This window comes from Ixodes scapularis, unplaced genomic scaffold (genome assembly GCF_016920785.2).
Source record: "Ixodes scapularis isolate PalLabHiFi unplaced genomic scaffold, ASM1692078v2 ptg000597l_1___fragment_1__unscaffolded, whole genome shotgun sequence".
NCBI lineage: Eukaryota > Metazoa > Arthropoda > Arachnida > Ixodida > Ixodidae > Ixodes > Ixodes scapularis.
In genome coordinates, this window is record NW_024610006.1 from 2,368,798 (window position 1) to 3,522,230 (window position 1,153,433).

General features: G+C 47.5%; 13 protein-coding genes and 9 long non-coding RNA genes across 53 annotated transcripts in view; 7 read left to right on the forward strand and 15 right to left on the reverse strand.

Moving 5' to 3' along the window:
• Positions 1-19,411, forward strand: part of LOC120847009 — a 19,848-nt gene extending 437 nt beyond the window's left edge. The window contains exons 1-4 of the mRNA XM_042287931.1: positions 1-147; positions 11,938-12,816; positions 13,408-14,842; positions 19,241-19,411. The exon at positions 1-147 is cut by the window's left edge and continues 437 nt beyond it. Of these exons, the coding sequence (XP_042143865.1) occupies positions 1-147; positions 11,938-12,816; positions 13,408-14,842; positions 19,241-19,411 (2,632 nt within the window). The remainder of the gene's footprint in view (positions 148-11,937; positions 12,817-13,407; positions 14,843-19,240) is intronic.
• Positions 19,412-67,388: 47,977 nt separating this feature from the next.
• LOC121834148 lies at positions 67,389-68,286 on the reverse strand. The gene is made up of 3 exons (XR_006077083.1): positions 67,969-68,286; positions 67,558-67,646; positions 67,389-67,476 (listed from the first exon to the last, which is right to left on the reverse strand). It is a non-coding gene; the product is annotated as an uncharacterized LOC121834148 (long non-coding RNA).
• A 15,864-nt stretch (positions 68,287-84,150) lies between these two features.
• LOC115319612 lies at positions 84,151-91,058 on the reverse strand. Its single transcript, XM_040504302.2, has 5 exons — positions 90,439-91,058; positions 90,186-90,323; positions 90,007-90,126; positions 86,655-86,915; positions 84,151-85,488 (listed from the first exon to the last, which is right to left on the reverse strand). Exons 1-5 carry the CDS (start codon positions 90,968-90,970, stop codon positions 84,701-84,703), a joined length of 1,839 nt encoding a protein of 612 aa, XP_040360236.1. The 5' UTR covers positions 90,971-91,058; the 3' UTR covers positions 84,151-84,700.
• A 2,027-nt stretch (positions 91,059-93,085) lies between these two features.
• LOC121834190 (BEN domain-containing protein 5-like) lies at positions 93,086-97,030 on the forward strand. Its single transcript, XM_042287932.1, has 6 exons — positions 93,086-93,521; positions 93,920-94,017; positions 95,987-96,088; positions 96,540-96,696; positions 96,794-96,877; positions 96,951-97,030. The coding sequence occupies exons 1-6, from the start codon at positions 93,341-93,343 to the stop codon at positions 97,028-97,030; spliced, it is 702 nt and encodes a 233-aa protein (XP_042143866.1). The 5' UTR covers positions 93,086-93,340.
• A 1,239-nt stretch (positions 97,031-98,269) lies between these two features.
• LOC121834129 lies at positions 98,270-573,185 on the forward strand. Its single transcript, XM_042287865.1, has 7 exons — positions 98,270-98,445; positions 98,641-98,745; positions 567,550-567,630; positions 567,826-567,930; positions 569,869-569,942; positions 570,948-571,167; positions 572,943-573,185. Exons 1-7 carry the CDS (start codon positions 98,355-98,357, stop codon positions 573,095-573,097), a joined length of 831 nt encoding a protein of 276 aa, XP_042143799.1. The 5' UTR covers positions 98,270-98,354; the 3' UTR covers positions 573,098-573,185.
• LOC121834130 lies at positions 99,820-104,000 on the forward strand. 2 transcript variants are annotated; one of them, XM_042287866.1, is made up of 4 exons: positions 99,820-100,336; positions 100,684-100,757; positions 101,763-101,982; positions 103,758-104,000. In XM_042287866.1, exons 1-4 carry the CDS (start codon positions 100,276-100,278, stop codon positions 103,910-103,912), a joined length of 510 nt encoding a protein of 169 aa, XP_042143800.1. In that variant the 5' UTR covers positions 99,820-100,275; the 3' UTR covers positions 103,913-104,000. The 2 variants fall into 2 exon arrangements, with proteins under 2 accessions (XP_042143800.1, XP_042143801.1); XM_042287867.1 differs by lacking the exon at positions 99,820-100,336 and adding an exon at positions 100,369-100,542.
• On the reverse strand, positions 124,753-144,927 carry LOC121832897. Of its 8 annotated transcripts, none has more exons than XM_040220080.3 (5): positions 144,871-144,927; positions 136,938-137,209; positions 136,074-136,125; positions 133,672-133,777; positions 124,753-124,892 (listed from the first exon to the last, which is right to left on the reverse strand). In XM_040220080.3, the coding sequence occupies exons 2-5, from the start codon at positions 137,145-137,147 to the stop codon at positions 124,814-124,816; spliced, it is 447 nt and encodes a 148-aa protein (XP_040076014.1). In that variant the 5' UTR covers positions 137,148-137,209; positions 144,871-144,927; the 3' UTR covers positions 124,753-124,813. The 8 variants fall into 8 exon arrangements, 6 of the variants coding, with proteins under 6 accessions (XP_040076014.1, XP_042143805.1, XP_042143807.1 ...); XM_042287871.1 differs by lacking the exon at positions 144,871-144,927 and adding an exon at positions 144,400-144,450; XM_042287873.1 differs by lacking the exon at positions 144,871-144,927 and adding an exon at positions 137,876-138,023 and having other exon boundaries at positions 137,128-137,209.
• LOC121834135 lies at positions 279,377-280,382 on the reverse strand. The gene is made up of 3 exons (XR_006077071.1): positions 279,957-280,382; positions 279,546-279,634; positions 279,377-279,464 (listed from the first exon to the last, which is right to left on the reverse strand). It is a non-coding gene; the product is annotated as an uncharacterized LOC121834135 (long non-coding RNA).
• On the reverse strand, positions 324,903-329,217 carry LOC121834133. 2 transcript variants are annotated; one of them, XR_006077068.1, is made up of 3 exons: positions 329,070-329,217; positions 328,123-328,394; positions 324,903-324,962 (listed from the first exon to the last, which is right to left on the reverse strand). It is a non-coding gene; the product is annotated as an uncharacterized LOC121834133 (long non-coding RNA). The 2 variants fall into 2 exon arrangements; XR_006077069.1 differs by lacking the exon at positions 324,903-324,962 and adding an exon at positions 327,265-327,310.
• On the forward strand, positions 475,225-527,162 carry LOC121834138. The gene is made up of 4 exons (XR_006077074.1): positions 475,225-475,437; positions 513,451-513,622; positions 526,099-526,209; positions 527,112-527,162. It is a non-coding gene; the product is annotated as an uncharacterized LOC121834138 (long non-coding RNA).
• On the reverse strand, positions 536,574-537,471 carry LOC121834136. The gene is made up of 3 exons (XR_006077072.1): positions 537,154-537,471; positions 536,743-536,831; positions 536,574-536,661 (listed from the first exon to the last, which is right to left on the reverse strand). It is a non-coding gene; the product is annotated as an uncharacterized LOC121834136 (long non-coding RNA).
• On the reverse strand, positions 553,336-560,243 carry LOC121834128. The gene is made up of 5 exons (XM_042287862.1): positions 559,624-560,243; positions 559,371-559,508; positions 559,192-559,311; positions 555,840-556,100; positions 553,336-554,673 (listed from the first exon to the last, which is right to left on the reverse strand). The coding sequence occupies exons 1-5, from the start codon at positions 560,153-560,155 to the stop codon at positions 553,886-553,888; spliced, it is 1,839 nt and encodes a 612-aa protein (XP_042143796.1). The 5' UTR covers positions 560,156-560,243; the 3' UTR covers positions 553,336-553,885.
• A 20,752-nt stretch (positions 573,186-593,937) lies between the features above and the next one.
• Positions 593,938-614,112, reverse strand: LOC121834132. Of its 8 annotated transcripts, none has more exons than XM_042287879.1 (5): positions 614,056-614,112; positions 606,123-606,394; positions 605,259-605,310; positions 602,857-602,962; positions 593,938-594,077 (listed from the first exon to the last, which is right to left on the reverse strand). In XM_042287879.1, the coding sequence occupies exons 2-5, from the start codon at positions 606,330-606,332 to the stop codon at positions 593,999-594,001; spliced, it is 447 nt and encodes a 148-aa protein (XP_042143813.1). In that variant the 5' UTR covers positions 606,333-606,394; positions 614,056-614,112; the 3' UTR covers positions 593,938-593,998. The 8 variants fall into 8 exon arrangements, 6 of the variants coding, with proteins under 6 accessions (XP_042143813.1, XP_042143811.1, XP_042143814.1 ...); XM_042287877.1 differs by lacking the exon at positions 614,056-614,112 and adding an exon at positions 613,585-613,635; XM_042287880.1 differs by lacking the exon at positions 614,056-614,112 and adding an exon at positions 607,061-607,208 and having other exon boundaries at positions 606,313-606,394.
• A 171,516-nt stretch (positions 614,113-785,628) lies between these two features.
• Positions 785,629-788,516, reverse strand: LOC121834134. The gene is made up of 4 exons (XR_006077070.1): positions 788,091-788,516; positions 787,680-787,768; positions 787,332-787,598; positions 785,629-786,037 (listed from the first exon to the last, which is right to left on the reverse strand). It is a non-coding gene; the product is annotated as an uncharacterized LOC121834134 (long non-coding RNA).
• Positions 788,517-823,721: 35,205 nt separating this feature from the next.
• On the reverse strand, positions 823,722-845,107 carry LOC120847889. Of its 8 annotated transcripts, none has more exons than XM_040219834.3 (5): positions 845,051-845,107; positions 836,197-836,468; positions 835,333-835,384; positions 832,931-833,036; positions 823,722-824,139 (listed from the first exon to the last, which is right to left on the reverse strand). In XM_040219834.3, exons 2-5 carry the CDS (start codon positions 836,404-836,406, stop codon positions 824,061-824,063), a joined length of 447 nt encoding a protein of 148 aa, XP_040075768.1. In that variant the 5' UTR covers positions 836,407-836,468; positions 845,051-845,107; the 3' UTR covers positions 823,722-824,060. The 8 variants fall into 8 exon arrangements, 6 of the variants coding, with proteins under 6 accessions (XP_040075768.1, XP_040075763.1, XP_040075769.1 ...); XM_040219829.3 differs by lacking the exon at positions 845,051-845,107 and adding an exon at positions 844,580-844,630; XM_040219835.3 differs by lacking the exon at positions 845,051-845,107 and adding an exon at positions 837,140-837,287 and having other exon boundaries at positions 836,387-836,468.
• A 122,850-nt stretch (positions 845,108-967,957) lies between these two features.
• On the reverse strand, positions 967,958-976,905 carry LOC121834191. Its single transcript, XM_042287933.1, has 4 exons — positions 976,586-976,905; positions 969,752-969,884; positions 969,374-969,565; positions 967,958-969,238 (listed from the first exon to the last, which is right to left on the reverse strand). The coding sequence occupies exons 1-4, from the start codon at positions 976,903-976,905 to the stop codon at positions 967,958-967,960; spliced, it is 1,926 nt and encodes a 641-aa protein (XP_042143867.1).
• Positions 976,906-983,011: 6,106 nt separating this feature from the next.
• LOC121834192 lies at positions 983,012-991,065 on the forward strand. The gene is made up of 4 exons (XM_042287934.1): positions 983,012-983,145; positions 983,595-984,473; positions 985,065-986,499; positions 990,895-991,065. The coding sequence occupies exons 1-4, from the start codon at positions 983,012-983,014 to the stop codon at positions 991,063-991,065; spliced, it is 2,619 nt and encodes an 872-aa protein (XP_042143868.1).
• Positions 991,066-1,039,358: 48,293 nt separating this feature from the next.
• On the reverse strand, positions 1,039,359-1,040,256 carry LOC121834137. Its single transcript, XR_006077073.1, has 3 exons — positions 1,039,939-1,040,256; positions 1,039,528-1,039,616; positions 1,039,359-1,039,446 (listed from the first exon to the last, which is right to left on the reverse strand). It is a non-coding gene; the product is annotated as an uncharacterized LOC121834137 (long non-coding RNA).
• A 15,881-nt stretch (positions 1,040,257-1,056,137) lies between these two features.
• LOC121045537 lies at positions 1,056,138-1,064,217 on the reverse strand. The gene is made up of 5 exons (XM_042287861.1): positions 1,062,429-1,064,217; positions 1,062,176-1,062,313; positions 1,061,997-1,062,116; positions 1,058,642-1,058,902; positions 1,056,138-1,057,475 (listed from the first exon to the last, which is right to left on the reverse strand). The coding sequence occupies exons 1-5, from the start codon at positions 1,063,837-1,063,839 to the stop codon at positions 1,056,688-1,056,690; spliced, it is 2,718 nt and encodes a 905-aa protein (XP_042143795.1). The 5' UTR covers positions 1,063,840-1,064,217; the 3' UTR covers positions 1,056,138-1,056,687.
• Positions 1,064,218-1,065,120: 903 nt separating this feature from the next.
• Positions 1,065,121-1,076,000, forward strand: LOC115317577. Of its 2 annotated transcripts, none has more exons than XM_042287864.1 (11): positions 1,065,121-1,065,510; positions 1,065,911-1,066,008; positions 1,067,982-1,068,083; positions 1,068,535-1,068,691; positions 1,068,792-1,068,872; positions 1,068,946-1,069,014; positions 1,070,360-1,070,440; positions 1,070,636-1,070,740; positions 1,072,680-1,072,753; positions 1,073,763-1,073,982; positions 1,075,758-1,076,000. In XM_042287864.1, exons 1-11 carry the CDS (start codon positions 1,065,330-1,065,332, stop codon positions 1,075,910-1,075,912), a joined length of 1,323 nt encoding a protein of 440 aa, XP_042143798.1. In that variant the 5' UTR covers positions 1,065,121-1,065,329; the 3' UTR covers positions 1,075,913-1,076,000. The 2 variants fall into 2 exon arrangements, with proteins under 2 accessions (XP_042143798.1, XP_042143797.1); XM_042287863.1 differs by having other exon boundaries at positions 1,065,127-1,065,510; positions 1,068,789-1,068,872.
• A 20,541-nt stretch (positions 1,076,001-1,096,541) lies between these two features.
• Positions 1,096,542-1,117,013, reverse strand: LOC115328251. Of its 7 annotated transcripts, none has more exons than XR_006077097.1 (5): positions 1,116,957-1,117,013; positions 1,109,019-1,109,290; positions 1,108,155-1,108,206; positions 1,105,753-1,105,858; positions 1,096,542-1,096,959 (listed from the first exon to the last, which is right to left on the reverse strand). It is a non-coding gene; the product is annotated as an uncharacterized LOC115328251 (long non-coding RNA). The 7 variants fall into 7 exon arrangements; XR_006077094.1 differs by lacking the exon at positions 1,116,957-1,117,013 and adding an exon at positions 1,116,487-1,116,537; XR_006077098.1 differs by lacking the exon at positions 1,116,957-1,117,013 and adding an exon at positions 1,109,963-1,110,110 and having other exon boundaries at positions 1,109,209-1,109,290.
• Positions 1,117,014-1,134,742: 17,729 nt separating this feature from the next.
• Positions 1,134,743-1,139,059, reverse strand: LOC120848075. Of its 2 annotated transcripts, none has more exons than XR_006077101.1 (3): positions 1,138,912-1,139,059; positions 1,137,963-1,138,234; positions 1,134,743-1,134,802 (listed from the first exon to the last, which is right to left on the reverse strand). It is a non-coding gene; the product is annotated as an uncharacterized LOC120848075 (long non-coding RNA). The 2 variants fall into 2 exon arrangements; XR_006077103.1 differs by lacking the exon at positions 1,134,743-1,134,802 and adding an exon at positions 1,137,105-1,137,150.
• Positions 1,139,060-1,153,433: the final 14,374 nt, after the last annotated feature.

The following is a 1,153,433-nucleotide window of genomic DNA, read 5'->3' on the forward strand; positions in this document are numbered from 1 at the left end:
CGTGGAATGCTTTTGTTGCGGACTTCGGTTGCTTTCGTGGGAAGCCGACTACGACGACCCAGTCGAGGAACACGCCAAGTACAACCCTCGCTGCCCCTATCTTCGATTGTGCGCGAGCGTAACCTACATCAAGGAGGTGTCCGACGTGTATAGAAATAGCGATTTATTTTGGTTGCTAGAATATACCAAGGACATTGAGTTTGTCTCAAACAAATACAGCCTAGACTTTATAACAGCATTGGCCACTTCCAAGTTTGATCTTTCCTGTCCGAACAAGCTAAAGTCCTTTCTCGAAAACAGCGATTCTTTTTCGGCGCTGAGCGTAGGACGTCCGTATCCCACGCGCATCGACAAGACGAGCATCTCCATGAAGCGGTCCGATCCGTCCACGACGATTTGCGTCGTCTGCATGAATTGTCCGGTGTGTATAGTTACTTTGCCCTGTGCCCACGCCGCCTTATGTTTAAATTGTCTATTTCCAATGATTTACAATTCGAGAGAGCAATCTGTGTGTTGCCTTTGTAAATCTGCAGTGAGTGGAATGTATCGAATTCATTAAATAAACTATTTGTACTGGCACTAGTGTAGTGTGCATGCAAAAGAACGATTCGTGACTCAAAAATATAAGCACGCGAAATATTTATTTTCAAGCATAACTCAGTCGTCTTCTTCGCCCATTGAGTCTTCTCCTTCGTCGTAGTTGAAGGTGTTTAGGACGATCGGACCCAGCATTCTGTCGTCGTCCGATTCGAGATATTCGTCGGCGTCACTGTCGTAGTCGTCACTGTAGCCGTCGTCACCGTCACCGTCGTCACTGTCGAGGTCTTGGTACTCGATGTCACCCACAACACCGTCCACACCTTCGATAACGTCTAGGTCGGTTGGCGCAATGTTTCTTAGTGACGGAGACACTGTGCTAGAAATACACAAAGTGTATTCACCAAGGTAGACGTCCTTGTTGGGGACGTCTCTAGCGGTGAGTAGTCAGTCTTCGATGCACGTTGAGAAATTGGTGAAGCGTTTCTCGGCGTATAAATCCGAGTCCGGTCATGCAGAGGCTCCGTATGCCAACGTCGATGATCCTCTTTTCTGCGAGATACATCAAGGCTTCGTCGTCTAGGTCTAGGCACGATCAATCTGCAAGTGAGTCAAATTAGGTAGACCGTCCGCTAAGCACTTTACAGAGTCGTTGGTCAAGCCGGGTGCGTGACGTAGGAGCAAAGTCTTGATGTTCGGGTAGAAACGAACCAAATCACTGACGTGGCGGTCTCGCAGCATTGGATAGTGCACCAACTCCAAGAATGTGATGTGCGTAGGAAAGCTTCTTAATATTGAAATTTCGGTATACGCACAGTGAATTTGCCCTTCCACGTTGTCCCAAGCGTAGCCCTCTTCTTCGTGGTATATACTAAGCACCACTGTTTTCCAATCCACCGCGCTTGACACTCTGGACTGAGCGAACACTTGTACGCAGGTGTCGGCCAGCGGGAGAGATGGGGACCTGTCTAGTCGAGCCATTGTCGCTTTGGGTTATAGGGTAGTAGTCGTGTCGTGTCGTGATGTCGGGGGAGAGGGTAGGGTTAGCTTTGCTGTAAGCGTAGTACGTGCGAGTACATATATATATATATATACCCTCACTCGCTATCTGAAAACGGAGCTAACGTTTCGCTACAAAAAACAAAATCGTACATTTCCTGACTCAACTGATTCGAAGCGCAAAAGACAAAGTGCGTCACGTTATCTTTAGAGGCGAAGAGTTCCGTCGTTATCACCAAGATAGCGTATATAGATTCGTTGTTCTGCAATATCACTCGAAGGACAGCTCGACTGGCGTTTCTTATTCCAGTCAGACACAAACTCTTGAGTCGACGCAAAGGAGCCAGATGAATCCATCCCTCGTTCCTGATACGGCCACCGTTGTTGCTGATTTGAAGATGTTCGAGAGATTGAGCGTAGGTCGCCAAGTATTGTAGAGCAGAGTTTGACAATAGGGGGGCGTTCCTCAGGAGTATGGTCTTGAGGTGCGTATACGTACAAACAATGTACAACAATTGTGCGTCCTCCAAGGTCGGATAGTCGACAAGGTCCAAAACGGTCAGAGCGTTCGCGGACACATGAGAAAGTTTACAAATTTCGGAGAACAGGACGACCCTCTCTCGTTCAAACTCTTCCTCATTTGAGTCTTCCGAATAAACGTTGGCCACTACTCTGCTCCAGTCGAAGGTTCGCGATTGATCAAACTTGGTGGCCTCGCGAAACACTTTGGACACGCTGGATGCTACTCCGGTCATGTTCTACGTTTGTCGACGCGCTTCGGCAGGCGCGCGTATATATACGTACGTTTTGTGTATGTAGAAAAATAAAGCCTCTCGAATGATTGTTTGTTTATTTCAAAAAAGACACGTACTAGACGTTGCGCAAAGCTCGCATAATGTGATCGCTTTCGGTGTAGTATCTCTTGTACTTGTAACGCCTGATCTTGTCACTGACGTCGTCGTCACCGTCGTCACCGTCTTCAGCGTCGTCGTCGCTATCCACGTTGCGCTCAGCGTAGTCGTCGTCCGAATTTCCGTGAAACTTGGGCTCATTATTAATATTATTATTATTTGTCTCGTACACCGTCCGTCTGGTACGCAGAGTCGATTTGTAGCGGCCTCCGCCGGTCGAATGGAAGAAGCTATCCGTGGACGGACCCAGCGGTCTCTTTTCCGAGTCGTCCACGATCCTGTAGTTGGGGCGATTGGAAACGCGATACTTGAATTCCTTTCGCACGTTGTCGCGCGCGTTTGGACGAAACTTTGCACCAGACTCTCGGTGCACGATGTTGTCGGAATAATACGTGTCGTGCGTGGGCAAGTTTGTAAAGTCGCCGTTTATTGTCCTATACAACTCGCCTAGCTCGACCATCTCGTAGGCCACGACTATGGTTTCCAGAAAGGACGGCGGTGGGTCGCGAATCACGTCGATCCACTGCCCCACCTTGATCGAGCGGCTGGTGACCACGTCGTGAAACTTGCTAGATATCTTGTCAATGTTTACGTCCACCAAGACTCCCGAAACGTAGGGCGAATGATTATCTCCGGTGGTCCTACCGACTTTGGTTTCCAACAGGGCTGCGCCGTCGCTTCTCGCTTTAAACACGGGATAGAACGAGTTAGATCGAATAGCCTTGGCCGTTTCGGCGTACTCCCTTCCGCACATGACGTCGCCCTTCTTGTTACGCACGGGCACTATCGAGTACATGTCATTCAACACGTGAACTGGAAATTGATTGACGAAAATTGGGGCGCTGCGCTTGTGCATCTTAAAGACCTGAAAGTCTCTGATCACGTCGTTGGCACGCTTTATGAGACGGTTCTTGTCCGACCGCAACCCCTCGTGAGCGCTCGTGAGAAACCTGAGCAGGCTCGGCGGGAGTTGGTCGAAAGAATAATCCACGCGCACTTGATACATTTTTTTATTACACGGGATACATGTACTTGGAGTCGCTGCTGGCGTTTCTGGACATTGTTCGCCTACCGACACTGACGCTGCGACCGAGTCGGCCTCGGTTGATGGAAATGCTACGGCTCCTCCTGTTGCCGACGCTGCGACTCCTCTTCCTTCCTCTTCTTCGACCCGAGGAGAGAACGCTCCTACTCCTACTCCTCCGCCGCGCGACGCTTCCGCTCCTGCTCCTCCGCCGCGCGACGCTTCCGCTCCTGCTCCTAGTCCTCCGCCGCGCGACGCTCTTGCTACGACTCCTCCTCGTTCTTTGACTCGATGGTCGAATCTTGTCGAGGATCGCGTGAGTTATCAGCGCGTGCCTGGCTCGATTGATCGGACATGACGCCGGCAGTCGGTGTTTGCGAGCAAAGGCCTGAATTAGTTTCCCCAATAAAAGTTTCAGGTAGGTTGGACTCTGTCCTCGTTTAACCCGCATGGAGCCGAGAATGCGCCTTTGATCTTCCTTGGTGAAATGTTCGAGGCGATACGGCTTTCTCGTATCGAGTCTACGACCGTTCCTGTTGCATCTCGAACACTTTGTTCTGGCGGTTCGTTTCGAGAAACCGCACTTGGAACATTTGACCATTTTTATTTACTCGTTAAAAGCCATGCCTCTCAACAGAGCCTCGACATTTTCTGGAACGCGCGTCGGAAGACGCTCTTTGTTCTTGAGTTTGTTCACGTAAGAAGAGACCTTGACGGCGATGGCGTTTTCGCGAAACGTTGTCGAAAGCGGGTGCTTGGTGACAGAGTTGTGGGTGACGACTCCCTTTTCAAAGTGTTCGCGGACGTCGCGGGGTATCTCTCTAAACTTGTAGCGTTTGGCCAGAACGTTTGTCGGGTACTGCGATATGTCGTACTGACGCTGCTTACAGTATTGTACGATCGCCTTTCTCAGAAGAAGGTTATTTAGCTGAGTCTTCAATTTCGGATTAGGAGTAAAGGACTTTTCAATTTCCAATCGCATGTCTGTCGGTAGACTACTAATGTCCGGGACTTTTGTCAGGGAATAAAATCCCTCACCCGTCTTCTTTGTCCGGCGGGCGCCGGTCCGTCGACGCTTATTCTTCATTCTCTCGAAACGAACGAACGTGGATATGTTTTCAAACAGAGCGTCTCATAGGGCTCTCGTAGGTTTTTTTTGCTCGTCGTCCATGATCATTCGGATGGCCGTTTGAATCCGCAAGTATCGCAACACGTCGCCCGTGTACAGGTGTTGATATGGTTTATAAACGACGGCAGTGTGTTCCCAAATGTCTTCACCAATCACAAAGTCCTCGATGAATTTCCTCAATATTTTTTTCTGCGAGTCCGATTCCATCATTTTTATAATTGTAGTATCGAGGGCCCTCCCTCGTAATCCATCACCGCATCACACAACGCTCGAGCGTTCAAGTCGCGATCTCTGGACAGTTCCTCGGCCAGGCTCGGTTCTCGTCCATACTTTTCTTTAAATTCGACTCGCCACTGCCGCTTGCAGATTTGCTTCTCCACGATGTCGACCCGTTCGTAGCACTCGACGTCGATTTTGTTGTCTTTCAACACGACGTTCATGACCCTGTAGTCGTCTCGGCGCAGCACAAAATTTATAAACTCGATCACGTTGCGTAAGGCAACGTCCACCCTGGTCATGCGCTTAACTGCCACGAGCGCCTTGTAGAGGAATTCGCGTTGGCGCACCGCGCCGAGTTCCTCAAAGGCGCGTTCGAGTTTGTAGGCAAAACCCTGATCTACCGTGTAATGGTTTAAGGTCTCGATCGTCATAGGGCCCAAGATTTCTCTAAACTGTCGCCTGATGGCTTCCACCTTGTCCGCGTTACTTTCGGCCAGTTCAAAATTGTATTGCGGAACGTGAAACGGCGTCACGCCGGAATACCTGGGGGTTTCTATAGCGCTCGATGCCGGTGACTCCATCATTCCGTATTCTTCGTTTGTAAACAACATTGCGCGGTCAGAGGCGTCGTCCAATTCCGAGTCCCTTTTCTTTCTAGCTGCGGGATGGGTATGCGACGAAACGGGTGGTGGAGACGCAGACGACGACGAGGCGCTATAACTATCGAGTACCAGATACTCCGCGTCTTCGTCATCAGAGAATATGGGTGGTGGTGGTGGTGTTTGAGCTGCTCTCGCGGGTGGCGCTTGGGGTGGTGGTGGTGGTTTTTGAGCTGCCCTCGCGGGTGGCGCTTTTGCCGGTGGTGGCGGTGGCGGTGGCGGTGGCGGTGGTGGTGGTGTTTGAGCTGCCCTCACGGGTGGTGCTCGGTGGGGTGGCGGTGGTGTTTAAAAATAATTTGACATAAATAAGTGCTTTTTAGAGGCCTAGAGCTCTCTAAGAAGCCTCTATGAGGCCTAGAGGCCTTCTCTGCAAACCACTTCTCAAATCGCTCTAATGACACACCAAAGATGACAATGTCGCACTTAAAGTGTACCTTGTAAACGGAACCTTTTCGCCCAACTGGGAGTCCATGGCATTCATTTCGTCCTTCTATGGCATTGAACATGTGACATGACACCTGCGATTCTCAGTATTCTGATAGGAAGTGTATAGCGCAAAATTAGCAGATATGTATTTGATTGTGCATACTTGTTTGCAGGTGGTGGGAGCGATCAACATGTTCAGCTGCCTCAACTGCAGGATCTTCAGGATTACCATCTACAGGTGGAACCAGCCCAGTGTTTTCTAAGCATGATTCAGATTGCAGTGGAAGCCCACAACGGGAATTGGAGCTGCTGCGTAAAGCTGTAGAACTTCAGAAGAAGTGTTCAGTGGTGAGTTGGTTGTTATTTTGACTTGTTCCCAGCCATCTTTTGATTGCAGCAAAATGCAACAGAAGCTGAAAAGTAGGAACTCAAACCGAAAAACTGGCAGCTTTGTTACGGTTACAGCCGTACTATGAAATCGATTTTGTTTCGGTACGCTATTTACTTGAGTCTGAGCCGGCATTGATTTTATGCAGACCCCGAAAGGTAGAAAAATAATAAAAAATATACTCGAGTATGAGCCAATCGGAAGGTAAAGAACACCGTGCATTTTAAAAAAAAAAAACCTGGCTCGTGCTTTCGACACTTCTTTCGCTTTTGCTTTAATGATTTTTATGATCATGGGAAGTGCTACTGCACTCTCCGTCGAATGGATCACTCGAAGTGAGATTCGCCAATAATAACAAAGTAAGTGAGTTTATTGCGGTTCAAGTAAGGTATCTGACACAAACCAGAATACATCGAAGTCAGGACAATGCTAAACTGGAGACGCGAGCTAAGATAACCAGCTCTTCAAAAAGTCGTAGAGGAATCAATCTCTTAGTTTTGCATAACCAGACCAAAAATCGAACCCAATTTTTCTTTTTAATTTTTGTTGGGAGGTGGTATTTTGAAACAGAAACTCGGGAAAGCATCAGAAAACCAGGTGATATGTCATTCACTAAATCTGCATATCAAAAGCCGAGCTAGTCGGATAATAAAAAAATATGTGCCGACTGACCTGCGCCGTCGCAGTTGGGGTCAGGGAATCCGGGATGCTAGTTACAGCCACTCACTGCCAATAGCGGAAAGACTAATTCTGTGGCAATCAAAATTAGTACGGTGATTGTAACACACGCCGCAGTGCACACATAGAGCCTTAGTTCCCTTAGAGCACCTGTCTTTCAGCACCAAAACAATGCACGTTTCATGGCTGGCCTCTCTAAATTCGCAAAATAGGAAATGCTCTTTAAGGACATCCAGACCGATGATCTCGGTACTTACAGTCGAGGCTTTGCAGCCTACACGTCCTTCCTCGAAGGTGGAGATGGTTGCACACAAATCACACATCGCGAAGTTTGCGACTTTAGGACACAGCACCGGCCATGGGTATCTTCAAATATTCAGGTCCAGCTGAGAGGACAAGTTTCTTCGGAGGTCATGAAGGCATCCAACATTCAGAGGATTCGTTACAAGGCATTTGAAATTTAAGCATGAGTGCATTTGCTTTGTTTTTGAGCATGCTGCCCCTTGTCCCCGAGCGGAGCTGTGTTTGACGCTGGGGAACCGGCTGCTCTTCTTTCTAATGAAGCTGAAACTCGGGTTGAGCTACACTGCACTTGGTGTACTTTTAGTGTTGACAGAACAACGGCATCACGCCACTTTCGAGCTGTGCTAACAACGCTGACTGCTGCGACAGCGAGGTGGAGTTTTCGGCCTCTATTTAGCATTATGTGGGCTATGTTGCCAGAGTGTATTGAAGCCCACTACCTTAAATTCAAAATGAATATTGATTCCAACGAAGTGAGAACAGAGACGCCGAATAGTGTAGGCCAGCAGCGCGTGCTGTACTCGAGCTACGTGAGTGGCTACACTCTTAAGTTTCTGGTTGCTATACCCCTAATGGGGCTATTTGTTTCCGTTCAATGGCGTACGGAGGCCGATGCTCCGACATCCATTTTACGGTGGACTCTAGGTTCTGAAACATTGTGCAGCCCGGGGACGTAATACTGGCTGACAAATGTTTTCCGGGTATCAGGGAAAGTCTGGCAGACACTGATGCGGTGCTCGTGATGCCGCCTTTTTTATCGGTGCATGGGCAGTTCAGTGAGCCAGAAGTGTGCGACACACTACTTTGCCCAGGTCCGAATTCACGTTGAGCGAATGATACAGCGAATTAATATACTCGGGACAACGGTGCCCATTACTCTGATCCCCCCGATGGATGACGCTTCAACATGTGCTGTACGCTGGCAAATTTGCAACCTGCCATTATCAAGCCAAAGGAATAAATGGCAGCAAATGTAGGTACATTCAGACGCATGGCGAGGCTAGGTACAGAGCTCCAATTTCTCTCGTGGGGTTGGCTCTTCCTGGGTACCAGCGTAGGCTTCTTATCCGCAACCGAATTCTGCGCCAGAGATTGATTTAAGTGTTTCTGTATGATATGTGATGTCGTGCCGTAAAAGATGGCTAACACCTTTTTTATGAGATGCAAAGATGATTGATAGCAACGAGTGTATTTTCCATGCCCTTGTGGTTCTATTCTATAATGAAAGTGTCAAATCGGAGCACGTTTTATAAGTAGCATTGTTTATGCCAATGAGAATAAAACAACAGCAAATAAAAATAACACACTTTAGCAGAAAACTAAACATTCTGATTGCAAGATTATATTTTGTGTACTGGACTTTACATTTCAGCGTAGTTCTAAACCACCACTTCCTAAAAAGACCGGCAAGTATGCAAAAAAACACATGGAACGTTGTCGCGAGTCATATTGTCTGCAGTGAATTGAATGCAGTACTTTATTGTTCTGTCTTTTACATCACTTGTACTGACATGCTTAGAGCTGGTACTTTTGTGCAAGGACTAGCAGTACCAGCTGAAATAAAACCGTTCTAGAGAGGGAATCGCATTGCTCAAAAACTTGTCGTTCCTGGGAACGAACACAGTGGAATCGTGCTCACCGCATGTGTAGACATAAAAATAACATGATTGCAAGTCCAGCACAAACATCAACACATGCACTTGTGCATAGTACTTGTACGGTGGCTTCAGGCACAACTCGCCATTAACGTAACTCCGGAGAGTTGTCCCAGCGCGCTAGCGCCACCCGCGGTGCGCAGGTGCGTCACGGCTGGATGTGTGCTTTATTGCCAAAAGCGTTGTAGGCGTTGGAACATATTTCATGTTTATTTATCAGTTCAAATATATCAGAATAAAAAATTATACCTGAAATACATATTTATGTTTACTGTAGTAACCAGGAAGGGCGAGTTACCGAGTTACTCCACTACTAGATTATAATGCGCGCCTCTTTCCCGAGATCCGAGTCACCCGGATTCCCATTTCCTCACTTTGTGTACATTCATGATTTTGTTCGTCATATTCGCTGTCCTGTTTCTATTGCCGCACCCGAGCTGATCATGTATATCGTCTGAGTCAAGTATGTCCTGGATGGCTTTAAGAAAACTGCTGAATTCTTCCATAAAGGACTTCCAACCCGAAAGTGTAAACGATTTCGATGCCGACCGAACTTACTACTGTTGGTGGCGTGGAGACAGCCGAACTCGTGCAGAATTTTACGACGAGAAAATTATCACCACGACCGGTACTTTCAACTTCACTAATAAGCTATTTCACGAATGTATGGACTCTTGCAGTTTGCTTAAAATTTTTGTTCATTTCGGTGCCTCGGTCCACAAATACAAGCGAGCGATGTGGTACAGAAACGACCAAGCGTGAAGAGAAGCATCGCGCGGCCTTAGTATCCACACACACAAATCAATTTCTTTCTGGTGGGTAACACGCATAAAGCTGTTACTGCAACACTGCTGGCCACAATCAACAAAAACTATGAATTCCAACCACACAAGTTTGCCCGGCACTTGGTGCGCATTGTTTTCACCGTGGAGGAGAGGCGAACAAAGTCTCTACATGAAAAGGCTTGCACACTGCTCGAAAAGACATCCCCGCGAAGCAATGCATCGACAAGGAAAAGAATGCCATCATCAGTAAGTCCAGAAACTTGTGTAGTTTATTTTGTTTCGTTCTTATACTTTGCTGATACCTAAAGCTCTTATACTTACGCTTTGAGTGACCCACTCTTTGTTGGCCGGTCAAAATAAATAAATAAATACTGTTAACTTTTTCTGCCCCAAATGGTCTAAAATTTGTCATTTATTTCTAAAAACAGTTATCTCCTTACTATTTTCCTAGTTCTCTAATTATATATTTTTTAGTATAATGTACTGAATCATTTATTGATAATACCAGCTTTGCTGCATAAATATATTTTTAGTTACTTAGCCGCTGCTTTAATAAGTGTAATATATAGGTGTCATGTCACACTTAGAAAAAAGTTGTTGCAACCGGGCGATGAGGAAGAAGAGGAGCGGCGGGAGCTCATGCATTTTGTAATTTTTATCAGTCTGAAAAACGAACAGTAAAGGAAAAGGTCGCACCGACCGATTTGTCTAGCGTAATTGCCTTCGTATTCCTTGGTTCCTCAACATATGGTGCCGAAACCCGGGAGTGTCCCGCTTCACAAGGGCCCAAGCTACACGCCGCAGGGAATTTCAATCCTGCAGCTGCAACGGAATTCAGCAGTTCCTTGGCGGGAGCAGACCACTGGGAAAAGAACAGCGACGGAACCTTGGCAGGCGACCGTACGGCCTCGTAAATACGAATAGTCAATGGAGAGGCTGAAGGCTAGGCGGTCGGCTCGGCGGGCACAGAACACTAGGATAATGAACGACGCCAATCGGATTCTCCAGGATCCCAGCCCCGACCTAGCAAGAGTGCGTTCGATCAAGGACAGACTAGAGCCGCTAATTCCAATCCAAGAGCTGGTAAGTGAGTGCACCGCCACTGCAGAATACCAAGACGAAGCCGTCATGGTGATCAGCGAGTTCGAGACCAAGATTGAGTCCCTACAATCGCAGAGAATAATAGCTTCGGCGGCGAGCACCGGAAACCAAACCGGCATTCAAGACAACGCAGCGAGACGTCGACCAAAGCTTCCGAAGCTGGAGCTATCTACCTTCGATGGAGAGCAAAGCAACTGGCTCACATTCTGGGAGCAGTTTGGTGGAGCCATCCATACCAATGCAACTTTAACAACCACAGATAAGTTCCACTACCTTCGTCGGCGTCTAACGGGAGATGCTGCTGCGGCGATTGCCGGGCTACCAACAACAGAAATATGCTATGCCGAAGCGATCACCATCTTGCAACAGAGGTTTGGAGAGAAGAGGAGAATAGAGCGGCAGCATCTGAATGCCCTCAGAAATCTACCGCACGATGCTTCAGCTAATGACGTGAGAGGGTTGAGAAACCTGTATGACACCACACAACTCAACGTTCGGTGTCTAAACTCTTTGAATGTTCCCACGTCAAGTTTTTCAGCCATGCTCTGTGACATTCTTGTCAGGGCGTTGCCTTACGAGGTTACAGTGGAGTATCACCGGCAAGTCAACAACACCGCTTTCACCAACGCAGCGGCTCAAGACCAAGGAGACGGATCGGCGGCTGGAACTTCAAGGTCAGCGGATACTACGTCGGAGTCAGTGACCGAATTGAATGGAATGCTTCGCTTCCTGCGTGTGGAAGTAGAAAGCCGAGAAAGAAGTAGCCTTGAGGATGCTCGAGGTAAACACGAGACAAAGGTAAAGTCGTTTGGATCAGCATCAGCTTTTCATAACGCAACAAATGCTACACATTCTCAGTGTTTTTTCTGCCATTCAAAGAAGCACACCATGCCATCTTTTGATTGCAGCAAACAGAGAGAGGAAAAATTAAGTATGTTATCAAAAGACTGCAGATGTTTCCGATGCACATTGAAAGGTCACCGAGCACGAGATTGCAGAAAAAACCTCAGTTGCGCAGTTTGCAGAGCCAGACATGCAACCACAATGTGCGATCCGAGTTTGTTAGGCGGATGAAGGAACGTTCGCCCCAAGGTAACGATACGATTTGCGTGTCTCCATCCAGCTCGGGCGCGCGCTCAGAAAAGAAGTTTAGTGACGGCATATATCTCCAGACGTTCAAGGCATTTTTAGTGACCAACGCTGGCAGCTGCTATGTCAAGGGAATAATCGACGGTGGCAGTCAGCGCACATTTATAAAAGAAGAGGTAGCGCAACGCCTAGGGCTGAAAGTCCTGCGGAGAACAAAGATAGCACTCAACACTTTCGCCAGTAATGCTTCGAAGGTTATAGAGCGCAGTCCCGTTGTGGAGGTAAAGCTCAAAAGTCAATTTGACAATACAGAAATAACCTTTGAAGCAATTTCCATCCCGGTCATTTGCCAGGACGTATCTACGCCAACAACGGACATCCCGTTTGTGCGATTTCTGCGAGAAAGCAGTAAGAATTTGGCAGACGACGTGATTTTCCCAGGTGTAAAAACAGTTCCTGAAAAAAGTCTGTTGATTGGATCCGACCAGTTGTGGAAGTTCTGCACAGGAGACGTGATCAGGTGCGCAGATGTGGACGGATTGGTAGCGATCAACACAAAGATGGGCTGGACGCTGCAAGGTCCTTCAAGACAGGTGGGAAGGCTCCAATGGGATTCAAGTCTGATGATATGTGTCCTACAAGCGAAGACAAAGGAAACCCAAGTGGAAGAGGCGCTACAGCCCTTCTGGGAGTTAGACAGAATGGGAGTTGCCGACAGTGAGCTCGGAGACACTGATGCAGACACCATTACACACTTTGAGCAAAACATCATTAAGAAAAACGGACTATACGAAGTGGCTCTGCCGTGGAAAGAAGACACTTTTGATATGCTGGCAAGCAACTGGGAAGTTGCCATTTTACGTCTAGGGAGCTTGTTGAGAAGAATCTCACGAAAGAAGGGATTACTCAAGCGGTATGATCATGCAATGAGACAGTATTTGCGTGATGGGCATGCAGAAGTGATAAAGAGCAGAAAGGAAAGCGACAGCGCGCAGGTCATGTATTACATGCCGCATAAAGAAGTAATACGTGAAGATGCAACAACAACAAAGTTAAGGATCGTCTTCGACGCATCTTCTCATGCCAAAGGGTGCAGGTCGTTGAATGAGTGCCTAGTAACAGGACCCAACTTGAACCCCGAGCTTCTGCAGGTCCTGCTTCGGTTTAGATGGTACTCAGTTGCAATGACCACCGACATTAAGAAAGCGTTTTTACAAATTGCCATCCGTGAAGATGATCGTGATGCTTGTAGATTTCTTTGGTTTGCTGAGGAGCCAAGTTTCCCTTTCAACAAGGAAGAAATTCAAGAGTGGAGGATGACTCGGGTTCCTTTCGGATCCACGTCTAGTCCATTCATGCTCACAGCTACAATACAACATCACTTGAAGTTGGTCTGCGAAGACCCACAATTAGCAGAGAAACTCAGGACATCTTTCTACGTTGATGATCTACTGCTCGGAGCCGACGATATTGAGGATGCCGTGAGGCTCTACCACACTTCCAGGAACGTCATGAGACAGGCAGGAATGACACTCCGGAAATGGACTGCGAACAATGAGCAACTGCAGGAGCAGTTCAACAAGGAGGAGCCAACATTTATGACCGAAGAAAAAAGCCTCCCACCTTCACCAACCTCCAAGGTACTTGGAATGATGTGGGATCACGAAGGGGACTGCTTTATTTACAAAGTTGAAGCTTTGCTTGAATTCCTCTCAGCAAATGTGGACACTAAACGGTTCATCCTCAAGGCAGCCTCAAGAGTATTCGATCCTCTTGGATTGATCGCGCCCTTCGTCCTAACAGCTAAGCTGCTATTTCAGAAGCTGTGGACATTGGGAATCAGCTGGGATGAAGAACTCCCCGCTGATTTGATCACTGAATGGCACGCTCGGACGGCGGACCTTGTTCAACTGCACTCGTTAAGTATACCAAGACATGTCAAGCGAGGCATCCAGGCAGGAGCCAACAAAGTACAGCTACACGTCTTCGTAGATGCAAGCACAAAAGCCTACGGATCTTGTGCGTACTTTAGAACAGCCGATGACCAAGGAGAAACAGCTACCATGTTAGTTGTTGCGAAGACAAGAGTGGCACCGATAAAACCTTTATCACTGCCTAGGTTGAAGCTGATGGGGCCGAATATTGGAGCCAGACTCCTACGATACATAAAACAGTCATATTATGACGTGGAACTTGATTACATTATGTGGACTGACTCAACGGTTGCCCTCAGTTGGGTGAGAGGAGTCCCTGAAAAATGGAAGCCATTTGTAAAAAACAGGGTGGCAGAGATACGCGTCATGACATCCCCGGACCACTGGAGGCACTGCCCCGGTCAAGAGAATCCGGCGGATCTCTTGACCAGAGGACTAGGCGTTCAGGAGCTTCGTGCTAACTCTCTTTGGTGGAAAGGGCCGAGTTGGCTGAGTCAAGAACCTTCAGAATGTCCTGAATCTTCAGTGTTCTTGGAAGACACGCCTCAACTCGAAGTAAAAGAAGAGACACATGTGCTGTTGGAGAAAGGCCAAGAAGTTCCATCATTGTTCGACACCGGAAGTTACGAGAATTACCAGAAGGTTCTGAGGATCACTGCCTGGGTCATCAGGTTCGCTAACAACGCACAGAAGAGAAATGACAAAATACGAGGTGGATTAATTGCGGCAGAGTTGGACAAAGCAGAGCAGTATTGGATCAGGCAGATACAAAACGAAAGGTTTCAGACGGATATTATGCTCCGCGAGAAAAATACGACAGAGGTTAATGTAAGACTCGCAGAGTATCATCCTCTCTTTGGCGAAAACAAAATCCTGCGGGTCGGAGGACGACTGCAGAGGTTGACGGAAAGTCTCGATGTGAAACATCCAGTCCTGTTACCGAACGACCATGACTTTGTCAAGCTAATTGTGATGCACGCTCATTGTAAGGTTATGCACGGGGAAGTAACAAGCACAATGTGTTACCTACGAGAGAGGTACTGGATAATACGTGCTAGGCAGCTGACCAAGAAGGTAATAAAAAGTTGCCTCGTATGTTCACGGTTGAATGCGAGGCCAACTGCTGTTGAGCAAGCTCCGCTACCGACAGATCGAATCAAGAAGGCAAAGCCATTCGAGGTAACCGGAGTCGACTTCGCAGGGCCGCTGTACGCAAAAAGAAACGACGGTAGCTGCAGCAAAGCGTACATCGTACTTTTCACATGCGCCTCCACGCGAGCAGTTCACCTCGAGCTCTCAACGGGCCTCACTGCTGAAGCTTTCTTGCTTGCATTCCGGCGTTTTATAGCAAGAAGAGGCATACCACTGGACATATATTCTGATAATGCACTAGCCTTCAAGAAAGCATCAAAAGACATCCAGAAGGCATTGGGTGCACTGGAGCAAGAAGTTTTCAAATCATACATTGCAGAACACAGAATCAACTGGAAGTTCATTGTGGAGGACGCTCCATGGTGGGGCGGGTGGTGGGAGAGGCTCGTTCGATCTGTCAAGGCAGCACTTAAGAAAGTGTTGGGCAGAAGCAGCCTATGCTTCGAAGCACTGACGACTGTCCTTGCTGAGGTGGAAGCAATGGTAAACTTAAGACCACTGACATATCTCTACTCGGGAGTAGGAGACCCCTCAGTCATCACGCCAGCACATTTCTTAATAGGGCAAAGTTTGACAGTTCTACCAGAAACAAGCTTGTCTAACGACCGCCCAGGATGCGTGACACAGAAGGAAACAGCTCGCCAGTTCCAGTATCGAAAAATAATCATGGAACATTTTTGGAAACGCTGGCGGTCTGAGTACCTGTTGGAGTTGCGGTCAGCTCATTAATATCTCGTCACCAATACTTGCTCCCTGAAAGTGGACGACGTAGTCATAGTGGAAAATAACCGAGCATCCAAGCTGTTCTGGGAACTGGGGAGAATCGTAGAGACGTACCCCGGAACTGACGGAATTGTTCGTGCCTGTCTCGTGAAACAGCAAAACGGTACGCTCATAAAGAGACCCGCGCAGAAACTTTATTTGCTGGAAATTCGTCCAAGTCAACTTCAGGCTCGGGGAGGATGTTGCAACCGGGCGATGAGGAAGAAGAGAAGCGCCGGGAGCTCATGCATTTTGTAATTTTTATCAGTCTGAAAAACGAACAGTAAAAGAAAAGGTCGCACCGACCGATTTGTCTAGCGTAATTGCCTTCGTATTCCTTGGTTCCTCAACAAAAGTATTGATTCTGGCTGATTGTAGCAAAAACGTTTTCCTTCCCCAGCCTACGTCTGCAGCCATTGCAAGGTGGATGACGCGAAGTAAAAAAAAAAACAACAACATGCTGTCAAAGGACTCGAAAGAATAGACTTGTAGTATTGGAACTAATAAACTTGAGTGAAATCCAATGGCACGATTTCAATCATCAGGAATAGTTATAAGTACACAAATGACGTATCACAACCATCTCAAAATTTTTTTTAATTATACAATGTGATCAAAAGTGCCTGGTAGTCAGTTTTTTGTAGGGACTACAAATGCAATGGAAAGGCAGCAGAAGAGGGTTAATGAATGGCATAATGTCAAAGGCAAACGTGCAATATGAATAGCCTCGAGTAACCAAGAAACGTGGTACAATATTCACTAAAGTAAATTGAAAAGCTAATGAAAAATAGTTGCCATCTCATATCTTCCGTGTCACTTTTCCATTGAGCCAAGAAAACATCTGATGGTACAGTGCTCAACGAAACGAAATGGGCCAGCGGAACGCGTGGCCTCCAGAACTTGCTGCGCCATCTACCGATAAAAGACGGGCTGCCTGGTGACGCGAGTCGGAGGTGTGCAAAGCTGATACGAGCGCTCATCGGCTGTTCCCACGCTGTGCACAACTCTCGATGGGTAATCTCTGCAGAGTGATAGCCTTTTTTTATTATTTAATCGCCGCGTGGTTTTATCGCGATCTGTTTGACGCCCTGTGCATACTTTTATCTTGTCTCAAATATGAAAGAAAAGGAACAAAAGGGCAATATTTTTTTCTTTTAATAAAAAGCACAGTGCCATTTCACTTCACATTTATTTTTCTATAAATTGTCGGTTCACTGCCATCAGTATCCATTCGTGAAGATGCCGTCGCGAGTGTCAATTCACGAACGCTGGCGAATTGTGGCCCTATGCCGCGCGGGAATGCCCCAACGAGAAGTCGCCCGGATGACAGGAAGGACCCGAACCGCAGTGGCCCGAATTTTCACGGCGTTTCGAGACGACAACGGCCGCATCCATGACGCTCCTCACGAAGTCCGCCCAAGGTCCACTACCGATGAGGAAGATCGATGGATCGTCGCGGCTGCAGTCGACCAGCCTTTTATTACGGCCCGTGACATTCGAGGCGAACTTGGTCTGAATGTCAGTGACCAACTTGTGCGACGCCGTCTTGCAGAAGCGGGTATTAGGAGCTATGCTGCGTGCAAGAAGCCAATTTTAACTCCTCGACAAAAAGATATCCGCCTGCGGTTTGCCATGGAAAAGACATCATGGACGATTCAAGACGGGAAAACCGTTGTTTTCAGCGACGAGTCCTCTTTCTCAACTGACTGGCACCAAGGAAAACAAGTTTGGAGACCGCGAGGTGCACGGTATGTTACTTTTGAGCAACACGACAATTTTTAACAAGCCGGATCTTATAATTTGTGATTTTGATGTTTCAGGTATGATGCCCCTTACTTGCAGCGTGTGGGCAGGAGTGGGCGACAAACCGTTAACGTCTGGGGGGCATTGTCAGCGGAAGGACTTGGTCCACTTGTAAGAATCCAGAGGCTTAACTCCGAAACGTATTGCGACGTCATTGAGCACGAGCTCATTCCTTACGTTCTTGAGGGACCTTTCCCTGACGGATGCTTTTTTTTTCAACATGACCTTTGTCCTGTTCATCAGTCAAATCGTGTGCGTGACCTTCTAGAGGAACGCGGAGTGGCGGTTATGCCATGGCCCCCAAAAGGGGCTGACATGAACCCCATCGAGAACATCTGGGGAAACATGAAGATCCAGCTATCGCGGCGAGGACTTCACTCCGTCACGACTGACCAGCTATGGGATGCTGTGAAGGAAGAATGGGACAGGCTGCGGCAATGTCCAGAGTTGGTGGTGAATCTTTATGAATCCCTTCCGCGTCGCATGAATGCTATTTGTGAAGCCAATGGAGAGTTCTGCAAATATTAGAGTAAGGTGCTGATAATAAAACAAGCACGTTACTTATATTATTTTTTTTCTGGTAGGCGCAGCATTGTGTAACATGTCAAATAAACTATGTTGACACAGCACACGCTTTTTAATGACTGTCAGACGCTCGCTAAAATTGAATAAAACCACGAAAAAATAAAACTCTGCATTAATATATTATAGCTGCAAAAGGCCGGACGCGCTGGCTCATCAATCTTTTATGGAATAAAAAATGAAGCTTTATCTTTTCTTTTTTATATATTTGAAGCAAGATAAACTCATGCACATCATCACGACAGTGTCTCTGAGGAAAAATAAACGTGGTCACTCCGCAAAATCATGGCCTGCGCAGATTATCGGGGGTTGCGCGCCTGTGTTGGAACAGCCGCTGAGCGCTCGTATCAGTTTTGCGCATGCGCGACTCGCGTCACCAGGCAGCCCTCTTTTATCGGTAGATGGCGCAGCAAGTTCTGGAGGCCACGCGTTCCGCTGGCCCATTTCGTTTCGTTGAGCACTGTACTTTTCTTTTGAAATGCTGTAAAAAAAGTCAACAGGGAATATTGAATGTCAACAGCTTTTCAACAAAAAGCATCACAGAATGTCTGTTGAGTTTCAATTAATAAGTGGGCCAATATTCAATAAAAAGCCAACCGACTTTTTACGCTTTTCTTTTGAAAAGCTGTTGACATTTAATATTCAACCGTGACTTTTCAAGAGATTTTCAATAGAAAAGCATCACAGAATGTCTGCTGACTTTCAATAAAAAAGTGGGTCAATTTTCAATAGGATGTCAACAGACTTTCTCTGATGCTTTTCTGTAGAGAAGCTGTTGACATTTAATAGCAAGAGACAAGCTGTTGACATTCTATATCCTCTATTGACTTTTTCGGAAACTTTTCTATAGAAAGGTATAACAATTTTTGTAAAGGGGAGAGAGTAAACATTGCGTGCCCAGTATGAGAGTCACGTCAACATAATTCTTGTTGACACCAGAGTTGTTTTTAGTGTTTCAGCTCTTCAAGGCTGAACTTCACAGCTCGAAGAAAGACATTGGAAGCCAAGCTGATACCCTACAGCTTGAGAAAGAACAAGTGCTCGGGATTGTACGGGTTAAAAACAAACCGGCCCTTGTATCACTAACCTGTGTGCCATTTTAAGTTATTCTACAACATTTGCGACCTGTATGTGGAGTCTCGCATGTCGAACAAGAGGAAGGACTTCAGCATCAGTAACGCGGACGCAGTATTGCTAACGATGATGAAGCTCTATCACAATCTGAAATTTTCCCTTTTTGGTGTACTGTCTGGTGTCCAGGATGACAGCTTTTAAGATATTCAGAGCGTCAGTACCAGTCCTGGTAGCAGTGCTCAGGCACGCCGTTTTCTTGCCCGAAAAATAGGCTTTGCTCCAGTCCCTGACCAACTACTTTAAAAGGGCAACTCCCCCAAAACATAGATTCTATAAAAGGGGCCGATATCGCTTTAGGAGATCAAAATAAGGTCATACCCAAAATATCACGTGGAACTAACGTCGCATTCCCGATTAAAACCAATATTAAAAATGTTGTACCAGCCGAGTTAGCAGCCCGACAGCGGGTGAGCAACGCTGGCAGCAGGTCAGCTAGTGAAGCATCGCAGGGCAATGATGTAGGTTTCGTCCTACGCTCTCGTACGAACGCCGCAGACGCTTAGTTTCCTGTGGCACTCTGCGGTTCTGCTTACGGCGAGAGGTGCTTACAGCGAGTCGAGAACTGAGCTAGTTGGTCGTTGTGAAAAAGAAAAAACACAGCGCCGGAGACACCTTGCCTCTCAACCAAAAATAGAAAAATGAAAGCATGGACTAAAACAGCCTGAACTTAAGAAAAAACATAGAAAGAAAACAGGAGATGAGATGAGACGGCTGACTATCAACGAGCTCTAGTGAAAACTTCTTTCTCAAGTTGTTTTTATCCAAGTATGTACCAACCGCGTGATGATGATTGGGGTTCAATGGCGCAAGAGCGACTGTGGCCATATTGCGCCAAGAAAGTTAACTTAAAAAGCCTAGCATGCAGTTACATCTAAACTTACTTGTCTACCTATATCAGGTGCAAAAAGCAAATTGCATGTAGGAAACTTAAAACGCGAGCAAATGGTACCAAAGGTCTATCACCAAGCAAAAAATAAGGATGAAATGGAAGGTGGTTTCTGAAAAGTTAAGGAAACTATCTTCGGCGTTGATGATCAAGAAATCTACAATTCCAAAGGATGTGAAGGGCAGTTAACACTTTCTCACACTTTTCACAGAGCTTGACATCTTCACCGTAGAGCAAGTGCAGGTGTGTCAATCGAGAATGACCAATTCTCAAGCGGCACAAAAGGACTTCCGAACGGCGGTCCTTATGGGAGGAACTCTCCCTTACTTCTAAGTTGGGCTTAATAATGTGGAGTTAGTTATCGATCTGTGTGTCCCAATCCAGCTGCCATAACTTAATAATTGACTTGTTTAAAGGGTAACTCCGGTTCATACTTTCCATTTTGGGATTATGACTGTTTTTAGTCCAGTCAGCGTCCCTTAATTACAAGGTGTAATTTTTTTCATGTTACTGTAAGTAGTTTTAAAGATATTGAAACCTCAAAGGTTTGTTTGAGGCGAGGCCAACAAAACCGAAACTAGCCGCTCGAGGCTCCGGCAACACTGGAAGTCAGCCACTATGTGAATGTGACGTCAGGATCGTTCTCGTTCAACGAGTACGCAGGCCGAGCGGCACCTACCCCTGTTGCGCTAGCCGTCTAAAGATAGGAGGTAAGCTGATTTTGTTTTAATCCTGTATAGTGTAGTTATCCAGCATATGTAGCAAGAGTTAGTGCGTACACCCAAAGGCTATCGACTGGAAAACGAGTGAACTCGTTCGGTGCCGTACTCGCCGGCTGTCGCCGTGTGTGCGGTCTTCCGTACTCGTCGCTAGGCCTAAATTGTCATCAGGGTTGATTGATTGATTGATTGAGTTTTATTGGCGCAAAAGCATCTAAGGCTATAGAGCGCCAAAGTCCGTGACTATTTCATAAATGGTTTCTAGAGAGGAAAGAGGGCCCTAGTGGCCAGTGATAGAATAAAAGGATGTGCATGAATCTGTATATAAATAATGTGGATGAAAAATTTAAAATTGCAAAGCAAGTTTAAAGTCGATGTAAAAGTCCAGTGCTTTCTAGGAATTTAAAAACATTTGTATGATTTATAAAAGGTTCATCTCCAAGCAAAAGAGCAAGGTGTAAAGGCATCTGTGCTGAATAAAACTGGGCAAAGTAGAATTGGCGGTATCTGTGATATGCGGGGCACTCAAGAAGGATATGAACTACTGTTAATGGTTTTGAGCAGTGTTCGCATGCAGGTGGATCCTCTCGACGAAGCAGATACCCATGTGTTAGATGTGTGTGGCCAATTCTTAGCCGACAAAGGATTACCTCGAAAAAACGGTCCCTATGACGGGCACTCGCCCACTCCTGTAGCATCGGCTTCACAACATGAAGTTTGTTGTTGGTTTCGCGGGACCATTCCTCTTGCCATTTACACTTGATACTTTTCTTTACAGTCGCTTTGTAGTCTTGGTAGGGTATGTCGTGAAGATCAACCTTCCTTGTAGCACATGTGGAAGCGGCACGATCAGCAGCTTCATTGCCGGGAATACCCGCGTGACTAGGCACCCAGCAAAAGACTATCTGCAATTTGTTGTCCCTAGCCGCAGCAACCACTTTATGTTGTAGCTGAGTTATTATAGGGTTTTTCGCTATCTCAAGGGATCTGAGTGCTCTCAGAGCACTTAGTGAATCAGTGTAAACTACAGAGTATGTATGCCTATTTTTGATAATATAGTCTGTGGCCAATAGTAAACCGTATAACTCGGCAGTCAAGATAGTTGCACTGGAATTAATCCTCCGCACACATTTAAGTGATGGTCCAATCACGGAACATCCGACACAGGAATGGGTTTTTGTGCCGTCAGTATAAAAGCTGGTGTAGTCTATATATGTATTTTGTAGCTCAAAGAATTCCTGTTTTAAAACTTCTGGTGGGGTATTTTTCTTAGTGTACTCAGTAAGTGACAAGTCTGTGATGAGCAGACCATGTTCCCATGGTGCCACTGTTCCCAAAAGCTGAGCAACAGGTGGGTTTGTCTGAAGGTTAGCTGATGCGGCCGCAGTCTTGTTCCGCAAAGAAAAGGGAGGCTTAACAGCGGGCTTGCTTTGGAAGGTTCGTTCAAAACGTGTTCCCTCGACTAGTTCCCGACACGGATGTTGTACTACCGACCGTATCCTAAGCGAATACATTAGACCTAGGACATCTCGCCTTTTCTCTAGAGACATTTCATTAGCTTCGGCATAGAGGCTCAGCACAGGGGATGTACGAAATGCACCAGTGGCAAGTCTGATCCCTGCATGATGGATTGGATCCAACATTTTCAGTGTTGATGCACTCGCTGATCCATACACCAAACATCCATAATCTAGGCGTGACCGCACAATCGACCTATAGATTCTTAGAAGGCACAGTCGATCGGAGCCCCAAGTCATGTGGGAGAGAACTCTTAAAATATTAAGGGATTTATGGCATTTTTGTTTTAGAGTTTTGATATGCTGGCTGAAAGAGAGCTTGGAGTCGAATATAAGCCCTAGAAACTTATACTCAGTTTTTATCTGAACTGGTGCACTGTATATGGTCAACGAAGGCGTCGGCATCACACCAAGTTTTCGTGAAAAACAAACACAAGCAGTCTTCTCCGTGGAGAACTTAAATCCGTTATTGTCAGCCCACCTTGTCACATTATTAATAGTCAGTTGAACACGCCGTTCACAGATTGCAAGGTTACATGAGGAAACAGCGATCTGGAGGTCATCTGCATATAGCGAATAGTGGACCGATGGTGGTATGACACGCGCGATAGAATTGATTTTTATAGCAAACAGAGTAGCACTTAGGACACCGCCCTGTGGAATACCGTTTTCCTGTACGAACCATCGTGAGTGTACAGACCCCAGCCTTACTCGGAAGGTGCGTCTACCTAAATAGCTTTCAATGGCAAAGAACATGCGGCCCTGGATACCAATGTCAATCAAGTCCCTCAAAATTCCATGCCGCCCGGCAGTATCGCATGCTTTCTCGAGATCGAAGAACACAGAGAGGCAGTACTGTCTATTGACAAAGGCCTCTCGAACAGTTGTCTCCAATCGAACCAACTGATCCTGTGTTGAGCGGAATGAGCGGAAACCGCACTGGTATTTATCCAGGATGCAATGTTTTTCCAAGTGCTGCATCAGTCGTCTATTAATCATTTTTTCGAGGGTTTTACACAAGCAGCTCGTCAATGCGATTGGCCTGTAACTAGTAGCAGCATCCGAGTTTTTTCCAGGTTTAAGTAGAGGGATAATTGTAGCCGTTCTCCAAGCTGATGGAAAACGTCCCTCCTCCCATATTCTGTTGAAAAGGTATAAAACCAAATCAAGTGTAGACGGGTGGAGATGATTCAACATGAAGTAGTGGATACCGTCAGGACCAGTTGCCGAGGGTTTGACGTTATGAAGGACCATCTTTAGTTCAATAAGGGTGAAGAATCTATTGTACGGCTCCCGTGCACTGCCAGGTGCCTTTATGGTCCTGGCTTCTTCCCGTTGTTTTAGCCGAAGAAATGATGGTGAATAGTGCCTGGAACTTGAAACAAACTCGAAATGTTCCCCGAGAATATCGGCTTGTTCCTCTAGACTTTCTGGACAGGTTCCGTTGCAGGATAACAGGGGGATGGTGAAAGCAGTATAACATCCATTGATTTTGTTAATTCGGTCCCAGACCTCTTTCGGGGATGTGTGGCTATTTATTGATGTCGCATACCCTTGGAAACTTGTTCTTTTTGATTGCCGGCGAATGTACCGTGCACGGGCCTTCATTTGCTTAAAGTGAAGATGATTGCTCGATGTCGGATACCGTCGAAATATGCTCCATGCCTTGTTTTGTTTTTTTCGTGATTCTGAGCATTCTTCGTTCCACCAAGGCTTGGGACGGCGTGGGAGGCGTCCCGAGGTCATGGGGATTGCCATTATGGCTGCCTGAAGGATACAATTCGTTAAGTATTCGTTCACTTCATCCATTGAAAGCTTGTCAAGAGATGTGCATGCCAGCAGTGAGAATTCACTGAATTGTGACCAGTTTGCCTTCTCAAATTTCCAGCGGGGAGTTCGGCTGGGGAGGGTCACACCTGGGTTATTTCGTCTTAAAACAATCGGCATGTGGTCACTACCTAAAGGATTATCTGTAACCTGCCACGAAAAGAGTGAAAATAAAATAGGTTCACTTACAGAGAGGTCAATTGATGTAAATGAGTTTGTGGGTTTCTTTTCGTTAAACAGACACAAATTTGTAGATAAAATAAACCGTTCGACAATTGCTCCACGAGTATCGCGTCTAGTACTGCCCCATAAAGGATTGTGTGCATTAAAATCGCCAAGAATAATGAATGGATGGGGGAGTTGCGCGATGAGTGACTCAAAATCTTCACACCTTAAATGAAAGTTTGGAGGAATGTAAAGTGAACAAAGGGTTATCAGGCGGTCTGACAGAATGCGAACAGCTACTGCTTCCAAGGCGGTCTGCACGGAAACCTCAACACATGCAGCTGATTTTTGCACTACTATGGCCACGCCGCCAGAAGAGTAAGACGAGTGATCTCTATCCTTGCGGAAAAAATGAAAGTGCCTAAAGACTTCTAGACTGACTTCCCTTCAAGTGAGTTTCCTGGAGACACACTGCCAGTGGACGATATTCCTCCAAAAGGGAGCAAACATCGTCATAATTATGTAGGAGACCTCGGCAGTTCCATTGAATAAGACTCATTGTCGGTTACAAGTTTGAAACTCGGGACCTCGAGTTCGTAGCCTTAGCGCATAAGCAGCTAAAGCTGTAATGCACCACTCACAAACTAAGGTTCTAAGGAAAAATCGAAAAACTAATTTAATAAAAAACGAAAGAGGACATGAATGGGTGTGGATGTCAACAGGAGGGCAGTTCCGACCAAGCCTTCGGGGAAAGACAAATAGAGGTAGTGCCCCAGGCGAGGGAGTCGCCAATAGTCCTCTGGCTGATCCTTGTGGAGCTGCCCCCTCTGACCTCCAAGGGGGTCGAGACTTTGGGCCAACGCCACTGGCGAGGGAGTCGCCATCATTCCTCTGTCCCAACTGATCCCTAAGAGTGAGTGAGGTAATGCAGGTGAGCGACAAAGAACAGTGATGCTGTGAGGTGTATGAAGTGTTAATGAAAATTTTTGGGTGTTGAAACAGCGTCCACGACTAAGCACTTGCTATGTGCCAGCTTCTGGACCTGTCGCTTTGGTCTTTTTCTTTGGGTCCTCAACTTTTGACGAGATTTTACCAACCTTCGGGGCAGGTGGAGGCTCCGGCGGACTGCTGGAGACATCCATTGCCTCAACCTCGCGATGCGAGGAACATGAAGGGCGCCCCTCAAGGCACTGTGACTCTGTCGTCACAGTTTTCTCACGAGGACGTGCGGGCATACGGCGCGGGGCCGTCGCCTTTGAGGATGCGGTTTGAGTTGAATCCCTCTGTTCTTGAGGGATTCCAGGTGAGATTTTGGGGGCTTGAGGTTTGCGCGGGGCAGAAAGGTCTAAAAGGCAGACCTGTGTCCCCACGGAAGCCGTTGTCGGTGCAGCCCCCTTGCTGACCGCAGCGGCGTAGGTGCCTCTCTGTAGGAATGAGAGGCGTTTTCGTGCTTCAAAGTAGGTCAGATTTTCTTTGGTTTTCAGTGTTAGTATTTCTTTTTCTTCTTTAAACTTTGGGCATGAACGGGAGTATGCAGGGTGAGCACCTGAACAGTTCACGCATTTGGAAAAATCACTTGCACAGCTGTCAGTAGGGTGATCATTGCTTGAACATTTTCCGCAGGTTGTCCGTCCCCTGCAAGTGGCTGCCCCATGTCCGAAACGCTGGCAGCTAAAGCAACGTCTCGGATTGGGGATAAACGGTCGAACCTTGCAGTTGAGATAGCCAGCCTTGACCGTCTGGGGGAGGGTCGTGGAGTTAAATGTAAGCACAAGGTGCTTCGAAGGCTTCTCTTGGTCTTCTCGACGAAAGGTAATACGCCTCACTGCAATCACACCCTGATTGCTTAGTCCTTCAAGGATTTCATCTTCAGTACTTTCCAACAGATCATCTTCGGAGATCACGCCCCGAATGGTGTTGAGAGATCGGTGTGGCGTTACTGTGACTTTGCGATCAGCTATACTAGTAAGTCCAAGGAGCGCTTTACTTTGTTGCTCAGTTTCAACCTCGACAAGGAGGTCTCCAGAGCGAAGCTTCTTTGCTTTGTAAGATTTTCCAACACATGATTCCAAGGTTTTTGCCACAAGGAATGGGGACAGCTTTCCAAGTGGTAGTTCGTATTCGCAGTGTATTACTAGAAACTTTGAGAAGGCTTGAGTGTTATCTGTAGTCTTTAGAGGAACGGTGGCTTCGGTGCGAACTCTTTTCAGAGATCGATCAGAAGGAAGTTTTGCTTTGGAACCCATATAAAAATGGGAGATCTTCGACATCTCCGGTGTGCCGCCCACCATGGAGCCCAACATGGGACAGGGTAACGGCACATAACAAAAATGGCTTTGCTGTGCACGTTACTCAAGTAGCACCTACCCAGATGTTATACCCAAGAATGGGTCTAGACTAGCGTCCTTCTCCACTCAAGGTTGGCCCTTGCCGCCAAGAAGGTGAAAGGGGAATGGAGAGAAAAGAGAGAGAAGTATAAGTAAAGGTGGGAGTGAAAGATCGGAGGGGATAGTAGAAGAAAAGGCGACTAGGCTGAATCATCCTGGCCGGGCCTTACCAGGACTCCCGCCTACGAGAAGCAGGGGCCGAAGTGGTGTATTGCCTCACCCGGGGGGCCCCGAAGGGTCCAACCCTACCCCGGGCTCGGCTCAACCACCAGGATGCCCTTTTCCCCGGACACGGGAAAGCCACGCACAGCCAGACGTGGGCGGGCGAACCCGCATGGCTCGGGGTCCGTGGAGACGCCACTCTCCAAACACCTGCTTTCACAGGTGCCCCCTGCGGGGAACTGTCATCGGGGCTCCGTGGATGGAGCGGCGTTGCTCTGCGCCGTGCTGCCAGTGACGTAAAGTACTGGGAACCCTCTCGCTATCGCGCTGCGGGTCAGTCCGAGACACAAAGCTCCGAGGCTCTCCGGCGCGGGCCGCGGCGCCCGAACAGACGTGCGCTGGGCTGCACACGTCTGTTTTTTTTTTGTGTGTGTGTTTTTGTTCTTTTTCCTCGGGCGCGTAAAAGCCGAAATCCAAAGTCCACTCGCCGAACAGCGTTCACCCACACCTTCTCCAATTTCCGGTCCGTTGGAAACTTGTGAAAAAGCACCTCCGGGTTGTGCAGCGGGTTGTTTGAGCAGCCGACAGAGCTTCAAGTTGTACTCGGCATCTTTCGAGGAACAGCTGGGCAGTCTGGGACGCACCGAGTTGCTCACTAAAACGAGTCTTGCAGTCCTCACAAGCAAATAAACAAAAGGCTATAGCGGAGCTACACGGGCTCCAGATAAAAGCAACGGCTAAACACGCCAATCACAAGCCGAAGTAGCGCTGGTAGCGGCTCAAAGAAGCGCACTCCGCGCAACGCCCGGATCAGAGGAAAAAAAGAGAACGATACTGATGTTACGGCCCAATGTTGCTTTACAATCAGCAACCCGCTGGCCGCCCGCTAAGGAGCAGCGGCTCGCGGTGAGTCTCATTTTTATTATCGGCATTAGTTGAGAATGCGGCGTCCCACGGACGTGATATTTTGGCTGGTGTTGTATTTTGTGTCACTACAGCGATACCAGTAATTTATTTCATTTTGAGTTTCGGGCAGAGTTGCCCTCTAAGGCTGGCTTGAGGTCTTGGTGTGGCAGGCCAAGAGACGTTTCCGTGTAGTTTTTTGCAGAAAGTGCAAGGTGGTCTGCATTCTCGTTACCAGGAATGCCCACATGACTGGGCACCCAGCAGAAATTTATAACTTGTCCTAGATGGAAAGCTTTGTTTATCTGAAAACAAACCTACTGCACAAGAGCATTCTTACTGTCTGCTAAAGATGAAATAGCTAAGAGAACACTTTGGAAGTAAACAGAACTGCTTTGTTAATGTTATTTTCTGGAATATATTCAACAGTAATCAGGATACCATACAATTCGGCGGTAAAAATAGTTGCTAGAGGGTTGAGTTGCCTAACTTAACTGTAAGCGAGAGAACAAACTGCACACCCTACGCAAGTCGACGTTTTTGAGCCATCAGTGTAAAAGTGGAGATAGTCACTATATTTCTGCCCTAGCTCTGCGAACTCCCGCAAGAGAACAAAAGGAGGAACAACCTTTTTGCTGTACCTTGAAAGGGACCAATCGTAAGAGATTGGCACCAAGTCCCAAGGAACAACCCTATAGGCCTGTCTCATCAAGGGAGGCTCATCAAAAGAAAGGTGCAGCGACCTTGCTATGCTCTCAGTCCGAAGGCTCAAGGGCCAAACAATACTAGGCTTATTCTCAGAAAGCCGCAGTGATGCAGAGGTCCGCAGAGCGGAGAATGAAGGTTGGTACGGATCCCTATAAACTTTGTAGGCATAACACAGACTAAGATATTGTTTGCGTCGCTCAAGCGACATCTGATGCGTTTAAGCATACAGAGTCAGCACGGGCGACGTGCGAAAAGCACCTGTGGCTAGACGCAGCCCCAAGTGTTGGATTGGGTCTAACATCCTCAAAGCAGATGGTCGTGCCGACGCATATACCGGTGCACCGTAATCCAACCGGGACCGCACTAGAGTTATAAATTCGCAGCAGACATTGTCTGTCAGGCCCCCGAGTAGTGTGTGACAGCACCTTAAGAATATTGGAAGATAGTAGGCATTTTTGTTTTAGTTCTTTCAAGTGAGGTACGAATGTTAGCTTTTTGTCGAATATCACGCCTAGAAACTTATGCGCCTCCTTTACAGCGATGGTAAGGTTATTCAGATGCAAGGTAGTACCCGGTGACAACCAGACTTGTACGTAATCCGTTACAAGTAACGAAATTACTTGTAATCCCTTACATTTATCAGTAATTTAGTAACGAAATAATTACATATTTTCTGATGTAATTTTAAAGTAATTCCCTTACATTTTTTACGTAACGGATTTCTTTTAATCCGTTACTTTTTTATTGAAGACCCCCCCCCCCCCCACTTTTTTTTTTCTAAAGGAAGGGTTGTTTTTATTTTGGTAAAGTCGAGCTCAGTGACACTCTCACGCGCAAAGCGAGGCTTGGCACCCTTCAGTTTCGCAAAACCATTTTTGTTTTCAACACCAAGCCCCTAAATTTATATTTGTTTAGACCCTAACAACAATGTAAAAAAAAAAGAAATAAAAAACATTTTTACACAAAAAAGGGGGGGGGGGAGTGGGGTCAAGTTATATCCGCTTTTTTTAGACCCTTTGTTTTTTTCTTTGCTATCGAAGGCGGGAAGAGGACACCAAGTGGGTGTATGCCTCTTTGAAAAGCTCGAGGCGGTAAGTGCACAGACAAGAATTAACAATGTCCTTCTCGGTTTTGAGTGACTACGACCATTTTCATTATGTTACAACACCAGACAATGCTCCGTATACCCTAAAATTCACTAAAAAGAGATGTGATATTTATTATTATTTATTTACATTGTACCTACATCGCCCTGTGGGCATTATTGTAGGGGGGTTTTAGAAAACATTATAACAAGTGGAAAAAGAAAACGTCATTATCATCAATGGACACAACATCTTCCGGGAGATCGTTCCACTCTCTCGCGGTTTTGACAAAAAATGAATTCGCAAAACTGTCAGTCCTGTAAGTGGGAACAGCAACCTTTTTAGAATTATCACAACGGGTAGAAACGTAGGATGGCTCCATAAGATAAGTGGCTTTATCAATTCCTGTTTTGTTGTGAAAGACACGGTGGAAAAATTTTAGTCTTATTTTTTTTTCGTCTACATTTGAGTGTTTCCCATCCCAGCATGGCCTTCATATCTGTAACACTAGCATAAGGGTCATAGTTGTTCAGTACAAAACGCGCGGCCTGGTTTTGAATTTTTTCTAGATTATTGATAAGGAAGTCGTGATAAGGGTCCCACACAACGCACGCGTAATCAAGGATCGTTCTTACCAAAGAAAAATAAAGTGTTTCTTTGACGTTTCGCGACGCGGATCTAAAATTTCGACGGATAAAATAAAACATTTTACTAGCCTTTCCGATTGTACGTTCTATATGGCTGTTCCATTTTAGGGAATCCGCAAATAGCACTCCTAGGTAAACATACTCAAACACAGTACATAAAACAGTCCCGTTGATTAGGTAGCTATAAGAATCGTGCAGCTTACTTCTCGAGAAACGAATATGTTTGCATTTACTTAAATTTAGGCTCATTTTCCATTGATTGCACCAAGAAGATAAAATATTTATGTCGGTTTATAACATGGCCAGGTCGTCTGACGTGTTTATTTCCCTGTACAATACGCAGTCGTCGGCGAACAGTTTAATATGAGACTGTATGTTTTCGGTGATATCATTTATGTATATGAGAAAAAGTAAAGGCCCTAAGACACTCCCTTGTGGCACTCCCGACGTAACCCGAGTTGATGTGGATATAGTACCGTTTAAAACAACCCGCTGCTCACGACCTTCTAAATAATTTTGTATCCAATTCAGGACGTTGGGATCTATGTTTAGCAAAGCCAATTTATACAATAATAACTGATGGGGGACCGTGTCAAATGCCTTTCGAAAGTCTAAGAACACGCAGTCGACATATTTCCTGCTGTCTAGTGATCTGGATATATGATGATAAAATTCTACCAGCTGTGTGTTGCAAGAGTAGCCGCTTCGAAAACCATGCTGTGAGGGGGAAAAAAAGTGTAATGAATCCAGGAACGAGTAAAGGTTACTGTAAATAATGTGTTCAAACAACTTACATGAGATCGATGTCAATGAAATAGGGCGATAATTTTCAACACTGGCTTTAGAACCCGATTTAAAAACTGGTGTAACGTTTGCCATCTTCCAATCCATTGGAACCATCCCCGTCTTTAACGTTTCACTAAATATAACAAAAAGATAACGCGCTATGGATTCACTGCACTTAAGAAAAATAACAGGGGAAATGCCATCAGGTCCGACAGCCTTGGTTGCATCAATTCCGCGCAGCAACTTCACTATACCATTCATGTCAATTGTAATGCTGGGCATTACGCTTTGCTGCGTTCGGCAAGCCACTGGAGACAGCAGATGCGGAGAGTCTTCCGAAAATACCGACTTAAAATACGAGTTAAAGCATTCAACCTTCGCGTTATCAGACACCACAGTATTACCATCAACTTTCAACGCAGGAATAGAAGTGTCTTCCTTTCTGTTCGCGTTGACGAACTTCCAGAATTCTTTAGGGTTTCTTTTTAGATTTTCGTTAAACTTGTCAAAGAACACTTTTTTGCTTAATTTTATTTGCAATTTGAGAAGCCTGTTAATCTCTTTGTACTTCTGCTCAGTTTGGACTGACCAACTTTTGGTCAGCGTTTTGTAAGCACGTCTCGCTTTACCTATAAGTCTGCGAATTTCTACATTAAACCAAGGCTTATTTTTTTTACGCTTCCTCATTTGTTTCGATGGAATATACACCTCCGCAAGCTCTAATATTTTATTTCTAAAAGCATGCCATATAGTTTCGACGTCACTATTTTCGGACAGACGACTAAATGTATAAAAATAGGATTCAAGCTCTGCATCGATCGCTTCGTAATTACCTTTGTCGTACAAAAATACTTTCCGTGGACACTCCGCTTGCTTTCGCGTTCCGGGCTCCGAGAGCTTAGCAACAACCGCGCAGTGATCACTTATGCCGGGAAGTACAGTGACCTCGGATACAACGCCAGGAAAATTGCATAAAATTAAATCCAAGACAGAATTTTCTCGCGTCGGTTTTTTAACATATTGTTCAAATCCAAATACACTGATTATGTCAGCAAACATCGAGTAAGCGCGGGGTCCATCTGTATCAAGAACTTCATCAGACCAGTTGAACCCTGGTAGATTAAAGTCTCCTCCCAAGAATACACTATCTGGAATTGTCGTCAACAAGTCACCCAATTTGTCTATCGAGTACGCATCACTATCTGGGGGGCGATAAAATGTACCAAAAACTAAAGTGGTCCCCTTAGGTAAAACTACTCGACACCATACAGACTCAGTGTCGTTTTCGGAAAAAACTAGTTCACTACTACTCCAGTCTGATTAAATTAGCAAACAGACACCACCTCCGTGTCCATTTCTATCTTTGCGGTATACGGAAAAACCAGGGGGAAAAACTTCGCAATTAGAAACCGAGTCATGCAGCCATGTCTCCGTTCCCATAATAACTTTGGGTCTGATTGTCTCGACTAGAGATAAGAAATCGTCCACTTTATTTTTTATGCTACGGAAGTTCCAAGTAATACCGAGACATCTACATCTGATAAAGCGGCATTTTGACAGATATCTCTCGCACGGCGTCAATCCTGCTGAATCGGTGGAGCCTTTTTACGAACGAGTATAGGCATGCTTTGTTCGAAATCCCAGGCGTACGTGTCTCCGTTGATAACGAGCTTGTCGTAGGTAAGATATACTTTGTTGTTCTTATCTTGTCGTTTTTCTTTGGAATAGTCCCATAGCTTGCGCCTTTTCTCTCTGACAAGTGCACTGAAATCCTCGGAAACGCTGTAAGCAGAGTTTTTGAATTTAAAGGCGTTGCGCATGATGTTGTCACGTTCTTTCCAATTTTGAAAGCTTGCTATAATCGGCCGACAGCTACGTTCCTTGAAAGTACCTAGACGGTGGGCCCTTTGTATTGAGGTGACATCGATATCTAGATTACCTTTACAGATGCGTCTAACAAGAGTTTCTGACTCCTCCCATGACTCTCGCACTGTGTCATCAGGTATGCCAAAAAACACCAAGTTTGTCCTGCGGCTCCGATTTTCAAGGTCGTCTAGTCTTGCTTCCAGCTTTCTTCTATTTACTTCAACATCTGAGATCCGTTGTTCAAATTGCTCGTTTTTTGCAATTAAATTCTCTATTTTATTGTGAATCTCCGTTTGTTTGCTTTCAATAACATTTAACTTCGAGAGGACACTTCTTTGACCGTTTTGCAGTTCAGTGAACATAGATTGTATGAGTTCCATTTGTTCCTTAGTTGCAGGACCAGGATTAGTTTCTACGTCGCCACTTAACAACAGCAACAAGAGCACAAATAACACTTTTTTCCTGTAATATAGTTTGCGTCTATTACCCACTATGGCATGAAAGTGCTTATTCCTAGTGCTCGCAATCAAGAATAGTTGGTTGGGTGGAGCTGGCAGGAAACCACCAACAGATCGGAAAGGGCCAGATGGCAAATCACTAACCTGCATCAAGAAAGGTTTTCGTGAGCACATGGCCTCGTTCCTGCCAGCTCCGAAACCCAGGGATTCCGTGACACGCGTCGGCTTATATGCTGACTCGAACAGTCCACTCTGTTGACTGGAGGGTGGGACGGGTGGAACCCTGAAGAACTCCGAAGAACTTGGAATCGTCTGACGGGAAGGCTGATAGGTCGTTGACGTCGCATGCAGCTGACGCTGCGCTGACGTTGGACTCAGGAAACTGATGCCAGCGGTGACGAGGCAGAACAGAACAATCGCCTGCATCAAGAAAGGTTTTCGTGAGCACATGGCCTCGTTCCTGCCAGCTCCGAAACCCAGGGATTCCGTGACACGCGTCGGCTTATATGCTGACTCGAACAGTCCACTCGGTTGACTGGAGGGTGGGACGGGTGGAACCCTGAAGAACTCCGAAGAACTTGGAATCGTCTGACGGGAAGGCTGATAGGTCGTTGACGTCGCATGCAGCTGACGCTGCGCTGACGTTGGACTCAGGAAACTGATGCCAGCGGTGACGAGGCAGAACGGAACAATCGCCTGCATCAAGAAAGGTTTTCGTGAGCACATGGCCTCGTTCCTGCCAGCTCCGAAACCCAGGGATTCCGTGACACGCGTCGGCTTATATGCTGACTCGAACAGTCCACTCGGTTGACTGGAGGGTGGGACGGGTGGAACCCTGAAGAACTCCGAAGAACTTGGAATCGTCTGACGGGAAGGCTGATAGGTCGTTGACGTCGCATGCAGCTGACGCTGCGCTGACGTTGGACTCAGGAAACTGATGCCAGCGGTGACGAGGCAGAACGGAACAATCGCCTGCATCAAGAAAGGTTTTCGTGAGCACATGGCCTCGTTCCTGCCAGCTCTGAAACCGAAAGTGCTATTGCCACAAGCATCCTCGTTCGTTGCTGCACACTTATCTTCTCGAAAACAGGATGTATTTTTTCTTCTGTTTCTTTCACCTTACCCTGTTTTAAAAGCTACTTAATTTTTTGTAGTCCAACTTCTAGAGTTGGCCCACTTCATTTGTGAATTCCAGCCAGGTTATCTGCATCTCAGTCACCCCTTTTGTGAGTCAGCTTTTTGTGAGCACTTTCCAAAATGGTAATAGTCTTCCTTTCTTCTTCTTCCCGTTTTTCCCCCAGCAGGACGCATCTTATCTCAAGCAGATATTCTTACAAATAAAACATAATGGTGGCTGACGTAGACTTGATATTCTGGGCTTGGGGAGAGAGTGAAACTCAAGAGTGGGGCCATAGCGCGGCTTACTTCGTTCTATGCCCTTCGCTGCCCGTGGCATCAGCGGACGTCTATCTGGAGAACACCGGAGTAAAATGCAGTCGATTCGTGCTCCGTGCGTTTTTAAACGGCACCAAAAAAGGTACACACGACAAACGTGCGTTTACATTTCCTTGTTTTAACCGACGTTCTAATTAATTGTTGTTATGAGTTTCCTTTTTTTCGATTACTATATTCATTTACTGGAAACTTTTATTTATTCACCAACGTCTCAACCGAGGCTCGACCTGTTCAGAACCAAAGGAAGGAGAATATCGAGCCAAACCTTATTTACTATTTAATTATCACCTTACTGTTACAACGATGTTTTGCTATTGCCTGGCAATATATGCCGGTATAGTAAGATGGGCACAAATCAACTCTTATTCTAGTTTTGGCTAGATGTATGATGACTTCTACAGCTTTGCGATTTTGAGAATCGAGAATTTTAGTCGATCGGTCCGATCACTCCATTAACGATACCCGATACTCCGCCGCCGCCTGTCCGCAAATGGGACAGGTTGCAACAATAAAAACTTGAATAACCCTCTTCCTTTTGTTTCTTAATTGAAGGCAATATTCTTGAAAGTAACGCCACGAAAGTAACGGATTACTTTTTGGGGTAACGGTCACTTACTTTTATGGAAGGGTAATTGTAATTGTAATAAATTACAATTTAGCCTTGAGTAATTGTAAATGTAATTCCTTACTATTTTTCAGTAACGTGCACAAGTCTGGTGACAACCCTCGACGCAGCGCAAACGGAACTCATACGGTTTTGTCGGGGGGAAACGAAACCCATTTTCGGCTGCCCACTTGCTCATTCTGTTGATTGTCAGTTGCAGTTGACGTTCGCAACTATACAGGTTGCAAGAAGAAACTGAAATTTGCACATCATCCACATACAGAGAATAAGACACCGTCGGTGGAATATTTAGAATATTGGTGCTGAAACCCGGGACAAATATTCATTAAAATAACTGGACGATATTACTGCTTAAAGCATGGAAATGGGCTTAATGGGACGATGCCCGTTTCAAGCTCGCACCGTGGCGAGAGAGGTTGGGACAGTCAGGTCAGGGAGGTTGGGACAAAAGGCGAAAACGAATCACCTGACTAGGTCCCCAACCCCCGTTACAGCACTCAGCAGCAGGGCACAGGAAATGAATCAAAAACAGCATAAATAAAAAATAAAACAATATCTGAGAAGATAAAAATATGACACTCAAAAATGTACAATCTATTTTGATGTGAACTATAATAGGAATACACACTAGGCACATTGAAGTATACCGTAAGGTATTTTTTGAAAAGAAACACGGACGCTATTGTCTGGGCTAATTCGAATACACAATAATTTCTGTTAAGAAGATCGGGTATCTGGTAGGATGTTTTTTGTGTACCGTAATTAGTTCTTATTTGAGGTTTTGAAAACTGCTGGTGTCTCAAATTGTAATTTGTTTGCTGAAATAAATATGTTTCGTAAAATATTGCGGGATTCCTGTTTATTTGAGTATGAACTAAAATTGCAACCTTTAGGCAAAAAAGATTGTCTAACGTTAATATTCCATGTTTAATAAAGCTAGGGGAAGTCGATTCAGTCCAAGGTAAATTATCAATTGACCTAACTGCGCGTTTTTGCAATGTAAATAATTGCTTAATATTACTTGCTGTAGTCGTCCCCCAGACCAATAAACAGTAATGCAGCCTCGAGTTCACCTGCCATTTCGCAGTATCGCCGCAGTTCTGGTGGTAGAGCTCTCATGCTCGGCCAGCCCGTAGAGCAGAACTCCAGACGTGACAGGATCCTTCCCGATCTCATCTTTGATCCGTGAGAGCGTGTTGTTGACGCAGGTAACAGATCCACTGTGAGAACTTCATACTCCAGAACGGCTTCCTCCAGGTCGGCAGCTTCCTTTTCTCCTGCTCCAGTAAGTGGCTTGCGTTACAGCACATCTGCCGGGTGGATCTTCTTTACCGGGATGTGGGAGATCGTTAAGCCTACTCCAGTAGTCGCATGCGGAAACGTTGCAGAAGAGGTCTGAGTTCATCTAGACGCTTCGTGGTGAGAAGTGGCACAAGGGGCTTGTGGTCAGTGTCAATATGAAATTGGAGCCCTAGGAAGTATGTGCGGAAATGGCCACTAGCCCACATGATGGCTAGTGCCTCCTTCTCAATCTGGGCATAGCGTTGCTCAGTTTCCGTTAGTGCCTTGGATGCATAACTGGTCATCGCTCGCCTTGGGACTCCTGAAGGAGCGCAGCACCCAATCCATAGGATGAGGCACCGACCAAGAGTGTCAAGTGGTCTCTTTGGTTGTACATTGCCAATGCCGAGTTTGTGATGAGAGCTGCCTTGGTCTGCTGGAAGGCTTGCTGCTGAGCCTCTCCCCAGTACCAGACTGCATCATGACGAAGTAGGTCTCTCAGTGGTTTAGTTTGTCAGCGATAAGAGCAACAGTAGCGGGCACGGCACGCACAACCGAAGCAGCAGTGGGAGCAGCAAACACGCGTAACTGCGCAACAACGCCGGTCCAACATGACGGATCAAAAAGCAGCGGTTCAAGCGGGAGGCAGCTACTTCAACCCGATTTCAACACAACTGCTGGAAAAGTTCGACTTTCACCAGCCGCACACGTGGAAGACGTGGTTCACGAGATGGCAACGCTACAGGATAATCACCGAGTTGCGTCTCCGCTCTCAAGAAACGCAAGTAAACACGTTTACGCCATGGGCCGCGAAGGGGAGGACGTTCTTTGTTCTTTGAAGCTGACTGAGGACGAAGGCAAGAACTACGAACATGCCACCATGTACCGGTTGGGCAGGGAGTCAGTACTGTCCGGCGAGTTTGCGTTTATTGTTTTTTCCGGGCACCCCCCGTCTCCCAAGCGGTGGCGCCTTCTCTTGGCCACTCGCCTAACCCTCCGACACTTTGAATAATAAGCATCCATTCATTGACGTGCTGTAACACACTGGATAATTTCAAAAATATATTAACTTATTGGTGGTTCCCAGAACTGATGAAAAAAGTGGTTCTTTTGCTAAAGAGATTATATGGAAGTGATAGATTCCAATGTCTAATGCACTACAAGTAGCAATGCCAACGTGTCTAATTGTTTTTCTTCCGTATTCTATGTGCCTGCTTAAGTACCATTCACTTTACTTTGTATGAAGCAAGTTATGAAGGACAGTAGTTGCGCAGGCATGTAGAACACATAAAAAAAGCATTTCAATTTCGTGTCACTGGCGAAAGGCATTTAAATTTTGTGTCACTAGCGAAGAGCAATCGTGATGTTGCAGTCAAGAGGCAATTGCGTCATTTTCTGTTTGTTTTTAATAAGGCGTCACTTCCCGTACGTCGCAGGCCAGCATGACTAGCGGCAATGCCGCACACCTCACAAATGGCGCTGCACCCAATGAGCCGCCATATTCGCGCCTTATGAGCTTCCATGGAAGCTTTGTTACCATTTATACATAGAGCTTGGATTAGTGATGTGCGAATTATTTGCGTTGGTGGGATATAAGATAGACCGTGACGACAGCGGTTGTCCCTAGAAGAAATATAAGACTTCCGCCCCGTTACGTGCGGGGATTTCAACCCAGACTTTTTGTACAATGTCTTCTGGAGCGGCAACATAACAACCAAGGGGGGCTACTACCACGCGCAGACTGTCAACGTGCCAGGTATGCCGAAAATTCTCCCCCCTAGCATTCCTCTTTTTATAAGTAACTGGTTGATCGAAGTGCATATAACCAAATGCACCTTAATTCAACAATTCCAGAATCTGAAGAACTGTGCGATGTAGTGAGGTGAACGAAGAAAAGGCCGCTCTCAAGCGCAAAGTCAACAGAGTTCATCGAGATGCGCAAGAAGCCTGGAGTGGTGAATATTAAAGGCAGCTTCCTCGGGTATCGGGTTCCAGTGCGCACCCTGCGGAGCTGCAGACGAACGGGCCCCTGTCCCGAAGCGATGAGCCGCGAGGCTCAGGCTTGTGAGGTGGAGTCTCAGGAGAGGTGGCCTTCTAAGAGCCCGAAAAAGAAGGCTTGCATAATCCCGTCAGTCCTACGCCGCTTTAAAGAGAGCATTGAGACTATGGACAGGCAAGCTCAAACAACTTCCTAAATACATCTTTACCCGCTGCCCTTCGACAGACATCCACAAGCTTGCGAGTGGCAACGCCCCCTTGCTACTCTCGCCACGTGACGCTGAAGCCTTAGGCCACAGTTCACACTGTGAGAATAAAAACACTGAAAATAGACGAGGGACAGACACAGTTCTTCCTGCGTGAGCTGCAGTCTATCCAACACACTCTGCTAGAAGTACCTAGCCTTAAGCCACTCGTCGACGCTTGCCGTCTGTGTTTTCTCCAAGACTTCAACACGTACAGCTGTTATTGGCCTCTTCGCCCAGCTGCCCGCCACGGCCCAGTACGTGCTGAGCGCCCCAGGCTCCGCCTGGGTGTGAAACGGGTGCGACGACAATGATCTCGAGGCCAATCCAGGTCCGGTTCGCACCCCGTTGAGCATGTCTGGGGTCACTGCCGACTGTGGCTACTCAGACTGCTTTCCTCAGAATTTCCAGCAGCGGTCGTATGCACAATTTAATGCGGAGGAAGCGTGGTGTGCCAACATAAAAATAGCTTTTTTGTTGTTGTTAGTGTACTGCAGTGATTTTACCAGTTTACATGTGGTTCTCAACAAATTCCGCTTTTTGTGTGAGTCCTTGCAACGAGACATTAGTTTTTATTTTTGCTAACATATCCATGTATGAATGTGTGCGTTCTACGCACTGATTATACTCATCAACTTAAAAAAGCTAGTTTTGCACATAATTCATGCGCTGTACGATGTAGTTCTGCCATATACAGCTGCTACAAAACAGAAAAACACAGTTCTTTTGCATCTGCACCTTCATTACACTGCTCAACAATAGCTTGCCATATTTTCCAAGGTCGATCTGGTAAGTCCTAGCACCAATACCAGACAAGCCATTGGTAATTCAAAAGGAGCCTAACAATGCCTTTCGGTTTGCGAGTTCGTGTGCATGCCATTCAGAGTGAAAAGCACTCCGACGAACTTTCCGTGATCTGTGGACCAGGTGTAACAAGGACTTCCATTCCGTTATGCCTACATTCACCATATTCTCGTTCTACTGATGGCATCTTCATATTCTAGTAGCTCTTTTTAAGCTGAGTGTCGTCATGCACTCCACAAAAAGAAGAGGTGCAGCAGATTAGTAACCATCCGAATGTTTAGCTACTTACCTACAGACTTATTTTTAATGTTGAAGCAGATTACAGTCATGCTGAGATGCTGGGACAAGAAGTTAACTGGACAAGCTCTCCGAGCACTTACTCTCAACGCTCTTCATACAACTCAACTTCTGATGCCATGCTTCAACATGCATAAACCCTGTCCTAGAAAAAGAAATCTCTAAGGTGCCAATTTCCCGCACAGCTGGATCTGAACCGCAGCAGAACACCCTTTAGTCCAGGGTACCGTCCTAGGTCATACCGTTACTGCTGTGGCCGAGGATCAGTTGTAACCATGGTGCCACCTGCTCAGCGACCATGGTGAGGGATACAAGGATTCAGCGTCTGGCTGCTCCTCTTCAAGTGTCATCGTTTTGCACGCCATCTTACACTGATGACAAGTTTCCATATCAAAGTCATATAAAGACCTGATTGTCTCCTTAGTTAGGAATGCCAAGAGTGCAGAAACTTGTTCCAGTTGGGGAGAAAGAGAGGAAGCAGCCAGCACTTGGTTGTATGGGCTTCTGCCTTTTGGCTGCCTCAGGCACTCGGCTGTGTGGAAGTTGTGCCATTAAACACCTTGAACCTTGAACCTTACTGCATATGAACAATTTATTGATTACAGTGTGACTGCTGGAGATAATTTTTGCTCACTAAACAAGGGAAACTGCTGTTCTTGCAGCTCCTGCCATGGAGCTAATCAAAACCCTCATGATCTTGAAGGACTTCGCAACTTGTCTTGTCGAGGAATTATGGTATGGAACTTCTGCCGATCTCTTAAGACCCCAGCTCTCAACAGAACTTTCTTTGCTTTCCGATGGGGGAGTAGACAGGGGCGGGGAGCCACTGCCGCCCTTGTTGCCTTCATAAAACTAACACGCCTGTTTAGCAGGAGGCTCCAGCGGTTCTGACATAAATATATAATCTTCAATTTGATGAACACACACAAAGCATCACAAAATGCTGGCAGAGCAGTTTTCAACAGATGAAGCCATGTAGAAACTCAACTTATTGGGCAAACTTCACCTCAGCATTACTGGACATACTGAAGGATGCGCTCTGGCACATAATGCGCGTGCCCACACCTGCCTTCAGAGTGGTGCAACCAGTCCATGCCACATGCAAATCAGAAATTCAGAGCCCACATCTATTGTGCACATGCATGATGGAGTGGTGCATGTGAGCAGCTCACTAGCTATCTAGTAGTTTCAGTTATGGCACAGCTTGGGCTCGCCACGATGCGTGCTTTGTTTTGGAATGTGGCACTTTTTTCAATTTTTTTAACACTGACCAATCGAAGCTGTATGTTCTTGGTTGGGCTACTGTTATATTTATTTTGCTTCTTTTTTTTTTGAGTTTGTGAATTTTAGTAGGTACAGTTTTTTTTTTATATTATTAAGGTTTAATGGTACTTTATAGTAAATTAGCTTCATGTAGAGCTGTAATTACAATATTTAATCAATGGTGTCCCCAAACTTAGAGGTTACCTGCATTTGCTAACTTCTAAAGTTGTGAAATAAACTATGATATACGGTAGTCAGCATTGAAATACAATAGGTTGCTCAAACTAATTAAATATTAAGAACGTTCCTAACATATTGTATACCAATTGGACGAATGCCCCCCGATATCCCCCGAATGTCTCCGATGTCGGAGGCCCCAATCTAAAAATTGGGGGCCTCCGATATCGAAGACATCTGATCTGTGGGAGAAGGGTCGGAGAAGGACGTTCCAGAGAAATCCTGGACGCACTTGAGGTAGCGTCGTACATCTACGCGAATTACGGTTTAGAACAGTTGTTGCTCGTGAAGCTGCTTTGTTCTTATCCGTTCGTGGTTGAGTCTCAGAGAGAGGACATTGAATAAGTTTTTAAGAACTCCCATGTTCTCTTTCAAATCTCTTCTCAAAAGGCAGTATGGCCTCATTCTCCGTGGGAAGGGGAATGCCGTCGAACTTAGAACAGTGGAGGGCCGAGATGCGGCCAGGCTTGACGATGACCCGTTTGCTACTGTCATGTGGGCTGTCCGGCACCGTCTGGTAGAGTCCACGCGTATTAGCACTCGGCGCTTTCCACTGACTCCCCTTTGCACCAACAATCTGACTGGCATCATAGACCTGCAAGGATCATGGGAAGTTGATCTGTTTGTTAAGCGTGTCGAGGCACTTGAGGCAGAGCAGGACCCGCTCATCAGGGACCTGCTGGAGGCCAGAGCGGCTTGGGTTGCCGACCCGAGCCTCATTAACCCTATGGCCTTGTCCACCACTATAACTCGTGCCTTTGGCACTCACAGAGTGCGTCGTGTCTTTCCGGATCTACCAGACCCAGTCCTGGCCGATATCTCGGTTGACGACTTCTTTGCTGGCAAACGCGGGTCCGTGACGCTGCCAGACATTGGGGAGGCCAAGGAAGGTCTTCGCGCGACCTTGTCGGCAGTGGCCACGCAGCGGGGTCTGGCAGTGACGTGGAAGGGAGATCAACTTGAGGTGGTCGGGACCTTCGGCTTGTTTAAATGTATCAACGGTCCCACCGTTGACATACCAGACTTCCCGGCCGAGTGGGTACAGCAGACTCGACGTCATAGCGAGACTGTCGGAGTCTCGCGGTCGAGAGGAGCCCTAAGCCGCCGCCGCGGGCCCCATTCGTTTGGGACCCGTTGCTCCGGCTGGTGCAGACGGCGGGGAAACATCAGGAGGGGGGCTGCCCGATCCTGCCCTTGTCGTTCAATGTCAGGGATCTTGTCGCCAAAGATCATAACTCGCTCTCTCCGGCGGAGAGCCTCAAATTCCGAGGAGGCGAAGACGGTGAGGCCGCCTGGCTGGCTCTCCCGAAGAGCAGAAGGAGAAGTTTTCAAAGGCGTTTCCGATGGGCTATTCCCGGACGGCTGAGGAGGTGGCCCTAGCTGCCATGGCCTGCCTTAAGCGGATCGGGGGCAATATCATACCCCCCGATCTCCTCGTGCCTGTCACTCCTGGCCCAGCGGGGTGCTTGGTCCCTTCGTATGTCGGTGTGGACCAAGAGGTTCGGCGGATAGTCGGCCGGACACCGGGATGGGGTTGGGGGCGATGGCGCGGCCGCGCCGGTGTCTAGGTGAACGAAGGAAGTCGGGCCCAAGGTAGCCATTCGTGGTGCGCGTCGGGCTGTCCGGGGGGCCTTGCTGAGAGGGGGTTCGCGGAGAGCAGGTTTAGCCTGGTGGCCTTCGTTGACCTAGCCAGAGGGGAGACTAACCGTCACGTGCCCGGGGCGTCCCCGGCCGTAGCACCCGCCGTTCATATAAAGCTAACGCTGCCTGGTCGGAGTTCGGGTGTGAAAGCCGGTGGCGCTTCGGCCGCATTCGGAGCCCCCCTATGTCCTTATCCATGGATGCGACCTCACGCCTTCAAAACTGAAAACCGGACATGATCTCAAGTTTCAAGTTAAGAACTTCCATTCATCCTACCCCTAAGGCTAGTCTATATAGAGCTATGACTTTCATCGCTATGGGCAGGAGCCAGCTGAGTTTGTATTGCTTGGAAGTTGGAGGGGTGATGTGCTAGGGAGCTAAACCCCGTCCCTGTCTCCCATATTGTCTGCTATAATAGTTTAAACTGTCAGTCAAAGAGAAGCGGGAGGGCGAGGCAATTGCCCCCCTTGCCTTGCCCTCTTCTTCCGATGCCACTAATAGGGTATGCAAACTTGGGGATTCCCTGCCATAAATAAATGCAACCCCTTATGGCTGCCACTGCATACAAAGGAAAAAAAGAGAGATGTGGTTCATTTTTCTCTTAGATGTTCATATCAGAGGGGATACAAACAGTCGTGGGTAGTTGCGGCTGAGTGAGCCAGCAGTGAGTGCTGCCTAAGTGTTCGATTCGGACTCTCGTTTAATCGGCAAGAAAACAAGTACCAGACAACTATTGGAACGTATCCTGTGAATGGCTCCTGGGATTTTCGCAAATGGTCTCTTGTCTTACAAATGAATGCACTCCTATTAACTAAGGGCACTTAGCGAGCTATATATCCGAGGGTAAAAGACTAAAAACAATGGAAAAGTAACAGAAACCAACAACACTTCTACTTGTTCATTGTTTTTAGCGCTTTTTCCCTCGGAAATATGGATCACCAACTAGCCCAAGTGCATACCCTTCTACACTTAGTGAGTTGCTTCCTCCCTTCTCATACTGCTGAGTCTACATTTAAGCATTCATTCTTCGCAGGAGGACCGACACGACAGATTGACCTATCCGCTGATGCGAATTGACAAAGAGGACTCAAAGGCCATAACTGCGGTGTTGGAGAACCACTTATTTGAGGTGACGGACGGATTGGGCACTTCATTGATTTGAAGTACGATATAAAGTCTGCCTTGGCTTTGGATCTCATCACAAAGTAAGAAACTTGTTCACCAGAGGGAATATGTGTGCCATTTTTGCCTTTTTTTCCCATGTCCTAACATTAAAGTGTTGGCTTATTGAGCTCTATTCTACTTTTTTTATCCTTTCTATGCTGACTTTTCATGAAAACCTATGGCCTCCGAACAGGCTCATGCTCCCTCTTTTATGTCCTTTTTCAGCTGCACTTCCACATTTCCAATGCAACCCTCCCCTTGTGAACATATACATAGCTGCTTTTAGATTTTAGGGCTACTGTTCATTGCAAAGTGCTTGAGTTGTCTCAAGTTGTATGTAGCAGCTCCCATAATAAGGACAGAAGTACTATTCCACATTACAGAGAAATCAAGGGAGGTATTGAAATTTGATACAACAGCTGCAAAAATAAAAGTACAGTGGTCGCACTTCAACAGGCTAAAAATGCCACTTGCCAGTAGAGTTTTTTTTGTTTCAGCAAACGTTTGACTAACAAGGAGCCAATTGTACACTTCCCTTCCCCTAATTCTGTTAGCAGGCATTTACGTTACTTTTTACTGGGTGATTTTACACTCAGCACATAACACTATACTTGAGCAGAGTTCGTGTGAACCCTTCCTGGAAAGTGTGCTTAACTGTTTATTACTGAGTTTAGGCAACACTTCCAAATGGGGTTGTACTTACTCTACAAAATTCTTTAGTGCGAGTAATTAAATCCCCAATTCAAGTGTTGCCTAACTCTGTATGAAAGAGTAAAGCAGTCTCCAGGAAGGGATCATATAAACTGCTAAGTTTGCTGTTATGTAATATTAATTCTTGCTATAGAGCACACTAAACTTTTTAATACGGAGTGCAGGCACCACTTCTAAGGTTACAATAACTCTTCCTGGAGAGCGTGCTTAACTCTTTAGTACAGAGTTCAGGCAACACTTTTTCTTACATACGACAGACTGGTTGTCGCTTAAACAATTGTATTTAGGAGCAAAAAAGGGCAGTTAAAATAATGCACCAAACTCTGAAATTCAAAACCTGTAGACAGTCCTGACTCTTGCAAAACCATTTGTGTGACTATAGAAAAGTTAAGTGAGCACTCGTATGGGAGAGTAAAACATACACTAGTCGTGGAAAGGTAACGATTACCTATCCCTAGCAGGGATAGGCGGTATTTCAAATACAAGTAATTGAAATATGTATTTCAAATACTTTGTGTATTTTGAATTTCTATTTAATTACAAATTGGGTAATGCATTTGACGTGTGTATTTAAATACTAAAAGGTGGGTATTTCAAATACAATTGTAATTAAATACAATTTTGTGGGCGAAAATACATCCCTCAAATTTATTGGCACTGTCCAGAGCAGAAAGAAAACTACGTTCTGCACCGAATGCAGTGTCTCTTAATCAAGCACAAGCGTTTAGTGACTTTGTGATTACGGTGCTAGTCCAGGGCAAGAATAGTGATGAAATCGACGTTCACAGGCAGACTGGCTAAATAAGCGCCTGTGACAACTTGTGATGCTTTCCAGCCTGATTTCCATCCATAATTTTGCCTGGAACATTCTAAATGCGCGTGTCGTCCAGATTTTCGTTAACTGGTGCGAGTTGCAACAATAAAAAATTCTTTAGCTAGTGCTCCGTGTCTTGGTCGTCTCGGTTCTTTGTTGGTATATACCAACATGTAATCGACAAAAAAAGCTGCTTGAGGCTCTGTACTTTTTCACCTATTACGTCCAAGCTGATTACATTTGTTGTGATTATATTTCTATTACGTTACTAGAGCCTCGCAAACTTACTCCAGAGTGTGCGTAGAGATACGTAGAAACCCGTTGCAGGTGCCCTGAAGTCGCTCTCGCAAATTTTGAGGAATGTATTTAGAAAAGTATTTGGAAGAGAACAAATACATTTGGTTCTATTTGTATCTTGTATTTAAATGCTTTTTGTAGCGTGAGCTACACTGGCCGAAATTGAGCAGTTTCGCGTGGCTGGCATAATGAGCCATGCTCCGTGCTGCGCAAGTGCGAGGAGCAGTGACGTCGCACGGCGCACAGCTGGCGGGGCGGAGGCCAAGTCGCCGCGGGATCCGCCGCCACCGCGCTCGCCTCGCCAGTCTTCGCATTCCAGAGGAGTGACGTCACAGCCACGGCAGACGCACTGGCGGCGCCGCGTGCCCAGCTATGTGCCTCCGTTGCGCAGTAGCCAAGTCTGACGCTGCACCGGAGCTGCTTGATAGCACCTCTCATTTTATGCGCCTAAGCTCACGCTGCGTATATCCTGGCATAGCCGAGCTAAGCCACCGCAATTTTTTTAAATGTAATTAGACTCGTAATTAAATACATTTTTGACGAAGTATTTTTGTATTTGTATTTTGATACATATTTGCATGTATTTTTCATATTCCTGGTCCCTAGAGAGAGTATAGCTTGCGATAACCCGGATTCTCTCCAAAAAGAGTACATTCAACACCCGTCCATTCCTTTTTTTAATTATTTTTTTAAGAGTGTAGAGTTAACATAATAATCCGAAACGAAAGGTCCCCTGCGTTTGGCCGCTTCGAAATGGCGGAACATAGAAGCGGAGATCGGCGGTCCCAGTTCGCGATTTCGATGAGCCCTATCGCTGCCGAAGCCTTTATATGCACCAAGATGCAGCCAAACATCACCAGTAAAGTCTTTACCTTGTTATTTTCTGTCTTTGCAGAAGAACACAGGAGTCGCGCAGTGATAAATTTAAATAAACCTGACAAGTGCTCGAGCAACTTCAACTTGTCGCGGCAAAACGAACACGCCTAACTTTTTGTTTGCTTTATTTCTCTGCCTTTTTTCGCTCTTTCTCTCGGGACTGGAGATGTTAGCGCCCAGGACTTGCCGTGTTCTACTCCTGTCTTTACCCGCCTGGTTGAGGTTGTGCCGGCGTGTCCGTTGGGAGCCATTCATAATGTCGGCAAACCGATTGCTCGAGCGTCGCCTTGTCCTGGTTCCTAATGATTTCCGGAATTCTAGAAAAACCAATATTGCTGGCCGTGGCTCCGTTGACACCAAGTTTTACGGCTAAAACAATCACAGAGCAACTGACTGTCTTCAACCTCGAGTGGGTGCACAAAGTACCATGCAGACAAGGCCCCAAAGGACACAAAACATAGGATAACAGCAATGAATGCCTCCAACATGGATTCCAGTGGGTTTTGATCAGATCCACGAAGAGGTAGCAGCATTGAACCATGGTATTGTGCAACAACCCTATACTGGTAACAAGTTACTGCTCCGTTCTAATTTACAACCAACTGTCTTTGACACTTTCAATCCAATCCGAGATCCAATCCGCTGTCACTCCGTGCGTGTCGCCAGCATTGCTCGCCTTGGCTGCTCTGGTTTCTCACTTTCGCTTGTTCTTTCGATAGCTTCTTGCCAACCAGTCGTTCCACTACCACCTAGAGGTTAAAAACTAATTCGTAGTGTTCACAATGATCTACGGGTACATAAAGTACATGAAAGGCGGGAAACGGGCCATTTTGCCATTTTCTCTCATCCTAAGGTTCGCGCCGAAGTCGACCGAGGACCTCACTCCTACTTTTGTGAAAGCATACTAGTAAAAGCCAAGTGAAGAAAAGGAAGGCTAATAAGATGCCAATGTGATCCAACCTGGCAGTAAGTATAGGGTGACTGAAATAACCAGGCTCGATCTAAAATGGGCCATAAAAATTGGCGCCTGCACATAGCAATCTGAACTTTGTGTCAAAGGTATATTTCACAGGTTGGTTTTTGTAAAATTACAAAGCGTAGCTCCCTTTCTGCAAAACATAGGGCTAAAAAACTTGCAAGGGTAAACAACGGATGGCGACGTAAACGACCAAGTCGAGCGGCGAGGCGCGTTTGGCGTCCGGTTTTCCGCAGCTCGCCAAGGCCTGGCTTCAAGACGCGCCCGCCGCAGCTCGCAAGACTCCCTGACTACTACAAGATCATCATCCGTGCACGTGGTGGCCTCAACCTAAGCTCGATGAGCACAGGCAAGCTGCAAGACTTCGTCTTTAACACTGCCCAGACCAATTACAACGTGGCACGCGATGATAAAATTCGAATCAATGCCATTCAAAACTATACTACTCAGCACCCCCTCTGAAGGGCGAAGAGAACTATTTTCTGGCCACATATATGGCAAATCCTGCGAAGATCTCACGCGGAATCATCTTTAATGTGCCAGATTACGGTCCACCGGAGAACATCAGCCAATACCTAATCGACTGCAATCACGACCCGGCTATTCTCCTTGCCCGTCGGATGTCTCTCATCACCGCCCCTCTCTACGGCAAAAGGTCCAAACCCTACGGCAAAAGGTCCAAACTCTACGGCAAAAGGTCCAAACCCTCACACAATAAATCACTGCCGTTTAGAAGGAAAATGCAGACTTACGACCCCTCCTTAAACAGAAAGGTTACCCCTCCAGCGCCAACTCCTACCCCTCCAGCGCCCACTCCTACTCCTCCCCCACAACCCGTTGCAGTTGCCATATCCTCACCTGACAGCACCGCCCAGTCTGTCAAGCGTAGAGTAATCAATACTATGGCCTCAAAATCGTAGACAAATTACACCGACTCAGCGTCAATGACCGAAATGTCTCGCATTTTCAGTGCCAGACTGCAAACCTTAGAGCAAAACGTTACAGCCGTTGTACGGCGATAGAAAACGCTGTCTCAAAGTACTCCTCCAGATTGGCCCAACTCACCAGTCAAATAAACCAACTCACCAACATCTCATCCCAGTTGGGGTCCTAAACTCCTCCACCACCCCCACCATCCATACCCTACCTCTAACAGTGCATCCCTCAATATGGCTTTACCTCTCCCACGCCCGCCACGCCTCAGTAGGCACCAAACCACTATCTGGCAATGGAATTACCACAGCTTCCGACTGAAGCGTGGCTATCTTTAACACTGCCTCCAGTCCCTCCAAACTCCCCCCGATATCATATTGATTCAGAAAACCCGCCGCGCGGTCAAACTAGCCATCTATAGAGCCTTCCAAACTCCTGACAACGAGGAACCCAATACCGCCATCCTCACTCGTAGACATCTAACCGCTTCGTACAAAAATCTTGGCGGAGTCGACGTGGAGCACGACATCGTAGAGATCCTTCCCCAAAGGAAAGGCGGCCCATGTCTCTATATACTGAACATATTTAGCCTCCCGTCGGCTTGCAAACACCGCTTTGGCGTCCTCTTCTCCCGTGCCTTGAGGGAGGAGGGTCCTCGGTAGCAGAACCATCAAACGGCACTTGAATGCAACATAGAAGTACATTCGGACAGCATTGTAGACTTTGTCCAAACGGTGAGCTAAAAATACATATTTTTCGTGTATGGCTCGTCTAATTACTATTATTAGTATTACTATTATTATTATTACATTTATTATTATTTGACCGGGGCATTCAAGACCAACAAGCTGTGCGTTGTTTCGCCGTCAACGAGTCTGAGAGCGCTGTTTGTTACGAAGCTGGCGCCGGATATTATCTGCAAGGACGACTCTTCGCGCCTGTCCTCCGTTGGAATCGACAAAGTGGAGTGCCGTCACCTAAAGACCCGTTTCGACACTTACGGCTCCTTTCATGTGGCCGCGGCTGCGGAGGATTTTGAGAAACTTGCTGATCCAGCTGTGTGGCCTAAATCCAGCCTTTTTAAACCTTTCAGAGGAACCCTTCAGAGAGACATGCTCCACGCTTCAGAGGGACATCTCACAACCGCTGACAAGTGATGCCTGGCATAGATTTATTATATCAAAACGTCCGCGGCTTACGCACAAAAGCCGATTGCTTTTTTTTGTAACGTTACAGTGTCTAATTATGCAATCTTCTGTCTAACGGAAATTTGGTTGCGTCCTAACATCGGGTCCTCCGATTACTTTCCGCCTGGTTTTGTTGTGTACCGGCACGACCGTGACTTGTTTCAAGGAGCTGGAGCGGGAGGCGGTGTGTTGGTCGCGGTCGACAGCTCAAGGAGGCGTCAAGATTTAGAAAACTTTCCTGAGAGCTTGTTCGTCGAAATTGAGTATGCAAAGAGAGAACGTGTTCTTATTGGTCTGTTCTATCTCCCCCCAGAAAAGCCACCTGGTGATTTTCAGCGTTGTCTGGTTGGGTTAGAAAAACTCAACGAGCTACAGGCGTGCAACGTTTTGACTGATAACTTTTATTGAAAGGAGAAATGCAACCGTCTTTTAGACTTCTCTTCTTTTTTGGATCTGAAGCGGCTCAACAATGTTCTTAATAAGCAAGGCAATGCTTTAGATTTATGTTTTTCAAATACGAACGGTGTACGTGTGACTTGGAGTGAAATGCCAATGGTGCCTGAGGATATGTACCACCCCGCGCTTGATGTAGTGATCTCTATTTTTAATTACCCAACTCGCAGTAACTCTGATGCCTCTCCGCCGCAAGCATTGTATAACTTTTCGGCAGGAGACTACGTCGGAATGTTGCCCCTCAGGTTGAGAGGTGGTGGTACATTCCGACTTGAGGAACACAGAAGGGATGTGGTGAATGCCACGCATGCCACGAGAAGCAAGTCTGAGCTTGTTGACCACAGCTGGACGACTGCGCATACGTTTGACTTGGACAATGCTGCTCGTGAGCAGAGGTGAGACCCGAGGAAGTTCGTGGAATCGTGGTTTATCCGCCGAGACCCCGAGGCGTGCAAGACGAACCGGGGCCCCCCACCGGACGTTTACGGGGACTTGTAGATTAGAGTCGACTGGTTTTGACTCTCCCAACCACCGGGCCAGTTCACACTGATGATGCCACCCGGATAGGTGGCGAAACGTCTGTGTTGTTGTTAATTTTTTGTTGTTGTGTTAAGCCACTGTAAACTTATTCCGTTATGACTACCCTGGCTTTTGGAGCATATTTGCATTCAGGAGTCGCTTCAGCAAAGTTGCGTCTGTCGCCCCACAGTGCTTTTTTAGCTTTGATGCACACGTTGTTTATATGGGTATTCCATCTTAAGTCAAGATTAAATACTACATCTAGGTACTTAAATTCTTTAACTCTTAAAGCTCAGAACCATTCATGTCATAATTATAGGCCAGCAGACTTTTTGTTTTAGTTATAGACATAAATAATGATTTTTGATATGGTGTGGAAACCCCACGATTCGTCATTTGTCGCACCAATGCCTATTTTCTTTTTTTTTCTTTTTTTGTAAATTACGGTTTAATTTGATCTGATCATCTTTTGTTTTCATTTTATTATGAACCACACAATTGTCTTCAAAAAGTTTGATTTGAACTGAAACGTCATAGGGTAGATCGTTTATAAATATCGAAAATAAAAAGAGACCCAGAACACTTCCCTGAAGTTTCCAGACCAGATCAAAAACCGCACAAGGTTTACTCCCCCTGACCTCGATATAGACCTTTCCAGCGGCAGTCTCGAACGAAGCGATTTCCAGCACGCATCCCTGGTTTTGAGACTGTACGTCAGTGTTGCCCGACTGCGCTGAGCTGTGGGTTTTCTCGTCAGTAGGCTCTGGCAGCCTGCGTAGGAGCAATTTTGAATGCTGGTGGCGGCAAAATCGCCTCACTTTATTTTTTCTTTTGTGTTCTGTGGCGATTATAACGGCACTATACACTCAGCCGTGTCAACCTTAACTGCCTAATATATTTGACCACACCAGAGGATAGCCGAACTGCATGGGTATTGCCCCCTCACTATATGAAATTCAACGAGTCTCATAAATCGAACAACATATATTGTACGCGTACCCCACGGTGCCGCGTTATCCGGACATGATTTGAGAAAGGTCTCAAATAACACAGCATATCCAAAATACAGTGTCGACGACAGTCACTTCACGACGATCGCACGGAATCCGGCTTGTCTTGGGGTACGTTTTGAAGAGTGATGTTTTTTATACACAGCACTAGTGCGAATGAACGAACGTGTCTATTTAGTTCCCATTCCCCGGACCCTATCAGCTACTTCTCGCCAAGACCGGGAACATATCCGGGAAGGCTTTTCGGAGATTATCTCAACGGAAATAATCCTCGAAGAACGTCGAACGGCCTGCGTCGCGGGCTGCTTGACGTTCGCTTTCTTCGCCCGTTCTCTTCGCTCGTTTCTTGCGAAGGTCCAGAAGGCTATAAGTCCTGGTATTCCCAAGTTCTCACAGTGGAAGATTACAAAAACACGCAAGCATCCTGAACAGGCAAATAGAGTAAACACTTAGAAGGAAAGCCGGCGAACTCCGAACACACGATGCAGGTGGGGAGTCGCGCTGATCGGGTTTCCACAGCTCAGGCGGGTGGCAGAAATTTTTGGCTAATAGGGGTCACTCGAGTCGCAAAATGGCGGCGGCCAGCGAGCTGTTTCTGCAAAGGTCTATACTGTCTCCGTGATAAAAGATAAGAAGAAAACCATATAATAACTTTAAAAAAGAAAGATATGTACTTGTCTGTGTTTCTGACCTCTTTGGGTTTATTCTTTCTGTGTTTGTAAGTCTCTATAAACAAGCTCCCTAAATTTTAATTCAAGTTGTGTGAGCTTCATGTCCTGACTCAGTACGTCCGCCCGTCACCCTGTGTTCAATCCCCGCAACTTCTTTCAAGCCGTCAGCTACATCTCAATAATTAACTTTCTGCGGCTCCGTCTACGCTCCCTGGGGCTTTGCTTGCGAAAAAACGTGGCCCACGCCTCCGTGGACTTTGTGCTGGGATTCCACTCCCATACTTGGTTGTCAAGCTACAGGATCATGCAGATTTCAAGAATAGAGATATCCCAGGAACTTCGACTCATGAGAATGACTCTCCCCGGCCACGACAGCACTCCTCGATACGTTTTACGCCACAGACCCTCGTTCCTCTTCCTCAGGAGTTCTGCAGTCGGGCTCTTGGAGGCCGCAGGGGTAAAAATCCTGGGGAGGTACGCAAGTCTTGCCAGAAGGCTTCGGACTTCAACTGAAACCCCCTGTTGTACTTTTGGACAAACAGCTTTCCCCGGACACGGTGGGACTTCTGTCTCACGGGCCCAAGTTCGCCCTAGACCTTCCAGCATCGAGGGTAGACCAACTGACATCCGCTTACAAGGTAGCAGCAAGTAACCCTGAAAAGGATCGTCAGAACTTCGTAGGCACAGCTGTGCATTCCGTTTGTGCCCACCTGCCTCCTCCAGGCAAGTCATATGTATACTCAACAGTAGAGGAGCTCCGCAACGCCCAGCTAAAGCTGCTAGAGTAAGAAAAGATGGTAGTTTTCGTTGTTATGAACGAGGACATCTAAGAGGAAAAGGTGGAAGCTGCACTCGAAAAAAGAACTGCTTTACTCAAGGAAAGACCTTCAGGGTCTTTAAGGTTTGAGGCTAGGGAGATATGCTCTCAACTGAACCTCCCCGCTCTGAGAAAGAAATGCGTTAGCTTTGCCCGCACATCAGTTCATAAGAGTGCCATTTTTTTCTGCAAAGACCCATGCAGAAAACGCCCCGCTCCGCGGCATTGTTTCGGAGAACGTGTGCTGGCAGAAGAATGGTCTCATCGGCCAACTCTGCCAGCAACACCAGCGGTCGAACCAGCGAGAGCCCCTGGGAGACAGACGGTCTCCAACACAACCATGGCAAATCGTCACCAATGACTTCTTCCATCTCCACAGTGTCACCTACCTACTTGTAGTGGACTACTTTAGCAAGTACATTGTGATAGAGCAAAAGGGGGACACCTCTGCTATCAAAGGATCGCAACCCTAAAAAAGGAGTTTGCTTGATTCGGCATTCTAGAAGGGGTCTGTGACAACGGCCTGCCATTCAACTCTGAAGCATTCAAAGGGTATCTCAAGTGCTTGGACATGACAAATAATCCAAGTTCTCCTGATTACCCACAGTCGAATGAACTTGCAGAGAAGTCAGTTCAAAGAATGAAAACAGCTTGACCAAGGCACCGAAGGAAGGCAACAACCTGTCTCTTGTTCTTATGGAGCTTAGGGACACACCGATGGATCAGCTCCTGTCCCCATTGGAACTGCTAATGGGCCGCAGGATCACAACCCTCAAGCCAGCTGCTCCGCGTTAACTTGAGCAGCACTACAACATCAGGGAGGTTCAAGCACGCCTTCAGTTCCGTCAAAAGTGTCAGCACCGACATGGTGACGCACACAGCAAACCACTACGTCCTCTGAGTCAAGGCGAGAGAGTCTATTTCCGTCGAAACCACAAATGGGAACCCGGAATTGTGGTCCAAGTCGGACAACAGCCACGATCATACCTAATCAGAGCGGAAGACGGGGGAGGGGAGGGGGGGGGGGGCATTACAGAAGAAATCGATTCCACATCTGACCATTCACTTGAAACAACAACGCGATCCCTGAGGACTACTACCAACTCACGTTCAACGACCAACCTCACCAATGTCCTGCCCAGTAGTCCCGCATACCCGAAACCACTCGATCAAGCCATCAAGTTGTTCAGCCAGCAAGGTATCGCCGAATCTGTGGACTCTGAACTCTTAAAATTCGCATAAACTTTCTTTTTGCAAAATAAAAGGGAAAAAAGGATCTGTTATGTATTTAGAAAACTATGGTTGGTGGTGCCCACTTCGCAGTTTCTCACAAATCGGCGTTGATACCCACACGTGCGACTCAGCTAGCCTTACACCACAAAACAGCTATGTGCCTGGCGTCGTTCCCGTTCTCGTAATAAAGTTTGTCAACCAAAAACATTTCAGTATGAACAACGCTATCCACAAACACGGCACGTGTCAGTTCCTGGATCTCCTGGATGTTTACCTCCACTCAACCTCAGTGGAGTACGAGGGCAATGTTTATATAAAGAGAGCGGAGGTGTGCATCAGGTCATGCTTTGCAACAGTTCTGAGTAAGGTATGTATTTACTCGCACAATGAACGCACTCGCGTAATGAACGCACCCCCCAAGTCGGCTTCCAAAATTTCGACTTTTTTTTTCACTTGCATATTAAACCCACCCCCAACTGGGAAGTCAAAACTTTGACCCCCTCCCCTTTCCCCACACGCGCGAAATGAACGCACTTTTCTATCCTGGTGCAGCGAGGTCGCAAATGCATGGGTAGCGTGGCCGAACAAAACGCCTTGCAAAAGGCCTTAAAAATAAAAAAGACCCATTGGAATCATTTATCGAAACTACAGTACGAAAACCAGTGTCTCCCACTTAGACTTGGTTCTTTCTAATTTAACTTCTCTTGAATCACGTCGGACAGCCGCTCGCCTTACTCTTTTTCATAACTTTTATTACAACATGCAATCATTTATGCTCACTCACTGTAAGTCTGTCTCATACATTTCTTTGCGTCATGATCATTCCTTGAAAATTGCACCTATATTTGGTCGCACTAATAGATACAAATACTCTCCTCTTGCTCTGTCCATTAAAAATGGGAATGCTCTCCCAAACGACATAGTCACTGAATAGAATGATAAAAAATATTCCGCAAAAAATTTTTGGCTTTGGTACTATGTTTTCAGCGCCATGTCTGCTTGTGTTTCCTATGAATTGTGCACTGAGTCCCCAGTTCTGTTGTGCCCGGTTTCTGTAAACTTTGTTCTGAATTCTGTATAGTTTGTTTTTAGTTTTTGTTTGTTGTTAATTTTTAACCTTAGTTAGTTCTTTTATTTCCATTATATCATTGCATTTGTTTGTATTTTTCTACCCCCCCCCTCATGTAATACGTTTGAACGAACGTATTTGAGGCGAATAAAACTTGAAATTGAACTTGATTCGAGTCCATTGAGCTGCGAAGGCGAATACATCGGCCATCGGAAGATGCCTAAATGCTCGCTTTAGGGAACACCATTCAGATGTTACCAAGGCATCATCGGACTCGTTCCACCCAATAGTTCTGCATGCCCGTACCTGCCACGATTGCACCCCAAACTTTGAAAACACCACTTAGCTAAGTTCACACATAGATAAATGTGGGCCCGAAACAATAGAAGCGTTTAAGGTCAGATATGCCGTGAGCAATGTCTCTGGGACATCTTTGGCTTTGTCGTCAAAAAAGCTGGAATTTCTAGCGTAAAAATTATCGTAAAAAGCTTGTTGTGATCAATTAATTTTGTCTTTTCCTTTCTTTTCTTATTTATTTTCCCCCCTTTTCAGGGGTTAATTTCCTGATTATAATGCAGTTAATGTAAAGGTACAAGCGAGCTGGACAAGAACCTAGCTGTGTTTGGAGATTTGTGTTTGTCCTTTGTCCCTCTTGTTCCCATTTTCCAGGATTATTTTCGTCATTAATTTCCTTTCTTTTTTTTCTTCCTTTCCCCCTTTTTCACGAAATTTCCTTAAGTTTTTCCCTATAATTTTTTTGCTATCATTTTAATTTGGTATTTTTAAAGTTTGTGAGTAAATTGGTTTTATATTAAATTTTGAATATTTTCGTTTTCTTTCAATTCTTTGTCGTTCAAGGTCGTAGCGTAATGGGCATCTCATAAATGTTCGCTGCTCATTGAAAGAACTGTGTGTGTCTGTGTTTGTCCTTTACGTGTTTTATTCTTTCAGTGCATTCTGTCAGTTCCTCAAGGCTCTTCTCACATCATGTGGTGACATTTGCGTCCAGTGTTATATAGCCCTGTCACATGGAAGAGGTGGAGGAGACCAGCTTACTAAAAAGTATATCAGCATCACTGGTATTTCCTTTCTCGTTGGAAATGACTTCTGCCCCTTTTGTTTAATGGGAGTCCTTTGCATGTTCTTTGCTTACTTTTCAAACGGTTCAAAAGTGTGATATGGGGTAGGCAGTTATGCGACAATGGTGCATGCCCAGTATATCACGGTAGCTTAAACAAGAGACTTTGGAAGTGAACATCAGGAGAATCTCCTGTTTCATTCTTTCTAATCCAGGGTGCCAATTTCGAAACATGTTGTACAATCTTTAAATAACTTTTAGCACAAGGAAGGAAAAAGGAGAGGAGGCATTATGTCAGTTCGCTATGCAATTCTAGAGATTTTACAACAGTACAGTACAGGACACCAAGCCGGTTGGAACCAGATCATTACATCTGTCAGTGTGGCTTCTAGGTACTTTAACTAGCTTATTAGTTCGCAAAAGAGCTCAATGAATTGTGGAGGCTAAGCCTCGTAAGACTTCTGCAGACTGACTGCACTGAGCAATAAAACGAAGAATTCAGCTGGATTGTGTAACGTAGAAAGATAAACCGGGAAAAGAGCATGGGCAAAACTGGGGAGCTAAACCACGCAAGGCATTTCGTGCTATGTCTCGTCTAAACTATTTTCTTTGTTGCTGCACTTTCTGTCATCTTTAGCAGGCAGTATGCACTGATTTCACTTACATATTGGGTGGATTCGACCATAAAGCTAGACGTTTGTATTAGAAAACCAAGCGTATGTTTTATCGGAGTAATGGCACATAGAATTTGCACTCTTTTTAAGAGGGATAATTTATCTAAGCCAAATGTTTCATACTAAATTGCCAAAGATTCTGCCCCAGTTTTCAAAAACAGACTGGCAAATGCTTTCATTTATTTAGTAACATTTGATCTGTTTATTTACAGGAAACACTGCCTCTATTGCTGTCATCAACAGCCAGCTGGCTGAAATCAAGCAACCACACAGCTCCACGAGACTCCCAAGGGCACTGAGCACACGCCTATTCTGGAAGGCTTCCGAATGGCGCCACTGGCTGCTGTACCACTCGCTTCCCTGCATGTACAGGGTCCTTCTGGACCAATACTGGCCGTACATAAAGAAGCTGGTGGAGGCCGTCCATGCACTTTTGAGGGACACCGTAACTCCAGCATCCATTGATGTTGCACGCGAGTTCTCCCCCTTCGGTTTCTTTGTGTCCTGCTTCGGGCCAGCTTTAATAATGTCATATTGTGCTTTCAGTATGCAAACGAAGTGTGCCTGCTCGGTTCCTCTTCGAAGGCATCCTTGAGCAAAGAGGAACAGAGTTGTCTTTCCGCTGGATCTGGGGCCGCCTTTGATCAGGCTACAGAGTACAAGCACTTCGCATGGAAAGGGCAGATTTGTCACAGCCGAAACTATGCCAGGAGTAAAAAGACAGACTCCTAGGTCATTCAAATAAAGGATATGTGCGATTTCACCATTTTGAGAGTGTTGCCTTTGAAAGGTGAGGTAACACTTCTGAGCAGGGAAGTTGTCATCACTTGGCAGGTGCTTTCCCGCAGCACATCAGGCTTTGTTTTCTTTCTCACGTGAACTTGCAGGCTGTTAGACCACAGCAGCTGAAGGCACCATGCCTTTTTCTCACTTTCAGGAAGCCCTCAGCATGCTATGTCTGTGATCTGTCAAACCTTCTTGAGCGCGATTGATGTAATGTAACCAGGTGTGCCGAAGTAAAGTGACTGTTCCCTAGGAGTTGAAATATTCAAAACAAACATCGTGTGATAATTTGTCCCTGTTTTGCCTTTGTGTCAACAAGGGAAATCTATCGAGATTGTGCCTTTCACATCTTCAGACTTCTTGTTTTGCTCCTAAGGTGTTCCTTCAGGTAACTCTACATTCATAAGTGATTTTCTTTGTTTACAATTTGTTATACTTCGTGTGCTTGATTTGCTCTTCTGAGACTAGTCGGGCTAATTTGATTATCGACCTGTGGAAGATGGCTATTGTTTGAGTAAGTCAATTCCATGTCTCAGCCTCCTAATGTGTCTTTCCCTAACCTTTCTGACAAAAATGTGTGAAGCTTCTAGGGGTAGCAGTAGGGTAGGCTTGTTTTTAACTGCAAGCAGGCAAATGAGAAAATCACTCTTTTGTTATTATAATGCAAGTTGAAAAGACTGAAATAGACTTAGACCTTTCGTTATTCTGTCTACATTGCATCATAATTGAATAGCTTCAAAAACCTTCTGTATTCGTGGACCACAAAATAGGCTTTTGTTAATAGCATTTCACATATGATTTGATTGATTTTGTTTTCATACTTCTGTGTTAATTTTGACTAGTTAATTGTTTTAGTAACTATAGGTTATGTATGAGGGTTATAAGTTCTTGGCTCTCTTAATTACTGTACTGTCATTCGATGATTTGTCTCTTAACACCTACAAGTACTTGTGAAAATCTTAAACTGGCACACGTAAAACTGAACAGCAAGATAGTTACTGATGCTTGTCTAGTGAGCTTTCAAACACAAATATTAAATAGAGCGTGCACATTAGAATGTATAGCAATGTATTTCTGGGGTGGAGTTGCCCTTTGAGGTTATTACTTGAAGTAAGCATTTGTGCAAGTTGGTTTAAATTTATGTAGTGTCTAATGGCCTTTCGGTGTCTTGGGGGTTCTAGTAATATTTTTTTTCTGAGATCAATCATAGTATAGAAATAAATGTAGAGCGGATGCAGAGGATGCTAACTGCTGTTAACGAATTCCAATAAGGTAGAAATGTTTGGCGACTTCATTATAAAAAACAATTACTTTTTTCATTTCAATGCTTCTAAAAATGCCTTCTGCACTTGATGGGCCAGCTGCATTCTTCAAGTTGTCATGAATCTGCCTAGAACGTGCCTTTTTTAGCTCGTCTTAGCAAGACATAATAGCAGTAGGTGATGCCACTAAAAAACCTGTGTCGACATTTAGCTAAGACAGCTCTATATCAATTTCACTATCCACTAGCTGGGCTGAGCATTTTCAATTCTAGGCATACTGCAAGTTTTGGTTGGCAGGAATTCCATTTGTTCTATATTATTTCCAGTTTCCACAAACTCGTATATATGCTTTACAGAATAGGCAACTCTGCCACCAAATGTAATACCTATAACTTAAATTTCCATAGCTGCTTGCACTTTGTTGGGCCAGCCTAACAACTAAAAAAATATAAACGACATACATATCCGAGATTTTTTGTTTCGCGAAATGTTTTACCTGGATGCCTGAGGGTTTTTCAGCGAATTTCTGCTAAGTGGGTCTTTTACAATACATTCAGGTTTCTAGGAACCACATTTTGTTTTCAATATTCATTTCAGTTTGCACAAACTGGCTTTGGGGATAAGTTAACAGAACAGATCCCTGAATGGAGGTTCCAAGTATAGAGCCAGATACCTAGGTGGTTTTAAAAAAACCCAGTATGTGACCACTATAGTTTCTCCTCCTGGATTTGTTTTCCCACAATATGTATCACATGGCGTAACTGGATATCAATTTTCAGGTGATGGTTCCACTACCTTAATTCTGGAACTGAAAACTTCCAGAGCAGAATTCAGATTCTTCATTCTGGAACTGAAAACTTCCAGAGCGGAATTCAGATTCTTCATTCTGGAACTGACTTTTCCAGAACCAAATCCAAATTCTCCAATTAGGAACTGACGTTTCCAGAACCGAATCCAGATTCTCCAATCTGGAACCGACATTTCCAGAATTGAATCAAGATTCTCCATTCTGGATTTCGGCTTTCCAATTAGCTTCCAAAAAAAAATCAAACTGGGTTCTCAGGTAGGGAAGTATTGTTACGTGTACACTCCAGTATGTGCCTGCGAAACTTTGTAACATATATTTATATTTCAGCTTGCTTTTGAATGGGAACTTAGGTTTGAAACCGACATTGAAGAAGACGAAAGATGCCTCAAGAAGGTTCTCCTAGAAACAGCAGAGTTGGCCACCTTCCTTTGCTGTCCCCCAGCCCTTAACACTGTCTGCAACACCAACGAACCACGGAGTCGTCACAATCTTCTGCTTTCGCACCCACACCATCTGACAATGATGCACCATGCGTGAAGGGGATCATTTTTTCAAAGGAAGAACTGTGAACAGCCGTGTCTAAGATCAAGCCATCACAATGCCCTTGTCCAGATGGTGTGGCACCTGCCTTTTATAGGATGATAACGCAGTACAGTTTGATCCCTCCCTCAGCTGTCTACATCAAAGTATTTTCGATGAGGGAGCTGTTCCTACCACCTGGCAACACGCCTTACTCACCCCTATTCACGAAAGGAAAGAGAAGCCTACAAGTGACGTCAAGCATTAGCGTCCAACCTCAATAACATTAATCATCTACCGCACATTAGGATGCATACTGAACAGTCAGTTCCTCGATTTTTAGAGAGCACTGGATACTTATTGCAGACACAGCACAGTTTTAGGCACGCCCGCAGCTGTGGGACGGTCCTGGCGACCCCGTGTCATTTTGTAAGCAACAATCTTGGCAGTCGCAAAAAGAAAGATTTTCTACGGCTTCATCTCAGTTACGCGTTCGATGACCTCAACATCGATCTCCTGCTACATAAAATGTCAGGCGCCAGCGTTCATGGCTTCCTTCTCAAGTGGCTGCCAAACTAACTGAAGGGAAAAATCCCACAATTTGTTTACCAAGGTGTGCACTGAGCTACGATGAACGTCCCCTCCAGTGTGCCACAGCACCGGTTTCTTGTCAATGACATGCCTCAGGATGATAGATTTTCTTTCGTTCAGTACGCAGACCACACCTCGATGCTGGCTCCACTTACTGACACCTGCCTCCTTCTCCAGGACTACATCAAAGACATAAAGTGCCGGGTGACTAACAACTGCTAGCGGCTGCACACCACGAAAAGTGCCGTGATGCGCTTTAGCAGGCCCCACAGGGTGGGCAAATCGAGCTATCATTTGCTCAGTGAGCCCCTACCATGTATGACTCTTTGTCAAGCTTAGAAATTACATTCACACAAACATTAGATTTCACAGTGCACATAGGAAGTGTTGTACCAAAGGCTCGGCGAACCATGGGGGTTGTTTCTTGTATCTCCAGGTCATGGGGACCTTCGCCATAATCTCCGGTCATAAGGTGCATAAGACAGATTTCCAGAAAGATAAGGGAGGAGCCCCAAAAGACCAGTTCGACCACTTCGAAGTTTCGAAAACTTGCTTTTACGCAAAATGGTGCAACCAGCACCACAAAACCCTCTGCCATGGCCACTGATGCTTGTGTCATCGCCAAGTTTCAAATTGAGGGAAAACAAAGCATTTGTACATGACTTATTTTTCGTGGGCTCCATTTTTCGCGAATTCGACTGAAGCTGAAGAGCTGGAATAATTACTGGTACCCATTTTTGCAATCCGCAAGGACCTCACTACAGCTTTCTGTATGTTCACATTTTAGCCAAATAGTTTGTGAGACCTATTTTTTGCAAAATGTAGACGATTTGTGAAAATTAGGTCTTCGTGAAAATTAATTTGTTTCCAGTATACAGTGGTACTAGTTTACTTAATTTCTCGTGACGGGCATGAAGGGGGCCAGATGGAAGGCGGATCATTATAATAAGGGTGACGAAGTTTATGCCACAATAGGCTGGGACACATCACAACAGATATAGTAGTCGGTAAGTCAGAGTCATATAGGATCACAAGGACACTCATTGTTATCTCTGTCTCTTGTGCTCCGAAGGAAAGAGCTAGATTTTCGTCACCCAATACTGCAAGCTTAGTGGCAGTGCAGCAGCCGCCCGTCGCCCCGCCCGCCGCCTGCCTCCCCCCCCCCCCCCCTCCGCCGGGGGGGGTCACGTTTCAGCTGCAAGACCGGAACTTTATGATAATGCTAAAAGCTCTGCTAGTTAATATTCGTTGTATATGATGAGTGCAAAAACAGCATAAGAGGTATATAAGGTAAAATTGTACAAAATCAGAATAGGAAGACCAGGATAAGACGGAGCGCTCTGTCCTATTCTTGCCCTGCCTTGTGGGTGAAAACGATTCAATGCAGTGGGAAAAATGAAATATTACTGCTAAAGTCAGACGTCATGTAACATCTGCTTTGTTCACACTTCATTTTGATTTCTTTTGTCTAATTTCCACGACTTACAGATCCCAATCTTTAGGTTTGAGGCTTATGCTAATTGGATTCGAATAGGTTTGGTGATCAGTTCGAAGTGCAGTTTTTTAGCTGTCTCTCATCAATGATGCTTATATTAACAGTGCCTGAACGAGGGCAGGCTGCTACAGTCGCTGCTGCTGCAGTCACTGCTGTTCCAGTCAGTGAGCCGCATCTGTTTGAAGTCACTGATGGCAAGGTAAATTAGGAACTTTTTTTCACAAGATTAGCAATTCTAATGTTGCGATGGCAATAGTGTAGATCAACAGAAAAAAATATGAAAGACGTTCACAATTCTCTGTAATGTAAAATTAGAGCGCAGCTCTTGAGGAGGGGAGGGGAGGGTATGTCCCTGCTCCCCCTCCATACCCTTTCCTCCTCCTCTCCTGCTTCCCTCCCATTAATCAGGAAATTTCCGCTCAATTTCCCCCTAAATTAAGCGAAAATTTACCCGCTAAATAAAGCCGGGAAATATTCTTCTTAAATTCAGCGGGAAATTTACCGAAACTCTACCGCTAAATTCAGCGGGGAAACTTAATTGGTGTTGAGGCCACGTGATGTCGATTTCCCCGTTAAATTTAGCAGAAAAATTTCCGTTACATTTTTTCTGCTAAATTGAGCTAGACTTCAAGTGTGACGTCATTACGGGAAAGGTTTCATAATGCAACACGCGTTTACGCCAATGCCGACGCCGCTCAACCCGGAAACGGGCGTCTAAAAGCTGCACTTTAAAAAAGTTACCCAAGCTTGACTATCCTGTCAAAGCCTTAGAAGCACAAAATGTGTCAAGCTCTACCATACACATGATGTGCGTGCTGTGCATATGGGGATTGCTGGGCACAATGTTCATGGCTGCTCAGCCTCATCTTCTGCCTGCCTCTTGCTTCGTGCATTCTTCACTCCCATCCGCTAAGGAAGAGTAAGAACGCATACCTACTTAAGCCTTGCACGCTCCATTTATTTCTAATCTTACGTGACATGCGATACGTAACCTTACACTACAGTAAAACCTCGTTATAACAAAATGGGATATAACAAACTAATGGATATAACAAAGCAATCATAATTCCCCTTGCTTGCTAATAGTATGGAGAAATGGACATTGGCTATAACAAACTAATGGTTATAACGAAATAACTTCGACTGCTCCTTCAACTTTGTTATAACGAGGTTTTACTGTATTGGTTATCATTTTGTAATCATGCTGGCCTACTTAGCACTTGCATGATTTAATTAGGCCTGAACTTAGGTGACACATGATCCCGTAATCTCCGTGATTAGGTAACTTATGTGGTCATATAATGTTACGTGATCATGTGCCATATTCAGAAATTTGGCAGTGCTGCTAGTGCTCCCCTGAAAAAGAAAACCGTGGATATAAAACCCCGCTCTTGGAAGCGGCTATGAACTCTTGCCGATGGCAGAGTGGTTAAAGCACCGCGCTCCAAACTGTGGGCACATGGGTTTGAATTCAGTCGAGAGCTACCAATAAATTTAGTTCCAATTTATATTCAATTTAAAGGGGCATTATGTGTAAATGGGAGGAGAAGGCTGAAAGGGGGAGATGGCTGCTGGTCCCTGTGGACGGAACCTAAAGCGATATGACCGACACACTCTGCAATGGCCTCCGGTCGGTGTTGATGCAATGTGATCTCTGCCCAGTGCTCTGAATGTCAACGTGAGGAGATTCATCAAAGCGCGAATAAACGGCGGGAGTAACTATGACTCTCTTGGTGCCCCTTGTTTACGTACCGCCATACCAGGTATGGCACTGCATAGATTGTTGGCACTGGGCACGTCATCGCATCCTGCGTGCGCCGTGGCCTTGCAGCTGCCGCACATGGTCGACTTGAAAGATTGACTAGAACGGTCGGTCATCTTTAAGGGCAAGGTGCTTCGATCTAGGGGTGCTGTATCCAGGTTTTGGGCGAGAGAGTGGCACAAGAGTGCAGACGGTGCTGCCCTGAAGGAGTGCTCACGTGTACCGTCTTCGCAGGTGTGGGTTGGAAAAGGTACACGTCCGATGAATGGAAAGAGGTTCATTGATTTGGTAAAGACGAGGGCAAATGCGCTTCCTCACATGACTAGGACTAAAAGGGGTCGGGACGTCTTGACTCGTCGGGCCGGTTGTGACTCCGCGGAGTCACTGGGACACATTACGCAAAATTGCTTCTGCATGCACAGTGCCAGAATCAAACGACATGATAGTTTAGTGCAGTATGCTCCTTGTCATCTGAAAGAAAAGGGATGGGAGGTGCTGGTAGAACCCGAGTGCCACACCGCAACACAGAAATATGTGCCAGACCTCGTTACTGCAGGAGGTAGTCAGATGACTGTGGTTGATACACAGGTGGTGGGTACGTATTCCACCCCAGATGCCGCACATGAGCGGAAAGTGCAAACTATAGTGTTCCAGAGCTTCTGGATATTATTAAAGGGGCCAATAGTGTTGCACCGGTTGTGACTAGTTTGACTATCACATATATATCAAGTGTTTGGTCGCCAAAAAGTGCTGCAGCTCTTACCAATCTTGGGTTTGGTAGACGGGATTTTAAGGTATTGACTATACTTTGCCTTCGGGGGGGGTCAGGTGCTTTCGTCGGCATCAGCAGATGACCTCCGTGGTGCACGGGCGATGAAGCGCCCCGGCGGTTGTGTGTTGCCATGGGGCTATTGGTGGGTCCCTCTCCCTTGGAGAGGATAAGGACTTCCAGACTTCATGCCAAAGATCAGCCTGATGCCTCTGCGAAGGGGTGGGCGAGGAAACGATTTTTGTGCACAAGTCCTACTCGTTAAAAAAAAAAAAAAAAAGCCAAATGCCTTGGGTATTTTGTGGGTAAACAGAAAGTCAGCTTCGTTTCGGCTGCGTTTGGTTAGCGAGCCGAGTTCCCGGCGATCGCGCCTTTGGCCAGGTCCGCACGCCTCCACGACTATTGCGTGCTCCCGGACACCGCCGGGTACCCCCCGCTGCTCTTGGAAGATTCTCAAGTCCGCCAGCGCAGTTTCAGCACCTCTCCAAACGTGTGAGCAGCCGGCCGCTGAGGCTTTCTTCACCCCTTAACGGTCACTCGTTTTTTGGCTGCTGGAGTTAGTGCTAGGCGCTAGTGGACCGCTGGTTCCTACACTAAACATTTTTTTTTTCAGTCTCCGTGCGTCGAACCACGCACAAAAGTCCCTGGTCCCACTGCCATCCTTTTTTTTTTCTCGTGGCAGCTCTGCCGGTTTCCAGTTCGAACTTTGCACGCGAACTGGGAGCGCATGCAACTTTGTTTAGTTGCGCCGGCCATCAACAGAGGGCAATACGTTCCACCCGTGGATTTCACCACCTCTGTTAGACTAGCAGCAGAGAAAAACGTCTTTTCACTTTTCTTTTCTTTCTTTTAGCAACATTTGTAGGTTTTTTGTTCGTAATCAAGCGCAGTTCGGCACTTTGGCGCAGTAAACATGGTTTTTTGGTTTTTTTTTTTTTTTGTGCTTCGGCATGCAGCCCTGTGGATCGGATCTACGCTTTGGGGCTACGCAGGGCACCACTAGCTGGTTTTCACTACATGTAGTGGCGTAGTCTGCAGGACTAGTATAATCTAGTGCTCTAGGGAACTTTGTACCTTTTGAACAAGTTACTGTGGCCTGTACAGCACAGGCCACATTACCAGGCTCTCCCTCTCGGCCTCACAGCCTACACTTAAATACAAATACCCTGTGTCGCAAGCGGCTGGGGGAATAGTGCTTCATATTTTTTTTTCCTATTTATTTCAGCATGTCAGGGACTCATCCATCACCTAGCGTGTTAGCAAACCTTTGAGAGGCTGTATCCCTCAGAGGAGATTGTCTGCCACCTGTGCGACAAACGACTAACTTCTCGCATCTCTCTGGGGGGCACTACGAACATGTTCATAGTTGTCACTTCGTACGGAGGTGCTTCTATTGCCTCGCCAAAACGTACACCAAGAGCACCTCCATGTCGTCTCATTACACAAGGTGTCGGAAGAAACCATTAGTATCGCCCACTTCAACCGTAGTGACGAACGCCGACTCAAACAGTGTGGCCAGCAACGAGCTTCCGCAGGCTTCCACTCCTTCCCCTGCAAGTCACACCGAGGAGAAGGAGCACCCAGAGTTCTCCCGGGACTCCAAGAGGGCAGACATGTCGATGCCCTTCACAACCAGCACCCCTGCTTTGCGTCTCCCACCAGCAGGTGACTGGACCACGGAGGACGTCAGGACTTTGGCGGTCCAAGAATTGTCGATGCCCGCCAAGATGAAGTTTACCAACAAAGAACTCGCCAAGGGGTACGCAGGGGTACCTTGGCAAACCATCAAGGGCATCAGGGGGCGGAAGTTGTACAGGGACTTGCTACAGCAAGAACAGCTGCGGAGCAGGTTACCTCGGCCGGACTCCAGGGTTCCTGCACATGGTGAGCCCCCCACTGCCACTCCAGGGGGACCACTGCCATCAGTGCAAGATTCCTCCGGCCTGCAGACGGACATACCCTCATCACCCCTCACCACGCCAAGACCACAGCGGTGAAGCGAGAAGTCCATACATCATTCTCCAACCCCGGTCACCCCCCGAGATATCCCCCCTACACCGGAGGCAAGGCCCTGGACAGAGAGGGACACTCATGCACTCGTGCTGTGCAAGCTCCAGGCTTCTCTGTGCATGCGTAGTGACGAAGAGCTCGCTGCATTGATGCTAAGAAGAACATGGCAGAGCGTCCGGGACTACCGTCTGATGCCCCAGTGCGCAGAGGCGATGCGCAGGGAGCTCGGCACGCGACGGGGAAAGGATGTCTCACCCTTACTCCGAACTTCATCCCTTTGTGGCCCCTCGCCAGACACCCCGCCAACTGTCATCGTTCCTGGTCCCTTTGCTAAATCCATCATCGCAGAGGTCACACGTACATTGGCACCGCAAACTCTCTTCCACCAGCAGAGTTCAACGCGCGGTGGACCGTCTCGGAACTGACGGCACTGGCCAGGGCAGAGATCACCTGCAAGGACCACCCTCATATGAACCTTGCTTTTGCCAGGGTATTCACCACCCAGTCCTCACAGGGAATCACAGGGCAGCGAAATACACGCCATTACAAGGAGATCCTGGAGACCTTCAAGGCGGCGGCACAGAAGCAGCCGGTTCCTATTCAACCGGTCCGCGTTCACGACGCCGGATCTGCCTGGGTGCGTCTGCAGCCCGCACCAGGAACCCCTGTCACCATCGCTCAAGGGTTGCTGGACCCCATCAAGATAGGAGAGGACCTGGGGAGAGGGGAGGCACCGAGGGCAGCAAGAAAAAGAAGCGTCGTCTAGCCAAGAACCGTAACCAGCGCCGTCACGAACGCTATGCAGAACATCAACGGCTGTACAGTCTGGGGCCTAAGGTGCTCGTCGACGAGTTGGGGCTGGACTGGGCTGACCCAGCAGTCCTCTTCTCGGAGCTCCACCGGGTCTACGACCTTCTCATGTCTACACCATCAAGACCGGTTGACGGGTTCATAACATCCGAACAAGTACTCAACGTAGAGGTGGAGCCGTTCACCGAAGGAGAGCTCCAAAGAGTGCTCAAGAACACCGACGCAAAGACTGCCCCTGGCCCGGACGGCCTTACCCTGAACGAGGTTTCGAGATTCCACCAGCCATTCCTGCCATCATTTTCACCAACTGGTTGGCCTTCGCTATGCTTCCCGAGGACCTCAAGGTGGCCAAGAGTTTTCATACCCAAGTCCCGCTCGGCCACTACTGGCGGAGACTTCAGGCCCATCACCATCTCATCCATCCTACTGCGCATCTACACAGGGGCGCTGCTCCGACGGTTCGCGCAAGATCACGTCTTCCACGACCTCCAGGGTGGATTCGGCGACGACAGGAGAGCTTCATCCAACATCAGTCTTCAGGCCCTCATGAAGGCGAGGAAGCAGGCTCGACAGAGCTTCTACAGCCTGAGCCTCGATGCCTGCTGTGCCCCGTCTGCGGAGTGCCGGAACTGCACCACCCCATCCACCTGGCGGGCGCCTTGCACCAAGCTCGCGTCGCCGCGGACTGGGCTCGCCGAGCCGCACCACCTCCTGCTGCACCTCCGGCAGCTCCCCGCCCGTTGAAAGTCGCGGAGGCCATCCGGGTGCTCCGCCGATTCCGCCCGGATCTGCTCCGCGACCCGGCCCACGAGGAGGCCATCTTAGACCTCGACCTCTAAGGGGGAGAGGTGTGGGGCGCTCGGCCCGCCACACGGCGGCCAAACCGGCGACTAGCGGGGGGGCGGCTCCCGGTGCCCATTGCATACGCACGGGCTTAAAAGGGGTGGCCAGTGCGGCCGACAGGAGTTGCTGTCCCGAGTCTTGGCCAGGTCGGGATCCAGGAGTCATGGTAATAAACCCCGCTTGACCCCAAGGAAAGAGTCGTCTGATTGATCACCTGCGGCGGACGGCGGAAGTCGAACGCTACAACACTCCAGAAATAGTGCCACAAAGAGTGCCGCAATGATTACGAGTATTTTACCTACTTTTCCTTCGTTCAGCACGTTCCAAATGGAAGTGTCGCTTTTCAACAATTATTTTTCACAATGGCATGTTCTTTAACAAAGGAAAGTGGTACACGCATTTATTATGGGCATATAACTGAAAATCAAAGCAGAATACTAATTATGGTCTTTATTTCCAAAAAGACAAGATACTCTGGGTGCCTTGCAAGACTAGGCAGGTAGACGGGTCCGTATGGAGGAGCGTTTGCCAGCCAGCCAGCCAGGGCAAACACTACAGCGTACCGAAAACACAAAATCGCTACATTGCGCGAATAAACTTTAAACATTAATTCATAGACGTTGCAACATCCATGAAACACATACAGGCCGTGGTAATGAACCACTAAGGTTGAAACCAGCTACGCTTCGAACGGGCTCGCCGCCGGCAGAAGTGGTCCGGGATGGAACGCCAGTGCCACCTGATAGATTCTACACAAAGTGCCTCACATGGAGGCCGCCGCTTTTTCCACTACCCGCCTTATTCTGGTTCGCTATAGCTCGTCTGCTCACTGTGCGATGACGTAAAGGCGGGCCCTGCAGAAATCACAGGCTTGAGGAGAGCGGAGGCCGGCGCAGCTTTGAAACCGGCTGCCGTGGCCCGTGTCTGCCCTCGGGCAGAGTGTCGGGGGCCTCCAGCCTTCTAGTTCACCATGGCTGACAGCCAGGAATGCGCAGATTCAGATTCCTCACCCCCTCGGGCTGCCAAGAGGACAGACTATTGGAGCTGGGAGATCCGCGGCATCTCTAGCATCGGAATCGTTGGGTGGGTGTCCGACTCCTCTCGGTTCTAGGCGCAAATGTTACGGGCATGGTGGAAATCGATATAACCCAGGCAGCACACCAATGTCGGTCCGACGTTGGCCTAACATTGGACAATATTGGAAGCGCTACCCTTTCCAACGTTGGCCCAGTGATTGGTGCCAATGTTGGGCCGCTGTTCAGCCATCGTTCCAGCCAATGTCGGCCCAATCATTGGTGCCAATGTTGGGCCATTGCTAAACCATGGTTCCAGCCAAGGTGCTCCCACATTGGCGAAAACCGGCGTAATAATGGACAACACTGGAAGGGCGACCCGATCCAATGTTGGCCGTTATGCTGATTTTTGGCCATCGTTGCACTCGCCCAGCTCTTTGCAAGTGCATTCACCAAGTTGTTTGCAAAAAGGAAGGTAGACAGACACAAGGGATTGTTTTAAAATCTTCAAAAAGTTTATTACACACAGCTTATTCTGTAGACAGGCACAAAATCAGCAATTTGTAATATGTGAAGAGGTACTATTCAACTGTGATACAACTAAGAAGATTGCAAAGTAAACACAAACCGGGGTAATTATTGTGGAGTGTCCAGTCTCCCGGCAGCTGGAAGAATTTTTTCCCCCAAATTCTACCGCTATTCGCCCTTCATTGGCGGTGCAATCAGTTCATCGAACCACATTTCATAGACAGATCGTTTCATCAACACGCGATGTTTCATAAAAAAAACTCAAAATACATCTTTTTCCCTCTTTTCTTTTTTGTTTTTTTGCAATGAACAGCTTCAGACTTGGCATGAAGCGGCGTGAAAGGGTGGGCTGGTTCGGTGAGCACGCGCCTCAGGAATACACTTGCGTTGAAATGCCCCTACAGCGTGCAATTCGCGTAATGCATGTCAAGGAAACGTTGCGCCTCAGGAATACACGCACGACGAAATGCCCCCACAGCGCGCAATTCGCGTAACGCGTGTCGATGAAACAAAAATGTCGACGAAAAGGTGGCCACGAAACGTGTTTTCGCGAAACGCACGGAGAATAAAAAAGTCAGCATTCTACCTGCAGTTGTGACATTATTTCAGACAGATAATGGCAGGCGACTGTCGGTAAGATTGCGGGAAACTTATTCTAACGGCTGCCAGGAGATAGGCCCTGCCCAAGTCTAGAGGTTATCCGGAAGATTACCCATACAAGAGCGGACAATGATCACCAAGTAGGTTGCAGCGCACTTACTTTGAAAATACCGGACTTGAAAGATGTAATCCGACATATATGTAAACACGGGCACTGCACAAAAACCCCTCAAACACAAAAACCAGAAGGAAGTGATCCGTGAAGATTCAACACGATGTAGCACACGCTGCCATTTGCCGAACCGAACACTAAACGATTCACAAGAATGTCTTGGGCTTCTATGAAGAAATCGACACGGGTGGGACTTTTCGAACGAGATACCATTTACCACAGAAGCGAAATCCACAGCGGGCCCGCACCCCGCAGGCCGCGTCACACGCGAAACTAGGTCCGGTCTTCGCGACGCAGGCATTCCGAGTTTTTCAACGGCTAATGCGTCATCCGTCAAACCACGTGATCACGCTTCTGCCGTTACCCGCGCACAGAGAGCGAACTCAAGCGATAAAACGTGTACGGTTCATTGGTCCGGCGAGTACGGACCGTCTACCGCGCCTTCAGCTTAGGGAGAGAGAAAAAAAGAGAAGGAGGACAAAGCAAGCAGGCCAGAACGGGGGTGGGGTGCGCTTACAAAAGGCTAATCTCCAGGGGCATCTCAACAATGAACGCAGCGAGAGAATTTGTCACTTCTACCCAAGGTTGATAGTGCAGTAGATGTTATGCGTGACCTTGGGCTTTAGGCAGGTTCCGTGCTCTGCCTTATCACCAGCTTCGAGACCGTAGTCAAGTGACCATAACCGGAGACACGATTGGCCTTAAACACGCATAGCGTCTACCCTGCTGTCAATACCGATTTAACAGGACAGCTCTTTGAAGGTCAGCTTTTGAACTTCTAAAGACGCTCTCCAGCCCAAAAGTGGTTCTAAACGGGGCAAGTTTGAAGACAGTATGTTTTACGTCGTATAACGTAAATATAATAATATATAAATATATAATATAATGTAATGAAGAACTAAGCGCGACTATTTTTTGCGCTCGATGTACACAAATATATCTATAAGTATATAAATATATTTTTTATCAATAAATTTAAAACTGTTTGTACGCTGTTAGGTTCGCGTTTTTAAACTTCAAATTGTTTTACGAAAGAGTTACACATAAAAGACAGCCCGAGCAGCACATCGTCCGAATTGCAGCACACGATGAATCGCCCACGCTCGCCGACAGAGGGTTGCGATGCTGCGCGAACGGTTTCTGAAAGATGCTGGGTAGGGTACTCCGAGCGCAACGGCTTCGCGACCGTTCGAAGGGCAAATGATTCGCGACAACAAAGTAGGGTCTAGCAGCTTCAGTAAGCTAACGGGGCTCGAGAGTCCCACGCTCACATTTCCGCAGAGCGAGCGGCCGGCCACATCGAGGCGCGGTGTGCTCTCGCGTCGCGATAGCTACGTCGTTGCTCTGCCTACCCTGATGACATGTGCACTGGCAGTCGAAGCAACCCTCTCGAGACTTCACTCGAGTTTAATATATGACTTTATATCGCGATATACTCTCGTAAAACTGAGAGTCACTTCGGTTGCAGCGTAAGCGGCGGCTTTATGTTTGTTGACACCTGCGTCGACAATGACTAAATATGCACAGAATCATTAAATATAAAAAAATAGAGCACGCAGAAAGAAATACAAACATGACAGGGGCACGGACAAAGAGAAAACGTTAACGCTACGTATATATAAAAAATATATTGGAAAAGACAAAAATACTTAAATCTAAAAAAACGGAGTTAAGTTGTCAACGCCGAGGTAAGGCAATGCGAATGGAGAGCAGCCAGCAAAAAAACTGCAATAGTCATATAGGCAGCTAAGGACGTATTTGTGATTGCGGTTATAAAGCGCCGGCGACGTACGCCCCATGAAGTTGGCTAAATAAAATTCTCGCCCGAGCGAGCTCATGAATGACTCTTTTCCAATTTTCTATTTCTGCAATGCAAAAAAGAGGTTCGCGGGTCTATAGCCTAGGCGACGTAAATATCGATAAGCCATTGGTTATGGCAGTACCAATATTGACCAGCCTATACCAAGACATCACCAATATTAGAAAACTCTTGGCTTTGACAGTTTAATATTAACCAGCTTAAGCCAACGTATATTCAATATCGGAAAACACATTGGCTCTTAAAGTTCAATATTGTACAGGTTATGCCGGCGTATATCCAATATAGGAAAGCTGTTGGCTTTGACAGTCCAATATTGGACAGCTAATGCTGGCATGTATCCAATATTGGGAAGCCATTGGCTCTGACAGTCCAATATTGTACAGTTTATGCCAGCATATATCCAATATCGGAAACCTATCGGCTTTGACAGTCCAATATTGGATAACTTATGCCGGCATATATCCAATATTGGAAAACAATTGACTTTGACAGTCCAATATTGAACAGGTTATGCCAGTATATATCCAATATTGGAAAGCCATTGGCTTTGGCAGTCCAATATTGGATAACTTATGCCAGCATATATCCAATATTGGAAAACCATTGGCTTTGGCAGTCCAATATTGGACAGGTTATGCCAGCATTTATCCAATATTGGCAAGCCATTGGCTTTCACAGTCCAATATTGGACAGCTTATTCCAGTGCATCACCAATATTGGAAAAACATTGGCTATGATAGTCCATTATTGGCCCAGGTAATTCCAATATTGGTAAACACATGGCTCAGTTGGGCCATTATTGGGCCGTTCTTTGTCCCATCAATTCCAATGTTGGCCCAATATCGTGTGCTGCCTGGGAAGTAAAACTCCCCGCCCCCCCCCCCCCAACCTGCGTTCACGCCCCTTCACAGCGACAGTGTGTGGCTGCTAAGTGCAAAAGCATTAACCCACTTGGCACCCCCCCCCTCCGTACACGCCGCGTTGCGGCGTCCAGATGACAACCCAAGCCCTGCTTTCCTTCATTGCACATCCGGAAAGGAAGTCTTATACCCTTTAGTTCAGCAAAATTTTGTTGGCAACATTTTTTTTTTAAGTGTTAATCATAAAAAAGAAATGTAGTAAATATCGACAAAATAAAATGTTCAAGAAAAAAGAGAAAAAAAAAAGTAAGTCCACACTGCAGACCGAACCGGGGTCCGCTGCGTATGAGGCAGACACCTTGCCACTTAGCTACGCTACCGCTTCGGAAATTCGTTCTAACCATTCGTTTTATACGAGTTTCAAAACGTCGTGTGCATAGCAATTTCCAGTCAACGTGCACGCGCCCGTGCATATAATTTTACTCAATCAATGTATGCTCGAAGATCCGCCTGCCTCCAAGGGTGACGGACATGACGAGCGAACGGCACATTCAATGCCCATGTCCACATGCCCGAGGGCTCGAACCGTTGCGCTGACTGGGGTTTATTCAAGCCCTTCAGAGCTGTTCTTCAAGATGATTTGCTCAAAGTATCTCGGTAAGTGGCCAAAAACCACTGCAGAAAACACTGATGAGTAAGACTAGGCTGTCTTATCAAAACATTTTGTGGTCTTCGGACGAAGGCCGAGTGTTTCTTTTCTCGTGTTACTGTATCTAACTATTCTTTTATGTGCTTGCTTGAAAACCTGGTTGCGTCCCACCATTAGCTCTGAAGATAACTTTCCGCCCTATTTTGAAATTTTTTTCATCGCGATCGTGACTTTTTTTTGCGAGGTAGCATAGGAGGTGGTGTGATGATTGCAGTTGACAGGCGGTACAATTCAAAAAGACGCGAGGATTTAGAGGGGTCCCCTGAGTGTCTATCGGTTGAAATCGAGTGCACAAAGCGGGTGTTTTATTCGGATTGTTTTATCTCCCTCCTCAAACTACACCTCATCAGGTGTCTTGTAACATTGAGAATATAGTGAAAGAGTTGTATAGGTGCAACCTTTTGATAATGGGGGACTTTAACGCTCCAGGTATTAACTGGACAAATTTAAATGTTCACACTGACAACTTTTATTGCAAGCAGAAATGCAGCCGTCTACTGAACTTCGTATCGTTTTTAGATCTCAGACAGCACAATTATGCTCTTAAAGGGGTGCTCTGGCGATTTCTTTATGGTCCCCGATTGGCTTGAAATTTTGCTAAACTCGCCAAACAACATCGCCAAAATAGTATCCCAAATATTAGGTCAAAATAATTTTTTTTTCACGAAGTTATAGAATTTACAATTTTGGTCCTCACCGTGTTTCTCAAACTGAAAGTCTCTACTGGCAACAACGAAAAAGTGACGTCAGTTAAAGTGCAGGGGTTCACTCTTTGGACTGTAGAATTTGTTCCCAACTGATTCGAAGCAGTTTCATGGTGTCAAATGAATGCTTTGGATGCTCGCTCCAATCCCCGTGCTCCAGCACGGAACAAATGATTGGCATATTCTATTTTTTAGACTGCTCGCTCGACTGGCAAGCCTGCCCGCCACTGACGTCACGGCACTGAAAAGTGCGCGTATGTTTGAATGTTGGTTTTTGCACCATTTTCATTTGCCGCATTGGCAATAACTATTATGAATTTCGTGATACTAAATAGAATACCGGAAAGGGTAAAGGCCGGGGAGTCAGGAAATATAGTTAGTTGAGGCAGCTAAAAAAATCGCCAGAGTACCCCTTTAACAACCAGGAGAATTCTTTAGATTCATGTTTCTCTAGTATGGAACGCGTTTCCATCGTTCGGAGTCAATCCCCATTGGTCCCTGAAGATATATATCACCCTGCACTTGATGTAGTGTTCTCCCGTATTTCACCAGTTTGCACTCCTCCTTCCTAAAGATGCCTTCCTCACACCTCGTATAGTAATTTCTCGGCAGGCGACTACATTTAAATGCACTATTATTTTACGGATGTCAACTGGGCATCTGTTCTTAAGCCTATCAATGTGAATGAGCAAGTCACTTGCCCCACGAGAATTGTTCTGGGGGCTATGGAGATATGCATTGCATTAAAGGGACACTGACACCCCCCCCAAAAAAAATTTTATTTTTTGCCAGGCGCTTCATTATGGTGTCGGAGGACTACCCAATTAATATTTTGCAACAGAGTAGTGTATTTTTTTAATAAAGCCAAAAGACGCAACTCCTCGAAACCGAAACCGAAACCCGACGGAGGTCGGAGAAGTGGAGAGAAGAGAGTGAGTGGCGGAAGTCACGTGGCTACACCCGACCGTGCGTTTTTTTTTTTTTTTTTTCTCCTCTCCGGTAGCAGACGACAGGACATGCAGCGTGCGATGGGGCGTGCGGGAACTGCTCGCCGTGCGATTGTTTTGCAGTTATGTTTGTTCCGCTCGTTGTTCTGTACTCCAAGATGAGTTGTTTTGTACATTGAGGAGTTGGAGATGAGTAGTGAGTGCCCGTGGTGAATTTCCATGATCGGCTCCGAAAAGAATACACCCAAGATGTTGCGTGACGAGCTGGCTCACATTTCCTGAATCCGAAAAAAAGTGGCATTGTGCGACAGAGTTTCCGAAAGATCAATGGGATCGGGACCAACGGCTGGCTGCAATTCCTGCAGAACATATACGGGCACCTCGGAAAGCGGACGTTACCTGATTTATATGCTCCTTGCATTTTGTGGAAAGTGATTACATTGAGCTCGCAGGTGTCAAAACGGAAATCCCATACCATTTAAATCAGCGAAGTATCGTCCACAACATTAGTTTGTTTCTTCAGTGATGATTGTAAAAAAATATATATATATATGTAAACATCAGAAATTGTTTGAAGAAAAAAAAATAAAGTTTCACGGGGGATCGAACCCGGTCCTACCGCGTGTGAACCGGACGTCTTTCCCACTGAGCTACTGGGGCATCACTTTTCTGGTGGATCTCTTTCCTTAGTAATAATTCAGCCGGTAAACTGTAAGTTGGAAAGTTTGCTGTCGTTTTTTCTCTAGCAAAAGCACTCCTGGGTCGAAGTCGGGATGCACCGCGCATTGGGGACATTCTCACGTAGTAAAGAAATCGTACGCGTGCATACTCAACTCGAAGTAGACACGTCGTGCTTGACGTTTGCGCGAGCGATGTCTTCAGCCACGAGAAGGGAGCGACGGCTCGGCGACGTTTTCGTGCAAATCGGCTTGGTGGCCGGGCGTGTCGTACGGGATGAATACCAATTCTTTTGATCAGTCCCAAATTTCTCTTTTAACGGTAGACAGAATTCGCCGGTACCGCGAACGACAGTTCTGAAATAGAGGTCCCACGCCCGTCGTCCGCTGCCATCGTCGTCCCCGCGAGTCCCACGATACGCGAAACGACGAACACACAGAATGCTTCCGGTTGTCTGTGGAACTTTTTTTTTCAATCAACGTATTTACAGCTTTTTAGAAGCCACAAAAATGGGTTTCATATTTTTTTCTATTTTTAATAATGAGTGTGTGCCTTCAGCGACGCACGACTTTGATTAAATTTGGTGGTCGCATCGATACCTTAGAAAACGGCCCGTGACCGCGAAAAAGAGAGTGAGCGAGACTCGAACCGGCCAGTTCTTGATCGGCGGTTTTCGGGCGGAAAGAAACCGAATTTCGAGCCGCAAATTCTGTTCTGGGTAGTTGAGCTCTCATATGTCACGTACAACTAAAAACCTCGGCGAGCATAAATACCCTGTCAGTGTCCCTTTAAGAACGTCAAAAAATTCTCACTTTCCTAACTGGTTATCCTTAGAACTAAAATCTCTCTTGGTCAAAAAAGACTTCTTGCATAGAAAAAAAACAAAAAAAACTTCCTCTCAAAGTGGGAAGCAGAATTAAGAGCGGTAGAAAACAATTCAACCGTTTAATTAACTGTGATCAAAAACTTCACCGCGAGTCTGTAGAATAGGATCTTGTGAAATATCCAAAGAGATTCTGGAGGTACGCTAGTAAGATCGGAGATAGCTTCCGAATTTCATGGAGGCGATGCGGTGAGTGTACGTAGTTGTTTACAGCTCATCTTGGTTTAGTCTATAAAAACAGCTCCGACTCGACGTCTCCTACGTTGTTTCATTTGACTGGGTTCGGCAACCTACTCAGTAGCATTCATGTCGATAAAGAATGTGTTGCGTTATGTATTAAGAAAATGAGAGCCACATTATCTGCTGGAGCGCCAGAATACCCTCAGAAATACTAAATCTTATCCATTTTGTGCACTGTACTTAATAACTTCCTGAGGTCGGGGATATTTCCAGAAAAATGAAGAATAGCTGTTGTGGTTCCAATATTAAAGACAGAAAATAGGGCTGATGTCCTTAACTATATACCTATCTCTCTCTTGTTCCTTCATTTTCCAAGCACTTTGAAATGGTCATACATCAATTCTCGTCTCTTAAGTTTCGCAACATAGCCATCCCTAACACACACGGTTTAATGTCCGGCCGGTCAACTGCTACAAACCTCGCAACATTAATGTCCACCCCTTCTCAGGTCGTTTGTAATAAAGGTCAGCTGGACGTTATCCGCTTTGACTTGAGCAAGGCCTTCGACATTGTTAACCACACTATTCTCTTAGCGAAGCGTTCCGCCTATGGAGTGTGTGGCTCACTTCTGGACTGGATTAAAGACCACCTGACAAAAAGAATCGCGTACATCCGGGTTAACAACATAGCCTCTTCATTCTACAGGGCTTCCTCTGAAATTTCTCAGGGATCTGTTTTAGGTCCCCTCGGGTTCTCTGCTTTCGTAAACAGCGCTTCCCCCCTGTTTTCTAAGCCTTTATTTCTGCAGTATTCAGATGACATAAAACTCTACAAACAAATAATTCGCAGTGATGATTGCATTGAGCTTCAAGAGGATGCATGTTCCTTTTAGAACTGGTGCTCGGTTAATGATATTTGTCTTAACCAATCGAAAACCATGGTTAAGACATTTTCACGGAAAACATTGAATACCATTTTCGCGTACAGCATCCGCAGTGAGTTCTTAACGCTTGTATTTGAGATGAGGGACCAGTGAGTTACGTTTGATTCAAGCTTACGATTCGGTGATCCCATAAAAACAGTTATGAACTCGTCTCTCAGCACATTAGCACCACATATATCATAACAAAAGAATTTAAAATTTCGTTTACGTTTCCGACACTGCACCATTCGTTCGCGAGATCACAACTTGGGTATGCCTCAGTTGCATTGAACAGCATTTCTAAAACTCCTTGGCACTCGACAAAGTTCAAAAGTTCATTTCCATCTTAGAACATCACTACGTTAAGAGTGGTCCACATAACTTCAATTATGAAACTGATTTTGAACTTGTGAACTTGCTGAGCCTGCATCAGTGCCGGGCTAAGGTAAACATGTTGCTCTTATTCAGAGCTCTTCACGATTTTATTAACTCTCCCCGCCTTTTGTTAGAAGTGAGCCTTAGAGTGTCACGTGCGCTTACACGACATCAATCATTCTTTTATACCTCTCGTCATTGTAATCGATTAAGCCCTATTCTTAGATTGACCGAGTTCTACAACATGTACTCTGATGCACTCTATTTTTTGTTTGTGCTGCAGAACTTTTGGTCATTCTGTTTGCAGGCAGTTAATGCTTGAAAAGGGTTGATAAGTACTTGTGTGTCACTACAATATCATGTACTTGCATTTGTTTAGAATATGCAAGCTTTGTTGTAGCTTCTACGTTGTTCATCTGCTTGTTCTGACTTCTCCAACTGTCTTCTAATTTGCGACTTTCCTGATGTCACACTGGTATTAATATAGCAATACTAATATATTTAATATTAGAACACAGCTCTAAGGTGCCCGTTTCCATGTTTTGCGATATCAGCATAACCGCGCTAAATTTAACGGGAAAACTGATGTCACGTGACCTTAACACCGATTCAATTCCCCGCTACATCTAGCGGAGCAATTGAATTTCTTCATAGGTGCAAGTTATTTTTCCTTGCTAAAGTTAGCAAGGAAACTGACTTGGAGGAGGACGGGAGAGGAGGGGATAGAGGAAGAGGGGCATACCCTCCCCTCCGTACCCTTCCCTATTGGAAAAACCAGCATGAAAATCAAACTGGTCAAGCTGGTAATTAAGGTGGTCAAGCTGGTAATCAAGGTGGTCAAACTGGTCAATGTGGTAATTAAACTGGTTTAGCTGGCAATCAAGCTGGTTTAAGCTGGGCAAGCTGGAATTTAAGCTGGTCAGTCTGGTCTAAGTAAAAACCAGCATCGTCCAACTGGAATCTGGTTTTAGATTCAATCTGGTGTAGCTGGGAGCCAGTCTGGTCCTAACTGGTTAAGCTGGTGTTCCTGCGAGCCAAGGTGGTCATGCTGGTTTTCCTGGGAGCCAATGTGGTCAAGCTGGTTTTCAGCAGGGAGCCAATGTGGTCAAGCTGGTTTTCCTGGAAGCCAATGTGGTCAAGCCGGTTTTCAGCTGGGAGCCAGTGTGGTCAAGCTGGTTGAATTGGGAACCAATGTGGTCAAGCTGGTTTTCAGCTGGGAGCCAATGTGGTCAAGGTGGTTAAACTGGTCTTCCTGGGAGGCAATGTGGTCAAGCCGGTTTTCAGCTGGGAGCCAGTGTGGTCAAGCTGGTTGAATTGGGAACCAATGTGGTCAAGCTGGTTTTCAGCTGGGAGCCAATGTGGTAAAGGTGGTTAAACTGGTCTTCCTGGGAGGCAATGTGGTCAAGCTGATTTTCAGCTGGGAGCCAATGTGGTCAAGGTTGTTAAACTGGTCTTACTGGGAGGCAATGTGGTCAAGGTGGTTAAACTAGTCCTCCTAGGAGCCAATGGGTCGGCTGGTTAAATTGGTCTTCCTGCGAGCCAGTGGGGTACGTCAAGCCAGTTAAACTGCTCTTCACGCCAGCTTACTTATCACTAAAACAGAGCTGCCTAGCTGGCAGTCCCACTGTCGGCCAACAAAACAAAATATATCCATTTGTAACCTTGCGCGTGTCTTCTTAAGTGACGCAAGCTGTTTTGCCATTTGGTGACTATATTGAAACGGAATAATGACTGCTAACAAGCTGCACTTTCCGTGTCTCTGAGAAGTGTTTTGGTTCGTGCTCTAGTGGGACGAGGCCATAATAGTTATGACCTATACCGACATCAAGCCGTTTAAGAGTCTGAATGAAAAGCAAGGTAGTTTTAATAGAGGAACAAAATATGTGAAGCAGAAACCTAGTGTTTGAAATATGGTGAAATTTTAGTTATAGATCTCACACTGCATTTTTAGGGTGCCGGGGGGCGGGGGGTATATGCCTTTGTTGTAAAGCAATATGGTTCACCTGACATTAAAAAAAAACAAGCACCGACTGCAAAATGAAGAAAAGGTGTATTGTTTAAATGACAAAACCTTTTATTATGCCACTTATACACATTAAACGATCAAATATGAATTTAGGTCGACAACCAAATGTATATACGGCTGATTCCTCCTATAAGTATTGATTGACTAAGTACACGATCAGAAATTCACTATTTAAATCAATAAATGCGTGCACAGCTCTCCCTCAGTGGCGAGTGAAACCCGGTTGCAACTCCAAAACTTCACACGTGACCTTCCCATCGCCGGCAGTAGAAAAACCAAGCTGCTTTCCAGATTGATTGTTATTATCGCTTTCCACCCATCTCACGGTTGAGTACCACAAGGATCTGTATGAGACTAAGTGATTTATTTATTTGCATTAATGGAACCAATGACATGGTGATCTTTACACAAAGCACATTTATTGACCCCAAAAACCACAACAGACCAAAAACCACATAAACGTCTGCACACGCTCAATCATTTTAACTTGTATTAACAACTAATTGAACCCAATTCAAGTACTGAGCGTACAAGGCTACAGAACAGACACACTACAGATATTGGTGAAGTGAAAGAACTTGATAACCAAAGTGATCATTTCCAACTTCTTATGTCTAATCCAAGGATCTTAGAAACGTGTGCAGTGAATTTGTCAATATAGACGCCAAGGTCTCTTACTAGAGATACAGCATCTACCACATTTCCCTCAAGCACATAAGGGTAAAAGAAAACTTCCCACTTTCTCTATAAAGAAATCAATTTAGCTTTTAAGATTGAACGACAAGGCTTTTTTTCTACACCACTCTGAAATTGCACCAATATCAGTTTGCAATAAAGTACAATCAATATGGTCTTTAACATTTAAAAAGAGTTTCATGTCATCAGCAAAAAGAAGTACATTTGAGTGCTTGACGCATGATACTGTATTGTTTACAAACAAAATAAACAACAGTGGTCCCAGGTTTGAACCTTGGTGTACGCCAGAAGTTGATCTACAACACTTCCAAAAAGTTGCCAACATAAACAGTATTACTATGTAAACTCAGGTAGCTCCTGAACCATTCACAAAGCTTTGGGCACATGACATAAAAAGAAAGTTTGCAAAGGAGTAAAGTATGATCTACACAGTCAAAAGCCTTTGACATGTCAAAATATACAGCATCAATTTCGCCTCTGTGACTATCGGCACAAAGAAATCTAGAAAAGAGCACAAATCTCTTTCAACGGACTTTCCCTTTTAAAAACCATGCTGAAAAAGACTAAATTTTTTTACTGAGGTAATTTGAGATCCAGTTATGCATAACCATTTCGAAAACCTTCGGGAAACCACACAATAACAAAACGGGACGATAGTCACTAATAATGACAGATCACCAGCCTCGAATATGGGCACAACTATAGAAGACTTCCACAAATTAGAGAAAGTACCCCTCATGAGAGGTGCTTTGTATGTTTGAACAATGTTTGCTTCAATGATATAAAATGCCCTTCAAATTTGGAACAGAAATGCACTAGAAGGATATGTATGTTCTACCTAAGCTTCAAGAAAAGTACAAAAATGTTCTAACAAACCAAATACAGGGTTTAAAGGAAAGAAAAAATGAAAGCCAGTTTTTCGGCCCACATGATGAACAAACTGTGCATCGCAAAAAGCGGAAAGTCCACCAAAATGATGCTATCAGTAAGATAGGATGTGATGAGCACTTTCAACGTTAAAGGGATGCAGAAGCGAAATTTTGATTTCAGAAAACAATGCAGAAGCACTAGGCGGGAAGCTACAAACCCGAAAGCGTCACCCATAAATCATTATCTGCAATGGATGGTCGTATTTTTGCGAAAGAAGAGCTCGCTTGAACAAGGCCAAAAATGCCCACGACGTTGCGATTCTTGTTACCTCCTCTCTTCGGTTTGACTCCACGAGGACACAAAGAGGGAAGGAAGCGAGGCCGTTTCCCCTCCTCCTTAACTGTTCTGCAGGAAACAAGATGTCGCAATTCTCACTCAATCGCATCCTTATTTTACAAAAATATGGCCATCCGTTTCGGATATCTCTTTATGAGTGCTGTTTTGGGGTTTGCGGCGCCCCGTCGAACACTCCTGCTACATTATTTTGTGATATCCAAATTTCGCTTCAGCATCCCTTTAAAGGGATACGTCAACGAAATTTGAAATGTATCCGTCGTGTTCAAAAATAGGTTGAATATGATCCACAATATCCGTAAATGACAATCGCACGTTTGTATTTTGAGCCTGGTGGCTGTACTGCCCACTCTGGCAAGCGCTCGGAGAAGGCCCAGCGGAGACTAGTGACATCTAATGCAATCGTGACGTAGGTCGTCTCGGGACGAGCAAGGCTGATGTCGAGAGGATGGCCTAGTCGTTCCAGCAACCAAAGCAGCTGCTTTTGTATGAATTTTGAGTGACGGGTTAATCTTCTACAATCTTGTAGGGAGACAATAGCTACTTCTTGAACGTACAAAAGGGATTCTCGGGAAGAGGGGAGTTCCTCCGTACCCCCTTCTCTCATCGTGGCCGGAGGCGAGACACTGACCGTCACTAGCTGTCAAGGTTCCTAGACGTGCATTACAAACGAGGTGTTAGCGACTCCACCAGGTGCCTTTTGCTAATCATTTAATTTGTTTTAAAATTCCATTTCGTAACTTTTTTAACAAGATATTGGTGTGTTCGATGTGATACTGCTCCTTTGAACACATATAGACCTTAAAATAAGCACCGAAATTTCCTTGTAGTATCCCTTTAAAATCGTAGCACAGCTCCTTTAAATTTGAGCAGTCTTCACGACCACCAACAAAGAATTCGCACAGATTCCCAGCTTTCCGCATTGCCCAGCCCGTCTATGCAAAACACAAAAAAACTGGCATTCATTTTCTCTCACAGACCCTCTAGAGTCAAGGCTAATCACGCTCTATTGTGTTCGGCAAGTCGCAAATGAATGACTTGCTGTCTGTAGGAAAATCAACATAAACGCAACTGCTCTTGAGGTTAGCAGGTTCAATACAGCTCACAGTGTCAACTTCAGAAAGGAAACACTCCTTAATATGTTCTGGTAGATACTGTGATTGCCTCAGCACAACACTCCTGCAAAGAAGGATGCAGTGAGTGCCACTTGAGGACTTTAGTTCCAAGATTTTTAAAATCCTAAAGTAACTATGGTCGTACGTGCACACAAAAGTTGTGTCACTTTTAGTTGCCCTCGTGTAAGCAGTGCTGTGGTAGACTTGGTGGTTCACAACACACCTCTCATACTCCGTCATACAGTTAATCGAAGCTCTACAGTGCTGCTCCAGAGCAACCTTTTCGTCAGTGGTGACACTTGCTGCACGCCCACAGCCAAGCATGGTTGCTTCCTCCACGTGGGAGGCGTTCTGAATGGGCATATAGCCCAGAAAGCCGTGGCAGATTTTTTCTACCCTGTTGGGTAGATGATGGCTGGCAAGCAAGAGCTCCAGCTCCTGCGCCATCACGACCCGCTCCACGACCTGCTGGGGCAGTCCTTTAGCAGCAGATACCAGGTTCACCAGTGTGCCATTGCCACCCTCAAAAACGAAGGCCGAATGGGCCCAGAGTGGTCCAAGGTGGCGCACACAGCCGGCCAGATGGAGCAGCAGGTGCATATTGAAGGTCATGGCCCCTATCCCATAGAGGGCCTCGACGCGACACACGAACGCGTTTAGTAGTTCTTCTGTAAGAGCGGTTTAGACGAAAGGTCAGTGCCAAGCATACCTGGTTCAGATTGCCAATGTCATTTTAATAAGCTATAATGTGAATTCGCAGGTGGATTATCATACCTCTTCTACACATTCCATTAGAAGGCTGCACTAAACAAACACCTGCAGTTTACTGTTCGCAATTTTAAGTGCGCAACAAGGCAGTGGCGCTGCTGCGTGGCTCATAATGATATCTTCTTGCGTGATGCAGCAGCCGCCATCGTCGAGCCGAGCACACGTTGTAGGCAAAGTCCCAAATTATCAGGTCATCACCAGAGTGCCCACCATGAGTACTTCGCTGTGGTACTGCAGCCACAAAACCATGATGAAGCAGATTTGTTCAGTGAAAATTCAGAGAGTGCATGTTTAGAACAGCTGCACAATGCCGAGGGTACTCACTAAAGGCTCGTTCACATTCTTGCAACCGAGTACGACCGAGAGAGACCAGACCGGTTTTTAAGCCTCTTGAGACTTCTTAAGACCGGATGCACTGCAGCGGAGCTCGTCCTAAGAGATCGCAAGAGGCTTAAAAACCGGTCTGGTCTTTCTCGGTCGCAAGTGTGAATAGGCCTTAAGGCTCTCGTGCAGCTAGGAAAGAGGTCATTGTCGCTATGTACTCAGCAAAATACAGGCAAAAAATGGCAAGAAAATCTCAAGCTGAAGCAGTTCAAACCTTGCATGTGAATTTTTGATCCAGCTGTGCCGACCATTCAATTATACCACTTTTTCATCATGCATGTCTGACATTCAATTCACAACAATCAAAATTGGAATGTTATTTAAGCATACTAACAATCTGTATCAAGAGTCCTATAAAATTTGTGTTGCTCATGGCATGCTTGGAGATGGTGTGAGGAGGTTGTCTTACATAGTTTCAAATACTGTGAACGTAATAATTTTTGAGGAAACCTAATGTTCTGAAATCTCAAGATTTGAAAAGTATGACAAAAAAATTTATTGCATGTATACATACATCACCCCCCTCCCTTTCCCCATCAATACAAAATTTTCTGCCTGCACAATTTTTCCAGAAACCTACACTTTGCAAAATTTGTGAAACAAAGCCCTCGAAAATAAAGCTGTTTAGAAGTGTTGGCTAGATGGCAAGGCTTCAACTAAATGCTTGTTTTTGGGAGCTCACCTGCACGCTTGATGTCACGGAGCGTAAGGCTGTCATGCAGCAAAATGTGTACAGCCTCACAGAGCTTGGAGAGGTGCTTCCAGTAGAGTTGGGGAAGGACATCCAGCAAGCATGGCAGTGCATAAAAAAGGAGCCACTGCTTCCACTCTGACGCCTTCCAGAAGCCACGCTCCTCAATGGAACGAGGCAGCCTTGTTATACAGTGGGGAGGCTTGATGCTTCGTAGTCGCTTGTCTACCTTGACAACAGACGCACGTGTACCTGCAAACCACATTTAAACTCTTCAGTGATTAGAACACCTAGCTTCATAAAGGAGTTCTTAGAAAAATTGATTTCTTAGATCTAGACAGTAAATTTGAATAAAATATATTACGAAAGCACGTTTATGACAAATTTTGCAGCGTTCTATTGAAAATGAAATTCAGCATATCATTGTAGTGCAACAGGTACTGTAGTTCCTCCAGTATTTTATGCTGGGCAATCTAAGGAATTCTATGGTTTTTTACGGGCCTGAAAAAACCTCACAGGCAGCCACCGAACAAGGTAGGTTCTATGAGGAGCAAGTACGTCTGCTCCACAAACGGGGTACAGTGATGCCCTGGCGCCGAGCTCCGATTAAATGACAGGGGTACACATAAACGCTGCGTCGTCTCCTAATCGTACGAATGACTGTCATGTCCTTTTAGCAGCCGTCGAAACTCCATTGGTTCTTTGTGAACAAGGGCTCGTCCTTTGAAGGAGGGGGAGGAGATAGTTCGAAGGGTATACTCATTTTGTCGACTAAGAATGACCAGGTGCACCACAAGGACCACAAAACCCACGGATCAGATGTTTCTTTACCAACCAGATATAATGCTGTCTAGTGGGCAGAGTTTCGTTGCAATTGTGATCACTCCCTCTTACTTTTTCGTGGCTTTGTAATGTTGAGAGAAGACTCCTTTAGGCTCGTTCACACACTTGTAACCAAGTATGACCGAGAGAGACGAGACCGGTTTTTAAGTCTCTTGCGACATCTTAGGACCGGATGCGCTGCTGCGGAGCTGGTCCAAAGACGTCAGAAAAGGCTTAGAAACCGGTCTGTCTTTCTCAGTCATACTCGGTTGCAAGTGTATGAACGATGTTTTACTATTCCATGCCTTCCCTCTCGCACGCAACGTGACACATTTTCGTTGAATTGCTTACTACACAGCAGATAAACACACTGGTGCTGCAGCAAAAATATTGGGTGAGATTGATGTTGCAACGATTCTCAAAGCCCTGTGTCGTTTAAAGGGATGCTGAACCGATATTTGAAATCTTATAATTAGTGCCCGAGCGGGCTTCACGGAATGGTACTGTACCTAAAAACGATATTGAATCCGACGGATGGGGCCCGAATTATTGTATTTCTTTGAATTAAGAGCGAATCCTCGGCCGGAAGCCGCCGGCGCGAGCGAGTCCTTCTGAGAGCAGGCGTAGCGGAACTGACGTGCGCATTCTCGGCGCCCCCAGCGCCCCTGGCGCCTCCGCGCATTCTCCTCGTTCGTTGGTGCTCGCCTTGATTCTTCGCTCGGCGGCTGTTCTCAAAGCGGCTGGGACTAGTACCACGCGGGCAGAGCAGACAGAGAGAGAGAGGAGGAGTTTGGAAAGGAAGAGATAGTCCTGTAGACTCACTCGAATGGGAGTCGTGCTAACTATCTTTGGGGGGAGGGGGAATGGGAGTGAAAGATGAGCAGAAAGAAATGAGATTAGATAGAGGTCGGGAAGCGGTCTTCCGGATGCGAGAGGGGGGGGAGGGGGGGCCGAGGACACAGAATTCACGGGCACACGCGGGCGGGCACGCGGATGGGGCTCCGGCGCGGGGTGCGCGGCGGAGGCACGCGGTCACTGCAGAGTCGGGGCAGAGACATCCGAGTCATTCTCAGGCTCGGCGGACGTCAGGGAGGGCGGCGGAGGTACGCGATCATTCCGGGAGTGGGAAGAGTCAGCCGAGTCGCTCACAGGCACAGCGCATGTCAAGGGGGTGCGGCGGAGGCACATGATCACTCCAGGAGCCCGCGTGGTACTAACAATAACAAACGCCACCCGACTTAGCGCCTGGCTTGGCTTGGCTCAGTCTGTCTTTTGAGGCGAATGAGAATGCGCACGTCACGAAGCGAGTTTTCCACGACGCTCACCAGGGGTCGCGTAAAATTGTATTTTTCGTGTTTATTCAATTTTATACGCCTCCTCGCTCAAAACAACACCATTTAGAAGTAAAGGACATGCTATGTATGCCATTGCGACCAAGAATTTCCACCCAAAATTTCGGTTCAGCATCCCTTTAACAAAATTAAACATAAAAAAAAAGCCGCCTGGTAGCATTGTTTTCTCGGTTACCAAGCGGCGTCGGCAATGAGCAGTAGATCGACGGAAACCTTTCTTAAAGACCGCATTCATGTCTAGGGACACAAATGGACTGCTGATACTGCTAGATGACAGGTTAAATGGGAGTAAGCACGAATGACATTTGAGAAATCTTGAAATCAGCTCGCGATCCCAGTTTGGGGTGTCATGCTTGGCAGCGGCAGGCACTGGTTTGTCTATTATAAACTGTCATTCGGCACAATATTGCCGCGCTGAGGGCCGAGCAAACAACACTCTGTCACATAGTTCTAAAAGATTCCCGTGTACTCTACTCGAGGCGTAACTTTTACCGTTTCATCTTTGTTTCTCGTTCTAGAAAGTGCCTGTTCATTCTCGCCCTCAGCCCGCGACGCTCGAAGCGGCCCACAACCTTGTTGAATCAGTCTTACTTGGCATGTGAGTGGTACGAGGATAAGTACCCTGCACCTCCACCAGAAATGCCACGAATGAAGGTGACGAGAGGACTAACAGAAACGTTCTCAGGGCAAAGAATGCTCTGCCGGGGTGCATCTACTGCTCAACTTTCTCTACAAGTGCGCTCGTTGCCGCGGACGTCATTGCTCAGAATTGAGCGATTGCTTCCAACTTTTCAAACACTCGGCGACCGTGCAAACTACACATCTCTACAAGTGCGCATTGCGCAGTTGCCGAGCGTTTGGAAAATTTCAAGCAATCACTCGATTCTCGGCAATGACGTCCGTGGCAACAAGCGCGCTTGGAGAGGAAGTTCGGCCATTCATTCATTGTGACAATATCATTTGGAATTCCCATGTGAATGAGCTAATAGATGAGGCAAGAATTAAATACCCGGGCATTAACAACCTTGCAAAAGGCTTGCACATCATCTATCAATTTTCCTAGCTGCCAGATGGTGACACATGATTGAATGCTGTTTGACAATGACAAACTCTAAGGTTTTTGTTTCGTGCATGCTATGGCATTGTAACAGACACGTTGAAACGGTTACCGATGTAGTATGCCTGTCGTGAGCTTGTCGATGAAAAGAGGAGCTCCGTGACTTGTCGCACCACCCCTTGCAGAACACAATGCATGTATTCCACGCTCATGCCAGCAACCAAGTCGAAACCTGAGCAAAAACGATGTCAGGTAGGTTTTGACATGACACATTCCACACACACAAATTACCTTCAAGGTTCATGAGAGGTGATGGACCCTTGATACCATTTACAGGGCTCCCCAGCCTCTGGGCGAGCTCCATGTCTCGAACAACAAGCTCCGATGTCCTCGGAATTGGGGCTTCATCGGCGACATAGCGCACGCATCCTGCAAAAAGAAAGCAAAGTATTTAACTGATCAACCATTGCGACCTGATCAATGATATCTTCCTTGATTAGCAGGCAAAAGTGTATATCTGCAAAAGAATGAAAATTATATGTACCTTCCTCGTGCTCGCCTTTCATCAAGCAATATGGGCAGCCGAAGAACCCATTGAAAGAGACCATGTTTTGCACGGCAGCACGGGCAGGGGTATCAACGCTGCAGCACAGTACAAAGGCTTTTGAAGTGAGCTGCTGATCTCCATGGATCCATGTCACAGGGGCCATAGTGTTGACTTCCTCCACAAACTTGGTCAGAAAAACCGACATGTCTGGATGGCGCTTCCCAAACCAGAGTCCAGCCAATGTAGGGTGGTGCAAGCGCACTGCAGGGGGTAGTTCATTTACTGTAAATTGAATCGGCCACACTGACGTCTTCGAGGATTTGAAGATGGGGCTCCCATCAGTGTTGAACGTGATTGTTAGGTCACTCGGACCTAAGGCAAGCTCTTGGCGCAAGTGCTTGCAAGCTTCGGCTGTTGTAATGTCCGTAATCAAATCAGAGTCATTGAGTGCTAGCATTGACAGCGAATGATGAAGCTCGACACTTGTTTTTCCAATTAGGTGCTTGAGCTGCTTGTGGAGGTCGAGCATCAAGAAATATGACCCACCATGTCTTAGCTTCTCAGTGGACTCCTCAAAATTGCACACATCGCATCGTGCAATCGAATCGCTTGAGTTGAGGACCGTGTCACAGCAAGGGCACAGATAATGGTACTTCACCAAGTTTTCCTTTTTTTTCGTCCACAGCTTCCTCAGCTTGTAGATACTTGTCGGCAGAACTGCGCTGCCAAACAAGGCATTCACAAGTGTCAATAGCTTGCCGAGCCCGGCCCACGTCGATCTCTCCGAAACGGCATACGATATAACCATCGCGATGGCGCCAGCTTTCGACGTTGGTGAATGCGGCAGCATACTAGCACCAAACTCTTCCACGCACAGGGTCAAGAGATCTTCGATGGACCCAGGTCCCATCTCCTCGTCGTCGTCGTCTTCAGAGATCACGGCTTCTTCGAGAGACTTCTCTCTCGACACCTCGCCGTCAGGGTGTTCATCATCAGTGCTGTCCCCTCCGTCATCAGCTTGGTCTTGCGATGCATGCTCAGTGTCGGTGGAGACATCTCCGACGTCGACTCCATGGCAGTCTTGGGCGTCATCTTCGTCAGTATCTACAGGGTCATCACGGTAGGCTCCGTGGCAGTCTTCGGCGTCATCTTCGTCAGTACCTACAGGGTCATCACGGTAGGCTCCGTGGCAGTCTTGGATGTCGTCTTCGTCAGTACCTAGAGGGTCACTACGGTAACCTCCGTTCTCTCTACCTTCGTCGCCGTCAAGCGGTTCCGTAACTACAGAGGTGCCAGCGTTAGCCCCCTGACCCACAAGCGTCTTCTGGAAACGTAAGGTTGATACCGGGATGAGGTAAGGCTGGTCTGCGTCTAGGTACCGCTTTCGTCGTTTGCCAGGAGTAGCCATGTCATAAATATTTCGGTCGCCAAACGTAGAATACGAAGGATATCAGTCAAGAAGTCTGCCGGACTTACACACAAGCCCACAAGCACAAGGATTGGCTAGATGTTTGATGACCGCTAAATAAAAAAAAATCCCTCCGCCGCAAAGAACGTCGCGACTCGCGAACACCCAATGATTTGAAGTAGTCTTCCGGAGTTCCGGATTTCAGAGAAAAGAGTCAACTACAGTCACCTCCTTCGTTCAAAAAACGCCACCAAAAGATTTCTGTGAGTGCTGACACGTTTAGGAGAAGGGTGACTGGAGGTTACGGTCACGTGCCTTCCCGAAGAGCGCATTGCATTTGTTTTCTTCCTTCGCGACTCGAATGCGTCCCGTTTATTGTTGTCTTGTTCCGCCTTTCTGAAGCACTACGGCCGTCATTAGTAGAAATAAATATTATTTATTGCTATTACTGTCACACTGCTAACAACTTTTTTTCCTCATTGCTTTTTTTTTTATTTTTTTTTTTTATGTGGGTTGTTTGGCTTTTACACCTGACGTCAGATTCGATTCGTAGCCTCGTCGGCATGGCCGTGTGCCGTGTTCCAAAATTTACTCGACCTTACTCCAGGCCCCAGGATAAGTGCTTGGTACCTTGGCGTTCCCAAACTTACCCGCATTCAGCGCTGTACAATCTGTGTTGTCACGTGACACGACCCGCCTAAGTAATGCGGATCCAAGACATTGAACGCAGCCCATGTTGGCGCGTCGTCTGCTACGCCGTGTATGCGCGGAGGCAGCGTTTCTCGAGCTCATTCGATTTAGGGTGCCTACATGTGCCCGCCGCACCGGAAACATGTAGGCACCCTTGTGACCCTGAGTTGCAGCCTCATAGAGGATAAGAGCGCAAAAGAAGAACAGGACAGGACAGAGCCTGTCCTGTCCTGTTCTTCTACTTGTCCGTATCTTTTTGCGTTCTTGCAGCCCAGCAGTTAATTCTGTTGCAGCCTTCCTGGCTTCGATCTGCCAGCTTTCGGCCAAGGCAGCGGCTACACCCGAATAACACTTAGGCGTTGGGCTCCGTGTAGCAGCGTCCGAGCAACGCCCGAGTCCACGACCGCTCAAACTCCGGCGCTTTACCAAGACAACGCCGCCACACCAAAACGAAAGCCGCAGGCGCAAGGCGCGTTCGAAAAGTACGTAGCGATGGCGGAACGGCGCTGTGTTGTGACGTCGGTGCAGGGACCCCACCCACTCCGTTCGGATAATGCCAATATCTTTTGTGAGTGTGAGTGGCGGTGCGGGCGGGCGTGACTCAGGAGGGGGTGACTGAGAGTTGCTTTCACGTGCCCTTACTGAGAACGATTACATATGTCTTTCGGCACAAACCGAACGCATCACGTTCGCTGGTTCTGCTTCTGTGTCGTGTATCGATCTCTGCTGCTCTGCTTGCTCTTTCTTCAACGTGTTTCGGTGGTTTGTGTTCTTTTTCTAAGATAGGAGGCTGTAGAGTAGATGCACGCATATGTAAAATTTACGGACGGTTGGCAGCTGATATTGCCAACGTCTTTGATCAGAAGCTTCTCGCCCCGAAATGACGAAGACTTCGACGCCACCCGGATATACGAGGCCTACTGGGTGTCGGACTGCGGCGATGAAGAGGATTATTACGATGCTCACGTGCTCCTTCTGGGCGGTAAGTTTTTTTGTTGTTTTTTTTTCCTAGGGAATGGAGGCATCTTTTGGGGTGCGAGCTTGGTCAGATATGCTTGATCCGCACAACTAAGAGACCCGTTTCGTCACTCGGCTAAGCTACGCCTGTCGGGCCGCGACTGCCAAAAAGAGAAAAAAAAAAAAAAGGCTTACCAGAGTTAGAATTTTTATTGTTTTTTTTTTGTCCACTCGTATGACAAGTAAAGTTCTCGCGCTCGGTTCTGCCGCGCTCACGCACAGATCATAGCTTTCCTGGTATTTTGCGACATGTCAACTAAACTGATATTTACAAAATTCGGTTCATATTTATTTTATCTTTTTGGAAAAAAGCGTGTTTAAAAAATCAGATTTATGTTTAATATATGTATATATATTCCGCAGAGTCTGTGGATGACCTCCTGAAGAAAATGCAGACAAAACGGTACCCCATTCCAAGGATTGTCGGTGGAACAGCAAAGCTCGTAGGACCAGTAGGAAAGGCAAGTTTTGCCTTGCTGTGCCACTTTTCCTTGAACCAATTGTAAAGATTCATTATCCGATAGAGATAATCCAACACATCCACTCGAAAAACAGTTCAAGCCTTAAAAAAAAGCAATCGCATTTTTAGAGTGCTGTTTTACGGCGCTCCAACCAAGTGTTCAAGTGCTGCCCGACAAGTACTGCTATGGAGCGTTCAAGTGCCTTCGTTTAGCGATTAACATCATATTTTAGTGTAGTTCAGCCGAAATTAGCACGCTTACATGATCTCTTCCTTTCCTGATAAACTAACCATAGTTATTTCGGATTTTATTTTCGTGCATTGAAAATGATATCAGAAACCCCCAAAAATGACATATTTAGCTCGCTGTGGCGGTGCAGTGGTTAGCAGGCTGAGCAAGCAATGTGTTTTACTTTATGGAAGTCCAGGTTCAATATTGCATATCACAAGTAGATTTTTATTTTCAAAAGGATTTTTTTATTTTTGTCTCCAACTTCTGCGGCCCTGCATCGCAATACAAAGAATAATATACCTCACTACCGCAACATTGCTTGATCTGCACCTAATGGTAAGATAAAGCAGTGGTAAGCCTCTGATAGGTCATATATTGCAATAGAAGTGTGGTTTGTGTTGGAAAGCGTTCTGACCTTGCCCCTAAATTTCCGCTCATCAGAGCTCTCCGACTGCTAGTGCTTGGAATGTTGACAAAATTTGAATCAGCGAAGTTCAGTCTACAGAGGCAGTGGCCTCTGCAATTCGCAGAATGTGACGGCGCACTGCCCCTGTAAAGACTTTGGGTGCCACTTGAACTATCCTGTGGAGAGCCGTTAGACGGCACTCTAGGCACTGCAAAGAAAGGGGTCAAACTTAACAATTTTATTTATGAATAATTACTATTACACTTTTTTTTAATATTTGCTCATAGTAGCTTGTTGTAGTCAGCATTTTTTTTAACAGTAAAAAACAAATGGCACCTTTTTAATGAAATCAGCTCGGTTTATTATTTTTTGAAGTGGATTATCCTGCGGTCTGCCGGCATAATAACTAGGGGGAAAAAAATACCGGCAGCTGCCCCCTATTGGGTCTCGTATAAAACAAATTATGAAGACTATTTGAAGCTGTAGAGTAGCTCACTGATAAGGTGTCTGTCTCGTACGCAGCAGGACCCTGAGTCAATTGTCAATGAGGGATTATATGATGCTTTTTTTTAGGCATTTGACGATATCTGCAGCATTTCTTTTTTACAATTAACACTGAAAAATCTAATGTTGTCGACGAAACTTCGCTGAGTTAAATGGAATGGGACTGCCTTTCCTGGGGTGAATGGAGGACAGCGATACTTGTACTGCCGGTGGACAGGTGGGCCAATAGTGTTAATATTTTTCTAATGAGCAGCTGCAGACTGTGATACATGCGCCGTTCGAGTGATAAACACGCCGTCCGCTCCCCAGTGATACACGCGCCGTCCGAAACTGGCGGCATTTTTTTTTCCCCGGGCTGTTTTTCATTTACCCCCGGGAAGGGTGCAGTGCTATACCATTTAATTCAGCGAAGTTTCATTTGCAACATTACATTTTTCCTGTGTTAATAAAAAGAAAAGAAAAAAAATGCGGTAAATATTGCAAAAGCCCCCCCCCCCACCAAAAAAAAAAAGTTTGAGAAAAAGAAAAAATAAGCCCACACTGCAATTGAACCAGGGTCCCAATATGTGTGAGATAGACACCTTACCAGTAAGCTACTCCACAGCTTCAAATAGCCGTTTTCTCAATTAGTTTTATATGAGACCCAATAGGGGACAACTGCCGGCATTCTTTTCCCAGGTTATTGTGTCCCCTGCCGGCAGAATATCCACTTCCTTTTTTTTTAGCGATTACAAACCTTACTTCCTTACTGAGCGAGCCTTGATATTTTGTCTGGGGCTGTTAGCGGTTGAGTTGTATAAATTTTAGATTCCTTCTCTTTGCATTCAGAAAGTCCAAGACCTCGGTCACAAGGAGAAGAGAAAACAAAAGGAAATCGGAAAGAAAACAAGGCTGCATGACATTGCCGCTGATTTCAGGAAAAAGCAGAAGGTATGAAATTGCGCCAATATAAGTTGGAAGTGTCTAGAGTTCCTTCCAGATGGAACAATAGTCGCCACTGAAGTTCTGTCTGCACTGAAGGAATGATAGCAAACAGTGTAGAGTTCCGTCGAAGCGGAACTATAAACTGAGCAACGGGGGTACTGCTGCCGCAAAGCGGCGTGTAAGGTGGGTCAGGGGAGTTACATTTTTGTAATGAGCCGCCACATACTGTTGCTGCGAAGCAGCGTAAAGAGGTGGACCGGTTAGGTTGACACGCACGTTTCATCGACACTGAATAAAAAGCCCTACGAAGATCACTTCGGAGACTGGACATTGGCAGTTTAGACGGAACTCTAGCGGTGACTATCGTTTTGTCTGGACGGAATTCTAGCCACAGCCATACAGGTTTCATTATTTAGGCAGTTGATTAAAGTCAGCAAACACACACGTTTTTGCCCAGATCAAGCAGACGGAGACACCCAGCCGCTACCAGAGTGACATGGTACCCATCACTGTCCTCAGGGAAAAAGAGGAAGTTATAAAAGAACTAAAAAAAGAACTGGCCAAAGAAAGGAGCCACAGTCGGCAGCTGGCTCAGGCCCTGGCCACAAAAATTGGTGTGTATGTTTCCCCCTCTCATAGTTAACGAAAACTTTGAAAGGAATATAGTTTTTACTGCTTGCCTTCTGGTTCAATTCAAACTTCATTTTTCAGTAGTTGCCGCAGGAGAGAGTAGAGACACAGCCACTACCTCCGATGAGGGGCTTCCCTTTTATGAGTCACCATTCCTTGAGTGGGGTGAGTTGCTTGGTAATGTTGATAGGCCACTCCATTTTTTCTTACATCCATCTGTGCATCTCCTTCTATTTAGAGAATGCACCCTATCCAATGAAGGATGTTCACTGCGGCCCAGTTTCAGTGCCTCCAACTTCTGGCACAGGCAAGTTTTAACTGCTTTTCTTTATTTTGTTTTTGTTTACCTTGTTCATTGCTAGCCATGGATGGCTCTGAGGAGTGAGAGAAAGAAATGCTCTGCAAAATGTCAGTCTACTGTAGGATAAGTGAAACACATAGATTGCATTCACGGCAGTTTGCAGCCGTGACAAGCTTTTAGCAAGATCAGAAGACTGATGTTGCTACTCAAATTACACCATATAAGCATCTCTGGGAAACGGAGGCTCCCAGAAAGGCTCCTGCAATCGGCACAATTCTCCCCAAATAAAAAAATGGCAGTTGCGTTCGCCAAGCAGGGTGCCTTTCCAGCAGGTCTCTACTTGAGCATAACCCTCCAGTATGCTCAAAGAAAATATACCATGGTTATTCACATAATTATCATCTTTATTTTGCCCGAAAATGAAGCTGCTTCCTGGGGTGCGTGACAGCTATGTGTGGCAACTTTGAAAGATAAACACAGAAATTAGGTATGGTTTGTGAAAGTTCCTGTTACTACCCTTTATGGTAAGGAAAATGAAGCTAAGATTTTTCTTACTGTGCTGGGTTCCTAAGTAGCGTCAAATCATTAACAAAGAAGATGTGGACTGAAAATGCAACCGAAACTGCATAAATTTGAAGAACCCCTTGCCTGATGTCATGGCTGTTTGCCGAGATCTTGGGTGTATCCAGAATATTATTTCTTTCCCTTTCTGACTCTGCTGATCACGTATCTGTAACATGACAGCCTGCTTCAGCTACCCTAATCACTTGGGCCGGCTCTGTGAAGCACGTGATTAAAAAGTATGCAGAATGTCTAAATACGGAACACGCCCAGTCACTTTCACGGCTTGGTTGTTCCGCGAGGCATGCCATTGAAGCACATGCTCTCATAGTTGTGCATCTCGGCAACGAGCGAACCTTTGCTCTGTGCATGCTTTCCCCTTCACCCGTGCGTCCTCTGCCTTGCATTGTCTGCTTGTTGTCGGCGACTCTGGGCTTTTGCGTGCCGTGTTCTTGGTAATTTTGAGTCAACGTCTTCTTGCCCAAGCCGACTGGGCACTTTGTCTCGTACTGCTTTCTCTCTAACTTCTTGTTGCTTCCTTTGCATATTCCGGATGCAATAAATACACAGGGAAACAAAAATCAATTCTTTTATATACTCAATTTGAGAGTGCATTCAATACTTCGGTGCATTATAAAAAGGAAGTATTTTACAATATTTGCCTGGCCAGATTATTCCTTTTCAATCTTCTAAATTGAAAAGTGGGTCTCACGTCTCTCAAATACTACCCTACAAGGCAGCGATTGATCATTGTGCTCGCCTGTAACACATCTTTCTTTTATGTCTCCAGGATGCCCATCTACACAGCGTGCGTTGCCTGCTAAAGTACTAGTGGATCAAGCTCTGGTACCGCCAGTTGACCAAGTACTGGGTGAGTGCCACAAATACAGAAAATAAACTGACTTGCAGGGTAGGAGAGGGGCAGTGAAGGATTCTACAGTAAGCATCATTGGATATTGATGAATGGCAGGGAGGTTAAGCCTTTTTATTTGGTGCTGGCATTCTAAAATATGGTGCCTTGTCCCACATACTGTCATTGCAAGTTCCTTGTTTTGTCCATTGCCAGCAAACCAAGTGCCAACATGTCCTGCTGAGAGAGTGCAGACTGTGCCGACTCCTCCCGCAGCTCTCTTGCCAGTGGCTGACGTCCCGCCAGTCGGTCAACAACAAGGTGAGTGCACAAATGAAGAAAGGATGACCTGACTTCTAGGGGGGGGGGAGGAGGAGGGTAAAGGGTATATCAAAATGCATTTGTGAATACTATAGGAAGACAGTTAACCATTGCACCAAACTACTCCAAGGGGCTAACCTTGCTCCATCCCGCTACATTTTGCCAAAATATGGGTAATCTATACTATGCTTGTACCAAGAAACCAATTTCGGTTGCCTCTCAATACCGAAACTAAACCGAGTACTGTAATTGAGCATGCATGTGTTATATGGCGCAAGCAGATGCCCGACACAAAGCCCCCTGCATCAATTGTCCATCCGGTCTTGCATGGTTTTCCTGCCGTCTCGCGCTCTCGTGGTCTTGTTGGTCTCGTCTCGCCTCTTTTTTTTATAAATATTTTCACGATAGACGCAGGTGTATGCGGACGCTCTGACACTAGCGTGCGTGCTGGGTAGCAGCCATGCCACATGCTGTAAAACAAAACATTTTATTTTTTTGCGGCGGGAGTTATTTTGTGAGCTGGAGCACTCGTTTATCAAAGCAAGGGTCGTGGGAAAACTATATTTTTCTAACTGCCTTTCAGTCACCGCGGCCGTGCGACGTCGGGTGTTGCCGTCCCCACCTCGCTGCAGATATGACAGCTTCTAAAATGAAATTAAGTGCCGACACATGTTCATCAACATTCCTGTCCTTGTTTAAATATCCGTTACTACTGCTGTGTCAAAGTATTGATTACCTAGGTTTCTGTCGGTGGGCTTTCTTTCGTATAAAATGTACCGCAAAAGAAAGTGGGTGAAGAGAAGTGAGCTAAAGCAAAGAAGGCAAAGTGTGCACGCTGAACCCTCATAGCGCGCTTGTTTGTCGCGAGTTCAGTCGTTGCACAAAACGCTCCGTCTTGACCCTGGCTTGCGAAGTATTGCATCTATGCGCTCAGGTTCTTTTTTTGTGTGTGTGTGTGTGCTTAGCTTGTATTTTGTTTGCCGGCCTGGCAAGCACGTGGCACCTCATTTGCCGGCTTGGCAAGCACGGGCTGCTGGACTGTTCTTTGTCGTATGCTCGACAATTAGATTTTGCATGCAATTTTTGGAATCAGTTGGCGACGGAGTGGAGTGGCATGGTTTCGGTTTCGGATCTTGAGCTCCAGGTGTTGGCAGCTGCGCGGTTCCGTAAACTTTTTGTGGGTCACGGCACTCTTGAAGATCAGATTCCACCCTCTCCTCCACCAAATCACACCTGCTCTGTCCAGTTTGAAGTGTTCAGCAGTGTCATGATTTCCACTATCCTCCGCATAAGAAATAACCGTTTGCTTCAACTTCATCGTGTATAAAATTCTCTTCACACTGATGGTGGAGGATTTCCGCAAACCACAAATGCGCAGTGAACAGAGTATGATTGCGAGACGAACGCCGACAAACACTGCCATCCATTAAGTGATGTTGAAACCAAGCGCTAGCGACCGTTCGCGACTCCGGCGCTCGAGCTTAATGGATAACAAGATGATACCGGCATCGCCGCTCTCAAATTTCTTGCATGGGATGGGGGTGCTTACATTCGCATACAAACTTTTTTTCAGGCGTCTCGTTTGGAAAAGGTGGGGGGGGGGGGTGGGGGGGGGGGTGCTTAGAATCGCGAAAATATGGTATTTGGTAAATATGGTAAACCTTCAGTTGAGAGTGCTTCATCTATGTCAAATTCGTCCTTATTTATTTTGTGCTTTCCTACTAACAGTATAGTTCAACCCATTTTTTGTCAAAAAAGGAATGGGCATTTCCTTGGTATATTACGATACATATAAAAGTAAGCGCTTGTTAATTATATATCTTATTACTTGAATGGGTGCTCTAATGCAATTGGGGACAATACATAGTGTACTCGGTTATCAAGTGTATCCCACGGTAATGCTGTTCCGTCTTACTTAAGATAACATCTGTGTTACAGGACTTCAGCTGCCAGTGCCTGTTTTGGACAGGGAAGATCCCACACCACCGGCTTTTTCTGAGGAAGATGGCATGGTAGGCAACCACATTGTTCTATTGTTAGCATTTTGTGTTGCATCATTGTAAACTTTTTTATGCCTTTAGAAGCTTCTTGCTGTTACAAAGTACTAAGTTAATGCTATAAAATATTCTCATTCACAGTCACGTTTGAAAGTAAACTGAATGCTCATCAATTGGAGTCGCTGCAAGTGGGTTCACTAGTCACACTGGTCGAGAGTGTTAAGAGCCGTTCACACATTTGCAACCGAGTACGACCGAGAGAGACCAGACCGGTCTTTAATCCTCTTGCGACATCTTAGGACCAGCTCCGCTGTAGCGTATCCTGTTCTAAGACGTCTTACTGGGTCTTACTCGGTCGCGAGAGTGTGAACGGGCCTTTAGGAGTCTCGGGAGGACTAGTGGCATCCGAGAAGAGTGTGTTTACTACGAAATCTGGATTTCGGCTATTCGAACCTGCTGTTGTGTGTACAGTGAAGTCTAGCGGTCTGGTTTGGTGCATATGTGACGTCGGTACGCTCGACTGAATGAGCCTGTTGTGGACCGACAACTCTCCGAAGACAAGCTTCATGGGGATTCACTCCTGCCATTGGCGTACCACTGTCAACATTGAGAAGGAATTTTTTTTTTTTTTTAATTTTAGTTTGCCAATATTTTTTTAAATATTGTGATTTTCGGGAAAATTTTGGTTTATCTTGGTTCCTATGTTTTGTGAGGTCAGTTTTAGTGAAACTTCAATCTTGATCAAGATTTATTGCAAGGCTCCATTAATGCATTCACAATATATATGGAGGAAACAATGAGAAGCTGCAGTGGATAGGTTAAGCATGCCGAAAAAGCTTAAATATAAAAAAATATGCTGTACGCGGCAAAGTGCTCAGGTGGCTAAGTTGTCATTATCCAGAATCCCAGAATGACCGAACCGAGCGTGAGCAGATGATGTGCGGGCAAGGAGGGAAGCACGCACAAAACCTTTGAAAGTCGTTAGACTTTCATGACTAAGCGAATGATTTTTCATTGCAGGTACACCTCGGTGGCAAGATAAAGCTTTCGAAGCTAAAGATTGATGATTTAGTAGACAGACTCCCTCCCAAACGATATGTGAAAGATTTGTGCAGGTGTATTTATACTCACGAAGAGATGTGCGCGAGAAGTGTGACCGGTGCCCCCTGCCGGAGTCAATTGAAGGATGGGGCAAAGGGGAAGCTGCCGGTAACCCCAATGAAACTGCTGGCCCTTGCAAGTAAGTGAGAAAGCTTGTCCTTGAACAGCTCATGCAAAGGCGACTGAAGATGCTCCGCAAGATTTGAAATTTGTTTAAAATATTTTTTTGAAATAATTAAGTACAAGCATGACACTGCTAATGCAAGCAACAGATTACCATATTTTAATTTTTTTTCCTAGGAATTGGGGCTTTGCCCATCATTCTGCTAACGCAAAAAAAGAAAAAAGGATTGCCATAATTTTTTTTAATGAATTTGTGATTTGTGATTGTCATACTGGCATGGTAAAAGGAGCTAATTTGGAGAACTAACCTAAGTGGTAAAGTTTTCTGCCCATCATTCTGCTTTTAACGTAATGGAAAAAGCTGCTGATTCGGTGTTCTCGCTAACAGGGTCATGCAATGTAGTGCATGCACGGTAGTAGATGATTTACAGAAATGGAAGGATTATTTCCATGTCTTGATTATTACGGTATCTCTACTTCCTGGAGATTTCTTATAATTTTAATTTTATACCATTTTTGGTATCCTTTTGAGTTACTTTGCAATTTAAGCGAGTTCAATGAAATACAGTAGAATTGGTTGACGAGATTTTTTAGGGAAAAGTGACAGCCAATTAAGCGTTGGGAGGCTTATAAATGAGAGGAAGCAATTATGACTGCAGCTGGTTTCAGATAGAATTTCACAGCCTTGGTGAAGTTTATGGTTATTGCAATATTTGCCGAGTGTTTGTTTTTCAGAAATGTTATTTAAAGTTAGCAATTAATTTTCAGTTGCAACTTACACATGGCAGCTTTTAATAGTGAGCAAAACTTTAGAGACCATTGAGCTGACCCAGATGTTGACCCCCGTCAAGTACTGCTCCTGGCACATGAGTGCAGAGTAGTGAAGCTCCACATGCATGCTAGTATGAGGGGAACTGTACACTGTGCTTCTGCTTGGTTAAAAAGTTGGGATCACAAGAAAAGTTAAACCAGTAATAGGATGGGAAAGCAAGCAAAACTGAGCGCAGCAGTAAAAAGCTTGCATCGAGCGTCATGGCATAGTCAGTGCAAAGAGGTGAGAAAAGGGGCAGCAGAGCAGAATAAGGGGCAGCAATGATCCAACACATCAAATCGACCGCATAATATTGTACATTTTACTTTAGGGAAAGCAAACAGATTAAATAGAAATTGATACACCTATCACTACGGGAGTTTGGGATCAGTGTTAATTAACATAAAACTGAAACAATGTGTCAATCACTTCCACTATTGCACTTGTGCGATAGGGGAGGGAAGCAGGTAGTGTTTTGACATTGGCCTTTTCACCGACCTCTCTGAAATTTTATTATGTTATGACCTCACCCACAGCTCACTGTCCTTGCCCTTTTGTTTGTATAAGTTATATTTCTGTCGCTCTTGGATCATACTTCCTGAAAAGTAAAACACAAAGTTCTTAATAATTTTGGTAGTTTGAAACACTTGTATGCAGAAAAACTGTACGGTGAACGTGACATACGCACTGTCTTCAGAAACGTTTGATGAGCCAACAAGAGGAAATCTTGGAGCTTACTTTATTTGACTAAAGCACCTCAAAAAGCAGGTGAAAGGGATGGACAGGACCAAGCGCTAACTTATAACAACACAAACATGTTCAATTGTAAGGTAGCACTCCGTGCTGTCCATCCTTCTCTTGTGTCCACGCTTTTTAGGCGCTTTTCCATTCAAATCATGCACTAATTAACTAGCCCACCTAGCCATTTTATTGCTTGTTTTATTGCCCATCTAACACACATCTATTTAAAATTTCCCCAGATGGTCTCATGTACTACGAGGGAGCCAAACCCACCGAAGCTCGGCACACGGGCCCCGAACTTCAGAAGATTGTGCGGGAGGTTTTAAAGGAGTTCCTGCCCGACAACGCAAGACAAGGCACAAGAAGGAGGGAACCACCGGCACCCAAAGAATAAATGTGCATGCTTGGGTGAAACAGCACACAAGATTTACACCCAAGCCTCCATCCTCTCAATAAATGTTCCTCGAGGCATTTAGGCATAACTTGTTTACCTGTGTATTTATTTCAGCTGGTTGAATGGCTAAACTGGTTTGTTCAGCCAATTCCCTCAGCATGACAAATCATTGAACCATCTGGTCATGCTAGGTGATCTACCCAGTGTGACCAGATCACCCACCATGACCAGATCAACCAGCATGACCAGCATGCCAAGCTGGGACCAGCTTGCCAAGCTGGTCCCAGCATGACCAGATTAACCACCATGCCAAGCTGGGCATGCTGGGGCAATAACCCAGCTTGAAGCTGGGACCAGCTTAACCAGCTTAAGCTGGTTTTTTCAATAGGGTTCCCCCTCCTCCTCAAGAGCTGCACTCCAATTTTGCGTTAGAGATTCGTAAACATCTTATTTTTTTCAGTTGAATGTAAGACTGTACATGTCAGGACTCAGTACATTTAAGACTGGTGAACTCCATTCCACCATTGCCCTGGTGTTTCCATTTTAATTTCCTTTTTTTTTTGTCTCACAAGTGTGCCAGAGCTAAGACTCAAGGGGTTGTTCCTGGACACTCAAACACTAATTGATTGATTGATTGTCATTGATTGCTTGTCAGCGATTGATTGATTTATTGACATACTGACTGTGCGTGGATGCTATCTCCGCAACGGTCTTTCTGCTCGGCACGGTGTCCAGCTAGCGGTGAGGTGGCTCATTCACCGAAAGTGGAACCAGCGGGGGGAGCAGGCGGCACTGCCCAGTCGAGGCCGGGGCCGTTCGCATCCGATTGCCTCCGACCTCGGCCGCGCAATGAGTATGCAAGAGCGCAGGAGCCAGTGGACTATTTTGTTGCACCGGCGCCCACAACCATTGACTGTTCCTGTCAGGGGTAAAGCTAGCTGACCAACTACAGTTGTTTTTTTTTTTGTTTTTTTGTTGGCTTTGTTTTTATTTGTGTTTCTCACAGGGGCACAACCAGCTGGCCCACCTCATTGTCTTTGGCTATTGGTTTTTTTATACATTCATGTTTGTATCGTGATGCAGCGTGACAAACTTCGGAATGTTCTGTGTGCTCCAAGGCCCTTTTGAGGAACGGCAGGATGATAAGGTGCGCCTTCTGCTTAGCCTCCTGCCACATCGGGAAGATGTGCTCGAGGATCACAGAAGGCTGAGGATGGGTGAGGCAAAGAGCCATTAATATCATTCTGCAGGGAAAACGACACCAGGAACACCGAATGTGACGCATGGCCGTCACAGCTCTCTTCCATTTTGAAAGAGCTCCTGATGATGAGGGCTAGCATATAGACTCGCTCCAGCAGCTTCCTTGAAAGTGGACATCCTTTTGGCATTAAGGCGCGTCGTCAAGCAGATGAAAGACAATCAGTGGAGTCCAGGCCTCAATTGAATTGTTTTCTGCCCAGTACAACACACTTTTGGCAGCGGTCACGGCTAATGACCAGGTCATTAACGAGGTCAGGGCTGAGGTGATGGAGCTGAGAGGCCATATGCATGAGCAGGCCAAAGAGATCTAGGCTCTCAAAGAAGAGCTTAACACCAACGAGCAGTATGGCCGCCTCCCTAATCTGGAGATTCAATGCCTGCCTCAGTGACCTCAAGAACACTTTGGGGAAATCATTGCAGACATTGCGCGAAGAGCGGGCGTCTCAAATTTCCGGCCGTTCAGGTGCTTGCCATACACCGCCTCCCGAGTGGAAAAAGCGGACCCCACCAGTTTTGGTGAGGTTCCAACCGGTTGGCGGCAAGAAAAAGTGGATGACGGCTTGCGGTAGGTTGCACGCACTAAGCAAGGGGTCATCGCTGCAGCGTCTGTATTTCAATGGCAACCTCACTAGGCTCTTCCGAGAGCTCTTCTGGATGGCCCATTCCCACGCCAGAGAAATGCACTTGAAGTTTGTGTAGGTAAGGGACGTCAATGTCTTTGCAAAGATGGACAAGAAAGGCCGTCCCATCTGAATTTACTGACACGCTGACCTGGAAGAAATAGTGTAACTTGATGACTTCGTCTCAGGTTTTTTTTTTTAGGCTGACTATCGGATTTTTTGAGCCTTATGAATAACTTGGCACTGGACGGCGGCATCATATATACTGTGAGCCGCCTCGGTGGCTCCGAGGCGAGAGCGCCGGCCTACGGATCCCCAGGCGGCGGGTTCGAATCCCGACCGAGGTGCCCGCAATATGACGGAGGCTTATTGCGGAGAAGGCGCCGTGTAACCGAGCTTTCGGTTGCACGTCAAAAGATCCCCAGGTGGTCGAAATTAATCCTCAGTCCTCCGCTGGGGCGTGCCAGATGCCCGTCGTAGGTTTGGCACGTAAAACCCCCAAATTTGATATATACTGTGGTACACGTAAATATTCGGATCATTAGAAAATATTGGGACCAGTTCTGTTTTTTTGATAAGAGGTGTCATCGCCAACGTTATTGTGTTTGTACTATCGGAGACCAACGCTCATGAGTGAGCAACTAAATGTTATCATCTGGATGGTTTTAGTAAGTTTTGTTTCACACGACAAAGCAGAAGAGGGGAAGGTACAGCCGTATTCATAAAAAATGGGCGGCATGCAGAATGTCAGGATCACACACACACCCGAGACAATATACCCAAGGAGCAAGAGGCAATATCTATGAATCGAGACGAGAGCCACAGGCACATAAAAACATCGAGGAAGTTTTCCCTTTCCTCCGGCATCAGTCAGCGAAATGGTTCACCGTCTCCGATTTCCAGTGACGACTTTCCAATCACGTTTCAAGAGAGTCAGAACGATCCTGCAACGCCGGAGGCAGGCCCTCCAAACTCGCCTGCCACGCCGCTTAGTTGCACACGGGACCAAGACACGGGGGGCATTCCACCTCTTCTCAGAAGATCAACACAGATGCGCCAGCCACCTACGCGGCTGGGCATTTGAAAACTTGTTTTTTTTTTAAAGGGATATTTTGCCGTTAGAGGCACTCGACTTCCACCAGATGGTGGAAGTCGAGTGCCTCTAACTTCCACCATCTGGAAATCGATTCGAAAGTTGCAGATCTATGTGGAGGGACAGTGGTTAAATGTAAAAGAAATGTGGGCTTCCTGCTTTAAGAGTGAGCTAACTGTTAGAACTAATACAGAAGCCCAAAACAAGATGCTCAAAGAGCACTACTTAAAATGCCACAGTGGACGAAAGAGCCTGATAAGTCTGCTGCAGATGATGAAGACATTTCTGAGTGACAGGGAGAAACATTTCTCAAAAGACAACTTGCACTTCTCCTCAGGCCACAGAGTTTATCACTAGTCTGTACCAACATTCCTGCACAACAGGCCACGTGCCGTGGTCAAGCACATAATGGCAAGTCTACATGCTGCCGGGGACATTGATGCGGACCACATAATCACAGATGAGCCTAGTGGCATATTTCATGTTCAAAGTGCTGCATCGGCAAATGCTTCTTACCTTGCACAGTTCACCACAACAAGCTGCAGTTGCCCTGATTTTCAGAAGACGAGACTGCCCTGCAAACACTATGGTGCCATAATTTTGAATATCCAAGGTTGGTGCTTCGACAGGCTGCCTGCCTCTTATAGGAATGGCCCATTAATGAGCCTTGACAGCTTAACTGTCTCGGATCTTGCAGTAGCCACCCCATCGGAAAGGTGTGGACATCTTGCGGCTAATGTGAGTAAAGATTGCAGAGCCACAGACACCACACTCCCAGACTTGAAACATCGGGAAAAGTTGGGAATAAGAGTGCTGAAAGCAAAAGTCCCAGCTGAATTTGAAAGGGGAAAAAGCTTTTCCTACTACTGCACCAGCCAAGATAACCTGAGTGCTAGAACTGCTTAGAGAGTGCAGCTCCATGCTTCAGGAAGGGACACCATCTGTTGGCGGTCTGGGTCTGTGCGGCTCACCCACAAAGGGGCACTCCGGTCAGTGCAAAAGACAATCGGGCAACTGCAGCCTATCCAATGTTTCTGGGCTGAAACGACACTGCCCTCTTCATCAAGAGCATTGGCGTGCACGGGGACGTGTTTTGGAAAAGGCAGCCATACTACGGAAAACATACAATGTTGCACCAACATGAATAAAAATTCAAGATGGGGGAAAGGATTCCAAGATCTAAATTTTTTAAATAGAATTCGATTTTAACATGTTCCAAATTGTAATATAGTACATTCTGTGGGACGTGGTTGTCCGTGAATGTTCCCTTAGAACCACCTTCAACCCTCGCTTTGTTTGTGTCCGTTTGGTTTGAATGAATGATTGACATGTTTCCAATTTTTATGACACTATTATGTACTCCTTGTATTGTACACTTTCTAGTACTCTCATCACACTGCAGAAGTGTACAGTATCCTGTACGATTTTTTGGTCCAAACACAACATTCATGCTTTGTTTCACTTTACTCATACGGATTAGCACTAGAAAACAGATTTTACCATTTAAGTGGAGGCCCAACTGGCCCACACTAGCTCATTCCATTACGTAGTATCTTGGGTGAGAACTATTCAGGTGTGAAAAAAAACACAAAAATTTGGCAACTGCAGATTTGTGTAAGCTGTGTCAAATTCTCTACCTATGAAGACACCACCTGAAGTGCACCAGACGTGTTGATTATTCAGTTTCCTCACCTACCTATTTTTTTCCATAAATCATCAGAACTTTCTGTGGTGCCTCAGTGAAAGATATGGGGTACAAAAAATTGTCATAGCGATGCAATGACAATTTTTTTTTAATTTCGAGGTTTATTTTATACTAGGAAGTTTAACCAAATGAGAAACATAATGAACAACCATGCACTTGCATACAAGTACCAAACACAGTACTGTACAAACTTGATACACCTCCATATTTTGTGTAAATAAAAAATTGTTTCACGTGGAACACTGTTCACTGCAAAAAAACCTGTCAATAAGTGCAGTTCAAGCGTGCCTAACGACACCTTCCCTAGTTAAACTGGACTTTCCCTTTAGCGCAGCTCGTCCTCTCTTAAAACAACATAGTCATGCCCTACAATGACCGATAGCCCATAAGTGCAATAACGACAGATATCTTTGCAATTTCAAGATATGTTTATGTAACGTAGAAACTTGAGATATTGAAATAAAGAATAACTAACCAATACTTCGTCTCATCCTAACATCAACTAGCCTGTGAGGTTACAAGCGCGAGCTCCTTGCATTGAATCATACTACCTCGGCTGCACGAGCGCACGTTCACCGGGAGTACCACAGCTACTCGTTCACGATTGTAGGCTTTGCAGTTAGTCCATCTCAGGATGAAAAGAAGTGTAGAAGAAAGTACATTCAAGTCGACACACTTGCGAGAGCAGCTGCTTAACCACACAACAAAGATATAATAAATAATGTACAATGACACAAATCTCAATTGACTCCTGAGTGCAATGTGTTGCCTCTGCTACACTGTACTTGTACCACTTGTACGCCAAGAGGGGCGGTTACTGTGCAGCGCCAAAGAAAATGTGTTTCTGGAGCAATTTCTTGATTTTGTATGCGTCAACAAATATATACATTGTTAATGAGTGGAGACTTCAATATAGACCTGTCCACTGTATCTGCTTCGCAAACTCTATTTACCTCTATTCTCGAATCAAATGGTTTTAACAATTTAATCGAATGTCTAACATTTGACCTCTTCATAACAAATAATGATAATGAACATGGGTATTCTGGCGTAATACTCAGTGATGTCAGCGACCCTTTCACCATTTTTATTTTTTCATTTATTAGAAAATTTCGCAGTAAAACATCAATACCACTACAGGAACCAATATTTGCTCAACAAATGAATGCCCAAAGATTGGACATGTTTTTTAATGCCATAGGTAATACTGACTGGAGCTTAGTATACATAAAGAAACAGCAGATGAAGCTCATAACATTTTCTTGTCTTCTTTAACTAGGATTCATGAAAATTGTTTTTCATATAACAAATAGGGAAAAGCAAAAAGTCGAGAACGCCATGGGTCACACCTGAACCAGTTCGTAAAATAAACATACCGTAAAAAAAATCTTTTTAAAAAATTTATTAAAAACAGGGATCCAAGTCAATTATGTGATTATAAATCTTTCCGTAACAAACTGAATTCCGTACTGAAACATGCTAAATTGAATTACTACAGTTGAACCTCGATGTAACGAAGTCGGTAAAATTCGCAATTTACTTCGTTACATTGAAATTTCGCTAAATCGAAATTTGGCTTTAGCATGCGAAAAAAAATTCCGAAACATTTTACGGGTATGAAAACTCACCGAAAATGACATTTATTTAGGGGCGAAGTAGTCCGCGAGTTTTGCTTGCGCCTTGTCCGACAGTAGCAGCGGCGTCATACGGCGTTCGAGCGCCCAGAGCGCTTGCACGGCATCCTGCTGCCCATGCGACGCCGTGTACCTCCTCAGTACGTCCATTGCGTCGAGCACTTCCCGAGTGCTCGTGATCTCGGCAGTTTCTTCAGGATGGCGTCCAAAACGTTTGCTTTCTCATCCAAAGAAAGAACTTTACGTTTCCTTATGGCAGCAAGCACGTAAGTGAACCGCCCGGTTAAAAAATAAAGCTGTTTAGTTTAGGCAGTTTAGGCGGTGCCAATGTTTTTAACCTACACAGCACTCTTCACCGCACAGTTTACTTGCCCCCTTGCCACCCTTGCGCCCACAGTGATGCTTGCGCCGCTTGCGCCCACGCTCGCAAGACGATAATCGGTCTTTTCGGTCTTCTCCTAGATGGCACTGCCCGTGCGGTCGCGCCATCACGTCGCTCCCCCGCTGAAGTTGGCTCCCGCGCTACCCGCGGTGCAGTGGAGTGGACTATGGTTATCAGTGAATGTCAGTGGTGATGCTGGTATGCCGTGTTAACTTTTTGCTCGGCATTTTCTGGCCAACCTCGCGGAATCCGCTTTGCCGCATGCCTCGCCGGTGCTACCGGCGCCGCATCCTCGGGCAGCCTGGGAACGTTGGAAGGCCTGTCCCCGTTAAGTAACCTATCAAGCGCTCGCGTTTGCGCATAATTTTTTTTTTAACCACAATTTTTTTGCGAAGTTGTTTTTTAGAGTTGATTTATTTATTGCCTTCTATGGCAATGGCACTTCGTTATAGACTTAGACTTCGTTATATAGAGACTAAAAATACATGGGGTCTATGGGCAAGAAATTATGAAAAATAAAATACTTCGTTAAATCGAAGATTTCGTTACATTGAAGTTCGTTATATCGAGGTTCGACTGTATAACAATCTGTTCAATAATACCGTAAGACAAAAGGGAGATATTTTATGGAAACTCAAATTTTATAAAACCAGTTGAAAAATGTTCTCGTTATAATGTTGAACTAGATGGAAGCAAACTGCCCGACTTACAGGTTGCTACCACTTTTAATGATTACTTCGTAAATTTGGTACAACCAGCAAATTATAGCATAGATCCGTCGGTAACATTGCGATATGTTCCTAATGAATCTACGTTTTTTCCTACTACAATAAGTGAAGTGATTAGCATGTTCCTAAATCTTAAAAACTGCTGATCCCAGAACATAAGTGGATTGCAAATTAAACCCATCAAATATGCCATTGATATATTTGCTCCTCCACTCACGTACATTTTTAACCTCGTTTTAACAACCAGTGTTTTTCCAAAAGTGCAAAAGGCAGAAGTAACGGAGCTGCACAAAGGTGGTGACAAAAACAACCTCACTAACTAATAGGTCGATATCAATTTTACCGATACTGTCTAAGGGTCTTGAGAAAATAATTCATTCAAGACTAACCAACTTGCTTAGCCCTTAAAAGCCCAAAGGGAATATGCTTCCCACTTCGAAAAAGGCGCCATAAACAACTGATGCAAATTTTTTATTTTTTCTGTATTGTGGCGCCATCTAGCCACATGCCTAACAAACTACACAAAATTATTTTGAAGGTTTTCGGTGCATCCACTAGGCGGCGAGAATGGTTTTTTCCCGGCAAGGTGGCATGGCTTCGGCTCTTTGTGCTCGTACAATTTGCCGAAGAAACTTTAGCCTGAGGACGGCAAAAAACAACTTCTAAAGGTGCATATATTTAATTAATGTCTCTACGGCATCTCGTGCATCGTTTTTAACCACTTATAAGCATGTTCATTGCGTTCATTAGATGCTGTAATGGTTTTTCCCGACCATAGGTGGTGGGAATATATTTCCCTATGGGCCTTTAGCAGAACATTATACCTGCGCTTGTTTCTCCACATATGTCGAAGTTCTTGTCAGTGGACGAGGCACTGGATGTCTTTTTCTCCCTGCCTGATGACCCAAATCAGTCAAGTGACAGCGAGGAAGAAGAAGACGGCGACGATGTTCCGTCGGGTGCGGTAACCCGTTCGGAAGTCCAGCCGAGTAGCACAGCGTCACAAGGAGCAGCACAGGTGAGTGCGTATGATGTGCACTCAAGTGATGACGCCAGTGATGATGAAGAGACTGCAAGTGAGTGGACAATACGTTCGCTTCCCCACCGAAGCAACATTCCCGATTATTGCTGCCAAACACCTGCAACTCCTAAGCTTCCTCCAACGCACACGCCAATAATGATCTTTGATGCCCTGTTCGGAGGTGCTTTGACCATACTCGTTGAGCAAACGAACATATACGCCAAAGAAACCAAAACGAAAGCTTGGCAGGATACCGCAGCTGAAGAAATGAAAGGATTCCTAGATATTCTCATCAGAATGGGCATTCTTCAACTTCAAAACAGACGGGACTACTGGTCCACGGACAGCGACCTCGGAGTGGCATCAGTTAGCCCAGTGATGCCAAGAGCACGACTTTTTCAGCTTCTTCGATCACTGCATGCCAACGACAACAAGACAGCGACTAGAAAAGGAGACGTCGGCCATGTCCCTTTGCACAAACTTCGACCTCTTATCACAGAGCTCTCCGAAACATTCAGAGCTAGCTACCAGCCATCTGCATACCACTCAATTGATGAGAGTATGATTCTGTTCAAAGGAAGGAAGTCATTCAAACAGTACATGCCCATGAAGCCTATCAAATGTGGGTTCAAAGTATGGGTGCTTGCTGATGCTACAACTGGCTCTATTAACCAGTTCGAAGTCTACACGGGCAAAGAGGGCGATGGCGGTGGGCTCGGCTACAGGGTAATCCAGAAATTCACTGAGGAACTTGTCGGGACGGAGTGTCTGGTAGTGTTCGACAACTTTTTTAGTTCACCCGAACTCATGCAAAACCTGTTTGACCACGGGATATATGCCGTGGGAACTGTCCGTGCACAAAGAAAAGGTCTTCCTGATGTTGTGAAGAACAAAAAGAAAATCAATGAAGGCGACCACAACTACAAGGTGAAGGGAAATGTTGCTGCGATCCAGTGGCAAGACAAGCGGCTAGCCAACGTAGTAACAACAGACCACGATCCTTCAGAGACGGTAACAGTGGAAAAGAAAAATAAGGACGCGTCAAAGAGAAGCATCAAGTGTCCACTAGCAATTGTGCAGTACACGGGGGTAGAACTCATGAAATGTACTTGGGAGCAGCCACGGGAGCAGCTGAAACAGCCGTTTTAGAGCATGTTGGGAGCAGCTAAAACTACATTCTGGAGAACGCTAGGAGCAGCTCAGATCAGTTTGCATTGCACTTCAGCTTGTGTCTTAGATAAGCACGGGAACAATTTCAATTTTGCTGAGGAGCAGAGATGAACATCAGTGGTTAGGGACCCAGGCAGATGGGATAACAGTGTAATAGATGCGAAAACTTGAAACTTTGTGAGCCTTAATGAGAATCAAAAAGCTAGTACCTGATGTTTCTGAAGATAGCGTCCTTAATATTTTCTTAGTGGCTTTCGGCTGCTCAAAATGCAAACCAGCACTACTTATCGCACAACCCGCACGTGATTGACATAGTAATTATATGTGCGAACCACGTGACGAGCGTAAACAACGGACATGCAGTTGCACGGAGGAGCAGAGCAACAAATTTCGAGTTTATCCCATTGTGCAACTCGATATCGAAGCAGCAGGCTACGATTAACGAAGTTATCGTATTTGAAGCGATAAGCAGGAGCAAGGTTAAAGTACGCCGAGCAGATAAGTAGAGCTGCTGGCCGGCAAGGTAAGAGCTGCTGGCCGGAGAGGTTTCGGATCGGACCGCGTTTCAGTTCTATCGAATCACGATTTATCTTACGAGAATGCGGTTCCAACTCCTAAGGATGAAGTACTAAAAGGAATCTTTTGCTCATTTGCTTTCGACTGGATGGCGTCCGGATCCCGAGCCGCAGAGCCTCATGCAATCTGGTGCTTAACGACTCGACCTCACCTCGGCCGACTTGCCCTACCGCTTATGGTTGAAGAATAACAATCCAGTCGCAGGTCGTGTAGCGCTTAGAATCCGAGTTTTTTTCGCGCGCTTCCGACTCGGGATAGACAGGGGGAATAAACACAACAAAGGATTACAAGGCCGACCAGGCTAATCGCCCTCATTGTTGCCAATCGAGTCGATAGAAACCGAAACTAAGACGAAATAAAGAGTTTTTTGGCGCACGTTTTGCGATTTGGCGCATAATGGCGCGAGGTATTGGCTGTGGCGCAGTTTCTGCAACATGGCGCAGGATGGCGCAGACACATGCGTCTGGCGCAAAATGGCGCAAATGGCGCAGCCGTTCCACGCCTGAGTACACGAAGCACATGCGGGGAGTAGACCGCTTTGATCAGCTGCGAGAGTATCACACCGTTACTCGTAAGTCAAGAAAATGGTGGATGCGAATCTTCTACTTTCTTCTGGACTGTGCTCTTGTGAATAACTTCATCCTTTACCAGCTGTCAGAGGGGGAGGCGAACCACCAGAGTTTTCTCCTAATACTTGCACGCCAGTTGGCCAACGGCTATGATGGAAGGAAAAGGTCAGCCACGACCGCTTTTCGACGCGTCTTGCAGCAAGCAAGTACCAACAAAAACCTTGGCGTGCCAGATGAGGTGCACCTGTCCAACGGGCCACATTACCCACAGGGCAAAGCAGCCTACAAGAGGTGTAGGTACAGCTCCACGGCCAAAAATGACAAAAGATCAAAGATCACATGCACAACTTGCAAAGTACACCTTTGTGTGGTGCCCTGTTTTGCCAAGTGTCACCAAGAGTATGTGTGGCACTGAAGGCCCAGAGGGAAGAATATTCCCATGCCCTAATTAATGGCTTTCAATTAGTATTTTCATACCTTTTATTATTTGTGCTTGTGCAGCAATAAACATTATTTCTAGCGAGTTTCATGTTCCTATCACTGATAGAAACATTATGGGCTTTTAAGAGTTAACAAACATAATATTCTATCTAACTCACAATTTGGTTTTCGTAAACACAGGTCGACAGAAACCACACTATTAACACAAAAAGAATGAATTGTTGGAGCATTTAAGAAGAAAGAACTCATACCTGGAATATTTATTGACCTTAATAAGGTGTTTGACGACATAAATCATGATATACTACACCTTAAGCTTCACGCTTATAGTATTAGAGGAAGCGCAGCATTATTAATTCAATCTTATTTACAGCCTCGGTCTCAATCTGTTTGTATAAACTTTTCTTTATCTCCACTTGACACTATTACAACAGGTGTGACCCAGGGCAGCACATTAGGCCCTCTTCTCTTCATGCTTTACATTGACATTATCAACATAATGACATCAGCAAAAATAATAACCTATGCCGATGATATGACTTCTTTTTACTGGTACTGACCCGACTGATATAGCTTCAGAAGCAAATAGCTCTTTTAGAAATTTGCAAAGATACATCATTGCAAACTGTCTGCAAATAAACCCTTATAAAACTAGAGCGATTTTCTATAGACCCAGAAACAAATTAACTTGTAGGCCAACATATCTTCATTTAGACAACCAGAAAATAGAAGTTGTAAGTGAAATGAAATCCTTGGGTGTTCATTTTACAGAACACCTCGCATGGGACTATCATACCATTAATCACATCCGTACAAAGCCGAATGGCTGGTAAATAAATGGGCTGGTAATAATGCCGAATGCCGAACAAAGCCGAATGGCTGGTAAAAAATGGGCTGGTAAATAAACATAGATACAGCCTACCATGCAATATTAAGAAAATGTTATACAATGGCTCATTTTGTTCCTCACCTAACATATTCTAATCTCCATATGAGGTACAACTAATAAACATAACACACATATCCTCCTTCGTGCACAGAAAAAGTCAATTAGAATAATAGCAAATCTCGCATAGAATGAGAGCACTGCTAATTATTTGCAGCAGTTAAACATCCTAAATATATCTTTCCTATACAAACTAAGACTCACGTGCCTTTACAGATCTGCCCTACTCGCAAATAACACCTTCATAATTGAATTTTTTAATCTAAACAAGCATCTCACAAGCCATAATACACGACATGCAGAACCATGGTTTGTGCCGACATCTCAAACAACATATGGACATGAATCAAAAAGGCACAATCTAGCTTACTTACTAAACAAATTGATTCAATATCACGTCATACTTGAGGTTGTCACCAAGCCCCACGTGATATCCCTGTTTATGACGCTCACTGACACTCCCTAACAAAATCTCACGTCTTTTGTTGACTACTGCTCCAATTTTATTGTATGTGTGTAGTTTTGTATTTGTTATTTCATTTGGTTTGTAAATGAGTGATTAGGAAACATTGTCATCACTGCTCTCTCTGCCGTTTCAATCGGGGCAGGGACCTCGTCAAGTAGCTGAATGCAGCTTTTTGTCCTTGCCCCTCCACTCCCTGGAGAGGAAATAAAAAGTATCATATATTTTTTCAATACTCTTATGTGCATGTGTTTATTTTTAGGTTTAGAGTGGCTATGCTATGCTATGCTTGACTTTTTAACTGCAGGGTGGCATCACACAAGCACCTTATTTGCTTTGATGTGCCCGTTTTCTTAAAGAGAGCCGATGTCTGTGGTAATGAATTTATTAGTAGTTGTTGCGGCCGGAAGCGGGAACCTTGGCCAGAGCCGCCAGCCTTCTTCCGGCAAAGCAACAACAATCGTCGAGCGCAACGCCATCACGCCGACTAGGGTCGGACGTCAGTAACCTGTACTCTAACAATGTATTCACGTTTCTCGTCACCTATAAAGAACCCGAGTTACAAAACGTTGTGTTTCCTGACGCGCTAACAATGACGACGAGGATGGGATAAGGAGAGGACAACCGAACGCCAGTACATGAACGTTAAGTGGTGTTAGTCGGTGTGACGGTGGGGCCCGGGAACAAAGGAGAAGCGGTGGCCGCCATGGCGCAAGCTCAAGCCCTCTACGCCGCGCCGATCCAGTATGACCCGGCGGTGGAGAATCGGACAAACTACGTGGAGCGACTGGAGGCATACTTCGACGCCAGCAGGGTGAGGGACAACGGTAGGAAACGTTCGATCCTAATATCCGCTTTTAGCCCGGAAGTTATGCATGACTGCGAAGCTTGGTGGCGCCAAACAAACCGCGAGACGAAACCTTCGACACGATCATGAAAGCGCTTACGCAGCACCTCAGTCCGGAACCGTCCGAGATCTATGAGACGTTCAGGTTCCAGTCACTAAAGCAAAATGAGGGGGAAAGCGTCGCGGACTACCTGGCCGAATTACGGAGAATCGCAGACCACTGCGGTTTTGGGGACGCTCTAGACAACAACCTAAGGGACCGATTTGTCATCGGACGGTGCGAGAAGACGGTGCAGAGGATCCTCCTGGCAAAACCAAAGAAACTTACGCTCAAAGAGGCGCTGGACACAGCGTTGGCTGCGGAGTTAGCAATGCGGAATGCCGACCGGCTTCCTGGCTCAAGTTCGCTACGCACTACTGCAGGGGACGTGAATGCCTTGCGGTTTAAGAAGCACAAGGGACGTCAGCAGGAAACGTCTCAGACGAAGACTGCGCAGCCCTGCATTCGTTGCGGAGACAGCTCTCATGACCAGCCAAACTGTCCACACAAGAAAACGACGTGCTTCACGTGTAACAAGCAGGGAGATTTGGCGAGCCGGTGCTTTCGCACTCAGTCGACACCGGCGGTCAACCGAAAGAAGCAGCAGGCCAACCTGCTCACGGAAGAAGCACAGCTAGGACAGGCAGAGGAGGCTTTCCACTTGTTCACAGTGCACACTCCAAAAGCTACGGTTGATTCAGTCAACGAAGTGCTCCAGTGGGGAACAGTAGAAGTGACCATGCAGGTTGACACTGGCTCCCCCGTGTGCATGATTTCTAGGGACACATACTCCAAGAATGATAAGGTCTGGCCACCCCTACAGGAAACTACCAAGGAGCTCCACTGCTACCTGGGGAAACTACCAGTGCTGGGAGTCCTGGCGATGCCAGTAAGGTATGGAAACAAACAAGTGCAAGGACAACTGTACATTGTGGATTGTACGGGTCTATCCTTGTGTGGTCGAGACGTCATCTAAGCATTGAACCTCCTGGAAGAGCATCTAATTGGGAGCATGCAAACAAGTGACAACCAAGTGCAGGACACGGTCAAGAAGCTGAAAGAAGACTTCAAGGATCTCTTCTAGCCGGGGACGGGGTTGATGAAGGGACCTGTGGCCTACATCAACTTAAAGAAAGAGGTAAACCCCAAGTTCTGCAAGGCCTGGTCTCTTCCCTATGCCCTACGTGACAGGGTAGGAGAAGAACTGGCCTGAATGTGCAAAGAGGAGATATTGTCTCTGGTATTCCACAGTGAGTGGGCAACGCCAGTAGTGCCAGTGACCAAGGCCAATGGAGGTCTCAGGATCTGTGGGGACTTTAAAGTAACCCTGAACATGGCATGCGACATCGAACAATACCCACTTCCCAAAGTGGAGGACATCTTTGCACCTCTGAAGGATGGCCATTGGTTCTCGAAATTGGATCTTCGGGAAGCCTACTGCCACGTGGCCTTAGATGAAAAATCCAGACAGGCAGCAGTGCTCAACACCCACAAGAGTCTCTTCTGCTACAACCGGCTGCCATACGGCATCGCTTTAGCAACAGCGATCTTCCAAAGGAAAATGGAGGCGTTGTTGAAGGACATTCTGGGAACGCAGGTTTTTTTGGATGATGTCTTGGTGGCAGAAGGCAAAGACGAATTTGGGCAGACGCTGCGGAAGGTTCTGCAGAGATTCAGGAAAAATGGCATCCGACTGCGGGAAGAGAAATGTGTGTTTGGTGAAGGTTACCTACCTCGGACATTGGATCGACCGACGTGGGCTGCATCCATCAGAAAAGAAAGTGGACGCCATCGTGAAGGCTCCTGCACCTCGCAACCTCCAAGAATTTCGGTCCTTTTTAGGACTCATCACATACTAAAGGAGTTTCCTGCCTAGGATGTCTACACTTCTGGCTCCGCTCCACAACCTGCTGAGGAGTGAGGTGAAATGGAAATGGGGAACAGAAGAACAGGCTGCATTCGACGGGGCGAAAACAACCTTGCAGAAGTCCAACCTTCTTGTGCACTATGACCCAAGTAGGGAACTCATTTTGGAGTGTGATGAGTCACCAGAAGGCCTAGGAGCAGTGCTGTCTCACTGCGTGAATGGCATCGACAGGCCTATCGCCTTCCAGTCAGGATCCCTTACCAAGGCTGAGAAGAACTATTAGCAGCTGGAGAAGGAAGCGCTTGCGCTCATTTTTGGGGTAACGAAGTTTAGGGATTACCTTCTCTGCAGGAGCTTCACCCTAAAGACAGACGACAGACCACCAACCTTTGGTGAGATTGTTCAAAGAAAGCAAATCGATTCCAAGCATGGCTGCGGCACGCATCTAGAGGTGGGCACTAACGCTTGGAGCGTGTAAGTATGTGATCAAGTACAAGCCTGGGTCACAAAACCTGAACGCAGACACTCGGTCGTCTGCCGATGGCAACTGCCCCAGATGGAGCAGAAACCGAAGAAGCCCAAGATATGGGGGTCTTCACAGCGGACATGTTGGACGCCAGCCCAGTGTCCAGACGACAGCTAGAAGACCTGACGGGGAAGGACCCAATTATGCAAAGCCTACAAGACGATCAGCAGAGGTTGACCAAAAAGACTTTTGGACAGTTGCCTTCAGCCATACTGGCATCATCGTAATGCACTCACGCTGGAAGGGGCCCTCATCTGCATGGGTGGAAGAGTGGTGATTCCAGAATGTGCACGGAGGGCATTTCTATTGGAGCTTCATGATACTCACAAGGGAGTCAATGCAACTAAGGCACTGGCACGCACGCTGGTGTGGTGGCCAGGCATTGACCGTGAGGTGGAAGAGTTGCTTCACCGGTGCACAGTGTGCCAACGGGCGGCTCCCATGCCACCGAGTAGGAAGCCACTGGCATGGCCAGCAACTAAACAGCCGAGGTCAGGCTGTTTGTGCAAGGGACTTTGGTAATGAACCCCGCTGGCTGAGTGGAACCATCACGTAAGAACTTGGAAACCGCATGGCGCTGGTGCAAACACCTGGTGGGATGATCCGCAGACATCATGACCAGCTACGCCTGAGGCTTGAGGTCAACACACCTGACCCTCTGCACCAACCCAGTGAGCGCAATGAGGATTTAACGTTAGAATGGGGCCAATCCTCAGTGGCTCCAGAGACTTCAAGGGCCACCGTGGAGCCAAGCAAGGAGCAGCGTCCAGTGCAACAACACCGACCGCCCGAGCGGCTGGACTTGTAGTTCCACCATTCCACCAAGTGTGGGGGAAGTGTTGCGGCCGGAAGCGGCAACACTGGCCAGAGCCGCCAGCCTTCTTCCGGCAAAGCAACAACTGTTGTCGAGCGCGACGCCATCACGCCGACTAGGGTCGGACGTCTGTAACCTGTACCCTAACAATGTATTCACGTTTCTCGTCTCTTATAAAAAACCCGAGTTACAAAGCGCTGTATTTCCTGACGCGCTAACAGTAGTAGTAATCTTATTATCAGTAATAGTAGTAGTATTATTGCTCCCAGCAAGGACAGATGCTGTTATTATTATTATTATTATTATTATTATTATTATTATTATTATTTTTATTATTATTATTATTAATAATTGTCGGCTTAGACGGACCCGTCATTTGACATACCGAAAGCGTTGTGTGAATAAAAAGATTATTATTATTATTATTATTATTGCGCACAGCAAAGGACGCATGCTGAATCTGCTCCCGCTGCTTCTATGGAATACTGCTGTTTCTACACTGTTCAGGGTGCCAGCTATGTGCCCACACCAAGTATACCTGCTGGACGGAAAATAAGACCACCTTTCTGCAATCTGGGGTAAGCTCCTTAATCTGCAAGAGTTGCAAAACATCAGCGGGGCTGCTAGTCCTAACAGCAGAAGCCAGGCCGGATTTGACGGAAGCGTCGTTCAGCCACCACTCCGCACCGCCCTCCCCCACTGCTTCCACTCGTTCGGAGAAACCTTCCTCTTCCCCAGGCGGTCCTCATGCAGACATGAAATCCTTACAAGCCCTCCTCCTCAACTCCCTCGAGGGGATCTCGTTCCTCACACACGAGGTCGCTGCTCTTTCATGACGAGAACGCGCAGCTCTGCCAAGGGTATAGGTATACCTCCCAGCTGCACGCAAGTGCCATACTGTCTTAGCGGACTGAGCTCGGAGCTGTGCGTAACACTCGGAACCAATGGAACCGGCCGGCAGGAAACAGCTGCCTTTTTCCTAAACTGCGGCGATGAGCCGCCACCATCCCCTTCCTTTGGTGACCCTGTCCAACCTTCAGGGCATCCATGCCATCAAGCTCCATCAAACTTCAATGGGGCTGGTTCCGCAAGGAGGGGCCAAAGGTCCCCAGGGCAAGACGGCCGTTGTTGAGGGCAAGTGTGTCAGCCAGCTGTACACCTGTGGCACTGCCACCCTCTCCACCACGTCGCCAACACGCTGTGCACATGACGCATTTCGGCCCATCTTGCGATCCTCCGAGCCTTTAAACCCACATTAGGAAGCAGGGCCCTCTTCGCGAGCTTGCGTGCACCCGACTGAAGACACGGCATGAAAGCTACTCGTCCTTACGAGTGATGGCTGCAAATGAAGAAATAGAGAAACTTTTTGATCCCCTTCTCTGGCCAGAGGGAAGCCTTTTCAACGAGTTGACAGGTCAGCTGAATGAGCGCCACACATAGCAAGCGGTATTCGAAGCGCTTCTCTTCCATAATGCCGGAACAGATACGTAACCTAGACATTTACTATCAGAATGTCCAAGGTCTTCCCACAAAAGCTAACTTTTTTTCTAATGTAACTCTAACTGATGTGTCTATTATTGCGCTAAACGAGACCTGGCCTTGTTCTAACATTTATTTTTCCAATGTCTTCCCACCTAATTTTGCAGTACTTAGACGTGATCGTGTATTCTCTACTAGGAAAAAGACGTTGGGTGGAGTGCTGAGAGAAATTGATGCGTCCTTACAACGTGTTAGGCGTCCGGATCTTGAGACATTGTTTGAGTCAGTGTGGATAGAGCTGCCATGTGCGAATGGCGAGCATATCCTCCTGGGCGCTTATTACTTGCCCTCTGACACGTCTCCAGATGGTTTTCGCCAATGTCTACTGGGCATTGAGTGTACAACCAAGGCCCTGAATAAATTCAAATTTATAGTTCTTGGAGATTTTAATGTCTGTAACATATGCTGGAAAGCAGCCTCAGTGTCCTCTAGAAGTTACTATATTATTCAGAAATCTAATTTCGTGCTGAATTTTTCATCATTTACAAATTTAAAACAATACAACTGTATCTCAAACACCCAGGGCAACATGCTTGATCTATGTTTCGCAAATCTAGACTGTACAGATATAACAGAGGGTATGTCAAGCTTGGTTTCCTTGCTCCTCTCCTCTCTCTCTCCCCCCCCCTCCCTCCCTCCCTCCCTTTCCTCCCCTCCCCCCTCCTCCTCCTCCTGCTCCTCCTCCTCCTCCTCCTCCTCCTCCTCCTCCTCCCTCCCTCCCTCCCTCCCTCCCTCCCTCCCTCCCCCCCCCCCCCGGACGGACATCATGCCCCACTGGAGATCAGTATACCTATCTGACATGGCATGAGACGTTATTCACGGAGACATCCTGAAGTGAATAGACACAATCTTTCCGCTGGAGATTACGTTAGTTTGTACAATCATTTCTCCAATTACGACTGGTCCTCAATCACTCCGTGCTCCCGACGTTGCCCAAAAGGTTCACGATTTCGCTCGCATCGTTCAAGAACGAATGAATCAATTCATCCCGTTACAGGGGGGGGAACACCGACGGCCGCCGTAGAGGCAAAGTGTGTTTCTGATGAGCTCTGTGTTGCACACCCAAAAGTTCAGAAAAATCATATTCTGCACAAATTAGTGATTACCACCATATTCTATTAAGCACAAGGCACATGAAGACACCAGTTTTTCGCCGGTGAGTGCAATTGTGGTGAAATTAGGAAGACTTTCCCGAGCGGGAAGGCTAAGCCTTCTGTTAGCGTTGTAGGCCTAGCTAATAATACGGCGATGAATCAGGCCCCGCCCGGTGGAACCGATGCGGGCTGCACGGCTGTCACGTATGCCTCGGAAATCAGCTTGGATATAAATAAAAATAATTTCATCTACCGAAAAGATGCAAGTGCAGCAGATAACCAGGATTACCCATCGTCGGGAACGAAAAAAACAAGGCAACTCTGGATCAACGTAGTCTTGAAGGCACAGCGTCGACGAGCTCGGCAACAGCTTAACCTAACTCAAAAGCAAGTCACGCTGCCACCTTCGCTTTCGTCGCCGAGGCAGCTGAGAAGAGCTACGACCCGCAGACCTGCTCCCACGCCCACACCCTTTACCCTGGAAGAGTTTAAGCGAATTTTGCGACCATGCAACGGACTCAACGTAGGCCGGCTCCAAGCGTCCTCACTGCTCTAGCCCAGCTTCAGGGCACCAGCACAATGGGGCAACAAGCCAACAGGTGCCTGCAGATCAACCAGAGCCAAAACACTGCAATAGTGAGCATCCCATCTAAAGTTGCGAAACTATTACTTCACATAACCCAAACCAAGATTGGCAAAGCAGAGCACACAGTGGAGGTCTGCGGACTTGCGCCAAACGATGCAGTAAGGAGTTTTACAAGAAGTCCAAGCCCAGTTTTCGATTCAAGAAATCATGAAAAATATAGACCAAGATGAACTTTACCTGAAAGACGCAAGGAGTGCAGCAAAGCACACCCGGAAGAGAAGCACTCAGGAGAGACATACTGCGCAAACTGCCATATCAGGCAAAATGACACAGGGTGACACCTTTCTAGCCAAGAAGAATGCAAATGCGTGTCTCCAGAAGAGACCAAAGGATCCGACGATGCAAGGAAGGTTGCAACACAACCGCACAACAACGAAGCGTGAGGAGGCCGAAACAAATAAAACAGATTCTCACCGCGTTAAAGATTTCCCTCCGCTAAGCAATTATCACACGGGGCACACCAGGTAAGCAGACGTACAAACAAGCCCTTAGAGCAAAAGGCGAAACAGCACGACCCCGAAATGGGAAAGCAGCATCCATGTCAAGCATCCAAGACGCTGCCAGTCAAGCCCAATGTGGCTTAGGCAGGTCTGACTTCAACCTCGCTTTGTTCATATGCAATAAATTATTATTATGTCCTCGTTTATGGCTTCATGGACAAAGACATTCAGCTGGCTCCAGGCCAAGCCCACCATAGCATTCTATCCAAAGCAACAAGCCCAAACGTCAGCTCGCAAAAAGTATAAGAGTCGATGAGACACGATTCATGGGGCAGCAATGTTGACCAGGCGGAAGCAGAAACCAGGACCTTTAGGCAATGCCGCAGCTTCATCTTCTCTTGAAACGCAATATCAAACAAAGAAATGGCTGCATGCATCACTCACCTTGCAGACATCTACGTAGCCGCTTCCGTTGCAGTCTTACCTCATTCCTGATCTAGACTGCAGAGACAGCAGATGCCGTTCAGCGAACACGCTGCCGCTCGAATCAAGCCAAGTTCTGCGGGATGCACCAGACAAAATATGCTCGTGAGCTTGTATCATTAACACAATCACATTTCATATGCCAGAATATCCTACCTTAAGATGACAAGTGCTGCTAAAATGTAAATGAAGACACAGCCTACTGTACGTAAATTTTCTGGATGTTGCACCATTTTGGCATACCTTACAATAATAATAATAATGCTTTATTTGAATCATGCCCCAGAACGACCACTAGGTCATGTGTGGTGGCACATAACATGGTAGTACATGACTTAACACAATGTACCCCATTTGTAAAAAAGAAAAGACTAACATGCAATCAGGAATTGAAAAGATAAAAAATTAGCTCCCTTCTAAACACTGATATATCTGAAAAGATATTAACATGAGAGGACAGTTCATTACCACAAATCTGCATCCTTACCATCGGTGACAATTTCGATTGAATGGAGGGGTAAAATATACTAAATTCTCTAACAACACTGTTACAAAAGCAAGAAAGAAAAACATCACTTATTTAAGCCACCAGCAGACATCCAGAAAAAACCACCTTGGGACCTCGCGATACTGCTCACACGCCAGTCTTTCTCGGCAAATTACCATGTGCAGTCTCCACATTAACAGTGCGCACGTTCCGACAGTGTACAAACAAAAAATAGGCAACGACAATAGCGAGAGGAAAATGGGAGCTCGTTCGTGGTGCCGTGCCTCGCATCTCCCCTGTAGACCAAACTGACCATTTTAAACCGAAGCAGCGCCAACGGGCATGGCCTAAGAAGTATCTCTAACCCTGCCATGTCCACGATGTGTGAGCATCGACAGCTGCTGGAGGAAGCACGACAGGTTGAACCTTGCTTTCCCTCGGAGGGGTGGAAGGGAGATTTGTTTTTGAAGGCCTCGAAACTAAGCGCTCATCTAGCATGCTGCAAGGGCTTGATCGTGGACGGCGAGTATAGTTTAGATGACCGTCAAAGTTCTCTAAGGGGCCTGAGTACCCTTTAACAATTCCTGAGGGGTGTAAGAGACCCATCATAGCTTTTTGAGAGACCTGTGAGGTCTGTCCCAATCCTTTTCGTGAAACTACAGCCCCTATCAAAAATTATTTTAACGGGTCTCTAGGTCAGATCATGCGACCATTCAGGATACATTCCGTCGGGGAAGCCACTCGGTCATTTTGCAACGGGTTGCGCGACAAGTTTTAGAAATATAGGAGACATTCCCCAGTCCCTTCCCGTAGTGGCGCGGCCCCAGCGAAGAGAAAACGGGCACGCACGAAACAACCCGTTGTGGAAAGGACGTTGCTCCTCTCCACTTCAGCTCTTAGTTTTCACCATTTCCCCCTTCACACGTTTTGCTGTTTGATTGTAGATAACCTGTTTTAGTCAGTCGAAATACAGTCTTTGTCAGAATCTGGTCACCCTGTTTTTTCTCAGTTTTTGGAGACCAAGTGTCGCGTTTTCCGGGTTCAGGGTCTAGTTGGAGGAGTCCCGGCACACTTATGACACAGAGCTCTGCTTTTGCTGATTGTTTAAGGGCTTGCTTCGGTATCAAGGAGGCAGCCGGGCTTGCTGCCTATATTTCGTGTGCAGGCTTTTTTGCCCCTACGTGCCGAACCTTGGTTTTCCCACGACAGGCTGTTTGTTACATCCAGGATTGCATACGTCTGCTCCTTAAAAACCGACGACCAGTTTGCGCTTTCCACTATTCCCTCGCTTCCTCCTCTCCCATGGTGAGGAGGAAATTCTGCCTTGCAGAATCTCGAGTCTGGTCGTCGGCCTTTAACCCCGAAACGCAGGGCCAAACGTAAAGATTCACAGAGGAAACCAGGCCCGGGAGACAGATGAGTCGATGGCCGTTAGGTCTCTCGCTAAGCCGGAGACAAGGTGCCTCTGGTTCTTGTAATCGTACCTCTCCCATGATGCTCACAGACCAGGCATGATACTCTGGAATGACTGGCATACTTTTCTTCTTGCTCGATCATCTCCGCTTACGTTTCTCAGCCCCAAAAACGTGCTTCGGTTGACATGCGCCGACAGTTTGGTTTTGCAGCGAAGAGCAGTTGGTTGGTGTCCTGCATTAGGCTATTTCCTACTTACACCAAAATTCATAGCATGCTAACCCAGGAGCCAAATAATTGTGGCCCGAGAGAGTCTGGCCCGAGCCAATGAGATTATTCTGTCTCCGTTAAAGCCCCAAGATCTGTACCATTCTTCCCACTAATGAATGTACTCTTATTCGACGTATCTTTTATTTTAAATGTAGAACCTGGGTATAACTGTAATATTTGTAACGCTGTCACTGGACCCATCAAATGTTCATCTCGTAGTACGTAATCTGCCCACCCAAGTCTCCGATTACAAGCTACCAGCACTGGTTCAGGGATGAAAATGTTTGATAGCTCAAATTTCTTTGTGTAGCAGGAAAAAATGGTGCTTCTAGATAACTTTAAACGACCAATCTCAGTGGCCAATGGTCAGAGCAGCACAACTGACATTGCTAGGTCAGATATACTTACGAAACAAAAGATCTGGTGGCTGTTCCTTGTAGCCTCTACCCAAGATTGAGGTAAACAACAATGGGCGATGCAGGTTTGCAAGACATTATTTACATGGTTGAGCAAGCCAATTAAATTACCGACATAACATTTTTTCCTGCCAGTTTGACTTTCAATCAGCAGGTTCTCTCGAAAGTCATAAAACCATACCAGTAGCCCCATTTTAGTACAAGTGCACTTTCAGACAACTCCTGGAAATGTTATGCGAGAACATTCATGGCAAATACGGTTCCATTTTTGTCTGCAGGTGACAGATGCTACCTCTAGAGCCCTGGCTACTCACCCCTATTTCTGGCAACCCCAGCAAGAGGCAGCGCTCAACAACAGCGTGTTGAGCGGTGCGTCTTGTCGAGTCTGGCCTCGGCCAACACCGCTCAACACGCTGTTGTTGAGCAATGCATTGGTAAACTGAAAAACCAGTTCCGGTGCCTGCAGAAGTACCACGCTCTGCACTACGACCCAGAAAGAGCACGTAATTTAGCAACAGGATGTGCTATTCTGCACAATGTTTGCTTACACAGCTCCGTTCCCGAGTCTGCCCCAGACCCCTTTGTGTAGGAAGAGTCTGACTGCGGGTACAATGATGACAGTAGCGACACCAACAGCGACACTGGCACTAGGAGCCTCAAAGAAAGAACACTAGCAATGCAGCGTCGGAAAGTCAGGAAGGTGGACGCCCTCTCTCATCGAGCTTGTCATGCTCTGCGGTGTTGGCATGCTTGCCGTAATCATTCAGCTCACTGGAGTCGCGCTGTGCAAGCTTAATCATATCTCATCAAAGACTGGGAAGCACAGAAGGTGTACAGTTCTACATCCATGTAATGTGGGTGGCTGCACAAATTTTAGCTCTGATGTGGGAAAGTCAAATTTGGGGGTTTTACGTGCCAAACCTATGACGGGCATCTGGCACCTATGACGGGCATCTGGCACGCCCCAGCGGAGGACTGAGGATTAATTTGGACCACCTGCGGAGCTCGGTTACACAGTGCCTTCTCTGCAATAAGCCTCCGTCATATTGCGGGCACCTCGGTCGGGATTCGAACCCGCCACCTGAGGACCTGTAGGCCGGTGCTCTCGCCTCAGAGCCACCGAGGCGGCTTCTGATGTGGGAAATCACTTATTGGGTTGGGGTGAAGGCATGTTTTTGCATCCACATACATCATGTGCACGCAGAACTTCACACATTCTATGCTCACCAGTTCGTTGCAATGACATGCTCTTAAATCGTAATGCAGATATTTTTTTCTTCCTTTTTTACTTTTTTTGTTTCTCTTTATAAGCCTAAGCAGTCAATGTAGTCCACTTGTTTGCTCTCGTAAATGTCTCTGTCAGGGTTTCTTTTGGTACACATTTTCATAAAATTTGGCTGATAAACACTGTGTTCAATGAGGTTTTGGCAGAGCTTTGGTGGGCCGATACAAATTTTTTTTTTTTTGAGTGGGTGCATTTTTTTAGTTGCACTACCTGCACCGGTGTGAAAAAGTGCAATGTGGTGTACTTCTGGCATGTGTAAGAAAGTGCAAGGTGGTGTACTTCTGGCATGTGTATCGAGATAGAACCGTAAATACATTGCCCTACAATTTTCTTCACCAGTGCAGGTGTGGCTAAAAAGATGCACCTAGAGTCGGTGACAGGTCAAGAACGAAGTGGAAGCTCCTCCCACCCTTTTCCACTTCAGCCGAGCAAACGTTAAAGGGCAACTCCGGTCCATACTTTCGGTTTTGGGATTATGACTGTTTTTAGTCCAGTCAGCGTCCCTGAACTGCAAGGTGCAATTTTTTTCTCGTTATTGTGCGTAGTTCTACAGATATGAACCCCTGAAAGTTTTGTTTGGGGCGCGGCCAACAAACCCGAAACTAGCCGCTCGAGGCTCCGGCAACGCTCGAAATCAACCGCTATGTGAACGTGACGTCAGGATCGTTCTCGTTCAACGAGCACGCACGCCGAGCGGCACCTACCTCTGTTGCGCTAGCCGTCTAAAGATAGGAGGTAAGCTGATTTTGTTTTAATTCTGTATACGTGGTAGTTATCCAGCATATGTAGCAAGGGCTAGTGCATATACCCAAAAGCTAGCGACTGGAAAACCCGTGAACTCGTACGATTTCGTACTCGGCGGCCGCCGCCATGCGTGCGCTATGCCGTACTCGTCGCTTGTATACCCAAAAGCTAGCGACTGGAAAACAAGTGAACTCGTTCGGTGCCGTACTCTGCGGCTGTCGCCGTGTGTGTGGTCTTCCGTACTCGTCGCTAGACCTAAATTGTCATCGGGGCTCTGTGGATGGAGCGGCGTTGCTCTACGCTGTGCTGCCAATGACGTACAGTACTGGGGGCCCTCTCACTTTCGCGCTGCGGGTCAGTCCCAGACACGAAGCTTTGAGGCTCTACGGCGCGAGCTGCGGCGTCCGAACACACGAGTGCTGGGCTGTACACCTCTGTTTTTTCGTTCTTTTTTCCTCGGGCGCATAAAAGGCGAAGTCCAAAGTCCACTCATCGAACAGCGTTCACCCACACTTTCTTCAATTTCCGGTCCGTTCGAAACTTGTGAAGAAGCACCTCCGGGTTGCACAGCGGGTTGTTTGAGCAGCCCACAGCGCTACAAGTTGCGCTCGGCATCTTTCGAGGAACAGCTGGGCAGTCTTGGGCGCACCGAGTTGCTCGCTAAAACGAGTCTTGAAGTCCTCACAAGCAAATAAACAAAAATCTATACCGAAGCTACACGGGCTACAGATAAAAGCAACGGCTAAACACGCCAATCGCAAGCCGAAGTAGCTGTGGTAGTGGCTCAAAGAAGCGCACTACGCGCAACTCCTGGACCAGAGGAAAAAAAGAGAAGGATACTGACGTCACGGCCCAATGTTGCTTTGGCGATCGACAAACCGCTTGCCGCCCGCTAAGGAGCAGCGGCTTGCGGCGGGTCGCATTTTTATTATCGGCATTAGTTGAGAATGCGGCGTCCCACGGACGTAATATTTTGGCTGGGGTCGTAATTTGCAGAGCAGTCGCTTTCTTGTATGGGATCGCCATTGTCGCGGCTTGGTTTGATGGCAGAGTTATTGCTTTTTGGTGACACCATGTTCCAAAACTTCCTTGGGTTACCATTCAAAATAAACAGCGAGTCATAAAAACAAAACTTAGCCAATTTCAACTTTTTATTGTAGTTTTTAAGGGCAAAGTTATAAGCACCCAAAGCATGAGGTGTTAACACGTTTAGCCTTTGCAAATAGCCTTTTCTTGTTATGCAAAAAGAGCAGCATTTTGGTGAACCATGGGTTATTTGAATCAGTGCATACTCAGGCTGTCAGAACAAACATATTTATAAGACTGTTCATTTTAGCTTTAAATAATGCCGGTTTCCTCTACTGATGGAAGAGGACAATTTAAATGTAATGGTCAAAAAAGATTGTCAACCCATGATCTATTCATCTATAATCAGCCTCATTATAATCGCGAATGATCTTGGAAATAGAATGTTTGACGAGAACGGAGTGGCAAGTCGACATGTTGTAACCTATAATCACGGAGCCCGTCGCAGTATTGAATGGACTTGACAAGGTCCGGTGACGTAGTTAGTGCAGGGGTGGAACTCACGAAATGTCCTTGGGAACAGCCACGGGAGCAACTGAAACAGCTGTTTAGGAGCAGGTTGGGAGCAGCTAAAACTATGTTCTGGAGCAGGCTAGGAGCAGCTCAGATCAGTTTTCATTGCACTTCAGCTTGTGTCTTAGACACGCACGGGAGCAATTTCAATAGCGCTTAGCAGCACAGATGAACATGAGTGGTTAGGGACCTAGGTAGATGGGATAACAGTGTAAAAGGTGTGAAAACTTGAAGCTTTGTGAGCCTCTATACTTTCCAGACTCGTACGTAACGTGTTACAAGATTACTTGTAATTGATTATTTTTACTGCAATTTTGTGACGCTTCGATTACTTCCTTTAAGGGGTAATGATCTTTTTAGTTGAACTAATTTTTTGCTGTAATCGATTACAAAATTACCCCCCATTACAATCTTCCTCATTTCTTTTTTTTTTTTTGGGGGGGGGGGGGGGGGGAGGGAGTTGGAGTTATTCAGCTCCGGGCAACGGGCTTTTTTTTTTCGAAATTATTAAGCACGAGGCTGTGAGGATTAGTAGGCCACTTTACTATGCTTCTTTTTCGTGGGTACATTTTTATTTCTACACCGGAGACTACTTATGGGTATGAAAAATGACTTTATCTAGCCTCTTGTGAGGGATTAGGTGTGTGCCATCACTCACTCAGCTTTAAGCGCGAAACACACGTACAACCAAACCGTCCGATCCGACGTGCGGACTGCCGGAATGACCTTGGGGGGCGAGGGGGTTCCGCAGCATCGGAGAGCGTTGAAAACCCTTGCCTCCGACCGTCGTATTGCGCGGTCAGACGTCGGATCGGACGGTTTGGTTGTACGTGTGTTTCGCGCTTTAAGCAAAAACAGTCGAGGCTTTCTTTTTTTTTTTTTCTTTAACAACTGAGCGCGAGATTCCACGGATTATGCTATCATAAAAAAAGTTTGAATGAAAAGTAACGTGGGAAGTAATTGCTTACTTTAGAGTAATTTTTCGATTACTTCTTTGAGGCTGTAATTGTAATTGTAGTCGGGTACTTTATACAGCAAAGTGATTGTAACTGTCATCGGTTACTTTTTCAGTGACGGGTACAAGTCTGATTATTTTCTTAGTGGCTTTCAGCTGCTCAAAATGCAAACCAGCTCTGCTTATCACACAACCCACACGTGCTCGACATAGTACTTATATGTGCGAACCACGTGACGTGCGTAAGCAACGGACGCGGAGTTGCGCGGAGGAACAGGGCACCAAATTTCGAGTTTATCCTATTGTGCAACTGAATATCGAAGCAGCAGACTACGATTAACGAAGTTATCGTATTCGAAGTGACAAGCAGGTGCAAGGTTAAAGTACACCAAACAGATCTACCGATCGCGTGAAAGCTGCTGGCCGGCAAGGTTTCGGATCGGATCACGTTTCAGTTCTATCAAATCACGATTTATCTTGCGGGAACGCGGTTCCAACTTCTAACGATAAAGTACTAAAAGTTTGAGGACACATGCGAAGTAAAAAAACATTTTTTTTGTAAACAGACCAGATGGAAAAAGAATGTTATAAAATAAAATTAGAACGAAGAAAAAAAATTTTAGAGCTATATTGACGGCACAAAATGATTTTGTAGTTGCGCCCGTGGGAGCCGCCGCAAGTCATGTGATAGACCTGTGCGCCGTCTCAAAGTCGACTCACAGTCACGCCGCCGCTGCACGCTGAGCGTGGTGCGCCGCCGTCAACTCATTTCTCCACACCGCCACCGCCGCGCAAGTTTGTCTACCCCGCAGCGCTGCCGCCGTCATCTGACCGGCACACAGGTCTATCACGTCTGCTTCCGCTTTTTCAGGAGCTTTCTTTGGGTTCGAAAAGTTACCGATTAATCTTTGTGTTTTGTTGCACTTGAAATAAAGATGAATAACTAACTTTTAGAGACCATAGGAAGCTTCCGATAGAGCGGAAGCACCACGTGACAAATAGCGACCAGTCACGTGACAACTAGCAGCCACTTTTCCGCAGCGCCCGCCGGCGCCAACTACAAATTCGTATAGCGCCGTGAATATAGCTCTTAAAATTTTTATTTTCCTTGTGAATTCGTTTTATGACTTCCTTTTCCCAACCAGGCTGTTTAAAAAAACTTTATTAGTCCTTTGCATGTGTCCTTTAAGAAGTGCTCGAGCTTCCTTAGGCTTCCTTGCTGGAAATCCTTTGTATTCCTGTTACTAACAAGTGCACCAAGTGAGACACTTCGGCCATTATTGAACACTTTGAATAAACAAATATGAATAGTTGGAAGATGTTACAAAGCAGTCTACATTGATAAAAATTCCTTCTTTCTGCATGTCAAGTTCGCTTGTGGCGTAATCTAAGATTACTACGACATACCAGTTAAGGAAAGTTGGTCTTCAAATGCGGACACCACACGCGAGCCACAGCGAGCTACAATGGGGAGCAGTGCCACGCTTGAGAAGCCCATCGAGGCACAGATGTTGTTTGGTCTAGCCACAGTTTACAAAATGGCCGCTGCAGCAAGAACAGCGGGACTGCGACTGCTCGCTTTTAACAATTCTGCAAAGCGGACACCTATGGCAGTTTTTCAACTGAGATGTTCAAGTAACGGTGGTGTAACCCGTGCCAAAAATGAAATGGAGCATAGAGACCCACTTTATTCGGCTGGCGGATGGAGATTCTGCACACCGACGAGCTGAAGCACTAGCGAAGTCAGTGCGGACGACTGGTGCGCACTTGCTGCTGCTTGTCCCTCTACAGCCTGCAGGAAAAGGGGAGCGCATTACGCACAAAATGCAAACTGTTACGCAACACATTAGTAAAGTTAAAAGCACGCCAGAGGTTTTCAGACGCGTTGCAAGCAATACAATAGGAAACTTTTGCCAAACAACTTTTCACCTTGGTAAGCTCTGTGCAGTCATGTTGCAGAGCAGTTTTCACCATTCACCTTATTAGATTACTCGTAGACAACGAGTTACTGGCATTTTAGGTGCTCCTAAAGCACAGAAGAAAAGAGAATGGCTGTGTTAACGAAAGAAGTCGAGAAGTCTGATCAAAGGCGTATGTGGGGCGAGTAAATCCACCCTTACTCTGTTCTCTTTCCCCTTTGGAGCTGCCTTGGTGGCGTCCTTGCCTGCGCTTGCGAATGATGCATTTTAGTTACACTGACGGCAGAGTTGCCGCGTGACAAGTCCTTCAGTAACGAGGCCAGTTTCCTATAATTACACGAACACACGCTGGTGGCGGAATATTATTTATTTGTTTCTTTAGTTACTTAGAATTACCCTCAAGGCCCCGAAGGGCATTACAGAGGGGAGTGCATGGTTAGTACAGTTCTGATTTTAGCGTTATCGGTGATGGTGACAATATCATCTGGAAGGCCATTCCAGTCTACAATAGCTTCTGGTAGAAGGGAATGTTGAAATGGTCTTGGGAAGGGTAATCTTGCACGAATGATCGAGTCTTGCAGAGATATAGCTGGGCTGGCTGAGGAGAGACTGTCGTAATGGTTCCGAATAGTACATTTTATGGAAAGGCAAAGACGGGAAATTCTGCGACGAACGGAAAGATCAGGAAGAGCTAATTGACATTTCATTGCAGTGACACAAGAAAAGCGAGACTAATTAGAAAAAATAAATCGAGCAGCACGATTCTGGACAGATTCGATTTGCGTTAGTTAAAAAAAGACTGATGTGGGTGCCAGATAGCTGAAGCATACTCTAGTTTAGGGCGAACAAGCATGGCGTAAAGGAGACGTTTAAGGATAGAAAAGGCAGAGTTGAAATTGCGACAAACAAAACCGAGTGAGCGGTTTGAGGATGATATTGTCTCGTCGACATGAACATTCCTGGATATATTAGTGGTTAAACGAACGCCTAGATATTTTTACTGTGTAGCAGTCAGAATGGTAGTGCCATTGAATGTTAACGAGTTTAAGGGCTGGAAGCAAGAATGTGTAAAGCAAAGGTGTGTGCATTTGCTAATGTTGAGACACATCTGCCATGTGTGACACACTGCTTCAAGAGCTTTTTTATATAACTTGCGATTCAAATAAAATGAAATTTACATGGCTTATTTGGCATTACAATCGGACTACAAATATGTACTTTGTTTTGAGGTAACCTAATTAGATTTATTAATATTAAAAATTTAATTTGCAATGATTATGGAAAGGATTAACGCAAATTAAAATACTGAGCTCAGAAAATAAACATAGATCAGTGAACTGAGAGGTATGTGCAATCCAATAAGGTATAAATGAAAGCTCTAGGATGATTTATAAATTACTTATGACACTTTTGAACCTTCCAGTTTCAAAATCATTTTTTGCCGGATGCCTAAAAGGCACCCACAAAAAGCCTGACAGCCTATTTAATATATTTGTAGCCCTCATTCAATATGTCGAAAATCCTTCAGGACAAGATGATAAGTGCTTGCCAAACTTCAAAAAACACATTTTTAAAAATGTGTTTTCTTAGTAAAAGTTTGCTTCAAAGAGCAGTGTCTCCCCTTAAATGCCGTTCTGGAGTGCAACATGGTCATATGGGTTTTTTATTAGTCTATAAACAGCACAGGTCATCAGTGAAAAGATGAACAGAGGATGAGATGTGAAGAGGGAGATCATTAATGTAGATTAAAAAGAGCAAAGGCCCAAGCACAATTTCCTGTGGAACACCGGAAGAAACGGGAGAGAAAGAGGAGGATGTGCTGTTAGTGAAAACGAATTGAGAGCGATGAATAAGGAATGATTCAATCCACTTAGGAACATGAGGATCTAGTTTTAGGAAAGAAAGTTTAAGAATAATGCGATTGTCCGGGACTTTAGCAAAAACTTTGGCGAAATTAAGCAAAACAGCGTCAGTAGGAAAGCCGGTGTCAAGATTTTTAAACAAATCGTTAGTTATAATAAGTAGTTGGGTCCCAATAGAAAGGCGTTTCCAGAGGCCATGCTGCACATTGGTGAAGAAATTGCAGGAATCCAGGAAGTTAATCAGGTGCCTGTAAATGACATGCTCGAGGATCTTGTAGAGGCAGGTGAGTGATATTGGCCTACTTACTAATTTTCCGGTCAGAGGGCAACACCCCTGTGTCCACGGACTGCTCAAATATCTTTGAGGTAAAGACCGGATGAAAATTTAGTGTTAGTGAGAGCCTTCGTAATGATTTCCTCTATGCCACATGATGGAGATATTTTGAGGGTTTCTATACCGCTGAAAACACCCTGAATGTTTATAACAATTGAATCCATTGGAAAATCATTCTCTATAACAGGAGAAATTCCAGTAATGGGTGTAGAAATAGGGAAAGCATCAGAAAACGCACTATTTAAATATTCACACATTCACTATTCAATATGTTATTACAAGAGCTATTCACTAGATTAATTTCAGAGTACAAATCTCCAAAATTTGCGAGGGTTGTTTATTAACATATTAGGTAGAGTTTGGAGAAAGAATGTCTGCTTAGAGTTATCAGAAAGAATGTGTGCTAACACCCCTTTAACATAGTTTTTTATTGGGAAGAGGAAGTGGCAAGCTTAGGCCAAGTATTTGTTTTTTTAGCGCTCCTGAAACATCTTTTCTTTTTATGAGATAAACGATGAAGTGGATTATTGAACCACGGTTTAGACGTAGTAGTTCGGATTGTCGAGCACAGTATGGTAATTTTCAATAAGTTGAAAAAATTTTGTCTCAAGGCTTGCCAATTTTCATTAGCATTATGGCACTGGAAGGTTTCATTGAAATAAACAAAATAAAGCCTTCGCTGTTGGACACTTCAAATACACATACAAATCATATCTGGTTTCAGTTTGAGTCTAAGAACACTGCCTTCTAACTTAACTGGCTAAAGTAGGGTTGACCAAAATCAGCCTAACAACAATAATTGGGAGTGCACTACACTACAGTTCTCTTAACACCTACGCTTGCAAGTCGACGGAGTGCATCGACTGCCTCTCTCTGCACGAGCAGCATTTCCTGCTGAACTGCCAGCTGCTGCTGCTGGGTGGCCAGCAGACCCTGCTGTGTGGCCAGCAGTTCTCGCTGGACAGCCAGCTGGTCCTGCCGAATGGACAGCAGATCCCGTGCCGTATCAACTCCAGACCGTTCGTACCATTCGGTGGTAGGGGGCATGCCACTTGCGCAGGACGTTCCTCCTCTCCTCCCTTTGCCATGTCGCCTTCAGCCACAGACCCCTGCATAATATAATTCAACTATGTAACACGCCACAACGCTATACAGCCCTTCTAGTTATACCTGTGTCTAATAGTGTGCACCCTAAACTCAATATTATTTTTTTTTCGAATGTCACGGATATATTGTCTCCGAGTGGGTCTAGAAATGTGCTGCAGCCCCGATATCCAAGCTTTCGTGGAAAACACCACGAGGCAATACATTCGCACCACATTGTTTTGTACATTAGTGTTCAATAAGGTAAAAAGCAACATGGTGTCTGCTCATGATCCAAGAGATTCACGGTACTTATCGAAGCTGCTGCTGCAGCCGTGAAGTCCCACAGCGGCGCGTCCACTGTCGGGGGCGCACGCCCGCCCCCTCGAGAGAAATCCGTCCCCACAAAAAATAATAATTTTTCTTGCTCCGCGTTTAGGAACGGCCCATCACTCGCGCCTCCACCGGCATACCTGCCAACCTGTGGACATTAAAATTCGTAAAACTCACGCAATTGCGGGGGGGGGGGGGGGCTGTTTCGCAAGGTGGCAAGGCTTAATGTCAGCCTTGTCACCGTGCAAAACGCTTACGTTACACGTGCACGTGCTACAGAATCCAAACTTCTCTCCTTTTTGGACGGCACAAAGCACTGGAATTCCGACGTGTAGGACTTCAAGAACACCTGAAAGTACCTCTTTTTAGGTTTGGAATTTGCCATTGCACCGCGAAGCCACCGCAACCAGGGGAATGCTATGATTACACGTGTAACAAACACAGACGCTGCACTTCTCGCCTCGAAACTGGCCGAAACAGAGGCCCAACCACGTCTGAACACGCCAAACCAACATGCGCCGCCAAACACACAAACAAAGGCTTTGGGCTTTGGATTGATTTTGGATATGTGGCCCCCGGATAGACGGATAGTAAAAACCACAACGCTGCCGTGGACGGCACCTGTCGCCCTCTTGTGGCAGTGTGAGGTACCGCCAGCAACGGTTTTACGAAAAAAATGTTAAAAAAAATAGAAATGAAAAAAGTATCTTTTTTTCGTAAAATTTGAAGCAAGATTCGTAAAATCGTAGAATTATTCCCAATTCATACATTTTACAAAAAATTCGGAAGAGTTGGCAGGTTTGCACCGGTCTTCTGTTAGGGACACGAGACTCTCAGGTCGCAAGCCCACCTCTGGCATGCACGTGAGTTCCAGAAAGTTATTCTTTATGGCCGAAGGGCATTTAACTCTCAAACTATTACGCCCCATAGTGTATCTCGCTCCTCCTTGGTAACAAAGCTCTCTGTAGCAGTCCCCGAGAAAACTCAACTTTCACCGAGAAAGTCCAGGAGAAGCGCAAACTGTCGTGCCGAGACGTAGCGACCTAGCTTGCGCTTCTTAGCGTTGTCGGCCACAACTGTCTTCGCAACGTAAAGGGTTGTAGTTAACGTTGATTGTATTGCCGCGCGCAGGGTCACGGACTTCTAGTACTTTCTCGTTTATTCTTGCTCCGGACCTAACTTCTGTCGTTTATCCCTGCTTATGTTGTTCTAGAAAGTACGTGTACATTCTCGCCGCGAGCGCGCTACGCTCGAACCTTCTCCGCCGAATCTTCGAGATAGTGACTCACTCTAGATAAGACGCCGCTCGCGACCTTGTCGAGTCAGTCTCGCCTCTGCGCTCGATCCTGCGGTTTCGCCGATATCGACGCCCGCGACGCTCTGCTGTTTTCTTTTGTACCCTTTTAATGTGGTGAACTTGTGCCAAAAATAAAAGGGTACAAAAGAAAACAGCAGAGCGTCGCGGGCGTCGATATCGGCGAAACCGCAGGATCGAGCGCAGAGGCGAGACTGACTCGACAAGGTCGCGAGCGGCGTCTTATCTAGAGTGAGTCACTATCTCGAAGATTCGGCGGAGAAGGTTCGAGCGTAGCGCGCTCGCGGCGAGAATGTACACGCACTTTCTAGAACAACATAAGCAGGGATAAACGACAGAAGTTAGGTCCGGAGCAAGAATAAACGAGAAAGTACTAGAAGTCCGTGACCCTGCGCGCGGCATTATCCCCCCCTTTAAAAGCGCATCGTCCCGATGCAGCACAAAACAAAAAAACAAAAAAAACAAAAAAACACAAATCCTTAACAAAACGGTAGCAAAATCGCGAGCCACAGTTCACAGTTCTCAGTTCACTCGTCGACAAGAGTAGAAAGTTCTATCGTTCGTAATACGGCTTCAGCCGGACGACGTGCACCACCTCGGAACGCGCCCATCTGCAAGACGTCAGCCGCGACCCGAGGTGGTGCACGTCGTCCGGCTGAAGCCGTATTACGAACGATAGAACTTTCTACTCTTGTCGACGAGTGAACTGAGAACTGTGAACTGTGGCTCGCGATTTTGCTACCGTTTTGTTAAGGATTTGTGTTTTTTTTGTTTTTTTTTTGTTTTTTTGTTTTGTGCTGCATCGGGACGATGCGCTTTTAAAGGGGGGGATAATGCCGCGCGCAGGGTCACGGACTTCTAGTACTTTCTCGTTTATTCTTGCTCCGGACCTAACTTCTGTCGTTTATCCCTGCTTATGTTGTTCTAGAAAGTGCGTGTACATTCTCGCCGCGAGCGCGCTACGCTCGAACCTTCTCCGCCGAATCTTCGAGATAGTGACTCACTCTAGATAAGACGCCGCTCGCGACCTTGTCGAGTCAGTCTCGCCTCTGCGCTCGATCCTGCGGTTTCGCCGATATCGACGCCCGCGACGCTCTGCTGTTTTCTTTTGAACCCTTTTATTTTTGGCACAAGTTCGCCACATTAAACGTTTATTTCTTCTTGTTCATTTTCTGTTTTCTTTTGGTCACCACCCGTGACAGTATTCATTATTTCAGTACATTAGGTACTAATTCATGCAACCAGATTTCAGGAATATATTTTTTTAATTTTGTCTCATGCTATTCATTTTGTCAACTTAAAAATAATATTTTTACTGTTATACTCACCGCGGTGTTTTGAGATTCTTAGTGGGGACACTTTAAGGGAAAAATCCCGATAGAGTTTCAACTCAGTCGTGCGTGTTGACCGACGTCACAATGGAGTTGGTTCGCCGGTGGAGTTTGCCAAAGATGGAGATGAAGCTGCTCCCATTGGCAATCCCACGAAGGAGATTCACCACTGCTTCTTTCAGCATAGACAGACGGGCGATGAGGTCAGAGGGGATGCACCTACCGAAGAAGCTGCATCACAGAGGCTAGCCTCACCACGTCATGTCATGGCCCTGCTCTTTTCAGCATGTTATTTATTATATTGCGCCAGAAAGCCAGCGACATCAGTACCTGGGCTAGTTGGTGCCACTGATCTCTGTTGTAGTAAGCTGGATCACGGATCGAGGCTCGTCTTAATAGGGAGGAGTGGTGCCACCAGCGCCCATCACTTGACATTGGCTAATGCATAAAACTCTATGGGAAAGACAAAGAAAAGTGACGTTCCCCCGCTCGTAAACTGTTGTCGTCACTGAATCTTTTGGCTGCTGTCGGGAAGCCTGTCAAATAGCTAGTGCACAAACATTAAATCTGACAACCCTCGCGGTTGTTATATAGAAATGTTTTGTTGTCGAGAGTGACTCTACTGGGCAAAAAATGTAGAGCAGCTCACTGAGAAGAGAGTTACCTAGAGGTACCTCGGAGTCGGTGGCGGTTTCAATGAGTCGGGTTTAGCAGGTGACAAGCTTGAAGGCTCTGCTATGATTTCGCTCACTCCCGGAAAGACGCTGCCAATATGGAACTTTGTTGACGTTCAGCAACTTCTGGGCTCCCCCACGACGGCATTATTGACAGCAAGTTTATTTGTTCACTCCACCACGAGAGCAAGCTTGCCAGATCAGCCATGGGTGCTATAGCACAATATTTTAATGGGCATTCGAATGCTTGAGAAATCGCAATTCAACCTCCAAACACACAATAAAATTATTGCAGCACATCGTAAAATACATGCCTTCGAACACTGTGTCGAAGCTTTAATTTCCTTCTTTTGTGTGTTTCTCCCATAGACTTGCGTGTATACACGACTTGCATTGACGTCACATCAGCCACCATTGCTGCGGACCATGCTCCAGTGCCCGTACCTTCCGGAGCACACATTTAGGACCAATGAATTTCTTCCTCTCGGAGAACTTTGCGGAGAAGAACAGATTCGATGCTGCCAAAATGTATGTTCCAGAGGGTACGGGCACAGGAATGGTATGGAGCCATATGACGTCCCGTGCAAGGCACGTATTGCTTGGTGCCAAGCAATGGCTGCCGGTGGCGCCACCGACAGACTTCCGATTTGAATCCAGCCTACTACAATAGAGACCAGTGGTTGGTCCACGCTTCAAGAAAATTGGTCTATGCGTAGGTTTACTCAGCTGCACAAATTTCCGTAGAACTATGGCAGCAGTTGAAGAAACGTTTAGGGTTCCTGCCACATGACAATGTTGGATGCGCAAGAAGCAAATGCCCGTGGCTCAGAGTCCGGTAGAGGCAAATGTGCAGCCCTCCCCGTCGCAACCTCCGAGGCGGAGTTGCGGAATTGCACACAACTGCTTTTAACACTTCGACAAGTCGCGCGAGCGAGTTGCGTGAACTGCTCGTGCCGCAGAGCACGTGAGCTCGGCAGCTGTCCAGAGTGATGAGCGAAGATTGTGGAATCAGGGCTGCCGAAGCGGCATGTACAGCCGTTACGATCAGACAGGAGCACGTCGCTTTGAAGAAAGCAGGCCAGCAGATAAGAAAGGACGTGGTTGCACACTGCACAGTTCTGACGTCACCCGTGATAAAGTTTTCGTGTCATCGACCTCCAGACCAAGCGGGCAGAGCTATACGTAGAAACCATGGTGTAATACGCCACGTCCTGTCCAGTTCTCCCTTCTTTTTCGTCTCTGTTGTTTTGGTGTTTTACATCATGATGCAAAACCAACTAGCCCAACTAGCCATCCTTATACACCTTTCCAAAAAACACTCAACCCCAGGGGCAACAAACTGTTTTCGAGCCCAGTCACTGAGTTTGAGGCTAGACTCTCACCAGCGTCCCTCCTAACCCTAACCGAGTGGACTGTGATGTCAATAGGCGCAGCCTGTGTAGGCGCAGTTTCAAACACTGCTGGCGTATAAATTATCGTCGTTTCCCGCTATATTTTGTGTTTCATGCTACATGTATTTTCCCGAGGACATTGAGAAAGAATTGTCCCACATTTAAAAAAAAAATAAAAAAAACTAAACTATTTTTGTTGGGAACGCGCGCGACAGAACGAGTTCGATTGGAATGTATAGTTCTAGTTGTTTGTGTTTATTTCTTACGATAAGCTTTGACGGCGCCGCAGGATTCACCGCATGTGAAACGACAAAGCGCTTTGCTGTCAAAAATAAATTGCAACAGAAGAGGGCCGCAAGGCATGCATTTTTCATGCTCACAAATAACGTGTTTACCGATGGACAGGACACGGACATACAATTGAGGAAGTGGTAACATTCAAACAATATATCGTACGTACCACACGATGCAGCGTTATCCGAAAAGAATTTATTTGAGAAAGATCTCAAATATCACAGTCACAGTCGACGACAGTCACATCTTGATGATCGGACGGAATCAGAGATGACTTCGTCTCGGGGCCCGTTTTGGGAAGAGCTACCTTTTCTCATAACCGCACCAAAGCAAAGAAACAAACGCGACTGACCCGTTTCTCACCCCAACCCGGACAGCTATATTTGGAGACGACTGAGGATTCTACGCGGATTATCTCTGGGAGGGGGAAGAACAATGTTTGCAAAATCGCGTCGAGGGTCGTTCGACGTCCTTCACCTCCTTCCTTTCCCGTGAATGTCGAGCAGAAAAGCTTGAATGGCAGGTACTTACCAGCCTTATTTATCACAGTGGAAGATAACACAAAAAGGGTACGCAGCACGCATAAAAAAAATTAAGTGGAAACTTTCAAGAGGGGCGAGAAAACATTGAATGCAAAACCGCAAAAACATAGGTAGAGAACCACGCCGAGCGGGTCTTCACAGTCCCAGAGGGTGGCAGAAAATTTCTAGCTGATAGAGGGCGCGAGAGTCGCACCAGCCGCATCAGCATCAGCAACATGGCAGTGGCCTAGGAGCGTTTTTTGGAAAGCTGTATACATAGAAAGAGTTTGGCCATTCATTGGAAAGTATAGGAAGCAAATGAAGAGGCGCCATTGGCCGAAAGCGGGCTGGGCGTGTCCCAGGGCGTCTTCACAGATTTGAATGTGGCCAGCCAGAAGCCGCAAATAATACCCTGGCAGTGGTCGCGAGAAACAAAATTAATAAGTGCGTCGGACTAACCCTTGGCGAGTGAAAACATGATGCATGTGATTGTACTATCACGGTCATACAAAATCAATATCTAGGAGAACGGTCGACATGATCTGTATGCCAGGCGTCTGAGCCACGTCCGAGCGGTCAGACTCTGTCCGAGCAAAACGGAGTTCGAGCGGGACATTCGATTCTTACACCTTTTTGCACGATCATAATCGAAGCATCACGTAGACTATATTTTCAGCCATAAACAGTTACTCTATTAAACTCTTTGGCACAGGTTAAAATTTTTCGCGCTAACACTGCTAGGCGATTATTTGCGGCTTCTGGTTGGCGTGTCAAGCCTTCTATCTGCGTCTCGTACACGCCCTGGCTCTGCCCGCTTCTCCTATTGACCAAAGTCTCGACGACAGCGCTACCAAGGTCGCACGAACGGAAGAGGCCGGCTCTCCGAAGCGCGGCTGCTCGTGGCTTCGTTTGGCTTCGCACGAAACCGAGTGCGAATGAAACGCAAGACATTCTTCTCGCGGCAAGTGCGTGGTTTGAGTGCTGCGGAAGCCACGCTAACGTCGATTGTCCGGTAGATCAGCGCCTTATCACGGCGTGAAACAGCAGGTCAGCGAGGCTAGCATGTGCCTTCTGCCACACGTGAGTAGACCCACTGACCTGCTGTTTCACGCCGCGATAAAGCGCTGATCCACGGGACAATCGACGTTCGCGCGATATCGTTGGAAAATCTGGAGGCTGTGCCACAAAACAGCTGACGCCGTGTTTAAAACCTATGGGAGCACAATAGTGGAAGTCGCCCTTGTGCAAGATGAAACGAAATACAGCGGCTATTTACGGCATACAGCACACGCTGTCAGGATGTCACGACAAAGAATTTCGGCCCAATGGCTGGGGGAGCCAGTTTTTCGGTGCCTACCTTGTGATGTGAAAGTGTCGCCCTTCGGCCAGTCTTGTCTCGGAGTCGGGGTGTGTCGTAAAGCTGGTGTCTACGACGTGGAACTAGAAGGCCTATGAACTGTGCGAGTAGAACGTCGCACGACTACGCAGGAACAATATAAAATAACTGCGACCGCGAAATGCGAAGCATGGTGCGAAGCGTCGATTGCCGCGGGCACGGCGAAAGACAGCCAGACAGCTACGACACTGGATTGGATTGAAAGCCGCAAGTCTGGTGTTTCACAACAAACCGTTGCTAGGGGTGTTGCTAAGGGCGAATACACCATCGTTCAAAAATTCGACGTAGAACATAAACGTCTAAAAAAAAATACACTACTTTTATAAAATTCCAGCATGCAGCAGTCCGCATTTCGCACCCATGGAACTAGTTAGCCAGGGAAGATTGTGGCATGGTTTCGGTTTCGATTGACAGGTTGACAAGAGTTCATACGCAGAGCAGGCCGTCTACATCACCATGACTCTTGTGACTTGGCAGCGGGTCAGGTGCCCCAACCAAGGGGCTGGCTGGCATCCTGACAGGAGCTGCGAGAGTTTCACAAAACAGCGTTCCTGCAATTATTAAAATAAACAAATGTTACGTGCGTGCTTGACCCAACATATGAGAAACCTAGGAGAGCTGTGAGTATTCAAATATCTATCTCCTAATGCCATGCACAAATGTCTTGCATGAACCATGTGCAAAACTTTCATTTTGTTTCTTGAGTTCTTAATGGTTGGAATGAAAATGCAAATTGTGATGTTGAGCTATTCGCCTCGAGATCGAACCGTGCCGCCACTGTGCGGCCGAAATTGGAAACGCGCGAAAGCGGGGATACCGCCGTGCGTCGTCTGCTACGGGCGCACGCTCAGAAGCATGGACCTCGACGACGCAAGCCCGTTTCCGGCTGAGCTTGATATTCCTTATTAAATTCTTTATGTTTTTGTTGCCGTTTCTTCTTACTAAAGGTTGTGTTGTATCGTTTGCCATGCGTAGAAATTCAGCAAAGCGATTATTATTATTATTATTAAGCTTCCATAATCTTAGTGTGTTGTTTTTTATACAATCGCTGGTCCCACGTATTTTTGTTATCTCGCACAAACCGTGGCTTTCATAAAGCATTGAATGTTGAGTGGGTTTGTGGTTTGATTAGAAAATTAACCCGACTAATCGCTATCCTTAAAATAGACTAATCAATTAATCCGTACGTTGATTTTTTCCCGGTCATATTGCGTGAAAGATGTTAAAACTACATATTTTGTACTGGTTTTACTATGTCACAAATGGCATATTGCATTCCCATTCTAGACTTCACGCTGTGAGTCCTACATAAATATGATCACGGGAAGCCTTTTAAAATAAAGTATTTCTTAAGTTATTATTTAAACAGTATAATCACCCTCGGCGAAATGACAAGCACGCTGAAGTGGTTTACCGTGCAAGCTAGTGTCACAAAAGAAATAAAGACGTCAAAAATATTGAAGCCGGCATATTTTACTGCTTGCTGACTTTCTCCAGTACTAGACTCCAATTGAATGGAAAAAAAAAATTAAAGCATTACTTGAATAATCTAAAAGTTAATCGATGAACTGCCCAGTCCCGATATAGGTTAGGTGAGGGCGGAGGGAGATCGGAAAATCTCGTGAAGGTCGCTAGCCCTCATCAGTAAAAGAGTATCACTGCGGCCGATGCTGTCTGTGTCGTGGTGCGCGTCGTTTGTTGGGGTTGCAGAGTCTACTGTGTTTGAATACAAGATTATTTAGCCAGAAATGTATAGTATTAGCCTCTTGACATCCGCGGCCCTCACCAAGAAAATTGAAGGGGGTGAACCCACACTACCGAGAAAAGCATTTAATAGCAGGAACATTGTTGCGTTGCTCGGTTACACTCGTTTATTACAGTCACGGCAGATATATTAGAACAGTTTGTTTCACTTGTTTCAGTTGTCCTGCCAACCGTGCAGTTTGCAGATTTTAACTAGAAGAGACACTCACTCCTCATCGCAACGCAGTAGATTTGTTCAGACTCCAACCGTGCAGTTTGCAGATTTTAACTAGAAGAGACACTCACTCCTCATCGCAACGCAGTAGATTTGTTCAGACTCCAAAAAATTTACCCACACTATGGCACAGTAAAAGGGCAGAGGAACTCAATAGCATGGTAATTTCTAATACAACGCTAGCTTATCTTCATTCTGAATATTTATATTACTGCAAAAGCTTGACGTTAAAAAAAGCATAGAAGCTGCGATTTCACAGCCCACAGTACCAGTATTATGTTAACTGGGTCGGACTTTATTTTTATTTTTTTTTATTTCCACGTTGATGAACCGATACATCCATTTTAAAAGAAACAAATATTTAACATAAATATTCCAGTTCAGCCGGAGACAGGCATCAGTCGTGGTGATCCATGCTCTCCAAAGTCTGCCTAGAGCAGACGACGCACCCACAGAAGCGATTATATAAATTTGGGCCGCACGCTGGTAACACGATTCGATCTTCACTGAAGCACCGAGCAGTACTGCATCTTTTTCCGCTAGAATTGTTTTCCCACCGATAGTATGCGACAAAATAAACGGAAGAATCTACGCCGTCTCGTGCGCCGACGTGGAGAGCCTATGGGGCGGCCGTTCTCCTATCCCCGCTTTGATGATGATGATAGCGCGACCGTAGCGCCACCTCTAGGTCGATCTCGAGGCGAATAGCGTACAGCAAACTGAGCAGGCGCAGATCAACATATTGGCATGACACTGCAACGTACAACAGCATGTTCTTGCCCGGTATGTTCAATAGAACCTGGGACGGAGCTTGATGGTACTTATATCTCAACTAGAAAAGGAAAATATTAAGAAGAAATTAGAAATTAAGAGGGAGCGCTCCTCCAAGCCCCATAGAGAATACACGCGATTTTCTGCCATTTTACGAAAATTCTCATTTAATAACCGTTACACCGATTTTTTCACACTTTTTTGCTATAAAAAGATTGATTCTTCGTCCAACTATCCCACAGAGCATATTTTTCATAAACAAATTTATTATATTTTATATTAAATCGTGAAATCGGTCGGAATTGGCTGTTTTGACATGTTTACGTTAGAACGCGTTTTTAAAAACCTGTGAATTTTTAACTACAAATGTGTCTTGTGGGATATCTGCGGAATTTAACACGGAATTCAATTATAATAAAATTATAGCTGTAAGTACATCCGTTCTTTAACTACATCGAAAAAACTGAACCAAGGTGTTGTGGCTTGTTTTCCTCGTTTGGACGGTCAAGACTAGTTCGACGAGCGCCGCGTGAGGGCGCCACCATTTCGCCACGCACGCTGCTCTGATTTTGTATTACTCCGCGCGCATGCGCTCTTCAGTAACGCGCTTGTGGTGGTCCAGAGGCGGCAAGACCCGTCCAGACAGAGTGGTTTTGTTTCTCGGGGCGGGGTGTCGGGTGGATAGCTGTGCGTGTTTTCATAACTAGAAAGGCCGTCCTCGCAGCTATGGGTCCAAAGAGGTATAAATATGGCAAGCGAAAGGTCTCGAAGTCGCAAATAGAGTTTGCACGTAAGCGACCCTCTGCTGAAACTACGGATGGTGAGGTTGAGTCATCGTGTCGTAGTGCTGCGAGAACGAATTGACTCGGGGTGTTGAAGATGCCGCTTGGGAAGCCATGCAACAGGCCGGAGTGGAAGAAGCGAGGCGCACGAAGGAATCTGGCGAGATCGATGCCGAAGGCTATCCGCTTGTTACCGTCGTTGCAGACTGTGCGTGATCAAAGCGATCGTAGAACGACGCTCCTTCTGGTACGGTAAGTACTACATTTCTTCCTCTAAAAGGGGCGCCAATTTTGATCGTAGATATAATATACATTTCTTTAGAGTGCGTTCGAAAGAAATCCGAAGCATGTTTTTCTCGCCACGAAAATACATTAGTCTCTGTCGCTAGGCTACATTTGGGCGGACGCTGAGCATTTGGCAATGCGTAGTTTATTTTTATGGTGAGATGACCGTGGTTAGAATCCCTCTCTGTTGTATGTGTATCTCTGTGAATGCAAAATTTGTTTCGGCAACTGGGGTGACGATTTCTCACGAAGCACTGGAAACAGTTATGCTTTTTGTGTGCCTGTTTTAGTGACCGCTGTTTTATGTACTATACATTCCGAATATACGCGGTGCCATGCAGTCAGTTCGTCAGACGACGTTTTAGACAGCTCGTTTCTTCGAAGCTGCACCTTTTCAAGGATAAATCGTTCCATCGGAAATAGCCGGCGTTCGTTTCATCGATACACCTTGTGACGTTTCGTCTAGTTTTTCTATTATGTGCGTGCTCGCGCTTGCGAACGTAATTGCGCGTCCGTGTCTGCTTGCGTGTGCGCCTGCATGAGCGAGGATGCTTATGTGCGTGCCCCCCGTGCACATGCGTGTTTTCATGCCTACGCGTGAGTATATATACCCGCGTATCTGTGTGCGTGTTAAGGCTAGCCCACATGGTGCGCTTTTCTCCGCGTCTGCGTCGCGTCTGCGCCTGCGCTTTGACGTCACTTCCGGCGCCGGGACGAAACGCAGCGTTTTTTGGCGCATCCCGGCGTATCTGGAAGAGCCAGATATTTTGCGTCCACGCGTCGCGTCTCGCGCTGCGTCCAGAAGGCAACAACCAATGAACCGCCGTGTTCACTAGTTGCAAGGAGCGTTTGAATTTTCTCCACTGTAGGATTGTAGTTTTCGCCACAGACCTCGCGACGAAGGCGATAATAATTATAATAATAATACTTTTTATTTGCACATATTGCGATACCCACTCGGCAGCGTGCGAGGCTAGGCAAAAAGGTCGAGACCCTTACGCAGGTGGGCCTGCTAGCCCGCCGCCAAGTAGGGAAAGGGATACGGGAAAGGAAAATAAATAAAAACACTCAAAACAGAAAGATACACACAAATACGGGTAGCAGCCCTGTGCCATCAAAGCGCACGCGCGCACGCACACACACATACCCGCGCGCGCGGAGTTTACAAAATTTGCACGCTCGCGGCCTTCAATAAAAACGGCTTTTAGGCCCTGCCAACGCTAGCAGCAGGGCGAACATGGGTAGTTACGTCCTTCCCCCCGCGGATATCAGTTTATCATACCTTTTACACAAGTCCAGGGAATCCTCTCTGCTCCGCGGGAGAGGCTGACGCTGCTTCAGCGGAACAGAGAGGACCTAGCGAAGTACAAAAGCGTCCTGCACTCTGGCAGGCCAAATGTAAAGAATACAAGGACACCGAGAGACAAAGGTACAAAACTAATACTACCGGCAACAACCGCTACAACGTAACCACTGTAGCGGCCAGCGGCCAGCTGTAAATGTTTTGGCGCCGGCGATGGGGATGCCAATGGCGTATCGAAACGTGGATGAGGCGTACGCACTAAAAAGAATGAAAATTAGTGAAATTGAGCTTCATTGCGATTGTTGTAATTAAAAATGAGTGATTTCTATTACTAAAATTAAATATTACGGCATGTAGCCATCATTTACCGCGCGATTTCTATTTAATGTTTGCTTTTGTTTCTTAAGCGCGTCTGGCTACGTTGGGCAGATGCTTCGGAAACGCAGATATGGTGTACTAGAAGACTGGGCAGTGTAGCGAGCGCCGGCGGAGGGGGGGCTCTTTCAGCGATGACCGGATCGGTGGCCGCGAGAGGGCGCAACGTGTAGTAGGCGTGCTGCCGGAGTGCGGAGCGCAGGCAGCGGTAGCGCTTGGCTGGCTTGGCGTTCCGCACGGGTTCGATTGTTTCGTATTGTTTGGCTAACTCTTTACGGTATTCTTTATTTCTGCTGTTTCACATAATATTTATCGCACTAATTCGTTGCCAAATGCTTTACCCGAGACGTGCATCTTCGGACAGGACGCCACAGTACACATCGCGGCACTGCTAGCGCGAACAAGACATTGGCGCTTTCTCGCATTTATTTCGAAAGAGTATTAGTGAGGGCGAACTTTTATCACCTGTGTTATAGACCCGAATGAGCTTTTTCCCCAGCAAGTAGAACTTTGCTGAGTTTCTTTGGTTTCTCACAAAAAAAAAAACAAAAAAAACGGCGATCGCTCTTTCGCGCTAACAATGTTGCGTTCTGAATAGGCGGGAAATCCATCCCCCAGAAAAACGTTCGGGAAGTATCTTGAAACAGACGTCGCAAACGTGTGTCATCCCCTGAATAACGTAGGATAAGCATGCTGATGGCATGATACCTAAACAAATGTCTGCTTTTAATTGTGACTCTATAATTTGGTCCATATCACATGAGCGAATGACATTTTAGCGAACAGCGACATTTGAGCGAATGGACGTTTTAGCGAATAACGGGGGCGCGCGTTAACCCATCCGCCGCGCTGCGCTTTACGCGGCTTCGCGGCGACAGTCTGCGGCGGCTCATTACAAAAATATGAACCCATTTGGCCCACCCGAAAACGCCGCTTCGCGGCGTCCGACTATTCGCTAAAGTGTCATTCGGTGAAACGTGGGCGTTCGCTAAAACGTCATTCGATCAAGTGAGTGCCTCCCCTATAATTTCGCTGTCACTGTAGTTGTGATAAATGAATTCCGTGGTTGAAGCGCACTACCCTAATGAATTGTTTCAATGTTTGGGAAAACAAAATGGGGCTTACAAAACGGATTATATCGTCTACTTCCGTAGGCTGCATGGAGGTGCCACTGTCGACTCTCGCAATTACTTCCACGGGCTTTCGAAGGAATTTCCATCACTAGCCTTTATCGTAGTTGCTGTTACTTCGTAGGCTCAACAAACAGGACTGTGCGAATAGTTAGAAAAATGTATCCACTCACCAGCTCTGGTAGTAACCACAGTAGATAAATTCTTATTTATCCACTGAGCACCAGCTATATTGATATGTGGGTACCAGGGCAGACAGATAAATTTTTAATGATACACTGGGCGCCAGCGCACAGATGAGATTAATGAGGTGCACCCAAGGATTCCGGAGGCGATGGTACTTGCTTTTCCCAAGAGCTCGGGAGAGGGAGGCTCCCGAGCTCCCCCGTAGTCGGCGCCTATGGCGTTTTGTACCTCTGCATTCTCCGACGTGAGGTCATGATCTTGATGAGCTTCGACATCTTCAGGATAAATGACTCAGTATCATCCGCTGGGCCATTAGACCCTTCAATTTTCTTGCGGTAAAAAGAGGCCTCTTAGCACCTTTTCATTGAAGAGACGGAGTGCTGGGCCAACCCTCATCTTTTTAAAGCCGTTAAGAAAAAAAAAATAATAATAATTTGCTCATGTGAGGCCATAACCGTTAACGTCACATTTTCACAGTCACTTCTCCAAGCCTTTCTAAAGCAGTCAGCGTGCACAGGACCCTTCGGTGTGTCGAAACCAGTGTCTATTAGACCGATTTAGCAGATACTTTAAAGTGCAAAAAGTCCGCAAAAAAAATGTAGAGGAAGACTGTCATGACTGCGTGCATCACATGAAGCAGAGTCTCCCTGTCACTCCTTTTATTGTTGCGGGATCACGACTTACGCCGTTCGAACTCGAGAGGGGCACGAAAAAGGGAACGGGCTTTTTTGGAGGACCGGTAGCCACTGTTGCAACCCGGCACGGGCCCCAGGAATTGAGGTTAGAAAGGGGGGGTTTCGGGGGGCATTGAGAATATAAGAGTCGTTGCGAATTATACGGGTGCTTTTCGAAAGACAAGGGGGGAGTGCACCCCCGTAGAGGGGTGTAGGGAAATCACTGCCTCGACACAAAACACGGCCCGTCTCTCTTGTCCCGCCGTTTTTCCGTCATTGTACGCGTTGTCTACATCCCACTGAACGGCACCGATCACAATCCATTTCACTCAACCATAAAAAAAAAAAAAAAAAAAAAAAGGAACTGCAGCAAAACAAGGCGACGACGCGAACCAGGCGATCACATGCAGTACGACCACACGGCAATCCGAGCGGGGAGGAGCACGCCTGTTACCCGCAGCGCCCCCTGGCGTCCTTGCTCGCTGTCATCGCTGCGCCGACCTCCTCCCTCCGTTGCTTCTCGGCGCGGACGACACACTGCCCAGTTCTAGTACACCAGACGCGAAGCGCTGCACGGTAGCGCTGCGTGTGGTTTGACTGGGCGCACGCGTCCTGCTTAGCGCGCGCGCCAAGCCGAGACGCGCGTCTAGACGCACTGAAAAACGCGCCATGTGGGCTAGCCTTTATACGTGCATCTGCGTGCGTGTTTGCACGCGTGGGCGTTTGCCTGCTCATAAGTGCGCGTGCCTGTGCAAGTGCGCGCGTGCACGTGCGTGTGTAATTCGTGCGTACGTGTGCGCGGGTGTGCTTGTGCGTGTGTACGTGAATTTGCATCCGTGCCTCCGCGTGCATCCGCGTATCTGTGTTCGCGCATGCGTATGAGTGCCTAATTCGTGCGTGTTTGAGTGGGCGCATGCATACTTGGGCGTACGTGTGCCCAAGTACGCACGTTGTCGGACTTTGCGGGAAAGGTTCGAGAAGCTCGAACCTGGTCGAACTCGAACGTCGGCTGGTTCGCGACACCTTTAGTACTCACGTTGCGGACGGTTGGTGATTGGCCGCTGATAACTTCACCGTAACTTTTTGCTTTATGTTTAGCGCCATTTTTTATATTTCTATTCGTGCTATTGTAATCTTTTGCGATTAAACTCTCTGTACCCTTTCCTTGTGACCTATGAAACGATCTCGAACGCCTCGAACAACAGCGACGCTTGCGTTCGTTCTCGGGGCTAGTAGGCAAGGAGGTTACAAGTATTTATATGACGTCAGACTGCCTTTTGATGCCGAGTCACAACACAGAAGTATGGCCACCGAAGGCAAAAGCAGTTATCCCATTGGCGAGTTTGCTTTGTCTTTCAATTTTCACAACTCTCCCGAATCAGTTTTGCTTTATCGTTTGGTGGTCATGTTTGTGGGCGATGACTCAGCACGTGACTAGACCCTATAACCGTTCATGGTGTTTTTCTCTGTTTTTATTTTTTAGATTGAACGATTCTGCTGCAGTGTGGAACGAACTACACGAAAGTGCTCAACCTTCTACGAAGTCTTCCGAGGAGCAGAACGTGTGGGGATCAGGACTATTGGAAGATATGTTCTCAAGTCATGAAAAACTGCCCGGTCGCCAATCATTACAAATTGTCTATGAAATACTATAAGAAACAATCAGTGTCGTGAAAAATTGTATAAAAATACTTTGTTGTGCAGTGCTGGTGGCTAGTTGTGATGAAGTAACGAAGGTATATGCCGGTAGTTTGTCATATATGTATTCGATTATGTGTTTATTTTTAAATTACCTAATATACAGTGTTGTTTTTCCTTAACTGGAACGTGTTTTTCTTTTAAAAGAGGGGGAGACCCGTCCGCGCGCGTGGAAGACCTGCAGGTGTCTGCGCCCGCGTTTACCCGGCAGGCTTTTGCGGGTTGATTTTGCGGGGAGCAGGCGTTTTTTCTTTTTCTTTTTTGTCTCGCCACCGTGAATAGGGTGCCTTCGTACACATTCGCTTGTGCGGAGTGGCGACATCTCGGCGATTTCACTGCCCGACCTTTTTTTTTTATTTATTTATTTTATTTTTTTGTTTATGCAGAGTATACGTGCTTTGGCATCTCTCGGTGCGAGCCCGCAATTTTGGCTATAGACTTTTTCTGTGTACTCTCGTCTCCAGCCACCTAATAGGCGTATCCGGTATGGGCGACGAAAAAATAATCCAACGTTTCAACCTGCAAATAGTAAAAAAATAAAGGGGAGGCAAAACGAGAATGGGTGACGGTTACGCTTATATCCTAAATGCCTTCTATTGGCGTGGCGACGGCGAAACAATGTTTTCGCCCATATTGGAAGTGATGTCAATTCAAGATGGCGGCGCACTTGCAGAAAAGGTCTATAGACGAGCGCGCGAAGACCGCCCTGTTTACAAACACGGTTTTTGCTTTGCCCACACCGGGTGTGGGCACTGCGGAATCGCAGCGTCTCGTTTTTGAAGAGAAGCCGCCTCTGCGTGGTGCGCCGTACTCAAGGCAGCGCCACCGCAGAGGGACGGCGTCGGAGCCGCGTGTCGGTGTATATACTTCGTTTCACGTCATGTGCGAGCGAAGTCAAAGCTAGAAGCGCGAGCCCAAGGCTCCGAGCGTGCCGGCTTCGCACGTGCGTACGTGCACCACAGGCGCTGTTACAAGCAGCATGCTCGCGCTTGTAGCGTTGGCTTCGCTCGCCCATAAGGTGAAACGAACTAGCCTTTTGATACCAAATTCCCTCCAGAAGTTAATTTATAAACCGGGTGTTCTTTTTTGTTCTTTTTCTTTTCTTTCTTTCATTAAACTTTCAAGTTGTATGATAAAGCCTCAAAGGCAATACAGTGTCTCTGTCAGTTACTTCAAAATATCTGTATTCCTTGGCAGAGTCCTGCCTTTTCCGTGCGGATACTTCGAAAGTCTGACTGATTATTGAATTCCTGTTGCCCACGAGGATAACAAAGGAATATGTGCAGAGAAAGACGCTTCTTTTGACGCTTACAAAAACAAAAAAGAAAAAAAAAAAAAAGAAAAACGGTTGCAAAACTTGTCCTCGGATCCCTGGAAAAGGTCAAGACCGCTCAAGATTTTACAACTGACAGCCGTCGAATTCGGAGTTGTTCGGATAAATCCGAATTCGCGATAGTTTCACCGGCGAGTGTTTCACGGAGTTTATAGCATTTGTCCGAAAGTTAAAGTCCCTATCTACAACCTAGGTTAGGGCCCACCAGGTCCAATCACAGACCAGTTATAGGCACGTGTGCATTAGCGTGCTTTTCTTATACGCGCGTCGAAGTAATGCATTACGTTACTGGCTCCCGATTGAACCTAACGGGCCGTGGCGTCGGCTGACGACCATCGCAGGACGAGACGCAATCATAGTGCTAAATTCTTCTCGTTGATAAGACTGAAGGATGTGAATGAAATGTACTGTACGTTTTGCTTGGTGGATGTTTTAATGATTTCGCGTACATAGAGCTGACTATCATGTCATGATTCGTGTGGCACCGAACTCCGGCTGGTGGATTGCTGAAATCATCACCTCATCAACCCTCCCGGAACCCGCTAGGAACCCACTTGCCAGTATTCGTTAGACCCACTGTGTCCGACCAAATCCGATCAACTGCCTCGCGCTTCGACACCAAGGCGGTTTTCGTTTGCAGCGTCTAGGCGATCTGAACCGATTATTTTATCTATACTTCAAATGGTGCAGGTGTCAACGATTTGCAGTGTTGTTCAAGATACTCGACAAAAGTATTTAAGACAAGATACTAAATACCCAAGTGAGACAGTATTTAGAGTAGTATTCAAGTTACTTTTGCGCCAAACTATTTTGAGTAAAGTGCAAATACTTTGAAAAATAATTGAATTACTTTTGAAGATACTTTATAAGCGCGCGACGAGCTGAAGTTATTACAACTAAATAAAAAAATGGGGGCATCTTGATTATATTAACTTAGCTGAAACGCATATCGTTCGATGACCTCCTAGTGTACACCTCATTTGTCCCCCTAGACACGTGCAAAGGAGAAAGAAAGAACATTTAGTCTTAGTACTTCCCCTTTGGGGACAAACTTCTTCGTACGCCGGAAAAGGTATTTGAGATACTGAGTAGAAGATACTAAGCAATGTAGTTAAGATAGAGTGCTATTTACTCTCAATCGAATGTATCTTCAAGATACCAAAATACCGACAAAAGTATCTTAATTACAGTATCTTGAGTAGAGTATTTGAGATACGTAGAAGCCTTGCTATTTGCTTGTTTCAAGCGAGCCTCCTGCCGTCATATTGCTGGCGACACAGGAGAAAAGTGGTTTACCCGCCCTTTTGTTCAACATACCATAAAATACGCAGTATAATTACGAAATATTTACATAAATCTTTACTGACATGCGTATGTACATATACAGAAAGCTGGTGCACAACTGTTGAGGAAACGCAATGGTCGACACTTTTCAATATTTTAAAGATAAAGGTAAAACAAATAAACAGTGGGCGACACCAGTCCAAAATGTATACCTCGGTAAAAAAAGTTCCCGTGTGTCTGTGTTTCCCCAAAGCAATTCGAGAGCCAGTTCTGTAAGCTACGGAGGATGCTCGGCGAATGGCGAAGCCATTGATGTGTCTAGACTGAAAAATAGTCGCCGAGAGGACACTCAGAGGCATGACACGACTGTTGTCTGTCCGTCATAAAGACATCGTTTTTAGAGCGAAACAATAATTCGGATTCGCCATTCGCCGAGCTTCCCCCGCAGATTACAGAGATTGATCCTCTACTCTAGGAAAAGTAGACGCGCAGGAAGTTGTGCGAGGAAAGAAAAAAGGTAGCGAGTGGCGAATATTTGTGATTGCGTGTGCCGGAAAAATATAAAAAGAACCTGAACAATACTTAAAAATTAAAAATCTCGACCAGCCAGCAGACTTCACTGAGGCCTGCATTTTCATTTTCGGAAATTTCGGCAAACTCCAGTCGTGTGGCTTTAGCCCCATAACTTTTGCAACTGTGAATCCGTGGGCGTCAATCAACGCCAGGCCGCTTCGTCATCCATAGCCCAAAAGCGACGTTCACGGCGCCCACCAGGGGATACCAGCCAAGGTCGCTGTACCGGGGCCGCCCGATACGTGATACTTGTCCGCCGCCAGCAGGCCTTTTTTCGTCTTTTTTCTCTCGGTCGAGGCAGGGCCGGCATTTGGAGTGGGCGACCTATGCAGTTGCACCGGGCGCCATTCATAGAGGGGCGCCGAAAGGGCCGCCAGGTCATGCAGGGCTCAAACCTCGAGGGGATAAAATCAAAAACAAAAAACGACCGCATCGCCGTTTGGAATTTCGGCCGCAAAACCAACGACTAAGTTCTTGTTATAATTGGCGTCCATCAACCCGCAGCCACCTGTGAATGTTGTTTTACTATAGAGAACCTCTCCCCCCGGTGAGAATCAAAGCGTCATTGAATGAGTCATGAACGACTGGGCAAGCGGTCACCTCCGCACAGCTCTCAAATTACGAGCGGAGCAAAACCTGACTGGCAAAAAGCGATGGAGCCAGCATGCCGCACTCTTAGCGCAACTTACTAAACGGTGGCGCCAAACCCATCGGCGAGCAAATCAGTGTGTCGGAGCGAGTCACGGAGTTTTGCTCTTAGTAATCACGTGCTTCGCTCAGAGTCTCTGATTGGCTCGCAGAAAACGTAGGCTTCACCCTTTGCCAAGTTATTCTGAGCCGAAGAATGACTTCGCTCAGTAGGTCTGACCGGGGGTAAAATGAACCCGATTCCTCCCGACATTCGAGCTGCGCTTTGGGCAATGCTTGCTGTGGAGTCTCTTGCAGTAAGCTGAACGAACCAATGCCCCCTCAGCATCCGGTGAGTCTCTGTGCCCAGAGGCTTCAACCTAACTGAAAATAATATGTGTAAAGAACTTTGGATCCGCAGCTCTTTCTTTTTTTGTGTGTAAGCGACCAGCGACGACTACGGACTTCCAATACCGATCAGTGTTGCCATTTCAAAATTCAGAAACTCGCCACAAAAATCCCGAAAACCGCGAAAAACATATAAATTTATAATGTTGCGCAAGAATGGCCGCATCACTGCAGGCAAACCTGGTGTCCGACATGAAGCTCAAACTCTTGCAGTTCAGTTTCTCGTTTACATTGTTGTGTGGTACGACATTCTTTTTACAAGTTAATGTTGTAAGCGAGAACATGCAATGCAAAACGAAGGACATCGTAGCAACCACCCAGCTGATGAAAGCATGCAGCGATTGCATCAACAATTATCGCGATGTCGGGTACTGCAACTGGCAACTGCGAACGGTCTTCCCGAGAGCATGGGTATTGACAGTGCGACGAAACCGGCCCCTCGACTGCGGCGGAAAAAGCGCCAGTTCTGTTATGAGTGCCAGGACGAGGTTGATGATGTCGAGACAAAATTCAAGCGAGAGTTCTTCTACGAGATGATTCACACCGTGAGATGTCGATTGAAGAACGCTTCATGCGGATGGAGCAGCACGTGAGCTTCTGGGGGTTCCTTTACGGCCTCACCCGACTTCCCGACAAAGCGGAATGTCTTAAACTTTGCCAATGCCTTGACCATGCATGCACTCAGAGTCTGAGACACCTAGAAAGTGCAGACATCGACGGTACAGATCTCTGCGAGGAGCTGATCTAACTATGCAGCCTGCTGCCCACTGGATGCAGTGATCGCCAGGACGTCCTCCAGTTCATTCTGGACAACCATCTATGTGACAAATTCCCTCATACGTGGGTGTCATTGAGAATCCTCCTCCCTTTGCCAATGTCAATGGCCACCGCTGAGAGGAGTTTCTAAAATTAAAGCTTATTAAGACATACCTAAGATCAACCATGGCGGATGACAGGATATCGTCATTGGCAATTTCGTCCATTGAAAACAAGATAGCGTCTAGCCTGGATATGTCGCAAGACGTAGCCCAATTTGCGTTGTTGAAGGTTCGGAAGGTTGCCTTCTACGGCATTTGACATGGTTAACTTGTGCTTTTGTTTTCTCTGTCCCTTAGACGTTAGCTTGCTATGGGAGACCCACAGCTGAAGTTTGGTTAATCAAAGAAATAAATGATTCTTGAACTTTGAACACGGTGCCGACAAAGCTCACAATGCTCGAGGACGTCGTTCGTTTTTAGGACGCGGTTTTCGACTGACAACGACAAAATCGCGACCATTCGCGCTGGGTCACTGTGGCATGTTTGCTTACAACATGATGTTTGGTGCGAGAATAGTATACGTGTGTGTAAGGGGGGGGGGGGGCGCCACGCCTGCAGTTTGCCCAGGGCGCTTGCTGCTCTAAGGCCGGCCCTGGGTCGAGAAATTTGTGCTGAAAACGAAGAGACACGTAGTGGATGTATTTGGACAGAGCAGGCCTATTCAACTCAGAGTACCGCAAGATTGAACGGCTTATTATGATCATGGTTAATGCTGTTTCATTAGAGGGGCCATGCAACGATTTTGCTACTTTCACCGAATACTTTCTGAATGAATACTTGAAGTTCATTATGGGCGGAAAGCGTGTGGCAACCCTCCACAGACCTTGCGTATTCGTGCTCGTCGTGCTCTAATAAGTGATCGGTGGGCCATTGTCCGTGGGATCCTGTGCACCACGTGACCACGCTGGAAAAAACGCACCTCTGGTGGTCACATGAACACGTGACCATGTCCCGTGGGGGTCATGTGAACATGGTCAGTTGGATCCCGCCCACCACGTGACCAAACTGCGAATAGCGCGCCTATGGTGGTCGCATGATCACGTGACCTTGTTGCGTGGGGTCACGTAATTACGCAGCGACAATTAAACTTGTAGCTCATGGCGTTGCGCATGAGATACTTGCGTGACACTTGTGTCAGTATGGTTGTGCAAAGTGCCCGAAATTCGAACTTAAAATTGCTGCAACGGAACTTTAAACCGCGTGGAAGCAAATTAGTCACGGCTTCCGGTTTTAGCGCACGCGCCAGCCTTTGTCCCTACAATAGGCGAAATAAAAGGCAGTACATTGGGGGATAAGCGAGTGAGGAGAGGACACTTTCATGGTAGCCGGCAGGTAGACCGGCATAACATACTTGTTTGTTGCTGTTGTTAAAAAACATCTGTATTAGGTCTAATAAAGGAAAAATAGAAAGGGAGAACGATGTGTGACTACCCCTATTCCGGGTCCCATTAAATTTCTATCGAGGTGCGCGCTGTCCGAGGCAGAACGAAAGTTCTTGTGTTCGTGGCTTTTATTTTCAGCGCTGTAATAATACGAATGTTGAGGACCCAAATAAGTCACTAAGATTATCAAAATATTTTTCCTGCTTCTCCTGGCTCGTGCAAATGTACTTTCCCATTTCCGAAAATCAATGCCGCTATGCTCTAGAATGTAATGCGTCAAAAAGTAGGAGTAATTTCGTTAGACTGAACAAAATTACGCGTAAACTCCTCTCAATAGTGTTATGGTAGGTCATATGATAGAGTTAGTATGCCATATGATAGTTGTCCTCTTCTAATTAGCTTCTTAGAACATCTAAGGACCTTGCGTTTGCAAGAGACGAGCGATTTTATGGGAAAGGGCAACTCAGAAAGATACAAACTTACGTCCACATTCAATACGAAAAGATCCGCTCCTTTGTGCACTCTATTGCACGTGGCAGTGCCTTGTTGAATAACCGTACTTCGGGCTCAACTGCCTTCTTTCGGAGTTGCGGTATGAGCTTGTAACAGAACACAAAATGTACTCTTTGCCTGAGCCATAGGAGCAGGTCCCGAAAAGCAAAGTCCAGATGCTAGCTGTGCTTTGCAAAAACGCGCACACTTATTGAATCATCGGAAAATATGTGATAGCATTTCTCGGTAGAAAGAACACGAAAATATAAAATTTAGCCAAAAGATGTAGATACGTCATGTTTTTCTTTGGGATCTAGTATAAAACTAAAATAACAAGACCTTGAGATACTTGCATGATTTTCGTGTTGCACAACAAACTTTGATGTTTGCTTCAAACGACTATTGAAGGTGTCAAAAAGAAAAAAAAGACGGGTTTATTACGGTTATCGAACGCGGTTTTATCCAGGTTCGTTTCAACGAAAGGGGTGCGGTATATCGAAGCACGGTTTAGCGAAAATGAATACATTTTATCGAGGCCTCCGTTTGAGAAATGCTGTTTGTAGGCGGCGGCAAGCTAGGCTTCCAAACAGACCGCGCTTTGTGCGGGCACCCCTCGCTGTCGCTCGGGAAAAGTTTAATATAAGTTCGAGCGTGGATCGCCAAAGGTTGGTTAGCATGCGGGCGGTCGCCATTTTCTCTAAACGGCGATCCGATCTGCTGTTGTCGCGAAAACGGTGTTCGCTAAAACGAGCTTCCCTAAATTCCACTTCTCCGAAAATCAGCACATTTTTCTCCATAGCTTACAACCATGCTGGGGTGTTGTAAGCTCTTCTTCTTTGACCGAGGCTGGCCCCCTGTCGCCATTTTGCAGGTTGTTTCCGCCTGCGTAGACTACCGCAAAATTGAACTTCTTGAGAGGCAACCCTCAATGTTCTCCTTGAGAGCCTGCACCGTCGCTCCCGAGAAGCTAAAGCTGCACACTTGTATGCACTCATCTAAAAAGCGCGGCAAAGCCATTTCACTGGGCTGCTCCCGAAGATTGCGCCTTTCATCTTCGTCCGGACCTCAGTGAAATCTTCTAAATCTCACTTCTTTGTATACCAAGGTCGAACGCTAGAGCACGTTTTTTGAAAGCAATACACCACAAGCGCACACAAGGAACTGAATAAAGACCCAGGATCGGCTGAGTGAGAAACAGCTAGCTAGACTTATTTTTGCCTCAAACATGCAGTCCGTGTTTGAAGTGCAGGCTACCGAAACTAGACTACCGAAAAGTAGCTCCTAAAGTCATTTTTACGGAACGTGCAGATGGTCTTCACCGGAGAAGAAAATTGTGGCGGAGCGCTTATTTGTACGTGTTTTACTTGTTTTGATATCTAGCATTCAACAATGCTGCAGAGTGCCACCGTGAAAACTAACACCAAACGAAAACTAACCCAAAACAAACGAAAGAGCCAGAACCCGTGCAAACTGCGAGCGAGGTCTTTCCTTTCGTTTTTACTTTGTGCACGCGGCCCAACGCTGCCCGGTGCCGCCAGCTTCGTCCAGACGGACTTTGCGGGCACTGAAAGTGAAGGGAAAGAAAAGGAGACAGACGCGCGCGTCTCCAACCGAGAAAAAGGAGGCAGCAGGCTTTGAAGTTGAACTGGTTGAACTTGAGCGCAGACGTCTCTGTCGAAGAGCGGGCCCCGGACGGACGAGTTCACCCCAAGTTGGAGGGGAGGCAGGCGAAACCAAATTCGCGTAACCTGCCGATCGCGGCGGCGGCATTTGCACCCGCAAATGAATGGGCTTGGCAACTTACAGACTCGCAAGACTTCACACTCAATGAACCGATCAAGTAAACCAGTTGACAGAAAAAAAAAGTGAAATAAAATATTCTGCTACGCGAAAGCGGTAGGTTTTGTACTAACAGCGACAAAGCGTCTTTGCTACGGCGGATCGAACGCCGTTATATCGAGGCTCATCTTAGCGAAAGGGGTACGGTTTATCGAAGCACGGTTTAGCGAGAGGTGCACGTTTTATCGAGGCCTCCGTATGAGAACTGCTGTTTCTAGGCGGCGGCAAGCTAGTAGTAATGCAAAACTATCGATAAATTGACTATCGATACTATCGATAGTTTTTCCAAAACTATCGATAGTGTCGCAGAACTATCGATAGTAGACTATCGGTAGTACTATCGACAGTTTTTCGATAGTCGACTGTCGATAGTACTCTCGATAGTTTTTCGACAGTCAACTATCGAGAGTTTTTGGATAGTACTATCGATTCCTTTTTTACTATCGATACTCAGTTTTCTGGTGACTATCGATAGTACTATCGATTGTTTTGCACTACTAGAGCGAACACAGTTGCCGCACCGCCGCTCGCTTCCCCTTCCTCCTCTCTTCGGCCAAACTCCCGTCTTCGTCATCACTGAAAGCTGAACCGAAGTTGAGACGGTAATTGCTTGGGCTAGTTGGTGTCCCATTTGAAAAAAAAAAAAAATAAAATAAAAAATAAAGCGAGAAAAAGAGACGAGGGAGCGACGCACACTACTAATGTCGCATAGCTATCGATAGTAAACTGTCGACAGTACTATCGATAGGTTTACGATAGTCGACTATCGATAGTTTTCTGATAGTCGCTTAACAACAATTTTCCGATCGTCGAGTATCGATAGTACTATCCATAGATTTTCGATAGTCGACTATCGATAGTTTTTCGATAGACGACTATCGATAGTACTATCGATATTTTTGGACCACTACAAGCTAGGCTTCCAATCAGACCGCGCTTGGCGCGGTCGCCCCTCACTGTCGCTGGGGGAAAATTTATTATAACCTCAAGCTTGAGCGTGCACTACCAATAGTTCACCGCCAAGGGTTCGGCAATCTAGGCTAATGAACCAGGGGGGTATCGGAAACGGCACCCCGGCTGCCGTCATTTTCTCTAAACTGCGATTGGATAAACTGATATCGATAAAACGGCGTTCCCTAAAAGGAGCTTTTCTAAACCGCATGCCTCCGGGACAAAACGGGAATCCGCGGAGGTAAGAGCGGCATCGAAATACGCACATCTGAGTCCATTTGGACTGTTGGCGTTTTGTCTTCGCCAACGGGCGACACAGTGCAGATAACCCGTGCCGCGTTTTTTTCTTTTTTTTTTTTTTTTTTTTTTTTTTTACATTTGCTTTTGCTCTTTTGAGGTGTGCGTGTCCTGCGTGTGTTGCTAGAAAAGTATGCCAATTATTGAGATTCTAAAAGTAAACGTCTCGCAAGATGAGGTAATCGGATAACACTAACACTGACATTATGTCAAACTGATAACCTGTATCTCCCTAGGTTTACCCCCAAAATTTACAAAACGTCCTTGTACTTACACAAGATAATGACTTCGGAAGGCATTTTAGGTGTGTTTTGCTATTTTTTTTTTACTTTACGAGCTACCTTGCGGATGTTAGTTTGGAACAATACAGAGGCGTGAACTTCAAAACACCAAGTAATCAAATGACTAATGCCGAACGTATAAATGCCGGAAAATTAGATAGAAGTATGTCGTGCTAAATAAAAAAAAAAAAAAAAAAAAAAAACTCGTTTGTCCACAGTAACTTAAATCGATACATGGGGATTTAATTCCCCATGTGTAATTTGTTCGGGAAATTCATAATCTCGCGAAGGGAGTTTTTGTGCAATAAGAAGAATTATTTTTTCATTTCCGCAGTTCAATATCGTAGCTTATCATCATGTATGTCAGCACAAATGACATTCACCAACAAAAACAAAATCACACTTTCTTCGAACGCATTGCTACACATTAAAAAAAAAAAAAGTGCAATAATAGGCCTCGTGAACAATTATAGCAAACAACAAAGACATTATTTATTTTGTTTAATCTACGCGCTTTGATATACTTTGCACAATTCGGAAGGTGCATCTGGTGTTTCAGATAAGAACGGTCGACAATATCCGGTGACCATTTTTAATTCTGACTAGAAAAATGCATCTTGCTGCCACAATGCCCAGGAAAACGGAACCGGTCGTTGTTGTTGTTGTTTTCTTTTTTTTTTTCTTTAGGGGGGGGGGGGGGGGGGGGGCGGGGTTGCCTCCAAGAAAAATAAGTCAGAAACACCTGGTCAATCTGAAGCGTTGTTTGCGGATTTCGCAACATTGGCATTTCAAGCAACTTTCCCCCAAAATGTGTTGTGACTACTGGTCCAGAAATATTTACCGACAAAGTAAGTATGGGAATGATTGACCCAAATTATTTATCACGAAGTATCGACGTCGTTATTTTGAAATAAAAAATCGCACAGACGACTGCACAATAAGCCGTACAGCTCAAGTTTTATCTTTTTTTCTCCGCATTTATTCCAGCCAGGATTTTCAAACTTTGTCAGCGTGTTATCCTCTATTTGGCTAATCTTCGTGACAAGTATTGTTGTCCTTGTTAGCGGGAAAAGTTCACGAAAAACGCTCAAATAAAGGCATTTCCGTAAATGTGCATAATTTTGAAAATCAATTTAAAAAGAAAGGCCATCTTCGATTTTTTCAAACTCTTTCAAGTTAGCGCCAGTGATATGTACTAACAGGATGTGCAAAAATATGTTGCATTATTTGTGTCTTTAAAGTTACAAAGCAAGAAAATCTGGCCAAATGGAGGCTACCGCGGTTGCCATGAATGAGGCCTGTGCGTACGCCTATTTGACAATTTCATTATTTTTACACAGCGTAAAACTTCTCCCGGGTGGTCAGATTGACAGCACAGAGGTGGAGGGTACTTTTGAAGTGATGATTCTTGATACGTCTTTTTTTGTCCTTACTATTAGTACAAGAGTCAAAAAAATGCGCAGAAGCTGGAGCAATCGCGAGACGCTAGCCTGTCGCACGCTTCGCAGGGCCCGCTTTCTATGGCGGGCGTGTAGCGTCTCTGCGCACGCCACGTAGGGGAAACGATCGGTGCGGCTCCGATAACAGGCGTTTAGGTAACAGGATATAGGGCTCTAACACGATATTGAGGATAGGGCGCCGTACAACGGGGGCACCTTCGCGCGGCAATAGCGCCTCGGCCGTGGTGAACCGCACACCGCAAAAAAAAAAAAAAAAAAGAGGAAGAAAGATTTTCGTTTGTTTATAATGCAATTAAATGCAAAGGTGCAAGCGAGCTGGACAGTTCGTTTGTTTGAGACTTTTTATGCTCCCTTTTCATCACATTTTTGTCTTAGACGCATTGTAGCCGCTTCGCACTAGCCTGCCAGCAGGCCTGGGTGGAATCGAGCCTTTATTGTCCGAGTGGCTTGCTTGTAGACGCTATCGTTCGTGCTACGAGCAATTCGTGTCGCAGTGAGTTGACGCATCTATACACTGTCAGCAGTGCCAGGATTGAATTCCAGGCACGGGATGGAGGGAATCCCAGGCTGTTGTTTTCATTTCAACTGAACTCCTAAAAGTCAGCCCTTGCTAATCAATGCCACGTTGGGTAATTTGGTGCTGAGGACGTCCACCATATCTGACGCACATTTCATATCTGATGTAGCCGGCCCTCGAAGGTTGTAAACAGTTGCATCATGGTGCTTGACGAGGCCTCCAATCCCATCGCAGGCGTTCTTGGTATGCCCAGTAGCGGAAACTAGCCACTTGGCCGACAGGTACTCGGTCTTAGCGAGCTCATGAAGTTGGTGCCTATTCCTGAAGTAGCTTGCTCCGCCGTCACTGACCCACATAAAATGTGCGTAGAAAGGAGCAACCTCCCCAAGCCACTCGTGAATGTTCCCAAGGCCATAGTATGCGCGGGCGGAATCGTGGCTGGTGTCATCACTGATTGGAGCGCAGCAACAAGTCCCTTTTTTTGGTTGTCACTATGCATGACGTCGCATGTGAATATCTTCTCTAATAATATATGGCAACCGAAGAGGTTGTGCCCTCTAATGGTTTCGCCTCCCCTCCTTTTCCTTCAATCAACGCACCCTTTCTTGTGACGTAATCCTCCGGGTGACCAATTAATCAAAAACACGAAAGATGCAGCTACACTGCCTAAAACGTGAACGGGAAGGAAAATACGACGTTTCGGGCGAACGTCCTTCTTCAAGTGATAGATACGAAACACGGCGAGAAACAAAGAAAGGGTCGTATACGTCACAAGAAAAGGGGGCTATACTCACCGATTTTTTGTTTCTTACACGAAGATGGGCGTCCGCCCGAAACTTCGTGTATTCCTTCCCGTTCACGTCCTATTTATTGTAGCACAATAATATTTCTTTTGTGATTACGTGCCGAAGATCATTGTTCTCGGCAGCCCCCATTCTCTTACACGCTGAAATAAACATCTGCTATCGGAACCACTTCTGTTGATTCCTTTGCTTGGCGTACACAGAGACGCTACACGCCGACTACCGAAAACGTACCCTGCGAAGCGTGCGACAGGCTAGCGTCTCTCGATTGCTCCGGCTCATGCGTACTTTTTTTTTTAAATCTCGTACGAAGAAAAAATAACTTGCTAAACATTATCACTTAGAAACTATCGCCCACCCCTGCGCTGCCAATCTGACCACCCCGGAGCACTCTTACGGGCTGTAAAAATTATGAACTTGTCAACTACGGGTATGTATAAGACACAGAAACAATGCAATAATATTTTTGCACATCATGCTCATAGATACTATTGGCGTTATTTTGGAAGAGTTAAAATATCGAAGATAGCATTTTTTTTAATTGATTTGCGAAAGTATGCATATTTAGTAAAATGCCTCGATTTGAGCGTTTCTCGTCAACTTTTCCTGCTAATCAGGACGACAATATTTATAGCAAAATAGAGGACAACACGCTGGCAAAGTTTGAAAACGGGCTTGAATAAATGCGGACTAAAAAAGAAGTTAAAACTTTGGCAGTTTTGCTCAATGTGCCGTCGTCTGTGCGATTTTTTTATTTCAAAATAACGACGTCGATACGTAGTGATAAATAATTTGGGTCAACCATTCCGATACGGGCCAGCAGCCACAACACATTTTCGGGGAGAGCTGCCTGAAATGCCAATTTTGCTAAATCCACAGATAACGCTTCAGATTGAGCAGGTGTTTCTGACTTGTTTTCTTGAAGGTAACTTTGTTTTTTTTTTGTTTTTTCCTAAAACAAAGACCGGTTCCGTTTTTCTGGGCATTGAGGCAGCAAGATGCATTTTTCTGGTCAAAATTAAAAACTGTCACCGGACACGGTCGGCCGTTCTTATCTGAAGACAGAGTCGTCCTAGAGAAAACTGCCGCGGCATAACATAACAGAACTGCATGTATATTTGACGCACAAATATCAGTAAGCTAGGTGGCCTCTTTACGTTTTATTTATGTAGAATACGCTTGCAGCATCACATTTTAATGCTTTCTTTTAGTGGGTAGAGGAAAATCGGACCCTTCACGTAACATATTTTTGTAGATTTACTTTTTCGAGTACAAAAGAGGTAGTAGTGGAGGAGAAGTAACCAAACTTAGGAACGACTATAGAGACACGACAAGAAATGTAGAAACGAAAACTGGTGGTCAGTCAAGTGCAAAACAAGCACCCAGGAGATTTTATTCACATTGCGTGGTCGCATTTTAATATTGCACTTATGAAATTTGTCTAAATTTGGAAAATAGACGCAAGTGGAAACGTTCTCAATTGAAAGAACGCATGTTGTTCCTTTCCTCACTCAGAATACTGTAGCGGGACTTCGCTCTTCCTCCACAACCCCAATACAGTGAAGACGATGACGAGTTAATGTTTCAAAGGCCTGCTCATAGAATGATAACATCATGTCCCTTGATTGCAGATTAGCGCAGTCTTCAGGCACGGGTCCGCCCAAGTTGAAGGACTGGAGGCGGTCACAAACTGGAGTCGATAAGACTGTTTGCCGAGCCGACCAAGTCTTGCGCTAGAACGTATAAATAGCAGATTGGTTAAAAGCAGAGTCAATAATTATGTTCAATGCAGGACACCAAGTAACAATTGCGAGCTTTCATGAAAATTTCAAACTAGGTAATGATAGCGACGTACTTCGTCCCTCGAACACATCCGAATCTGGAAGCAATCTGTTTACAATAGAAGCTATACGTTTATTCAGTGTGTAGTTCGCACCAGCCTGAAGTACACAAAGTGATTCTCAATCGATCGTGGCAATCGCACCATTCTGATAAAGGGAAAATGTACATCACTTGCGACAGAAATCATAACTGGATGGGGACGTCATAAAAAAAGTTCTGACCTCTTGATTTCGGTTTTCTTAGGGAAGGCCAGCCGACTGACATATCGCGACTGAAAAGTCTAGGCCTTCTAAACCAATAACGACCACAACAGAGCGGTCGTGCGCGAACAGCCGTCACCGCCGGACGGACAACATATCGGCGTTCAGAGTTCTCCGAATCCTCCGGAGAAGTCACTCCCCGCGAACATTTACCTACCGCACGCGCCACTCCGCACCCCTCTAGCCCCTCGGGGCAACTGCCGGCCGCGGCCCGCCGCCGCCGCTGCCGTGGGCGACTCGGCACGAGCCTCACAAACCCGCGAATCCGCTGCGAGCATCGAATGCGACGTCATCACGTGTCATTTACGTCACCCTACCGAAGGAGACGTGAAGCGCCGTCCGCAAGTTTCTCGGGGCACGGAAGCACTGTGAAGGCTGTCACTAGCGGCGTTTTGGTTGCGTTTCGACTAGACTGAAGGAAATGCAACTGTAACGAACAAAAATGTGGTTTACGTTCTTTCCCGAGGAGTCTTAAGGGACATGAGCTCTCATTTCGCTGCTAGACCCAGATACGTTACGCACTCATTCGCCTCGGAGGGAGAGCGCCTTTTCACGCCTTCGACGCGCGCGCCATCTGGATTCTTGAAAAGTTCCTATCGGAGATGAAAATCGAGGAGCGCTCCTTCTTAAGGAAGACGCGAACATTGCATAAAAGTGAAATCACGCGCAGGTGACAGTTTCACTTCATATCATTTACGAAGTTTGGAACGTCCGTTTGTTTTCGAAAACATAGAAGTGCCAGTAGTAAAGGCCAGGCACGTAGCCAGGATTTTGTTTCGGAGGGGGGGGGGGGGGGGGGCATGACAAAATGCTGTATGAGGGGGAGGGGGAGAGTGGTTTACTCTCTAGGCAACGAAAGCCTAAAGGCGCGTTCACACTCTTGCAACCGAGTACGACCGAGAAAGACTTCTTGGGACCGGATGCACTGAGCGGAGCTGGTCCTAAGAGATCGCAAAAGGCTTAAAAACCGGTTTGGTCTCTCTCGGTCGCACTCGGTTGCAAGAGTGTGAACGGGCCTTAACTGAAAACTGTATGAACTTGCGCGAAGAGGAAAAAGTTAGCAAAACTTGATAATGTCTGCCTAAAAGTGCATGGGCAACAACGCGGTGCCTGAAATCGCCTTTGAAGCATTTGCTAACCTTTGAAAACAGGATAAAAAGTCAGTAGGATAAGGATAGATAACTGGGCGAGTTGGTGAGAGTTCATGTTGAAAAACAGCGCGACTAAGACGAGGACACAAAGAGACAAAAAGAGCACAAGACAAAGCGCTGTAGGATATCGAGGTGTCTTTCTTTCACAGACACGCACGTTTTCTAGCGATTCGTGCTGACATTTGCACACGTTGCCCTTGTGTGACAGTGCGCTAGTCGACGGCGAGCCACCCATGACCTCCAGAGCTGCACACTGTCACCGTTATTACTCGAACCCCGCAGCACTGCAGGAAGTTGAAGTTCAACTTCCTGCAGTGCTCAACACTGCAGGAAGTCCACTCAACATCGCGTATGCGCATATTCGCACATACAAGCCGTTTTAAAGGGCAACTCCGCTCAATTCCGAAAATTTTAGGCTTCCATGTGATTCACATTCACAAGGCACTACTAAATAACTCTACGTCTTCGGATTTGCGAAATGTGGAATATTATTTGTATAATCCTAATTAAAACATCAGCAGATACCGAAACCGAAACTTCAGTTGCGTCAGGCAACATTGGTCTCGGGTCGTCAGAGTCATGGCCAGTGTTGCCAGGTTGGGCTATAAATAGCCAAATTGGGCTAGTTTCATTTGCAGTTGGCGGGAAAAAATGGTAGTTGGCGATTTGGCTAGTATTGGGCTATTTCTTACCTGTGCATTGGGCTATTTCTGAGCTGTGCATTGGGCAATTTCTGACCTGTGCTGGAACCAAAATGTCTGAAAGCACTTGGGTTTATAGGTTCGAATGTGTTTTTACAGTAATTTACGTGAACATTTGGCGCTTCAGACCCTTAACCCTGATAAGTTTGCGACAGCAAACAAATTCGTCTTCTTTTTGCGCGCCTTGTGCAATTGTTTACCTCCGAATGGAAGCATGTGCTGTTATTCCTCCATCTCAACAAGTGACAGCACCTGTTCTGCGCATTCTTTAGGTTGTCTTTCTGACGTCGTCCGTGACGTCGTCCCAATACAGTGGAAGGTATGTTGTCATGCTCTTGTACAAGCGTTTCAGGAAGTTCGCCGAACGTGCAAGGGACGCCATTTCTGGGGCATTTGATGGATAAAAATGTATTATGTGTCTTTTCTGCTCAAAATAAACGTTTTAAATGATAAGAATTTTTTTGGCTATTTTTGGGCTATTTTTCTGGATCGACATTTGGCTATTTTTGGGCTATATCTCGTAGACGTTTGGCGGGTTGGAGTTCAAACACCTGGCAACCCTGGTCATGGCCACGTCACGTCGAACCACGTGGTCTTGTGACGTTCGGGAGGGAGCGTGAAACAGAACACGCGACGCGGGCAGGTCTTCTTTTTTCTTTTGACGCGGGCAGGTCGCTTTGCATGGCGTGGACGGTGATGGCCCGGGGGAGAGGAGGAAGGGCAGAAGCAACGCAGAAGACGAAAAAGGAGAAGGGGAGCGGAGAAACAGACCGATAAGCGCGCAGGGCAGCGCAAACTAGCGCATCCGTGTTACGGTGATCACGTGAACGCCCGGTAAGCCAACACCGGGAAGAGAAACTCATGACGTCATCATTCATTTTCGCTCTGAGAACTAAAAACAAACAAAACGTGAGAATGACGTAGACATGCCTCTGTCGTAGTGGTTCAACGTTGGCCGCTCCAACTCCGTGGCATTAGGGAGTTTTCGTAGACCGCGTTGCCCCCTCCGCTAAGCGTTACGCAGCGAAGAAGTTGCTACTGCGCCTGCGCGCCGATAGCCTTGACTGTGGAGTTCCCGCTATCGTAGCGGGTTGCGGAGGGCCTTGCGGGACGGCGAAAACGATCTACGAAAACTCCCTATTGACTGCGCTGATGATTGCGCCTCGCGCCGCACGCTAGAGTCGGCAGATTTCGGCGATTAAAATCATCTGGTGGGCTAGTTGGCTAAACATAATGAGGAAATTAGCGCAAATATAATAGCGTCAAAGCTCTCCCCCGCATTCAGCGGGGGAGAGCTTTGACGCTCAACTTCACCGACTGAGGTGTTCAGGTTTTCCTGACTCAATCTTATTTGATGTTGCAGAACGTCTGCTCACGTCACAGAAAAGACAACGAAAATCAGAAAAGACACGGCGTCCTGCTATTGTTCCCTATATCCATTGCTTGGCACACAATCTCAAGAGAGTAGCCTCCAAGTATGATGTACAGGTAGCACTTTCAGCACCGGACAAGCTCAAAAAACTTTGCCCAAGAATAAACAACAAAAAAGAAGAAAATGTTCAATGCCAAACAAGACACCAACATAAGTACGTGGACTGTAAGAGTCATGTCGTTTATGAAGTACCTTTTTCCTGTGGAAAGGCCTATGTGGGGCAGTCGGGTCGCCGCATCAATGTTAGATTGAGAGAGCATGACCTCTCACTGAAAGCCTCTCCATCTGGACATCTTACGGTGCATGTTCGTGACTGTCATTGTACCCCTTTGTTTAATCAGACGAAGGTGTTAAAACATCTCAATGACAAAAGAGCTAGAGAAATCTATGAAGCGTACAAGATCAAGAAAGAAGAAAGCAAATGTGTTAGTGCCCCATCAGTCTTCCTTTCAGAGAAAGAGCTGAGATACCTCGACACGTGCCCCTGATAATTGCGTCCTGCTGCTTGGGTACCGGCAACAGTGTCGCCACTTCATGCTGGAAGAATTTGCCGGTGTACCGCGTGTGTGTGTGTGTGCGGCTACTGCAAGTGACTCATGTGTGACCAATAGATCTGCGGGATGATCACCGGCAACAGTTCGCCTCTTCATGCTCGCAAAGGGTTTGCCGGTGTCTCGTGTGTGTGCTGCTAGTGCTGCTGCCTGCGCATTTGCCGATGCGATTCTGCAGATCTGCCTTTATTCTATTTTATTCTATTTTATTATTTTATTATTTTAATTTGTATTTTCACCTTAATTATTTTCGCTCTCTGTATCACTTCTTTTTTGTCAGTACTTTGTTCCCCTCTCCGGGTTTGTTTTCTTTTTCTTTTTCTTTTTTCACAATTAAAGCCAGTTGTAAGTAGCGCTCTTTCCTGTCCCAACGTTCTTCCTTCCTTGTATTTGCGCTAATTTCCTCATTAGATTTCGGCGACTTGGCTCGCTTGAGGGTTTGCTGGCCAGTTTATTAAATATATAAACGGAATTAGATCGTAATGTTTGACATGGGGTCTTCCTATATGATACTGAAGAGGGCTACATAGTTTCCTAAATATCAAAAGTGAAGCGGAGTTGCCCTTTAAGAAAGCAAAAGTCGAGCACTTGTGAAAAGGATGTCGCTCGCACCGTTCGCCGGAAGTGCGCCGGACGGGCATGAACCCCTATGTGGTGCGCCAAACGAACGAAATTATTCAAAGCGCATTTGACGGTTGCTAATGGCTATAATATTTGTTATGTGTTTGCTTTCTTTCTGACTGAGTATGCCGAGATAATTTCAGACACACCGTTCAGGCACAGATCTTGGGCGTCAGGAAAAGCTCGTCGAAAAAGGCTTACCGAGGAGTGGGGGACGCTTGTTAGGGCCTCCGTCGTAGCAAGCCGATCTCAGTGTTTGCGAAAAGTCAATCTTCTATCAGCATAAAATTTGAGTGTGAGATATGTGATGACACGAGGAAGACATCATAGTAACTTTTGTGCAGTAGTGAGGTCGAATTTATTAAAAGTTCATGCGCCAACGCTGGGCTCAACTTTGGTAATACTGTGAAGATGCGGCTTGCTTTTCGCCCAATGAAGTAACAAGAAGCGGAAGTTTGGCAAACAAAATACGTGTAGGGCTCAAGTGACCAAATTTCAGTTGTAGTTCACTGGTAGTAGACGAGATTACTGACATTGAGCTCAGAGATGCACTCGTGGGGTGAAGTGACTAAGCACGTTATACTACGTTTGCATACGCACGCACATTATCGGGTGTTTCGGGAACCAAGGAAAGTGCCCCTGGTCTTCATTTTATATCGCTCGAGAATGAGTGTATTGTACATTCGTAAAAAGTCAGATAATCGAAAACGCAATCAGCGCGTTCGGTCGCGGCGTGATAGCATGAGATGAAACTGCTGCTCACTCGAAACCGAAACTGAGTGGCCAACTAGTTCCCAGAGTGCACTGCGTGCTATTTCGCCGCGATGGGGCGCGTCGGTTTTGGAACAAGTCATTTATAAAACTTTCACTGTAAACTATCATGACTAGCTATTAGCTGTCCTATTACCAAGACATACAAAGTCACCACATCATTGATCTATTGTATACAATTCTTTTCGAAGCCAAACGCTAGGGTTCGTTCACCGCACAGATCGATCATAGAAACGCTAGAGGCTCAGCTGGCGCTAGTGTCTACGGGACTTGAAGCAAACAGCATGCAGTCGACATTTCCAGCCTCCCTGTGTATTCCTATGGGAAAACGGGCGTGAATTTTCTCTCTTCGGCGGAAAATAACATGAATGACTTTTGTCATTTCGGTTGTACCGGATAGTATGTACCTTTATTGGTATTGTGAAAGTGTAATTGTTTTAGTTAACGCATTTTTCTTTACCACTGAACGATGTTAAACTTCGCTCTATTTCAGGCCCAAACCTCTGTTTCAAGGAAGGTATGTGAAAACGAGCGACGATTCTAAGCAAACTAACGATCGAAAGGAATGTAGTGTGTGTACAAGGTTTGCTAGCATTTCGGTGCTGCTTATAGATTGCTAATATGCCCGTCCTGTCATTGCATGAAAGTGACTCCGTCGTGCACTATTACGATAAGATAAAAAAACATTCCAACGGAAAAAAAAGAATAAATAAATAAAACATGTGAGTTACGAAAGGTGTGTCTTTTTATTATTTCCTATGTCGGGCAGTTTTTATCGGGCACCTGCTCTCTGGCTCCCCCTATTTGCAAAGATTTGGAGCGTGCGGGTGATGATTTGAACCCAGAGCAAGCATCTTCGCAGAAAGAATAAAGCAGGACTTATTTATTGCAAATCTGACTATATTATGTGGCTTTAAATTTATTTTCATCGTCTGCGTGCACAAGGAGTTACTTATCCAGTGTTACTGCGTAGTTCTTGCCGTCTCCCTTTGTTTTCCAAATGTTCGCGCTAAGAGTGTCCGACAGTGCACATAAATACACGTACGAAGCGGTTTTAACACCGTTTTTCATGCCACGAATTTCAAATACAAATGCTGTAACTGACCGATTATTTCGTCTGCGTGACTGAGAAATGTTACAATGTGCACGTGCCTAGCTCGTACAAATTATTCGTGATATTTGCTCTCATAATCGAGCGCAGAGAGAAAATGCACTCGCTTTTTCCCATAGAAATGCATTACCGGAAGCCAATTTCTGACTGCTTGCTGTCTGCTTTAAAATGCAACAGCACACTAGCGCCAGCTGAGCCTTTAGCATTTATTGTAATAACTCTATGAGATCGATCACCAGACCTTTCACCTGCGTAATACACAAAAGTGAAGACACAGAAACGGTCCGGAACACACGGAGAGATTGTAACGGAGAGTGGTAGGAAATAAGAATAAATAAATAAGAATAAAATTGCCCAACTCCGATTTTAACGAAAATTGCGTTAAAAAAATATAAAAGATTTAGGTTCCAGCGGTGGCAAGGCGGTAGGTCCACGCCTATGGTCAACGCCTGGTGGAGAGTCAGACAAAGAAGTCAACGACACGTAAAGGTAAAAAAAAAAAAAATCAAGACGCAAAAACTCAGCCGCACATGGCAAGAACAAAGAACAACTCCTCTGGGCATTCCCTAAACGGGACACAACCAAAGGCGTGCGAACACGCTCCCTACAGCACCGTCCGGGCGCTACGCCATGACGAAGTAAACCCAACAAGTAAACAATGCTAACAAACAGTTAGTAAGAAACATTAAAAAAAAAGAAGACTTTCAGCGAAACCGCACCCGAGAAACAAAGTTCAGCGGGGCGAAGAAACACACACGAAATAAAAGAAATTAGCGCATCTCCACGTGGTGAATGATGTTGATTGGGGTTTGGGGCGAAGCTCGGGTGGTGCTGATGATACTGATTTTGGTCATAGGTAGTGCTGGTGGTGCAGTTTTCATTCATGCCAGTAGGTTTTTCATTGATGGGGTAAAAGGAAGCCAGAGAAATTAGCCGGGAGGTATCTCCTGACTGGCTCTGGTAAGGGTGGGGATGAGAGGTTAAAAGATGTGAAGAAAGCTAAAAGCACACATACACACAAAAAGCAAAAAAAAAAAGCAGCATAAACTTATTTTACATTAAAGTTTCTTGATGAGGCCAGTCGTGTTCAGGAATCGCAAAAGGGACTTTCTCGCAAGTGTGGCGGTGGCTTCGTTTCTCCACGGTCCCAGTATCTTGTCGAGGGTAAGGTCTTCTTGAGGAGATAACTTAATATATGTTCTTAGTTGTGTCCGTTCAGTTTCATAGTCGGGACAATCCAGCATAATGTGTATCAAATCTTCCGGAGTTTTGCAGTTCGCGCAGTTTGGCGAATTAAGTCGTCCTGTGATAAACAAGTACTTATTTGTGTATGCAACGTTTAGGCGTATTCGATGTATCACAGCTAGACGCCGTCGGGTGAGACCTCGAGGTACATCAAACATTAGGCGCGGGTCGATAGTGCGTAGCCGTGTTCCTTGATCGGTGGGATCGTCCCACAGACGTTTGTTTATGCTCTTCCCCAGTATGTTCACTGTTGCTTTTATATCTGATCTTGTATATCGGGCTTGTACTTCATTGACGGAGTTACGGGCATCTGCTGCTACAGCGTCGGCTGATTCTTTACTGGGACGCCGCAATGACTTGGAGGCATACTGAATGCCTCCAAGGCATATGCGACATCTGGCACTGGAGGCATACTGAATGACCGTTGCGTATTGCGTCCCAGTGCAATTTGAGGATGTCCAATAAGAGTTGCCTATTTGGGCTCTTCACGCCTTGGAACTGGAGGGATTGAAGGGATGATCTAGAGTCAGTGACTATTGTCGAGGAACGAGGGGGAATTTCCTGAATGTATCTTAACGCCTCGCGAATAGCTACTAGCTCAGCAGCTGTCGAGGGCATCCTATGAGAAAGTTTACGACCAATTTTAAGTGAAAATGCGGGGATTACAATACCAATGGAGGACTGGTTAAATGTTGTGGACGCGTCGGTGTATATGTGACACGTAGAGCGGTGCTCATAATGTATGTATGATAAGGACAGTTGCCGCAGGACGACAGCGGGGAGCACAGATTTCTTGTCGATTCCCGGAATAGTACCGTAGATTTTGATTTGAGGTAGTGTCCATGGGGGAATGTCGAGTAACTTATGACATTGAAAAGATGTTGGGAGAACGTGCTTGTGATCAACGATCACTTGGGCAATACGGTTGTAGAAGCATCTTTCGGAGATGTTCGCTAGATGGTGGGTCTTATGCCGTGCCAGATGTCGCATATGATTCCGGAGCGTCTCCTGGGTGCGAAGAGATATTATGGAAAAACTGTGGGATTCTGCTATTTTTTTTTTGATGGATGTGCATTTTGGAACGCCGATACATACTCTAAGTGCCTGTGCTTGAAGTGACTGGAGCTTTTTTATGTTAATCGGACTGAGTCCATGTAGTACGGGAAGGCAGTAACGAAGAATGCCAACAAACAAGCTGCTATAGAGGCAGAGAAGTGCACTTGTTGTAGCTTCCCAGGTCGTGCCTCTTAAAACCGTCCAAGGTTAACAAATGATGACAATTTGACGTGAATATGAGCCAACTGGGCGTTCCAAGTCAGCCCACGATCGATAAAAATCCCAAGAAATTTGTGGGAGGATACATAGGGAATTGCAGTACCGTTAATTTTTAACGGGTATCGGTCTGTCTTCATCCGCGTAAAGGCAAGAGCGCCAGATTTTTCAGGTGACAGCTCAAGCCCACTCTTTGTTAGAAACTCAGACACGCTTGTGAGCGCACAAAGCAGACGAGTCGGTATACACTTAAGGGAAATTGCGGATGTCCATAGGCATATATCATCGGCGTATAAAGTAATGTGGATAGATATTGATACAACCTCAGTAATACCAATGAGGGAAATGTTAAATAAAACGGGACTCAAGACCCCACCTTGCGGTACTCCCTTCTTTATAAAACGTTGGCTTGTATCTCCTTCGTTCGTGTGCATGAAAATCGTTCTGTTATGTAGGTAATTAGCAATCCAGTTATAGAGACGTCCTTTTACGCCAATTGATCGAAGACCTTGCAAAACTGCTGAATGACTCACGTTATCGAAGGCTCCCCTTACATCAAGAAAAACGGTTGTGGTCAGTTTGCCACGTAGTTTGTGATCCTCAACGTGGCTAGTTAGATTCATAACATTGTCAATGGAACCTCGGCCCTGTCTAAAGCCGGTCATTGTATCTGGGTATATTGAATTTGATTCTAGAAACCATTCCAACCGTGCTAAGATTATTCGCTCCATGCACTTTCCTATGCAGCTTGTCAGTGCAATAGGTCTATACACTCTAAGAAAAAATGGAGGAAAAAAGTAGCAGCGGAGCGTCTTCCTCCCTTCTACTGACGCGCCCCCAAGCGGACACGAGAAAGAGAGGAACGAAGCGTTTTTCTCCTTCTCCAGGCAGACGGGAGAAAGCTTTCGCCCTCCCGACTCATCTTCTTTCGGTTTCGTTTTTCGAGCAGGCCGCGCACGTTGTTTAATAAAGAGCCGTTGAGTTGATTGAGCTTCAGCGGCAGCGAGGGCCACCTGTAATTCCGTCTTCTAGTCTTAACGTGCAGAACATTTCGGTTGCATTGACATTTTTATCACTAATTTTATCAAACGAGCAAACGAAGCCGCTAGAAACAGCGAAGTTCCGGAGCAGTGCCAGCAGCGCCACGTACACTGGGGGATGGCTGTCCATGGCTGTCTCCGGATTGCGGGACTCGCCCGGTGTAGGACGCCGATCTCACTACCCCTCCGCTTCGACTACGGTAGTGGTTATGGCGCACGCCAAAATCAATACCGTAGTCATTTCGGCGTACGCCATAGTCAATACCGTAGTCTTTTTCGCATACCCCAAACACACTGCCCTTACGCCAAATTCAATACCTTGAATAACGTCGGTTCAGCAGGGGTTGAGCTCCGCATTCCGCTAAAACTGGCGGAAGTAACTTTCTCCGGCAAAGTACTCTGATTGTTTGTTGTTTGTATGAGCCACGACCAACTCGCGCGCGGCAGGCGTTGTTAATTTTGATTAGCGTTGATACGGCTGACGGCGCACAAAGCTGAAGGGCACAAGCAAGGAAGCTTGGAGTGATTCTGTGTCGATGTGATTTGACGTCGCTTCTTTTTGTTTCTTCAATCATGGTGCAAATGCAGGTGCCCGACTCCCGAACGATTCGAAGGCAAGAGTGGTAGCCCGCCTATCCGCTGGTCTTTCAATCGCATCCACTGTCGTCATTTTGGGCACAGCGGAAGAAAATAAGACGTTCACTATTTTAAATAGCGTGCGATCGGCCTGTCTAGGTTCTGGCGATACCGTTTCAGGCTGTAGATGAGAAAATTTAGCCACTACAGTACGACTGCTAGCCTGGGGTCTGTGCCTCACAACAGATCGAAACGGGTAGGGGTGGGGATCCCTGGCAGCGGGACCTTTCGCCGTACGAGCTGCGGTGCGCTAACACACTCGACCTCCGATACCCCCTTGGGTCACAGCGCTTGCTGAAAGAAGTTTGGATCGTTTTACGCAGATTTTGCAGTGCGTACGAGACTCACAACTACGTACTACGTCCTAGATGCCCAAACTGAGGCTCGCTACGTGTTTGCGGCTCTCGTGATCTGGGGAACAGTATGCTCGCCATGAAAATGTTGCAGTGAGAAGTACGGAAAAGTAATAATATAAAAGTAGAGTATTTGAAACTGGCTTGCGTTGTCGCTGAACATATGAAAATAAAACTGATTAGGAATGCTGATCAGATCGGGTGGGAATGTGATAAAGATCTTTAAATAGGCTCGGGTTATATGCGAAGTTGCGTCGGAACAGGTGGGCAGGGGTGCTATACTCTCCATCCCCCACATAATTCAAATTCCTTGCCCCCATCCCTGTTCCTATATTCTTCTAATGTTACTGGCAGGTTCTTTTTTCTTTTTTTAATTGTGCCTAAAGCTGCAGTTTTCTACACTTCATCTCCCCTTAGCATGGACTGTTGTTAGCCAGATTCTACAAGTTTGAGCTAATTGCTTTGGATCACACCATGGCGGTTGCACGAGTACTCATTCACTGCAAGCGCTGTGAAGGCAGTCGAGGCTATACCATCTTGTGCTTGCGCAGCCTTTGCAGTTCGAGGTTTCGAGGTCCTTTGTTTTGGCCTGTTCTTTTGTGTCTGGGTTTCATGTTCTTTTTTGTTTCTTTTTTTTGTGTGCTGGATATGGTTGGAAGTTATGTTACCCCTAGTAGTAGGATCTTTTGTAGAAACATTGGTTTGAGAGTAAATGGTTCTAGTACCTTCTTTCTTTTTCTTCTGGCCGAGCAATGAACCTTTTGTAGAAACATCGGTTTGAGAGTAAATGGTTCTAGTACCTTCTTTCTTTTCCTGCTGGCCGAGCAGAGAGGGAAGATGGTTTCTTCGTGTCGACTTCGGGGCAGAAGATAACCCACAATGGGAACAAAGGCAAGTTTGGGGGAACCGTGTCTAGGTCACAGCAGCTCAATGGGCAAACAGGATGTGGCTCACGTTTTACGTGTCGAACAGGTTAGAGAGGCCTTGCGTGCGCGTTGTTTTCGAGCCATTTATTCTCAAACCCATTCGCGTGTCTAGGTGGCAGCACGTATTCGCCAAAAGGTGAATTGTGAAGGAGGTATGGACGTGTATATAAGGCGGTTTTTGTTGAATAAACTTCAACCTGTGTCCGATACTTCAATGTTCATTTCATTTTTTTTTATTTTCCTAAGTCTCGGGTTTACTATGTTTGTCATTCACCAGCTTGCCTGTGTTTTCTCCCTTTCTTCACTGAATAATGTACTGGTCAAGAATTATCTGGTCTTACTCAAAGTCGAAGGGAGACCAATGGAGTTTGAGGTAGACACAGTAGCTTTCCACCTTGACCAGGGCAAGACCCTAGATGACGTGTTGCTCACACATGAGGTAGTTCTTGACCCAGGGATGAGCAGGCACAAAGAACCCTCGGTGAACCTGGATCTGAAAGAAGATGCAGCACTGCGCTTTTTGAAGGCTAGCCCTGTTCCGTTTGCAATGTGTACCGCAGTGGAGGCAGAACTCCGGATGCTCCAAAGCCAAGGCACACGCAACACTGAACGCGGTTGAACAACTGGCGGTAAATTGGATGCGGGCTGTAACAGATTTTGTGGCGAGCGTGCTTGGAGGCACTTGGAGGCACCTTACTAGTAATAATAATAATAATAATTTTATTTGCACCAGAAAGTTTGCCCACTCAGCGGCTTGCAAGGCTAGACAGAAAGGTTAGTACCCTTACGCATGTTCACCTGCTAGCCCGCTGCTGAGTAGGTGTAAACATAAACAAACAGTAGTCGTAAGTACAAGATAATGCATATACACGTATGGAAACAACGAATAATCATAACCCAGAGGGGAAGGTAAGAAAAATCGCTGTGCCCCAACCCACCCCCATGCAGACCACAGCAGAGGCCCCAGCCACAAGGCATTCCACTAGCTGTGTGTGACGGTGGATACAGCAGATGTGCTCACCATAAACACCATCAAAGGACTACACAAAGTGAAAAGGATGTTCTTGAAAATTTCGGCTGCCGCGGCAACTTTCCAGCTCTACAAGGAGACAGTCCTAGCAGGAAAACCAATCGTGGAAATTTACCTGGGTAATGTTATTGTGATGATCTGGATCGGTCATCAAGATAAATGGGCACCGTGCTCAGAAAAGACATGTCAACGTCATCAGCTGCCATGCCAAAACTACTTTTGTTTCGATCATGAGCGCTCGCACGAGCCGCTTCAGAGCAATGTCTCTTTTGCAGCTCGTCACATGCCAAGGTTTTTAAGTGTCAACCTGATATATCACTCTCCCACGCGACAAACACTAAACAAATACCGCATTGAGCAATAAACACATGATTCAATAATGATATACATACGACTTGATAAATGAGAAGAAACCGTATAAACAAGTTTGCATGCTACACATTACAAAAGTTCAGTCCCCAGGTAGAGGCTGCACAAATTTGACGACCGGCTTCAGTTTCTCCACGTGCACTACATCGCGGCCAGTGCTGTCCACGAGTTCAAACTCGCAGTTCACGGGAGAGAGCCGGCTCACAATTTGGCGAGGGCCAGTAAATCGTAGTGTTGCCTTGACTCTGATGAGTGGGGTCTCTCACAACACGAGGTAGTCCTTCTTAAAAAGAACATACATGTGCCACTGTCAAAGTCGCTTTCTTGCTTTTCTCGAGCAAGCTTGATTTCTCTGGAGGTCAACTTCCGAGCTGCATACCGCTGTTGAATGTGACACCAATGTTGGTGCTGAGGGTTGACAACTTTCCAAGGTTCTGAGACAGAAGTCCCCTGGCAAAAGAAGGCTTGATCAATGCAAAATTGGCTCAGTGTCCGCATTGCTAAGCTTAATTGTCTTCATGCCCACTGCAGCAGCAGAGGTGATGTGACAAACTACTGATGAATCCTTCCAGGCGGTAGGGGCATCAGGTTTCCACTTTCCTTCGTCAACAATTAATTCAACAGACTCAAGGTGCCGTTGCCATTCCAAAAATTTTGGGGTCAGCTCTTGCCGGCATCGTGTGACTCCCCCCCCCCCCCCCCCCCCCAAAGTGGCCGCTCGTCTTACAAATGAGACAGAGCGGACGAACTTCAGGGTATTGGGACGAAGAACACCGAAAGTCCCGCGAAGTTTTTGACGCATGCTGAAGTGACACATGCTGCTTCTCTTGATTCTCTGTTGCAAAAGGGTGCTGGTGACGATTGCTGTCGTCAGCGTTCCAATGAGGCGGTGACCGGCCTGCTTCGAGAGCAGCAAGGAGCGCACTTTCTTTGCCCCTAGCTACACAGCTTGCACTGGCTCTGCAGCGAAAGCCAAAACCAGTGTCTGTGGTTGGCTGAAGACAACCTGGTCAAAGCCAAGGAAAGAGTCCAGCAGCTCATTTAACGAAGCAAAGCGCCTGTCGAAGCATGCTTTCGTGCTTTGTGAAAGAGTGTGGCCAGGATAACCTTGCATTTCTCCGCCTTCGTCTCTGGGTAGCTGCACTCGTAGATGAGCTCCAGTTTACGGAAGGCGAAGTCGGTGCAGGACTCTCCCGAGTGCTGACTTGTGCTGAACATCTTTTGTTTCATCCCAGCTTCGTTGTCCAGGTTGTAACGACGACGGAAAGCTTTCTTCATTTGCTCCTACGTTGTTAGCTCGGCTGTCTTGAGGTGGTACCTAATCCACATGAAGTAATTAGATGGTAGCTTGGATACAATCAATGGGATGGCCTCACCTGGTGCAACTTCAAACGTCTGGAACCAGAAATCTTTCTGGTGAAACCAGGCGATGATGTCCGTGCCCAGCTGAGAAACCGAGCTGACAGTCACGTTGGTCAGCGACTGCAGTGTCTTCGGCTGACTCAGCTTGAGCAGGAACCTTCTTCCTAGGCGCCTTGGACCTTTTTAGAGCGCAGCTCTTAGGGGCCCGTTCCCGGCTTGAGCGGCGTCGCCGTCGCCGTCGCCGTTGGCGTCGCTGTCGGCGTCGACGTCGGCGTAATTAGGGTCACCCCAAGGTCACCCCAAGGTCATGCGACCCCCAAGGTCATCCTAAGGTCACGTGACCCCCAAGGTCACCCCAAGGTCACGTGACCCTCCCCAAGGTCACGTGACCCCTCCCCAGGGTCACGTGACATCAGGGGCGTCACGTGACCTCAGGGGGGTCACGTGACCCCCTGAGGTCACGTGACCCCCTGAAATCGCGTGACCCCCTGAGGTCACGTGACCCCGAGGTCACGTGACCACCCCAGGGTCACGTGACCCCCCCCCGCCGATGTCACGTGACCTCCCAGATGTCGTCACCGGCATCCGCATCGTCGTCATCATCACTGATGACGTCATCAGTGACGTCACTGATGACCTCACCGGCATCCGCATCGCCATCGTCATCATCACCGATGACGTCACCAGTGACGTCACTGATGACGTCAACGGCATCCGCATCGTCATTGTCATAATCACGGATGACGTCATCAGTGACGTCACTGATGACGTCACCGACATCCGCATCGTCATCGTCATCATCGCTGATGACGTCATCAGAGTCCGCCTCATCATCGTCACTGATGACGTCATCAGTGACGTCACTAATGACATAATCGGCATCGTTACGTGACCCCTCAAGGTCACGACCCCCCAAGGTCACGTGACCCCCCCAGGTCGCTTCACCCCTCCCAGTACCCTTCCCTCCTCCTCCTCAGGAGCTGCGCTCTAATTCAGCGTTTCAGGGAGTTGTAAACGGCTTTCACTTTTTTTTTCAAAAATACTCCAAGAGCCGGGAGACGTCATAATTAAAATAAGAACGCCGACTTGACATAACAGAAAAAAAACGTCTAATGAAGTTGTTTTTTCTGTTATGTCAAGTCGGCGTTCTTATTTTAATTACTTTTTTTTCTTTGCGGGCTCTTGCAGCAGTGTACGTCAGAGTCCACGCTGCACGAAAACTCCGAGGACGAGGTTTTCGGCTTCCTTGCCTCAAGCTGATCAAGACGATCCATGATGATGACTGGTGCCAGCAGGTTACTGATCAAATTCAGTGTTGCCTGTAGCTGTGCGTCGAAGAATCTGAACGCAGACATTTTGAGCAGACTGCCTTTCATGCGGGCAATGAAGAGCCCAACCCTCCCACAGTTCTGCTCATGTTGCAAGTGTTGACAAGGGCGCTATAGTCTGTTGGAGGTCAAGAATAGCATGAGAGTGGAGAAGAGGAAACCACCTCTACTTGTCATGATAAAGGTGGTTTGCTCCTCTCCAGTGCTCGCTCCGCGAATGTCGGGAGAGAGGGACAGAGACTTCTCCTGAGCTATTCTTAACCTGCAGCAGACTCTAATTATGTTCCAGAAGCTGGCAGAAAAGACCACATAAAATTTCACTCTTTCGCACGTTTCCGACGCAGTTTGGAGTAGAAATGTCGGAGGCCCCAGAGAGGATATTTTTTACCTATTCAAGAGTTTTGTTACGTTGCTGCTGCCGCTATTTATTCTGGGAACTGCAGTCCCGTGCACGCGCGATAACCCCGCTGAGGGCCTGTGCGTGCAGCATACAAAACGACACCACATGTCTTGTGCACGGCCGTCTGTCCCCTGTGAGCAGTTATGGCGTCACCAAGCATGTGCACAATAGCTGGTGAGATCAGTGTGTTGGTGACATGATGTTGTTTAAGGCAGGGATCATGTGTTGTGATACCAATGGATCCACGCTCTGGGTCGCTGACTCTGGTGCGCTCCGTATACTGCAGAATCATTGCCATGAAAGCCTGTGCCAGAAGCTATATATGTGATGGCCAGGAATTGGTGAAAATAGCATATATGGCAGAGTGTAGGACAATATGATCCCGGACAATATGGTCCCAGACAAAATGGTTCCGGGCAAAATATTCCCGAACAGTATCATCCCGGACAATGTGATCCCGAACAATATGGTTCCGAGCGCAAACCTGGACAAAATGGTCCCAAGTAAAATTTCCGACACTTCTGACGCACTGTCTGAAATGTCGCTGATATCTGCAGCGATTACTTTTAAGGTGAGTGATAGATATGAAGTACGGTCCATTCGTGACATGTCGATTCGTCATAGGGGGAATAAAGGCAATTTATTGTGCAGATACCGCATGTTTCGATGCAATGTTAGAAAATAAGAATGGAAAATAATAAACATGCGAAAATAATAAAATGCGTCATGTGTTCAAAAACACATGACGCATTTTATTACGTTCCCACAAAAAGTCTACCCCTGTTTGATGCTGTTTGGCCTCAGCAGCCCTTACGCCATAAAAACACAATTTCCAATTCAAAAGGTCTACGATCTTGAAACGGCACTTAATTGGCCCACGCCCTTCAGAGGGTCATTCATGATACGGCTCCCTTGTACGTACTGTGTGCAGATTGTTTGAAGTTGCTGTTGCAATTCTCAGTAGACTGGTTGAAACTCAAGTTGAACACACGAAAAGTAGTACAAATGGCGAAAATTATGCGTGAAAAATATAAACTCTAGATTGACAAACGGCTCGATATACAAGTATTTTGCGAATCACACTTAATAACATAAACCTGTGAAGACCAAGCAATAAAAAAAGTAACTTCAAAATGACCAACGGCTCATGTCAGAAATGTTTAGCAAAAATAAAGCAAAAAAGCAAGAAAAAAAAAAAAGAAAATTGCCGCGAAAATGACATGGGACCATTTTGTCCAGCCTAGCACTTGGGACCATTTTGTCCGGGACCATATTGTCCGGGATCATTTTGTCCGCGGGACCATATTGTCTGGGACCATAATGTCTGGATCCCGTACTCAATGCCAAACAACCAGAAAACCAAGCTAAAAGCACTGACACATTGAGAATGGCCAACAGCCTGGAATGAAATTCACTTAGGCTTTGCTGGTTCAGTGGAAGGAAAAGCATTTCAGGTTGTTTTACACCAAGTGGCTGGAGGTGTGAGTGGTTAGCAGCATGTCGTCGAGCGTAGTAATCAAGTATCTATGGTCTTTGTCAGACACAATTGAAGTGCTAATGAAGGTTCGTTTGGGCAACGGTATGATTTATTGCATGAATATCATCTGAGCCACCAGCGCACCTCATCACCGGCAACTCACAGGCTGAGCAGATGGTACAGGAGCTCAAGCAATTGTAAGGGCAACTACAGTAGATAAAAAAATTTCAGGTTTATGATTGGTTAAACGTCATGTAGGTACAACAGCGCAAAACGAAGAGGACTAAGGAAAGGGACAAACACCACAGGACGAGCGCTGCACTAGTCCTGTGGAACTAGTCCTCGTTGTTTTGCGCTGTTTTATGTTTAGCCTTCAATAAAGTGACCTGGGCCCGTTTGCTCGAAGCTGGTTAACTAACCGCGGTTAACCGGATTTCCAGGAATTTTCGGTCACGTGACCGGCAGAGTAAGGACGGCGGGGAAACATGGCGGTGCCCCGGCGGTGGCAATCAGTTCGTCGAACGACGTTTCATGGACAAATCAGTTCGTCGACACTGCGATGTTTCATCGACAGATCGTTTCGTGGAAAGGAGCACCCGCTCGTTTCATCGACAGATGTTGCGACGTTTCGTCGACAGCTCGCTTTGCCAGCTCCTCTCTGCCAGCTACGCCTCCTCGCGACCTCTGCGCCTGCGCGGCGCGCTGCCTTGTGTTGGATGGATGGATGGATGAAGGATGGCCGACTGGGCCAAGTATGGCGAACCTGTGTGCAGCCATCTTGCCTCACCAACTTAAATTATCGCAATTTTTTTTTACCTATATATATATTTTTTTTTTTTTTTGGGGGGGGGGGGGGGGGGCTTGCCGATTGCACTGATTTCGGAGCTTACGATTTGAATGGTTTCGCTCGTGTCTTTGCCCGAACCTTTGGGGAAGCGTTGTCAAAGCCGGGAAGTTTTGTTATCGGCCAGTGTCCTTTATCGAATTAGATTTTCAAAACTTTCAACAATATGCGCTGCTCTTGAGGGCTACGCTTTCGGCAGCATACGTGATCGAGGTGTCTGTACGTCATCGAATGCAACCCTTCGCGAGCTGGCCGCCGGCACTCCTTTTGAAAAAATGGCTGGGTCATTTCCAGAGCAGGCGTATCTTTCCGCGCGTCACGTCTTTTGGCAGAATCCTCAAGAGCCACCTGAACATAGCATAGATAGTTAACACATCAAAACACTGAAGCTCTTAAAGAAAATTTGAAAGAATAAACGAGGCCTGTTTGCGGTGCACACAGCCTTCCTACCGTTGAAAATGGCATAAAATCGGTTTTCAAGCTAATTGGCATCTGGTCTTAGCCGCTAGCAATAAACTTGGAAGGAGACTGAGCATTTTCCTACGCGTGGTTTACTTTTACGGTAATAAAACACGGTTGTTGTCTCCTCCAGACACTGGGTATTCAACGTACTGTACTTACCAGACCGCATGCGATTTTTAGTCTTTAGCATATTTAGCTTCTGGATAATGAATAACACAATAGTTCTGCATATGTTATGCCTGTACTGAAATTTTGCATGCAGAAAAACCGATATGTGACCAAAGAACATTAGATTTGGAAGCCGCTCTTTTATGAAACGAGCTATGAACTTGCCCCAGGTATCTGTCAGCTGGCATCGATAAAAGAACAATTTAATGTCGCGTGTGAGGACCAGTCGGCTGCTGCCGACAGATTTCGTCTATACTCGGCGACAACTTTTCTTGGCAATGCAGTGGAAGGTACAGGCCCGCGTCCCCTCTCCCATTTTGAGTGTACGCAGGCTCTTCTCCTCTCCCCGGAAATGGGGGAGGAGGAGAGCCTGCGTACACTCAAAATGGGAGAGGGAACGCGGGCCTGTACTTTCCAGTTCATTGCCAAGAAAAGTTGTCGCGGAGTATAGTGGTACTACCGCCTCCAAGGCCTTACATGTGGCGGCTGTTCGAGAGAAGCTTTATAATGCATTAAGATGCACATTCGATATGAACTATGGTTTACTTTGTGTAATACGACTAAACTTAGTGTACTGTTTTATTTATCTGTTACCAATTCTCGTGTTTATTTGTTTATTTTTTTGCATTGCAAAGTTTTCTTCGCGTATTAGTCGCAGTAGCCAGTCAAACACTGCATCACTTTTCCTTTTGAAAAATTGAGGGTAACGAACATGCTTAATTTCAATTGATATATTGATAAAAAACTGCAAGCTCTATTTTTGTTTAAAAATAACCAATATAAAAAAAATACAGTGTTTACGCCCTTTTCCGCAACCCACCATTGGATCGAAGTTTTGCTTTGTGCCTACGCATATTTTTCTCCACCGCTTTTCTTCTTCCAGTAACTTTCGGTTCTATAAACGGGCATCGGAATGTGCAAATATCCGAATAGGCCGCGCTCGAAGTCCTGCGCGCTCTTGCTTTTCCATCTGACACGGATGAGAGCGAGAGGGTAGCGCAGTCGCTCACCTTGGAGAGCAACTGCGCTAGGCATCGTCTTTTTCATCCGTTACAAGCGCATGTACCTTAAGTTTCCGGCATTCCTTTCAAAACCGCAAAAAAAAAAAAAAAAAAAAACTTGTCGACGAAGCGTTTTACGGTGGTGCTGTCGACGAAACGATTGTCGACGAAACGTGTGTCCATGAAACGTGTGTCCACGAAAAGTTGTCCACGAAACGTAATTCCACGAAACGAGCTTCGACGAAATGATAAGGACCCCCCGGCTGAGTGGGCGCCGCTCGCTATGGAACTAATACGTCGTAGTAGCTGCAGTAGCAGGCGCGTTAGTCAGCAATGAATCGTGCAGGAGGTTTTCGCGTTGCCTTACCTCACTTAAAACGCAAAGCATGAACAAAGACTTCGCCACATTTTTTAGATAGACTTTCGACTCTGGCCATTCCTAAGCCTAAATGAACGCGATAGTTGTCGGCATGGCAACGTCTTTGGAAAGTGGATTGACTGCCTTGACTCAATCGGCCGGGTATTGATAGCACAGAAAAGCAGACAGCGTTCCCATAGACCTTTTGCTAAATTTTAAAGGCACCGAGGTGCATGCTACGGGTGTAGTTACACGCGCTGCACCTGCTGGCGTCTGCAGTAATAACTGTTCTGAAGCAAAAAGCCTAAAACAAATTTTGCCGTGCACGCGCGTTCGTCAAAGATTTATTATGATTATTTACTCCAAATGTGGAACGCCAGCGCACGCGGATCGTAGAATTACACTGTCAGCGTTCTTCTCGATGTTCGGGTAATTTACTAATAGGTCGATTTTCAGTGGAGCCGAGTTCCAGGTTTTTCAATTTATGACGGTGTTATATACAGTTCTTCGCTGGCCAACCATGCTGCCAGTATACCGCCCGCCTTTCACTGCTCACTTCTTTGTCATCCTTTCTAGGACTCAACTTCGTCGTCCTCTTTCGAACTCGGAAGGAAATTTCACGAGGCTTTTCTTCACTTCATACAGCCAAATATTTAGAAAATTTCCAAACAAGGGTTAATTTAGTTTTACCTTGGCGATTGTTTGTACCACGAGCAATAAAAATTGTTTCTTAAGCTCAAATGTATGCCGCGCTGCATCGCGAAAGCCAGGCAGCGCGCATTTGTTGGGTCCCCCCATTTCGGTAACCTTTCCACGGAAGCCACGTATATTCGCTACAGCCAATAGGTAACACCAGCTACCACCCCATAATAAAACACAAAGCTACCGCTCATCCTGCCCTCGTCAAACTTGGCTAGGTACTTGTGGGTACCTAGTAGGGAAGGGCGGTTAACTTTTAACCCCGGTTAAAGTTAACCGGCTTCGAGCAAACGGGCCCTGATGTCTCATTTAGACGGGGACAGATAACGCTTTTCCGACCAAGGTCGCTGTCCCGCCAGCGGGCTTGTGGGACAGCGCGCTTTTTCTTTTTTTTAGGGGCGAAGCTCCTTAGGGGCTAGCCATGGATGTCCGTATGTCCATCCGATGTCTGGCGTCGGGTGCTCGTGCTCACGAGCACGTGAGCACATGCTCCCGTGCTCGTGTAGGGCAAAAAACAACCGCATCTCCACGTGGTGAATGATGTTGATGGGGCGAAGCTCTGGTGGTGCTTGTCTGCGTAGACGCTGAGCCGCAGCAGGCCGAGCCTTTCGTTCGTTTTCATCCATGCATGTCAGAAAGAGAATGTGTGGTATGGGACGTGGTTATAAGCATTTGAGCATTTGACCGCAGCGTGACATGGATGATAACGAACGAAAGGCTCGGCATGCTGCGGCTCAGCGTCTACGCAGACAAGCACCACCAGAGCTTCGCCTCAATCAACATCATTCACCACGTGGAGATGCGGTTGTTTTCGCTTCGGCTGCCCCGAACCCAGAATAGATGAAAGACACGGTTAAACGAAACTATCGCGCCAGTTGCTTTCCCTGATGAAGGGACAAAATATACTTGGCAAAGAAGATGCTGGTGCTGAAGGTTAATTTGCATATGACATTCCAGTTGAGAATTCCCATTAGATTCCAATTCGAATTTAAAATTGGTACCAGTTGGGTTTCCAGAAAACCAATTTATCCCTGCCAAATGGCAGCCGAACTCGATAAAGGGAAGCTCATCGCCATCTTCTCTAAACTGGGTTCTCCCGATTCGATAAACCAGGGTCGATAAAACGGCGTTCGCTAAAACGAGCTTCTCTAAACCGGATGCCTCCGAGTTATTAAATTCCAATTGATGAGACCCATTGGCCAATGTGCTGATTGGAACCCACTAAAACCAATCGATTCCGGTTAAAACCAGTTAAAATTCCAATTGGATCTAATGGGAATTTTAGCTGGGGATCTACCATACTAAGAAATATTCTAACCAAATGTATTAGATGTGTATACCAAACAGTATGCAAATGGCAAGGAAATGTTTTCACAGTGTATACAGAATAATAAAAAGGAGTGATTAGTTACCAAATTTAAACTTTTCAAGTCTCGTAACACAATAATACCCCCTCCCCCCCACCCCTCCCCCTGCAACACTACGATTTACTCATGTATACACCGTGGCGCGTAGCCAGGAGAGAGACCCATGGTGCCCAGGCTCCCCCCGAAATCTTTCATTTTGCTGGGACCACCTCTCCCCCCTCCCCCTCATACAGAATTTAGTCATGGGCGGGCGCCCCTCGAAACAAAATCCTGGCTATGTGCCTGCACCGTGCAATGGCTTAAATGCCGGCTAAATATTGCTTTGAGGCGCTTTTGCAATATGTGCCGAATAACTAGTGCATGCCTACCCTAACCGATCTGTACCCGTGCACAATCATCTCCATAATACCTCACCCCCTTCCTCCTCATGCCTTCCACATCTGTCAGTTAGAAGAGCTGGACCACCCCACCTCGGGAAGCACAACTGACACCATGGCCCCAATTAGTGTCACACATTCTCAACGTTGCAGGGACCATGCTGCCGCCCTCACTACCAGCATCTTTTTGACCGCTAATGAGATGCAGATAATGCGGACGAAGCATCATTGTAAATAAAATTTCTCTCTCTCCCTCCTAGCTGTTAGCCAAACGTCTCCAATTAGATGAAAGTAATTGGTTTTTTGGCTAAATCGTTACAAGCTCAGCTTGTTAGATTTCCTCACACCTTAGCATGGACTAACCACTAGGGCTGCATGTAACCCCCCCCCCCCCCCCCCCGAGGTCACATGACCCCTCACCTCCCCGAGGTCACATGACCCCCCTGAGGTCACATAACCCCCCCCCCCTTCCCCGGACGAGATTCAAGAATGAGGGGAGGAGGAGGATAAGGAGGTGAGGAGGGGTATACCTTCCCCTCAGTACTTCCCTCCTCCTCCTCAAGAGCTGCGTTCTAATTCGGCGTTACAGGGAGTTGTAAACGGCTTTCATTTTTTAATTCGAGATTAAAGAAAGAATATTTTATATGGCAAGATTTGTAAATTCACTCAATTAGGTATGATTGGCTGTCTCGATAGGATTCATTTTATATCAGATCCGTCGTTTACTTGTCATCCCATGACATCAGACCTTCTGAGGTCACAGTTCATAAATATTTGATAGTTAAACTTACCTTATAAATGAACAAGTAGAACAACCTTCACAATTTTAGCTGGGTTTTCGTCTAAGCATATAATAAAGTGAAAGGCGTGGGAAAACTTTTCAATATTCAAATTAAAAATATTTGGCCAAAACTTTTCGCTTCAAACTCAAAATCCACTAGTTACATGACTATAACTTAGAATAAACCGTTTTTCAAAATTGTCATCGGCCCGCTTCAGTTAATATTCTTGTTTATTTCTGACCCCGAAACAACTCAGGACACGGATGATCGCATAATTACCTCACAGGATATACTCGGAAGCAGGCCTGAACGTAGCGTGTCAAACAGTTTCGAAAGAATATACAGGAAAGGAGACAAAGTGAGGCCTTCTGGTGCTCAACGAGAATGTACGACGACCACTGCGGGGTCTCTGTCCAAAAAGCCATCTGTGGTTCCACAACAAAGCGTCCAACCATTGAGGTGTTTCTTGAGGTTATCAACGAAAAAGGCAATTTCATTTGAACCTGCCTTCGTGTTTACTCGAGCGGCTCTGAAGAGAACAAATAAGTGAAACAAGCGCCGGCTTTCTGCACAATGTGGGGACGGCTTCCTTGAAAACTAATAGGGAAGAGGAGACGGTGACCCGCTGGGTGTAAAAATGACAGCGCATATCCTACAAAGGCGAAGGGAGAGGGGGGTGCAGACACAGCCCAGACGGAACACTCAGAGACATATTGCACGAGCACCGACACCTACAGATGGTCCCCACATGAGAAAAGTGAGACAAAGTCGGTGAAACGGACATTGTTCGCCGCCCCTACCACCGTGGGTGCTGCTTCCTTTATCTCCCGGTTTCGTGCTGACTCGATTCTCAGTCGTGTGCTAAACCAGACAATTTTTTGTTTGTTTAATGTGTGGAGTTACAGTTACAGTTACCCAATACAAAAGAAACAGTCTTGCAGTTACAAGTTACCAGCAGTAAAGAGTAACTCGTTACCAAAAAGTAACTCTAGTTATCAGTAACGCATTACTATAGTAGCTAGTTACTGCCCAAGACTGCTTGTCATGCACGGTCTGGATACGAGTGCTTCGCTCTTACCAGCGCTTTGGTCGTATAAAAAGCGGCCTTTGGAGGCTCATCTTCGATGTCGCTCATCAAAAGCATTGGCTTATCAATTATTGCAAATAAATTATGCACATCAAAATGCTGAAATGGCGAATCACGCAAAAAAAAAAGAAACACCCTTTGGGTTTAAATTTTTCTAATTTCTCAGTTTACCTTTCTTGTTACTCTATAGTGTAACAAACAAAATAATATTGTTTTGGTTTCTGATTTCTTAAGTCCAATTTTTGTACTGTGACGAGAAAGTAACGGCGTTACTCTTTTTGCAGTAACTGTAACATTTTACTTTTTGAAGCCGGTGACTGTCACTGTAACAGTGTTACTTTTCCCCCCTAGGTAACTGTAACTGTAACACTGTTACTTTTTGCTGTTAACGTGCCCACGACTGATGACTAGGTTCAATTTCTTTGTTATGCTGTGGTAGTAAACACCGAACCGTGGGGACAAGTTCAAATAAAGTACCCCTTATAATTTGATCTCCTGCCCATCGTATTGTCGGGCACCGAACAATGGTTTTGAGCACTGCGACACTTTGCACACCATACTGCTCGACATTTAGAGTCTTTACCCAAAAGGAGACTTTGCTATCTCTGACGACTTAAATTTTCCAAACATTGACTAGGTTCATCTTACCACGAGCAGCTCGAATGCTGCGTGAGACTTTTTCATGTTTCAATTTTGACCTCACCCCAGTTGTTGAACAACCCACCCGTGGCGACAATATTCTTGAGCATACCCTTACAAGCACACCAGAAATAATAAAAACTGTCAACTGTGTTGCTGGCTTAAATGACCACGGCATCTTGATCATCGAGTTATCTATCCCTGTGCCGACGCTGAGCCCAACTGTTCAAACAATTCGTGAGCTATAACAAAGGTGATTACTACGACACCATAAATCGGAACGTGTCATCGTTCTATCAGTCGTATGTCGAAAACCTTCGTTCAAGATCGCTGGAAGAAAACTGGTTACTATTTAAAAACAAACTTAATATTTTAACTGAGCAATTTGTTCCGAATGCTATTGTACAGAGCGACGGGCATAACCCCTGGTACAATATAAAACTTTACAATCATTATAAATAACAAAAAGAAGCGCATGTATAAGAAGAGCTAAAAAAGTAAATAATAACAAAGTCTGGGACAAATATTTTTCATGTCTCAAATTTTGTACAGAGCGTAAGGTTGACGAAAAAAAAGTTATTTTTTTTAGGCCTGCCAAAGAATTCTGCAAAGTAACCCCCAGAAGTTCTGGAAGGTATTTTCACCCAGAGATAATACTGACTCTATCCGACTAAAGAATGAAAATGTAGATGCCGTGTGTGAGCCACATTGCGCTACAGCTTTGAACAAATATTTCTCTTTCATACTATCAAACGAAAGCGTTGATCATATACCTATATAGTTTGCCTTGCTCTGGTTTTGAGCCCATGGCCCCCATTGACACTAACATTTCTGCTTCCAGAATACTTTGACTTATAGGTTTAAAACTCTCATCATCTTGTGGTCCAGACAATATTAGCCCCAAAATTCTTAGCAACACCAAAGTAATATGTAGTGAATTCCTCACATTCATATTTTCTTAGTCATTACAGCAGTATTGCCTATACTCCGTTTCACCTTCAGTCCGAGCACAGCGGATGCTAGGAGCTATCCCAGCCAATCCAGCGTTGAGAGAGTGTCATGTGACCTTGAGCTCCCTGCGTCGCTCTGGCCAACTGAAAGGTCACACGATTTTCTCCCGACGCTGTATCGGCTGGGATAGCTCGTGGCGTCCAGTGTGCTCGGACTGAAGGTGGAACGGCGTATACCATTGGACTGGAAGCTGGGGAAGGTCATTCCGGTCTTTAAAAAGCGGTGATCGTGTGCTGGCCTCAAACTATCATCCCATATCATATTTAGAAGCCAATCATATTTTTTACAATCATCAACATGCATTCTGTAGGGGTTTTGCATGCGAGACGCAACTCTTTGAACTCAAACACAAGTTAATCACTAACCTTGACTCGTAGGGCCAAACCAATTCTGTATTCCTCGACTTCACGAAGTCATTCGACAGAGTTCCCCATCGTCATCTAATTTCAAAACTTTCTATCCTGAGTATCGACCCTTTGGTCCTTTCTTGGATTCGTGACTTTCTCTTTTCTCGCACTCTGGCTAACCATATGTCAGATTTTACTAACGTTATATGTGGGGTACCACAGGGGGCATCACTAGGTCCACTACTGTTTCTTATTTTTATTAACGACTTATCAATTGTAGGCTTTGTCTCTTTGCTTACGATTGTGTCCTATATCGCAATATTACTTTGTCTGATGACCATTTGAATCTTCCGAGTGACCTTGACCTGATTCATGCCTGGTGTTTCAAATGACTTATGTCATTAAACATACCAAAATGTAAAGTACTTCGCTTTACTTGAAAACATGTAACACCATATTTTTCGTATTCCATTGGCTCTGGACTAATCATCTCTGCCTGCCTCCATCTATAAATATCTTGGTGCAACACTGCCTAGTGACTTAACCTGGAATAACCACATTGAAACAGACTCAGCAGAGGCTTCGCACACTCTCGGGTACATCAAAAGAAATCTGAAGGTGCCACCATCTCATCTCCAGAAAATGGCATATGAGACTTACGTTGGACCTAAGTTGGAGTATGCAGCAGCAATTCGGAATGCTCATCAAATTGATCTCATTAACCATCTTGAGTCAGTTCAAAATCGCACGGCCAGGTTGATTCTTAATGATCATTACCGAAGAACTAGAGTCTCTGCACTGAAATTCCAGCTGTATAAGTCGCGCCATAAGATATCATGCTTAACCCCATTTCATAAAATTTTCTATTATAATCCAATGCTTCATAACCCACTCCTACTTCCTCCTAGAAGAGCATCGTCACGACTAAACCATCCATGTCACCATATCTCGGATCACAAACTATTTCAACCAATCGGAGAGGGAGAGAGAATAAACTTTTATTCTGACCATTTCAGCACGATGGTCTCTGCCAAATGGAAGGGCTTCCCCCTTCACGAGATCCTATATGCTGCCTTGTGTGCCTGGCCCCTGTTGACCAATTGAAGCTGATTTTTCAGGGCGGGGCTGGACAGCAAGTTCTCCCATCGCTCTACAGGGGGAATGGTGGGGGTAGTGGGTGGTCTTGATTGAATCTACACTCACCTATGTAGTGACGGAGGGTTCCTATCTCTTGGCACACTGGGCAGTTCCCACTGTATTGAGTGGGGAACATATGCAACTGAGTAAAAGGAGGTGAGGGAAGGACCCTGACTGAATTTGCCTATACGCTACCTGTTCCTCCAGCGTTAACTTAGGATGCGGGGCTGGCAGTCTTCACCTTTCCTTGCAGTAGAGTGTGACTAGCATTTCCTTTTAGGTCACCATGGGTTGGTCCTGTACCTCTTTGATGGCTGTGGCCCGGTAAGTCAGCGCGCAGGCCTGCTGGTGAGCAAGTTTGTTGCCCTCTACCACGAAGTGGGCAGGTACCCATTTAAATTCTATGGGCTCCTTTGGGGGTCTTTTGTTTTTGAGCACCTGCAGCGCTTTTCAGGACACCGAGCCCGACTGGAAGCTCCGGTATGCTTGGTGTGAGTCGGTGATTACCCTGGTTCTGCCCGGCAATAGGTGACCCCGTCTTGTTCCGCAATGCTTCGATTACTCTTTTAGCTAGTGTATTTATGTACCAGTTTTATTTCACACACACTTGTTCTCACTGTTTATATTACTCACCAGCCCTGTAGGTGTCAGCCACCTGTCTGTTCATATGTTGATCTTTTGTATTTTTCATGTACTCCCCCCCCCCCCGCTCCTTATGTAATGCCCCTGCTGGGACTTTTGAAGTTACAATAATAATAATAATAATAATAATAATAAAAAAACTGCCAGTAACATTTGAAGAATTTAGGAGCGGGGGTGGGGCCAACAAGTTTGAATTCCTGTGCCGACGCAACTTCACAGGTAACTTGAGCAGATCATATCACATTCCCACTCGATCTGATAGTCATTCCTAATCAGTTTTATTTTCATATGTTCAGTGACAATGCAAGCCAGTTTTAAATACTGTACTTTTATAATATTACTTTTCCGTACTTCTCACTGCAACATTTTCATGGCGAGCATACTGTTCCCCAGATCACGAGAGCCGCGCACAAGTAGCGAGCCTCAGTTTGGGCATCTAGGACGTAGTACGTAGCTGTTGTGCGTCTCACCTACGCACTGCAAAATCTGCTTAAAACGATCCAAACTTCTTTCAGCAAGCGCTGTGACCCAAGGGGGTATCGGAGGTCGGGTGTGTTAGCGCACCGCAGCTCGTACGGCGAAAGGTCCCGCTGCCAGGGATCCCCACCCCTACCCGTTTCGATCTGTTGTGAGGCACAGACCCCAGGCTAGCAGTCGTACTGTAGTGGCTAAATTTTCTCATCTACAGCCTGAAACGGTATCGCCAGAACCTAGACAGGCCGATCGCACGCCATTTAAAATAGTGAACGTCTTATTTTCTTCCGCTGTGCCCAAAATGACGACAGTGGATGCGATTGAAAGACCAGCGGATAGGCGGGCTACCACTCTTGCCTTCGAATCGTTCGGGAGTCGGGCACCTGCATTTGCACCATGATTGAAGAAACAAAAAGAAGCGACGTCAAATCACATCGACACAGAATCACTCCAAGCTTCCTTGCTTGTGCCCTTCAGCTTTGTGCGCCGTCAGCCGTATCAACGCTAATCAAAATTAACAACGCCTGCCGCGCGCGTTCCGCTGCTCTTACAAACAACAAACAATCAGAGTACTTTGCCGCAGAAAGTTACTTCCGCCAGTTTTAGCGGAATGCAGAGCTCAACCCCTGCTGAACCGACGTTATTCAAGGTATTGAATTTGGCGTAAGGGTAGTGTGTTTGGGGTATGCGAAAAAGACCGGTATTGACTATGGCGTACGCCGAAATGACTACGGTATTGATTTTGGCGTACGCCATAACCCCCATAACTAGGGGTGTCGCGAACCGGCCGAGGTTCGAGTTCGACCAGGTTCGACTTTTTCGAACTTTTAGTCGAAAATTTGACGAACCCTGTATTGAGGTTCGACTCGTGCGCGCATGCGCGACAGGCTGGCCAGTTGGCTTCGGATTGGATGGTGATGGCTCAGGGATTAATAAAGGACAGCGCTGATTGGTTATTTCAGTTAATACAGTACAAAAAAATTAAGTTATTAACTTCTTTAGTGATTAGAATTAGTTTATTTTAATTGCAATTGTTTATAAAATAAAAAAAAACCTTTTTATAAAAATAAATTTTCTAAACCTAGGCTTCCCGTCGCCCGTTCCGTTTTCTTGTTCGTCCCGACAGACCCAGTACGTCATCATGACGTTCGCGCTAGCTGTGCTGTCATTGGCTGGACGCATCCGACAATCCGTCCACTGTGCAAAACTATCTGGCGCGTTGGACGCATGTCGGATCGCCGATCCGACGTCTGAAGCGACCAACTTTTTCGGATCAGGCAGTCGGACTGCCGGATCGGACGTCGTATCGGATGGATTTTCGCGCATGTGTCTCGCGCTTAATGGGCTGCAGAGACCGGCAGTCTTGATTCTAGGGAATGCAAGTTGCAGAAGAGTTGTGGGAGCTCGCCGTCAGCACGAGCTCAGTCGCGCACACAGCTATTGCCGCCAGTGAGTACATCGTTTGTTTTTTCGCAATCCCTGACTTCCGCAGTGAGCAAAAAATGCACACTCAGAAACAAACCACAGCTGTGCTTTTTTTTTTCGTTTTCTTTCCAGTATTGAAAAACTGTCGTCATACCAGGTACTGCTGTGGTGTAAAGTGCTCAGTTGGGATACTAAGCCAAGTAGTAACTTATGTTAGTCTTTTGGAACATGGGCCCAAAATATTCTAACTGCCGAATCAGTCCAAAATATATCCCACCCTGGAAGGGGCTTCGGAAGGCGTTGACCTCCTGGGGCTTTGGAGGGCGTTGACCCCCAAAAAGGTCAGCCGGGACCCGCGTCACGTTCCCTCGTCCAATGGTCAACCAGGCTGTTACAACCACATTCAAGTCCTTAACGGACTCGAGCTCGCAGCTCCGTAGCCCTGCCAGTGTTCTTCATTCATTTCACGAGATCCATCTGGCTCGAAACTCGAGAACCCGTCGAAAGCACATAAAAACGAAGCTATGCGCAGCAATTTCAAACAAAAGCTACACACCATAATCAATAGCTTGCTGCGCCCATGGTCTCTATCATGAATCATGACCGTTACAAAAAAGCCTTGGAATGCATTTTTTTTCTAATCGACACTAATAGTTTTTTGTTGGGTGTGTGTGTTTTAAATAATTCATGCAACCACTTACTCTTCTGTAATGGTCACGCCCTTAGAGCAAAATAAATAAATAAAAATTTGTACTTTTCAACCAGTGCTGGAATCTGCTGGTACGTCATTGGGTGTGTTCTTAAATTCCATGGACTTTATTTTTACATTAGTATTTTGTGTCAACGGTTTCCATGAGTTTCAATGTACCTTTGTTCTGTTGCAGTTTGTTTTGTTGTTTAACTGCGCTAGTTCATTAGGAGCAAAATGGTGAGTTGGGCTAGTTATGAAAGGCGAAAAAAATATAGACATAGTAGGGATTGATGACAACAAAATGTTCTTTATTACGAAATATTTTCTTTTTAATATTCGGTGCTTTGTATAATTTTGTATAACCATCACTCATGTTACAGCCCGAATTCGGGTTAATGGTAGAGGTGCATCGGCGAAGCGTACACGCGGTCCCTCGCCAAATCAACAGTCATCATGTTTCTTTACAAACAATATTAAAAAGAAACGCAAAAAAAGCGTTACCACAACTTATAATGTGCACAGCTGTGCGCGTTGACCATGGACTCTTACATGGCCGTGCTTCAATTTAAATTTCCCGCACCCTCAAATAGAAAACGACGTGTTATCACGTCCCTTATGACAAACTCAGCACGTGCCATAAACAAGCGCGGTGGTCGCGGTGGCGTATTTTCACGTCCTAGAATAGTTTTAAAGGCAATGAAGAAAACAAAGATGAAAGGGGGAAATGAAAGGTTAAAATTCTCCGATTGGGACATATTTTCTGCCTTTTGAGATATTTTGTATTCCATTTCATCTCAAACAGCAAGGGTCTATTGAAGCCTTACGACTTGCTCTGCCGTCAAGGAAGAGCGCCGGGAGAACAGGCGCAAAATGGTACTGTTCACGAAGCCGAAAAAATTCTTCCAAATTCATGTGATGACCACCTTTACTCGTCCCAACTGAACCCGGAGCTCCTGGTAACTTCAACACCACAGGAGCCGTCATCACTCATCACCTTCACACAGCCTGACCCAGAACAAAGCCAACCTGCTTCTTTAAGCCAGGACATGGAGCTCCAGACCGACGAAAGGAGCAGAGAATATCGTCGTGAAAGACGAAAGCTGCGCCACTCCAGTGACCGTGTCGTCTTGAAAACGGACGTCCAGCCACCAGATCACCCCCGGGGCCTCACTGTGATATTCATCCCAATCAACCCATAGGAATCTCTGAGGCATTTTGAACATGAAGAAGGCGTCCGACGTCCCCGAACTGCACTGTCCAGAATGAATTCTGATGGTACGTCCTAACAAGCGTATCAACCTTATTGCTGTGGATACTCGAAACCCCCTTGCCACTAACACACTGCTAAAGCTCACTGCCTATTGCGGGGTGGGCGTCAAGGCGTACGAGCCGGTTCCTCGATTTGCAGCGGTTGGGGTGATATGAGGCGTAAAGAAGGACATCATTGACTCAGACATTCAAATACATTTTTTTTTCTTTATTTGTTTTGCGGATATTTTCCGCATGGGGGGCAGAGATAAAGGCACAAGTGCCTGACGGAGCCTCTACCCCCCAACAGTTCAGCCGTGGCAAAAAAGATAAGGGTGTCACATGCTACAACATTGCAACTGAGCAGAAAATACACATGCACTCTGGAAGCCGCAATCACAGAATCGCACAAGCCAGGCAAAGCGCATCGTCAACGACAACATAATAAGGCAACAAAGCAGAGTGAAGATTAGAATATACGCAGGCAATCAGTTGAAATAGTAAAACCACTTGCGTGACACATCACATTATGAACATATTAAAGTTGGACATCAGCAAACTAATGCATGCTGTACGCAGAAAAAAACGACAAAATAAAATAAAATAAAACAACAACAAAGAAATGTACACTCAAGTAGGTCACTAATATAAAAAATTTGACCAAAAGAAAATAGTGGTCTAAATTCATACACAGAGAGATCGCGAATAAGATAAGTTCAGAAACTAGAAATGGAAAAAGAAAACTTCACAATGAAAATGTAATAGCACCACCAACCAGAAGCGTTCTGCGTTTACTTTTGAATTTATAGAAAGTTGTGTTATAGTTTATGTTCAATTCTGTATTGTTAAGAATTTTAATGATTTGAAAAGTTAAAGTTTGTCGGCCGTAATTTGTTCTTATGGTGGGTATTTTTATATTTGGATCTCGAAGCATATATGCGCTCACGCTGTTTGTTGGGGTGGTGCGCAGTTTGTTCTTATGTATCCATTGTAACAGTTTAAAGTAGTAAACCTGGTCAGCCTTCAGCATATTATATTTTACAAAAAGTGGCTGTGTGCTAAAGTTTCTTTTATCACCTCTATAGTTTTCACATATACGTAGTATTCTCTTTTGTAATATAATTATTTTATTGTAGTTCGTAGCTGTTGTTGTTCCCCAGACCAATATACTGTAACTAATTTTAGAGTAAAATAAGAAATAGAATAACATTTGTTTTAACCAGGTAGGTACTAAGTTTTGAATTTTATATAAGCTGCCGGTAACTCGAGATAATTCAGTTTTAAGTTTATTGACATGAGTATTCCACGATAGGTCCTCGGAAAACCCTACACCTAAAAATTTTTGATCTCTTACTTGCTCTAATAAAGTGTCTTCAAACGTAATATTGATAGAGCTGCAATCTCGTTTATTTACTGGTTTAAAAATTACATACTTAGTTTTACTTGTATTTAAACTTAAACAATTGCTTTGTAGCCAGTTTTTTGCATAATGTTTTTGCATAAATAAAATGGAAAAGACTCTTTTTCTATGAAATCTGTTGGAGTTTAGTACAGAACGATGGGCACGTGATGTTTTTATAATCTTTAGTTTGCAAGGTTTTGCGGAACAATTAATATTGTTTTTATACAACCATGCCTCAGCGGTCCTTTCGGGTAGCGCGTCCCGACCTAGGTGCATTTTAACTTCGGCAGAAATTTGCGGCGCGTTCGCTGGGGAGACGGGGGTGGCACCCCTGTAACCTCTTCCGCTGTATCTGTTTCGGCGCCAAAATGGCCGATTAAAGCCAAAATAGAAGTAAAGTACAGTTCCTCGAGTGGCCGCTGCGGGAAAAATGGCGGCATTGTTTTCGCCATTAGCTCGGTTCTTGTGGACACATTGGGGCCACTTTTTCAGAGCAGTCTGTATGGCAGTTTCCCAACTGAGTGGTTCTAGTAACATTGCCTCAAACTAAGTGACTCGGCTCGAAAACGGTTTGTTGCCCCTGGGGTCGAGTGTTTTTCGGAAAGGTGTATAGGCTCCTTCGATTTACTTGCACCTCCTGCACCGGTGCAGAAAAGTGTAGGGCGGTGCACTTCCAGTCGTATCTCAATACAAATACCGAAAGTACAGTGCCCTACACGTTTTTGCACTGGTGCAGGAGGTGCAGGTAAATCAAATGAGCACCGTACCAGAAGTGTTCAATGTACTCTGGAAGTTCGAGCTAGTGGCCGTGACTGCACGTGTTTAGAGTGACTGGATGGTTACACTGATCACTTGACCCTAGCCAAACTGAACTGGTTGGTTAGTCATGTAGACTTTAAAAGTGTTACTAGCGGAAATCGGGGAACACCAGTTCACGTTAAGACGAAATTAACTCCACTTGACTGATTGCCGCCTGCTTCGAAGGTTTATCGGGTTTGAGCACATGACTGAAGCTTGCTAAAGATTTCAAAACATCTCTAACACCCATCAGTTCGGAGGAGAAATACAGGAAAGACGGGGGCGTCTTTCAGCTGCCCTGACATTAGCGCGAGTCATCGCGTGAACTTGGAGCGTGCGCGAGCTCCTGCTTCGGAATGCGCCCAGGCAGCATTGCTCAGCATAATTAAGGCAGCTGGATGGATGGATTGATGGTAATGCAGCGGGCGGAAGCCCGCTCGTACTAGAAGCACAGGTTGCCTTAGCTCGTATTTAAGTGCAAAACAGATTAACACGCAAACTTACCAACACGACGATTCTCGTGTGGTTCACGATATTCTAATCGCATAAGGTACTTAAGATAAGCGTCAAGATCGTCTCAGTCGCTCCTCGCAGAGTAGACCAGCCGCGACGGTGAGCCGATGTAAACACAGGCAAGCAGCTGTGCGTGATGAAATGACGGGAAAACCCAAAACCAAACAAATATTTATCGAAATAACATATTAAATCTCAAAAAGGTTTCCTCTGCCTCACATAAAAAAACAAGCTGTAAAATTGTTTGATGCTTGAACAATAGAATGCACTTACGTTTCCTCCATTACTCTATGTTTCCTCCAGATTAAGAAAAAATAAGTTTTTTCTCTAAAATTGACGAGATCTGCCTGGTGCGAACCACGAACGCTGTCACAACTTCCGGTGTACATAAAGCGAGCAGAGGAAATGCCAGTAATCCAATAGAATCCACTGCAATCCACACGCACAAAAAAAGTTTGTCGACGAAACGTATCAGGGTGGTGCTGTCCGCGAAACGATTTTCGACGAAACGTCACAGTGTCGACGAAACGTGTGTCCATGAAACGTGTGTCCACGAAAAGTTGTCCACGAAACGTAATTCCACGAAACGAGTTTCGACGAAATGATAGGGACCCAACGGCTGGACACCTTGGCTACAGCAGGACGCTCGCCAGGATTCGAGAAAAGTACTACTGGCCGAGGCTACCGAAGACCGTTCACCTATACATTCGATCATGCCACGAGTGTCAGCGACGCAAGAAACTGCCGACGAAGCCGTCAGGACTTCTGCACTCGATTTCTCCACCGTCTATGCCGTTCCAGCAGATCGGAAAGGATTTACTTGGGCCTTTCCCACCGTCAACGTCGGGAAACCGCTGGACTATCGTCGCCACCGATTATCTCACGGTACGCCGAGACGAAAGCCCTTCCAGCAGGCACGGCTGTTGAAGTCGCCAAGTTTTACATCGAGTCCGTCGTCCTCCGGCACGGCGCTCCAGAAGTTTTGATTACAGATCGCGGATCATCGTTCATGGCACAGCTGACCCAAGAAATCCTCCGACTCAATCACACCAGCCATCGCCGCACCACGGCGTACCACCCGCAGACCAACGGGCTAACGGAGAGACTCAACAAGACCATCGCCGACATGATCTCCATGTACGTCGACGTGGAGCACAAGACATAGGACGAGGTGTTGCCGTACGTCACATTTGCCTACAACACGGCCATACAAGAGACCACCGGAGTAACAGCCTTTCAACTGGTGCATGGGCGCAAGGTAACGACAATGCTGGACGCTATGTTACCTCACGAACCGGCTGTTGACGCAAGCGACGACGCCCAGGTGGTTGCCCAAAGGGCAGAAGAAGTCCGTCAGCTCGCCAGACTCCGGATTAAGGCTCAACAACGTGTCGACACTGGCCGCTACAACCTTCGTCGTCGGGACGTCCACTTCCAGCCCGGAGACAGGGTGTGGGTGTGGACACCGATTCGCCGACGCGGTCTCGGCGAGAAACTCCTGAAACGTTACTTTGGACCTTACAAAGTGCTTCGTCGACTCGGGGATCTGAACTACGAGGTGATGCCCGACGGAACACGGACTTCGTCACGCCGCCCTCCACGACCGGAAGTCGTCCACGTCGTGCGACTGAAGCCGTACTACGCTCGATAGGACTGTGGACCTTATGTGTTCCAAATGACTCATTAGTTTACCGTTTTTTTTGTTTTGTTTGTTTTGCCGCGCGCGCAGCTGGCCAAGTAGGCAGCGTGCGCGTGGCATAACGGTTATTGCGCTTGCCTTCCATGCAGAAGGCCAGGGTTCGATTCCTGGCCGCGGCTACACATTTTTGTTGACACTGTAATGTGATGTTCTAGTGAATTCGAGAACCGTCTTGCTGATTCGAGGTTAGAATGTTCTACGCGCCGAACCTTCTACACCGAACTATCCAGAAACCCACGACGGTACATAAGGGATTCCGCAAGGCGAGCGGAGTCAGTTTCGCCCCAGCACTCGACTCTGCTGTCTCGCCGACTTCGACGCTCGCGACGCTTTATTATTATTTTCTATTCCCTTTTTGTTTTGGGCACAAGTTCGCCACATTAAACGTTTATTTCTTCATGTTGATTTATTGTTATTCTGGTCACCACCCGTGACAATATTTATGGACTGTATTTTTATATATTTATGGTTTTTTTTTTTTTCTAGTGCATCTGAAGAACACCGTTTCTGCTTTAGTTAAACGGTCATGATGCAAAATCTTGAAAATTTTTCAGTTATTCGTAATATGAAATCATTGCAAGCGGCTTAGTGCTCAACCTTTTTTTTTTGCTTTCAGTTGAATTAGATAATGATCAGGAAGTTTGATGTCTGATAGCAGTGAACTGAATGCCCAAGTATACTAGGATTCTGTGTTTTCGAATAAACCCAGAAAAACGCCTACCGGTAAAATTTTTGTCAATTCGGATTTATTCGTTAAACGCCATTTCAATCTCCCAATGCAAAAAATATAAAAAAGATGGTAATATAAAACCAAGTTTGGTAAGTGTTGAAGGTCAATAGTCCTAAGAAACTGCCATCCCAGTTTCCCTTCGAATCTCGGGTCATTCACAATCGATGTCTTGCCGTTTAACTCATCAGCATTCATTCAGGACAAGTCATTGTACTTCCGAGTCGGAATAACAACCACTTTTCAGGTTTCTAGTCTGGACCGTATTACTTGTACTTGGAGTTGGATTTGTACTATTATTTGTAACTGAAAGCTATGGGCCTCGCTTTCATTGTCCACGAGGGCAATGAAAGCGAGACAGAGGAATTCCCCCTGGATGGATGGATGGATGTGAATGGCTATATCCTTTGTAACGGGTGGGAGCTTGCGCCACCTAGCCTAATAGCCACGTCCCACTAGAGCGACAAACAGGAACAAACGACAACGAGAGAGCCTGTTTGTCAGAGTCCGCCGTCCCACCTGGCGGACACGACGCAGAACACGGGGACTAGGAAGCTTGTTTACTAGTGGGACTGGAGTTGTCAACCAAACACTTCAAAATACACGGACAGAGTCTGGCGTCGCGGTTTTCGTGCTTTGCTCTTTGGGCGTAAAACTCGCAGAAAAACACGGTGAAAGTGGAGACGATTGCTTTATTTCTTGATTAAAGCTTCATCTAGTCTTCATTTGCCATTGGCAACTTTCCGCAAACAGTCATGACAATCGACATTAAACATTTTCCGAACTTAGAATTCCCAAATCGTTCCTTTTTTTGAGGTCGTTCAAGGAATTCTAGAGGAGCACCACGAAATTTTATGCCGATTTTGAGGATGTTTATAACTTAGTATCCAAGGTGTCTTTTGGGGAACAATACGGCATCCCGATTATCGCAAAACGTGATGACAAGTTTCCCGTCTGCCGGAATGGTTTGCCGAAACGTCATGTCCTACTTCGTGGCGAGCGGTCTTACATTGGTCAGTCCTCGAACCTCGGTGTATCCATCCTGATGCAGTAGTGTAGACCTCGGTGTTTCGAACCACCACCTCGTGCACCGGGTTTTCGCGAGCAAAACCAGTCGCAGCAAATTCTCTTTTGCAAGAAGGCTGCCAGCAAGCAAGCCACGACCCCCACGAGCAATCAAGGAATGGGAAGTGCGGGAACGATCAGTGGCCACCAAGGCCTTCTCTGAAGGTCAAACGGTGAGGCGAGCTTCGGGAGAAAGGGTGGAAGGGAGGGAAGAGGCAGCCGAGGTTAACAGTGGGTGAAGAGGATAAGTTTGTCTTCGAGAGATGTTCCTCGGTGGGGCTGCTTCCGGCGCTACAAGTTCAAGGACAAACAGGAACCTGTCCGTCGTCGATTGTTTGTCGCGAGTGTTGGCTGTTACAGTGGGACAGCATCTGCGACACGTAACTTTGTGGTGTTTCCAGACAAAAATCTGTGTTTGTCGCTCTAGGGGACGAGGCTATAAGTCTAAGAAGACAAACATGATTCCTCCCTCCCTTCTAAGCCAATTTTCTCTCCCGAACTATCACCAAGATTTCTTTTGGGGGATTGGGCAGGAAAAATTGAAAAAAACATCACCCCTCTGCATTCCCCCCCCCCCTCCTCCCTTTCCCGTGAGGGAGTCACCAGTTTCCCTCAGGTCAAACATTGTCGCCGTTAAAGGGGTAGTGCAACCATTTTAATGTTCGAAGAGTTGGCAGTTTGTATCTTTTATATTGTTTATCCAGGCACAAGTGACGAAAAACGCGTCGCCTTGCTTCAATAAACTGCTATTGCGCTGCGTAATCGCAAAGAAAAAAAAACTAACTATTTGCTGATCTGAAGCCGCGTGTGGCTGTTCCGGGAACTACAGTGACAGCGTCGCTGGGGGATACGCGGAAGTCAACAAAAACCTGTCCCCCTCTGCTGCTGCATTCGCCGTCAACCACGTGGCGAACCGTCCTTTGTGTTAATCACTCGCCGCGGCCTTTGACGATGCTAATCCTTTAAAAGTCGACAATCGCGGAGGAAGCGGCCGGGGTATCTGAAAAGAGAGCCCAATGGGACCAGGTGGTCCCCCAAAGTATGTCACACAAAAGGCAATGTGGAGAGTTGAGAGGCACTTTGACCTTCGATTTGTTTCATTTTTTTTTTTTAAATAAAAACTAGCGCTCTCGAAAAATTATGCTTTTCTGTTCCTCGTTTCATAGGTGACACAGATTGATTTCCGCAGTTTATTGGCCAAAGTCCGAAAATCGTTGCACCGCCCCTTTAAGGCCCGTTCACACACTTTTCATTTGACTACAACCAACAGCGACAAGATCAGTTTTTAAGCCTCTTGAGACGGCTTGCAACCAGCCCCGCAGCAGCGCATCTGGTCGTAAGATGCTTCAAAACGATCCTTGTCTCATACGGTCGTACTCGGTCATTAGTGATTTTCTGAAAATTTCAATGGGAAAATGGCGGCCGACGGAGTTTTCGAACGCATGGGGCTCTATGGCACTAGAAACCGAAAACGGGCGAAAATGGGCTCCATTTTCCCATTGAAAATTTCAGTAAATCACTTATAACTTTTGATTAAGTTATCCGATCGGGCTGAAACTTTGGCATCTGGTTGTGACCTCTACCTCTACCTCTGGGCGGAGAATGAGCGTTCGGCGATGCCTAGTTCATTTTTGCGGTTAAAAAGTCCGTGTAAATTTTCTTTTGTGACACCCTGTACTTTGGTCGCTGACCTGGCTGACCTCAATTTTAGATTGAGAGGTCAATCTCTGCCTCTTGTCATCTTGTTTTCCAAGGCAACGGTGACTCTCGCCGGTAAAAAAGCGGTGAATCTCCGACAGACGCAGGAAAGGTAAAGCAGCCATCGCTTTGACTAGCAGACGCAAAGTAGACGACGTTAACTGCGCCAACCCGCCGACGCCGTTAAAGTGAGGAGTCTCACCAGACACGAAAGGAGGGAAAAAGTATTTGGGAGGGAACTTGCGGACACTAACACGCTCAGTCTTGGTTCTTTGCAAACAAATCTCGGCGCCTCGGGACACCTCGCCAGTGAGTCCTCTGACTTCCCTCCTTGATGCGCGTCTGCTAGTTGTTGGACAAAAACAAAGTACCGCTCGAGTTATTTCGTCTGCCCTCTCTGAAAGGCAAAGTCGACTTCCGAAAGTCGCAGGAAAGGTAAGACAGACGCAGGCAACGGTGCGAGCAGACGACGTTGCAAAGGAGGAGACGACGCTCAGATAGGGGGTCGCGATCAGCCAATCGGGGCTTGGGGTTCTGATGTCACCGCTATTTACTTTCTCATGCGCAGAAGACGAAAATGAGCCCATTTCCGGTGCGTATAAACATTGCGCGCTGCAAGAGGTAGTTTCTATTTGCGATGACTTCAAACAACTCTGCTGTCGTAGAGATATTTACAGTAGACGTAAATTTCCGCAACTTTTTGCATCTACGATGCAGCTGGTGTTTACACTGAGAAAACTGATGATGCTGTCCGCTCAGAAGCTTGATCCGTTTGAGCATGGTACTATGCATGGACTAGAGCACTATATAGCTCAAGAAGGTTATAATTAGGGGTGTCGCGAACTTTTGTCGAACTAGATTTTTTGGTCGAACTTTCGGGGTTCGACTGGGTCGAACCGCTTACGAACCTTCGACCTTTTCACCAGATTCGACCGGTTCGACTTTGTGGACAGTGTGGCCAGACCTTGGTACAAGCATGTCTAGGTTTGGAAAAACATTTTTTATGAAAAGGGCTATTTTATATTGTGAACTGCAGCTGCAATTAAAAGGATCATTCTAATAAATGAAGAAGTTAATAACTTAGTTTTTAGTACTGTATTAACTGAAATAGCCAATCAGCGCTGCACTTATAATCATTTCTTAGTCATTATCATCCAATCCGAAGCCAACTGGCCAGCCTGTCGCGCATGCGCACACGAGTCGAACCTCAATAGAAGGTTCGTCGAACTTTCCACTAAAAGTTCGAAAAAAGTCGAACCTGGTCGAACTCGAACCACGGCCGGTTCGCGACACCCCTAGTTATAATGGGCAGGAGGTGGCGTTCCTATCCCCAATGCATGGAGCGAATTGTAACGGAAGTAGGCGTGGCCACGAGCCGCAACCAGCATTTCTTGACCAATGGGAAGCCTAGTGAGTGGGCGCCGCCATTAATTTCGGTGCAAACAACCGCGTTGCGATGACATTTCCGTGGCAATGCGACTGTGTGCACCGAAAGTAATAGCGGCACCCAGTTATTTGAAACGGCGCTTAACGGGAGACTTTTAAACCGCCTGGTTGCCCAGCAGAAACGAAGTGACTAGAATTGAGACGCTCTAGACGACGCACCGTGAAGGACTTGGCGTTGGGCAACGCATTTTTTAATAAACAGCAGCAGCAGATCGCACGAGCACGCATGCAAGCCAGGAGCGCACAGAACAACGGGCTCGCGCTTCCAGTTCTGACTTCGCTCGCACATAATGTGGAACTAGGCATTAACACTCACGCTGCAAAGCATTCGCATCGTGGACGCCCACGGCGGACGCCGACCGCATCGAAAGCTAGCCTCGTGGAGCAGGAGCAGATTAGAAAGCAGACGAACCGCCGGTGCGCGGTGGCTACCCCACGGCCTCGGAACGGGTGCGCAAGGCAGTCTGGGATTAAACGCCTCTTCCGGCTTCACTCAGGCTGACGTCATGCCGGGTCCTGTCTGTTTAAAGGGACAATGAAGGCAATTTCGGAGATCTTTTTGGCGATTGAACTGGGTTCCAGGCACGTCTCAGGCCACGTTGCCCAAATTTCAGCCGAAACCGGCGCTTGTGTGCCGCGCAAATCAATTAAACAGTAGCGGGAATAATCGTACCGGGATCGACTGGGGCGACGCCCCGAGAGTTGCGGGAGAAGCCAGGAGAAGCAGAGCTCACGTGACCGATGCGGAGCCAAGGAGCGCGACGTCACAAGAGACGCCTCGGCGATTGGTCGAAACGAGAGACGTGCCCTCGGTCACGTTTTAGTTTGCGATGTTTAGAAATACTGTTCTAATTTCCGCTTGAATAACCATCAAAAGTATAAATCGGATCGGAAATGGTTACCAAACCGTAAATAAAGCAGCTTCATTGTTTTTTTCTTTGCTACGCTGGACGCGAAACCGTCAACGAGCAACTATGGGTCAACAAAATAAAATTAAAAAAGAACACGGTGACACGGTCTGTGGGGTGAAGCTCTCGGATACTTCCGTCCCGCCGCGTATACTTATGACGTTTGTCCGGTCCGGCGAACTGCTTCCGATTGCCGCGCTCCCAGCGGCTGTTGGCACTTGTTAATTCATTTTAAATAAAATTGATTCATATATTTAATGATGCGAAATAAAGGTGAAGTTGTTTTGAAGGTGTGAATGGCTTTGAAGCTTGTTATTGTAACTTTCTCTTTCACTCTTTCAACGCGTCTGGGCGCGCTTTCTCTCTCTCTGAACCCGCGCCTCTCGCCTCGCGATGCGCTGGCCGCTGGCGCCGGGAAGTCGGTGGACCGTTGGAACGCGCGAGCGACGCGAGCCGGCGAGTTGTTTCGCTTCTGGGAGTGCGTCGCGGCGCGAGATTCGTCCCGCGTTCGTGCGCGCGCGGCTATCTTTTCTTTTTCGTGGGAACTTGTTGTTGTTGGTGTAATGTGGTCAAGCATGGATTTTCGTCATCAACACACCACCTGATGTGCCAAGTGCGGAAACAATGACTGCCGAAAGCCGGGATATCAATGGTTTCGAGTTCGAATGGACGTGCGGTACGCTCTTTTGGTCTTCTCTTGCTCAAGTTTCTGATTAGATGTTTGCAACAAAACCTAACTCTCGCAGTGGTAGTGAGTATTAATTGTTTGATTTTGGCAATAGCTGCAATGGTTTCCAATCACAAAACCAAATCCTATCATTGTTCAGGATTGCTCTTCACTCGCCGCGAGAAATATGTCATTGTCAAATTACTGGAGACTTCTGTGTAGATACTAATAGCGCTTCACGACAGGGACGAAGGGTAGGAACGAGACAACACAATGCGCTAACTTCAACTGGTTTAATCGTCAGAAAATCAAAGGTATAAATACTCTGCATCATCACGCCATTCAACCAATCCCAAGCCACGCCACTGATCGCAAGAACTGTATCTCTTTGTCTGCCAAATCGATCGACGCCACGCTGACACATCGATCCCCGTAGTTTCTTATCAGGTCCGCCTGAATTTATACTATTCCCTACCGCACGACAAACTACTGACCTGCGTAGAGGAAAGCATCGATAAACACGGGGTGGTGGCCTTTCAGAACGCAGCAGGAATGACTGTAGATGACTTTCTCGAATTGCTTACATTTTATCTAAACTCGACCTTTGTTGAGTGGAACAGCGGAGTGTAGATTCAGAAGCGAGGGGTGTGTATTGGCTCGTGTTTAGCTCCAGTTTTAAGCGATATATTTTTAGCCCATCATGACAGAGTTCTCTCGGAACGCCTGAATGACTTTAATGGTAGTAAGGTTTTTAGATTCGTCGACGATTATTTAGTTTTTCTTCCCCATGACGTTTCTCACTTTCCCTCGGTGGTGAACAGCCTTTTAACAGTTTTTAGTACCGTCCTAGATCCTCTCAAGCTTACGCACGAGGTACCTGTGGACAACGTCATACAGTTTTTAGATATCAGGCTCACACTTTCGGAGCAACATGTGTGTTGGAAATACCAACCAAGAGCAAACAAGCCCCTGTTGCCTTTCAATTCATCCCATTCAAAACTTGTCAAGAGAGGAATTGTAAATTTGTGCTTTGTGAACGCCATCAGAAGGTCGTGTCATCATGCGATGCCTTCAGGTCTGAAGGAGCAGTCAGAACGCTTGGTGGCTGCCGGTTTCCCTGGAACGCTCCTGGTGTCGGTTGCAGAAAAGGTTTTAAAGAAGCTACGAGTAGTAGCGAGTCCAGACCAGGATGTGGCCCAAAAGAAACAAAGAGTGGCGGTTGTGCCTTACATGCACAAAACGGCACACGATTTTAAAAGGATAGCAAACCGCCTAAACGCTCGGGTGGTTTTTTCTGCACCCGAAAAACTTGCCAAGTTGTGCCAAAATGACGGACCCTTACGGCAAACCACCGGTTGGCTGCGTGAAGAAGCATCGCAGCCCATTTGTAGATTGCGCAGAAGGCGTCGTTTATGAGATCCCGCTGACGTGCGGTAAAAAGTACGTTGGACAGACGGGAAGATGTCTAAATGACAGATTGCGCGAGCACAACCTAAAAGTGAGCGGACAGCGTGACGGTCATTTGTCGATGCACTGCCATGACTGTGGGTGCAAACCTGAATTTAATTTGTGCACTGTCATTAGAAAACATAGAGATAAGACGGTAAGGGAAATTATAGAGGCGGACCAGATAAGAAACTACGGGGATCGATGTGTCAGCGTGGCGTCGATCGATTTGGCAGACAAAGAGATACAGTTCTTGCGATCAGGGGCGTGGCTTGGGATTGGTTGAATGGCGCGATGATGCAGAGTATTTATACCTTTGATTTTCTGACGATTAAACCAGTTGAAGTTAGCGCATTGTGTTGTCTCGTTCCTACCCTTCGTCCCTGTCGTGAAGCGCTATTATGTTCTCCAAGTTTCAGTACCAACTCGCCCAAGAATCCGCATTATTCTGTGTAGACTTTTTCATATCAAGATCGAGCACATATGCTAACCTTAAAAGATGGCAAACATTTTGCTGTGAGCTGTTTATTTGGCACTGTTGTCAGCGATTCACGCGTCTGTTCGCGAGGAGTGAAAATATGAGCCTAAATATTTTTCGATTAACTCAGGATGAGCGATAGAGCGATCCGCTCTGGTTTCCCGTTTCGTTTAGCAGTGACTCACTCCTAAATTTAAGTGATAATATTAAAAACGAATGGGCAGGTTCTCGATGAAGACTCAATACCAAAGAGCTGAGCTGTTTTTCTTGGTACTCATTGCTTAGTTTCCTTTAGTTGCAATTAAGACACCGTCGTCGGTCTTTACTTATATGCTTACTTATATAATCAAATTTCAAGGACGCATATCATCACCTTCGTCGCACGTAACCTTAACGTTTTATCCTGTTTTTTTTGTTCATTTCTTCGTTTCTCGTGTGCAAAACAGTGAGAAATTTCGTCTGTATTTTCTACTGTCTGTTGAATAAAAATGAACGCAAAAGGACAAGCATTGCATATTTTTTGTGTATGTGTCACTTTCGTTGCTTTGCTAGGTTTCTGCTGCTTTGCTGCTGGTCTCGCTTTTCAGCGCTGGCTTGTGTGCGTTTCAACGCACATTAACCAGCATTGAAATGCGAAAACCAGCCGCAAAGCAGCAGAAGCCTAGCAAAGCAACGCGCAAACCGGGCAAAAACAAAATGCTACAATATATATATTTTTAACTCTAGGTGGCGCAAGCTACCGCCCATCCATCCAAACACAATGGCGCTGCCGTGCAGTTTCGGTTTTGGTTTCGCTGTGCCGCCATGTTGATTTTAGTACAGCCACCAGATACCAGGGGATTCAAATGGCGCTGCGGCCTCCCAGGGTTTTCCAATTTGCGTTCCATGGGCGGTATAGGAAGTTGCACTCCTCTGACACGGTACTCAAAAGATTTTGCAAAACGGTAGCTGTAGATGGCTGTTCTAGCGGTCGACTGAAGACCAGTATACGTTCGGGCGACGCTAGTTTTCACGTGTGGGTAGCTGTTCGTGTTCGTTGACGACGAAAAGAGGACGTCCGCGGAGGAACCGGATCCCGGAACGGCGGGATCGCTGCCGCTTTCCCTTCGGCATCTCCCCCGCGTCCGTCCTTCGGCATGCGGGCCGCTCGTTGCCGACTGGGCGGTCTCCGTCGGGTGATGGCAGTGGCCGCCACAAACGTACTCCCGTTCCGTTGGTGTTCGGTCACTGAACGGAAGCTCGAACTCGCTCGCGAGAGCTGCATTCGTCCATGTTGACAGAGTCGGCGCAACGACCGCGCCATAGAGTAATATACACAAGGTAAAGAGCGGACACTGCCATAGGCCCCAGCGGCCCAGATAGACCAGTGACAGGGAGCGCTCCTAGCGGGCGGTATTAAGTATAATCTGATTCCGTTTCCGGTCAAGTTAGTTTCGGTTTCGGTTTGGGCATTTTTGCTCCGCTTCTCCGGTACCCTTCTCTCTCTCTCTTTCCTCCCCGTCCCGCTCGGCTCTCGGGAGTTCCTTGACTCCCCAAGCCCCTGTTTTTTTTAGCATTCTTTTTTTTTTAATATTGACGCACTTTTACTTTATTTTTTACGATGGAGTTCTTGCAAAATGTGTCAAATAATATTTCAACTTACTTCACAAAGCAGAAGTGTATATATTTTTTTTCTTTTTTTTTTCTATTGTAAAGCATTCAAGTTACACAATCGCCGCATTGACTCCTGGCTGGTGGAGCATTTTGGAGCCAACAACAGTAAGTGGTTCCAACACATTTTATTGGACCACATTCATGCATACATGATTTACTTCAGAAGCTCCGTATGTTTTATACAAAAGAGATCGACACTCACAAAAATAAATGAATATGCAGGACTTCGGCATATCGTACACTTCGTAATAGATTCTGAGCGGAACCAAGTTAACAAAACCTTTCCACGGAGAACATGCTGTATGATACATTCACTTTCACGCCGACTCGGGTACGGGAAGTAAGTGCAAAAATAAATAGGTCATCGCTAGCATTACCAGTCATAAGAGTATAATAACAGTGCGATGGACACGCCGGATAGTACAAATTCCCGATTTCCAGCAAATATAAAAAACACCAATTTGCATAGCCTCAAACTCACTGCGGGCGAGCCATTACCAAACAATGAGAGCTCTATTCGAAATCTGACAAGATTCAACGCCCCTAAACATTCCCCGAAATTGTTAAGAAAATAAATATGGCTTCAGAAAAAAACGGCTAAAAAACTATGGACAGTGGATACAAAAGTGGATACATTTTCTTTCAAATACTTTTAGCCTCTATACACTATTTTCTATCGAAATTTTGTAGAAAGTGGACAAATATTTCTGTTGGGGAGCCGTGATACACATTCGCTGGCAAAAGGGGAAACAAATATTTGGAGAGCAAGCTGCACCGCCCACTTAATAAGCACTTTTTGTTTTTGGTTTGGCAACCGCCCCTTTTTAATACAATATTAACAGTTAAACCTGTCTCGTTCTTACTAGCCACTGAAGAGTGCAACCGAACTTTGTAAGCAGTGAGAGAGTGCAGGCGAGCTGGTAATCAATCGACATCTTGTAAACCCTGAGATGGGGAACGATAAAAAAACGGACGAACACAACAAAATCTTGTTGTTGTGTTCGTCCGTTTTTGTTGTTGTGTGATTTTGTTGTGTTCGTCCGTTTTTTTATCGTTCCCCATCTCAGGGTTTACAAGATGTCGAACTTTGTCCAAATTTCGGTTAAGAAATGAAACATGTCAACACAAGCGTATTCTGCAAAACAAGTTTAAAAACCCTTTGTGGTACTACTCTGGGCACAGGCTAAAACCACCCAGACCTCAAAGTGTGCTATACAAGGTGGCACATACTCCTCGAACATGTGTCACACTCTCTATTATGGGAAGAAAGTGATTTCCTAGTTGCTGAATGAAATGAAAGGCAGCCTGTGGTGGTACTTCTAAGTTCCCGAAGAATTTTCCAGGCACGTGGTATGCTTTAGGAACAAGACAGTACTGGTGAGGCCTGGTCAAGTTATTAGACTCATCCGATAGCAGCTGAGAACAGCCACAGCTGTAAGTTGTCTGTTCAAGCAAAAGCTTGATCAAATAGCCCCAAACGTAATAAAAAAGTGGACGAGTCATCAATTATGTTAGACCTGATGTCTGATGCCAGCTCAGAAATATCCTCTAGTGGCGGGAAGTTATCAATTGGAAGACATTCCACAATGTCTGAAATCAAACTTCCATGGTGCGAAGATATTTGTAACTCCTTTACAGTGATGGAAGTGCTGCGCCAATTGCGCCAAATTGCGCCAAGGACGCAATCCTGCTACATGTAGCGCCAAATTGTCATTTTACCGAAGAATTGCGCCATGCCTGCGCCGAGATGAGATGTTGCAATAAAAAATAAAAATTGAAGTCTTATCAGAGCGCGTGGCGGTGCCGCGGTATTTTCCGCGCCGCAACTGCTACGCAAACCGAAACTGCGAGGGTGCATTATCATCATCATCATTGAAAGGAACAACGTTAACAACATCTGAAACCAAAGCCGCAGAGGCTAAGCGAAGAATCATCCCACTAAGCAGCCTATTTTTTAAAAAAAAAAAAAAAAGGCCGAGCTTGGGGATGTTTTTAATGTAGGCCCGCCCTGTTCCCATGCGCTAGCTACCAGCGAAGTCAAAGCTAGCGCGAGCCCAATGCTCTGTGCATTCCTGACTCGCGCGTGGGCTCGTGCAGCGTCGGCACCGTTACGGGCTCCATGCGCGCGGCGCGCTTGTAACTTTGGCTGCGCTCACACCGAAGCTGAAACGAAGTATAGTTGAGTTGCACCAAACTCTGGATGTAGTTCTGGTAAAGCCTCACCGTTCTTTTCGGTGCACAAAGCACTGCGCGACTCGCGCGACTGCGGTATCTGCTCCGCGGGTGTCGCTTCTCTGCAGCGCGTCGGTGCATGCCAAGGAGCGCACTCAACGGGTTAACTCGCCGTAATCCGATCGTGACTTCGCCAGCACATCGAAAATGAATCGGAATTTTTGAAGCGAATATCAGATATCGCAATATTTGAAGCTGCTGCCCGAAAGACAACTCTAATCTGAACTAAAACATTCCACAACAGTGAGGGTCGTTAGATGCTGCTGCAGATACCTTAAAAGAAGTGCAGCCTGATAAAACTAAATATCCTGTACCATCAGAACTCAGTGTGACATATTTAATTGTATTTTTTATCTGACGAGCAGATACACTTTATTTAAAAAAATGTTTTTTTTTGTGTGTGTTTACTTTGTTGAATTTGATATACCCTGTCTTAAAAAGGCGACAGGCGCTGTGTTCCAATAATAGAGATGGGCTTTATATGGCAATCCAGCATTATTTCATTTTCAAGTAATATGCCAACATATGCCGGACCCTGCTCCAAAAGGGCCACTACCTGCTCCAAAATAACATTTTGCCTGCTACAAGGCCTGCTCCAAAAGGTCAAATGGCACTTCCATCACTGCCTTTAGGAGGTCAGCCTTGTTATCCTCTACGTTTTCATTGTCCGACAGCTTGAACAGTTTCTTTATTCAGAGATGTTTTAGTCCCGAGTTGAACTGATGCACCTTTGGGTTTGTGTTGCAGCCGAGCATCTGTCGTATATAGCTCCAAAAACGTTCTCAAGTGTGTCTAGCTGCAGGCGTCGTGTAAGTAAGAAATCAAAGTCATGGCTGCTTGAAAGCTGATCCCAAAGCATGAGGACACTTTTTATAGTAACTTGCCACCCAATGATGACTTATGGCTGGCTCCTACTTTGGAACTGCCATGCTGAAATCCATCCGAGTTATTGGTGGAGAAAATCAAGTATTTGAGATTCTCCCTTCAGAAAGGCATGAGGCAACTTCTGCCATGTCTTCTTGAATTTTTTAGCTATTTAGACAATCAAAAAGTATGCACATCTTATCACAAAAATAGGCTGTAGCCATGGCTGCCTCAGAAAGTTCCTTGGCATAAACAAGGGATATGATTGCAAGAAAGAGTGAGGCACTCAGTACCTGTGGGGCACAATTTCCTTCCATGTTACATAAAGGTCCTTGAAAAAGTGTGTCTCTCGAGTTTCGGAGCCAATTGCAAGCTCATCTCATGGATAGAACAATAAATTTCAACAATAGAAGACCACTCAACGACCTAATTTCCAATGCAAAGTTTGTGGGCTTGGAGATTGCTCTTGGTTGTTTTGGGAAGGTGCGGAACATCAAAGACAAAGTAAACCTGTTCGTTGTCAACTTCAAAAAATGGCTTATGACCACACACACCAAGCTTACGTTTGAAGCTCCCTAACCACAGACTTTACTGTGAAGCCAACAGTCTTAAAGGGGCGAAGCACTAATATTTGTATTTTGCGCAAATACCGCTTAAAACAAATCCCTGGCGTTATTGATCTGTGAAATACCCGTTCGTTTTCACCATACGCAATCAAAGTCGCAGAAAAAAATATAAAAAAAACGAGCAGAGTTCATCCCCTCAACTCGCAGCTAGAACAAGCGGCGCCGTGATCTGGCGCCGATTATATGCCGGCCAATGTTGATCATAGCCATGCGCTGGGGTTGGCATGGCACAGGACACGCGCTGAGTTCCAGACATTGTTATGGTTCGGCTGTTGTCGTCATTGCAGCGATTGGACACAGGACACTACCCGAATGTTTATCGAGCTATCGATTATCACGAGCCCAAATCGAGTGTCCACGCCATGCTCGGGTCCAATCTATGAGCCGTATTCAAATATCGTCACTGGGCGGTAATGCTACCGCCCAGCTACGTCATCAGGTTTTTCGAAGGAGAGATTGAATGAAAACACTCGGTTTTGTCCTCGAAATTACAGCGCAACAAAGGAGTTTCTTGGTCAGTGGCGTTGCGTGCGAGTATCCTTGAGCCCCACTAGTCCCAGTAAGCTTGTGTAAAGTGAAAAACATTCTAATTGAATATCGTTGCACCGCCCCTTAAAGCTTCCGAATGAGAGAAATGAGGAGACTGCGTTAAACAGAAGACGTTATTGAAGTGTGCACACTTCAATAACGCAAGGGGCTAAACGCACCTCCTGGAAATTTCAGACAGCATAACAACCAAGGCTCTATCTGCAATGTCGAGGTTCGTTCAACACCGTCATCTGTAAACCCATGGACAACGTCGTGTGCAGGGTCGTAAGTTAAATTCTTTTTTAAAACAATCTCATCGAAAATCAACATGCACATACGTTCAAGTGCAGCCAGACAGCCCGGCAGAAACAACAGCGCGAGAAGCTCGAACCGATCGGCTCCACGAATTCACGCCGAGCATGCGAGCACGCGGGCGGTCATGCATCACCTTGATTGATGCAAAGTCGACCGAACATGATGCAGCAGAAAGCACAGATGGAAGGCACGCACGGCACAGACGAACGACGCAGGGACGAGCAGAGGCCATGCAGAATGAGGCAGAGGTGACGGCGTGCAGGCAGGCAGGCCATGGCAGGCGCCATTCATCACTTGGTTTTTGTGACGCATTTGATTTAAACTATTTAGTCGTTTTAAGTACTTTAAACAATTTTAAAGCATTGTCATTTAAAATATAAATACTTTTCACACAAAGAGTTTTAATTAATTTTAACCAAATTGTAGAAAAGCGCCACGTAGCGGAGGGTATGAAACGCACTATCTGGGCCGCGAATCGGCTCCTGTGTCCTCTCTTTACGTTTACTATATTACTCTATGACCGCGCCACCGCGGTGCTATAACCCACCATGATAACCAGAGTCTCGATCTCCTAAATACTACCGATACCGACTATTCACACTTGACGTCACTCCCTACGTCACCTCCGTTTTCGGAGGCCCAGAAACGAGACTGGAGATGGTTTAGTTTCGGTTTCTTTACTTCTTTCATCGGCACATAAATACGCGTCATAAATGTCTACAAAAAATTGGGCGGCATGCTATGTTCCCAAGAAGCATTAAAACACCACTTAAAAAAATTAAATAAAATCGTCTTCATTGTCCCTCGGAGATGCACCACGGAACAAAACCAACGTAACTGAAACTGAGTTGGCGACAAGACGACAGCGGCCATACACGCCATTCGTACAGATCAGGAAAAACAGCAACGTCGCTACAATAAGAAGCGGTGCAGCGCTTCGACCTTTGAGCCCGGAGACATCGTCGTGGTGGAGAGAGAATCACTTCCTATATAGGACATTCAAGAAAGCTTTTAAAAAGGTTTTAAGGTCCCTACGTAGTAACGGAGAAGCTTCCAAATGACACATATCGTATAGAGGACATTCCGGGCCGATCACTTAGCGTTTCTACACGTCTACGGCCCCGATTGACAAGATGAAGCGTTACTATGCCTTCGACTTAGACAACGAACCCGATCATGACGACTGCGAAGACGAAGAAGACAATTGAGGCAATTTTTCATAGGATAGCCGAGTGTTAGCATCCTGCTGAGCACGAGAGCTCAGAGAGAGACGAGGACGACGGTGAGCACCTGCGAAACATGCAACGATACGAACGTTAAAAGCTCTGTACATATAAAATGCTTTCTACCTTTTGACAACTGCGTATTTGACGGCTAACACAAGGGCATATTTTTTCACGCGCTCACGCTTAGCTACTCATAAGGTAAGGCAAAGAATAGTGGTCAGTGACTCTGTTTATTCAAAATAGCACTGGGTGGCAAAATATTTGCAAATGTTACGTAGTCGAACACATTTCCCCACTTTCCGAGCCGTCGATATGTGCCCGCACGTCGTAATATTTCACTAATTCCTTTTCTTCAAAATTAGAAAATGATAGTTCCGACGTTCAGTTTTAGTTAACTACGAAAAAACATTCCATTTCTATTATATGGTGAGACATACGGAGGCGTAATCAAATAAAAACGCAGCCTTACCAATGCTGCCTCAGCGCGCCGCTAACGTGTATAAGTGCCGCAGCGCCATCTACTTTTTCCCTGGCGAAGTGCCACGCCTGAGCCGGCGCGCTCGCCACACTTCTCCTTGTAGCCACTGTACCCGGGGTCCCGAGTGAAAGATCGCAAAAGAGAGCGACAGAACACGAGAGAAAGAAAGCAACATTGCCAGCTGAAGGACGGCAGTCGCAATGGTGAACGCGAAGAGTGAAAACTCTCAGCAATATAAACAGTGATAATTTAACGTTGTAAACTAAATTATGAGCTATTTTAACGCATCATCACGAACCAGCGCAAGTAGACAGTCAGTCAAAATCCAAACACACAAAAAAATACACTCACACAGCGCTGAACTATCAACTGAATTGTATTTCAAACTTCCTCTTCTTCGACCCCAAGGAATAGGTTGTCAAGGAAGAAAAGGGGAGACAAGGCAAATGGGGGAAGGCAAAAGAAAAAGAAAAGGAAAACAGATGAATAGAAGACAAAGAAAAGGAAAATAAAGGAGAATAATACTAATGCACCAGAGTCCAAGAGTTACAAAAAATACAAAAATAATTACAAAATTAATCACGCACAGGTATAAACCAGGTGATATGCCGGCCTACTGTCGACTACACTCTCGGCGTAAATAGTTTGAGTGATGCAAAATGTCCAAGAGTTACAGAAATTAGTTGTTAAATAATATAAGATGTAAACAAAAATCAGTGGTTATACTGGCTTACCGTGTACATTTTCGGGACGCATCATGCGAAACACTTCCATCGAGGGACTAGTCCCGGTCGGCGGATCATTGTCCTTGAGAAACTCGTACACGTCGATGGGCACGTCCCCGCTCGAAAACTCCTTTCCCGTGGTGGAATAGACGAGTTTCCCGTAAAGTCTAAACACGACGTCCGCGTCGTAGTCGTGCTTCCTCAGGAGCTCGGCTGCCACCAGTTCTCGCCACAATTGCTTGCCCACCCAGGTGTTTGCGGCGCGCGCAATCGCACGCAGCACAACCTCGGAGGCCTCGTTCCCGGCCGATACTCTGCCTTCGCGCCTCTCCAGAAAACCAAACACGTCCGCGTGCTTGTCCAAGAGCCGCTCGGCTATCGCGGTAGTCTTTTCGATCACGGTGGTCCACAGATCCATGTCGTGAAACACCGACCCGTAATCCAAATTGTCTTTTGAAGAAGTTTCTCTAAATACGGAGCTCATTGCGTCTTCTTCCGTTTCGGCGTCGCACACGAGCTCAAACAGTTTCACCGCCGCGTCTCCGTGTGCGAGTTTGGCCGCGAGGCTCGGATGGACGCGCTCGCTCCAGTCTGTTCCCGGGATCCGTTCGCGAGGCATCCGCCCGACTCTCTTGATCAAGCCGGCCCAATCCAGCCTGTAGTTTTCAAACGTGGACACCGCCTCACGGTATCGCTCGAACAGCCCTAACAACCTACGCTCGTCCTTCCGCAACTCGTTTATAAATTCGATCACGGTAGGGTTCAGTTCGCAAACCATGCCCTCGGCCAGCACGGTGGCCATGAGTTTAACGTCGATCCAATCGTTTCGGTAATTGAAGGCCCGAGAATGAGAGGTCATCATGGTGTCGTACTCTTCTTTCGAATAATACTCGCGCATCCGCCGAAAAAACCACTCGCAGACGGTGGACCGCTTCGCGAATGTCTTGGCCGCTTCCACGACCCTGACGAGAAAGTACTCGTCCAGGTCGGGGTGATCGTCCACGTAATTCAAGAGCGGAACGTTGGACCGAGCGTCCTTCAGTGTCTTCTCCATTATTTCGCACACCAGGGCGGCCAGCTCGTGGTTGCCCGCCGCCAACAGAGCGTACTTGCGAAGAATCTCAACGTCTCTCTGAAGTGGCGGCGGGGGGAAGCGCCCAAAGAACACGTTTAGAGCCGTCTGTGTCTTTTCAATCGTGCGAACGCAAGCGACGTGCGCGAGAAGAAACCTCATACTGTCGACCGCGTCTCTGACATTTGCGAACGTTTTGGCAAAGGCACTCGGGTCGCACGACTCGCCCAGTTTGGCTCGAATCTTTGCCAGGGCCTCGGCCGCGTGTAGAACCCTGCCTCTGTAATCGGCGTCCGAGAGCACCACTTGCTTGACGACGCGATAATACAGACTACACAATTCCGGAGGAAACACGCCGAGTATCTCGTTGTACAAGTTCTTTACCGACGACACCGTTTTGAGGAGTTGCACTATCTCGGCCGTGTTGTAACCTCTTTCCGTGGCCAGAGTGGACAGCCACTCTTTGGGCGACCGCGTTCCGCGCGTCGTCTCCAACGCCGCGTCGTATCCAAATACCCCGTGGCGGTCTTCCGTGTAGTCGCTACCAACTCCCGTCAGAAAACCCCAGTGCTCTCCGAACGTAGTCAGGCGGCCCACTTCTTCGATCACGGTCCGCGTCCTATTCAAGCTTTCTCTGATCTTGTCTTCCAGTTCTGACAACTGCGATTTATTTAACGCACCGGTACGCACGATTGCGGCCCTGAGGTTCTCGTTGTCGATGGTCGCGTCCAGAGGCACGGGCGATATTCGCTCCTTGGCTCTGCGCATGTGATCGATGGCATCGTCCGTAAATACCTTACGAACGTGTGCCTCGTAAGCCGCCAACGAACACACCAGGGTCTCGGCGTGAGGCACGTACACTTCGGCTAGAGACTCCTTCGACACCGTTCTGCCGTCGCGCATTGCCTCGAATTCGTCGTAGAGGCCGGCCTGCGCGCTAACCGCGTTCAACGTCTTGGCGAATGGCATACAGTCGCGCTGGTAGTAGTAGTTGGTCAGGTGGTTGGGAAAATCTCTCCCGACCGCAAACGCCGCAGACAACACGGCCCGATGCTTTTCAAAGAGAGCGGCCCCTTCGCGTATCCTGTCGGCGATTCTAGCGAGTGTCGCTCCAAACTCGGCCAACTCGTCGGACGCCACTCTGCCTAGGACGTCCTTGGAGGCTCGCAAAAACTCTTGGTCCGCTTCGAGGGATCTGACTCGCGCGCTAGTTTGGGGCACCACGGCTAGGATCTCTCGCCTAGACTCCACGTGCGTCTCGTACTCTGCGTCGTAGATACGGTAGTGCTTTGAGACTCGTTCGTAAGACGCCACGGCCTCGTTCAACTCCCCAGTGGTGTTCAAGTCTAGGCTTTGGACAAGAGACGCGAGGGAATTTTTGACACAAGCATCGTAAAAGGCCAGAAACACTTTATATTCGCGAGCATTGGCGACTCCCGACTGGATTCCGCCCGATTCAAAGTCCGGGTGTCGCGAAATGTAGTCGATAACGCGAGATGGAAGTCGAACGCATATCCTCTGTCGTTCGCACTTTAGAAAACGCAAGACTCGTCCGACCTCCCTCAACCGATCCAACAACTGTTGCGCGTCTTTGAAGGAAACGAGCGTGTTGTTTTGCGCCCGGTTGCGCAGGCGTTTGTACTCTTTTAAGTCCTCGTCAAATTTTGTCAAGCCGTTCTTCTTTAACTCGTCCACCGCGTCGGCAATTTCTCGGTCGGACTTGGCCACCCCTATCACGCGCTCGTTCGCCTTCACTATCCCTTCGAGTCTAGATAGGTCGATCCATAACGTCTCGAATAAAGAATCTAGAAACTCGATCCTATCACCACTCTGCAAAGACGCGTGTTTCTTTAGGTAGACGTCGATCCATTCGAGCAGGTCCTTCTCTCGTAGAGCCAAAAAATCTAGAGTTTGTTTCTGGGCACCGTATTGCAGGGCGACTGGTTTCCAATCGCGCACGTACAAGGCGTCCCGCACGTTTTCAAAGACTCGCATCCTGGCTTCCTTCTCAAAGAGAACCTTTACATAGTCGCCCGTGTGCCGGAGTGCGTCTGCGTCCATAGTCGCGAGCGCGTCGGGAGAAGCTATCGCTTCCAACACCCCCGTCGTCCCGTCATCCGAGTCGGCGTACGCCCTGGCCAGCGGATCGGTTCTCCTCACGCTCTCCGCGTAAGGCGTCAGGTGCGACTCTATCGCATGAGTCACCTCCTTGGTTTCTCGCACCATTGTCGCTACGAATCGGGCCATCTCGGTAAAGTCGCGCGTACTCTGTTGCACGTCGAGGTCGTCCGTAGAGGTGCGTCGGCCCAATACGTCCGTGAGGAAAATATACTTTTTGGTCCGCGCAATCCGAGCTCGCAACACATTTTCCTCGAACGGCGTCCCGATTCCACGTATGGGCGCGACAATCTCCCTCTCGATGATCGCCCTGCGATCCTTCAAAAATTGCATCTCGGTCGCGTACGCCTCGCCATCGCTCTCGTCGCACACGTATCTGGGCAGGACCCAGTTTGAGTACCAATCGTCGAATCCCGACCTCGAAGATGCAGCCAACGGAGCGTCCGAGTTCGGCCACCGGGCCGCGGCGGATCGTGCCGACAAAGAAGAAGATAGGAAGACGAACAAGTCTCGAGTAAACGGCTTGCTTCTCTTTTCAATCAATAAAGATTTTATTCGCAGAGACTCGTTCCATGCGTCCACCTTACTCTTGACGGCGCGGGCCGAACGCAGCGTCGACAAGACGCTAAACACTGTGCCAACGACGGGCTCCGCGTTTAGGTTAGGACAGGTGTCGATGTCAGTGTCTGCTTTCGCGGATCGCAACGCTTCCCTCGTCGCGTCCAATTCCGCCAATAATTTCGAATACAACTTCAAATCCCTTTCCAGGTGCAAGTGCCGATACTCTACCGCATCTGCGTCGTCTTCCTTTAGGTCCGACATTGAATTGCCCAGCGATTCGTCCGAGTAGATTCTGGTCAATAACTTTGCGGGCAATTCGTCTTCGGCGCGACGGTGCGCGAGGATGGACTCGTAGATTGCTACGTATTCCCGAGCCAGAGACGCGCGCTTGTGTTGTACCTTGTCCTTCAGACGAACAATTTCTTTCCGACAAGATTCTCACGTCGCGGCAGGCAAGGGGCGGTGCAAGCCCTCCCTGTACGCTCGCCTGACGGCGACAAAGTCGGAATTGGCAGCCGCCTCGTACGCCTCGGCGCGAGGTTCCGTGATCAAACGTTCGGCGTCCAGAGCCGACGAAATGTCTAGCGTCTTTTTGCGATCTTCGTACGCCGCGACGAGAGACCGACTCGCCTTTTCCCAGTCTACCCGAGAGTCGAAGACTCCCTCCAGCCACTTTGGATATGAGAGGGTCTCCGTGTCAATGACAGTCTTCGGCACGTCAGGTGCATCTGTAATGTCCCACAGTTTGAGCTGCTTCACTATTCCGAATATCTTGTACTTTTCAAAGACTTTGTACATTGCCAGGTAGTTTTTGGCGTCCCTACACATGTTCAATAGCTCGGAAACGAAGCTTCGAGTCAGGTCGGCGTGATGACGCTTAATCAGGTCTTTTTGCGACATTGTCGTCAATTCGATTCGCTTTAGAAAATCGAGCACTCTCGCGTTATCGCCTCGCTGCGGCCAGGGAGAAAGCTTCAGGTCCCGCGTTAGCCTTTCGACGTGTCGAAAGCAGTCCATCAAGTCCGTTTCTTGGCCCAGAGCCTCGTATATTTCGGCCTTCCGCCGAACGTAGGCCGCTCTCTTTGCGTGGGCGTTTGCGATCCTGTCCCAGGGAAAGGTGGCCACAACGTCGATGGCGCCTTCGCGTATTATCCTGGCGAGGCAATCGTCTTCTCCGGTAACGCCGTCCTCGTACTGACGAACGTACTCTCCGTCCGGAGAGTCCATGCCCCAGTCACGCAAAAACTCTCTGTAGCGCTTTTCGTTTTCCACCAACTCTCTAATCTTGGCGACTTTCTCGGTCACTGTGGCCAGCGTGTCCTTTGGCGAGATCATTTCCGTGTTTAGCCACTTGGCGTAATTCCGACCGGCACGTTCGATCGCCTTACGTACCTCTTCCGATCCGTGCACTTTGAGATTTTCGACTCGGGTCAGGTCGGGAAACTCTTTGCGGACCGCGTCGACCATCTGCGCGTAGGCGGCGTGGCACGCCAGCCACGCCTCTAGCTCTGGTCTCAGGTCCGTCTCGTCGGCGAAATCGAGAAAGAGACGCTCCCTAAAAGTTTCCAGAACTGTGTCCTCTAGCCGTAGAAATCGGCGGTCCACGCACTTTTCCGCGTATTTGGCCTCGCGCAAAAACTCGAAAAACTCGACCGTCACTCTTTCGCGCAAGAGCCTCCACATGGCGTCGTAAGATTTTGCGACGAGTTTGCGAGCGACGTCGGCGTCCTCGTTCGCCACGGTCCAGCGGATAAATTCGATTTTCCAGTCGTCGTCGTCTTCCGCATCGACCATCTTCAGCAGACTCGACACCTTGAATCTAGACAGTTTGGAAGAGACGGCGCTTTGCGAAACGCGCAAGGTGCCGACGAGATTGCGCAGGTAGACCCTCACTCGAGCTTCCAGACTAAACTGCTTGGTCTTCCAGTACGCCGTTCGCGCCGCGTGCAACAGCTCGGTGATTTGCGCGACCCCGAGGTCTCGATGCAGCTCCCAATAGTTTTCGCCATTTGCCGATCTCGTCGAAAAGAGATTGTTTACGCTTTCGCGCGACGCCTCGGTGGACGGAAAAAAGGAAGCGTGGTGCTTGCCCCACGTCCCGACGTGTTTCACGTACTCCTTGTTCGCCTCTATCAGTGTAGCGACCGCCGACCGAGCTCGCCTCACAATCTCCGAGTGCCGCTCGAAATTCTCGTGCGCCTTTCGAATGCGATCAAACTCCACCGTCGCTACAATGTCGTACGGGGCTTTGATTTTGTCCAACAAATCCTTGTCGAAACCCTCGTACTCGCCAAAGGCGACTGGGTCCTTTTCGTGCGTCTGCGGGTATCTATCGATGGGTCCGCTCATTCCCCACTCGCGGATCTTATCTCTACGTTCGCGCTCCGTAGTCATTAGGGATTTGAGTTCGGAAACATTTTTGCGCAGCGTCTGCAAGTTACACTTCGACTGGCTAATTATCTTTTCGATCCATAGTTCGGGCGCAGCGTTCATGGTGGCCAGGATCGCGTCGTTCCAAGTCTTTAGGTTTGGTACGCTCGAAGGCAGTTTCACGAGCGGAGGGGCACTAAGCAGGCCGCTGTCACCGAGAAACTTTCTCATGTTTTCGTAGTCTCTGTGGCGTTCCTGTACGAGCCGATAGAGTCTATCGAAATCGTCTTTGGGAAACTTTGACTTGAGACGCACTTTCCACTCGTACAAACCTTTGGAGGTGGCGCGAGCAAACAGAGACGCGGCGTCGGCCTCGTCAAACATACATTTGCCGTGCCTCGCGATTAAAGGATAGTAAGGTCCCAATTTTTCCATTTTTTCATCGACGTCGCCGCTATCGCCCACGCCAGCGAGGAGTAGTCGTCGTAACTCGTTCAGGTGCGGTTTCAATCGCTCAAATTTTTCGTAGAGCACCTTCCAGTCGACGTCGATCAAGGCCTTCCTAACGTCCTCCTCGTCGTTCTCCAGCCAGCGCTTTCTCAAGACGGCGTCCTTGCGAACGGCACCGAGGTCCCTAGCAAATTCTCTCAGGAGATCCTCTAGGCTCCGAAACTTGGCGTAATGTGCCAATAGTGACGTTATGAAGGCGCTACCGTCCTGCAAATACTCGTCAGATTTAATCTTGTTAAACAAGTCCCTCGTCTCTTCCTCTTCGCAGACTTTGTGCGCGGCCGGATGGGTCACCGCCCAGACGAGCGCGTCCCTATGTTTGTGCTCCGTGTAGTTCTTCAAAATCTTTTCGAACGCGTCTAGTATGGCCTGCAACTCGGTCGGCGACAGCGTAGGTGCGGAGAGAAAGACGAACCGCTTGACGTTGTCAATCTTTGCGATTTCGCCAACGGCTTTCAAGAGTTCCGGAGAAAACTTTTCGTCGATAAAGGTCTGGGCATATTCAACCTTGGCTTTCAACTCGGCGTAAATGCGAAGAGTCTGACCTTCCTCGGCGGCGACCCAGCGAACGAGCGCCGCGTCCCACTGCGGCGTGCCCGCGGCATCGAAAACGGCCCAGAGCAGTGGATCGAACGCTGGATGCTGGCTAGACCACGAAGAGTGCCGCGTGACTTTCTTGCACCACTCTTCGAAGAGTCGCTTAAACTTTAGAACGGAATCCTGCCAGATCTGGGACTGGTATCGCTCGAGCACAGAGTTGTACTTTTTAAACGTATTGGTTTTAACGTCGTAGTACATTCCGCCGCTAATGCCGTACAAGTACTTGTCCACGGCATCTAGGTCGTACACGTCCAAGTCGTACAAATTACTAAGCATGTCGTCGCCAGCAAATTCCACGCCCAACGCCTCGGGGTACTGCTTTATCACGTCCCTGGTCCTGACTGTGTACATGAATTCGCCCAGGACGTTGTTTGGGTCCTTATACATTCTGTAGATCAAGTGTTTGAGGGCCGGGATGACTACGTTGCGCAGAAACCCGGGCTTGTATTTCTCGCTGGCCAGCGAATTGACCTTGGACTGAATGCTCTTGAGATAGAGTGTGTAGGAAAAGACCAAGTCTATGGCTCGCTTCGGATCGTACAACGCCGTTCGAGTGTCGTTAGCGTGGTTCGCCACAATGTAATCAAACACGCAATTGGCCGTGTCGCCGTAGTCTTTGTAACGGGTAGTTTCGACACCAGCGTTAGAGTACAGCGCGTAGTAAAAATCTTTAAAGTAGTCGTCGACTCTACTTTCCAACCTTGCCTCAAACCCTATGGGAATGGCTTTCAAAGGTTTGAACAAGAGATTGTCGGTGGTCATTTTTTTATTTCAGCTACAGAAACACGTTTTCGCCTTTAGCGCGTTTATTTCTATAATAGGTCATTGCCGCGTAAGTCACGACTCCCGCTGTGGTCAGGACGGCAACTCCACCGACGACGTACAGCCAACCGCTTCCTTCGTCTTCCGCTGCAACAGTATGATACGGCGTCTTGGCGACGTCCGACACTTTTTCGTTGCGCGTCGTTTCTTTAGGAAGAGCCGAATCTCGAAGAGACGGTATCGCGTCGTCCGACCGTCGTCTCTTGGCCGCCTCCGCCGCAGTCTGAGGGGACGTTTGGGCGACGCCCGACTCCTTCTTTTTGGGCGTCGTTTCCCTAGGAGGAGCCGAATCCCGATGAGACGGTATCGCGTCGTCCGACCGCCGTCTATTGGCCGCCTCCGCCGCAGTCTGAGCTGATGTTTGGGCGACGCTCGACTCCTTCTCCATGGGCGTCCTTTCCTTAGGAGGAGGGGGAGGAGGAGGAGGAGTCGACGGCGACTCGTTCGTGCTATCCCGAAGAGACGGTCTAGCGTCGTCCGAAAGTCGTCTCTTGGTACCGACACCCCTCAGCTTCGAGTTGTAGCTGGAAATTAAAGACTCGACGCCGACATAGTCCAGACCGTTGTCGTAAAAGGTCTCGATCAGGCTGTCTACGTCGTGAAGGTCGGCGTCGTACAGCTTTTTTTCCTCGGTCTTCATGACCACCTCGACGCCGGCATCTTTCAGTCTGTCTCGCGTGTACACCGTGGCCAGGAACTTGCCGAGTAGATTGTTCTGATCTCTGTACATTCTGACGATGACGTGTTTTAAGGCTGGCACGGCCACCTTCTCGTGTTCGGCCTTGAGCTCGGCGGACCTCTTAAAGTGAAGAAGAAACGCGGTGTATTCGTTAATCACGTCGTTCATTCGGGTCACGTCGTTAAATAGACCAAGTATAACGTTGCGATACTTGGCCACGATGTAATCGTACGCGGCTTTCATTATCTCTCTGTCGGTCCTGTACCCCGTGTGCGGCCCGGCTCTATCGTACAAGTCTTTAATGTGCACTCGCAAATAGTCGTCCATCGACTTTTCGAGTCGTTCTTCAAACTGAGAAGGAGGCTTCTTGAGTATAACGTTATTCTTATTAGACATTGTTAGGTGTTTTGTATTAGTCCTGGACGTCAGCCGTAATCTTTGATGTTGTATTCGGAAAGAGCTCGGGTCACGTCATCTACAAAAAGCGTCTTGCGGTGTTGCATCTGGGCGTAGACGACGGCCTTTCCGACGACCTCGGTGACGAATCTATCGACCTCGAATTGCATGTTACCGTACACGTTCTCTGATATGCGATCGATCTCCATCTCCTTGGCCAATCGACGCAATTCGTTCTTACAGAGAACGTCGTCCACGGCAGTCGTTGGCTATCGACTGTCCAATTGCTGCTTCTTCTTATTCTTGGCTACCGTCCTCTTTTGCCGGGTCACGTTGTTTGAGGCGTTTTTTATGCGCGCCATATTCTCACCATCCATCTCCTCTAACGATATAAGTGGGAAACTTCAGTTTTTTATTTGAAATCGACGTTACAATCATGTTACGCGTATACTACGACAACCTGGCAAACACCATCGCGACCGGACTTCGAAATCCCGGCGACTCCAGCGTCTTTGTCGACTTTCTCTACGCCTTGGAGACTATGCACGCGGCGACGATCCTTCTCGTCGGCCGCCCCTTCATGACGGTAGGCGCAGCGCTGCATCGATTCCATAGCCGCACGAAAAACAGATACAGACTCAACGTGTACGTCTACATGAGACTGGTTCGGACGGAAGTCTGGTACCTCAAGACGGCCTGTCGATACATCGACTTTCGCCTCTACCGCGACGACGCAAGCGCCCTCGGTTCGGTGATCTGCGACTACACGTTCGAAAGCGGTCGAGTGTACGCGAACGCGACCGCCTTTCGCTACGAAGAGGCCAGCAAGATTCTGTGTCTGACTCTGACCGACTCTCTCACCTTCTTTGTGGCCTGCGTTCGCAAGTTGAGTTACCTGCTTGACATGCCTCCCGATCGAGTCGTTTGCAGCGTCGTCGAGCCACGCACCGTGAAAAACGCCAGAGTGCATCGAGATTTCATGAGCCTGTACGAGAGCGTAGATCCGAGGTACTTTAGAGTTTGCGATTACCTTGACTGGTTGTGTAGGTATCCTTTGTTTGGGCAATAAAAATTAAAAAAAACCGTGCACGTTGAGTTTTCGTCTCAATCTCCTCGCGTAAGCATGAGTAACGACGTAGATATGACCAAGGTCGAAGAAGAAGAAGAAGAAGAAGAATGGATAGTGTTAGACGAATGGAACGATGGCGATGATGAAAAAGAGGAGGGAGAGATTACGGACGACGAGGTCAACCACTCCGCTCAGACTATTTATAGTTCCGAAGACGAGACGAACGATCGGTATAATCGTTTCAAAAACGAACGTTGGCGGGTATGGAAGAGGCGCCCCGCTACCGGCTCGTACTACCGGGCGACCGGATACCTTACCCCGTACAAGTGGACGTCTTTGAAACAATGTTGCGCGGATTCGGAGAAAAAGCCAACGTCATGATAGAAGCTCCTACCGGATCGGGCAAGACAATGGCCATGCTCGGAGCCGTTCGCGAATGGATAACGACACGACCCAGCGGCAAAATCTACCTCTGCTCTAGAACGCACCAACAGCTCGACCAAATGGTAGCGGTGGCCAAGGCGTTCATCGGAGACGCCGCGCACATTTCTCGTCTCGTCGGCAAGGACCGAGTCTGCCTCTTGGAACGGGAAGTCCACAGCGGTAACGTGCCCCAACTCTGCAGTCAACACAGGGCCTCGTCGACGTGCCGATTCTACCGCAATTGGAAAGAGCAGCATGGACCAGAGACGCGTTTGCCCGACGTTAGGGACATCGAGGACTTGGTGGAGAGTTGTGCTGCAAACGATATCTGCCCCTACTACGTCAACGAACAGTACTACGTAGCCAAGTCGAAAATAGTGCTGGCTCCCTACAACTACTTGATCGATCCCTTCGTCCGTAGCACGCTCAACATCAATCTCAGCGGCGCGATTCTGATCCTCGACGAGGCGCACAACATTGAAACGTTTTGTAGAGACGCCATGTCCCTACAAGTGTCCAGATCGCAGCTTCAGACGTACGCACGACGATTTTCTCGCTACGTCGAGCTTCGCGAATTCTTCGAGGGGCTCCTGGCCATGATGAACGACGTTGGATATGCGATTGTTCGCGGCGATGATCTCCTGGCCAAGACGAGACGCTACCTCAAGACGGACAACGTGAGCCTGGGTCAAGTCGTGAGTCCCTTAACGTCTCGACATCCTTTGTCCGACCGGTTAAACACCACGTTGATTGACCGCATCGTCACTCAGTTTTACTACCCCGAGATATTTGGTGCCCAAGGCTTTGCAATGTTTGTCGTCCAGGGTCGCGAGTCGCCAGAACTCAGGATGACCTGCATGGACTCGAGTTACGCCATGAAGTCTGTGTCGTCGTGCACGCACTCTATCGTCCTGGCCTCGGGGACTCTGAGTCCGATGTCGTCGTACGAAAAGGAATTGGGCGTCTTCTTTACTCACAAGGTGTCCGCCAAGGAACACGTCGTGTCCAAGCGTCACGTCTTTGTCCGTAGGATCTCGCATTCGCTCAAGGGTGACAAAGAGTTTTACATGAATTACAGCGCATGCCAGAACGAAGAGCTACTCAAGGCCGTAGGTTCCGTCGTCTACGAGTCGACCAAGATCCTGAAGAAAAATGTCGGCGAAACAAAGGCTGGCGTCCTGTGCTTCTTCCCTTCTTACAAGCTACTTCAGACCTGTCCAGACGTGTGGCGCAAAGTGCCTCTATGGCCCAAGTTGGTCAAGGTGGTCGGCGGGCATCTGTTTCTGGAAGATTCTGAAAACTCGGACCTCTTGTTCGATAGGTACAAGACTGCGTTGATTGACGGAGAGCCCGGCACGGTGGCCCTGTTTCTAGTCGTGCACAGAGGCAAAATGAGCGAAGGCGTCGACTTCTCCGATTCGCTGGCTCGACTCGTCGTATCCGTGGGGTTACCCTATCCGTCGTATCACAGTCCGGACGTAAAGGTCAAGGTCGAGTTTAACCGCAGCAGGGGCGGAGACGGGGACGAATGGTATAAAACGCAGGCGATGCGAGCGGTTAACCAGTCCGTGGGACGCTGCGTACGTCACGTGAACGACTGGGGGGCCGTCCTATTGCTCGACAGTAGGTATTTTAGACCCGACGTTTGGAGCGATTTATCGCATTGGGTCCAGGTCTGCGAAGACGAGTCGTCCACCTTCAAAGACACGAAGAAATCTTTGCTCGAGATAAACTCGTTTTTGAACGGTCGTCTATGAAAATGCACATCCTCAGTTTGCACACGTATCTGCGCGAACACAGATACACGGCTAGCCGACAGGGCTACGCTTACTGGTATTGCACGATTCGCGACGCTACTATTGCTCCTACACCAGCTGCTTCGGTCAACAGCGATCCCGTTTCGACCGACCAGGCTCCAACACGAGTCGCTACTGTTCCATCGGACAAGCGGGGACCGTCCGACAAGCCTATACTCGAATCGTGCACGTGCGAGACTGCTCCTACACCAGCTGCTTCGGTCAACAGCGATCCCGTTTCGGCCGACCAGGCTCCAGTACGAGTCGCTACTCTTCCACTGGACAAGCGGGGACTGTCTGACAAGACTATACTCGAATGGTGCGTGATTGAATACGCCAATACTCTACCGTCGGTAGAAGAATTTCAAACGAGATACAACCTGTGGACTGGTGGAAGGGACAAGTTCGACGCAGGAGTGTTGAAAAACTTTATGACTGCGCCGATACCTCCCTCTTCGGACGAATATGACACCTACGTTAGAGAAGTGGAGATTGCCATGGAGAAGCTGGGCATATATTTTACTCCGACAATCGTCTCAAACCTCATGGAATTGTACGAAAGATTGCACGGACTGTCGGACGCAGACACGCGCGAGCTGGTGTTGCACTTTTGGAGAAAGCCCAAGGCCACCGAGTGGATTCTCGTCGAGATTCTTCTCTATTGCATAAAGGTGGGCGTCGGTGTCTACGACATCGTTGACGGGCATCTCGACTGGATTCGAGGCGAGATCCGGAACGACATGCTGCGCAACATTCGAGACCAGTTGAGTGCGTCTTTCGACCCGGACAACGTGCAGCGAGACAAGTTGGAGAAGGACATTCTCGCGTACCGAAGAGACCTGCGAAGACTCTCTCGACAAGTGTGCGTCAACACGGACCACGAGTTTACGCACGAGTTTATTGCACCACTCTCTGCACATTGCGAAAACTACGTGCCGCGCAAGAAAGGCCGATGGTATCTATGGTCTTAATAAAATACGTACGAATGATTGTCGAAGGTGTTTCTTTGGAAGCTCTGTACTCGCGTTTGAGCGAAATTGATTGATTGATTGATTGATTGGTGTTTTTTGGCGCATCAGCAACTAAGGCTATATTGCGCCAAGCTTATACTATTGCAATTCGGGTTTAAGAAGAGGAAAGAGCTATTGTAGCGAAATGTATGATAAAACCATGAACATGAATGTGTATAAGTGTAAACAATATGACAATGAGTTTAGGATAGAAAGTAAAATCACAGTCGGTGTAGAAGGCCGATATCTGTGAGGAAATTAAAAACACAACTATATGGAATGAGCGGTTCGTCACCTAGTAGTAAGGCAAGGTGTAGTGGAATGTGTTCTTTATAAAGCAGTGAGTAGTGTTTATACCGGCATTGGTCATACATAGGGCATTCAATGAGTATGTGCATAATACTTAGAGGTAGGTTGCAGTGCACACATTCAGGGGCCTCCTCCCCGCTCAAGAGGTGTCCATGTGTAAGACGAGTATGACCGATTCGTAGCCTACACAGTACGACTTCGTAAAAGCGCTCCCGATGTCGGGCGCTCTCCCACTCGCCTAGAAGAGGTTTGATTGCATGTAGTTTGTTGCCGGTTTCGCCGTTCCACTGCAGCTGCCACTTTGCTTTGATGCAACGTTTCAGATAATTGTGGTAATCTTTGTAGGGTATTTGGTGTGTGTCAATTTCTCTATCATTAGCAGAACTGGCTGCACTATCAGCTGCTTCATTTCCAGGAATGCCAACATGGCTAGGAACCCAGCATAAGACTATGTCAAAATTTTTCGTTGCAGCCAGGATTATCTTGTACTTTAACTCAGAAACCAGTGGGTTTTTTACACGGTTCATTGATGCGACAGCCTTCAGAGAGCTTAAAGAGTCGGTGTAGATTACAGCGTGAGAAAGGCGTTTTTTGATTATGTAATCAACAGCTAACAACAAACCATAAAGCTCTGCTGTTAGTATAGAGGCTTTTGAATTTATTCTCTTCACCTGATTTACCGATGGTCCCACCATAGCACAGCCTACTACGGAGTTTTTTTTTGTCCCGTCTGTATAAAAACTGGCATACTTGTGATATTTGGTCTGAAGCTCAAAGAAGTTCTGCCTTATGACTTCCTGTGGAACATTCTTTTTGTTATACTTGGTCAGTGTAAGGTCGCAATGTATCTGGCAGTTGTTCCATGGAGCTATTTCCGGAGGGTATTGGACCAACTGAGGCTTTGCATCCATCCCAACGGATTGTGCTGCAGTATTATTCCTCATAGAAAAAGGGGGGACTGTGGAAGGTTTGTTTTCAAATGTGCGTTGGAACTTGATCGTCTCAATATTATCTCGAACGGGGTGCTCCGCGACCGAGCGAACCCTGACAGAGTACATAAAACCCAGGGAAAACCTCCTATACTCAAGGGACAATTCGTTTGCTTCCGCGTAAAGGCTAAGCACTGGGGAGGTATGAAATGCACCAATAGCCAGTCGCACTCCTTGATGATGAATAGGATCTAACATCTTTAGAACTGATGCCCGAGCAGAGTTATAGACAATACAACCATAATCAAGCTGGGAGCGAATGACTGAGTGATAGATACGCAGCAGACACAGTCGGTCCGAGCCCCATGATGCATGTGACAAGAGCTTAAGGATGTTTAGAGATTTAAGGCACTTGAGTTTTAATCTCTTAATCTGTGGAACGAAAGTCAACTTGGAATCGAACACAAGGCCCAAAAACTTGTGCTCATTTTTTACAACAATAGGAGAACCATACATGTTCAAAGACGGTTCCTGAAGAGCACCACGTCGACGAGAAAAGTTGACACAAGCTGTTTTTTCGGGAGAAAATTTAAACCCATTCGTATCGGCCCATCTGACCAAATTATTGACCGCAAGTTGAACGCGACGTTCACAAATTGAGAGATTACAGGATGAAACGGAGATCTGGAGATCATCAACATATAAGGAATATTGCACCGAAGGAGGAATTACACGGCCAATGGAATTAAGTTTGACGATAAAAAGAGTGACACTCAGTACACCCCCCTGAGGGACTCCATTCTCCTGTAAAAACTCCCTCGAGAGAGTTTTTCCCAGCCTCACGCGGAACGTACGGTGCTGCAGGTAACTCTGTATGGCACTCAACATTCGGCCACGGAAACCAAGATCGAATAAATATTGCAGAATGCCGTAACGCCAGGCTGTGTCGTATGCTTTTTCCAAATCAAAGAAGATGGAGAGACACTGTTGTCTGTTGACAAACGCCTCACGTACGAAGGTCTCAAAGCGGACGAGATGATCGACAGTGGACCGTGCTGACCGAAAGCCATACTGGAACTTATCAAGGCAGCTGTTTCGTTCTAGAAAAAACATGAGTCTCTTATTAATCATCCTTTCTAATGTCTTGGAAAGACAGCTAGTTAGAGCTATTGGTCTGTAGCTAGATGCACAAGAGGGATCTTTGCCGGGCTTAAGCACTGGTACAACCACAGCGGTCTTCCAGGAGGACGGAAAGTGGCCCTCGAGCCAAACTCTATTAAAAAGGTACAAAATTATCTCCATAGTGGATGGATGAAGATGTTCGAGCATTTGATAATGAATACCATCTGGTCCAGGGGCAGTTTGTTTGGAACCAAGAAGTGCCATTTGAAGTTCGTCTAATGTAAATAGTGTTGTAGGGTTCGTGCGTGCCACCTGATGTGATAACAGCTTTTTTTTCTGCATTGATCTTGTATCGCTGGAACGTTAAGGTGTAATGTTCCGAACTGGAGACATACTCGAAGCGTTCACCGAGGATGTTGGCCTGTTCCTCAAGGCTTGCAGAACAAACTCCATTCCGACTCAAGAGTGGGACAGTGAATGCCCGGTAAGAGCCGTCAATTTTATGTACGCGATCCCAGACTTCCTTTGCAGATACAGTGCTGTTAATTGAAGAAGCGTACCCTCTAAAACTTTTTTTCTTAGCATGCCTTCTAATCCACCTCGCCTGGGACCTTTTTCTCTTAAATTCAATAAGATTGTGTGTTGTAGGGTAGCGCCTAAATATACCCCACGCTCGATTTTGTTCTTTTTTGGCCAAACGGCAATCTTTGTTCCACCAGGGCTTTGGTCTCCTGGGCAGATGCGAGGACGTCATGGGGATGGAGAGAATGGCAGCTTGTAAAATGTGCTGAGTGATATGTTGAGTGGCTTTATTGATATCAAGATCGTCAAGTGATGTGCATGCAAAAAGAGATGATTCTTTAAAGGTAGGCCAGTTGGCATTTTCGAATTTCCAACGAGGACAGCGTGTTGGGACTGTCATGGGAAGATGGTTAAATTCTAAGATGATGAGAAAGTGGTCACTTCCATAAGGATTCGGCATGACCTTCCATGAAAGCAATGGGAATAATGATGGGTGACAAATAGATAGGTCAATGGAAGTGAAAGTGTGAGTTGCTGAGCTAAAATATGTAGATTCATTTGTGTTCAGCAGGCACAATCCCGCAGAAAGCAAAAAACGTTCAACAAGGGCCCCTCTAGAATCCCGTCTGTCACTACCCCACAGGGGATTGTGTGCATTAAAATCTCCTAAAAGTAAAAAAGGTGAAGGAAGTTGATTAACAAGGTCTTCTAGCTCCTCCATATAAAACTGATAATTGGGAGGTACATACAATGAACAGACTGTAAATATTCGATCTAACAAAATACGTGTAGCCACCGCCTCAAGTGAAGTCTGCAGGGCTACCTCGTTAGAAGGAATTGAACGTTGGACAACCACCGCAACACCTCCAGCTGCGTGAGCTGCATGTGTACGGTCCCTACGAAACACCTGGAAGTGTTTTAAAACATTGGTGTGGGTGGTTTTTAGGTGCGTTTCCTGTAAGCAACATGCAATGGGCCGGTGATCCTCTAAAAGATCGCTCACATCATCGTAGTTAGACAGGAGGCCTCTACAGTTCCAGTGAAGGAAGAAAGACATTTATCTTCAATAAAGGAAACGCCTCAATAAGTGTTTTACGCAAAAATTGTGAAATGTAGTTTATGCGTCTTTTGGTGCCACAATCCGTGGGATGGTTTTCTTTTTTGCAGTGTCTTTAGGCCGTCCTCCAGCCTCGCAGGAGGCCGAGGAAACAGAGCCTGTTTGAGAAAGAGGAAGGTCCTCATCGGAGAGTGGGACGCTCACATCCATCTTCTCATCCAATGAGACCTTGGGTCCTTTGGGCGGTAGAGGTGAATCTGACCGCCCAGGCTTTGATGAGCTGCCAGAGGCACGGGGAGGCAGCCCCCGACCCCGGCCAGAAGGGCCAGCTAGTGCCGGTGACGACACGTCTGGCTCCTTGGAGGGTGCAGCACCCTCCTTAGAGGGCACAATAAACTCATTGGAGCATGAAGGCAGTGGGTTGCCCACTGTCTTCGGACGTACGTAAAAGGACCCTTGTGGAGATGACAGGTCTTCCGGGGAAGTCTGCGTCTCCACGGATGCCATAGACAGTGGGGGTCCCCTTCGCACTGCCTCGGCATATGAACCCCTTGCCTTGAAGGCAAGCTGTTCTCTAGCGTCTTGGTAGCTGAGATTGTGTTTGACCTTAAATGTAATTATCTCCTTTTCTTTCTTCCATTTCGGACATGTGCGTGAAAATGCGGGGTGTGGTCCGCCACAGTTTATGCATTTATGGTTGTTTTCACATATGTCAGCGACGTGGTCAGTGGCACTACATTTCGCACAAGTTTCTCGGCCACGGCAGTTTCGGGAGCCATGCCCAAAACGCTGGCAACGAAAGCACCGTTGTGGGTTTGGAACGAAAGGACGAACTCTGCAGTTTAGATACCCTGCCTTCACGGTGGAAGGCAGAGAGTGGAGTTCAAAAGTCAGGACTAGGTGTCGGGTTGGTATCTCCTGTCCGTCTCGTCGTAGCGTGATTCGCCGCACGGCAACAACAGCACTCCGACGCAGCCCTTCAAGGATTTCTTCTTCAGTACACTGAAGGAGGTCATCCTCAGAGATGACGCCGCGGAGAGTATTTAAAGTCCGGTGCGGGGTTACACAAACTTGGTGTTCACCTAAGCTGGTCAACTTCAGTAATGCTGTGCTTTGAGTTTTGTTTTCTACCTCAACGAGGAGGTCTCCAGCAAGTTTTTTTGCCTTGTAATTCTTTCCAATCGTCTGCTCTAGGACCTTAGAGACAAGGAAAAGTGACATCTTTGATAACGGTAGAGAGTCGTTCGCAGCATGAAGTACAAGAAATCGTGAAAAGGTGTCGGGTTCTTTGGCTTTTTCAAAAGTAGGGGGAGCGGGGCGAACCCTTTTGGGGGGTCGCTCTGCTCGGGGTTTAGAAGAGGGGGGAGCCATAAAAAGGCAAAGGGTGTTCAGAATCTGTGGCGCGCCGCCCACCACGGAGCCCAACGAGGGAATAGGTAACACCCCATAACAAATATGGCTTTGCTGGAAGCATTACTCTATTAGCGCTACCCAGAAACTATAACCAAGTGTGGATCTGGACGAGAGTATCTGTCACCACCCAAGGTTAGCCCTTGCCGCCAAAGAAGTTGAAAAGGAAAAAAGAGAAATGAGAAGAGTGAAAAGGAGGAGGAGATAAGGGTGAAAGAAGGGAGGGGATAGTAGAAGGAGTGGCGACTAGACTGAATCATCCTGGCCGGGCCTTACCAGGACTCCCGTCTATGGGAAGCAGGGGCCGAAGTGGTGTATTGCCTCGCCCGGGGGGCCCCGAAGGGTCCAAACCTACCCCGGGCTTGGCTCAACCACCAGGATGCCCTTTTCTTCAGACACGGGAAAGCCACGCACAGTCAGACGTGGGCGGGCGAACCCGCATGGCTCGGGGTCCGTGGAGACGCCACTCTCCAAACACCTGCTTTCACAGGTGCCCCCTGCGGGGCGTTTGAGCGAAATATCCGCCACCGAGATGGAACCAGCGACGCGATGACGCTACCTGACGTGGCTGCTAGTAGAGTACATTTTGACCTTTCCACCTTTCAAAGACTTTAAAGCGTCGCTCGCACACTGGTTCAGTCTCAACACTAGGTTTACGCTCAGGTTATCTACACGCGAAGGCGAGTTGACCGATTTCCTCCGCGTGCCCGCAGCTCCAGTGCAGGACAAGATCACCAGGGACCGATACGAATACGTCCGCGAAGCCGGACTCAGAAAAATGGGGGTCCATTTTACGCCAAAGGCAAAACTTTATTTAAAGAATGCGTACGAAAAGTTGTTGCGCTTGATTCCCTACGACGTTCAGGGCGTGGTCATGTCCTTTTGGAAACGCAAGATGAACGTCCAGTGGGCACTGGTAGAGGTCTTGTTGACTTGCGTTTCTAATGACGTCAGGGCAGACGATTTGTTGGTCGGTGGCCACCTCGACGGTATCTGGCACCAGATCAACGAGTACACTGTGCGCGAGGTCGCCGAGCAGATAGACGTGGCACCGGCCGTCGCCGATAGAGACACGCTTCGCCTGTTGAATCAGCGAGACGTGGAGCGTTACAAGATTGATTTGTTAAATTTAAACGCCACATTGAGGGTGGATCTGAATCGATCGGCTTCGTTCGTCGTGCTCTCGGACGCCGAGTACGAAAGACGAATGCGCTACGCGCACGAAAATTACAATCGAAACATATACTCCGAAGCGCCGAGGAATCAGGAGGAAGACGAGACATCACCTCCTCTTTCTCACTACGAAGACGAGGAGATAAAGAAGAAGGCCGGCGACACCAAGGTCGTCCTAATGTTGTGTTCGCCGTACTGCGTGTCGTTGACGGCACTCGCCTACGCTGGGTACGTCATGCTCAATAAATAATAAAATGGACGCCTACGTCTATTTGTACAATGCGATCAAAGAAAATTGGCCCGATGCGGATTGGATGTGCTACGCGTATTGGCTCGCCAAAGTCAAAAACGCGGACGCAGACGCCGCGTGGTCGCGGATACTGGCCAAGAATCGCGTCGTCGGTTCGGATGCTCAGGCTCTACTCGCCTGGCTCTTTGCAGAGTACGCCCTCACTATGCCCGGTCGTCGAGCTTTCCTCGAAAAGGTCGGCGACGTAGCCGTTGACTTTACCCCGGGCCTAGTCGACTTTAGAGAATTTGCATCTCAAAACGTTCGCGAATCCACTGCCGGTCGCCACGCGCACGAGACGTACGCCGACCACATAAAGCGAAACTTTGCAAAGTTGAAAATGACGCCCACCTCGTCCTCGTTCCGCAAGCTCGTCAACCTGTACGAGACGCTGTCCACAATCCAAGATCCGCTCGAGCTTAAAGGATTTTGTTTGCGAGCGTGGGCCCTGGACAAGGACGGCGTGTGGGTTGCGGCCGAGACGTTGAGCTTATTTGCGAAACAAAAGATTCCGGTCGGGACGCTCTTATCGTTGCACGGAGAGAAACTGCATTCTCATGCCGGCCCCGAGCAAGTCCGGCTCTTGCAAAAGGCCTTTGATTCGCAACAGCAACCGTCTACCAACGACGAGGCGAGCTACCGCCAAGATTTGATAGAGATGAACAATCGAATCCGATCGGCCACGCCGCTACCTTCAGTCGGTAGTCTAGTAGCGATCCTCGTTCCTTCGACAGCGATCGGATTGGTACTTGGAGTCGGGACGTATTTGATCACGCGTTGATCAATACAAAAATGTCTAGAGACGCGTTGAAAGAAGACTACGAACGGTTTTACGATTACGTAAAGGAAAATTGGACCAAAGTTGCCCTTCGCACTTTTCGATTTTGGCACCAACACGTCAAGAATATACAGATGTACGAATTCATAGGTCTGAGTAGACAACAACTTTTCTATATGCTAAATTCCAAAGTTCGCATGTGGATCGTCGCCGAGTATGCCCTGACTTTGCCGGGACGAACCAAGTTTGTGGAGACGGTATGGCCGTCCTACAGTCGAAGGGATCCCGAAATCTTTGACTCGTTTTACGACGACGACACCGCACTGACCAAAGAAAACGATGGCAAGAACAAATGGCGCTACGAACGGCAAGTCGACCAGTCCCAGCACGGTCCGAAAATTTGTCGACGTGTACGAGAACCGTCTAAAGACGATCGAGTTGGCCAAACTGGAAGACCTGTGCGTGCGCGTCTGGTACAGCGAACACAAGGACGCGCTCTGGTTCCTCACCGAAGTGTTGGCGGCGTGCGCCGGTCGCGACCTGTCCACCGACCAACTCATGCTAATGTACGGCGAAGAGCTGCATTCGCATCTGAGTACGTCAAACTATAAAATTTTAACCGAAAAGTTGGACGTGGAAGCCACGGAAGAGGAACGCGGGTCCATATACAATTCGGACACGCTGTCAAATTACAGGGTGGACCTCGCCGAGATGGCCATGGAGCGGCAGATCACGTTTCTACCCAAACACTTTCGAAGTAGTAAATTCGCGACGACGACCGATGAGGAGCTGCCACCGCCCACTGACAGACCCGTTACGACCGACGACTCCACCCGTAAAATCGACCCCTGATTAAAACTCGTGATTCCGTCGGCCGCAACGGGTCTCTTTGCGGGCGTGAGCGTGCACCTCGTTACGAGTACAAAACAATAGAGGATGGATTTAGTTTCGTTTTATTCTTACGTCAAGAACAATTGGAGCAAAGTCAACGCCGCCGTCTTTCCGTACTGGCGAGTCCACGTTAAAGATTTGGACTACGACATGTGTTGGGAAGAGATAGTATTTCGCAAAAAGGGGCTCAACGGGGCCCTACTTTCCGTGTGGTTGGCGGCCGAATACGCCCTGACTCTACCGGGAATCACAAGGTTCGAGACGCACTTGCGCTCGAACGCCAAGATTGTGAGGAAAGACATCTTGGAGGAATTTTACGATTTCCGACCGCCCGCCACCGCAACGGAGCCGTCTGACGACATAAACCGTTACAAGTACGACGTAAATAGAAACTTTAATAGACTCGAAATTCAACTGACCTCGATCGTCTTCAGATTCTTTATCGAAGTGTACGAAACCTTCAAGACGGCCGCCCGCGAGATACTCGAAAAGGTCTGCATAATCACCTGGTTTCGCCACGGGAACCTCTGGCCCATGGCCGAAATCATGACGACCTTCGCCAACGAACGCCTACCGACCGACGAGTTTCTGCGCGAACACGGCGAAAAAATTTCCACGCAGGCGACGACCCTTCGAAACTATTTAATCTTGTGCGACGTCTTCGAACAGGAACAGGTTGGCGACTACGACGACACGCTAAGTCTCGCGTTACGATCGTTGACCACCTACGAGACGTCTCTCGCCAAACTTTCCGAGGCTCACGGCATCGACTTTATGGAGAAAAGCTTCACTCGTAGCGACACTCTGTCTACTTCTCGGCCCGAGGAGTCCGGCGCAATGACCGCGATTACGTTGAGCTCGACGGCCGTCGGCGTGGCTGCCGGACTAGGCGTGTATTACTTTACGGCTCACAGGTGAAATATAGTCTTGAGATACTTGTCGTCTCGACCTCTTTCGTCTCCCATCGCTGCCAGTCGAGCCTCCAAAAGGTTCTTACACTCCGTCAATTGCTCCTCTTCTTCTCTCCTCTGTTCGAATCTACAGTGATCCAACACGTTCGCGGCGGCATTATAAGCGTAGCGCAAAACGTCCGCGTCATCCACGTGCTTGGCCAAGACGTGCAGCAAGTGGTCCACGTTGCCCCGTATGGCCGACGCGGCCCTCCGTTCGGCACTGGGAGGCGGCGTGTAGTACATGTGTCCGTGGAACAACTTTCTATCGTCTTCGACATAAAAAGTGTCGTTTCTGAGCAGTGGTCTCACGTATTCTTCTAGGTAGCGTCTACATTCCTTGACTAGTTTGTCGTCTTCCCTTCCGTTTTCGCACAGCAGAGTGAACGTGGCGTAAACGGACATGTTTTTTTATCTAAAACAAAAAATGCCACGTTCCAGGACGTATTGACGTCATACGTAAATCTCACGCGGGAACAGAAACACATACTAGACTCGCAAGTATCCAAAGACGCAGATAACGATCCGGACCGTTATTCGAAAGAGTACGTGTTCTTTGCGTCGCTGCGAGAGGCCCATAGGTTGAATCGAGACATATTGGAAACTCTGCGACAAAGCAAGGACGGCGTCCCGATCTGCGCCGACGAGTCCTTTTTTCAAAGCTTGCTCGATAGAATAAAGACGGCAAAAGACATTCACGACCACGTATCCAATTGGGGTATGGGACACCTGATGGCCCTGACAGTGAGCGTTCTAGGCCTGCAGCTCGTGGTCACATCGTTAATAGGCTACGGTTACAACGAGTACGTATTGAACAGATACGTACAGCGACAAATACAGGCGTTCGACGATAGAAGAAGAGACATTTCAGAGCCGAGAATCGCCAACCGACCGCTTCCACCGAGACCACAGATAGAGAACGAATACGAAACGCTACCGCCCCCTTCGCCATCGGTGTACGACGTTCCGCGTAGTGCGGAATCTCTATACAGCGTTCCACCTCCGCCTCGGCCCGTGCAATAATTTTTCACTAACCTAGACGTATCTATAATAAAAATATAATGGCAGCAGTCGTACCAGGAGGAGGTGGTGGTGGTGGTGGTGCTGGTGCAGGGTCGCCGCCGCTCGCCGCAAATAACAATCAACATTCGTGGGCAAACGGAACTCTGCGTCACGCATATCACCAACCCGGCGCGTACACGGCCGAGGCCCCGAGTCCCGTCGAACACGTTGTTGAGGTCGTCCTCAGGGGTTCCTTCACGACAAACTACTGGGGTAGTTACGATCGAGACTCGTACGCCGACAACCCGATCGCCTTTAGACCCCACGTACCCAACAAGAGTCTACTCTACCCCTTTTTCAACACGAACGGCGATCCTCACGACGTGCACACGATTCCCTTCTTTCGCGTCTTGTACGCGGTACCCACCTTCTTTCACATTCCCGGAGAAACCCGTCGAATCATCCACGCCGAGAGCGACTGCGTGGAGAACCTGACCGCCAAGTGGCGTCTCACGATGGAACTGGACCCGAACCAAGGAATGCTCCTATTTCGAGTTGGCACGCGCTGCGTCATCGATAACGGATGGGTCCCCTCGCATGCCGTGCCCTTCGATCAAGTATTGGCCCGCATGCTCTTTACCGACGAAATAGAGCCGCACCTCGGCGACCTGCCCTACGATTGGGCTCGCGAGTTTAGGGTAGGCTACGACAAGGCCCTGACTCTGATCCCCAATCACGACGAAATCTTTAGCGCGTGCAAGACGATCCTCAGGTCCCCGTACTTTGCAAATACAAAGATATTTGCGAAGACCCTCAACCCATTCACTTCGAGCAGGTCCTCGGTGTGGGACGCGTCGGCGGCCATCATGCTCCTGGCCGAGCGAGAAGGAGTCTTTTACGTTCCGGCTCTCAAGACCAGACTGGCCGAGCGGTACCCGTCGCACACACTGTACGGAACGGTGATCGACGTAGTGTACTCGTCGGCGACTCACGCGGTGGACAAGAACGTTTTGGGCCGATCGCACTATCACCTGCACGAGACAAAGTCTCTTTCGGACGACGTAGCCGAATGTCTCTTGGACATTGTCGCTCTTCGCTACGTGTGCAAGGCGTACGCCCTCATGCGCGCCGGAATGGTAGTGTCCAACACCAATCTGCCCCGCCTGCTAAACTCGCAGACGGGCCGGCCCGAAGAATCGTCCACGTCGGTACCGCCGGTGGTGGCCCAACTGTTTCCGCACGCCCTGCCTTTTTTCATCACGGGCGGCAGCGCCGAGAGCGACCTGATGCACATGGAGTACAGCTCGTCGGGCCTCTTTCGCTACTTCTACCATTTTGTGGTCACGGACCCGCTCCCCGACACGGACAGGCGCTTTGCCGTGACGAGGCGCGTCGCGGAGCTCTGGCTGCAAAACCTGGCACCGTACGTGATGCGCAGGATGATTCTCACACACTTTTTACAAGGCACCGCCGACAACATCGAGACGCAGACCAGAGACGATTTCCACTACATGCGCATCATGAACAATTCGCGAAAACTAAACGAAATCATGGTACTAGTCGACGGACTCCGCAAGGCACTCGGCGTGGCATCTTCGATCGATAACGGAATAAACTTGGCCGTGTACGACGGAGACGCGCGGGTGGTCAAAAAATACCTTAGTCATCTGGGTGCCGGCGGGTCGGGCATCACCGACATGGTGGAAACGTACCACTTTCAACTTCCCATACACACGCACAACGGGCAGAGCCAACACTTGGACGCTCGTCTACCCTACGAGAGGGTGGCATTACCCGACTCTATGGAATCCCTCTGGGACAGGCGACCATCGGCACCGACGCAAGGGCGTGCGGCTCCGGCGCCCCCCCAACAACAACAACAACAACAACAAATCAGCTTCCCGGGACAACTCGTATTGCCAAACAAACTCATTATTTACGCCGCCAAGGTATCTACCGATTTCGTGGCGTCCCAAGTGGACGAAACGGTCGACTACGGCAGGAGACCTGAGAGAGACTCACCCGGCACCGTTGTCGGGACCGAAAACCCACCGCCGCCTCCTTCTCATTCATCACCAGCTCCGGCAGAGCATAGTGACAAGCCCAACAACGAAGTGTTTTACATGCTTACAATCGGGACGCTAGGAGGATTGCTGCTTGGCAGCGGTGTCGTGAATTACCACCAAACAAAAGAAAAACCAGCGACACCACAAACCAGAATCAATTAAATTTTATTTGTACCGCTTTCGATATATTCGCATTATTTCGTCGCCACTCATTTCCGTAACGGCCTTGCGCTTCCCGTACATCCTACCGGTCGTCTCCGACTGCATCGCGGAAGGGGACTTTGCATCTCGTCGTAGAGTAAACAGGTTTCCGGCCACGTTGCGGGCAAGCAGTCTTGCAAAGGGGGAATCGCTGACGACCAGTCCGTTGACGTGCAGTATCGCGTCGGCGACTTCGGAGCTGTTCTTGCCGAGGCTTTGTGCAATCTTGTACGCCAAGTCTTGGGCGTTGCGATTCTCGAAAGCGTAAGGAGCCATTCTCGCCATCAACTCGGTCATGAAGGTGGAAGAAGAGTCCATAGTGGCCTTGGCAGACGTCCTCGGCAGGACGAAACGACTCCTCTTGGATTGGTGGACGTACAACGAACAAATGGGAATTTCAAAGTTTATTCTCAAGAGAGCCAGCACCCGGACAGAGTTTAGTTTTCGTCGAGGCTGCCGAACTCGTCTTCAACGCACAGGACATGAACCTCAAACACTTGTTGCTCGTCGTCGTACCTGCGGTATATCACGTCTTTTCGCCGACACAGACCATGATGGCGACAAACACGCGCCTCGCCACAAACACCTTTTACAACATGAGAAACGCCCTGATCAAAGTACTCGAATACGTGGCCGTTCAAGCGCCGTCCAGGTGCGTCACGCCGTGCGTGTCCGATCTCGCACACTGCAGTCCCTTTGCCAAGCAACTGCTAGCCGACTGGAACCGCGTGTACCGTCAGCGTAAGTACGACGACGAAGGCGACGACGAGTGTCTGGATCTTCAGATCAGGTGCAGATTCATTGAGGCGCTGGGCTACGCGATCAAGGGCGACGTCGTCGACGTGACCGTTGGCATCAAAGACAAGAATACCAATCTAATGCTCCAATTCCTGTACGACGGCACCCTCGACATTTGGGACCAATATAGGCACGTGTGCGACATCAATCGACAGAGGAGAGAATTAAATCACATGTTTGATTACGCGAATCGGTGTTTCGAAATCCTATGCGAGGTAAAGTCGTGGATCAAGGGACATCGTCTGGTCGAGGCCTTCAAGGACCTGTGCGGAGCCAACCCCCGCAAGAGCTTCCGAGACTTGGAAAGCGTGGTGTCTCTCCTCCAAGACCTGGACGCCTTTGAAATTCGAGACGTAGCCGAGCAAGCGGACGGAGTTCTCGCCGACACGAGCCGTCACTTAAACTGCGCCGAGATGGACTTTAGCCAGTCCGTCAAAGAGCACGCTGCGCAAGTATCGCTCGACGATTTTGTCAGAAACGAGGCCGAATACGCCAAGCTATACTTTCGAGTCGTTCACGATTTCTACTGGCGGCACAAGCAAAAGATGGCCAACGTCAATTACACTTACTGTCTCGACAATCTCAAGGTAGACGGAGCCGATGACCCCTATTATCCCCTGCAGAAACCGATCGAAGAGCTCGTCGAGGTCATGAAGTCTCTCGCGGCTCGACACGTAGAGTACAAACGGGTCTACTTTTCTCGAAATTGTCCCTGTAAACGGCACCGCCCAGAGCAGCAAGACGATGAACAAGACCGATGTTATCTATTTGACCTCAACGAGTACGCCGAGTGCCAGGAAACGGCATCCGTCCTCGAACTACACTCGATCCTCGGCTACTGCGATTCGGACGACTGCCGCTGCAAAACGGACGAACTCCTGTACAGCAAACACCTGTTGTACAAACAAAAGCGCTGTCACTTTTGGTTCATAGAACTCGTGTTGGAATTTCCCGTACGCGAGCACGTTCTGAATCTGGAATACACCAGATTGTAGATGGGCAAGGAGGGGTGGGACAAATATCGTCACGGAGATTTTGGGTCGTAAAATTCAAAGTCGTCCTCTTTTTCCTCCACGACGACGACCTTGCTGGTGTTTTGCAAGACGCCCACGTGCGAAATGTCGAGACCAAATGCAAAGTTGGTTGAAGTCCAGCCCCTCTTGCGTTCTTCGCACAGCGCCGACTTGACGAGCACCTTTTTGGGGTTCTCGAAACAGGCCGCCGAGAGGCGATCTCTCGACTTGCCAATGTACGATCGATTCAGAGAAGCAATTTTGTTTGGGTCTCGCGTCAGCATGTTGATGTACAAACGAATGTAGGCCAATAAAACGTTATCCTTGTTCGAATCGGCATCCAACACGTTCTTGAGACTCTTGTACAGGTGAGAATAGATGCGCCTGTTTGTTCGACACAATACAAACAGCGAAGACATGTGATCCAGTGGATCGATATAGTCTAGGTTCTTCAAGACCCACCGGGTAAACTGAGGGCACAGGTTGTTGGTAAAGTACTCTTGCGGAATGACAAAGACCAACTGCTCGTCTTCCGTCAAAAGGGCGCAGTCCAACAACTTTTCAACCACCACATCGCATCCGCTAAAGTCGACGGCGACCTCGTTCGCGAGACGAAAGTAGACCGGATTAAAGTCGCCGTTCTTGACCCTCTTGCCGTTAAACAGGGTGTACACAATCTGCTTGCCCTGATCGAGGGCGTCCACTTGCAGGCGCGACCGACCGGCCGCCCTCTGCCTAAACACCTGGATCGCGTTTTCACAGTCTCCTTCGCGCTCGTCGGGCTTGAGGTCCCCGTCCTTCACGTTGCGCATCAGATCTTTACAGGCCTTTTCTCGATTGTGCGAAGAGTCTAGATAGTCTTGGGTGAGTGGAGAGGTGATGTTTTGCGCCACCACGTCGCCCAGTACGATTCCCACTTGGGCAAAGGAAAACATCACGGTGCAAAACATGGCGGTGAAAAATCCACGCCGCAAGCGTCGTCCACGTACTCGTCGTATTTGGGGGGCACGCGCATGTCCTCGTCGCAGTACGATATCAACACGAGCGTGTGGTGCAGCACGATCCTAAACATTTTGCGAGTGTAGTAGCGCAGGTTCGCAATCTGTTCCATCGCGTCGGGTGGGTCGCGATCGGTTGACACCAGAGTAGAGTGCACGACGGGGTCTAGGGGTGCCGCCACCGAAACGTCGTAAAATAGACAGCCGTCGTCAGTGGCATACTCGTACGTTTTCAATAACGCCTCTAGGGAGGGCAGACTACTGTTGGCATCCGGCTCCAGAGTCTGTAAATAGGCCTTTCGAATGTTACCCACTACTCTCCTGATTCTCTCCATAGATAAAATATGCGATGGACGGTATAAAGAGGGTGGGTTCGAAGCACCAATATATTCCAACCAAAAAGAATGCCGAGAGCGGTGGTGGCATAAGCTGGAGCGTTGTCTATCTGGCGTCCAGCGTCGGATTCCTTTGCAGCTTATATTACGTTCATTACAAAAATAGGCGGAGGTTGTTGGAAACCTGTCGATCCTACAGACACCTTTGCGAGCGCAAAAACGCCAAAAAAAACGCCCAGATACTGACGGACGAGCAACTGCTCGAGATTCTAGACGGGCTCGCGTACGTCAGACTCAGAATACTCGCCAGCGACCCAAACAAGCTCAGAAAACTCGTTTATAAAGAAAATAATGTGGACGCAATATTCAAACATGCACCATTCTCTGTGTAACATAACGGCCGACGGTTACGTCTACAAGCACGGGCGGCTCATTGGCTACCCGAGCTGGTTCGTAACCGAAGAGTACGACAAGCGTCACATCGAGTGTAGGGTGGTCGATACCTCGGGCCTCCTTAAATCCGACCTCGAAGACTCGATGCGCCGAATGTTGGCACCCGACGTCATCCTGTCGCCCTACATCGACCGATGGGAGCAGAAACCGCCCGTCGTAGCCGTCGACGGAGAGTTTGTCTCACGAATTTACAGTGACCTCCGCGAGCTCAGAAACTCGGCCGCCTTTGTCGGTTTCGAAGACGCCTTCGAGCAGAGCCTCGTAAAAAATCTCCCCGACGGCGACGTAGTCTTCGATTTTAGATGCGTCGACCTGGCCTTTTCACTGTCCACCACTTACAAGACGGACCTCTTTCAATTTTTCTTCTACGTGCTCGTTCCCGTCTTGAAAAACTGCATCGTCCACGCCCAACTCACGCTCGACAACAACGAGTACGAAAACAGAACATTCTGCCACGCGTCCAACGTCCTCTACTACTTTCTGGAAAACCTAGTCTACCATCTCCTCACCAAAAATTCCTCGCGCAACAACGGACTCGCATCCCTCGAAATTGTAGACAAGTGCAAGCCCAGGGTCGACGACGCCAAAATCACCAAAAGCGTGCTCCAGCCCGTCTACGTCCGCAGAGCCATGACCGAGGCCTTTCGCCTCTCCTCGTGGGTGGGCGACGGATCCGTCGACTCCAACACACTCTGCATCCGCGTGGGCCATCTCAAGGCCCCGAGCACAGTCGAGATACGAAACGTAAACGCGCCCGTCTCGTACGTAAAGTACAACTCGGAATGTCGTTCGGAAGCCTATTTTGGCTCGGCAGCCACCTTTGTACTCGACGTACCCAACGACCGAGTCTTCAATGGGCGGTCGTCAAGTGCAACGAGGCGCACGTCGAGGGGCTCCACTTCCCCATACCCGCCATCTCGGGTAGCCACACCGATCCCGTGTACATAAACTACCTAGACACGTGCGCCTCTAGCATCCGCGTGCTAGACATGGGCTACTTTACAGTGCCCGCCTTCTTTGGAAAACACGAATACAGCCAAAAGTTTACCTCGCTCGAGTATCTCCGCTGCGGCAGCCTGCAAAGCGAAAGCTGGTACGCGATGCTACACGAAAACACCTCGCCCGTGGCCTTCGAGTGGAACAACATCGTGAGGATTCTAGACTCGCGTACTCAAAAGCCCTGCGCCCTAATCAAACTCATTTCGGACCACACGACCCACATTGGCCTCACTCACCCCGATGACCTATACTGGCTAACTCCAGAACTCGACGCAAATTCCTGGACCTCGGCGTCCTTCGTAGACATACCGCCGTACGAGTTGCACCGCGAATATAGCGCTGGCGGCGACGTAGAAGAAGACTCGAACATAGTTATCATCACGCGAGACCGCTGGCCCTTCGTCAATCTTTTCAAGGTCAAGATATCCGTCGTAGAAGGGGGGCCACTCTGCAAGTATCTCGACTTGTGCATCTTCAAGCGCGACACGCCGCTCCTACCTCACTTGCAAACCTTTCACGTGCGGTGTCCCATAGACATGTTTACGCGCATATGCACCAAACACCTCAAGGGCGGCGAGCGACTACAAGAACTCACCGTCTACTGTGAAACCAGATTCTGCGACAACAGATACATTCAAATCATAAATCAAATATGCAAAACCGCCACGCGCCTGCGATCCCTGTCCATCTACAGCAACCCCTCGACCACCGCAGAGTATATTCTCAACAACATCCAGAGTCAAAGTCTCCAGTCCCTCTATCTTCTCTCCAACAACATTAGCGTACCTGGCATGAGCGTTCCAGTCATGTACGGCGAGTCCGAACTCTCTCGCAAATTTTGCGTCGACCTACTCAAAAAGTCCTTTCCGAATTTGCGCTACTGTCTATGCGCCTTTAATCACATGTACAACATGGACCTGTCACCCACGCCCGCTCTGTTGAGGCAAAACTTTATTAATCCGCCCACGCCCATATCGTCTGTACGAGAAGAAAACGAAGATACGTACCTGCCGGCAAAGAAGCCTCGTCCTCCGCCCAGACAACAGCAAAGGCCCGTAGAGCCACCCAAACAATCCAACATGTCAGAGACTCTCTTGGAACAAGACTTTATTCCACCACCCAGCATTTCGACAACTTCGATTGAAGAATTTAAAACTCCGGACCCACCCTTATCGTCCACCACGGAAACTCCTCTGATCAGCGAAGTAGACAGCGTTAAGAACTTTCCATCGTCCGAAGACGGCAACAGTATTAACCTATCCAATCTCGGCAACAAACCCTCCATTTCTACAGTCTATGCAGATGGCGCCGTCTACTCCGACACGTCGGTAGAGGCTAAAAGAGTCTTTGAAAACGACCAAGTCGGTCGAGACGTGGTGCAATCGATGCAACCCAAGCCCACCTTCCCAGTCAACCCCTATTTACTTAAAGGAACGGCACAAGAAGAATACGACGAAGACATTAAAAATAATAAAGTTTAATTATTTGCCTCCGACACCAGAGAAGCGGTCTACGTCCCGTCGGACAAGAGGGCGGCCGTGCAGTCTTTCCGCAAGTCTCTCTTTATTGACGAAGACCGGGTGTTTGATCCACCGCTGACCGACCGGGAAGTTAGCATTCGCCTCAACGACGACCGAAGAGGAGGGGGAGACAGGTTCGTCTATGCCTTCGAGATCGACAATCGACTCGTCGAGGAAACGAACCTACTATTCGCCAGGCACGTGCCTCAACTACTGGACGCTTCGCTATTTGTGCCGCACGAAGCGGAAAAACTCGTCTACCCAATCACAGACTCTTATCCGGCCGTCTGTTGGGTGACGCCCATCTTTTGCCTGTGCGCCTTTGCCGTTCTGTTTTCGAGCGAGTATGCGAATAATAAAAATGACTAATGAAACCAACAACGTCCACAGGGTCATGCTTCAGAGCATTTACTTATATAACCGAGACTTGCACGATCGACTATCCGACGTTGAGAATGGTTTGATAGTCGTTGGGATCTTATCAATACTTCTGTTTTTTGCTGTCGTTTTTCTCACCTTTCTCGTATACAGAGAGGGCCCGTCTTTGATACATAATAGTAAATAAGAAATGGAACTACCGGTTCTCGAGCGATTAGACTTTTGGCAGGCGGACACAGAGCCGTCGCCTTCTGCATTCGGAGACTACATCGACGTCGGTTTGGACGTGTGCCGCTCCATAGACCCCACGATCCTGGTCTACGTGTCCCGGTACTTTGCGGAAAATCGCCACGTCCAAGATCCGCCCTGCGAACAGGTAGACGCCAAAGACATCGTCCTGGTGTTTACCTTCAAGGCCACGACCACCGTGGACGACGACACGCGCTACAAGATGACGATGGTCGTAAACTTTGTGAACGCCTGTAGAGACGTCGTAATATCCGACATGATGTACAGCCGACGGCAGATTTTTCTACAACTGGAATATAAAAAGAGACTGTACGGCGGTCGTTACAAGTTTACAAAGACTCTGGGCCTGATCGACTACGTACTCAACGGCTACCTCAATTCCAAATCGGGATTTTACCAAAATTTGCTACGATTATTACGACGTGTCCAAAGAAGACCGCGTAACAAAGACGATAAAGTACGTGGAGGGTCTAAAGTACAAGGGCGTCTACAAGCAACAGGATTTTGAAAAATTATCATCTTCGTGTGGCGAGCGCAAGTGGATGAATTTGAGAAACGCCGTCATTTGCAACGGCGTCGACACGAACAAGTACTATTGTTACGTCACATACCTCGGTTGGGACCGATATGACTTTTACGTAGTGCCGAGATAACCTTGACAGAAGACTACCGCCGTCTACGAAAAAAAATAGAATCGCGAAATACTCTACTCATCTACCCTCGCCTCCCCCCCTACACCGTCCACGCATGGTGTGATATTACGTGAGCGGCTCTCATTCGTCGGCTGATAACACGTGGGATTCTCCGACGCGACTGCTTGTACTTACAGCAAAGTTAACCCTACCCTCTCCCCCCACATCGCTTCGAGCCAGCCCGAGAGTAGCACCATGTCCATCCTGAAGAAAATTTCCACCGCCGACCAGTGGGCCTCCAACTACGAGAATCTTCAGAAGATGTTCTCGTATGACGATTTTTTTAAACCCTACGTGGATGTGCCAAAACATCTCGGCGCCGCCACGAAGAACGTCCTCCAATATTTTATAGAGTGCGGGCACATTGTCTCCGGCAATGACAACTGTTTTATCAAGAATTTTGTGGTCGCCTTCGCGAACCCAACCGTCGACCCGGTGGATCAACGCATAGTCGACGTGATTAATATCATAAATGCGTGCCATTATCTGAATGTCTTTGAGTTGGCGGTGACAAAGTACTATCTCTTGATATTTGTGCGGATCGTGCCGTCGAAACGGACGGATGCTGTCGAGCTGGGGAGAATACTCTGTTTTTTACACAGCGTCATCACCAGCTACGTGGGAAACCACCACGTCGAGTGGAGCGAAGACTGCGACGTGTTGGCCCCGCCGCCCCCGTCCACGATCCCCATGTACGAACTGGACTACAGGGGGTTTTTGGAAGTGGTGGACACTGACGTTTTCGTGGCCGAGTTGAGAAGCCAGCTCAACCGGGAGCGTCCATGGACGACCCTGAGGAAACTAGTCGTGAGACACGCCGACACTCCAAAATATTATCTCGAGAGGGTACGCAACTACGACCGTGCGGTGATTTACTAGGAAAATAAAAAGAAAACACTCGCAAACCAGAAACTGTGTCATTATTCCCACAAAAAACCAATCGCCCGGGTGGAAACGGGCGCATTCGTTCGTCTTTTCGGAAGGCAGTAAAGTTGTTCCCAACGCGTAACAATAGGCGCGGTAAAACGCTTTTCGAAATGGGCAAACACCTGCGCAGCGCAATTTTTGCTTTATACTAAGTCTTATATCGACCTTAGCACATCTCAATGTCAACGCTCTGGGACCAGGTGCATTCGTCTCTCCTTTCCGAACAACAGACTTCTGGAGGCGTTACCTAAGGCGGGGGTAAAACATTCGCTTTAAAAATAAAAATGCATAAAGTCGTTTCCAACGCGTAAAAATAGGCGCGGTAGAACGCTCTTCGAAAGGGGCAAACACCTGCGCAGCGCAATTTTTGCTTCATACTAAGTCTTATATCGACCTTAGCACATCTCAATGTCAACGCTCTGGGACCAGGTGCATTCGTCTCTAGCTCTCCGAACAACTAGACTTCTGGAGGCGTTACCTAAGGCGGGAGGTAAAACATTCGCTTTAAAATTAAAAATGCATAAAGTCGTTTCCAACGCGTAACAATAGGCGCGGTAGAACGCTCTTCGAAAGGGGCAAACACCTGCGCAGCGCAATTTTTGCTTCATACTAAGTCTTATATCGACCTTAGCACATCTAAATGTCAACGCTCTGGGACCAGGTGCATTCGTCTCTAGCTCTCCGAACAACAGACTTCTGGAGGCGTTACCTAAGGCGGGAGGTACAACATTCGCTTTAAAATTAAAAATGCATAAAGTCGTTTCCAACGCGTAACAATAGGCGCGGTAGAACGCTCTTCGAAAGGGGCAAACACCTACGCAGCGCAATTTTTGCTTCATACTAAGTCTTATATTGACCTTAGCACATCTTAATGTCAACGCTCTGGGAAAAGGTGCATTCGTCTCTAGCTTTCCGAACAGCAGACTTATGGAAGCGTTACCTAAGGCGGGGGGTAACCTAGGAACCCACCACGTCGAATGAAGCCAATACTGCGACGTGTTGGCCCCGCCGTTCCCGTCCACGATTCCAAAGTACGAACAGGACTACAGGGGGATTTTTGGAAGTGGTGGACACTGCCTTTTTTTTTTCGTGGCCGAGCTCGGAACCCAGCTCAACCGGGAGCGTACGTGAACGACCCTGCGGAAACTAGTCGTGAGACACGCCGACACTCCGAAATATTATATCGAGAGTGTGCGCAACTACGACCGTGCGGTGATTCACTAGTAAAATAAAAAAAAACACGCGCAAACCAGAAACTGTGTCTTTATTCCCACAAACACCAATCGTCCGGGTACCATGGGCTCGATTGAATAGTATCGACACGTCAGGCCGCCGGCGACGCTTCACAGGTGGGAGGGGCTGAGCTTGATACTATTGTAAAAATATTCTCGTGTTTATTATTCTCAAAATGAAATGAGCTCGTGCCGCGTAACGTCCTCTACCGTTGCTCGATCGGGCAATGGGATCCGGAACGTAGAGCGATGTTTGGTGACAGGCGTAGCGAGTCCACCACAGAGGGTTTCCGGTGGAGGAGGCCGGCTTAACGGCCAAGAGGACGTAGGTGCTGTCGTGAGCGCCGACGACCGAAGATCCCTTGAGTGGTATGGGGAAGACGACCTTGACCGTCCTGGGCTCGGTGAACTCTATAGGTTCCTCGTCGCGCCCCAGCCGTATCTCGACCACCTCCTTGCACATGGTCACGGTGCTATCTTCTTGGGAATCGTCGTCGACAGTCTTCAAAACTACGTCCGCGCACTTTTCCACCTTCCAGACGTATTCTCGACCGCCGACATCGGTCAGTTGGATCGACCGAAGGTCGCACATTATTTAGATCTTTTCCACCATGGCAGATATTTTGTCGACGAGTCCTGATTCCATTAGAAGACATACACGCACCACGTGGACTCCGCGCACGCCCTGAGTCAGGAGGTGATCTAGCGGAATGACAGCCGCCTTTAGGAAGGAGAAGTGCTCAAACACGCTAATGTGCTCCTTTATATAGTCGGTGTTCTTTTTCAGCACGTGACAGAGTTCTGGGAAAGGGACGTACTTGACGGCAACGTCTTTGAGCTCTACCGTCACCACAATCTGCTGCATGTAGGATACGTACTTGAGGTCGGGATGCTCGGCGCACGCCTTTTGCGCGATGTGTACGAGCGCCTCGACTTTGGCGAGCGGCTGCGTGTCCTTTCGCGTGTGAAGCGACACGACACGCCCCATGCCGCCGACTTCTCCGTTGATCTTGGCGGCGATGCGTTTGAGTCTGTGCGACGAGTTGTCGTTCATGAGCGCGATGCGGAGAATGCCTTCGCCCGATTCCGTTTCGCAGTGATACACCGAGTCCAGTCCGCACTTCTTGACGACGTTTTCGTAGACCTCTAGTTTGGACTTGTTTAGCCTCATAAAGTCCGCGAGCTCCTTGGCACTGAGGGGCTTATCTCCGTCGAATTTCGTGGCGATGGGCACGTTAATCAGAAACTGGAGACATTCGGTGCTAAAGAGAGCCGAAGCGCCAAATCTTCCGTCAACGTTGCACGTTATGTAATCGAGTATTTTGTCCAACCCGGAGACGCGCTTGTCTTCCACATCGCAAAGCGTTCGCACCGGCATGTTTTTATATAAATTAAAAACCAATTATGGAGTATGTCGTAGGGCTGCTGGCTTCTCTGCCTGCCGCGTATAATATACTGAAGAGGAAATTTAAAGGACTACCCGTATTTGTGTACATATATTCGAAAGAAAACCAGTGCGTTTTTTGGGATAACGTGGGTATGCGGTGGAACTCTCTAAATAATAGTTTATACCTGATGAGTGACGATTACAGTCCGGACAACCGCGGAACGACCGTCCTACTTTCGCCGGGCGAACTGGAAGTCGTGCACTCGAAGCGGGACAAGACAGCCGACGCGTACGTCCCTACGCACGAGAGCTCGCCTTATGCGAGCTCTCGGCTGCGAGGAGAAAATCTACGACGTCGTCTGGAATGGCGGTCAGCGCGTCGTCTACACTTCCATGGACCTGTTTCGAATGCTATACAACAAGGGCGTCTTTATTTGACGTCAAAGTTTGGAAAGTTGAGCGAGCACTTTAACAACCCGTTGAGCAGGCGCCTCGGAAGCCTGGCTCTGTACTCGTAAGGAGTCACGTCCGCCGTCGTCGGTCCGTAAATATGTAGCCACACCGAGTCTCGCTCGTCGCTTTCCGACGCCAATCTTCGGTTGGACGCGACGTCGTGGGGGCTTCTTCTCGCGTCGGGCGCGTACTTTACCATGTCCACCGGTACGTTTCGCGGTTCTAAATAACCCAAATTTCTGTTCATTGCAAACACGACAATCATGTTATCGTCGTGCGAGCGCCGCTTGTACGTTTCGTAATGTTCTCTGCGTACGCATCGTCTGATTCCTTTTCCGTAATTGCCGCATATTGCCTGCCCCGTGCATAGAGTCGAGCAGTCTCCGTCGTTGACGCAAGACACGTATTCCTTATCGCAATCCATATACTTTTTTGTTTGAAGAAGAGATGACCTTTAAAATTACTATACTCAAGGCTTCGGAAATAAACGGAGTCTATTTTCTGTGGGCTATGATACTGCTAGCATTTAGCGTTCTGGTTTTTTCGCTCACAATGTGCCGCGTCCTGTTTGCCCAAAGAAGAAAACGGAAACCGAAAAAGGAATTGAGTAAACGGGACAAGCTCGTAAACAGCATTAATAACGACAGCGACTTTTCGGACGACTTGTACGAGAACGTTCTATAAATAAAAATGGACATGTTTAGGAGTGCATTCCTGCCTTCTTCGCGAATCGACAATTACAACAATCCCCACAGCACCACCACGGCCGCAACTCCCCCTTTCAATACGACTGTGCATACAACTACGGCTCCCATGACCACTATTACTACTACTGCAACTACTAGTACTACTACTGCTACTACTAGTAGTAGTACTAGTACGAACCACAGACTAGACACCGTCCCACTGACGACACCCGACCAAAGAAACGTAGCATCTAATGCGACCATAGTCTACGACATGATGCTGGCATATTTCTGGAAAAACACCGACAAGAACAAGCGATCCGACATTTACGACAGTCTCACTCTCCGGAACGCGGTGACTTCCGCGAGCGACCATCGAGCCGGTAGCGAACGTCTCTTTAGAAAACACGTTTACGAGGTTTTGGGCAGAACCTTTCCCTGGATCCTTAGCGTCGATAACGCCCGCGTCTGCGTCTCGGACCAGAGATCCGTACTGCCCATCGAGATCCTCATTCCACGCAGGGCGGCCTACACCAACGAGAGCGCAGACTTGGCTTTTGTCGGGCGCGTCCTATACGACCAGTACAAATCGGTGATTGATCCGTACGATCACGTCACGTATTTGGTTAGGAATCACCCCAAGCTCGTGGAACGCTACCCCATGTTCTGGTCCTACGTGTTTCTCAAAAACGTTCCGGCGTACAACGATTACGTGGAAGGCGACTGGAGCGACGAGAAGACAATCTTTTCGAGTGAGACCTATCAGGCGGGCTGGTTGAATGCAGACGCAATAACAATGCTGGCAAGCACAGTCACGAATCTGCCCTTTGGCGGAACGGGTGGCGTCGGCGAAGAGCCCGTAGCCCTGGGCGTGCGCGCCATGTACAACCTGGAGTTATTTAGTTCTGCCTACAACGGAGACTACCTGTTTACGGCCGCCGCCATCCGCAACGCGTACAAGTTTGCCTACGACTCGTGCCTCTACGTTCCGCGCGGCGTGGCCACGGCCGAGCTCCGTTTGCTAAAGAAGAGGGAGGTCCTTCTGGGCGTGCGGCAACCCACCATCTCCGACGTGGTCAACGACATCAACAACGTCAAGACGTCGTCCGTCATGGTCTACCTGGACGGAACCGTGAGAAAGAAGCGCGGCGGGGGCATCGCGAGTGGCGGCGTGGGTTGCCTCAAGGCTTCCGGCCTGCAAGAGGACGTGGTGGAGAAAATTGTCGAGAGCGTCGAGTCGACCGTCAAGACCATACTACCCCGACTGTGCGAGACGATAGGAATTCCGAGCGTGATTGCCAACGCCATGACGGCAACGAAAAAGATTCGGCTACTAGACGTGCTGCGCACCGTGGACAACGTCCTCTTCCAACACAGCGACTGGGAAGAGAGAATAAACAGGGGTCTTGCCGCGATTCCGTCTCTGATCAACAACATAACCAACGAGCCGATCGTCAGCTTTGTGCCGAGCAAAACGGCATACACGCACGTACCCACAGGCAGCACCCTCGAACTACCTGGCTTTGACAACTCGATTGTGCTCTCCACTCATCTCGATCCCGAAACAAACAAGCGCTTCTGTCCCCTCAAGTTCATTTTACAAGAGCCCTTCCTCTATCTAAACAAGGGGAGCGGGCGTTACTTTACCCACTCGAGTGGAGGTCACCCGATGCCCTTCACCCAGGTAGAGGGATTACGCATACTGTATCACTTTCTCGTCCAATAAAAAAAAACACAACCTCCATTATTTGGCGTGACCTTGTGTGATGAGAGTACTTAAGCGTCGCCCTTCTACACACACAATAAACGTATTGACACCATGGGTATCCGAAATCTTTGGAATACACTCAACGCAGTTTGCAACCGCGCCGTCGAGGAGGAACTGGCACCGTTACTCGAGTCTTAGTTACAGCTCTTGGACGACCCCGGCAGTAACGTCGAGACGGCCACGAACCTCGTTTTGCGGACGTATTTTTCGCCTACGCCGTCTGCGCGTCACTTCGGCTATGAGAGCGTGACGTCCTCGTTCGTGATCGGAGAGTCGGCGCGCATTCAAGTCGTCGTCGACGGTAACATTTTTCTACACCACTGCAAACACTCGCTGACGGACCACCATCTCAAGACGTTTGCGGACAAGATCGATGCCGCACGAGCGATCGCCGACCGAGAGGAACGAGAGCGAGCGTGGGAAGCCTTGAACCTCGAGCTTATCAAACACTACGTTGGCGAGACCAACGGAGATCTGGTTGGCGATTACGTCGAAGACTATATCGAAGACGACGCGTTTGTTCTTCGAGATTTGGACTGGGACAAGGAGTACGAGGCGAGACCGGGCGAACGCTGCATCCGATACGACGCCTTCTTCACGACGGTGTTTCATTGCATATCTAGGACGGTCAAGAGGGTCGTCAAGGGGCTGTCCCTAAACAGGCGTGTGGAAGTTGACGTGGTGGTGGTGTTTGACGGAATGTCGCCGACGGTAAAGTGGCCCGAGCAGTACAAGCGTCGCAGTAGAGAGCTGGCCAACGTCATCAAAAACTCGTCTGGCGAGGACACCAAGCGAGTTCGGACCATCGAAAATTCGAGACTGCAGTCTGTCCTGAACGGAAGGCTCAAAAACTTGGCACGCTACGGCAAAGACGCCATGGCCACAATCTGCCGATTGACCGCGGCCTCGGACGTGATGCAGCACGTCAGGGAATATGCCACGCTTCTCGAGAACCCACTCTACGCCAAAGAGGTGATTGACGGCTACTCGAACGAGTCGGCTGCAGCGTACCAACTCTCGTCCTTTACGATCCTGCCGCCGTTCTACGTGGGGGAAGGCGACGTCAAGGTCGTGGACTCTTTAATGTGTCCGCCGCCAAACGACGAGCGCTGGGACGTGTCCGTCGTTGTCACCGACGATTCGGACATTCTCCTCGGGGTAGCTGCGGTCGTGGAAAAGATACCCTCGCGAGACGTCTACGTGTATTCGGCCCGCCAGTACAGCGAGAGTAAGAAGCGACAGGACGAACACAGGTTCGAGTTTGGCGGCGTGCAACACGCCGTGTCTCTGCTGGACAAGTCTCTTCCCAGTCGTCAGGCGGGTTACTACCACATCAAGGACGATTTCTTTACTCGCGCTGTACGCGTCAGTAGTTCCGATCTTCACCCGCTGTCGTTTGTGGTGCCAATCTTGCTGTACGGCGGCTACGAGATGCTCCCGTTTATGATAAGCTCATCTAAAAAGGTGGACGGCAAGAAGGTGGACCTGTTTCGCGCAATGATGAACGCCGCAACGAAGGAGACTAGCTTCTTTGACATTTTACTGGCGGCGGTCGATGCCGCGGCACCTATGGAAGGGTCCACTACGCGGAGGCGAGCGGCCGCAATGTCCAAGGACTGGCCCAAGGCGAACGAGCGTCGGCAGAAAGTAGAGGAGATTGTCACGAAATACCTGAAGCTGCTTCAGTACACCGCGCTCTACACCACGCAGCAGGACCGGCTAGCGTGGTACGTAAAGCCCGTAGAGTTTGTGTACGAAGACCGCGTGGTAGAGAGGGACGCGACAACAAACGCTTTCGTCACGCGACCGATCACGACCATGGGGCAGAACAAGGCGTGCCGCGTGAGTCTCGCCGACGTTGCGAGCGTCATAAGGGCCCTAAAGGCCAGCGACGCGTTGGAATCTGCGGTGGACATACGAGCTTACGTTATCGAATCTAGCGGCGAACACCTTGCGGTTTCCAGCGCCATCAAGGCGCTTTCGGCGCTCTACATGATGGGTGCTATGGAGTTTGATGACGACTACGACAATTGGTCGGACGTGGAAGCCCTTGCTGCCGTCTACAAGTGGTACGAGACCCGCTGTCTGTGTCCCTGCATCAAGACGATGGATCTACGACGCGTCTTGTGCATCTTTAGACAGAGCAGCGACTGGTCTCGCACGTTCACCACTAGCCTCATCAGACGGGCCTATAAGAAGAACAAGCGGCGACTGAGCAACCTTCGATTTCCTAGTTTCGACGCCATTTACAACGACATGTTGTGAATAAAAGAACGTTTGTTTGGACACACACACACACAGACGCACACACATAGAGACACAGATGTATAGCAGCGTGCAAGCTAGCGTAAGCGTTTATTTTAGGCAAAGCAGACAAACACAAGCGAAAGCGAGTCACTTCTTGTAATACGACACTTTGTAAATGCCATAGTCGTTGGTGGACGTAATGTTTGACTTTGTAACATCTTTTAATATCTGCAATTTCTGTATAGTGATGTAGTAGAAACAGTCGACGAGCCTCAAGACGACCAGATTGTGTAGACACATCCAATGCTTCTCGCAATAAAGGCGATCTGACACATACTGTCCGTCTTCCTTGGGTTTGATTTTGGCCACGAGCGCCGGTAGAGAGGTGGTCACCTCGTAGGTGCCGTGGTACGTGACTGGAATCACGTCGAAGAAGGATTCTTGTTCTTCCAGGGGATCGAAAGTGTAATCGAGTGGCAAAGTGGTCGTCTTGTCGTTTACATAGCTTTGCAGAACGTGGTGGAGAAAGGGTAGAATTGCATGCACGTTGTGATGCGCCGACGAGTGACGGACGTAGAGGTAGACGTAGTGCTTGGTGCATATCACGTCGTGCACCTTGAGATCGCGCAGCACGTTGATGAAGTTTATGCAGTCCACCACCACTCGGTTGGCGTCCTTGTCCCTGTATGAAAAGACGAGTAGATAGTGGGACGACGAGCTGTCTTTCTGACAACACTCTGCTCCCTCTACGACCGATGGGACGTTGTTTTGAATAAAGAAATTTGCGATAGCGATCCAGATTTTATAGGGTATCGATACCGAAAGGTCCAGTTCGCAATGGAGATAGTCTCGCAGGGTCCTCATTTTTTGTTGCGAAAAGATATCGACGAACGTGACCTGTTTCAACATTTTACTCCCTCGATCGTTCAAATCAGTCACCGAACCTTTTTGTTAATGTATATGGGGGCGTTGGCGGTTTTTTATTTCAAATGCACATGGGCACGTTGCTGTCGTCGTCCTTGCTGTGAGGCGCGGACGTGGATGGATTGGAGAGTAGCGGCGCCATCATCGTGGAGACGTCTTCCATGGTTTTACGGAGCTTGTCTGGCATCGAGTTGGACAACAGGTCGTCGCTGTCGCATATCAGTCTGTTGAGAAACTTTGTTTCGACCGGAACGATGACTTCCACGTCGTCGGCCACGGGCCACCTACAACGGGCTAGGAAGAGGCGCAAGGCCGTCGCCGAAACAAACTGCCCCCTAAACAGGTTGTAGCAATTAGACACGGAGGCAAAAGCCTCGAGTAGTTCCTTCTCGAGAAATTTCTTGTTGATGACGCTAATCTCGGTCTCGTCCTCGATAAAGAGCTTGATGAACATGTTCAAAAAGTCGGCCAGTACGCGTTGGTCCACCTCGCACGTGGATATGGCCGCCATGGCGCACTTTGCTCCGTTGGCGTCGCGCGTAGTGTGCATGGCAGTAGACATGGACGTGCACCACGAGATGATGGACGACGACACGCTAGGCGAGATGTGGTGTTCCAGACAGTTGGGCGACTGGACCCAGAGTAGAAAGTCGTTAAAGAAGCGCGAGTCGTACAGGTAGGTGTTTTCGCCGCGGTAGCTCCTGCAGAAACGCGTGTGATAAAACAGGTTGGTGGCCATCCGAAATAGCGCCGTGTTTGAGTAGGTGGCAATTTCTTCCTGGCGCGGAGTGGGTATGCCCTTGGTCATCTTGAGGCACTGTAAGGTGGCCCCAAACATGTCCGAGTCCATCATCTCAAAGTTTAGGCACTGTAGAAACAGACCGAGGTTACGGGGCGAGACGCAACAGGCCTGGCTGTAAAATTTGTTGAGCTCCTGCGTGCCCTGGTCCGACTGTTTGTGCACTTCGACGAAGCGAGAGTCCACGCGCCCGTTGCTCATGCACTGTTCTATGATGGAGGCGATGTTAAGGACCGACACCTCGGTGGCCGGCGCCTTCTCCTTCTGCAGGGCTAGCACGTAGTGGTTGGTACGCGGCACGGGGATCGTGTCGGAACTCTTCATGATGAGCTCGTTGTGGTCACGCAGCGTCGTAGAGATGGCCGGATCGATGATGTTGACGTCGTCCGTGACCCGCTCGGCCGGCATGACGGTCCGGAGCGTCATGTAGTCGGTGTCGCAGCGGTACACTCCGTTCTCGACGTTACTCGTGTACAACCTGTTGCTCTCTTCGACCAGGAGGTTGATGACGTCCTGTGGCTTGTTGTTTTGCGAAAACTTTACGCGAATGGCCCCGACAATGTTTTCGTTGACGGTGTGTGGCTGCGTGATCCTGTGCACGAGGCTGAGACCGTTGGCCACGTCGAGCCAGTTGTGGCCCATGGCGCTCTCAAACTGAAAGATGGGGTTGCACTTTACGCGCACCGCCGCGTAGTTGCACAGGGATACTAGCATGACCGCCGTAATCTTGGCTGCCGTCCTTGCGCCCACCGCCATACCGCGAGTCGCCTCGCGCGCATGGGAAAATATCTCTTCGATGTAGAGGAGTAGCAGGCGCAGAATGGCAGTAGCGTACGCGTCCACGTACGGCTTCAGATCCCTGATGACGCGCTGAGTGGTCGACGAGGAAGAGGTTTTCCTAAGTATGTTGAGACTGTTTCGTACGTATTCGATTCCCATTACGCAGTGAAATACTGTATTGTCATTCAGGAGCGTTTGGATGGCCATCTGATCCATGTCGACCGTCATCAGTATGTTACTACCGAGCTCGAAAACGCGAAAGAGCATATCTGCAACCGGTTCCACATCTCCGTTGGTCAGGAGCGTCGTGCGCGCCTTGGTAATGTGCTGCATGAGTTTCTTGGACGAGTAGCCGAGTAAGGTCGACGTGTCGTTCGGGAGCGTGGGCACGTATTTATCGCCATCTCTCCTGTAAGACACGTTTTGATTTCCCCGCTGCCGGAATACGGGTAATAAAATATCGGTGGCGTCTTCGTGATTCACCGAGTGTTGACATCGTCCCTTTTTCAACAGGTCTAAAAAATTTTCTGCGACAGACATTTTTATAATAAACAAAATTGCTACCGCCTATGTAAGGTCGACTCCGCTCCCAGTCGAGGTCAACCTAGATATGGAGAGAATATATATTGCGCACCGAGTAGAGGGCTCCTCTCATTATCGTCGCTATGGCGCACCTCGTTACGGATCCCATAAGCAAGGAAGTCGTGCGTCGCTTCAAGACGTTCGCCGAATGGCGACTTCGCACCAGAGCCACGCCTCGAGACTTTGCCTATGCCGGCCTAGAATATTGCGCTGACCGGAAACACATCTACTGTCGGCACTGCAAATTTCAAGTCGCCGAACAGGACTGGGAGACGCTCAGGTTTCACCCGATGGACCTTCACCGCCGAATGCCGTGCAAGTTTCTCGAGCAGTACAGGGACCCGCGGCTGAACGTAGCAAGGGTCGTGTCCGTCTTGCCGAGCTACTCTCACCCGGTCTACAAGAGATACGTCGACGAGAAGATTCGAGCCAAGACCTTTCACGATGTTCGAGGCCCTGCGTTCGCCAAGGCCGGCTTTTTCTGCTCGCACGACGACGAGCAGGGCTACCTCTCCCGCGAACAGATAGTGACCCGCATATTCGTTTGTTTCTACTGCGGGGTGCAAGTATTTTCGATCCTCGACTGCGAAGAAGACGATCCGTGGCTGCTACACGCCCGCAGGTCCCCCAATTGCGTGTTTCTACGAGGGAACAAGACCTATTACTACGTGCACGATGCAGTCGAAAAGGTTTACAGGAGCGAGATGTACTGGGCGTGTCACTTTCCCGAGATCGACGATCTCGTCAAGGACCCAAAGTTCCGCAACAGGACTATGAGTACTCTGTACACGGCCAACCTGACGCATCCCTTGAACGTATCGGCGATGGTGAGTGCCATTCGGAGCAGCAAGGCGACTCCGTTGGGCAGTCACACTCTGTTTGAGCCAGTGAACGCCCTTCCTTCGTTCGATCACAAGGCTATCGGTAGGTGGGGTAACTTTGTGATAGATAGCGCGATCTGTGATACGCACTATTCCGCTATAAAGTCACGAGACGAATCAACTAAGAGGTGCATCGTAAGCATGAAGGCTCCGGCTAACATTGCCTACTTGCCGTGCGGACACTGCGTGTCGTGTTTCGACTGCACCATATTATTCAAACATTGCAAGGCCCGTAGACTCAAAATCGACTTTATTTCTAGAGTCTACTTTGCTTAAGAACATGTCTTTCTACTGGAGACTGTTCGACCACGACCCGACTGTGGCCAAGGTGATGTCCGACTTTAAAACTTTTGCGACGTGGCCTTTGCGCAACAGTACCCTCACACCCAAGGACTTTGCCATGGCAGGACTCGCCTACGATCCGGAGAAGCGGATTCTCAGCTGCTCGATGTGCCAGCAAAGACTCAACTCTCTACTATCGTGGCCTCGGACGAAACACTTCCCCAAGGACTGCACGAATCCGACTGTGACGCACCGCTACGCACGCTGAGTCCAGACGTCTCGGCGGTGGTGACCGAACGAGCGCTTGCCTTTAGGCCCGAGTTTCAGACTTGCACTGCGAGGTTCGCCTCCTTCGACGCTCGGCCGAAAGAAGAAGACGTCTTTGACGTGGATTACATGGCATCTGCGGGATTTTATTACCTGACCGATCGGACCGTGGAATGCTTTTGTTGCGGACTTCGGTTGCTTTCGTGGGAAGCCGACTACGACGACCCAGTCGAGGAACACGCCAAGTACAACCCTCGCTGCCCCTATCTTCGATTGTGCGCGAGCGTAACCTACATCAAGGAGGTGTCCGACGTGTATAGAAATAGCGATTTATTTTGGTTGCTAGAATATACCAAGGACATTGAGTTTGTCTCAAACAAATACAGCCTAGACTTTATAACAGCATTGGCCACTTCCAAGTTTGATCTTTCCTGTCCGAACAAGCTAAAGTCCTTTCTCGAAAACAGCGATTCTTTTTCGGCGCTGAGCGTAGGACGTCCGTATCCCACGCGCATCGACAAGACGAGCATCTCCATGAAGCGGTCCGATCCGTCCACGACGATTTGCGTCGTCTGCATGAACTGTCCGGTGTGTATAGTTACTTTGCCCTGTGCCCACGCCGCCTTATGTTTAAATTGTCTATTTCCAATGATTTACAATTCGAGAGAGCAATCTGTGTGTTGCCTTTGTAAATCTGCAGTGAGTGGAATGTATCGAATTCATTAAATAAACTATTTGTACTGGCACTAGTGTAGTGTGCATGCAAAAGAACGATTCGTGACTCAAAAATATAAGCACGCGAAATATTTATTTTCAAGCATAACTCAGTCGTCTTCTTCGCCCATTGAGTCTTCTCCTTCGTCGTAGTTGAAGGTGTTTAGGACGATCGGACCCAGCATTCTGTCGTCGTCCGATTCGAGATATTCGTCGGCGTCACTGTCGTAGTCGTCACTGTAGCCGTCGTCACCGTCACCGTCGTCACTGTCGAGGTCTTGGTACTCGATGTCACCCACAACACCGTCCACACCTTCGATAACGTCTAGGTCGGTTGGCGCAATGTTTCTTAGTGACGGAGACACTGTGCTAGAAATACACAAAGTGTATTCACCAAGGTAGACGTCCTTGTTGGGGACGTCTCTAGCGGTGAGTAGTCAGTCTTCGATGCACGTTGAGAAATTGGTGAAGCGTTTCTCGGCGTATAAATCCGAGTCCGGTCATGCAGAGGCTCCGTATGCCAACGTCGATGATCCTCTTTTCTGCGAGATACATCAAGGCTTCGTCGTCTAGGTCTAGGCACGATCAATCTGCAAGTGAGTCAAATTAGGTAGACCGTCCGCTAAGCACTTTACAGAGTCGTTGGTCAAGCCGGGTGCGTGACGTAGGAGCAAAGTCTTGATGTTCGGGTAGAAACGAACCAAATCACTGACGTGGCGGTCTCGCAGCATTGGATAGTGCACCAACTCCAAGAATGTGATGTGCGTAGGAAAGCTTCTTAATATTGAAATTTCGGTATACGCACAGTGAATTTGCCCTTCCACGTTGTCCCAAGCGTAGCCCTCTTCTTCGTGGTATATACTAAGCACCACTGTTTTCCAATCCACCGCGCTTGACACTCTGGACTGAGCGAACACTTGTACGCAGGTGTCGGCCAGCGGGAGAGATGGGGACCTGTCTAGTCGAGCCATTGTCGCTTTGGGTTATAGGGTAGTAGTCGTGTCGTGTCGTGATGTCGGGGGAGAGGGTAGGGTTAGCTTTGCTGTAAGCGTAGTACGTGCGAGTACATATATATATATATACCCTCACTCGCTATCTGAAAACGGAGATAACGTTTCGCTACAAAAAACAAAATCGTACATTTCCTGACTCAACTGATTCGAAGCGCAAAAGACAAAGTGCGTCACGTTATCTTTAGAGGCGAAGAGTTCCGTCGTTATCACCAAGATAGCGTATATAGATTCGTTGTTCTGCAATATCACTCGAAGGACAGCTCGACTGGCGTTTCTTATTCCAGTCAGACACAAACTCTTGAGTCGACGCAAAGGAGCCAGATGAATCAATCCCTCGTTCCTGATACGGCCACCGTTGTTGCTGATTTGAAGATGTTCGAGAGATTGAGCGTAGGTCGCCAAGTATTGTAGAGCAGAGTTTGACAATAGGGGGGCGTTCCTCAGGAGTATGGTCTTGAGGTGCGTATACGTACAAACAATGTACAACAATTGTGCGTCCTCCAAGGTCGGATAGTCGACAAGGTCCAAAACGGTCAGAGCGTTCGCGGACACATGAGAAAGTTTACAAATTTCGGAGAACAGGACGACCCTCTCTCGTTCAAACTCTTCCTCATTTGAGTCTTCCGAATAAACGTTGGCCACTACTCTGCTCCAGTCGAAGGTTCGCGATTGATCAAACTTGGTGGCCTCGCGATACACTTTGGACACGCTGGATGCTACTCCGGTCATGTTCTACGTTTGTCGACGCGCTTCGGCAGGCGCGCGTATATATACGTACGTTTTGTGTATGTAGAAAAATAAAGCCTCTCGAATGATTGTTTGTTTATTTCAAAAAAGACACGTACTAGACGTTGCGCAAAGCTCGCATAATGTGATCGCTTTCGGTGTAGTATCTCTTGTACTTGTAGCGCCTGATCTCGTCACTGACGTCGTCGTCACCGTCGTCACCGTCTTCAGCGTCGTCGTCGCTATCCACGTTGCGCTCAGCGTAGTCGTCGTCCGAATATCCGTGAAACTTGGGCTCATTATTATTATTATTATTATTTGTCTCGTACACCGTCCGTCTGGTACGCAGAGTCGATTTGTAGCGGCCTCCGCCGGTCGAATGGAAGAAGCTATCCGTGGACGGACCCAGCGGTCTCTTTTCCGAGTCGTCCACGATCCTGTAGTTGGGGCGATTGGAAACGCGATACTTGAATTCCTTTCGCACGTTGTCGCGCGCGTTTGGACGAAACTTTGCACCAGACTCTCGGTGCACGATGTTGTCGGAATAATACGTGTCGTGCGTGGGCAATTTTGTAAAGTCGCCGTTTATTGTCCTATACAACTCGCCTAGCTCGACCATCTCGTAGGCCACGACTATGGTTTCCAGAAAGGACGGCGGTGGGTCGCGAATCACGTCGATCCACTGCCCCACCTTGATCGAGCGGCTGGTGACCACGTCGTGAAACTTGCTAGATATCTTGTCAATGTTTACGTCCACCAAGACTCCCGAAACGTAGGGCGAATGATTATCTCCGGTGGTCCTACCGACTTTGGTTTCCAACAGGGCTGCGCCGTTGCTTCTCGCTTTAAACACGGGATAGAACGAGTTAGATCGAATAGCCTTGGCCGTTTCGGCGTACTCCCTTCCGCACATGACGTCGCCCTTCTTGTTACGCACGGGCACTATCGAGTACATGTCATTCAACACGTGAACTGGAAATTGATTGACGAAAATTGGGGCGCTGCGCTTGTGCATCTTAAAGACCTGAAAGTCTCTGATCACGTCGTTGGCAAGCTTTATGAGAGGGTTCTTGTCCGACCGCAACCCCTCGTGAGCGCTCGTGAGAAACCTGAGCAGGCTCGGCGGGAGTTGGTCGAAAGAATAATCCACGCGCACTTGATACATTTTTTTATTACACGGGATACATGTACTTGGAGTCGCTGCTGGTGTTTCTGGACATTGTTCGCCTACCGACACTGACGCTGCGACCGAGTCGGCCTCGGTTGATGGAAATGCTACGGCTCCTCCTGTTGCCGACGCTGCGACTCCTCTTCCTTCCTCTTCTTCGACCCGAGGAGAGAACGCTCCTACTCCTACTCCTCCGCCGCGCGACGCTTCCGCTCCTGCTCCTCCGCCGCGCGACGCTTCCGCTCCTGCTCCTAGTCCTCCGCCGCGCGACGCTCTTGCTACGACTCCTCCTCGTTCTTTGACTCGATGGTCGAATCTTGTCGAGGATCGCGTGAGTTATCAGCGCGTGCCTGGCTCGATTGATCGGACATGACGCCGGCAGTCGGTGTTTGCGAGCAAAGGCCTGAATTAGTTTCCCCAATAAAAGTTTCAGGTAGGTTGGACTCTGTCCTCGTTTAACCCGCAGGGAGCCGAGAATGCGCCTTTGATCTTCCTTGGTGAAATGTTCGAGGCGATACGGCTTTCTCTTATCGAGTCTACGACCGTTCCTGTTGCATCTCGAACACTTTGTTCTGGCGGTTCGTTTCGAGAAACCGCACTTGGAACATTTGACCATTTTTATTTACTCGTTAAAAGCCATGCCTCTCAACAGAGCCTCGACATTTTCTGGAACGCGCGTCGGAAGACGCTCTTTGTTCTTGAGTTTGTTCACGTAAGAAGAGACCTTGACGGCGATGGCGTTTTCGCGAAACGTTGTCGAAAGCGGGTGCTTGGTGACAGAGTTGTGGGTGACGACTCCCTTTTCAAAGTGTTCGCGGACGTCGCGGGGTATCTTTCTAAACTTGTAGCGTTTGGCCAGAACGTTTGTCGGGTACTGCGATATGTCGTACTGACGCTGCTTACAGTATTGTACGATCGCCTTTTTCAGAAGAAGGTTATTTAGCTGAGTCTTCAATTTCGGATTAGGAGTAAAGGACTTTTCAATTTCCAATCGCATGTCTGTCGGTAGACTACTAATGTCCGGGACTTTTGTCAGGGAATAAAATCCCTCACCCGTCTTCTTTGTCCGGCGGGCGCCGGTCCGTCGACGCTTATTCTTCATTCTCTCGAAACGAACGAACGTGGATATGTTTTCAAACAGAGCGTCTCATAGGGCTCTCGTAGGTTTTTTTTGCTCGTCGTCCATGATCATTCGGATGGCCGTTTGAATCCGCAAGTATCGCAACACGTCGCCCGTGTACAGGTGTTGATATGGTTTATAAACGACGGCAGTGTGTTCCCAAATGTCTTCACCAATCACAAAGTCCTCGATGAATTTCCTCAATATTTTTTTCTGCGAGTCCGATTCCATCATTTTTATAATTGTAGTATCGAGGGCCCTCCCTCGTAATCCATCACCGCATCACACAACGCTCGAGCGTTCAAGTCGCGATCTCTGGACAGTTCCTCGGCCAGGCTCGGTTCTCGTCCATACTTTTCTTTAAATTCGACTCGCCACTGCCGCTTGCAGATTTGCTTCTCCACGATGTCGACCCGTTCGTAGCACTCGACGTCGATTTTGTTGTCTTTCAACACGACGTTCATGACCCTGTAGTCGTCTCGGCGCAGCACAAAATTTATAAACTCGATCACGTTGCGAAAGGCAACGTCCACCCTGGTCATGCGCTTAACTGCCACGAGCGCCTTGTAGAGGAATTCGCGTTGGCGCAACGCGCCGAGTTCCTCAAAGGCGCGTTCGAGTTTGTAGGCAAAACCCTGATCTACCGTGTAATGGTTTAAGGTCTCGATCGTCATAGGGCCCAAGATTTCTCTAAACTGTCGCCTGATGGCTTCCACCTTGTCCGCGTTACTTTCGGCCAGTTCAAAATTGTATTGCGGAACGTGAAACGGCGTCACGCCGGAATACCGGGGGGTTTCTATAGCGCTCGATGCCGGTGACTCCATCATTCCGTATTCTTCGTTTGTAAACAACATTGCGCGGTCAGAGGCGTCGTCCAATTCCGAGTCCCTTTTCTTTCTAGCTGCGGGATGGGTAGGCGACGAAACGGGTGGTGGAGACGCAGACGACGACGAGGCGCTATAACTATCGAGTACCAGATACTCCGCGTCTTCGTCATCAGAGAATATGGGTGGTGGTGGTGGTGTTTGAGCTGCCCTCGCGGGTGGCGCTTGGGGTGGTGGTGGTGGTTTTTGAGCTGCCCTCGCGGGTGGCGCTTTTGCCGGTGGTGGCGGTGGCGGTGGCGGTGGCGGTGGTGGTGGTGTTTGAGCTGCCCTCACGGGTGGTGCTCGGTGGGGTGGCGGTGGTGTTTAAAAATAATTTGACATAAATAAGTGCTTTTTAGAGGCCTAGAGCTCTCTAAGAAGCCTCTATGAGGCCTAGAGGCCTTCTCTGCAAACCACTTCTCAAATCGCTCTAATGACACACCAAAGATGACAATGTCGCACTTAAAGTGTACCTTGTAAACGGAACCTTTTCGCCCAACTGGGAGTCCATGGCATTCATTTCGTCCTTCTATGGCATTGAACATGTGACATGACACCTGCGATTCTCATTACATTTTTTACGTAACGGATTTCTTTTAATCCGTTACTTTTTTATTGAAGACCCCCCCCCCCCCACTTTTTTTTTTCTAAAGGAAGGGTTGTTTTTATTTTGGTAAAGTCGAGCTCAGTGACACTCTCACGCGCAAAGCGAGGCTTGGCACCCTTCAGTTCCGCAAAACCATTTTTGTTTTCAACACCAAGCCCCTAAATTTATATTTGTTTAGACCCTAACAACAATGTAAAAAAAAAAAGAAATAAAAAACATTTTTACACAAAAAAAGGGGGGGGGAGTGGGGTCAAGTTATATCCGCTTTTTTTAGACCCTTTGTTTTTTTCTTTGCTATAGAAGGCGGGAAGAGGACACCAAGTGGGTGTATGCCTCTTTGAAAAGCTCGAGGCGGTAAGTGCACAGACAAGAATTAACAATGTCCTTCTCGGTTTTGAGTGACTACGACCATTTTCATTATGTTACAACACCAGACAATGCTCCGTATACCCTAAAATTCACTAAAAAGAGATGTGATATTTATTATTATTTATTTACATTGTACCTACATCGCCCTGTGGGCATTATTGTAGGGGGGTTTTAGAAAACATTATAACAAGTGGAAAAAGAAAACGTCATTATCATCAATGGACACAACATCTTCCGGGAGATCGTTCCACTCTCTCGCGGTTTTGACAAAAAATGAATTCGCAAAACTGTCAGTCCTGTAAGTGGGAACAGCAACCTTTTTAGAATTATCACAACGGGTAGAAACGTAGGATGGCTCCATAAGATAAGTGGCTTTATCAATTCCTGTTTTGTTGTGAAAGACACGGTGGAAAAATTTTAGTCTTATTTTTTTTCGTCTACATTCGAGTGTTTCCCATCCCAGCATGGCCTTGGTATCTGTAACACTAGCATAAGGGTCATAGTTGTTCAGTACAAAACGCGCGGCCTGATTTTGAATTTTTTCTAGTTTATTGATAAGGAAGTCGTGATAAGGGTCCCACACAACGCACGCGTAATCAAGGATCGTTCTTACCAAAGAAAAATAAAGTGTTTCTTTGACGTTTCGCGACGCGGATCTAAAATTTCGACGGATAAAATAAAACATTTTACTAGCCTTTCCGATTGTACGTTCTATATGGCTGTTCCATTTTAGGGAATCCGCAAATAGCACTCCTAGGTAAACATACTCCGACACAGTACATAAAACAGTCCCGTTGATTAGGTAGCTATAAGAATCGTGCAGCTTACTTCTCGAGAAACGAATATGTTTGCATTTACTTAAATTTAGGCTCATTTTCCATTGATTGCACCAAGAAGATAAAATATTTATGTCGGTTTGTAACATGGCCAGGTCGTCTGACGTGTTTATTTCCCTGTACAATACGCAGTCGTCGGCGAACAGTTTAATATGAGACTGTATGTTTTCGGTGATATCATTTATGTATATGAGAAAAAGTAAAGGCCCTAAGACACTCCCTTGTGGCACTCCCGACGTAACCCGAGTTGATGTGGATATAGTACCGTTTAAAACAACCCGCTGCTCACGACCTTCTAAATAATTTTGTATCCAATTCAGGACGTTGGGATCTATGTTTAGCAAAGCCAATTTATACAATAATAACTGAGGGGAAACCGTGTCAAATGCCTTTCGAAAGTCTAAGAACACGCAGTCGACATATTTCCTGCTGTCTACACCGCAACACAGAAATATGTGCCAGACCTCGTTACTGCAGGAGGTAGTCAGATGACTGTGGTTGATACACAGGTGGTGGGTACGTATTCCACCCCAGATGCCGCACATGAGCGGAAAGTGCAAACTATAGTGTTCCAGAGCTTCTGGATATTATTAAAGGGGCCAATAGTGTTGCACCGGTTGTGACTAGTTTGACTATCACATATATATCAAGTGTTTGGTCGCCAAAAAGTGCTGCAGCTCTTACCAATCTTGGGTTTGGTAGACGGGATTTTAAGGTATTGACTATACTTTGCCTTCGGGGGGGGTCAGGTGCTTTCGTCGGCATCAGCAGATGACCTCCGTGGTGCACGGGCGATGAAGCGCCCCGGCGGTTGTGTGTTGCCATGGGGCTATTGGTGGGTCCCTCTCCCTTGGAGAGGATAAGGACTTCCAGACTTCATGCCAAAGATCAGCCTGATGCCTCTGCGAAGGGGTGGGCGAGGAAACGATTTTTGTGCACAAGTCCTACTCGTTAAAAAAAAAAAAAAAAAGCCAAATGCCTTGGGTATTTTGTGGGTAAACAGAAAGTCAGCTTCGTTTCGGCTGCGTTTGGTTAGCGAGCCGAGTTCCCGGCGATCGCGCCTTTGGCCAGGTCCGCACGCCTCCACGACTATTGCGTGCTCCCGGACACCGCCGGGTACCCCCCGCTGCTCTTGGAAGATTCTCAAGTCCGCCAGCGCAGTTTCAGCACCTCTCCAAACGTGTGAGCAGCCGGCCGCTGAGGCTTTCTTCACCCCTTAACGGTCACTCGTTTTTTGGCTGCTGGAGTTAGTGCTAGGCGCTAGTGGACCGCTGGTTCCTACACTAAACATTTTTTTTTTCAGTCTCCGTGCGTCGAACCACGCACAAAAGTCCCTGGTCCCACTGCCATCCTTTTTTTTTCTCGTGGCAGCTCTGCCGGTTTCCAGTTCGAACTTTGCACGCGAACTCGGAGCGCATGCAACTTTGTTTAGTTGCGCCGGCCATCAACAGAGGGCAACACGTTCCACCCGTGGATTTCACCACCTCTGTTAGACTAGCAGCAGAGAAAAACGTCTTTTCACTTTCCTTTCCTTTCTTTTAGCAACATTTGTAGGTTTTTTGTTCGTAATCAAGCGCAGTTCGGCACTTTGGCGCAATAAACATGGTTTTTGGGGTTTTTTTTTTGTGCTTCGGCATGCAGCCCTGTGGATCGGATCTACGCTTTGGGGCTACGCAGGGCACCACTAGCTGGTTTTCACTACATGTAGTGGCGTAGTCTGCAGGACTAGTATAATCTAGTGCTCTAGGGAACTTTGTACCTTTTGAACAAGTTACTGTGGCCTGTACAGCACAGGCCACATTACCAGGCTCTCCCTCTCGGCCTCACAGCCTACACTTAAATACAAATACCCTGTGTCGCAAGCGGCTGGGGGAATAGTGCTTCATATTTTTTTTCCTATTTATTTCAGCATGTCAGGGACTCATCCATCACCTAGCGTGTTAGCAAACCTTTGAGAGGCTGTATCCCTCAGAGGAGATTGTCTGCCACCTGTGCGACAAACGACTAACTTCTCGCATCTCTCTGGGGGGCACTACGAACATGTTCATAGTTGTCACTTCGTACGGAGGTGCTTCTATTGCCTCGCCAAAAAGTACACCAAGAGCACCTCCATGTCGTCTCATTACACAAGGTGTCGGAAGAAACCATTAGTATCGCCCACTTCAACCGTAGTGACGAACGCCGACTCACACAGTGTGGCCAGCAACGAGCTTCCGCAGGCTTCCACTCCTTCCCCTGCAAGTCACACCGAGGAGAAGGAGCACCCAGAGTTCTCCCGGGACTCCAAGAGGGCAGACATGTCGATGCCCTTCACAACCAGCACCCCTGCTTTGCGTCTCCCACCAGCAGGTGACTGGACCACGGAGGACGTCAGGACTTTGGCGGTCCAAGAATTGTCGATGCCCGCCAAGATGAAGTTTACCAACAAAGAACTCGCCAAGGGGTACGCAGGGGTACCTTGGCAAACCATCAAGGGCATCAGGGGGCGGAAGTTGTACAGGGACTTGCTACAGCAAGAACAGCTGCGGAGCAGGTTACCTCGGCCGGACTCCAGGGTTCCTGCACATGGTGAGCCCCCCACTGCCACTCCAGGGGGACCACTGCCATCAGTGCAAGATTCCTCCGGCCTGCAGATGGACATACCCTCATCACCCCTCACCACGCCAAGACCACAGCGGTGAAGCGAGAAGTCCATACATCATTCTCCAACCCCGGTCACCCCCCGAGATATCCCCCCTACACCGGAGGCAAGGCCCTGGACAGAGAGGGACACTCATGCACTCGTGCTGTGCAAGCTCCAGGCTTCTCTGTGCATGCGTAGTGACGAAGAGCTCGCTGCATTGATGCTAAGAAGAACATGGCAGAGCGTCCGGGACTACCGTCTGATGCCCCAGTGCGCAGAGGCGATGCGCAGGGAGCTCGGCACGCGACGGGGAAAGGATGTCTCACCCTTACTCCGAACTTCATCCCTTTGTGGCCCCTCGCCAGACACCCCGCCAACTGTCATCGTTCCTGGTCCCTTTGCTAAATCCATCATCGCAGAGGTCACACGTACATTGGCACCGCAAACTCTCTTCCACCAGCAGAGTTCAACGCGCGGTGGACCGTCTCGGAACTGACGGCACTGGCCAGGGCAGAGATCACCTGCAAGGACCACCCTCATATGAACCTTGCTTTTGCCAGGGTATTCACCACCCAGTCCTCACAGGGAATCACAGGGCAGCGAAATACACGCCATTACAAGGAGATCCTGGAGACCTTCAAGGCGGCGGCACACAAGCAGCCGGTTCCTATTCAACCGGTCCGCGTTCACGACGCCGGATCTGCCTGGGTGCGTCTGCAGCCCGCACCAGGAACCCCTGTCACCATCGCTCAAGGGTTGCTGGACCCCATCCAGATAGGAGAGGACCTGGGGAGAGGGGAGGCACCGAGGGCAGCAAGAAAAAGAAGCGTCGTCTAGCCAAGAACCGTAACCAGCGCCGTAACGAACGCTATGCAGAACATCAACGGCTGTACAGTCTGGGGCCTAAGGTGCTCGTCGACGAGTTGGGGCTGGACTGGGCTGACCCAGCAGTCCTCTTCTCGGAGCTCCACCGGGTCTACGACCTTCTCATGTCTACACCATCAAGACCGGTTGACGGGTTCATAACATCCGAACAAGTACTCAACGTAGAGGTGGAGCCGTTCACCGAAGGAGAGCTCCAAAGAGTGCTCAAGAACACCGACGCAAAGACTGCCCCTGGCCCGGACGGCCTTACCCTGAACGAGGTTTCCAGATTCCACCAGCCATTCTTGCCATCATTTTCACCAACTGGTTGGCCTTCGCTATGCTTCCCGAGGACCTCAAGGTGGCCAAGAGTTTTCATACCCAAGTCCCGCTCGGCCACTACTGGCGGAGACTTCAGGCCCATCACCATCTCATCCATCCTACTGCGCATCTACACAGGGGCGCTGCTCCGACGGTTCGCGCAAGATCACGTCTTCCACGACCTCCAGGGTGGATTCGGCGACGACAGGAGAGCTTCATCCAACATCAGTCTTCAGGCCCTCATGAAGGAGAGGAAGCAGGCTCGACAGAGCTTCTACAGCCTGAGCCTCGATGCCTGCTGTGCCCCGTCTGCGGAGTGCCGGAACTGCACCACCCCATCCACCTGGCGGGCGCCTTGCACCAAGCTCGCGTCGCCGCGGACTGGGCTCGCCGAGCCGCACCACCTCCTGCTGCACCTCCGGCAGCTCCCCGCCCGTTGAAAGTCGCGGAGGCCATCCGGGTGCTCCGCCGATTCCGCCCGGATCTGCTCCGCGACCCGGCCCACGAGGAGGCCATCTTAGACCTCGACCTCTAAGGGGGAGAGGTGTGGGGCGCTCGGCCCGCCACACGGCGGCCAAACCGGCGACTAGCGGGGGGGCGGCTCCCGGTGCCCATTGCATACGCACGGGCTTAAAAGGGGTGGCCAGTGCGGCCGACAGGAGTTGCTGTCCCGAGTCTTGGCCAGGTCGGGATCCAGGAGTCATGGTAATAAACCCCGCTTGACCCCAAGGAAAGAGTCGTCTGATTGATCACCTGCGGCGGACGGCGGAAGTCGAACGCTACAACACTCCAGAAATAGTGCCACAAAGAGTGCCGCAATGATTACGAGTATTTTACCTACTTTTCCTTCGTTCAGCACGTTCCAAATGGAAGTGTAGCTTTTCAACAATTATTTTTCACAATGGCATGTTCTTTAACAAAGGAAAGTGGTACACGCATTTATTATGGGCATATAACTGAAAATCAAAGCAGAATACTAATTATGGTCTTTATTTCCAAAAAGACAAGATACTCTGGGTGCCTTGCAAGACTAGGCAGGTAGATGGGTCCGTATGGAGGAGCGTTTGCCAGCCAGCCAGCCAGGGCAAACACTACAGCGTACCGAAAACACAAAATCGCTACATTGCGCGAATAAACTTTAAACATTAATTCATAGACGTTGCAACATCCATGAAACACATACAGGCCGTGGTAATGAACCACTAAGGTTGAAACCAGCTACGCTTCGAACGGGCTCGCCGCCGGCAGAAGTGGTCCGGGATGGAACGCCAGTGCCACCTGATAGATTCTACACAAAGTGCCTCACATGGAGGCCGCCGCTTTTTCCACTACCCGCCTTATTCTGGTTCGCTATAGCTCGTCTGCTCACTGTGCGATGACGTAAAGGCGGGCCCTGCAGAAATCACAGGCTTGAGGAGAGCGGAGGCCGGCGCAGCTTTGAAACCGGCTGCCGTGGCCCGTGTCTGCCCTCGGGCAGAGTGTCGGGGGCCTCCAGCCTTCTAGTTCACCATGGCTGACAGCCAGGAATGCGCAGATTCAGATTCCTCACCCCCTCGGGCTGCCAAGAGGACAGACTATTGGAGCTGGGAGATCCGCGGCATCTCTAGCATCGGAATCGTTGGGTGGGTGTCCGACTCCTCTCGGTTCTAGGCGCAAATGTTACGGGCATGGTGGAAATCGATATAAGTAAAGCTCCCCGCCCCCCCCCCCCCCAACCTGCGTTCACGCCGCTTCACAGCGACAGTGTGTGGCTGCTAAGTGCAAAAGCATTAACCCACTTGGCACCCCCCCCTCCGTACACGCCGCGTTGCGGCGTCCAGCTGACAACCCAAGCCCTGCTTTCCTTCATTGCACATCCGGAAAGGAAGTCTTATACCCTTTAGTTCAGCAAAATTTTGTTGGCAACATTTTTTTTTAAGTGTTAATCATAAAAAAGAAATGTAGTAAATATCGACAAAATAAAATGTTCAAGAAAAAAGAGAAAAAAAAAAGTAAGTCCACACTGCAGACCGAACCGGGGTCCGCTGCGTATGAGGCAGACACCTTGCCACTTAGCTACGCTACCGCTTCGGAAATTCGTTCTAACCATTCGTTTTATACGAGTTTCAAAACGTCGTGTGCATAGCAATTTCCAGTCAACGTGCACGCGCCCGTGCATATAATTTTACTCAATCAATGTATGCTCGAAGATCCGCCTGCCTCCAAGGGTGACGGACATGACGAGCGAACGGCACATTCAATGCCCATGTCCACATGCCCGAGGGCTCGAACCGTTGCGCTGACTGGGGTTTATTCAAGCCCTTCAGAGCTGTTCTTCAAGATGATTTGCTCAAAGTATCTCGGTAAGTGGCCAAAAACCACTGCAGAAAACACTGATGAGTAAGACTAGGCTGTCTTATCAAAACATTTTGTGGTCTTCGGACGAAGGCCGAGTGTTTCTTTTCTCGTGTTACTGTATTTAACTATTCTTTTATGTGCTTGCTTGAAAACCTGGTTGCGTCCCACCATTAGCTCTGAAGATAACTTTCCGCCCTATTTTGAAATTTTTTTCATCGCGATCGTGACTTTTTTTTGCGAGGTAGCATAGGAGGTGGTGTGATGATTGCAGTTGACAGGCGGTACAATTCAAAAAGACGCGAGGATTTAGAGGGGTCCCCTGAGTGTCTATCGGTTGAAATCGAGTGCACAAAGCGGGTGTTTTATTCGGATTGTTTTATCTCCCTCCTCAAACTACACCTCATCAGGTGTCTTGTAACATTGAGAATATAGTGAAAGAGTTGTATAGGTGCAACCTTTTGATAATGGGGGACTTTAACGCTCCAGGTATTAACTGGACAAATTTAAATGTTCACACTGACAACTTTTATTGCAAGCAGAAATGCAGCCGTCTACTGAACTTCGTATCGTTTTTAGATCTCAGACAGCACAATTATGCTCTTAAAGGGGTGCTCTGGCGATTTCTTTATGGTCCCCGATTGGCTTGAAATTTTGCTAAACTCGCCAAACAACATCGCCAAAATAGTATCCCAAATATTAGGTCAAAATAATTTTTTTTCACGAAGTTATAGAATTTACAATTTTGGTCCTCACCGTGTTTCTCAAACTGAAAGTCTCTACTGGCAACAACGAAAAAGTGACGTCAGTTAAAGTGCAGGGGTTCACTCTTTGGACTGTAGAATTTGTTCCCAACTGATTCGAAGCAGTTTCATGGTGTCAAATGAATGCTTTGGATGCTCGCTCCAATCCCCGTGCTCCAGCACGGAACAAATGATTGGCATATTCTATTTTTTAGACTGCTCGCTCGACTGGCAAGCCTGCCCGCCACTGACGTCACGGCACTGAAAAGTGCGCGTATGTTTGAATGTTGGTTTTTGCACCATTTTCATTTGCCGCATTGGCAATAACTATTATGAATTTCGTGATACTAAATAGCATACCGGAAAGGGTAAAGGCCGGGGAGTCAGGAAATATAGTTAGTTGAGGCAGCTAAAAAAATCGCCAGAGTACCCCTTTAACAACCAGGAGAATTCTTTAGATTCATGTTTCTCTAGTATGGAACGCGTTTCCATCGTTCGGAGTCAATCCCCATTGGTCCCTGAAGATATATATCACCCTGCACTTGATGTAGTGTTCTCCCGTATTTCACCAGTTTGCACTCCTCCTTCCTAAAGATGCCTTCCTCACACCTCGTATAGTAATTTCTCGGCAGGCGACTACATTTAAATGCACTATTATTTTACGGATGTCAACTGGGCATCTGTTCTTAAGCCTATCAATGTGAATGAGCAAGTCACTTGCCCCACGAAGAATTGTTCTGGGGGCTATAGAGATATTGTCACGGGTGGTGACCAGAATGACAATAAATAAACAGGAAGAAATAAACGTTTAATGTGGCGAACTTGTGCCGAAAACAAAAAGGAGAATAGAAAATATTAACAAAGCGTCGCGAGCGTCGAGGTCGGCGAGACAGCGGAGTCGAGCGCTGGGGCGAAACTGACTCGACAAGGTCGCGGGCGGCCTCTTATCTAGAGTGAGTCACTATCTCGAAGATTCGGCGGAAAAGGTTCGAGCGTAGCGCGCTCGGGGCGAGAATGAACAAGCACTTTCTAGAACAACAAAAACAAGGATGAACGATAGTTATGTCCAAAGCAAGAATGAACGAGAACTTTCTACAAGTCCGTGACCCTGCGCGCGGCATTATCCCCCCCCTTTAAAAAGTGCATCGTCCCGATGCAGCACAAAACGAAGAACAACAAACAAAAACAAATCCAAAACAAAGAGGCAGCAGAATCGCGAGTCGCAGTTCACAGTTCACAGTTCACCCGTCGACGAGAGTGGAAAGTTCTATCGTTCGTAATACGGCTTCAGCCTAACGACGTGCACCACCTCGGGTCGCGGCTGACGTCTTGCAGATGGGCGCGTTCCGTCGGGTAGAACTTCGTAGTTCAGATCGCCGAGGCGTCGGATGATCTTGTAGGGTCCGAAATAGCGTTTCAGAAGTTTTTCGCTGAGACCGCGACGACGTATTGGTGTCCAAACCCATACCCGGTCTCCGGGTTGAAAGTGGACGTCCCGGCGACGAAGGTTATACCGGCGTGCGTCGACTCGCTGTTGGTCTTGAATCTTGACTCTTGCCAGTTGACGAGCTTCCTCCGCGCGCTGGGAGATGAGTTGAGCGTCGTCGTTGACATCACCGGTTGGCACGTGAGGCAGCATGGCGTCGAGCGTCGTGGTAACCGTTCGGCCGTGTACCAGTTGGAACGGTGTCATTCCCGTGGTTTCTTGAACCGCTGTGTTGTACGCAAACGTGACGTACGGCAGCACCTCGTCCCATGTCTTGTGCTCTACGTCGACGTACATGGAAATCATGTCGGCGATGGTTTTGTTGAGTCTCTCCGTCAGCCCGTTGGTCTGCGGGTGGTACGCCGTGGTGCGACGATGGCTGGTGTGGCTGAGACGAAGGACTTCTTGCGTCAGCTGGGCCATGAAGGATGACCCGCGATCTGTAATCAGTACTTCAGGTGCGCCGTGTCGAAGGAGAATGGACTCGACGAAAAATTTGGCGACTTCCACGGCTGTTCCCGATGGCAGGGCTTTCGTCTCGGCGTATCGTGTAAGATGATCGGTCGCGACGATAATCCACCGATTTCCTTGCGTCGATGTTGGGAACGGCCCAAGCAAATCCATTCCGACTTGCTGGAAAGGCCTAGTTGGGGCAGGTATCGGCTGCAGGAGTCCTGCTGGCTTCGTCGGAGGCCTCTTACGTCGTTGGCACTCATGGCACGACCTTGTGTACAGATGGACTGTTTTCGGGAGTCTCGGCCAGTAGTACTTGTTACGAATCCGGGCGAGCATCCGGCTATAGCCAAGGTGTCCAGCCGTCGGGTCGTCGTGGCATGCTTGAAAGATTTCTTCTCGCAGGCTGGCCGGAACAACCAGCAGCCAAGCAGGGTTGCTCGTTCCGAAGTTCTTCTTGAAGAGCACACCTCGCCGCAGAACGAAGCTTGACAAGTCTCGGGCCAAGACTCTCGGAACTGAACTTCCCTGGCCTTCGAGGTGTTCGATCACGGCGCGAAGTTCCGGGTCGTCTCGTTGAAGTGCTCCCATGTCGGCATCTGTCACTGCACCGAGAAAACAGGCGTCGTCGTCGTCGTCAGTGCTTTCGGGAGGAGATTCGACTGGGGCCCTAGACAAACAGTCGGCGTCGTTATGCTTGCGGCCAGACTTATGCACAATGGCCACGTCGAATTCTTGCAGTCGCAGACTCCAGCGAGCGAGGCGTCCTGACGGGTCCTTGAGGTTGGCGAGCCAACAGAGAGCGTGGTGGTCCGTGACAACGCGAAACGGGATCCCGTACAGGTACGGGCGGAACTTGGTTAACGCCCAGATGACAGCGAGACATTCCTTGTCGGTCGTCGAGTAATTTTTCTCTGCCTTAGACAGTGCCCGGCTTGCGTAAGCGATCACCCTCTCTGCTCCGTCTTGTCTTTGGGCGAGTACCGCGCCGAGTCCGGCGTTGCTGGCGTCCGTGTGAACTTCCGTTTCCGCTGATGGATCGAAGTGTCCGAGGATAGGGGGCGACTGGAGTCTTTCCCTCAGTTCGTTGAACGCTTGTTCTTGCTCCTCCCCCCAATGGAAGTTCACGTCGTCCTTGGTCAAATGCGTGAGCGGTGCAGAAATCTTGGCGAAATCGCGAACAAAACGCCTGTAGTAAGCGCACAGTCCAAGAAATCTTCTTACGGCTTTCTTGTCTGATGACTTGGGAAATTCTGCAACAGCTGATGTCTTGGAAGGATCAGGGCTTACACCCTGAGCACTCACGACATGGCCCAGGAACTTGAGCTCGCCGTAAGCGAACCGACATTTTGACGGCTTTAGTGTCAGTCCAGCATTCTGGATAGCCTGTAGTACGGCTCGCAAACGTCTCAGGTGCTCGTCGAAGTCGCTTGCGAATACCACGACGTCGTCGAGATAGACGAGGCAGCTTTGCCATTTCAAGCCGGAAAGAACGGTGTCCATTACGCGCTGGAACGTCGCCGGTGCTGTGCACAGTCCGAACGGCATCACTTTAAATTCGTACAGTCCGTCCGGCGTGACGAAGGCAGTCTTCTCACGATCCCGTTCGTCGACCTCGATCTGCCAGTACCCAGTCTTCAGGTCCATCGACGAAAAGTATCGGGCATGGCGCAGCCGGTCCAGAGTGTCGTCGATGCGTGGCAGCGGGTAGACGTCCTTTTTCGTTACGGCGTTTAGTCGGCGATAGTCCACGCAGAACCGAAGAGTCCCGTCTTTCTTTTTCATCAGGACTACCGGTGAAGCCCACGGGCTGCTTGAGGGCTGGACAATGTCGTCATCGAGCATTTCTTGGACCTGCTTCTGGATGACTTCTCTTTCTTTCACGGAAACACGGTACGGCGACCGATGCACAGGAAGCGCGTTGTCTTCAGTGACAATTCGATGTTTCGCAACGGTCGTTTGGCGCACCTTTGACGACGTGGAGAAGCACTCAGTGAACTCGGCGAGAAGGTCACTGAGTTGTCGTCGTTGTGGGGTAGGCAGGGTAGGGTCGATGTCAAACTGCGAAGGCGGCGTTGTCTTAGGTGGCCACGAAGAGAGGTCTTCTGATATTCCGGCGATTGCGGCTGCGTCCGGGAGTTCCTCGGCGTGGCCCACGGCGGTGCCTCTCGTAAGGTGCTGGGCCTCCTGTCGGAAGTTCGTTACGAGTGCGACAGTAGTGCGTCCGTCTTGGAGCTCCGTGACGCCTCTTGCGATGCCGATCCCTCTTCCTAGAAGCAACTGGAGGCTTCCTTCGAGCAAAACGTCGCCACAGAAAGTCTCATCGACCCCGACAGGTACGAAAACACTTGACTGCGGCGGTAGGTTCACATGGTTTGCGAGGACTCGTACCGCGGATGACGTCATTTTGGGGTCCTCATGTGGTGGAGCAGGTTTTCGAAGCGTCAGCCGGTTTGCTCCGAGGTCGATGACGGCGCCATACTCGCAGAGAAAGTCCATTCCGAGGATAACGTCCCTCGAACAGTCTTGCAGAACGACGAACTTGACAGGGCACGTCTCACCGTGGATCTCGACGCGAGCAGTGCATCTCCCGACCGGTGTGATGAGGTGCCCTCCGGCGGTTCGTATCTGAGGTCCATCCCACGGCGTCGTGACTTTCCGAAGGCGGCGGGAGAGCCTCCCACTCAAGACTGAGTAGTCTGCTCCAGTGTCCACGAGCGCTGATGCGTCGTGGCCGTCGATGACGACGTTTAGGTTACTGGACACCGTTGCAGGGGCGTGGTTTCGATCTCTGGTAGCGTTCGAGTGGGGGCCCTCCGACGTTCGTGGAGGATCTTGGCGTCGGTCGTCTTCGGCAACTCCACCTCCAGGGGTTGCCGCGCCTAGTTTCCCCGGCGAGGAGCGAGGGGCGACAGGCTTTCACGTCGGGGTCGGTGCATCGGCGAAGCTGGACGTAGTGGCGACGGCGACCGGAACTCTCGGCGGGACGTAGGCTCGGGGGACTGAGGTCGTCGCAGGTACTCGTCGATCTCCCGAGGGCGTTCACCATAACGGGGTCGCGGGTCGTTCGGGTGGAACCCGCGAAGCCCGAGTCGTCGGTATGGGCATCGGCGGTAGGTGTGGTCCGCTTCCCCGCAATGGAAGCACAGAGGGCGTCGGTCGGGCGTACGCCACACGTCGGTCTTGCGGGGTGCGCGAGGCTCCGGGCAGGCGTACTGGACCTGGTCGTCGTGGTGTCGGTCGTGCTGCGGCGCAGGAGACTGACGTCGGGGCGGCGCGACATAGGCGCGACGAGGAGGAGGCGGTGGCCGTCGAGCCACTGCGGCGTAAGTCAACGTGGGCTCCTCCGGGGCTGCCACGACGACGGGAGCCTCTTTCTGGAAGGTTCTCTGGACTTCTTCCCGCACAACCTCGGCGATGGAGAGTGAGGCCGGGCGTACTGCAGCGGGCAGGAGCTTCTTGAGTTCCTCCTGGACGACTTCACGGATAATTTCATGGATGCCGGGGAGGGTGGTGCCAAGGTCGGATCCGGATGTCGCCAGAGTGGTTACGCCGGGGTGTCGCTGGTAGTGTCTGGCGCGTGCTTGTAGGGCCCGTTCCATATTCGTCGCCTCCGTGACGAACCCGTCGACGGTTGTCGGGGGATTGCGAATGAGGCCGCCGAATATCTCACTTTTCACACCCCTCATCAAGTGGTGCAGCTTCTTCTCCTCGGTAGCCTGAGGATCGGCGCGGGCGCTCAGGCGGAGAACATCCTCAACGAAGCTGGTGACGCTCTCATGTAGGTCTTGGGTCCTTGTTCGCAGGAGATCTTCGGCCCTCTCACGTCGGTGTTGGCAGGCAAACGTCTTCTTTAATTCTTGCTTGCACACCTCCCATGACGTCAAAGAAGCCTCGTGGTTTTCCAACCAGTGCCTCGCAGTTCCTTCCATCGAAAAGTAAAGATTCTGCAAGCAGTGCTCGGCTGACCACCCGTTATGGCGGGCCACCCGTTCATAGTGTTGCAGCCAGTCCTCGATGTCCTCGTGTGCGTCTCCGTGGAACGGCGTCGGAGTTTTGGGTGCGACGGGCAGGTATACGACGGCAGGAGCAGCCGGGGCCTGCGCCTGGTCGGCCATCGTCGTCTTCTTCGGCTTGGGCTTGTCCAGTAACAAACCGTATTCAGGATCCTCTCCCTTGATGCGCCGGCTGGTCCGAGTTTCGGGTTCCGCGGGGAGTGGTCTTCTCACTGGGCTTGGTACCGGACTTGCACTGCGGGATCTTGGAGGGGAACGCTGTACAGGCATGCGGTACCCCGCACCTCCACCAAAATGTCACGGGTGGTGACCAGAATGACAATAAATAAACAGGAAGAAATAAACGTTTAATATGGCGAACTTGTGCCGAAAACAAAAAGGAGAATAGAAAATAATAACAAAGCGTCGCGAGCGTCGAGGTCGGCGAGACAGCGGAGTCGAGCGCTGGGGCGAAACTGACTCGACAAGGTCGCGGGCGGCCTCTTATCTAGAGTGAGTCACTATCTCGAAGATTCGGCGGAGAAGGTTCGAGCGTAGCGCGCTCGGGGCGAGAATGAACAAGCACTTTCTAGAACAACAAAAACAAGGATGAACGATAGTTATGTCCAAAGCAAGAATGAACGAGAACTTTCTACAAGTCCGTGACCCTGCGCGCGGCAATATGCATTGCATTAAAGGGACACTGACACCCCCCCAAAAAAAATTTTTATTTTTTGCCAGGCGCTTCATTATGGTGTCGGAGGACTACCCAATTAATATTTTGCAACAGAGTAGCGTATTTTTTTAATAAAGCCAAAAGACGCAACTCCTCGAAACCGAAACCGAAACCCGACGGAGGTCGGAGAAGTGGAGAGAAGAGAGTGAGTGGCGGAAGTCACGTGGCTACACCCGACCGTGCGTTTTTTTTTTTTCTCCTCTCCGGTACCAGACGACAGGACATGCAGCGTGCGATGGGGCGTGCGGGAACTGCTCGCCGTGCGATTGTTTTGCAGTTATGTTTGTTCCGCTCGTTGTTCTGTACTCCAAGATGAGTTGTTTTGTACATTGAGGAGTTGGAGATGAGTAGTGAGTGCCCGTGGTGAATTTCCATGATCGGCTCCGAAAAGAATACACCCAAGATGTTGCGTGACGAGCTGGCTCACATTTCCTGAATCCGAAAAAAAGTGGCATTGTGCGACAGAGTTTCCGAAAGATCAATGGGATCGGGACCAACGGCTGGCTGCAATTCCTGTAGAACATATACGGGCACCTCGGAAAGCGGACGTTACCTGATTTATATGCTCCTTGCATTTTGTGGAAAGTGATTACATTGAGCTCGCAGGTGTCAAAACGGAAATCCCATACCATTTAAATCAGCGAAGTATCGTCCACAACATTAGTTTGTTTCTTCAGTGATGATTGTAAAAAAATATATATATATATGTAAACATCAGAAATTGTTTGAAGAAAAAAAAATAAAGTTTCACGGGGGATCGAACCCGGTCCTACCGCGTGTGAACCGGACGTCTTTCCCACTGAGCTACTGGGGCATCACTTTTCTGGTGGATCTCTTTCCTTAGTAACAATTCAGCCGTTAAACTGTAAGTTGGAAAGTTTGCTGTCGATTTTTCTCTAGCAAAAGCACTCCTGGGTCGAAGTCGGGATGCACCGCGCATTGGTGACATTCTCACGTAGTAAAGAAATCGTACGCGTGCATACTCAACTCGAAGTAGACACGTCGTGCTTGACGTTTGCGCGAGCGATGTCTTCAGCCACGAGAAGGGAGCGACGGCTCGGCGACGTTTTCGTGCAAATCGGCTTGGTGGCCGGGCGTGTCGTACGGGATGAATACCAATTCTTTTGATCAGTCCCAAATTTCTCTTTTAACGGTAGACAGAATTCGCCGGTACCGCGAACGACAGTTCTGAAATAGAGGTCCCACGCCCGTCGTCCGCTGCCATCGCCGTCCCCGCGAGTCCCACGATACGCGAAACGACGAACACACAGAATGCTTCCGGTTGTCTGTGGAACTTTTTTTAGAGCGCAGCTCTTAGGGGCCCGTTCCCGGCTTGAGCGGCGTCGCCGTCGGCGTCGGCGTCGGCGTCGGCGTCGGCGTCGGCTTAACCGCAACCCTCGTAATCCTCGTGAGGGTTACGAGGGTTACGAGGGTTAATCTCATGAGGGTTACCCTCACGAGGATCACGAGGGCCACGAGGGTTACTTACCCTCGTAACCCTCACGAGGGTTACGAGGGTTAGTTACCCTCAAAAGGGTTACCTTCACGAGGGTTACCCTCACGAGGGTTAACCCTCGTAACCCTCGTGAGGGTTACGAGGGTTACGAGGGTTAGTAACCCTCGTGACCCTCGTGAGGGTTACTAACCCTCACGAGGGTTAGTAACCCTCGTGAGGCTAACCTTCACGAGGGCTACCCTCACGAGGGTCACGAGGGTTATGAGAGTTACCCTCACGAGGGTTACTTACCCTCGTAACCCTCACGAGGGTTACGAGGGTTAGTAACCCTCATGAGGGTAACCTTCACGAGGGTTACCCTCACGAGGGTCACGAGGGTTATGAGAGTTACCCTTACGAGGGTCGCGAGAGTTACCCTCACGAGGGTCACGAGAGTTACCCTCACGAGGGTCACGAGAGTTGCCCTCACAAGGGTTACTAGGGTTATCCTCACGAGGGTCACGATGGTTACCCAGGTCAAGTGACCCCCCCTGGGGTCACGTGACCTGGGGATACCCCCGAGGTCACGTGACCCCCCGTTGACGTCATAGCCACTGATGACGTCATCAGTGACGTCACTGTTGATGTCACCGGCATCCGCGTCGTCATCATCATCATCACTGATGACGTCATTAGTGACGTCACCGGCATCCGCATCGTCATCACCATCACTGATGGCGTCATCATTGACGCTACTGATGACGTCATCGGTATAGTCACGTGGCCCCAGGTCACGTGACCCCCGCGACGTCACGTGACGCCCCAAGGTCACGTGACCCCCAAGGTCACGTGACCCCCCCGCCCCCGAGGTCACTTGACCCACCCCCCAGTACCCTTCCCTCCTCCTCCTCAAGAGCTGCGCTCTAATTCGGCGTTACAGGGAGTTGTAAACGGCTTTTTTTTAATCAACGTATTTACAGCTTTTTAGAAGCCACAAAAATGGGTTTCATATTTTTTTATATTTTTAATAATGAGTGTGTGCCTTCAGCGACGCACGACTTTGATTAAATTTGGTGGTCGCATCGATACCTTAGAAAACGGCCCGTGACCGCGAAAAAGAGAGTGAGCGAGACTCGAACCGGCCAGTTCTTGATCGGCGGTTTTCGGGCGGAAAGAAACCGAATTTCGAGCCGCAAATTCTGTTCTGGGTAGTTGAGCTCTCATATGTCACGTACAACTAAAAACCTCGGCGAGCATAAATACCCTGTCAGTGTCCCTTTAAGAACGTCAAAAAATTCTCACTTTCCTAACTGGAGAAACGTGTCGTCCTGTTTTCGTCCTCTATGTTATTCTCCACAAACACCGTAACTTAACCAGCACGCTCCATTTCCACGAGACGAGTATTCCTAACTGGTTATCCTTAGAACTAAAATCTCTCTTGGTCAAAAAAGACTTCTTGCATAGAAAAAAAACAAAAAAAACTGCCTCTCAAAGTGGGAAGCAGAATTAAGAGCGGTAGAAAACAATTCAACCGTTTAATTAACTGTGATCAAAAACTTCACCGCGAGTCTGTAGAATAGGATCTTGTGAAATATCCAAAGAGATTCTGGAGGTACGCCAGTAAGATCGGAGATAGCTTCCGAATTTCATGGAGGCGATGCGGTGAGTGTACGTAGTTGTTTACAGCTCATCTTGGTTTAGTCTATAAAAACAGCTCCGACTCGACGTCTCCTACGTTGTTTCATTTGACTGGGTTCGGCAACCTACTCAGTAGCATTCATGTCGATAAAGAATGTGTTGCGTTATGTATTAAGAAAATGAGAGCCACATTATCTGCTGGAGCGCCAGAATACCCTCAGAAATACTAAATCTTATCCATTTTGTGCACTGTACTTAATAACTTCCTGAGGTCGGGGATATTTCCAGAAAAATGAAGAATAGCTGTTGTGGTTCCAATATTAAAGACAGAAAATAGGGCTGATGTCCTTAACTATAGACCTATCTCTCTCTTGTTCCTTCATTTTCCAAGCACTTTGAAATGGTCGTACATCAATTCTCGTCTCTTAAGTTTCGCAACATAGCCATCCCTAACACACACGGTTTAATGTCCGGCCGGTCAACTGCTACAAACCTCGCAACATTAATGTCCACCCCTTCTCAGGTCGTTTGTAATAAAGGTCAGCTGGACGTTATCCGCTTTGACTTGAGCAAGGCCTTCGACATTGTTAACCACACTATTCTCTTAGCGAAGCGTTCCGCCTATGGAGTGTGTGGCTCACTTCTGGACTGGATTAAAGACCACCTGACAAAAAGAATCGCGTACATCCGGGTTAACAACATAGCCTCTTCATTCTACAGGGCTTCCTCTGAAATTTCTCAGGGATCTGTTTTAGGTCCCCTCGGGTTCTCTGCTTTCGTAAACAGCGCTTCCCCCCTGTTTTCTAAGCCTTTATTTCTGCAGTATTCAGATGACATAAAACTCTACAAACAAATAATTCGCAGTGATGATTGCATTGAGCTTCAAGAGGATGCATGTTCCTTTTAGAACTGGTGCTCGGTTAATGATATTTGTCTTAACCAATCGAAAACCATGGTTAAGACATTTTCACGGAAAACATTGAATACCATTTTCGCGTACAGCATCCGCAGTGAGTTCTTAACGCTTGTATTTGAGATGAGGGACCAGTGAGTTACGTTTGATTCAAGCTTACGATTCGGTGATCCCATAAAAACAGTTATGAACTCGTCTCTCAGCACATTAGCACCACATATATCATAACAAAAGAATTTAAAATTCCGTTTACGTTTCCGACACTGCACCATTCGTTCGCGAGATCACAACTTGGGTATGCCTCAGTTGCATTGAACAGCATTTCTAAAACTCCTTGGCACTCGACAAAGTTCAAAAGTTCATTTCCATCTTAGAACATCACTACGTTAAGAGTGGTCCACATAACTTCAATTATGAAACTGATTTTGAACTTGTGAACTTGCTGAGCCTGCATCAGTGCCGGGCTAAGGTAAACATGTTGCTCTTATTCAGAGCTCTTCACGATTTTATTAACTCTCCCCGCCTTTTGTTAGAAGTGAGCCTTAGAGTGTCACGTGCGCTTACACGACATCAATCATTCTTTTATACCTCTCGTCATTGTAATCGATTAAGCCCTATTCTTAGATTGACCGAGTTCTACAACATGTACTCTGATGCACTCTATTTTTTGTTTGTGCTGCAGAACTTTTGGTCATTCTGTTTGCAGGCAGTTAATGCTTGAAAAGGGTTGATAAGTACTTGTGTGTCACTACAATATCATGTACTTGCATTTGTTTAGAATATGCAAGCTTTGTTGTAGCTTCTACGTTGTTCATCTGCTTGTTCTGACTTCTCCAACTGTCTTCTAATTTGCGACTTTCCTGATGTCACACTGGTATTAATATAGCAATACTAATATATTTAATATAAGAACACAGCTCTAAGGTGCCCGTTTCCATGTTTTGCGATATCAGCATAACCGCGCTAAATTTAGCGGGAAAACTGATGTCACGTGACCTTAACACCGATTCAATTCCCCGCTACATTTAGCGGAGCAATTGAATTTCTTCATAGGTGCAAGTTATTTTTCCTTGCTAAAGTTAGCAAGGAAACTGACTTGGAGGAGGACGGGAGAGGAGGGGATAGAGGAAGAGGGGCATACCCTCCCCTCCGTACCCTTCCCCCTCCTCCTCAAGAGCTGCACTCCAATTTTGCGTTAGAGATTCGTAAACATCTTATTTTTTTCAGTTGAATGTAAGACTGTACATGTCAGGACTCAGTACATTTAAGACTGGTGAACTCCATTCCACCATTGCCCTGGTGTTTCCATTTTAATTTCCTTTTTTTTTTGTCTCACAAGTGTGCCAGAGCTAAGACTCAAGGGGTTGTTCCTGGACACTCAAACACTAATTGATTGATTGATTGTCATTGATTGCTTGTCAGCGATTGATTGATTTATTGACATACTGACTGTGCGTGGATGCTATCTCCGCAACGGTCTTTCTGCTCGGCACGGTGTCCAGCTAGCGGTGAGGTGGCTCATTCACCGAAAGTGGAACCAGCGGGGGGAGCAGGCGGCACTGCCCAGTCGAGGCCGGGGCCGTTCGCATCCGATTGCCTCCGACCTCGGCCGCGCAATGAGTATGCAAGAGCGCAGGAGCCAGTGGACTATTTTGTTGCACCGGCGCCCACAACCATTGACTGTTCCTGTCAGGGGTAAAGCTAGCTGACCAACTACAGTTGTTTCTTTTTTTTGTTTTTTTGTTGGCTTTGTTTTTATTTGTGTTTCTCACAGGGGCACAACCAGCTGGCCCACCTCATTGTCTTTGGCTATTGTTTTTTTTATACATTCATTTTTGTATCGTGATGCAGCGTGACAAACTTCGGAATGTTCTGTGTGCTCCAAGGCCCTTTTGAGGAACGGCAGGATGATAAGGTGCGCCTTCTGCTTAGCCTCCTGCCACATCGGGAAGATGTGCTCGAGGATCACAGAAGGCTGAGGATGGGTGAGGCAAAGAGCCATTAATATCATTCTGCAGGGAAAACGACACCAGGAACACCGAATGTGACGCATGGCCGTCACAGCTCTCTTCCATTTTGAAAGAGCTCCTGATGATGAGGGCTAGCATATAGACTCGCTCCAGCAGCTTCCTTGAAAGTGGACATCCTTTTGGCATTAAGGCGCGTCGTCAAGCAGATGAAAGACAATCAGTGGAGTCCAGGCCTCAATGGAATTGTTTTCTGCCCAGTACAACACACTTTTGGCAGCGGTCACGGCTAATGACCAGGTCATTAACGAGGTCAGGGCTGAGGTGATGGAGCTGAGAGGCCATATGCATGAGCAGGCCAAAGAGATCTAGGCTCTCAAAGAAGAGCTTAACACCAACGAGCAGTATGGCCGCCTCCCTAATCTGGAGATTCAATGCCTGCCTCAGTGACCTCAAGAACACCTTGGGGAAATCATTGCAGACATTGCGCGAAGAGCGGGCGTCTCAAATTTCCGGCCGTTCAGGTGCTTGCCATACACCGCCTCCCGAGTGGAAAAAGCGGACCCCACCAGTTTTGGTGAGGTTCCAACCGGTTGGCGGCAAGAAAAAGTGGATGACGGCTTGCGGTAGGTTGCACGCACTAAGCAAGGGGTCATCGCTGCAGCGTCTGTATTTCAATGGCAACCTCACTAGGCTCTACCGAGAGCTCTTCTGGATGGCCCATTCCCACGCCAGAGAAATGCACTTGAAGTTTGTGTAGGTAAGGGACGTCAATGTCTTTGCAAAGATGGACAAGAAAGGCCGTCCCATCTGAATTTACTGACACGCTGACCTGGAAGAAAAAGTGTAACTTGATGACTTCGTCTCAGGTTTTTTTTTTAGGCTGACTATCGGATTTTTTGAGCCTTATGAGTAACTTGGCACTGGACGGTGGCATCATATATACTGTGGTACACGTAAATATTCGGATCATTAGAAAATATTGGGACCAGTTCTGTTTTTTTGATAAGAGGTGTCATCGCCAACGTTATTGTGTTTGTACTATCGGAGACCAACGCTCATGAGTGAGCAACTAAATGTTATCATCTGGATGGTTTTAGTAAGTTTTGTTTCACACGACAAAGCAGAAGAGGGGAAGGTACAGCCGTATTCATAAAAAAATGGGCGGCATGCAGAATGTCAGGATCACACACACACCCGAGACAATATACCCAAGGAGCAAGAGGCAATATCTATGAATCGAGACGAGAGCCACAGGCACATAAAAACATCGAGGAAGTTTTCCCTTTCCTCCGGCATCAGTCAGCGAAATGGTTCACCGTCTCCGATTTCCAGTGACGACTTTCCAATCACGTTTCAAGAGAGTCAGAACGATCCTGCAACGCCGGAGGCAGGCCCTCCAAACTCGCCTGCCACGCCGCTTAGTTGCACACGGGACCAAGACACGGGGGGCATTCCACCTCTTCTCAGAAGATCAACACAGATGCGCCAGCCACCTACGCGGCTGGGCATTTGAAAACTTGTTATTTTTTTTTAAGGGGGATATTTTGCCGTTAGAGGCACTCGACTTCCACCAGATGGTGGAAGTCGAGTGCCTCTAACTTCCACCATCTGGAAATCGAATCGAAAGCTCCAGATCTATGTGGAGGGACAGTGGTTAAATGTAAAAGAAATGTGGGCTTCCTGCTTCAAGAGTGAGCTAACTGTTAGAACTAATACAGAAGCCCAAAACAAGATGCTCAAAGAGCACTACTTAAAATGCCACAGTGGACGAAAGAGCCTGATAAGTCTGCTGCAGATGATGAAGACATTTCTGAGTGACAGGGAGAAACATTTCTCAAAAGACAACTTGCACTTCTCCTCAGGCCACAGAGTTTATCACTAGTCTGTACCAACATTCCTGCACAACAGGCCACGTGCCGTGGTCAAGCACATAATGGCAAGTCTACATGCTGCCGGGGACATTGATGCGGACCACATAATCACAGATGAGCCTAGTGGCATATTTCATGTTCAAAGTGCTGCATCGGCAAATGCTTCTTACCTTGCACAGTTCACCACAACAAGCTGCAGTTGCCCTGATTTTCAGAAGACGAGACTGCCCTGCAAACACTTTGGTGCCATAATTTTGAATATCCAAGGTTGGTGCTTCGACAGGCTGCCTGCCTCTTATAAGAATGGCCCATTAATGAGCCTTGACAGCTTAACTGTCTCGGATCTTGCAGTAGCCACCCCATCGGAAAGGTGTGGACATCTTGCGGCTAATGTGAGTAAAGATTGCAGAGCCACAGACACCACACTCCCAGACTTGAAACATCGGGAAAAGTTGGGAATAAGAGTGCTGAAAGCAAAAGTCCCAGCTGAATTTGAAAGGGGAAAAAGCTTTTCCTTCTACTGCACCAGCCAAGATAACCTGAGTGCTAGAACTGCTTAGAGAGTGCAGCTCCATGCTTCAGGAAGGGACACCATCTGTTGGCGGTCTGGGTCTGTGCGGCTCACCCACAAAGGGGCACTCCGGTCAGTGCAAAAGACAATCGGGCAACTGCAGCCTATCCAATGTTTCTGGGCTGAAACGACACTGCCCTCTTCATCAAGAGCATTGGCGTGCACGGGGACGTGTTTTGGAAAAGGCAGCCATACTACGGAAAACATACAATGTTGCACCAACATGAGTAAAAATTCAAGATGGGGGAAAGGATTCCAAGATCTAAATTTTTTAAATAGAATTCGATTTTAACATGTTCCAAATTGTAATATAGTACATTCTGTGGGACGTGGCTGTCCGTGAATGTTCCCTTAGAACCACCTTCAACCCTCGCTTTGTTTGTGTCCGTTTGGTTTGAATGAATGATTGACATGTTTCCAATTTTTATGACACTATTATGTACTCCTTGTATTGTACACTTTCTAGTACTCTCATCACACTGCAGAAGTGTACAGTATCCTGTACGATTTTTTGGTCCAAACACAACATTCATGCTTTGTTTCACTTTACTCATACGGATTAGCACTAGAAAACAGATTTTACCATTTAAGTGGAGGCCCAACTGGCCCACACTAGCTCATTCCATTACGTAGTATCTTGGGTGAGAACTATTCAGGTGTGATAAAAAACCCAAAAATTTGGCAACTGCAGATTTGTGTAAGCTGTGTCAAATTCTCTACCTATGAAGACACCACCTGAAGTGCACCAGACGTGTTGATTATTCAGTTTCCTCACCTACCTATTTTTTTCCATAAATCATCAGAACTTTCTGTGGTGCCTCAGTGAAAGATATGGGGTACACGTACATAGCATTGCAATTTCTTTAGCGATGCAATGACAATTTTTTTTTAATTTCGAGGTTTATTTTATACTAGGAAGTTTAACCAAATGAGAAACATAATGAACAACCATGCACTTGCATACAAGTACCAAACACAGTACTGTACAAACTTGATACACCTCCATATTTTGTGTAAATAAAAATTTGTTTCACGTGGAACACTGTTCACTGCAAAAAAACCTGTCAATAAGTGCAGTTCAAGCGTGCCTAACGACACCTTCCCTAGTTAAACTGGACTTTCCCTTTAGCGCAGCTCGTCCTCTCTTAAAACAACATAGTCATTCCCTACAATGACCGATAGCCCATAAGTGCAATAACGACAGATATCTTTGCAATTTCAAGATATGTTTATGTAACGTAGAAACTTGAGATATTGAAATAAAGAATAACTAACCAATACTTCGTCTCATCCTAACATCAACTAGCCTGTGAGGTTACAAGCGCGAGCTCCTTGCATTGAATCATACTACCTCGGCTGCACGAGCGCACGTTCACCGGGAGTACCACAGCTACTCGTTCACGATTGTAGGCTTTGCAGTTAGTCCATCTCAGGATGAAAAGAAGTGTAGAAGAAAGTACATTCAAGTCGACACACTTGCGAGAGCAGCTGCTTAACCACACAACACAGATATAATAAATAATGTACAATGACACAAATCTCAATTGACTCCTGAGTGCAATGTGTTGCCTCTGCTACACTGTACTTGTACCACTTGTACGCCAAGAGGGGCGGTTACTGTGCAGCGCCAAAGAAAATGTGTTTCTGGAGCAATTTCTTGATTTTGTATGCGTCAACAAATATATACATTGTTAATGAGTGGAGACTTCATTATAGACCTGTCCACTGTATCTGCTTCGCAAACTCTATTTACCTCTATTCTCGAATCAAATGGTTTTAACAATTTAATCGAATGTCTAACATTTGACCTCTTCATAACAAATAATGATAATGAACATGGGTATTCTGGCGTAATACTCAGTGATGTCAGCGACCCTTTCACCATTTTTTTTTTCATTTATTAGAAAATTTCGCAGTAAAACATCAATACCACTACAGGAACCAATATTTGCTCAACAAATGAATGCCCAAAGATTGGACATGTTTTTTAATGCCATAGGTAATACTGACTGGAGCTTAGTATACATAAAGAAACAGCAGATGAAGCTCATAACATTTTCTTCTCTTCTTTAACTAGGATTCATGAAAGTTGTTTTTCATATAACAAATAGCGAAAGGCAAAAAGTCGAGAACGCCATGGGTCACACCTGAACCAGTTCGTAAAATAAACATACCGTAAAAAAAATCTTTTTAAAAAATTTATTAAAAACAGGGATCCAAGTCAATTATGTGATTATAAATCTTTCCGTAACAAACTGAATTCCGTACTGAAACATGCTAAATTGAATTACTACAGTTGAACCTCGATGTAACATAGTCGGTAAAATTCGCAATTTACTTCGTTACATTGAAATTTCGCTAAATCGAAATTTGGCTTTAGCATGCGAAAAAAAATTCCGAAACATTTTACGGGTATGAAAACTCACCGAAAATGACATTTATTTAGGGGCGAAGTAGTCCGCGAGTTTTGCTTGCGCCTTGTCCGACAGTAGCAGCGGCGTCATACGGCGTTCGAGCGCCCAGAGCGCTTGCACGGCATCCTGCTGCCCATGCGACGCCGTGTACCTCCTCAGTACGTCCATTGCGTCGAGCACTTCCCGAGTGCTCGTGATCTCGGCAGTTTCTTCAGGATGGCGTCCAAAACGTTTGCTTTCTCATCCAAAGAAAGAACTTTACGTTTCCTTATGGCAGCAAGCACGTAAGTGAACCGCCCGGTTAAAAAATAAAGCTGTTTAGTTTAGGCAGTTTAGGCGGTGCCAATGTTTCCAACCTACACAGCACTCTTCACCGCACAGTTTACTTGCCCCCTTGCCACCCTTGCGCCCACAGTGATGCTTGCGCCGCTTGCCCCCACGCTCGCAAGACGATAATCGGTCTTTTCGGTCTTCTCCTAGATGGCACTGCCCGTGCGGTCGCGCCATCACGTCGCTCCCCCGCTGAAGTTGGCTCCCGCGCTACCCGCGGTGCAGTGGAGTGGACTATGGTTATCAGTGAATGTCAGTGGTGATGCTGGTATGCCGTGTTAACTTTTTGCTCGGCATTTTCTGGCCAACCTCGCGGAATCCGCTTTGCCGCATGCCTCGCCGGTGCTACCGGCGCCGCATCCTCGGGCAGCCTAAGAACGTTGGAAGGCCTGTCCCCGTTAAGTAACCTATCAAGCGCTCGCGTTTGCGCATAATTTTTTTTTTTAACCACAATTTTTTTGCGAAGTTGTTTTTTAGAGTTGATTTATTTATTGCCTTCTATGGCAATGGCACTTCGTTATAGACTTAGACTTCGTTATATAGAGACTAAAAATACATGGGGTCTATGGGCAAGAAATTATGAAAAATAAAATACTTCGTTAAATCGAAGATTTCGTTACATTGAAGTTCGTTATATCGAGGTTCGACTGTATAACAATCTGTTCAATAATACCGTAAGACAAAAGGGAGATATTTTATGGAAACTCAAATTTTATAAAACCAGTTGAAAAATGTTCTCGTTATAATGTTGAACTAGATGGAAGCAAACTGCCCGACTTACAGGTTGCTACCACTTTTAATGATTACTTCGTAAATTTGGTACAACCAGCAAATTATAGCATAGATCCGTCGGTAACATCGCGATATGTTCCTAATGAATCTACGTTTTTTCCTACTACAATAAGTGAAGTGATTAGCATGTTCCTAAATCTTAAAAACTGCTGATCCCAGAACATAAGTGGATTGCAAATTAAACCCATCAAATATGCCATTGATATATTTGCTCCTCCACTCACGTACATTTTTAACCTCGTTTTAACAACCAGTGTTTTTCCAAAAGTGCAAAAGGCAGAAGTAACGGAGCTGCACAAAGGTGGTGACAAAAACAACCTCACTAACTATAGGTCGATATCAATTTTACCGATACTGTCTAAGGGTCTTGAGAAAATAATTCATTCAAGACTAACCAACTTGCTTAGCCCTTAAAAGCCCAAAGGGAATATGCTTCCCACTTCGAAAAAGGCGCCATAATCAATTGATGCAAATTTTTTATTTTTTCTGTATTGTGGCGCCATCTAGCCACATGCCTAACAAACTACACAAAATTATTTTGAAGGTTTTCGGTGCATCCACAAGGCGGCGAGAATGGTTTTTTCCCGGCAAGGTGGCATGGCTTCGGCTCTTTGTGCTCGTACAATTTGCCGAAGAAACTTTAGCCTGAGGACGGCAAAAAACAACTTCTAAAGGTGCATATATTTAATTAATGTCTCTACGGCATCTCGTGTATCGATTTTAACCACTTATAAGCATGTTCATTGCGTTCATTAGATGCTGTAATGGTTTTTCCCGACCATAGGTGGTGGGAATATATTTCCCTATGGGCCTTTAGCAGAACATTATACCTGCGCTTGTTTCTCCACATATGTCGAAGTTCTTGTCAGTGGACGAGGCACTGGATGTCTTTTTCTCCCTGCCTGATGACCCAAATCAGTCAAGTGACAGCGAGGAAGAAGAAGACGGCGACGATGTTCCGTCGGGTGCGGTAACCCGTTCGGAAGTCCAGCCGAGTAGCACAGCGTCACAAGGAGCAGCACAGGTGAGTGCGTATGATGTGCACTCAAGTGATGACGCCAGTGATGATGAAGAGACTGCAAGTGAGTGGACAATACGTTCGCTTCCCACCGAAGCAACATTCCCTATTATTGCTGCCAAACACCTGCAACTCCTAAGCTTCCTCCAACGCACACGCCAATAATGATCTTTGATGCCCTGTTCGGAGGTGCTTTGACCATACTCGTTGAGCAAACGAACATATACGCCAAAGAAACCAAAACGAAAGCTTGGCAGGATACCGCAGCTGAAGAAATGAAAGGATTCCTAGATATTCTCATCAGAATGGGCATTCTTCAACTTCAAAACAGACGGGACTACTGGTCCACGGACAGCGACCTCGGAGTGGCATCAGTTAGCCCAGTGATGCCAAGAGCACGACTTTTTCAGCTTCTTCGATCACTGCATGCCAACGACAACAAGACAGCGACTAGAAAAGGAGACGTCGGCCATGTCCCTTTGCACAAACTTCGACCTCTTATCACAGAGCTCTCCGAAACATTCAGAGCTAGCTACCAGCCATCTGCATACCACTCAATTGATGAGAGTATGATTCTGTTCAAAGGAAGGAAGTCATTCAAACAGTACATGCCCATGAAGCCTATCAAATGTGGGTTCAAAGTATGGGTGCTTGCTGATGCTACAACTGGCTCTATTAACCAGTTCGAAGTCTACACGGGCAAAGAGGGCGATGGCGGTGGGCTCGGCTACAGGGTAATCCAGAAATTCACTGAGGAACTTGTCGGGACGGAGTGTCTGGTAGTGTTCGACAACTTTTTTAGTTCACCCGAACTCATGCAAAACCTGTTTGACCACGGGATATATGCCGTGGGAACTGTCCGTGCACAAAGAAAAGGTCTTCCTGATGTTGTGAAGAACAAAAAGAAAATCAATGAAGGCGACCACAACTACAAGGTGAAGGGAAATGTTGCTGCGATCCAGTGGCAAGACAAGCGGCTAGCCAACGTAGTAACAACAGACCACGATCCTTCAGAGACGGTAACAGTGGAAAAGAAAAATAAGGACGCGTCAAAGAGAAGCATCAAGTGTCCACTAGCAATTGTGCAGTACACGGGGGTGGAACTCATGAAATGTACTTGGGAGCAGCCACGGGAGCAGCTGAAACAGCCGTTTTAGAGCATGTTGGGAGCAGCTAAAACTACATTCTGGAGAAGGCTAGGAGCAGCTCAGATCAGTTTGCATTGCACTTCAGCTTGTGTCTTAGATAAGCACGGGAACAATTTCAATTTTGCTGAGGAGCAGAGATGAACATCAGTGGTTAGGGACCCAGGCAGATGGGATAACAGTGTAATAGATGCGAAAACTTGAAACTTTGTGAGCCTTAATGAGAATCAAAAAGCTAGTACCTGATGTTTCTGAAGATAGCGTCCTTAATATTTTCTTAGTGGCTTTCGGCTGCTCAAAATGCAAACCAGCACTACTTATCGCACAACCCGCACGTGATTGACATAGTAATTATATGTGCGAACCACGTGACGAGCGTAAACAACGGACATGCAGTTGCACGGAGGAGCAAAGCAACAAATTTCGAGTTTATCCCATTGTGCAACTCGATATCGAAGCAGCAGGCTACGATTAACGAAGTTATCGTATTTGAAGCGATAAGCAGGAGCAAGGTTAAAGTACGCCGAGCAGATAAGTAGAGCTGCTGGCCGGCAAGGTAAGAGCTGCTGGCCGGAGAGGTTTCGGATCGGACCGCGTTTCAGTTCTATCGAATCACGATTTATCTTACGAGAATGCGGTTCCAACTCCTAAGGATGAAGTACTAAAAGGAATCTTTTGCTCATTTGCTTTCGACTGGATGGCGTCCGGATCCCGAGCCGCAGAGCCTCATGCAATCTGGTGCTTAACGACTCGACCTCACCTCGGCCGACTTGCCCTACCGCTTATGGTTGAAGAATAACAATCCAGTCGCAGGTCGTGTAGCGCTTAGAATCCGAGTTTTTTTCGCGCGCTTCCGACTCGGGATAGACAGGGGGAATAAACACAACAAAGGATTACAAGGCCGACCAGGCTAATCGCCCTCATTATTGCCAATCGAGTCGATAGAAACCGAAACTAAGACGAAATAAAGAGTTTTTTGGCGCACGTTTTGCGATTTGGCGCATAATGGCGCGAGGTATTGGCTGTGGCGCAGTTTCTGCAACATGGCGCAGGATGGCGCAGACACATGCGTCTGGCGCAAAATGGCGCAAATGGCGCAGCCGTTCCACGCCTGAGTACACGAAGCACATGCGGGGAGTAGACCGCTTTGATCAGCTGCGAGAGTATCACACCGTTACTCGTAAGTCAAGAAAATGGTGGATGCGAATCTTCTACTTTCTTCTGGACTGTGCTCTTGTGAATAACTTCATCCTTTACCAGCTGTCAGAGGGGGAGGCGAACCACCAGAGTTTTCTCCTAATACTTGCACGCCAGTTGGCCAACGGCTATAATGGAAGGAAAAGGTCAGCCACGACCGCTTTTCGACGCGTCTTGCAGCAAGCAAGTACCAACAAAAACCTTGGCGTGCCAGATGAGGTGCACCTGTCCAACGGGCCACATTACCCACAGGGCAAAGCAGCCTACAAGAGGTGTAGGTACTGCTCCACGGCCAAAAATGACAAAAGATCAAAGATCACATGCACAACTTGCAAAGTACACCTTTGTGTGGTGCCCTGTTTTGCCAAGTGTCACCAAGAGTATGTGTGGCACTGAAGGCCCAGAGGGAAGAATATTCCCATGCCCTAATTAATGGCTTTAAATTAGTATTTTCATACCTTTTATTATTTGTGCTTGTGCAGCAATAAACATTATTTCTAGCGAGTTTCATGTTCCTATCACTGATAGAAACATTATGGGCTTTTAAGAGTTAACAAACATAATATTCTATCTAACTCACAATTTGGTTTTCGTAAACACAGGTCGACAGAAACCACACTATTAACACAAAAAGAATGAATTGTTGAAGCATTTAAGAAGAAAGAACTCATACCTCGAATATTTATTGACCTTAATAAGGTGTTTGACGACATAAATCATGATATACTACACCTTAAGCTTCACGCTTATGGTATTAGAGGAAGCGCAGCATTATTAATTCAATCTTATTTACAGCCTCGGTCTCAATCTGTTTGTATAAACTTTTCTTTATCTCCACTTGACACTATTACAACAGGTGTGACCCAGGGCAGCACATTAGGCCCTCTTCTCTTCATGCTTTACATTGACATTATCAACATAATGACATCAGCAAAAATAATAGCCTATGCCGATGATATGACTTCTTTTTACTGGTACTGACCCGACTGATATAGCTTCAGAAGCAAATAGCTCTTTTAGAAATTTGCAAAGATACATCATTGCAAACTGTCTGCAAATAAACCCTTATAAAACTAGAGCGATTTTCTATAGACCCAGAAACAAATTAACTTGTAGGCCAACATATCTTCATTTAGACAACCAGAAAATAGAAGTTGTAAGTGAAATGAAATCCTTGGGTGTTCATTTTACAGAACACCTCACATGGGACTATCATACCATTAATCACATCCGTACAAAGCCGAATGGCTGGTAAATAAATGGGCTGGTAATAATGCCGAATGCCGAACAAAGCAGAATGGCTGGTAAAAAATGGGCTGGTAAATAAACATAGATACAGCCTACCATGCAATATTAAGAAAATGTTATACAATGGCTCATTTTGTTCCTCACCTAACATATTCTAATCTCCATATGAGGTACAACTAATAAACATAACACACATATCCTCCTTCGTGCACAGAAAAAGTCAATTAGAATAATAGCAAATCTCGCATAGAATGAGAGCACTGCTAATTATTTGCAGCAGTTAAACATCCTAAATATATCTTTCCTATTCAAACTAAGACTCACGTGCCTTTACAGATCTGCCCTACTCGCAAATAACACCTTCATAATTGAATTTTTTAATCTAAACAAGCATCTCACAAGCCATAATACACGACATGCAGAACCATGGTTTGTGCCGACATCTCAAACAACATATGGACATGAATCAAAAAGGCACAATCTAGCTTACTTACTAAACAAATTGATTCAATATCACGTCATACTTGAGGTTGTCACCAAGCCCCACGTGATATCCCTGTTTATGACGCTTACTGACACTCACTAACAAAATCTCACGTCTTTTGTTGACTACTGCTCCAATTTTATTGTATGTGTGTAGTTTTGTATTTGTTATTTCATTTGGTTTGTAAATGAGTGATTAGGAAACATTGTCATCACTGCTCTCTCTGCCGTTTCAATCGGGGCAGGGACCTCGTCAAGTAGCTGAATGCAGCTTTTTGTCCTTGCCCCTCCGCTCCCTGGAGAGGAAATAAAAAGTATCATATATTTTTTCAATACTCTTATGTGCATGTGTTTATTTTTAGGTTTAGAGTGGCTATGCTATGCTATGCTTGACTTTTTAACTGCAGGGTGGCATCACACAAGCACCTTATTTGCTTTGATGTGCCCGTTTTCTTAAAGAGAGCCGATGTCTGTGGTAATGAATTTATTAGTAGTTGTTGCGGCCGGAAGCGGGAACCTTGGCCAGAGCCGCCAGCCTTCTTCCGGCAAAGCAACAACAATCGTCGAGCGCAACGCCATCACGCCGACTAGGGTCGGACGTCAGTAACCTGTACTCTAACAATGTATTCACGTTTCTCGTCACCTATAAAGAACCCGAGTTACAAAACGTTGTGTTTCCTGACGCGCTAACAATGACGACGAGGATGGGATAAGGATAGGACAACCGAACGCCAGTACATGAACGTTAAGTGGTGTTAGTCGGTGTGACGGTGGGGCCCGGGAACAAAGGAGAAGCGGTGGCCGCCATGGCGCAAGCTCAAGCCCTCTACGCCGCGCCGATCCAGTATGACCCGGCGGTGGAGAATCGGACAAACTACGTGGAGCGACTGGAGGCATACTTCGACGCCAGCAGGGTGAGGGACAACGGTAGGAAACGTTCGATCCTAATATCCGCTTTTAGCCCGGAAGTTATGCATGACTGCGAAGCTTGGTGGCGCCAAACAAACCGCGAGACGAAACCTTCGACACGATCATGAAAGCGCTTACGCAGCACCTCAGTCCGGAACCGTCCGAGATCTATGAGACGTTCAGGTTCCAGTCACTAAAGCAAAATGAGGGGGAAAGCGTCGCGGACTACCTGGCCGAATTACGGAGAATCGCAGACCACTGCGGTTTTGGGGACGCTCTAGACAACAACCTAAGGGACCGATTTGTCATCGGACGGTGCGAGAAGACGGTGCAGAGGATCCTCCTGGCAAAACCAAAGAAACTTACGCTCAAAGAGGCGCTGGACACAGCGTTGGCTGCGGAGTTAGCAATGCGGAACGCCGACCGGCTTCCTGGCTCAAGTTCGCTACGCACTACTGCAGGGGACGTGAATGCCTTGCGGTTTAAGAAGCACAAGGGACGTCAGCAGGAAACGTCTCAGACGAAGACTGCGCAGCCCTGCATTCGTTGCGGAGACAGCTCTCATGACCAGCCAAACTGTCCACACAAGAAAACGACGTGCTTCACGTGTAACAAGCAGGGAGATTTGGCGAGCCGGTGCTTTCGCACTCAGTCGACACCGGCGGTCAACCGAAAGAAGCAGCAGGCCAACCTGCTCACGGAAGAAGCACAGCTAGGACAGGCAGAGGAGGCTTTCCACTTGTTCACAGTGCACACTCCAAAAGCTACGGTTGATTCAGTCAACGAAGTGCTCCAGTGGGGAACAGTAGAAGTGACCATGCAGGTTGACACTGGCTCCCCCGTGTGCATGATTTCTAGGGACACATACTCCAAGAATGATAAGGTCTGGCCACCCCTACAGGAAACTACCAAGGAGCTCCACTGCTACCTGGGGAAACTACCAGTGCTGGGAGTCCTGGCGATGCCAGTAAGGTATGGAAACAAACAAGTGCAAGGACAACTGTACATTGTGGATTGTACGGGTCTATCCTTGTGTGGTCGAGACGTCATCTAAGCATTGAACCTCCTGGAAGAGCATCTAATTGGGAGCATGCAAACAAGTGACAACCAAGTGCAGGACACGGTCAAGAAGCTGAAAGAAGACTTCAAGGATCTCTTCTAGCCGGGGACGGGGTTGATGAAGGGACCTGTGGCCTACATCAACTTAAAGAAAGAGGTAAACCCCAAGTTCTGCAAGGCCTGGTCTCTTCCCTATGCCCTACGTGACAGGGTAGGAGAAGAACTGGCCTGAATGTGCAAAGAGGGGATATTGTCTCTGGTATTCCACAGTGAGTGGGCAACGCCAGTAGTGCCAGTGACCAAGGCCAATGGAGGTCTCAGGATCTGTGGGGACTTTAAAGTAACCCTGAACATGGCATGCGACATCGAACAATACCCACTTCCTAAAGTGGAGGACATCTTTGCACCTCTGAAGGATGGCCATTGGTTCTCGAAATTGGATCTTCGGGAAGCCTACTGCCACGTGGCCTTAGATGAAAAATCCAGACAGGCAGCCGTGCTCAACACCCGCAAGGGTCTCTTCTGCTACAACCGGCTGCCATACGGCATCGCTTCAGCACCAGCGATCTTCCAAAGGAAAATGGAGGCGTTGTTGAAGGACATTCTGGGAACGCAGGTTTTCTTGGATGATGTCTTGGTGGCAGAAGGCAAAGACGAATTTGGGCAGACGCTGCGGAAGGTTCTGCAGAGATTCAGGAAAAATGGCATCCGACTGCGGGAAAAGAAATGTGTGTTTGGTGAAGGTTACCTACCTCGGACATTGGATCGACCGACGTGGGCTGCATCCATCAGAAAAGAAAGTGGACGCCATCGTGAAGGCTCCTGCACCTCGCAACCTCCAAGAAATTCGGTCCTTTTTAGGACTCATCACATACTAAAGGAGTTTCCTGCCTAGGATGTCTACACTTCTGGCTCCGCTCCACAACCTGCTGAGGAGTGAGGTGAAATGGAAATGGGGAACAGAAGAACAGGCTGCATTCGACGGGGCGAAAACAACCTTGCAGAAGTCCAACCTTCTTGTGCACTATGACCCAAGTAGGGAACTCATTTTGGAGTGTGATGAGTCACCAGAAGGCCTAGGAGCAGTGCTGTCTCACTGCGTGAATGGCATCGACAGGCCTATCGCCTTCCAGTCAGGATCCCTTACCAAGGCTGAGAAGAACTATTAGCAGCTGGAGAAGGAAGCGCTTGCGCTCATTTTTGGGGTAACGAAGTTTAGGGATTACCTTCTCTGCAGGAGCTTCACCCTAAAGACAGACGACAGACCACCAACCTTTGGTGGGATTGTTCAAAGAAAGCAAATCGATTCCAAGCATGGCTGCGGCACGCATCTAGAGGTGGGCACTAACGCTTGGAGCGTGTAAGTATGTGATCAAGTACAAGCCTGGGTCACAAAACCTGAACGCAGACACTCGGTCGTCTGCCGATGGCAACTGCCCCAGATGGAGCAGAAACCGAAGAAGCCCAAGATATGGGGGTCTTCACAGCGGACATGTTGGACGCCAGCCCAGTGTCCAGACGACAGCTAGAAGACCTGACGGGGAAGGACCCAATTATGCAAAGCCTACAAGACACGATCAGCAGAGGTTGACCAAAAAGACTTTTGGACAGTTGCCTTCAGCCATACTGGCATCATCGTAATGCACTCACGCTGGAAGGGGCCCTCATCTGCATGGCTGGAAGAGTGGTGATTCCAGAATGTGCACGGAGGGCATTTCTATTGGAGCTTCATGATACTCACAAGAGAGTCAATGCAACTAAGGCACTGGCACGCACGCTGGTGTGGTGGCCAGGCATTGACCGTGACGTGGAAGAGTTGCTTCACCGGTGCACAGTGTGCCAACGGGCGGCTCCCATGCCACCGAGTAGGGAGCCACTGGCATGGCCAGCAACTAAACAGCCGAGGTCAGGCTGTTTGTGCAAGGGACTTTGGTAATGAACCCCGCTGGCTGAGTGGAACCATCACGTAAGAACTTGGAAACCGCATGGCGCTGGTGCAAACACCTGGTGGGATGATCCGCAGACATCATGACCAGCTACGCCTGAGGCTTGAGGTCAACACACCTGACCCTCTGCACCAACCCAGTGAGCGCAATGAGGATTTAACGTTAGAATGGGGCCAATCCTCAGTGGCTCCAGAGACTTCAAGGGCCACCGTGGAGCCAAGCAAGGAGCAGCGTCCAGTGCAACAACACCGACCGCCCGAGCGGCTGGACTTGTAGTTCCACCATTCCACCAAGTGTGGGGGAAGTGTTGCGGCCGGAAGCGGCAACACTGGCCAGAGCCGCCAGCCTTCTTCCGGCAAAGCAACAACTGTTGTCGAGCGCGACGCCATCACGCCGACTAGGGTCGGACGTCTGTAACCTGTACCCTAACAATGTATTCACGTTTCTCGTCTCTTATAAAAAACCCGAGTTACAAAGCGCTGTATTTCCTGACGCGCTAACAGTAGTAGTAATCTTATTATCAGTAATAGTAGTAGTATTATTGCTCCCAGCAAGGACAGATGCTGTTAATATTATTATTATTATTATTATTATTATTATTATTATTATTATTTTTATTATTATTATTATTAATAATTGTCGGCTTAGACGGACCCGTCATTTGACATACCGAAAGCGTTGTGTGAATAAAAAGATTATTATTATTATTATTATTATTGCGCACAGCAAAGGACGCATGCTGAATCTGCTCCCGCTGCTTCTATGGAATACTGCTGTTTCTACACTGTTCAGGGTGCCAGCTATGTGCCCACACCAAGTATACCTGCTGGACGGAAAATAAGACCACCTTTCTGCAATCTGGGGTAAGCTCCTTAATCTGCAAGAGTTGCAAAACATCAGCGGGGCTGCTAGTCCTAACAGCAGAAGCCAGGCCGGATTTGACGGAAGCGTCGTTCAGCCACCACTCCGCACCGCCCTCCCCCACTGCTTCCACTCGTTCGGAGAAACCTTCCTCTTCCCCAGGCGGTCCTCATGCAGACATGAAATCCTTACAAGCCCTCCTCCTCAACTCCCTCGAGGGGATCTCGTTCCTCACACACGAGGTCGCTGCTCTTTCATGACGAGAACGCGCAGCTCTGCCAAGGGTATAGGTATACCTCAAAGCTGCACGCAAGTGCCATACTGTCTTAGCGGACTGAGCTCGGAGCTGTGCGTAACACTCGGAACCAATGGAACCGGCCGGCAGGAAACAGCTGCCTTTTTCCTAAACTGCGGCGATGAGCCGCCACCATCCCCTTCCTTTGGTGACCCTGTCCAACCTTCAGGGCATCCATGCCATCAAGCTCCATCAAACTTCAATGGGGCTGGGTTCCGCAAGGAGGGGCCAAAGGTCCCCAGGGCAAGACGGCCGTTGTTGAGGGCAAGTGTGTCAGCCAGCTGTACACCTGTGGCACTGCCACCCTCTCCACCACGTCGCCAACACGCTGTGCACATGACGCATTTCGGCCCATCTTGCGATCCTCCGAGCCTTTAAACCCACATTAGGAAGCAGGGCCCTCTTCGCGAGCTTGCGTGCACCCGACTGAAGACACGGCATGAAAGCTACTCGTCCTTACGAGTGATGGCTGCAAATGAAGAAATAGAGAAACTTTTTGATCCCCTTCTCTGGCCAGAGGGAAGCCTTTTCAACGAGTTGACAGGTCAGCTGAATGAGAGCCACACATAGCAAGCGGTATTCGAAGCGCCTCTCTTCCATAATGCCGGAACAGATACGTAACCTAGACATTTACTATCAGAATGTCCAAGGTCTTCCCACAAAAGCTAACTTTTTTTCTAATGTAACCCTAACTGATGTGTCTATTATTGCGCTAAACGAGACCTGGCCTTGTTCTAACATTTATTTATCCAATGTCTTCCCACCTAATTTTGCAGTACTTAGACGTGATCGTGTATTCTCTACTAGGAAAAAGACGTTGGGAGGAGTGCTGAGAGAAATTGATGCGTCCTTACAACGTGTTAGGCGTCCGGATCTTGAGACATTGTTTGAGTCAGTGTGGATGAGCTGCCATGTGCGAATGGCGAGCATATCCTCCTGGGCGCTTATTACTTGCCCTCTGACACGTCTCCAGATGGTTTTCGCCAATGTCTACTAGGCATTGAGTGTACAACCAAGGCCCTGAATAAATTCAAATTTATAGTTCTTGGAGATTTTAATGTCTGTAACATATGCTGGAAAGCAGCCTCAGTGTCCTCTAGAAGTTACTATATTATTCAGAAATCTAATTTCTTGCTGAATTTTTCATCATTTACAAATTTAAAACAATACAACTGTATCTCAAACACCCAGGGCAACATGCTTGATCTATGTTTCGCAAATCTAGACTGTACAGATATAACAGAGGGTATGTCAAGCTTGGTTTCCTTGCTCCTCTCCTCTCTCTCTCCCCCCCCCCCTCCCTCCCTCCCTCTCTTTCCTCCCCTCCCCCTCCTCCTCCTCCTCCTCCTCCTCCTCCTCCTCCTCCTCCTCCTCCTCCTCCCTCCTTCCTCCCTCCCTCCCTCCCCCCCCCCCCCCCCGGACGGACATCATGCCCCACTGGAGATCAGTATACCTATCTGACATGGCATGAGATGTTATTCACGGAGACATCCTGAAGTGAATAGACACAATCTTTCCGCTGGAGATTACGTTAGTTTGTACAATCATTTCTCCAATTACGACTTGTCCTCAATCACTCCGTGCTCCCGACGTTGCCCAAAAGGTTCACGATTTCGCTCGCATCGTTTAAGAACGAATGAATCAATTCATCCCGTTACAGGGGGGGGGGAACACCGACGGCCGCCGTAGAGGCAAAGTGTGTTTCTGATGAGCTCTGTGTTGCACACCCAAAAGTTCAGAAAAATCATATTCTGCACAAATTAGTGATTACCACCATATTCTATTAAGCAAAAGGCACATGAAGACACCAGTTTTTCGCCGGTGAGTGCAATTGTGGTGAAATTAGGAAGACTTTCCCGAGCGGGAAGGCTAAGCCTTCTGTTAGCGTTGTAGGCCTAGCTAATAATACGGCGATGAATCAGGCCCCGCCCGGTGGAACCGATGCGGGCTGCACGGCTGTCACGTATGCCTCGGAAATCAGCTTGGATATAAATAAAAATAATTTCATCTACCGAAAAGATGCAAGTGCAGCAGATAACCAGGATTACCCATCGTCGGGAACGAAGAAAACAAGGCAACTCTGGATTAACGTAGTCTTGAAGGCACAGCGTCGACGAGCTCGGCAACAGCTAAACCTAACTCAAAAGCAAGTCACACTGCCACCTTCGCTTTCGTCGCCGAGGCAGCTGAGAAGAGCTACGACCCGCAGACCTGCTCCCACGCCCACACCCTTTCCCCTGAAAGAGTTTAAGCGAATTTTGCGACCATGCAACGGACTCAACGTAGGCCGGCTCCAAGCGTCCTCACTGCTCTAGCCCAGCTTCAGGGCACCAGCACAATGGGGCAACAAGCCAACAGGTGCCTGCAGATCAACCAGAGCCAAAACACTGCAATAGTGAGCATCCCATCTAAAGTTGCTAAACTATTACTTCACATAACCCAAACCAAGATTGGCAAAGCAGAGCACACAGTGGAGGTCTGCGGACTTGCGCCAAACGATGCAGTAAGGAGTTTTACAAGAAGTCCAAGCCCAGTTTTCGATTCAAGAAATCATGAAAAATATAGACCAAGATGAACTTTACCTGAAAGACGCAAGGAGTGCAGCAAAGCACACCCGGAAGAGAAGCACTCAGGAGAGACATACTGCGCAAACTGCCATATCAGGCAAATTGACACAGGGTGACACCTTTCTAGCCAAGAAGAATGCAAATGCGTGTCTCCAGAAGAGACCAAAGGATCCGACGATGCAAGGAAGGTTGCAACACAACCGCACAACAACGAAGCGTGAGGAGGCCGAAACAAATAAAACAGATTCTCACCGCGTTAAAGATTTCCCTCCGCTAAGCAATTATCACACGGGGCACACCAGGTAAGCAGACGTACAAACAAGCCCTTAGAGCAAAAGGCGAAACAGCACGACCCCGAAATGGGAAAGCAGCATCCATGTCAAGCATCCAAGACGCTGCCAGTCAAGCCCAATGTGGCTTAGGCAGGTCTGACTTCAACCTCGCTTTGTTCATATGCAATAAATTATTATTATGTCCTCGTTTATGGCTTCATGGACAAAGACATTCAGCTGGCTCCAGGCCAAGCCCACCATAGCATTCTATCCAAAGCAACAAGCCCAAACGTCAGCTCGCAAAAAGTATAAGAGTCGATGAGACACGATTCATGGGGCAGCAATGTTGACCAGGCGGAAGCAGAAACCAGGACCTTTAGACAATGCCGCAGCTTCATCTTCTCTTGAAACGCAATATCAAACAAAGAAATGGCTGCATGCATCACTCACCTTGCAGACATCTACGTAGCCGCTTCCGTTGCAGTCTTACCTCATTCCTGATCTAGACTGCAGAGACAGCAGATGCCGTTCAGCGAACACGCTGCCGCTCGAATCAAGCCAAGTTCTGCGGGATGCACCAGACAAAATATGCTCGTGAGCTTGTATCATTAACACAATCACATTTCATATGCCAGAATATCCTACCTTAAGATGACAAGTGCTGCTAAAATGTAAATGAAGACACAGCCTACTGTACGTAAATTTTCTGGATGTTGCACCATTTTGGCATACCTTACAATAATAATAATAATGCTTTATTTGAATAATGCCCCAGAACGACCACTAGGTCATGTGTGGTGGCACATAAAATGGTAGTACATGACTTAACACAATGTACCCCATTTGTAAAAAAGAAAAGACTAACATGCAATCAGGAATTGAAAAGATAAAAAATTAGCTCCCTTCTAAACACTGATATATCTGAAAAGATATTAACATGAGAGGACAGTTCATTACCACAAATCTGCATCCTTACCATCGGTGACAATTTCGATTGAATGGAGGGGTAAAATATACTAAATTCTCTAACAACACTGTTACAAAAGCAAGAAAGAAAAACATCACTTATTTAAGCCACCAGCAGACATCCAGAAAAAACCACCTTGGGACCTCGCGATACTGCTCACACGCCAGTCTTTCTCGGCAAATTACCATGTGCAGTCTCCACATTAACAGTGCGCACGTTCCGACAGTGTACAAACAAAAAATAGGCAACGACAATAGCGAGAGGAAAATGGGAGCTCGTTCGTGGTGCCGTGCCTCGCATCTCCCCTGTAGACCAAACTGACCATTTTAAACCGAAGCAGCGCCAACGGGCATGGCCTAAGAAGTATAAACGTAAGCACAGTATCTCTAACCCTGCCATGTCCACGATGTGTGAGCATCGACAGCTGCTGGAGGAAGCACGACAGGTTGAACCTTGCTTTCCCTCGGAGGGGTGGAAGGGAGATTTGTTTTTGAAGGCCTCGAAACTAAGCGCTCATCTAGCATGCTGCAAGGGCTTGATCGTGGACGGCGAGTATAGTTTAGATGACCGTCAAAGTTCTCTAGGGGCCTGAGTACCCTTTAACAATTCCTGAGGGGTGTAAGAGACCCATCATAGCTTTTTGAGAGACCTGTGAGGTCTGTCCCAATCCTTTTCGTGAAACTACAGCCCCTATCAAAAATTATTTTAACGGGTCTCTAGGTCAGCTCATGCGACCATTCAGGATACATTCCGTCGGGGAAGCCACTCGGCCATTTTGCAACGGGTTGCGCGACAAGTTTTAGAAATATAGGAGACATTCCCCAGTCCCTTCCCGTAGTGGCGCGGCCCCAGCGAAGAGAAAACGGGCACGCACGAAACAACCCGTTGTGGAAAGGACGTTGCTCCTCTCCACTTCAGCTCTTAGTTTTCACCATTTCCCCCTTCACACGTTTTGCTGTTTGATTGTAGATAACCTGTTTTAGTCAGTCGAAATGCAGTCTTTGTCAGAATCTGGTCACCCTGTTTTTTCTCAGTTTTTGGAGACCAAGTGTCGCGTTTTCCGGGTTCAGGGTCTAGTTGGAGGAGTCCCGGCACACTTATGACACAGAGCTCTGCTTTTGCTGATTGTTTAAGGGCTTGCTTCGGTATCAAGGAGGCAGCCGGGCATGCTACCTATATTTCGTGTGCAGGCTTTTTTGCCCCTACGTGCCGAACCTTGGTTTTCCCACGACAGGCTGTTTGTTACTTCCAGGATTGCATACGTCTGCTCCTTAAAAACCGACGACCAGTTTGCGCTTTCCACTATTCCCTCGCTTCCTCCTCTCCCATGATGAGGAGGAAATTCTGCCTTGCAGAATCTCGAGTCTGGTCGTCGGCCTTTAACCCCGAAACGCAGGGCCAAACGTAAAGATTCACAGAGGAAACCAGGTCCGGGAGACAGATGAGTCGATGGCCGTTAGGTCTCTCGCTAAGCCGGAGACAAGGTGCCTCTGGTTCTTGTAATCGTACCTCTCCCATGATGCTCACAGACCAGGCATGATACTCTGGAATGACTGGCATACTTTTCTTCTTGCTCGATCATCTCCGCTTACGTTTCTCAGCCCCAAAAACGTGCTTCGGTTGACATGCGCCGACAGTTCGGTTTTGCAGCGAAGAGCAGTTGGTTGGCGTCCTGCATTAGGCTATTTCCTACTTACACCAAAATTCATAGCATGCTAACCCAGGAGCCAAATAATTGTGGCCCGAGAGAGTCTGGCCCGAGCCAATGAGATTATTTTGTCTCCGTTAAAGCCCCAAGATCTGTACCATTCTTCCCACTAATGAATGTACTCTTATTCGACGTATCTTTTATTTTAAATGTAGAACCTGGGTATAACTGTAATATTTGTAACGCTGTCACTGGACCCATCAAGTGTTCATCTCGTAGTACGTAATCTGCCCACCCAAGTCTCCGATTACAAGCTACCAGCACTGGTTCAGGGATGAAAATGTTTGATAGCTCAAATTTCTTTGTGTAGCAGGAAAAAATGGTGCTTCTAGATAACTTTAAACGACGAAACTCAGTGGCCAAAGGTCAGAGCAGCACAACTGACATTGCTAGGTCAGATATACTTACGAAACAAAAGATCTGGTGGCTGTTCCTTGTAGCCTCTACCCAAGATTGAGGTAAACAACAATGGGCGATGCAGGTTTGCAAGACATTATTTACATGGTTGAGCAAGCCAATTAAATTACCGACATAACATTTTTTCCTGCCAGTTTGACTTTCAATCAGCAGGTCCTCTCGAAAGTCATAAAACCATACCAGTAGCCCCATTTTAGTACAAGTGCACTTTCAGACAACTCCTGGAAATGTTATGCGAGAACATTCATGGCAAATACGGTTCCATTTTTGTCTGCAGGTGACAGATGCTACCTCTGGAGCCCTGGCTACTCACCCCTATTTCTGGCAACCCCAGCAAGAGGCAGCGCTCAACAACAGCGTGTTGAGCGGTGCGTCTTGTCGAGTCTGGCCTCGGCCAACACCGCTCAACACGCTGTTGTTGAGCAATGCATTGGTAAACTGAAAAATCAGTTCCGGTGCCTGCAGAAGTACCACGCTCTGCACTACGACCCAGAAAGAGCACGTAATTTAGCAACAGGATGTGCTATTCTGCACAATGTTTGCTTACACAGCTCCGTTCCGGAGTCTGCCCCAGACCCCTTTGTGTAGGAAGAGTCTGACTGCGGGTACAATGATGACAGTAGCGACACCAACAGCGACACTGGCACTAGGAGCCTCAAAGAAAGAACACTAGCAATGCAGCGTCGGAAAGTCAGGAAGGTGGACGCCCTCTCTCATCGAGCTTGTCATGCTCTGCGGTGTTGGCATGCTTGCCGTAATCATTCAGCTCACTGGAGTCGCGCTGTGCAAGCTTAATCATATCTCATCAAAGACTGGGAAGCACAGAAGGTGTACAGTTCTACATCCATGTAATGTGGGTGGCTGCACAAATTTTAGCTCTGATGTGGGAAAGTCAAATTTGGGGGTTTTACGTGCCCAACCTATGACGGGCATCTGGCACCTATGACGGGCATCTGGCACGCCCCAGCGGAGGACTGAGGATTAATTTGGACCACCTGCGGAGCTCGGTTACACAGTGCCTTCTCTGCAATAAGCCTCCGTCATATTGCGGGCACCTCGGTCGGGATTCGAACCCGCCACCTGAGGACCTGTAGGCCGGTGCTCTCGCCTCAGAGCCACCGAGGCGGCTTCTGATGTGGGAAATCACTTATTGGGTTGGGGTGAAGGCATGTTTTTGCATCCACATACATCATGTGCACGCAGAACTTCACACATTCTATGCTCACCAGTTCGTTGCAATGACATGCTCTTAAATCGTAATGCAGATATTTTTTTCTTCCCTTTTTACTTTTTTTGTTTCTCTTTATAAGCCTAAGCAGTCAATGTAGTCCACTTGTTTGCTCTCGTAAATGTCTCTGTCAGGGTTTCTTTTGGTACACATTTTCATAAAATTTGGCTGATAAAACACTGTGTTCAAAGAGGTTTTGACAGAGCTTTGGTGGGCCGATACAAATTTTTTTTTTGAGTGGGTGCATTTTTTTAGTTGCACTACCTGCACCGGTGTGAAAAAGTGCAATGTGGTGTACTTCTGGCATGTGTAAGAAAGTGCAAGGTGGTGTACTTCTGGCATGTGTATCGAGATAGAACCGTAAATACATTGCCCTACAATTTTCTTCACCAGTGCAGGTGTGGCTAAAAAGATGCACCTAGAGTCGGTGACAGGTCAAGAACGAAGTGGAAGCTCCTCCCACCCTTTTCCACTTCAGCCGAGCAAACGTTAAAGGGCAACTCCGGTCCATACTTTCGGTTTTGGGATTATGACTGTTTTTAGTCCAGTCAGCGTCCCTGAACTGCAAGGTGCAATTTTTTTCTCGTTATTGTGCGTAGTTCTACAGATATGGACCCCTCAAAGTTTTGTTTGGGGCGCGGCCAACAAACCCGAAACTAGCCGCTCGAGGCTCCGGCAACGCTCGAAATCAACCGCTATGTGAACGTGACGTCAGGATCGTTCTCGTTCAACGAGCACGCACGCCGAGCGGCACCTACCTCTGTTGCGCTAGCCGTCTAAAGATAGGAGGTAAGCTGATTTTGTTTTAATTCTGTATACGTGGTAGTTATCCAGCATATGTAGCAAGGGCTAGTGCATATACCCAAAAGCTAGCGACTGGAAAACCCGTGAACTCGTACGATTCCGTACTCGGCGGCCGCCGCCATGCGTGCGCTATGCCGTACTCGTCGCTTGTATACCCAAAAGCTAGCGACTGGACAACAAGTGAACTCGTTCGGTGCCGTACTCTGCGGCTGTCGCCGTGTGTGTGGTCTTCCGTACTCGTCGCTAGACCTAAATTGTCATCGGGGCTCTGTGGATGGAGCGGCGTTGCTCTACGCTGTGCTGCCAGTGACGTACAGTACTGGGGGCCCTCTCACTTTCGCGCTGCGGGTCAGTCCCAGACACGAAGCTTTGAGGCTCTACGGCGCGAGCTGCGGCGTCCGAACACACGAGTGCTGGGCTGTACACCTCTGTTTTTTCGTTCTTTTTTCCTCGGGCGCATAAAAGCCGAAGTCCAAAGTCCACTCATCGAACAGCGTTCACCCACACTTTCTTCAATTTCCGGTCCGTTCGAAACTTGTGAAGAAGCACCTCCGGGTTGCACAGCGGGTTGTTTGAGCAGCCCACAGCGCTACAAGTTGCGCTCGGCATCTTTCGAGGAACAGCTGGGCAGTCTTGGGCGCACCGAGTTGCTCGCTAAAACGAGTCTTGAAGTCCTCACAAGCAAATAAACAAAAATCTATACCGAAGCTACACGGGCTACAGATAAAAGCAACGGCTAAACACGCCAATCGCAAGCCGAAGTAGCTGTGGTAGTGGCTCAAAGAAGCGCACTACGCGCAACTCCTGGACCAGAGGAAAAAAAGAGAAGGATACTGACGTCACGGCCCAATGTTGCTTTGGCGATCGACAAACCGCTTGCCGCCCGCAAAGGAGCAGCGGCTTGCGGCGGGTCGCATTTTTATTATCGGCATTAGTTGAGAATGCGGCGTCCCACGGACGTAATATTTTGGCTGGGGTCGTAATTTACAGAGCAGTCGCTTTCTTGTATGGGATCGCCATTGTCGCGGCTTGGTTTGATGGCAGAGTTATTGCTTTTTGGTGACACCATATTCCAAAACTTCCTTGGGTTACCATTCAAAATAAACAGCGAGTCATAAAAACAAAACTTAGCCAATTTCAACTTTTTATTCTAGTTTTTAAGGGCAAAGTTATAAGCACCCAAAGCTTGAGGTGTTAACACGTTTAGCCTTTGCAAATAGCCTTTTCTTGTTATGCAAAAAGAGCAGCATTTTGGTGAACCATGGGTTATTTGAATCAGTGCATACTCAGGCTGTCGGAACAAACATATTTATAAGACTGTTCATTTTAGCTTTAAATAATGCCGGTTTCCTCTACTGATGGAAGAGGACAATTTAAATGTAATGGTCAAAAAAGATTGTCAACCCATGATCTATTCATCTATAATCAGCCTCATTATAATCGCGAATGATCTTGGAAATAGAATGTTTGACGAGAACGGAGTGGCAAGTCGACATGTTGTAACCTATAATCACGGAGCCCGTCGCAGTATTGAATGGACTTGACAAGGTCCGGTGACGTAGTTAGTGCAGGGGTGGAACTCACGAAATGTCCTTGGGAACAGCCACGGGAGCAACTGAAACAGCTGTTTAGGAGCAGGTTGGGAGCAGCTAAAACTATGTTCTGGAGCAGGCTAGGAGCAGCTCAGATCAGTTTTCATTGCACTTCAGCTTGTGTCTTAGACACGCACGGGAGCAATTTCAATAGCGCTTAGCAGCACAGATGAACATGAGTGGTTAGGGACCTAGGTAGATGGGATAACAGTGTAAAAGGTGTGAAAACTTGAAACTTTGTGAGCCTCTATACTTTCCAGACTCGTACGTAACGTGTTACAAGATTACTTGTAATTGATTATTTTTACTGCAATTTTGTGACGCTTCGATTACTTCCTTTAAGGGGTAATGATCTTTTTAGTTGAACTAATTTTTTGCTGTAATCGATTACAAAATTACCCCCCATTACAATCTTCCTCATTTCTTTTTTTTTTTTTTTTTGGGGGGGGGGGGGGGGGGGGAGGGAGTTGGAGTTATTCAGCTCCGGGCAACGGGCTTTTTTTTTTCGAAATTATTAAGCACGAGGCTGTGAGGATTAGTAGGCCACTTTACTATGCTTCTTTTTCGTGGGTACATTTTTATTTCTACACCGGAGACTACTTATGGGTATGAAAAATGACTTTATCTAGCCTCTTGTGAGGGATTAGGTGTGTGCCATCACTCACTCAGCTTTAAGCGCGAAACACACGTACAACCAAACCGTCCGATCCGACGTGCGGGCTGCCGGAATGACCTTGGGGGGCGAGGGGGTTCCGCAGCATCGGAGAGCGTTGAAAACCCTTGCCTCCGACCGTCGTATTGCGCGGTCAGACGTCGGATCGGACGGTTTGGTTGTACGTGTGTTTCGCGCTTTAAGCAAAAACAGTCGAGGCTTTCTTTTTTTTTTCTTTAACAACTGAGCGCGAGATTCCACGGATTATGCTATCATAAAAAAAGTTTGAATGAAAAGTAACGTGGGAAGTAATTGCTTACTTTAGAGTAATTTTTCGATTACTTCTTTGAGGCTGTAATTGTAATTGTAGTCGGGTACTTTATACAGCAAAGTGATTGTAACTGTCATCGGTTACTTTTTCAGTGACGGGTACAAGTCTGATTATTTTCTTAGTGGCTTTCAGCTGCTCAAAATGCAAACCAGCTCTGCTTATCACACAACCCACACGTGCTCGACATAGTACTTATATGTGCGAACCACGTGACGTGCGTAAGCAACGGACGCGGAGTTGCGCGGAGGAACAGGGCACCAAATTTCGAGTTTATCCTATTGTGCAACTGAATATCGAAGCAGCAGACTACGATTAACGAAGTTATCGTATTCGAAGTGACAAGCAGGTGCAAGGTTAAAGTACACCAAACAGATCTACCGATCGCGTGAAAGCTGCTGGCCGGCAAGGTTTCGGATCGGATCACGTTTCAGTTCTATCAAATCACGATTTATCTTGCGGGAACGCGGTTCCAACTTCTAACGATAAAGTACAAAAAGTTTGAGGACACATGCGAAGTAAAAAAACATTTTTTTTGTAAACAGACCAGATGGAAAAAGAATGTTATAAAATAAAATTAGAACGAAGAAAAAAATTTTAGAGCTATATTGACGGCACAAAATGATTTTGTAGTTGCGCCCGTGGGAGCCGCCGCAAGTCATGTGATAGACCTGTGCGCCGTCTCAAAGTCGACTCACAGTCACGCCGCCGCTGCACGCTGAGCGTGGTGCGCCGCCGTCAACTCATTTCTCCACACCGCCACCGCCGCGCAAGTTTGTCTACCCCGCAGCGCTGCCGCCGTCATCTGACCGGCACACAGGTCTATCACGTCTGCTTCCGCTTTTTCAGGAGCTTTCTTTGGGTTCGAAAAGTTACCGATTAATCTTTGTGTTTTGTTGCACTTGAAATAAAGATGAATAACTAACTTTTAGAGACCATAGGAAGCTTCCGATAGAGCGGAAGCACCACGTGACAAATAGCGACCAGTCACGTGACAACTAGCAGCCACTTTTCCGCAGCGCCCGCCGGCGCCAACTACAAATTCGTATAGCGCCGTGAATATAGCTCTTAAAATTTTTATTTTCCTTGTGAATTCGTTTTATGACTTCCTTTTCCCAACCAGGCTGTTTAAAAAAACTTTATTAGTCCTTTGCATGTGTCCTTTAAGAAGTGCTCGAGCTTCCTTAGGCTTCCTTGCTGGAAATCCTTTGTATTCCTGTTACTAACAAGTGCACCAAGTGAGACACTTCGGCCATTATTGAACACTTTGAATAAACAAATATGAATAGTTGGAAGATGTTACAAAGCAGTCTACATTGATAAAAATTCCTTCTTTCTGCATGTCAAGTTCGCTTGTGGCGTAATCTAAGATTACTACGACATACCAGTTAAGGAAAGTTGGTCTTCAAATGCGGACACCACACGCGAGCCACAGCGAGCTACAATGGGGAGCAGTGCCACGCTTGAGAAGCCCATCGAGGCACAGATGTTGTTTGGTCTAGCCACAGTTTACAAAAGGGCCGCTGCAGCATGAACAGCGGGACTGCGACTGCTCGCTTTTAACAATTCTGCAAAGCGGACACCTATGGCAGTTTTTCAACTGAGATGTTCAAGTAACGGTGGTGTAACCCGTGCCAAAAATGAAATGGAGCATAGAGACCCACTTTATTCGGCTGGCGGATGGAGATTCTGCACACCGACGAGCTGAAGCACTAGCGAAGTCAGTGCGGACGACTGGTGCGCACTTGCTGCTGCTTGTCCCTCTACAGCCTGCAGGAAAAGGGGAGCGCATTATGCACAAAATGCAAACTGTTACGCAACACATTAGTAAAGTTAAAAGCACGCCAGAGGTTTTGAGACGCGTTGCAAGCAATACAATAGGAAACTTTTGCCAAACAACTTTTCACCTTGGTAAGCTCTGTGCAGTCATGTTGCAGAGCAGTTTTCACCATTCACCTTATTAGATTACTCGTAGACAACGAGTTACTGGCATTTTAGGTGCTCCTAAAGCACAGAAGAAAAGAGAATGGCTGTGTTAACGAAAGAAGTCGAGAAGTCTGATCAAAGGCGTATGTGGGGCGAGTAAATCCACCCTTACTCTGTTCTCTTTCCCCTTTGGAGCTGCCTTGGTGGCGTCCTTGCCTGCGCTTGCGAATGATGCATTTTAGTTACACTGACGGCAGAGTTGCCGCGTGACAAGTCCTTCAGTAACGAGGCCAGTTTCCTATAATTACACGAACACACGCTGGTGGCGGAATATTATTTATTTGTTTCTTTAGTTACTTAGAATTACCCTCAAGGCCCCGAAGGGCATTACAGAGGGGAGTGCATGGTTAGTACAGTTCTGATTTTAGCGTTATCGGTGATGGTGACAATATCATCTGGAAGGCCATTCCAGTCTACAATAGCTTCTGGTAGAAGGGAATGTTGAAATGGTCTTGGGAAGGGTAATCTTGCACGAATGATCGAGTCTTGCAGAGATATAGCTGGGCTGGCTGAGGAGAGACTGTCGTAATGGTTCCGAATAGTACATTTTATGGAAAGGCAAAGACGGGAAATTCTGCGACGAACGGAAAGATCAGGAAGAGCTAATTGACATTTCATTGCAGTGACACAAGAAAAGCGAGACTAATTAGAAAAAATAAATCGAGCAGCACGATTCTGGACAGATTCGATTTGCGTTAGTTAAAAAAAGACTGATGTGGGTGCCAGATAGCTGAAGCATACTCTAGTTTAGGGCGAACAAGCATGGCGTAAAGGAGACGTTTAAGGATAGAAAAGGCAGAGTTGAAATTGCGACAAACAAAACCGAGTGAGCGGTTTGAGGATGATATTGTCTCGTCGACATGAACATTCCTGGATATATTAGTGGTTAAACGAACGCCTAGATATTTTTACTGTGTAGCAGTCAGAATGGTAGTGCCATTGAATGTTAACGAGTTTAAGGGCTGGAAGCAAGAATGTGTAAAGCAAAGGTGTGTGCATTTGCTAATGTTGAGACACATCTGCCATGTGTGACACACTGCTTCAAGAGCTTTTTTATATAACTTGCGATTCAAATAAAATGAAATTTACATGGCTTATTTGGCATTACAATCGGACTACAAATGTGTACTTTGTTTTGAGGTAACCTAATTAGATTTATTAATATTGAAAATTTAATTTGCAATGATTATGGAAAGGATTAACGCAAATTAAAATACTGAGCTCAGAAAATAAACATAGATCAGTGAACTGAGAGGTATGTGCAATCCAATAAGGTATAAATGAAAGCTCTAGGATGATTTATAAATTACTTATGACACTTTTGAACCTTCCAGTTTCAAAATCATTTTTTGCCGGATGCCTAAAAGGCACCCACAAAAAGCCTGACAGCCTATTTAATATATTTGTAGCCCTCATTCAATATGTCGAAAATCCTTCAGGACAAAATGATAAGTGCTTGCCAAACTTCAAAAAACACATTTTTAAAAATGTGTTTTCTTAGTAAAATTTTGCTTCAAAGAGCAGTGTCTCCCCTTAAATGCCGTTCTGGAGTGCAACATGGTCATATGGGTTTTTTATTAGTCTATAAACAGCACAGGTCATCAGTGAAAAGATGAACAGAGGATGAGATGTGAAGAGGGAGATCATTAATGTAGATTAAAAAGAGCAAAGGCCCAAGCACAATTTCCTGTGGAACACCGGAAGAAACGGGAGAGAAAGAGGAGGATGTGCTGTTAGTGAAAACGAATTGAGAGCGATGAATAAGGAATGATTCAATCCACTTAGGAACATGAGGATCTAGTTTTAGGAAAGAAAGTTTAAGAAGAATGCGATTGTCCGGGACTTTAGCAAAAACTTTGGCGAAATTAAGCAAAACAGCGTCAGTAGGAAAGCCGGTGTCAAGATTTTTAAACAAATCGTTAGTTATAATAAGTAGTTGGGTCCCAATAGAAAGGCGTTTCCAGAGGCCATGCTGCACATTCGTGAAGAAATTGCAGGAATCCAGGAAGTTAATCAGGTGCCTGTAAATGACATGCTCGAGGATCTTGTAGAGGCAGGTGAGTGATATTGGCCTACTTACTAATTTTCCGGTCAGAGGGCAACACCCCTGTGTCCACGGACTGCTCAAATATCTTTGAGGTAAAGACCGGATGAAAATTTAGTGTTAGTGAGAGCCTTCGTAATGATTTCCTCTATGCCACATGATGGAGATATTTTGAGGTTTTCTATACCGCTGAAAACACCCTGAATGTTTATAACAATTGAATCCATTGGAAAATCATTCTCTATAACAGGAGAAATTCCAGTAATGGGTGTAGAAATAGTGAAAGCATCAGAAAACGCACTATTTAAATATTCACACATTCACTATTCAATATGTTATTACAAGAGCTATTCACTAGATTAATTTCAGAGTACAAATCTCCAAAATTTGCGAGGGTTGTTTATTAACATATTAGGTAGAGTTTGCAGAAAGAATGTCTGCTTAGAGTTATCAGAAAGAATGTGTGCTAACACCCCTTTAACATAGTTTTTTATTCGGAAGAGCAAGTGGCAAGCTTAGGCCAAGTATTTCCTTTTTTAGCGCTCCTGAAACATCTTTTCTTTTTATGAGATAAACGATGAAGTGGATTATTGAACCACGGTTTAGACGTAGTAGTTCGGATTGTCGAGCACAGTATGGTAATTTTCAATAAGTTGAAAAACTTTTGTCTCAAGGCTTGCCAATTTTCATTAGCATTATGGCACTGGAAGGTTTCATTGAAATAAACAAAATAAAGCCTTCGCTGTTGGACACTTCAAATACACATACAAATCATATCTGGTTTCAGTTTGAGTCTAAGAACACTGCCTTCTAACTTAACTGGCTAAAGTAGGGTTGACCAAAATCAGCCTAACAACAATAATTGGGAGTGCACTACACTACAGTTCTCTTAACACCTACGCTTGCAAGTCGACGGAGTGCATCGACTGCCTCTCTCTGCACGAGCAGCATTTCCTGCTGAACTGCCAGCTGCTGCTGCTGGGTGGCCAGCAGACCCTGCTGTGTGGCCAGCAGTTCTCGCTGGACAGCCAGCTGGTCCTGCCGAATGGACAGCAGATCCCGTGCCGTATCAACTCCAGACCGTTCGTACCATTCGGTGGTAGGGGGCATGCCACTTGCGCAGGACGTTCCTCCTCTCCTCCCTTTGCCATGTCGCCTTCAGCCACAGACCCCTGCATAATATAATTCAACTATGTAACACGCCACAACGCTATACAGCCCTTCTAGTTATACCTGTGTCTAATAGTGTGCACCCTAAACTCAATATTATTTTTTTTTTCGAATGTCACGGATTTATTGTCTCCGAGTGGGTCTAGAAATGTGCTGCAGCCCCGATATCCAAGCTTTCGTGGAAAACACCACGAGGCAATACATTCGCACCACATTGTTTTGTACATTAGTGTTCAATAAGGTAAAAAGCAACATGGTGTCTGCTCATGATCCAAGAGATTCACGGTACTTATCGAAGCTGCTGCTGCAGCCGTGAAGTCCCACAGCGGCGCGTCCACTGTCGGGGGCGCACGCCCGCCCCCTCGAGAGAAATCCGTCCCCACAAAAAATAATAATTTTTCTTGCTCCGCGTTTAGGGACGGCCCATCACTCGCGCCTCCACCGGCATACCTGCCAACCTGTGGACATTAAAATTCGTAAAACTCACGCAATTGCGGGGGGGGGGGGGGGGGGGGGGGCGGTTTCGCAAGGTGGCAAGGCTTAATGTCAGCCTTGTCACCGTGCAAAACGCTTACGTTACACGTGCACGTGCTACAGAATCCAAACTTCTCTCCTTTTTGGACGGCACAAAGCACTGGAATTCCGACGTGTAGGACTTCAAGAACACCTGAAAGTACCTCTTTTTAGGTTTGGAATTTGCCATTGCACCGCGAAGCCACCGCAACCAGGGGAATGCTATGATTACACGTGTAACAAACACAGACGCTGCACTTCTCGCCTCGAAACTGGCCGAAACAGAGGCCCAACCACGTCTGAACACGCCAAACCAACATGCGCCGCCAAACACACAAACAAAGGCTTTGGGCTTTGGATTGATTTTGGATATGTGGCCTCCGGATAGACGGATAGTAAAAACCACAACGCTGCCGTGGACGGCACCTGTCGCCCTCTTGTGGCAGTGTGAGGTACCGCCAGCAACGGTTTTACGAAAAAAATGTTAAAAAAAATAGAAATGAAAAAAGTATATTTTTTTCGTAAAATTTGAAGCAAGATTCGTAAAATCGTAGAATTAGTCCCAATTCATACATTTTACAAAAAATTCGGAAGAGTTGGCAGGTTTGCACCGGTCTTCTGTTAGGGACACGAGACTCTCAGGTCGCAAGCCCACGTCTGGCATGCACGTGAGTTCCAGAAAGTTATTCTTTATGGCCGAAGGGCATTTAACTCTCAAACTATTACGCCCCATAGTGTATCTCGCTCCTCCTTGGTAACAAAGCTCTCTGTAGCAGTCCCCGAGAAAACTCGACTTTCAACGAGAAAGTCCAGGAGAAGCGCAAACTGTCGTGCCGAGACGTAGCGACCTAGCTTGCGCTTCTTAGCGTTGTCGGCCACAACTGTCTTCGCAACGTAAAGGGTTGTAGTTAACGTTGATTGTATTGCCGCGCGCAGGGTCACGGACTTCTAGTACTTTCTCGTTTATTCTTGCTCCGGACCTAACTTCTGTCGTTTATCCCTGCTTATGTTGTTCTAGAAAGTGCGTGTACATTCTCGCCGCGAGTGCGCTACGCTCGAACCTTCTCCGCCGAATCTTCGAGATAGTGACTCACTCTAGATAAGACGCCGCTCGCGACCTTGTCGAGTCAGTCTCGCCTCTGCGCTCGATCCTGCGGTTTCGCCGATATCGACGCCCGCGACGCTCTGCTGTTTTCTTTTGTACCCTTTTATTTTTGGCACAAGTTCGCCACATTAAACGTTTATTTCTTCTTGTTCATTTTCTGTTTTCTTTTGGTCACCACCCGTGACATTTTGGTGGAGGTGCTGGGTAGCAAGGGTCCTGATTCCGGGGGTAGGCCAAGGTTCCGGCGACTTAGTCGGATCTCGGTCTGGTCTTCGTTGGGTTCTTGGGGGCTTGTGTTCGGACTTGCACTGCGAGAACTCGGGGGGGGAGCGCTGCACGGGCATGCGGTTACCCCGCACCTCCACCAAAATGTCACGGGTGGTGACCAAAAGAAAACAGAAAATGAACAAGAAGAACGCATGGTCGGAAGGTAACGACCATGCTGGACGCCATGCTGCCCCATGAGCCATCTGACAACGAGAGCGACGACGCCCAGGCGGTTGCTCAACGCGCCGAAGAAGTCCGCCAGCTCGCCCGACTCATGATTCAAGACCAGCAACGCGTCGACGCCGGCCGCTACAACCTTCGTCGTAGGGACGTTCACTTCCAGCCCGGAGATAATGCCGCGCGCAGGGTCACGGACTTCTAGCACTTTCTCGTTTATTCTTGCTCCGGACCTAACTTCTGTCGTTTATCCCTGCTTATGTTGTTCTAGAAAGTGCGTGTACATAATGCCGCGCGCAGGGTCACGGACTTCTAGTACTTTCTCGTTTATTCTTGCTCCGGACCTAACTTCTGTCGTTTATCCCTGCTTATGTTGTTCTAGAAAGTGCGTGTACATTCTCGCCGCGAGCGCGCTACGCTCGAACCTTCTCCGCCGAATCTTCGAGATAGTGACTCACTCTAGATAAGACGCCGCTCGCGACCTTGTCGAGTCAGTCTCGCCTCTGCGCTCGATCCTGCGGTTTCGCCGATATCGACGCCCGCGACGCTCTGCTGTTTTCTTTTGTAACCTTTTAATGTGGAGAACTTGTGCCAAAAATAAAAGGGTACAAAAGAAAACAGCAGAGCGTCGCGGGCGTCGATATCGGAGAAACCGCAGGATCGAGCGCAGAGGCGAGACTGACTCGACAAGGTCGCGAGCGGCGTCTTATCTAGAGTGAGTCACTATCTCGAAGATTCGGCGGAGAAGGTTCGAGCGTAGCGCGCTCGCGGCGAGAATGTACACGCACTTTCTAGAACAACATAAGCAGGGATAAACGACAGAAGTTAGGTCCGGAGCAAGAATAAACGAGAAAGTACTAGAAGTCCGTGACCCTGCGCGCGGCATTATCCCCCCCTTTAAAAGCGCATCGTCCCGATGCAGTACAAAACAAAAGAACAAAAAAAACAAAAAAACACAAATCCTTAACAAAACGGTAGCAAAATCGCGAGCCACAGTTCACAGTTCTCAGTTCACTCGTCGACAAGAGTAGAAAGTTCTATCGTTCGTAATACGGCTTCAGCCGGACGACGTGCACCACCTCGGAACGCGCCCATCTGCAAGACGTCAGCCGCGACCCGAGGTGGTGCACGTCGTCCGGCTGAAGCCGTATTACGAACGATAGAACTTTCTACTCTTGTCGACGAGTGAACTGAGAACTGTGAACTGTGGCTCGCGATTTTGCTACCGTTTTGTTAAGGATTTGTGTTTTTTTGTTTTTTTTTGTTTTTTTGTTTTGTGCTGCATCGGGACGATGCGCTTTTAAAGGGGGGGATAATGCCGCGCGCAGGGTCACGGACTTCTAGTACTTTCTCGTTTATTCTTGCTCCGGACCTAACTTCTGTCGTTTATCCCTGCTTATGTTGTTCTAGAAAGTGCGTGTACATTCTCGCCGCGAGCGCGCTACGCTCGAACCTTCTCCGCCGAATCTTCGAGATAGTGACTCACTCTAGATAAGACGCCGCTCGCGACCTTGTCGAGTCAGTCTCGCCTCTGCGCTCGATCCTTCGGTTTCGCCGATATCGACGCCCGCGACGCTCTGCTGTTTTCTTTTGTACCCTTTTATTTTTGGCACAAGTTCGCCACATTAAACGTTTATTTCTTCTTGTTCATTTTCTGTTTTCTTTTGGTCACCACCCGTGACAGTATTCATTATTTCAGTACATTAGGTACTAATTCATGCAACCAGATTTCAGGAATATATTTTTTTAATTTTGTCTCATGCTATTCATTTTGCCAACTTAAAAATAATATTTTTACTGTTATACTCACCGCGGTGTTTTGAGATTCTTAGTGGGGACACTTTAAGGGAAAAATCCCGATAGAGTTTCAACTCAGTCGTGCGTGTTGACCGACGTCACAATGGAGTTGGTTCGCCGGTGGAGTTTGCCAAAGATGGAGATGAAGCTGCTCCCATTGGCAATCCCACGAAGGAGATTCACCACTGCTTCTTTCAGCATAGACAGACGGGCGATGAGGTCAGAGGGGATGCACCTACCGAAGAAGCTGCATCACAGAGGCTAGCCTCACCACGTCATGTCATGGCCCTGCTCTTTTCAGCATGTTATTTATTATATTGCGCCAGAAAGCCAGCGACATCAGTACCTGGGCTAGTTGGTGCCACTGATCTCTGTTGTAGTAAGCTGGATCACGGATCGAGGCTCGTCTTAATAGGGAGGAGTGGTGCCACCAGCGCCCATCACTTGACATTGGCTAATGCATAAAACTCTATGGGAAAGACAAAGAAAAGTGACGTTCTCCCGCTCGTAAACTGTTGTCGTCACTGAATCTTTTGGCTGCTGTCGGGAAGCCTGTCAAATAGCTAGTGCACAAACATTAAATCTGACAACCCTCGCGGTTGTTATATAGAAATGTTTTGTTGTCGAGAGTGACTCTACTGGGCAAAAAATGTAGAGCAGCTCACTGAGAAGAGAGTTACCTAGAGGTACCTCGGAGTCGGTGGCGGTTTCAATGAGTCGGGTTTAGCAGGTGACAAGCTTGAAGGCTCTGCTATGATTTCGCTCACTCCCGGAAAGACGCTGCCAATATGGAACTTTGTTGACGTTCAGCAACTTCTGGGCTCCCCCACGACGGCATTATTGACAGCAAGTTTATTTGTTCACTCCACCACGAGAGCAAGCTTGCCAGATCAGCCATGGGTGCTATAGCACAATATTTTAATGGGCATTCGAATGCTTGAGAAATCGCAATTCAACCTCCAAACACACAATAAAATTATTGCAGCACATCGTAAAATACATGCCTTCGAACACTGTGTAGAAGCTTTAATTTCGTTCTTTTGTGTGTTTCTCCCATAGACTTGCGTGTATACACGACTTGCATTGACGTCACATCAGCCACCATTGCTGCGGACCATGCTCCAGTGCCCGTACCTTCCGGAGCACACATTTAGGACCAATGAATTTCTTCCTCTCGGAGAACTTTGCGGAGAAGAACAGATTCGATGCTGCCAAAATGTATGTTCCAGAGGGTACGGGCACAGGAATGGTATGGAGCCATATGACGTCCCGTGCAAGGCACGTATTGCTTGGTGCCAAGCAATGGCTGCCGGTGGCGCCACCGACAGACTTCCGATTTGAATCCAGCCTACTACAATAGAGACCAGTGGTTGGTCCACGCTTCAAGAAAATTGGTCTATGCGTAGGTTTACTCAGCTGCACAAATTTCCGTAGAACTATGGCAGCAGTTGAAGAAACGTTTAGGGTTCCTGCCACATGACAATGTTGGATGCGCAAGAAGCAAATGCCCGTGGCTCAGAGTCCGGTAGAGGCAAATGTGCAGCCCTCCCCGTCGCAACCTCCGAGGCGGAGTTGCGGAATTGCACACAACTGTTTTTAACACTTCGACAAGTCGCGCGAGCGAGTTGCGTGAACTGCTCGTGCCGCAGAGCACGTGAGCTCGGCAGCTGTCCAGAGTGATGAGCGAAGATTGTGGAATCAGGGCTGCCGAAGCGGCATGTACAGCCGTTACGATCAGACAGGAGCACGTCGCTTTGAAGAAAGCAGGCCAGCAGATAAGAAAGGACGTGGTTGCACACTGCACAGTTCTGACGTCACCCGTGATAAAGTTTTCGTGTCATCGACCTCCAGACCAAGCGGGCAGAGCTATACGTAGAAACCATGGTGTAATACGCCACGTCGTGTCCAGTTCTCCCTTCTTTTTCGTCTCTGTTGTTTTGGTGTTTTACATCATGATGCAAAACCAACTAGCCCAACTAGCCATCCTTATACACCTTTCCAAAAAACACTCAACCCCAGGGGCAACAAACTGTTTTCGAGCCCAGTCACTGAGTTTGAGGCTAGACTCTCACCAGCGTCCCTCCTAACCCTAACCGAGTGGACTGTGATGTCAATAGGCGCAGCCTGTGTAGGCGCAGTTTCAAACACTGCTGGCGTATAAATTATCGTCGTTTCCCGCTATATTTTGTGTTTCATGCTACATGTAGTTTCCCGATTACATTGAGAAAGAATTGTCCCACATTTAAAAAAAAAAAAAAAAACTAAACTATTTTTGTTGGGTACGCGCGCGACAGAACGAGTTCGATTGGAATGTATAGTTCTAGTTGTTTGTGTTTATTTCTTACGATAAGCTTTGACGGCGCCGCAGGATTCACCGCATGTGAAACGACAAAGCGCTTTGCTGTCAAAAATAAATTGCAACAGAAGAGGGCCGAAAGGCATGCATTTTTCATGCTCACAAATAACGTGTTTACCGATGGACAGGACACGGACATACAATTGAGGAAGTGGTAACATTCAAACAATATATCGTACGTACCACACGATGCAGCGTTATCCGAAAAGAATTTATTTGAGAAAGATCTCAAATAACACAGTCACACTCGACGACAGTCACATCTTGATGATCGGACGGAATCAGAGATGACTTCGTCTCGGGGCCCGTTTTGGGAAGAGCTACCTTTTCTCATAACCGCACCAAAGCAAAGAAACAAACGCGACTGACCCGTTTCTCACCCCAACCCGGACAGCTATATTTGGAGACGACTGAGGATTCTACGCGGATTATCTCTGGGAGGGGGAAGAACAATGTTTGCAAAATCGCGTCGAGGGTCGTTCGACGTCCTTCACCTCCTTCCTTTCCCGTGAATGTCGAGCAGAAAAGCTTGAATGGCAGGTACTTACCAGCCTTATTTATCACAGTGGAAGATAACACAAAAAGGGTACGCAGCACGCATAAAAAAATTAAGTGGAAACTTTCAAGAGGGGCGAGAAAACATTGAATGCAAAACCGCAAAAACATAGGTAGAGAACCACGCCGAGCGGGTCTTCACAGTCCCAGAGGGTGGCAGAAAATTTCTAGCTGATAGAGGGCGCGAGAGTCGCACCAGCCGCATCAGCATCAGCAACATGGCAGTGGCCTAGGAGCGTTTTTTGGAAAGGTGTATACATAGAAAGAGTTTGGCCATTCATTGGAAAGTATAGGAAGCAAATGAAGAGGCGCCATTGGCCGAAAGCGGGCTGGGCGTGTCCCAGGGCGTCTTCACAGATTTGAATGTGGCCAGCCAGAAGCCGCAAATAATACCCTGGCAGTGGTCGCGAGAAACAAAATTAATAAGTGCGTCGGACTAACCCTTGGCGAATGAAAACATGATGCATGTGATTGTACTATCACGGTCATACAAAATCAATATCTAGGAGAACGGTCGACATGATCTGTATGCCAGGCGTCTGAGCCACGTCCGAGCGGTCAGACTCTGTCCGAGCAAAACGGAGTTCGAGCGGGACATTCGATTCTTACACCTTTTTGCACGATCATAATCGAAGCATCACGTAGACTATATTTTCAGCCATAAACAGTTACTCTATTAAACTCTTTGGCACAGGTTAAAATTTTTCGCGCTAACACTGCTAGGCGATTATTTGCGGCTTCTGGTTGGCGTGTCAAGCCTTCTATCTGCGTCTCGTACACGCCCTGGCTCTGCCCGCTTCTCCTATTGACCAAAGTCTCGACGACAGCGCTACCAAGGTCGCACGAACGGAAGAGGCCGGCTCTCCGAAGCGCGGCTGCTCGTGGCTTCGTTTGGCTTCGCACGAAACCGAGTGCGAATGAAACGCAAGACATTCTTCTCGCGGCAAGTGCGTGGTTTGAGTGCTGCGGAAGCCACGCTAACGTCGATTGTCCGGTAGATCAGCGCCTTATCACGGCGTGAAACAGCAGGTCAGCGAGGCTAGCATGTGCCTTCTGCCACACGTGAGTAGACCCACTGACCTGCTGTTTCAAGCCGCGATAAAGCGCTGATCCACGGGACAATCGACGTTCGCGCGATATCGTTGGAAAATCTGGAGGCTGTGCCACAAAACAGCTGACGCCGTGTTTAAAACCTATGGGAGCACTATAGTGGAAGTCGCCCTTGTGCAAGATGAAACGAAATACAGCGGCTATTTACGGCATACAGCACACGCTGTCAGGATGTCACGACAAAGAATTTCGGCCCAATGGCTGGGGGAGCCAGTTTTTCGGTGCCTACCTTGTGATGTGAAAGTGTCGCCCTTCGGCCAGTCTTGTCTCGGAGTCGGGGTGTGTCGTAAAGCTGGTGTCTACGACGTGGAACTAGAAGGCCTATGAACTGTGCGAGTAGAACGTCGCACGACTACGCAGGAACAATACAAAATAACTGCGACCGCGAAATGCGAAGCATGGTGCGAAGCGTCGATTGCCGCGGGCACGGCGAAAGACAGCCAGACAGCTACGACACTGGATTGGATTGAAAGCCGCAAGTCTGGTGTTTCACAACAAACCGTTGCTAGGGGTGTTGCTACGGGCGAATACACCATCGTTCAAAAATTCGACGTAGAACATAAACGTCTAAAAAAAAATACACTACTTTTATAAAATTCCAGCATGCAGCAGTCCGCATTTCGCACCCATGGAACTAGTTAGCCAGGGAAGATTGTGGCATGGTTTCGGTTTCGATTGACACGTTGACAAGAGTTCATACGCAGAGCAGGCCGTCTACATCACCATGACTCTTGTGACTTGGCAGCGGGTCAGGTGCCCCAACCAAGGGGCTGGCTGGCATCCTGACAGGAGCTGCGAGAGTTTCACAAAACAGCGTTCCTGCAATTATTAAAATAAACAAATGTTACGTGCGTGCTTGACCCAACATATGAGAAACCTAGGAGAGCTGTGAGTATTCAAATATCTATCTCCTAATGCCATGCACAAATGTCTTGCATGAACCATGTGCAAAACTTTCATTTTGTTTCTTGAGTTCTTAATGGTTGGAATGAAAATGCAAATTGTGATGTTGAGCTATTCGCCTCGAGATCGAACCGTGCCGCCACTGTGCGGCCGAAATTGGAAACGCGCGAAAGCGGGGATACCGCCGTGCGTCGTCTGCTACGGGCGCACGCTCAGAAGCATGGACCTCGACGACGCAAGCCCGTTTCCGGCTGAGCTTGATATTCCTTATTAAATTCTTTATGTTTTTGTTGCCGTTTCTTCTTACTAAAGGTTGTGTTGTATCGTTTGCCATGCGTAGAAATTCAGCAAAGCGATTATTATTATTATTATTAAGCTTCCATAATCTTAGTGTGTTGTTTTTTATACAATCGCTGGTCCCACGTATTTTTGTTATCTCGCACAAACCGTGGCTTTCATAAAGCATTGAATGTTGAGTGGGTTTGTGGTTTGATTAGAAAATTAACCCGACTAATCGCTATCCTTAAAATAGACTAATCAATTAATCCGTACGTTGATTTTTTCCCGGTCATATTGCGTGAAAGATGTTAAAACTACATATTTTGTACTGGTTTTACTATGTCACAAATGGCATATTGCATTCCCATTCTAGACTTCACGCTGTGAGTCCTACATAAATATGATCACGGGAAGCCTTTTAAAATAAAGTATTTCTTAAGTTATTATTTAAACAGTATAATCACCCTCGGCGAAATGACAAGCACGCTGAAGTGGTTTACCGTGCAAGCTAGTGTCACAAAAGAAATAAAGACGTCAAAAATATTGAAGCCGGCATATTTTACTGCTTGCTGACTTTCTCCAGTACTAGACTCCAATTGAATGGGAAAAAAAAAATTAAAGCATTACTTGAATAATCTAAAAGTTAATCGACGAACTGCCCAGTCCCGATATAGGTTAGGTGAGGGCGGAGGGAGATCGGAAAATCTCGTGAAGGTCGCTAGCCCTCATCAGTAAAAGAGTATCACTGCGGCCGATGCTGTCTGTGTCGTGGTGCGCGTCGTTTGTTGGGGTTGCAGAGTCTACTGTGTTTGAATACAAGATTATTTAGCCAGAAATGTATAGTATTAGCCTCTTGACATCCGCGGCCCTCACCAAGAAAATTGAAGGGGGTGAACCCACACTACCGAGAAAAGCATTTAATAGCAGGAACATTGTTGCGTTGCTCGGTTACACTCGTTTATTACAGTCACGGCAGATATATTAGAACAGTTTGTTTCACTTGTTTCAGTTGTCCTGCCAACCGTGCAGTTTGCAGATTTTAACTAGAAGAGACACTCACTCCTCATCGCAACGCAGTAGATTTGTTCAGACTCCAACCGTGCAGTTTGCAGATTTTAACTAGAAGAGACACTCACTCCTCATCGCAACGCAGTAGATTTGTTCAGACTCCAAAAAATTTACCCACACTATGGCACAGTAAAAGGGCAGAGGAACTCAATAGCATGTGTAGGAGCCCGCAACAATGGCCGGAGCACGGAGCTCGCGTCACGAGCTCCGTGAAGCGGGTCACGCGCAAATTAAAAACGTGCGGGCAGTCGGAGCCCCAGCACCAATCGATTCGGTCGTGTTCTTTTCCCCATAAATGGTGACCCGGAATCTGAAGGCTCCCCGTCGCCTTCTCTAACAGCCTCAACCAACATGGATCAAGGCAACGCTCACACTGGCGACGGCGCGCCACTTCAGTCCTCTGACGCCAACCTCGCAGCGGTCAACTTGCGCCTTCCCCCTTTTTGGCCGAAGAACCCGCGAGTTTGGTTCACCCAAGTCGAGGCGCAGTTTCATCTTCGCCGCATCACTACCCAGCTCTCACGATTCTACCACGTCGTTGCCTCTCTGCCGCCAAGCGTGGCCGACGAAATCGACGACGTGCTAACGGAGCCACCGCGTGAGGACGCATATGATCACTTGAAAAGCATTCTGCTCGAACGAACAACGGCATCGGAGCGGTCACGAATCCAGCAACTTCTGACAGCCCAGGAGCTAGGAGATCGCCGCCCATTGCAACTTCTCCACCAAATGCGACAGTTGCTGGGTCCCCAAGCCACCGATTCCCAAGACCGTATACTGCGGGAGCTCTTTCTTCAAAAACTTCCGCAAGGAATGCGCATGGTTCTTGCAGCTGCTGACGACATGCCGCTAGATCGTCTTGCCACGCTGGCGGATCGGACTGCTGAATATTCAGCCCCTTCTATTGCTGCTGTGGCATCTCACGATCCTCACGAGCCCCAGCCCTGGCAAGCAACAGTCGCCGAGATCAAGGCAAGCATAGCAGAGCTTTCCTGCGCTGTGGCCGCCATGAAGGCGTCAGACGAAAGACCTCGACGATCCAGGCACGGCTCCCCTCACGCCCGTTCAGCCTCGCGACGAGCCTCGTGGTCAAGCAGCAGAGCCCTGTGCTGGTACCACCGGCGTTACGCGGAACGGGCCACACACTGCCATCAACCATGCTCCTGGTCGGAAAACCCCGAGGCCCGGCACTAGCAGCGGCGAGTGACGATGGCCAACACACAAGCCGCCTTTTCTACGTTGTTGACCAAATCTCTGGTCACCGCTTCTTAGTGGACACCGGGGCCGAGGTGAGCGTCTTGCCTGCGTCACGACTTGACCGTCAGCAAGTGCAACATACCGCGCCCCTACGAGCCGTCAACAGCTCGGCAATTGCCACTTTTGGCCAGAGATCCCTAACCATCGACATAGGGCTAAGGCGACTTTTCCGGTGGGTCTTCATTGTCGCGGATCTCCGTCAAGCCATACTGGGAGCGGACTTCCTGGCAAACTTTGGCCTTGCCGTCAACATCCGTGGCCGAAGCCTCACCGATGCCACCACATCCTTGACCATCCAGGGTATCCTGTCGTCATTCAACGCTTCCCCGATGCGTCCCCTGGCGACGACGTCGAGGTATGAAGCCCTCCTCACAGAATACCCTGCCATAACCCGGCCCTGCAATGCGGAGGTACCAACCAAGCACGGTGTGACACATCACATCATCACCAGTGGCCCGCCCATCTCCGCGCGTCCTCGCCGCCTATTTGGCGAGCGACTAAACATCGCGCGTCGAGAGTTCGAACATATGCTGGAGCTCGGATTCGTCCGCCCGTCTTCCAGCAACTGGGCGTCGCCACTACATATGGTCCCGAAAAAGGACCCGAATGACTGGAGACCATGCGGAGATTATCGAGCTTTGAATGCACGCACGGTACCTGATCGGTACCCTTTGCCGAACATTCACGATTTCTCCGCTGGGCTTGCTGGTACCAACATCTACAGCAAGGTAGACCTGATAAAGGCTTACCACCAGATTCCCGTAGAGCCAGCGGACGTGGCCAAGACTGCCATCACTACTCCGTTCGGACTTTTCGAATACGTAAGAATGCCCTTTGGCCTGCGAAACTCCGCTCAGACGTTCCAACGCCTTATCAACGAAGTGACCAGAGGACTTCACTTCATTTTCGCGTACGTTGACGATATCCTCGTGGCCAGCACCTCTCCGGAAGAACACGAGCAACACCTGCGACTGTTGTTCGACCGGCTGCAGGAGTACGGTCTCGTCATCAACGCGAAGAAGTGCGTTTTCGGCGTTGATGCGCTGGACTTTCTGGGCCATCGCGTTACGTCAAGGGGCATCTTACCACTCGCAGACAAAGTCCGGGCAATCCGCGAGTTTCCCCAACCCACGTCACTTCGCAAGCTTCGCGAGTTTCTGGGCTTGATCAATTTCCATCGAAGATTCATTCCGCACTGTGCTGAAATGATTCAGCCCATGACGGATCTTCTTAGAACCAAGAAAGGGCCATCATCAGCAGTTCCATGGAACGCAGAAGCTGCGTCTGCTTTTTCCAGCGTTAAAGAAGCCTTGGCCAATGCAGCCCTGCTTTTCTATCCGCAACCTGGAGCCCCCACCCGTCTCATGACTGACGCCTCCAGCACTGCTGCTGGCGCTGTCCTGCAACAGATGCTTGACGGCGAGTGGCGAACACTTGTATTTTTTTCCCAGAAACTGAAGCCTGCCGAAACACGTTACAGCACGTTCGGACGTGAACTTCTTGCAGTGTACCTGGCTGTCAAACATTTCAGGTATATTCTTGAAGGTCACGAGTTTCACATCCTGACGGACCATAAGCCTCTAACGTATGCTTTCCATGGCAACCACACCGCCTACTGCTCCCGAGAGATACGACAACTTGCTTTCATTTCCGAGTTCACGGTTGATCTCCGCCACGTAAAAGGCAAAGACAACTCAGCGGCGGACGCGCTCTCCCGTGTCGACGCTGTCTCGGCAAGTCGTGGAGCTGTCGATTTTGAGAGCCTTGCTGCCGCACAACGAGATGATCCGGAGTTGCTTGCCCATCCCGACATGCTGAAGTCCTTGGTACTCAGGGAAATTCCTCTCCCTCATTCTAACGGTACCATCCTCTGCGACATGTCTACCAGCAGTCCTCGACCTCTTGTTCCGCTAGCTCTTCGTCGGAAAGTTTTCGACCACCTCCACAACATCAGTCACCCAGGCATCCGAGCCACACAGCGCCTGATAACAGCTCGCTACATCTGGCCTACCATCAACGCGGATGTACGTGGCTGGGCACGAACATGTCTGCAATGTCAGCGCTCTAAGGTGAGCCGGCACACGGTTACTCCATTGGTACCGTTCCGCTCTCCTTCTGCACGGTTCGATCATGTGCATCTTGACATTGTGGGTCCACTGCCTCCATGCCGGGGATTTACTTACATCTTGACTTGCGTGGACCGCTATACCAGGTGGCCCGAAGCTATACCTCTACCCGACATCACTGCCGAGACTGTCGCCAGGACGTTTGTTGAGGTTTGGATCGCCCGCTTTGGCTGTCCATCCACCGTCACTACGGACCGGGGACGGCAGTTCCAGTGCTCGCTTTTTGCCGCTCTAGCCCAGCTCCTAGGAGTTCACCATGTGCATACTACCGCCTACCACCCCTCGGCTAACGGCATGGTAGAAAGACTGCACCGACAACTCAAGGCAGCAATTACGGCACGAGACGGGCGACTCAACTGGGTCGATCACCTACCATTCGTCCTCCTCGGCGTTCGATCCGCGCTCAAACTAGACCTCGGATGCACCGCAGCGGAACTCGTCTATGGCTCGACACTTAGACTTCCTGGTGAATTTTTCAACAGCAACAAAAATTCCCAAACGGTCCCATCCCAAACGTACTTGGACAGCCTGCGAGAGCTCATCCGAGAGCTTCAACCGACACTACCTCGATATCCTGATTCTCAGAAAGTTTTCGTCAGCCAGGAGATCCAAACATGCACGCATGTTTTCATTCGCAAAGAAGGCAGCAAGAAAAGTCTGACTCCACCCTATGATGGACCTTTCAAGGTGCTCAAACGCACCGAGAAAACCATGTCTCTAGACGTCAACGGACATACAGAAACCATAGCGATGGACAGGCTCAAGCCTGCATTTCAAGAATTTAAGGACCAGTCTCTATCCACAGAACACCTACTGTCTCTGCGAGCGAACACGACCCCTCCCACAAGAAAGCGCGTCTCATGGGCCACATAGCTCCATATAGCTTTTCTTGTACTTTAATGTCAGAACCGAATCTACTCATTATTTTTCTTCCTTTGTTTTTGTTTTTGCCAGCATGGGATCTATTAGTTTTTCTTCTCCTACGATCCATGCTACCAGGGGGGGAGCCCTGTAGGAGCCCGCAACAATGGCCGGAGCACGGAGCTCGCGTCACGAGCTCCGTGAAGCGGGTCACGCGCAAATTAAAAACGTGCGGGCAGTCGGAGCCCCAGCACCAATCGATTCGGTCGTGTTCTTTTCCCCATAGCATGGTAATTTCTAATACAACGCTAGCTTATCTTCATTCTGAATATTTATATTACTGCAAAAGCTTGACGTTAAAAAAAGCATAGAAGCTGCGATTTCGCGCTTGCGAAAAAAGCATAGAAGCTGTGCGTGCTCGCGCTTGCGAACGTAATTGCGCGTCCGTGTCTGCTTGCCTGTGCGCCTGCATGAGCGAGGATGCTTATGTGCGTGCCCCCCGTGCACATGCGTGTTTTCATGCCTACGCGTGAGTATATATACCCGCGTATCTGTGTGCGTGTTAAGGCTAGCCCACATGGTGCGCTTTTCTCCGCGTCTGCGTCGCGTCTGCGCCTGCGCTTTGACGTCACTTCCGGCGCCGGGACGAAACGCAGCGTTTTTTGGCGCATCCCGGCGTATCTGGAAGAGCCAGATATTTTGCGTCCACGCGTCGCGTCTCGCGCTGCGTCCAGAAGGCAACAACCAATGAACCGCCGTGTTCACTAGTTGCAAGGAGCGTTTGAATTTTCTCCACTGTAGGATTGTAGTTTTCGCCACAGACCTCGCGACGAAGGCGATAATAATTATAATAATAATACTTTTTATTTGCACATATTGCGATACCCACTCGGCAGCGTGCGTGGCTTGGCAAAAAGGTCGAGACCCTTACGCAGGTGGGCCTGCTAGCCCGCCGCCAAGTAGGGAAAGGGATACGGGAAAGGAAAATAAATAAAAACACTCAAAACAGAAAGATACACACAAATACGGGTAGCAGCCCTGTGCCATCAAAGCGCACGCGCGCACGCACACACACATACCCGCGCGCGCGGAGTTTACAAAATTTGCACGCTCGCGGCCTTCAATAAAAACGGCTTTTAGGCCCTGCCAACGCTAGCAGCAGGGCGAACATGGGTAGTTACGTCCTTCCCCCCGCGGATATCAGTTTATCATACCTTTTACACAAGTCCAGGGAATCCTCTCTGCTCCGCGGGAGAGGCTGACGCTGCTTCAGCGGAACAGAGAGGACCTAGCGAAGTACAAAAGCGTCCTGCACTCTGGCAGGCCAAATGTAAAGAATACAAGGACACCGAGAGACAAAGGTACAAAACTAATACTACCGGCAACAACCGCAACAACGTAACCACTGTAGCGGCCAGCGGCCAGCTGTAAATGTTTTGGCGCGGGCGATGGGGATGCCAATGGCGTATCGAAACGTGGATGAGGCGTACGCACTAAAAAGAATGAAAATTAGTGAAATTGAGCTTCATTGCGATTGTTGTAATTAAAAATGAGTGATTACTATTACTAAAATTAAATATTACGGCATGTAGCCATCATTTACCGCGCGATTTCTATTTAATGTTTGCTTTTGTTTCTTAAGCGCGTCTGGCTACGTTGGGCAGACGCTTCGGAAACGCAGATATGGTGTACTAGAAGAATGGGCAGTGTAGCGAGCGCCGGCGGAGGGGGGGCTCTTTCAGCGATGACCGGATCGGTGGCCGCGAGAGGGCGCAACGTGTAGTAGGCGTGCTGCCGGAGTGCGGAGCGCAGGCAGCGGTAGCGCTTGGCTGGCTTGGCGTTCCGCACGGGTTCGATTGTTTCGTATTGTTTGGCTAACTCTTTACGGTATTCTTTATTTCTGCTGTTTCACATAATATTTATCGCACTAATTCGTTGCCAAATGCTTTACCCGAGACGTGCATCTTCGGACAGGACGCCACAGTACACATCGCGGCACTGCTAGCGCGAACAAGACATTGGCGCTTTCTCGCATTTATTTCGAAAGAGTATTAGTGAGGGCGAACTTTTATCACCTGCGTTATAGACCCGAATGAGCTTTTTCCCCAGCAAGTAGAACTTTGCTGAGTTTCTTTGGTTTCTCACAAAAAAAAAAACAAAAAAAACGGCGATCGCTCTTTCGCGCTAACAATGTTGCGTTCTGAATAGGCGGGAAATCCATCCCCCAGAAAAACGTTCGGGAAGTATCTTGAAAGAGACGTCGCAAACGTGTGTCATCCCCTGAATAACGTAGGATAAGCATGCTGATGGCATGATACCTAAACAAATGTCTGCTTTTAATTGTGACTCTATAATTTGGTCCATATCACATGAGCGAATGACATTTTAGCGAACACCGACATTTGAGCGAATGGACGTTTTAGCGAATAACGGGGGCGCGCGTTAACCCATCCGCCGCGCTGCGCTTTACGCGGCTTCGCGGCGACAGTCTGCGGCGGCTCATTACAAAAATGTGAACCCATTTGGCCCACCCGAAAACGCCGCTTCGCGGCGTCCGACTATTCGCTAAAGTGTCATTCGGTGAAACGTGGGCGTTCGCTAAAACGTCATTCGATCAAGTGAGTGCCTCCCCTATAATTTCGCTGTCACTGTAGTTGTGATAAATGAATTCCGTGGTTGAAGCGCACTACCCTAATGAATTGTTTCAATGTTTGGGAAAACAAAATGGGGCTTACAAAACGGATTACATCGTCTACTTCCGTAGGCTGCATGGAGGTGCCACTGTCGACTCTCGCAATTACTTCCACGGGCTTTCGAAGGAATTTCCATCACTAGCCTTTATCGTAGTTGCTGTTACTTCGTAGGCTCAACAAACAGGACTGTGCGAATAGTTAGAAAAATGTATCCACTCACCAGCTCTGGTAGTAACCACAGTAGATACATTCTTATTTATCCACTGAGCACCAGCTATATTGATATGTGGGTAACAGGGCAGACAGATAAATTTTTAATGATACACTGGGCGCCAGCGCACAGATGAGATTAATGAGGTGCACCCAAGGATTCCGGAGGCGATGGTACTTGCTTTTCCCAAGAGCTCGGGAGAGGGAGGCTCCCGAGCTCCCCCGTAGTCGGCGCCTATGGCGTTTTGTACCTCTGCATTCTCCGACGTGAGGTCATGATCTTGATGAGCTTCGACATCTTCAGGATAAATGACTCAGTATCTTCCGCTGGGCCATTAGACCCTTCAATTTTCTTGCGGTAAAAAGAGGCCTCTTAGCACCTTTTCATTGAAGAGACGGAGTGCTGGGCCAACCCTCATCTTTTTAAAGCCGTTAAGAAAAAAAAATAATAATAATTTGCTCATGTGAGGCCATAACCGTTAACGTCACATTTTCACAGTCACTTCTCCAAGCCTTTCTAAAGCAGTCAGCGTGCACAGGACCCTTCGGTGTGTCGAAACCAGTGTCTATTAGACCGATTTAGCAGATACTTTAAAGTGCAAAAAGTCCGCAAAAAAAATGTAGAGGAAGACTGTCATGACTGCGTGCATCACATGAAGCAGAGTCTCCCTGTCACTCCTTTTATTGTTGCGGGATCACGACTTACGCCGTTCGAACTCGAGAGGGGCACGAAAAAGGGAACGGGCTTTTTTGGAGGACCGGTAGCCACTGTTGCAACCCGGCACGGGCCCCAGGAATTGAGGTTAGAAAGGGGGGGTTTCGGGGGGCATTGAGAATATAAGAGTCGTTGCGAATTATACGGGTGCTTTTCGAAAGACAAGGGGGGAGTGCACCCCCGTAGAGGGGTGTAGGGAAATCACTGCCTCGACACAAAACACGGCCCGTCTCTCTTGTCCCGCCGTTTTTCCGTCATTGTACGCGTTGTCTACATCCCACTGAACGGCACCGATCACAATCCATTTCACTCAACCATAAAAAAAAAAAAAAAAAAAAAAAAAGGAACTGCAGCAAAACAGGGCGACGACGCGAACCAGGCGATCACATGCAGTACGACCACACGGCAATCCGAGCGGGGAGGAGCACGCCTGTTACCCGCAGCGCCCCCTGGCGTCCTTGCTCGCTGTCATCGCTGCGCCGACCTCCTCCCTCCGTTGCTTCTCGGCGCGGACGACACACTGCCCAGTTCTAGTACACCATAACGCAGACGCGAAGCGCTGCACGGTAGCGCTGCGTGTGGTTTGACTGGGTGCACGCGTCCTGCTTAGCGCGCGCGCCAAGCCGAGACGCGCGTCTAGACGCACTGAAAAACGCGCCATGTGGGCTAGCCTTTTTATACGTGCATCTGCGTGCGTGTTTGCACGCGTGGGCGTTTGCCTGCTCATAAGTGCGCGTGCCTGTGCAAGTGCGCGCGTGCACGTGCGTGTGTAATTCGTGCGTGCGTGTGCGCGGGTGTGCTTGTGCGTGTGTACGTGAATTTGCATCCGTGCCTCCGCGTGCGTCCGCGTATCTGTGTTCGCGCATGCGTATGAGTGCCTAATTCGTGCGTGTTTGAGTGGGCGCATGCATACTTGGGCGTACGTGTGCCCAAGTACGCACGTTGTCGGACTTTGCGGGAAAGGTTCGAGAAGCTCGAACCTGGTCGAACTCGAACGTCGGCTGGTTCGCGACACCTTTAGTACTCACGTTGCGGACGGTTGGTGATTGGCCGCTGATAACTTCACCGTAACTTTTTGCTTTATGTTTAGCGCCATTTTTTATATTTCTATTCGTGCTATTGTAATCTTTTGCGATTAAACTCTCTGTACCCTTTCCTTGTGACCTATGAAACGATCTCGAACGCCTCGAACAATAGCGACGCTTGCGTTCGTTCTCGGGGCTAGTAGGCAAGGAGGTTACAAGTATTTATATGACGTCAGACTGCCTTTTGATGCCGAGTCACAACACAGAAGTATGGCCACCGAAGGCAAAAGCAGTTATCCCATTGGCGAGTTTGCTTTGTCTTTCAATTTTCACAACTCTCCCGAATCAGTTTTGCTTTATCGTTTGGTGGTCATGTTTGTGGGCGATGACTCAGCACGTGACTAGACCCTATAACCGTTCATGGTGTTTTTCTCTGTTTTTATTTTTTAGATTGAACGATTCTGCTGCAGTGTGGAACGAACTACACGAAAGTGCTCAACCTTCTACGAAGTCTTCCGAGGAGCAGAACGTGTGGGGATCAGGACTATTGGAAGATATGTTCTCAAGTCATGAAAAACTGCCCGGTCGCCAATCATTACAAATTGTCTATGAAATACTATAAGAAACAATCAGTGTCGTGAAAAATTGTATAAAAATACTTTGTTGTGCAGTGCTGGTGGCTAGTTGTGATGAAGTAACGAAGGTATATGCCGGTAGTTTGTCATATATGTATTCGATTATGTGTTTATTTTTAAATTACCTAATATACAGTGTTGTTTTTCCTTAACTGGAACGTGTTTTTCTTTTAAAAGAGGGGGAGACCCGTCCGCGCGCGTGGAAGACCTGCAGGTGTCTGCGCCCGCGTTTACCCGGCAGGCTTTTGCGGGTTGATTTTGCGGGGAGCAGGCGTTTTTTCTTTTTCTTTTTTGTCTCGCCACCGTGAATAGGGTGCCTTCGTACACATTCGCTTGTGCGGAGTGGCGACATCTCGGCGATTTCACTGCCCGACCTTTTTTTTTTATTTATTTATTTTATTTTTTTGTTTATGCAGAGTATACGTGCTTTGGCATCTCTTGGTGCGAGCCCGCAATTTTGGCTATAGACTTTTTCTGTGTACTCTCGTCTCCAGCCACCTAATAGGCGTATCCGGTATGGGCGACGAAAAAATAATCCAACGTTTCAACCTGCAAATAGTAAAAAAATAAAGTGGAGGCAAAACGAGAATGGGTGACGGTTACGCTTATATCCTAAATGCCTTCTATTGGCGTGGCGACGGCAAAACAATGTTTTCGCCCATATTGGAAGTGATGTCAATTCAAGATGGCGGCGCACTTGCAGAAAAGGTCTATAGACGAGCGCGCGAAGACCGCCCTGTTTACAAACACGGTTTTTGCTTTGCCCACACCGGGTGTGGGCACTGCGGAATCGCAGCGTCTCGTTTTTGAAGAGAAGCCGCCTCTGCGTGGTGCGCCGTACTCAAGGCAGCGCCACCGCAGAGGGACGGCGTCGGAGCCGCGTGTCGGTGTATATACTTCGTTTCACGTCATGTGCGAGCGAAGTCAAAGCTAGAAGCGCGAGCCCAAGGCTCCGAGCGTGCCGGCTTCGCACGTGCGTACGTGCACCACAGGCGCTGTTACAAGCAGCATGCTCGCGCTTGTAGCGTTGGCTTCGCTCGCCCACAAGGTGAAACGAACTAGCCTTTTGATACCAAATTCCCTCCAGAAGTTAATTTATAAACCGGGTGTTCTTTTTTGTTCTTTTTCTTTTCTTTCTTTCATTAAACTTTCAAGTTGTATGATAAAGCCTCAAAGGCAATACAGTGTCTCTGTCAGTTACTTCAAAATATCTGTATTCCTTGGCAGAGTCCTGCCTTTTCCGTGCGGATACTTCGAAAGTCTGACTGATTATTGAATTCCTGTTGCCCACGAGGATAACAAAGGAATATGTGCAGAGAAAGACGCTTCTTTTGACGCTTACAAAAACAAAAAAGAAAAAAAAAAAGAAAAACGGTTGCAAAACTTGTCCTCGGATCCCTGGAAAAGGTCAAGACCGCTCAAGATTTTACAACTGACAGCCGTCGAATTCGGAGTTGTTCGGATAAATCCGAATTCGCGATAGTTTCACCGGCGAGTGTTTCACGGAGTTTATAGCATTTGTCCGAAAGTTAAAGTCCCTATCTACAACCTAGGTTAGGGCCCACCAGGTCCAATCACAGACCAGTTATAGGCACGTGTGCATTAGCGTGCTTTTCTTATACGCGCGTCGAAGTAATGCATTACGTGACTGGCTCCCGATTGAACCTAACGGGCCGTGGCGTCGGCTGACGACCATCGCAGGACGAGACGCAATCATAGTGCTAAATTCTTCTCGTTGATAAGACTGAAGGATGTGAATGAAATGTACTGTACGTTTTGCTTGGTGGATGTTTTAATGATTTCGCGTACATAGAGCTGACTATCATGTCATGATTCGTGTGGCACCGAACTCCGGCTGGTGGATTGCTGAAATCATCACCTCATCAACCCTCCCGGAACCCGCTAGGAACCCACTTGCCAGTATTCGTTAGACCCACTGTGTCCGACCAAATCCGATCAACTGCCTCGCGCTTCGACACCAAGGCGGTTTTCGTTTGCAGCGTCTAGGCGATCTGAACCGATTATTTTATCTATACTTCAAATGGTGCAGGTGTCAACGATTTGCAGTGTTGTTCAAGATACTCGACAAAAGTATTTAAGACAAGATACTAAATACCAAAGTGAGACAGTATTTAGAGTAGTATTCAAGTTACTTTTGCGCCAAACTATTTTGAGTAAAGTGCAAATACTTTGAAAAATAATTGAATTACTTTTGAAGATACTTTATAAGCGCGCGACGAGCTGAAGTTATTACAACTAAATAAAAAAATGGGGGCATCTTGATTATATTAACTTAGCTGAAACGCATATCGTTCGATGACCTCCTAGTGTACACCTCATTTGTCCCCCTAGACACGTGCAAAGGAGAAAGAAAGAACATTTAGTCTTAGTACTTCCCCTTTGGGGACAAACTTCTTCGTACGCCGGAATAGGTATTTGAGATACTGAGTAGAAGATACTAAGCAATGTAGTTATGATAGAGTGCTATTTACTCTCAATCGAATGTATCTTCAAGATACCAAAATACCGACAAAAGTATCTTAATTACAGTATCTTGAGTAGAGTATTTGAGATACGTAGAAGCTTTGCTATTTGCTTGTTTCAAGCGAGCCTCCTGCCGTCATATTGCTGGCGACACAGGAGAAAAGTGGTTTACCCGCCCTCTTGTTCAACATACCATAAAATACGCAGTATAATTACGAAATATTTACATAAATCTTTACTGACATGCGTATGTACATATACAGAAAGCTGGTGCACAACTGTTGAGGAAACGCACTGGTCGACACTTTTCAATATTTTAAAGATAAAGGTAAAACAAATAAACAGTGGGCGACACCAGTCCAAAATGTATACCTCGGTAAAAAAAGTTCCCGTGTGTCTGTGTTTCCCCAAAGCAATTCGAGAGCCAGTTCTGTAAGCTACGGAGGATGCTCGGCGAATGGCGAAGCCATTGATGTGTCTAGACTGAAAAATAGTCGCCGAGAGGACACTCAGAGGCATGACACGACTGTTGTCTGTCCGTCATAAAGACATCGTTTTTAGAGCGAAACAATAATTCGGATTCGCCATTCGCCGAGCTTCCCCCGCAGATTACAGAGATTGATCCTCTACTCTAGGAAAAGTAGACGCGCAGGAAGTTGTGCGAGGAAAGAAAAAAGGTAGCGAGTGGCGAATATTTGTGATTGCGTGTGCCGGAAAAATATAAAAAGAACCTGAACAATACTTAAAAATTAAAAATCTCGACCAGCCAGCAGACTTCACTGAGGCCTGCATTTTCATTTTCGGAAATTTCGGCAAACTCCAGTTGTGTGGCTTTAGCCCCATAACTTTTGCAACTGTGAATCCGTGGGCGTCAATCAACGCCAGGCCGCTTCGTCATCCATAGCCCAAAAGCGACGTTCACGGCGCCCACCAGGGGATACCAGCCAAGGTCGCTGTACCGGGGCCGCCCGATACGTGATACTTGTCCGCCGCCAGCAGGCCTTTTTTCGTCTTTTTTCTCTCGGTCGAGGCAGGGCCGGCATTTGGAGTGGGCGACCTATGCAGTTGCACCGGGCGCCATTCATAGAGGGGCGCCGAAAGGGCCGCCAGGTCATGCAGGGCTCAAACCTCGAGGGGATAAAATCAAAAACAAAAAACGACCGCATCGCCGTTTGGCATTTCGGCCGCAAAACCAACGACTAAGTTCTTGTTATAATTGGCGTCCATCAACCCGCAGCCACCTGTGAATGTTGTTTTACTATAGAGAACCTCTCCCCCCGGTGAGAATCAAAGCGTCATTGAATGAGTCATGAACGACTGGGCAAGCGGTCACCTCCGCACAGCTCTCAAATTACGAGCGGAGCAAAACCTGACTGGCAAAAAGCGATGGAGCCAGCATGCCGCACTCTTAGCGCAACTTACTAAACGGTGGCGCCAAACCCATCGGCGAGAAAATCAGTGTGTCGGAGCGAGTCACGGAGTTTTGCTCTTAGTTATCACGTGCTTCGCTCAGAGTCTCTGATTGGCTCGCAGAAAACGTAGGCTTCACCCTTTGCCAAGTTATTCTGAGCCGAAGAATGACTTCGCTCAGTAGGTCTGACCGGGGGTAAAATGAACCCGAATCCTCCCGACATTCGAGCTGCGCTTTGGGCAATGCTTGCTGTGGAGTCTCTTGCAGTAAGCTGAACGAACCAATGCCCCCTCAGCATCCGGTGAGTCTCTGTGCCCAGAGGCTTCAACCTAACTGAAAATAATATGTGTAAAGAACTTTGGATCCGCAGCTCTTTCTTTTTTTGTGTGTAAGCGACCAGCGACGACTACGGACTTCCAATGCCGATCAGTGTTGCCATTTCAAAATTCAGAAACTCGCCACAAAAATCCCGAAAACCGCGAAAAACATATAAATTTATAATGTTGCGCAAGAATGGCCGCATCACTGCAGGCAAACCTGGTGTCCGACATGAAGCTCTAACTCTTGCAGTTCAGTTTCTCGTTTACATTGTTGTGTGGTACGACATTCTTTTTACAAGTTAATGTTGTAAGCGAGAACATGCAATGCAAAACGAAGGACATCGTAGCAACCACCCAGCTGATGAAAGCATGCAGCGATTGCATCGACAATTATCGCGATGTCGGGTACTGCAACTGGCAACTGCGAACGGTCTTCCCGAGAGCATGGGTATTGACAGTGCGACGAAACCGGCCCCTCGACTGCGGCGGAAAAAGCGCCAGTTCTGTTATGAGTGCCAGGACGAGGTTGATGATGTCGAGACAAAATTCAAGCGAGAGTTCTTCTACGAGATGATTCACACCGTGAGATGTCGATTGAAGAACGCTTCACGCGGATGGAGCAGCACGTGAGCTTCTGGGGGTTCCTTTACGGCCTCACCGGACTTCCCGACAAAGCGGAATGTCTTAAACTTTGCCAATGCCTTGACCATGCATGCACTCAGAGTCTGAGACACCTAGAAAGTGCAGACATCGACGGTACAGATCTCTGCGAGGAGCTGATCTAACTATGCAGCCTGCTGCCCACTGGATGCAGTGCTCGCCAGGACGTCCTCCAGTTCATTCTGGACAACCATCTATGTGACAAATTCCCTCATACGTGGGTGTCATTGAGAATCCTCCTCCCTTTGCCAATGTCAATGGCCACCGCTGAGAGGAGTTTCTAAAATTAAAGCTTATTCAGACATACCTAAGATCAACCATGGCAGATGACAGGATATCGTCATTGGCAATTTCGTCCATTGAAAACAAGATAGCGTCTAGCCTGGATATGTCGCAAGACGTAGCCCAATTTGCGTTGTTGAAGGTTCGGAAGGTTGCCTTCTACGGCATTTGACATGGTTAACTTGTGCTTTTGTTTTCTCTGTCCCTTAGACGTTAGCTTGCTATGGGAGACCCACAGCTGAAGTTTGGTTAATCTAAGAAATAAATGATTCTTGAACTTTGAACACGGTGCCGACAAAGCTCACAATGCTCGAGGACGTCGTTCGTTTTTAGGACGCGGTTTTCGACTGACAACGACAAAATCGCGACCATTCGCGCTGGGTCACTGTGGCATGTTTGCTTACAACATGATGTTTGGTGCGAGAATAGTATACGTGTGTGTAAGGGGGGGGGGGGGGGCGCCACGCCTGCAGTTTGCCCAGGGCGCTTGCTGCTCTAAGGCCGGCCCTGGGTCGAGAAATTTGTGCTGAAAACGAAGAGACACGTAGTGGATGTATTTGGACAGAGCAGGCCTATTCAACTCAGAGTACCGCAAGATTGAACGGCTTATTATGATCATGGTTAATGCTGTTTCATTAGAGGGGCCATGCAACGATTTTGCTACTTTCACCGAATACTTTCTGAATGAATACTTGAAGTTCATTATGGGCGGAAAGCGTGTGGCAACCCTCCACAGACCTTGCGTATTCGTGCTCGTCGTGCTCTAATAAGTGATCGGTGGGCAATTGTCCGTGGGGTCCTGTGCACCACGTGACCACGCTGGAAAAAACGCACCTCTGGTGGTCACATGACCACGTGACCATGTCCCGTGGGGGTCATGTGAACATGGTCAGTTGGATCCCGCCCACCACGTGACCAAACTGCGAATAGCGCGCCTATGGTGGTCGCATGATCACGTGACCTTGTTGCGTGGGGTCACGTAATTACGCAGCGACAATTAAACTTGTAGCTCATGGCGTTGCGCATGAGATACTTGCGTGACACTTGTGTCAGTATGGTTGTGCAAAGTGCCCGAAATTCGAACTTAAAATTGCTGCAACGGAACTTTAAACCGCGTGGAAGCAAATTAGTCACGGCTTCCGGTTTTAGCGCACGCGCCAGCCTTTGTCCCTACAATAGGCGAAATAAAAGGCAGTACATTGGGGGATAAGCGAGTGAGGAGAGGACACTTTCATGGTAGCCGGCAGGTAGACCGGCATAACATACTTGTTTGTTGCTGTTGTTAAAAAACATCTGTATTAGGTCTAATAAAGGAAAAATAGAAAGGCAGAACGATGTGTCACTACCCCTATTCCGGGTCCCATTAAATTTCTATCGAGGTGCGCGCTGTCCGAGGCAGAACGAAAGTTCTTGTGTTCGTGGCTTTTATTTTCAGCGCTGTAATAATACGAATGTTGAGGACCCAAATAAGTCACTAAGATTATCAAAATATTTTTCCTGCTTCTCCTGGCTCGTGCAAATGTACTTTCCCATTTGCGAAAATCAATGCCGCTATGCTCTAGAATGTAATGCGTCAAAAAGTAGGAGTAATTTCGTTAGACTGAACAAAATTACGCGTAAACTCCTCTCAATAGTGTTATGGTAGGTCATATGATAGAGTTAGTATGCCATATGATAGTTGTCCTCTTCTAATTAGCTTCTTAGAACATCTAAGGACCTTGCGTTTGCAAGAGACGAGCGATTTTATGGGAAAGGGCAACTCAGAAAGATACAAACTTACGTCCACATTCAAGACGACCAAGATCCGCTCCTTTGTGCACTCTATTGCACGTGGCAGTGCCTTGTTGAATAACCGTACTTCGGGCTCAACTGCCTTCTTTCGGAGTTGCGGTATGAGCTCGTAACAGAACACAAAATGTACTCTTTGCCTGAGCCATAGGAGCAGGTCCCGAAAAGCAAAGTCCAGATGCTAGCTGTGCTTTGCAAAAACGCGCACACTTATTGAATCATCGGAAAATATGTGATAGCATTTCTCGGTAGAAAGAACACGAAAATATAAAATTTAGCCAAAAGATGTAGATACGTCATGTTTTTCTTTGGGATCTAGTATAAAACTAAAATAAAAAGACCTTGAGATAGTTGCATGATTTTCGTGTTGCACAACAAACTTTGATGTTTGCTTCAAACGACTATTGAAGGTGTCAAAAAGAAAAAAAAGACGGGTTTATTACGGTTATCGAACGCGGTTTTATCCAGGTTCGTTTCAACGAAAGGGGTGCGGTATATCGAAGCACGGTTTAGCGAAAATGGATACATTTTATCGAGGCCTCCGTTTGAGAAATGCTGTTTGTAGGCGGCGGCAAGCTAGGCTTCCAAACAGACCGCGCTTTGTGCGGGCACCCCTCGCTGTCGCTCGGGAAAAGTTTAATATAAGTTCGAGCGTGGATCGCCAAAGGTTGGTTAGCATGCGGGCGGTCGCCATTTTCTCTAAACGGCGATCCGATCTGCTGTTGTCGCGAAAACGGTGTTCGCTAAAACGAGCTTCCCTAAACCCCACTTCTCCGAAAATCAGCACATTTTTCTCCATAGCTTACAACCATGCTGGGGTGTTGTAAGCTCTTCTTCTTTGACCGAGGCTGGCCCCCTGTCGCCATTTTGCAGGTTGTTTCCGCCTGCGTAGACTACCGCAAAATTGAACTTCTTGAGAGGCAACCCGTCAATGTTCTCCTTGAGAGCCTGCACCGTCGCTCCCGAGAAGCTAAAGCTGCACACTTGTATGCACTCATCTAAAAAGCGCGGCAAAGCCATTTCACTGGGCTGCTCCCGAAGATTGCGCCTTTCAACTTCGTCCGGACCTCAGTGAAATCTTCTAAATCTCACTTCTTTGTATACCAAGGTCGAACGCTAGAGCACGTTTTTTGAAAGCAATACACCACAAGCGCACACAAGGAACTGAATAAAGACCCAGGATCGGCTGAGTGAGAAACAGCTAGCTAGACTTATTTTTGCCTCAAACATGCAGTCCGTGTTTGAAGTGCAGGCTACCGAAACTAGACTACCGAAAAGTAGCTCCTAAAGTCATTTTTACGGAACGTGCAGATGGTCTTCACCGGAGAAGAAAATTGTGGCGGAGCGCTTATTTGTACGTGTTTTACTTGTTTTGATATCTAGCATTCAACAATGCTGCAGAGTGCCACCGTGAAAACTAACACCAAACGAAAACTAACCCAAAACAAACGAAAGAGCCAGAACCCGTGCAAACTGCGAGCGAGGTCTTTCCTTTCGTTTTTACTTTGTGCACGCGGCCCAACGCTGCCCGGTGCCGCCAGCTTCGTCCAGACGGACTTTGCGGGCACTGAAAGTGAAGGGAAAGGAAAGGAGACAGACGCGCGCGTCTCCAACCGAGAAAAAGGAGGCAGCAGGCTTTGAAGTTGAACTGGTTGAACTTGAGCGCAGACGTCTCTGTCGAAGAGCGGGCCCCGGACGGACGAGTTCACCCCAAGTTGGAGGGGAGGCAGGCGAAACCAAATTCGCGTAACCTGCCGATCGCGGCGGCGGCATTTGCACCCGCAAATGAATGGGCTTGGCAACTTACAGACTCGCAAGACTTCACACTCAATGAACCGATCAAGTAAACCAGTTGACAGAAAAAAAAGTGAAATAAAATATTCTGCTACGCGAAAGCGGTAGGTTTTGTACTAACAGCGACAAAGCGTCTTTGCTACGGCGGATCGAACGCCGTTATATCGAGGCTCATCTTAGCGAAAGGGGTACGGTTTATCGAAGCACGGTTTAGCGAGAGGTGCACGTTTTATCGAGGCCTCCGTATGAGAACTGCTGTTTCTAGGCGGCGGCAAGCTAGTAGTAATGCAAAACTATCGATAAATTGACTATCGATACTATCGATAGTTTTTCCAAAACTATCGATAGTGTCGCAGAACTATCGATAGTAGACTATCGGTAGTACTATCGACAGTTTTTCGATAGTCGACTGTCGATAGTACTCTCGATAGTTTTTCGACAGTCAACTATGGAGAGTTTTTCGATAGTACTATCGATTGCTTTTTTACTATCGATACTCAGTTTTCTGGTGACTATCGATAGTACTATCGATTGTTTTGCACTACTAGAGCGAACACAGTTGCCGCACCGCCTCTCGCTTCCCCTTCCTCCTCTCTTCGGCCAAACTCCCGTCTTCGTCATCACTGAAAGCTGAACCGAAGTTGAGACGGTAATTGCTTGGGCTAGTTGGTGTCCCATTTGAAAAAAAAAAAAATAAAATAAAAAATAAAGCGAGAAAAAGAGACGAGGGAGCGACGCACACTACTAATGTCGCATAGCTATCGATAGTAAACTGTCGACAGTACTATCGATAGGTTTACGATAGTCGACTATCGATAGTTTTCTGATAGTCGCTTAACAACGATTTTCCGATCGTCGAGTATCGATAGTACTATCCATAGATTTTCGATAGTCGACTATCGATAGTTTTTCGATAGACGACTATCGATAGTACTATCGATAGTTTCTTTTACTATCGATGGTCAAATTTCTGGCGACTATCGATACTATCGATAGTACTATCGATATTTTTGGACCACTACAAGCTAGGCTTCCAATCAGACCGCGCTTGGCACGGTCGCCCCTCACTGTCGCTGGGGGAAAATTGATTATAACCTCAAGCTTGAGCGTGCACTACCAATAGTTCACCGCCAAGGGTTCGGCAATCTAGGCTAATGAACCAGGGGGGTATCGGAAACGGCACCCCGGCTGCCGTCATTTTCTCTAAACTGCGATTGGATAAACTGATATCGATAAAACGGCGTTCCCTAAAAGGAGCTTTTCTAAACCGCATGCCTCCGGGACAAAACGGGAATCCGCGGAGGTAAGAGCGGCATCGAAATACGCACATCTGAGTCCATTTGGACTGTTGGCGTTTTGTCTTCGCCAACGGGCGACACAGTGCAAATAACCCGTGCCGCGTTTTTTTTTTTTTTTTTCTTTTTTTTTTTTACATTTGCTTTTGCTCTTTTGAGGTGTGCGTGTCCTGCGTGTGTTGCTAGAAAAGTATGCCAATTATTGAGATTCTAAAAGTAAACGTCTCGCAAGATGAGGTAATCGGATAACACTAACACTGACATTATGTCAAACTGATAACCTGTATCTCCCTAGGTTTACCCCCAAAATTTACAAAACGTCCTTGTACTTACACAAGATAATGACTTCGGAAGGCATTTTAGGTGTGTTTTGCTATTTTTTTTTTTACTTTACGAGCTACCTTGCGGATGTTAGTTTGGAACAATACAGAGGCGTGAACTTCAAAACACCAAGTAATCAAATGACTAATGCCGAACGTATAAATGCCGGAAAATTAGATAGAAGTATGTCGTGCTAAATAAAAAAAAAAAAAAAAAAAACTCGTTTGTCCACAGGTAACTTAAATCGATACATGGGGATTTAATTCCCCATGTGTAATTTGTTCGGGAAATTCATAATCTCGCGAAGGGAGTTTTTGTGCAATAAGAAGAATTATTTTTTCATTTCCGCAGTTCAATATCGTAGCTTATCATCATGTATGTCAGCACAAATCACATTCACCAACAAAAACAAAATCACACTTTCTTCGAACGCATTGCTACACATTAAAAAAAAAAAAGTGCAATAATAGGCCTCGTGAACAATTATAGCAAACAACGAAGACATTATTTATTTTGTTTAATCTACGCGCTTTGATATACTTTGCACAATTCGGAAGGTGCATCTGGTGTTTCAGATAAGAACGGTCGACAATATCCGGTGACCATTTTTAATTCTGACTAGAAAAATGCATCTTGCTGCCACAATGCCCAGGAAAACGGAACCGGTCGTTGTTGTTGTTGTTTTCTTTTTTTTTTTCTTTAGGGGGGGGGGGGGGGGGGGGGGGGCGGGGTTGCCTCCAAGAAAAATAAGTCAGAAACACCTGGTCAATCTGAAGCGTTGTTTGCGGATTTCGCAACATTGGCATTTCAAGCAACTTTCCCCCAAAATGTGTTGTGACTACTGGTCCAGAAATATTTACCGACAAAGTAAGTATGGGAATGATTGACCCAAATTATTTATCACGAAGTATCGACGTCGTTATTTTGAAATAAAAAATCGCACAGACGACTGCACAATAAGCCGTACAGCTCAAGTTTTATCTTTTTTTCTCCGCATTTATTCCAGCCAGGATTTTCAAACTTTGTCAGCGTGTTATCCTCTATTTGGCTAATCTTCGTGACAAGTATTGTTGTCCTTGTTAGCGGGAAAAGTTTACGAAAAACGCTCAAATAAAGGCATTTCCGTAAATGTGCATAATTTTGAAAATCAATTTAAAAAGAAAGGCCATCTTCGATTTTTTCAAACTCTTTCAAGTTAGCGCCAGTGATATGTACTAACAGGATGTGCAAAAATATGTTGCATTATTTGTGTCTTTAAAGTTACAAAGCAAGAAAATCTGGCCAAATGGAGGCTACCGCGGTTGCCATGAATGAGGCCTGTGCGTACGCCTATTTGACAATTTCATTATTTTTACACAGCGTAAAACTTCTCCCGGGTGGTCAGATTGACAGCACAGAGGTGGAGGGTACTTTTGAAGTGATGATTCTTGATACGTCTTTTTTAGAGCGCAGCTCTTAGGGGCCCGTTTCCGGCTTGAGCGGCGTCGCCGTCGGCGTCGCCGTCGGCGTCGGCGTCGGCGTAACCGCGCGGTGCATCATGGGAAATGTCCCATAATGCACCGCGCGAGCCCCCCACCAAGGTCACGTGACCTCGTGGGGGGTCACGTGACCCCCCGAAGTCACGTGACTCCCCTGAGGTCACGTGGCCCCCTCCTCGAGGTCACGTGACCCCCGCCGATGTCGTGTGACCCCCCGATGACGTCATCGTCACTGATGACGTCACCGGCATCCACATCGTCATCGTCATCATCACTGATGACGTCACCGGCATCCACATCGTCATCGTCATCATCACTGATGACGTCACCGGCATCCACATCGTCATCGTCATCACTGATGACGTCACCGGCATCCGCATCGTCATCGTCATCATCACTGATGACGTCACCGGCATCCACATCGTCATCGTCATCATCACTGATGACGTCACCGGCATCCACATCGTCATCGTCATCATCACTGATGACGTCACCGGCATCCGCATCGTCATCGTCATCATCACTGATGACGTCACCGGCATCCACATCGTCATCGTCATCATCACTGATGACGTCACCGGCATCCACATCGTCATCGTCATCATCATTGATGACGTCACCGGCATCCACATCGTCATCGTCATCATCACTGATGACGTCACCGACATCCGCATTGTCATCGTCATTATCACTGATGACGTCATCAGTGACGTCACTGATGTCGTCACCGGCATCCGCATCGTCATCGTCATCATCACTGATGACGTCATCAGCGACGTCACTGATGACGTCACCGACATTCGCATCGTCATCGTCATCATCACTGGTGAAGTCATCAGTGACGTCACTAATGACGTCATCGGTACCCGCATCGTCATCGTCACTGATGACGTCATCAGTGACGTCAGTGATGACATCATCGGCATTGGGGGTCACGTGACCCCCAAGGTAACGTGACCCCCCCCCTGGTTAGTTTAACCCCCCCCCCCCCCAGTGCCCTTCCCTCCTCCTCCTCAAGAGCTGCGCTCTAATTCGGCGTTACAGGGAGTTGTAAGCGGCTTTCATTTTTTTTGTCCTTACTATTAGTACAAGAGTCAAAAAAATGCGCAGAAGCTGGAGCAATCGCGAGACGCTAGCCTGTCGCACGCTTCGCAGGGCCCGCTTTCTATGGCGGGCGTGTAGCGTCTCTGCGCACGCCACGTAGGGGAAACGATCGGTGCGGCTCCGATAACAGGCGTTTAGGTAACAGGATATAGGGCTCTAACACGATATTGAGGATAGGGCGCCGCACAACGGGGGCACCTTCGCGCGGCAATAGAGCCTCGGCCGTGGTGAACCGCACACCGCAAAAAAAAAAAAAAAAAGAGGAAGAAAGATTTTCGTTTGTTTATAATGCAATTAAATGCAAAGGTGCAAGCGAGCTGGACAGTTCGTTTGTTTGAGACTTTTTATGCTCCCTTTTCATCACATTTTTGTCTTAGACGCATTGTAGCCGCTTCGCACTAGCCTGCCAGCAGGCCTGGGTGGAATCGAGCCTTTATTGTCCGAGTGGCTTGCTTGTAGACGCTATCGTTCGTGCTACGAGCAATTCGTGTCGCAGTGAGTTGACGCATCTATACACTGTCAGCAGTGCCAGGATTGAATTCCAGGCACGGGATGGAGGGAATCCCAGGCTGTTGTTTTCATTTCAACTGAACTCCTAAAAGTCAGCCCTTGCTAATCAATGCCACGTTGGGTAATTTGGTGCTGAGGACGTCCACCATATCTGACGCACATTTCATATCTGATGTAGCCGGCCCTCGAAGGTTGTAAACAGTTGCATCATGGTGCTTGACGAGGCCTCCAATCCCATCGCAGGCGTTCTTGGTATGCCCAGTAGCGGAAACTAGCCACTTGGCCGACAGGTACTCGGTCTTAGCGAGCTCATGAAGTTGGTGCCTATTCCTGAAGTAGCTTGCTCCGCCGTCACTGACCCACATAAAATGTGCGTAGAAAGGAGCAACCTCCCCAAGCCACTCGTGAATGTTCCCAAGGCCATAGTATGCGCGGGCGGAATCGTGGCTGGTGTCATCACTGATTGGAGCGCAGCTACAAGTCCCTTTTTTTGGTTGTCACTATGCATGACGTCGCATGTGAATATCTTCTCTAATAATATATGGCAACCGAAGAGGTTGTGCCCTCTAATGGTTTCGCCTCCCCTCCTTTTCCTTCAATCAACGCACCCTTTCTTGTGACGTAATCCTCCGGGTGACCAATTAATCAAAAACACGAAAGATGCAGCTACACTGCCTAAAACGTGAACGGGAAGGAAAATACGACGTTTCGGGCGAACGTCCTTCTTCAAGTGATAGATACGAAACACGGCGAGAAACAAAGAAAGGGTCGTATACGTCACAAGAAAAGGGGGCTATACTCACCGATTTTTTGTTTCTTACACGAAGATGGGCGTGCGCCCGAAACTTCGTGTATTCCTTCCCGTTCACGTCCTATTTATTGTAGCACAATAATATTTCTTTTGTGATTACGTGCCGAAGATCATTGTTCTCGGCAGCCCCCATTCTCTTACACGCTGAAATAAACATCTGCTATCGGAACCACTTCTGTTGATTCCTTTGCTTGGCGTACACAGAGACGCTACACGCCGACTACCGAAAACGTACCCTGCGAAGCGTGCGACAGGCTAGCGTCTCTCGATTGCTCCGGCTCATGCGTACTTTTTTTTTTAAATCTCGTACGAAGAAAAAATAACTTGCTAAACATTATCACTTAGAAACTATCGCCCACCCCTGCGCTGCCAATCTGACCACCCCGGAGCACTCTTACGGGCTGTAAAAATTATGAACTTGTCAACTACGGGTATGTATAAGACACAGAAACAATGCAATAATATTTTTGCACATCATGCTCATAGATACTATTGGCGTTATTTTGGAAGAGTTAAAATATCGAAGATAGCATTTTTTTTAATTGATTTGCAAAAGTATGCATATTTAGTAAAATGCCTCGATTTGAGCGTTTCTCGTCAACTTTTCCTGCTAATCAGGACGACAATATTTATAGCAAAATAGAGGACAACACGCTGGCAAAGTTTGAAAACGGGCTTGAATAAATGCGGACAAAAAAAGAAGTTAAAACTTTGGCAGTTTTGCTCAATGTGCCGTCGTCTGTGCGATTTTTTTATTTCAAAATAACGACGTCGATACGTAGTGATAAATAATTTGGGTCAACCATTCCGATACGGGCCAGCAGCCACAACACATTTTCGGGGAGAGCTGCCTGAAATGCCAATTTTGCTAAATCCACAGATAACGCTTCAGATTGAGCAGGTGTTTCTGACTTGTTTTCTTGAAGGTAACTTTGTTTTGTTTTTTTTCCCCTAAAACAAAGACCGGTTCCGTTTTTCTGGGCATTGAGGCAGCAAGATGCATTTTTCTGGTCAAAATTAAAAACTGTCACCGGACACGGTCGGCCGTTCTTATCTGAAGACAGAGTCGTCCTAGAGAAAACTGCCGCGGCATAACATAACAGAACTGCATGTATATTTGACGCACAAATATCAGTAAGCTAGGTGGCCTCTTTACGTTTTATTTATGTAGAATACGCTTGCAACATCACATTTTAATGCTTTCTTTTAGTGGGTAGAGGAAAATCGGAACCTTCACGTAACATATTTTTGTAGATTTACTTTTTCGAGTACAAAAGAGGTAGTAGTGGAGGAGAAGTAACCAAACTTAGGAACGACTATAGAGACACGACAAGAAATGTAGAAACGAAAACTGGTGGTCAGTCAAGTGCAAAACAAGCACCCAGGAGATTTTATTCACATTGCGTGGTCGCATTTTAATATTGCAATTATGAAATTCGTCTAAATTTGGAAAATAGACGCAAGTGGAAACGTTCTCAATTGAAAGAACGCATTTTGTTCCTTTCCTCACTCAGAATACTGTAGCGGGACTTCGTTCTTCCTCCACAACCCCAATACAGTGAAGACGATGACGAGTTAATGTTTCAAAGGCCTGCTCATAGAATGATAACATCATGTCCCTTGATTGCAGATTAGCGCAGTCTTCAGGCACGGGTCCGCCCAAGTTGAAGGACTGGAGGCGGTCACAAACTGGAGTCGATAAGACTGTTTGCCGAGCCGACCAAGTCTTGCGCTAGAACGTATAAATAGCAGATTGGTTAAAAGCAGAGTCAATAATTATGTTCAATGCAGGACACCAAGTAACAATTGCGAGCTTTCATGAAAATTTCAAACTAGGTAATGATAGCGACGTACTTCGTCCCTCGAACACATCCGAATCTGGAAGCAATCTGTTTACAATAGAAGCTATACGTTTATTCAGTGTGTGGTTCGCACCAGCCTGAAGTACACAAAGTGATTCTCAATCGATCGTGGCAATCGCACCATTCTGATAAAGGGAAAATGTACATCACTTGCGACAGAAATCATAACTGAATGGGGACGTCATAAAAAAAGTTCTGACCTCTTGATTTCGGTTTTCTTAGGGAAGGCCAGCCGACTGACATATCGCGACTGAAAAGTCTAGGCCTTCTAAACCAATAACGACCACAACAGAGCGGTCGTGCGCGAACAGCCGTCACCGCCGGACGGACAACATATCGGCGTTCAGAGTTCTCCGAATCCTCCGGAGAAGTCACTCCCCGCGAACATTTACCTACCGCACGCGCCACTCCGCACCCCTCTAGCCCCTCGGGGCAACTGCCGGCCGCGGCCCGCCGCCGCCGCTGCCGTGGGCGACTCGGCACGAGCCTCACAAACCCGCGAATCCGCTGCGAGCATCGAATGCGACGTCATCACGTGTCATTTACGTCACCCTACCGAAGGAGACGTGAAGCGCTGTCCGCAAGTTTCTCGGGGCACGGAAGCACTGTGAAGGCTGTCACTAGCGGCGTTTTGGTTGCGTTTCGACTACACTGAAGGAAATGCAACTGTAACGAACCAAAATGTGGTTTACGTTCTTTCCCGAGGAGTCTTAAGGGACATGAGCTCTCATTTCGCTGCTAGACCCAGATACGTTACGCACTCATTCGCCTCGGAGGGAGAGCGCCTTTTCACGCCTTCGACGCGCGCGCCATCTGGATTCTTGAAAAGTTCCTATCGGAGATGAAAATCGAGGAGCGCTCCTTCTTAAGGAAGACGCGAACATTGCATAAAAGTGAAATCACGCGCAGGTGACAGTTTCACTTCATATCATTTACGAAGTTTGGAACGTCCGTTTGTTTTCGAAAACATAGAAGTGCCAGTAGTAAAGGCCAGGCACGTAGCCAGGATTTTGTTTGGGAGGGGGGGGGGGGGGGGGGGCATGACAAAATGCTGTATGAGGGGGAGGGGGAGAGTGGTTTACTCTCTAGGCAACGAAAGCCTAAAGGCGCGTTCACACTCTTGCGACCGAGTACGACCGAGAAAGACTTCTTGGGACCGGATGCACTGAGCGGAGCTGGTCCTAAGAGATCGCAAAAGGCTTAAAAACCGGTTTGGTCTCTCTCGGTCGCACTCGGTTGCAAGAGTGTGAACGGGCCTTAACTGAAAACTGTATGAACTTGCGCGAAGAGGAAACAGTTAGCAAAACTTGATAATGTCTGCCTAAAAGTGCATGCGCAACAACGCGGTGCCTGAAATCGCCTTTGAAGCATTTGCTAACCTTTGAAAACAGGATAAAAAGTCAGTAGGATAAGGATAGATAACTGGGCGAGTTGGTGAGAGTTCATGTTGAAAAACAGCGCGACTAAGACGAGGACACAAAGAGACAAAAAGAGCACAAGACAAAGCGCTGTAGGATATCGAGGTGTCTTTCTTTCACAGACATGCACGTTTTCTAGCGATTCGTGCTGACATTTCCACACGTTGCCCTTGTGTGACAGTGCACTAGTCGACGGCGAGCCACCCATGACCTCCAGAGCTGCACACTGTCACCGTTATTACTCGAACCCCGCAGCACTGCAGGAAGTTGAAGTTCAACTTCCTGCAGTGCTCACACTGCAGGAAGTCCACTCAACATCGCGTATGCGCATATTCGCACATACAAGCCGTTTTAAAGGGCAACTCCACTCAATTCCGAAAATTTTAGGCTTCCATGTGATTCACATTCACAAGGCACTACTAAATAACTCTACGTCTTCGGATTTGCGAAATGTGGAATATTATTTGTATAATCCTAATTAAAACATCAGCAGATACCGAAACCGAAACTTCAGTTGCGTCAGGCAACATTGGTCTCGGGTCGTCAGAGTCATGGCCAGTGTTGCCAGGTTGGGCTATAAATAGCCAAATTGGGCTAGTTTCATTTGCAGTTGGCGGGAAAAAATGGTAGTTGGCGATTTGGCTAGTATTGGGCTATTTCTTACCTGTGCATTGGGCTATTTCTGAGCTGTGCATTGGGCAATTTCTGACCTGTGCTGGAACCAAAATGTCTGAAAGCACTTGGGTTTATAGGTTCGAATGTGTTTTTACAGTAATTTACGTGAACATTTGGCGCTTCAGACCCTTAACCCTGATAAGTTTGCGACAGCAAACAAATTCGTCTTCTTTTTGCGCGCCTTGTGCAATTGTTTACCTCCGAATGGAAGCATGTGCTGTTATTCCTCCATCTCAACAAGTACAGCACCTGTTCTGCGCATTCTTTAGGTTGTCTTTCTGACGTCGTCCGTGACGTCGTCCCAATACAGTGGAAGGTATGTTGTCATGCTCTTGTACAAGCGTTTCAGGAAGTTCGCCGAACGTGCAAGGGACGCCATTTCTGGGGCATTTGATGGATAAAAATGTATTATGTGTCTTTTCTGCTCAAAATAAACGTTTTAAATGATAAGATTTTTTTTGGCTATTTTTGGGCTATTTTTCTGGATCGACATTTGGCTATTTTTGAGCTATATCTCGTAGACGTTTGGCGGGTTGGAGTTCAAACACCTGGCAACCCTGGTCATGGCCACGTCACGTCGAACCACGTGGTCTTGTGACGTTCGGGAGGGAGCGAGAAACAGAACACGCGACGCGGGCAGGTCTTCTTTTTTCTTTTGACGCGGGCAGGTCGCTTTGCATGGCGTGGACGGTGATGGCCCGGGGGAGAGGAGGAAGGGCAGAAGCAACGCAGAAGACGAAAGAGGAGAAGGGGAGCGGAGAAACAGACCGATAAGCGCGCAGGGCAGCGCAAACTAGCGCATCCGTGTTACGGTGATCACGTGAACGCCCGGTAAGCCAACACCGGGAGGAGAAACTCATGACGTCATCATTCATTTTCGCTCTGAGAACTAAAAACAAACAAAACGTGAGAATGACGTAGACATGCCTCTGTCGTAGTGGTTCAACGTTGGCCGCTCCAACTCCGTGGCATTAGGGAGTTTTCGTAGACCGCGTTGCCCCCTCCGCTAAGCGTTACGCAGCGAAGAAGTTGCTACTGCGCCTGCGCGCCGATAGCCTTGACTGTGGAGTTCCCGCTATCGTAGCGGGTTGCGGAGGGCCTTGCGGGACGGCGAAAACGATCTACGAAAACTCCCTATTGACTGCGCTGATGATTGCGCCTCGCGCCGCACGCTAGAGTCGGCAGATTTCGGCGATTAAAATCATCTGGTGGGCTAGTTGGCTAAACATAATGAGGAAATTAGCGCAAATATAATAGCGTCAAAGCTCTCCCCCGCATTCAACGGGGGAGAGCTTTGACGCTCAAGTTCACCGACTGAGGTGTTCAGGTTTTCCTGACTCAATCTTATTTGATGTTGCAGAACGTCTGCTCACGTCACAGAAAAGACAACGAAAATCAGAAAAGACACGGCGTCCTGCTATTGTTCCCTATATCCATTGCTTGGCACACAATCTCAAGAGAGTAGCCTCCAAGTATGATGTACAGGTAGCACTTTCAGCACCGGACAAGCTCAAAAAACTTTGCCCAAGAATAAACAACAAAAAAGAAGAAAATGTTCAATGCCAAACAAGACACCAACATAAGTACGTGGACTGTAAGAGTCATGTCGTTTATGAAGTACCTTTTTCCTGTGGAAAGGTCTATGTGGGGCAGTCGGGTCGCCGCATCAATGTTAGATTGAGAGAGCATGACCTCTCACTGAAAGCCTCTCCATCTGGACATCTTACGGTGCATGTTCGTGACTGTCATTGTACCCCTTTGTTTAATCAGACGAAGGTGTTAAAACATCTCAATGACAAAAGAGCTAGAGAAATCTATGAAGCGTACAAGATCAAGAAAGAAGAAAGCAAATGTGTTAGTGCCCCGTCAGTCTTCCTTTCAGAGAAAGAGCTGAGATACCTCGACACGTGCCCCTGATAATTGCGTCCTGCTGCTTGGGTACCGGCAACAGTGTCGCCACTTCATGCTGGAAGAATTTGCCGGTGTCCCGCGTGTGTGTGTGTGTGCGGCTACTGCAAGTGACTCATGTGTGACCAATAGATCTGCGGGATGGTCACCGGCAACAGTTCGCCTCTTCATGCTCGCAAAGGGTTTGCCGGTGTCTCGTGTGTGTGCTGCTAGTGCTGCTGCCTGCGCATTTGCCGATGCGATTCTGCAGATCTGCCTTTATTTTATTTTATTCTATTTTATTATTTTATTATTTTAATTTGTATTTTCACCTTAATTATTTTCGCTCTCTGTATCACTTCTTTTTTGTCAGTACTTTGTTCCCCTCTCCGGGTTTGTTTTCTTTTTCTTTTTCTTTTTTCACAATTAAAGCCAGTTGTAAGTAGCGCTCTTTCCTGTCCCAACATTCTTCCTTCCTTGTATTTGCGCTAATTTCCTCATTAGATTTCGGCGACTTGGCTCGCTTGAGGGTTTGCTGGCCAGTTTATTAAATATATAAACGGAATTAGATGGTAATGTTTGACATGGGGTCTTCCTATATGATACTGAAGAGGGCTAGATAGTTTCCTAAATATCAAAAGTGAAGCGGAGTTGCCCTTTAAGAAAGCAAAAGTCGAGCACTTGTGAAAAGGATGTCGCTCGCACCGTTCGCCGGAAGTGCGCCGGACGGGCATGAACCCCCATGTGGTGCGCCAAACGAACGAAATTATTCAAAGCGCATTTGACGGTTGCTAATGGCTATAATATTTGTTATGTGTTTGCTTTCTTTCTGACTGAGTATGCCGAGATAATTTCAGACACACCGTTCAGGCACAGATCTTGGGCGTCAGGAAAAGCTCGTCGAAAAAGGCTTACCGAGGAGTGGGGGACGCTTGTTAGGGCCTCCGTCGTAGCAAGCCGATCTCAGTGTTTGCGAAAAGTCAATCTTCTATCAGCATAAAATTTGAGTGTGAGATATGTGATGACACGAGGAAGACATCATAGTAACTTTTGTGCAGTAGTGAGGTCGAATTTATTAAAAGTTCATGCGCCAACGCTGGGCTCAACTTTGGTAATACTGTGAAGATGCGGCTTGCTTTTCGCCCAATGAAGTAACAAGAAGCGGAAGTTTGGCAAACAAAATACGTGTAGGGCTCAAGTGACCAAATTTCAGTTGTAGTTCACTGGTACTAGACGAGATTACTGACATTGAGCTCAGAGATGCACTCGTGGGGTGAAGTGACTAAGCACGTTATACTACGTTTGCATACGCACGCACATTATCGGGTGTTTCGGGAACCAAGGAAAGTGCCCCTGGTCTTCGTTTTATATCGCTCGAGAATGAGTGTATTGTACATTCGTAAAAAGTCAGATAATCGAAAACGCAATCAGCGCGTTCGGTCGCGGCGTGATAGCATGAGATGAAACTGCTGCTCACTCGAAACCGAAACTGAGTGGCCAACTAGTTCCCAGAGTGCACTGCGTGCTATTTCGCCGCGATGGGGCGCGTCGGTTTTGGAACAAGTCATTTATAAAACTTTCACTGTAAACTATCATGACTAGCTATTAGCTGTCCTATTACCAAGACATACAAAGTCACCACATCATTGATCTATTGTATACAATTCTTTTCGAAGCCAAACGCTAGGGTTCGTTCACAGCACAGATCGATCATAGAAACGCTAGAGGCTCAGCTGGCGCTAGTGTCTACGGGACTTGAAGCAAACAGCATGCAGTCGACATTTCCAGCCTCCCTGTGTATTCCTATGGGAAAACGGGCGTGAATTTTCTCTCTTCGGCGGAAAATAACATGAATGACTTTTGTCATTTCGGTTGTACCGGATAGTATGTACCTTTATTGGTATTGTGAAAGTGTAATTGTTTTAGTTACCGCATTTTTCTTTACCACTGAACGATGTTAAACTTCGCTCTATTTCAGGCCCAAACCTCTGTTTCAAGGAAGGTATGTGAAAACGAGCGACGATTCTAAGCAAACTAACGATCGAAAGGAATGTAGTGTGTGTACAAGGTTTGCTAGCATTTCGGTGGTGCTTATAGATTGCTAATATGCCCGTCCTGTCATTGCATGAAAGTGACTCCGTCGTGCACTATTACGATAAGATAAAAAAACATTCCAACGCAAAAAAAAAAAAAAAATAAATAAAACTTGTGAGTTACGAAAGGTGTGTCTTTTTATTATTTCCTATGTCGGGCAGTTTTTATCGGGCACCTGCTCTCTGGCTCCCCCTATTTGCAAAGATTTGGAGCGTGCGGGTGATGATTTGAACCCAGAGCAAGCATCTTCGCAGAAAGAATAAAGCAGGACTTATTTATTGCAAATCTGACTATATTATGTGGCTTTAAATTTATTTTCATCGTCTGCGTGCACAAGGAGTTACTTATCCAGTGTTACTGCGTAGTTCTTGCCGTCTCCCTTTGTTTTCCAAATGTTCGCGCTAAGAGTGTCCGACAGTGCACATAAATACACGTACGAAGCGGTTTTAACACCGTTTTTCATGCCACGAATTTCAAATACAAATGCTGTAACTGACCGATTATTTCGTCTGCGTGACTGAGAAATGTTACAATGTGCACGTGCCTAGCTCGTACAAATTATTCGTGATATTTGCTCTCATAATCGAGCACAGAGAGAAAATGCACTCGCTTTTTCCCATAGAAATGCATTACCGGAAGCCAATTTCTGACTGCTTGCTGTCTGCTTTAAAATGCAACAGCACACTAGCGCCAGCTGAGCCTTTAGCATTTATTGTAATAACTCTATGAGATCGATCACCAGACCTTTCACCTGCGTAATACACAAAAGTGAAGACACAGAAACGGTCCGGAACACACGGAGAGATTGTAACGGAGAGGGGTAGGAAATAAGAATAAATAAATAAGAATAAAATTGCCCAACTCCGATTTTAACAAAAATTGCGTTAAAAAAATATAAAAGATTTAGGTTCCAGCGGTGGCAAGGCGGTAGGTCCACGCCTATGGTCAACGCCTGGTGGAGAGTCAGACAAAGAAGTCAACGACACGTAAAGGTAAAAAAAAAAATCAAGACGCAAAAACTCAGCCGCACATGGCAAGAACAAAGAACAACTCCTCTGGGCATTCCCTAAACGGGACACAACCAAAGGCGTGCGAACACGCTCCCTACAGCACCGTCCGGGCGCTACGCCATGACGAAGTAAACCCAACAAGTAAACAATGCTAACAAACAGTTAGTAAGAAACATTAAAAAAAAAGAAGACTTTCAGCGAAACCGCACCCGAGAAACAAAGTTCAGCGGGGCGAAGAAACACACACGAAATAAAAGAAATTAGCGCATCTCCACGTGGTGAATGATGTTGATTGGGGTTTGGGGCGAAGCTCGGGTGGTGCTGATGATACTGATTTTGGTCATAGGTAGTGCTGGTGGTGCAGTTTTCATTCATGCCAGTAGGTTTTTCATTGATGGGGTAAAAGGAAGCCAGAGAAATTAGCCGGGAGGTATCTCCTGACTGGCTCTGGTAAGGGTGGGGATGAGAGGTAAAAAGATGTGAAGAAAGCTAAAAGCACACACACACACAAAAAGCAAAAAAAAAAAGCAGCATAAACTTATTTTACATTAAAGTTTCTTGATGAGGCCAGTCGTGTTCAGGAATCGCAAAAGGGACTTTCTCGCAAGTGTGGCGGTGGCTTCGTTTCTCCACGGTCCCAGTATCTTGTCGAGGGTAAGGTCTTCTTGAGGAGATAACTTAATATATGTTCTTAGTTGTGTCCGTTCAGTTTCATAGTCGGGACAATCCAGCATAATGTGTATCAAATCTTCCGGAGTTTTGCAGTTCGCGCAGTTTGGCGAATTAAGTCGTCCTGTGATAAACAAGTACTTATTTGTGTATGCAACGTTTAGGCGTATTCGATGTATCACAGCTAGACGCCGTCGGGTGAGACCTCGAGGTACATCAAACATTAGGCGCGGGTCGATAGTGCGTAGCCGTGTTCCTTGATCGGTGGGATCGTCCCACAGACGTTTGTTTATGCTCTTCCCCAGTATGTTCACTGTTGCTTTTATATCTGATCTTGTATATCGGGCTTGTACTTCATTGACGGAGTTACGGGCATCTGCTGCTACAGCGTCGGCTGATTCTTTACTGGGACGCCGCAATGACTTGGAGGCATACTGAATGCCTCCAAGGCATATGCGACATCTGGCACTGGAGGCATACTGAATGACCGTTGCGTATTGCGTCCCAGTGCAATTTGAGGATGTCCAATAAGAGTTGCCTATTTTGGCTCTTCACGCCTTGGAACTGGAGGGATTGAAGGGATGATCTAGAGTCAGTGACTATTTTCGAGGAACGAGGGGGAATTTCCTGAATGTATCTTAACGCCTCGCGAATAGCTACTAGCTCAGCAGCTGTCGAGGGCATCCTATGAGAAAGTTTACGACCAATTTTAAGTGAAAATGCGGGGATTACAATACCAATGGAGGACTGGTTAAATGTTGTGGACGCGTCGGTGTATATGTGACACGTAGAGCGGTGCTCATAATGTATGTATGATAAGGACAGTTGCCGCAGGACGACAGCGGGGAGCACAGATTTCTTGTCGATTCCCGGAATAGTACCGTAGATTTTGATTTGAGGTAGTGTCCATGGGGGAATGTCGAGTAACTTATGACATTGAAAAGATGTTGGGAGAACGTGCTTGTGATCAACGATCACTTGGGCAATACGGTTGTAGAAGCATCTTTCGGAGATGTTCGCTAGATGGTGGGTCTTATGCCGTGCCAGATGTCGCATATGATTCCGGAGCGTCTCCTGGGTGCGAAGAGATATTATGGAAAAACTGTGGGATTCTGCTATTTTTTTTTTTTTGATGGATGTGCATTTTGGAACGCCGATACATACTCTAAGTGCCTGTGCTTGAAGTGACTGGAGCTTTTTTATGTTAGTCGGACTGAGGCCATGTAGTACGGGAAGGCAGTAACGAAGAATGCCAACAAACAAGCTGCTATAGAGGCAGAGAAGTGCACTTGTTGTAGCTTCCCAGGTCGTGCCTCTTAAAACCGTCCAAGGTTAACAAATGATGACAATTTGACGTGAATATGAGCCAACTGGGCGTTCCAAGTCAGCCCACGATCGATAAAAATCCCAAGAAATTTGTGGGAGGATACATAGGGAATTGCAGTACCGTTAATTTTTAACGGGTATCGGTCTGTCTTCATCCGCGTAAAGGCAAGAGCGGCAGATTTTTCAGGTGACAGCTCAAGCCCACTCTTTGTTAGAAACTCAGACACGCTTGTGAGCGCACAAAGCAGACGAGTCGGTATACACTTAAGGGAAATTGCGGATGTCCATAGGCATATATCATCGGCGTATAAAGTAATGTGGATAGATATTGATACAACCTCAGTAATACCAATGAGGGAAATGTTAAATAAAACGGGACTCAAGACCCCACCTTGCGGTACTCCCTTCTTTATAAAACGTTGGCTTGTATCTCCTTCGTTCGTGTGCATGAAAATCGTTCTGTTATGTAGGTAATTAGCAATCCAGTTATAGAGGCGTCCTTTTACGCCAATTGATCGAAGACCTTGCAAAACTGCTGAATGACTCACGTTATCGAAGGCTCCCCTTACATCAAGAAAAACGGTTGTGGTCAGTTTGCCACGTAGTTTGTGATCCTCAACGTGGCTAGTTAGATTCATAACATTGTCAATGGAACCTCGGCCCTGTCTAAAGCCGGTCATTGTATCTGGGTATATTGAATTTGATTCTAGAAACCATTCCAACCGTGCTAAGATTATTCGCTCCATGCACTTTCCTATGCAGCTTGTCAGTGCAATAGGTCTATACACTCTAAGAAAAAATGGAGGAAAAAAGTAGCAACGGCGCGTCTTCCTCCCTTCTACTGACGCGCCCCCAAGCGGACACGAGAAAGAGAGGAACGAAGCGTTTTTCTCCTTCTCCAGGCAGACGGGAGAAAGCTTTCGCCCTCCCGACTCATCTTCTTTCGGTTTCGTTTTTCGAGCAGGCCGCGCACGTTGTTTAATAAAGAGCCGTTGAGTTGATTGAGCTTCAGCGGCAGCGAGGGCCGCCTGTAATTCCGTCTTCTAGTCTTAACGTGCAGAACATTTCGGTTGCATTGACATTTTTATCACTAATTTTATCAAACGAGCAAACGAAGCCGCTAGAAACAGCGAAGTTCCGGAGCAGTGCCAGCAGCGCCACGTACACTGGGGGATGGCTGTCCATGGCTGTCTCCGGATTGCGGGACTCGCCCGGTGTAGGACGCCGATCTCACTACCCCTCCGCTTCGACTACGGTAGTGGTTATGGCGTACGCCAAAATCAATACCGTAGTCATTTCGGCGTACGCCATAGTCAATACCGTAGTCTTTTTCGCATACCCCAAACACACTGCCCTTACGCCAAATTCAATACCTTGAATAACGTCGGTTCAGCAGGGGTTGAGCTCCGCATTTCGCTAAAACTGGCGGAAGTAACTTTCTGCGGCAAAGTACTCTGATTGTTTGTTGTTTGTATGAGCCACGACCAACTCGCGCGCGGCAGGCGTTGTTAATTTTGATTAGCGTTGATACGGCTGACGGCGCACAAAGCTGAAGGGCACAAGCAAGGAAGCTTGGAGTGATTCTGTGTCGATGTGATTTGACGTCGCTTCTTTTTGTTTCTTCAATCATGGTGCAAATGCAGGTGCCCGACTCCCGAACGATTCGAAGGCAAGAGTGGTAGCCCGCCTATCCGCTGGTCTTTCAATCGCATCCACTGTCGTCATTTTGGGCACAGCGGAAGAAAATAAGACGTTCACTATTTTAAATAGCGTGCGATCGGCCTGTCTAGGTTCTGGCGATACCGTTTCAGGCTGTAGATGAGAAAATTTAGCCACTACAGTACGACTGCTAGCCTGGGGTCTGTGCCTCACAACAGATCGAAACGGGTAGGGGTGGGGATCCCTGGCAGCGGGACCTTTCGCCGTACGAGCTGCGGTGCGCTAACACACTCGACCTCCGATACCCCCTTGGGTCACAGCGCTTGCTGAAAGAAGTTTGGATCGTTTTACGCAGATTTTGCAGTGCGTACGAGACTCACAACTACGTACTACGTCCTAGATGCCCAAACTGAGGCTCGCTACGTGTTTGCGGCTCTCGTGATCTGGGGAACAGTATGCTCGCCATGAAAATGTTGCAGTGAGAAGTACGGAAAAGTAATAATATAAAAGTAGAGTATTTGAAACTGGCTTGCGTTGTCGCTGAACATATGAAAATAAAACTGATTAGGAATGCTGATCAGATCGGGTTGGAATGTGATAAAGATCTTTAAATAGGCTCGGGTTATATGCGAACTTGCGTCGGAACAGGTGGGCAGGGGTGCTATACTCTCCATCCCCCACATAATTCAAATTCCTTGCCCCCATCCCTGTTCCTATATTCTTCTAATGTTACTGGCAGGTTCTTTTTTCTTTTTTTAATTGTGCCTAAAGCTGCAGTTTTCTACACTTCATCTCCCCTTAGCATGGACTGTTGTTAGCCAGATTCTACAAGTTTGAGCTAATTGCTTTGGATCACACCATGGCGGTTGCACGAGTACTCATTCACTGCAAGCGCTGTGAAGGCAGTCGAGGCTATACCATCTTGTGCTTGCGCAGCCTTTGCAGTTCGAGGTTTCGAGGTCCTTTGTTTTGGCCTGTTCTTTTGTGTCTGGGTTTCATGTTCTTTTTTGTTTCTTGTTTTGTGTGCTGGATATGGTTGGAAGTTATGTTACCCCTAGTAGTAGGATCTTTTGTAGAAACATTGGTTTGAGAGTAAATGGTTCTAGTACCTTCTTTCTTTTTCTTCTGGCCGAGCAGAGAGGGAAGATGGTTTCTTCGTGTCGACTTCGGGGCAGAAGATAACCCACAATGGGAACAAAGGCAAGTTTGGGGGAACCGTGTCTAGGTCACAGCAGCTCAATGGGCAAACAGGATGTGGCTCACGTTTTACGTGTCGAACAGGTTAGAGAGGCCTTGCGTGCGCGTTGTTTCCTAGCCATTTATTCTCAAACCCATTCGCGTGTCTAGGTGGCAGCACGTATTCGCCAAAAGGTGAATTGTGAAGGAGGTATGGACGTGTATATAAGGCGGTGTTTGTTGAATAAACTTCAACCTGTGTCCGATACTTCAATGTTCATTTCATTTTTTTTTTTATTTTCCTAAGTCTCGGGTTTACTATGTTTGTCATTCACAAGCTTGCCTGTGTTTTCTCCCTTTCTTCACTGAATAATGTACTGGTCAAGAATTATCTGGTCTTACTCAAAGTCGAAGGGAGACCAATGGAGTTTGAGGTAGACACAGTAGCTTTCCACCTTGACCAGGGCAAGACCCTAGATGACGTGTTGCTGACACATGAGGTAGTTCTTGACCCAGGGATGAGCAGGCACGAAGAACCCTCGGTGAACCTGGATCTGAAAGAAGATGCAGCACTGCGCTTTTTGAAGGCTAGCCCTGTTCCGTTTGCAATGTGTACCGCAGTGGAGGCAGAACTCCGGATGCTCCAAAGCCAAGGCACACGCAACACTGAACGCGGTTGAACAACTGGCGGTAAATTGGATGCGGGCTGTAACAGATTTGGTGGCGAGCGTGCTTGGAGGCACTTGGAGGCACCTTACTGGTAATAATAATAATAATAATTTTATTTGCACCAGAAAGTTTGCCCACTCTGCGGCTTGCAAGGCTAGACAGAAAGGTTAGTACCCTTACGCATGTTCACCTGCTAGCCCGCTGCTGAGTAGGTGTAAACATAAACAAACAGTAGTCGTAAGTACAAGATAATGCATATACACGTATGGAAACAACGAATAATCATAACCCAGAGGGGAAGGTAAGAAAAATCGCTGTGCCCCAACCCACCCCCATGCAGACCACAGCAGAGGCCCCAGCCACAAGGCATTCCACTAGCTGTGTGTGACGGTGGATACAGCAGATGTGCTCACCATAAACACCATCAAAGGACTACACAGAGTGAAAAGGATGTTCTTGAAAATTTCGGCTGCCGCGGCAACTTTCCAGCTCTACAAGGAGACAGTCCTAGCAGGAAAACCAATCGTGGAAATTTACCTGGGTAATGTTGTTGTTATGATCTGGATCGGTCATCAAGATAAATGGGCACCGTGCTCAGGAAAGACATGTCAACGTCATCAGCTGCCATGCCAAAGCTACTTTTGTTTCGATCATGAGCGCTCGCACGAGCCGCTTCAGAGCAATGTCTCTTTTGCAGCTCGTCACATGCCAAGGTTTTTAAGTGTCAACCTGATATATCACTCTCCCACGCGACAAACACTAAACAAATACCGCATTGAGCAATAAACACATGATTCAATAATGATATACATACGACTTGATAAATGAGAAGAAACCGTATAAACAAGTTTGCATGCTACACATTACAAAAGTTCAGTCCCCAGGTAGAGGCTGCACAAATGTGACGACCGGCTTCAGTTTCTCCACGTGCACTACATCGCGGCCAGTGCTGTCCACGAGTTCAAACTCGCAGTTCACGGGAGAGAGCCGGCTCACAATTTGGCGAGGGCTAGTAAATCGTAGTGTTGCCTTGACTCTGATGAGTGGGGTCTCTCACAACACGAGGTAGTCCTTCTTAAAAAGAACATACATGTGCCACTGTCAAAGTCGCTTTCTTGCTTTTCTCGAGCAAGCTTGATTTCTCTGGAGGTCAACTTCCGAGCTGCATACCGCTGTTGAATGTGACACCAATGTTGGTGCTGAGGGTTGACAACTTTCCAAGGTTCTGAGACAGAAGTCCCCTGGCAAAAGAAGGCTTGATCAATGCAAAATTGGCTCAGTGTCCGCATTGCTAAGCTTAATTGTCTTCATGCCCACTGCAGCGGCAGAGGTGATGTGACAAACTACTGATGAATCCTTCCAGGCGGTAGGGGCATCAGGTTTCCACTTTCCTTCGTCAACAATTAATTCAACAGACTCAAGGTGCCGTTGCCATTCCAAAAATTTGGGGTCAGCTCTTGCCGGCATCGTGTGACTCCCCCCCCCCCCCCCCCCTAAAGTGGCCGCTCGTCTTACAAATGAGACAGAGCGGACGAACTTCAGGGTATTGGGACGAAGAACACCGAAAGTCCCGCGAAGTTTTTGACGCATGCTGAAGTGACACATGCTGCTTCTCTTGCTTCTCTGTTGCAAAAGGGTGCTGGTGACGATTGCTGTCGTCAGCGTTCCAATGAGGCGGTGACCGGCCTGCTTCGAGAGCAGCAAGGAGCGCACTTTCTTTGCCCCTAGCTACACAGCTTGCACTGGCTCTGCAGCGAAAGCCAAAACCAGTGTCTGTGGTTGGCTGAAGACAACCTGGTCAAAGCCAAGGAAAGAGTCCAGCAGCTCATTTAACGAAGCAAAGCGCCTGTCGAAGCATGCTTTCGTGCTTTGTGAAAGAGTGTGGCCAGGATAACCTTGCATTTCTCCGCCTTCGTCTCTGGGTAGCTGCACTCGTAGATGAGCTCCAGTATACGGAAGGCGAAGTCGGTGCAGGACTCTCCCGAGTGCTGACTTGTGCTGAACATCTTTTGTTTCATCCCAGCTTCGTTGTCCAGGTTGTAACGACGACGGAAAGCTTTCTTCATTTGCTCCTACGTTGTTAGCTCGGCTGTCTTGAGGTGGTACCTAATCCACATGAAGTAATTAGATGGTAGCTTGGATACAATCAATGGGATGGCCTCACCTGGTGCAACTTTAAACGTCTGGAACCAGAAATCTATCTGGTGAAACCAGGCGATGATGTCCGTGCCCAGCTGAGAAACCGAGCTGACAGTCACGTTGGTCAGTGACTGCAGTGTCTTCGGCTGACTCAGCTTGAGCAGGAACCTTCTTCCTAGGCGCCTTGGACCTTTTTAGAGCGCAGCTCTTAGGGGCCCGTTCCCGGCTTGAGCGGCGTCGCCGTCGCCGTCGCCGTTGGCGTCGCCGTCGGCGTCGACGTCGGCGTAATTAGGGTCACCCCAAGGTCACCCCAAGGTCATGCGACCCCCAAGGTCATCCTAAGGTCACGTGACCCCCAAGGTCACCCCAAGGTCACGTGACCCTCCCCAAGGTCACGTGACCCCTCCCCAGGGTCACGTGACATCAGGGGCGTCACGTGACCTCAGGGGGGTCACGTGACCCCCTGAGGTCACGTCACCCCCTGAGGTCACGTGACCCCCTGAAATCACGTGACCCCCTGAGGTCACGTGACCCCCGAGGTCACGTGACCACCCCAGGGTCACGTGACCCCCCCCCCCCGCCGATGTCACGTTACCTCCCAGATGTCGTCACCGGCATCCGCATCGTCGTCATCATCACTGATGACGTCATCAGTGACGTCACTGATGACCTCACCGGCATCCGTATCGCCATCGTCATCATCACCGATGACGTCACCAGTGACGTCACTGATGACGTCAACGGCATCCGCATCGTCATTGTCATAATCACGGATGACGTCATCAGTGACGTCACTGATGACGTCACCGACATCCGCATCGTCATCGTCATCATCGCTGATGACGTCATCAGAGTCCGCCTCATCATCGTCACTGATGACGTCATCAGTGACGTCACTAATGACATCATCGGCATCGTCACGTGACCCCTCAAGGTCACGACCCCCCAAGATCACGTGACCCCCCCAGGTCGCTTCACCCCTCCCAGTACCCTTCCCTCCTCCTCCTCAAGAGCTGCGCTCTAATTCAGCGTTTCAGGGAGTTGTAAACGGCTTTCACTTTTTTTTTTCAAAAATACTCCAAAAGCCGGGAGACGTCATAATTAAAATAAGAACGCCGACCTGACATCACAGAAAAAAACGTCTAATGAAGTTGTTTTTTCTGTTATGTCAAGTCGGCGTTCTTATTTTAATTACTTTTTTTTTCTTTGCGGGCTCTTGCAGCAGTGTACGTCAGAGTCCACGCTGCACGAAAACTCCGAGGACGAGGTTTTCGGCATCCTTGCCTCAAGCTGATCAAGACGATCCATGATGATGACTGGTGCCAGCAGGTTACTGATCAAATTCAGTGTTGCCTGTAGCTGTGCGTCGAAGAATCTGAACGCAGACATTTTGAGCAGACTGCCTTTCATGCGGGCAATGAAGAGCCCAACCCTCCCACAGTTCTGCTCATGTTGCAAGTATTGACAAGGGCGCTATAGTCTGTTGGAGGTCAAGAATAGCATGAGAGTGGAGAAGAGGAAACCACCTCTACTTGTCATGATAAAGGTGGTTTGCTCCTCTCCAGTGCTCGCTCCGCCAATGTCGGGAGAGAGGGACAGAGACTTCTCCTGAGCTATTCTTAACCTGCAGCAGACTCTAATTATGTTCCAGAAGCTGGCAGAAAAGACCACATAAAATTTCACTCTTTCGCACGTTTCCGACGCAGTTTGGAGTAGAAATGTCGGAGGCCCCAGAGAGGATATTTTTTACCTATTCAAGAGTTTTGTTACGTTGCTGCTGCCGCTATTTATTCTGGGAACTGCAGTCCCGTGCACGCGCGATAACCCCGCTGAGGGCCTGTGCGTGCAGCATACGAAACGACACCACCTGTCTTGTGCACGGCCGTCTGTCCCCTGTGAGCAGTTATGGCGTCACCAAGCATGTGCACAATAGCTGGTGAGATCAGTGTGTTGGTGACATGATGTTGTTTAAGGCAGGGATCATGTGTTGTGATACCAATGGATCCACGCTCTGGGTCGCTGACTCTGGTGCGCTCCGTATACTGCAGAATCATTGCCATGAAAGCCTGTGCCAGAAGCTATATATGTGATGGCCAGGAATTGGTGAAAATAGCATATATGGCAGAGTGTAGGAAAATATGATCCCGGACAATATGGTCCCAGACAAAATGGTTCCGGGCAAAATATTCCCGAACAGTATCATCCCGGACAATGTGATCCCGAACAATATGGTTCCGAGCGCAAACCTGGACAAAATGGTCCCAAGTAAAATTTCCGACACTTCTGACGCACTGTCTGAAATGTCGCTGATATCTGCAGCGATTACTTTTAAGGTGAGTGATAGATATGAAGTACGGTCTATTCGTGACATGTCGATTCGTCATAGGGGGAATAAAGGCAATTTATTGTGCAGATACCGCATGTTTCGATGCAATGTTAGAAAATAAGAATGGAAAATAATAAACATGCTTTTGAACACATGACGCATTTTATTACGTTCCCACAAAAAGTCTACCCCTGTTTGATGCTGTTTGGCCTCAGCAGCCCTTACGCCGTAAAAACACAATTTCCAATTCAAAAGGTCTACGATCTTGAAACGGCACTTAATTGGCCCACGCCCTTCAGAGGGTCATTCATGATACGGCTCCCTTGTACGTACTGTGTGCAGATTGTTTGAAGTTGCTGTTGCAATTCTCAGTAGACTGGTTGAAACTCAAGTTGAACACACGAAAAGTAGTACAAATGGCGAAAATTATGCGTGAAAAATATAAACTCTAGATTGACAAACGGCTCGATATACAAGTATTTTGCGAATCACACTTAATAACATAAACCTGTGAAGACCAAGCAATAAAAAAAAGTAACTTCAAAATGACCAACGGCTCATGTCACAAATGTTTAGCAAAAATAAAGCAAAAAAGCAAGAAAAAAAAAAGAAAATTGCCGCGAAAATGACATGGGACCATTTTGTCCAGCCTAGCACTTGGGACCATTTTGTCCGGGACCATATTGTCCGGGATCATTTTGTCCGCGGGACCATATTGTCTGGGACCATAATGTCTGGATCCCGTACTCAATGCCAAACAACCAGAAAACCAAGTTAAAGCACTGACACATTGAGAATGGCCAACAGCCTGGAATGAAATTCACTTAGGCTTTGCTGGTTCAGTGGAAGGAAAAGCATTTCAGGTTGTTTTACACCAAGTGGCTGGAGGTGTGAGTGGTTAGCAGCATGTCGTCGAGCGTAGTAATCAAGTATCTATGGTCTTTGTCAGACACAATTGAAGTGCTAATGAAGGTTCGTTTGGGCAACGGTATGATTTATTGCATGAATATCATCTGAGCCACCAGCGCACCTCATCACCGGCAACTCACAGGCTGAGCAGATGGTACAGGAGCTCAAGCAATTGTAAGGGCAACTACAGTAGATAAAAAAATTTCAGGTTTATGATTGGTTAAACGTCATGTAGGTACAACAGCGCAAAACGAAGAGGACTAAGGAAAGGGACAAACACCACAGGACGAGCGCTGCACTAGTCCTGTGGAACTAGTCCTCGTTGTTTTGCGCTGTTTTATGTTTAGCCTTCAATAAAGTGACCTGGGCCCGTTTGCTCGAAGCTGGTTAACTAACCGCGGTTAACCGGATTTCCAGGAATTTTCGGTCACGTGACCGGCAGAGTAAGGACGGCGGGGAAACATGGCGGTGCCCCGGCGGTGGCAATCAGTTCGTCGAATGACGTTTCATGGACAAATCAGTTCGTCGACACTGCGATGTTTCATCGACAGATCGTTTCGTGGAAAGGAGCACCCGCTCGTTTCATCGACAGATGTTGCGACGTTTCGTCGACAGCTCGCTTTGCCAGCTCCTCTCTGCCAGCTGCGCCTCCTCGCGACCTCTGCGCCTGCGCGGCGCGCTGCCTTGTGTTGGATGGATGGATGGATGAAGGATGGCCGACTGGGCCAAGTATGGCGAACCAGTGTGCAGCCATCTTGCCTCACCAACTTAAATTATCGCAATTTTTTTTTTTACCTATATATATATATTTTTTTTTTTGGGGGGGGGGGGGGGGGGGGGGCTCGCCGATTGCACTGATTTCGGAGCTTGCGATTTGAATGGTTTCGCTCGTGTCTTTGCCCGAACCTTTGGGGAAGCGTTGTCAAAGCCGGGAAGTTTTGTTATCGGCCAGTGTCCTTTATCGAATTAGATTTTCAAAACTTTCAACAATATGCGCAGCTCTTGAGGGCTACGCTTTCGGCAGCATACGTGATCGAGGTGTCTGTACGTCATCGAATGCAACCCTTCGCGAGCTGGCCGCCGGCACTCCTTTTGAAAAAATGGCTGGGTCATTTCCAGAGCAGGCGTATCTTTCCGCGCGTCACGTCTTTTGGCAGAATCCTCAAGAGCCACCTGAACATAGCATAGATAGTTAACACATCAAAACACTGAAGCTCTTAAAGAAAATTTGAAAGAATAAACGAGGCCTGTTTGCGGTGCACACAGCCTTCCTACCGTTGAAAATGGCATAAAATCGGTTTTCAAGCTAATTGGCATCTGGTCTTAGCCGCTAGCAATAAACTTGGAAGGAGACTGAGCATTTTCCTACGCGTGGTTTACTTTTACGGTAATAAAACACGGTTGTTGTCTCCTCCAGACACTGGGTATTCAACGTACTGTACTTACCAGACCGCATGCGATTTTTAGTCTTTAGCATATTTAGCTTCTGGATAATGAATAACACAATAGTTCTGCATATGTTATGCCTGTACTGAAAGTTTGCATGCAGAAAAACCGATATGTGACCAAAGAACATTAGATTTGGAAGCCGCTCTTTTATGAAACGAGCTATGAACTTGCCCCAGGTATCTGTCAGCTGGCATCGATAAAAGAACAATTTAATGTCGCGTGTGAGGACCAGTCGGCTGCTGCCGACAGATTTCGTCTATACTCGGCGACAACTTTTCTTGGCAATGCAGTGGAAGGTACAGGCCCGCGTCCCCTCTCCCATTTTGAGTGTACGCAGGCTCTTCTCCTCTCCCCGGAAATGGGGGAGGAGGAGAGCCTGCGTACACTCAAAATGGGAGAGGGAACGCGGGCCTGTACTTTCCAGTTCATTGCCAAGAAAAGTTGTCGCGGAGTATAGTGGTACTACCGCCTCCAAGGCCTTACATGTGGCGGCTGTTCGAGAGAAGCTTTATAATGCATTAAGATGCACATTCGATATGAACTACGGTTTACTTTGTGTAATACGACTAAACTTAGTGTACTGTTTTATTTATCTGTTACCAATTCTCGTGTTTATTTGTTTATTTTTTTGCATTGCAAAGTTTTCTTCGCGTATAAGTCGCAGTAGCCAGTCAAACACTGCATCACTTTTCCTTTTGAAAAATTGAGGGTAACGAACATGCTTAATTTCAATTGATATATTGATAAAAAACTGCAAGCTCTATTTTTGTTTAAAAATAACCAATATAAAAAAAAATACAGTGTTTACGCCCTTTTCCGCAACCCACCATTGGATCGAAGTTTTGCTTTGTGCCTACGCATATTTTTCTCCACCGCTTTTCTTCTTCCAGTAACTTTCGGTTCTATAAACGGGCATCGGAATTTGCAAATATCCGAATAGGCCGCGCTCGAAGTCCTGCGCGCTCTTGCTTTTCCATCTGACACGGATGAGAGCGAGAGGGTAGCGCAGTCGCTCACCTTGGAGAGCAACTGCGCTAGGCATCGTCTTTTTCATCCGTTACAAGCGCATGTACCTTAAGTTTCCGGCATTCCTTTCAAAACCGCAAAAAAAAAAAAAAAAAAAAACTTGTCGACGAAGCGTTTTACGGTGGTGCTGTCGACGAAACGATTGTCGACGAAACGTGTGTCCATGAAACGTGTGTCCACGAAAAGTTGTCCACGAAACGTAATTCCACGAAACGAGTTTCGACGAAATGATAAGGACCCCCCGGCTGAGTGGGCGCCGCTCGCTATGGAACTAATACGTCGTAGTAGCTGCAGTAGCAGGCGCGTTAGTCAGCAATGAATCGTGCAGGAGGTTTTCGCGTTGCCTTACCTCACTTAAAACGCAAAGCATGAACAAAGACTTCGCCACATTGTTTAGATAGACTTTCGACTCTGGCCATTCCTAAGCCTAAATGAACGCGATAGTTGTCGGCATGGCAACGTCTTTGGAAAGTGGATTGACAGCCTTGACTCAATCGGCCGGGTATTGATAGCACAGAAAAGCAGACAGCGTTCCCATAGATCTTTTGCTAAATTTTAAAGGCACCGAGGTGCATGCTACGGGTGTAGTTACACGCGCTGCACCTGCTGGCGTCTGCAGTAATAACTGTTCTGAAGCAAAAAGCCTAAAACAAATTTTGCCGTGCACGCGCGTTCGTCAAAGATTTATTATGATTATTTACTCCAAATGTGGAACGCCAGCGCGCGCGGATCGTAGAATTACACTGTCAGCGTTCTTCTCGATGTTCGGGTAATTTACTAATAGGTCGATTTTCAGTGGAGCCGAGTTCCAGGTTTTTCAATTTATGACGGTGTTATATACAGTTCTTCGCTGGCCAACCATGCTGCCAGTATACCGCCCGCCTTTCACTGCTCACTTCTTTGTCATCCTTTCTAGGACTCAATTTCGTCGTCCTCTTTCGAACTCGGAAGGAAATTTCACGAGGCTTTTCTTCACTTCATACAGCCAAATATTTAGAAAATTTCCAAACAAGGGTTAATTTAGTTTTACCTTGGCGATTGTTTGTACCACTAGCAATAAAAATTGTTTCTTAAGCTCAAATGTATGCCGCGCTGCATCGCGAAAGCCAGGCAGCGCGCATTTGTTGGGTCCCCCCATTTCGGTAACCTTTCCACGGAAGCCACGTATATTCGCTACAGCCAGTAGGTAACACCAGCTACCACCCCATAATAAAACACAAAGCTACCGCTCATCCTGCCCTCGTCAAACTTGGCTAGGTACTTGTGGGTACCTAGTAGGGAAGGGCGGTTAACTTTTAACCGCGGTTAAAGTTAACCGGCTTCGAGCAAACGGGCCCTGATGTCTCATTTAGGCGGGGACAGATAACGCTTTTCCGACCAAGGTCGCTGTCCCGCCAGCGGGCTTGTGGGACAGCGCGCTTTTTCTTTTTTTTAGGGGCGACGCTCCTTAGGGGCTAGCCATGGATGTCCGTATGTCCATCCGATGTCTGGCGTCGGGTGCTCGTGCTCACGAGCACGTGAGCACATGCTCCCGTGCTCGTGTAGGGCAAAAAACAACCGCATCTCCACGTGGTGAATGATGTTGATGGGGCGAAGCTCTGGTGGTGCTTGTCTGCGTAGACGCTGAGCCGCAGCAGGCCGAGCCTTTCGTTCGTTTTCATCCATGCATGTCAGAAAGAGAATGTGTGGTATGGGACGTGGTTATAAGCATTTGAGCATTTGACCGCAGCGTGACATGGATGATAACGAACGAAAGGCTCGGCATGCTGCGGCTCAGCGTCTACGCAGACAAGCACCACCAGAGCTTCGCCTCAATCAACATCATTCACCACGTGGAGATGCGGTTGTTTTCGCTTCGGCTGCCCCGAACCCAGAATAGATGAAAGACACGGTTAAACGAAACTATCGCACCAGTTGCTTTCCCTGATGAAGGGACAAAATATACTTGGCAAAGAAGATGCTGGTGCTGAAGGTTAATTTGCATATGACATTCCAGTTGAGAATTCCCATTAGATTCCAATTCGAATTTAAAATTGGTACCAGTTGGGTTTCCAGAAAACCAATTTATCCCTGCCAAATGGCAGCCGAACTCGCTAAAGGGAAGCTCATCGCCATCTTCTCTAAACTGGGTTCTCCCGATTCGATAAACCAGGGTCGATAAAACGGCGTTCGCTAAAACGAGCTTCTCTAAACCGGATGCCTCCGAGTTATTAAATTCCAATTGATGAGACCCATTGGCCAATGTGCTGATTGGAACCCACTAAAACCAATCGATTCCGGTTAAAACCAGTTAAAATTCCAATTGGATCTAATGGGAATTTTAGCTGGGGATCTACCATACTAAGAAATATTCTAACCAAATGTATTAGATGTGTATACCAAACAGTATGCAAATGGCAAGGAAATGTTTTCACAGTGTATACAGAATAATAAAAAGGAGTGATTAGTTACCAAATTTAAACTTTTCAAGTCTCGTAACACAATAATACCCCCTCCCCCCACCCCTCCCCCTGCAACACTACGATTTACTCATGTATACACCGTGGCGCGTAGCCAGGAGAGAGACCCATGGTGCCCAGGCTCCCCCCGAAATCTTTCATTTTGCTGGGACCACCTCTCCCCCCTCCCCCTCATACAGAATTTAGTCATGGGCGGGCGCCCCTCGAAACAAAATCCTGGCTATGTGCCTGCACCGTGCAATGGCTTAAATGCCGGCTAAATATTGCTTTGAGGCGCTTTTGCAATATGTGCCTAATAACTAGTGCATGCCTACCCTAACCGATCTGTACCCGTGCACAATCATCTCCATAATACCTCACCCCCTTCCTCCTCATGCCTTCCACATCTGTCAGTTGGAAGAGCTGGACCACCCCACCTCGGGAAGCACAACTGACACCATGGCCCCAATTAGTGTCACACATTCTCAACGTTGCAGGGACCATGCTGCCGCCCTCACTACCAGCATCTTTTTGACCGCTAATGAGATGAAGATAATGCGGACGAAGCATCATTGTAAATAAAATTTCTCTCTCTCCCTCCTAGCTGTTAGCCAAACGTCTCCAATTAGATGAAAGTAATTGGTTTTTTGGCTAAATCGATACAAGCTCAGCATGTTAGATTTCCTCACACCTTAGCATGGACTAACCACTAGGGCTGCATGTGACCCCCCCCCCCCCCCCCCCGAGGTCACATGACCCCTCACCTCCCCGAGGTCACATGACCCCCCTGAGGTCACATAACCCCCCCCCCCTTCCCCGGACGAGATTCAAGAATGAGGGGAGGAGGAGGATAAGGAGGTGAGGAGGGGTATACCTTCCCCTCAGTACTTCCCTCCTCCTCCTCAAGAGCTGCGTTCTAATTCGGCGTTACAGGGAGTTGTAAACGGCTTTCATTTTTTAATTCGAGATTAAAGAACGAATATTTTATATTGCAAGATTTGTAAATTCACACAATTAGGTATGATTGGCTGTCTCTATAGGATTCATTTTATATCAGATCCGTCGTTTACTTGTCATCCCATGACATCAGACCTTCTGAGGTCACAGTTCATAAATATTTGATAGTTAAACTTACCTTATAAATGAACAAGTAGAACAACCTTCACAATTTTAGCTGGGTTTTCGTCTAAGCATATAATAAAGTGAAAGGCGTGGGAAAACTTTTCAATATTCAAATTAAAAATATTTGGCCTAAACTTTTCGCTTCAAACTCAAAATCCGCTAGTTACATGATTATAACTTAGAATAAACCGTTTTTCAAAATTGTCATCGGCCCGCTTCAGTTAATATTCTTGTTTACTTCTGACCCCGAAACAACTCAGGACACGGATGATCGCATAATTACCTCACAGGATATACTCGGAAGCAGGCCTGAACGTAGCGGGTCAAACAGTTTCGAAAGAATATACAGGAAAGGAGACAAAGTGAGGCCTTCTGGTGCTCAACGAGAATGTACAACGACCACTGCGGGGTCTCTGTCCAAAAAGCCATCTGTGGTTCCACAACAAAGCGTCCAACCATTGAGGTGTTTCTTGAGGTTATCAACGAAAAAGGCAATTTCATTTGAACCTGCCTTCGTGTTTACTCGAGCGGCTCTGAAGAGAACAAATAAGTGAGACAAGCGCCGGCTTTCTGCACAATGTGGGGACGGCTTCCTTGAAAACTAATAGGGAAGAGGAGTCGGTGACCCGCTGGGTGTAAAAATGACAGCGCATATCCTACAAAGGCGAAGGGAGAGGGGGGTGCAGACACAGCCCAGACGGAACACTCAGAGACATATTGCACGAGCACCGACACCTACAGATGGTCCCCACATGAGAAGAGTGAGACAGAGTCGGTGAAACGGACATTGTTCGCCGCCCCTACCACCGTGGGTGCTGCTTCCTTTATCTCCCGGTTTCGTGCTGACTCGATTCTCAGTCGTGTGCTAAACCAGACAATTTTTTGTTTGTTTAATGTGTGGAGTTACAGTTACAGTTACCCAATACAAAAGAAACAGTCTTGCAGTTACAAGTTACCAGCAGTAAAGAGTAACTCGTTACCAAAAAGTAACTCTAGTTACCAGTAACGCATTACTATAGTAGCTAGTTACTGCCCAAGACTGCTTGTCATGCACGGTCTGGATACGAGTGCTTCGCTCTTACCAGCGCTTTGGTCGTATAAAAAGCGGCCTTTGGAGCGTCATCTTCGATGTCGCTCATCAAAAGCATTGGCTTATCAATTATTGCAAATAAATTATGCACATCAAAATGCTGAAATGGCGAATCACGCAAAAAAAAGAAACACCCTTTGGGTTTAAATTTTTCTAATTTCTCAGTTTACCTTTCTTGTTACTGTATAGTGTAACAAATAAAATAATATTGTTTTGGTTTCTGATTTCTTAAGTCCAATTTTTGTACTGTGACGAGAAAGTAACGGCGTTACTCTTTTTGCAGTAACTGTAACATTTTACTTTTTGAAGCCGGTGACTGTCACTGTAACAGTGTTACTTTTCCCCCCTAGGTAACTGTAACTGTAACACTGTTACTTTTTGCTGTTAACGTGCCCACGACTGATGACTAGGTTCAATTTCTTTGTTATGCTGTGGTAGTAAACACCGAACCGTGGGGACAAGTTCAAATAAAGTACCCCTTATAGTTTGATCTCCTGCCCATCGTATTGTCGGGCACCGAACAATGGTTTTGAGCACTGCGACACTTTGCACACCATACTGCTCGACATTTAGAGTCTTTACCCAAAAGGAGACTTTGCTATCTCTGACGACTTAAATTTTCCAAACATTGACTAGGTTCATCTTACCACGAGCAGCTCGAATGCTGCGTGAGACTTTTTCATGTTTCAATTTTGACCTCACCCCAGTTGTTGAACAACCCACCCGTGGCGACAATATTCTTGACCATGCCCTTACAAGCACACCAGAAATAATAAAAACTGTCAACTGTGTTGCTGGCTTAAATGACCACGGCATCTTGATCATCGAGTTATCTATCCCTGTGCCGACGCTGAGCCCAACTGTTCAAACAATTCGTGAGCTATAACAAAGGTGATTACTACGACACCATAAATCGGAACGTGTCATCGTTCTATCAGTCGTATGTCGAAAACCTTCGTTCAAGATCGGTGGAAGAAAACTGGTTACTAATTAAAAACAAACTTAATATTTTAACTGAGCAATTTGTTCCGAATGTTATTGTACAGAGCGACGGGCATAACCCCTGGTACAATATAAAACTTTACAATCATTATAAATAACAAAAAGAAGCGCATGTATAAGAAGAGCTAAAAAAGTAAATAATAACAAAGTCTGGGACAAATATTTTTCATGTCTCAAATCTTGTACAGAGCGTAAGGTTGACGAAAAAAAAGTTATTTTTTTAGGCCTGCCAAAGAATTCTGCAAAGTAACCCCCAGAAGTTCTGGAAGGTATTTTCACCCAGAGATAATACTGACTCTATCCGACTAAAGAATGAAAATGTAGATGCCGTGTGTGAGCCACATTGCGCTACAGCTTTGAACAAATATTTCTCTTTCATACTATCAAACGAAAGCGTTGATCATATACCTATATAGTTTGCCTTGCTCTGGTTTTGAGCCCATGGCCCCCATTGACACTAACATTTCTGCTTCCAGAATACTTTGACTTATAGGTTTAAAACTCTCATCATCTTGTGGTCCAGACAATATTAGCCCCAAAATTCTTAGCAACACCAAAGTAATATGTAGTGAATTCCTCACATTCATATTTTCTTAGTCATTACAGCAGTATTGCCTATACTCCGTTTCACCTTCAGTCCGAGCACAGCGGATGCTAGGAGCTATCCCAGCCAATCCAGCGTTGAGAGAGTGTCATGTGACCTTGAGCTCCCTGCGTCGCTCTGGCCAACTGAAAGGTCACACGATTTTCTCCCGACGCTGTATCGGCTGGGATAGCTCGTGGCGTCCAGTGTGCTCGGACTGAAGGTGGAACGGCGTATACCATTGGACTGGAAGCTGGGGAAGGTCATTCCGGTCTTTAAAAAGCGGTGATCGTGTGCTGGCCTCAAACTATCATCCCATATCATATTTAGAAGCCAATCATATTTTTTACAATCATCAACATGCATTTTGTAGGGGTTTTGCATGCGAGACGCAACTCTTTGAACTCAAACACAAGTTAATCACTAACCTTGACTCGTAGGGCCAAACCAATGCTGTATTCCTCGACTTCTCGAAGTCATTCGACTGAGTTCCCCATCGTCATCTAATTTCAAAACTTTCTATCCTGAGTATCGACCCTTTGGTCCTTTCTTGGATTCGTGACTTTCTCTTTTCTCGCACTCTGGCTAACCATATGTCAGATTTTACTAACGTTATATGTGGGGTTCCACAGGGGGCATCACTAGGTCCACTACTGTTTCTTATATTTATTAACGACTTATCAATTGTAGGCTTTGTCTCTTTGCTTACGATTGTGTCCTATATCGCAATATTACTTTGTCTGATGACCATTTGAATCTTCCGAGTGACCTTGACCTGATTCATGCCTGGTGTTTCAAATGACTTATGTCATCAAACATACCAAAATGTAAAGTACTTCGCTTTACTTGAAAACATGTAACACCATATTTTTCGTATTCCATTGGCTCTGGACTAATCATCTCTGCCTGCCTCCATCTATAAATATCTTGGTGCAACACTGCCTAGTGACTTAACCTGGAATAACCACATTGAAACAGACTCAGCAGAGGCTTCGCACACTCTCGGGTACATCAAAAGAAATCTGAAGGTGCCACCATCTCATCTCCAGAAAATGGCATATGAGACTTACGTTGGACCTAAGTTGGAGTATGCAGCAGCAATTCGGAATGCTCATCAAATTGATCTCATTAACCATCTTGAGTCAGTTCAAAATCGCACGGCCAGGTTGATTCTTAATGATCATTACCGAAGAACTAGAGTCTCTGCACTGAAATTCCAGCTGTATAAGTCGCGCCATAAGATATCATGCTTAACCCCATTTCATAAAAATTTCTATTATAATCCAATGCTTCATAACCCACTCCTACTTCCTCCTAGAAGAGCATCGTCACGACTAAACCATCCATGTCACCATATCTCGGATCACAAACTATTTCAACCAATCGGAGAGGGAGAGAGAATAAACTTTTATTCTGACCATTTCAGCACGATGGTCTCTGCCAAATGGAAGGGCTTCCCCCTTCACGAGATCCTATATGCTGCCTTGTGTGCCTGGCCCCTGTTGACCAATTGAAGCTGATTTTTCAGGGCGGGGCTGGACAGCAAGTTCTCCCATCGCTCTACAGGGGGAATAGTGGGGGTAGTGGGTGGTCTTGATTGAATCTACACTCACCTATGTAGTGACGGAGGGTTCCTATCTCTTGGCACACTGGGCAGTTCCCACTGTATTGAGTGGGGAACATATGCAACTGAGTAAAAGGAGGTGAGGGAAGGACCCTGACTGAATTTGCCTATACGCTACCTGTTCCTCCAGCGTTAACTTAGGATGCGGGGCTGGCTGTCTTCACCTTTCCTTGCAGTAGAGTGTGACTAGCATTTCCTTTTAGGTCACCATGGGTTGGTCCTGCACCTCTTCGATGGCTGTGGCCCGGTAAGTCAGCGCGCAGGCCTGCTGGTGAGCAAGTTTGTTGCCCTCTACCACGAAGTGGGCAGGTACCCATTTAAATTCTATGGGCTCCTTTGGGGGTCTTTTGTTTTTGAGCACCTGCAGCGCTTTTCAGGACACCGAGCCCGACTGGAAGCTCCGGTATGCTTGGTGTGAGTCGGTGATTACCCTGGTTCTGCCCGGCAAAAGGTGACCCCGTCTTGTTCCGCAATGCTTCGATTACTCTTTTAGCTAGTGTATTTATGTACCAGTTTTATTTCACACACACTTGTTCTCACTGTTTATATTACTCACCAGCCCTGTAGGTGTCAGCCACCTGTCTGTTCATATGTTGATCTTTTGTATTTTTCATGTACTCCCCCCCCCCCCCCGCTCCTTATGTAATGCCCCTGCTGGGACTTTTGAAGTTACAATAATAATAATAATAATAATAATAATAATAATAATAAAAAAACTGCCAGTAACATTTGAAGAATTTAGGAGCGGGGGTGGGGCCAACAAGTTTGAATTCCTGTGCCGACGCAACTTCACAGGTAACTTGAGCAGATCATATCACATTCCCACTCGATCTGATAGGCATTCCTAATCAGTTTTATTTTCATATGTTCAGTGACAATGCAAGCCAGTTTTAAATACTCTACTTTTATAATATTACTTTTCCGGACTTCTCACTGCAACATTTTCATGGCGAGCATACTGTTCCCCAGATCACGAGAGCCGCGCACAATTAGCGAGCCTCAGTTTGGGCATCCATGACGTAGTACGTAGCTGTTGTGCGTCTCACCTACGCACTGCAAAATCTGCTTAAAACGAACCAAACTTCTTTCAGCAAGCGCTGTGACCCAAGGGGGTATCGGAGGTCGGGTGTGTTAGCGCACCGCAGCTCGTACGGCGAAAGGTCCCGCTGCCAGGGATCCCCACCCCTACCCGTTTCGATCTGTTGTGAGGCACAGACCCCAGGCTAGCAGTCGTACTGTAGTGGCTAAATTTTCTCATCTACAGCCTGAAACGGTATCGCCAGAACCTAGACAGGCCGATCGCACGCCATTTAAAATAGTGAACGTCTTATTTTCTTCCGCTGTGCCCAAAATGACGACAGTGGATGCGATTGAAAGACCAGTGGATAGGCGGGCTACCACTCTTGCCTTCGAATCGTTCGGGAGTCGGGCACCTGCATTTGCACCATGATTGAAGAAACAAAAAGAAGCGACGTCAAATCACATCAACACAAAATCACTCCAAGCTTCCTTGCTTGTGCCCTTCAGCTTTGTGCGCCGTCAGCCGTATCAACGCTAATCAAAATTAACAACGCCTGCCGCGCGCGTTCCGCTGCTCTTACAAACAACAAACAATCAGAGTACTTTGCCGCAGAAAGTTACTTCCGCCAGTTTTAGCGGAATGCAGAGCTCAACCCCTGCTGAACCGACGTTATTCAAGGTATTGAATTTGGCGTAAGGGTAGTGTGTTTGGGGTATGCGAAAAAGACCGGTATTGACTATGGCGTACACCGAAATGACTACGGTATTGATTTTGGCGTACGCCATAACCCCCATAACTAGGGGTGTCGCGAACCGGCCGAGGTTCGAGTTCGACCAGGTTCGACTTTTTCGAACTTTTAGTCGAAAATTCGACGAACCCTGTATTGAGGTTCGACTCGTGCGCGCATGCGCGACAGGCTGGCCAGTTGGCTTCGGATTGGATGGTGATGGCTCAGGGATTAATAAAGGACAGCGCTGATTGGTTATTTCAGTTAATACAGTACAAAAAAATTAAGTTATTAACTTCTTTAATGATTAGAATTAGTTTAGTTTAATTGCAATTGTTTATAAAATAAAAAAAAAAAACCTTTTTATAAAAATAAATTTTCTAAACCTAGGCTTCCCGTCGCCCGTTCCGTTTTCTTGTTCGTCCCGACAGACCCAGTACGTCATCATGACGTTCGCGCTAGCTGTGCTGTCATTGGCTGGACGCATCCGACAATCCGTCCACTGTGCAAAACTATCTGGCGCGTTGGACGCATGTCGGATCGCCGATCCGACGTCTGAAGCGACCAACTTTTTCGGATCAGGCAGTCGGACTGCCGGATCGGACGTCGTATCGGATGGATTTTCGCGCATGTGTCTCGCGCTTAATGGGCTGCAGAGACCGGCAGTCTTGATTCTAGGGAATGCAAGTTGCAGAAGAGTTGTGGGAGCTCGCCGTCAGCACGAGCTCAGTCGCGCACACAGCTATTGCCGCCACTGAGTACATCGTTTGTTTTTTCGCAATCCCTGACTTCCGCAGTGAGCAAAAAATGCACACTCAGAAACAAACCACAGCTGCGCTTTTTTTTTCGTTTTCTTTCCAGTATTGAAAAACTGTCGTCATACCAGGTACTGCTGTGGTGTAAAGTGCTCAGTTGGGATACTAAGCCAAGTAGTAACTTATGTTAGTCTTTTGGAACATGGGCCCAAAATATTCTAACTGCCGAATCAGTCCAAAATATATCCCACCCTGGAAGGGGCTTCGGAAGGCGTTGACCTCCTGGGGCTTTGGAGGGCGTTGACCCCCAAAAAGGTCAGCCGGGACCCGCGTCACGTTCCCTCGTCCAATGGTCAACCAGGCTGTTACAACCACATTCAAGTCCTTAACGGACTCGAGCTCACAGCTCCGTAGCCCTGCCAGTGTTCTTCATTCATTTCACGAGATCCATCTGGCTCGAAACTCGAGAACCCGTCGAAAGCACATAAAAACGAAGCTATCCGCAGCAATTTCAAACAAAAGCTACACACCATAATCAATAGCTTGCTGCGCCCATAGTCTCTATCATGAATCATGACCGTTACAAAAAAGCCTTGGAATGCATTTTTTTCTAATCGACACTAATAGTTTTTTGTTGGGTGTGTGTGTGTCTGTGTTTTAAATAATTCATGCAACCACTTACTCTTCTGTAATGGTCACGCCCTTAGAGCAAAATAAATAAATAAAAATTTGTACTTTTCAACCAGTGCTGGAATCTGCTGGTACGTCATTGGGTGTGTTCTTAAATTCCATGGACTTTATTTTTACATTAGTATTTTGTGTCAACGGTTTCCATGAGTTTCAATGTACCTTTGTTCTGTTGCAGTTTGTTTTGTTGTTTAACTGCGCTAGTTCATTAGGAGCAAAATGGTGAGTTGGGCTAGTTATGAAAGGCGAAAAAAATATAGACATAGTAGGGATTGATGACAACAAAATGTTCTTTATTACGAAATATTTTCTTTTTAATATTCGGTGCTTTGTATAATTTTGTATAACCATCACTCATGTTACAGCCCGAATTCGGGTTAATGGTAGAGGTGCATCGGCGAAGCGTACACGCGGTCCCTCGCCAAATCAACAGTCATCATGTTTCTTTACAAACAATATTAAAAAGAAACACAAAAAAAGCGTTACCACAACTCATAATGTGCACAGCTGTGCGCGTTGACCATGGACTCTTACATGGCCGTGCTTCAATTTAAATTTCCCGCACCCTCAAATAGAAAACGACGTGTTATCACGTCCCTTATGACAAACTCAGCACGTGCCATAAACAAGCGCGGTGGTCGCGGTGGCGTATTTTCACGTCCTAGAATAGTTTTAAAGGCAATGAAGAAAACAAAGAGGGAAAGGGGGAAATGAAAGGTTAAAATTCTCCGATTGGGACATATTTTCTGCCTTTTGAGATATTTTGTATTCCATTTCATCTCAAACAGCAAGGGTCTATTGAAGCCTTACGACTTGCTCTGCCGTCAAGGAAGAGCGCCGGGAGAACAGGCGCAAAATGGTACTGTTCACGAAGCCGAAAAAATTCTTCCAAATTCATGTGATGACCACCTTTACTCGTCCCAACTGAACCCGGAGCTCCTGGTAACTTCAACACCACAGGAGCCGTCATCACTCATCACCCTCACACAGCCTGACCCAGAACAAAGCCAACCTGCTTCTTTAAGCCAGGACATGGAGCTCCGGACCGACGAAAAGAGCAGAGAATATCGTCGTGAAAGACGAAAGCTGCGCCACTCCAGTGACCGTGTCGTCTTGAAAACGGACGTCCAGCCACCAGATCACCCCCGGGGCCTCACTGTGATATTCATCCCAATCAACCCATAGGAATCTCTGAGGAATTTTGAACATGAAGAAGGCGTCCGACGTCCCCGAACTGCACTGTCCAGAATGCATTCTGATGGTACGTCCTAACAAGCGTATCAACCTTATTGCTGTGGATACTCGAAACCCCCTTGCCACTAACACACTGCTAAAGCTCACTGCCTATTGCGGGGTGGGCGTCAAGGCGTACGAGCCGGTTCCTCGATTTGCAGCGGTTGGGGTGATATGAGGCGTACAGAAGGACATCATTGACTCAAACATTCAAATACATTTTTTTTTCTTTATTTGTTTTGCGGATATTTTCCGCATGGGGGGCAGAGATAAAGGCACAAGTGCCTGACGGAGCCTCTACCCCCCAACAGTTCAGCCGTGGCAAAAAAGATAAGGGTGTCACATGCTACAACATTGCAACTAAGCAGAAAATACACATGCACTCTGGAAGCCGCAATCACAGGATCGCACAAGCCAGGCAAAGCGCACCGTCAACGACAACATAATAAGGCAACAAAGCAGAGTGAAGATTAGAATATACGCAGGCAATCAGTTGAAATAGTAAAACCACTTGCGTGACACATCACATTATGAACATATTAAAGTTGGACATCAGCAAAGTAATGCATGCTGTACGCAGAAAAAAACGACAAAATAAAATAAAATAAAACAACAACAAAGAAATGTACACTCAAGTAGGTCACTAATATAAAAAATTTGACCAAAAGAAAATAGTGGTCTAAATTCATACACAGAGAGATCGCGAATAAGATAAGTTCAGAAACTAGAAATGGAAAAAGAAAACTTCACAATGAAAATGTAATAGCACCACCAACCAGAAGCGTTCTGCGTTTACTTTTGAATTTATAGAAAGTTGTGTTATAGTTTATGTTCAATTCTGTATTGTTAAGAATTTTAATGATTTGAAAAGTTAAAGTTTGTCGGCCGTAATTTGTTCTTATGGTGGGTATTTTTATATTTGGATCTCGAAGCATATATGCGCTCACGCTGTTTGTTGGGGTGGTGCGCAGTTTGTTCTTATGTATCCATTGTAACAGTTTAAAGTAGTAAACCTGGTCAGCCTTCAGCATATTATATTTTACAAAAAGTGGCTGTGTGCTTAAGTTTCTTTTATCACCTCTATAGTTTTCACATATACGTAGTATTCTCTTTTGTAATATAATTATTTTATTGTAGTTCGTAGCTGTTGTTGTTCCCCAGACCAATATACCGTAACTAATTTTAGAGTAAAATAAGGAATAGTATAACATTTGTTTTAACCAGGTAGGTACTAAGTTTTGAATTTTATATAAGCTGCCGGTAACTCGAGATAATTCAGTTTTAAGTTTATTGACATGAGTATTCCACGATAGGTCCTCGGAAAACCATACACCTAAAAATTTTTGATCTCTTACTTGCTCTAATAAAGTGTCTTCAAACGTAATATTGATAGAGCTGCAATCTCGTTTATTTACTGGTTTAAAAATTACATACTTAGTTTTACTTGTATTTAAACTTAAACAATTGCTTTGTAGCCAGTTTTTTGCATAATGTTTTTGCATAAATAAAATGGAAAAGACTCTTTTACTATGAAATTTGTTGGAGTTTAGTACAGAATGATGGGCACGTGATGTTTTTATAATCTTTAGTTTGCAAGGTTTTGCGGAACAATTAATATTGTTTTTATACAACCATGCCTCAGCGGTCCTTTCGGGTAGCGCGTCCCGACCTAGGTGCATTTTAACTTCGGCAGAAATTTGCGGCGCGTTCGCTGGGGAGACGGGGGTGGCACCCCTGTAACCTCTTCCGCTGTATCTGTTTCGGCGCCAAAATGGCCGATTAAAGCCAAAATAGAAGTAAAGTACAGTTCCTCGAGTGGCCGCTGCGGGAAAAATGGCGGCATTGTTTTCGCCATTAGCTCGGTTCTTGTGGACACATTGGGGCCACTTTTTCAGAGCAGTCTGTATGGCAGTTTCCCAACTGAGTGGTTCTAGTAACATTGCCTCAAACTAAGTGACTCGGCTCGAAAACGGTTTGTTGCCCCTGGGGTAGAGTGTTTTTTGGAAAGGTGTATAGGCTCCTTCGATTTACTTGCACCTCCTGCACCGGTGCAGAAAAGTGTAGGGCGGTGCACTTCCAGTCGTATCTCAGTACAAATACCGAAAGTACAGTGCCCTACACGTTTTTGCACTGGTGCAGGAGGTGCAGGTAAATCAAATCAGCACCGTACCAGAAGTGTTCAATGTACTCTGGAAGTTCGAGCTAGTGGCCGTGACTGCACGTGTTTAGAGTGACTGGATGGTTACACTGATCACTTGACCCTAGCCAAACTGAACTGGTTGGTTAGTCATGTAGACTTTAAAAGTGTTACTAGCGGAAATCGGGGAACACCAGTTCACGTTAAGACGAAATTAACTCCACTTGACTGATTGCCGCCTGCTTCGAAGGTTTATCGGGTTTGAGCACATGACTGAAGCTTGCTAAAGATTTCAAAACATCTCTAACACCCATCAGTTCGGAGGAGAAATACAGGAAAGACGGGGGCGTCTTTCAGCTGCCCTGACATTAGCGCGAGTCATCGCGTGAACTTGGAGCGTGCGCGAGCTCCTGCTTCGGAATGCGCCCAGGCAGCATTGCTCAGCATAATTAAGGCAGCTGGATGGATGGATTGATGGTAATGCAGCGGGCGGAAGCCCGCTCGTACTAGAAGCACAGGTTGCCTTAGCTCGTATTTAAGTGCAAAACAGATTAACACGCAAACTTACCAACACGACGATTCTCGTGTGGTTCACGATATTCTAATCGCATAAGGTACTTAAGATAAGCGTCAAGATCGTCTCAGTCGCTCCTCGCAGAGTAGACCAGCCGCGACGGTGAGCCGATGTAAACACAGGCAAGCAGCTGTGCGTGATGAAATGACGGGAAAACCCAAAACCAAACAAATATTTATCGAAATAACATATTAAATCTCAAAAAGGTTTCCTCTGCCTCACATAAAAAAAAAAGCTGTAAAATTGTTTGATGCTTGAACAATAGAATGCACTTACGTTTCCTCCATTACTCTATGTTTCCTCCAGATTAAGAAAAAATAAGTTTTTTCTCTAAAATTGACGAGATCTGCCTGGTGCGAACCACGAACGCTGTCACAACTTCCGGTGTACTTAAAGCGAGCAGAGGAAATGCCAGTAATCCAATAGAATCCACTGCAATCCACACGCACAAAAAAAGTTTGTCGACGAAACGTATCAGGGTGGTGCTGTCCGCGAAACGATTTTCGACGAAACGTCACAGTGTCGACGAAACGTGTGTCCATGAAACGTGTGTCCACGAAAAGTTGTCCACGAAACGTAATTCCACGAAACGAGTTTCGACGAAATGATAGGGACCCAACGGCTGGACACCTTGGCTACAGCAGGACGCTCGCCAGGATTCGAGAAAAGTACTACTGGCCGAGGCTACCGAAGACCGTTCACCTATACATTCGATCATGCCACGAGTGTCAGCGACGCAAGAAACTGCCGACGAAGCCGTCAGGACTTCTGCACTCGATTTCTCCCCCGTCTATGCCGTTCCAGCAGACCGGAAAGGATTTACTTGGGCCTTTCCCACCGTCAACGTCGGGAAACCGCTGGACTATCGTCGCCACCGATTATCTCACGGTACGCCGAGACGAAAGCCCTTCCAGCAGGCACGGCTGTTGAAGTCGCCAAGTTTTACATCGAGTCCGTCGTCCTCCGGCACGGCGCTCCAGAAGTTTTGATTACAGATCGCGGATCATCGTTCATGGCACAGCTGACCCAAGAAATCCTCCGACTCAGTCACACCAGCCATCGCCGCACCACGGCGTACCACCCGCAGACCAACGGGCTAACGGAGAGACTCAACAAGACCATCGCCGACATGATCTCCATGTACGTCGACGTGGAGCACAAGACATAGGACGAGGTGTTGCCGTACGTCACATTTGCCTACAACACGGCCATACAAGAGACCACCGGAGTGACAGCCTTTCAACTGGTGCATGGGCGCAAGGTAACGACAATGCTGGACGCTATGTTACCTCACGAACCGGCTGTTGACGCAAGCGACGACGCCCAGGTGGTTGCCCAAAGGGCAGAAGAAGTCCGTCAGCTCCCCAGACTCCGGATTAAGGCTCAACAACGTGTCGACACTGGCCGCTACAACCTTCGTCGTCGGGACGTCCACTTCCAGCCCGGAGACAGGGTGTGGGTGTGGACACCGATTCGCCGACGCGGTCTCGGCGAGAAACTCCTGAAACGTTACTTTGGACCTTACAAAGTGCTTCGTCGACTCGGGGATCTGAACTACGAGGTGATGCCCGACGGAACACGGACTTCGTCACGCCGCCCTCCACGACCGGAAGTCGTCCACGTCGTGCGACTGAAGCCGTACTACGCTCGATAGGACTGTGGACCTTATGTGTTCCAAATGACTCATTAGTTTACCGTTCTTTTTTTGTTTTGTTTGTTTTGCCGCGCGCGCAGCTGGCCAAGTAGGCAGCGTGCGCGTGGCATAACGGTTATCGCGCTTGCCTTCCATGCAGAAGGCCAGGGTTCGATTCCTGGCCGCGGCTACACATTTTTGTTGACACTGTAATGTGATGTTCTAGTGAATTCGAGAACCGTCTTGCTGATTCGAGGTTAGAATGTTCTACGCGCCGAACCTTCTACACCGAACTATCCAGAAACCCACGAGGGTACATAAGGGATTCCGCAAGGCGAGCGGAGTCAGTTTCGCCCCAGCACTCGACTCTGCTGTCTCGCCGACTTCGACGCTCGCGACGCTTTATTATTATTTTCTATTCCCTTTTTGTTTTGGGCACAAGTTCGCCACATTAAACGTTTATTTCTTCCTGTTGATTTATTGTTATTCTGGTCACCACCCGTGACAATATTTATGGACTGTATTTTTATATATTTATGGTTTTTTTTTTCTAGTGCATCTGAAGAACACTCGGCACGTTTCTGCTTTAGTTAAACGGTCATGATGCAAAATCTTGAAAATTTTTCAGTTATTCGTAATATGAAATCATTGCAAGCGGCTTAGTGCTCAACCTTTTTTTTTTTTGCTTTCAGTTGAATTAGATAATGATCAGGAAGTTTGATGTCTGATAGCAGTGAACTGAATGCCCAAGTATACTAGGATTCTGTGTTTTCGAATAAACCCAGAAAAACGCCTACCGGTAAAATTTTTGTCAATTCGGATTTATTCGTTAAACGCCATTTCAATCTCCCAATGCAAAAAATATAAAAAAGATGGTAATATAAAACCAAGTTTGGTAAGTGTTGAAGGTCAATAGTCCTAAGAAACTGCCATCCCAGTTTCCCTTCGAATCTCGGGTCATTCACAATCGATGTCTTGCCGTTTAACTCATCAGCATTCATTCAGGACAAGTCATTGTACTTCCGAGTCGGAATAACAACCACTTTTCAGGTTTCTAGTCTGGACCGTATTACTTGTACTTGGAGTTGGATTTGTACTATTATTTGTAACTGAAAGCTATGGGCCTCGCTTTCATTGTCCACGAGGGCAATGAAAGCGAGACAGAGGAATTCCCCCTGGATGGATGGATGGATGTGAATGGCTATATCCTTTGTAACGGGTGGGAGCTTGCGCCACCTAGCCTAATAGCCACGTCCCACTAGAGCGACAAACAGGAACAAACGACAACGAGAGAGCCTGTTTGTCAGAGTCCGCCGTCCCACCTGGCGGACACGACGCAGAACACGGGGACTAGGAAGCTTGTTTACTAGTGGGACTGGAGTTGTCAACCAAACACTTCAAAATACACGGACAGAGTCTGGCGTCGCGGTTTTCGTGCTTTGCTCTTTGGGCGTAAAACTCGCAGAAAAACACGGTGAAAGTGGAGACGATTGCTTTATTTCTTGATTAAAGCTTCATCTAGTCTTCATTTGCCATTGGCAACTTTCCGCAAACAGTCATGACAATCGACATTAAACATTTTCCGAACTTAGAATTCCCAAATCGTTCCTTTTTTTGAGGTCGTTCAAGGAATTCTAGAGGAGCACCACGAAATTTTATGCCGATTTTGAGGATGTTTATAACTTAGTATCCAAGGTGTCTTTTGGGGAACAATACGGCATCCCGATTATCGCAAAACGTGATGACAAGTTTCCCGTCTGCCGGAATGGTTTGCCGAAACGTCATGTCCTACTTCGTGGCGAGCGGTCTTACATTGGTCAGTCCTCGAACCTCGGTGTATCCATCCTGATGCAGTAGTGTAGACCTCGGTGTTTCGAACCACCACCTCGTGCACCGGGTTTTCGCGAGCAAAACCAGTCGCAGCAAATTCTCTTTTGCAAGAAGGCTGCCAGCAAGCAAGCCACGACCCCCACGAGCAATCAAGGAATGGGAAGTGCGGGAACGATCAGTGGCCACCAAGGCCTTCTCTGAAGGTCAAACGGTGAGGCGAGCTTCGGGAGAAAGGGTGGAAGGGAGGGAAGAGGCAGCCGAGGTTAACAGTGGGTGAAGAGGATAAGTTTGTCTTCGAGAGATGTTCCTCGGTGGGGCTGCTTCCGGCGCTACAAGTTCAAGGACAAACAGGAACCTGTCCGTCGTCGATTGTTTGTCGCGAGTGTTGGCTGTTACAGTGGGACAGCATCTGCGACACGTAACTTTGTGGTGTTTCCAGACAAAAATCTGTGTTTGTCGCTCTAGGGGACGAGGCTATAAGTCTAAGAAGACAAACATGATTCCTCCCTCCCTTCTAAGCCAATTTTCTCTCCCGAACTATCACCAAGATTTCTTTTGGGGGATTGGGCAGGAAAAATTGAAAAAAACATCACCCCTCTGCATTCCCCCCCCCCCTCCTCCCTTTCCCGTGAGGGAGTCACCAGTTTCCCTCAGGTCAAACATTGTCGCCGTTAAAGGGGTAGTGCAACCATTTTAATGTTCGAAGAGTTGGCAGTTTGTATCTTTTATATTGTTTATCCAGGCACAAGTGACGAAAAACGCGTCGCCTTGCTTCAATAAACTGCTATTGCGCTGCGTAATCGCAAAGAAAAAAAAACTAACTATTTGCTGATCTGAAGCCGCGTGTGGCTGTTCCGGGAACTACAGTGACAGCGTCGCTGGGGGATACGCGGAAGTCAACAAAAACTTGTCCCCCTCTGCTGCTGCATTCGCCGTCAACCACGTGGCGAACCGTCCTTTGTGTTAATCACTCGCCGCGGCCTTTGACGATGCTAATCCTTTAAAAGTCGACAATCGCGGAGGAAGCGGCCGGGGTATCTGAAAAGAGAGCCCAATGGGACCAGGTGGTCCCCCAAAGTATGTCACACAAAAGGCAATGTGGAGAGTTGAGAGGCACTTTGACCTTCGATTTGTTTCATTTTTTTTTTTAAATAAAAACTAGCGCTCTCGAAAAATTATGCTTTTCTGTTCCTCGTTTCATAGGTGACACAGATTGATTTCCGCAGTTTATTGGCCAAAGTCCGAAAATCGTTGCACCGCCCCTTTAAGGCCCGTTCACACACTTTTCATTTGACTACAACCAACAGCGACAAGATCAGTTTTTAAGCCTCTTGAGACGGCTTGCAACCAGCCCCGCAGCAGCGCATCTGGTCGTAAGATGCTTCAAAACGATCCTTGTCTCATACGGTCGTACTCGGTCATTAGTGATTTTCTGAAAATTTCAATGGGAAAATGGCGGCCGACGGAGTTTTCGAACGCATGGGGCTCTATGGCACTAGAAACCGAAAACGGGCGAAAATGGGCTTCATTTTCCCATTGAAAATTTCAGTAAATCACTTATAACTTTTGATTAAGTTATCCGATCGGGCTGAAACTTTGGCATCTGGTTGTGACCTCTACCTCTACCTCTGGGCGGAGAATGAGCGTTCGGCGATGCCTAGTTCATTTTTGCGGTTAAAAAGTCCGTGTAAATTTTCTTTTGTGACACCCTGTACTTTGGTCGCTGACCTGGCTGACCTCAATTTTAGATTGAGAGGTCAATCTCTGCCTCTTGTCATCTTGTTTTCCAAGGCAACGGTGACTCTCGCCGGTAAAAAAGCGGTGAATCTCCGACAGACGCAGGAAAGGTAAAGCAGCCATCGCTTTGACTAGCAGACGCAAAGTAGACGACGTTAACTGCGCCAACCCGCCGACGCCGTTAAAGTGAGGAGTCTCACCAGACACGAAAGGAGGGAAAAAGTATTTGGGAGGGAACTTGCGGACACTAACACGCTCAGTCTTGGTTCTTTGCAAACAAATCTCGGCGCCTCGGGACACCTCGCCAGTGAGTCCTTTGACTTCCCTCCTTGATGCGCGTCTGCTAGTTGTTGGACAAAAACAAAGTACCGCTCGAGTTATTTCGTCTGCCCTCTCTGAAAGGCAAAGTCGACTTCCGAAAGTCGCAGGAAAGGTAAGACAGACGCAGGCAACGGTGCGAGCAGACGACGTTGCAAAGGAGGAGACGACGCTCAGATAGGGGGTCGCGATCAGCCAATCGGGGCTTGGGGTTCTGATGTCCCCGCTATTTACTTTCTCATGCGCAGAAGACGAAAATGAGCCCATTTCCGGTGCGTATAAACATTGGGCGCTGCAAGAGGTAGTTTCTATTTGCGATGACTTCAAACAACTCTGCTGTCGTAGAGATATTTACAGAAGACGTAAATTTCCGCAACTTTTTGCATCTACGATGCAGCTGGTGTTTACACTGAGAAAACTGATGATGCTGTCCGCTCAGAAGCTTGATCCGTTTGAGCATGGTACTATGCATGGACTAGAGCACTATATAGCTCAAGAAGGTTATAATTAGGGGTGTCGCGAACTTTTGTCGAACCAGATTTTTTGGTCGAACTTTCGGGGTTCGACTGGGTCGAACCGGTTACGAACCTTCGACCTTTTCACCAGATTCGACCGGTTCGACTTTGTGGACAGTGTGGCCAGACCTTGGTACAAGCATGTCTAAGTTTGGAAAAACATTTTTTATGAAAAGGGCTATTTTATATTGTGAACTGCAGCTGCAATTAAAAGGATCATTCTAATAAATGAAGAAGTTAATAACTTAGTTTTTAGTACTGTATTAACTGAAATAGCCAATCAGCGCTGCACTTATAATCATTTCTTAGTCATTATCATCCAATCCGAAGCCAACTGGCCAGCCTGTCGCGCATGCGCACACGAGTCGAACCTCAATAGAAGGTTCGTCGAACTTTCCACTAAAAGTTCGAAAAAAGTCGAACCTGGTCGAACTCGAACCACGGCCGGTTCGCGACACCCCTAGTTATAATGGGCAGGAGGTGGCGTTCCTATCCCCAATGCATGGAGCGAATTGTAACGGAAGTAGGCGTGGCCACGAGCCGCAACCAGCATTTCTTGACCAATGGGAAGCCTAGTGAGTGGGCGCCGCCATTAATTTCGGTGCAAACAACCGCGTTGCGATGACATTTCCGTGGCAATGCGACTGTGTGCACCGAAAGTAATAGCGGCACCCAGTTATTTGAAACGGCGCTTAACGGGAGACTTTTAAACCGCCTGGTTGCCCAGCAGAAACGAAGTGACTAGAATTGAGACGCTCTAGACGACGCACCGTGAAGGACTTGGCGTTGGGCAACGCATTTTTTAATAAACAGCAGCAGCAGATCGCACGAGCATGCATGCAAGCCAGGAGCGCACAGAACAACGGGCTCGCGCTTCCAGTTCTGACTTCGCTCGCACATAATGTGGAACTAGGCATTAACACTCACGCTGCAAAGCATTCGCATCGTGGACGCCCACGGCGGACGCCGACCGCATCGAAAGCTAGCCTCGTGGAGCAGGAGCAGATTAGAAAGCAGACGAACCGCCGGTGCGCGGTGGCTACCCCACGGCCTCGGAACGGGTGCGCAAGGCAGTCTGGGATTAAACGCCTCTTCCGGCTTCACTCAGGCTGACGTCATGCCGGGTCCTGTCTGTTTAAAGGGACAATGAAGGCAATTTCGGAGATCTTTTTGGCGATTGAACTGGGTTCCAGGCACGTCTCAGGCCACGTTGCCCAAATTTCAGCCGAAACCGGCGCTTGTGTGCCGCGCAAATCAATTAAACAGTAGCGGGAATAATCGTACCGGGATCGACTGGGGCGACGCCCCGAGAGTTGCGGGAGAAGCCAGGAGAAGCGGAGCTCACGTCACCGATGCGGAGCCAAGGAGCGCGACGTCACAAGAGACGCCTCGGCGATTGGTCGAAACGAGAGACGTGCCCTCGGTCACGTTTTAGTTTGCGATGTTTAGAAATACTGTTCTAATTTCCGCTTGAATAACCATCAAAAGTATAAATCGGATCGGAAATGGTTACTAAACCGTAAATAAAGCAGCTTCATTGTTTTTTTCTTTGCTACGCTGGACGCGAAACCGTCAACGAGCAACTATGGGCCAACAAAATAAAATTAAAAAAGAACACGGTGACACGGTCAGTGGGGTGAAGCTCTTGGATACTTCCGTCCCGCCGCGTATACTTATGACGTTTGTCCGGCCCGGCGAACTGCTTCCGATTGCCGCGCTCCCAGCGGCTGTTGGCACTTGTTATTTCATTTTAAATAAAATTGATTCATATATTTAATGATGCGAAATAAAGGTGAAGTTGTTTTGAAGGTGTGAATGGCTTTGAAGCTTGTTATTGTAACTTTCTCTTTCACTCTTTCAACGCGTCTGGGCGCGCTTTCTCTCTCTCTGAACCCGCGCCTCTCGCCTCGCGATGCGCTGGCCGCTGGCGCCGGGAAGTCGGTGGACCGTTGGAACGCGCGAGGGACGCGAGCCGGCGAGTTGTTTCGCTTCTGGGAGTGCGTCGCGGCGCGAGATTCGTCCCGCGTTCGTGCGCGCGCGGCTATCTTTTCTTTTTCGTGGGAACTTGTTGTTGTTGGTGTAATGTGGTCAAGCATGGATTTTCGTCATCAACACACCACCTGATGTGCCAAGTGCGGAAACAATGACTGCCGAAAGCCGGGATATCAATGGTTTCGAGTTCGAATGGACGTGCGGTACGCTCTTTTGGTCTTCTCTTGCTCAAGTTTCTGATTAGATGTTTGCAACAAAACCTAACTCTCGCAGTGGTAGTGAGTATTAATTGTTTGATTTTGGCAATAGCTGCAATGGTTTCCAATCACAAAACCAAATCCTATCATTGTTCAGGATTGCTCTTCACTCGCCGCGAGAAATATGTCATTGTCAAATTACTGGAGACTTCTGTGTAGATACTAATAGCGCTTCACGACAGGGACGAAGGGTAGGAACGAGACAACACAATGCGCTAACTTCAACTGGTTTAATCGTCAGAAAATCAAAGGTATAAATACTCTGCATCATCACGCCATTCAACCAATCCCAAGCCACGCCACTGATCGCAAGAACTGTATCTCTTTGTCTGCCAAATCGATCGACGCCACGCTGACACATCGATCCCCGTAGTTTCTTATCAGGTCCGCCTGAATTTATACTATTCCCTACCGCACGACAAACTACTGACCTGCGTAGAGGAAAGCATCGATAAACACGGGGTGGTGGCCTTTCAGAACGCAGCAGGAATGACTGTAGATGACTTTCTCGAATTGCTTACATTTTATCTAAACTCGACCTTTGTTGAGTGGAACAGCGGAGTGTAGATTCAGAAGCGAGGGGTGTGTATTGGCTCGTGTTTAGCTCCAGTTTTAAGCGATATATTTTTAGCCCATCATGACAGAGTTCTCTCGGAACGCCTGAATGACTTTAATGGTAGTAAGGTTTTTAGATTCGTCGACGATTATTTAGTTTTTCTTCCCCATGACGTTTCTCACTTTCCCTCGGTGGTGAACAGCCTTTTAACAGTTTTTAGTACCGTCCTAGATCCTCTCAAGCTTACGCACGAGGTACCTGTGGACAACGTCATACAGTTTTTAGATATCAGGCTCACACTTTCGGAGCAACATGTGTGTTGGAAATACCAACCAAGAGCAAACAAGCCCCTGTTGCCTTTCAATTCATCCCATTCAAAACTTGTCAAGAGAGGAATTGTAAATTTGTGCTTTGTGAACGCCATCAGAAGGTCGTGTCATCATGCGATGCCTTCAGGTCTGAAGGAGCAGTCAGAACGCTTGGTGGCTGCCGGTTTCCCTGGAACGCTCCTGGTGTCGGTTGCAGAAAAGGTTTTAAAGAATCTACGAGTAGTAGCGAGTCCAGACCAGGATGTGGCCCAAAAGAAACAAAGAGTGGCGGTTGTGCCTTACATGCACAAAACGGCACACGATCTCAAAGGGATAGCAAACCGCCTAAACGCTCGGGTGTTTTTTTCTGCACCCGAAAAACTTGCCAAGTTGTGCCAAAATGACGGACCCTTACCGCAAACCACCGGTTGGCTGCGTGAAGAAGCATCGCAGCCCATTTGTAGATTGCGCAGAAGGCGTCGTTTATGAGATCCCGCTGACGTGCGGAAAAAAGTACGTTGGACAGACGGGAAGATGTCTAAATGACAGATTGTGCGAGCACAACCTAAAAGTGAGCGGACAGCGTGACGGTCATTTGTCGATGCACTGCCATGACTGTGGGTGCAAACCTGAATTTAATTTGTGCACTGTCATTAGAAAACATAGAGATAAGACGGTAAGGGAAATTATAGAGGCGGACCAGATAAGAAACTACGGGGATCGATGTGTCAGCGTGGCGTCGATCGATTTGGCAGACAAAGAGATACAGTTCTTGCGATCAGTGGCGTGGCTTGGGATTGGTTGAATGGCGCGATGATGCAGAGTATTTATACCTTTGATTTTCTGACGATTAAACCAGTTGAAGTTAGCGCATTGTGTTGTCTCGTTCCTACCCTTCGTCCCTGTCGTGAAGCGCTATTATGTTCTCCAAGTTTCAGTACCAACTCGCCCAAGAATCCGCATTATTCTGTGTAGACTTTTTCATATCAAGATCGAGCACATATGCTAACCTTAAAAGATGGCAAACTTTTTGCTGTGAGCTGTTTATTTGGCACTGTTGTCAGCGATTCACGCGTCTGTTCGCGAGGAGTGAAAATATGAGCCTAAATATTTTTCGATTAACTCAGGATGAGCGATAGAGCGATCCGCTCTGGTTTCCCGTTTCGTTTAGCAGTGACTCACTCCTAAATTTAAGTGATAATATTAAAAACGAATGGGCAGGTTCTCGATGAAGACTCAATGCCAAAGAGCTGAGCTGTTTTTCTTGGTACTCATTGCTTAGTTTCCTTTAGTTGCAATTAAGACACCGTCGTCGGTCTTTACTTATATGCTTACTTATATAATCAAATTTCAAGGACGCATATCATCACCTTCGTCGCACGTAACCTTAACGTTTTATCCTGTTTTTTTGTTCATTTCTTTGTTTCTCGTGTGCAAAACAGTGAGAAATTTCGTCTGTATTTTCTACTGTCTGTTGAATAAAAATGAACGCAAAAGGACAAGCATTGCATATTTCTTGTGTATGTGTCACTTTCGTTGCTTTGCTAGGTTTCTGCTGCTTTGCTGCTGGTCTCACTTTTCAGCGCTGGCTTGTGTGCGTTTCAACGCACATTAACCAGCATTGAAATGCGAAAACCAGCCGCAAAGCAGCAGAAGCCTAGCAAAGCAACGCGCAAACCGGGCAAAAACAAAATGCTACAATATATATATTTTTAACTCTAGGTGGCGCAAGCTACCGCCCATCCATCCAAACACAATGGCGCTGCCGTGCAGTTTCGGTTTTGGTTTCGCTGTGCCGCCATGTTGATTTTAGTACAGCCACCAGATACCAGGGGATTCAAATGGCGCTGCGGCCTCCCAGGGTTTTCCAATTTGCGTTCCATGGGCGGTATAGGAAGTTGCACTCCTCTGACACGGTACTCAAAAGATTTTGCAAAATGGTAGCTGTAGATGGCTGTTCTAGCGGTTGACTGAAGACCAGTATACGTTCGGGCGACGCTAGTTTTCACGTGTGGGTAGCTGTTCGTGTTCGTTGACGACGAAAAGAGGACGTCCGCGGAGGAACCGGATCCCGGAACGGCGGGATCGCTGCCGCTTTCCCTTCGGCATCTCCCCCGCGTCCGTCCTTCGGCATGCGGGCCGCTCGTTGCCGACTGGGCGGTCTCCGTCGGGTGATGGCAGTGGCCGCCACAAACGTACTCCCGTTCCGTTGGTGTTCGGTCACTGAACGGAAGCTCGAACTCGCTCGCGAGAGCTGCATTCGTCCATGTTGACAGAGTCGGCGCAACGACCGCGCCATAGAGTAATATACACAAGGTAAAGAGCGGGCACTGCCATAGGCCCCAGCGGCCCAGATAGACCAGTGACAGGGAGCGCTCCTAGCGGGCGGTATTAAGTATAATCTGATTCCGTTTCCGGTCAAGTTAGTTTCGGTTTTGGTTTGGGCATTTTTGCTCCGCTTCTCCGGTACCCTTCTCTCTCTCTCTTTCCTCCCCGTCCCGCTCGGCTCTCGGGAGTTCCTTGACTCCCCAAGCCCCTGTTTTTTTTAGCATTCTTTTTTTTTAATATTGACGCACTTTTACTTTATTTTTTACGATGGAGTTCTTGCAAAATGTGTCAAATAATATTTCAACTTACTTCACAAAGCAGAAGTGTATATATTTCTTTTCTTTTTTTTTTCTATTGTAAAGCATTCAAGTTACACAATCGCCGCATTGACTCCTGGCTGGGGGAGCATTTTGGAGCCAACAACAGTAAGTGGTTCCAACACATTTTATTGGACCACATTCATGCATACATAATTTACTTCAGAAGCTCCGTATGTTTTATACAAAAGAGATCGACACTCACAAAAATAAATGAATATGCAGGACTTCGGCATATCGTACACTTCGTAATAGATTCTGAGCGGAACCAAGTTAACAAAACCTTTCCACGGAGAACATGCTGTATGATACATTCACTTTCACGCCGACTCGGGTACGGGAAGTAAGTGCAAAAATAAATAGGTCATCGCTAGCATTACCAGTCATAAGAGTATAATAACAGTGCGATGGACACGCCGGATAGTACAAATTCCCGATTTCCAGCAAATATAAAAAACACCAATTTGCATAGCCTCAAACTCACTGCGGGCGAGCCATTACCAAACAATGAGAACTCTATTCGAAATCTGACAAGATTCAACGCCCCTAAACATTCCCCGAAATTGTTAAGAAAATAAATATGGCTTCAGAAAAAAACGGCTAAAAAACTATGGACAGTGGATACAAAAGTGGATACATTTTCTTTCAAATACTTTTAGCCTCTATACACTATTTTCTATCGAAATTTTGTAAAAAGTGGACAAATATTTCTGTTGGGGAGCCGTGATACACATTCGCTGGCAAGAGGGGAAACAAATATTTGGAGAGCAAGCTGCACCGCCCACTTAATAAGCACTTTTTGTTTTTGGTTTGGCAACCGCCCCTTTTTAATACAATATTAACAGTTAAACCTGTCTCGTTCTTACTAGCCACTGAAGAGTGCAACCGAACTTTGTAAGCAGTGAGAGAGTGCAGGCGAGCTGGTAATCAATCGACATCTTGTAAACCCTGAGATGGGGAACGATAAAAAAACGGACGAACACAACAAAATCTTGTTGTTGTGTTCGTCCGTTTTTGTTGTTGTGTGATTTTGTTGTGTTCGTCCGTTTTTTTATCGTTCCCCATCTCAGGGTTTACAAGATGTCGAACTTTGTCCAAATTTCGGTTAAGAAATCAAACATGTCAACACAAGCGTATTCTGCAAAACAAGTTTAAAAACCCTTTGTGGTACTACTCTGGGCACAGGCTAAAACCACCCAGACCTCAAAGTGTGCTATACAAGGTGGCACATACTCCTCGAACATGTGTCACACTCTCTATTATGGGAAGAAAGTGATTTTCTAGTTGCTGAATGAAATGAAAGGCAGCCTGTGGTGGTACTTCTAAGTTCCCGAAGAATTTTCCAGGCACGTGGTATGCTTTAGGAACAAGACAGTACTGGTGAGGCCTGGTCAAGTTATTAGACTCATCCGAAAGCAGCTGAGAACAGCCATAGCTGTAAGTTGTCTGTTCAAGCAAAAGCTTGATCAAATAGCCCCAAACGTAATAAAAAAGTGGACGAGTCATCAATTATGTTAGACCTGATGTCTGATGCCAGCTCAAAAATATCCTCTAGTGGCGGGAAGTTATCAATTGGAAGACATTCCACAATGTCTGAAATCAAACTTCCATGGTGCGAAGATATTTGTAACTCCTTTACAGTGATGGAAGTGCTGCGCCAATTGCGCCAAATTGCGCCAAGGACGCAATCCTGCTACATGTAGCGCCAAATTGTTATTTTACCGAAGAATTGCGCCATGCCTGCGCCGAGATGAGATGTTGCAATAAAAAATAAAAATTGAAGTCTTATCAGAGCGCGTGGCGGTGCCGCGGTATTTTCCGCGCCGCAACTGCTACGCAAACCGAAACTGCGAGGGTGCATTATCATCATCATCATTGAAAGGAACAACGTTAACAACATCTGAAACCAAAGCCGCAGAGGCTAAGCGAAGAATCATCCCACTAAGCAGCCTATTTTTAAAAAAAAAAAAAAAAAGGCCGAGCTTGGGGATGTTTTTAATGTAGGCCCGCCCTGTTCCCATGCGCTAGCTACCAGCGAAGTCAAAGCTAGCGCGAGCCCAATGCTCTGTGCATTCCTGACTCGCGCGTGGGCTCGTGCAGCGTCGGCACCGTTACGGGCTCCATGCGCGCGGCGCGCTTGTAACTTTGGCTGCGCTCACACCGAAGCTGAAACGAAGTATAGTTGAGTTGCACCAAACTCTGGATGTAGTTCTGGTAAAGCCTCACCGTTCTTTTCGGTGCACAAAGCACTGCGCGACTCGCGCGACTGCGGTATCTGCTCCGCGGGTGTCGCTTCTCTGCAGCGCGTCGGTGCATGCCAAGGAGCGCACTCAACGGGTTAACTCGCCGTAATCCGATCGTGACTTCGCCAGCACATCGAAAATGAATCGGAATTTTTGAAGCGAATATCAGATATCGCAATATTTGAAGCTGCTGCCCGAAAGACAACTCTAATCTGAACTAAAACATTCCACAACATTGAGGGTCGTTAGATGCTGCTGCAGATACCTTAAAAGAAGTGCAGGCTGATAAAACTAAATATCCTGTACCATCAGAACTCAGTGTGACATATTTAATTGTATTTTTTATCTGACGAGCAGATACACTTTATTTAAAAAAATGTTTTTTGTGTGTGTGTTTACTTTGTTGAATTTGATATACCCTGTCTTAAAAAGGCGACAGGCGCTGTGTTCCAATAATAGAGATGGGCTTTATATGGCAATCCAGCATTATTTCATTTTCAAGTAATATGCCAACATATGCCGGACCCTGCTCCAAAAGGGCCACTACCTGCTCCAAAATAACATTTCGCCTGCTACAAGGCCTGCTCCAAAAGGTCAAATGGCACTTCCATCACTGCCTTTAGGAGGTCAGCCTTGTTATCCTCTACGTTTTCATTGTCCGACAGCTTGAACAGTTTCTTTATTCAGAGATGTTTTAGTCCCGAGTTGAACTGATGCACCTTTGGGTTTGTGTTGCAGCCCAGCATCTGTCGTATATAGCTCCAAAAACGTTCTCAAGTGTGTCTAGCTGCAGGCGTCGTGTAAGTAAGAAATCAAAGTCATGGCTGCTTGAAAGCTCATCCCAAAGCATGAGGACACTTTTTATAGTAACTTGCCACCCAATGATGACTTATGGCTGCCTCCTACTTTGGAACTGCCATGCTGAAATCCATCCGAGTTATTGGTGAAGAAAATCAAGTATTTGAGATTCTCCCTTCAAAAAGGCATGAGGCAACTTCTGCCATGTCTTCTTGAATTTTTTAGCTATTTAGACAATCAAAAAGTATGCACATCTTATCACAAAAATAGGCTGTAGCCATGGCTGCCTCAGAAAGTTCCTTGGCATAAACAAGGGATATGATTGCAAGAAAGAGTGAGGCACTCAGTACCTGTGGGGCACAATTTCCTTCCATGTTACATAAAGGTCCTTGAAAAAGTGTGTCTCTCGAGTTTCGGAGCCAATTGCAAGCTCATCTCACGGATAGAACAATAAATTTCAACAATAGAAGACCACTCAACGACCTAATTTCCAATGCAAAGTTTGTGGGCTTGGAGATTGCTCTTGGTTGTTTTGGGAAGGTGCGGAACATCAAAGACAAAGTAAACCTGTTCGTTGTCAACTTCAAAAAATGGCTTATGACCACACACACCAAGCTTACGTTTGAAGCTCCCTAACCACAGACTTTACTGTGAAGCCAACAGTCTTAAAGGGGCGAAGCACTAATATTTGTATTTTGCGCAAATACCGCTTAAAACAAATCCCTGGCGTTATTGATCTGTGAAATACCCGTTCGTTTTCACCATACGCAATCGAAGTCGCAGAAAAAAATATAAAAAAAAAACGAGCAGAGTTCATCCCCTCAACTCGCAGCTAGAACAAGCGGCGCCGTGATCTGGCGCCGATTATATGCCGGCCAATGTTGATCATAGCCATGCGCTGGGGTTGGCAAGGCACAGGACACGCGCTGAGTTCCAGACATTGTTATGGTTCGGCTGTTGTCGTCATTGCAGCGATTGGACACAGGACACTACCCGAATGTTTATCGAGCTATCGATTATCACGAGCCCAAATCGAGTGTCCACGCCATGCTCGGGTCCAATCTATGAGCCGTATTCAAATATCGTCACTGGGCGGTAATGCTACCGCCCAGCTACGTCATCAGGTTTTTCGAAGGAGAGATTGAATGAAAACACTCGGTTTTGTCCTCGAAATTACAGCGCAACAAAGGAGTTTCTTGGTCAGTGGCGTTGCGTGCGAGTATCCTTGAGCCCCACTAGTCCCAGTAAGCTTGTGTAAAGTGAAAAACATTCTAATTGAATATCGTTGCACCGCCCCTTAAAGCTTCCGAATGAGAGAAATGAGGAGACTGCGTTAAACAGAAGACGTTATTGAAGTGTGCACACTTCAATAACGCAAGGGGCTAAACGCACCTCCTGGAAATTTCAGACAGCATAACAACCAAGGCTCTATCTGCAATGTCGAGGTTCGTTCAACACCGTCATCTGTAAACCCATGGACAACGTCGTGTGCAGGGTCGTAAGTTAAATTCTTTTTTAAAACAATCTCATCGAAAATCAACATGCACATACGTTCAAGTGCAGCCAGACAGCCCGGCAGAAACAACAGCGCGAGAAGCTCGAACCGATCGGCTCCACGAATTCACGCCGAGCATGCGAGCACGCGGGCGGTCATGCATTACCTTGATTGATGCAAAGTCGACCGAACATGATGCAGCAGAAAGCACAGATGGAAGGCACGCACGGCACAGACGAACGACGCAGGGACGAGCAGAGGCCATGCAGAATGAGGCAGAGGTGACGGCGTGCAGGCAGGCAGGCCATGGCAGGCGCCATTCATCACGTGGTTTTTGTGACGCATTTGATTTAAACTATTTAGTCGTTTTAAGTACTTTAAACAATTTTAAAGCATTGTCATTTAAAATATAAATACTTTTCACACAAAGAGTTTTAATTAATTTTAACCAAATTGTAGAAAAGCGCCACGTAGCGGAGGGTATGAAACGCACTATCTGGGCCGCGAATCGGCTCCTGTGTCCTCTCTTTACGTTTACTATATTACTCTATGACCGCGCCACCGCGCTGCTATAACCCACCATGATAACCAGAGTCTCGATCTCGTAAATACTACCGATACCGACTATTCACACTTGACGTCACTCCCTACGTCACCTCCGTTTTCGGAGGCCCAGAAACGAGACTGGAGATGGTTTAGTTTCGGTTTCTTTACTTCTTTCATCGGCACATAAATACGCGTCATAAATGTCTACAAAAAATTGGGCGGCATGCTATGTTCCCAAGAAGCATTAAAACACCACTTAAAAAAATTAAATAAAATCGTCTTCATTGTCCCTCGGAGATGCACCACGGGACAAAACCAACGTAACTGAAACTGAGTTGGCGACAAGACGACAGCGGCCATACACGCCATTCGTACAGATCAGGAAAAACAGCAACGTCGCTACAATAAGAAGCGGTGCAGCGCTTCGACCTTTGAGCCCGGAGACATCGTCGTGGTGGAGAGAGAATCACTTCCTATATAGGACATTCAAGAAAACTTTTAAAAAGGTTTTAAGGTCCCTACGTAGTAAAGGAGAAGCTTCCAAATGACACATATCGTATAGAGGACATTCCGGGGCGATCACTTAGCGTTTCTACACGTCTACGGCCCCGATTGACAAGACGAAGCGTTACTATGCCTTCGACTTAGACAACGAACCCGATCATGACGACTGCGAAGACGAAGAAGACAATTGAGGCAATTTTTCATAGGATAGCCGAGTGTTAGCATCCTGCTGAGCACGAGAGCTCAGAGAGAGACGAGGACGACGGTGAGCACCTGCGAAACATGCAACGATACGAACGTTAAAAGCTCTGTACATATAAAATGCTTTCTACCTTTTGACAACTGCGTATTTGACGACTAACACAAGGGCATATTTTTTCACGCGCTCACGCTTAGCTACTCATAAGGTAAGGCAAAGAATAGTGGTCAGTGACTCTGTTTATTCAAAATAGCACTGGGTGGCAAAATATTTGCAAATGTTACGTAGTCGAACACATTTCCCCACTTTCCGAGCCGTCGATATGTGCCCGCACGTCGTGATATTTCACTAATTCCTTTTCTTCAAAATTAGAAAATGATAGTTCGGACGTTCAGTTTTAGTTAACTACGAAAAAACATTCCATTTCTATTATATGGTGAGACATACGGAGGCGTAATCAAATAAAAACGCAGCCTTACCAATGCTGCCTCAGCGCGCCGCTAACGTGTATAAGTGCCGCAGCGCCATCTACTTTTTCCCTGGCGAAGTGCCACGCCTGAGCCGGCGCGCTCGCCACACTTCTCCTTGTAGCCACTGTACCCGGGGTCCCGAGTGAAAGATCGCAAAAGAGAGCGACAGAACACGAGAGAAAGAAAGCAACGTTGCCAGCTGAAGGACGGCAGTCGCAATGGTGAACGCGAAGAGTGAAAACTCTCAGCAATATAAACAGTGATAATTTAACGTTGTAAACTAAATTATGAGCTATTTTAACGCATCATCACGAACCAGCGCAAGTAGACAGTTAGTCAAAATCCAAACACACAAAAAAATACACTCACACAGCGCTGAACTATCAACTGAATTGTATTTCAAACTTCCTCTTCTTCGACCCCAAGGAATAGGTTGTCAAGGAAGAAAAGGGGAGACAAGGCAAATGGGGGAAGGCAAAAGAAAAAGAAAAGGAAAACAGATGAATAGAAGACAAAGAAAAGGAAAATAAAGGAGAATAATACTAATGCACCAGAGTCCAAGAGTTACAAAAAATACAAAAATAATTACAAAATTAATCACGCACAGGTATAAACCAGGTGATATGCCGGCCTACTGTCGACTACACTCTCGGCGTAAATAGTTTGAGTGATGCAAAATGTCCAAGAGTTACAGAAATTAGTTGTTAAATAATATAAGATGTAAACAAAAATCAGTGGTTATACTGGCTTACCGTGTACATTTTCGGGACGCATCATGCGAAACACTTCCATCGAGGGACTAGTCCCGGTCGGCGGATCATTGTCCTTGAGAAACTCGTACACGTCGATGGGCACGTCCCCGCTCGAAAACTCCTTTCCCGTGGTGGAATAGACGAGTTTCCCGTAAAGTCTAAACACGACGTCCGCGTCGTAGTCGTGCTTCCTCAGGAGCTCGGCTGCCACCAGTTCTCGCCACAAGTGCTTGCCCACCCAGGTGTTTGCGGCGCGCGCAATCGCACGCAGCACAACCTCGGAGGCCTCGTTCCCGGCCGATACTCTGCCTTCGCGCCTCTCCAGAAAACCAAACACGTCCGCGTGCTTGTCCAAGAGCCGCTCGGCTATCGCGGTAGTCTTTTCGATCACGGTGGTCCACAGATCCATGTCGTGAAACACCGACCCGTAATCCAAATTGTCTTTTGAAGAAGTTTCTCTAAATACGGAGCTCATTGCGTCTTCTTCCGTTTCGGCGTCGCACACGAGCTCAAACAGTTTCACCGCCGCGTCTCCGTGTGCGAGTTTGGCCGCGAGGCTCGGATGGACGCGCTCGCTCCAGTCTGTTCCCGGGATCCGTTCGCGAGGCATCCGCCCGACTCTCTTGATCAGGCCGGCCCAATCCAGCCTGTAGTTTTCAAACGTGGACACCGCCTCACGGTATCGCTCGAACAGCCCTAACAACCTACGCTCGTCCTTCCGCAACTCGTTTATAAATTCGATCACGGTAGGGTTCAGTTCGCAAACCATGCCCTCGGCCAGCACGGTGGCCATGAGTTTAACGTCGATCCAATCGTTTCGGTAATTGAAGGCCCGAGAATGAGAGGTCATCATGGTGTCGTACTCTTCTTTCGAATAATACTCGCGCATCCGCCGAAAAAACCACTCGCAGACGGTGGACCGCTTCGCGAATGTCTTGGCCGCTTCCACGACCCTGACGAGAAAGTACTCGTCCAGGTCGGGGTGATCGTCCACGTAATTCAAGAGCGGAACGTTGGACCGAGCGTCCTTCAGGGTCTTCTCCTTTATTTCGCACACCAGGGCGGCCAGCTCGTGGTTGCCCGCCGCCAACAGAGCGTACTTGCGAAGAATCTCAACGTCTCTCTGAAGTGGCGGCGGGGGGAAGCGCCCAAAGAACACGTTTAGAGCCGTCTGTGTCTTTTCAATCGTGCGAACGCAAGCGACGTGCGCGAGAAGAAACCTCATACTGTCGACCGCGTCTCTGACATTTGCGAACGTTTTGGCAAAGGCACTCGGGTCGCACGACTCGCCCAGTTTGGCTCGAATCTTTGAAATAATGGAAACAGCGCGCAAACGACAAGGACGGGAGGAAAAGGAGTACACAGGACGAGCGCTGAACTGACAACTGAATATTTATTGAAAAGGACCCAACGAAGAAAACACCCACAAAAAAACTCACTCGCATCAACACGTGTCCATGAAAGTAATCTCCTTCTTATGTAAATACACAGAAGTTTGACTCACGCAGTTCTGTTCCCCCTCCTTCTTTATTCCATACGCTTCTAAAATTTCCCTGGCTGTTTTATCAGCTCCCCTCCCCATGATTGTGATCTTATTGAAATCAGGATGACACTTGCATGTTCCGCAGTGCAGGGGCAAATGCCCTCCTGCTGTTGAACTAAGCGACCAGTCATGTTCGCGTGCCCTTTCATTTATGCAACGGCCCGTTTGCCCGATGTAAACTCTTCCACAGCTTAACGGGATCCTGCACACCACTCCGATCGCACAATCCAGTACTTCTTTCTGTGGTTTACAGTGCATTGGTTCCCACCCCCCCTCCTCTCGGCTACTTTAGAACAAAGGTGTGCCAGCTTACGAGGCGCCGAAAACACGACAGGGACATCAAACCTCCCCGCCACCTTTTTCAGGTTGTGGGAAATTCTGTGCTGATACGGGATAACCTGAGGCCTCTTGCTGGGTCTATCCCGCCGCTGATGAGGTCCCCCCTTAATCTTCTTTAACAGCGTTTCCGCTACCGCCAGCAAAACAGAAGAAGGGTATCCCCCTGCTGCAAGCCGCACTGTCTGCTGTTCAAAGCTCTCTGCCATAGAATGGGGACAGGACTTATCAAGGGCAGCCTGCATACACGAAGACGCTGTGCTTCGTTTGACGAGCTTTGAGTGGGCGGAGTCGAAGGGCAGAAGTCCCTTTTTCGTACGAGGATGGTAGGCCCAACATACGTGACTTCCTGTGAACTGTAGTTTTAAATCTAAATACTGGAGGCAGAACCCGTCTTGGAGTTCATGAGTAAACCTCAGTCCCCCAGAGTTTTTTGCAAAAACTTCCATCACCTTTTTGACAACCTGATCCTCGAGGACCCCCCCAGACGATTTAGTGAGCACGAGGTAATCGTCCACATATCTGAACACTTTCCCAACGCTGTTTCCGTCCAAATTTTCTACAATAGCTCGATCGCACATGGCCAAATAAATGTCGCAGAGAATGGGCGCTACACTTGAGCCTATACATATTCCTTCGTTCTGCAAATAGTAACCACCGTCAAACAGGACAAACGTCGATTGTAAATAAAACTCCAAAAGTTCCAGAAAGCCATCAACCCCCAACCCACTTGCGTTCTGAAATGGAATCACCCCGTTTCTATCGATACACTCACGCACCGAAGCAAAGAGGCGCTCATGGGGTACGGAATAAAACAAATCCTCGACATCAATGGAAAACGCTGCTGCATCTGCGCTTACGCCATTGCTAAGATACTCCACACCCGCCTGTGAATTGCGCACTAAAAACGGGTCAAAAAGTTCCAGGGCATCTAAGTGTTTCTGAAGGTACTGGCTTACCAGTTTCTGCCAAGCACCCCTCTCTGTAACAATGGTTCTGAAGGGCAGCCCCAACTTGTGAGTTTTCACAGAAAAGAAAACTTCCAGGTGCCCTGCCTTGCTTTTCCCAATGCCTTTCTCTAAAGTAGATAACTCGAGACTATTACACAACTTCAGCGCAGCACTCTTGACTTTCTTGGGATCAAGGGAGGTCAGTTTAAAGTGTTTTTGAATTGCAGCGCTCGACTTGGACGTTAACATGTCCTGTGGGAGCACAACAAACCCCCCCTCCTTGTCCGCCTGAAGCAAACCAAGCTTGTTTTCTTGGAAAAACGAAACAACATTTTTCAATGTTGTTTCAAGGCTGATATTGAAGAAAGGGAAAGATGTGTTTTGGAGGGTGTTGACTGTTTGTTGCGTTGTGCCAGAAACACGTCGCCAGTGCCAGGTGGGAGGACTTTGAAAAATGTTGTTTCGTTTTTCCAAGAAAACAAGCTTGGTTTGCTTCAGGCGGACAAGGAGGGGGGGTTTGTTGTGCTCCCACAGGACATGTTAACGTCCAAGTCGAGCGCTGCAATTCAAAAACACTTTAAACTGACCTCCCTTGATCCCAAGAAAGTCAAGAGTGCTGCGCTGAAGTTGTGTAATAGTCTCGAGTTATCTACTTTAGAGAAAGGCATTGGGAAAAGCAAGGCAGGGCACCTGGAAGTTTTCTTTTCTGTGAAAACTCACAAGTTGGGGCTGCCCTTCAGAACCATTGTTACAGAGAGGGGTGCTTGGCAGAAACTGGTAAGCCAGTACCTTCAGAAACACTTAGGTGCCCTGGAACTTTTTGACCCGTTTTTAGTGCGCAATCCACAGGCGGTTGTGGAGTATCTTAGCAATGGCGTAAGCGCAGATGCAGCAGCGTTTTCCATTGATGTCGAGGATTTGTTTTATTCCGTACCCCATGAGCGCCTCTTTGCTTCGGTGCGTGAGTGTATCGATAGAAACGGGTTGATTCCATTTCAGAACGCAAGTGGGGTGGGGGTTGATGGCTTTCTGGAACTGTTGGAGTTTTATTTACAATCGACGTTTGTCCTGTTTGACGGTGGTTACTATTTGCAGAACGAAGGAATATGTATAGGCTCAAGTGTAGCGCCCATTCTCTGCGACTATTATTTGGCCATGTGCGATCGAGCTATTGTAGAAAATTTGGACGGAAACAGCGTTGGGAAAGTGTTCAGATATGTGGACGATTACCTCGTGCTCACTAAATCGTCTGGGGGGGTCCTCGAGGATCAGGTTGTCAAAAAGGTGATGGAAGTTTTTGCAAAAAACTCTGGGGGACTGAGGTTTACTCATGAACTCCAAGACGGGTTCTGCCTCCAGTATTTAGATTTAAAACTACAGTTCACAGGAAGTCACGTATGTTGGGCCTACCATCCTCGTACGAAAAAGGGACTTCTGCCCTTCGACTCCGCCCACTCAAAGCTCGTCAAACGAAGCACAGCGTCTTCGTGTATGCAGGCTGCCCTTGATAAGTCCTGTCCCCATTCTATGGCAGAGAGCTTTGAACAGCAGACAGTGCGGCTTGCAGCAGGGGGATACCCTTCTTCTGTTTTGCTGGCGGTAGCGGAAACGCTGTTAAAGAAGATTAAGGGGGGACCTCATCAGCGGCGGGATAGACCTAGCAAGAGGCCTCAGGTTATCCCGTATCAGCACAGAATTTCCCACAACCTGAAAAAGGTGGCGGGGAGGTTTGATGTCCCTGTCGTGTTTTCGGCGCCTCGTAAGCTGGCACACCTTTGTTCTAAAGTAGCCGAGAGGAGGGGGGGTGGGAACCAATGCACTGTAAACCACAGAAAGAAGTACGTGGATTGTGCGATCGGAGTGGTGTACAGGATCCCGTTAAGCTGTGGAAGAGTTTACATCGGGCAAACGGGCCGTTGCATAAATGAAAGGGCACGCGAACATGACTGGTCGCTTAGTTCAACAGCAGGAGGGCATTTGCCCCTGCACTGCGGAACATGCAAGTGTCATCCTGATTTCAATAAGATCACAATCATGGGGAGGGGAGCTGATAAAACAGCCAGGGAAATTTTAGAAGCGTATGGAAAAAAGAAGGAGGAAGAACAGAACTGCGTGAGTCAAACTTCTGTGTATTTACATAAGAAGGAGATTACTTTCATGGACACGTGTTGATGCGAGTGTGTTTTTTTGTGGGTGTTTTCTTCGTTGGGTCCTTTTCAATAAATATTCAGTTGTCAGTTCAGCGCTCGTCCTGTGTACTCCTTTTCCTCCCGTCCTTGTCGTTTGCGCGCTGTTTCCATTATTTCTAAGCATGAACCAACTCGCCCACATCGCTACTCTGACTCGAATCTTTGCCAGGGCCTCGGCCGCGTGTAGAACCCTGCCTCTGTAATCGGCGTCCGAGAGCACCACTTGCTTGACGACGCGATAATACAGACTACACAATTCCGGAGGAAACACACCGAGTATCTCGTTGTACAAGTTCTTTACCGACGACACCGTTTTGAGGAGTTGCACTATCTCGGCCGTGTTGTAACCTCTTTCCGTGGCCAGAGTGGACAGCCACTCTTTGGGCGACCGCGTTCCGCGCGTCGTCTCCAACGCCGCGTCGTATCCAAATACCCCGTGGCGGTCTTCCGTGTAGTCGCTACCAACTCCCGTCAGAAAACCCCAGTGCTCTCCGAACGTAGTCAGGCGGCCCACTTCTTCGATCACGGTCCGCGTCCTATTCAAGCTTTCTCTGATCTTGTCTTCCAGTTCTGACAACTGCGATTTATTTAACGCACCGGTACGCACGATTGCGGCCCTGAGGTTCTCGTTGTCGATGGTCGCGTCCAGAGGCACGGGCGATATTCGCTCCTTGGCTCTGCGCATGTGATCGATGGCATCGTCCGTAAATACCTTACGAACGTGTGCCTCGTAAGCCGCCAACGAACACACCAGGGTCTCGGCGTGAGGCACGTACACTTCGGCTAGAGACTCCTTCGACACCGTTCTGCCGTCGCGCATTGCCTCGAATTCGTCGTAGAGGCCGGCCTGCGCGCTAACCGCGTTCAACGTCTTGGCGAATGGCATACAGTCGCGCTGGTAGTAGTAGTTGGTCAGGTGGTTGGGAAAATCTCTCCCGACCGCAAACGCCGCAGACAACACGGCCCGATGCTTTTCAAAGAGAGCGGCCCCTTCGCGTATCCTGTCGGCGATTCTAGCGAGTGTCGCTCCAAACTCGGCCAACTCGTCGGACGCCACTCTGCCTAGGACGTCCTTGGAGGCTCGCAAAAACTCTTGGTCCGCTTCGAGGGATCTGACTCGCGCGCTAGTTTGGGGCACCACGGCTAGGATCTCTCGCCTAGACTCCACGTGCGTCTCGTACTCTGCGTCGTAGATACGGTAGTGCTTTGAGACTCGTTCGTAAGACGCCACGGCCTCGTTCAACTCCCCAGTGGTGTTCAAGTCTAGGCTTTGGACAAGAGACGCGAGGGAATTTTTGACACAAGCATCGTAAAAGGCCAGAAACACTTTATATTCGCGAGCGTTGGCGACTCCCGACTGGATTCCGCCCGATTCAAAGTCCGGGTGTCGCGAAATGTAGTCGATAACGCGAGATGGAAGTCGAACGCATATCCTCTGTCGTTCGCTCTTTAGAAAACGCAAGACTCGTCCGACCTCCCTCAACCGATCCAACAACTGTTGCGCGTCTTTGAAGGAAACGAGCGTGTTGTTTTGCGCCCGGTTGCGCAGGCGTTTGTACTCTTTTAAGTCCTCGTCAAATTTTGTCAAGCCGTTCTTCTTTAACTCGTCCACCGCGTCGGCAATTTCTCGGTCGGACTTGGCCACCCCTATCACGCGCTCGTTCGCCTTCACTATCCCTTCGAGTCTAGATAGGTCGATCCATAACGTCTCGAATAAAGAATCTAGAAACTCGATCCTATCACCACTCTGCAAAGACGCGTGTTTCTTTAGGTAGACGTCGATCCATTCGAGCAGGTCCTTCTCTCGTAGAGCCAAAAAATCTAGAGTTTGTTTCTGGGCACCGTATTGCAGGGCGACTGGTTTCCAATCGCGCACGTACAAGGCGTCCCGCACGTTTTCAAAGACTCGCATCCTGGCTTCCTTCTCAAAGAGAACCTTTACATAGTCGCCCGTGTGCCGGAGTGCGTCTGCGTCCATAGTCGCGAGCGCGTCGGGAGAAGCTATCGCTTCCAACACCCCCGTCGTCCCGTCATCCGAGTCGGCGTACGCCCTGGCCAGCGGATCGGTTCTCCTCACGCTCTCCGCGTAAGGCGTCAGGTGCGACTCTATCGCATGAGTCACCTCCTTGGTTTCTCGCACCATTGTCGCTACGAATCGGGCCATCTCGGTAAAGTCGCGCGTACTCTGTTGCACGTCGAGGTCGTCCGTAGAGGTGCGTCGGCCCAATACGTCCGTGAGGAAAATATACTTTTTGGTCCGCGCAATCCGAGCTCGCAACACATTTTCCTCGAACGGCGTCCCGATTCCACGTATGGGCGCGACAATCTCCCTCTCGATGATCGCCCTGCGATCCTTCAAAAATTGCATCTCGGTCGCGTACGCCTCGCCATCGCTCTCGTCGCACACGTATCTGGGCAGGACCCAGTTTGAGTACCAATCGTCGAATCCCGACCTCGAAGATGCACCCAACGGAGCGTCCGAGTTCGGCCACCGGGCCGCGGCGGATCGTGCCGACAAAGAAGAAGATAGGAAGACGAACAAGTCTCGAGTAAACGGCTTGCTTCTCTTTTCAATCAATAAAGATTTTATTCGCAGAGACTCGTTCCATGCGTCCACCTTACTCTTGACGGCGCGGGCCGAACGCAGCGTCGACAAGACGCTAAACACTGTGCCAACGACGGGCTCCGCGTTTAGGTTAGGACAGGTGTCGATGTCAGTGTCTGCTTTCGCGGATCGCAACGCTTCCCTCGTCGCGTCCAATTCCGCCAATAATTTCGAATACAACTTCAAATCCCTTTCCAGGTGCAAGTGCCGATACTCTACCGCATCTGCGTCGTCTTCCTTTAGGTCCGACATTGAATTGCCCAGCGATTCGTCCGAGTAGATTCTGGTCACTAACTTTGCGGGCGATTCGTCTTCGGCGCGACGGTGCGCGAGGATGGACTCGTAGATTGCTACGTATTCCCGAGCCAGAGACTCGCGCTTGTGTTGTACCTTGTCCTTCAGACGAACAATTTCTTTCCGACAAGATTCCCACGTCGCGGCAGGCAAGGTGCGGTGCAAGCCCTCCCTGTACGCTCGCCTGACGGCGACAAAGTCGGAATTGGCAGCCGCCTCGTACGCCTCGGCGCGAGGTTCCGTGATCAAACGTTCGGCGTCCAGAGCCGACGAAATGTCTAGCGTCTTTTTGCGATCTTCGTACGCCGCGACGAGAGACCGACTCGCCTTTTCCCAGTCTACCCGAGAGTCGAAGACTCCCTCCAGCCACTTTGGATACGAGACGGTCTCCGTGTCAAATACAGTCTTCGGCACGTCAGGTGCATCTGTAATGTCCCACAGTTTGAGCTGCTTCACTATTCCGAATATCTTGTACTTTTCAAAGACTTTGTACATTGCCAGGTAGTTTTTGGCGTCCCTACACATGTTCAATAGCTCGGAAACGAAGCTTCGAGTCAGGTCGGCGTGATGACGCTTAATCAGGTCTTTTTGCGACATTGTCGTCAATTCGATTCGCTTTAGAAAATCGAGCACTCTCGGGTTATCGCCTCGCTGCGGCCAGGGAGAAAGCTTCAGGTCCCGCGTTAGCCTTTCGACGTGTCGAAAGCAGTCCATCAAGTCCGTTTCTTGGCCCAGAGCTTCGTATATTTCGGCCTTTCGCCGAACGTAGGCCGCTCTCTTTGCGTGGGCGTTTGCGATCCTGTCCCAGGGAAAGGTGGCCACAACGTCGATGGCGCCTTCGCGTATTATCCTGGCGAGGCAATCGTCTTCTCCGGTAACGCCGTCCTCGTACTGACGAACGTACTCTCCGTCCGGAGAGTCCATGCCCCAGTCACGCAGAGACTCTCTGTAGCGCTTTTCGTTTTCCACCAACTCTCTAATCTTGGCGACTTTCTCGGTCACGGTGGCCAGCGTGTCCTTTGGCGAGATCATTTCCGTGTTTAGCCACTTGGCGTAATTCCGACCGGCACGTTCGATCGCCTTACGTACCTCTTCCGATCCGTGCACTTTGAGATTTTCGACTCGGGTCAGGTCGGGAAACTCTTTGCGGACCGCGTCGACCATCTGCGCGTAGGCGGCGTGGCACGCCAGCCACGCCTCTAGCTCTGGTCTCAGGTCCGTCTCGTCGGCGAAATCGAGAAAGAGACGCTCCCTAAAAGTTTCCAGAACTGTGTCCTCTAGCCGTAGAAATCGGCAGTCCACGCACTTTTCCGCGTATTTGGCCTCGCGCAAAAACTCGAAAAACTCGACCGTCACTCTTTCGCGCAAGAGCCTCCACATGGCGTCGTAAGATTTTGCGACGAGTTTGCGAGCGACGTCGGCGTCCTCGTTCGCCACGGTCCAGCGGATAAATTCGATTTTCCAGTCGTCGTCGTCTTCCGCATCGACCATCTTTAGCAGACTCGACACCTTGAATCTAGACAGTTTGGAAGAGACGGCGCTTTGCGAAACGCGCAAGGTGCCGACGAGATTGCGCAGGTAGACCCTCACTCGAGCTTCCAGACTAAACTGCTTGGTCTTCCAGTACGCCGTTCGCGCCGCGTGCAACAGCTCGGTGATTTGCGCGACCCCGAGGTCTCGATGCAGCTCCCAATAGTTTTCGCCATTTGCCGATCTCGTCGAAAAGAGATTGTTTACGCTTTCGCGCGACGCCTCGGTGGACGGAAAAAAGGAAGCGCGGTGCTTGCCCCACGTCGCGACGTGTTTCACGTACTCCTTGTTCGCCTCTATCAGTGTAGCGACCGCCGACCGAGCTCGCCTCACAATCTCCGAGTGCCGCTCGAAATTCTCGTGCGCCTTTCGAATGCGATCAAACTCCACCGTCGCTACAATGTCGTACGGGGCTTTGATTTTGTCCAACAAATCCTTGTCGAAACCCTCGTACTCGCCAAAGGCGACTGGGTCCTTTTCGTGCGTCTGCGGGTATCTATCGATGGGTCCGCTCATTCCCCACTCGCGGATCTTATCTCTACGTTCGCGCTCCGTAGTCATTAGGGATTTGAGTTCGGAAACATTTTTGCGCAGCGTCTGCAAGTTACACTTCGACTGGCTAATTATCTTTTCGATCCATAGTTCGGGCGCAGCGTTCATGGTGGCCAGGATCGCGTCGTTCCAAGTCTTTAGGTTTGGTACGCTCGAAGGCAGTTTCACGAGCGGAGGGGCACTAAGCAGGCCGCTGTCACCGAGAAACTTTCTCATGTTTTCGTAGTCTCTGTGGCGTTCCTGTACGAGCCGATAGAGTCTATCGAAATCGTCTTTGGGAAACTTTGACTTGAGACGCACTTTCCACTCGTACAAACCTTTGGAGGTGGCGCGAGCAAACAGAGACGCGGCGTCGGCCTCGTCAAACATACATTTGCCGTGCCTCGCGATTAAAGGATAGTAAGGTCCCAATTTTTCCATTTTTTCATCGACGTCGCCGCTATCGCCCACGCCAGCGAGGAGTAGTCGTCGTAACTCGTTCAGGTGCGGTTTCAATCGCTCAAATTTTTCGTAGAGCACCTTCCAGTCGACGTCGATCAAGGCCTTCCTAATGTCCTCCTCGTCGTTCTCCAGCCAGCGCTTTCTCAAGACGGCGTCCTTGCGAACGGCACCGAGGTCCCTAGCAAATTCTCTCAGGAGATCCTCTAGGCTCCGAAACTTGGCGTAATGTGCCAATAGTGACGTTATGAAGGCGCTACCGTCCTGCAAATACTCGTCAGATTTAATCTTGTTAAACAAGTCCCTCGTCTCTTCCTCTTCGCAGACTTTGTGCGCGGCCGGATGGGTCACCGCCCAGACGAGCGCGTCCCTATGTTTGTGCTCCGTGTAGTTCTTCAAAATCTTTTCGAACGCGTCTAGTATGGCCTGCAACTCGGTCGGCGACAGCGTAGGTGCGGAGAGAAAGACGAACCGCTTGACGTTGTCAATCTTTGCGATTTCGCCAACGGCTTTCAAGAGTTCCAGAGAAAACTTTTCGTCGATAAAGGTCTGGGCATATTCAACCTTGGCTTTCAACTCGGCGTAAATGCGAAGAGTCTGACCTTCCTCGGCGGCGACCCAGCGAACGAGCGCCGCGTCCCACTGCGGCGTGCCCGCGGCATCGAAAACGGCCCGGAGCAGTGGATCGAACGCTGGATGCTGGCTAGACCACGAAGAGTGCCGCGTGACTTTCTTGCACCACTCTTCGAAGAGTCGCTTAAACTTTAGAACGGAATCCTGCCAGATCTGGGACTGGTATCACTCGAGCACAGAGTTGTACTTTTTAAACGTATTGGTTTTAACGTCGTAGTACATTCCGCCGCTAATGCCGTACAAGTACTTGTCCACGGCATCTAGGTCGTACACGTCCAAGTCGTACAAATTACTAAGCATGTCGTCGCCAGCAAATTCCACGCCCAACGCCTCGGGGTACTGCTTTATCACGTCCCTGGTCCTGACTGTGTACATGAATTCGCCCAGGACGTTGTTTGGGTCCTTATACATTCTGTAGATCAAGTGTTTGAGGGCCGGGATGATTACGTTGCGCAGAAACCCGGGCTTGTATTTCTCGCTGGCCAGCGAATTAACCTTGGACTGAATGCTCTTGAGATAGAGTGTGTAGGAAAAGACCAAGTCTATGGCTCGCTTCGGATCGTACAACGCCGTTCGAGTGTCGTTAGCGTGGTTCGCCACAATGTAATCAAACACGCGATTGGCCGTGTCGCCGTAGTCTTTGTAACGGGTAGTTTCGACACCAGCGTTAGAGTACAGCGCGTAGTAAAAATCTTTAAAGTAGTCGTCGACTCTACTTTCCAACCTTGCCTCAAACCCTATGGGAATGGCTTTCAAAGGTTTGAACAAGAGATTGTCGGTGGTCATTTTTTTATTTCAGCTACAGAAACACGTTTTCGCCTTTAGCGCGTTTATTTCTATAATAGGTCATTGCCGCGTAAGTCACGACTCCCGCTGTGGCCAGGACGGCAACTCCACCGACGACGTACCGCTTCCTTCGTCTTCCGCTGCAACAGTATGATACGGCGTCTTGGCGACGTCCGACACTTTTTCGTTGCGCGTCGTTTCTTTAGGAAGAGCCGAATCTCGAAGAGACGGTATCGCGTCGTCCGACCGTCGTCTCTTGGCCGCCTCCGCCGCAGTCTGAGGGGACGTTTGGGCGACGCCCGACTCCTTCTCTTTGGGCGTCGTTTCCCTAGGAGGAGCCGAATCCCGATGAGACGGTATCGCGTCGTCCGACCGCCGTCTATTGGCCGCCTCCGCCGCAGTCTGAGCTGATGTTTGGGCGACGCTCGACTCCTTCTCCATGGGCGTCCTTTCCTTAGGAGGAGGGGGAGGAGGAGGAGGAGTCGACGGCGACTCGTTCGTGCTATCCCGAAGAGACGGTCTAGCGTCGTCCGAAAGTCGTCTCTTGGTACCGACACCCCTCAGCTTCGAGTTGTAGCTGGAAATTAAAGACTCGACGCCGACATAGTCCAGACCGTTGTCGTAAAAGGTCTCGATCAGGCTGTCTACGTCGTGAAGGTCGGCGTCGTACAGCTTTTTTTCCTCGGTCTTCATGACCACCTCGACGCCGGCATCTTTCAGTCTGTCTCGCGTGTACACCGTGGCCAGGAACTTGCCGAGTAGATTGTTCTGATCTCTGTACATTCTGACGATGACTTGTTTTAAGGCTGGCACGGCCACCTTCTCGTGTTCGGCCTTGAGCTCGGCAGACCTCTTAAAGTGAAGAAGAAACGCGGTGTATTCGTTAATCACGTCGTTCATTCGGGTCACGTCGTTAAATAGACCAAGTATAACGTTGCGATACTTGGCCACGATGTAATCGTACGCGGCTTTCATTATCTCTCTGTCGGTCCTGTACCCCGTGTGCGCCCCGGCTCTATCGTACAAGTCTTTAATGTGCACTCGCAAATAGTCGTCCATCGACTTTTCGAGTCGTTCTTCAAACTGAGAAGGAGGCTTCTTGAGTATAACGTTATTCTTATTAGACATTGTTAGGTGTTTTGTATTAGTCCTGGACGTCAGCCGTAATCTTTGATGTTGTATTCGGAAAGAGCTCGGGTCACGTCATCTACAAAAAGCGTCTTGCGGTGTTGCATCTGGGCGTAGACGACGGCCTTTCCGACGACCTCGGTGACGAATCTATCGACCTCGAATTGCATGTTACCGTACACGTTCTCTGATATGCGATCGATCTCCATCTCCTTGGCCAATCGACGCAATTCGTTCTTACAGAGAACGTCGTCCACGGCAGTCGTTGGCTGTCGACTGTCCAATTGCTGCTTCTTCTTATTCTTGGCTACCGTCCTCTTTTGCCGGGTCACGTTGTTTGAGGCGTTTTTTATGCGCGCCATATTCTCACCATCCATCTCCTCTAACGATATAAGTGGGAAACTTCAGTTTTTTATTTGAAATCGACGTTACAATCATGTTACGCGTATACTACGACAACCTGGCAAACACCATCGCGACCGGACTTCGAAATCCCGGCGACTCCAGCGTCTTTGTCGACTTTCTCTACGCCTTGGAGACTATGCACGCGGCGACGATCCTTCTCGTCGGCCGCCCCTTCATGACGGTAGGCGCAGCGCTGCATCGATTCCATAGCCGCACGAAAAACAGATACAGACTCAACGTGTACGTCTACATGAGACTGGTTCGGACGGAAGTCTGGTACCTCAAGACGGCCTGTCGATACATCGACTTTCGCCTCTACCGCGACGACGCAAGCGCCCTCGGTTCGGTGATCTGCGACTACACGTTCGAAAGCGGTCGAGTGTACGCGAACGCGACCGCCTTTCGCTACGAAGAGGCCAGCAAGATTCTGTGTCTGACTCTGACCGACTCTCTCACCTTCTTTGTGGCCTGCGTTCGCAAGTTGAGTTACCTGCTTGACATGCCTCCCGATCGAGTCGTTTGCAGCGTCGTCGAGCCACGCACCGTGAAAAACGCCAGAGTGCATCGAGATTTTATGAGCCTGTACGAGAGCGTAGATCCGAGGTACTTTAGAGTTTGCGATTACCTTGACTGGTTGTGTAGGTATCCTTTGTTTGGGCAATAAAAATTAAAAAAAACCGTGCACGTTGAGTTTTCGTCTCAATCTCCTCGCGTAAGCATGAGTAACGACGTAGATATGACCAAGGTCGAAGAAGAAGAAGAAGAAGAAGAATGGATAGTGTTAGACGAATGGAACGATGGCGATGATGAAAAAGAGGAGGGAGAGATTACGGACGACGAGGTCAACCACTCCGCTCAGACTATTTATAGTTCCGAAGACGAGACGAACGATCGGTATAATCGTTTCAAAAACGAACGTTGGCGGGTATGGAAGAGGCGCCCCGCTACCGGCTCGTACTACCGGGCGACCGGATACCTTACCCCGTACAAGTGGACGTCTTTGAAACAATGTTGCGCGGATTCGGAGAAAAAGCCAACGTCATGATAGAAGCTCCTACCGGATCGGGCAAGACAATGGCCATGCTCGGAGCCGTTCGCGAATGGATAACGACACGACCCAGCGGCAAAATCTACCTCTGCTCTAGAACGCACCAACAGCTCGACCAAATGGTAGCGGTGGCCAAGGCGTTCATCGGAGACGCCGCGCACATTTCTCGTCTCGTCGGCAAGGACCGAGTCTGCCTCTTGGAACGGGAAGTCCACAGCGGTAACGTGCCCCAACTCTGCAGTCAACACAGGGCCTCGTCGACGTGCCGATTCTACCGCAATTGGAAAGAGCAGCATGGACCAGAGACGCGTTTGCCCGACGTTAGGGACATCGAGGACTTGGTGGAGAGTTGTGCTGCAAACGATATCTGCCCCTACTACGTCAACGAACAGTACTACGTAGCCAGGTCGAAAATAGTGCTGGCTCCCTACAACTACTTGATCGATCCCTTCGTCCGTAGCACGCTCAACATCAACCTCAGCGGCGCGATTCTGATCCTCGACGAGGCGCACAACATTGAAACGTTTTGTAGAGACGCCATGTGCCTACAAGTGTCCAGATCGCAGCTTCAGACGTACGCAAGACGATTTTCTCGCTACGTCGAGCTTCGCGAATTCTTCGAGGGGCTCCTGGCCATGATGAACGACGTTGGATATGCGATTGTTCGCGGCGATGATCTCCTGGCCAAGACGAGACGCTACCTCAAGACGGACAACGTGAGCCTGGGTCAAGTCGTGAGTCCCTTAACGTCTCGACATCCTTTGTCCGACCGGTTAAACACCACGTTGATTGACCGCATCGTCACTCAGTTTTACTACCCCGAGATATTTGGTGCCCAAGGCTTTGCAATGTTTGTCGTCCAGGGTCGCGAGTCGCCAGAACTCAGGATGACCTGCATGGACTCGAGTTACGCCATGAAGTCTGTGTCGTCGTGCACGCACTCTATCGTCCTGGCCTCGGGGACTCTGAGTCCGATGTCGTCGTACGAAAAGGAATTGGGCGTCTTCTTTACTCACAAGGTGTCCGCCAAGGAACACGTCGTGTCCAAGCGTCACGTCTTTGTCCGTAGGATCTCGCATTCGCTCAAGGGTGACAAAGAGTTTTACATGAATTACAGCGCATGCCAGAACGAAGAGCAACTCAAGGCCGTAGGTTCCGTCGTCTACGAGTCGACCAAGATCCTGAAGAAAAATGTCGGCGAAACAAAGGCTGGCGTCCTGTGCTTCTTCCCTTCTTACAAGCTACTTCAGACCTGTCCAGACGTGTGGCGCAAAGTGCCTCTATGGCCCAAGTTGGTCAAGGTGGTCGGCGGGCATCTGTTTCTGGAAGATTCTGAAAACTCGGACCTCTTGTTCGATAGGTACAAGACTGCGTTGATTGACGGAGAGCCCGGCACGGTGGCCCTGTTTCTAGTCGTGCACAGAGGCAAAATGAGCGAAGGCGTCGACTTCTCCGATTCGCTGGCTCGACTCGTCGTATCCGTGGGGTTACCCTATCCGTCGTATCACAGTCCGGACGTAAAGGTCAAGGTCGAGTTTAACCGCAGCAGGGGCGGAGACGGGGACGAATGGTATAAAACGCAGGCGATGCGAGCGGTTAACCAGTCCGTGGGACGCTGCGTACGTCACGTGAACGACTGGGGGGCCGTCCTATTGCTCGACAGTAGGTATTTTAGACCCGACGTTTGGAGCGATTTATCGCATTGGGTCCAGGTCTGCGAAGACGAGTCGTCCACCTTCAAAGACACGAAGAAATCTTTGCTCGAGATAAACTCGTTTTTGAACGGTCGTCTATGAAAATGCACATCCTCAGTTTGCACACGTATCTGCGCGAACACAGATACACGGCTAGCCGACAGGGCTACGCTTACTGGTATTGCACGATTCGCGACGCTACTATTGCTCCTTCACCAGCTGCTTCGGTCAACAGCGATCCCGTTTCGACCGACCAGGCTCCAACACAAGTCGCTACTGTTCCATCGGACAAGCGGGGACCGTCCGACAAGCCTATACTCGAATCGTGCCCGTGCGAGACTGCTCCTACACCAGCTGCTTCGGTCAACAGCGATCCCGTTTCGGCCGACCAGGCTCCAGTACGAGTCGCTACTCTTCCACTGGACAAGCGGGGACTGTCTGACAAGACTATACTCGAATGGTGCGTGATTGAATACGCCAATACTCTACCGTCGGTAGAAGAATTTCAAACGAGATACAACCTGTGGACTGGTGGAAGGGACAAGTTCGACGCAGGAGTGTTGAAAAACTTTATGACTGCGCCGATACCTCCCTCTTCGGACGAATATGACACCTACGTTAGAGAAGTGGAGATTGCCATGGAGAAGCTGGGCATATATTTTACTCCGACAATCGTCTCAAACCTCATGGAATTGTACGAAAGATTGCACGGACTGTCGGACGCAGACACGCGCGAGCTGGTGTTGCACTTTTGGAGAAAGCCCAAGGCCACCGAGTGGATTCTCGTCGAGATTCTTCTCTATTGCATAAAGGTGGGCGTCGGTGTCTACGACATCGTTGACGGGCATCTCGACTGGATTCGAGGCGAGATCCGGAACGACAAGCTGCGCAACATTCGAGACCAGTTGAGTGCGTCTTTCGACCCGGACAACGTGCAGCGAGACAAGTTGGAGAAGGACATTCTCGCGTACCGAAGAGACCTGCGAAGACTCTCTCGACAAGTGTGCGTCAACACGGACCACGAGTTTACGCACGAGTTTATTGCACCACTCTCTGGACATTGCGAAAACTACGTGCCGTGCAAGAAAGGCCGATGGTATCTATGGTCTTAATAAAATACGTACGAATGATTGTCGAAGGTGTTTCTTTGGAAGCTCTGTACTCGCGTTTGAGCGAAATTGATTGATTGATTGATTGATTGGGGTTTTTTGGCGCATCAGCAACTAAGGCTATATTGCGCCAAGCTTATACTATTGCAATTCGGGTTTAAGAAGAGGAAAGAGCTATTGTAGCGAAATGTATGATAAAACCATGAACATGAATGTGTATAAGTGTAAACAATATGACAATGAGTTTAGGATAGAAAGTAAAATCACAGTCGGTGTAGAAGGCCGATATCTGTGAGGAAATTAAAAACACAACTATATGAAATGAGCGGTTCGTCACCTAGTAGTAAGGCAAGGTGTAGTGGAATGTGTTCTTTATAAAGCAGTGAGTAGTGTTTATACCGGCATTGGTCATACATAGGGCATTCAATGAGTATGTGCATAATACTTAGAGGTAGGTTGCAGTGCACACATTCAGGGGCCTCCTCCCCGCTCAAGAGGTGTCCATGTGTAAGACGAGTATGACCGATTCGTAGCCTACACAGTACGACTTCGTAAAAGCGCTCCCGATGTCGGGCGCTCTCCCACTCGCCTAGAAGAGGTTTGATTGCATGTAGTTTGTTGCCGGTTTCGCCGTTCCACTGCAGCTGCCACTTTGCTTTGATGCAACGTTTCAGATAATTGTGGTAATCTTTGTAGGGTATTTGGTGTGTGTCAATTTCTCTATCATTAGCAGAACTGGCTGCACTATCAGCTGCTTCATTTCCAGGAATGCCAACATGGCTAGGAACCCAGCATAAGACTATGTCAAAATTTTTCGTTGCAGCCAGGATTATCTTGTACTTTAACTCAGAAACCAGTGGGTTTTTTACACGGTTCATTGATGCGACAGCCTTCAGAGAGCTTAAAGAGTCGGTGTAGATTACAGCGTGAGAAAGGCGTTTTTTGATTATGTAATCAACAGCTAACAACAAACCATAAAGCTCTGCTGTTAGTATAGAGGCTTTTGAATTTATTCTCTTCACCTGATTTACCGATGGTCCCACCATAGCACAGCCTACTACGGAGTCTTTTTTGTCCCGTCTGTATAAAAACTGGCATACTTGTGATATTTGGTCTGAAGCTCAAAGAAGTTCTGCCTTATGACTTCCTGTGGAACATTCTTTTTGTTATACTTGGTCAGTGTAAGGTCGCAATGTATCTGGCAGTTGTTCCATGGAGCTATTTCCGGAGGGTATTGGACCAACTGAGGCTTTGCATCCATCCCAACGGATTGTGCTGCAGTATTATTCCTCATAGAAAAAGGGGGGACTGTGGAAGGTTTGTTTTCAAATGTGCGTTGGAACTTGATCGTCTCAATATTATCTCGAACGGGGTGCTCCGCGACCGAGCGAACCCTGACAGAGTACATAAAACCCAGGGAAAACCTCCTATACTCAAGGGACAATTCGTTTGCTTCCGCGTAAAGGCTAAGCACTGGGGAGGTATGAAATGCACCAATAGCCAGTCGCAGTCCTTGATGATGAATAGGATCTAACATCTTTAGAACTGATGCCCGAGCAGAGTTATAGACAATTCAACCATAATCAAGCTGGGAGCGAATGACTGAGTGATAGATACGCAGCAGACACAGTCGGTCCGAGCCCCATGATGCATGTGACAAGACCTTAAGGATGTTTAGAGATTTAAGGCACTTGAGTTTTAATCTCTTAATGTGTGGAACGAAAGTCAACTTGGAATCGAACACAAGGCCCAAAAACTTGTGCTCATTTTTTACAACAATAGGAGAACCACACATGTTCAAAGACGGTTCCTGAAGAGCACCACGTCGACGAGAAAAGTTGACACAAGCTGTTTTTTCGGGAGAAAATTTAAACCCATTCGTATCGGCCCATCTGACCAAATTATTGACCGCAAGTTGAACGCGACGTTCACAAATTGAGAGATTACAGGATGAAACGGAGATCTGGAGATCATCAACATATAAGGAATATTGCACCGAAGGAGGAATTACACGGCCAATGGAATTAAGTTTGACGATAAAAAGAGTGACACTCAGTACACCCCCCTGAGGGACTCCATTCTCCTGTAAAAACTCCCTCGAGAGAGTTTTTCCCAGACTCACGCGGAACGTACGGTGCTGCAGGTAACTCTGTATGGCACTCAACATTCGGCCACGGAAACCAAGATCGAATAAATATTGCAGAATGCCGTAACGCCAGGCTGTGTCCTATGCTTTTTCCAAATCAAAGAAGATGGAGAGACACTGTTGTCTGTTGACAAACGCCTCACGTACGAAGGTCTCAAAGCGGACGAGATGATCGACAGTGGACCGTGCTGACCGAAAGCCACACTGGTACTTATCAAGGCAGCTGTTTCGTTCTAGAAAAAACATGAGTCTCTTATTAATCATCCTTTCTAATGTCTTGGAAAGACAGCTAGTTAGAGCTATTGGTCTGTAGCTAGATGCACAAGAGGGATCTTTGCCGGGCTTAAGCACTGGTACAACCACAGCGGTCTTCCAGGAGGACGGAAAGTGGCCCTCGAGCCAAACTCTATTAAAAAGGTACAAAATTAGCTCCATAGTGGATGGATGAAGATGTTCGAGCATTTGATAATGAATACCATCTGGTCCAGGGGCAGTTTGTTTGGAACCAAGAAGTGCCATTTGAAGTTCGTCTAATGTAAATAGAGTGTTGTAGGGTTCGTGCGTGCCACCTGTTGTGATAACAGCTTTTTTTTCTGCATTGATCTTGTATCGCTGGAACGTTAAGGTGTAATGTTCCGAACTGGAGACATACTCGAAGTGTTCACCGAGGATGTTGGCCTGTTCCTCAAGGCTTGCAGAACAAACTCCATTCCGACTCAAGAGTGGGACAGTGAATGCCCGGTAAGAGCCGTCAATTTTATGTACGCGATCCCAGACTTCCTTTGCAGATACAGTGCTGTTAATTGAAGAAGCGTACCCTCTAAAACTTTTTTTCTTAGCATGCCTTCTAATCCACCTCGCCTGGGACCTTTTTCTCTTAAATTCAATAAGATTGTGTGTTGTAGGGTAGCGCCTAAATATACCCCACGCTCGATTTTGTTCTTTTTTGGCCAAACGGCAATCTTTGTTCCACCAGGGCTTTGGTCTCCTGGGCAGATGCGAGGACGTCATGGGGATGGAGAGAATGACAGCTTGTAAAATGTGCTGAGTGATATGTTGAGTGGCTTTATTGATATCAAGATCGTCAAGTGATGTGCATGCAAAAAGAGATGATTCTTTAAAGGTAGGCCAGTTGGCATTTTCGAATTTCCAACGAGGACAGCGTGTTGGGACTGTCATGGGAAGATGGTTAAATTCTAAGATGATGAGAAAGTGGTCACTTCCATAAGGATTCGGTATGACCTTCCATGAAAGCAATGGGAATAATGATGGGTGACAAATAGATAGGTCAATGGAAGTGAAAGTGTGAGTTGCTGAGCTAAAATATGTAGATTCATTTGTGTTCAGCAGGCACAATCCCGCAGAAAGCAAAAAACGTTCAACAAGGGCCCCTCTAGAATCCCGTCTGTCACTACCCCACAGGGGATTGTGTGCATTAAAATCTCCTAAAAGTAAAAAAGGTGAAGGAAGTTGATTAACAAGGTCTTCTAGCTCCTCCATATGTAACTGATAATTGGGAGGTACATACAATGAACAGACTGTAATTATTCGATCTAACAAAATACGTGTAGCCACCGCCTCAAGTGAAGTCTGCAGGGCTACCTCGTTAGAAGGAATTGAACGTTGGACAACCACCGCAACACCTCCAGCTGCGTGAGCTGCATGTGTACGGTCCCTACGAAACACCTGGAAGTGTTTTAAAACATTGGTGTGGGTGGTTTTTAGGTGCGTTTCCTGTAAGCAACATGCAATGGGCCGGTGATCCTCTAAAAGATCGCTCACATCATCGTAGTTAGACAGGAGGCCTCTACAGTTCCACTGAAGGAAGAAAGACATTTATCTTCAATAAAGGAAACGCCTCAATAAGTGTTTTACGCAAAAATTGTGAAATGTAGTTTATGCGTCTTTTGGTCCCACAATCCGTGGGATGGTTTTCTTTTTTGCAGTGTCTTTAGGCCGTCCTCCAGCCTCGCAGGAGGCCGAGGAAACAGAGCCTGTTTGAGAAAGAGGAAGGTCCTCATCGGAGAGTGGGACGCTCACATCCATCTTCTCATCCAATGAGACCTTGGGTCCTTTGGGCGGTAGAGGTGAATCTGACCGCCCAGGCTTTGATGAGCTGCCAGAGGCACGGGGAGGCAGCCCCCGACCCCGGCCAGAAGGGCCAGCTAGTGCCGGTGACGACACGTCTGGCTCCTTGGAGGGTGCAGCACCCTCCTTAGAGGGCACAATAAACTCATTGGAGCATGAAGGCAGTGGGTTGCCCACTGTCTTCGGACGTACGTAAAAGGACCCTTGTGGAGATGACAGGTCTTCCGGGGAAGTCTGCGTCTCCACGGATGCCATAGACCCCTTGCCTTGAAGGCAAGCTGTTCTCTAGCGTCTTGGTAGCTGAGATTGTGTTTGACCTTAAATGTAATTATCTCCTTTTCTTTCTTCCATTTCGGACATGTGCGTGAAAATGCGGGGTGTGGTCCGCCACAGTTTATGCATTTATGGTTGTTTTCACATATGTCAGCGACGTGGTCAGTGGCACTACATTTCGCACAAGTTTCTCGGCCACGGCAGTTTCGGGAGCCATGCCCAAAACGCTGGCAACGAAAGCACCGTTGTGGGTTTGGAACGAAAGGACGAACTCTGCAGTTTAGATACCCTGCCTTCACGGTGGAAGGCAGAGAGTGGAGTTCAAAAGTCAGGACTAGGTGTCGGGTTGGTATCTCCTGTCCGTCTCGTCGTAGCGTGATTCGCCGCACGGCAACAACAGCACTCCGACGCAGCCCTTCAAGGATTTCTTCTTCAGTACACTGAAGGAGGTCATCCTCAAAGATGACGCCGCGGAGAGTATTTAAAGTCCGGTGCGGGGTTACACAAACTTGGTGTTCACCTAAGCTGGTCAACTTCAGTAATGCTGTGCTTTGAGTTTTGTTTTCTACCTCAACGAGGAGGTCTCCAGCAAGTTTTTTTGCCTTGTAATTCTTTCCAATCGTCTGCTCTAGGACCTTAGAGACAAGGAAAGGTGACATCTTTGATAACGGTAGAGAGTCGTTCGCAGCATGAAGTACAAGAAATCGTGAAAAGGTGTCGGGTTCTTTGGCTTTTTCAAAAGTAGGGGGAGCGGGGCGAACCCTTTTGGGGGGTCGCTCTGCTCGGGGTTTAGAAGAGGGGGGAGCCATAAAAAGGCAAAGGGTGTTCAGAATCTGTGGCGCGCCGCCCACCACGGAGCCCAACGAGGGAATAGGTAACACCCCATAACAAATATGGCTTTGCTGGAAGCATTACTCTATTAGCGCTACCCAGAAACTATAACCAAGTGTGGATCTGGACGAGAGTATCTGTCACCACCCAAGGTTAGCCCTTGCCGCCAAAGAAGTTGAAAAGGAAAAAAGAGAAATGAGAAGAGTGAAAAGGAGGAGGAGATAAGGGTGAAAGAAGGGAGGGGATAGTAGAAGGAGTGGCGACTAGACTGAATCATCCTGGCCGGGCCTTACCAGGACTCCCGTCTATGGGAAGCAGGGGCCGAAGTGGTGTATTGCCTCGCCCGGGGGGCCCCGAAGGGTCCAAACCTACCCCGGGCTTGGCTCAACCACCAGGATGCCCTTTTCTTCAGACACGGGAAAGCCACGCACAGTCAGACGTGGGCGGGCGAAACCGCATGGCTCGGGGTCCGTGGAGACGACACTCTCCAAACACCTGCTTTCACAGGTGCCCCCTGCGGGGCGTTTGAGCGAAATATCCGCCACCGAGATGGAACCAGCGACGCGACGACGCTACTGACGTGGCTGCTAGTAGAGTACATTTTGACCTTTCCACCTTTCAAAGACTTTAAAGCGTCGCTCGCACACTGGTTCAGTCTCAACACTAGGTTTACGCTCAGGTTATCTACACGCGAAGGCGAGTTGACCGATTTCCTCCGCGTGCCCGCAGCTCCAGTGCAGGACAAGATCACCAGGGACCGATACGAATACGTCCGCGAAGCCGGACTGAGAAAAATGGGGGTCCATTTTACGCCAAAGGCAAAACTTTATTTAAAGAATGCGTACGAAAAGTTGTTGCGCTTGATTCCCTACGACGTTCAGGGCGTGGTCATGTCCTTTTGGAAACGCAAGATGAACGTCCAGTGGGCACTGGTAGAGGTCTTGTTGACTTGCGTTTCTAATGACGTCAGGGCAGACGATTTGTTGGTCGGTGGCCACCTCGACGGTATCTGGCACCAGATCAGCGAGTACACTGTGCGCGAGGTCGCCGAGCAGATAGACGTGGCACCGGCCGTCGCCGATAGAGACACGCTTCGCCTGTTGAATCAGCGAGACGTGGAGCGTTACAAGATTGATTTGTTAAATTTAAACGCCACATTGAGGGTGGATCTGAATCGATCGGCTTCGTTCGTCGTGCTCTCGGACGCCGAGTACGAAAGACGAATGCGCTACGCGCACGAAAATTACAATCGAAACATATACTCCGAAGCGCCGAGGAATCAGGAGGAAGACGAGACATCACCTCCTCTTTCTCACTACGAAGACGAGGAGATAAAGAAGAAGGCCGGCGACACCAAGGTCGTCCTAATGTTGTGTTCGCCGTACTGCGTGTCGTTGACGGCACTCGCCTACGCTGGGTACGTCATGCTCAATAAATAATAAAATGGACGCCTACGTCTATTTGTAAAATGCGATCAAAGAAAATTGGCCCGATGCGGATTGGATGTGCTACGCGTATTGGCTCGCCAAAGTCAAAAACGCGGACGCAGACGCCGCGTGGTCGCGGATACTGGCCAAGAACCGCGTCGTCGGTTCGGATGCTCAGGCTCTACTCGCCTGGCTCTTTGCAGAGTACGCCCTCACCATGCCCGGTCGTCGAGCTTTCCTCGAAAAGGTCGGCGACGTAGCCGTTGACTTTACCCCGGGCCTAGTCGACTTTAGAGAATTTGCATCTCAAAACGTTCGTGAATCCACTGCCGGTCGCCACGCGCACGAGACGTACGCCGACCACATAAAGCGAAACTTTGCAAAGTTGAAAATGACGCCCACCTCGTCCTCGTTCCGCAAGCTCGTCAACCTGTACGAGACGCTGTCCACAATCCAAGATCCGCTCGAGCTTAAAGGATTTTGTTTGCGAGCGTGGGCCCTGGACAAGGACGGCGTGTGGGTTGCGGCCGAGACGTTGAGCTTATTTGCGAAACAAAAGATTCCGGTCGGGACGCTCTTATCGTTGCACGGAGAGAAACTGCATTCTCATGCCGGCCCCGAGCAAGTCCGGCTCTTGCAAAAGGCCTTTGATTCGCAACAGCAACCGTCTACCAACGACGAGGCGAGCTACCGCCAAGATTTGATAGAGATGAACAATCGAATCCGATCGGCCACGCCGCTACCTTCAGTCGGTAGTCTAGTAGCGATCCTCGTTCCTTCGACAGCGATCGGATTGGTACTTGGAGTCGGGACGTATTTGATCACGCGTTGATCAATACAAAAATGTCTAGAGACGCGTTGAAAGAAGACTACGAATGGTTTTACGATTACGTAAAGGAAAATTGGACCAAAGTTGCCCTTCGCACTTTTCGATTTTGGCACCAACACGTCAAGAATATACAGATGTACGAATTCATAGGTCTGAGTAGACAACAACTTTTCTATATGCTAAATTCCAAAGTTCGCATGTGGATCGTCGCCGAGTATGCCCTGACTTTGCCGGGACGAACCAAGTTTGTGGAGACGGTATGGCCGTCCTACAGTCGAAGGGATCCCGAAATCTTTGACTCGTTTTACGACGACGACACCGCACTGACCAAAGAAAACGATGGCAAGAACAAATGGCGCTACGAACGGCAAGTCGACCAGTACTTTGCGGATAGATTTAGAGTTACGAATGCAGCGCCGATCACGTCCAGCACGGTCCGAAAATTTGTCGACGTGTACGAGAACCGTCTAAAGACGATCGAGTTGGCCAAACTGGAAGACCTGTGCGTGCGCGTCTGGTACAGCGAACACAAGGACGCGCTCTGGTTCCTCACCGAAGTGTTGGCGGCGTGCGCCGGTCGCGACCTGTCCACCGACCAACTCATGCTAATGTACGGCGAAGAGCTGCATTCGCATCTGAGTACGTCAAACTATAAAATTTTAACCGAAAAGTTGGACGTGGAAGCCACGGAAGAGGAACGCGGGTCCATATACAATTCGGACACGCTGTCAAATTACAGGGTGGACCTCGCCGAGATGGCCATGGAGCGGCAGATCACGTTTCTACCCAAACACTTTCGAAGTAGTAAATTCGCGACGACGACCGATGAGGAGCTGCCACCGCCCACTGACAGACCCGTTACGACCGACGACTCCACCTGTAAAATCGACCCCTTATTAAAACTCGTGATTCCGTCGGCCGCAACGGGTCTCTTTGCGGGCGTGAGCGTGCACCTCGTTACGAGTACAAAACAATAGAGGATGGATTTAGTTTCGTTTTATTCTTACGTCAAGAACAATTGGAGCAAAGTCAACGCCGCCGTCTTTCCGTACTGGCGAGTCCACGTTAAAGATTTGGACTACGACATGTGTTGGGAAGAGATAGTATTTCGCAAAAAGGGGCTCAACGGGGCCCTACTTTCCGTGTGGTTGGCGGCCGAATACGCCCTGACTCTACCGGGAATCACAAGGTTCGAGACGCACTTGCGCTCGAACGCCAAGATTGTGACGAAAGACATCTTGGAGGAATTTTACGATTTCCGACCGCCCGCCACCGCAACGGAGCCGTCTGACGACATAAACCGTTACAAGTACGACGTAAATAGAAACTTTAATAGACTCGAAATTCAACTGACCTCGATCGTCTTCAGATTCTTTATCGAAGTGTACGAAACCTTCAAGACGGCCGCCCGCGAGATACTCGAAAAGGTCTGCATAATCACCTGGTTTCGCCACGGGAACCTCTGGCCCATGCCCGAAATCATGACGACCTTCGCCAACGAACGCCTACCGACCGACGAGTTTCTTCGCGAACACGGCGAAAAAATTTCCACGCAGGCGACGACCCTTCGAAACTATTTAATCTTGTGCGACGTCTTCGAACAGGAACAGGTTGGCGACTACGACGACACGCTAAGTCTCGCGTTACGATCGTTGACCACCTACGAGACGTCTCTCGCCAAACTTTCCGAGGCTCACGGCATCGACTTTATGGAGAAAAGCTTCACTCGTAGCGACACTCTGTCTACTTCTCGGCCCGAGGAGTCCGGCGCAATGACCGCGATTACGTTGAGCTCGACGGCCGTCGGCGTGGCTGCCGGACTAGGCGTGTATTACTTTACGGCTCACAGGTGAAATATAGTCTTGAGATACTTGTCGTCTCGACCTCTTTCGTCTCCCATCGCTGCCAGTCGAGCCTCCAAAAGGTTCTTACACTCCGTCAATTGCTCCTCTTCTTCTCTCCTCTGTTCGAATCTACAGTGATCCAACACGCTCGCGGCGGCATTATAAGCGTAGCGCAAAACGTCCGCGTCATCCACGTGCTTGGCCAAGACGTGCAGCAAGTGGTCCACGTTGCCCCGTATGGCCGACGCGGCCCTCCGTTCGGCACTGGGAGGCGGCGTGTAGTACATGTGTCTGTGGAACAACTTTCTATCGTCTTCGACATAAAAAGTGTCGTTTCCGAGCAGCGGTCTCACGTATTCTTCTAGGTAGCGTCTACATTCCTTGACTAGTTTGTCGTCTTCCCTTCCGTTTTCGCACAGCAGAGTGAACGTGGCGTAAACGGACATGTTTTTTTATCTAAAACAAAAAATGCCCATGTTCCAGGACGTATTGACGTCATACGTAAATCTCACGCGGGAACAGAAACACATACTAGACTCGCAAGTATCCAAAGACGCAGATAACGATCCGGACCGTTATTCGAAAGAGTACGTGTTCTTTGCGTCGCTGCGAGAGGCCCATAGGTTGAATCAAGACATATTGGAAACTCTGCGACAAAGCAAGGACGGCGTCCCGATCTGCGCCGACGAGTCCTTTTTTCAAAGCTTGCTCGATAGAATAAAGACGGCAAAAGACATTCACGACCACGTATCCAATTGGGGTATGGGACACCTGATGGCCCTGACAGTAAGCGTTCTAGGCCTGCAGCTCGTGGTCACATCGTTAATAGGCTACGGTTACAACGAGTACGTATTGAACAGATACGTACAGCGACAAATACAGGCGTTCGACGATAGAAGAAGAGACATTTCAGAGCCGAGAATCGCCAACCGACCGCTTCCACCGAGACCACAGATAGACAACGAATACGAAACGCTACCGCCCCCTTCGCCATCGGTGTACGACGTTCCGCGTAGTGCGGAATCTCTATACAGCGTTCCACCTCCGCCTCGGCCCGTGCAATAATTTTTCACTAACCTAGACGTATCTATAATAAAAATATAATGGCAGCAGTCGTACCAGGAGGAGGTGGTGGTGGTGGTGGTGCTGGTGCAGGGTCGCCGCCGCTCGCCGCAAATAACAATCAACATTCGTGGGCAAACGGAACTCTGCGTCACGCATATCACCAACCCGGCGCGTACACGGCCGAGGCCCCGAGTCCCGTCGAACACGTTGTTGAGGTCGTCCTCAGGGGTTCCTTCACGACAAACTACTGGGGTAGTTACGATCGAGACTCGTACGCCGACAACCCGATCGCCTTTAGACCCCACGTACCCAACAAGAGTCTACTCTACCCCTTTTTCAACACGAACGGCGATCCTCACGACGTGCACACGATTCCCTTCTTTTGCGTCTTGTACGCGGTACCCACCTTCTTTCACATTCCCGGAGAAACCCGTCGAATCATCCACGCCGAGAGCGACTGCGTGGAGAACCTGACCGCCAAGTGGCGTCTCACGATGGAACTGGACCCGAACCAAGGAATGCTCCTATTTCGAGTTGGCACGCGCTCCGTCATCGATAACGGATGGGTCCCCTCGCATGCCGTGCCCTTCGATCAAGTATTGGCCCGCATGCTCTTTACCGACGAAATAGAGCCGCACCTCGGCGACCTGCCCTACGATTGGGCTCGCGAGTTTAGGGTAGGCTACGACAAGGCCCTGACTCTGATCCCCAATCACGACGAAATCTTTAGCGCGTGCAAGACGATCCTCAGGTCCCCGTACTTTGCAAATACAAAGATATTTGCGAAGACCCTCAACCCATTCACTTCGAGCAGGTCCTCGGTGTGGGACGCGTCGGCGGCCATCATGCTCCTGGCCGAGCGAGAAGGAGTCTTTTACGTTCCGGCTCTCAAGACCAGACTGGCCGAGCGGTACCCGTCGCACACACTGTACGGAACGGTGATCGACGTAGTGTACTCGTCGGCGACTCACGCGGTGGACAAGAACGTTTTGGGCCGATCGCACTATCACCTGCACGAGACAAAGTCTCTTTCGGACGACGTAGCCGAATGTCTCTTGGACTTTGTCGCTCTTCGCTACGTGTGCAAGGCGTACGCCCTCATGCGCGCCGGAATGGTAGTGTCCAACACCAATCTGCCCCGCCTGCTAAACTCGCAGACGGGCCGGCCCGAAGAATCGTCCACGTCGGTGCCGCCGGTGGTGGCCCAACTGTTTCCGCACGCCCTGCCTTTTTTCATCACGGGCTTCAGCGCCGAGAGCGACCTGATGCACATGGAGTACAGCTCGTCGGACTTCTTTCGCTACCTCTACCATTTTGTGGTCACGGACCCGCTCCCCGACACGGACAGGCGCTTTGCCGTGACGAGGCGCGTCGCGGAGCTCTGGCTGCAAAACCTGGCACCGTGCGTGATGCGCAGGGTGATTCTCACACACTTTTTACAAGGCACCGCCGACAACATCGAGACGCAGACCAGAGACGATTTCCACTACATGCGCATCATGAGCAATTTGCGAAAACTAAACGAAATCATGGTACTAGTCGACGGACTCCGCAAGGCACTCGGCGTGGCATCTTCGATCGATAACGGAATAAACTTGGCCGTGTACGACGGAGACGCGCGGGTGGTCAAAAAATACCTTAGTCATCTGGGTGCCGGCGGGTCGGGCATCACCGACATGGTGGAAACGTACCACTTTCAACTCCCCATACACACGCACAACGGGCAGAGCCAACACTTGGACGCTCGTCTACCCTACGAGAGGGTGGCATTACCCGACTCTATGGAATCCCTCTGGGACAGGCGACCATGGGCACCGACGCAAGGGCGTGCGGCTCCGGCGCCCCCCCAACAACAACAACAACAACAACAAATCAGCTTCCCGGGACAACTCGTATTGCCAAACAAACTCATTATTTACGCCGCCAAGGTATCTACCGATTTCGTGGCGTCCCAAGTGGACGAAACGGTCGACTACGGCAGGAGACCTGAGAGAGACTCACCCGGCACCGTTGTCGGGACCGAAAACCCACCGCCGCCTCCTTCTCATTCATCACCAGCTCCGGCAGAGCATAGTGACAAGCCCAACAACCAAGTGTTTTACATGCTTACAATCGGGACGCTAGGAGGATTGCTGCTTGGCAGCGGTGTCGTGAATTACCACCAAACAAAAGAAAAACCAGCGACACCACAAACCAGAATCAATTAAATTTTATTTGTACCGCTTTCGATATATTCGCATTATTTCGTCGCCACTCATTTCCGTAACGGCCTTGCGCTTCCCGTACATCCTACCGGTCGTCTCCGACTGCATCGCGGAAGGGGACTTTGCATCTCGTCGTAGAGTAAACAGGTTTCCGGCCACGTTGCGGGCAAGCAGTCTTGCAAAGGGGGAATCGCTGACGACCAGTCCGTTGACGTGCAGTATCGCGTCGGCGACTTCGGAGCTGTTCTTGCCGAGGCTTTGTGCAATCTTGTACGCCAAGTCTTGGGCGTTGCGATTCTCGAAAGCGTAAGGAGCCATTCCCGCCATCAACTCGGTCATGAAGGTGGAAGAAGAGTCCATAGTGGCCTTGGCAGACGTCCTCGGCAGGACGAAACGACTCCTCTTGGATTGGTGGACGTACAACGAACAAATGGGAATTTCAAAATTTATTCTCAAGAGAGCCAGCACCCGGACAGAGTTTAGTTTTCGTCGAGGCTGCCGAACTCGTCTTCAACGCACAGGACATGAACCTCAAACACTTGTTGCTCGTCGTCGTACCTGCGGTATATCACGTCTTTTCGCCGACACAGACCATGATGGCGACAAACACGCGCCTCGCCACAAACACCTTTTACAACATGAGAAACGCCCTGATCAAAGTACTCGAATACGTGGCCGTTCAAGCGCCGTCCAGGTGCGTCACGCCGTGCGTGTCCGATCTCGCACACTGCAGTCCCTTTGCCAAGCAACTGCTAGCCGACTGGAACCGCGTGTACCGTCAGCGTAAGTACGACGACGAAGGCGACGACGAGTGTCTGGATCTTCAGATCAGGTGCAGATTCATTGAGGCGCTGGGCTACGCGATCAAGGGCGACGTCGTCGACGTGACCGTTGGCATCAAAGACAAGATTACCAATCTAATGCTCCAATTCCTGTACGACGGCACCCTCGACATTTGGGACCAATATAGGCACGTGTGCGACATCAATCGACAGAGGAGAGAATTAAATCACATGTTTGATTACGCGAATTGGTGTTTCGAAATCCTATGCGAGGTAAAGTCGTGGATCAAGGGACATCGTCTGGTCGAGGCCTTCAAGGACCTGTGCGGAGCCAACCCCCGCAAGAGCTTCCGAGACTTGGAAAGCGTGGTGTCTCTCCTCCAAGACCTGGACGCCTTTGAAATTCGAGACGTAGCCGAGCAAGCGGACGGAGTTCTCGCCGACACGAGCCGTCACTTAAACTGCGCCGAGATGGACTTTAGCCAGTCCGTCAAAGAGTACGCTGCGCACGTATCGCTCGACGATTTTGTCAGAAACGAGGCCGAATACGCCAAGCTATACTTTCGAGTCGTTCACGATTTCTACTGGCGGCACAAGCAAAAGATGGCCAACGTCAATTACACTTACTGTCTCGACAATCTCAAGGTAGACGGAGCCGATGACCCCTATTATCCCCTGCAGAAACCGATCGAAGAGCTCGTCGAGGTCATGAAGTCTCTCGCGGCTCGACACGTAGAGTACAAACGGGTCTACTTTTCTCGAGATTGTCCCTGTAAACGGCACCGCCCAGAGCAGCAAGACGATGAACAAGACCGATGTTATCTATTTGACCTCAACGAGTACGCCGAGTGCCAGGAAACGGCATCCGTCCTCGAACTACACTCGATCCTCGGCTACTGCGATTCGGACGACTGCCGCTGCAAAACGGACGAACTCCTGTACAGCAAACACCTGTTGTACAAACAAAAGCGCTGTCACTTTTGGTTCATAGAACTCGTGTTGGAATTTCCCGTACGCGAGCACGTTCTGAATCTGGAATACACCAGATTGTAGATGGGCAAGGAGGGGTGGGACAAATATCGTCACGGAGATTTTGGGTCGTAAAATTCAAAGTCGTCCTCTTTTTCCTCCACGACGACGACCTTGCTGGTGTTTTGCAAGACGCCCACGTGCGAAATGTCGAGACCAAATGCAAAGTTGGTTGAAGTCCAGCCCCTCTTGCGTTCTTCGCACAGCGCCGACTTGACGAGCACCTTTTTGGGGTTCTCGAAACAGGCCGCCGAGAGGCGACCTCTCGACTTGCCAATGTACGATCGATTCAGAGAAGCAATTTTGTTTGGGTCTCGCGTCAGCATGTTGATGTACAAACGAATGTAGGCCAATAAAACGTTATCCTTGTTCGAATCGGCATCCAACACGTTCTTTAGACTCTTGTACAGGTGAGAATAGATGCGCCTGTTTGTTCGACACAATACAAACAGCGAAGACATGTGATCCAGTGGATCGATATAGTCTAGGTTCTTCAAGACCCACCGGGTAAACTGAGGGCACAGGTTGTTGGTAAAGTACTCTTGCGGAATGACAAAGACCAACTGCTCGTCTTCCGTCAAAAGGGCGCAGTCCAACAACTTTTCAACCACCACATCGCATCCGCTAAAGTCGACGGCGACCTCGTTCGCGAGACGAAAGTAGACCGGATTAAAGTCGCCGTTCTTGACCCTCTTGCCGTTAAACAGGGTGTACACAATCTGCTTGCCCTGATCGAGGGCGTCCACTTGCAGGCGCGACCGACCGGCCGCCCTCTGCCTAAACACCTGGATCGCGTTTTCACAGTCTCCTTCGCGCTCGTCGGGCTTGAGGTCCCCGTCCTTCACGTTGCGCATCAGATCTTTACAGGCCGTTTCTCGATTGTGCGAAGAGTCTAGATAGTCTTGGGTGAGTGGAGAGGTGATGTTTTGCGCCACCACGTCGCCCAGTACGATTCCCACTTGGGCAAAGGAAAACATCACGGTGCAAAACATGGCGGTGAAAAAATCCACGCCGCAAGCGTCGTCCACGTACTCGTCGTATTTGGGGGGCACGCGCATGTCCTCGTCGCAGTACGATATCAACACGAGCGTGTGGTGCAGCACGATCCTAAACATTTTGCGAGTGTAGTAGCGCAGGCTCGCAATCTGTTCCATCGCGTCGGGTGGGTCGCGATCGGTTGACACCAGAGTAGAGTGCACGACGGGGTCTAGGGGTGCCGCCACCGAAACGTCGTAAAATAGACAGCCGTCGTCAGTGGCATACTCGTACGTTTTCAATAACGCCTCTAGGGAGGGCAGACTACTGTTGGCATCCGGCTCCAGAGTCTGTAAATAGGCCTTTCGAATGTTACCCACTACTCTCCTGATTCTCTCCATAGATAAAATATGCGATGGACGGTATAAAGAGGGTGGGTTCGAAGCAGCAATATATTCCAACCAAAAAGAATGCCGAGAGCGGTGGTGGCATAAGCTGGAGCGTCGTCTATCTGGCGTCCAGCGTCGGATTCCTTTGCAGCTTATATTACGTTTATTACAAAAATAGGCGGAGGTTGTTGGAAACCTGTCGATCCTACAGACACCTTTGCGAGCGCAAAAACGCCAAGAAAAACGCCCAGATACTGACGGACGAGCAACTGCTCGAGATTCTAGACGGGCTCGCGTACGTCAAACTCAGAATACTCGCCAGCGACCCAAACAAGCTCAGAAAACTCGTTTATAAAGAAAATAATGTGGACGCAATATTCAAACATGCACCATTCTCTGTGTAACATAACGGCCGACGGTTACGTCTACAAGCACGGGCGGCTCATTGGCTACCCGAGCTGGTTCGTAACCGAAGAGTACGACAAGCGTCACATCGAGTGTAGGGTGGTCGATACCTCGGGCCTCCTCAAATCCGACCTCGAAGACTCGATGCGCCGAATGTTGGCACCCGACGTCATCCTGTCGCCCTACATCGACCGATGGGAGCAGAAACCGCCCGTCGTAGCCGTCGACGGAGAGTTTGTCTCACGAATTTACAGTGACCTCCGCGAGCTCAGAAACTCGGCCGCCTTTGTCGGTTTCGAAGACGCCTTCGAGCAGAGCCTCGTAAAAAATCTCCCCGACGGCGACGTAGTCTTCGATTTTAGATGCGTCGACCTGGCCTTTTCACTGTCCACCACTTACAAGACGGACCTCTTTCAATTTTTCTTCTACGTGCTCGTTCCCGTCTTGAGAAACTGCATCGTCCACGCCCAACTCACGCTCGACAACAACGAGTACGAAAACAGAACACTCTGCCACGCGTCCAACGTCCTCTACTACTTTCTGGAAAACCTAGTCTACCATCTCCTCACCAAAAATTCCTCGCGCAACAACGGACTCGCATCCCTCGAAATTGTAGACAAGTGCAAGCCCAGGGTCGACGACGCCAAAATCACCAAAAGCGTGCTCCAGCCCGTCTACGTCCGCAGAGCCATGACCGAGGCCTTTCGCCTCTCCTCGTGGGTGGGCGACGGATCCGTCGACTCCAACACACTCTGCATCCGCGTGGGCCATCTCAAGGCCCCGAGCACAGTCGAGATACGAAACGTAAACGCGCCCGTCTCGTACGTAAAGTACAACTCGGAATGTCGTTCGGAAGCCTATTTTGGCTCGGCAGCCACCTTTGTACTCGACGTACCCAACGACCGAGTCTTCAACTGGGCGGTCGTCAAGTGCAACGAGGCGCACGTCGAGGGGCTCCACTTCCCCATACCCGCCATCTCGGGTAGCCACACCGATCCCGTGTACATAAACTACCTAGACACGTGCGCCTCTAGCATCCGCGTGCTAGACATGGGCTACTTTACAGTGCCCGCCTTCTTTGGAAAACACGAATACAGCCAAAAGTTTACCTCGCTCGAGTATCTCCGCTGCGGCAGCCTGCAAAGCGAAAGCTGGTACGCGATGCTACACGAAAACACCTCGCCCGTGGCCTTCGAGTGGAACAACATCGTGAGGATTCTAGACTCGCGTACTCAAAAGCCCTGCGCCCTAATCAAACTCATTTCGGACCACACGACCCACATTGGCCTCACTCACCCCGATGACCTATACTGGCTAACTCCAGAACTCGACGCAAATTCCTGGACCTCGGCGTCCTTCGTAGACATACCGCCGTACGAGTTGCACCGCGAATATAGCGCTGGCGGCGACGTAGAAGAAGACTCGAACATAGTTATCATCACGCGAGACCGCTGGCCCTTCGTCAATCTTTTCAAGGTCAAGATATCCGTCGTAGAAGGGGGGCCACTCTGCAAGTATCTCGACTCGTGCATCTTCAAGCGCGACACGCCGCTCCTACCTCACTTGCAAACCTTTCACGTGCGGTGTCCCATAGACATGTTTACGCGCATATGCACCAAACACCTCAAGGGCGGCGAGCGACTACAAGAACTCACCGTCTACTGTGAAACCAGATTCTGCGACAACAGATACATTCAAATCATAAATCAAATATGCAAAACCGCCACGCGCCTGCGATCCCTGTCCATCTACAGCAACCCCTCGACCACCGCAGAGTATATTCTCAACAACATCCAGAGTCAAAGTCTCCAGTCCCTCTATCTTCTCTCTAACAACATTAGCGTACCTGGCATGAGCGTTCCAGTCATGTACGGCGAGTCCGAACTCTCTCGCAAATTTTGCGTCGACCTACTCAAAAAGTCCTATCCGAATTTGCGCTACTGTCTATGCGCCTTCAATCACATGTACAACATGGACCTGTCACCCACGCCCGCTCTGTTGAGGCAAAACTTTATTAATCCGCCCACGCCCATATCGTCTGTACGAGAAGAAAACGAAGATACGTACCTGCCGGCAAAGAAGCCTCGTCCTCCGCCCAGACAACAGCAAAGGCCCGTAGAGCCACCCAAACAATCCAACATGTCAGAGACTCTCTTGGAACAAGACTTTATTCCACCACCCAGCATTTCGACAACTTCGATTGAAGAATTTAAAACTCCGGACCCACCCTTATCGTCCACCACGGAAACTCCTCTGATCAGCGAAGTAGACAGCGTTAAGAACTTTCCATCGTCCGAAGACGGCAACAGTATTAACCTATCCAATCTCGGCAACAAACCGTCCATTTCTACAGTCTATGCAGATGGCGCCGTCTACTCCGACACGTCGGTAGAGGCTAAAAGAGTCTTTGAAAACGACCAAGTCGGTCGAGACGTGGTGCAATCGATGCAACCCAAGCCCACCTTCCCAGTCAACCCCTATTTACTTAAAGGAACGGCACAAGAAGAATACGACGAAGACATTTAAAATAATAAAGTTTAATTATTTGCCTCCGACACCAGAGAAGCGGTCTACGTCCCGTCGGACAAGAGGGCGGCCGTGCAGTCTTTCCGCAAGTCTCTCTTTATTGACGAAGACCGGGTGTTTGATCCACCGCTGACCGACCGGGAAGTTAGCATTCGCCTCAACGACGACCGAAGAGGAGGGGGAGACAGGTTCGTCTATGCCTTCGAGATCGACAATCGACTCGTCGAGGAAACGAACCTACTATTCGCCAGGCACGTGCCTCAACTACTGGACGCTTCGCTATTTGTGCCGCACGAAGCGGAAAAACTCGTCTACCCAATCACAGACTCTTATCCGGCCGTCTGTTGGGTGACGCCCATCTTTTGCCTGTGCGCCTTTGCCGTTCTGTTTTCGAGCGAGTATGCGAATAATAAAAATGACTAATGAAACCAACAACGTCTACAGGGTCATGCTTCAGAGCATTTGCTTATATAACCGAGACTTGCACGATCGACTATCCGACGTTGAGAATGGTTTGATAGTCGTTGGGATCTTATCAATACTTCTGTTTTTTGCTGTCGTTTTTCTCACCTTTCTCGTATACAGAGAGGGCCCGTCTTTGATACATAATAGTAAATAAGAAATGGAACTACCGGTTCTCGAGCGATTAGACTTTTGGCAGGCGGACACAGCGCCGTCGCCTTCTGCATTCGGAGACTACATCGACGTCGGTTTGGACGTGTGCCGCTCCATAGACCCCACGATCCTGGTCTACGTGTCCCGGTACTTTGCGGAAAATCACCACGTCCAAGATCCGCCCTGCGAACAGGTAGACGCCAAAGACATCGTCCTGGTGTTTACCTTCAAGGCCACGACCACCGTGGACGACGACACGCGCTACAAGATGACGATGGTCGTAAATTTTGTGAACGCCTGTAGAGACGTCGTAATATCCGACATGATGTACAGCCGACGGCAGATTTTTCTACAACTGGAATATAAAAAGAGACTGTACGGCGGTCGTCACAAGTTTACAAAGACTCTGGGCCTGATCGACTACGTACTCAACGGCTACCTCAATTCCAAATCGGGATTTTACAAAATTTGGTACGATTATTACGACGTGTCCAAAGAAGACCGCGTAACAAAGACGATAAAGTACGTGGAGGGTCTAAAGTACAAGGGCGTCTACAAGCAACAGGATTTTGAAAAATTATCATCTTCGTGTGGCGAGCGCAAGTGGATGAATTTGAGAAACGTCGTCATTTGCAACGGCGTCGACACGAACAAGTACTATTGTTACGTCACATACCTCGGTTGGGACCGATATGACTTTTACATAGTGCCGAGATAACCTTGACAGAAGACTACCGCCGTCTACGAAAAAAAATAGAATCGCGAAATACTCTACTCATCTACCCTCGCCTCCCCCCCTACACCGTCCACGCATGGTGTGATATTACGTGAGCGGCTCTCATTCGTCGGCTGATAACACGTGGGCTTCTCCGACGCGACTGCTTGTACTTACAGCAAAGTTAACCCTACCCTCTCCCCCCACATCGCTTCGAGCCAGCCCGAGAGTAGCACCATGTCCATCCTGAAGAAAATTTCCACCGCCGACCAGTGGGCCTCCAACTACGAGAATCTTCAGAAGATGTTCTCGTATGAAGATTTTTTTAAACCCTACGTGGATGTGCCAAAACATCTCGGCGCCGCCACGAAGAACGTCCTCCAATATTTTATAGAGTGCGGGCACATTGTTTTATCTGTTTTATCAAGAATTTTGTGGTCGCCTTCGCGAACCCAACCGTCGACCCGGTGGATCAACGCATAGTCGACGTGATTAATATCATAAATGCGTGCCATTATCTGAATGTCTTTGAGTTGGCGGTGACAAAGTACTATCTCTTGATATTTGTGCGGATCGTGCCGTCGAAACGGACGGATGCTGTCGGGCTGCGGAGAATACTCTGTTTTTTACACAGCGTCATCACCAGCTACGTGGGAAACCACCACGTCGAGTGGAGCGAAGACTGCGACGTGTTGGCCCCGCCGCCCCCGTCCACGATCCCCATGTACGAACTGGACTACAGGGGGTTTTTGGAAGTGGTGGACACTGACGTTTTCGTGGCCGAGTTGAGAAGCCAGCTCAACCGGGAGCGTCCATGGACGACCCTGAGGAAACTAGTCGTGAGACACGCCGACACTCCAAAATATTATATCGAGAGGGTGCGCAACTACGACCGTGCGGTGATTTACTAGGAAAATAAAAAGAAAACACTCGCAAACCAGAAACTGTGTCTTTATTCCCACAAAAAACCAATCGCCCGGGTGGAAACGGGCGCATTCGTTCGTCTTTTCGGAAGGCAGTAAAGTTGTTCCCAACGCGTAACAATAGGCGCGGTAAAACGCTTTTCGAAATGGGCAAACACCTGCGCAGCGCAATTTTTGCTTTATACTAAGTCTTATATCGACCTTAGCACATCTCAATGTCAACGCTCTGGGACCAGGTGCATTCGTCTCTACCTTTCCGAACAACAGACTTCTGGAGGCGTTACCTAAGGCGGGGGTAAAACATTCGCTTTAAAAATAAAAATGCATAAAGTCGTTTCCAACGCGTAAAAATAGGCGCGGTAGAACGCTCTTCGAAAGGGGCAAACACCTGCGCAGCGCAATTTTTGCTTCATACTAAGTCTTATATCGACCTTAGCACATCTCAATGTCAACGCTCTGGGACCAGGTGCATTCGTCTCTAGCTCTCCGAACAACTAGACTTCTGGAGGCGTTACCTAAGGCGGGAGGTAAAACATTCGCTTTAAAATTAAAAATGCATAAAGTCGTTTCCAACGCGTAACAATAGGCGCGGTAGAACGCTCTTCGAAAGGGGCAAACACCTGCGCAGCGCAATTTTTGCTTCATACTAAGTCTTATATCGACCTTAGCACATCTTAATGTCAACGCTCTGGGACCAGGTGCATTCGTCTCTAGCTCTCCGAACAACAGACTTCTGGAGGCGTTACCTAAGGCGGGAGGTAAAACATTCGCTTTAAAATTAAAAACGCATAAAGTCGTTTCCAACGCGTAACAATAGGCGCGGTAGAACGCTCTTCGAAAGGGGCAAACACCTACGCAGCGCAATTTTTGCTTCATACTAAGTCTTATATTGACCTTAGCACATCTTAATGTCAACGCTCTGGGAAAAGGTGCATTCGTCTCTAGCTTTCCGAACAGCAGACTTATGGAAGCGTTACCTAAGGCGGGGGTAACCTAGGAACCCACCACGTCGAATGAAGCCAATACTGCGACGTGTTGGCCCCGCCGTTCCCGTCCACGATTCCAAAGTACGAACAGGACTACAGGGGGATTTTTGGAAGTGGTGGACACTGCCTTTTTTTTTCGTGGCCGAGCTCGGAACCCAGCTCAACCGGGAGCATACGTGAACGACCCTGCGGAAACTAGTCGTAAGACACGCCGACACTCCGAAATATTATATCGAGAGTGTGCGCAACTACGACCGTGCGGTGATTCACTAGTAAAAAAAAAAAACACGCGCAAACCAGAAACTGTGTCTTTATTCCCACAAACACCAATCGTCCGGGTACCATGGGCTCGATTGAATAGTATCGACACGTCAGGCCGCCGGCGACGCTTCACAGGTGGGAGGGGCTGAGCTTGATACTATTGTAAAAATATTGTCGTGTTTATTATTCTCAAAATGAAATGAGCTCGTGCCGCGTAACGTCCTCTACCGTTGCTCGATCGGGCAATGGGATGCGGAACGTAGAGCGATGTTTGGTGACAGGCGTAGCGAGTCCACCACAGAGGGTTTCCGGTGGAGGAGGCCGACTTAACGGCCAAGAGGACGTAGGTGCTGTCGTGAGCGCCGACGACCGAAGATCCCTTGAGTGGTATGGGGAAGACGACCTTGACCGTCCTGGGCTCGGTGAACTCTATAGGTTCCTCGTCGCGCCCCAGCCGTATCTCGACCACCTCCTTGCACATGGTCACGGTGCTATCTTGTTGGGAATCGTCGTCGACAGTCTTCAAAACTACGTCCGCGCACTTTTCCACCTTCCAGACGTATTCTCGACCGCCGACATCGGTCAGTTGGATCGACCGAAGGTCGCACATTATTTAGATCTTTTCCACCACGGCAGATATTTTGTCGACGAGTCCTGATTCTATTAGAAGACATACACGCACCACGTGGACTCCGCGCACGCCCTGAGTCAGGAGGTGATCTAGCGGAATGACAGCCGCCTTTAGGAAGGAGAAGTGCTCAAACACGCTAATGTGCTCCTTTATATAGTCGGTGTTCTTTTTCAGCTCGTGACAGAGTTCTGGGAAAGGGACGTACTTGACGGCAACGTCTTTGAGCTCTACCGTCACCACAATCTGCTGCATGTAGGATACGTACTTGAGGTCGGGATGCTCGGCGCACGCCTTTTGCGCGATGTGTACGAGCGCCTCGACTTTGGCGAGCGGCTGCGTGTCCTTTCGCGTGTGAAGCGACACGACACGCCCCATGCCGCCGACTTCTCCGTTGATCTTGGCGGCGATGCGTTTGAGTCTGTGCGACGAGTTGTCGTTCATGAGCGCGATGCGGAGAATGCCTTCGCCCGATTCCGTTTCGCAGTGATACACCGAGTACAGTCCGCACTTCTTGACGACGTTTTCGTAGACCTCTAGTTTGGACTTGTTTAGCGTCATAAAGTCCGCGAGCTCCTTGGCACTGAGGGGCTTATCTCCGTCGAATTTCGTGGCGATGGGCACGTTAATCAGAAACTGGAGACATTCGGTGCTAAAGAGAGCCGAAGCGCCAAATCTTCCGTCAACGTTGCACGTTATGTAGTCGAGTATTTTGTCCAACCCGGAGACGCGCTTGTCTTCCACATCGCAAAGCGTTCGCACCGGCATGTTTTTATATAAATTAAAAACCAATTATGGAGTATGTCGTAGGGCTGCTGGCTTCTCTGCCTGCCGCGTATAATATACTGAAGAGGAAATTTAAAGGACTACCCGTATTTGTGTACATATATTCGAAAGAAAACCAGTGCGTTTTTTGGGATAACGTGGGTATGCGGTGGAACTCTCTAAATAATAGTTTATACCTGATGAGTGACGATTACAGTCCGGACAACCGCGGAACGACCGTCCTACTTTCGCCGGGCGAACTGGAAGTCGTGCACTCGAAGCGGGACAAGACAGCCGACGCGTACGTCCCTACGCACGAGAGCTCGCCTTATGCGAGCTCTCGGCTGCGAGGAGAAAATCTACGACGTCGTCTGGAATGGCGGTCAGCGCGTCGTCTACACTTCCATGGACCTGTTTCGAATGCTATACAACAAGGGCGTCTTTATTTGACGTCAAAGTTTGGAAAGTTGAGCGAGCACTTTAACAACCCGTTGAGCAGGCGCCTCGGAAGCCTGGCTCTGTACTCGTAAGGAGTCACGTCCGCCGTCGTCGGTCCGTAAATATGTAGCCACACCGAGTCTCGCTCGTCGCTTTCCGACGCCAATCTTCGGTTGGACGCGACGTCGTGGGGGCTTCTTCTCGCGTCGGGCGCGTACTTTACCATGTCCACCGGTACGTTTCGCGGTTCTAAATAACCCAAATTTCTGTTCATTGCAAACACGACAATCATGTTATCGTCGTGCGAGCGCCGCTTGTACGTTTCGTAATGTTCTCTGCGTACGCATCGTCTGATTCCTTTTCCGTAATTGCCGCATATTGCCTGCCCCGTGCATAGAGTCGAGCAGTCTCCGTCGTTGACGCAAGACACGTATTCCTTATCGCAATCCATATACTTTTTTGTTTGAAGAAGAGATGACCTTTAAAATTACTATACTCAAGGCTTCGGAAATAAACGGAGTCTATTTTCTGTGGGCTATGATACTGCTAGCATTTAGCGTTCTGGTTCTTTCGCTCACAATGTGCCGCGTCCTGTTTGCCCAAAGAAGAAAACGGAAACCGAAAAAGGAATTGAGTAAACGGGACAAGCTCGTAAACAGCATTAATAACGACAGCGACTTTTCGGACGACTTGTACGAGAACGTTCTATAAATAAAAATGGACATGTTTAGGAGTGCATTCCTGCCTTCTTCGCGAATCGACAATTACAACAATCCCCACAGCACCACCACGGCCTCAACTCCCCCTTTCAATACGACTGTGCATACAACTACTGCTCCCATGACCACTATTACTACTACTGCAACTACTAGTACTACTACTGCTACTACTAGTAGTAGTACTAGTACGAACCACAGACTAGACACCGTCCCACTGACGACACCCGACCAAAGAAACGTAGCATCTAATGCGACCATAGTCTACGACATGATGCTGGCATATTTCTGGAAAAACACCGACAAGAACAAGCGATCCGACATTTACGACAGTCTCACTCTCCGGAACGCGGTGACTTCCGCGAGCGACCATCGAGCCGGTAGCGAACGTCTCTTTAGAAAACACGTTTACGAGGTTTTGGGCAGAACCTTTCCCTGGATCCTTAGCGTCGATAACGTCCGCGTCTGCGTCTCGGACCAGAGATCCGTACTGCCCATCGAGATCCTCATTCCACGCAGGGCGGCCTACACCAACGAGAGCGCAGACTTGGCTTTTGTCGGGCGCGTCCTATACGACCAGTACAAATCGGTGATTGATCCGTACGATCACGTCACGTATTTGGTTAGGAATCACCCCAAGCTCGTGGAACGCTACCCCATGTTCTGGTCCTACGTGTTTCTCAAAAACGTTCCGGCGTACAACGATTACGTGGAAGGCGACTGGAGCGACGAGAAGACAATCTTTTCGAGTCAGACCTATCAGGCGGGCTGGTTGAATGCAGACGCAATAACAATGCTGGCAAGCACAGTCACGAATCTGCCCTTTGGCGGAACGGGTGGCGTCGGCGAAGAGCCCGTAGCCCTGGGCGTGCGCGCCATGTACAACCTGGAGTTATTTAGTTCTGCCTACAACGGAGACTACCTGTTTACGGCCGCCGCCATCCGCAACGCGTACAAGTTTGCCTACGACTCGTGCCTCTACGTTCCGCGCGGCGTGGCCACGGCCGAGCTCCGTTCGCTAAAGAAGAGGGAGGTCCTTCTGGGCGTGCGGCAACCCACCATCTCCGACGTGGTCAACGACATCAACAACGTCAAGACGTCGTCCGTCATGGTCTACCTGGACGGAACCGTGAGAAAGAAGCGCGGCGGCGGCATCGCGAGTGGCGGCGTGGGTTGCCTCAAGGCTTCCGGCCTGCAAGAGGACGTGGTGGAGAAAATTGTCGAGAGCGTCGAGTCGACCGTCAAGACCATACTACCCCGACTGTGCGAGACGATAGGAATTCCGAGCGTGATTGCCAACGCCATGACGGCAACGAAAAAGATTCGGCTACTAGACGTGCTGCGCACCGTGGACAACGTCCTCTTCCAACACAGCGACTGGGAAGAGAGATTAAACAGGGGTCTTGCCGCGATTCCGTCTCTGATCAACAACATAACCAACGAGCCGATCGTCAGCTTTGTGCCGAGCAAAACGGCATACACGCACGTACCCACAGGCAGCACCCTCGAACTACCTGGCTTTGACAACTCGATTGTGCTCTCCACTCATCTCGATCCCGAAACAAACAAGCGCTTCTGTCCCCTCAAGTTCATTTTACAAGAGCCCTTCCTCTATCTAAACAAGGGGAGCGGGCGTTACTTTACCCACTCGAGTCGAGGTCACCCGATGCCCTTCACCCAGGTAGAGGGATTACGCATACTGTATCACTTTCTCGTCCAATAAAAAAAAAACACAACCTCCATTATTTGGCGTGACCTTGTGTGATGAGAGTACTTAAGCGTCGCCCTTCTACACACACAATAAACGTATTGACACCATGGGTATCCGAAATCTTTGGAATACACTCAACGCAGTTTGCAACCGCGCCGTCGAGGAGGAACTGGCACCGTTACTCGAGTCTCAGTTACAGCTCTTGGACGACCCCGGCAGTAACGTCGAGACGGCCACGAACCTCGTTTTGCGGACGTATTTTTCGCCTACGCCGTCTGCGCGTCACTTCGACTATGAGAGCGTGACGTCCTCGTTCGTGATCGGAGAGTCGGCGCGCATTCAAGTCGTCGTCGACGGTAACATTTTTCTACACCACTGCAAGCACTCGCTGACGGACCACCATCTCAAGACGTTTGCGGACAAGATCGATGCCGCACGAGCGATCGCCGACCGAGAGGAACGAGAGCGAGCGTGGGAAGCCTTGAACCTCGAGATTATCAAACACTACGTTGGCGAGACCAACGGAGATCTGGTTGGCGATTACGTCGAAGACTATATCGAAGACGACGCGTTTGTTCTTCGAGATTTGGACTGGGACAAGGAGTACGAGGCGAGACCGGGCGAACGCTGCATCCGATACGACGCCTTCTTCACGACGGTGTTTCATTGCATATCTAGGACGGTCAAGAGGGTCGTCAAGGGGCTGTCCCTAAACAGGCGTGTGGAAGTTGACGTGGTGGTGGTGTTTGACGGAATGTCGCCGACGGTAAAGTGGCCCGAGCAGTACAAGTGTCGCAGTAGAGAGCTGGCCAACGTCATCAAAAACTCGTCTGGCGAGGACACCAAGCGAGTTCGGACCATCGAAAATTCGAGACTGCAGTCTGTCCTGAACGGAAGGCTCAAAAACTTGGCACGCTACGGCAAAGACGCCATGGCCACAATCTGCCGATTGACCGCGGCCTCGGACGTGATGCAGCACGTCAGGGAATATGCCACGCTTCTCGAGAACCCACTCTACGCCAAAGAGGTGATTGACGGCTACTCGAACGAGTCGGCTGCAGCGTACCAACTCTCGTCCTTTACGATCCTGCCGCCGTTCTACGTGGGGGAAGGCGACGTCAAGGTCGTGGACTCTTTAATGTGTCCGCCGCCAAACGACGAGCGCTGGGACGTGTCCGTCGTTGTCACCGACGATTCGGACATTCTCCTCGGGGTAGCTGCGGTCGTGGAAAAGATACCCTCGCGAGACGTCTACGTGTATTCGGCCCGCCAGTACAGCGAGAGTAAGAAGCGACAGGACGAACACAGGTTCGAGTTTGGCGGCGTGCAACACGCCGTGTCTCTGCTGGACAAGTCTCTTCCCAGTCGTCAGGCGGGTTACTCCCACATCAAGGACGATTTCTTTACTCGCGCTGTACGCGTCAGTAGTTCCGATCTTCACCCGCTGTCGTTTGTGGTGCCAATCTTGCTGTACGGCGGCAACGAGATGCTCCCGTTTATGATAAGCTCATCTAAAAAGGTGGACGGCAAGAAGGTGGGCCTGTTTCGCGCAATGATGAACGCCGCAACGAAGGAGACTAGCTTCTTTGACATTTTACTGGCGGCGGTCGATGCCGCGGCACCTATGGAAGGGTCCACTACGCGGAGGCGAGCGGCCGCAATGTCCAAGGACTGGCCCAAGGCGAACGAGCGTCGGCAGAAAGTAGAGGAGATTGTCACGAAATACCTGAAGCTGCTTCAGTACACCGCGCTCTACACCACGCAGCAGGACCGGCTAGCGTGGTACGTAAAGCCCGTAGAGTTTGTGTACGAAGACCGCGTGGTAGAGAGGGACGCGACAACAAACGCTTTCGTCACGCGACCGATCACGACCATGGGGCAGAACAAGGCGTGCCGCGTGAGTCTCGCCGACGTTGCGAGCGTCATAAGGGCCCTAAAGGCCAGCGACGCGTTGGAATCTGCGGTGGACATACGAGCTTACGTTATCGAATCTAGCGGCGAACACCTTGCGGTTTCCAGCGCCATCAAGGCGCTTTCGGCGCTCTACATGATGGGTGCTATGGAGTTTGATGACGACTACGACAATTGGTCGGACGTGGAAGCCCTTGCTGCCGTCTACAAGTGGTACGAGACCCGCTGTCTGTGTCCCTGCATCAAGACGATGGATCTACGACGCGTCTTGTGCATCTTTAGACAGAGCAGCGACTGGTCTCGCACGTTCACCACTAGCCTCATCAGACGGGCCTATAAGAAGAACAAGCGGCGACTGAGCAACCTTCGATTTCCTAGTTTCGACGCCATTTACAACGACATGTTGTGAATAAAAGAACGTTTGTTTGGACACACACACACACAGACGCACACACATAGAGACACAGATGTATAGCAGCGTGCAAGCTAGCGTAAGCGTTTATTTTAGGCAAAGCAGACAAACACAAGCGAAAGCGAGTCACTTCTTGTAATACGACACTTTGTAAATGCCATAGTCGTTGGTGGACGTAATGTTTGACTTTGTAACATCTTTTAATATCTGCAATTTCTGTATAGTGATGTAGTAGAAACAGTCGACGAGCCTCAAGACGACCAGATTGTGTAGACACATCCAATGCTTCTCGCAATAAAGGCGATCTGACACATACTGTCCGTCTTCCTTGGGTTTGATTTTGGCCACGAGCGCCGGTAGAGAGGTGGTCACCTCGTAGGTGCCGTGGTACGTGACTGGAATCACGTCGAAGAAGGATTCTTGTTCTTCCAGGGGATCGAAAGTGTAATCGAGTGGCAAAGTGGTCGTCTTGTCGTTTACATAGCTTTGCAGAACGTGGTGGAGAAAGGGTAGAATTGCATGCACGTTGTGATGCGCCGACGAGTGACGGACGTAGAGGTAGACGTAGTGCTTGGTGCATATCACGTCGTGCACCTTGAGATCGCGCAGCACGTTGATGAAGTTTATGCAGTCCACCACCACTCGGTTGGCGTCCTTGTCCCTGTATGAAAAGACGAGTAGATAGTGGGACGACGAGCTGTCTTTCTGACAACACTCTGCTCCCTCTACGACCGATGGGACGTTGTTTTGAATAAAGAAATTTGCGATAGCGATCCAGATTTTATAGGGTATCGATACCGAAAGGTCCAGTTCGCAATGGAGATAGTCTCGCAGGGTCCTCATTTTTTGTTGCGAAAAGATATCGACGAACGTGACCTGTTTCAACATTTTACTCCCTCGATCGTTCAAATCAGTCACCGAACCTTTTTGTTAATGTATATGGGGGCGTTGGCGGTTTTTTTTATTTCAAATGCATATGGGCACGTTGCTGTCGTCGTCCTTGCTGTGAGGCGCGGACGTGGATGGATTGGAGAGTAGCGGCGCCATCATCGTGGAGACGTCTTCCATGGTTTTACGGAGCTTGTCTCGCATCGAGTTGGACAACAGGTCGTCGCTGTCGCATATCAGTCTGTTGAGAAACTTTGTTTCGACCGGAACGATGACTTCCACGTCGTCGGCCACGGACCACCTACAACGGGCTAGGAAGAGGCGCAAGGCCGTCGCCGAAACAAACTGCCCCCTAAACAGGTTGTAGCAATTAGACACGGAGGCAAAAGCCTCGAGTAGTTCCTTCTCGAGAAATTTCTTGTTGATGACGCTAATCTCGGTCTCGTCCTCGATAAAGAGCTTGATGAACATGTTCAAAAAGTCGGCTAGTACGCGTTGGTACACCTCGCACGTGGATATGGCCGCCATGGCGCACTTCGCTCCGTTGGCGTCGCGCGTAGTGTGCATGGCAGTAGACATGGACGTGCACCACGAGATGATGGACGACGACACGCTAGGCGAGATGTGGTGTTCCAGACAGTTGGGCGACTGGACCCAGAGTAGAAAGTCGTTAAAGAAGCGCGAGTCGTACAGGTAGGTGTTTTCGCCGCGGTAGCTCCTGCAGAAACGCGTGTGATAAAACAGGTTGGTGGCCATCCGAAATAGCGCCGTGTTTGAGTAGGTGGCAATTTCTTCCTGGCGCGGAGTGGGTATGCCCTTGGTCATCTTGAGGCACTGTAAGGTGGCCCCAAACATGTCCGAGTCCATCATCTCAAAGTTTAGGCACTGTAGAAACAGACCGAGGTTACGGGGCGAGACGCAACAGGCCTGGCTGTAAAATTTGTTGAGCTCCTGCGTGCCCTGGTCCGACTGTTTGTGCACTTCGACGAAGCGAGAGTCCACGCGCCCGTTGCTCATGCACTGTTCTATGATGGAGGCGATGTTAAGGACCGACACCTCGGTGGCCGGCGCCTTCTCCTTCTGCAGGGCTAGCACGTAGTGGTTGGTACGCGGCACGGGGATCGTGTCGGAACTCTTCATGATGAGCTCGTTGTGGTCACGCAGCGTCGTAGAGATGGCCGGATCGATGATGTTGACGTCGTCCGTGACCCGCTCGGCCGGCATGACAGTCCGGAGCGTCATGTAGTCGGTGTCGCAGCGGTACACTCCGTTCTCGACGTTACTCGTGTACAACCTGTTGCTCTCTTCGACCAGGAGGTTGATGACGTCCTGTGGCTTGTTGTTTTGCGAAAACTTTACGCGAATGGCCCCGACAATGTTTTCGTTGACGGTGTGTGGCTGCGTGATCCTGTGCACGAGGCTGAGACCGTTGGCCACGTCGAGCCAGTTGTGGCCCATGGCGCTCTCAAACTGAAAGATGGGGTTGCACTTTACGCGCACCGCCGCGTAGTTGCACAGGGATACTAGCATGACCGCCGTAATCTTGGCTGCCGTCCTTGCGCCCACCGCCATACCGCGAGTCGCCTCGCGCGCATGGGAAAATATCTCTTCGATGTAGAGGAGTAGCAGGCGCAGAATGGCAGTAGCGTACGCGTCCACGTACGGCTTCAGATCCCTGATGACGCGCTGAGTGGTCGACGAGGAAGAGGTTTTCCTAAGTATGTTGAGACTGTTTCGTACGTATTCGATTCCCATTACGCAGTGAAATACTGTATTGTCATTCAGGAGCGTTTGGATGGCCATCTGATCCATGTCGACCGTCATCAGTATGTTACTACCGAGCTCGAAAACGCGAAAGAGCATATCTGCAACCGGTTCCACATCTCCGTTGGTCAGGAGCGTCGTGCGCGCCTTGGTAATGTGCTGCATGAGTTTCTTGGACGAGTAGCCGAGTAAGGTCGACGTGTCGTTCGGGAGCGTGGGCACGTATTTATCGCCATCTCTCCTGTAAGACACGTTTTGATTTCCCCGCTGCCGGAATACGGGTAATAAAATATCGGTGGCGTCTTCGTGATTCACCGAGTGTTGACATCGTCCCTTTTTCAACAGGTCTAAAAAATTTTCTGCGACAGACATTTTTATAATAAACAAAATTGCTACCGCCTATGGGAGGTCGACTCCGCTCCCAGTCGAGGTCAACCTAGATATGGAGAGAATATATATTGCGCACCGAGTAGAGGGCTCCTCTCATTATCGTCGCTATGGCGCACCTCGTTACGGATCCCATAAGCAAGGAAGTCGTGCGTCGCTTCAAGACGTTCGCCGAATGGCGACTTCGCACCAGAGCCACGCCTCGAGACTTTGCCTATGCCGGCCTAGAATATTGCGCTGACCGGAAACACATCTACTGTCGGCACTGCAAATTTCAAGTCGCCGAACAGGACTGGGCGACGCTCACGTTTCACCCGATGGACCTTCACCGCCGAATGCCGTGCAAGTTTCTCGAGCAGTACAGGGACCCGCGGCTGAACGTAGCAAGGGTCGTGTCCGTCTTGCCGAGCTACTCTCACCCGGTCTACAAGAGATACGTCGACGAGAAGATTCGAGCCAAGACCTTTCACGATGTTCGAGGCAATGCGTTCGCCAAGGCCGGCTTTTTCTGCTCGCACGACGACGAGCAGGGCTACCTCTCCCGCGAACAGATAGTGACCCGCATATTCGTTTGTTTCTACTGCGGGGTGCAAGTATTTTCGATCCTCGACTGCGAAGAAGACGATCCGTGGCTGCTACACGCCCGCAGGTCCCCCAATTGCGTGTTTCTACGAGTGAACAAGACCTATTACTACGTGCACGATGCAGTCGAAAAGTTTTACAGGAGCGAGATGTACTGGGCGTCTCACTTTCCCGAGATCGACGATCTCGTCAAGGACCCAAAGTTCCGCAACAGGACTATGAGTACTCTGTACACGGCCAACCTGACGCATCCCTTGAACGTATCGGCGATGGTGAGTGCCATTCGGAGCAGCAAGGCGACTCCGTTGGGCAGTCACACTCTGTTTGAGCCAGTGAACGCCCTTCCTTCGTTCGATCACAAGGCTATCGGTAGGTGGGGTAACTTTGTGATAGATAGCGCGATCTGTGATACGCACTATTCCGCTATAAAGTCACGAGACGAATCAACTAAGAGGTGCATCGTATGCATGAAGGCTCCGGCTAACATTGCCTACTTGCCGTGCGGACACTGCGTGTCGTGTTTCGACTGCACCATATTATTCAAACATTGCAAGGCCCGTAGACTCAAAATCGACTTTATTTCTAGAGTCTACTTTGCTTAAGAACATGTCTTTCTACTGGAGACTGTTCGACCACGACCCGACTGTGGCCAAGGTGATGTCCGACTTTAAAACTTTTGCGACGTGGCCTTTGCGCAACAGTACCCCCACACCCAAGGACTTTGCCATGGCAGGACTCGCCTACGATCCGGAGAAGCGGATTCTCAGCTGCTCGATGTGCCAGCAAAAGACTCAACTCTCTACTATCGTGGCCTCGGACGAAACACTTCCCCAAGGACTGCACGAATCCGACTGTGACGCACCGCTACGCACGCTGAGTCCAGACGTCTCGGCGGTGGTGACCGAACGAGCGCTTGCCTTTAGGCCCGAGTTTCAGACTTACACTGCGAGGTTCGCCTCCTTCGACGCTCGGCCGAAAGAAGAAGACGTCTTTGACGTGGATTACATGGCATCTGCGGGATTTTATTACCTGACCGATCGGACCGTGGAATGCTTTTGTTGCGGACTTCGGTTGCTTTCGTGGGAAGCCGACTACGACGACCCAGTCGAGGAACACGCCAAGTACAACCCTCGCTGCCCCTATCTTCGATTGTGCGCGAGCGTAACCTACATCAAGGAGGTGTCCGACGTGTATAGAAATAGCGATTTATTTTGGTTGCTAGAATATACCAAGGACATTGAGTTTGTCTCAAACAAATACAGCCTAGACTTTATAACAGCATTGGCCACTTCCAAGTTTGATCTTTCCTGTCCGAACAAGCTAAAGTCCTTTCTCGAAAACAGCGATTCTTTTTCGGCGCTGAGCGTAGGACGTCCGTATCCCACGCGCATCGACAAGACGAGCATCTCCATGAAGCGGTCCGATCCGTCCACGACGATTTGCGTCGTCTGCATGAATTGTCCGGTGTGTATAGTTACTTTGCCCTGTGCCCACGCCGCCTTATGTTTAAATTGTCTATTTCCAATGATTTACAATTCGAGAGAGCAATCTGTGTGTTGCCTTTGTAAATCTGCAGTGAGTGGAATGTATCGAATTCATTAAATAAACTATTTGTACTGGCACTAGTGTAGTGTGCATGCAAAAGAACGATTCGTGACTCAAAAATATAAGCACGCGAAATATTTATTTTCAAGCATAACTCAGTCGTCTTCTTCGCCCATTGAGTCTTCTCCTTCGTCGTAGTTGAAGGTGTTTAGGACGATCGGACCCAGCATTCTGTCGTCGTCCGATTCGAGATATTCGTCGGCGTCACTGTCGTAGTCGTCACTGTAGCCGTCGTCACCGTCACCGTCGTCACTGTCGAGGTCTTGGTACTCGATGTCACCCACAACACCGTCCACACCTTCGATAACGTCTAGGTCGGTTGGCGCAATGTTTCTTAGTGACGGAGACACTGTGCTAGAAATACACAAAGTGTATTCACCAAGGTAGACGTCCTTGTTGGGGACGTCTCTAGCGGTGAGTAGTCAGTCTTCGATGCACGTTGAGAAATTGGTGAAGCGTTTCTCGGCGTATAAATCCGAGTCCGGTCATGCAGAGGCTCCGTATGCCAACGTCGATGATCCTCTTTTCTGCGAGATACATCAAGGCTTCGTCGTCTAGGTCTAGGCACGATCAATCTGCAAGTGAGTCAAATTAGGTAGACCGTCCGCTAAGCACTTTACAGAGTCGTTGGTCAAGCCGGGTGCGTGACGTAGGAGCAAAGTCTTGATGTTCGGGTAGAAACGAACCAAATCACTGACGTGGCGGTCTCGCAGCATTGGATAGTGCACCAACTCCAAGAATGTGATGTGCGTAGGAAAGCTTCTTAATATTGAAATTTCGGTATACGCACAGTGAATTTGCCCTTCCACGTTGTCCCAAGCGTAGCCCTCTTCTTCGTGGTATATACTAAGCACCACTGTTTTCCAATCCACCGCGCTTGACACTCTGGACTGAGCGAACACTTGTACGCAGGTGTCGGCCAGCGGGAGAGATGGGGACCTGTCTAGTCGAGCCATTGTCGCTTTGGGTTATAGGGTAGTAGTCGTGTCGTGTCGTGATGTCGGGGGAGAGGGTAGGGTTAGCTTTGCTGTAAGCGTAGTACGTGCGAGTACATATATATATATATATACCCTCACTCGCTATCTGAAAACGGAGCTAACGTTTCGCTACAAAAAACAAAATCGTACATTTCCTGACTCAACTGATTCGAAGCGCAAAAGACAAAGTGCGTCACGTTATCTTTAGAGGCGAAGAGTTCCGTCGTTATCACCAAGATAGCGTATATAGATTCGTTGTTCTGCAATATCACTCGAAGGACAGCTCGACTGGCGTTTCTTATTCCAGTCAGACACAAACTCTTGAGTCGACGCAAAGGAGCCAGATGAATCCATCCCTCGTTCCTGATACGGCCACCGTTGTTGCTGATTTGAAGATGTTCGAGAGATTGAGCGTAGGTCGCCAAGTATTGTAGAGCAGAGTTTGACAATAGGGGGGCGTTCCTCAGGAGTATGGTCTTGAGGTGCGTATACGTACAAACAATGTACAACAATTGTGCGTCCTCCAAGGTCGGATAGTCGACAAGGTCCAAAACGGTCAGAGCGTTCGCGGACACATGAGAAAGTTTACAAATTTCGGAGAACAGGACGACCCTCTCTCGTTCAAACTCTTCCTCATTTGAGTCTTCCGAATAAACGTTGGCCACTACTCTGCTCCAGTCGAAGGTTCGCGATTGATCAAACTTGGTGGCCTCGCGAAACACTTTGGACACGCTGGATGCTACTCCGGTCATGTTCTACGTTTGTCGACGCGCTTCGGCAGGCGCGCGTATATATACGTACGTTTTGTGTATGTAGAAAAATAAAGCCTCTCGAATGATTGTTTGTTTATTTCAAAAAAGACACGTACTAGACGTTGCGCAAAGCTCGCATAATGTGATCGCTTTCGGTGTAGTATCTCTTGTACTTGTAACGCCTGATCTTGTCACTGACGTCGTCGTCACCGTCGTCACCGTCTTCAGCGTCGTCGTCGCTATCCACGTTGCGCTCAGCGTAGTCGTCGTCCGAATTTCCGTGAAACTTGGGCTCATTATTAATATTATTATTATTTGTCTCGTACACCGTCCGTCTGGTACGCAGAGTCGATTTGTAGCGGCCTCCGCCGGTCGAATGGAAGAAGCTATCCGTGGACGGACCCAGCGGTCTCTTTTCCGAGTCGTCCACGATCCTGTAGTTGGGGCGATTGGAAACGCGATACTTGAATTCCTTTCGCACGTTGTCGCGCGCGTTTGGACGAAACTTTGCACCAGACTCTCGGTGCACGATGTTGTCGGAATAATACGTGTCGTGCGTGGGCAAGTTTGTAAAGTCGCCGTTTATTGTCCTATACAACTCGCCTAGCTCGACCATCTCGTAGGCCACGACTATGGTTTCCAGAAAGGACGGCGGTGGGTCGCGAATCACGTCGATCCACTGCCCCACCTTGATCGAGCGGCTGGTGACCACGTCGTGAAACTTGCTAGATATCTTGTCAATGTTTACGTCCACCAAGACTCCCGAAACGTAGGGCGAATGATTATCTCCGGTGGTCCTACCGACTTTGGTTTCCAACAGGGCTGCGCCGTCGCTTCTCGCTTTAAACACGGGATAGAACGAGTTAGATCGAATAGCCTTGGCCGTTTCGGCGTACTCCCTTCCGCACATGACGTCGCCCTTCTTGTTACGCACGGGCACTATCGAGTACATGTCATTCAACACGTGAACTGGAAATTGATTGACGAAAATTGGGGCGCTGCGCTTGTGCATCTTAAAGACCTGAAAGTCTCTGATCACGTCGTTGGCACGCTTTATGAGACGGTTCTTGTCCGACCGCAACCCCTCGTGAGCGCTCGTGAGAAACCTGAGCAGGCTCGGCGGGAGTTGGTCGAAAGAATAATCCACGCGCACTTGATACATTTTTTTATTACACGGGATACATGTACTTGGAGTCGCTGCTGGCGTTTCTGGACATTGTTCGCCTACCGACACTGACGCTGCGACCGAGTCGGCCTCGGTTGATGGAAATGCTACGGCTCCTCCTGTTGCCGACGCTGCGACTCCTCTTCCTTCCTCTTCTTCGACCCGAGGAGAGAACGCTCCTACTCCTACTCCTCCGCCGCGCGACGCTTCCGCTCCTGCTCCTCCGCCGCGCGACGCTTCCGCTCCTGCTCCTAGTCCTCCGCCGCGCGACGCTCTTGCTACGACTCCTCCTCGTTCTTTGACTCGATGGTCGAATCTTGTCGAGGATCGCGTGAGTTATCAGCGCGTGCCTGGCTCGATTGATCGGACATGACGCCGGCAGTCGGTGTTTGCGAGCAAAGGCCTGAATTAGTTTCCCCAATAAAAGTTTCAGGTAGGTTGGACTCTGTCCTCGTTTAACCCGCATGGAGCCGAGAATGCGCCTTTGATCTTCCTTGGTGAAATGTTCGAGGCGATACGGCTTTCTCGTATCGAGTCTACGACCGTTCCTGTTGCATCTCGAACACTTTGTTCTGGCGGTTCGTTTCGAGAAACCGCACTTGGAACATTTGACCATTTTTATTTACTCGTTAAAAGCCATGCCTCTCAACAGAGCCTCGACATTTTCTGGAACGCGCGTCGGAAGACGCTCTTTGTTCTTGAGTTTGTTCACGTAAGAAGAGACCTTGACGGCGATGGCGTTTTCGCGAAACGTTGTCGAAAGCGGGTGCTTGGTGACAGAGTTGTGGGTGACGACTCCCTTTTCAAAGTGTTCGCGGACGTCGCGGGGTATCTCTCTAAACTTGTAGCGTTTGGCCAGAACGTTTGTCGGGTACTGCGATATGTCGTACTGACGCTGCTTACAGTATTGTACGATCGCCTTTCTCAGAAGAAGGTTATTTAGCTGAGTCTTCAATTTCGGATTAGGAGTAAAGGACTTTTCAATTTCCAATCGCATGTCTGTCGGTAGACTACTAATGTCCGGGACTTTTGTCAGGGAATAAAATCCCTCACCCGTCTTCTTTGTCCGGCGGGCGCCGGTCCGTCGACGCTTATTCTTCATTCTCTCGAAACGAACGAACGTGGATATGTTTTCAAACAGAGCGTCTCATAGGGCTCTCGTAGGTTTTTTTTGCTCGTCGTCCATGATCATTCGGATGGCCGTTTGAATCCGCAAGTATCGCAACACGTCGCCCGTGTACAGGTGTTGATATGGTTTATAAACGACGGCAGTGTGTTCCCAAATGTCTTCACCAATCACAAAGTCCTCGATGAATTTCCTCAATATTTTTTTCTGCGAGTCCGATTCCATCATTTTTATAATTGTAGTATCGAGGGCCCTCCCTCGTAATCCATCACCGCATCACACAACGCTCGAGCGTTCAAGTCGCGATCTCTGGACAGTTCCTCGGCCAGGCTCGGTTCTCGTCCATACTTTTCTTTAAATTCGACTCGCCACTGCCGCTTGCAGATTTGCTTCTCCACGATGTCGACCCGTTCGTAGCACTCGACGTCGATTTTGTTGTCTTTCAACACGACGTTCATGACCCTGTAGTCGTCTCGGCGCAGCACAAAATTTATAAACTCGATCACGTTGCGTAAGGCAACGTCCACCCTGGTCATGCGCTTAACTGCCACGAGCGCCTTGTAGAGGAATTCGCGTTGGCGCACCGCGCCGAGTTCCTCAAAGGCGCGTTCGAGTTTGTAGGCAAAACCCTGATCTACCGTGTAATGGTTTAAGGTCTCGATCGTCATAGGGCCCAAGATTTCTCTAAACTGTCGCCTGATGGCTTCCACCTTGTCCGCGTTACTTTCGGCCAGTTCAAAATTGTATTGCGGAACGTGAAACGGCGTCACGCCGGAATACCTGGGGGTTTCTATAGCGCTCGATGCCGGTGACTCCATCATTCCGTATTCTTCGTTTGTAAACAACATTGCGCGGTCAGAGGCGTCGTCCAATTCCGAGTCCCTTTTCTTTCTAGCTGCGGGATGGGTATGCGACGAAACGGGTGGTGGAGACGCAGACGACGACGAGGCGCTATAACTATCGAGTACCAGATACTCCGCGTCTTCGTCATCAGAGAATATGGGTGGTGGTGGTGGTGTTTGAGCTGCTCTCGCGGGTGGCGCTTGGGGTGGTGGTGGTGGTTTTTGAGCTGCCCTCGCGGGTGGCGCTTTTGCCGGTGGTGGCGGTGGCGGTGGCGGTGGCGGTGGTGGTGGTGTTTGAGCTGCCCTCACGGGTGGTGCTCGGTGGGGTGGCGGTGGTGTTTAAAAATAATTTGACATAAATAAGTGCTTTTTAGAGGCCTAGAGCTCTCTAAGAAGCCTCTATGAGGCCTAGAGGCCTTCTCTGCAAACCACTTCTCAAATCGCTCTAATGACACACCAAAGATGACAATGTCGCACTTAAAGTGTACCTTGTAAACGGAACCTTTTCGCCCAACTGGGAGTCCATGGCATTCATTTCGTCCTTCTATGGCATTGAACATGTGACATGACACCTGCGATTCTCAGTATTCTGATAGGAAGTGTATAGCGCAAAATTAGCAGATATGTATTTGATTGTGCATACTTGTTTGCAGGTGGTGGGAGCGATCAACATGTTCAGCTGCCTCAACTGCAGGATCTTCAGGATTACCATCTACAGGTGGAACCAGCCCAGTGTTTTCTAAGCATGATTCAGATTGCAGTGGAAGCCCACAACGGGAATTGGAGCTGCTGCGTAAAGCTGTAGAACTTCAGAAGAAGTGTTCAGTGGTGAGTTGGTTGTTATTTTGACTTGTTCCCAGCCATCTTTTGATTGCAGCAAAATGCAACAGAAGCTGAAAAGTAGGAACTCAAACCGAAAAACTGGCAGCTTTGTTACGGTTACAGCCGTACTATGAAATCGATTTTGTTTCGGTACGCTATTTACTTGAGTCTGAGCCGGCATTGATTTTATGCAGACCCCGAAAGGTAGAAAAATAATAAAAAATATACTCGAGTATGAGCCAATCGGAAGGTAAAGAACACCGTGCATTTTAAAAAAAAAAAACCTGGCTCGTGCTTTCGACACTTCTTTCGCTTTTGCTTTAATGATTTTTATGATCATGGGAAGTGCTACTGCACTCTCCGTCGAATGGATCACTCGAAGTGAGATTCGCCAATAATAACAAAGTAAGTGAGTTTATTGCGGTTCAAGTAAGGTATCTGACACAAACCAGAATACATCGAAGTCAGGACAATGCTAAACTGGAGACGCGAGCTAAGATAACCAGCTCTTCAAAAAGTCGTAGAGGAATCAATCTCTTAGTTTTGCATAACCAGACCAAAAATCGAACCCAATTTTTCTTTTTAATTTTTGTTGGGAGGTGGTATTTTGAAACAGAAACTCGGGAAAGCATCAGAAAACCAGGTGATATGTCATTCACTAAATCTGCATATCAAAAGCCGAGCTAGTCGGATAATAAAAAAATATGTGCCGACTGACCTGCGCCGTCGCAGTTGGGGTCAGGGAATCCGGGATGCTAGTTACAGCCACTCACTGCCAATAGCGGAAAGACTAATTCTGTGGCAATCAAAATTAGTACGGTGATTGTAACACACGCCGCAGTGCACACATAGAGCCTTAGTTCCCTTAGAGCACCTGTCTTTCAGCACCAAAACAATGCACGTTTCATGGCTGGCCTCTCTAAATTCGCAAAATAGGAAATGCTCTTTAAGGACATCCAGACCGATGATCTCGGTACTTACAGTCGAGGCTTTGCAGCCTACACGTCCTTCCTCGAAGGTGGAGATGGTTGCACACAAATCACACATCGCGAAGTTTGCGACTTTAGGACACAGCACCGGCCATGGGTATCTTCAAATATTCAGGTCCAGCTGAGAGGACAAGTTTCTTCGGAGGTCATGAAGGCATCCAACATTCAGAGGATTCGTTACAAGGCATTTGAAATTTAAGCATGAGTGCATTTGCTTTGTTTTTGAGCATGCTGCCCCTTGTCCCCGAGCGGAGCTGTGTTTGACGCTGGGGAACCGGCTGCTCTTCTTTCTAATGAAGCTGAAACTCGGGTTGAGCTACACTGCACTTGGTGTACTTTTAGTGTTGACAGAACAACGGCATCACGCCACTTTCGAGCTGTGCTAACAACGCTGACTGCTGCGACAGCGAGGTGGAGTTTTCGGCCTCTATTTAGCATTATGTGGGCTATGTTGCCAGAGTGTATTGAAGCCCACTACCTTAAATTCAAAATGAATATTGATTCCAACGAAGTGAGAACAGAGACGCCGAATAGTGTAGGCCAGCAGCGCGTGCTGTACTCGAGCTACGTGAGTGGCTACACTCTTAAGTTTCTGGTTGCTATACCCCTAATGGGGCTATTTGTTTCCGTTCAATGGCGTACGGAGGCCGATGCTCCGACATCCATTTTACGGTGGACTCTAGGTTCTGAAACATTGTGCAGCCCGGGGACGTAATACTGGCTGACAAATGTTTTCCGGGTATCAGGGAAAGTCTGGCAGACACTGATGCGGTGCTCGTGATGCCGCCTTTTTTATCGGTGCATGGGCAGTTCAGTGAGCCAGAAGTGTGCGACACACTACTTTGCCCAGGTCCGAATTCACGTTGAGCGAATGATACAGCGAATTAATATACTCGGGACAACGGTGCCCATTACTCTGATCCCCCCGATGGATGACGCTTCAACATGTGCTGTACGCTGGCAAATTTGCAACCTGCCATTATCAAGCCAAAGGAATAAATGGCAGCAAATGTAGGTACATTCAGACGCATGGCGAGGCTAGGTACAGAGCTCCAATTTCTCTCGTGGGGTTGGCTCTTCCTGGGTACCAGCGTAGGCTTCTTATCCGCAACCGAATTCTGCGCCAGAGATTGATTTAAGTGTTTCTGTATGATATGTGATGTCGTGCCGTAAAAGATGGCTAACACCTTTTTTATGAGATGCAAAGATGATTGATAGCAACGAGTGTATTTTCCATGCCCTTGTGGTTCTATTCTATAATGAAAGTGTCAAATCGGAGCACGTTTTATAAGTAGCATTGTTTATGCCAATGAGAATAAAACAACAGCAAATAAAAATAACACACTTTAGCAGAAAACTAAACATTCTGATTGCAAGATTATATTTTGTGTACTGGACTTTACATTTCAGCGTAGTTCTAAACCACCACTTCCTAAAAAGACCGGCAAGTATGCAAAAAAACACATGGAACGTTGTCGCGAGTCATATTGTCTGCAGTGAATTGAATGCAGTACTTTATTGTTCTGTCTTTTACATCACTTGTACTGACATGCTTAGAGCTGGTACTTTTGTGCAAGGACTAGCAGTACCAGCTGAAATAAAACCGTTCTAGAGAGGGAATCGCATTGCTCAAAAACTTGTCGTTCCTGGGAACGAACACAGTGGAATCGTGCTCACCGCATGTGTAGACATAAAAATAACATGATTGCAAGTCCAGCACAAACATCAACACATGCACTTGTGCATAGTACTTGTACGGTGGCTTCAGGCACAACTCGCCATTAACGTAACTCCGGAGAGTTGTCCCAGCGCGCTAGCGCCACCCGCGGTGCGCAGGTGCGTCACGGCTGGATGTGTGCTTTATTGCCAAAAGCGTTGTAGGCGTTGGAACATATTTCATGTTTATTTATCAGTTCAAATATATCAGAATAAAAAATTATACCTGAAATACATATTTATGTTTACTGTAGTAACCAGGAAGGGCGAGTTACCGAGTTACTCCACTACTAGATTATAATGCGCGCCTCTTTCCCGAGATCCGAGTCACCCGGATTCCCATTTCCTCACTTTGTGTACATTCATGATTTTGTTCGTCATATTCGCTGTCCTGTTTCTATTGCCGCACCCGAGCTGATCATGTATATCGTCTGAGTCAAGTATGTCCTGGATGGCTTTAAGAAAACTGCTGAATTCTTCCATAAAGGACTTCCAACCCGAAAGTGTAAACGATTTCGATGCCGACCGAACTTACTACTGTTGGTGGCGTGGAGACAGCCGAACTCGTGCAGAATTTTACGACGAGAAAATTATCACCACGACCGGTACTTTCAACTTCACTAATAAGCTATTTCACGAATGTATGGACTCTTGCAGTTTGCTTAAAATTTTTGTTCATTTCGGTGCCTCGGTCCACAAATACAAGCGAGCGATGTGGTACAGAAACGACCAAGCGTGAAGAGAAGCATCGCGCGGCCTTAGTATCCACACACACAAATCAATTTCTTTCTGGTGGGTAACACGCATAAAGCTGTTACTGCAACACTGCTGGCCACAATCAACAAAAACTATGAATTCCAACCACACAAGTTTGCCCGGCACTTGGTGCGCATTGTTTTCACCGTGGAGGAGAGGCGAACAAAGTCTCTACATGAAAAGGCTTGCACACTGCTCGAAAAGACATCCCCGCGAAGCAATGCATCGACAAGGAAAAGAATGCCATCATCAGTAAGTCCAGAAACTTGTGTAGTTTATTTTGTTTCGTTCTTATACTTTGCTGATACCTAAAGCTCTTATACTTACGCTTTGAGTGACCCACTCTTTGTTGGCCGGTCAAAATAAATAAATAAATACTGTTAACTTTTTCTGCCCCAAATGGTCTAAAATTTGTCATTTATTTCTAAAAACAGTTATCTCCTTACTATTTTCCTAGTTCTCTAATTATATATTTTTTAGTATAATGTACTGAATCATTTATTGATAATACCAGCTTTGCTGCATAAATATATTTTTAGTTACTTAGCCGCTGCTTTAATAAGTGTAATATATAGGTGTCATGTCACACTTAGAAAAAAGTTGTTGCAACCGGGCGATGAGGAAGAAGAGGAGCGGCGGGAGCTCATGCATTTTGTAATTTTTATCAGTCTGAAAAACGAACAGTAAAGGAAAAGGTCGCACCGACCGATTTGTCTAGCGTAATTGCCTTCGTATTCCTTGGTTCCTCAACATATGGTGCCGAAACCCGGGAGTGTCCCGCTTCACAAGGGCCCAAGCTACACGCCGCAGGGAATTTCAATCCTGCAGCTGCAACGGAATTCAGCAGTTCCTTGGCGGGAGCAGACCACTGGGAAAAGAACAGCGACGGAACCTTGGCAGGCGACCGTACGGCCTCGTAAATACGAATAGTCAATGGAGAGGCTGAAGGCTAGGCGGTCGGCTCGGCGGGCACAGAACACTAGGATAATGAACGACGCCAATCGGATTCTCCAGGATCCCAGCCCCGACCTAGCAAGAGTGCGTTCGATCAAGGACAGACTAGAGCCGCTAATTCCAATCCAAGAGCTGGTAAGTGAGTGCACCGCCACTGCAGAATACCAAGACGAAGCCGTCATGGTGATCAGCGAGTTCGAGACCAAGATTGAGTCCCTACAATCGCAGAGAATAATAGCTTCGGCGGCGAGCACCGGAAACCAAACCGGCATTCAAGACAACGCAGCGAGACGTCGACCAAAGCTTCCGAAGCTGGAGCTATCTACCTTCGATGGAGAGCAAAGCAACTGGCTCACATTCTGGGAGCAGTTTGGTGGAGCCATCCATACCAATGCAACTTTAACAACCACAGATAAGTTCCACTACCTTCGTCGGCGTCTAACGGGAGATGCTGCTGCGGCGATTGCCGGGCTACCAACAACAGAAATATGCTATGCCGAAGCGATCACCATCTTGCAACAGAGGTTTGGAGAGAAGAGGAGAATAGAGCGGCAGCATCTGAATGCCCTCAGAAATCTACCGCACGATGCTTCAGCTAATGACGTGAGAGGGTTGAGAAACCTGTATGACACCACACAACTCAACGTTCGGTGTCTAAACTCTTTGAATGTTCCCACGTCAAGTTTTTCAGCCATGCTCTGTGACATTCTTGTCAGGGCGTTGCCTTACGAGGTTACAGTGGAGTATCACCGGCAAGTCAACAACACCGCTTTCACCAACGCAGCGGCTCAAGACCAAGGAGACGGATCGGCGGCTGGAACTTCAAGGTCAGCGGATACTACGTCGGAGTCAGTGACCGAATTGAATGGAATGCTTCGCTTCCTGCGTGTGGAAGTAGAAAGCCGAGAAAGAAGTAGCCTTGAGGATGCTCGAGGTAAACACGAGACAAAGGTAAAGTCGTTTGGATCAGCATCAGCTTTTCATAACGCAACAAATGCTACACATTCTCAGTGTTTTTTCTGCCATTCAAAGAAGCACACCATGCCATCTTTTGATTGCAGCAAACAGAGAGAGGAAAAATTAAGTATGTTATCAAAAGACTGCAGATGTTTCCGATGCACATTGAAAGGTCACCGAGCACGAGATTGCAGAAAAAACCTCAGTTGCGCAGTTTGCAGAGCCAGACATGCAACCACAATGTGCGATCCGAGTTTGTTAGGCGGATGAAGGAACGTTCGCCCCAAGGTAACGATACGATTTGCGTGTCTCCATCCAGCTCGGGCGCGCGCTCAGAAAAGAAGTTTAGTGACGGCATATATCTCCAGACGTTCAAGGCATTTTTAGTGACCAACGCTGGCAGCTGCTATGTCAAGGGAATAATCGACGGTGGCAGTCAGCGCACATTTATAAAAGAAGAGGTAGCGCAACGCCTAGGGCTGAAAGTCCTGCGGAGAACAAAGATAGCACTCAACACTTTCGCCAGTAATGCTTCGAAGGTTATAGAGCGCAGTCCCGTTGTGGAGGTAAAGCTCAAAAGTCAATTTGACAATACAGAAATAACCTTTGAAGCAATTTCCATCCCGGTCATTTGCCAGGACGTATCTACGCCAACAACGGACATCCCGTTTGTGCGATTTCTGCGAGAAAGCAGTAAGAATTTGGCAGACGACGTGATTTTCCCAGGTGTAAAAACAGTTCCTGAAAAAAGTCTGTTGATTGGATCCGACCAGTTGTGGAAGTTCTGCACAGGAGACGTGATCAGGTGCGCAGATGTGGACGGATTGGTAGCGATCAACACAAAGATGGGCTGGACGCTGCAAGGTCCTTCAAGACAGGTGGGAAGGCTCCAATGGGATTCAAGTCTGATGATATGTGTCCTACAAGCGAAGACAAAGGAAACCCAAGTGGAAGAGGCGCTACAGCCCTTCTGGGAGTTAGACAGAATGGGAGTTGCCGACAGTGAGCTCGGAGACACTGATGCAGACACCATTACACACTTTGAGCAAAACATCATTAAGAAAAACGGACTATACGAAGTGGCTCTGCCGTGGAAAGAAGACACTTTTGATATGCTGGCAAGCAACTGGGAAGTTGCCATTTTACGTCTAGGGAGCTTGTTGAGAAGAATCTCACGAAAGAAGGGATTACTCAAGCGGTATGATCATGCAATGAGACAGTATTTGCGTGATGGGCATGCAGAAGTGATAAAGAGCAGAAAGGAAAGCGACAGCGCGCAGGTCATGTATTACATGCCGCATAAAGAAGTAATACGTGAAGATGCAACAACAACAAAGTTAAGGATCGTCTTCGACGCATCTTCTCATGCCAAAGGGTGCAGGTCGTTGAATGAGTGCCTAGTAACAGGACCCAACTTGAACCCCGAGCTTCTGCAGGTCCTGCTTCGGTTTAGATGGTACTCAGTTGCAATGACCACCGACATTAAGAAAGCGTTTTTACAAATTGCCATCCGTGAAGATGATCGTGATGCTTGTAGATTTCTTTGGTTTGCTGAGGAGCCAAGTTTCCCTTTCAACAAGGAAGAAATTCAAGAGTGGAGGATGACTCGGGTTCCTTTCGGATCCACGTCTAGTCCATTCATGCTCACAGCTACAATACAACATCACTTGAAGTTGGTCTGCGAAGACCCACAATTAGCAGAGAAACTCAGGACATCTTTCTACGTTGATGATCTACTGCTCGGAGCCGACGATATTGAGGATGCCGTGAGGCTCTACCACACTTCCAGGAACGTCATGAGACAGGCAGGAATGACACTCCGGAAATGGACTGCGAACAATGAGCAACTGCAGGAGCAGTTCAACAAGGAGGAGCCAACATTTATGACCGAAGAAAAAAGCCTCCCACCTTCACCAACCTCCAAGGTACTTGGAATGATGTGGGATCACGAAGGGGACTGCTTTATTTACAAAGTTGAAGCTTTGCTTGAATTCCTCTCAGCAAATGTGGACACTAAACGGTTCATCCTCAAGGCAGCCTCAAGAGTATTCGATCCTCTTGGATTGATCGCGCCCTTCGTCCTAACAGCTAAGCTGCTATTTCAGAAGCTGTGGACATTGGGAATCAGCTGGGATGAAGAACTCCCCGCTGATTTGATCACTGAATGGCACGCTCGGACGGCGGACCTTGTTCAACTGCACTCGTTAAGTATACCAAGACATGTCAAGCGAGGCATCCAGGCAGGAGCCAACAAAGTACAGCTACACGTCTTCGTAGATGCAAGCACAAAAGCCTACGGATCTTGTGCGTACTTTAGAACAGCCGATGACCAAGGAGAAACAGCTACCATGTTAGTTGTTGCGAAGACAAGAGTGGCACCGATAAAACCTTTATCACTGCCTAGGTTGAAGCTGATGGGGCCGAATATTGGAGCCAGACTCCTACGATACATAAAACAGTCATATTATGACGTGGAACTTGATTACATTATGTGGACTGACTCAACGGTTGCCCTCAGTTGGGTGAGAGGAGTCCCTGAAAAATGGAAGCCATTTGTAAAAAACAGGGTGGCAGAGATACGCGTCATGACATCCCCGGACCACTGGAGGCACTGCCCCGGTCAAGAGAATCCGGCGGATCTCTTGACCAGAGGACTAGGCGTTCAGGAGCTTCGTGCTAACTCTCTTTGGTGGAAAGGGCCGAGTTGGCTGAGTCAAGAACCTTCAGAATGTCCTGAATCTTCAGTGTTCTTGGAAGACACGCCTCAACTCGAAGTAAAAGAAGAGACACATGTGCTGTTGGAGAAAGGCCAAGAAGTTCCATCATTGTTCGACACCGGAAGTTACGAGAATTACCAGAAGGTTCTGAGGATCACTGCCTGGGTCATCAGGTTCGCTAACAACGCACAGAAGAGAAATGACAAAATACGAGGTGGATTAATTGCGGCAGAGTTGGACAAAGCAGAGCAGTATTGGATCAGGCAGATACAAAACGAAAGGTTTCAGACGGATATTATGCTCCGCGAGAAAAATACGACAGAGGTTAATGTAAGACTCGCAGAGTATCATCCTCTCTTTGGCGAAAACAAAATCCTGCGGGTCGGAGGACGACTGCAGAGGTTGACGGAAAGTCTCGATGTGAAACATCCAGTCCTGTTACCGAACGACCATGACTTTGTCAAGCTAATTGTGATGCACGCTCATTGTAAGGTTATGCACGGGGAAGTAACAAGCACAATGTGTTACCTACGAGAGAGGTACTGGATAATACGTGCTAGGCAGCTGACCAAGAAGGTAATAAAAAGTTGCCTCGTATGTTCACGGTTGAATGCGAGGCCAACTGCTGTTGAGCAAGCTCCGCTACCGACAGATCGAATCAAGAAGGCAAAGCCATTCGAGGTAACCGGAGTCGACTTCGCAGGGCCGCTGTACGCAAAAAGAAACGACGGTAGCTGCAGCAAAGCGTACATCGTACTTTTCACATGCGCCTCCACGCGAGCAGTTCACCTCGAGCTCTCAACGGGCCTCACTGCTGAAGCTTTCTTGCTTGCATTCCGGCGTTTTATAGCAAGAAGAGGCATACCACTGGACATATATTCTGATAATGCACTAGCCTTCAAGAAAGCATCAAAAGACATCCAGAAGGCATTGGGTGCACTGGAGCAAGAAGTTTTCAAATCATACATTGCAGAACACAGAATCAACTGGAAGTTCATTGTGGAGGACGCTCCATGGTGGGGCGGGTGGTGGGAGAGGCTCGTTCGATCTGTCAAGGCAGCACTTAAGAAAGTGTTGGGCAGAAGCAGCCTATGCTTCGAAGCACTGACGACTGTCCTTGCTGAGGTGGAAGCAATGGTAAACTTAAGACCACTGACATATCTCTACTCGGGAGTAGGAGACCCCTCAGTCATCACGCCAGCACATTTCTTAATAGGGCAAAGTTTGACAGTTCTACCAGAAACAAGCTTGTCTAACGACCGCCCAGGATGCGTGACACAGAAGGAAACAGCTCGCCAGTTCCAGTATCGAAAAATAATCATGGAACATTTTTGGAAACGCTGGCGGTCTGAGTACCTGTTGGAGTTGCGGTCAGCTCATTAATATCTCGTCACCAATACTTGCTCCCTGAAAGTGGACGACGTAGTCATAGTGGAAAATAACCGAGCATCCAAGCTGTTCTGGGAACTGGGGAGAATCGTAGAGACGTACCCCGGAACTGACGGAATTGTTCGTGCCTGTCTCGTGAAACAGCAAAACGGTACGCTCATAAAGAGACCCGCGCAGAAACTTTATTTGCTGGAAATTCGTCCAAGTCAACTTCAGGCTCGGGGAGGATGTTGCAACCGGGCGATGAGGAAGAAGAGAAGCGCCGGGAGCTCATGCATTTTGTAATTTTTATCAGTCTGAAAAACGAACAGTAAAAGAAAAGGTCGCACCGACCGATTTGTCTAGCGTAATTGCCTTCGTATTCCTTGGTTCCTCAACAAAAGTATTGATTCTGGCTGATTGTAGCAAAAACGTTTTCCTTCCCCAGCCTACGTCTGCAGCCATTGCAAGGTGGATGACGCGAAGTAAAAAAAAAAACAACAACATGCTGTCAAAGGACTCGAAAGAATAGACTTGTAGTATTGGAACTAATAAACTTGAGTGAAATCCAATGGCACGATTTCAATCATCAGGAATAGTTATAAGTACACAAATGACGTATCACAACCATCTCAAAATTTTTTTTAATTATACAATGTGATCAAAAGTGCCTGGTAGTCAGTTTTTTGTAGGGACTACAAATGCAATGGAAAGGCAGCAGAAGAGGGTTAATGAATGGCATAATGTCAAAGGCAAACGTGCAATATGAATAGCCTCGAGTAACCAAGAAACGTGGTACAATATTCACTAAAGTAAATTGAAAAGCTAATGAAAAATAGTTGCCATCTCATATCTTCCGTGTCACTTTTCCATTGAGCCAAGAAAACATCTGATGGTACAGTGCTCAACGAAACGAAATGGGCCAGCGGAACGCGTGGCCTCCAGAACTTGCTGCGCCATCTACCGATAAAAGACGGGCTGCCTGGTGACGCGAGTCGGAGGTGTGCAAAGCTGATACGAGCGCTCATCGGCTGTTCCCACGCTGTGCACAACTCTCGATGGGTAATCTCTGCAGAGTGATAGCCTTTTTTTATTATTTAATCGCCGCGTGGTTTTATCGCGATCTGTTTGACGCCCTGTGCATACTTTTATCTTGTCTCAAATATGAAAGAAAAGGAACAAAAGGGCAATATTTTTTTCTTTTAATAAAAAGCACAGTGCCATTTCACTTCACATTTATTTTTCTATAAATTGTCGGTTCACTGCCATCAGTATCCATTCGTGAAGATGCCGTCGCGAGTGTCAATTCACGAACGCTGGCGAATTGTGGCCCTATGCCGCGCGGGAATGCCCCAACGAGAAGTCGCCCGGATGACAGGAAGGACCCGAACCGCAGTGGCCCGAATTTTCACGGCGTTTCGAGACGACAACGGCCGCATCCATGACGCTCCTCACGAAGTCCGCCCAAGGTCCACTACCGATGAGGAAGATCGATGGATCGTCGCGGCTGCAGTCGACCAGCCTTTTATTACGGCCCGTGACATTCGAGGCGAACTTGGTCTGAATGTCAGTGACCAACTTGTGCGACGCCGTCTTGCAGAAGCGGGTATTAGGAGCTATGCTGCGTGCAAGAAGCCAATTTTAACTCCTCGACAAAAAGATATCCGCCTGCGGTTTGCCATGGAAAAGACATCATGGACGATTCAAGACGGGAAAACCGTTGTTTTCAGCGACGAGTCCTCTTTCTCAACTGACTGGCACCAAGGAAAACAAGTTTGGAGACCGCGAGGTGCACGGTATGTTACTTTTGAGCAACACGACAATTTTTAACAAGCCGGATCTTATAATTTGTGATTTTGATGTTTCAGGTATGATGCCCCTTACTTGCAGCGTGTGGGCAGGAGTGGGCGACAAACCGTTAACGTCTGGGGGGCATTGTCAGCGGAAGGACTTGGTCCACTTGTAAGAATCCAGAGGCTTAACTCCGAAACGTATTGCGACGTCATTGAGCACGAGCTCATTCCTTACGTTCTTGAGGGACCTTTCCCTGACGGATGCTTTTTTTTTCAACATGACCTTTGTCCTGTTCATCAGTCAAATCGTGTGCGTGACCTTCTAGAGGAACGCGGAGTGGCGGTTATGCCATGGCCCCCAAAAGGGGCTGACATGAACCCCATCGAGAACATCTGGGGAAACATGAAGATCCAGCTATCGCGGCGAGGACTTCACTCCGTCACGACTGACCAGCTATGGGATGCTGTGAAGGAAGAATGGGACAGGCTGCGGCAATGTCCAGAGTTGGTGGTGAATCTTTATGAATCCCTTCCGCGTCGCATGAATGCTATTTGTGAAGCCAATGGAGAGTTCTGCAAATATTAGAGTAAGGTGCTGATAATAAAACAAGCACGTTACTTATATTATTTTTTTTCTGGTAGGCGCAGCATTGTGTAACATGTCAAATAAACTATGTTGACACAGCACACGCTTTTTAATGACTGTCAGACGCTCGCTAAAATTGAATAAAACCACGAAAAAATAAAACTCTGCATTAATATATTATAGCTGCAAAAGGCCGGACGCGCTGGCTCATCAATCTTTTATGGAATAAAAAATGAAGCTTTATCTTTTCTTTTTTATATATTTGAAGCAAGATAAACTCATGCACATCATCACGACAGTGTCTCTGAGGAAAAATAAACGTGGTCACTCCGCAAAATCATGGCCTGCGCAGATTATCGGGGGTTGCGCGCCTGTGTTGGAACAGCCGCTGAGCGCTCGTATCAGTTTTGCGCATGCGCGACTCGCGTCACCAGGCAGCCCTCTTTTATCGGTAGATGGCGCAGCAAGTTCTGGAGGCCACGCGTTCCGCTGGCCCATTTCGTTTCGTTGAGCACTGTACTTTTCTTTTGAAATGCTGTAAAAAAAGTCAACAGGGAATATTGAATGTCAACAGCTTTTCAACAAAAAGCATCACAGAATGTCTGTTGAGTTTCAATTAATAAGTGGGCCAATATTCAATAAAAAGCCAACCGACTTTTTACGCTTTTCTTTTGAAAAGCTGTTGACATTTAATATTCAACCGTGACTTTTCAAGAGATTTTCAATAGAAAAGCATCACAGAATGTCTGCTGACTTTCAATAAAAAAGTGGGTCAATTTTCAATAGGATGTCAACAGACTTTCTCTGATGCTTTTCTGTAGAGAAGCTGTTGACATTTAATAGCAAGAGACAAGCTGTTGACATTCTATATCCTCTATTGACTTTTTCGGAAACTTTTCTATAGAAAGGTATAACAATTTTTGTAAAGGGGAGAGAGTAAACATTGCGTGCCCAGTATGAGAGTCACGTCAACATAATTCTTGTTGACACCAGAGTTGTTTTTAGTGTTTCAGCTCTTCAAGGCTGAACTTCACAGCTCGAAGAAAGACATTGGAAGCCAAGCTGATACCCTACAGCTTGAGAAAGAACAAGTGCTCGGGATTGTACGGGTTAAAAACAAACCGGCCCTTGTATCACTAACCTGTGTGCCATTTTAAGTTATTCTACAACATTTGCGACCTGTATGTGGAGTCTCGCATGTCGAACAAGAGGAAGGACTTCAGCATCAGTAACGCGGACGCAGTATTGCTAACGATGATGAAGCTCTATCACAATCTGAAATTTTCCCTTTTTGGTGTACTGTCTGGTGTCCAGGATGACAGCTTTTAAGATATTCAGAGCGTCAGTACCAGTCCTGGTAGCAGTGCTCAGGCACGCCGTTTTCTTGCCCGAAAAATAGGCTTTGCTCCAGTCCCTGACCAACTACTTTAAAAGGGCAACTCCCCCAAAACATAGATTCTATAAAAGGGGCCGATATCGCTTTAGGAGATCAAAATAAGGTCATACCCAAAATATCACGTGGAACTAACGTCGCATTCCCGATTAAAACCAATATTAAAAATGTTGTACCAGCCGAGTTAGCAGCCCGACAGCGGGTGAGCAACGCTGGCAGCAGGTCAGCTAGTGAAGCATCGCAGGGCAATGATGTAGGTTTCGTCCTACGCTCTCGTACGAACGCCGCAGACGCTTAGTTTCCTGTGGCACTCTGCGGTTCTGCTTACGGCGAGAGGTGCTTACAGCGAGTCGAGAACTGAGCTAGTTGGTCGTTGTGAAAAAGAAAAAACACAGCGCCGGAGACACCTTGCCTCTCAACCAAAAATAGAAAAATGAAAGCATGGACTAAAACAGCCTGAACTTAAGAAAAAACATAGAAAGAAAACAGGAGATGAGATGAGACGGCTGACTATCAACGAGCTCTAGTGAAAACTTCTTTCTCAAGTTGTTTTTATCCAAGTATGTACCAACCGCGTGATGATGATTGGGGTTCAATGGCGCAAGAGCGACTGTGGCCATATTGCGCCAAGAAAGTTAACTTAAAAAGCCTAGCATGCAGTTACATCTAAACTTACTTGTCTACCTATATCAGGTGCAAAAAGCAAATTGCATGTAGGAAACTTAAAACGCGAGCAAATGGTACCAAAGGTCTATCACCAAGCAAAAAATAAGGATGAAATGGAAGGTGGTTTCTGAAAAGTTAAGGAAACTATCTTCGGCGTTGATGATCAAGAAATCTACAATTCCAAAGGATGTGAAGGGCAGTTAACACTTTCTCACACTTTTCACAGAGCTTGACATCTTCACCGTAGAGCAAGTGCAGGTGTGTCAATCGAGAATGACCAATTCTCAAGCGGCACAAAAGGACTTCCGAACGGCGGTCCTTATGGGAGGAACTCTCCCTTACTTCTAAGTTGGGCTTAATAATGTGGAGTTAGTTATCGATCTGTGTGTCCCAATCCAGCTGCCATAACTTAATAATTGACTTGTTTAAAGGGTAACTCCGGTTCATACTTTCCATTTTGGGATTATGACTGTTTTTAGTCCAGTCAGCGTCCCTTAATTACAAGGTGTAATTTTTTTCATGTTACTGTAAGTAGTTTTAAAGATATTGAAACCTCAAAGGTTTGTTTGAGGCGAGGCCAACAAAACCGAAACTAGCCGCTCGAGGCTCCGGCAACACTGGAAGTCAGCCACTATGTGAATGTGACGTCAGGATCGTTCTCGTTCAACGAGTACGCAGGCCGAGCGGCACCTACCCCTGTTGCGCTAGCCGTCTAAAGATAGGAGGTAAGCTGATTTTGTTTTAATCCTGTATAGTGTAGTTATCCAGCATATGTAGCAAGAGTTAGTGCGTACACCCAAAGGCTATCGACTGGAAAACGAGTGAACTCGTTCGGTGCCGTACTCGCCGGCTGTCGCCGTGTGTGCGGTCTTCCGTACTCGTCGCTAGGCCTAAATTGTCATCAGGGTTGATTGATTGATTGATTGAGTTTTATTGGCGCAAAAGCATCTAAGGCTATAGAGCGCCAAAGTCCGTGACTATTTCATAAATGGTTTCTAGAGAGGAAAGAGGGCCCTAGTGGCCAGTGATAGAATAAAAGGATGTGCATGAATCTGTATATAAATAATGTGGATGAAAAATTTAAAATTGCAAAGCAAGTTTAAAGTCGATGTAAAAGTCCAGTGCTTTCTAGGAATTTAAAAACATTTGTATGATTTATAAAAGGTTCATCTCCAAGCAAAAGAGCAAGGTGTAAAGGCATCTGTGCTGAATAAAACTGGGCAAAGTAGAATTGGCGGTATCTGTGATATGCGGGGCACTCAAGAAGGATATGAACTACTGTTAATGGTTTTGAGCAGTGTTCGCATGCAGGTGGATCCTCTCGACGAAGCAGATACCCATGTGTTAGATGTGTGTGGCCAATTCTTAGCCGACAAAGGATTACCTCGAAAAAACGGTCCCTATGACGGGCACTCGCCCACTCCTGTAGCATCGGCTTCACAACATGAAGTTTGTTGTTGGTTTCGCGGGACCATTCCTCTTGCCATTTACACTTGATACTTTTCTTTACAGTCGCTTTGTAGTCTTGGTAGGGTATGTCGTGAAGATCAACCTTCCTTGTAGCACATGTGGAAGCGGCACGATCAGCAGCTTCATTGCCGGGAATACCCGCGTGACTAGGCACCCAGCAAAAGACTATCTGCAATTTGTTGTCCCTAGCCGCAGCAACCACTTTATGTTGTAGCTGAGTTATTATAGGGTTTTTCGCTATCTCAAGGGATCTGAGTGCTCTCAGAGCACTTAGTGAATCAGTGTAAACTACAGAGTATGTATGCCTATTTTTGATAATATAGTCTGTGGCCAATAGTAAACCGTATAACTCGGCAGTCAAGATAGTTGCACTGGAATTAATCCTCCGCACACATTTAAGTGATGGTCCAATCACGGAACATCCGACACAGGAATGGGTTTTTGTGCCGTCAGTATAAAAGCTGGTGTAGTCTATATATGTATTTTGTAGCTCAAAGAATTCCTGTTTTAAAACTTCTGGTGGGGTATTTTTCTTAGTGTACTCAGTAAGTGACAAGTCTGTGATGAGCAGACCATGTTCCCATGGTGCCACTGTTCCCAAAAGCTGAGCAACAGGTGGGTTTGTCTGAAGGTTAGCTGATGCGGCCGCAGTCTTGTTCCGCAAAGAAAAGGGAGGCTTAACAGCGGGCTTGCTTTGGAAGGTTCGTTCAAAACGTGTTCCCTCGACTAGTTCCCGACACGGATGTTGTACTACCGACCGTATCCTAAGCGAATACATTAGACCTAGGACATCTCGCCTTTTCTCTAGAGACATTTCATTAGCTTCGGCATAGAGGCTCAGCACAGGGGATGTACGAAATGCACCAGTGGCAAGTCTGATCCCTGCATGATGGATTGGATCCAACATTTTCAGTGTTGATGCACTCGCTGATCCATACACCAAACATCCATAATCTAGGCGTGACCGCACAATCGACCTATAGATTCTTAGAAGGCACAGTCGATCGGAGCCCCAAGTCATGTGGGAGAGAACTCTTAAAATATTAAGGGATTTATGGCATTTTTGTTTTAGAGTTTTGATATGCTGGCTGAAAGAGAGCTTGGAGTCGAATATAAGCCCTAGAAACTTATACTCAGTTTTTATCTGAACTGGTGCACTGTATATGGTCAACGAAGGCGTCGGCATCACACCAAGTTTTCGTGAAAAACAAACACAAGCAGTCTTCTCCGTGGAGAACTTAAATCCGTTATTGTCAGCCCACCTTGTCACATTATTAATAGTCAGTTGAACACGCCGTTCACAGATTGCAAGGTTACATGAGGAAACAGCGATCTGGAGGTCATCTGCATATAGCGAATAGTGGACCGATGGTGGTATGACACGCGCGATAGAATTGATTTTTATAGCAAACAGAGTAGCACTTAGGACACCGCCCTGTGGAATACCGTTTTCCTGTACGAACCATCGTGAGTGTACAGACCCCAGCCTTACTCGGAAGGTGCGTCTACCTAAATAGCTTTCAATGGCAAAGAACATGCGGCCCTGGATACCAATGTCAATCAAGTCCCTCAAAATTCCATGCCGCCCGGCAGTATCGCATGCTTTCTCGAGATCGAAGAACACAGAGAGGCAGTACTGTCTATTGACAAAGGCCTCTCGAACAGTTGTCTCCAATCGAACCAACTGATCCTGTGTTGAGCGGAATGAGCGGAAACCGCACTGGTATTTATCCAGGATGCAATGTTTTTCCAAGTGCTGCATCAGTCGTCTATTAATCATTTTTTCGAGGGTTTTACACAAGCAGCTCGTCAATGCGATTGGCCTGTAACTAGTAGCAGCATCCGAGTTTTTTCCAGGTTTAAGTAGAGGGATAATTGTAGCCGTTCTCCAAGCTGATGGAAAACGTCCCTCCTCCCATATTCTGTTGAAAAGGTATAAAACCAAATCAAGTGTAGACGGGTGGAGATGATTCAACATGAAGTAGTGGATACCGTCAGGACCAGTTGCCGAGGGTTTGACGTTATGAAGGACCATCTTTAGTTCAATAAGGGTGAAGAATCTATTGTACGGCTCCCGTGCACTGCCAGGTGCCTTTATGGTCCTGGCTTCTTCCCGTTGTTTTAGCCGAAGAAATGATGGTGAATAGTGCCTGGAACTTGAAACAAACTCGAAATGTTCCCCGAGAATATCGGCTTGTTCCTCTAGACTTTCTGGACAGGTTCCGTTGCAGGATAACAGGGGGATGGTGAAAGCAGTATAACATCCATTGATTTTGTTAATTCGGTCCCAGACCTCTTTCGGGGATGTGTGGCTATTTATTGATGTCGCATACCCTTGGAAACTTGTTCTTTTTGATTGCCGGCGAATGTACCGTGCACGGGCCTTCATTTGCTTAAAGTGAAGATGATTGCTCGATGTCGGATACCGTCGAAATATGCTCCATGCCTTGTTTTGTTTTTTTCGTGATTCTGAGCATTCTTCGTTCCACCAAGGCTTGGGACGGCGTGGGAGGCGTCCCGAGGTCATGGGGATTGCCATTATGGCTGCCTGAAGGATACAATTCGTTAAGTATTCGTTCACTTCATCCATTGAAAGCTTGTCAAGAGATGTGCATGCCAGCAGTGAGAATTCACTGAATTGTGACCAGTTTGCCTTCTCAAATTTCCAGCGGGGAGTTCGGCTGGGGAGGGTCACACCTGGGTTATTTCGTCTTAAAACAATCGGCATGTGGTCACTACCTAAAGGATTATCTGTAACCTGCCACGAAAAGAGTGAAAATAAAATAGGTTCACTTACAGAGAGGTCAATTGATGTAAATGAGTTTGTGGGTTTCTTTTCGTTAAACAGACACAAATTTGTAGATAAAATAAACCGTTCGACAATTGCTCCACGAGTATCGCGTCTAGTACTGCCCCATAAAGGATTGTGTGCATTAAAATCGCCAAGAATAATGAATGGATGGGGGAGTTGCGCGATGAGTGACTCAAAATCTTCACACCTTAAATGAAAGTTTGGAGGAATGTAAAGTGAACAAAGGGTTATCAGGCGGTCTGACAGAATGCGAACAGCTACTGCTTCCAAGGCGGTCTGCACGGAAACCTCAACACATGCAGCTGATTTTTGCACTACTATGGCCACGCCGCCAGAAGAGTAAGACGAGTGATCTCTATCCTTGCGGAAAAAATGAAAGTGCCTAAAGACTTCTAGACTGACTTCCCTTCAAGTGAGTTTCCTGGAGACACACTGCCAGTGGACGATATTCCTCCAAAAGGGAGCAAACATCGTCATAATTATGTAGGAGACCTCGGCAGTTCCATTGAATAAGACTCATTGTCGGTTACAAGTTTGAAACTCGGGACCTCGAGTTCGTAGCCTTAGCGCATAAGCAGCTAAAGCTGTAATGCACCACTCACAAACTAAGGTTCTAAGGAAAAATCGAAAAACTAATTTAATAAAAAACGAAAGAGGACATGAATGGGTGTGGATGTCAACAGGAGGGCAGTTCCGACCAAGCCTTCGGGGAAAGACAAATAGAGGTAGTGCCCCAGGCGAGGGAGTCGCCAATAGTCCTCTGGCTGATCCTTGTGGAGCTGCCCCCTCTGACCTCCAAGGGGGTCGAGACTTTGGGCCAACGCCACTGGCGAGGGAGTCGCCATCATTCCTCTGTCCCAACTGATCCCTAAGAGTGAGTGAGGTAATGCAGGTGAGCGACAAAGAACAGTGATGCTGTGAGGTGTATGAAGTGTTAATGAAAATTTTTGGGTGTTGAAACAGCGTCCACGACTAAGCACTTGCTATGTGCCAGCTTCTGGACCTGTCGCTTTGGTCTTTTTCTTTGGGTCCTCAACTTTTGACGAGATTTTACCAACCTTCGGGGCAGGTGGAGGCTCCGGCGGACTGCTGGAGACATCCATTGCCTCAACCTCGCGATGCGAGGAACATGAAGGGCGCCCCTCAAGGCACTGTGACTCTGTCGTCACAGTTTTCTCACGAGGACGTGCGGGCATACGGCGCGGGGCCGTCGCCTTTGAGGATGCGGTTTGAGTTGAATCCCTCTGTTCTTGAGGGATTCCAGGTGAGATTTTGGGGGCTTGAGGTTTGCGCGGGGCAGAAAGGTCTAAAAGGCAGACCTGTGTCCCCACGGAAGCCGTTGTCGGTGCAGCCCCCTTGCTGACCGCAGCGGCGTAGGTGCCTCTCTGTAGGAATGAGAGGCGTTTTCGTGCTTCAAAGTAGGTCAGATTTTCTTTGGTTTTCAGTGTTAGTATTTCTTTTTCTTCTTTAAACTTTGGGCATGAACGGGAGTATGCAGGGTGAGCACCTGAACAGTTCACGCATTTGGAAAAATCACTTGCACAGCTGTCAGTAGGGTGATCATTGCTTGAACATTTTCCGCAGGTTGTCCGTCCCCTGCAAGTGGCTGCCCCATGTCCGAAACGCTGGCAGCTAAAGCAACGTCTCGGATTGGGGATAAACGGTCGAACCTTGCAGTTGAGATAGCCAGCCTTGACCGTCTGGGGGAGGGTCGTGGAGTTAAATGTAAGCACAAGGTGCTTCGAAGGCTTCTCTTGGTCTTCTCGACGAAAGGTAATACGCCTCACTGCAATCACACCCTGATTGCTTAGTCCTTCAAGGATTTCATCTTCAGTACTTTCCAACAGATCATCTTCGGAGATCACGCCCCGAATGGTGTTGAGAGATCGGTGTGGCGTTACTGTGACTTTGCGATCAGCTATACTAGTAAGTCCAAGGAGCGCTTTACTTTGTTGCTCAGTTTCAACCTCGACAAGGAGGTCTCCAGAGCGAAGCTTCTTTGCTTTGTAAGATTTTCCAACACATGATTCCAAGGTTTTTGCCACAAGGAATGGGGACAGCTTTCCAAGTGGTAGTTCGTATTCGCAGTGTATTACTAGAAACTTTGAGAAGGCTTGAGTGTTATCTGTAGTCTTTAGAGGAACGGTGGCTTCGGTGCGAACTCTTTTCAGAGATCGATCAGAAGGAAGTTTTGCTTTGGAACCCATATAAAAATGGGAGATCTTCGACATCTCCGGTGTGCCGCCCACCATGGAGCCCAACATGGGACAGGGTAACGGCACATAACAAAAATGGCTTTGCTGTGCACGTTACTCAAGTAGCACCTACCCAGATGTTATACCCAAGAATGGGTCTAGACTAGCGTCCTTCTCCACTCAAGGTTGGCCCTTGCCGCCAAGAAGGTGAAAGGGGAATGGAGAGAAAAGAGAGAGAAGTATAAGTAAAGGTGGGAGTGAAAGATCGGAGGGGATAGTAGAAGAAAAGGCGACTAGGCTGAATCATCCTGGCCGGGCCTTACCAGGACTCCCGCCTACGAGAAGCAGGGGCCGAAGTGGTGTATTGCCTCACCCGGGGGGCCCCGAAGGGTCCAACCCTACCCCGGGCTCGGCTCAACCACCAGGATGCCCTTTTCCCCGGACACGGGAAAGCCACGCACAGCCAGACGTGGGCGGGCGAACCCGCATGGCTCGGGGTCCGTGGAGACGCCACTCTCCAAACACCTGCTTTCACAGGTGCCCCCTGCGGGGAACTGTCATCGGGGCTCCGTGGATGGAGCGGCGTTGCTCTGCGCCGTGCTGCCAGTGACGTAAAGTACTGGGAACCCTCTCGCTATCGCGCTGCGGGTCAGTCCGAGACACAAAGCTCCGAGGCTCTCCGGCGCGGGCCGCGGCGCCCGAACAGACGTGCGCTGGGCTGCACACGTCTGTTTTTTTTTTGTGTGTGTGTTTTTGTTCTTTTTCCTCGGGCGCGTAAAAGCCGAAATCCAAAGTCCACTCGCCGAACAGCGTTCACCCACACCTTCTCCAATTTCCGGTCCGTTGGAAACTTGTGAAAAAGCACCTCCGGGTTGTGCAGCGGGTTGTTTGAGCAGCCGACAGAGCTTCAAGTTGTACTCGGCATCTTTCGAGGAACAGCTGGGCAGTCTGGGACGCACCGAGTTGCTCACTAAAACGAGTCTTGCAGTCCTCACAAGCAAATAAACAAAAGGCTATAGCGGAGCTACACGGGCTCCAGATAAAAGCAACGGCTAAACACGCCAATCACAAGCCGAAGTAGCGCTGGTAGCGGCTCAAAGAAGCGCACTCCGCGCAACGCCCGGATCAGAGGAAAAAAAGAGAACGATACTGATGTTACGGCCCAATGTTGCTTTACAATCAGCAACCCGCTGGCCGCCCGCTAAGGAGCAGCGGCTCGCGGTGAGTCTCATTTTTATTATCGGCATTAGTTGAGAATGCGGCGTCCCACGGACGTGATATTTTGGCTGGTGTTGTATTTTGTGTCACTACAGCGATACCAGTAATTTATTTCATTTTGAGTTTCGGGCAGAGTTGCCCTCTAAGGCTGGCTTGAGGTCTTGGTGTGGCAGGCCAAGAGACGTTTCCGTGTAGTTTTTTGCAGAAAGTGCAAGGTGGTCTGCATTCTCGTTACCAGGAATGCCCACATGACTGGGCACCCAGCAGAAATTTATAACTTGTCCTAGATGGAAAGCTTTGTTTATCTGAAAACAAACCTACTGCACAAGAGCATTCTTACTGTCTGCTAAAGATGAAATAGCTAAGAGAACACTTTGGAAGTAAACAGAACTGCTTTGTTAATGTTATTTTCTGGAATATATTCAACAGTAATCAGGATACCATACAATTCGGCGGTAAAAATAGTTGCTAGAGGGTTGAGTTGCCTAACTTAACTGTAAGCGAGAGAACAAACTGCACACCCTACGCAAGTCGACGTTTTTGAGCCATCAGTGTAAAAGTGGAGATAGTCACTATATTTCTGCCCTAGCTCTGCGAACTCCCGCAAGAGAACAAAAGGAGGAACAACCTTTTTGCTGTACCTTGAAAGGGACCAATCGTAAGAGATTGGCACCAAGTCCCAAGGAACAACCCTATAGGCCTGTCTCATCAAGGGAGGCTCATCAAAAGAAAGGTGCAGCGACCTTGCTATGCTCTCAGTCCGAAGGCTCAAGGGCCAAACAATACTAGGCTTATTCTCAGAAAGCCGCAGTGATGCAGAGGTCCGCAGAGCGGAGAATGAAGGTTGGTACGGATCCCTATAAACTTTGTAGGCATAACACAGACTAAGATATTGTTTGCGTCGCTCAAGCGACATCTGATGCGTTTAAGCATACAGAGTCAGCACGGGCGACGTGCGAAAAGCACCTGTGGCTAGACGCAGCCCCAAGTGTTGGATTGGGTCTAACATCCTCAAAGCAGATGGTCGTGCCGACGCATATACCGGTGCACCGTAATCCAACCGGGACCGCACTAGAGTTATAAATTCGCAGCAGACATTGTCTGTCAGGCCCCCGAGTAGTGTGTGACAGCACCTTAAGAATATTGGAAGATAGTAGGCATTTTTGTTTTAGTTCTTTCAAGTGAGGTACGAATGTTAGCTTTTTGTCGAATATCACGCCTAGAAACTTATGCGCCTCCTTTACAGCGATGGTAAGGTTATTCAGATGCAAGGTAGTACCCGGTGACAACCAGACTTGTACGTAATCCGTTACAAGTAACGAAATTACTTGTAATCCCTTACATTTATCAGTAATTTAGTAACGAAATAATTACATATTTTCTGATGTAATTTTAAAGTAATTCCCTTACATTTTTTACGTAACGGATTTCTTTTAATCCGTTACTTTTTTATTGAAGACCCCCCCCCCCCCCACTTTTTTTTTTCTAAAGGAAGGGTTGTTTTTATTTTGGTAAAGTCGAGCTCAGTGACACTCTCACGCGCAAAGCGAGGCTTGGCACCCTTCAGTTTCGCAAAACCATTTTTGTTTTCAACACCAAGCCCCTAAATTTATATTTGTTTAGACCCTAACAACAATGTAAAAAAAAAAGAAATAAAAAACATTTTTACACAAAAAAGGGGGGGGGGGAGTGGGGTCAAGTTATATCCGCTTTTTTTAGACCCTTTGTTTTTTTCTTTGCTATCGAAGGCGGGAAGAGGACACCAAGTGGGTGTATGCCTCTTTGAAAAGCTCGAGGCGGTAAGTGCACAGACAAGAATTAACAATGTCCTTCTCGGTTTTGAGTGACTACGACCATTTTCATTATGTTACAACACCAGACAATGCTCCGTATACCCTAAAATTCACTAAAAAGAGATGTGATATTTATTATTATTTATTTACATTGTACCTACATCGCCCTGTGGGCATTATTGTAGGGGGGTTTTAGAAAACATTATAACAAGTGGAAAAAGAAAACGTCATTATCATCAATGGACACAACATCTTCCGGGAGATCGTTCCACTCTCTCGCGGTTTTGACAAAAAATGAATTCGCAAAACTGTCAGTCCTGTAAGTGGGAACAGCAACCTTTTTAGAATTATCACAACGGGTAGAAACGTAGGATGGCTCCATAAGATAAGTGGCTTTATCAATTCCTGTTTTGTTGTGAAAGACACGGTGGAAAAATTTTAGTCTTATTTTTTTTTCGTCTACATTTGAGTGTTTCCCATCCCAGCATGGCCTTCATATCTGTAACACTAGCATAAGGGTCATAGTTGTTCAGTACAAAACGCGCGGCCTGGTTTTGAATTTTTTCTAGATTATTGATAAGGAAGTCGTGATAAGGGTCCCACACAACGCACGCGTAATCAAGGATCGTTCTTACCAAAGAAAAATAAAGTGTTTCTTTGACGTTTCGCGACGCGGATCTAAAATTTCGACGGATAAAATAAAACATTTTACTAGCCTTTCCGATTGTACGTTCTATATGGCTGTTCCATTTTAGGGAATCCGCAAATAGCACTCCTAGGTAAACATACTCAAACACAGTACATAAAACAGTCCCGTTGATTAGGTAGCTATAAGAATCGTGCAGCTTACTTCTCGAGAAACGAATATGTTTGCATTTACTTAAATTTAGGCTCATTTTCCATTGATTGCACCAAGAAGATAAAATATTTATGTCGGTTTATAACATGGCCAGGTCGTCTGACGTGTTTATTTCCCTGTACAATACGCAGTCGTCGGCGAACAGTTTAATATGAGACTGTATGTTTTCGGTGATATCATTTATGTATATGAGAAAAAGTAAAGGCCCTAAGACACTCCCTTGTGGCACTCCCGACGTAACCCGAGTTGATGTGGATATAGTACCGTTTAAAACAACCCGCTGCTCACGACCTTCTAAATAATTTTGTATCCAATTCAGGACGTTGGGATCTATGTTTAGCAAAGCCAATTTATACAATAATAACTGATGGGGGACCGTGTCAAATGCCTTTCGAAAGTCTAAGAACACGCAGTCGACATATTTCCTGCTGTCTAGTGATCTGGATATATGATGATAAAATTCTACCAGCTGTGTGTTGCAAGAGTAGCCGCTTCGAAAACCATGCTGTGAGGGGGAAAAAAAGTGTAATGAATCCAGGAACGAGTAAAGGTTACTGTAAATAATGTGTTCAAACAACTTACATGAGATCGATGTCAATGAAATAGGGCGATAATTTTCAACACTGGCTTTAGAACCCGATTTAAAAACTGGTGTAACGTTTGCCATCTTCCAATCCATTGGAACCATCCCCGTCTTTAACGTTTCACTAAATATAACAAAAAGATAACGCGCTATGGATTCACTGCACTTAAGAAAAATAACAGGGGAAATGCCATCAGGTCCGACAGCCTTGGTTGCATCAATTCCGCGCAGCAACTTCACTATACCATTCATGTCAATTGTAATGCTGGGCATTACGCTTTGCTGCGTTCGGCAAGCCACTGGAGACAGCAGATGCGGAGAGTCTTCCGAAAATACCGACTTAAAATACGAGTTAAAGCATTCAACCTTCGCGTTATCAGACACCACAGTATTACCATCAACTTTCAACGCAGGAATAGAAGTGTCTTCCTTTCTGTTCGCGTTGACGAACTTCCAGAATTCTTTAGGGTTTCTTTTTAGATTTTCGTTAAACTTGTCAAAGAACACTTTTTTGCTTAATTTTATTTGCAATTTGAGAAGCCTGTTAATCTCTTTGTACTTCTGCTCAGTTTGGACTGACCAACTTTTGGTCAGCGTTTTGTAAGCACGTCTCGCTTTACCTATAAGTCTGCGAATTTCTACATTAAACCAAGGCTTATTTTTTTTACGCTTCCTCATTTGTTTCGATGGAATATACACCTCCGCAAGCTCTAATATTTTATTTCTAAAAGCATGCCATATAGTTTCGACGTCACTATTTTCGGACAGACGACTAAATGTATAAAAATAGGATTCAAGCTCTGCATCGATCGCTTCGTAATTACCTTTGTCGTACAAAAATACTTTCCGTGGACACTCCGCTTGCTTTCGCGTTCCGGGCTCCGAGAGCTTAGCAACAACCGCGCAGTGATCACTTATGCCGGGAAGTACAGTGACCTCGGATACAACGCCAGGAAAATTGCATAAAATTAAATCCAAGACAGAATTTTCTCGCGTCGGTTTTTTAACATATTGTTCAAATCCAAATACACTGATTATGTCAGCAAACATCGAGTAAGCGCGGGGTCCATCTGTATCAAGAACTTCATCAGACCAGTTGAACCCTGGTAGATTAAAGTCTCCTCCCAAGAATACACTATCTGGAATTGTCGTCAACAAGTCACCCAATTTGTCTATCGAGTACGCATCACTATCTGGGGGGCGATAAAATGTACCAAAAACTAAAGTGGTCCCCTTAGGTAAAACTACTCGACACCATACAGACTCAGTGTCGTTTTCGGAAAAAACTAGTTCACTACTACTCCAGTCTGATTAAATTAGCAAACAGACACCACCTCCGTGTCCATTTCTATCTTTGCGGTATACGGAAAAACCAGGGGGAAAAACTTCGCAATTAGAAACCGAGTCATGCAGCCATGTCTCCGTTCCCATAATAACTTTGGGTCTGATTGTCTCGACTAGAGATAAGAAATCGTCCACTTTATTTTTTATGCTACGGAAGTTCCAAGTAATACCGAGACATCTACATCTGATAAAGCGGCATTTTGACAGATATCTCTCGCACGGCGTCAATCCTGCTGAATCGGTGGAGCCTTTTTACGAACGAGTATAGGCATGCTTTGTTCGAAATCCCAGGCGTACGTGTCTCCGTTGATAACGAGCTTGTCGTAGGTAAGATATACTTTGTTGTTCTTATCTTGTCGTTTTTCTTTGGAATAGTCCCATAGCTTGCGCCTTTTCTCTCTGACAAGTGCACTGAAATCCTCGGAAACGCTGTAAGCAGAGTTTTTGAATTTAAAGGCGTTGCGCATGATGTTGTCACGTTCTTTCCAATTTTGAAAGCTTGCTATAATCGGCCGACAGCTACGTTCCTTGAAAGTACCTAGACGGTGGGCCCTTTGTATTGAGGTGACATCGATATCTAGATTACCTTTACAGATGCGTCTAACAAGAGTTTCTGACTCCTCCCATGACTCTCGCACTGTGTCATCAGGTATGCCAAAAAACACCAAGTTTGTCCTGCGGCTCCGATTTTCAAGGTCGTCTAGTCTTGCTTCCAGCTTTCTTCTATTTACTTCAACATCTGAGATCCGTTGTTCAAATTGCTCGTTTTTTGCAATTAAATTCTCTATTTTATTGTGAATCTCCGTTTGTTTGCTTTCAATAACATTTAACTTCGAGAGGACACTTCTTTGACCGTTTTGCAGTTCAGTGAACATAGATTGTATGAGTTCCATTTGTTCCTTAGTTGCAGGACCAGGATTAGTTTCTACGTCGCCACTTAACAACAGCAACAAGAGCACAAATAACACTTTTTTCCTGTAATATAGTTTGCGTCTATTACCCACTATGGCATGAAAGTGCTTATTCCTAGTGCTCGCAATCAAGAATAGTTGGTTGGGTGGAGCTGGCAGGAAACCACCAACAGATCGGAAAGGGCCAGATGGCAAATCACTAACCTGCATCAAGAAAGGTTTTCGTGAGCACATGGCCTCGTTCCTGCCAGCTCCGAAACCCAGGGATTCCGTGACACGCGTCGGCTTATATGCTGACTCGAACAGTCCACTCTGTTGACTGGAGGGTGGGACGGGTGGAACCCTGAAGAACTCCGAAGAACTTGGAATCGTCTGACGGGAAGGCTGATAGGTCGTTGACGTCGCATGCAGCTGACGCTGCGCTGACGTTGGACTCAGGAAACTGATGCCAGCGGTGACGAGGCAGAACAGAACAATCGCCTGCATCAAGAAAGGTTTTCGTGAGCACATGGCCTCGTTCCTGCCAGCTCCGAAACCCAGGGATTCCGTGACACGCGTCGGCTTATATGCTGACTCGAACAGTCCACTCGGTTGACTGGAGGGTGGGACGGGTGGAACCCTGAAGAACTCCGAAGAACTTGGAATCGTCTGACGGGAAGGCTGATAGGTCGTTGACGTCGCATGCAGCTGACGCTGCGCTGACGTTGGACTCAGGAAACTGATGCCAGCGGTGACGAGGCAGAACGGAACAATCGCCTGCATCAAGAAAGGTTTTCGTGAGCACATGGCCTCGTTCCTGCCAGCTCCGAAACCCAGGGATTCCGTGACACGCGTCGGCTTATATGCTGACTCGAACAGTCCACTCGGTTGACTGGAGGGTGGGACGGGTGGAACCCTGAAGAACTCCGAAGAACTTGGAATCGTCTGACGGGAAGGCTGATAGGTCGTTGACGTCGCATGCAGCTGACGCTGCGCTGACGTTGGACTCAGGAAACTGATGCCAGCGGTGACGAGGCAGAACGGAACAATCGCCTGCATCAAGAAAGGTTTTCGTGAGCACATGGCCTCGTTCCTGCCAGCTCTGAAACCGAAAGTGCTATTGCCACAAGCATCCTCGTTCGTTGCTGCACACTTATCTTCTCGAAAACAGGATGTATTTTTTCTTCTGTTTCTTTCACCTTACCCTGTTTTAAAAGCTACTTAATTTTTTGTAGTCCAACTTCTAGAGTTGGCCCACTTCATTTGTGAATTCCAGCCAGGTTATCTGCATCTCAGTCACCCCTTTTGTGAGTCAGCTTTTTGTGAGCACTTTCCAAAATGGTAATAGTCTTCCTTTCTTCTTCTTCCCGTTTTTCCCCCAGCAGGACGCATCTTATCTCAAGCAGATATTCTTACAAATAAAACATAATGGTGGCTGACGTAGACTTGATATTCTGGGCTTGGGGAGAGAGTGAAACTCAAGAGTGGGGCCATAGCGCGGCTTACTTCGTTCTATGCCCTTCGCTGCCCGTGGCATCAGCGGACGTCTATCTGGAGAACACCGGAGTAAAATGCAGTCGATTCGTGCTCCGTGCGTTTTTAAACGGCACCAAAAAAGGTACACACGACAAACGTGCGTTTACATTTCCTTGTTTTAACCGACGTTCTAATTAATTGTTGTTATGAGTTTCCTTTTTTTCGATTACTATATTCATTTACTGGAAACTTTTATTTATTCACCAACGTCTCAACCGAGGCTCGACCTGTTCAGAACCAAAGGAAGGAGAATATCGAGCCAAACCTTATTTACTATTTAATTATCACCTTACTGTTACAACGATGTTTTGCTATTGCCTGGCAATATATGCCGGTATAGTAAGATGGGCACAAATCAACTCTTATTCTAGTTTTGGCTAGATGTATGATGACTTCTACAGCTTTGCGATTTTGAGAATCGAGAATTTTAGTCGATCGGTCCGATCACTCCATTAACGATACCCGATACTCCGCCGCCGCCTGTCCGCAAATGGGACAGGTTGCAACAATAAAAACTTGAATAACCCTCTTCCTTTTGTTTCTTAATTGAAGGCAATATTCTTGAAAGTAACGCCACGAAAGTAACGGATTACTTTTTGGGGTAACGGTCACTTACTTTTATGGAAGGGTAATTGTAATTGTAATAAATTACAATTTAGCCTTGAGTAATTGTAAATGTAATTCCTTACTATTTTTCAGTAACGTGCACAAGTCTGGTGACAACCCTCGACGCAGCGCAAACGGAACTCATACGGTTTTGTCGGGGGGAAACGAAACCCATTTTCGGCTGCCCACTTGCTCATTCTGTTGATTGTCAGTTGCAGTTGACGTTCGCAACTATACAGGTTGCAAGAAGAAACTGAAATTTGCACATCATCCACATACAGAGAATAAGACACCGTCGGTGGAATATTTAGAATATTGGTGCTGAAACCCGGGACAAATATTCATTAAAATAACTGGACGATATTACTGCTTAAAGCATGGAAATGGGCTTAATGGGACGATGCCCGTTTCAAGCTCGCACCGTGGCGAGAGAGGTTGGGACAGTCAGGTCAGGGAGGTTGGGACAAAAGGCGAAAACGAATCACCTGACTAGGTCCCCAACCCCCGTTACAGCACTCAGCAGCAGGGCACAGGAAATGAATCAAAAACAGCATAAATAAAAAATAAAACAATATCTGAGAAGATAAAAATATGACACTCAAAAATGTACAATCTATTTTGATGTGAACTATAATAGGAATACACACTAGGCACATTGAAGTATACCGTAAGGTATTTTTTGAAAAGAAACACGGACGCTATTGTCTGGGCTAATTCGAATACACAATAATTTCTGTTAAGAAGATCGGGTATCTGGTAGGATGTTTTTTGTGTACCGTAATTAGTTCTTATTTGAGGTTTTGAAAACTGCTGGTGTCTCAAATTGTAATTTGTTTGCTGAAATAAATATGTTTCGTAAAATATTGCGGGATTCCTGTTTATTTGAGTATGAACTAAAATTGCAACCTTTAGGCAAAAAAGATTGTCTAACGTTAATATTCCATGTTTAATAAAGCTAGGGGAAGTCGATTCAGTCCAAGGTAAATTATCAATTGACCTAACTGCGCGTTTTTGCAATGTAAATAATTGCTTAATATTACTTGCTGTAGTCGTCCCCCAGACCAATAAACAGTAATGCAGCCTCGAGTTCACCTGCCATTTCGCAGTATCGCCGCAGTTCTGGTGGTAGAGCTCTCATGCTCGGCCAGCCCGTAGAGCAGAACTCCAGACGTGACAGGATCCTTCCCGATCTCATCTTTGATCCGTGAGAGCGTGTTGTTGACGCAGGTAACAGATCCACTGTGAGAACTTCATACTCCAGAACGGCTTCCTCCAGGTCGGCAGCTTCCTTTTCTCCTGCTCCAGTAAGTGGCTTGCGTTACAGCACATCTGCCGGGTGGATCTTCTTTACCGGGATGTGGGAGATCGTTAAGCCTACTCCAGTAGTCGCATGCGGAAACGTTGCAGAAGAGGTCTGAGTTCATCTAGACGCTTCGTGGTGAGAAGTGGCACAAGGGGCTTGTGGTCAGTGTCAATATGAAATTGGAGCCCTAGGAAGTATGTGCGGAAATGGCCACTAGCCCACATGATGGCTAGTGCCTCCTTCTCAATCTGGGCATAGCGTTGCTCAGTTTCCGTTAGTGCCTTGGATGCATAACTGGTCATCGCTCGCCTTGGGACTCCTGAAGGAGCGCAGCACCCAATCCATAGGATGAGGCACCGACCAAGAGTGTCAAGTGGTCTCTTTGGTTGTACATTGCCAATGCCGAGTTTGTGATGAGAGCTGCCTTGGTCTGCTGGAAGGCTTGCTGCTGAGCCTCTCCCCAGTACCAGACTGCATCATGACGAAGTAGGTCTCTCAGTGGTTTAGTTTGTCAGCGATAAGAGCAACAGTAGCGGGCACGGCACGCACAACCGAAGCAGCAGTGGGAGCAGCAAACACGCGTAACTGCGCAACAACGCCGGTCCAACATGACGGATCAAAAAGCAGCGGTTCAAGCGGGAGGCAGCTACTTCAACCCGATTTCAACACAACTGCTGGAAAAGTTCGACTTTCACCAGCCGCACACGTGGAAGACGTGGTTCACGAGATGGCAACGCTACAGGATAATCACCGAGTTGCGTCTCCGCTCTCAAGAAACGCAAGTAAACACGTTTACGCCATGGGCCGCGAAGGGGAGGACGTTCTTTGTTCTTTGAAGCTGACTGAGGACGAAGGCAAGAACTACGAACATGCCACCATGTACCGGTTGGGCAGGGAGTCAGTACTGTCCGGCGAGTTTGCGTTTATTGTTTTTTCCGGGCACCCCCCGTCTCCCAAGCGGTGGCGCCTTCTCTTGGCCACTCGCCTAACCCTCCGACACTTTGAATAATAAGCATCCATTCATTGACGTGCTGTAACACACTGGATAATTTCAAAAATATATTAACTTATTGGTGGTTCCCAGAACTGATGAAAAAAGTGGTTCTTTTGCTAAAGAGATTATATGGAAGTGATAGATTCCAATGTCTAATGCACTACAAGTAGCAATGCCAACGTGTCTAATTGTTTTTCTTCCGTATTCTATGTGCCTGCTTAAGTACCATTCACTTTACTTTGTATGAAGCAAGTTATGAAGGACAGTAGTTGCGCAGGCATGTAGAACACATAAAAAAAGCATTTCAATTTCGTGTCACTGGCGAAAGGCATTTAAATTTTGTGTCACTAGCGAAGAGCAATCGTGATGTTGCAGTCAAGAGGCAATTGCGTCATTTTCTGTTTGTTTTTAATAAGGCGTCACTTCCCGTACGTCGCAGGCCAGCATGACTAGCGGCAATGCCGCACACCTCACAAATGGCGCTGCACCCAATGAGCCGCCATATTCGCGCCTTATGAGCTTCCATGGAAGCTTTGTTACCATTTATACATAGAGCTTGGATTAGTGATGTGCGAATTATTTGCGTTGGTGGGATATAAGATAGACCGTGACGACAGCGGTTGTCCCTAGAAGAAATATAAGACTTCCGCCCCGTTACGTGCGGGGATTTCAACCCAGACTTTTTGTACAATGTCTTCTGGAGCGGCAACATAACAACCAAGGGGGGCTACTACCACGCGCAGACTGTCAACGTGCCAGGTATGCCGAAAATTCTCCCCCCTAGCATTCCTCTTTTTATAAGTAACTGGTTGATCGAAGTGCATATAACCAAATGCACCTTAATTCAACAATTCCAGAATCTGAAGAACTGTGCGATGTAGTGAGGTGAACGAAGAAAAGGCCGCTCTCAAGCGCAAAGTCAACAGAGTTCATCGAGATGCGCAAGAAGCCTGGAGTGGTGAATATTAAAGGCAGCTTCCTCGGGTATCGGGTTCCAGTGCGCACCCTGCGGAGCTGCAGACGAACGGGCCCCTGTCCCGAAGCGATGAGCCGCGAGGCTCAGGCTTGTGAGGTGGAGTCTCAGGAGAGGTGGCCTTCTAAGAGCCCGAAAAAGAAGGCTTGCATAATCCCGTCAGTCCTACGCCGCTTTAAAGAGAGCATTGAGACTATGGACAGGCAAGCTCAAACAACTTCCTAAATACATCTTTACCCGCTGCCCTTCGACAGACATCCACAAGCTTGCGAGTGGCAACGCCCCCTTGCTACTCTCGCCACGTGACGCTGAAGCCTTAGGCCACAGTTCACACTGTGAGAATAAAAACACTGAAAATAGACGAGGGACAGACACAGTTCTTCCTGCGTGAGCTGCAGTCTATCCAACACACTCTGCTAGAAGTACCTAGCCTTAAGCCACTCGTCGACGCTTGCCGTCTGTGTTTTCTCCAAGACTTCAACACGTACAGCTGTTATTGGCCTCTTCGCCCAGCTGCCCGCCACGGCCCAGTACGTGCTGAGCGCCCCAGGCTCCGCCTGGGTGTGAAACGGGTGCGACGACAATGATCTCGAGGCCAATCCAGGTCCGGTTCGCACCCCGTTGAGCATGTCTGGGGTCACTGCCGACTGTGGCTACTCAGACTGCTTTCCTCAGAATTTCCAGCAGCGGTCGTATGCACAATTTAATGCGGAGGAAGCGTGGTGTGCCAACATAAAAATAGCTTTTTTGTTGTTGTTAGTGTACTGCAGTGATTTTACCAGTTTACATGTGGTTCTCAACAAATTCCGCTTTTTGTGTGAGTCCTTGCAACGAGACATTAGTTTTTATTTTTGCTAACATATCCATGTATGAATGTGTGCGTTCTACGCACTGATTATACTCATCAACTTAAAAAAGCTAGTTTTGCACATAATTCATGCGCTGTACGATGTAGTTCTGCCATATACAGCTGCTACAAAACAGAAAAACACAGTTCTTTTGCATCTGCACCTTCATTACACTGCTCAACAATAGCTTGCCATATTTTCCAAGGTCGATCTGGTAAGTCCTAGCACCAATACCAGACAAGCCATTGGTAATTCAAAAGGAGCCTAACAATGCCTTTCGGTTTGCGAGTTCGTGTGCATGCCATTCAGAGTGAAAAGCACTCCGACGAACTTTCCGTGATCTGTGGACCAGGTGTAACAAGGACTTCCATTCCGTTATGCCTACATTCACCATATTCTCGTTCTACTGATGGCATCTTCATATTCTAGTAGCTCTTTTTAAGCTGAGTGTCGTCATGCACTCCACAAAAAGAAGAGGTGCAGCAGATTAGTAACCATCCGAATGTTTAGCTACTTACCTACAGACTTATTTTTAATGTTGAAGCAGATTACAGTCATGCTGAGATGCTGGGACAAGAAGTTAACTGGACAAGCTCTCCGAGCACTTACTCTCAACGCTCTTCATACAACTCAACTTCTGATGCCATGCTTCAACATGCATAAACCCTGTCCTAGAAAAAGAAATCTCTAAGGTGCCAATTTCCCGCACAGCTGGATCTGAACCGCAGCAGAACACCCTTTAGTCCAGGGTACCGTCCTAGGTCATACCGTTACTGCTGTGGCCGAGGATCAGTTGTAACCATGGTGCCACCTGCTCAGCGACCATGGTGAGGGATACAAGGATTCAGCGTCTGGCTGCTCCTCTTCAAGTGTCATCGTTTTGCACGCCATCTTACACTGATGACAAGTTTCCATATCAAAGTCATATAAAGACCTGATTGTCTCCTTAGTTAGGAATGCCAAGAGTGCAGAAACTTGTTCCAGTTGGGGAGAAAGAGAGGAAGCAGCCAGCACTTGGTTGTATGGGCTTCTGCCTTTTGGCTGCCTCAGGCACTCGGCTGTGTGGAAGTTGTGCCATTAAACACCTTGAACCTTGAACCTTACTGCATATGAACAATTTATTGATTACAGTGTGACTGCTGGAGATAATTTTTGCTCACTAAACAAGGGAAACTGCTGTTCTTGCAGCTCCTGCCATGGAGCTAATCAAAACCCTCATGATCTTGAAGGACTTCGCAACTTGTCTTGTCGAGGAATTATGGTATGGAACTTCTGCCGATCTCTTAAGACCCCAGCTCTCAACAGAACTTTCTTTGCTTTCCGATGGGGGAGTAGACAGGGGCGGGGAGCCACTGCCGCCCTTGTTGCCTTCATAAAACTAACACGCCTGTTTAGCAGGAGGCTCCAGCGGTTCTGACATAAATATATAATCTTCAATTTGATGAACACACACAAAGCATCACAAAATGCTGGCAGAGCAGTTTTCAACAGATGAAGCCATGTAGAAACTCAACTTATTGGGCAAACTTCACCTCAGCATTACTGGACATACTGAAGGATGCGCTCTGGCACATAATGCGCGTGCCCACACCTGCCTTCAGAGTGGTGCAACCAGTCCATGCCACATGCAAATCAGAAATTCAGAGCCCACATCTATTGTGCACATGCATGATGGAGTGGTGCATGTGAGCAGCTCACTAGCTATCTAGTAGTTTCAGTTATGGCACAGCTTGGGCTCGCCACGATGCGTGCTTTGTTTTGGAATGTGGCACTTTTTTCAATTTTTTTAACACTGACCAATCGAAGCTGTATGTTCTTGGTTGGGCTACTGTTATATTTATTTTGCTTCTTTTTTTTTTGAGTTTGTGAATTTTAGTAGGTACAGTTTTTTTTTTATATTATTAAGGTTTAATGGTACTTTATAGTAAATTAGCTTCATGTAGAGCTGTAATTACAATATTTAATCAATGGTGTCCCCAAACTTAGAGGTTACCTGCATTTGCTAACTTCTAAAGTTGTGAAATAAACTATGATATACGGTAGTCAGCATTGAAATACAATAGGTTGCTCAAACTAATTAAATATTAAGAACGTTCCTAACATATTGTATACCAATTGGACGAATGCCCCCCGATATCCCCCGAATGTCTCCGATGTCGGAGGCCCCAATCTAAAAATTGGGGGCCTCCGATATCGAAGACATCTGATCTGTGGGAGAAGGGTCGGAGAAGGACGTTCCAGAGAAATCCTGGACGCACTTGAGGTAGCGTCGTACATCTACGCGAATTACGGTTTAGAACAGTTGTTGCTCGTGAAGCTGCTTTGTTCTTATCCGTTCGTGGTTGAGTCTCAGAGAGAGGACATTGAATAAGTTTTTAAGAACTCCCATGTTCTCTTTCAAATCTCTTCTCAAAAGGCAGTATGGCCTCATTCTCCGTGGGAAGGGGAATGCCGTCGAACTTAGAACAGTGGAGGGCCGAGATGCGGCCAGGCTTGACGATGACCCGTTTGCTACTGTCATGTGGGCTGTCCGGCACCGTCTGGTAGAGTCCACGCGTATTAGCACTCGGCGCTTTCCACTGACTCCCCTTTGCACCAACAATCTGACTGGCATCATAGACCTGCAAGGATCATGGGAAGTTGATCTGTTTGTTAAGCGTGTCGAGGCACTTGAGGCAGAGCAGGACCCGCTCATCAGGGACCTGCTGGAGGCCAGAGCGGCTTGGGTTGCCGACCCGAGCCTCATTAACCCTATGGCCTTGTCCACCACTATAACTCGTGCCTTTGGCACTCACAGAGTGCGTCGTGTCTTTCCGGATCTACCAGACCCAGTCCTGGCCGATATCTCGGTTGACGACTTCTTTGCTGGCAAACGCGGGTCCGTGACGCTGCCAGACATTGGGGAGGCCAAGGAAGGTCTTCGCGCGACCTTGTCGGCAGTGGCCACGCAGCGGGGTCTGGCAGTGACGTGGAAGGGAGATCAACTTGAGGTGGTCGGGACCTTCGGCTTGTTTAAATGTATCAACGGTCCCACCGTTGACATACCAGACTTCCCGGCCGAGTGGGTACAGCAGACTCGACGTCATAGCGAGACTGTCGGAGTCTCGCGGTCGAGAGGAGCCCTAAGCCGCCGCCGCGGGCCCCATTCGTTTGGGACCCGTTGCTCCGGCTGGTGCAGACGGCGGGGAAACATCAGGAGGGGGGCTGCCCGATCCTGCCCTTGTCGTTCAATGTCAGGGATCTTGTCGCCAAAGATCATAACTCGCTCTCTCCGGCGGAGAGCCTCAAATTCCGAGGAGGCGAAGACGGTGAGGCCGCCTGGCTGGCTCTCCCGAAGAGCAGAAGGAGAAGTTTTCAAAGGCGTTTCCGATGGGCTATTCCCGGACGGCTGAGGAGGTGGCCCTAGCTGCCATGGCCTGCCTTAAGCGGATCGGGGGCAATATCATACCCCCCGATCTCCTCGTGCCTGTCACTCCTGGCCCAGCGGGGTGCTTGGTCCCTTCGTATGTCGGTGTGGACCAAGAGGTTCGGCGGATAGTCGGCCGGACACCGGGATGGGGTTGGGGGCGATGGCGCGGCCGCGCCGGTGTCTAGGTGAACGAAGGAAGTCGGGCCCAAGGTAGCCATTCGTGGTGCGCGTCGGGCTGTCCGGGGGGCCTTGCTGAGAGGGGGTTCGCGGAGAGCAGGTTTAGCCTGGTGGCCTTCGTTGACCTAGCCAGAGGGGAGACTAACCGTCACGTGCCCGGGGCGTCCCCGGCCGTAGCACCCGCCGTTCATATAAAGCTAACGCTGCCTGGTCGGAGTTCGGGTGTGAAAGCCGGTGGCGCTTCGGCCGCATTCGGAGCCCCCCTATGTCCTTATCCATGGATGCGACCTCACGCCTTCAAAACTGAAAACCGGACATGATCTCAAGTTTCAAGTTAAGAACTTCCATTCATCCTACCCCTAAGGCTAGTCTATATAGAGCTATGACTTTCATCGCTATGGGCAGGAGCCAGCTGAGTTTGTATTGCTTGGAAGTTGGAGGGGTGATGTGCTAGGGAGCTAAACCCCGTCCCTGTCTCCCATATTGTCTGCTATAATAGTTTAAACTGTCAGTCAAAGAGAAGCGGGAGGGCGAGGCAATTGCCCCCCTTGCCTTGCCCTCTTCTTCCGATGCCACTAATAGGGTATGCAAACTTGGGGATTCCCTGCCATAAATAAATGCAACCCCTTATGGCTGCCACTGCATACAAAGGAAAAAAAGAGAGATGTGGTTCATTTTTCTCTTAGATGTTCATATCAGAGGGGATACAAACAGTCGTGGGTAGTTGCGGCTGAGTGAGCCAGCAGTGAGTGCTGCCTAAGTGTTCGATTCGGACTCTCGTTTAATCGGCAAGAAAACAAGTACCAGACAACTATTGGAACGTATCCTGTGAATGGCTCCTGGGATTTTCGCAAATGGTCTCTTGTCTTACAAATGAATGCACTCCTATTAACTAAGGGCACTTAGCGAGCTATATATCCGAGGGTAAAAGACTAAAAACAATGGAAAAGTAACAGAAACCAACAACACTTCTACTTGTTCATTGTTTTTAGCGCTTTTTCCCTCGGAAATATGGATCACCAACTAGCCCAAGTGCATACCCTTCTACACTTAGTGAGTTGCTTCCTCCCTTCTCATACTGCTGAGTCTACATTTAAGCATTCATTCTTCGCAGGAGGACCGACACGACAGATTGACCTATCCGCTGATGCGAATTGACAAAGAGGACTCAAAGGCCATAACTGCGGTGTTGGAGAACCACTTATTTGAGGTGACGGACGGATTGGGCACTTCATTGATTTGAAGTACGATATAAAGTCTGCCTTGGCTTTGGATCTCATCACAAAGTAAGAAACTTGTTCACCAGAGGGAATATGTGTGCCATTTTTGCCTTTTTTTCCCATGTCCTAACATTAAAGTGTTGGCTTATTGAGCTCTATTCTACTTTTTTTATCCTTTCTATGCTGACTTTTCATGAAAACCTATGGCCTCCGAACAGGCTCATGCTCCCTCTTTTATGTCCTTTTTCAGCTGCACTTCCACATTTCCAATGCAACCCTCCCCTTGTGAACATATACATAGCTGCTTTTAGATTTTAGGGCTACTGTTCATTGCAAAGTGCTTGAGTTGTCTCAAGTTGTATGTAGCAGCTCCCATAATAAGGACAGAAGTACTATTCCACATTACAGAGAAATCAAGGGAGGTATTGAAATTTGATACAACAGCTGCAAAAATAAAAGTACAGTGGTCGCACTTCAACAGGCTAAAAATGCCACTTGCCAGTAGAGTTTTTTTTGTTTCAGCAAACGTTTGACTAACAAGGAGCCAATTGTACACTTCCCTTCCCCTAATTCTGTTAGCAGGCATTTACGTTACTTTTTACTGGGTGATTTTACACTCAGCACATAACACTATACTTGAGCAGAGTTCGTGTGAACCCTTCCTGGAAAGTGTGCTTAACTGTTTATTACTGAGTTTAGGCAACACTTCCAAATGGGGTTGTACTTACTCTACAAAATTCTTTAGTGCGAGTAATTAAATCCCCAATTCAAGTGTTGCCTAACTCTGTATGAAAGAGTAAAGCAGTCTCCAGGAAGGGATCATATAAACTGCTAAGTTTGCTGTTATGTAATATTAATTCTTGCTATAGAGCACACTAAACTTTTTAATACGGAGTGCAGGCACCACTTCTAAGGTTACAATAACTCTTCCTGGAGAGCGTGCTTAACTCTTTAGTACAGAGTTCAGGCAACACTTTTTCTTACATACGACAGACTGGTTGTCGCTTAAACAATTGTATTTAGGAGCAAAAAAGGGCAGTTAAAATAATGCACCAAACTCTGAAATTCAAAACCTGTAGACAGTCCTGACTCTTGCAAAACCATTTGTGTGACTATAGAAAAGTTAAGTGAGCACTCGTATGGGAGAGTAAAACATACACTAGTCGTGGAAAGGTAACGATTACCTATCCCTAGCAGGGATAGGCGGTATTTCAAATACAAGTAATTGAAATATGTATTTCAAATACTTTGTGTATTTTGAATTTCTATTTAATTACAAATTGGGTAATGCATTTGACGTGTGTATTTAAATACTAAAAGGTGGGTATTTCAAATACAATTGTAATTAAATACAATTTTGTGGGCGAAAATACATCCCTCAAATTTATTGGCACTGTCCAGAGCAGAAAGAAAACTACGTTCTGCACCGAATGCAGTGTCTCTTAATCAAGCACAAGCGTTTAGTGACTTTGTGATTACGGTGCTAGTCCAGGGCAAGAATAGTGATGAAATCGACGTTCACAGGCAGACTGGCTAAATAAGCGCCTGTGACAACTTGTGATGCTTTCCAGCCTGATTTCCATCCATAATTTTGCCTGGAACATTCTAAATGCGCGTGTCGTCCAGATTTTCGTTAACTGGTGCGAGTTGCAACAATAAAAAATTCTTTAGCTAGTGCTCCGTGTCTTGGTCGTCTCGGTTCTTTGTTGGTATATACCAACATGTAATCGACAAAAAAAGCTGCTTGAGGCTCTGTACTTTTTCACCTATTACGTCCAAGCTGATTACATTTGTTGTGATTATATTTCTATTACGTTACTAGAGCCTCGCAAACTTACTCCAGAGTGTGCGTAGAGATACGTAGAAACCCGTTGCAGGTGCCCTGAAGTCGCTCTCGCAAATTTTGAGGAATGTATTTAGAAAAGTATTTGGAAGAGAACAAATACATTTGGTTCTATTTGTATCTTGTATTTAAATGCTTTTTGTAGCGTGAGCTACACTGGCCGAAATTGAGCAGTTTCGCGTGGCTGGCATAATGAGCCATGCTCCGTGCTGCGCAAGTGCGAGGAGCAGTGACGTCGCACGGCGCACAGCTGGCGGGGCGGAGGCCAAGTCGCCGCGGGATCCGCCGCCACCGCGCTCGCCTCGCCAGTCTTCGCATTCCAGAGGAGTGACGTCACAGCCACGGCAGACGCACTGGCGGCGCCGCGTGCCCAGCTATGTGCCTCCGTTGCGCAGTAGCCAAGTCTGACGCTGCACCGGAGCTGCTTGATAGCACCTCTCATTTTATGCGCCTAAGCTCACGCTGCGTATATCCTGGCATAGCCGAGCTAAGCCACCGCAATTTTTTTAAATGTAATTAGACTCGTAATTAAATACATTTTTGACGAAGTATTTTTGTATTTGTATTTTGATACATATTTGCATGTATTTTTCATATTCCTGGTCCCTAGAGAGAGTATAGCTTGCGATAACCCGGATTCTCTCCAAAAAGAGTACATTCAACACCCGTCCATTCCTTTTTTTAATTATTTTTTTAAGAGTGTAGAGTTAACATAATAATCCGAAACGAAAGGTCCCCTGCGTTTGGCCGCTTCGAAATGGCGGAACATAGAAGCGGAGATCGGCGGTCCCAGTTCGCGATTTCGATGAGCCCTATCGCTGCCGAAGCCTTTATATGCACCAAGATGCAGCCAAACATCACCAGTAAAGTCTTTACCTTGTTATTTTCTGTCTTTGCAGAAGAACACAGGAGTCGCGCAGTGATAAATTTAAATAAACCTGACAAGTGCTCGAGCAACTTCAACTTGTCGCGGCAAAACGAACACGCCTAACTTTTTGTTTGCTTTATTTCTCTGCCTTTTTTCGCTCTTTCTCTCGGGACTGGAGATGTTAGCGCCCAGGACTTGCCGTGTTCTACTCCTGTCTTTACCCGCCTGGTTGAGGTTGTGCCGGCGTGTCCGTTGGGAGCCATTCATAATGTCGGCAAACCGATTGCTCGAGCGTCGCCTTGTCCTGGTTCCTAATGATTTCCGGAATTCTAGAAAAACCAATATTGCTGGCCGTGGCTCCGTTGACACCAAGTTTTACGGCTAAAACAATCACAGAGCAACTGACTGTCTTCAACCTCGAGTGGGTGCACAAAGTACCATGCAGACAAGGCCCCAAAGGACACAAAACATAGGATAACAGCAATGAATGCCTCCAACATGGATTCCAGTGGGTTTTGATCAGATCCACGAAGAGGTAGCAGCATTGAACCATGGTATTGTGCAACAACCCTATACTGGTAACAAGTTACTGCTCCGTTCTAATTTACAACCAACTGTCTTTGACACTTTCAATCCAATCCGAGATCCAATCCGCTGTCACTCCGTGCGTGTCGCCAGCATTGCTCGCCTTGGCTGCTCTGGTTTCTCACTTTCGCTTGTTCTTTCGATAGCTTCTTGCCAACCAGTCGTTCCACTACCACCTAGAGGTTAAAAACTAATTCGTAGTGTTCACAATGATCTACGGGTACATAAAGTACATGAAAGGCGGGAAACGGGCCATTTTGCCATTTTCTCTCATCCTAAGGTTCGCGCCGAAGTCGACCGAGGACCTCACTCCTACTTTTGTGAAAGCATACTAGTAAAAGCCAAGTGAAGAAAAGGAAGGCTAATAAGATGCCAATGTGATCCAACCTGGCAGTAAGTATAGGGTGACTGAAATAACCAGGCTCGATCTAAAATGGGCCATAAAAATTGGCGCCTGCACATAGCAATCTGAACTTTGTGTCAAAGGTATATTTCACAGGTTGGTTTTTGTAAAATTACAAAGCGTAGCTCCCTTTCTGCAAAACATAGGGCTAAAAAACTTGCAAGGGTAAACAACGGATGGCGACGTAAACGACCAAGTCGAGCGGCGAGGCGCGTTTGGCGTCCGGTTTTCCGCAGCTCGCCAAGGCCTGGCTTCAAGACGCGCCCGCCGCAGCTCGCAAGACTCCCTGACTACTACAAGATCATCATCCGTGCACGTGGTGGCCTCAACCTAAGCTCGATGAGCACAGGCAAGCTGCAAGACTTCGTCTTTAACACTGCCCAGACCAATTACAACGTGGCACGCGATGATAAAATTCGAATCAATGCCATTCAAAACTATACTACTCAGCACCCCCTCTGAAGGGCGAAGAGAACTATTTTCTGGCCACATATATGGCAAATCCTGCGAAGATCTCACGCGGAATCATCTTTAATGTGCCAGATTACGGTCCACCGGAGAACATCAGCCAATACCTAATCGACTGCAATCACGACCCGGCTATTCTCCTTGCCCGTCGGATGTCTCTCATCACCGCCCCTCTCTACGGCAAAAGGTCCAAACCCTACGGCAAAAGGTCCAAACTCTACGGCAAAAGGTCCAAACCCTCACACAATAAATCACTGCCGTTTAGAAGGAAAATGCAGACTTACGACCCCTCCTTAAACAGAAAGGTTACCCCTCCAGCGCCAACTCCTACCCCTCCAGCGCCCACTCCTACTCCTCCCCCACAACCCGTTGCAGTTGCCATATCCTCACCTGACAGCACCGCCCAGTCTGTCAAGCGTAGAGTAATCAATACTATGGCCTCAAAATCGTAGACAAATTACACCGACTCAGCGTCAATGACCGAAATGTCTCGCATTTTCAGTGCCAGACTGCAAACCTTAGAGCAAAACGTTACAGCCGTTGTACGGCGATAGAAAACGCTGTCTCAAAGTACTCCTCCAGATTGGCCCAACTCACCAGTCAAATAAACCAACTCACCAACATCTCATCCCAGTTGGGGTCCTAAACTCCTCCACCACCCCCACCATCCATACCCTACCTCTAACAGTGCATCCCTCAATATGGCTTTACCTCTCCCACGCCCGCCACGCCTCAGTAGGCACCAAACCACTATCTGGCAATGGAATTACCACAGCTTCCGACTGAAGCGTGGCTATCTTTAACACTGCCTCCAGTCCCTCCAAACTCCCCCCGATATCATATTGATTCAGAAAACCCGCCGCGCGGTCAAACTAGCCATCTATAGAGCCTTCCAAACTCCTGACAACGAGGAACCCAATACCGCCATCCTCACTCGTAGACATCTAACCGCTTCGTACAAAAATCTTGGCGGAGTCGACGTGGAGCACGACATCGTAGAGATCCTTCCCCAAAGGAAAGGCGGCCCATGTCTCTATATACTGAACATATTTAGCCTCCCGTCGGCTTGCAAACACCGCTTTGGCGTCCTCTTCTCCCGTGCCTTGAGGGAGGAGGGTCCTCGGTAGCAGAACCATCAAACGGCACTTGAATGCAACATAGAAGTACATTCGGACAGCATTGTAGACTTTGTCCAAACGGTGAGCTAAAAATACATATTTTTCGTGTATGGCTCGTCTAATTACTATTATTAGTATTACTATTATTATTATTACATTTATTATTATTTGACCGGGGCATTCAAGACCAACAAGCTGTGCGTTGTTTCGCCGTCAACGAGTCTGAGAGCGCTGTTTGTTACGAAGCTGGCGCCGGATATTATCTGCAAGGACGACTCTTCGCGCCTGTCCTCCGTTGGAATCGACAAAGTGGAGTGCCGTCACCTAAAGACCCGTTTCGACACTTACGGCTCCTTTCATGTGGCCGCGGCTGCGGAGGATTTTGAGAAACTTGCTGATCCAGCTGTGTGGCCTAAATCCAGCCTTTTTAAACCTTTCAGAGGAACCCTTCAGAGAGACATGCTCCACGCTTCAGAGGGACATCTCACAACCGCTGACAAGTGATGCCTGGCATAGATTTATTATATCAAAACGTCCGCGGCTTACGCACAAAAGCCGATTGCTTTTTTTTGTAACGTTACAGTGTCTAATTATGCAATCTTCTGTCTAACGGAAATTTGGTTGCGTCCTAACATCGGGTCCTCCGATTACTTTCCGCCTGGTTTTGTTGTGTACCGGCACGACCGTGACTTGTTTCAAGGAGCTGGAGCGGGAGGCGGTGTGTTGGTCGCGGTCGACAGCTCAAGGAGGCGTCAAGATTTAGAAAACTTTCCTGAGAGCTTGTTCGTCGAAATTGAGTATGCAAAGAGAGAACGTGTTCTTATTGGTCTGTTCTATCTCCCCCCAGAAAAGCCACCTGGTGATTTTCAGCGTTGTCTGGTTGGGTTAGAAAAACTCAACGAGCTACAGGCGTGCAACGTTTTGACTGATAACTTTTATTGAAAGGAGAAATGCAACCGTCTTTTAGACTTCTCTTCTTTTTTGGATCTGAAGCGGCTCAACAATGTTCTTAATAAGCAAGGCAATGCTTTAGATTTATGTTTTTCAAATACGAACGGTGTACGTGTGACTTGGAGTGAAATGCCAATGGTGCCTGAGGATATGTACCACCCCGCGCTTGATGTAGTGATCTCTATTTTTAATTACCCAACTCGCAGTAACTCTGATGCCTCTCCGCCGCAAGCATTGTATAACTTTTCGGCAGGAGACTACGTCGGAATGTTGCCCCTCAGGTTGAGAGGTGGTGGTACATTCCGACTTGAGGAACACAGAAGGGATGTGGTGAATGCCACGCATGCCACGAGAAGCAAGTCTGAGCTTGTTGACCACAGCTGGACGACTGCGCATACGTTTGACTTGGACAATGCTGCTCGTGAGCAGAGGTGAGACCCGAGGAAGTTCGTGGAATCGTGGTTTATCCGCCGAGACCCCGAGGCGTGCAAGACGAACCGGGGCCCCCCACCGGACGTTTACGGGGACTTGTAGATTAGAGTCGACTGGTTTTGACTCTCCCAACCACCGGGCCAGTTCACACTGATGATGCCACCCGGATAGGTGGCGAAACGTCTGTGTTGTTGTTAATTTTTTGTTGTTGTGTTAAGCCACTGTAAACTTATTCCGTTATGACTACCCTGGCTTTTGGAGCATATTTGCATTCAGGAGTCGCTTCAGCAAAGTTGCGTCTGTCGCCCCACAGTGCTTTTTTAGCTTTGATGCACACGTTGTTTATATGGGTATTCCATCTTAAGTCAAGATTAAATACTACATCTAGGTACTTAAATTCTTTAACTCTTAAAGCTCAGAACCATTCATGTCATAATTATAGGCCAGCAGACTTTTTGTTTTAGTTATAGACATAAATAATGATTTTTGATATGGTGTGGAAACCCCACGATTCGTCATTTGTCGCACCAATGCCTATTTTCTTTTTTTTTCTTTTTTTGTAAATTACGGTTTAATTTGATCTGATCATCTTTTGTTTTCATTTTATTATGAACCACACAATTGTCTTCAAAAAGTTTGATTTGAACTGAAACGTCATAGGGTAGATCGTTTATAAATATCGAAAATAAAAAGAGACCCAGAACACTTCCCTGAAGTTTCCAGACCAGATCAAAAACCGCACAAGGTTTACTCCCCCTGACCTCGATATAGACCTTTCCAGCGGCAGTCTCGAACGAAGCGATTTCCAGCACGCATCCCTGGTTTTGAGACTGTACGTCAGTGTTGCCCGACTGCGCTGAGCTGTGGGTTTTCTCGTCAGTAGGCTCTGGCAGCCTGCGTAGGAGCAATTTTGAATGCTGGTGGCGGCAAAATCGCCTCACTTTATTTTTTCTTTTGTGTTCTGTGGCGATTATAACGGCACTATACACTCAGCCGTGTCAACCTTAACTGCCTAATATATTTGACCACACCAGAGGATAGCCGAACTGCATGGGTATTGCCCCCTCACTATATGAAATTCAACGAGTCTCATAAATCGAACAACATATATTGTACGCGTACCCCACGGTGCCGCGTTATCCGGACATGATTTGAGAAAGGTCTCAAATAACACAGCATATCCAAAATACAGTGTCGACGACAGTCACTTCACGACGATCGCACGGAATCCGGCTTGTCTTGGGGTACGTTTTGAAGAGTGATGTTTTTTATACACAGCACTAGTGCGAATGAACGAACGTGTCTATTTAGTTCCCATTCCCCGGACCCTATCAGCTACTTCTCGCCAAGACCGGGAACATATCCGGGAAGGCTTTTCGGAGATTATCTCAACGGAAATAATCCTCGAAGAACGTCGAACGGCCTGCGTCGCGGGCTGCTTGACGTTCGCTTTCTTCGCCCGTTCTCTTCGCTCGTTTCTTGCGAAGGTCCAGAAGGCTATAAGTCCTGGTATTCCCAAGTTCTCACAGTGGAAGATTACAAAAACACGCAAGCATCCTGAACAGGCAAATAGAGTAAACACTTAGAAGGAAAGCCGGCGAACTCCGAACACACGATGCAGGTGGGGAGTCGCGCTGATCGGGTTTCCACAGCTCAGGCGGGTGGCAGAAATTTTTGGCTAATAGGGGTCACTCGAGTCGCAAAATGGCGGCGGCCAGCGAGCTGTTTCTGCAAAGGTCTATACTGTCTCCGTGATAAAAGATAAGAAGAAAACCATATAATAACTTTAAAAAAGAAAGATATGTACTTGTCTGTGTTTCTGACCTCTTTGGGTTTATTCTTTCTGTGTTTGTAAGTCTCTATAAACAAGCTCCCTAAATTTTAATTCAAGTTGTGTGAGCTTCATGTCCTGACTCAGTACGTCCGCCCGTCACCCTGTGTTCAATCCCCGCAACTTCTTTCAAGCCGTCAGCTACATCTCAATAATTAACTTTCTGCGGCTCCGTCTACGCTCCCTGGGGCTTTGCTTGCGAAAAAACGTGGCCCACGCCTCCGTGGACTTTGTGCTGGGATTCCACTCCCATACTTGGTTGTCAAGCTACAGGATCATGCAGATTTCAAGAATAGAGATATCCCAGGAACTTCGACTCATGAGAATGACTCTCCCCGGCCACGACAGCACTCCTCGATACGTTTTACGCCACAGACCCTCGTTCCTCTTCCTCAGGAGTTCTGCAGTCGGGCTCTTGGAGGCCGCAGGGGTAAAAATCCTGGGGAGGTACGCAAGTCTTGCCAGAAGGCTTCGGACTTCAACTGAAACCCCCTGTTGTACTTTTGGACAAACAGCTTTCCCCGGACACGGTGGGACTTCTGTCTCACGGGCCCAAGTTCGCCCTAGACCTTCCAGCATCGAGGGTAGACCAACTGACATCCGCTTACAAGGTAGCAGCAAGTAACCCTGAAAAGGATCGTCAGAACTTCGTAGGCACAGCTGTGCATTCCGTTTGTGCCCACCTGCCTCCTCCAGGCAAGTCATATGTATACTCAACAGTAGAGGAGCTCCGCAACGCCCAGCTAAAGCTGCTAGAGTAAGAAAAGATGGTAGTTTTCGTTGTTATGAACGAGGACATCTAAGAGGAAAAGGTGGAAGCTGCACTCGAAAAAAGAACTGCTTTACTCAAGGAAAGACCTTCAGGGTCTTTAAGGTTTGAGGCTAGGGAGATATGCTCTCAACTGAACCTCCCCGCTCTGAGAAAGAAATGCGTTAGCTTTGCCCGCACATCAGTTCATAAGAGTGCCATTTTTTTCTGCAAAGACCCATGCAGAAAACGCCCCGCTCCGCGGCATTGTTTCGGAGAACGTGTGCTGGCAGAAGAATGGTCTCATCGGCCAACTCTGCCAGCAACACCAGCGGTCGAACCAGCGAGAGCCCCTGGGAGACAGACGGTCTCCAACACAACCATGGCAAATCGTCACCAATGACTTCTTCCATCTCCACAGTGTCACCTACCTACTTGTAGTGGACTACTTTAGCAAGTACATTGTGATAGAGCAAAAGGGGGACACCTCTGCTATCAAAGGATCGCAACCCTAAAAAAGGAGTTTGCTTGATTCGGCATTCTAGAAGGGGTCTGTGACAACGGCCTGCCATTCAACTCTGAAGCATTCAAAGGGTATCTCAAGTGCTTGGACATGACAAATAATCCAAGTTCTCCTGATTACCCACAGTCGAATGAACTTGCAGAGAAGTCAGTTCAAAGAATGAAAACAGCTTGACCAAGGCACCGAAGGAAGGCAACAACCTGTCTCTTGTTCTTATGGAGCTTAGGGACACACCGATGGATCAGCTCCTGTCCCCATTGGAACTGCTAATGGGCCGCAGGATCACAACCCTCAAGCCAGCTGCTCCGCGTTAACTTGAGCAGCACTACAACATCAGGGAGGTTCAAGCACGCCTTCAGTTCCGTCAAAAGTGTCAGCACCGACATGGTGACGCACACAGCAAACCACTACGTCCTCTGAGTCAAGGCGAGAGAGTCTATTTCCGTCGAAACCACAAATGGGAACCCGGAATTGTGGTCCAAGTCGGACAACAGCCACGATCATACCTAATCAGAGCGGAAGACGGGGGAGGGGAGGGGGGGGGGGGCATTACAGAAGAAATCGATTCCACATCTGACCATTCACTTGAAACAACAACGCGATCCCTGAGGACTACTACCAACTCACGTTCAACGACCAACCTCACCAATGTCCTGCCCAGTAGTCCCGCATACCCGAAACCACTCGATCAAGCCATCAAGTTGTTCAGCCAGCAAGGTATCGCCGAATCTGTGGACTCTGAACTCTTAAAATTCGCATAAACTTTCTTTTTGCAAAATAAAAGGGAAAAAAGGATCTGTTATGTATTTAGAAAACTATGGTTGGTGGTGCCCACTTCGCAGTTTCTCACAAATCGGCGTTGATACCCACACGTGCGACTCAGCTAGCCTTACACCACAAAACAGCTATGTGCCTGGCGTCGTTCCCGTTCTCGTAATAAAGTTTGTCAACCAAAAACATTTCAGTATGAACAACGCTATCCACAAACACGGCACGTGTCAGTTCCTGGATCTCCTGGATGTTTACCTCCACTCAACCTCAGTGGAGTACGAGGGCAATGTTTATATAAAGAGAGCGGAGGTGTGCATCAGGTCATGCTTTGCAACAGTTCTGAGTAAGGTATGTATTTACTCGCACAATGAACGCACTCGCGTAATGAACGCACCCCCCAAGTCGGCTTCCAAAATTTCGACTTTTTTTTTCACTTGCATATTAAACCCACCCCCAACTGGGAAGTCAAAACTTTGACCCCCTCCCCTTTCCCCACACGCGCGAAATGAACGCACTTTTCTATCCTGGTGCAGCGAGGTCGCAAATGCATGGGTAGCGTGGCCGAACAAAACGCCTTGCAAAAGGCCTTAAAAATAAAAAAGACCCATTGGAATCATTTATCGAAACTACAGTACGAAAACCAGTGTCTCCCACTTAGACTTGGTTCTTTCTAATTTAACTTCTCTTGAATCACGTCGGACAGCCGCTCGCCTTACTCTTTTTCATAACTTTTATTACAACATGCAATCATTTATGCTCACTCACTGTAAGTCTGTCTCATACATTTCTTTGCGTCATGATCATTCCTTGAAAATTGCACCTATATTTGGTCGCACTAATAGATACAAATACTCTCCTCTTGCTCTGTCCATTAAAAATGGGAATGCTCTCCCAAACGACATAGTCACTGAATAGAATGATAAAAAATATTCCGCAAAAAATTTTTGGCTTTGGTACTATGTTTTCAGCGCCATGTCTGCTTGTGTTTCCTATGAATTGTGCACTGAGTCCCCAGTTCTGTTGTGCCCGGTTTCTGTAAACTTTGTTCTGAATTCTGTATAGTTTGTTTTTAGTTTTTGTTTGTTGTTAATTTTTAACCTTAGTTAGTTCTTTTATTTCCATTATATCATTGCATTTGTTTGTATTTTTCTACCCCCCCCCTCATGTAATACGTTTGAACGAACGTATTTGAGGCGAATAAAACTTGAAATTGAACTTGATTCGAGTCCATTGAGCTGCGAAGGCGAATACATCGGCCATCGGAAGATGCCTAAATGCTCGCTTTAGGGAACACCATTCAGATGTTACCAAGGCATCATCGGACTCGTTCCACCCAATAGTTCTGCATGCCCGTACCTGCCACGATTGCACCCCAAACTTTGAAAACACCACTTAGCTAAGTTCACACATAGATAAATGTGGGCCCGAAACAATAGAAGCGTTTAAGGTCAGATATGCCGTGAGCAATGTCTCTGGGACATCTTTGGCTTTGTCGTCAAAAAAGCTGGAATTTCTAGCGTAAAAATTATCGTAAAAAGCTTGTTGTGATCAATTAATTTTGTCTTTTCCTTTCTTTTCTTATTTATTTTCCCCCCTTTTCAGGGGTTAATTTCCTGATTATAATGCAGTTAATGTAAAGGTACAAGCGAGCTGGACAAGAACCTAGCTGTGTTTGGAGATTTGTGTTTGTCCTTTGTCCCTCTTGTTCCCATTTTCCAGGATTATTTTCGTCATTAATTTCCTTTCTTTTTTTTCTTCCTTTCCCCCTTTTTCACGAAATTTCCTTAAGTTTTTCCCTATAATTTTTTTGCTATCATTTTAATTTGGTATTTTTAAAGTTTGTGAGTAAATTGGTTTTATATTAAATTTTGAATATTTTCGTTTTCTTTCAATTCTTTGTCGTTCAAGGTCGTAGCGTAATGGGCATCTCATAAATGTTCGCTGCTCATTGAAAGAACTGTGTGTGTCTGTGTTTGTCCTTTACGTGTTTTATTCTTTCAGTGCATTCTGTCAGTTCCTCAAGGCTCTTCTCACATCATGTGGTGACATTTGCGTCCAGTGTTATATAGCCCTGTCACATGGAAGAGGTGGAGGAGACCAGCTTACTAAAAAGTATATCAGCATCACTGGTATTTCCTTTCTCGTTGGAAATGACTTCTGCCCCTTTTGTTTAATGGGAGTCCTTTGCATGTTCTTTGCTTACTTTTCAAACGGTTCAAAAGTGTGATATGGGGTAGGCAGTTATGCGACAATGGTGCATGCCCAGTATATCACGGTAGCTTAAACAAGAGACTTTGGAAGTGAACATCAGGAGAATCTCCTGTTTCATTCTTTCTAATCCAGGGTGCCAATTTCGAAACATGTTGTACAATCTTTAAATAACTTTTAGCACAAGGAAGGAAAAAGGAGAGGAGGCATTATGTCAGTTCGCTATGCAATTCTAGAGATTTTACAACAGTACAGTACAGGACACCAAGCCGGTTGGAACCAGATCATTACATCTGTCAGTGTGGCTTCTAGGTACTTTAACTAGCTTATTAGTTCGCAAAAGAGCTCAATGAATTGTGGAGGCTAAGCCTCGTAAGACTTCTGCAGACTGACTGCACTGAGCAATAAAACGAAGAATTCAGCTGGATTGTGTAACGTAGAAAGATAAACCGGGAAAAGAGCATGGGCAAAACTGGGGAGCTAAACCACGCAAGGCATTTCGTGCTATGTCTCGTCTAAACTATTTTCTTTGTTGCTGCACTTTCTGTCATCTTTAGCAGGCAGTATGCACTGATTTCACTTACATATTGGGTGGATTCGACCATAAAGCTAGACGTTTGTATTAGAAAACCAAGCGTATGTTTTATCGGAGTAATGGCACATAGAATTTGCACTCTTTTTAAGAGGGATAATTTATCTAAGCCAAATGTTTCATACTAAATTGCCAAAGATTCTGCCCCAGTTTTCAAAAACAGACTGGCAAATGCTTTCATTTATTTAGTAACATTTGATCTGTTTATTTACAGGAAACACTGCCTCTATTGCTGTCATCAACAGCCAGCTGGCTGAAATCAAGCAACCACACAGCTCCACGAGACTCCCAAGGGCACTGAGCACACGCCTATTCTGGAAGGCTTCCGAATGGCGCCACTGGCTGCTGTACCACTCGCTTCCCTGCATGTACAGGGTCCTTCTGGACCAATACTGGCCGTACATAAAGAAGCTGGTGGAGGCCGTCCATGCACTTTTGAGGGACACCGTAACTCCAGCATCCATTGATGTTGCACGCGAGTTCTCCCCCTTCGGTTTCTTTGTGTCCTGCTTCGGGCCAGCTTTAATAATGTCATATTGTGCTTTCAGTATGCAAACGAAGTGTGCCTGCTCGGTTCCTCTTCGAAGGCATCCTTGAGCAAAGAGGAACAGAGTTGTCTTTCCGCTGGATCTGGGGCCGCCTTTGATCAGGCTACAGAGTACAAGCACTTCGCATGGAAAGGGCAGATTTGTCACAGCCGAAACTATGCCAGGAGTAAAAAGACAGACTCCTAGGTCATTCAAATAAAGGATATGTGCGATTTCACCATTTTGAGAGTGTTGCCTTTGAAAGGTGAGGTAACACTTCTGAGCAGGGAAGTTGTCATCACTTGGCAGGTGCTTTCCCGCAGCACATCAGGCTTTGTTTTCTTTCTCACGTGAACTTGCAGGCTGTTAGACCACAGCAGCTGAAGGCACCATGCCTTTTTCTCACTTTCAGGAAGCCCTCAGCATGCTATGTCTGTGATCTGTCAAACCTTCTTGAGCGCGATTGATGTAATGTAACCAGGTGTGCCGAAGTAAAGTGACTGTTCCCTAGGAGTTGAAATATTCAAAACAAACATCGTGTGATAATTTGTCCCTGTTTTGCCTTTGTGTCAACAAGGGAAATCTATCGAGATTGTGCCTTTCACATCTTCAGACTTCTTGTTTTGCTCCTAAGGTGTTCCTTCAGGTAACTCTACATTCATAAGTGATTTTCTTTGTTTACAATTTGTTATACTTCGTGTGCTTGATTTGCTCTTCTGAGACTAGTCGGGCTAATTTGATTATCGACCTGTGGAAGATGGCTATTGTTTGAGTAAGTCAATTCCATGTCTCAGCCTCCTAATGTGTCTTTCCCTAACCTTTCTGACAAAAATGTGTGAAGCTTCTAGGGGTAGCAGTAGGGTAGGCTTGTTTTTAACTGCAAGCAGGCAAATGAGAAAATCACTCTTTTGTTATTATAATGCAAGTTGAAAAGACTGAAATAGACTTAGACCTTTCGTTATTCTGTCTACATTGCATCATAATTGAATAGCTTCAAAAACCTTCTGTATTCGTGGACCACAAAATAGGCTTTTGTTAATAGCATTTCACATATGATTTGATTGATTTTGTTTTCATACTTCTGTGTTAATTTTGACTAGTTAATTGTTTTAGTAACTATAGGTTATGTATGAGGGTTATAAGTTCTTGGCTCTCTTAATTACTGTACTGTCATTCGATGATTTGTCTCTTAACACCTACAAGTACTTGTGAAAATCTTAAACTGGCACACGTAAAACTGAACAGCAAGATAGTTACTGATGCTTGTCTAGTGAGCTTTCAAACACAAATATTAAATAGAGCGTGCACATTAGAATGTATAGCAATGTATTTCTGGGGTGGAGTTGCCCTTTGAGGTTATTACTTGAAGTAAGCATTTGTGCAAGTTGGTTTAAATTTATGTAGTGTCTAATGGCCTTTCGGTGTCTTGGGGGTTCTAGTAATATTTTTTTTCTGAGATCAATCATAGTATAGAAATAAATGTAGAGCGGATGCAGAGGATGCTAACTGCTGTTAACGAATTCCAATAAGGTAGAAATGTTTGGCGACTTCATTATAAAAAACAATTACTTTTTTCATTTCAATGCTTCTAAAAATGCCTTCTGCACTTGATGGGCCAGCTGCATTCTTCAAGTTGTCATGAATCTGCCTAGAACGTGCCTTTTTTAGCTCGTCTTAGCAAGACATAATAGCAGTAGGTGATGCCACTAAAAAACCTGTGTCGACATTTAGCTAAGACAGCTCTATATCAATTTCACTATCCACTAGCTGGGCTGAGCATTTTCAATTCTAGGCATACTGCAAGTTTTGGTTGGCAGGAATTCCATTTGTTCTATATTATTTCCAGTTTCCACAAACTCGTATATATGCTTTACAGAATAGGCAACTCTGCCACCAAATGTAATACCTATAACTTAAATTTCCATAGCTGCTTGCACTTTGTTGGGCCAGCCTAACAACTAAAAAAATATAAACGACATACATATCCGAGATTTTTTGTTTCGCGAAATGTTTTACCTGGATGCCTGAGGGTTTTTCAGCGAATTTCTGCTAAGTGGGTCTTTTACAATACATTCAGGTTTCTAGGAACCACATTTTGTTTTCAATATTCATTTCAGTTTGCACAAACTGGCTTTGGGGATAAGTTAACAGAACAGATCCCTGAATGGAGGTTCCAAGTATAGAGCCAGATACCTAGGTGGTTTTAAAAAAACCCAGTATGTGACCACTATAGTTTCTCCTCCTGGATTTGTTTTCCCACAATATGTATCACATGGCGTAACTGGATATCAATTTTCAGGTGATGGTTCCACTACCTTAATTCTGGAACTGAAAACTTCCAGAGCAGAATTCAGATTCTTCATTCTGGAACTGAAAACTTCCAGAGCGGAATTCAGATTCTTCATTCTGGAACTGACTTTTCCAGAACCAAATCCAAATTCTCCAATTAGGAACTGACGTTTCCAGAACCGAATCCAGATTCTCCAATCTGGAACCGACATTTCCAGAATTGAATCAAGATTCTCCATTCTGGATTTCGGCTTTCCAATTAGCTTCCAAAAAAAAATCAAACTGGGTTCTCAGGTAGGGAAGTATTGTTACGTGTACACTCCAGTATGTGCCTGCGAAACTTTGTAACATATATTTATATTTCAGCTTGCTTTTGAATGGGAACTTAGGTTTGAAACCGACATTGAAGAAGACGAAAGATGCCTCAAGAAGGTTCTCCTAGAAACAGCAGAGTTGGCCACCTTCCTTTGCTGTCCCCCAGCCCTTAACACTGTCTGCAACACCAACGAACCACGGAGTCGTCACAATCTTCTGCTTTCGCACCCACACCATCTGACAATGATGCACCATGCGTGAAGGGGATCATTTTTTCAAAGGAAGAACTGTGAACAGCCGTGTCTAAGATCAAGCCATCACAATGCCCTTGTCCAGATGGTGTGGCACCTGCCTTTTATAGGATGATAACGCAGTACAGTTTGATCCCTCCCTCAGCTGTCTACATCAAAGTATTTTCGATGAGGGAGCTGTTCCTACCACCTGGCAACACGCCTTACTCACCCCTATTCACGAAAGGAAAGAGAAGCCTACAAGTGACGTCAAGCATTAGCGTCCAACCTCAATAACATTAATCATCTACCGCACATTAGGATGCATACTGAACAGTCAGTTCCTCGATTTTTAGAGAGCACTGGATACTTATTGCAGACACAGCACAGTTTTAGGCACGCCCGCAGCTGTGGGACGGTCCTGGCGACCCCGTGTCATTTTGTAAGCAACAATCTTGGCAGTCGCAAAAAGAAAGATTTTCTACGGCTTCATCTCAGTTACGCGTTCGATGACCTCAACATCGATCTCCTGCTACATAAAATGTCAGGCGCCAGCGTTCATGGCTTCCTTCTCAAGTGGCTGCCAAACTAACTGAAGGGAAAAATCCCACAATTTGTTTACCAAGGTGTGCACTGAGCTACGATGAACGTCCCCTCCAGTGTGCCACAGCACCGGTTTCTTGTCAATGACATGCCTCAGGATGATAGATTTTCTTTCGTTCAGTACGCAGACCACACCTCGATGCTGGCTCCACTTACTGACACCTGCCTCCTTCTCCAGGACTACATCAAAGACATAAAGTGCCGGGTGACTAACAACTGCTAGCGGCTGCACACCACGAAAAGTGCCGTGATGCGCTTTAGCAGGCCCCACAGGGTGGGCAAATCGAGCTATCATTTGCTCAGTGAGCCCCTACCATGTATGACTCTTTGTCAAGCTTAGAAATTACATTCACACAAACATTAGATTTCACAGTGCACATAGGAAGTGTTGTACCAAAGGCTCGGCGAACCATGGGGGTTGTTTCTTGTATCTCCAGGTCATGGGGACCTTCGCCATAATCTCCGGTCATAAGGTGCATAAGACAGATTTCCAGAAAGATAAGGGAGGAGCCCCAAAAGACCAGTTCGACCACTTCGAAGTTTCGAAAACTTGCTTTTACGCAAAATGGTGCAACCAGCACCACAAAACCCTCTGCCATGGCCACTGATGCTTGTGTCATCGCCAAGTTTCAAATTGAGGGAAAACAAAGCATTTGTACATGACTTATTTTTCGTGGGCTCCATTTTTCGCGAATTCGACTGAAGCTGAAGAGCTGGAATAATTACTGGTACCCATTTTTGCAATCCGCAAGGACCTCACTACAGCTTTCTGTATGTTCACATTTTAGCCAAATAGTTTGTGAGACCTATTTTTTGCAAAATGTAGACGATTTGTGAAAATTAGGTCTTCGTGAAAATTAATTTGTTTCCAGTATACAGTGGTACTAGTTTACTTAATTTCTCGTGACGGGCATGAAGGGGGCCAGATGGAAGGCGGATCATTATAATAAGGGTGACGAAGTTTATGCCACAATAGGCTGGGACACATCACAACAGATATAGTAGTCGGTAAGTCAGAGTCATATAGGATCACAAGGACACTCATTGTTATCTCTGTCTCTTGTGCTCCGAAGGAAAGAGCTAGATTTTCGTCACCCAATACTGCAAGCTTAGTGGCAGTGCAGCAGCCGCCCGTCGCCCCGCCCGCCGCCTGCCTCCCCCCCCCCCCCCCTCCGCCGGGGGGGGTCACGTTTCAGCTGCAAGACCGGAACTTTATGATAATGCTAAAAGCTCTGCTAGTTAATATTCGTTGTATATGATGAGTGCAAAAACAGCATAAGAGGTATATAAGGTAAAATTGTACAAAATCAGAATAGGAAGACCAGGATAAGACGGAGCGCTCTGTCCTATTCTTGCCCTGCCTTGTGGGTGAAAACGATTCAATGCAGTGGGAAAAATGAAATATTACTGCTAAAGTCAGACGTCATGTAACATCTGCTTTGTTCACACTTCATTTTGATTTCTTTTGTCTAATTTCCACGACTTACAGATCCCAATCTTTAGGTTTGAGGCTTATGCTAATTGGATTCGAATAGGTTTGGTGATCAGTTCGAAGTGCAGTTTTTTAGCTGTCTCTCATCAATGATGCTTATATTAACAGTGCCTGAACGAGGGCAGGCTGCTACAGTCGCTGCTGCTGCAGTCACTGCTGTTCCAGTCAGTGAGCCGCATCTGTTTGAAGTCACTGATGGCAAGGTAAATTAGGAACTTTTTTTCACAAGATTAGCAATTCTAATGTTGCGATGGCAATAGTGTAGATCAACAGAAAAAAATATGAAAGACGTTCACAATTCTCTGTAATGTAAAATTAGAGCGCAGCTCTTGAGGAGGGGAGGGGAGGGTATGTCCCTGCTCCCCCTCCATACCCTTTCCTCCTCCTCTCCTGCTTCCCTCCCATTAATCAGGAAATTTCCGCTCAATTTCCCCCTAAATTAAGCGAAAATTTACCCGCTAAATAAAGCCGGGAAATATTCTTCTTAAATTCAGCGGGAAATTTACCGAAACTCTACCGCTAAATTCAGCGGGGAAACTTAATTGGTGTTGAGGCCACGTGATGTCGATTTCCCCGTTAAATTTAGCAGAAAAATTTCCGTTACATTTTTTCTGCTAAATTGAGCTAGACTTCAAGTGTGACGTCATTACGGGAAAGGTTTCATAATGCAACACGCGTTTACGCCAATGCCGACGCCGCTCAACCCGGAAACGGGCGTCTAAAAGCTGCACTTTAAAAAAGTTACCCAAGCTTGACTATCCTGTCAAAGCCTTAGAAGCACAAAATGTGTCAAGCTCTACCATACACATGATGTGCGTGCTGTGCATATGGGGATTGCTGGGCACAATGTTCATGGCTGCTCAGCCTCATCTTCTGCCTGCCTCTTGCTTCGTGCATTCTTCACTCCCATCCGCTAAGGAAGAGTAAGAACGCATACCTACTTAAGCCTTGCACGCTCCATTTATTTCTAATCTTACGTGACATGCGATACGTAACCTTACACTACAGTAAAACCTCGTTATAACAAAATGGGATATAACAAACTAATGGATATAACAAAGCAATCATAATTCCCCTTGCTTGCTAATAGTATGGAGAAATGGACATTGGCTATAACAAACTAATGGTTATAACGAAATAACTTCGACTGCTCCTTCAACTTTGTTATAACGAGGTTTTACTGTATTGGTTATCATTTTGTAATCATGCTGGCCTACTTAGCACTTGCATGATTTAATTAGGCCTGAACTTAGGTGACACATGATCCCGTAATCTCCGTGATTAGGTAACTTATGTGGTCATATAATGTTACGTGATCATGTGCCATATTCAGAAATTTGGCAGTGCTGCTAGTGCTCCCCTGAAAAAGAAAACCGTGGATATAAAACCCCGCTCTTGGAAGCGGCTATGAACTCTTGCCGATGGCAGAGTGGTTAAAGCACCGCGCTCCAAACTGTGGGCACATGGGTTTGAATTCAGTCGAGAGCTACCAATAAATTTAGTTCCAATTTATATTCAATTTAAAGGGGCATTATGTGTAAATGGGAGGAGAAGGCTGAAAGGGGGAGATGGCTGCTGGTCCCTGTGGACGGAACCTAAAGCGATATGACCGACACACTCTGCAATGGCCTCCGGTCGGTGTTGATGCAATGTGATCTCTGCCCAGTGCTCTGAATGTCAACGTGAGGAGATTCATCAAAGCGCGAATAAACGGCGGGAGTAACTATGACTCTCTTGGTGCCCCTTGTTTACGTACCGCCATACCAGGTATGGCACTGCATAGATTGTTGGCACTGGGCACGTCATCGCATCCTGCGTGCGCCGTGGCCTTGCAGCTGCCGCACATGGTCGACTTGAAAGATTGACTAGAACGGTCGGTCATCTTTAAGGGCAAGGTGCTTCGATCTAGGGGTGCTGTATCCAGGTTTTGGGCGAGAGAGTGGCACAAGAGTGCAGACGGTGCTGCCCTGAAGGAGTGCTCACGTGTACCGTCTTCGCAGGTGTGGGTTGGAAAAGGTACACGTCCGATGAATGGAAAGAGGTTCATTGATTTGGTAAAGACGAGGGCAAATGCGCTTCCTCACATGACTAGGACTAAAAGGGGTCGGGACGTCTTGACTCGTCGGGCCGGTTGTGACTCCGCGGAGTCACTGGGACACATTACGCAAAATTGCTTCTGCATGCACAGTGCCAGAATCAAACGACATGATAGTTTAGTGCAGTATGCTCCTTGTCATCTGAAAGAAAAGGGATGGGAGGTGCTGGTAGAACCCGAGTGCCACACCGCAACACAGAAATATGTGCCAGACCTCGTTACTGCAGGAGGTAGTCAGATGACTGTGGTTGATACACAGGTGGTGGGTACGTATTCCACCCCAGATGCCGCACATGAGCGGAAAGTGCAAACTATAGTGTTCCAGAGCTTCTGGATATTATTAAAGGGGCCAATAGTGTTGCACCGGTTGTGACTAGTTTGACTATCACATATATATCAAGTGTTTGGTCGCCAAAAAGTGCTGCAGCTCTTACCAATCTTGGGTTTGGTAGACGGGATTTTAAGGTATTGACTATACTTTGCCTTCGGGGGGGGTCAGGTGCTTTCGTCGGCATCAGCAGATGACCTCCGTGGTGCACGGGCGATGAAGCGCCCCGGCGGTTGTGTGTTGCCATGGGGCTATTGGTGGGTCCCTCTCCCTTGGAGAGGATAAGGACTTCCAGACTTCATGCCAAAGATCAGCCTGATGCCTCTGCGAAGGGGTGGGCGAGGAAACGATTTTTGTGCACAAGTCCTACTCGTTAAAAAAAAAAAAAAAAAGCCAAATGCCTTGGGTATTTTGTGGGTAAACAGAAAGTCAGCTTCGTTTCGGCTGCGTTTGGTTAGCGAGCCGAGTTCCCGGCGATCGCGCCTTTGGCCAGGTCCGCACGCCTCCACGACTATTGCGTGCTCCCGGACACCGCCGGGTACCCCCCGCTGCTCTTGGAAGATTCTCAAGTCCGCCAGCGCAGTTTCAGCACCTCTCCAAACGTGTGAGCAGCCGGCCGCTGAGGCTTTCTTCACCCCTTAACGGTCACTCGTTTTTTGGCTGCTGGAGTTAGTGCTAGGCGCTAGTGGACCGCTGGTTCCTACACTAAACATTTTTTTTTTCAGTCTCCGTGCGTCGAACCACGCACAAAAGTCCCTGGTCCCACTGCCATCCTTTTTTTTTTCTCGTGGCAGCTCTGCCGGTTTCCAGTTCGAACTTTGCACGCGAACTGGGAGCGCATGCAACTTTGTTTAGTTGCGCCGGCCATCAACAGAGGGCAATACGTTCCACCCGTGGATTTCACCACCTCTGTTAGACTAGCAGCAGAGAAAAACGTCTTTTCACTTTTCTTTTCTTTCTTTTAGCAACATTTGTAGGTTTTTTGTTCGTAATCAAGCGCAGTTCGGCACTTTGGCGCAGTAAACATGGTTTTTTGGTTTTTTTTTTTTTTTGTGCTTCGGCATGCAGCCCTGTGGATCGGATCTACGCTTTGGGGCTACGCAGGGCACCACTAGCTGGTTTTCACTACATGTAGTGGCGTAGTCTGCAGGACTAGTATAATCTAGTGCTCTAGGGAACTTTGTACCTTTTGAACAAGTTACTGTGGCCTGTACAGCACAGGCCACATTACCAGGCTCTCCCTCTCGGCCTCACAGCCTACACTTAAATACAAATACCCTGTGTCGCAAGCGGCTGGGGGAATAGTGCTTCATATTTTTTTTTCCTATTTATTTCAGCATGTCAGGGACTCATCCATCACCTAGCGTGTTAGCAAACCTTTGAGAGGCTGTATCCCTCAGAGGAGATTGTCTGCCACCTGTGCGACAAACGACTAACTTCTCGCATCTCTCTGGGGGGCACTACGAACATGTTCATAGTTGTCACTTCGTACGGAGGTGCTTCTATTGCCTCGCCAAAACGTACACCAAGAGCACCTCCATGTCGTCTCATTACACAAGGTGTCGGAAGAAACCATTAGTATCGCCCACTTCAACCGTAGTGACGAACGCCGACTCAAACAGTGTGGCCAGCAACGAGCTTCCGCAGGCTTCCACTCCTTCCCCTGCAAGTCACACCGAGGAGAAGGAGCACCCAGAGTTCTCCCGGGACTCCAAGAGGGCAGACATGTCGATGCCCTTCACAACCAGCACCCCTGCTTTGCGTCTCCCACCAGCAGGTGACTGGACCACGGAGGACGTCAGGACTTTGGCGGTCCAAGAATTGTCGATGCCCGCCAAGATGAAGTTTACCAACAAAGAACTCGCCAAGGGGTACGCAGGGGTACCTTGGCAAACCATCAAGGGCATCAGGGGGCGGAAGTTGTACAGGGACTTGCTACAGCAAGAACAGCTGCGGAGCAGGTTACCTCGGCCGGACTCCAGGGTTCCTGCACATGGTGAGCCCCCCACTGCCACTCCAGGGGGACCACTGCCATCAGTGCAAGATTCCTCCGGCCTGCAGACGGACATACCCTCATCACCCCTCACCACGCCAAGACCACAGCGGTGAAGCGAGAAGTCCATACATCATTCTCCAACCCCGGTCACCCCCCGAGATATCCCCCCTACACCGGAGGCAAGGCCCTGGACAGAGAGGGACACTCATGCACTCGTGCTGTGCAAGCTCCAGGCTTCTCTGTGCATGCGTAGTGACGAAGAGCTCGCTGCATTGATGCTAAGAAGAACATGGCAGAGCGTCCGGGACTACCGTCTGATGCCCCAGTGCGCAGAGGCGATGCGCAGGGAGCTCGGCACGCGACGGGGAAAGGATGTCTCACCCTTACTCCGAACTTCATCCCTTTGTGGCCCCTCGCCAGACACCCCGCCAACTGTCATCGTTCCTGGTCCCTTTGCTAAATCCATCATCGCAGAGGTCACACGTACATTGGCACCGCAAACTCTCTTCCACCAGCAGAGTTCAACGCGCGGTGGACCGTCTCGGAACTGACGGCACTGGCCAGGGCAGAGATCACCTGCAAGGACCACCCTCATATGAACCTTGCTTTTGCCAGGGTATTCACCACCCAGTCCTCACAGGGAATCACAGGGCAGCGAAATACACGCCATTACAAGGAGATCCTGGAGACCTTCAAGGCGGCGGCACAGAAGCAGCCGGTTCCTATTCAACCGGTCCGCGTTCACGACGCCGGATCTGCCTGGGTGCGTCTGCAGCCCGCACCAGGAACCCCTGTCACCATCGCTCAAGGGTTGCTGGACCCCATCAAGATAGGAGAGGACCTGGGGAGAGGGGAGGCACCGAGGGCAGCAAGAAAAAGAAGCGTCGTCTAGCCAAGAACCGTAACCAGCGCCGTCACGAACGCTATGCAGAACATCAACGGCTGTACAGTCTGGGGCCTAAGGTGCTCGTCGACGAGTTGGGGCTGGACTGGGCTGACCCAGCAGTCCTCTTCTCGGAGCTCCACCGGGTCTACGACCTTCTCATGTCTACACCATCAAGACCGGTTGACGGGTTCATAACATCCGAACAAGTACTCAACGTAGAGGTGGAGCCGTTCACCGAAGGAGAGCTCCAAAGAGTGCTCAAGAACACCGACGCAAAGACTGCCCCTGGCCCGGACGGCCTTACCCTGAACGAGGTTTCGAGATTCCACCAGCCATTCCTGCCATCATTTTCACCAACTGGTTGGCCTTCGCTATGCTTCCCGAGGACCTCAAGGTGGCCAAGAGTTTTCATACCCAAGTCCCGCTCGGCCACTACTGGCGGAGACTTCAGGCCCATCACCATCTCATCCATCCTACTGCGCATCTACACAGGGGCGCTGCTCCGACGGTTCGCGCAAGATCACGTCTTCCACGACCTCCAGGGTGGATTCGGCGACGACAGGAGAGCTTCATCCAACATCAGTCTTCAGGCCCTCATGAAGGCGAGGAAGCAGGCTCGACAGAGCTTCTACAGCCTGAGCCTCGATGCCTGCTGTGCCCCGTCTGCGGAGTGCCGGAACTGCACCACCCCATCCACCTGGCGGGCGCCTTGCACCAAGCTCGCGTCGCCGCGGACTGGGCTCGCCGAGCCGCACCACCTCCTGCTGCACCTCCGGCAGCTCCCCGCCCGTTGAAAGTCGCGGAGGCCATCCGGGTGCTCCGCCGATTCCGCCCGGATCTGCTCCGCGACCCGGCCCACGAGGAGGCCATCTTAGACCTCGACCTCTAAGGGGGAGAGGTGTGGGGCGCTCGGCCCGCCACACGGCGGCCAAACCGGCGACTAGCGGGGGGGCGGCTCCCGGTGCCCATTGCATACGCACGGGCTTAAAAGGGGTGGCCAGTGCGGCCGACAGGAGTTGCTGTCCCGAGTCTTGGCCAGGTCGGGATCCAGGAGTCATGGTAATAAACCCCGCTTGACCCCAAGGAAAGAGTCGTCTGATTGATCACCTGCGGCGGACGGCGGAAGTCGAACGCTACAACACTCCAGAAATAGTGCCACAAAGAGTGCCGCAATGATTACGAGTATTTTACCTACTTTTCCTTCGTTCAGCACGTTCCAAATGGAAGTGTCGCTTTTCAACAATTATTTTTCACAATGGCATGTTCTTTAACAAAGGAAAGTGGTACACGCATTTATTATGGGCATATAACTGAAAATCAAAGCAGAATACTAATTATGGTCTTTATTTCCAAAAAGACAAGATACTCTGGGTGCCTTGCAAGACTAGGCAGGTAGACGGGTCCGTATGGAGGAGCGTTTGCCAGCCAGCCAGCCAGGGCAAACACTACAGCGTACCGAAAACACAAAATCGCTACATTGCGCGAATAAACTTTAAACATTAATTCATAGACGTTGCAACATCCATGAAACACATACAGGCCGTGGTAATGAACCACTAAGGTTGAAACCAGCTACGCTTCGAACGGGCTCGCCGCCGGCAGAAGTGGTCCGGGATGGAACGCCAGTGCCACCTGATAGATTCTACACAAAGTGCCTCACATGGAGGCCGCCGCTTTTTCCACTACCCGCCTTATTCTGGTTCGCTATAGCTCGTCTGCTCACTGTGCGATGACGTAAAGGCGGGCCCTGCAGAAATCACAGGCTTGAGGAGAGCGGAGGCCGGCGCAGCTTTGAAACCGGCTGCCGTGGCCCGTGTCTGCCCTCGGGCAGAGTGTCGGGGGCCTCCAGCCTTCTAGTTCACCATGGCTGACAGCCAGGAATGCGCAGATTCAGATTCCTCACCCCCTCGGGCTGCCAAGAGGACAGACTATTGGAGCTGGGAGATCCGCGGCATCTCTAGCATCGGAATCGTTGGGTGGGTGTCCGACTCCTCTCGGTTCTAGGCGCAAATGTTACGGGCATGGTGGAAATCGATATAACCCAGGCAGCACACCAATGTCGGTCCGACGTTGGCCTAACATTGGACAATATTGGAAGCGCTACCCTTTCCAACGTTGGCCCAGTGATTGGTGCCAATGTTGGGCCGCTGTTCAGCCATCGTTCCAGCCAATGTCGGCCCAATCATTGGTGCCAATGTTGGGCCATTGCTAAACCATGGTTCCAGCCAAGGTGCTCCCACATTGGCGAAAACCGGCGTAATAATGGACAACACTGGAAGGGCGACCCGATCCAATGTTGGCCGTTATGCTGATTTTTGGCCATCGTTGCACTCGCCCAGCTCTTTGCAAGTGCATTCACCAAGTTGTTTGCAAAAAGGAAGGTAGACAGACACAAGGGATTGTTTTAAAATCTTCAAAAAGTTTATTACACACAGCTTATTCTGTAGACAGGCACAAAATCAGCAATTTGTAATATGTGAAGAGGTACTATTCAACTGTGATACAACTAAGAAGATTGCAAAGTAAACACAAACCGGGGTAATTATTGTGGAGTGTCCAGTCTCCCGGCAGCTGGAAGAATTTTTTCCCCCAAATTCTACCGCTATTCGCCCTTCATTGGCGGTGCAATCAGTTCATCGAACCACATTTCATAGACAGATCGTTTCATCAACACGCGATGTTTCATAAAAAAAACTCAAAATACATCTTTTTCCCTCTTTTCTTTTTTGTTTTTTTGCAATGAACAGCTTCAGACTTGGCATGAAGCGGCGTGAAAGGGTGGGCTGGTTCGGTGAGCACGCGCCTCAGGAATACACTTGCGTTGAAATGCCCCTACAGCGTGCAATTCGCGTAATGCATGTCAAGGAAACGTTGCGCCTCAGGAATACACGCACGACGAAATGCCCCCACAGCGCGCAATTCGCGTAACGCGTGTCGATGAAACAAAAATGTCGACGAAAAGGTGGCCACGAAACGTGTTTTCGCGAAACGCACGGAGAATAAAAAAGTCAGCATTCTACCTGCAGTTGTGACATTATTTCAGACAGATAATGGCAGGCGACTGTCGGTAAGATTGCGGGAAACTTATTCTAACGGCTGCCAGGAGATAGGCCCTGCCCAAGTCTAGAGGTTATCCGGAAGATTACCCATACAAGAGCGGACAATGATCACCAAGTAGGTTGCAGCGCACTTACTTTGAAAATACCGGACTTGAAAGATGTAATCCGACATATATGTAAACACGGGCACTGCACAAAAACCCCTCAAACACAAAAACCAGAAGGAAGTGATCCGTGAAGATTCAACACGATGTAGCACACGCTGCCATTTGCCGAACCGAACACTAAACGATTCACAAGAATGTCTTGGGCTTCTATGAAGAAATCGACACGGGTGGGACTTTTCGAACGAGATACCATTTACCACAGAAGCGAAATCCACAGCGGGCCCGCACCCCGCAGGCCGCGTCACACGCGAAACTAGGTCCGGTCTTCGCGACGCAGGCATTCCGAGTTTTTCAACGGCTAATGCGTCATCCGTCAAACCACGTGATCACGCTTCTGCCGTTACCCGCGCACAGAGAGCGAACTCAAGCGATAAAACGTGTACGGTTCATTGGTCCGGCGAGTACGGACCGTCTACCGCGCCTTCAGCTTAGGGAGAGAGAAAAAAAGAGAAGGAGGACAAAGCAAGCAGGCCAGAACGGGGGTGGGGTGCGCTTACAAAAGGCTAATCTCCAGGGGCATCTCAACAATGAACGCAGCGAGAGAATTTGTCACTTCTACCCAAGGTTGATAGTGCAGTAGATGTTATGCGTGACCTTGGGCTTTAGGCAGGTTCCGTGCTCTGCCTTATCACCAGCTTCGAGACCGTAGTCAAGTGACCATAACCGGAGACACGATTGGCCTTAAACACGCATAGCGTCTACCCTGCTGTCAATACCGATTTAACAGGACAGCTCTTTGAAGGTCAGCTTTTGAACTTCTAAAGACGCTCTCCAGCCCAAAAGTGGTTCTAAACGGGGCAAGTTTGAAGACAGTATGTTTTACGTCGTATAACGTAAATATAATAATATATAAATATATAATATAATGTAATGAAGAACTAAGCGCGACTATTTTTTGCGCTCGATGTACACAAATATATCTATAAGTATATAAATATATTTTTTATCAATAAATTTAAAACTGTTTGTACGCTGTTAGGTTCGCGTTTTTAAACTTCAAATTGTTTTACGAAAGAGTTACACATAAAAGACAGCCCGAGCAGCACATCGTCCGAATTGCAGCACACGATGAATCGCCCACGCTCGCCGACAGAGGGTTGCGATGCTGCGCGAACGGTTTCTGAAAGATGCTGGGTAGGGTACTCCGAGCGCAACGGCTTCGCGACCGTTCGAAGGGCAAATGATTCGCGACAACAAAGTAGGGTCTAGCAGCTTCAGTAAGCTAACGGGGCTCGAGAGTCCCACGCTCACATTTCCGCAGAGCGAGCGGCCGGCCACATCGAGGCGCGGTGTGCTCTCGCGTCGCGATAGCTACGTCGTTGCTCTGCCTACCCTGATGACATGTGCACTGGCAGTCGAAGCAACCCTCTCGAGACTTCACTCGAGTTTAATATATGACTTTATATCGCGATATACTCTCGTAAAACTGAGAGTCACTTCGGTTGCAGCGTAAGCGGCGGCTTTATGTTTGTTGACACCTGCGTCGACAATGACTAAATATGCACAGAATCATTAAATATAAAAAAATAGAGCACGCAGAAAGAAATACAAACATGACAGGGGCACGGACAAAGAGAAAACGTTAACGCTACGTATATATAAAAAATATATTGGAAAAGACAAAAATACTTAAATCTAAAAAAACGGAGTTAAGTTGTCAACGCCGAGGTAAGGCAATGCGAATGGAGAGCAGCCAGCAAAAAAACTGCAATAGTCATATAGGCAGCTAAGGACGTATTTGTGATTGCGGTTATAAAGCGCCGGCGACGTACGCCCCATGAAGTTGGCTAAATAAAATTCTCGCCCGAGCGAGCTCATGAATGACTCTTTTCCAATTTTCTATTTCTGCAATGCAAAAAAGAGGTTCGCGGGTCTATAGCCTAGGCGACGTAAATATCGATAAGCCATTGGTTATGGCAGTACCAATATTGACCAGCCTATACCAAGACATCACCAATATTAGAAAACTCTTGGCTTTGACAGTTTAATATTAACCAGCTTAAGCCAACGTATATTCAATATCGGAAAACACATTGGCTCTTAAAGTTCAATATTGTACAGGTTATGCCGGCGTATATCCAATATAGGAAAGCTGTTGGCTTTGACAGTCCAATATTGGACAGCTAATGCTGGCATGTATCCAATATTGGGAAGCCATTGGCTCTGACAGTCCAATATTGTACAGTTTATGCCAGCATATATCCAATATCGGAAACCTATCGGCTTTGACAGTCCAATATTGGATAACTTATGCCGGCATATATCCAATATTGGAAAACAATTGACTTTGACAGTCCAATATTGAACAGGTTATGCCAGTATATATCCAATATTGGAAAGCCATTGGCTTTGGCAGTCCAATATTGGATAACTTATGCCAGCATATATCCAATATTGGAAAACCATTGGCTTTGGCAGTCCAATATTGGACAGGTTATGCCAGCATTTATCCAATATTGGCAAGCCATTGGCTTTCACAGTCCAATATTGGACAGCTTATTCCAGTGCATCACCAATATTGGAAAAACATTGGCTATGATAGTCCATTATTGGCCCAGGTAATTCCAATATTGGTAAACACATGGCTCAGTTGGGCCATTATTGGGCCGTTCTTTGTCCCATCAATTCCAATGTTGGCCCAATATCGTGTGCTGCCTGGGAAGTAAAACTCCCCGCCCCCCCCCCCCCAACCTGCGTTCACGCCCCTTCACAGCGACAGTGTGTGGCTGCTAAGTGCAAAAGCATTAACCCACTTGGCACCCCCCCCCTCCGTACACGCCGCGTTGCGGCGTCCAGATGACAACCCAAGCCCTGCTTTCCTTCATTGCACATCCGGAAAGGAAGTCTTATACCCTTTAGTTCAGCAAAATTTTGTTGGCAACATTTTTTTTTTAAGTGTTAATCATAAAAAAGAAATGTAGTAAATATCGACAAAATAAAATGTTCAAGAAAAAAGAGAAAAAAAAAAGTAAGTCCACACTGCAGACCGAACCGGGGTCCGCTGCGTATGAGGCAGACACCTTGCCACTTAGCTACGCTACCGCTTCGGAAATTCGTTCTAACCATTCGTTTTATACGAGTTTCAAAACGTCGTGTGCATAGCAATTTCCAGTCAACGTGCACGCGCCCGTGCATATAATTTTACTCAATCAATGTATGCTCGAAGATCCGCCTGCCTCCAAGGGTGACGGACATGACGAGCGAACGGCACATTCAATGCCCATGTCCACATGCCCGAGGGCTCGAACCGTTGCGCTGACTGGGGTTTATTCAAGCCCTTCAGAGCTGTTCTTCAAGATGATTTGCTCAAAGTATCTCGGTAAGTGGCCAAAAACCACTGCAGAAAACACTGATGAGTAAGACTAGGCTGTCTTATCAAAACATTTTGTGGTCTTCGGACGAAGGCCGAGTGTTTCTTTTCTCGTGTTACTGTATCTAACTATTCTTTTATGTGCTTGCTTGAAAACCTGGTTGCGTCCCACCATTAGCTCTGAAGATAACTTTCCGCCCTATTTTGAAATTTTTTTCATCGCGATCGTGACTTTTTTTTGCGAGGTAGCATAGGAGGTGGTGTGATGATTGCAGTTGACAGGCGGTACAATTCAAAAAGACGCGAGGATTTAGAGGGGTCCCCTGAGTGTCTATCGGTTGAAATCGAGTGCACAAAGCGGGTGTTTTATTCGGATTGTTTTATCTCCCTCCTCAAACTACACCTCATCAGGTGTCTTGTAACATTGAGAATATAGTGAAAGAGTTGTATAGGTGCAACCTTTTGATAATGGGGGACTTTAACGCTCCAGGTATTAACTGGACAAATTTAAATGTTCACACTGACAACTTTTATTGCAAGCAGAAATGCAGCCGTCTACTGAACTTCGTATCGTTTTTAGATCTCAGACAGCACAATTATGCTCTTAAAGGGGTGCTCTGGCGATTTCTTTATGGTCCCCGATTGGCTTGAAATTTTGCTAAACTCGCCAAACAACATCGCCAAAATAGTATCCCAAATATTAGGTCAAAATAATTTTTTTTTCACGAAGTTATAGAATTTACAATTTTGGTCCTCACCGTGTTTCTCAAACTGAAAGTCTCTACTGGCAACAACGAAAAAGTGACGTCAGTTAAAGTGCAGGGGTTCACTCTTTGGACTGTAGAATTTGTTCCCAACTGATTCGAAGCAGTTTCATGGTGTCAAATGAATGCTTTGGATGCTCGCTCCAATCCCCGTGCTCCAGCACGGAACAAATGATTGGCATATTCTATTTTTTAGACTGCTCGCTCGACTGGCAAGCCTGCCCGCCACTGACGTCACGGCACTGAAAAGTGCGCGTATGTTTGAATGTTGGTTTTTGCACCATTTTCATTTGCCGCATTGGCAATAACTATTATGAATTTCGTGATACTAAATAGAATACCGGAAAGGGTAAAGGCCGGGGAGTCAGGAAATATAGTTAGTTGAGGCAGCTAAAAAAATCGCCAGAGTACCCCTTTAACAACCAGGAGAATTCTTTAGATTCATGTTTCTCTAGTATGGAACGCGTTTCCATCGTTCGGAGTCAATCCCCATTGGTCCCTGAAGATATATATCACCCTGCACTTGATGTAGTGTTCTCCCGTATTTCACCAGTTTGCACTCCTCCTTCCTAAAGATGCCTTCCTCACACCTCGTATAGTAATTTCTCGGCAGGCGACTACATTTAAATGCACTATTATTTTACGGATGTCAACTGGGCATCTGTTCTTAAGCCTATCAATGTGAATGAGCAAGTCACTTGCCCCACGAGAATTGTTCTGGGGGCTATGGAGATATGCATTGCATTAAAGGGACACTGACACCCCCCCCAAAAAAAATTTTATTTTTTGCCAGGCGCTTCATTATGGTGTCGGAGGACTACCCAATTAATATTTTGCAACAGAGTAGTGTATTTTTTTAATAAAGCCAAAAGACGCAACTCCTCGAAACCGAAACCGAAACCCGACGGAGGTCGGAGAAGTGGAGAGAAGAGAGTGAGTGGCGGAAGTCACGTGGCTACACCCGACCGTGCGTTTTTTTTTTTTTTTTTTCTCCTCTCCGGTAGCAGACGACAGGACATGCAGCGTGCGATGGGGCGTGCGGGAACTGCTCGCCGTGCGATTGTTTTGCAGTTATGTTTGTTCCGCTCGTTGTTCTGTACTCCAAGATGAGTTGTTTTGTACATTGAGGAGTTGGAGATGAGTAGTGAGTGCCCGTGGTGAATTTCCATGATCGGCTCCGAAAAGAATACACCCAAGATGTTGCGTGACGAGCTGGCTCACATTTCCTGAATCCGAAAAAAAGTGGCATTGTGCGACAGAGTTTCCGAAAGATCAATGGGATCGGGACCAACGGCTGGCTGCAATTCCTGCAGAACATATACGGGCACCTCGGAAAGCGGACGTTACCTGATTTATATGCTCCTTGCATTTTGTGGAAAGTGATTACATTGAGCTCGCAGGTGTCAAAACGGAAATCCCATACCATTTAAATCAGCGAAGTATCGTCCACAACATTAGTTTGTTTCTTCAGTGATGATTGTAAAAAAATATATATATATATGTAAACATCAGAAATTGTTTGAAGAAAAAAAAATAAAGTTTCACGGGGGATCGAACCCGGTCCTACCGCGTGTGAACCGGACGTCTTTCCCACTGAGCTACTGGGGCATCACTTTTCTGGTGGATCTCTTTCCTTAGTAATAATTCAGCCGGTAAACTGTAAGTTGGAAAGTTTGCTGTCGTTTTTTCTCTAGCAAAAGCACTCCTGGGTCGAAGTCGGGATGCACCGCGCATTGGGGACATTCTCACGTAGTAAAGAAATCGTACGCGTGCATACTCAACTCGAAGTAGACACGTCGTGCTTGACGTTTGCGCGAGCGATGTCTTCAGCCACGAGAAGGGAGCGACGGCTCGGCGACGTTTTCGTGCAAATCGGCTTGGTGGCCGGGCGTGTCGTACGGGATGAATACCAATTCTTTTGATCAGTCCCAAATTTCTCTTTTAACGGTAGACAGAATTCGCCGGTACCGCGAACGACAGTTCTGAAATAGAGGTCCCACGCCCGTCGTCCGCTGCCATCGTCGTCCCCGCGAGTCCCACGATACGCGAAACGACGAACACACAGAATGCTTCCGGTTGTCTGTGGAACTTTTTTTTTCAATCAACGTATTTACAGCTTTTTAGAAGCCACAAAAATGGGTTTCATATTTTTTTCTATTTTTAATAATGAGTGTGTGCCTTCAGCGACGCACGACTTTGATTAAATTTGGTGGTCGCATCGATACCTTAGAAAACGGCCCGTGACCGCGAAAAAGAGAGTGAGCGAGACTCGAACCGGCCAGTTCTTGATCGGCGGTTTTCGGGCGGAAAGAAACCGAATTTCGAGCCGCAAATTCTGTTCTGGGTAGTTGAGCTCTCATATGTCACGTACAACTAAAAACCTCGGCGAGCATAAATACCCTGTCAGTGTCCCTTTAAGAACGTCAAAAAATTCTCACTTTCCTAACTGGTTATCCTTAGAACTAAAATCTCTCTTGGTCAAAAAAGACTTCTTGCATAGAAAAAAAACAAAAAAAACTTCCTCTCAAAGTGGGAAGCAGAATTAAGAGCGGTAGAAAACAATTCAACCGTTTAATTAACTGTGATCAAAAACTTCACCGCGAGTCTGTAGAATAGGATCTTGTGAAATATCCAAAGAGATTCTGGAGGTACGCTAGTAAGATCGGAGATAGCTTCCGAATTTCATGGAGGCGATGCGGTGAGTGTACGTAGTTGTTTACAGCTCATCTTGGTTTAGTCTATAAAAACAGCTCCGACTCGACGTCTCCTACGTTGTTTCATTTGACTGGGTTCGGCAACCTACTCAGTAGCATTCATGTCGATAAAGAATGTGTTGCGTTATGTATTAAGAAAATGAGAGCCACATTATCTGCTGGAGCGCCAGAATACCCTCAGAAATACTAAATCTTATCCATTTTGTGCACTGTACTTAATAACTTCCTGAGGTCGGGGATATTTCCAGAAAAATGAAGAATAGCTGTTGTGGTTCCAATATTAAAGACAGAAAATAGGGCTGATGTCCTTAACTATATACCTATCTCTCTCTTGTTCCTTCATTTTCCAAGCACTTTGAAATGGTCATACATCAATTCTCGTCTCTTAAGTTTCGCAACATAGCCATCCCTAACACACACGGTTTAATGTCCGGCCGGTCAACTGCTACAAACCTCGCAACATTAATGTCCACCCCTTCTCAGGTCGTTTGTAATAAAGGTCAGCTGGACGTTATCCGCTTTGACTTGAGCAAGGCCTTCGACATTGTTAACCACACTATTCTCTTAGCGAAGCGTTCCGCCTATGGAGTGTGTGGCTCACTTCTGGACTGGATTAAAGACCACCTGACAAAAAGAATCGCGTACATCCGGGTTAACAACATAGCCTCTTCATTCTACAGGGCTTCCTCTGAAATTTCTCAGGGATCTGTTTTAGGTCCCCTCGGGTTCTCTGCTTTCGTAAACAGCGCTTCCCCCCTGTTTTCTAAGCCTTTATTTCTGCAGTATTCAGATGACATAAAACTCTACAAACAAATAATTCGCAGTGATGATTGCATTGAGCTTCAAGAGGATGCATGTTCCTTTTAGAACTGGTGCTCGGTTAATGATATTTGTCTTAACCAATCGAAAACCATGGTTAAGACATTTTCACGGAAAACATTGAATACCATTTTCGCGTACAGCATCCGCAGTGAGTTCTTAACGCTTGTATTTGAGATGAGGGACCAGTGAGTTACGTTTGATTCAAGCTTACGATTCGGTGATCCCATAAAAACAGTTATGAACTCGTCTCTCAGCACATTAGCACCACATATATCATAACAAAAGAATTTAAAATTTCGTTTACGTTTCCGACACTGCACCATTCGTTCGCGAGATCACAACTTGGGTATGCCTCAGTTGCATTGAACAGCATTTCTAAAACTCCTTGGCACTCGACAAAGTTCAAAAGTTCATTTCCATCTTAGAACATCACTACGTTAAGAGTGGTCCACATAACTTCAATTATGAAACTGATTTTGAACTTGTGAACTTGCTGAGCCTGCATCAGTGCCGGGCTAAGGTAAACATGTTGCTCTTATTCAGAGCTCTTCACGATTTTATTAACTCTCCCCGCCTTTTGTTAGAAGTGAGCCTTAGAGTGTCACGTGCGCTTACACGACATCAATCATTCTTTTATACCTCTCGTCATTGTAATCGATTAAGCCCTATTCTTAGATTGACCGAGTTCTACAACATGTACTCTGATGCACTCTATTTTTTGTTTGTGCTGCAGAACTTTTGGTCATTCTGTTTGCAGGCAGTTAATGCTTGAAAAGGGTTGATAAGTACTTGTGTGTCACTACAATATCATGTACTTGCATTTGTTTAGAATATGCAAGCTTTGTTGTAGCTTCTACGTTGTTCATCTGCTTGTTCTGACTTCTCCAACTGTCTTCTAATTTGCGACTTTCCTGATGTCACACTGGTATTAATATAGCAATACTAATATATTTAATATTAGAACACAGCTCTAAGGTGCCCGTTTCCATGTTTTGCGATATCAGCATAACCGCGCTAAATTTAACGGGAAAACTGATGTCACGTGACCTTAACACCGATTCAATTCCCCGCTACATCTAGCGGAGCAATTGAATTTCTTCATAGGTGCAAGTTATTTTTCCTTGCTAAAGTTAGCAAGGAAACTGACTTGGAGGAGGACGGGAGAGGAGGGGATAGAGGAAGAGGGGCATACCCTCCCCTCCGTACCCTTCCCTATTGGAAAAACCAGCATGAAAATCAAACTGGTCAAGCTGGTAATTAAGGTGGTCAAGCTGGTAATCAAGGTGGTCAAACTGGTCAATGTGGTAATTAAACTGGTTTAGCTGGCAATCAAGCTGGTTTAAGCTGGGCAAGCTGGAATTTAAGCTGGTCAGTCTGGTCTAAGTAAAAACCAGCATCGTCCAACTGGAATCTGGTTTTAGATTCAATCTGGTGTAGCTGGGAGCCAGTCTGGTCCTAACTGGTTAAGCTGGTGTTCCTGCGAGCCAAGGTGGTCATGCTGGTTTTCCTGGGAGCCAATGTGGTCAAGCTGGTTTTCAGCAGGGAGCCAATGTGGTCAAGCTGGTTTTCCTGGAAGCCAATGTGGTCAAGCCGGTTTTCAGCTGGGAGCCAGTGTGGTCAAGCTGGTTGAATTGGGAACCAATGTGGTCAAGCTGGTTTTCAGCTGGGAGCCAATGTGGTCAAGGTGGTTAAACTGGTCTTCCTGGGAGGCAATGTGGTCAAGCCGGTTTTCAGCTGGGAGCCAGTGTGGTCAAGCTGGTTGAATTGGGAACCAATGTGGTCAAGCTGGTTTTCAGCTGGGAGCCAATGTGGTAAAGGTGGTTAAACTGGTCTTCCTGGGAGGCAATGTGGTCAAGCTGATTTTCAGCTGGGAGCCAATGTGGTCAAGGTTGTTAAACTGGTCTTACTGGGAGGCAATGTGGTCAAGGTGGTTAAACTAGTCCTCCTAGGAGCCAATGGGTCGGCTGGTTAAATTGGTCTTCCTGCGAGCCAGTGGGGTACGTCAAGCCAGTTAAACTGCTCTTCACGCCAGCTTACTTATCACTAAAACAGAGCTGCCTAGCTGGCAGTCCCACTGTCGGCCAACAAAACAAAATATATCCATTTGTAACCTTGCGCGTGTCTTCTTAAGTGACGCAAGCTGTTTTGCCATTTGGTGACTATATTGAAACGGAATAATGACTGCTAACAAGCTGCACTTTCCGTGTCTCTGAGAAGTGTTTTGGTTCGTGCTCTAGTGGGACGAGGCCATAATAGTTATGACCTATACCGACATCAAGCCGTTTAAGAGTCTGAATGAAAAGCAAGGTAGTTTTAATAGAGGAACAAAATATGTGAAGCAGAAACCTAGTGTTTGAAATATGGTGAAATTTTAGTTATAGATCTCACACTGCATTTTTAGGGTGCCGGGGGGCGGGGGGTATATGCCTTTGTTGTAAAGCAATATGGTTCACCTGACATTAAAAAAAAACAAGCACCGACTGCAAAATGAAGAAAAGGTGTATTGTTTAAATGACAAAACCTTTTATTATGCCACTTATACACATTAAACGATCAAATATGAATTTAGGTCGACAACCAAATGTATATACGGCTGATTCCTCCTATAAGTATTGATTGACTAAGTACACGATCAGAAATTCACTATTTAAATCAATAAATGCGTGCACAGCTCTCCCTCAGTGGCGAGTGAAACCCGGTTGCAACTCCAAAACTTCACACGTGACCTTCCCATCGCCGGCAGTAGAAAAACCAAGCTGCTTTCCAGATTGATTGTTATTATCGCTTTCCACCCATCTCACGGTTGAGTACCACAAGGATCTGTATGAGACTAAGTGATTTATTTATTTGCATTAATGGAACCAATGACATGGTGATCTTTACACAAAGCACATTTATTGACCCCAAAAACCACAACAGACCAAAAACCACATAAACGTCTGCACACGCTCAATCATTTTAACTTGTATTAACAACTAATTGAACCCAATTCAAGTACTGAGCGTACAAGGCTACAGAACAGACACACTACAGATATTGGTGAAGTGAAAGAACTTGATAACCAAAGTGATCATTTCCAACTTCTTATGTCTAATCCAAGGATCTTAGAAACGTGTGCAGTGAATTTGTCAATATAGACGCCAAGGTCTCTTACTAGAGATACAGCATCTACCACATTTCCCTCAAGCACATAAGGGTAAAAGAAAACTTCCCACTTTCTCTATAAAGAAATCAATTTAGCTTTTAAGATTGAACGACAAGGCTTTTTTTCTACACCACTCTGAAATTGCACCAATATCAGTTTGCAATAAAGTACAATCAATATGGTCTTTAACATTTAAAAAGAGTTTCATGTCATCAGCAAAAAGAAGTACATTTGAGTGCTTGACGCATGATACTGTATTGTTTACAAACAAAATAAACAACAGTGGTCCCAGGTTTGAACCTTGGTGTACGCCAGAAGTTGATCTACAACACTTCCAAAAAGTTGCCAACATAAACAGTATTACTATGTAAACTCAGGTAGCTCCTGAACCATTCACAAAGCTTTGGGCACATGACATAAAAAGAAAGTTTGCAAAGGAGTAAAGTATGATCTACACAGTCAAAAGCCTTTGACATGTCAAAATATACAGCATCAATTTCGCCTCTGTGACTATCGGCACAAAGAAATCTAGAAAAGAGCACAAATCTCTTTCAACGGACTTTCCCTTTTAAAAACCATGCTGAAAAAGACTAAATTTTTTTACTGAGGTAATTTGAGATCCAGTTATGCATAACCATTTCGAAAACCTTCGGGAAACCACACAATAACAAAACGGGACGATAGTCACTAATAATGACAGATCACCAGCCTCGAATATGGGCACAACTATAGAAGACTTCCACAAATTAGAGAAAGTACCCCTCATGAGAGGTGCTTTGTATGTTTGAACAATGTTTGCTTCAATGATATAAAATGCCCTTCAAATTTGGAACAGAAATGCACTAGAAGGATATGTATGTTCTACCTAAGCTTCAAGAAAAGTACAAAAATGTTCTAACAAACCAAATACAGGGTTTAAAGGAAAGAAAAAATGAAAGCCAGTTTTTCGGCCCACATGATGAACAAACTGTGCATCGCAAAAAGCGGAAAGTCCACCAAAATGATGCTATCAGTAAGATAGGATGTGATGAGCACTTTCAACGTTAAAGGGATGCAGAAGCGAAATTTTGATTTCAGAAAACAATGCAGAAGCACTAGGCGGGAAGCTACAAACCCGAAAGCGTCACCCATAAATCATTATCTGCAATGGATGGTCGTATTTTTGCGAAAGAAGAGCTCGCTTGAACAAGGCCAAAAATGCCCACGACGTTGCGATTCTTGTTACCTCCTCTCTTCGGTTTGACTCCACGAGGACACAAAGAGGGAAGGAAGCGAGGCCGTTTCCCCTCCTCCTTAACTGTTCTGCAGGAAACAAGATGTCGCAATTCTCACTCAATCGCATCCTTATTTTACAAAAATATGGCCATCCGTTTCGGATATCTCTTTATGAGTGCTGTTTTGGGGTTTGCGGCGCCCCGTCGAACACTCCTGCTACATTATTTTGTGATATCCAAATTTCGCTTCAGCATCCCTTTAAAGGGATACGTCAACGAAATTTGAAATGTATCCGTCGTGTTCAAAAATAGGTTGAATATGATCCACAATATCCGTAAATGACAATCGCACGTTTGTATTTTGAGCCTGGTGGCTGTACTGCCCACTCTGGCAAGCGCTCGGAGAAGGCCCAGCGGAGACTAGTGACATCTAATGCAATCGTGACGTAGGTCGTCTCGGGACGAGCAAGGCTGATGTCGAGAGGATGGCCTAGTCGTTCCAGCAACCAAAGCAGCTGCTTTTGTATGAATTTTGAGTGACGGGTTAATCTTCTACAATCTTGTAGGGAGACAATAGCTACTTCTTGAACGTACAAAAGGGATTCTCGGGAAGAGGGGAGTTCCTCCGTACCCCCTTCTCTCATCGTGGCCGGAGGCGAGACACTGACCGTCACTAGCTGTCAAGGTTCCTAGACGTGCATTACAAACGAGGTGTTAGCGACTCCACCAGGTGCCTTTTGCTAATCATTTAATTTGTTTTAAAATTCCATTTCGTAACTTTTTTAACAAGATATTGGTGTGTTCGATGTGATACTGCTCCTTTGAACACATATAGACCTTAAAATAAGCACCGAAATTTCCTTGTAGTATCCCTTTAAAATCGTAGCACAGCTCCTTTAAATTTGAGCAGTCTTCACGACCACCAACAAAGAATTCGCACAGATTCCCAGCTTTCCGCATTGCCCAGCCCGTCTATGCAAAACACAAAAAAACTGGCATTCATTTTCTCTCACAGACCCTCTAGAGTCAAGGCTAATCACGCTCTATTGTGTTCGGCAAGTCGCAAATGAATGACTTGCTGTCTGTAGGAAAATCAACATAAACGCAACTGCTCTTGAGGTTAGCAGGTTCAATACAGCTCACAGTGTCAACTTCAGAAAGGAAACACTCCTTAATATGTTCTGGTAGATACTGTGATTGCCTCAGCACAACACTCCTGCAAAGAAGGATGCAGTGAGTGCCACTTGAGGACTTTAGTTCCAAGATTTTTAAAATCCTAAAGTAACTATGGTCGTACGTGCACACAAAAGTTGTGTCACTTTTAGTTGCCCTCGTGTAAGCAGTGCTGTGGTAGACTTGGTGGTTCACAACACACCTCTCATACTCCGTCATACAGTTAATCGAAGCTCTACAGTGCTGCTCCAGAGCAACCTTTTCGTCAGTGGTGACACTTGCTGCACGCCCACAGCCAAGCATGGTTGCTTCCTCCACGTGGGAGGCGTTCTGAATGGGCATATAGCCCAGAAAGCCGTGGCAGATTTTTTCTACCCTGTTGGGTAGATGATGGCTGGCAAGCAAGAGCTCCAGCTCCTGCGCCATCACGACCCGCTCCACGACCTGCTGGGGCAGTCCTTTAGCAGCAGATACCAGGTTCACCAGTGTGCCATTGCCACCCTCAAAAACGAAGGCCGAATGGGCCCAGAGTGGTCCAAGGTGGCGCACACAGCCGGCCAGATGGAGCAGCAGGTGCATATTGAAGGTCATGGCCCCTATCCCATAGAGGGCCTCGACGCGACACACGAACGCGTTTAGTAGTTCTTCTGTAAGAGCGGTTTAGACGAAAGGTCAGTGCCAAGCATACCTGGTTCAGATTGCCAATGTCATTTTAATAAGCTATAATGTGAATTCGCAGGTGGATTATCATACCTCTTCTACACATTCCATTAGAAGGCTGCACTAAACAAACACCTGCAGTTTACTGTTCGCAATTTTAAGTGCGCAACAAGGCAGTGGCGCTGCTGCGTGGCTCATAATGATATCTTCTTGCGTGATGCAGCAGCCGCCATCGTCGAGCCGAGCACACGTTGTAGGCAAAGTCCCAAATTATCAGGTCATCACCAGAGTGCCCACCATGAGTACTTCGCTGTGGTACTGCAGCCACAAAACCATGATGAAGCAGATTTGTTCAGTGAAAATTCAGAGAGTGCATGTTTAGAACAGCTGCACAATGCCGAGGGTACTCACTAAAGGCTCGTTCACATTCTTGCAACCGAGTACGACCGAGAGAGACCAGACCGGTTTTTAAGCCTCTTGAGACTTCTTAAGACCGGATGCACTGCAGCGGAGCTCGTCCTAAGAGATCGCAAGAGGCTTAAAAACCGGTCTGGTCTTTCTCGGTCGCAAGTGTGAATAGGCCTTAAGGCTCTCGTGCAGCTAGGAAAGAGGTCATTGTCGCTATGTACTCAGCAAAATACAGGCAAAAAATGGCAAGAAAATCTCAAGCTGAAGCAGTTCAAACCTTGCATGTGAATTTTTGATCCAGCTGTGCCGACCATTCAATTATACCACTTTTTCATCATGCATGTCTGACATTCAATTCACAACAATCAAAATTGGAATGTTATTTAAGCATACTAACAATCTGTATCAAGAGTCCTATAAAATTTGTGTTGCTCATGGCATGCTTGGAGATGGTGTGAGGAGGTTGTCTTACATAGTTTCAAATACTGTGAACGTAATAATTTTTGAGGAAACCTAATGTTCTGAAATCTCAAGATTTGAAAAGTATGACAAAAAAATTTATTGCATGTATACATACATCACCCCCCTCCCTTTCCCCATCAATACAAAATTTTCTGCCTGCACAATTTTTCCAGAAACCTACACTTTGCAAAATTTGTGAAACAAAGCCCTCGAAAATAAAGCTGTTTAGAAGTGTTGGCTAGATGGCAAGGCTTCAACTAAATGCTTGTTTTTGGGAGCTCACCTGCACGCTTGATGTCACGGAGCGTAAGGCTGTCATGCAGCAAAATGTGTACAGCCTCACAGAGCTTGGAGAGGTGCTTCCAGTAGAGTTGGGGAAGGACATCCAGCAAGCATGGCAGTGCATAAAAAAGGAGCCACTGCTTCCACTCTGACGCCTTCCAGAAGCCACGCTCCTCAATGGAACGAGGCAGCCTTGTTATACAGTGGGGAGGCTTGATGCTTCGTAGTCGCTTGTCTACCTTGACAACAGACGCACGTGTACCTGCAAACCACATTTAAACTCTTCAGTGATTAGAACACCTAGCTTCATAAAGGAGTTCTTAGAAAAATTGATTTCTTAGATCTAGACAGTAAATTTGAATAAAATATATTACGAAAGCACGTTTATGACAAATTTTGCAGCGTTCTATTGAAAATGAAATTCAGCATATCATTGTAGTGCAACAGGTACTGTAGTTCCTCCAGTATTTTATGCTGGGCAATCTAAGGAATTCTATGGTTTTTTACGGGCCTGAAAAAACCTCACAGGCAGCCACCGAACAAGGTAGGTTCTATGAGGAGCAAGTACGTCTGCTCCACAAACGGGGTACAGTGATGCCCTGGCGCCGAGCTCCGATTAAATGACAGGGGTACACATAAACGCTGCGTCGTCTCCTAATCGTACGAATGACTGTCATGTCCTTTTAGCAGCCGTCGAAACTCCATTGGTTCTTTGTGAACAAGGGCTCGTCCTTTGAAGGAGGGGGAGGAGATAGTTCGAAGGGTATACTCATTTTGTCGACTAAGAATGACCAGGTGCACCACAAGGACCACAAAACCCACGGATCAGATGTTTCTTTACCAACCAGATATAATGCTGTCTAGTGGGCAGAGTTTCGTTGCAATTGTGATCACTCCCTCTTACTTTTTCGTGGCTTTGTAATGTTGAGAGAAGACTCCTTTAGGCTCGTTCACACACTTGTAACCAAGTATGACCGAGAGAGACGAGACCGGTTTTTAAGTCTCTTGCGACATCTTAGGACCGGATGCGCTGCTGCGGAGCTGGTCCAAAGACGTCAGAAAAGGCTTAGAAACCGGTCTGTCTTTCTCAGTCATACTCGGTTGCAAGTGTATGAACGATGTTTTACTATTCCATGCCTTCCCTCTCGCACGCAACGTGACACATTTTCGTTGAATTGCTTACTACACAGCAGATAAACACACTGGTGCTGCAGCAAAAATATTGGGTGAGATTGATGTTGCAACGATTCTCAAAGCCCTGTGTCGTTTAAAGGGATGCTGAACCGATATTTGAAATCTTATAATTAGTGCCCGAGCGGGCTTCACGGAATGGTACTGTACCTAAAAACGATATTGAATCCGACGGATGGGGCCCGAATTATTGTATTTCTTTGAATTAAGAGCGAATCCTCGGCCGGAAGCCGCCGGCGCGAGCGAGTCCTTCTGAGAGCAGGCGTAGCGGAACTGACGTGCGCATTCTCGGCGCCCCCAGCGCCCCTGGCGCCTCCGCGCATTCTCCTCGTTCGTTGGTGCTCGCCTTGATTCTTCGCTCGGCGGCTGTTCTCAAAGCGGCTGGGACTAGTACCACGCGGGCAGAGCAGACAGAGAGAGAGAGGAGGAGTTTGGAAAGGAAGAGATAGTCCTGTAGACTCACTCGAATGGGAGTCGTGCTAACTATCTTTGGGGGGAGGGGGAATGGGAGTGAAAGATGAGCAGAAAGAAATGAGATTAGATAGAGGTCGGGAAGCGGTCTTCCGGATGCGAGAGGGGGGGGAGGGGGGGCCGAGGACACAGAATTCACGGGCACACGCGGGCGGGCACGCGGATGGGGCTCCGGCGCGGGGTGCGCGGCGGAGGCACGCGGTCACTGCAGAGTCGGGGCAGAGACATCCGAGTCATTCTCAGGCTCGGCGGACGTCAGGGAGGGCGGCGGAGGTACGCGATCATTCCGGGAGTGGGAAGAGTCAGCCGAGTCGCTCACAGGCACAGCGCATGTCAAGGGGGTGCGGCGGAGGCACATGATCACTCCAGGAGCCCGCGTGGTACTAACAATAACAAACGCCACCCGACTTAGCGCCTGGCTTGGCTTGGCTCAGTCTGTCTTTTGAGGCGAATGAGAATGCGCACGTCACGAAGCGAGTTTTCCACGACGCTCACCAGGGGTCGCGTAAAATTGTATTTTTCGTGTTTATTCAATTTTATACGCCTCCTCGCTCAAAACAACACCATTTAGAAGTAAAGGACATGCTATGTATGCCATTGCGACCAAGAATTTCCACCCAAAATTTCGGTTCAGCATCCCTTTAACAAAATTAAACATAAAAAAAAAGCCGCCTGGTAGCATTGTTTTCTCGGTTACCAAGCGGCGTCGGCAATGAGCAGTAGATCGACGGAAACCTTTCTTAAAGACCGCATTCATGTCTAGGGACACAAATGGACTGCTGATACTGCTAGATGACAGGTTAAATGGGAGTAAGCACGAATGACATTTGAGAAATCTTGAAATCAGCTCGCGATCCCAGTTTGGGGTGTCATGCTTGGCAGCGGCAGGCACTGGTTTGTCTATTATAAACTGTCATTCGGCACAATATTGCCGCGCTGAGGGCCGAGCAAACAACACTCTGTCACATAGTTCTAAAAGATTCCCGTGTACTCTACTCGAGGCGTAACTTTTACCGTTTCATCTTTGTTTCTCGTTCTAGAAAGTGCCTGTTCATTCTCGCCCTCAGCCCGCGACGCTCGAAGCGGCCCACAACCTTGTTGAATCAGTCTTACTTGGCATGTGAGTGGTACGAGGATAAGTACCCTGCACCTCCACCAGAAATGCCACGAATGAAGGTGACGAGAGGACTAACAGAAACGTTCTCAGGGCAAAGAATGCTCTGCCGGGGTGCATCTACTGCTCAACTTTCTCTACAAGTGCGCTCGTTGCCGCGGACGTCATTGCTCAGAATTGAGCGATTGCTTCCAACTTTTCAAACACTCGGCGACCGTGCAAACTACACATCTCTACAAGTGCGCATTGCGCAGTTGCCGAGCGTTTGGAAAATTTCAAGCAATCACTCGATTCTCGGCAATGACGTCCGTGGCAACAAGCGCGCTTGGAGAGGAAGTTCGGCCATTCATTCATTGTGACAATATCATTTGGAATTCCCATGTGAATGAGCTAATAGATGAGGCAAGAATTAAATACCCGGGCATTAACAACCTTGCAAAAGGCTTGCACATCATCTATCAATTTTCCTAGCTGCCAGATGGTGACACATGATTGAATGCTGTTTGACAATGACAAACTCTAAGGTTTTTGTTTCGTGCATGCTATGGCATTGTAACAGACACGTTGAAACGGTTACCGATGTAGTATGCCTGTCGTGAGCTTGTCGATGAAAAGAGGAGCTCCGTGACTTGTCGCACCACCCCTTGCAGAACACAATGCATGTATTCCACGCTCATGCCAGCAACCAAGTCGAAACCTGAGCAAAAACGATGTCAGGTAGGTTTTGACATGACACATTCCACACACACAAATTACCTTCAAGGTTCATGAGAGGTGATGGACCCTTGATACCATTTACAGGGCTCCCCAGCCTCTGGGCGAGCTCCATGTCTCGAACAACAAGCTCCGATGTCCTCGGAATTGGGGCTTCATCGGCGACATAGCGCACGCATCCTGCAAAAAGAAAGCAAAGTATTTAACTGATCAACCATTGCGACCTGATCAATGATATCTTCCTTGATTAGCAGGCAAAAGTGTATATCTGCAAAAGAATGAAAATTATATGTACCTTCCTCGTGCTCGCCTTTCATCAAGCAATATGGGCAGCCGAAGAACCCATTGAAAGAGACCATGTTTTGCACGGCAGCACGGGCAGGGGTATCAACGCTGCAGCACAGTACAAAGGCTTTTGAAGTGAGCTGCTGATCTCCATGGATCCATGTCACAGGGGCCATAGTGTTGACTTCCTCCACAAACTTGGTCAGAAAAACCGACATGTCTGGATGGCGCTTCCCAAACCAGAGTCCAGCCAATGTAGGGTGGTGCAAGCGCACTGCAGGGGGTAGTTCATTTACTGTAAATTGAATCGGCCACACTGACGTCTTCGAGGATTTGAAGATGGGGCTCCCATCAGTGTTGAACGTGATTGTTAGGTCACTCGGACCTAAGGCAAGCTCTTGGCGCAAGTGCTTGCAAGCTTCGGCTGTTGTAATGTCCGTAATCAAATCAGAGTCATTGAGTGCTAGCATTGACAGCGAATGATGAAGCTCGACACTTGTTTTTCCAATTAGGTGCTTGAGCTGCTTGTGGAGGTCGAGCATCAAGAAATATGACCCACCATGTCTTAGCTTCTCAGTGGACTCCTCAAAATTGCACACATCGCATCGTGCAATCGAATCGCTTGAGTTGAGGACCGTGTCACAGCAAGGGCACAGATAATGGTACTTCACCAAGTTTTCCTTTTTTTTCGTCCACAGCTTCCTCAGCTTGTAGATACTTGTCGGCAGAACTGCGCTGCCAAACAAGGCATTCACAAGTGTCAATAGCTTGCCGAGCCCGGCCCACGTCGATCTCTCCGAAACGGCATACGATATAACCATCGCGATGGCGCCAGCTTTCGACGTTGGTGAATGCGGCAGCATACTAGCACCAAACTCTTCCACGCACAGGGTCAAGAGATCTTCGATGGACCCAGGTCCCATCTCCTCGTCGTCGTCGTCTTCAGAGATCACGGCTTCTTCGAGAGACTTCTCTCTCGACACCTCGCCGTCAGGGTGTTCATCATCAGTGCTGTCCCCTCCGTCATCAGCTTGGTCTTGCGATGCATGCTCAGTGTCGGTGGAGACATCTCCGACGTCGACTCCATGGCAGTCTTGGGCGTCATCTTCGTCAGTATCTACAGGGTCATCACGGTAGGCTCCGTGGCAGTCTTCGGCGTCATCTTCGTCAGTACCTACAGGGTCATCACGGTAGGCTCCGTGGCAGTCTTGGATGTCGTCTTCGTCAGTACCTAGAGGGTCACTACGGTAACCTCCGTTCTCTCTACCTTCGTCGCCGTCAAGCGGTTCCGTAACTACAGAGGTGCCAGCGTTAGCCCCCTGACCCACAAGCGTCTTCTGGAAACGTAAGGTTGATACCGGGATGAGGTAAGGCTGGTCTGCGTCTAGGTACCGCTTTCGTCGTTTGCCAGGAGTAGCCATGTCATAAATATTTCGGTCGCCAAACGTAGAATACGAAGGATATCAGTCAAGAAGTCTGCCGGACTTACACACAAGCCCACAAGCACAAGGATTGGCTAGATGTTTGATGACCGCTAAATAAAAAAAAATCCCTCCGCCGCAAAGAACGTCGCGACTCGCGAACACCCAATGATTTGAAGTAGTCTTCCGGAGTTCCGGATTTCAGAGAAAAGAGTCAACTACAGTCACCTCCTTCGTTCAAAAAACGCCACCAAAAGATTTCTGTGAGTGCTGACACGTTTAGGAGAAGGGTGACTGGAGGTTACGGTCACGTGCCTTCCCGAAGAGCGCATTGCATTTGTTTTCTTCCTTCGCGACTCGAATGCGTCCCGTTTATTGTTGTCTTGTTCCGCCTTTCTGAAGCACTACGGCCGTCATTAGTAGAAATAAATATTATTTATTGCTATTACTGTCACACTGCTAACAACTTTTTTTCCTCATTGCTTTTTTTTTTATTTTTTTTTTTTATGTGGGTTGTTTGGCTTTTACACCTGACGTCAGATTCGATTCGTAGCCTCGTCGGCATGGCCGTGTGCCGTGTTCCAAAATTTACTCGACCTTACTCCAGGCCCCAGGATAAGTGCTTGGTACCTTGGCGTTCCCAAACTTACCCGCATTCAGCGCTGTACAATCTGTGTTGTCACGTGACACGACCCGCCTAAGTAATGCGGATCCAAGACATTGAACGCAGCCCATGTTGGCGCGTCGTCTGCTACGCCGTGTATGCGCGGAGGCAGCGTTTCTCGAGCTCATTCGATTTAGGGTGCCTACATGTGCCCGCCGCACCGGAAACATGTAGGCACCCTTGTGACCCTGAGTTGCAGCCTCATAGAGGATAAGAGCGCAAAAGAAGAACAGGACAGGACAGAGCCTGTCCTGTCCTGTTCTTCTACTTGTCCGTATCTTTTTGCGTTCTTGCAGCCCAGCAGTTAATTCTGTTGCAGCCTTCCTGGCTTCGATCTGCCAGCTTTCGGCCAAGGCAGCGGCTACACCCGAATAACACTTAGGCGTTGGGCTCCGTGTAGCAGCGTCCGAGCAACGCCCGAGTCCACGACCGCTCAAACTCCGGCGCTTTACCAAGACAACGCCGCCACACCAAAACGAAAGCCGCAGGCGCAAGGCGCGTTCGAAAAGTACGTAGCGATGGCGGAACGGCGCTGTGTTGTGACGTCGGTGCAGGGACCCCACCCACTCCGTTCGGATAATGCCAATATCTTTTGTGAGTGTGAGTGGCGGTGCGGGCGGGCGTGACTCAGGAGGGGGTGACTGAGAGTTGCTTTCACGTGCCCTTACTGAGAACGATTACATATGTCTTTCGGCACAAACCGAACGCATCACGTTCGCTGGTTCTGCTTCTGTGTCGTGTATCGATCTCTGCTGCTCTGCTTGCTCTTTCTTCAACGTGTTTCGGTGGTTTGTGTTCTTTTTCTAAGATAGGAGGCTGTAGAGTAGATGCACGCATATGTAAAATTTACGGACGGTTGGCAGCTGATATTGCCAACGTCTTTGATCAGAAGCTTCTCGCCCCGAAATGACGAAGACTTCGACGCCACCCGGATATACGAGGCCTACTGGGTGTCGGACTGCGGCGATGAAGAGGATTATTACGATGCTCACGTGCTCCTTCTGGGCGGTAAGTTTTTTTGTTGTTTTTTTTTCCTAGGGAATGGAGGCATCTTTTGGGGTGCGAGCTTGGTCAGATATGCTTGATCCGCACAACTAAGAGACCCGTTTCGTCACTCGGCTAAGCTACGCCTGTCGGGCCGCGACTGCCAAAAAGAGAAAAAAAAAAAAAAGGCTTACCAGAGTTAGAATTTTTATTGTTTTTTTTTTGTCCACTCGTATGACAAGTAAAGTTCTCGCGCTCGGTTCTGCCGCGCTCACGCACAGATCATAGCTTTCCTGGTATTTTGCGACATGTCAACTAAACTGATATTTACAAAATTCGGTTCATATTTATTTTATCTTTTTGGAAAAAAGCGTGTTTAAAAAATCAGATTTATGTTTAATATATGTATATATATTCCGCAGAGTCTGTGGATGACCTCCTGAAGAAAATGCAGACAAAACGGTACCCCATTCCAAGGATTGTCGGTGGAACAGCAAAGCTCGTAGGACCAGTAGGAAAGGCAAGTTTTGCCTTGCTGTGCCACTTTTCCTTGAACCAATTGTAAAGATTCATTATCCGATAGAGATAATCCAACACATCCACTCGAAAAACAGTTCAAGCCTTAAAAAAAAGCAATCGCATTTTTAGAGTGCTGTTTTACGGCGCTCCAACCAAGTGTTCAAGTGCTGCCCGACAAGTACTGCTATGGAGCGTTCAAGTGCCTTCGTTTAGCGATTAACATCATATTTTAGTGTAGTTCAGCCGAAATTAGCACGCTTACATGATCTCTTCCTTTCCTGATAAACTAACCATAGTTATTTCGGATTTTATTTTCGTGCATTGAAAATGATATCAGAAACCCCCAAAAATGACATATTTAGCTCGCTGTGGCGGTGCAGTGGTTAGCAGGCTGAGCAAGCAATGTGTTTTACTTTATGGAAGTCCAGGTTCAATATTGCATATCACAAGTAGATTTTTATTTTCAAAAGGATTTTTTTATTTTTGTCTCCAACTTCTGCGGCCCTGCATCGCAATACAAAGAATAATATACCTCACTACCGCAACATTGCTTGATCTGCACCTAATGGTAAGATAAAGCAGTGGTAAGCCTCTGATAGGTCATATATTGCAATAGAAGTGTGGTTTGTGTTGGAAAGCGTTCTGACCTTGCCCCTAAATTTCCGCTCATCAGAGCTCTCCGACTGCTAGTGCTTGGAATGTTGACAAAATTTGAATCAGCGAAGTTCAGTCTACAGAGGCAGTGGCCTCTGCAATTCGCAGAATGTGACGGCGCACTGCCCCTGTAAAGACTTTGGGTGCCACTTGAACTATCCTGTGGAGAGCCGTTAGACGGCACTCTAGGCACTGCAAAGAAAGGGGTCAAACTTAACAATTTTATTTATGAATAATTACTATTACACTTTTTTTTAATATTTGCTCATAGTAGCTTGTTGTAGTCAGCATTTTTTTTAACAGTAAAAAACAAATGGCACCTTTTTAATGAAATCAGCTCGGTTTATTATTTTTTGAAGTGGATTATCCTGCGGTCTGCCGGCATAATAACTAGGGGGAAAAAAATACCGGCAGCTGCCCCCTATTGGGTCTCGTATAAAACAAATTATGAAGACTATTTGAAGCTGTAGAGTAGCTCACTGATAAGGTGTCTGTCTCGTACGCAGCAGGACCCTGAGTCAATTGTCAATGAGGGATTATATGATGCTTTTTTTTAGGCATTTGACGATATCTGCAGCATTTCTTTTTTACAATTAACACTGAAAAATCTAATGTTGTCGACGAAACTTCGCTGAGTTAAATGGAATGGGACTGCCTTTCCTGGGGTGAATGGAGGACAGCGATACTTGTACTGCCGGTGGACAGGTGGGCCAATAGTGTTAATATTTTTCTAATGAGCAGCTGCAGACTGTGATACATGCGCCGTTCGAGTGATAAACACGCCGTCCGCTCCCCAGTGATACACGCGCCGTCCGAAACTGGCGGCATTTTTTTTTCCCCGGGCTGTTTTTCATTTACCCCCGGGAAGGGTGCAGTGCTATACCATTTAATTCAGCGAAGTTTCATTTGCAACATTACATTTTTCCTGTGTTAATAAAAAGAAAAGAAAAAAAATGCGGTAAATATTGCAAAAGCCCCCCCCCCCACCAAAAAAAAAAAGTTTGAGAAAAAGAAAAAATAAGCCCACACTGCAATTGAACCAGGGTCCCAATATGTGTGAGATAGACACCTTACCAGTAAGCTACTCCACAGCTTCAAATAGCCGTTTTCTCAATTAGTTTTATATGAGACCCAATAGGGGACAACTGCCGGCATTCTTTTCCCAGGTTATTGTGTCCCCTGCCGGCAGAATATCCACTTCCTTTTTTTTTAGCGATTACAAACCTTACTTCCTTACTGAGCGAGCCTTGATATTTTGTCTGGGGCTGTTAGCGGTTGAGTTGTATAAATTTTAGATTCCTTCTCTTTGCATTCAGAAAGTCCAAGACCTCGGTCACAAGGAGAAGAGAAAACAAAAGGAAATCGGAAAGAAAACAAGGCTGCATGACATTGCCGCTGATTTCAGGAAAAAGCAGAAGGTATGAAATTGCGCCAATATAAGTTGGAAGTGTCTAGAGTTCCTTCCAGATGGAACAATAGTCGCCACTGAAGTTCTGTCTGCACTGAAGGAATGATAGCAAACAGTGTAGAGTTCCGTCGAAGCGGAACTATAAACTGAGCAACGGGGGTACTGCTGCCGCAAAGCGGCGTGTAAGGTGGGTCAGGGGAGTTACATTTTTGTAATGAGCCGCCACATACTGTTGCTGCGAAGCAGCGTAAAGAGGTGGACCGGTTAGGTTGACACGCACGTTTCATCGACACTGAATAAAAAGCCCTACGAAGATCACTTCGGAGACTGGACATTGGCAGTTTAGACGGAACTCTAGCGGTGACTATCGTTTTGTCTGGACGGAATTCTAGCCACAGCCATACAGGTTTCATTATTTAGGCAGTTGATTAAAGTCAGCAAACACACACGTTTTTGCCCAGATCAAGCAGACGGAGACACCCAGCCGCTACCAGAGTGACATGGTACCCATCACTGTCCTCAGGGAAAAAGAGGAAGTTATAAAAGAACTAAAAAAAGAACTGGCCAAAGAAAGGAGCCACAGTCGGCAGCTGGCTCAGGCCCTGGCCACAAAAATTGGTGTGTATGTTTCCCCCTCTCATAGTTAACGAAAACTTTGAAAGGAATATAGTTTTTACTGCTTGCCTTCTGGTTCAATTCAAACTTCATTTTTCAGTAGTTGCCGCAGGAGAGAGTAGAGACACAGCCACTACCTCCGATGAGGGGCTTCCCTTTTATGAGTCACCATTCCTTGAGTGGGGTGAGTTGCTTGGTAATGTTGATAGGCCACTCCATTTTTTCTTACATCCATCTGTGCATCTCCTTCTATTTAGAGAATGCACCCTATCCAATGAAGGATGTTCACTGCGGCCCAGTTTCAGTGCCTCCAACTTCTGGCACAGGCAAGTTTTAACTGCTTTTCTTTATTTTGTTTTTGTTTACCTTGTTCATTGCTAGCCATGGATGGCTCTGAGGAGTGAGAGAAAGAAATGCTCTGCAAAATGTCAGTCTACTGTAGGATAAGTGAAACACATAGATTGCATTCACGGCAGTTTGCAGCCGTGACAAGCTTTTAGCAAGATCAGAAGACTGATGTTGCTACTCAAATTACACCATATAAGCATCTCTGGGAAACGGAGGCTCCCAGAAAGGCTCCTGCAATCGGCACAATTCTCCCCAAATAAAAAAATGGCAGTTGCGTTCGCCAAGCAGGGTGCCTTTCCAGCAGGTCTCTACTTGAGCATAACCCTCCAGTATGCTCAAAGAAAATATACCATGGTTATTCACATAATTATCATCTTTATTTTGCCCGAAAATGAAGCTGCTTCCTGGGGTGCGTGACAGCTATGTGTGGCAACTTTGAAAGATAAACACAGAAATTAGGTATGGTTTGTGAAAGTTCCTGTTACTACCCTTTATGGTAAGGAAAATGAAGCTAAGATTTTTCTTACTGTGCTGGGTTCCTAAGTAGCGTCAAATCATTAACAAAGAAGATGTGGACTGAAAATGCAACCGAAACTGCATAAATTTGAAGAACCCCTTGCCTGATGTCATGGCTGTTTGCCGAGATCTTGGGTGTATCCAGAATATTATTTCTTTCCCTTTCTGACTCTGCTGATCACGTATCTGTAACATGACAGCCTGCTTCAGCTACCCTAATCACTTGGGCCGGCTCTGTGAAGCACGTGATTAAAAAGTATGCAGAATGTCTAAATACGGAACACGCCCAGTCACTTTCACGGCTTGGTTGTTCCGCGAGGCATGCCATTGAAGCACATGCTCTCATAGTTGTGCATCTCGGCAACGAGCGAACCTTTGCTCTGTGCATGCTTTCCCCTTCACCCGTGCGTCCTCTGCCTTGCATTGTCTGCTTGTTGTCGGCGACTCTGGGCTTTTGCGTGCCGTGTTCTTGGTAATTTTGAGTCAACGTCTTCTTGCCCAAGCCGACTGGGCACTTTGTCTCGTACTGCTTTCTCTCTAACTTCTTGTTGCTTCCTTTGCATATTCCGGATGCAATAAATACACAGGGAAACAAAAATCAATTCTTTTATATACTCAATTTGAGAGTGCATTCAATACTTCGGTGCATTATAAAAAGGAAGTATTTTACAATATTTGCCTGGCCAGATTATTCCTTTTCAATCTTCTAAATTGAAAAGTGGGTCTCACGTCTCTCAAATACTACCCTACAAGGCAGCGATTGATCATTGTGCTCGCCTGTAACACATCTTTCTTTTATGTCTCCAGGATGCCCATCTACACAGCGTGCGTTGCCTGCTAAAGTACTAGTGGATCAAGCTCTGGTACCGCCAGTTGACCAAGTACTGGGTGAGTGCCACAAATACAGAAAATAAACTGACTTGCAGGGTAGGAGAGGGGCAGTGAAGGATTCTACAGTAAGCATCATTGGATATTGATGAATGGCAGGGAGGTTAAGCCTTTTTATTTGGTGCTGGCATTCTAAAATATGGTGCCTTGTCCCACATACTGTCATTGCAAGTTCCTTGTTTTGTCCATTGCCAGCAAACCAAGTGCCAACATGTCCTGCTGAGAGAGTGCAGACTGTGCCGACTCCTCCCGCAGCTCTCTTGCCAGTGGCTGACGTCCCGCCAGTCGGTCAACAACAAGGTGAGTGCACAAATGAAGAAAGGATGACCTGACTTCTAGGGGGGGGGGAGGAGGAGGGTAAAGGGTATATCAAAATGCATTTGTGAATACTATAGGAAGACAGTTAACCATTGCACCAAACTACTCCAAGGGGCTAACCTTGCTCCATCCCGCTACATTTTGCCAAAATATGGGTAATCTATACTATGCTTGTACCAAGAAACCAATTTCGGTTGCCTCTCAATACCGAAACTAAACCGAGTACTGTAATTGAGCATGCATGTGTTATATGGCGCAAGCAGATGCCCGACACAAAGCCCCCTGCATCAATTGTCCATCCGGTCTTGCATGGTTTTCCTGCCGTCTCGCGCTCTCGTGGTCTTGTTGGTCTCGTCTCGCCTCTTTTTTTTATAAATATTTTCACGATAGACGCAGGTGTATGCGGACGCTCTGACACTAGCGTGCGTGCTGGGTAGCAGCCATGCCACATGCTGTAAAACAAAACATTTTATTTTTTTGCGGCGGGAGTTATTTTGTGAGCTGGAGCACTCGTTTATCAAAGCAAGGGTCGTGGGAAAACTATATTTTTCTAACTGCCTTTCAGTCACCGCGGCCGTGCGACGTCGGGTGTTGCCGTCCCCACCTCGCTGCAGATATGACAGCTTCTAAAATGAAATTAAGTGCCGACACATGTTCATCAACATTCCTGTCCTTGTTTAAATATCCGTTACTACTGCTGTGTCAAAGTATTGATTACCTAGGTTTCTGTCGGTGGGCTTTCTTTCGTATAAAATGTACCGCAAAAGAAAGTGGGTGAAGAGAAGTGAGCTAAAGCAAAGAAGGCAAAGTGTGCACGCTGAACCCTCATAGCGCGCTTGTTTGTCGCGAGTTCAGTCGTTGCACAAAACGCTCCGTCTTGACCCTGGCTTGCGAAGTATTGCATCTATGCGCTCAGGTTCTTTTTTTGTGTGTGTGTGTGTGCTTAGCTTGTATTTTGTTTGCCGGCCTGGCAAGCACGTGGCACCTCATTTGCCGGCTTGGCAAGCACGGGCTGCTGGACTGTTCTTTGTCGTATGCTCGACAATTAGATTTTGCATGCAATTTTTGGAATCAGTTGGCGACGGAGTGGAGTGGCATGGTTTCGGTTTCGGATCTTGAGCTCCAGGTGTTGGCAGCTGCGCGGTTCCGTAAACTTTTTGTGGGTCACGGCACTCTTGAAGATCAGATTCCACCCTCTCCTCCACCAAATCACACCTGCTCTGTCCAGTTTGAAGTGTTCAGCAGTGTCATGATTTCCACTATCCTCCGCATAAGAAATAACCGTTTGCTTCAACTTCATCGTGTATAAAATTCTCTTCACACTGATGGTGGAGGATTTCCGCAAACCACAAATGCGCAGTGAACAGAGTATGATTGCGAGACGAACGCCGACAAACACTGCCATCCATTAAGTGATGTTGAAACCAAGCGCTAGCGACCGTTCGCGACTCCGGCGCTCGAGCTTAATGGATAACAAGATGATACCGGCATCGCCGCTCTCAAATTTCTTGCATGGGATGGGGGTGCTTACATTCGCATACAAACTTTTTTTCAGGCGTCTCGTTTGGAAAAGGTGGGGGGGGGGGGTGGGGGGGGGGGTGCTTAGAATCGCGAAAATATGGTATTTGGTAAATATGGTAAACCTTCAGTTGAGAGTGCTTCATCTATGTCAAATTCGTCCTTATTTATTTTGTGCTTTCCTACTAACAGTATAGTTCAACCCATTTTTTGTCAAAAAAGGAATGGGCATTTCCTTGGTATATTACGATACATATAAAAGTAAGCGCTTGTTAATTATATATCTTATTACTTGAATGGGTGCTCTAATGCAATTGGGGACAATACATAGTGTACTCGGTTATCAAGTGTATCCCACGGTAATGCTGTTCCGTCTTACTTAAGATAACATCTGTGTTACAGGACTTCAGCTGCCAGTGCCTGTTTTGGACAGGGAAGATCCCACACCACCGGCTTTTTCTGAGGAAGATGGCATGGTAGGCAACCACATTGTTCTATTGTTAGCATTTTGTGTTGCATCATTGTAAACTTTTTTATGCCTTTAGAAGCTTCTTGCTGTTACAAAGTACTAAGTTAATGCTATAAAATATTCTCATTCACAGTCACGTTTGAAAGTAAACTGAATGCTCATCAATTGGAGTCGCTGCAAGTGGGTTCACTAGTCACACTGGTCGAGAGTGTTAAGAGCCGTTCACACATTTGCAACCGAGTACGACCGAGAGAGACCAGACCGGTCTTTAATCCTCTTGCGACATCTTAGGACCAGCTCCGCTGTAGCGTATCCTGTTCTAAGACGTCTTACTGGGTCTTACTCGGTCGCGAGAGTGTGAACGGGCCTTTAGGAGTCTCGGGAGGACTAGTGGCATCCGAGAAGAGTGTGTTTACTACGAAATCTGGATTTCGGCTATTCGAACCTGCTGTTGTGTGTACAGTGAAGTCTAGCGGTCTGGTTTGGTGCATATGTGACGTCGGTACGCTCGACTGAATGAGCCTGTTGTGGACCGACAACTCTCCGAAGACAAGCTTCATGGGGATTCACTCCTGCCATTGGCGTACCACTGTCAACATTGAGAAGGAATTTTTTTTTTTTTTTAATTTTAGTTTGCCAATATTTTTTTAAATATTGTGATTTTCGGGAAAATTTTGGTTTATCTTGGTTCCTATGTTTTGTGAGGTCAGTTTTAGTGAAACTTCAATCTTGATCAAGATTTATTGCAAGGCTCCATTAATGCATTCACAATATATATGGAGGAAACAATGAGAAGCTGCAGTGGATAGGTTAAGCATGCCGAAAAAGCTTAAATATAAAAAAATATGCTGTACGCGGCAAAGTGCTCAGGTGGCTAAGTTGTCATTATCCAGAATCCCAGAATGACCGAACCGAGCGTGAGCAGATGATGTGCGGGCAAGGAGGGAAGCACGCACAAAACCTTTGAAAGTCGTTAGACTTTCATGACTAAGCGAATGATTTTTCATTGCAGGTACACCTCGGTGGCAAGATAAAGCTTTCGAAGCTAAAGATTGATGATTTAGTAGACAGACTCCCTCCCAAACGATATGTGAAAGATTTGTGCAGGTGTATTTATACTCACGAAGAGATGTGCGCGAGAAGTGTGACCGGTGCCCCCTGCCGGAGTCAATTGAAGGATGGGGCAAAGGGGAAGCTGCCGGTAACCCCAATGAAACTGCTGGCCCTTGCAAGTAAGTGAGAAAGCTTGTCCTTGAACAGCTCATGCAAAGGCGACTGAAGATGCTCCGCAAGATTTGAAATTTGTTTAAAATATTTTTTTGAAATAATTAAGTACAAGCATGACACTGCTAATGCAAGCAACAGATTACCATATTTTAATTTTTTTTCCTAGGAATTGGGGCTTTGCCCATCATTCTGCTAACGCAAAAAAAGAAAAAAGGATTGCCATAATTTTTTTTAATGAATTTGTGATTTGTGATTGTCATACTGGCATGGTAAAAGGAGCTAATTTGGAGAACTAACCTAAGTGGTAAAGTTTTCTGCCCATCATTCTGCTTTTAACGTAATGGAAAAAGCTGCTGATTCGGTGTTCTCGCTAACAGGGTCATGCAATGTAGTGCATGCACGGTAGTAGATGATTTACAGAAATGGAAGGATTATTTCCATGTCTTGATTATTACGGTATCTCTACTTCCTGGAGATTTCTTATAATTTTAATTTTATACCATTTTTGGTATCCTTTTGAGTTACTTTGCAATTTAAGCGAGTTCAATGAAATACAGTAGAATTGGTTGACGAGATTTTTTAGGGAAAAGTGACAGCCAATTAAGCGTTGGGAGGCTTATAAATGAGAGGAAGCAATTATGACTGCAGCTGGTTTCAGATAGAATTTCACAGCCTTGGTGAAGTTTATGGTTATTGCAATATTTGCCGAGTGTTTGTTTTTCAGAAATGTTATTTAAAGTTAGCAATTAATTTTCAGTTGCAACTTACACATGGCAGCTTTTAATAGTGAGCAAAACTTTAGAGACCATTGAGCTGACCCAGATGTTGACCCCCGTCAAGTACTGCTCCTGGCACATGAGTGCAGAGTAGTGAAGCTCCACATGCATGCTAGTATGAGGGGAACTGTACACTGTGCTTCTGCTTGGTTAAAAAGTTGGGATCACAAGAAAAGTTAAACCAGTAATAGGATGGGAAAGCAAGCAAAACTGAGCGCAGCAGTAAAAAGCTTGCATCGAGCGTCATGGCATAGTCAGTGCAAAGAGGTGAGAAAAGGGGCAGCAGAGCAGAATAAGGGGCAGCAATGATCCAACACATCAAATCGACCGCATAATATTGTACATTTTACTTTAGGGAAAGCAAACAGATTAAATAGAAATTGATACACCTATCACTACGGGAGTTTGGGATCAGTGTTAATTAACATAAAACTGAAACAATGTGTCAATCACTTCCACTATTGCACTTGTGCGATAGGGGAGGGAAGCAGGTAGTGTTTTGACATTGGCCTTTTCACCGACCTCTCTGAAATTTTATTATGTTATGACCTCACCCACAGCTCACTGTCCTTGCCCTTTTGTTTGTATAAGTTATATTTCTGTCGCTCTTGGATCATACTTCCTGAAAAGTAAAACACAAAGTTCTTAATAATTTTGGTAGTTTGAAACACTTGTATGCAGAAAAACTGTACGGTGAACGTGACATACGCACTGTCTTCAGAAACGTTTGATGAGCCAACAAGAGGAAATCTTGGAGCTTACTTTATTTGACTAAAGCACCTCAAAAAGCAGGTGAAAGGGATGGACAGGACCAAGCGCTAACTTATAACAACACAAACATGTTCAATTGTAAGGTAGCACTCCGTGCTGTCCATCCTTCTCTTGTGTCCACGCTTTTTAGGCGCTTTTCCATTCAAATCATGCACTAATTAACTAGCCCACCTAGCCATTTTATTGCTTGTTTTATTGCCCATCTAACACACATCTATTTAAAATTTCCCCAGATGGTCTCATGTACTACGAGGGAGCCAAACCCACCGAAGCTCGGCACACGGGCCCCGAACTTCAGAAGATTGTGCGGGAGGTTTTAAAGGAGTTCCTGCCCGACAACGCAAGACAAGGCACAAGAAGGAGGGAACCACCGGCACCCAAAGAATAAATGTGCATGCTTGGGTGAAACAGCACACAAGATTTACACCCAAGCCTCCATCCTCTCAATAAATGTTCCTCGAGGCATTTAGGCATAACTTGTTTACCTGTGTATTTATTTCAGCTGGTTGAATGGCTAAACTGGTTTGTTCAGCCAATTCCCTCAGCATGACAAATCATTGAACCATCTGGTCATGCTAGGTGATCTACCCAGTGTGACCAGATCACCCACCATGACCAGATCAACCAGCATGACCAGCATGCCAAGCTGGGACCAGCTTGCCAAGCTGGTCCCAGCATGACCAGATTAACCACCATGCCAAGCTGGGCATGCTGGGGCAATAACCCAGCTTGAAGCTGGGACCAGCTTAACCAGCTTAAGCTGGTTTTTTCAATAGGGTTCCCCCTCCTCCTCAAGAGCTGCACTCCAATTTTGCGTTAGAGATTCGTAAACATCTTATTTTTTTCAGTTGAATGTAAGACTGTACATGTCAGGACTCAGTACATTTAAGACTGGTGAACTCCATTCCACCATTGCCCTGGTGTTTCCATTTTAATTTCCTTTTTTTTTTGTCTCACAAGTGTGCCAGAGCTAAGACTCAAGGGGTTGTTCCTGGACACTCAAACACTAATTGATTGATTGATTGTCATTGATTGCTTGTCAGCGATTGATTGATTTATTGACATACTGACTGTGCGTGGATGCTATCTCCGCAACGGTCTTTCTGCTCGGCACGGTGTCCAGCTAGCGGTGAGGTGGCTCATTCACCGAAAGTGGAACCAGCGGGGGGAGCAGGCGGCACTGCCCAGTCGAGGCCGGGGCCGTTCGCATCCGATTGCCTCCGACCTCGGCCGCGCAATGAGTATGCAAGAGCGCAGGAGCCAGTGGACTATTTTGTTGCACCGGCGCCCACAACCATTGACTGTTCCTGTCAGGGGTAAAGCTAGCTGACCAACTACAGTTGTTTTTTTTTTTGTTTTTTTGTTGGCTTTGTTTTTATTTGTGTTTCTCACAGGGGCACAACCAGCTGGCCCACCTCATTGTCTTTGGCTATTGGTTTTTTTATACATTCATGTTTGTATCGTGATGCAGCGTGACAAACTTCGGAATGTTCTGTGTGCTCCAAGGCCCTTTTGAGGAACGGCAGGATGATAAGGTGCGCCTTCTGCTTAGCCTCCTGCCACATCGGGAAGATGTGCTCGAGGATCACAGAAGGCTGAGGATGGGTGAGGCAAAGAGCCATTAATATCATTCTGCAGGGAAAACGACACCAGGAACACCGAATGTGACGCATGGCCGTCACAGCTCTCTTCCATTTTGAAAGAGCTCCTGATGATGAGGGCTAGCATATAGACTCGCTCCAGCAGCTTCCTTGAAAGTGGACATCCTTTTGGCATTAAGGCGCGTCGTCAAGCAGATGAAAGACAATCAGTGGAGTCCAGGCCTCAATTGAATTGTTTTCTGCCCAGTACAACACACTTTTGGCAGCGGTCACGGCTAATGACCAGGTCATTAACGAGGTCAGGGCTGAGGTGATGGAGCTGAGAGGCCATATGCATGAGCAGGCCAAAGAGATCTAGGCTCTCAAAGAAGAGCTTAACACCAACGAGCAGTATGGCCGCCTCCCTAATCTGGAGATTCAATGCCTGCCTCAGTGACCTCAAGAACACTTTGGGGAAATCATTGCAGACATTGCGCGAAGAGCGGGCGTCTCAAATTTCCGGCCGTTCAGGTGCTTGCCATACACCGCCTCCCGAGTGGAAAAAGCGGACCCCACCAGTTTTGGTGAGGTTCCAACCGGTTGGCGGCAAGAAAAAGTGGATGACGGCTTGCGGTAGGTTGCACGCACTAAGCAAGGGGTCATCGCTGCAGCGTCTGTATTTCAATGGCAACCTCACTAGGCTCTTCCGAGAGCTCTTCTGGATGGCCCATTCCCACGCCAGAGAAATGCACTTGAAGTTTGTGTAGGTAAGGGACGTCAATGTCTTTGCAAAGATGGACAAGAAAGGCCGTCCCATCTGAATTTACTGACACGCTGACCTGGAAGAAATAGTGTAACTTGATGACTTCGTCTCAGGTTTTTTTTTTTAGGCTGACTATCGGATTTTTTGAGCCTTATGAATAACTTGGCACTGGACGGCGGCATCATATATACTGTGAGCCGCCTCGGTGGCTCCGAGGCGAGAGCGCCGGCCTACGGATCCCCAGGCGGCGGGTTCGAATCCCGACCGAGGTGCCCGCAATATGACGGAGGCTTATTGCGGAGAAGGCGCCGTGTAACCGAGCTTTCGGTTGCACGTCAAAAGATCCCCAGGTGGTCGAAATTAATCCTCAGTCCTCCGCTGGGGCGTGCCAGATGCCCGTCGTAGGTTTGGCACGTAAAACCCCCAAATTTGATATATACTGTGGTACACGTAAATATTCGGATCATTAGAAAATATTGGGACCAGTTCTGTTTTTTTGATAAGAGGTGTCATCGCCAACGTTATTGTGTTTGTACTATCGGAGACCAACGCTCATGAGTGAGCAACTAAATGTTATCATCTGGATGGTTTTAGTAAGTTTTGTTTCACACGACAAAGCAGAAGAGGGGAAGGTACAGCCGTATTCATAAAAAATGGGCGGCATGCAGAATGTCAGGATCACACACACACCCGAGACAATATACCCAAGGAGCAAGAGGCAATATCTATGAATCGAGACGAGAGCCACAGGCACATAAAAACATCGAGGAAGTTTTCCCTTTCCTCCGGCATCAGTCAGCGAAATGGTTCACCGTCTCCGATTTCCAGTGACGACTTTCCAATCACGTTTCAAGAGAGTCAGAACGATCCTGCAACGCCGGAGGCAGGCCCTCCAAACTCGCCTGCCACGCCGCTTAGTTGCACACGGGACCAAGACACGGGGGGCATTCCACCTCTTCTCAGAAGATCAACACAGATGCGCCAGCCACCTACGCGGCTGGGCATTTGAAAACTTGTTTTTTTTTTAAAGGGATATTTTGCCGTTAGAGGCACTCGACTTCCACCAGATGGTGGAAGTCGAGTGCCTCTAACTTCCACCATCTGGAAATCGATTCGAAAGTTGCAGATCTATGTGGAGGGACAGTGGTTAAATGTAAAAGAAATGTGGGCTTCCTGCTTTAAGAGTGAGCTAACTGTTAGAACTAATACAGAAGCCCAAAACAAGATGCTCAAAGAGCACTACTTAAAATGCCACAGTGGACGAAAGAGCCTGATAAGTCTGCTGCAGATGATGAAGACATTTCTGAGTGACAGGGAGAAACATTTCTCAAAAGACAACTTGCACTTCTCCTCAGGCCACAGAGTTTATCACTAGTCTGTACCAACATTCCTGCACAACAGGCCACGTGCCGTGGTCAAGCACATAATGGCAAGTCTACATGCTGCCGGGGACATTGATGCGGACCACATAATCACAGATGAGCCTAGTGGCATATTTCATGTTCAAAGTGCTGCATCGGCAAATGCTTCTTACCTTGCACAGTTCACCACAACAAGCTGCAGTTGCCCTGATTTTCAGAAGACGAGACTGCCCTGCAAACACTATGGTGCCATAATTTTGAATATCCAAGGTTGGTGCTTCGACAGGCTGCCTGCCTCTTATAGGAATGGCCCATTAATGAGCCTTGACAGCTTAACTGTCTCGGATCTTGCAGTAGCCACCCCATCGGAAAGGTGTGGACATCTTGCGGCTAATGTGAGTAAAGATTGCAGAGCCACAGACACCACACTCCCAGACTTGAAACATCGGGAAAAGTTGGGAATAAGAGTGCTGAAAGCAAAAGTCCCAGCTGAATTTGAAAGGGGAAAAAGCTTTTCCTACTACTGCACCAGCCAAGATAACCTGAGTGCTAGAACTGCTTAGAGAGTGCAGCTCCATGCTTCAGGAAGGGACACCATCTGTTGGCGGTCTGGGTCTGTGCGGCTCACCCACAAAGGGGCACTCCGGTCAGTGCAAAAGACAATCGGGCAACTGCAGCCTATCCAATGTTTCTGGGCTGAAACGACACTGCCCTCTTCATCAAGAGCATTGGCGTGCACGGGGACGTGTTTTGGAAAAGGCAGCCATACTACGGAAAACATACAATGTTGCACCAACATGAATAAAAATTCAAGATGGGGGAAAGGATTCCAAGATCTAAATTTTTTAAATAGAATTCGATTTTAACATGTTCCAAATTGTAATATAGTACATTCTGTGGGACGTGGTTGTCCGTGAATGTTCCCTTAGAACCACCTTCAACCCTCGCTTTGTTTGTGTCCGTTTGGTTTGAATGAATGATTGACATGTTTCCAATTTTTATGACACTATTATGTACTCCTTGTATTGTACACTTTCTAGTACTCTCATCACACTGCAGAAGTGTACAGTATCCTGTACGATTTTTTGGTCCAAACACAACATTCATGCTTTGTTTCACTTTACTCATACGGATTAGCACTAGAAAACAGATTTTACCATTTAAGTGGAGGCCCAACTGGCCCACACTAGCTCATTCCATTACGTAGTATCTTGGGTGAGAACTATTCAGGTGTGAAAAAAAACACAAAAATTTGGCAACTGCAGATTTGTGTAAGCTGTGTCAAATTCTCTACCTATGAAGACACCACCTGAAGTGCACCAGACGTGTTGATTATTCAGTTTCCTCACCTACCTATTTTTTTCCATAAATCATCAGAACTTTCTGTGGTGCCTCAGTGAAAGATATGGGGTACAAAAAATTGTCATAGCGATGCAATGACAATTTTTTTTTAATTTCGAGGTTTATTTTATACTAGGAAGTTTAACCAAATGAGAAACATAATGAACAACCATGCACTTGCATACAAGTACCAAACACAGTACTGTACAAACTTGATACACCTCCATATTTTGTGTAAATAAAAAATTGTTTCACGTGGAACACTGTTCACTGCAAAAAAACCTGTCAATAAGTGCAGTTCAAGCGTGCCTAACGACACCTTCCCTAGTTAAACTGGACTTTCCCTTTAGCGCAGCTCGTCCTCTCTTAAAACAACATAGTCATGCCCTACAATGACCGATAGCCCATAAGTGCAATAACGACAGATATCTTTGCAATTTCAAGATATGTTTATGTAACGTAGAAACTTGAGATATTGAAATAAAGAATAACTAACCAATACTTCGTCTCATCCTAACATCAACTAGCCTGTGAGGTTACAAGCGCGAGCTCCTTGCATTGAATCATACTACCTCGGCTGCACGAGCGCACGTTCACCGGGAGTACCACAGCTACTCGTTCACGATTGTAGGCTTTGCAGTTAGTCCATCTCAGGATGAAAAGAAGTGTAGAAGAAAGTACATTCAAGTCGACACACTTGCGAGAGCAGCTGCTTAACCACACAACAAAGATATAATAAATAATGTACAATGACACAAATCTCAATTGACTCCTGAGTGCAATGTGTTGCCTCTGCTACACTGTACTTGTACCACTTGTACGCCAAGAGGGGCGGTTACTGTGCAGCGCCAAAGAAAATGTGTTTCTGGAGCAATTTCTTGATTTTGTATGCGTCAACAAATATATACATTGTTAATGAGTGGAGACTTCAATATAGACCTGTCCACTGTATCTGCTTCGCAAACTCTATTTACCTCTATTCTCGAATCAAATGGTTTTAACAATTTAATCGAATGTCTAACATTTGACCTCTTCATAACAAATAATGATAATGAACATGGGTATTCTGGCGTAATACTCAGTGATGTCAGCGACCCTTTCACCATTTTTATTTTTTCATTTATTAGAAAATTTCGCAGTAAAACATCAATACCACTACAGGAACCAATATTTGCTCAACAAATGAATGCCCAAAGATTGGACATGTTTTTTAATGCCATAGGTAATACTGACTGGAGCTTAGTATACATAAAGAAACAGCAGATGAAGCTCATAACATTTTCTTGTCTTCTTTAACTAGGATTCATGAAAATTGTTTTTCATATAACAAATAGGGAAAAGCAAAAAGTCGAGAACGCCATGGGTCACACCTGAACCAGTTCGTAAAATAAACATACCGTAAAAAAAATCTTTTTAAAAAATTTATTAAAAACAGGGATCCAAGTCAATTATGTGATTATAAATCTTTCCGTAACAAACTGAATTCCGTACTGAAACATGCTAAATTGAATTACTACAGTTGAACCTCGATGTAACGAAGTCGGTAAAATTCGCAATTTACTTCGTTACATTGAAATTTCGCTAAATCGAAATTTGGCTTTAGCATGCGAAAAAAAATTCCGAAACATTTTACGGGTATGAAAACTCACCGAAAATGACATTTATTTAGGGGCGAAGTAGTCCGCGAGTTTTGCTTGCGCCTTGTCCGACAGTAGCAGCGGCGTCATACGGCGTTCGAGCGCCCAGAGCGCTTGCACGGCATCCTGCTGCCCATGCGACGCCGTGTACCTCCTCAGTACGTCCATTGCGTCGAGCACTTCCCGAGTGCTCGTGATCTCGGCAGTTTCTTCAGGATGGCGTCCAAAACGTTTGCTTTCTCATCCAAAGAAAGAACTTTACGTTTCCTTATGGCAGCAAGCACGTAAGTGAACCGCCCGGTTAAAAAATAAAGCTGTTTAGTTTAGGCAGTTTAGGCGGTGCCAATGTTTTTAACCTACACAGCACTCTTCACCGCACAGTTTACTTGCCCCCTTGCCACCCTTGCGCCCACAGTGATGCTTGCGCCGCTTGCGCCCACGCTCGCAAGACGATAATCGGTCTTTTCGGTCTTCTCCTAGATGGCACTGCCCGTGCGGTCGCGCCATCACGTCGCTCCCCCGCTGAAGTTGGCTCCCGCGCTACCCGCGGTGCAGTGGAGTGGACTATGGTTATCAGTGAATGTCAGTGGTGATGCTGGTATGCCGTGTTAACTTTTTGCTCGGCATTTTCTGGCCAACCTCGCGGAATCCGCTTTGCCGCATGCCTCGCCGGTGCTACCGGCGCCGCATCCTCGGGCAGCCTGGGAACGTTGGAAGGCCTGTCCCCGTTAAGTAACCTATCAAGCGCTCGCGTTTGCGCATAATTTTTTTTTTAACCACAATTTTTTTGCGAAGTTGTTTTTTAGAGTTGATTTATTTATTGCCTTCTATGGCAATGGCACTTCGTTATAGACTTAGACTTCGTTATATAGAGACTAAAAATACATGGGGTCTATGGGCAAGAAATTATGAAAAATAAAATACTTCGTTAAATCGAAGATTTCGTTACATTGAAGTTCGTTATATCGAGGTTCGACTGTATAACAATCTGTTCAATAATACCGTAAGACAAAAGGGAGATATTTTATGGAAACTCAAATTTTATAAAACCAGTTGAAAAATGTTCTCGTTATAATGTTGAACTAGATGGAAGCAAACTGCCCGACTTACAGGTTGCTACCACTTTTAATGATTACTTCGTAAATTTGGTACAACCAGCAAATTATAGCATAGATCCGTCGGTAACATTGCGATATGTTCCTAATGAATCTACGTTTTTTCCTACTACAATAAGTGAAGTGATTAGCATGTTCCTAAATCTTAAAAACTGCTGATCCCAGAACATAAGTGGATTGCAAATTAAACCCATCAAATATGCCATTGATATATTTGCTCCTCCACTCACGTACATTTTTAACCTCGTTTTAACAACCAGTGTTTTTCCAAAAGTGCAAAAGGCAGAAGTAACGGAGCTGCACAAAGGTGGTGACAAAAACAACCTCACTAACTAATAGGTCGATATCAATTTTACCGATACTGTCTAAGGGTCTTGAGAAAATAATTCATTCAAGACTAACCAACTTGCTTAGCCCTTAAAAGCCCAAAGGGAATATGCTTCCCACTTCGAAAAAGGCGCCATAAACAACTGATGCAAATTTTTTATTTTTTCTGTATTGTGGCGCCATCTAGCCACATGCCTAACAAACTACACAAAATTATTTTGAAGGTTTTCGGTGCATCCACTAGGCGGCGAGAATGGTTTTTTCCCGGCAAGGTGGCATGGCTTCGGCTCTTTGTGCTCGTACAATTTGCCGAAGAAACTTTAGCCTGAGGACGGCAAAAAACAACTTCTAAAGGTGCATATATTTAATTAATGTCTCTACGGCATCTCGTGCATCGTTTTTAACCACTTATAAGCATGTTCATTGCGTTCATTAGATGCTGTAATGGTTTTTCCCGACCATAGGTGGTGGGAATATATTTCCCTATGGGCCTTTAGCAGAACATTATACCTGCGCTTGTTTCTCCACATATGTCGAAGTTCTTGTCAGTGGACGAGGCACTGGATGTCTTTTTCTCCCTGCCTGATGACCCAAATCAGTCAAGTGACAGCGAGGAAGAAGAAGACGGCGACGATGTTCCGTCGGGTGCGGTAACCCGTTCGGAAGTCCAGCCGAGTAGCACAGCGTCACAAGGAGCAGCACAGGTGAGTGCGTATGATGTGCACTCAAGTGATGACGCCAGTGATGATGAAGAGACTGCAAGTGAGTGGACAATACGTTCGCTTCCCCACCGAAGCAACATTCCCGATTATTGCTGCCAAACACCTGCAACTCCTAAGCTTCCTCCAACGCACACGCCAATAATGATCTTTGATGCCCTGTTCGGAGGTGCTTTGACCATACTCGTTGAGCAAACGAACATATACGCCAAAGAAACCAAAACGAAAGCTTGGCAGGATACCGCAGCTGAAGAAATGAAAGGATTCCTAGATATTCTCATCAGAATGGGCATTCTTCAACTTCAAAACAGACGGGACTACTGGTCCACGGACAGCGACCTCGGAGTGGCATCAGTTAGCCCAGTGATGCCAAGAGCACGACTTTTTCAGCTTCTTCGATCACTGCATGCCAACGACAACAAGACAGCGACTAGAAAAGGAGACGTCGGCCATGTCCCTTTGCACAAACTTCGACCTCTTATCACAGAGCTCTCCGAAACATTCAGAGCTAGCTACCAGCCATCTGCATACCACTCAATTGATGAGAGTATGATTCTGTTCAAAGGAAGGAAGTCATTCAAACAGTACATGCCCATGAAGCCTATCAAATGTGGGTTCAAAGTATGGGTGCTTGCTGATGCTACAACTGGCTCTATTAACCAGTTCGAAGTCTACACGGGCAAAGAGGGCGATGGCGGTGGGCTCGGCTACAGGGTAATCCAGAAATTCACTGAGGAACTTGTCGGGACGGAGTGTCTGGTAGTGTTCGACAACTTTTTTAGTTCACCCGAACTCATGCAAAACCTGTTTGACCACGGGATATATGCCGTGGGAACTGTCCGTGCACAAAGAAAAGGTCTTCCTGATGTTGTGAAGAACAAAAAGAAAATCAATGAAGGCGACCACAACTACAAGGTGAAGGGAAATGTTGCTGCGATCCAGTGGCAAGACAAGCGGCTAGCCAACGTAGTAACAACAGACCACGATCCTTCAGAGACGGTAACAGTGGAAAAGAAAAATAAGGACGCGTCAAAGAGAAGCATCAAGTGTCCACTAGCAATTGTGCAGTACACGGGGGTAGAACTCATGAAATGTACTTGGGAGCAGCCACGGGAGCAGCTGAAACAGCCGTTTTAGAGCATGTTGGGAGCAGCTAAAACTACATTCTGGAGAACGCTAGGAGCAGCTCAGATCAGTTTGCATTGCACTTCAGCTTGTGTCTTAGATAAGCACGGGAACAATTTCAATTTTGCTGAGGAGCAGAGATGAACATCAGTGGTTAGGGACCCAGGCAGATGGGATAACAGTGTAATAGATGCGAAAACTTGAAACTTTGTGAGCCTTAATGAGAATCAAAAAGCTAGTACCTGATGTTTCTGAAGATAGCGTCCTTAATATTTTCTTAGTGGCTTTCGGCTGCTCAAAATGCAAACCAGCACTACTTATCGCACAACCCGCACGTGATTGACATAGTAATTATATGTGCGAACCACGTGACGAGCGTAAACAACGGACATGCAGTTGCACGGAGGAGCAGAGCAACAAATTTCGAGTTTATCCCATTGTGCAACTCGATATCGAAGCAGCAGGCTACGATTAACGAAGTTATCGTATTTGAAGCGATAAGCAGGAGCAAGGTTAAAGTACGCCGAGCAGATAAGTAGAGCTGCTGGCCGGCAAGGTAAGAGCTGCTGGCCGGAGAGGTTTCGGATCGGACCGCGTTTCAGTTCTATCGAATCACGATTTATCTTACGAGAATGCGGTTCCAACTCCTAAGGATGAAGTACTAAAAGGAATCTTTTGCTCATTTGCTTTCGACTGGATGGCGTCCGGATCCCGAGCCGCAGAGCCTCATGCAATCTGGTGCTTAACGACTCGACCTCACCTCGGCCGACTTGCCCTACCGCTTATGGTTGAAGAATAACAATCCAGTCGCAGGTCGTGTAGCGCTTAGAATCCGAGTTTTTTTCGCGCGCTTCCGACTCGGGATAGACAGGGGGAATAAACACAACAAAGGATTACAAGGCCGACCAGGCTAATCGCCCTCATTGTTGCCAATCGAGTCGATAGAAACCGAAACTAAGACGAAATAAAGAGTTTTTTGGCGCACGTTTTGCGATTTGGCGCATAATGGCGCGAGGTATTGGCTGTGGCGCAGTTTCTGCAACATGGCGCAGGATGGCGCAGACACATGCGTCTGGCGCAAAATGGCGCAAATGGCGCAGCCGTTCCACGCCTGAGTACACGAAGCACATGCGGGGAGTAGACCGCTTTGATCAGCTGCGAGAGTATCACACCGTTACTCGTAAGTCAAGAAAATGGTGGATGCGAATCTTCTACTTTCTTCTGGACTGTGCTCTTGTGAATAACTTCATCCTTTACCAGCTGTCAGAGGGGGAGGCGAACCACCAGAGTTTTCTCCTAATACTTGCACGCCAGTTGGCCAACGGCTATGATGGAAGGAAAAGGTCAGCCACGACCGCTTTTCGACGCGTCTTGCAGCAAGCAAGTACCAACAAAAACCTTGGCGTGCCAGATGAGGTGCACCTGTCCAACGGGCCACATTACCCACAGGGCAAAGCAGCCTACAAGAGGTGTAGGTACAGCTCCACGGCCAAAAATGACAAAAGATCAAAGATCACATGCACAACTTGCAAAGTACACCTTTGTGTGGTGCCCTGTTTTGCCAAGTGTCACCAAGAGTATGTGTGGCACTGAAGGCCCAGAGGGAAGAATATTCCCATGCCCTAATTAATGGCTTTCAATTAGTATTTTCATACCTTTTATTATTTGTGCTTGTGCAGCAATAAACATTATTTCTAGCGAGTTTCATGTTCCTATCACTGATAGAAACATTATGGGCTTTTAAGAGTTAACAAACATAATATTCTATCTAACTCACAATTTGGTTTTCGTAAACACAGGTCGACAGAAACCACACTATTAACACAAAAAGAATGAATTGTTGGAGCATTTAAGAAGAAAGAACTCATACCTGGAATATTTATTGACCTTAATAAGGTGTTTGACGACATAAATCATGATATACTACACCTTAAGCTTCACGCTTATAGTATTAGAGGAAGCGCAGCATTATTAATTCAATCTTATTTACAGCCTCGGTCTCAATCTGTTTGTATAAACTTTTCTTTATCTCCACTTGACACTATTACAACAGGTGTGACCCAGGGCAGCACATTAGGCCCTCTTCTCTTCATGCTTTACATTGACATTATCAACATAATGACATCAGCAAAAATAATAACCTATGCCGATGATATGACTTCTTTTTACTGGTACTGACCCGACTGATATAGCTTCAGAAGCAAATAGCTCTTTTAGAAATTTGCAAAGATACATCATTGCAAACTGTCTGCAAATAAACCCTTATAAAACTAGAGCGATTTTCTATAGACCCAGAAACAAATTAACTTGTAGGCCAACATATCTTCATTTAGACAACCAGAAAATAGAAGTTGTAAGTGAAATGAAATCCTTGGGTGTTCATTTTACAGAACACCTCGCATGGGACTATCATACCATTAATCACATCCGTACAAAGCCGAATGGCTGGTAAATAAATGGGCTGGTAATAATGCCGAATGCCGAACAAAGCCGAATGGCTGGTAAAAAATGGGCTGGTAAATAAACATAGATACAGCCTACCATGCAATATTAAGAAAATGTTATACAATGGCTCATTTTGTTCCTCACCTAACATATTCTAATCTCCATATGAGGTACAACTAATAAACATAACACACATATCCTCCTTCGTGCACAGAAAAAGTCAATTAGAATAATAGCAAATCTCGCATAGAATGAGAGCACTGCTAATTATTTGCAGCAGTTAAACATCCTAAATATATCTTTCCTATACAAACTAAGACTCACGTGCCTTTACAGATCTGCCCTACTCGCAAATAACACCTTCATAATTGAATTTTTTAATCTAAACAAGCATCTCACAAGCCATAATACACGACATGCAGAACCATGGTTTGTGCCGACATCTCAAACAACATATGGACATGAATCAAAAAGGCACAATCTAGCTTACTTACTAAACAAATTGATTCAATATCACGTCATACTTGAGGTTGTCACCAAGCCCCACGTGATATCCCTGTTTATGACGCTCACTGACACTCCCTAACAAAATCTCACGTCTTTTGTTGACTACTGCTCCAATTTTATTGTATGTGTGTAGTTTTGTATTTGTTATTTCATTTGGTTTGTAAATGAGTGATTAGGAAACATTGTCATCACTGCTCTCTCTGCCGTTTCAATCGGGGCAGGGACCTCGTCAAGTAGCTGAATGCAGCTTTTTGTCCTTGCCCCTCCACTCCCTGGAGAGGAAATAAAAAGTATCATATATTTTTTCAATACTCTTATGTGCATGTGTTTATTTTTAGGTTTAGAGTGGCTATGCTATGCTATGCTTGACTTTTTAACTGCAGGGTGGCATCACACAAGCACCTTATTTGCTTTGATGTGCCCGTTTTCTTAAAGAGAGCCGATGTCTGTGGTAATGAATTTATTAGTAGTTGTTGCGGCCGGAAGCGGGAACCTTGGCCAGAGCCGCCAGCCTTCTTCCGGCAAAGCAACAACAATCGTCGAGCGCAACGCCATCACGCCGACTAGGGTCGGACGTCAGTAACCTGTACTCTAACAATGTATTCACGTTTCTCGTCACCTATAAAGAACCCGAGTTACAAAACGTTGTGTTTCCTGACGCGCTAACAATGACGACGAGGATGGGATAAGGAGAGGACAACCGAACGCCAGTACATGAACGTTAAGTGGTGTTAGTCGGTGTGACGGTGGGGCCCGGGAACAAAGGAGAAGCGGTGGCCGCCATGGCGCAAGCTCAAGCCCTCTACGCCGCGCCGATCCAGTATGACCCGGCGGTGGAGAATCGGACAAACTACGTGGAGCGACTGGAGGCATACTTCGACGCCAGCAGGGTGAGGGACAACGGTAGGAAACGTTCGATCCTAATATCCGCTTTTAGCCCGGAAGTTATGCATGACTGCGAAGCTTGGTGGCGCCAAACAAACCGCGAGACGAAACCTTCGACACGATCATGAAAGCGCTTACGCAGCACCTCAGTCCGGAACCGTCCGAGATCTATGAGACGTTCAGGTTCCAGTCACTAAAGCAAAATGAGGGGGAAAGCGTCGCGGACTACCTGGCCGAATTACGGAGAATCGCAGACCACTGCGGTTTTGGGGACGCTCTAGACAACAACCTAAGGGACCGATTTGTCATCGGACGGTGCGAGAAGACGGTGCAGAGGATCCTCCTGGCAAAACCAAAGAAACTTACGCTCAAAGAGGCGCTGGACACAGCGTTGGCTGCGGAGTTAGCAATGCGGAATGCCGACCGGCTTCCTGGCTCAAGTTCGCTACGCACTACTGCAGGGGACGTGAATGCCTTGCGGTTTAAGAAGCACAAGGGACGTCAGCAGGAAACGTCTCAGACGAAGACTGCGCAGCCCTGCATTCGTTGCGGAGACAGCTCTCATGACCAGCCAAACTGTCCACACAAGAAAACGACGTGCTTCACGTGTAACAAGCAGGGAGATTTGGCGAGCCGGTGCTTTCGCACTCAGTCGACACCGGCGGTCAACCGAAAGAAGCAGCAGGCCAACCTGCTCACGGAAGAAGCACAGCTAGGACAGGCAGAGGAGGCTTTCCACTTGTTCACAGTGCACACTCCAAAAGCTACGGTTGATTCAGTCAACGAAGTGCTCCAGTGGGGAACAGTAGAAGTGACCATGCAGGTTGACACTGGCTCCCCCGTGTGCATGATTTCTAGGGACACATACTCCAAGAATGATAAGGTCTGGCCACCCCTACAGGAAACTACCAAGGAGCTCCACTGCTACCTGGGGAAACTACCAGTGCTGGGAGTCCTGGCGATGCCAGTAAGGTATGGAAACAAACAAGTGCAAGGACAACTGTACATTGTGGATTGTACGGGTCTATCCTTGTGTGGTCGAGACGTCATCTAAGCATTGAACCTCCTGGAAGAGCATCTAATTGGGAGCATGCAAACAAGTGACAACCAAGTGCAGGACACGGTCAAGAAGCTGAAAGAAGACTTCAAGGATCTCTTCTAGCCGGGGACGGGGTTGATGAAGGGACCTGTGGCCTACATCAACTTAAAGAAAGAGGTAAACCCCAAGTTCTGCAAGGCCTGGTCTCTTCCCTATGCCCTACGTGACAGGGTAGGAGAAGAACTGGCCTGAATGTGCAAAGAGGAGATATTGTCTCTGGTATTCCACAGTGAGTGGGCAACGCCAGTAGTGCCAGTGACCAAGGCCAATGGAGGTCTCAGGATCTGTGGGGACTTTAAAGTAACCCTGAACATGGCATGCGACATCGAACAATACCCACTTCCCAAAGTGGAGGACATCTTTGCACCTCTGAAGGATGGCCATTGGTTCTCGAAATTGGATCTTCGGGAAGCCTACTGCCACGTGGCCTTAGATGAAAAATCCAGACAGGCAGCAGTGCTCAACACCCACAAGAGTCTCTTCTGCTACAACCGGCTGCCATACGGCATCGCTTTAGCAACAGCGATCTTCCAAAGGAAAATGGAGGCGTTGTTGAAGGACATTCTGGGAACGCAGGTTTTTTTGGATGATGTCTTGGTGGCAGAAGGCAAAGACGAATTTGGGCAGACGCTGCGGAAGGTTCTGCAGAGATTCAGGAAAAATGGCATCCGACTGCGGGAAGAGAAATGTGTGTTTGGTGAAGGTTACCTACCTCGGACATTGGATCGACCGACGTGGGCTGCATCCATCAGAAAAGAAAGTGGACGCCATCGTGAAGGCTCCTGCACCTCGCAACCTCCAAGAATTTCGGTCCTTTTTAGGACTCATCACATACTAAAGGAGTTTCCTGCCTAGGATGTCTACACTTCTGGCTCCGCTCCACAACCTGCTGAGGAGTGAGGTGAAATGGAAATGGGGAACAGAAGAACAGGCTGCATTCGACGGGGCGAAAACAACCTTGCAGAAGTCCAACCTTCTTGTGCACTATGACCCAAGTAGGGAACTCATTTTGGAGTGTGATGAGTCACCAGAAGGCCTAGGAGCAGTGCTGTCTCACTGCGTGAATGGCATCGACAGGCCTATCGCCTTCCAGTCAGGATCCCTTACCAAGGCTGAGAAGAACTATTAGCAGCTGGAGAAGGAAGCGCTTGCGCTCATTTTTGGGGTAACGAAGTTTAGGGATTACCTTCTCTGCAGGAGCTTCACCCTAAAGACAGACGACAGACCACCAACCTTTGGTGAGATTGTTCAAAGAAAGCAAATCGATTCCAAGCATGGCTGCGGCACGCATCTAGAGGTGGGCACTAACGCTTGGAGCGTGTAAGTATGTGATCAAGTACAAGCCTGGGTCACAAAACCTGAACGCAGACACTCGGTCGTCTGCCGATGGCAACTGCCCCAGATGGAGCAGAAACCGAAGAAGCCCAAGATATGGGGGTCTTCACAGCGGACATGTTGGACGCCAGCCCAGTGTCCAGACGACAGCTAGAAGACCTGACGGGGAAGGACCCAATTATGCAAAGCCTACAAGACGATCAGCAGAGGTTGACCAAAAAGACTTTTGGACAGTTGCCTTCAGCCATACTGGCATCATCGTAATGCACTCACGCTGGAAGGGGCCCTCATCTGCATGGGTGGAAGAGTGGTGATTCCAGAATGTGCACGGAGGGCATTTCTATTGGAGCTTCATGATACTCACAAGGGAGTCAATGCAACTAAGGCACTGGCACGCACGCTGGTGTGGTGGCCAGGCATTGACCGTGAGGTGGAAGAGTTGCTTCACCGGTGCACAGTGTGCCAACGGGCGGCTCCCATGCCACCGAGTAGGAAGCCACTGGCATGGCCAGCAACTAAACAGCCGAGGTCAGGCTGTTTGTGCAAGGGACTTTGGTAATGAACCCCGCTGGCTGAGTGGAACCATCACGTAAGAACTTGGAAACCGCATGGCGCTGGTGCAAACACCTGGTGGGATGATCCGCAGACATCATGACCAGCTACGCCTGAGGCTTGAGGTCAACACACCTGACCCTCTGCACCAACCCAGTGAGCGCAATGAGGATTTAACGTTAGAATGGGGCCAATCCTCAGTGGCTCCAGAGACTTCAAGGGCCACCGTGGAGCCAAGCAAGGAGCAGCGTCCAGTGCAACAACACCGACCGCCCGAGCGGCTGGACTTGTAGTTCCACCATTCCACCAAGTGTGGGGGAAGTGTTGCGGCCGGAAGCGGCAACACTGGCCAGAGCCGCCAGCCTTCTTCCGGCAAAGCAACAACTGTTGTCGAGCGCGACGCCATCACGCCGACTAGGGTCGGACGTCTGTAACCTGTACCCTAACAATGTATTCACGTTTCTCGTCTCTTATAAAAAACCCGAGTTACAAAGCGCTGTATTTCCTGACGCGCTAACAGTAGTAGTAATCTTATTATCAGTAATAGTAGTAGTATTATTGCTCCCAGCAAGGACAGATGCTGTTATTATTATTATTATTATTATTATTATTATTATTATTATTATTTTTATTATTATTATTATTAATAATTGTCGGCTTAGACGGACCCGTCATTTGACATACCGAAAGCGTTGTGTGAATAAAAAGATTATTATTATTATTATTATTATTGCGCACAGCAAAGGACGCATGCTGAATCTGCTCCCGCTGCTTCTATGGAATACTGCTGTTTCTACACTGTTCAGGGTGCCAGCTATGTGCCCACACCAAGTATACCTGCTGGACGGAAAATAAGACCACCTTTCTGCAATCTGGGGTAAGCTCCTTAATCTGCAAGAGTTGCAAAACATCAGCGGGGCTGCTAGTCCTAACAGCAGAAGCCAGGCCGGATTTGACGGAAGCGTCGTTCAGCCACCACTCCGCACCGCCCTCCCCCACTGCTTCCACTCGTTCGGAGAAACCTTCCTCTTCCCCAGGCGGTCCTCATGCAGACATGAAATCCTTACAAGCCCTCCTCCTCAACTCCCTCGAGGGGATCTCGTTCCTCACACACGAGGTCGCTGCTCTTTCATGACGAGAACGCGCAGCTCTGCCAAGGGTATAGGTATACCTCCCAGCTGCACGCAAGTGCCATACTGTCTTAGCGGACTGAGCTCGGAGCTGTGCGTAACACTCGGAACCAATGGAACCGGCCGGCAGGAAACAGCTGCCTTTTTCCTAAACTGCGGCGATGAGCCGCCACCATCCCCTTCCTTTGGTGACCCTGTCCAACCTTCAGGGCATCCATGCCATCAAGCTCCATCAAACTTCAATGGGGCTGGTTCCGCAAGGAGGGGCCAAAGGTCCCCAGGGCAAGACGGCCGTTGTTGAGGGCAAGTGTGTCAGCCAGCTGTACACCTGTGGCACTGCCACCCTCTCCACCACGTCGCCAACACGCTGTGCACATGACGCATTTCGGCCCATCTTGCGATCCTCCGAGCCTTTAAACCCACATTAGGAAGCAGGGCCCTCTTCGCGAGCTTGCGTGCACCCGACTGAAGACACGGCATGAAAGCTACTCGTCCTTACGAGTGATGGCTGCAAATGAAGAAATAGAGAAACTTTTTGATCCCCTTCTCTGGCCAGAGGGAAGCCTTTTCAACGAGTTGACAGGTCAGCTGAATGAGCGCCACACATAGCAAGCGGTATTCGAAGCGCTTCTCTTCCATAATGCCGGAACAGATACGTAACCTAGACATTTACTATCAGAATGTCCAAGGTCTTCCCACAAAAGCTAACTTTTTTTCTAATGTAACTCTAACTGATGTGTCTATTATTGCGCTAAACGAGACCTGGCCTTGTTCTAACATTTATTTTTCCAATGTCTTCCCACCTAATTTTGCAGTACTTAGACGTGATCGTGTATTCTCTACTAGGAAAAAGACGTTGGGTGGAGTGCTGAGAGAAATTGATGCGTCCTTACAACGTGTTAGGCGTCCGGATCTTGAGACATTGTTTGAGTCAGTGTGGATAGAGCTGCCATGTGCGAATGGCGAGCATATCCTCCTGGGCGCTTATTACTTGCCCTCTGACACGTCTCCAGATGGTTTTCGCCAATGTCTACTGGGCATTGAGTGTACAACCAAGGCCCTGAATAAATTCAAATTTATAGTTCTTGGAGATTTTAATGTCTGTAACATATGCTGGAAAGCAGCCTCAGTGTCCTCTAGAAGTTACTATATTATTCAGAAATCTAATTTCGTGCTGAATTTTTCATCATTTACAAATTTAAAACAATACAACTGTATCTCAAACACCCAGGGCAACATGCTTGATCTATGTTTCGCAAATCTAGACTGTACAGATATAACAGAGGGTATGTCAAGCTTGGTTTCCTTGCTCCTCTCCTCTCTCTCTCCCCCCCCCTCCCTCCCTCCCTCCCTTTCCTCCCCTCCCCCCTCCTCCTCCTCCTGCTCCTCCTCCTCCTCCTCCTCCTCCTCCTCCTCCTCCCTCCCTCCCTCCCTCCCTCCCTCCCTCCCTCCCCCCCCCCCCCGGACGGACATCATGCCCCACTGGAGATCAGTATACCTATCTGACATGGCATGAGACGTTATTCACGGAGACATCCTGAAGTGAATAGACACAATCTTTCCGCTGGAGATTACGTTAGTTTGTACAATCATTTCTCCAATTACGACTGGTCCTCAATCACTCCGTGCTCCCGACGTTGCCCAAAAGGTTCACGATTTCGCTCGCATCGTTCAAGAACGAATGAATCAATTCATCCCGTTACAGGGGGGGGAACACCGACGGCCGCCGTAGAGGCAAAGTGTGTTTCTGATGAGCTCTGTGTTGCACACCCAAAAGTTCAGAAAAATCATATTCTGCACAAATTAGTGATTACCACCATATTCTATTAAGCACAAGGCACATGAAGACACCAGTTTTTCGCCGGTGAGTGCAATTGTGGTGAAATTAGGAAGACTTTCCCGAGCGGGAAGGCTAAGCCTTCTGTTAGCGTTGTAGGCCTAGCTAATAATACGGCGATGAATCAGGCCCCGCCCGGTGGAACCGATGCGGGCTGCACGGCTGTCACGTATGCCTCGGAAATCAGCTTGGATATAAATAAAAATAATTTCATCTACCGAAAAGATGCAAGTGCAGCAGATAACCAGGATTACCCATCGTCGGGAACGAAAAAAACAAGGCAACTCTGGATCAACGTAGTCTTGAAGGCACAGCGTCGACGAGCTCGGCAACAGCTTAACCTAACTCAAAAGCAAGTCACGCTGCCACCTTCGCTTTCGTCGCCGAGGCAGCTGAGAAGAGCTACGACCCGCAGACCTGCTCCCACGCCCACACCCTTTACCCTGGAAGAGTTTAAGCGAATTTTGCGACCATGCAACGGACTCAACGTAGGCCGGCTCCAAGCGTCCTCACTGCTCTAGCCCAGCTTCAGGGCACCAGCACAATGGGGCAACAAGCCAACAGGTGCCTGCAGATCAACCAGAGCCAAAACACTGCAATAGTGAGCATCCCATCTAAAGTTGCGAAACTATTACTTCACATAACCCAAACCAAGATTGGCAAAGCAGAGCACACAGTGGAGGTCTGCGGACTTGCGCCAAACGATGCAGTAAGGAGTTTTACAAGAAGTCCAAGCCCAGTTTTCGATTCAAGAAATCATGAAAAATATAGACCAAGATGAACTTTACCTGAAAGACGCAAGGAGTGCAGCAAAGCACACCCGGAAGAGAAGCACTCAGGAGAGACATACTGCGCAAACTGCCATATCAGGCAAAATGACACAGGGTGACACCTTTCTAGCCAAGAAGAATGCAAATGCGTGTCTCCAGAAGAGACCAAAGGATCCGACGATGCAAGGAAGGTTGCAACACAACCGCACAACAACGAAGCGTGAGGAGGCCGAAACAAATAAAACAGATTCTCACCGCGTTAAAGATTTCCCTCCGCTAAGCAATTATCACACGGGGCACACCAGGTAAGCAGACGTACAAACAAGCCCTTAGAGCAAAAGGCGAAACAGCACGACCCCGAAATGGGAAAGCAGCATCCATGTCAAGCATCCAAGACGCTGCCAGTCAAGCCCAATGTGGCTTAGGCAGGTCTGACTTCAACCTCGCTTTGTTCATATGCAATAAATTATTATTATGTCCTCGTTTATGGCTTCATGGACAAAGACATTCAGCTGGCTCCAGGCCAAGCCCACCATAGCATTCTATCCAAAGCAACAAGCCCAAACGTCAGCTCGCAAAAAGTATAAGAGTCGATGAGACACGATTCATGGGGCAGCAATGTTGACCAGGCGGAAGCAGAAACCAGGACCTTTAGGCAATGCCGCAGCTTCATCTTCTCTTGAAACGCAATATCAAACAAAGAAATGGCTGCATGCATCACTCACCTTGCAGACATCTACGTAGCCGCTTCCGTTGCAGTCTTACCTCATTCCTGATCTAGACTGCAGAGACAGCAGATGCCGTTCAGCGAACACGCTGCCGCTCGAATCAAGCCAAGTTCTGCGGGATGCACCAGACAAAATATGCTCGTGAGCTTGTATCATTAACACAATCACATTTCATATGCCAGAATATCCTACCTTAAGATGACAAGTGCTGCTAAAATGTAAATGAAGACACAGCCTACTGTACGTAAATTTTCTGGATGTTGCACCATTTTGGCATACCTTACAATAATAATAATAATGCTTTATTTGAATCATGCCCCAGAACGACCACTAGGTCATGTGTGGTGGCACATAACATGGTAGTACATGACTTAACACAATGTACCCCATTTGTAAAAAAGAAAAGACTAACATGCAATCAGGAATTGAAAAGATAAAAAATTAGCTCCCTTCTAAACACTGATATATCTGAAAAGATATTAACATGAGAGGACAGTTCATTACCACAAATCTGCATCCTTACCATCGGTGACAATTTCGATTGAATGGAGGGGTAAAATATACTAAATTCTCTAACAACACTGTTACAAAAGCAAGAAAGAAAAACATCACTTATTTAAGCCACCAGCAGACATCCAGAAAAAACCACCTTGGGACCTCGCGATACTGCTCACACGCCAGTCTTTCTCGGCAAATTACCATGTGCAGTCTCCACATTAACAGTGCGCACGTTCCGACAGTGTACAAACAAAAAATAGGCAACGACAATAGCGAGAGGAAAATGGGAGCTCGTTCGTGGTGCCGTGCCTCGCATCTCCCCTGTAGACCAAACTGACCATTTTAAACCGAAGCAGCGCCAACGGGCATGGCCTAAGAAGTATCTCTAACCCTGCCATGTCCACGATGTGTGAGCATCGACAGCTGCTGGAGGAAGCACGACAGGTTGAACCTTGCTTTCCCTCGGAGGGGTGGAAGGGAGATTTGTTTTTGAAGGCCTCGAAACTAAGCGCTCATCTAGCATGCTGCAAGGGCTTGATCGTGGACGGCGAGTATAGTTTAGATGACCGTCAAAGTTCTCTAAGGGGCCTGAGTACCCTTTAACAATTCCTGAGGGGTGTAAGAGACCCATCATAGCTTTTTGAGAGACCTGTGAGGTCTGTCCCAATCCTTTTCGTGAAACTACAGCCCCTATCAAAAATTATTTTAACGGGTCTCTAGGTCAGATCATGCGACCATTCAGGATACATTCCGTCGGGGAAGCCACTCGGTCATTTTGCAACGGGTTGCGCGACAAGTTTTAGAAATATAGGAGACATTCCCCAGTCCCTTCCCGTAGTGGCGCGGCCCCAGCGAAGAGAAAACGGGCACGCACGAAACAACCCGTTGTGGAAAGGACGTTGCTCCTCTCCACTTCAGCTCTTAGTTTTCACCATTTCCCCCTTCACACGTTTTGCTGTTTGATTGTAGATAACCTGTTTTAGTCAGTCGAAATACAGTCTTTGTCAGAATCTGGTCACCCTGTTTTTTCTCAGTTTTTGGAGACCAAGTGTCGCGTTTTCCGGGTTCAGGGTCTAGTTGGAGGAGTCCCGGCACACTTATGACACAGAGCTCTGCTTTTGCTGATTGTTTAAGGGCTTGCTTCGGTATCAAGGAGGCAGCCGGGCTTGCTGCCTATATTTCGTGTGCAGGCTTTTTTGCCCCTACGTGCCGAACCTTGGTTTTCCCACGACAGGCTGTTTGTTACATCCAGGATTGCATACGTCTGCTCCTTAAAAACCGACGACCAGTTTGCGCTTTCCACTATTCCCTCGCTTCCTCCTCTCCCATGGTGAGGAGGAAATTCTGCCTTGCAGAATCTCGAGTCTGGTCGTCGGCCTTTAACCCCGAAACGCAGGGCCAAACGTAAAGATTCACAGAGGAAACCAGGCCCGGGAGACAGATGAGTCGATGGCCGTTAGGTCTCTCGCTAAGCCGGAGACAAGGTGCCTCTGGTTCTTGTAATCGTACCTCTCCCATGATGCTCACAGACCAGGCATGATACTCTGGAATGACTGGCATACTTTTCTTCTTGCTCGATCATCTCCGCTTACGTTTCTCAGCCCCAAAAACGTGCTTCGGTTGACATGCGCCGACAGTTTGGTTTTGCAGCGAAGAGCAGTTGGTTGGTGTCCTGCATTAGGCTATTTCCTACTTACACCAAAATTCATAGCATGCTAACCCAGGAGCCAAATAATTGTGGCCCGAGAGAGTCTGGCCCGAGCCAATGAGATTATTCTGTCTCCGTTAAAGCCCCAAGATCTGTACCATTCTTCCCACTAATGAATGTACTCTTATTCGACGTATCTTTTATTTTAAATGTAGAACCTGGGTATAACTGTAATATTTGTAACGCTGTCACTGGACCCATCAAATGTTCATCTCGTAGTACGTAATCTGCCCACCCAAGTCTCCGATTACAAGCTACCAGCACTGGTTCAGGGATGAAAATGTTTGATAGCTCAAATTTCTTTGTGTAGCAGGAAAAAATGGTGCTTCTAGATAACTTTAAACGACCAATCTCAGTGGCCAATGGTCAGAGCAGCACAACTGACATTGCTAGGTCAGATATACTTACGAAACAAAAGATCTGGTGGCTGTTCCTTGTAGCCTCTACCCAAGATTGAGGTAAACAACAATGGGCGATGCAGGTTTGCAAGACATTATTTACATGGTTGAGCAAGCCAATTAAATTACCGACATAACATTTTTTCCTGCCAGTTTGACTTTCAATCAGCAGGTTCTCTCGAAAGTCATAAAACCATACCAGTAGCCCCATTTTAGTACAAGTGCACTTTCAGACAACTCCTGGAAATGTTATGCGAGAACATTCATGGCAAATACGGTTCCATTTTTGTCTGCAGGTGACAGATGCTACCTCTAGAGCCCTGGCTACTCACCCCTATTTCTGGCAACCCCAGCAAGAGGCAGCGCTCAACAACAGCGTGTTGAGCGGTGCGTCTTGTCGAGTCTGGCCTCGGCCAACACCGCTCAACACGCTGTTGTTGAGCAATGCATTGGTAAACTGAAAAACCAGTTCCGGTGCCTGCAGAAGTACCACGCTCTGCACTACGACCCAGAAAGAGCACGTAATTTAGCAACAGGATGTGCTATTCTGCACAATGTTTGCTTACACAGCTCCGTTCCCGAGTCTGCCCCAGACCCCTTTGTGTAGGAAGAGTCTGACTGCGGGTACAATGATGACAGTAGCGACACCAACAGCGACACTGGCACTAGGAGCCTCAAAGAAAGAACACTAGCAATGCAGCGTCGGAAAGTCAGGAAGGTGGACGCCCTCTCTCATCGAGCTTGTCATGCTCTGCGGTGTTGGCATGCTTGCCGTAATCATTCAGCTCACTGGAGTCGCGCTGTGCAAGCTTAATCATATCTCATCAAAGACTGGGAAGCACAGAAGGTGTACAGTTCTACATCCATGTAATGTGGGTGGCTGCACAAATTTTAGCTCTGATGTGGGAAAGTCAAATTTGGGGGTTTTACGTGCCAAACCTATGACGGGCATCTGGCACCTATGACGGGCATCTGGCACGCCCCAGCGGAGGACTGAGGATTAATTTGGACCACCTGCGGAGCTCGGTTACACAGTGCCTTCTCTGCAATAAGCCTCCGTCATATTGCGGGCACCTCGGTCGGGATTCGAACCCGCCACCTGAGGACCTGTAGGCCGGTGCTCTCGCCTCAGAGCCACCGAGGCGGCTTCTGATGTGGGAAATCACTTATTGGGTTGGGGTGAAGGCATGTTTTTGCATCCACATACATCATGTGCACGCAGAACTTCACACATTCTATGCTCACCAGTTCGTTGCAATGACATGCTCTTAAATCGTAATGCAGATATTTTTTTCTTCCTTTTTTACTTTTTTTGTTTCTCTTTATAAGCCTAAGCAGTCAATGTAGTCCACTTGTTTGCTCTCGTAAATGTCTCTGTCAGGGTTTCTTTTGGTACACATTTTCATAAAATTTGGCTGATAAACACTGTGTTCAATGAGGTTTTGGCAGAGCTTTGGTGGGCCGATACAAATTTTTTTTTTTTTGAGTGGGTGCATTTTTTTAGTTGCACTACCTGCACCGGTGTGAAAAAGTGCAATGTGGTGTACTTCTGGCATGTGTAAGAAAGTGCAAGGTGGTGTACTTCTGGCATGTGTATCGAGATAGAACCGTAAATACATTGCCCTACAATTTTCTTCACCAGTGCAGGTGTGGCTAAAAAGATGCACCTAGAGTCGGTGACAGGTCAAGAACGAAGTGGAAGCTCCTCCCACCCTTTTCCACTTCAGCCGAGCAAACGTTAAAGGGCAACTCCGGTCCATACTTTCGGTTTTGGGATTATGACTGTTTTTAGTCCAGTCAGCGTCCCTGAACTGCAAGGTGCAATTTTTTTCTCGTTATTGTGCGTAGTTCTACAGATATGAACCCCTGAAAGTTTTGTTTGGGGCGCGGCCAACAAACCCGAAACTAGCCGCTCGAGGCTCCGGCAACGCTCGAAATCAACCGCTATGTGAACGTGACGTCAGGATCGTTCTCGTTCAACGAGCACGCACGCCGAGCGGCACCTACCTCTGTTGCGCTAGCCGTCTAAAGATAGGAGGTAAGCTGATTTTGTTTTAATTCTGTATACGTGGTAGTTATCCAGCATATGTAGCAAGGGCTAGTGCATATACCCAAAAGCTAGCGACTGGAAAACCCGTGAACTCGTACGATTTCGTACTCGGCGGCCGCCGCCATGCGTGCGCTATGCCGTACTCGTCGCTTGTATACCCAAAAGCTAGCGACTGGAAAACAAGTGAACTCGTTCGGTGCCGTACTCTGCGGCTGTCGCCGTGTGTGTGGTCTTCCGTACTCGTCGCTAGACCTAAATTGTCATCGGGGCTCTGTGGATGGAGCGGCGTTGCTCTACGCTGTGCTGCCAATGACGTACAGTACTGGGGGCCCTCTCACTTTCGCGCTGCGGGTCAGTCCCAGACACGAAGCTTTGAGGCTCTACGGCGCGAGCTGCGGCGTCCGAACACACGAGTGCTGGGCTGTACACCTCTGTTTTTTCGTTCTTTTTTCCTCGGGCGCATAAAAGGCGAAGTCCAAAGTCCACTCATCGAACAGCGTTCACCCACACTTTCTTCAATTTCCGGTCCGTTCGAAACTTGTGAAGAAGCACCTCCGGGTTGCACAGCGGGTTGTTTGAGCAGCCCACAGCGCTACAAGTTGCGCTCGGCATCTTTCGAGGAACAGCTGGGCAGTCTTGGGCGCACCGAGTTGCTCGCTAAAACGAGTCTTGAAGTCCTCACAAGCAAATAAACAAAAATCTATACCGAAGCTACACGGGCTACAGATAAAAGCAACGGCTAAACACGCCAATCGCAAGCCGAAGTAGCTGTGGTAGTGGCTCAAAGAAGCGCACTACGCGCAACTCCTGGACCAGAGGAAAAAAAGAGAAGGATACTGACGTCACGGCCCAATGTTGCTTTGGCGATCGACAAACCGCTTGCCGCCCGCTAAGGAGCAGCGGCTTGCGGCGGGTCGCATTTTTATTATCGGCATTAGTTGAGAATGCGGCGTCCCACGGACGTAATATTTTGGCTGGGGTCGTAATTTGCAGAGCAGTCGCTTTCTTGTATGGGATCGCCATTGTCGCGGCTTGGTTTGATGGCAGAGTTATTGCTTTTTGGTGACACCATGTTCCAAAACTTCCTTGGGTTACCATTCAAAATAAACAGCGAGTCATAAAAACAAAACTTAGCCAATTTCAACTTTTTATTGTAGTTTTTAAGGGCAAAGTTATAAGCACCCAAAGCATGAGGTGTTAACACGTTTAGCCTTTGCAAATAGCCTTTTCTTGTTATGCAAAAAGAGCAGCATTTTGGTGAACCATGGGTTATTTGAATCAGTGCATACTCAGGCTGTCAGAACAAACATATTTATAAGACTGTTCATTTTAGCTTTAAATAATGCCGGTTTCCTCTACTGATGGAAGAGGACAATTTAAATGTAATGGTCAAAAAAGATTGTCAACCCATGATCTATTCATCTATAATCAGCCTCATTATAATCGCGAATGATCTTGGAAATAGAATGTTTGACGAGAACGGAGTGGCAAGTCGACATGTTGTAACCTATAATCACGGAGCCCGTCGCAGTATTGAATGGACTTGACAAGGTCCGGTGACGTAGTTAGTGCAGGGGTGGAACTCACGAAATGTCCTTGGGAACAGCCACGGGAGCAACTGAAACAGCTGTTTAGGAGCAGGTTGGGAGCAGCTAAAACTATGTTCTGGAGCAGGCTAGGAGCAGCTCAGATCAGTTTTCATTGCACTTCAGCTTGTGTCTTAGACACGCACGGGAGCAATTTCAATAGCGCTTAGCAGCACAGATGAACATGAGTGGTTAGGGACCTAGGTAGATGGGATAACAGTGTAAAAGGTGTGAAAACTTGAAGCTTTGTGAGCCTCTATACTTTCCAGACTCGTACGTAACGTGTTACAAGATTACTTGTAATTGATTATTTTTACTGCAATTTTGTGACGCTTCGATTACTTCCTTTAAGGGGTAATGATCTTTTTAGTTGAACTAATTTTTTGCTGTAATCGATTACAAAATTACCCCCCATTACAATCTTCCTCATTTCTTTTTTTTTTTTTGGGGGGGGGGGGGGGGGGAGGGAGTTGGAGTTATTCAGCTCCGGGCAACGGGCTTTTTTTTTTCGAAATTATTAAGCACGAGGCTGTGAGGATTAGTAGGCCACTTTACTATGCTTCTTTTTCGTGGGTACATTTTTATTTCTACACCGGAGACTACTTATGGGTATGAAAAATGACTTTATCTAGCCTCTTGTGAGGGATTAGGTGTGTGCCATCACTCACTCAGCTTTAAGCGCGAAACACACGTACAACCAAACCGTCCGATCCGACGTGCGGACTGCCGGAATGACCTTGGGGGGCGAGGGGGTTCCGCAGCATCGGAGAGCGTTGAAAACCCTTGCCTCCGACCGTCGTATTGCGCGGTCAGACGTCGGATCGGACGGTTTGGTTGTACGTGTGTTTCGCGCTTTAAGCAAAAACAGTCGAGGCTTTCTTTTTTTTTTTTTCTTTAACAACTGAGCGCGAGATTCCACGGATTATGCTATCATAAAAAAAGTTTGAATGAAAAGTAACGTGGGAAGTAATTGCTTACTTTAGAGTAATTTTTCGATTACTTCTTTGAGGCTGTAATTGTAATTGTAGTCGGGTACTTTATACAGCAAAGTGATTGTAACTGTCATCGGTTACTTTTTCAGTGACGGGTACAAGTCTGATTATTTTCTTAGTGGCTTTCAGCTGCTCAAAATGCAAACCAGCTCTGCTTATCACACAACCCACACGTGCTCGACATAGTACTTATATGTGCGAACCACGTGACGTGCGTAAGCAACGGACGCGGAGTTGCGCGGAGGAACAGGGCACCAAATTTCGAGTTTATCCTATTGTGCAACTGAATATCGAAGCAGCAGACTACGATTAACGAAGTTATCGTATTCGAAGTGACAAGCAGGTGCAAGGTTAAAGTACACCAAACAGATCTACCGATCGCGTGAAAGCTGCTGGCCGGCAAGGTTTCGGATCGGATCACGTTTCAGTTCTATCAAATCACGATTTATCTTGCGGGAACGCGGTTCCAACTTCTAACGATAAAGTACTAAAAGTTTGAGGACACATGCGAAGTAAAAAAACATTTTTTTTGTAAACAGACCAGATGGAAAAAGAATGTTATAAAATAAAATTAGAACGAAGAAAAAAAATTTTAGAGCTATATTGACGGCACAAAATGATTTTGTAGTTGCGCCCGTGGGAGCCGCCGCAAGTCATGTGATAGACCTGTGCGCCGTCTCAAAGTCGACTCACAGTCACGCCGCCGCTGCACGCTGAGCGTGGTGCGCCGCCGTCAACTCATTTCTCCACACCGCCACCGCCGCGCAAGTTTGTCTACCCCGCAGCGCTGCCGCCGTCATCTGACCGGCACACAGGTCTATCACGTCTGCTTCCGCTTTTTCAGGAGCTTTCTTTGGGTTCGAAAAGTTACCGATTAATCTTTGTGTTTTGTTGCACTTGAAATAAAGATGAATAACTAACTTTTAGAGACCATAGGAAGCTTCCGATAGAGCGGAAGCACCACGTGACAAATAGCGACCAGTCACGTGACAACTAGCAGCCACTTTTCCGCAGCGCCCGCCGGCGCCAACTACAAATTCGTATAGCGCCGTGAATATAGCTCTTAAAATTTTTATTTTCCTTGTGAATTCGTTTTATGACTTCCTTTTCCCAACCAGGCTGTTTAAAAAAACTTTATTAGTCCTTTGCATGTGTCCTTTAAGAAGTGCTCGAGCTTCCTTAGGCTTCCTTGCTGGAAATCCTTTGTATTCCTGTTACTAACAAGTGCACCAAGTGAGACACTTCGGCCATTATTGAACACTTTGAATAAACAAATATGAATAGTTGGAAGATGTTACAAAGCAGTCTACATTGATAAAAATTCCTTCTTTCTGCATGTCAAGTTCGCTTGTGGCGTAATCTAAGATTACTACGACATACCAGTTAAGGAAAGTTGGTCTTCAAATGCGGACACCACACGCGAGCCACAGCGAGCTACAATGGGGAGCAGTGCCACGCTTGAGAAGCCCATCGAGGCACAGATGTTGTTTGGTCTAGCCACAGTTTACAAAATGGCCGCTGCAGCAAGAACAGCGGGACTGCGACTGCTCGCTTTTAACAATTCTGCAAAGCGGACACCTATGGCAGTTTTTCAACTGAGATGTTCAAGTAACGGTGGTGTAACCCGTGCCAAAAATGAAATGGAGCATAGAGACCCACTTTATTCGGCTGGCGGATGGAGATTCTGCACACCGACGAGCTGAAGCACTAGCGAAGTCAGTGCGGACGACTGGTGCGCACTTGCTGCTGCTTGTCCCTCTACAGCCTGCAGGAAAAGGGGAGCGCATTACGCACAAAATGCAAACTGTTACGCAACACATTAGTAAAGTTAAAAGCACGCCAGAGGTTTTCAGACGCGTTGCAAGCAATACAATAGGAAACTTTTGCCAAACAACTTTTCACCTTGGTAAGCTCTGTGCAGTCATGTTGCAGAGCAGTTTTCACCATTCACCTTATTAGATTACTCGTAGACAACGAGTTACTGGCATTTTAGGTGCTCCTAAAGCACAGAAGAAAAGAGAATGGCTGTGTTAACGAAAGAAGTCGAGAAGTCTGATCAAAGGCGTATGTGGGGCGAGTAAATCCACCCTTACTCTGTTCTCTTTCCCCTTTGGAGCTGCCTTGGTGGCGTCCTTGCCTGCGCTTGCGAATGATGCATTTTAGTTACACTGACGGCAGAGTTGCCGCGTGACAAGTCCTTCAGTAACGAGGCCAGTTTCCTATAATTACACGAACACACGCTGGTGGCGGAATATTATTTATTTGTTTCTTTAGTTACTTAGAATTACCCTCAAGGCCCCGAAGGGCATTACAGAGGGGAGTGCATGGTTAGTACAGTTCTGATTTTAGCGTTATCGGTGATGGTGACAATATCATCTGGAAGGCCATTCCAGTCTACAATAGCTTCTGGTAGAAGGGAATGTTGAAATGGTCTTGGGAAGGGTAATCTTGCACGAATGATCGAGTCTTGCAGAGATATAGCTGGGCTGGCTGAGGAGAGACTGTCGTAATGGTTCCGAATAGTACATTTTATGGAAAGGCAAAGACGGGAAATTCTGCGACGAACGGAAAGATCAGGAAGAGCTAATTGACATTTCATTGCAGTGACACAAGAAAAGCGAGACTAATTAGAAAAAATAAATCGAGCAGCACGATTCTGGACAGATTCGATTTGCGTTAGTTAAAAAAAGACTGATGTGGGTGCCAGATAGCTGAAGCATACTCTAGTTTAGGGCGAACAAGCATGGCGTAAAGGAGACGTTTAAGGATAGAAAAGGCAGAGTTGAAATTGCGACAAACAAAACCGAGTGAGCGGTTTGAGGATGATATTGTCTCGTCGACATGAACATTCCTGGATATATTAGTGGTTAAACGAACGCCTAGATATTTTTACTGTGTAGCAGTCAGAATGGTAGTGCCATTGAATGTTAACGAGTTTAAGGGCTGGAAGCAAGAATGTGTAAAGCAAAGGTGTGTGCATTTGCTAATGTTGAGACACATCTGCCATGTGTGACACACTGCTTCAAGAGCTTTTTTATATAACTTGCGATTCAAATAAAATGAAATTTACATGGCTTATTTGGCATTACAATCGGACTACAAATATGTACTTTGTTTTGAGGTAACCTAATTAGATTTATTAATATTAAAAATTTAATTTGCAATGATTATGGAAAGGATTAACGCAAATTAAAATACTGAGCTCAGAAAATAAACATAGATCAGTGAACTGAGAGGTATGTGCAATCCAATAAGGTATAAATGAAAGCTCTAGGATGATTTATAAATTACTTATGACACTTTTGAACCTTCCAGTTTCAAAATCATTTTTTGCCGGATGCCTAAAAGGCACCCACAAAAAGCCTGACAGCCTATTTAATATATTTGTAGCCCTCATTCAATATGTCGAAAATCCTTCAGGACAAGATGATAAGTGCTTGCCAAACTTCAAAAAACACATTTTTAAAAATGTGTTTTCTTAGTAAAAGTTTGCTTCAAAGAGCAGTGTCTCCCCTTAAATGCCGTTCTGGAGTGCAACATGGTCATATGGGTTTTTTATTAGTCTATAAACAGCACAGGTCATCAGTGAAAAGATGAACAGAGGATGAGATGTGAAGAGGGAGATCATTAATGTAGATTAAAAAGAGCAAAGGCCCAAGCACAATTTCCTGTGGAACACCGGAAGAAACGGGAGAGAAAGAGGAGGATGTGCTGTTAGTGAAAACGAATTGAGAGCGATGAATAAGGAATGATTCAATCCACTTAGGAACATGAGGATCTAGTTTTAGGAAAGAAAGTTTAAGAATAATGCGATTGTCCGGGACTTTAGCAAAAACTTTGGCGAAATTAAGCAAAACAGCGTCAGTAGGAAAGCCGGTGTCAAGATTTTTAAACAAATCGTTAGTTATAATAAGTAGTTGGGTCCCAATAGAAAGGCGTTTCCAGAGGCCATGCTGCACATTGGTGAAGAAATTGCAGGAATCCAGGAAGTTAATCAGGTGCCTGTAAATGACATGCTCGAGGATCTTGTAGAGGCAGGTGAGTGATATTGGCCTACTTACTAATTTTCCGGTCAGAGGGCAACACCCCTGTGTCCACGGACTGCTCAAATATCTTTGAGGTAAAGACCGGATGAAAATTTAGTGTTAGTGAGAGCCTTCGTAATGATTTCCTCTATGCCACATGATGGAGATATTTTGAGGGTTTCTATACCGCTGAAAACACCCTGAATGTTTATAACAATTGAATCCATTGGAAAATCATTCTCTATAACAGGAGAAATTCCAGTAATGGGTGTAGAAATAGGGAAAGCATCAGAAAACGCACTATTTAAATATTCACACATTCACTATTCAATATGTTATTACAAGAGCTATTCACTAGATTAATTTCAGAGTACAAATCTCCAAAATTTGCGAGGGTTGTTTATTAACATATTAGGTAGAGTTTGGAGAAAGAATGTCTGCTTAGAGTTATCAGAAAGAATGTGTGCTAACACCCCTTTAACATAGTTTTTTATTGGGAAGAGGAAGTGGCAAGCTTAGGCCAAGTATTTGTTTTTTTAGCGCTCCTGAAACATCTTTTCTTTTTATGAGATAAACGATGAAGTGGATTATTGAACCACGGTTTAGACGTAGTAGTTCGGATTGTCGAGCACAGTATGGTAATTTTCAATAAGTTGAAAAAATTTTGTCTCAAGGCTTGCCAATTTTCATTAGCATTATGGCACTGGAAGGTTTCATTGAAATAAACAAAATAAAGCCTTCGCTGTTGGACACTTCAAATACACATACAAATCATATCTGGTTTCAGTTTGAGTCTAAGAACACTGCCTTCTAACTTAACTGGCTAAAGTAGGGTTGACCAAAATCAGCCTAACAACAATAATTGGGAGTGCACTACACTACAGTTCTCTTAACACCTACGCTTGCAAGTCGACGGAGTGCATCGACTGCCTCTCTCTGCACGAGCAGCATTTCCTGCTGAACTGCCAGCTGCTGCTGCTGGGTGGCCAGCAGACCCTGCTGTGTGGCCAGCAGTTCTCGCTGGACAGCCAGCTGGTCCTGCCGAATGGACAGCAGATCCCGTGCCGTATCAACTCCAGACCGTTCGTACCATTCGGTGGTAGGGGGCATGCCACTTGCGCAGGACGTTCCTCCTCTCCTCCCTTTGCCATGTCGCCTTCAGCCACAGACCCCTGCATAATATAATTCAACTATGTAACACGCCACAACGCTATACAGCCCTTCTAGTTATACCTGTGTCTAATAGTGTGCACCCTAAACTCAATATTATTTTTTTTTCGAATGTCACGGATATATTGTCTCCGAGTGGGTCTAGAAATGTGCTGCAGCCCCGATATCCAAGCTTTCGTGGAAAACACCACGAGGCAATACATTCGCACCACATTGTTTTGTACATTAGTGTTCAATAAGGTAAAAAGCAACATGGTGTCTGCTCATGATCCAAGAGATTCACGGTACTTATCGAAGCTGCTGCTGCAGCCGTGAAGTCCCACAGCGGCGCGTCCACTGTCGGGGGCGCACGCCCGCCCCCTCGAGAGAAATCCGTCCCCACAAAAAATAATAATTTTTCTTGCTCCGCGTTTAGGAACGGCCCATCACTCGCGCCTCCACCGGCATACCTGCCAACCTGTGGACATTAAAATTCGTAAAACTCACGCAATTGCGGGGGGGGGGGGGGGCTGTTTCGCAAGGTGGCAAGGCTTAATGTCAGCCTTGTCACCGTGCAAAACGCTTACGTTACACGTGCACGTGCTACAGAATCCAAACTTCTCTCCTTTTTGGACGGCACAAAGCACTGGAATTCCGACGTGTAGGACTTCAAGAACACCTGAAAGTACCTCTTTTTAGGTTTGGAATTTGCCATTGCACCGCGAAGCCACCGCAACCAGGGGAATGCTATGATTACACGTGTAACAAACACAGACGCTGCACTTCTCGCCTCGAAACTGGCCGAAACAGAGGCCCAACCACGTCTGAACACGCCAAACCAACATGCGCCGCCAAACACACAAACAAAGGCTTTGGGCTTTGGATTGATTTTGGATATGTGGCCCCCGGATAGACGGATAGTAAAAACCACAACGCTGCCGTGGACGGCACCTGTCGCCCTCTTGTGGCAGTGTGAGGTACCGCCAGCAACGGTTTTACGAAAAAAATGTTAAAAAAAATAGAAATGAAAAAAGTATCTTTTTTTCGTAAAATTTGAAGCAAGATTCGTAAAATCGTAGAATTATTCCCAATTCATACATTTTACAAAAAATTCGGAAGAGTTGGCAGGTTTGCACCGGTCTTCTGTTAGGGACACGAGACTCTCAGGTCGCAAGCCCACCTCTGGCATGCACGTGAGTTCCAGAAAGTTATTCTTTATGGCCGAAGGGCATTTAACTCTCAAACTATTACGCCCCATAGTGTATCTCGCTCCTCCTTGGTAACAAAGCTCTCTGTAGCAGTCCCCGAGAAAACTCAACTTTCACCGAGAAAGTCCAGGAGAAGCGCAAACTGTCGTGCCGAGACGTAGCGACCTAGCTTGCGCTTCTTAGCGTTGTCGGCCACAACTGTCTTCGCAACGTAAAGGGTTGTAGTTAACGTTGATTGTATTGCCGCGCGCAGGGTCACGGACTTCTAGTACTTTCTCGTTTATTCTTGCTCCGGACCTAACTTCTGTCGTTTATCCCTGCTTATGTTGTTCTAGAAAGTACGTGTACATTCTCGCCGCGAGCGCGCTACGCTCGAACCTTCTCCGCCGAATCTTCGAGATAGTGACTCACTCTAGATAAGACGCCGCTCGCGACCTTGTCGAGTCAGTCTCGCCTCTGCGCTCGATCCTGCGGTTTCGCCGATATCGACGCCCGCGACGCTCTGCTGTTTTCTTTTGTACCCTTTTAATGTGGTGAACTTGTGCCAAAAATAAAAGGGTACAAAAGAAAACAGCAGAGCGTCGCGGGCGTCGATATCGGCGAAACCGCAGGATCGAGCGCAGAGGCGAGACTGACTCGACAAGGTCGCGAGCGGCGTCTTATCTAGAGTGAGTCACTATCTCGAAGATTCGGCGGAGAAGGTTCGAGCGTAGCGCGCTCGCGGCGAGAATGTACACGCACTTTCTAGAACAACATAAGCAGGGATAAACGACAGAAGTTAGGTCCGGAGCAAGAATAAACGAGAAAGTACTAGAAGTCCGTGACCCTGCGCGCGGCATTATCCCCCCCTTTAAAAGCGCATCGTCCCGATGCAGCACAAAACAAAAAAACAAAAAAAACAAAAAAACACAAATCCTTAACAAAACGGTAGCAAAATCGCGAGCCACAGTTCACAGTTCTCAGTTCACTCGTCGACAAGAGTAGAAAGTTCTATCGTTCGTAATACGGCTTCAGCCGGACGACGTGCACCACCTCGGAACGCGCCCATCTGCAAGACGTCAGCCGCGACCCGAGGTGGTGCACGTCGTCCGGCTGAAGCCGTATTACGAACGATAGAACTTTCTACTCTTGTCGACGAGTGAACTGAGAACTGTGAACTGTGGCTCGCGATTTTGCTACCGTTTTGTTAAGGATTTGTGTTTTTTTTGTTTTTTTTTTGTTTTTTTGTTTTGTGCTGCATCGGGACGATGCGCTTTTAAAGGGGGGGATAATGCCGCGCGCAGGGTCACGGACTTCTAGTACTTTCTCGTTTATTCTTGCTCCGGACCTAACTTCTGTCGTTTATCCCTGCTTATGTTGTTCTAGAAAGTGCGTGTACATTCTCGCCGCGAGCGCGCTACGCTCGAACCTTCTCCGCCGAATCTTCGAGATAGTGACTCACTCTAGATAAGACGCCGCTCGCGACCTTGTCGAGTCAGTCTCGCCTCTGCGCTCGATCCTGCGGTTTCGCCGATATCGACGCCCGCGACGCTCTGCTGTTTTCTTTTGAACCCTTTTATTTTTGGCACAAGTTCGCCACATTAAACGTTTATTTCTTCTTGTTCATTTTCTGTTTTCTTTTGGTCACCACCCGTGACAGTATTCATTATTTCAGTACATTAGGTACTAATTCATGCAACCAGATTTCAGGAATATATTTTTTTAATTTTGTCTCATGCTATTCATTTTGTCAACTTAAAAATAATATTTTTACTGTTATACTCACCGCGGTGTTTTGAGATTCTTAGTGGGGACACTTTAAGGGAAAAATCCCGATAGAGTTTCAACTCAGTCGTGCGTGTTGACCGACGTCACAATGGAGTTGGTTCGCCGGTGGAGTTTGCCAAAGATGGAGATGAAGCTGCTCCCATTGGCAATCCCACGAAGGAGATTCACCACTGCTTCTTTCAGCATAGACAGACGGGCGATGAGGTCAGAGGGGATGCACCTACCGAAGAAGCTGCATCACAGAGGCTAGCCTCACCACGTCATGTCATGGCCCTGCTCTTTTCAGCATGTTATTTATTATATTGCGCCAGAAAGCCAGCGACATCAGTACCTGGGCTAGTTGGTGCCACTGATCTCTGTTGTAGTAAGCTGGATCACGGATCGAGGCTCGTCTTAATAGGGAGGAGTGGTGCCACCAGCGCCCATCACTTGACATTGGCTAATGCATAAAACTCTATGGGAAAGACAAAGAAAAGTGACGTTCCCCCGCTCGTAAACTGTTGTCGTCACTGAATCTTTTGGCTGCTGTCGGGAAGCCTGTCAAATAGCTAGTGCACAAACATTAAATCTGACAACCCTCGCGGTTGTTATATAGAAATGTTTTGTTGTCGAGAGTGACTCTACTGGGCAAAAAATGTAGAGCAGCTCACTGAGAAGAGAGTTACCTAGAGGTACCTCGGAGTCGGTGGCGGTTTCAATGAGTCGGGTTTAGCAGGTGACAAGCTTGAAGGCTCTGCTATGATTTCGCTCACTCCCGGAAAGACGCTGCCAATATGGAACTTTGTTGACGTTCAGCAACTTCTGGGCTCCCCCACGACGGCATTATTGACAGCAAGTTTATTTGTTCACTCCACCACGAGAGCAAGCTTGCCAGATCAGCCATGGGTGCTATAGCACAATATTTTAATGGGCATTCGAATGCTTGAGAAATCGCAATTCAACCTCCAAACACACAATAAAATTATTGCAGCACATCGTAAAATACATGCCTTCGAACACTGTGTCGAAGCTTTAATTTCCTTCTTTTGTGTGTTTCTCCCATAGACTTGCGTGTATACACGACTTGCATTGACGTCACATCAGCCACCATTGCTGCGGACCATGCTCCAGTGCCCGTACCTTCCGGAGCACACATTTAGGACCAATGAATTTCTTCCTCTCGGAGAACTTTGCGGAGAAGAACAGATTCGATGCTGCCAAAATGTATGTTCCAGAGGGTACGGGCACAGGAATGGTATGGAGCCATATGACGTCCCGTGCAAGGCACGTATTGCTTGGTGCCAAGCAATGGCTGCCGGTGGCGCCACCGACAGACTTCCGATTTGAATCCAGCCTACTACAATAGAGACCAGTGGTTGGTCCACGCTTCAAGAAAATTGGTCTATGCGTAGGTTTACTCAGCTGCACAAATTTCCGTAGAACTATGGCAGCAGTTGAAGAAACGTTTAGGGTTCCTGCCACATGACAATGTTGGATGCGCAAGAAGCAAATGCCCGTGGCTCAGAGTCCGGTAGAGGCAAATGTGCAGCCCTCCCCGTCGCAACCTCCGAGGCGGAGTTGCGGAATTGCACACAACTGCTTTTAACACTTCGACAAGTCGCGCGAGCGAGTTGCGTGAACTGCTCGTGCCGCAGAGCACGTGAGCTCGGCAGCTGTCCAGAGTGATGAGCGAAGATTGTGGAATCAGGGCTGCCGAAGCGGCATGTACAGCCGTTACGATCAGACAGGAGCACGTCGCTTTGAAGAAAGCAGGCCAGCAGATAAGAAAGGACGTGGTTGCACACTGCACAGTTCTGACGTCACCCGTGATAAAGTTTTCGTGTCATCGACCTCCAGACCAAGCGGGCAGAGCTATACGTAGAAACCATGGTGTAATACGCCACGTCCTGTCCAGTTCTCCCTTCTTTTTCGTCTCTGTTGTTTTGGTGTTTTACATCATGATGCAAAACCAACTAGCCCAACTAGCCATCCTTATACACCTTTCCAAAAAACACTCAACCCCAGGGGCAACAAACTGTTTTCGAGCCCAGTCACTGAGTTTGAGGCTAGACTCTCACCAGCGTCCCTCCTAACCCTAACCGAGTGGACTGTGATGTCAATAGGCGCAGCCTGTGTAGGCGCAGTTTCAAACACTGCTGGCGTATAAATTATCGTCGTTTCCCGCTATATTTTGTGTTTCATGCTACATGTATTTTCCCGAGGACATTGAGAAAGAATTGTCCCACATTTAAAAAAAAAATAAAAAAAACTAAACTATTTTTGTTGGGAACGCGCGCGACAGAACGAGTTCGATTGGAATGTATAGTTCTAGTTGTTTGTGTTTATTTCTTACGATAAGCTTTGACGGCGCCGCAGGATTCACCGCATGTGAAACGACAAAGCGCTTTGCTGTCAAAAATAAATTGCAACAGAAGAGGGCCGCAAGGCATGCATTTTTCATGCTCACAAATAACGTGTTTACCGATGGACAGGACACGGACATACAATTGAGGAAGTGGTAACATTCAAACAATATATCGTACGTACCACACGATGCAGCGTTATCCGAAAAGAATTTATTTGAGAAAGATCTCAAATATCACAGTCACAGTCGACGACAGTCACATCTTGATGATCGGACGGAATCAGAGATGACTTCGTCTCGGGGCCCGTTTTGGGAAGAGCTACCTTTTCTCATAACCGCACCAAAGCAAAGAAACAAACGCGACTGACCCGTTTCTCACCCCAACCCGGACAGCTATATTTGGAGACGACTGAGGATTCTACGCGGATTATCTCTGGGAGGGGGAAGAACAATGTTTGCAAAATCGCGTCGAGGGTCGTTCGACGTCCTTCACCTCCTTCCTTTCCCGTGAATGTCGAGCAGAAAAGCTTGAATGGCAGGTACTTACCAGCCTTATTTATCACAGTGGAAGATAACACAAAAAGGGTACGCAGCACGCATAAAAAAAATTAAGTGGAAACTTTCAAGAGGGGCGAGAAAACATTGAATGCAAAACCGCAAAAACATAGGTAGAGAACCACGCCGAGCGGGTCTTCACAGTCCCAGAGGGTGGCAGAAAATTTCTAGCTGATAGAGGGCGCGAGAGTCGCACCAGCCGCATCAGCATCAGCAACATGGCAGTGGCCTAGGAGCGTTTTTTGGAAAGCTGTATACATAGAAAGAGTTTGGCCATTCATTGGAAAGTATAGGAAGCAAATGAAGAGGCGCCATTGGCCGAAAGCGGGCTGGGCGTGTCCCAGGGCGTCTTCACAGATTTGAATGTGGCCAGCCAGAAGCCGCAAATAATACCCTGGCAGTGGTCGCGAGAAACAAAATTAATAAGTGCGTCGGACTAACCCTTGGCGAGTGAAAACATGATGCATGTGATTGTACTATCACGGTCATACAAAATCAATATCTAGGAGAACGGTCGACATGATCTGTATGCCAGGCGTCTGAGCCACGTCCGAGCGGTCAGACTCTGTCCGAGCAAAACGGAGTTCGAGCGGGACATTCGATTCTTACACCTTTTTGCACGATCATAATCGAAGCATCACGTAGACTATATTTTCAGCCATAAACAGTTACTCTATTAAACTCTTTGGCACAGGTTAAAATTTTTCGCGCTAACACTGCTAGGCGATTATTTGCGGCTTCTGGTTGGCGTGTCAAGCCTTCTATCTGCGTCTCGTACACGCCCTGGCTCTGCCCGCTTCTCCTATTGACCAAAGTCTCGACGACAGCGCTACCAAGGTCGCACGAACGGAAGAGGCCGGCTCTCCGAAGCGCGGCTGCTCGTGGCTTCGTTTGGCTTCGCACGAAACCGAGTGCGAATGAAACGCAAGACATTCTTCTCGCGGCAAGTGCGTGGTTTGAGTGCTGCGGAAGCCACGCTAACGTCGATTGTCCGGTAGATCAGCGCCTTATCACGGCGTGAAACAGCAGGTCAGCGAGGCTAGCATGTGCCTTCTGCCACACGTGAGTAGACCCACTGACCTGCTGTTTCACGCCGCGATAAAGCGCTGATCCACGGGACAATCGACGTTCGCGCGATATCGTTGGAAAATCTGGAGGCTGTGCCACAAAACAGCTGACGCCGTGTTTAAAACCTATGGGAGCACAATAGTGGAAGTCGCCCTTGTGCAAGATGAAACGAAATACAGCGGCTATTTACGGCATACAGCACACGCTGTCAGGATGTCACGACAAAGAATTTCGGCCCAATGGCTGGGGGAGCCAGTTTTTCGGTGCCTACCTTGTGATGTGAAAGTGTCGCCCTTCGGCCAGTCTTGTCTCGGAGTCGGGGTGTGTCGTAAAGCTGGTGTCTACGACGTGGAACTAGAAGGCCTATGAACTGTGCGAGTAGAACGTCGCACGACTACGCAGGAACAATATAAAATAACTGCGACCGCGAAATGCGAAGCATGGTGCGAAGCGTCGATTGCCGCGGGCACGGCGAAAGACAGCCAGACAGCTACGACACTGGATTGGATTGAAAGCCGCAAGTCTGGTGTTTCACAACAAACCGTTGCTAGGGGTGTTGCTAAGGGCGAATACACCATCGTTCAAAAATTCGACGTAGAACATAAACGTCTAAAAAAAAATACACTACTTTTATAAAATTCCAGCATGCAGCAGTCCGCATTTCGCACCCATGGAACTAGTTAGCCAGGGAAGATTGTGGCATGGTTTCGGTTTCGATTGACAGGTTGACAAGAGTTCATACGCAGAGCAGGCCGTCTACATCACCATGACTCTTGTGACTTGGCAGCGGGTCAGGTGCCCCAACCAAGGGGCTGGCTGGCATCCTGACAGGAGCTGCGAGAGTTTCACAAAACAGCGTTCCTGCAATTATTAAAATAAACAAATGTTACGTGCGTGCTTGACCCAACATATGAGAAACCTAGGAGAGCTGTGAGTATTCAAATATCTATCTCCTAATGCCATGCACAAATGTCTTGCATGAACCATGTGCAAAACTTTCATTTTGTTTCTTGAGTTCTTAATGGTTGGAATGAAAATGCAAATTGTGATGTTGAGCTATTCGCCTCGAGATCGAACCGTGCCGCCACTGTGCGGCCGAAATTGGAAACGCGCGAAAGCGGGGATACCGCCGTGCGTCGTCTGCTACGGGCGCACGCTCAGAAGCATGGACCTCGACGACGCAAGCCCGTTTCCGGCTGAGCTTGATATTCCTTATTAAATTCTTTATGTTTTTGTTGCCGTTTCTTCTTACTAAAGGTTGTGTTGTATCGTTTGCCATGCGTAGAAATTCAGCAAAGCGATTATTATTATTATTATTAAGCTTCCATAATCTTAGTGTGTTGTTTTTTATACAATCGCTGGTCCCACGTATTTTTGTTATCTCGCACAAACCGTGGCTTTCATAAAGCATTGAATGTTGAGTGGGTTTGTGGTTTGATTAGAAAATTAACCCGACTAATCGCTATCCTTAAAATAGACTAATCAATTAATCCGTACGTTGATTTTTTCCCGGTCATATTGCGTGAAAGATGTTAAAACTACATATTTTGTACTGGTTTTACTATGTCACAAATGGCATATTGCATTCCCATTCTAGACTTCACGCTGTGAGTCCTACATAAATATGATCACGGGAAGCCTTTTAAAATAAAGTATTTCTTAAGTTATTATTTAAACAGTATAATCACCCTCGGCGAAATGACAAGCACGCTGAAGTGGTTTACCGTGCAAGCTAGTGTCACAAAAGAAATAAAGACGTCAAAAATATTGAAGCCGGCATATTTTACTGCTTGCTGACTTTCTCCAGTACTAGACTCCAATTGAATGGAAAAAAAAAATTAAAGCATTACTTGAATAATCTAAAAGTTAATCGATGAACTGCCCAGTCCCGATATAGGTTAGGTGAGGGCGGAGGGAGATCGGAAAATCTCGTGAAGGTCGCTAGCCCTCATCAGTAAAAGAGTATCACTGCGGCCGATGCTGTCTGTGTCGTGGTGCGCGTCGTTTGTTGGGGTTGCAGAGTCTACTGTGTTTGAATACAAGATTATTTAGCCAGAAATGTATAGTATTAGCCTCTTGACATCCGCGGCCCTCACCAAGAAAATTGAAGGGGGTGAACCCACACTACCGAGAAAAGCATTTAATAGCAGGAACATTGTTGCGTTGCTCGGTTACACTCGTTTATTACAGTCACGGCAGATATATTAGAACAGTTTGTTTCACTTGTTTCAGTTGTCCTGCCAACCGTGCAGTTTGCAGATTTTAACTAGAAGAGACACTCACTCCTCATCGCAACGCAGTAGATTTGTTCAGACTCCAACCGTGCAGTTTGCAGATTTTAACTAGAAGAGACACTCACTCCTCATCGCAACGCAGTAGATTTGTTCAGACTCCAAAAAATTTACCCACACTATGGCACAGTAAAAGGGCAGAGGAACTCAATAGCATGGTAATTTCTAATACAACGCTAGCTTATCTTCATTCTGAATATTTATATTACTGCAAAAGCTTGACGTTAAAAAAAGCATAGAAGCTGCGATTTCACAGCCCACAGTACCAGTATTATGTTAACTGGGTCGGACTTTATTTTTATTTTTTTTTATTTCCACGTTGATGAACCGATACATCCATTTTAAAAGAAACAAATATTTAACATAAATATTCCAGTTCAGCCGGAGACAGGCATCAGTCGTGGTGATCCATGCTCTCCAAAGTCTGCCTAGAGCAGACGACGCACCCACAGAAGCGATTATATAAATTTGGGCCGCACGCTGGTAACACGATTCGATCTTCACTGAAGCACCGAGCAGTACTGCATCTTTTTCCGCTAGAATTGTTTTCCCACCGATAGTATGCGACAAAATAAACGGAAGAATCTACGCCGTCTCGTGCGCCGACGTGGAGAGCCTATGGGGCGGCCGTTCTCCTATCCCCGCTTTGATGATGATGATAGCGCGACCGTAGCGCCACCTCTAGGTCGATCTCGAGGCGAATAGCGTACAGCAAACTGAGCAGGCGCAGATCAACATATTGGCATGACACTGCAACGTACAACAGCATGTTCTTGCCCGGTATGTTCAATAGAACCTGGGACGGAGCTTGATGGTACTTATATCTCAACTAGAAAAGGAAAATATTAAGAAGAAATTAGAAATTAAGAGGGAGCGCTCCTCCAAGCCCCATAGAGAATACACGCGATTTTCTGCCATTTTACGAAAATTCTCATTTAATAACCGTTACACCGATTTTTTCACACTTTTTTGCTATAAAAAGATTGATTCTTCGTCCAACTATCCCACAGAGCATATTTTTCATAAACAAATTTATTATATTTTATATTAAATCGTGAAATCGGTCGGAATTGGCTGTTTTGACATGTTTACGTTAGAACGCGTTTTTAAAAACCTGTGAATTTTTAACTACAAATGTGTCTTGTGGGATATCTGCGGAATTTAACACGGAATTCAATTATAATAAAATTATAGCTGTAAGTACATCCGTTCTTTAACTACATCGAAAAAACTGAACCAAGGTGTTGTGGCTTGTTTTCCTCGTTTGGACGGTCAAGACTAGTTCGACGAGCGCCGCGTGAGGGCGCCACCATTTCGCCACGCACGCTGCTCTGATTTTGTATTACTCCGCGCGCATGCGCTCTTCAGTAACGCGCTTGTGGTGGTCCAGAGGCGGCAAGACCCGTCCAGACAGAGTGGTTTTGTTTCTCGGGGCGGGGTGTCGGGTGGATAGCTGTGCGTGTTTTCATAACTAGAAAGGCCGTCCTCGCAGCTATGGGTCCAAAGAGGTATAAATATGGCAAGCGAAAGGTCTCGAAGTCGCAAATAGAGTTTGCACGTAAGCGACCCTCTGCTGAAACTACGGATGGTGAGGTTGAGTCATCGTGTCGTAGTGCTGCGAGAACGAATTGACTCGGGGTGTTGAAGATGCCGCTTGGGAAGCCATGCAACAGGCCGGAGTGGAAGAAGCGAGGCGCACGAAGGAATCTGGCGAGATCGATGCCGAAGGCTATCCGCTTGTTACCGTCGTTGCAGACTGTGCGTGATCAAAGCGATCGTAGAACGACGCTCCTTCTGGTACGGTAAGTACTACATTTCTTCCTCTAAAAGGGGCGCCAATTTTGATCGTAGATATAATATACATTTCTTTAGAGTGCGTTCGAAAGAAATCCGAAGCATGTTTTTCTCGCCACGAAAATACATTAGTCTCTGTCGCTAGGCTACATTTGGGCGGACGCTGAGCATTTGGCAATGCGTAGTTTATTTTTATGGTGAGATGACCGTGGTTAGAATCCCTCTCTGTTGTATGTGTATCTCTGTGAATGCAAAATTTGTTTCGGCAACTGGGGTGACGATTTCTCACGAAGCACTGGAAACAGTTATGCTTTTTGTGTGCCTGTTTTAGTGACCGCTGTTTTATGTACTATACATTCCGAATATACGCGGTGCCATGCAGTCAGTTCGTCAGACGACGTTTTAGACAGCTCGTTTCTTCGAAGCTGCACCTTTTCAAGGATAAATCGTTCCATCGGAAATAGCCGGCGTTCGTTTCATCGATACACCTTGTGACGTTTCGTCTAGTTTTTCTATTATGTGCGTGCTCGCGCTTGCGAACGTAATTGCGCGTCCGTGTCTGCTTGCGTGTGCGCCTGCATGAGCGAGGATGCTTATGTGCGTGCCCCCCGTGCACATGCGTGTTTTCATGCCTACGCGTGAGTATATATACCCGCGTATCTGTGTGCGTGTTAAGGCTAGCCCACATGGTGCGCTTTTCTCCGCGTCTGCGTCGCGTCTGCGCCTGCGCTTTGACGTCACTTCCGGCGCCGGGACGAAACGCAGCGTTTTTTGGCGCATCCCGGCGTATCTGGAAGAGCCAGATATTTTGCGTCCACGCGTCGCGTCTCGCGCTGCGTCCAGAAGGCAACAACCAATGAACCGCCGTGTTCACTAGTTGCAAGGAGCGTTTGAATTTTCTCCACTGTAGGATTGTAGTTTTCGCCACAGACCTCGCGACGAAGGCGATAATAATTATAATAATAATACTTTTTATTTGCACATATTGCGATACCCACTCGGCAGCGTGCGAGGCTAGGCAAAAAGGTCGAGACCCTTACGCAGGTGGGCCTGCTAGCCCGCCGCCAAGTAGGGAAAGGGATACGGGAAAGGAAAATAAATAAAAACACTCAAAACAGAAAGATACACACAAATACGGGTAGCAGCCCTGTGCCATCAAAGCGCACGCGCGCACGCACACACACATACCCGCGCGCGCGGAGTTTACAAAATTTGCACGCTCGCGGCCTTCAATAAAAACGGCTTTTAGGCCCTGCCAACGCTAGCAGCAGGGCGAACATGGGTAGTTACGTCCTTCCCCCCGCGGATATCAGTTTATCATACCTTTTACACAAGTCCAGGGAATCCTCTCTGCTCCGCGGGAGAGGCTGACGCTGCTTCAGCGGAACAGAGAGGACCTAGCGAAGTACAAAAGCGTCCTGCACTCTGGCAGGCCAAATGTAAAGAATACAAGGACACCGAGAGACAAAGGTACAAAACTAATACTACCGGCAACAACCGCTACAACGTAACCACTGTAGCGGCCAGCGGCCAGCTGTAAATGTTTTGGCGCCGGCGATGGGGATGCCAATGGCGTATCGAAACGTGGATGAGGCGTACGCACTAAAAAGAATGAAAATTAGTGAAATTGAGCTTCATTGCGATTGTTGTAATTAAAAATGAGTGATTTCTATTACTAAAATTAAATATTACGGCATGTAGCCATCATTTACCGCGCGATTTCTATTTAATGTTTGCTTTTGTTTCTTAAGCGCGTCTGGCTACGTTGGGCAGATGCTTCGGAAACGCAGATATGGTGTACTAGAAGACTGGGCAGTGTAGCGAGCGCCGGCGGAGGGGGGGCTCTTTCAGCGATGACCGGATCGGTGGCCGCGAGAGGGCGCAACGTGTAGTAGGCGTGCTGCCGGAGTGCGGAGCGCAGGCAGCGGTAGCGCTTGGCTGGCTTGGCGTTCCGCACGGGTTCGATTGTTTCGTATTGTTTGGCTAACTCTTTACGGTATTCTTTATTTCTGCTGTTTCACATAATATTTATCGCACTAATTCGTTGCCAAATGCTTTACCCGAGACGTGCATCTTCGGACAGGACGCCACAGTACACATCGCGGCACTGCTAGCGCGAACAAGACATTGGCGCTTTCTCGCATTTATTTCGAAAGAGTATTAGTGAGGGCGAACTTTTATCACCTGTGTTATAGACCCGAATGAGCTTTTTCCCCAGCAAGTAGAACTTTGCTGAGTTTCTTTGGTTTCTCACAAAAAAAAAAACAAAAAAAACGGCGATCGCTCTTTCGCGCTAACAATGTTGCGTTCTGAATAGGCGGGAAATCCATCCCCCAGAAAAACGTTCGGGAAGTATCTTGAAACAGACGTCGCAAACGTGTGTCATCCCCTGAATAACGTAGGATAAGCATGCTGATGGCATGATACCTAAACAAATGTCTGCTTTTAATTGTGACTCTATAATTTGGTCCATATCACATGAGCGAATGACATTTTAGCGAACAGCGACATTTGAGCGAATGGACGTTTTAGCGAATAACGGGGGCGCGCGTTAACCCATCCGCCGCGCTGCGCTTTACGCGGCTTCGCGGCGACAGTCTGCGGCGGCTCATTACAAAAATATGAACCCATTTGGCCCACCCGAAAACGCCGCTTCGCGGCGTCCGACTATTCGCTAAAGTGTCATTCGGTGAAACGTGGGCGTTCGCTAAAACGTCATTCGATCAAGTGAGTGCCTCCCCTATAATTTCGCTGTCACTGTAGTTGTGATAAATGAATTCCGTGGTTGAAGCGCACTACCCTAATGAATTGTTTCAATGTTTGGGAAAACAAAATGGGGCTTACAAAACGGATTATATCGTCTACTTCCGTAGGCTGCATGGAGGTGCCACTGTCGACTCTCGCAATTACTTCCACGGGCTTTCGAAGGAATTTCCATCACTAGCCTTTATCGTAGTTGCTGTTACTTCGTAGGCTCAACAAACAGGACTGTGCGAATAGTTAGAAAAATGTATCCACTCACCAGCTCTGGTAGTAACCACAGTAGATAAATTCTTATTTATCCACTGAGCACCAGCTATATTGATATGTGGGTACCAGGGCAGACAGATAAATTTTTAATGATACACTGGGCGCCAGCGCACAGATGAGATTAATGAGGTGCACCCAAGGATTCCGGAGGCGATGGTACTTGCTTTTCCCAAGAGCTCGGGAGAGGGAGGCTCCCGAGCTCCCCCGTAGTCGGCGCCTATGGCGTTTTGTACCTCTGCATTCTCCGACGTGAGGTCATGATCTTGATGAGCTTCGACATCTTCAGGATAAATGACTCAGTATCATCCGCTGGGCCATTAGACCCTTCAATTTTCTTGCGGTAAAAAGAGGCCTCTTAGCACCTTTTCATTGAAGAGACGGAGTGCTGGGCCAACCCTCATCTTTTTAAAGCCGTTAAGAAAAAAAAAATAATAATAATTTGCTCATGTGAGGCCATAACCGTTAACGTCACATTTTCACAGTCACTTCTCCAAGCCTTTCTAAAGCAGTCAGCGTGCACAGGACCCTTCGGTGTGTCGAAACCAGTGTCTATTAGACCGATTTAGCAGATACTTTAAAGTGCAAAAAGTCCGCAAAAAAAATGTAGAGGAAGACTGTCATGACTGCGTGCATCACATGAAGCAGAGTCTCCCTGTCACTCCTTTTATTGTTGCGGGATCACGACTTACGCCGTTCGAACTCGAGAGGGGCACGAAAAAGGGAACGGGCTTTTTTGGAGGACCGGTAGCCACTGTTGCAACCCGGCACGGGCCCCAGGAATTGAGGTTAGAAAGGGGGGGTTTCGGGGGGCATTGAGAATATAAGAGTCGTTGCGAATTATACGGGTGCTTTTCGAAAGACAAGGGGGGAGTGCACCCCCGTAGAGGGGTGTAGGGAAATCACTGCCTCGACACAAAACACGGCCCGTCTCTCTTGTCCCGCCGTTTTTCCGTCATTGTACGCGTTGTCTACATCCCACTGAACGGCACCGATCACAATCCATTTCACTCAACCATAAAAAAAAAAAAAAAAAAAAAAAGGAACTGCAGCAAAACAAGGCGACGACGCGAACCAGGCGATCACATGCAGTACGACCACACGGCAATCCGAGCGGGGAGGAGCACGCCTGTTACCCGCAGCGCCCCCTGGCGTCCTTGCTCGCTGTCATCGCTGCGCCGACCTCCTCCCTCCGTTGCTTCTCGGCGCGGACGACACACTGCCCAGTTCTAGTACACCAGACGCGAAGCGCTGCACGGTAGCGCTGCGTGTGGTTTGACTGGGCGCACGCGTCCTGCTTAGCGCGCGCGCCAAGCCGAGACGCGCGTCTAGACGCACTGAAAAACGCGCCATGTGGGCTAGCCTTTATACGTGCATCTGCGTGCGTGTTTGCACGCGTGGGCGTTTGCCTGCTCATAAGTGCGCGTGCCTGTGCAAGTGCGCGCGTGCACGTGCGTGTGTAATTCGTGCGTACGTGTGCGCGGGTGTGCTTGTGCGTGTGTACGTGAATTTGCATCCGTGCCTCCGCGTGCATCCGCGTATCTGTGTTCGCGCATGCGTATGAGTGCCTAATTCGTGCGTGTTTGAGTGGGCGCATGCATACTTGGGCGTACGTGTGCCCAAGTACGCACGTTGTCGGACTTTGCGGGAAAGGTTCGAGAAGCTCGAACCTGGTCGAACTCGAACGTCGGCTGGTTCGCGACACCTTTAGTACTCACGTTGCGGACGGTTGGTGATTGGCCGCTGATAACTTCACCGTAACTTTTTGCTTTATGTTTAGCGCCATTTTTTATATTTCTATTCGTGCTATTGTAATCTTTTGCGATTAAACTCTCTGTACCCTTTCCTTGTGACCTATGAAACGATCTCGAACGCCTCGAACAACAGCGACGCTTGCGTTCGTTCTCGGGGCTAGTAGGCAAGGAGGTTACAAGTATTTATATGACGTCAGACTGCCTTTTGATGCCGAGTCACAACACAGAAGTATGGCCACCGAAGGCAAAAGCAGTTATCCCATTGGCGAGTTTGCTTTGTCTTTCAATTTTCACAACTCTCCCGAATCAGTTTTGCTTTATCGTTTGGTGGTCATGTTTGTGGGCGATGACTCAGCACGTGACTAGACCCTATAACCGTTCATGGTGTTTTTCTCTGTTTTTATTTTTTAGATTGAACGATTCTGCTGCAGTGTGGAACGAACTACACGAAAGTGCTCAACCTTCTACGAAGTCTTCCGAGGAGCAGAACGTGTGGGGATCAGGACTATTGGAAGATATGTTCTCAAGTCATGAAAAACTGCCCGGTCGCCAATCATTACAAATTGTCTATGAAATACTATAAGAAACAATCAGTGTCGTGAAAAATTGTATAAAAATACTTTGTTGTGCAGTGCTGGTGGCTAGTTGTGATGAAGTAACGAAGGTATATGCCGGTAGTTTGTCATATATGTATTCGATTATGTGTTTATTTTTAAATTACCTAATATACAGTGTTGTTTTTCCTTAACTGGAACGTGTTTTTCTTTTAAAAGAGGGGGAGACCCGTCCGCGCGCGTGGAAGACCTGCAGGTGTCTGCGCCCGCGTTTACCCGGCAGGCTTTTGCGGGTTGATTTTGCGGGGAGCAGGCGTTTTTTCTTTTTCTTTTTTGTCTCGCCACCGTGAATAGGGTGCCTTCGTACACATTCGCTTGTGCGGAGTGGCGACATCTCGGCGATTTCACTGCCCGACCTTTTTTTTTTATTTATTTATTTTATTTTTTTGTTTATGCAGAGTATACGTGCTTTGGCATCTCTCGGTGCGAGCCCGCAATTTTGGCTATAGACTTTTTCTGTGTACTCTCGTCTCCAGCCACCTAATAGGCGTATCCGGTATGGGCGACGAAAAAATAATCCAACGTTTCAACCTGCAAATAGTAAAAAAATAAAGGGGAGGCAAAACGAGAATGGGTGACGGTTACGCTTATATCCTAAATGCCTTCTATTGGCGTGGCGACGGCGAAACAATGTTTTCGCCCATATTGGAAGTGATGTCAATTCAAGATGGCGGCGCACTTGCAGAAAAGGTCTATAGACGAGCGCGCGAAGACCGCCCTGTTTACAAACACGGTTTTTGCTTTGCCCACACCGGGTGTGGGCACTGCGGAATCGCAGCGTCTCGTTTTTGAAGAGAAGCCGCCTCTGCGTGGTGCGCCGTACTCAAGGCAGCGCCACCGCAGAGGGACGGCGTCGGAGCCGCGTGTCGGTGTATATACTTCGTTTCACGTCATGTGCGAGCGAAGTCAAAGCTAGAAGCGCGAGCCCAAGGCTCCGAGCGTGCCGGCTTCGCACGTGCGTACGTGCACCACAGGCGCTGTTACAAGCAGCATGCTCGCGCTTGTAGCGTTGGCTTCGCTCGCCCATAAGGTGAAACGAACTAGCCTTTTGATACCAAATTCCCTCCAGAAGTTAATTTATAAACCGGGTGTTCTTTTTTGTTCTTTTTCTTTTCTTTCTTTCATTAAACTTTCAAGTTGTATGATAAAGCCTCAAAGGCAATACAGTGTCTCTGTCAGTTACTTCAAAATATCTGTATTCCTTGGCAGAGTCCTGCCTTTTCCGTGCGGATACTTCGAAAGTCTGACTGATTATTGAATTCCTGTTGCCCACGAGGATAACAAAGGAATATGTGCAGAGAAAGACGCTTCTTTTGACGCTTACAAAAACAAAAAAGAAAAAAAAAAAAAAGAAAAACGGTTGCAAAACTTGTCCTCGGATCCCTGGAAAAGGTCAAGACCGCTCAAGATTTTACAACTGACAGCCGTCGAATTCGGAGTTGTTCGGATAAATCCGAATTCGCGATAGTTTCACCGGCGAGTGTTTCACGGAGTTTATAGCATTTGTCCGAAAGTTAAAGTCCCTATCTACAACCTAGGTTAGGGCCCACCAGGTCCAATCACAGACCAGTTATAGGCACGTGTGCATTAGCGTGCTTTTCTTATACGCGCGTCGAAGTAATGCATTACGTTACTGGCTCCCGATTGAACCTAACGGGCCGTGGCGTCGGCTGACGACCATCGCAGGACGAGACGCAATCATAGTGCTAAATTCTTCTCGTTGATAAGACTGAAGGATGTGAATGAAATGTACTGTACGTTTTGCTTGGTGGATGTTTTAATGATTTCGCGTACATAGAGCTGACTATCATGTCATGATTCGTGTGGCACCGAACTCCGGCTGGTGGATTGCTGAAATCATCACCTCATCAACCCTCCCGGAACCCGCTAGGAACCCACTTGCCAGTATTCGTTAGACCCACTGTGTCCGACCAAATCCGATCAACTGCCTCGCGCTTCGACACCAAGGCGGTTTTCGTTTGCAGCGTCTAGGCGATCTGAACCGATTATTTTATCTATACTTCAAATGGTGCAGGTGTCAACGATTTGCAGTGTTGTTCAAGATACTCGACAAAAGTATTTAAGACAAGATACTAAATACCCAAGTGAGACAGTATTTAGAGTAGTATTCAAGTTACTTTTGCGCCAAACTATTTTGAGTAAAGTGCAAATACTTTGAAAAATAATTGAATTACTTTTGAAGATACTTTATAAGCGCGCGACGAGCTGAAGTTATTACAACTAAATAAAAAAATGGGGGCATCTTGATTATATTAACTTAGCTGAAACGCATATCGTTCGATGACCTCCTAGTGTACACCTCATTTGTCCCCCTAGACACGTGCAAAGGAGAAAGAAAGAACATTTAGTCTTAGTACTTCCCCTTTGGGGACAAACTTCTTCGTACGCCGGAAAAGGTATTTGAGATACTGAGTAGAAGATACTAAGCAATGTAGTTAAGATAGAGTGCTATTTACTCTCAATCGAATGTATCTTCAAGATACCAAAATACCGACAAAAGTATCTTAATTACAGTATCTTGAGTAGAGTATTTGAGATACGTAGAAGCCTTGCTATTTGCTTGTTTCAAGCGAGCCTCCTGCCGTCATATTGCTGGCGACACAGGAGAAAAGTGGTTTACCCGCCCTTTTGTTCAACATACCATAAAATACGCAGTATAATTACGAAATATTTACATAAATCTTTACTGACATGCGTATGTACATATACAGAAAGCTGGTGCACAACTGTTGAGGAAACGCAATGGTCGACACTTTTCAATATTTTAAAGATAAAGGTAAAACAAATAAACAGTGGGCGACACCAGTCCAAAATGTATACCTCGGTAAAAAAAGTTCCCGTGTGTCTGTGTTTCCCCAAAGCAATTCGAGAGCCAGTTCTGTAAGCTACGGAGGATGCTCGGCGAATGGCGAAGCCATTGATGTGTCTAGACTGAAAAATAGTCGCCGAGAGGACACTCAGAGGCATGACACGACTGTTGTCTGTCCGTCATAAAGACATCGTTTTTAGAGCGAAACAATAATTCGGATTCGCCATTCGCCGAGCTTCCCCCGCAGATTACAGAGATTGATCCTCTACTCTAGGAAAAGTAGACGCGCAGGAAGTTGTGCGAGGAAAGAAAAAAGGTAGCGAGTGGCGAATATTTGTGATTGCGTGTGCCGGAAAAATATAAAAAGAACCTGAACAATACTTAAAAATTAAAAATCTCGACCAGCCAGCAGACTTCACTGAGGCCTGCATTTTCATTTTCGGAAATTTCGGCAAACTCCAGTCGTGTGGCTTTAGCCCCATAACTTTTGCAACTGTGAATCCGTGGGCGTCAATCAACGCCAGGCCGCTTCGTCATCCATAGCCCAAAAGCGACGTTCACGGCGCCCACCAGGGGATACCAGCCAAGGTCGCTGTACCGGGGCCGCCCGATACGTGATACTTGTCCGCCGCCAGCAGGCCTTTTTTCGTCTTTTTTCTCTCGGTCGAGGCAGGGCCGGCATTTGGAGTGGGCGACCTATGCAGTTGCACCGGGCGCCATTCATAGAGGGGCGCCGAAAGGGCCGCCAGGTCATGCAGGGCTCAAACCTCGAGGGGATAAAATCAAAAACAAAAAACGACCGCATCGCCGTTTGGAATTTCGGCCGCAAAACCAACGACTAAGTTCTTGTTATAATTGGCGTCCATCAACCCGCAGCCACCTGTGAATGTTGTTTTACTATAGAGAACCTCTCCCCCCGGTGAGAATCAAAGCGTCATTGAATGAGTCATGAACGACTGGGCAAGCGGTCACCTCCGCACAGCTCTCAAATTACGAGCGGAGCAAAACCTGACTGGCAAAAAGCGATGGAGCCAGCATGCCGCACTCTTAGCGCAACTTACTAAACGGTGGCGCCAAACCCATCGGCGAGCAAATCAGTGTGTCGGAGCGAGTCACGGAGTTTTGCTCTTAGTAATCACGTGCTTCGCTCAGAGTCTCTGATTGGCTCGCAGAAAACGTAGGCTTCACCCTTTGCCAAGTTATTCTGAGCCGAAGAATGACTTCGCTCAGTAGGTCTGACCGGGGGTAAAATGAACCCGATTCCTCCCGACATTCGAGCTGCGCTTTGGGCAATGCTTGCTGTGGAGTCTCTTGCAGTAAGCTGAACGAACCAATGCCCCCTCAGCATCCGGTGAGTCTCTGTGCCCAGAGGCTTCAACCTAACTGAAAATAATATGTGTAAAGAACTTTGGATCCGCAGCTCTTTCTTTTTTTGTGTGTAAGCGACCAGCGACGACTACGGACTTCCAATACCGATCAGTGTTGCCATTTCAAAATTCAGAAACTCGCCACAAAAATCCCGAAAACCGCGAAAAACATATAAATTTATAATGTTGCGCAAGAATGGCCGCATCACTGCAGGCAAACCTGGTGTCCGACATGAAGCTCAAACTCTTGCAGTTCAGTTTCTCGTTTACATTGTTGTGTGGTACGACATTCTTTTTACAAGTTAATGTTGTAAGCGAGAACATGCAATGCAAAACGAAGGACATCGTAGCAACCACCCAGCTGATGAAAGCATGCAGCGATTGCATCAACAATTATCGCGATGTCGGGTACTGCAACTGGCAACTGCGAACGGTCTTCCCGAGAGCATGGGTATTGACAGTGCGACGAAACCGGCCCCTCGACTGCGGCGGAAAAAGCGCCAGTTCTGTTATGAGTGCCAGGACGAGGTTGATGATGTCGAGACAAAATTCAAGCGAGAGTTCTTCTACGAGATGATTCACACCGTGAGATGTCGATTGAAGAACGCTTCATGCGGATGGAGCAGCACGTGAGCTTCTGGGGGTTCCTTTACGGCCTCACCCGACTTCCCGACAAAGCGGAATGTCTTAAACTTTGCCAATGCCTTGACCATGCATGCACTCAGAGTCTGAGACACCTAGAAAGTGCAGACATCGACGGTACAGATCTCTGCGAGGAGCTGATCTAACTATGCAGCCTGCTGCCCACTGGATGCAGTGATCGCCAGGACGTCCTCCAGTTCATTCTGGACAACCATCTATGTGACAAATTCCCTCATACGTGGGTGTCATTGAGAATCCTCCTCCCTTTGCCAATGTCAATGGCCACCGCTGAGAGGAGTTTCTAAAATTAAAGCTTATTAAGACATACCTAAGATCAACCATGGCGGATGACAGGATATCGTCATTGGCAATTTCGTCCATTGAAAACAAGATAGCGTCTAGCCTGGATATGTCGCAAGACGTAGCCCAATTTGCGTTGTTGAAGGTTCGGAAGGTTGCCTTCTACGGCATTTGACATGGTTAACTTGTGCTTTTGTTTTCTCTGTCCCTTAGACGTTAGCTTGCTATGGGAGACCCACAGCTGAAGTTTGGTTAATCAAAGAAATAAATGATTCTTGAACTTTGAACACGGTGCCGACAAAGCTCACAATGCTCGAGGACGTCGTTCGTTTTTAGGACGCGGTTTTCGACTGACAACGACAAAATCGCGACCATTCGCGCTGGGTCACTGTGGCATGTTTGCTTACAACATGATGTTTGGTGCGAGAATAGTATACGTGTGTGTAAGGGGGGGGGGGGGCGCCACGCCTGCAGTTTGCCCAGGGCGCTTGCTGCTCTAAGGCCGGCCCTGGGTCGAGAAATTTGTGCTGAAAACGAAGAGACACGTAGTGGATGTATTTGGACAGAGCAGGCCTATTCAACTCAGAGTACCGCAAGATTGAACGGCTTATTATGATCATGGTTAATGCTGTTTCATTAGAGGGGCCATGCAACGATTTTGCTACTTTCACCGAATACTTTCTGAATGAATACTTGAAGTTCATTATGGGCGGAAAGCGTGTGGCAACCCTCCACAGACCTTGCGTATTCGTGCTCGTCGTGCTCTAATAAGTGATCGGTGGGCCATTGTCCGTGGGATCCTGTGCACCACGTGACCACGCTGGAAAAAACGCACCTCTGGTGGTCACATGAACACGTGACCATGTCCCGTGGGGGTCATGTGAACATGGTCAGTTGGATCCCGCCCACCACGTGACCAAACTGCGAATAGCGCGCCTATGGTGGTCGCATGATCACGTGACCTTGTTGCGTGGGGTCACGTAATTACGCAGCGACAATTAAACTTGTAGCTCATGGCGTTGCGCATGAGATACTTGCGTGACACTTGTGTCAGTATGGTTGTGCAAAGTGCCCGAAATTCGAACTTAAAATTGCTGCAACGGAACTTTAAACCGCGTGGAAGCAAATTAGTCACGGCTTCCGGTTTTAGCGCACGCGCCAGCCTTTGTCCCTACAATAGGCGAAATAAAAGGCAGTACATTGGGGGATAAGCGAGTGAGGAGAGGACACTTTCATGGTAGCCGGCAGGTAGACCGGCATAACATACTTGTTTGTTGCTGTTGTTAAAAAACATCTGTATTAGGTCTAATAAAGGAAAAATAGAAAGGGAGAACGATGTGTGACTACCCCTATTCCGGGTCCCATTAAATTTCTATCGAGGTGCGCGCTGTCCGAGGCAGAACGAAAGTTCTTGTGTTCGTGGCTTTTATTTTCAGCGCTGTAATAATACGAATGTTGAGGACCCAAATAAGTCACTAAGATTATCAAAATATTTTTCCTGCTTCTCCTGGCTCGTGCAAATGTACTTTCCCATTTCCGAAAATCAATGCCGCTATGCTCTAGAATGTAATGCGTCAAAAAGTAGGAGTAATTTCGTTAGACTGAACAAAATTACGCGTAAACTCCTCTCAATAGTGTTATGGTAGGTCATATGATAGAGTTAGTATGCCATATGATAGTTGTCCTCTTCTAATTAGCTTCTTAGAACATCTAAGGACCTTGCGTTTGCAAGAGACGAGCGATTTTATGGGAAAGGGCAACTCAGAAAGATACAAACTTACGTCCACATTCAATACGAAAAGATCCGCTCCTTTGTGCACTCTATTGCACGTGGCAGTGCCTTGTTGAATAACCGTACTTCGGGCTCAACTGCCTTCTTTCGGAGTTGCGGTATGAGCTTGTAACAGAACACAAAATGTACTCTTTGCCTGAGCCATAGGAGCAGGTCCCGAAAAGCAAAGTCCAGATGCTAGCTGTGCTTTGCAAAAACGCGCACACTTATTGAATCATCGGAAAATATGTGATAGCATTTCTCGGTAGAAAGAACACGAAAATATAAAATTTAGCCAAAAGATGTAGATACGTCATGTTTTTCTTTGGGATCTAGTATAAAACTAAAATAACAAGACCTTGAGATACTTGCATGATTTTCGTGTTGCACAACAAACTTTGATGTTTGCTTCAAACGACTATTGAAGGTGTCAAAAAGAAAAAAAAGACGGGTTTATTACGGTTATCGAACGCGGTTTTATCCAGGTTCGTTTCAACGAAAGGGGTGCGGTATATCGAAGCACGGTTTAGCGAAAATGAATACATTTTATCGAGGCCTCCGTTTGAGAAATGCTGTTTGTAGGCGGCGGCAAGCTAGGCTTCCAAACAGACCGCGCTTTGTGCGGGCACCCCTCGCTGTCGCTCGGGAAAAGTTTAATATAAGTTCGAGCGTGGATCGCCAAAGGTTGGTTAGCATGCGGGCGGTCGCCATTTTCTCTAAACGGCGATCCGATCTGCTGTTGTCGCGAAAACGGTGTTCGCTAAAACGAGCTTCCCTAAATTCCACTTCTCCGAAAATCAGCACATTTTTCTCCATAGCTTACAACCATGCTGGGGTGTTGTAAGCTCTTCTTCTTTGACCGAGGCTGGCCCCCTGTCGCCATTTTGCAGGTTGTTTCCGCCTGCGTAGACTACCGCAAAATTGAACTTCTTGAGAGGCAACCCTCAATGTTCTCCTTGAGAGCCTGCACCGTCGCTCCCGAGAAGCTAAAGCTGCACACTTGTATGCACTCATCTAAAAAGCGCGGCAAAGCCATTTCACTGGGCTGCTCCCGAAGATTGCGCCTTTCATCTTCGTCCGGACCTCAGTGAAATCTTCTAAATCTCACTTCTTTGTATACCAAGGTCGAACGCTAGAGCACGTTTTTTGAAAGCAATACACCACAAGCGCACACAAGGAACTGAATAAAGACCCAGGATCGGCTGAGTGAGAAACAGCTAGCTAGACTTATTTTTGCCTCAAACATGCAGTCCGTGTTTGAAGTGCAGGCTACCGAAACTAGACTACCGAAAAGTAGCTCCTAAAGTCATTTTTACGGAACGTGCAGATGGTCTTCACCGGAGAAGAAAATTGTGGCGGAGCGCTTATTTGTACGTGTTTTACTTGTTTTGATATCTAGCATTCAACAATGCTGCAGAGTGCCACCGTGAAAACTAACACCAAACGAAAACTAACCCAAAACAAACGAAAGAGCCAGAACCCGTGCAAACTGCGAGCGAGGTCTTTCCTTTCGTTTTTACTTTGTGCACGCGGCCCAACGCTGCCCGGTGCCGCCAGCTTCGTCCAGACGGACTTTGCGGGCACTGAAAGTGAAGGGAAAGAAAAGGAGACAGACGCGCGCGTCTCCAACCGAGAAAAAGGAGGCAGCAGGCTTTGAAGTTGAACTGGTTGAACTTGAGCGCAGACGTCTCTGTCGAAGAGCGGGCCCCGGACGGACGAGTTCACCCCAAGTTGGAGGGGAGGCAGGCGAAACCAAATTCGCGTAACCTGCCGATCGCGGCGGCGGCATTTGCACCCGCAAATGAATGGGCTTGGCAACTTACAGACTCGCAAGACTTCACACTCAATGAACCGATCAAGTAAACCAGTTGACAGAAAAAAAAAGTGAAATAAAATATTCTGCTACGCGAAAGCGGTAGGTTTTGTACTAACAGCGACAAAGCGTCTTTGCTACGGCGGATCGAACGCCGTTATATCGAGGCTCATCTTAGCGAAAGGGGTACGGTTTATCGAAGCACGGTTTAGCGAGAGGTGCACGTTTTATCGAGGCCTCCGTATGAGAACTGCTGTTTCTAGGCGGCGGCAAGCTAGTAGTAATGCAAAACTATCGATAAATTGACTATCGATACTATCGATAGTTTTTCCAAAACTATCGATAGTGTCGCAGAACTATCGATAGTAGACTATCGGTAGTACTATCGACAGTTTTTCGATAGTCGACTGTCGATAGTACTCTCGATAGTTTTTCGACAGTCAACTATCGAGAGTTTTTGGATAGTACTATCGATTCCTTTTTTACTATCGATACTCAGTTTTCTGGTGACTATCGATAGTACTATCGATTGTTTTGCACTACTAGAGCGAACACAGTTGCCGCACCGCCGCTCGCTTCCCCTTCCTCCTCTCTTCGGCCAAACTCCCGTCTTCGTCATCACTGAAAGCTGAACCGAAGTTGAGACGGTAATTGCTTGGGCTAGTTGGTGTCCCATTTGAAAAAAAAAAAAAATAAAATAAAAAATAAAGCGAGAAAAAGAGACGAGGGAGCGACGCACACTACTAATGTCGCATAGCTATCGATAGTAAACTGTCGACAGTACTATCGATAGGTTTACGATAGTCGACTATCGATAGTTTTCTGATAGTCGCTTAACAACAATTTTCCGATCGTCGAGTATCGATAGTACTATCCATAGATTTTCGATAGTCGACTATCGATAGTTTTTCGATAGACGACTATCGATAGTACTATCGATATTTTTGGACCACTACAAGCTAGGCTTCCAATCAGACCGCGCTTGGCGCGGTCGCCCCTCACTGTCGCTGGGGGAAAATTTATTATAACCTCAAGCTTGAGCGTGCACTACCAATAGTTCACCGCCAAGGGTTCGGCAATCTAGGCTAATGAACCAGGGGGGTATCGGAAACGGCACCCCGGCTGCCGTCATTTTCTCTAAACTGCGATTGGATAAACTGATATCGATAAAACGGCGTTCCCTAAAAGGAGCTTTTCTAAACCGCATGCCTCCGGGACAAAACGGGAATCCGCGGAGGTAAGAGCGGCATCGAAATACGCACATCTGAGTCCATTTGGACTGTTGGCGTTTTGTCTTCGCCAACGGGCGACACAGTGCAGATAACCCGTGCCGCGTTTTTTTCTTTTTTTTTTTTTTTTTTTTTTTTTTTACATTTGCTTTTGCTCTTTTGAGGTGTGCGTGTCCTGCGTGTGTTGCTAGAAAAGTATGCCAATTATTGAGATTCTAAAAGTAAACGTCTCGCAAGATGAGGTAATCGGATAACACTAACACTGACATTATGTCAAACTGATAACCTGTATCTCCCTAGGTTTACCCCCAAAATTTACAAAACGTCCTTGTACTTACACAAGATAATGACTTCGGAAGGCATTTTAGGTGTGTTTTGCTATTTTTTTTTTACTTTACGAGCTACCTTGCGGATGTTAGTTTGGAACAATACAGAGGCGTGAACTTCAAAACACCAAGTAATCAAATGACTAATGCCGAACGTATAAATGCCGGAAAATTAGATAGAAGTATGTCGTGCTAAATAAAAAAAAAAAAAAAAAAAAAAAACTCGTTTGTCCACAGTAACTTAAATCGATACATGGGGATTTAATTCCCCATGTGTAATTTGTTCGGGAAATTCATAATCTCGCGAAGGGAGTTTTTGTGCAATAAGAAGAATTATTTTTTCATTTCCGCAGTTCAATATCGTAGCTTATCATCATGTATGTCAGCACAAATGACATTCACCAACAAAAACAAAATCACACTTTCTTCGAACGCATTGCTACACATTAAAAAAAAAAAAAGTGCAATAATAGGCCTCGTGAACAATTATAGCAAACAACAAAGACATTATTTATTTTGTTTAATCTACGCGCTTTGATATACTTTGCACAATTCGGAAGGTGCATCTGGTGTTTCAGATAAGAACGGTCGACAATATCCGGTGACCATTTTTAATTCTGACTAGAAAAATGCATCTTGCTGCCACAATGCCCAGGAAAACGGAACCGGTCGTTGTTGTTGTTGTTTTCTTTTTTTTTTTCTTTAGGGGGGGGGGGGGGGGGGGGGCGGGGTTGCCTCCAAGAAAAATAAGTCAGAAACACCTGGTCAATCTGAAGCGTTGTTTGCGGATTTCGCAACATTGGCATTTCAAGCAACTTTCCCCCAAAATGTGTTGTGACTACTGGTCCAGAAATATTTACCGACAAAGTAAGTATGGGAATGATTGACCCAAATTATTTATCACGAAGTATCGACGTCGTTATTTTGAAATAAAAAATCGCACAGACGACTGCACAATAAGCCGTACAGCTCAAGTTTTATCTTTTTTTCTCCGCATTTATTCCAGCCAGGATTTTCAAACTTTGTCAGCGTGTTATCCTCTATTTGGCTAATCTTCGTGACAAGTATTGTTGTCCTTGTTAGCGGGAAAAGTTCACGAAAAACGCTCAAATAAAGGCATTTCCGTAAATGTGCATAATTTTGAAAATCAATTTAAAAAGAAAGGCCATCTTCGATTTTTTCAAACTCTTTCAAGTTAGCGCCAGTGATATGTACTAACAGGATGTGCAAAAATATGTTGCATTATTTGTGTCTTTAAAGTTACAAAGCAAGAAAATCTGGCCAAATGGAGGCTACCGCGGTTGCCATGAATGAGGCCTGTGCGTACGCCTATTTGACAATTTCATTATTTTTACACAGCGTAAAACTTCTCCCGGGTGGTCAGATTGACAGCACAGAGGTGGAGGGTACTTTTGAAGTGATGATTCTTGATACGTCTTTTTTTGTCCTTACTATTAGTACAAGAGTCAAAAAAATGCGCAGAAGCTGGAGCAATCGCGAGACGCTAGCCTGTCGCACGCTTCGCAGGGCCCGCTTTCTATGGCGGGCGTGTAGCGTCTCTGCGCACGCCACGTAGGGGAAACGATCGGTGCGGCTCCGATAACAGGCGTTTAGGTAACAGGATATAGGGCTCTAACACGATATTGAGGATAGGGCGCCGTACAACGGGGGCACCTTCGCGCGGCAATAGCGCCTCGGCCGTGGTGAACCGCACACCGCAAAAAAAAAAAAAAAAAAGAGGAAGAAAGATTTTCGTTTGTTTATAATGCAATTAAATGCAAAGGTGCAAGCGAGCTGGACAGTTCGTTTGTTTGAGACTTTTTATGCTCCCTTTTCATCACATTTTTGTCTTAGACGCATTGTAGCCGCTTCGCACTAGCCTGCCAGCAGGCCTGGGTGGAATCGAGCCTTTATTGTCCGAGTGGCTTGCTTGTAGACGCTATCGTTCGTGCTACGAGCAATTCGTGTCGCAGTGAGTTGACGCATCTATACACTGTCAGCAGTGCCAGGATTGAATTCCAGGCACGGGATGGAGGGAATCCCAGGCTGTTGTTTTCATTTCAACTGAACTCCTAAAAGTCAGCCCTTGCTAATCAATGCCACGTTGGGTAATTTGGTGCTGAGGACGTCCACCATATCTGACGCACATTTCATATCTGATGTAGCCGGCCCTCGAAGGTTGTAAACAGTTGCATCATGGTGCTTGACGAGGCCTCCAATCCCATCGCAGGCGTTCTTGGTATGCCCAGTAGCGGAAACTAGCCACTTGGCCGACAGGTACTCGGTCTTAGCGAGCTCATGAAGTTGGTGCCTATTCCTGAAGTAGCTTGCTCCGCCGTCACTGACCCACATAAAATGTGCGTAGAAAGGAGCAACCTCCCCAAGCCACTCGTGAATGTTCCCAAGGCCATAGTATGCGCGGGCGGAATCGTGGCTGGTGTCATCACTGATTGGAGCGCAGCAACAAGTCCCTTTTTTTGGTTGTCACTATGCATGACGTCGCATGTGAATATCTTCTCTAATAATATATGGCAACCGAAGAGGTTGTGCCCTCTAATGGTTTCGCCTCCCCTCCTTTTCCTTCAATCAACGCACCCTTTCTTGTGACGTAATCCTCCGGGTGACCAATTAATCAAAAACACGAAAGATGCAGCTACACTGCCTAAAACGTGAACGGGAAGGAAAATACGACGTTTCGGGCGAACGTCCTTCTTCAAGTGATAGATACGAAACACGGCGAGAAACAAAGAAAGGGTCGTATACGTCACAAGAAAAGGGGGCTATACTCACCGATTTTTTGTTTCTTACACGAAGATGGGCGTCCGCCCGAAACTTCGTGTATTCCTTCCCGTTCACGTCCTATTTATTGTAGCACAATAATATTTCTTTTGTGATTACGTGCCGAAGATCATTGTTCTCGGCAGCCCCCATTCTCTTACACGCTGAAATAAACATCTGCTATCGGAACCACTTCTGTTGATTCCTTTGCTTGGCGTACACAGAGACGCTACACGCCGACTACCGAAAACGTACCCTGCGAAGCGTGCGACAGGCTAGCGTCTCTCGATTGCTCCGGCTCATGCGTACTTTTTTTTTTAAATCTCGTACGAAGAAAAAATAACTTGCTAAACATTATCACTTAGAAACTATCGCCCACCCCTGCGCTGCCAATCTGACCACCCCGGAGCACTCTTACGGGCTGTAAAAATTATGAACTTGTCAACTACGGGTATGTATAAGACACAGAAACAATGCAATAATATTTTTGCACATCATGCTCATAGATACTATTGGCGTTATTTTGGAAGAGTTAAAATATCGAAGATAGCATTTTTTTTAATTGATTTGCGAAAGTATGCATATTTAGTAAAATGCCTCGATTTGAGCGTTTCTCGTCAACTTTTCCTGCTAATCAGGACGACAATATTTATAGCAAAATAGAGGACAACACGCTGGCAAAGTTTGAAAACGGGCTTGAATAAATGCGGACTAAAAAAGAAGTTAAAACTTTGGCAGTTTTGCTCAATGTGCCGTCGTCTGTGCGATTTTTTTATTTCAAAATAACGACGTCGATACGTAGTGATAAATAATTTGGGTCAACCATTCCGATACGGGCCAGCAGCCACAACACATTTTCGGGGAGAGCTGCCTGAAATGCCAATTTTGCTAAATCCACAGATAACGCTTCAGATTGAGCAGGTGTTTCTGACTTGTTTTCTTGAAGGTAACTTTGTTTTTTTTTTGTTTTTTCCTAAAACAAAGACCGGTTCCGTTTTTCTGGGCATTGAGGCAGCAAGATGCATTTTTCTGGTCAAAATTAAAAACTGTCACCGGACACGGTCGGCCGTTCTTATCTGAAGACAGAGTCGTCCTAGAGAAAACTGCCGCGGCATAACATAACAGAACTGCATGTATATTTGACGCACAAATATCAGTAAGCTAGGTGGCCTCTTTACGTTTTATTTATGTAGAATACGCTTGCAGCATCACATTTTAATGCTTTCTTTTAGTGGGTAGAGGAAAATCGGACCCTTCACGTAACATATTTTTGTAGATTTACTTTTTCGAGTACAAAAGAGGTAGTAGTGGAGGAGAAGTAACCAAACTTAGGAACGACTATAGAGACACGACAAGAAATGTAGAAACGAAAACTGGTGGTCAGTCAAGTGCAAAACAAGCACCCAGGAGATTTTATTCACATTGCGTGGTCGCATTTTAATATTGCACTTATGAAATTTGTCTAAATTTGGAAAATAGACGCAAGTGGAAACGTTCTCAATTGAAAGAACGCATGTTGTTCCTTTCCTCACTCAGAATACTGTAGCGGGACTTCGCTCTTCCTCCACAACCCCAATACAGTGAAGACGATGACGAGTTAATGTTTCAAAGGCCTGCTCATAGAATGATAACATCATGTCCCTTGATTGCAGATTAGCGCAGTCTTCAGGCACGGGTCCGCCCAAGTTGAAGGACTGGAGGCGGTCACAAACTGGAGTCGATAAGACTGTTTGCCGAGCCGACCAAGTCTTGCGCTAGAACGTATAAATAGCAGATTGGTTAAAAGCAGAGTCAATAATTATGTTCAATGCAGGACACCAAGTAACAATTGCGAGCTTTCATGAAAATTTCAAACTAGGTAATGATAGCGACGTACTTCGTCCCTCGAACACATCCGAATCTGGAAGCAATCTGTTTACAATAGAAGCTATACGTTTATTCAGTGTGTAGTTCGCACCAGCCTGAAGTACACAAAGTGATTCTCAATCGATCGTGGCAATCGCACCATTCTGATAAAGGGAAAATGTACATCACTTGCGACAGAAATCATAACTGGATGGGGACGTCATAAAAAAAGTTCTGACCTCTTGATTTCGGTTTTCTTAGGGAAGGCCAGCCGACTGACATATCGCGACTGAAAAGTCTAGGCCTTCTAAACCAATAACGACCACAACAGAGCGGTCGTGCGCGAACAGCCGTCACCGCCGGACGGACAACATATCGGCGTTCAGAGTTCTCCGAATCCTCCGGAGAAGTCACTCCCCGCGAACATTTACCTACCGCACGCGCCACTCCGCACCCCTCTAGCCCCTCGGGGCAACTGCCGGCCGCGGCCCGCCGCCGCCGCTGCCGTGGGCGACTCGGCACGAGCCTCACAAACCCGCGAATCCGCTGCGAGCATCGAATGCGACGTCATCACGTGTCATTTACGTCACCCTACCGAAGGAGACGTGAAGCGCCGTCCGCAAGTTTCTCGGGGCACGGAAGCACTGTGAAGGCTGTCACTAGCGGCGTTTTGGTTGCGTTTCGACTAGACTGAAGGAAATGCAACTGTAACGAACAAAAATGTGGTTTACGTTCTTTCCCGAGGAGTCTTAAGGGACATGAGCTCTCATTTCGCTGCTAGACCCAGATACGTTACGCACTCATTCGCCTCGGAGGGAGAGCGCCTTTTCACGCCTTCGACGCGCGCGCCATCTGGATTCTTGAAAAGTTCCTATCGGAGATGAAAATCGAGGAGCGCTCCTTCTTAAGGAAGACGCGAACATTGCATAAAAGTGAAATCACGCGCAGGTGACAGTTTCACTTCATATCATTTACGAAGTTTGGAACGTCCGTTTGTTTTCGAAAACATAGAAGTGCCAGTAGTAAAGGCCAGGCACGTAGCCAGGATTTTGTTTCGGAGGGGGGGGGGGGGGGGGGCATGACAAAATGCTGTATGAGGGGGAGGGGGAGAGTGGTTTACTCTCTAGGCAACGAAAGCCTAAAGGCGCGTTCACACTCTTGCAACCGAGTACGACCGAGAAAGACTTCTTGGGACCGGATGCACTGAGCGGAGCTGGTCCTAAGAGATCGCAAAAGGCTTAAAAACCGGTTTGGTCTCTCTCGGTCGCACTCGGTTGCAAGAGTGTGAACGGGCCTTAACTGAAAACTGTATGAACTTGCGCGAAGAGGAAAAAGTTAGCAAAACTTGATAATGTCTGCCTAAAAGTGCATGGGCAACAACGCGGTGCCTGAAATCGCCTTTGAAGCATTTGCTAACCTTTGAAAACAGGATAAAAAGTCAGTAGGATAAGGATAGATAACTGGGCGAGTTGGTGAGAGTTCATGTTGAAAAACAGCGCGACTAAGACGAGGACACAAAGAGACAAAAAGAGCACAAGACAAAGCGCTGTAGGATATCGAGGTGTCTTTCTTTCACAGACACGCACGTTTTCTAGCGATTCGTGCTGACATTTGCACACGTTGCCCTTGTGTGACAGTGCGCTAGTCGACGGCGAGCCACCCATGACCTCCAGAGCTGCACACTGTCACCGTTATTACTCGAACCCCGCAGCACTGCAGGAAGTTGAAGTTCAACTTCCTGCAGTGCTCAACACTGCAGGAAGTCCACTCAACATCGCGTATGCGCATATTCGCACATACAAGCCGTTTTAAAGGGCAACTCCGCTCAATTCCGAAAATTTTAGGCTTCCATGTGATTCACATTCACAAGGCACTACTAAATAACTCTACGTCTTCGGATTTGCGAAATGTGGAATATTATTTGTATAATCCTAATTAAAACATCAGCAGATACCGAAACCGAAACTTCAGTTGCGTCAGGCAACATTGGTCTCGGGTCGTCAGAGTCATGGCCAGTGTTGCCAGGTTGGGCTATAAATAGCCAAATTGGGCTAGTTTCATTTGCAGTTGGCGGGAAAAAATGGTAGTTGGCGATTTGGCTAGTATTGGGCTATTTCTTACCTGTGCATTGGGCTATTTCTGAGCTGTGCATTGGGCAATTTCTGACCTGTGCTGGAACCAAAATGTCTGAAAGCACTTGGGTTTATAGGTTCGAATGTGTTTTTACAGTAATTTACGTGAACATTTGGCGCTTCAGACCCTTAACCCTGATAAGTTTGCGACAGCAAACAAATTCGTCTTCTTTTTGCGCGCCTTGTGCAATTGTTTACCTCCGAATGGAAGCATGTGCTGTTATTCCTCCATCTCAACAAGTGACAGCACCTGTTCTGCGCATTCTTTAGGTTGTCTTTCTGACGTCGTCCGTGACGTCGTCCCAATACAGTGGAAGGTATGTTGTCATGCTCTTGTACAAGCGTTTCAGGAAGTTCGCCGAACGTGCAAGGGACGCCATTTCTGGGGCATTTGATGGATAAAAATGTATTATGTGTCTTTTCTGCTCAAAATAAACGTTTTAAATGATAAGAATTTTTTTGGCTATTTTTGGGCTATTTTTCTGGATCGACATTTGGCTATTTTTGGGCTATATCTCGTAGACGTTTGGCGGGTTGGAGTTCAAACACCTGGCAACCCTGGTCATGGCCACGTCACGTCGAACCACGTGGTCTTGTGACGTTCGGGAGGGAGCGTGAAACAGAACACGCGACGCGGGCAGGTCTTCTTTTTTCTTTTGACGCGGGCAGGTCGCTTTGCATGGCGTGGACGGTGATGGCCCGGGGGAGAGGAGGAAGGGCAGAAGCAACGCAGAAGACGAAAAAGGAGAAGGGGAGCGGAGAAACAGACCGATAAGCGCGCAGGGCAGCGCAAACTAGCGCATCCGTGTTACGGTGATCACGTGAACGCCCGGTAAGCCAACACCGGGAAGAGAAACTCATGACGTCATCATTCATTTTCGCTCTGAGAACTAAAAACAAACAAAACGTGAGAATGACGTAGACATGCCTCTGTCGTAGTGGTTCAACGTTGGCCGCTCCAACTCCGTGGCATTAGGGAGTTTTCGTAGACCGCGTTGCCCCCTCCGCTAAGCGTTACGCAGCGAAGAAGTTGCTACTGCGCCTGCGCGCCGATAGCCTTGACTGTGGAGTTCCCGCTATCGTAGCGGGTTGCGGAGGGCCTTGCGGGACGGCGAAAACGATCTACGAAAACTCCCTATTGACTGCGCTGATGATTGCGCCTCGCGCCGCACGCTAGAGTCGGCAGATTTCGGCGATTAAAATCATCTGGTGGGCTAGTTGGCTAAACATAATGAGGAAATTAGCGCAAATATAATAGCGTCAAAGCTCTCCCCCGCATTCAGCGGGGGAGAGCTTTGACGCTCAACTTCACCGACTGAGGTGTTCAGGTTTTCCTGACTCAATCTTATTTGATGTTGCAGAACGTCTGCTCACGTCACAGAAAAGACAACGAAAATCAGAAAAGACACGGCGTCCTGCTATTGTTCCCTATATCCATTGCTTGGCACACAATCTCAAGAGAGTAGCCTCCAAGTATGATGTACAGGTAGCACTTTCAGCACCGGACAAGCTCAAAAAACTTTGCCCAAGAATAAACAACAAAAAAGAAGAAAATGTTCAATGCCAAACAAGACACCAACATAAGTACGTGGACTGTAAGAGTCATGTCGTTTATGAAGTACCTTTTTCCTGTGGAAAGGCCTATGTGGGGCAGTCGGGTCGCCGCATCAATGTTAGATTGAGAGAGCATGACCTCTCACTGAAAGCCTCTCCATCTGGACATCTTACGGTGCATGTTCGTGACTGTCATTGTACCCCTTTGTTTAATCAGACGAAGGTGTTAAAACATCTCAATGACAAAAGAGCTAGAGAAATCTATGAAGCGTACAAGATCAAGAAAGAAGAAAGCAAATGTGTTAGTGCCCCATCAGTCTTCCTTTCAGAGAAAGAGCTGAGATACCTCGACACGTGCCCCTGATAATTGCGTCCTGCTGCTTGGGTACCGGCAACAGTGTCGCCACTTCATGCTGGAAGAATTTGCCGGTGTACCGCGTGTGTGTGTGTGTGCGGCTACTGCAAGTGACTCATGTGTGACCAATAGATCTGCGGGATGATCACCGGCAACAGTTCGCCTCTTCATGCTCGCAAAGGGTTTGCCGGTGTCTCGTGTGTGTGCTGCTAGTGCTGCTGCCTGCGCATTTGCCGATGCGATTCTGCAGATCTGCCTTTATTCTATTTTATTCTATTTTATTATTTTATTATTTTAATTTGTATTTTCACCTTAATTATTTTCGCTCTCTGTATCACTTCTTTTTTGTCAGTACTTTGTTCCCCTCTCCGGGTTTGTTTTCTTTTTCTTTTTCTTTTTTCACAATTAAAGCCAGTTGTAAGTAGCGCTCTTTCCTGTCCCAACGTTCTTCCTTCCTTGTATTTGCGCTAATTTCCTCATTAGATTTCGGCGACTTGGCTCGCTTGAGGGTTTGCTGGCCAGTTTATTAAATATATAAACGGAATTAGATCGTAATGTTTGACATGGGGTCTTCCTATATGATACTGAAGAGGGCTACATAGTTTCCTAAATATCAAAAGTGAAGCGGAGTTGCCCTTTAAGAAAGCAAAAGTCGAGCACTTGTGAAAAGGATGTCGCTCGCACCGTTCGCCGGAAGTGCGCCGGACGGGCATGAACCCCTATGTGGTGCGCCAAACGAACGAAATTATTCAAAGCGCATTTGACGGTTGCTAATGGCTATAATATTTGTTATGTGTTTGCTTTCTTTCTGACTGAGTATGCCGAGATAATTTCAGACACACCGTTCAGGCACAGATCTTGGGCGTCAGGAAAAGCTCGTCGAAAAAGGCTTACCGAGGAGTGGGGGACGCTTGTTAGGGCCTCCGTCGTAGCAAGCCGATCTCAGTGTTTGCGAAAAGTCAATCTTCTATCAGCATAAAATTTGAGTGTGAGATATGTGATGACACGAGGAAGACATCATAGTAACTTTTGTGCAGTAGTGAGGTCGAATTTATTAAAAGTTCATGCGCCAACGCTGGGCTCAACTTTGGTAATACTGTGAAGATGCGGCTTGCTTTTCGCCCAATGAAGTAACAAGAAGCGGAAGTTTGGCAAACAAAATACGTGTAGGGCTCAAGTGACCAAATTTCAGTTGTAGTTCACTGGTAGTAGACGAGATTACTGACATTGAGCTCAGAGATGCACTCGTGGGGTGAAGTGACTAAGCACGTTATACTACGTTTGCATACGCACGCACATTATCGGGTGTTTCGGGAACCAAGGAAAGTGCCCCTGGTCTTCATTTTATATCGCTCGAGAATGAGTGTATTGTACATTCGTAAAAAGTCAGATAATCGAAAACGCAATCAGCGCGTTCGGTCGCGGCGTGATAGCATGAGATGAAACTGCTGCTCACTCGAAACCGAAACTGAGTGGCCAACTAGTTCCCAGAGTGCACTGCGTGCTATTTCGCCGCGATGGGGCGCGTCGGTTTTGGAACAAGTCATTTATAAAACTTTCACTGTAAACTATCATGACTAGCTATTAGCTGTCCTATTACCAAGACATACAAAGTCACCACATCATTGATCTATTGTATACAATTCTTTTCGAAGCCAAACGCTAGGGTTCGTTCACCGCACAGATCGATCATAGAAACGCTAGAGGCTCAGCTGGCGCTAGTGTCTACGGGACTTGAAGCAAACAGCATGCAGTCGACATTTCCAGCCTCCCTGTGTATTCCTATGGGAAAACGGGCGTGAATTTTCTCTCTTCGGCGGAAAATAACATGAATGACTTTTGTCATTTCGGTTGTACCGGATAGTATGTACCTTTATTGGTATTGTGAAAGTGTAATTGTTTTAGTTAACGCATTTTTCTTTACCACTGAACGATGTTAAACTTCGCTCTATTTCAGGCCCAAACCTCTGTTTCAAGGAAGGTATGTGAAAACGAGCGACGATTCTAAGCAAACTAACGATCGAAAGGAATGTAGTGTGTGTACAAGGTTTGCTAGCATTTCGGTGCTGCTTATAGATTGCTAATATGCCCGTCCTGTCATTGCATGAAAGTGACTCCGTCGTGCACTATTACGATAAGATAAAAAAACATTCCAACGGAAAAAAAAGAATAAATAAATAAAACATGTGAGTTACGAAAGGTGTGTCTTTTTATTATTTCCTATGTCGGGCAGTTTTTATCGGGCACCTGCTCTCTGGCTCCCCCTATTTGCAAAGATTTGGAGCGTGCGGGTGATGATTTGAACCCAGAGCAAGCATCTTCGCAGAAAGAATAAAGCAGGACTTATTTATTGCAAATCTGACTATATTATGTGGCTTTAAATTTATTTTCATCGTCTGCGTGCACAAGGAGTTACTTATCCAGTGTTACTGCGTAGTTCTTGCCGTCTCCCTTTGTTTTCCAAATGTTCGCGCTAAGAGTGTCCGACAGTGCACATAAATACACGTACGAAGCGGTTTTAACACCGTTTTTCATGCCACGAATTTCAAATACAAATGCTGTAACTGACCGATTATTTCGTCTGCGTGACTGAGAAATGTTACAATGTGCACGTGCCTAGCTCGTACAAATTATTCGTGATATTTGCTCTCATAATCGAGCGCAGAGAGAAAATGCACTCGCTTTTTCCCATAGAAATGCATTACCGGAAGCCAATTTCTGACTGCTTGCTGTCTGCTTTAAAATGCAACAGCACACTAGCGCCAGCTGAGCCTTTAGCATTTATTGTAATAACTCTATGAGATCGATCACCAGACCTTTCACCTGCGTAATACACAAAAGTGAAGACACAGAAACGGTCCGGAACACACGGAGAGATTGTAACGGAGAGTGGTAGGAAATAAGAATAAATAAATAAGAATAAAATTGCCCAACTCCGATTTTAACGAAAATTGCGTTAAAAAAATATAAAAGATTTAGGTTCCAGCGGTGGCAAGGCGGTAGGTCCACGCCTATGGTCAACGCCTGGTGGAGAGTCAGACAAAGAAGTCAACGACACGTAAAGGTAAAAAAAAAAAAAATCAAGACGCAAAAACTCAGCCGCACATGGCAAGAACAAAGAACAACTCCTCTGGGCATTCCCTAAACGGGACACAACCAAAGGCGTGCGAACACGCTCCCTACAGCACCGTCCGGGCGCTACGCCATGACGAAGTAAACCCAACAAGTAAACAATGCTAACAAACAGTTAGTAAGAAACATTAAAAAAAAAGAAGACTTTCAGCGAAACCGCACCCGAGAAACAAAGTTCAGCGGGGCGAAGAAACACACACGAAATAAAAGAAATTAGCGCATCTCCACGTGGTGAATGATGTTGATTGGGGTTTGGGGCGAAGCTCGGGTGGTGCTGATGATACTGATTTTGGTCATAGGTAGTGCTGGTGGTGCAGTTTTCATTCATGCCAGTAGGTTTTTCATTGATGGGGTAAAAGGAAGCCAGAGAAATTAGCCGGGAGGTATCTCCTGACTGGCTCTGGTAAGGGTGGGGATGAGAGGTTAAAAGATGTGAAGAAAGCTAAAAGCACACATACACACAAAAAGCAAAAAAAAAAAGCAGCATAAACTTATTTTACATTAAAGTTTCTTGATGAGGCCAGTCGTGTTCAGGAATCGCAAAAGGGACTTTCTCGCAAGTGTGGCGGTGGCTTCGTTTCTCCACGGTCCCAGTATCTTGTCGAGGGTAAGGTCTTCTTGAGGAGATAACTTAATATATGTTCTTAGTTGTGTCCGTTCAGTTTCATAGTCGGGACAATCCAGCATAATGTGTATCAAATCTTCCGGAGTTTTGCAGTTCGCGCAGTTTGGCGAATTAAGTCGTCCTGTGATAAACAAGTACTTATTTGTGTATGCAACGTTTAGGCGTATTCGATGTATCACAGCTAGACGCCGTCGGGTGAGACCTCGAGGTACATCAAACATTAGGCGCGGGTCGATAGTGCGTAGCCGTGTTCCTTGATCGGTGGGATCGTCCCACAGACGTTTGTTTATGCTCTTCCCCAGTATGTTCACTGTTGCTTTTATATCTGATCTTGTATATCGGGCTTGTACTTCATTGACGGAGTTACGGGCATCTGCTGCTACAGCGTCGGCTGATTCTTTACTGGGACGCCGCAATGACTTGGAGGCATACTGAATGCCTCCAAGGCATATGCGACATCTGGCACTGGAGGCATACTGAATGACCGTTGCGTATTGCGTCCCAGTGCAATTTGAGGATGTCCAATAAGAGTTGCCTATTTGGGCTCTTCACGCCTTGGAACTGGAGGGATTGAAGGGATGATCTAGAGTCAGTGACTATTGTCGAGGAACGAGGGGGAATTTCCTGAATGTATCTTAACGCCTCGCGAATAGCTACTAGCTCAGCAGCTGTCGAGGGCATCCTATGAGAAAGTTTACGACCAATTTTAAGTGAAAATGCGGGGATTACAATACCAATGGAGGACTGGTTAAATGTTGTGGACGCGTCGGTGTATATGTGACACGTAGAGCGGTGCTCATAATGTATGTATGATAAGGACAGTTGCCGCAGGACGACAGCGGGGAGCACAGATTTCTTGTCGATTCCCGGAATAGTACCGTAGATTTTGATTTGAGGTAGTGTCCATGGGGGAATGTCGAGTAACTTATGACATTGAAAAGATGTTGGGAGAACGTGCTTGTGATCAACGATCACTTGGGCAATACGGTTGTAGAAGCATCTTTCGGAGATGTTCGCTAGATGGTGGGTCTTATGCCGTGCCAGATGTCGCATATGATTCCGGAGCGTCTCCTGGGTGCGAAGAGATATTATGGAAAAACTGTGGGATTCTGCTATTTTTTTTTTGATGGATGTGCATTTTGGAACGCCGATACATACTCTAAGTGCCTGTGCTTGAAGTGACTGGAGCTTTTTTATGTTAATCGGACTGAGTCCATGTAGTACGGGAAGGCAGTAACGAAGAATGCCAACAAACAAGCTGCTATAGAGGCAGAGAAGTGCACTTGTTGTAGCTTCCCAGGTCGTGCCTCTTAAAACCGTCCAAGGTTAACAAATGATGACAATTTGACGTGAATATGAGCCAACTGGGCGTTCCAAGTCAGCCCACGATCGATAAAAATCCCAAGAAATTTGTGGGAGGATACATAGGGAATTGCAGTACCGTTAATTTTTAACGGGTATCGGTCTGTCTTCATCCGCGTAAAGGCAAGAGCGCCAGATTTTTCAGGTGACAGCTCAAGCCCACTCTTTGTTAGAAACTCAGACACGCTTGTGAGCGCACAAAGCAGACGAGTCGGTATACACTTAAGGGAAATTGCGGATGTCCATAGGCATATATCATCGGCGTATAAAGTAATGTGGATAGATATTGATACAACCTCAGTAATACCAATGAGGGAAATGTTAAATAAAACGGGACTCAAGACCCCACCTTGCGGTACTCCCTTCTTTATAAAACGTTGGCTTGTATCTCCTTCGTTCGTGTGCATGAAAATCGTTCTGTTATGTAGGTAATTAGCAATCCAGTTATAGAGACGTCCTTTTACGCCAATTGATCGAAGACCTTGCAAAACTGCTGAATGACTCACGTTATCGAAGGCTCCCCTTACATCAAGAAAAACGGTTGTGGTCAGTTTGCCACGTAGTTTGTGATCCTCAACGTGGCTAGTTAGATTCATAACATTGTCAATGGAACCTCGGCCCTGTCTAAAGCCGGTCATTGTATCTGGGTATATTGAATTTGATTCTAGAAACCATTCCAACCGTGCTAAGATTATTCGCTCCATGCACTTTCCTATGCAGCTTGTCAGTGCAATAGGTCTATACACTCTAAGAAAAAATGGAGGAAAAAAGTAGCAGCGGAGCGTCTTCCTCCCTTCTACTGACGCGCCCCCAAGCGGACACGAGAAAGAGAGGAACGAAGCGTTTTTCTCCTTCTCCAGGCAGACGGGAGAAAGCTTTCGCCCTCCCGACTCATCTTCTTTCGGTTTCGTTTTTCGAGCAGGCCGCGCACGTTGTTTAATAAAGAGCCGTTGAGTTGATTGAGCTTCAGCGGCAGCGAGGGCCACCTGTAATTCCGTCTTCTAGTCTTAACGTGCAGAACATTTCGGTTGCATTGACATTTTTATCACTAATTTTATCAAACGAGCAAACGAAGCCGCTAGAAACAGCGAAGTTCCGGAGCAGTGCCAGCAGCGCCACGTACACTGGGGGATGGCTGTCCATGGCTGTCTCCGGATTGCGGGACTCGCCCGGTGTAGGACGCCGATCTCACTACCCCTCCGCTTCGACTACGGTAGTGGTTATGGCGCACGCCAAAATCAATACCGTAGTCATTTCGGCGTACGCCATAGTCAATACCGTAGTCTTTTTCGCATACCCCAAACACACTGCCCTTACGCCAAATTCAATACCTTGAATAACGTCGGTTCAGCAGGGGTTGAGCTCCGCATTCCGCTAAAACTGGCGGAAGTAACTTTCTCCGGCAAAGTACTCTGATTGTTTGTTGTTTGTATGAGCCACGACCAACTCGCGCGCGGCAGGCGTTGTTAATTTTGATTAGCGTTGATACGGCTGACGGCGCACAAAGCTGAAGGGCACAAGCAAGGAAGCTTGGAGTGATTCTGTGTCGATGTGATTTGACGTCGCTTCTTTTTGTTTCTTCAATCATGGTGCAAATGCAGGTGCCCGACTCCCGAACGATTCGAAGGCAAGAGTGGTAGCCCGCCTATCCGCTGGTCTTTCAATCGCATCCACTGTCGTCATTTTGGGCACAGCGGAAGAAAATAAGACGTTCACTATTTTAAATAGCGTGCGATCGGCCTGTCTAGGTTCTGGCGATACCGTTTCAGGCTGTAGATGAGAAAATTTAGCCACTACAGTACGACTGCTAGCCTGGGGTCTGTGCCTCACAACAGATCGAAACGGGTAGGGGTGGGGATCCCTGGCAGCGGGACCTTTCGCCGTACGAGCTGCGGTGCGCTAACACACTCGACCTCCGATACCCCCTTGGGTCACAGCGCTTGCTGAAAGAAGTTTGGATCGTTTTACGCAGATTTTGCAGTGCGTACGAGACTCACAACTACGTACTACGTCCTAGATGCCCAAACTGAGGCTCGCTACGTGTTTGCGGCTCTCGTGATCTGGGGAACAGTATGCTCGCCATGAAAATGTTGCAGTGAGAAGTACGGAAAAGTAATAATATAAAAGTAGAGTATTTGAAACTGGCTTGCGTTGTCGCTGAACATATGAAAATAAAACTGATTAGGAATGCTGATCAGATCGGGTGGGAATGTGATAAAGATCTTTAAATAGGCTCGGGTTATATGCGAAGTTGCGTCGGAACAGGTGGGCAGGGGTGCTATACTCTCCATCCCCCACATAATTCAAATTCCTTGCCCCCATCCCTGTTCCTATATTCTTCTAATGTTACTGGCAGGTTCTTTTTTCTTTTTTTAATTGTGCCTAAAGCTGCAGTTTTCTACACTTCATCTCCCCTTAGCATGGACTGTTGTTAGCCAGATTCTACAAGTTTGAGCTAATTGCTTTGGATCACACCATGGCGGTTGCACGAGTACTCATTCACTGCAAGCGCTGTGAAGGCAGTCGAGGCTATACCATCTTGTGCTTGCGCAGCCTTTGCAGTTCGAGGTTTCGAGGTCCTTTGTTTTGGCCTGTTCTTTTGTGTCTGGGTTTCATGTTCTTTTTTGTTTCTTTTTTTTGTGTGCTGGATATGGTTGGAAGTTATGTTACCCCTAGTAGTAGGATCTTTTGTAGAAACATTGGTTTGAGAGTAAATGGTTCTAGTACCTTCTTTCTTTTTCTTCTGGCCGAGCAATGAACCTTTTGTAGAAACATCGGTTTGAGAGTAAATGGTTCTAGTACCTTCTTTCTTTTCCTGCTGGCCGAGCAGAGAGGGAAGATGGTTTCTTCGTGTCGACTTCGGGGCAGAAGATAACCCACAATGGGAACAAAGGCAAGTTTGGGGGAACCGTGTCTAGGTCACAGCAGCTCAATGGGCAAACAGGATGTGGCTCACGTTTTACGTGTCGAACAGGTTAGAGAGGCCTTGCGTGCGCGTTGTTTTCGAGCCATTTATTCTCAAACCCATTCGCGTGTCTAGGTGGCAGCACGTATTCGCCAAAAGGTGAATTGTGAAGGAGGTATGGACGTGTATATAAGGCGGTTTTTGTTGAATAAACTTCAACCTGTGTCCGATACTTCAATGTTCATTTCATTTTTTTTTATTTTCCTAAGTCTCGGGTTTACTATGTTTGTCATTCACCAGCTTGCCTGTGTTTTCTCCCTTTCTTCACTGAATAATGTACTGGTCAAGAATTATCTGGTCTTACTCAAAGTCGAAGGGAGACCAATGGAGTTTGAGGTAGACACAGTAGCTTTCCACCTTGACCAGGGCAAGACCCTAGATGACGTGTTGCTCACACATGAGGTAGTTCTTGACCCAGGGATGAGCAGGCACAAAGAACCCTCGGTGAACCTGGATCTGAAAGAAGATGCAGCACTGCGCTTTTTGAAGGCTAGCCCTGTTCCGTTTGCAATGTGTACCGCAGTGGAGGCAGAACTCCGGATGCTCCAAAGCCAAGGCACACGCAACACTGAACGCGGTTGAACAACTGGCGGTAAATTGGATGCGGGCTGTAACAGATTTTGTGGCGAGCGTGCTTGGAGGCACTTGGAGGCACCTTACTAGTAATAATAATAATAATAATTTTATTTGCACCAGAAAGTTTGCCCACTCAGCGGCTTGCAAGGCTAGACAGAAAGGTTAGTACCCTTACGCATGTTCACCTGCTAGCCCGCTGCTGAGTAGGTGTAAACATAAACAAACAGTAGTCGTAAGTACAAGATAATGCATATACACGTATGGAAACAACGAATAATCATAACCCAGAGGGGAAGGTAAGAAAAATCGCTGTGCCCCAACCCACCCCCATGCAGACCACAGCAGAGGCCCCAGCCACAAGGCATTCCACTAGCTGTGTGTGACGGTGGATACAGCAGATGTGCTCACCATAAACACCATCAAAGGACTACACAAAGTGAAAAGGATGTTCTTGAAAATTTCGGCTGCCGCGGCAACTTTCCAGCTCTACAAGGAGACAGTCCTAGCAGGAAAACCAATCGTGGAAATTTACCTGGGTAATGTTATTGTGATGATCTGGATCGGTCATCAAGATAAATGGGCACCGTGCTCAGAAAAGACATGTCAACGTCATCAGCTGCCATGCCAAAACTACTTTTGTTTCGATCATGAGCGCTCGCACGAGCCGCTTCAGAGCAATGTCTCTTTTGCAGCTCGTCACATGCCAAGGTTTTTAAGTGTCAACCTGATATATCACTCTCCCACGCGACAAACACTAAACAAATACCGCATTGAGCAATAAACACATGATTCAATAATGATATACATACGACTTGATAAATGAGAAGAAACCGTATAAACAAGTTTGCATGCTACACATTACAAAAGTTCAGTCCCCAGGTAGAGGCTGCACAAATTTGACGACCGGCTTCAGTTTCTCCACGTGCACTACATCGCGGCCAGTGCTGTCCACGAGTTCAAACTCGCAGTTCACGGGAGAGAGCCGGCTCACAATTTGGCGAGGGCCAGTAAATCGTAGTGTTGCCTTGACTCTGATGAGTGGGGTCTCTCACAACACGAGGTAGTCCTTCTTAAAAAGAACATACATGTGCCACTGTCAAAGTCGCTTTCTTGCTTTTCTCGAGCAAGCTTGATTTCTCTGGAGGTCAACTTCCGAGCTGCATACCGCTGTTGAATGTGACACCAATGTTGGTGCTGAGGGTTGACAACTTTCCAAGGTTCTGAGACAGAAGTCCCCTGGCAAAAGAAGGCTTGATCAATGCAAAATTGGCTCAGTGTCCGCATTGCTAAGCTTAATTGTCTTCATGCCCACTGCAGCAGCAGAGGTGATGTGACAAACTACTGATGAATCCTTCCAGGCGGTAGGGGCATCAGGTTTCCACTTTCCTTCGTCAACAATTAATTCAACAGACTCAAGGTGCCGTTGCCATTCCAAAAATTTTGGGGTCAGCTCTTGCCGGCATCGTGTGACTCCCCCCCCCCCCCCCCCCCCCAAAGTGGCCGCTCGTCTTACAAATGAGACAGAGCGGACGAACTTCAGGGTATTGGGACGAAGAACACCGAAAGTCCCGCGAAGTTTTTGACGCATGCTGAAGTGACACATGCTGCTTCTCTTGATTCTCTGTTGCAAAAGGGTGCTGGTGACGATTGCTGTCGTCAGCGTTCCAATGAGGCGGTGACCGGCCTGCTTCGAGAGCAGCAAGGAGCGCACTTTCTTTGCCCCTAGCTACACAGCTTGCACTGGCTCTGCAGCGAAAGCCAAAACCAGTGTCTGTGGTTGGCTGAAGACAACCTGGTCAAAGCCAAGGAAAGAGTCCAGCAGCTCATTTAACGAAGCAAAGCGCCTGTCGAAGCATGCTTTCGTGCTTTGTGAAAGAGTGTGGCCAGGATAACCTTGCATTTCTCCGCCTTCGTCTCTGGGTAGCTGCACTCGTAGATGAGCTCCAGTTTACGGAAGGCGAAGTCGGTGCAGGACTCTCCCGAGTGCTGACTTGTGCTGAACATCTTTTGTTTCATCCCAGCTTCGTTGTCCAGGTTGTAACGACGACGGAAAGCTTTCTTCATTTGCTCCTACGTTGTTAGCTCGGCTGTCTTGAGGTGGTACCTAATCCACATGAAGTAATTAGATGGTAGCTTGGATACAATCAATGGGATGGCCTCACCTGGTGCAACTTCAAACGTCTGGAACCAGAAATCTTTCTGGTGAAACCAGGCGATGATGTCCGTGCCCAGCTGAGAAACCGAGCTGACAGTCACGTTGGTCAGCGACTGCAGTGTCTTCGGCTGACTCAGCTTGAGCAGGAACCTTCTTCCTAGGCGCCTTGGACCTTTTTAGAGCGCAGCTCTTAGGGGCCCGTTCCCGGCTTGAGCGGCGTCGCCGTCGCCGTCGCCGTTGGCGTCGCTGTCGGCGTCGACGTCGGCGTAATTAGGGTCACCCCAAGGTCACCCCAAGGTCATGCGACCCCCAAGGTCATCCTAAGGTCACGTGACCCCCAAGGTCACCCCAAGGTCACGTGACCCTCCCCAAGGTCACGTGACCCCTCCCCAGGGTCACGTGACATCAGGGGCGTCACGTGACCTCAGGGGGGTCACGTGACCCCCTGAGGTCACGTGACCCCCTGAAATCGCGTGACCCCCTGAGGTCACGTGACCCCGAGGTCACGTGACCACCCCAGGGTCACGTGACCCCCCCCCGCCGATGTCACGTGACCTCCCAGATGTCGTCACCGGCATCCGCATCGTCGTCATCATCACTGATGACGTCATCAGTGACGTCACTGATGACCTCACCGGCATCCGCATCGCCATCGTCATCATCACCGATGACGTCACCAGTGACGTCACTGATGACGTCAACGGCATCCGCATCGTCATTGTCATAATCACGGATGACGTCATCAGTGACGTCACTGATGACGTCACCGACATCCGCATCGTCATCGTCATCATCGCTGATGACGTCATCAGAGTCCGCCTCATCATCGTCACTGATGACGTCATCAGTGACGTCACTAATGACATAATCGGCATCGTTACGTGACCCCTCAAGGTCACGACCCCCCAAGGTCACGTGACCCCCCCAGGTCGCTTCACCCCTCCCAGTACCCTTCCCTCCTCCTCCTCAGGAGCTGCGCTCTAATTCAGCGTTTCAGGGAGTTGTAAACGGCTTTCACTTTTTTTTTCAAAAATACTCCAAGAGCCGGGAGACGTCATAATTAAAATAAGAACGCCGACTTGACATAACAGAAAAAAAACGTCTAATGAAGTTGTTTTTTCTGTTATGTCAAGTCGGCGTTCTTATTTTAATTACTTTTTTTTCTTTGCGGGCTCTTGCAGCAGTGTACGTCAGAGTCCACGCTGCACGAAAACTCCGAGGACGAGGTTTTCGGCTTCCTTGCCTCAAGCTGATCAAGACGATCCATGATGATGACTGGTGCCAGCAGGTTACTGATCAAATTCAGTGTTGCCTGTAGCTGTGCGTCGAAGAATCTGAACGCAGACATTTTGAGCAGACTGCCTTTCATGCGGGCAATGAAGAGCCCAACCCTCCCACAGTTCTGCTCATGTTGCAAGTGTTGACAAGGGCGCTATAGTCTGTTGGAGGTCAAGAATAGCATGAGAGTGGAGAAGAGGAAACCACCTCTACTTGTCATGATAAAGGTGGTTTGCTCCTCTCCAGTGCTCGCTCCGCGAATGTCGGGAGAGAGGGACAGAGACTTCTCCTGAGCTATTCTTAACCTGCAGCAGACTCTAATTATGTTCCAGAAGCTGGCAGAAAAGACCACATAAAATTTCACTCTTTCGCACGTTTCCGACGCAGTTTGGAGTAGAAATGTCGGAGGCCCCAGAGAGGATATTTTTTACCTATTCAAGAGTTTTGTTACGTTGCTGCTGCCGCTATTTATTCTGGGAACTGCAGTCCCGTGCACGCGCGATAACCCCGCTGAGGGCCTGTGCGTGCAGCATACAAAACGACACCACATGTCTTGTGCACGGCCGTCTGTCCCCTGTGAGCAGTTATGGCGTCACCAAGCATGTGCACAATAGCTGGTGAGATCAGTGTGTTGGTGACATGATGTTGTTTAAGGCAGGGATCATGTGTTGTGATACCAATGGATCCACGCTCTGGGTCGCTGACTCTGGTGCGCTCCGTATACTGCAGAATCATTGCCATGAAAGCCTGTGCCAGAAGCTATATATGTGATGGCCAGGAATTGGTGAAAATAGCATATATGGCAGAGTGTAGGACAATATGATCCCGGACAATATGGTCCCAGACAAAATGGTTCCGGGCAAAATATTCCCGAACAGTATCATCCCGGACAATGTGATCCCGAACAATATGGTTCCGAGCGCAAACCTGGACAAAATGGTCCCAAGTAAAATTTCCGACACTTCTGACGCACTGTCTGAAATGTCGCTGATATCTGCAGCGATTACTTTTAAGGTGAGTGATAGATATGAAGTACGGTCCATTCGTGACATGTCGATTCGTCATAGGGGGAATAAAGGCAATTTATTGTGCAGATACCGCATGTTTCGATGCAATGTTAGAAAATAAGAATGGAAAATAATAAACATGCGAAAATAATAAAATGCGTCATGTGTTCAAAAACACATGACGCATTTTATTACGTTCCCACAAAAAGTCTACCCCTGTTTGATGCTGTTTGGCCTCAGCAGCCCTTACGCCATAAAAACACAATTTCCAATTCAAAAGGTCTACGATCTTGAAACGGCACTTAATTGGCCCACGCCCTTCAGAGGGTCATTCATGATACGGCTCCCTTGTACGTACTGTGTGCAGATTGTTTGAAGTTGCTGTTGCAATTCTCAGTAGACTGGTTGAAACTCAAGTTGAACACACGAAAAGTAGTACAAATGGCGAAAATTATGCGTGAAAAATATAAACTCTAGATTGACAAACGGCTCGATATACAAGTATTTTGCGAATCACACTTAATAACATAAACCTGTGAAGACCAAGCAATAAAAAAAGTAACTTCAAAATGACCAACGGCTCATGTCAGAAATGTTTAGCAAAAATAAAGCAAAAAAGCAAGAAAAAAAAAAAAGAAAATTGCCGCGAAAATGACATGGGACCATTTTGTCCAGCCTAGCACTTGGGACCATTTTGTCCGGGACCATATTGTCCGGGATCATTTTGTCCGCGGGACCATATTGTCTGGGACCATAATGTCTGGATCCCGTACTCAATGCCAAACAACCAGAAAACCAAGCTAAAAGCACTGACACATTGAGAATGGCCAACAGCCTGGAATGAAATTCACTTAGGCTTTGCTGGTTCAGTGGAAGGAAAAGCATTTCAGGTTGTTTTACACCAAGTGGCTGGAGGTGTGAGTGGTTAGCAGCATGTCGTCGAGCGTAGTAATCAAGTATCTATGGTCTTTGTCAGACACAATTGAAGTGCTAATGAAGGTTCGTTTGGGCAACGGTATGATTTATTGCATGAATATCATCTGAGCCACCAGCGCACCTCATCACCGGCAACTCACAGGCTGAGCAGATGGTACAGGAGCTCAAGCAATTGTAAGGGCAACTACAGTAGATAAAAAAATTTCAGGTTTATGATTGGTTAAACGTCATGTAGGTACAACAGCGCAAAACGAAGAGGACTAAGGAAAGGGACAAACACCACAGGACGAGCGCTGCACTAGTCCTGTGGAACTAGTCCTCGTTGTTTTGCGCTGTTTTATGTTTAGCCTTCAATAAAGTGACCTGGGCCCGTTTGCTCGAAGCTGGTTAACTAACCGCGGTTAACCGGATTTCCAGGAATTTTCGGTCACGTGACCGGCAGAGTAAGGACGGCGGGGAAACATGGCGGTGCCCCGGCGGTGGCAATCAGTTCGTCGAACGACGTTTCATGGACAAATCAGTTCGTCGACACTGCGATGTTTCATCGACAGATCGTTTCGTGGAAAGGAGCACCCGCTCGTTTCATCGACAGATGTTGCGACGTTTCGTCGACAGCTCGCTTTGCCAGCTCCTCTCTGCCAGCTACGCCTCCTCGCGACCTCTGCGCCTGCGCGGCGCGCTGCCTTGTGTTGGATGGATGGATGGATGAAGGATGGCCGACTGGGCCAAGTATGGCGAACCTGTGTGCAGCCATCTTGCCTCACCAACTTAAATTATCGCAATTTTTTTTTACCTATATATATATTTTTTTTTTTTTTTGGGGGGGGGGGGGGGGGGCTTGCCGATTGCACTGATTTCGGAGCTTACGATTTGAATGGTTTCGCTCGTGTCTTTGCCCGAACCTTTGGGGAAGCGTTGTCAAAGCCGGGAAGTTTTGTTATCGGCCAGTGTCCTTTATCGAATTAGATTTTCAAAACTTTCAACAATATGCGCTGCTCTTGAGGGCTACGCTTTCGGCAGCATACGTGATCGAGGTGTCTGTACGTCATCGAATGCAACCCTTCGCGAGCTGGCCGCCGGCACTCCTTTTGAAAAAATGGCTGGGTCATTTCCAGAGCAGGCGTATCTTTCCGCGCGTCACGTCTTTTGGCAGAATCCTCAAGAGCCACCTGAACATAGCATAGATAGTTAACACATCAAAACACTGAAGCTCTTAAAGAAAATTTGAAAGAATAAACGAGGCCTGTTTGCGGTGCACACAGCCTTCCTACCGTTGAAAATGGCATAAAATCGGTTTTCAAGCTAATTGGCATCTGGTCTTAGCCGCTAGCAATAAACTTGGAAGGAGACTGAGCATTTTCCTACGCGTGGTTTACTTTTACGGTAATAAAACACGGTTGTTGTCTCCTCCAGACACTGGGTATTCAACGTACTGTACTTACCAGACCGCATGCGATTTTTAGTCTTTAGCATATTTAGCTTCTGGATAATGAATAACACAATAGTTCTGCATATGTTATGCCTGTACTGAAATTTTGCATGCAGAAAAACCGATATGTGACCAAAGAACATTAGATTTGGAAGCCGCTCTTTTATGAAACGAGCTATGAACTTGCCCCAGGTATCTGTCAGCTGGCATCGATAAAAGAACAATTTAATGTCGCGTGTGAGGACCAGTCGGCTGCTGCCGACAGATTTCGTCTATACTCGGCGACAACTTTTCTTGGCAATGCAGTGGAAGGTACAGGCCCGCGTCCCCTCTCCCATTTTGAGTGTACGCAGGCTCTTCTCCTCTCCCCGGAAATGGGGGAGGAGGAGAGCCTGCGTACACTCAAAATGGGAGAGGGAACGCGGGCCTGTACTTTCCAGTTCATTGCCAAGAAAAGTTGTCGCGGAGTATAGTGGTACTACCGCCTCCAAGGCCTTACATGTGGCGGCTGTTCGAGAGAAGCTTTATAATGCATTAAGATGCACATTCGATATGAACTATGGTTTACTTTGTGTAATACGACTAAACTTAGTGTACTGTTTTATTTATCTGTTACCAATTCTCGTGTTTATTTGTTTATTTTTTTGCATTGCAAAGTTTTCTTCGCGTATTAGTCGCAGTAGCCAGTCAAACACTGCATCACTTTTCCTTTTGAAAAATTGAGGGTAACGAACATGCTTAATTTCAATTGATATATTGATAAAAAACTGCAAGCTCTATTTTTGTTTAAAAATAACCAATATAAAAAAAATACAGTGTTTACGCCCTTTTCCGCAACCCACCATTGGATCGAAGTTTTGCTTTGTGCCTACGCATATTTTTCTCCACCGCTTTTCTTCTTCCAGTAACTTTCGGTTCTATAAACGGGCATCGGAATGTGCAAATATCCGAATAGGCCGCGCTCGAAGTCCTGCGCGCTCTTGCTTTTCCATCTGACACGGATGAGAGCGAGAGGGTAGCGCAGTCGCTCACCTTGGAGAGCAACTGCGCTAGGCATCGTCTTTTTCATCCGTTACAAGCGCATGTACCTTAAGTTTCCGGCATTCCTTTCAAAACCGCAAAAAAAAAAAAAAAAAAAAACTTGTCGACGAAGCGTTTTACGGTGGTGCTGTCGACGAAACGATTGTCGACGAAACGTGTGTCCATGAAACGTGTGTCCACGAAAAGTTGTCCACGAAACGTAATTCCACGAAACGAGCTTCGACGAAATGATAAGGACCCCCCGGCTGAGTGGGCGCCGCTCGCTATGGAACTAATACGTCGTAGTAGCTGCAGTAGCAGGCGCGTTAGTCAGCAATGAATCGTGCAGGAGGTTTTCGCGTTGCCTTACCTCACTTAAAACGCAAAGCATGAACAAAGACTTCGCCACATTTTTTAGATAGACTTTCGACTCTGGCCATTCCTAAGCCTAAATGAACGCGATAGTTGTCGGCATGGCAACGTCTTTGGAAAGTGGATTGACTGCCTTGACTCAATCGGCCGGGTATTGATAGCACAGAAAAGCAGACAGCGTTCCCATAGACCTTTTGCTAAATTTTAAAGGCACCGAGGTGCATGCTACGGGTGTAGTTACACGCGCTGCACCTGCTGGCGTCTGCAGTAATAACTGTTCTGAAGCAAAAAGCCTAAAACAAATTTTGCCGTGCACGCGCGTTCGTCAAAGATTTATTATGATTATTTACTCCAAATGTGGAACGCCAGCGCACGCGGATCGTAGAATTACACTGTCAGCGTTCTTCTCGATGTTCGGGTAATTTACTAATAGGTCGATTTTCAGTGGAGCCGAGTTCCAGGTTTTTCAATTTATGACGGTGTTATATACAGTTCTTCGCTGGCCAACCATGCTGCCAGTATACCGCCCGCCTTTCACTGCTCACTTCTTTGTCATCCTTTCTAGGACTCAACTTCGTCGTCCTCTTTCGAACTCGGAAGGAAATTTCACGAGGCTTTTCTTCACTTCATACAGCCAAATATTTAGAAAATTTCCAAACAAGGGTTAATTTAGTTTTACCTTGGCGATTGTTTGTACCACGAGCAATAAAAATTGTTTCTTAAGCTCAAATGTATGCCGCGCTGCATCGCGAAAGCCAGGCAGCGCGCATTTGTTGGGTCCCCCCATTTCGGTAACCTTTCCACGGAAGCCACGTATATTCGCTACAGCCAATAGGTAACACCAGCTACCACCCCATAATAAAACACAAAGCTACCGCTCATCCTGCCCTCGTCAAACTTGGCTAGGTACTTGTGGGTACCTAGTAGGGAAGGGCGGTTAACTTTTAACCCCGGTTAAAGTTAACCGGCTTCGAGCAAACGGGCCCTGATGTCTCATTTAGACGGGGACAGATAACGCTTTTCCGACCAAGGTCGCTGTCCCGCCAGCGGGCTTGTGGGACAGCGCGCTTTTTCTTTTTTTTAGGGGCGAAGCTCCTTAGGGGCTAGCCATGGATGTCCGTATGTCCATCCGATGTCTGGCGTCGGGTGCTCGTGCTCACGAGCACGTGAGCACATGCTCCCGTGCTCGTGTAGGGCAAAAAACAACCGCATCTCCACGTGGTGAATGATGTTGATGGGGCGAAGCTCTGGTGGTGCTTGTCTGCGTAGACGCTGAGCCGCAGCAGGCCGAGCCTTTCGTTCGTTTTCATCCATGCATGTCAGAAAGAGAATGTGTGGTATGGGACGTGGTTATAAGCATTTGAGCATTTGACCGCAGCGTGACATGGATGATAACGAACGAAAGGCTCGGCATGCTGCGGCTCAGCGTCTACGCAGACAAGCACCACCAGAGCTTCGCCTCAATCAACATCATTCACCACGTGGAGATGCGGTTGTTTTCGCTTCGGCTGCCCCGAACCCAGAATAGATGAAAGACACGGTTAAACGAAACTATCGCGCCAGTTGCTTTCCCTGATGAAGGGACAAAATATACTTGGCAAAGAAGATGCTGGTGCTGAAGGTTAATTTGCATATGACATTCCAGTTGAGAATTCCCATTAGATTCCAATTCGAATTTAAAATTGGTACCAGTTGGGTTTCCAGAAAACCAATTTATCCCTGCCAAATGGCAGCCGAACTCGATAAAGGGAAGCTCATCGCCATCTTCTCTAAACTGGGTTCTCCCGATTCGATAAACCAGGGTCGATAAAACGGCGTTCGCTAAAACGAGCTTCTCTAAACCGGATGCCTCCGAGTTATTAAATTCCAATTGATGAGACCCATTGGCCAATGTGCTGATTGGAACCCACTAAAACCAATCGATTCCGGTTAAAACCAGTTAAAATTCCAATTGGATCTAATGGGAATTTTAGCTGGGGATCTACCATACTAAGAAATATTCTAACCAAATGTATTAGATGTGTATACCAAACAGTATGCAAATGGCAAGGAAATGTTTTCACAGTGTATACAGAATAATAAAAAGGAGTGATTAGTTACCAAATTTAAACTTTTCAAGTCTCGTAACACAATAATACCCCCTCCCCCCCACCCCTCCCCCTGCAACACTACGATTTACTCATGTATACACCGTGGCGCGTAGCCAGGAGAGAGACCCATGGTGCCCAGGCTCCCCCCGAAATCTTTCATTTTGCTGGGACCACCTCTCCCCCCTCCCCCTCATACAGAATTTAGTCATGGGCGGGCGCCCCTCGAAACAAAATCCTGGCTATGTGCCTGCACCGTGCAATGGCTTAAATGCCGGCTAAATATTGCTTTGAGGCGCTTTTGCAATATGTGCCGAATAACTAGTGCATGCCTACCCTAACCGATCTGTACCCGTGCACAATCATCTCCATAATACCTCACCCCCTTCCTCCTCATGCCTTCCACATCTGTCAGTTAGAAGAGCTGGACCACCCCACCTCGGGAAGCACAACTGACACCATGGCCCCAATTAGTGTCACACATTCTCAACGTTGCAGGGACCATGCTGCCGCCCTCACTACCAGCATCTTTTTGACCGCTAATGAGATGCAGATAATGCGGACGAAGCATCATTGTAAATAAAATTTCTCTCTCTCCCTCCTAGCTGTTAGCCAAACGTCTCCAATTAGATGAAAGTAATTGGTTTTTTGGCTAAATCGTTACAAGCTCAGCTTGTTAGATTTCCTCACACCTTAGCATGGACTAACCACTAGGGCTGCATGTAACCCCCCCCCCCCCCCCCCCGAGGTCACATGACCCCTCACCTCCCCGAGGTCACATGACCCCCCTGAGGTCACATAACCCCCCCCCCCTTCCCCGGACGAGATTCAAGAATGAGGGGAGGAGGAGGATAAGGAGGTGAGGAGGGGTATACCTTCCCCTCAGTACTTCCCTCCTCCTCCTCAAGAGCTGCGTTCTAATTCGGCGTTACAGGGAGTTGTAAACGGCTTTCATTTTTTAATTCGAGATTAAAGAAAGAATATTTTATATGGCAAGATTTGTAAATTCACTCAATTAGGTATGATTGGCTGTCTCGATAGGATTCATTTTATATCAGATCCGTCGTTTACTTGTCATCCCATGACATCAGACCTTCTGAGGTCACAGTTCATAAATATTTGATAGTTAAACTTACCTTATAAATGAACAAGTAGAACAACCTTCACAATTTTAGCTGGGTTTTCGTCTAAGCATATAATAAAGTGAAAGGCGTGGGAAAACTTTTCAATATTCAAATTAAAAATATTTGGCCAAAACTTTTCGCTTCAAACTCAAAATCCACTAGTTACATGACTATAACTTAGAATAAACCGTTTTTCAAAATTGTCATCGGCCCGCTTCAGTTAATATTCTTGTTTATTTCTGACCCCGAAACAACTCAGGACACGGATGATCGCATAATTACCTCACAGGATATACTCGGAAGCAGGCCTGAACGTAGCGTGTCAAACAGTTTCGAAAGAATATACAGGAAAGGAGACAAAGTGAGGCCTTCTGGTGCTCAACGAGAATGTACGACGACCACTGCGGGGTCTCTGTCCAAAAAGCCATCTGTGGTTCCACAACAAAGCGTCCAACCATTGAGGTGTTTCTTGAGGTTATCAACGAAAAAGGCAATTTCATTTGAACCTGCCTTCGTGTTTACTCGAGCGGCTCTGAAGAGAACAAATAAGTGAAACAAGCGCCGGCTTTCTGCACAATGTGGGGACGGCTTCCTTGAAAACTAATAGGGAAGAGGAGACGGTGACCCGCTGGGTGTAAAAATGACAGCGCATATCCTACAAAGGCGAAGGGAGAGGGGGGTGCAGACACAGCCCAGACGGAACACTCAGAGACATATTGCACGAGCACCGACACCTACAGATGGTCCCCACATGAGAAAAGTGAGACAAAGTCGGTGAAACGGACATTGTTCGCCGCCCCTACCACCGTGGGTGCTGCTTCCTTTATCTCCCGGTTTCGTGCTGACTCGATTCTCAGTCGTGTGCTAAACCAGACAATTTTTTGTTTGTTTAATGTGTGGAGTTACAGTTACAGTTACCCAATACAAAAGAAACAGTCTTGCAGTTACAAGTTACCAGCAGTAAAGAGTAACTCGTTACCAAAAAGTAACTCTAGTTATCAGTAACGCATTACTATAGTAGCTAGTTACTGCCCAAGACTGCTTGTCATGCACGGTCTGGATACGAGTGCTTCGCTCTTACCAGCGCTTTGGTCGTATAAAAAGCGGCCTTTGGAGGCTCATCTTCGATGTCGCTCATCAAAAGCATTGGCTTATCAATTATTGCAAATAAATTATGCACATCAAAATGCTGAAATGGCGAATCACGCAAAAAAAAAAGAAACACCCTTTGGGTTTAAATTTTTCTAATTTCTCAGTTTACCTTTCTTGTTACTCTATAGTGTAACAAACAAAATAATATTGTTTTGGTTTCTGATTTCTTAAGTCCAATTTTTGTACTGTGACGAGAAAGTAACGGCGTTACTCTTTTTGCAGTAACTGTAACATTTTACTTTTTGAAGCCGGTGACTGTCACTGTAACAGTGTTACTTTTCCCCCCTAGGTAACTGTAACTGTAACACTGTTACTTTTTGCTGTTAACGTGCCCACGACTGATGACTAGGTTCAATTTCTTTGTTATGCTGTGGTAGTAAACACCGAACCGTGGGGACAAGTTCAAATAAAGTACCCCTTATAATTTGATCTCCTGCCCATCGTATTGTCGGGCACCGAACAATGGTTTTGAGCACTGCGACACTTTGCACACCATACTGCTCGACATTTAGAGTCTTTACCCAAAAGGAGACTTTGCTATCTCTGACGACTTAAATTTTCCAAACATTGACTAGGTTCATCTTACCACGAGCAGCTCGAATGCTGCGTGAGACTTTTTCATGTTTCAATTTTGACCTCACCCCAGTTGTTGAACAACCCACCCGTGGCGACAATATTCTTGAGCATACCCTTACAAGCACACCAGAAATAATAAAAACTGTCAACTGTGTTGCTGGCTTAAATGACCACGGCATCTTGATCATCGAGTTATCTATCCCTGTGCCGACGCTGAGCCCAACTGTTCAAACAATTCGTGAGCTATAACAAAGGTGATTACTACGACACCATAAATCGGAACGTGTCATCGTTCTATCAGTCGTATGTCGAAAACCTTCGTTCAAGATCGCTGGAAGAAAACTGGTTACTATTTAAAAACAAACTTAATATTTTAACTGAGCAATTTGTTCCGAATGCTATTGTACAGAGCGACGGGCATAACCCCTGGTACAATATAAAACTTTACAATCATTATAAATAACAAAAAGAAGCGCATGTATAAGAAGAGCTAAAAAAGTAAATAATAACAAAGTCTGGGACAAATATTTTTCATGTCTCAAATTTTGTACAGAGCGTAAGGTTGACGAAAAAAAAGTTATTTTTTTTAGGCCTGCCAAAGAATTCTGCAAAGTAACCCCCAGAAGTTCTGGAAGGTATTTTCACCCAGAGATAATACTGACTCTATCCGACTAAAGAATGAAAATGTAGATGCCGTGTGTGAGCCACATTGCGCTACAGCTTTGAACAAATATTTCTCTTTCATACTATCAAACGAAAGCGTTGATCATATACCTATATAGTTTGCCTTGCTCTGGTTTTGAGCCCATGGCCCCCATTGACACTAACATTTCTGCTTCCAGAATACTTTGACTTATAGGTTTAAAACTCTCATCATCTTGTGGTCCAGACAATATTAGCCCCAAAATTCTTAGCAACACCAAAGTAATATGTAGTGAATTCCTCACATTCATATTTTCTTAGTCATTACAGCAGTATTGCCTATACTCCGTTTCACCTTCAGTCCGAGCACAGCGGATGCTAGGAGCTATCCCAGCCAATCCAGCGTTGAGAGAGTGTCATGTGACCTTGAGCTCCCTGCGTCGCTCTGGCCAACTGAAAGGTCACACGATTTTCTCCCGACGCTGTATCGGCTGGGATAGCTCGTGGCGTCCAGTGTGCTCGGACTGAAGGTGGAACGGCGTATACCATTGGACTGGAAGCTGGGGAAGGTCATTCCGGTCTTTAAAAAGCGGTGATCGTGTGCTGGCCTCAAACTATCATCCCATATCATATTTAGAAGCCAATCATATTTTTTACAATCATCAACATGCATTCTGTAGGGGTTTTGCATGCGAGACGCAACTCTTTGAACTCAAACACAAGTTAATCACTAACCTTGACTCGTAGGGCCAAACCAATTCTGTATTCCTCGACTTCACGAAGTCATTCGACAGAGTTCCCCATCGTCATCTAATTTCAAAACTTTCTATCCTGAGTATCGACCCTTTGGTCCTTTCTTGGATTCGTGACTTTCTCTTTTCTCGCACTCTGGCTAACCATATGTCAGATTTTACTAACGTTATATGTGGGGTACCACAGGGGGCATCACTAGGTCCACTACTGTTTCTTATTTTTATTAACGACTTATCAATTGTAGGCTTTGTCTCTTTGCTTACGATTGTGTCCTATATCGCAATATTACTTTGTCTGATGACCATTTGAATCTTCCGAGTGACCTTGACCTGATTCATGCCTGGTGTTTCAAATGACTTATGTCATTAAACATACCAAAATGTAAAGTACTTCGCTTTACTTGAAAACATGTAACACCATATTTTTCGTATTCCATTGGCTCTGGACTAATCATCTCTGCCTGCCTCCATCTATAAATATCTTGGTGCAACACTGCCTAGTGACTTAACCTGGAATAACCACATTGAAACAGACTCAGCAGAGGCTTCGCACACTCTCGGGTACATCAAAAGAAATCTGAAGGTGCCACCATCTCATCTCCAGAAAATGGCATATGAGACTTACGTTGGACCTAAGTTGGAGTATGCAGCAGCAATTCGGAATGCTCATCAAATTGATCTCATTAACCATCTTGAGTCAGTTCAAAATCGCACGGCCAGGTTGATTCTTAATGATCATTACCGAAGAACTAGAGTCTCTGCACTGAAATTCCAGCTGTATAAGTCGCGCCATAAGATATCATGCTTAACCCCATTTCATAAAATTTTCTATTATAATCCAATGCTTCATAACCCACTCCTACTTCCTCCTAGAAGAGCATCGTCACGACTAAACCATCCATGTCACCATATCTCGGATCACAAACTATTTCAACCAATCGGAGAGGGAGAGAGAATAAACTTTTATTCTGACCATTTCAGCACGATGGTCTCTGCCAAATGGAAGGGCTTCCCCCTTCACGAGATCCTATATGCTGCCTTGTGTGCCTGGCCCCTGTTGACCAATTGAAGCTGATTTTTCAGGGCGGGGCTGGACAGCAAGTTCTCCCATCGCTCTACAGGGGGAATGGTGGGGGTAGTGGGTGGTCTTGATTGAATCTACACTCACCTATGTAGTGACGGAGGGTTCCTATCTCTTGGCACACTGGGCAGTTCCCACTGTATTGAGTGGGGAACATATGCAACTGAGTAAAAGGAGGTGAGGGAAGGACCCTGACTGAATTTGCCTATACGCTACCTGTTCCTCCAGCGTTAACTTAGGATGCGGGGCTGGCAGTCTTCACCTTTCCTTGCAGTAGAGTGTGACTAGCATTTCCTTTTAGGTCACCATGGGTTGGTCCTGTACCTCTTTGATGGCTGTGGCCCGGTAAGTCAGCGCGCAGGCCTGCTGGTGAGCAAGTTTGTTGCCCTCTACCACGAAGTGGGCAGGTACCCATTTAAATTCTATGGGCTCCTTTGGGGGTCTTTTGTTTTTGAGCACCTGCAGCGCTTTTCAGGACACCGAGCCCGACTGGAAGCTCCGGTATGCTTGGTGTGAGTCGGTGATTACCCTGGTTCTGCCCGGCAATAGGTGACCCCGTCTTGTTCCGCAATGCTTCGATTACTCTTTTAGCTAGTGTATTTATGTACCAGTTTTATTTCACACACACTTGTTCTCACTGTTTATATTACTCACCAGCCCTGTAGGTGTCAGCCACCTGTCTGTTCATATGTTGATCTTTTGTATTTTTCATGTACTCCCCCCCCCCCCGCTCCTTATGTAATGCCCCTGCTGGGACTTTTGAAGTTACAATAATAATAATAATAATAATAATAATAAAAAAACTGCCAGTAACATTTGAAGAATTTAGGAGCGGGGGTGGGGCCAACAAGTTTGAATTCCTGTGCCGACGCAACTTCACAGGTAACTTGAGCAGATCATATCACATTCCCACTCGATCTGATAGTCATTCCTAATCAGTTTTATTTTCATATGTTCAGTGACAATGCAAGCCAGTTTTAAATACTGTACTTTTATAATATTACTTTTCCGTACTTCTCACTGCAACATTTTCATGGCGAGCATACTGTTCCCCAGATCACGAGAGCCGCGCACAAGTAGCGAGCCTCAGTTTGGGCATCTAGGACGTAGTACGTAGCTGTTGTGCGTCTCACCTACGCACTGCAAAATCTGCTTAAAACGATCCAAACTTCTTTCAGCAAGCGCTGTGACCCAAGGGGGTATCGGAGGTCGGGTGTGTTAGCGCACCGCAGCTCGTACGGCGAAAGGTCCCGCTGCCAGGGATCCCCACCCCTACCCGTTTCGATCTGTTGTGAGGCACAGACCCCAGGCTAGCAGTCGTACTGTAGTGGCTAAATTTTCTCATCTACAGCCTGAAACGGTATCGCCAGAACCTAGACAGGCCGATCGCACGCCATTTAAAATAGTGAACGTCTTATTTTCTTCCGCTGTGCCCAAAATGACGACAGTGGATGCGATTGAAAGACCAGCGGATAGGCGGGCTACCACTCTTGCCTTCGAATCGTTCGGGAGTCGGGCACCTGCATTTGCACCATGATTGAAGAAACAAAAAGAAGCGACGTCAAATCACATCGACACAGAATCACTCCAAGCTTCCTTGCTTGTGCCCTTCAGCTTTGTGCGCCGTCAGCCGTATCAACGCTAATCAAAATTAACAACGCCTGCCGCGCGCGTTCCGCTGCTCTTACAAACAACAAACAATCAGAGTACTTTGCCGCAGAAAGTTACTTCCGCCAGTTTTAGCGGAATGCAGAGCTCAACCCCTGCTGAACCGACGTTATTCAAGGTATTGAATTTGGCGTAAGGGTAGTGTGTTTGGGGTATGCGAAAAAGACCGGTATTGACTATGGCGTACGCCGAAATGACTACGGTATTGATTTTGGCGTACGCCATAACCCCCATAACTAGGGGTGTCGCGAACCGGCCGAGGTTCGAGTTCGACCAGGTTCGACTTTTTCGAACTTTTAGTCGAAAATTTGACGAACCCTGTATTGAGGTTCGACTCGTGCGCGCATGCGCGACAGGCTGGCCAGTTGGCTTCGGATTGGATGGTGATGGCTCAGGGATTAATAAAGGACAGCGCTGATTGGTTATTTCAGTTAATACAGTACAAAAAAATTAAGTTATTAACTTCTTTAGTGATTAGAATTAGTTTATTTTAATTGCAATTGTTTATAAAATAAAAAAAAACCTTTTTATAAAAATAAATTTTCTAAACCTAGGCTTCCCGTCGCCCGTTCCGTTTTCTTGTTCGTCCCGACAGACCCAGTACGTCATCATGACGTTCGCGCTAGCTGTGCTGTCATTGGCTGGACGCATCCGACAATCCGTCCACTGTGCAAAACTATCTGGCGCGTTGGACGCATGTCGGATCGCCGATCCGACGTCTGAAGCGACCAACTTTTTCGGATCAGGCAGTCGGACTGCCGGATCGGACGTCGTATCGGATGGATTTTCGCGCATGTGTCTCGCGCTTAATGGGCTGCAGAGACCGGCAGTCTTGATTCTAGGGAATGCAAGTTGCAGAAGAGTTGTGGGAGCTCGCCGTCAGCACGAGCTCAGTCGCGCACACAGCTATTGCCGCCAGTGAGTACATCGTTTGTTTTTTCGCAATCCCTGACTTCCGCAGTGAGCAAAAAATGCACACTCAGAAACAAACCACAGCTGTGCTTTTTTTTTTCGTTTTCTTTCCAGTATTGAAAAACTGTCGTCATACCAGGTACTGCTGTGGTGTAAAGTGCTCAGTTGGGATACTAAGCCAAGTAGTAACTTATGTTAGTCTTTTGGAACATGGGCCCAAAATATTCTAACTGCCGAATCAGTCCAAAATATATCCCACCCTGGAAGGGGCTTCGGAAGGCGTTGACCTCCTGGGGCTTTGGAGGGCGTTGACCCCCAAAAAGGTCAGCCGGGACCCGCGTCACGTTCCCTCGTCCAATGGTCAACCAGGCTGTTACAACCACATTCAAGTCCTTAACGGACTCGAGCTCGCAGCTCCGTAGCCCTGCCAGTGTTCTTCATTCATTTCACGAGATCCATCTGGCTCGAAACTCGAGAACCCGTCGAAAGCACATAAAAACGAAGCTATGCGCAGCAATTTCAAACAAAAGCTACACACCATAATCAATAGCTTGCTGCGCCCATGGTCTCTATCATGAATCATGACCGTTACAAAAAAGCCTTGGAATGCATTTTTTTTCTAATCGACACTAATAGTTTTTTGTTGGGTGTGTGTGTTTTAAATAATTCATGCAACCACTTACTCTTCTGTAATGGTCACGCCCTTAGAGCAAAATAAATAAATAAAAATTTGTACTTTTCAACCAGTGCTGGAATCTGCTGGTACGTCATTGGGTGTGTTCTTAAATTCCATGGACTTTATTTTTACATTAGTATTTTGTGTCAACGGTTTCCATGAGTTTCAATGTACCTTTGTTCTGTTGCAGTTTGTTTTGTTGTTTAACTGCGCTAGTTCATTAGGAGCAAAATGGTGAGTTGGGCTAGTTATGAAAGGCGAAAAAAATATAGACATAGTAGGGATTGATGACAACAAAATGTTCTTTATTACGAAATATTTTCTTTTTAATATTCGGTGCTTTGTATAATTTTGTATAACCATCACTCATGTTACAGCCCGAATTCGGGTTAATGGTAGAGGTGCATCGGCGAAGCGTACACGCGGTCCCTCGCCAAATCAACAGTCATCATGTTTCTTTACAAACAATATTAAAAAGAAACGCAAAAAAAGCGTTACCACAACTTATAATGTGCACAGCTGTGCGCGTTGACCATGGACTCTTACATGGCCGTGCTTCAATTTAAATTTCCCGCACCCTCAAATAGAAAACGACGTGTTATCACGTCCCTTATGACAAACTCAGCACGTGCCATAAACAAGCGCGGTGGTCGCGGTGGCGTATTTTCACGTCCTAGAATAGTTTTAAAGGCAATGAAGAAAACAAAGATGAAAGGGGGAAATGAAAGGTTAAAATTCTCCGATTGGGACATATTTTCTGCCTTTTGAGATATTTTGTATTCCATTTCATCTCAAACAGCAAGGGTCTATTGAAGCCTTACGACTTGCTCTGCCGTCAAGGAAGAGCGCCGGGAGAACAGGCGCAAAATGGTACTGTTCACGAAGCCGAAAAAATTCTTCCAAATTCATGTGATGACCACCTTTACTCGTCCCAACTGAACCCGGAGCTCCTGGTAACTTCAACACCACAGGAGCCGTCATCACTCATCACCTTCACACAGCCTGACCCAGAACAAAGCCAACCTGCTTCTTTAAGCCAGGACATGGAGCTCCAGACCGACGAAAGGAGCAGAGAATATCGTCGTGAAAGACGAAAGCTGCGCCACTCCAGTGACCGTGTCGTCTTGAAAACGGACGTCCAGCCACCAGATCACCCCCGGGGCCTCACTGTGATATTCATCCCAATCAACCCATAGGAATCTCTGAGGCATTTTGAACATGAAGAAGGCGTCCGACGTCCCCGAACTGCACTGTCCAGAATGAATTCTGATGGTACGTCCTAACAAGCGTATCAACCTTATTGCTGTGGATACTCGAAACCCCCTTGCCACTAACACACTGCTAAAGCTCACTGCCTATTGCGGGGTGGGCGTCAAGGCGTACGAGCCGGTTCCTCGATTTGCAGCGGTTGGGGTGATATGAGGCGTAAAGAAGGACATCATTGACTCAGACATTCAAATACATTTTTTTTTCTTTATTTGTTTTGCGGATATTTTCCGCATGGGGGGCAGAGATAAAGGCACAAGTGCCTGACGGAGCCTCTACCCCCCAACAGTTCAGCCGTGGCAAAAAAGATAAGGGTGTCACATGCTACAACATTGCAACTGAGCAGAAAATACACATGCACTCTGGAAGCCGCAATCACAGAATCGCACAAGCCAGGCAAAGCGCATCGTCAACGACAACATAATAAGGCAACAAAGCAGAGTGAAGATTAGAATATACGCAGGCAATCAGTTGAAATAGTAAAACCACTTGCGTGACACATCACATTATGAACATATTAAAGTTGGACATCAGCAAACTAATGCATGCTGTACGCAGAAAAAAACGACAAAATAAAATAAAATAAAACAACAACAAAGAAATGTACACTCAAGTAGGTCACTAATATAAAAAATTTGACCAAAAGAAAATAGTGGTCTAAATTCATACACAGAGAGATCGCGAATAAGATAAGTTCAGAAACTAGAAATGGAAAAAGAAAACTTCACAATGAAAATGTAATAGCACCACCAACCAGAAGCGTTCTGCGTTTACTTTTGAATTTATAGAAAGTTGTGTTATAGTTTATGTTCAATTCTGTATTGTTAAGAATTTTAATGATTTGAAAAGTTAAAGTTTGTCGGCCGTAATTTGTTCTTATGGTGGGTATTTTTATATTTGGATCTCGAAGCATATATGCGCTCACGCTGTTTGTTGGGGTGGTGCGCAGTTTGTTCTTATGTATCCATTGTAACAGTTTAAAGTAGTAAACCTGGTCAGCCTTCAGCATATTATATTTTACAAAAAGTGGCTGTGTGCTAAAGTTTCTTTTATCACCTCTATAGTTTTCACATATACGTAGTATTCTCTTTTGTAATATAATTATTTTATTGTAGTTCGTAGCTGTTGTTGTTCCCCAGACCAATATACTGTAACTAATTTTAGAGTAAAATAAGAAATAGAATAACATTTGTTTTAACCAGGTAGGTACTAAGTTTTGAATTTTATATAAGCTGCCGGTAACTCGAGATAATTCAGTTTTAAGTTTATTGACATGAGTATTCCACGATAGGTCCTCGGAAAACCCTACACCTAAAAATTTTTGATCTCTTACTTGCTCTAATAAAGTGTCTTCAAACGTAATATTGATAGAGCTGCAATCTCGTTTATTTACTGGTTTAAAAATTACATACTTAGTTTTACTTGTATTTAAACTTAAACAATTGCTTTGTAGCCAGTTTTTTGCATAATGTTTTTGCATAAATAAAATGGAAAAGACTCTTTTTCTATGAAATCTGTTGGAGTTTAGTACAGAACGATGGGCACGTGATGTTTTTATAATCTTTAGTTTGCAAGGTTTTGCGGAACAATTAATATTGTTTTTATACAACCATGCCTCAGCGGTCCTTTCGGGTAGCGCGTCCCGACCTAGGTGCATTTTAACTTCGGCAGAAATTTGCGGCGCGTTCGCTGGGGAGACGGGGGTGGCACCCCTGTAACCTCTTCCGCTGTATCTGTTTCGGCGCCAAAATGGCCGATTAAAGCCAAAATAGAAGTAAAGTACAGTTCCTCGAGTGGCCGCTGCGGGAAAAATGGCGGCATTGTTTTCGCCATTAGCTCGGTTCTTGTGGACACATTGGGGCCACTTTTTCAGAGCAGTCTGTATGGCAGTTTCCCAACTGAGTGGTTCTAGTAACATTGCCTCAAACTAAGTGACTCGGCTCGAAAACGGTTTGTTGCCCCTGGGGTCGAGTGTTTTTCGGAAAGGTGTATAGGCTCCTTCGATTTACTTGCACCTCCTGCACCGGTGCAGAAAAGTGTAGGGCGGTGCACTTCCAGTCGTATCTCAATACAAATACCGAAAGTACAGTGCCCTACACGTTTTTGCACTGGTGCAGGAGGTGCAGGTAAATCAAATGAGCACCGTACCAGAAGTGTTCAATGTACTCTGGAAGTTCGAGCTAGTGGCCGTGACTGCACGTGTTTAGAGTGACTGGATGGTTACACTGATCACTTGACCCTAGCCAAACTGAACTGGTTGGTTAGTCATGTAGACTTTAAAAGTGTTACTAGCGGAAATCGGGGAACACCAGTTCACGTTAAGACGAAATTAACTCCACTTGACTGATTGCCGCCTGCTTCGAAGGTTTATCGGGTTTGAGCACATGACTGAAGCTTGCTAAAGATTTCAAAACATCTCTAACACCCATCAGTTCGGAGGAGAAATACAGGAAAGACGGGGGCGTCTTTCAGCTGCCCTGACATTAGCGCGAGTCATCGCGTGAACTTGGAGCGTGCGCGAGCTCCTGCTTCGGAATGCGCCCAGGCAGCATTGCTCAGCATAATTAAGGCAGCTGGATGGATGGATTGATGGTAATGCAGCGGGCGGAAGCCCGCTCGTACTAGAAGCACAGGTTGCCTTAGCTCGTATTTAAGTGCAAAACAGATTAACACGCAAACTTACCAACACGACGATTCTCGTGTGGTTCACGATATTCTAATCGCATAAGGTACTTAAGATAAGCGTCAAGATCGTCTCAGTCGCTCCTCGCAGAGTAGACCAGCCGCGACGGTGAGCCGATGTAAACACAGGCAAGCAGCTGTGCGTGATGAAATGACGGGAAAACCCAAAACCAAACAAATATTTATCGAAATAACATATTAAATCTCAAAAAGGTTTCCTCTGCCTCACATAAAAAAACAAGCTGTAAAATTGTTTGATGCTTGAACAATAGAATGCACTTACGTTTCCTCCATTACTCTATGTTTCCTCCAGATTAAGAAAAAATAAGTTTTTTCTCTAAAATTGACGAGATCTGCCTGGTGCGAACCACGAACGCTGTCACAACTTCCGGTGTACATAAAGCGAGCAGAGGAAATGCCAGTAATCCAATAGAATCCACTGCAATCCACACGCACAAAAAAAGTTTGTCGACGAAACGTATCAGGGTGGTGCTGTCCGCGAAACGATTTTCGACGAAACGTCACAGTGTCGACGAAACGTGTGTCCATGAAACGTGTGTCCACGAAAAGTTGTCCACGAAACGTAATTCCACGAAACGAGTTTCGACGAAATGATAGGGACCCAACGGCTGGACACCTTGGCTACAGCAGGACGCTCGCCAGGATTCGAGAAAAGTACTACTGGCCGAGGCTACCGAAGACCGTTCACCTATACATTCGATCATGCCACGAGTGTCAGCGACGCAAGAAACTGCCGACGAAGCCGTCAGGACTTCTGCACTCGATTTCTCCACCGTCTATGCCGTTCCAGCAGATCGGAAAGGATTTACTTGGGCCTTTCCCACCGTCAACGTCGGGAAACCGCTGGACTATCGTCGCCACCGATTATCTCACGGTACGCCGAGACGAAAGCCCTTCCAGCAGGCACGGCTGTTGAAGTCGCCAAGTTTTACATCGAGTCCGTCGTCCTCCGGCACGGCGCTCCAGAAGTTTTGATTACAGATCGCGGATCATCGTTCATGGCACAGCTGACCCAAGAAATCCTCCGACTCAATCACACCAGCCATCGCCGCACCACGGCGTACCACCCGCAGACCAACGGGCTAACGGAGAGACTCAACAAGACCATCGCCGACATGATCTCCATGTACGTCGACGTGGAGCACAAGACATAGGACGAGGTGTTGCCGTACGTCACATTTGCCTACAACACGGCCATACAAGAGACCACCGGAGTAACAGCCTTTCAACTGGTGCATGGGCGCAAGGTAACGACAATGCTGGACGCTATGTTACCTCACGAACCGGCTGTTGACGCAAGCGACGACGCCCAGGTGGTTGCCCAAAGGGCAGAAGAAGTCCGTCAGCTCGCCAGACTCCGGATTAAGGCTCAACAACGTGTCGACACTGGCCGCTACAACCTTCGTCGTCGGGACGTCCACTTCCAGCCCGGAGACAGGGTGTGGGTGTGGACACCGATTCGCCGACGCGGTCTCGGCGAGAAACTCCTGAAACGTTACTTTGGACCTTACAAAGTGCTTCGTCGACTCGGGGATCTGAACTACGAGGTGATGCCCGACGGAACACGGACTTCGTCACGCCGCCCTCCACGACCGGAAGTCGTCCACGTCGTGCGACTGAAGCCGTACTACGCTCGATAGGACTGTGGACCTTATGTGTTCCAAATGACTCATTAGTTTACCGTTTTTTTTGTTTTGTTTGTTTTGCCGCGCGCGCAGCTGGCCAAGTAGGCAGCGTGCGCGTGGCATAACGGTTATTGCGCTTGCCTTCCATGCAGAAGGCCAGGGTTCGATTCCTGGCCGCGGCTACACATTTTTGTTGACACTGTAATGTGATGTTCTAGTGAATTCGAGAACCGTCTTGCTGATTCGAGGTTAGAATGTTCTACGCGCCGAACCTTCTACACCGAACTATCCAGAAACCCACGACGGTACATAAGGGATTCCGCAAGGCGAGCGGAGTCAGTTTCGCCCCAGCACTCGACTCTGCTGTCTCGCCGACTTCGACGCTCGCGACGCTTTATTATTATTTTCTATTCCCTTTTTGTTTTGGGCACAAGTTCGCCACATTAAACGTTTATTTCTTCATGTTGATTTATTGTTATTCTGGTCACCACCCGTGACAATATTTATGGACTGTATTTTTATATATTTATGGTTTTTTTTTTTTTCTAGTGCATCTGAAGAACACCGTTTCTGCTTTAGTTAAACGGTCATGATGCAAAATCTTGAAAATTTTTCAGTTATTCGTAATATGAAATCATTGCAAGCGGCTTAGTGCTCAACCTTTTTTTTTTGCTTTCAGTTGAATTAGATAATGATCAGGAAGTTTGATGTCTGATAGCAGTGAACTGAATGCCCAAGTATACTAGGATTCTGTGTTTTCGAATAAACCCAGAAAAACGCCTACCGGTAAAATTTTTGTCAATTCGGATTTATTCGTTAAACGCCATTTCAATCTCCCAATGCAAAAAATATAAAAAAGATGGTAATATAAAACCAAGTTTGGTAAGTGTTGAAGGTCAATAGTCCTAAGAAACTGCCATCCCAGTTTCCCTTCGAATCTCGGGTCATTCACAATCGATGTCTTGCCGTTTAACTCATCAGCATTCATTCAGGACAAGTCATTGTACTTCCGAGTCGGAATAACAACCACTTTTCAGGTTTCTAGTCTGGACCGTATTACTTGTACTTGGAGTTGGATTTGTACTATTATTTGTAACTGAAAGCTATGGGCCTCGCTTTCATTGTCCACGAGGGCAATGAAAGCGAGACAGAGGAATTCCCCCTGGATGGATGGATGGATGTGAATGGCTATATCCTTTGTAACGGGTGGGAGCTTGCGCCACCTAGCCTAATAGCCACGTCCCACTAGAGCGACAAACAGGAACAAACGACAACGAGAGAGCCTGTTTGTCAGAGTCCGCCGTCCCACCTGGCGGACACGACGCAGAACACGGGGACTAGGAAGCTTGTTTACTAGTGGGACTGGAGTTGTCAACCAAACACTTCAAAATACACGGACAGAGTCTGGCGTCGCGGTTTTCGTGCTTTGCTCTTTGGGCGTAAAACTCGCAGAAAAACACGGTGAAAGTGGAGACGATTGCTTTATTTCTTGATTAAAGCTTCATCTAGTCTTCATTTGCCATTGGCAACTTTCCGCAAACAGTCATGACAATCGACATTAAACATTTTCCGAACTTAGAATTCCCAAATCGTTCCTTTTTTTGAGGTCGTTCAAGGAATTCTAGAGGAGCACCACGAAATTTTATGCCGATTTTGAGGATGTTTATAACTTAGTATCCAAGGTGTCTTTTGGGGAACAATACGGCATCCCGATTATCGCAAAACGTGATGACAAGTTTCCCGTCTGCCGGAATGGTTTGCCGAAACGTCATGTCCTACTTCGTGGCGAGCGGTCTTACATTGGTCAGTCCTCGAACCTCGGTGTATCCATCCTGATGCAGTAGTGTAGACCTCGGTGTTTCGAACCACCACCTCGTGCACCGGGTTTTCGCGAGCAAAACCAGTCGCAGCAAATTCTCTTTTGCAAGAAGGCTGCCAGCAAGCAAGCCACGACCCCCACGAGCAATCAAGGAATGGGAAGTGCGGGAACGATCAGTGGCCACCAAGGCCTTCTCTGAAGGTCAAACGGTGAGGCGAGCTTCGGGAGAAAGGGTGGAAGGGAGGGAAGAGGCAGCCGAGGTTAACAGTGGGTGAAGAGGATAAGTTTGTCTTCGAGAGATGTTCCTCGGTGGGGCTGCTTCCGGCGCTACAAGTTCAAGGACAAACAGGAACCTGTCCGTCGTCGATTGTTTGTCGCGAGTGTTGGCTGTTACAGTGGGACAGCATCTGCGACACGTAACTTTGTGGTGTTTCCAGACAAAAATCTGTGTTTGTCGCTCTAGGGGACGAGGCTATAAGTCTAAGAAGACAAACATGATTCCTCCCTCCCTTCTAAGCCAATTTTCTCTCCCGAACTATCACCAAGATTTCTTTTGGGGGATTGGGCAGGAAAAATTGAAAAAAACATCACCCCTCTGCATTCCCCCCCCCCCTCCTCCCTTTCCCGTGAGGGAGTCACCAGTTTCCCTCAGGTCAAACATTGTCGCCGTTAAAGGGGTAGTGCAACCATTTTAATGTTCGAAGAGTTGGCAGTTTGTATCTTTTATATTGTTTATCCAGGCACAAGTGACGAAAAACGCGTCGCCTTGCTTCAATAAACTGCTATTGCGCTGCGTAATCGCAAAGAAAAAAAAACTAACTATTTGCTGATCTGAAGCCGCGTGTGGCTGTTCCGGGAACTACAGTGACAGCGTCGCTGGGGGATACGCGGAAGTCAACAAAAACCTGTCCCCCTCTGCTGCTGCATTCGCCGTCAACCACGTGGCGAACCGTCCTTTGTGTTAATCACTCGCCGCGGCCTTTGACGATGCTAATCCTTTAAAAGTCGACAATCGCGGAGGAAGCGGCCGGGGTATCTGAAAAGAGAGCCCAATGGGACCAGGTGGTCCCCCAAAGTATGTCACACAAAAGGCAATGTGGAGAGTTGAGAGGCACTTTGACCTTCGATTTGTTTCATTTTTTTTTTTTAAATAAAAACTAGCGCTCTCGAAAAATTATGCTTTTCTGTTCCTCGTTTCATAGGTGACACAGATTGATTTCCGCAGTTTATTGGCCAAAGTCCGAAAATCGTTGCACCGCCCCTTTAAGGCCCGTTCACACACTTTTCATTTGACTACAACCAACAGCGACAAGATCAGTTTTTAAGCCTCTTGAGACGGCTTGCAACCAGCCCCGCAGCAGCGCATCTGGTCGTAAGATGCTTCAAAACGATCCTTGTCTCATACGGTCGTACTCGGTCATTAGTGATTTTCTGAAAATTTCAATGGGAAAATGGCGGCCGACGGAGTTTTCGAACGCATGGGGCTCTATGGCACTAGAAACCGAAAACGGGCGAAAATGGGCTCCATTTTCCCATTGAAAATTTCAGTAAATCACTTATAACTTTTGATTAAGTTATCCGATCGGGCTGAAACTTTGGCATCTGGTTGTGACCTCTACCTCTACCTCTGGGCGGAGAATGAGCGTTCGGCGATGCCTAGTTCATTTTTGCGGTTAAAAAGTCCGTGTAAATTTTCTTTTGTGACACCCTGTACTTTGGTCGCTGACCTGGCTGACCTCAATTTTAGATTGAGAGGTCAATCTCTGCCTCTTGTCATCTTGTTTTCCAAGGCAACGGTGACTCTCGCCGGTAAAAAAGCGGTGAATCTCCGACAGACGCAGGAAAGGTAAAGCAGCCATCGCTTTGACTAGCAGACGCAAAGTAGACGACGTTAACTGCGCCAACCCGCCGACGCCGTTAAAGTGAGGAGTCTCACCAGACACGAAAGGAGGGAAAAAGTATTTGGGAGGGAACTTGCGGACACTAACACGCTCAGTCTTGGTTCTTTGCAAACAAATCTCGGCGCCTCGGGACACCTCGCCAGTGAGTCCTCTGACTTCCCTCCTTGATGCGCGTCTGCTAGTTGTTGGACAAAAACAAAGTACCGCTCGAGTTATTTCGTCTGCCCTCTCTGAAAGGCAAAGTCGACTTCCGAAAGTCGCAGGAAAGGTAAGACAGACGCAGGCAACGGTGCGAGCAGACGACGTTGCAAAGGAGGAGACGACGCTCAGATAGGGGGTCGCGATCAGCCAATCGGGGCTTGGGGTTCTGATGTCACCGCTATTTACTTTCTCATGCGCAGAAGACGAAAATGAGCCCATTTCCGGTGCGTATAAACATTGCGCGCTGCAAGAGGTAGTTTCTATTTGCGATGACTTCAAACAACTCTGCTGTCGTAGAGATATTTACAGTAGACGTAAATTTCCGCAACTTTTTGCATCTACGATGCAGCTGGTGTTTACACTGAGAAAACTGATGATGCTGTCCGCTCAGAAGCTTGATCCGTTTGAGCATGGTACTATGCATGGACTAGAGCACTATATAGCTCAAGAAGGTTATAATTAGGGGTGTCGCGAACTTTTGTCGAACTAGATTTTTTGGTCGAACTTTCGGGGTTCGACTGGGTCGAACCGCTTACGAACCTTCGACCTTTTCACCAGATTCGACCGGTTCGACTTTGTGGACAGTGTGGCCAGACCTTGGTACAAGCATGTCTAGGTTTGGAAAAACATTTTTTATGAAAAGGGCTATTTTATATTGTGAACTGCAGCTGCAATTAAAAGGATCATTCTAATAAATGAAGAAGTTAATAACTTAGTTTTTAGTACTGTATTAACTGAAATAGCCAATCAGCGCTGCACTTATAATCATTTCTTAGTCATTATCATCCAATCCGAAGCCAACTGGCCAGCCTGTCGCGCATGCGCACACGAGTCGAACCTCAATAGAAGGTTCGTCGAACTTTCCACTAAAAGTTCGAAAAAAGTCGAACCTGGTCGAACTCGAACCACGGCCGGTTCGCGACACCCCTAGTTATAATGGGCAGGAGGTGGCGTTCCTATCCCCAATGCATGGAGCGAATTGTAACGGAAGTAGGCGTGGCCACGAGCCGCAACCAGCATTTCTTGACCAATGGGAAGCCTAGTGAGTGGGCGCCGCCATTAATTTCGGTGCAAACAACCGCGTTGCGATGACATTTCCGTGGCAATGCGACTGTGTGCACCGAAAGTAATAGCGGCACCCAGTTATTTGAAACGGCGCTTAACGGGAGACTTTTAAACCGCCTGGTTGCCCAGCAGAAACGAAGTGACTAGAATTGAGACGCTCTAGACGACGCACCGTGAAGGACTTGGCGTTGGGCAACGCATTTTTTAATAAACAGCAGCAGCAGATCGCACGAGCACGCATGCAAGCCAGGAGCGCACAGAACAACGGGCTCGCGCTTCCAGTTCTGACTTCGCTCGCACATAATGTGGAACTAGGCATTAACACTCACGCTGCAAAGCATTCGCATCGTGGACGCCCACGGCGGACGCCGACCGCATCGAAAGCTAGCCTCGTGGAGCAGGAGCAGATTAGAAAGCAGACGAACCGCCGGTGCGCGGTGGCTACCCCACGGCCTCGGAACGGGTGCGCAAGGCAGTCTGGGATTAAACGCCTCTTCCGGCTTCACTCAGGCTGACGTCATGCCGGGTCCTGTCTGTTTAAAGGGACAATGAAGGCAATTTCGGAGATCTTTTTGGCGATTGAACTGGGTTCCAGGCACGTCTCAGGCCACGTTGCCCAAATTTCAGCCGAAACCGGCGCTTGTGTGCCGCGCAAATCAATTAAACAGTAGCGGGAATAATCGTACCGGGATCGACTGGGGCGACGCCCCGAGAGTTGCGGGAGAAGCCAGGAGAAGCAGAGCTCACGTGACCGATGCGGAGCCAAGGAGCGCGACGTCACAAGAGACGCCTCGGCGATTGGTCGAAACGAGAGACGTGCCCTCGGTCACGTTTTAGTTTGCGATGTTTAGAAATACTGTTCTAATTTCCGCTTGAATAACCATCAAAAGTATAAATCGGATCGGAAATGGTTACCAAACCGTAAATAAAGCAGCTTCATTGTTTTTTTCTTTGCTACGCTGGACGCGAAACCGTCAACGAGCAACTATGGGTCAACAAAATAAAATTAAAAAAGAACACGGTGACACGGTCTGTGGGGTGAAGCTCTCGGATACTTCCGTCCCGCCGCGTATACTTATGACGTTTGTCCGGTCCGGCGAACTGCTTCCGATTGCCGCGCTCCCAGCGGCTGTTGGCACTTGTTAATTCATTTTAAATAAAATTGATTCATATATTTAATGATGCGAAATAAAGGTGAAGTTGTTTTGAAGGTGTGAATGGCTTTGAAGCTTGTTATTGTAACTTTCTCTTTCACTCTTTCAACGCGTCTGGGCGCGCTTTCTCTCTCTCTGAACCCGCGCCTCTCGCCTCGCGATGCGCTGGCCGCTGGCGCCGGGAAGTCGGTGGACCGTTGGAACGCGCGAGCGACGCGAGCCGGCGAGTTGTTTCGCTTCTGGGAGTGCGTCGCGGCGCGAGATTCGTCCCGCGTTCGTGCGCGCGCGGCTATCTTTTCTTTTTCGTGGGAACTTGTTGTTGTTGGTGTAATGTGGTCAAGCATGGATTTTCGTCATCAACACACCACCTGATGTGCCAAGTGCGGAAACAATGACTGCCGAAAGCCGGGATATCAATGGTTTCGAGTTCGAATGGACGTGCGGTACGCTCTTTTGGTCTTCTCTTGCTCAAGTTTCTGATTAGATGTTTGCAACAAAACCTAACTCTCGCAGTGGTAGTGAGTATTAATTGTTTGATTTTGGCAATAGCTGCAATGGTTTCCAATCACAAAACCAAATCCTATCATTGTTCAGGATTGCTCTTCACTCGCCGCGAGAAATATGTCATTGTCAAATTACTGGAGACTTCTGTGTAGATACTAATAGCGCTTCACGACAGGGACGAAGGGTAGGAACGAGACAACACAATGCGCTAACTTCAACTGGTTTAATCGTCAGAAAATCAAAGGTATAAATACTCTGCATCATCACGCCATTCAACCAATCCCAAGCCACGCCACTGATCGCAAGAACTGTATCTCTTTGTCTGCCAAATCGATCGACGCCACGCTGACACATCGATCCCCGTAGTTTCTTATCAGGTCCGCCTGAATTTATACTATTCCCTACCGCACGACAAACTACTGACCTGCGTAGAGGAAAGCATCGATAAACACGGGGTGGTGGCCTTTCAGAACGCAGCAGGAATGACTGTAGATGACTTTCTCGAATTGCTTACATTTTATCTAAACTCGACCTTTGTTGAGTGGAACAGCGGAGTGTAGATTCAGAAGCGAGGGGTGTGTATTGGCTCGTGTTTAGCTCCAGTTTTAAGCGATATATTTTTAGCCCATCATGACAGAGTTCTCTCGGAACGCCTGAATGACTTTAATGGTAGTAAGGTTTTTAGATTCGTCGACGATTATTTAGTTTTTCTTCCCCATGACGTTTCTCACTTTCCCTCGGTGGTGAACAGCCTTTTAACAGTTTTTAGTACCGTCCTAGATCCTCTCAAGCTTACGCACGAGGTACCTGTGGACAACGTCATACAGTTTTTAGATATCAGGCTCACACTTTCGGAGCAACATGTGTGTTGGAAATACCAACCAAGAGCAAACAAGCCCCTGTTGCCTTTCAATTCATCCCATTCAAAACTTGTCAAGAGAGGAATTGTAAATTTGTGCTTTGTGAACGCCATCAGAAGGTCGTGTCATCATGCGATGCCTTCAGGTCTGAAGGAGCAGTCAGAACGCTTGGTGGCTGCCGGTTTCCCTGGAACGCTCCTGGTGTCGGTTGCAGAAAAGGTTTTAAAGAAGCTACGAGTAGTAGCGAGTCCAGACCAGGATGTGGCCCAAAAGAAACAAAGAGTGGCGGTTGTGCCTTACATGCACAAAACGGCACACGATTTTAAAAGGATAGCAAACCGCCTAAACGCTCGGGTGGTTTTTTCTGCACCCGAAAAACTTGCCAAGTTGTGCCAAAATGACGGACCCTTACGGCAAACCACCGGTTGGCTGCGTGAAGAAGCATCGCAGCCCATTTGTAGATTGCGCAGAAGGCGTCGTTTATGAGATCCCGCTGACGTGCGGTAAAAAGTACGTTGGACAGACGGGAAGATGTCTAAATGACAGATTGCGCGAGCACAACCTAAAAGTGAGCGGACAGCGTGACGGTCATTTGTCGATGCACTGCCATGACTGTGGGTGCAAACCTGAATTTAATTTGTGCACTGTCATTAGAAAACATAGAGATAAGACGGTAAGGGAAATTATAGAGGCGGACCAGATAAGAAACTACGGGGATCGATGTGTCAGCGTGGCGTCGATCGATTTGGCAGACAAAGAGATACAGTTCTTGCGATCAGGGGCGTGGCTTGGGATTGGTTGAATGGCGCGATGATGCAGAGTATTTATACCTTTGATTTTCTGACGATTAAACCAGTTGAAGTTAGCGCATTGTGTTGTCTCGTTCCTACCCTTCGTCCCTGTCGTGAAGCGCTATTATGTTCTCCAAGTTTCAGTACCAACTCGCCCAAGAATCCGCATTATTCTGTGTAGACTTTTTCATATCAAGATCGAGCACATATGCTAACCTTAAAAGATGGCAAACATTTTGCTGTGAGCTGTTTATTTGGCACTGTTGTCAGCGATTCACGCGTCTGTTCGCGAGGAGTGAAAATATGAGCCTAAATATTTTTCGATTAACTCAGGATGAGCGATAGAGCGATCCGCTCTGGTTTCCCGTTTCGTTTAGCAGTGACTCACTCCTAAATTTAAGTGATAATATTAAAAACGAATGGGCAGGTTCTCGATGAAGACTCAATACCAAAGAGCTGAGCTGTTTTTCTTGGTACTCATTGCTTAGTTTCCTTTAGTTGCAATTAAGACACCGTCGTCGGTCTTTACTTATATGCTTACTTATATAATCAAATTTCAAGGACGCATATCATCACCTTCGTCGCACGTAACCTTAACGTTTTATCCTGTTTTTTTTGTTCATTTCTTCGTTTCTCGTGTGCAAAACAGTGAGAAATTTCGTCTGTATTTTCTACTGTCTGTTGAATAAAAATGAACGCAAAAGGACAAGCATTGCATATTTTTTGTGTATGTGTCACTTTCGTTGCTTTGCTAGGTTTCTGCTGCTTTGCTGCTGGTCTCGCTTTTCAGCGCTGGCTTGTGTGCGTTTCAACGCACATTAACCAGCATTGAAATGCGAAAACCAGCCGCAAAGCAGCAGAAGCCTAGCAAAGCAACGCGCAAACCGGGCAAAAACAAAATGCTACAATATATATATTTTTAACTCTAGGTGGCGCAAGCTACCGCCCATCCATCCAAACACAATGGCGCTGCCGTGCAGTTTCGGTTTTGGTTTCGCTGTGCCGCCATGTTGATTTTAGTACAGCCACCAGATACCAGGGGATTCAAATGGCGCTGCGGCCTCCCAGGGTTTTCCAATTTGCGTTCCATGGGCGGTATAGGAAGTTGCACTCCTCTGACACGGTACTCAAAAGATTTTGCAAAACGGTAGCTGTAGATGGCTGTTCTAGCGGTCGACTGAAGACCAGTATACGTTCGGGCGACGCTAGTTTTCACGTGTGGGTAGCTGTTCGTGTTCGTTGACGACGAAAAGAGGACGTCCGCGGAGGAACCGGATCCCGGAACGGCGGGATCGCTGCCGCTTTCCCTTCGGCATCTCCCCCGCGTCCGTCCTTCGGCATGCGGGCCGCTCGTTGCCGACTGGGCGGTCTCCGTCGGGTGATGGCAGTGGCCGCCACAAACGTACTCCCGTTCCGTTGGTGTTCGGTCACTGAACGGAAGCTCGAACTCGCTCGCGAGAGCTGCATTCGTCCATGTTGACAGAGTCGGCGCAACGACCGCGCCATAGAGTAATATACACAAGGTAAAGAGCGGACACTGCCATAGGCCCCAGCGGCCCAGATAGACCAGTGACAGGGAGCGCTCCTAGCGGGCGGTATTAAGTATAATCTGATTCCGTTTCCGGTCAAGTTAGTTTCGGTTTCGGTTTGGGCATTTTTGCTCCGCTTCTCCGGTACCCTTCTCTCTCTCTCTTTCCTCCCCGTCCCGCTCGGCTCTCGGGAGTTCCTTGACTCCCCAAGCCCCTGTTTTTTTTAGCATTCTTTTTTTTTTAATATTGACGCACTTTTACTTTATTTTTTACGATGGAGTTCTTGCAAAATGTGTCAAATAATATTTCAACTTACTTCACAAAGCAGAAGTGTATATATTTTTTTTCTTTTTTTTTTCTATTGTAAAGCATTCAAGTTACACAATCGCCGCATTGACTCCTGGCTGGTGGAGCATTTTGGAGCCAACAACAGTAAGTGGTTCCAACACATTTTATTGGACCACATTCATGCATACATGATTTACTTCAGAAGCTCCGTATGTTTTATACAAAAGAGATCGACACTCACAAAAATAAATGAATATGCAGGACTTCGGCATATCGTACACTTCGTAATAGATTCTGAGCGGAACCAAGTTAACAAAACCTTTCCACGGAGAACATGCTGTATGATACATTCACTTTCACGCCGACTCGGGTACGGGAAGTAAGTGCAAAAATAAATAGGTCATCGCTAGCATTACCAGTCATAAGAGTATAATAACAGTGCGATGGACACGCCGGATAGTACAAATTCCCGATTTCCAGCAAATATAAAAAACACCAATTTGCATAGCCTCAAACTCACTGCGGGCGAGCCATTACCAAACAATGAGAGCTCTATTCGAAATCTGACAAGATTCAACGCCCCTAAACATTCCCCGAAATTGTTAAGAAAATAAATATGGCTTCAGAAAAAAACGGCTAAAAAACTATGGACAGTGGATACAAAAGTGGATACATTTTCTTTCAAATACTTTTAGCCTCTATACACTATTTTCTATCGAAATTTTGTAGAAAGTGGACAAATATTTCTGTTGGGGAGCCGTGATACACATTCGCTGGCAAAAGGGGAAACAAATATTTGGAGAGCAAGCTGCACCGCCCACTTAATAAGCACTTTTTGTTTTTGGTTTGGCAACCGCCCCTTTTTAATACAATATTAACAGTTAAACCTGTCTCGTTCTTACTAGCCACTGAAGAGTGCAACCGAACTTTGTAAGCAGTGAGAGAGTGCAGGCGAGCTGGTAATCAATCGACATCTTGTAAACCCTGAGATGGGGAACGATAAAAAAACGGACGAACACAACAAAATCTTGTTGTTGTGTTCGTCCGTTTTTGTTGTTGTGTGATTTTGTTGTGTTCGTCCGTTTTTTTATCGTTCCCCATCTCAGGGTTTACAAGATGTCGAACTTTGTCCAAATTTCGGTTAAGAAATGAAACATGTCAACACAAGCGTATTCTGCAAAACAAGTTTAAAAACCCTTTGTGGTACTACTCTGGGCACAGGCTAAAACCACCCAGACCTCAAAGTGTGCTATACAAGGTGGCACATACTCCTCGAACATGTGTCACACTCTCTATTATGGGAAGAAAGTGATTTCCTAGTTGCTGAATGAAATGAAAGGCAGCCTGTGGTGGTACTTCTAAGTTCCCGAAGAATTTTCCAGGCACGTGGTATGCTTTAGGAACAAGACAGTACTGGTGAGGCCTGGTCAAGTTATTAGACTCATCCGATAGCAGCTGAGAACAGCCACAGCTGTAAGTTGTCTGTTCAAGCAAAAGCTTGATCAAATAGCCCCAAACGTAATAAAAAAGTGGACGAGTCATCAATTATGTTAGACCTGATGTCTGATGCCAGCTCAGAAATATCCTCTAGTGGCGGGAAGTTATCAATTGGAAGACATTCCACAATGTCTGAAATCAAACTTCCATGGTGCGAAGATATTTGTAACTCCTTTACAGTGATGGAAGTGCTGCGCCAATTGCGCCAAATTGCGCCAAGGACGCAATCCTGCTACATGTAGCGCCAAATTGTCATTTTACCGAAGAATTGCGCCATGCCTGCGCCGAGATGAGATGTTGCAATAAAAAATAAAAATTGAAGTCTTATCAGAGCGCGTGGCGGTGCCGCGGTATTTTCCGCGCCGCAACTGCTACGCAAACCGAAACTGCGAGGGTGCATTATCATCATCATCATTGAAAGGAACAACGTTAACAACATCTGAAACCAAAGCCGCAGAGGCTAAGCGAAGAATCATCCCACTAAGCAGCCTATTTTTTAAAAAAAAAAAAAAAAGGCCGAGCTTGGGGATGTTTTTAATGTAGGCCCGCCCTGTTCCCATGCGCTAGCTACCAGCGAAGTCAAAGCTAGCGCGAGCCCAATGCTCTGTGCATTCCTGACTCGCGCGTGGGCTCGTGCAGCGTCGGCACCGTTACGGGCTCCATGCGCGCGGCGCGCTTGTAACTTTGGCTGCGCTCACACCGAAGCTGAAACGAAGTATAGTTGAGTTGCACCAAACTCTGGATGTAGTTCTGGTAAAGCCTCACCGTTCTTTTCGGTGCACAAAGCACTGCGCGACTCGCGCGACTGCGGTATCTGCTCCGCGGGTGTCGCTTCTCTGCAGCGCGTCGGTGCATGCCAAGGAGCGCACTCAACGGGTTAACTCGCCGTAATCCGATCGTGACTTCGCCAGCACATCGAAAATGAATCGGAATTTTTGAAGCGAATATCAGATATCGCAATATTTGAAGCTGCTGCCCGAAAGACAACTCTAATCTGAACTAAAACATTCCACAACAGTGAGGGTCGTTAGATGCTGCTGCAGATACCTTAAAAGAAGTGCAGCCTGATAAAACTAAATATCCTGTACCATCAGAACTCAGTGTGACATATTTAATTGTATTTTTTATCTGACGAGCAGATACACTTTATTTAAAAAAATGTTTTTTTTTGTGTGTGTTTACTTTGTTGAATTTGATATACCCTGTCTTAAAAAGGCGACAGGCGCTGTGTTCCAATAATAGAGATGGGCTTTATATGGCAATCCAGCATTATTTCATTTTCAAGTAATATGCCAACATATGCCGGACCCTGCTCCAAAAGGGCCACTACCTGCTCCAAAATAACATTTTGCCTGCTACAAGGCCTGCTCCAAAAGGTCAAATGGCACTTCCATCACTGCCTTTAGGAGGTCAGCCTTGTTATCCTCTACGTTTTCATTGTCCGACAGCTTGAACAGTTTCTTTATTCAGAGATGTTTTAGTCCCGAGTTGAACTGATGCACCTTTGGGTTTGTGTTGCAGCCGAGCATCTGTCGTATATAGCTCCAAAAACGTTCTCAAGTGTGTCTAGCTGCAGGCGTCGTGTAAGTAAGAAATCAAAGTCATGGCTGCTTGAAAGCTGATCCCAAAGCATGAGGACACTTTTTATAGTAACTTGCCACCCAATGATGACTTATGGCTGGCTCCTACTTTGGAACTGCCATGCTGAAATCCATCCGAGTTATTGGTGGAGAAAATCAAGTATTTGAGATTCTCCCTTCAGAAAGGCATGAGGCAACTTCTGCCATGTCTTCTTGAATTTTTTAGCTATTTAGACAATCAAAAAGTATGCACATCTTATCACAAAAATAGGCTGTAGCCATGGCTGCCTCAGAAAGTTCCTTGGCATAAACAAGGGATATGATTGCAAGAAAGAGTGAGGCACTCAGTACCTGTGGGGCACAATTTCCTTCCATGTTACATAAAGGTCCTTGAAAAAGTGTGTCTCTCGAGTTTCGGAGCCAATTGCAAGCTCATCTCATGGATAGAACAATAAATTTCAACAATAGAAGACCACTCAACGACCTAATTTCCAATGCAAAGTTTGTGGGCTTGGAGATTGCTCTTGGTTGTTTTGGGAAGGTGCGGAACATCAAAGACAAAGTAAACCTGTTCGTTGTCAACTTCAAAAAATGGCTTATGACCACACACACCAAGCTTACGTTTGAAGCTCCCTAACCACAGACTTTACTGTGAAGCCAACAGTCTTAAAGGGGCGAAGCACTAATATTTGTATTTTGCGCAAATACCGCTTAAAACAAATCCCTGGCGTTATTGATCTGTGAAATACCCGTTCGTTTTCACCATACGCAATCAAAGTCGCAGAAAAAAATATAAAAAAAACGAGCAGAGTTCATCCCCTCAACTCGCAGCTAGAACAAGCGGCGCCGTGATCTGGCGCCGATTATATGCCGGCCAATGTTGATCATAGCCATGCGCTGGGGTTGGCATGGCACAGGACACGCGCTGAGTTCCAGACATTGTTATGGTTCGGCTGTTGTCGTCATTGCAGCGATTGGACACAGGACACTACCCGAATGTTTATCGAGCTATCGATTATCACGAGCCCAAATCGAGTGTCCACGCCATGCTCGGGTCCAATCTATGAGCCGTATTCAAATATCGTCACTGGGCGGTAATGCTACCGCCCAGCTACGTCATCAGGTTTTTCGAAGGAGAGATTGAATGAAAACACTCGGTTTTGTCCTCGAAATTACAGCGCAACAAAGGAGTTTCTTGGTCAGTGGCGTTGCGTGCGAGTATCCTTGAGCCCCACTAGTCCCAGTAAGCTTGTGTAAAGTGAAAAACATTCTAATTGAATATCGTTGCACCGCCCCTTAAAGCTTCCGAATGAGAGAAATGAGGAGACTGCGTTAAACAGAAGACGTTATTGAAGTGTGCACACTTCAATAACGCAAGGGGCTAAACGCACCTCCTGGAAATTTCAGACAGCATAACAACCAAGGCTCTATCTGCAATGTCGAGGTTCGTTCAACACCGTCATCTGTAAACCCATGGACAACGTCGTGTGCAGGGTCGTAAGTTAAATTCTTTTTTAAAACAATCTCATCGAAAATCAACATGCACATACGTTCAAGTGCAGCCAGACAGCCCGGCAGAAACAACAGCGCGAGAAGCTCGAACCGATCGGCTCCACGAATTCACGCCGAGCATGCGAGCACGCGGGCGGTCATGCATCACCTTGATTGATGCAAAGTCGACCGAACATGATGCAGCAGAAAGCACAGATGGAAGGCACGCACGGCACAGACGAACGACGCAGGGACGAGCAGAGGCCATGCAGAATGAGGCAGAGGTGACGGCGTGCAGGCAGGCAGGCCATGGCAGGCGCCATTCATCACTTGGTTTTTGTGACGCATTTGATTTAAACTATTTAGTCGTTTTAAGTACTTTAAACAATTTTAAAGCATTGTCATTTAAAATATAAATACTTTTCACACAAAGAGTTTTAATTAATTTTAACCAAATTGTAGAAAAGCGCCACGTAGCGGAGGGTATGAAACGCACTATCTGGGCCGCGAATCGGCTCCTGTGTCCTCTCTTTACGTTTACTATATTACTCTATGACCGCGCCACCGCGGTGCTATAACCCACCATGATAACCAGAGTCTCGATCTCCTAAATACTACCGATACCGACTATTCACACTTGACGTCACTCCCTACGTCACCTCCGTTTTCGGAGGCCCAGAAACGAGACTGGAGATGGTTTAGTTTCGGTTTCTTTACTTCTTTCATCGGCACATAAATACGCGTCATAAATGTCTACAAAAAATTGGGCGGCATGCTATGTTCCCAAGAAGCATTAAAACACCACTTAAAAAAATTAAATAAAATCGTCTTCATTGTCCCTCGGAGATGCACCACGGAACAAAACCAACGTAACTGAAACTGAGTTGGCGACAAGACGACAGCGGCCATACACGCCATTCGTACAGATCAGGAAAAACAGCAACGTCGCTACAATAAGAAGCGGTGCAGCGCTTCGACCTTTGAGCCCGGAGACATCGTCGTGGTGGAGAGAGAATCACTTCCTATATAGGACATTCAAGAAAGCTTTTAAAAAGGTTTTAAGGTCCCTACGTAGTAACGGAGAAGCTTCCAAATGACACATATCGTATAGAGGACATTCCGGGCCGATCACTTAGCGTTTCTACACGTCTACGGCCCCGATTGACAAGATGAAGCGTTACTATGCCTTCGACTTAGACAACGAACCCGATCATGACGACTGCGAAGACGAAGAAGACAATTGAGGCAATTTTTCATAGGATAGCCGAGTGTTAGCATCCTGCTGAGCACGAGAGCTCAGAGAGAGACGAGGACGACGGTGAGCACCTGCGAAACATGCAACGATACGAACGTTAAAAGCTCTGTACATATAAAATGCTTTCTACCTTTTGACAACTGCGTATTTGACGGCTAACACAAGGGCATATTTTTTCACGCGCTCACGCTTAGCTACTCATAAGGTAAGGCAAAGAATAGTGGTCAGTGACTCTGTTTATTCAAAATAGCACTGGGTGGCAAAATATTTGCAAATGTTACGTAGTCGAACACATTTCCCCACTTTCCGAGCCGTCGATATGTGCCCGCACGTCGTAATATTTCACTAATTCCTTTTCTTCAAAATTAGAAAATGATAGTTCCGACGTTCAGTTTTAGTTAACTACGAAAAAACATTCCATTTCTATTATATGGTGAGACATACGGAGGCGTAATCAAATAAAAACGCAGCCTTACCAATGCTGCCTCAGCGCGCCGCTAACGTGTATAAGTGCCGCAGCGCCATCTACTTTTTCCCTGGCGAAGTGCCACGCCTGAGCCGGCGCGCTCGCCACACTTCTCCTTGTAGCCACTGTACCCGGGGTCCCGAGTGAAAGATCGCAAAAGAGAGCGACAGAACACGAGAGAAAGAAAGCAACATTGCCAGCTGAAGGACGGCAGTCGCAATGGTGAACGCGAAGAGTGAAAACTCTCAGCAATATAAACAGTGATAATTTAACGTTGTAAACTAAATTATGAGCTATTTTAACGCATCATCACGAACCAGCGCAAGTAGACAGTCAGTCAAAATCCAAACACACAAAAAAATACACTCACACAGCGCTGAACTATCAACTGAATTGTATTTCAAACTTCCTCTTCTTCGACCCCAAGGAATAGGTTGTCAAGGAAGAAAAGGGGAGACAAGGCAAATGGGGGAAGGCAAAAGAAAAAGAAAAGGAAAACAGATGAATAGAAGACAAAGAAAAGGAAAATAAAGGAGAATAATACTAATGCACCAGAGTCCAAGAGTTACAAAAAATACAAAAATAATTACAAAATTAATCACGCACAGGTATAAACCAGGTGATATGCCGGCCTACTGTCGACTACACTCTCGGCGTAAATAGTTTGAGTGATGCAAAATGTCCAAGAGTTACAGAAATTAGTTGTTAAATAATATAAGATGTAAACAAAAATCAGTGGTTATACTGGCTTACCGTGTACATTTTCGGGACGCATCATGCGAAACACTTCCATCGAGGGACTAGTCCCGGTCGGCGGATCATTGTCCTTGAGAAACTCGTACACGTCGATGGGCACGTCCCCGCTCGAAAACTCCTTTCCCGTGGTGGAATAGACGAGTTTCCCGTAAAGTCTAAACACGACGTCCGCGTCGTAGTCGTGCTTCCTCAGGAGCTCGGCTGCCACCAGTTCTCGCCACAATTGCTTGCCCACCCAGGTGTTTGCGGCGCGCGCAATCGCACGCAGCACAACCTCGGAGGCCTCGTTCCCGGCCGATACTCTGCCTTCGCGCCTCTCCAGAAAACCAAACACGTCCGCGTGCTTGTCCAAGAGCCGCTCGGCTATCGCGGTAGTCTTTTCGATCACGGTGGTCCACAGATCCATGTCGTGAAACACCGACCCGTAATCCAAATTGTCTTTTGAAGAAGTTTCTCTAAATACGGAGCTCATTGCGTCTTCTTCCGTTTCGGCGTCGCACACGAGCTCAAACAGTTTCACCGCCGCGTCTCCGTGTGCGAGTTTGGCCGCGAGGCTCGGATGGACGCGCTCGCTCCAGTCTGTTCCCGGGATCCGTTCGCGAGGCATCCGCCCGACTCTCTTGATCAAGCCGGCCCAATCCAGCCTGTAGTTTTCAAACGTGGACACCGCCTCACGGTATCGCTCGAACAGCCCTAACAACCTACGCTCGTCCTTCCGCAACTCGTTTATAAATTCGATCACGGTAGGGTTCAGTTCGCAAACCATGCCCTCGGCCAGCACGGTGGCCATGAGTTTAACGTCGATCCAATCGTTTCGGTAATTGAAGGCCCGAGAATGAGAGGTCATCATGGTGTCGTACTCTTCTTTCGAATAATACTCGCGCATCCGCCGAAAAAACCACTCGCAGACGGTGGACCGCTTCGCGAATGTCTTGGCCGCTTCCACGACCCTGACGAGAAAGTACTCGTCCAGGTCGGGGTGATCGTCCACGTAATTCAAGAGCGGAACGTTGGACCGAGCGTCCTTCAGTGTCTTCTCCATTATTTCGCACACCAGGGCGGCCAGCTCGTGGTTGCCCGCCGCCAACAGAGCGTACTTGCGAAGAATCTCAACGTCTCTCTGAAGTGGCGGCGGGGGGAAGCGCCCAAAGAACACGTTTAGAGCCGTCTGTGTCTTTTCAATCGTGCGAACGCAAGCGACGTGCGCGAGAAGAAACCTCATACTGTCGACCGCGTCTCTGACATTTGCGAACGTTTTGGCAAAGGCACTCGGGTCGCACGACTCGCCCAGTTTGGCTCGAATCTTTGCCAGGGCCTCGGCCGCGTGTAGAACCCTGCCTCTGTAATCGGCGTCCGAGAGCACCACTTGCTTGACGACGCGATAATACAGACTACACAATTCCGGAGGAAACACGCCGAGTATCTCGTTGTACAAGTTCTTTACCGACGACACCGTTTTGAGGAGTTGCACTATCTCGGCCGTGTTGTAACCTCTTTCCGTGGCCAGAGTGGACAGCCACTCTTTGGGCGACCGCGTTCCGCGCGTCGTCTCCAACGCCGCGTCGTATCCAAATACCCCGTGGCGGTCTTCCGTGTAGTCGCTACCAACTCCCGTCAGAAAACCCCAGTGCTCTCCGAACGTAGTCAGGCGGCCCACTTCTTCGATCACGGTCCGCGTCCTATTCAAGCTTTCTCTGATCTTGTCTTCCAGTTCTGACAACTGCGATTTATTTAACGCACCGGTACGCACGATTGCGGCCCTGAGGTTCTCGTTGTCGATGGTCGCGTCCAGAGGCACGGGCGATATTCGCTCCTTGGCTCTGCGCATGTGATCGATGGCATCGTCCGTAAATACCTTACGAACGTGTGCCTCGTAAGCCGCCAACGAACACACCAGGGTCTCGGCGTGAGGCACGTACACTTCGGCTAGAGACTCCTTCGACACCGTTCTGCCGTCGCGCATTGCCTCGAATTCGTCGTAGAGGCCGGCCTGCGCGCTAACCGCGTTCAACGTCTTGGCGAATGGCATACAGTCGCGCTGGTAGTAGTAGTTGGTCAGGTGGTTGGGAAAATCTCTCCCGACCGCAAACGCCGCAGACAACACGGCCCGATGCTTTTCAAAGAGAGCGGCCCCTTCGCGTATCCTGTCGGCGATTCTAGCGAGTGTCGCTCCAAACTCGGCCAACTCGTCGGACGCCACTCTGCCTAGGACGTCCTTGGAGGCTCGCAAAAACTCTTGGTCCGCTTCGAGGGATCTGACTCGCGCGCTAGTTTGGGGCACCACGGCTAGGATCTCTCGCCTAGACTCCACGTGCGTCTCGTACTCTGCGTCGTAGATACGGTAGTGCTTTGAGACTCGTTCGTAAGACGCCACGGCCTCGTTCAACTCCCCAGTGGTGTTCAAGTCTAGGCTTTGGACAAGAGACGCGAGGGAATTTTTGACACAAGCATCGTAAAAGGCCAGAAACACTTTATATTCGCGAGCATTGGCGACTCCCGACTGGATTCCGCCCGATTCAAAGTCCGGGTGTCGCGAAATGTAGTCGATAACGCGAGATGGAAGTCGAACGCATATCCTCTGTCGTTCGCACTTTAGAAAACGCAAGACTCGTCCGACCTCCCTCAACCGATCCAACAACTGTTGCGCGTCTTTGAAGGAAACGAGCGTGTTGTTTTGCGCCCGGTTGCGCAGGCGTTTGTACTCTTTTAAGTCCTCGTCAAATTTTGTCAAGCCGTTCTTCTTTAACTCGTCCACCGCGTCGGCAATTTCTCGGTCGGACTTGGCCACCCCTATCACGCGCTCGTTCGCCTTCACTATCCCTTCGAGTCTAGATAGGTCGATCCATAACGTCTCGAATAAAGAATCTAGAAACTCGATCCTATCACCACTCTGCAAAGACGCGTGTTTCTTTAGGTAGACGTCGATCCATTCGAGCAGGTCCTTCTCTCGTAGAGCCAAAAAATCTAGAGTTTGTTTCTGGGCACCGTATTGCAGGGCGACTGGTTTCCAATCGCGCACGTACAAGGCGTCCCGCACGTTTTCAAAGACTCGCATCCTGGCTTCCTTCTCAAAGAGAACCTTTACATAGTCGCCCGTGTGCCGGAGTGCGTCTGCGTCCATAGTCGCGAGCGCGTCGGGAGAAGCTATCGCTTCCAACACCCCCGTCGTCCCGTCATCCGAGTCGGCGTACGCCCTGGCCAGCGGATCGGTTCTCCTCACGCTCTCCGCGTAAGGCGTCAGGTGCGACTCTATCGCATGAGTCACCTCCTTGGTTTCTCGCACCATTGTCGCTACGAATCGGGCCATCTCGGTAAAGTCGCGCGTACTCTGTTGCACGTCGAGGTCGTCCGTAGAGGTGCGTCGGCCCAATACGTCCGTGAGGAAAATATACTTTTTGGTCCGCGCAATCCGAGCTCGCAACACATTTTCCTCGAACGGCGTCCCGATTCCACGTATGGGCGCGACAATCTCCCTCTCGATGATCGCCCTGCGATCCTTCAAAAATTGCATCTCGGTCGCGTACGCCTCGCCATCGCTCTCGTCGCACACGTATCTGGGCAGGACCCAGTTTGAGTACCAATCGTCGAATCCCGACCTCGAAGATGCAGCCAACGGAGCGTCCGAGTTCGGCCACCGGGCCGCGGCGGATCGTGCCGACAAAGAAGAAGATAGGAAGACGAACAAGTCTCGAGTAAACGGCTTGCTTCTCTTTTCAATCAATAAAGATTTTATTCGCAGAGACTCGTTCCATGCGTCCACCTTACTCTTGACGGCGCGGGCCGAACGCAGCGTCGACAAGACGCTAAACACTGTGCCAACGACGGGCTCCGCGTTTAGGTTAGGACAGGTGTCGATGTCAGTGTCTGCTTTCGCGGATCGCAACGCTTCCCTCGTCGCGTCCAATTCCGCCAATAATTTCGAATACAACTTCAAATCCCTTTCCAGGTGCAAGTGCCGATACTCTACCGCATCTGCGTCGTCTTCCTTTAGGTCCGACATTGAATTGCCCAGCGATTCGTCCGAGTAGATTCTGGTCAATAACTTTGCGGGCAATTCGTCTTCGGCGCGACGGTGCGCGAGGATGGACTCGTAGATTGCTACGTATTCCCGAGCCAGAGACGCGCGCTTGTGTTGTACCTTGTCCTTCAGACGAACAATTTCTTTCCGACAAGATTCTCACGTCGCGGCAGGCAAGGGGCGGTGCAAGCCCTCCCTGTACGCTCGCCTGACGGCGACAAAGTCGGAATTGGCAGCCGCCTCGTACGCCTCGGCGCGAGGTTCCGTGATCAAACGTTCGGCGTCCAGAGCCGACGAAATGTCTAGCGTCTTTTTGCGATCTTCGTACGCCGCGACGAGAGACCGACTCGCCTTTTCCCAGTCTACCCGAGAGTCGAAGACTCCCTCCAGCCACTTTGGATATGAGAGGGTCTCCGTGTCAATGACAGTCTTCGGCACGTCAGGTGCATCTGTAATGTCCCACAGTTTGAGCTGCTTCACTATTCCGAATATCTTGTACTTTTCAAAGACTTTGTACATTGCCAGGTAGTTTTTGGCGTCCCTACACATGTTCAATAGCTCGGAAACGAAGCTTCGAGTCAGGTCGGCGTGATGACGCTTAATCAGGTCTTTTTGCGACATTGTCGTCAATTCGATTCGCTTTAGAAAATCGAGCACTCTCGCGTTATCGCCTCGCTGCGGCCAGGGAGAAAGCTTCAGGTCCCGCGTTAGCCTTTCGACGTGTCGAAAGCAGTCCATCAAGTCCGTTTCTTGGCCCAGAGCCTCGTATATTTCGGCCTTCCGCCGAACGTAGGCCGCTCTCTTTGCGTGGGCGTTTGCGATCCTGTCCCAGGGAAAGGTGGCCACAACGTCGATGGCGCCTTCGCGTATTATCCTGGCGAGGCAATCGTCTTCTCCGGTAACGCCGTCCTCGTACTGACGAACGTACTCTCCGTCCGGAGAGTCCATGCCCCAGTCACGCAAAAACTCTCTGTAGCGCTTTTCGTTTTCCACCAACTCTCTAATCTTGGCGACTTTCTCGGTCACTGTGGCCAGCGTGTCCTTTGGCGAGATCATTTCCGTGTTTAGCCACTTGGCGTAATTCCGACCGGCACGTTCGATCGCCTTACGTACCTCTTCCGATCCGTGCACTTTGAGATTTTCGACTCGGGTCAGGTCGGGAAACTCTTTGCGGACCGCGTCGACCATCTGCGCGTAGGCGGCGTGGCACGCCAGCCACGCCTCTAGCTCTGGTCTCAGGTCCGTCTCGTCGGCGAAATCGAGAAAGAGACGCTCCCTAAAAGTTTCCAGAACTGTGTCCTCTAGCCGTAGAAATCGGCGGTCCACGCACTTTTCCGCGTATTTGGCCTCGCGCAAAAACTCGAAAAACTCGACCGTCACTCTTTCGCGCAAGAGCCTCCACATGGCGTCGTAAGATTTTGCGACGAGTTTGCGAGCGACGTCGGCGTCCTCGTTCGCCACGGTCCAGCGGATAAATTCGATTTTCCAGTCGTCGTCGTCTTCCGCATCGACCATCTTCAGCAGACTCGACACCTTGAATCTAGACAGTTTGGAAGAGACGGCGCTTTGCGAAACGCGCAAGGTGCCGACGAGATTGCGCAGGTAGACCCTCACTCGAGCTTCCAGACTAAACTGCTTGGTCTTCCAGTACGCCGTTCGCGCCGCGTGCAACAGCTCGGTGATTTGCGCGACCCCGAGGTCTCGATGCAGCTCCCAATAGTTTTCGCCATTTGCCGATCTCGTCGAAAAGAGATTGTTTACGCTTTCGCGCGACGCCTCGGTGGACGGAAAAAAGGAAGCGTGGTGCTTGCCCCACGTCCCGACGTGTTTCACGTACTCCTTGTTCGCCTCTATCAGTGTAGCGACCGCCGACCGAGCTCGCCTCACAATCTCCGAGTGCCGCTCGAAATTCTCGTGCGCCTTTCGAATGCGATCAAACTCCACCGTCGCTACAATGTCGTACGGGGCTTTGATTTTGTCCAACAAATCCTTGTCGAAACCCTCGTACTCGCCAAAGGCGACTGGGTCCTTTTCGTGCGTCTGCGGGTATCTATCGATGGGTCCGCTCATTCCCCACTCGCGGATCTTATCTCTACGTTCGCGCTCCGTAGTCATTAGGGATTTGAGTTCGGAAACATTTTTGCGCAGCGTCTGCAAGTTACACTTCGACTGGCTAATTATCTTTTCGATCCATAGTTCGGGCGCAGCGTTCATGGTGGCCAGGATCGCGTCGTTCCAAGTCTTTAGGTTTGGTACGCTCGAAGGCAGTTTCACGAGCGGAGGGGCACTAAGCAGGCCGCTGTCACCGAGAAACTTTCTCATGTTTTCGTAGTCTCTGTGGCGTTCCTGTACGAGCCGATAGAGTCTATCGAAATCGTCTTTGGGAAACTTTGACTTGAGACGCACTTTCCACTCGTACAAACCTTTGGAGGTGGCGCGAGCAAACAGAGACGCGGCGTCGGCCTCGTCAAACATACATTTGCCGTGCCTCGCGATTAAAGGATAGTAAGGTCCCAATTTTTCCATTTTTTCATCGACGTCGCCGCTATCGCCCACGCCAGCGAGGAGTAGTCGTCGTAACTCGTTCAGGTGCGGTTTCAATCGCTCAAATTTTTCGTAGAGCACCTTCCAGTCGACGTCGATCAAGGCCTTCCTAACGTCCTCCTCGTCGTTCTCCAGCCAGCGCTTTCTCAAGACGGCGTCCTTGCGAACGGCACCGAGGTCCCTAGCAAATTCTCTCAGGAGATCCTCTAGGCTCCGAAACTTGGCGTAATGTGCCAATAGTGACGTTATGAAGGCGCTACCGTCCTGCAAATACTCGTCAGATTTAATCTTGTTAAACAAGTCCCTCGTCTCTTCCTCTTCGCAGACTTTGTGCGCGGCCGGATGGGTCACCGCCCAGACGAGCGCGTCCCTATGTTTGTGCTCCGTGTAGTTCTTCAAAATCTTTTCGAACGCGTCTAGTATGGCCTGCAACTCGGTCGGCGACAGCGTAGGTGCGGAGAGAAAGACGAACCGCTTGACGTTGTCAATCTTTGCGATTTCGCCAACGGCTTTCAAGAGTTCCGGAGAAAACTTTTCGTCGATAAAGGTCTGGGCATATTCAACCTTGGCTTTCAACTCGGCGTAAATGCGAAGAGTCTGACCTTCCTCGGCGGCGACCCAGCGAACGAGCGCCGCGTCCCACTGCGGCGTGCCCGCGGCATCGAAAACGGCCCAGAGCAGTGGATCGAACGCTGGATGCTGGCTAGACCACGAAGAGTGCCGCGTGACTTTCTTGCACCACTCTTCGAAGAGTCGCTTAAACTTTAGAACGGAATCCTGCCAGATCTGGGACTGGTATCGCTCGAGCACAGAGTTGTACTTTTTAAACGTATTGGTTTTAACGTCGTAGTACATTCCGCCGCTAATGCCGTACAAGTACTTGTCCACGGCATCTAGGTCGTACACGTCCAAGTCGTACAAATTACTAAGCATGTCGTCGCCAGCAAATTCCACGCCCAACGCCTCGGGGTACTGCTTTATCACGTCCCTGGTCCTGACTGTGTACATGAATTCGCCCAGGACGTTGTTTGGGTCCTTATACATTCTGTAGATCAAGTGTTTGAGGGCCGGGATGACTACGTTGCGCAGAAACCCGGGCTTGTATTTCTCGCTGGCCAGCGAATTGACCTTGGACTGAATGCTCTTGAGATAGAGTGTGTAGGAAAAGACCAAGTCTATGGCTCGCTTCGGATCGTACAACGCCGTTCGAGTGTCGTTAGCGTGGTTCGCCACAATGTAATCAAACACGCAATTGGCCGTGTCGCCGTAGTCTTTGTAACGGGTAGTTTCGACACCAGCGTTAGAGTACAGCGCGTAGTAAAAATCTTTAAAGTAGTCGTCGACTCTACTTTCCAACCTTGCCTCAAACCCTATGGGAATGGCTTTCAAAGGTTTGAACAAGAGATTGTCGGTGGTCATTTTTTTATTTCAGCTACAGAAACACGTTTTCGCCTTTAGCGCGTTTATTTCTATAATAGGTCATTGCCGCGTAAGTCACGACTCCCGCTGTGGTCAGGACGGCAACTCCACCGACGACGTACAGCCAACCGCTTCCTTCGTCTTCCGCTGCAACAGTATGATACGGCGTCTTGGCGACGTCCGACACTTTTTCGTTGCGCGTCGTTTCTTTAGGAAGAGCCGAATCTCGAAGAGACGGTATCGCGTCGTCCGACCGTCGTCTCTTGGCCGCCTCCGCCGCAGTCTGAGGGGACGTTTGGGCGACGCCCGACTCCTTCTTTTTGGGCGTCGTTTCCCTAGGAGGAGCCGAATCCCGATGAGACGGTATCGCGTCGTCCGACCGCCGTCTATTGGCCGCCTCCGCCGCAGTCTGAGCTGATGTTTGGGCGACGCTCGACTCCTTCTCCATGGGCGTCCTTTCCTTAGGAGGAGGGGGAGGAGGAGGAGGAGTCGACGGCGACTCGTTCGTGCTATCCCGAAGAGACGGTCTAGCGTCGTCCGAAAGTCGTCTCTTGGTACCGACACCCCTCAGCTTCGAGTTGTAGCTGGAAATTAAAGACTCGACGCCGACATAGTCCAGACCGTTGTCGTAAAAGGTCTCGATCAGGCTGTCTACGTCGTGAAGGTCGGCGTCGTACAGCTTTTTTTCCTCGGTCTTCATGACCACCTCGACGCCGGCATCTTTCAGTCTGTCTCGCGTGTACACCGTGGCCAGGAACTTGCCGAGTAGATTGTTCTGATCTCTGTACATTCTGACGATGACGTGTTTTAAGGCTGGCACGGCCACCTTCTCGTGTTCGGCCTTGAGCTCGGCGGACCTCTTAAAGTGAAGAAGAAACGCGGTGTATTCGTTAATCACGTCGTTCATTCGGGTCACGTCGTTAAATAGACCAAGTATAACGTTGCGATACTTGGCCACGATGTAATCGTACGCGGCTTTCATTATCTCTCTGTCGGTCCTGTACCCCGTGTGCGGCCCGGCTCTATCGTACAAGTCTTTAATGTGCACTCGCAAATAGTCGTCCATCGACTTTTCGAGTCGTTCTTCAAACTGAGAAGGAGGCTTCTTGAGTATAACGTTATTCTTATTAGACATTGTTAGGTGTTTTGTATTAGTCCTGGACGTCAGCCGTAATCTTTGATGTTGTATTCGGAAAGAGCTCGGGTCACGTCATCTACAAAAAGCGTCTTGCGGTGTTGCATCTGGGCGTAGACGACGGCCTTTCCGACGACCTCGGTGACGAATCTATCGACCTCGAATTGCATGTTACCGTACACGTTCTCTGATATGCGATCGATCTCCATCTCCTTGGCCAATCGACGCAATTCGTTCTTACAGAGAACGTCGTCCACGGCAGTCGTTGGCTATCGACTGTCCAATTGCTGCTTCTTCTTATTCTTGGCTACCGTCCTCTTTTGCCGGGTCACGTTGTTTGAGGCGTTTTTTATGCGCGCCATATTCTCACCATCCATCTCCTCTAACGATATAAGTGGGAAACTTCAGTTTTTTATTTGAAATCGACGTTACAATCATGTTACGCGTATACTACGACAACCTGGCAAACACCATCGCGACCGGACTTCGAAATCCCGGCGACTCCAGCGTCTTTGTCGACTTTCTCTACGCCTTGGAGACTATGCACGCGGCGACGATCCTTCTCGTCGGCCGCCCCTTCATGACGGTAGGCGCAGCGCTGCATCGATTCCATAGCCGCACGAAAAACAGATACAGACTCAACGTGTACGTCTACATGAGACTGGTTCGGACGGAAGTCTGGTACCTCAAGACGGCCTGTCGATACATCGACTTTCGCCTCTACCGCGACGACGCAAGCGCCCTCGGTTCGGTGATCTGCGACTACACGTTCGAAAGCGGTCGAGTGTACGCGAACGCGACCGCCTTTCGCTACGAAGAGGCCAGCAAGATTCTGTGTCTGACTCTGACCGACTCTCTCACCTTCTTTGTGGCCTGCGTTCGCAAGTTGAGTTACCTGCTTGACATGCCTCCCGATCGAGTCGTTTGCAGCGTCGTCGAGCCACGCACCGTGAAAAACGCCAGAGTGCATCGAGATTTCATGAGCCTGTACGAGAGCGTAGATCCGAGGTACTTTAGAGTTTGCGATTACCTTGACTGGTTGTGTAGGTATCCTTTGTTTGGGCAATAAAAATTAAAAAAAACCGTGCACGTTGAGTTTTCGTCTCAATCTCCTCGCGTAAGCATGAGTAACGACGTAGATATGACCAAGGTCGAAGAAGAAGAAGAAGAAGAAGAATGGATAGTGTTAGACGAATGGAACGATGGCGATGATGAAAAAGAGGAGGGAGAGATTACGGACGACGAGGTCAACCACTCCGCTCAGACTATTTATAGTTCCGAAGACGAGACGAACGATCGGTATAATCGTTTCAAAAACGAACGTTGGCGGGTATGGAAGAGGCGCCCCGCTACCGGCTCGTACTACCGGGCGACCGGATACCTTACCCCGTACAAGTGGACGTCTTTGAAACAATGTTGCGCGGATTCGGAGAAAAAGCCAACGTCATGATAGAAGCTCCTACCGGATCGGGCAAGACAATGGCCATGCTCGGAGCCGTTCGCGAATGGATAACGACACGACCCAGCGGCAAAATCTACCTCTGCTCTAGAACGCACCAACAGCTCGACCAAATGGTAGCGGTGGCCAAGGCGTTCATCGGAGACGCCGCGCACATTTCTCGTCTCGTCGGCAAGGACCGAGTCTGCCTCTTGGAACGGGAAGTCCACAGCGGTAACGTGCCCCAACTCTGCAGTCAACACAGGGCCTCGTCGACGTGCCGATTCTACCGCAATTGGAAAGAGCAGCATGGACCAGAGACGCGTTTGCCCGACGTTAGGGACATCGAGGACTTGGTGGAGAGTTGTGCTGCAAACGATATCTGCCCCTACTACGTCAACGAACAGTACTACGTAGCCAAGTCGAAAATAGTGCTGGCTCCCTACAACTACTTGATCGATCCCTTCGTCCGTAGCACGCTCAACATCAATCTCAGCGGCGCGATTCTGATCCTCGACGAGGCGCACAACATTGAAACGTTTTGTAGAGACGCCATGTCCCTACAAGTGTCCAGATCGCAGCTTCAGACGTACGCACGACGATTTTCTCGCTACGTCGAGCTTCGCGAATTCTTCGAGGGGCTCCTGGCCATGATGAACGACGTTGGATATGCGATTGTTCGCGGCGATGATCTCCTGGCCAAGACGAGACGCTACCTCAAGACGGACAACGTGAGCCTGGGTCAAGTCGTGAGTCCCTTAACGTCTCGACATCCTTTGTCCGACCGGTTAAACACCACGTTGATTGACCGCATCGTCACTCAGTTTTACTACCCCGAGATATTTGGTGCCCAAGGCTTTGCAATGTTTGTCGTCCAGGGTCGCGAGTCGCCAGAACTCAGGATGACCTGCATGGACTCGAGTTACGCCATGAAGTCTGTGTCGTCGTGCACGCACTCTATCGTCCTGGCCTCGGGGACTCTGAGTCCGATGTCGTCGTACGAAAAGGAATTGGGCGTCTTCTTTACTCACAAGGTGTCCGCCAAGGAACACGTCGTGTCCAAGCGTCACGTCTTTGTCCGTAGGATCTCGCATTCGCTCAAGGGTGACAAAGAGTTTTACATGAATTACAGCGCATGCCAGAACGAAGAGCTACTCAAGGCCGTAGGTTCCGTCGTCTACGAGTCGACCAAGATCCTGAAGAAAAATGTCGGCGAAACAAAGGCTGGCGTCCTGTGCTTCTTCCCTTCTTACAAGCTACTTCAGACCTGTCCAGACGTGTGGCGCAAAGTGCCTCTATGGCCCAAGTTGGTCAAGGTGGTCGGCGGGCATCTGTTTCTGGAAGATTCTGAAAACTCGGACCTCTTGTTCGATAGGTACAAGACTGCGTTGATTGACGGAGAGCCCGGCACGGTGGCCCTGTTTCTAGTCGTGCACAGAGGCAAAATGAGCGAAGGCGTCGACTTCTCCGATTCGCTGGCTCGACTCGTCGTATCCGTGGGGTTACCCTATCCGTCGTATCACAGTCCGGACGTAAAGGTCAAGGTCGAGTTTAACCGCAGCAGGGGCGGAGACGGGGACGAATGGTATAAAACGCAGGCGATGCGAGCGGTTAACCAGTCCGTGGGACGCTGCGTACGTCACGTGAACGACTGGGGGGCCGTCCTATTGCTCGACAGTAGGTATTTTAGACCCGACGTTTGGAGCGATTTATCGCATTGGGTCCAGGTCTGCGAAGACGAGTCGTCCACCTTCAAAGACACGAAGAAATCTTTGCTCGAGATAAACTCGTTTTTGAACGGTCGTCTATGAAAATGCACATCCTCAGTTTGCACACGTATCTGCGCGAACACAGATACACGGCTAGCCGACAGGGCTACGCTTACTGGTATTGCACGATTCGCGACGCTACTATTGCTCCTACACCAGCTGCTTCGGTCAACAGCGATCCCGTTTCGACCGACCAGGCTCCAACACGAGTCGCTACTGTTCCATCGGACAAGCGGGGACCGTCCGACAAGCCTATACTCGAATCGTGCACGTGCGAGACTGCTCCTACACCAGCTGCTTCGGTCAACAGCGATCCCGTTTCGGCCGACCAGGCTCCAGTACGAGTCGCTACTCTTCCACTGGACAAGCGGGGACTGTCTGACAAGACTATACTCGAATGGTGCGTGATTGAATACGCCAATACTCTACCGTCGGTAGAAGAATTTCAAACGAGATACAACCTGTGGACTGGTGGAAGGGACAAGTTCGACGCAGGAGTGTTGAAAAACTTTATGACTGCGCCGATACCTCCCTCTTCGGACGAATATGACACCTACGTTAGAGAAGTGGAGATTGCCATGGAGAAGCTGGGCATATATTTTACTCCGACAATCGTCTCAAACCTCATGGAATTGTACGAAAGATTGCACGGACTGTCGGACGCAGACACGCGCGAGCTGGTGTTGCACTTTTGGAGAAAGCCCAAGGCCACCGAGTGGATTCTCGTCGAGATTCTTCTCTATTGCATAAAGGTGGGCGTCGGTGTCTACGACATCGTTGACGGGCATCTCGACTGGATTCGAGGCGAGATCCGGAACGACATGCTGCGCAACATTCGAGACCAGTTGAGTGCGTCTTTCGACCCGGACAACGTGCAGCGAGACAAGTTGGAGAAGGACATTCTCGCGTACCGAAGAGACCTGCGAAGACTCTCTCGACAAGTGTGCGTCAACACGGACCACGAGTTTACGCACGAGTTTATTGCACCACTCTCTGCACATTGCGAAAACTACGTGCCGCGCAAGAAAGGCCGATGGTATCTATGGTCTTAATAAAATACGTACGAATGATTGTCGAAGGTGTTTCTTTGGAAGCTCTGTACTCGCGTTTGAGCGAAATTGATTGATTGATTGATTGATTGGTGTTTTTTGGCGCATCAGCAACTAAGGCTATATTGCGCCAAGCTTATACTATTGCAATTCGGGTTTAAGAAGAGGAAAGAGCTATTGTAGCGAAATGTATGATAAAACCATGAACATGAATGTGTATAAGTGTAAACAATATGACAATGAGTTTAGGATAGAAAGTAAAATCACAGTCGGTGTAGAAGGCCGATATCTGTGAGGAAATTAAAAACACAACTATATGGAATGAGCGGTTCGTCACCTAGTAGTAAGGCAAGGTGTAGTGGAATGTGTTCTTTATAAAGCAGTGAGTAGTGTTTATACCGGCATTGGTCATACATAGGGCATTCAATGAGTATGTGCATAATACTTAGAGGTAGGTTGCAGTGCACACATTCAGGGGCCTCCTCCCCGCTCAAGAGGTGTCCATGTGTAAGACGAGTATGACCGATTCGTAGCCTACACAGTACGACTTCGTAAAAGCGCTCCCGATGTCGGGCGCTCTCCCACTCGCCTAGAAGAGGTTTGATTGCATGTAGTTTGTTGCCGGTTTCGCCGTTCCACTGCAGCTGCCACTTTGCTTTGATGCAACGTTTCAGATAATTGTGGTAATCTTTGTAGGGTATTTGGTGTGTGTCAATTTCTCTATCATTAGCAGAACTGGCTGCACTATCAGCTGCTTCATTTCCAGGAATGCCAACATGGCTAGGAACCCAGCATAAGACTATGTCAAAATTTTTCGTTGCAGCCAGGATTATCTTGTACTTTAACTCAGAAACCAGTGGGTTTTTTACACGGTTCATTGATGCGACAGCCTTCAGAGAGCTTAAAGAGTCGGTGTAGATTACAGCGTGAGAAAGGCGTTTTTTGATTATGTAATCAACAGCTAACAACAAACCATAAAGCTCTGCTGTTAGTATAGAGGCTTTTGAATTTATTCTCTTCACCTGATTTACCGATGGTCCCACCATAGCACAGCCTACTACGGAGTTTTTTTTTGTCCCGTCTGTATAAAAACTGGCATACTTGTGATATTTGGTCTGAAGCTCAAAGAAGTTCTGCCTTATGACTTCCTGTGGAACATTCTTTTTGTTATACTTGGTCAGTGTAAGGTCGCAATGTATCTGGCAGTTGTTCCATGGAGCTATTTCCGGAGGGTATTGGACCAACTGAGGCTTTGCATCCATCCCAACGGATTGTGCTGCAGTATTATTCCTCATAGAAAAAGGGGGGACTGTGGAAGGTTTGTTTTCAAATGTGCGTTGGAACTTGATCGTCTCAATATTATCTCGAACGGGGTGCTCCGCGACCGAGCGAACCCTGACAGAGTACATAAAACCCAGGGAAAACCTCCTATACTCAAGGGACAATTCGTTTGCTTCCGCGTAAAGGCTAAGCACTGGGGAGGTATGAAATGCACCAATAGCCAGTCGCACTCCTTGATGATGAATAGGATCTAACATCTTTAGAACTGATGCCCGAGCAGAGTTATAGACAATACAACCATAATCAAGCTGGGAGCGAATGACTGAGTGATAGATACGCAGCAGACACAGTCGGTCCGAGCCCCATGATGCATGTGACAAGAGCTTAAGGATGTTTAGAGATTTAAGGCACTTGAGTTTTAATCTCTTAATCTGTGGAACGAAAGTCAACTTGGAATCGAACACAAGGCCCAAAAACTTGTGCTCATTTTTTACAACAATAGGAGAACCATACATGTTCAAAGACGGTTCCTGAAGAGCACCACGTCGACGAGAAAAGTTGACACAAGCTGTTTTTTCGGGAGAAAATTTAAACCCATTCGTATCGGCCCATCTGACCAAATTATTGACCGCAAGTTGAACGCGACGTTCACAAATTGAGAGATTACAGGATGAAACGGAGATCTGGAGATCATCAACATATAAGGAATATTGCACCGAAGGAGGAATTACACGGCCAATGGAATTAAGTTTGACGATAAAAAGAGTGACACTCAGTACACCCCCCTGAGGGACTCCATTCTCCTGTAAAAACTCCCTCGAGAGAGTTTTTCCCAGCCTCACGCGGAACGTACGGTGCTGCAGGTAACTCTGTATGGCACTCAACATTCGGCCACGGAAACCAAGATCGAATAAATATTGCAGAATGCCGTAACGCCAGGCTGTGTCGTATGCTTTTTCCAAATCAAAGAAGATGGAGAGACACTGTTGTCTGTTGACAAACGCCTCACGTACGAAGGTCTCAAAGCGGACGAGATGATCGACAGTGGACCGTGCTGACCGAAAGCCATACTGGAACTTATCAAGGCAGCTGTTTCGTTCTAGAAAAAACATGAGTCTCTTATTAATCATCCTTTCTAATGTCTTGGAAAGACAGCTAGTTAGAGCTATTGGTCTGTAGCTAGATGCACAAGAGGGATCTTTGCCGGGCTTAAGCACTGGTACAACCACAGCGGTCTTCCAGGAGGACGGAAAGTGGCCCTCGAGCCAAACTCTATTAAAAAGGTACAAAATTATCTCCATAGTGGATGGATGAAGATGTTCGAGCATTTGATAATGAATACCATCTGGTCCAGGGGCAGTTTGTTTGGAACCAAGAAGTGCCATTTGAAGTTCGTCTAATGTAAATAGTGTTGTAGGGTTCGTGCGTGCCACCTGATGTGATAACAGCTTTTTTTTCTGCATTGATCTTGTATCGCTGGAACGTTAAGGTGTAATGTTCCGAACTGGAGACATACTCGAAGCGTTCACCGAGGATGTTGGCCTGTTCCTCAAGGCTTGCAGAACAAACTCCATTCCGACTCAAGAGTGGGACAGTGAATGCCCGGTAAGAGCCGTCAATTTTATGTACGCGATCCCAGACTTCCTTTGCAGATACAGTGCTGTTAATTGAAGAAGCGTACCCTCTAAAACTTTTTTTCTTAGCATGCCTTCTAATCCACCTCGCCTGGGACCTTTTTCTCTTAAATTCAATAAGATTGTGTGTTGTAGGGTAGCGCCTAAATATACCCCACGCTCGATTTTGTTCTTTTTTGGCCAAACGGCAATCTTTGTTCCACCAGGGCTTTGGTCTCCTGGGCAGATGCGAGGACGTCATGGGGATGGAGAGAATGGCAGCTTGTAAAATGTGCTGAGTGATATGTTGAGTGGCTTTATTGATATCAAGATCGTCAAGTGATGTGCATGCAAAAAGAGATGATTCTTTAAAGGTAGGCCAGTTGGCATTTTCGAATTTCCAACGAGGACAGCGTGTTGGGACTGTCATGGGAAGATGGTTAAATTCTAAGATGATGAGAAAGTGGTCACTTCCATAAGGATTCGGCATGACCTTCCATGAAAGCAATGGGAATAATGATGGGTGACAAATAGATAGGTCAATGGAAGTGAAAGTGTGAGTTGCTGAGCTAAAATATGTAGATTCATTTGTGTTCAGCAGGCACAATCCCGCAGAAAGCAAAAAACGTTCAACAAGGGCCCCTCTAGAATCCCGTCTGTCACTACCCCACAGGGGATTGTGTGCATTAAAATCTCCTAAAAGTAAAAAAGGTGAAGGAAGTTGATTAACAAGGTCTTCTAGCTCCTCCATATAAAACTGATAATTGGGAGGTACATACAATGAACAGACTGTAAATATTCGATCTAACAAAATACGTGTAGCCACCGCCTCAAGTGAAGTCTGCAGGGCTACCTCGTTAGAAGGAATTGAACGTTGGACAACCACCGCAACACCTCCAGCTGCGTGAGCTGCATGTGTACGGTCCCTACGAAACACCTGGAAGTGTTTTAAAACATTGGTGTGGGTGGTTTTTAGGTGCGTTTCCTGTAAGCAACATGCAATGGGCCGGTGATCCTCTAAAAGATCGCTCACATCATCGTAGTTAGACAGGAGGCCTCTACAGTTCCAGTGAAGGAAGAAAGACATTTATCTTCAATAAAGGAAACGCCTCAATAAGTGTTTTACGCAAAAATTGTGAAATGTAGTTTATGCGTCTTTTGGTGCCACAATCCGTGGGATGGTTTTCTTTTTTGCAGTGTCTTTAGGCCGTCCTCCAGCCTCGCAGGAGGCCGAGGAAACAGAGCCTGTTTGAGAAAGAGGAAGGTCCTCATCGGAGAGTGGGACGCTCACATCCATCTTCTCATCCAATGAGACCTTGGGTCCTTTGGGCGGTAGAGGTGAATCTGACCGCCCAGGCTTTGATGAGCTGCCAGAGGCACGGGGAGGCAGCCCCCGACCCCGGCCAGAAGGGCCAGCTAGTGCCGGTGACGACACGTCTGGCTCCTTGGAGGGTGCAGCACCCTCCTTAGAGGGCACAATAAACTCATTGGAGCATGAAGGCAGTGGGTTGCCCACTGTCTTCGGACGTACGTAAAAGGACCCTTGTGGAGATGACAGGTCTTCCGGGGAAGTCTGCGTCTCCACGGATGCCATAGACAGTGGGGGTCCCCTTCGCACTGCCTCGGCATATGAACCCCTTGCCTTGAAGGCAAGCTGTTCTCTAGCGTCTTGGTAGCTGAGATTGTGTTTGACCTTAAATGTAATTATCTCCTTTTCTTTCTTCCATTTCGGACATGTGCGTGAAAATGCGGGGTGTGGTCCGCCACAGTTTATGCATTTATGGTTGTTTTCACATATGTCAGCGACGTGGTCAGTGGCACTACATTTCGCACAAGTTTCTCGGCCACGGCAGTTTCGGGAGCCATGCCCAAAACGCTGGCAACGAAAGCACCGTTGTGGGTTTGGAACGAAAGGACGAACTCTGCAGTTTAGATACCCTGCCTTCACGGTGGAAGGCAGAGAGTGGAGTTCAAAAGTCAGGACTAGGTGTCGGGTTGGTATCTCCTGTCCGTCTCGTCGTAGCGTGATTCGCCGCACGGCAACAACAGCACTCCGACGCAGCCCTTCAAGGATTTCTTCTTCAGTACACTGAAGGAGGTCATCCTCAGAGATGACGCCGCGGAGAGTATTTAAAGTCCGGTGCGGGGTTACACAAACTTGGTGTTCACCTAAGCTGGTCAACTTCAGTAATGCTGTGCTTTGAGTTTTGTTTTCTACCTCAACGAGGAGGTCTCCAGCAAGTTTTTTTGCCTTGTAATTCTTTCCAATCGTCTGCTCTAGGACCTTAGAGACAAGGAAAAGTGACATCTTTGATAACGGTAGAGAGTCGTTCGCAGCATGAAGTACAAGAAATCGTGAAAAGGTGTCGGGTTCTTTGGCTTTTTCAAAAGTAGGGGGAGCGGGGCGAACCCTTTTGGGGGGTCGCTCTGCTCGGGGTTTAGAAGAGGGGGGAGCCATAAAAAGGCAAAGGGTGTTCAGAATCTGTGGCGCGCCGCCCACCACGGAGCCCAACGAGGGAATAGGTAACACCCCATAACAAATATGGCTTTGCTGGAAGCATTACTCTATTAGCGCTACCCAGAAACTATAACCAAGTGTGGATCTGGACGAGAGTATCTGTCACCACCCAAGGTTAGCCCTTGCCGCCAAAGAAGTTGAAAAGGAAAAAAGAGAAATGAGAAGAGTGAAAAGGAGGAGGAGATAAGGGTGAAAGAAGGGAGGGGATAGTAGAAGGAGTGGCGACTAGACTGAATCATCCTGGCCGGGCCTTACCAGGACTCCCGTCTATGGGAAGCAGGGGCCGAAGTGGTGTATTGCCTCGCCCGGGGGGCCCCGAAGGGTCCAAACCTACCCCGGGCTTGGCTCAACCACCAGGATGCCCTTTTCTTCAGACACGGGAAAGCCACGCACAGTCAGACGTGGGCGGGCGAACCCGCATGGCTCGGGGTCCGTGGAGACGCCACTCTCCAAACACCTGCTTTCACAGGTGCCCCCTGCGGGGCGTTTGAGCGAAATATCCGCCACCGAGATGGAACCAGCGACGCGATGACGCTACCTGACGTGGCTGCTAGTAGAGTACATTTTGACCTTTCCACCTTTCAAAGACTTTAAAGCGTCGCTCGCACACTGGTTCAGTCTCAACACTAGGTTTACGCTCAGGTTATCTACACGCGAAGGCGAGTTGACCGATTTCCTCCGCGTGCCCGCAGCTCCAGTGCAGGACAAGATCACCAGGGACCGATACGAATACGTCCGCGAAGCCGGACTCAGAAAAATGGGGGTCCATTTTACGCCAAAGGCAAAACTTTATTTAAAGAATGCGTACGAAAAGTTGTTGCGCTTGATTCCCTACGACGTTCAGGGCGTGGTCATGTCCTTTTGGAAACGCAAGATGAACGTCCAGTGGGCACTGGTAGAGGTCTTGTTGACTTGCGTTTCTAATGACGTCAGGGCAGACGATTTGTTGGTCGGTGGCCACCTCGACGGTATCTGGCACCAGATCAACGAGTACACTGTGCGCGAGGTCGCCGAGCAGATAGACGTGGCACCGGCCGTCGCCGATAGAGACACGCTTCGCCTGTTGAATCAGCGAGACGTGGAGCGTTACAAGATTGATTTGTTAAATTTAAACGCCACATTGAGGGTGGATCTGAATCGATCGGCTTCGTTCGTCGTGCTCTCGGACGCCGAGTACGAAAGACGAATGCGCTACGCGCACGAAAATTACAATCGAAACATATACTCCGAAGCGCCGAGGAATCAGGAGGAAGACGAGACATCACCTCCTCTTTCTCACTACGAAGACGAGGAGATAAAGAAGAAGGCCGGCGACACCAAGGTCGTCCTAATGTTGTGTTCGCCGTACTGCGTGTCGTTGACGGCACTCGCCTACGCTGGGTACGTCATGCTCAATAAATAATAAAATGGACGCCTACGTCTATTTGTACAATGCGATCAAAGAAAATTGGCCCGATGCGGATTGGATGTGCTACGCGTATTGGCTCGCCAAAGTCAAAAACGCGGACGCAGACGCCGCGTGGTCGCGGATACTGGCCAAGAATCGCGTCGTCGGTTCGGATGCTCAGGCTCTACTCGCCTGGCTCTTTGCAGAGTACGCCCTCACTATGCCCGGTCGTCGAGCTTTCCTCGAAAAGGTCGGCGACGTAGCCGTTGACTTTACCCCGGGCCTAGTCGACTTTAGAGAATTTGCATCTCAAAACGTTCGCGAATCCACTGCCGGTCGCCACGCGCACGAGACGTACGCCGACCACATAAAGCGAAACTTTGCAAAGTTGAAAATGACGCCCACCTCGTCCTCGTTCCGCAAGCTCGTCAACCTGTACGAGACGCTGTCCACAATCCAAGATCCGCTCGAGCTTAAAGGATTTTGTTTGCGAGCGTGGGCCCTGGACAAGGACGGCGTGTGGGTTGCGGCCGAGACGTTGAGCTTATTTGCGAAACAAAAGATTCCGGTCGGGACGCTCTTATCGTTGCACGGAGAGAAACTGCATTCTCATGCCGGCCCCGAGCAAGTCCGGCTCTTGCAAAAGGCCTTTGATTCGCAACAGCAACCGTCTACCAACGACGAGGCGAGCTACCGCCAAGATTTGATAGAGATGAACAATCGAATCCGATCGGCCACGCCGCTACCTTCAGTCGGTAGTCTAGTAGCGATCCTCGTTCCTTCGACAGCGATCGGATTGGTACTTGGAGTCGGGACGTATTTGATCACGCGTTGATCAATACAAAAATGTCTAGAGACGCGTTGAAAGAAGACTACGAACGGTTTTACGATTACGTAAAGGAAAATTGGACCAAAGTTGCCCTTCGCACTTTTCGATTTTGGCACCAACACGTCAAGAATATACAGATGTACGAATTCATAGGTCTGAGTAGACAACAACTTTTCTATATGCTAAATTCCAAAGTTCGCATGTGGATCGTCGCCGAGTATGCCCTGACTTTGCCGGGACGAACCAAGTTTGTGGAGACGGTATGGCCGTCCTACAGTCGAAGGGATCCCGAAATCTTTGACTCGTTTTACGACGACGACACCGCACTGACCAAAGAAAACGATGGCAAGAACAAATGGCGCTACGAACGGCAAGTCGACCAGTCCCAGCACGGTCCGAAAATTTGTCGACGTGTACGAGAACCGTCTAAAGACGATCGAGTTGGCCAAACTGGAAGACCTGTGCGTGCGCGTCTGGTACAGCGAACACAAGGACGCGCTCTGGTTCCTCACCGAAGTGTTGGCGGCGTGCGCCGGTCGCGACCTGTCCACCGACCAACTCATGCTAATGTACGGCGAAGAGCTGCATTCGCATCTGAGTACGTCAAACTATAAAATTTTAACCGAAAAGTTGGACGTGGAAGCCACGGAAGAGGAACGCGGGTCCATATACAATTCGGACACGCTGTCAAATTACAGGGTGGACCTCGCCGAGATGGCCATGGAGCGGCAGATCACGTTTCTACCCAAACACTTTCGAAGTAGTAAATTCGCGACGACGACCGATGAGGAGCTGCCACCGCCCACTGACAGACCCGTTACGACCGACGACTCCACCCGTAAAATCGACCCCTGATTAAAACTCGTGATTCCGTCGGCCGCAACGGGTCTCTTTGCGGGCGTGAGCGTGCACCTCGTTACGAGTACAAAACAATAGAGGATGGATTTAGTTTCGTTTTATTCTTACGTCAAGAACAATTGGAGCAAAGTCAACGCCGCCGTCTTTCCGTACTGGCGAGTCCACGTTAAAGATTTGGACTACGACATGTGTTGGGAAGAGATAGTATTTCGCAAAAAGGGGCTCAACGGGGCCCTACTTTCCGTGTGGTTGGCGGCCGAATACGCCCTGACTCTACCGGGAATCACAAGGTTCGAGACGCACTTGCGCTCGAACGCCAAGATTGTGAGGAAAGACATCTTGGAGGAATTTTACGATTTCCGACCGCCCGCCACCGCAACGGAGCCGTCTGACGACATAAACCGTTACAAGTACGACGTAAATAGAAACTTTAATAGACTCGAAATTCAACTGACCTCGATCGTCTTCAGATTCTTTATCGAAGTGTACGAAACCTTCAAGACGGCCGCCCGCGAGATACTCGAAAAGGTCTGCATAATCACCTGGTTTCGCCACGGGAACCTCTGGCCCATGGCCGAAATCATGACGACCTTCGCCAACGAACGCCTACCGACCGACGAGTTTCTGCGCGAACACGGCGAAAAAATTTCCACGCAGGCGACGACCCTTCGAAACTATTTAATCTTGTGCGACGTCTTCGAACAGGAACAGGTTGGCGACTACGACGACACGCTAAGTCTCGCGTTACGATCGTTGACCACCTACGAGACGTCTCTCGCCAAACTTTCCGAGGCTCACGGCATCGACTTTATGGAGAAAAGCTTCACTCGTAGCGACACTCTGTCTACTTCTCGGCCCGAGGAGTCCGGCGCAATGACCGCGATTACGTTGAGCTCGACGGCCGTCGGCGTGGCTGCCGGACTAGGCGTGTATTACTTTACGGCTCACAGGTGAAATATAGTCTTGAGATACTTGTCGTCTCGACCTCTTTCGTCTCCCATCGCTGCCAGTCGAGCCTCCAAAAGGTTCTTACACTCCGTCAATTGCTCCTCTTCTTCTCTCCTCTGTTCGAATCTACAGTGATCCAACACGTTCGCGGCGGCATTATAAGCGTAGCGCAAAACGTCCGCGTCATCCACGTGCTTGGCCAAGACGTGCAGCAAGTGGTCCACGTTGCCCCGTATGGCCGACGCGGCCCTCCGTTCGGCACTGGGAGGCGGCGTGTAGTACATGTGTCCGTGGAACAACTTTCTATCGTCTTCGACATAAAAAGTGTCGTTTCTGAGCAGTGGTCTCACGTATTCTTCTAGGTAGCGTCTACATTCCTTGACTAGTTTGTCGTCTTCCCTTCCGTTTTCGCACAGCAGAGTGAACGTGGCGTAAACGGACATGTTTTTTTATCTAAAACAAAAAATGCCACGTTCCAGGACGTATTGACGTCATACGTAAATCTCACGCGGGAACAGAAACACATACTAGACTCGCAAGTATCCAAAGACGCAGATAACGATCCGGACCGTTATTCGAAAGAGTACGTGTTCTTTGCGTCGCTGCGAGAGGCCCATAGGTTGAATCGAGACATATTGGAAACTCTGCGACAAAGCAAGGACGGCGTCCCGATCTGCGCCGACGAGTCCTTTTTTCAAAGCTTGCTCGATAGAATAAAGACGGCAAAAGACATTCACGACCACGTATCCAATTGGGGTATGGGACACCTGATGGCCCTGACAGTGAGCGTTCTAGGCCTGCAGCTCGTGGTCACATCGTTAATAGGCTACGGTTACAACGAGTACGTATTGAACAGATACGTACAGCGACAAATACAGGCGTTCGACGATAGAAGAAGAGACATTTCAGAGCCGAGAATCGCCAACCGACCGCTTCCACCGAGACCACAGATAGAGAACGAATACGAAACGCTACCGCCCCCTTCGCCATCGGTGTACGACGTTCCGCGTAGTGCGGAATCTCTATACAGCGTTCCACCTCCGCCTCGGCCCGTGCAATAATTTTTCACTAACCTAGACGTATCTATAATAAAAATATAATGGCAGCAGTCGTACCAGGAGGAGGTGGTGGTGGTGGTGGTGCTGGTGCAGGGTCGCCGCCGCTCGCCGCAAATAACAATCAACATTCGTGGGCAAACGGAACTCTGCGTCACGCATATCACCAACCCGGCGCGTACACGGCCGAGGCCCCGAGTCCCGTCGAACACGTTGTTGAGGTCGTCCTCAGGGGTTCCTTCACGACAAACTACTGGGGTAGTTACGATCGAGACTCGTACGCCGACAACCCGATCGCCTTTAGACCCCACGTACCCAACAAGAGTCTACTCTACCCCTTTTTCAACACGAACGGCGATCCTCACGACGTGCACACGATTCCCTTCTTTCGCGTCTTGTACGCGGTACCCACCTTCTTTCACATTCCCGGAGAAACCCGTCGAATCATCCACGCCGAGAGCGACTGCGTGGAGAACCTGACCGCCAAGTGGCGTCTCACGATGGAACTGGACCCGAACCAAGGAATGCTCCTATTTCGAGTTGGCACGCGCTGCGTCATCGATAACGGATGGGTCCCCTCGCATGCCGTGCCCTTCGATCAAGTATTGGCCCGCATGCTCTTTACCGACGAAATAGAGCCGCACCTCGGCGACCTGCCCTACGATTGGGCTCGCGAGTTTAGGGTAGGCTACGACAAGGCCCTGACTCTGATCCCCAATCACGACGAAATCTTTAGCGCGTGCAAGACGATCCTCAGGTCCCCGTACTTTGCAAATACAAAGATATTTGCGAAGACCCTCAACCCATTCACTTCGAGCAGGTCCTCGGTGTGGGACGCGTCGGCGGCCATCATGCTCCTGGCCGAGCGAGAAGGAGTCTTTTACGTTCCGGCTCTCAAGACCAGACTGGCCGAGCGGTACCCGTCGCACACACTGTACGGAACGGTGATCGACGTAGTGTACTCGTCGGCGACTCACGCGGTGGACAAGAACGTTTTGGGCCGATCGCACTATCACCTGCACGAGACAAAGTCTCTTTCGGACGACGTAGCCGAATGTCTCTTGGACATTGTCGCTCTTCGCTACGTGTGCAAGGCGTACGCCCTCATGCGCGCCGGAATGGTAGTGTCCAACACCAATCTGCCCCGCCTGCTAAACTCGCAGACGGGCCGGCCCGAAGAATCGTCCACGTCGGTACCGCCGGTGGTGGCCCAACTGTTTCCGCACGCCCTGCCTTTTTTCATCACGGGCGGCAGCGCCGAGAGCGACCTGATGCACATGGAGTACAGCTCGTCGGGCCTCTTTCGCTACTTCTACCATTTTGTGGTCACGGACCCGCTCCCCGACACGGACAGGCGCTTTGCCGTGACGAGGCGCGTCGCGGAGCTCTGGCTGCAAAACCTGGCACCGTACGTGATGCGCAGGATGATTCTCACACACTTTTTACAAGGCACCGCCGACAACATCGAGACGCAGACCAGAGACGATTTCCACTACATGCGCATCATGAACAATTCGCGAAAACTAAACGAAATCATGGTACTAGTCGACGGACTCCGCAAGGCACTCGGCGTGGCATCTTCGATCGATAACGGAATAAACTTGGCCGTGTACGACGGAGACGCGCGGGTGGTCAAAAAATACCTTAGTCATCTGGGTGCCGGCGGGTCGGGCATCACCGACATGGTGGAAACGTACCACTTTCAACTTCCCATACACACGCACAACGGGCAGAGCCAACACTTGGACGCTCGTCTACCCTACGAGAGGGTGGCATTACCCGACTCTATGGAATCCCTCTGGGACAGGCGACCATCGGCACCGACGCAAGGGCGTGCGGCTCCGGCGCCCCCCCAACAACAACAACAACAACAACAAATCAGCTTCCCGGGACAACTCGTATTGCCAAACAAACTCATTATTTACGCCGCCAAGGTATCTACCGATTTCGTGGCGTCCCAAGTGGACGAAACGGTCGACTACGGCAGGAGACCTGAGAGAGACTCACCCGGCACCGTTGTCGGGACCGAAAACCCACCGCCGCCTCCTTCTCATTCATCACCAGCTCCGGCAGAGCATAGTGACAAGCCCAACAACGAAGTGTTTTACATGCTTACAATCGGGACGCTAGGAGGATTGCTGCTTGGCAGCGGTGTCGTGAATTACCACCAAACAAAAGAAAAACCAGCGACACCACAAACCAGAATCAATTAAATTTTATTTGTACCGCTTTCGATATATTCGCATTATTTCGTCGCCACTCATTTCCGTAACGGCCTTGCGCTTCCCGTACATCCTACCGGTCGTCTCCGACTGCATCGCGGAAGGGGACTTTGCATCTCGTCGTAGAGTAAACAGGTTTCCGGCCACGTTGCGGGCAAGCAGTCTTGCAAAGGGGGAATCGCTGACGACCAGTCCGTTGACGTGCAGTATCGCGTCGGCGACTTCGGAGCTGTTCTTGCCGAGGCTTTGTGCAATCTTGTACGCCAAGTCTTGGGCGTTGCGATTCTCGAAAGCGTAAGGAGCCATTCTCGCCATCAACTCGGTCATGAAGGTGGAAGAAGAGTCCATAGTGGCCTTGGCAGACGTCCTCGGCAGGACGAAACGACTCCTCTTGGATTGGTGGACGTACAACGAACAAATGGGAATTTCAAAGTTTATTCTCAAGAGAGCCAGCACCCGGACAGAGTTTAGTTTTCGTCGAGGCTGCCGAACTCGTCTTCAACGCACAGGACATGAACCTCAAACACTTGTTGCTCGTCGTCGTACCTGCGGTATATCACGTCTTTTCGCCGACACAGACCATGATGGCGACAAACACGCGCCTCGCCACAAACACCTTTTACAACATGAGAAACGCCCTGATCAAAGTACTCGAATACGTGGCCGTTCAAGCGCCGTCCAGGTGCGTCACGCCGTGCGTGTCCGATCTCGCACACTGCAGTCCCTTTGCCAAGCAACTGCTAGCCGACTGGAACCGCGTGTACCGTCAGCGTAAGTACGACGACGAAGGCGACGACGAGTGTCTGGATCTTCAGATCAGGTGCAGATTCATTGAGGCGCTGGGCTACGCGATCAAGGGCGACGTCGTCGACGTGACCGTTGGCATCAAAGACAAGAATACCAATCTAATGCTCCAATTCCTGTACGACGGCACCCTCGACATTTGGGACCAATATAGGCACGTGTGCGACATCAATCGACAGAGGAGAGAATTAAATCACATGTTTGATTACGCGAATCGGTGTTTCGAAATCCTATGCGAGGTAAAGTCGTGGATCAAGGGACATCGTCTGGTCGAGGCCTTCAAGGACCTGTGCGGAGCCAACCCCCGCAAGAGCTTCCGAGACTTGGAAAGCGTGGTGTCTCTCCTCCAAGACCTGGACGCCTTTGAAATTCGAGACGTAGCCGAGCAAGCGGACGGAGTTCTCGCCGACACGAGCCGTCACTTAAACTGCGCCGAGATGGACTTTAGCCAGTCCGTCAAAGAGCACGCTGCGCAAGTATCGCTCGACGATTTTGTCAGAAACGAGGCCGAATACGCCAAGCTATACTTTCGAGTCGTTCACGATTTCTACTGGCGGCACAAGCAAAAGATGGCCAACGTCAATTACACTTACTGTCTCGACAATCTCAAGGTAGACGGAGCCGATGACCCCTATTATCCCCTGCAGAAACCGATCGAAGAGCTCGTCGAGGTCATGAAGTCTCTCGCGGCTCGACACGTAGAGTACAAACGGGTCTACTTTTCTCGAAATTGTCCCTGTAAACGGCACCGCCCAGAGCAGCAAGACGATGAACAAGACCGATGTTATCTATTTGACCTCAACGAGTACGCCGAGTGCCAGGAAACGGCATCCGTCCTCGAACTACACTCGATCCTCGGCTACTGCGATTCGGACGACTGCCGCTGCAAAACGGACGAACTCCTGTACAGCAAACACCTGTTGTACAAACAAAAGCGCTGTCACTTTTGGTTCATAGAACTCGTGTTGGAATTTCCCGTACGCGAGCACGTTCTGAATCTGGAATACACCAGATTGTAGATGGGCAAGGAGGGGTGGGACAAATATCGTCACGGAGATTTTGGGTCGTAAAATTCAAAGTCGTCCTCTTTTTCCTCCACGACGACGACCTTGCTGGTGTTTTGCAAGACGCCCACGTGCGAAATGTCGAGACCAAATGCAAAGTTGGTTGAAGTCCAGCCCCTCTTGCGTTCTTCGCACAGCGCCGACTTGACGAGCACCTTTTTGGGGTTCTCGAAACAGGCCGCCGAGAGGCGATCTCTCGACTTGCCAATGTACGATCGATTCAGAGAAGCAATTTTGTTTGGGTCTCGCGTCAGCATGTTGATGTACAAACGAATGTAGGCCAATAAAACGTTATCCTTGTTCGAATCGGCATCCAACACGTTCTTGAGACTCTTGTACAGGTGAGAATAGATGCGCCTGTTTGTTCGACACAATACAAACAGCGAAGACATGTGATCCAGTGGATCGATATAGTCTAGGTTCTTCAAGACCCACCGGGTAAACTGAGGGCACAGGTTGTTGGTAAAGTACTCTTGCGGAATGACAAAGACCAACTGCTCGTCTTCCGTCAAAAGGGCGCAGTCCAACAACTTTTCAACCACCACATCGCATCCGCTAAAGTCGACGGCGACCTCGTTCGCGAGACGAAAGTAGACCGGATTAAAGTCGCCGTTCTTGACCCTCTTGCCGTTAAACAGGGTGTACACAATCTGCTTGCCCTGATCGAGGGCGTCCACTTGCAGGCGCGACCGACCGGCCGCCCTCTGCCTAAACACCTGGATCGCGTTTTCACAGTCTCCTTCGCGCTCGTCGGGCTTGAGGTCCCCGTCCTTCACGTTGCGCATCAGATCTTTACAGGCCTTTTCTCGATTGTGCGAAGAGTCTAGATAGTCTTGGGTGAGTGGAGAGGTGATGTTTTGCGCCACCACGTCGCCCAGTACGATTCCCACTTGGGCAAAGGAAAACATCACGGTGCAAAACATGGCGGTGAAAAATCCACGCCGCAAGCGTCGTCCACGTACTCGTCGTATTTGGGGGGCACGCGCATGTCCTCGTCGCAGTACGATATCAACACGAGCGTGTGGTGCAGCACGATCCTAAACATTTTGCGAGTGTAGTAGCGCAGGTTCGCAATCTGTTCCATCGCGTCGGGTGGGTCGCGATCGGTTGACACCAGAGTAGAGTGCACGACGGGGTCTAGGGGTGCCGCCACCGAAACGTCGTAAAATAGACAGCCGTCGTCAGTGGCATACTCGTACGTTTTCAATAACGCCTCTAGGGAGGGCAGACTACTGTTGGCATCCGGCTCCAGAGTCTGTAAATAGGCCTTTCGAATGTTACCCACTACTCTCCTGATTCTCTCCATAGATAAAATATGCGATGGACGGTATAAAGAGGGTGGGTTCGAAGCACCAATATATTCCAACCAAAAAGAATGCCGAGAGCGGTGGTGGCATAAGCTGGAGCGTTGTCTATCTGGCGTCCAGCGTCGGATTCCTTTGCAGCTTATATTACGTTCATTACAAAAATAGGCGGAGGTTGTTGGAAACCTGTCGATCCTACAGACACCTTTGCGAGCGCAAAAACGCCAAAAAAAACGCCCAGATACTGACGGACGAGCAACTGCTCGAGATTCTAGACGGGCTCGCGTACGTCAGACTCAGAATACTCGCCAGCGACCCAAACAAGCTCAGAAAACTCGTTTATAAAGAAAATAATGTGGACGCAATATTCAAACATGCACCATTCTCTGTGTAACATAACGGCCGACGGTTACGTCTACAAGCACGGGCGGCTCATTGGCTACCCGAGCTGGTTCGTAACCGAAGAGTACGACAAGCGTCACATCGAGTGTAGGGTGGTCGATACCTCGGGCCTCCTTAAATCCGACCTCGAAGACTCGATGCGCCGAATGTTGGCACCCGACGTCATCCTGTCGCCCTACATCGACCGATGGGAGCAGAAACCGCCCGTCGTAGCCGTCGACGGAGAGTTTGTCTCACGAATTTACAGTGACCTCCGCGAGCTCAGAAACTCGGCCGCCTTTGTCGGTTTCGAAGACGCCTTCGAGCAGAGCCTCGTAAAAAATCTCCCCGACGGCGACGTAGTCTTCGATTTTAGATGCGTCGACCTGGCCTTTTCACTGTCCACCACTTACAAGACGGACCTCTTTCAATTTTTCTTCTACGTGCTCGTTCCCGTCTTGAAAAACTGCATCGTCCACGCCCAACTCACGCTCGACAACAACGAGTACGAAAACAGAACATTCTGCCACGCGTCCAACGTCCTCTACTACTTTCTGGAAAACCTAGTCTACCATCTCCTCACCAAAAATTCCTCGCGCAACAACGGACTCGCATCCCTCGAAATTGTAGACAAGTGCAAGCCCAGGGTCGACGACGCCAAAATCACCAAAAGCGTGCTCCAGCCCGTCTACGTCCGCAGAGCCATGACCGAGGCCTTTCGCCTCTCCTCGTGGGTGGGCGACGGATCCGTCGACTCCAACACACTCTGCATCCGCGTGGGCCATCTCAAGGCCCCGAGCACAGTCGAGATACGAAACGTAAACGCGCCCGTCTCGTACGTAAAGTACAACTCGGAATGTCGTTCGGAAGCCTATTTTGGCTCGGCAGCCACCTTTGTACTCGACGTACCCAACGACCGAGTCTTCAATGGGCGGTCGTCAAGTGCAACGAGGCGCACGTCGAGGGGCTCCACTTCCCCATACCCGCCATCTCGGGTAGCCACACCGATCCCGTGTACATAAACTACCTAGACACGTGCGCCTCTAGCATCCGCGTGCTAGACATGGGCTACTTTACAGTGCCCGCCTTCTTTGGAAAACACGAATACAGCCAAAAGTTTACCTCGCTCGAGTATCTCCGCTGCGGCAGCCTGCAAAGCGAAAGCTGGTACGCGATGCTACACGAAAACACCTCGCCCGTGGCCTTCGAGTGGAACAACATCGTGAGGATTCTAGACTCGCGTACTCAAAAGCCCTGCGCCCTAATCAAACTCATTTCGGACCACACGACCCACATTGGCCTCACTCACCCCGATGACCTATACTGGCTAACTCCAGAACTCGACGCAAATTCCTGGACCTCGGCGTCCTTCGTAGACATACCGCCGTACGAGTTGCACCGCGAATATAGCGCTGGCGGCGACGTAGAAGAAGACTCGAACATAGTTATCATCACGCGAGACCGCTGGCCCTTCGTCAATCTTTTCAAGGTCAAGATATCCGTCGTAGAAGGGGGGCCACTCTGCAAGTATCTCGACTTGTGCATCTTCAAGCGCGACACGCCGCTCCTACCTCACTTGCAAACCTTTCACGTGCGGTGTCCCATAGACATGTTTACGCGCATATGCACCAAACACCTCAAGGGCGGCGAGCGACTACAAGAACTCACCGTCTACTGTGAAACCAGATTCTGCGACAACAGATACATTCAAATCATAAATCAAATATGCAAAACCGCCACGCGCCTGCGATCCCTGTCCATCTACAGCAACCCCTCGACCACCGCAGAGTATATTCTCAACAACATCCAGAGTCAAAGTCTCCAGTCCCTCTATCTTCTCTCCAACAACATTAGCGTACCTGGCATGAGCGTTCCAGTCATGTACGGCGAGTCCGAACTCTCTCGCAAATTTTGCGTCGACCTACTCAAAAAGTCCTTTCCGAATTTGCGCTACTGTCTATGCGCCTTTAATCACATGTACAACATGGACCTGTCACCCACGCCCGCTCTGTTGAGGCAAAACTTTATTAATCCGCCCACGCCCATATCGTCTGTACGAGAAGAAAACGAAGATACGTACCTGCCGGCAAAGAAGCCTCGTCCTCCGCCCAGACAACAGCAAAGGCCCGTAGAGCCACCCAAACAATCCAACATGTCAGAGACTCTCTTGGAACAAGACTTTATTCCACCACCCAGCATTTCGACAACTTCGATTGAAGAATTTAAAACTCCGGACCCACCCTTATCGTCCACCACGGAAACTCCTCTGATCAGCGAAGTAGACAGCGTTAAGAACTTTCCATCGTCCGAAGACGGCAACAGTATTAACCTATCCAATCTCGGCAACAAACCCTCCATTTCTACAGTCTATGCAGATGGCGCCGTCTACTCCGACACGTCGGTAGAGGCTAAAAGAGTCTTTGAAAACGACCAAGTCGGTCGAGACGTGGTGCAATCGATGCAACCCAAGCCCACCTTCCCAGTCAACCCCTATTTACTTAAAGGAACGGCACAAGAAGAATACGACGAAGACATTAAAAATAATAAAGTTTAATTATTTGCCTCCGACACCAGAGAAGCGGTCTACGTCCCGTCGGACAAGAGGGCGGCCGTGCAGTCTTTCCGCAAGTCTCTCTTTATTGACGAAGACCGGGTGTTTGATCCACCGCTGACCGACCGGGAAGTTAGCATTCGCCTCAACGACGACCGAAGAGGAGGGGGAGACAGGTTCGTCTATGCCTTCGAGATCGACAATCGACTCGTCGAGGAAACGAACCTACTATTCGCCAGGCACGTGCCTCAACTACTGGACGCTTCGCTATTTGTGCCGCACGAAGCGGAAAAACTCGTCTACCCAATCACAGACTCTTATCCGGCCGTCTGTTGGGTGACGCCCATCTTTTGCCTGTGCGCCTTTGCCGTTCTGTTTTCGAGCGAGTATGCGAATAATAAAAATGACTAATGAAACCAACAACGTCCACAGGGTCATGCTTCAGAGCATTTACTTATATAACCGAGACTTGCACGATCGACTATCCGACGTTGAGAATGGTTTGATAGTCGTTGGGATCTTATCAATACTTCTGTTTTTTGCTGTCGTTTTTCTCACCTTTCTCGTATACAGAGAGGGCCCGTCTTTGATACATAATAGTAAATAAGAAATGGAACTACCGGTTCTCGAGCGATTAGACTTTTGGCAGGCGGACACAGAGCCGTCGCCTTCTGCATTCGGAGACTACATCGACGTCGGTTTGGACGTGTGCCGCTCCATAGACCCCACGATCCTGGTCTACGTGTCCCGGTACTTTGCGGAAAATCGCCACGTCCAAGATCCGCCCTGCGAACAGGTAGACGCCAAAGACATCGTCCTGGTGTTTACCTTCAAGGCCACGACCACCGTGGACGACGACACGCGCTACAAGATGACGATGGTCGTAAACTTTGTGAACGCCTGTAGAGACGTCGTAATATCCGACATGATGTACAGCCGACGGCAGATTTTTCTACAACTGGAATATAAAAAGAGACTGTACGGCGGTCGTTACAAGTTTACAAAGACTCTGGGCCTGATCGACTACGTACTCAACGGCTACCTCAATTCCAAATCGGGATTTTACCAAAATTTGCTACGATTATTACGACGTGTCCAAAGAAGACCGCGTAACAAAGACGATAAAGTACGTGGAGGGTCTAAAGTACAAGGGCGTCTACAAGCAACAGGATTTTGAAAAATTATCATCTTCGTGTGGCGAGCGCAAGTGGATGAATTTGAGAAACGCCGTCATTTGCAACGGCGTCGACACGAACAAGTACTATTGTTACGTCACATACCTCGGTTGGGACCGATATGACTTTTACGTAGTGCCGAGATAACCTTGACAGAAGACTACCGCCGTCTACGAAAAAAAATAGAATCGCGAAATACTCTACTCATCTACCCTCGCCTCCCCCCCTACACCGTCCACGCATGGTGTGATATTACGTGAGCGGCTCTCATTCGTCGGCTGATAACACGTGGGATTCTCCGACGCGACTGCTTGTACTTACAGCAAAGTTAACCCTACCCTCTCCCCCCACATCGCTTCGAGCCAGCCCGAGAGTAGCACCATGTCCATCCTGAAGAAAATTTCCACCGCCGACCAGTGGGCCTCCAACTACGAGAATCTTCAGAAGATGTTCTCGTATGACGATTTTTTTAAACCCTACGTGGATGTGCCAAAACATCTCGGCGCCGCCACGAAGAACGTCCTCCAATATTTTATAGAGTGCGGGCACATTGTCTCCGGCAATGACAACTGTTTTATCAAGAATTTTGTGGTCGCCTTCGCGAACCCAACCGTCGACCCGGTGGATCAACGCATAGTCGACGTGATTAATATCATAAATGCGTGCCATTATCTGAATGTCTTTGAGTTGGCGGTGACAAAGTACTATCTCTTGATATTTGTGCGGATCGTGCCGTCGAAACGGACGGATGCTGTCGAGCTGGGGAGAATACTCTGTTTTTTACACAGCGTCATCACCAGCTACGTGGGAAACCACCACGTCGAGTGGAGCGAAGACTGCGACGTGTTGGCCCCGCCGCCCCCGTCCACGATCCCCATGTACGAACTGGACTACAGGGGGTTTTTGGAAGTGGTGGACACTGACGTTTTCGTGGCCGAGTTGAGAAGCCAGCTCAACCGGGAGCGTCCATGGACGACCCTGAGGAAACTAGTCGTGAGACACGCCGACACTCCAAAATATTATCTCGAGAGGGTACGCAACTACGACCGTGCGGTGATTTACTAGGAAAATAAAAAGAAAACACTCGCAAACCAGAAACTGTGTCATTATTCCCACAAAAAACCAATCGCCCGGGTGGAAACGGGCGCATTCGTTCGTCTTTTCGGAAGGCAGTAAAGTTGTTCCCAACGCGTAACAATAGGCGCGGTAAAACGCTTTTCGAAATGGGCAAACACCTGCGCAGCGCAATTTTTGCTTTATACTAAGTCTTATATCGACCTTAGCACATCTCAATGTCAACGCTCTGGGACCAGGTGCATTCGTCTCTCCTTTCCGAACAACAGACTTCTGGAGGCGTTACCTAAGGCGGGGGTAAAACATTCGCTTTAAAAATAAAAATGCATAAAGTCGTTTCCAACGCGTAAAAATAGGCGCGGTAGAACGCTCTTCGAAAGGGGCAAACACCTGCGCAGCGCAATTTTTGCTTCATACTAAGTCTTATATCGACCTTAGCACATCTCAATGTCAACGCTCTGGGACCAGGTGCATTCGTCTCTAGCTCTCCGAACAACTAGACTTCTGGAGGCGTTACCTAAGGCGGGAGGTAAAACATTCGCTTTAAAATTAAAAATGCATAAAGTCGTTTCCAACGCGTAACAATAGGCGCGGTAGAACGCTCTTCGAAAGGGGCAAACACCTGCGCAGCGCAATTTTTGCTTCATACTAAGTCTTATATCGACCTTAGCACATCTAAATGTCAACGCTCTGGGACCAGGTGCATTCGTCTCTAGCTCTCCGAACAACAGACTTCTGGAGGCGTTACCTAAGGCGGGAGGTACAACATTCGCTTTAAAATTAAAAATGCATAAAGTCGTTTCCAACGCGTAACAATAGGCGCGGTAGAACGCTCTTCGAAAGGGGCAAACACCTACGCAGCGCAATTTTTGCTTCATACTAAGTCTTATATTGACCTTAGCACATCTTAATGTCAACGCTCTGGGAAAAGGTGCATTCGTCTCTAGCTTTCCGAACAGCAGACTTATGGAAGCGTTACCTAAGGCGGGGGGTAACCTAGGAACCCACCACGTCGAATGAAGCCAATACTGCGACGTGTTGGCCCCGCCGTTCCCGTCCACGATTCCAAAGTACGAACAGGACTACAGGGGGATTTTTGGAAGTGGTGGACACTGCCTTTTTTTTTTCGTGGCCGAGCTCGGAACCCAGCTCAACCGGGAGCGTACGTGAACGACCCTGCGGAAACTAGTCGTGAGACACGCCGACACTCCGAAATATTATATCGAGAGTGTGCGCAACTACGACCGTGCGGTGATTCACTAGTAAAATAAAAAAAAACACGCGCAAACCAGAAACTGTGTCTTTATTCCCACAAACACCAATCGTCCGGGTACCATGGGCTCGATTGAATAGTATCGACACGTCAGGCCGCCGGCGACGCTTCACAGGTGGGAGGGGCTGAGCTTGATACTATTGTAAAAATATTCTCGTGTTTATTATTCTCAAAATGAAATGAGCTCGTGCCGCGTAACGTCCTCTACCGTTGCTCGATCGGGCAATGGGATCCGGAACGTAGAGCGATGTTTGGTGACAGGCGTAGCGAGTCCACCACAGAGGGTTTCCGGTGGAGGAGGCCGGCTTAACGGCCAAGAGGACGTAGGTGCTGTCGTGAGCGCCGACGACCGAAGATCCCTTGAGTGGTATGGGGAAGACGACCTTGACCGTCCTGGGCTCGGTGAACTCTATAGGTTCCTCGTCGCGCCCCAGCCGTATCTCGACCACCTCCTTGCACATGGTCACGGTGCTATCTTCTTGGGAATCGTCGTCGACAGTCTTCAAAACTACGTCCGCGCACTTTTCCACCTTCCAGACGTATTCTCGACCGCCGACATCGGTCAGTTGGATCGACCGAAGGTCGCACATTATTTAGATCTTTTCCACCATGGCAGATATTTTGTCGACGAGTCCTGATTCCATTAGAAGACATACACGCACCACGTGGACTCCGCGCACGCCCTGAGTCAGGAGGTGATCTAGCGGAATGACAGCCGCCTTTAGGAAGGAGAAGTGCTCAAACACGCTAATGTGCTCCTTTATATAGTCGGTGTTCTTTTTCAGCACGTGACAGAGTTCTGGGAAAGGGACGTACTTGACGGCAACGTCTTTGAGCTCTACCGTCACCACAATCTGCTGCATGTAGGATACGTACTTGAGGTCGGGATGCTCGGCGCACGCCTTTTGCGCGATGTGTACGAGCGCCTCGACTTTGGCGAGCGGCTGCGTGTCCTTTCGCGTGTGAAGCGACACGACACGCCCCATGCCGCCGACTTCTCCGTTGATCTTGGCGGCGATGCGTTTGAGTCTGTGCGACGAGTTGTCGTTCATGAGCGCGATGCGGAGAATGCCTTCGCCCGATTCCGTTTCGCAGTGATACACCGAGTCCAGTCCGCACTTCTTGACGACGTTTTCGTAGACCTCTAGTTTGGACTTGTTTAGCCTCATAAAGTCCGCGAGCTCCTTGGCACTGAGGGGCTTATCTCCGTCGAATTTCGTGGCGATGGGCACGTTAATCAGAAACTGGAGACATTCGGTGCTAAAGAGAGCCGAAGCGCCAAATCTTCCGTCAACGTTGCACGTTATGTAATCGAGTATTTTGTCCAACCCGGAGACGCGCTTGTCTTCCACATCGCAAAGCGTTCGCACCGGCATGTTTTTATATAAATTAAAAACCAATTATGGAGTATGTCGTAGGGCTGCTGGCTTCTCTGCCTGCCGCGTATAATATACTGAAGAGGAAATTTAAAGGACTACCCGTATTTGTGTACATATATTCGAAAGAAAACCAGTGCGTTTTTTGGGATAACGTGGGTATGCGGTGGAACTCTCTAAATAATAGTTTATACCTGATGAGTGACGATTACAGTCCGGACAACCGCGGAACGACCGTCCTACTTTCGCCGGGCGAACTGGAAGTCGTGCACTCGAAGCGGGACAAGACAGCCGACGCGTACGTCCCTACGCACGAGAGCTCGCCTTATGCGAGCTCTCGGCTGCGAGGAGAAAATCTACGACGTCGTCTGGAATGGCGGTCAGCGCGTCGTCTACACTTCCATGGACCTGTTTCGAATGCTATACAACAAGGGCGTCTTTATTTGACGTCAAAGTTTGGAAAGTTGAGCGAGCACTTTAACAACCCGTTGAGCAGGCGCCTCGGAAGCCTGGCTCTGTACTCGTAAGGAGTCACGTCCGCCGTCGTCGGTCCGTAAATATGTAGCCACACCGAGTCTCGCTCGTCGCTTTCCGACGCCAATCTTCGGTTGGACGCGACGTCGTGGGGGCTTCTTCTCGCGTCGGGCGCGTACTTTACCATGTCCACCGGTACGTTTCGCGGTTCTAAATAACCCAAATTTCTGTTCATTGCAAACACGACAATCATGTTATCGTCGTGCGAGCGCCGCTTGTACGTTTCGTAATGTTCTCTGCGTACGCATCGTCTGATTCCTTTTCCGTAATTGCCGCATATTGCCTGCCCCGTGCATAGAGTCGAGCAGTCTCCGTCGTTGACGCAAGACACGTATTCCTTATCGCAATCCATATACTTTTTTGTTTGAAGAAGAGATGACCTTTAAAATTACTATACTCAAGGCTTCGGAAATAAACGGAGTCTATTTTCTGTGGGCTATGATACTGCTAGCATTTAGCGTTCTGGTTTTTTCGCTCACAATGTGCCGCGTCCTGTTTGCCCAAAGAAGAAAACGGAAACCGAAAAAGGAATTGAGTAAACGGGACAAGCTCGTAAACAGCATTAATAACGACAGCGACTTTTCGGACGACTTGTACGAGAACGTTCTATAAATAAAAATGGACATGTTTAGGAGTGCATTCCTGCCTTCTTCGCGAATCGACAATTACAACAATCCCCACAGCACCACCACGGCCGCAACTCCCCCTTTCAATACGACTGTGCATACAACTACGGCTCCCATGACCACTATTACTACTACTGCAACTACTAGTACTACTACTGCTACTACTAGTAGTAGTACTAGTACGAACCACAGACTAGACACCGTCCCACTGACGACACCCGACCAAAGAAACGTAGCATCTAATGCGACCATAGTCTACGACATGATGCTGGCATATTTCTGGAAAAACACCGACAAGAACAAGCGATCCGACATTTACGACAGTCTCACTCTCCGGAACGCGGTGACTTCCGCGAGCGACCATCGAGCCGGTAGCGAACGTCTCTTTAGAAAACACGTTTACGAGGTTTTGGGCAGAACCTTTCCCTGGATCCTTAGCGTCGATAACGCCCGCGTCTGCGTCTCGGACCAGAGATCCGTACTGCCCATCGAGATCCTCATTCCACGCAGGGCGGCCTACACCAACGAGAGCGCAGACTTGGCTTTTGTCGGGCGCGTCCTATACGACCAGTACAAATCGGTGATTGATCCGTACGATCACGTCACGTATTTGGTTAGGAATCACCCCAAGCTCGTGGAACGCTACCCCATGTTCTGGTCCTACGTGTTTCTCAAAAACGTTCCGGCGTACAACGATTACGTGGAAGGCGACTGGAGCGACGAGAAGACAATCTTTTCGAGTGAGACCTATCAGGCGGGCTGGTTGAATGCAGACGCAATAACAATGCTGGCAAGCACAGTCACGAATCTGCCCTTTGGCGGAACGGGTGGCGTCGGCGAAGAGCCCGTAGCCCTGGGCGTGCGCGCCATGTACAACCTGGAGTTATTTAGTTCTGCCTACAACGGAGACTACCTGTTTACGGCCGCCGCCATCCGCAACGCGTACAAGTTTGCCTACGACTCGTGCCTCTACGTTCCGCGCGGCGTGGCCACGGCCGAGCTCCGTTTGCTAAAGAAGAGGGAGGTCCTTCTGGGCGTGCGGCAACCCACCATCTCCGACGTGGTCAACGACATCAACAACGTCAAGACGTCGTCCGTCATGGTCTACCTGGACGGAACCGTGAGAAAGAAGCGCGGCGGGGGCATCGCGAGTGGCGGCGTGGGTTGCCTCAAGGCTTCCGGCCTGCAAGAGGACGTGGTGGAGAAAATTGTCGAGAGCGTCGAGTCGACCGTCAAGACCATACTACCCCGACTGTGCGAGACGATAGGAATTCCGAGCGTGATTGCCAACGCCATGACGGCAACGAAAAAGATTCGGCTACTAGACGTGCTGCGCACCGTGGACAACGTCCTCTTCCAACACAGCGACTGGGAAGAGAGAATAAACAGGGGTCTTGCCGCGATTCCGTCTCTGATCAACAACATAACCAACGAGCCGATCGTCAGCTTTGTGCCGAGCAAAACGGCATACACGCACGTACCCACAGGCAGCACCCTCGAACTACCTGGCTTTGACAACTCGATTGTGCTCTCCACTCATCTCGATCCCGAAACAAACAAGCGCTTCTGTCCCCTCAAGTTCATTTTACAAGAGCCCTTCCTCTATCTAAACAAGGGGAGCGGGCGTTACTTTACCCACTCGAGTGGAGGTCACCCGATGCCCTTCACCCAGGTAGAGGGATTACGCATACTGTATCACTTTCTCGTCCAATAAAAAAAAACACAACCTCCATTATTTGGCGTGACCTTGTGTGATGAGAGTACTTAAGCGTCGCCCTTCTACACACACAATAAACGTATTGACACCATGGGTATCCGAAATCTTTGGAATACACTCAACGCAGTTTGCAACCGCGCCGTCGAGGAGGAACTGGCACCGTTACTCGAGTCTTAGTTACAGCTCTTGGACGACCCCGGCAGTAACGTCGAGACGGCCACGAACCTCGTTTTGCGGACGTATTTTTCGCCTACGCCGTCTGCGCGTCACTTCGGCTATGAGAGCGTGACGTCCTCGTTCGTGATCGGAGAGTCGGCGCGCATTCAAGTCGTCGTCGACGGTAACATTTTTCTACACCACTGCAAACACTCGCTGACGGACCACCATCTCAAGACGTTTGCGGACAAGATCGATGCCGCACGAGCGATCGCCGACCGAGAGGAACGAGAGCGAGCGTGGGAAGCCTTGAACCTCGAGCTTATCAAACACTACGTTGGCGAGACCAACGGAGATCTGGTTGGCGATTACGTCGAAGACTATATCGAAGACGACGCGTTTGTTCTTCGAGATTTGGACTGGGACAAGGAGTACGAGGCGAGACCGGGCGAACGCTGCATCCGATACGACGCCTTCTTCACGACGGTGTTTCATTGCATATCTAGGACGGTCAAGAGGGTCGTCAAGGGGCTGTCCCTAAACAGGCGTGTGGAAGTTGACGTGGTGGTGGTGTTTGACGGAATGTCGCCGACGGTAAAGTGGCCCGAGCAGTACAAGCGTCGCAGTAGAGAGCTGGCCAACGTCATCAAAAACTCGTCTGGCGAGGACACCAAGCGAGTTCGGACCATCGAAAATTCGAGACTGCAGTCTGTCCTGAACGGAAGGCTCAAAAACTTGGCACGCTACGGCAAAGACGCCATGGCCACAATCTGCCGATTGACCGCGGCCTCGGACGTGATGCAGCACGTCAGGGAATATGCCACGCTTCTCGAGAACCCACTCTACGCCAAAGAGGTGATTGACGGCTACTCGAACGAGTCGGCTGCAGCGTACCAACTCTCGTCCTTTACGATCCTGCCGCCGTTCTACGTGGGGGAAGGCGACGTCAAGGTCGTGGACTCTTTAATGTGTCCGCCGCCAAACGACGAGCGCTGGGACGTGTCCGTCGTTGTCACCGACGATTCGGACATTCTCCTCGGGGTAGCTGCGGTCGTGGAAAAGATACCCTCGCGAGACGTCTACGTGTATTCGGCCCGCCAGTACAGCGAGAGTAAGAAGCGACAGGACGAACACAGGTTCGAGTTTGGCGGCGTGCAACACGCCGTGTCTCTGCTGGACAAGTCTCTTCCCAGTCGTCAGGCGGGTTACTACCACATCAAGGACGATTTCTTTACTCGCGCTGTACGCGTCAGTAGTTCCGATCTTCACCCGCTGTCGTTTGTGGTGCCAATCTTGCTGTACGGCGGCTACGAGATGCTCCCGTTTATGATAAGCTCATCTAAAAAGGTGGACGGCAAGAAGGTGGACCTGTTTCGCGCAATGATGAACGCCGCAACGAAGGAGACTAGCTTCTTTGACATTTTACTGGCGGCGGTCGATGCCGCGGCACCTATGGAAGGGTCCACTACGCGGAGGCGAGCGGCCGCAATGTCCAAGGACTGGCCCAAGGCGAACGAGCGTCGGCAGAAAGTAGAGGAGATTGTCACGAAATACCTGAAGCTGCTTCAGTACACCGCGCTCTACACCACGCAGCAGGACCGGCTAGCGTGGTACGTAAAGCCCGTAGAGTTTGTGTACGAAGACCGCGTGGTAGAGAGGGACGCGACAACAAACGCTTTCGTCACGCGACCGATCACGACCATGGGGCAGAACAAGGCGTGCCGCGTGAGTCTCGCCGACGTTGCGAGCGTCATAAGGGCCCTAAAGGCCAGCGACGCGTTGGAATCTGCGGTGGACATACGAGCTTACGTTATCGAATCTAGCGGCGAACACCTTGCGGTTTCCAGCGCCATCAAGGCGCTTTCGGCGCTCTACATGATGGGTGCTATGGAGTTTGATGACGACTACGACAATTGGTCGGACGTGGAAGCCCTTGCTGCCGTCTACAAGTGGTACGAGACCCGCTGTCTGTGTCCCTGCATCAAGACGATGGATCTACGACGCGTCTTGTGCATCTTTAGACAGAGCAGCGACTGGTCTCGCACGTTCACCACTAGCCTCATCAGACGGGCCTATAAGAAGAACAAGCGGCGACTGAGCAACCTTCGATTTCCTAGTTTCGACGCCATTTACAACGACATGTTGTGAATAAAAGAACGTTTGTTTGGACACACACACACACAGACGCACACACATAGAGACACAGATGTATAGCAGCGTGCAAGCTAGCGTAAGCGTTTATTTTAGGCAAAGCAGACAAACACAAGCGAAAGCGAGTCACTTCTTGTAATACGACACTTTGTAAATGCCATAGTCGTTGGTGGACGTAATGTTTGACTTTGTAACATCTTTTAATATCTGCAATTTCTGTATAGTGATGTAGTAGAAACAGTCGACGAGCCTCAAGACGACCAGATTGTGTAGACACATCCAATGCTTCTCGCAATAAAGGCGATCTGACACATACTGTCCGTCTTCCTTGGGTTTGATTTTGGCCACGAGCGCCGGTAGAGAGGTGGTCACCTCGTAGGTGCCGTGGTACGTGACTGGAATCACGTCGAAGAAGGATTCTTGTTCTTCCAGGGGATCGAAAGTGTAATCGAGTGGCAAAGTGGTCGTCTTGTCGTTTACATAGCTTTGCAGAACGTGGTGGAGAAAGGGTAGAATTGCATGCACGTTGTGATGCGCCGACGAGTGACGGACGTAGAGGTAGACGTAGTGCTTGGTGCATATCACGTCGTGCACCTTGAGATCGCGCAGCACGTTGATGAAGTTTATGCAGTCCACCACCACTCGGTTGGCGTCCTTGTCCCTGTATGAAAAGACGAGTAGATAGTGGGACGACGAGCTGTCTTTCTGACAACACTCTGCTCCCTCTACGACCGATGGGACGTTGTTTTGAATAAAGAAATTTGCGATAGCGATCCAGATTTTATAGGGTATCGATACCGAAAGGTCCAGTTCGCAATGGAGATAGTCTCGCAGGGTCCTCATTTTTTGTTGCGAAAAGATATCGACGAACGTGACCTGTTTCAACATTTTACTCCCTCGATCGTTCAAATCAGTCACCGAACCTTTTTGTTAATGTATATGGGGGCGTTGGCGGTTTTTTATTTCAAATGCACATGGGCACGTTGCTGTCGTCGTCCTTGCTGTGAGGCGCGGACGTGGATGGATTGGAGAGTAGCGGCGCCATCATCGTGGAGACGTCTTCCATGGTTTTACGGAGCTTGTCTGGCATCGAGTTGGACAACAGGTCGTCGCTGTCGCATATCAGTCTGTTGAGAAACTTTGTTTCGACCGGAACGATGACTTCCACGTCGTCGGCCACGGGCCACCTACAACGGGCTAGGAAGAGGCGCAAGGCCGTCGCCGAAACAAACTGCCCCCTAAACAGGTTGTAGCAATTAGACACGGAGGCAAAAGCCTCGAGTAGTTCCTTCTCGAGAAATTTCTTGTTGATGACGCTAATCTCGGTCTCGTCCTCGATAAAGAGCTTGATGAACATGTTCAAAAAGTCGGCCAGTACGCGTTGGTCCACCTCGCACGTGGATATGGCCGCCATGGCGCACTTTGCTCCGTTGGCGTCGCGCGTAGTGTGCATGGCAGTAGACATGGACGTGCACCACGAGATGATGGACGACGACACGCTAGGCGAGATGTGGTGTTCCAGACAGTTGGGCGACTGGACCCAGAGTAGAAAGTCGTTAAAGAAGCGCGAGTCGTACAGGTAGGTGTTTTCGCCGCGGTAGCTCCTGCAGAAACGCGTGTGATAAAACAGGTTGGTGGCCATCCGAAATAGCGCCGTGTTTGAGTAGGTGGCAATTTCTTCCTGGCGCGGAGTGGGTATGCCCTTGGTCATCTTGAGGCACTGTAAGGTGGCCCCAAACATGTCCGAGTCCATCATCTCAAAGTTTAGGCACTGTAGAAACAGACCGAGGTTACGGGGCGAGACGCAACAGGCCTGGCTGTAAAATTTGTTGAGCTCCTGCGTGCCCTGGTCCGACTGTTTGTGCACTTCGACGAAGCGAGAGTCCACGCGCCCGTTGCTCATGCACTGTTCTATGATGGAGGCGATGTTAAGGACCGACACCTCGGTGGCCGGCGCCTTCTCCTTCTGCAGGGCTAGCACGTAGTGGTTGGTACGCGGCACGGGGATCGTGTCGGAACTCTTCATGATGAGCTCGTTGTGGTCACGCAGCGTCGTAGAGATGGCCGGATCGATGATGTTGACGTCGTCCGTGACCCGCTCGGCCGGCATGACGGTCCGGAGCGTCATGTAGTCGGTGTCGCAGCGGTACACTCCGTTCTCGACGTTACTCGTGTACAACCTGTTGCTCTCTTCGACCAGGAGGTTGATGACGTCCTGTGGCTTGTTGTTTTGCGAAAACTTTACGCGAATGGCCCCGACAATGTTTTCGTTGACGGTGTGTGGCTGCGTGATCCTGTGCACGAGGCTGAGACCGTTGGCCACGTCGAGCCAGTTGTGGCCCATGGCGCTCTCAAACTGAAAGATGGGGTTGCACTTTACGCGCACCGCCGCGTAGTTGCACAGGGATACTAGCATGACCGCCGTAATCTTGGCTGCCGTCCTTGCGCCCACCGCCATACCGCGAGTCGCCTCGCGCGCATGGGAAAATATCTCTTCGATGTAGAGGAGTAGCAGGCGCAGAATGGCAGTAGCGTACGCGTCCACGTACGGCTTCAGATCCCTGATGACGCGCTGAGTGGTCGACGAGGAAGAGGTTTTCCTAAGTATGTTGAGACTGTTTCGTACGTATTCGATTCCCATTACGCAGTGAAATACTGTATTGTCATTCAGGAGCGTTTGGATGGCCATCTGATCCATGTCGACCGTCATCAGTATGTTACTACCGAGCTCGAAAACGCGAAAGAGCATATCTGCAACCGGTTCCACATCTCCGTTGGTCAGGAGCGTCGTGCGCGCCTTGGTAATGTGCTGCATGAGTTTCTTGGACGAGTAGCCGAGTAAGGTCGACGTGTCGTTCGGGAGCGTGGGCACGTATTTATCGCCATCTCTCCTGTAAGACACGTTTTGATTTCCCCGCTGCCGGAATACGGGTAATAAAATATCGGTGGCGTCTTCGTGATTCACCGAGTGTTGACATCGTCCCTTTTTCAACAGGTCTAAAAAATTTTCTGCGACAGACATTTTTATAATAAACAAAATTGCTACCGCCTATGTAAGGTCGACTCCGCTCCCAGTCGAGGTCAACCTAGATATGGAGAGAATATATATTGCGCACCGAGTAGAGGGCTCCTCTCATTATCGTCGCTATGGCGCACCTCGTTACGGATCCCATAAGCAAGGAAGTCGTGCGTCGCTTCAAGACGTTCGCCGAATGGCGACTTCGCACCAGAGCCACGCCTCGAGACTTTGCCTATGCCGGCCTAGAATATTGCGCTGACCGGAAACACATCTACTGTCGGCACTGCAAATTTCAAGTCGCCGAACAGGACTGGGAGACGCTCAGGTTTCACCCGATGGACCTTCACCGCCGAATGCCGTGCAAGTTTCTCGAGCAGTACAGGGACCCGCGGCTGAACGTAGCAAGGGTCGTGTCCGTCTTGCCGAGCTACTCTCACCCGGTCTACAAGAGATACGTCGACGAGAAGATTCGAGCCAAGACCTTTCACGATGTTCGAGGCCCTGCGTTCGCCAAGGCCGGCTTTTTCTGCTCGCACGACGACGAGCAGGGCTACCTCTCCCGCGAACAGATAGTGACCCGCATATTCGTTTGTTTCTACTGCGGGGTGCAAGTATTTTCGATCCTCGACTGCGAAGAAGACGATCCGTGGCTGCTACACGCCCGCAGGTCCCCCAATTGCGTGTTTCTACGAGGGAACAAGACCTATTACTACGTGCACGATGCAGTCGAAAAGGTTTACAGGAGCGAGATGTACTGGGCGTGTCACTTTCCCGAGATCGACGATCTCGTCAAGGACCCAAAGTTCCGCAACAGGACTATGAGTACTCTGTACACGGCCAACCTGACGCATCCCTTGAACGTATCGGCGATGGTGAGTGCCATTCGGAGCAGCAAGGCGACTCCGTTGGGCAGTCACACTCTGTTTGAGCCAGTGAACGCCCTTCCTTCGTTCGATCACAAGGCTATCGGTAGGTGGGGTAACTTTGTGATAGATAGCGCGATCTGTGATACGCACTATTCCGCTATAAAGTCACGAGACGAATCAACTAAGAGGTGCATCGTAAGCATGAAGGCTCCGGCTAACATTGCCTACTTGCCGTGCGGACACTGCGTGTCGTGTTTCGACTGCACCATATTATTCAAACATTGCAAGGCCCGTAGACTCAAAATCGACTTTATTTCTAGAGTCTACTTTGCTTAAGAACATGTCTTTCTACTGGAGACTGTTCGACCACGACCCGACTGTGGCCAAGGTGATGTCCGACTTTAAAACTTTTGCGACGTGGCCTTTGCGCAACAGTACCCTCACACCCAAGGACTTTGCCATGGCAGGACTCGCCTACGATCCGGAGAAGCGGATTCTCAGCTGCTCGATGTGCCAGCAAAGACTCAACTCTCTACTATCGTGGCCTCGGACGAAACACTTCCCCAAGGACTGCACGAATCCGACTGTGACGCACCGCTACGCACGCTGAGTCCAGACGTCTCGGCGGTGGTGACCGAACGAGCGCTTGCCTTTAGGCCCGAGTTTCAGACTTGCACTGCGAGGTTCGCCTCCTTCGACGCTCGGCCGAAAGAAGAAGACGTCTTTGACGTGGATTACATGGCATCTGCGGGATTTTATTACCTGACCGATCGGACCGTGGAATGCTTTTGTTGCGGACTTCGGTTGCTTTCGTGGGAAGCCGACTACGACGACCCAGTCGAGGAACACGCCAAGTACAACCCTCGCTGCCCCTATCTTCGATTGTGCGCGAGCGTAACCTACATCAAGGAGGTGTCCGACGTGTATAGAAATAGCGATTTATTTTGGTTGCTAGAATATACCAAGGACATTGAGTTTGTCTCAAACAAATACAGCCTAGACTTTATAACAGCATTGGCCACTTCCAAGTTTGATCTTTCCTGTCCGAACAAGCTAAAGTCCTTTCTCGAAAACAGCGATTCTTTTTCGGCGCTGAGCGTAGGACGTCCGTATCCCACGCGCATCGACAAGACGAGCATCTCCATGAAGCGGTCCGATCCGTCCACGACGATTTGCGTCGTCTGCATGAACTGTCCGGTGTGTATAGTTACTTTGCCCTGTGCCCACGCCGCCTTATGTTTAAATTGTCTATTTCCAATGATTTACAATTCGAGAGAGCAATCTGTGTGTTGCCTTTGTAAATCTGCAGTGAGTGGAATGTATCGAATTCATTAAATAAACTATTTGTACTGGCACTAGTGTAGTGTGCATGCAAAAGAACGATTCGTGACTCAAAAATATAAGCACGCGAAATATTTATTTTCAAGCATAACTCAGTCGTCTTCTTCGCCCATTGAGTCTTCTCCTTCGTCGTAGTTGAAGGTGTTTAGGACGATCGGACCCAGCATTCTGTCGTCGTCCGATTCGAGATATTCGTCGGCGTCACTGTCGTAGTCGTCACTGTAGCCGTCGTCACCGTCACCGTCGTCACTGTCGAGGTCTTGGTACTCGATGTCACCCACAACACCGTCCACACCTTCGATAACGTCTAGGTCGGTTGGCGCAATGTTTCTTAGTGACGGAGACACTGTGCTAGAAATACACAAAGTGTATTCACCAAGGTAGACGTCCTTGTTGGGGACGTCTCTAGCGGTGAGTAGTCAGTCTTCGATGCACGTTGAGAAATTGGTGAAGCGTTTCTCGGCGTATAAATCCGAGTCCGGTCATGCAGAGGCTCCGTATGCCAACGTCGATGATCCTCTTTTCTGCGAGATACATCAAGGCTTCGTCGTCTAGGTCTAGGCACGATCAATCTGCAAGTGAGTCAAATTAGGTAGACCGTCCGCTAAGCACTTTACAGAGTCGTTGGTCAAGCCGGGTGCGTGACGTAGGAGCAAAGTCTTGATGTTCGGGTAGAAACGAACCAAATCACTGACGTGGCGGTCTCGCAGCATTGGATAGTGCACCAACTCCAAGAATGTGATGTGCGTAGGAAAGCTTCTTAATATTGAAATTTCGGTATACGCACAGTGAATTTGCCCTTCCACGTTGTCCCAAGCGTAGCCCTCTTCTTCGTGGTATATACTAAGCACCACTGTTTTCCAATCCACCGCGCTTGACACTCTGGACTGAGCGAACACTTGTACGCAGGTGTCGGCCAGCGGGAGAGATGGGGACCTGTCTAGTCGAGCCATTGTCGCTTTGGGTTATAGGGTAGTAGTCGTGTCGTGTCGTGATGTCGGGGGAGAGGGTAGGGTTAGCTTTGCTGTAAGCGTAGTACGTGCGAGTACATATATATATATATACCCTCACTCGCTATCTGAAAACGGAGATAACGTTTCGCTACAAAAAACAAAATCGTACATTTCCTGACTCAACTGATTCGAAGCGCAAAAGACAAAGTGCGTCACGTTATCTTTAGAGGCGAAGAGTTCCGTCGTTATCACCAAGATAGCGTATATAGATTCGTTGTTCTGCAATATCACTCGAAGGACAGCTCGACTGGCGTTTCTTATTCCAGTCAGACACAAACTCTTGAGTCGACGCAAAGGAGCCAGATGAATCAATCCCTCGTTCCTGATACGGCCACCGTTGTTGCTGATTTGAAGATGTTCGAGAGATTGAGCGTAGGTCGCCAAGTATTGTAGAGCAGAGTTTGACAATAGGGGGGCGTTCCTCAGGAGTATGGTCTTGAGGTGCGTATACGTACAAACAATGTACAACAATTGTGCGTCCTCCAAGGTCGGATAGTCGACAAGGTCCAAAACGGTCAGAGCGTTCGCGGACACATGAGAAAGTTTACAAATTTCGGAGAACAGGACGACCCTCTCTCGTTCAAACTCTTCCTCATTTGAGTCTTCCGAATAAACGTTGGCCACTACTCTGCTCCAGTCGAAGGTTCGCGATTGATCAAACTTGGTGGCCTCGCGATACACTTTGGACACGCTGGATGCTACTCCGGTCATGTTCTACGTTTGTCGACGCGCTTCGGCAGGCGCGCGTATATATACGTACGTTTTGTGTATGTAGAAAAATAAAGCCTCTCGAATGATTGTTTGTTTATTTCAAAAAAGACACGTACTAGACGTTGCGCAAAGCTCGCATAATGTGATCGCTTTCGGTGTAGTATCTCTTGTACTTGTAGCGCCTGATCTCGTCACTGACGTCGTCGTCACCGTCGTCACCGTCTTCAGCGTCGTCGTCGCTATCCACGTTGCGCTCAGCGTAGTCGTCGTCCGAATATCCGTGAAACTTGGGCTCATTATTATTATTATTATTATTTGTCTCGTACACCGTCCGTCTGGTACGCAGAGTCGATTTGTAGCGGCCTCCGCCGGTCGAATGGAAGAAGCTATCCGTGGACGGACCCAGCGGTCTCTTTTCCGAGTCGTCCACGATCCTGTAGTTGGGGCGATTGGAAACGCGATACTTGAATTCCTTTCGCACGTTGTCGCGCGCGTTTGGACGAAACTTTGCACCAGACTCTCGGTGCACGATGTTGTCGGAATAATACGTGTCGTGCGTGGGCAATTTTGTAAAGTCGCCGTTTATTGTCCTATACAACTCGCCTAGCTCGACCATCTCGTAGGCCACGACTATGGTTTCCAGAAAGGACGGCGGTGGGTCGCGAATCACGTCGATCCACTGCCCCACCTTGATCGAGCGGCTGGTGACCACGTCGTGAAACTTGCTAGATATCTTGTCAATGTTTACGTCCACCAAGACTCCCGAAACGTAGGGCGAATGATTATCTCCGGTGGTCCTACCGACTTTGGTTTCCAACAGGGCTGCGCCGTTGCTTCTCGCTTTAAACACGGGATAGAACGAGTTAGATCGAATAGCCTTGGCCGTTTCGGCGTACTCCCTTCCGCACATGACGTCGCCCTTCTTGTTACGCACGGGCACTATCGAGTACATGTCATTCAACACGTGAACTGGAAATTGATTGACGAAAATTGGGGCGCTGCGCTTGTGCATCTTAAAGACCTGAAAGTCTCTGATCACGTCGTTGGCAAGCTTTATGAGAGGGTTCTTGTCCGACCGCAACCCCTCGTGAGCGCTCGTGAGAAACCTGAGCAGGCTCGGCGGGAGTTGGTCGAAAGAATAATCCACGCGCACTTGATACATTTTTTTATTACACGGGATACATGTACTTGGAGTCGCTGCTGGTGTTTCTGGACATTGTTCGCCTACCGACACTGACGCTGCGACCGAGTCGGCCTCGGTTGATGGAAATGCTACGGCTCCTCCTGTTGCCGACGCTGCGACTCCTCTTCCTTCCTCTTCTTCGACCCGAGGAGAGAACGCTCCTACTCCTACTCCTCCGCCGCGCGACGCTTCCGCTCCTGCTCCTCCGCCGCGCGACGCTTCCGCTCCTGCTCCTAGTCCTCCGCCGCGCGACGCTCTTGCTACGACTCCTCCTCGTTCTTTGACTCGATGGTCGAATCTTGTCGAGGATCGCGTGAGTTATCAGCGCGTGCCTGGCTCGATTGATCGGACATGACGCCGGCAGTCGGTGTTTGCGAGCAAAGGCCTGAATTAGTTTCCCCAATAAAAGTTTCAGGTAGGTTGGACTCTGTCCTCGTTTAACCCGCAGGGAGCCGAGAATGCGCCTTTGATCTTCCTTGGTGAAATGTTCGAGGCGATACGGCTTTCTCTTATCGAGTCTACGACCGTTCCTGTTGCATCTCGAACACTTTGTTCTGGCGGTTCGTTTCGAGAAACCGCACTTGGAACATTTGACCATTTTTATTTACTCGTTAAAAGCCATGCCTCTCAACAGAGCCTCGACATTTTCTGGAACGCGCGTCGGAAGACGCTCTTTGTTCTTGAGTTTGTTCACGTAAGAAGAGACCTTGACGGCGATGGCGTTTTCGCGAAACGTTGTCGAAAGCGGGTGCTTGGTGACAGAGTTGTGGGTGACGACTCCCTTTTCAAAGTGTTCGCGGACGTCGCGGGGTATCTTTCTAAACTTGTAGCGTTTGGCCAGAACGTTTGTCGGGTACTGCGATATGTCGTACTGACGCTGCTTACAGTATTGTACGATCGCCTTTTTCAGAAGAAGGTTATTTAGCTGAGTCTTCAATTTCGGATTAGGAGTAAAGGACTTTTCAATTTCCAATCGCATGTCTGTCGGTAGACTACTAATGTCCGGGACTTTTGTCAGGGAATAAAATCCCTCACCCGTCTTCTTTGTCCGGCGGGCGCCGGTCCGTCGACGCTTATTCTTCATTCTCTCGAAACGAACGAACGTGGATATGTTTTCAAACAGAGCGTCTCATAGGGCTCTCGTAGGTTTTTTTTGCTCGTCGTCCATGATCATTCGGATGGCCGTTTGAATCCGCAAGTATCGCAACACGTCGCCCGTGTACAGGTGTTGATATGGTTTATAAACGACGGCAGTGTGTTCCCAAATGTCTTCACCAATCACAAAGTCCTCGATGAATTTCCTCAATATTTTTTTCTGCGAGTCCGATTCCATCATTTTTATAATTGTAGTATCGAGGGCCCTCCCTCGTAATCCATCACCGCATCACACAACGCTCGAGCGTTCAAGTCGCGATCTCTGGACAGTTCCTCGGCCAGGCTCGGTTCTCGTCCATACTTTTCTTTAAATTCGACTCGCCACTGCCGCTTGCAGATTTGCTTCTCCACGATGTCGACCCGTTCGTAGCACTCGACGTCGATTTTGTTGTCTTTCAACACGACGTTCATGACCCTGTAGTCGTCTCGGCGCAGCACAAAATTTATAAACTCGATCACGTTGCGAAAGGCAACGTCCACCCTGGTCATGCGCTTAACTGCCACGAGCGCCTTGTAGAGGAATTCGCGTTGGCGCAACGCGCCGAGTTCCTCAAAGGCGCGTTCGAGTTTGTAGGCAAAACCCTGATCTACCGTGTAATGGTTTAAGGTCTCGATCGTCATAGGGCCCAAGATTTCTCTAAACTGTCGCCTGATGGCTTCCACCTTGTCCGCGTTACTTTCGGCCAGTTCAAAATTGTATTGCGGAACGTGAAACGGCGTCACGCCGGAATACCGGGGGGTTTCTATAGCGCTCGATGCCGGTGACTCCATCATTCCGTATTCTTCGTTTGTAAACAACATTGCGCGGTCAGAGGCGTCGTCCAATTCCGAGTCCCTTTTCTTTCTAGCTGCGGGATGGGTAGGCGACGAAACGGGTGGTGGAGACGCAGACGACGACGAGGCGCTATAACTATCGAGTACCAGATACTCCGCGTCTTCGTCATCAGAGAATATGGGTGGTGGTGGTGGTGTTTGAGCTGCCCTCGCGGGTGGCGCTTGGGGTGGTGGTGGTGGTTTTTGAGCTGCCCTCGCGGGTGGCGCTTTTGCCGGTGGTGGCGGTGGCGGTGGCGGTGGCGGTGGTGGTGGTGTTTGAGCTGCCCTCACGGGTGGTGCTCGGTGGGGTGGCGGTGGTGTTTAAAAATAATTTGACATAAATAAGTGCTTTTTAGAGGCCTAGAGCTCTCTAAGAAGCCTCTATGAGGCCTAGAGGCCTTCTCTGCAAACCACTTCTCAAATCGCTCTAATGACACACCAAAGATGACAATGTCGCACTTAAAGTGTACCTTGTAAACGGAACCTTTTCGCCCAACTGGGAGTCCATGGCATTCATTTCGTCCTTCTATGGCATTGAACATGTGACATGACACCTGCGATTCTCATTACATTTTTTACGTAACGGATTTCTTTTAATCCGTTACTTTTTTATTGAAGACCCCCCCCCCCCCACTTTTTTTTTTCTAAAGGAAGGGTTGTTTTTATTTTGGTAAAGTCGAGCTCAGTGACACTCTCACGCGCAAAGCGAGGCTTGGCACCCTTCAGTTCCGCAAAACCATTTTTGTTTTCAACACCAAGCCCCTAAATTTATATTTGTTTAGACCCTAACAACAATGTAAAAAAAAAAAGAAATAAAAAACATTTTTACACAAAAAAAGGGGGGGGGAGTGGGGTCAAGTTATATCCGCTTTTTTTAGACCCTTTGTTTTTTTCTTTGCTATAGAAGGCGGGAAGAGGACACCAAGTGGGTGTATGCCTCTTTGAAAAGCTCGAGGCGGTAAGTGCACAGACAAGAATTAACAATGTCCTTCTCGGTTTTGAGTGACTACGACCATTTTCATTATGTTACAACACCAGACAATGCTCCGTATACCCTAAAATTCACTAAAAAGAGATGTGATATTTATTATTATTTATTTACATTGTACCTACATCGCCCTGTGGGCATTATTGTAGGGGGGTTTTAGAAAACATTATAACAAGTGGAAAAAGAAAACGTCATTATCATCAATGGACACAACATCTTCCGGGAGATCGTTCCACTCTCTCGCGGTTTTGACAAAAAATGAATTCGCAAAACTGTCAGTCCTGTAAGTGGGAACAGCAACCTTTTTAGAATTATCACAACGGGTAGAAACGTAGGATGGCTCCATAAGATAAGTGGCTTTATCAATTCCTGTTTTGTTGTGAAAGACACGGTGGAAAAATTTTAGTCTTATTTTTTTTCGTCTACATTCGAGTGTTTCCCATCCCAGCATGGCCTTGGTATCTGTAACACTAGCATAAGGGTCATAGTTGTTCAGTACAAAACGCGCGGCCTGATTTTGAATTTTTTCTAGTTTATTGATAAGGAAGTCGTGATAAGGGTCCCACACAACGCACGCGTAATCAAGGATCGTTCTTACCAAAGAAAAATAAAGTGTTTCTTTGACGTTTCGCGACGCGGATCTAAAATTTCGACGGATAAAATAAAACATTTTACTAGCCTTTCCGATTGTACGTTCTATATGGCTGTTCCATTTTAGGGAATCCGCAAATAGCACTCCTAGGTAAACATACTCCGACACAGTACATAAAACAGTCCCGTTGATTAGGTAGCTATAAGAATCGTGCAGCTTACTTCTCGAGAAACGAATATGTTTGCATTTACTTAAATTTAGGCTCATTTTCCATTGATTGCACCAAGAAGATAAAATATTTATGTCGGTTTGTAACATGGCCAGGTCGTCTGACGTGTTTATTTCCCTGTACAATACGCAGTCGTCGGCGAACAGTTTAATATGAGACTGTATGTTTTCGGTGATATCATTTATGTATATGAGAAAAAGTAAAGGCCCTAAGACACTCCCTTGTGGCACTCCCGACGTAACCCGAGTTGATGTGGATATAGTACCGTTTAAAACAACCCGCTGCTCACGACCTTCTAAATAATTTTGTATCCAATTCAGGACGTTGGGATCTATGTTTAGCAAAGCCAATTTATACAATAATAACTGAGGGGAAACCGTGTCAAATGCCTTTCGAAAGTCTAAGAACACGCAGTCGACATATTTCCTGCTGTCTAGTGATCTGGATATATGATGATAAAATTCTACCAGCTGTGTGTTGCAAGAGTAGCCGCTTCGAAAACCATGCTGTGAGGGGGAAAAAAGTGTAACGAATCCAGGAACGAGTAAAGGTTACTGTAAATAATGTGTTCAAACAACTTACATGAGATCGATGTCAATGAAATAGGGCGATAATTTTCAACACTGGCTTTAGAACCCGATTTAAAAACTGGTGTAACGTTTGCCATCTTCCAATCCATTGGAACCATCCCCGTCTTTAACGTTTCACTAAATATAACAAAAAGATAACGCGCTATGGATTCACTGCACTTAAGAAAAATAACAGGGGAAATGCCATCAGGTCCGACAGCCTTGGTTGCATCAATTCCGCGCAGCAACTTCACTATACCATTCATGTCAATTGTAATGCTGGGCATTACGCTTTGCTGCGTTCGGCAAGCCACTGGAGATAGCAGATGCGGAGAGTCTTCCGAAAATACCGACTTAAAATACGAGTTAAAGCATTCAACCTTCGCGTTATCAGACACCACAGTATTACCATCAACTTTCAACGCAGGAATAGAAGTGTCTTCCTTTCTGTTCGCGTTGACGAACTTCCAGAATTCTTTAGGGTTTCTTTTTAGATTTTCGTTAAACTTGTCAAAGAACACTTTTTTGCTTAATTTTATTTGCAATTTGAGAAGCCTGTTAATCTCTTTGTACTTCTGCTCAGTTTGGACTGACCAACTTTTGGTCAGCGTTTTGTAAGCACGTCTCGCTTTACCTATAAGTCTGCGAATTTCTACATTAAACCAAGGCTTATTTTTTTTACGCTTCCTCATTTGTTTCGATGGAATATACACCTCCGCAAGCTCTAATATTTTATTTCTAAAAGCATGCCATATAGTTTCGACGTCACTATTTTCGGACAGACGATTAAATGTATAAAAATAAGATTCAAGCTCTGCATCGATCGCTTCGTAATTACCTTTGTCGTACAAAAATACTTTCCGTGGACACTCCGCTTGCTTTCGCGTTCCGGGCTCCGAGAGCTTAGCAACAACCGCGCAGTGATCACTTATGCCGGGAAGTAGAGTGACCTCGGATACAACGCCAGGAAAATTGCATAAAATTAAATCCAAGACAGAATTTTCTCGCGTCGGTTTTTTAACATATTGTTCAAATCCAAATACACTGATTATGTCAGCAAACATCGAGTAAGCGCGGGGTCCATCTGTATCAAGAACTTCATCAGACCAGTTGAACCCTGGTAGATTAAAGTCTCCTCCCAAGAATACACTATCTGGAATTGTCGTCAACAAGTCACCCAATTTGTCTATCGAGTACGCATCACTATCTGGGGGGCGATAAAATGTACCAAAAACTAAAGTGGTCCCCTTAGGTAAAACTACTCGACACCATACAGACTCAGTGTCGTTTTCGGAAAAAAACTAGTTCACTACTACTCCAGTCTGATTAAATTAGCAAACAGACACCACCTCCGTGTCCATTTCTATCTTTGCGGTATACGGAAAAACCAGGGGGAAAAACTTCGCAATTAGAAACCGAGTCATGCAGCCATGTCTCCGTTCCCATAATAACTTTGGGTCTGATTGTCTCGACTAGAGATAAGAAATCGTCCACTTTATTTTTTATGCTACGGAAGTTCACAAGTAATACCGAGACATCTACATCTGATAAAGCGGCATTTTGACAGATATCTCTCGCACGGCGTCAATCCTGCTGAATCGGTGGAGCCTTTTTACGAACGAGTATAGGCATGCTCTGTTCGAAATCCCAGGCGTACGTGTCTCCGTTGATAACGAGCTTGTCGTAGGTAAGATATACTTTGTTGTTCTTATCTTGTCGTTTTTCTTTGGAATAGTCCCATAGCTTGCGCCTTTTCTCTCTGACAAGTGCACTGAAATCCTCGGAAACGCTGTAAGCAGAGTTTTTGAATTTAAAGGCGTTGCGCATGATGTTGTCACGTTCTTTCCAATTTTGAAAGCTTGCTATAATCGGCCGACAGCTACGTTCCTTGAAAGTACCTAGACGGTGGGCCCTTTGTATTGAGGTGACATCGATATCTAGATTACCTTTACAGATGCGTCTAACACGAGTTTCTGACTCCTCCCATGACTCTCGCACTGTGTCATCAGGTATGCCAAAAAACACCAAGTTTGTCCTGCGGCTCCGATTTTCAAGGTCGTCTAGTCTTGCTTCCAGCTTTCATCTATTTACTTCAACATCTGAGATCCGTTGTTCAAATTGCTCGTTTTTTGCAATTAAATTCTCTATTTTATTGTGAATCTCCGTTTGTTTGCTTTCAATAACATTTAACTTCGAGAGGACACTTCTTTGACCGTTTTGCAGTTCAGTGAACATAGATTGTATGAGTTCCATTTGTTCCTTAGTTGCAGGACCAGGATTAGTTTCTACGTCGCCACTTAACAACAGCAACAAGAGCACAAATAACACTTTTTTCCTGTAATATAGTTTGCGTCTATTACCCACTATGGCATGAAAGTGCTTATTCCTAGTGCTCGCAATCAAGAATAGTTGGTTGGGTGGAGCTGGCAGGAAACCACCAACAGATCGGAAAGGGCCAGATGGCAAATCACTAACCTGCATCAATAAAGGTTTTCGTGAGCACATGGCCTCGTTCCTGCCAGCTCCGAAACCCAGGGATTCCGTGACACGCGTCGGCTTATATGCTGACTCGAACAGTCCACTCGGTTGACTGGAGGGTGGGACGGGTGGAACCCTGAAGAACTCCGAAGAACTTGGAATCGTCTGACGGGAAGGCTGATAGGTCGTTGACGTCGCATGCAGCTGACGCTGCGCTGACGTTGGACTCAGGAAACTGATGCCAGCGGTGACGAGGCAGAACGGAACAATCGCCTGCATCAAGAAAGGTTTTCGTGAGCACATGGCCTCGTTCCTGCCAGCTCCGAAACCCAGGGATTCCGTGACACACGTCGGCTTATATGCTGACTCGAACAGTCCACTCGGTTGACTGGAGGGTGGGACGGGTGGAACCCTGAAGAACTCCGAAGAACTTGGAATCGTCTGACGGGAAGGCTGATAGGTCGTTGACGTCGCATGCAGCTGACGCTGCGCTGACGTTGGACTCAGGAAACTGATGCCAGCGGTGACGAGGCAGAACGGAACAATCGCCTGCATCAAGAAAGGTTTTCGTGAGCACATGGCCTCGTTCCTGCCAGCTCCGAAACCCAGGGATTCCGTGACACGCGTCGGCTTATATGCTGACTCGAACAGTCCACTCGGTTGACTGGAGGGTGGGACGGGTGGAACCCTGAAGAACTCCGAAGAACTTGGAATCGTCTGACGGGAAGGCTGATAGGTCGTTGACGTCGCATGCAGCTGACGCTGCGCTGACGTTGGACTCAGGAAACTGATGCCAGCGGTGACGAGGCAGAACGGAACAATCGCCTGCATCAAGAAAGGTTTTCGTGAGCACATGGCCTCGTTCCTGCCAGCTCCGAAACCGAAAGTGCTATTGCCACAAGCATCCTCGTTCGTTGCTGCACACTTATCTTCTCGAAAACAGGATGTTTTTTTTCTTCTGTTTCTTTCACCTTACCCTGTTTTAAAAGCTACTTAATTTTTTGTAGTCCAACTTCTAGAGTTGGCCCACTTCATTTGTGAATTCCAGCCAGGTTATCTGCATCTCAGTCACCCCTTTTGTGAGTCAGCTTTTTGTGAGCACTTTCCAAAATGGTAATAGTCTTCCTTTCTTCTTCTTCCCGTTTTTCCCCCAGCAGGACGCATCTTATCTCAAGCAGATATTCTTACAAATAAAACATAATGGTGGCTGACGTAGACTTGATATTCTGGGCTTGGGGAGAGAGTGAAACTCAAGAGTGGGGCCATAGCGCGGCTTACTTCGTTCTATGCCCTTTGCTGCCCGTGGCATCAGCGGACGTCTATCTGGAGAACACCGGAGTAAAATGCAGTCGATTCGTGCTCCGTGCGTTTTTAAACGGCACCAAAAAAGGTACACACGACAAACGTGCGTTTACATTTCCTTGTTTTAACCGACGTTCTAATTAATTGTTGTTATGAGTTTCCTTTTTTTCGATTACTATATTCATTTACTGGAAACTTTTATTTATTCACCAACGTCTCAACCGAGGCTCGACCTGTTCAGAACCAAAGGAAGGAGAATATCCAGCCAAACCTTATTTACTATTTAATTATCACCTTACTGTTACAACGATGTTTTGCTATTGCCTGGCAATATATGCCGGTATAGTAAGATGGGCACAAATCAACTCTTATTCTAGTTTTGGCTAGATGTATGATGACTTCTACAGCTTTGCGATTTTGAGAATCGAGAATTTTAGTCGATCGGTCCGATCACTCCATTAACGATACCCGAAACTCCGCCGCCGCCTGTCCGCAAATGGGACAGGTTGCAACAATAAAAACTTGAATAACCCTCTTCCTTTTGTTTCTTAATTGAAGGCAATATTCTTGAAAGTAACGCCACGAAAGTAACGGATTACTTTTTGGGGTAACGGTCACTTACTTTTATGGAAGGGTAATTGTAATTGTAATAAATTACAATTTAGCCTTGAGTAATTGTAACTGTAATTCCTTACTATTTTTCAGTAACGTGCACAAGTCTGGTGACAACCCTCGACGCAGCGAAAACGGAACTCATACGGTTTTGTCGGGGGGAAACGAAACCCATTTTCGGCTGCCCACTTGCTCATTCTGTTGATTGTCAGTTGCAGTTGACGTTCGCAACTATACAGGTTGCAAGAAGAAACTGAAATTTGCACATCATCCACATACAGAGAATAAGACACCGTCGGTGGAATATTTAGAATATTGGTGCTGAAACCCGGGACAAATATTCATTAAAATAACTGGACGATATTACTGCTTAAAGCATGGAAATGGGCTTAATGGGACGATGCCCGTTTCAAGCTCGCACCGTGGCGAGAGAGGTTGGGACAGTCAGGTCAGGGAGGTTGGGACAAAAGGCGAAAACGAATCACCTGACTAGGTCCCCAACCCCCGTTACAGCACTCAGCAGCAGGGCACAGGAAATGAATCAAAAACAGCATAAATAAAAAATAAAACAATATCTGAGAAGATAAAAATATGACACTCAAAAATGTACAATCTATTTTGATGTGAACTATAATAGGAATACACACTAGGCACATTGATGTATACCGTAAGGTATTTTTTGAAAAGAAACACGGACGCTATTGTCTGGGCTAATTCGAATACACAATAATTTCTGTTAAGAAGATCGGGTATCTGGTAGGATGTTTTTTGTGTACCGTAATTAGTTCTTATTTTAGGTTTTGAAAACTGCTGGTGTCTCAAATTGTAATTTGTTTGCTTAAATAAATATGTTTCGTAAAATATTGCGGGATTCCTGTTTATTTGAGTATGAACTAAAATTGCAACCTTTAGGCAAAAAAGATTGTCTAACGTTAATATTCCATGTTTAATAAAGCTAGGGGAAGTCGATTCAGTCCAAGGTAAATTATCAATTGACCTAACTGCGCGTTTTTCCAATGTAAATAATTGCTTAATATTACTTGCTGTAGTCGTCCCCCAGACCAATAAACAGTAATGCAGCCTCGAGTTCACCTGCTATTTCGCAGTATCGCCGCAGTTCTGGTGGTAGAGCTCTCATGCTCGGCCAGCCCGTAGAGCAGAACTCCAGACGTGACAGGATCCTTCCCGATCTCATCTTTGATCCGTGAGAGCGTGTTGTTGACGCAGGTAACAGATCCACTGTGAGAACTTCATACTCCAGAACGGCTTCCTCCAGGTCGGCAGCTTCCTTTTCTCCTGCTCCAGTAAGTCGCTTGCGTTACAGCACATCTGCCGGGTGGATCTTCTTTACCGGGATGTGGGAGATCGTTAAGCCATACTCCAGTAGTCGCATGCGGAAACGTTGCAGAAGAGGTCTGAGTTCATCTAGACGCTTCGTGGTGAGAAGCGGCACAAGGGGCTTGTGGTCAGTGTCAATATGAAATTGGAGCCCTAGGAAGTATGTGCGGAAATGGCCACTAGCCCACATGATGGCTAGTGCCTCCTTCTCAATCTGGGCATAGCGTTGCTCAGTTTCCGTTAGTGCCTTGGATGCATAACTGGTCATCGCTCGCCTTGGGACTCCTGGAGGAGCGCAGCACCCAATCCATAGGATGAGGCATCGACCAAGAGTGTCAAGTGGTCTCTTTGGTTGTACATTGCCAATGCCGAGTTTGTGATGATAGCTGCCTTGGTCTGCTGGAAGGCTTGCTGCTGAGCCTCTCCCCAGTACCAGACTGCATCATGACGAAGTAGGTCTCTCAGGGGTTTAGTTTGTCAGCGATAAGAGCAACAGTAGCGGGCACGGCACGCACAACCGAAGCAGCAGTGGGAGCAGCGGACACGCGTAACTGCGCAACAACGCCGGTCCAACATGACGGATCAAAAAGCAGCGGTTCAAGCGGGAAGCAGCTACTTCAACCCGATTTCAACACAACTGCTGGAAAAGTTCGACTTTCACCAGCCGCACACGTGGAAGACGTGGTTCACGAGATGGCAACGCTACAGGAAAATCACCGAGTTGCGTCTCCGCTCTCAAGAAACGCAAGTAAACACGTTTACGCCATGGGCCGCGAAGGGGAGGACGTTCTTTGTTCTTTGAAGCTGACTGAGGACGAAGGCAAGAACTACGAACATGCCACCATGTACCGGTTGGGCAGGGAGTCAGTACTGTCCGGCGAGTTTGCGTTTATTGTTTTTTCCGGGCACCCCCCGTCTCCCAAGCGGTGGCGCCTTCTCTTGGCCACTCGCCTAACCCTCCGACACTTTGAATAATAAGCATCCATTCATTGACGTGCTGTAACACACTGGATAATTTCAAAAATATATTAACTTATTGGTGGTTCCCAGAACTGATGAAAAAAGTGGTTCTTTTGCTAAAGAGATTATATGGAAGTGATAGATTCCAATGTCTAATGCACTACAAGTAGCAATGCCAACGTGTCTAATTGTTTTTCTTCCGTATTCTATGTGCCTGCTTAAGTACCATTCACTTTACTTTGTATGAAGCAAGTTATGAAGGACAGTAGTTGCGCAGGCATGTAGAACACATAAAAAAAGCATTTCAATTTCGTGTCACTGGCGAAAGGCATTTAAATTTTGTGTCACTAGCGAAGAGCAATCGTGATGTTGCAGTCAAGAGGCAATTGCGTCATTTTCTGTTTGTTTTTAATAAGGCGTCACTTCCCGTACGTCGCAGGCCAGCATGACTAGCGGCAATGCCGCACACCTCACAAATGGCGCTGCACCCAATGAGCCGCCATATTCGCGCCTTATGAGCTTCCATGGAAGCTTTGTTACAATTTATACATAGAGCTTGGATTAGTGATGTGCGAATTATTTGCGTTGGTGGGATATAAGATAGACCGTGACGACAGCGGTTGTCCCTAGAAGAAATATAAGACTTCCGCCCCGTTACGTGCGGGGATTTCAACCCAGACTTTTTGTACAATGTCTTCTGGAGCGGCAACATAACAACCAAGGGGGGCTACTACCACGCGCAGACTGTCAACGTGCCAGGTATGCCGAAAATTCTCCCCCCTAGCATTCCTCTTTTTATAAGTAACTGGTTGATCGAAGTGCATATAACCAAATGCACCTTAATTCAACAATTCCAGAATCTGAAGAACTGTGCGATGTAGTGAGGTGAACGAAGAAAAGGCCGCTCTCAAGCGCAAAGTCAACAGAGTTCATCGAGATGCGCAAGAAGCCTGGAGTGGTGAATATTAAAGGCAGCTTGCTCGGGTATCGGGTTCCAGTGCGCACCCTGCGGAGCTGCAGACGAACGGGCCCCTGTCCCGAAGCGATGAGCCGCGAGGCTCAGGCTTGTGAGGTGGAGTCTCAGGAGAGGTGGCCTTCTAAGAGCCCGAAAAAGAAGGCTTGCATGATCCCGTCAGTCCTACGCCGCTTTAAAGAGAGCATTGAGACTATGGACAGGCAAGCTCAAACAACTTCCTAAATACATCTTTACCCGCTGCCCTTCGACAGACATCCACAAGCTTGCGAGTGGCAACGCCCCCTTGCTACTCTCGCCACGTGACGCTGCAGCCTTAGGCCACAGTTCACACAGTGAGAATAAAAACACTGAAAATAGACGAGGGACAGACACAGTTCTTCCTGCGTGAGCTGCAGTCTATCCAACACACTCTGCTAGAAGTACCTAGCCTTAAGCCACTCGTCGACGCTTGCCGTCTGTGTTTTCTCCAAGACTTCAACACGTACAGCTGTTATTGGCCTCTTCGCCCAGCTGCCCGCCACGGCCCAGTACGTGCTGAGCGCCCCAGGCTCCGCCTGGGTGCGAAACGGGTGCGACGACAATGATGTCGAGGCCAATCCAGGTCCGGTTCGCACCCCGTTGAGCATGTCTGGGGTCGCTGCCGACTGTGGCTACTCAGACTGCTTTCCTCAGAATTTCCAGCAGCGGTCGTATGCACAATTTAATGCGGAGGAAGCGTGGTGTGCCAACATAAAAATAGCTTTTTTGTTTTTGTTAGTGTACTGCAGTGATTTTACCAGTTTACATGTGGTTCTCAACAAATTCCGCTTTTTGTGTGAGTCCTTGCAACGAGACATTAGTTTTTATTTTTGCTAACATATCCATGTATGAATGTGTGCGTTCTACGCACTGATTATACTCATCAACTTAAAAAAGCTAGTTTTGCACATAATTCATGCGCTGTACGATGTAGTTCTGCCATATACAGCTGCTACAAAACAGAAAAACACAGTTCTTTTGCATCAGCACCTTCATTACACTGCTCAACAATAGCTTGCCATATTTTCCAAGGTCGATCTGGTAAGTCGTAGCACCAATACCAGACAAGCCATTGGTAATTCAAAAGGAGCCTAACAATGCCTTTCGGTTTGCGAGTTTGTGTGCATGCCATTCAGAGTGAAAAGCACTCCGACGAACTTTCCGTGATCTGTGGACCAGGTGTAACAAGGACTTCCATTCCGTTATGCCTACATTCACCATATTCTCGTTGTACTGATGGCATCTTCATATTCTAGTAGCTCTTTTTAAGCTGAGTGTCGTCATGCACTCCACAAAAAGAAGAGGTGCAGCAGATTAGTAAGCATCCGAATGTTTAGCTACTTACCTACAGACTTATTTTTAATGTTGAAGCAGATTACAGTCATGCTGAGATGCTGGGACAAGAAGTTAACTGGACAAGCTCTCCGAGCACTTACTCTCAACGCTCTTCATACAACTCAACTTCTGATGCCATGCTTCAACATGCATAAACCCTGTCCTAGAAAAAGAAATCTCTAAGGTGCCAATTTCCCGCACAGCTGGATCCGAACCGCAGCAGAACACCATTTAGTCCAGGGTACCGTCCTAGGTCATACCGTTACTGCTGTGGCCGAGGATCAGTTGTAACCATGGTGCCACCTGCTCAGCGACCATGGTGAGGGATACAAGGATTCAGCGTCTGGCTGCTCCTCTTCAAGTGTCATCGTTTTGCACGCCATCTTACACTGATGACAAGTTTCCATATCAAAGTCATATAAAGACCTGATTGTCTCCTTAGTTAGGAATGCCAAGAGTGCAGAAACTTGTTCCAGTTGGGGAGAAAGAGAGGAAGCAGCCAGCACTTGGTTGTATGGGCTTCTGCCTTTTGGCTGCCTCAGGCACTCGGCTGTGTGGAAGTTGTGCCATTAAACACCTTGAACCTTGAACCTTACTGCATATGAACAATTAATTGATTACAGTGTGACTGCTGGAGATAATGTTTGCTCACTAAACAAGGGAAACTGCTGTTCTTGCAGCTCCTGCCATGGAGCTAATCAAAACCCTCATGATCTTGAAGGACTTCGCAACTTGTCTTGTCGAGGAATTATGGTATGGAACTTCTGCCGATCTCTTAAGACCCCAGCTCTCAACAGAACTTTCTTTGCTTTCCGATGGGGGAGTAGACAGGGGCGGGGAGCCACTGCCGCCCTTGTTGCCTTCATAAAACTAACACGCCTGTTTAGCAGGAGGCTCCAGCGGTTCTGACATAAATATATAATCTTCAATTTGATGAACACACACAAAGCATCACAAAATGCTGGCAGAGCAGTTTTCAACAGATGAAGCCATGTAGAAACTCAACTTATTGGGCAAACTTCACCTCAGCATTACTGGACATACTGAAGGATGCGCTCTGGCACATAATGCGCGTGCCCACACCTGCCTTCAGAGTGGTGCAACCAGTCCATGCCACATGCAAATCAGAAATTCAGAGCCCACATCTATTGTGCACATGCATGATGGAGTGGTGCATGTGAGCAGCTCACTAGCTATCTAGTAGTTTCAGTTATGGCACAGCTTGGGCTCGCCACGATGCGTGCTTTGTTTTGGAATGTGGCACTTCTTTCAATTTTTTTAACACTGACCAATCGAAGCTGTATGTTCTTGGTTGGGCTACTGTTATATTTATTTTGCTTCTTTTTTTTTTGAGTTTGTGAATTTCAGTAGGTACAGTTTTTTTTTATATTATTAAGGTTTAATGGTATTTTATAGTAAATTAGCTTCATGTAGAGCTGTAATTACAATATTTAATCAATGGTGTCCCCAAACTTAGAGGTTACCTGCATTTGCTAACTTCTAAAGTTGTGAAATAAACTATGATATACGGTAGTCAGCATTGAAATACAATAGGTTGCTCAAACTAATTAAATATTAAGAACGTTCCTAACATATTGTATACCAATTGGACGAATGCCCCCCGATATCCCCCGAATGTCTCCGATGTCGGAGGCCCCGATCTAAAAATTGGGGGCCTCCGATATCGAAGACATCTGATCTGTGGGAGAAGGGTCGGAGAAGGACGTTCCAGAGAAATCCTGGACGCACTTGAGGTAGCGTCGTACATCTACGCGAATTACGGTTTAGAACAGTTGTTGCTCGTGAGGCTGCTTTGTTCTTATCCGTTCGTGGTTGAGTCTCAGAGAGAGGACATTGAATAAGTTTTTAAGAACTCCCATGTTCTCTTTCAAATCTCTTCTCAAAAGGCAGTATGGCCTCATTCTCCGTGGGAAGGGGAATGCCGTCGAACTTAGAACAGTGGAGGGCCGAGATGCGGCCAGGCTTGACGATGACCCGTTTGCTACTGTCATGTGGGCTGTCCGGCACCGTCTGGTAGAGTCCACGCGTATTAGCACTCGGCGCTTTCCACTGACTCCCCTTTGCACCAACAATCTGACTGGCATCATAGACCTGCAAGGATCATGGGAAGATGATCTGTTTGCTAAGCGTGTCGAGGCACTTGAGGCAGAGCAGGACCCGCTCATCAGGGACCTGCTGGAGGCCAGAGCGGCTTGGGTTGCCGACCCGAGCCTCATTAACCCTATGGCCTTGTCCACCACTATAACTCGTGCCTTTGGCACTCACAGAGTGCGTCGTGTCTTTCCGGATCTACCAGACCCAGTCCTGGCCGATATCTCGGTTGACGACTTCTTTGCTGGCAAACGCGGGTCCGTGACGCTGCCAGACATTGGGGAGGCCAAGGAAGGTCTTCGCGCGACCTTGTCGGCAGTGGCCACGCAGCGGGGTCTGGCAGTGACGTGGAAGGGAGATCAACTTGAGGTGGTCGGGACCTTCGACTTGTTTAAATGTATCAACGGTCCCACCGTTGACATACCAGACTTCCCGGCCGAGTGGGTACAGCAGACTCGACGTCATAGCGAGACTGTCGGAGTCTCGCGGTCGAGAGGAGCCCTAAGCCGCCGCCGCGGGCCCCATTCGTTTGGGACCCGTTGCTCCGGCTGGTGCAGACGGCGGGGAAACATCAGGAGGGGGGCTGCCCGATCCTGCCCTTGTCGTTCAATGTCAGGGATCTTGTCGCCAAAGATCATAACTCGCTCTCTCCGGCGGAGAGCCTCAAATTCCGAGGAGGCGAAGACGGTGAGGCCGCCTGGCTGGCTCTCCCGAAGAGCAGAAGGAGAAGTTTTCAAAGGCGTTTCCGATGGGCTATTCCCGGACGGCTGAGGAGGTGGCCCTAGCTGCCATGGCCTGCCTTAAGCGGATCGGGGGCAATATCATACCCCCCGATCTCCTCGTGCCTGTCACTCCTGGCCCAGCGGGGTGCTTGGTCCCTTCGTATGTCGGTGTGGACCAAGAGGGTCGGCGGATAGTCGGCCGGACACCGGGATGGGGTTGGGGGCGATGGCGCGGCCGCGCCGGTGTCTAGGTGAACGAAGGAAGTCGGGCCCAAGGTAGCCATACGTGGTGCGCGTCGGGCTGTCCGGGGGGCCTTGCTGAGAGGGGGTTCGCGGAGAGCAGGTTTAGCCAGGTGGCCTTCGTTGACCTAGCCAGAGGGGAGACTAACCGTCACGTGCCCGGGGCGTCCCCGGCCGTAGCACCCGCCGTTCATATAAAGCTAACGCTGCCTGGTCGGAGTTCGGGTGTGAAAGCCGGTGGCGCTTCGGCCGCATTCGGAGCCCCCCTATGTCCTTATCCATGGATGCGACCTCACGCCTTCAAAACTGAAAACCGGACATGATCTCAAGTTTCAAGTTAAGAACTTCCATTCATCCTACCCCTAAGGCTAGTCTATATAGAGCTATGACTTTCATCGCTATGGGCAGGAGCCAGCTGAGTTTGTATTGCTTGGAAGGTGGAGGGGTGATGTGCTAGGGAGCTAAACCCCGTCCCTGTCTCCCGTATTGTCTGCTATAATAGTTTAAAATGTCAGTCAGAGAGAAGCGGGAGGGCGAGGCAATTGCCCCCCTTGCCTTGCCCTCTTCTTCCGATGCCACTAATAGGGTATGCAAACTTGGGGATTCCCTGCCATAAATAAATGCAACCCCTTATGGCTGCCACTGCATACAAAGGAAAAAAAGAGAGATGTGGTTCATTTTTCTCTTAGATGTTCATATCAGAGGGGATACAAACAGTCGTGGGTAGTTGCGGCTGAGTGAGCCAGCAGTGAGTGCTGCCTAAGTGTTCGATTCGGACTCTTGTTTAATCGGCAAGAAAACAAGTACCAGACCACTATTGGAACGTATCCTGTGAATGGCTCCTGGGATTTTCGCAAATGGTCTCTTGTCTTACAAATGAATGCACTCCTATTAACTAAGGGCACTTAGCGAGCTATATATCCGAGGGTAAAAGACTAAAAACAATGGAAAAGTAACAGAAACCAACAACACTTCTACTTGTTCATTGTTTTTAGCGCTTTTTCCCTCGGAAATATGGATCACCAACTAGCCCAAGTGCATACCCGTCTACACTTAGTGAGTTGCTTCCTCCCTTCTCATACTGCTGAGTCTACATTTAAGCATTCATTCTTCACAGGAGGACCGACACGACAGATTGACCTATCCGCTGATGCGAATTGACAAAGAGGACTCAAAGGCCATAACTGCGGTGTTGGAGAACCACTTATTTGAGGTGACGGACCGATTGGGCACTTCATTGATTTGAAGTACGATATAAAGTCTGCCTTGGCTTTGGATCTCATCACAAAGTAAGAAACTTGTTCACCAGAGGGAATATGTGTGCCATTTTTGCCTTTTTTTCCCATGTCCTAACATTAAAGTGTTGGCTTATTGAGCTCTATTCTACTTTTTTTATCCTTTCTATGCTGACTTTTCATGAAAACCTATGGCCTCCGAACAGGCTCATGCTCCCTCTTTTATGTCCTTTTTCAGCTGCACTTCCACATTTCCAATGCAACCCTCCCCTTGTGAACATATACATAGCTGCTTTTAGATTTTAGGGCTACTGTTCATTGCAAAGTGCTTGAGTTGTCTCAAGTTGTATGTAGCAGCTCCCATAATAAGGACAGAAGTACTATTCCACATTACAGAGAAATCAAGGGAGGTATTGAAATTTGATACAACAGCTGCAAAAATAAAAGTACAGTGGTCGCACTTCAACAGGCTAAAAATGCCACTTGCCAGTAGAGTTTTTTTTGTTTCAGCAAACGTTTGACTAACAAGGAGCCAATTGTACACTTCCCTTCCCCTAATTCTGTTAGCAGGCATTTACGTTACTTTTTACTGGGTGATTTTACACTCAGCACATAGCACTATACTTGAGCAGAGTTCGTGTGAACCCTTCCTGGAAAGTGTGCTTAACTGTTTAATACTGAGTTTAGGCAACACTTCCAAATGGGGTTGTACTTACTCTACAAAATTCTTTAGTGCGAGTAATTAAATCCCCACTTCAAGTGTTGCCTAACTCTGTATGAAAGAGTAAAGCAGTCTCCAGGAAGGGATCATATAAACTGCTAAGTTTGCTGTTATGTAATATTAATTCTTGCTATAGAGCACACTAAACTTTTTAATACGGAGTGCAGGCACCACTTCTAAGGTTACAATAACTCTTCCTGGAGAGCGTGCTTAACTCTTTAGTACAGAGTTCAGGCAACACTTTTTCTTACATACGACAGACTGGTTGTCGCTTAAACAATTGTATTTAGGAGCAAAAAAGGGCAGTTAAAATAATGCACCAAACTCTGAAATTCAAAACCTGTAGACAGTCCTGACTCTTGCAAAACCATTTGTGTGACTATAGAAAAGTTAAGTGAGCACTCGTATGGGAGAGTAAAACATACACTAGTCGTGGAAAGGTAACGATTACCTATCCCTAGCAGGGATAGGCGGTATTTCAAATACAAGTAATTGAAATATGTATTTCAAATACTTTGTGTATTTTGAATTTCTATTTAATTACAAATTGGGTAATGCATTTGACGTGTGTATTTAAATACTAAAAGGTGGGTATTTCACATACAATTGTAATTAAATACAATTTTGTGGGCGAAAATACATCCCTCAAATTTATTGGCACTGTCCAGAGCAGAAAGAAAACTACGTTCTGCACCGAATGCAGTGTCTCTTAATCAAGCACAAGCGTTTAGTGACTTTGTGATTACGGTGCTAGTCCAGGGCAAGAATAGTGATGAAATCGACGTTCACAGGCAGACTGGCTAAATAAGCGCCTGTGACAACTTGTGATGCTTTCCAGCCTGATTTCCATCCATAATTTTGCCTGGAACATTCTAAATGCGCGTGTCGTCCAGATTTTCGTTAACTGGTGCGAGTTGCAACAATAAAAAATTCTTTAGCTAGTGCTCCGTGTCTTGGTCGTCTCGGTTCTTTGTTGGTATATACCAACATGTAATCGACAAAAAAAGCTGCTTGAGGCTCTGTACTTTTTCACCTATTACGTCCAAGCTGATTACATTTTTTTGTGATTATATTTCTATTACGTTACTAGAGCCTCGCAAACTTACTCCAGAGTGTGCGTAGAGATACGTAGAAACCCGTTGCAGGTGCCCTGAAGTCGCTCTCGCAAATTTTGAGGAATGTATTTAGAAAAGTATTTGGAAGAGAACAAATACATTTGGTTGTATTTGTATCTTGTACTTAAATGCTTTTTGTAGCGTGAGCTACACTGGCCGAAATTGAGCAGTTTCGCGTGGCTGGCATAATGAGCCATGCTCCGTGCTGCGCAAGTGCGAGGAGCAGTGACGTCGCACGGCGCACAGCTGGCGGGGCGGAGGCCAAGTCGCCGCGGGATCCGCCGCCACCGCGCTCGCCTCGCCAGTCTTCGCATTCCAGAGGAGTGACGTCACAGCCACGGCAGACGCACTGGCGGCGCCGCGTGCCCAGCTATGTGCCTCCGTTGCGCAGTAGCCAAGTCTGACGCTGCACCGGAGCTGCTTGATAGCACCTCTCATTTTATGCGCCTAAGCTCACGCTGCGTATATCCTGGCATAGCCGAGCTAAGCCACCGCAATTTTTTTAAATGTAATTAGACTCGTAATTAAATACATTTTTGACGAAGTATTTTTGTATTTGTATTTTGATTCATATTTGCATGTATTTTTTATATTCCTGGTCCCTAGAGAGAGTATAGCTTGCGATAACCCGGATTCTCTCCAAAAAGAGTACAGTCAACACCCGTCCATTCCTTTTTTAATTATTTTTTTTAAGAGTGTAGAGTTAACATAATAATCCGAAACGAAAGGTCCCCTGCGTTTGGCCGCTTCGAAATGGCGAAACATAGAAGCGGAGATCGGCGGTCCCAGTTCGCGATTTCGATGAGCCCTATCGCTGCCGAGGCCTTTATATGCACCAAGATGCAGCCAAACATCACCAGTAAAGTCTTTACCTTGTTATTTTCTGTCTTTGCAGAAGAACACAGGAGTCGCGCAGTGATAAATTTAAATAAACCTGACAAGTGCTCGAGCAACTTCAACTTGTCGCGGCAAAACGAACACGCCTAACTTTTTGTTTGCTTTATTTCTCTGCCTTTTTTCGCTCTTTCTCTCGGGACTGGAGATGTTAGCGCCCAGGACTTGCCGTGTTCTACTCCTGTCTTTACCCGCCTGGTTGAGGTTGTGCCGGCGTGTCCGTTGGGAGCCATTCATAATGTCGGCAAACCGATTGCTCGAGCGTCGCCTTGTCCTGGTTCCTAATGATTTCCGGAATTCTAGAAAAAACAATATTGCTGGCCGTGGCTCCGTTGACACCAAGTTTTACGGCTAAAACAATCACAGAGCAACTGACTGTCTTCAACCTCGAGTGGGTGCACAAAGTACCATGCAGACAAGGCCCCAAAGCACACAAAACATAGGATAACAGCAATGAATGCCTCCAACATAGATTCCAGTGGGTTTTGATCAGATCCACGAAGAGGTAGCAGCATTGAACCATGGTATTGTGCAACAACCCTATACTGGTAACAAGTTACTGCTCCGTTCTAATTTACAACCAACTGTCTTTGACACTTTCAATCCAATCCGAGATCCAATCCGCTGTCCCTCCGTGCGTGTCGCCAGCATTGCTCGCCTTGGCTGCTCTGGTTTCTCACTTTCGCTTGTTCCTTCGATAGCTTCTTGCCAACCAGTCGTTCCACTACCACCTAGAGGTTAAAAACTAATTCGTAGTGTTCACAATGATCTACGGGTACATAAAGTACATGAAAGGCGGGAAACGGGCCATTTTGCCATTTTCTCTCATCCTAAGGTTCGCGCCGAAGTCGACCGAGGACCTCACTCCTACTTTTGTGAAAGCATACTAGTAAAAGCCAAGTGAAGAAAAGGAAGGCTAATAAGATGCCAATGTGATCCAACCTGGCAGTAAGTATAGGGTGACTGAAATAACCAGGCTCGATCTAAAATGGGCCATAAAAATTGGCGCCTGCACATAGCAATCTGAACTTTGTGTCAAAGGTATATTTCACAGGTTGGTTTTTGTAAAATTACAAAGCGTAGCTCCCTTTCTGCAAAACATAGGGCTAAAAAACTTGCAAGGGTAAACAACGGATGGCGACGTAAACGACCAAGTCGAGCGGCGAGGCGCGTTTGGCGTCCGGTTTTCCGCAGCTCGCCAAGGCCTGGCTTCAAGACGCGCCCGCCGCAGCTCGCAAGACTCCCTGACTACTACAAGATCATCATCCGTGCACGTGGTGGCCTCAACCTAAGCTCGATGAGCACAGGCAAGCTGCAAGACTTCGTCTTTAACACTGCCCAGACCAATTACAACGTGGCACGCGATGATAAAATTCGAATCAATGCCATTCAAAACTATACTACTCAGCACCCCCTCTGAAGGGCGAAGAGAACTATTTTCTGGCCACATATATGGCAAATCCTGCGAAGATCTCACGCGGAATCATCTTTAATGTGCCAGATTACGGTCCACCGGAGGACATCAGCCAATACCTAATCGACTGCAATCACGACCCGGCTATTCTCCTTGCCCGTCGGATGTCTCTCATCACCGCCCCTCTCTACGGCAAAAGGTCCAAACCCTACGGCAAAAGGTCCAAACTCTACGGCAAAAGGTCCAAACCCTCACACAATAAATCACTGCCGTTTAGAAGGAAAATGCAGACTTACGACCCCTCCTTATACAGAAAGGTTACCCCTCCAGCGCCAACTCCTACCCCTCCAGCGCCCACTCCTACTCCTCCCCCACTACCCGTTGCAGTTGCCATATCCTCACCTGACAGCACCGCCCAGTCTGTCAAGCGTAGAGTAATCAATACTATGGCCTCAAAATCGTAGACAAATTACACCGACTCAGCGTCAATGACCGAAATGTCTCGCATTTTCAGTGCCAGACTGCAAACCTTAGAGCGAAACGTTACAGCCGTTGTACGGCGATAGAAAACGCTGTCTCAAAGTACTCCTCCAGATTGGCCCAACTCACCAGTCAAATAAACCAACTCACCAACATCTCATCCCAGTTGGGGTCCTAAACTCCTCCACCACCCCCACCATCCATACCCTACCTCTAACAGTGCATCCCTCAATATGGCTTTACCTCTCCCACGCCCGCCACGCCTCAGTAGGCACCAAACCACTATCTGGCAATGGAATTACCACAGCTTCCGACTGAAGCGTGGCTATCTTTAACACTGCCTCCAGTCCCTCCAAACTCCCCCCGATATCATATTGATTCAGAAAACCCGCCGCGCGGTCAAACTAGCCATCTATAGAGCCTTCCAAACTCCTGACAACGAGGAACCCAATACCGCCATCCTCACTCGTAGACATCTAACCGCTTCGTACAAAAATCTTGGCGGAGTCGACGTGGAGCACGACATCGTAGAGATCCTTCCCCAAAGGAAAGGCGGCCCATGTCTCTATATACTGAACATATTTAGCCTCCCGTCGGCTTGCAAACACCGCTTTGGCGTCCTCTTCTCCCGTGCCTTGAGGGAGGAGGGTCCTCGGTAGCAGAACCATCAAACGGCACTTGAATGCAACATAGAAGTACATTCGGACAGCATTGTAGACTTTGTCCAAACGGTGAGCTAAAAATACATATTTTTCGTGTATGGCTCGTCTAATTCCTATTATTAGTATTACTATTATTATTATTACATTTATTATTATTTGACCGGGGCATTCAAGACCAACAAGCTGTGCGTTGTTTCGCCGTCAACGAGTCTGAGAGCGCTGTTTGTTACGAAGCTGGCGCCGGATATTATCTGCAAGGACGACTCTTCGCGCCTGTCCTCCGTTGGAATCGACAAAGTGGAGTGCCGTCACCTAAAGACCCGTTTCGACACTTACGGCTCCTTTCATGTGGCCGCGGCTGCGGAGGATTTTGAGAAACTTGCTGATCCAGCTGTGTGGCCTAAATCCAGCCTTTTTAAACCTTTCAGAGGAACCCTTCAGAGAGACATGCTCCACGCTTCAGAGGGACATCCCACAACCGCTGACAAGTGATGCCTGGCATAGATTTATTATATCAAAACGTCCGCGGCTTACGCACAAAAGCCGATTGCTTTTTTTTGTAACGTTACAGTGTCTAATTATGCAATCTTCTGTCTAACGGAAATTTGGTTGCGTCCTAACATCGGGTCCTCCGATTACTTTCCGCCTGGTTTTGTTGTGTACCGGCACGACCGTGACTTGTTTCAAGGAACTGGAGCGGGAGGCGGTGTGTTGGTCGCGGTCGACAGCTCAAGGAGGCGTCAAGATTTAGAAAACTTTCCTGAGAGCTTGTTCGTCGAAATTGAGTATGCAAAGAGAGAACGTGTTCTTATTGGTCTGTTCTATCTCCCCCCAGAAAAGCCACCTGGTGATTTTCAGCGTTGTCTGGTTGGGTTAGAAAAACTCAACGAGCTACAGGCGTGCAACGTTTTGACTGATAACTTTTATTGAAAGGAGAAATGCAACCATCTTTTAGACTTCTCTTCTTTTTTGGATCTGAAGCGGCTCAACAATGTTCTTAATAAGCAAGGCAATGCTTTAGATTTATGTTTTTCAAATACGAACGGTGTACGTGTGACTTGGAGTGAAATGCCAATGGTGCCTGAGGATATGTACCACCCCGCGCTTGATGTAGTGATCTCTATTTTTAATTACCCAACTCGCAGTAACTCTGATGCCTCTCCGCCGCAAGCATTGTATAACTTTTCGGCAGGAGACTACGTCGGAATGTTGCCCCTCAGCTTGAGAGGTGGTGGTACATTCCGACTTGAGGAACACAGAAGGGATGTGGTGAAGGCCACGCATGCCACGAGAAGCAAGTCTGAGCTTGTTGACCACAGCTGGACGACTGCGCATACGTTTGACTTGGACAATGCTGCTCGTGAGCAGAGGTGAGACCCGAGGAAGTTCGTGGAATCTTGGTTTATCCGCCGAGACCCCGAGGCGTGCAAGACGAACCGGGGCCCCCCACCGGACGTTTACGGGGACTTGTAGATTAGAGTCGACTGGTTTTGACTCTCCCAACCACCGGGCCAGTTCACACTGATGATGCCACCCGGATAGGTGGCGAAACGTCTGTGTTGTTGTTAATTTTTTGTTGTTGTGTTAAGCCACTGTAAACTTATTCCGTTATGACTACCCTGGCTTTTGGAGCATATTTGCATTCAGGAGTCGCTTCAGCAAAGTTGCGTCTGTCGCCCCACAGTGCTTTTTTAGCTTTGATGCACACGTTGTTTATATGGGTATTCCATCTTAAGTCAAGATTAAATACTACATCTAGGTACTTAAATTCTTTAACTCTTAAAGCTCAGAACCATTCATGTCATAATTATAGGCCAGCAGATTTTTTGTTTTAGTTATAGACATAAATAATGATTTTTGATATGGTGTGGAAACCCCACGATTCGTCATTTGTCGCACCAATGCCTATTTTCTTTTTTTTTTCTTTTTTTGTAAATTACGGTTTATTTTATCTGATCATCTTTTGTTTTCATTTTATTATGAACCACACAATTGTCTTCAAAAAGTTTGATTTGAACTGAAACGTCATAGGGTAGATCGTTTATAAATATCGAAAATAAAAAGAGACCCAGAACACTTCCCTGAAGTTTCCAGACCAGATCAAAAACCGCACAAGGTTTACTCCCCCTGACCTCGATATAGACCTTTCCAGCGGCAGTCTCGAACGAAGCGATTTCCAGCGCGCATCCCTGGTTTTGAGACTGTACGTCAGTGTTGCCCGACTGCGCTGAGCTGTGGGTTTTCTCGTCAGTAGGCTGTGGCAGCCTGCGTAGGAGCAATTTTGAATGCTGGTGGCGGCAAAATCGCCTCACTTTATTTTTTCTTTTGTGTTCTGTGGCGATTATAACGGCACTATACACTCAGCCGTGTCAACCTTAACTGCCTAATATATTTGACCACACCAGAGGATAGCCGAACTGCATGGGTATTGCCCCCTCACTATATGAAATTCAACGAGTCTCATAAATCGAACAACATATATTGTACGCGTACCCCACGGTGCCGCGTTATCCGGACATGATTTGAGAAAGGTCTCAAATAACACAGCATATCCAAAATACAGTGTCGACGACAGTCACTTCACGACGATCGCACGGAATCCGGCTTGTCTTGGGGTACGTTTTGAAGAGTGATGTTTTTTATACACAGCACTAGTGCGAATGAACGAACGTGTCTATTTAGTTCCCATTCCCCGGACCCTATCAGCTACTTCTCGCCAAGACCGGGAACATATCCGGGAAGGCTTTTCGGAGATTATCTCAACGGAAATAATCCTCGAAGAACGTCGAACGGCCTGCGTCGCGGGCTGCTTGACGTTCGCTTTCTTCGCCCGTTCTCTTCGCTCGTTTCTTGCGAAGGTCCAGAAGGCTATAAGTCCTGGTATTCCCAAGTTCTCACAGTGGAAGATTACAAAAACACGCAAGCATCCTGAACAGGCAAATAGAGTAAACACTTAGAAGGAAAGCCGGCGAACTCCGAACACACGATGCAGGTGGGGAGTCGCGCTGATCGGGTTTCCACAGCTCAGGCGGGTGGCAGAAATTTTTGGCTAATAGGGGTCACTCGAGTCGCAAAATGGCGGCGGCCAGCGAGCTGTTTCTGCAAAGGTCTATACTGTCTCCGTGATAAAAGATAAGAGGAAAACCATATAATAACTTTAAAAAAGAAAGATATGTACTTGTCTGTGTTTCTGACCTCTTTGGGTTTATTCTTTCTGTGTTTGTAAGTCTTGTGGTCGGTTTGCCTTGCTGCATACCCGACCCGGAGGAATAACACGGAGCCGACGGTTTCAACAACAAGAAACTACATTTAATTGGACATGGACAAGACGATTAACATTGCTACCGGCGCTGCCGGAGTCCAGGCAGCGAGTTTCCGTGCGCCGCCTCTGATCTGCCTTATCAAGGCGGCGCATCCGACGTGCGCGTGGCTGGCGTGACGTCGCCGCCACGCGGGAAAACATCGGCACCTTTGCCTTGCAGTCGGGCAACTTGGCTGGGGAGCCGAAAGGGTGCCCACACTTCCCCCCCCTCAAGCTTCGTCCGGCATGCCGATGACGGGAGACGTTGTGGGCGTCAGGGGGTGGATGGCGCTGTTGGGCGGACTGACGCAGAGCCCCATATACGGCTCTGGACTGACGTTGTAAGTCCGGCCGGCGCCTGCTGGACGAGCGCGGCGGCTGCCGACGAGCGCGGCGGCTGCCGACGAGCGCGGCGGCTGCTGACGAGCGCGGCGGCTCGGTCAGCTCCAGCTTGTCACTTGAGCTTGTTCTGGACCAGGCCTCCAGCAGGTGGCTGCTCTGCACGTGGTCCATGGTTCTCTGGGCTGCCCCTGGCGCGCCGACGTCCTTGGTGGCCCGGTCCACCATGAGACCGGCCGCCGTGTCATTCCGATGGCGGTTGTGGTGACGGTGGTGTCCATGAGCCAGCTCCACAGAAAAACAAGGAAGCAGACGACATGGGACTCAGTTGAGGGCTGAGCCTGACGTTATTTTCGGACCCCTTCCAGAAAGCTTGAAATAACGGATCTGAGGTGGGCACACAATCTTCTCCCCCCCCTCTCTTGAAAAAGGGGCAGATCCGTGGAAGTAGAAAACTACCCCCAAAATGCGAAAGAGGCCAAGGAGACAAAAAAAAAAGTTCCTCTCTCTTTGGTGTCACCGACGTCGCAGGTTATACCGCCGCCTTGGTGGAGACAAGGGGGTTTCCGGAACGGGACTGCCGTCAGTGTCGTTCCGGTCCTGCGAGGAATCTTCGTCTTCTGCTTGGAAAAATCGTTTAAGGTCGGTGACATGAACAGGTCCGGTTTCCTCACTAGACTCACAGTTAACTAGTTTGTAAGTGAGTGGCGAGCACTTTTCACGCACGCGAAACGGACCTTCCCACCTGTTGGCGAGGGAGGCTGCGAAGCCTCGAGCGGCGTCACTCAGTGGGTGAGTACGCCGGAGTACCAAATCTCCCACCTCGAACTGCAAGTCACGTCGCCCCCGGTTGTACTGTTCAGCCTGCTGTACCCGGGCGACGTCGAGATTTTCTCTGGCCTCTCGAAGGTTATCGGAGAAGCGCTTTCGCAGGTCCTCTGCGAACTTCACGTAGGGGCGAGGCCTTCCTCCAGACTCTGTAGAAAGGAGGCTGTTAGAAAGCGGGAATGCGAGCTCCTTGCCGAAATTTAATTGGGCAGGAGTGAGACCCGTTGACCGATTAGTGGTTGTACGGGTCGCGAATGCCAGCTCGGGCAGTTTCGCGTCCCAGTCCTTGTGGCGCTCTGTGTAGGCCACTAGCATCATCTTAAGGTTTCGATTTACCCTTTCCGTGATGTTTGCTTGCGGGTGGTACGGGGAAGTTCTTTTGTGTTTGATTCCCAGTACCGCGCATGCGTCCACAAACACCTTACTCGTGAAATAGGAGGCATTATCGCTTACAAGCTGTGCAGGAAAGCCAAACCTAGCGAATGTTTCGAGTAGACACTCCCAGATTTTTTGCGAATCTAGCTTCCGCAATGGAATAACTCGACCCACTTCGTGAAGTGGTCGGTTACCACGAATAAGTACTGATTACCCCGGGTACTACGTGGGAAGGGGCCCATGACGTCACAGCAACAAATCTGCCAAGGGCTCTGACTCGCGATTGGTTGCATGAGACCGGGGGCCTGACCACCACGTGGTTTTGCCTTCTGGCACACCGAGCAGCTACGAGCATATCGGAGCACATCCTGCCTCATGCCTGGCCAGGTAGCAATTTGGGATAACTTTTCGTAAGTCTTGCTCCCACTGCTGTGTCCTGCCAAGGCAGAGTCATGCATGTATCGGATGAAAAGCTTACGTAGCTTGCGGGGTATCACGGTCCGGAATGCCGACAGGCAAGACGTCTGGCACCGTGGTGAAGTAGGCTGCAGTGGTCGGGTTAGGGATGCAGTCCTCCCTTTTGGTAAACGGAGTCAGCTCCGGTTGTTGTCCCAGCCGGTATCCTCCACCAGAAAAGTCGAGTGTCATGCTTTCGCCTGTAATGAAATCTCGGCCCAAGATCACGGGTACCACAAGTTCTGGCATATAAAGAAATCGCTGACGCCGCTCCTTTCCATTAAACCGAATCTGCAGCCTCACGGCTCCTCCAGCTGCTATCGCTGTACCAGAAGCTAGCTGCAAACGGGTTTCGCACTCCCGGAGGCTTATCTTTTTTGCTTTGCAGAGTTCCAAAACGAAATCCCCTATGAGCGAGATAGCGGCCCCGGAATCCAAAAGTGCGGCAATGGAAAAATCGAGCAGTGAAATCGTCATGCGCGGTTCAATGATATTAGGCTCGGGCTGGATTCGACATACCGATGGAATCTGTGCCACGGCCTCACTGCTCCCAGGGACTGCAACGGCCGTCGGCGAGTGGCTGTCTGGTTTCAGCGTCGCCGGCCGTAGTAGTTTCCCTGGTTCTGGTTCCGGCCCTTTGCCGCCGTCTCGTGTCACCTCTTGTTTGTAGTGTCCAGAAGTCTTGGACACTGGTTTCGGTGATGGCCGGGCTGCTCGCAGTGGTAGCAGCAGTCCGACGACAGTTGCCTGCTTAGGCCACCGGCACCGAGGTGCCCGTCGGACCGCCTCCAGTGATCGGATAAGGAACCACTATGGGAGGGCCTCCACCAGGCTTGCGACTGGCTGTTGTGGGGAGGGCTTGTTCCGTTGCGGCGGGGGTCAATGCTGCTGGGCTGCGGGTTTGCGACCGCACCGTGCCAGTTTTCGCCAGCACTTGCAGGAGCAGACTGATGAAGATGGTTCGCTTGGGTGGTGATCTCCGTTGGGCCCCAGCTTGCGATAGGGCACGGCCAACGACCTCCCACCTGTCGTGGCGACCCCCGCCCGAAACCCTCACGGGCCTCGCTGTGACCTCCGGGGACCTCTCGGGGAGAGTTAGGCGAACACACGCTTATCCCGCACGGGAGTTCACCATGCATGCCACGCCAACTCTCCTGGTTGACGTGGTGGGGAAGGGAGGTCTCGTTCGGACAGTCCACTTGCGTGGAGGCCTCGGGGCCCCGCCATGCGCATGCCGGTTCGAGCGCGTACTTGGCTGGTGGCGGCGGCACGTAGTTCCGCTCGGCATGAAGAGCTTCCTCGATGAGGCGGGCGCCCCGGGCTAGCTCTTCAAGGGTCTCAAAGGTGCAGTTGATCAGGTAGACGTGGTACCTGGGGTGACACTGTCTTCTGACCCGAGCTACTCTGTCCGACTCCGGTGACTTCGGGTCCGCCCTCTTGAAGAGCTCTTGCATGACCCGAACGTACCGGACCAGACTTTCATCCGGGTGCTGCGTCGCGTAAGCGTTCCTGCAAGCACAAAAAAAAAAGAAACGCCCCCAAAAACCCAACACAAGCGCGCAAAACGATTGCCGCAGTCCCAAAGACACAGTCACAAACACGCCAATACAACAAACGCGGACGTGACGGAAGCACGAAACAACGATAGGAAACACGGGGAATATGAAAAAGGCTTACCGAAAGAAGAAACCAAGCCCCGTGAAATTCCTGCGAGTGGGTAGCATACCACGGTTGGGCGCCATTGTGGTCGGTTTGCCTTGCTGCATACCCGACCCGGAGGAATAACACGGAGCCGACGGTTTCAACAACAAGAAACTACATTTAATTGGACATGGACAAGACGATTAACATTGCTACCGGCGCTGCCGGAGTCCAGGCAGCGAGTTTCCGTGCGCCGCCTCTGATCTGCCTTATCAAGGCGGCGCATCCGACGTGCGCGTGGCTGGCGTGACGTCGCCGCCACGCGGGAAAACATCGGCACCTTTGCCTTGCAGTCGGGCAACTTGGCTGGGGAGCCGAAAGGGTGCCCACAGTCTCTATAAACAAGCTCCCTAAATTTTAATTCAAGTTGTGTGAGCTTCATGTCCTGACTCAGTACGTCCGCCCGTCACCCTGTGTTCAATCCCCGCAACTTCCTTCAAGCCGTCAGCTACATCTCAATAATTAACTTTCTGCGGCTCCGTCTACGCTCCCTGGGGCTTTGCTTGCGAAAAAACGTGGCCCACGCCTCCGTGGACTTTGTGCTGGGATTCCACTCCCATACTTGGTTGTCAAGCTACAGGATCATGCAGATTTCAAGAATAGAGATATCCCAGGAACTTCGACTCATGAGAATGACTCTCCCCGGCCACGACAGCACTCCTCGATGCGTTTTACGCCACAGACCCTCGTTCCTCTTCCTCAGGAGTTCTGCAGTCGGGCTCTTGGAGGCCGCAGGGGTAAAAATCCTGGGGAGGTACGCAAGTCTTGCCAGAAGGCTTCGGACTTCAACTGAAACCCCCTGTTGTACTTTTGGACAAACAGCTTTCCCCGGACACGGTGGGACTTCTGTCTCACGGGCCCAAGTTCGCCCTAGACCTTCCAGCATCGAGGGTAGACCAACTGACATCCGTTTACAAGGTAGCAGCAAGTAACCCTGAAAAGGATCGTCAGAACTTCGTAGGGACAGCTGTGCATTCCGTTTGTGCCCACCTGCCTCCTCCAGGCAAGTCATATGTATACTCAACAGTAGAGGAGGTCCGCAACGCCCAGCTAAAGCTGCTAGAGTAAGAAAAGATGGTAGTTTTCGTTGTTATGAACGAGGACATCTAAGAGGAAAAGGTGGAAGCTGCACTCGAAAAAAGAACTGCTTTACTCAAGGAAAGACCTTCAGGGTCTTTAAGGTCTGAGGCTAGGGAGATATGCTCTCAACTGAACCTCCCCGCTCTGAGAAAGAAATGCGTTAGCTTTGCCCGCACATCAGTTCATAAGAGTGCCTTTTTTTTCTGCAAAGACCCATGCAGAAAACGCCCCGCTCCGCGGCATTGTTTCGGAGAACGGGTGCTGGCAGAAGAATGGTCTCCAACGGCCAACTCTGCCAGCAACACCAGCGGTCGAACCAACGAGAGCCCCTGGGAGACAGACGGTCTCCAACACAACCATGGCAAATCGTCACCAATGACTTCTTCCATCTCCACAGTGTCACCTACCTACTTGTAGTGGACTACTTTAGCAAGTACATTGTGATAGAGCAAAAGGGGGACACCTCTGCTATCAAAGGATCGCAACCCTAAAAAAGGAGTTTGCTTGATTCGGCATTCTAGAAGGGGTCTGTGACAACGGCCTGCCATTCAACTCTGAAGCATTCAAAGGGTATCTCAAGTGCTTGGACATGACAAATAATCCAAGTTCTCCTGATTACCCACAGTCGAATGAACTTGCAGAGAGGTCAGTTCAAAGAATGAAAACAGCTTGACCAAGGCACCGAAGGAAGGCAACGACCTGTCTCTTGTCCTTATGGAGCTTAGGGACACACCGATGGATCAGCTCCTGTCCCCATTGGAACTGCTAATGGGCCGCAGGATCACAACCCTCAAGCCAGCTGCTCCGCGTTAACTTGAGCAGCACTACAACATCAGGGAGGTTCAAGCACGCCTTCAGTTCCGTCAAAAGTGTCAGCACCGACATGGTGACGCACACAGCAAACCACTACGTCCTCTGAGTCAAGGCGAGAGAGTCTATTTCCGTCGAAACCACAAATGGGAACCCGGAATTGTGGTCCAAGTCGGACAACAGCCACGATCATACCTAATCAGAGCGGAAGACGGGGGAGGGGAGGGGGGGGGGGCATTACAGAAGAAATCGATTCCCCATCTGACCATTCGCTTGAAACAACAACGCGATCCCTGAGGACTACTACCAACTCACGTTCAACGACCAACCTCACCAATGTCCTGCCCAGTAGTCCCGCATACCCGAAACCACTCGATCAAGCCATCAAGTTGTTCAGCCAGCAAGGTATCGCCGAATCTGTGGACTCTGAACTCTTAAAATTCGCATAAACTTTCTTTTTGCAAAATAAAAGGGAAAAAAGGATCTGTTATGTATTTAGAAAACTATGGTTGGTGGTGCCCACTTCGCAGTTTCTCACAAATCGGCGTTGATACCCACACGTGCGACTCAGCTAGCCTTACACCACAAAACAGCTATGTGCCTAGCGTCGTTCCCGTTCTCGTAATAAAGTTTGTCAACCAAAAACATTTCAGTATGAACAACGTTATCCACAAACACGGCACGTGTCAGTTCCTGGATCTCCTGGATGTTTACCTCCACTCAACCTCAGTGGAGTACGAGGGCAATGTTTATATAAAGAGAGCGGAGGTGTGCATCAGGTCATGCTTTGCAACAGTTATGAGTAAGGTATGTATTTACACGCACAATGAACGCACTCGCGTAATGAACGCACCCCCCAAGTCGGCTTCCAAAATTTCGACTTTTTTTTTCACTTGCATATTAAACCCACCCCCAACTGGGAAGTCAAAACTTTGACCCCCTCCCCTTTCCCCACACGCGCGAAATGAACGCACTTTTCTATCCTGGTGCAGCGAGGTCGCAAATGCATGGGTAGCGTGGCCGAACAAAACGCCTTGCAAAAGGCCTTAAAAATAAAAAAAGACCCATTGGAATCATTTATCGAAACTACAGTACGAAAACCAGTGTCTCCCACTTAGACTTGGTTCTTTCTAATTTAACTTCTCTTGAATCACGTCGGACAGTCCCTCGCCTTACTCTTTTTCATAACTTTTATTACAACATGCAATCATTTATGCTCACTCACTGTAAGTCTGTCTCATACATTTCTTTGCGTCATGATCATTCCTTGAAAATTGCACCTATATTTGGTCGCACTAATAGATACAAATACTCTCCTCTTGCTCTGTCCATTAAAAATGGGAATTCTCTCCCAAACGACATAGTCACTGAATAGAATGATAAAAAATATTCCGCAAAAAATTTTTGGCTTTGGTACTATGTTTTCAGCGCCATGTCTGCTTGTGTTTCCTATAAATTGTGCACTGAGTCCCCAGTTCTGTTGTGCCCGGTTTCTGTAAACTTTGTTCTGAATTCTGTATAGTTTGTTTTTAGTTTTTGTTTGTTGTTAATTTTTAACCTTCGTTAGTTCTTTTATTTCCATTATATCATTGCATTTGTTTGTATTTTTCTACCCCCCCTCATGTAATACGTTTGAACGAACGTATTTGAGGCGAATAAAACTTGAAATTGAACTTGATTCGAGTCCATTGAGCTGCGAAGGCGAATACATCGGCCATCGGAAGATGCCTAAATGCTCGCTTTAGGGAACACCATTTAGATGTTACCAAGGCATCATCGGACTCGTTCCACCCAATAGTTCTGCATGCCCGTACCTGCCACGATTGCACCCCACACTTTGAAAACACCACTTAGCTAAGTTCACACATAGATAAATGTGGGCCCGAAACAATAGAAGCGTTTAAGGTCAGATATGCCGTGAGCAATGTCTCTGGGACATCTTTGGCTTTGTCGTCAAAAAAGCTGGAATTTCTAGCGTAAAAATTATCGTAAAAAGCTTGTTGTGATCAATTAATTTTGTCTTTTCCTTTCTTTTCTTATTTATTTTCCCCCCTTTTCAGGGGTTAATTTCCTGATTATAATGCAGTTAATGTAAAGGTACAAGCGAGCTGGACAAGAACCTAGCTGTGTTTGGAGATTTGTGTTTGTCCTTTGTCCCTCTTGTTCCCATTTTCCAGGATTATTTTCGTCCTTAATTTCCTTTCTTTTTTTTCTTCCTTTCCCCCTTTTTCACGAAATTTCCTTAAGTTTTTCCCTATAATTTTTTTGCTATCATTTTAATTTGGTATTTTTAAAGTTTGTGAGTAAATTGGTTTTATATTAAATTTTGAATATTTTCGTTTTCTTTCAATTCTTTGTCGTTCAAGGTCGTAGGGTAATGGGCATCTCATAAATGTTCGCTGCTCATTGAAAGAACTGTGTGTGTCTGTGTTTGTCCTTTACGTGTTTTATTCTTTCAGTGCATTCTGTCAGTTCCTCAAGGCTCTTCTCACATCATGTGGTGACATTTGCGTCCAGTGTTATATAGCCCTGTCACATGGAAGAGGTGGAGGAGACCAGCTTACTAAAAAGTATATCAGCATCACTGGTATTTCCTTTCTCGTTGGAAATGACTTCTGCCCCTTTTCTTTAATGGGAGTCCTTTGCATGTTCTTTGCTTACTTTTCAAACGGTTCAAAAGTGTGATATGGGGTAGGCAGTTATGCGACAATGGTGCATGCCCAGTATATCACGGTAGCTTAAACAAGAGACTTTGGAAGTGAACATCAGGAGAATCTCCTGTTTCATTCTTTCTAATCCAGGGTGCCAATTTCGAAACATGTTGTACAATCTTTAAATAACTTTTAGCACAAGGAAGGAAAAAGGAGAGGAGGCATTATGTCAGTTCGCTATGCAATTCTAGAGATTTTACAACAGTACAGTACAGGACACCAAGCCGGTTGGAACCAGATCATTACATCTGTCAGTGTGGCTTCTAGGTACTTTAACTAGCTTATTAGTTCGCAAAAGAGCTCAATGAATTGTGGAGGCTAAGCCTCGTAAGACTTCTGCAGACTGACTGCACTGAGCAATAAAACGAAGAATTCAGCTGGATTGTGTAACGTAGAAAGATAAACCGGGAAAAGAGCATGGGCAAAACTGGGGAGCTAAACCACGCAAGGCATTTCGTGCTATGTCTCGTCTAAACTATTTTCTTTGTTGCTGCACTTTCTGTCATCTTTAGCAGGCAGTATGCACTGATTTCACTTACATATTGGGTGGATTCGACCATAAAGCTAGACGTTTGTATTAGAAAACCAAGCGTATGTTTTATCGGAGTAATGGCACATAGAATTTGCACTCTTTTTAAGAGGGATAATTTATCTAAGCCAATTGTTTCATACTAAATTGCCAAAGATTCTGCCCCAGTTTTCAAAAACAGACTGGCAAATGCTTTCATTTATTTAGTAACATTTGATCTGTTTATTTACAGGAAACACTGCCTCTATTGCTGTCATCAACAGCCAGCTGGCTGAAATCAAGCCACCACACAGCTCCACGAGACTCCCAAGGGCACTGAGCACACGCCTATTCTGGAAGGCTTCCGAATGGCGCCACTGGCTGCTTACCACTCGCTTCCCTGCATGTACAGGGTCCTTCTGGGCCAATACTGGCCGTACATAAAGAAGCTGGTGGAGGCCGTCCATGCACTTTTGAGGGACACCGTAACTCCAGCATCCATTGATGTTGCAAGCGAGTTCTCCCCCTTCGGTTTCTTTGTGTCCTACTTCGGGCCAGCTTTAATAATGTCATATTGTGCTTTCAGAGAAACTCCTCTGGACCTTTGTGGGCATGACAGGGAGGCTGTATGGAGCTCCAGCAATGACGTTCAGCCTGCACCAGTTACTCCACCTAGCGGAAGCAGTGCAGCAACTGGGGCCATTGTGGGGCCATTCTGCTTTTGAATTTGAAAGCGGTAACGGGCAGCTTGTGAAGCTGGTGAAAGGATCAAATGCTCTTCCGGAAAGGGTAGTGAAGTATCAGCAGTTGGGATCAAACTTTGGTGTCCTCGCTTCTAAGTGACAGCGTCAAAGTGATGTGCTGTGATATTCTGGGATACACTAAACACCAAAACTTCAAGTATGCAAACGAAGTGTGCCTGCTCGGTTCCTCTTCGAAGGCATCTTTGAGCAAAGAGGAACAGAGTTGTCTTTCCGCTGGATCTGGGGCCGCCTTTGATCAGGCTACAGAGTACAAGCACTTCGCATGGAAAGGGCAGATTTGTCACAGCCGAAACTATGCCAGGAGTAAAAAGACAGACTCCTAGGTCATTCAAATAAAGGATATGTGCGATTTCACCATTTTGAGAGTGTTGCCTTTGAAAGGTGAGGTAACACTTCTGTGCTGGGAAGTTGTCATCACTTGGCAGGTGCTTTCCCGCAGCACATCAGGCTTTGTTTTCTTTCTCACGTGAACTTGCAGGCTGTTAAACCACAGCAGCTGAAGGCACCATGCCTTTTTCTCACTTTCAGGAAGCCCTCAGCATGCTATGTCTGTGATCTGTCAAACCTTCTTGAGCGCGATTGATGTAATGTAACCAGGTGTGCCGAAGTAAAGTGACTGTTCCCTAGGAGTTGAAATATTCAGAACCAACATCCTGTGATAATTTGTCCCTGTTTTGCCTTTGTGTCAACAAGGGAAATCTATCGAGATTGTGCCTTTCACATCTTCAGACTTCTTGTTTTGCTCCTAAGGTGTTCCTTCAGGTAACTCTACATTCATAAGTGATTTTCTTTGTTTACAATTTGTTATACTTCGTGTGCTTGATTTGCTCTTCTGAGACTAGTCGGGCTAATTTGATTATCGACCTGTGGAAGATGGCTATTGTTTGAGTAAATCAATTCCATGTCTCAGCCTCCTAATGTGTCTTTCCCTAACCTTTCTGACAAAAATGTGTGAAGCTTATAGGGGTAGCAGTAGGGTAGGCTTGTTTTTAACTGCAAGCAGGCAAATGAGAAAATCACTCTTTTGTTATTATAATGCAAGTTGAAAAGACTGAAATAGACTTAGACCTTTCGTTATTCTGTCTACATTGCATCATAATTGAATAGCTTCAAAAACCTTCTGTATTCGTGGACCACAAAATAGGCTTTTGTTAATAGCATTTCACATATGATTTGATTGATTTTGTTTTCATACTTCTGTGTTAATTTTGACTAGTTAATTGTTTTAGTAACTATAGGTTATGTATGAGGGTTATAAGTTCTTGGCTCTCTTAATTACTGTACTGTCATTCGATGATTTGTCTCTTAACACCTACAAGTACTTGTGAAAATCTTAAACTGGCACACGTAAAACTGAACAGCAAGATAGTTACTGATGCTTGTCTAGTGAGCTTTCAAACACAAATATTAAATAGAGCGTGCACATTAGAATGTATAGCAATGTATTTCTGGGGTGGAGTTGCCCTTTGAGGTTATTACTTGAAGTAAGCATTTGTGCAAGTTGGTTTAAATTTATGTAGTGTCTAATGGCCTTTCGGTGTCTTGGGGGTTCTAGTAATATTTTTTTTCAGAGATCAATCATAGTATAGAAATAAATGTAGAGCGGATGCAGAGGATGCTAACTGCTGTTAACGAATTCCAATAAGGTAGAAATGTTTGGCGACTTCATTATAAAAAACAATTACTTTTTTTTCATTTCAATGCTTCTAAAAATGCCTTCTGCACTTGATGGGCCAGCTGCATTCTTCAAGTTGTCATGAATCTGCCTAGAACGTGCCTTTTTTAGCTCGTCTTAGCAAGACATAATAGCAGTAGGTGATGCCACTAAAAAACCTGTGTCGATATTTAGCTAAGACAGCTCTATATCAATTTCACTATCCACTAGCTGGGCTGAGCATTTTCAATTCTAGGCATACTGTAAGTTTTGGTTGGCAGGAATTCCATTTGTTCTATATTATTTCCAGTTTCCACAAACTCGTATATATGCTTTACAGAATAGGCAACACTGTCACCAAATGTAATACCTATAACTTAAATTTCCATAGCTGTTTGCACTTTGTTGGGCCAGCCTAACAACTAAAAAAATATAAACGACATACATATCCGAGATTTTTTGTTTCGCGAAATGTTTTACCTGGATGCCTGAGGGTTTTTCAGCGAATTTCTGCTAAGTGGGTCTTTTACAATACATTCAGGTTTCTAGGAACCACATTTTGTTTTCAATATTCATTTCAGTTTGCACAAACTGGCTTTGGGGATAAGTTAACAGAACAGATCCCTGAATGGAGGTTCCAAGTATAGAGCCAGATACCTAGGTGGTTTTAAAAAAACCCAGTATGTGACCACTATAGTTTCTCCTCCTGGATTTGTTTTCCCACTATATGTATCACATGGCGTAACTGGATATCAATTTTCAGGTGATGGTTCCACTAACTTCATTCTGGAACTGAAAACTTCCAGAGCAGAATTCAGATTCTTCATTCTGGAAATGAAAACTTCCAGAGCAGAATTCAGATTCTTCATTCTGGAACTGACTTTTCCAGAACCAAATCCAAATTCTCCAATTAGGAACTGACGTTTCCAGAACCGAATCCAGATTCTCCAATCTGGAACCGACATTTCCAGAATTGAATCAAGATTCTCCATTCTGGATTTCGGCTTTCCAATTAGCTTCCAGAAAAAAATCAAACTGGGTTCTCAGGTAGGGAAGTATTGTTACGTGTACACTCCAGTATGTGCCTGCGAAACTTTGTAACATATATTTATATTTCAGCTTGCTTTTGAAAGGGAACTTAGGTTTGAAACCGACATTGAAGAAGACGAAAGATGCCTCAAGAAGGTTCTCCTAGAAACAGCAGAGTTGGCCACCTTCCTTTGCTGTCCCCCAGCCCTTAACACTGTCTGCAACACCAACGAACCACGGAGTCGTCACAATCTTCTGCTTTCGCACCCACACCATCTGACAATGATGCACCATGCGTGAAGGGGATCATTTTTTCAAAGGAAGAACTGTGAACAGCCGTGTCTAAGATCAAGCCATCACAATGCCCTTGTCCAGATGGTGTGGCACCTGCCTTTTATAGGATGATAACGCAGTACAGTTTGATCCCTCCCTCAGCTGTCTACTTCAAAGTATTTTCGATGAGGGAGCTGTTCCTACCACCTGGCAACACGCCTTACTCACCCCTATTCACGAAAGGAAAGAGAAGCCTACAAGTGACGTCAAGCATTAGCGTCCAACCTCAATAACATTAATCATCTACCGCACATTAGGATGCATACTGAACAGTCAGTTCCTCGATTTTTAGAGAGCACTGGATACTTATTGCAGACACAGCACAGTTTTAGGCACGCCCGCAGCTGTGGGACGGTCCTGGCGACCCCGTGTCATTTTGTAAGCAACAATCTTGGCAGTCGCAAAAAGAAAGATTTTCTACGGCTTCATCTCAGTTACGCGTTCGATGCCCTCAACATCGATCTCCTGCTACATAAAATGTCAGGCGCCAGCGTTCATGGCTTCCTTCTCAAGTGGCTGCCAAACTAACTGAAGGGAAAAATCGCACAATTTGTTTACCAAGGTGTGCACTGAGCTACGATGAACGTCCCCTCCAGTGTGCCACAGTACCTGTTTCTTGTCAATGACATGCCTCAGGATGATAGATTTTCTTTCGTTCAGTACGCAGACCACACCTCGATGCTGGCTCCACCTGGCTGCCTCCTTCTCCAGGACTACATCAAAGACATAAAGTGCCGGGTGACTAACAACTGCTAGCGGCTGCACACCACGAAAAGTGCCGTGATGCGCTTTAGCAGGCCCCACAGGGTGGGCAAATCGAGCTATCATTTGCTCAGTGAGCCCCTACCATGTATGACTCTTTGTCAAGCTTAGAAATTACATTCACACAAACATTAGATTTCACAGTGCACATAGGAAGTGTTGTACCAAAGGCTCGGCGAACCATGGGGGTTGTTTCTTGTATCTCCAGGTCATGGGGACCTTCGCCATAATCTCCGGTCATAAGGTGCATAAGACAGATTTCCAGAAAGATAAGGGAGGAGCCCCAAAAGACCAGTTCGACCACTTCGAAGTTTCCAAAACTTGCTTTTACGCAAAATGGTCCAACCAGCACCACAAAACCCTCTGCCATGGCCACTGATGCTTGTGTCATCGCCAAGTTTCAAATTGAGGGAAAACAAAGCATTTGTACATGACTTATTTTTCGTGGGCTCCATTTTTCGCGAATTCGACTGAAGCTGAAGAGCTTGAATAATTACTGGTACCCATTTTTGCAATCCGCAAGGACCTCACTACAGCTTTCTGTATGTTCACATTTTAGCCAAATAGTTTGTGAGACCTATTTTTTGCAAAATGTAGACGATTCGTGAAAATTAGGTCTTTGTGAAAATTAATTTGTTTCCAGTATACAGTGGTACTAGTTTACTTAATTTCTCGTGACGGGCATGAAGGGGGCCAGATGGAAGGCGGATCATTATAATAAGGGTGACGAAGTTTATGCCACAATAGGCTGGGACACATCACAACAGATATAGTAGTCGGTAAGTCAGAGTCATATAGGATCACAAGGACACTCATTGTTATCTCTGTCTCTTGTGCTCCGAAGGAAAGAGCTAGATTTTCGTCACCCAATACTGCAAGCTTAGTGGCAGTGCAGCAGCCGCCCGTCGCCCCGCCCGCCGCCTGCCTCCCCCCCCCCCCCCCCTCCGCCGGGGGGGGTCACGTTTCAGCTGCAAGACCGCAACTTTATGATAATGCTAAAAGCTCTGCTAGTTAATATTCGTTGTATATGATGAGTGCAAAAACAGCATAAGAGGTATATAAGGTAAAATTGTACAAAATCAGAATAGGAAGACCAGGATAAGACGGAGCGCTCTGTCCTATTCTTGCCCTGCCTTGTGGGTGAAAACGATTCAATGCAGTGGGAAAAATGAAATATTACTGCTAAAGTCAGACGTCATGTAACATCTGCTTTGTTCACACTTCATTTTGATTTCTTTTGTCTAATTTCCACGACTTACAGATCCCAATCTTTAGGTTTGAGGCTTATGCTAATTGGATTCGAATAGGTTTGGTGATCAGTTCGAAGTGCAGTTTTTTAGCTGTCTCTCATCAATGAAGCTTATATTAACAGTGCCTGAACGAGGGCAGGCTGCTACAGTCGCTGCTGCTGCAGTCACTGCTGTTCCAGTCAGTGAGCCGCATCTGTTTGAAGTCACTGATGGCAAGGTAAATTAGGAACTTTTTTTCACAAGATTAGCAATTCTAATGTTGCGATGGCAATAGTGTAGATCAACAGAAAAAAATATGAAAGACGTTTACAATTCTCTGTAATGTAAAATTAGAGCGCAGCTCTTGAGGAGGGGAGGGGAGGGTATGTCCCTGCTCCCCCTCCATACCCTTTCCTCCTCCTCTCCTGCTTCCCTCCCATTAATCAGGAAATTTCCGCTCAATTTCCCCCTAAATTAAGCGAAAATTTACCCGCTAAATAAAGCCGGGAAATATTCTTCTTAAATTCAGCGGGAAATTTACCGAAACTCTACCGCTAAATTCAGCGGGGAAACTTAATTGGTGTTGAGGCCACGTGATGTCGATTTCCCCGTTAAATTTAGCAGAAACATTTCCGTTACATTTTTTCTGCTAAATTGAGCTAGACTTCAAGTGTGACGTCATTACGGGAAAGGTCTCATAATGCAACACGCGTTTACGCCAATGCCGACGCCGCTCAACCCGGAAACGGGCGTCTAAAAGCTGCACTTTAAAAAAGTTACCCAAGCTTGACTATCCTGTCAAAGCCTTAGAAGCACAAAATGTGTCAAGCTCTACCATACACATGATGTGCGTGCTGTGCATATGGGGATTGCTGGGCACAATGTTCATGGCTGCTCAGCCTCATCTTCTGCCTGCCTCTTGCTTCGTGCATTCTTCACTCCCATCCGCTAAGGAAGAGTAAGAACGCATACCTACTTAAGCCTTGCACGCTCCATTTATTTCTAATCTTACGTGACATGCGATACGTAACCTTACACTACAGTAAAACCTCGATATAACAAAATTGGATATAACAAACTAATGGATATAACAAGGCAATCATAATTCCCCTTGCTTGCTAATAGTATGGAGAAATGGACATTGGCTATAACAAACTAATGGTTATAACGAAATAACTACGACCGCTCCTTCAACTTTGTTATAACGAGGTTTTACTGTATTGGTTATCATTTTGTAATCATGCTGGCCTACTTAGCACTTGCAGGATTTAATTAGGCCTGAACTTAGGTGACACATGATCCCGTAATCTCCGTGATTAGGCAACTTATGTGGTCATATAATGTTACGTGATCATGTGCCATATTCAGAAATTTGGCAGTGCTGCTAGTGCTCCCCTGAAAAAGAAAACCGTGGATATAAAACCCCGCTCTTGGAAGCGGCTATGAACTCTTGCCGATGGCAGAGTGGTTAAAGCACCGCGCTCCAAACTGTGGGCACATGGGTTTGAATTCAGTCGAGAGCTACCAATAAATTTAGTTCCAATTTATATTCAATTTAAAGGGGCATTATGTGTAAATGGGAGGAGAAGGCTGAAAGGGGGAGATGGCTGCTGGTCCCTGTGGACGGAACCTAAAGCGATATGACCGACACACTCTGCAATGGCCTCCGGTCGGTGTTGATGCAATGTGATCTCTGCCCAGTGCTCTGAATGTCAACGTGAGGAGATTCATCAAAGCGCGAATAAACGGCGGGAGTAACTATGACTCTCTTGGTGCCCCTTGTTTACGTACCGCCATACCAGGTATGGCACTGCATAGATTGTTGGCACTGGGCACGTCATCGCATCCTGCGTGCGCCGTGGCCTTGCAGCTGCCGCACATGGTCGACTTGAAAGATTGACTAGAACGGTCGTTCATCTTTAAGGGCAAGGTGCTTCGATCTAGGGGTGCTGTATCCAGGTTTTGGGCGAGAGAGTGGCACAAGAGTGCAGACGGTGCTGCCCTGAAGGAGTGCTCACGTGTACCGTCTTCGCAGGTGTGGGTTGGAAAAGGTACACGTCCGATGAATGGAAAGAGGTTCATTGATTTGGTAAAGACGAGGGCAAATGCGCTTCCTCACATGACTAGGACTAAAAGGGGTCGGGACGTCTTGACTCGTCGGGCCGGTTGTGACTCCGCGGAGTCACTGGGACACATTACGCAAAATTGCTTCTGCACGCACAGTGCCAGAATCAAACGACATGATAGTTTAGTGCAGTATGCTCCTGGTCATCTGAAAGAAAAGGGATGGGAGGTGCTGGTAGAACCCGAGTGCCACACCGCAACACAGAAATATGTGCCAGACCTCGTTATTGCAGGAGGTAGTCAGATGACTGTGGTTGATACACAGGTGGTGGGTACGTATTCCACCCCAGATGCCGCACATGAGCGGAAAGTGCAAACTATAGTGTTCCAGAGCTTCTGGATATTATTAAAGGGGCCAATAGTGTTGCACCGGTTGTGACTAGTTTGACTATCACATATATATCAAGTGTTTGGTCGCCAAAAAGTGCTGCAGCTCTTACCAATCTTGGGTTTGGTAGACAGGATTTTAAGGTATTGACTATACTTTGCCTTCGGGGGGGGTCAGGTGCTTTCGTCGGCATCAGCAGATGACCTCCGTGGTGCACGGGCGATGAAGCGCCCCGGCGGTTGTGTGTTGCCATGGGGCTATTGGTGGGTCCCTCTCCCTTGGAGAGGATAAGGACTTCCAGACTTCATGCCAAAGATCAGCCTGATGCCTCTGCGAAGGGGTGGGCGAGGAAACGATTTTTGTGCACAAGTCCTACTCGTTAAAAAAAAAAAAAAAAAAAAAAGCCAAATGCCTTGGGTATTTTGTGGGTAAAGAGAAAGTCAGCTTCGTTTCGGCTGCGTTTGGTTAGCGAGCCGAGTTCCCGGCGATCGCGCCTTTGGCCAGGTCCGCACGCCTCCACGACTATTGCGTGCTCCCGGACACCGCCGGGTACCCCCCGCTGCTCTTGGAAGATTCTCAAGTCCGCCAGCGCAGTTTCAGCACCTCTCCAAACGTGTGAGCAGCCGGCCGCTGAGGCTTTCTTCACCCCTTAACGGTCACTCGTTTTTTGGCTGCTGGAGTTAGTGCTAGGCGCTAGTGGACCGCTGGTTCCTACACTAAACATTTTTTTTTTCAGTCTCCGTGCGTCGAACCACGCACAAAAGTCCCTGGTCCCACTGCCATCCTTTTTTTTTTCTCGTGGCAGCTCTGCCGGTTTCCAGTTCGAACTTTGCACGCGAACTCGGAGCGCATGCAACTTTGTTTAGTTGCGCCGGCCATCAACAGAGGGCAACACGTTCCACCCGTGGATTTCACCACCTCTGTTAGACTAGCAGCAGAGAAAAACGTCTTTTCACTTTCCTTTCCTTTCTTTTAGCAACATTTGTAGGTTTTTTGTTCGTAATCAAGCGCAGTTCGGCACTTTGGCGCAATAAACATGGTTTTTGGGGTTTTTTTTTGTGCTTCGGCATGCAGCCCTGTGGATCGGATCTACGCTTTGGGGCTACGCAGGGCACCACTAGCTGGTTTTCACTACATGTAGTGGCGTAGTCTGCAGGACTAGTATAATCTAGTGCTCTAGGGAACTTTGTGCCTTTTGAACAAGTTACTGTGGCCTGTACAGCACAGGCCACATTACCAGGCTCTCCCTCTCGGCCTCACAGCCTACACTTAAATACAAATACCCTGTGTCGCAAGCGGCTGGGGGAATAGTGCTTCATATTTTTTTTTCCTATTTATTTCAGCATGTCAGGGACTCATCCATCACCTAGCGTGTTAGCAAACCTTTGAGAGGCTGTATCCCTCAGAGGAGATTGTCTGCCACCTGTGCGACAAACGACTAACTTCTCGCATCTCTCTGGGGGGCACTACGAACATGTTCATAGTTGTCACTTCGTACGGAGGTGCTTCTATTGCCTCGCCAAAACGTACACCAAGAGCACCTCCATGTCGTCTCATTACACAAGGTGTCGGAAGAAACCATTAGTATCGCCCACTTCAACCGTAGTGACGAACGCCGACTCACACAGTGTGGCCAGCAACGAGCTTCCGCAGGCTTCCACTCCTTCCCCTGCAAGTCACACCGAGGAGAAGGAGCACCCAGAGTTCTCCCGGGACTCCAAGAGGGCAGACATGTCGATGCCCTTCACAACCAGCACCCCTGCTTTGCGTCTCCCACCAGCAGGTGACTGGACCGCGGAGGACGTCAGGACTTTGGCGGTCCAAGAATTGTCGATGCCCGCCAAGATGAAGTTTACCAACAAAGAACTCGCCAAGGGGTACGCAGGGGTACCTTGGCAAACCATCAAGGGCATCAGGGGGCGGAAGTTGTACAGGGACTTGCTACAGCAAGAACAGCTGCGGAGCAGGTTACCTCGGCCGGACTCCAGGGTTCCTGCACATGGTGAGCCCCCCACTGCCACTCCAGGGGGACCACTGCCATCAGTGCAAGATTCCTCCGGCCTGCAGACGGACATACCCTCATCACCCCTCACCACGCCAAGACCACAGCGGTGAAGCGAGAAGTCCATACATCATTCTCCAACCCCGGTCACCCCCCGAGATATCCCCCCTACACCGGAGGCAAGGCCCTGGACAGAGAGGGACACTCATGCACTCGTGCTGTGCAAGCTCCAGGCTTCTCTGTGCATGCGTAGTGACGAAGAGCTCGCTGCATTGATGCTAAGAAGAACATGGCAGAGCGTCCGGGACTACCGTCTGGTGCCCCAGTGCGCAGAGGCGATGCGCAGGGAGCTCGGCACGCGACGGGGAAAGGATGTCTCACCCTTACTCCGAACTTCATCCCTTTGTGGCCCCTCGCCAGACACCCCGCCAACTGTCATCGTTCCTGGTCCCTTTGCTAAATCCATCATCGCAGAGGTCACACGTACATTGGCACCGCAAACTCTCTTCCACCAGCAGAGTTCAACGCGCGGTGGACCGTCTCGGAACTGACGGCACTGGCCAGGGCAGAGATCACCTGCAAGGACCACCCTCATATGAACCTTGCTTTTGCCAGGGTATTCACCACCCAGTCCTCACAGGGAATCACAGGGCAGCGAAATACACGCCATTACAAGGAGATCCTGGAGACCTTCAAGGCGGCGGCACACAAGCAGCCGGTTCCTATTCAACCGGTCCGCGTTCACGACGCCGGATCTGCCTGGGTGCGTCTGCAGCCCGCACCAGGAACCCCTGTCACCATCGCTCAAGGGTTGCTGGACCCCATCCAGATAGGAGAGGACCTGGGGAGAGGGGAGGCACCGAGGGCAGCAAGAAAAAGAAGCGTCGTCTAGCCAAGAACCGTAACCAGCGCCGTAACGAACGCTATGCAGAACATCAACGGCTGTACAGTCTGGGGCCTAAGGTGCTCGTCGACGAGTTGGGGCTGGACTGGGCTGACCCAGCAGTCCTCTTCTCGGAGCTCCACCGGGTCTACGACCTTCTCATGTCTACACCATCAAAACCGGTTGACGGGTTCATAACATCCGAACAAGTACTCAACGTAGAGGTGGAGCCGTTCACCGAAGGAGAGCTCCAAAGAGTGCTCAAGAACACCGACGCAAAGACTGCCCCTGGCCCGGACGGCCTTACCCTGAACGAGGTTTCCAGATTCCACCAGCCATTCTTGCCATCATTTTCACCAACTGGTTGGCCTTCGCTATGCTTCCCGAGGACCTCAAGGTGGCCAAGAGTTTTCATACCCAAGTCCCGCTCGGCCACTACTGGCGGAGACTTCAGGCCCATCACCATCTCATCCATCCTACTGCGCATCTACACAGGGGCGCTGCTCCGACGGTTCGCGCAAGATCACGTCTTCCACGACCTCCAGGGTGGATTCGGCGACGACAGGAGAGCTTCATCCAACATCAGTCTTCAGGCCCTCATGAAGGCGAGGAAGCAGGCTCGACAGAGCTTCTACAGCCTGAGCCTCGATGCCTGCTGTGCCCCGTCTGTGGAGTGCCGGAACTGCACCACCCCATCCACCTGGCGGGCGCCTTGCACCAAGCTCGCGTCGCCGCGGACTGGGCTCGCCGAGCCGCACCACCTCCTGCTGCACCTCCGGCAGCTCCCCGCCCGTTGAAAGTCGCGGAGGCCATCCGGGTGCTCCGCCGATTCCGCCCGGATCTGCTCCGCGACCCGGCCCACGAGGAGGCCATCTTAGACCTCGACCTCTAAGGGGGAGAGGTGTGGGGCGCTCGGCCCGCCACACGGCGGCCAAACCGGCGACTAGCGGGGGGGCGGCTCCCGGTGCCCATTGCATACGCACGGGCTTAAAAGGGGTGGCCAGTGCGGCCGACAGGAGTTGCTGTCCCGAGTCTTGGCCAGGTCGGAATCCAGGAGTCATGGTAATAAACCCCGCTTGACCCCAAGGAAAGAGTCGTCTGATTGATCACCTGCGGCGGACGGCGGAAGTCGAACGCTACAACACTCCAGAAATAGTGCCACAAAGAGTGCCGCAATGATTACGAGTATTTTACCTACTTTTCCTTCGTTCAGCACGTTCCAAATGGAAGTGTAGCTTTTCAACAATTATTTTTCACAATGGCATGTTCTTTAACAAAGGAAAGTGGTACACGCATTTATTATGGGCATATAACTGAAAATCAAAGCAGAATACTAATTATGGTCTTTATTTCCAAAAAGACAAGATACTCTGGGTGCCTTGCAAGACTAGGGAGGTAGATGGGTCCGTATGGAGGAGCGTTTGCCAGCCAGCCAGCCAGGGCAAACACTACAGCGTACCGAAAACACAAAATCGCTACATTGCGCGAATAAACTTTAAACATTAATTCATAGACGTTGCAACATCCATGAAACACATACAGGCCGTGGTAATGAACCAATAAGGTTGAAACCAGCTACGCTTCGAACGGGCTCGCCGCCGGCAGAAGTGGTCCGGGATGGAACGCCAGTGCCACCTGATAGATTCTACACAAAGTGCCTCACATGGAGGCCGCCGCTTTTTCCACTACCCGCCTTATTCTGGTTCGCTATAGCTCGTCTGCTCACTGTGCGATGACGTAAAGGCGGGCCCTGCAGAAATCACAGGCTTGAGGAGAGCGGAGGCCGGCGCAGCTTTGAAACCGGCTGCCGTGGCCCGTGTCTGCCCTCGGGCAGAGTGTCGGGGGCCTCCAGCCTTCTAGTTCACCATGGCTGACAGCCAGGAATGCGCAGATTCAGATTCCTCACCCCCTCGGGCTGCCAAGAGGACAGACTATTGGAGCTGGGAGATCCGCGGCATCTCTAGCATCGGAATCGTTGGGTGGGTGTCCGACTCCTCTCGGTTCTAGGCGCAAATGTTACGGGCATGGTGGAAATCGATATAAGTAAAGCTCCCCGCCCCCCCCCCCCCCAACCTGCGTTCACGCCGCTTCACAGCGACAGTGTGTGGCTGCTAAGTGCAAAAGCATTAACCCACTTGGCACCCCCCCCCTCCGTACACGCCGCGTTGCGGCGTCCAGCTGACAACCCAAGCCCTGCTTTCCTTCATTGCACATCCGGAAAGGAAGTCTTATACCCTTTAGTTCAGCAAAATTTTGTTGGCAACATTTTTTTTTAAGTGTTAATCATAAAAAAGAAATGTAGTAAATATCGACAAAATAAAATGTTCAAGAAAAAAGAGAAAAAAAAAGTAAGTCCACACTGCAGACCGAACCGGGGTCCGCTGCGTATGAGGCAGACACCTTGCCACTTAGCTACGCTACCGCTTCGGAAATTCGTTCTAACCATTCGTTTTATACGAGTTTCAAAACGTCGTGTGCATAGCAATTTCCAGTCAACGTGCACGCGCCCGTGCATATAATTTTACTCAATCAATGTATGCTCGAAGATCCGCCTGCCTCCAAGGGTGACGGACATGACGAGCGAACGGCACATTCAATGCCCATGTCCACATGCCCGAGGGCTCGAACCGTTGCGCTGACTGGGGTTTATTCAAGCCCTTCAGAGCTGTTCTTCAAGATGATTTGCTCAAAGTATCTCGGTAAGTGGCCAAAAACCACTGCAGAAAACACTGATGAGTAAGACTAGGCTGTCTTATCAAAACATTTTGTGGTCTTCGGACGAAGGCCGAGTGTTTCTTTTCTCGTGTTACTGTATTTAACTATTCTTTTATGTGCTTGCTTGAAAACCTGGTTGCGTCCCACCATTAGCTCTGAAGATAACTTTCCGCCCTATTTTGAAATTTTTTTCATCGCGATCGTGACTTTTTTTTGCGAGGTAGCATAGGAGGTGGTGTGATGATTGCAGTTGACAGGCGGTACAATTCAAAAAGACGCGAGGATTTAGAGGGGTCCCCTGAGTGTCTATCGGTTGAAATCGAGTGCACAAAGCGGGTGTTTTATTCGGATTGTTTTATCTCCCTCCTCAAACTACACCTCATCAGGTGTCTTGTAACATTGAGAATATAGTGAAAGAGTTGTATAGGTGCAACCTTTTGATAATGGGGGACTTTAACGCTCCAGGTATTAACTGGACAAATTTAAATGTTCACACTGACAACTTTTATTGCAAGCAGAAATGCAGCCGTCTACTGAACTTCGTATCGTTTTTAGATCTCAGACAGCACAATTATGCTCTTAAAGGGGTGCTCTGGCGATTTCTTTATGGTCCCCGATTGGCTTGAAATTTTGCTAAACTCGCCAAACAACATCGCCAAAATAGTATCCCAAATATTAGGTCAAAATAATTTTTTTTCACGAAGTTATAGAATTTACAATTTTGGTCCTCACCGTGTTTCTCAAACTGAAAGTCTCTACTGGCAACAACGAAAAAGTGACGTCAGTTAAAGTGCAGGGGTTCACTCTTTGGACTGTAGAATTTGTTCCCAACTGATTCGAAGCAGTTTCATGGTGTCAAATGAATGCTTTGGATGCTCGCTCCAATCCCCGTGCTCCAGCACGGAACAAATGATTGGCATATTCTATTTTTTAGACTGCTCGCTCGACTGGCAAGCCTGCCCGCCACTGACGTCACGGCACTGAAAAGTGCGCGTATGTTTGAATGTTGGTTTTTGCACCATTTTCATTTGCCGCATTGGCAATAACTATTATGAATTTCGTGATACTAAATAGCATACCGGAAAGGGTAAAGGCCGGGGAGTCAGGAAATATAGTTAGTTGAGGCAGCTAAAAAAATCGCCAGAGTACCCCTTTAACAACCAGGAGAATTCTTTAGATTCATGTTTCTCTAGTATGGAACGCGTTTCCATCGTTCGGAGTCAATCCCCATTGGTCCCTGAAGATATATATCACCCTGCACTTGATGTAGTGTTCTCCCGTATTTCACCAGTTTGCACTCCTCCTTCCTAAAGATGCCTTCCTCACACCTCGTATAGTAATTTCTCGGCAGGCGACTACATTTAAATGCACTATTATTTTACGGATGTCAACTGGGCATCTGTTCTTAAGCCTATCAATGTGAATGAGCAAGTCACTTGCCCCACGAAGAATTGTTCTGGGGGCTATAGAGATATTGTCACGGGTGGTGACCAGAATGACAATAAATAAACAGGAAGAAATAAACGTTTAATGTGGCGAACTTGTGCCGAAAACAAAAAGGAGAATAGAAAATATTAACAAAGCGTCGCGAGCGTCGAGGTCGGCGAGACAGCGGAGTCGAGCGCTGGGGCGAAACTGACTCGACAAGGTCGCGGGCGGCCTCTTATCTAGAGTGAGTCACTATCTCGAAGATTCGGCGGAAAAGGTTCGAGCGTAGCGCGCTCGGGGCGAGAATGAACAAGCACTTTCTAGAACAACAAAAACAAGGATGAACGATAGTTATGTCCAAAGCAAGAATGAACGAGAACTTTCTACAAGTCCGTGACCCTGCGCGCGGCATTATCCCCCCCCTTTAAAAAGTGCATCGTCCCGATGCAGCACAAAACGAAGAACAACAAACAAAAACAAATCCAAAACAAAGAGGCAGCAGAATCGCGAGTCGCAGTTCACAGTTCACAGTTCACCCGTCGACGAGAGTGGAAAGTTCTATCGTTCGTAATACGGCTTCAGCCTAACGACGTGCACCACCTCGGGTCGCGGCTGACGTCTTGCAGATGGGCGCGTTCCGTCGGGTAGAACTTCGTAGTTCAGATCGCCGAGGCGTCGGATGATCTTGTAGGGTCCGAAATAGCGTTTCAGAAGTTTTTCGCTGAGACCGCGACGACGTATTGGTGTCCAAACCCATACCCGGTCTCCGGGTTGAAAGTGGACGTCCCGGCGACGAAGGTTATACCGGCGTGCGTCGACTCGCTGTTGGTCTTGAATCTTGACTCTTGCCAGTTGACGAGCTTCCTCCGCGCGCTGGGAGATGAGTTGAGCGTCGTCGTTGACATCACCGGTTGGCACGTGAGGCAGCATGGCGTCGAGCGTCGTGGTAACCGTTGGGCCGTGTACCAGTTGGAACGGTGTCATTCCCGTGGTTTCTTGAACCGCTGTGTTGTACGCAAACGTGACGTACGGCAGCACCTCGTCCCATGTCTTGTGCTCTACGTCGACGTACATGGAAATCATGTCGGCGATGGTTTTGTTGAGTCTCTCCGTCAGCCCGTTGGTCTGCGGGTGGTACGCCGTGGTGCGACGATGGCTGGTGTGGCTGAGACGAAGGACTTCTTGCGTCAGCTGGGCCATGAAGGATGACCCGCGATCTGTAATCAGTACTTCAGGTGCGCCGTGTCGAAGGAGAATGGACTCGACGAAAAATTTGGCGACTTCCACGGCTGTTCCCGATGGCAGGGCTTTCGTCTCGGCGTATCGTGTAAGATAATCGGTCGCGACGATAATCCACCGATTTCCTTGCGTCGATGTTGGGAACGGCCCAAGCAAATCCATTCCGACTTGCTGGAAAGGCCTAGTTGGGGCAGGTATCGGCTGCAGGAGTCCTGCTGGCTTCGTCGGAGGCCTCTTACGTCGTTGGCACTCATGGCACGACCTTGTGTACAGATGGACTGTTTTCGGGAGTCTCGGCCAGTAGTACTTGTTACGAATCCGGGCGAGCGTCCGGCTATAGCCAAGGTGTCCAGCCGTCGGGTCGTCGTGGCATGCTTGAAAGATTTCTTCTCGCAGGCTGGCCGGAACAACCAGCAGCCAAGCAGGGTTGCTCGTTCCGAAGTTCCTCTTGAAGAGCACACCTCGCCGCAGAACGAAGCTTGACAAGTCTCGGGCCAAGACTCTCGGAACTGAACTTCCCTGGCCTTCGAGGTGTTCGATCACGGCGCGAAGTTCCGGGTCGTCTCGTTGAAGTGCTCCCATGTCGGCATCTGTCACTGCACCGAGAAAACAGGCGTCGTCGTCGTCGTCAGTGCTTTCGGGAGGAGATTCGACTGGGGCCCTAGACAAACAGTCGGCGTCGTTATGCTTGCGGCCAGACTTATGCACAATGGCCACGTCGAATTCTTGCAGTCGCAGACTCCAGCGAGCGAGGCGTCCTCACGGGTCCTTGAGGTTGGCGAGCCAACAGAGAGCGTGGTGGTCCGTGACAACGCGAAACGGGATCCCGTACAGGTACGGGCGGAACTTGGTTAACGCCCAGATGACAGCGAGACATTCCTTGTCGGTCGTCGAGTAATTTTTCTCTGCCTTAGACAGTGCCCGGCTTGCGTAAGCGATCACCCTCTCTGCTCCGTCTTGTCTTTGGGCGAGTACCGCGCCGAGTCCGGCGTTGCTGGCGTCCGTGTGAACTTCCGTTTCCGCTGATGGATCGAAGTGTCCGAGGATAGGGGGCGACTGGAGTCTTTCCCTCAGTTCGTTGAACGCTTGTTCTTGCTCCTCCCCCCAATGGAAGTTCACGTCGTCCTTGGTCAAATGCGTGAGCGGTGCAGAAATCTTGGCGAAATCGCGAACAAAACGCCTGTAGTAAGCGCACAGTCCAAGAAATCTTCTTACGGCTTTCTTGTCTGATGACTTGGGAAATTCTGCAACAGCAGATGTCTTGGAAGGATCAGGGCTTACACCCTGAGCACTCACGACATGGCCCAGGAACTTGAGCTCGCCGTAAGCGAACCGACATTTTGACGGCTTTAGTGTCAGTCCAGCATTCTGGATAGCCTGTAGTACGGCTCGCAAACGTCTCAGGTGCTCGTCGAAGTCGCTTGCGAATACCACGACGTCGTCGAGATAGACGAGGCAGCTTTGCCATTTCAAGCCGGAAAGAACGGTGTCCATTACGCGCTGGAACGTCGCCGGTGCTGTGCACAGTCCGAACGGCATCACTTTAAATTCGTACAGTCCGTCCGGCGTGACGAAGGCAGTCTTCTCACGATCCCGTTCGTCGACCTCGATCTGCCAGTACCCAGTCTTCAGGTCCATCGACGAAAAGTATCGGGCATGGCGCAGCCGGTCCAGAGTGTCGTCGATGCGTGGCAGCGGGTAGACGTCCTTTTTCGTTACGGCGTTTAGTCGGCGATAGTCCACGCAGAACCGAAGAGTCCCGTCTTTCTTTTTCACCAGGACTACCGGTGAAGCCCACGGGCTGCTTGAGGGCTGGACAATGTCGTCATCGAGCATTTCTTGGACCTGCTTCTGGATGACTTCTCTTTCTTTCACGGAAACACGGTACGGCGACCGATGCACAGGAAGCGCGTTGTCTTCAGTGACAATTCGATGTTTCGCAACGGTCGTTTGGCGCACCTTTGACGACGTGGAGAAGCACTCAGTGAACTCGGCGAGAAGGTCACTGAGTTGTCGTCGTTGTGGGGTAGGCAGGGTTGGGTCGATGTCAAACTGCGAAGGCGGCGTTGTCTTAGGTGGCCACGAAGAGAGGTCTTCTGATATTCCGGCGATTGCGGCTGCGTCCGGGAGTTCCTCGGCGTGGCCCACGGCGGTGCCTCTCGTAAGGTGCTGGGCCTCCTGTCGGAAGTTCGTTACGAGTGCGACAGTAGTGCGTCCGTCTTGGAGCTCCGTGACGCCTCTTGCGATGCCGATCCCTCTTCCTAGAAGCAACTGGAGGCTTCCTTCGAGCAAAACGTCGCCACAGAAAGTCTCATCGACCCCGACAGGTACGAAAACACTTGACTGCGGCGGTAGGTTCACATGGTTTGCGAGGACTCGTACCGCGGATGACGTCATTTTGGGGTCCTCATGTGGTGGAGCAGGTTTTCGAAGCGTCAGCCGGTTTGCTCCGAGGTCGATGACGGCGCCATACTCGCAGAGAAAGTCCATTCCGAGGATAACGTCCCTCGAACAGTCTTGCAGAACGACGAACTTGACAGGGCACGTCTCACCGTGGATCTCGACGCGAGCAGTGCATCTCCCGACCGGTGTGATGAGGTGCCCTCCGGCGGTTCGTATCTGAGGTCCATCCCACGGCGTCGTGACTTTCCGAAGGCGGCGGGAGAGCCTCCCACTCAAGACTGAGTAGTCTGCTCCAGTGTCCACGAGCGCTGATGCGTCGTGGCCGTCGATGACGACGTTTAGGTTACTGGACACCGTTGCAGGGGCGTGGTTTCGATCTCTGGTAGCGTTCGAGTGGGGGCCCTCCGACGTTCGTGGAGGATCTTGGCGTCGGTCGTCTTCGGCAACTCCACCTCCAGGGGTTGCCGCGCCTAGTTTCCCCGGCGAGGAGCGAGGGGCGACAGGCTTTCACGTCGGGGTCGGTGCATCGGCGAAGCTGGACGTAGTGGCGACGGCGACCGGAACTCTCGGCGGGACGTAGGCTCGGGGGACTGAGGTCGTCGCAGGTACTCGTCGATCTCCCGAGGGCGTTCACCATAACGGGGTCGCGGGTCGTTCGGGTGGAACCCGCGAAGCCTGAGTCGTCGGTATGGGCATCGGCGGTAGGTGTGGTCCGCTTCCCCGCAATGGAAGCACAGAGGGCGTCGGTCGGGCGTACGCCACACGTCGGTCTTGCGGGGTGCGCGAGGCTCCGGGCAGGCGTACTGGATCTGGTCGTCGTGGTGTCGGTCGTGCTGCGGCGCAGGAGACTGACGTCGGGGCGGCGCGACATAGGCGCGACGAGGAGGAGGCGGTGGCCGTCGAGCCACTGCGGCGTAAGTCAACGTGGGCTCCTCGGGGGCTGCCACGACGACGGGAGCCTCTTTCTGGAAGGTTCTCTGGACTTCTTCCCGCACAACCTCGGCGATGGAGAGTGAGGCCGGGCGTACTGCAGCGGGCAGGAGCTTCTTGAGTTCCTCCTGGACGACTTCACGGATAATTTCATGGATGCCGGGGAGGGTGGTGCCAAGGTCGGATCCGGATGTCGCCAGAGTGGTTACGCCGGGGTGTCGCTGGTAGTGTCTGGCGCGTGCTTGTAGGGCCCGTTCCATATTCGTCGCCTCCGTGACGAACCCGTCGACGGTTGTCGGGGGATTGCGAATGAGGCCGCCGAATATCTCACTTTTCACACCCCTCATCAAGTGGTGCAGCTTCTTCTCCTCGGTAGCCTGAGGATCGGCGCGGGCGCTCAGGCGGAGAACATCCTCAACGAAGCTGGTGACGCTCTCATGTAGGTCTTGGGTCCTTGTTCGCAGGAGATCTTCGGCCCTCTCACGTCGGTGTTGGCAGGCAAACGTCTTCTTTAATTCTTGCTTGCACACCTCCCATGACGTCAAAGAAGCCTCGTGGTTTTCCAACCAGTGCCTCGCAGTTCCTTCCATCGAAAAGTAAAGATTCTGCAAGCAGTGCTCGGCTGACCACCCGTTTTGGCGGGCCACCCGTTCATAGTGTTGCAGCCAGTCCTCGATGTCCTCGTGTGCGTCTCCGTGGAACGGCGTCGGAGTTTTGGGTGCGACGGGCAGGTATACGACGGCAGGAGCAGCCGGGGCCTGCGCCTGGTCGGCCATCGTCGTCTTCTTCGGCTTGGGCTTGTCCAGTAACAAACCGTATTCAGGATCCTCTCCCTTGATGCGCCGGCTGGTCCGAGTTTCGGGTTCCGCGGGGAGTGGTCTTCTCACTGGGCTTGGTACCGGACTTGCACTGCGGGATCTTGGAGGGGAACGCTGTACAGGCATGCGGTACCCCGCACCTCCACCAAAATGTCACGGGTGGTGACCAGAATGACAATAAATAAACAGGAAGAAATAAACGTTTAATGTGGCGAACTTGTGCCGAAAACAAAAAGGAGAATAGAAAATAATAACAAAGCGTCGCGAGCGTCGAGGTCGGCGAGACAGCGGAGTCGAGCGCTGGGGCGAAACTGACTCGACAAGGTCGCGGGCGGCCTCTTATCTAGAGTGAGTCACTATCTCGAAGATTCGGCGGAGAAGGTTCGAGCGTAGCGCGCTCGGGGCGAGAATGAACAAGCACTTTCTAGAACAACAAAAACAAGGATGAACGATAGTTATGTCCAAAGCAAGAATGAACGAGAACTTTCTACAAGTCCGTGACCCTGCGCGCGGCAATATGCATTGCATTAAAGGGACACTGACACCCCCCCAAAAAAAATTTTTATTTTTTGCCAGGCGCTTCATTATGGTGTCGGAGGACTACCCAATTAATATTTTGCAACAGAGTAGCGTATTTTTTTAATAAAGCCAAAAGACGCAACTCCTCGAAACCGAAACCGAAACCCGACGGAGGTCGGAGAAGTGGAGAGAAGAGAGTGAGTGGCGGAAGTCACGTGGCTACACCCGACCGTGCGTTTTTTTTTTTCTCCTCTCCGGTACCAGACGACAGGACATGCAGCGTGCGATGGGGCGTGCGGGAACTGCTCGCCGTGCGATTGTTTTGCAGTTATGTTTGTTCCGCTCGTTGTTCTGTACTCCAAGATGAGTTGTTTTGTACATTGAGGAGTTGGAGATGAGTAGTGAGTGCCCGTGGTGAATTTCCATGATCGGCTCCGAAAAGAATACACCCAAGATGTTGCGTGACGAGCTGGCTCACATTTCCTGAATCCGAAAAAAAGTGGCATTGTGCGACAGAGTTTCCGAAAGATCAATGGGATCGGGACCAACGGCTGGCTGCAATTCCTGTAGAACATATACGGGCACCTCGGAAAGCGGACGTTACCTGATTTATATGCTCCTTGCATTTTGTGGAAAGTGATTACATTGAGCTCGCAGGTGTCAAAACGGAAATCCCATACCATTTAAATCAGCGAAGTATCGTCCACAACATTAGTTTGTTTCTTCAGTGATGATTGTAAAAAAATATATATATATATGTAAACATCAGAAATTGTTTGTAGAAAAAAAAATAAAGTTTCACGGGGGATCGAACCCGGTCCTACCGCGTGTGAACCGGACGTCTTTCCCACTGAGCTACTGGGGCATCACTTTTCTGGTGGATCTCTTTCCTTAGTAACAATTCAGCCGTTAAACTGTAAGTTGGAAAGTTTGCTGTCGATTTTTCTCTAGCAAAAGCACTCCTGGGTCGAAGTCGGGATGCACCGCGCATTGGTGACATTCTCACGTAGTAAAGAAATCGTACGCGTGCATACTCAACTCGAAGTAGACACGTCGTGCTTGACGTTTGCGCGAGCGATGTCTTCAGCCACGAGAAGGGAGCGACGGCTCGGCGACGTTTTCGTGCAAATCGGCTTGGTGGCCGGGCGTGTCGTACGGGATGAATACCAATTCTTTTGATCAGTCCCAAATTTCTCTTTTAACGGTAGACAGAATTCGCCGGTACCGCGAACGACAGTTCTGAAATAGAGGTCCCACGCCCGTCGTCCGCTGCCATCGCCGTCCCCGCGAGTCCCACGATACGCGAAACGACGAACACACAGAATGCTTCCGGTTGTCTGTGGAACTTTTTTTAGAGCGCAGCTCTTAGGGGCCCGTTCCCGGCTTGAGCGGCGTCGCCGTCGGCGTCGGCGTCGGCGTCGGCGTCGGCGTCGGCTTAACCGCAACCCTCGTAATCCTCGTGAGGGTTACGAGGGTTACGAGGGTTAATCTCATGAGGGTTACCCTCACGAGGATCACGAGGGCCACGAGGGTTACTTACCCTCGTAACCCTCACGAGGGTTACGAGGGTTAGTTACCCTCAAAAGGGTTACCTTCACGAGGGTTACCCTCACGAGGGTTAACCCTCGTAACCCTCGTGAGGGTTACTAACCCTCACGAGGGTTAGTAACCCTCGTGAGGCTAACCTTCACGAGGGCTACCCTCACGAGGGTCACGAGGGTTATGAGAGTTACCCTCACGAGGGTTACTTACCCTCGTAACCCTCACGAGGGTTACGAGGGTTAGTAACCCTCATGAGGGTAACCTTCACGAGGGTTACCCTCACGAGGGTCACGAGGGTTATGAGAGTTACCCTTACGAGGGTCGCGAGAGTTACCCTCACGAGGGTCACGAGAGTTACCCTCACGAGGGTCACGAGAGTTGCCCTCACAAGGGTTACTAGGGTTACCCTCACGAGGGTCACGATGGTTACCCAGGTCAAGTGACCCCCCCTGGGGTCACGTGACCTGGGGATACCCCCGAGGTCACGTGACCCCCCGTTGACGTCATAGCCACTGATGACGTCATCAGTGACGTCACTGTTGATGTCACCGGCATCCGCGTCGTCATCATCATCATCACTGATGACGTCATTAGTGACGTCACCGGCATCCGCATCGTCATCACCATCACTGATGGCGTCATCATTGACGCTACTGATGACGTCATCGGTATAGTCACGTGGCCCCAGGTCACGTGACCCCCGCGACGTCACATGACGCCCCAAGGTCACGTGACCCCCAAGGTCACGTGACCCCCCGCCCCCGAGGTCACTTGACCCACCCCCCAGTACCCTTCCCTCCTCCTCCTCAAGAGCTGCGCTCTAATTCGGCGTTACAGGGAGTTGTAAACGGCTTTTTTTTAATCAACGTATTTACAGCTTTTTAGAAGCCACAAAAATGGGTTTCATATTTTTTTCTATTTTTAATAATGAGTGTGTGCCTTCAGCGACGCACGACTTTGATTAAATTTGGTGGTCGCATCGATACCTTAGAAAACGGCCCGTGACCGCGAAAAAGAGAGTGAGCGAGACTCGAACCGGCCAGTTCTTGATCGGCGGTTTTCGGGCGGAATGAAACCGAATTTCGAGCCGCAAATTCTGTTCTGGGTAGTTGAGCTCTCATATGTCACGTACAACTAAAAACCTCGGCGAGCATAAATACCCTGTCAGTGTCCCTTTAAGAACGTCAAAAAATTCTCACTTTCCTAACTGGAGAAACGTGTCGTCCTGTTTTCATCCTCTATGTTATTCTCCACAAACACCGTAACTTAACCAGCACGCTCCATTTCCACGAGACGAGTATTCCTAACTGGTTATCCTTAGAACTAAAATCTCTCTTGGTCAAAAAAGACTTCTTGCATAGAAAAAAAACAAAAAAAACTTCCTCTCAAAGTGGGAAGCAGAATTAAGAGCGGTAGAAAACAATTCAACCGTTTAATTAACTGTGATCAAAAACTTCACCGCGAGTCTGTAGAATAGGATCTTGTGAAATATCCAAAGAGATTCTGGAGGTACGCCAGTAAGATCGGAGATAGCTTCCGAATTTCATGGAGGCGATGCGGTGAGTGTACGTAGTTGTTTACAGCTCATCTTGGTTTAGTCTATAAAAACAGCTCCGACTCGACGTCTCCTACGTTGTTTCATTTGACTGGGTTCGGCAACCTACTCAGTAGCATTCATGTCGATAAAGAATGTGTTGCGTTATGTATTAAGAAAATGAGAGCCACATTATCTGCTGGAGCGCCAGAATACCCTCAGAAATACTAAATCTTATCCATTTTGTGCACTGTACTTAATAACTTCCTGAGGTCGGGGATATTTCCAGAAAAATGAAGAATAGCTGTTGTGGTTCCAATATTAAAGACAGAAAATAGGGCTGATGTCCTTAACTATAGACCTATCTCTCTCTTGTTCCTTCATTTTCCAAGCACTTTGAAATGGTCGTACATCAATTCTCGTCTCTTAAGTTTCGCAACATAGCCATCCCTAACACACACGGTTTAATGTCCGGCCGGTCAACTGCTACAAACCTCGCAACATTAATGTCCACCCCTTCTCAGGTCGTTTGTAATAAAGGTCAGCTGGACGTTATCCGCTTTGACTTGAGCAAGGCCTTCGACATTGTTAACCACACTATTCTCTTAGCGAAGCGTTCCGCCTATGGAGTGTGTGGCTCACTTCTGGACTGGATTAAAGACCACCTGACAAAAAGAATCGCGTACATCCGGGTTAACAACATAGCCTCTTCATTCTACAGGGCTTCCTCTGAAATTTCTCAGGGATCTGTTTTAGGTCCCCTCGGGTTCTCTGCTTTCGTAAACAGCGCTTCCCCCCTGTTTTCTAAGCCTTTATTTCTGCAGTATTCAGATGACATAAAACTCTACAAACAAATAATTCGCAGTGATGATTGCATTGAGCTTCAAGAGGATGCATGTTCCTTTTAGAACTGGTGCTCGGTTAATGATATTTGTCTTAACCAATCGAAAACCATGGTTAAGACATTTTCACGGAAAACATTGAATACCATTTTCGCGTACAGCATCCGCAGTGAGTTCTTAACGCTTGTATTTGAGATGAGGGACCAGTGAGTTACGTTTGATTCAAGCTTACGATTCGGTGATCCCATAAAAACAGTTATGAACTCGTCTCTCAGCACATTAGCACCACATATATCATAACAAAAGAATTTAAAATTCCGTTTACGTTTCCGACACTGCACCATTCGTTCGCGAGATCACAACTTGGGTATGCCTCAGTTGCATTGAACAGCATTTCTAAAACTCCTTGGCACTCGACAAAGTTCAAAAGTTCATTTCCATCTTAGAACATCACTACGTTAAGAGTGGTCCACATAACTTCAATTATGAAACTGATTTTGAACTTGTGAACTTGCTGAGCCTGCATCAGTGCCGGGCTAAGGTAAACATGTTGCTCTTATTCAGAGCTCTTCACGATTTTATTAACTCTCCCCGCCTTTTGTTAGAAGTGAGCCTTAGAGTGTCACGTGCGCTTACACGACATCAATCATTCTTTTATACCTCTCGTCATTGTAATCGGTTAAGCCCTATTCTTAGATTGACCGAGTTCTACAACATGTACTCTGATGCACTCTATTTTTTGTTTGTGCTGCAGAACTTTTGGTCATTCTGTTTGCAGGCAGTTAATGCTTGAAAAGGGTTGATAAGTACTTGTGTGTCACTACAATATCATGTACTTGCATTTGTTTAGAATATGCAAGCTTTGTTGTAGCTTCTACGTTGTTCATCTGCTTGTTCTGACTTCTCCAACTGTCTTCTAATTTGCGACTTTCCTGATGTCACACTGGTATTAATATAGCAATACTAATATATTTAATATAAGAACACAGCTCTAAGGTGCCCGTTTCCATGTTTTGCGATATCAGCATAACCGCGCTAAATTTAGCGGGAAAACTGATGTCACGTGACCTTAACACCGATTCAATTCCCCGCTACATCTAGCGGAGCAATTGAATTTCTTCACAGGTGCAAGTTATTTTTCCTTGCTAAAGTTAGCAAGGAAACTGACTTGGAGGAGGACGGGAGAGGAGGGGATAGAGGAAGAGGGGCATACCCTCCCCTCCGTACCCTTCCCCCTCCTCCTCAAGAGCTGCACTCCAATTTTGCGTTAGAGATTCGTAAACATCTTATTTTTTTCAGTTGAATGTAAGACTGTACATGTCAGGACTCAGTACATTTAAGACTGGTGAACTCCATTCCACCATTGCCCTGGTGTTTCCATTTTAATTTCCTTTTTTTTTTGTCTCACAAGTGTGCCAGAGCTAAGACTCAAGGGGTTGTTCCTGGACACTCAAACACTAATTGATTGATTGATTGTCATTGATTGCTTGTCAGCGATTGATTGATTTATTGACATACTGACTGTGCGTGGATGCTATCTCCGCAACGGTCTTTCTGCTCGGCACGGTGTCCAGCTAGCGGTGAGGTGGCTCATTCACCGAAAGTGGAACCAGCGGGGGGAGCAGGCGGCACTGCCCAGTCGAGGCCGGGGCCGTTCGCATCCGATTGCCTCCGACCTCGGCCGCGCAATGAGTATGCAAGAGCGCAGGAGCCAGTGGACTATTTTGTTGCACCGGCGCCCACAACCATTGACTGTTCCTGTCAGGGGTAAAGCTAGCTGACCAACTACAGTTGTTTCTTTTTTTTGTTTTTTTGTTGGCTTTGTTTTTATTTGTGTTTCTCACAGGGGCACAACCAGCTGGCCCACCTCATTGTCTTTGGCTATTGTTTTTTTTATACATTCATTTTTGTATCGTGATGCAGCGTGACAAACTTCGGAATGTTCTGTGTGCTCCAAGGCCCTTTTGAGGAACGGCAGGATGATAAGGTGCGCCTTCTGCTTAGCCTCCTGCCACATCGGGAAGATGTGCTCGAGGATCACAGAAGGCTGAGGATGGGTGAGGCAAAGAGCCATTAATATCATTCTGCAGGGAAAACGACACCAGGAACACCGAATGTGACGCATGGCCGTCACAGCTCTCTTCCATTTTGAAAGAGCTCCTGATGATGAGGGCTAGCATATAGACTCGCTCCAGCAGCTTCCTTGAAAGTGGACATCCTTTTGGCATTAAGGCGCGTCGTCAAGCAGATGAAAGACAATCAGTGGAGTCCAGGCCTCAATGGAATTGTTTTCTGCCCAGTACAACACACTTTTGGCAGCGGTCACGGCTAATGACCAGGTCATTAACGAGGTCAGGGCTGAGGTGATGGAGCTGAGAGGCCATATGCATGAGCAGGCCAAAGAGATCTAGGCTCTCAAAGAAGAGCTTAACACCAACGAGCAGTATGGCCGCCTCCCTAATCTGGAGATTCAATGCCTGCCTCAGTGACCTCAAGAACACCTTGGGGAAATCATTGCAGACATTGCGCGAAGAGCGGGCGTCTCAAATTTCCGGCCGTTCAGGTGCTTGCCATACACCGCCTCCCGAGTGGAAAAAGCGGACCCCACCAGTTTTGGTGAGGTTCCAACCGGTTGGCGGCAAGAAAAAGTGGATGACGGCTTGCGGTAGGTTGCACGCACTAAGCAAGGGGTCATCGCTGCAGCGTCTGTATTTCAATGGCAACCTCACTAGGCTCTACCGAGAGCTCTTCTGGATGGCCCATTCCCACGCCAGAGAAATGCACTTGAAGTTTGTGTAGGTAAGGGACGTCAATGTCTTTGCAAAGATGGACAAGAAAGGCCGTCCCATCTGAATTTACTGACACGCTGACCTGGAAGAAAAAGTGTAACTTGATGACTTCGTCTCAGGTTTTTTTTTTAGGCTGACTATCGGATTTTTTGAGCCTTATGAGTAACTTGGCACTGGACGGCGGCATCATATATACTGTGGTACACGTAAATATTCGGATCATTAGAAAATATTGGGACCAGTTCTGTTTTTTTGATAAGAGGTGTCATCGCCAACGTTATTGTGTTTGTACTATCGGAGACCAACGCTCATGAGTGAGCAACTAAATGTTATCATCTGGATGGTTTTAGTAAGTTTTGTTTCACACGACAAAGCAGAAGAGGGGAAGGTACAGCCGTATTCATAAAAAAATGGGCGGCATGCAGAATGTCAGGATCACACACACACCCGAGACAATATACCCAAGGAGCAAGAGGCAATATCTATGAATCGAGACGAGAGCCACAGGCACATAAAAACATCGAGGAAGTTTTTCCTTTCCTCCGGCATCAGTCAGCGAAATGGTTCACCGTCTCCGATTTCCAGTGACGACTTTCCAATCACGTTTCAAGAGAGTCAGAACGATCCTGCAACACCGGAGGCAGGCCCTCCAAACTCGCCTGCCACGCCGCTTAGTTGCACACGGGACCAAGACACGGGGGGCATTCCACCTCTTCTCAGAAGATCAACACAGATGCGCCAGCCACCTACGCGGCTGGGCATTTGAAAACTTGTTTTTTTTTTAAGGGGGATATTTTGCCGTTAGAGGCACTCGACTTCCACCAGATGGTGGAAGTCGAGTGCCTCTAACTTCCACCATCTGGAAATCGAATCGAAAGCTCCAGATCTATGTGGAGGGACAGTGGTTAAATGTAAAAGAAATGTGGGCTTCCTGCTTCAAGAGTGAGCTAACTGTTAGAACTAATACAGAAGCCCAAAACAAGATGCTCAAAGAGCACTACTTAAAATGCCACAGTGGACGAAAGAGCCTGATAAGTCTGCTGCAGATGATGAAGACATTTCTGAGTGACAGGGAGAAACATTTCTCAAAAGACAACTTGCACTTCTCCTCAGGCCACAGAGTTTATCACTAGTCTGTACCAACATTCCTGCACAACAGGCCACGTGCCGTGGTCAAGCACATAATGGCAAGTCTACATGCTGCCGGGGACATTGATGCGGACCACATAATCACAGATGAGCCTAGTGGCATATTTCATGTTCAAAGTGCTGCATCGGCAAATGCTTCTTACCTTGCACAGTTCACCACAACAAGCTGCAGTTGCCCTGATTTTCAGAAGACGAGACTGCCCTGCAAACACTTTGGTGCCATAATTTTGAATATCCAAGGTTGGTGCTTCGACAGGCTGCCTGCCTCTTATAAGAATGGCCCATTAATGAGCCTTGACAGCTTAACTGTCTCGGATCTTGCAGTAGCCACCCCATCGGAAAGGTGTGGACATCTTGCGGCTAATGTGAGTAAAGATTGCAGAGCCACAGACACCACACTCCCAGACTTGAAACATCGGGAAAAGTTGGGAATAAGAGTGCTGAAAGCAAAAGTCCCAGCTGAATTTGAAAGGGGAAAAAGCTTTTCCTACTACTGCACCAGCCAAGATAACCTGAGTGCTAGAACTGCTTAGAGAGTGCAGCTCCATGCTTCAGGAAGGGACACCATCTGTTGGCGGTCTGGGTCTGTGCGGCTCACCCACAAAGGGGCACTCCGGTCAGTGCAAAAGACAATCGGGCAACTGCAGCCTATCCAATGTTTCTGGGCTGAAACGACACTGCCCTCTTCATCAAGAGCATTGGCGTGCACGGGGACGTGTTTTGGAAAAGGCAGCCATACTACGGAAAACATACAATGTTGCACCAACATGAGTAAAAATTCAAGATGGGGGAAAGGATACCAAGATCTAAATTTTTTAAATAGAATTCGATTTTAACATGTTCCAAATTGTAATATAGTACATTCTGTGGGACGTGGTTGTCCGTGAATGTTCCCTTAGAACCACCTTCAACCCTCGCTTTGTTTGTGTCCGTTTGGTTTGAATGAATGATTGACATGTTTCCAATTTTTATGACACTATTATGTACTCCTTGTATTGTACACTTTCTAGTACTCTCATCACACTGCAGAAGTGTACAGTATCCTGTACGATTTTTTGGTCCAAACACAACATTCATGCTTTGTTTCACTTTACTCATACGGATTAGCACTAGAAAACAGATTTTACCATTTAAGTGGAGGCCCAACTGGCCCACACTAGCTCATTCCATTACGTAGTATCTTGGGTGAGAACTATTCAGGTGTGAAAAAAAACACAAAAATTTGGCAACTGCAGATTTGTGTAAGCTGTGTCAAATTCTCTACCTATGAAGACACCACCTGAAGTGCACCAGACGTGTTGATTATTCAGTTTCCTCACCTACCTATTTTTTTCCATAAATCATCAGAACTTTCTGTGGTGCCTCAGTGAAAGATATGGGGTACACGTACATAGCATTGCAATTTCTTTAGCGATGCAATGACAATTTTTTTTTAATTTCGAGGTTTATTTTATACTAGGAAGTTTAACCAAATGAGAAACATAATGAACAACCATGCACTTGCATACAAGTACCAAACACAGTACTGTACAAACTTGATACACCTCCATATTTTGTGTAAATAAAAATTTGTTTCACGTGGAACACTGTTCACTGCAAAAAAACCTGTCAATAAGTGCAGTTCAAGCGTGCCTAACGACACCTTCCCTAGTTAAACTGGACTTTCCCTTTAGCGCAGCTCGTCCTCTCTTAAAACAACATAGTCATTCCCTACAATGACCAATAGCCCATAAGTGCAATAACGACAGATATCTTTGCAATTTCAAGATATGTTTATGTAACGTAGAAACTTGAGATATTGAAATAAAGAATAACTAACCAATACTTCGTCTCATCCTAACATCAACTAGCCTGTGAGGTTACAAGCGCGAGCTCCTTGCATTGAATCATACTACCTCGGCTGCACGAGCGCACGTTCACCGGGAGTACCACAGCTACTCGTTCACGATTGTAGGCTTTGCAGTTAGTCCATCTCAGGATGAAAAGAAGTGTAGAAGAAAGTACATTCAAGTCGACACACTTGCGAGAGCAGCTGCTTAACCACACAACACAGATATAATAAATAATGTACAATGACACAAATCTCAATTGACTCCTGAGTGCAATGTGTTGCCTCTGCTACACTGTACTTGTACCACTTGTACGCCAAGAGGGGCGGTTACTGTGCAGCGCCAAAGAAAATGTGTTTCTGGAGCAATTTCTTGATTTTGTATGCGTCAACAAATATATACATTGTTAATGAGTGGAGACTTCAATATAGACCTGTCCACTGTATCTGCTTCGCAAACTCTATTTACCTCTATTCTCGAATCAAATGGTTTTAACAATTTAATCGAATGTCTAACATTTGACCTCTTCATAACAAATAATGATAATGAACATGGGTATTCTGGCGTAATACTCAGTGATGTCAGCGACCCTTTCACCATTTTTTTTTCATTTATTAGAAAATTTCGCAGTAAAACATCAATACCACTACAGGAACCAATATTTGCTCAACAAATGAATGCCCAAAGATTGGACATGTTTTTTAATGCCATAGGTAATACTGACTGGAGCTTAGTATACATAAAGAAACAGCAGATGAAGCTCATAACATTTTCTTCTCTTCTTTAACTAGGATTCATGAAAATAGTTTTTCATATAACAAATAGGGAAAGGCAAAAAGTCGAGAACGCCATGGGTCACACCTGAACCAGTTCGTAAAATAAACATACCGTAAAAAAAATCTTTTTAAAAAATTTATTAAAAACAGGGATCCAAGTCAATTATGTGATTATAAATCTTTCCGTAACAAACTGAATTCCGTACTGAAACATGCTAAATTGAATTACTACAGTTGAACCTCGATGTAACGAAGTCGGTAAAATTCGCAATTTACTTCGTTACATTGAAATTTCGCTAAATCAAAATTTGGCTTTAGCATGCGAAAAAAAATTCCGAAACATTTTACGGGTATGAAAACTCACCGAAAATGACATTTATTTAGGGGCGAAGTAGTCCGCGAGTTTTGCTTGCGCCTTGTCCGACAGTAGCAGCGGCGTCATACGGCGTTCGAGCGCCCAGAGCGCTTGCACGGCATCCTGCTGCCCATGCGACGCCGTGTACCTCCTCAGTACGTCCATTGCGTCGAGCACTTCCCGAGTGCTCGTGATCTCGGCAGTTTCTTCAGGATGGCGTCCAAAACGTTTGCTTTCTCATCCAAAGAAAGAACTTTACGTTTCCTTATGGCAGCAAGCACGTAAGTGAACCGCCCGGTTAAAAAATAAAGCTGTTTAGTTTAGGCAGTTTAGGCGGTGCCAATGTTTCCAACCTACACAGCACTCTTCACCGCACAGTTTACTTGCCCCCTTGCCACCCTTGCGCCCACAGTGATGCTTGCGCCGCTTGCGCCCACGCTCGCAAGACGATAATCGGTCTTTTCGGTCTTCTCCTAGATGGCACTGCCCGTGCGGTCGCGCCATCACGTCGCTCCCCCGCTGAAGTTGGCTCCCGCGCTACCCGCGGTGCAGTGGAGTGGACTATGGTTATCAGTGAATGTCAGTGGTGATGCTGGTATGCCGTGTTAACTTTTTGCTCGGCATTTTCTGGCCAACCTCGCGGAATCCGCTTTGCCGCATGCCTCGCCGGTGCTACCGGCGCCGCATCCTCGGGCAGCCTGGGAACGTTGGAAGGCCTGTCCCCGTTAAGTAACCTATCAAGCGCTCGCGTTTGCGCATAATTTTTTTTTTTAACCACAATTTTTTTGCGAAGTTGTTTTTTAGAGTTGATTTATTTATTGCCTTCTATGGCAATGGCACTTCGTTATAGACTTAGACTTCGTTATATAGAGACTAAAAATACATGGGGTCTATGGGCAAGAAATTATGAAAAATAAAATACTTCGTTAAATCGAAGATTTCGTTACATTGAAGTTCGTTATATCGAGGTTCGACTGTATAACAATCTGTTCAATAATACCGTAAGACAAAAGGGAGATATTTTATGGAAACTCAAATTTTATAAAACCAGTTGAAAAATGTTCTCGTTATAATGTTGAACTAGATGGAAGCAAACTGCCCGACTTACAGGTTGCTACCACTTTTAATGATTACTTCGTAAATTTGGTACAACCAGCAAATTATAGCATAGATCCGTCGGTAACATCGCGATATGTTCCTAATGAATCTACGTTTTTTCCTACTACAATAAGTGAAGTGATTAGCATGTTCCTAAATCTTAAAAACTGCTGATCCCAGAACATAAGTGGATTGCAAATTAAACCCATCAAATATGCCATTGATATATTTGCTCCTCCACTCACGTACATTTTTAACCTCGTTTTAACAACCAGTGTTTTTCCAAAAGTGCAAAAGGCAGAAGTAACGGAGCTGCACAAAGGTGGTGACAAAACCAACCTCACTAACTATAGGTCGATATCAATTTTACCGATACTGTCTAAGGGTCTTGAGAAAATAATTCATTCAAGACTAACCAACTTGCTTAGCCCTTAAAAGCCCAAAGGGAATATGCTTCCCACTTCGAAAAAGGCGCCATAAACAACTGATGGAAATTTTTTATTTTTTCTGTATTGTGGCGCCATCTAGCCACATGCCTAACAAACTACACAAAATTATTTTGAAGGTTTTCGGTGCATCCACAAGGCGGCGAGAATGGTTTTTTCCCGGCAAGGTGGCATGGCTTCGGCTCTTTGTGCTCGTACAATTTGCCGAAGAAACTTTAGCCTGAGGACGGCAAAAAACAACTTCTAAAGGTGCATATATTTAATTAATGTCTCTACGGCATCTCGTGTATCGATTTTAACCACTTATAAGCATGTTCATTGCGTTCATTAGATGCTGTAATGGTTTTTCCCGACCATAGGTGGTGGGAATATATTTCCCTATGGGCCTTTAGCAGAACATTATACCTGCGCTTGTTTCTCCACATATGTCGAAGTTCTTGTCAGTGGACGAGGCACTGGATGTCTTTTTCTCCCTGCCTGATGACCCAAATCAGTCAAGTGACAGCGAGGAAGAAGAAGACGGCGACGATGTTCCGTCGGGTGCGGTAACCCGTTCGGAAGTCCAGCCGAGTAGCACAGCGTCACAAGGAGCAGCACAGGTGAGTGCGTATGATGTGCACTCAAGTGATGACGCCAGTGATGATGAAGAGACTGCAAGTGAGTGGACAATACGTTCGCTTCCCACCGAAGCAACATTCCCTATTATTGCTGCCAAACACCTGCAACTCCTAAGCTTCCTCCAACGCACACGCCAATAATGATCTTTGATGCCCTGTTCGGAGGTGCTTTGACCATACTCGTTGAGCAAACGAACATATACGCCAAAGAAACCAAAACGAAAGCTTGGCAGGATACCGCAGCTGAAGAAATGAAAGGATTCCTAGATATTCTCATCAGAATGGGCATTCTTCAACTTCAAAACAGACGGGACTACTGGTCCACGGACAGCGACCTCGGAGTGGCATCAGTTAGCCCAGTGATGCCAAGAGCACGACTTTTTCAGCTTCTTCGATCACTGCATGCCAACGACAACAAGACAGCGACTAGAAAAGGAGACGTCGGCCATGTCCCTTTGCACAAACTTCGACCTCTTATCACAGAGCTCTCCGAAACATTCAGAGCTAGCTACCAGCCATCTGCATACCACTCAATTGATGAGAGTATGATTCTGTTCAAAGGAAGGAAGTCATTCAAACAGTACATGCCCATGAAGCCTATCAAATGTGGGTTCAAAGTATGGGTGCTTGCTGATGCTACAACTGGCTCTATTAACCAGTTCGAAGTCTACACGGGCAAAGAGGGCGATGGCGGTGGGCTCGGCTACAGGGTAATCCAGAAATTCACTGAGGAACTTGTCGGGACGGAGTGTCTGGTAGTGTTCGACAACTTTTTTAGTTCACCCGAACTCATGCAAAACCTGTTTGACCACGGGATATATGCCGTGGGAACTGTCCGTGCACAAAGAAAAGGTCTTCCTGATGTTGTGAAGAACAAAAAGAAAATCAATGAAGGCGACCACAACTACAAGGTGAAGGGAAATGTTGCTGCGATCCAGTGGCAAGACAAGCGGCTAGCCAACGTAGTAACAACAGACCACGATCCTTCAGAGACGGTAACAGTGGAAAAGAAAAATAAGGACGCGTCAAAGAGAAGCATCAAGTGTCCACTAGCAATTGTGCAGTACACGGGGGTGGAACTCATGAAATGTACTTGGGAGCAGCCACGGGAGCAGCTGAAACAGCCGTTTTAGAGCATGTTGGGAGCAGCTAAAACTACATTCTGGAGAACGCTAGGAGCAGCTCAGATCAGTTTGCATTGCACTTCAGCTTGTGTCTTAGATAAGCACGGGAACAATTTCAATTTTGCTGAGGAGCAGAGATGAACATCAGTGGTTAGGGACCCAGGCAGATGGGATAACAGTGTAATAGATGCGAAAACTTGAAACTTTGTGAGCCTTAATGAGAATCAAAAAGCTAGTACCTGATGTTTCTGAAGATAGCGTCCTTAATATTTTCTTAGTGGCTTTCGGCTGCTCAAAATGCAAACCAGCACTACTTATCGCACAACCCGCACGTGATTGACATAGTAATTATATGTGCGAACCACGTGACGAGCGTAAACAACGGACATGCAGTTGCACGGAGGAGCAAAGCAACAAATTTCGAGTTTATCCCATTGTGCAACTCGATATCGAAGCAGCAGGCTACGATTAACGAAGTTATCGTATTTGAAGCGATAAGCAGGAGCAAGGTTAAAGTACGCCGAGCAGATAAGTAGAGCTGCTGGCCGGCAAGGTAAGAGCTGCTGGCCGGAGAGGTTTCGGATCGGACCGCGTTTCAGTTCTATCGAATCACGATTTATCTTACGAGAATGCGGTTCCAACTCCTAAGGATGAAGTACTAAAAGGAGTCTTTTGCTCATTTGCTTTCGACTGGATGGCGTCCGGATCCCGAGCCGCAGAGCCTCATGCAATCTGGTGCTTAACGACTCGACCTCACCTCGGCCGACTTGCCCTACCGCTTATGGTTGAAGAATAACAATCCAGTCGCAGGTCGTGTAGCGCTTAGAATCCGAGTTTTTTTCGCGCGCTTCCGACTCGGGATAGACAGGGGGAATAAACACAACAAAGGATTACAAGGCCGACCAGGCTAATCGCCCTCATTATTGCCAATCGAGTCGATAGAAACCGAAACTAAGACGAAATAAAGAGTTTTTTGGCGCACGTTTTGCGATTTGGCGCATAATGGCGCGAGGTATTGGCTGTGGCGCAGTTTCTGCAACATGGCGCAGGATGGCGCAGACACATGCGTCTGGCGCAAAATGGCGCAAATGGCGCAGCCGTTCCACGCCTGAGTACACGAAGCACATGCGGGGAGTAGACCGCTTTGATCAGCTGCGAGAGTATCACACCGTTACTCGTAAGTCAAGAAAATGGTGGATGCGAATCTTCTACTTTCTTCTGGACTGTGCTCTTGTGAATAACTTCATCCTTTACCAGCTGTCAGAGGGGGAGGCGAACCACCAGAGTTTTCTCCTAATACTTGCACGCCAGTTGGCCAACGGCTATAATGGAAGGAAAAGGTCAGCCACGACCGCTTTTCGACGCGTCTTGCAGCAAGCAAGTACCAACAAAAACCTTGGCGTGCCAGATGAGGTGCACCTGTCCAACGGGCCACATTACCCACAGGGCAAAGCAGCCTACAAGAGGTGTAGGTACTGCTCCACGGCCAAAAATGACAAAAGATCAAAGATCACATGCACAACTTGCAAAGTACACCTTTGTGTGGTGCCCTGTTTTGCCAAGTGTCACCAAGAGTATGTGTGGCACTGAAGGCCCAGAGGGAAGAATATTCCCATGCCCTAATTAATGGCTTTAAATTAGTATTTTCATACCTTTTATTATTTGTGCTTGTGCAGCAATAAACATTATTTCTAGCGAGTTTCATGTTCCTATCACTGATAGAAACATTATGGGCTTTTAAGAGTTAACAAACATAATATTCTATCTAACTCACAATTTGGTTTTCGTAAACACAGGTCGACAGAAACCACACTATTAACACAAAAAGAATGAATTGTTGAAGCATTTAAGAAGAAAGAACTCATACCTCGAATATTTATTGACCTTAATAAGGTGTTTGACGACATAAATCATGATATACTACACCTTAAGCTTCACGCTTATGGTATTAGAGGAAGCGCAGCATTATTAATTCAATCTTATTTACAGCCTCGGTCTCAATCTGTTTGTATAAACTTTTCTTTATCTCCACTTGACACTATTACAACAGGTGTGACCCAGGGCAGCACATTAGGCCCTCTTCTCTTCATGCTTTACATTGACATTATCAACATAATGACATCAGCAAAAATAATAGCCTATGCCGATGATATGACTTCTTTTTACTGGTACTGACCCGACTGATATAGCTTCAGAAGCAAATAGCTCTTTTAGAAATTTGCAAAGATACATCATTGCAAACTGTCTGCAAATAAACCCTTATAAAACTAGAGCGATTTTCTATAGACCCAGAAACAAATTAACTTGTAGGCCAACATATCTTCATTTAGACAACCAGAAAATAGAAGTTGTAAGTGAAATGAAATCCTTGGGTGTTCATTTTACAGAACACCTCACATGGGACTATCATACCATTAATCACATCCATACAAAGCCGAATGGCTGGTAAATAAATGGGCTGGTAATAATGCCGAATGCCGAACAAAGCAGAATGGCTGGTAAAAAATGGGCTGGTAAATAAACATAGATACAGCCTACCATGCAATATTAAGAAAATGTTATACAATGGCTCATTTTGTTCCTCACCTAACATATTCTAATCTCCATATGAGGTACAACTAATAAACATAACACACATATCCTCCTTCGTGCACAGAAAAAGTCAATTAGAATAATAGCAAATCTCGCATAGAATGAGAGCACTGCTAATTATTTGCAGCAGTTAAACATCCTAAATATATCTTTCCTATTCAAACTAAGACTCACGTGCCTTTACAGATCTGCCCTACTCGCAAATAACACCTTCATAATTGAATTTTTTAATCTAAACAAGCATCTCACAAGCCATAATACACGACATGCAGAACCATGGTTTGTGCCGACATCTCAAACAACATATGGACATGAATCAAAAAGGCACAATCTAGCTTACTTACTAAACAATTTGATTCAATATCACGTCATACTTGAGGTTGTCACCAAGCCCCACGTGATATCCCTGTTTATGACGCTTACTGACACTCACTAACAAAATCTCACGTCTTTTGTTGACTACTGCTCCAATTTTATTGTATGTGTGTAGTTTTGTATTTGTTATTTCATTTGGTTTGTAAATGAGTGATTAGGAAACATTGTCATCACTGCTCTCTCTGCCGTTTCAATCGGGGCAGGGACCTCGTCAAGTAGCTGAATGCAGCTTTTTGTCCTTGCCCCTCCGCTCCCTGGAGAGGAAATAAAAAGTATCATATATTTTTTCAATACTCTTATGTGCATGTGTTTATTTTTAGGTTTAGAGTGGCTATGCTATGCTATGCTTGACTTTTTAACTGCAGGGTGGCATCACACAAGCACCTTATTTGCTTTGATGTGCCCGTTTTCTTAAAGAGAGCCGATGTCTGTGGTAATGAATTTATTAGTAGTTGTTGCGGCCGGAAGCGGGAACCTTGGCCAGAGCCGCCAGCCTTCTTCCGGCAAAGCAACAACAATCGTCGAGCGCAACGCCATCACGCCGACTAGGGTCGGACGTCAGTAACCTGTACTCTAACAATGTATTCACGTTTCTCGTCACCTATAAAGAACCCGAGTTACAAAACGTTGTGTTTCCTGACGCGCTAACAATGACGACGAGGATGGGATGAGGAGAGGACAACCGAACGCCAGTACATGAACGTTAAGTGGTGTTAGTCGGTGTGACGGTGGGGCCCGGGAACAAAGGAGAAGCGGTGGCCGCCATGGCGCAAGCTCAAGCCCTCTACGCCGCGCCGATCCAGTATGACCCGGCGGTGGAGAATCGGACAAACTACGTGGAGCGACTGGAGGCATACTTCGACGCCAGCAGGGTGAGGGACAACGGTAGGAAACGTTCGATCCTAATATCCGCTTTTAGCCCGGAAGTTATGCATGACTGCGAAGCTTGGTGGCGCCAAACAAACCGCGAGACGAAACCTTCGACACGATCATGAAAGCGCTTACGCAGCACCTCAGTCCGGAACCGTCCGAGATCTATGAGACGTTCAGGTTCCAGTCACTAAAGCAAAATGAGGGGGAAAGCGTCGCGGACTACCTGGCCGAATTACGGAGAATCGCAGACCACTGCGGTTTTGGGGACGCTCTAGACAACAACCTAAGGGACCGATTTGTCATCGGACGGTGCGAGAAGACGGTGCAGAGGATCCTCCTGGCAAAACCAAAGAAACTTACGCTCAAAGAGGCGCTGGACACAGCGTTGGCTGCGGAGTTAGCAATGCGGAACGCCGACCGGCTTCCTGGCTCAAGTTCGCTACGCACTACTGCAGGGGACGTGAATGCCTTGCGGTTTAAGAAGCACAAGGGACGTCAGCAGGAAACGTCTCGGACGAAGACTGCGCAGCCCTGCATTCGTTGCGGAGACAGCTCTCATGACCAGCCAAACTGTCCACACAAGAAAACGACGTGCTTCACGTGTAACAAGCAGGGAGATTTGGCGAGCCGGTGCTTTCGCACTCAGTCGACACCGGCGGTCAACCGAAAGAAGCAGCAGGCCAACCTGCTCACGGAAGAAGCACAGCTAGGACAGGCAGAGGAGGCTTTCCACTTGTTCACAGTGCACACTCCAAAAGCTACGGTTGATTCAGTCAACGAAGTGCTCCAGTGGGGAACAGTAGAAGTGACCATGCAGGTTGACACTGGCTCCCCCGTGTGCATGATTTCTAGGGACACATACTCCAAGAATGATAAGGTCTGGCCACCCCTACAGGAAACTACCAAGGAGCTCCACTGCTACCTGGGGAAACTACCAGTGCTGGGAGTCCTGGCGATGCCAGTAAGGTATGGAAACAAACAAGTGCAAGGACAACTGTACATTGTGGATTGTACGGGTCTATCCTTGTGTGGTCGAGACGTCATCTAAGCATTGAACCTCCTGGAAGAGCATCTAATTGGGAGCATGCAAACAAGTGACAACCAAGTGCAGGACACGGTCAAGAAGCTGAAAGAAGACTTCAAGGATCTCTTCTAGCCGGGGACGGGGTTGATGAAGGGACCTGTGGCCTACATCAACTTAAAGAAAGAGGTAAACCCCAAGTTCTGCAAGGCCTGGTCTCTTCCCTATGCCCTACGTGACAGGGTAGGAGAAGAACTGGCCTGAATGTGCAAAGAGGGGATATTGTCTCTGGTATTCCACAGTGAGTGGGCAACGCCAGTAGTGCCAGTGACCAAGGCCAATGGAGGTCTCAGGATCTGTGGGGACTTTAAAGTAACCCTGAACATGGCATGCGACATCGAACAATACCCACTTCCCAAAGTGGAGGACATCTTTGCACCTCTGAAGGATGGCCATTGGTTCTCGAAATTGGATCTTCGGGAAGCCTACTGCCACGCGGCCTTAGATGAAAAATCCAGACAGGCAGCCGTGCTCAACACCCACAAGGGTCTCTTCTGCTACAACCGGCTGCCATACGGCATCGCTTCAGCACCAGCGATCTTCCAAAGGAAAATGGAGGCGTTGTTGAAGGACATTCTGGGAACGCAGGTTTTCTTGGATGATGTCTTGGTGGCAGAAGGCAAAGACGAATTTGGGCAGACGCTGCGGAAGGTTCTGCAGAGATTCAGGAAAAATGGCTTCCGACTGCGGGAAAAGAAATGTGTGTTTGGTGAAGGTTACCTACCTCGGACATTGGATCGACCGACGTGGGCTGCATCCATCAGAAAAGAAAGTGGACGCCATCGTGAAGGCTCCTGCACCTCGCAACCTCCAAGAAATTCGGTCCTTTTTAGGACTCATCACATACTAAAGGAGTTTCCTGCCTAGGATGTCTACACTTCTGGCTCCGCTCCACAACCTGCTGAGGAGTGAGGTGAAATGGAAATGGGGAACAGAAGAACAGGCTGCATTCGACGGGGCGAAAACAACCTTGCAGAAGTCCAACCTTCTTGTGCACTATGACCCAAGTAGGGAACTCATTTTGGAGTGTGATGAGTCACCAGAAGGCCTAGGAGCAGTGCTGTCTCACTGCGTGAATGGCATCGACAGGCCTATCGCCTTCCAGTCAGGATCCCTTACCAAGGCTGAGAAGAACTATTAGCAGCTGGAGAAGGAAGCGCTTGCGCTCATTTTTGGGGTAACGAAGTTTAGGGATTACCTTCTCTGCAGGAGCTTCACCCTAAAGACAGACGACAGACCACCAACCTTTGGTGGGATTGTTCAAAGAAAGCAAATCGATTCCAAGCATGGCTGCGGCACGCATCTAGAGGTGGGCACTAACGCTTGGAGCGTGTAAGTATGTGATCAAGTACAAGCCTGGGTCACAAAACCTGAACGCAGACACTCGGTCGTCTGCCGATGGCAACTGCCCCAGATGGAGCAGAAACCGAAGAAGCCCAAGATATGGGGGTCTTCACAGCGGACATGTTGGACGCCAGCCCAGTCTCCAGACGACAGCTAGAAGACCTGACGGGGAAGGACCCAATTATGCAAAGCCTACAAGACACGATCAGCAGAGGTTGACCAAAAAGACTTTTGGACAGTTGCCTTCAGCCATACTGGCATCATCGTAATGCACTCACGCTGGAAGGGGCCCTCATCTGCATGGCTGGAAGAGTGGTGATTCCAGAATGTGCACGGAGGGCATTTCTATTGGAGCTTCATGATACTCACAAGGGAGTCAATGCAACTAAGGCACTGGCACGCACGCTGGTGTGGTGGCCAGGCATTGACCGTGAGGTGGAAGAGTTGCTTCACCGGTGCACAGTGTGCCAACGGGCGGCTCCCATGCCACCGAGTAGGGAGCCACTGGCATGGCCAGCAACTAAACAGCCGAGGTCAGGCTGTTTGTGCAAGGGACTTTGGTAATGAACCCCGCTGGCTGAGTGGAACCATCACGTAAGAACTTGGAAACCGCATGGCGCTGGTGCAAACACCTGGTGGGATGATCCGCAGACATCATGACCAGCTACGCCTGAGGCTTGAGGTCAACACACCTGACCCTCTGCACCAACCCAGTGAGCGCAATGAGGATTTAACGTTAGAATGGGGCCAATCCTCAGTGGCTCCAGAGACTTCAAGGGCCACCGTGGAGCCAAGCAAGGAGCAGCGTCCAGTGCAACAACACCGACCGCCCGAGCGGCTGGACTTGTAGTTCCACCATTCCACCAAGTGTGGGGGAAGTGTTGCGGCCGGAAGCGGCAACACTGGCCAGAGCCGCCAGCCTTCTTCCGGCAAAGCAACAACTGTTGTCGAGCGCGACGCCATCACGCCGACTAGGGTCGGACGTCTGTAACCTGTACCCTAACAATGTATTCACGTTTCTCGTCTCTTATAAAAAACCCGAGTTACAAAGCGCTGTATTTCCTGACGCGCTAACAGTAGTAGTAATCTTATTATCAGTAATAGTAGTAGTATTATTGCTCCCAGCAAGGACAGGTGCTGTTAATATTATTATTATTATTATTATTATTATTATTATTATTATTATTTTTATTATTATTATTATTAATAATTGTCGGCTTAGACGGACCCGTCATTTGACATACCGAAAGCGTTGTGTGAATAAAAAGATTATTATTATTATTATTATTATTGCGCACAGCAAAGGACGCATGCTGAATCTGCTCCCGCTGCTTCTATGGAATACTGCTGTTTCTACACTGTTCAGGGTGCCAGCTATGTGCCCACACCAAGTATACCTGCTGGACGGAAAATAAGACCACCTTTCTGCAATCTGGGGTAAGCTCCTTAATCTGCAAGAGTTGCAAAACATCAGCGGGGCTGCTAGTCCTAACAGCAGAAGCCAGGCCGGATTTGACGGAAGCGTCGTTCAGCCACCGCTCCGCACCACCCTCCCCCACTGCTTCCACTCGTTCGGAGAAACCTTCCTCTTCCCCAGGCGGTCCTCATGCAGACATGAAATCCTTACAAGCCCTCCTCCTCAACTCCCTCGAGGGGATCTCGTTCCTCACACACGAGGTCGCTGCTCTTTCATGACGAGAACGCGCAGCTCTGCCAAGGGTATAGGTATACCTCCCAGCTGCACGCAAGTGCCATACTGTCTTAGCGGACTGAGCTCGGAGCTGTGCGTAACACTCGGAACCAATGGAACCGGCCGGCAGGAAACAGCTGCCTTTTTCCTAAACTGCGGCGATGAGCCGCCACCATCCCCTTCCTTTGGTGACCCTGTCCAACCTTCAGGGCATCCATGCCATCAAGCTCCATCAAACTTCAATGGGGCTGGGTTCCGCAAGGAGGGGCCAAAGGTCCCCAGGGCAAGACGGCCGTTGTTGAGGGCAAGTGTGTCAGCCAGCTGTACACCTGTGGCACTGCCACCCTCTCCACCACGTCGCCAACACGCTGTGCACATGACGCATTTCGGCCCATCTTGCGATCCTCCGAGCCTTTAAACCCACATTAGGAAGCAGGGCCCTCTTCGCGAGCTTGCGTGCACCCGACTGAAGACACGGCATGAAAGCTACTCGTCCTTACGAGTGATGGCTGCAAATGAAGAAATAGAGAAACTTTTTGATCCCCTTCTCTGGCCAGAGGGAAGCCTTTTCAACGAGTTGACAGGTCAGCTGAATGAGAGCCACACATAGCAAGCGGTATTCGAAGCGCCTCTCTTCCATAATGCCGGAACAGATACGTAACCTAGACATTTACTATCAGAATGTCCAAGGTCTTCCCACAAAAGCTAACTTTTTTTCTAATGTAACCCTAACTGATGTGTCTATTATTGCGCTAAACGAGACCTGGCCTTGTTCTAACATTTATTTATCCAATGTCTTCCCACCTAATTTTGCAGTACTTAGACGTGATCGTGTATTCTCTACTAGGAAAAAGACGTTGGGAGGAGTGCTGAGAGAAATTGATGCGTCCTTACAACGTGTTAGGCGTCCGGATCTTGAGACATTGTTTGAGTCAGTGTGGATGAGCTGCCATGTGCGAATGGCGAGCATATCCTCCTGGGCGCTTATTACTTGCCCTCTGACACGTCTCCAGATGGTTTTCGCCAATGTCTACTGGGCATTGAGTGTACAACCAAGGCCCTGAATAAATTCAAATTTATAGTTCTTGGAGATTTTAATGTCTGTAACATATGCTGGAAAGCAGCCTCAGTGTCCTCTAGAAGTTACTATATTATTCAGAAATCTAATTTCTTGCTGAATTTTTCATCATTTACAAATTTAAAACAATACAACTGTATCTCAAACACCCAGGGCAACATGCTTGATCTATGTTTCGCAAATCTAGACTGTACAGATATAACAGAGGGTATGTCAAGCTTGGTTTCCTTGCTCCTCTCCTCTCTCTCTCCCCCCCCCCCCTCCCTCCCTCCCTCTCTTTCCTCCCCTCCCCCTCCTCCTCCTCCTCCTCCTCCTCCTCCTCCTCCTCCTCCTCCTCCTCCCTCCTTCCTCCCTCCCTCCCTCCCCCCCCCCCCCGGACGGACATCATGCCCCACTGGAGATCAGTATACCTATCTGACATGGCATGAGATGTTATTCACGGAGACATCCTGAAGTGAATAGACACAATCTTTCCGCTGGAGATTACGTTAGTTTGTACAATCATTTCTCCAATTACGACTGGTCCTCAATCACTCCGTGCTCCCGACGTTGCCCAAAAGGTTCACGATTTCGCACGCATCGTTCAAGAACGAATGAATCAATTCATCCCGTTACAGGGGGGGGGGAACACCGACGGCCGCCGTAGAGGCAAAGTGTGTTTCTGATGAGCTCTGTGTTGCACACCCAAAAGTTCAGAAAAATCATATTCTGCACAAATTAGTGATTACCACCATATTCTATTAAGCAAAAGGCACATGAAGACACCAGTTTTTCGCCGGTGAGGGCAATTGTGGTGAAATTAGGAAGACTTTCCCGAGCGGGAAGGCTAAGCCTTCTGTTAGCGTTGTAGGCCTAGCTAATAATACGGCGATGAATCAGGCCCCGCCCGGTGGAACCGATGCGGGCTGCACGGCTGTCACGTATGCCTCGGAAATCAGCTTGGATATAAATAAAAATAATTTCATCTACCGAAAAGATGCAAGTGCAGCAGATAACCAGGATTACCCATCGTCGGGAACGAAGAAAACAAGGCAACTCTGGATCAACGTAGTCTTGAAGGCACAGCGTCGACGAGCTCGGCAACAGCTAAACCTAACTCAAAAGCAAGTCACACTGCCACCTTCGCTTTCGTCGCCGAGGCAGCTGAGAAGAGCTACGACCCGCAGACCTGCTCCCACGCCCACACCCTTTCCCCTGAAAGAGTTTAAGCGAATTTTGCGACCATGCAACGGACTCAACGTAGGCCGGCTCCAAGCGTCCTCACTGCTCTAGCCCAGCTTCAGGGCACCAGCACAATGGGGCAACAAGCCAACAGGTGCCTGCAGATCAACCAGAGCCAAAACACTGCAATAGTGAGCATCCCATCTAAAGTTGCGAAACTATTACTTCACATAACCCAAACCAAGATTGGCAAAGCAGAGCACACAGTGGAGGTCTGCGGACTTGCGCCAAACGATGCAGTAAGGAGTTTTACAAGAAGTCCAAGCCCAGTTTTCGATTCAAGAAATCATGAAAAATATAGACCAAGATGAACTTTACCTGAAAGACGCAAGGAGTGCAGCAAAGCACACCCGGAAGAGAAGCACTCAGGAGAGACATACTGCGCAAACTGCCACATCAGGCAAAATGACACAGGGTGACACCTTTCTAGCCAAGAAGAATGCAAATGCGTGTCTCCAGAAGAGACCAAAGGATCCGACGATGCAAGGAAGGTTGCAACACAACCGCACAACAACGAAGCGTGAGGAGGCCGAAACAAATAAAACAGATTCTCACCGCGTTAAAGATTTCCCTCCGCTAAGCAATTATCACACGGGGCACACCAGGTAAGCAGACGTACAAACAAGCCCTTAGAGCAAAAGGCGAAACAGCACGACCCCGAAATGGGAAAGCAGCATCCATGTCAAGCATCCAAGACGCTGCCAGTCAAGCCCAATGTGGCTTAGGCAGGTCTGACTTCAACCTCGCTTTGTTCATATGCAATAAATTATTATTATGTCCTCGTTTATGGCTTCATGGACAAAGACATTCAGCTGGCTCCAGGCCAAGCCCACCATAGCATTCTATCCAAAGCAACAAGCCCAAACGTCAGCTCGCAAAAAGTATAAGAGTCGATGAGACACGATTCATGGGGCAGCAATGTTGACCAGGCGGAAGCAGAAACCAGGACCTTTAGACAATGCCGCAGCTTCATCTTCTCTTGAAACGCAATATCAAACAAAGAAATGGCTGCATGCATCACTCACCTTGCAGACATCTACGTAGCCGCTTCCGTTGCAGTCTTACCTCATTCCTGATCTAGACTGCAGAGACAGCAGATGCCGTTCAGCGAACACGCTGCCGCTCGAATCAAGCCAAGTTCTGCGGGATGCACCAGACAAAATATGCTCGTGAGCTTGTATCATTAACACAATCACATTTCATATGCCAGAATATCCTACCTTAAGATGACAAGTGCTGCTAAAATGTAAATGAAGACACAGCCTACTGTACGTAAATTTTCTGGATGTTGCACCATTTTGGCATACCTTACAATAATAATAATAATGCTTTATTTGAATAATGCCCCAGAACGACCACTAGGTCATGTGTGGTGGCACATAAAATGGTAGTACATGACTTAACACAATGTACCCCATTTGTAAAAAAGAAAAGACTAACATGCAATCAGGAATTGAAAAGATAAAAAATTAGCTCCCTTCTAAACACTGATATATCTGAAAAGATATTAACATGAGAGGACAGTTCATTACCACAAATCTGCATCCTTACCATCGGTGACAATTTCGATTGAATGGAGGGGTAAAATATACTAAATTCTCTAACAACACTGTTACAAAACCAAGAAAGAAAAACATCACTTATTTAAGCCACCAGCAGACATCCAGAAAAAACCACCTTGGGACCTCGCGATACTGCTCACACGCCAGTCTTTCTCGGCAAATTACCATGTGCAGTCTCCACATTAACAGTGCGCACGTTCCGACAGTGTACAAACAAAAAATAGGCAACGACAATAGCGAGAGGAAAATGGGAGCTCGTTCGTGGTGCCGTGCCTCGCATCTCCCCTGTAGACCAAACTGACCATTTTAAACCGAAGCAGCGCCAACGGGCATGGCCTAAGAAGTATAAACGTAAGCACAGTATCTCTAACCCTGCCATGTCCACGATGTGTGAGCATCGACAGCTGCTGGAGGAAGCACGACAGGTTGAACCTTGCTTTCCCTCGGAGGGGTGGAAGGGAGATTTGTTTTTGAAGGCCTCGAAACTAAGCGCTCATCTAGCATGCTGCAAGGGCTTGATCGTGGACGGCGAGTATAGTTTAGATGACCGTCAAAGTTCTCTAGGGGCCTGAGTACCCTTTAACAATTCCTGAGGGGTGTAAGAGACCCATCATAGCTTTTTGAGAGACCTGTGAGGTCTGTCCCAATCCTTTTCGTGAAACTACAGCCCCTATCAAAAATTATTTTAACGGGTCTCTAGGTCAGATCATGCGACCATTCAGGATACATTCCGTCGGGGAAGCCACTCGGCCATTTTGCAACGGGTTGCGCGACAAGTTTTAGAAATATAGGAGACATTCCCCAGTCCCTTCCCGTAGTGGCGCGGCCCCAGCGAAGAGAAAACGGGCACGCACGAAACAACCCGTTGTGGAAAGGACGTTGCTCCTCTCCACTTCAGCTCTTAGTTTTCACCATTTCCCCCTTCACACGTTTTGCTGTTTGATTGTAGATAACCTGTTTTAGTCAGTCGAAATACAGTCTTTGTCAGAATCTGGTCACCCTGTTTTTTCTCAGTTTTTGGAGACCAAGTGTCGCGTTTTCCGGGTTCAGGGTCTAGTTGAAGGAGTCCTGGCACACTTATGACACAGAGCTCTGCTTTTGCTGATTGTTTAAGGGCTTGCTTCGGTATCAAGGAGGCAGCCGGGCATGCTGCCTATATTTCGTGTGCAGGCTTTTTTGCCCCTACGTGCCGAACCTTGGTTTTCCCACGACAGGCTGTTTGTTACTTCCAGGATTGCATACGTCTGCTCCTTAAAAACCGACGACCAGTTTGCGCTTTCCACTATTCCCTCGCTTCCTCCTCTCCCATGATGAGGAGGAAATTCTGCCTTGCAGAATCTCGAGTCTGGTCGTCGGCCTTTAACCCCGAAACGCAGGGCCAAACGTAAAGATTCACAGAGGAAACCAGGTCCGGGAGACAGATGAGTCGATCGCCGTTAGGTCTCTCGCTAAGCCGGAGACAAGGTGCCTCTGGTTCTTGTAATCGTACCTCTCCCATGATGCTCACAGACCAGGCATGATACTCTGGAATGACTGGCATACTTTTCTTCTTGCTCGATCATCTCCGCTTACGTTTCTCAGCCCCAAAAACGTGCTTCGGTTGACATGCGCCGACAGTTCGGTTTTGCAGCGAAGAGCAGTTGGTTGGCGTCCTGCATTAGGCTATTTCCTACTTACACCAAAATTCATAGCATGCTAACCCAGGAGCCAAATAATTGTGGCCCGAGAGAGTCTGGCCCGAGCCAATGAGATTATTTTGTCTCCGTTAAAGCCCCAAGATCTGTACCATTCTTCCCACTAATGAATGTACTCTTATTCGACGTATCTTTTATTTTAAATGTAGAACCTGGGTATAACTGTAATATTTGTAACGCTGTCACTGGACCCATCAAGTGTTCATCTCGTAGTACGTAATCTGCCCACCCAAGTCTCCGATTACAAGCTACCAGCACTGGTTCAGGGATGAAAATGTTTGATAGCTCAAATTTCTTTGTGTAGCAGGAAAAAATGGTGCTTCTAGATAACTTTAAACGACCAAACTCAGTGGCCAATGGTCAGAGCAGCACAACTGACATTGCTAGGTCAGATATACTTACGAAACAAAAGATCTGGTGGCTGTTCCTTGTAGCCTCTACCCAAGATTGAGATAAACAACAATGGGCGATGCAGGTTTGCAAGACATTATTTACATGGTTGAGCAAGCCAATTAAACTACCGACATAACATTTTTTCCTGCCAGTTTGACTTTCAATCAGCAGGTCCTCTCGAAAGTCATAAAACCATACCAGTAGCCCCATTTTAGTACAAGTGCACTTTCAGACAACTCCTGGAAATGTTATGCGAGAACATTCATGGCAAATACGGTTCCATTTTTGTCTGCAGGTGACAGATGCTACCTCTGGAGCCCTGGCTACTCACCCCTATTTCTGGCAACCCCAGCAAGAGGCAGCGCTCAACAACAGCGTGTTGAGCGGTGCGTCTTGTCGAGTCTGGCCTCGGCCAACACCGCTCAACACGCTGTTGTTGAGCAATGCATTGGTAAACTGAAAAACCAGTTCCGGTGCCTGCAGAAGTACCACGCTCTGCACTACGACCCAGAAAGAGCACGTAATTTAGCAACAGGATGTGCTATTCTGCACAATGTTTGCTTACACAGCTCCGTTCCGGAGTCTGCCCCAGACCCCTTTGTGTAGGAAGAGTCTGACTGCGGGTACAATGATGACAGTAGCGACACCAACAGCGACACTGGCACTAGGAGCCTCAAAGAAAGAACACTAGCAATGCAGCGTCGGAAAGTCAGGAAGGTGGACGCCCTCTCTCATCGAGCTTGTCATGCTCTGCGGTGTTGGCATGCTTGCCGTAATCATTCAGCTCACTGGAGTCGCGCTGTGCAAGCTTAATCATATCTCATCAAAGACTGGGAAGCACAGAAGGTGTACAGTTCTACATCCATGTAATGTGGGTGGCTGCACAAATTTTAGCTCTGATGTGGGAAAGTCAAATTTGGGGGTTTTACGTGCCAAACCTATGACGGGCATCTGGCACCTATGACGGGCATCTGGCACGCCCCAGCGGAGGACTGAGGATTAATTTGGACCACCTGCGGAGCTCGGTTACACAGTGCCTTCTCTGCAATAAGCCTCCGTCATATTGCGGGCACCTCGGTCGGGATTCGAACCCGCCACCTGAGGACCTGTAGGCCGGTGCTCTCGCCTCAGAGCCACCGAGGCGGCTTCTGATGTGGGAAATCACTTATTGGGTTGGGGTGAAGGCATGTTTTTGCATCCACATACATCATGTGCACGCAGAACTTCACACATTCTATGCTCACCAGTTCGTTGCAATGACATGCTCTTAAATCGTAATGCAGATATTTTTTTCTTCCCTTTTTACTTTTTTTGTTTCTCTTTATAAGCCTAAGCAGTCAATGTAGTCCACTTGTTTGCTCTCGTAAATGTCTCTGTCAGGGTTTCTTTTGGTACACATTTTCATAAAATTTGGCTGATAAAACACTGTGTTCAAAGAGGTTTTGACAGAGCTTTGGTGGGCCGATACAAATTTTTTTTTTGAGTGGGTGCATTTTTTTAGTTGCACTACCTGCACCGGTGTGAAAAAGTGCAATGTGGTGTACTTCTGGCATGTGTAAGAAAGTGCAAGGTGGTGTACTTCTGGCATGTGTATCGAGATAGAACCGTAAATACATTGCCCTACAATTTTCTTCACCAGTGCAGGTGTGGCTAAAAAGATGCACCTAGAGTCGGTGACAGGTCAAGAACGAAGTGGAAGCTCCTCCCACCCTTTTCCACTTCAGCCGAGCAAACGTTAAAGGGCAACTCCGGTCCATACTTTCGGTTTTGGGATTATGACTGTTTTTAGTCCAGTCAGCGTCCCTGAACTGCAAGGTGCAATTTTTTTCTCGTTATTGTGCGTAGTTCTACAGATATGGACCCCTCAAAGTTTTGTTTGGGGCGCGGCCAACAAACCCGAAACTAGCCGCTCGAGGCTCCGGCAACGCTCGAAATCAACCGCTATGTGAACGTGACGTCAGGATCGTTCTCGTTCAACGAGCACGCACGCCGAGCGGCACCTACCTCTGTTGCGCTAGCCGTCTAAAGATAGGAGGTAAGCTGATTTTGTTTTAATTCTGTATACGTGGTAGTTATCCAGCATATGTAGCAAGGGCTAGTGCATATACCCAAAAGCTAGCGACTGGAAAACCCGTGAACTCGTACGATTCCGTACTCGGCGGCCGCCGCCATGCGTGCGCTATGCCGTACTCGTCGCTTGTATACCCAAAAGCTAGCGACTGGACAACAAGTGAACTCGTTCGGTGCCGTACTCTGCGGCTGTCGCCGTGTGTGTGGTCTTCCGTACTCGTCGCTAGACCTAAATTGTCATCGGGGCTCTGTGGATGGAGCGGCGTTGCTCTACGCTGTGCTGCCAGTGACGTACAGTACTGGGGGCCCTCTCACTTTCGCGCTGCGGGTCAGTCCCAGACACGAAGCTTTGAGGCTCTACGGCGCGAGCTGCGGCGTCCGAACACACGAGTGCTGGGCTGTACACCTCTGTTTTTTCGTTCTTTTTTCCTCGGGCGCATAAAAGCCGAAGTCCAAAGTCCACTCATCGAACAGCGTTCACCCACACTTTCTTCAATTTCCGGTCCGTTCGAAACTTGTGAAGAAGCACCTCCGGGTTGCACAGCGGGTTGTTTGAGCAGCCCACAGCGCTACAAGTTGCGCTCGGCATCTTTCGAGGAACAGCTGGGCAGTCTTGGGCGCACCGAGTTGCTCGCTAAAACGAGTCTTGAAGTCCTCACAAGCAAATAAACAAAAATCTATACCGAAGCTACACGGGCTACAGATAAAAGCAACGGCTAAACACGCCAATCGCAAGCCGAAGTAGCTGTGGTAGTGGCTCAAAGAAGCGCACTACGCGCAACTCCTGGACCAGAGGAAAAAAAGAGAAGGATACTGACGTCACGGCCCAATGTTGCTTTGGCGATCGACAAACCGCTTGCCGCCCGCAAAGGAGCAGCGGCTTGCGGCGGGTCGCATTTTTATTATCGGCATTAGTTGAGAATGCGGCGTCCCACGGACGTAATATTTTGGCTGGGGTCGTAATTTGCAGAGCAGTCGCTTTCTTGTATGGGATCGCCATTGTCGCGGCTTGGTTTGATGGCAGAGTTATTGCTTTTTGGTGACACCATGTTCCAAAACTTCCTTGGGTTACCATTCAAAATAAACAGCGAGTCATAAAAACAAAACTTAGCCAATTTCAACTTTTTATTGTAGTTTTTAAGGGCAAAGTTATAAGCACCCAAAGCTTGAGGTGTTAACACGTTTAGCCTTTGCAAATAGCCTTTTCTTGTTATGCAAAAAGAGCAGCATTTTGGTGAACCATGGGTTATTTGAATCAGTGCATACTCAGGCTGTCGGAACAAACATATTTATAAGACTGTTCATTTTAGCTTTAAATAATGCCGGTTTCCTCCACTGATGGAAGAGGACAATTTAAATGTAATGGTCAAAAAAGATTGTCAACCCATGATCTATTCATCTATAATCAGCCTCATTATAATCGCGAATGATCTTGGAAATAGAATGTTTGACGAGAACGGAGTGGCAAGTCGACATGTTGTAACCTATAATCACGGAGCCCGTCGCAGTATTGAATGGACTTGACAAGGTCCGGTGACGTAGTTAGTGCAGGGGTGGAACTCACGAAATGTCCTTGGGAACAGCCACGGGAGCAACTGAAACAGCTGTTTAGGAGCAGGTTGGGAGCAGCTAAAACTATGTTCTGGAGCAGGCTAGGAGCAGCTCAGATCAGTTTTCATTGCACTTCAGCTTGTGTCTTAGACACGCACGGGAGCAATTTCAATAGCGCTTAGCAGCACAGATGAACATGAGTGGTTAGGGACCTAGGTAGATGGGATAACAGTGTAAAAGGTGTGAAAACTTGAAACTTTGTGAGCCTCTATACTTTCCAGACTCGTACGTAACGTGTTACAAGATTACTTGTAATTGATTATTTTTACTGCAATTTTGTGACGCTTCGATTACTTCCTTTAAGGGGTAATGATCTTTTTAGTTGAACTAATTTTTTGCTGTAATCGATTACAAAATTACCCCCCATTACAATCTTCCTCATTTCTTTTTTTTTTTTTTTTTTGGGGGGGGGGGGGAGGGAGTTGGAGTTATTCAGCTCCGGGCAACGGGCTTTTTTTTTTCGAAATTATTAAGCACGAGGCTGTGAGGATTAGTAGGCCACTTTACTATGCTTCTTTTTCGTGGGTACATTTTTATTTCTACACCGGAGACTACTTATGGGTATGAAAAATGACTTTATCTAGCCTCTTGTGAGGGATTAGGTGTGTGCCATCACTCACTCAGCTTTAAGCGCGAAACACACGTACAACCAAACCGTCCGATCCGACGTGCGGACTGCCGGAATGACCTTGGGGGGCGAGGGGGTTCCGCAGCATCGGAGAGCGTTGAAAACCCTTGCCTCCGACCGTCGTATTGCGCGGTCAGACGTCGGATCGGACGGTTTGGTTGTACGTGTGTTTCGCGCTTTAAGCAAAAACAGTCGAGGCTTTCTTTTTTTTTTTCTTTAACAACTGAGCGCGAGATTCCACGGATTATGCTATCATAAAAAAAGTTTGAATGAAAAGTAACGTGGGAAGTAATTGCTTACTTTAGAGTAATTTTTCGATTACTTCTTTGAGGCTGTAATTGTAATTGTAGTCGGGTACTTTATACAGCAAAGTGATTGTAACTGTCATCGGTTACTTTTTCAGTGACGGGTACAAGTCTGATTATTTTCTTAGTGGCTTTCAGCTGCTCAAAATGCAAACCAGCTCTGCTTATCACACAACCCACACGTGCTCGACATAGTACTTATATGTGCGAACCACGTGACGTGCGTAAGCAACGGACGCGGAGTTGCGCGGAGGAACAGGGCACCAAATTTCGAGTTTATCCTATTGTGCAACTGAATATCGAAGCAGCAGACTACGATTAACGAAGTTATCGTATTCGAAGTGACAAGCAGGTGCAAGGTTAAAGTACACCAAACAGATCTACCGATCGCGTGAAAGCTGCTGGCCGGCAAGGTTTCGGATCGGATCACGTTTCAGTTCTATCAAATCACGATTTATCTTGCGGGAACGCGGTTCCAACTTCTAACGATAAAGTACAAAAAGTTTGAGGACACATGCGAAGTAAAAAAACATTTTTTTTGTAAACAGACCAGATGGAAAAAGAATGTTATAAAATAAAATTAGAACGAAGAAAAAAAATTTTAGAGCTATATTGACGGCACAAAATGATTTTGTAGTTGCGCCCGTGGGAGCCGCCGCAAGTCATGTGATAGACCTGTGCGCCGTCTCAAAGTCGACTCACAGTCACGCCGCCGCTGCACGCTGAGCGTGGTGCGCCGCCGTCAACTCATTTCTCCACACCGCCACCGCCGCGCAAGTTTGTCTACCCCGCAGCGCTGCCGCCGTCATCTGACCGGCACACAGGTCTATCACGTCTGCTTCCGCTTTTTCAGGAGCTTTCTTTGGGTTCGAAAAGTTACCGATTAATCTTTGTGTTTTGTTGCACTTGAAATAAAGATGAATAACTAACTTTTAGAGACCATAGGAAGCTTCCGATAGAGCGGAAGCACCACGTGACAAATAGCGACCAGTCACGTGACAACTAGCAGCCACTTTTCCGCAGCGCCCGCCGGCGCCAACTACAAATTCGTATAGCGCCGTGAATATAGCTCTTAAAATTTTTATTTTCCTTGTGAATTCGTTTTATGACTTCCTTTTCCCAACCAGGCTGTTTAAAAAAACTTTATTAGTCCTTTGCATGTGTCCTTTAAGAAGTGCTCGAGCTTCCTTAGGCTTCCTTGCTGGAAATCCTTTGTATTCCTGTTACTAACAAGTGCACCAAGTGAGACACTTCGGCCATTATTGAACACTTTGAATAAACAAATATGAATAGTTGGAAGATGTTACAAAGCAGTCTACATTGATAAAAATTCCTTCTTTCTGCATGTCAAGTTCGCTTGTGGCGTAATCTAAGATTACTACGACATACCAGTTAAGGAAAGTTGGTCTTCAAATGCGGACACCACACGCGAGCCACAGCGAGCTACAATGGGGAGCAGTGCCACGCTTGAGAAGCCCATCGAGGCACAGATGTTGTTTGGTCTAGCCACAGTTTACAAAAGGGCCGCTGCAGCATGAACAGCGGGACTGCGACTGCTCGCTTTTAACAATTCTGCAAAGCGGACACCTATGGCAGTTTTTCAACTGAGATGTTCAAGTAACGGTGGTGTAACCCGTGCCAAAAATGAAATGGAGCATAGAGACCCACTTTATTCGGCTGGCGGATGGAGATTCTGCACACCGACGAGCTGAAGCACTAGCGAAGTCAGTGCGGACGACTGGTGCGCACTTGCTGCTGCTTGTCCCTCTACAGCCTGCAGGAAAAGGGGAGCGCTATATGCACAAAATGCAAACTGTTACGCAACACATTAGTAAAGTTAAAAGCACGCCAGAGGTTTTGAGATGCGTTGCAAGCAATACAATAGGAAACTTTTGCCAAACAACTTTTCACCTTGGTAAGCTCTGTGCAGTCATGTTGCAGAGCAGTTTTCACCATTCACCTTATTAGATTACTCGTAGACAACGAGTTACTGGCATTTTAGGTGCTCCTAAAGCACAGAAGAAAAGAGAATGGCTGTGTTAACGAAAGAAGTCGAGAAGTCTGATCAAAGGCGTATGTGGGGCGAGTAAATCCACCCTTACTCTGTTCTCTTTCCCCTTTGGAGCTGCCTTGGTGGCGTCCTTGCCTGCGCTTGCGAATGATGCATTTTAGTTACACTGACGGCAGAGTTGCCGCGTGACAAGTCCTTCAGTAACGAGGCCAGTTTCCTATAATTACACGAACACACGCTGGTGGCGGAATATTATTTATTTGTTTCTTTAGTTACTTAGAATTACCCTCAAGGCCCCGAAGGGCATTACAGAGGGGAGTGCATGGTTAGTACAGTTCTGATTTTAGCGTTATCGGTGATGGTGACAATATCATCTGGAAGGCCATTCCAGTCTACAATAGCTTCTGGTAGAAGGGAATGTTGAAATGGTCTTGGGAAGGGTAATCTTGCACGAATGATCGAGTCTTGCAGAGATATAGCTGGGCTGGCTGAGGAGAGACTGTCGTAATGGTTCCGAATAGTACATTTTATGGAAAGGCAAAGACGGGAAATTCTGCGACGAACGGAAAGATCAGGAAGAGCTAATTGACATTTCATTGCAGTGACACAAGAAAAGCGAGACTAATTAGAAAAAATAAATCGAGCAGCACGATTCTGGACAGATTCGATTTGCGTTAGTTAAAAAAAGACTGATGTGGGTGCCAGATAGCTGAAGCATACTCTAGTTTAGGGCGAACAAGCATGGCGTAAAGGAGACGTTTAAGGATAGAAAAGGCAGAGTTGAAATTGCGACAAACAAAACCGAGTGAGCGGTTTGAGGATGATATTGTCTCGTCGACATGAACATTCCTGGATATATTAGTGGTTAAACGAACGCCTAGATATTTTTACTGTGTAGCAGTCAGAATGGTAGTGCCATTGAATGTTAACGAGTTTAAGGGCTGGAAGCAAGAATGTGTAAAGCAAAGGTGTGTGCATTTGCTAATGTTGAGACACATCTGCCATGTGTGACACACTGCTTCAAGAGCTTTTTTATATAACTTGCGATTCAAATAAAATGAAATTTACATGGCTTATTTGGCATTACAATCGGACTACAAATGTGTACTTTGTTTTGAGGTAACCTAATTAGATTTATTAATATTGAAAATTTAATTTGCAATGATTATGGAAAGGATTAACGCAAATTAAAATACTGAGCTCAGAAAATAAACATAGATCAGTGAACTGAGAGGTATGTGCAATCCAATAAGGTATAAATGAAAGCTCTAGGATGATTTATAAATTACTTATGACACTTTTGAACCTTCCAGTTTCAAAATCATTTTTTGCCGGATGCCTAAAAGGCACCCACAAAAAGCCTGACAGCCTATTTAATATATTTGTAGCCCTCATTCAATATGTCGAAAATCCTTCAGGACAAGATGATAAGTGCTTGCCAAACTTCAAAAAACACATTTTTAAAAATGTGTTTTCTTAGTAAAATTTTGCTTCAAAGAGCAGTGTCTCCCCTTAAATGCCGTTCTGGAGTGCAACATGGTCATATGGGTTTTTTATTAGTCTATAAACAGCACAGGTCATCAGTGAAAAGATGAACAGAGGATGAGATGTGAAGAGGGAGATCATTAATGTAGATTAAAAAGAGCAAAGGCCCAAGCACAATTTCCTGTGGAACACCGGAAGAAACGGGAGAGAAAGAGGAGGATGTGCTGTTAGTGAAAACGAATTGAGAGCGATGAATAAGGAATGATTCAATCCACTTAGGAACATGAGGATCTAGTTTTAGGAAAGAAAGTTTAAGAAGAATGCGATTGTCCGGGACTTTAGCAAAAACTTTGGCGAAATTAAGCAAAACAGCGTCAGTAGGAAAGCCGGTGTCAAGATTTTTAAACAAATCGTTAGTTATAATAAGTAGTTGGGTCCCAATAGAAAGGCGTTTCCAGAGGCCATGCTGCACATTCGTGAAGAAATTGCAGGAATCCAGGAAGTTAATCAGGTGCCTGTAAATGACATGCTCGAGGATCTTGTAGAGGCAGGTGAGTGATATTGGCCTACTTACTAATTTTCCGGTCAGAGGGCAACACCCCTGTGTCCACGGACTGCTCAAATATCTTTGAGGTAAAGACCGGATGAAAATTTAGTGTTAGTGAGAGCCTTCGTAATGATTTCCTCTATGCCACATGATGGAGATATTTTGAGGTTTTCTATACCGCTGAAAACACCCTGAATGTTTATAACAATTGAATCCATTGGAAAATCATTCTCTATAACAGGAGAAATTCCAGTAATGGGTGTAGAAATAGTGAAAGCATCAGAAAACGCACTATTTAAATATTCACACATTCACTATTCAATATGTTATTACAAGAGCTATTCACTAGATTAATTTCAGAGTACAAATCTCCAAAATTTGCGAGGGTTGTTTATTAACATATTAGGTAGAGTTTGCAGAAAGAATGTCTGCTTAGAGTTATCAGAAAGAATGTGTGCTAACACCCCTTTAACATAGTTTTTTATTCGGAAGAGCAAGTGGCAAGCTTAGGCCAAGTATTTCCTTTTTTAGCGCTCCTGAAACATCTTTTCTTTTTATGAGATAAACGATGAAGTGGATTATTGAACCACGGTTTAGACGTAGTAGTTCGGATTGTCGAGCACAGTATGGTAATTTTCAATAAGTTGAAAAACTTTTGTCTCAAGGCTTGCCAATTTTCATTAGCATTATGGCACTGGAAGGTTTCATTGAAATAAACAAAATAAAGCCTTCGCTGTTGGACACTTCAAATACACATACAAATCATATCTGGTTTCAGTTTGAGTCTAAGAACACTGCCTTCTAACTTAACTGGCTAAAGTAGGGTTGACCAAAATCAGCCTAACAACAATATTTGGGAGTGCACTACACTACAGTTCTCTTAACACCTACGCTTGCAAGTCGACGGAGTGCATCGACTGCCTCTCTCTGCACGAGCAGCATTTCCTGCTGAACTGCCAGCTGCTGCTGCTGGGTGGCCAGCAGACCCTGCTGTGTGGCCAGCAGTTCTCGCTGGACAGCCAGCTGGTCCTGCCGAATGGACAGCAGATCCCGTGCCGTATCAACTCCAGACCGTTCGTACCATTCGGTGGTAGGGGGCATGCCACTTGCGCAGGACGTTCCTCCTCTCCTCCCTTTGCCATGTCGCCTTCAGCCACAGACCCCTGCATAATATAATTCAACTATGTAACACGCCACAACGCTATACAGCCCTTCTAGTTATACCTGTGTCTAATAGTGTGCACCCTAAACTCAATATTATTTTTTTTTTCGAATGTCACGGATTTATTGTCTCCGAGTGGGTCTAGAAATGTGCTGCAGCCCCGATATCCAAGCTTTCGTGGAAAACACCACGAGGCAATACATTCGCACCACATTGTTTTGTACATTAGTGTTCAATAAGGTAAAAAGCAACATGGTGTCTGCTCATGATCCAAGAGATTCACGGTACTTATCGAAGCTGCTGCTGCAGCCGTGAAGTCCCACAGCGGCGCGTCCACTGTCGGGGGCGCACGCCCGCCCCCTCGAGAGAAATCCGTCCCCACAAAAAATAATAATTTTTCTTGCTCCGCGTTTAGGGACGGCCCATCACTCGCGCCTCCACCGGCATACCTGCCAACCTGTGGACATTAAAATTCGTAAAACTCACGCAATTGCGGGGGGGGGGGGGGGGGGGCGGTTTCGCAAGGTGGCAAGGCTTAATGTCAGCCTTGTCACCGTGCAAAACGCTTACGTTACACGTGCACGTGCTACAGAATCCAAACTTCTCTCCTTTTTGGACGGCACAAAGCACTGGAATTCCGACGTGTAGGACTTCAAGAACACCTGAAAGTACCTCTTTTTAGGTTTGGAATTTGCCATTGCACCGCGAAGCCACCGCAACCAGGGGAATGCTATGATTACACGTGTAACAAACACAGACGCTGCACTTCTCGCCTCGAAACTGGCCGAAACAGAGGCCCAACCACGTCTGAACACGCCAAACCAACATGCGCCGCCAAACACACAAACAAAGGCTTTGGGCTTTGGATTGATTTTGGATATGTGGCCTCCGGATAGACGGATAGTAAAAACCACAACGCTGCCGTGGACGGCACCTGTCGCCCTCTTGTGGCAGTGTGAGGTACCGCCAGCAACGGTTTTACGAAAAAAATGTTAAAAAAAATAGAAATGAAAAAAGTATATTTTTTTCGTAAAATTTGAAGCAAGATTCGTAAAATCGTAGAATTAGTCCCAATTCATACATTTTACAAAAAATTCGGAAGAGTTGGCAGGTTTGCACCGGTCTTCTGTTAGGGACACGAGACTCTCAGGTCGCAAGCCCACGTCTGGCATGCACGTGAGTTCCAGAAAGTTATTCTTTATGGCCGAAGGGCATTTAACTCTCAAACTATTACGCCCCATAGTGTATCTCGCTCCTCCTTGGTAACAAAGCTCTCTGTAGCAGTCCCCGAGAAAACTCGACTTTCACCGATAAAGTCCAGGAGAAGCGCAAACTGTCGTGCCGAGACGTAGCGACCTAGCTTGCGCTTCTTAGCGTTGTCGGCCACAACTGTCTTCGCAACGTAAAGGGTTGTAGTTAACGTTGATTGTATTGCCGCGCGCAGGGTCACGGACTTCTAGTACTTTCTCGTTTATTCTTGCTCCGGACCTAACTTCTGTCGTTTATCCCTGCTTATGTTGTTCTAGAAAGTGCGTGTACATTCTCGCCGCGAGTGCGCTACGCTCGAACCTTCTCCGCCGAATCTTCGAGATAGTGACTCACTCTAGATAAGACGCCGCTCGCGACCTTGTCGAGTCAGTCTCGCCTCTGCGCTCGATCCTGCGGTTTCGCCGATATCGACGCCCGCGACGCTCTGCTGTTTTCTTTTGTACCCTTTTATTTTTGGCACAAGTTCGCCACATTAAACGTTTATTTCTTCTTGTTCATTTTCTGTTTTCTTTTGGTCACCACCCGTGACATTTTGGTGGAGGTGCTGGGTAGCAAGGGTCCTGATTCCGGGGGTAGGCCAAGGTTCCGGCGACTTAGTCGGATCTCGGTCTGGTCTTCGTTGGGTTCTTGGGGGCTTGTGTTCGGACTTGCACTGCGAGAACTCGGGGGGGGGAGCGCTGCACGGGCATGCGGTTACCCCGCACCTCCACCAGAATGTCACGGGTGGTGACCAAAAGAAAACAGAAAATGAACAAGAAGAACGCATGGTCGGAAGGTAACGACCATGCTGGACGCCATGCTGCCCCATGAGCCATCTGACAACGAGAGCGAAGACGCCCAGGCGGTTGCTCAACGCGCCGAAGAAGTCCGCCAGCTCGCCCGACTCATGATTCAAGACCAGCAACGCGTCGACGCCGGCCGCTACAACCTTCGTCGTAGGGACGTTCACTTCCAGCCCGGAGATAATGCCGCGCGCAGGGTCACGGACTTCTAGCACTTTCTCGTTTATTCTTGCTCCGGACCTAACTTCTGTCGTTTATCCCTGCTTATGTTGTTCTAGAAAGTGCGTGTACATAATGCCGCGCGCAGGGTCACGGACTTCTAGTACTTTCTCGTTTATTCTTGCTCCGGACCTAACTTCTGTCGTTTATCCCTGCTTATGTTGTTCTAGAAAGTGCGTGTACATTCTCGCCGCGAGCGCGCTACGCTCGAACCTTCTCCGCCGAATCTTCGAGATAGTGACTCACTCTAGATAAGACGCCGCTCGCGACCTTGTCGAGTCAGTCTCGCCTCTGCGCTCGATCCTGCGGTTTCGCCGATATCGACGCCCGCGACGCTCTGCTGTTTTCTTTTGTACCCTTTTAATGTGGTGAACTTGTGCCAAAAATAAAAGGGTACAAAAGAAAACAGCAGAGCGTCGCGGGCGTCGATATCGGCGAAACCGCAGGATCGAGCGCAGAGGCGAGACTGACTCGACAAGGTCGCGAGCGGCGTCTTATCTAGAGTGAGTCACTATCTCGAAGATTCGGCGGAGAAGGTTCGAGCGTAGCGCGCTCGCGGCGAGAATGTACACGCACTTTCTAGAACAACATAAGCAGGGATAAACGACAGAAGTTAGGTCCGGAGCAAGAATAAACGAGAAAGTACTAGAAGTCCGTGACCCTGCGCGCGGCATTATCCCCCCCTTTAAAAGCGCATCGTCCCGATGCAGCACAAAACAAAAGAACAAAAAAAACAAAAAAACACAAATCCTTAACAAAACGGTAGCAAAATCGCGAGCCACAGTTCACAGTTCTCAGTTCACTCGTCGACAAGAGTAGAAAGTTCTATCGTTCGTAATACGGCTTCAGCCGGACGACGTGCACCACCTCGGAACGCGCCCATCTGCAAGACGTCAGCCGCGACCCGAGGTGGTGCACGTCGTCCGGCTGAAGCCGTATTACGAACGATAGAACTTTCTACTCTTGTCGACGAGTGAACTGAGAACTGTGAACTGTGGCTCGCGATTTTGCTACCGTTTTGTTAAGGATTTGTGTTTTTTTGTTTTTTTTTTTTGTTTTTTTGTTTTGTGCTGCATCGGGACGATGCGCTTTTAAAGGGGGGGATAATGCCGCGCGCAGGGTCACGGACTTCTAGTACTTTCTCGTTTATTCTTGCTCCGGACCTAACTTCTGTCGTTTATCCCTGCTTATGTTGTTCTAGAAAGTGCGTGTACATTCTCGCCGCGAGCGCGCTACGCTCGAACCTTCTCCGCCGAATCTTCGAGATAGTGACTCACTCTAGATAAGACGCCGCTCGCGACCTTGTCGAGTCAGTCTCGCCTCTGCGCTCGATCCTTCGGTTTCGCCGATATCGACGCCCGCGACGCTCTGCTGTTTTCTTTTGTACCCTTTTATTTTTGGCACAAGTTCGCCACATTAAACGTTTATTTCTTCTTGTTCATTTTCTGTTTTCTTTTGGTCACCACCCGTGACAGTATTCATTATTTCAGTACATTAGGTACTAATTCATGCAACCAGATTTCAGGAATATATTTTTTTAATTTTGTCTCATGCTATTCATTTTGCCAACTTAAAAATAATATTTTTACTGTTATACTCACCGCGGTGTTTTGAGATTCTTAGTGGGGACACTTTAAGGGAAAAATCCCGATAGAGTTTCAACTCAGTCGTGCGTGTTGACCGACGTCACAATGGAGTTGGTTCGCCGGTGGAGTTTGCCAAAGATGGAGATGAAGCTGCTCCCATTGGCAATCCCACGAAGGAGATTCACCACTGCTTCTTTCAGCATAGACAGACGGGCGATGAAATCAGAGGGGATGCACCTACCGAAGAAGCTGCATCACAGAGGCTAGCCTCACCACGTCATGTCATGGCCCTGCTCTTTTCAGCATGTTATTTATTATATTGCGCCAGAAAGCCAGCGACATCAGTACCTGGGCTAGTTGGTGCCACTGATCTCTGTTGTAGTAAGCTGGATCACGGATCGAGGCTCGTCTTAATAGGGAGGAGTGGTGCCACCAGCGCCCATCACTTGACATTGGCTAATGCATAAAACTCTATGGGAAAGACAAAGAAAAGTGACGTTCCCCCGCTCGTAAACTGTTGTCGTCACTGAATCTTTTGGCTGCTGTCGGGAAGCCTGTCAAATAGCTAGTGCACAAACATTAAATCTGACAACCCTCGCGGTTGTTATATAGAAATGTTTTGTTGTCGAGAGTGACTCTACTGGGCAAAAAATGTAGAGCAGCTCACTGAGAAGAGAGTTACCTAGAGGTACCTCGGAGTCGGTGGCGGTTTCAATGAGTCGGGTTTAGCAGGTGACAAGCTTGAAGGCTCTGCTATGATTTCGCTCACTCCCGGAAAGACGCTGCCAATATGGAACTTTGTTGACGTTCAGCAACTTCTGGGCTCCCCCACGACGGCATTATTGACAGCAAGTTTATTTGTTCACTCCACCACGAGAGCAAGCTTGCCAGATCAGCCATGGGTGCTATAGCACAATATTTTAATGGGCATTCGAATGCTTGAGAAATCGCAATTCAACCTCCAAACACACAATAAAATTATTGCAGCACATCGTAAAATACATGCCTTCAAACACTGTGTAGAAGCTTTAATTTCGTTCTTTTGTGTGTTTCTCCCATAGACTTGCGTGTATACACGACTTGCATTGACGTCACATCAGCCACCATTGCTGCGGACCATGCTCCAGTGCCCGTACCTTCCGGAGCACACATTTAGGACCAATGAATTTCTTCCTCTCGGAGAACTTTGCGGAGAAGAACAGATTCGATGCTGCCAAAATGTATGTTCCAGAGGGTACGGGCACAGGAATGGTATGGAGCCATATGACGTCCCGTGCAAGGCACGTATTGCTTGGTGCCAAGCAATGGCTGCCGGTGGCGCCACCGACAGACTTCCGATTTGAATCCAGCCTACTACAATAGAGACCAGTGGTTGGTCCACGCTTCAAGAAAATTGGTCTATGCGTAGGTTTACTCAGCTGCACAAATTTCCGTAGAACTATGGCAGCAGTTGAAGAAACGTTTAGGGTTCCTGCCACATGACAATGTTGGATGCGCAAGAAGCAAATGCCCGTGGCTCAGAGTCCGGTAGAGGCAAATGTGCAGCCCTCCCCGTCGCAACCTCCGAGGCGGAGTTGCGGAATTGCACACAACTGTTTTTAACACTTCGACAAGTCGCGCGAGCGAGTTGCGTGAACTGCTCGTGCCGCAGAGCACGTGAGCTCGGCAGCTGTCCAGAGTGATGAGCGAAGATTGTGGAATCAGGGCTGCCGAAGCGGCATGTACAGCCGTTACGATCAGACAGGAGCACGTCGCTTTGAAGAAAGCAGGCCAGCAGATAAGAAAGGACGTGGTTGCACACTGCACAGTTCTGACGTCACCCGTGATAAAGTTTTCGTGTCATCGACCTCCAGACCAAGCGGGCAGAGCTATACGTAGAAACCATGGTGTAATACGCCACGTCCTGTCCAGTTCTCCCTTCTTTTTCGTCTCTGTTGTTTTGGTGTTTTACATCATGATGCAAAACCAACTAGCCCAACTAGCCATCCTTATACACCTTTCCAAAAAACACTCAACCCCAGGGGCAACAAACTGTTTTCGAGCCCAGTCACTGAGTTTGAGGCTAGACTCTCACCAGCGTCCCTCCTAACCCTAACCGAGTGGACTGTGATGTCAATAGGCGCAGCCTGTGTAGGCGCAGTTTCAAACACTGCTGGCGTATAAATTATCGTCGTTTCCCGCTATATTTTGTGTTTCATGCTACATGTAGTTTCCCGAGGACATTGAGAAAAAATTGTCCCACATTTAAAAAAAAAAAAAAAAAAAAACTAAACTATTTTTGTTGGGTACGCGCGCGACAGAACGAGTTCGATTGGAATGTATAGTTCTAGTTGTTTGTGTTTATTTCTTACGATAAGCTTTGACGGCGCCGCAGGATTCACCGCATGTGAAACGACAAAGCGCTTTGCTGTCAAAAATAAATTGCAACAGAAGAGGGCCGAAAGGCATGCATTTTTCATGCTCACAAATAACGTGTTTACCGATGGACAGGACACGGACATACAATTGAGGAAGTGGTAACATTCAAACAATATATCGTACGTACCACACGATGCAGCGTTATCCGAAAAGAATTTATTTGAGAAAGATCTCAAATAACACAGTCACACTCGACGACAGTCACATCTTGATGATCGGACGGAATCAGAGATGACTTCGTCTCGGGGCCCGTTTTGGGAAGAGCTACCTTTTCTCATAACCGCACCAAAGCAAAGAAACAAACGCGACTGACCCGTTTCTCACCCCAACCCGGACAGCTATATTTGGAGACGACTGAGGATTCTACGCGGATTATCTCTGGGAGGGGGAAGAACAATGTTTGCAAAATCGCGTCGAGGGTCGTTCGACGTCCTTCACCTCCTTCCTTTCCCGTGAATGTCGAGCAGAAAAGCTTGAATCGCAGGTACTTACCAGCCTTATTTATCACAGTGGAAGATAACACAAAAAGGGTACGCAGCACGCATAAAAAAATTAAGTGGAAACTTTCAAGAGGGGCGAGAAAACATTGAATGCAAAACCGCAAAAACATAGGTAGAGAACCACGCCGAGCGGGTCTTCACAGTCCCAGAGGGTGGCAGAAAATTTCTAGCTGATAGAGGGCGCGAGAGTCGCACCAGCCGCATCAGCATCAGCAACATGGCAGTGGCCTAGGAGCGTTTTTTGGAAAGGTGTATACATAGAAAGAGTTTGGCCATTCATTGGAAAGTATAGGAAGCAAATGATGAGGCGCCATTGGCCGAAAGCGGGCTGGGCGTGTCCCAGGGCGTCTTCACAGATTTGAATGTGGCCAGCCAGAAGCCGCAAATAATACACTGGCAGTGGTCGCGAGAAACAAAATTAATAAGTGCGTCGGACTAACCCTTGGCGAATGAAAACATGATGCATGTGATTGTACTATCACGGTCATACAAAATCAATATCTAGGAGAACGGTCGACATGATCTGTATGCCAGGCGTCTGAGCCACGTCCGAGCGGTCAGACTCTGTCCGAGCAAAACGGAGTTCGAGCGGGACATTCGATTCTTACACCTTTTTGCACGATCATAATCGAAGCATCACGTAGACTATATTTTCAGCCATAAACAGTTACTCTATTAAACTCTTTGGCACAGGTTAAAATTTTTCGCGCTAACACTGCTAGGCGATTATTTGCGGCTTCTGGTTGGCGTGTCAAGCCTTCTATCTGCGTCTCGTACACGCCCTGGCTCTGCCCGCTTCTCCTATTGACCAAAGTCTCGACGACAGCGCTACCAAGGTCGCACGAACGGAAGAGGCCGGCTCTCCGAAGCGCGGCTGCTCGTGGCTTCGTTTGGCTTCGCACGAAACCGAGTGCGAATGAAACGCAAGACATTCTTCTCGCGGCAAGTGCGTGGTTTGAGTGCTGCGGAAGCCACGCTAACGTCGATTGTCCGGTAGATCAGCGCCTTATCACGGCGTGAAACAGCAGGTCAGCGAGGCTAGCATGTGCCTTCTGCCACACGTGAGTAGACCCACTGACCTGCTGTTTCAAGCCGCGATAAAGCGCTGATCCACGGGACAATCGACGTTCGCGCGATATCGTTGGAAAATCTGGAGGCTGTGCCACAAAACAGCTGACGCCGTGTTTAAAACCTATGGGAGCACTATAGTGGAAGTCGCCCTTGTGCAAGATGAAACGAAATACAGCGGCTATTTACGGCATACAGCACACGCTGTCAGGATGTCACGACAAAGAATTTCGGCCCAATGGCTGGGGGAGCCAGTTTTTCGGTGCCTACCTTGTGATGTGAAAGTGTCGCCCTTCGGCCAGTCTTGTCTCGGAGTCGGGGTGTGTCGTAAAGCTGGTGTCTACGACGTGGAACTAGAAGGCCTATGAACTGTGCGAGTAGAACGTCGCACGACTACGCAGGAACAATACAAAATAACTGCGACCGCGAAATGCGAAGCATGGTGCGAAGCGTCGATTGCCGCGGGCACGGCGAAAGACAGCCAGACAGCTACGACACTGGATTGGATTGAAAGCCGCAAGTCTGGTGTTTCACAACAAACCGTTGCTAGGGGTGTTGCTAAGGGCGAATACACCATCGTTCAAAAATTCGACGTAGAACATAAACGTCTAAAAAAAAATACACTACTTTTATAAAATTCCAGCATGCAGCAGTCCGCATTTCGCACCCATGGAACTAGTTAGCCAGGGAAGATTGTGGCATGGTTTCGGTTTCGATTGACACGTTGACAAGAGTTCATACGCAGAGCAGGCCGTCTACATCACCATGACTCTTGTGACTTGGCAGCGGGTCAGGTGCCCCAACCAAGGGGCTGGCTGGCATCCTGACAGGAGCTGCGAGAGTTTCACAAAACAGCGTTCCTGCAATTATTAAAATAAACAAATGTTACGTGCGTGCTTGACCCAACATATGAGAAACCTAGGAGAGCTGTGAGTATTCAAATATCTATCTCCTAATGCCATGCACAAATGTCTTGCATGAACCATGTGCAAAACTTTCATTTTGTTTCTTGAGTTCTTAATGGTTGGAATGAAAATGCAAATTGTGATGTTGAGCTATTCGCCTCGAGATCGAACCGTGCCGCCACTGTGCGGCCGAAATTGGAAACGCGCGAAAGCGGGGATACCGCCGTGCGTCGTCTGCTACGGGCGCACGCTCAGAAGCATGGACCTCGACGACGCAAGCCCGTTTCCGGCTGAGCTTGATATTCCTTATTAAATTCTTTATGTTTTTGTTGCCGTTTCTTCTTACTAAAGGTTGTGTTGTATCGTTTGCCATGCGTAGAAATTCAGCAAAGCGATTATTATTATTATTATTAAGCTTCCATAATCTTAGTGTGTTGTTTTTTATACAATCGCTGGTCCCACGTATTTTTGTTATCTCGCACAAACCGTGGCTTTCATAAAGCATTGAATGTTGAGTGGGTTTGTGGTTTGATTAGAAAATTAACCCGACTAATCGCTATCCTTAAAATAGACTAATCAATTAATCCGTACGTTGATTTTTTCCCGGTCATATTGCGTGAAAGATGTTAAAACTACATATTTTGTACTGGTTTTACTATGTCACAAATGGCATATTGCATTCCCATTCTAGACTTCACGCTGTGAGTCCTACATTAATATGATCACGGGAAGCCTTTTAAAATAAAGTATTTCTTAAGTTATTATTTAAACAGTATAATCACCCTCGGCGAAATGACAAGCACGCTGAAGTGGTTTACCGTGCAAGCTAGTGTCACAAAAGAAATAAAGACGTCAAAAACATTGAAGCCGGCATATTTTACTGCTTGCTGACTTTCTCCAGTACTAGACTCCAATTGAATGGGAAAAAAAAAATTAAAGCATTACTTGAATAATCTAAAAGTTAATCGACGAACTGCCCAGTCCCGATATAGGTTAGGTGAGGGCGGAGGGAGATCGGAAAATCTCGTGAAGGTCGCTAGCCCTCATCAGTAAAAGAGTATCACTGCGGCCGATGCTGTCTGTGTCGTGGTGCGCGTCGTTTGTTGGGGTTGCAGAGTCTACTGTGTTTGAATACAAGATTATTTAGCCAGAAATGTATAGTATTAGCCTCTTGACATCCGCGGCCCTCACCAAGAAAATTGAAGGGGGTGAACCCACACTACCGAGAAAAGCATTTAATAGCAGGAACATTGTTGCGTTGCTCGGTTACACTCGTTTATTACAGTCACGGCAGATATATTAGAACAGTTTGTTTCACTTGTTTCAGTTGTCCTGCCAACCGTGCAGTTTGCAGATTTTAACTAGAAGAGACACTCACTCCTCATCGCAACGCAGTAGATTTGTTCAGACTCCAACCGTGCAGTTTGCAGATTTTAACTAGAAGAGACACTCACTCCTCATCGCAACGCAGTAGATTTGTTCAGACTCCAAAAAATTTACCCACACTATGGCACAGTAAAAGGGCAGAGGAACTCAATAGCATGGTAATTTCTAATACAACGCTAGCTTATCTTCATTCTGAATATTTATATTACTGCAAAAGCTTGACGTTAAAAAAAGCATAGAAGCTGCGATTTCACAGCCCACAGTACCAGTATTATGTTAACTGGGTCGGACTTTATTTTTATTTTTTTTTATTTCCACGTTGATGAACCGATACATCCATTTTAAAAGAAACAAATATTTAACATAAATATTCCAGTTCAGCCGGAGACAGGCATCAGTCGTGGTGATCCATGCTCTCCAAAGTCTGCCTAGAGCAGACGACGCACCCACAGAAGCGATTATATAAATTTGGGCCGCACGCTGGTAACACGATTCGATCTTCACTGAAGCACCGAACAGTACTGCATCTTTTTCCGCTAGAATTGTTTTCCCACCGATAGTATGCGACAAAATAAACGGAAGAATCTACGCCGTCTCGCGCGCCGACGTGGAGAGCCTATGGGGCGGCCGTTCTCCTATCCCCGCTTTGATGATGATGATAGCGCGACCGTAGCGCCACCTCTAGGTCGATCTCGAGGCGAATAGCGTACAGCAAACTGAGCAGCCGCAGATCAACATATTGGCATGACACTGCAACGTACAACAGCATGTTCTTGCCCGGTATGTTCAATAGAACCTAGGACGGAGCTTGATGGTACTTATATCTCAACTAGAAAAGGAAAATATTAAGAAGAAATTAGAAATTAAGAGGGAGCGCTCCTCCAAGCCCCATAGAGAATACACGCGATTTTCTGCCATTTTACGAAAATTCTCATTTAATAACCGTTACACCGATTTTTTCAAACTTTTTTGCTATAAAAAGATTGATTCTTCGTCCAACTATCCCACAGAGCATATTTTTCATAAAAAAATTTATTATATTTTATATTAAATCGTGAAATCGGTCGGAATTGGCTGTTTTGACATGTTTACGTTAGAACGCGTTTTTGAAAACCTGTGAATTTTTAACTACAAATGTGTCTTGTGGGATATCTGCGGAATTTAACACGGAATTCAATTATAATAAAATTATAGCTGTAAGTACATCCGTTCTTTAACTACATCGAAAAAACTGAACCAAGGTGTTGTGGCTTGTTTTCCTCGTTTGGACGGTCAAGACTAGTTCGACGAGCGCCGCGTGAGGGCGCCACCATTTCGCCACGCACGCTGCTCTGATTTTGTATTACTCCGCGCGCATGCGCTCTTCAGTAACGCGCTTGTGGTGGTCCAGAGGCGGCAAGACCCGTCCAGACAGAGTGGTTTTGTTTCTCGGGGCGGGGTGTCGGGTGGATAGCTGTGCGTGTTTTCATAACTAGAAAGGCCGTCCTCGCAGCTATGGGTCCAAAGAGGTATAAATATGGCAAGCGAAAGGTGTCGAAGTCGCAAATAGAGTTTGCACGTAAGCGACCCTCTGCTGAAACTACGGATGGTGAGGTTGAGTCATCGTGTCGTACTGCTGCGAGAACGAATTGACTCGGGGTGTTGAAGATGCCGCTTGGGAAGCCATGCAACAGGCCGGAGTGGAAGAAGCGAGGCGCACGAAGGAATCTGGCGAGATCGATGCCGAAGGCTATCCGCTTGTTACCGTCGTTGCAGACTGTGCGTGATCAAAGCGATCGTAGAACGACGCTCCTTCTGGTACGGTAAGTACTACATTTCTTCCTCTAAAAGGGGCGCCAATTTTGATCGTAGATATAATATACATTTCTTTAGAGTGCGTTCGAAAGAAATCCGAAGCATGTTTTTCTCGCCACGAAAATACATTAGTCTCTGTCGCTAGGCTACATTTGGGCGGACGCTGAGCATTTGGCAATGCGTAGTTTATTTTTATGGTGAGATGACCGTGGTTAGAATCCCTCTCTGTTGTATGTGTATCTCTGTGAATGCAAAATTTGTTTCGGCAACTGGGGTGACGATTTCTCACGAAGCACTGGAAACAGTTATGCTTTTTGTGTGCCTGTTTTAGTGACCGCTGTTTTATGTACTATACATTCCGAATATACGCGGTGCCATGCAGTCAGTTCGTCAGACGACGTTTTAGACAGCTCGTTTCTTCGAAGCTGCACCTTTTCAAGGATAAATCGTTCCATCGGAAATAGCCGGCGTTCGTTTCATCGATACACCTTGTGACGTTTCGTCTAGTTTTTCTATTATGTGCGTGCTCGCGCTTGCGAACGTAATTGCGCGTCCGTGTCTGCTTGCCTGTGCGCCTGCATGAGCGAGGATGCTTATGTGCGTGCCCCCCGTGCACATGCGTGTTTTCATGCCTACGCGTGAGTATATATACCCGCGTATCTGTGTGCGTGTTAAGGCTAGCCCACATGGTGCGCTTTTCTCCGCGTCTGCGTCGCGTCTGCGCCTGCGCTTTGACGTCACTTCCGGCGCCGGGACGAAACGCAGCGTTTTTTGGCGCATCCCGGCGTATCTGGAAGAGCCAGATATTTTGCGTCCACGCGTCGCGTCTCGCGCTGCGTCCAGAAGGCAACAACCAATGAACCGCCGTGTTCACTAGCTGCAAGGAGCGTTTGAATTTTCTCCACTGTAGGATTGTAGTTTTCGCCACAGACCTCGCGACGAAGGCGATAATAATTATAATAATAATACTTTTTATTTGCACATATTGCGATACCCACTCGGCAGCGTGCGTGGCTAGGCAAAAAGGTCGAGACCCTTACGCAGGTGGGCCTGCTAGCCCGCCGCCAAGTAGGGAAAGGGATACGGGAAAGGAAAATAAATAAAAACACTCAAAACAGAAAGATACACACAAATACGGGTAGCAGCCCTGTGCCATCAAAGCGCACGCGCGCACGCACACACACATACCCGCGCGCGCGGAGTTTACAAAATTTGCACGCTCGCGGCCTTCAATAAAAACGGCTTTTAGGCCCTGCCAACGCTAGCAGCAGGGCGAACATGGGTAGTTACGTCCTTCCCCCCGCGGATATCAGTTTATCATACCTTTTACACAAGTCCAGGGAATCCTCTCTGCTCCGCGGGAGAGGCTGACGCTGCTTCAGCGGAACAGAGAGGACCTAGCGAAGTACAAAAGCGTCCTGCACTCTGGCAGGCCAAATGTAAAGAATACAAGGACACCGAGAGACAAAGGTACAAAACTAATACTACCGGCAACAACCGCAACAACGTAACCACTGTAGCGGCCAGCGGCCAGCTGTAAATGTTTTGGCGCGGGCGATGGGGATGCCAATGGCGTATCGAAACGTGGATGAGGCGTACGCACTAAAAAGAATGAAAATTAGTGAAATTGAGCTTCATTGCGATTGTTGTAATTAAAAATGAGTGATTACTATTACTAAAATTAAATATTACGGCATGTAGCCATCATTTACCGCGCGATTTCTATTTAATGTTTGCTTTTGTTTCTTAAGCGCGTCTGGCTACGTTGGGCAGACGCTTCGGAAACGCAGATATGGTGTACTAGAAGAATGGGCAGTGTAGCGAGCGCCGGCGGAGGGGGGGCTCTTTCAGCGATGACCGGATCGGTGGCCGCGAGAGGGCGCAACGTGTAGTAGGCGTGCTGCCGGAGTGCGGAGCGCAGGCAGCGGTAGCGCTTGGCTGGCTTGGCGTTCCGCACGGGTTCGATTGTTTCGTATTGTTTGGCTAACTCTTTACGGTATTCTTTATTTCTGCTGTTTCACATAATATTTATCGCACTAATTCGTTGCCAAATGCTTTACCCGAGACGTGCATCTTCGGACAGGACGCCACAGTACACATCGCGGCACTGCTAGCGCGAACAAGACATTGGCGCTTTCTCGCATTTATTTCGAAAGAGTATTAGTGAGGGCGAACTTTTATCACCTGCGTTATAGACCCGAATGAGCTTTTTCCCCAGCAAGTAGAACTTTGCTGAGTTTCTTTGGTTTCTCACAAAAAAAAAAAAAACAAAAAAAACGGCGATCGCTCTTTCGCGCTAACAATGTTGCGTTCTGAATAGGCGGGAAATCCATCCCCCAGAAAAACGTTCGGGAAGTATCTTGAAAGAGACGTCGCAAACGTGTGTCATCCCCTGAATAACGTAGGATAAGCATGCTGATGGCATGATACCTAAACAAATGTCTGCTTTTAATTGTGACTCTATAATTTGGTCCATATCACATGAGCGAATGACATTTTAGCGAACAGCGACATTTGAGCGAATGGACGTTTTAGCGAATAACGGGGGCGCGCGTTAACCCATCCGCCGCGCTGCGCTTTACGCGGCTTCGCGGCGACAGTCTGCGGCGGCTCATTACAAAAATGTGAACCCATTTGGCCCACCCGAAAACGCCGCTTCGCGGCGTCCGACTATTCGCTAAAGTGTCATTCGGTGAAACGTGGGCGTTCGCTAAAACGTCATTCGATCAAGTGAGTGCCTCCCCTATAATTTCGCTGTCACTGTACTTGTGATAAATGAATTCCGTGGTTGAAGCGCACTACCCTAATGAATTGTTTCAATGTTTGGGAAAACAAAATGGGGCTTACAAAACGGATTATATCGTCTACTTCCGTAGGCTGCATGGAGGTGCCACTGTCGACTCTCGCAATTACTTCCACGGGCTTTCGAAGGAATTTCCATCACTAGCCTTTATCGTAGTTGCTGTTACTTCGTAGGCTCAACAAACAGGACTGTGCGAATAGTTAGAAAAATGTATCCACTCACCAGCTCTGGTAGTAACCACAGTAGATAAATTCTTATTTATCCACTGAGCACCAGCTATATTGATATGTGGGTAACAGGGCAGACAGATAAATTTTTAATGATACACTGGGCGCCAGCGCACAGATGAGATTAATGAGGTGCACCCAAGGATTCCGGAGGCGATGGTACTTGCTTTTCCCAAGAGCTCGGGAGAGGGAGGCTCCCGAGCTCCCCCGTAGTCGGCGCCTATGGCGTTTTGTACCTCTGCATTCTCCGACGTGAGGTCATGATCTTGATGAGCTTCGACATCTTCAGGATAAATGACTCAGTATCTTCCGCTGGGCCATTAGACCCTTCAATTTTCTTGCGGTAAAAAGAGGCCTCTTAGCACCTTTTCATTGAAGAGACGGAGTGCTGGGCCAACCCTCATCTTTTTAAAGCCGTTAAGAAAAAAAAATAATAATAATTTGCTCATGTGAGGCCATAACCGTTAACGTCACATTTTCACAGTCACTTCTCCAAGCCTTTCTAAAGCAGTCAGCGTGCACAGGACCCTTCGGTGTGTCGAAACCAGTGTCTATTAGACCGATTTAGCAGATACTTTAAAGTGCAAAAAGTCCGCAAAAAAAATGTAGAGGAAGACTGTCATGACTGCGTGCATCACATGAAGCAGAGTCTCCCTGTCACTCCTTTTATTGTTGCGGGATCACGACTTACGCCGTTCGAACTCGAGAGGGGCACGAAAAAGGGAACGGGCTTTTTTGGAGGACCGGTAGCCACTGTTGCAACCCGGCACGGGCCCCAGGAATTGAGGTTAGAAAGGGGGGGTTTCGGGGGGCATTGAGAATATAAGAGTCGTTGCGAATTATACGGGTGCTTTTCGAAAGACAAGGGGGGAGTGCACCCCCGTAGAGGGGTGTAGGGAAATCACTGCCTCGACACAAAACACGGCCCGTCTCTCTTGTCCCGCCGTTTTTCCGTCATTGTACGCGTTGTCTACATCCCACTGAACGGCACCGATCACAATCCATTTCACTCAACCATAAAAAAAAAAAAAAAAAAAAAAAAAAAAGGAACTGCAGCAAAACAGGGCGACGACGCGAACCAGGCGATCACATGCAGTACGACCACACGGCAATCCGAGCGGGGAGGAGCACGCCTGTTACCCGCAGCGCCCCCTGGCGTCCTTGCTCGCTGTCATCGCTGCGCCGACCTCCTCCCTCCGTTGCTTCTCGGCGCGGACGACACACTGCCCAGTTCTAGTACACCATAACGCAGACGCGAAGCGCTGCACGGTAGCGCTGCGTGTGGTTTGACTGGGTGCACGCGTCCTGCTTAGCGCGCGCGCCAAGCCGAGACGCGCGTCTAGACGCACTGAAAAACGCGCCATGTGGGCTAGCCTTTTTATACGTGCATCTGCGTGCGTGTTTGCACGCGTGGGCGTTTGCCTGCTCATAAGTGCGCGTGCCTGTGCAAGTGCGCGCGTGCACGTGCGTGTGTAATTCGTGCGTGCGTGTGCGCGGGTGTGCTTGTGCGTGTGTACGTGAATTTGCATCCGTGCCTCCGCGTGCGTCCGCGTATCTGTGTTCGCGCATGCGTATGAGTGCCTAATTCGTGCGTGTTTGAGTGGGCGCATGCATACTTGGGCGTGCGTGTGCCCAAGTACGCACGTTGTCGGACTTTGCGGGAAAGGTTCGAGAAGCTCGAACCTGGTCGAACTCGAACGTCGGCTGGTTCGCGACACCTTTAGTACTCACGTTGCGGACGGTTGGTGATTGGCCGCTGATAACTTCACCGTAACTTTTTGCTTTATGTTTAGCGCCATTTTTTATATTTCTATTCGTGCTATTGTAATCTTTTGCGATTAAACTCTCTGTACCCTTTCCTTGTGACCTATGAAACGATCTCGAACGCCTCGAACAATAGCGACGCTTGCGTTCGTTCTCGGGGCTAGTAGGCAAGGAGGTTACAAGTATTTATATGACGTCAGACTGCCTTTTGATGCCGAGTCACAACACAGAAGTATGGCCACCGAAGGCAAAAGCAGTTATCCCATTGGCGAGTTTGCTTTGTCTTTCAATTTTCACAACTCTCCCGAATCAGTTTTGCTTTATCGTTTGGTGGTCATGTTTGTGGGCGATGACTCAGCACGTGACTAGACCCTATAACCGTTCATGGTGTTTTTCTCTGTTTTTATTTTTTAGATTGAACGATTCTGCTGCAGTGTGGAACGAACTACACGAAAGTGCTCAACCTTCTACGAAGTCTTCCGAGGAGCAGAACGTGTGGGGATCAGGACTATTGGAAGATATGTTCTCAAGTCATGAAAAACTGCCCGGTCGCCAATCATTACAAATTGTCTATGAAATACTATAAGAAACAATCAGTGTCGTGAAAAATTGTATAAAAATACTTTGTTGTGCAGTGCAGGTGGCTAGTTGTGATGAAGTAACGAAGGTATATGCCGGTAGTTTGTCATATATGTATTCGATTATGTATTTATTTTTAAAGTACCTAATATACAGTGTTGTTTTTCCTTAACTGGAACGTGTTTTTCTTTTAAAAGAGGGGGAGACCCGTCCGCGCGCGTGGAAGACCTGCAGGTGTCTGCGCCCGCGTTTACCCGGCAGGCTTTTGCGGGTTGATTTTGCGGGGAGCAGGCGTTTTTTCTTTTTCTTTTTTGTCTCGCCACCGTGAATAGGGTGCCTTCGTACACATTCGCTTGTGCGGAGTGGCGACATCTCGGCGATTTCACTGCCCGACCTTTTTTTTTTATTTATTTATTTTATTTTTTTGTTTATGCAGAGTATACGTGCTTTGGCATCTCTCGGTGCGAGCCCGCAATTTTGGCTATAGACTTTTTCTGTGTACTCTCGTCTCCAGCCACCTAATAGGCGTATCCGGTATGGGCGACGAAAAAATAATCCAACGTTTCAACCTGCAAATAGTAAAAAAATAAAGGGGAGGCAAAACGAGAATGGGTGACGGTTACGCTTATATCCTAAATGCCTTCTATTGGTGTGGCGACGGCAAAACAATGTTTTCGCCCATATTGGAAGTGATGTCAATTCAAGATGGCGGCGCACTTGCAGAAAAGGTCTATAGACGAGCGCGCGAAGACCGCCCTTTTTACAAACACGGTTTTTGCTTTGCCCACACCGGGTGTGGGGACTGCGGAATCGCAGCGTCTCGTTTTTGAAGAGAAGCCGCCTCTGCGTGGTGCGCCGTACTCAAGGCAGCGCCACCGCAGAGGGACGGCGTCGGAGCCGCGTGTCGGTGTATATACTTCGTTTCACGTCATGTGCGAGCGAAGTCAAAGCTAGAAGCGCGAGCCCAAGGCTCCCAGCGTGCCGGCTTCGCACGTGCGTACGTGCACCACAGGCGCTGTTACAAGCAGCATGCTCGCGCTTGTAGCGTTGGCTTCGCTCGCCCATAAGGTGAAACGAACTAGCCTTTTGATACCAAATTCCCTCCAGAAGTTAATTTATAAACCGGGTGTTCTTTTTTGTTCTTTTTCTTTTCTTTCTTTCATTAAACTTTCAAGTTGTATGATAAAGCCTCAAAGGCAATACAGTGTCTCTGTCAGTTACTTCAAAATATCTGTATTCCTTGGCAGAGTCCTGCCTTTTCCGTGCGGATACTTCGAAAGTCTGACTGATTATTGAATTCCTGTTGCCCACGAGGATAACAAAGGAATATGTGCAGAGAAAGACGCTTCTTTTGACGCTTACAAAAACAAAAAAGAAAAAAAAAAAAGAAAAACGGTTGCAAAACTTGTCCTCGGATCCCTGGAAAAGGTCAAGACCGCTCAAGATTTTACAACTGACAGCCGTCGAATTCGGAGTTGTTCGGATAAATCCGAATTCGCGATAGTTTCACCGGCGAGTGTTTCACGGAGTTTATAGCATTTGTCCGAAAGTTAAAGTCCCTATCTACAACCTAGGTTAGGGCCCACCAGGTCCAATCACAGACCAGTTATAGGCACGTGTGCATTAGCGTGCTTTTCTTATACGCGCGTCGAAGTAATGCATTACGTGACTGGCTCCCGATTGAACCTAACGGGCCGTGGCGTCGGCTGACGACCATCGCAGGACGAGACGCAATCATAGTGCTAAATTCTTCTCGTTGATAAGACTGAAGGATGTGAATGAAATGTACTGTACGTTTTGCTTGGTGGATGTTTTAATGATTTCGCGTACATAGAGCTGACTATCATGTCATGATTCGTGTGGCACCGAACTCCGGCTGGTGGATTGCTGAAATCATCACCTCATCAACCCTCCCGGAACCCGCTAGGAACCCACTTGCCAGTATTCGTTAGACCCACTGTGTCCGACCAAATCCGATCAACTGCCTCGCGCTTCGACACCAAGGCGGTTTTCGTTTGCAGCGTCTAGGCGATCTGAACCGATTATTTTATCTATACTTCAAATGGTGCAGGTGTCAACGATTTGCAGTGTTGTTCAAGATACTCGACAAAAGTATTTAAGACAAGATACTAAATACCAAAGTGAGACAGTATTTAGAGTAGTATTCAAGTTACTTTTGCGCCAAACTATTTTGAGTAAAGTGCAAATACTTTGAAAAATAATTGAATTACTTTTGAAGATACTTTATAAGCGCGCGACGAGCTGAAGTTATTACAACTAAATAAAAAAATGGGGGCATCTTGATTATATTAACTTAGCTGAAACGCATATCGTTCGATGACCTCCTAGTGTACCCCTCATTTGTCCCCCTAGACACGTGCAAAGGAGAAAGAAAGAACATTTAGTCTTAGTACTTCCCCTTTGGGGACAAACTTCTTCGTACGCCGGAAAAGGTATTTGAGATACTGAGTAGAAGATACTAAGCAATGTAGTTAAGATAGAGTGCTATTTACTCTCAATCGAATGTATCTTCAAGATACCAAAATACCGACAAAAGTATCTTAATTACAGTATCTTGAGTAGAGTATTTGAGATACGTAGAAGCTTTGCTATTTGCTTGTTTCAAGCGAGCCTCCTGCCGTCATATTGCTGGCGACACAGGAGAAAAGTGGTTTACCCGCCCTCTTGTTCAACATACCATAAAATACGCAGTATAATTACGAAATATTTACATAAATCTTTACTGACATGCGTATGTACATATACAGAAAGCTGGTGCACAACTGTTGAGTAAACGCACTGGTCGACACTTTTCAATATTTTAAAGATAAAGGTAAAACAAATAAACAGTGGGCGACACCAGTCCAAAATGTATACCTCGGTAAAAAAAGTTCCCGTGTGTCTGTGTTTCCCCAAAGCAATTCGAGAGCCAGTTCTGTAAGCTACGGAGGATGCTCGGCGAATGGCGAAGCCATTGATGTGTCTAGACTGAAAAATAGTCGCCGAGAGGACACTCAGAGGCATGACACGACTGTTGTCTGTCCGTCATAAAGACATCGTTTTTAGAGCGAAACAATAATTCGGATTCGCCATTCGCCGAGCTTCCCCCGCAGATTACAGAGATTGATCCTCTACTCTAGGAAAAGTAGACGCGCAGGAAGTTGTGCGAGGAAAGAAAAAAGGTAGCGAGTGGCGAATATTTGTGATTGCGTGTGCCGGAAAAATATAAAAAGAACCTGAACAATACTTAAAAATTAAAAATCTCGACCAGCCAGCAGACTTCACTGAGGCCTGCATTTTCATTTTCGGAAATTTCGGCAAACTCCAGTTGTGTGGCTTTAGCCCCATAACTTTTGCAACTGTGAATCCGTGGGCGTCAATCAACGCCAGGCCGCTTCGTCATCCATAGCCCAAAAGCGACGTTCACGGCGCCCACCAGGGGATACCAGCCAAGGTCGCTGTACCGGGGCCGCCCGATACGTGATACTTGTCCGCCGCCAGCAGGCCTTTTTTCGTCTTTTTTCTCTCGGTCGAGGCAGGGCCGGCATTTGGAGTGGGCGACCTATGCAGTTGCACCGGGCGCCATTCATAGAGGGGCGCCGAAAGGGCCGCCAGGTCATGCAGGGCTCAAACCTCGAGGGGATAAAATCAAAAACAAAAAACGACCGCATCGCCGTTTGGCATTTCGGCCGCAAAACCAACGACTAAGTTCTTGTTATAATTGGCGTCCATCAACCCGCAGCCACCTGTGAATGTTGTTTTACTATAGAGAACCTCTCCCCCCGGTGAGAATCAAAGCGTCATTGAATGAGTCATGAACGACTGGGCAAGCGGTCACCTCCGCACAGCTCTCAAATTACGAGCGGAGCAAAACCTGACTGGCAAAAAGCGATGGAGCCAGCATGCCGCACTCTTAGCGCAACTTACTAAACGGTGGCGCCAAACCCATCGGCGAGAAAATCAGTGTGTCGGAGCGAGTCACGGAGTTTTGCTCTTAGTTATCACGTGCTTCGCTCAGAGTCTCTGATTGGCTCGCAGAAAACGTAGGCTTCACCCTTTGCCAACTTATTCTGAGCCGAAGAATGACTTCGCTCAGTAGGTCTGACCGGGGGTAAAATGAACCCGAATCCTCCCGACATTCGAGCTGCGCTTTGGGCAATGCTTGCTGTGGAGTCTCTTGCAGTAAGCTGAACGAACCAATGCCCCCTCAGCATCCGGTGAGTCTCTGTGCCCAGAGGCTTCAACCTAACTGAAAATAATATGTGTAAAGAACTTTGGATCCGCAGCTCTTTCTTTTTTTGTGTGTAAGCGACCAGCGACGACTACGGACTTCCAATGCCGATCAGTGTTGCCATTTCAAAATTCAGAAACTCGCCACAAAAATCCCGAAAACCGCGAAAAACATATAAATTTATAATGTTGCGCAAGAATGGCCGCATCACTGCAGGCAAACCTGGTGTCCGACATGAAGCTCTAACTCTTGCAGTTCAGTTTCTCGTTTACATTGTTGTGTGGTACGACATTCTTTTTACAAGTTAATGTTGTAAGCGAGAACATGCAATGCAAAACGAAGGACATCGTAGCAACCACCCAGCTGATGAAAGCATGCAGCGATTGCATCGACAATTATCGCGATGTCGGGTACTGCAACTGGCAACTGCGAACGGTCTTCCCGAGAGCATGGGTATTGACAGTGCGACGAAACCGGCCCCTCGACTGCGGCGGAAAAAGCGCCAGTTCTGTTATGAGTGCCAGGACGAGGTTGATGATGTCGAGACAAAATTCAAGCGAGAGTTCTTCTACGAGATGATTCACACCGTGAGATGTCGATTGAAGAACGCTTCACGCGGATGGAGCAGCACGTGAGCTTCTGGGGGTTCCTTTACGGCCTCACCGGACTTCCCGACAAAGCGGAATGTCTTAAACTTTGCCAATGCCTTGACCATGCATGCACTCAGAGTCTGAGACACCTAGAAAGTGCAGACATCGACGGTACAGATCTCTGCGAGGAGCTGATCTAACTATGCAGCCTGCTGCCCACTGGATGCAGTGCTCGCCAGGACGTCCTCCAGTTCATTCTGGACAACCATCTATGTGACAAATTCCCTCATACGTGGGTGTCATTGAGAATCCTCCTCCCTTTGCCAATGTCAATGGCCACCGCTGAGAGGAGTTTCTAAAATTAAAGCTTATTAAGACATACCTAAGATCAACCATGGCAGATGACAGGATATCGTCATTGGCAATTTCGTCCATTGAAAACAAGATAGCGTCTAGCCTGGATATGTCGCAAGACGTAGCCCAATTTGCGTTGTTGAAGGTTCGGAAGGTTGCCTTCTACGGCATTTGACATGGTTAACTTGTGCTTTTGTTTTCTCTGTCCCTTAGACGTTAGCTTGCTATGGGAGACCCACAGCTGAAGTTTGGTTAATCTAAGAAATAAATGATTCTTGAACTTTGAACACGGTGCCGACAAAGCTCACAATGCTCGAGGACGTCGTTCGTTTTTAGGACGCGGTTTTCGACTGACAACGACAAAATCGCGACCATTCGCGCTGGGTCACTGTGGCATGTTTGCTTACAACATGATGTTTGGTGCGAGAATAGTATACGTGTGTGTAAGGGGGGGGGGGGGCGCCACGCCTGCAGTTTGCCCAGGGCGCTTGCTGCTCTAAGGCCGGCCCTGGGTCGAGAAATTTGTGCTGAAAACGAAGAGACACGTAGTGGATGTATTTGGACAGAGCAGGCCTATTCAACTCAGAGTACCGCAAGATTGAACGGCTTATTATGATCATGGTTAATGCTGTTTCATTAGAGGGGCCATGCAACGATTTTGCTACTTTCACCGAATACTTTCTGAATGAATACTTGAAGTTCATTATGGGCGGAAAGCGTGTGGCAACCCTCCACAGACCTTGCGTATTCGTGCTCGTCGTGCTCTAATAAGTGATCGGTGGGCAATTGTCCGTGGGGTCCTGTGCACCACGTGACCACGCTGGAAAAAACGCACCTCTGGTGGTCACATGACCACGTGACCATGTCCCGTGGGGGTCATGTGAACATGGTCAGTTGGATCCCGCCCACCACGTGACCAAACTGCGAATAGCGCGCCTATGGTGGTCGCATGATCACGTGACCTTGTTGCGTGGGGTCACGTAATTACGCAGCGACAATTAAACTTGTAGCTCATGGCGTTGCGCATGAGATACTTGCGTGACACTTGTGTCAGTATGGTTGTGCAAAGTGCCCGAAATTCGAACTTAAAATTGCTGCAACGGAACTTTAAACCGCGTGGAAGCAAATTAGTCACGGCTTCCGGTTTTAGCGCACGCGCCAGCCTTTGTCCCTACAATAGGCGAAATAAAAGGCAGTACATTGGGGGATAAGCGAGTGAGGAGAGGACACTTTCATGGTAGCCGGCAGGTAGACCGGCATAACATACTTGTTTGTTGCTGTTGTTAAAAAACATCTGTATTAGGTCTAATAAAGGAAAAATAGAAAGGCAGAACGATGTGTCACTACCCCTATTCCGGGTCCCATTAAATTTCTATCGAGGTGCGCGCTGTCCGAGGCAGAACGAAAGTTCTTGTGTTCGTGGCTTTTATTTTCAGCGCTGTAATAATACGAATGTTGAGGACCCAAATAAGTCACTAAGATTATCAAAATATTTTTCCTGCTTCTCCTGGCTCGTGCAAATGTACTTTCCCATTTGCGAAAATCAATGCCGCTATGCTCTAGAATGTAATGCGTCAAAAAGTAGGAGTAATTTCGTTAGACTGAACAAAATTACGCGTAAACTCCTCTCAATAGTGTTATGGTAGGTCATATGATAGAGTTAGTATGCCATATGATAGTTGTCCTCTTCTAATTAGCTTCTTAGAACATCTAAGGACCTTGCGTTTGCAAGAGACGAGCGATTTTATGGGAAAGGGCAACTCAGAAAGATACAAACTTACGTCCACATTCAAGACGACCAAGATCCGCTCCTTTGTGCACTCTATTGCACGTGGCAGTGCCTTGTTGAATAACCGTACTTCGGGCTCAACTGCCTTCTTTCGGAGTTGCGGTATGAGCTTGTAACAGAACACAAAATGTACTCTTTGCCTGAGCCATAGGAGCAGGTCCCGAAAAGCAAAGTCCAGATGCTAGCTGTGCTTTGCAAAAACGCGCACACTTATTGAATCATCGGAAAATATGTGATAGCATTTCTCGGTAGAAAGAACACGAAAATATAAAATTTAGCCAAAAGATGTAGATACGTCATGTTTTTCTTTGGGATCTAGTATAAAACTAAAATAAAAAGACCTTGAGATAGTTGCATGATTTTCGTGTTGCACAACAAACTTTGATGTTTGCTTCAAACGACTATTGAAGGTGTCAAAAAGAAAAAAAAGACGGGTTTATTACGGTTATCGAACGCGGTTTTATCCAGGTTCGTTTCAACGAAAGGGGTGCGGTATATCGAAGCACGGTTTAGCGAAAATGGATACATTTTATCGAGGCCTCCGTTTGAGAAATGCTGTTTGTAGGCGGCGGCAAGCTAGGCTTCCAAACAGACCGCGCTTTGTGCGGGCACCCCTCGCTGTCGCTCGGGAAAAGTTTAATATAAGTTCGAGCGTGGATCGCCAAAGGTTGGTTAGCATGCGGGCGGTCGCCATTTTCTCTAAACGGCGATCCGATCTGCTGTTGTCGCGAAAACGGTGTTCGCTAAAACGAGCTTCCCTAAACCCCACTTCTCCGAAAATCAGCACATTTTTCTCCATAGCTTACAACCATGCTGGGGTGTTGTAAGCTCTTCTTCTTTGACCGAGGCTGGCCCCCTGTCGCCATTTTGCAGGTTGTTTCCGCCTGCGTAGACTACCGCAAAATTGAACTTCTTGAGAGGCAACCCGTCAATGTTCTCCTTGAGAGCCTGCACCGTCGCTTACGAGAAGCTAAAGCTGCACACTTGTATGCACTCATCTAAAAAGCGCGGCAAAGCCATTTCACTGGGCTGCTCCCGAAGATTGCGCCTTTCAACTTCGTCCGGACCTCAGTGAAATCTTCTAAATCTCACTTCTTTGTATACCAAGGTCGAACGCTAGAGCACGTTTTTTGAAAGCAATACACCACAAGCGCACACAAGGAACTGAATAAAGACCCAGGATCGGCTGAGTGAGAAACAGCTAGCTAGACTTATTTTTGCCTCAAACATGCAGTCCGTGTTTGAAGTGCAGGCTACCGAAACTAGACTACCGAAAAGTAGCTCCTAAAGTCATTTTTACGGAACGTGCAGATGGTCTTCACCGGAGAAGAAAATTGTGGCGGAGCGCTTATTTGTACGTGTTTTACTTGTTTTGATATCTAGCATTCAACAATGCTGCAGAGTGCCACCGTGAAAACTAACACCAAACGAAAACTAACCCAAAACAAACGAAAGAGCCAGAACCCGTGCAAACTGCGAGCGAGGTCTTTCCTTTCGTTTTTACTTTGTGCACGCGGCCCAACGCTGCCCGGTGCCGCCAGCTTCGTCCAGACGGACTTTGCGGGCACTGAAAGTGAAGGGAAAGGAAAGGAGACAGACGCGCGCGTCTCCAACCGAGAAAAAGGAGGCAGCAGGCTTTGAAGTTGAACTGGTTGAACTTGAGCGCAGACGTCTCTGTCGAAGAGCGGACCCCGGACGGACGAGTTCACCCCAAGTTGGAGGGGAGGCAGGCGAAACCAAATTCGCGTAACCTGCCGATCGCGGCGGCGGCATTTGCACCCGCAAATGAATGGGCTTGGCAACTTACAGACTCGCAAGACTTCACACTCAATGAACCGATCAAGTAAACCAGTTGACAGAAAAAAAAGTGAAATAAAATATTCTGCTACGCGAAAGCGGTAGGTTTTGTACTAACAGCGACAAAGCGTCTTTGCTACGGCGGATCGAACGCCGTTATATCGAGGCTCATCTTAGCGAAAGGGGTACGATTTATCGAAGCACGGTTTAGCGAGAGGTGCACGTTTTATCGAGGCCTCCGTATGAGAACTGCTGTTTCTAGGCGGCGGCAAGCTAGTAGTAATGCAAAACTATCGATAAATTGACTATCGATACTATCGATAGTTTTTCCAAAACTATCGATAGTGTCGCAGAACTATCGATAGTAGACTATCGGTAGTACTATCGACAGTTTTTCGATAGTCGACTGTCGATAGTACTCTCGATAGTTTTTCGACAGTCAACTATGGAGAGTTTTTCGATAGTACTATCGATTCCTTTTTTACTATCGATACTCAGTTTTCTGGTGACTATCGATAGTACTATCGATTGTTTTGCACTACTAGAGCGAACACAGTTGCCGCACCGCCTCTCGCTTCCCCTTCCTCCTCTCTTCGGCCAAACTCCCGTCTTCGTCATCACTGAAAGCTGAACCGAAGTTGAGACGGTAATTGCTTGGGCTAGTTGGTGTCCCATTTGAAAAAAAAAAAAAAAAAATAAAAAATAAAGCGAGAAAAAGAGACGAGGGAGCGACGCACACTACTAATGTCGCATAGCTATCGATAGTAAACTGTCGACAGTACTATCGATAGGTTTACGATAGTCGACTATCGATAGTTTTCTGATAGTCGCTTAACAACGATTTTCCGATCGTCGAGTATCGATAGTACTATCCATAGATTTTCGATAGTCGACTATCGATAGTTTTTCGATAGACGACTATCGATAGTACTATCGATAGTTTCTTTTACTATCGATGGTCAAATTTCTGGCGACTATCGATACTATCGATAGTACTATCGATATTTTTGGACCACTACAAGCTAGGCTTCCAATCAGACCGCGCTTGGCGCGGTCGCCCCTCACTGTCGCTGGGGGAAAATTGATTATAACCTCAAGCTTGAGCGTGCACTACCAATAGTTCACCGCCAAGGGTTCGGCAATCTAGGCTAATGAACCAGGGGGGTATCGGAAACGGCACCCCGGCTGCCGTCATTTTCTCTAAACTGCGATTGGATAAACTGATATCGATAAAACGGCGTTCCCTAAAAGGAGCTTTTCTAAACCGCATGCCTCCGGGACAAAACGGGAATCCGCGGAGGTAAGAGCGGCATCGAAATACGCACATCTGAGTCCATTTGGACTGTTGGCGTTTTGTCTTCGCCAACGGGCGACACAGTGCAAATAACCCGTGCCGCGTTTTTTTTTTTTTTTTTTTTTTTTTTTACATTTGCTTTTGCTCTTTTGAGGTGTGCGTGTCCTGCGTGTGTTGCTAGAAAAGTATGCCAATTATTGAGATTCTAAAAGTAAACGTCTCGCAAGATGAGGTAATCGGATAACACTAACACTGACATTATGTCAAACTGATAACCTGTATCTCCCTAGGTTTACCCCCAAAATTTACAAAACGTCCTTGTACTTACACAAGATAATGACTTCGGAAGGCATTTTAGGTGTGTTTTGCTATTTTTTTTTTTACTTTACGAGCTACCTTGCGGATGTTAGTTTGGAACAATACAGAGGCGTGAACTTCAAAACACCAAGTAATCAAATGACTAATGCCGAACGTATAAATGCCGGAAAATTAGATAGAAGTATGTCGTGCTAAATAAAAAAAAAAAAAAAAAAAAAAACTCGTTTGTCCACAGGTAACTTAAATCGATACATGGGGATTTAATTCCCCATGTGTAATTTGTTCGGGAAATTCATAATCTCGCGAAGGGAGTTTTTGTGCAATAAGAAGAATTATTTTTTCATTTCCGCAGTTCAATATCGTAGCTTATCATCATGTATGTCAGCACAAATCACATTCACCAACAAAAACAAAATCACACTTTCTTCGAACGCATTGCTACACATTAAAAAAAAAAAGTGCAATAATAGGCCTCGTGAACAATTATAGCAAACAACGAAGACATTATTTATTTTGTTTAATCTACGCGCTTTGATATACTTTGCACAATTCGGAAGGTGCATCTGGTGTTTCAGATAAGAACGGTCGACAATATCCGGTGACCATTTTTAATTCTGACTAGAAAAATGCATCTTGCTGCCACAATGCCCAGGAAAACGGAACCGGTCGTTGTTGTTGTTGTTTTCTTTTTTTTTTCTTTAGGGGGGGGGGGGGGCGGGGTTGCCTCCAAGAAAAATAAGTCAGAAACACCTGGTCAATCTGAAGCGTTGTTTGCGGATTTCGCAACATTGGCATTTCAAGCAACTTTCCCCCAAAATGTGTTGTGACTACTGGTCCAGAAATATTTACCGACAAAGTAAGTATGGGAATGATTGACCCAAATTATTTATCACGAAGTATCGACGTCGTTATTTTGAAATAAAAAATCGCACAGACGACTGCACAATAAGCCGTACAGCTCAAGTTTTATCTTTTTTTCTCCGCATTTATTCCAGCCAGGATTTTCAAACTTTGTCAGCGTGTTATCCTCTATTTGGCTAATCTTCGTGACAAGTATTGTTGTCCTTGTTAGCGGGAAAAGTTCACGAAAAACGCTCAAATAAAGGCATTTCCGTAAATGTGCATAATTTTGAAAATCAATTTAAAAAGAAAGGCCATCTTCGATTTTTTCAAACTCTTTCAAGTTAGCGCCAGTGATATGTACTAACAGGATGTGCAAAAATATGTTGCATTATTTGTGTCTTTAAAGTTACAAAGCAAGAAAATCTGGCCAAATGGAGGCTACCGCGGTTGCCATGAATGAGGCCTGTGCGTACGCCTATTTGACAATTTCATTATTTTTACACAGCGTAAAACTTCTCCCGGGTGGTCAGATTGACAGCACAGAGGTGGAGGGTACTTTTGAAGTGATGATTCTTGATACGTCTTTTTTAGAGCGCAGCTCTTAGGGGCCCGTTTCCGGCTTGAGCGGCGTCGCCGTCGGCGTCGGCGTCGCCGTCGGCGTCGGCGTCGGCGTAACCGCGCGGTGCATCATGGGAAATGTCCCATAATGCACCGCGCGAGCCCCCCACCAAGGTCACGTGACCTCGTGGGGGGTCACGTGACCCCCCGAAGTCACGTGACTCTCCTGAGGTCATGTGGCCCCCTCCTCGAGGTCACGTGACCCCCGCCGATGTCGTGTGACCCCCCGATGACGTCATCGTCACTGATGACGTCACCGGCATCCACATCGTCATCGTCATCATCACTGATGACGTCACCGGCATCCACATCGTCATCGTCATCATCACTGATGACGTCACCGGCATCCACATCGTCATCGTCATCACTGATGACGTCACCGGCATCCGCATCGTCATCGTCATCATCACTGATGACGTCACCGGCATCCACATCGTCATCGTCATCATCACTGATGACGTCACCGGCATCCACATCGTCATCGTCATCATCACTGATGACGTCACCGGCATCCGCATCGTCATCGTCATCATCACTGATGACGTCACCGGCATCCACATCGTCATCGTCATCATCACTGATGACGTCACCGGCATCCACATCGTCATCGTCATCATCATTGATGACGTCACCGGCATCCACATCGTCATCGTCATCATCACTGATGACGTCACCGACATCCGCATTGTTATCGTCATTATCACTGATGACGTCATCAGTGACGTCACTGATGTCGTCACCGGCATCCGCATCGTCATCGTCATCATCACTGATGACGTCATCAGCGACGTCACTGATGACATCACCGACATTCGCATCGTCATCGTCATCATCACTGGTGAAGTCATCAGTGACGTCACTAATGACGTCATCGGTACCCGCATCGTCATCGTCACTGATGACGTCATCAGTGACGTCAGTGATGACATCATCGGCATTGGGGGTCACGTGACCCCCAAGGTAACGTGACCCCCCCCCCTGGTTAGTTTAACCCCCCCCCCCCAGTGCCCTTCCCTCCTCCTCCTCAAGAGCTGCGCTCTAATTCGGCGTTACAGGGAGTTGTAAGCGGCTTTCATTTTTTTTGTCCTTACTATTAGTACAAGAGTCAAAAAAATGCGCAGAAGCTGGAGCAATCGCGAGACGCTAGCCTGTCGCACGCTTCGCAGGGCCCGCTTTCTATGGCGGGCGTGTAGCGTCTCTGCGCACGCCACGTAGGGGAAACGATCGGTGCGGCTCCGATAACAGGCGTTTAGGTAACAGGATATAGGGCTCTAACACGATATTGAGGATAGGGCGCCGCACAACGGGGGCACCTTCGCGCGGCAATAGAGCCTCGGCCGTGGTGAACCGCACACCGCAAAAAAAAAAAAAAAGAGGAAGAAAGATTTTCGTTTGTTTATAATGCAATTAAATGCAAAGGTGCAAGCGAGCTGGACAGTTCGTTTGTTTGAGACTTTTTATGCTCCCTTTTCATCACATTTTTGTCTTAGACGCATTGTAGCCGCTTCGCACTAGCCTGCCAGCAGGCCTGGGTGGAATCGAGCCTTTATTGTCCGAGTGGCTTGCTTGTAGACGCTATCGTTCGTGCTACGAGCAATTCGTGTCGCAGTGAGTTGACGCATCTATACACTGTCAGCAGTGCCAGGATTGAATTCCAGGCACGGGATGGAGGGAATCCGAGGCTGTTGTTTTCATTTCAACTGAACTCCTAAAAGTCAGCCCTTGCTAATCAATGCCACGTTGGGTAATTTGGTGCTGAGGACGTCCACCATATCTGACGCACATTTCATATCTGATGTAGCCGGCCCTCGAAGGTTGTAAACAGTTGCATCATGGTGCTTGACGAGGCCTCCAATCCCATCATCGCAGGCGTTCTTGGTATGCCCAGTAGCGGAAACTAGCCACTTGGCCGACAGGTACTCGGTCTTAGCGAGCTCATGAAGTTGGTGCCTATTCCTGAAGTAGCTTGCTCCGCCGTCACTGACCCACATAAAATGTGCGTAGAAAGGAGCAACCTCCCCAAGCCACTCGTGAATGTTCCCAAGGCCATAGTATGCGCGGGCGGAATCGTGGCTGGTGTCATCACTGATTGGAGCGCAGCTACAAGTCCCTTTTTTTGGTTGTCACTATGCATGACGTCGCATGTGAATATCTTCTCTAATAATATATGGCAACCGAAGAGGTTGTGCCCTCTAATGGTTTCGCCTCCCCTCCTTTTCCTTCAATCAACGCACCCTTTCTTGTGACGTAATCCTCCGGCTGACCAATTAATCAAAAACACGAAAGATGCAGCTACACTGCCTAAAACGTGAACGGGAAGGAAAATACGACGTTTCGGGCGAACGTCCTTCTTCAAGTGATAGATACGAAACACGGCGAGAAACAAAGAAAGGGTCGTATACGTCACAAGAAAAGGGGGCTATACTCACCGATTTTTTGTTTCTTACACGAAGATGGGCGTGCGCCCGAAACTTCGTGTATTCCTTCCCGTTCACGTCCTATTTATTGTAGCACAATAATATTTCTTTTGTGATTACGTGCCGAAGATCATTGTTCTCGGCAGCCCCCATTCTCTTACACGCTGAAATAAACATCTGCTATCGGAACCACTTCTGTTGATTCCTTTGCTTGGCGTACACAGAGACGCTACACGCCGACTACCGAAAACGTACCCTGCGAAGCGTGCGACAGGCTAGCGTCTCTCGATTGCTCCGGCTCATGCGTACTTTTTTTTTTAAATCTCGTACGAAGAAAAAATAACTTGCTAAACATTATCACTTAGAAACTATCGCCCACCCCTGCGCTGCCAATCTGACCACCCCGGAGCACTCTTACGGGCTGTAAAAATTATGAACTTGTCAACTACGGGTATGTATAAGACACAGAAACAATGCAATAACATTTTTGCACATCATGCTCATAGATACTATTGGCGTTATTTTGGAAGAGTTAAAATATCGAAGATAGCATTTTTTTAATTGATTTGCAAAAGTATGCATATTTAGTAAAATGCCTCGATTTGAGCGTTTCTCGTCAACTTTTCCTGCTAATCAGGACGACAATATTTATAGCAAAATAGAGGACAACACGCTGGCAAAGTTTGAAAACGGGCTTGAATAAATGCGGACAAAAAAAGAAGTTAAAACTTTGGCAGTTTTGCTCAATGTGCCGTCGTCTGTGCGATTTTTTTATTTCAAAATAACGACGTCGATACGTAGTGATAAATAATTTGGGTCAACCATTCCGATACGGGCCAGCAGCCACAACACATTTTCGGGGAGAGCTGCCTGAAATGCCAATTTTGCTAAATCCACAGATAACGCTTCAGATTGAGCAGGTGTTTCTGACTTGTTTTCTTGAAGGTAACTTTGTTTTGTTTTTTTTCCCCTAAAACAAAGACCGGTTCCGTTTTTCTGGGCATTGAGGCAGCAAGATGCATTTTTCTGGTCAAAATTAAAAACTGTCACCGGACACGGTCGGCCGTTCTTATCTGAAGACAGAGTCGTCCTAGAGAAAACTGCCGCGGCATAACATAACAGAACTGCATGGATATTTGACGCACAAATATCAGTAAGCTAGGTGGCCTCTTTACGTTTTATTTATGTAGAATACGCTTGCAACATCACATTTTAATGCTTTCTTTTAGTGGGTAGAGGAAAATCGGAACCTTCACGTAACATATTTTTGTAGATTTACTTTTTCGAGTACAAAAGAGGTAGTAGTGGAGGAGAAGTAACCAAACTTAGGAACGACTATAGAGACACGACAAGAAATGTAGAAACGAAAACTGGTGGTCAGTCAAGCGCAAAACAAGCACCCAGGAGATTTTATTCACATTGCGTGGTCGCATTTTAATATTGCAATTATGACATTCGTCTAAATTTGGAAAATAGACGCAAGTGGAAACGTTCTCAATTGAAAGAACGCATTTTGTTCCTTTCCTCACTCAGAATACTGTAGCGGGACTTCGTTCTTCCTCCACAACCCCAATACAGTGAAGACGATGACGAGTTAATGTTTCAAAGGCCTGCTCATAGAATGATAACATCATGTCCCTTGATTGCAGATTAGCGCAGTCTTCAGGCACGGGTCCGCCCAAGTTGAAGGACTGGAGGCGGTCACAAACTGGAGTCGATAAGACTGTTTGCCGAGCCGACCAAGTCTTGCGCTAGAACGTATAAATAGCAGATTGGTTAAAAGCAGAGTCAATAATTATGTTCAATGCAGGACACCAAGTAACAATTGCGAGCTTTCATGAAAATTTCAAACTAGGTAATGATAGCGACGTACTTCGTCCCTCGAACACATCCGAATCTGGAAGCAATCTGTTTACAATAGAAGCTATACGTTTATTCAGTGTGTGGTTCGCACCAGCCTGAAGTACACAAAGTGATTCTCAATCGATCGTGGCAATCGCACCATTCTGATAAAGGGAAAATGTACATCACTTGCGACAGAAATCATAACTGAATGGGGACGTCATAAAAAAAGTTCTGACCTCTTGATTTCGGTTTTCTTAGGGAAGGCCAGCCGACTGACATATCGCGACTGAAAAGTCTAGGCCTTCTAAACCAATAACGACCACAACAGAGCGGTCGTGCGTGAACAGCCGTCACCGCCGGACGGACAACATATCGGCGTTCAGAGTTCTCCGAATCCTCCGGAGAAGTCACTCCCCGCGAACATTTACCTACCGCACGCGCCACTCCGCACCCCTCTAGCCCCTCGGGGCAACTGCCGGCCGCGGCCCGCCGCCGCCGCTGCCGTGGGCGACTCGGCACGAGCCTCACAAACCCGCGAATCCGCTGCGAGCATCGAATGCGACGTCATCACGTGTCATTTACGTCACCCTACCGAAGGAGACGTGAAGCGCCGTCCGCAAGTTTCTCGGGGCACGGAAGCACTGTGAAGGCTGTCACTAGCGGCGTTTTGGTTGCGTTTCGACTACACTGAAGGAAATGCAACTGTAACGAACCAAAATGTGGTTTACGTTCTTTCCCGAGGAGTCTTAAGGGACATGAGCTCTCATTTCGCTGCTAGACCCAGATACGTTACGCACTCATTCGCCTCGGAGGGAGAGCGCCTTTTCACGCCTTCGACGCGCGCGCCATCTGGATTCTTGAAAAGTTCCTATCGGAGATGAAAATCGAGGAGCGCTCCTTCTTAAGGAAGACGCGAACATTGCATAAAAGTGAAATCACGCGCAGGTGACAGTTTCACTTCATATCATTTACGAAGTTTGGAACGTCCGTTTGTTTTCGAAAACATAGAAGTGCCAGTAGTAAAGGCCAGGCACGTAGCCAGGATTTTGTTTGGGAGGGGGGGGGGGGGGGCATGACAAAATGCTGTATGAGGGGGAGGGGGAGAGTGGTTTACTCTCTAGGCAACGAAAGCCTAAAGGCGCGTTCACACTCTTGCGACCGAGTACGACCGAGAAAGACTTCTTGGGACCGGATGCACTGAGCGGAGCTGGTCCTAAGAGATCGCAAAAGGCTTAAAAACCGGTTTGGTCTCTCTCGGTCGCACTCGGTTGCAAGAGTGTGAACGGGCCTTAACTGAAAACTGTATGAACTTGCGCGAAGAGGAAACAGTTAGCAAAACTTGATAATGTCTGCCTAAAAGTGCATGCGCAACAACGCGGTGCCTGAAATCGCCTTTGAAGCATTTGCTAACCTTTGAAAACAGGATAAAAAGTCAGTAGGATAAGGATAGATAACTGGGCGAGTTGGTGAGAGTTCATGTTGAAAAACAGCGCGACTAAGACGAGGACACAAAGAGACAAAAAGAGCACAAGACAAAGCGCTGTAGGATATCGAGGTGTCTTTCTTTCACAGACATGCACGTTTTCTAGCGATTCGTGCTGACATTTCCACACGTTGCCCTTGTGTGACAGTGCACTAGTCGACGGCGAGCCACCCATGACCTCCAGAGCTGCACACTGTCACCGTTATTACTCGAACCCCGCAGCACTGCAGGAAGTTGAAGTTCAACTTCCTGCAGTGCTCAACACTGCAGGAAGTCCACTCAACATCGCGTATGCGCATATTCGCACATACAAGCCGTTTTAAAGGGCAACTCCACTCAATTCCGAAAATTTTAGGCTTCCATGTGATTCACATTCACAAGGCACTACTAAATAACTCTACGTCTTCGGATTTGCGAAATGTGGAATATTATTTGTATAATCCTAATTAAAACATCAGCAGATACCGAAACCGAAACTTCAGTTGCGTCAGGCAACATTGGTCTCGGGTCGTCAGAGTCATGGCCAGTGTTGCCAGGTTGGGCTATAAATAGCCAAATTGGGCTAGTTTCATTTGCAGTTGGCGGGAAAAAATGGTAGTTGGCGATTTGGCTAGTATTGGGCTATTTCTTACCTGTGCATTGGGCTATTTCTGAGCTGTGCATTGGGCAATTTCTGACCTGTGCTGGAACCAAAATGTCTGAAAGCACTTGGGTTTATAGGTTCGAATGTGTTTTTACAGTAATTTACGTGAACATTTGGCGCTTCAGACCCTTAACCCTGATAAGTTTGCGACAGCAAACAAATTCGTCTTCTTTTTGCGCGCCTTGTGCAATTGTTTACCTCCGAATGGAAGCATGTGCTGTTATTCCTCCATCTCAACAAGTACAGCACCTGTTCTGCGCATTCTTTAGGTTGTCTTTCTGACGTCGTCCGTGACGTCGTCACAATACAGTGGAAGGTATGTTGTCATGCTCTTGTACAAGCGTTTCAGGAAGTTCGCCGAACGTGCAAGGGACGCCATTTCTGGGGCATTTGATGGATAAAAATGTATTATGTGTCTTTTCTGCTCAAAATAAACGTTTTAAATGATAAGATTTTTTTTGGCCATTTTTGGGCTATTTTTCTGGATCGACATTTGGCTATTTTTGGGCTATATCTCGTAGACGTTTGGCGGGTTGGAGTTCAAACACCTGGCAACCCTGGTCATGGCCACGTCACGTCGAACCACGTGGTCTTGTGACGTTCGGGAGGGAGCGAGAAACAGAACACGCGACGCGGGCAGGTCTTCTTTTTTCTTTTGACGCGGGCAGGTCGCTTTGCATGGCGTGGACGGTGATGGCCCGGGGGAGAGGAGGAAGGGCAGAAGCAACGCAGAAGACGAAAGAGGAGAAGGGGAGCGGAGAAACAGACCGATAAGCGCGCAGGGCAGCGCAAACTAGCGCATCCGTGTTACGGTGATCACGTGAACGCCCAGTAAGCCAACACCGGGAGGAGAAACTCATGACGTCATCATTCATTTTCGCTCTGAGAACTAAAAACAAACAAAACGTGAGAATGACGTAGACATGCCTCTGTCGTAGTGGTTCAACGTTGGCCGCTCCAACTCCGTGGCATTAGGGAGTTTTCGTAGACCGCGTTGCCCCCTCCGCTAAGCGTTACGCAGCGAAGAAGTTGCTACTGCGCCTGCGCGCCGATAGCCTTGACTGTGGAGTTCCCGCTATCGTAGCGGGTTGCGGAGGGCCTTGCGGGACGGCGAAAACGATCTACGAAAACTCCCTATTGACTGCGCTGATGATTGCGCCTCGCGCCGCACGCTAGAGTCGGCAGATTTCGGCGATTAAAATCATCTGGTGGGCTAGTTGGCTAAACATAATGAGGAAATTAGCGCAAATATAATAGCGTCAAAGCTCTCCCCCGCATTCAACGGGGGAGAGCTTTGACGCTCAAGTTCACCGACTGAGGTGTTCAGGTTTTCCTGACTCAATCTTATTTGATGTTGCAGAACGTCTGCTCACGTCACAGAAAAGACAACGAAAATCAGAAAAGACACGGCGTCCTGCTATTGTTCCCTATATCCATTGCTTGGCACACAATCTCAAGAGAGTAGCCTCCAAGTATGATGTACAGGTAGCACTTTCAGCACCGGACAAGCTCAAAAAACTTTGCCCAAGAATAAACAACAAAAAAGAAGAAAATGTTCAATGCCAAACAAGACACCAACATAAGTACGTGGACTGTAAGAGTCATGTCGTTTATGAAGTACCTTTTTCCTGTGGAAAGGTCTATGTGGGGCAGTCGGGTCGCCGCATCAATGTTAGATTGAGAGAGCATGACCTCTCACTGAAAGCCTCTCCATCTGGACATCTTACGGTGCATGTTCGTGACTGTCATTGTACCCCTTTGTTTAATCAGACGAAGGTGTTAAAACATCTCAATGACAAAAGAGCTAGAGAAATCTATGAAGCGTACAAGATCAAGAAAGAAGAAAGCAAATGTGTTAGTGCCCCGTCAGTCTTCCTTTCAGAGAAAGAGCTGAGATACCTCGACACGTGCCCCTGATAATTGCGTCCTGCTGCTTGGGTACCGGCAACAGTGTCGCCACTTCATGCTGGAAGAATTTGCCGGTGTCCCGCGTGTGTGTGTGTGTGCGGCTACTGCAAGTGACTCATGTGTGACCAATAGATCTGCGGGATGGTCACCGGCAACAGTTCGCCTCTTCATGCTCGCAAAGGGTTTGCCGGTGTCTCGTGTGTGTGCTGCTAGTGCTGCTGCCTGCGCATTTGCCGATGCGATTCTGCAGATCTGCCTTTATTTTATTTTATTCTATTTTATTATTTTATTATTTTAATTTGTATTTTCACCTTAATTATTTTCGCTCTCTGTATCACTTCTTTTTTGTCAGTACTTTGTTCCCCTCTCCGGGTTTGTTTTCTTTTTCTTTTTCTTTTTTCACAATTAAAGCCAGTTGTAAGTAGCGCTCTTTCCTGTCCCAACATTCTTCCTTCCTTGTATTTGCGCTAATTTCCTCATTAGATTTCGGCGACTTGGCTCGCTTGAGGGTTTGCTGGCCAGTTTATTAAATATATAAACGGAATTAGATGGTAATGTTTGACATGGGGTCTTCCTATATGATACTGAAGAGGGCTAGATAGTTTCCTAAATATCAAAAGTGAAGCGGAGTTGCCCTTTAAGAAAGCAAAAGTCGAGCACTTGTGAAAAGGATGTCGCTCGCACCGTTCGCCGGAAGTGCGCCGGACGGGCATGAACCCCCATGTGGTGCGCCAAACGAACGAAATTATTCAAAGCGCATTTGACGGTTGCTAATGGCTATAATATTTGTTATGTGTTTGCTTTCTTTCTGACTGAGTATGCCGAGATAATTTCAGACACACCGTTCAGGCACAGATCTTGGGCGTCAGGAAAAGCTCGTCGAAAAAGGCTTACCGAGGAGTGGGGGACGCTTGTTAGGGCCTCCGTCGTAGCAAGCCGATCTCAGTGTTTGCGAAAAGTCAATCTTCTATCAGCATAAAATTTGAGTGTGAGATATGTGATGACACGAGGAAGACATCATAGTAACTTTTGTGCAGTAGTGAGGTCGAATTTATTAAAAGTTCATGCGCCAACGCTGGGCTCAACTTTGGTAATACTGTGAAGATGCGGCTTGCTTTTCGCCCAATGAAGTAACAAAAAGCGGAAGTTTGGCAAACAAAATACGTGTAGGGCTCAAGTGACCACATTTCAGTTGTAGTTCACTGGTACTAGACGAGATTACTGACATTGAGCTCAGAGATGCACTCGTGGGGTGAAGTGACTAAGCACGTTATACTACGTTTGCATACGCACGCACATTATCGGGTGTTTCGGGAACCAAGGAAAGTGCCCCTGGTCTTCGTTTTATATCGCTCGAGAATGAGTGTATTGTACATTCGTAAAAAGTCAGATAATCGAAAACGCAATCAGCGCGTTCGGTCGCGGCGTGATAGCATGAGATGAAACTGCTGCTCACTCGAAACCGAAACTGAGTGGCCAACTAGTTCCCAGAGTGCACTGCGTGCTATTTCGCCGCGATGGGGCGCGTCGGTTTTGGAACAAGTCATTTATAAAACTTTCACTGTAAACTATCATGACTAGCTATTAGCTGTCCTATTACCAAGACATACAAAGTCACCACATCATTGATCTATTGTATACAATTCTTTTCGAAGCCAAACGCTAGGGTTCGTTCACAGCACAGATCGATCATAGAAACGCTAGAGGCTCAGCTGGCGCTAGTGTCTACGGGACTTGAAGCAAACAGCATGCAGTCGACATTTCAAGCCTCCCTGTGTATTCCTATGGGAAAACGGGCGTGAATTTTCTCTCTTCGGCGGAAAATAACATGAATGACTTTTGTCATTTCGGTTGTACCGGATAGTATGTACCTTTATTGGTATTGTGAAAGTGTAATTGTTTTAGTTACCGCATTTTTCTTTACCACTGAACGATGTTAAACTTCGCTCTATTTCAGGCCTAAACCTCTGTTTCAAGGAAGGTATGTGAAAACGAGGGACGATTCTAAGCAAACTAACGATCGAAAGGAATGTAGTGTGTGTACAAGGTTTGCTAGCATTTCGGTGGTGCTTATAGATTGCTAATATGCCCGTCCTGTCATTGCATGAAAGTGACTCCGTCGTGCACTATTACGATAAGATAAAAAAACATTCCAACGCAAAAAAAAATAAAAAAATAAAACATGTGAGTTACGAAAGGTGTGTCTTTTTATTATTTCCTATGTCGGGCAGTTTTTATCGGGCACCTGCTCTCCGGCTCCCCCTATTTGCAAAGATTTGGAGCGTGCGGGTGATGATTTGAACCCAGAGCAAGCATCTTCGCAGAAAGAATAAAGCAGGACTTATTTATTGCAAATCTGACTATATTATGTGGCTTTAAATTTATTTTCATCGTCTGCGTGCACAAGGAGTTACTTATCCAGTGTTACTGCGTAGTTCTTGCCGTCTCCCTTTGTTTTCCAAATGTTCGCGCTAAGAGTGTCCGACAGTGCACATAAATACACGTACGAAGCGGTTTTAACACCGTTTTTCATGCCACGAATTTCAAATACAAATGCTGTAACTGACCGATTATTTCGTCTGCGTGACTGAGAAATGTTACAATGTGCACGTGCCTAGCTCGTACAAATTATTCGTGATATTTGCTCTCATAATCGAGCACAGAGAGAAAATGCACTCGCTTTTTCCCATAGAAATGCATTACCGGAAGCCAATTTCTGACTGCTTGCTGTCTGCTTTAAAATGCCACAGCACACTAGCGCCAGCTGAGCCTTTAGCATTTATTGTAATAACTCTATGAGATCGATCACCAGACCTTTCACCTGCGTAATACACAAAAGTGAAGACACAGAAACGGTCCGGAACACACGGAGAGATTGTAACGGAGAGGGGTAGGAAATAAGAATAAATAAATAAGAATAAAATTGCCCAACTCCGATTTTAACAAAAATTGCGTTAAAAAAATATAAAAGATTTAGGTTCCAGCGGTGGCAAGGCGGTAGGTCCACGCCTATGGTCAACGCCTGGTGGAGAGTCAGACAAAGAAGTCAACGACACGTAAAGGTAAAAAAAAAAAATCAAGACGCAAAAACTCAGCCGCACATGGCAAGAACAAAGAACAACTCCTCTGGGCATTCCCTAAACGGGACACAACCAAAGGCGTGCGAACACGCTCCCTACAGCACCGTCCGGGCGCTACGCCATGACGAAGTAAACCCAACAAGTAAACAATGCTAACAAACAGTTAGTAAGAAACATTAAAAAAAAGAAGACTTTCAGCGAAACCGCACCCGAGAAACAAAGTTCAGCGGGGCGAAGAAACACACACGAAATAAAAGAAATTAGCGCATCTCCACGTGGTGAATGATGTTGATTGGGGTTTGGGGCGAAGCTCGGGTGGTGCTGATGATACTGATTTTGGTCATAGGTAGTGCTGGTGGTGCAGTTTTCATTCATGCCAGTAGGTTTTTCATTGATGGGGTAAAAGGAAGCCAGAGAAATTAGCCGGGAGGTATCTCCTGACTGGCTCTGGTAAGGGTGGGGATGAGAGGTAAAAAGATGTGAAGAAAGCTAAAAGCACACACACACACAAAAAGCAAAAAAAAAAGCAGCATAAACTTATTTTACATTAAAGTTTCTTGATGAGGCCAGTCGTGTTCAGGAATCGCAAAAGGGACTTTCTCGCAAGTGTGGCGGTGGCTTCGTTTCTCCACGGTCCCAGTATCTTGTCGAGGGTAAGGTCTTCTTGAGGAGATAACTTAATATATGTTCTTAGTTGTGTCCGTTCAGTTTCATAGTCGGGACAATCCAGCATAATGTGTATCAAATCTTCCGGAGTTTTGCAGTTCGCGCAGTTTGGCGAATTAAGTCGTCCTGTGATAAACAAGTACTTATTTGTGTATGCAACGTTTAGGCGTATTCGATGTATCACAGCTAGACGCCGTCGGGTGAGACCTCGAGGTACATCAAACATTAGGCGCGGGTCGATAGTGCGTAGCCGTGTTCCTTGATCGGTGGGATCGTCCCACAGACGTTTGTTTATGCTCTTCCCCAGTATGTTCACTGTTGCTTTTATATCTGATCTTGTATATCGGGCTTGTACTTCATTGACGGAGTTACGGGCATCTGCTGCTACAGCGTCGGCTGATTCTTTACTGGGACGCCGCAATGACTTGGAGGCATACTGAATGCCTCCAAGGCATATGCGACATCTGGCACTGGAGGCATACTGAATGACCGTTGCGTATTGCGTCCCAGTGCAATTTGAGGATGTCCAATAAGAGTTGCCTATTTGGGCTCTTCACGCCTTGGAACTGGAGGGATTGAAGGGATGATCTAGAGTCAGTGACTATTTTCGAGGAACGAGGGGGAATTTCCTGAATGTATCTTAACGCCTCGCGAATAGCTACTAGCTCAGCAGCTGTCGAGGGCATCCTATGAGAAAGTTTACGACCAATTTTAAGTGAAAATGCGGGGATTACAATACCAATGGAGGACTGGTTAAATGTTGTGGACGCGTCGGTGTATATGTGACACGTAGAGCGGTGCTCATAATGTATGTATGATAAGGACAGTTGCCGCAGGACGACAGCGGGGAGCACAGATTTCTTGTCGATTCCCGGAATAGTACCGTAGATTTTGATTTGAGGTAGTGTCCATGGGGGAATGTCGAGTAACTTATGACATTGAAAAGATGTTGGGAGAACGTGCTTGTGATCAACGATCACTTGGGCAATACGGTTGTAGAAGCATCTTTCGGAGATGTTCGCTAGATGGTGGGTCTTATGCCGTGCCAGATGTCGCATATGATTCCGGAGCGTCTCCTGGGTGCGAAGAGATATTATGGAAAAACTGTGGGATTCTGCTATTTTTTTTTTTTTTTGATGGATGTGCATTTTGGAACGCCGATACATACTCTAAGTGCCTGTGCTTGAAGTGACTGGAGCTTTTTTATGTTAGTCGGACTGAGGCCATGTAGTACGGGAAGGCAGTAACGAAGAATGCCAACAAACAAGCTGCTATAGAGGCAGAGAAGTGCACTTGTTGTAGCTTCCCAGGTCGTGCCTCTTAAAACCGTCCAAGGTTAACAAATGATGACAATTTGACGTGAATATGAGCCAACTGGGCGTTCCAAGTCAGCCCACGATCGATAAAAATCCCAAGAAATTTGTGGGAGGATACATAGGGAATTGCAGTACCGTTAATGTTTAACGGGTATCGGTCTGTCTTCATCCGCGTAAAGGCAAGAGCGGCAGATTTTTCAGGTGACAGCTCAAGCCCACTCTTTGTTAGAAACTCAGACACGCTTGTGAGCGCACAAAGCAGACGAGTCGGTATACACTTAAGGGAAATTGCGGATGTCCATAGGCATATATCATCGGCGTATAAAGTAATGTGGATAGATATTGATACAACCTCAGTAATACCAATGAGGGAAATGTTAAATAAAACGGGACTCAAGACCCCACCTTGCGGTACTCCCTTCTTTATAAAACGTTGGCTTGTATCTCCTTCGTTCGTGTGCATGAAAATCGTTCTGTTATGTAGGTAATTAGCAATCCAGTTATAGAGGCGTCCTTTTACGCCAATTGATCGAAGACCTTGCAAAACTGCTGAATGACTCACGTTATCGAAGGCTCCCCTTACATCAAGAAAAACGGTTGTGGTCAGTTTGCCACGTAGTTTGTGATCCTCAACGTGGCTAGTTAGATTCATAACATTGTCAATGGAACCTCGGCCCTGTCTAAAGCCGGTCATTGTATCTGGGTATATTGAATTTGATTCTAGAAACCATTCCAACCGTGCTAAGATTATTCGCTCCATGCACTTTCCTATGCAGCTTGTCAGTGCAATAGGTCTATACACTCTAAGAAAAAATGGAGGAAAAAAGTAGCAACGGCGCGTCTTCCTCCCTTCTACTGACGCGCCCCCAAGCGGAAACGAGAAAGAGAGGAACGAAGCGTTTTTCTCCTTCTCCAGGCAGACGGGAGAAAGCTTTCGCCCTCCCGACTCATCTTCTTTTGGTTTCGTTTTTCGAGCAGGCCGCGCACGTTGTTTAATAAAGAGCCGTTGAGTTGATTGAGCTTCAGCGGCAGCGAGGGCCGCCTGTAATTCCGTCTTCTAGTCTTAACGTGCAGAACATTTCGGTTGCATTGACATTTTTATCACTAATTTTATCAAACGAGCAAACGAAGCCGCTAGAAACAGCGAAGTTCCGGAGCAGTGCCAGCAGCGCCACGTACACTGGGGGATGGCTGTCCATGGCTGTCTCCGGATTGCGGGACTCGCCCGGTGTAGGACGCCGATCTCACTACCCCTCCGCTTCGACTACGGTAGTGGTTATGGCGTACGCCAAAATCAATACCGTAGTCATTTCGGCGTACGCCATAGTCAATACCGTAGTCTTTTTCGCATACCCCAAACACACTGCCCTTACGCCAAATTCAATACCTTAAATAACGTCGGTTCAGCAGGGGTTGAGCTCCGCATTTCGCTAAAACTGGCGGAAGTAACTTTCTGCGGCAAAGTACTCTGATTGTTTGTTGTTTGTATGAGCCACGACCAACTCGCGCGCGGCAGGCGTTGTTAATTTTGATTAGCGTTGATACGGCTGACGGCGCACAAAGCTGAAGGGCACAAGCAAGGAAGCTTGGAGTGATTCTGTGTCGATGTGATTTGACGTCGCTTCTTTTTGTTTCTTCAATCATGGTGCAAATGCAGGTGCCCGACTCCCGAACGATTCGAAGGCAAGAGTGGTAGCCCGCCTATCCGCTGGTCTTTCAATCGCATCCACTGTCGTCATTTTGGGCACAGCGGAAGAAAATAAGACGTTCACTATTTTAAATAGCGTGCGATCGGCCTGTCTAGGTTCTGGCGATACCGTTTCAGGCTGTAGATGAGAAAATTTAGCCACTACAGTACGACTGCTAGCCTGGGGTCTGTGCCTCACAACAGATCGAAACGGGTAGGGGTGGGGATCCCTGGCAGCGGGACCTTTCGCCGTACGAGCTGCGGTGCGCTAACACACTCGACCTCCGATACCCCCTTGGGTCACAGCGCTTGCTGAAAGAAGTTTGGATCGTTTTACGCAGATTTTGCAGTGCGTACGAGACTCACAACTACGTACTACGTCCTAGATGCCCAAACTGAGGCTCGCTACGTGTTTGCGGCTCTCGTGATCTGGGGAACAGTATGCTCGCCATGAAAATGTTGCAGTGAGAAGTACGGAAAAGTAATAATATAAAAGTAGAGTATTTGAAACTGGCTTGCGTTGTCGCTGAACATATGAAAATAAAACTGATTAGGAATGCTGATCAGATCGGGTGGGAATGTGATAAAGATCTTTAAATAGGCTCGGGTTATATGCGAACTTGCGTCGGAACAGGTGGGCAGGGGTGCTATACTCTCCATCCCCCACATAATTCAAATTCCTTGCCCCCATCCCTGTTCCTATATTCTTCTAATGTTACTGGCAGGTTCTTTTTTCTTTTTTTAATTGTGCCTAAAGCTGCAGTTTTCTACACTTCATCTCCCCTTAGCATGGACTGTTGTTAGCCAGATTCTACAAGTTTGAGCTAATTGCTTTGGATCACACCATGGCGGTTGCACGAGTACTCATTCACTGCAAGCGCTGTGAAGGCAGTCGAGGCTATACCATCTTGTGCTTGCGCAGCCTTTGCAGTTCGAGGTTTCGAGGTCCTTTGTTTTGGCCTGTTCTTTTGTGTCTGGGTTTCATGTTCTTTTTTGTTTCTTGTTTTGTGTGCTGGATATGGTTGGAAGTTATGTTACCCCTAGTAGTAGGATCTTTTGTAGAAACATTGGTTTGAGAGTAAATGGTTCTAGTACCTTCTTTCTTTTTCTTCTGGCCGAGCAGAGAGGGAAGATGGTTTCTTCGTGTCGACTTCGGGGCAGAAGATAACCCACAATGGGAACAAAGGCAAGTTTGGGGGAACCGTGTCTAGGTCACAGCAGCTCAATGGGCAAACAGGATGTGGCTCACGTTTTACGTGTCGAACAGGTTAGAGAGGCCTTGCGTGCGCGTTGTTTTCTAGCCATTTATTCTCAAATCCATTCGCGTGTCTAGGTGGCAGCACGTATTCGCCAAAAGGTGAATTGTGAAGGAGGTATGGACGTGTATATAAGGCGGTGTTTGTTGAATAAACTTCAACCTGTGTCCGATACTTCAATGTTCATTTCATTTTTTTTTTTTATTTTCCTAAGTCTCGGGTTTACTATGTTTGTCATTCACAAGCTTGCCTGTGTTTTCTCCCTTTCTTCACTGAATAATGTACTGGTCAAGAATTATCTGGTCTTACTCAAAGTCGAAGGGAGACCAATGGAGTTTGAGGTAGACACAGTAGCTTTCCACCTTGACCAGGGCAAGACCCTAGATGACGTGTTGCTGACACATGAGGTAGTTCTTGACCCAGGGATGAGCAGGCACAAAGAACCCTCGGTGAACCTGGATCTGAAAGAAGATGCAGCACTGCGCTTTTTGAAGGCTAGCCCTGTTCCGTTTGCAATGTGTACCGCAGTGGAGGCAGAACTCCGGATGCTCCAAAGCCAAGGCACACGCAACACTGAACGCGGTTGAACAACTGGCGGTAAATTGGATGCGGGCTGTAACAGATTTGGTGGCGAGCGTGCTTGGAGGCACTTGGAGGCACCTTACTGGTAATAATAATAATAATAATTTTATTTGCACCAGAAAGTTTGCCCACTCAGCGGCTTGCAAGGCTAGACAGAAAGGTTAGTACCCTTACGCATGTTCACCTGCTAGCCCGCTGCTGAGTAGGTGTAAACATAAACAAACAGTAGTCGTAAGTACAAGATAATGCATATACACGTATGGAAACAACGAATAATCATAACCCAGAGGGGAAGGTAAGAAAAATCGCTGTGCCCCAACCCACCCCCATGCAGACCACAGCAGAGGCCCCAGCCACAAGGCATTCCACTAGCTGTGTGTGACGGTGGATACAGCAGATGTGCTCACCATAAACACCATCAAAGGACTACACAGAGTGAAAAGGATGTTCTTGAAAATTTCGGCTGCCGCGGCAACTTTCCAGCTCTACAAGGAGACAGTCCTAGCAGGAAAACCAATCGTGGAAATTTACCTGGGTAATGTTGTTGTTATGATCTGGATCGGTCATCAAGATAAATGGGCACCGTGCTCAGGAAAGACATGTCAACGTCATCAGCTGCCATGCCAAAGCTACTTTTGTTTCGATCATGAGCGCTCGCACGAGCCGCTTCAGAGCAATGTCTCTTTTGCAGCTTGTCACATGCCAAGGTTTTTAAGTGTCAACCTGATATATCACTCTCCCACGCGACAAACACTAAACAAATGCCGCATTGAGCAATAAACACATGATTCAATAATGATATACATACGACTTGATAAATGAGAAGAAACCGTATAAACAAGTTTGCATGCTACACATTACAAAAGTTCAGTCCCCAGGTAGAGGCTGCACAAATGTGACGACCGGCTTCAGTTTCTCCACGTGCACTACATCGCGGCCAGTGCTGTCCACGAGTTCAAACTCGCAGTTCACGGGAGAGAGCCGGCTCACAATTTGGCGAGGGCTAGTAAATCGTAGTGTTGCCTTGACTCTGATGAGTGGGGTCTCTCACAACACGAGGTAGTCCTTCTTAAAAAGAACATACATGTGCCACTGTCAAAGTCGCTTTCTTGCTTTTCTCGAGCAAGCTTGATTTCTCTGGAGGTCAACTTCCGAGCTGCATACCGCTGTTGAATGTGACACCAATGTTGGTGCTGAGGGTTGACAACTTTCCAAGGTTCTGAGACAGAAGTCCCCTGGCAAAAGAAGGCTTGATCAATGCAAAATTGGCTCAGTGTCCGCATTGCTAAGCTTAATTGTCTTCATGCCCACTGCAGCGGCAGAGGTGATGTGACAAACTACTGATGAATCCTTCCAGGCGGTAGGGGCATCAGGTTTCCACTTTCCTTCGTCAACAATTAATTCAACAGACTCAAGGTGCCGTTGCCATTCCAAAAATTTGGGGTCAGCTCTTGCCGGCATCGTGTGACTCCCCCCCCCCCCCCCTAAAGTGGCCGCTCGTCTTACAAATGAGACAGAGCGGACGAACTTCAGGGTATTGGGACGAAGAACACCGAAAGTCCCGCGAAGTTTTTGACGCATGCTGAAGTGACACATGCTGCTTCTCTTGCTTCTCTGTTGCAAAAGGGTGCTGGTGACGATTGCTGTCGTCAGCGTTCCAATGAGGCGGTGACCGGCCTGCTTCGAGAGCAGCAAGGAGCGCACTTTCTTTGCCCCTAGCTACACAGCTTGCACTGGCTCTGCAGCGAAAGCCAAAACCAGTGTCTGTGGTTGGCTGAAGACAACCTGGTCAAAGCCAAGGAAAGAGTCCAGCAGCTCATTTAACGAAGCAAAGCGCCTGTCGAAGCATGCTTTCGTGCTTTGTGAAAGAGTGTGGCCAGGATAACCTTGCATTTCTCCGCCTTCGTCTCTGGGTAGCTGCACTCGTAGATGAGCTCCAGTTTACGGAAGGCGAAGTCGGTGCAGGACTCTCCCGAGTGCTGACTTGTGCTGAACATCTTTTGTTTCATCCCAGCTTCGTTGTCCAGGTTGTAACGACGACGGAAAGCTTTCTTCATTTGCTCCTACGTTGTTAGCTCGGCTGTCTTGAGGTGGTACCTAATCCACATGAAGTAATTAGATGGTAGCTTGGATACAATCAATGGGATGGCCTCACCTGGTGCAACTTTAAACGTCTGGAACCAGAAATCTATCTGGTGAAACCAGGCGATGATGTCCGTGCCCAGCTGAGAAACCGAGCTGACAGTCACGTTGGTCAGCGACTGCAGTGTCTTCGGCTGACTCAGCTTGAGCAGGAACCTTCTTCCTAGGCGCCTTGGACCTTTTTAGAGCGCAGCTCTTAGGGGCCCGTTCCCGGCTTGAGCGGCGTCGCCGTCGCCGTCGCCGTTGGCGTCGCCGTCGGCGTCGACGTCGGCGTAATTAGGGTCACCCCAAGGTCACCCCAAGGTCATGCGACCCCCAAGGTCATCCTAAGGTCACGTGACCCCCAAGGTCACCCCAAGGTCACGTGACCCTCCCCAAGGTCACGTGACCCCTCCTGAGGTCACGTGACGCCCCTGAAATCACGTGACCCCCTGAGGTCACGTGACCCCCGAGGTCACGTGACCACCCCAGGGTCACGTGACCCCCCCCCCCCGCCGATGTCACGTTACCTCCCAGATGTCGTCACCGGCATCCGCATCGTCGTCATCATCACTGATGACGTCATCAGTGACGTCACTGATGACCTCACCGGCATCCGTATCGCCATCGTCATCATCACCGATGACGTCACCAGTGACGTCACTGATGACGTCAACGGCATCCGCATCGTCATTGTCATAATCACGGATGACGTCATCAGTGACGTCACTGATGACGTCACCGACATCCGCATCGTCATCGTCATCATCGCTGATGACGTCATCAGAGTCCGCCTCATCATCGTCACTGATGACGTCATCAGTGACGTCACTAATGACATCATCGGCATCGTCACGTGACCCCTCAAGGTCACGACCCCCCAAGGTCACGTGACCCCCCCAGGTCGCTTCACCCCTCCCAGTACCCTTCCCTCCTCCTCCTCAAGAGCTGCGCTCTAATTCAGCGTTTCAGGGAGTTGTAAACGGCTTTCACTTTTTTTTTTCAAAAATACTCCAAAAGCCGGGAGACGTCATAATTAAAATAAGAACGCCGACTTGACATAACAGAAAAAAAACGTCTAATGAAGTTGTTTTTTCTGTTATGTCAAGTCGGCGTTCTTATTTTAATTACTTTTTTTTTCTTTGCGGGCTCTTGCAGCAGTGTACGTCAGAGTCCACGCTGCACGAAAACTCCGAGGACGAGGTTTTCGGCATCCTTGCCTCAAGCTGATCAAGACGATCCATGATGATGACTGGTGCCAGCAGGTTACTGATCAAATTCAGTGTTGCCTGTAGCTGTGCGTCGAAGAATCTGAACGCAGACATTTTGAGCAGACTGCCTTTTATGCGGGCAATGAAGAGCCCAACCCTCCCACAGTTCTGCTCATGTTGCAAGTGTTGACAAGGGCGCTATAGTCTGTTGGAGGTCAAGAATAGCATGAGAGTGGAGAAGAGGAAACCACCTCTACTTGTCATGATAAAGGTGGTTTGCTCCTCTCCAGTGCTCGCTCCGCCAATGTCGGGAGAGAGGGACAGAGACTTCTCCTGAGCTATTCTTAACCTGCAGCAGACTCTAATTATGTTCCAGAAGCTGGCAGAAAAGACCACATAAAATTTCACTCTTTCGCACGTTTCCGACGCAGTTTGGAGTAGAAATGTCGGAGGCCCCAGAGAGGATATTTTTTACCTATTCAAGAGTTTTGTTACGTTGCTGCTGCCGCTATTTATTCTGGGAACTGCAGTCCCGTGCACGCGCGATAACCCCGCTGAGGGCCTGTGCGTGCAGCATACGAAACGACACCACCTGTCTTGTGCACGGCCGTCTGTCCCCTGTGAGCAGTTATGGCGTCACCAAGCATGTGCACAATAGCTGGTGAGATCAGTGTGTTGGTGACATGATGTTGTTTAAGGCAGGGATCATGTGTTGTGATACCAATGGATCCACGCTCTGGGTCGCTGACTCTGGTGCGCTCCGTATACTGCAGAATCATTGCCATGAAAGCCTGTGCCAGAAGCTATATATGTGATGGCCAGGAATTGGTGAAAATAGCATATATGGCAGAGTGTAGGAAAATATGATCCCGGACAATATGGTCCCAGACAAAATGGTTCCGGGCAAAATATTCCCGAACAGTATCATCCCGGACAATGTGATCCCGAACAATATGGTTCCGAGCGCAAACCTGGACAAAATGGTCCCAAGTAAAATTTCCGACACTTCTGACGCACTGTCTGAAATGTCGCTGATATCTGCAGCGATTACTTTTAAGGTGAGTGATAGATATGAAGTACGGTCCATTCGTGACATGTCGATTCGTCATAGGGGGAATAAAGGCAATTTATTGTGCAGATACCGCATGTTTCGATGCAATGTTAGAAAATAAGAATGGAAAATAATAAACATGCTTTTGAACACATGACGCATTTTATTACGTTCCCACAAAAAGTCTACCCCTGTTTGATGCTGTTTGGCCTCAGCAGCCCTTACGCCGTAAAAACACAATTTCCAATTCAAAAGGTCTACGATCTTGAAACGGCACTTAATTGGCCCACGCCCTTCAGAGGGTCATTCATGATACGGCTCCCTTGTACGTACTGTGTGCAGATTGTTTGAAGTTGCTGTTGCAATTCTCAGTAGACTGGTTGAAACTCAAGTTGAACACACGAAAAGTAGTACAAATGGCGAAAATTATGCGTGAAAAATATAAACTCTAGATTGACAAACGGCTCGATATACAAGTATTTTGCGAATCACACTTAATAACATAAACCTGTGAAGACCAAGCAATAAAAAAAAGTAACTTCAAAATGACCAACGGCTCATGTCACAAATGTTTAGCAAAAATAAAGCAAAAAAGCAAGAAAAAAAAAAAGAAAATTGCCGCGAAAATGACATGGGACCATTTTGTCCAGCCTAGCACTTGGGACCATTTTGTCCGGGACCATATTGTCCGGGATCATTTTGTCCGCGGGACCATATTGTCTGGGACCATAATGTCTGGATCCCGTACTCAATGCCAAACAACCAGAAAACCAAGTTAAAGCACTGACACATTGAGAATGGCCAACAGCCTGGAATGAAATTCACTTAGGCTTTGCTGGTTCAGTGGAAGGAAAAGCATTTCAGGTTGTTTTACACCAAGTGGCTGGAGGTGTGAGTGGTTAGCAGCATGTCGTCGAGCGTAGTAATCAAGTATCTATGGTCTTTGTCAGACACAATTGAAGTGCTAATGAAGGTTCGTTTGGGCAACGGTATGATTTATTGCATGAATATCATCTGAGCCACCAGCGCACCTCATCACCGGCAACTCACAGGCTGAGCAGATGGTACAGGAGCTCAAGCAATTGTAAGGGCAACTACAGTAGATAAAAAAATTTCAGGTTTATGATTGGTTAAACGTCATGTAGGTACAACAGCGCAAAACGAAGAGGACTAAGGAAAGGGACAAACACCACAGGACGAGCGCTGCACTAGTCCTGTGGAACTAGTCCTCGTTGTTTTGCGCTGTTTTATGTTTAGCCTTCAATAAAGTGACCTGGGCCCGTTTGCTCGAAGCTGGTTAACTAACCGCGGTTAACCGGATTTCCAGGAATTTTCGGTCACGTGACCGGCAGAGTAAGGACGGCGGGGAAACATGGCGGTGCCCCGGCGGTGGCAATCAGTTCGTCGAACGACGTTTCATGGACAAATCAGTTCGTCGACACTGCGATGTTTCATCGACAGATCGTTTCGTGGAAAGGAGCACCCGCTCGTTTCATCGACAGATGTTGCGACGTTTCGTCGACAGCTCGCTTTGCCAGCTCCTCTCTGCCAGCTGCGCCTCCTCGCGACCTCTGCGCCTGCGCGGCGCGCTGCCTTGTGTTGGATGGATGGATGGATGAAGGATGGCCGACTGGGCCAAGTATGGCGAACCAGTGTGCAGCCATCTTGCCTCACCAACTTAAATTATCGCAATTTTTTTTTTTACCTATATATATATATTTTTTTTTTTGGGGGGCGGGGGGGGGGGGGGGGGGGCTCGCCGATTGCACTGATTTCGGAGCTTGCGATTTGAATGGTTTCGCTCGTGTCTTTGCCCGAACCTTTGGGGAAGCGTTGTCAAAGCCGGGAAGTTTTGTTATCGGCCAGTGTCCTTTATCGAATTAGATTTTCAAAACTTTCAACAATATGCGCAGCTCTTGAGGGCTACGCTTTCGGCAGCATACGTGATCGAGGTGTCTGTACGTCATCGAATGCAACCCTTCGCGAGCTGGCCGCCGGCACTCCTTTTGAAAAAATGGCTGGGTCATTTCCAGAGCAGGCGTATCTTTCCGCGCGTCACGTCTTTTGGCAGAATCCTCAAGAGCCACCTGAACATAGCATAGATAGTTAACACATCAAAACACTGAAGCTCTTAAAGAAAATTTGAAAGAATAAACGAGGCCTGTTTGCGGTGCACACAGCCTTCCTACCGTTGAAAATGGCATAAAATCGGTTTTCAAGCTAATTGGCATCTGGTCTTAGCCGCTAGCAATAAACTTGGAAGGAGACTGAGCATTTTCCTACGCGTGGTTTACTTTTACGGTAATAAAACACGGTTGTTGTCTCCTCCAGACACTGGGTATTCAACGTACTGTACTTACCAGACCGCATGCGATTTTTAGTCTTTAGCATATTTAGCTTCTGGATAATGAATAACACAATAGTTCTGCATATGTTATGCCTGTACTGAAAGTTTGCATGCAGAAAAACCGATATGTGACCAAAGAACATTAGATTTGGAAGCCGCTCTTTTATGAAACGAGCTATGAACTTGCCCCAGGTATCTGTCAGCTGGCATCGATAAAAGAACAATTTAATGTCGCGTGTGAGGACCAGTCGGCTGCTGCCGACAGATTTCGTCTATACTCGGCGACAACTTTTCTTGGCAATGCAGTGGAAGGTACAGGCCCGCGTCCCCTCTCCCATTTTGAGTGTACGCAGGCTCTTCTCCTCTCCCCGGAAATGGGGGAGGAGGAGAGCCTGCGTACACTCAAAATGGGAGAGGGAACGCGGGCCTGTACTTTCCAGTTCATTGGCAAGAAAAGTTGTCGCGGAGTATAGTGGTACTACCGCCTCCAAGGCCTTACATGTGGCGGCTGTTCGAGAGAAGCTTTATAATGCATTAAGATGCACATTCGATATGAACTATGGTTTACTTTGTGTAATACGACTAAACTTAGTGTACTGTTTTATTTATCTGTTACCAATTCTCGTGTTTATTTGTTTATTTTTTTGCATTGCAAAGTTTTCTTCGCGTATAAGTCGCAGTAGCCAGTCAAACACTGCATCACTTTTCCTTTTGAAAAATTGAGGGTAACGAACATGCTTAATTTCAATTGATATATTGATAAAAAACTGCAAGCTCTATTTTTGTTTAAAAATAACCAATATAAAAAAAATACAGTGTTTACGCCCTTTTCCGCAACCCACCATTGGATCGAAGTTTTGCTTTGTGCCTACGCATATTTTTCTCCACCGCTTTTCTTCTTCCAGTAACTTTCGGTTCTATAAACGGGCATCGGAATTTGCAAATATCCGAATAGGCCGCGCTCGAAGTCCTGCGCGCTCTTGCTTTTCCATCTGACACGGATGAGAGCGAGAGGGTAGCGCAGTCGCTCACCTTGGAGAGCAACTGCGCTAGGCATCGTCTTTTTCATCCGTTACAAGCGCATGTACCTTAAGTTTCCGGCATTCCTTTCAAAACCGCAAAAAAAAAAAAAAAAAAACTTGTCGACGAAGCGTTTTACGGTGGTGCTGTCGACGAAACGATTGTCGACGAAACGTGTGTCCATGAAACGTGTGTCCACGAAAAGTTGTCCACGAAACGTAATTCCACGAAACGAGTTTCGACGAAATGATAAGGACCCCCCGGCTGAGTGGGCGCCGCTCGCTATGGAACTAATACGTCGTAGTAGCTGCAGTAGCAGGCGCGTTAGTCAGCAATGAATCGTGCAGGAGGTTTTCGCGTTGCCTTACCTCACTTAAAACGCAAAGCATGAACAAAGACTTCGCCACATTGTTTAGATAGACTTTCGACTCTGGCCATTCCTAAGCCTAAATGAACGCGATAGTTGTCGGCATGGCAACGTCTTTGGAAAGTGGATTGACAGCCTTGACTCAATCGGCCGGGTATTGATAGCACAGAAAAGCAGACAGCGTTCCCATAGATCTTTTGCTAAATTTTAAAGGCACCGAGGTGCATGCTACGGGTGTAGTTACACGCGCTGCACCTGCTGGCGTCTGCAGTAATAACTGTTCTGAAGCAAAAAGCCTAAAACAAATTTTGCCGTGCACGCGCGTTCGTCAAAGATTTATTATGATTATTTACTCCAAATGTGGAACGCCAGCGCGCGCGGATCGTAGAATTACACTGTCAGCGTTCTTCTCGATGTTCGGGTAATTTACTAATAGGTCGATTTTCAGTGGAGCCGAGTTCCAGGTTTTTCAATTTATGACGGTGTTATATACAGTTCTTCGCTGGCCAACCATGCTGCCAGTATACCGCCCGCCTTTCACTGCTCACTTCTTTGTCATCCTTTCTAGGACTCAATTTCGTCGTCCTCTTTCGAACTCGGAAGGAAATTTCACGAGGCTTTTCTTCACTTCATACAGCCAAATATTTAGAAAATTTCCAAACAAGGGTTAATTTAGTTTTACCTTGGCGATTGTTTGTACCACTAGCAATAAAAATTGTTTCTTAAGCTCAAATGTATGCCGCGCTGCATCGCGAAAGCCAGGCAGCGCGCATTTGTTGGGTCCCCCCATTTCGGTAACCTTTCCACGGAAGCCACGTATATTCGCTACAGCCAGTAGGTAACACCAGCTACCACCCCATAATAAAACACAAAGCTACCGCTCATCCTGCCCTCGTCAAACTTGGCTAGGTACTTGTGGGTACCTAGTAGGGAAGGGCGGTTAACTTTTAACCGCGGTTAAAGTTAACCGGCTTCGAGCAAACGGGCCCTGATGTCTCATTTAGGCGGGGACAGATAACGCTTTTCCGACCAAGGTCGCTGTCCCGCCAGCGGGCTTGTGGGACAGCGCGCTTTTTCTTTTTTTTAGGGGCGACGCTCCTTAGGGGCTAGCCATGGATGTCCGTATGTCCATCCGATGTCTGGCGTCGGGTGCTCGTGCTCACGAGCACGTGAGCACATGCTCCCGTGCTCGTGTAGGGCAAAAAACAACCGCATCTCCACGTGGTGAATGATGTTGATGGGGCGAAGCTCTGGTGGTGCTTGTCTGCGTAGACGCTGAGCCGCAGCAGGCCGAGCCTTTCGTTCGTTTTCATCCATGCATGTCAGAAAGAGAATGTGTGGTATGGGACGTGGTTATAAGCATTTGAGCATTTGACCGCAGCGTGACATGGATGATAACGAACGAAAGGCTCGGCATGCTGCGGCTCAGCGTCTACGCAGACAAGCACCACCAGAGCTTCGCCTCAATCAACATCATTCACCACGTGGAGATGCGGTTGTTTTCGCTTCGGCTGCCCCGAACCCAGAATAGATGAAAGACACGGTTAAACGAAACTATCGCACCAGTTGCTTTCCCTGATGAAGGGACAAAATATACTTGGCAAAGAAGATGCTGGTGCTGAAGGTTAATTTGCATATGACATTCCAGTTGAGAATTCCCATTAGATTCCAATTCGAATTTAAAATTGGTACCAGTTGGGTTTCCAGAAAACCAATTTATCCCTGCCAAATGGCAGCCGAACTCGCTAAAGGGAAGCTCATCGCCATCTTCTCTAAACTGGGTTCTCCCGATTCGATAAACCAGGGTCGATAAAACGGCGTTCGCTAAAACGAGCTTCTCTAAACCGGATGCCTCCGAGTTATTAAATTCCAATTGATGAGACCCATTGGCCAATGTGCTGATTGGAACCCACTAAAACCAATCGATTCCGGTTAAAACCAGTTAAAATTCCAATTGGATCTAATGGGAATTTTAGCTGGGGATCTACCATACTAAGAAATATTCTAACCAAATGTATTAGATGTGTATACCAAACAGTATGCAAATGGCAAGGAAATGTTTTCACAGTGTATACAGAATAATAAAAAGGAGTGATTAGTTACCAAATTTAAACTTTTCAAGTCTCGTAACACAATAATACCCCCTCCCCCCACCCCTCCCCCTGCAACACTACGATTTACTCATGTATACACCGTGGCGATTAGCCAGGAGAGAGACCCATGGTGCCCAGGCTCCCCCCGAAATCTTTCATTTTGCTGGGACCACCTCTCCCCCCTCCCCCTCATACAGAATTTAGTCATGGGCGGGCGCCCCTCGAAACAAAATCCTGGCTATGTGCCTGCACCGTGCAATGGCTTAAATGCCGGCTAAATATTGCTTTGAGGCGCTTTTGCAATATGTGCCTAATAACTAGTGCATGCCTACCCTAACCGATCTGTACCCGTGCACAATCATCTCCATAATACCTCACCCCCTTCCTCCTCATGCCTTCCACATCTGTCAGTTGGAAGAGCTGGACCACCCCACCTCGGGAAGCACAACTGACACCATGGCCCCAATTAGTGTCACACATTCTCAACGTTGCAGGGACCATGCTGCCGCCCTCACTACCAGCATCTTTGTGACCGCTAATGAGATGCAGATAATGCGGACGAAGCATCATTGTAAATAAAATTTCTCTCTCTCCCTCCTAGCTGTTAGCCAAACGTCTCCAATTAGATGAAAGTAATTGGTTTTTTGGCTAAATCGATACAAGCTCAGCATGTTAGATTTCCTCACACCTTAGCATGGACTAACCACTAGGGCTGCATGTGACCCCCCCCCCCCCCCCCCGAGGTCACATGACCCCTCACCTCCCCGAGGTCACATGACCCCCCTGAGGTCACATAACCCCCCCCCCCCCTTCCCCGGACGAGATTCAAGAATGAGGGGAGGAGGAGGATAAGGAGGTGAGGAGGGGTATACCTTCCCCTCAGTACTTCCCTCCTCCTCCTCAAGAGCTGCGTTCTAATTCGGCGTTACAGGGAGTTGTAAACGGCTTTCATTTTTTAATTCGAGATTAAAGAACGAATATTTTATATGGCAAGATTTGTAAATTCACTCAATTAGGTATGATTGGCTGTCTCTATAGGATTCATTTTATATCAGATCCGTCGTTTACTTGTCATCCCATGACATCAGACCTTCTGAGGCCACAGTTCATAAATATTTGATAGTTAAACTTACCTTATAAATGAACAAGTAGAACAACCTTCACAATTTTAGCTGGGTTTTCGTCTAAGCATATAATAAAGTGAAAGGCGTGGGAAAACTTTTCAATATTCAAATTAAAAATATTTGGCCTAAACTTTTCGCTTCAAACTCAAAATCCGCTAGTTACATGATTATAACTTAGAATAAACCGTTTTTCAAAATTGTCATCGGCCCGCTTCAGTTAATATTCTTGTTTACTTCTGACCCCGAAACAACTCAGGACACGGATGATCGCATAATTACCTCACAGGATATACTCGGAAGCAGGCCTGAACGTAGCGGGTCAAACAGTTTCGAAAGAATATACAGGAAAGGAGACAAAGTGAGGCCTTCTGGTGCTCAACGAGAATGTACAACGACCACTGCGGGGTCTCTGTCCAAAAAGCCATCTGTGGTTCCACAACAAAGCGTCCAACCATTGAGGTGTTTCTTGAGGTTATCAACGAAAAAGGCAATTTCATTTGAACCTGCCTTCGTGTTTACTCGAGCGGCTCTGAAGAGAACAAATAAGTGAGACAAGCGCCGGCTTTCTGCACAATGTGGGGACGGCTTCCTTGAAAACTAATAGGGAAGAGGAGTCGGTGACCCGCTGGGTGTAAAAATGACAGCGCATATCCTACAAAGGCGAAGGGAGAGGGGGGTGCAGACACAGCCCAGACGGAACACTCAGAGACATATTGCACGAGCACCGACACCTACAGATGGTCCCCACATGAGAAGAGTGAGACAGAGTCGGTGAAACGGACATTGTTCGCCGCCCCTACCACCGTGGGTGCTGCTTCCTTTATCTCCCGGTTTCGTGCTGACTCGATTCTCAGTCGTGTGCTAAACCAGACAATTTTTTGTTTGTTTAATGTGTGGAGTTACAGTTACAGTTACCCAATACAAAAGAAACAGTCTTGCAGTTACAAGTTACCAGCAGTAAAGAGTAACTCGTTACCAAAAAGTAACTCTAGTTATCAGTAACGCATTACTATAGTAGCTAGTTACTGCCCAAGACTGCTTGTCATGCACGGTCTGGATACGAGTGCTTCGCTCTTACCAGCGCTTTGGTCGTATAAAAAGCGGCCTTTGGAGCCTCATCTTCGATGTCGCTCATCAAAAGCATTGGCTTATCAATTATTGCAAATAAATTATGCACATCAAAATGCTGAAATGGCGAATCACGCAAAAAAAAAGAAACACCCTTTGGGTTTAAATTTTTCTAATTTCTCAGTTTACCTTTCTTGTTACTGTATAGTGTAACAAACAAAATAATATTGTTTTGGTTTCTGATTTCTTAAGTCCAATTTTTGTACTGTGACGAGAAAGTAACGGCGTTACTCTTTTTGCAGTAACTGTAACATTTTACTTTTTGAAGCCGGTGACTGTCACTGTAACAGTGTTACTTTTCCCCCCTAGGTAACTGTAACTGGAACACTGTTACTTTTTGCTGTTAACGTGCCCACGACTGATGACTAGGTTCAATTTCTTTGTTATGCTGTGGTAGTAAACACCGAACCGTGGGGACAAGTTCAAATAAAGTACCCCTTATAGTTTGATCTCCTGCCCATCGTATTGTCGGGCACCGAACAATGGTTTTGAGCACTGCGACACTTTGCACACCATACTGCTCGACATTTAGAGTCTTTACCCAAAAGGAGACTTTGCTATCTCTGACGACTTAAATTTTCCAAACATTGACTAGGTTCATCTTACCACGAGCAGCTCGAATGCTGCGTGAGACTTTTTCATGTTTCAATTTTGACCTCACCCCAGTTGTTGAACAACCCACCCGTGGCGACAATATTCTTGACCATGCCCTTACAAGCACACCAGAAATAATAAAAACTGTCAACTGTGTTGCTGGCTTAAATGACCACGGCATCTTGATCATCGAGTTATCTATCCCTGTGCCGACGCTGAGCCCAACTGTTCAAACAATTCGTGAGCTATAACAAAGGTGATTACTACGACAACATAAATCGGAACGTGTCATCGTTCTATCAGTCGTATGTCGAAAACCTTCGTTCAAGATCGGTGGAAGAAAACTGGTTACTAATTAAAAACAAACTTAATATTTTAACTGAGCAATTTGTTCCGAATGTTATTGTACAGAGCGACGGGCATAACCCCTGGTACAATATAAAACTTTACAATCATTATAAATAACAAAAAGAAGCGCATGTATAAGAAGAGCTAAAAAAGTAAATAATAACAAAGTCTGGGACAAATATTTTTCATGTCTCAAATCTTGTACAGAGCGTAAGGTTGACGAAAAAAAAGTTATTTTTTTAGGCCTGCCAAAGAATTCTGCAAAGTAACCCCCAGAAGTTCTGGAAGGTATTTTCACCCAGAGATAATACTGACTCTATCCGACTAAAGAATGAAAATGTAGATGCCGTGTGTGAGCCACATTGCGCTACAGCTTTGAACAAATATTTCTCTTTCATACTATCAAACGAAAGCGTTGATCATATACCTATATAGTTTGCCTTGCTCTGGTTTTGAGCCCATGGCCCCCATTGACACTAACATTTCTGCTTCCAGAATACTTTGACTTATAGGTTTAAAACTCTCATCATCTTGTGGTCCAGACAATATTAGCCCCAAAATTCTTAGCAACACCAAAGTAATATGTAGTGAATTCCTCACATTCATATTTTCTTAGTCATTACAGCAGTATTGCCTATACTCCGTTTCACCTTCAGTCCGAGCACAGCGGATGCTAGGAGCTATCCCAGCCAATCCAGCGTTGAGAGAGTGTCATGTGACCTTGAGCTCCCTGCGTCGCTCTGGCCAACTGAAAGGTCACACGATTTTCTCCCGACGCTGTATCGGCTGGGATAGCTCGTGGCGTCCAGTGTGCTCGGACTGAAGGTGGAACGGCGTATACCATTGGACTGGAAGCTGGGGAAGGTCATTCCGGTCTTTAAAAAGCGGTGATCGTGTGCTGGCCTCAAACTATCATCCCATATCATATTTAGAAGCCAATCATATTTTTTACAATCATCAACATGCATTTTGTAGGGGTTTTGCATGCGAGACGCAACTCTTTGAACTCAAACACAAGTTAATCACTAACCTTGACTCGTAGGGCCAAACCAATGCTGTATTCCTCGACTTCTCGAAGTCATTCGACAGAGTTCCCCATCGTCATCTAATTTCAAAACTTTCTATCCTGAGTATCGACCCTTTGGTCCTTTCTTGGATTCGTGACTTTCTCTTTTCTCGCACTCTGGCTAACCATATGTCAGATTTTACTAACGTTATATGTGGGGTTCCACAGGGGGCATCACTAGGTCCACTACTGTTTCTTATTTTTATTAACGACTTATCAATTGTAGGCTTTGTCTCTTTGCTTACGATTGTGTCCTATATCGCAATATTACTTTGTCTGATGACCATTTGAATCTTCCGAGTGACCTTGACCTGATTCATGCCTGGTGTTTCAAATGACTTATGTCATTAAACATACCAAAATGTAAAGTACTTCGCTTTACTTGAAAACATGTAACACCATATTTTTCGTATTCCATTGGCTCTGGACTAATCATCTCTGCCTGCCTCCATCTATAAATATCTTGGTGCAACACTGCCTAGTGACTTAACCTGGAATAACCACATTGAAACAGACTCAGCAGAGGCTTCGCACACTCTCGGGTACATCAAAAGAAATCTGAAGGTGCCACCATCTCATCTCCAGAAAATGGCATATGAGACTTACGTTGGACCTAAGTTGGAGTATGCAGCAGCAATTCGGAATGCTCATCAAATTGATCTCATTAACCATCTTGAGTCAGTTCAAAATCGCACGGCCAGGTTGATTCTTAATGATCATTACCGAAGAACTAGAGTCTCTGCACTGAAATTCCAGCTGTATAAGTCGCGCCATAAGATATCATGCTTAACCCCATTTCATAAAAATTTCTATTATAATCCAATGCTTCATAACCCACTCCTACTTCCTCCTAGAAGAGCATCGTCACGACTAAACCATCCATGTCACCATATCTCGGATCACAAACTATTTCAACCAATCGGAGAGGGAGAGAGAATAAACTTTTATTCTGACCATTTCAGCACGATGGTCTCTGCCAAATGGAAGGGCTTCCCCCTTCACGAGATCCTATATGCTGCCTTGTGTGGTTGGCCCCTGTTGACCAATTGAAGCTGATTTTTCAGGGCGGGGCTGGACAGCAAGTTCTCCCATCGCTCTACAGGGGGAATAGTGGGGGTAGTGGGTGGTCTTGATTGAATCTACACTCACCTATGTAGTGACGGAGGGTTCCTATCTCTTGGCACACTGGGCAGTTCCCACTGTATTGAGTGGGGAACATATGCAACTGAGTAAAAGGAGGTGAGGGAAGGACCCTGACTGAATTTGCCTATACGCTACCTGTTCCTCCAGCGTTAACTTAGGATGCGGGGCTGGCAGTCTTCACCTTTCCTTGCAGTAGAGTGTGACTAGCATTTCCTTTTAGGTCACCATGGGTTGGTCCTGCACCTCTTCGATGGCTGTGGCCCGGTAAGTCAGCGCGCAGGCCTGCTGGTGAGCAAGTTTGTTGCCCTCTACCACGAAGTGGGCAGGTACCCATTTAAATTCTATGGGCTCCTTTGGGGGTCTTTTGTTTTTGAGCACCTGCAGCGCTTTTCAGGACACCGAGCCCGACTGGAAGCTCCGGTATGCTTGGTGTGAGTCGGTGATTACCCTGGTTCTGCCCGGCAAAAGGTGACCCCGTCTTGTTCCGCAATGCTTCGATTACTCTTTTAGCTAGTGTATTTATGTACCAGTTTTATTTCACACACACTTGTTCTCACTGTTTATATTACCCACCAGCCCTGTAGGTGTCAGCCACCTGTCTGTTCATATGTTGATCTTTTGTATTTTTATTGTACTCCCCCCCCCCCCCCCCGCTCCTTATGTAATGCCCCTGCTGGGACTTTTGAAGTTACAATAATAATAATAATAATAATAATAATAATAATAATAAAAAAACTGCCAGTAACATTTGAAGAATTTAGGAGCGGGGGTGGGGCCAACAAGTTTGAATTCCTGTGCCGACGCAACTTCACAGGTAACTTGAGCAGATCATATCACATTCCCACTCGATCTGATAGGCATTCCTAATCAGTTTTATTTTCATATGTTCAGTGACAATGCAAGCCAGTTTTAAATACTCTACTTTTATAATATTACTTTTCCGTACTTCTCACTGCAACATTTTCATGGCGAGCATACTGTTCCCCAGATCACGAGAGCCGCGCACAAGTAGCGAGCCTCAGTTTGGGCATCTAGGACGTAGTACGTAGCTGTTGTGCGTCTCACCTACGCACTGCAAAATCTGCTTAAAACGAACCAAACTTCTTTCAGCAAGCGCTGTGACCCAAGGGGGTATCGGAGGTCGGGTGTGTTAGCGCACCGCAGCTCGTACGGCGAAAGGTCCCGCTGCCAGGGATCCCCACCCCTACCCGTTTCGATCTGTTGTGAGGCACAGACCCCAGGCTAGCAGTCGTACTGTAGTGGCTAAATGTTCTCATCTACAGCCTGAAACGGTATCGCCAGAACCTAGACAGGCCGATCGCACGCCATTTAAAATAGTGAACGTCTTATTTTCTTCCGCTGTGCCCAAAATGACGACAGTGGATGCGATTGAAAGACCAGTGGATAGGCGGGCTACCACTCTTGCCTTCGAATCGTTCGGGAGTCGGGCACCTGCATTTGCACCATGATTGAAGAAACAAAAAGAAGCGACGTCAAATCACATCGACACAGAATCACTCCAAGCTTCCTTGCTTGTGCCCTTCAGCTTTGTGCGCCGTCAGCCGTATCAACGCTAATCAAAATTAACAACGCCTGCCGCGCGCGTTCCGCTGCTCTTACAAACAACAAACAATCAGAGTACTTTGCCGCAGAAAGTTACTTCCGCCAGTTTTAGCGGAATGCAGAGCTCAACCCCTGCTGAACCGACGTTATTCAAGGTATTGAATTTGGCGTAAGGGTAGTGTGTTTGGGGTATGCGAAAAAGACCGGTATTGACTATGGCGTACACCGAAATGACTACGGTATTGATTTTGGCGTACGCCATAACCCCCATAACTAGGGGTGTCGCGAACCGGCCGAGGTTCGAGTTCGACCAGGTTCGACTTTTTCGAACTTTTAGTCGAAAATTCGACGAACCCTGTATTGAGGTTCGACTCGTGCGCGCATGCGCGACAGGCTGGCCAGTTGGCTTCGGATTGGATGGTGATGGCTCAGGGATTAATAAAGGACAGCGCTGATTGGTTATTTCAGTTAATACAGTACAAAAAAATTAAGTTATTAACTTCTTTAATGATTAGAATTAGTTTAGTTTAATTGCAATTGTTTATAAAATAAAAAAAAAACCTTTTTATAAAAATAAATTTTCTAAACCTAGGCTTCCCGTCGCCCGTTCCGTTTTCTTGTTCGTCCCGACAGACCCAGTACGTCATCATGACGTTCGCGCTAGCTGTGCTGTCATTGGCTGGACGCATCCGACAATCCGTCCACTGTGCAAAACTATCTGGCGCGTTGGACGCATGTCGGATCGCCGATCCGACGTCTGAAGTGACCAACTTTTTCGGATCAGGCAGTCGGACTGCCGGATCGGACGTCGTATCGGATGGATTTTCGCGCATGTGTCTCGCGCTTAATGGGCTGCAGAGACCGGCAGTCTTGATTCTAGGGAATGCAAGTTGCAGAAGAGTTGTGGGAGCTCGCCGTCAGCACGAGCTCAGTCGCGCACACAGCTATTGCCGCCAGTGAGTACATCGTTTGTTTTTTCGCAATCCCTGACTTCCGCAGTGAGCAAAAAATGCACACTCAGAAACAAACCACAGCTGTGCTTTTTTTTTTCGTTTTCTTTCCAGTATTGAAAAACTGTCGTCATACCAGGTACTGCTGTGGTGTAAAGTGCTCAGTTGGGATACTAAGCCAAGTAGTAACTTATGTTAGTCTTTTGGAACATGGGCCCAAAATATTCTAACTGCCGAATCAGTCCAAAATATATCCCACCCTGGAAGGGGCTTCGGAAGGCGTTGACCTCCTGGGGCTTTGGAGGGCGTTGACCCCCAAAAAGGTCAGCCGGGACCCGCGTCACGTTCCCTCGTCCAATGGTCAACCAGGCTGTTACAACCACATTCAAGTCCTTAACGGACTCGAGCTCGCAGCTCCGTAGCCCTGCCAGTGTTCTTCATTCATTTCACGAGATCCATCTGGCTCGAAACTCGAGAACCCGTCGAAAGCACATAAAAACGAAGCTATGCGCAGCAATTTCAAACAAAAGCTACACACCATAATCAATAGCTTGCTGCGCCCATGGTCTCTATCATGAATCATGACCGTTACAAAAAAGCCTTGGAATGCATTTTTTTTCTAATCGACACTAATAGTTTTTTGTTGGGTGTGTGTGTTTTAAATAATTCATGCAACCACTTACTCTTCTGTAATGGTCACGCCCTTAGAGCAAAATAAATAAATAAAAATTTGTACTTTTCAACCAGTGCTGGAATCTGCTGGTACGTCATTGGGTGTGTTCTTAAATTCCATGGACTTTATTTTTACATTAGTATTTTGTGTCAACGGTTTCCATGAGTTTCAATGTACCTTTGTTCTGTTGCAGTTTGTTTTGTTGTTTAACTGCGCTAGTTCATTAGGAGCAAAATGGTGAGTTGGGCTAGTTATGAAAGGCGAAAAAAATATAGACATAGTAGGGATTGATGACAACAAAATGTTCTTTATTACGAAATATTTTCTTTTTAATATTCGGTGCTTTGTATAATTTTGTATAACCATCACTCATGTTACAGCCCGAATTCGGGTTAATGGTAGAGGTGCATCGGCGAAGCGTACACGCGGTCCCTCGCCAAATCAACAGTCATCATGTTTCTTTACAAACAATATTAAAAAGAAACGCAAAAAAAGCGTTACCACAACTTATAATGTGCACAGCTGTGCGCGTTGACCATGGACTCTTACATGGCCGTGCTTCAATTTAAATTTCCCGCACCCTCAAATAGAAAACGACGTGTTATCACGTCCCTTATGACAAACTCAGCACGTGCCATAAACAAGCGCGGTGGTCGCGGTGGCGTATTTTCACGTCCTAGAATAGTTTTAAAGGCAATGAAGAAAACAAAGATGAAAGGGGGAAATGAAAGGTTAAAATTCTCCGATTGGGACATATTTTCTGCCTTTTGAGATATTTTGTATTCCATTTCATCTCAAACAGCAAGGGTCTATTGAAGCCTTACGACTTGCTCTGCCGTCAAGGAAGAGCGCCGGGAGAACAGGCGCAAAATGGTACTGTTCACGAAGCCGAAAAAATTCTTCCAAATTCATGTGATGACCACCTTTACTCGTCCCAACTGAACCCGGAGCTCCTGGTAACTTCAACACCACAGGAGCCGTCATCACTCATCACCCTGCTTGAACAATAGAATGCACTTACGTTTCCTCCATTACTCTATGTTTCCTCCAGATTAAGAAAAAATAAGTTTTTTCTCTAAAATTGACGAGATCTGCCTGGTGCGAACCACGAACGCTGTCACAACTTCCGGTGTACATAAAGCGAGCAGAGGAAATGCCAGTAATCCAATAGAATCCACTGCAATCCACACGCACAAAAAAAGTTTGTCGACGAAACGTATCAGGGTGGTGCTGTCCGCGAAACGATTTTCGACGAAACGTCACAGTGTCGACGAAACGTGTGTCCATGAAACGTGTGTCCACGAAAAGTTGTCCACGAAACGTAATTCCACGAAACGAGTTTCGACGAAATGATAGGGACCCAACGGCTGGACACCTTGGCTACAGCAGGACGCTCGCCAGGATTCGAGAAAAGTACTACTGGCCGAGGCTACCGAAGACCGTTCACCTATACATTCGATCATGCCACGAGTGTCAGCGACGCAAGAAACTGCCGACGAAGCCGTCAGGACTTCTGCACTCGATTTCTCCACCGTCTATGCCGTTCCAGCAGATCGGAAAGGATTTACTTGGGCCTTTCCCACCGTCAACGTCGGGAAACCGCTGGACTATCGTCGCCACCGATTATCTCACGGTACGCCGAGACGAAAGCCCTTCCAGCAGGCACGGCTGTTGAAGTCGCCAAGTTTTACATCGAGTCCGTCGTCCTCCGGCACGGCGCTCCAGAAGTTTTGATTACAGATCGCGGATCATCGTTCATGGCACAGCTGACCCAAGAAATCCTCCGACTCAATCACACCAGCCATCGCCGCACCACGGCGTACCACCCGCAGACCAACGGGCTAACGGAGAGACTCAACAAGACCATCGCCGACATGATCTCCATGTACGTCGACGTGGAGCACAAGACATAGGACGAGGTGTTGCCGTACGTCACATTTGCCTACAACACGGCCATACAAGAGACCACCGGAGTAACAGCCTTTCAACTGGTGCATGGGCGCAAGGTAACGACAATGCTGGACGCTATGTTACCTCACGAACCGGCTGTTGACGCAAGCGACGACGCCCAGGTGGTTGCCCAAAGGGCAGAAGAAGTCCGTCAGCTCGCCAGACTCCGGATTAAGGCTCAACAACGTGTCGACACTGGCCGCTACAACCTTCGTCGTCGGGACGTCCACTTCCAGCCCGGAGACAGGGTGTGGGTGTGGACACCGATTCGCCGACGCGGTCTCGGCGAGAAACTCCTGAAACGTTACTTTGGACCTTACAAAGTGCTTCGTCGACTCGGGGATCTGAACTACGAGGTGATGCCCGACGGAACACGGACTTCGTCACGCCGCCCTCCACGACCGGAAGTCGTCCACGTCGTGCGACTGAAGCCGTACTACGCTCGATAGGACTGTGGACCTTATGTGTTCCAAATGACTCATTAGTTTACCGTTTTTTTTTTTGTTTTGTTTGTTTTGCCGCGCGCGCAGCTGGCCAAGTAGGCAGCGTGCGCGTGGCATAACGGTTATTGCGCTTGCCTTCCATGCAGAAGGCCAGGGTTCGATTCCTGGCCGCGGCTACACATTTTTGTTGACACTGTAATGTGATGTTCTAGTGAATTCGAGAACCGTCTTGCTGATTCGAGGTTAGAATGTTCTACGCGCCGAACCTTCTACACCGAACTATCCAGAAACCCACGAGGGTACATAAGGGATTCCGCAAGGCGAGCGGAGTCAGTTTCGCCCCAGCACTCGACTCTGCTGTCTCGCCGACTTCGACGCTCGCGACGCTTTATTATTATTTTCTATTCCCTTTTTGTTTTGGGCACAAGTTCGCCACATTAAACGTTTATTTCTTCATGTTGATTTATTGTTATTCTGGTCACCACCCGTGACAATATTTATGGACTGTATTTTTATATATTTATGGTTTTTTTTTTTTCTAGTGCATCTGAAGAACACCGTTTCTGCTTTAGTTAAACGGTCATGATGCAAAATCTTGAAAATTTTTCAGTTATTCGTAATATGAAATCATTGCAAGCGGCTTAGTGCTCAACCTTTTTTTTTTGCTTTCAGTTGAATTAGATAATGATCAGGAAGTTTGATGTCTGATAGCAGTGAACTGAATGCCCAAGTATACTAGGATTCTGTGTTTTCGAATAAACCCAGAAAAACGCCTACCGGTAAAATTTTTGTCAATTCGGATTTATTCGTTAAACGCCATTTCAATCTCCCAATGCAAAAAATATAAAAAAGATGGTAATATAAAACCAAGTTTGGTAAGTGTTGAAGGTCAATAGTCCTAAGAAACTGCCATCCCAGTTTCCCTTCGAATCTCGGGTCATTCACAATCGATGTCTTGCCGTTTAACTCATCAGCATTCATTCAGGACAAGTCATTGTACTTCCGAGTCGGAATAACAACCACTTTTCAGGTTTCTAGTCTGGACCGTATTACTTGTACTTGGAGTTGGATTTGTACTATTATTTGTAACTGAAAGCTATGGGCCTCGCTTTCATTGTCCACGAGGGCAATGAAAGCGAGACAGAGGAATTCCCCCTGGATGGATGGATGGATGTGAATGGCTATATCCTTTGTAACGGGTGGGAGCTTGCGCCACCTAGCCTAATAGCCACGTCCCACTAGAGCGACAAACAGGAACAAACGACAACGAGAGAGCCTGTTTGTCAGAGTCCGCCGTCCCACCTGGCGGACACGACGCAGAACACGGGGACTAGGAAGCTTGTTTACTAGTGGGACTGGAGTTGTCAACCAAACACTTCAAAATACACGGACAGAGTCTGGCGTCGCGGTTTTCGTGCTTTGCTCTTTGGGCGTAAAACTCGCAGAAAAACACGGTGAAAGTGGAGACGATTGCTTTATTTCTTGATTAAAGCTTCATCTAGTCTTCATTTGCCATTGGCAACTTTCCGCAAACAGTCATGACAATTGACTTTAAACATTTTCCGAACTTAGAATTCCCAAATCGTTCCTTTTTTTGGGGTCGTTCAAGGAATTCTAGAGGAGCACCACGAAATTTTATGCCGATTTTGAGGATGTTTATAACTTAGTATCCAAGATGTCTTTTGGGGAACAATACGGCATCCCGATTATCGCAAAACGTGATGACAAGTTTCCCGTCTGCCGGAATGGTTTGCCGAAACGTCATGTCCTACTTCGTGGCGAGCGGTCTTACATTGGTCAGTCCTCGAACCTCGGTGTATCCATCCTGATGCAGTAGTGTAGACCTCGGTGTTTCGAACCACCACCTCGTGCACCGGGTTTTCGCGAGCAAAACCAGTCGCAGCAAATTCTCTTTTGCAAGAAGGCTGCCAGCAAGCAAGCCACGACCCCCACGAGCAATCAAGGAATGGGAAGTGCGGGAACGATCAGTGGCCACCAAGGCCTTCTCTGAAGGTCAAACGGTGAGGCGAGCTTCGGGAGAAAGGGTGGAAGGGAGGGAAGAGGCAGCCGAGGTTAACAGTGGGTGAAGAGGATAAGTTTGTCTTCGAGAGATGTTCCTCGGTGGGGCTGCTTGCGGCGCTACAAGTTCAAGGACAAACAGGAACCTGTCCGTCGTCGATTGTTTGTCGCGAGTGTTGGCTGTTACAGTGGGACAGCATCTGCGACACATAACTTTGTGGTGTTTCCAGACAAAAATCTGTGTTTGTCGCTCTAGGGGACGAGGCTATAAGTCTAAGAAGACACACATGATTCCTCCCTCCCTTCTAAGCCAATTTTCTCTCCCGAACTATCACCAAGATTTCTTTTGGGGGATTGGGCAGGAAAAATTGAAAAAAACATCACCCCTCTGCCTTCCCCCCCCTCCTCCCTTTCCCGTGAGGGAGTCACCAGTTTCCCTCAGGTCAAACATTGTCGCCGTTAAAGGGGTAGTGCAACCATTTTAATGTTCGAAGAGTTGGCAGTTTGTATCTTTTATATTGTTTATCCAGGCACAAGTGACGAAAAACGCGTCGCCTTGCTTCAATAAACTGCTATTGCGCTGCGTAATCGCAAAGAAAAAAAAACTAACTATTTGCTGATCTGAAGCCGCGTGTGGCTGTTCCGGGAACTACAGTGACAGCGTCGCTGGGGGATACGCGGAAGTCAACAAAAACCTGTCCCCCTCTACTGCTGCATTCGCCGTCAACCACGTGGCGAACCGTCCTTTGTGTTAATCACTCGCCGCGGCCTTTGACGATGCTAATCCTTTAAAAGTCGACAATCGCGGAGGAAGCGGCCGGGGTATCTGAAAAAAGAGCCCAATGGGACCAGGTGGTCCCCCAAAGTATGTCACACAAAAGGCAATGTGGAGAGTTGAGAGGCACTTTGACCTTCGATTTGTTTCATTTTTTTTTTAAATAAAAACTAGCGCTCTCGAAAAATTATGCTTTTCTGTTCCTCGTTTCATAGGTGACACAGATTGATTTCCGCAGTTTATTGGCCAAAGTCCGAAAATCGTTGCACCGCCCCTTTAAGGCCCGTTCACACACTTTTCATTTGACTACAACCAACAGCGACAAGATCAGTTTTTAAGCCTCTTGAGACGGCTTGCAACCAGCCCCGCAGCAGCGCATCTGGTCGTAAGATGCTTCAAAACGATCCTTGTCTCATACGGTCGTACTCGGTCATTAGTGATTTTCTGAAAATTTCAATGGGAAAATGGCGGCCGACGGAGTTTTCGAACGCATGGGGCTCTATGGCACTAGAAACCGAAAACGGGCGAAAATGGGCTCCATTTTCCCATTGAAAATTTCAGTAAATCACTTATAACTTTTGATTAAGTTATCCGATCGGGCTGAAACTTTGGCATCTGGTTGTGACCTCTACCTCTACCTCTGGGCGGAGAATGAGCGTTCGGCGATGCCTAGTTCATTTTTGCGGTTAAAAAGTCCGTGTAAATTTTCTTTTGTGACACCCTGTACTTTGGTCGCTGACCTGGCTGACCTCAATTTTAGATTGAGAGGTCAATCTCTGCCTCTTGTCATCTTGTTTTCCAAGGCAACGGTGACTCTCGCCGGTAAAAAAGCGGTGAATCTCCGACAGACGCAGGAAAGGTAAAGCAGCCATCGCTTTGACTAGCAGACGCAAAGTAGACGACGTTAACTGCGCCAACCCGCCGACGCCGTTAAAGTGAGGAGTCTCACCAGACACGAAAGGAGGGAAAAAGTATTTGGGAGGGAACTTGCGGACACTAACACGCTCAGTCTTGGTTCTTTGCAAACAAATCTCGGCGCCTCGGGACACCTCGCCAGTGAGTCCTTTGACTTCCCTCCTTGATGCGCGTCTGCTAGTTGTTGGACAAAAACAAAGTACCGCTCGAGTTATTTCGTCTGCCCTCTCTGAAAGGCAAAGTCGACTTCCGAAAGTCGCAGGAAAGGTAAGACAGACGCAGGCAACGGTGCGAGCAGACGACGTTGCAAAGGAGGAGACGACGCTCAGATAGGGGGTCGCGATCAGCCAATCGGGGCTTGGGGTTCTGATGTCACCGCTATTTACTTTCTCATGCGCAGAAGACGAAAATGAGCCCATTTCCGGTGCGTATAAACATTGGGCGCTGCAAGAGGTAGTTTCTATTTGCGATGACTTCAAACAACTCTGCTGTCGTAGAGATATTTACAGAAGACGTAAATTTCCGCAACTTTTTGCATCTACGATGCAGCTGGTGTTTACACTGAGAAAACTGATGATGCTGTCCGCTCAGAAGCTTGATCCGTTTGAGCATGGTACTATGCATGGACTAGAGCACTATATAGCTCAAGAAGGTTATAATTAGGGGTGTCGCGAACTTTTGTCGAACCAGATTTTTTGGTCGAACTTTCGGGGTTCGACTGGGTCGAACCGGTTACGAACCTTCGACCTTTTCACCAGATTCGACCGGTTCGACTTTGTGGACAGTGTGGCCAGACCTTGGTACAAGCATGTCTAGGTTTGGAAAAACATTTTTTATGAAAAGGGCTATTTTATATTGTGAACTGCAGCTGCAATTAAAAGGATCATTCTAATAAATGAAGAAGTTAATAACTTAGTTTTTAGTACTGTATTAACTGAAATAGCCAATCAGCGCTGCACTTATAATCATTTCTTAGTCATTATCATCCAATCCGAAGCCAACTGGCCAGCCTGTCGCGCATGCGCACACGAGTCGAACCTCAATAGAAGGTTCGTCGAACTTTCCACTAAAAGTTCGAAAAAAGTCGAACCTGGTCGAACTCGAACCACGGCCGGTTCGCGACACCCCTAGTTATAATGGGCAGGAGGTGGCGTTCCTATCCCCAATGCATGGAGCGAATTGTAACGGAAGTAGGCGTGGCCACGAGCCGCAACCAGCATTTCTTGACCAATGGGAAGCCTAGTGAGTGGGCGCCGCCATTAATTTCGGTGCAAACAACCGCGTTGCGATGACATTTCCGTGGCAATGCGACTGTGTGCACCGAAAGTAATAGCGGCACCCAGTTATTTGAAACGGCGCTTAACGGGAGACTTTTAAACCGCCTGGTTGCCCAGCAGAAACGAAGTGACTAGAATTGAGACGCTCTAGACGACGCACCGTGAAGGACTTGGCGTTGGGCAACGCATTTTTTAATAAACAGCAGCAGCAGATCGCACGAGCACGCATGCAAGCCAGGAGCGCACAGAACAACGGGCTCGCGCTTCCAGTTCTGACTTCGCTCGCACATAATGTGGAACTAGGCATTAACACTCACGCTGCAAAGCATTCGCATCGTGGACGCCCACGGCGGACGCCGACCGCATCGAAAGCTAGCCTCGTGGAGCAGGAGCAGATTAGAAAGCAGACGAACCGCCGGTGCGCGGTGGCTACCCCACGGCCTCGGAACGGGTGCGCAAGGCAGTCTGGGATTAAACGCCTCTTCCGGCTTCACTCAGGCTGACGTCATGCCGGGTCCTGTCTGTTTAAAGGGACAATGAAGGCAATTTCGGAGATCTTTTTGGCGATTGAACTGGGTTCCAGGCACGTCTCAGGCCACGTTGCCCAAATTTCAGCCGAAACCGGCGCTTGTGTGCCGCGCAAATCAATTAAACAGTAGCGGGAATAATCGTACCGGGATCGACTGGGGCGACGCCCCGAGAGTTGCGGGAGAAGCCAGGAGAAGCGGAGCTCACGTGACCGATGCGGAGCCAAGGAGCGCGACGTCACAAGAGACGCCTCGGCGATTGGTCGAAACGAGAGACGTGCCCTCGGTCACGTTTTAGTTTGCGATGTTTAGAAATACTGTTCTAATTTCCGCTTGAATAACCATCAAAAGTATAAATCGGATCGGAAATGGTTACCAAACCGTAAATAAAGCAGCTTCATTGTTTTTTTCTTTGCTACGCTGGACGCGAAACCGTCAACGAGCAACTATGGGCCAACAAAATAAAATTAAAAAAGAACACGGTGACACGGTCAGTGGGGTGAAGCTCTCGGATACTTCTGTCCCGCCGCGTATACTTATGACGTTTGTCCGGTCCGGCGAACTGCTTCCGATTGCCGCGCTCCCAGCGGCTGTTGGCACTTGTTATTTCATTTTAAATAAAATTGATTCATATATTTAATGATGCGAAATAAAGGTGAAGTTGTTTTGAAGGTGTGAATGGCTTTGAAGCTTGTTATTGTAACTTTCTCTTTCACTCTTTCAACGCGTCTGGGCGCGCTTTCTCTCTCTCTGAACCCGCGCCTCTCGCCTCGCGATGCGCTGGCCGCTGGCGCCGGGAAGTCGGTGGACCGTTGGAACGCGCGAGGGACGCGAGCCGGCGAGTTGTTTCGCTTCTGGGAGTGCGTCGCGGCGCGAGATTCGTCCCGCGTTCGTGCGCGCGCGGCTATCTTTTCTTTTTCGTGGGAACTTGTTGTTGTTGGTGTAATGTGGTCAAGCATGGATTTTCGTCATCAACACACCACCTGATGTGCCAAGTGCGGAAACAATGACTGCCGAAAGCCGGGATATCAATGGTTTCGAGTTCGAATGGACGTGCGGTACGCTCTTTTGGTCTTCTCTTGCTCAAGTTTCTGATTAGATGTTTGCAACAAAACCTAACTCTCGCAGTGGTAGTGAGTATTAATTGTTTGATTTTGGCAATAGCTGCAATGGTTTCCAATCACAAAACCAAATCCTATCATTGTTCAGGATTGCTCTTCACTCGCCGCGAGAAATATGTCATTGTCAAATTACTGGAGACTTCTGTGTAGATACTAATAGCGCTTCACGACAGGGACGAAGGGTAGGAACGAGACAACACAATGCGCTAACTTCAACTGGTTTAATCGTCAGAAAATCAAAGGTATAAATACTCTGCATCATCACGCCATTCAACCAATCCCAAGCCACGCCACTGATCGCAAGAACTGTATCTCTTTGTCTGCCAAATCGATCGACGCCACGCTGACACATCGATCCCCGTAGTTTCTTATCAGGTCCGCCTGAATTTATACTATTCCCTACCGCACGACAAACTACTGACCTGCGTAGAGGAAAGCATCGATAAACACGGGGTGGTGGCCTTTCAGAACGCAGCAGGAATGACTGTAGATGACTTTCTCGAATTGCTTACATTTTATCTAAACTCGACCTTTGTTGAGTGGAACAGCGGAGTGTAGATTCAGAAGCGAGGGGTGTGTATTGGCTCGTGTTTAGCTCCAGTTTTAAGCGATATATTTTTAGCCCATCATGACAGAGTTCTCTCGAAACGCCTGAATGACTTTAATGGTAGTAAGGTTTTTAGATTCGTCGACGATTATTTAGTTTTTCTTCCCCATGACGTTTCTCACTTTCCCTCGGTGGTGAACAGCCTTTTAACAGTTTTTAGTACCGTCCTAGATCCTCTCAAGCTTACGCACGAGGTACCTGTGGACAACGTCATACAGTTTTTAGATATCAGGCTCACACTTTCGGAGCAACATGTGTGTTGGAAATACCAACCAAGAGCAAACAAGCCCCTGTTGCCTTTCAATTCATCCCATTCAAAACTTGTCAAGAGAGGAATTGTAAATTTGTGCTTTGTGAACGCCATCAGAAGGTCGTGTCATCATGCGATGCCTTCAGGTCTGAAGGAGCAGTCAGAACGCTTGGTGGCTGCCGGTTTCCCTGGAACGCTCCTGGTGTCGGTTGCAGAAAAGGTTTTAAAGAAGCTACGAGTAGTAGCGAGTCCAGACCAGGATGTGGCCCAAAAGAAACAAAGAGTGGCGGTTGTGCCTTACATGCACAAAACGGCACACGATCTCAAAAGGATAGCAAACCGCCTAAACGCTCGGGTGGTTTTTTCTGCACCCGAAAAACTTGCCAAGTTGTGCCAAAATGACGGACCCTTACCGCAAACCACCGGTTGGCTGCGTGAAGAAGCATCGCAGCCCATTTGTAGATTGCGCAGAAGGCGTCGTTTATGAGATCCCGCTGACGTGCGGTAAAAAGTACGTTGGACAGACGGGAAGATGTCTAAATGACAGATTGCGCGAGCACAACCTAAAAGTGAGCGGACAGCGTGACGGTCATTTGTCGATGCACTGCCATGACTGTGGGTGCAAACCTGAATTTAATTTGTGCACTGTCATTAGAAAACATAGAGATAAGACGGTAAGGGAAATTATAGAGGCGGACCAGATAAGAAACTACGGGGATCGATGTGTCAGCGTGGCGTCGATCGATTTGGCAGACAAAGAGATACAGTTCTTGCGATCAGGGGCGTGGCTTGGGATTGGTTGAATGGCGCGATGATGCAGAGTATTTATACCTTTGATTTTCTGACGATTAAACCAGTTGAAGTTAGCGCATTGTGTTGTCTCGTTCCTACCCTTCGTCCCTGTCGTGAAGCGCTATTATGTTCTCCAAGTTTCAGTACCAACTCGCCCAAGAATCCGCATTATTCTGTGTAGACTTTTTCATATCAAGATCGAGCACATATGCTAACCTTAAAAGATGGCAAACATTTTGCTGTGAGCTGTTTATTTGGCACTGTTGTCAGCGATTCACGCGTCTGTTCGCGAGGAGTGAAAATATGAGCCTAAATATTTTTCGATTAACTCAGGATGAGCGATAGAGCGATCCGCTCTGGTTTCCCGTTTCGTTTAGCAGTGACTCACTCCTAAATTTAAGTGATAATATTAAAAACGAATGGGCAGGTTCTCGATGAAGACTCAATACCAAAGAGCTGAGCTGTTTTTCTTGGTACTCATTGCTTAGTTTCCTTTAGTTGCAATTAAGACACCGTCGTCGGTCTTTACTTATATGCTTACTTATATAATCAAATTTCAAGGACGCATATCATCACCTTCGTCGCACGTAACCTGAACGTTTTATCCTGTTTTTTTGTTCATTTCTTCGTTTCTCGTGTGCAAAACAGTGAGAAATTTCGTCTGTATTTTCTACTGTCTGTTGAATAAAAATGAACGCAAAAGGACAAGCATTGCATATTTTTTGTGTATGTGTCACTTTCGTTGCTTTGCTAGGTTTCTGCTGCTTTGCTGCTGGTCTCGCTTTTCAGCGCTGGCTTGTGTGCGTTTCAATGCACATTAACCAGCATTGAAATGCGAAAACCAGCCGCAAAGCAGCAGAAGCCTAGCAAAGCAACGCGCAAACCGGGCAAAAACAAAATGCTACAATATATATATTTTTAACTCTAGGTGGCGCAAGCTACCGCCCATCCATCCAAACACAATGGCGCTGCCGTGCAGTTTCGGTTTTGGTTTCGCTGTGCCGCCATGTTGATTTTAGTACAGCCACCAGATACCAGGGGATTCAAATGGCGCTGCGGCCTCCCAGGGTTTTCCAATTTGCGTTCCATGGGCGGTATAGGAAGTTGCACTCCTCTGACACGGTACTCAAAAGATTTTGCAAAACGGTAGCTGTAGATGGCTGTTCTAGCGGTCGACTGAAGACCAGTATACGTTCGGGCGACGCTAGTTTTCACGTGTGGGTAGCTGTTCGTGTTCGTTGACGACGAAAAGAGGACGTCCGCGGAGGAACCGGATCCCGGAATGGCGGGATCGCTGCCGCTTTCCCTTCGGCATCTCCCCCGCGTCCGTCCTTCGGCATGCGGGCCGCTCGTTGCCGACTGGGCGGTCTCCGTCGGGTGATGGCAGTGGCCGCCACAAACGTACTCCCGTTCCGTTGGTGTTCGGTCACTGAACGGAAGCTCGAACTCGCTCGCGAGAGCTGCATTCGTCCATGTTGACAGAGTCGGCGCAACGACCGCGCCATAGAGTAATATACACAAGGTAAAGAGCGGACACTGCCATAGGCCCCAGCGGCCCAGATAGACCAGTGACAGGGAGCGCTCCTAGCGGGCGGTATTAAGTATAATCTGATTCCGTTTCCGGTCAAGTTAGTTTCGGTTTCGGTTTGGGCATTTTTGCTCCGCTTCTCCGGTACCCTTCTCTCTCTCTCTTTCCTCCCCGTCCCGCTCGGCTCTCGGGAGTTCCTTGACTCCCCAAGCCCCTGTTTTTTTTAGCATTCTTTTTTTTTAAATATTGACGCACTTTTACTTTATTTTTTACGATGGAGTTCTTGCAAAATGTGTCAAATAATATTTCAACTTACTTCACAAAGCAGAAGTGTATATATTTCTTTTCTTTTTTTTTTCTATTGTAAAGCATTCAAGTTACACAATCGCCGCATTGACTCCTGGCTGGTGGAGCATTTTGGAGCCAACAACAGTAAGTGGTTCCAACACATTTTATTGGACCACATTCATGCATACATGATTTACTTCAGAAGCTCCGTATGTTTTATACAAAAGAGATCGACACTCACAAAAATAAATGAATATGCAGGACTTCGGCATATCGTACACTTCGTAATAGATTCTGAGCGGAACCAAGTTAACAAAACCTTTCCACGGAGAACATGCTGTATGATACATTCACTTTCACGCCGACTCGGGTACGGGAAGTAAGTGCAAAAATAAATAGGTCATCGCTAGCATTACCAGTCATAAGAGTATAATAACAGTGCGATGGACACGCCGGATAGTACAAATTCCCGATTTCCAGCAAATATAAAAAACACCAATTTGCATAGCCTCAAACTCACTGCGGGCGAGCCATTACCAAACAATGAGAGCTCTATTCGAAATCTGACAAGATTCAACGCCCCTAAACATTCCCCGAAATTGTTAAGAAAATAAATATGGCTTCAGAAAAAAACGGCTAAAAAACTATGGACAGTGGATACAAAAGTGGATACATTTTTTTTCAAATACTTTTAGCCTCTATACACTATTTTCTATCGAAATTTTGTAGAAAGTGGACAAATATTTCTGTTGGGGAGCCGTGATACACATTCGCTGGCAAAAGGGGAAACAAATATTTGGAGAGCAAGCTGCACCGCCCACTTAATAAGCACTTTTTGTTTTTGGTTTGGCAACCGCCCCTTTTTAATACAATATTAACAGTTAAACCTGTCTCGTTCTTACTAGCCACTGAAGAGTGCAACCGAACTTTGTAAGCAGTGAGAGAGTGCAGGCGAGCTGGTAATCAATCGACATCTTGTAAACCCTGAGATGGGGAACGATAAAAAAACGGACGAACACAACAAAATCTTGTTGTTGTGTTCGTCCGTTTTTGTTGTTGTGTGATTTTGTTGTGTTCGTCCGTTTTTTTATCGTTCCCCATCTCAGGGTTTACAAGATGTCGAACTTTGTCCAAATTTCGGTTAAGAAATCAAACATGTCAACACAAGCGTATTCTGCAAAACAAGTTTAAGAACCCTTTGTGGTACTACTCTGGGCACAGGCTAAAACCACCCAGACCTCAAAGTGTGCTATACAAGGTGACACATACTCCTCGAACATGTGTCACACTCTCTATTATGGGAAGAAAGTGATTTCCTAGTTGCTGAATGAAATGAAAGGCAGCCTGTGGTGGTACTTCTAAGTTCCCGAAGAATTTTCCAGGCACGTGGTATGCTTTAGGAACAAGACAGTACTGGTGAGGCCTGGTCAAGTTATTAGACTCATCCGATAGCAGCTGAGAACAGCCACAGCTGTAAGTTGTCTGTTCAAGCAAAAGCTTGATCAAATAGCCCCAAACGTAATAAAAAAGTGGACGAGTCATCAATTATGTTAGACCTGATGTCTGATGCCAGCTCAGAAATATCCTCTAGTGGCGGGAAGTTATCAATTGGAAGACATTCCACAATGTCTGAAATCAAACTTCCATGGTGCGAAGATATTTGTAACTCCTTTACAGTGATGGAAGTGCTGCGCCAATTGCGCCAAATTGCGCCAAGGACGCAATCCTGCTACATGTAGCGCCAAATTGTCATTTTACCGAAGAATTGCGCCATGCCTGCGCCGAGATGAGATGTTGCAATAAAAAATAAAAATTGAAGTCTTATCAGAGCGCGTGGCGGTGCCGCGGTATTTTCCGCGCCGCAACTGCTACGCAAACCGAAACTGCGAGGGTGCATTATCATCATCATCATTGAAAGGAACAACGTTAACAACATCTGAAACCAAAGCCGCAGAGGCTAAGCGAAGAATCATCCCACTAAGCAACCTATTTAAAAAAAAAAAAAAAAAAGGCCGAGCTTGGGGATGTTTTTAATGTAGGCCCGCCCTGTTCCCATGCGCTAGCTACCAGCGAAGTCAAAGCTAGCGCGAGCCCAATGCTCTGTGCATTCCTGACTCGCGCGTGGGCTCGTGCAGCGTCGGCACCGTTACGGGCTCCATGCGCGCGGCGCGCTTGTAACTTTGGCTGCGCTCACACCGAAGCTGAAACGAAGTATAGTTGAGTTGCACCAAACTCTGGATGTAGTTCTGGTAAAGCCTCACCGTTCTTTTCGGTGCACAAAGCACTGCGCGACTCGCGCGACTGCGGTATCTGCTCCGCGGGTGTCGCTTCTCTGCAGCGCGTCGGTGCATGCCAAGGAGCGCACTCAACGGGTTAACTCGCCGTAATCCGATCGTGACTTCGCCAGCACATCGAAAATGAATCGGAATTTTTGAAGCGAATATCAGATATCGCAATATTTGAAGCTGCTGCCCGAAAGACAACTCTAATCTGAACTAAAACATTCCACAACATTGAGGGTCGTTAGATGCTGCTGCAGATACCTTAAAAGAAGTGCAGGCTGATAAAACTAAATATCCTGTACCATCAGAACTCAGTGTGACATATTTAATTGTATTTTTTATCTGACGAGCAGATACACTTTATTTAAAAAAATGTTTTTTTTTGTGTGTGTTTACTTTGTTGAATTTGATATACCCTGTCTTAAAAAGGCGACAGGCGCTGTGTTCCAATAATAGAGATGGGCTTTATATGGCAATCCAGCATTATTTCATTTTCAAGTAATATGCCAACATATGCCGGACCCTGCTCCAAAAGGGCCACTACCTGCTCCAAAATAACATTTTGCCTGCTACAAGGCCTGCTCCAAAAGGTCAAATGGCACTTCCATCACTGCCTTTAGGAGGTCAGCCTTGTTATCCTCTACGTTTTCATTGTCCGACAGCTTGAACAGTTTCTTTATTCAGAGATGTTTTAGTCCTGAGTTGAACTGATGCACCTTTGGGTTTGTGTTGCAGCCCAGCATCTGTCGTATATAGCTCCAAAAACGTTCTCAAGTGTGTCTAGCTGCAGGCGTCGTGTAAGTAAGAAATCAAAGTCATGGCTGCTTGAAAGCTCATCCCAAAGCATGAGGACACTTTTTATAGTAACTTGCCACCCAATGATGACTTATGGCTGCCTCCTACTTTGGAACTGCCATGCTGAAATCCATCCGAGTTATTGGTGAAGAAAATCAAGTATTTGAGATTCTCCCTTCAAAAAGGCATGAGGCAACTTCTGCCATGTCTTCTTGAATTTTTTAGCTATTTAGACAATCAAAAAGTATGCACATCTTATCACAAAAATAGGCTGTAGCCATGGCTGCCTCAGAAAGTTCCTTGGCATAAACAAGGGATATGATTGCAAGAAAGAGTGAGGCACTCAGTACCTGTGGGGCACAATTTCCTTCCATGTTACATAAAGGTCCTTGAAAAAGTGTGTCTCTCGAGTTTCGGAGCCAATTGCAAGCTCATCTCATGGATAGAACAATAAATTTCAACAATAGAAGACCACTCAACGACCTAATTTCCAATGCAAAGTTTGTGGGCTTGGAGATTGCTCTTGGTTGTTTTGGGAAGGTGCGGAACATCAAAGACAAAGTAAACCTGTTCGTTGTCAACTTCAAAAAATGGCTTATGACCACACACACCAAGCTTACGTTTGAAGCTCCCTAACCACAGACTTTACTGTGAAGCCAACAGTCTTAAAGGGGCGAAGCACTAATATTTGTATTTTGCGCAAATACCGCTTAAAACAAATCCCTGGCGTTATTGATCTGTGAAATACCCGTTCGTTTTCACCATACGCAATCGAAGTCGCAGAAAAAAATATAAAAAAAAACGAGCAGAGTTCATCCCCTCAACTCGCAGCTAGAACAAGCGGCGCCGTGATCTGGCGCCGATTATATGCCGGCCAATGTTGATCATAGCCATGCGCTGGGGTTGGCAAGGCACAGGACACGCGCTGAGTTCCAGACATTGTTATGGTTCGGCTGTTGTCGTCATTGCAGCGATTGGACACAGGACACTACCCGAATGTTTATCGAGCTATCGATTATCACGAGCCCAAATCGAGTGTCCACGCCATGCTCGGGTCCAATCTATGAGCCGTATTCAAATATCGTCACTGGGCGGTAATGCTACCGCCCAGCTACGTCATCAGGTTTTTCGAAGGAGAGATTGAATGAAAACACTCGGTTTTGTCCTCGAAATTACAGCGCAACAAAGGAGTTTCTTGGTCAGTGGCGTTGCGTGCGAGTATCCTTGAGCCCCACTAGTCCCAGTAAGCTTGTGTAAAGTGAAAAACATTCTAATTGAATATCGTTGCACCGCCCCTTAAAGCTTCCGAATGAGAGAAATGAGGAGACTGCGTTAAACAGAAGACGTTATTGAAGTGTGCACACTTCAATAACGCAAGGGGCTAAACGCACCTCCTGGAAATTTCAGACAGCATAACAACCAAGGCTCTATCTGCAATGTCGAGGTTCGTTCAACACCGTCATCTGTAAACCCATGGACAACGTCGTGTGCAGGGTCGTAAGTTAAATTCTTTTTTAAAACAATCTCATCGAAAATCAACATGCACATACGTTCAAGTGCAGCCAGACAGCCCGGCAGAAACAACAGCGCGAGAAGCTCGAACCGATCGGCTCCACGAATTCACGCCGAGCATGCGAGCACGCGGGCGGTCATGCATTACCTTGATTGATGCAAAGTCGACCGAACATGATGCAGCAGAAAGCACAGATGGAAGGCACGCACGGCACAGACGAACGACGCAGGGACGAGCAGAGGCAATGCAGAATGAGGCAGAGGTGACGGCGTGCAGGCAGGCAGGCCATGGCAGGCGCCATTCATCACGTGGTTTTTGTGACGCATTTGATTTAAACTATTTAGTCGTTTTAAGTACTTTAAACAATTTTAAAGCATTGTCATTTAAAATATAAATACTTTTCACACAAAGAGTTTTAATTAATTTTAACCAAATTGTAGAAAAGCGCCACGTAGCGGAGGGTATGAAACGCACTATCTGGGCCGCGAATCGGCTCCTGTGTCCTCTCTTTACGTTTACTATATTACTCTATGACCGCGCCACCGCGCTGCTATAACCCACCATGATAACCAGAGTCTCGATCTCCTAAATACTACCGATACCGACTATTCACACTTGACGTCACTCCCTACGTCACCTCCGTTTTCGGAGGCCCAGAAACGAGACTGGAGATGGTTTAGTTTCGGTTTCTTTACTTCTTTCATCGGCACATAAATACGCGTCATAAATGTCTACAAAAAATTGGGCGGCATGCTATGTTCCCAAGAAGCATTAAAACACCACTTAAAAAAATTAAATAAAATCGTCTTCATTGTCCCTCGGAGATGCACCACGGGACAAAACCAACGTAACTGAAACTGAGTTGGCGAAAAGACGACAGCGGCCATACACGCCATTCGTACAGATCAGGAAAAACAGCAACGTCGCTACAATAAGAAGCGGTGCAGCGCTTCGACCTTTGAGCCCGGAGACATCGTCGTGGTGGAGAGAGAATCACTTCCTATATAGGAAATTCAAGAAAACTTTTAAAAAGGTTTTAAGGTCCCTACGTAGTAAAGGAGAAGCTTCCAAATGACACATATCGTATAGAGGACATTCCGGGGCGATCACTTAGCGTTTCTACACGTCTACGGCCCCGATTGACAAGATGAAGCGTTACTATGCCTTCGACTTAGACAACGAACCCGATCATGACGACTGCGAAGACGAAGAAGACAATTGAGGCAATTTTTCATAGGATAGCCGAGTGTTAGCATCCTGCTGAGCACGAGAGCTCAGAGAGAGACGAGGACGACGGTGAGCACCTGCGAAACATGCAACGATACGAACGTTAAAAGCTCTGTACATATAAAATGCTTTCTACCTTTTGACAACTGCGTATTTGACGACTAACACAAGGGCATATTTTTTCACGCGCTCACGCTTAGCTACTCATAAGGTAAGGCAAAGAATAGTGGTCAGTGACTCTGTTTATTCAAAATAGCACTGGGTGGCAAAATATTTGCAAATGTTACGTAGTCGAACACATTTCCCCACTTTCCGAGCCGTCGATATGTGCCCGCACGTCGTGATATTTCACTAATTCCTTTTCTTCAAAATTAGAAAATGATAGTTCCGACGTTCAGTTTTAGTTAACTACGAAAAAACATTCCATTTCTATTATATGGTGAGACATACGGAGGCGTAATCAAATAAAAACGCAGCCTTACCAATGCTGCCTCAGCGCGCCGCTAACGTGTATAAGTGCCGCAGCGCCATCTACTTTTTCCCTGGCGAAGTGCCACGCCTGAGCCGGCGCGCTCGCCACACTTCTCCTTGTAGCCACTGTACCCGGGGTCCCGAGTGAAAGATCGCAAAAGAGAGCGACAGAACACGAGAGAAAGAAAGCAACGTTGCCAGCTGAAGGACGGCAGTCGCAATGGTGAACGCGAAGAGTGAAAACTCTCAGCAATATAAACAGTGATAATTTAACGTTGTAAACTAAATTATGAGCTATTTTAACGCATCATCACGAACCAGCGCAAGTAGACAGTTAGTCAAAATCCAAACACACAAAAAAATACACTCACACAGCGCTGAACTATCAACTGAATTGTATTTCAAACTTCCTCTTCTTCGACCCCAAGGAATAGGTTGTCAAGGAAGAAAAGGGGAGACAAGGCAAATGGGGGAAGGCAAAAGAAAAAGAAAAGGAAAACAGAGGAATAGAAGACAAAGAAAAGGAAAATAAAGGAGAATAATACTAATGCACCAGAGTCCAAGAGTTACAAAAAATACAAAAATAATTACAAAATTAATCACGCACAGGTATAAACCAGGTGATATGCCGGCCTACTGTCGACTACACTCTCGGCGTAAATAGTTTGAGTGATGCAAAATGTCCAAGAGTTACAGAAATTAGTTGTTAAATAATATAAGATGTAAACAAAAATCAGTGGTTATACTGGCTTACCGTGTACATTTTCGGGACGCATCATGCGAAACACTTCCATCGAGGGACTAGTCCCGGTCGGCGGATCATTGTCCTTGAGAAACTCGTACACGTCGATGGGCACGTCCCCGCTCGAAAACTCCTTTCCCGTGGTGGAATAGACGAGTTTCCCGTAAAGTCTAAACACGACGTCCGCGTCGTAGTCGTGCTTCCTCAGGAGCTCGGCTGCCACCAGTTCTCGCCACAAGTGCTTGCCCACCCAGGTGTTTGCGGCGCGCGCAATCGCACGCAGCACAACCTCGGAGGCCTCGTTCCCGGCCGATACTCTGCCTTCGCGCCTCTCCAGAAAACCAAACACGTCCGCGTGCTTGTCCAAGAGCCGCTCGGCTATCGCGGTAGTCTTTTCGATCACGGTGGTCCACAGATCCATGTCGTGAAACACCGACCCGTAATCCAAATTGTCTTTTGAAGAAGTTTCTCTAAATACGGAGCTCATTGCGTCTTCTTCCGTTTCGGCGTCGCACACGAGCTCAAACAGTTTCACCGCCGCGTCTCCGTGTGCGAGTTTGGCCGCGAGGCTCGGATGGACGCGCTCGCTCCAGTCTGTTCCCGGGATCCGTTCGCGAGGCATCCGCCCGACTCTCTTGATCAGGCCGGCCCAATCCAGCCTGTAGTTTTCAAACGTGGACACCGCCTCACGGTATCGCTCGAACAGCCCTAACAACCTACGCTCGTCCTTCCGCAACTCGTTTATAAATTCGATCACGGTAGGGTTCAGTTCGCAAACCATGCCCTCGGCCAGCACGGTGGCCATGAGTTTAACGTCGATCCAATCGTTTCGGTAATTGAAGGCCCGAGAATGAGAGGTCATCATGGTGTCGTACTCTTCTTTCGAATAATACTCGCGCATCCGCCGAAAAAACCACTCGCAGACGGTGGACCGCTTCGCGAATGTCTTGGCCGCTTCCACGACCCTGACGAGAAAGTACTCGTCCAGGTCGGGGTGATCGTCCACGTAATTCAAGAGCGGAACGTTGGACCGAGCGTCCTTCAGGGTCTTCTCCATTATTTCGCACACCAGGGCGGCCAGCTCGTGGTTGCCCGCCGCCAACAGAGCGTACTTGCGAAGAATATCAACGTCTCTCTGAAGTGGCGGCGGGGGGAAGCGCCCAAAGAACACGTTTAGAGCCGTCTGTGTCTTTTCAATCGTGCGAACGCAAGCGACGTGCGCGAGAAGAAACCTCATACTGTCGACCGCGTCTCTGACATTTGCGAACGTTTTGGCAAAGGCACTCGGGTCGCACGACTCGCCCAGTTTGGCTCGAATCTTTGAAATAATGGAAACAGCGCGCAAACGACAAGGACGGGAGGAAAAGGAGTACACAGGACGAGCGCTGAACTGACAACTGAATATTTATTGAAAAGGACCCAACGAAGAAAACACCCACAAAAAAACACACTCGCATCAACACGTGTCCATGAAAGTAATCTCCTTCTTATGTAAATACACAGAAGTTTGACTCACGCAGTTCTGTTCCCCCTCCTTCTTTATTCCATACGCTTCTAAAATTTCCCTGGCTGTTTTATCAGCTCCCCTCCCCATGATTGTGATCTTATTGAAATCAGGATGACACTTGCATGTTCCGCAGTGCAGGGGCAAATGCCCTCCTGCTGTTGAACTAAGCGACCAGTCATGTTCGCGTGCCCTTTCATTTATGCAACGGCCCGTTTGCCCGATGTAAACTCTTCCACAGCTTAACGGGATCCTGCACACCACTCCGATCGCACAATCCACGTACTTCTTTCTGTGGTTTACAGTGCATTGGTTCCCACCCCCCCTCCTCTCGGCTACTTTAGAACAAAGGTGTGCCAGCTTACGAGGCGCCGAAAACACGACAGGGACATCAAACCTCCCCGCCACCTTTTTCAGGTTGTGGGAAATTCTGTGCTGATACGGGATAACCTGAGGCCTCTTGCTGGGTCTATCCCGCCGCTGATGAGGTCCCCCCTTAATCTTCTTTAACAGCGTTTCCGCTACCGCCAGCAAAACAGAAGAAGGGTATCCCCCTGCTGCAAGCCGCACTGTCTGCTGTTCAAAGCTCTCTGCCATAGAATGGGGACAGGACTTATCAAGGGCAGCCTGCATACACGAAGACGCTGTGCTTCGTTTGACGAGCTTTGAGTGGGCGGAGTCGAAGGGCAGAAGTCCCTTTTTCGTACGAGGATGGTAGGCCCAACATACGTGACTTCCTGTGAACTGTAGTTTTAAATCTAAATACTGGAGGCAGAACCCGTCTTGGAGTTCATGAGTAAACCTCAGTCCCCCAGAGTTTTTTGCAAAAACTTCCATCACCTTTTTGACAACCTGATCCTCGAGGACCCCCCCCAGACGATTTAGTGAGCACGAGGTAATCGTCCACATATCTGAACACTTTCCCAACGCTGTTTCCGTCCAAATTTTCTACAATAGCTCGATCGCACATGGCCAAATAAATGTCGCAGAGAATGGGCGCTACACTTGAGCCTATACATATTCCTTCGTTCTGCAAATAGTAACCACCGTCAAACAGGACAAACGTCGATTGTAAATAAAACTCCAAAAGTTCCAGAAAGCCATCAACCCCCAACCCACTTGCGTTCTGAAATGGAATCACCCCGTTTCTATCGATACACTCACGCACCGAAGCAAAGAGGCGCTCATGGGGTACGGAATAAAACAAATCCTCGACATCAATGGAAAACGCTGCTGCATCTGCGCTTACGCCATTGCTAAGATACTCCACAACCGCCTGTGAATTGCGCACTAAAAACGGGTCAAAAAGTTAAAGGGCATCTAAGTGTTTCTGAAGGTACTGGCTTACCAGTTTCTGCCAAGCACCCCTCTCTGTAACAATGGTTCTGAAGGGCAGCCCCAACTTGTGAGTTTTCACAGAAAAGAAAACTTCCAGGTGCCCTGCCTTGCTTTTCCCAATGCCTTTCTCTAAAGTAGATAACTCGAGACTATTACACAACTTCAGCGCAGCACTCTTGACTTTCTTGGGATCAAGGGAGGTCAGTTTAAAGTGTTTTTGAATTGCAGCGCTCGACTTGGACGTTAACATGTCCTGTGGGAGCGCAACAAACCCCCCCTCCTTGTCCGCCTGAAGCAAACCAAGCTTGTTTTCTTGGAAAAACGAAACAACATTTTTCAATGTTGTTTCAAGGCTGATATTGAAGAAAGGGAAAGATGTGTTTTGGAGGGTGTTGACTGTTTGTTGCGTTGTGCCAGAAACACGTCGCCAGTGCCAGGTGGGAGGACTTTGAAAAATGTTGTTTCGTTTTTCCAAGAAAACAAGCTTGGTTTGCTTCAGGCGGACAAGGAGGGGGGGTTTGTTGTGCTCCCACAGGACATGTTAACGTCCAAGTCGAGCGCTGCAATTCAAAAACACTTTAAACTGACCTCCCTTGATCCCAAGAAAGTCAAGAGTGCTGCGCTGAAGTTGTGTAATAGTCTCGAGTTATCTACTTTAGAGAAAGGCATTGGGAAAAGCAAGGCAGGGCACCTGGAAGTTTTCTTTTCTGTGAAAACTCACAAGTTGGGGCTGCTCTTCAGAACCATTGTTACAGAGAGGGGTGCTTGGCAGAAACTGGTAAGCCAGTACCTTCAGAAACACTTAGGTGCCCTGGAACTTTTTGACCCGTTTTTAGTGCGCAATTCACAGGCGGTTGTGGAGTATCTTAGCAATGGCGTAAGCGCAGATGCAGCAGCGTTTTCCATTGATGTCGAGGATTTGTTTTATTCCGTACCCCATGAGCGCCTCTTTGCTTCGGTGCGTGAGTGTATCGATAGAAACGGGGTGATTCCATTTCAGAACGCAAGTGGGGTGGGGGTTGATGGCTTTCTGGAACTGTTGGAGTTTTATTTACAATCGACGTTTGTCCTGTTTGACGGTGGTTACTATTTGCAGAACGAAGGAATATGTATAGGCTCAAGTGTAGCGCCCATTCTCTGCGACTATTATTTGGCCATGTGCGATCGAGCTATTGTAGAAAATTTGGACGGAAACAGCGTTGGGAAAGTGTTCAGATATGTGGACGATTACCTCGTGCTCACTAAATCGTCTGGGGGGGTCCTCGAGGATCAGGTTGTCAAAAAGGTGATGGAAGTTTTTGCAAAAAACTCTGGGGGACTGAGGTTTACTCATGAACTCCAAGACGGGTTCTGCCTCCAGTATTTAGATTTAAAACTACAGTTCACAGGAAGTCACGTATGTTGGGCCTACCATCCTCGTACGAAAAAGGGACTTCTGCCCTTCGACTCCGCCCACTCAAAGCTCGTCAAACGAAGCACAGCGTCTTCGTGTATGCAGGCTGCCCTTGATAAGTCCTGTCCCCATTCTATGGCAGAGAGCTTTGAACAGCAGACAGTGCGGCTTGCAGCAGGGGGATACCCTTCTTCTGTTTTGCTGGCGGTAGCGGAAACGCTGTTAAAGAAGATTAAGGGGGGACCTCATCAGCGGCGGGATAGACCTAGCAAGAGGCCTCAGGTTATCCCGTATCAGCACAGAATTTCCCACAACCTGAAAAAGGTGGCGGGGAGGTTTGATGTCCCTGTCGTGTTTTCGGCGCCTCGTAAGCTGGCACACCTTTGTTCTAAAGTAGCCGAGAGGAGGGGGGGTGGGAACCAATGCACTGTAAACCACAGAAAGAAGTACGTGGATTGTGCGATCGGAGTGGTGTACAGGATCCCGTTAAGCTGTGGAAGAGTTTACATCGGGCAAACGGGCCGTTGCATAAATGAAAGGGCACGCGAACATGACTGGTCGCTTAGTTCAACAGCAGGAGGGCATTTGCCCCTGCACTGCGGAACATGCAAGTGTCATCCTGATTTCAATAAGATCACAATCATGGGGAGGGGAGCTGATAAAACAGCCAGGGAAATTTTAGAAGCGTATGGAAAAAAGAAGGAGGAAGAACAGAACTGCGTGAGTCAAACTTCTGTGTATTTACATAAGAAGGAGATTACTTTCATGGACACGTGTTGATGCGAGTGTGTTTTTTTGTGGGTGTTTTCTTCGTTGGGTCCTTTTCAATAAATATTCAGTTGTCAGTTCAGCGCTCGTCCTGTGTACTCCTTTTCCTCCCGTCCTTGTCGTTTGCGCGCTGTTTCCATTATTTCTAAGCATGAACCAACTCGCCCACATCGCTACTCTGACTCGAATCTTTGCCAGGGCCTCGGCCGCGTGTAGAACCCTGCCTCTGTAATCGGCGTCCGAGAGCACCACTTGCTTGACGACGCGATAATACAGACTACACAATTCCGGAGGAAACACGCCGAGTATCTCGTTGTACAAGTTCTTTACCGACGACACCGTTTTGAGGAGTTGCACTATCTCGGCCGTGTTGTAACCTCTTTCCGTGGCCAGAGTGGACAGCCACTCTTTGGGCGACCGCGTTCCGCGCGTCGTCTCCAACGCCGCGTCGTATCCAAATACCCTGTGGCGGTCTTCCGTGTAGTCGCTACCAACTCCCGTCAGAAAACCCCAGTGCTCTCCGAACGTAGTCAGGCGGCCCACTTCTTCGATCACGGTCCGCGTCCTATTCAAGCTTTCTCTGATCTTGTCTTCCAGTTCTGACAACTGCGATTTATTTAACGCACCGGTACGCACGATTGCGGCCCTGAGGTTCTCGTTGTCGATGGTCGCGTCCAGAGGCACGGGCGATATTCGCTCCTTGGCTCTGCGCATGTGATCGATGGCATCGTCCGTAAATACCTTACGAACGTGTGCCTCGTAAGCCGCCAACGAACACACCAGGGTCTCGGCGTGAGGCACGTACACTTCGGCTAGAGACTCCTTCGACACCGTTCTGCCGTCGCGCATTGCCTCGAATTCGTCGTAGAGGCCGGCCTGCGCGCTAACCGCGTTCAACGTCTTGGCGAATGGCATACAGTCGCGCTGGTAGTAGTAGTTGGTCAGGTGGTTGGGAAAATCTCTCCCGACCGCAAACGCCGCAGACAACACGGCCCGATGCTTTTCAAAGAGAGCGGCCCCTTCGCGTATCCTGTCGGCGATTCTAGCGAGTGTCGCTCCAAACTCGGCCAACTCGTCGGACGCCACTCTGCCTAGGACGTCCTTGGAGGCTCGCAAAAACTCTTGGTCCGCTTCGAGGGATCTGACTCGCGCGCTAGTTTGGGGCACCACGGCTAGGATCTCTCGCCTAGACTCCACGTGCGTCTCGTACTCTGCGTCGTAGATACGGTAGTGCTTTGAGACTCGTTCGTAAGACGCCACGGCCTCGTTCAACTCCCCAGTGGTGTTCAAGTCTAGGCTTTGGACAAGAGACGCGAGGGAATTTTTGACACAAGCATCGTAAAAGGCCAGAAACACTTTATATTCGCGAGCGTTGGCGACTCCCGACTGGATTCCGCCCGATTCAAAGTCCGGGTGTCGCGAAATGTAGTCGATAACGCGAGATGGAAGTCGAACGCATATCCTCTGTCGTTCGCTCTTTAGAAAACGCAAGACTCGTCCGACCTCCCTCAACCGATCCAACAACTGTTGCGCGTCTTTGAAGGAAACGAGCGTGTTGTTTTGCGCCCGGTTGCGCAGGCGTTTGTACTCTTTTAAGTCCTCGTCAAATTTTGTCAAGCCGTTCTTCTTTAACTCGTCCACCGCGTCGGCAATTTCTCGGTCGGACTTGGCCACCCCTATCACGCGCTCGTTCGCCTTCACTATCCCTTCGAGTCTAGATAGGTCGATCCATAACGTCTCGAATAAAGAATCTAGAAACTCGATCCTATCACCACTCTGCAAAGACGCGTGTTTCTTTAGGTAGACGTCGATCCATTCGAGCAGGTCCTTCTCTCGTAGAGCCAAAAAATCTAGAGTTTGTTTCTGGGCACCGTATTGCAGGGCGACTGGTTTCCAATCGCGCACGTACAAGGCGTCCCGCACGTTTTCAAAGACTCGCATCCTGGCTTCCTTCTCAAAGAGAACCTTTACATAGTCGCCCGTGTGCCGGAGTGCGTCTGCGTCCATAGTCGCGAGCGCGTCGGGAGAAGCTATCGCTTCCAACACCCCCGTCGTCCCGTCATCCGAGTCGGCGTACGCCCTGGCCAGCGGATCGGTTCTCCTCACGCTCTCCGCGTAAGGCGTCAGGTGCGACTCTATCGCATGAGTCACCTCCTTGGTTTCTCGCACCATTGTCGCTACGAATCGGGCCATCTCGGTAAAGTCGCGCGTACTCTGTTGCACGTCGAGGTCGTCCGTAGAGGTGCGTCGGCCCAATACGTCCGTGAGGAAAATATACTTTTTGGTCCGCGCAATCCGAGCTCGCAACACATTTTCCTCGAACGGCGTCCCGATTCCACGTATGGGCGCGACAATCTCCCTCTCGATGATCGCCCTGCGATCCTTCAAAAATTGCATCTCGGTCGCGTACGCCTCGCCATCGCTCTCGTCGCACACGTATCTGGGCAGGACCCAGTTTGAGTACCAATCGTCGAATCCCGACCTCGAAGATGCAGCCAACGGAGCGTCCGAGTTCGGCCACCGGGCCGCGGCGGATCGTGCCGACAAAGAAGAAGATAGGAAGACGAACAAGTCTCGAGTAAACGGCTTGCTTCTCTTTTCAATCAATAAAGATTTTATTCGCAGAGACTCGTTCCATGCGTCCACCTTACTCTTGACGGCGCGGGCCGAACGCAGCGTCGACAAGACGCTAAACACTGTGCCAACGACGGGCTCCGCGTTTAGGTTAGGACAGGTGTCGATGTCAGTGTCTGCTTTCGCGGATCGCAACGCTTCCCTCGTCGCGTCCAATTCCGCCAATAATTTCGAATACAACTTCAAATCCCTTTCCAGGTGCAAGTGCCGATACTCTACCGCATCTGCGTCGTCTTCCTTTAGGTCCGACATTGAATTGCCCAGCGATTCGTCCGAGTAGATTCTGGTCACTAACTTTGCGGGCGATTCGTCTTCGGCGCGACGGTGCGCGAGGATGGACTCGTAGATTGCTACGTATTCCCGAGCCAGAGACGCGCGCTTGTGTTGTACCTTGTCCTTCAGACGAACAATTTCTTTCCGACAAGATTCCCACGTCGCGGCAGGCAAGGTGCGGTGCAAGCCCTCCCTGTACGCTCGCCTGACGGCGACAAAGTCGGAATTGGCAGCCGCCTCGTACGCCTCGGCGCGAGGTTCCGTGATCAAACGTTCGGCGTCAGAGCCGACGAAATGTCTAGCGTCTTTTTGCGATCTTCGTACGCCGCGACGAGAGACCGACTCGCCTTTTCCCAGTCTACCCGAGAGTCGAAGACTCCCTCCAGCCACTTTGGATACGAGACGGTCTCCGTGTCAAATACAGTCTTCGGCACGTCAGGTGCATCTGTAATGTCCCACAGTTTGAGCTGCTTCACTATTCCGAATATCTTGTACTTTTCAAAGACTTTGTACATTGCCAGGTAGTTTTTGGCGTCCCTACACATGTTCAATAGCTCGGAAACGAAGCTTCGAGTCAGGTCGGCGTGATGACGCTTAATCAGGTCTTTTTGCGACATTGTCGTCAATTCGATTCGCTTTAGAAAATCGAGCACTCTCGCGTTATCGCCTCGCTGCGGCCAGGGAGAAAGCTTCAGGTCCCGCGTTAGCCTTTCGACGTGTCGAAAGCAGTCCATCAAGTCCGTTTCTTGGCCCAGAGCTTCGTATATTTCGGCCTTTCGCCGAACGTAGGCCGCTCTCTTTGCGTGGGCGTTTGCGATCCTGTCGCAGGGAAAGGTGGCCACAACGTCGATGGCGCCTTCGCGTATTATCCTGGCGAGGCAATCGTCTTCTCCGGTAACGCCGTCCTCGTACTGACGAACGTACTCTCCGTCCGGAGAGTCCATGCCCCAGTCACGCAGAGACTCTCTGTAGCGCTTTTCGTTTTCCACCAACTCTCTAATCTTGGCGACTTTCTCGGTCACGGTGGCCAGCGTGTCCTTTGGCGAGATCATTTCCGTGTTTAGCCACTTGGCGTAATTCCGACCGGCACGTTCGATCGCCTTACGTACCTCTTCCGATCCGTGCACTTTGAGATTTTCGACTCGGGTCAGGTCGGGAAACTCTTTGCGGACCGCGTCGACCATCTGCGCGTAGGCGGCGTGGCACGCCAGCCACGCCTCTAGCTCTGGTCTCAGGTCCGTCTCGTCGGCGAAATCGAGAAAGAGACGCTCCCTAAAAGTTTCCAGAACTGTGTCCTCTAGCCGTAGAAATCGGCAGTCCACGCACTTTTCCGCGTATTTGGCCTCGCGCAAAAACTCGAAAAACTCGACCGTCACTCTTTCGCGCAAGAGCCTCCACATGGCGTCGTAAGATTTTGCGACGAGTTTGCGAGCGACGTCGGCGTCCTCGTTCGCCACGGTCCAGCGGATAAATTCGATTTTCCAGTCGTCGTCGTCTTCCGCATCGACCATCTTTAGCAGACTCGACACCTTGAATCTAGACAGTTTGGAAGAGACGGCGCTTTGCGAAACGCGCAAGGTGCCGACGAGATTGCGCAGGTAGACCCTCACTCGAGCTTCCAGACTAAACTGCTTGGTCTTCCAGTACGCCGTTCGCGCCGCGTGCAACAGCTCGGTGATTTGCGCGACCCCGAGGTCTCGATGCAGCTCCCAATAGTTTTCGCCATTTGCCGATCTCGTCGAAAAGAGATTGTTTACGCTTTCGCGCGACGCCTCGGTGGACGGAAAAAAGGAAGCGCGGTGCTTGCCCCACGTCGCGACGTGTTTCACGTACTCCTTGTTCGCCTCTATCAGTGTAGCGACCGCCGACCGAGCTCGCCTCACAATCTCCGAGTGCCGCTCGAAATTCTCGTGCGCCTTTCGAATGCGATCAAACTCCACCGTCGCTACAATGTCGTACGGGGCTTTGATTTTGTCCAACAAATCCTTGTCGAAACCCTCGTACTCGCCAAAGGCGACTGGGTCCTTTTCGTGCGTCTGCGGGTATCTATCGATGGGTCCGCTCATTCCCCACTCGCGGATCTTATCTCTACGTTCGCGCTCCGTAGTCATTAGGGATTTGAGTTCGGAAACATTTTTGCGCAGCGTCTGCAAGTTACACTTCGACTGGCTAATTATCTTTTCGATCCATAGTTCGGGCGCAGCGTTCATGGTGGCCAGGATCGCGTCGTTCCAAGTCTTTAGGTTTGGTACGCTCGAAGGCAGTTTCACGAGCGGAGGGGCACTAAGCAGGCCGCTGTCACCGAGAAACTTTCTCATGTTTTCGTAGTCTCTGTGGCGTTCCTGTACGAGCCGATAGAGTCTATCGAAATCGTCTTTGGGAAACTTTGACTTGAGACGCACTTTCCACTCGTACAAACCTTTGGAGGTGGCGCGAGCAAACAGAGACGCGGCGTCGGCCTCGTCAAACATACATTTGCCGTGCCTCGCGATTAAAGGATAGTAAGGTCCCAATTTTTCCATTTTTTCATCGACGTCGCCGCTATCGCCCACGCCAGCGAGGAGTAGTCGTCGTAACTCGTTCAGGTGCGGTTTCAATCGCTCAAATTTTTCGTAGAGCACCTTCCAGTCGACGTCGATCAAGGCCTTCCTAATGTCCTCCTCGTCGTTCTCCAGCCAGCGCTTTCTCAAGACGGCGTCCTTGCGAACGGCACCGAGGTCCCTAGCAAATTCTCTCAGGAGATCCTCTAGGCTCCGAAACTTGGCGTAATGTGCCAATAGTGACGTTATGAAGGCGCTACCGTCCTGCAAATACTCGTCAGATTTAATCTTGTTAAACAAGTCCCTCGTCTCTTCCTCTTCGCAGACTTTGTGCGCGGCCGGATGGGTCACCGCCCAGACGAGCGCGTCCCTATGTTTGTGCTCCGTGTAGTTCTTCAAAATCTTTTCGAACGCGTCTAGTATGGCCTGCAACTCGGTCGGCGACAGCGTAGGTGCGGAGAGAAAGACGAACCGCTTGACGTTGTCAATCTTTGCGATTTCGCCAACGGCTTTCAAGAGTTCCGGAGAAAACTTTTCGTCGATAAAGGTCTGGGCATATTCAACCTTGGCTTTCAACTCGGCGTAAATGCGAAGAGTCTGACCTTCCTCGGCGGCGACCCAGCGAACGAGCGCCGCGTCCCACTGCGGCGTGCCCGCGGCATCGAAAACGGCCCGGAGCAGTGGATCGAACGCTGGATGCTGGCTAGACCACGAAGAGTGCCGCGTGACTTTCTTGCACCACTCTTCGAAGAGTCGCTTAAACTTTAGAACGGAATCCTGCCAGATCTGGGACTGGTATCGCTCGAGCACAGAGTTGTACTTTTTAAACGTATTGGTTTTAACGTCGTAGTACATTCCGCCGCTAATGCCGTACAAGTACTTGTCCACGGCATCTAGGTCGTACACGTCCAAGTCGTACAAATTACTAAGCATGTCGTCGCCAGCAAATTCCACGCCCAACGCCTCGGGGTACTGCTTTATCACGTCCCTGGTCCTGACTGTGTACATGAATTCGCCCAGGACGTTGTTTGGGTCCTTATACATTCTGTAGATCAAGTGTTTGAGGGCCGGGATGATTACGTTGCGCAGAAACCCGGGCTTGTATTTCTCGCTGGCCAGCGAATTAACCTTGGACTGAATGCTCTTGAGATAGAGTGTGTAGGAAAAGACCAAGTCTATGGCTCGCTTCGGATCGTACAACGCCGTTCGAGTGTCGTTAGCGTGGTTCGCCACAATGTAATCAAACACGCGATTGGCCGTGTCGCCGTAGTCTTTGTAACGGGTAGTTTCGACACCAGCGTTAGAGTACAGCGCGTAGTAAAAATCTTTAAAGTAGTCGTCGACTCTACTTTCCAACCTTGCCTCAAACCCTATGGGAATGGCTTTCAAAGGTTTGAACAAGAGATTGTCGGTGGTCATTTTTTTATTTCAGCTACAGAAACACGTTTTCGCCTTTAGCGCGTTTATTTCTATAATAGGTCATTGCCGCGTAAGTCACGACTCCCGCTGTGGCCAGGACGGCAACTCCACCGACGACGTACCGCTTCCTTCGTCTTCCGCTGCAACAGTATGATACGGCGTCTTGGCGACGTCCGACACTTTTTCGTTGCGCGTCGTTTCTTTAGGAAGAGCCGAATCTCGAAGAGACGGTATTGCGTCGTCCGACCGTCGTCTCTTGGCCGCCTCCGCCGCAGTCTGAGGGGACGTTTGGGCGACGCCCGACTCCTTCTCTTTGGGCGTCGTTTCCCTAGGAGGAGCCGAATCCCGATGAGACGGTATCGCGTCGTCCGACCGCCGTCTATTGGCCGCCTCCGCCGCAGTCTGAGCTGATGTTTGGGCGACGCTCGACTCCTTCTCCATGGGCGTCCTTTCCTTAGGAGGAGGGGGAGGAGGAGGAGGAGTCGACGGCGACTCGTTCGTGCTATCCCGAAGAGACGGTCTAGCGTCGTCCGAAAGTCGTCTCTTGGTACCGACACCCCTCAGCTTCGAGTTGTAGCTGGAAATTAAAGACTCGACGCCGACATAGTCCAGACCGTTGTCGTAAAAGGTCTCGATCAGGCTGTCTACGTCGTGAAGGTCGGCGTCGTACAGCTTTTTTTCCTCGGTCTTCATGACCACCTCGACGCCGGCATCTTTCAGTCTGTCTCGCGTGTACACCGTGGCCAGGAACTTGCCGAGTAGATTGTTCTGATCTCTGTACATTCTGACGATGACGTGTTTTAAGGCTGGCACGGCCACCTTCTCGTGTTCGGCCTTGAGCTCGGCGGACCTCTTAAAGTGAAGAAGAAACGCGGTGTATTCGTTAATCACGTCGTTCATTCGGGTCACGTCGTTAAATAGACCAAGTATAACGTTGCGATACTTGGCCACGATGTAATCGTACGCGGCTTTCATTATCTCTCTGTCGGTCCTGTACCCCGTGTGCGCCCCGGCTCTATCGTACAAGTCTTTGATGTGCACTCGCAAATAGTCGTCCATCGACTTTTCGAGTCGTTCTTCAAACTGAGAAGGAGGCTTCTTGAGTATAACGTTATTCTTATTAGACATTGTTAGGTGTTTTGTATTAGTCCTGGACGTCAGCCGTAATCTTTGATGTTGTATTCGGAAAGAGCTCGGGTCACGTCATCTACAAAAAGCGTCTTGCGGTGTTGCATCTGGGCGTAGACGACGGCCTTTCCGACGACCTCGGTGACGAATCTATCGACCTCGAATTGCATGTTACCGTACACGTTCTCTGATATGCGATCGATCTCCATCTCCTTGGCCAATCGACGCAATTCGTTCTTACAGAGAACGTCGTCCACGGCAGTCGTTGGCTGTCGACTGTCCAATTGCTGCTTCTTCTTATTCTTGGCTACCGTCCTCTTTTGCCGGGTCACGTTGTTTGAGGCGTTTTTTATGCGCGCCATATTCTCACCATCCATCTCCTCTAACGATATAAGTGGGAAACTTCAGTTTTTTATTTGAAATCGACGTTACAATCATGTTACGCGTATACTACGACAACCTGGCAAACACCATCGCGACCGGACTTCGAAATCCCGGCGACTCCAGCGTCTTTGTCGACTTTCTCTACGCCTTGGAGACTATGCACGCGGCGACGATCCTTCTCGTCGGCCGCCCCTTCATGACGGTAGGCGCAGCGCTGCATCGATTCCATAGCCGCACGAAAAACAGATACAGACTCAACGTGTACGTCTACATGAGACTGGTTCGGACGGAAGTCTGGTACCTCAAGACGGCCTGTCGATACATCGACTTTCGCCTCTACCGCGACGACGCAAGCGCCCTCGGTTCGGTGATCTGCGACTACACGTTCGAAAGCGGTCGAGTGTACGCGAACGCGACCGCCTTTCGCTACGAAGAGGCCAGCAAGATTCTGTGTCTGACTCTGACCGACTCTCTCACCTTCTTTGTGGCCTGCGTTCGCAAGTTGAGTTACCTGCTTGACATGCCTCCCGATCGAGTCGTTTGCAGCGTCGTCGAGCCACGCACCGTGAAAAACGCCAGAGTGCATCGAGATTTTATGAGCCTGTACGAGAGCGTAGATCCGAGGTACTTTAGAGTTTGCGATTACCTTGACTGGTTGTGTAGGTATCCTTTGTTTGGGCAATAAAAATTAAAAAAAACCGTGCACGTTGAGTTTTCGTCTCAATCTCCTCGCGTAAGCATGAGTAACGACGTAGATATGACCAAGGTCGAAGAAGAAGAAGAAGAAGAAGAATGGATAGTGTTAGACGAATGGAACGATGGCGATGATGAAAAAGAGGAGGGAGAGATTACGGACGACGAGGTCAACCACTCCGCTCAGACTATTTATAGTTCCGAAGACGAGACGAACGATCGGTATAATCGTTTCAAAAACGAACGTTGGCGGGTATGGAAGAGGCGCCCCGCTACCGGCTCGTACTACCGGGCGACCGGATACCTTACCCCGTACAAGTGGACGTCTTTGAAACAATGTTGCGCGGATTCGGAGAAAAAGCCAACGTCATGATAGAAGCTCCTACCGGATCGGGCAAGACAATGGCCATGCTCGGAGCCGTTCGCGAATGGATAACGACACGACCCAGCGGCAAAATCTACCTCTGCTCTAGAACGCACCAACAGCTCGACCAAATGGTAGCGGTGGCCAAGGCGTTCATCGGAGACGCCGCGCACATTTCTCGTCTCGTCGGCAAGGACCGAGTCTGCCTCTTGGAACGGGAAGTCCACAGCGGTAACGTGCCCCAACTCTGCAGTCAACACAGGGCCTCGTCGACGTGCCGATTCTACCGCAATTGGAAAGAGCAGCATGGACCAGAGACGCGTTTGCCCGACGTTAGGGACATCGAGGACTTGGTGGAGAGTTGTGCTGCAAACGATATCTGCCCCTACTACGTCAACGAACAGTACTACGTAGCCAGGTCGAAAATAGTGCTGGCTCCCTACAACTACTTGATCGATCCCTTCGTCCGTAGCACGCTCAACATCAACCTCAGCGGCGCGATTCTGATCCTCGACGAGGCGCACAACATTGAAACGTTTTGTAGAGACGCCATGTGCCTACAAGTGTCCAGATCGCAGCTTCAGACGTACGCACGACGATTTTCTCGCTACGTCGAGCTTCGCGAATTCTTCGAGGGGCTCCTGGCCATGATGAACGACGTTGGATATGCGATTGTTCGCGGCGATGATCTCCTGGCCAAGACGAGACGCTACCTCAAGACGGACAACGTGAGCCTGGGTCAAGTCGTGAGTCCCTTAACGTCTCGACATCCTTTGTCCGACCGGTTAAACACCACGTTGATTGACCGCATCGTCACTCAGTTTTACTACCCCGAGATATTTGGTGCCCAAGGCTTTGCAATGTTTGTCGTCCAGGGTCGCGAGTCGCCAGAACTCAGGATGACCTGCATGGACTCGAGTTACGCCATGAAGTCTGTGTCGTCGTGCACGCACTCTATCGTCCTGGCCTCGGGGACTCTGAGTCCGATGTCGTCGTACGAAAAGGAATTGGGCGTCTTCTTTACTCACAAGGTGTCCGCCAAGGAACACGTCGTGTCCAAGCGTCACGTCTTTGTCCGTAGGATCTCGCATTCGCTCAAGGGTGACAAAGAGTTTTACATGAATTACAGCGCATGCCAGAACGAAGAGCTACTCAAGGCCGTAGGTTCCGTCGTCTACGAGTCGACCAAGATCCTGAAGAAAAATGTCGGCGAAACAAAGGCTGGCGTCCTGTGCTTCTTCCCTTCTTACAAGCTACTTCAGACCTGTCCAGACGTGTGGCGCAAAGTGCCTCTATGGCCCAAGTTGGTCAAGGTGGTCGGCGGGCATCTGTTTCTGGAAGATTCTGAAAACTCGGACCTCTTGTTCGATAGGTACAATACTGCGTTGATTGACGGAGAGCCCGGCACGGTGGCCCTGTTTCTAGTCGTGCACAGAGGCAAAATGAGCGAAGGCGTCGACTTCTCCGATTCGCTGGCTCGACTCGTCGTATCCGTGGGGTTACCCTATCCGTCGTATCACAGTCCGGACGTAAAGGTCAAGGTCGAGTTTAACCGCAGCAGGGGCGGAGACGGGGACGAATGGTATAAAACGCAGGTGATGCGAGCGGTTAACCAGTCCGTGGGACGCTGCGTACGTCACGTGAACGACTGGGGGGCCGTCCTATTGCTCGACAGTAGGTATTTTAGACCCGACGTTTGGAGCGATTTATCGCATTGGGTCCAGGTCTGCGAAGACGAGTCGTCCACCTTCAAAGACACGAAGAAATCTTTGCTCGAGATAAACTCGTTTTTGAACGGTCGTCTATGAAAATGCACATCCTCAGTTTGCACACGTATCTGCGCGAACACAGATACACGGCTAGCCGACAGGGCTACGCTTACTGGTATTGCACGATTCGCGACGCTACTATTGCTCCTACACCAGCTGCTTCGGTCAACAGCGATCCCGTTTCGACCGACCAGGCTCCAACACAAGTCGCTACTGTTCCATCGGACAAGCGGGGACCGTCCGACAAGCCTATACTCGAATCGTGCACGTGCCAGACTGCTCCTACACCAGCTGCTTCGGTCAACAGCGATCCCGTTTCGGCCGACCAGGCTCCAGTACGAGTCGCTACTCTTCCACTGGACAAGCGGGGACTGTCTGACAAGACTATACTCGAATGGTGCGTGATTGAATACGCCAATACTCTACCGTCGGTAGAAGAATTTCAAACGAGATACAACCTGTGGACTGGTGGAAGGGACAAGTTCGACGCAGGAGTGTTGAAAAACTTTATGACTGCGCCGATACCTCCCTCTTCGGACGAATATGACACCTACGTTAGAGAAGTGGAGATTGCCATGGAGAAGCTGGGCATATATTTTACTCCGACAATCGTCTCAAACCTCATGGAATTGTACGAAAGATTGCACGGACTGTCGGACGCAGACACGCGCGAGCTGGTGTTGCACTTTTGGAGAAAGCCCAAGGCCACCGAGTGGATTCTCGTCGAGATTCTTCTCTATTGCATAAAGGTGGGCGTCGGTGTCTACGACATCGTTGACGGGCATCTCGACTGGATTCGAGGCGAGATCCGGAACGACATGCTGCGCAACATTCGAGACCAGTTGAGTGCGTCTTTCGACCCGGACAACGTGCAGCGAGACAAGTTGGAGAAGGACATTCTCGCGTACCGAAGAGACCTGCGAAGACTCTCTCGACAAGTGTGCGTCAACACGGACCACGAGTTTACGCACGAGTTTATTGCACCACTCTCTGGACATTGCGAAAACTACGTGCCGTGCAAGAAAGGCCGATGGTATCTATGGTCTTAATAAAATACGTACGAATGATTGTCGAAGGTGTTTCTTTGGAAGCTCTGTACTCGCGTTTGAGCGAAATTGATTGATTGATTGATTGATTGGGGTTTTTTGGCGCATCAGCAACTAAGGCTATATTGCGCCAAGCTTATACTATTGCAATTCGGGTTTAAGAAGAGGAAAGAGCTATTGTAGCGAAATGTATGATAAAACCATGAACATGAATGTGTATAAGTGTAAACAATATGACAATGAGTTTAGGATAGAAAGTAAAATCACAGTCGGTGTAGAAGGCCGATATCTGTGAGGAAATTAAAAACACAACTATATGAAATGAGCGGTTCGTCACCTAGTAGTAAGGCAAGGTGTAGTGGAATGTGTTCTTTATAAAGCAGTGAGTAGTGTTTATACCGGCATTGGTCATACATAGGGCATTCAATGAGTATGTGCATAATACTTAGAGGTAGGTTGCAGTGCACACATTCAGGGGCCTCCTCCCCGCTCAAGAGGTGTCCATGTGTAAGACGAGTATGACCGATTCGTAGCCTACACAGTACGACTTCGTAAAAGCGCTCCCGATGTCGGGCGCTCTCCCACTCGCCTAGAAGAGGTTTGATTGCATGTAGTTTGTTGCCGGTTTCGCCGTTCCACTGCAGCTGCCACTTTGCTTTGATGCAACGTTTCAGATAATTGTGGTAATCTTTGTAGGGTATTTGGTGTGTGTCAATTTCTCTATCATTAGCAGAACTGGCTGCACTATCAGCTGCTTCATTTCCAGGAATGCCAACATGGCTAGGAACCCAGCATAAGACTATGTCAAAATTTTTCGTTGCAGCCAGGATTATCTTGTACTTTAACTCAGAAACCAGTGGGTTTTTTACACGGTTCATTGATGCGACAGCCTTCAGAAAGCTTAAAGAGTCGGTGTAGATTACAGCGTGAGAAAGGCGTTTTTTGATTATGTAATCAACAGCTAATAACAAACCATAAAGCTCTGCTGTTAGTATAGAGGCTTTTGAATTTATTCTCTTCACCTGATTTACCGATGGTCCCACCATAGCACAGCCTACTACGGAGTCTTTTTTTGTCCCGTCTGTATAAAAACTGGCATACTTGTGATATTTGGTCTGAAGCTCAAAGAAGTTCTGCCTTATGACTTCCTGTGGAACATTCTTTTTGTTATACTTGGTCAGTGTAAGGTCGCAATGTATCTGGCAGTTGTTCCATGGAGCTATTTCCGGAGGGTATTGGACCAACTGAGGCTTTGCATCCATCCCAACGGATTGTGCTGCAGTATTATTCCTCATAGAAAAAGGGGGGACTGTGGAAGGTTTGTTTTCAAATGTGCGTTGGAACTTGATCGTCTCAATATTATCTCGAACGGGGTGCTCCGCGACCGAGCGAACCCTGACAGAGTACATAAAACCCAGGGAAAACCTCCTATACTCAAGGGACAATTCGTTTGCTTCCGCGTAAAGGCTAAGCACTGGGGAGGTATGAAATGCACCAATAGCCAGTCGCAGTCCTTGATGATGAATAGGATCTAACATCTTTAGAACTGATGCCCGAGCAGAGTTATAGACAATTCAACCATAATCAAGCTGGGAGCGAATGACTGAGTGATAGATACGCAGCAGACACAGTCGGTCCGAGCCCCATGATGCATGTGACAAGACCTTAAGGATGTTTAGAGATTTAAGGCACTTGAGTTTTAATCTCTTAATGTGTGGAACGAAAGTCAACTTGGAATCGAACACAAGGCCCAAAAACTTGTGCTCATTTTTTACAACAATAGGAGAACCACACATGTTCAAAGACGGTTCCTGAAGAGCACCACGTCGACGAGCTGTTTTTTCGGGAGAAAATTTAAACCCATTCGTATCGGCCCATCTGACCAAATTATTGACCGCAAGTTGAACGCGACGTTCACAAATTGAGAGATTACAGGATGAAACGGAGATCTGGAGATCATCAACATATAAGGAATATTGCACCGAAGGAGGAATTACACGGCCAATGGAATTAAGTTTGACGATAAAAAGAGTGACACTCAGTACACCCCCCTGAGGGACTCCATTCTCCTGTAAAAACTCCCTCGAGAGAGTTTTTCCCAGACTCACGCGGAACGTACGGTGCTGCAGGTAACTCTGTATGGCACTCAACATTCGGCCACGGAAACCAAGATCGAATAAATATTGCAGAATGCCGTAACGCCAGGCTGTGTCCTATGCTTTTTCCAAATCAAAGAAGATGGAGAGACACTGTTGTCTGTTGACAAACGCCTCACGTACGAAGGTCTCAAAGCGGACGAGATGATCGACAGTGGACCGTGCTGACCGAAAGCCACACTGGTACTTATCAAGGCAGCTGTTTCGTTCTAGAAAAAACATGAGTCTCTTATTAATCATCCTTTCTAATGTCTTGGAAAGACAGCTAGTTAGAGCTATTGGTCTGTAGCTAGATGCACAAGAGGGATCTTTGCCGGGCTTAAGCACTGGTACAACCACAGCGGTCTTCCAGGAGGACGGAAAGTGGCCCTCGAGCCAAACTCTATTAAAAAGGTACAAAATTAGCTCCATAGTGGATGGATGAAGATGTTCGAGCATTTGATAATGAATACCATCTGGTCCAGGGGCAGTTTGTTTGGAACCAAGAAGTGCCATTTGAAGTTCGTCTAATGTAAATAGAGTGTTGTAGGGTTCGTGCGTGCCACCTGTTGTGATAACAGCTTTTTTTTCTGCATTGATCTTGTATCGCTGGAACGTTAAGGTGTAATGTTCCGAACTGGAGACATACTCGAAGTGTTCACCGAGGATGTTGGCCTGTTCCTCAAGGCTTGCAGAACAAACTCCATTCCGACTCAAGAGTGGGACAGTGAATGCCCGGTAAGAGCCGTCAATTTTATGTACGCGATCCCAGACTTCCTTTGCAGATACAGTGCTGTTAATTGAAGAAGCGTACCCTCTAAAACTTTTTTTCTTAGCATGCCTTCTAATCCACCTCGCCTGGGACCTTTTTCTCTTAAATTCAATAAGATTGTGTGTTGTAGGGTAGCGCCTAAATATACCCCACGCTCGATTTTGTTCTTTTTTGGCCAAACGGCAATCTTTGTTCCACCAGGGCTTTGGTCTCCTGGGCAGATGCGAGGACGTCATGGGGATGGAGAGAATGACAGCTTGTAAAATGTGCTGAGTGATATGTTGAGTGGCTTTATTGATATCAAGATCGTCAAGTGATGTGCATGCAAAAAGAGATGATTCTTTAAAGGTAGGCCAGTTGGCATTTTCGAATTTCCAACGAGGACAGCGTGTTGGGACTGTCATGGGAAGATGGTTAAATTCTAAGATGATGAGAAAGTGGTCACTTCCATAAGGATTCGGTATGACCTTCCATGAAAGCAATGGGAATAATGATGGGTGACAAATAGATAGGTCAATGGAAGTGAAAGTGTGAGTTGCTGAGCTAAAATATGTAGATTCATTTGTGTTCAGCAGGCACAATCCCGCAGAAAGCAAAAAACGTTCAACAAGGGCCCCTCTAGAATCCCGTCTGTCACTACCCCACAGGGGTTGTGTGCATTAAAATCTCCTAAAAGTAAAAAAGGTGAAGGAAGTTGATTAACAAGGTCTTCTAGCTCCTCCATATGTAACTGATAATTGGGAGGTACATACAATGAACAGACTGTAATTATTCGATCTAACAAAATACGTGTAGCCACCGCCTCAAGTGAAGTCTGCAGGGCTACCTCGTTAGAAGGAATTGAACGTTGGACAACCACCGCAACACCTCCAGCTGCGTGAGCTGCATGTGTACGGTCCCTACGAAACACCTGGAAGTGTTTTAAAACATTGGTGTGGGTGGTTTTTAGGTGCGTTTCCTGTAAGCAACATGCAATGGGCCGGTGATCCTCTAAAAGATCGCTCACATCATCGTAGTTAGACAGGAGGCCTCTACAGTTCCACTGAAGGAAGAAAGACATTTATCTTCAATAAAGGAAACGCCTCAATAAGTGTTTTACGCAAAAATTGTGAAATGTAGTTTATGCGTCTTTTGGTGCCACAATCCGTGGGATGGTTTTCTTTTTTGCAGTGTCTTTAGGCCGTCCTCCAGCCTCGCAGGAGGCCGAGGAAACAGAGCCTGTTTGAGAAAGAGGAAGGTCCTCATCGGAGAGTGGGACGCTCACATCCATCTTCTCATCCAATGAGACCTTGGGTCCTTTGGGCGGTAGAGGTGAATCTGACCGCCCAGGCTTTGATGAGCTGCCAGAGGCACGGGGAGGCAGCCCCCGACCCCGGCCAGAAGGGCCAGCTAGTGCCGGTGACGACACGTCTGGCTCCTTGGAGGGTGCAGCACCCTCCTTAGAGGGCACAATAAACTCATTGGAGCATGAAGGCAGTGGGTTGCCCACTGTCTTCGGACGTACGTAAAAGGACCCTTGTGGAGATGACAGGTCTTCCGGGGAAGTCTGCGTCTCCACGGATGCCATAGACAGTGGGGGTCCCCTTCGCACTGCCTCGGCATATGAACCCCTTGCCTTGAAGGCAAGCTGTTCTCTAGCGTCTTGGTAGCTGAGATTGTGTTTGACCTTAAATGTAATTATCTCCTTTTCTTTCTTCCATTTCGGACATGTGCGTGAAAATGCGGCGTGTGGTCCGCCACACTTTATGCATTTATGGTTGTTTTCACATATGTCAGCGACGTGGTCAGTGGCACTACATTTCGCACAAGTTTCTCGGCCACGGCAGTTTCGGGAGCCATGCCCAAAACGCTGGCAACGAAAGCACCGTTGTGGGTTTGGAACGAAAGGACGAACTCTGCAGTTTAGATACCCTGCCTTCACGGTGGAAGGCAGAGAGTGGAGTTCAAAAGTCAGGACTAGGTGTCGGGTTGGTATCTCCTGTCCGTCTCGTCGTAGCGTGATTCGCCGCACGGCAACAACAGCACTCCGACGCAGCCCTTCAAGGATTTCTTCTTCAGTACACTGAAGGAGGTCATCCTCAGAGATGACGCCGCGGAGAGTATTTAAAGTCCGGTGCGGGGTTACACAAACTTGGTGTTCACCTAAGCTGGTCAACTTCAGTAATGCTGTGCTTTGAGTTTTGTTTTCTACCTCAACGAGGAGGTCTCCAGCAAGTTTTTTTGCCTTGTAATTCTTTCCAATCGTCTGCTCTAGGACCTTAGAGACAAGGAAAGGTGACATCTTTGATAACGGTAGAGAGTCGTTCGCAGCATGAAGTACAAGAAATCGTGAAAAGGTGTCGGGTTCTTTGGCTTTTTCAAAAGTAGGGGGAGCGGGGCGAATCCTTTTGGGGGGTCGCTCTGCTCGGGGTTTAGAAGAGGGGGGAGCCATAAAAAGGCAAAGGGTGTTCAGAATCTGTGGCGCGCCGCCCACCACGGAGCCCAACGAGGGAATAGGTAACACCCCATAACAAATATGGCTTTGCTGGAAGCATTACTCTATTAGCGCTACCCAGAAACTATAACCAAGTGTGGATCTGGACGAGAGTATTTGTCACCACCCAAGGTTAGCCCTTGCCGCCAAAGAAGTTGAAAAGGAAAAAAGAGAAATGAGAAGAGTGAAAAGGAGGAGGAGATAAGGGTGAAAGAAGGGAGGGGATAGTAGAAGGAGTGGCGACTAGACTGAATCATCCTGGCCGGGCCTTACCAGGACTCCCGTCTATGGGAAGCAGGGGCCGAAGTGGTGTATTGCCTCGCCCGGGGGGCCCCGAAGGGTCCAAACCTACCCCGGGCTTGGCTCAACCACCAGGATGCCCTTTTCTTCAGACACGGGAAAGCCACGCACAGTCAGACGTGGGCGGGCGAACCCGCATGGCTCGGGGTCCGTGGAGACGCCACTCTCCAAACACCTGCTTTCACAGGTGCCCCCTGCGGGGCGTTTGAGCGAAATATCCGCCACCGAGATGGAACCAGCGACGCGACGACGCTACCTGACGTGGCTGCTAGTAGAGTACATTTTGACCTTTCCACCTTTCAAAGACTTTAAAGCGTCGCTCGCACACTGGCTCAGTCTCAACACTAGGTTTACGCTCAGGTTATCTACACGCGAAGGCGAGTTGACCGATTTCCTCCGCGTGCCCGCAGCTCCAGTGCAGGACAAGATCACCAGGGACCGATACGAATACGTCCGCGAAGCCGGACTGAGAAAAATGGGGGTCCATTTTACGCCAAAGGCAAAACTTTATTTAAAGAATGCGTACGAAAAGTTGTTGCGCTTGATTCCCTACGACGTTCAGGGCGTGGTCATGTCCTTTTGGAAACGCAAGATGAACGTCCAGTGGGCACTGGTAGAGGTCTTGTTGACTTGCGTTTCTAATGACGTCAGGGCAGACGATTTGTTGGTCGGTGGCCACCTCGACGGTATCTGGCACCAGATCAGCGAGTACACTGTGCGCGAGGTCGCCGAGCAGATAGACGTGGCACCGGCCGTCGCCGATAGAGACACGCTTCGCCTGTTGAATCAGCGAGACGTGGAGCGTTACAAGATTGATTTGTTAAATTTAAACGCCACATTGAGGGTGGATCTGAATCGATCGGCTTCGTTCGTCGTGCTCTCGGACGCCGAGTACGAAAGACGAATGCGCTACGCGCACGAAAATTACAATCGAAACATATACTCCGAAGCGCCGAGGAATCAGGAGGAAGACGAGACATCACCTCCTCTTTCTCACTACGAAGACGAGGAGATAAAGAAGAAGGCCGGCGACACCAAGGTCGTCCTAATGTTGTGTTCGCCGTACTGCGTGTCGTTGACGGCACTCGCCTACGCTGGGTACGTCATGCTCAATAAATAATAAAATGGACGCCTACGTCTATTTGTACAATGCGATCAAAGAAAATTGGCCCGATGCGGATTGGATGTGCTACGCGTATTGGCTCGCCAAAGTCAAAAACGCAGACGCAGACGCCGCGTGGTCGCGGATACTGGCCAAGAACCGCGTCGTCGGTTCGGATGCTCAGGCTCTACTCGCCTGGCTCTTTGCAGAGTACGCCCTCACCATGCCCGGTCGTCGAGCTTTCCTCGAAAAGGTCGGCGACGTAGCCGTTGACTTTACCCCGGGCCTAGTCGACTTTAGAGAATTTGCATCTCAAAACGTTCGCGAATCCACTGCCGGTCGCCACGCGCACGAGACGTACGCCGACCACATAAAGCGAAACTTTGCAAAGTTGAAAATGACGCCCACCTCGTCCTCGTTCCGCAAGCTCGTCAACCTGTACGAGACGCTGTCCACAATCCAAGATCCGCTCGAGCTTAAAGGATTTTGTTTGCGAGCGTGGGCCCTGGACAAGGACGGCGTGTGGGTTGCGGCCGAGACGTTGAGCTTATTTGCGAAACAAAAGATTCCGGTCGGGACGCTCTTATCGTTGCACGGAGAGAGACTGCATTCTCATGCCGGCCCCGAGCAAGTCCGGCTCTTGCAAAAGGCCTTTGATTCGCAACAGCAACCGTCTACCAACGACGAGGCGAGCTACCGCCAAGATTTGATAGAGATGAACAATCGAATCCGATCGGCCACGCCGCTACCTTCAGTCGGTAGTCTAGTAGCGATCCTCGTTCCTTCGACAGCGATCGGATTGGTACTTGGAGTCGGGACGTATTTGATCACGCGTTGATCAATACAAAAATGTCTAGAGACGCGTTGAAAGAAGACTACGAACGGTTTTACGATTACGTAAAGGAAAATTGGACCAAAGTTGCCCTTCGCACTTTTCGATTTTGGCACCAACACGTCAAGAATATACAGATGTACGAATTCATAGGTCTGAGTAGACAACAACTTTTCTATATACTAAATTCCAAAGTTCGCATGTGGATCGTCGCCGAGTATGCCCTGACTTTGCCGGGACGAACCAAGTTTGTGGAGACGGTATGGCCGTCCTACAGTCGAAGGGATCCCGAAATCTTTGACTCGTTTTACGACGACGACACCGCACTGACCAAAGAAAACGATGGCAAGAACAAATGGCGCTACGAACGGCAAGTCGACCAGTACTTTGCGGATAGATTTAGAGTTACGAATGCAGCGCCGATCACGTCCAGCACGGTCCGAAAATTTGTCGACGTGTACGAGAACCGTCTAAAGACGATCGAGTTGGCCAAACTGGAAGACCTGTGCGTGCGCGTCTGGTACAGCGAACACAAGGACGCGCTCTGGTTCCTCACCGAAGTGTTGGCGGCGTGCGCCGGTCGCGACCTGTCCACCGACCAACTCATGCTAATGTACGGCGAAGAGCTGCATTCGCATCTGAGTACGTCAAACTATAAAATTTTAACCGAAAAGTTGTACGTGGAAGCCACGGAAGAGGAACGCGGGTCCATATACAATTCGGACACGCTGTCAAATTACAGGGTGGACCTCGCCGAGATGGCCATGGAGCGGCAGATCACGTTTCTACCCAAACACTTTCGAAGTAGTAAATTCGCGACGACGACCGATGAGGAGCTGCCACCGCCCACTGACAGACCCGTTACGACCGACGATTCCACCCGTAAAATCGACCCCTTATTAAAACTCGTGATTCCGTCGGCCGCAACGGGTCTCTTTGCGGGCGTGAGCGTGCACCTCGTTACGAGTACAAAACAATAGAGGATGGATTTAGTTTCGTTTTATTCTTACGTCAAGAACAATTGGAGCAAAGTCAACGCCGCCGTCTTTCCGTACTGGCGAGTCCACGTTAAAGATTTGGACTACGACATGTGTTGGGAAGAGATAGTATTTCGCAAAAAGGGGCTCAACGGGGCCCTACTTTCCGTGTGGTTGGCGGCCGAATACGCCCTGACTCTACCGGGAATCACAAGGTTCGAGACGCACTTGCGCTCGAACGCCAAGATTGTGAGGAAAGACATCTTGGAGGAATTTTACGATTTCCGACCGCCCGCCACCGCAACGGAGCCGTCTGACGACATAAACCGTTACAAGTACGACGTAAATAGAAACTTTAATAGACTCGAAATTCAACTGACCTCGATCGTCTTCAGATTCTTTATCGAAGTGTACGAAACCTTCAAGACGGCCGCCCGCGAGATACTCGAAAAGGTCTGCATAATCACCTGGTTTCGCCACGGGAACCTCTGGCCCATGGCCGAAATCATGACGACCTTCGCCAACGAACGCCTACCGACCGACGAGTTTCTTCGCGAACACGGCGAAAAAATTTCCACGCAGGCGACGACCCTTCGAAACTATTTAATCTTGTGCGACGTCTTCGAACAGGAACAGGTTGGCGACTACGACGACACGCTAAGTCTCGCGTTACGATCGTTGACCACCTACGAGACGTCTCTCGCCAAACTTTCCGAGGCTCACGGCATCGACTTTATGGAGAAAAGCTTCACTCGTAGCGACACTCTGTCTACTTCTCGGCCCGAGGAGTCCGGCGCAATGACCGCGATTACGTTGAGCTCGACGGCCGTCGGCGTGGCTGCCGGACTAGGCGTGTATTACTTTACGGCTCACAGGTGAAATATAGTCTTGAGATACTTGTCGTCTCGACCTCTTTCGTCTCCCATCGCTGCCAGTCGAGCCTCCAGAAGGTTCTTACACTCCGTCAATTGCTCCTCTTCTTCTCTCCTCTGTTCGAATCTACAGTGATCCAACACGTTCGCGGCGGCATTATAAGCGTAGCGCAAAACGTCCGCGTCATCCACGTGCTTGGCCAAGACGTGCAGCAAGTGGTCCACGTTGCCCCGTATGGCCGACGCGGCCCTCCGTTCGGCACTGGGAGGCGGCGTGTAGTACATGTGTCTGTGGAACAACTTTCTATCGTCTTCGACATAAAAAGTGTCGTTTCCGAGCAGCGGTCTCACGTATTCTTCTAGGTAGCGTCTACATTCCTTGACTAGTTTGTCGTCTTCCCTTCCGTTTTCGCACAGCAGAGTGAACGTGGCGTAAACGGACATGTTTTTTTATCTAAAACAAAAAATGCCCATGTTCCAGGACGTATTGACGTCATACGTAAATCTCACGCGGGAACAGAAACACATACTAGACTCGCAAGTATCCAAAGACGCAGATAACGATCCGGACCGTTATTCGAAAGAGTACGTGTTCTTTGCGTCGCTGCGAGAGGCCCATAGGTTGAATCGAGACATATTGGAAACTCTGCGACAAAGCAAGGACGGCGTCCCGATCTGCGCCGACGAGTCCTTTTTTCAAAGCTTGCTCGATAGAATAAAGACGGCAAAAGACATTCACGACCACGTATCCAATTGGGGTATGGGACACCTGATGGCCCTGACAGTGAGCGTTCTAGGCCTGCAGCTCGTGGTCACATCGTTAATAGGCTACGGTTACAACGAGTACGTATTGAACAGATACGTACAGCGACAAATACAGGCGTTCGACGATAGAAGAAGAGACATTTCAGAGCCGAGAATCGCCAACCGACCGCTTCCACCGAGACCACAGATAGACAACGAATACGAAACGCTACCGCCCCCTTCGCCATCGGTGTACGACGTTCCGCGTAGTGCGGAATCTCTATACAGCGTTCCACCTCCGCCTCGGCCCGTGCAATAATTTTTCACTAACCTAGACGTATCTATAATAAAAATATAATGGCAGCAGTCGTACCAGGAGGAGGTGGTGGTGGTGGTGGTGCTGGTGCAGGGTCGCCGCCGCTCGCCGCAAATAACAATCAACATTCGTGGGCAAACGGAACTCTGCGTCACGCATATCACCAACCCGGCGCGTACACGGCCGAGGCCCCGAGTCCCGTCGAACACGTTGTTGAGGTCGTCCTCAGGGGTTCCTTCACGACAAACTACTGGGGAAGTTACGATCGAGACTCGTACGCCGACAACCCGATCGCCTTTAGACCCCACGTACCCAACAAGAGTCTACTCTACCCCTTTTTCAACACGAACGGCGATCCTCACGACGTGCACACGATTCCCTTCTATCGCGTCTTGTACGCGGTAACCACCTTCTTTCACATTCCCGGAGAAACCCGTCGAATCATCCACGCCGAGAGCGACTGCGTGGAGAACCTGACCGCCAAGTGGCGTCTCACGATGAAACTGGACCCGAACCAAGGAATGCTCCTATTTCGAGTTGGCACGCGCTCCGTCATCGATAACGGATGGGTCCCCTCGCATGCCGTGCCCTTCGATCAAGTATTGGCCCGCATGCTCTTTACCGACGAAATAGAGCCGCACCTCGGCGACCTGCCCTACGATTGGGCTCGCGAGTTTAGGGTAGGCTACGACAAGGCCCTGACTCTGATCCCCAATCACGACGAAATCTTTAGCGCGTGCAAGACGATCCTCAGGTCCCCGTACTTTGCAAATACAAAGATATTTGCGAAGACCCTCAACCCATTCACTTCGAGCAGGTCCTCGGTGTGGGACGCGTCGGCGGCCATCATGCTCCTGGCCGAGCGAGAAGGAGTCTTTTACGTTCCGGCTCTCAAGACCAGACTGGCCGAGCGGTACCCGTCGCACACACTGTACGGAACGGTGATCGACGTAGTGTACTCGTCGGCGACTCACGCGGTGGACAAGAACGTTTTGGGCCGATCGCACTATCACCTGCACGAGACAAAGTCTCTTTCGGACGACGTAGCCGAATGTCTCTTGGACTTTGTCGCTCTTCGCTACGTGTGCAAGGCGTACGCCCTCATGCGCGCCGGAATGGTAGTGTCCAACACCAATCTGCCCCGCCTGCTAAACTCGCAGACGGGCCGGCCCGAAGAATCGTCCACGTCGGTGCCGCCGGTGGTGGCCCAACTGTTTCCGCACGCCCTGCCTTTTTTCATCACGGGCTTCAGCGCCGAGAGCGACCTGATGCACATGGAGTACAGCTCGTCGGGCCTCTTTCGCTACTTCTACCATTTTGTGGTCACGGACCCGCTCCCCGACACGGACAGGCGCTTTGCCGTGACGAGGCGCGTCGCGGAGCTCTGGCTGCAAAACCTGGCACCGTACGTGATGCGCAGGGTGATTCTCACACACTTTTTACAAGGCACAGCCGACAACATCGAGACGCAGACCAGAGACGATTTCCACTACATGCGCATCATGAACAATTCGCGAAAACTAAACGAAATCATGGTACTAGTCGACGGACTCCGCAAGGCACTCGGCGTGGCATCTTCGATCGATAACGGAATAAACTTGGCCGTGTACGACGGAGACGCGCGGGTGGTCAAAAAATACCTTAGTCATCTGGGTGCCGGCGGGTCGGGCATCACCGACATGGTGGAAACGTATCACTTTCAACTCCCCATACACACGCACAACGGGCAGAGCCAACACTTGGACGCTCGTCTACCCTACGAGAGGGTGGCATTACCCGACTCTATGGAATCCCTCTGGGACAGGCGACCATCGGCACCGACGCAAGGGCGTGCGGCTCCGGCGCCCCCCCAACAACAACAACAACAACAACAAATCAGCTTCCCGGGACAACTCGTATTGCCAAACAAACTCATTATTTACGCCGCCAAGGTATCTACCGATTTCGTGGCGTCCCAAGTGGACGAAACGGTCGACTACGGCAGGAGACCTGAGAGAGACTCACCCGGCACCGTTGTCGGGACCGAAAACCCACCGCCGCCTCCTTCTCATTCATCACCAGCTCCGGCAGAGCATAGTGACAAGCCCAACAACGAAGTGTTTTACATGCTTACAATCGGGACGCTAGGAGGATTGCTGCTTGGCAGCGGTGTCGTGAATTACCACCAAACAAAAGAAAAACCAGCGACACCACAAACCAGAATCAATTAAATTTTATTTGTACCGCTTTCGATATATTCGCATTATTTCGTCGCCACTCATTTCCGTAACGGCCTTGCGCTTCCCGTACATCCTACCGGTCGTCTCCGACTGCATCGCGGAAGGGGACTTTGCATCTCGTCGTAGAGTAAACAGGTTTCCGGCCACGTTGCGGGCAAGCAGTCTTGCAAAGGGGGAATCGCTGACGACCAGTCCGTTGACGTGCAGTATCGCGTCGGCGACTTCGGAGCTGTTCTTGCCGAGGCTTTGTGCAATCTTGTACGCCAAGTCTTGGGCGTTGCGATTCTCGAAAGCGTAAGGAGCCATTCTCGCCATCAACTCGGTCATGAAGGTGGAAGAAGAGTCCATAGTGGCCTTGGCAGACGTCCTCGGCAGGACGAAACGACTCCTCTTGGATTGGTGGACGTACAACGAACAAATGGGAATTTCAAAGTTTATTCTCAAGAGAGCCAGCACCCGGACAGAGTTTAGTTTTCGTCGAGGCTGCCGAACTCGTCTTCAACGCACAGGACATGAACCTCAAACACTTGTTGCTCGTCGTCGTACCTGCGGTATATCACGTCTTTTCGCCGACACAGACCATGATGGCGACAAACACGCGCCTCGCCACAAACACCTTTTACAACATGAGAAACGCCCTGATCAAAGTACTCGAATACGTGGCCGTTCAAGCGCCGTCCAGGTGCGTCACGCCGTGCGTGTCCGATCTCGCACACTGCAGTCCCTTTGCCAAGCAACTGCTAGCCGACTGGAACCGCGTGTACCGTCAGCGTAAGTACGACGACGAAGGCGACGACGAGTGTCTGGATCTTCAGATCAGGTGCAGATTCATTGAGGCGCTGGGCTACGCGATCAAGGGCGACGTCGTCGACGTGACCGTTGGCATCAAAGACAAGATTACCAATCTAATGCTCCAATTCCTGTACGACGGCACCCTCGACATTTGGGACCAATATAGGCACGTGTGCGACATCAATCGACAGAGGAGAGAATTAAATCACATGTTTGATTACGCGAATTGGTGTTTCGAAATCCTATGCGAGGTAAAGTCGTGGATCAAGGGACATCGTCTGGTCGAGGCCTTCAAGGACCTGTGCGGAGCCAACCCCCGCAAGAGCTTCCGAGACTTGGAAAGCGTGGTGTCTCTCCTCCAAGACCTGGACGCCTTTGAAATTCGAGACGTAGCCGAGCAAGCGGACGGAGTTCTCGCCGACACGAGCCGTCACTTAAACTGTGCCGAGATGGACTTTAGCCAGTCCGTCAAAGAGTACGCTGCGCACGTATCGCTCGACGATTTTGTCAGAAACGAGGCCGAATACGCCAAGCTATACTTTCGAGTCGTTCACGATTTCTACTGGCGGCACAAGCAAAAGATGGCCAACGTCAATTACACTTACTGTCTCGACAATCTCAAGGTAGACGGAGCCGATGACCCCTATTATCCCCTGCAGAAACCGATCGAAGAGCTCGTCGAGGTCATGAAGTCTCTCGCGGCTCGACACGTAGAGTACAAACGGGTCTACTTTTCTCGAAATTGTCCCTGTAAACGGCACCGCCCAGAGCAGCAAGACGATGAACAAGACCGATGTTATCTATTTGACCTCAACGAGTACGCCGAGTGCCAGGAAACGGCATCCGTCCTCGAACTACACTCGATCCTCGGCTACTGCGATTCGGACGACTGCCGCTGCAAAACGGACGAACTCCTGTACAGCAAACACCTGTTGTACAAACAAAAGCGCTGTCACTTTTGGTTCATAGAACTCGTGTTGGAATTTCCCGTACGCGAGCACGTTCTGAATCTGGAATACACCAGATTGTAGATGGGCAAGGAGGGGTGGGACAAATATCGTCACGGAGATTTTGGGTCGTAAAATTCAAAGTCGTCCTCTTTTTCCTCCACGACGACGACCTTGCTGGTGTTTTGCAAGACGCCCACGTGCGAAATGTCGAGACCAAATGCAAAGTTGGTTGAAGTCCAGCCCAGCCCCTCTTGCGTTCTTCGCACAGCGCCGACTTGACGAGCACCTTTTTGGGGTTCTCGAAACAGGCCGCCGAGAGGCGACCTCTCGACTTGCCAATGTACGATCGATTCAGAGAAGCAATTTTGTTTGGGTCTCGCGTCAGCATGTTGATGTACAAACGAATGTAGGCCAATAAAACGTTATCCTTGTTCGAATCGGCATCCAACACGTTCTTTAGACTCTTGTACAGGTGAGAATAGATGCGCCTGTTTGTTCGACACAATACAAACAGCGAAGACATGTGATCCAGTGGATCGATATAGTCTAGGTTCTTCAAGACCCACCGGGTAAACTGAGGGCACAGGTTGTTGGTAAAGTACTCTTGCGGAATGACAAAGACCAACTGCTCGTCTTCCGTCAAAAGGGCGCAGTCCAACAACTTTTCAACCACCACATCGCATCCGCTAAAGTCGACGGCGACCTCGTTCGCGAGACGAAAGTAGACCGGATTAAAGTCGCCGTTCTTGACCCTCTTGCCGTTAAACAGGGTGTACACAATCTGCTTGCCCTGATCGAGGGCGTCCACTTGCAGGCGCGACCGACCGGCCGCCCTCTGCCTAAACACCTGGATCGCGTTTTCACAGTCTCCTTCGCGCTCGTCGGGCTTGAGGTCCCCGTCCTTCACGTTGCGCATCAGATCTTTACAGGCCTTTTCTCGATTGTGCGAAGAGTCTAGATAGTCTTGGGTGAGTGGAGAGGTGATGTTTTGCGCCACCACGTCGCCCAGTACGATTCCCACTTGGGCAAAGGAAAACATCACGGTGCAAAACATGGCGGTGAAAAAATCCACGCCGCAAGCGTCGTCCACGTACTCGTCGTATTTGGGGGGCACGCGCATGTCCTCGTCGCAGTACGATATCAACACGAGCGTGTGGTGCAGCACGATCCTAAACATTTTGCGAGTGTAGTAGCGCAGGCTCGCAATCTGTTCCATCGCGTCGGGTGGGTCGCGATCGGTTGACACCAGAGTAGAGTGCACGACGGGGTCTAGGGGTGCCGCCACCGAAACGTCGTAAAATAGACAGCCGTCGTCAGTGGCATACTCGTACGTTTTCAATAACGCCTCTAGGGAGGGCAGACTACTGTTGGCATCCGGCTCCAGAGTCTGTAAATAGGCCTTTCGAATGTTACCCACTACTCTCCTGATTCTCTCCATAGATAAAATATGCGATGGACGGTATAAAGAGGGTGGGTTCGAAGCAGCAATATATTCCAACCAAAAAGAATGCCGAGAGCGGTGGTGGCATAAGCTGGAGCGTCGTCTATCTGGCGTCCAGCGTCGGATTCCTTTGCAGCTTATATTACGTTCATTACAAAAATAGGCGGAGGTTGTTGGAAACCTGTCGATCCTACAGACACCTTTGCGAGCGCAAAAACGCCAAGAAAAACGCCCAGATACTGACGGACGAGCAACTGCTCGAGATTCTAGACGGGCTCGCGCACGTCAAACTCAGAATACTCGCCAGCGACCCAAACAAGCTCAGAAAACTCGTTTATAAAGAAAATAATGTGGACGCAATATTCAAACATGCACCATTCTCTGTGTAACATAACGGCCGACGGTTACGTCTACAAGCACGGGCGGCTCATTGGCTACCCGAGCTGGTTCGTAACCGAAGAGTACGACAAGCGTCACATCGAATGTAGGATGGTCGATACCTCGGGCCTCCTCAAATCCGACCTCGAAGACTCGATGCGCCGAATGTTGGCACCCGACGTCATCCTGTCGCCCTACATCGACCGATGGGAGCAGAAACCGCCCGTCGTAGCCGTCGACGGAGAGTTTGTCTCACGAATTTACAGTGACCTCCGCGAGCTCAGAAACTCGGCCGCCTTTGTCGGTTTCGAAGACGCCTTCGAGCAGAGCCTCGTAAAAAATCTCCCCGACGGCGACGTAGTCTTCGATTTTAGATGCGTCGACCTGGCCTTTTCACTGTCCACCACTTACAAGACGGACCTCTTTCAATTTTTCTTCTACGTGCTCGTTCCCGTCTTGAGAAACTGCATCGTCCACGCCCAACTCACGCTCGACAACAACGAGTACGAAAACAGAACACTCTGCCACGCGTCCAACGTCCTCTACTACTTTCTGGAAAACCTAGTCTACCATCTCCTCACCAAAAATTCCTCGCGCAACAACGGACTCGCATCCCTCGAAATTGTAGACAAGTGCAAGCCCAGGGTCGACGACGCCAAAATCACCAAAAGCGTGCTCCAGCCCGTCTACGTCCGCAGAGCCATGACCGAGGCCTTTCGCCTCTCCTCGTGGGTGGGCGACGGATCCGTCGACTCCAACACACTCTGCATCCGCGTGGGCCATCTCAAGGCCCCGAGCACAGTCGAGATACGAAACGTAAACGCGCCCGTCTCGTACGTAAAGTACAACTCGGAATGTCGTTCGGAAGCCTATTTTGGCTCGGCAGCCACCTTTGTACTCGACGTACCCAACGACCGAGTCTTCAACTGGGCGGTCGTCAAGTGCAACGAGGCGCACGTCGAGGGGCTCCACTTCCCCATACCCGCCATCTCGGGTAGCCACACCGATCCCGTGTACATAAACTACCTAGACACGTGCGCCTCTAGCATCCGCGTGCTAGACATGGGCTACTTTACAGTGCCCGCCTTCTTTGGAAAACACGAATACAGCCAAAAGTTTACCTCGCTCGAGTATCTCCGCTGCGGCAGCCTGCAAAGCGAAAGCTGGTACGCGATGCTACACGAAAACACCTCGCCCGTGGCCTTCGAGTGGAACAACATCGTGAGGATTCTAGACTCGCGTACTCAAAAGCCCTGCGCCCTAATCAAACTCATTTCGGACCACACGACCCACATTGGCCTCACTCACCCCGATGACCTATACTGGCTAACTCCAGAACTCGACGCAAATTCCTGGACCTCGGCGTCCTTCGTAGACATACCGCCGTACGAGTTGCACCGCGAATATAGCGCTGGCGGCGACGTAGAAGAAGACTCGAACATAGTTATCATCACGCGAGACCGCTGGCCCTTCGTCAATCTTTTCAAGGTCAAGATATCCGTCGTAGAAGGGGGGCCACTCTGCAAGTATCTCGACTCGTGCATCTTCAAGCGCGACACGCCGCTCCTACCTCACTTGCAAACCTTTCACGTGCGGTGTCCCATAGAGATGTTTACGCGCATATGCACCAAACACCTCAAGGGCGGCGAGCGACTACAAGAACTCACCGTCTACTGTGAAACCAGATTCTGCGACAACAGATACATTCAAATCATAAATCAAATATGCAAAACCGCCACGCGCCTGCGATCCCTGTCCATCTACAGCAACCCCTCGACCACCGCAGAGTATATTCTCAACAACATCCAGAGTCAAAGTCTCCAGTCCCTCTATCTTCTCTCCAACAACATTAGCGTACCTGGCATGAGCGTTCCAGTCATGTACGGCGAGTCCGAACTCTCTCGCAAATTTTGCGTCGACCTACTCAAAAAGTCCTATCCGAATTTGCGCTACTGTCTATGCGCCTTCAATCACATGTACAACATGGACCTGTCACCCACGCCCGCTCTGTTGAGGCAAAACTTTATTAATCCGCCCACGCCCATATCGTCTGTACGAGAAGAAAACGAAGATACGTACCTGCCGGCAAAGAAGCCTCGTCCTCCGCCCAGACAACAGCAAAGGCCCGTAGAGCCACCCAAACAATCCAACATGTCAGAGACTCTCTTGGAACAAGACTTTATTCCACCACCCAGCATTTCGACAACTTCGATTGAAGAATTTAAAACTCCGGACCCACCCTTATCGTCCACCACGGAAACTCCTCTGATCAGCGAAGTAGACAGCGTTAAGAACTTTCCATCGTCCGAAGACGGCAACAGTATTAACCTATCCAATCTCGGCAACAAACCGTCCATTTCTACAGTCTATGCAGATGGCGCCGTCTACTCCGACACGTCGGTAGAGGCTAAAAGAGTCTTTGAAAACGACCAAGTCGGTCGAGAAGTGGTGCAATCGATGCAACCCAAGCCCACCTTCCCAGTCAACCCCTATTTACTTAAAGGAACGGCACAAGAAGAATACGACGAAGACATTTAAAATAATAAAGTTTAATTATTTGCCTCCGACACCAGAGAAGCGGTCTACGTCCCGTCGGACAAGAGGGCGGCCGTGCAGTCTTTCCGCAAGTCTCTCTTTATTGACGAAGACCGGGTGTTTGATCCACCGCTGACCGACCGGGAAGTTAGCATTCGCCTCAACGACGACCGAAGAGGAGGGGGAGACAGGTTCGTCTATGCCTTCGAGATCGACAATCGACTCGTCGAGGAAACGAACCTACTATTCGCCAGGCACGTGCCTCAACTACTGGACGCTTCGCTATTTGTGCCGCACGAAGCGGAAAAACTCGTCTACCCAATCACAGACTCTTATCCGGCCGTCTGTTGGGTGACGCCCATCTTTTGCCTGTGCGCCTTTGCCGTTCTGTTTTCGAGCGAGTATGCGAATAATAAAAATGACTAATGAAACCAACAACGTCTACAGGGTCATGCTTCAGAGCATTTGCTTATATAACCGAGACTTGCACGATCGACTATCCGACGTTGAGAATGGTTTGATAGTCGTTGGGATCTTATCAATACTTCTGTTTTTTGCTGTCGTTATTCTCACCTTTCTCGTATACAGAGAGGGCCCGTCTTTGATACATAATAGTAAATAAGAAATGGAACTACCGGTTCTCGAGCGATTAGACTTTTGGCAGGCGGACACAGAGCCGTCGCCTTCTGCATTCGGAGACTACATCGACGTCGGTTTGGACGTGTGCCGCTCCATAGACCCCACGATCCTGGTCTACGTGTCCCGGTACTTTGCGGAAAATCACCACGTCCAAGATCCGCCCTGCGAACAGGTAGACGCCAAAGACATCGTCCTGGTGTTTACCTTCAAGGCCACGACCACCGTGGACGACGACACGCGCTACAAGATGACGATGGTCGTAAATTTTGTGAACGCCTGTAGAGACGTCGTAATATCCGACATGATGTACAGCCGACGCCAGATTTTTCTACAACTGGAATATAAAAAGAGACTGTACGGCGGTCGTCACAAGTTTACAAAGACTCTGGGCCTGATCGACTACGTACTCAACGGCTACCTCAATTCCAAATCGGGATTTTACAAAATTTGGTACGATTATTACGACGTGTCCAAAGAAGACCGCGTAACAAAGACGATAAAGTACGTGGAGGGTCTAAAGTACAAGGGCGTCTACAAGCAACAGGATTTTGAAAAATTATCATCTTTGTGTGGCGAGCGCAAGTGGATGAATTTGAGAAACGCCGTCATTTGCAACGGCGTCGACACGAACAAGTACTATTGTTACGTCACATACCTCGGTTGGGACCGATATGACTTTTACATAGTGCCGAGATAACCTTGACAGAAGACTACCGCCGTCTACGAAAAAAAATAGAATCGCGAAATACTCTACTCATCTACCCTCGCCTCCCCCCCTACACCGTCCACGCATGGTGTGATATTACGTGAGCGGCTCTCATTCGTCGGCTGATAACACGTGGGCTTCTCCGACGCGACTGCTTGTACTTACAGCAAAGTTAACCCTACCCTCTCCCCCCACATCGCTTCGAGCCAGCCCGAGAGTAGCACCATGTCCATCCTGAAGAAAATTTCCACCGCCGACCAGTGGGCCTCCAACTACGAGAATCTTCAGAAGATGTTCTCGTATGAAGATTTTTTTAAACCCTACGTGGATGTGCCAAAACATCTCGGCGCCGCCACGAAGAACGTCCTCCAATATTTTATAGAGTGCTGGCACATTGTCTCCGGCAATGACAACTGTTTTATCAAGAATTTTGTGGTCGCCTTCGCGAACCCAACCGTCGACCCGGTGGATCAACGCATAGTCGACGTGATTAATATCATAAATGCGTGCCATTATCTGAATGTCTTTGAGTTGGCGGTGACAAAGTACTATCTCTTGATATTTGTGCGGATCGTGCCGTCGAAACGGACGGATGCTGTCGGGCTGCGGAGAATACTCTGTTTTTTACACAGCGTCATCACCAGCTACGTGGGAAACCACCACGTCGAGTGGAGCGAAGACTGCGACGTGTTGGCCCCGCCGCCCCCGTCCACGATCCCCATGTACGAACTGGACTACAGGGGGTTTTTGGAAGTGGTGGACACTGACGTTTTCGTGGCCGAGTTGAGAAGCCAGCTCAACCGGGAGCGTCCATGGACGACCCTGAGGAAACTAGTCGTGAGACACGCCGACACTCCAAAATATTATATCGAGAGGGTGCGCAACTACGACCGTGCGGTGATTTACTAGGAAAATAAAAAGAAAACACTCGCAAACCAGAAACTGTGTCTTTATTCCCACAAAAAACCAATCGCCCGGGTGGAAACGGGCGCATTCGTTCGTCTTTTCGGAAGGCAGTAAAGTTGTTCCCAACGCGTAACAATAGGCGCGGTAAAACGCTTTTCGAAATGGGCAAACACCTGCGCAGCGCAATTTTTGCTTTATACTAAGTCTTATATCGACCTTAGCACATCTCAATGTCAACGCTCTGGGACCAGGTGCATTCGTCTCTACCTTTCCGAACAACAGACTTCTGGAGGCGTTACCTAAGGCGGGGGTAAAACATTCGCTTTAAAAATAAAAATGCATAAAGTCGTTTCCAACGCGTAAAAATAGGCGCGGTAGAACGCTCTTCGAAAGGGGCAAACACCTGCGCAGCGCAATTTTTGCTTCATACTAAGTCTTATATCGACCTTAGCACATCTCAATGTCAACGCTCTGGGACCAGGTGCATTCGTCTCTAGCTCTCCGAACAACTAGACTTCTGGAGGCGTTACCTAAGGCGGGAGGTAAAACATTCGCTTTAAAATTAAAAATGCATAAAGTCGTTTCCAACGCGTAACAATAGGCGCGGTAGAACGCTCTTCGAAAGGGGCAAACACCTGCGCAGCGCAATTTTTGCTTCATGCTAAGTCTTATATCGACCTTAGCACATCTTAATGTCAACGCTCTGGGACCAGGTGCATTCGTCTCTAGCTCTCCGAACAACAGACTTCTGGAGGCGTTACCTAAGGCGGGAGGTAAAACATTCGCTTTAAAATTAAAAACGCATAAAGTCGTTTCCAACGCGTAACAATAGGCGCGGTAGAACGCTCTTCGAAAGGGGCAAACACCTACGCAGCGCAATTTTTGCTTCATACTAAGTCTTATATTGACCTTAGCACATCTTAATGTCAACGCTCTGGGAAAAGGTGCATTCGTCTCTAGCTTTCCGAACAGCAGACTTATGGAAGCGTTACCTAAGGCGGGGGGTAACCTAGGAACCCACCACGTCGAATGAAGCCAATACTGCGACGTGTTGGCCCCGCCGTTCCCGTCCACGATTCCAAAGTACGAACAGGACTACAGGGGGATTTTTGGAAGTGGTGGACACTGCCTTTTCTTTTTCGTGGCCGAGCTCGGAACCCAGCTCAACCGGGAGCATACGTGAACGACCCTGCGGAAACTAGTCGTAAGACACGCCGACACTCCGAAATATTATATCGAGAGTGTGCGCAACTACGACCGTGCGGTGATTCACTAGTAAAATAAAAAAAACACGCGCAAACCAGAAACTGTGTCTTTATTCCCACAAACACCAATCGTCCGGGTACCATGGGCTCGATTGAATAGTATCGACACGTCAGGCCGCCGGCGACGCTTCACAGGTGGGAGGGGCTGAGCTTGATACTATTGTAAAAATATTGTCGTGTTTATTATTCTCAAAATGAAATGAGCTCGTGCCGCGTAACGTCCTCTACCGTTGCTCGATCGGGCAATGGGATGCGGAACGTAGAGCGATGTTTGGTGACAGGCGTAGCGAGTCCAACACAGAGGGTTTCCGGTGGAGGAGGCCGACTTAACGGCCAAGAGGACGTAGGTGCTGTCGTGAGCGCCGACGACCGAAGATCCCTTGAGTGGTATGGGGAAGACGACCTTGACCGTCCTGGGCTCGGTGAACTCTATAGGTTCCTCGTCGCGCCCCAGCCGTATCTCGACCACCTCCTTGCACATGGTCACGGTGCTATCTTGTTGGGAATCGTCGTCGACAGTCTTCAAAACTACGTCCGCGCACTTTTCCACCTTCCAGACGTATTCTCGACCGCCGACATCGGTCAGTTGGATCGACCGAAGGTCGCACATTATTTAGATCTTTTCCACCACGGCAGATATTTTGTCGACGAGTCCTGATTCTATTAGAAGACATACACGCACCACGTGGACTCCGCGCACGCCCTGAGTCAGGAGGTGATCTAGCGGAATGACAGCCGCCTTTAGGAAGGAGAAGTGCTCAAACACGCTAATGTGCTCCTTTATATAGTCGGTGTTCTTTTTCAGCACGTGACAGAGTTCTGGGAAAGGGACGTACTTGACGGCAACGTCTTTGAGCTCTACCGTCACCACAATCTGCTGCATGTAGGATACGTACTTGAGGTCGGGATGCTCGGCGCACGCCTTTTGCGCGATGTGTACGAGCGCCTCGACTTTGGCGAGCGGCTGCGTGTCCTTTCGCGTGTGAAGCGACACGACACGCCCCATGCCGCCGACTTCTCCGTTGATCTTGGCGGCGATGCGTTTGAGTCTGTGCGACGAGTTGTCGTTCATGAGCGCGATGCGGAGAATGCCTTCGCCCGATTCCGTTTCGCAGTGATACACCGAGTACAGTCCGCACTTCTTGACGACGTTTTCGTAGACCTCTAGTTTGGACTTGTTTAGCGTCATAAAGTCCGCGAGCTCCTTGGCACTGAGGGGCTTATTCCGTCGAATTTCGTGGCGATGGGCACGTTAATCAGAAACTGGAGACATTCGGTGCTAAAGAGAGCCGAAGCGCCAAATCTTCCGTCAACGTTGCACGTTATGTAGTCGAGTATTTTGTCCAACCCGGAGACGCGCTTGTCTTCCACATCGCAAAGCGTTCGCACCGGCATGTTTTTATATAAATTAAAAACCAATTATGGAGTATGTCGTAGGGCTGCTGGCTTCTCTGCCTGCCGCGTATAATATACTGAAGAGGAAATTTAAAGGACTACCCGTATTTGTGTACATATATTCGAAAGAAAACCAGTGCGTTTTTTGGGATAACGTGGGTATGCGGTGGAACTCTCTAAATAATAGTTTATACCTGATGAGTGACGATTACAGTCCGGACAACCGCGGAACGACCGTCCTACTTTCGCCGGGCGAACTGGAAGTCGTGCACTCGAAGCGGGACAAGACAGCCGACGCGTACGTCCCTACGCACGAGAGCTCGCCTTATGCGAGCTCTCGGCTGCGAGGAGAAAATCTACGACGTCGTCTGGAATGGCGGTCAGCGCGTCGTCTACACTTCCATGGACCTGTTTCGAATGCTATACAACAAGGGCGTCTTTATTTGACGTCAAAGTTTGGAAAGTTGAGCGAGCACTTTAACAACCCGTTGAGCAGGCGCCTCGGAAGCCTGGCTCTGTACTCGTAAGGAGTCACGTCCGCCGTCGTCGGTCCGTAAATATGTAGCCACACCGAGTCTCGCTCGTCGCTTTCCGACGTCAATCTTCGGTTGGACGCGACGTCGTGGGGGCTTCTTCTCGCGTCGGGCGCGTACTTTACCATGTCCACCGGTACGTTTCGCGGTTCTAAATAACCCAAATTTCTGTTCATTGCAAACACGACAATCATGTTATCGTCGTGCGAGCGCCGCTTGTACGTTTCGTAATGTTCTCTGCGTACGCATCGTCTGATTCCTTTTCCGTAATTGCCGCATATTGCCTGCCCCGTGCATAGAGTCGAGCAGTCTCCGTCGTTGACGCAAGACACGTATTCCTTATCGCAATCCATATACTTTTTTGTTTGAAGAAGAGATGACCTTTAAAATTACTATACTCAAGGCTTCGGAAATAAACGGAGTCTATTTTCTGTGGGCTATGATACTGCTAGCATTTAGCGTTCTGGTTCTTTCGCTCACAATGTGCCGCGTCCTGTTTGCCCAAAGAAGAAAACGGAAACCGAAAAAGGAATTGAGTAAACGGGACAAGCTCGTAAACAGCATTAATAACGACAGCGACTTTTCGGACGACTTGTACGAGAACGTTCTATAAATAAAAATGGACATGTTTAGGAGTGCATTCCTGCCTTCTTCGCGAATCGACAATTACAACAATCCCCACAGCACCACCACGGCCGCAACTCCCCCTTTCAATACGACTGTGCATACAACTACGGCTCCCATGACCACTATTACTACTACTGCAACTACTAGTACTACTACTGCTACTACTAGTAGTAGTACTAGTACGAACCACAGACTAGACACCGTCCCACTGACGACACCCGACCCAAGAAACGTAGCATCTAATGCGACCATAGTCTACGACATGATGCTGGCATATTTCTGGAAAAACACCGACAAGAACAAGCGATCCGACATTTACGACAGTCTCACTCTCCGGAACGCGGTGACTTCCGCGAGCGACCATCGAGCCGGTAGCGAACGTCTCTTTAGAAAACACGTTTACGAGGTTTTGGGCAGAACCTTTCCCTGGATCCTTAGCGTCGATAACGTCCGCGTCTGCGTCTCGGACCAGAGGTCCGTACTGCCCATCGAGATCCTCATTCCACGCAGGGCGGCCTACACCAATGAGAGCGCAGACTTGGCTTTTGTCGGGCGCGTCCTATACGACCAGTACAAATCGGTGATTGATCCGTACGATCACGTCACGTATTTGGTTAGGAATCACCCCAAGCTCGTGGAACGCTACCCCATGTTCTGGTCCTACGTGTTTCTCAAAAACGTTCCGGCGTACAACGATAACGTGGAAGGCGACTGGAGCGACGAGAAGACAATCTTTTCGAGTCAGACCTATCAGGCGGGCTGGTTGAATGCAGACGCAATAACAATGCTGGCAAGCACAGTCACGAATCTGCCCTTTGGCGGAACGGGTGGCGTCGGCGAAGAGCCCGTAGCCCTGGGCGTGCGCGCCATGTACAACCTGGAGTTATTTAGTTCTGCCTACAACGGAGACTACCTGTTTACGGCCGCCGCCATCCGCAACGCGTACAAGTTTGCCTACGACTCGTGCCTCTACGTTCCGCGCGGCGTGGCCACGGCCGAGCTCCGTTCGCTAAAGAAGAGGGAGGTCCTTCTGGGCGTGCGGCAACCCACCATCTCCGACGTGGTCAACGACATCAACAACGTCAAGACGTCGTCCGTCATGGTCTACCTGGACGGAATCGTGAGAAAGAAGCGCGGCGGCGGCATCGCGAGTGGCGGCGTGGGTTGCCTCAAGGCTTCCGGCCTGCAAGAGGACGTGGTGGAGAAAATTGTCGAGAGCGTCGAGTCGACCGTCAAGACCATACTACCCCGACTGTGCGAGACGATAGGAATTCCGAGCGTGATTGCCAACGCCATGACGGCAACGAAAAAGATTCGGCTACTAGACGTGCTGCGCACCGTGGACAACGTCCTCTTCCAACACAGCGACTGGGAAGAGAGAATAAACAGGGGTCTTGCCGCGATTCCGTCTCTGATCAACAACATAACCAACGAGCCGATCGTCAGCTTTGTGCCGAGCAAAACGGCATACACGCACGTACCCACAGGCAGCACCCTCGAACTACCTGGCTTTGACAACTCGATTGTGCTCTCCACTCATCTCGATCCCGAAACAAACAAGCGCTTCTGTCCCCTCAAGTTCATTTTACAAGAGCCCTTCCTCTATCTAAACAAGGGGAGCGGGCGTTACTTTACCCACTCGAGTGGAGGTCACCCGATGCCCTTCACCCAGGTAGAGGGATTACGCATACTGTATCACTTTCTCGTCCAATAAAAAAAAACACAACCTCCATTATTTGGCGTGACCTTGTGTGATGAGAGTACTTAAGCGTCGCCCTTCTACACACACAATAAACGTATTGACACCATGGGTATCCGAAATCTTTGGAATACACTCAACGCAGTTTGCAACCGCGCCGTCGAGGAGGAACTGGCACCGTTACTCGAGTCTCAGTTACAGCTCTTGGACGACCCCGGCAGTAACGTCGAGACGGCCACGAACCTCGTTTTGCGGACGTATTTTTCGCCTACGCCGTCTGCGCGTCACTTCGACTATGAGAGCGTGACGTCCTCGTTCGTGATCGGAGAGTCGGCGCGCATTCAAGTCGTCGTCGACGGTAACATTTTTCTACACCACTGCAAGCACTCGCTGACGGACCACCATCTCAAGACGTTTGCGGACAAGATCGATGCCGCACGAGCGATCGCCGACCGAGAGGAACGAGAGCGAGCGTGGGAAGCCTTGAACCTCGAGATTATCAAACACTACGTTGGCGAGACCAACGGAGATCTGGTTGGCGATTACGTCGAAGACTATATCGAAGACGACGCGTTTGTTCTTCGAGATTTGGACTGGGACAAGGAGTACGAGGCGAGACCGGGCGAACGCTGCATCCGATACGACGCCTTCTTCACGACGGTGTTTCATTGCATATCTAGGACGGTCAAGAGGGTCGTCAAGGGGCTGTCCCTAAACAGGCGTGTGGAAGTTGACGTGGTGGTGGTGTTTGACGGAATGTCGCCGACGGTAAAGTGGCCCGAGCAGTACAAGCGTCGCAGTAGAGAGCTGGCCAACGTCATCAAAAACTCGTCTGGCGAGGACACCAAGCGAGTTCGGACCATCGAAAATTCGAGACTGCAGTCTGTCCTGAACGGAAGGCTCAAAAACTTGGCACGCTACGGCAAAGACGCCATGGCCACAATCTGCCGATTGACCGCGGCCTCGGACGTGATGCAGCACGTCAGGGAATATGCCACGCTTCTCGAGAACCCACTCTACGCCAAAGAGGTGATTGACGGCTACTCGGACGAGTCGGCTGCAGCGTACCAACTCTCGTCCTTTACGATCCTGCCGCCGTTCTACGTGGGGGAAGGCGACGTCAAGGTCGTGGACTCTTTAATGTGTCCGCCGCCAAACGACGAGCGCTGGGACGTGTCCGTCGTTGTCACCGACGATTCGGACATTCTCCTCGGGGTAGCTGCGGTCGTGGAAAAGATACCCTCGCGAGACGTCTACGTGTATTCGGCCCGCCAGTACAGCGAGAGTAAGAAGCGACAGGACGAACACAGGTTCGAGTTTGGCGGCGTGCAACACGCCGTGTCTCTGCTGGACAAGTCTCTTCCCAGTCGTCAGGCGGGTTACTACCACATCAAGGACGATTTCTTTACTCGCGCTGTACGCGTCAGTAGTTCCGATCTTCACCCGCTGTCGTTTGAGGTGCCAATCTTGCTGTACGGCGGCTACGAGATGCTCCCGTTTATGATAAGCTCATCTAAAAAGGTGGACGGCAAGAAGGTGGACCTGTTTCGCGCAATGATGAACGCCGCAACGAAGGAGACTAGCTTCTTTGACATTTTACTGGCGGCGGTCGATGCCGCGGCACCTATGGAAGGGTCCACTACGCGGAGGCGAGCGGCCGCAATGTCCAAGGACTGGCCCAAGGCGAACGAGCGTCGGCAGAAAGTAGAGGAGATTGTCACGAAATACCTGAAGCTGCTTCAGTACACCGCGCTCTACACCACGCAGCAGGACCGGCTAGCGTGGTACGTAAAGCCCGTAGAGTTTGTGTACGAAGACCGCGTGGTAGAGAGGGACGCGACAACAAACGCTTTCGTCACGCGACCGATCACGACCATGGGGCAGAACAAGGCGTGCCGCGTGAGTCTCGCCGACGTTGCGAGCGTCATAAGGGCCCTAAAGGCCAGCGACGCGTTGGAATCTGCGGTGGACATACGAGCTTACGTTATCGAATCTAGCGGCGAACACCTTGCGGTTTCCAGCGCCATCAAGGCGCTTTCGGCGCTCTACATGATGGGTGCTATGGAGTTTGATGACGACTACGACAATTGGTCGGACGTGGAAGCCCTTGCTGCCGTCTACAAGTGGTACGAGACCCGCTGTCTGTGTCCCTGCATCAAGACGATGGATCTACGACGCGTCTTGTGCATCTTTAGACAGAGCAGCGACTGGTCTCGCACGTTCACCACTAGCCTCATCAGACGGGCCTATAAGAAGAACAAGCGGCGACTGAGCAACCTTCGATTTCCTAGTTTCGACGCCATTTACAACGACATGTTGTGAATAAAAGAACGTTTGTTTGGACACACACACACACAGACGCACACACATAGAGACACAGATGTATAGCAGCGTGCAAGCTAGCGTAAGCGTTTATTTTAGGCAAAGCAGACAAACACAAGCGAAAGCGAGTCACTTCTTGTAATACGACACTTTGTAAATGCCATAGTCGTTGGTGGACGTAATGTTTGACTTTGCAACATCTTTTAATATCTGCAATTTCTGTATAGTGATGTAGTAGAAACAGTCGACGAGCCTCAAGACGACCAGATTGTGTAGACACATCCAATGCTTCTCGCAATAAAGGCGATCTGACACATACTGTCCGTCTTCCTTGGGTTTGATTTTGGCCACGAGCGCCGGTAGAGAGGTGGTCACCTCGTAGGTGCCGTGGTACGTGACTGGAATCACGTCGAAGAAGGATTCTTGTTCTTCCAGGGGATCGAAAGTGTAATCGAGTGGCAAAGTGGTCGTCTTGTCGTTTACATAGCTTTGCAGAACGTGGTGGAGAAAGGGTAGAATTGCATGCACGTTGTGATGCGCCGACGAGTGACGGACGTAGAGGTAGACGTAGTGCTTGGTGCATATCACGTCGTGCACCTTGAGATCGCGCAGCACGTTGATGAAGTTTATGCAGTCCACCACCACCCGGTTGGCGTCCTTGTCCCTGTATGAAAAGACGAGTAGATAGTGGGACGACGAGCTGTCTTTCTGACAACACTCTGCTCCCTCTACGACCGATGGGACGTTGTTTTGAATAAAGAAATTTGCGATAGCGATCCAGATTTTATAGGGTATCGATACCGAAAGGTCCAGTTCGCAATGGAGATAGTCTCGCAGGGTCCTCATTTTTTGTTGCGAAAAGATATCGACGAACGTGACCTGTTTCAACATTTTACTCCATCGATCGTTCAAATCAGTCACCGAACCTTTTTGTTAATGTAGATGGGGGCGTTGGCGGTTTTTTTTATTTCAAATGCATATGGGCACGTTGCTGTCGTCGTCCTTGCTGTGAGGCGCGGACGTGGATGGATTGGAGAGTAGCGGCGCCATCATCGTGGAGACGTCTTCCATGGTTTTACGGAGCTTGTCTCGCATCGAGTTGGACAACAGGTCGTCGCTGTCGCATATCAGTCTGTTGAGAAACTTTGTTTCGACCGGAACGATGACTTCCACGTCGTCGGCCACGGACCACCTACAACGGGCTAGGAAGAGGCGCAAGGCCGTCGCCGAAACAAACTGCCCCCTAAACAGGTTGTAGCAATTAGACACGGAGGCAAAAGCCTCGAGCAGTTCCTTCTCGAGAAATTTCTTGTTGATGACGCTAATCTCGGTCTCGTCCTCGATAAAGAGCTTGATGAACATGTTCAAAAAGTCGGCTAGTACGCGTTGGTCCACCTCGCACGTGGATATGGCCGCCATGGCGCACTTCGCTCCGTTGGCGTCGCGCGTAGTGTGCATGGCAGTAGACATGGACGTGCACCACGAGATGATGGACGACGACACGCTAGGCGAGATGTGGTGTTCCAGACAGTTGGGCGACTGGACCCAGAGTAGAAAGTCGTTAAAGAAGCGCGAGTCGTACAGGTAGGTGTTTTCGCCGCGGTAGCTCCTGCAGAAACGCGTGTGATAAAACAGGTTGGTGGCCATCCGAAATAGCGCCGTGTTTGAGTAGGTGGCAATTTCTTCCTGGCGCGGAGTGGGTATGCCCTTGGTCATCTTGAGGCACTGTAAGGTGGCCCCAAACATGTCCGAGTCCATCATCTCAAAGTTTAGGCACTGTAGAAACAGACCGAGGTTACGGGGCGAGACGCAACAGGCCTGGCTGTAAAATTTGTTGAGCTCCTGCGTGCCCTGGTCCGACTGTTTGTGCACTTCGACGAAGCGAGAGTCCACGCGCCCGTTGCTCATGCACTGTTCTATGATGGAGGCGATGTTAAGGACCGACACCTCGGTGGCCGGCGCCTTCTCCTTCTGCAGGGCTAGCACGTAGTGGTTGGTACGCGGCACGGGGATCGTGTCGAAACTCTTCATGATGAGCTCGTTGTGGTCACGCAGCGTCGTAGAGATGGCCGGATCGATGATGTTGACGTCGTCCGTGACCCGCTCGGCCGGCATGACGGTCCGGAGCGTCATGTAGTCGGTGTCGCAGCGGTACACTCCGTTCTCGACGTTACTCGTGTACAACCTGTTGCTCTCTTCGACCAGGAGGTTGATGACGTCCTGTGGCTTGTTGTTTTGCGAAAACTTTACGCGAATGGCCCCGACAATGTTTTCGTTGACGGTGTGTGGCTGCGTGATCCTGTGCACGAGGCTGAGATCGTTGGCCACGTCGAGCCAGTTGTGGCCCATGGCGCTCTCAAACTGAAAGATGGGGTTGCACTTTACGCGCACCGCCGCGTAGTTGCACAGGGATACTAGCATGACCGCCGTAATCTTGGCTGCCGTCCTTGCGCCCACCGCCATACCGCGAGTCGCCTCGCGCGCATGGGAAAATATCTCTTCGATGTAGAGGAGTAGCAGGCGCAGAATGGCAGTAGCGTACGCGTCCACGTACGGCTTCAGATCCCTGATGACGCGCTGAGTGGTCGACGAGGAAGAGGTTTTCCTAAGTATGTTGAGACTGTTTCGTACGTATTCGATTCCCATTACGCAGTGAAATACTGTATTGTCATTCAGGAGCGTTTGGATGGCCATCTGATCCATGTCGACCGTCATCAGTATGTTACTACCGAGCTCGAAAACGCGAAAGAGCATATCTGCAACCGGTTCCACATCTCCGTTGGTCAGGAGCGTCGTGCGCGCCTTGGTAATGTGCTGCATGAGTTTCTTGGACGAGTAGCCGAGTAAGGTCGACGTGTCGTTCGGGAGCGTGGGCACGTATTTATCGCCATCTCTCCTGTAAGACACGTTTTAATTTCCCCGCTGCCGGAATACGGGTAATAAAATATCGGTGGCGTCTTCGTGATTCACCGAGTGTTGACATCGTCCCTTTTTCAACAGGTCTAAAAAATTTTCTGCGACAGACATTTTTATAATAAACAAAATTGCTACCGCCTATGGGAGGTCGACTCCGCTCCCAGTCGAGGTCAACCTAGATATGGAGAGAATATATATTGCGCACCGAGTAGAGGGCTCCTCTCATTATCGTCGCTATGGCGCACCTCGTTACGGATCCCATAAGCAAGGAAGTCGTGCGTCGCTTCAAGACGTTCGCCGAATGGCGACTTCGCACCAGAGCCACGCCTCGAGACTTTGCCTATGCCGGCCTAGAATATTGCGCTGACCGGAAACACATCTACTGTCGGCACTGCAAATTTCAAGTCGCCGAACAGGACTGGGAGACGCTCACGTTTCACCCGATGGACCTTCACCGCCGAATGCCGTGCAAGTTTCTCGAGCAGTACAGGGACCCGCGGCTGAACGTAGCAAGGGTCGTGTCCGTCTTGCCGAGCTACTCTCACCCGGTCTACAAGAGATACGTCGACGAGAAGATTCGAGCCAAGACCCTTCACGATGTTCGAGGCCCTGCGTTCGCCAAGGCCGGCTTTTTCTGCTCGCACGACGACGAGCAGGGCTACCTCTCCCGCGAACAGATAGTGACCCGCATATTCGTTTGTTTCTACTGCGGGGTGCAAGTATTTTCGATCCTCGACTGCGAAGAAGACGATCCGTGGCTGCTACACGCCCGCAGGTCCCCCAATTGCGTGTTTCTACGAGTGAACAAGACCTATTACTACGTGCACGATGCAGTCGAGAAGTTTTACAGGAGCGAGATGTACTGGGCGTCTCACTTTCCCGAGATCGACGATCTCGTCAAGGACCCAAAGTTCCGCAACAGGACTATGAGTACTCTGTACACGGCCAACCTGACGCATCCCTTGAACGTATCGGCGATGGTGAGTGCCATTCGGAGCAGCAAGGCGACTCCGTTGGGCAGTCACACTCTGTTTGAGCCAGTGAACGCCCTTCCTTCGTTCGATCACAAGGCTATCGGTAGGTGGGGTAACTTTGTGATAGATAGCGCGATCTGTGATACGCACTATTCCGCTATAAAGTCACGAGACGAATCAACTAAGAGGTGCATCGTATGCATGAAGGCTCCGGCTAACATTGCCTACTTGCCGTGCGGACACTGCGTGTCGTGTTTCGACTGCACCATATTATTCAAACATTGCAAGGCCCGTAGACTCAAAATCGACTTTATTTCTAGAGTCTACTTTGCTTAAGAACATGTCTTTCTACTGGAGACTGTTCGACCACGACCCGACTGTGGCCAAGGTGATGTCCGACTTTAAAACTTTTGCGACGTGGCCTTTGCGCAACAGTACCCCCACACCCAAGGACTTTGCCATGGCAGGACTCGCCTACGATCCGGAGAAGCGGATTCTCAGCTGCTCGATGTGCCAGCAAAAGACTCAACTCTCTACTATCGTGGCCTCGGACGAAACACTTCCCCAAGGACTGCACGAATCCGACTGTGACGCACCGCTACGCACGCTGAGTCCAGACGTCTCGGCGGTGGTGACCGAACGAGCGCTTGCCTTTAGGCCCGAGTTTCAGACTTACACTGCGAGGTTCGCCTCCTTCGACGCTCGGCCGAAAGAAGAAGACGTCTTTGACGTGGATTACATGGCATCTGCGGGATTTTATTACCTGACCGATCGGACCGTGGAATGCTTTTGTTGCGGACTTCGGTTGCTTTCGTGGGAAGCCGACTACGACGACCCAGTCGAGGAACACGCCAAGTACAACCCTCGCTGCCCCTATCTTCGATTGTGCGCGAGCGTAACCTACATCAAGGAGGTGTCCGACGTGTATAGAAATAGCGATTTATTTTGGTTGCTAGAATATACCAAGGACATTGAGTTTGTCTCAAACAAATACAGCCTAGACTTTATAACAGCATTGGCCACTTCCAAGTTTGATCTTTCCTGTCCGAACAAGCTAAAGTCCTTTCTCGAAAACAGCGATTCTTTTTCGGCGCTGAGCGTAGGACGTCCGTATCCCACGCGCATCGACAAGACGAGCATCTCCATGAAGCGGTCCGATCCGTCCACGACGATTTGCGTCGTCTGCATGAACTGTCCGGTGTGTATAGTTACTTTGCCCTGTGCCCACGCCGCCTTATGTTTAAATTGTCTATTTCCAATGATTTACAATTCGAGAGAGCAATCTGTGTGTTGCCTTTGTAAATCTGCAGTGAGTGGAATGTATCGAATTCATTAAATAAACTATTTGTACTGGCACTAGTGTAGTGTGCATGCAAAAGAACGATTCGTGACTCAAAAATATAAGCACGCGAAATATTTATTTTCAAGCATAACTCAGTCGTCTTCTTCGCCCATTGAGTCTTCTCCTTCGTCGTAGTTGAAGGTGTTTAGGACGATCGGACCCAGCATTCTGTCGTCGTCCGATTCGAGATATTCGTCGGCGTCACTGTCGTAGTCGTCACTGTAGCCGTCGTCACCGTCACCGTCGTCACTGTCGAGGTCTTGGTACTCGATGTCACCCACAACACCGTCCACACCTTCGATAACGTCTAGGTCGGTTGGCGCAATGTTTCTTAGTGACGGAGACACTGTGCTAGAAATACACAAAGTGTATTCACCAAGGTAGACGTCCTTGTTGGGGACGTCTCTAGCGGTGAGTAGTCAGTCTTCGATGCACGTTGAGAAATTGGTGAAGCGTTTCTCGGCGTATAAATCCGAGTCCGGTCATGCAGAGGCTCCGTATGCCAACGTCGATGATCCTCTTTTCTGCGAGATACATCAAGGCTTCGTCGTCTAGGTCTAGGCACGATCAATCTGCAAGTGAGTCAAATTAGGTAGACCGTCCGCTAAGCACTTTACAGAGTCGTTGGTCAAGCCGGGTGCGTGACGTAGGAGCAAAGTCTTGATGTTCGGGTAGAAACGAACCAAATCACTGACGTGGCGGTCTCGCAGCATTGGATAGTGCACCAACTCCAAGAATGTGATGTGCGTAGGAAAGCTTCTTAATATTGAAATTTCGGTATACGCACAGTGAATTTGCCCTTCCACGTTGTCCCAAGCGTAGCCCTCTTCTTCGTGGTATATACTAAGCACCACTGTTTTCCAATCCACCGCGCTTGACACTCTGGACTGAGCGAACACTTGTACGCAGGTGTCGGCCAGCGGGAGAGATGGGGACCTGTCTAGCCGAGCCATTGTCGCTTTGGGTTATAGGGTAGTAGTCGTGTCGTGTCGTGATGTCGGGGGAGAGGGTAGGGTTAGCTTTGCTGTAAGCGTAGTACGTGCGAGTACATATATATATATATATACCCTCACTCGCTATCTGAAAACGGAGATAACGTTTCGCTACAAAAAACAAAATCGTACATTTCCTGACTCAACTGATTCGAAGCGCAAAAGACAAAGTGCGTCACGTTATCTTTAGAGGCGAAGAGTTCCGTCGTTATCACCAAGATAGCGTATATAGATTCGTTGTTCTGCAATATCACTCGAAGGACAGCTCGACTGGCGTTTCTTATTCCAGTCAGACACAAACTCTTGAGTCGACGCAAAGGAGCAAGATGAATCCATCCCTCGTTCCTGATACGGCCACCGTTGTTGCTGATTTGAAGATGTTCGAGAGATTGAGCGTAGGTCGCCAAGTATTGTAGAGCAGAGTTTGACAATAGGGGGGCGTTCCTCAGGAGTATGGTCTTGAGGTGCGTATACGTACAAACAATGTACAACAATTGTGCGTCCTCCAAGGTCGGATAGTCGACAAGGTCCAAAACGGTCAGAGCGTTCGCGGACACATGAGAAAGTTTACAAATTTCGGAGAACAGGACGACCCTCTCTCGTTCAAACTCTTCCTCATTTGAGTCTTCCGAATAAACGTTGGCCACTACTCTGCTCCAGTCGAAGGTTCGCGATTGATCAAACTTGGTGGCCTCGCGAAACACTTTGGACACGCTGGATGCTACTCCGGTCATGTTCTACGTTTGTCGACGCGCTTCGGCAGGCGCGCGTATATATACGTACGTTTTGTGTATGTAGAAAAATAAAGCCTCTCGAATGATTGTTTGTTTATTTCAAAAAAGACACGTACTAGACGTTGCGCAAAGCTCGCATAATGTGATCGCTTTCGGTGTAGTATCTCTTGTACTTGTAGCGCCTGATCTCGTCACTGACGTCGTCGTCACCGTCGTCACCGTCTTCAGCGTCGTCGTCGCTATCCACGTTGCGCTCAGCGTAGTCGTCGTCCGAATTTCCGTGAAACTTGGGCTCATTATTAATATTATTATTATTTGTCTCGTACACCGTCCGTCTGGTACGCAGAGTCGATTTGTAGCGGCCTCCGCCGGTCGAATGGAAGAAGCTATCCGTGGACGGACCCAGCGGTCTCTTTTCCGAGTCGTCCACGATCCTGTAGTTGGGGCGATTGGAAACGCGATACTTGAATTCCTTTCGCACGTTGTCGCGCGCGTTTGGACGAAACTTTGCACCAGACTCTCGGTGCACTATGTTGTCGGAATAATACGTGTCGTGCGTGGGCAAGTTTGTAAAGTCGCCGTTTATTGTCCTATACAACTCGCCTAGCTCGACCATCTCGTAGGCCACGACTATGGTTTCCAGAAAGGACGGCGGTGGGTCGCGAATCACGTCGATCCACTGCCCCACCTTGATCGAGCGGCTGGTGACCACGTCGTGAAACTTGCTAGATATCTTGTCAATGTTTACGTCCACCAAGACTCCCGAAACGTAGGGCGAATGATTATCTCCGGTGGTCCTACCGACTTTGGTTTCCAACAGGGCTGCGCCGTCGCTTCTCGCTTTAAACACGGGATAGAACGAGTTAGATCGAATAGCCTTGGCCGTTTCGGCGTACTCCCTTCCGCACATGACGTCGCCCTTCTTGTTACGCACGGGCACTATCGAGTACATGTCATTCAACACGTGAACTGGAAATTGATTGACGAAAATTGGGGCGCTGCGCTTGTGCATCTTAAAGACCTGAAAGTCTCTGATCACGTCGTTGGCACGCTTTATGAGACGGTTCTTGTCCGACCGCAACCCCTCGTGAGCGCTCGTGAGAAACCTGAGCAGGCTCGGCGGGAGTTGGTCGAAAGAATAATCCACGCGCACTTGATACATTTTTTTATTACACGGGATACATGTACTTGGAGTCGCTGCTGGCGTTTCTGGACATTGTTCGCCTACCGACACTGACGCTGCGACCGAGTCGGCCTCGGTTGATGGAAATGCTACGGCTCCTCCTGTTGCCGACGCTGCGACTCCTCTTCCTTCCTCTTCTTCGACCCGAGGAGAGAACGCTCCTACTCCTACTCCTCCGCCGCGCGACGCTTCCGCTCCTGCTCCTCCGCCGCGCGACGCTTCCGCTCCTGCTCCTAGTCCTCCGCCGCGCGACGCTCTTGCTACGACTCCTCCTCGTTCTTTGACTCGATGGTCGAATCTTGTCGAGGATCGCGTGAGTTATCAGCGCGTGCCTGGCTCGATTGATCGGACATGACGCCGGCAGTCGGTGTTTGCGAGCAAAGGCCTGAATTAGTTTCCCCAATAAAAGTTTCAGGTAGGTTGGACTCTGTCCTCGTTTAACCCGCATGGAGCCGGGAATGCGCCTTTGATCTTCCTTGGTGAAATGTTCGAGGCGATACGGCTTTCTCGTATCGAGTCTACGACCGTTCCTGTTGCATCTCGAACACTTTGTTCTGGCGGTTCGTTTCGAGAAACCGCACTTGGAACATTTGACCATTTTTATTTACTCGTTAAAAGCCATGCCTCTCAACAGAGCCTCGACATTTTCTGGAACGCGCGTCGGAAGACGCTCTTTGTTCTTGAGTTTGTTCACGTAAGAAGAGACCTTGACGGCGATGGCGTTTTCGCGAAACGTTGTCGAAAGCGGGTGCTTGGTGACAGAGTTGTGGGTGACGACTCCCTTTTCAAAGTGTTCGCGGACGTCGCGGGGTATCTCTCTAAACTTGTAGCGTTTGGCCAGAACGTTTGTCGGGTACTGCGATATGTCGTACTGACGCTGCTTACAGTATTGTACGATCGCCTTTCTCAGAAGAAGGTTATTTAGCTGAGTCTTCAATTTCGGATTAGGAGTAAAGGACTTTTCAATTTCCAATCGCATGTCTGTCGGTAGACTACTAATGTCCGGGACTTTTGTCAGGGAATAAAATCCCTCACCCGTCTTCTTTGTCCGGCGGGCGCCGGTCCGTCGACGCTTATTCTTCATTCTCTCGAAACGAACGAACGTGGATATGTTTTCAAACAGAGCGTCTCATAGGGCTCTCGTAGGTTTTTTTTGCTCGTCGTCCATGATCATTCGGATGGCCGTTTGAATCCGCAAGTATCGCAACACGTCGCCCGTGTACAGGTGTTGATATGGTTTATAAACGACGGCAGTGTGTTCCCAAATGTCTTCACCAATCACAAAGTCCTCGATGAATTTCCTCAATATTTTTTTCTGCGAGTCCGATTCCATCATTTTTATAATTGTAGTATCGAGGGCCCTCCCTCGTAATCCATCACCGCATCACACAACGCTCGAGCGTTCAAGTCGCGATCTCTGGACAGTTCCTCGGCCAGGCTCGGTTCTCGTCCATACTTTTCTTTAAATTCGACTCGCCACTGCCGCTTGCAGATTTGCTTCTCCACGATGTCGACCCGTTCGTAGCACTCGACGTCGATTTTGTTGTCTTTCAACACGACGTTCATGACCCTGTAGTCGTCTCGGCGCAGCACAAAATTTATAAACTCGATCACGTTGCGAAAGGCAACGTCCACCCTGGTCATGCGCTTAACTGCCACGAGCGCCTTGTAGAGGAATTCGCGTTGGCGCACCGCGCCGAGTTCCTCAAAGGCGCGTTCGAGTTTGTAGGCAAAACCCTGATCTACCGTGTAATGGTTTAAGGTATCGATCGTCATAGGGCCCAAGATTTCTCTAAACTGTCGCCTGATGGCTTCCACCTTGTCCGCGTTACTTTCGGCCAGTTCAAAATTGTATTGCGGAACGTGAAACGGCGTCACGCCGGAATACCTGGGGGTTTCTATAGCGCTCGATGCCGGTGACTCCATCATTCCGTATTCTTCGTTTGTAAACAACATTGCGCGGTCAGAGGCGTCGTCCAATTCCGAGTCCCTTTTCTTTCTAGCTGCGGGATGGGTATGCGACGAAACGGGTGGTGGAGACGCAGACGACGACGAGGCGCTATAACTATCGAGTACCAGATACTCCGCGTCTTCGTCATCAGAGAATATGGGTGGTGGTGGAGGTGTTTGAGCTGCTCTCGCGGGTGGCGCTTGGGGTGGTGGTGGTGGTTTTTGAGCTGCCCTCGCGGGTGGCGCTTTTGCCGGTGGTGGCGGTGGCGGTGGCGGTGGCGGTGGTGGTGGTGTTTGAGCTGCCCTCACGGGTGGTGCTCGGTGGGGTGGCGGTGGTGTTTAAAAATAATTTGACATAAATAAGTGCTTTTTAGAGGCCTAGAGCTCTCTAAGAAGCCTCTATGAGGCCTAGAGGCCTTCTCTGCAAACCACTTCTCAAATCGCTCTAATGACACACCAAAGATGACAATGTCGCACTTAAAGTGTACCTTGTAAACGGAACCTTTTCGCCCAACTGGGAGTCCATGGCATTCATTTCGTCCTTCTATGGCATTGAACATGTGACATGACACCTGCGATTCTCAGTATTCTGATAGGAAGTGTATAGCGCAAAATTAGCAGATATGTATTTGATTGTGCATACTTGTTTGCAGGTGGTGGGAGCGATCAACATGTTCAGCTGCCTCAACTGCAGGATCTTCAGGATTACCATCTACAGGTGGAACCAGCCCAGTGTTTTCTAAGCATGATTCAGATTGCAGTGGAAGCCCACAACGGGAATTGGAGCTGCTGCGTAAAGCTGTAGAACTTCAGAAGAAGTGTTCAGTGGTGAGTTGGTTGTTATTTTGACTTGTTCCCAGCCATCTTTTGATTGCAGCAAAATGCAACAGAAGCTGAAAAGTAGGAACTCAAACCGAAAAACTGGCAGCTTTGTTACGGTTACAGCCGTACTATGAAATCGATTTTGTTTCGGTACGCTATTTACTTGAGTCTGAGCCGGCATTGATTTTATGCAGACCCCGAAAGGTAGAAAAATAATAAAAAATATACTCGAGTATGAGCCAATCGGAAGGTAAAGAACACCGTGCATTTTAAAAAAAAAAAAAACCTGGCTCGTGCTTTCGACACTTCTTTCGCTTTTGCTTTAATGATTTTTATGATCATGGGAAGTGCTACTGCACTCTCCGTCGAATGGATCACTCGAAGTGAGATTCGCCAATAATAACAAAGTAAGTGAGTTTATTGCGGTTCAAGTAAGGTATCTGACACAAACCAGAATACATCGAAGTCAGGACAATGCTAAACTGGAGACGCGAGCTAAGATAACCAGCTCTTCAAAAAGTCGTAGAGGAATCAATCTCTTAGTTTTGCATAACCAGACCAAAAATCGAACCCAATTTTTCTTTTTAATTTTTGTTGGGAGGTGGTATTTTGAAACAGAAACTCGGGAAAGCATCAGAAAACCAGGTGATATGTCATTCACTAAATCTGCATATCAAAAGCCGAGCTAGTCGGATAATAAAAAAATATGTGCCGACTGACCTGCGCCGTCGCAGTTGGGGTCAGGGAATCCGGGATGCTAGTTACAGCCACTCACTGCCAATAGCGGAAAGACTAATTCTGTGGCAATCAAAATTAGTACGGTGATTGTAACACACGCCGCAGTGCACACATAGAGCCTTAGTTCCCTTAGAGCACCTGTCTTTCAGCACCAAAACAATGCACGTTTCATGGCTGGCCTCTCTAAATTCGCAAAATAGGAAATGCTCTTTAAGGACATCCAGACCGATGATCTCGGTACTTACAGTCGAGGCTTTGCAGCCTACACGTCCTTCCTCGAAGGTGGAGATGGTTGCACACAAATCACACATCGCGAAGTTTGCGACTTTAGGACACAGCACCGGCCATGGGTATCTTCAAATATTCAGGTCCAGCTGAGAGGACAAGTTTCTTCGGAGGTCATGAAGGCATCCAACATTCAGAGGATTCGTTACAAGGCATTTGAAATTTAAGCATGAGTGCATTTGCTTTGTTTTTGAGCATGCTGCCCCTTGTCCCCGAGCGGAGCTGTGTTTGACGCTGGGGAACCGGCTGCTCTTCTTTCTAATGAAGCTGAAACTCGGGTTGAGCTACACTGCACTTGGTGTACTTTTAGTGTTGACAGAACAACGGCATCACGCCACTTTCGAGCTGTGCTAACAACGCTGACTGCTGCGACAGCGAGGTGGAGTTTTCGGCCTCTATTTAGCATTATGCGGGCTATGTTGCCAGAGTGTATTGAAGCCCACTACCTTAAATTCAAAATGAATATTGATTCCAACGAAGTGAGAACAGAGACGCCGAATAGTGTAGGCCAGCAGCGCGTGCTGTACTCGAGCTACGTGAGTGGCTACACTCTTAAGTTTCTGGTTGCTATACCCCTAATGGGGCTATTTGTTTCCGTTCAATGGCGTACGGAGGCCGATGCTCCGACATCCATTTTACGGTGGACTCTAGGTTCTGAAACATTGTGCAGCCCGGGGACGTAATACTGGCTGACAAATGTTTTCCGGGTATCAGGGAAAGTCTGGCAGACACTGATGCGGTGCTCGTGATGCCGCCTTTTTTATCGGTGCATGGGCAGTTCAGTGAGCCAGAAGTGTGCGACACACTACTTTGCCCAGGCCCGAATTCACGTTGAGCGAATGATACAGCGAATTAATATACTCGGGACAACGGTGCCCATTACTCTGATCCCCCCGATGGATGACGCTTCAACATGTGCTGTACGCTGGCAAATTTGCAACCTGCCATTATCAAGCCAAAGGAATAAATGGCAGCAAATGTAGGTACATTCAGACGCATGGCGAGGCTAGGTACAGAGCTCCAATTTCTCTCGTGGGGTTGGCTCTTCCTGGGTACCAGCGTAGGCTTCTTATCCGCAACCGAATTCTGCGCCAGAGATTGATTTAAGTGTTTCTGTATGATATGTGATGTCCTGCCGTAAAAGATGGCTAACACCTTTTTTATGAGATGCAAAGATGATTGATAGCAACGAGTGTATTTTCCATGCCCTTGTGGTTCTATTCTATAATGAAAGTGTCAAATCGGAGCACGTTTTATAAGTAGCATTGTTTATGCCAATGAGAATAAAACAACAGCAAATAAAAATAACACACTTTAGCAGAAAACTAAACATTCTGATTGCAAGATTATATTTTGTGTACTGGACTTTACATTTCAGCGTAGTTCTAAACCACCACTTCCTAAAAAGACCGGCAAGTATGCAAAAAAACACATGGAACGTTGTCGCGAGTCATATTGTCTGCAGTGAATTGAATGCAGTACTTTATTGTTCTGTCTTTTACATCACTTGTACTGACATGCTTAGAGCTGGTACTTTTGTGCAAGGACTAGCAGTACCAGCTGAAATAAAACCGTTCTAGAGAGGGAATCGCATTGCTCAAAAACTTGTCGTTCCTGGGAACGAACACAGTGGAATCGTGCTCACCGCATGTGTAGACATAAAAATAACATGATTGCAAGTCCAGCACAAACATCAACACATGCACTTGTGCATAGTACTTGTACGGTGGCTTCAGGCACAACTCGTCATTAACGTAACTCCGGAGAGTTGTCCCAGCGCGCTAGCGCCACCCGCGGTGCGCAGGTGCGTCACGGCTGGATGTGTGCTTTATTGCCAAAAGCGTTGTAGGCGTTGGAACATATTTCATGTTTATTTATCAGTTCAAATATATCAGAATAAAAAATTATACCTGAAATACATATTTATGTTTACTGTAGTAACCAGGAAGGGCGAGTTACCGAGTTACTCCACTACTAGATTATAATGCGCGCCTCTTTCCCGAGATCCGAGTCACCCGGATTCCCATTTCCTCACTTTGTGTACATTCATGATTTTGTTCGTCATATTCGCTGTCCTGTTTCTATTGCCGCACCCGAGCTGATCATGTGTATCGTCTGAGTCAAGTATGTCCTGGATGGCTTTAAGAAAACTGCTGAATTCTTCCATAAAGGACTTCCAACCCGAAAGTGTAAACGATTTCGATGCCGACCGAACTTACTACTGTTGGTGGCGTGGAGACGGCCGAACTCGTGCAGAATTTTACGACGAGAAAATTATCACCACGACCGGTACTTTCAACTTCACTAATAAGCTATTTCACGAATGTATGGACTCTTGCAGTTTGCTTAAAATTTTTGTTCATTTCTGTGCCTCGGTCCACAAATACAAGCGAGCGATGTGGTACAGAAACGACCAAGCGTGAAGAGAAGCATCGCGCGGCCTTAGTATCCACACACACAAATCAATTTCTTTCTGGTGGGTAACACGCATAAAGCTGTTACTGCAACACTGCTGGCCACAATCAACAAAAACTATGAATTCCAACCACACAAGTTTGCCCGGCACTTGGTGCGCATTGTTTTCACCGTGGAGGAGAGGCGAACAAAGTCTCTACATGAAAAGGCTTGCACACTGCTCGAAAAGACATCCCCGCGAAGCAATGCATCGACAAGGAAAAGAATGCCATCATCAGTAAGTCCAGAAACTTGTGTAGTTTATTTTGTTTCGTTCTTATACTTTGCTGATACCTAAAGCTCTTATACTTACGCTTTGAGTGACCCACTCTTTGTTGGCCGGTCAAAATAAATAAATAAATACTGTTAACTTTTTCTGCCCCAAATGGTCTAAAATTTGTCATTTATTTCCAAAAACAGTTATCTCCTTACTATTTTCCTAGTTCTCTAATTATATATTTTTTAGTATAATGTACTGAATCATTTATTGATAATACCAGCTTTGCTGCATAAATATATTTTTAGTTACTTAGCCGCTGCTTTAATAAGTGTAATATATAGGTGTCATGTCACACTTAGAAAAAAGTTGTTGCAACCGGGCGATGAGGAAGAAGAGAAGCGGCGGGAGCTCATGCATTTTGTAATTTTTATCAGTCTGAAAAACGAACAGTAAAGGAAAAGGTCGCACCGACCGATTTGTCTAGCGTAATTGCCTTCGTATTCCTTGGTTCCTCAACATATGGTGCCGAAACCCGGGAGTGTCCCGCTTCACAAGGGCCCAAGCTACACGCCGCAGGGAATTTCAATCCTGCAGCTGCAACAGAATTCAGCAGTTCCTTGGCGGGAGCAGACCACTGGGAAAAGAACAGCGACGGAACCTTGGCAGGCGACCGTACGGCCTCGTAAATACGAATAGTCAATGGAGAGGCTGAAGGCTAGGCGGTCGGCTCGGCGGGCACAGAACACTAGGATAATGAACGACGCCAATCGGATTCTCCAGGATCCCAGCCCCGACCTAGCAAGAGTGCGTTCGATCAAGGACAGACTAGAGCCGCTAATTCCAATCCAAGAGCTGGAAAGTGAGTGCACCGCCACTGCAGAATACCAAGACGAAGCCGTCATGGTGATCAGCGAGTTCGAGACCAAGATTGAGTCCCTACAATCGCAGAGAATAATAGCTTCGGCGGCGAGCACCGGAAACCAAACCGGCATTCAAGACAACGCAGCGAGACGTCGACCAAAGCTTCCGAAGCTGGAGCTATCTACCTTCGATGGAGAGCAAAGCAACTGGCTCACATTCTGGGAGCAGTTTGGTGGAGCCATCCATACCAATGCAACTTTAACAACCACAGATAAGTTCCACTACCTTCGTCGGCGTCTAACGGGAGATGCTGCTGCGGCGATTGCCGGGCTACCAACAACAGAAATATGCTATGCCGAAGCGATCACCATCTTGCAACAGAGGTTTGGAGAGAAGAGGAGAATAGAGCGGCAGCATCTGAATGCCCTCAGAAATCTACCGCACGATGCTTCAGCTAATGACGTGAGAGGGTTGAGAAACCTGTATGACACCACACAACTCAACGTTCGGTGTCTAAACTCTTTGAATGTTCCCACGTCAAGTTTTTCAGCCATGCTCTGTGACATTCTTGTCAGGGCGTTGCCTTACGAGGTTACAGTGGAGTATCACCGGCAAGTCAACAACACCGCTTTCACCAACGCAGCGGCTCAAGACCAAGGAGACGGATCGGCGGCTGGAACTTCAAGGTCAGCGGATACTACGTCGGAGTCAGTGACCGAATTGAATGGAATGCTTCGCTTCCTGCGTGTGGAAGTAGAAAGCCGAGAAAGAAGTAGCCTTGAGGATGCTCGAGGTAAACACGAGACAAAGGTAAAGTCGTTTGCATCAGCATCAGCTTTTCATAACGCAACAAATGCTACACATTCTCAGTGTTTTTTCTGCCATTCAAAGAAGCACACCACGCCATCTTTTGATTGCAGCAAACAGAGAGAGGAAAAATTAAGTATGTTATCAAAAGACTGCAGATGTTTCCGATGCACATTGAAAGGTCACCGAGCACGAGATTGCAGAAAAAACCTCAGTTGCGCAGTTTGCAGAGCCAGACATGCAACCACAATGTGCGATCCGAGTTTGTTAGGCGGATGAAGGAACGTTCGCCCCAAGGTAACGATACGATTTGCGTGTCTGCATCCAGCTCGGGCGCGCGCTCAGAAAAGAAGTTTAGTGACGGCATATATCTCCAGACGTTCAAGGCATTTTTAGTGACCAACGCTGGCAGCTGCTATGTCAAGGGAATAATCGACGGTGGCAGTCAGCGCACATTTATAAAAGAAGAGGTAGCGCAACGCCTAGGGCTGAAAGTCCTGCGGAGAACAAAGATAGCACTCAACACTTTCGCCAGTAATGCTTCGAAGGTTATAGAGCGCAGTCCCGTTGTGGAGGTAAAGCTCAAAAGTCAATTTGACAATACAGAAATAGCCTTTGAAGCAATTTCCATCCCGGTCATTTGCCAGGACGTATCTACGCCAACAACGGACATCCCGTTTGTGCGATTTCTGCGAGAAAGCAGTAAGAATTTGGCAGACGACGTGATTTTCCCAGGTGTAAAAACAGTTCCTGAAAAAAGTCTGTTGATTGGATCCGACCAGTTGTGGAAGTTCTGCACAGGAGACGTGATCAGGTGCGCAGATGTGGACGGATTGGTAGCGATCAACACAAAGATGGGCTGGACGCTGCAAGGTCCTTCAAGACAGGTGGGAAGGCTCCAATGGGATTCAAGTCTGATGATATGTGTCCTACAAGCGAAGACAAAGGAAACCCAAGTGGAAGAGGCGCTACAGCCCTTCTGGGAGTTAGACAGAATGGGAGTTGCCGACAGTGAGCTCGGAGACACTGATGCAGACACCATTACACACTTTGAGCAAAACATCATTAAGAAAAACGGACTATACGAAGTGGCTCTGCCGTGGAAAGAAGACACTTTTGATATGCTGGCAAGCAACTGGGAAGTTGCCATTTTACGTCTAGGGAGCTTGTTGAGAAGAATCTCACGAAAGAAGGGATTACTCAAGCGGTATGATCATGCAATGAGACAGTATTTGCGTGATGGGCATGCAGAAGTGATAAAGAGCAGAAAGGAAAGCGACAGCGCGCAGGTCATGTATTACATGCCGCATAAAGAAGTAATACGTGAAGATGCAACAACAACAAAGTTAAGGATCGTCTTCGACGCATCTTCTCATGCCAAAGGGTGCAGGTCGTTGAATGAGTGCCTAGTAACAGGACCCAACTTGAACCCCGAGCTTCTGCAGGTCCTGCTTCGGTTTAGATGGTACTCAGTTGCAATGACCACCGACATTAAGAAAGCGTTTTTACAAATTGCCATCCGTGAAGATGATCGTGATGCTTGTAGATTTCTTTGGTTTGCTGAGGAGCCAAGTTTCCCTTTCAACAAGGAAGAAATTCAAGAGTGGAGGATGACTCGGGTTCCTTTCGGATCCACGTCTAGTCCATTCATGCTCACAGCTACAATACAACATCACTTGAAGTTGGTCTGCGAAGACCCACAATTAGCAGAGAAACTCAGGACATCTTTCTACGTTGATGATCTACTGCTCGGAGCCGACGATATTGAGGATGCCGTGAGGCTCTACCACACTTCCAGGAACGTCATGAGACAGGCAGGAATGACACTCCTGAAATGGACTGCGAACAATGAGCAACTGCAGGAGCAGTTCAACAAGGAGGAGCCAACATTTATGACCGAAGAAAAAAGCCTCCCACCTTCACCAACCTCCAAGGTACTTGGAATGATGTGGGATCACGAAGGGGACTGCTTTATTTACAAAGTTGAAGCTTTGCTTGAATTCCTCTCAGCAAATGTGGACACTAAACGGTTCATCCTCAAGGCAGCCTCAAGAGTATTCGATCCTCTTGGATTGATCGCGCCCTTCGTCCTAACAGCTAAGCTGCTATTTCAGAAGCTGTGGACATTGGGAATCAGCTGGGATGAAGAACTCCCCGCTGATTTGATCACTGAATGGCACGCTCGGACGGCGGACCTTGTTCAACTGCACTCGTTAAGTATACCAAGACATGTCAAGCGAGGCATCCAGGCAGGAGCCAACAAAGTACAGCTACACGTCTTCGTAGATGCAAGCACAAAAGCCTACGGATCTTGTGCGTACTTTAGAACAGCCGATGACCAAGGAGAAACAGCTACCATGTTAGTTGTTGCGAAGACAAGAGTGGCACCGATAAAACCTTTATCACTGCCTAGGTTGAAGCTGATGGGGCCGAATATTGGAGCCAGACTCCTACGATACATAAAACAGTCATATTATGACGTGGAACTTGATTACATTATGTGGACTGACTCAACGGTTGCCCTCAGTTGGGTGAGAGGAGTCCCTGAAAAATGGAAGCCATTTGTAAAAAACAGGGTGGCAGAGATACGCGTCATGACATCCCCGGACCACTGGAGGCACTGCCCCGGTCAAGAGAATCCGGCGGATCTCTTGACCAGAGGACTAGGCGTTCAGGAGCTTCGTGCTAACTCTCTTTGGTGGAAAGGGCCGAGTTGGCTGAGTCAAGAACCTTCAGAATGTCCTGAATCTTCAGTGTTCTTGGAAGACACGCCTCAACTCGAAGTAAAAGAAGAGACACATGTGCTGTTGGAGAAAGGCCAAGAAGTTCCATCATTGTTCGACACCGGAAGTTACGAGAATTACCAGAAGGTTCTGAGGATCACTGCCTGGGTCATCAGGTTCGCTAACAACGCACAGAAGAGAAATGACAAAATACGAGGTGGATTAATTGCGGCAGAGTTGGACAAAGCAGAGCAGTATTGGATCAGGCAGATACAAAACGAAAGGTTTCAGACGGATATTATGCTCCGCGAGAAAAATACGACAGAGGTTAATGTAAGACTCGCAGAGTATCATCCTCTCTTTGGCGAAAACAAAATCCTGCGGGTCGGAGGACGACTGCAGAGGTTGACGGAAAGTCTCGATGTGAAACATCCAGTCCTGTTACCGAACGACCATGACTTTGTCAAGCTAATTGTGATGCACGCTCATTGTAAGGTTATGCACGGGGAAGTAACAAGCACAATGTGTTACCTACGAGAGAGGTACTGGATAATACGTGCTAGGCAGCTGACCAAGAAGGTAATAAAAAGTTGCCTCGTATGTTCACGGTTGAATGCGAGGCCAACTGCTGTTGAGCAAGCTCCGCTACCGACAGATCGAATCAAGAAGGCAAAGCCATTCGAGGTAACCGGAGTCGACTTCGCAGGGCCGCTGTACGCAAAAAGAAACGACGGTAGCTGCAGCAAAGCGTACATCGTACTTTTCACATGCGCCTCCACGCGAGCAGTTCACCTCGAGCTCTCAACGGGCCTCACTGCTGAAGCTTTCTTGCTTGCATTCCGGCGTTTTATAGCAAGAAGAGGCATACCACTGGACATATATTCTGATAATGCACTAGCCTTCAAGAAAGCATCAAAAGACATCCAGAAGGCATTGGGTGCACTGGAGCAAGAAGTTTTCAAATCATACATTGCAGAACACAGAATCAACTGGAAGTTCATTGTGGAGGACGCTCCATGGTGGGGCGGGTGGTGGGAGAGGCTCGTTCGATCTGTCAAGGCAGCACTTAAGAAAGTGTTGGGCAGAAGCAGCCTATGCTTCGAAGCACTGACGACTGTCCTTGCTGAGGTGGAAGCAATGGTAAACTTAAGACCACTGACATATCTCTACTCGGGAGTAGGAGACCCCTCAGTCATCACGCCAGCACATTTCTTAATAGGGCAAAGTTTGACAGTTCTACCAGAAACAAGCTTGTCTAACGACCGCCCAGGATGCGTGACACAGAAGGAAACAGCTCGCCAGTTCCAGTATCGAAAAATAATCATGGAACATTTTTGGAAACGCTGGCGGTCTGAGTACCTGTTGGAGTTGCGGTCAGCTCATTAATATCTCGTCACCAATACTTGCTCCCTGAAAGTGGACGACGTAGTCATAGTGGAAAATAACCGAGCATCCAAGCTGTTCTGGGAACTGGGGAGAATCGTAGAGACGTACCCCGGAACTGACGGAATTGTTCGTGCCTGTCTCGTGAAACAGCAAAACGGTACGCTCATAAAGAGACCCGCGCAGAAACTTTATTTGCTGGAAATTCGTCCAAGTCAACTTCAGGCTCGGGGAGGATGTTGCAACCGGGCGATGAGGAAGAAGAGAAGCGCCGGGAGCTCATGCATTTTGTAATTTTTATCAGTCTGAAAAACGAACAGTAAAAGAAAAGGTCGCACCGACCGATTTGTCTAGCGTAATTGCCTTCGTATTCCTTGGTTCCTCAACAAAAGTATTGATTCTGGCTGATTGTAGCAAAAACGTTTTCCTTCCCCAGCCTACGTCTGCAGCCATTGCAAGGTGGATGACGCGAAGTAAAAAAAAAAAAAACAACATGCTGTCAAAGGACTCGAAAGAATAGACTTGTAGTATTGGAACTAATAAACTTGAGTGAAATCCAATGGCACGATTTCAATCATCAGGAATAGTTATAAGTACACAAATGACGTATCACAACCATCTCAAATTTTTTTTTAATTATACAATGTGATCAAAAGTGCCTGGTAGTCAGTTTTTTGTAGGGACTACAAATGCAATGGAAAGGCAGCAGAAGAGGGTTAATGAATGGCATAATGTCAAAGGCAAACGTGCAATATGAATAGCCTCGAGTAACCAAGAAACGTGGTACAATATTCACTAAAGTAAATTGAAAAGCTAATGAAAAATAGTTGCCATCTCATATCTTCCGTGTCACTTTTCCATTGAGCCAAGAAAACATCTGATGGTACAGTGCTCAACGAAACGAAATGGGCCAGCGGAACGCGTGGCCTCCAGAACTTGCTGCGCCATCTACCGATAAAAGACGGGCTGCCTGGTGACGCGAGTCGGAGGTGTGCAAAGCTGATACGAGCGCTCATCGGCTGTTCCCACGCTGTGCACAACTCTCGATGGGTAATCTCTGCAGAGTGATAGCCTTTTTTTATTATTTAATCGCCGCGTGGTTTTATCGCGATCTGTTTGACGCCCTGTGCATACTTTTATCTTGTCTCAAATATGAAAGAAAAGGAACAAAAGGGCAATATTTTTTTCTTTTAATAAAAAGCACAGTGCCATTTCACTTCACATTTATTTTTCTATAAATTGTCGGTTCACTGCCATCAGTATCCATTCGTGAAGATGCCGTCGCGAGTGTCAATTCACGAACGCTGGCGAATTGTGGCCCTATGCCGCGCGGGAATGCCCCAACGAGAAGTCGCCCGGATGACAGGAAGGACCCGAACCGCAGTGGCCCGAATTTTCACGGCGTTTCGAGACGACAACGGCCGCATCCATGACGCTCCTCACGACGTCCGCCCAAGGTCCACTACCGATGAGGAAGATCGATGGATCGTCGCGGCTGCAGTCGACCAGCCTTATATTACGGCCCGTGACATTCGAGGCGAACTTGGTCTGAATGTCAGTGACCAACTTGTGCGACGCCGTCTTGCAGAAGCGGGTATTAGGAGCTATGCTGCGTGCAAGAAGCCAATTTTAACTCCTCGACAAAAAGATATCCGCCTGCGGTTTGCCATGGAAAAGACATCATGGACGATTCAAGACGGGAAAACCGTTTTCAGCGACGAGTCCTCTTTCTCAACTGACTGGCACCAAGGAAAACAAGTTTGGAGACCGCGAGGTGCACGGTATGTTACTTTTGAGCAACACGACAATTTTTAACAAGCCGGATCTTATAATTTGTGATTTTGATGTTTCAGGTATGATGCCCCTTACTTGCAGCGTGTGGGCAGGAGTGGGCGACAAACCGTTAACGTCTGGGGGGCATTGTCAGCGGAAGGACTTGGTCCACTTGTAAGAATCCAGAGGCTTAACTCCGAAACGTATTGCGACGTCATTGAGCACGAGCTCATTCCTTACGTTCTTGAGGGACCTTTCCCTGACGGATGCTTTTTTTTTCAACATGACCTTTGTCCTGTTCATCAGTCAAATCGTGTGCGTGACCTTCTAGAGGAACGCGGAGTGGCGGTTATGCCATGGCCCCCAAAAGGGGCTGACATGAACCCCATCGAGAACATCTGGGGAAACATGAAGATCCAGCTATCGCGGCGAGGACTTCACTCCGTCACGACTGACCAGCTATGGGATGCTGTGAAGGAAGAATGGGACAGGCTGCGGCAATGTCCAGAGTTGGTGGTGAATCTTTATGAATCCCTTCCGCGTCGCATGAATGCTATTTGTGAAGCCAATGGAGAGTTCTGCAAATATTAGAGTAAGGTGCTGATAATAAAACAAGCACGTTACTTATATTATTTTTTTTCTGGTAGGCGCAGCATTGTGTAACATGTCAAATAAACTATGTTGACACAGCACACGCTTTTTAATGACTGTCAGACGCTCGCTAAAATTGAATAAAACCACGAAAAAATAAAACTCTGCATTAATATATTATAGCTGCAAAAGGCCGGACGCGCTGGCTCATCAATCTTTTATGGAATAAAAAATGAAGCTTTATCTTTTCTTTTTTATATATTTGAAGCAAGATAAACTCATGCACATCATCACGACAGTGTCTCTGAGGAAAAATAAACGTGGTCACTCCGCAAAATCATGGCCTGCGCAGATTATCGGGGGTTGCGCGCCTGTGTTGGAACAGCCGCTGAGCGCTCGTATCAGTTTTGCGCATGCGCGACTCGCGTCACCAGGCAGCCCTCTTTTATCGGTAGATGGCGCAGCAAGTTCTGGAGGCCACGCGTTCCGCAGGCCCATTTCGTTTCGTTGAGCACTGTACTTTTCTTTTGAAATGCTGTAAAAAAAGTCAACAGGGAATATTGAATGTCAACAGCTTTTCAACAAAAAGCATCACAGAATGTCTGTTGAGTTTCAATTAATAAGTGGGCCAATATTCAATAAAAAGCCAACCGACTTTTTACGCTTTTCTTTTGAAAAGCTGTTGACATTTAATATTCAACCGTGACTTTTCAAGAGATTTTCAATAGAAAAGCATCACAGAATGTCTGCTGACTTTCAATAAAAAAGTGGGTCAATTTTCAATAGGATGTCAACAGACTTTCTCTGATGCTTTTCTGTAGAGAAGCTGTTGACATTTAATAGCAAGAGACAAGCTGTTGACATTCTATATCCTCTATTGACTTTTTCGGAAACTTTTCTATAGAAAGGTATAACAATTTTTGTAAAGGGGAGAGAGTAAACATTGCGTGCCCAGTATGAGAGTCACGTCAACATAATTCTTGTTGACACCAGAGTTGTTTTTAGTGTTTCAGCTCTTCAAGGCTGAACTTCACAGCTCGAAGAAAGACATTGGAAGCCAAGCTGATACCCTACAGCTTGAGAAAGAACAAGTGCTCGGGATTGTACGGGTTAAAAACAAACCGGCCCTTGTATCACTAACCTGTGTGCCATTTTAAGTTATTCTACAACATTTGCGACCTGTATGTGGAGTCTCGCATGTCGAACAAGAGGAAGGACTTCAGCATCAGTAACGCGGACGCAGTATTGCTAACGATGATGAAGCTCTATCACAATCTGAAATTTTCCCTTTTTGGTGTACTGTCTGGTGTCCAGGATGACAGCTTTTAAGATATTCAGAGCGTCAGTACCAGTCCTGGTAGCAGTGCTCAGGCACGCCGTTTTCTTGCCCGAAAAATAGGCTTTGCTCCAGTCCCTGACCAACTACTTTAAAAGGGCAACTCCCCCAAAACATAGATTCTATAAAAGGGGCCGATATCGCTTTAGGAGATCAAAATAAGGTCATACCCAAAATATCACGTGGAACTAACGTCGCATTCCCGATTAAAACCAATATTAAAAATGTTGTACCAGCCGAGTTAGCAGCCCGACAGCGGGTGAGCAACGCTGGCAGCAGGTCAGCTAGTGAAGCATCGCAGGGCAATGATGTAGGTTTCGTCCTACGCTCTCGTACGAACGCCGCAGACGCTTAGTTTCCTGTGGCACTCTGCGGTTCTGCTTACGGCGAGAGGTGCTTACAGCGAGTCGAGAACTGAGCTAGTTGGTCGTTGTGAAAAAGAAAAAACACAGCGCCGGAGACACCTTGCCTCTCAACCAAAAATAGAAAAATGAAAGCATGGACTAAAACAGCCTGAACTTAAGAAAAAACATAGAAAGAAAACAGGAGATGAGATGAGACGGCTGACTATCAACGAGCTCTAGTGAAAACTTCTTTCTCAAGTTGTTTTTATCCAAGTATGTACCAACCGCGTGATGATGATTGGGGTTCAATGGCGCAAGAGCGACTGTGGCCATATTGCGCCAAGAAAGTTAACTTAAAAAGCCTAGCATGCAGTTACATCTAAACTTACTTGTCTACCTATATCAGGTGCAAAAAGCAAATTGCATGTAGGAAACTTAAAACGCGAGCAAATGGTACCAAAGGTCTATCACCAAGCAAAAAATAAGGATGAAATGGAAGGTGGTTTCTGAAAAGTTAAGGAAACTATCTTCGGCGTTGATGATCAAGAAATCTACAATTCCAAAGGATGTGAAGGGCAGTTAACACTTTCTCACACTTTTCACAGAGCTTGACATCTTCACCGTAGAGCAAGTGCAGGTGTGTCAATCGAGAATGACCAATTCTCAAGCGGCACAAAAGGACTTCCGAACGGCGGTCCTTATGGGAGGAACTCTCCCTTACTTCTAAGTTGGGCTTAATAATGTGGAGTTAGTTATCGATCTGTGTGTCCCAATCCAGCTGCCATAACTTAATAATTGACTTGTTTAAAGGGTAACTCCGGTCCATACTTTCCATTTTGGGATTATGACTGTTTTTAGTCCAGTCAGCGTCCCTTAATTACAAGGTGTAATTTTTTTCATGTTACTGTAAGTAGTTTTAAAGATATTGAAACCTCAAAGTTTTGTTTGAGGCGAGGCCAACAAAACCGAAACTAGCCGCTCGAGGCTCCGGCAACACTGGAAGTCAGCCACTATGTGAATGTGACGTCAGGATCGTTCTCGTTCAACGAGTACGCAGGCCGAGCGGCACCTACCCCTGTTGCGCTAGCCGTCTAAAGATAGGAGGTAAGCTGATTTTGTTTTAATCCTGTATAGTGTAGTTATCCAGCATATGTAGCAAGAGTTAGTGCGTACACCCAAAGGCTATCGACTGGAAAACGAGTGAACTCGTTCGGTGCCGTACTCGCCGGCTGTCGCCGTGTGTGCGGTCTTCCGTACTCGTCGCTAGGCCTAAATTGTCATCGGGGTTGATTGATTGATTGATTGAGTTTTATTGGCGCAAAAGCATCTAAGGCTATAGAGCGCCAAAGTCCGTGACTATTTCATAAATGGTTTCTAGAGAGGAAAGAGGGCCCTAGTGGCCAGTGATAGAATAAAAGGATGTGCATGAATCTGTATATAAATAATGTGGATGAAAAATTTAAAATTGCAAAGCAAGTTTAAAGTCGATGTAAAAGTCCAGTGCTTTCTAGGAATTTAAAAACATTTGTATGATTTATAAAAGGTTCATCTCCAAGCAAAAGAGCAAGGTGTAAAGGCATCTGTGCTGAATAAAACTGGGCAAAGTAGAATTGGCGGTATCTGTGATATGCGGGGCACTCAAGAAGGATATGAACTACTGTTAATGGTTTTGAGCAGTGTTCGCATGCAGGTGGATCCTCTCGACGAAGCAGATACCCATGTGTTAGATGTGTGTGGCCAATTCTTAGCCGACAAAGGATTACCTCGAAAAAACGGTCCCTATGACGGGCACTCGCCCACTCCTGTAGCATCGGCTTCACAACATGAAGTTTGTTGTTGGTTTCGCGGGACCATTCCTCTTGCCATTTACACTTGATACTTTTCTTTACAGTCGCTTTGTAGTCTTGGTAGGGTATGTCGTGAAGATCAACCTTCCTTGTAGCACATGTGGAAGCGGCACGATCAGCAGCTTCATTGCCGGGAATACCCGCGTGACTAGGCACCCAGCAAAAGACTATCTGCAATTTGTTGTCCCTAGCCGCAGCAACCACTTTATGTTGTAGCTGAGTTATTATAGGGTTTTTCGCTATCTCAAGGGATCTGAGTGCTCTCAGAGCACTTAGTGAATCAGTGTAAACTACAGAGTATGTATGCCTATTTTTGATAATATAGTCTGTGGCCAATAGTAAACCGTATAACTCGGCAGTCAAGATAGTTGCACTGGAATTAATCCTCCGCACACATTTAAGTGATGGTCCAATCACGGAACATCCGACACAGGAATGGGTTTTTGTGCCGTCAGTATAAAAGCTGGTGTAGTCTTTATATGTATTTTGTAGCTCAAAGAATTCCTGTTTTAAAACTTCTGGTGGGGTATTTTTCTTAGTGTACTCAGTAAGTGACAAGTCTGTGATGAGCAGACCATGTTCCCATGGTGCCACTGTTCCCAAAAGCTGAGCAACAGGTGGGTTTGTCTGAAGGTTAGCTGATGCGGCCGCAGTCTTGTTCCGCAAAGAAAAGGGAGGCTTAACAGCGGGCTTGCTTTGGAAGGTTCGTTCAAAACGTGTTCCCTCGACTAGTTCCCGACACGGATGTTGTACTACCGACCGTATCCTAAGCGAATACATTAGACCTAGGACATCTCGCCTTTTCTCTAGAGACATTTCATTAGCTTCGGCATAGAGGCTCAGCACAGGGGATGTACGAAATGCACCAGTGGCAAGTCTGATCCCTGCATGATGGATTGGATCCAACATTTTCAGTGTTGATGCACTCGCTGATCCATACACCAAACATCCATAATCTAGGCGTGACCGCACAATCGACCTATAGATTCTTAGAAGGCACAGTCGATCGGAGCCCCAAGTCATGTGGGAGAGAACTCTTAAAATATTAAGGGATTTATGGCATTTTTGTTTTAGAGTTTTGATATGCTGGCTGAAAGAGAGCTTGGAGTCGAATATAAGCCCTAGAAACTTATACTCAGTTTTTATCTGAACTGGTGCACTGTATATGGTCAACGAAGGCGTCGGCATCACACCAAGTTTTCGTGAAAAACAAACACAAGCAGTCTTCTCCGTGGAGAACTTAAATCCGTTATTGTCAGCCCACCTTGTCACATTATTAATAGTCAGTTGAACACGCCGTTCACAGATTGCAAGGTTACATGAGGAAACAGCGATCTGGAGGTCATCTGCATATAGCGAATAGTGGACCGATGGTGGTATGACACGCGCGATAGAATTGATTTTTATAGCAAACAGAGTAGCACTTAGGACACCGCCCTGTGGAATACCGTTTTCCTGTACGAACCATCGTGAGTGTACAGACCCCAGCCTTACTCGGAAGGTGCGTCTACCTAAATAGCTTTCAATGGCAAAGAACATGCGGCCCTGGATACCAATGTCAATCAAGTCCCTCAAAATTCCATGCCGCCCGGCAGTATCGCATGCTTTCTCGAGATCGAAGAACACAGAGAGGCAGTACTGTCTATTGACAAAGGCCTCTCGAACAGTTGTCTCCAATCGAACCAACTGATCCTGTGTTGAGCGGAATGAGCGGAAACCGCACTGGTATTTATCCAGGATGCAATGTTTTTCCAAGTGCTGCATCAGTCGTCTATTAATCATTTTTTCGAGGGTTTTACACAAGCAGCTCGTCAATGCGATTGGCCTGTAACTAGTAGCAGCATCCGAGTTTTTTCCAGGTTTAAGTAGAGGGATAATTGTAGCCGTTCTCCAAGCTGATGGAAAACGTCCCTCCTCCCATATTCTGTTGAAAAGGTATAAAACCAAATCAAGTGTAGACGGGTGGAGATGATTCAACATGAAGTAGTGGATACCGTCAGGACCATTTGCCGAGGGTTTGACGTTATGAAGGACCATCTTTAGTTCAATAAGGGTGAAGAATCTATTGTACGGCTCCCGTGCACTGCCAGGTGCCTTTATGGTCCTGGCTTCTTCCCGTTGTTTTAGCCGAAGAAATGATGGTGAATAGTGCCTGGAACTTGAAACAAACTCGAAATGTTCCCCGAGAATATCGGCTTGTTCCTCTAGACTTTCTGGACAGGTTCCGTTGCAGGAAAACAGGGGGATGGTGAAAGCAGTATAACATCCATTGATTTTGTTAATTCGGTCCCAGACCTCTTTCGGGGATGTGTGGCTATTTATTGATGTCGCATACCCTTGGAAACTTGTTCTTTTTGATTGCCGGCGAATGTACCGTGCACGGGCCTTCATTTGCTTAAAGTGAAGATGATTGCTCGATGTCGGATACCGTCGAAATATGCTCCATGCCTTGTTTTGTTTTTTTCGTGATTCTGAGCATTCTTCGTTCCACCAAGGCTTGGGACGGCGTGGGAGGCGTCCCGAGGTCATGGGGATTGCCATTATGGCTGCCTGAAGGATACAATTCGTTAAGTATTCGTTCACTTCATCCATTGAAAGCTTGTCAAGAGATGTGCATGCCAGCAGTGAGAATTCACTGAATTGTGAGCAGTTTGCCTTCTCAAATTTCCAGCGGGGAGTTCGGCTGGGGAGGGTCACACCTGGGTTATTTCGTCTTAAAACAATCGGCATGTGGTCACTACCTAAAGGATTATCTGTAACCTGCCACGAAAAGAGTGAAAATAAAATAGGTTCACTTACAGAGAGGTCAATTGATGTAAATGAGTTTGTGGGTTTCTTTTCGTTAAACAGACACAAATTTGTAGATAAAATAAACCGTTCGACAATTGCTCCACGAGTATCGCGTCTAGTACTGCCCCATAAAGGATTGTGTGCATTAAAATCGCCAAGAATAATGAATGGATGGGGGAGTTGCGCGATGAGTGACTCAAAATCTTCACACCTTAAATGAAAGTTTGGAGGAATGTAAAGTGAACAAAGGGTTATCAGGCGGTCTGACAGAATGCGAACAGCTACTGCTTCCAAGGCGGTCTGCACGGAAACCTCAACACATGCAGCTGATTTTTGCACTACTATGGCCACGCCGCCAGAAGAGTAAGACGAGTGATCTCTATCCTTGCGGAAAAAATGAAAGTGCCTAAAGACTTCTAGACTGACTTCCCTTCAAGTGAGTTTCCTGGAGACACACTGCCAGTGGACGATATTCCTCCAAAAGGGAGCAAACATCGTCATAATTATGTAGGAGACCTCGGCAGTTCCATTGAATAAGACTCATTGTCGGTTACAAGTTTGAAACTCGGGACCTCGAGTTCGTAGCCTTAGCGCATAAGCAGCTAAAGCTGTAATGCACCACTCACAAACTAAGGTTCTAAGGAAAAATCGAAAAACTAATTTAATAAAAAACGAAAGAGGACATGAATGGGTGTGGATGTCAACAGGAGGGCAGTTCCGACCAAGCCTTCGGGGAAAGACAAATAGAGGTAGTGCCCCAGGCGAGGGAGTCGCCAATAGTCCTCTGGCTGATCCTTGTGGAGCTGCCCCCTCTGACCTCCAAGGGGGTCGAGACTTTGGGCCAACGCCACTGGCGAGGGAGTCGCCATCATTCCTCTGTCCCAACTGATCCCTAAGAGTGAGTGAGGTAATGCAGGTGAGCGACAAAGAACAGTGATGCTGTGAGGTGTATGAAGTGTTAATGAACATTTTTGGGTGTTGAAACAGCGTCCACGACTAAGCACTTGCTATGTGCCAGCTTCTGGACCTGTCGCTTTGGTCTTTTTCTTTGGGTCCTCAACTTTTGACGAGATTTTACCAACCTTCGGGGCAGGTGGAGGCTCCGGCGGACTGCTGGAGACATCCATTGCCTCAACCTCGCGATGCGAGGAACATGAAGGGCGCCCCTCAAGGCACTGTGACTCTGTCGTCACAGTTTTCTCACGAGGACGTGCGGGCATACGGCGCGGGGCCGTCGCCTTTGAGGATGCGGTTTGAGTTGAATCCCTCTGTTCTTGAGGGATTCCAGGTGAGATTTTGCGGGCTTGAGGTTTGCGCGGGGCAGAAAGGTCTAAAAGGCAGACCTGTGTCCCCACGGAAGCCGTTGTCGGTGCAGCCCCCTTGCTGACCGCAGCGGCGTAGGTGCCTCTCTGTAGGAATGAGAGGCGTTTTCGTGCTTCAAAGTAGGTCAGATTTTCTTTGGTTTTCAGTGTTAGTATTTCTTTTTCTTCTTTAAACTTTGGGCATGAACGGGAGTATGCAGGGTGAGCACCTGAACAGTTCACGCATTTGGAAAAATCACTTGCACAGCTGTCAGTAGGGTGATCATTGCTTGAACATTTTCCGCAGGTTGTCCGTCCCCTGCAAGTGGCTGCCCCATGTCCGAAACGCTGGCAGCTAAAGCAACGTCTCGGATTGGGGATAAACGGTCGAACCTTGCAGTTGAGATAGCCAGCCTTGACCGTCTGGGGGAGGGTCGTGGAGTTAAATGTAAGCACAAGGTGCTTCGAAGGCTTCTCTTGGTCTTCTCGACGAAAGGTAATACGCCTCACTGCAATCACACCCTGATTGCTTAGTCCTTCAAGGATTTCATCTTCAGTACTTTCCAACAGATCATCTTCGGAGATCACGCCCCGAATGGTGTTGAGAGATCGGTGTGGCGTTACTGTGACTTTGCGATCAGCTATACTAGTAAGTCCAAGGAGCGCTTTACTTTGTTGCTCAGTTTCAACCTCGACAAGGAGGTCTCCAGAGCGAAGCTTCTTTGCTTTGTAAGATTTTCCAACACATGATTCCAAGGTTTTTGCCACAAGGAATGGGGACAGCTTTCCAAGTGGTAGTTCGTATTCGCAGTGTATTACTAGAAACTTTGAGAAGGCTTGAGTGTTATCTGTAGTCTTTAGAGGAACGGTGGCTTCGGTGCGAACTCTTTTCAGAGATCGATCAGAAGGAAGTTTTGCTTTGGAACCCATATAAAAATGGGAGATCTTCGACATCTCCGGTGTGCCGCCCACCATGGAGCCCAACATGGGACAGGGTAACGGCACATAACAAAAATGGCTTTGCTGTGCACGTTACTCAAGTAGCACCTACCCAGATGTTATACCCAAGAATGGGTCTAGACTAGCGTCCTTCTCCACTCAAGGTTGGCCCTTGCCGCCAAGAAGGTGAAAGGGGAATGGAGAGAAAAGAGAGAGAAGTATAAGTAAAGGTGGGAGTGAAAGATCGGAGGGGATAGTAGAAGAAAAGGCGACTAGGCTGAATCATCCTGGCCGGGCCTTACCAGGACTCCCGCCTACGAGAAGCAGGGGCCGAAGTGGTGTATTGCCTCACCCGGGGGGCCCCGAAGGGTCCAACCCTACCCCGGGCTCGGCTCAACCACCAGGATGCCCTTTTCCCCGGACACGGGAAAGCCACGCACAGCCAGACGTGGGCGGGCGAACCCGCATGGCTCGGGGTCCGTGGAGACGCCACTCTCCAAACACCTGCTTTCACAGGTGCCCCCTGCGGGGAATTGTCATCGGGGCTCCGTGGATGGAGCGGCGTTGCTCTGCGCCGTGCTGCCAGTGACGTAAAGTACTGGGAACCCTCTCGCTATCGCGCTGCGGGTCAGTCCGAGACACAAAGCTCCGAGGCTCTCCGGCGCGGGCCGCGGCGCCCGAACAGACGTGCGCTGGGCTGCACACGTCTGTTTTTTTTTGTGTGTGTGTTTTTGTTCTTTTTCCTCGGGCGCGTAAAAGCCGAAATCCAAAGTCCACTCGCCGAACAGCGTTCACCCACACCTTCTCCAATTTCCGGTCCGTTGGAAACTTGTGAAAAAGCACCTCCGGGTTGTGCAGCGGGTTGTTTGAGCAGCCGACAGAGCTTCAAGTTGTACTCGGCATCTTTCGAGGAACAGCTGGGCAGTCTGGGACGCACCGAGTTGCTCACTAAAACGAGTCTTGCAGTCCTCACAAGCAAATAAACAAAAGGCTATAGCGGAGCTACACGGGCTCCAGATAAAAGCAACAGCTAAACACGCCAATCACAAGCCGAAGTAGCGCTGGTAGCGGCTCAAAGAAGCGCACTCCGCGCAACGCCCGGATCAGAGGAAAAAAAGAGAACGATACTGATGTTACGGCCCAATGTTGCTTTACAATCAGCAACCCGCTGGCCGCCCGCTAAGGAGCAGCGGCTCGCGGTGAGTCTCATTTTTATTATCGGCATTAGTTGAGAATGCGGCGTCCCACGGACGTGATATTTTGGCTGGTGTTGTATTTTGTGTCACTACAGCGATACCAGTAATTTATTTCATTTTGAGTTTCGGGCAGAGTTGCCCTCTAAGGCTGGCTTGAGGTCTTGGTGTGGCAGGCCAAGAGACGTTTCCGTGTAGTTTTTTGCAGAAAGTGCAAGGTGGTCTGCATTCTCGTTACCAGGAATGCCCACATGACTGGGCACCCAGCAGAAATTTATAACTTGTCCTAGATGGAAAGCTTTGTTTATCTGAAAACAAACCTACTGCACAAGAGCATTCTTACTGTCTGCTAAAGATGAAATAGCTAAGAGAACACTTTGGAAGTAAACAGAACTGCTTTGTTAATGTTATTTTCTGGAATATATTCAACAGTAATCAGGATACCATACAATTCGGCGGTAAAAATAGTTGCTAGAGGGTTGAGTTGCCTAACTTAACTGTAAGCGAGAGAACAAACTGCACACCCTACGCAAGTCGACGTTTTCGAGCCATCAGTGTAAAAGTGGAGATAGTCACTATATTTCTGCCCTAGCTCTGCGAACTCCCGCAAGAGAACAAAAGGAGGAACAACCTTTTTGCTGTACCTTGAAAGGGACCAATCGTAAGAGATTGGCACCAAGTCCCAAGGAACAACCCTATAGGCCTGTCTCAACAAGGGAGGCTCATCAAAAGAAAGGTGCAGCGACCTTGCTATGCTCTCAGTCCGAAGGCTCAAGGGCCAAACAATACTAGGCTTATTCTCAGAAAGCCGCAGTGATGCAGAGGTCCGCAGAGCGGAGAATGAAGGTTGGTACGGATCCCTATAAACTTTGTAGGCATAACACAGACTAAGATATTGTTTGCGTCGCTCAAGCGACATCTGATGCGTTTAAGCATACAGAGTCAGCACGGGCGACGTGCGAAAAGCACCTGTGGCTAGACGCAGCCCCAAGTGTTGGATTGGGTCTAACATCCTCAAAGCAGATGGTCGTGCCGACGCATATACCGGTGCACCGTAATCCAACCGGGACCGCACTAGAGTTATAAATTCGCAGCAGACATTGTCTGTCAGGCCCCCGAGTAGTGTGTGACAGCACCTTAAGAATATTGGAAGATAGTAGGCATTTTTGTTTTAGTTCTTTCAAGTGAGGTACGAATGTTAGCTTTTTGTCGAATATCACGCCTAGAAACTTATGCGCCTTTTTTACAGCGATGGTAAGGTTATTCAGATGCAAGGTAGTACCCGGTGACAACCAGACTTGTACGTAATCCGTTACAAGTAACGAAATTACTTGTAATCCCTTACATTTATCAGTAATTTAGTAACGAAATAATTACATATTTTCTGATGTAATTTTAAAGTAATTCCCTTACATTTTTTACGTAACGGATTTCTTTTAATCCGTTACTTTTTTATTGAAGACCCCCCCCCCCCACTTTTTTTTTTCTAAAGGAAGGGTTGTTTTTATTTTGGTAAAGTCGAGCTCAGTGACACTCTCACGCGCAAAGCGAGGCTTGGCACCCTTCAGTTCCGCAAAACCATTTTTGTTTTCAACACCAAGCCCCTAAATTTATATTTGTTTAGACCCTAACAACAATGTAAAAAAAAAAGAAATAAAAAACATTTTTACACAAAAAAGGGGGGGGGGGGGGGGGAGTGGGGTCAAGTTATATCCGCTTTTTTTAGACCCTTTGTTTTTTTCTTTGCTATCGAAGGCGGGAAGAGGACACCAAGTGGGTGTATGCCTCTTTGAAAAGCTCGAGGCGGTAAGTGCACAGACAAGAATTAACAATGTCCTTCTCGGTTTTGAGTGACTACGACCATTTTCATTATGTTACAACACCAGACAATGCTCCGTATACCCTAAAATTCACTAAAAAGAGATGTGATATTTATTATTATTTATTTACATTGTACCTACATCGCCCTGTGGGCATTATTGTAGGGGGGTTTTAGAAAACATTATAACAAGTGGAAAAAGAAAACGTCATTATCATCAATGGACACAACATCTTCCGGGAGATCGTTCCACTCTCTCGCGGTTTTGACAAAAAATGAATTCGCAAAACTGTCAGTCCTGTAAGTGGGAACAGCAACCTTTTTAGAATTATCACAACGGGTAGAAACGTAGGATGGCTCCATAAGATAAGTGGCTTTATCAATTCCTGTTTTGTTGTGAAAGACACGGTGGAAAAATTTTAGTCTTATTTTTTTTTTCGTCTACATTCGAGTTTTTCCCATCCCAGCATGGCCTTCATATCTGTAACACTAGCATAAGGGTCATAGTTGTTCAGTACAAAACGCGCGGCCTGGTTTTGAATTTTTTCTAGATTATTGATAAGGAAGTCGTGATAAGGGTCCCACACAACGCACGCGTAATCAAGGATCGTTCTTACCAAAGAAAAATAAAGTGTTTCTTTGACGTTTCGCGACGCGGATCTAAAATTTCGACGGATAAAATAAAACATTTTACTAGCCTTTCCGATTGTACGTTCTATATGGCTGTTCCATTTTAGGGAATCCGCAAATAGCACTCCTAGGTAAACATACTCACACAGTACATAAAACAGTCCCGTTGATTAGGTAGCTATAAGAATCGTGCAGCTTACTTCTCGAGAAACGAATATGTTTGCATTTACTTAAATTTAGGCTCATTTTCCATTGATTGCACCAAGAAGATAAAATATTTATGTCGGTTTATAACATGGCCAGGTCGTCTGACGTGTTTATTTCCATGTACAATACGCAGTCGTCGGCGAACAGTTTAATATGAGACTGTATGTTTTCGGTGATATCATTTATGTATATGAGAAAAAGTAAAGGCCCTAAGACACTCCCTTGTGGCACTCCCGACGTAACCCGAGTTGATGTGGATATAGTACCGTTTAAAACAACCCGCTGCTCACGACCTTCTAAATAATTTTGTATCCAATTCAGGACGTTGGGATCTATGTTTAGCAAAGCCAATTTATACAATAATAACTGATGGGGGACCGTGTCAAATGCCTTTCGAAAGTCTAAGAACACGCAGTCGACATATTTCCTGCTGTCTAGTGATCTGGATATATGATGATAAAATTCTACCAGCTGTGTGTTGCAAGAGTAGCCGCTTCGAAAACCATGCTGTGAGGGGGAAAAAAAGTGTAATGAATCCAGGAACGAGTAAAGGTTACTGTAAATAATGTGTTCAAACAACTTACATGAGATCGATGTCAATGAAATAGGGCGATAATTTTCAACACTGGCTTTAGAACCCGATTTAAAAACTGGTGTAACGTTTGCCATCTTCCAATCCATTGGAACCATCCCCGTCTTTAACGTTTCACTAAATATAACAAAAAGATAACGCGCTATGGATTCACTGCACTTAAGAAAAATAACAGGGGAAATGCCATCAGGTCCGACAGCCTTGGTTGCATCAATTCCGCGCAGCAACTTCACTATACCATTCATGTCAATTGTAATGCTGGGCATTACGCTTTGCTGCGTTCGGCAAGCCACTGGAGATAGCAGATGCGGAGAGTCTTCCGAAAATACCGACTTAAAATACGAGTTAAAGCATTCAACCTTCGCGTTATCAGACACCACAGTATTACCATCAACTTTCAACGCAGGAATAGAAGTGTCTTCCTTTCTGTTCGCGTTGACGAACTTCCAGAATTCTTTAGGGTTTCTTTTTAGATTTTCGTTAAACTTGTCAAAGAACACTTTTTTGCTTAATTTTATTTGCAATTTGAGAAGCCTGTTAATCTCTTTGTACTTCTGCTCAGTTTGGACTGACCAACTTTTGGTCAGCGTTTTGTAAGCACGTCTCGCTTTACCTATAAGTCTGCGAATTTCTACATTAAACCAAGGCTTATTTTTTTTACGCTTCCTCATTTGTTTCGATGGAATATACACCTCCGCAAGCTCTAATATTTTATTTCTAAAAGCATGCCATATAGTTTCGACGTCACTATTTTCGGACAGACGACTAAATGTATAAAAATAGGATTCAAGCTCTGCATCGATCGCTTCGTAATTACCTTTGTCGTACAAAAATACTTTCCGTGGACACTCCGCTTGCTTTCGCGTTCCGGGCTCCGAGAGCTTAGCAACAACCGCGCAGTGATCACTTATGCCGGGAAGTACAGTGACCTCGGATACAACGCCAGGAAAATTGCATAAAATTAAATCCAAGACAGAATTTTCTCGCGTCGGTTTTTTAACATATTGTTCAAATCCAAATACACTGATTATGTCAGCAAACATCGAGTAAGCGCGGGGTCCATCTGTATCAAGAACTTCATCAGACCAGTTGAACCCTGGTAGATTAAAGTCTCCTCCCAAGAATACACTATCTGGAATTGTCGTCAACAAGTCACCCAATTTTTCTATCGAGTACGCATCACTATCTGGGGGGCGATAAAATGTACCAAAAACTAAAGTGGTCCCCTTAGGTAAAACTACTCGACACCATACAGACTCAGTGTCGTTTTCGGAAAAAACTAGTTCACTACTACTCCAGTCTGATTAAATTAGCAAACAGACACCACCTCCGTGTCCATTTCTATCTTTGCGGTATACGGAAAAACCAGGGGGAAAAACTTCGCAATTAGAAACCGAGTCATGCAGCCATGTCTCCGTTCCCATAATAACTTTGGGTCTGATTGTCTCGACTAGAGATAAGAAATCGTCCACTTTATTTTTTATGCTACGGAAGTTCCAAGTAATACCGAGACATCTACATCTGATAAAGCGGCATTTTGACAGATATCTCTCGCACGGCGTCAATCCTGCTGAATCGGTGGAGCCTTTTTACGAACGAGTATAGGCATGCTTTGTTCGAAATCCCAGGCGTACGTGTCTCCGTTGATAACGAGCTTGTCGTAGGTAAGATATACTTTGTTGTTCTTATCTTGTCGTTTTTCTTTGGAATAGTCCCATAGCTTGCGCCTTTTCTCTCTGACAAGTGCACTGAAATCCTCGGAAACGCTGTAAGCAGAGTTTTTGAATTTAAAGGCGTTGCGCATGATGTTGTCACGTTCTTTCCAATTTTGAAAGCTTGCTATAATCGGCCGACAGCTACGTTCCTTGAAAGTACCTAGACGGTGGGCCCTTTGTATTGAGGTGACATCGATATCTAGATTACCTTTACAGATGCGTCTAACAAGAGTTTCTGACTCCTCCCATGACTCTCGCACTGTGTCATCAGGTATGCCAAAAAACACCAAGTTTGTCCTGCGGCTCCGATTTTCAAGGTCGTCTAGTCTTGCTTCCAGCTTTCTTCTATTTACTTCAACATCTGAGATCCGTTGTTCAAATTGCTCGTTTTTTGCAATTAAATTCTCTATTTTATTGTGAATCTCCGTTTGTTTGCTTTCAATAACATTTAACTTCGAGAGGACACTTCTTTGACCGTTTTGCAGTTCAGTGAACATAGATTGTATGAGTTCCATTTGTTCCTTAGTTGCAGGACCAGGATTAGTTTCTACGTCGCCACTTAACAACAGCAACAAGAGCACAAATAACACTTTTTTCCTGTAATATAGTTTGCGTCTATTACCCACTATGGCATGAAAGTGCTTATTCCTAGTGCTCGCAATCAAGAATAGTTGGTTGGGTGGAGCTGGCAGGAAACCACCAACAGATCGGAAAGGGCCAGATGGCAAATCACTAACCTGCATCAAGAAAGGTTTTCGTGAGCACATGGCCTCGTTCCTGCCAGCTCCGAAACCCAGGGATTCCGTGACACGCGTCGGCTTATATGCTGACTCGAACAGTCCACTCGGTTGACTGGAGGGTGGGACGGGTGGAACCCTGAAGAACTCCGAAGAACTTGGAATCGTCTGACGGGAAGGCTGATAGGTCGTTGACGTCGCATGCAGCTGACGCTGCGCTGACGTTGGACTCAGGAAACTGATGCCAGCGGTGACGAGGCAGAACGGAACAATCGCCTGCATCAAGAAAGGTTTTCGTGAGCACATGGCCTCGTTCCTGCCAGCTCCGAAACCCAGGGATTCCGTGACACGCGTCGGCTTATATGCTGACTCGAACAGTCCACTCGGTTGACTGGAGGGTGGGACGGGTGGAACCCTGAAGAACTCCGAAGAACTTGGAATCGTCTGACGGGAAGGCTGATAGGTCGTTGACGTCGCATGCAGCTGACGCTGCGCTGACGTTGGACTCAGGAAACTGATGCCAGCGGTGACGAGGCAGAACGGAACAATCGCCTGCATCAAGAAAGGTTTTCGTGAGCACATGGCCTCGTTCCTGCCAGCTCCGAAACCCAGGGATTCCGTGACACGCGTCGGCTTATATGCTGACTCGAACAGTCCACTCGGTTGACTGGAGGGTGGGACGGGTGGAACCCTGAAGAACTCCGAAGAACTTGGAATCGTCTGACGGGAAGGCTGATAGGTCGTTGACGTCGCATGCAGCTGACGCTGCGCTGACGTTGGACTCAGGAAACTGATGCCAGCGGTGACGAGGCAGAACGGAACAATCGCCTGCATCAAGAAAGGTTTTCGTGAGCACATGGCCTCGTTCCTGCCAGCTCTGAAACCGAAAGTGCTATTGCCACAAGCATCCTCGTTCGTTGCTGCACACTTATCTTCTCGAAAACAGGATGTATTTTTTCTTCTGTTTCTTTCACCTTACCCTGTTTTAAAAGCTACTTAATTTTTTGTAGTCCAACTTCTAGAGTTGGCCCACTTCATTTGTGAATTCCAGCCAGGTTATCTGCATCTCAGTCACCCCTTTTGTGAGTCAGCTTTTTGTGAGCACTTTCCAAAATGGTAATAGTCTTCCTTTCTTCTTCTTCCCGTTTTTCCCCCAGCAGGACGCATCTTATCTCAAGCAGATATTCTTACAAATAAAACATAATGGTGGCTGACGTAGACTTGATATTCTGGGCTTGGGGAGAGAGTGAAACTCAAGAGTGGGGCCATAGCGCGGCTTACTTCGTTCTATGCCCTTCGCTGCCCGTGGCATCAGCGGACGTCTATCTGGAGAACACCGGAGTAAAATGCAGTCGATTCGTGCTCCGTGCGTTTTTAAACGGCACCAAAAAAGGTACACACGACAAACGTGCGTTTACATTTCCTTGTTTTAACCGACGTTCTAATTAATTGTTGTTATGAGTTTCCTTTTTTTCGATTACTATATTCATTTACTGGAAACTTTTATTTATTCACCAACGTCTCAACCGAGGCTCGACCTGTTCAGAACCAAAGGAAGGAGAATATCGAGCCAAACCTTATTTACTATTTAATTATCACCTTACTGTTACAACGATGTTTTGCTATTGCCTGGCAATATATGCCGGTATAGTAAGATGGGCACAAATCAACTCTTATTCTAGTTTTGGCTAGATGTATGATGACTTCTACAGCTTTGCGATTTTGAGAATCGAGAATTTTAGTCGATCGGTCCGATCACTCCATTAACGATACCCGATACTCCGCCGCCGCCTGTCCGCAAATGGGACAGGTTGCAACAATAAAAACTTGAATAACCCTCTTCCTTTTGTTTCTTAATTGAAGGCAATATTCTTGAAAGTAACGCCACGAAAGTAACGGATTACTTTTTGGGGTAACGGTCACTTACTTTTATGGAAGGGTAATTGTAATTGTAATAAATTACAATTTAGCCTTGAGTAATTGTAACTGTAATTCCTTACTATTTTTCAGTAACGTGCACAAGTCTGGTGACAACCCTCGACGCAGCGCAAACGGAACTCATACGGTTTTGTCGGGGGGAAACGAAACCCATTTTCGGCTGCCCACTTGCTCATTCTGTTGATTGTCAGTTGCAGTTGACGTTCGCAACTATACAGGTTGCAAGAAGAAACTGAAATTTGCACATCATCCACATACAGAGAATAAGACACCGTCGGTGGAATATTTAGAATATTGGTGCTGAAACCCGGGACAAATATTCATTAAAATAACTGGACGATATTACTGCTTAAAGCATGGAAATGGGCTTAATGGGACGATGCCCGTTTCAAGCTCGCACCGTGGCGAGAGAGGTTGGGACAGTCAGGTCAGGGAGGTTGGGACAAAAGGCGAAAACGAATCACCTGACTAGGTCCCCAACCCCCGTTACAGCACTCAGCAGCAGGGCACAGGAAATGAATCAAAAACAGCATAAATAAAAAATAAAACAATATCTGAGAAGATAAAAATATGACACTCAAAAATGTACAATCTATTTTGATGTGAACTATAATAGGAATACACACTAGGCACATTGAAGTATACCGTAAGGTATTTTTTGAAAAGAAACACGGACGCTATTGTCTGGGCTAATTCGAATACACAATAATTTCTGTTAAGAAGATCGGGTATCTGGTAGGATGTTTTTTGTGTACCGTAATTAGTTCTTATTTGAGGTTTTGAAAACTGCTGGTGTCTCAAATTGTAATTTGTTTGCTGAAATAAATATGTTTCGTAAAATATTGCGGGATTCCTCTTTATTTGAGTATGAACTAAAATTGCAACCTTTAGGCAAAAAAGATTGTCTAACGTTAATATTCCATGTTTAATAAAGCTAGGGGAAGTCGATTCAGTCCAAGGTAAATTATCAATTGACCTAACTGCGCGTTTTTGCAATGTAAATAATTGCTTAATATTACTTGCTGTAGTCGTCCCCCAGACCAATAAACAGTAATGCAGCCTCGAGTTCACCTGCCATTTCGCAGTATCGCCGCAGTTCTGGTGGTAGAGCTCTCATGCTCGGCCAGCCCGTAGAGCAGAACTCCAGACGTGACAGGATCCTTCCCGATCTCATCTTTGATCCGTGAGAGCGTGTTGTTGACGCAGGTAACAGATCCACTGTGAGAACTTCATACTCCAGAACGGCTTCCTCCAGGTCGGCAGCTTCCTTTTCTCCTGCTCCAGTAAGTGGCTTGCGTTACAGCACATCTGCCGGGTGGATCTTCTTTACCGGGATGTGGGAGATCGTTAAGCCTACTCCAGTAGTCGCATGCGGAAACGTTGCAGAAGAGGTCTGAGTTCATCTAGACGCTTCGTGGTGAGAAGTGGCACAAGGGGCTTGTGGTCAGTGTCAATATGAAATTGGAGCCCTAGGAAGTATGTGCGGAAATGGCCACTAGCCCACATGATGGCTAGTGCCTCCTTCTCAATCTGGGCATAGCGTTGCTCAGTTTCCGTTAGTGCCTTGGATGCATAACTGGTCATCGCTCGCCTTGGGACTCCTGGAGGAGCGCAGCACCCAATCCATAGGATGAGGCACCGACCAAGAGTGTCAAGTGGTCTCTTTGGTTGTACATTGCCAATGCCGAGTTTGTGATGAGAGCTGCCTTGGTCTGCTGGAAGGCTTGCTGCTGAGCCTCTCCCCAGTACCAGACTGCATCATGACGAAGTAGGTCTCTCAGTGGTTTAGTTTGTCAGCGATAAGAGCAACAGTAGCGGGCACGGCACGCACAACCGAAGCAGCAGTGGGAGCAGCGGACACGCGTAACTGCGCAACAACGCCGGTCCAACATGACGGATCAAAAAGCAGCGGTTCAAGCGGGAGGCAGCTACTTCAACCCGATTTCAACACAACTGCTGGAAAAGTTCGACTTTCACCAGCCGCACACGTGGAAGACGTGGTTCACGAGATGGCAACGCTACAGGATAATCACCGAGTTGCGTCTCCGCTCTCAAGAAACGCAAGTAAACACGTTTACGCCATGGGCCGCGAAGGGGAGGACGTTCTTTGTTCTTTGAAGCTGACTGAGGACGAAGGCAAGAACTACGAACATGCCACCATGTACCGGTTGGGCAGGGAGTCAGTGCTGTCCGGCGAGTTTGCGTTTATTGTTTTTTCCGGGCACCCCCCGTCTCCCAAGCGGTGGCGCCTTCTCTTGGCCACTCGCCTAACCCTCCGACACTTTGAATAATAAGCATCCATTCATTGACGTGCTGTAACACACTGGATAATTTCAAAAATATATTAACTTATTGGTGGTTCCCAGAACTGATGAAAAAAGTGGTTCTTTTGCTAAAGAGATTATATGGAAGTGATAGATTCCAATGTCTAATGCACTACAAGTAGCAATGCCAACGTGTCTAATTGTTTTTCTTCCGTATTCTATGTGCCTGCTTAAGTACCATTCACTTTACTTTGTATGAAGCAAGTTATGAAGGACAGTAGTTGCGCAGGCATGTAGAACACATAAAAAAAGCATTTCAATTTCGTGTCACTGGCGAAAGGCATTTAAATTTTGTGTCACTAGCGAAGAGCAATCGTGATGTTGCAGTCAAGAGGCAATTGCGTCATTTTCTGTTTGTTTTTAATAAGGCGTCACTTCCCGTACGTCGCAGGCCAGCATGACTAGCGGCAATGCCGCACACCTCACAAATGGCGCTGCACCCAATGAGCCGCCATATTCGCGCCTTATGAGCTTCCATGGAAGCTTTGTTACCATTTATACATAGAGCTTGGATTAGTGATGTGCGAATTATTTGCGTTGGTGGGATATAAGATAGACCGTGACGACAGCGGTTGTCCCTAGAAGAAATATAAGACTTCCGCCCCGTTACGTGCGGGGATTTCAACCCAGACTTTTTGTACAATGTCTTCTGGAGCGGCAACATAACAACCAAGGGGGGCTACTACCACGCGCAGACTGTCAACGTGCCAGGTATGCCGAAAATTCTCCCCCCTAGCATTCCTCTTTTTATAAGTAACTGGTTGATCGAAGTGCATATAACCAAATGCACCTTAATTCAACAATTCCAGAATCTGAAGAACTGTGCGATGTAGTGAGGTGAACGAAGAAAAGGCCGCTCTCAAGCGCAAAGTCAACAGAGTTCATCGAGATGCGCAAGAAGCCTGGAGTGGTGAATATTAAAGGCAGCTTCCTCGGGTATCGGGTTCCAGTGCGCACCCTGCGGAGCTGCAGACGAACGGGCCCCTGTCCCGAAGCGATGAGCCGCGAGGCTCAGGCTTGTGAGGTGGAGTCTCAGGAGAGGTGGCCTTCTAAGAGCCCGAAAAAGAAGGCTTGCATAATCCCGTCAGTCCTACGCCGCTTTAAAGAGAGCATTGAGACTATGGACAGGCAAGCTCAAACAACTTCCTAAATACATCTTTACCCGCTGCCCTTCGACAGACATCCACAAGCTTGCGAGTGGCAACGCCCCCTTGCTACTCTCGCCACGTGACGCTGAAGCCTTAGGCCACAGTTCACACTGTGAGAATAAAAACACTGAAAATAGACGAGGGACAGACACAGTTCTTCCTGCGTGAGCTGCAGTCTATCCAACACACTCTGCTAGAAGTACCTAGCCTTAAGCCACTCGTCGACGCTTGCCGTCTGTGTTTTCTCCAAGACTTCAACACGTACAGCTGTTATTGGCCTCTTCGCCCAGCTGCCCGCCACGGCCCAGTACGTGCTGAGCGCCCCAGGCTCCGCCTGGGTGTGAAACGGGTGCGACGACAATGATCTCGAGGCCAATCCAGGTCCGGTTCGCACCCCGTTGAGCATGTCTGGGGTCGCTGCCGACTGTGGCTACTCAGACTGCTTTCCTCAGAATTTCCAGCAGCGGTCGTATGCACAATTTAATGCGGAGGAAGCGTGGTGTGCCAACATAAAAATAGCTTTTTTGTTGTTGTTAGTGTACTGCAGTGATTTTACCAGTTTACATGTGGTTCTCAACAAATTCCGCTTTTTGTGTGAGTCCTTGCAACGAGACATTAGTTTTTATTTTTGCTAACATATCCATGTATGAATGTGTGCGTTCTACGCACTGATTATACTCATCAACTTAAAAAAGCTAGTTTTGCACATAATTCATGCGCTGTACGATGTAGTTCTGCCATATACAGCTGCTACAAAACAGAAAAACACAGTTCTTTTGCATCTGCACCTTCATTACACTGCTCAACAATAGCTTGCCATATTTTCCAAGGTCGATCTGGTAAGTCCTAGCACCAATACCAGACAAGCCATTGGTAATTCAAAAGGAGCCTAACAATGCCTTTCGGTTTGCGAGTTCGTGTGCATGCCATTCAGAGTGAAAAGCACTCCGACGAACTTTCCGTGAGGTGTGGACCAGGTGTAACAAGGACTTCCATTCCGTTATGCCTACATTCACCATATTCTCGTTCTACTGATGGCATCTTCATATTCTAGTAGCTCTTTTTAAGCTGAGTGTCGTCATGCACTCCACAAAAAGAAGAGGTGCAGCAGATTAGTAACCATCCGAATGTTTAGCTACTTACCTACAGACTTATTTTTAATGTTGAAGCAGATTACAGTCATGCTGAGATGCTGGGACAAGAAGTTAACTGGACAAGCTCTCCGAGCACTTACTCTCAACGCTCTTCATACAACTCAACTTCTGATGCCATGCTTCAACATGCATAAACCCTGTCCTAGAAAAAGAAATCTCTAAGGTGCCAATTTCCCGCACAGCTGGATCTGAACCGCAGCAGAACACCCTTTAGTCCAGGGTACCGTCCTAGGTCATACCGTTACTGCTGTGGCCGAGGATCAGTTGTAACCATGGTGCCACCTGCTCAGCGACCATGGTGAGGGATACAAGGATTCAGCGTCTGGCTGCTCCTCTTCAAGTGTCATCGTTTTGCACGCCATCTTACACTGATGACAAGTTTCCATATCAAAGTCATATAAAGACCTGATTGTCTCCTTAGTTAGGAATGCCAAGAGTGCAGAAACTTGTTCCAGTTGGGGAGAAAGAGAGGAAGCAGCCAGCACTTGGTTGTATGGGCTTCTGCCTTTTGGCTGCCTCAGGCACTCGGCTGTGTGGAAGTTGTGCCATTAAACACCTTGAACCTTGAACCTTACTGCATATGAACAATTTATTGATTACAGTGTGACTGCTGGAGATAATTTTTGCTCACTAAACAAGGGAAACTGCTGTTCTTGCAGCTCCTGCCATGGAGCTAATCAAAACCCTCATGATCTTGAAGGACTTCGCAACTTGTCTTGTCGAGGAATTATGGTATGGAACTTCTGCCGATCTCTTAAGACCCCAGCTCTCAACAGAACGTTCTTTGCTTTCCGATGGGGGAGTAGACAGGGGCGGGGAGCCACTACCGCCCTTGTTGCCTTCATAAAACTAACACGCCTGTTTAGCAGGAGGCTCCAGCGGTTCTGACATAAATATATAATCTTCAATTTGATGAACACACACAAAGCATCACAAAATGCTGGCAGAGCAGTTTTCAACAGATGAAGCCATGTAGAAACTCAACTTATTGGGCAAACTTCACCTCAGCATTACTGGACATACTGAAGGATGCGCTCTGGCACATAATGCGCGTGCCCACACCTGCCTTCAGAGTGGTGCAACCAGTCCATGCCACATGCAAATCAGAAATTCAGAGCCCACATCTATTGTGCACATGCATGATGGAGTGGTGCATGTGAGCAGCTCACTAGCTATCTAGTAGTTTCAGTTATGGCACAGCTTGGGCTCGCCACGATGCGTGCTTTGTTTTGGAATGTGGCACTTTTTTCAATTTTTTTAACACTGACCAATCGAAGCTGTATGTTCTTGGTTGGGCTACTGTTATATTTATTTTGCTTCTTTTTTTTTTTGAGTTTGTGAATTTTAGTAGGTACAGTTTTTTTTTATATTATTAAGTTTTAATGGTACTTTATAGTAAATTAGCTTCATGTAGAGCTGTAATTACAATATTTAATCAATGGTGTCCCCAAACTTAGAGGTTACCTGCATTTGCTAACTTCTAAAGTTGTGAAATAAACTATGATATACGGTAGTCAGCATTGAAATACAATAGGTTGCTCAAACTAATTAAATATTAAGAACGTTCCTAACATATTGTATACCAATTGGACGAATGCCCCCCGATATCCCCCGAATGTCTCCGATGTCGGAGGCCCCAATCTAAAAATTGGGGGCCTCCGATATCGAAGACATCTGATCTGTGGGAGAAGGGTCGGAGAAGGACGTTCCAGAGAAATCCTGGACGCACTTGAGGTAGCGTCGTACATCTACGCGAATTACGGTTTAGAACAGTTGTTGCTCGTGAAGCTGCTTTGTTCTTATCCGTTCGTGGTTGAGTCTCAGAGAGAGGACATTGAATAAGTTTTTAAGAACTCCCATGTTCTCTTTCAAATCTCTTCTCAAAAGGCAGTATGGCCTCATTCTCCGTGGGAAGGGGAATGCCGTCGAACTTAGAACAGTGGAGGGCCGAGATGCGGCCAGGCTTGACGATGACCCGTTTGCTACTGTCATGTGGGCTGTCCGGCACCGTCTGGTAGAGTCCACGCGTATTAGCACTCGGCGCTTTCCACTGACTCCCCTTTGCACCAACAATCTGACTGGCATCATAGACCTGCAAGGATCATGGGAAGTTGATCTGTTTGTTAAGCGTGTCGAGGCACTTGAGGCAGAGCAGGACCCGCTCATCAGGGACCTGCTGGAGGCCAGAGCGGCTTGGGTTGCCGACCCGAGCCTCATTAACCCTATGGCCTTGTCCACCACTATAACTCGTGCCTTTGGCACTCACAGAGTGCGTCGTGTCTTTCCGGATCTACCAGACCCAGTCCTGGCCGATATCTCGGTTGACGACTTCTTTGCTGGCAAACGCGGGTCCGTGACGCTGCCAGACATTGGGGAGGCCAAGGAAGGTCTTCGCGCGACCTTGTCGGCAGTGGCCACGCAGCGGGGTCTGGCAGTGACGTGGAAGGGAGATCAACTTGAGGTGGTCGGGACCTTCGGCTTGTTTAAATGTATCAACGGTCCCACCGTTGACATACCAGACTTCCCGGCCGAGTGGGTACAGCAGACTCGACGTCATAGCGAGACTGTCGGAGTCTCGCGGTCGAGAGGAGCCCTAAGCCGCCGCCGCGGGCCCCATTCGTTTGGGACCCGTTGCTCCGGCTGGTGCAGACGGCGGGGAAACATCAGGAGGGGGGCTGCCCGATCCTGCCCTTGTCGTTCAATGTCAGGGATCTTGTCGCCAAAGATCATAACTCGCTCTCTCCGGCGGAGAGCCTCAAATTCCGAGGAGGCGAAGACGGTGAGGCCGCCTGGCTGGCTCTCCCGAAGAGCAGAAGGAGAAGTTTTCAAAGGCGTTTCCGATGGGCTATTCCCGGACGGCTGAGGAGGTGGCCCTAGCTGCCATGGCCTGCCTTAAGCGGATCGGGGGCAATATCATACCCCCCGATCTCCTCGTGCCTGTCACTCCTGGCCCAGCGGGGTGCTTGGTCCCTTCGTATGTCGGTGTGGACCAAGAGGTTCGGCGGATTGTCGGCCGGACACCGGGATGGGGTTGGGGGCGATGGCGCGGCCGCGCCGGTGTCTAGGTGAACGAAGGAAGTCGGGCCCAAGGTAGCCATTCGTGGTGCGCGTCGGGCTGTCCGGGGGGCCTTGCTGAGAGGGGGTTCGCGGAGAGCAGGTTTAGCCTGGTGGCCTTCGTTGACCTAGCCAGAGGGGAGACTAACCGTCACGTGCCCGGGGCGTCCCCGGCCGTAGCACCCGCCGTTCATATAAAGCTAACGCTGCCTGGTCGGAGTTCGGGTGTGAAAGCCGGTGGCGCTTCGGCCGCATTCGGAGCCCCCCTATGTCCTTATCCATGGATGCGACCTCACGCCTTCAAAACTGAAAACCGGACATGATCTCAAGTTTCAAGTTAAGAACTTCCATTCATCCTACCCCTAAGGCTAGTCTATATAGAGCTATGACTTTCATCGCTATGGGCAGGAGCCAGCTGAGTTTGTATTGCTTGGAAGTTGGAGGGGTGATGTGCTAGGGAGCTAAACCCTGTCCCTGTCTCCCATATTGTCTGCTATAATAGTTTAAACTGTCAGTCAAAGAGAAGCGGGAGGGCGAGGCAATTGCCCCCCTTGCCTTGCCCTCTTCTTCCGATGCCACTAATAGGGTATGCAAACTTGGGGATTCCCTGCCATAAATAAATGCAACCCCTTATGGCTGCCACTGCATACAAAGGAAAAAAAGAGAGATGTGGTTCATTTTTCTCTTAGATGTTCATATCAGAGGGGATACAAACAGTCGTGGGTAGTTGCGGCTGAGTGAGCCAGCAGTGAGTGCTGCCTAAGTGTTCGATTCGGACTCTCGTTTAATCGGCAAGAAAACAAGTACCAGACAACTATTGGAACGTATCCTGTGAATGGCTCCTGGGATTTTCGCAAATGGTCTCTTGTCTTACAAATGAATGCACTCCTATTAACTAAGGGCACTTAGCGAGCTATATATCCGAGGGTAAAAGACTAAAAACAATGGAAAAGTAACAGAAACCAACAACACTTCTACTTGTTCATTGTTTTTAGCGCTTTTTCCCTCGGAAATATGGATCACCAACTAGCCCAAGTGCATACCCTTCTACACTTAGTGAGTTGCTTCCTCCCTTCTCATACTGCTGAGTCTACATTTAAGCATTCATTCTTCGCAGGAGGACCGACACGACAGATTGACCTATCCGCTGATGCGAATTGACAAAGAGGACTCAAAGGCCATAACTGCGGTGTTGGAGAACCACTTATTTGAGGTGACGGACGGATTGGGCACTTCATTGATTTGAAGTACGATATAAAGTCTGCCTTGGCTTTGGATCTCATCACAAAGTAAGAAACTTGTTCACCAGAGGGAATATGTGTGCCATTTTTGCCTTTTTTTCCCATGTCCTAACATTAAAGTGTTGGCTTATTGAGCTCTATTCTACTTTTTTTATCCTTTCTATGCTGACTTTTCATGAAAACCTATGGCCTCCGAACAGGCTCATGCTCCCTCTTTTATGTCCTTTTTCAGCTGCACTTCCACATTTCCAATGCAACCCTCCCCTTGTGAACATATACATAGCTGCTTTTAGATTTTAGGGCTACTGTTCATTGCAAAGTGCTTGAGTTGTCTCAAGTTGTATGTAGCAGCTCCCATAATAAGGACAGAAGTACTATTCCACATTACAGAGAAATCAAGGGAGGTATTGAAATTTGATACAACAGCTGCAAAAATAAAAGTACAGTGGTCGCACTTCAACAGGCTAAAAATGCCACTTGCCAGTAGAGTTTTTTTTTGTTTCAGCAAACGTTTGACTAACAAGGAGCCAATTGTACACTTCCCTTCCCCTAATTCTGTTAGCAGGCATTTACGTTACTTTTTACTGGGTGATTTTACACTCAGCACATAACACTATACTTGAGCAGAGTTCGTGTGAACCCTTCCTGGAAAGTGTGCTTAACTGTTTATTACTGAGTTTAGGCAACACTTCCAAATGGGGTTGTACTTACTCTACAAAATTCTTTAGTGCGAGTAATTAAATCCCCAATTCAAGTGTTGCCTAACTCTGTATGAAAGAGTAAAGCAGTCTCCAGGAAGGGATCATATAAACTGCTAAGTTTGCTGTTATGTAATATTAATTCTTGCTATAGAGCACACTAAACTTTTTAATACGGAGTGCAGGCACCACTTCTAAGGTTACAATAACTCTTCCTGGAGAGCGTGCTTAACTCTTTAGTACAGAGTTCAGGCAACACTTTTTCTTACATACGACAGACTGGTTGTCGCTTAAACAATTGTATTTAGGAGCAAAAAAGGGCAGTTAAAATAATGCACCAAACTCTGAAATTCAAAACCTGTAGACAGTCCTGACTGTTGCAAAACCATTTGTGTGACTATAGAAAAGTTAAGTGAGCACTCGTATGGGAGAGTAAAACATACACTAGTCGTGGAAAGGTAACGATTACCTATCCCTAGCAGGGATAGGCGGTATTTCAAATACAAGTAATTGAAATATGTATTTCAAATACTTTGTGTATTTTGAATTTCTATTTAATTACAAATTGGGTAATGCATTTGACGTGTGTATTTAAATACTAAAAGGTGGGTATTTCAAATACAATTGTAATTAAATACAATTTTGTGGGCGAAAATACATCCCTCAAATTTATTGGCACTGTCCAGAGCAGAAAGAAAACTACGTTCTGCACCGAATGCAGTGTCTCTTAATCAAGCACAAGCGTTTAGTGACTTTGTGATTACGGTGCTAGTCCAGGGCAAGAATAGTGATGAAATCGACGTTCACAGGCAGACTGGCTAAATAAGCGCCTGTGACAACTTGTGATGCTTTCCAGCCTGATTTCCATCCATAATTTTGCCTGGAACATTCTAAATGCGCGTGTCGTCCAGATTTTCGTTAACTGGTGCGAGTTGCAACAATAAAAAATTCTTTAGCTAGTGCTCCGTGTCTTGGTCGTCTCGGTTCTTTGTTGGTATATACCAACATGTAATCGACAAAAAAAGCTGCTTGAGGCTCTGTACTTTTTAACCTATTACGTCCAAGCTGATTACATTTTTTGTGATTATATTTCTATTACGTTACTAGAGCCTCGCAAACTTACTCCAGAGTGTGCGTAGAGATACGTAGAAACCCGTTGCAGGTGCCCTGAAGTCGCTCTCGCAAATTTTGAGGAATGTATTTAGAAAAGTATTTGGAAGAGAACAAATACATTTGGTTCTATTTGTATCTTGTATTTAAATGCTTTTTGTAGCGTGAGCTACACTGGCCGAAATTGAGCAGTTTCGCGTGGCTGGCATAATGAGCCATGCTCCGTGCTGCGCAAGTGCGAGGAGCAGTGACGTCGCACGGCGCACAGCTGGCGGGGCGGAGGCCAAGTCGCCGCGGGATCCGCCGCCACCGCGCTCGCCTCGCCAGTCTTCGCATTCCAGAGGAGTGACGTCACAGCCACGGCAGACGCACTGGCGGCGCCGCGTGCCCAGCTATGTGCCTCCGTTGCGCAGTAGCCAAGTCTGACGCTGCACCGGAGCTGCTTGATAGCACCTCTCATTTTATGCGCCTAAGCTCACGCTGCGTATATCCTGGCATAGCCGAGCTAAGCCACCGCAATTTTTTTAAATGTAATTAGACTCGTAATTAAATACATTTTTGACGAAGTATTTTTGTATTTGTATTTTGATACATATTTGCATGTATTTTTCATATTCCTGGTCCCTAGAGAGAGTATAGCTTGCGATAACCCGGATTCTCTCCAAAAAGAGTACATTCAACACCCGTCCATTCCTTTTTTTAATTATTTTTTTAAGAGTGTAGAGTTAACATAATAATCCGAAACGAAAGGTCCCCTGCGTTTGGCCGCTTCGAAATGGCGGAACATAGAAGCGGAGATCGGCGGTCCCAGTTCGCGATTTCGATGAGCCCTATCGCTGCCGAAGCCTTTATATGCACCAAGATGCAGCCAAACATCACCAGTAAAGTCTTTACCTTGTTATTTTCTGTCTTTGCAGAAGAACACAGGAGTCGCGCAGTGATAAATTTAAATAAACCTGACAAGTGCTCGAGCAACTTCAACTTGTCGCGGCAAAACGAACACGCCTAACTTTTTGTTTGCTTTATTTCTCTGCCTTTTTTCGCTCTTTCTCTCGGGACTGGAGATGTTAGCGCCCAGGACTTGCCGTGTTCTACTCCTGTCTTTACCCGCCTGGTTGAGGTTGTGCCGGCGTGTCCGTTGGGAGCCATTCATAATGTCGGCAAACCGATTGCTCGAGCGTCGCCTTGTCCTGGTTCCTAATGATTTCCGGAATTCTAGAAAAACCAATATTGCTGGCCGTGGCTCCGTTGACACCAAGTTTTACGGCTAAAACAATCACAGAGCAACTGACTGTCTTCAACCTCGAGTGGGTGCACAAAGTACCATGCAGACAAGGCCCCAAAGGACACAAAACATAGGATAACAGCAATGAATGCCTCCAACATGGATTCCAGTGGGTTTTGATCAGATCCACGAAGAGGTAGCAGCATTGAACCATGGTATTGTGCAACAACCCTATACTGGTAACAAGTTACTGCTCCGTTCTAATTTACAACCAACTGTCTTTGACACTTTCAATCCAATCCGAGATCCAATCCGCTGTCACTCCGTGCGTGTCGCCAGCATTGCTCGCCTTGGCTGCTCTGGTTTCTCACTTTCGCTTGTTCCTTCGATAGCTTCTTGCCAACCAGTCGTTCCACTACCACCTAGAGGTTAAAAACTAATTCGTAGTGTTCACAATGATCTACGGGTACATAAAGTACATGAAAGGCGGGAAACGGGCCATTTTGCCATTTTCTCTCATCCTAAGGTTCGCGCCGAAGTCGACCGAGGACCTCACTCCTACTTTTGTGAAAGCATACTAGTAAAAGCCAAGTGAAGAAAAGGAAGGCTAATAAGATGCCAATGTGATCCAACCTGGCAGTAAGTATAGGGTGACTGAAATAACCAGGCTCGATCTAAAATGGGCCATAAAAATTGGCGCCTGCACATAGCAATCTGAACTTTGTGTCAAAGGTATATTTCACAGGTTGGTTTTTGTAAAATTACAAAGCGTAGCTCCCTTTCTGCAAAACATAGGGCTAAAAAACTTGCAAGGGTAAACAACGGATGGCGACGTAAACGACCAAGTCGAGCGGCGAGGCGCGTTTGGCGTCCGGTTTTCCGCAGCTCGCCAAGGCCTGGCTTCAAGACGCGCCCGCCGCAGCTCGCAAGACTCCCTGACTACTACAAGATCATCATCCGTGCACGTGGTGGCCTCAACCTAAGCTCGATGAGCACAGGCAAGCTGCAAGACTTCGTCTTTAACACTGCCCAGACCAATTACAACGTGGCACGCGATGATAAAATTCGAATCAATGCCATTCAAAACTATACTACTCAGCACCCCCTCTGAAGGGCGAAGAGAACTATTTTCTGGCCACATATATGGCAAATCCTGCGAAGATCTCACGCGGAATCATCTTTAATGTGCCAGATTACGGTCCACCGGAGAACATCAGCCAATACCTAATCGACTGCAATCACGACCCGGCTATTCTCCTTGCCCGTCGGATGTCTCTCATCACCGCCCCTCTCTACGGCAAAAGGTCCAAACCCTACGGCAAAAGGTCCAAACTCTACGGCAAAAGGTCCAAACCCTCACACAATAAATCACTGCCGTTTAGAAGGAAAATGCTGACTTACGACCCCTCCTTAAACAGAAAGGTTACCCCTCCAGCGCCAACTCCTACCCCTCCAGCGCCCACTCCTACTCCTCCCCCACAACCCGTTGCAGTTGCCATATCCTCACCTGACAGCACCGCCCAGTCTGTCAAGCGTAGAGTAATCAATACTATGGCCTCAAAATCGTAGACAAATTACACCGACTCAGCGTCAATGACCGAAATGTCTCGCATTTTCAGTGCCAGACTGCAAACCTTAGAGCAAAACGTTACAGCCGTTGTACGGCGATAGAAAACGCTGTCTCAAAGTACTCCTCCAGATTGGCCCAACTCACCAGTCAAATAAACCAACTCACCAACATCTCATCCCAGTTGGGGTCCTAAACTCCTCCACCACCCCCACCATCCATACCCTACCTCTAACAGTGCATCCCTCAATATGGCTTTACCTCTCCCACGCCCGCCACGCCTCAGTAGGCACCAAACCACTATCTGGCAATGGAATTACCACAGCTTCCGACTGAAGCGTGGCTATCTTTAACACTGCCTCCAGTCCCTCCAAACTCCCCCCGATATCATATTGATTCAGAAAACCCGCCGCGCGGTCAAACTAGCCATCTATAGAGCCTTCCAAACTCCTGACAACGAGGAACCCAATACCGCCATCCTCACTCGTAGACATCTAACCGCTTCGTACAAAAATCTTGGCGGAGTCGACGTGGAGCACGACATCGTAGAGATCCTTCCCCAAAGGAAAGGCGGCCCATGTCTCTATATACTGAACATATTTAGCCTCCCGTCGGCTTGCAAACACCGCTTTGGCGTCCTCTTCTCCCGTGCCTTGAGGGAGGAGGGTCCTCGGTAGCAGAACCATCAAACGGCACTTGAATGCAACATAGAAGTACATTCGGACAGCATTGTAGACTTTGTCCAAACGGTGAGCTAAAAATACATATTTTTCGTGTATGGCTCGTCTAATTACTATTATTAGTATTACTATTATTATTATTACATTTATTATTATTTGACCGGGGCATTCAAGACCAACAAGCTGTGCGTTGTTTCGCCGTCAACGAGTCTGAGAGCGCTGTTTGTTACGAAGCTGGCGCCGGATATTATCTGCAAGGACGACTCTTCGCGCCTGTCCTCCGTTGGAATGGACAAAGTGGAGTGCCGTCACCTAAAGACCCGTTTCGACACTTACGGCTCCTTTCATGTGGCCGCGGCTGCGGAGGATTTTGAGAAACTTGCTGATCCAGCTGTGTGGCCTAAATCCAGCCTTTTTAAACCTTTCAGAGGAACCCTTCAGAGAGACATGCTCCACGCTTCAGAGGGACATCCCACAACCGCTGACAAGTGATGCCTGGCATAGATTTATTATATCAAAACGTCCGCGGCTTACGCACAAAAGCCGATTGCTTTTTTTTGTAACGTTACAGTGTCTAATTATGCAATCTTCTGTCTAACGGAAATTTGGTTGCGTCCTAACATCGGGTCCTCCGATTACTTTCCGCCTGGTTTTGTTGTGTACCGGCACGACCGTGACTTGTTTCAAGGAGCTGGAGCGGGAGGCGGTGTGTTGGTCGCGGTCGACAGCTCAAGGAGGCGTCAAGATTTAGAAAACTTTCCTGAGAGCTTGTTCGTCGAAATTGAGTATGCAAAGAGAGAACGTGTTCTTATTGGTCTGTTCTATCTCCCCCCAGAAAAGCCACCTGGTGATTTTCAGCGTTGTCTGGTTGGGTTAGAAAAACTCAACGAGCTACAGGCGTGCAACGTTTTGACTGATAACTTTTATTGAAAGGAGAAATGCAACCGTCTTTTAGACTTCTCTTCTTTTTTGGATCTGAAGCGGCTCAACAATGTTCTTAATAAGCAAGGCAATGCTTTAGATTTATGTTTTTCAAATACGAACGGTGTACGTGTGACTTGGAGTGAAATGCCAATGGTGCCTGAGGATATGTACCACCCCGCGCTTGATGTAGTGATCTCTATTTTTAATTACCCAACTCGCAGTAACTCTGATGCCTCTCCGCCGCAAGCATTGTATAACTTTTCGGCAGGAGACTACGTCGGAATGTTGCCCCTCAGGTTGAGAGGTGGTGGTACATTCCGACTTGAGGAACACAGAAGGGATGTGGTGAAGGCCACGCATGCCACGAGAAGCAAGTCTGAGCTTGTTGACCACAGCTGGACGACTGCGCATACGTTTGACTTGGACAATGCTGCTCGTGAGCAGAGGTGAGGCCCGAGGAAGTTCGTGGAATCCTGGTTTATCCGCCGAGACCCTGAGGCGTGCAAGACGAACCGGGGCCCCCCACCGGACGTTTACGGGGACTTGTAGATTAGAGTCGACTGGTTTTGACTCTCCCAACCACCGGGCCAGTTCACACTGATGATGCCACCCGGATAGGTGGCGAAACGTCTGTGTTGTTGTTAATTTTTTGTTGTTGTGTTAAGCCACTGTAAACTTATTCCGTTATGACTACCCTGGCTTTTGGAGCATATTTGCATTCAGGAGTCGCTTCAGCAAAGTTGCGTCTGTCGCCCCACAGTGCTTTTTTAGCTTTGATGCACACGTTGTTTATATGGGTATTCCATCTTAAGTCAAGATTAAATACTACATCTAGGTACTTAAATTCTTTAACTCTTAAAGCTCAGAACCATTCATGTCATAATTATAGGCCAGCAGACTTTTTGTTTTAGTTATAGACATAAATAATGATTTTTGATATGGTGTGGAAACCCCACGATTCGTCATTTGTCGCACCAATGCCTATTTTCTTTTTTTTTCTTTTTTTGTAAATTACGGTTTAATTTGATCTGATCATCTTTTGTTTTCATTTTATTATGAACCACACAATTGTCTTCAAAAAGTTTGATTTGAACTGAAACGTCATAGGGTAGATCGTTTATAAATATCGAAAATAAAAAGAGACCCAGAACACTTCCCTGAAGTTTCCAGACCAGATCAAAAACCGCACAAGGTTTACTCCCCCTGACCTCGATATAGACCTTTCCAGCGGCAGTCTCGAACGAAGCGATTTCCAGCACGCATCCCTGGTTTTGAGACTGTACGTCAGTGTTGCCCGACTGCGCTGAGCTGTGGGTTTTCTCGTCAGTAGGCTGTGGCAGCCTGCGTAGGAGCAATTTTGAATGCTGGTGGCGGCAAAATCGCCTCACTTTATTTTTTCTTTTGTGTTCTGTGGCGATTATAACGGCACTATACACTCAGCCGTGTCAACCTTAACTGCCTAATATATTTGACCACACCAGAGGATAGCCGAACTGCATGGGTATTGCCCCCTCACTATATGAAATTCAACGAGTCTCATAAATCGAACAACATATATTGTACGCGTACCCCACGGTGCCGCGTTATCCGGACATGATTTGAGAAAGGTCTCAAATAACACAGCATATCCAAAATACAGTGTCGACGACAGTCACTTCACGACGATCGCACGGAATCCGGCTTGTCTTGGGGTACGTTTTGAAGAGTGATGTTTTTTATACACAGCACTAGTGCGAATGAACGAACGTGTCTATTTAGTTCCCATTCCCCGGACCCTATCAGCTACTTCTCGCCAAGACCGGGAACATATCCGGGAAGGCTTTTCGGAGATTATCTCAACGGAAATAATCCTCGAAGAACGTCGAACGGCCTGCGTCGCGGGCTGCTTGACGTTCGCTTTCTTCGCCCGTTCTCTTCGCTCGTTTCTTGCGAAGGTCCAGAAGGCTATAAGTCCTGGTATTCCCAAGTTCTCACAGTGGAAGATTACAAAAACACGCAAGCATCCTGAACAGGCAAATAGAGTAAACACTTAGAAGGAAAGCCGGCGAACTCCGAACACACGATGCAGGTGGGGAGTCGCGCTGATCGGGTTTCCACAGCTCAGGCGGGTGGCAGAAATTTTTGGCTAATAGGGGTCACTCGAGTCGCAAAATGGCGGCGGCCAGCGAGCTGTTTCTGCAAAGGTCTATACTGTCTCCGTGATAAAAGATAAGAAGAAAACCATATAATAACTTTAAAAAAGAAAGATATGTACTTGTCTGTGTTTCTGACCTCTTTGGGTGTATTCTTTCTGTGTTTGTAAGTCTCTATAAACAAGCTCCCTAAATTTTAATTCAAGTTGTGTGAGCTTCATGTCCTGACTCAGTACGTCCGCCCGTCACCCTGTGTTCAATCCCCGCAACTTCTTTCAAGCCGTCAGCTACATCTCAATAATTAACTTTCTGCGGCTCCGTCTACGCTCCCTGGGGCTTTGCTTGCGAAAAAACGTGGCCCACGCCTCCGTGGACTTTGTGCTGGGATTCCACTCCCATACTTGGTTGTCAAGCTACAGGATCATGCAGATTTCAAGAATAGAGATATCCCAGGAACTTCGACTCATGAGAATGACTCTCCCCGGCCACGACAGCACTCCTCGATACGTTTTACGCCACAGACCCTCGTTCCTCTTCCTCAGGAGTTCTGCAGTCGGGCTCTTGGAGGCCGCAGGGGTAAAAATCCTGGGGAGGTACGCAAGTCTTGCCAGAAGGCTTCGGACTTCAACTGAAACCCCCTGTTGTACTTTTGGACAAACAGCTTTCCCCGGACACGGTGGGACTTCTGTCTCACGGGCCCAAGTTCGCCCTAGACCTTCCAGCATCGAGGGTAGACCAACTGACATCCGTTTACAAGGTAGCAGCAAGTAACCCTGAAAAGGATCGTCAGAACTTCGTAGGCACAGCTGTGCATTCCGTTTGTGCCCACCTGCCTCCTCCAGGCAAGTCATATGTATACTCAACAGTAGAGGAGCTCCGCAACGCCCAGCTAAAGCTGCTAGAGTAAGAAAAGATGGTAGTTTTCGTTGTTATGAACGAGGACATCTAAGAGGAAAAGGTGGAAGCTGCACTCGAAAAAAGAACTGCTTTACTCAAGGAAAGACCTTCAGGGTCTTTAAGGTCTGAGGCTAGGGAGATATGCTCTCAACTGAACCTCCCCGCTCTGAGAAAGAAATGCGTTAGCTTTGCCCGCACATCAGTTCATAAGAGTGCCATTTTTTTCTGCAAAGACCCATGCAGAAAACGCCCCGCTCCGCGGCATTGTTTCGGAGAACGTGTGCTGGCAGAAGAATGGTCTCATCGGCCAACTCTGCCAGCAACACCAGCGGTCGAACCAGCGAGAGCCCCTGGGAGACAGACGGTCTCCAACACAACCATGGCAAATCGTCACCAATGACTTCTTCCATCTCCACAGTGTCACCTACCTACTTGTAGTGGACTACTTTAGCAAGTACATTGTGATAGAGCAAAAGGGGGACACCTCTGCTATCAAAGGATCGCAACCCTAAAAAAGGAGTTTGCTTGATTCGGCATTCTAGAAGGGGTCTGTGACAACGGCCTGCCATTCAACTCTGAAGCATTCAAAGGGTATCTCAAGTGCTTGGACATGACAAATAATCCAAGTTCTCCTGATTACCCACAGTCGAATGAACTTGCAGAGAAGTCAGTTCAAAGAATGAAAACAGCTTGACCAAGGCACCGAAGGAAGGCAACAACCTGTCTCTTGTTCTTATGGAGCTTAGGGACACACCGATGGATCAGCTCCTGTCCCCATTGGAACTGCTAATGGGCCGCAGGATCACAACCCTCAAGCCAGCTGCTCCGCGTTAACTTGAGCAGCACTACAACATCAGGGAGGTTCAAGCACGCCTTCAGTTCCGTCAAAAGTGTCAGCACCGACATGGTGACGCACACAGCAAACCACTACGTCCTCTGAGTCAAGGCGAGAGAGTCTATTTCCGTCGAAACCACAAATGGGAACCCGGAATTGTGGTCCAAGTCGGACAACAGCCACGATCATACCTAATCAGAGCGGAAGACGGGGGAGGGGAGGGGGGGGGGGGCATTACAGAAGAAATCGATTCCACATCTGACCATTCGCTTGAAACAACAACGCAATCCCTGAGGACTACTACCAACTCACGTTCAACGACCAACCTCACCAATGTCCTGCCCAGTAGTCCCGCATACCCGAAACCACTCGATCAAGCCATCAAGTTGTTCAGCCAGCAAGGTATCGCCGAATCTGTGGACTCTGAACTCTTAAAATTCGCATAAACTTTCTTTTTGCAAAATAAAAGGGAAAAAAGGATCTGTTATGTATTTAGAAAACTATGGTTGGTGGTGCCCACTTCGCAGTTTCTCACAAATCGGCGTTGATACCCACACGTGCGACTCAGCTAGCCTTACACCACAAAACAGCTATGTGCCTGGCGTCGTTCCCGTTCTCGTAATAAAGTTTGTCAACCAAAAACATTTCAGTATGAACAACGCTATCCACAAACACGGCACGTGTCAGTTCCTGGATCTCCTGGATGTTTACCTCCACTCAACCTCAGTGGAGTACGAGGGCAATGTTTATATAAAGAGAGCGGAGGTGTGCATCAGGTCATGCTTTGCAACAGTTCTGAGTAAGGTATGTATTTACTCGCACAATGAACGCACTCGCGTAATGAACGCACCCCCCAAGTCGGCTTCCAAAATTTCGACTTTTTTTTTCACTTGCATATTAAACCCACCCCCAACTGGGAAGTCAAAACTTTGACCCCCTCCCCTTTCCCCACACGCGCGAAATGAACGCACTTTTCTATCCTGGTGCAGCGAGGTCGCAAATGCATGGGTAGCGTGGCCGAACAAAACGCCTTGCAAAAGGCCTTAAAAATAAAAAAGACCCATTGGAATCATTTATCGAAACTACAGTACGAAAACCAGTGTCTCCCACTTAGACTTGGGTCTTTCTAATTTAACTTCTCTTGAGTCACGTCGGACAGCCGCTCGCCTTACTCTTTTTCATAACTTTTATTACAACATGCAATCATTTATGCTCACTCACTGTAAGTCTGTCTCATACATTTCTTTGCGTCATGATCATTCCTTGAAAATTGCACCTATATTTGGTCGCACTAATAGATACAAATACTCTCCTCTTGCTCTGTCCATTAAAAATGGGAATGCTCTCCCAAACGACATAGTCACTGAATAGAATGATAAAAAATATTCCGCAAAAAATTTTTGGCTTTGGTACTATGTTTTCAGCGCCATGTCTGCTTGTGTTTCCTATGAATTGTGCACTGAGTCCCCAGTTCTGTTGTGCCCGGTTTCTGTAAACTTTGTTCTGAATTCTGTATAGTTTGTTTTTAGTTTTTGTTTGTTGTTAATTTTTAACCTTAGTTAGTTCTTTTATTTCCATTATATCATTGCATTTGTTTGTATTTTTCTACCCCCCCTCATGTAATACGTTTGAACGAACGTATTTGAGGCGAATAAAACTTGAAATTGAACTTGATTCGAGTCCATTGAGCTGCGAAGGCGAATACATCGGCCATCGGAAGATGCCTAAATGCTCGCTTTAGGGAACACCATTCAGATGTTACCAAGGCATCATCGGACTCGTTCCACCCAATAGTTCTGCATGCCCGTACCTGCCACGATTGCACCCCAAACTTTGAAAACACCACTTAGCTAAGTTCACACATAGATAAATGTGGGCCCGAAACAATAGAAGCGTTTAAGGTCAGATATGCCGTGAGCAATGTCTCTGGGACATCTTTGGCTTTGTCGTCAAAAAAGCTGGAATTTCTAGCGTAAAAATTATCGTAAAAAGCTTGTTGTGATCAATTAATTTTGTCTTTTCCTTTCTTTTCTTATTTATTTTCCCCCCTTTTCAGGGGTTAATTTCCTGATTATAATGCAGTTAATGTAAAGGTACAAGCGAGCTGGACAAGAACCTAGCTGTGTTTGGAGATTTGTGTTTGTCCTTTGTCCCTCTTGTTCCCATTTTCCAGGATTATTTTCGTCATTAATTTCCTTTCTTTTTTTTCTTCCTTTCCCCCTTTTTCACGAAATTTCCTTAAGTTTTTCCCTATAATTTTTTTGCTATCATTTTAATTTGGTATTTTTAAAGTTTGTGAGTAAATTGGTTTTATATTAAATTTTGAATATTTTCGTTTTCTTTCAATTCTTTGTCGTTCAAGGTCGTAGCGTAATGGGCATCTCATAAATGTTCGCTGCTCATTGAAAGAACTGTGTGTGTCTGTGTTTGTCCTTTACGTGTTTTATTCTTTCAGTGCATTCTGTCAGTTCCTCAAGGCTCTTCTCACATCATGTGGTGACATTTGCGTCCAGTGTTATATAGCCCTGTCACATGGAAGAGGTGGAGGAGACCAGCTTACTAAAAAGTATATCAGCATCACTGGTATTTCCTTTCTCGTTGGAAATGACTTCTGCCCCTTTTGTTTAATGGGAGTCCTTTGCATGTTCTTTGCTTACTTTTCAAACGGTTCAAAAGTGTGATATGGGGTAGGCAGTTATGCGACAATGGTGCATGCCCAGTATATCACGGTAGCTTAAACAAGAGACTTTGGAAGTGAACATCAGGAGAATCTCCTGTTTCATTCTTTCTAATCCAGGGTGCCAATTTCGAAACATGTTGTACAATCTTTAAATAACTTTTAGCACAAGGAAGGAAAAAGGAGAGGAGGCATTATGTCAGTTCGCTATGCAATTCTAGAGATTTTACAACAGTACAGTACAGGACACCAAGCCGGTTGGAACCAGATCATTACATCTGTCAGTGTGGCTTCTAGGTACTTTAACTAGCTTATTAGTTCGCAAAAGAGCTCAATGAATTGTGGAGGCTAAGCCTCGTAAGACTTCTGCAGACTGACTGCACTGAGCAATAAAACGAAGAATTCAGCTGGATTGTGTAACGTAGAAAGATAAACCGGGAAAAGAGCATGGGCAAAACTGGGGAGCTAAACCACGCAAGGCATTTCGAGCTATGTCTCGTCTAAACTATTTTCTTTGTTGCTGCACTTTCTGTCATCTTTAGCAGGCAGTATGCACTGATTTCACTTACATATTGGGTGGATTCGACCATAAAGCTAGACGTTTGTATTAGAAAACCAAGCGTATGTTTTATCGGAGTAATGGCACATAGAATTTGCACTCTTTTTAAGAGGGATAATTTATCTAAGCCAAATGTTTCATACTAAATTGCCAAAGATTCTGCCCCAGTTTTCAAAAACAGACTGGCAAATGCTTTCATTTATTTAGTAACATTTGATCTGTTTATTTACAGGAAACACTGCCTCTATTGCTGTCATCAACAGGCAGCTGGCTGAAATCAAGCCACCACACAGCTCCACGAGACTCCCAAGGGCACTGAGCACACGCCTATTCTGGAAGGCTTCCGAATGGCGCCACTGGCTGCTGTACCACTCGCTTCCCTGCATGTACAGGGTCCTTCTGGACCAATACTGGCCGTACATAAAGAAGCTGGTGGAGGCCGTCCATGCACTTTTGAGGGACACCGTAACTCCAGCATCCATTGATGTTGCACGCGAGTTCTCCCCCTTCGGTTTCTTTGTGTCCTGCTTCGGGCCAGCTTTAATAATGTCATATTGTGCTTTCAGAGAAACTCCTCTGGACCTTTGTGGGCATGACAGGGAGGCTGTATGGAGCTCCAGCAATGACGTTCAGCCTGCACCAGTTACTCCACCTAGCGGAAGCAGTGCAGCAACTGGGGCCATTGTGGGGCCATTCTGCTTTTGAATTTGAAAGCGCTAACGGGCAGCTTGTGAAGCTGCTGAAAGGATCAAATGCTCTTCCGGAAAGGGTAGTGAAGTATCAGCAGTTGGGATCAAACTTTGGTGTCCTCGCTTCTAAGTGACAGCGTCAAAGTGATGTGCTGTGATATTCTGGGATACACTAAACACCAAAACTTCAAGTATGCAAACGAAGTGTGCCTGCTCGGTTCCTCTTCGAAGGCATCCTTGAGCAAAGAGGAACAGAGTTGTCTTTCCGCTGGATCTGGGGCCGCCTTTGATCAGGCTACAGAGTACAAGCACTTCGCATGGAAAGGGCAGATTTGTCACAGCCGAAACTATGCCAGGAGTAAAAAGACAGACTCCTAGGTCATTCAAATAAAGGATATGTGCGATTTCACCATTTTGAGAGTGTTGCCTTTGAAAGGTGAGGTAACACTTCTGTGCAGGGAAGTTGTCATCACTTGGCAGGTGCTTTCCCGCAGCACATCAGGCTTTGTTTTCTTTCTCACGTGAACTTGCAGGCTGTTAGACCACAGCAGCTGAAGGCACCATGCCTTTTTCTCACTTTCAGGAAGCCCTCAGCATGCTATGTCTGTGATCTGTCAAACCTTCTTGAGCGCGATTGATGTAATGTAACCAGGTGTGCCGAAGTAAAGTGACTGTTCCCTAGGAGTTGAAATATTCAAAACAAACATCGCGTGATAATTTGTCCCTGTTTTGCCTTTGTGTCAACAAGGGAAATCTATCGAGATTGTGCCTTTCACATCTTCAGACTTCTTGTTTTGCTCCTAAGGTGTTCCTTCAGGTAACTCTACATTCATAAGTGATTTTCTTTGTTTACAATTTGTTATACTTCGTGTGCTTGATTTGCTCTTCTGAGACTAGTCGGGCTAATTTGATTATCGACCTGTGGAAGATGGCTATTGTTTGAGTAAGTCAATTCCATGTCTCAGCCTCCTAATGTGTCTTTCCCTAACCTTTCTGACAAAAATGTGTGAAGCTTCTAGGGGTAGCAGTAGGGTAGGCTTGTTTTTAACTGCAAGCAGGCAAATGAGAAAATCACTCTTTTGTTATTATAATGCAAGTTGAAAAGACTGAAATAGACTTAGACCTTTCGTTATTCTGTCTACATTGCATCATAATTGAATAGCTTCAAAAACCTTCTGTATTCGTGGACCACAAAATAGGCTTTTGTTAATAGCATTTCACATATGATTTGATTGATTTTGTTTTCATACTTCTGTGTTAATTTTGACTAGTTAATTGTTTTAGTAACTATAGGTTATGTATGAGGGTTATAAGTTCTTGGCTCTCTTAATTACTGTACTGTCATTCGATGATTTGTCTCTTAACACCTACAAGTACTTGTGAAAATCTTAAACTGGCACACGTAAAACTGAACAGCAAGATAGTTACTGATGCTTGTCTAGTGAGCTTTCAAACACAAATATTAAATAGAGCGTGCACATTAGAATGTATAGCAATGTATTTCTGGGGTGGAGTTGCCCTTTGAGGTTATTACTTGAAGTAAGCATTTGTGCAAGTTGGTTTAAATTTATGTAGTGTCTAATGGCCTTTCGGTGTCTTGGGGGTTCTAGTAATATTTTTTTTCTGAGATCAATCATAGTATAGAAATAAATGTAGAGCGGATGCAGAGGATGCTAACTGCTGTTAAGGAATTCCAATAAGGTAGAAATGTTTGGCGACTTCATTATAAAAAACAATTACTTTTTTTCATTTCAATGCTTCTAAAAATGCCTTCTGCACTTGATGGGCCAGCTGCATTCTTCAAGTTGTCATGAATCTGCCTAGAACGTGCCTTTTTTAGCTCGTCTTAGCAAGACATAATAGCAGTAGGTGATTTTACTAAAAAACCTGTGTCGACATTTAGCTAAGACAGCTCTATATCAATTTCACTATCCACTAGCTGGGCTGAGCATTTTCAATTCTAGGCATACTGCAAGTTTTGGTTGGCAGGAATTCCATTTGTTCTATATTATTTCCAGTTTCCACAAACTCGTATATATGCTTTACAGAATAGGCAACTCTGCCACCAAATGTAATACCTATAACTTAAATTTCCATAGCTGCTTGCACTTTGTTGGGCCAGCCTAACAACTAAAAAAATATAAACGACATACATATCCGAGATTTTTTGTTTCGCGAAATGTTTTACCTGGATGCCTGAGGGTTTTTCAGCGAATTTCTGCTAAGTGGGTCTTTTACAATACATTCAGGTTTCTAGGAACCACATTTTGTTTTCAATATTCATTTCAGTTTGCACAAACTGGCTTTGGGGATAAGTTAACAGAACAGATCCCTGAATGGAGGTTCCAAGTATAGAGCCAGATACCTAGGTGGTTTTAAAAAAACCCAGTATGTGACCACTATAGTTTCTCCTCCTGGATTTGTTTTCCCACAATATGTATCACATGGCGTAACTGGATATCAATTTTCAGGTGATGGTTCCACTACCTTCATTCTGGAACTGAAAACTTCCAGAGCAGAATTCAGATTCTTCATTCTGGAACTGAAAACTTCCAGAGCAGAATTCAGATTCTTCATTCTGGAACTGACTTTTCCAGAACCAAATCCAAATTCTCCAATTAGGAACTGACGTTTCCAGAACCGAATCCAGATTCTCCAATCTGGAACCGACATTTCCAGAATTGAATCAAGATTCTCCATTCTGGATTTCGGCTTTCCAATTAACTTCCAGAAAAAAATCAAACTGGGTTCTCAGGTAGGGAAGTATTGTTACGTGTACACTCCAGTATGTGCCTGCGAAACTTTGTAACATATATTTATATTTCAGCTTGCTTTTGAATGGGAACTTAGGTTTGAAACCGACATTGAAGAAGACGAAAGATGCCTCAAGAAGGTTCTCCTAGAAACAGCAGAGTTGGCCACCTTCCTTTGCTGTCCCCCAGCCCTTAACACTGTCTGCAACACCAACGAACCACGGAGTCGTCACAATCTTCTGCTTTCGCACCCACACCATCTGACAATGATGCACCATGCGTGAAGGGGATCATTTTTTCAAAGGAAGAACTGTGAACAGCCGTGTCTAAGATCAAGCCATCACAATGCCCTTGTCCAGATGGTGTGGCACCTGCCTTTTATAGGATGATAACGCAGTACAGTTTGATCCCTCCCTCAGCTGTCTACATCAAAGTATTTTCGATGAGGGAGCTGTTCCTACCACCTGGCAACACGCCTTACTCACCCCTATTCACGAAAGGAAAGAGAAGCCTACAAGTGACGTCAAGCATTAGCGTCCAACCTCAATAACATTAATCATCTACCGCACATTAGGATGCATACTGAACAGTCAGTTCCTCGATTTTTAGAGAGCACTGGATACTTATTGCAGACACAGCACAGTTTTAGGCACGCCCGCAGCTGTGGGACGGTCCTGGCGACCCCGTGTCATTTTGTAAGCAACAATCTTGGCAGTCGCAAAAAGAAAGATTTTCTACGGCTTCATCTCAGTTACGCGTTCGATGCCCTCAACATCGATCTCCTGCTACATAAAATGTCAGGCGCCAGCGTTCATGGCTTCCTTCTCAAGTGGCTGCCAAACTAACTGAAGGGAAAAATCCCACAATTTGTTTACCAAGGTGTGCACTGAGCTACGATGAACGTCCCCTCCAGTGTGCCACAGTACCGGTTTCTTGTCAATGACATGCCTCAGGATGATAGATTTTCTTTCGTTCAGTACGCAGACCACACCTCGATGCTGGCTCCACTTACTGACACCTGCCTCCTTCTCCAGGACTACATCAAAGACATAAAGTGCCGGGTGACTAACAACTGCTAGCGGCTGCACACCACGAAAAGTGCCGTGATGCGCTTTAGCAGGCCCCACAGGGTGGGCAAATCGAGCTATCATTTGCTCAGTGAGCCCCTACCATGTATGACTCTTTGTCAAGCTTAGAAATTACATTCACACAAACATTAGATTTCACAGTGCACATAGGAAGTGTTGTACCAAAGGCTCGGCGAACCATGGGGGTTGTTTCTTGTATCTCCAGGTCATGGGGACCTTCGCCATAATCTCCGGTCATAAGGTGCATAAGACAGATTTCCAGAAAGATAAGGGAGGAGCCCCAAAAGACCAGTTCGACCACTTCGAAGTTTCGAAAACTTGCTTTTACGCAAAATGGTGCAACCAGCACCACAAAACCCTCTGCCATGGCCACTGATGCTTGTGTCATCGCCAAGTTTCAAATTGAGGGAAAACAAAGCATTTGTACATGACTTATTTTTCGTGGGCTCCATTTTTCGCGAATTCGACTGAAGCTGAAGAGCTGGAATAATTACTGGTACCCATTTTTGCAATCCGCAAGGACCTCACTACAGCTTTCTGTATGTTCACATTTTAGCCAAATAGTTTGTGAGACCTATTTTTTGCAAAATGTAGACGATTTGTGAAAATTAGGTCTTCGTGAAAATTAATTTGTTTCCAGTATACAGTGGTACTAGTTTACTTAATTTCTCGTGACGGGCATGAAGGGGGCCAGACGGAAGGCGGATCATTATAATAAGGGTGACGAAGTTTATGCCACAATAGGCTGGGACACATCACAACAGATATAGTAGTCGGTAAGTCAGAGTCATATAGGATCACAAGGACACTCATTGTTATCTCTGTCTCTTGTGCTCCGAAGGAAAGAGCTAGATTTTCGTCACCCAATACTGCAAGCTTAGTGGCAGTGCAGCAGCCGCCCGTCGCCCCGCCCGCCGCCTGCCTCCCCCCCCCCCCCCTCCGCCGGGGGGGGTCACGTTTCAGCTGCAGGACCGCAACTTTATGATAATGCTAAAAGCTCTGCTAGTTAATATTCGTTGTATATGATGAGTGCAAAAACAGCATAAGAGGTATATAAGGTAAAATTGTACAAAATCAGAATAGGAAGACCAGGATAAGACGGAGCGCTCTGTCCTATTCTTGCCCTGCCTTGTGGGTGAAAACGATTCAATGCAGTGGGAAAAATGAAATATTACTGCTAAAGTCAGACGTCATGTAACATCTGCTTTGTTCACACTTCATTTTGATTTCTTTTGTCTAATTTCCACGACTTACAGATCCCAATCTTTAGGTTTGAGGCTTATGCTAATTGGATTCGAATAGGTTTGGTGATCAGTTCGAAGTGCAGTTTTTTAGCTGTCTCTCATCAATGATGCTTATATTAACAGTGCCTGAACGAGGGCAGGCTGCTACAGTCGCTGCTGCTGCAGTCACTGCTGTTCCAGTCAGTGAGCCGCATCTGTTTGAAGTCACTGATGGCAAGGTAAATTAGGAACTTTTTTTCACAAGATTAGCAATTCTAATGTTGCGATGGCAATAGTGTAGATCAACAGAAAAAAATATGAAAGACGTTTACAATTCTCTGTAATGTAAAATTAGAGCGCAGCTCTTGAGGAGGGGAGGGGAGGGTATGTCCCTGCTCCCCCTCCATACCCTTTCCTCCTCCTCTCCTGCTTCCCTCCCATTAATCAGGAAATTTCCGCTCAATTTCCCCCTAAATTAAGCGAAAATTTACCCGCTAAATAAAGCCGGGAAATATTCTTCTTAAATTCAGCGGGAAATTTACCGAAACTCTACCGCTAAATTCAGCGGGGAAACTTAATTGGTGTTGAGGCCACGTGATGTCGATTTCCCCGTTAAATTTAGCAGAAAAATTTCCGTTACATTTTTTCTGCTAAATTGAGCTAGACTTCAAGTGTGACGTCATTACGGGAAAGGTCTCATAATGCAACACGCGTTTACGCCAATGCCGACGCCGCTCAACCCGGAAACGGGTGTCTAAAAGCTGCACTTTAAAAAAGTTACCCAAGCTTGACTATCCTGTCAAAGCCTTAGAAGCACAAAATGTGTCAAGCTCTACCATACACATGATGTGCGTGCTGTGCATATGGGGATTGCTGGGCACAATGTTCATGGCTGCTCAGCCTCATCTTCTGCCTGCCTCTTGCATCGTGCATTCTTCACTCCCATCCGCTAAGGAAGAGTAAGAACGCATACCTACTTAAGCCTTGCACGCTCCATTTATTTCTAATCTTACGTGACATGCGATACGTAACCTTACACTACAGTAAAACCTCGTTATAACAAAATGGGATATAACAAACTAATGGATATAACAAAGCAATCATAATTCCCCTTGCTTGCTAATAGTATGGAGAAATGGACATTGGCTATAACAAACTAATGGTTATAACGAAATAACTACGACTGCTCCTTCAACTTTGTTATAACGAGGTTTTACTGTATTGGTTATCATTTTGTAATCATGCTGGCCTACTTAGCACTTGCATGATTTAATTAGGCCTGAACTTAGGTGACACATGATCCCGTAATCTCCGTGATTAGGTAACTTATGTGGTCATATAATGTTACGTGATCATGTGCCATATTCAGAAATTTGGCAGTGCTGCTAGTGCTCCCCTGAAAAAGAAAACCGTGGATATAAAACCCCGCTCTTGGAAGCGGCTATGAACTCTTGCCGATGGCAGAGTGGTTAAAGCACCGCGCTCCAAACTGTGGGCACATGGGTTTGAATTCAGTCGAGAGCTACCAATAAATTTAGTTCCAATTTATATTCAATTTAAAGGGGCATTATGTGTAAATGGGAGGAGAAGGCTGAAAGGGGGAGATGGCTGCTGGTCCCTGTGGACGGAACCTAAAGCGATATGACCGACACACTCTGCAATGGCCTCCGGTCGGTGTTGATGCAATGTGATCTCTGCCCAGTGCTCTGAATGTCAACGTGAGGAGATTCATCAAAGCGCGAATAAACGGCGGGAGTAACTATGACTCTCTTGGTGCCCCTTGTTTACGTACCGCCATACCAGGTATGGCACTGCATAGATTGTTGGCACTGGGCACGTCATCGCATCCTGCGTGCGCCGTGGCCTTGCAGCTGCCGCACATGGTCGACTTGAAAGATTGACTAGAACGGTCGGTCATCTTTAAGGGCAAGGTGCTTCGATCTAGGGGTGCTGTATCCAGGTTTTGGGCGAGAGAGTGGCACAAGAGTGCAGACGGTGCTGCCCTGAAGGAGTGCTCACGTGTACCGTCTTCGCAGGTGTGGGTTGGAAAAGGTACACGTCCGATGAATGGAAAGAGGTTCATTGATTTGGTAAAGACGAGGGCAAATGCGCTTCCTCACATGACTAGGACTAAAAGGGGTCGGGACGTCTTGACTCGTCGGGCCGGTTGTGACTCCGCGGAGTCACTGGGACACATTACGCAAAATTGCTTCTGCACGCACAGTGCCAGAATCAAACGACATGATAGTTTAGTGCAGTATGCTCCTTGTCATCTGAAAGAAAAGGGATGGGAGGTGCTGGTAGAACCCGAGTGCCACACCGCAACACAGAAATATGTGCCAGACCTCGTTACTGCAGGAGGTAGTCAGATGACTGTGGTTGATACACAGGTGGTGGGTACGTATTCCACCCCAGATGCCGCACATGAGCGGAAAGTGCAAACTATAGTGTTCCAGAGCTTCTGGATATTATTAAAGGGGCCAATAGTGTTGCACCGGTTGTGACTAGTTTGACTATCACATATATATCAAGTGTTTGGTCGCCAAAAAGTGCTGCAGCTCTTACCAATCTTGGGTTTGGTAGACGGGATTTTAAGGTATTGACTATACTTTGCCTTCGGGGGGGGTCAGGTGCTTTCGTCGGCATCAGCAGATGACCTCCGTGGTGCACGGGCGATGAAGCGCCCCGGCGGTTGTGTGTTGCCATGGGGCTATTGGTGGGTCCCTCTCCCTTGGAGAGGATAAGGACTTCCAGACTTCATGCCAAAGATCAGCCTGATGCCTCTGCGAAGGGGTGGGCGAGGAAACGATTTTTGTGCACAAGTCCTACTCGTTAAAAAAAAAAAAAAAAAAGCCAAATGCCTTGGGTATTTTGTGGGTAAACAGAAAGTCAGCTTCGTTTCGGCTGCGTTTGGTTAGCGAGCCGAGTTCCCGGCGATCGCGCCTTTGGCCAGGTCCGCACGCCTCCACGACTATTGCGTGCTCCCGGACACCGCCGGGTACCCCCCGCTGCTCTTGGAAGATTCTCAAGTCCGCCAGCGCAGTTTCAGCACCTCTCCAAACGTGTGAGCAGCCGGCCGCTGAGGCTTTCTTCACCCCTTAACGGTCACTCGTTTTTTGGCTGCTGGAGTTAGTGCTAGGCGCTAGTGGACCGCTGGTTCCTACACTAAACATTTTTTTTTTCAGTCTCCGTGAGTCGAACCACGCACAAAAGTCCCTGGTCCCACTGCCATCCTTTTTTTTTTCTCGTGGCAGCTCTGCCGGTTTCCAGTTCGAACTTTGCACGCGAACTGGGAGCGCATGCAACTTTGTTTAGTTGCGCCGGCCATCAACAGAGGGCAATACGTTCCACCCGTGGATTTCACCACCTCTGTTAGACTAGCAGCAGAGAAAAACGTCTTTTCACTTTTCTTTTCTTTCTTTTAGCAACATTTGTAGGTTTTTTGTTCGTAATCAAGCGCAGTTCGGCACTTTGGCGCAGTAAACATGGTTTTTTGGTTTTTTTTTTTTTTGTGCTTCGGCATGCAGCCCTGTGGATCGGATCTACGCTTTGGGGCTACGCAGGGCACCACTAGCTGGTTTTCACTACATGTAGTGGCGTAGTCTGCAGGACTAGTATAATCTAGTGCTCTAGGGAACTTTGTACCTTTTGAACAAGTTACTGTGGCCTGTACAGCACAGGCCACATTACCAGGCTCTCCCTCTCGGCCTCACAGCCTACACTTAAATACAAATACCCTGTGTCGCAAGCGGCTGGGGGAATAGTGCTTCATATTTTTTTTTCCTATTTATTTCGGCATGTCAGGGACTCATCCATCACCTAGCGTGTTAGCAAACCTTTGAGAGGCTGTATCCCTCAGAGGAGATTGTCTGCCACCTGTGCGACAAACGACTAACTTCTCGCATCTCTCTGGGGGGCACTACGAACATGTTCATAGTTGTCACTTCGTACGGAGGTGCTTCTATTGCCTCGCCAAAACGTACACCAAGAGCACCTCCATGTCGTCTCATTACACAAGGTGTCGGAAGAAACCATTAGTATCGCCCACTTCAACCGTAGTGACGAACGCCGACTCAAACAGTGTGGCCAGCAACGAGCTTCCGCAGGCTTCCACTCCTTCCCCTGCAAGTCACACCGAGGAGAAGGAGCACCCAGAGTTCTCCCGGGACTCCAAGAGGGCAGACATGTCGATGCCCTTCACAACCAGCACCCCTGCTTTGCGTCTCCCACCAGCAGGTGACTGGACCACGGAGGACGTCAGGACTTTGGCGGTCCAAGAATTGTCGATGCCCGCCAAGATGAAGTTTACCAACAAAGAACTCGCCAAGGGGTACGCAGGGGTACCTTGGCAAACCATCAAGGGCATCAGGGGGCGGAAGTTGTACAGGGACTTGCTACAGCAAGAACAGCTGCGGAGCAGGTTACCTCGGCCGGACTCCAGGGTTCCTGCACATGGTGAGCCCCCCACTGCCACTCCAGGGGGACCACTGCCATCAGTGCAAGATTCCTCCGGCCTGCAGACGGACATACCCTCATCACCCCTCACCACGCCAAGACCACAGCGGTGAAGCGAGAAGTCCATACATCATTCTCCAACCCCGGTCACCCCCCGAGATATCCCCCCTACACCGGAGGCAAGGCCCTGGACAGAGAGGGACACTCATGCACTCGTGCTGTGCAAGCTCCAGGCTTCTCTGTGCATGCGTAGTGACGAAGAGCTCGCTGCATTGATGCTAAGAAGAACATGGCAGAGCGTCCGGGACTACCGTCTGATGCCCCAGTGCGCAGAGGCGATGCGCAGGGAGCTCGGCACGCGACGGGGAAAGGATGTCTCACCCTTACTCCGAACTTCATCCCTTTGTGGCCCCTCGCCAGACACCCCGCCAACTGTCATCGTTCCTGGTCCCTTTGCTAAATCCATCATCGCAGAGGTCACACGTACATTGGCACCGCAAACTCTCTTCCACCAGCAGAGTTCAACGCGCGGTGGACCGTCTCGGAACTGACGGCACTGGCCAGGGCAGAGATCACCTGCAAGGACCACCCTCATATGAACCTTGCTTTTGCCAGGGTATTCACCACCCAGTCCTCACAGGGAATCACAGGGCAGCGAAATACACGCCATTACAAGGAGATCCTGGAGACCTTCAAGGCGGCGGCACAGAAGCAGCCGGTTCCTATTCAACCGGTCCGCGTTCACGACGCCGGATCTGCCTGGGTGCGTCTGCAGCCCGCACCAGGAACCCCTGTCACCATCGCTCAAGGGTTGCTGGACCCCATCAAGATAGGAGAGGACCTGGGGAGAGGGGAGGCACCGAGGGCAGCAAGAAAAAGAAGCGTCGTCTAGCCAAGAACCGTAACCAGCGCCGTCACGAACGCTATGCAGAACATCAACGGCTGTACAGTCTGGGGCCTAAGGTGCTCGTCGACGAGTTGGGGCTGGACTGGGCTGACCCAGCAGTCCTCTTCTCGGAGCTCCACCGGGTCTACGACCTTCTCATGTCTACACCATCAAGACCGGTTGACGGGTTCATAACATCCGAACAAGTACTCAACGTAGAGGTGGAGCCGTTCACCGAAGGAGAGCTCCAAAGAGTGCTCAAGAACACCTACGCAAAGACTGCCCCTGGCCCGGACGGCCTTACCCTGAACGAGGTTTCCAGATTCCACCAGCCATTCTTGCCATCATTTTCACCAACTGGTTGGCCTTCGCTATGCTTCCCGAGGACCTCAAGGTGGCCAAGAGTTTTCATACCCAAGTCCCGCTCGGCCACTACTGGCGGAGACTTCAGGCCCATCACCATCTCATCCATCCTACTGCGCATCTACACAGGGGCGCTGCTCCGACGGTTCGCGCAAGATCACGTCTTCCACGACCTCCAGGGTGGATTCGGTGACGACAGGAGAGCTTCATCCAACATCAGTCTTCAGGCCCTCATGAAGGCGAGGAAGCAGGCTCGACAGAGCTTCTACAGCCTGAGCCTCGATGCCTGCTGTGCCCCGTCTGCGGAGTGCCGGAACTGCACCACCCCATCCACCTGGCGGGCGCCTTGCACCAAGCTCGCGTCGCCGCGGACTGGGCTCGCCGAGCCGCACCACCTCCTGCTGCACCTCCGGCAGCTCCCCGCCCGTTGAAAGTCGCGGAGGCCATCCGGGTGCTCCGCCGATTCCGCCCGGATCTGCTCCGCGACCCGGCCCACGAGGAGGCCATCTTAGACCTCGACCTCTAAGGGGGAGAGGTGTGGGGCGCTCGGCCCGCCACACGGCGGCCAAACCGGCGACTAGCGGGGGGGCGGCTCCCGGTGCCCATTGCATACGCACGGGCTTAAAAGGGGTGGCCAGTGCGGCCGACAGGAGTTGCTGTCCCGAGTCTTGGCCAGGTCGGGATCCAGGAGTCATGGTAATAAACCCCGCTTGACCCCAAGGAAAGAGTCGTCTGATTGATCACCTGCGGCGGACGGCGGAAGTCGAACGCTACAACACTCCAGAAATAGTGCCACAAAGAGTGCCGCAATGATTACGAGTATTTTACCTACTTTTCCTTCGTTCAGCACGTTCCAAATGGAAGTGTAGCTTTTCAACAATTATTTTTCACAATGGCATGTTCTTTAACAAAGGAAAGTGGTACACGCATTTATTATGGGCATATAACTGAAAATCAAAGCAGAATACTAATTATGGTCTTTATTTCCAAAAAGACAAGATACTCTGGGTGCCTTGCAAGACTAGGCAGGTAGACGGGTCCGTATGGAGGAGCGTTTGCCAGCCAGCCAGCCAGGGCAAACACTACAGCGTACCGAAAACACAAAATCGCTACATTGCGCGAATAAACTTTAAACATTAATTCATAGACGTTGCAACATCCATGAAACACATACAGGCCGTGGTAATGAACCACTAAGGTTGAAACCAGCTACGCTTCGAACGGGCTCGCCGCCGGCAGAAGTGGTCCGGGATGGAACGCCAGTGCCACCTGATAGATTCTACACAAAGTGCCTCACATGGAGGCCGCCGCTTTTTCCACTACCCGCCTTATTCTGGTTCGCTATAGCTCGTCTGCTCACTGTGCGATGACGTAAAGGCGGGCCCTGCAGAAATCACAGGCTTGAGGAGAGCGGAGGCCGGCGCAGCTTTGAAACCGGCTGCCGTGGCCCGTGTCTGCCCTCGGGCAGAGTGTCGGGGGCCTCCAGCCTTCTAGTTCACCATGGCTGACAGCCAGGAATGCGCAGATTCAGATTCCTCACCCCCTCGGGCTGCCAAGAGGACAGACTATTGGAGCTGGGAGATCCGCGGCATCTCTAGCATCGGAATCGTTGGGTGGGTGTCCGACTCCTCTCGGTTCTAGGCGCAAATGTTACGGGCATGGTGGAAATCGATATAACCCAGGCAGCACACCAATGTCGGTCCGACGTTGGCCTAACATTGGCAAAGACCGGCCGCAATATTGGACAATATTGAAAGCGCTACCCTTTCCAACGTTGGCCCAGTGATTGGTGCCAATGTTGGGCCACTGTTCAGCCATCGTTCCAGCCAATGTCGGCCCAATCATTGGTGCCAATGTTGGGCCATTGCTAAACCATGGTTCCAGCCAAGGTGCTCCCACATTGGCGAAAACCGGCGTAATAATGGACAACACTGGAAGGGCGACCCGATCCAATGTTGGCCGTTATGCTGATTTTTGGCCATCGTTGCACTCGCCCAGCTCTTTGCAAGTGCATTCACCAAGTTGTTTGCAAAAAGGAAGGTAGACAGACACAAGGGATTGTTTTAAAATCTTCAAAAAGTTTATTACACACAGCTTATTCTGTAGACAGGCACAAAATCAGCAATTTGTAATATGTGAAGAGGTACTATTCAACTGTGATACAACTAAGAAGATTGCAAAGTAAACACAAACCGGGGTAATTATTGTGGAGTGTCCAGTCTCCCGGCAGCTGGAAGAATTTTTTCCCCCAAATTCTACCGCTATTCGCCCTTCATTGGCGGTGCAATCAGTTCATCGAACGACATTTCATAGACAGATCGTTTCATCAACACGCGATGTTTCATAAAAAAAACTCAAAATACATCTTTTTCCCTCTTTTCTTTTTTGTTTTTTTGCAATGAACAGCTTCAGACTTGGCATGAAGCGGCGTGAAAGGGTGGGCTGGTTCGGTGAGCACGCGCCTCAGGAATACACTTGCGTTGAAATGCCCCTACAGCGTGCAATTCGCGTAATGCATGTCAAGGAAACGTTGCGGCTCAGGAATACACGCACGACGAAATGCCCCCACAGCGCGCAATTCGCGTAACGCGTGTCGATGAAACAAAAATGTCGACGAAAAGGTGGCCACGAAACGTGTTTTCGCGAAACGTACGGAGAATAAAAAAGTCAGCATTCTACCTGCAGTTGTGACATTATTTCAGACAGATAATGGCAGGCGACTGTCGGTAAGATTGCGGGAAACTTATTCTAACGGCTGCCAGGAGATAGGCCCTGCCCAAGTCTAGAGGTTATCCGGAAGATTACCCATACAAGAGCGGACAATGATCACCAAGTAGGTTGCAGCGCACTTACTTTGAAAATACCGGACTTGAAAGATGTAATCCGACATATATGTAAACACGGGCACTGCACAAAAACCCCTCAAACACAAAAACCAGAAGGAAGTGATCCGTGAAGATTCAACACGATGTAGCACACGCTGCCATTTGCCGAACCGAACACTAAACGATTCACAAGAATGTCTTGGGCTTCTATGAAGAAATCGACACGGGTGGGACTTTTCGAACGAGATACCATTTACCACAGAAGCGAAATCCACAGCGGGCCCGCACCCCGCAGGCCGCGTCACACGCGAAACTAGGTCCGGTCTTCGCGACGCAGGCATTCCGAGTTTTTCAACGGCTAATGCGTCATCCGTCAAACCACGTGATCACGCTTCTGCCGTTACCCGCGCACAGAGAGCGAACTCAAGCGATAAAACGTGTACGGTTCATTGGTCCGGCGAGTACGGACCGTCTACCGCGCCTTCAGCTTAGGGAGAGAGAAAAAAAGAGAAGGAGGACAAAGCAAGCAGGCCAGAACGGGGGTGGGGTGCGCTTACAAAAGGCTAATCTCCAGGGGCATCTCAACAATGAACGCAGCGAGAGAATTTGTCACTTCTACCCAAGGTTGATAGTGCAGTAGATGTTATGCGTGACCTTGGGCTTTAGGCAGGTTCCGTGCTCTGCCTTATCACCAGCTTCGAGACCGTAGTCAAGTGACCATAACCGGAGACACGATTGGCCTTAAACACGCATAGCGTCTACCCTGCTGTCAATACCGATTTAACAGGACAGCTCTTTGAAGGTCAGCTTTTGAACTTCTAAAGACGCTCTCCAGCCCAAAAGTGGTTCTAAACGGGGCAAGTTTGAAGACAGTATGTTTTACGTCGTATAACGTAAATATAATAATATATAAATATATAATATAATGTAATGAAGAACTAAGCGCGACTATTTTTTGCGCTCGATGTACACAAATATATCTATAAGTATATAAATATATTTTTTATCAATAAATTTAAAACTGTTTGTACGCTGTTAGGTTCGCGTTTTTAAACTTCAAATTGTTTTACGAAAGAGTTACACATAAAAGACAGCCCGAGCAGCACATCGTCCGAATTGCAGCACACGATGAATCGCCCACGCTCGCCGACAGAGGGTTGCGATGCTGCGCGAACGGTTTCTGAAAGATGCTGGGTAGGGTACTCCGAGCGCAACGGCTTCGCGACCGTTCGAAGGGCAAATGATTCGCGACAACAAAGTAGGGTCTAGCAGCTTCAGTAAGCTAACGGGGCTCGAGAGTCCCACGCTCACATTTCCGCAGAGCGAGCGCGGCCGGCCACATCGAGGCGCGGTGTGCTCTCGCGTCGCGATAGCTACGTCGTTGCTCTGCCTACCCTGATGACATGTGCACTGGCAGTCGAAGCAACCCTCTCGAGACTTCACTCGAGTTTAATATATGACTTTATATCGCGATATACTCTCGTAAAACTGAGAGTCACTTCGGTTGCAGCGTAAGCGGCGGCTTTATGTTTGTTGACACCTGCGTCGACAATGACTAAATATGCACAGAATCATTAAATATAAAAAAATAGAGCACGCAGAAAGAAATACAAACATGACAGGGGCACGGACAAAGAGAAAACGTTAACGCTACGTATATATAAAAAATATATTGGAAAAGACAAAAATACTTAAATCTAAAAAAACGGAGTTAAGTTGTCAACGCCGAGGTAAGGCAATGCGAATGGAGAGCAGCCAGCAAAAAAACTGCAATAGTCATATAGGCAGCTAAGGACGTATTTGTGATTGCGGTTATAAAGCGCCGGCGACGTACGCCCCATGAAGTTGGCTAAATAAAATTCTCGCCCGAGCGAGCTCATGAATGACTCTTTTCCAATTTCCTATTTCTGCAATGCAAAAAAGAGGTTCGCGGGTCTATAGCCTAGGCGACGTAAATATCGATAAGCCATTGGTTATGGCAGTACCAATATTGACCAGCCTATACCAAGACATCACCAATATTAGAAAACTCTTGGCTTTGACAGTTTAATATTAACCAGCTTAAGCCAACGTATATTCAATATCGGAAAACACATTGGCTCTTAAAGTTCAATATTGTACAGGTTATGCCGGCGTATATCCAATATAGGAAAGCTGTTGGCTTTGACAGTCCAATATTGGACAGCTAATGCTGGCATGTATCCAATATTGGAAAGCCATTGGCTCTGACAGTCCAATATTGTACAGTTTATGCCAGCATATATCCAATATCGGAAACCTATCGGCTTTGACAGTCCAATATTGGATAACTTATGCCGGCATATATCCAATATTGGAAAACAATTGACTTTGACAGTCCAATATTGAACAGGTTATGCCAGTATATATCCAATATTGGAAAGCCATTGGCTTTGGCAGTCCAATATTGGATAACTTATGCCAGCATATATCCAATATTGGAAAACCATTGGCTTTGGCAGTCCAATATTGGACAGGTTATGCCAGCATTTATCCAATATTGGCAAGCCATTGGCTTTCACAGTCCAATATTGGACAGCTTATTCCAGTGCATCACCAATATTGGAAAAACATTGGCTATGATAGTCCATTATTGGCCCAGGTAATTCCAATATTGGTAAACACATGGCTCAGTTGGGCCATTATTGGGCCGTTCTTTGTCCCATCAATTCCAATGTTGGCCCAATATCGTGTGCTGCCTGGGAAGTAAAACTCCCCGCCCCCCCCCCCCAACCTGCGTTCACGCCCCTTCACAGCGACAGTGTGTGGCTGCTAAGTGCAAAAGCATTAACCCACTTGGCACCCCCCCCCTCCGTACACGCCGCGTTGCGGCGTCCAGCTGACAACCCAAGCCCTGCTTTCCTTCATTGCACATCCGGAAAGGAAGTCTTATACCCTTAGTTCAGCAAAATTTTGTTGGCAACATTTTTTTTTAAGTGTTAATCATAAAAAAGAAATGTAGTAAATATCGACAAAATAAAATGTTCAAGAAAAAAGAGAAAAAAAAAAGTAAGTCCACACTGCAGACCGAACCGGGGTCCGCTGCGTATGAGGCAGACACCTTGCCACTTAGCTACGCTACCGCTTCGGAAATTCGTTCTAACCATTCGTTTTATACGAGTTTCAAAACGTCGTGTGCATAGCAATTTCCAGTCAACGTGCACGCGCCCGTGCATATAATTTTACTCAATCAATGTATGCTCGAAGATCCGCCTGCCTCCAAGGGTGACGGACATGACGAGCGAACGGCACATTCAATGCCCATGTCCACATGCCCGAGGGCTCGAACCGTTGCGCTGACTGGGGTTTATTCAAGCCCTTCAGAGCTGTTCTTCAAGATGATTTGCTCAAAGTATCTCGGTAAGTGGCCAAAAACCACTGCAGAAAACACTGATGAGTAAGACTAGGCTGTCTTATCAAAACATTTTGTGGTCTTCGGACGAAGGCCGAGTGTTTCTTTTCTCGTGTTACTGTATCTAACTATTCTTTTATGTGCTTGCTTGAAAACCTGGTTGCGTCCCACCATTAGCTCTGAAGATAACTTTCCGCCCTATTTTGAAATTTTTTTCATCGCGATCGTGACTTTTTTTTGCGAGGTAGCATAGGAGGTGGTGTGATGATTGCAGTTGACAGGCGGTACAATTCAAAAAGACGCGAGGATTTAGAGGGGTCCCCTGAGTGTCTATCGGTTGAAATCGAGTGCACAAAGCGGGTGTTTTATTCGGATTGTTTTATCTCCCTCCTCAAACTACACCTCATCAGGTGTCTTGTAACATTGAGAATATAGTGAAAGAGTTGTATAGGTGCAACCTTTTGATAATGGGGGACTTTAACGCTCCAGGTATTAACTGGACAAATTTAAATGTTCACACTGACAACTTTTATTGCAAGCAGAAATGCAGCCGTCTACTGAACTTCGTATCGTTTTTAGATCTCAGACAGCACAATTATGCTCTTAAAGGGGTGCTCTGGCGATTTCTTTATGGTCCCCGATTGGCTTGAAATTTTGCTAAACTCGCCAAACAACATCGCCAAAATAGTATCCCAAATATTAGGTCAAAATAATTTTTTTTTCACGAAGTTATAGAATTTACAATTTTGGTCCTCACCGTGTTTCTCAAACTGAAAGTCTCTACTGGCAACAACGAAAAAGTGACGTCAGTTAAAGTGCAGGGGTTCACTCTTTGGACTGTAGAATTTGTTCCCAACTGATTCGAAGCAGTTTCATGGTGTCAAATGAATGCTTTGGATGCTCGCTCCAATCCCCGTGCTCCAGCACGGAACAAATGATTGGCATATTCTATTTTTTAGACTGCTCGCTCGACTGGCAAGCCTGCCCGCCACTGACGTCACGGCACTGAAAAGTGCGCGTATGTTTGAATGTTGGTTTTTGCACCATTTTCATTTGCCGCATTGGCAATAACTATTATGAATTTCGTGATACTAAATAGCATACCGGAAAGGGTAAAGGCCGGGGAGTCAGGAAATATAGTTAGTTGAGGCAGCTAAAAAAATCGCCAGAGTACCCCTTTAACAACCAGGAGAATTCTTTAGATTCATGTTTCTCTAGTATGGAACGCGTTTCCATCGTTCGGAGTCAATCCCCATTGGTCCCTGAAGATATATATCACCCTGCACTTGATGTAGTGTTCTCCCGTATTTCACCAGTTTGCACTCCTCCTTCCTAAAGATGCCTTCCTCACACCTCGTATAGTAATTTCTCGGCAGGCGACTACATTTAAATGCACTACTATTTTACGGATGTCAACTGGGCATCTGTTCTTAAGCCTATCAATGTGAATGAGCAAGTCACTTGCCCCACGAGAATTGTTCTCGGGGCTATGGAGATATGCATTGCATTAAAGGGACACTGACACCCCCCAAAAAAAAAAATTTATTTTTTGCCAGGCGCTTCATTATGGTGTCGGAGGACTACCCAATTAATATTTTGCAACAGAGTAGTGTATTTTTTTAATAAAGCCAAAAGACGCAACTCCTCGAAACCGAAACCGAAACCCGACGGAGGTCGGAGAAGTGGAGAGAAGAGAGTGAGTGGCGGAAGTCACGTGGCTACACCCGACCGTGCGTTTTTTTTTTTTTTTCTCCTCTCCGGTAGCAGACGACAGGACATGCAGCGTGCGATGGGGCGTGCGGGAACTGCTCGCCGTGCGATTGTTTTGCAGTTATGTTTGTTCCGCTCGTTGTTCTGTACTCCAAGATGAGTTGTTTTGTACATTGAGGAGTTGGAGATGAGTAGTGAGTGCCCGTGGTGAATTTCCATGATCGGCTCCGAAAAGAATACACCCAAGATGTTGCGTGACGAGCTGGCTCACATTTCCTGAATCCGAAAAAAAGTGGCATTGTGCGACAGAGTTTCCGAAAGATCAATGGGATCGGGACCAACGGCTGGCTGCAATTCCTGCAGAACATATACGGGCACCTCGGAAAGCGGACGTTACCTGATTTATATGCTCCTTGCATTTTGTGGAAAGTGATTACATTGAGCTCGCAGGTGTCAAAACGGAAATCCCATACCATTTAAATCAGCGAAGTATCGTCCACAACATTAGTTTGTTTCTTCAGTGATGATTGTAAAAAAATATATATATATATGTAAACATCAGAAATTGTTTGAAGAAAAAAAATAAAGTTTCACGGGGGATCGAACCCGGTCCTACCGCGTGTGAACCGGACGTCTTTCCCACTGAGCTACTGGGGCATCACTTTTCTGGTGGATCTCTTTCCTTAGTAATAATTCAGCCGGTAAACTGTAAGTTGGAAAGTTTGCTGTCGTTTTTTCTCTAGCAAAAGCACTCCTGGGTCGAAGTCGGGATGCACCGCGCATTGGGGACATTCTCACGTAGTAAAGAAATCGTACGCGTGCATACTCAACTCGAAGGAGACACGTCGTGCTTGACGTTTGCGCGAGCGATGTCTTCAGCCACGAGAAGGGAGCGACGGCTCGGCGACGTTTTCGTGCAAATCGGCTTGGTGGCCGGGCGTGTCGTACGGGATGAATACCAATTCTTTTGATCAGTCCCAAATTTCTCTTTTAACGGTAGACAGAATTCGCCGGTACCGCGAACGACAGTTCTGAAATAGAGGTCCCACGCCCGTCGTCCGCTGCCATCGTCGTCCCCGCGAGTCCCACGATACGCGAAACGACGAACACACAGAATGCTTCCGGTTGTCTGTGGAACTTTTTTTTTCAATCAACGTATTTACAGCTTTTTAGAAGCCACAAAAATGGGTTTCATATTTTTTTCTATTTTTAATAATGAGTGTGTGCCTTCAGCGACGCACGACTTTGATTAAATTTGGTGGTCGCATCGATACCTTAGAAAACGGCCCGTGACCGCGAAAAAGAGAGTGAGCGAGACTCGAACCGGCCAGTTCTTGATCGGCGGTTTTCGGGCGGAAAGAAACCGAATTTCGAGCCGCAAATTCTGTTCTGGGTAGTTGAGCTCTCATATGTCACGTACAACTAAAAACCTCGGCGAGCATAAATACCCTGTCAGTGTCCCTTTAAGAACGTCAAAAAATTCTCACTTTCCTAACTGGTTATCCTTAGAACTAAAATCTCTCTTGGTCAAAAAAGACTTCTTGCATAGAAAAAAAACAAAAAAAACTTCCTCTCAAAGTGGGAAGCAGAATTAAGAGCGGTAGAAAACAATTCAACCGTTTAATTAACTGTGATCAAAAACTTCACCGCGAGTCTGTAGAATAGGATCTTGTGAAATATCCAAAGAGATTCTGGAGGTACGCTAGTAAGATCGGAGATAGCTTCCGAATTTCATGGAGGCGATGCGGTGAGTGTACGTAGTTGTTTACAGCTCATCTTGGTTTAGTCTATAAAAACAGCTCCGACTCGACGTCTCCTACGTTGTTTCATTTGACTGGGTTCGGCAACCTACTCAGTAGCATTCATGTCGATAAAGAATGTGTTGCGTTATGTATTAAGAAAATGAGAGCCACATTATCTGCTGGAGCGCCAGAATACCCTCAGAAATACTAAATCTTATCCATTTTGTGCACTGTACTTAATAACTTCCTGAGGTCGGGGATATTTCCAGAAAAATGAAGAATAGCTGTTGTGGTTCCAATATTAAAGACAGAAAATAGGGCTGATGTCCTTAACTATATACCTATCTCTCTCTTGTTCCTTCATTTTCCAAGCACTTTGAAATGGTCATACATCAATTCTCGTCTCTTAAGTTTCGCAACATAGCCATCCCTAACACACACGGTTTAATGTCCGGCCGGTCAACTGCTACAAACCTCGCAACATTAATGTCCACCCCTTCTCAGGTCGTTTGTAATAAAGGTCAGCTGGACGTTATCCGCTTTGACTTGAGCAAGGCCTTCGACATTGTTAACCACACTATTCTCTTAGCGAAGCGTTCCGCCTATGGAGTGTGTGGCTCACTTCTGGACTGGATTAAAGACCACCTGACAAAAAGAATCGCGTACATCCGGGTTAACAACATAGCCTCTTCATTCTACAGGGCTTCCTCTGAAATTTCTCAGGGATCTGTTTTAGGTCCCCTCGGGTTCTCTGCTTTCGTAAACAGCGCTTCCCCCCTGTTTTCTAAGCCTTTATTTCTGCAGTATTCAGATGACATAAAACTCTACAAACAAATAATTCGCAGTGATGATTGCATTGAGCTTCAAGAGGATGCATGTTCCTTTTAGAACTGGTGCTCGGTTAATGATATTTGTCTTAACCAATCGAAAACCATGGTTAAGACATTTTCACGGAAAACATTGAATACCATTTTCGCGTACAGCATCCGCAGTGAGTTCTTAACGCTTGTATTTGAGATGAGGGACCAGTGAGTTACGTTTGATTCAAGCTTACGATTCGGTGATCCCATAAAAACAGTTATGAACTCGTCTCTCAGCACATTAGCACCACATATATCATAACAAAATAATTTAAAATTTTGTTTACGTTTCCGACACTGCACCATTCGTTCGCGAGATCACAACTTGGGTATGCCTCAGTTGCATTGAACAGCATTTCTAAAACTCCTTGGCACTCGACAAAGTTCAAAAGTTCATTTCCATCTTAGAACATCACTACGTTAAGAGTGGTCCACATAACTTCAATTATGAAACTGATTTTGAACTTGTGAACTTGCTGAGCCTGCATCAGTGCCGGGCTAAGGTAAACATGTTGCTCTTATTCAGAGCTCTTCACGATTTTATTAACTCTCCCCGCCTTTTGTTAGAAGTGAGCCTTAGAGTGTCACGTGCGCTTACACGACATCAATCATTCTTTTATACCTCTCGTCATTGTAATCGATTAAGCCCTATTCTTAGATTGACCGAGTTCTACAACATGTACTCTGATGCACTCTATTTTTTGTTTGTGCTGCAGAACTTTTGGTCATTCTGTTTGCAGGCAGTTAATGCTTGAAAAGGGTTGATAAGTACTTGTGTGTCACTACAATATCATGTACTTGCATTTGTTTAGAATATGCAAGCTTTGTTGTAGCTTCTACGTTGTTCATCTGCTTGTTCTGACTTCTCCAACTGTCTTCTAATTTGCGACTTTCCTGATGTCACACTGGTATTAATATAGCAATACTAATATATTTAATATTAGAACACAGCTCTAAGGTGCCCGTTTCCATGTTTTGCGATATCAGCATAACCGCGCTAAATATAGCGGGAAAACTGATGTCACGTGACCTTAACACCGATTCAATTCCCCGCTACATCTAGCGGAGCAATTGAATTTCTTCATAGGTGCAAGTTATTTTTCCTTGCTAAAGTTAGCAAGGAAACTGACTTGGAGGAGGACGGGAGAGGAGGGGATAGAGGAAGAGGGGCATACCCTCCCCTCCGTACCCTTCCCTATTGGAAAAACCAGCATGAAAATCAAACTGGTCAAGCTGGTAATTAAGGTGGTCAAGCTGGTAATCAAGGTGGTCAAACTGGTCAATGTGGTAATTAAACTGGTTTAGCTGGCAATCAAGCTGGTTTAAGCTGGGCAAGCTGGAATTTAAGCTGGTCAGTCTGGTCTAAGTAAAAACCAGCATCGTCCAACTGGAATCTGGTTTTAGATTCAATCTGGTGTAGCTGGGAGCCAGTCTGGTCCTAACTGGTTAAGCTGGTGTTCCTGCGAGCCAAGGTGGTCAAGCTGGTTTTCCTGGGAGCCAATGTGGTCAAGCTGGTTTTCAGCAGGGAGCCAATGTGGTCAAGCTGGTTTTCCTGGAAGCCAATGTGGTCAAGCCGGTTTTCAGCTGGGAGCCAGTGTGGTCAAGCTGGTTGAATTGGGAACCAATGTGGTCAAGCTGGTTTTCAGCTGGGAGCCAATGTGGTCAAGGTGGTTAAACTGGTCTTCCTGGGAGGCAATGTGGTCAAGCCGGTTTTCAGCTGGGAGCCAGTGTGGTCAAGCTGGTTGAATTGGGAACCAATGTGGTCAAGCTGGTTTTCAGCTGGGAGCCAATGTGGTAAAGGTGGTTAAACTGGTCTTCCTGGGAGGCAATGTGGTCAAGCTGATTTTCAGCTGGGAGCCAATGTGGTCAAGGTTGTTAAACTGGTCTTACTGGGAGGCAATGTGGTCAAGGTGGTTAAACTAGTCCTCCTAGGAGCCAATGGGTCGGCTGGTTAAATTGGTCTTCCTGCGAGCCAGTGGGGTACGTCAAGCCAGTTAAACTGCTCTTCACGCCAGCTTACTTATCACTAAAACAGAGCTGCCTAGCTGGCAGTCCCACTGTCGGCCAACAAAACAAAATATATCCATTTGTAACCTTGCGCGTGTCTTCTTAAGTGACGCAAGCTGTTTTGCCATTTGGTGACTATATTGAAACGGAATAATGACTGCTAACAAGCTGCACTTTCCGTGTCTCTGAGAAGTGTTTTGGTTCGTGCTCTAGTGGGACGAGGCCATAATAGTTATGACCTATACCGACATCAAGCCGTTTAAGAGTCTGAATGAAAAGCAAGGTAGTTTTAATAGAGGAACAAAATATGTGAAGCAGAAACCTAGTGTTTGAAATATGGTGAAATTTTAGTTATAGATCTCACACTGCATTTTTAGGGTGCCGGGGGGCGGGGGGTATATGCCTTTGTTGTAAAGCAATATGGTTCACCTGACATTAAAAAAAAACAAGCACCGACTGCAAAATGAAGAAAAGGTGTATTGTTTAAATGACAAAACCTTTTATTATGCCACTTATACACAGTAAACGATCAAATATGAATTTAGGTCGACAACCAAATGTATATACGGCTGATTCCTCCTATAAGTATTGATTGACAAAGTACACGATCAGAAATTCACTATTTAAAACAATAAATGCGTGCACAGCTCTCCCTCAGTGGCGAGTGAAACCCGGTTGCAACTCCAAAACTTCACACGTGACCTTCCCATCGCCGGCAGTAGAAAAACCAAGCTCCTTTCCAGATTGATTGTTATTATCGCTTTCCACCCATCTCACGGTTGAGTACCACAAGGATCTGTATGAGACTAAGTGATTTATTTATTTGCATTAATGGAACCAATGACATGGTGATCTTTACACAAAGCACATTTATTGACCCCAAAAACCACAACAGACCAAAAACCACATAAACTTCTGCACACGCTCAATCATTTTAACTTGTATTAACAACTAATTGAACCCAATTCAAGTACTGAGCGTACAAGGCTACAGAACAGACACACTACAGATATTGGTGAAGTGAAAGAACTTGATAACCAAAGTGATCATTTCCAACTTCTTATGTCTAATCCAGGGATCTTAGAAACGTGTGCAGTGAATTTGTCAATATAGACGCCAAGGTCTCTTACTAGAGATACAGCATCTACCACATTTCCCTCAAGCACATAAGGGTAAAAGAAAACTTCCCACTTTCTCTATAAAGAAATCAATTTAGCTTTTAAGATTGAACGACAAGGCTTTTTTTCTACACCACTCTGAAATTGCACCAATATCAGTTTGCAATAAAGTACAATCAATATGGTCTTTAACATTTAAAAAGAGTTTCATGTCATCAGCAAAAAGAAGTACATTTGAGTGCTTGACGCATGATACTGTATTGTTTACAAACAAAATAAACAACAGTGGTCCCAGGTTTGAACCTTGGTGTACGCCAGAAGTTGATCTACAACACTTCCAAAAAGTTGCCAACATAAACAGTATTACTATGTAAACTCAGGTAGCTCCTGAACCATTCACAAAGCTTTGGGCACATGACATAAAAAGAAAGTTTGCAAAGGAGTAAAGTATGATCTACACAGTCAAAAGCCTTTGACATGTCAAAATATACAGCATCAATTTCGCCTCTGTGACTATCGGCACAAAGAAATCTAGAAAAGAGCACAAATCTCTTTCAACGGACTTTCCCTTTTAAAAACCATGCTGAAAAAGACTAAATTTTTTTACTGAGGTAATTTGAGATCCAGTTATGCATAACCATTTCGAAAACCTTCGGGAAACCACACAATAACAAAACGGGACGATAGTCACTAATAATGACAGATCACCAGCCTCGAATATGGGCACAACTATAGAAGACTTCCACAAATTAGAGAAAGTACCCCTCATGAGAGGTGCTTTGTATGTTTGAACAATGTTTGCTTCAATGATATAAAATGCCCTTCAAATTTGGAACAGAAATGCACTAGAAGGATATGTATGTTCTACCTAAGCTTCAAGAAAAGTACAAAAATGTTCTAACAAACCAAATACAGGGTTTAAAGGAAAGAAAAAATGAAAGCCAGTTTTTCGGCCCACATGATGAACAAACTGTGCATCGCAAAAAGCGGAAAGTCCACCAAAATGATGCTATCAGTAAGATAGGATGTGATGAGCACTTTCAACGTTAAAGGGATGCAGAAGCGAAATTTTGATTTCAGAAAACAATGCAGAAGCACTAGGCGGGAAGCTACAAACCCGAAAGCGTCACCCATAAATCATTATCTGCAATGGATGGTCGTATTTTTGCGAAAGAAGAGCTCGCTTGAACAAGGCCAAAAATGCCCACGACGTTGCGATTCTTGTTACCTCCTCTCTTCGGTTTGACTCCACGAGGACACAAAGAGGGAAGGAAGCGAGGCCGTTTCCCCTCCTCCTTAACTGTTCTGCAGGAAACAAGATGTCGCAATTCTCACTCAATCGCATCCTTATTTTACAAAAATATGGCCATCCGTTTCGGATATCTCTTTATGAGTGCTGTTTTGGGGTTTGCGGCGCCCCGTCGAACACTCCTGCTACATTATTTTGTGATATCCAAATTTCGCTTCAGCATCCCTTTAAAGGGATACTTCAACGAAATTTGAAATGTATCCGTCGTGTTCAAAAATAGGTTGAATATGATCCACAATATCCGTAAATGACAATCGCACGTTTGTATTTTGAGCCTGGTGGCTGTACTGCCCACTCTGGCAAGCGCTCGGAGAAGGCCCAGCGGAGACTAGTGACATCTAATGCAATCGTGACGTAGGTCGTCTCGGGACGAGCAAGGCTGATGTCGAGAGGATGGCCTAGTCGTTCCAGCAACCAAAGCAGCTGCTTTTGTATGAATTTTGAGTGACGGGTTAATCTTCTACAATCTTGTAGGGAGACAATAGCTACTTCTTGAACGTACAAAAGGGATTCTCGGGAAGAGGGGAGTTCCTCCGTACCCCCTTCTCTCATCGTGGCCGGAGGCGAGACACTGACCGTCACTAGCTGTCAAGGTTCCTAGACGTGCATTACAAACGAGGTGTTAGCGACTCCACCAGGTGCCTTTTGCTAATCATTTAATTTGTTTTAAAATTCCATTTCGTAACTTTTTTAACAAGATATTGGTGTGTTCGATGTGATACTGCTCCTTTGAACACATATAGACCTTAAAATAAGCACCGAAATTTCCTTGTAGTATCCCTTTAAAATCGTAGCACAGCTCCTTTAAATTTGAGCAGTCTTCACGACCACCAACAAAGAATTCGCACAGATTCCCAGCTTTCCGCATTGCCCAGCCCGTCTATGCAAAACACAAAAAAACTGGCATTCATTTTCTCTCACAGACCCTCTAGAGTCAAGGCTAATCACGCTCTATTGTGTTCGGCAAGTCGCAAATGAATGACTTGCTGTCTGTAGGAAAATCAACATAAACGCAACTGCTCTTGAGGTTAGCAGGTTCAATACAGCTCACAGTGTCAACTTCAGAAAGGAAACACTCCTTAATATGTTCTGGTAGATACTGTGATTGCCTCAGCACAACACTCCTGCAAAGAAGGATGCAGTGAGTGCCACTTGAGGACTTTAGTTCCAAGATTTTTAAAATCCTAAAGTAACTATGGTCGTACGTGCACACAAAAGTTGTGTCACTTTTAGTTGCCCTCGTGTAAGCAGTGCTGTGGTAGACTTGGTGGTTCACAACACACCTCTCATACTCCGTCATACAGTTAATCGAAGCTCTACAGTGCTGCTCCAGAGCAACCTTTTCGTCAGTGGTGACACTTGCTGCACGCCCACAGCCAAGCATGGTTGCTTCCTCCACGTGGGAGGCGTTCTGAATGGGCATATAGCCCAGAAAGCCGTGGCAGATTTTTTCTACCCTGTTGGGTAGATGATGGCTGGCAAGCAAGAGCTCCAGCTCCTGCGCCATCACGACCCGCTCCACGACCTGCTGGGGCAGTCCTTTAGCAGCAGATACCAGGTTCACCAGTGTGCCATTGCCACCCTCAAAAACGAAGGCCGAATGGGCCCAGAGTGGTCCAAGGTGGCGCACACAGCCGGCCAGATGGAGCAGCAGGTGCATATTGAAGGTCATGGCCCCTATCCCATAGAGGGCCTCGACGCGACACACGAACGCGTTTAGTAGTTCTTCTGTAAGAGCGGTTTAGACGAAAGGTCAGTGCCAAGCATACCTGGTTCAGATTGCCAATGTCATTTTAATAAGCTATAATGTGAATTCGCAGGTGGATTATCATACCTCTTCTACACATTCCATTAGAAGGCTGCACTAAACAAACACCTGCAGTTTACTGTTCGCAATTTTAAGTGCGCAACAAGGCAGTGGCGCTGCTGCGTGGCTCATAATGATATCTTCTTGCGTGATGCAGCAGCCGCCATCGTCGAGCCGAGCACACGTTGTAGGCAAAGTCCCAAATTATCAGGTCATCACCAGAGTGCCCACCATGAGTACTTCGCTGTGGTACTGCAGCCACAAAACCATGATGAAGCAGATTTGTTCAGTGAAAATTCAGAGAGTGCATGTTTAGAACAGCTGCACAATGCCGAGGGTACTCACTAAAGGCTCGTTCACATTCTTGCAACCGAGTACGACCGAGAGAGACCAGACCGGTTTTTAAGCCTCTTGAGACTTCTTAAGACCGGATGCACTGCAGCGGAGCTCGTCCTAAGAGATCGCAAGAGGCTTAAAAACCGGTCTGGTCTTTCTCGGTCGCAAGTGTGAATAGGCCTTAAGGCTCTCGTGCAGCTAGGAAAGAGGTCATTGTCGCTATGTACTCAGCAAAATACAGGCAAAAAATGGCAAGAAAATCTCAAGCTGAAGCAGTTCAAACCTTGCATGTGAATTTTTGATCCAGCTGTGCCGACCATTCAATTATACCACTTTTTCATCATGCATGTCTGACATTCAATTCACAACAATCAAAATTGGAATGTTATTTAAGCATACTAACAATCTGTATCAAGAGTCCTATAAAATTTGTGTTGCTCATGGCATGCTTGGAGATGGTGTGAGGAGGTTGTCTTACATAGTTTCAAATACTGTGAACGTAATAATTTTTGAGGAAACCTAATGTTCTGAAATCTCAAGATTTGAAAAGTATGACAAAAAAATTTATTGCATGTATACATACATCACCCCCCTCCCTTTCCCCATCAATACAAAATTTTCTGCCTGCACAATTTTTCCAGAAACCTACACTTTGCAAAATTTGTGAAACAAAGCCCTCGAAAATAAAGCTGTTTAGAAGTGTTGGCTAGATGGCAAGGCTTCAACTAAATGCTTGTTTTTGGGAGCTCACCTGCACGCTTGATGTCACGGAGCGTAAGGCTGTCATGCAGCAAAATGTGTACAGCCTCACAGAGCTTGGAGAGGTGCTTCCAGTAGAGTTGGGGAAGGACATCCAGCAAGCATGGCAGTGCATAAAAAAGGAGCCACTGCTTCCACTCTGACGCCTTCCAGAAGCCACGCTCCTCAATGGAACGAGGCAGCCTTGTTATACAGTGGGGAGGCTTGATGCTTCGTAGTCGCTTGTCTACCTTGACAACAGACGCACGTGTACCTGCAAACCACATTTAAACTCTTCAGTGATTAGAACACCTAGCTTCATAAAGGAGTTCTTAGAAAAATTGATTTCTTAGATCTAGACAGTAAATTTGAATAAAATATATTACGAAAGCACGTTTATGACAAATTTTGCAGCGTTCTATTGAAAATGAAATTCAGCATATCATTGTAGTGCAACAGGTACTGTAGTTCCTCCAGTATTTTATGCTGGGCAATCTAAGGAATTCTATGTTTTTTTACGGGCCTGAAAAAACCTCACAGGCAGCCACCGAACAAGGTAGGTTCTATGAGGAGCAAGTACGTCTGCTCCACAAACGGGGTACAGTGATGCCCTGGCGCCGAGCTCCGATTAAATGACAGGGGTACACATAAACGCTGCGTCGTCTCCTAATCGTACGAATGACTGTCATGTCCTTTTAGCAGCCGTCGAAACTCCATTGGTTCTTTGTGAACAAGGGCTCGTCCTTTGAAGGAGGGGGAGGAGATAGTTCGAAGGGTATACTCATTTTGTCGACTAAGAATGACCAGGTGCACCACAAGGACCACAAAACCCACGGATCAGATGTTTCTTTACCAACCAGATAGAATGCTGTCTAGTGGGCAGAGTTTCGTTGCAATTGTGATCACTCCCTCTTACTTTTTCGTGGCTTTGTAATGTTGAGAGAAGACTCCTTTAGGCTCGTTCACACACTTGTAACCAAGTATGACCGAGAGAGACGAGACCGGTTTTTAAGTCTCTTGCGACATCTTAGGACCGGATGCGCTGCTGCGGAGCTGGTCCAAAGACGTCAGAAAAGGCTTAGAAACCGGTCTGTCTTTCTCAGTCATACTCGGTTGCAAGTGTATGAACGATGTTTTACTATTCCATGCCTTCCCTCTCGCACGCAACGTGACACATTTTCGTTGAATTGCTTACTACACAGCAGATAAACACACTGGTGCTGCAGCAAAAATATTGGGTGAGATTGATGTTGCAACGATTCTCAAAGCCCTGTGTCGTTTAAAGGGATGCTGAACCGATATTTGAAATCTTATAATTAGTGCCCGAGCGGGCTTCACGGAATGGTACTGTACCTAAAAACGATATTGAATCCGACGGATGGGGCCCGAATTATTGTATTTCTTTGAATTAAGAGCGAATCCTCGGCCGGAAGCCGCCGGCGCGAGCGAGTCCTTCTGAGAGCAGGCGTAGCGGAACTGACGTGCGCATTCTCGGCGCCCCCAGCGCCCCTGGCGCCTCCGCGCATTCTCCTCGTTCGTTGGTGCTCGCCTTGATTCTTCGCTCGGCGGCTGTTCTCAAAGCGGCTGGGACTAGTACCACGCGGGCAGAGCAGACAGAGAGAGAGAGGAGGAGTTTGGAAAGGAAGAGATAGTCCTGTAGACTCACTCGAATGGGAGTCGTGCTAACTATCTTTGGGGGGAGGGGGAATGGGAGTGAAAGATGAGCAGAAAGAAATGAGATTAGATAGAGGTCGGGAAGCGGTCTTCCGGATGCGAGAGGGGGGGGGAGGGGGGGCCGAGGACACAGAATTCACGGGCACACGCGGGCGGGCACGCGGATGGGGCTCCGGCGCGGGGTGCGCGGCGGAGGCACGCGGTCACTGCAGAGTCGGGGCAGAGACATCCGAGTCATTCTCAGGCTCGGCGGACGTCAGGGAGGGCGGCGGAGGTACGCGATCATTCCGGGAGTGGGAAGAGTCAGCCGAGTCGCTCACAGGCACAGCGCATGTCAAGGGGGTGCGGCGGAGGCACATGATCACTCCAGGAGCCCGCGTGGTACTAACAATAACAAACGCCACCCGACTTAGCGCCTGGCTTGGCTTGGCTCAGTCTGTCTTTTGAGGCGAATGAGAATGCGCACGTCACGAAGCGAGTTTTCCACGACGCTCACCAGGGGTCGCGTAAAATTGTATTTTTCGTGTTTATTCAATTTTATACGCCTCCTCGCTCAAAACAACGCCATTTAGAAGTAAAGGACATGCTATGTATGCCATTGCGACCAAGAATTTCCACCCAAAATTTCGGTTCAGCATCCCTTTAACAAAATTAAACATAAAAAAAAAAAGCCGCCTGGTAGCATTGTTTTCTCGGTTACCAAGCGGCGTCGGCAATGAGCAGTAGATCGACGGAAACCTTTCTTAAAGACCGCATTCATGTCTAGGGACACAAATGGACTGCTGATACTGCTAGATGACAGGTTAAATGGGAGTAAGCACGAATGACATTTGAGAAATCTTGAAATCAGCTCGCGATCCCAGTTTGGGGTGTCATGCTTGGCAGCGGCAGGCACTGGTTTGTCTATTATAAACTGTCATTCGGCACAATATTGCCGCGCTGAGGGCCGAGCAAACAACACTCTGTCACATAGTTCTAAAAGATTCCCGTGTATTCTACTCGAGGCGTAACTTTTACCGTTTCATCTTTGTTTCTCGTTCTAGAAAGTGCCTGTTCATTCTCGCCCTGAGCCCGCGACGCTCGAAGCGGCCCACAACCTTGTTGAATCAGTCTTACTTGGCATGTGAGTGGTACGAGGATAAGTACCCTGCACCTCCACCAGAAATGCCACGAATGAAGGTGACGAGAGGACTAACAGAAACGTTCTCAGGGCAAAGAATGCTCTGCCGGGGTGCATCTACTGCTCAACTTTCTCTACAAGTGCGCTCGTTGCCGCGGACGTCATTGCTCAGAATTGAGCGATTGCTTCCAACTTTTCAAACACTCGGCGACCGTGCAAACTACACATCTCTACAAGTGCGCATTGCGCAGTTGCCGAGCGTTTGGAAAATTTCAAGCAATCACTCGATTCTCGGCAATGACGTCCGTGGCAACAAGCGCGCTTGGAGAGGAAGTTCGGCCATTCATTCATTGTGACAATATCATTTGGAATTCCCATGTGAATGAGCTAATAGATGAGGCAAGAATTAAATACCCGGGCATTAACAACCTTGCAAAAGGCTTGCACATCATCTATCAATTTTCCTAGCTGCCAGATGGTGACACATGATTGAATGCTGTTTGACAATGACAAACTCTAAGGTTTTTGTTTCGTGCATGCTATGGCATTGTAACAGACACGTTAAAACGGTTACCGATGTAGTATGCCTGTCGTGAGCTTGTCGATGAAAAGAGGAGCTCCGTGACTTGTCGCACCACCCCTTGCAGAACACAATGCATGTATTCCACGCTCATGCCAGCAACCAAGTCGAAACCTGAGCAAAAACGATGTCAGGTAGGTTTTGACATGACACATTCCACACACACAAATTACCTTCAAGGTTCATGAGAGGTGATGGACCCTTGATACCATTTACAGGGCTCCCCAGCCTCTGGGCGAGCTCCATGTCTCGAACAACAAGCTCCGATGTCCTCGGAATTGGGGCTTCATCGGCGACATAGCGCACGCATCCTGCAAAAAGAAAGCAAAGTATTTAACTGATCAACCATTGCGACCTGATCAATGATATCTTCCTTGATTAGCAGGCAAAAGTGTATATCTGCAAAAGAATGAAAATTATATGTACCTTCCTCGTGCTCGCCTTTCATCAAGCAATATGGGCAGCCGAAGAACCCATTGAAAGAGACCATGTTTTGCACGGCAGCACGGGCAGGGGTATCAACGCTGCAGCACAGTACAAAGGCTTTTGAAGTGAGCTGCTGATCTCCATGGATCCATGTCACAGGGGCCATAGTGTTGACTTCCTCCACAAACTTGGTCAGAAAAACCGACATGTCTGGATGGCGCTTCCCAAACCAGAGTCCAGCCAATGTAGGGTGGTGCAAGCGCACTGCAGGGGGTAGTTCATTTACTGTAAATTGAATCGGCCACACTGACGTCTTCGAGGATTTGAAGATGGGGCTCCCATCAGTGTTGAACGTGATTGTTAGGTCACTCGGACCTAAGGCAAGCTCTTGGCGCAAGTGCTTGCAAGCTTCGGCTGTTGTAATGTCCGTAATCAAATCAGAGTCATTGAGTGCTAGCATTGACAGCGAATGATGAAGCTCGACACTTGTTTTTCCAATTAGGTGCTTGAGCTGCTTGTGGAGGTCGAGCATCAAGAAATATGACCCACCATGTCTTAGCTTCTCAGTGGACTCCTCAAAATTGCACACATCGCATCGTGCAATCGAATCGCTTGAGTTGAGGACCGTGTCACAGCATGGGCACAGATAATGGTACTTCACCAAGTTTTCCTTTTTTTTCGTCCACAGCTTCCTCAGCTTGTAGATACTTGTCGGCAGAACTGCGCTGCCAAACAAGGCATTCACAAGTGTCAATAGCTTGCCGAGCCCGGCCCACGTCGATCTCTCCGAAACGGCATACGATATAACCATCGCGATGGCGCCAGCTTTCGACGTTGGTGAATGCGGCAGCATACTAGCACCAAACTCTTCCACGCACAGGGTCAAGAGATCTTCGATGGACCCAGGTCCCATCTCCTCGTCGTCGTCGTCTTCAGAGATCACGGCTTCTTCGAGAGACTTCTCTCTCGACACCTCGCCGTCAGGGTGTTCATCATCAGTGCTGTCCCCTCCGTCATCAGCTTGGTCTTGCGATGCATGCTCAGTGTCGGTGGAGACATCTCCGACGTCGACTCCATGGCAGTCTTGGGCGTCATCTTCGTCAGTATCTACAGGGTCATCACGGTAGGCTCCGTGGCAGTCTTCGGCGTCATCTTCGTCAGTATCTACAGGGTCATCACGGTAGGCTCCGTGGCAGTCTTGGATGTCGTCTTCGTCAGTACCTAGAGGGTCACTACGGTAACCTCCGTTCTCTCTACCTTCGTCGCCGTCAAGCGGTTCCGTAACTACAGAGGTGCCAGCGTTAGCCCCCTGACCCACAAGCGTCTTCTGGAAACGTAAGGTTGATACCGGGATGAGGTAAGGCTGGTCTGCGTCTAGGTACCGCTTTCGTCGTTTGCCAGGAGTAGCCATGTCATAAATATTTCGGTCGCCAAACGTAGAATACGAAGGATATCAGTCAAGAAGTCTGCCGGACTTACACACAAGCCCACAAGCACAAGGATTGGCTAGATGTTTGATGACCGCTAAATAAAAAAAAATCCCTCCGCCGCAAAGAACGTCGCGACTCGCGAACACCCAATGATTTGAAGTAGTCTTCCGGAGTTCCGGATTTCAGAGAAAAGAGTCAACTACAGTCACCTCCTTCGTTCAAAAAACGCCACCAAAAGATTTCTGTGAGTGCTGACACGTTTAGGAGAAGGGTGACTGGAGGTTACGGTCACGTGCCTTCCCGAAGAGCGCATTGCATTTGTTTTCTTCCTTCGCGACTCGAATGCGTCCCGTTTATTGTTGTCTTGTTCCGCCTTTCTGAAGCACTACGGCCGCCATTAGTAGAAATAAATATTATTTATTGCTATTACTGTCACACTGCTAACAACTTTTTTTCCTCATTGCTTTTTTTTTATTTTTTTTTTTTATGTGGGTTGTTTGGCTTTTACACCTGACGTCAGATTCGATTCGTAGCCTCGTCGGCATGGCCGTGTGCCGTGTTCCAAAATTTACTCGACCTTACTCCAGGCCCCAGGATAAGTGCTTGGTACCTTGGCGTTCCCAAACTTACCCGCATTCAGCGCTGTACAATCTGTGTTGTCACGTGACACGACCCGCCTAAGTAATGCGGATCCAAGACATTGAACGCAGCCCATGTTGGCGCGTCGTCTGCTACGCCGTGTATGCGCGGAGGCAGTGTTTCTCGAGCTCATTCGATTTAGGGTGCCTACATGTGCCCGCCGCACCGGAAACATGTAGGCACCCTTGTGACCCTGAGTTGCAGCCTCATAGAGGATAAGAGCGCAAAAGAAGAACAGGACAGGACAGAGCCTGTCCTGTCCTGTTCTTCTACTTGTCCGTATCTTTTTGCGTTCTTGCAGCCCAGCAGTTAATTCTGTTGCAGCCTTCCTGGCTTCGATCTGCCAGCTTTCGGCCAAGGCAGCGGCTACACCCGAATAACACTTAGGCGTTGGGCTCCGTGTAGCAGCGTCCGAGCAACGCCCGAGTCCACGACCGCTCAAACTCCGGCGCTTTACCAAGACAACGCCGCCACACCAAAACGAAAGCCGCAGGCGCAAGGTGCGTTCGAAAAGTACGTAGCGATGGCGGAACGGCGCTGTGTTGTGACGTCGGTGCAGGGACCCCACCCACTCCGTTCGGATAATGCCAATATCTTTTGTGAGTGTGAGTGGCGGTGCGGGCGGGCGTGACTCAGGAGGGGGTGACTGAGAGTTGCTTTCACGTGCCCTTACTGAGAACGATTACATATGTCTTTCGGCACAAACCGAACGCATCACGTTCGCTGGTTCTGCTTCTGTGTCGTGTATCGATCTCTGCTGCTCTGCTTGCTCTTTCTTCAACGTGTTTCGGTGGTTTGTGTTCTTTTTCTAAGATAGGAGGCTGTAGAGTAGATGCACGCATATGTAAAATTTACGGACGGTTGGCAGCTGATATTGCCAACGTCTTTGATCAGAAGCTTCTCGCCCCGAAATGACGAAGACTTCGACGCCACCCGGATATACGAGGCCTACTGGGTGTCGGACTGCGGCGATGAAGAGGATTATTACGATGCTCACGTGCTCCTTCTGGGCGGTAAGTTTTTTTGTTGTTTTTTTTTCCTAGGGAATGGAGGCATCTTTTGGGGTGCGAGCTTGGTCAGATATGCTTGATCCGCACAACTAAGAGACCCGTTTCGTCACTCGGCTAAGCTACGTCTGTCGGGCCGCGACTGCCAAAAAGAGAAAAAAAAAAAAAAAAAGGCTTACCAGAGTTAGAATTTTTATTGTTTTTTTTTGTCCACTCGTATGACAAGTAAAGTTCTCGCGCTCGGTTCTGCCGCGCTCACGCACAGATCATAGCTTTCCTGGTATTTTGCGACATGTCAACTAAACTGATATTTACAAAATTCGGTTCATATTTATTTTATCTTTTTGGAAAAAAGCATGTTTAAAAAATCAGATTTATGTTTAATATATGTATATATATTCCGCAGAGTCTGTGGATGACCTCCTGAAGAAAATGCAGACAAAACGGTACCCCATTCCAAGGATTGTCGGTGGAACAGCAAAGCTCGTAGGACCAGTAGGAAAGGCAAGTTTTGCCTTGCTGTGCCACTTTTCCTTGAACCAATTGTAAAGATTCATTATCCGATAGAGATAATCCAACACATCCACTCGAAAAACAGTTCAAGCCTTAAAAAAAAGCAATCGCATTTTTAGAGTGCTGTTTTACGGCGCTCCAACCAAGTGTTCAAGTGCTGCCCGACAAGTACTGCTATGGAGCGTTCAAGTGCCTTCGTTTAGCGATTAACATCATATTTTAGTGTAGTTCAGCCGAAATTAGCACGCTTACATGATCTCTTTCTTTCCTGATAAACTAACCATAGTTATTTCGGATTTTATTTTCGTGCATTGAAAATGATATCAGAAACCCCCAAAAATGACATATTTAGCTCGCTGTGGCGGTGCAGTGGTTAGCAGGCTGAGCAAGCAATGTGTTTTACTTTATGGAAGTCCAGGTTCAATATTGCATATCACAAGTAGATTTTTATTTTCAAAAGGATTTTTTTATTTTTGTCTCCAACTTCTGCGGCCCTGCATCGCAATACAAAGAATAATATACCTCACTACCGCAACATTGCTTGATCTGCACCTAATGGTAAGATAAAGCAGTGGTAAGCCTCTGATAGGTCATATATTGCAATAGAAGTGTGGTTTGTGTTGGAAAGCGTTCTGACCTTGCCCCTAAATTTCCGCTCATCAGAGCTCTCCGACTGCTAGTGCTTGGAATGTTGACAAAATTTGAATCAGCGAAGTTCAGTCTACAGAGGCAGTGGCCTCTGCAATTCGCAGAATGTGACGGCGCACTGCCCCTGTAAAGACTTTGGGTGCCACTTGAACTATCCTGTGGAGAGCCGTTAGACGGCACTCTAGGCACTGCAAAGAAAGGGGTCAAACTTAACAATTTTATTTATGAATAATTACTATTACACTTTTTTTTAATATTTGCTCATAGTAGCTTGTTGTAGTCAGCATTTTTTTTAACAGTAAAAAACAAATGGCACCTTTTTAATGAAATCAGCTCGGTTTATTATTTTTTGAAGTGGATTATCCTGCGGTCTGCCGGCATAATAACTAGGGGGAAAAAAATACCAACAGCTGCCCCCTATTGGGTCTCGTATAAAACAAATTATGAAGACTATTTGAAGCTGTAGAGTAGCTCACTGATAAGGTGTCTGTCTCGTACGCAGCAGGACCCTGAGTCAATTGTCAATGAGGGATTATATGATGCTTTTTTTTAGGCATTTGACGATATCTGCAGCATTTCTTTTTTACAATTAACACTGAAAAATCTAATGTTGTCGACGAAACTTCGCTGAGTTAAATGGAATGGGACTGCCTTTCCTGGGGTGAATGGAGGACAGCGATACTTGTACTGCCGGTGGACAGGTGGGTCAATAGTGTTAATATTTTTCTAATGAGCAGCTGCAGACTGTGATACATGCGCCGTTCGAGTGATAAACACGCCGTCCGCTCCCCAGTGATACACGCGCCGTCCGAAACTGGCGACATTTTTTTTTCCCCGGGCTGTTTTTCATTTACCCCCGGGAAGGGTGCAGTGCTATACCATTTAATTCAGCGAAGTTTCATTTGCAACATTACATTTTTCCTGTGTTAATAAAAAGAAAAGAAAAAAAATGCGGTAAATATTGCAAAAGCCCCCCCCCCCCCCCACCAAAAAAAAAAAGTTTGAGAAAAAGAAAAAATAAGCCCACACTGCAATTGAACCAGGGTCCCAATATGTGTGAGATAGACACCTTACCAGTAAGCTACTCCACAGCTTCAAATAGCCGTTTTCTCAATTAGTTTTATATGAGACCCAATAGGGGACAACTGCCGGCATTCTTTTCCCAGGTTATTGTGTCCCCTGCCGGCAGAATATCCACTTCCTTTTTTTTTAGCGATTACAAACCTTACTTCCTTACTGAGCGAGCCTTGATATTTTGTCTGGGGCTGTTAGCGGTTGAGTTGTATAAATTTTAGATTCCTTCTCTTTGCATTCAGAAAGTCCAAGACCTCGGTCACAAGGAGAAGAGAAAACAAAAGGAAATCGGAAAGAAAACAAGGCTGCATGACATTGCCGCTGATTTCAGGAAAAAGCAGAAGGTATGAAATTGCGCCAATATAAGTTGGAAGTGTCTAGAGTTCCTTCCAGATGGAACAATAGTCGCCACTGAAGTTCTGTCTGCACTGAAGGAATGATAGCAAACAGTGTAGAGTTCCGTCGAAGCGGAACTATAAACTGAGCAACGGGGGTACTGCTGCCGCAAAGCGGCGTGTAAGGTGGGTCAGGGGAGTTACATTTTTGTAATGAGCCGCCACATACTGTTGCTGCGAAGCAGCGTAAAGAGGTGGACCGGTTAGGTTGACACGCACGTTTCATCGACACTGAATAAAAAGCCCTACGAAGATCACTTCGGAGACTGGACATTGGCAGTTTAGACGGAACTCTAGCGGTGACTATCGTTTTGTCTGGACGGAATTCTAGCCACAGCCATACAGGTTTCATTATTTAGGCAGTTGATTAAAGTCAGCAAACACACACGTTTTTGCCCAGATCAAGCAGACGGAGACACCCAGCCGCTACCAGAGTGACATGGTACCCATCACTGTCCTCAGGGAAAAAGAGGAAGTTATAAAAGAACTAAAAAAAGAACTGGCCAAAGAAAGGAGCCACAGTCGGCAGCTGGCTCAGGCCCTGGCCACAAAAATTGGTGTGTATGTTTCCCCCTCTCATAGTTAACGAAAACTTTGAAAGGAATATAGTTTTTACTGCTTGCCTTCTGGTTCAATTCAAACTTCATTTTTCAGTAGTTGCCGCAGGAGAGAGTAGAGACACAGCCACTACCTCCGATGAGGGGCTTCCCTTTTATGAGTCACCATTCCTTGAGTGGGGTGAGTTGCTTGGTAATGTTGATAGGCCACTCCATTTTTTCTTACATCCATCTGTGCATCTCCTTCTATTTAGAGAATGCACCCTATCCAATGAAGGATGTTCACTGCGGCCCAGTTTCAGTGCCTTCAACTTCTGGCACAGGCAAGTTTTAACTGCTTTTCTTTATTTTGTTTTTGTTTACCTTGTTCATTGCTAGCCATGGATGGCTCTGAGGAGTGAGAGAAAGAAATGCTCTGCAAAATGTCAGTCTACTGTAGGATAAGTGAAACACATAGATTGCATTCACGGCAGTTTGCAGCCGTGACAAGCTTTTAGCAAGATCAGAAGACTGATGTTGCTACTCAAATTACACCATATAAGCATCTCTGGGAAACGGAGGCTCCCAGAAAGGCTCCTGCAATCGGCACAATTCTCCCCAAATAAAAAAATGGCAGTTGCGTTCGCCAAGCAGGGTGCCTTTCCAGCAGGTCTCTACTTGAGCATAACCCTCCAGTATGCTCAAAGAAAATATACCATGGTTATTCACATAATTATCATCTTTATTTTGCCCGAAAATGAAGCTGCTTCCTGGGGTGCGTGACAGCTATGTGTGGCAACTTTGAAAGATAAACACAGAAATTAGGTATGGTTTGTGAAAGTTCCTGTTACTACCCTTTATGGTAAGGAAAATGAAGCTAAGATTTTTCTTACTGTGCTGGGTTCCTAAGTAGCGTCAAATCATTAACAAAGAAGATGTGAACTGAAAATGCAACCGAAACTGCATAAATTTGAAGAACCCCTTGCCTGATGTCATGGCTGTTTGCCGAGATCTTGGGTGTATCCAGAATATTATTTCTTTCCCTTTCTGACTCTGCTGATCACGTATCTGTAACATGACAGCCTGCTTCAGCTACCCTAATCACTTGGGCCGGCTCTGTGAAGCACGTGATTAAAAAGTATGCAGAATGTCTAAATACGGAACACGCCCAGTCACTTTCACGGCTTGGTTGTTCCGCGAGGCATGCCATTGAAGCACATGCTCTCATAGTTGTGCATCTCGGCAACGAGCGAACCTTTGCTCTGTGCATGCTTTCCCCTTCACCCGTGCGTCCTCTGCCTTGCATTGTCTGCTTGTTGTCGGCGACTCTGGGCTTTTGCGTGCCGTGTTCTTGGTAATTTTGAGTCAACGTCTTCTTGCCCAAGCCGACTGGGCACTTTGTCTCGTACTGCTTTCTCTCTAACTTCTTGTTGCTTCCTTTGCATATTCCGGATGCAATAAATACACAGGGAAACAAAAATCAATTCTTTTATATACTCAATTTGAGAGTGCATTCAATACTTCGGTGCATTATAAAAAGGAAGTATTTTACAATATTTGCCTGGCCAGATTATTTCTTTTCAATCTTCTAAATTGAAAAGTGGGTCTCACGTCTCTCAAATACTACCCTACAAGGCAGCGATTGATCATTGTGCTCGCCTGTAACACATCTTTCTTTTATGTCTCCAGGATGCCCATCTACACAGCGTGCGTTGCCTGCTAAAGTACTAGTGGATCAAGCTCTGGTACCGCCAGTTGACCAAGTACTGGGTGAGTGCCACAAATACAGAAAATAAACTGACTTGCAGGGTAGGAGAGGGGCAGTGAAGGATTCTACAGTAAGCATCATTGGATATTGATGAATGGCAGGGAGGTTAAGCCTTTTTATTTGGTGCTGGCATTCTAAAATATGGTGCCTTGTCCCACATACTGTCATTGCAAGTTCCTTGTTTTGTCCATTGCCAGCAAACCAAGTGCCAACATGTCCTGCTGAGAGAGTGCAGACTGTGCCGACTCCTCCCGCAGCTCTCTTGCCAGTGGCTGACGTCCCGCCAGTCGGTCAACAACAAGGTGAGTGCACAAATGAAGAAAGCATGACCTGACTTCTAGGGGGGGGGGGGAGGAGGGTAAAGGGTATATCAAAATGCATTTGTGAATACTATAGGAAGACAGTTAACCATTGCACCAAACTACTCCAAGGGGCTAACCTTGCTCCATCCCGCTACATTTTGCCAAAATATGGGTAATCTACACTATGCTTGTACCAAGAAACCAATTTCGGTTGCCTCTCAATACCGAAACTAAACCGAGTACTGTAATTGAGCATGCATGTGTTATATGGCGCAAGCAGATGCCCGACACAAAGCCCCCTGCATCAATTGTCCATCCGGTCTTGCATGGTTTTCCTGCCGTCTCGCGCTCTCGTGGTCTTGTTGGTCTCGTCTCGCCTCTTTTTTTTATAAATATTTTCACGATAGACGCAGGTGTATGCGGACGCTCTGACACTAGCGTGCGTGCTGGGTAGCAGCCATGCCACATGCTGTAAAACAAAACATTTTATTTTTTTGCGGCGGGAGTTATTTTGTGAGCTGGAGCACTCGTTTATCAAAGCAAGGGTCGTGGGAAAACTATATTTTTCTAACTGCCTTTCAGTCACCGCGGCCGTGCGACGTCGGGTGTTGCCGTCCCCACCTCGCTGCAGATATGACAGCTTCTAAAATGAAATTAAGTGCCGACACATGTTCATCAACATTCCTGTCCTTGTTTAAATATCCGTTACTACTGCTGTGTCAAAGTATTGATTACCTAGGTTTCTGTCGGTGGGCTTTCTTTCGTATAAAATGTACCGCAAAAGAAAGTGGGTGAAGAGAAGTGAGCTAAAGCAAAGAAGGCAAAGTGTGCACGCTGAACCCTCATAGCGCGCTTGTTTGTCGCGAGTTCAGTCGTTGCACAAAACGCTCCGTCTTGACCCTGGCTTGCGAAGTATTGCATCTATGCGCTCAGGTTCTTTTTTTGTGTGTGTGTGTGTGCTTAGCTTGTATTTTGTTTGCCGGCCTGGCAAGCACGTGGCACCTCATTTGCCGGCTTGGCAAGCACGGGCTGCTGGACTGTTCTTTGTCGTATGCTCGACAATTAGATTTTGCATGCAATTTTTGGAATCAGTTGGCGACGGAGTGGAGTGGCATGGTTTCGGTTTCGGATCTTGAGCTCCAGGTGTTGGCAGCTGCGCGGTTCCGTAAACTTTTTGTGGGTCACGGCACTCTTGAAGATCAGATTCCACCCTCTCCTCCACCAAATCACACCTGCTCTGTCCAGTTTGAAGTGTTCAGCAGTGTCATGATTTCCACTATCCTCCGCATAAGAAATAACCGTTTGCTTCAACTTCATCGTGTATAAAATTCTCTTCACACTGATGGTGGAGGATTTCCGCAAACCACAAATGCGCAGTGAACAGAGTATGATTGCGAGATGAACGCCGACAAACACTGCCATCCATTAAGTGATGTTGAAACCAAGCGCTAGCGACCGTTCGCGACTCCGGCGCTCGAGCTTAATGGATAACAAGATGATACCGGCATCGCCGCTCTCAAATTTCTTGCATGGGATGGGGGTGCTTACATTCGCATACAAACTTTTTTTCAGGCGTCTCGTTTGGAAAAGGTGGGGGGGGGGGGTGGGGGGGGGGGGGTGCTTAGAATCGCGAAAATATGGTATTTGGTAAATATGGTAAACCTTCAGTTGAGAGTGCTTCATCTATGTCAAATTCGTCCTTATTTATTTTGTGCTTTCCTACTAACAGTATAGTTCAACCCATTTTTTGTCAAAAAAGGAATGGGCATTTCCTTGGTATATTACGATACATATAAAAGTAAGCGCTTGTTAATTATATATCTTATTACTTGAATGGGTGCTCTAATGCAATTGGGGACAATACATAGTGTACTCGGTTATCAAGTGTATCCCACGGTAATGCTGTTCCGTCTTACTTAAGATAACATCTGTGTTACAGGACTTCAGCTGCCAGTGCCTGTTTTGGACAGGGAAGATCCCACACCACCGGCTTTTTCTGAGGAAGATGGCATGGTAGGCAACCACATTGTTCTATTGTTAGCATTTTGTGTTGCATCATTGTAAACTTTTTTATGCCTTTAGAAGCTTCTTGCTGTTACAAAGTACTAAGTTAATGCTATAAAATATTCTCATTCACAGTCACGTTTGAAAGTAAACTGAATGCTCATCAATTGGAGTCGCTGCAAGTGGGTTCACTAGTCACACTGGTCGAGAGTGTTAAGAGCCGTTCACACATTTGCAACCGAGTACGACCGAGAGAGACCAGACCGGTCTTTAATCCTCTTGCGACATCTTAGGACCAGCTCCGCTGTAGCGTATCCTGTTCTAAGACGTCTTACTGGGTCTTACTCGGTCGCAAGAGTGTGAACGGGCCTTTAGGAGTCTCGGGAGGACTAGTGGCATCCGAGAAGAGTGTGTTTACTACGAAATCTGGATTTCGGCTATTCGAACCTGCTGTTGTGTGTACAGTGAAGTCTAGCGGTCTGGTTTGGTGCATATGTGACGTCGGTACGCTCGACTGAATGAGCCTGTTGTGGACCGACAACTCTCCGAAGACAAGCTTCATGGGGATTCACTCCTGCCATTGGCGTACCACTGTCAACATTGAGAAGGAATTTTTTTTTTTTTTTTTTAATTTTAGTTTGCCAATATTTTTTTTAAATATTGTGATTTTCGGGAAAATTTTGGTTTATCTTGGTTCCTATGTTTTGTGAGGTCAGTTTTAGTGAAACTTCAATCTTGATCAAGATTTATTGCAAGGCTCCATTAATGCATTCACAATATATATGGAGGAAACAATGAGAAGCTGCAGTGGATAGGTTAAGCATGCCGAAAAAGCTTAAATATAAAAAAATATGCTGTACGCGGCAAAGTGCTCAGGTGGCTAAGTTGTCATTATCCAGAATCCCAGAATGACCGAACCGAGCGTGAGCAGATGATGTGCGGGCAAGGAGGGAAGCACGCACAAAACCTTTGAAAGTCGTTAGACTTTCATGACTAAGCGAATGATTTTTCATTGCAGGTACACCTCGGTGGCAAGATAAAGCTTTCGAAGCTAAAGATTGATGATTTAGTAGACAGACTCCCTCCCAAACGATATGTGAAAGATTTGTGCAGGTGTATTTATACTCACGAAGAGATGTGCGCGAGAAGTGTGACCGGTGCCCCCTGCCGGAGTCAATTGAAGGATGGGGCAAAGGGGAAGCTGCCGGTAACCCCAATGAAACTGCTGGCCCTTGCAAGTAAGTGAGAAAGCTTGTCCTTGAACAGCTCATGCAAAGGCGACTGAAGATGCTCCGCAAGATTTGAAATTTGTTTGAAATATTTTTTTGAAATAATTAAGTACAAGCATGACACTTCTAATGCAAGCAACAGATTACCATATTTTAATTTTTTTTCCTAGGAATTGGGGCTTTGCCCATCATTCTGCTAACGAAAAAAAAGAAAAAAGGATTGCCATAATTTTTTTTAATGAATTTGTGATTTGTGATTGTCATACTGGCATGGTAAAAGGAGCTAATTTGGAGAACTAACCTAAGTGGTAAAGTTTTCTGCCCATCATTCTGCTTTTAACGTAATGGAAAAAGCTGCTGATTCGGTGTTCTCGCTAACAGGGTCATGCAATGTAGTGCATGCACGGTAGTAGATGATTTACAGAAATGGAAGGATTATTTCCATGTCTTGATTATTACGGTATCTCTACTTCCTGGAGATTTCTTATAATTTTAATTTTATACCATTTTTGGTATCCTTTTGAGTTACTTTGCAATTTAAGCGAGTTCAATGAAATACAGTAGAATTGGTTGACGAGATTTTTTAGGGAAAAGTGACAGCCAATTAAGCGTTGGGAGGCTTATAAATGAGAGGAAGCAATTATGACTGCAGCTGGTTTCAGATAGAATTTCACAGCCTTGGTGAAGTTTATGGTTATTGCAATATTTGCCGAGTGTTTGTTTTTCAGAAATGTTATTTAAAGTTAGCAATTAATTTTCAGTTGCAACTTACACATGGCAGCTTTTAATAGTGAGCAAAACTTTAGAGACCATTGAGCTGACCCAGATGTTGACCCCCGTCAAGTACTGCTCCTGGCACATGAGTGCAGAGTAGTGAAGCTCCACATGCATGCTAGTATGAGGGGAACTGTACACTGTGCTTCTGCTTGGTTAAAAAGTTGGGATCACAAGAAAAGTTAAACCAGTAATAGGATGGGAAAGCAAGCAAAACTGAGCGCAGCAGTAAAAAGCTTGCATCGAGCGTCATGGCATAGTCAGTGCAAAGAGGTGAGAAAAGGGGCAGCAGAGCAGAATAAGGGGCAGCAATGATCCAACACATCAAATCGACCGCATAATATTGTACATTTTACTTTAGGGAAAGCAAACAGATTAAATAGAAATTGATACACCTATCACTACGGGAGTTTGGGATCAGTGTTAATTAACATAAAACTGAAACAATGTGTCAATCACTTCCACTATTGCACTTGTGCGATAGGGGAGGGAAGCAGGTAGTGTTTTGACATTGGCCTTTTCACCGACCTCTCTGAAATTTTATTATGTTATGACCTCACCCACAGCTCACTGTCCTTGCCCTTTTGTTTGTATAAGTTATATTTCTGTCGCTCTTGGATAATACTTCCTGAAAAGTAAAACACAAAGTTCTTAATAATTTTGGTAGTTTGAAACACTTGTATGCAGAAAAACTGTACGGTGAACGTGACATACGCACTGTCTTCAGAAACGTTTGATGAGCCAACAAGAGGAAATCTTGGAGCTTACTTTATTTGACTAAAGCACCTCAAAAAGCAGGTGAAAGGGATGAACAGGACCAAGCGCTAACTTATAACAACACAAACATGTTCAATTGTAAGGTAGCACTCCGTGCTGTCCATCCTTCTCTTGTGTCCACGCTTTTTAGGCGCTTTTCCATTCAAATCATGCACTAATTAACTAGCCCACCTAGCCATTTTATTGCTTGTTTTATTGCCCATCTAACACACATCTATTTAAAATTTCCCCAGATGGTCTCATGTACTACGAGGGAGCCAAACCCACCGAAGCTCGGCACACGGGCCCCGAACTTCAGAAGATTGTGCGGGAGGTTTTAAAGGAGTTCCTGCCCGACAACGCAAGACAAGGCACAAGAAGGAGGGAACCACCGGCACCCAAAGAATAAATGTGCATGCTTGGGTGAAACAGCACACAAGATTTACACCCAAGCCTCCATCCTCTCAATAAATGTTCCTCGAGGCATTTAGGCATAACTTGTTTACCTGTGTATTTATTTCAGCTGGTTGAATGGCTAAACTGGTTTGTTCAGCCAATTCCCTCAGCATGACAAATCATTGAACCATCTGGTCATGCTAGGTGATCTACCCAGTGTGACCAGATCACCCACCATGACCAGATCAACCAGCATGACCAGCATGCCAAGCTGGGACCAGCTTGCCAAGCTGGGACCAGCTTGCCAAGCTGGGACCAGCTTGCCAAGCTGGTCCCAGCATGACCAGATTAACCACCATGCCAAGCTGGGCATGCTGGGGCAATAACCCAGCTTGAAGCTGGGACCAGCTTAACCAGCTTAAGCTGGTTTTTTCAATAGGGTTCCCCCTCCTCCTCAAGAGCTGCACTCCAATTTTGCGTTAGAGATTCGTAAACATCTTATTTTTTTCAGTTGAATGTAAGACTGTACATGTCAGGACTCAGTACATTTAAGACTGGTGAACTCCATTCCACCATTGCCCTGGTGTTTCCATTTTAATTTCCTTTTTTTTTTGTCTCACAAGTGTGCCAGAGCTAAGACTCAAGGGGTTGTTCCTGGACACTCAAACACTAATTGATTGATTGATTGTCATTGATTGCTTGTCAGCGATTGATTGATTTATTGACATACTGACTGTGCGTGGATGCTATCTCCGCAACGGTCTTTCTGCTCGGCACGGTGTCCAGCTAGCGGTGAGGTGGCTCATTCACCGAAAGTGGAACCAGCGGGGGGAGCAGGCGGCACTGCCCAGTCGAGGCCGGGGCCGTTCGCATCCGATTGCCTCCGACCTCGGCCGCGCAATGAGTATGCAAGAGCGCAGGAGCCAGTGGACTATTTTGTTGCACCGGCGCCCACAACCATTGACTGTTCCTGTCAGGGGTAAAGCTAGCTGACCAACTACAGTTGTTTCTTTTTTTGTTTTTTTGTTGGCTTTGTTTTTATTTGTGTTTCTCACAGGGGCACAACCAGCTGGCCCACCTCATTGTCTTTGGCTATTGGTTTTTTTATACATTCATGTTTGTATCGTGATGCAGCGTGACAAACTTCGGAATGTTCTGTGTGCTCCAAGGCCCTTTTGAGGAACGGCAGGATGATAAGGTGCGCCTTCTGCTTAGCCTCCTGCCACATCGGGAAGATGTGCTCGAGGATCACAGAAGGCTGAGGATGGGTGAGGCAAAGAGCCATTAATATCATTCTGCAGGGAAAACGACACCAGGAACACCGAATGTGACGCATGGCCGTCACAGCTCTCTTCCATTTTGAAAGAGCTCCTGATGATGAGGGCTAGCATATAGACTCGCTCCAGCAGCTTCCTTGAAAGTGGACATCCTTTTGGCATTAAGGCGCGTCGTCAAGCAGATGAAAGACAATCAGTGGAGTCCAGGCCTCAATTGAATTGTTTTCTGCCCAGTACAACACACTTTTGGCAGCGGTCACGGCTAATGACCAGGTCATTAACGAGGTCAGGGCTGAGGTGATGGAGCTGAGAGGCCATATGCATGAGCAGGCCAAAGAGATCTAGGCTCTCAAAGAAGAGCTTAACACCAACGAGCAGTATGGCCGCCTCCCTAATCTGGAGATTCAATGCCTGCCTCAGTGACCTCAAGAACACCTTGGGGAAATCATTGCAGACATTGCGCGAAGAGCGGGCGTCTCAAATTTCCGGCCGTTCAGGTGCTTGCCATACACCGCCTCCCGAGTGGAAAAAGCGGACCCCACCAGTTTTGGTGAGGTTCCAACCGGTTGGCGGCAAGAAAAAGTGGATGACGGCTTGCGGTAGGTTGCACGCACTAAGCAAGGGGTCATCGCTGCAGCGTCTGTATTTCAATGGCAACCTCACTAGGCTCTTCCGAGAGCTCTTCTGGATGGCCCATTCCCACGCCAGAGAAATGCACTTGAAGTTTGTGTAGGTAAGGGACGTCAATGTCTTTGCAAAGATGGACAAGAAAGGCCGTCCCATCTGAATTTACTGACACGCTGACCTGGAAGAAATAGTGTAACTTGATGACTTCGTCTCAGGTTTTTTTTTTTTAGGCTGACTATCGGATTTTTTGAGCCTTATGAGTAACTTGGCACTGGACGGCGGCATCATATATACTGTGAGCCGCCTCGGTGGCTCCGAGGCGAGAGCGCCGGCCTACGGATCCCCAGGTGGCGGGTTCGAATCCCGACCGAGGTGCCCGCAATATGACGGAGGCTTATTGCGGAGAAGGCGCCGTGTAACCGAGCTTTCGGTTGCACGTCAAAAGATCCCCAGGTGGTCGAAATTAATCCTCAGTCCTCCGCTGGGGCGTGCCAGATGCCCGTCGTAGGTTTGGCACGTAAAACCCCCAAATTTGATATATACTGTGGTACACGTAAATATTCGGATCATTAGAAAATATTGGGACCAGTTCTGTTTTTTTGATAAGAGGTGTCATCGCCAACGTTATTGTGTTTGTACTATCGGAGACCAACGCTCATGAGTGAGCAACTAAATGTTATCATCTGGATGGTTTTAGTAAGTTTTGTTTCACACGACAAAGCAGAAGAGGGGAAGGTACAGCCGTATTCATAAAAAATGGGCGGCATGCAGAATGTCAGGATCACACACACACCCGAGACAATATACCCAAGGAGCAAGAGGCAATATCTATGAATCGAGACGAGAGCCACAGGCACATAAAAACATCGAGGAAGTTTTCCCTTTCCTACGGCATCAGTCAGCGAAATGGTTCACCGTCTCCGATTTCCAGTGACGACTTTCCAATCACGTTTCAAGAGAGTCAGAACGATCCTGCAACGCCGGAGGCAGGCCCTCCAAACTCGCCTGCCACGCCGCTTAGTTGCACACGGGACCAAGACACGGGGGGCATTCCACCTCTTCTCAGAAGATCAACACAGATGCGCCAGCCACCTACGCGGCTGGGCATTTGAAAACTTGTTTTTTTTTTAAAGGGATATTTTGCCGTTAGAGGCACTCGACTTCCACCAGATGGTGGAAGTCGAGTGCCTCTAACTTCCACCATCTGGAAATCGATTCGAAAGCTGCAGATCTATGTGGAGGGACAGTGGTTAAATGTAAAAGAAATGTGGGCTTCCTGCTTTAAGAGTGAGCTAACTGTTAGAACTAATACAGAAGCCCAAAACAAGATGCTCAAAGAGCACTACTTAAAATGCCACAGTGGACGAAAGAGCCTGATAAGTCTGCTGCAGATGATGAAGACATTTCTGAGTGACAGGGAGAAACATTTCTCAAAAGACAACTTGCACTTCTCCTCAGGCCACAGAGTTTATCACTAGTCTGTACCAACATTCCTGCACAACAGGCCACGTGCCGTGGTCAAGCACATAATGGCAAGTCTACATGCTGCCGGGGACATTGATGCGGACCACATAATCACAGATGAGCCTAGTGGCATATTTCATGTTCAAAGTGCTGCATCGGCAAATGCTTCTTACCTTGCACAGTTCACCACAACAAGCTGCAGTTGCCCTGATTTTCAGAAGACGAGACTGCCCTGCAAACACTATGGTGCCATAATTTTGAATATCCAAGGTTGGTGCTTCGACAGGCTGCCTGCCTCTTATAGGAATGGCCCATTAATGAGCCTTGACAGCTTAACTGTCTCGGATCTTGCAGTAGCCACCCCATCGGAAAGGTGTGGACATCTTGCGGCTAATGTGAGTAAAGATTGCAGAGCCACAGACACCACACTCCCAGACTTGAAACATCGGGAAAAGTTGGGAATAAGAGGGCTGAAAGCAAAAGTCCCAGCTGAATTTGAAAGGGGAAAAAGCTTTTCCTACTACTGCACCAGCCAAGATAACCTGAGTGCTAGAACTGCTTAGAGAGTGCAGCTCCATGCTTCAGGAAGGGACACCATCTGTTGGCGGTCTGGGTCTGTGCGGCTCACCCACAAAGGGGCACTCCGGTCAGTGCAAAAGACAATCGGGCAACTGCAGCCTATCCAATGTTTCTGGGCTGAAACGACACTGCCCTCTTCATCAAGAGCATTGGCGTGCACGGGGACGTGTTTTGGAAAAGGCAGCCATACTACGGAAAACATACAATGTTGCACCAACATGAGTAAAAATTCAAGATGGGGGAAAGGATTCCAAGATCTAAATTTTTTAAATAGAATTCGATTTTAACATGTTCCAAATTGTAATATAGTACATTCTGTGGGACGTGGTTGTCCGTGAATGTTCCCTTAGAACCACCTTCAACCCTCGCTTTGTTTGTGTCCGTTTGGTTTGAATGAATGATTGACATGTTTCCAATTTTTATGACACTATTATGTACTCCTTGTATTGTACACTTTCTAGTACTCTCATCACACTGCAGAAGTGTACAGTATCCTGTACGATTTTTTGGTCCAAACACAACATTCATGCTTTGTTTCACTTTACTCATACGGATTAGCACTAGAAAACAGATTTTACCATTTAAGTGGAGGCCCAACTGGCCCACACTAGCTCATTCCATTACGTAGTATCTTGGGTGAGAACTATTCAGGTGTGAAAAAAACACAAAAATTTGGCAACTGCAGATTTGTGTAAGCTGTGTCAAATTCTCTACCTATGAAGACACCACCTGAAGTGCACCAGACGTGTTGATTATTCAGTTTCCTCACCTACCTATTTTTTTCCATAAATCATCAGAACTTTATGTGGTGCCTCAGTGAAAGATATGGGGTACACGTACATAGCATTGCAATTTCTTTAGCGATGCAATGACAATTTTTTTTTAATTTCGAGGTTTATTTTATACTAGGAAGTTTAACCAAATGAGAAACATAATGAACAACCATGCACTTGCATACAAGTACCAAACACAGTACTGTACAAACTTGATACACCTCCATATTTTGTGTAAATAAAAAATTGTTTCACGTGGAACACTGTTCACTGCAAAAAAACCTGTCAATAAGTGCAGTTCAAGCGTGCCTAACGACACCTTCCCTAGTTAAACTGGACTTTCCCTTTAGCGCAGCTCGTCCTCTCTTAAAACAACATAGTCATGCCCTACAATGACCGATAGCCCATAAGTGCAATAACGACAGATATCTTTGCAATTTCAAGATATGTTTATGTAACGTAGAAACTTGAGATATTGAAATAAAGAATAACTAACCAATACTTCGTCTCATCCTAACATCAACTAGCCTGTGAGGTTACAAGCGCGAGCTCCTTGCATTGAATCATACTACCTCGGCTGCACGAGCGCACGTTCACCGGGAGTACCACAGCTACTCGTTCACGATTGTAGGCTTTGCAGTTAGTCCATCTCAGGATGAAAAGAAGTGTAGAAGAAAGTACATTCAAGTCGACACACTTGCGAGAGCAGCTGCTTAACCACACAACAAAGATATAATAAATAATGTACAATGACACAAATCTCAATTGACTCCTGAGTGCAATGTGTTTCCTCTGCTACACTGTACTTGTACCACTTGTACGCCAAGAGGGGCGGTTACTGTGCAGCGCCAAAGAAAATGTGTTTCTGGAGCAATTTCTTGATTTTGTATGCGTCAACAAATATATACATTGTTAATGAGTGGAGACTTCAATATAGACCTGTCCACTGTATCTGCTTCGCAAACTCTATTTACCTCTATTCTCGAATCAAATGGTTTTAACAATTTAATCGAATGTCTAACATTTGACCTCTTCATAACAAATAATGATAATGAACATGGGTATTCTGGCGTAATACTCAGTGATGTCAGCGACCCTTTCACCATTTTTATTTTTTCATTTATTAGAAAATTTCGCAGTAAAACATCAATACCACTACAGGAACCAATATTTGCTCAACAAATGAATGCCCAAAGATTGGACATGTTTTTTAATGCCATAGGTAATACTGACTGGAGCTTAGTATACATAAAGAAACAGCAGATGAAGCTCATAACATTTTCTTGTCTTCTTTAACTAGGATTCATGAAAATTGTTTTTCATATAACAAATAGGGAAAAGCAAAAAGTCGAGAACGCCATGGGTCACACCTGAACCAGTTCGTAAAATAAACATACCGTAAAAAAAATATTTTTAAAAAATTTATTAAAAACAGGGATCCAAGTCAATTATGTGATTATAAATATTTCCGTAACAAACTGAATTCCGTACTGAAACATGCTAAATTGAATTACTACAGTTGAACCTCGATGTAACGAAGTCGGTAAAATTCGCAATTTACTTCGTTACATTGAAATTTCGCTAAATCGAAATTTGGCTTTAGCATGCGAAAAAAAATTCCGAAACATTTTACGGGTATGAAAACTCACCGAAAATGACATTTATTTAGGGGCGAAGTAGTCCGCGAGTTTTGCTTGCGCCTTGTCCGACAGTAGCAGCGGCGTCATACGGCGTTCGAGCGCCCAGAGCGCTTGCACGGCATCCTGCTGCCCATGCGACGCCGTGTACCTCCTCAGTACGTCCATTGCGTCGAGCACTTCCCGAGTGCTCGTGATCTCGGCAGTTTCTTCAGGATGGCGTCCAAAACGTTTGCTTTCTCATCCAAAGAAATAACTTTACGTTTCCTTATGGCAGCAAGCACGTAAGTGAACCGCCCGGTTAAAAAATAAAGCTGTTTAGTTTAGGCAGTTTAGGCGGTGCCAATGTTTTTAACCTACACAGCACTCTTCACCGCACAGTTTACTTGCCCCCTTGCCACCCTTGCGCCCACAGTGATGCTTGCGCCGCTTGCGCCCACGCTCGCAAGACGATAATCGGTCTTTTCGGTCTTCTCCTAGATGGCACTGCCCGTGCGGTCGCGCCATCACGTCGCTCCCCCGCTGAAGTTGGCTCCCGCGCTACCCGCGGTGCAGTGGAGTGGACTATGGTTATCAGTGAATGTCAGTGGTGATGCTGGTATGCCGTGTTAACTTTTTGCTCGGCATTTTCTGGCCAACCTCGCGGAATCCGCTTTGCCGCATGCCTCGCCGTTGCTACCGGCGCCGCATCCTCGGGCAGCCTGGGAACGTTGGAAGGCCTGTCCCCGTTAAGTAACCTATCAAGCGCTCTAGTTTGCGCATAATTTTTTTTTTTAACCACAATTTTTTTGCGAAGTTGTTTTTTAGAGTTGATTTATTTATTGCCTTCTATGGCAATGGCACTTCGTTATAGACTTAGACTTCGTTATATAGAGACTAAAAATACATGGGGTCTATGGGCAAGAAATTATGAAAAATAAAATACTTCGTTAAATCGAAGATTTCGTTACATTGAAGTTCGTTATATCGAGGTTCGACTGTATAACAATCTGTTCAATAATACCGTAAGACAAAAGGGAGATATTTTAGGGAAACTCAAATTTTATAAAACCAGTTGAAAAATGTTCTCGTTATAATGTTGAACTAGATGGAAGCAAACTGCCCGACTTACAGGTTGCTACCACTTTTAATGATTACTTCGTAAATTTGGTACAACCAGCAAATTATAGCATAGATCCGTCGGTAACATCGCGATATGTTCCTAATGAATCTACGTTTTTTCCTACTACAATAAGTGAAGTGATTAGCATGTTCCTAAATCTTAAAAACTGCTGATCCCAGAACATAAGTGGATTGCAAATTAAACCCATCAAATATGCCATTGATATATTTGCTCCTCCACTCACGTACATTTTTAACCTCGTTTTAACAACCAGTGTTTTTCCAAAAGTGCAAAAGGCAGAAGTAACGGAGCTGCACAAAGGTGATGACAAAAACAACCTAACTATAGGTCGATATCAATTTTACCGATACTGTCTAAGGGTCTTGAGAAAATAATTCATTCAAGACTAACCAACTTGCTTAGCCCTTAAAAGCCCAAAGGGAATATGCTTCCCACTTCGAAAAAGGCGCCATAAACAACTGATGCAAATTTTTTATTTTTTCTGTATTGTGGCGCCATCTAGCCACATGCCTAACAAACTACACAAAATTATTTTGAAGGTTTTCGGTGCATCCACTAGGCGGCGAGAATGGTTTTTTCCCGGCAAGGTGGCATGGCTTCGGCTCTTTGTGCTCGTACAATTTGTCGAAGAAACTTTAGCCTGAGGACGGCAAAAAACAACTTCTAAAGGTGCATATATTTAATTAATGTCTCTACGGCATCTCGTGCATCGTTTTTAACCACTTATAAGCATGTTCATTGCGTTCATTAGATGCTGTAATGGTTTTTCCCGACCATAGGTGGTGGGAATATATTTCCCTATGGGCCTTTAGCAGAACATTATACCTGCGCTTGTTTCTCCACATATGTCGAAGTTCTTGTCAGTGGACGAGGCACTGGATGTCTTTTTCTCCCTGCCTGATGACCCAAATCAGTCAAGTGACAGCGAGGAAGAAGAAGACGGCGACGATGTTCCGTCGGGTGCGGTAACCCGTTCGGAAGTCCAGCCGAGTAGCACAGCGTCACAAGGAGCAGCACAGGTGAGTGCGTATGATGTGCACTCAAGTGATGACGCCAGTGATGATGAAGAGACTGCAAGTGAGTGGACAATACGTTCGCTTCCCCACCGAAGCAACATTCCCGATTATTGCTGCCAAACACCTGCAACTCCTAAGCTTCCTCCAACGCACACGCCAATAATGATCTTTGATGCCCTGTTCGGAGGTGCTTTGACCATACTCGTTGAGCAAACGAACATATACGCCAAAGAAACCAAAACGAAAGCTTGGCAGGATACCGCAGCTGAAGAAATGAAAGGATTCCTAGATATTCTCATCAGAATGGGCATTCTTCAACTTCAAAACAGACGGGACTACTGGTCCACGGACAGCGACCTCGGAGTGGCATCAGTTAGCCCAGTGATGCCAAGAGCACGACTTTTTCAGCTTCTTCGATCACTGCATGCCAACGACAACAAGACAGCGACTAGAAAAGGAGACGTCGGCCATGTCCCTTTGCACAAACTTCGACCTCTTATCACAGAGCTCTCCGAAACATTCAGAGCTAGCTACCAGCCATCTGCATACCACTCAATTGATGAGAGTATGATTCTGTTCAAAGGAAGGAAGTCATTCAAACAGTACATGCCCATGAAGCCTATCAAATGTGGGTTCAAAGTATGGGTGCTTGCTGATGCTACAACTGGCTCTATTAACCAGTTCGAAGTCTACACGGGCAAAGAGGGCGATGGCGGTGGGCTCGGCTACAGGGTAATCCAGAAATTCACTGAGGAACTTGTCGGGACGGAGTGTCTGGTAGTGTTCGACAACTTTTTTAGTTCACCCGAACTCATGCAAAACCTGTTTGACCACGGGATATATGCCGTGGGAACTGTCCGTGCACAAAGAAAAGGTCTTCCTGATGTTGTGAAGAACAAAAAGAAAATCAATGAAGGCGACCACAACTACAAGGTGAAGGGAAATGTTGCTGCGATCCAGTGGCAAGACAAGCGGCTAGCCAACGTAGTAACAACAGACCACGATCCTTCAGAGACGGTAACAGTGGAAAAGAAAAATAAGGACGCGTCAAAGAGAAGCATCAAGTGTCCACTAGCAATTGTGCAGTACACGGGGGTGGAACTCATGAAATGTACTTGGGAGCAGCCACGGGAGCAGCTGAAACAGCCGTTTTAGAGCATGTTGGGAGCAGCTAAAACTACATTCTGGAGAACGCTAGGAGCAGCTCAGATCAGTTTGCATTGCACTTCAGCTTGTGTCTTAGATAAGCACGGGAACAATTTCAATTTTGCTGAGGAGCAGAGATGAACATCAGTGGTTAGGGACCCAGGCAGATGGGATAACAGTGTAATAGATGCGAAAACTTGAAACTTTGTGAGCCTTAATGAGAATCAAAAAGCTAGTACCTGATGTTTCTGAAGATAGCGTCCTTAATATTTTCTTAGTGGCTTTCGGCTGCTCAAAATGCAAACCAGCACTACTTATCGCACAACCCGCACGTGATTGACATAGTAATTATATGTGCGAACCACGTGACGAGCGTAAACAACGGACATGCAGTTGCACGGAGGAGCAGAGCAACAAATTTCGAGTTTATCCCATTGTGCAACTCGATATCGAAGCAGCAGGCTACGATTAACGAAGTTATCGTATTTGAAGCGATAAGCAGGAGCAAGGTTAAAGTACGCCGAGCAGATAAGTAGAGCTGCTGGCCGGCAAGGTAAGAGCTGCTGGCCGGAGAGGTTTCGGATCGGACCGCGTTTCAGTTCTATCGAATCACGATTTATCTTACGAGAATGCGGTTCCAACTCCTAAGGATGAAGTACTAAAAGGAATCTTTTGCTCATTTGCTTTCGACTGGATGGCGTCCGGATCCCGAGCCGCAGAGCCTCATGCAATCTGGTGCTTAACGACTCGACCTCACCTCGGCCGACTTGCCCTACCGCTTATGGTTGAAGAATAACAATCCAGTCGCAGGTCGTGTAGCGCTTAGAATCCGAGTTTTTTTCGCGCGCTTCCGACTCGGGATAGACAGGGGGAATAAACACAACAAAGGATTACAAGGCCGACCAGGCTAATCGCCCTCATTGTTGCCAATCGAGTCGATAGAAACCGAAACTAAGACGAAATAAAGAGTTTTTTGGCGCACGTTTTGCGATTTGGCGCATAATGGCGCGAGGTATTGGCTGTGGCGCAGTTTCTGCAACATGGCGCAGGATGGCGCAGACACATGCGTCTGGCGCAAAATGGCGCAAATGGCGCAGCCGTTCCACGCCTGAGTACACGAAGCACATGCGGGGAGTAGACCGCTTTGATCAGCTGCGAGAGTATCACACCGTTACTCGTAAGTCAAGAAAATGGTGGATGCGAATCTTCTACTTTCTTCTGGACTGTGCTCTTGTGAATAACTTCATCCTTTACCAGCTGTCAGAGGGGGAGGCGAACCACCAGAGTTTTCTCCTAATACTTGCACGCCAGTTGGCCAACGGCTATGATGGAAGGAAAAGGTCAGCCACGACCGCTTTTCGACGCGTCTTGCAGCAAGCAAGTACCAACAAAAACCTTGGCGTGCCAGATGAGGTGCACCTGTCCAACGGGCCACATTACCCACAGGGCAAAGCAGCCTACAAGAGGTGTAGGTACAGCTCCACGGCCAAAAATGACAAAAGATCAAAGATCACATGCACAACTTGCAAAGTACACCTTTGTGTGGTGCCCTGTTTTGCCAAGTGTCACCAAGAGTATGTGTGGCACTGAAAGCCCAGAGGGAAGAATATTCCCATGCCCTAATTAATGGCTTTCAATTAGTATTTTCATACCTTTTATTATTTGTGCTTGTGCAGCAATAAACATTATTTCTAGCGAGTTTCATGTTCCTATCACTGATAGAAACATTATGGGCTTTTAAGAGTTAACAAACATAATATTCTATCTAACTCACAATTTGGTTTTCGTAAACACAGGTCGACAGAAACCACACTATTAACACAAAAAGAATGAATTGTTGAAGCATTTAAGAAGAAAGAACTCATACCTGGAATATTTATTGACCTTAATAAGGTGTTTGACGACATAAATCATGATATACTACACCTTAAGCTTCACGCTTATAGTATTAGAGGAAGCGCAGCATTATTAATTCAATCTTATTTACAGCCTCGGTCTCAATCTGTTTGTATAAACTTTTCTTTATCTCCACTTGACACTATTACAACAGGTGTGACCCAGGGCAGCACATTAGGCCCTCTTCTCTTCATGCTTTACATTGACATTATCAACATAATGACATCAGCAAAAATAATAGCCTATGCCGATGATATGACTTCTTTTTACTGGTACTAACCCGACTGATATAGCTTCAGAAGCAAATAGCTCTTTTAGAAATTTGCAAAGATACATCATTGCAAACTGTCTGCAAATAAACCCTTATAAAACTAGAGCGATTTTCTATAGACCCAGAAACAAATTAACTTGTAGGCCAACATATCTTCATTTAGACAACCAGAAAATAGAAGTTGTAAGTGAAATGAAATCCTTGGGTGTTCATTTTACAGAACACCTCGCATGGGACTATCATACCATTAATCACATCCGTACAAAGCCGAATGGCTGGTAAATAAATGGGCTGGTAATAATGCCGAATGCCGAACAAAGCCGAATGGCTGGTAAAAAATGGGCTGGTAAATAAACATAGATACAGCCTACCATGCAATATTAAGAAAATGTTATACAATGGCTCATTTTGTTCCTCACCTAACATATTCTAATCTCCATATGAGGTACAACTAATAAACATAACACACATATCCTCCTTCGTGCACAGAAAAGGTCAATTAGAATAATAGCAAATCTCGCATAGAATGAGAGCACTGCTAATTATTTGCAGCAGTTAAACATCCTAAATATATCTTTCCTATACAAACTAAGACTCACGTGCCTTTACAGATCTGCCCTACTCGCAAATAACACCTTCATAATTGAATTTTTTAATCTAAACAAGCATCTCACAAGCCATAATACACGACATGCAGAACCATGGTTTGTGCCGACATCTCAAACAACATATGGACATGAATCAAAAAGGCACAATCTAGCTTACTTACTAAACAAATTGATTCAATATCACGTCATACTTGAGGTTGTCACCAAGCCCCACGTGATATCCCTGTTTATGACGCTCACTGACACTCCCTAACAAAATCTCACGTCTTTTGTTGACTACTGCTCCAATTTTATTGTATGTGTGTAGTTTTGTATTTGTTATTTCATTTGGTTTGTAAATGAGTGATTAGGAAACATTGTCATCACTGCTCTCTCTGCCGTTTCAATCGGGGCAGGGACCTCGTCAAGTAGCTGAATGCAGCTTTTTGTCCTTGCCCCTCCACTCCGTGGAGAGGAAATAAAAAGTATCATATATTTTTTCAATACTCTTATGTGCATGTGTTTATTTTTAGGTTTAGAGTGGCTATGCTATGCTATGCTTGACTTTTTAACTGCAGGGTGGCATCACTCAAGCACCTTATTTGCTTTGATGTGCCCGTTTTCTTAAAGAGAGCCGATGTCTGTGGTAATGAATTTATTAGTCGTTGTTGCGGCCGGAAGCGGGAACCTTGGCCAGAGCCGCCAGCCTTCTTCCGGCAAAGCAACAACAATCGTCGAGCGCAACGCCATCACGCCGACTAGGGTCGGACGTCAGTAACCTGTACTCTAACAATGTATTCACGTTTCTCGTCACCTATAAAGAACCCGAGTTACAAAACGTTGTGTTTCCTGACGCGCTAACAATGACGACGAGGATGGGATAAGGAGAGGACAACCGAACGCCAGTACATGAACGTTAAGTGGTGTTAGTCGGTGTGACGGTGGGGCCCGGGAACAAAGGAGAAGCGGTGGCCGCCATGGCGCAAGCTCAAGCCCTCTACACCGCGCCGATCCAGTATGACCCGGCGGTGGAGAATCGGACAAACTACGTGGAGCGACTGGAGGCATACTTCGACGCCAGCAGGGTGAGGGACAACGGTAGGAAACGTTCGATCCTAATATCCGCTTTTAGCCCGGAAGTTATGCATGACTGCGAAGCTTGGTGGCGCCAAACAAACCGCGAGACGAAACCTTCGACACGATCATGAAAGCGCTTACGCAGCACCTCAGTCCGGAACCGTCCGAGATCTATGAGACGTTCAGGTTCCAGTCACTAAAGCAAAATGAGGGGGAAAGCGTCGCGGACTACCTGGCCGAATTACGGAGAATCGCAGACCACTGCGGTTTTGGGGACGCTCTAGACAACAACCTAAGGGACCGATTTGTCATCGGACGGTGCGAGAAGACGGTGCAGAGGATCCTCCTGGCAAAACCAAAGAAACTTACGCTCAAAGAGGCGCTGGACACAGCGTTGGCTGCGGAGTTAGCAATGCGGAACGCCGACCGGCTTCCTGGCTCAAGTTCGCTACGCACTACTGCAGGGGACGTGAATGCCTTGCGGTTTAAGAAGCACAAGGGACGTCAGCAGGAAACGTCTCGGACGAAGACTGCGCAGCCCTGCATTCGTTGCGGAGACAGCTCTCATGACCAGCCAAACTGTCCACACAAGAAAACGACGTGCTTCACGTGTAACAAGCAGGGAGATTTGGCGAGCCGGTGCTTTCGCACTCAGTCGACACCGGCGGTCAACCGAAAGAAGCAGCAGGCCAACCTGCTCACGGAAGAAGCACAGCTAGGACAGGCAGAGGAGGCTTTCCACTTGTTCACAGTGCACACTCCAAAAGCTACGGTTGATTCAGTCAACGAAGTGCTCCAGTGGGGAACAGTAGAAGTGACCATGCAGGTTGACACTGGCTCCCCCGTGTGCATGATTTCTAGGGACACATACTCCAAGAATGATAAGGTCTGGCCACCCCTACAGGAAACTACCAAGGAGCTCCACTGCTACCTGGGGAAACTACCAGTGCTGGGAGTCCTGGCGATGCCAGTAAGGTATGGAAACAAACAAGTGCAAGGACAACTGTACATTGTGGATTGTACGGGTCTATCCTTGTGTGGTCGAGACGTCATCTAAGCATTGAACCTCCTGGAAGAGCATCTAATTGGGAGCATGCAAACAAGTGACAACCAAGTGCAGGACACGGTCAAGAAGCTGAAAGAAGACTTCAAGGATCTCTTCTAGCCGGGGACGGGGTTGATGAAGGGACCTGTGGCCTACATCAACTTAAAGAAAGAGGTAAACCCCAAGTTCTGCAAGGCCTGGTCTCTTCCCTATGCCCTACGTGACAGGGTAGGAGAAGAACTGGCCTGAATGTGCAAAGAGGAGATATTGTCTCTGGTATTCCACAGTGAGTGGGCAACGCCAGTAGTGCCAGTGACCAAGGCCAATGGAGGTCTCAGGATCTGTGGGGACTTTAAAGTAACCCTGAACATGGCATGCGACATCGAACAATACCCACTTCCCAAAGTGGAGGACATCTTTGCACCTCTGAAGGATGGCCATTGGTTCTCGAAATTGGATCTTCGGGAAGCCTACTGCCACGTGGCCTTAGATGAAAAATCCAGACAGGCAGCAGTGCTCAACACCCACAAGAGTCTCTTCTGCTACAACCGGCTGCCATACGGCATCGCTTCAGCAACAGCGATCTTCCAAAGGAAAATGGAGGCGTTGTTGAAGGACATTCTGGGAACGCAGGTTTTTTTGGATGATGTCTTGGTGGCAGAAGGCAAAGACGAATTTGGGCAGACGCTGCGGAAGGTTCTGCAGAGATTCAGGAAAAATGGCATCCGACTGCGGGAAGAGAAATGTGTGTTTGGTGAAGGTTACCTACCTCGGACATTGGATCGACCGACGTGGGCTGCATCCATCAGAAAAGAAAGTGGACGCCATCGTGAAGGCTCCTGCACCTCGCAACCTCCAAGAATTTCGGTCCTTTTTAGGACTCATCACATACTAAAGGAGTTTCCTGCCTAGGATGTCTACACTTCTGGCTCCGCTCCACAACCTGCTGAGGAGTGAGGTGAAATGGAAATGGGGAACAGAAGAACAGGCTGCATTCGACGGGGCGAAAACAACCTTGCAGAAGTCCAACCTTCTTGTGCACTATGACCCAAGTAGGGAACTCATTTTGGAGTGTGATGAGTCACAAGAAGGCCTAGGAGCAGTGCTGTCTCACTGCGTGAATGGCATCGACAGGCCTATCGCCTTCCAGTCAGGATCCCTTACCAAGGCTGAGAAGAACTATTAGCAGCTGGAGAAGGAAGCGCTTGCGCTCATTTTTGGGGTAACGAAGTTTAGGGATTACCTTCTCTGCAGGAGCTTCACCCTAAAGACAGACGACAGACCACCAACCTTTGGTGAGATTGTTCAAAGAAAGCAAATCGATTCCAAGCATGGCTGCGGCACGCATCTAGAGGTGGGCACTAACGCTTGGAGCGTGTAAGTATGTGATCAAGTACAAGCCTGGGTCACAAAACCTGAACGCAGACACTCGGTCGTCTGCCGATGGCAACTGCCCCAGATGGAGCAGAAACCGAAGAAGCCCAAGATATGGGGGTCTTCACAGCGGACATGTTGGACGCCAGCCCAGTGTCCAGACGACAGCTAGAAGACCTGACGGGGAAGGACCCAATTATGCAAAGCCTACAAGACGATCAGCAGAGGTTGACCAAAAAGACTTTTGGACAGTTGCCTTCAGCCATACTGGCATCATCGTAATGCACTCACGCTGGAAGGGGCCCTCATCTGCATGGGTGGAAGAGTGGTGATTCCAGAATGTGCACGGAGGGCATTTCTATTGGAGCTTCATGATACTCACAAGGGAGTCAATGCAACTAAGGCACTGGCACGCACGCTGGTGTGGTGGCCAGGCATTGACCGTGAGGTGGAAGAGTTGCTTCACCGGTGCACAGTGTGCCAACGGGCGGCTCCCATGCCACCGAGTAGGGAGCCACTGGCATGGCCAGCAACTAAACAGCCGAGGTCAGGCTGTTTGTGCAAGGGACTTTGGTAATGAACCCCGCTGGCTGAGTGGAACCATCACGTAAGAACTTGGAAACCGCATGGCGCTGGTGCAAACACCTGGTGGGATGATCCGCAGACATCATGACCAGCTACGCCTGAGGCTTGAGGTCAACACAGCTGACCCTCTGCACCAACCCAGTGAGCGCAATGAGGATTTAACGTTAGAATGGGGCCAATCCTCAGTGGCTCCAGAGACTTCAAGGGCCACCGTGGAGCCAAGCAAGGAGCAGCGTCCAGTGCAACAACACCGACCGCCCGAGCGGCTGGACTTGTAGTTCCACCATTCCACCAAGTGTGGGGGAAGTGTTGCGGCCGGAAGCGGCAACACTGGCCAGAGCCGCCAGCCTTCTTCCGGCAAAGCAACAACTGTTGTCGAGCGCGACGCCATCACGCCGACTAGGGTCGGACGTCTGTAACCTGTACCCTAACAATGTATTCACGTTTCTCGTCTCTTATAAAAAACCCGAGTTACAAAGCGCTGTATTTCCTGACGCGCTAACAGTAGTAGTAATCTTATTATCAGTAATAGTAGTAGTATTATTGCTCCCAGCAAGGACAGATGCTGTTATTATTATTATTATTATTATTATTATTATTATTATTATTTTTATTAATAATTGTCGGCTTAGACGGACCCGTCATTTGACATACCGAAAGCGTTGTGTGAATAAAAAGATTATTATTATTATTATTATTATTGCGCACAGCAAAGGACGCATGCTGAATCTGCTCCCGCTGCTTCTATGGAATACTGCTGTTTCTACACTGTTCAGGGTGCCAGCTATGTGCCCACACCAAGTATACCTGCTGGACGGAAAATAAGACCACCTTTCTGCAATCTGGGGTAAGCTCCTTAATCTGCAAGAGTTGCAAAACATCAGCGGGGCTGCTAGTCCTAACAGCAGAAGCCAGGCCGGATTTGACGGAAGCGTCGTTCAGCCACCACTCCGCACCGCCCTCCCCCACTGCTTCCACTCGTTCGGAGAAACCTTCCTCTTCCCCAGGCGGTCCTCATGCAGACATGAAATCCTTACAAGCCCTCCTCCTCAACTCCCTCGAGGGGATCTCGTTCCTCACACACGAGGTCGCTGCTCTTTCATGACGAGAACGCGCAGCTCTGCCAAGGGTATAGGTATACCTCCCAGCTGCACGCAAGTGCCATACTGTCTTAGCGGACTGAGCTCGGAGCTGTGCGTAACACTCGGAACCAATGGAACCGGCCGGCAGGAAACAGCTGCCTTTTTCCTAAACTGCGGCGATGAGCCGCCACCATCCCCTTCCTTTGGTGACCCTGTCCAACCTTCAGGGCATCCATGCCATCAAGCTCCATCAAACTTCAATGGGGCTGGTTCCGCAAGGAGGGGCCAAAGGTCCCCAGGGCAAGACGGCCGTTGTTGAGGGCAAGTGTGTCAGCCAGCTGTACACCTGTGGCACTGCCACCCTCTCCACCACGTCGCCAACACGCTGTGCACATGACGCATTTCGGCCCATCTTGCGATCCTCCGAGCCTTTAAACCCACATTAGGAAGCAGGGCCCTCTTCGCGAGCTTGCGTGCACCCGACTGAAGACACGGCATGAAAGCTACTCGTCCTTACGAGTGATGGCTGCAAATGAAGAAATAGAGAAACTTTTTGATCCCCTTCTCTGGCCAGAGGGAAGCCTTTTCAACGAGTTGACAGGTCAGCTGAATGAGCGCCACACATAGCAAGCGGTATTCGAAGCGCCTCTCTTCCATAATGCCGGAACAGATACGTAACCTAGACATTTACTATCAGAATGTCCAAGGTCTTCCCACAAAAGCTAACTTTTTTTCTAATGTAACTCTAACTGATGTGTCTATTATTGCGCTAAACGAGACCTGGCCTTGTTCTAACATTTATTTTTCCAATGTCTTCCCACCTAATTTTGCAGTACTTAGACGTGATCGTGTATTCTCTACTAGGAAAAAGACGTTGGGTGGAGTGCTGAGAGAAATTGATGCGTCCTTACAACGTGTTAGGCGTCCGGATCTTGAGACATTGTTTGAGTCAGTGTGGATAGAGCTGCCATGTGCGAATGGCGAGCATATCCTCCTGGGCGCTTATTACTTGCCCTCTGACACGTCTCCAGATGGTTTTCGCCAATGTCTACTGGGCATTGAGTGTACAACCAAGGCCCTGAATAAATTCAAATTTATAGTTCTTGGAGATTTTAATGTCTGTAACATATGCTGGAAAGCAGCCTCAGTGTCCTCTAGAAGTTACTATATTATTCAGAAATCTAATTTCGTGCTGAATTTTTCATCATTTACAAATTTAAAACAATACAACTGTATCTCAAACACCCAGGGCAACATGCTTGATCTATGTTTCGCAAATCTAGACTGTACAGATATAACAGAGGGTATGTCAAGCTTGGTTTCCTTGCTCCTCTCCTCTCTCTCTCCCCCCCCCCTCCCTCCCTCCCTCCCTTTCCTCCCCTCCCCCCTCCTCCTCCTCCTCCTCCTCCTCCTCCTCCTCCTCCTCCTCCTCCTCCTCCTCCTCCTCCCTCCCTCCCTCCCTCCCTCCCTCCCTCCCTCCCTCCCTCCCTCCCTCCCTCCCTCCCTCCCTCCCCCCCGGACGGACATCATGCCCCACTGGAGATCAGTATACCTATCTGACATGGCATGAGACGTTATTCACGGAGACATCCTGAAGTGAATAGACACAATCTTTCCGCTGGAGATTACGTTAGTTTGTACAATCATTTCTCCAATTACGACTGGTCCTCAATCACTCCGTGCTCCCGACGTTGCCCAAAAGGTTCAAGATTTCGCTCGCATCGTTCAAGAACGAATGAATCAATTCATCCCGTTACAGGGGGGGGAACACCGACGGCCGCCGTAGAGGCAAAGTGTGTTTCTGATGAGCTCTGTGTTGCACACCCAAAAGTTCAGAAAAATCATATTCTGCACAAATTAGTGATTACCACCATATTCTATTAAGCAAAAGGCACATGAAGACACCAGTTTTTCGCCGGTGAGTGCAATTGTGGTGAAATTAGGAAGACTTTCCCGAGCGGGAAGGCTAAGCCTTCTGTTAGCGTTGTAGGCCTAGCTAATAATACGGCGATGAATCAGGCCCCGCCCGGTGGAACCGATGCGGGCTGCACGGCTGTCACGTATGCCTCGGAAATCAGCTTGGATATAAATAAAAATAATTTCATCTACCGAAAAGATGCAAGTGCAGCAGATAACCAGGATTACCCATCGTCGGGAACGAAAAAAACAAGGCAACTCTGGATCAACGTAGTCTTGAAGGCACAGCGTCGACGAGCTCGGCAACAGCTAAACCTAACTCAAAAGCAAGTCACGCTGCCACCTTCGCTTTCGTCGCCGAGGCAGCTGAGAAGAGCTACGACCCGCAGACCTGCTCCCACGCCCACACCCTTTACCCTGGAAGAGTTTAAGCGAATTTTGCGACCATGCAACGGACTCAACGTAGGCCGGCTCCAAGCGTCCTCACTGCTCTAGCCCAGCTTCAGGGCACCAGCACAATGGGGCAACAAGCCAACAGGTGCCTGCAGATCAACCAGAGCCAAAACACTGCAATAGTGAGCATCCCATCTAAAGTTGCGAAACTATTACTTCACATAACCCAAACCAAGATTGGCAAAGCAGAGCACACAGTGGAGGTCTGCGGACTTGCGCCAAACGATGCAGTAAGGAGTTTTACAAGAAGTCCAAGCCCACTTTTCGATTCAAGAAATCATGAAAAATATAGACCAAGATGAACTTTACCTGAAAGACGCAAGGAGTGCAGCAAAGCACACCCGGAAGAGAAGCACTCAGGAGAGACATACTGCGCAAACTGCCATATCAGGCAAAATGACACAGGGTGACACCTTTCTAGCCAAGAAGAATGCAAATGCGTGTCTCCAGAAGAGACCAAAGGATCCGACGATGCAAGGAAGGTTGCAACACAACCGCACAACAACGAAGCGTGAGGAGGCCGAAACAAATAAAACAGATTCTCACCGCGTTAAAGATTTCCCTCCGCTAAGCAATTATCACACGGGGCACACCAGGTAAGCAGACGTACAAACAAGCCCTTAGAGCAAAAGGCGAAACAGCACGACCCCGAAATGGGAAAGCAGCATCCATGTCAAGCATCCAAGACGCTGCCAGTCAAGCCCAATGTGGCTTAGGCAGGTCTGACTTCAACCTCGCTTTGTTCATATGCAATAAATTATTATTATGTCCTCGTTTATGGCTTCATGGACAAAGACATTCAGCTGGCTCCAGGCCAAGCCCACCATAGCATTCTATCCAAAGCAACAAGCCCAAACGTCAGCTCGCAAAAAGTATAAGAGTCGATGAGACACGATTCATGGGGCAGCAATGTTGACCAGGCGGAAGCAGAAACCAGGACCTTTAGACAATGCCGCAGCTTCATCTTCTCTTGAAACGCAATATCAAACAAAGAAATGGCTGCATGCATCACTCACCTTGCAGACATCTACGTAGCCGCTTCCGTTGCAGTCTTACCTCATTCCTGATCTAGACTGCAGAGACAGCAGATGCCGTTCAGCGAACACGCTGCCGCTCGAATCAAGCCAAGTTCTGCGGGATGCACCAGACAAAATATGCTCGTGAGCTTGTATCATTAACACAATCACATTTCATATGCCAGAATATCCTACCTTAAGATGACAAGTGCTGCTAAAATGTAAATGAAGACACAGCCTACTGTACGTAAATTTTCTGGATGTTGCACCATTTTGGCATACCTTACAATAATAATAATAATGCTTTATTTGAATCATGCCCCAGAACGACCACTAGGTCATGTGTGGTGGCACATAAAATGGTAGTACATGACTTAACACAATGTACCCCATTTGTAAAAAAAGAAAAGACTAACATGCAATCAGGAATTGAAAAGATAAAAAATTAGCTCCCTTCTAAACACTGATATATCTGAAAAGATATTAACATGAGAGGACAGTTCATTACCACAAATCTGCATCCTTACCATCGGTGACAATTTCGATTGAATGGAGGGGTAAAATATACTAAATTCTCTAACAACACTGTTACAAAAGCAAGAAAGAAAAACATCACTTATTTAAGCCACCAGCAGACATCCAGAAAAAACCACCTTGGGACCTCGCGATACTGCTCACACGCCAGTCTTTCTCGGCAAATTACCATGTGCAGTCTCCACATTAACAGTGCGCACGTTCCGACAGTGTACAAACAAAAAATAGGCAACGACAATAGCGAGAGGAAAATGGGAGCTCGTTCGTGGTGCCGTGCCTCGCATCTCCCCTGTAGACCAAACTGACCATTTTAAACCGAAGCAGCGCCAACGGGCATGGCCTAAGAAGTATGAACGTAAGCACAGTATCTCTAACCCTGCCATGTCCACGATGTGTGAGCATCGACAGCTGCTGGAGGAAGCACGACAGGTTGAACCTTGCTTTCCCTCGGAGGGGTGGAAGGGAGATTTGTTTTTGAAGGCCTCGAAACTAAGCGCTCATCTAGCATGCTGCAAGGGCTTGATCGTGGACGGCGAGTATAGTTTAGATGACCGTCAAAGTTCTCTAAGGGGCCTGAGTACCCTTTAACAATTCCTGAGGGGTGTAAGAGACCCATCATAGCTTTTTGAGAGACCTGTGAGGTCTGTCCCAATCCTTTTCGTGAAACTACAGCCCCTATCAAAAATTATTTTAACGGGTCTCTAGGTCAGATCATGCGACCATTCAGGATACATTCCGTCGGGGAAGCCACTCGGTCATTTTGCAACGGGTTGCGCGACAAGTTTTAGAAATATAGGAGACATTCCCCAGTCCCTTCCCGTAGTGGCGCGGCCCCAGCGAAGAGAAAACGGGCACGCACGAAACAACCCGTTGTGGAAAGGACGTTGCTCCTCTCCACTTCAGCTCTTAGTTTTCACCATTTCCCCCTTCACACGTTTTGCTGTTTGATTGTAGATAACCTGTTTTAGTCAGTCGAAATACAGTCTTTGTCAGAATCTGGTCACCCTGTTTTTTCTCAGTTTTTGGAGACCAAGTGTCGCGTTTTCCGGGTTCAGGGTCTAGTTGGAGGAGTCCCGGCACACTTATGACACAGAGCTCTGCTTTTGCTGATTGTTTAAGGGCTTGCTTCGGTATCAAGGAGGCAGCCGGGCATGCTGCCTATATTTCGTGTGCAGGCTTTTTTGCCCCTACGTGCCGAACCTTGGTTTTCCCACGACAGGCTGTTTGTTACATCCAGGATTGCATACGTCTGCTCCTTAAAAACCGACGACCAGTTTGCGCTTTCCACTATTCCCTCGCTTCCTCCTCTCCCATGGTGAGGAGGAAATTCTGCCTTGCAGAATCTCGAGTCTGGTCGTCGGCCTTTAACCCCGAAACGCAGGGCCAAACGTAAAGATTCACAGAGGAAACCAGGCCCGGGAGACAGATGAGTCGATGGCCGTTAGGTCTCTCGCTAAGCCGGAGACAAGGTGCCTCTGGTTCTTGTAATCGTACCTCTCCCATGATGCTCACAGACCAGGCATGATACTCTGGAATGACTGGCATACTTTTCTTCTTGCTCGATCATCTCCGCTTACGTTTCTCAGCCCCAAAAACGTGCTTCGGTTGACATGCGCCGACAGTTTGGTTTTGCAGCGAAGAGCAGTTGGTTGGCGTCCTGCATTAGGCTATGTCCTACTTACACCAAAATTCATAGCATGCTAACCCAGGAGCCAAATAATTGTGGCCCGAGAGAGTCTGGCCCGAGCCAATGAGATTATTCTGTCTCCGTTAAAGCCCCAAGATCTGTACCATTCTTCCCACTAATGAATGTACTCTTATTCGACGTATCTTTTATTTTAAATGTAGAACCTGGGTATAACTGTAATATTTGTAACGCTGTCACTGGACCCATCAAATGTTCATCTCGTAGTACGTAATCTGCCCACCCAAGTCTCCGATTACAAGCTACCAGCACTGGTTCAGGGATGAAAATGTTTGATAGCTCAAATTTCTTTGTGTAGCAGGAAAAAATGGTGCTTCTAGATAACTTTAAACGACCAATCTCAGTGGCCAATGGTCAGAGCAGCACAACTGACATTGCTAGGTCAGATATACTTACGAAACAAAAGATCTGGTGGCTGTTCCTTGTAGCCTCTACCCAAGATTGAGGTAAACAACAATGGGCGATGCAGGTTTGCAAGACATTATTTACATGGTTGAGCAAGCCAATTAAATTACCGACATAACATTTTTTCCTGCCAGTTTGACTTTCAATCAGCAGGTTCTCTCGAAAGTCATAAAACCATACCAGTAGCCCCATTTTAGTACAAGTGCACTTTCAGACAACTCCTGGAAATGTTATGCGAGAACATTCATGGCAAATACGGTTCCATTTTTGTCTGCAGGTGAGAGATGCTACCTCTAGAGCCCTGGCTACTCACCCCTATTTCTGGCAACCCCAGCAAGAGGCAGCGCTCAACAACAGCGTGTTGAGCGGTGCGTCTTGTCGAGTCTGGCCTCGGCCAACACCGCTCAACACGCTGTTGTTGAGCAATGCATTGGTAAACTGAAAAACCAGTTCCGGTGCCTGCAGAAGTACCACGCTCTGCACTACGACCCAGAAAGAGCACGTAATTTAGCAACAGGATGTGCTATTCTGCACAATGTTTGCTTACACAGCTCCGTTCCCGAGTCTGCCCCAGACCCCTTTGTGTAGGAAGAGTCTGACTGCGGGTACAATGATGACAGTAGCGACACCAACAGCGACACTGGCACTAGGAGCCTCAAAGAAAGAACACTAGCAATGCAGCGTCGGAAAGTCAGGAAGGTGGACGCCCTCTCTCATCGAGCTTGTCATGCTCTGCGGTGTTGGCATGCTTGCCGTAATCATTCAGCTCACTGGAGTCGCGCTGTGCAAGCTTAATCATATCTCATCAAAGACTGGGAAGCACAGAAGGTGTACAGTTCTACATCCATGTAATGTGGGTGGCTGCACAAATTTTAGCTCTGATGTGGGAAAGTCAAATTTGGGGGTTTTACGTGCCAAACCTATGACGGGCATCTGGCACCTATGACGGGCATCTGGCACGCCCCAGCGGAGGACTGAGGATTAATTTGGACCACCTGCGGAGCTCGGTTACACAGTGCCTTCTCTGCAATAAGCCTCCGTCATATTGCGGGCACCTCGGTCGGGATTCGAACCCGCCACCTGAGGACCTGTAGGCCGGTGCTCTCGCCTCAGAGCCACCGAGGCGGCTTCTGATGTGGGAAATCACTTATTGGGTTGGGGTGAAGGCATGTTTTTGCATCCACATACATCATGTGCACGCAGAACTTCACACATTCTATGCTCACCAGTTCGTTGCAATGACATGCTCTTAAATCGTAATGCAGATATTTTTTTCTTCCTTTTTTACTTTTTTTGTTTCTCTTTATAAGCCTAAGCAGTCAATGTAGTCCACTTGTTTGCTCTCGTAAATGTCTCTGTCAGGGTTTCTTTTGGTACACATTTTCATAAAATTTGGCTGATAAACACTGTGTTCAATGAGGTTTTGGCAGAGCTTTGGTGGGCCGATACAAATTTTTTTTTTTTGAGTGGGTGCATTTTTTTAGTTGCACTACCTGCACCGGTGTGAAAAAGTGCAATGTGGTGTACTTCTGGCATGTGTAAGAAAGTGCAAGGTGGTGTACTTCTGGCATGTGTATCGAGATAGAACCGTAAATACATTGCCCTACAATTTTCTTCACCAGTGCAGGTGTGGCTAAAAAGATGCACCTAGAGTCGGTGACAGGTCAAGAACGAAGTGGAAGCTCCTCCCACCCTTTTCCACTTCAGCCGAGCAAACGTTAAAGGGCAACTCCGGTCCATACTTTCGGTTTTGGGATTATGACTGTTTTTAGTCCAGTCAGCGTCCCTGAACTGCAAGGTGCAATTTTTTTCTCGTTATTGTGCGTAGTTCTACAGATATGAACCCCTGAAAGTTTTGTTTGGGGCGCGGCCAACAAACCCGAAACTAGCCGCTCGAGGCTCCGGCAACGCTCGAAATCAACCGCTATGTGAACGTGACGTCAGGATCGTTCTCGTTCAACGAGCACGCACGCCGAGCGGCACCTACCTCTGTTGCGCTAGCCGTCTAAAGATAGGAGGTAAGCTGATTTTGTTTTAATTCTGTATACGTGGTAGTTATCCAGCATATGTAGCAAGCGCTAGTGCATATACCCAAAAGCTAGCGACTGGAAAACCCGTGAACTCGTACGATTTCGTACTCGGCGGCCGCCGCCATGCGTGCGCTATGCCGTACTCGTCGCTTGTATACCCAAAAGCTAGCGACTGGAAAACAAGTGAACTCGTTCGGTGCCGTACTCTGCGGCTGTCGCCGTGTGTGTGGTCTTCCGTACTCGTCGCTAGACCTAAATTGTCATCGGGGCTCTGTGGATGGAGCGGCGTTGCTCTACGCTGTGCTGCCAATGACGTACAGTACTGGGGGCCCTCTCACTTTCGCGCTGCGGGTCAGTCCCAGACACGAAGCTTTGAGGCTCTACGGCGCGAGCTGCGGCGTCCGAACACACGAGTGCTGGGCTGTACACCTCTGTTTTTTCGTTCTTTTTTCCTCGGGCGCATAAAAGCCGAAGTCCAAAGTCCACTCATCGAACAGCGTTCACCCACACTTTCTTCAATTTCCGGTCCGTTCGAAACTTGTGAAGAAGCACCTCCGGGTTGCACAGCGGGTTGTTTGAGCAGCCCACAGCGCTACAAGTTGCGCTCGGCATCTTTCGAGGAACAGCTGGGCAGTCTTGGGCGCACCGAGTTGCTCGCTAAAACGAGTCTTGAAGTCCTCACAAGCAAATAAACAAAAATCTATACCGAAGCTACACGGGCTACAGATAAAAGCAACGGCTAAACACGCCAATCGCAAGCCGAAGTAGCTGTGGTAGTGGCTCAAAGAAGCGCACTACGCGCAACTCCTGGACCAGAGGAAAAAAAGAGAAGGATACTGACGTCACGGCCCAATGTAGCTTTGGCGATCGACAAACCGCTTGCCGCCCGCTAAGGAGCAGCGGCTTGCGGCGGGTCGCATTTTTATTATCGGCATTAGTTGAGAATGCGGCGTCCCACGGACGTAATATTTTGGCTGGGGTCGTAATTTGCAGAGCAGTCGCTTTCTTGTATGGGATCGCCATTGTCGCGGCTTGGTTTGATGGCAGAGTTATTGCTTTTTGGTGACACCATGTTCCAAAACTTCCTTGGGTTACCATTCAAAATAAACAGCGAGTCATAAAAACAAAACTTAGCCAATTTCAACTTTTTATTGTAGTTTTTAAGGGCAAAGTTATAAGCACCCAAAGCATGAGGTGTTAACACGTTTAGCCTTTGCAAATAGCCTTTTCTTGTTATGCAAAAAGAGCAGCATTTTGGTGAACCATGGGTTATTTGAATCAGTGCATACTCAGGCTGTCAGAACAAACATATTTATAAGACTGTTCATTTTAGCTTTAAATAATGCCGGTTTCCTCTACTGATGGAAGAGGACAATTTAAATGTAATGGTCAAAAAAGATTGTCAACCCATGATCTATTCATCTATAATCAGCCTCATTATAATCGCGAATGATCTTGGAAATAGAATGTTTGACGAGAACGGAGTGGCAAGTCGACATGTTGTAACCTATAATCACGGAGCCCGTCGCAGTATTGAATGGACTTGACAAGGTCCGGTGACGTAGTTAGTGCAGGGGTGGAACTCACGAAATGTCCTTGGGAACAGCCACGGGAGCAACTGAAACAGCTGTTTAGGAGCAGGTTGGGAGCAGCTAAAACTATGTTCTGGAGCAGGCTAGGAGCAGCTCAGATCAGTTTTCATTGCACTTCAGCTTGTGTCTTAGACACGCACGGGAGCAATTTCAATAGCGCTTAGCAGCACAGATGAACATGAGTGGTTAGGGACCTAGGTAGATGGGATAACAGTGTAAAAGGTGTGAAAACTTGAAGCTTTGTGAGCCTCTATACTTTCCAGACTCGTACGTAACGTGTTACAAGATTACTTGTAATTGATTATTTTTACTGCAATTTTGTGACGCTTCGATTACTTCCTTTAAGGGGTAATGATATTTTTAGTTGAACTAATTTTTTGCTGTAATCGATTACAAAATTACCCCCCATTACAATCTTCCTCATTTCTTTTTTTTTTTTTTTGGGGGGGGGGGGGAGGGAGTTGGAGTTATTCAGCTCCGGGCAACGGGCTTTTTTTTTTCGAAATTATTAAGCACGAGGCTGTGAGGATTAGTAGGCCACTTTACTATGCTTCTTTTTCGTGGGTACATTTTTATTTCTACACCGGAGACTACTTATGGGTATGAAAAATGACTTTATCTAGCCTCTTGTGAGGGATTAGGTGTGTGCCATCACTCACTCAGCTTTAAGCGCGAAACACACGTACAACCAAACCGTCCGATCCGACGTGCGGACTGCCGGAATGACCTTGGGGGGCGAGGGGGTTCCGCAGCATCGGAGAGCGTTGAAAACCCTTGCCTCCGACCGTCGTATTGCGCGGTCAGACGTCGGATCGGACGGTTTGGTTGTACGTGTGTTTCGCGCTTTAAGCAAAAACAGTCGAGGCTTTCTTTTTTTTTTTTTCTTTAACAACTGAGCGCGAGATTCCACGGATTATGCTATCATAAAAAAAGTTTGAATGAAAAGTAACGTGGGAAGTAATTGCTTACTTTAGAGTAATTTTTCGATTACTTCTTTGAGGCTGTAATTGTAATTGTAGTCGGGTACTTTATACAGCAAAGTGATTGTAACTGTCATCGGTTACTTTTTCAGTGACGGGTACAAATCTGATTATTTTCTTAGTGGCTTTCAGCTGCTCAAAATGCAAACCAGCTCTGCTTATCACACAACCCACACGTGCTCGACATAGTACTTATATGTGCGAACCACGTGACGTGCGTAAGCAACGGACGCGGAGTTGCGCGGAGGAACAGGGCACCAAATTTCGAGTTTATCCTATTGTGCAACTGAATATCGAAGCAGCAGACTACGATTAACGAAGTTATCGTATTCGAAGTGACAAGCAGGTGCAAGGTTAAAGTACACCAAACAGATCTACCGATCGCGTGAAAGCTGCTGGCCGGCAAGGTTTCGGATCGGATCACGTTTCAGTTCTATCAAATCACGATTTATCTTGCGGGAACGCGGTTCCAACTTCTAACGATAAAGTACTAAAAGTTTGAGGACACATGCGAAGTAAAAAAACATTTTTTTTGTAAACAGACCAGATGGAAAAAGAATGTTATAAAATAAAATTAGAACGAAGAAAAAAAATTTTAGAGCTATATTGACGGCACAAAATGATTTTGTAGTTGCGCCCGTGGGAGCCGCCGCAAGTCATGTGATAGACCTGTGCGCCGTCTCAAAGTCGACTCACAGTCACGCCGCCGCTGCACGCTGAGCGTGGTGCGCCGCCGTCAACTCATTTCTCCACACCGCCACCGCCGCGCAAGTTTGTCTACCCCGCAGCGCTCCCGCCGTCATCTGACCGGCACACAGGTCTATCACGTCTGCTTCCGCTTTTTCAGGAGCTTTCTTTGGGTTCGAAAAGTTACCGATTAATCTTTGTGTTTTGTTGCACTTGAAATAAAGATGAATAACTAACTTTTAGAGACCATAGGAAGCTTCCGATAGAGCGGAAGCACCACGTGACAAATAGCGACCAGTCACGTGACAACTAGCAGCCACTTTTCCGCAGCGCCCGCCGGCGCCAACTACAAATTCGTATAGCGCCGTGAATATAGCTCTTAAAATTTTTATTTTCCTTGTGAATTCGTTTTATGACTTCCTTTTCCCAACCAGGCTGTTTAAAAAAACTTTATTAGTCCTTTGCATGTGTCCTTTAAGAAGTGCTCGAGCTTCCTTAGGCTTCCTTGCTGGAAATCCTTTGTATTCCTGTTACTAACAAGTGCACCAAGTGAGACACTTCGGCCATTATTGAACACTTTGAATAAACAAATATGAATAGTTGGAAGATGTTACAAAGCAGTCTACATTGATAAAAATTCCTTCTTTCTGCATGTCAAGTTCGCTTGTGGCGTAATCTAAGATTACTACGACATACCAGTTAAGGAAAGTTGGTCTTCAAATGCGGACACCACACGCGAGCCACAGCGAGCTACAATGGGGAGCAGTGCCACGCTTGAGAAGCCCATCGAGGCACAGATGTTGTTTGGTCTAGCCACAGTTTACAAAATGGCCGCTGCAGCAAGAACAGCGGGACTGCGACTGCTCGCTTTTAACAATTCTGCAAAGCGGACACCTATGGCAGTTTTTCAACTGAGATGTTCAAGTAACGGTGGTGTAACCCGTGCCAAAAATGAAATGGAACATAGAGACCCACTTTATTCGGCTGGCGGATGGAGATTCTGCACACCGACGAGCTGAAGCACTAGCGAAGTCAGTGCGGACGACTGGTGCGCACTTGCTGCTGCTTGTCCCTCTACAGCCTGCAGGAAAAGGGGAGCGCATTACGCACAAAATGCAAACTGTTACGCAACACATTAGTAAAGTTAAAAGCACGCCAGAGGTTTTCAGACGCGTTGCAAGCAATACAATAGGAAACTTTTGCCAAACAACTTTTCACCTTGGTAAGCTCTGTGCAGTCATGTTGCAGAGCAGTTTTCACCATTCACCTTATTAGATTACTCGTAGACAACGAGTTACTGGCATTTTAGGTGCTCCTAAAGCACAGAAGAAAAGAGAATGGCTGTGTTAACGAAAGAAGTCGAGAAGTCTGATCAAAGGCGTATGTGGGGCGAGTAAATCCACCCTTACTCTGTTCTCTTTCCCCTTTGGAGCTGCCTTGGTGGCGTCCTTGCCTGCGCTTGCGAATGATGCATTTTAGTTACACTGACGGCAGAGTTGCCGCGTGACAAGTCCTTCAGTAACGAGGCCAGTTTCCTATAATTACACGAACACACGCTGGTGGCGGAATATTATTTATTTGTTTCTTTAGTTACTTAGAATTACCCTCAAGGCCCCGAAGGGCATTACAGAGGGGAGTGCATGGTTAGTACAGTTCTGATTTTAGCGTTATCGGTGATGGTGACAATATCATCTGGAAGGCCATTCCAGTCTACAATAGCTTCTGGTAGAAGGGAATGTTGAAATGGTCTTGGGAAGGGTAATCTTGCACGAATGATCGAGTCTTGCAGAGATATAGCTGGGCTGGCTGAGGAGAGACTGTCGTAATGGTAACGAATAGTACATTTTATGGAAAGGCAAAGACGGGAAATTCTGCGACGAACGGAAAGATCAGGAAGAGCTAATTGACATTTCATTGCAGTGACACAAGAAAAGCGAGACTAATTAGAAAAAATAAATCGAGCAGCACGATTCTGGACAGATTCGATTTGCGTTAGTTAAAAAAAGACTGATGTGGGTGCCAGATAGCTGAAGCATACTCTAGTTTAGGGCGAACAAGCATGGCGTAAAGGAGACGTTTAAGGATAGAAAAGGCAGAGTTGAAATTGCGACAAACAAAACCGAGTGAGCGGTTTGAGGATGATATTGTCTCGTCGACATGAACATTCCTGGATATATTAGTGGTTAAACGAACGCCTAGATATTTTTACTGTGTAGCAGTAAGAATGGTAGTGCCATTGAATGTTAACGAGTTTAAGGGCTGGAAGCAAGAATGTGTAAAGCAAAGGTGTGTGCATTTGCTAATGTTGAGACACATCTGCCATGTGTGACACACTGCTTCAAGAGCTTTTTTATATAACTTGCGATTCAAATAAAATGAAATTTACATGGCTTATTTGGCATTACAATCGGACTACAAATATGTACTTTGTTTTGAGGTAACCTAATTAGATTTATTAATATTAAAAATTTAATTTGCAATGATTATGGAAAGGATTAACGCAAATTAAAATACTGAGCTCAGAAAATAAACATAGATCAGTGAACTGAGAGGTATGTGCAATCCAATAAGGTATAAATGAAAGCTCTAGGATGATTTATAAATTACTTATGACACTTTTGAACCTTCCAGTTTCAAAATCATTTTTTGCCGGATGCCTAAAAGGCACCCACAAAAAGCCTGACAGCCTATTTAATATATTTGTAGCCCTCATTCAATATGTCGAAAATCCTTCAGGACAAGATGATAAGTGCTTGCCAAACTTCAAAAAACACATTTTTAAAAATGTGTTTTCTTAGTAAAAGTTTGCTTCAAAGAGCAGTGTCTCCCCTTAAATGCCGTTCTGGAGTGCAACATGGTCATATGGGTTTTTTATTAGTCTATAAACAGCACAGGTCATCAGTGAAAAGATGAACAGAGGATGAGATGTGAAGAGGGAGATCATTAATGTAGATTAAAAAGAGCAAAGGCCCAAGCACAATTTCCTGTGGAACACCGGAAGAAACGGGAGAGAAAGAGGAGGATGTGCTGTTAGTGAAAACGAATTGAGAGCGATGAATAAGGAATGATTCAATCCACTTAGGAACATGAGGATCTAGTTTTAGGAAAGAAAGTTTAAGAATAATGCGATTGTCCGGGACTTCAGCAAAAACTTTGGCGAAATTAAGCAAAACAGCGTCAGTAGGAAAGCCGGTGTCAAGATTTTTAAACAAATCGTTAGTTATATTAAGTAGTTGGGTCCCAATAGAAAGGCGTTTCCAGAGGCCATGCTGCACATTGGTGAAGAAATTGCAGGAATCCAGGAAGTTAATCAGGTGCCTGTAAATGACATGCTCGAGGATCTTGTAGAGGCAGGTGAGTGATATTGGCCTACTTACTAATTTTCCGGTCAGAGGGCAACACCCCTGTGTCCACGGACTGCTCAAATATCTTTGAGGTAAAGACCGGATGAAAATTTAGTGTTAGTGAGAGCCTTCGTAATGATTTCCTCTATGCCACATGATGGAGATATTTTGAGGGTTTCTATACCGCTGAAAACACCCTGAATGTTTATAACAATTGAATCCATTGGAAAATCATTCTCTATAACAGGAGAAATTCCAGTAATGGGTGTAGAAATAGGGAAAGCATCAGAAAACGCACTATTTAAATATTCACACATTCACTATTCAATATGTTATTACAAGAGCTATTCACTAGATTAATTTCAGAGTACAAATCTCCAAAATTTGCGAGGGTTGTTTATTAACATATTAGGTAGAGTTTGGAGAAAGAATGTCTGCTTAGAGTTATCAGAAAGAATGTGTGCTAACACCCCTTTAACATAGTTTTTTATTGGGAAGAGGAAGTGGCAAGCTTAGGCCAAGTATTTGTTTTTTTAGCGCTCCTGAAACATCTTTTCTTTTTATGAGATAAACGATGAAGTGGATTATTGAACCACGGTTTAGACGTAGTAGTTCGGATTGTCGAGCACAGTATGGTAATTTTCAATAAGTTGAAAAAATTTTGTCTCAAGGCTTGCCAATTTTCATTAGCATTATGGCACTGGAAGGTTTCATTGAAATAAACAAAATAAAGCCTTCGCTGTTGGACACTTCAAATACACATACAAATCATATCTGGTTTCAGTTTGAGTCTAAGAACACTGCCTTCTAACTTAACTGGCTAAAGTAGGGTTGACCAAAATCAGCCTAACAAGAATAATTGGGAGTGCACTACACTACAGTTCTCTTAACACCTACGCTTGCAAGTCGACGGAGTGCATCGACTGCCTCTCTCTGCACGAGCAGCATTTCCTGCTGAACTGCCAGCTGCTGCTGCTGGGTGGCCAGCAGACCCTGCTGTGTGGCCAGCAGTTCTCGCTGGACAGCCAGCTGGTCCTGCCGAATGGACAGCAGATCCCGTGCCGTATCAACTCCAGACCGTTCGTACCATTCGGTGGTAGGGGGCATGCCACTTGCGCAGGACGTTCCTCCTCTCCTCCCTTTGCCATGTCGCCTTCAGCCACAGACCCCTGCATAATATAATTCAACTATGTAACACGCCACAAGGCTATACAGCCCTTCTAGTTATACCTGTGTCTAATAGTGTGCACCCTAAACTCAATATTATTTTTTTTTCGAATGTCACGGATATATTGTCTCCGAGTGGGTCTAGAAATGTGCTGCAGCCCCGATATCCAAGCTTTCGTGGAAAACACCACGAGGCAATACATTCGCACCACATTGTTTTGTACATTAGTGTTCAATAAGGTAAAAAGCAACATGGTGTCTGCTCATGATCCAAGAGATTCACGGTACTTATCGAAGCTGCTGCTGCAGCCGTGAAGTCCCACAGCGGCGCGTCCACTGTCGGGGGCGCACGCCCGCCCCCTCGAGAGAAATCCGTCCCCACAAAAAATAATAATTTTTCTTTCTCCGCGTTTAGGAACGGCCCATCACTCGCGCCTCCACCGGCATACCTGCCAACCTGTGGACATTAAAATTCGTAAAACTCACGCAATTGCGGGGGGGGGGGGGGGGGGGGGCTGTTTCGCAAGGTGGCAAGGCTTAATGTCAGCCTTGTCACCGTGCAAAACGCTTACGTTACACGTGCACGTGCTACAGAATCCAAACTTCTCTCCTTTTTGGACGGCACAAAGCACTGGAATTCCGACGTGTAGGACTTCAAGAACACCTGAAAGTACCTCTTTTTAGGTTTGGAATTTGCCATTGCACCGCGAAGCCACCGCAACCAGGGGAATGCTATGATTACACGTGTAACAAACACAGACGCTGCACTTCTCGCCTCGAAACTGGCCGAAACAGAGGCCCAACCACGTCTGAACACGCCAAACCAACATGCGCCGCCAAACACACAAACAAAGGCTTTGGGCTTTGGATTGATTTTGGATATGTGGCCCCCGGATAGACGGATAGTAAAAACCACAACGCTGCCGTGGACGGCACCTGTCGCCCTCTTGTGGCAGTGTGAGGTACCGCCAGCAACGGTTTTACGAAAAAAATGTTAAAAAAAATAGAAATGAAAAAAGTATCTTTTTTTCGTAAAATTTGAAGCAAGATTCGTAAAATCGTAGAATTAGTCCCAATTCATACATTTTACAAAAAATTCGGAAGAGTTGGCAGGTTTGCACCGGTCTTCTGTTAGGGACACGAGACTCTCAGGTCGCAAGCCCACGTCTGGCATGCACGTGAGTTCCAGAAAGTTATTCTTTATGGCCGAAGGGCATTTAACTCTCAAACTATTACGCCCCATAGTGTATCTCGCTCCTCCTTGGTAACAAAGCTCTCTGTAGCAGTCCCCGAGAAAACTCAACTTTCACCGAGAAAGTCCAGGAGAAGCGCAAACTGTCGTGCCGAGACGTAGCGACCTAGCTTGCGCTTCTTAGCGTTGTCGGCCACAACTGTCTTCGCAACGTAAAGGGTTGTAGTTAACGTTGATTGTATTGCCGCGCGCAGGGTCACGGACTTCTAGTACTTTCTCGTTTATTCTTGCTCCGGACCTAACTTCTGTCGTTTATCCCTGCTTATGTTGTTCTAGAAAGTGCGTGTACATTCTCGCCGCGAGCGCGCTACGCTCGAACCTTCTCCGCCGAATCTTCGAGATAGTGACTCACTCTAGATAAGACGCCGCTCGCGACCTTGTCGAGTCAGTCTCGCCTCTGCGCTCGATCCTGCGGTTTCGCCGATATCGACGCCCGCGACGCTCTGCTGTTTTCTTTTGTACCCTTTTAATGTGGTGAACTTGTGCCAAAAATAAAAGGGTACAAAAGAAAACAGCAGAGCGTCGCGGGCGTCGATATCGGCGAAACCGCAGGATCGAGCGCAGAGGCGAGACTGACTCGACAAGGTCGCGAGCGGCGTCTTATCTAGAGTGAGTCACTATCTCGAAGATTCGGCGGAGAAGGTTCGAGCGTAGCGCGCTCGCGGCGAGAATGTACACGCACTTTCTAGAACAACATAAGCAGGGATAAACGACAGAAGTTAGGTCCGGAGCAAGAATAAACGAGAAAGTACTAGAAGTCCGTGACCCTGCGCGCGGCATTATCCCCCCCTTTAAAAGCGCATCGTCCCGATGCAGCACAAAACAAAAAAACAAAAAAAACAAAAAAACACAAATCCTTAACAAAACGGTAGCAAAATCGCGAGCCACAGTTCACAGTTCTCAGTTCACTCGTCGACAAGAGTAGAAAGTTCTATCGTTCGTAATACGGCTTCAGCCGGACGACGTGCACCACCTCGGAACGCGCCCATCTGCAAGACGTCAGCCGCGACCCGAGGTGGTGCACGTCGTCCGGCTGAAGCCGTATTACGAACGATAGAACTTTCTACTCTTGTCGACGAGTGAACTGAGAACTGTGAACTGTGGCTCGCGATTTTGCTACCGTTTTGTTAAGGATTTGTGTTTTTTTGTTTTTTTTTTGTTTTTTTGTTTTGTGCTGCATCGGGACGATGCGCTTTTAAAGGGGGGGATAATGCCGCGCGCAGGGTCACGGACTTCTAGTACTTTCTCGTTTATTCTTGCTCCGGACCTAACTTCTGTCGTTTATCCCTGCTTATGTTGTTCTAGAAAGTGCGTGTACATTCTCGCCGCGAGCGCGCTACGCTCGAACCTTCTCCGCCGAATCTTCGAGATAGTGACTCACTCTAGATAAGACGCCGCTCGCGACCTTGTCGAGTCAGTCTCGCCTCTGCGCTCGATCCTGCGGTTTCGCCGATATCGACGCCCGCGACGCTCTGCTGTTTTCTTTTGAACCCTTTTATTTTTGGCACAAGTTCGCCACATTAAACGTTTATTTCTTCTTGTTCATTTTCTGTTTTCTTTTGGTCACCACCCGTGACAGTATTCATTATTTCAGTACATTAGGTACTAATTCATGCAACCAGATTTCAGGAATATATTTTTTTAATTTTGTCTCATGCTATTCATTTTGTCAACTTAAAAATAATATTTTTACTGTTATACTCACCGCGGTGTTTTGAGATTCTTAGTGGGGACACTTTAAGGGAAAAATCCCGATAGAGTTTCAACTCAGTCGTGCGTGTTGACCGACGTCACAATGGAGTTGGTTCGCCGGTGCTGTTTGCCAAAGATGGAGATGAAGCTGCTCCCATTGGCAATCCCACGAAGGAGATTCACCACTGCTTCTTTCAGCATAGACAGATGGGCGATGAGGTCAGATGGGATGCACCTACCGAAGAAGCTGCATCACAGAGGCTAGCCTCACCACGTCATGTCATGGCCCTGCTCTTTTCAGCATGTTATTTATTATATTGCGCCAGAAAGCCAGCGACATCAGTACCTGGGCTAGTTGGTGCCACTGATCTCTGTTGTAGTAAGCTGGATCACGGATCGAGGCTCGTCTTAATAGGGAGGAGTGGTGCCACCAGCGCCCATCACTTGACATTGGCTAATGCATAAAACTCTATGGGAAAGACAAAGAAAAGTGACGTTCCCCCGCTCGTAAACTGTTGTCGTCACTGAATCTTTTGGCTGCTGTCGGGAAGCCTGTCAAATAGCTAGTGCACAAACATTAAATCTGACAACCCTCGCGGTTGTTATATAGAAATGTTTTGTTGTCGAGAGTGACTCTACTGGGCAAAAAATGTAGAGCAGCTCACTGAGAAGAGAGTTACCTAGAGGTACCTCGGAGTCGGTGGCGGTTTCAATGAGTCGGGTTTAGCAGGTGACAAGCTTGAAGGCTCTGCTATGATTTCGCTCACTCCCGGAAAGACGCTGCCAATATGGAACTTTGTTGACGTTCAGCAACTTCTGGGCTCCCCCACGACGGCATTATTGACAGCAAGTTTATTTGTTCACTCCACCACGAGAGCAAGCTTGCCAGATCAGCCATGGGTGCTATAGCACAATATTTTAATGGGCATTCGAATGCTTGAGAAATCGCAATTCAACCTCCAAACACACAATAAAATTATTGCAGCACATCGTAAAATACATGCCTTCGAACACTGTGTAGAAGCTTTAATTTCCTTCTTTTGTGTGTTTCTCCCATAGACTTGCGTGTATACACGACTTGCATTGACGTCACATCAGCCACCATTGCTGCGGACCATGCTCCAGTGCCCGTACCTTCCGGAGCACACATTTAGGACCAATGAATTTCTTCCTCTCGGAGAACTTTGCGGAGAAGAACAGATTCGATGCTGCCAAAATGTATGTTCCAGAGGGTACGGGCACAGGAATGGTATGGAGCCATATGACGTCCCGTGCAAGGCACGTATTGCTTGGTGCCAAGCAATGGCTGCCGGTGGCGCCACCGACAGACTTCCGATTTGAATCCAGCCTACTACAATAGAGACCAGTGGTTGGTCCACGCTTCAAGAAAATTGGTCTATGCGTAGGTTTACTCAGCTGCACAAATTTCCGTAGAACTATGGCAGCAGTTGAAGAAACGTTTAGGGTTCCTGCCACATGACAATGTTGGATGCGCAAGAAGCAAATGCCCGTGGCTCAGAGTCCGGTAGAGGCAAATGTGCAGCCCTCCCCGTCGCAACCTCCGAGGCGGAGTTGCGGAATTGCACACAACTGCTTTTAACACTTCGACAAGTCGCGCGAGCGAGTTGCGTGAACTGCTCGTGCCGCAGAGCACGTGAGCTCGGCAGCTGTCCAGAGTGATGAGCGAAGATTGTGGAATCAGGGCTGCCGAAGCGGCATGTACAGCCGTTACGATCAGACAGGAGCACGTCGCTTTGAAGAAAGCAGGCCAGCAGATAAGAAAGGACGTGGTTGCACACTGCACAGTTCTGACGTCACCCGTGATAAAGTTTTCGTGTCATCGACCTCCAGACCAAGCGGGCAGAGCTATACGTAGAAACCATGGTGTAATACGCCACGTCCTGTCCAGTTCTCCCTTCTTTTTCGTCTCTGTTGTTTTGGTGTTTTACATCATGATGCAAAACCAACTAGCCCAACTAGCCATCCTTATACACCTTTCCAAAAAACACTCAACCCCAGGGGCAACAAACTGTTTTCGAGCCCAGTCACTGAGTTTGAGGCTAGACTCTCACCAGCGTCCCTCCTAACCCTAACCGAGTGGACTGTGATGTCAATAGGCGCAGCCTGTGTAGGCGCAGTTTCAAACACTGCTGGCGTATAAATTATCGTCGTTTCCCGCTATATTTTGTGTTTCATGCTACATGTATTTTCCCGAGGACATTGAGAAAGAATTGTCCCACATTTAAAAAAAAAAATAAAAAAAACTAAACTATTTTTGTTGGGAACGCGCGCGACAGAACGAGTTCGATTGGAATGTATAGTTCTAGTTGTTTGTGTTTATTTCTTACGATAAGCTTTGACGGCGCCGCAGGATTCACCGCATGTGAAACGACAAAGCGCTTTGCTGTCAAAAATAAATTGCAACAGAAGAGGGCCGCAAGGCATGCATTTTTCATGCTCACAAATAACGCGTTTACCGATGGACAGGACACGGACATACAATTGAGGAAGTGGTAACATTCAAACAATATATCGTACGTACCACACGATGCAGCGTTATCCGAAAAGAATTTATTTGAGAAAGATCTCAAATATCACAGTCACAGTCGACGACAGTCACATCTTGATGATCGGACGGAATCAGAGATGACTTCGTCTCGGGGCCCGTTTTGGGAAGAGCTACCTTTTCTCATAACCGCACCAAAGCAAAGAAACAAACGCGACTGACCCGTTTCTCACCCCAACCCGGACAGCTATATTTGGAGACGACTGAGGATTCTACGCGGATTATCTCTGGGAGGGGGAAGAACAATGTTTGCAAAATCGCGTCGAGGGTCGTTCGACGTCCTTCACCTCCTTCCTTTCCCGTGAATGTCGAGCAGAAAAGCTTGAATGGCAGGTACTTACCAGCCTTATTTATCACAGTGGAAGATAACACAAAAAGGGTACGCAGCACGCATAAAAAAAATTAAGTGGAAACTTTCAAGAGGGGCGAGAAAACATTGAATGCAAAACCGCAAAAACATAGGTAGAGAACCACGCCGAGCGGGTCTTCACAGTCCCAGAGGGTGGCAGAAAATTTCTAGCTGATAGAGGGCGCGAGAGTCGCACCAGCCGCATCAGCATCAGCAACATGGCAGTGGCCTAGGAGCGTTTTTTGGAAAGCTGTATACATAGAAAGAGTTTGGCCATTCATTGGAAAGTATAGGAAGCAAATGAAGAGGCGCCATTGGCCGAAAGCGGGCTGGGCGTGTCCTAGGGCGTCTTCACAGATTTGAATGTGGCCAGCCAGAAGCCGCAAATAATACCCTGGCAGTGGTCGCGAGAAACAAAATTAATAAGTGCGTCGGACTAACCCTTGGCGAGTGAAAACATGATGCATGTGATTGTACTATCACGGTCATACAAAATCAATATCTAGGAGAACGGTCGACATGATCTGTATGCCAGGCGTCTGAGCCACGTCCGAGCGGTCAGACTCTGTCCGAGCAAAACGGAGTTCGAGCGGGACATTCGATTCTTACACCTTTTTGCACGATCATAATCGAAGCATCACGTAGACTATATTTTCAGCCATAAACAGTTACTCTATTAAACTCTTTGGCACAGGTTAAAATTTTTCGCGCTAACACTGCTAGGCGATTATTTGCGGCTTCTGGTTGGCGTGTCAAGCCTTCTATCTGCGTCTCGTACACGCCCTGGCTCTGCCCGCTTCTCCTATTGACCAAAGTCTCGACGACAGCGCTACCAAGGTCGCACGAACGGAAGAGGCCGGCTCTCCGAAGCGCGGCTGCTCGTGGCTTCGTTTGGCTTCGCACGAAACCGAGTGCGAATGAAACGCAAGACATTCTTCTCGCGGCAAGTGCGTGGTTTGAGTGCTGCGGAAGCCACGCTAACGTCGATTGTCCGGTAGATCAGCGCCTTATCACGGCGTGAAACAGCAGGTCAGCGAGGCTAGCATGTGCCTTCTGCCACACGTGAGTAGACCCACTGACCTGCTGTTTCACGCCGCGATAAAGCGCTGATCCACGGGACAATCGACGTTCGCGCGATATCGTTGGAAAATCTGGAGGCTGTGCCACAAAACAGCTGACGCCGTGTTCAAAACCTATGGGAGCACAATAGTGGAAGTCGCCCTTGTGCAAGATGAAACGAAATACAGCGGCTATTTACGGCATACAGCACACGCTGTCAGGATGTCACGACAAAGAATTTCGGCCCAATGGCTGGGGGAGCCAGTTTTTCGGTGCCTACCTTGTGATGTGAAAGTGTCGCCCTTCGGCCAGTCTTGTCTCGGAGTCGGGGTGTGTCGTAAAGCTGGTGTCTACGACGTGGAACTAGAAGGCCTATGAACTGTGCGAGTAGAACGTCGCACGACTACGCAGGAACAATATAAAATAACTGCGACCGCGAAATGCGAAGCATGGTGCGAAGCGTCGATTGCCGCGGGCACGGCGAAAGACAGCCAGACAGCTACGACACTGGATTGGATTGAAAGCCGCAAGTCTGGTGTTTCACAACAAACCGTTGCTAGGGGTGTTGCTAAGGGCGAATACACCATCGTTCAAAAATTCGACGTAGAACATAAACGTCTAAAAAAAATACACTACTTTTATAAAATTCCAGCATGCAGCAGTCCGCATTTCGCACCCATGGAACTAGTTAGCCAGGGAAGATTGTGGCATGGTTTCGGTTTCGATTGACAGGTTGACAAGAGTTCATACGCAGAGCAGGCCGTCTACATCACCATGACTCTTGTGACTTGGCAGCGGGTCAGGTGCCCCAACCAAGGGGCTGGCTGGCATCCTGACAGGAGCTGCGAGAGTTTCACAAAACAGCGTTCCTGCAATTATTAAAATAAACAAATGTTACGTGCGTGCTTGACCCAACATATGAGAAACCTAGGAGAGCTGTGAGTATTCAAATATCTATCTCCTAATGCCATGCACAAATGTCTTGCATGAACCATGTGCAAAACTTTCATTTTGTTTCTTGAGTTCTTAATGGTTGGAATGAAAATGCAAATTGTGATGTTGAGCTATTCGCCTCGAGATCGAACCGTGCCGCCACTGTGCGGCCGAAATTGGAAACGCGCGAAAGCGGGGATACCGCCGTGCGTCGTCTGCTACGGGCGCACGCTCAGAAGCATGGACCTCGACGACGCAAGCCCGTTTCCGGCTGAGCTTGATATTCCTTATTAAATTCTTTATGTTTTTGTTGCCGTTTCTTCTTACTAAAGGTTGTGTTGTATCGTTTGCCATGCGTAGAAATTCAGCAAAGCGATTATTATTATTATTATTAAGCTTCCATAATCTTAGTGTGTTGTTTTTTGTACAATCGCTGGTCCCACGTATTTTTGTTATCTCGCACAAACCGTGGCTTTCATAAAGCATTGAATGTTGAGTGGGTTTGTGGTTTGATTAGAAAATTAACCCGACTAATCGCTATCCTTAAAATAGACTAATCAATTAATCCGTACGTTGATTTTTTCCCGGTCATATTGCGTGAAAGATGTTAAAACTACATATTTTGTACTGGTTTTACTATGTCACAAATGGCATATTGCATTCCCATTCTAGACTTCACGCTGTGAGTCCTACATAAATATGATCACGGGAAGCCTTTTAAAATAAAGTATTTCTTAAGTTATTATTTAAACAGTATAATCACCCTCGGCGAAATGACAAGCACGCTGAAGTGGTTTACCGTGCAAGCTAGTGTCACAAAAGAAATAAAGACGTCAAAAATATTGAAGCCGGCATATTTTACTGCTTGCTGACTTTCTCCAGTACTAGACTCCAATTGAATGGAAAAAAAAAATTAAAGCATTACTTGAATAATCTAAAAGTTAATCGATGAACTGCCCAGTCCCGATATAGGTTAGGTGAGGGCGGAGGGAGATCGGAAAATCTCGTGAAGGTCGCTAGCCCTCATCAGTAAAAGAGTATCACTGCGGCCGATGCTGTCTGTGTCGTGGTGCGCGTCGTTTGTTGGGGTTGCAGAGTCTACTGTGTTTGAATACAAGATTATTTAGCCAGAAATGTATAGTATTAGCCTCTTGACATCCGCGGCCCTCACCAAGAAAATTGAAGGGGGTGAACCCACACTACCGAGAAAAGCATTTAATAGCAGGAACATTGTTGCGTTGCTCGGTTACAGTCGTTTATTACAGTCACGGCAGATATATTAGAACAGTTTGTTTCACTTGTTTCAGTTGTCCTGCCAACCGTGCAGTTTGCAGATTTTAACTAGAAGAGACACTCACTCCTCATCGCAACGCAGTAGATTTGTTCAGACTCCAACCGTGCAGTTTGCAGATTTTAACTAGAAGAGACACTCACTCCTCATCGCAACGCAGTAGATTTGTTCAGACTCCAAAAAATTTACCCACACTATGGCACAGTAAAAGGGCAGAGGAACTCAATAGCATGGTAATTTCTAATACAACGCTAGCTTATCTTCATTCTGAATATTTATATTACTGCAAAAGCTTGACGTTAAAAAATGCATAGAAGCTGCGATTTCACAGCCCACAGTACCAGTATTATGTTAACTGGGTCGGACTTTATTTTTATTTTTTTTTATTTCCACGTTGATGAACCGATACATCCATTTTAAAAGAAACAAATATTTAACATAAATATTCCAGTTCAGCCGGAGACAGGCATCAGTCGTGGTGATCCATGCTCTCCAAAGTCTGCCTAGAGCAGACGACGCACCCACAGAAGCGATTATATAAATTTGGGCCGCACGCTGGTAACACGATTCGATCTTCACTGAAGCACCGAGCAGTACTGCATCTTTTTCCGCTAGAATTGTTTTCCCACCGATAGTATGCGACAAAATAAACGGAAGAATCTACGCCGTCTCGTGCGCCGACGTGGAGAGCCTATGGGGCGGCCGTTCTCCTATCCCCGCTTTGATGATGATGATAGCGCGACCGTAGCGCCACCTCTAGGTCGATCTCGAGGCGAATAGCGTACAGCAAACTGAGCAGGCGCAGATCAACATATTGGCATGACACTGCAACGTACAACAGCATGTTCTTGCCCGGTATGTTCAATAGAACCTGGGACGGAGCTTGATGGTACTTATATCTCAACTAGAAAAGGAAAATATTAAGAAGAAATTAGAAATTAAGAGGGAGCGCTCCTCCAAGCCCCATAGAGAATACACGCGATTTTCTGCCATTTTACGAAAATTCTCATTTAATAACCGTTACACCGATTTTTTCACACTTTTTTGCTATAAAAAGATTGATTCTTCGTCCAACTATCCCACAGAGCATATTTTTCATAAACAAATTTATTATATTTTATATTAAATCGTGAAATCGGTCGGAATTGGCTGTTTTGACATGTTTACGTTAGAACGCGTTTTTAAAAACCTGTGAATTTTTAACTACAAATGTGTCTTGTGGGATATCTGCGGAATTTAACACGGAATTCAATTATAATAAAATTATAGCTGTAAGTACATCCGTTCTTTAACTACATCGAAAAAACTGAACCAAGGTGTTGTGGCTTGTTTTCCTCGTTTGGACGGTCAAGACTAGTTCGACGAGCGCCGCGTGAGGGCGCCACCATTTCGCCACGCACGCTGCTCTGATTTTGTATTACTCCGCGCGCATGCGCTCTTCAGTAACGCGCTTGTGGTGGTCCAGAGGCGGCAAGACCCGTCCAGACAGAGTGGTTTTGTTTCTCGGGGCGGGGTGTCGGGTGGATAGCTGTGCGTGTTTTCATAACTAGAAAGGCCGTCCTCGCAGCTATGGGTCCAAAGAGGTATAAATATGGCAAGCGAAAGGTCTCGAAGTCGCAAATAGAGTTTGCACGTAAGCGACCCTCTGCTGAAACTACGGATGGTGAGGTTGAGTCATCGTGTCGTAGTGCTGCGAGAACGAATTGACTCGGGGTGTTGAAGATGCCGCTTGGGAAGCCATGCAACAGGCCGGAGTGGAAGAAGCGAGGCGCACGAAGGAATCAGGCGAGATCGATGCCGAAGGCTATCCGCTTGTTACCGTCGTTGCAGACTGTGCGTGATCAAAGCGATCGTAGAACGACGCTCCTTCTGGTACGGTAAGTACTACATTTCTTCCTCTAAAAGGGGCGCCAATTTTGATCGTAGATATAATATACATTTCTTTAGAGTGCGTTCGAAAGAAATCCGAAGCATGTTTTTCTCGCCACGAAAATACATTAGTCTCTGTCGCTAGGCTACATTTGGGTGGACGCTGAGCATTTGGCAATGCGTAGTTTATTTTTATGGTGAGATGACCGTGGTTAGAATCCCTCTCTGTTGTATGTGTATCTCTGTGAATGCAAAATTTGTTTCGGCAACTGGGGTGACGATTTCTCACGAAGCACTGGAAACAGTTATGCTTTTTGTGTGCCTGTTTTAGTGACCGCTGTTTTATGTACTATACATTCCGAATATACGCGGTGCCATGCAGTCAGTTCGTCAGACGACGTTTTAGACAGCTCGTTTCTTCGAAGCTGCACCTTTTCAAGGATAAATCGCTCCATCGGAAATAGCCGGCGTTCGTTTCATCGATACACCTTGTGACGTTTCGTCTAGTTTTTCTATTATGTGCGTGCTCGCGCTTGCGAACGTAATTGCGCGTCCGTGTCTGCTTGCGTGTGCGCCTGCATGAGCGAGGATGCTTATGTGCGTGCCCCCCGTGCACATGCGTGTTTTCATGCCTACGCGTGAGTATATATACCCGCGTATCTGTGTGCGTGTTAAGGCTAGCCCACATGGTGCGCTTTTCTCCGCGTCTGCGTCGCGTCTGCGCCTGCGCTTTGACGTCACTTCCGGCGCCGGGACGAAACGCAGCGTTTTTTGGCGCATCCCGGCGTATCTGGAAGAGCCAGATATTTTGCGTCCACGCGTCGCGTCTCGCGCTGCGTCCAGAAGGCAACAACCAATGAACCGCCGTGTTCACTAGTTGCAAGGAGCGTTTGAATTTTCTCCACTGTAGGATTGTAGTTTTCGCCACAGACCTCGCGACGAAGGCGATAATAATTATAATAATAATACTTTTTATTTGCACATATTGCGATACCCACTCGGCAGCGTGCGAGGCTAGGCAAAAAGGTCGAGACCCTTACGCAGGTGGGCCTGCTAGCCCGCCGCCAAGTAGGGAAAGGGATACGGGAAAGGAAAATAAATAAAAACACTCAAAACAGAAAGATACACACAAATACGGGTAGCAGCCCTGTGCCATCAAAGCGCACGCGCGCACGCACACACACATACCCGCGCGCGCGGAGTTTACAAAATTTGCACGCTCGCGGCCTTCAATAAAAACGGCTTTTAGGCCCTGCCAACGCTAGCAGCAGGGCGAACATGGGTAGTTACGTCCTTCCCCCCGCGGATATCAGTTTATCATACCTTTTACACAAGTCCAGGGAATCCTCTCTGCTCCGCGGGAGAGGCTGACGCTGCTTCAGCGGAACAGAGAGGACCTAGCGAAGTACAAAAGCGTCCTGCACTCTGGCAGGCCAAAAGTAAAGAATACAAGGACACCGAGAGACAAAGGTACAAAACTAATACTACCGGCAACAACCGCTACAACGTAACCACTGTAGCGGCCAGCGGCCAGCTGTAAATGTTTTGGCGCCGGCGATGGGGATGCCAATGGCGTATCGAAACGTGGATGAGGCGTACGCACTAAAAAGAATGAAAATTAGTGAAATTGAGCTTCATTGCGATTGTTGTAATTAAAAATGAGTGATTTCTATTACTAAAATTAAATATTACGGCATGTAGCCATCATTTACCGCGCGATTTCTATTTAATGTTTGCTTTTGTTTCTTAAGCGCGTCTGGCTACGTTGGGCAGACGCTTCGGAAACGCAGATATGGTGTACTAGAAGACTGGGCAGTGTAGCGAGCGCCGGCGGAGGGGGGGCTCTTTCAGCGATGACCGGATCGGTGGCCGCGAGAGGGCGCAACGTGTAGTAGGCGTGCTGCCGGAGTGCGGAGCGCAGGCAGCGGTAGCGCTTGGCTGGCTTGGCGTTCCGCACGCCAAGCCAGGCCGGATTTGACGGAAGCGTCGTTCAGCCACCACTCCGCACCGCCCTCCCCCACTGCTTCCACTCGTTCGGAGAAACCTTCCTCTTCCCCAGGCGGTCCTCATGCAGACATGAAATCCTTACAAGCCCTCCTCCTCAACTCCCTCGAGGGGATCTCGTTCCTCACACACGAGGTCGCTGCTCTTTCATGACGAGAACGCGCAGCTCTGCCAAGGGTATAGGTATACCTCCCAGCTGCACGCAAGTGCCATACTGTCTTAGCGGACTGAGCTCGGAGCTGTGCGTAACACTCGGAACCAATGGAACCGGCCGGCAGGAAACAGCTGCCTTTTTCCTAAACTGCGGCGATGAGCCGCCACCATCCCCTTCCTTTGGTGACCCTGTCCAACCTTCAGGGCATCCATGCCATCAAGCTCCATCAAACTTCAATGGGGCTGGGTTCCGCAAGGAGGGGCCAAAGGTCCCCAGGGCAAGACGGCCGTTGTTGAGGGCAAGTGTGTCAGCCAGCTGTACACCTGTGGCACTGCCACCCTCTCCACCACGTCGCCAACACGCTGTGCACATGACGCATTTCGGCCCATCTTGCGATCCTCCGAGCCTTTAAACCCACATTAGGAAGCAGGGCCCTCTTCGCGAGCTTGCGTGCACCCGACTGAAGACACGGCATGAAAGCTACTCGTCCTTACGAGTGATGGCTGCAAATGAAGAAATAGAGAAACTTTTTGATCCCCTTCTCTGGCCAGAGGGAAGCCTTTTCAACGAGTTGACAGGTCAGCTGAATGAGAGCCACACATAGCAAGCGGTATTCGAAGCGCCTCTCTTCCATAATGCCGGAACAGATACGTAACCTAGACATTTACTATCAGAATGTCCAAGGTCTTCCCACAAAAGCTAACTTTTTTTCTAATGTAAACCTAACTGATGTGTCTATTATTGCGCTAAACGAGACCTGGCCTTGTTCTAACATTTATTTATCCAATGTCTTCCCACCTAATTTTGCAGTACTTAGACGTGATCGTGTATTCTCTACTAGGAAAAAGACGTTGGGTGGAGTGCTGAGAGAAATTGATGCGTCCTTACAACGTGTTAGGCGTCCGGATCTTGAGACATTGTTTGAGTCAGTGTGGATAGAGCTGCCATGTGCGAATGGCGAGCATATCCTCCTGGGCGCTTATTACTTGCCCTCTGACACGTCTCCAGATGGTTTTCGCCAATGTCTACTGGGCATTGAGTGTACAACCAAGGCCCTGAATAAATTCAAATTTATAGTTCTTGGAGATTTTAATGTCTGTAACATATGCTGGAAAGCAGCCTCAGTGTCCTCTAGAAGTTACTATATTATTCAGAAATCTAATTTCTTGCTGAATTTTTCATCATTTACAAATTTAAAACAATACAACTGTATCTCAAACACCCAGGGCAACATGCTTGATCTATGTTTCGCAAATCTAGACTGTACAGATATAACAGAGGGTATGTCAAGCTTGGTTTCCTTGCTCCTCTCCTCTCTCTCTCCCCCCCTCCCTCCATCCCTCCCTTTCCTCCCCTCCCCCCTCCTCCTCCTCCTCCTCCTCCTCCTCCTCCTCCCTCCCTCCCTCCCTCCCTCCCTCCCTCCCTCCCTCCCTCCCTCCCTCCCTCCCTCCCCCCCCCCCCGGACGGACATCATGCCCCACTGGAGATCAGTATACCTATCTGACATGGCATGAGATGTTATTCACGGAGACATCCTGAAGTGAATAGACACAATCTTTCCGCTGGAGATTACGTTAGTTTGTACAATCATTTCTCCAATTACGACTGGTCCTCAATCACTCCGTGCTCCCGACGTTGCCCAAAAGGTTCACGATTTCGCTCGCATCGTTCAAGAACGAATGAATCAATTCATCCCGTTACAGGGGGGGGGGAACACCGACGGCCGCCGTAGAGGCAAAGTGTGTTTCTGATGAGCTCTGTGTTGCACACCCAAAAGTTCAGAAAAATCATATTCTGCACAAATTAGTGATTACCACCATATTCTATTAAGCAAAAGGCACATGAAGACACCAGTTTTTCGCCGGTGAGTGCAATTGTGGTGAAATTAGGAAGACTTTCCCGAGCGGGAAGGCTAAGCCTTCTGTTAGCGTTGTAGGCCTAGCTAATAATACGGCGATGAATCAGGCCCCGCCCGGTGGAACCGATGCGGGCTGCACGGCTGTCACGTATGCCTCGGAAATCAGCTTGGATATAAATAAAAATAATTTCATCTACCGAAAAGATGCAAGTGCAGCAGATAACCAGGATTACCCATCGTCGGGAACGAAAAAAACAAGGCAACTCTGGATCAACGTAGTCTTGAAGGCACAGCGTCGACGAGCTCGGCAACAGCTAAACCTAACTCAAAAGCAAGTCACGCTGCCACCTTCGCTTTCGTCGCCGAGGCAGCTGAGAAGAGCTACGACCCGCAGACCTGCTCCCACGCCCACACCCTTTCCCCTGGAAGAGTTTAAGCGAATTTTGCGACCATGCAACGGACTCAACGTAGGCCGGCTCCAAGCGTCCTCACTGCTCTAGCCCAGCTTCAGGGCACCAGCACAATGGGGCAACAAGCCAACAGGTGCCTGCAGATCAACCAGAGCCAAAACACTGCAATAGTGAGCATCCCATCTAAAGTTGCGAAACTATTACTTCACATAACCCAAACCAAGATTGGCAAAGCAGAGCACACAGTGGAGGTCTGCGGACTTGCGCCAAACGATGCAGTAAGGAGTTTTACAAGAAGTCCAAGCCCAGTTTTCGATTCAAGAAATCATGAAAAATATAGACCAAGATGAACTTTACCTGAAAGACGCAAGGAGTGCAGCAAAGCACACCCGGAAGAGAAGCACTCAGGAGAGACATACTGCGCAAACTGCCATATCAGGCAAATTGACACAGGGTGACACCTTTCTAGCCAAGAAGAATGCAAATGCGTGTCTCCAGAAGAGACCAAAGGATCCGACGATGCAAGGAAGGTTGCAACACAACCGCACAACAACGAAGCGTGAGGAGGCCGAAACAAATAAAACAGATTCTCACCGCGTTAAAGATTTCCCTCCGCTAAGCAATTATCACACGGGGCACACCAGGTAAGCAGACGTACAAACAAGCCCTTAGAGCAAAAGGCGAAACAGCACGACCCCGAAATGGGAAAGCAGCATCCATGTCAAGCATCCAAGACGCTGCCAGTCAAGCCCAATGTGGCTTAGGCAGGTCTGACTTCAACCTCGCTTTGTTCATATGCAATAAATTATTACTATGTCCTCGTTTATGGCTTCATGGACAAAGACATTCAGCTGGCTCCAGGCCAAGCCCACCATAGCATTCTATCCAAAGCAACAAGCCCAAACGTCAGCTCGCAAAAAGTATAAGAGTCGATGAGACACGATTCATGGGGCAGCAATGTTGACCAGGCGGAAGCAGAAACCAGGACCTTTAGACAATGCCGCAGCTTCATCTTCTCTTGAAACGCAATATCAAACAAAGAAATGGCTGCATGCATCACTCACCTTGCAGACATCTACGTAGCCGCTTCCGTTGCAGTCTTACCTCATTCCTGATCTAGACTGCAGAGACAGCAGATGCCGTTCAGCGAACACGCTGCCGCTCGAATCAAGCCAAGTTCTGCGGGATGCACCAGACAAAATATGCTCGTGAGCTTGTATCATTAATACAATCACATTTCATATGCCAGAATATCCTACCTTAAGATGACAAGTGCTGCTAAAATGTAAATGAAGACACAGCCTACTGTACGTAAATTTTCTGGATGTTGCACCATTTTGGCATACCTTACAATAATAATAATAATGCTTTATTTGAATCATGCCCCAGAACGACCACTAGGTCATGTGTGGTGGCACATAAAATGGTAGTACATGACTTAACACAATGTACCCCATTTGTAAAAAAGAAAAGACTAACATGCAATCAGGAATTGAAAAGATAAAAAATTAGCTCCCTTCTAAACACTGATATATCTGAAAAGATATTAACATGAGAGGACAGTTCATTACCACAAATCTGCATCCTTACCATCGGTGACAATTTCGATTGAATGGAGGGGTAAAATATACTAAATTCTCTAAAAACACTGTTACAAAAGCAAGAAAGAAAAACATCACTTATTTAAGCCACCAGCAGACATCCAGAAAAAACCACCTTGGGACCTCGCGATACTGCTCACACGCCAGTCTTTCTCGGCAAATTACCATGTGCAGTCTCCACATTAACAGTGCGCACGTTCCGACAGTGTACAAACAAAAAATAGGCAACGACAATAGCGAGAGGAAAATGGGAGCTCGTTCGTGGTGCCGTGCCTCGCATCTCCCCTGTAGACCAAACTGACCATTTTAAACCGAAGCAGCGCCAACGGGCATGGCCTAAGAAGTATGAACGTAAGCACAGTATCTCTAACCCTGCCATGTCCACGATGTGTGAGCATCGACAGCTGCTGGAGGAAGCACGACAGGTTGAACCTTGCTTTCCCTCGGAGGGGTGGAAGGGAGATTTGTTTTTGAAGGCCTCGAAACTAAGCGCTCATCTAGCATGCTGCAAGGGCTTGATCGTGGACGGCGAGTATAGTTTAGATGACCGTCAAAGTTCTCTAAGGGGCCTGAGTACCCTTTAACAATTCCTGAGGGGTGTAAGAGACCCATCATAGCTTTTTGAGAGACCTGTGAGGTCTGTCCCAATCCTTTTCGTGAAACTACAGCCCCTATCAAAAATTATTTTAACGGGTCTCTAGGTCAGATCATGCGACCATTCAGGATACATTCCGTCGGGGAAGCCACTCGGCCATTTTGCAACGGGTTGCGCGACAAGTTTTAGAAATATAGGAGACATTCCCCAGTCCCTTCCCGTAGTGGCGCGGCCCCAGCGAAGAGAAAACGGGCACGCACAAAACAACCCGTTGTGGAAAGGACGTTGCTCCTCTCCACTTCAGCTCTTAGTTTTCACCATTTCCCCCTTCACACGTTTTGCTGTTTGATTGTAGATAACCTGTTTTAGTCAGTCGAAATACAGTCTTTGTCAGAATCTGGTCACCCTGTTTTTTCTCAGTTTTTGGAGACCAAGTGTCGCGTTTTCCGGGTTCAGGGTCTAGTTGGAGGAGTCCCGGCACACTTATGACACAGAGCTCTGCTTTTGCTGATTGTTTAAGGGCTTGCTTCGGTATCAAGGAGGCAGCCGGGCATGCTGCCTATATTTCGTGTGCAGGCTTTTTTGCCCCTACGTGCCGAACCTTGGTTTTCCCACGACAGGCTGTTTGTTACTTCCAGGATTGCATACGTCTGCTCCTTAAAAACCGACGACCAGTTTGCGCTTTCCACTATTCCCTCGCTTCCTCCTCTCTCATGGTGAGGAGGAAATTCTGCCTTGCAGAATCTCGAGTCTGGTCGTCGGCCTTTAACCCCGAAACGCAGGGCCAAACGTAAAGATTCACAGAGGAAACCAGGTCCGGGAGACAGATGAGTCGATGGCCGTTAGGTCTCTCGCTAAGCCGGAGACAAGGTGCCTCTGGTTCTTGTAATCGTACCTCTCCCATGATGCTCACAGACCAGGCATGATACTCTGGAATGACTGGCATACTTTTCTTCTTGCTCGATCATCTCCGCTTACGTTTCTCAGCCCCAAAAACGTGCTTCGGTTGACATGCGCCGACAGTTTGGTTTTGCAGCGAAGAGCAGTTGGTTGGCGTCCTGCATTAGGCTATTTCCTACTTACACCAAAATTCATAGCATGCTAACCCAGGAGCCAAATAATTGTGGCCCGAGAGAGTCTGGCCCGAGCCAATGAGATTATTCTGTCTCCGTTAAAGCCCCAAGATCTGTACCATTCTTCCCACTAATGAATGTACTCTTATTCGACGTATCTTTTATTTTAAATGTAGAACCTGGGTATAACTGTAATATTTGTAACGCTGTCACTGGACCCATCAAGTGTTCATCTGGTAGTACGTAATCTGCCCACCCAAGTCTCCGATTACAAGCTACCAGCACTGGTTCAGGGATGAAAATGTTTGATGGCTCAAATTTCTTTGTGTAGCAGGAAAAAATGGTGCTTCTAGATAACTTTAAACGACCAATCTCAGTGGCCAATGGTCAGAGCAGCACAACTGACATTGCTAGGTCAGATATACTTACGAAACAAAAGATCTGGTGGCTGTTCCTTGTAGCCTCTACCCAAGATTGAGGTAAACAACAATGGGCGATGCAGGTTTGCAAGACATTATTTACATGGTTGAGCAAGCCAATTAAATTACCGACATAACATTTTTTCCTGCCAGTTTGACTTTCAATCAGCAGGTTCTCTCGAAAGTCATAAAACCATACCAGTAGCCCCATTTTAGTACAAGTGCACTTTCAGACAACTCCTGGAAATGTTATGCGAGAACATTCATGGCAAATACGGTTCCATTTTTGTCTGCAGGTGACAGATGCTACCTCTGGAGCCCTGGCTACTCACCCCTATTTCTGGCAACCCCAGCAAGAGGCAGCGCTCAACAACAGCGTGTTGAGCGGTGCGTCTTGTCGAGTCTGGCCTCGGCCAACACCGCTCAACACGCTGTTGTTGAGCAATGCATTGGTAAACTGAAAAACCAGTTCCGGTGCCTGCAGAAGTACCACGCTCTGCACTACGACCCAGAAAGAGCACGTAATTTAGCAACAGGATGTGCTATTGTGCACAATGTTTGCTTACACAGCTCCGTTCCGGAGTCTGCCCCAGACCCCTTTGTGTAGGAAGAGTCTGACTGCGGGTACAATGATGACAGTAGCGACACCAACAGCGACACTGGCACTAGGAGCCTCAAAGAAAGAACACTAGCAATGCAGCGTCGGAAAGTCAGGAAGGTGGACGCCCTCTCTCATCGAGCTTGTCATGCTCTGCGGTGTTGGCATGCTTGCCGTAATCATTCAGCTCACTGGAGTCGCGCTGTGCAAGCTTAATCATATCTCATCAAAGACTGGGAAGCACAGAAGGTGTACAGTTCTACATCCATGTAATGTGGGTGGCTGCACAAATTTTAGCTCTGATGTGGGAAAGTCAAATTTGGGGGTTTTACGTGCCAAACCTATGACGGGCATCTGGCACCTATGACGGGCATCTGGCACGCCCCAGCGGAGGACTGAGGATTAATTTGGGCCACCTGCGGAGCTCGGTTACACAGTGCCTTCTCTGCAATAAGCCTCCGTCATATTGCGGGCACCTCGGTCGGGATTCGAACCCGCCACCTGAGGACCTGTAGGCCGGTGCTCTCGCCTCAGAGCCACCGAGGCGGCTTCTGATGTGGGAAATCACTTATTGGGTTGGGGTGAAGGCATGTTTTTGCATCCACATACATCATGTGCACGCAGAACTTCACACATTCTATGCTCACCAGTTCGTTGCAATGACATGCTCTTAAATCGTAATGCAGATATTTTTTTCTTACTTTTTTACTTTTTTTGTTTCTCTTTATAAGCCTAAGCAGTCAATGTAGTCCACTTGTTTGCTCTCGTAAATGTCTCTGTCAGGGTTTCTTTTGGTACACATTTTCATAAAATTTGGCTGATAAAACACAGTGTTCAAAGAGGTTTTGGCAGAGCTTTGGTGGGCCGATACAAATTTTTTTTTTTTGAGTGGGTGCATTTTTTTAGTTGCACTACCTGCACCGGTGTGAAAAAGTGCAATGTGGTGTACTTCTGGCATGTGTAAGAAAGTGCAAGGTGGTGTACTTCTGGCATGTGTATCGAGATAGAACCGTAAATACATTGCCCTACAATTTTCTTCACCAGTGCAGGTGTGGCTAAAAAGATGCACCTAGAGTCGGTGACAGGTCAAGAACGAAGTGGAAGCTCCTCCCACCCTTTTCCACTTCAGCCGAGCAAACGTTAAAGGGCAACTCCGGTCCATACTTTCGGTTTTGGGATTATGACTGTTTTTAGTCCAGTCAGCGTCCCTGAACTGCAAGGTGCAATTTTTTTCTCGTTATTGTGCGTAGTTCTACAGATATGGACCCCTCAAAGTTTTGTTTGGGGCGCGGCCAACAAACCCGAAACTAGCCGCTCGAGGCTCCGGCAACGCTCGAAATCAACCGCTATGTGAACGTGACGTCAGGATCGTTCTCGTTCAACGAGCACGCACGCCGAGCGGCACCTACCTCTGTTGCGCTAGCCGTCTAAAGATAGGAGGTAAGCTGATTTTGTTTTAATTCTGTATACGTGGTAGTTATCCAGCATATGTAGCAAGGGCTAGTGCATATACCCAAAAGCTAGCGACTGGAAAACCCGTGAACTCGTACGATTCCGTACTCGGCGGCCGCCGCCATGCGTGCGCTATGCCGTACTCGTCGCTTGTATACCCAAAAGCTAGCGACTGGAAAACAAGTGAACTCATTCGGTGCCGTACTCTGCGGCTGTCGCCGTGTGTGTGGTCTTCCGTACTCGTCGCTAGACCTAAATTGTCATAGGGGCTCTGTGGATGGAGCGGCGTTGCTCTACGCTGTGCTGCCAGTGACGTACAGTACTGGGGGCCCTCTCACTTTCGCGCTGCGGGTCAGTCCCAGACACGAAGCTTTGAGGCTCTACGGCGCGAGCTGCGGCGTCCGAACACACGAGTGCTGGGTTGTACACCTCTGTTTTTTCGTTCTTTTTTCCTCGGGCGCATAAAAGCCGAAGTCCAAAGTCCACTCATCGAACAGCGTTCACCCACACTTTCTTCAATTTCCGGTCCGTTCGAAACTTGTGAAGAAGCACCTCCGGGTTGCACAGCGGGTTGTTTGAGCAGCCCACAGCGCTACAAGTTGCGCTCGGCATCTTTCGAGGAACAGCTGGGCAGTCTTGGGCGCACCGAGTTGCTCGCTAAAACGAGTCTTGAAGTCCTCACAAGCAAATAAACAAAAATCTATACCGAAGCTACACGGGCTACAGATAAAAGCAACGGCTAAACACGCCAATCGCAAGCCGAAGTAGCTGTGGTAGTGGCTCAAAGAAGCGCACTACGCGCAACTCCTGGACCAGAGGAAAAAAAGAGAAGGATACTGACGTCACGGCCCAATGTTGCTTTGGCGATCGACAAACCGCTTGCCGCCCGCTAAGGAGCAGCGGCTTGCGGCGGGTCGCATTTTTATTATCGGCATTAGTTGAGAATGCGGCGTCCCACGGACGTAATATTTTGGCTGGGGTCGTAATTTGCAGAGCAGTCGCTTTCTTGTATGGGATCGCCATTGTCGCGGCTTGGTTTGATGGCAGAGTTATTGCTTTTTGGTGACACCATGTTCCAAAACTTCCTTGGGTTACCATTCAAAATAAACAGCGAGTCATAAAAACAAAACTTAGCCAATTTCAACTTTTTATTGTAGTTTTTAAGGGCAAAGTTATAAGCACCCAAAGCTTGAGGTGTTAACACGTTTAGCCTTTGCAAATAGCCTTTTCTTGTTATGCAAAAAGAGCAGCATTTTGGTGAACCATGGGTTATTTGAATCAGTGCATACTCAGGCTGTCGGAACAAACATATTTATAAGACTGTTCATTTTAGCTTTAAATAATGCCGGTTTCCTCTACTGATGGAAGAGGACAATTTAAATGTAATGGTCAAAAAAGATTGTCAACCCATGATCTATTCATCTATAATCAGCCTCATTATAATCGCGAATGATCTTGGAAATAGAATGTTTGACGAGAACGGAGTGGCAAGTCGACATGTTGTAACCTATAATCACGGAGCCCGTCGCAGTATTGAATGGACTTGACAAGGTCCGGTGACGTAGTTAGTGCAGGGGTGGAACTCACGAAATGTCCTTGGGAACAGCCACGGGAGCAACTGAAACAGCTGTTTAGGAGCAGGTTGGGAGCAGCTAAAACTATGTTCTGGAGCAGGCTAGGAGCAGCTCAGATCAGTTTTCATTGCACTTCAGCTTGTGTCTTAGACACGCACGGGAGCAATTTCAATAGCGCTTAGCAGCACAGATGAACATGAGTGGTTAGGGACCTAGGTAGATGGGATAACAGTGTAAAAGGTGTGAAAACTTGAAACTTTGTGAGCCTCTATACTTTCCAGACTCGTACGTAACGTGTTACAAGATTACTTGTAATTGATTATTTTTACTGCAATTTTGTGACGCTTCGATTACTTCCTTTAAGGGGTAATGATCTTTTTAGTTGAACTAATTTTTTGCTGTAATCGATTACAAAATTACCCCCCATTACAATCTTCCTCATTTCTTTTTTTTTTTTTTTTTTTGGGGGGGGGGGGGGAGGGAGTTGGAGTTATTCAGCTCCGGGCAACGGGCTTTTTTTTTTTCGAAATTATTAAGCACGAGGCTGTGAGGATTAGTAGGCCACTTTACTATGCTTCTTTTCCGTGGGTACATTTTTATTTCTACACCGGAGACTACTTATGGGTATGAAAAATGACTTTATCTAGCCTCTTGTGAGGGATTAGGTGTGTGCCATCACTCACTCAGCTTTAAGCGCGAAACACACGTACAACCAAACCGTCCGATCCGACGTGCGGACTGCCGGAATGACCTTGGGGGGCGAGGGGGTTCCGCAGCATCGGAGAGCGTTGAAAACCCTTGCCTCCGACCGTCGTATTGCGCGGTCAGACGTCGGATCGGACGGTTTGGTTGTACGTGTGTTTCGCGCTTTAAGCAAAAACAGTCGAGGCTTTCTTTTTTTTTTCTTTAACAACTGAGCGCGAGATTCCACGGATTATGCTATCATAAAAAAAGTTTGAATGAAAAGTAACGTGGGAAGTAATTGCTTACTTTAGAGTAATTTTTCGATTACTTCTTTGAGGCTGTAATTGTAATTGTAGTCGGGTACTTTATACAGCAAAGTGATTGTAACTGTCATCGGTTACTTTTTCAGTGACGGGTACAAGTCTGATTATTTTCTTGGTGGCTTTCAGCTGCTCAAAATGCAAACCAGCTCTGCTTATCACACAACCCACACGTGCTCGACATAGTACTTATATGTGCGAACCACGTGACGTGCGTAAGCAACGGACGCGGAGTTGCGCGGAGGAACAGGGCACCAAATTTCGAGTTTATCCTATTGTGCAACTGAATATCGAAGCAGCAGACTACGATTAACGAAGTTATCGTATTCGAAGTGACAAGCAGGTGCAAGGTTAAAGTACACCAAACAGATCTACCGATCGCGTGAAAGCTGCTGGCCGGCAAGGTTTCGGATCGGATCACGTTTCAGTTCTATCAAATCACGATTTATCTTGCGGGAACGCGGTTCCAACTTCTAACGATAAAGTACTAAAAGTTTGAGGACACATGCGAAGTAAAAAAACATTTTTTTTGTAAACAGACCAGATGGAAAAAGAATGTTATAAAATAAAATTAGAACGAAGAAAAAAAAATTTAGAGCTATATTGACGGCACAAAATGATTTTGTAGTTGCGCCCGTGGGAGCCGCCGCAAGTCATGTGATAGACCTGTGCGCCGTCTCAAAGTCGACTCACAGTCACGCCGCCGCTGCACGCTGAGCGTGGTGCGCCGCCGTCAACTCATTTCTCCACACCGCCACCGCCGCGCAAGTTTGTCTACCCCGCAGCGCTGCCGCCGTCATCTGACCGGCACACAGGTCTATAACGTCTGCTTCCGCTTTTTCAGGAGCTTTCTTTGGGTTCGAAAAGTTACCGATTAATCTTTGTGTTTTGTTGCACTTGAAATAAAGATGAATAACTAACTTTTAGAGACCATAGGAAGCTTCCGATAGAGCGGAAGCACCACGTGACAAATAGCGACCAGTCACGTGACAACTAGCAGCCACTTTTCCGCAGCGCCCGCCGGCGCCAACTACAAATTCGTATAGCGCCGTGAATATAGCTCTTAAAATTTTTATTTTCCTTGTGAATTCGTTTTATGACTTCCTTTTCCCAACCAGGCTGTTTAAAAAAACTTTATTAGTCCTTTGCATGTGTCCTTTAAGAAGTGCTCGAGCTTCCTTAGGCTTCCTTGCTGGAAATCCTTTGTATTCCTGTTACTAACAAGTGCACCAAGTGAGACACTTCGGCCATTATTGAACACTTTGAATAAACAAATATGAATAGTTGGAAGATGTTACAAAGCAGTCTACATTGATAAAAATTCTTTCTGCATGTCAAGTTCGCTTGTGGCGTAATCTAAGATTACTACGACATACCAGTTAAGGAAAGTTGGTCTTCAAATGCGGACACCACACGCGAGCCACAGCGAGCTACAATGGGGAGCAGTGCCACGCTTGAGAAGCCCATCGAGGCACAGATGTTGTTTGGTCTAGCCACAGTTTACAAAATGGCCGCTGCAGCAAGAACAGCGGGACTGCGACTGCTCGCTTTTAACAATTCTGCAAAGCGGACACCTATGGCAGTTTTTCAACTGAGATGTTCAAGTAACGGTGGTGTAACCCGTGCCAAAAATGAAATGGAGCATAGAGACCCACTTTATTCGGCTGGCGGATGGAGATTCTGCACACCGACGAGCTGAAGCACTAGCGAAGTCAGTGCGGACGACTGGTGCGCACTTGCTGCTGCTTGTCCCTCTACAGCCTGCAGGAAAAGGGGAGCGCATTATGCACAAAATGCAAACTGTTACGCAACACATTAGTAAAGTTAAAAGCACGCCAGAGGTTTTCAGACGCGTTGCAAGCAATACAATAGGAAACTTTTGCCAAACAACTTTTCACCTTGGTAAGCTCTGTGCAGTCATGTTGCAGAGCAGTTTTCACCATTCACCTTATTAGATTACTCGTAGACAACGAGTTACTGGCATTTTAGGTGCTCCTAAAGCACAGAAGAAAAGAGAATGGCTGTGTTAACGAAAGAAGTCGAGAAGTCTGATCAAAGGCGTATGTGGGGCGAGTAAATCCACCCTTACTCTGTTCTCTTTCCCCTTTGGAGCTGCCTTGGTGGCGTTCTTGCCTGCGCTTGCGAATGATGCATTTTAGTTACACTGACGGCAGAGTTGCCGCGTGACAAGTCCTTCAGTAACGAGGCCAGTTTCCTATAATTACACGAACACACGCTGGTGGCGGAATATTATTTATTTGTTTCTTTAGTTACTTAGAATTACCCTCAAGGCCCCGAAGGGCATTACAGAGGGGAGTGCATGGTTAGTACAGTTCTGATTTTAGCGTTATCGGTGATGGTGACAATATCATCTGGAAGGCCATTCCAGTCTACAATAGCTTCTGGTAGAAGGGAATGTTGAAATGGTCTTGGGAAGGGTAATCTTGCACGAATGATCGAGTCTTGCAGAGATATAGCTGGGCTGGCTGAGGAGAGACTGTCGTAATGGTTCCGAATAGTACATTTTATGGAGAGGCAAAGACGGGAAATTCTGCGACGAACGGAAAGATCAGGAAGAGCTAATTGACATTTCATTGCAGTGACACAAGAAAAGCGAGACTAATTAGAAAAAATAAATCGAGCAGCACGATTCTGGACAGATTCGATTTGCGTTAGTTAAAAAAAGACTGATGTGGGTGCCAGATAGCTGAAGCATACTCTAGTTTAGGGCGAACAAGCATGGCGTAAAGGAGACGTTTAAGGATAGAAAAGGCAGAGTTGAAATTGCGACAAACAAAACCGAGTGAGCGGTTTGAGGATGATATTGTCTCGTCGACATGAACATTCCTGGATATATTAGTGGTTAAACGAACGCCTAGATATTTTTACTGTGTAGCAGTCAGAATGGTAGTGCCATTGAATGTTAACGAGTTTAAGGGCTGGAAGCAAGAATGTGTAAAGCAAAGGTGTGTGCATTTGCTAATGTTGAGACACATCTGCCATGTGTGACACACTGCTTCAAGAGCTTTTTTATATAACATGCTATTCAAATAAAATGAAATTTACATGGCTTATTTGGCATTACAATCGGACTACAAATATGTACTTTGTTTTGAGGTAACCTAATTAGATTTATTAATATTAAAAATTTAATTTGCAATGATTATGGAAAGGATTAACGCAAATTAAAATACTGAGCTCAGAAAATAAACATAGATCAGTGAACTGAGAGGTATGTGCAATCCAATAAGGTATAAATGAAAGCTCTAGGATGATTTATAAATTACTTATGACACTTTTGAACCTTCCAGTTTCAAAATCATTTTTTGCCGGATGCCTAAAAGGCACCCACAAAAAGCCTGACAGCCTATTTAGTATATTTGTAGCCCTCATTCAATATGTCGAAAATCCTTCAGGACAAGATGATAAGTGCTTGCCAAACTTCAAAAAACACATTTTTAAAAATGTGTTTTCTTAGTAAAATTTTGCTTCAAAGAGCAGTGTCTCCCCTTAAATGCCGTTCTGGAGTGCAACATGGTCATATGGGTTTTTTATTAGTCTATAAACAGCACAGGTCATCAGTGAAAAGATGAACAGAGGATGAGATGTGAAGAGGGAGATCATTAATGTAGATTAAAAAGAGCAAAGGCCCAAGCACAATTTCCTGTGGAACACCGGAAGAAACGGGAGAGAAAGAGGAGGATGTGCTGTTAGTGAAAACGAATTGAGAGCGATGAATAAGGAATGATTCAATACACTTAGGAACATGAGGATCTAGTTTTAGGAAAAAAAGTTTAAGAAGAATGCGATTGTCCTGGACTTTAGCAAAAACTTTGGCGAAATTAAGCAAAACAGCGTCAGTAGGAAAGCCGGTGTCAAGATTTTTAAACAAATCGTTAGTTATAATAAGTAGTTGGGTCCCAATAGAAAGGCGTTTCCAGAGGCCATGCTGCACATTGGTGAAGAAATTGCAGGAATCCAGGAAGTTAATCAGGTGCCTGTAAATGACATGCTCGAGGATCTTGTAGAGGCAGGTGAGTGATATTGGCCTACTTACTAATTTTCCGGTCAGAGGGCAACACCCCTGTGTCCACGGACTGCTCAAATATCTTTGAGGTAAAGACCGGATGAAAATTTAGTGTTAGTGAGAGCCTTCGTAATGATTTCCTCTATGCCACATGATGGAGATATTTTGAGGGTTTCTATACCGCTGAAAACACCCTGAATGTTTATAACAATTGAATCCATTGGAAAATCATTCTCTATAACAGGAGAAATTCCAGTAATGGGTGTAGAAATAGTGAAAGCATCAGAAAACGCACTATTTAAATATTCACACATTCACTATTCAATATGTTATTACAAGAGCTATTCACTAGATTAATTTCAGAGTACAAATCTCCAAAATTTGCGAGGGTTGTTTATTAACATATTAGGTAGAGTTTGCAGAAAGAATGTCTGCTTAGAGTTATCAGAAAGAATGTGTGCTAACACCCCTTTAACATAGTTTTTTATTCGGAAGAGCAAGTGGCAAGCTTAGGCCAAGTATTTCCTTTTTTAGCGCTCCTGAAACATCTTTTCTTTTTATGAGATAAACGATGAAGTGGATTATTGAACCACGGTTTAGACGTAGTAGTTCGGATTGTCGAGCACAGTATGGTAATTTTCAATAAGTTGAAAAAATTTTGTCTCAAGGCTTGCCAATTTTCATTAGCATTATGGCACTGGAAGGTTTCATTGAAATAAACAAAATAAAGCCTTCGCTGTTGGACACTTCAAATACACATACAAATCATATCTGGTTTCAGTTTGAGTCTAAGAACACTGCCTTCTAACTTAACTGGCTAAAGTAGGGTTGACCAAAATCAGCCTAACAACAATAATTGGGAGTGCACTACACTACAGTTCTCTTAACACCTACGCTTGCAAGTCGACGGAGTGCATCGACTGCCTCTCTCTGCACGAGCAGCATTTCCTGCTGAACTGCCAGCTGCTGCTGCTGGGTGGCCAGCAGACCCTGCTGTGTGGCCAGCAGTTCTCGCTGGACAGCCAGCTGGTCCTGCCGAATGGACAGCAGATCCCGTGCCGTATCAACTCCAGACCGTTCGTACCATTCGGTGGTAGGGGGCATGCCACTTGCGCAGGACGTTCCTCCTCTCCTCCCTTTGCCATGTCGCCTTCAGCCACAGACCCCTGCATAATATAATTCAACTATGTAACACGCCACAACGCTATACAGCCCTTCTAGTTATACCTGTGTCTAATAGTGTGCACCCTAAACTCAATATTATTTTTTTTTTCGAATGTCACGGATTTATTGTCTCCGAGTGGGTCTAGAAATGTGCTGCAGCCCCGATATCCAAGCTTTCGTGGAAAACACCACGAGGCAATACATTCGCACCACATTGTTTTGTACATTAGTGTTCAATAAGGTAAAAAGCAACATGGTGTCTGCTCATGATCCAAGAGATTCACGGTACTTATCGAAGCTGCTGCTGCAGCCGTGAAGTCCCACAGCGGCGCGTCCACTGTCGGGGGCGCACGCCCGCCCCCTCGAGAGAAATCCGTCCCCACAAAAAATAATAATTTTTCTTGCTCCGCGTTTAGGGACGGCCCATCACTCGCGCCTCCACCGGCATACCTGCCAACCTGTGGACATTAAAATTCGTAAAACTCACGCAATTGCGGGGGGGGGGGGGGGGGGGGGGGGGCTGTTTCGCAAGGTGGCAAGGCTTAATGTCAGCCTTGCCACCGTGCAAAACGCTTACGTTACACGTGCACGTGCTACAGAATCCAAACTTCTCTCCTTTATGGACGGCACAAAGCACTGGAATTCCGACGTGTAGGACTTCAAGAACACCTGAAAGTACCTCTTTTTAGGTTTGGAATTTGCCATTGCACCGCGAAGCCACCGCAACCAGAGGAATGCTATGATTACACGTGTAACAAACACAGACGCTGCACTTCTCGCCTCGAAACTGGCCGAAACAGAGGCCCAACCACGTCTGAACACGCCAAACCAACATGCGCCGCCAAACACACAAACAAAGGCTTTGGGCTTTGGATTGATTTTGGATATGTGGCCCCCGGATAGACGGATAGTAAAAACCACAACGCTGCCGTGGACGGCACCTGTCGCCCTCTTGTGGCAGTGTGAGGTACCGCCAGCAACGGTTTTACGAAAAAAATGTTAAAAAAATAGAAATAAAAAAAGTATCTTTTTTTCGTAAAATTTGAAGCAAGATTCGTAAAATCGTAGAATTAGTCCCAATTTATACATTTTACAAAAAATTCGGAAGAGTTGGCAGGTTTGCACCGGTCTTCTGTTAGGGACACGAGACTCTCAGGTCGCAAGCCCACGTCTGGCATGCACGTGAGTTCCAGAAAGTTATTCTTTATGGCCGAAGGGCATTTAACTCTCAAACTATTACGCCCCATAGTGTATCTCGCTCCTCCTTGGTAACAAAGCTCTCTGTAGCAGTCCCCGAGAAAACTCGACTTTCACCGAGAAAGTCCAGGAGAAGCGCAAACTGTCGTGCCGAGACGTAGCGACCTAGCTTGCGCTTCTTAGCGTTGTCGGCCACAACTGTCTTCGCAACGTAAAGGGTTGTAGTTAACGTTGATTGTATTGCCGCGCGCAGGGTCACGGACTTCTAGTACTTTCTCGTTTATTCTTGCTCCGGACCTAACTTCTGTCGTTTATCCCTGCTTATGTTGTTCTAGAAAGTACGTGTACATTCTCGCCGCGAGCGCGCTACGCTCGAACCTTCTCCGCCGAATCTTCGAGATAGTGACTCACTCTAGATAAGACGCCGCTCGCGACCTTGTCGAGTCAGTCTCGCCTCTGCGCTCGATCCTGCGGTTTCGCCGATATCGACGCCCGCGACGCTCTGCTGTTTTCTTTTGTACCCTTTTATTTTTGGCACAAGTTCGCCACATTAAACGTTTATTTCTTCTTGTTCATTTTCTGTTTTCTTTTGGTCACCACCCGTGACATTTTGGTGGAGGTGCTGGGTAGCAAGGGTCCTGATTCCGGGGGTAGGCCAAGGTTCCGGCGACATAGTCGGATCTCGGTCTGGTCTTCGTTGGGTTCTTGGGGGCTTGTGTTCGGACTTGCACTGCGAGAACTCGGGGGGGGGGGGGGAGCGCTGCACGGGCATGCGGTTACCCCGCACCTCCACCAAAATGTCACGGGTGGTGACCAAAAGAAAACAGAAAATGAACAAGAAGAACGCATGGTCGGAAGGTAACGACCATGCTGGACGCCATGCTGCCCCATGAGCCATCTGACAACGAGAGCGACGACGCCCAGGCGGTTGCTCAACGCGCCGAAGAAGTCCGCCAGCTCGCCCGACTCATGATTCAAGACCAGCAACGCGTCGACGCCGGCCGCTACAACCTTCGTCGTAGGGACGTTCACTTCCAGCCCGGAGATAATGCCGCGCGCAGGGTCACGGACTTCTAGTACTTTCTCGTTTATTCTTGCTCCGGACCTAACTGCTGTCGTTTATCCCTGCTTATGTTGTTCTAGAAAGTGCGTGTACATAATGCCGCGCGCAGGGTCACGGACTTCTAGTACTTTCTCGTTTATTCTTGCTCCGGACCTAACTTCTGTCGTTTATCCCTGCTTATGTTGTTCTAGAAAGTGCGTGTACATTCTCGCCGCGAGCGCGCTACGCTCGAACCTTCTCCGCCGAATCTTCGAGATAGTGACTCACTCTAGATAAGACGCCGCTCGCGACCTTGTCGAGTCAGTCTCGCCTCTGCGCTCGATCCTGCGGTTTCGCCGATATCGACGCCCGCGACGCTCTGCTGTTTTCTTTTGTACCCTTTTAATGTGGTGAACTTGTGCCAAAAATAAAAGGGTACAAAAGAAAACAGCAGAGCCTCGCGGGCGTCGATATCGGCGAAACCGCAGGATCGAGCGCAGAGGCGAGACTGACTCGACAAGGTCGCGAGCGGCGTCTTATCTAGAGTGAGTCACTATCTCGAAGATTCGGCGGAGAAGGTTCGAGCGTAGCGCGCTCGCGGCGAGAATGTACACGCACTTTCTAGAACAACATAAGCAGGGATAAACGACAGAAGTTAGGTCCGGAGCAAGAATAAACGAGAAAGTACTAGAAGTCCGTGACCCTGCGCGCGGCATTATCCCCCCCTTTAAAAGCGCATCGTCCCGATGCAGCACAAAACAAAAAAACAAAAAAAACAAAAAAACACAAATCCTTAACAAAACGGTAGCAAAATCGCGAGCCACAGTTCACAGTTCTCAGTTCACTCGTCGACAAGAGTAGAAAGTTCTATCGTTCGTAATACGGCTTCAGCCGGACGACGTGCACCACCTCGGAACGCGCCCATCTGCAAGACGTCAGCCGCGACCCGAGGTGGTGCACGTCGTCCGGCTGAAGCCGTATTACGAACGATAGAACTTTCTACTCTTGTCGACGAGTGAACTGAGAACTGTGAACTGTGGCTCGCGATTTTGCTACCGTTTTGTTAAGGATTTGTGTTTTTTTTTGTTTTTTTTTTGTTTTTTTGTTTTGTGCTGCATCGGGACGATGCGCTTTTAAAGGGGGGGATAATGCCGCGCGCAGGGTCACGGACTTCTAGTACTTTCTCGTTTATTCTTGCTCCGGACCTAACTTCTGTCGTTTATCCCTGCTTATGTTGTTGTAGAAAGTGCGTGTACATTCTCGCCGCGAGCGCGCTACGCTCGAACCTTCTCCGCCGAATCTTCGAGATAGTGACTCACTCTAGATAAGACGCCGCTCGCGACCTTGTCGAGTCAGTCTCGCCTCTGCGCTCGATCCTGCGGTTTCGCCGATATCGACGCCCGCGACGCTCTGCTGTTTTCTTTTGTACCCTTTTATTTTTGGCACAAGTTCGCCACATTAAACGTTTATTTCTTCTTGTTCATTTTCTGTTTTCTTTTGGTCACCACCCGTGACAGTATTCATTATTTCAGTACATTAGGTACTAATTCATGCAACCAGATTTCAGGAATATATTTTTTTAATTTTGTCTCATGCTATTCATTTTGCCAACTTAAAAATAATATTTTTACTGTTATACTCACCGCGGTGTTTTGAGATTCTTAGTGGGGACACTTTAAGGGAAAAATCCCGATAGAGTTTCAACTCAGCCGTGAGTGTTGACCGACGTCACAATGGAGTTGGTTCGCCGGTGGAGTTTGCCAAAGATGGAGATGAAGCTGCTCCCATTGGCAATCCCACGAAGGAGATTCACCACTGCTTCTTTCAGCATAGACAGACGGGCGATGAGGTCAGAGGGGATGCACCTACCGAAGAAGCTGCATCACAGAGGCTAGCCTCACCACGTCATGTCATGGCCCTGCTCTTTTCAGCATGTTATTTATTATATTGCGCCAGAAAGCCAGCGACATCAGTACCTGGGCTAGTTGGTGCCACTGATCTCTGTTGTAGTAAGCTGGATCACGGATCGAGGCTCGTCTTAATAGGGAGGAGTGGTGCCACCAGCGCCCATCACTTGACATTGGCTAATGCATAAAACTCTATGGGAAAGACAAAGAAAAGTGACGTTCCCCCGCTCGTAAACTGTTGTCGTCACTGAATCTTTTGGCTGCTGTCGGGAAGCCTGTCAAATAGCTAGTGCACAAACATTAAATCTGACAACCCTCGCGGTTGTTATATAGAAATGTTTTGTTGTCGAGAGTGACTCTACTGGGCAAAAAATGTAGAGCAGCTCACTGAGAAGAGAGTTACCTAGAGGTACCTCGGAGTCGGTGGCGGTTTCAATGAGTCGGGTTTAGCAGGTGACAAGCTTGAAGGCTCTGCTATGATTTCGCTCACTCCCGGAAAGACGCTGCCAATATGGAACTTTGTTGACGTTCAGCAACTTCTGGGCTCCCCCACGACGGCATTATTGACAGCAAGTTTATTTGTTCACTCCACAACGAGAGCAAGCTTGCCAGATCAGCCATGGGTGCTATAGCACAATATTTTAATGGGCATTCGAATGCTTGAGAAATCGCAATTCAACCTCCAAACACACAATAAAATTATTGCAGCACATCGTAAAATACATGCCTTCGAACACTGTGTAGAAGCTTTAATTTCCTTCTTTTGTGTGTTTCTCCCATAGACTTGCGTGTATACACGACTTGCATTGACGTCACATCAGCCACCATTGCTGCGGACCATGCTCCAGTGCCCGTACCTTCCGGAGCACACATTTAGGACCAATGAATTTCTTCCTCTCGGAGAACTTTGCGGAGAAGAACAGATTCGATGCTGCCAAAATGTATGTTCCAGAGGGTACGGGCACAGGAATGGTATGGAGCCATATGACGTCCCGTGCAAGGCACGTATTGCTTGGTGCCAAGCAATGGCTGCCGGTGGCGCCACCGACAGACTTCCGATTTGAATCCAGCCTACTACAATAGAGACCAGTGGTTGGTCCACGCTTCAAGAAAATTGGTCTATGCGTAGGTTTACTCAGCTGCACAAATTTCCGTAGAACTATGGCAGCAGTTGAAGAAACGTTTAGGGTTCCTGCCACATGACAATGTTGGATGCGCAAGAAGCAAATGCCCGTGGCTCAGAGTCCGGTAGAGGCAAATGTGCAGCCCTCCCCGTCGCAACCTCCGAGGCGGAGTTGCGGAATTGCACACAACTGTTTTTAACACTTCGACAAGTCGCGCGAGCGAGTTGCGTGAACTGCTCGTGCCGCAGAGCACGTGAGCTCGGCAGCTGTCCAGAGTGATGAGCGAAGATTGTGGAATCAGGGCTGCCGAAGCGGCATGTACAGCCGTTACGATCAGACAGGAGCACGTCGCTTTGAAGAAAGCAGGCCAGCAGATAAGAAAGAACGTGGTTGCACACTGCACAGTTCTGACGTCACCCGTGATAAAGTTTTCGTGTCATCGACCTCCAGACCAAGCGGGCAGAGCTATACGTAGAAACCATGGTGTAATACGCCACGTCCTGTCCAGTTCTCCCTTCTTTTTCGTCTCTGTTGTTTTGGTGTTTTACATCATGATGCAAAACCAACTAGCCCAACTAGCCATCCTTATACACCTTTCCAAAAAACACTCAACCCCAGGGGCAACAAACTGTTTTCGAGCCCAGTCACTGAGTTTGAGGCTAGACTCTCACCAGCGTCCCTCCTAACCCTAACCGAGTGGACTGTGATGTCAATAGGCGCAGCCTGTGTAGGCGCAGTTTCAAACACTGCTGGCGTATAAATTATCGTCGTTTCCCGCTATATTTTGTGTTTCATGCTACATGTATTTTCCCGAGGACATTGAGAAAGAATTGTCCCACATTTAAAAAAAAAAAAAAAAACTTAACTATTTTTGTTGGGTACGCGCGCGACAGAACGAGTTCGATTGGAATGTATAGTTCTAGTTGTTTGTGTTTATTTCTTACGATAAGCTTTGACGGCGCCGCAGGATTCACCGCATGTGAAACGACAAAGCGCTTTGCTGTCAAAAATAAATTGCAACAGAAGAGGGCCGCAAGGCATGCATTATTCATGCTCACAAATAACGTGTTTACCGATGGACAGGACACGGACATACAATTGAGGAAGTGGTAACATTCAAACAATATATCGTACGTACCACACGATGCAGCGTTATCCGAAAAGAATTTATTTGAGAAAGATCTCAAATAACACAGTCACAGTCGACGACAGTCACATCTTGATGATCGGACGGAATCAGAGATGACTTCGTCTCGGGGCCCGTTTTGGGAAGAGCTACCTTTTCTCATAACCGCACCAAAGCAAAGAAACAAACGCGACTGACCCGTTTCTCACCCCAACCCGGACAGCTATATTTGGAGACGACTGAGGATTCTACGCGGATTATCTCTGGGAGGGGGAAGAACAATGTTTGCAAAATCGCGTCGAGGGTCGTTCGACGTCCTTCACCTCCTTCCTTTCCCGTGAATGTCAAGCAGAAAAGCTTGAATGGCAGGTACTTACCAGCCTTATTTATCACAGTGGAAGATAACACAAAAAGGGTACGCAGCACGCATAAAAAAAATTAAGTGGAAACTTTCAAGAGGGGCGAGAAAACATTGAATGCAAAACCGCAAAAACATAGGTAGAGAACCACGCCGAGCGGGTCTTCACAGTCCCAGAGGGTGGCAGAAAATTTCTAGCTGATAGAGGGCGCGAGAGTCGCACCAGCCGCATCAGCATCAGCAACATGGCAGTGGCCTAGGAGCGTTTTTTGGAAAGGTGTATACATAGAAAGAGTTTGGCCATTCATTGGAAAGTATAGGAAGCAAATGAAGAGGCGCCATTGGCCGAAAGCGGGCTGGGCGTGTCCCAGGGCGTCTTCACAGATTTGAATGTGGCCAGCCAGAAGCCGCAAATAATACCCTGGCAGTGGTCGCGAGAAACAAAATTAATAAGTGCGTCGGACTAACCCTTGGCGAGTGAAAACATGATGCATGTGATTGTACTATCTCGGTCATACAAAATCAATATCTAGGAGAACGGTCGACATGATCTGTATGCCAGGCGTCTGAGCCACGTCCGAGCGGTCAGACTCTGTCCGAGCGAAACGGAGTTCGAGCGGGACATTCGATTCTTACACCTTTTTGCACGATCATAATCGAAGCATCACGTAGACTATATTTTCAGCCATAAACAGTTACTCTATTAAACTCTTTGGCACAGGTTAAAATTTTTCGCGCTAACACTGCTAGGCGATTATTTGCGGCTTCTGGTTGGCGTGTCAAGCCTTCTATCTGCGTCTCGTACACGCCCTGGCTCTGCCCGCTTCTCCTATTGACCAAAGTCTCGACGACAGCGCTACCAAGGTCGCACGAACGGAAGAGGCCGGCTCTCCGAAGCGCGGCTGCTCGTGGCTTCGTTTGGCTTCGCACGAAACCGAGTGCGAATGAAACGCAAGACATTCTTCTCGCGGCAAGTGCGTGGTTTGAGTGCTGCGGAAGCCACGCTAACGTCGATTGTCCGGTAGATCAGCGCCTTATCACGGCGTGAAACAGCAGGTCAGCGAGGCTAGCATGTGCCTTCTGCCACACGTGAGTAGACCCACTGACCTGCTGTTTCACGCCGCGATAAAGCGCTGATCCACGGGACAATCGACGTTCGCGCGATATCGTTGGAAAATCTGGAGGCTGTGCCACAAAACAGCTGACGCCGTGTTTAAAACCTATGGGAGCACAATAGTGGAAGTCGCCCTTGTGCAAGATGAAACGAAATACAGCGGCTATTTACGGCATACAGCACACGCTGTCAGGATGTCACGACAAATAATTTCGGCCCAATGGCTGGGGGAGCCAGTTTTTCGGTGCCTACCTTGTGATGTGAAAGTGTCGCCCTTCGGCCAGTCTTGTCTCGGAGTCGGGGTGTGTCGTAAAGCTGGTGTCTACGACGTGGAACTAGAAGGCCTATGAACTGTGCGAGTAGAACGTCGCACGACTACGCAGGAACAATACAAAATAACTGCGACCGCGAAATGCGAAGCATGGTGCGAAGCGTCGATTGCCGCGGGCACGGCGAAAGACAGCCAGACAGCTACGACACTGGATTGGATTGAAAGCCGCAAGTCTGGTGTTTCACAACAAACCGTTGCTAGGGGTGTTGCTAAGGGCGAATACACCATCGTTCAAAAATTCGACGTAGAACATAAACGTCTAAAAAAAAATACACTACTTTTATAAAATTCCAGCATGCAGCAGTCCGCATTTCGCACCCATGGAACTAGTTAGCCAGGGAAGATTGTGGCATGGTTTCGGTTTCGATTGACAGGTTGACAAGAGTTCATACGCAGAGCAGGCCGTCTACATCACCATGACTCTTGTGACTTGGCAGCGGGTCAGGTGCCCCAACCAAGGGGCTGGCTGGCATCCTGACAGGAGCTGCGAGAGTTTCACAAAACAGCGTTCCTGCAATTATTAAAATAAACAAATGTTACGTGCGTGCTTGACCCAACATATGAGAAACCTAGGAGAGCTGTGAGTATTCAAATATCTATCTCCTAATGCCATGCACAAATGTCTTGCATGAACCATGTGCAAAACTTTCATTTTGTTTCTTGAGTTCTTAATGGTTGGAATGAAAATGCAAATTGTGATGTTGAGCTATTCGCCTCGAGATCGAACCGTGCCGCCACTGTGCGGCCGAAATTGGAAACGCGCGAAAGCGGGGATACCGCCGTGCGTCGTCTGCTACGGGCGCACGCTCAGAAGCATGGACCTCGACGACGCAAGCCCGTTTCCGGCTGAGCTTGATATTCCTTATTAAATTCTTTATGTTTTTGTTGCCGTTTCTTCTTACTAAAGGTTGTGTTGTATCGTTTGCCATGCGTAGAAATTCAGCAAAGCGATTATTATTATTATTATTAAGCTTCCATAATCTTAGTGTGTTGTTTTTTATACAATCGCTGGTCCCACGTATTTTTGTTATCTCGCACAAACCGTGGCTTTCATAAAGCATTGAATGTTGAGTGGGTTTGTGGTTTGATTAGAAAATTAACCCGACTAATCGCTATCCTTAAAATAGACTAATCAATTAATCCGTACGTTGATTTTTTCCCGGTCATATTGCGTGAAAGACGTTAAAACTACATATTTTGTACTGGTTTTACTATGTCACAAATGGCATATTGCATTCCCATTCTAGACTTCACGCTGTGAGTCCTACATAAATATGATCACGGGAAGCCTTTTAAAATAAAGTATTTCTTAAGTTATTATTTAAACAGTATAATCACCCTCGGCAAAATGACAAGCACGCTGAAGTGGTTTACCGTGCAAGCTAGTGTCACAAAAGAAATAAAGACGTCAAAAATATTGAAGCCGGCATATTTTACTGCTTGCTGACTTTCTCCAGTACTAGACTCCAATTGAATGGAAAAAAAAAATTAAAGCATTACTTGAATAATCTAAAAGTTAATCGATGAACTGCCCAGTCCCGATATAGGTTAGGTGAGGGCGGAGGGAGATCGGAAAATCTCGTGAAGGTCGCTAGCCCTCATCAGTAAAAGAGTATCACTGCGGCCGATGCTGTCTGTGTCGTGGTGCGCGTCGTTTGTTGGGGTTGCAGAGTCTACTGTGTTTGAATACAAGATTATTTAGCCAGAAATGTATAGTATTAGCCTCTTGACATCCGCGGCCCTCACCAAGAAAATTGAAGGGGGTGAACCCACACTACCGAGAAAAGCATTTAATAGCAGGAACATTGTTGCGTTGCTCGGTTACACTCGTTTATTACAGTCACGGCAGATATATTAGAACAGTTTGTTTCACTTGTTTCAGTTGTCCTGCCAACCGTGCAGTTTGCAGATTTTAACTAGAAGAGACACTCACTCCTCATCGCAACGCAGTAGATTTGTTCAGACTCCAACCGTGCAGTTTGCAGATTTTAACTAGAAGAGACACTCACTCCTCATCGCAACGCAGTAGATTTGTTCAGACTCCAAAAAAATTACCCACACTATGGCACAGTAAAAGGGCAGAGGAACTCAATAGCATGGTAATTTCTAATACAACGCTAGCTTATCTTCATTCTGAATATTTATATTACTGCAAAAGCTTGACGTTAAAAAAAGCATAGAAGCTGCGATTTCACAGCCCACAGTACCAGTATTATGTTAACTGGGTCGGACTTTATTTTTATTTTTTTTTTATTTCCACGTTGATGAACCGATACATCCATTTTAAAAGAAACAAATATTTAACATAAATATTCCAGTTCAGCCGGAGACAGGCATCAGTCGTGGTGATCCATGCTCTCCAAAGTCTGCCTAGAGCAGACGACGCACCCACAGAAGCGATTATATAAATTTGGGCCGCACGCTGGTAACACGATTCGATCTTCACTGAAGCACCGAACAGTACTGCATCTTTTTCCGCTAGAATTGTTTTCCCACCGATAGTATGCGACAAAATAAACGGAAGAATCTACGCCGTCTCGCGCGCCGACGTGGAGAGCCTATGGGGCGGCCGTTCTCCTATCCCCGCTTTGATGATGATGATAGCGCGACCGTAGCGCCACCTCTAGGTCGATCTCGAGGCGAATAGCGTACAGCAAACTGAGCAGGCGCAGATCAACATATTGGCATGACACTGCAACGTACAACAGCATGTTCTTGCCCGGTATGTTCAATAGAACCTGGGACGGAGCTTGATGGTACTTATATCTCAACTAGAAAAGGAAAATATTAAGAAGAAATTAGAAATTAAGAGGGAGCGCTCCTCCAAGCCCCATAGAGAATACACGCGATTTTCTGCCATTTTACGAAAATTCTCATTTAATAACCGTTACACCGATTTTTTTCACACTTTTTTGCTATAAAAAGATTGATTCTTCGTCCAACTATCCCACAGAGCATATTTTTCATAAAAAAATTTATTATATTTTATATTAAATCGTGAAATCGGTCGGAATTGGCTGTTTTGACATGTTTACGTTAGAACGCGTTTTTAAAAACCTGTGAATTTTTAACTACAAATGTGTCTTGTGGGATATCTGCGGAATTTAACACGGAATTCAATTATAATAAAATTATAGCGGTAAGTACATCCGTTCTTTAACTACATCGAAAAAACTGAACCAAGGTGTTGTGGCTTGTTTTCCTCGTTTGGACGGTCAAGACTAGTTCGACGAGCGCCGCGTGAGGGCGCCACCATTTCGCCACGCACGCTGCTCTGATTTTGTATTACTCCGCGCGCATGCGCTCTTCAGTAACGCGCTTGTGGTGGTCCAGAGGCGGCAAGACCCGTCCAGACAGAGTGGTTTTGTTTCTCGGGGCGGGGTGTCGGGTGGATAGCTGTGCGTGTTTTCATAACTAGAAAGGCCGTCCTCGCAGCTATGGGTCCAAAGAGGTATAAATATGGCAAGCGAAAGGTCTCGAAGTCGCAAATAGAGTTTGCACGTAAGCGACCCTCTGCTGAAACTACGGATGGTGAGGTTGAGTCATCGTGTCGTAGTGCTGCGAGAACGAATTGACTCGGGGTGTTGAAGATGCCGCTTGGGAAGCCATGCAACAGGCCGGAGTGGAAGAAGCGAGGCGCACGAAGGAATCTGGCGAGATCGATGCCGAAGGCTATCCGCTTGTTACCGTCGTTGCAGACTGTGCGTGATCAAAGCGATCGTAGAACGACGCTCCTTCTGGTACGGTAAGTACTACATTTCTTCCTCTAAAAGGGGCGCCAATTTTGATCGTAGATATAATATACATTTCTTTAGAGTGCGTTCGAAAGAAATCCGAAGCATGTTTTTCTCGCCACGAAAATACATTAGTCTCTGTCGCTAGGCTACATTTGGGCGGACGCTGAGCATTTCGCAATGCGTAGTTTATTTTTATGGTGAGATGACCGTGGTTAGAATCCCTCTCTGTTGTATGTGTATCTCTGTGAATGCAAAATTTGTTTCGGCAACTGGGGTGACGATTTCTCACGAAGCACTGGAAACAGTTATGCTTTTTGTGTGCCTGTTTTAGTGACCGCTGTTTTATGTACTATACATTCCGAATATACGCGGTGCCATGCAGTCAGTTCGTCAGACGACGTTTTAGACAGCTCGTTTCTTCGAAGCTGCACCTTTTCAAGGATAAATCGTTCCATCGGAAATAGCCGGCGTTCGTTTCATCGATACACCTTGTGACGTTTCGTCTAGTTTTTCTATTATGTGCGTGCTCGCGCTTGCGAACGTAATTGCGCGTCCGTGTCTGCTTGCGTGTGCGCCTGCATGAGCGAGGATGCTTATGTGCGTGCCCCCCGTGCACATGCGTGTTTTCATGCCTACGCGTGAGTATATATACCCGCGTATCTGTGTGCGTGTTAAGGCTAGCCCACATGGTGCGCTTTTCTCCGCGTCTGCGTCGCGTCTGCGCCTGCGCTTTGACGTCACTTCCGGCGCCGGGACGAAACGCAGCGTTTTTTGGCGCATCCCGGCGTATCTGGAAGAGCCAGATATTTTGCGTCCACGCGTCGCGTCTCGCGCTGCGTCCAGAAGGCAACAACCAATGAACCGCCGTGTTCACTAGTTGCAAGGAGCGTTTGAATTTTCTCCACTGTAGGATTGTAGTTTTCGCCACAGACCTCGCGACGAAGGCGATAATAATTATAATAATAATACTTTTTATTTGCACATATTGCGATACCCACTCGGCAGCGTGCGAGGCTAGGCAAAAAGGTCGAGACCCTTACGCAGGTGGGCCTGCTAGCCCGCCGCCAAGTAGGGAAAGGGATACGGGAAAGGAAAATAAATAAAAACACTCAAAACAGAAAGATACACACAAATACGGGTAGCAGCCCTGTGCCATCAAAGCGCACGCGCGCACGCACACACACATACCCGCGCGCGCGGAGTTTACAAAATTTGCACGCTCGCGGCCTTCAATAAAAACGGCTTTTAGGCCCTGCCAACGCTAGCAGCAGGGCGAACATGGGTAGTTACGTCCTTCCCCCCGCGGATATCAGTTTATCATACCTTTTACACAAGTCCAGGGAATCCTCTCTGCTCCGCGGGAGAGGCTGACGCTGCTTCAGCGGAACAGAGAGGACCTAGCGAAGTACAAAAGCGTCCTGCACTCTGGCAGGCCAAATGTAAAGAATACAAGGACACCGAGAGACAAAGGTACAAAACTAATACTACCGGCAACAACCGCTACAACGTAACCACTGTAGCGGCCAGCGGCCAGCTGTAAATGTTTTGGCGCGGGCGATGGGGATGCCAATGGCGTATCGAAACGTGGATGAGGCGTACGCACTAAAAAGAATGAAAATTAATGAAATTGAGCTTCATTGCGATTGTTGTAATTAAAAATGAGTGATTACTATTACTAAAATTAAATATTACGGCATGTAGCCATCATTTACCGCGCGATTTCTATTTAATGTTTGCTTTTGTTTCTTAAGCGCGTCTGGCAACGTTGGGCAGACGCTTCGGAAACGCAGATATGGTGTACTAGAAGACTGGGCAGTGTAGCGAGCGCCGGCGGAGGGGGGGCTCTTTCAGCGATGACCGGATCGGTGGCCGCGAGAGGGCGCAACGTGTAGTAGGCGTGCTGCCGGAGTGCGGAGCGCAGGCAGCGGTAGCGCTTGGCTGGCTTGGCCTTCGGCACGGGTTCGATTGTTTCGTATTGTTTGGCTAACTCTTTACGGTATTCTTTATTTCTGCTGTTTCACATAATATTTATCGCACTAATTCGTTGCCAAATGCTTTACCCGAGACGTGCATCTTCGGACAGGACGCCACAGTACACATCGCGGCACTGCTAGCGCGAACAAGACATTGGCGCTTTCTCGCATTTATTTCGAAAGAGTATTAGTGAGGGCGAACTTTTATCACCTGTGTTATAGACCCGAATGAGCTTTTTCCCCAGCAAGTAGAACTTTGCTGAGTTTCTTTGGTTTCTCACAAAAAAAAAACCAAAAAAACGGCGATCGCTCTTTCGCGCTAACAATGTTGCGTTCTGAATAGGCGGGAAATCCATCCCCCAGAAAAACGTTCGGGAAGTATCTTGAAACAGACGTCGCAAACGTGTGTCATCCCCTGAATAACGTAGGATAAGCATGCTGATGGCATGATACCTAAACAAATGTCTGCTTTTAATTGTGACTCTATAATTTGGTCCATATCACATGAGCGAATGACATTTTAGCGAACAGCGACATTTGAGCGAATGGACGTTTTAGCGAATAACGGGGGCGCGCGTTAACCCATCCGCCGCGCTGCGCTTTACGCGGCTTCGCGGCGACAGTCTGCGGCGGCTCATTACAAAAATGTGAACCCATTTGGCCCACCCGAAAACGCCGCTTCGCGGCGTCCGACTATTCGCTAAAGTGTCATTCGGTGAAACGTGGGCGTTCGCTAAAACGTCATTCGATCAAGTGAGTGCCTCCCCTATAATTTCGCTGTCACTGTAGTTGTGATAAATGAATTCCGTGGTTGAAGCGCACTACCCTAATGAATTGTTTCAATGTTTGGGAAAACAAAATGGGGCTTACAAAACGGATTATATCGTCTACTTCCGTAGGCTGCATGGAGGTGCCACTGTCGACTCTCGCAATTACTTCCACGGGCTTTCGAAGGAATTTCCATCACTAGCCTTTATCGTAGTTGCTGTTACTTCGTAGGCTCAACAAACAGGACTGTGCGAATAGTTAGAAAAATGTATCCACTCACCAGCTCTGGTAGTAACCACAGTAGATAAATTCTTATTTATCCACTGAGCACCAGCTATATTGATATGTGGGTACCAGGGCAGACAGATAAATTTTTAATGATACACTGGGCGCCAGCGCACAGATGAGATTAATGAGGTGCACCCAAGGATTCCGGAGGCGATGGTACTTGCTTTTCCCAAGAGCTCGGGAGAGGGAGGCTCCCGAGCTCCCCCGTAGTCGGCGCCTATGGCGTTTTGTACCTC

Excerpts from the sequence above, each read along its gene's own strand:
- LOC120847889 (XM_042287868.1), bottom strand. The coding sequence starts at position 837,165 with ATGGCAAATTCCAAACCTAAAAAGAGGTACTTTCAG. Across the intron at positions 835,385-836,196 it reads CACTCCGTCGACTTGCAAGC|ATATTTGAGCAGTCCGTGGA; the intron begins GTAGGTGTTAAG and ends TTTACCTCAAAG. Across the intron at positions 833,037-835,332 it reads GCCCTCTGACCGGAAAATTA|GCTGTAGAGGGACAAGCAGC; the intron begins GTAAGTAGGCCA and ends CTTTTCCTGCAG.
- LOC121834128 (XM_042287862.1), bottom strand. The coding sequence starts at position 560,155 with ATGCTCGACCTCCACAAGCAGCTCAAGCACCTAATTGGAAAAACAAGT. Across the intron at positions 559,509-559,623 it reads GAAAGGCGAGCACGAGGAAG|GATGCGTGCGCTATGTCGCC; the intron begins GTACATATAATT and ends TTCTTTTTGCAG. Across the intron at positions 554,674-555,839 it reads CCGTGACATCAAGCGTGCAG|AAGAACTACTAAACGCGTTC; the intron begins GTGAGCTCCCAA and ends CCGCTCTTACAG.
- LOC121834191 (XM_042287933.1), bottom strand. The coding sequence starts at position 976,905 with ATGACGATCGATACCTTAAACCATTACACGGTAGATCAGGGTTTTGCC. Across the intron at positions 969,885-976,585 it reads CGAGTCGAATTTAAAGAAAA|GAGAGATGGCGATAAATACG; the intron begins GTATGGACGAGA and ends CGTGTCTTACAG. Across the intron at positions 969,566-969,751 it reads CCAACGGAGATGTGGAACCG|CGCGTCATCAGGGATCTGAA; the intron begins GTTGCAGATATG and ends TCGACCACTCAG.
- LOC121832897 (XM_042287870.1), bottom strand. The coding sequence starts at position 137,901 with ATGGCAAATTCCAAACCTAAAAAGAGGTACTTTCAG. Across the intron at positions 137,210-137,865 it reads CTAAAAAGAGGTACTTTCAG|GGGTCTGTGGCTGAAGGCGA; the intron begins GTGTTCTTGAAG and ends TATATTATGCAG. Across the intron at positions 133,778-136,073 it reads GCCCTCTGACCGGAAAATTA|GCTGTAGAGGGACAAGCAGC; the intron begins GTAAGTAGGCCA and ends CTTTTCCTGCAG.
- LOC115317577 (XM_042287863.1), top strand. The coding sequence starts at position 1,065,330 with ATGCACGCATATGTAAAATTTACGGACGGTTGGCAGCTGATATTGCCA. Across the intron at positions 1,068,873-1,068,945 it reads GTCACCATTCCTTGAGTGGG|AGAATGCACCCTATCCAATG; the intron begins GTGAGTTGCTTG and ends CCTTCTATTTAG. Across the intron at positions 1,070,441-1,070,635 it reads GCCAGTTGACCAAGTACTGG|CAAACCAAGTGCCAACATGT; the intron begins GTGAGTGCCACA and ends GTCCATTGCCAG.
- LOC121834192 (XM_042287934.1), top strand. The coding sequence starts at position 983,012 with ATGCTCTGTGACATTCTTGTCAGGGCGTTGCCTTACGAGGTTACAGTG. Across the intron at positions 983,146-983,594 it reads TCGGCGGCTGGAACTTCAAG|CTCGGGCGCGCGCTCAGAAA; the intron begins GTCAGCGGATAC and ends GTCTGCATCCAG. Across the intron at positions 986,500-990,894 it reads GTAAGGTTATGCACGGGGAA|TTATTCTACAACATTTGCGA; the intron begins GTAACAAGCACA and ends TGCCATTTTAAG.
- LOC121045537 (XM_042287861.1), bottom strand. The coding sequence starts at position 1,063,839 with ATGGCTACTCCTGGCAAACGACGAAAGCGGTACCTAGACGCAGACCAG. Across the intron at positions 1,062,314-1,062,428 it reads GAAAGGCGAGCACGAGGAAG|GATGCGTGCGCTATGTCGCC; the intron begins GTACATATAATT and ends TTCTTTTTGCAG. Across the intron at positions 1,057,476-1,058,641 it reads CCGTGACATCAAGCGTGCAG|AAGAACTACTAAACGCGTTC; the intron begins GTGAGCTCCCAA and ends CCGCTCTTACAG.
- LOC121834190 (XM_042287932.1), top strand. The coding sequence starts at position 93,341 with ATGCACGCATATGTAAAATTTACGGACGGTTGGCAGCTGATATTGCCA. Across the intron at positions 96,089-96,539 it reads ATTTCAGGAAAAAGCAGAAG|ATCAAGCAGACGGAGACACC; the intron begins GTATGAAATTGC and ends GTTTTTGCCCAG. Across the intron at positions 96,878-96,950 it reads GTCACCATTCCTTGAGTGGG|AGAATGCACCCTATCCAATG; the intron begins GTGAGTTGCTTG and ends CCTTCTATTTAG.
- LOC121834129 (XM_042287865.1), top strand. The coding sequence starts at position 98,355 with ATGTCTCCAGGATGCCCATCTACACAGCGTGCGTTGCCTGCTAAAGTA. Across the intron at positions 567,631-567,825 it reads GCCAGTTGACCAAGTACTGG|CAAACCAAGTGCCAACATGT; the intron begins GTGAGTGCCACA and ends GTCCATTGCCAG. Across the intron at positions 569,943-570,947 it reads TTTCTGAGGAAGATGGCATG|GTACACCTCGGTGGCAAGAT; the intron begins GTAGGCAACCAC and ends TTTTCATTGCAG.
- LOC115319612 (XM_040504302.2), bottom strand. The coding sequence starts at position 90,970 with ATGCTCGACCTCCACAAGCAGCTCAAGCACCTAATTGGAAAAACAAGT. Across the intron at positions 90,324-90,438 it reads GAAAGGCGAGCACGAGGAAG|GATGCGTGCGCTATGTCGCC; the intron begins GTACATATAATT and ends TTCTTTTTGCAG. Across the intron at positions 85,489-86,654 it reads CCGTGACATCAAGCGTGCAG|AAGAACTACTAAACGCGTTC; the intron begins GTGAGCTCCCAA and ends CCGCTCTTACAG.
- LOC121834130 (XM_042287866.1), top strand. The coding sequence starts at position 100,276 with ATGGGATGGGGGTGCTTACATTCGCATACAAACTTTTTTTCAGGCGTC. Across the intron at positions 100,337-100,683 it reads AGGCGTCTCGTTTGGAAAAG|GACTTCAGCTGCCAGTGCCT; the intron begins GTGGGGGGGGGG and ends TCTGTGTTACAG. Across the intron at positions 101,983-103,757 it reads GAAACTGCTGGCCCTTGCAA|ATGGTCTCATGTACTACGAG; the intron begins GTAAGTGAGAAA and ends AAATTTCCCCAG.
- LOC121834132 (XM_042287875.1), bottom strand. The coding sequence starts at position 607,086 with ATGGCAAATTCCAAACCTAAAAAGAGGTACTTTCAG. Across the intron at positions 606,395-607,050 it reads CTAAAAAGAGGTACTTTCAG|GGGTCTGTGGCTGAAGGCGA; the intron begins GTGTTCTTGAAG and ends TATATTATGCAG. Across the intron at positions 602,963-605,258 it reads GCCCTCTGACCGGAAAATTA|GCTGTAGAGGGACAAGCAGC; the intron begins GTAAGTAGGCCA and ends CTTTTCCTGCAG.